Raw genomic sequence first — 843,915 nt, 5'->3', positions numbered from 1 at the left:
CCTACACTAGAATAAATGGAAGAGGCAAATATTAAAATACACAAAAGATAATTCTGTGACAAAGAGAAATCTAAAGAATCAAAGTCCCAAGAAAAGTACTGGTCAATACAGTTTTATTAAAATTTTTGATATGCAATAATCAGAGCATAAAAATAATCAGGTAAAGAAAGAAACAATAAAACATAATTGAAAACTGAGAAAAACAGACGCTAGAAAATTCTGAAAGAAGTCAGTAGCCAAGCTTGAATTGCATTCTATTTCTTGAAGCAAAAAATATCCTTCAAGAACCACAGAGTTTTCTGACCACTATAACCTAAAATGGGGGCTGGCAAGTTTTCAAAAAAATAGCCAGATGGTAAACTTTCTAGCTAGTTGCATCTGCCACAACACTTAACTCAGTTGTAGCACAAAAGTTGCCACAGACAACACATAAATGGACATTAAAAAGTTAGAGAGAAAAGGCAGACTGTTCAAACATTTTCAAATACTAAATGCCTATTCTGTGCCTAGTGCCATACAGACATGTGGAAATTCAATGTGAATAAGAAAACTGTCCTAATGGGACAATTCTAATTACTGATTAAGTCCTCCTATTAAAAGTGAATTTTAGCAAGCAGTAAAAATTAGCTTATGAGACCCAAACTTAACTTGATAAAATAAAAGCTATCAGTTCATGAAGCATTAATATTTCCTGTGTAATTCATGAACATGACTTCAGTCATTTTAGTGTAAATCCTGCTAAAAGACACTTGCTCCTTGGAAGGAAAACTATGACAAACCTAGACAGCATATTAAAAAGCAGAGATATCACTTTGTTGACAAAGATCCGTATAGTCAAAACTATGGTCTTTCCACTAGTCATGTGAGAGTTGGATCATAAAAGAAGGTTGAGCACCGAAGAATTGATACTTTGGAATTGTGCTGGAGAAGACTCTTGAGAGTCCCTTGGACAACAAAGAGATCAAACGAGTCAATCCCAAAGGAAATCAACCCTCAGTCTTCATTAGAAGGACTCATGCTGAAGCTTCAATACTTTGGCCACCTGATACACAGAGCCGACTCTTTGGAAAAGACCCTGATTCTGGGAAAGATTGAGGGCAGGAGAAGAAGGGGCAGCAGAAGATGAGATGGTTGGATGGCATCACCAACTCAATGGACATGAGTTTGAGCAAACTCCAGGAGATAGTGAAGGACAGAGGAGCCAAAAGTGTTGCAGTCCATGGGGTTACAAAGAGTTGGACACGACTGAGCAACTTAACAACACCTACAGAGTGTCATTCCAAATTAGATACTGGTATAAAGGTACAGCAACTTGGGTTCACCAAATCTCTCTAGAAAGGACTGCAGACTGAAGGATGGAGTAACTATTTTAGTTTTGTTTTGATTTGGCTTTTTGACCGTCCCTAGACTAGGGACAGCTGGAGGCTGACTTGGCATTTAAACTCAATAGTTAATTCTCTTTCAAATTTTCTATTCTCCTAAAGAATAGCCGCCCAAAAAATGCATCTTTCCTGGATATCTCAGGAAAAGTTAGGTATAAAAAGTAAAGACATTTCACTATTTTATATAGACATATGGCTCTGCCTAAACATATGTATAATATGCATAAGGATTCTTATTTAACACATATAATAAACACTTTAAATGGTAAAACAGGACTGACATTCCTATTTCCAGCTTGAAACTATTAGGTGTGATGAACACTAAGCAGGGAGGTACATTTAGAGACAAGATAATGGGCCTCTGGAGCTATTCCTTAGAGCAGATCCGGACACCTGGGATCAAAGAATGGGTCTAGGGGACATGGGTGTACCTATGGTTGATTCTTATTTATGTATGACAGAAAACCACAAAATTCTGTAAAGCAATTATCCTTCAATTAAAAAAAATAAAAGTGGCAAAAAAAGAACAGGTCTAGGCTTGCAGCTGCTGCCAAAAGCCAGCACAGGCCGTGGGGACTAAGCAGACAGGCAACAGTTCAGTTCAGTCGCTCAGTCGTGTCCAACTCTTCGCAACACCATGGACTGCAACACGACAGGCCTCCCTGTCTGTCACCAACTCCCCGAGTTTACTCAAACTCATGTCCATTGAGTCGGTGATGCCATCCAACCATCTCATCCTCTGTCGTCCACTTCTCCTCCCGCCTTCAATCTTTCCCAGCATCAGGGTCTTTTCAAATGAGTCAGCTCTTCGCATCAGGTGGCCAAGTATTGGAGTTTCAGCTTCAGCATCAGTCCTTCCAATGAATATTCAGGGCTGATTTCCTTTAGGATGGATTGGTTGGATCTCCTTGCAGTCCAAGGGAATCTTGAGACTAGTGATGGAAAGAGCAATACTGCAAAGGAACCTGGAATGTTAGGTCTATGAATCAAGGCAAATTGGAAGTGGTCAAATAGATGGCAAGAGTGAACACTGACATTTTAAGAATCAGCGAACTAAAATGGACTGGAATGGGTGAATTTAAATCAGATGAGCATTATATCTACTACTGTAGGCAAGAATCCCTTAGAAGAAATGGAGTAGCCATCACAGTCAACAAGAGTCCAAAATGCAGTACTTGGATGCAATCTCAAAAACAACAGAAAGAGCTCTGTTCGTTTCCAAGGCAAACCATTCAATATCACAGTAATTCAAGTCTATGCCCCAACCAGTAATGCTGAAGAAGCTGAAGTTGAATGGTTCTATGAAGACTCACAAGATCTTCTAGAACTAACACCCAAACAAGATGTCCTTTTCATTATAGGGGACTGGAGTGCAAACATAGCAAGTCAAGAAATAACTACAGTAACAGGCAAATTTGGTCTTGGAGTACAGAATGAAGCAGGGCAATGGCTAATAGAGTTTTGCCAAGAGAATGCACTGGTCATAGCAAACACTCTCTCTTCCAACAACATAAGAGAATACTTTACACATGGACATCACCAGATGGTCAATACCTAAATCAGACTGATTATATTCTTTGCAGCCAAAGATGAAGAAGCTCTATACAGTCAGCAAAAACAAGACCAGGAGCTGATTATGACTCAGATCATGAACTCCTTATTGCCAAATTCAGACTTAAATTAAATAAAGTAGGAAAAACCACTAGGCCATTCAGGTATGACCTAAATCAAATCCCTTATGATTTTACAATAGAAATGACAAATACATTCAAGGGATTAGACAGACAACAGAGGTGGTCAGACCCAAAGGATTGTGGAACATGGGGATTCAGATACAAGTCAGGAATGTAAAGAGATGCAGCCACTTTGGAAAACAGTAAAACATACATCTACCAAGCAAAAATGTAAATCTACTCTATATATACAAGAGAAATGTAAACATGTCCACATAAAGACTTGTATACAAATGTTCAGCAGCATTATGCATAACAGCCATAAAGTGGAAATAAGCCGAACGTCTATCAACTGGTGACTATACAAGATGCGCTACATCCATACAATGGAATTCTGTTCTGTGATAAGCAAGAATGAACTCCTGACACATACTGCAACATACATGGACCCTTAAAACACACTAAATGAAATCAGACAGACACAAGAGCTCACAGACTGTATGATTCCATTTATATTATTTATCAGAAAAAGGAAATCTGTATAGACAGTAATGAATGATTTCCTGGGATGAGGGGTGAGAATGGGAGTGACTGCAACAGGCACAATGGCTCTTTCTGGGGTGATGAATACATTTTCAAGTAAGGCTGTGACAACGGCTGCACACCTCTGAGCGCTGTGCTGCGCCTGTGTGTGAAGTCACGTCTGACTCTGCAACTCTTTGGACTATAATCTGCCAGGCTCCTCTGTCCTTGAGGTATTCTCCAGGCAACAATACTGGAGTGAATTGCCATTTCCTCCTCCAGGGGATCTTCCCAACCTAGGGGATCGAACCCAATCTCCTGTACTGCAGGTGGATGCTTTGCCTATTGAGCCATTTTAAATGAATGAATTTTATGGTAAGTAAATTACCCTCAGCAAAAGGTTGTGGTTTTTGTTTGTTTGTTTGTTTTTGCTGCACCATGCACCTTGCAAGATCTTAGTTCTCCAACCAGGAATTGAAGTCAGGCCTTAGCAGTGAAAGCACCAAATCCTAACCACTGAACCACCAGAGAATTCCTAAAGCTATTTTTTTTTTAAAAGATGAAATAAAGACATTTTAAGACAAAGTATCTTGAAACTGAGAAAATACATTATCTTTAGACCTACATTAAACTTAAGAGTGAAAAATGATCTCAGGTGGGAACATGGAAATGCAAGAAAGAATAATGATCAATACAGGTAAATTTCAGTAAGTATTACTTTATAAAACAATAACAAAAAATTTGTGTAGGACTTAAGATGTCTGTAAAATTAAAATGCCTGACAATAACATAAAAGGCTGGATAAAGTTGGTTGATAAAGCCATGAGTAATACTGATCATAAAATACACACACACAAGTTATCAACACCAGGAACAAAAAAAAGGGAGATTGTTACAGATCCTAGAGACATTAATAAGATCGGAACTTTATATGACAAAATTTAAACATGTATAATAAGATGTAAAAGTTCCTAGAAATACATAACTTATCAGAACTGATAAAAAATCAGAATCCTGAAGCACACTTAAGATTCATATCTAACTGCCTGATAGACACATAAGCTAAGTGAGGGAACCACAGAGTTGTCCATGACTGCCCTGAAAGAATTTCTTCCTTCTTGTGGCTATAAGGCTGACACATGACAAACCAGAAGCAGAGTTTGATCCTGTAGATTACTGTCTACAACACAGGTTGACTTCAGAGCTTCAGCAGATTTATTGAGTGAAAACTATAATACTGGTGGGGAGGGAGTACACCCTGAAAAATGGAACAGTGAGATTTAAGAGAATTGTAATTAACTCCAGTCAGTATTAATGCCCAAAGATTTCCCCTTGTCAATAGAAGCAGCTTCTCCCCTAATGAGAAGGGTTTTGACTCTCTTGAATACCCTGAAATGAACACACCAAAATAAAATTCCAATTCCTTTCTTTTACCACTCTTAGGGCTTCTTACTGCCTCTAACCTGACTAAACCAAACCCTCAAATTCTGTATAATTTCAAAATTTGAAAAAGAAAGGTTATGTAGTAACAGAATTACAAGGTTTTCCTAATGCTGGAGGAATGTGTCCAAAGGATGCTAAACTGGAAAGGAGAAACATAGTTTCGATGAAGCTGAATGTGTTGTTTTGGACACATTTCAATGTAAGTGGTCACTGGTGATAATCTAACTCATGTTTCAGCCGGGGGACAAGGTGCAGTTTTGTACCCCATACTCTAACAGTAGCTGCATCCTCAATGCCTTGAAACCCAGCCAGGTCAGACAAGATCTTATTTCCTTGAGGATCGACTTCTTATACTATTTCTGAATACCAATTATGTGATCAGCTTTCTTATTTTCAGAAAATAGAATCCTCTCAAACTAAGCAAAAGGAATTTACTAAGCAGTATGTGCTGTGCTTAGTCACTCAGTCGTGTCCGACTCTTTGCAACCCTATGGACTGCAGCCCGCCAGGCTCCTCTGTCCATGGGGATTCTCCAGGCAAGAAGACCAGAGTGGGTTGCCATGCCCTCCTCCAGGGGATCTTCCCAACCCAGGGATTGAACCCAGGTCTCCCACATTGCAGGTGGATTCTTTACCATCTGAGCCACCAGGGAAGCAGTAGAGATAGCTCTTAGAATCACTGCAAAGGTTTGAAATGAAGTATAAACTGAATTATAAGAATGACTCTTAATCGTTACCATAGAAGTGAGTTTGCAAGGTATGGAGCTGCTTCTACAATTAAGAAGCTACCTGTCACACCAGAAAGCCTCCATCCACAGAGCCACCAGCGCCAAAACCAGGTCACTCTTGTTAAGATCCAAGCCTACATAATAAATAGATGCCTCAGGCCCTCCCTGCTTCTGCTCCCCCATAACTCAGTTCTGAAACAAAAGTCTCACACAAGTGCATCTGATCAGAGGAACTTTGGTTTTGTTTGGAATCTTAGCTCTAAAGGAGTCTGGGAAGCAGTCCTCCTTTTTCACAGCAGCACAGTACTGCTCACTATGAATGCACCATCATTTAAACATTTCCTTTCTGGAGGACACTTAGGTTTCTTGTCATTGCTGTTAAAAACACTGATGTATCCTTCATCCTAACCACACACGTAAGAAAGGACTAGGATCCTGAATATATTTTTTCACGTGTGTGTACAAAAAACTGGGGACTGGATTTCCTGGTCACGAGCCATTGTTTTTATTTCCCTCCCCTACCCCCTTAAAGTCTAAAATGTTCCTTTCTCAAAGAAAACAAATTTATATTGAATGAATGGATCATCCTGTTATTCTTTTGCCTCAAAGTATTATTTGCATTTGTGAATTTCAGATGCAAAATAGCCTTATTCGCTTTTTTTGCTACAGCCTATCTGGGTCAGGCATCTTGAAAAAGTCCCTGACAGAATATTATGTTATCGCGCATGCTCTAGACTAATTCACTTTTCATAGCTGAGTGCCAAATGTCTCTAACCAATTAAATGCAATGGTCCATAATGGTGTCCTCTGCTTCTAAAAGTGCATTTCACAACCCCAGCACAAATACACAACTAGTACAGGTAGCAGTGTGGTGCACCCTGAAATGAGCTGTCAGAACGGCAACATGTGGATTCACATGGAAGAGATCCCTGGAGGAGAAATACATTCATTTTAAAATGTGCTTTTTAAAAAGTGCTCCCAGGCAGCAAAGCAATGAATACGAAATGTGGAAAATCTTAATTTTCTCTGAATTTCATTTTCAATAACCATAAAATGAGGGTAAAATCTACTTTTATAATATGGGGTTGCAAAGAGTCAGACACGACCAAGCAGCTGAACTGATGAGGACTCAACAAATGCGAAACTAAAATATACTCCTGCTGTCACAGAGGACAGCCACAGATAAACGCGTCACACATGTCCTGTAACGTGGTAGCCAAAAGGGCTGGAAGTTGTCTACTGACCAGCGATAGCTCAGTCCAGAAGCAGACTTTCCCAAAGTTAGTCCTTTATCCCATAGTGATCTTCTCCCCTCATTCTGGCCATCAGCAGATCTTGACATTTGTCCCACCCTAAAGCCCAACTCCAGTCTATGCCTCAGGACAAAACACGGGGAGGGGATGGGTAGTGGGGGGGTTCAACACAGAGGAGAACACAAAGAGCAAAGCATGCTTTCCACAAGCTCCCTAGTTCATGTATATAAATATGCTCTGTCTAAATGGAATAACTTAAATGTTTCGTGTGACTGCCTTTGAAGACGTGTAGCCTGCATGCAGGCTGTGTCACCCACTTTTCCTTACTGTTCTTTTCTTAGTATGGCACTTTTCACTTCTGCCCCTAGATCTTAAGACCTCTAGTACCTGAAACACTTGCTATCTCTGGCTCACCTTAGGTGTAGGTGTCTGCATCAGTCTCTTGCGTGGTCTCCAACAGAAGACTCCCTCGGACCACTTCAGGATCACCTGCCGAGCCCAGGAGGCTCATTAGTAGCCTGGGGCTACCCTGACGCCTGACTGTTCTCATTTCCTCCGGTGATCTAGCGAAGCATCTACATCTCTGCAAATCTTTGAGTTTCCGGACAAAGGCGTAAACTCTGGTCATTTTCCTGTTCTCCTCCAATGCCTTTAATCTGGGCCAGAACTCGATAAATTAATATTTTGGTTTTGTTTTGTTTGCCAATAGATGGTTTTGAAAAGAAAGTTGTCCTTGTCGGAGGACTACACAGGCCTGGGGGCTGCAAGACTGTCAAATGTGTATATGCAAGAGAAACAAGGAATAACTAAGGAACAGTTCTATCGCTTCAGCAACACACCACTGCAGACTGTCACAGCCATGATGCAGTCATGACTTGCCAAACTGTGGTGAAACTGCAATCACTCCCCAGGCAGCTGCTCCTCCATAAGCCATCTTCCTAATGATGACATGTTCGGTTGGACAGTATTTCCTTTGCCAGGGCTGCCGCAACAAAGTACTAAGACTGGGAGGCCCAAACGAGCGAAATTCTTCTCACAGTTGTGGAGGCCAGAAGTTGGAGGTCCAGACACCAGCAGAGCTGTTTCTTCCAAGACCTTTCTCCTCGGCTTGCAGACACAGATCTCCCTGGGTCTTCCCTCCACGCCAGTCTGTTCAAATTTCCTCTTCTATAAGGAGACCAAGTCACACTGGATAAAGGTGTGCCCTGCTGCTGCTGCTAAGTCACATCAGTCGTGTCCGATTCTGTGCGACCCCACAGATGGCAGCCCACCAGGCTCTGTCATCCCTGGGATTCTCCAGGCAAGAACACTGGAGTGGGTTGCCATTTCCTTCTCCAATGCATGAAAGTGAAAAGTGAAAGGGAAGTCGCTCAGTCGTGTCTGACTCTTCGCGACCCCATGGACTGAAGCCTATCAGGCTCCTCTGTCCATGAGATTTTCCAGGCAAGAGTACTGGAGTGGGTTGCCACTGCCTTCTCCAAAGGTGTGCCCTGAGGACCTCATTTTAATTTAATCACTCTTTTGAAGACCTTATCTCCAAATACTCTCACATTCTGAGGTACTGGGGTTAGAACTTCAAAACACAAACTTTGAAGGAACGCAATTCTGCCCACAACAGATATCATTATGTTCCTGAAGATATGTTTTCAAGTGTTTGACTCTAAGAGGCAGCTCGGTGATCAGGTAATATGTTTACATACCTGATAAGAGGCTGATAGCTCTAGCAATGTTTATGTTCCTCAAGGCACAGTTAAAAGGGTGCTTACTGGGAAGTGTGTAGATAGGTCAGTAACTTTTAGACTTTAGTCTTGAAAACTCAATTCATGCCAGTTTTACTTACTAAAATCCAGCACTTCTTGGATCATAAACAGCCATATTTTAAGCACAGAAATCTATGCTGGTAAATCTAAAACCAAGGGATACCAGCCAGTGTTTGCCATATGGTAAACACTGCGCCAGTGTGTTCTCTTGGCAGAACTCTATAAGCCTTTGCCCTGCTTCATTCCGTACTCCAAGGCTAAATTTGCCTGTTACTCCCGGTGTTTCTTCACTTCCTACTTTTGCATTCCAGTCCCCTATAATGAAAAGGACAGCTTTTTTGGGTGTTAGGTCTAAGGTCTTGTAGGTCTTCACAGAACTGTTCAACTTCAGCTTATTCAGCGTTACTGGTTGGGGCATAGACTTGGATTACTGTGATATTGAATGGTTTGCCTTGGAAACGAACAGAGATCATTCTGTTTTTGAGCTTGCAACCAAGTACTGCATTTCGGATTCTTTTGTTGACCATGATGGCTACTCCATTTCTTCTAAGGGATTCCCGCCCACAGTAGTAGGTAATAATGGTCATTGGAGTTAAATTCACCCATTCCAGTCCATTTTAGTTTGCTGATTCCTAGAATGTCGACGTTCACTCTTGCCATCTGTTTGACCACTTTCAATCTGCCTTGATTCATGGACCTGACATTCCAGGTTCCTATGCAGTATTGCTCTTTATAGCATCGGACCTTAGTTCTATCACCAGTCACATCCACAACTGGGTATTGTTTTTGTTTTGGCTCCATCCCTTCATTCCTTTTGAAGTTATTTCTCCACTGATCTCCTGTAGCATATTGGGCACCTACCAACCTGAGGAGTTCCTCTTTCAGTATCCTATCATTTTGCCTGTTCATATTCTTCATGGGGTTCTCAAGGCAAGAATACTGAAGTGATTTGCCATTCCTTTCTCCAGTGGACCACATTCTGTCAGACCTCTCCACCACGACCCGGCTGTCTTGGGTGGCCCCACACAGTATGGCTTAGTTTCATTGAGTTAGACAAGGCTGTGGTCCATGTGATCAGATTGGCTTGTTTTCTGTGATTATGGTTTCAGTGTGTCTGCCCTCTGATGCCCTCTCGTGACACCTACCGTCTTACTTGGGTTTCTCTTACCTTGGACATGGGGTATCTCTTCACGGCTGCTCCAGCAAAGCGCAGCTGCTGCTCCTTACCTTGGACGAGGGGTATCTCCTCATGGCTGCCCCTCCTGACCTTGAACGTGGAGTAGCTCCTCTCAGCCCTCCTTTGCCCGTGCAGCCGCAGCTCCTTGGACGTGGGGTTGCTCCTCTGGGCTGCCTCCCCTGACTTCAGGCATGGGGTAGCTCCTCCCGGCCGCTGCCCGGACCTCAGGCATGCGGTAGCTTGTCTCAGCCGCTGCCCCTAACCTCCGAAGGACATTGGGTAGCTCCTCTTGGTCGCCGCCCCTGGCCTCGGGCATGGGGTAGCTCCTCTCAGCTGCTCCTGATTATATAACAATGTATCCTGCCTGAGGACAGTCTCTGGATTAAACGTTCTAATTCTGTTATCTTAAAATGCAAATTATGGGAATAGGTGTGGTGAGGTCTTTACAACCTCCAGACATTCTTTGGATTCATTGGAGAGTATATAACTCCAATGCTAACACTAGCAAGGGGGTACTCCTTCTACCCCCTTCTGATGGGAGCAGATTGTGGCTCAGATCATGAACTCCTTATTGCCAAATTCAGACTTAAATTGAAGCAAGTGGGGGAAACCACTAAACCATTCAGGTTATGACCTAAATCAAATCCCTTATGATTATACAGTGAAAGTGAGAAACAGATTTAAGGGACTAGATCTGATAAACAGAGTGCCTGATGAACTATGCACGGAGGTTCGTGACACTGTACAGGAGACAGGGATCAAGACCATCCCCATGGAAAAGAAAGGCAAAAAACCAAAATGGCTGTCTGGGGAGGCCTTACAAATAGCTGTGAAAAGAAGAGAAGCAAAAAGCAAAGGAGAAAAGGAAAGATATAAGCATCTGAATGCAGAGTTCCAAAGAATAGCAAGCAGAGATAAAGAAAGCCTTCCTCAGCGATCAATGCAAAGAAATAGAGGAAAACAACAGAACGGGAAAGACTAGAGATCTCTTCAAGAAAATTAGAGACACCAAGGGAACATTTCATGCAAAGATGGGCTTGATAAAGGACAGAAATGATATGGACCTAACAGAAGCAGAAGATATGAAGAAGAGGTGGCAAGAATACATAGTAGAACTGTACAAAAAAGATCTTCACGACACAGATAATCACAATGGTGTGATCACTGACCTAGAGCCAGACATCCTGGAATGTGAAGCTAAGTGGGCCTTAGAAAGCATCACTATGAACAAAGCTAGTGGAGGTGATGGAATTCCAGTTGAGCTATTTCAAATCCTGAAAGACAATGCTGTGAAAGTGCTGCACTCAATATGCCAGCAAATTTGGGAAACTCAGCAGTGGCCACAGGACTGGAAAAGGTCAGTTTTCATTCCAATCGCGAAGAAAGGCAATGCTAAAGAATGCTCAAACTATAGCACAACGGCACTCATCTCACACGCTAGTAAAGTAATGCTCAAAATTCTGCAAGCCAGGCTTCAGCAGTACATGAACCGTGAACTTCCAGATGTTCAAGCTGGTTTTAGAAAAGGCAGAGGAACCAGAGATCAAATTGCCAACATCCACTGGATCATCAAAAAAGCAAGAGAGTTCCAGAAAAACATCTATTTCTGCTTCATTGACTATGCCAAAGCCTTTGACTGTGTGGATCACAATAAACTGTGGGAAATTCTGAAAGAGATGGGAATACCAGACCACCTGACCTGCCTCTTGAGAAACCTATATGCAGGTCAGGAAGCAACAGTTAGAACTGGACATGGAACAACAGACTGGTTCCAAATAGGAAAAGGAGTCCGTCAAGGCTGTATATTGTCACCCTGCTTATTTAACTTATATGCAGAGTAGATCAAGAGAAACGCTGGGCTGGAAAAAGCACAAGCTGGAATCAAGATTGCCGGGAGAAATATCAATAACCTCAGATATGCAGATGACACCACCCTTATGGCAGAAAGTGAAGAGGAACTGAAAAGCCTTGTGACGAAAGTGAAAGAGGAGAGTGAAAAAGTTGGCTTAAAGCTCACATTCAGAAAACAAAGATCATGGCATCAGGTCCCATCACTTCATGGGAAATAGATGGAGAAACAGTGGCTGACTTTATTTTTCTGGGCTCCAAAATCACTGCAGATGGTGATTGCAGCCTTGAAATTAAAAGACGCTTACTCCTTGGAAGGCAAGTTATGACCAACCTAGATAGCATCTTGAAAAGCAGAGATATTACTTTGCCAACAAAGGTCCGTCTAGTCAAGGCTATGTTTTCTCTAGTGGTCATGTATGGATGTGAGAGTTGGACTGTGAAGAAAGCTGAGCACTGAAGAACTGATGCTTTTGAACTGTGGTGTTGGAGGACTCTTGAGAGTCCCTTGGACTGCAAGGAGATCCAACCAGTCTATCCTAAAGGAGATCAGTCCTGTGTGTTCATTGGAGGGACTGATGCTGAAGCTGAAACCCCAGTACTTTGGCCACCTCATGCGAAGAGTTGACTCACTGGAGAAGACTCTGATGCTGGGAGGGACTGGGGGGCAGAAGGGGACGACAGAGGATGAGATGGCTGGATGGCATCACCAACTCAATGGACCTGAGATTGAGTGAACTCCAGGAGTTGGTGATTGACAAGGAGGCCTGGGGTGCTGTGATTCATAGGGTCACAAAGAGTCGGACACGACTGAGCGACTGAACTGAACTGAAACGCTGTGCCAGCCCTTTGCATGAATTAACATCAAACAATGCTATGAAATGCAAACTATTATGAGTAGTCTCTGCTTACAGTTAAGTAAACAGAAGCATAGGGAGGTTACACAACTTGACCACGCTTCCAGACCATCATGCAGCAAAGCCCAGATGAGAGAACAATCAGCCAGGCTTGGGAGCCCACCCTTATAATACCCTGCCTCTGCATGAGACCATTCACCCAACAGCAGCTGGATCCCAACAGGAGCAAGAGACGAGGCTACATACGACGGGCAGAAAAGGCTCAGAGTAAAATCTTGTAAAGGGGCAGCTACTTATTTCCTCATCTTGTGAGAAAGACTTAGAACGTGCTATTAAAGTCTAAGAGGTTAAAAAAAAAAAAAAAAAAAAAGGAAGACAGCCATTAGCAAGAAATAACATCTTCGTTCTCACTTAAACTATTTTTCAGAAATCCTCTCCTGTTTTTGTTTGCTTTAATAACTATCTTGGGCTTCCCTGGTGGCTCAGACAGTAAAGAATCCACCTGCAATGGAGACCCAGGATCAATTCCTGGCTCCAGAAGATCCCCTGGAGGAGGGAATGCGTACCAACTCCAGTATTCTTGCCTGAAGAGGTCCATGGACAGAGGAACCTGGCAGGCTACCATCAATGGGGTCACAAAGAATCAGACATGACTGAGCAACGAACACTTTTAACTATCTTGGGCAGCATTCCAACCAGCATCTGGAGATGATGAAGTTTAACTCAGCAGGAGTCAAAGAGAGAAAGGGTACTTGGAGCTCCAGCACCAGTGGCTTCCTGGGGACAGGAGTGGCTGCCGCTAGGACACCTTTCCCAGCTTGAGAAGCTGAACGTGGCATTGTCTCAGCCCCACCAGAGCTCCCTAATGGCAGCTCATGACCTCATGTTGACAGCCACCTCTAACCAACACCACCTCACCCACTCCCTCAACTGCAGACCTGTACTTTCCATGGAGGCAGCAAAGAAGAGGCACTACCTAAGGAAGGAAGAGGGCAGGAGACGCAGGAAGCACGATTTGTCTAAGCACTGTTCTGCACAAGCATTCTAAAATTTAATTTCAAAGCTAAGGTACTTAAGAAATACTTTCTCCAACTTCTGACCTTAGAAAAACTCAAGCTGGACCTCATTTTCCTGTAAAAGCTTCAATCTTCTCCTTCCACAAAATGAGATTACAAGAGGTATCGTATTTTTTAAAAAGGTTTTATTTTAATCCTTCCTAGAGGAATACAGATTTGAATGAAATACCTTCATTCCATAAATACATTAGCAGCAAAACCTTCCCACCAGAGTCCTCTCCACTCCAGCCCAGAGGTTGTGCCTTAGAGCAGGAGAGCATGTTCCATCAACCGTCGACTTCAGGATGTTTGCTTCTTGCTGAAAGCAGGCTATACATGAGAAAAACCAGACGACAGATCAGATGGGTGGGTGAACTAAGCTGGAACCCTGAAAACACATCCACGTGGTGACCATTTGACCTTCTGCACCTTCCAAATCCTCTGGAATCCACAGTGTTTAACTGATGAGGTCCTTCACCACAGACAACTGGGAGCGCCTAACCTTGCGAATGCACCAACGTGTCTTCTCATTCTGAGCTGGCAACATTTTAATGGTGTCTTGATCCTTTTCAGATGATAAGCCAGATAGCAAGGATCACTCCCTCCTTCTTTCCATGGGCCAAGGTACTTCTCTGTCAGTTGGTCCACATGTCCTTGCTATCAGGAGACAACGCAGCAGGCGTTACTTGGCTTGTTAGACCTCCAGATACTCTGTCCGGGTGCTGGAGGCTTCACTGGAGACAGAGATGTATCAAAACCTTCAAAGACCTCTAAGGAACAGCAATCAGGTCTCTCACCCCAGCTTCCATCAGAGCATGTGACAGAAGCACTCTGGACAGTGGCCCAGGTGCCTCTCCTTTTCTTCTCTCCATCAGTGCCTGCTGCCTGGCTGCTCCTTTCTCACCTGCCCTCTAGGTACCTGTGAAATTCTGGGAAGCAAGATCTACCCTAAACTCCCCAGCGGCCAGGAAAGATGAAGGCAGGTGGTGCTTTAAATCTGTGAGCCGCCGTCAGAGTAACAAGCTTACACTGTTACGTTCCAATCCATTCCGGGATGAGTTTAAGTCACAAGTCTGCATAAAACGTAACACCAGAACCACCATCAGGACGACTGTGACGCAGGGACCAAGTCAACGGTTGCTACCAAATCAATGGGTTGGGAGAAAAACGAAATAATGAAAGAATTTAAAATAAATCTGATTTGTTGGGCAGAGGGCAGCTGACTCAGGTATAAATGTTATCACCCAGATTATCATGTAAATAAAGAACAGATCCCAAAAGCTGACACCTGCCTCCCCATACACCACTTAAAAAGAGGACACGTGCTCTATTCTCAATCTTTTTAAAAGTGTTTTCATTAGGATACTCTTCTATAAGTGCTTTATCCATTCCCATTTAGTCTGTTTTGACTATTGGCTGGAAGGAATCAAACTATTTTATATAAAAACCACTGTAGTGAATAACTGGTTATGTGTTTTTCCCTTTTGCATTTTCCATCCAGAATAGTCAGCTTCTTTCTCTTCTATTTATGTGCAGAGAGAGAGTCATCTGCTGAATACACAGCACTGCCGATGCGACAGTCCTCTGTCCCCACCGAGTCCACCAGCTCTTCCTCCTCCGAGTCATCTTCCTCCTCCTCCTCCTGTGCTGATGAACTGGAGGTGGGCCCTTTGCAGGTTTTTAGGTGTCGGGTGAGATGATATTTGGTTAGATAAGCCTTTGTACATTTTTCACAGACATAATCCCGTTTTCCTTCATGTGAATTGAGATGTTTCTTTAAGTGATTTGTCCTCAAGAACAGCTTGTCACACTTGGGACACTTGATCTGGCGTTCTCTAAGAGGAACACAAGGAAAAAACAAAACAAAACATTTGACTTGGGGTTACAAATGCAACCGAGGCACACACTTACTCTGCACAACCTCAAGACCTTTGTCTGAGAAGCTCTACCCAACTAGAATCAAACTTCTCTATAGGAGATGTATCATATAGAACAGCCATATGACATGTGTGCAGTTTAAACAGCACAGACTGATTTTGCCTGTTTTAGAATTCTAGGTAAATGGGATTGTACTGTATGTATCTCTTTTGTGTTTTTGCTTCTTTTTGAAATTCAATCAAGTTGCTTCCATGGCAGGAGACTACTTACAAATATACCACAACCTGGTTGTGGCACTGGCTCTGTTGTTAATGAGGACTCTGGTGGTTTTCTTTTTAACACCACAGGCAAGACTGCTATGTGAACATTTCTACACCGGTATGTGGGTCTGTTCCTCTAGGGCATACACTCAGGAGAGGCACAGCTGGATCCAAGGATATGCACACCTTCAATTTTACCACGATGATGCTAAGCTGTTTTCCAACGCTGTTGTATCAATATACACGTCCATCAACAGCCATTTCAGAGCTCCTGTTGCCACACATTCTTACTAACTGGAAGACTCAAATTTGAAAGTGTTTGCCAACTGACCAACATAATGGTATCTAACTATAGTGTTAACAGTAGCCCCTACAAGTATCCAACTCAAGACGTCAGCAGCGTCAAGGCTGGAGTAATAACCCTGGCCCAGACATCTTAGAGCTGACAAGAAACTTGGGGATCATACAGAGTACGAATTTTTTAACTTTTTTTGAGCATCTGAACCCTGTGTCTTAATGAAAATCCAACATGTTAAACAGATAAAATGGGGCACTCAACCCTGACTGAACCTTAGACCCACTTGGTGAGCTTTTTAAAAATACCAAGGCCAGGGCTCTGCCCCGATCAGCTAAATCAGAATCCCTGGAGGTGGGGCCTTGGACCAATCATTGTTTCTCACATTTCCCAAGTGACTATCAGGAGCAGTGCTAGGGGCTGAATACCTCAATTGGTATGCTGATGCTTCAGCTCATGACGTGATGGGATCTGGAGGTGGGGACCTACGGTGTAGATGAGGTTATGAGGATGGGACCCCAATGATGGGGTTATGTCCTCAGAAGAAGAGAAAGAGAGATCAGAGCTTGTCCACTCTCTCCTCCACCTGAGCACATAACAAGAAGGCAGCCAGGAAGAAGGCCCTCATCAGAGCCCAACCATGCTGGCACCCTGGTCTCAACTTTCAGATTCCAGAAGTTTAAGAATATAAATTTCTTTTGTTTAAGCCACCACTCAGTCTACGGTATTTTGATGTGGCAGCTCAAGCTAATACAAGCAGCTAGATTAAATGACCCCAGAGAGCTCTTTCAGTTCCAACTATGTAAAAACTATACATAAAATTTGATAATTAATGTATCTAATTTCTAAAATTTCATACTAATAATGAAACCACTTAATGAAAACTTTGTTTTAAAAGGTCATTCTGAGAGTCAGGAATGTAGATCCAGACTCCTTTGGTGTTTTAGTGTTTCAGGTTGCACTGTGATTACAAATCAGATAAAAGAGCTGATACAAAAAATATTTATCTAAAACCCATGATAAGAATAAAGGTTCCATTTTTGATGTATTTCTAAATAAAATACAAGCTAATGTTTTCTCCCTCTTCTAACACTTGCTAAAAGCAAAGGACCACAGAACCTGCTCTCTTCTATTTGTCACTGTAACTAACACAGGCTGGACAATTAATTACAGTTGGATTCATACAATAAATTCCTAACAGGCTGTCCAATATTTGGCCTTCTCCTTCCACCCCCTTGGCCTGCTGCCAGAGTAGTCTCTATAAAACAGACATCTCACCATGACATTCTTTCCCTTAAAATCCTTCAATGCTTGTGCAAGAATGTGAATACATTTAACATCACTGAACTACACACATGCACACACACACACAAAGCAGGGTAGTTCCTGGTACATGGGGAGGAAAAATGCCCCTATGACTCTCCATTATTCCCAGAATGAAATTTAATTTTGAACTGGATAAAAGGCTCTTCATTACTGGCTGCTGCCTCCCGCTACTGCTCTCACATACATGGGATGCTCTCACTATAATCACTTTCATTTCATAGTCCTTTTCACATTCATGTTTCTACATGCCCCGTTTCGTCTGTCTAGAAGACTATTCCCTGATTAACTCTAATTTACCTTAATACTTAGCTCCAACTACCAGGAAGCTTTCTCAGGATACTCGCAGACTGGGCGAGGTAACCCTCTTCTATAGTCTTTCAGGATCCTACACTTACTCTAACATCTGCAACACAGCATGGCAATTATTTACTCTTCTGTTTCTCTTAATGGGCTCTGAGCTCTTTAAATCCAAGGACCATTCTCATCTTTGTATTTTCACCATTTAGCAAATTGCTGGACTTCAAGGAGGTACTTAAAAATTTGTTAATCAAATGAAAGTATGTTTCAAAAATATAAAAGAAAAAAGGAAATACAGTAGAAGTGAAAATAAGAAAACAAAGCAAGCACGTAAACTCTTCCAGGATAAACCAGAACCTTAGCTTTGTGACCTATGTGGTCGGAACACAATCTGTGTGGTCAGAGAACACAGGAGACAGCTACAGGCGCCACGGCGGGAGACAGGCAGTGAGCCGGCACACACAAGCCCCCATTCATCGCCCGAGCAACGGTCAGCTACAGGTCACTCACTGCGTGTGGATGAGCACGTGCTGCTTGAGGTCCTGCCTCCGCATGAACAACTTGTCACAGTAGTCACACTTGAGGTTCTTCTCCCCCGTGTGGATGACCATGTGGGATTCCAGGTGAGCCTTCTGGGTGAAAGACTTGTCACACAAAGTACACCTGTAGTTCTTCTGACCTGCATATTAACCCGAACGATCACACTGTGATTCAAAGTGCCACGAGCACTCTCGGCATGGAGAGACACGTTGTACAGGTATGTGGCAGAGGCAGGAATAAAACAGAATTGACTGGTAACTGGAACCTCACATTCTAGGACTATCTACCTAGAGCCACTCAGAGCCACTGAATTATATGCTGCGATTAAAGCTAGTGAAGCTAACGAACCTGACCTATGACTACTTACCTACACACACACTCTTTACTGTTTACAGCTAACACACGATACAAGTTCTGGGGGAAAAAAATCACTTATAACCGTAGTGCCTACCTTAATTCAGTATTTTTTTTTTTTTAAAGACCTCAAGAACTCTAGTACTTGTCCATAAGCAAACATATTTTTACAACCTAAATTTTAGTTTTCTTTCTTAAATAAAATACATGTTTTCATAAACCAAGGATGAAATAAAATCTTTTTAAGAATGCAGAAAAAAAGTTACTCTAAGTCAAGGGTTAGCAAACCTTTTCTTATAAGCCATTTCGAATCTTAAGGTTTGTGGGCCACACACACTCTGCTGGAACTACTCCGTCTTAATGGAAAAGGATAAGGAAGAATTTTACCTTCAAAGCTTTGGAGAAAATGACCCAACCAAGAAAACCAAACTAAACCAGTTATTGTTATAGTGCATATGATAAAACCTTACAGCTAAGAGAAAGGGTTTGGTGTGCATGGAGTTTAGAAAATAGAAACTCAATAAATTCTGGTGGTATTCAACAAACAATATTCAAAGGACAGAAACTGGCTCTGGCTAGTGACAGGGGTGACCTCTAATAGTACGCTCTGTTTCTGAAGAATTACCTTCAGGTCCAAACACATAGATGAACTCCCTGATTATTAACTGCATTTTCCCAGTCACCTTCAAACTATGACTAGGCCACCTGGAAGATGGAGCAACTTAGTAATATTCTCTGAGGACGCAGTTATTCCACACAATTCATGACCCAATGAAGTCCTCCTGTCAGCCAGCCAGTTCTCTAACATCTGATCTCAACCCTATTTCCAAGACTTGTCTTGCTGCCACGCCCTTACCAATTTCTAATTTTTCAAAATCCCACTTCATGGTCCAGGACAGCTTACCTGTGTGTATCTTGAGATGGGTCCGCAGGTTGCTGGGATCACTGAAAGCCTTGCTACAGAAATCGCACTTGTGGGGCTTCATACCCATGTGACCCATAAAGTGGACGTGAAGTTTGGAAGGAGAGATAAAAGCCTGGGGGCACATGGAGCACTTCCACTTCCTCTCTTTGCTATGGCTTGGCCCATGGCCGCTGCTGTGGCCGTGGCTAGGAAGGTGGTTATGGATGTGGCTGCTCAGGTGGGCTTTGAACTCAGTATAGGAACTGCACTCCTTGCCACAGTTACAGAGATGCACATCTGGGTGTTCAGGAACACCTTAAAAATAAAATTACTCAATGTACTTACTTCAATTTTAAAACTTAGTGATTGTTGCTTCCAATTTTCCCTTCTATCAAAATTTCCAGCTCTCCCACTACCTGTAGAATTAAACAAATCTTGTTCAATGCTCTAGTCCCAGCATCTCAAATAGTGTGTCAGGCACATAGGGAAAACCTGGTAAATACTAAACTATAACCATCTTCCTAAGCAATAAACTGAAGATTTTGTTACACGCAAACTCTTGCGTCTGTGTGTGTGTGGCAGAAGTTTAATTGCAGTGAAAAAGGACAGAGAACGCTTCTGACACAGATATCAGAAAGGGGACGGAGTGTCATCACTTGTCATTATGACACAGTGCAAAGAAAGAGACTATGAAGGTTAAATCAACTCACAGCATTGTCCTTTATGAACTTAAAACTGTAACGGTTCGAAAAGGAACTCAGGAACTTCAAATTCCCCAAATCAAAGTCCTAACACAAAGTTCATGCTGCCTGGCTGGTATGGTTGCCTGGTTCTTCAGCATATGAAGAACTTCAAAGATCTTAACACTTCTATCGTAAGGTTAATATTCTGCTTTTACATACACAAAGGTATGTGGTTTGCTTCTGCTGCTGTTAAGTCACTTCAGTCGTGTCCGACTCTGTGCGACCCCATAGACGGCAGCCTACCAGGCTCCTCCGTCCCTGGGATTCTCCAGGCAAGAACACTGGAGTGGGTTGCCATTTCCTTCTCCAATGAATGAAAGTGAAAAGTGAAAGTGAAGTCGCTCAGTTGTGTCCGACTCTTAGCGACCCCATGGACTGCGGCCCACCAGGTTCCTCCATCCACGGGATTTTCCAGGCAAGAATGCTGGAGTGGGGTGTTCTGCTTACATGTAAATCATTACCAGAACTATACTACTGATCCTTGGTATTTTTACTGTGTTAGATTCATGACAAACAAGTCTTATATATAAACTTACCAATCTGCTGAGCATAATCCCGGCTGTAATAAAAAAGCAGTTCATTTTCAGGAGGGATATCTTGGGAAGTACAGAAGTAGATTTTTCCATCATGGGGATAAGCCACCAAATTCTGTTCATCCCGATTCCTTTAACAAATCAAGCATATTAATTTTATCATATTATTTATTTACTTAAAAAATTTTTTACTTAAAAAATTTTGCATAGCTTGTGGAATCTCAGTTCCCCGTCCAGGGAATGACCATCAAGCATATTAATTTTGAAATATATACTAAACATATCATATCCTATAGTGAAATCTTATATGAAAACTTAGATGTACTATTTCTCTGGGTCATTTCTCTAATTACCTATACTACCTGTTAGGGTTAACTTGTTTAGAAACAGAACTCTTTCTTCAGTATATCACCTCATTGCTCTTTATAGTCAGAAACACTCTAGTCTACTGCTAGAAAAAAAGTTAAGTAAAATGAAGCCTTAAAACACTGACAAAGACACAGAAATAGAATTAACACAGCAGCCTAAGGGGTTGATTGCATGTGTGCATGCTAAGTCACTTTAGTTGTGTCCGACTCTGTGCAACCCTACAGACAGTAGCCCTCCAGGCCCCTCTGTCCATGGGGATTCTCCAGGCAAGAATACTGGAGGGGGTTGTCATGCCTTCCTCCAGGGGATCTTTCTGACCCAGGGATCAAACCGGCATCTCTTACGTCGCCTGTACTGGCAGGTGGGTTCTTTACCACTAGCGCCACCTGGAAAGCCCAAGGGGTTGACCAATAGCCAATATAAAGAAAAGGAACCTACTTAAAAATTCAATGGTAACTGTATCATTTTTTATTGCACTGGTAAATTGAACAAGCTGCTCATAAAAAGGGATAATTTCTTATATTTTAATTTATAATCACCATTAGTCAACAACTACTGGAGTGAAGAAAATGAAGAAAAGCCTTAGGCTTTAAGCTATATTTAGATATCACTGTCATTGGATTCTTCAATTCTTTCCTATTGCATTCAAAGTTTCCTACTGAAAAATATCCAAATCATAACTATTTATTGCATCTCACCTGGCTTTGCGCACAAACATCATCCAATTACATTCATTTTCGTCAGTTGTAATGATGCAGAATTCTAGGACACCATTGTGGTATATCTGCCAACAGAAGGCAAACATACACATCAAATGAACTGACAAGTTCTAGCAATAATCTCATTTACTTTGCAGTAGGAACCAGCTTTCCTAGCCAGTGTGAAAACACATGGTTGTCCTCTCACATGTCTGTCATTTCACCAGTCACTCTATTTCCAGCAATAAAGACCACTAGAGATCTACAGTTAGTGCTCAGTATACAGAATCATGTTGCTCTTGATTAGTCACCTTTTGGCTTGACTGGAAAAGACATAAAAAACTCTAGTTGTCTTCATCACCCACCACACAAATGGACATTAAGGTCAGAGAACCACCTCTTATTTTTTTCTCCAGTCAACCTAGCATTCCTGTGTTCTCGTCTGGACAACACAACTAAAGTCCCCAATGCCAGTGGCACTTCACCTCTCCAACTATCACAAGACCCATTTCCCCCTTAATTCAAAGTTAACAAGCATCATTCCCAATCTACTAAGATTCTGTATAAATATGTTATAGGAATAGCTGTGTATATCAGAAACTTAAGTTTTCAGTCCCTTTCATTAGAAAACTAGAGAAATAATCTTAGCTTCCAAGTCTAGAATTGTTTCCCAAGCTAAATATTTGAGGAATGCTTTAGCTGATTACAAAATAAGACTTTCAACATATAAACAAAGTCCAAAGCCTGAGCTGCCACAAGTAATAAAAATGAGCAGTCATTGGGTTACTAACAAAATGGAGACTAAAACAGTTTATCTTCTATATTCAATATCTGACATTTTGCTATGTATTGTAATTTGGCTACCAAGAACAGAAAGTAGTATTCAATGACTGATGGATGACTGGCACTGTATGAATCTTGGGTAAGTTTGACTTTTACATCGCTTTTAACTACTTCTTTACTATAAAAGCATCCAAAAGTCACAGAAAATCTCCAAAAACACTGACCTTCCAGATATGATTAACCGCCTTGTCTGTCCATTCTGCTACTTCCATGGAGTGACTTTGCTGGCCAATGAGAGGCCCGAAGCAAGTCCGAACAGGGATGGTTTCTCCAGTCCACACACCTATCAGTGGAAGGACACCAACTACACAATCAATGATTTAAACATCTAATAGGATAGAGAAGACAGTAGCTTAACTCATGCCAAGAGTCTTATTTTCCATGAATCTATGAACTGCTGATATTCTAGCACTCCTGAAAGGTAGGTACATCTTATGGGTTCTGTTCTATAAATAAGGAAAAAGTAATGAACAGATTAGACTGGGCTCAGAAGAAATATGCAGATTAAGAAGCAGTATCAGAAATTCCTGAACCAATGTTTATACACAAGGAACCATGTCCCTCAAAGTTGATACATAAAAAGGACTAGACAACACTACTCTATTATAAAAAAGTAAAGCAATTACTACAAAATAAATCAAACTTCTAAGATCATTTGTGCTTAAAGCACTGCTCTTTATTATCTAAGCGGTTTAATGCTTTCAACTGACTGATGCCTAAGCTACACCTGAAAGAACAATGAGTCTAGTATCGTATTTTCAAAGAATAGCATAAAGATTCAGATACCACATTACATTCCAGTATGGGTAAGCATACCGTGGCAGTCTGTATTTCTTACTCTCTTTTCCTAAGGAGTATTAAGCAATTTATAAACATTTGATAGAAAGTATTTTTGGTGATAAAAAGTTATAAATGGTAAATTTTCCAGGTTTTATAAAAGAAACTAAGTTTCAAGGAATGATTTGTCATGATAATTGACAGTGGATGATACAGCTGAAAATACAAGCCAAGTCTTCAAAGATTCAGCCTTTGAGGAGGATTCTCTCCTCTATTCAATCCTGATCCTAAGAAAGGGGAACTTTTCCAATAAAGTGTTCAACTTGATTTAGTGTTATCACCACGTAAAAGTATTCCATAAAAGGATAAATATTCAGCCATAAACTGACTTCTGGATCAAGCAAGTAATCTCTAAATTATACACATCCACTTTTACAGCTCTACCCTACAAAGGAAGAAGAGACTTTGATCAAGTTTTATGGTTCCCAGGGTCTTACCAACATCTGCTCCCACCATTGACTGGCGGAGAACAAGCTGCTTTGGGAGAGAAAGCCTGGCTCTGCTCTCTATTGGAGTGTCAGGAACAAAAGTCACCGGTCCATGATCAGGGCAGTCTGAGGGGTAGGCTCGGTCACAGAGAGTGCACCCTGCAGATGACAAATGTGAGACATAAATGGGGTCAGTTCCAGCAGACAGATCAATGACCACCTGCTTTATTTAAATGTGAATTATTAAAATGTAACCAGTATGAAGCAAGGTTCTAGGAGAAATGCTCTGATCAAAGGGCCACTTTATTACACGTACATGTATACCCATTCATATCCTCCTTCAGCAAGATTTGATTTTTTTTTTTTTTTTTTACTACAAATGGACAAGTTTCCTGTTCAGTGCATAAGAAAAACACTGATCAAAAAATAACACTACATTACTTCAAGAATCAAGTCTTGTCATTTCTTACATTAAGTGGACAAGTAATACCTTCAGATATGATGTTCTGAAGTCGAAAAGATTCAGAGTCTACCGAACTCTGAGAGGAAACTGAGCTGAAACGCTGTCGGTGATGCAGTGACAACACAGCACAACGCAGTCAGAGATGCGGACACCACCGCTCGCTCCTGCTTCCCTGTTAACAAACTGGCTGACCACGTTTGGATGACAGGTTAAGACAAAGAAAATATGCAGTCTGCTCCTTAGGACAGCAGGTAGGATCATACTCTTGCAGACATGTTTGCTTAACACTCTTAATTTCTTATTGTTCATATGGTCTTCCTTTTTGTACTGTCAAAAAAACAATGTTGACTTCATACATTGTTCTATGCTTATTGTAACTTCACGTTTACAAGCTCAGGAGTGTCCTCCTTCTCCACAAATCTTTTGCTCTTTTACTTTCCTTTCTCCTTGATAAGCAGTAGTATTCATGACCCTATTTAGTCAATGACTGTTCAGATTCTCCAAATTCATTCACAAAATAGCTGTAATACATAGAACCACAGTCTTCTAGGCGCCTTTATTCCCCTGAACAACCTATTAGAAATTACCACTTAAATGGCGTAAAATATCAGTTAAAGTTTTCATATTTAGCCAAAGTAGTAATAATACATTACTTCTTCAAGTACTACTTGATTTAAAATTCTTTAAAATCAGACTAGAGATCCCCTACACTCTATGAGGACTTATTCTCCAATGCTCCTAATTATAAACCATGTTAACTCTTCAAACAAAGAAGATTCAGATTTCATATGGCAAAAAAAGGGTCATAGGCTTCCTTCAAAGAGAATACCAATGGTGAATAAGTCATGTAAGATGCTGAACATCATTAGTTATTAAGGAAATGCAAATTAAAACAATGAGATGCCATTTCACACCTACTGTGAAGGCTATAAATACCCATTTTTTTTACAAATAAAATTCAATTATTACTAGGGAAAAAAAAGGAAATCTTGGCAAAGATGTAGAGAAACTGGAACCTTCATACACTGATGCTGGGAGTATAAAATGGTGCAGCCACTTTCGAAAACAGTCTGGCGATTCCTCAAAAAGAGGAATTTCAATCCCATATATATCCAAGAATTAAAAACATACATTCATTCAAAAACTTGTATGTGAATGTTCATACCAGCATTGAATAGTCAAAAAGGAGAAACTAAATGTTCATGAAAAATAAATGGATGAACAAAATATGGTATATCCATACAATGGAATATTATTCTGATACATGCTATAACATGGATAAGCCATCACAACATTATGCTAAGGGAAAGAAGCCAGGCACAGCCATATACGGTAGGATTCCATTTATATGACATGTCTAGACTAGGCAAATCCAAAGATAAAGCAGTTTAGTGGTTACCTGAGAATGGGGAGTAGGGGTGAGAGTAACTGCTAACAAGGTTTCTTTATGAAGTAAGAAAAATTTTTGAATTAGATAGTAGTGATTGTTGTCACTACAACCTTGTCATTATACTAAAAACCACCATTATACTAAAAACCATACACTAAAATGTGTATGTGAATTACATCTCTTTTGAAAAACACTCAGAAGCAAGAGGTTCCACTTGCCCACTTGAAAAAGGATCAACAGGAGACGTCCCTGGCAGTCCAGTGGGTAAGATGACAGGTTTTGACTGCAGGGGGCACAAGTCTGATCCCTGGTCAGGGGACGAGGATCCCACATGACGCCAGATGTAGCACTCTCCCCGCAGAAGGATAAACAGACTGACTTAAACCACCTCTTACCTTCTCCTCAATTAATAACCATACATTAATTACAATCCTAAATTATTTTAAAATTATAAATTTGAGACTTTAAAGGGTTAACACGAAAGGTCTCCCCACTGTTTGGCTTCAGTAGCACCAGAAGCCTCCTACTTTTCTGACCATCCTGTTCAACTTACTTTAGAAGCTCTTCCTCTGCCACTGTACCTTAGCATACCTAGCCTTGTCATTCCACACACTTAACTAGGATAGGATCTCACCTCACTTCCATGGCTATGATTAACACCTTAATGCTGAGGATTCCTGAATATTTCGGGATAGATCTCTGAGCTCCAGACTCAAGTTCTCACCCGACATCTCTAGGTATCACTGGACACTGAAATCAACATGTCTGACACTGGACTCACCTACACGCATCAAAAACAAAACAAGGGACTTCCTGGTGGCCCGGAGGATAGGAATCTGCCTACCAGCGCAGGGGACACAGCTTTGATCCCTGATCCAGGAAGATTCCACATGCCTCGGAGCAACTAAGTCCATGGGCCTCAACTACTGAGGCCCATGCTCTAGGACCCGTGCCTCACAACAAGAGAAGCCACAATGAGTAGCCCACACACGGCAACCAAGATTAGCCTTCACTGCCCACAACTAGAGAAAGACCTGGCAAAGAAAGGAAGACCAAGCGCAGCCAAAAAAAAAAAAAAAAAAAAACCACTCCACCTCCATCATTCATCATCCTAAGGAATGGTCACTATCCACCTAGTTTCCCAGCCAGAAACCAGTAATTTCTCCTTAAACCTTCTCTCCTCCAACTTCACCCAATCAACAGGATCTACTGAGTTTTCTGTTAATATTTTCCACTTTTTCCATCATTATCTCTATTCTAGATTGGAATACCATGACCTTGCACTTAAACCATGGCATCTTTACCTCTAAACCAAACCATCTTTACCTCTCTGCCACTAACAAGCCTGCTACCCTCACACCGCAGCAGAACCCCTATCCCAACCCTCCCTCCTCAAAATCCCTGTCTGCTCTTTGAAGACCCTCTGTGTTCTGGCCCCTACTTCTCTCATCACATATCCCTCTCCCCACCTCTGTTCTTTTTTTTTGAGGCGGGGAGGGTTGTATTTTTTTGGTTGTACCACACCAAATGTAGGATTCTAGCCCCCTGATCAGGGATCGAACTTGTGCCCCCTGCAGTGGAAGCTCCGAGTCCCAACCACTGGACCACCAGGGAAGTCCCTCCCCACCTGTTTCATGCTTCAGCAATCCTGAACCACTCACGATTCTTTCAAACTACAGGTGCCAGTTCCCACGGGGGACACTGTTCCTCCTGATTCTCCACTTTGGACATGTCTGCTCTTCAGGTCTGTGTTAACACACATGCAGTCTTCCCTGCGTTTTCCACAGTCTGGTGAGACGCTCCCAGCGCAGGTTCCTTTAGCACCATACACTTAATCCCACCTTTCCACTCAGTATACCATAACACAACAGCCTGTTCACTAGCCTGTGCTTCCCTTCAGACTGTAGGTTCCTTAAAGCCTCTTGCAGATTATTTTTTATGCTGCATCTAGTACAGAGGCTGGTGCTTGCTAGCACTCAGCATGTTTACTGCGTGAATGAAGTGGTAGTGACACCAAAAACTCGACTTTTTATATTGCTTTTGTTACTGTTGCCCCATAAAAAGAACTTTTACATGCCAAACTATGGTAATTTATATGCATTCTGAGCAAAAAAAAAACCAAAAATTTTACTTGTATCCACTTACATTTTTCCACAGGGATGAAAAATTACACATGATCTAATAAATTTGTCATATGTAGAAAAAGCGCATGGCAGGTCACACAGAACACCTTACTGAAATTTACTTATATAATTAACTCTGTGAAATCTTGGGAAATAAGTATTACTAGGCTAAACTTATCTGTTAAATACAGAAATGACTGTTTCCTTACTTCAGGAAGATTTTTTAAAAACCAACAGAATGTCTATATTATCACTTGGCTTATGTGAGAAAAAGGCACCACATTAACACAAAGGACAATACATAGGCAAATAGAAGTTTCCAAGTCTAGTTACTTTCTACACTCCCGTAATTAACACCTGGCTTTGCAACTAAACCTGTTAAGGATGATGACCCTTTCTATCAATATCTCCAAAAGAAAAAGGCTAAGCACACTCACAAATTGTAAACAAGGTTGCCATATTTTCCTTGTTTGAATTGGAGTCTTCCATTTGCAGTGAAGGTGGTACAAAAGAAAGACTGTCTGAAGAAACATCTACATGACCTGTCCCCATAGCAACCTCCTGGGTGATGGAGGAGACAGCCACAGGTTCTAGGCTTAGGCCAACTTCATGGAGGGAAACAGACTCTAGGGAGGCGAGGTTGTGTGAGGTAGAGAGTGCCACGCTTACAGAGTTGGTGCTCATGGCCACGGTGTGGATGGAGTCACTGAGGGCACTGTCAGACATCCCGCTGACCCGACTTGCAATGTGGTCTGTCTCCATGACCACAGGGAGCTCCAGACCGTTCCCATGAATGGGTATCACACCACCATGTCCTACAGTTTCTGCTGCAAGGTTGCTGCTCACAGAGTCCACAGACAGAGGTTCATGACTTCTGGAGCCATTTGGGATTTGGGTATGCTCGCCTGCAACACCATCCATCGTCAGCTCTTCTGCCATTCCATCTGTAGAGATCGGGCTGGTGACCCTAGAGACGTTCTCCATGGTGATTGTTGTGTCCAAGGCCACCTCATGACCATCAGTGGGATGAAGACTTTGGGCACCATGTGTGTTCACAGAGCGAGAGTCTATTGAAACAATGCCTGGTTCTAATCCAACATTTCCATTGGACTGATAGGGATCTAGTGCTGAAGGGTTATTGGCAATAGATAATGCTGTATTACCATCAACATTTATGGAGTTAGGGTGAATATACTGAGGAGGTGGTCTGTCAGCTAAATAAGACAAAATGCCTGGGAAAAGGAAAAGATGAGATATCAGGAACTTTTCAGTGTATTAACAATTCCAAATGCTAAAAGCTATTTTTCTTACAAATGCAACTAAAGTAAAATAAGCTCCTATCTATTTCTTTGGTTTGATATATATATACTTTATAAATAGCAACATAATACACCATAATTCAGTTTTGTGAAACTCAGAAATCATAAAAATTAATGTTCCTTTGAAGTCACTAGAAATTAATCATTTCTGCTTTAGTAACATATACATGGTTGGAATTCCTGAGTCCCAAGATGCTGAAATTTGCTCTATAAGAGTTAAAAGGTCAAATCATTTACAAGCAGATATTCCATATGAAAAATAAAATTTAATTAAATATAACTAAGTTTTTATTAAACTATCAAGAAACATTAGGCTCTATTCAAAATAAGTCACAATTATACTTGCTTTATTAAAACAGAAAAAATATTTGAACATTCCTGTTAATGAGTATATGGTGAAATGGTACATGCTGCATCTCCAATAGAAGCCCAAATTTCTAAAATGTCTTTGCAAAGTATTGAGTATATATAATAAAAACCTCAAAAATATTCATACCCTCTTGAATAAGAAAACTCCACTTACGGTAAACTGCCCTAAATGCATTTTGTAAATAATATACCCAAAGATATTTACATAACAGTAATAAACAAACTGGTAAAAAGTGCCCATCAATAAAGACTGATATAATAAACCATGGAATAAACTATCAGTAGAATGTAATGTGTCATTAAAAAGGATAATTATGAAAACCATGTAACAGCTGGGGAAAATAACTATGTAAAAATAGAGAAAAACATTAAGTGGAAGAAAAGGGTATATAATTGTATTGCAAGTACTACAGTTTTCATTATGGAAAACAGTAAAAACCCCTACACAAAAATAAAAGGTAGGATGGAAGTACACCAGAAAGATGGATGATGGGACTATGAATAATTCCCCTCCCTCTTTATTTGCTAAATTTTCTGAAATGAGTATATAATATTTTAGAATAAAAATTCAGTAAGCTTTATAATAAACAATGACAGTACAGCAGGACATGTGGTTGGTAGGAATTACAATTGGAGAATTATAAAAACTGGACCAATTATAAAAACTGAACCTAGAAGAGACAAGGGAAAAATTGTTTATGTGCCATTAAGAAATTAACCTTTGTCAAACTGCTATATTAATAATGTTATCTATATGTTCTAAGAGGAGAAGTACATAAATACAATTTTCCCCCCACATATCTAACAGTGACAAAGAGAAAAAAGCATCATTCAAGTCTTTGAGAACTGAAGTTAACAGTCGGCTGCTATAAGGACTTCCCGGATGGTCCTGTGGCTAAGACCCCACACTCCCAATGCAGGGGGGCCTGGGTTGGATCCCTGGTCAGGGAACTAATCCCACATGCTGCAGCTAAGATTTTGCACACCGCACCTGAAGATCCCACGTCTTGACAAAGATCGAAGATCCCAAGTGCCACAACTAAGACCCGGGGCATCTAAATAAATAACTAAAACAAAACAAAAAAGGGTCGGATGTATTATTTCTTGTAAATTTCCAAATAACTGTAACACTTACCAGGTAAAATGGTTCTGAAGTAACTGCTCTCAAGGTGGGGGTAAGGTGGTGGAGGTAGGGTGTAGTTTCTTTCAGGTAACCCACACATCACCCCTCGATCTCCAATACCCATTGGGAGCATCAGAGACAAAGCAGAAGGTAGAGAGCTCAGGGAGGGACCCAGGTTTGGAATCGCCACTGGCAGGCCTACAAAAAAAAAATTGTTTTCCTCAATTAAAAGTAAGTACTTTAAAATTCTATAATCACTGGCTACAGGCAAAAATCTCACCCAGTAGCCCTTTACATCCCCAGATAGATAGTACTGGCAGACATCCACAGACAAGCCCTAAATTTAGTCTGCAAGTCAGTTTTAAAATGTCAACTTGATCGTTCAGCTATCTGTATTGCTCTTGGGTACCAAAACATTTAACTACAATTTAAAACCTAGTTTAAATACAATTTAAAAAAACCAATTATTTAGACATAAAAAGAATGGGAAGAAATATACACCAAATTTCAAAGAAATATATCAAACTTCAGAGTGGTCTCTAAGTAGTGACAGTACAGATTCTTAAAAAATATTTTTTATTATACTTTCCATTTTATATGGTGAGAATGTATCACTTTTAAAAATTTCATAGATATGCTTCTACTTGGGGAAAAAACCTAAAGTCAGATGTATAACTGTACATGTATATCTTGATATAATCTTTTGCATATATGCTATACTTCATGATTTTTAAAAATTTACACACAATATCCACCTTGGACTACATCTATCCACACAATGCTGAAGTGACCCTGTGGCTTCCCATCATAATGAACTCACCAACTTGGGCAATGCAGATATGCACTATTTTTGCCACTGAAAAGTATTTTTAAACAGGTTTTTCCTCCTTAATAAGACTGTCTACTAAACGGAATGCCTAAGAAATAAACAAATGAGTTAAGAACTAATAAATTTTTTAAAAATTTCTTTTGTGGACACTAAAAGGAATGTGAAGAGACCCTAATTTAGATGAATCTTATTTAACTGCTGCTGCTACTTCAGTCGTGTCCAACTCTGTGCGACCCTATAGACGGCAGCCCACCAGGCTCCCCGGTCCCTGGGATTCTACATTTTAGTAATTAAGCAGGTAATTCTCTAGAAAGAACTATTTAAACTTGCAGATTTAAAATACTCTTAAGCATTAACTCTTATTTTGATAAACAGAGTCCAATACATTACAATGTCAGAGACCCGCAAGAATCACTAGCTTACTGCTATAAGACTTAAGAGCTTGCTTCTTTTCTATTTCAATAGAAAGAAAAAATTCAACTAGGTAGATAAAAAGGTTTGTTTTTTTAATTTTATTTTATTTTTAAACTTTACAATATTGTATTAGTTTTACCAAATATCGAAATGAATCCGCCACAGGTATACCTGTGTTCCCCATCCTGAACCCTCTTCCCTCCTCCCTCCCCATACCCTGCCTCTGGGTTGTCCCAGTGCACCAGCCCCAAGCATCCAGTATCGTGCATCGAACCTGGACTGGCAACTCGTTTCATACATGATATTATACATGTTTCAATGCCATGCTAGATAAAAAGGTTTTAAATGTACAGTGATGGGGGAAAATGAGCTTTCCCTACACTGTTATTCTGCCCGAGTACTGAGGCTCAGGGGGAGTTCCATGCAGGAGCTCCCTCCCTGAGACCTCTTCTTTGACCATAATTCTAGGTCTGGCGCATTTGTGGCTGGTGCCAGTTTCAGGTATGATAGAGAACAAAGTTGAATTTCTCATGTGTTCTAGGAAGTTAGTACAATAATTCTCTCCTAATAACCCAGGGACAGAATGTCAAGGGCAAGGATAGATGAATGGGTAATCTTGGATAAAACGCCAAGTCAACTACAGCTCTAGACAAAAGGGCACTAACTCAATAAGAGTATAACCAGGAAAACCTGCTACCCCTATCCTACCCACTAGAACTTCAGTACTCTACAAAAATTGCTACCACAGGTGAAACTGCCATTGACCTGCTGGGCTACTCCCATCCACTCTGAAAGGGGCTCTGACCCGTTCCATTTAGAAGGGTTAATGCAATTAAGTGTTGGAATCCAGTCCCTCTCCCTTACCACTCACCTGGAGCAGGGATGGCATTGTGAGTGGGTGAGGCAGCCAACCCCAGGTGACTCCCTGAGACTGGCAAGGCATTGCTCACAGAAGATGAAGTCAGCTGCTCCATCCCCACAGGACTCAGGTTCATTTCATTCATCCTAAGAAAGATTAGACACAACCAGTTATGCAAAAATTGCCTCAGTGACTCTGTTTAAGGTACTGAAGAACCTAAAACAATGGTGGTGCAGAGACGCAATTTGATCAACTACAACTTCATTTCTATGCACACAGCTCTCCGATAGTCCTTCTACTGATAAGGAAATTAGGATTCAGAGATGTTAACTTGGCTGTCATATAGCAGAAACAAGATTTAACTCAGGTGTGCCTTGTTCCAAATATTAAGCATGCTATTTAAAGCATAGTTTGCAATCCTTAGAGTACACCGGCAATGAGGCGTTTGTGTGTTTTTAATTCACCTGTTTTCTTTCACAGTATCTCGTTTCTCCAACTGGTTTATTACCTGAAACCTGGACTTGTTTTAACTTACTCAAAGAATTTTTACTAACTGTTTTCACCAGAGGTTAAAAGTGATACTAGGTCTGATATTAGACTGCAAACAGTGTGAAAAAGTACTGTATCTTCTCCATGGATCAGCATTTTATTAAAACTCTGTATAGATACCTTAATAATTAATCAATAATCTTAGTAAAATCCTCCACATAACAAGGTTCATTAGGTAAGCTAGATACTTTATAAAAAAAATTACTTCATATTAGCTCACTAATTCTTCAGAATAAGGGAATCGAGGAAACTGAGGCTCAAAGAGGCTTATCATACACCCCAAATCACAGAGCAATTAAACGGAAGAACACAGATCATGCTGCAAAACATTGCCAAAAAGCTTTTCAATACATCACACTTTTTAAAATCTACAGACCATTGTCAGCAAGCTGAGAATCTGAGAACTGCCTTTTCCATGCAATCTATCTTGCACTGCCATTAGCAGTATCATTAGAGTAACAGGAACACTGATAAGACCCTACTGGAGGTTATCAGGAAGTATTAGTTCCTATGTCGGAATTTAAAGACTGTCAAAAAAAAAAAATTTAGAGACTGCCATATCATAAACAATTTCAAGAGTCCAGCCAACAGGTTATCCAAAGAAGGTCACCAGGAGCCTCCAATCCTTATATCGAATATCACAGTGATGCAAGGTCTTATGTGTGTGCCTAAGTACATGGGAGAAGTGAAGAACAGGAAGGGGACAAATGGATCTACACACTCCTTAGCAGTGAAAACAAAACTTAATAGGTTTTTAACCTGAAAAATGGCTACGTCAGCTAGGAATCAACATGAAAATATTAATAACTAACACTAATTACTCCCTTACTATAGGTGTAGACACTGGGCTAAGTGATAACATGTAATGATCTCACCTAATCCTTATAACTGGGCTTCCCTGGTGGCTCAGTGGTGATTAATCCACCTAGCAATGTAGGAGACAGGGGCTCTATCCCTGGGTCGGGAAGATCCCCTGGAGAAGGAAATGGCAACCCACTCCAGTCAGTATACTGTATGGGAAATTCCATGGACAGAGGAGGCTGGCAGGCTACAGTCCATGGGGTCTCAAAAGAGTTGGACAGGACTGAGGGACTAAAACAACAGTAACAACAATCCTTATAACTACTGTGAGTAGGTATTATTCTTAATCCATTTTAGAGATGAGGAAACTGAGACTCAGACCAAGAAACCCAAAATTACATTAACTAGTAAGGAGCAGATTTAACTCCAGATCTGCCTAATTTACAGAAGTCACAGAACTGGTATTTAAATCCAGGTTCACCTAATTTAAGAGAGCCAAGCTCTTAACTAAGATAATTACAATAAAAGAACTGTTTTGCCTTTGACAGTCAGTTCCAACACTCAGGATCTGTGTGTTTACACAGTGGAGTATGCTTAATGTCTGACATAAACTGTGCAACCCCATAGATGGCAGCCCACCAGGCTCCCCCGTCCCTGGGATTCTCCAGGCAAGAACACTGGAGTGGGTTGCCATTTCCTTCTCCAGTGCATGAAAGTGAAAAGTGAAAGTGAAGTCGCTCAGTCGTGTCTGACTCTTAGTGACCCCATGGACTGTAGCCCACCAGGCTCCTCTGTCCATGGGATTCTCCAGGCAAGAGTACTGGAGTGGGTTGCCATTGCCTTCTCTAGACATAAACCTATTCCTGCATTATTCCATATTTACAGACTTCAACCTTACCCCAAGCCAGGTATCTCATAAACCTAAGCTCCCAGACATTAATTAAGTGTACAAAGCTAACTGAGGACAGTACCCTGTACAGAGTAGGCACTCTGATTTGGATGAAGCAATGCAAACTCATTCTTACTAGAAAGACAACTAGAACCACATTAGCAAACGAGGTGCACCTTATGAGGGACGGCACATTAATAACTGTATTTGATTATGCTATACAAGGAAGATCCCACATGCTGCTGGGCAACTGAACCTATCTGCCTCAACCACTGAGCCCGCACACTTTATAGCCCGTGCTCCGCAACAAGAGCAGCTCCGGCAATGAGAAGCCCGTGCACCACAACCAGAGTAGCTCCCGCTCACTGCAGCTAGAGAAAGCCCGCATGCAGCAACCAAGACCCAGCACAGGAAGGAAGGCAAAGGAAAGGAATGTAGGAATTCCCTGGTGGTCCAGAGGCTGGGGCTCTGTGCTTCTACTGCAAGGGCCAAGGGTTTGATTCCTGGTCAGAACCAAGATTCTGCATGCCACGAGGAGAGGCAAAAAAAATTCAAAAATTAAAAATAAAAGAAGTGATTTGACAGAAAACAACAAAATTCTGTAAAGCAATTATCCTTCAATTAAAAAAATAATTTAAAAAAAGTGCAAAACTCTGTACAACCTAAAGACACCATAGCTACCATAAATTGCAAAGTTTCTGGGTTTGGAGTGGTTTAAAACAGAATTCTCCTGTAACTTTTTATAGCTACAAACATTAAAACTTTACAGTCAGTAGAGCAGGAATGACCTACAAAAAAACAATTACAGTAATTCTTTGAAGTACAATTAAAAGCTTCCCTGGTGGCTTTGACGGTAAAGAGTCTGCCTGCAATGTGGGAGACCCGGGTTCGATCCCTGGGTGGTGAAGATCCCCTGGAGAAAGAAATGGCAACCCACTCCCAGCATTCTTGCCTTGAAAATCCCATGAACGGAGTTGCCTGGGAGGCTACAGTCCATATGGTCGCAACGAGTCGGACACAACTGAGCCACTTTCACATACATACAATTAAAAGTCTGTAGCTTCAAACTCTATACTGAAAATTCCTGAGTATTAATCTGTGCACATAATCTCAAGATAAAAATCAAAATGGTGTTTCTAGGCTGACTCTTAGACCTTCTCAAACCAGTTCAAACCAGAGTTAATGTGAGGCTCAGCAGATTTCTGCTTTGTTGTGAGTCACCAAAATGTGATGATCTCAGCAGCCATAAACCAAAGGTAACTAGTATCCCACAGAGAGAAAGCAGATGAAGGGAATTTACAATACGATCCTCCTAAGACACTCTCATTCCAAAGTGCAATTCTATCCTAGCTACTTTTCATATGGAATTCTAGGAAGCAATGCTGGGAGAAGGGCCAGAATCAAGATACTGTACTAAGCTCGAAATTCTCCCCTACGTATATTCGTTGTAGAATCATTCCCTTCATCTTCTCTAGTTTACATGACCTATGTATGACCCATGGGGCTTCCCTGGTGGCTCAGACAGTAAAGAATCTATCTGCCTCCAATACAGGAGACCTGGGTTCAATCACTGGGTGGGGAAGATCCCCTGGAGAAGGAAATGGCTACCCGCTCCAGTATTCTTGTCGAGAGAATTCCATTGACAGGGGAGCCTGGCGGGCTACAGTCCATGGGGTTGCAGAGAGTCCGACACAACTGAGCACACACACAAGTACGAACCGTTCGCTGATCTTATTAACTTTTTGTTAGAATGACATGTAAGAACCTAACTGAAATGCAGCCAGTTTGCAAATGCAATGGACAATTTTCAGTAATTCGAGTGAATTTTTTAAATCTTCCTTATCCTCAACAGCCTATGAAAGGGCCCTTTAAAGAACAGTCAAATGTAACTCTTTGGTACATTTCTATACTGTGGAGTATAGTACTTTCAACATTAAGTCTGAAGAATTAAGAACTTAATTTCTCTCCATTACCAGCCAAGCCAGATGGTAAACAGCAAAATTCAAGGTGAAACATGGTAACGAGCTAAAAATACACCTCGAAACTTAGATTCAAATATTAACTAAAGGCGCAAATAACTCAAAGGCAAGGATAAAGATGCACAACAAGCCAACAATCAACGTGTGGCTATTCGGAATAATTACTCACATGTGGCGCAAATCAAGCCTAATCAGAATATATTCAACCCAATACTGGTTTCTGGATTTCCTGTTCCCTTTCGGACAAATCCATTTGCAAATGGCACCTGTAACCTGCCCAACGGCACCAAAAACAAAGGCATTCTAAAGTCTTATTTGCTACATGTTTTCCAAACATGTCACCAGCGCTCGGCCCACTAAGCTACTCACCTGTGATGCATCTGCTGGGGGCCAAGGGTCAGAGAAAAGCGCACACGGGTGGCGGGGAACCGGCATCAGAGTTTGCGTTCCAAGGTCACGTGCTACCGCATCTTGCTTACAACCGCTGCACAAACGCGGCCACTCGTCCCCGGGGCCGCCCGGGACCGCCCAACTTCTCCCGAGGGTCGGCGGCCGCGCACCCTGCCGCGAGATGGGGCATGCCAAGGGACACCCGGGGCCTTTCCTCCAGGAGCTTCGGGAGGGGGGCTGCCCGACCTGAGGGAGAGGACAAGGGCGGTCACCCAAACGTGGGGAGGATGCAGCCCCCGTCCTCCGCCGCCGGAGAGCCTGGGCCTGCGGACACCGCCTCCCAAGGGCGGCCAAGTCGCCCGCCCGCCGGCCTGGGGCTCGCAGGCCGCCCTCGCCCCGCCCCGGCCGGGCCCGCGCGCAGCCCACCTGCCGGCCGCGCGGGGGGGCGCGCGCGCCTGCCCCGCCGCTTTGTTCCTCATCCGGGCAGAGCTCGCCTCGGGGCCCTCCCCGCCCGCACGACCCCCGCGCCCCAGGGGCCGCTCGCCTAACGTTTCCCGCCCGGCCCAGCCCGGCCCAGCCCGCAGTCTCCTCCGGGCCGCACCCTCCAAGGCGCGTTTCCGGCTCCTCAGCCACTCTCGGCGCCCGCCGCTCCGCCCCTCGTGCGTGCGCCCCTCCCCGCCACGGTCCGCAAGCGGCGCCCGCGCGCTCACTCCTCCTCCCCTGGCCCATCCCCCCAGTCCCGCGCTTGCGCGCGGCGGGGACCCTGGCCGGAGGGGGCGGGCCGTGAGAGGCTCGGCCTGGAGCGCCGCGTCTCAGTCTGGACCGGTCGAATCGATCGCCGAGCAATCGACCCCGTTGCTAAGCAACCGGGGCTGGCCTGAGCCCTGGGAGCAGATTCTGAGTCGCAAAAATCCCCCAGACTTCGGGTTTCGGTCTTCGTGGCATCCTTCAGTTAGGAAAGCGTGGGTTCACGCAAGCCTACAAGATTTGAAATAAGGGACTTAACCAGCTATGTTGGCGGTGTTGTCTAGGAGGAATTGGAATTGTATCAAAAATATTTGTCACAAGTTACACCTGAAGGTCTCTCAATTTCCCTGCTTGAAGTCATAAAGGGTGGTTTTGGGGATTTTTGTACAGATTACCTTTCCATTCGCTCTTTGCCATTCTTTCCCTACTGCAAGCCAGGCACTTTGCTAAACCCTAGGGATACTGAGATGGCTTTAAAGGAAAATGGTCCCAAATTCGCAAGGATTGGATATTGTCTATAACACACTACCTGGTAGCCTCCTTTCACCAGCGGAATAAAAGAGACCCAGGAATTCCTCCTTTCATTCAGAAGACACATTGAATTACATCTCAAACGTACATTTCAACAGCTTGCAATATAGTGGGGACTGATGAGTTTTGAAAATTCAGTCTCATGTGAAAACAGAGGCATATACAGTGTTTTGTAGGAGAGCCTAGAGAGGAGTCAACTAACAATATTTCCCTTCCTTCTCAGAAGGAGAAGTTGAGGGAACTAATCACTGAACATTTGGCAGGTCCCATTGGTTCTGCTCACTTGTTGAGGACAAATAGAAACCTAAATCAAGAAAGTCTTCATATCACAAGAGAGAGACACTTTTCCCTAAAATGTCACATCAAACCTGGGGCCTAGGGAATGATGATGTCTTATAAAAGCTAAATAATTTCATTCTGGCTTTCCATTCTGCCTATTATTTTTGAATAATTATTTAATTTCAGAAGTGTATGTAAACATATACTGAAGCTGAAGCTCCAATACTTTGGTCAACTTTGGCCAGCTGACTCATTGGAAAAGACCCTGATGCTGGGAAAGATGGAAGGCAGAAGGAGAAGGGGGGAACAGAGGATGAGATGATTGGATGGCATCACCGACTCGATGGACATGAGTTTGGGCAAACTCTGGGAGATGGTGAAGGACAGGGAAGACTGGCATGCTGCAGTCCACGGGGTAGGGAAGAGTCAGACACGATTTGGCAACTGAACAACAACAACAATGTAAGCATCAGACCAGATAAATATGAAAGCTAAAACTATGTTACTGACAGAAGGAGATACAGGAGAAAACCTTTACAATCTTGATAGGAACAAAAATCAGGAACCACTAAAAATTTGACAAATTCAACTTCATTAAAATTAAAACTTTTGATCTTGAAAAGACACTGCTGACAAAATGATACATCAAGCCAGAGATAAGGAGAAAATATTTGCAAAACAAATATCCAGCAGTCATGTACGGATGTGAGACCTGGACCATAAAAAAGAAAAGAATTGAAGCTAACAAATTGTTGTGCTGGAGAAGACTCTTGAGAGGTCCTTGGACTACAAGGAGATCAAACCAGTCCATCCTAAAGGAAATCAACCCAGAATATTCATTGGAAGGACTGAGCTGAAGCTCCAATACTTTGGCCACCTGATGCAAAGAGCTGGTTCACCGGAAAAGATTCTGATGTTGGGAGAGATTGAGGGCAGAAGGAGAAGCAGGTGACAGAGGACAAGATGGTTGGATGGCATCACTGACTCAATGGACATGAGTGTGAACAAACTTTTCCAGAAGATGATGAAGGACAGGGAAGCCTGGCACACTGCAGTCCAGAATTGGACGCGACTGAGCGACTAAACAACAAACCACCACAACAATGGAGCTTACATTATAGCAAAGAAAGACAATAAACAAGTAATTAAATATAAAATATACCAGATAACAATAAATACCATAAAAATATGGCAAGGAATATAGCTATAAAGTGCTCAGGGATAGCAGCAGGAACTTTAAATACAGTAGACAGAAAAACTGTCATTGAAAAGGTGACATTTGAACCAAAGGAGATGAGGGAGTGACCCATGCGCATGTTTGGAAGAATGTTTCACTCAGAGGGAACGTCAAGTGCAAAGTCCCAGAGGCAAGAAAATCCCTGGTAAGTGTGAGGAACTGCAAGGAGGCCAGTGACTCTAGCACTGGATGGTCCAGTATGGGAGCCACTAACCACATGTGGTTAATGAGCCCCTGAAGTGTCCCTAGTTAAAACTGTATAATTTTAAATTGTGTCATTTTATCTTCTAATGATTATGTTACTGGCCCCAGTTCTTCACTCCTCTTGTAACCATGCCCTTTGCAAAGAGACTTCATAGCTCAATCATCCTAGGAAAAAGAGAAAAAGCTGTTTTCTGCCCCTTGATTCTGAGTTTGCATGTTAGACATATACTAGAATTCAGCCTAAATCTTTGCCCCTCAGGCTCAAGAATTAAATGTTGTTTATTGTCTTAAGCTACTGATTCTTAGGATGGTGTATTTGATGGCCATTCTGAGAGGCTGCCTGCATTTTCTTGGATACCACTGATTTCCTGCTTTGAACTTTGGAAACCGTTACATGGGTATAAAAGAGTAAGCACTGGTGTTTGGAACATGGATGCAATGAACATGAACTTGAGCAAACTCCAGGAGATGTTGAGGGACAGGGAGGCCTGGGATGCTGCAGTCCATGGGGTTGCAAAGAGTGGGACGACTGGACAACTGAAGAACAATAACAAGTTCCATGTATTCGGTTTAACTTTTCTAAGGGCTGCAGAATGGCTTGTTTTCAAAATGGAGTGGGTATGGGACTAGAACTAGGATAATTTTGTGTGCTGTATGGACTTAAAAAAGCAGAACATGCGTGTGGCTGAACTAATTCCATTCCTCAGATTTTAAGAAGCTACACGAATTTCAGTGGCTGATCACCTAGGCTAAAACTGCTGAAGGAGCCTGACTTTGCTCAGTCTTGGCAGTACAACACCTCTATTTGAGACTGAGTAGAATCAGAAATTGGGTGGGGGAGGGGGGCGGGAATAATCTCCAATAATCTTGGAGAAGGAAATGGCAACCCACTCCAGCGTTCTTGCCTGGAATCCCAGGGACGGGGCAGTCTGGTGGGCTGCCGTCTATGGGGTAGCAGAGTCGGATACGAATGAAGCGACTTGGCAACAGACAGTGGCAGCAGGGAATAATCTGTGGAGTTTAACCAAAAAAATGTTGATGTTGGTATCTTTGAATTTAAATCTATATGGTAAGGTTTTTTAAGCTTTAGGTTTTAATTTATCCTTTATTGTTGTTTAGTCATTGTGTCCAACTCTTTTGTGACCCCATGACCTAAAGTCCACCAGGCACCTTTGTTCATGGGATTTCCCAGACAAGAATGCTAGAGTGGGCTGCCATTTCCTACTCCAGGCAATATTCCCCACCCAGGGATCAAACCCACATCTCCTGCATCAGCAGGCAGATTCTTTACCACTGAGCCACCAGGGAAGCCTAAATCTTATTTATATCACGAGGTAATAAAATATGTTTCCCTGTTCCCCCTGTGGCAGCTGGTGCAAACTGCAGGTATGGTGCCAGAAAGATGCATCCCTCTGTGCCATTGGTTTAGGAAACCAAAATCTACAATATGATATCAAATACTTCATAAAAAGAGCCAGTCTAGGTCTCTTAACCCCACATGCTTAAAGCAGGTGATAAGGGACCCACCTGAGTCTTAGGGGTGGAAAGTTAGTTTCCTTGGCCTTAGAGATATCTTTAAATCTACGGAGCCTGACGTTTGGGGGAATCCTATTCCCCCTTTTACAAGCAGATCTAAATTGGACTACACAAACCTAGCCCTAAGCATTCTTGGCAGTTTTGCATATCTGTAACTTGATCTAGCCAGTCTTAAGAAAGACATTTTTAAAGTTGGAGAGAACATTTGTCTGGATCAAAACTGACTGAGGAGTGACTGGGGAGTGACTGGAAGTCAGAAGCTATTCTTTTGATCTCTTGTGTAAAAAAGAAGGCAGCTCCTTCCCCAGACCAAGACACCCTACCCCCACCACATATACATACATCATGCGAGTAAAACAGTGCTTCTTTCTTTGGAAAAACCACTTATTTCCAAAGCACTTGCACCTTCAAAAAGTGTGAGAAAGAGTGTCAGCATTCTTTGTCTACCATGTAGACCATGTAGTAATCATAATATTACTACACCCTATGAAGACACCACTATGGGATCAGGATCTGACTATTTTTGATTGTGGTAGTAGTTGTGGAAAGAGCTTCCCCGGTGACTCAGTGTAAGGGAACTGCCTGCAATGCAGGAGACAAGGGTTCAATCCCTGGGTTGGGAAGATCCCCTGGAGAAGGAAATGGCAACCCACTCTAGTATTCTTGCCTGGGAAATCCCATGAACAAATGTGCCTATCAGGCTACAGTCCATTGGGGTCACAAAAGTCTGACACTGCTGCTGCTAAGTCGCTTCAGTCATGTCCGACTCTGTGCGACCCCATAGATGGCAGCCCACCAGGCTCCCCCGTCCCTGGGATTCTCCAGGCAAGAACACCGGAGTGGGTTGCCATTTCCTTCTCCAATGCATGAAAGTGAAAAGTGAAAGTGAAGTCGCTCAGTCGTGTCCAACACTTCGAGACCCCATGGACTGCAGCCCACCAGGCTCCTCCGTCCATGGGATTTTCCAGGCAAGAGTACTGGAGTGGGGTGCCATTGCCTTCTCTGAGTCTTGACACTAAATAACAACAAATTAGTAGTGGGGAAAAAAATCCTGTAGATATTTATTCCTCAGAGAGAGAATTTTTAAGAAGCCAGAAAACCTGGCTCAAGCACTTTAAATTATGTTTTAAATCTGTTGATTTGCGTCAGACCAGACGGAGGAGCCTCGTAGGCTGCAGTCCATGGGATTGCAAAGAGTCAGACATGGCTGAGCGACTTCACTTTCACTTTTCACTTTCATGCATTGGAGAAGGAAATGGCAACCCACTCCAGTGTTCTTGCCTGGAGAATCCCAGGGACCGTGGAGCCTGGTGGGCTGCCGTCTATCGGGTCGCACAGAGTTGGACACGACTGAAGTGACTTAGCAGCAGCAGCAGACTATCATTTGAGTTTTTTATATATTTTATCTTAGTATTTTAAACTTCACTAGATCAGAGAAAAGCAAAAGTAATATTTGTTTTCTGTAATAATTTATTTTTTTTAATTTTATTTTTAAACTTTACATAATTGTATTAGTTTTGCCAAATATCAAAATGAATCCGCCACAGGTATACATGTGTTCCCCATCCTGAACCCTCCTCCCTCCTCCCTCCCCATACCCTGCCTCTGGGTCGTCCCAGTGCACCAGCCCCAAGCATCCAGTATCGTGCATCGAACCTGGACTGGCAACTCGTTTCATACATGATATTTCACATGTTTCAATGCCATTCTCCCAAATCTTCCCACCCTCTCCCTCTCCCACAGAGTCCATAAGACTGTTCTATACATCAGTGTCTCTTTTGCTGTCTCGTACACAGGGTTATTGTTACCATCTTTCTAAATTCCATATATATGTGTTAGTATACTGTATTGGTGTTTTTCTTTCTGGCTTACTTCACTCTGTATAATAGGCTCCAGTTTCATCCACCTCATTAGAACTGAATGTAATAATTTAAATAGTAGAAATATCCATAAAGTAAAATGAACCACCCTCCTATCCCCAATCCAATTTAGTTTAGTATGTGTCTTTCTACCTTTTTCCTCTGTGCTCACACACATATAAAGACAAATGCATCATCCAGTTTGTTTTAAGTTCATGCTGTGTGTTAACTCTACCATTTGCTTTTTTTCTCACTTAACACGTTATGGTGGACATCTCTGCAACTTCTTATGTATAGATCTAATCCATTATTTTTAATAGCATAATATCTTAACAGTATTAGCCCTTTCCCTATTGATGGACATCTAGCCTATTTCCATTTGTTTTCTTGTTTTAATCACTGTAAACAATGCTGCAATAAATATTATTATATGTAAATCCACACTGGTGCATTTATTTTTGCAGGATAAAACTGCAGGGATCTTAAGTCATAGGATATGTGATGTGTACTATTAATGTTAGCAGTTACTTTTCCCAAAGCGTGTAGAAATGTATGTTCTGCCACTTACCCAAATCCTTGCCTGTCCTGGATGTTAGCAATCTTTTAATTTTTTGCCAATCTGAAGATGAAAAATGGTATCTGTAAGCATTTTCTCTTTTGTTCCCCTCCAATCTATTCTCTATTTGGCAGTGATCTTTAAAACAAAAACAAAAAAAACTTTACCATGTCATCTCTCTGCTCAAAACGCCATATTTATTTCCCATCACTCTTAGAATAATGGCTAAGAGTCATGCTTTGATACAGCCAAAAAGCAACTTGTGGTCTAATTTCTGCCTCTCTGGTGAGCTTTTTGCCCAGTAAGCCTTTCCCAATGGGTCTCTACTCTCCTGAGAAATCAAGATGACATATTAGTTTGTTTGCTGGTATAAGTCTCAGAGGAAGCTACACCTTTTAAAATGTGACTAACTTATGCTTGAAAGGAATAATTATTTCTATTTTATTTGCCTTGATGGAAGCACTTTTCCAATTGCTTCGGGCTGATCAGTTAGAGTAAACAGGGACGCATAGGACTTGTCAAAAAAGCATGTTAGGGTGACACCTTGGCTCCTGAGGAACAGGCAGAAAGTCTGATTATAAATGTAGGGGGGTTTTGCTTCTCTTGTTTTTAAGTTGGACTTTTAAAGTAGAAGCTGCCTTTAATGTGCTGGTTTGTAGAACAGGAAATCTGATTTTCAGTGTGATAACACATTCTTTGACATTAACCAGTACAGTTGGATTTTTAATGACACTTTCATCTTCAAAGCTCTTCACCAACATGGTGGTTTAATTATTCATTTTTTAGTTATGTTTTAAAAAGACAGTCTTCAAAGCCATCATCCTTTCTCCTTGGAAATGAGGCTTTCAAATGTTGCTTTCTCACCCTCAAGGGTGAAAATAAATTGCATCTCTCTCTCTCTCTCTCTTTTTTAAACAAAAAGAACACAATAGAAATATACTCTTTACACTATGGAGAGATGATGTCCTTATATCCTGGGTGGGATTAGAAGAGGTCTGGAAGCAGTGTTTAAGCTGTGTTTACAGTAAGCACTGAGAAATAACTTTGGCTAAAAGTGTTTGTTACTGCTCAGCCTTTTGATGTGCTCTTAAAAAGTAGCACAAATACATCACCGCCCAGTCTTCAACATAATAATAGGCAGACACATATATTTGTTGCTAAAGTGTATTTCTTTTCTGTTCGCTTCAAAAAATGTCTACTTGGGTTTTTAAAAATTTTGGAGAAGAAAACGCTCAAACTTTAGGAGAAGAAAACCCTCAAACTTTCCCCGAGGTCCTCCCTGACTTGACACATTTTTTAACCACAAGGGAGCAGTCTTCCCTTTGATGAGGTCTTCTCTCCAACTCTCCAGAAATGAAAGGGCAAGTGTAAGTTTGCAAACAGTCTAAAAGCTCCTTCCATTAGCCCTGGACCCCGGAAACCACAAAGGGCAGTCAAGTTTTGATTTTCAAGGAGAAAGCCTCTGGTAAACTTTCGCTCAGCCGCCAGTAGATCTGTTGGTTCCTGGGAGGAGCTCTTCTGAAACCTTGAAGATTCCTGTGCTCATGAAGACCCAGAGCGGTGGATTACAGTAATTGCAAAGCTTTTGGTGGCTTTGGAAGATTACTCAGTGTTTGGTGTGCATTCTCATTTCCAGGCCACGGGACCGAGGAGAGGAACCCCTTTTGTTATCTTTTGAAATAAGAAGATCAGAAGGGAAGAGGTGGTTTGAAGTGTGGATTAGGGGTTCCTAAATCTTTGCCTATCACCTCCGCCTGGATCATTATAAAAAGATCGAGGAGTGCAATGAACTTAGGGAATCCTGCAACGTTTTCTTGAAGCTTGTTCTGAAACGTAGCTTCCGGACCCAGAAACTTCTCCAAAAGCTGACCAGCAGTATCAGGCAGTCTGAATGGACCAGGATATCCGCTTTGAAAATTTTCAGTCTCATCTTCTGCTGGGAGATTCATCTCTGGGGTGATTGGTTTTCTTTTTGGCAAATGATGGAGAAACGTCCACAGGCCGGACTGCTGACCCTGCCGCATCACCTGCGCCAGGTACCTCTGGGCGTGCCAAGGTCCCTGCCCCGCCTCCCCATGAGGGACTCCTTCAGAGTCTCCGTGAGTTGGGAGCGGGCGCTCGGCGGCGGCGGCGCCCCGAGGCGGCCCTACCTGCCCCTACGGCTGGACGGTGCCTTCAAGCCCGCCTTCCTCCGCAAGCGCAACGAGCGCGAGCGGCAGCGGGTGCGCTGCGTGAACGAGGGGTACGCGCGCCTCCGAGACCACCTGCCCCGAGAGGTGGCGGACAAGCGCCTCAGCAAAGTGGAGACTCTCCGCGCTGCCATCGGCTACATCAAGCAGCTCCAGGAGGTGCTGGAGCGCCACGCACGGGAACAGGAGGGTGCGGCCGGTGCCGGCTCCTCGCGGAGGGCCGAATGCAACAGCGACGGCGAGTCCAAGGCCTCATCGGCGCCTTCGCCCAGCAGCGAGCCCGAGGACGGGGCCAGCTAGCGAGCGCTACCCCCTCCCCCCCGGCCCAGCCCCCTCCCGCGGCTCTGCGTGCGTTTGGCGTCTGCTCTAAGGTTCCCTCCGGAGGTACTTTGCATTTGCTATCTACTCCTCCCCCCCACCCCCACCCAGCTCTCCAGAAATAAATCTTAGTAAATAGAAATGAGTGCTCTAGGGAGAAAAAAGATTTTTATATTCTATTTGTTTCCATCCACACTCCACCATCACCACCCCTTATTTGTTATGTGCCTGCAACTTAAAGATGCTAATGAAACTCTGCCTATATCAAATAAAAGCTGTACCAGACTCAAGGGCTTCCCTGATGGATCAGCGGGTAAAGAATCTGCCTGCAATGCCGGAGATGCTAGTTTGATCCCTGGGTCCGGAAGATCCCCTGGAGGAGGAAAATGGCAACCCACTCCAGTATTCTTGCCTGAAAAATCCCATGGACAGAGGAGACTGAGCAACTATGCACGTACCAGACTCTGAACTGCTCAAAACGGTAATTTGCCACAGTCAGCAGGGGTGGGTAAATTAGCGATGTAAATACTGAAACAAATTCAACCAATAACCGAAGAAGAACTTTCCGAACTAGCTAACTAAATGACAGCCCTAAGATGAGAGAAACGGTTTTCCTGCCTTTGGGAATTGATGAGAAATGCAATGACACCATGCTTTGGATGAAGGTGATCCTAAGCTGACACTTGAAAACACATTTGCCAGAGCCTGCAAGACCAGCCTGTGCTGTTGACTGAGCGTGCTGAACGTTGGTACTAGAAAATACATATTTGAAACATCCTGTTTTATCAAAAAGTAGCCATGTGAAACTTCATAGTATTTAGTGAATAATAACATGTTAGTATCAATGATCTTTTTGGAAGAGAACTCAGATTTGTATGAAAACTTATTTCTCCTCTTAGTTGTCCATTTTCATCTCCCCTTGTTCTCACTCCACCTAACCTTCAGTTAAAGTAACACTGTGACTGTAAAATAGGAAAAGGAAAAGGACGTGCTCCTTTCAACCAGGTTGAAGGGGAGGGAGGGATGGAGGCTGGTGCATTCTCAAACTTCTATCACTTTGAGGGCTTTCAACTATATTGAAATTGAAAGACTTTGTCAGTCTTTTAAAAATACTTAATTCTGGTCTTTTTTTTTTTTTTTTTCCTGAGAAACAATTATAAATTCAGTAGGTAAGTCAAATGCTTGTTGACATGTGAAGATAAGCTTCCTCTCCAGTTTTCTAATGTGCTGCATTCCCCTTTCCACAGAGACAGCTTTGCTAATAAGGGGGTGAGGGGGTGGAGGAACCAGGAAAAGGATGAAAGAGGAAACTAACAAGGGTGAGCCTTTTCCAGGTATTCACTGAAGTTCCACACTGAGGTAGGTTTTATTACCCCCTTTCTTCAGATATATGAATGAAGGGATGCTAACAAGCAATGAACATCTTTTCAGAAATTTTGCTGCTTTTCACATTTTGTCCAATTTATTCTCATAAATCTGTGAGGTGGGTATTATACGTATTTGGAGTTAAGAAAAGGAAAAAGACTGGGAGAGATTACATGCCTTGCCCAGTAGTTAGTGTTTCAAGAATTAGCTGAGCTGAGATCTAGTCCAAAATTGGCCTAACCCCAAAGCCCAGGCTTGCTTTCTCTCTGACCATGCTCTCCCTTGCCCTGTCATCTGCTAACTGGGTGACTGAGCAAATGCTCCTTAAACTCTCTGCAACTCAGCTTCCTTGTCCTATTATTTCACAGAAGCATAAAGACCTTGGTAATCTGCAAGCTACAATCCAATGATTAAGTTAGTAGTGTTATTAGCCCTACAGAGAGTAGGCCTGGTTAAAATGATCTCTAAATGGAGTGTGATTTCCTCAGTGTTTCAGAAACAGGGTAGAGTAAACCACTCTTCACTAGCATTCTATCTTCTATTGTAATGTTCTAGGAGCCACATGACGGAGAAGGCAATGGCACCCTACTCCAGTACTCTTGCCTGGAAAATCCCATGGACGGAGGAGCCTGGTAGGCTGCAGTCCATGGGGTTGCTAAGAGTCGGACGCAACTGAGCAACTTCACTTTCACTTTTCACTTTCATGCATTGGAGAGGGAAATGGCAACCCCCTCCGGTGTTCTTGCCTGGAGAATCCCAGGGATGGGGGAGCCTGGTGGGCTGCCGTCTATGGGGTCACACAGAGTCGGACATGACTGAAGCGACTTAGCAGCAGCAGGAGACATGGCCGGTGGAATGCTGAATCCATGTTAAAAAGTATTATTCATATTTATCATGATGAATTATGGGATTCTATTGTTTCTGGCTGCTCAGATAAATGCTGTGCCCACCAAGCTTTACTTTTTCTTAAGAAGCAAGTGGAGATTTGTGGTTTGAATGAGCAAGAAACAGCTATTTTCTTACCCATTACTTAGTTACATTCTCACAAACTCCTGTAATGTATCCATTTTGTTCTCCAAGCTGGTTCTTACTCCAGTGGGAGTTTCAGTGAAGCAAGTATGTATAGGTGAGATATATTTTCTAATCAAGAAAAAAAGAAAAAAGAGAAACACTCATGTTATTATAGTACCTTCCTGGCTGAGTTGCAGGAGAGGCGAACTAACCACGCTGTTCATTGGGGAACCTTGAGAGACTTTTCTCAGGAGCCTTCTATAGGTGGTAATAACACTCTTCATTCCTTTTTTCTGCTCCAGCTAATGGGCAGGCACCTTGACATTCTCTTTTCTAAAGTAGTAATAATTTTTTTTAAAGTATATTTTCTTAATCTGTACAGGTTATGTGGTTGCTTTCAATGCAGGAAAAAAGAAATAAAGATTTATTTTCCATTTACTTCTTCAAAATATGTGTTATGAAATGTATGAATAAATATACTACACCTTGCAGACATGAGTTTACAAAGAGAACAGGGGCTTCTCTAGTGGTCCAATGGCTAAGACTTCAAGCTCTCAGTGCAGGTTCAATTCCTGGTCAGGGAAGTAGGTCCCATGTGCTGCAACTAAAGATCCCGAGTGCTGCAGCTAAGACCTGGTGGGGCCAAATAAATTTTTTTTTTTTTTAAAAAGGGAGAGAGAGGGCAAAGCAGTTTTAAGAGAACTTTCTTTCTGGATAAAATGCCTTGAGAGACATCTGGTGAGACTTTTGCTTTCAGTCCTATTGAGAATAAAGCAATGATTTTGAGAAACCTTTTGGAATAATAATAATTAAATCCCATGTCAATCATGTAACTTTTTTTAAAGGGGGAAAGAAAAATCAGGCAGTTTTTCTGCAACTTTCCTAATGCCATAGGGAGGCATGCCAATCCAGGAATTAGACCTCTTAAAATGTTCAATCTTCCCCTTTTCTATGATTGAACACCTAACCATAGAACAATTTGATTTTCAGGAATTCCCCAGTGGGCCAGTAGTTAGGACTCTGAGTTTTCACTGCTCAGAGGATCCAGGTTCATTCCCTGATCAGGGAACTAGGATCCTGCAGCTGTGTGGCAAAACTCAAAAAAAAAAAAAAAAAAAAAAGACAGACTCAAAAAGGACAAAATCAACTACCAACCAGTGACATAAAAGCAATGGAGTGAATGGGAGTTTTAGGGAAATGATGCCTTCATGAAAGGAGAAACATTGATGTCGTTCAAGATCTTGTTTCTTTGGATACTCAGCCCAAATATAGTAATTATTTACACTGTATTACTTTTGGAATATTCGTAACACTGATTAACAACTGTGACACCTTACCCCCACCCTGAGGGCACAGAGGCAGAGGGGCTGTCCTGGGGTGTGGGAGTTTGCCCTCCGGCTTGGTCTCTCACCAATCTGGTAACCTTGGGCGAGTCCCTAACTTCAGGGATCTCACTTCCCCATGCTAGAGCACATGAAGATTGGACTGCATGATCTTTTAGGCCTTCAAGCTGGAAGATGCCTTTCTTCTGTGTGAAATCCTAGACTGGGGAAACAGATGTTGGTGAGACATGCCCACTTCCTGCCACACAGCTCAGTGGCTCTGTGCTTCTGTGTCATCTCTTCCTACTGGAAAGATCCAGTCCCAGAGCAGCCTTTTACGCTTTACTGAATCCTAATTGCTACTACAACGCTTCATTTTAAAAAGGCAAGCTTCATAATCTTTTGTGGAGTAGACTTTGAAGAATCTTATGATCTGGAAGAAAAATGAACCCATTTCACCTCAGTATGAAGAAAAAAGGTTATGTGTTATAACTGGTGTTCAAAATGAAAAATGTTATGATACAAAGAAAAGAGGGGCTTATTCTAGCTTCAAGTGAGGTGAGGACTAGGAGGAAAGTCATTGGGGGATGTAGCCTTAAGCAAGGAACTGTATTTGGAGAACAGAACCTGAGTAACAGGAGATTAGAAATGATGGTTGAGAAAAGGTTCTAGGAGGCACTGAGAGCCAGGTGAAAATAACTTGATTTTGTAGACAATGGCAAACTATTGAAAAGAAAAAAAAAAAGGTTTTTTTTGGCTTGGAGAGAAGGTAAACTGTTCAGCGCTGTGGCTGAGAATCACTCTGGTGGTAGGAAGCGGCAGACCAACAGGGTATTGCAATCATGAAGAAAGAGGAAGTGAGGGCTTAAACAAAGGCAGTGGCGGTGGGAATGGGAAGGGATGGACTGGGAGATAAAGTGGGAGTAGCCTTGATAGGTCTTGGCTACTCATAGAGGATGGAGTTGTGGATGAGGAAGAGGAAGAAGTTAAGAGATGTGTCTAGTAAGTTCTCACCAACTGAAGTCAAAAACGCAAAAGAGAAAGCAGGCTGAAAAGAGACACGTCTTGTTTTGGGAGATGCTGGGTTTCTAGTAACAGGTTACTCCTGTTCACAAGCAGTTGAAAATGCTGGCAGTGCAGTCTGGAGGGAAATCAAGGACAGCTGTAGGCTGAGAGGCACACGCATACAGACTTAGTGACTGAACAGGAAGCAGATGAGATTTCCCAGGGAAAGAAGACCTACTCTGAAGGAGTGGCACAAGAAAAATGTCTCTGAAGAGGACCAAGAAGCTGGAAGGAGAAACAGGCTGTGTGAGATCATGGTAATTAAATGCAGATGTCATTTTGCAAGGAGGGAGTGGACAGCATCATATGAGTCAGAGCTGTCAGGGGATTTAAATGTGAGAGGGATCCATTAGATTTAGCCATTAAAAGATCTCCAGAGACCTTTGTGAAAGGAGTGGGGTGACAAAGCAGAGGGAAGGCTAAAGACTGCCCTTTCAAGATGCTTCACAGTGAACAGAGTAGGAGAGCTGGGATGATATAAAGGGGACCAGTTGGAGGAGAACATGGCACATCAAAGACAGTTCTGAGCTTGAGGTCTTACAAACAGTTCAAGTCAACACAGAAGCTCATGGATGACAAAGTTTTTCAAGGAGTCTGAAGTCTGGTGGAGGTGAAGGTCCTAGAAACTGGCAATATTAAAGAACTGGGAGGGCACCAGATTAGAAGGTAACCAGTTGAGACTAAGGTGGGTGTTTTAAATCATTGAAGAAGATGAAGCAAATGCCTGCCATTTGTAGGAACGGCGATGACAATGAGAAAAGGGCTGTGTGAAAAGTATGACTGTACGAGTTTAATACTGTCCCGTAGAACTGTCTGGCTTCAAAAGCATGGAATTCAGTTTTTAATGACTTCATTAAAAAGTTGCACAAACTCCTGTGATGATACAGAAACTTAAATGATATTTGTATTTAATATTTTATAATTTTGTGATTATAATTAACTATGAAAGTTCACCAGTGTTTATTATATGAGATAATGATAATATACACAACACACCTTGCCTGAGTCAGGCAGCAAATAACAGATGCTCAATAATTTATTATTTTTCTGTAGCTTCTAGGGCTAAAAATAAAATTCTCAGAGAGACTAACTTTTACGGAACCAGTATAAAGGAGATGCAATGTATCAAGGGTTAGTGAGAACGAAAAAAACAGTCGTTATTTTCTTCCCTTTGTGGAAATATCTGGACATGGGGAAGAAAAAATAACTTAGGAAAAAGGAACAGGGTTTGGAGGGGAGTAGAATTGAGATGCCCTTGGGCTGTTTAGATTTGGAGAGATGTTGTCTGCTTCTTTGGCCTAGCCATTTCTGATCTATGGGTAACATAACTTCAAAGGGCTTCCCTGGTGCCTCGGTGGTAAAAAAGAATCTACCTGCAATGCAGGAGAATGCAGATGTGGGTTCGATCCTTGGGTCAGGAAGATCTCCTGGAGAAGGAAATGGCAACCCACTCCAGTATTCTTGCCTGAGCAACACCATGGACAGAAGAGCCTGGTGGGTTTCAGTCCATGGGGTTGCGAGTCAGGCATGACTTAGCAACCAAACAACATACCTTCAAATCAGGACACTTGAACTTAACACTCATCCTCTGACTCCAGGTGCTATAAACCTTAACTGAATTTGAGACCAAAGTCCCATCAGGTCGGGGAAGGTATTTCATAGGATGAATCAGCATGACCTAGCTATAACCAAGTCAGCCGCATTTCAGATGGTGCATTTCACCAGCTTTCCAAGCTGTTTGTCTAGACAAAGGTTTTCTTCAAAGCTCCCAAAGTATCATTGTCTTCTCCCAAAATGGGTAACAATCCCACTTGTCACCTTGGGAATGAGACTTTAGATGGAAACGTCGATCAGTGGAATCCTTCACAGAATGATCACTTGGTGACCCTTCGCTTTCAGCCATTGCCAGCCTTTCATGTCCATCATGAAGACAGGCTTCTGGGAGAGGGCAGAGGGCCTGACGCTGCTTTATTGGTCCATGAAACTGTAGAACCATTCCCAGCTCTTTGATCATCATCACTGAGTTGTGTTTGTTTTTATGCACAGGCTCTCTGGGTGGTGAGAATGATTTTTAATCCGTTTGTAGCTATTTAGCTGCGTCCTTTGCCGAAAACCTGTCAGCAGCCTTTTCTTGTTGGGTTATTCACTGTCATTAACCATGGTCAAAATGGAACTTAAAAAGTGGCAGATGAAGTGTGTCCAGACAATCAAACTGGTTTTTGCCTGCAAAGCGAGCCTTGAGGGGGGCACTGAAGACATTTCTTATATCCCCAACAGTAGAAACACCTCTGAAGAAGGAATCAGATCTCAGAATCTCAGGACTAAAAAGGGCCTTGGGAAATGACCTGATTCAACCCCAGGAGTTTTAGTGAAATGAAGGATTAACCCATGCAGGGCAAAAGCATACCTGTTCTCTCTTAAAAGACCTCTAGTAACAGAAATTCTCCGTCAGCTGACATTTCCTGAGGGCCTACCTGATAGCAGGTTGGCCCTTCTATGTAATATTCTCATTTGATCTTTATAACCATCCAACGAAGTACGTATTACATGCTGCTTTCATTTTAAAGATGAAGAACTAAAATTTAGGGAGTTACTGTATCATACAGATCAGTGGTAGTAAACCATCTATGGATGGTCTTCATCCATCCATCTGTACATCCATCCATTCAATCAGAAAATATTTACTAGTTGCCTACATGGAGCTTAACTTTAGGAAGAGGAAGAGTCAATAAACAAGCATAAATATGTTTTCAGGTGGCAATAATGGCCAAGAAAAATAAAGCAAGGATTTTTGTAATTCAATGACTTTTCACTCTGATTTTCAACCAACATCTCTTCTCCTTTTACTATTCTAAAGTAGCCCCATGCGGATTCAAATGACTAGACAAGTCTCAATCAGAACAGCCGTTTGGAGCAGTCAAAGAAAGAAAATTAAACTTGGGAGTCAAAATACCTGGTTCTCCATGCCTGGCTTTGTCATTAGTTGGTGCCCTTCGGCAAACTACTTGATCTTTCAGGCTACATTCCAATTTGTAATGAAGGGATACCTACCATGCAAACCTAATTAAATTCAAGTGAATGGCTCACATAATCCTTTCTCCCGCCCTCCCTCATTTGTTTGTTGGCTTGCTTGTTTATTTATAGGTAACAAACAAATTTAGAGAGATGCACATTCCATAGACAGAATACAGTCCATTTGAAAAGCCAAGAGGTCCTGAAATATGGAATGATTAGTTTTCACAGGCTGGGTAATTTCACAGGCTAATGAGTGGGAGGATTATCCCAATTATTATGGGGAAGAGGCAGCGATGTCCAGGAATTGGGCCACTGCCCACCTTTTGGCCTTTCAGTGGTTGGCCCTGGAACTGTCATGGCACTGGTAGGTGTCATTTTGCATATGCTAATGTATTACAATAAGCATATATGGAGGCTCAAGGCCCACTGGAAGTTGAATCTTTTGCCATCTTGGATCTAGTTGGTAGTTGGTTCTAACCAGTTTTTGTCACATCTGATCAGTCCTGGGTGTTCATTGGAAGGACTGATGCTAAAGCTGAAACTCCAATACGTTGGCCACCTCATGCAAAGAGTTGACTCATTGGAAAAGACCCTGATGCTGGGAGGGATTGGGGGCAGAAGGGGATGACAGAGGATGAGATGGCTGGATGGCATCACCAACTCGATGGACATGAGTTTGAGTGAACTCTGGGAGTTGGTGGTGGACAGAGAGGCCTGGCATGCTGCAATTCATGGGGTCGCAAAGAGTTGGACACGACTGAGCAGCTGAACTGAACTGAACTGATGGCTGTCATTCTTTTAATGGTTGTTTAAAGGGGAATGCTCCCTTCCCTCCAGTTTCATTCCCTCCTCAGAGATTTTACTCCCATATTCTAATGGGAAGCAGAGGGGAGAAGGTCAGTCTTCTGAAATTGCTTCAAGGCTGAGTAAGGGCATCACTCCTGCCTAGCCCTCCCTCATTCATTAAGGACTAAAACCATAGGTAAAAACGTTGGCTACACTGCAAGCAGGAATGGTGATTTTTAATGTGTAAAGCACCTACTATAGGCTTGGTATTTTTTTCATTTACTACACGTCTATCTGCAAGGTACAACTTCAATCACCACTCACTTCTCTATGATATGTCCTCCTTACAACAAATACCAGTGATCTTCAGATCACTGGTACTTCAGATATTAGTTTCAAAGCAAGAGCCTTTAAAGATCAGGAACTATTAATAACTTGGCACACTCCAAGGTGCTTGATTAATAATTAATAGCATCTTCATACTCAGCTGATCCAGATGGACCCAAATCATGCTCTCTGAACAATGTGAAAATCCTATGTAGTCAAGCAATGGAGCAGATGCAAAAATAAGGACATAAATGAGAAGTAAGGACAGAAGGGGTAATGTGAGTTGTGTATTGAAATATCAGGCACAGGGAGTTGTAAACATTTCAGCAATACAGATGATGCTAAAAGCAATTTTCAGAAATAGGAGAAAGTAACTTTAAAAAAAACAAGAACAAAATAGGAAAACCTAAAAAAAAAAAAAGTTATCTTGTATGTAAGCTTTTAAAGGTTATATGAAGATCAAAATGGGAGCATCTTAAGATCTGCAAGATTTTACTTCAATATTTGAATCTTCAGTTCCTTATTGCTCCACAAAACATTTCACAAAATTAGAAAATTAGTGAGTGTTCATATTTTATGTCTAATAAATTGGTTTTTGCAGACTCATGTTGATGACAGGAATGACACAGTCCATCATCAATGTGTGACTGTCAGTGCTTTTCAAAATATTACTGATAAACCTACTGACTTTAAAGGAATGAAAAAGATGTGCACAGTAATAAGACTCATTTCATGTCTGGTGAAACCAGACAGTCCCTTATCAAAGTGCATTCCCAGCTGTGTCCATGTGCCCAGGCATGGAGAACATTTAGAGCAATAAAAACAGCTGGTTACTTCAACTTTGTTTGAACATTCATTTTAAAATGGTTTTTGCCTGAAATGAGAAAATGACATCTTTAGAACAAGGAAAACAATGTTTGTAGTTTTCTTTTTGAACTCAAAATATTAACTATTACTTCCCAAGGTCATTAATAGGGCCAAGTTTGGAGAAATGCTACATATAAGAAAAGCTTATAATACAGAAATGCCATGGCACAAACCATTTCTATTTCTCTACCTCATTTGCTCCCCTCTCCCCTTCCCAGCGGAGAAGGCAATGGCACCCCACTCCAGTACTCTTACCTGGAAAATCTCATGGACAGAGGAGCCTGGTAGGCTGCAGTCCATAGGGTCGCTGAGGGTCGGACATGACTGAGCGACTTCACTTTCACTTTTCACTTTCATGCACTGGAGAAGGAAATGGCAACCCACTCCAGTGTTCTCGCCTGGAGAACCCCAGGGACAGGGGAGCCTGGTGGCTGCCGTCTATGGGGTCACACAGAGTCGGACATGACTGAAGCGACTTAGCAGCAGCAGCCCCTCCCCAGAGTGACTTTCAAAGTGTCCAAGAGGATGTAACATGTATCTTGGATGATCGGCAGCATTTCCTGCACTGACATCACAGTTCTGGAAGCAGACTTTGCTAAATGACATCACTGGGAAAGCCCAGTTAGAGGGAGTCCACACAGATACTCAGTGTTGCCTCATCTCTAGAGATGAGAACCTAGCACCTGCCTAAAGCCTGTTTCTCATCCTCAAATGCCCTCCGGTGTCCACAGGTAACCTGCATCCTTAACTCATCTGTGCACAGTGATCACTGGTCCAACCCAGAGGCACAAGTAAAAAATAATTATTGCATTAAGATGACTAACTTATTGGTAACTTTCAGACTCTAAACCCATTTACGTTACTGAGTGCTCTAAGTAAAGACATGCTGTTTCATGTCACATTTTTTCAGAGGAAGTCTGCTTTTCTCTAGCTAGCATTTAGAAGATACTCCAATGGGGGATTTTATTATAAGTTGAGGGATAAGTGTTAGAAAAGAATATCTTTAAGGCGCATCTCTGAAAGCAACCAGAAGAAAATCAGAAAACAGCAACACTGACCAAAGTGAATCAAGTAGAAATACTAACTGTCCTAAGCTATGAAACATTAAGCATGAAATATAAACAACATACTACAACTTTATTAGATTTTTCTATTTAGTGTCTGGACTCAACTGTGGCCTTAGTAACCTATAACTTTAACATCTTCGGGTGTCATAGTACATAGCACCTCGTCTGATTAGGTGGCACAAGTCAACCTGTCAACACAGAGTAACCATTAGCATCACAGCTGTGGCCATTTCATGTTTTATAATAATTCAATCGCAAATGTAAAGATATTCAGTATTTTGTGGGGGTTCTCTGATGCTGCCTTGTAAGTTATTATTCAAGAAAAGTCTACCTGGCCTAATTAATGACAGACACCAGCTGATGCCATTTTTACAGGTAAGTCAAAACTCTGCCTTATATTTAGAACAAAGGTAACAAGTCTATGAAGAGATATTTTCTTTTGGGTACCCATCCCTACACCTCCACACACATTCCCCTTCTATAACTTGTCCCATTATCCATCTGTTCAACATCCTTCTTTGACCCATTTGTATGCACTAAGTAAGAATAGCATTTAGGGTTTTGCTCAGTGCAGGACAAGGCGGTGTAAGAGTGGATAAGTGGACAAAGTGACAGAGGGAAAAAAGACATTCCAAAACCTTCCTATTTAATAGAATGTTCTTCACAATACCTCACAGGCTGGAGACAGAGGCTGGTGTAAAGAACTTCATTCTGATGAAGAAAGACCTGTGTGACTGAATAAGGCAGTTTCTTGACTTAGCCTCACCCCCTATCAGATTTTTCTAAAAATCTGTGGGATAATCAGGGAGGAAGCATATACATTTCTTTCCAAGTGGGGGCAACATGACTCCTCCCAGAAGTAAAGTTTACAACATTGATTCCAGAATTGGAAGCCACCCCACCATCATTTTGGAACAGGCAGCTAGAGCTGCACACCCTGGAACCTGTCAGGTATCGAGTCTGATGTCTGAAGAGTGTTTCTGTCCACTTCCACTTCACGGAGGGTCAGTGGTGTCCGGAGGCCGTGGTCAGGGTTCTATCCTTTGATAACAGCAATTGGCCTCAGTTTAATGGCCTTCTTGCTGATTCCGGCATCATGGCAGGTGTTCACCACATCCGTCACGTTCTTATAGGACTCGGGGGCCTGTAGGGGTGGAGTTAAACATTGCAAAAGTCTACTTAAAATGGAATCTTTCAAAGTATTAATCTCCACTTGTAATTAGAGAAATGCACATTCAAACAGCACTGAGTTGGGTTTGGTTTTTTTGCCTATAAAATAAGCAAAGATTTATTAAGTTCAGTGTGGGTAAGGGGGCAGTATGATAAACATTCTCATCTTGTTTTATATTTTTTCTGTATTTCTCTAAATTTCTCCAAAGAACATATATCATTTACATGGTAGGAAAAGCAGTAAATGTAATTGAATAAAGCACATACACCAATATCCAACTGAAAGGAAATGTACCAAATCATTCTTTTAGTGGTAACTGTCTTTGGATGGTAGAGTTAGTAATAATTTTGATTTTCTTTTATTATATGTTTCTATAGTTTTCAAAATTCCTGGAATGAACACATAATACCTTCACAATAAGGAAAGGTTATTACATTCACATATATAACTAACTCTGCATTGATGCAGGTGTACATGTGTATTTATACATACACATACACACAGTTTGTGGTTTCTAGTAAGACCTCCCCACCTTCCTTCAGTCTCGCCACCAACAGAACAAACCTCTTCACACACACCTTTCATCTCCATGCCTGTCAGCACAGCAAGCTTAGAACTCTCACTGAACCCCATGGGGCTGTGTACACACCCCTTTCTGAAAGCCCATCTCTCATTCCCTTCCAGTTTCTGAAATGTTTCCACTGCGACCCCTGAACTCCTTTTCACTGAGTCAAAGGGAAAGAACTTCTTCCCTTCTTGTTTAAACATTCCCTTTGCCTTCTTGTTCTTGCTGAAACCTGGATCTACCCTGAGGATGTTACTTCTGCCTCCAACTTTCTGAAGTGGCAGCTGTTTTCTCTCCCAAACTGGGTAATGCCATTAGGTTGAGAGGAGGGACAGGTGTCCCTGCTCTTGATGGTTCCTTTCAGACCATTTTCCCTCCTTTCTCCCAGATCTGAATTTTGCAGTCATCATCTATACCACCTATTACTCTTCTTGCTGCAATCATCTGCTAGAATCCGTTCCCGTTGTTACTGGAAGATTTCCAGCTCCTGGGTCACCCTCAGCCTCTCCGCCTATAATTCTGAACAATTTCAATATCCAGGAAGAGGATCCTTTCAGTACCTGGTTTCCTAGTTCCTTGATTGCTGCTCCTTCAATGCTTACCTCAGCCATTCACTCCCCGAGTCATACCCCAAAACTAGTCATCACCAATGCTTACAACTCCCCCAGTCTCTGCTCCCAACATCCCAGGCTGGTGAACACAGCCTAGGTTTTCACCTCCAACAATCCTTTAAACTTCACGAGACCCACAATCTTTCTTCAACCCATCAACAACCTTGATTACCATTCATTGTGCTGTACTTGCAACCCTGACTAAAGGAAACTCAACATCTATTTCACGCCTCCACCCATAGAGTTGAATGTAGCTGAAAAACACCCAACCACTAAATTTAAGTTCAAGTGGATCCCTGACACTGTCCTGCCAATCACCTAAATTTCACTAAGCCAATCACTCTCTCTTAAATGATGATTTCATACCTGAGCTCCTAGCAAAGACAAACCCCATGAGATCTCACCTCCTTTCATCTCCTCAGTTTAGTTGCTCAGTCGTGTCCAACTCTACAATCCCATGAACCGCAGCACGCCAGGCCTCCTTGTCCATTACCAACTCCCAGAGTCCACCCAAACCCATGTCCATCGAGTCGGTGATGCCCTCCAACCATCTCATCCTCTGTCGTCCCCTTCTCCTCCTGCCCTCAATCTTTCCCAGCATCAGGGTCTTTTCAAATGAGTCAGCTCTTTGCATCAGGTGGCCAAAGTATTGGAGTTTCAGCTTCAACATCAGTCCTTCCAATGAACACCCAGGACTGATCTCATTTAGGATGGACTGGTTGGATCTCCTTGCAGTCCAAGGGACTCTCAAGAGTCTTCTCCAACACCACAGTTCAAAAGCATCAATTCTTCGGCGCTCAGCTTTCTTTATAGTCCAACTCTCACATCCACACATGACCACTGGAAAAACCATAGCCTTGACTAGATGGACCTTTTTTGACAAAGTAATGTGTCTGCTTTTTAATATGCTGTCTAGGTTGGTCATAACTTTCCTTCCAAGGAGTAAGTGTCTTTTAATTTCATGGCTGCAATCACCATCTGCAGTGATTCTGGAGCCCTGAAAAATAAAGTCAGCCATTGTTTCCACTGTTTCCCCATCTACTTCCCATGAAGTGACGGGACCAGATGCCATGATCTTTGTTTTCTGAATGTTGAGCTTTAAGCCAACTTCTTCACTCTCCTCTTTCACTTTCATCAAGAGGCTCTTTAGTTCTTCTTTACTTTCTGCCATAAGGGTGGTATCATCTGCATCTGAGGTTATTGATATTTCTCCCGGCAATCTTGATTCCAGCTTGTGCTTTTTCCAGCCCAGCGTTTCTCATGATGTACTCTGCATATAAGTTAAATAAGCAAGGTGACATATACAGCCTTGACGGACTCCTTTTCCTATCTGGAACCAGTCTGTTGTTCCATGTCCAGTTCTGTTGCTTCCTGTCCTGCAAACAGGTTTTTCAAGAGGCAGGTCAGGTGGTCTGGTATTCCCATCTCCTTCAGAATTTTCCACAGTTAATTGTGATCCACACAGTCAAAGGCTTTGGCATAGTCAATAAAGCAGAAATAGATGTTTTTCTGGAACTCTCTTGCTTTTTTGATGATCCAGTGGATGTTGGCAATTTGATTTCTGGTTCCTCTGCATTTTCTAAAACCAGCTTGAACATCTGGAAGTTCACAGTTCACATACTGCTGAAGCCTGGCTTGCAGAATTTTGAGCATTACTTTACTAGTGTGTGAGATGAGTGCAATTGTGTGGTAGTTTGACCATTCTTTGGCACTGCCTTTCTTTGGGATTGGAATGAAAACTGACCTTTTCCAGTCCTGTGGCCACTGCTGAGGTTTCCAAATTTGCTGGCATATTGAGTGCAACACTTTCACAGCATCATCTTTCAGGATTTGAAATAGCTCAACTGGAATGCCATCACCTCCACTAGCTTTGTTCGTAGTGATGCTTCCTAAGGCCCACTTAACTTCACATTCCAGGATGTCTGGCTCTAGGTGAGTGATCACACCATCATGATCATCTGGGTCGTGAAGATCTTTTTTGTACAGTTCTCCTGTGTATTCTTGCCACCTCTTCTTAATATCTTCTGCTTCTGTTAGGTCCCTACCATTTCTGTCCTTTATTGAGCCCATCTTTGCATGAAAAGATGAGCTCAATTTCTGTCCTTTATTGAGCCCATCTTTGCAAGATTCCCTTGGTATCTCTAATTTTCTAATTTTCATCTCCTCAAGGATATTTCTATTAGCAATAGTAACAACTGCTGTCTCTGTATACTGGCATACATTATGAACAGTTTTATGCTGCATACTTATCAAAATTTCACTTACCTCTTCCATTACCAGCTTGGGTGAGGCGACACGGATTGCAATTCCCATGTCTGCCAATTTGTCGAGGACGTCCTGGAAATCTAAATTACGTCTTGACTTTGCTCGGGACAGTGCACGGCCCTAGGTTGGGAAAGGAGTGAACTTCATTTATAAATTATGTTCAATCCCAGCGATTAATTTAAACCCTTAGGATTATATGCTTTTTCCTTGACTTCTTTTTAAACTATAAAAAGAATTAAAAAACAATCTTTTCCTATTTCATCAAGCTTATAATGTACCTTTTGTTGTAAGATTCATCATCTTTGTGGAAAACAAATTCACATTTACAAAGCATTTTAAGATTCAGTTTTGTGTTTCTGATCACTATTATCAAGTAAATACAAATATGTTCATTTAAAATTGTAAATGATAGGTCTATCATCACAAAAACTTTGTGCTGTTTGTGATTTAAAACAGTTTCTCAGCCTTAGCACTTACTGACATCCTGGATTAGGTAACTGTCATACATACTCTAAGACATTTAGCAGAATCTTTGGCCTCTACTCACTACATGCCAACAGCAAAACTCCTCTCCCTGACTGTGACAATAAAAAATGCCCTGAAACATTGTTGACATGTGTGAGGGAAGATGATTTTGATCACTGGGTTAAAAATTAGGAGTTGAGAGGCAACTGGAAACAAGAAAGGGTCAGGAAAAAATAGTACGGTTTATATATATATAGATATATATATGCAAGGGCCTGTCCGGTTGAAAAGATATCCTAGACAGTTTCTATTTTCCACTCCATCACCAGCTAAGAACGTTGATGGCTTAGAAAAGCAGTAAGAAAACTGGTCTGGGCCTACTACCTGTTTTTGTAAATAAAGTTTTATTAGACACAGCAAACGCACTTGTTTATGTACAGCTGCTTTCTACTATGATCGCAAAATGGAACAGCTCCTAGAGATCTTCTGGCCCAAAAAGCCTAAAATGTTCACTGGTGCTTCATAGAAAGTTTACCAACGCCTGGCTTAGAAGAGGCAATATACTGAAATAGGTAAGCAGTCTGCACATGGGTCCTGATTTGTAAAACAGGGCATTTCCTCCAAATCTTGAGTGGATCTACTCAGTAAGGAACAAATTGTGCTAACGGCTAGGTCTGTAAATCATTGAGAAACACTGTGCGGTAAACTTGTATCAGGTTAAGTTTTATCAGTTATGCTAGTCTGACAATTTCTCAATCCATATTTTGTGGATTCAGAGTTGAGGAATACTCCCTAGCCATACAATGAGCTCACTAAGGTTGAGATACTTGGTGACCTCAGTATATATTACTGCTGCTGCTGCTACGTCGCTTTAGTCGTGTCCGACTCTGTGCGACCCCATAGACGGCAGCCCACTAGGCTTCCCGTCCCTGAGCTTCTCCAGGCAAGAACACTGGAGTGGGTTGCCATTTCCTTCTCCAAGTATATATTACTAGACAGTATATATTCTGGGGATAAACTCATGTAGAAGACAAGACAGATCCAAACCTCAACTTTGTTAATGTTCAACCAAGGGCTTCCCTGGTGGCTCAAATGGTAAAGAGTCTGCCTGCAGTGCAGGAGACCTGGGTTCAATCCCTGGCTCTGGAAGATCCCCTGGAGAAGGAAATGGCAACCCACTCCAGTGTTCTTGCCTGGAAAATCCCATGGACAGAGGAGCCCTGCAGGCTACGGCCCATGGAATCACAAAGAGTTGGATATGACTGAGCGACTTCGCTTTCACTTTCAAGTATATTTGCCCATCAAAATGCAAAACAATGACTACACTGAAGATGGTCTTTCTAAGTGAGCTTCTGTTTTCATAACTCACCGCTCCATGACAAGTTGTTCCAAAGGTTTCAGTCATGCCCTGCTCAGTACCAGTAAGAACATAGCTACAGGTTCCCATGGTGCCACCAATGAGCACTGGTTGTCCGGTAAGCTGAGGAAGTACACAAATCAAACATGTTAACATTCAGGAGGGCATGAACTTTCCATGCCTGAGATTTAAATTTCCTCTTGCACTAAAGGACTGTGGAGAAGCCTGGGCCTCTAAATGCACTGCTCTCACAACTACATTAAGGCAGTATTTTGATTCTTTGATAACTGAAAGGTAAGGGTAGAGGATGGGAGGGAAAATGTGAGGACCAGGAAAATAGAAGACAGACCAAAAGTAAGAGCAAAACAAAACTCAAATGTGTAGGGAAGAGTTTTTAGGAAGAACCATCCTGAGCAAGCGTGGCACTTGCCCTCTCAGGCTTGTTTCCTGATCTGTGAAATGGCTGGTTAAGGGTCCTTCTAACTTGATCACAGCCAGATACCGAAAGGAGAAAAGGAATGAAACAGACTGAGTTTAGTCTTAATCCTGTCTTCTAATCATTCAAAGGCCTTAAAAGAGAATCTTAATGTATCTTAATGGAGCAGAATATTCTCTATGCAGCATTGTTTAGACAGCACACTGCAAGCACTGATGAAGGGTGAAGTCGTGCTTCAGAGAAGACTGGAAATCACTGTTCTCATGGATGACAGACTGTTTTCTTTTCACAATTGCTGCTTTCCTGTTTAAATTCGTCCATATTTAGAACTGTCCAAATCATGCCCCCACTGCTTAAAACCACAAATGGCTCAGTACGTACTTGGTAATCAACCGCAATGAGGGGATGGTGAGGAGGGAAGGCTCGGGTGGACCCCTTCCTGTGTACTAACAGAGTCCGCTCCTTCCCGTCCACCACATGCTGTTCTACTTTGGCAATATTGTGAGAAACATCATAGATCACATGCAGGTCCAAGTCATCAGGGGTTGTGTTGAAGACCTTGGCAAAAGCCTAAGAGAGAAAGCATAATGTTAATAGTGGCCAGAACTAGCTCTTCAGAACTTATAGATTCTGAAAGCTCTGTTCCTGAAGGGAGTGAGGGATCTAAGAGTTCAAAATTAGCAAAATTATTAATCTTCATGTAAAGGACAAAAACTGTCTTTAGACCACAGAGCAAGTTTCACCGAATAAATTGCAACTACTCTTGGGACTTCCCTGGTGGTCCAATGGTTGAGAATCCACTGGCCAGTGCAGGGGACACAGGTTAGATCCCTGGTCCAGGAAGATCCCACATGCCATAGGGCAACTAAGCCCACAAGCCACAACTATTGAGCCCACGTGCCTAAAGCCCGTGCTCTGCGACCAGAGAAGCCCCTGCAAGGAGAAGCCTGAGAACCGTAACTGGAGAGTAGCCACAGCTCCCTACAACTAGAGAAAGCCTGAAAGTAGCAACAAAGACCCAGCAAAGCCAAATTCTTTTTTAAAGAAACCCTTCGGGGAAGAAAAAAAGATTACAACTATTCTTGATCTCACTCTTCGGAAGTGCTTCTTCCTCAGCCTTCTGAATTTCAGGGAACAGGACTTCCACCCTCTTCACTGCTCAAGGCAAATTCTAGGAATAATTTTAGTTTCTCTTCTCCCCACTCCTGATACCCTACTGAGTGAGCTTAAGGACACGACAAAAGCTTGGACTCTTTGCCAATATTTTGAATATCTATTACACCAAAACCAAATTATATAGGCTTTGACTTGATTACACTGTTTTAAATCATTTAAGTTCATCATGTATAACTAGGAGCAGACAAGCAGCTTCAACTGTACCTGACGGGTTAAGAAGGTCATGGAAGAGCGGTTGACCCAGGCATAGTTCCCAGCCGCTGCCATTCCCTTCAGGTAGTCCTGACCCTCTGGGGAAGCAATTCGAGCACAAGCCAACTGACGGTCATTGACTATAATCTTGTCTCTCTTCATGGCTTTTTCCATAGCTACAAGTGCATCTGAAAGGAGAGAGAGCAACCAAGTTCAAGTCAGCCGGCTTTCCCTTTATAATTCAGATTTACTGCAGAAAGGTAGACTATATTCAAAACCATTCTAAAAAGAAACAAGTAAAATACATTTTTCCCATTAAATTGTTTCTGAGCTCATCTACTTGTTGGTTAAGATGTATTTATGGAGAATCTTCTGTCAGAGCTGTCTGACACAATGTATGTGGACCCCAAAGAGAACACTTGCTCTCTAGGACTTGTAAGGGGAACGGAGATATACAGAATTAACATCATGGTCTGAGTTACTCTTTTCCTGGCATGTGAATGAGAAGTAGTAAAACATGTATTACTATCACGGCTTTTGAAAATAATTTTCAGTGACTTAACCTAAAAGAACTGGAGGTAAGTTGCTAGATCTTCTGCATGCAACTCGAATTCATGATAAACTGTAGAGAAGTACTAAGTAGAAAGTTCAGAAATGTTAGCCAGTGCTCCATACACCTGCTAGACAAAATACCCTAAACAGGCCATGTTGGGACAGATCGTTAAATTCCCACAGAATGAAACGTACATACAAGATGAACCATAATTGTAACTCAGAGTTTATAATTTCCATGTGTCCATATAAGTTATCCTATATCCATAAACCCTTTCACACATCCTACGAACCATCCAAAATGACCTTTATTTCCCTGCTTTCTGCTTTTGTTTATGCTGTCTTCTGGTCATGAATGTCCTGCACATATGATTGTTCAAATGTTGTGTGTCTATGAAGTCACCTCTAAAATCTTTTACCCAAACATTCTGTCTCTTCCATAGTATTTTATCAATTACTATCTTTTGTCTTTAGTTTTTCTTTTTAATAAACATGACATCTTTCTCATGAGATAATCTGACGGCAGAGTCCTTCCCTTACTATTTCATCACTGAATCCATCATAACACCCAATCTTGATAAATCTGCATCTATCATAAATTCTACAATTTAAGATTTTTATTGCTGTTTCTTGGTCAGATAGTAACAGTAATCTGTAAACATAAAAAGTGGAGCTTTTACAACACTGTACAAAATAATTATTCTCATTTTTTTTCAACAAGGAAATTAAAGCCTAGTGAAGTTAATTTGTTCAAAGACACGTTGCCAGTGAGGAGAACAAGGGTTAAAAACTACAAGTAAACTTTCAGCACTTTCTCCCTTAAACTTCTATATGGTTCCCCGTAAAATGCACTTTTTAGCACCAAGCCAAAACTTAGGTCCAGAATATACCTGTGGCGACTTGGTGGCCCAAGCCTCTGCTTCCACTGTGGATCATCACACACACCTGTCCCTTATGGTCAATGCCCATTTTCTTAGCAGCATACTCGTTGAAAATCTCATCCACAACCTGGATTTCTGCATAGTGGTTGCCTGCTCCCAGAGTCCCCAGCTACAAAAGTAAGAATGTTTGATAAAACAGCAGCTACTCTGGTTTGAAAAAATCCATTTAAAAAGCAAATTGGTAGGAACAATCAACAAAAAGATAACCACACAAATAGTGTTTTATGTAATAAAGAAACTTCTAAGCTTAGAAAAGTTTCATTTATTTCAAGTAGTATTCCACACAATTAAAATAGTGTACAGCAGTTCCTGCAGTTTAGTATATCATTATGTGCTTGAGGTATAACACATTAAAAGCTTCATCAACCAAAACTCAGACCATCAAATGGCTCACAGGACAATTTAAACATCATGGAGAGAATGGTCAAATTTTGGGATGAACTCTGATGAATGCTGACTCTTACACATCACTGGAAGGATATATCCCATAATTGGAGCTAATAGATGATTTAGGGACCCAGAAAATGGCAGTGCAACAAGAGTCTTCAGAGGTTGCCTAGTTTTAACTTTTATCTCAATTCTCAGCTAAGAAAACAAGACCCAGAAGGCAAGAGACTTGCCTAAAGTCATAGTGAATTAGTGGCAAAGGCATTACAATTAGTGTAAATTTTAAACATCTGGTATATTTTTTATCTCATGGACACCACGAACTGACAAGGTATCTGTTTTCAACCTAGATGCTAGAAAACTTTCAGCCAAATCTGTAGACTGTCAAAGTTTATACATAAGCAATTTTGGTATACATTTTAAGTCTTATAATCATATTTCATTTTCTTCCCATCCACTTCTAATTCATGACACCTTGTTTATTTTATGAATATGTGCAAACTCCTGACAGCTTTTTAAAAGAGTAAGAATGAAGCATAAATAAAACTGTGCTCCTCTCATTGTACTCTGAAAAACGCTAGGGATATACTCTCCACACATGGAAGACAGACCCCCCGCCCCACCCCGCCAAAAAAAAAAGCATGAAAAAAATGAACGTCTCCCCTCCAAAGTGAGTGTTACCTGGGGAAGGCCTCTTTTTTTAGCCCTGGCTGAGACTTTATTGGGATCAGCTTGCAGCATCCTTCCATACTCCTCACAGTGCTCCTTGTCCTCTGCCCAGGCATAGCCTTCTCTCAGGGACCAGTCCACACCCATCTCCAAGGCCTCCTCCAAGTCTCTGAGTGAGTAACAAGGTGAAGGTCACTTCACAGCCAAGGCAGATCAAAACCTAAGAATGACCACATCTCAAAGGGCAGAGGAAAGCACTCCATTTATTGCCTGTGCCTCAGGCATCGTGTGGGACATAGTTCATGCTATTAGCAATTTTAGTTTTTTGAGGAAAGCAGTTTCATAAATAATTGAATACTGAAGTACTAAACACCACATTGGAGATGATTATAGTTCTTCACTTTTTTACAGCCCCTCATACTTTTCAAATTTTATTTATCTCTCTGATCCTGAATTCTATGATGCAGTGATTAAGCAGCCACAGAAAATTTATAACTATAACCAACAATCATTATCTATCACCAACTTTACCACAGTTAACACTAACTTTTCATAGTAACGTATGAAAAATTACAAATAATAAATAAAGCTATCTCAATGTCCTCAGGCAACATAGGTTAAATTTTAAGGTTTAAAATTTAACCTTCACAGAAGTACTACCTAGCTTTACTGTATCTGCATTTTGAAGTTGAGGTGTATACACATTAAACCCCTAGAAGGAAAAAGCTCTCATCTTCACCTAAGGTCCAGCCCTTTTTCAAAATATTATCAGGAGCAATTACAATGATCAATGTGCCCTCCCCACAACAGCTCATTTCAAACATTACCTATTAGGACAAAATTCCTATCAAAAATATTTGTAAAGATGCTTGCAATTTATTAGATGTTCCAAGTATGCTTTTCAAAGTGGAACTGCATGTCAGGGACCACATAAAATCACAGAATAAGCATCTTCCAAATGTATCAGTTTTACTCTAAGTGTTTTTTTGGGGGGTTGTGTTTGCTTTTTGGTAAATAGGAGTTGTATATAACAGGAAATAGCTAAAATGTTTTAATATTAATGCCTGTACATGTATCTGAATAGAACACAAAATTCACACAAATTTTAAAGATAAAACAGAAGATATTAAAGAGGTACACTTATTAAGCACATCCTGCAAAAAGTAAGGTGCACAGCTTTACACGAGATATGACACAGTACACCAATCGCCACTAAAAGGCCACTGCAGGGTAGTCTTACGTGGAATTCTCTACTTTGGAAATACATGATATTGCAGGTGAGGAACAAACTCAGGGCTATCACCCAAAAAGGAAGGTCGTCAATAAATACATCTTCACTGACAAAGGACAGTGCTCTTCAGAATATAACCTCTGAAGCCAAAGGATCCTTGATGTGAATCCTGACTTTACTAGCTTATTTACTATTATCTCTTTAAACCTGTTTCCTTTCTTGTAAACCAGGGATAATATTAGCATTATTACCTACACAAAATGATATACACATCCACCACCACACAATGCTTTGCACATAGGAAATGCTCAGTAAACATTAATGGATATTATTCTATTTAGAACTGTATGTCAAAGGCTGTCACAATGAACATGAATTGACTAGTGTTTCTAACAAACGTTATGGACCTCATGCTTAAAAAAACAATTCATTACACTTCCTGAAAAGTGACTGAACAATCCCTATCTCCTAAATGTCCTACACTGGAAATGAACGTGAGGATCATGTGGTTATTATCTCTCATTCCATATATTGGAAACTTTTGTTCTTACTTGGCATTCATTGGGATGACACCTTTTGACCCCACTCCCACAGGAATGTGGTCAAACATAGCTTGGGCAAGTTGCTCTTTCACAGGCTGAACATCGCTTTCATCTAAATTGGTTCTCAGCAAGCGGACACCACAGTTAATGTCAAACCCAACACCACCTACAAAATAGAGAAAAATTAAGTATTAGCAAAACCAGGTGGTTAAGCATTGTTACCAGTGGTTACCCACTATGAATAAAGGGTTTAAAAGATAGCCACTCTTAAAGATGATTATGTTTTAAAGTAGCTGACAAAGTAGCAAACAACAACATAATTTAAACACATACTGTGGGCCAAGGAGGCAAAAATAACCATAAGTAACATTTAGACTAGAGATTAAAATGTGAATTATGTGCTTCTCTTTTTTTCTCGGTCACTCTTATCAGGGGTTCATGAATTCTATTAGTCCTTTCAAAGAACCAACTTTTGACTTTGTTGATCCTTTCCATTGTATATTGTTTCATTAATCTTGCTCTTATTTCCATCTTTCTATCTTTCCTGGGTTTAATTTGTTGTGCTTTTTGTTAACTTTTTGAGATGGATGCTTATATCACTGATACTGTAGCCTTTCTTCTTTTGTAATCTGTGCACTGAAGGCTGTGTATTTCTATTCAAGGATGGTATTAATAGTAACAATTTTTAGACAGGTTATTTTAAAAATTATCATTAAAATTATTTGTAGTTTCCATTACGATTTTCTTGACCCATGGGTTATTTAAATGTATACTGCTCAATTTACAAACATATGGGGTTTCTTCCCCTTAGTTTTTATTGTTCATGATTTCTAACTTAACTCCACTGTGGTAGGATACTACTCTTTGTAACAGTGGTTCTTAGGTATGGCCCAGAGATCATTTCATGTCTTTAGGATTAACTGTATAACAATGCTAAGACATTCATTAACCTTTTAAATGCATTCTGTCTCTTTACAGTGAAGTTTTCCAAAGGCTACATGACATGTGATAACATGTTTGCTGTGAGGCATAATGAAACATGGAATGTGTCCTTACGTGTTACTGTTTTAAACTTTTTCATTTTTAATTTCCAGTAAGGTAAACATCAGTAAAAGCCTTTGAGACCAACCTTCAATAATTTTAAGAATGTAAAAAGGTCTCAAGTCTAAAGTTTGAGAACTGCTACTCTGATTTCAATGCTTGGAACTCTGAGATCATCTTCATGGCTCAGTACATGGTCTAGTTTTCGTGAACATTCTATGTGCACTTGAAAAGAACGTGTATTCGACAATTCTTGGGTGCACTATAATGTGGGTGCACGTACAATCACATACTATCTTAGAGGTTAAGGTGTCAAGTCTGTAACAGGGTTATTCGCATCATCTGCGTCCTTGAGGACAAATCTGCCATGACCTCAAAAGAAAAACTAAAAGTGCTAAATATTGGGCGCATGTACTTGCACTTTTTCCTCTGGATCTTAGCCTCATAAATTCTTACTGTCTCAACAGTTTTCTTATGGTTTCAACAGATGTGTTTTGGTTTTGTTTTGACATTTTTACACAGCTTTTCTCATTATTCTTGGCAGAGGATTGCTCTAAAATGATCCTGTCCACCAAAACTCTCAACATATAATTTGTACTTTCATCTTTTTTTTTCAGATTCTGAGAGCAAAGATACTACTTCTGATGTGAAGTATTTTCAGTGAAAGCACACCACAGCAGAAAAGAAGTGTACAACTAAAAGTGGATAATAACGATGATCATGCGAGCAGACGCTTATCAAGTACTTCCCAAGTGTCTAGAATTGTACTAAGTACTTTAGCACAGCTTAATGCATTTAATCTTCACAAAAATATTATGTCGTAAGTAATATCATTAGCTCCAATTTGCCTAAGAGGTAACTGTGACACAAAGAAGATACACTAGCCAGGGAAGTCTTCTGGTTTGTTTTGTAGCCAATGTCTGAATAATGCCTGGCACAAAGTAGGAGCTCAAATAGTTTTAAATAAATATATGCTTTATTTGATATTTTAATAGCCTCCAAGTGTCCACAATTAATCCTCTTAGAAAATGAAGAACAGAAATGATAGAACATGATGAAGCTGACATGCACACACAAAAAGCAGCCACAATCTATTCTAGAAAGGCTATGATTCTGAGAAGCTACACGCCTGACAGCAGACGTGCACGGTGACCTTACCTGGGGATACCACTGCTTCAGGGTCGTTCATATCAAAGGCTGCCATATTTCCAATAGCAAACCCATAACCTGAATGGACATCAGGAAGACCGATGGATCGCTGAAAGAAAATCAGAAAAAGAAATACAGCTTTCTCCACCTGGCACTCTGGCTGCCTGACAGATCTTACTCTAAAACAGACTGGGAATTAAAACCTTCCCCAAATCAAGATTCTGTTTTCATGAAATCTTCTCTATTGGTGGAAATTGGGTATAAAAATTCCTAATCATAAAGCTAGATATGGCAGGAAAGACTTTTTACAAAGTTTGACCACTGGGATTTTCCCACTTGCAGTTCAGCCAAAAGACAAAAAAATCCACAACCTTCCCCACCCCCTCAAATCCTGACCATTAACTAAGAAAACTGAAAAGAGAAACGCCTCAGTACAACATGATATAGGACAACCATACACTAATTTTAATACTATTACATTTTAAAGATGATGCTTAGACATTGACAAATTGTGGTCATGTCAGGTTGACAGGAGAGAAATGCCAGATTTACAAAGGTCCTCAGTGTTTAAGAAATAAGACAAATGTAACACATCAGATGGAATGAAAACTGTGCACTGTCTACATCTGGGGCCTAGGGAAGTATCCTGACTCAGAAAGAATGGAGATCACAACATGGTAGGGATATATGCAGACACCTGAACACTTCCTTAAATGTACAAGCCACGTCTCTTCATTTCTTCCCCCAAGTGCTGAACATAGTAACCTGCATCAGGACCTCAAAACACGTCTGTTGGATTTACCATCCACCCCTAATGGTGGAATCTGAAATGCAGACTTGGGTGGGGTCCCCACTTGTACCATCCATTTCTATCCCCAGCATCACCACCAGCCTCTTTTTCCACTCATATTCTTAACAGTTATATTGTGCACCTCTCTCCCTTCCCTCAGTCCTAACCCTTATACTTCTTTCCAATCTTCCTCCAGTCATCCTCTTGAATGCGGCCACACTGAAACTTTCACTGGTGGTACACTAATACAAGAATAATGTGTACAACAACAAGAAACAAGAGAATAAAATCTACTCCAAAGGTTCTCAAACACTTAACAGATTCTGGCCAAAGGCAACCAGAAACTGAGATATACCCAGATTCAATTATTTCTTTAAATTCCATAGTTATTTCTAGATGTTTGAGGGTCACTGTCTAGATGATACCACTATCAGCTAGGCATGGCCATTCACCTATTCAACAAACTTTTAGACTAAAAGAAAATATAAGTGATTAAAGTTCTGAATATGGACTCACATGAACAATCCCAGGCAGGGCGGCCACATTGCCAATTTGTTTCATGGCTGGCAGGAAGCCACCAACACCTGAAAACAAAATTTCAATACGAGAAAAGTGAACACATTTGGTTTTTGGCAATTCAGTTCAGTTCAGTCACTCAGTCGTGTCTGACTCTTTGCGATCCCATGAATCGCAGCATACCAGGCCTCCCTGTCCATCACCAACTCCCGGAGTCCACCCAAACCCATGTCCATCAAGTCGGTGATGCCATCCAACCATCTCATCCTCTGTTGTACCCTTCTCCTCCTGCCCTCAATCATTCCCAGCATCAGGGTCTTTTCAAATGAGTTAGCTCTTTGCATCAGGTGGCCAAAAAGTATTGGAGTTTCAGCTTCAACATCAGCCCTTCCAATGAACACGCAGGACTGATATCCTTTAGGATGGACTGGTTGGATCTCCTTGGAGTCCAAGGGACTCTCAAGAGTCTTCTCCAACACCACAGTTCAAAAGCATCAATTCTTTGGCGCTCAGCTTTCTTCACAGTCCAACTCTCACATCCATATATGACCACTGGAAAAACCATAGCCTTGACTAGACGCACCTTTGTTGGCAAAGTAACGTGTCTGCTTTTTAATATGCTGTCTAGGTTGGTCATAACTTTCCTTCCAAGGAGTGTCTTTTAATTTCATGGCTGTAATCACCATCTGCAGTGATTCTGGAGCCCTGAAAAATAAAGTCAGCCACTGTTTCCTCATCTGTTTCCCATGAAGTGATGGGACCGAATGCCGTGATCTCCATTTTCTGAATGTTGAGCTTTAAGCCAACTTTTTCACTCTCCTCTTTCACTTTCAACAAGAGGCTCTTTAGTTCTTCTTCACTTTCTGCCATAAGGATGGTGTCATCTGCCTATCTGAGGTTATTGATATTTCTCCCGGCAATCTTGATTCCAGCTTGTGCTTCCTCCACCCCAGCATTTCTCATGATGTACTCTGCATATAAGTTAAATAAGCAGGGGGACAATATACAGCCTTGATATACTCCTTTTCCTATTTGGAACCAGTCTGTTGTTCCATGTCCAGTTCTAACTGTTGCTTCCTGTCCTGCATATAGGTTTCTCAAGAGGCAAGTCAGGTGGTCTGGTATTCCCATCACTTTCAGAATTTTCCACAGTTGATTGTGATCCACACAGTCAAAGGCTTTGGCATAGTCAATAAAGCAGAAATAGATGTTTTTCTGGAACTCTCTTGCTTTTTCCATGATCCAGTAGATGCTGGCAATTTGATCTCTGGTTCCTCTGCCTTTTCTAAAACCAGTTTGAACATATGGAAGTTCACGGTTCACATATTGCTGAAGCCTGGCTTGGAGTATTTTAAGCATTACTTTACTAGTGTGTGAGATGAGTGCAATTGTGCGGTAGTTTGAGCATTCTTTGGCATTGCCTTTTTTTGGGATTTTTGGCAGAAATATAGTCACTTTTCTAGACTGGATTAAATGAAGGGGTAGTGGTTAGGATTACAAAAACAAAGTTTTCATGAGTGTGTTTGAGAGTAAGTGGGAAAGAAGGCGGCACACACACAGGAAAGCAGTGAGGGCAACCACACTAATTACAAACATGCCGTCAGTATTCTGTGCAGACCATGATGGTTGCCTGCAAATACTGTACTTGGAGTTGTAAAACATAATCATTACACATTATGTTGTCAATATAAAAAAAGCATTCTTTTAACTGCTCATAATATTTATTAAAAAAAAAACAAAAAACAAAATAGTTTTACTCTAAATGACAAAGAAGGGCAATTAGGAAGTGTTGTGAAAACACTGCATGGAGTCAGGGGATCTGGGGTTGTAATTATCAGCACATCTTTTTAGACAAGTCAGCATGCCCTGGTGAGACAGTGGTGAAATTTATTTTAGGTTTGTTGACCTAAAAAATAAAAGGGCTAAAACTAGATTTCTATTTCACCATCATCATCAGAACGTTATCCATTTATCTCTATATCTCCCAGTAGTCTTGCAAGATAGGTGTGATAAACTCTTTTTTACGGATGAGATAACTGAAGTTTAGTGAGACTAAAGGTGCACTGACTTTGTAATTAGACACAACTGGTTCTGAATTCTGGTTCTGTTACTGAGAAACTATAGCCCTGGATGAACTAAAATGACTTAACCTCACCGAGCCTTGACTTAAACATCTGTAAAATGGAGGTATCTTCCTCTTAGAGTTAGTCCAAGAATTACATGCCATAAGCTATGTAAATGCCCGTACATTTACATAGTAAGTGCACAGTAAATGGTTGCTCTTATTGTAACTGTCAGAGGTTAGCTGCAAAACCGACCAGGTCCATCCAGCTAAAGTGCTTTCTACAAGCTCAGGCGGCCAAAAATGTGATCACGAATAAGTAACAGGCTTTTGTCTCACTTCAAGTCTTGATCGTTCCTCGACAATACTTTTGTATTTTTAAATTATAATTATTTGAGTTACCATTTTCACGCCACAAGGTACACACTAGTTGTACTGCCACATGTAAAACTCTATAATTTACGTACCACCACCTCGACAGGCATTCCTTAATTCTTCAAACATTAATTTTTCCAGAGAATCATTCACATAGAAAACTCCTTCAACCTGGTATCAAAAAAAAGGAAAAATTATGTCGGAGCACATGGACCTGATATACAAGTACTGGATAGAATACAAACACTGCAGACAATATTTATTTTGCTTTACTCTTCATAAAATATTCTCACACTACCTTAATAGCAGAAAACTTCTTACAAGATGTTCCCATCTTTAAATATATTTTTAAAATGTATTCTACAATGTTCCACAAATCATTTTGTTTATTCTCCTACTCTCATAAGCCACATTTAAAAGTTCAACAGGTAAAATATTTTGTGTGCATGTGGGATTAAGAAAAGTCTTCTAACAATGCTCTCACTAAGGCCAAAGGTCTCAGTATTCTTGTGCTTCTAAAACATCAGTAGGTTTTGAAAAAAAAAGAATCAAAAGCTCAGATCTAAACATACAAATGCAATCATCTGACCTAAGCATACTTTTTCCGTGTCTAAGACAACAGCACACTACACTTTACTGTCTTCTGTTTTGATTTACAAATCTGTACTTATGTAAACAGTGAATAAAAAAAAAGCTTAGTTTTACAATCTGTGTAATTCTAAGAGAATAAAAAAGCTTGATGATAGAGGCACACACAAGACAATGGAAGATATACTTATGTAACACCAAAGGCAGGAACATGTTAATCAGAGATCAAATATTATGAAGGATCTGCCAAGGAGTGATGAACCAAAGACTTAATAATCATCTGGACAAGAAATTGATTTATCAGAAGGAAAACTTCTGCATCTTACCACTGGGAGACTAACAATACCAGTTGATGGAAAATATCTCCAGCACAATTTTCTAAAGGGTTGCATTTATTATTCTCCATTTACTGAGGCCTCATTATGCATCAGGCACTGTACTGGACAGTAGGGGAGATACAGAAACGATGCAGGGTTGTCCCTTTGTGCAGCTTCCAGTCTAGGATGTGGTCGACTAGAACATGCAGAGTGCGCAGTGAGGCAAGTACTGTAATAGAAGCAGAGTTCTACAGGAAAATCCAATGTAGAAGGGGCTCAATAGTCTAGGGTGGTGGCGTTGGGGGGCTTCACAGTTTGTTCCCTTTGTGAACAATGAGCTGGCTCTTTAAAGACAAAAGACATTACTGAACAGCAACATATTTAGGAGCTTAATGGAAAGATGACATAAAGATGGGAGAGAAATGTTTTTAAGGAACAAAGAGAAATTTTTAGTGCAGCACATGGTTCTTGTGAGAGGAATGGAGATTAAGAGAGATATGAGAATTCAAGTGTGAAATTCTCTACTCTTAAAGAGAATGGGAATTCAACACAAGCCTAGCATAAAGGTCAGTAACTTTTTAAGAGCAATATATCAATGTTTCAACTTTCCATTCCCAAGGGAGAGGTGGTAGCAAAGTGTTGTTTAAATAGTTAATGGAAAGTGCTGAGCAAAATCAGACTTGCTCCCATGCAGAATTAGCAGGACAGTGTGAATTAAAAGTTAAGCTAGGACTGCTGTCAAAACAGGACAATGTGTGTCACAATCCTCTTAGGATGATCATATCATTTTTTATTTTCTACTCCATTCAGAGAACCGGATTCTATAAAAAGAAACTGCTGCTGCTGCTACTGCTAAGTCGCTTCAGTCGTGTCCGACTCTGTGCGACCCCATAGACGGCAGCCCACTAAGCTCCTCTGTCCCTGGGATTCTCCAGGCAAGAATACTGGAGTGGGTTGCCATTTCCTTCTCCAATGCATGAAAGTGAAAAGTGAAAGTGAAGTCGCTACCAAGGGAAAAAACAAAGCAAAAGGGAGGTTTACCGCTATGGGCTTTTCCTCCCCTCGGCGTCTAGCTAAGTGCTTTGTTCACAGGGGACACTCAATAATAATACTGAGTTAAACAGTGGAGTGGCTCTCAGGAACTTTTACCAAGACGCAGAATCACAAACCTTCAGTACACTTGCAGGGTATCTAAAGGGATTTCAAAAGCCATATAAGAACATATGCGCCAAAACCTCACAAATGCCTTCTTTCTTCACTTTAATGAAAGATAGTAAGCACAAATGGCAAGGAAGCCCCAAAATAACAGAGACCAGGTTTTCAAACTCTTTAGTATCAGGGTCCCAAGTCTTCGTCAGGAATACATCATCCCGACTGACGAAGACATGAACTGGACACCATGTCTTAGCTGAGCTTCTACTAGGTGAGTAAAGGAAGCCGTGCAACCGACTGACCCTCCAGGCCCTACTGACGAGTGCCTGTGAAAAAGAAAACACCCCGCCCTGTGACCTTTCTCGTCTGTTTCGAAAAGCAAGACTGTTCTATTAAAACGTTGCCTGTCAATTAAAAAAAAACACCCACAAAGAACAGTACAGTGAACTAAAAACTTGGTACAGTGAATACAGGTCCGTAAACGTTACATGAATGACCAGCATGACTCAGAAGAGTGGAGTTTGGCCCAAGCAACTCCACTCCGGACTGGCTGAGCACCTAGTGGAAGACCGCTGCTGTCTCCAAGGCTCAGCAACGGTCCGTTTATGAGACTTCTGTGTGAAAACGCTTCGCAAAGGCCAGTTTCTTATTTATGTGGATGCGCTGAACGCATTCCGCTTTCTTCACCCTCACCGTGCTGGGACGTCTCCAGCGGAGACGTTGGGTCGGCACGGATGAAGCACTCATGGGCCGGAGGGGAACTTGGGGTGGACGCCAGAGGAAATCCGCTGGCGGCGGGACGAGGGCGGCCCCCGCGCGCTAGGGGTCTGGAGGGGTTGGAGGAGGCCCAGCCCGGTGGGCAGGGAGGCGCCGCGGACCCCCAGCCACGGGCCCTGCTCCACCGCCTCACCTGCATATTGGGCACGAAGCCCTTCTTGATTCTCCAGCAGTTCTTACTGATCTTTTCCAAGAACTGCAGCTCATCATTATAACTGCGACTCATGGTGGCGAAAACTCCCGGCTTCCCTTTGAGAAACCACTGGCCGCGCTGTCCCGCTGACTTAAACGCCACCTTCCGGCACTCAATGCGCAGGCGCGGCCGGTTCCTCAGCAGGGTGGGCGACGGCAAGCGCCGAGGTTCAAAACTTGTATCAATCGCGCGCGCGCTCTCTTTTCTTTACTAGTTAAGATAGACCATCCTCCAGCGTTTATCTTTGTGGATGTTAACTAGTCATTCTCTTCCACGCTAAAGCTAAGCTAAATCCAGTACTTTTTAGTATGATCTAGTTATCTTTCGTTTTGGAAGTGCTTTTCAGCATTGTACAGAGGAGTCTGGTAGGCTACAGTCCATAGGGTGGCAAAGGGTTGGACATGACTGAGCAACTTCACATTCACATTCATCATTGAAAAACGCACTGAATCTGGATCAGGTCCAGTTGTTCTAAGGAATCATCTGCTTGGAGTTTCAGTTCAGTTCAGTCGCTCAATCATGTCCCACTCTTTGTGACCCCATAGACTGCAGCACGCCAGGATTCCCTGTCCATCACCAACTCCTGGAGCTTATTCAAACTCATGTCCATCTAGTCGGTGATGTCATCCAATCATCTCATTCTCTGTCGTCCCCTTCTCCTCCTGACTCCAATCATTCCCAGCATAAGGGTCTTTTCAAATGAGTCAGTTCTTCCCATTTAGGTGACCAAAGTATTGGAGTTTCAGCTTCAGCATCAGTCCTTCCAATGAATATTCAGGACTGATTTCCTTTTTTTTAAATACAAGTTTATTTATTTTAATTGGAGGCTAATTACTTTACAATGTTGTATTGGTTTTGCCATACATCGACATGAATTGGCCACAGGTGTACACCTGTTACCCATCCTGAACCCCCCTCCCACCTCCCTCCCCATCCCATCCCTCTGGGTCAGGACTGATTTCCTTTAGGATGAACTGATTGGATCTCCTTGCAGCCCAAGGGACTCTCAAGAGTCTTCCCCAACACCACAGTTCAAAAGCAACAATTCTTTTGAGCTTGGAGTTTCAGTTCAGTTCAGTTCAGTCGCTCAGTCGTGTCCGACTCTTTGCGACCCCATGAATTGCAGCACGCCAGGCCTCCCTGTCCATCACCAACTCCCGGAGTTCACTCAGACTCACACCCATCGTGTCAGTGATGCCATCCAGCCATCTCCTCCTCTGTCGTCCCCTTCTCCTCCTGCCCCCAATCCCTCCCAGCATCAGAGTCTTTTCCAATGAGTCAACTCTTCGCATGAGCTGGCCAAAGTGGAGATACCCCTCGTCCAAGGTAAGGAGCAGCGGCTGCACTTTGCTGGAGCAGCCGTGAAGAGATACCCCATGCCCAAGGTAAGAGAAACCCAAGTAAGATGGTAGGTGTTCCAAGAGGGCATCAGAGGGCAGACACACTGAAACGATACTCACAGAAAACTATTCAGTCTAATCACACTAGGACCACAGCCTTGTCTAACTCAATGAAACTAAGCCATGCCCATGGGGCAACCCAAGACGGGTGGGTCATAGTGGAGAGATCTGACAGAATGTGGTCCACTGGAGAAGGGAATGGTAAACCACTTCAGTATTCTTGCCTTGAGAACCCCATGAACAACTTGGAGTTTACACCCCACAAAAACAGAGACATTACTTTGCCAGCAAAGATCCATCTAGTCAAAGCTATGGTTTTTCCAGTAGTCATGTATGGATGTGAGAGTTGGACTACAAAGCTGAGCACCGAAGAATTGATGCTTTTGAACTGTAGTGTTGGAGAAGACTCTTGAGAGTCCCTTGGACTGCAAGATCCAACCAGTCCATCCTAAAGGAGATCAGTTCTGGGGGTTCATTGGATGGACTGATGTTGAAGCTGAAACTCCAATACTTTGGCCACCTGATGTGAAGAGCTGACTCATTTGAAAAGACCCTGATGCTGGGAAAGATTGAGGACAGGAGGAGAAGGGCACAACAGAGGATGAGATGGTTGGATGGCATCACCAACTTGATGGACATGGGTTTGGGTGGACTCCGGGAGTTGGTGATGGACAGGGAGGCCTGGAGTGCTGCAATTCATGGGGTCGCAAAGAGTCGGACATGACTGAGCGACTGAACTGAACTGAACTGAGTGAGGGAGAAAGAGATGTCTGTAGCTGAGAAAGAGAAACATTTAAACAGATACCACAATGGAAATTTTGTAATGTTTCAAAACGAATTTGTGAACACATTAAATACTTTCGTCAGAAAAGAGAATTCCGAAGAACGAAACATGACAGTTTATCATTTATTCCAACAACACTGACGAGGACATCTATTGAGGTCAGATGAGCAATACAAAGATGAGTAAAAGGCAGTTGTTATGGATGTTTAGGGCTTCCCAGCCTAGTCTTCTCTGATGACTAAGTACTCTATGAACCTGCTTTTATGCACACTGCCTCTTCTTCACAGTAATAAGTGAGCCTGAAGTGTTTTCTATTTCCAATCCTACCTCATGTAAAGAACAGCGATGTTGGAATCAGAAAGGCTTGGATTGAATTTTTACTGTTGCTGTTTACTAGCTTTGTATGATAAATCTCTTTTTAATAATTTTTGTTTCCTTTTCTACAAAATGGGATCATAATTCTTCACAAGTGATCGTGAAGATTAAACACTGGGTAAGCCCTCCAGTAAACAGCTGTCTTCTGTTCCCCCACTGGATTGTCAGCATCACAAAAGCAAAGTGTGGATTCTATTTAGTTCCCCTTTCCTCCTCTTCTGCCCCAATTTTACCCCATTGATTTGTTGCTCCAACAACATTAATCTATCTATGATTTATCTAGTACTCTGCATTGCCATTTCATTTAATTTGAGAGAGAAAGCAGCCTAAAACTTAAAGTGATACAATTTGTAGAGTTTCCTGCAATCACTGTTTCTCTCCAGACACATCTAAGAGAGAACATGCTGTTGCTGCTGCTAAGTCGCTTCAGACATGTCCGACTTTGTGCGACCCCATAGACGGCAGCCCACCAGACTTCCCCACCCATGGGATTCTCCAGGCAAGAACACTGGAGTGGGTTGCCATTTCCTCCTCCAATACATGAAAGTGAAAAGTGAAAGTGAAGTTGCTCAGTCGTGCCCGACTCTTAGCGACCCCATGGACTGCAGCCTACCAGGCTCCTCTGTCCATGGATTTTCCAGGCAAGAGTACTGGAGTGGGGTGCCATTGCCTTCTCCAAAGAGAGAACATATTCCCTTTTTAAATCAAGTTTTGAAATCTGTACAAGCTCAGTTTGTGGTAGTATTAAAAACACTAGGGAATTTCCTGATGGTCCAGTGGTTAGAACTCTACATTTCCAAGAGGTCCCAGATTCCATCCCTCATTAGGGAACTAAGGTCCCACAAGCCAGAAGGCCATGCAGCGTAGGAGAGAAAAACAAACAAACAAACAAACAAACAAAAAACCCTTAAGGACATTACATTCTCTTCTTACCTGTCTTATTTTATTACAAAAAAAAAAATCAGGGACAAGAAATTTTGCAAATTAAAAGGCAAAATTTACTTTGATATAAAACAATTGTAATTAAATACAGGGGACAGTAGCAGTAAATATAAAACATAAAATCCAGTATGCAGGGAGGAGGGAAACCTAGAGAGCTGAAGAGGCTGAAGGGATCTCTGCTGATGACAACTGATGCAAATCTGTATTTGAGACCTTCTCACAGACCTTAGAAGTAATACATACCTTGTTCTTGGCCACAGAATCTCACAGACACAGGAGCACACAACATGCACCCAAACATGAACGCACATTCAAACAGCTACCCCTCCACGCCCGTGGGGACACACACAGCCTGATTTAACCCTTTCACCCAGTTTGCCTCCCTCTATATTCCTGAGGCCTTGAAAAAGAAAACTTCTGGCGTTCCACAAGGGCTTTACAATTCCAGTGTGTACTGTCTTCCAGCTCTGGGTTCACAGGAGCTGTGGGATTAAGGGCCATTTGCTTCCTGGAGTGGACTCTAAACAGGCAATCATGGGGTTGGCTTCCCGCTCCACTGTCCACTTATCAGGTGCAGATCTTCCCAACCATGGAAACCTGGCTGCTGCTTTGATGTTTTATACTTCAGGTCGGTGGAGATCAAAAGGAAACCCTGAAAAGGATGCAACAACGAAGACGATGTCAAACTTGGGGGTGTGCAGCCATAGGATGTCTAAGTCTGCCTGAGGGGTGAGGGGGACGGGGCTTCTTTACCGGGTCCTACTATATCATACCCTCCTCTACCCCCACCTCCTTGTCAATGTCTCAGACAGGGGAACAGGCTATTTTGGATTCTTGTCACATTGTGCGACTTAAGCAATTATAGAAGGGGACATGGGGAGGGAACAGGGGGTGCAGAGTAGTATATAGGATTGGAGAATTCTGTCAGATTCTAACATCTACCTCCCCAAACCAAAAAGCCCCAGAAGGGAAGAAATAAGGTATTCTGAAGTTTGTGAATAATGATTAACCAGGAAATCACTTTACAGCAGATCCCTGAACCCAGAGGAGTGTCTTTGGTTCAGGCCAAAGTTTACTCACTAAGGGAATCAGAAGAGCCAATCTGGTCTCGAATATGCCCTTTCCAGCTACATAAACCTTTTCACCTCTCCGAGTCTTCCTGTCCTCATCTATAAAATGGGATTCACAATCCCAGCCTTACAGCATATCTTGTGGAACAAATAAAATAAAGTGCACTAGTGCATCTTCTTGTACTGTGGATGAATAACCTTGGCTTCACAGGGAAATCAGATTTGGTCTGATGTGTTTTTTTTTTTTTTTCTGGTGTGATTTTTAAACTCAAGTTTAAGGGCTTTTCATTATTAATTATGAGCTTTAAGAGCTAAATATCTTGTTTATAAAATTCCTTGGGCTGGGAAAAAACAAAGCAGAACAAAATAAAACAAAAAGTAAGAAAAATAGGAAGAGGTGCATTCTACGATGAAAAGAAATGGTGCAATTAATACTGATAATTCTTACCTCAAGAACTTCAATATCTGAATTGACGAGTGAGATTTTGTGTGGGTTGGGTAGAGGAAATCCTTGCTGTAATTTTGCTAAAATACAGAATAAGGTGTGAAATAATTGGGCACCGGAATGAAAGATTTGGTAAACTTTTTAGTAAGAGACTAACAAAAAAAACTTTTTGATAATTTATCCTTCCACTCTTCCTGGTTCTGTGCCTTCAATTCTCTCTGATCTATCCCTAGCATTTTCCTGAAAGAATGGTTAATTAGTCTGTGCTTAATAAAAATGTTCTTGCAACTATGTGTATCTGGATGACAGAAAAAAAAGATAGCAATTCATCCAATTTGTATTTTGAAAATACCTTAATCAGTGGGTCCTGAGAATATTTTTATCTCCAATACAAAACATATTTTAACCAAGCTGCACTCAAGATGCTACCGTTTGTGAACAATTGCAGTGTAGGTCTGGGATTGTCATTCCACTGTCTATTCCAGTGGTGATCTTTGCATAAGAACCACAGAGACACCCTCAAGAGAGCTTCATCTCATTTCTGGCTGACCCAAAGGAGATTCTTGACTGCCTAAGGAGAATAGTTTTAATTTCCGTAGCTCAACCAGAGTTAGCAGTTCTTGCTTGCAAGTAGGGTTGCTAACAAGGCTTGAAGCTGGAATATCTAATTTAGAAGCCATAGGTATAGTTGATGGTATCAACTCTGTCAATTCTGGCCCTGGCCTGGATTCATAATAACATACTAGCAAGTACAAGCTTCAGGATGGAAAGTCCCAGACAATCCCCAACATGTAACCAGTGTCCGAGTTACATTGTTTCCCCAGACTCCCTTACCATTGGCTAGTGGGAGGACTCCAAAGTGGAGAATGGAGGACAGAATATTCTCAAACCTCAAGACCTAAAATGAAAGGGGAAACTGGATCAGTTGCTAAATGAGGGTATTTTGAAAGTAGGATACCTGGTTTGGACATGCACTCTCCCAGACCTTATCAGAATGGGCAGCAATAATCAGCATCTCCCCACAGACATATTCTAGGTTTCCAGACATGGAAAGCTATTTTGTGGAAAACCATTTTCACAGGTTTCCTAATATTTTTTCCTCATTGAGGATGGGCATTTCTGCCCTCTCTACACTGGATCATGGTGACAGCAAATGCAGAGGGACCACACAGTGGCAGCAAACGTGGCAGCTTAGATATCAAGTAAGACAATCTAGAATGGCCAATAGATATTCCAGTTAATGGTCTTTCATTAATTTATTGGGAACTCCAGTCACAGGAGTTTCCCTATGTTATGCTCTATAGGCAATGGCACCACCAGAACATGCAATTTATCTTTAATAAACTAAGTAGTTGTATAATCTTAGCAAAATGCTTCCCTCATAGCTCAGTTGGTAAAGAATCCATCTGCAATGCAGGAGACCTTGGTTCTATTCCTGGGTTAAGAAGATCCACTGGAGAAGGGAAAGACTACCCACTCCAGTATTCTGGCCTGGAGAATTCCATATACTGTATAGTCCATGGAGTCACAAAAAGTTGGACATGACTGAACGACTTTCACTTTAGCAAACTGCTGGTTCCTGGGAAGACTCAGGTATTAAAAACAAATAGACTATGATGAACTTCAGTTCATTCAATGAATGTTTTTTAAGCATCCTATATGCTTAGCAATAATAAGAAAAGAACCTTTTTGCAGCTTAGCAAGGATGACTCTGAAGCAGACTTCCTAGGTGTATCTCTTGTTTTGACCACCTTACTGTGTGATGTTGGGGAAGTTCCTTAACCTCTCTGTGCCTCAGTTTCCTCAACCATAAAGTGAAGATAATAATACTAATCCCTTGGGGTTTTACCAGGATTAAACAAGTTAATATTATGTAAAATTCCCTATCTACACCATTGTCATTTTTTTCAGAGATGTCTACAAACATCGCTAAATGCTCCTGAAGGGGAAAATTGACCCTAACTGAGAACCATTTCTCTATAATATAAGTGACTTGTAGAGATAGGGTAGAGACCTAAATTGTTGATTCGGCTGATCTTCCTGAGGCTTGGGGCATAGGGTTTCCATGTTGTATGTTGGGATGACCTCTTCCAATTAGGAGGTCACCAAGCTAGACCCCTCCAAAGAGGCATCTACACAACCAGCCTTAACTTAATTTTAGGAGATGGGTAGAAAACCTTTGAAGAACAAACTGAACCATGCCTAACAATTCATTTAGAGCATCATCCTTTGGTAGTCTGAATCGTAAACTCTAGAGGATTATTTTATCCAAAAAATGACATGTTCCTGAGAATGTCTGTTCCCTCCCCCAGCATTACATAGTCTTAACAATCTTTTGAATTCTTTTTAAAGTCTTTTTGAATATATACAAGGGAATTCTCTCTTGCTTAATGGTTAATGGGCTTGGTGGATGTGTAGCTACATAAAGAATTTTAAAATCAAAGCCTACACTCAGAAGCAAATAAAACAATTATCCAGCTACTATATAGATTTCTCATTTTTCCCTAGGTGGGAACTTGGAGAGCACTGATTCTTACCTCAATATTGCCGCGATTGGACTCTGGCAAAGAAAGGCGGAATCTGAAAATGAAACAAAGCAACAACAAAAAACAGTAGGAAGGAGTTCAAGGAGGGAAGGCTTAAAAACAACCACATCAGTAGAAAGAAACAAAAGGAAAAAGAAACAATTTTTTCAGTTCAATAAGTCATTGTTTAAAAGCCACACAAACTTGTGAGAACATCGAGTTCTAGTGCATCGTTCCCCCTGTATTTGCTGCTGAAGAAGCAGGGCAGGAAAAACGGAAACAAGACCGATTGCCCAAGTGCATTTGCTGTAAGGGACTTATTGTTGCCAACTTGAAACACAGAACATTTTTGTTTGGGCTGAGATATATGGTGTTTGAAATCTTAGTCCTCCTACCAGGAATCAAACCCAGGCCCTGGCAGTGAGAGTAACCAGTCCTAACCATTGGACCACCACGGAATTTCCCAGAACATTCTTAAGCAGTTTTTATGTCTCTTGCCCTACACTCAACCTCGTAACTTCCCCGAGTTGGACTGGTCCCTTGTTAATAAACATGACAGTGACAGTGATGATGACAGTGGTGGCGACATGGACTCTCCTAGAAGCTATGGAAACATTTAGAATGTAATCTTCCCAATGGCTCTGTGAGTCATGCTCCTATTACTGCCCCTTCGGCAGACAAGAAAACTGATGATCAAGGAGTTCACGAACGTCTAAGTGTCTCCCTATCTATGCCCCTCTTCAATAAGGTGTGGCCACTTTACTCAGCTGTGCCTCTCCCAAGAATATTTCTGCTCTAACATTTAAGAAACAAATGTGCATGGAAGAGGTAAGTTTGCTTATTATCAGCCAATATCATGTTAGTATGAATTAGGCTTTGAGGTTTCTTTAAGGTGACAGCTAAGAGCAAAAACTGGAAAGACTGTTAATTCTGACAAGGATCAGAAATGGTACCAGAGGGAACTTTTCAGATAGAGTGTTTCCATCTCAGGGGGTGCAGGTTCAGTCCCTGGTTGAGGAATTAAGATCCCCCATAAAAAATTTTTTTTAAAAAAGAAAAGAGATGATGATATCAGAGGCCCTGTGGCTCAGATTGATCTTACTAGAAAGTGAAGACCAGAATTTTTAGGGCATCCTTGAAGGAAGGAAGCTGAGCAGTTGAACATCACTTGAAGATACTGCTGGGGAAATGTGAGGGGGATGCCTCCCCCTGGTCAACCTGCTTCTTATGAGGGACAATCTAGAGCAGTCTAGAAATTCGGCCTACATGAAAGAGGAACACACTTGTGAATCTCCTTTCTGATCTTTCATTACATCCCCAAACCATGATCGGGTACCATCTGAGGTTCCTACAAACCAACTCTCCCTTCCTTGTGCACATGTGCTCAGTTGCTAAGTTGTGTCCGACTCTTTTGAGACCCTGTGGACTGTAGCCCACCAGGCTCTTCTGTCCATGGGATTATCCCGGCAAAAATACTGGAGCCAGTTGCCATTTCCTGCTCCAGGGGATCTTCCCGACCCAGGGATGGAACCCGTGTGTCTACTGTGTCTCCTGAGTTGGCAGGCGGATTCTTCACCACTGAGCCACCTGGGATTACTTCTGTTTCCTAGTTCTCAATTTACCCCGTTAGTTTGAAGTGAAGTGAAGTGAAGTTGCTCAGTTGTGTCCGACTCTTTGCGACCCCATGGACTGTAGCCTACCAGGCTTCTCAGTCTATGGGATTTTCCAGGCAAGAGTACTGGAGTAGGTTGCCATTTAATGGACAAGTCTCACTAGCTAAACTCTTCCTGTCCTGGCTCTGAAAAACACAAAAGCTCAACTCAGACCACTAGGTGGCAACCAACTTCACTCCTTTGACTTTGTATTCTCCTCTTGGCCCCTAATCTGTTACTTCAAGCCCTGCTGTGCTGGGCTGTGTTTAGTTGCTCAGTCATGTCTGACTCTTTTTGACCCCATGGACTGTAACCCACCAGGCTCCTCTGTCCATGAGGATTCTCCAGCCAAGAATACCGGAATGAGTTGCCATGCCCTCCTCCAGGGGATCTTCCCAATCCAGGAATCGAGCCCAGGTCTCTGGCATTGCTGATGGATTTTTTTTACAGTCTGAGGCACCAGGGAAGTCCTGCTACTAGCAGCTAATTTTTATTAGAGAAACACAGAGTAGCTGGAGAGAAAGGGAGCTCAAATAGTTCTATGTTGCAGGCATATAAAAGTATAACCTATTTTACTTAATTTTGGCTATGCCACATGGCATGCAGGATCTTAGTCCCCCCATCAGGGATTGAACTTGCATCCCCTGTATTGGAAACATGGAGTCTTAACCACTAGACTTGATAGTCCAAGTAAAGCCTATTTTTAAGGGTTTGGGGGCTTCCATGCTGTCTGGTGGTTACGACTCCACTCTTTCACTGTAGGGAGTATGGGTTTGAACCCTGGTCAGGGAACTAAGATCCTGCATGCCACATGGCAGAAAGAAAGAAAGAAGGAAGAGAAGAGAAAAAGAAAGGAACGTTTTGGAGAAGGTTTACTGCTCTGATTGAAAACCAGAGCTAAAGTGCAAATTTTAAAACACAGCAAAAGACAAAGTTTCTTCATATTCTGTTAATGTATCAAGTGTGACATAATGAAGGCCAAGTGGACCAAAGCACGGACACTCACAATGCCTTTCCTGAAACCCTATGGCCATGGCAGACATTGATAATGAGTCCCTGTATGCAGTCCCTATAATAATTGCTTCTCTCTTTGCCCTCTCACTATAAGCTCCCTGTGGGTTGAGATCCAGTCTTAATTCCCTTTGTATTCCTAGAACTGAGTACACAGCATGACGTATATCACATATAGTTTTCCCTCATTCACTCGTTGACTCTTCTAGCAGGTATCTATTGAAAACCTAGTATATGTCAGGCCTGGAACTGGTACCAGAGATAGAAATGTGAGTAAAAACCAAACACAGTCACTATCCCTTGTAGTTTACAGCCCAGTGGGAAGGCAGACTTTAGCCAAACAATCGCACTGATGAAGGCTTAATTAAAGGTTAGATAAAAACTCTGAAGGAAAGAAATACGTTCATTGAGGTAAATGACAAAAGAACCTGATCTAACTTGGTGGATTCAGTAAGGTCTCCAAGGAAGGGCTGTGTCTTAGAGTTGACATAAGAAGGATGCTGCTGCTGCTGCTGCTAAGTTGCTTCAGTCGTGTCCGACTCCATGCGACCCCATAGATGGAAGCCCACCAGGCTCCCTGGGATTCTCCAGGCAAGAACACTGGAGTGGATTGCCATTTCCTTCTCCAATGAATTAAAGTGAAAAGGGAAAGTGAAGTCGCTCAGTCGTGTCCGACTCTTAGTGACCCCATGGACTACAGCCCACCAGGCTCCTCCATCCATGGGACTCTCCAGGCAAGGGTACTGGAGTGGGGTGAGCAGGATTAAAAAGGCAAAATGGGGAAGGAAGGGGGAAGGGGTCTGGGCAGAGGTTGCAAAGGTCTGTGTAGAGAGAACAGAAAGCTAGGGAGAGAGCTGCAGTATGATGCTAGACAGACAGACAGTGGCTGTCTGTCTGACCAGGCTAGGCTATTCAGGCCATGTTAGAAATTTCATGTTTATCTGGAAAGGAATCTATGGAATGTTTCTAAGGAGGGGCAGGGAATGTCAGTGCTCTGTAAAGATCACTCTAGTTGCAGTACGGAGAAAAGATTGGCAGGGTGAGATTCCCAGGTGGTGCTTCTATGCTCAGTAATGTGCTAGGCAATGTGAAGAATTTTATTGATATCTGTATTTTTGAGGGATGGGGAGAAGCTGTATGTGCAGGAAACAGTTGTAGGATATTACAAAGCAGCTTGTATTCAGGTGCTGTTTTATGGGTTTACACACTACTTGTTGCAGGAATTCTGGGAAGGTGCGAAAAGGTGATAGGACCAGAGTGGATTGTGTGTGTGTGTGTGTGTGTGTGTGTGTGTGTGTGTAATATGGGGGGAAAATACATTGTCCTTTGAGAGAAGCACTCTGTACACTACCACGTACAAGCACCTGTCCCTTAGCGCCAGTACTGTAATTGCTTGTTAATCTGAGTATTACCCTCACTAAGCTGAGGACCCAGAAGGTAGAAACTATCATTTTTCTCTCAGCTCTCTGTATCAAGAACAGGGCAGAACATATACTTGGTGCTCTATAAATTCTTACTGAGTGGATGTATGGATAAATGAGCAGATAAAAGATGGATGGGAAAGTGTATATTGCAGGGTCCCCAACCCCTGGGCCACAGACTGGTACTTGTTAGGAACTGGGCCACGCAGCAGGAGGTGAGCCGTGGGTGGGCGATCAATGCCGTTTGTTCCCCATTGCTGGCAATACTGCCTGAACCATCTCTCCCCATTCCCCCACCCCTACCCTGGTCCACGGAAAAATTGTCTTACACAAAATCGGTCTGTGGTGCCAAAAAGCTTGGGGACCGCTGGTCTGTTGGACTGAGGTCACCTCAAGGGTGAGGCAGCTGGAGCAGTATGTTCACTTTAGGGAGGGAAGACTGGCTGGTTTTAAAGGTAGGACCAGATGCTGAAGATCTTGAAAACCCTAGGCTGTGGATTTAATCCAATGATGAACACTTTTGAGGGGAGGCATATGATGAGCCTCCTCCAGAAGCAAAGGATTCTCTCGCTGAGGAAGAGTTTCCCGGTATTTTAACTCCATTGCCTTCTGCAGTCTAGAAATCTGCCCTCCCACCAATGAGTCTGGGAGAAAGGGAAGAAGTCATTGGGGGTTGCTTCTCCAATAGGGGCCCCCACTGTGGCCTTCCTTTCCCCTGCCTCAACCATAGCTCAATGGGAGGGTGGAGATGGAAATCAGCCCGGTTGCCAAGCCTGAGCTCTGCTGGCCTGTCCGAGCACCGTTCCAACAGAAACTGAATCCATTCTTCCCAGACCTGTTTTCCTTCCTGTTTCTCACCAGATGGCTCACGCTGGGAAAAGTTTATCTGCCCAACTGTGAGAAGTAGAATTGGGTGTGATACTATCTGCTGTAGGCAGCTGTATTTGCATTCTCTGACAGTGCTGCGTGGGAGAGGTAGTAGGGCAACTGTGTGTGTGTGTGTGTGTGTGTGTGTGCGTGCACGCACGTGCACCTGTGTGTATGGTAGTGGGGCGGGGTGCAGTTTGGGAGCATCCAAATTCTTGATTATGGGAATGTCAAAAAAATGTTCCACACTCTAAATGGTTGAGCAGTCATGTGCACTGGATTGCCTTGAGCTTTACACGTGATTAAGAAAAAGGGTTAGAATTAAGTAATCTGTATGAAGGCCATAAAAGGGAAAGTGTTGTTTAATTTAGTCTCTGAATTAGTCTCAAAAACACCTACTACAAGACCAATCTGGATCGGAGTTACCTCCAAGTAGAACTGTGTTTGAAAAAAAAGACTCAAATGTAGAAAGAGCTGTAACCTGAAGGCCAACTCCGCAGCTTTTAAGACCCTCCTGACTTGTCATGTCTCTTGGGACCAATTTCTCCTGTCTTATTTGGCCCAACTTTGATCCCAGAATGGGAAAGAATAAAGCCCTACTACTAGCTGCAACAAAGTTTCTTGAGCACTGATTATGTGCTGGGAGCTGTGCTTTTCCTACATTCTCATCTCTACCAATACAACACTCTAAACAGGGGTTCTGTTATGCTGAGGAAGAAACTGATTCTTAGAGGGGTCAGTGGACTTGTACAAGGTCACAAGTCAGCAAATGACTGAGGTCGAATTCACAATGAGACACGCATGACTCCAGAGCCTGTGCTTCTAATTGGACATACCAATGAAGTCAACTTTGTTACTAATACTCCCAGCTTTGGCTTTCTTTAGCTTTCCTTGGCCGAGTTTCATTTAATGCAGTGAGAAAAGGGCTGTGTGCTTTTACCGTTTTAGGACACACAATGCCAGTGTCTTCTCTTTTGTCTATCAGTACTTAAAACTGAGAAAGGACATGCTGCCTATTTCAGTTTAACCTGACTCCATGCTCTTTCCTCCTCCAGGCAAGGATATTTATTTTATAAGTTGAAGGTCTAAGTGCATTTTCTAAGTCTTAGCTATTCACCACATCAAATACAGTATAATGTAGCAAGTAAACAAACACGCATCGCTTTGCAGACTCACTTAGATTCAAGTTCTGGCTCTGCCATTCAATAGCTCTGTGACTCATGTAAAAAACTATTAGTAAACAGAAAGCTTGATTAAATAGAGTCAGGAAACCAGAAGGGGGAGCTCTCACACCCTGGGACAACAGCAGAGCCCAATAGGAAGAAGGAAGCCTCCTCTTCTTTTCTAGCAAGGACTCAGTTAAAGAAAAGTCACGGACTTTTTATTACAGCCCTCTTGACTTCCTTGTCCCCTCTGTAAAAGGGTTCTCCTTCCTTTGCCATGTGGGGGCTTGTACAAGTCTCCCCATGGTTATAGACCCCAAAATGCAGTTCTCTGCTTGTCCCAAATTAAACCATCTTTGCTGGAGAAATATCTGGCAGTCCATTTATGTTGGTCAACACTTAGTTAATTGACCCATATAAACCATAAAATGGGGATAATAAGCTTCCTCTAGGATTAATCATTCAATCTGCCGACATGGTACTGGGTTCTGGAGATACAGGCTGTGAGGTTTAAATAATATACATGTAGTGCTTGGCACAGGACCAGCAGATAGTAAAGGCTCAATAATGAAGAGTAGTTATAAATAATAGAGCAAAAGGCTATTTCTCTAGTACCCATCACTGGGCAGGAGGCAGAGGAATGAAGTATTTTCTGAATGAAACTCTTGACATACTCTTGAATAATTGAATTCAAGAATAATTGGCTTCCCCTGACTGAAGCCAGCATCCAAGTTTTAAATTGCCATCTTTTTTTTTTTTTTTTAAAGACACTTAACATGCACTTTGGAGAAGGCAATGGCACCCCACTCCAGTACTCTTGCCTGGAAAATCCCATGGACGGAGGAGCCTGGTAGGCTGCAGTCCGTGGGGTCTCGAAGAGTTGGACATGACTGAGTGACTTCACTTTCACTTTTCACTTCCATGCATTGGAGAAGGAAGTGGCAACCCACTCCAGTGTTCTTACAAGTCCTTAAAGTAGGTTTTACTATATCATTTAATAGAGGACAAAATGTAGGCCCAGAGACATTAGGAAACTTGCTTGAGATCCCACAGCTAATGATATCTGGGCTGGGACCTGAACCAGCTATTCTGAGCCTATGATTTCACCTCCTCTCTAAACTCTCCACCTTGGATTAGCCTCTGATTTCTATATCTTACATCTAGGGAGCCAGCCCTGAGCAGCTCCAGAGAGCCACCCTCAGGCAGAGGATGGTTAGGAAGGCTATGGTGTTCTGGGCGGATGTATTCAGAGACCCTGGTTCCCTGGTTCTTCTCAGGAGTGTTTCACTGATCCCCGTCTTCTTTACACCTCTTCCTGCTGTGTCTCTATGACGTTGTGTGTGTGTGCCTGAATGCTAAGTGGCTTCAGTTGTGTCTGACTTTTTGCAACCCTATGGACTGTAGCCCGCCAGACTCCTCTGTCCATGGGATTCTCCAGGCAAAAATACTGGAGTGGGTTGCCATGCCCTCCTCCAGGGGATCTTCCCCACCCAGGGCTCAAACCCACATCTCATATCTCCTGTATTGGGGCAGGCAGGTTCTTTACTACTAGTGCCACCTGGGAAGCCCCTCTATGATGTCACCTAACGGCAAACCAGCTCCCCCTGAAAAGCCTCTCTCCCAGAGCCCAGGAGCAGAGGCGTGGGTGTGTGGGAGACAGGGTTACCATTCTTGTTGCCAAAGATTAAAGCATTCTGTCAGCACAGCCTCTGTTCCTTGGACCCGAGTGATGCCAGGCCCACCAGCTTTGCCCCCAGTCTGCTCACTGCCTGAGGTTTGCTGTTGTACCGTGGCAGTGACCACCCTCAGGCTCAGTGCATGTGACCTGTGCAGTGCTCAGAAGGACTCCGTGCTCAGTTTAATGCCCTGCTGTCTCCATCTTGCAGTTCTTCATGATTTTTGAACAGGGGGCTCTGCGCTTTCATTTTGCACCAAGCCTACAAATTATGTAGGTAGTCCTGTTCAGAGCCCACCAAAGCCTCAGGGTACAGGAAGCCTGCCCAGTGACCTGAATCTAAAGGAGGTCACAGGGGAGTTTGAGGAGACTTCGGGAAGGCAGGAGTCCTACTTTCAGATTTGTGTTTGCAAGGTCAAAGCTGACTTGTGGACCTCAGGAAGCTGGAGAATGAATTCAAACATTTCTTTGGATGATGTGAATTTAACAGGTTACCATCAGTTTTCCTAATTATTCCTGGTGGCTCAGATGATAAAGAATCTGCATGCAAGAAGACCAGGGTTCCATCCCTGGGTCAGGAAGATCCCCTGGAGAAGGGAATGGCTGAACACTCCAGTATTCTTGCCTGGAGAATTCCATAGACAGAGTTGCCTTGTGGGCTACAGTCCATGGGGTGGCAAAGAGTTGGACATGGCTGAGCGACAAACACTTTCATTTTCTGTAAAGAAACATAATGCCCACTGTACCTGCAGTTTCTTACTGGCAGGAATGTTGGAGTTGAGGGTCAGCGGGAAAGCACCTTGGTCTCTCTGCAACTCAAGGTCTTTGTTACCTGCTTGCCACAGCCTGAAGTCCTGTTCTTGTTAAATCCTTCCTTCTCATCCTGCCAGGAAACCAGACCCTGGCTTAAGGGTAAATATTATTTCTACCTTCTCAGAGCTTGCTGCCTCAGTTGGCAGCCTTGCCCCAGGGATCTCCCATCACTCCAGACTTCCAGCTCCCCTTTCCTCTCAGCCATCAGATGGCGGTCTCACCTACACTCACAGTACTGCAACTCAGGCAAACCAACTTCCAAATTGTCCTTTCTCATGGCCTAGCTCAGACACTGCCAGCTCCTCACCTTCCACCCCTTTCCCCTCTCTCTTTCTGCTCTCTGGCTTCTACCCTCTCAACCATTAAAACTGCCATCTCAAAGATCACCCATCAAGGTTAAGAAATTCATCAGCCTTGATCTTCTAGAAACAGGGCTACATCATGACATCTGGTGGCCTGAAGCCTTTGGGAATTCTTCCTCCATAAAAAACCAAAAAAAAAAAAAAAAAAAAAAAAAAAAGACACACAAACATTAAAACTGATCTCTGAAGACTGAGGTGTTATAAAGTCATTGTATAGTCTAGTCTGGATTGAATTCATTTTAAATTTCTTATTTTAAAATATATTAAAACATTTTCATGAGTCCCTGAAGTTTCATTGGCTCTGGGCACCATGCCTATTGAATTTAATAGAGAAATAAGTCCTTCTTTGAAAACCTGGGTAAAGTTGAGGAGAAAGCCTTCATGAAATCTTTTATCTCTGGGAAACCACACTACTTTTTGCTTTTATCATTCCTTTTATTGGAAAAGCAACATAGTTATAAAAAAATTTTTAAGAAAACAGCTGACTCATAATCTCATATCCTAACACAATCCTTCATTTGTAATTCACTTTCTAATCCAGATGGAAAGCTATTTTACATGGTTGATTGTTGTGTTTATGCAGTTCTATATTCTGCTTATTTCATTTTGTATTATTTTACTGAACATATTTTCCATGTTCCTACAATAGTCTTCCTAGCATCAAGTTGACTTATAGTGATTGACTTTTCTCCTCTGTTGGTTTCCCAGTGTTTTCAGATTCTGATTTGTCTATTTTATTGCTTCCTCTTCCTCCTTTCATGGATTTAATCTGTGCCATCTGATTATTCTGTACATCCTCACTCCTAGTTTGTCTGATTCATGGCTTCCACTATGGGCTTTATAAGGGCCGAAGAGAATGAGCTTTGAAGATGATCCTTCCCAGTGGCAATTAGTGTTCAGTGATCTGTGTACATGACCTGCTCCAGCTCTTTCACACTGCATGGCTTGTGTTTGAGAGCCAGCCAGGCCATGGGGCATGGTCTAGTTAAACTCTACTCTAGTTAAACTCTAGTAATGGGCTCTGAATGTTAGAGACTGAAGGTAACTCAGAGGTGATTCTTTATGACTTCATTATTTTACAGATAAGACAGCTGAGGTTCAAAGAGGTTAAAAGACTTGGTCATGGTTCTGGAACAAGGGAGCAGGGTTTTGAAACTTCATTCCTTGACCTCAAAGTTTCATTCTGTTTCTTCAATAGCATCTATTTTAAATTTGTTGAAAAGGAAATTCATTTTTTATTGCTGTACCATTAGAATGAGAATTTACATTGTAGAATTAAACTTATGCTAATTTTGTTGCCAGGTTTATCTGAATATTGTTTACTGGGAAGAAAAAAAAATTCATAATGCAATTTTCAGTTAGATCCATACTTTGAAATTATCTGGACTGTTACAGGAGAAATGCTTGATGATTCATGTCTATTGGATGATAACTTCACCTGTGTTGTGAATGTTCACTTGTCTCTTGGCCTGTTGATTCACTTGTTACTACCATCCAATAGTCATATCAACTGAGCTTACCTGTTCAGAGATAAAGAGCAAATCAGTCTTTGTCCCAAAATAGCCAGAGCAACATTGGTACTAGCAACCTGCAGAGAACAAAGGCATTCATTAGTAAGATGAGTGAATTTGTCTATTTTGGCCACAAATATCACTACCCATAGCAGAAACATAAACTTTACTTTCATCTTAAAAAATATTGAAAAGAAAGAGCTCTTGAAAATACTGTCTTGCAGGTAGGGAGACTATAAAGACTTTCTGTTTGAAGATCTCCTTTAAATTATTTTTCATTTTCTTCTAATCTCTATTTTCCATGTATGTGTAAGTGTGTGTGTATGTTTGTGTGTGTGTGTGTGTGTGTGTGTGTGTGTAGCATCTCACTTAGGTTCATTGTTCAGTCGTTTTCTCTCAGATTGCATTTGGCCTTCATCAACTCAAATAAACTTGAACTCCACCTTGATGGACTTATTTTAAAAAATTGGTTATTAATGTAAATGAAGCAGAGGAAAGGGCACACAGCATGTGGGGAAGGGTTGGGAGCTATTGAATGAGAACTGGCCTCCATACCTTCCTCTACCTCAGTCTCAACCTTGCCCCCTCCCCTATTGATGGAGCTCATCTCATCCCTCCAAACATTTGGTAGAGCCTGCAGGTCAGTGGTCTATTGCATGGACAGGATTGGTATCCATAGGCTGCCCTCCTGTCCCCACAGACTTACAAAGTCCATGGAAACGATGGTTTCCGCAGTCGAGTTCTTGGGCTGGGTGAGTATCATGATGGAGGCGGGGATGTCCAGGGTGAAGTTACCTGGTAGTAAACTGATCACGGGAGGCTCTGTTGCCATGACCTGTACCATGAAGGGCTTGGACAAGATGTAGAGTTCTGCAATCTGCCCACATTCAGGGAAGAAGAGAGATCGGGAGTCATGAGATGAGGAGGCGATATCACAAATCTGGGGTTGCCTGTGGTGATTAATCTTACATCATCACAGTTAGAAAAAAGCTCTTTAATAATAATACCAATAACAACATAGGATTAAGAAAGCTGGCATTTACTGAACACATACTGTGTGTCAGGCACATGTCAGGACTTTCAGTATTATTTCATTCAATCTCCACAAAATCCTTGTGAGGCAGGTTCTATCAGGATTCCCATTTCACGACTGAAGAGAATGAGCCTTAGAGAGATTAAGTAATTTTCTCAAGGTTTCAGGCAGGTAAGTTGTAGAACTAGGGTTCAAGTCTAGGTCTATCTGACTTACGATCCTTGCTCTAAACCCAGGATGCTACACGAGCACCTCTGGGTCCTCCAGGGCAAACCTGACCCTTTCAGTACACTGTGCCCAGTACTCAGGTGCCACGCCACCATGATCTTAGTAGTTGCTTTACTAGGGTTTCAAATGGGTTCCTGGTTGCTCGGATGGTAGAGAATCTGCCTGGAATGCGAGAGACCCAGATTCGATCCCTGGGTCAGGAAGATCCCCTGGAGAAGGGAATGGCAGCCCACTCCAGTATTGTTGTCTGGAGAATTCCATGGACAGAGGAGCCTGGCAAGCTATAGCCCATGGGATCGCAAAGAGTTGGATACAACTGAGCAGCTAACATTACTATTACTAAGGTCACAAATGTAAGCCCTGTTCCTTCCTTTCCCATTTAAACTAATTATTTCAAGTGCGGTGGAACTTATAGAAGGAAGAGAGGATTTATTCTGTGAATGTACAATGTCTTCACTAGAAACTTGTATTGTTCAGTTAGTATTTGTAGATATTTGATTAAAAGACAAAACTCTTGGGACTTCCCTGGTGGTCCAGTGGCTAAGACTCCATGCTCCCAGTGTAGGGGGCCTGGGTTCAGTCCCAGGTCAGGGAATGATATAGATCTCACATGCCATAGCTAAAGATCCCGCATGTGGCACTATAAATAAATAAGTACTTTACCCGGGCCCTCTACATTGGGAGCATGGAGTCTTAGCCACTGGACCACCAGAGTGAAGTAAGCCAGAAAGAAAAATACCAATACAGTATACTAACGCATATATATGGAATTTAGAAAGATGGTAATGACAACCCTGTATGCGAGACAGCAAAAAAGACACAGATGTATAGAACAGTCTTTTGGACTCTGTGGGAGAGGGAGGAGGGGGATGATTTGGGAGAATGGCATTAAAACATGTATAATATCACATAAGAAACGAATCGCCAGTCCAGGTTCGATGCAGGATACAGGAAGTTTGGGGCTGGTGCACTGGGATGACCCAGAGGGATGATATGGGGAGGGAGGTGGGAGGGGGGTTCAGGATGGGGAACACATGTATACCCGTGGCGGATGCATGTTGATGTATGGCAAAACCAACACAATATTGTAAAGTAAAATAAATAAATAAAAAGGAAAAAAAAAAACTCTTAAGAAGGGAAATATGGATGCAAGCTTGAACCAAAAAGGAATACAAAGTCTTCCAGAAATAACTGCAATGAAAGCAAATACACCATTAAGGAGTCAAACCCTGAGCACTCACCCGGGAGAGCATGTTGCCATGGGCTTGAGAGTTGTGAAGCAAATGGTTGGAAATCTGGAAAATCAAGAACATCATGTCACTGGAAGGTTTATACCTGGGTTGTATTTTCAGGGAAAATGCAGCATTCTCTATAATTTTTATGAATCGTGAAGCTGTTGCACCAGAAATGCCTAGTGTTTGAAGGTGATCTATCGTTTCATAGCCCAAACACAGGAACTCAGAGGCCCACAGAAGTAAAGTCACTTGCCTTTAGGTCACACAGGAAGTTACATTGCTTTGAGAAGTACCTTTTAACCTTGGGAACACAGTGTACATCATATAGGTATGACCCAGATGTAAATGTTTTACAGTGGTTAACAAGAAGTCTTGCTTTATTGTCATTTTCAGAGATTACTGAGATAAACAATGCATAAGCAATTTATCTTCACAGATGAATGGTTTTCAAGTCTGATACTAGAAATATTTCATTCTCAGCGGTGTCTGGGAGCTGGTGTTGCCACCAGCATTTTGAACATAAGATTTATAACTACATGTATAATTGGGACCTAGAGAATGGAAAGAGTCGTAAGGGATGCTCAATGAAAGTTGTTAGCTGACTGGCTGGAGAGAGTGTTCTCATTATAAAAGGGAGGGGCATGACAAAGAGGATCAGTGAATATCTGTGCTATTTACTGATCATTGTAGATGTCAAATGTAATTACCAATAGGAGAAATCTTTATGTTGGCATAACACAAACAATAGTAATAAACACGTATGGAGCATGTACTCTGTGTTAGGTATTGGCCTGAATACTTTACATATATTTAAACCTCTTTAATGCCCAAAACAACCCTATGTGTATGGATTTATTATTATTCCCATTTTCCAAATGATGAAAATCTGGCATAGAGATATTAGGTACATTGAAATTACCAAAATTCACAGGTATTCATCACAGGTAATAAGCAGTGATGGGGGTTCTTAGTATTATTTAAGATCAATCTAGAAGAACATAAAAAGCTGAAATTGGCAGAACTGGAAACCCAGCAACTCTCCAACTAATATCAACATTCATTCTGCAATCCCTTTATTCATCGTCCTGCTAGAAGTGATAGTGTCTACAAAGGCCCAGGAATAAGAACATAACAACCCCCGTAATGGGATACTTAAAATAAGATTAAATGTTGGTGTCGATTGTTATCATCCATTAACATTCCTCACCTCTTTTGTGGTGAGAGTGAAGCTGAAAGCCCCAGCTGTAAAATAAGCATAGGATGCAGATTTAAAGAAATACTTGGAGATTCCAATGTAGAGCATAGAATCACTGCGTTCCGGGAGCACAAAAGGAACTGATGGGAAGGGGGGATATTGGAGACTTTTCAACGGGTAGAAAACACCCTGTGGGGAAATAGAGAGAAAGACCAGTGTATTAGGGGAAGACAGTTGTGCAGGATTAAAAGGACGTGGACCCACTCAAGTCAGAATATGGAAAATTGCAGAAACTCAGTAGGGATGAGAAAACCATGAGTCCTCTGACTCCTTGACTACGGACTATGTTTCAATGCTTTGATGACTTCTTGAGCATATCTGAGCGTGTCTTGTCCATCCTGGGGTGTAATCTGGTGAGAGCGTCCTTGTTGGTCCTCTTCTCAGAGAAAGGAAGGCAAGTGCCTGTATCTGGAGGGGACAGCTCTGGATAGTTCCCAAAGTGCCATGTAGAAAATTAAAGATGTCAAACCTCTGATCTACAAAACCCATGACTTCTGAGCATCTGGGGCATCATAGACACAAAAGGACCCAGGACGCTACGTGGCTTAAAGCGTTTTTGTGACATTTTAAATGCTGACCTCATTAGCTATAGGTTGTTATTACAAAATGGTGTCTCGTGTAACATTTAACTGATTTGAATGACTCTGAGTCCTTGAAACATAAGTCTGTATGCATTTAAAAAAACAATGATATTAACTTTGGAGCAAACTAAATGTAACCACAGTTAATCACTTTTCTAGAATCAGCAAACACCATTATCATGTGCTAATGGCCCTGACCAAGATCAGCAGCCCTCAGTTAAATTCACTAACCTGAAAGTTAGGAATAAATAGAAGTATCAATATTTATAATATATGGATCTGTTGAGTTCTAATAAATGCAGACTATCTTACTTGCTGCCTCTTAGCCTCAAACCTTACTCCCAGAGGTAAAGACAACATGATACTTTTCTTGAAGAAGGCAGACATATGTTATGTAATCCAAACAATCATTTACCAATCAAGTGTTCAAGAGTCTTTTAAAGGAACATAAACATGAGAGAATTCCTTGAAAGAAAATTAAATTATCGGAAGAGAACGTAGTTATATTTCCTTCTGCACATAATGTTTGTTCCTCGAATATTGGCTGTTAATGGCCAAAATCAGAACTCTGATGATGACAAAATTACCTTCAAATTCAGGTCAAAGTAATTCTCAGTAATTTCTGGGGAACTGATTAGGGAATAATCCAGCAGAGTATAGTTGTCAATCTTTCTTAAAACTAAAAAACAAAAAAGAAAATTTACATTCATAAAGGTATAGTATAACACATAATTAATGTTTATCCAGAACAATATAATTCTGAATCCTCTGTTATTTAAAACAAAAATTAACTATCACCCTATTTTTTTTTTAATCACCCTATTTCTTAAGTAACACTTGCTCACTTTTCAAAACTCAGGAAAGTAGATAAATCAAAAGAAGAAAGTAAAAACTTTCATTTGTCACATTGCCCTGAGAGAAACATCAATAAAATTTTGGCTGTTGTTTAGTCACTAAGCTGTGTCTTGACCCTTTGCGAACCCATGGATTGCAGCACCCCAGGCTTCCCTGTCCTTCACCATCTCCTGGAGTTTGCTCAAATTCATGTCCATTGGTATACCAAATTTTCATCCATATCCTTTTATACATGCTCCCAGAAGTGAAGAAATGTGCCCACAGCAAGCTAGGACATGGGAGTCTTCCACTGGTTCTTTCCTCATCTTTTCTACATCTTCTTACTCTTTCCCTACCTCGCCAATCTATTATTTTTTATTCATCTATCTGCATCCACTCATCAATCCATCTGTCCAGACACCATCTCCTTTCATCCCTTGTTTATTAAACTACTATGAGTTAGGCACTGTGCTTGGTGTTAGGGACACAGAGAAGAGTCAAAGTTCCTCCTCTAAAGGAACTCAAGGTGGAACAGGAAATTAACACAATGTAATAAGAGCAGATCTATAGCTGAGCTCTGGATGGTCTGGCTACAAACTGAGTCTTATAGTCTTCCCCACCTTGGTATCAATAAATCCATTTCTTCCAGTTTTTCAGATGCTCAACATAAACCCCGGGGTCATCCATCCCTGATTCTTTTCATGATCCACATTCAATGTGTCAGCAAGTACCACTGTCTCTACCCTCCAGGTACATCTGGAACCTGAACGCCTCTCACCATCTTCCTCACTTCATCCAGGCCCCTCCCTTCCTTGCTCATATGGGTCACTGTGGCAATCTCTTAAGTGGTCTCCCTGCCTCCACCTTTGACCCTGTCCTATAATTAATAGAAGCCAGAGTGATCTCCTTAAAATATAAGTCAGGACATGCAAGGTGCGACTAGGACTCTCCAACAACTTCTCATCTCATACTAAGAGCCAGCCTTCGTGGTGACCTATAGAGCTCTGAAGCTCTAACCATCTGCTTTCCCCTCTTTGACCTTGTTTCCTGATACTTCCCCCTCGTTCCTTCTGTTTCCAGTATGGTCTCCTAACAGTTCCTCCAAGGCACTCAGCATGTTCCCACAGGGGCCTTTGAGCTTGAGTTTTCCTCTGACTGGAAAGTCCTTCATCCAGATTTAGGAGCAGCTGCTCCCTACTTCGGAGAAGGCAATGGCATCCCACTCCAGTACTCTTGCCTGGAAAATCCCATGGATGGAGGAGCCTGGTAGACTGCAGTCCATGGGGTCGCTACGAGTCGGACATGACTGAGCGACTTCACTTTCACTTTTCACTTTCATACATTAGAGAAGGCAATGGCAACCCACTCCAGTGTTCTTGCCTGGAGAATCCCAGGGACGGGGGAGCCTGGTGGGCTGCCGTCTCAGGGGTCGCACAGAGTCGGACATGACTGAAGCGACTTAGCAGCAGCAGCAGCAGCAGCTCCCTACTTCATTCAGGTCCTTACTTTAATGGCACTTGTTCAGGGGTGTCTTTCCCGGCCAGGCTATTTTAAACAACCCCCACCCCCACCCCCACCCCACTGCCAGCCAGTTCCTTCCCTGCTTTAGTTTTCTTCTTACCATTTATTGCAATGATACTGTAGATGTTACTAATTATCTTGCTGGCTGGCTGTCTCCTCTCACTAGCCCCAAGAGGGCAGGTATTTCTGTCTCCTAGGTTTACTGCTGCATCTCCAGCACCAAGAATAGCACCCAGCCTATTCCAGGGGCTCAGCACATCATTGGGGGATGAGTGGATGGAGTGCAAAGAGATAGAAACACCCAAAGTATCATGTGAGCATTGAGGAACTGGAACTATGCCTGAGCTGAGCCTTAAAAGATAAAGAGGAGGGAATAGGACAAGGAATGGCTGAGAGACAGGAAGCAGAAGGGGTTGTGCTTAGCACAGTGCTGGCAGAGAGACAGGTACTCAGTAAATATCTCTTAAGTGAATAAATGGATGAAGAGGAGAGAAGGCGTTTCTAGGCAGAGAGGACAGCAGGGTGGGAGGCAAGGGTGTGAGGCAGGAGAAGCAGTTTGATGGCTGGAGCAGCTAGAGGTGGAAGATGAAGTTCAGAGAGGTGAGGAGGAGCCGGACCATGACAGGCAGGTCTTGTAGTCCATGTTAAGGGATTTGGACTTGATCCTGAAGGCAGCTATAGGAACCACCAAAGGGATTAGAACCAGGGGTAACTGATCAGGATGAGCATCCATCATTCTGAAGAGGATGGATTTAGTACCAGAGCTGGGATTCAAGCTCACGAGAGTTTAATCCTCTGCCTTGCATCTTGTCTCCTGAAGCCATCTCCTCCTGCAGTGAAGCTAGCTAACCAGCAGAAAAGAGCAGGCCCTACACACTCGGGTCAGTCCCTGCATGCCCCTCCCTGCAGTGGCACTAGTTTGCAGAGGGGAAAGCAGACCGGAGAGCTGGAGCAAAGCCCACCTGGAGAGCACCTGAGTGCGGGGTGGGAGAAGAAGCACCTGGAAGAGACGGCTCTAGGACTCACCCTCCAGCATGCTGAGATTGGCATTCAGTGCCTCCACCTCACCTGTGATAATGGGACAGAGCTGGCCGTAAAAGGAAAAAAAAAAATGCAGGTTATCACATTGTACTGGACATTTCTGTTTCATGGCCTAGACCGTGCCCACAAAGGCCTTTCAGTGAGAAGACCTTCTCCCTTTGGACTTTCCCTTAAATGTTTCCCTTAAATTAATTGATGTCCATGGGCCTCAAGTTCCTAATGAGTGGGTGGTGTGCCACTGAATGCTGGCTCATCTCCAGAGCAACTGGGACTACACCCAGCTTGCCCCATCAAAGACGAGCTCTTGGCTTTCCTTCCTGTGGCACGACAGGACGTGTGCCCAGTCCATGTGCTATGACACCTGGGGAACCTGCTGAGCCTCTCCTGATGGCAGGGATGCCCCTGCCTCTCACCTCTACTGTCAGCATGCCAGGCCCTGCCCCAGGAAGTTAGAGCAGGGACTTGACTTCCTCGCTGGGCTGCTTTGAGAGCTCATTTGATCAAACATCTACTTAGATCAGAACCCCTTTTGGAATCAGAAAAGCAATCTTGAATCACTCCCAAGCACATCTGTAGGAAGGAGGAAAAGTACCAAGGTGGGTGCCATGTGCTAGGCATGTGCTGAACACTCAGTGTGGGGGTTACGAGCAGAGGCTCAGGAGCCTGACTGCCTGGCGTTGGATGTCTTGGCAAGTTCCTTGTACTCTTTTGCCTCACTCCCCTCATCTGCAACATGTGGATGATAATTGCATCTGCTATGTCATAAGCATTCAATGAATGTTAGCGATTGTTAACCTCATTCTGTCTTCACTACAGTCCTGAGGGGCAGGCACTACTGTCCTTTATTTACAGATGGGAAAACTGAAGTTTAGAGAAGGTGATCAAGTAGATCAGCAGGATTTGAAATCTGGTCTGACATGGCTAGACCACTGTGGTCGGAGCACTCCTGTCCTTTTCCAGTGACACAAAGGGAACCCTAGAAGCAAAGCATCTATGAGCTCTATGTCATATATAAACTCCAGGCAAGCTTAACTATCGGCTTTTTGTTGGAGGCCAAAGGACCGTGACTTGTTTTGAACGATGGATGAGCAAGGGTGGGGTCTCTTAAGGTGACAGCACTCTTTCCCAGCCACTCTTTAATATGCACATTCGCTGGCACTCAGCAAATTTCAGGTCAGGATGGAGAAAGATAGGAAAGCTTCAGCATCCTTGGGCCAGCCGGGCAACCTTGTTGAACAAGCTGCTTAATGTTTCTGTGTGTTGATTTCCTCATCAACGTTCATTATACACCTCCTGCCTTCTGAGCATTGAATTCAACACAAGGAGGATGGAGACAGCCAGACACCATCCTTGCCCCTCTTTTCCAGAGATGAATCTCCTTTCTTTCCCCTGTCCTCCTCACCCCTCTCCTTGTCTCTCCAGAAACATGTGAAGTGTTCAGGGAAGATACTGTCAGGATTAGAAAGAGGCCTCACCACCAATTCCATCTTTCCCTTCTCCAAATGCTGACTTCTGGAATCAGGAAGTCACCTTAACTTATACTATTTCACTTGGCTGGAAATATCCATTCTTTTCTCCCATTCCTTACCTATTCAAATCCTATCTGTAATTCAAGGCCAAGTTCAAGTCCTGCACCTTCCAAAAGTATCTCCCAGGATACTTCCAGGGTCTATTTAATTTTTCTATTTCTCTGAACCCCTTCAGTTCAATCTAAGGACAACATAGGTATGTACAAGATTCAAATACTTATTCAGTTCGTTTCCCAAGTCTGAACTGAGTTTTCCTAAACAGAGGAGTGTATTCCTTTTTCATATCCCCAACAGACTCTAGCCTAGTGCTGGGCATGCAGTAGGCACACAATAAACCAAATCTTTTTGATTGTTTGCCCACCCTGAGGTGAGGATTTGAGGGAAGGAGTGCTGTTTTATGTATCTCTATATCTCTAGCACCAACCATAGTATTTGGCACATAGCAGGCACTTGAGAAACTATTAAGCTGCAAAGGGTAATGTTGTGAAAGTGCCTTGGGGAGTGCTTAGCACACAGCTGGTGCTCAAGCAAGGTTTATTGACTTAGAGTTCATCGAAGCATGGTAAAACTGCTGCTGACAGCATGTCACTGTGGCTGGATAATCTTTAAGGACTTACCATTTCATTTAATTTCTTTAAAATGGGTTTCTCCATGGGCTCAGCAAAGGAGTTATATAGGACACTAGGAAAAAAAAATTTTTTTTTAAGGCTTATACAGAATCATATCTGCCAGTTAATTGCCACCCCTAGGAGCCGCCTGAGAATCCAGCCACAGCCTGGCCACTGCCCACCAGGGTGCCCTTGCTCACCTGAGCTCTCCAGAAAACGAGACGGCGGCATGGCTCACTTGAGCATAGCAGTCTTGGAGCTTCAGGATCGGGTGACCAAAGTCATTTCGGGACAGGACAACTATACCAGTGAAATAGACCCCAGAGAGAAACAGGTCAGCTGCTCCTGTGTCTTGGCTATTGGGAGAAAAAGTGCAAGGTTACCCAAGCCTGGGCAGGGGTGGAGATGGATCTTGTTCCTCTGAATCTACGCCCATAGGAGGGCTTACCCATAGGCTGTAAGCCCCAGGAGGGCAGGAACCTCATCACTTCTGGATTCCTGGTACTTAACAGCAGATAGGAGTGGAGCTGAATGGATATTTACTGAACAAATGAAGTAACAAATGTGTGAATGGTGACAGCTCTAGGCGTCTTGTAGGTATTTCATCCTGAGTGCTCTGGCCCCCATCGTGGTTGGGCATGTTTTAATATTAACCACAATTCTTACATGAAGCTTGTTTGGAGGGAGAACATAGGGGTAAAGTGGCCACAGCTTATTTAGGAGGGGCATCTAGATGGGAAGGCGACACTTAGATGTCGTATGTGAACTCCTTGATGGTGTTCATCTCCAGGCCCCAGGATTTACCTTGTGGCTTGACACAGAATAAGCACTCAATCTATGGTTGATAAGTCAGCAAGGAAATGAATAATACATGGATCTCTGCTTCTTATGAGGGAAAATGTTATTTTTCTACTGTCTATAAGACTAGAGTTCTTGAGAGGGAGATGAGTGGTATTCAGTACCATTTGTAAATGGATGCAGTAGGCACTCAATAAACGGATGTTGAATGACCAAATGAGTGAATGAATGTGTTATCCTGGGGCATCAACCAAGGCAGACCTAAACATTACACTCAGGATAGTGACTTGCACATAGTAGGCAGTTTGTAAGTGCACCTTGAACTTGATCCTTTCTTTCTACAGAAGAGTGCAAAGGCCTTTTGGTAGAGGGAGGATTGGGCTCAAGCTGACTACCCTCCTCCAACTTCCTCACGAGGTAGGAAGGCTTATTTCTAAGCAGTTGTCCTTACAGTTAGGGAAGCATGTTCAAAGACTAGCTCAAGGTCAGATGGCGATTCACTGGGACTCTGAAATGTTAAGCTCATGTCAATGCCTCTAACAATCAGGGACTTCTAGCTCTTAGGAAATCTTATATAGCACATTGATCAGCGGCTCTGCCACTGATGCTTTTCAGGCCCCTCTCCCTTGTCCCCAGAAAAGATATTCTGTTTTAAATCTCTCCTTGAAGAATGCACCTGAGAAAGATGGTTAATGTTAGGTAGTTAGACTAGGAAAAAGGAGTCCAAAATAGTGGTGATTAAAAGACAAAGAAAGGAAAAAGCCTGCAAAAACAGAACAGAATAAGGTCTGAGGACCAGAGTGAAAACATCAAGTAAAACATACAGCCCTCCTGGCTAGCCCAATTTACATAGGGCAGGCTCAGGGGGAGGAGAAAAAACATGAAAAGAGGAGCCAAAATTGAGCCTTTCTCTTCTCTCCTCTTTGCTTCTTTTGGGTTGTCCCACCCTCACACCTTGAGGATGTATTTTCCTTTGCTTGCCAAATAAAACTGAGCTGTAACTGAGCTGTAACATGGCTCTGCCATTTAAACTGAGCTGTAACCAAGCTGTAACACTGGTCCATCCATCACTTCATTTTTTGCTGTGGCGAGACAGAACTGAGGAAATTACACGCTCCCCCGACAGTTAGCGACTGAGGGAAAGAACCCTAATGTCAAATACATTGGCAAACATGCACAGTTTTGATTTTTTTCTACATTTCCCCCCAAAATAGCAGCAGACTTTTCAGTGGAATACTCACAAAAGTGGAGACTTGACTTCCCAGTCTGTGCTGATGTTGGTAGTTCCATGGTTGGTCAGAGCCCTGATTCCGACACCAGGAACAAAGGCGAGTGAAGTATTTGGAAATGAAAAGGCATTGATTTTTATGCTATAAAACAAGAAACAGAAGAATTAGTGCAACTCCTGTAGCACATATTTTAGTAAGGCAAAACCCAAAATGCAGTTGTAGAACTCCTGAGAGGAACAGGCAATTGTGAATTCCTATGGAGGAAGGGGGCTTTCCTGGTGGCTCAGACGGTAAAGAATCCACTTGCAATGCAGGAGACCCCAGTTCAATCCCTGGGTCTGGAAGATTCCCCTGGAGAAGTGACTGGCAACCCACTCCAGTACTCTTGCCTGGACAATCCCATGGACTGAGGAGCCTGGTGGGCTACAGTCTATGGGGTCACAAAGAGTCAGACACAACTGAGTGACTAAGGCTTGCTTGAAGGTAGAGGAAGGACCCTCAGGTCTGCCCTGCAGCCTCAGGGCACTGCTTCCTAATTCCCTTCAGACCCTCGGCAGGAAGCCCCTTGTATCTAGAGGAGGGGAAAAATGAGCAGGTTTAGAAGCAAATTTTCAAGTAATCAGTCTCCTTCTTTAGTTTCTCTAAAGACAGAATATTGCCATCAGGATCTTTCCCCTCAGCTGTTTCAGTATTTCTCAATGGGGGGAACATTCATATTTTGGATGGGACAATTATTTTTTATAGAGGACTGTTGGCAGGATATTTGGCATATGTACCAACTAAATGCCAATAGTTCCCCCTCCCTCACAATCATCAGGACAGTAAACAGCCTGCCTTCCTTCCAAATGCCCTCTTATGTGGACAGTATTTTCCCTAGTTGAGAAACTTACTTTAGAGCATGAACTCCTCCTAAGGATTCTCTGAGTGGTCACTGGTCACACAGGTAATTAGAGGCAGTAGGTGTGCCACGCTGCAACAGCACAGGAGCGGCCTAGAGGAGCTATCCCATGTCTGAGGTCAGGGGCGGCGGCTGAGAGGAGCAACCCCACCTCGAAGGAGCGGTGGCTGCGTGGGCGAGGAGGGCTGAGAGGAGCTACTCCGAGTTCAAGGTCAGGAGGGGCGGCCGTGAGGAGATGCCCCTCATCCAAGGTAAGGAGCAGTGGCTGTGCTTTGCTGGAGCAGCCGTGAAGAGATACCCCACGACCAAGGTAAGAGAAACCCAAGTAAGACAGTAGATGTTGCCAGAGGGCATCAGAGGGCAGACACACTGAAACCATAATCACAGAAAACTAGCCAATCTGATCACATGGATCACAGCCTTGTCTAACTCAATGAAACTAAGCCATGCTGTATGGGGCCACCCAAGATGGGCGGGTCATGGTAGAGAGGTCTGACAGAATGTGGTTCACTGGAGAAGGGAATGGCAAACCACTTCAGTTTTCTTGCCTTGAGAACCCCATCAACAGTATGAAAAGGCAAAATGATAGGATACTGAAAGAGGAACTCCCCAGGTCAGTAGGTGCCCAGTATGCTACTGGAGATCAGTGGAGAAATAACTCCAGAAAGAATCAAGGGATGGAGCTAAAGCAAAAAGAATACCCAGCTGTGATGTGACTGGTGACAGAAGCAAGGTCCAATGCTGTAAAGAGCAATATCACATAGGAACCTGGAATGTCAGGTCCATGAATCAAGGCAAATTGGAAGTGGTCAAACAGGAGATGGCAAGAGTGAACATCGACATTCTAGGAATCAGTGAACTAAAATGGACTGGAATGGGTGAATTTAACTCAGATGACCATTATATCTACTACTGCGGGCAGGAATCCCTCAGAAGAAATGGAGTAGCCATTATGATCAACAAAAGAGTCCGAAATGCAGTACTTGGATGCAATCTCAAAAATGATAGAATGATCTCTGTTCATTTCCAAGGCAAACCATTCAATATCATAGTAATCCAAGCCTATGCCCCAACCAGTAATGCTGAAGAAGCTGAAGTTGAATGGTTCTATGAAGACCTACAAGACCTTTTAGAACTAACATCCAAAAAAGATGTCCTTTTCATTATAGGGGACTGGAATGCAAAAGTAGGAAGTCAAGAAACAGGAGTAACAGGCAAATTTGGCCTTGGAGTATGGAATGAAGCAGGGCAAAGGCTAATAGAGTTTTGCCAAGAGAATGCACTGGTCATAGCAAACACCCTTTTCCAACAACACAAGAGAAGACTCTACACATGGACATCACCAGATGGTTAACACTGAAATCAGATGGATTATATTCTTTGCAGCCAAAGATGGAGAAGCTCTATACAGTCAGCAAAAACAAGACCGGGAGCTGACTGTGGCTCAGATCATGAACTCCTTATTGCCAAATTCAGACTTAAACTGAAGAAAGTGGGGAAAACCACTAGACCATTCAGGTATGACCTAAACCAAATCCCTTATGATTATATACAGTGGAAGTGAGAAATAGATTTAAGGGACTAGATCTGATAGACAGAGTGCCTGATGAACTATGGATGGAGGTTTGTGACATTGTACAGGAGACAGGGATCAAGACCATCCCCATGGAAAAGAAATGCAAAAAACCAAGCTGTGAAAAGAAGAGAAGCAAAAAGCAAAGGAAAGAGAAAAGGAAAGATATAAGCATCTGAATGCAGAGTTCCAAAGACTAGCAAGGAGAGATAAGAAAGCCTTCTTCAACAGTCTTATGGACTCTGTGGGAGAGGGAGAGGGTGGGAAGATTTGGGAGAATGGCATTGAAACATGTAAAATATCATGTATGAAATGAGATGCCAGTCCAGGTTCGATGCACGATACTGGATGCTTGGGGCTGGTGCACTGGGACGACCCAGAGGGATGGAATGGGGAGGGAGGAGGGAGGAGGGTTCAGGATGGGGAACACATGTATACCTGTGGCGGATTCATTTTGATATTTGGCAAATCTAATACAGTTATGTAAAGTTTAAAAATAAAATAAAATAAAAAAAAAAAGCCTTCTTCAGAGATCAATGCAAAGAAATAGAGGAAAACAACAGAATGGGAAAGACTAGAGATCTCTTCAAGAAAGTTAGAGATACCAAGGGAACATTTCATGCAAAGATGGGCTCGATAAAGGACAGAAATGGTATGGACCTAACAGAAACAGAAGATATCAAGAAGAGGTGGTAAGAATACACAGAAGAACTGTACAAAAAAGATCTTCACGATCAAGATAATCATGATGGTGTGATCACTGACCTAGAGCCAGACATCCTGGAATGTGAAGTCAAGTGGGCCTTAGAAAGCATCACTATGAACAAAGCTAGTGGAGGTGATGGAATTCCAGTTGAGCTATTTCGAATCCTGAAACATGATGCTATGGAAGTGCTGCACTCAATATGCCAGCAAATTTGGAAAACTCAGCAGTGGCCACAGGACTGGAAAAAGGTCAGTTTTCATTCCAATCCCAAAGAAAGGCAATGCCAAAGAATGCTCAAACTACCGCACAATTGCACTCATCTCACATGCTAGTAAGGTAATGCTCAAAATTCTCCAAGCCAGGCTTCAGCAATATGTGAACTGTGAACTTCCAGATGTTCAAGTTGGTTTTAGAAAAGGCAGAGGAACTGGAGATCAATTTGCCAACATTCACTGGATCATCGAAAAAGCAAGAGAGTTCCAGGAAAACATCTATTTCTGCTTTATTGACTATGCCAAAGCCTTTGACTGTGTGGATCACAACAAACTGTGGGAAATTCTTCAAGAGATGGGAATACCAGACCACTTGACCTGCCTCTTGAGAAACCTATATGCAGGTCAGGAAGCAACAGTTAGAACTGGACATGGAAAAATAGACTGGTTCCAAATAGGAAAAGGAGTATGTCAAGGCTGTATATTGTCACCCTGCTTATTTAACTTCTATGCAGAGTACATTAGAGAAACGCTGGGCTGGAAGAAGCACAAGCTGGAATCAAGATTGCTGGGAGAAATATCAATAACCTCAGATATGCAGATGACACCACCCTTATGGCAGAAAGTGAAGAGGAACTCAAAAGCCTCTTGATGAAAGTGAAAGAGGAGAGTGAAAAAGTTGGCTTAAAGCTCAATATTCAGAAAACTAAGATCACGGCATCTGGTCCCATCACTTCATGGGAAATAGATGGGGAAACAGTGGAAACAGCATCAGACTTTATTTTTCTGGGCTCCAAAATCACTGCAGATGGTGATTGCAGCCATGAAATTAAAAAACGCTTACTCCTTGGAAGGAAAGTTATGACCAACCTAGATAGCATATTGAAAAGCAGAGACATTACTTTGCCAACAAAGGTCCATCTAATCATGGGTATAGTTTTTCCAGTGGTCATGTGTGGACATGAGAGTTGGACTGTGAAGAAAGCTGAGTGCTGAAGAATTGATGCTTTTAAACTGTAGTGTTGGAGAAGACTCTTGAGAGTCCCTCGGACTGCAAGGAGGTGCAACCAGTCCATCCTAAAGGAGATCAGTCCTGGGTGTTCATTGGAAGGACTGATGCTAAAGCTGAAACTCCAGTACTTTGGCCACCTCATGTGAAGAGTTGACTCATTGGAAAAGACCCTGATGCTGGGAGGGATTGGGAGCAGGAGGAGAAGGGGACAACAGAGGATGGGATGGCTGGATGGCATTACTGACTCAATGGACATGAATTTGAGTGAACTCTGGGAGTTGGTGATGGACAGGGAGGCCTGGCGTGCTGTGATTCATGGGGTCACAAAGAGTCGGACACGACTGAGCGACTGAACTGAACCGAACTGAGGTGGCATGCAACAGACATAGTTCGATGGCCATGTGCCTTACGATAAGTTATGATTATGACCATTGATTGAGCAATTGCTATCTGCTTAGGTACTGGAGTAAGCACTTTACATGCATTAGCTCATCTTCACCCTCTCCATAATCCTAGGAGGCCACTGATGATTTTGTAATCTGCCATTCAGTGATGAAAAGATGAGAAACTTGGCTGAAGTCATATATAAGTGGTAGAACCAGACCTGGAAGCCTCCATCTGTCATGAGGCCTCTTAACCACTAAGCTATAGCACTACAGGTATCATGCAAAGGACACTCAGCTTGGAGCCAAGTTTTCTGCTAGCTGTATGGCTTTAGCAAAGACTAAACTCTTCCAGTCAATCACTTAAAAGAAGAGTGTCTCATGGGAAGGTTGGGAAGACTAATAAGATCATCTGTATATAACTGTTGCACAGGAGAAAGCATTGTTATGAACTAAGATTAGGGAAAGTTTTAAAATGTGACAGTTGAAAAGAAATGATTATTCACTACTTCCTCTTTTTGGCATCTTTTCCTATATTCTCTGTCAAATGTCCTGAGTATCACTGTGGGAAGACAATGGTAGAGACTGTAGTATCTTGGAAATATTTTCATTTTGATACATATAGGTCTAACTCATTCTTTGTAATTGCTACAGAGTAATCCAAGCTGTGGATTTAAAAAAAAATCATTGTTTTGTGTTTGGACATCTAGGATATTTGCGTGTCTCTGTATTATAGACAATGCCACAGTAAACATCCTCATTCATGCTGTTTGTGTATATGCTTCTCTAGAGAGGAGACGTGGAATTGTTGGGTCAAAGAGCACACCTAAAAATATGCTTGCAAATCATCTCCTAAAATAGCACTGCCTGATAGAAATACAATGTGAGCCATATATGTCGTTTGACATCATCTAAAGGCAACGGCACCCCACTCCAGTACTCTTGCCTGGAAAATCCCATGGACGGAGGAGCCTGGTAGGCTGCAGTCCATGGGGTCGCGAAGAGTCGGACACGACTGAGCGACTTCCCTTTCACTTTTCACTTTGATGCATTGGAGAAGGAAATGGCAACCCACTCCAGTGTTCTTGCCTGGAGAATCCCAGGGACAGGGAAGCCTGGTGGGCTGACATCTCTGGGGTCGCACAGAGTCGGACACGACTGAAGCGACTACAGCAGCAGCAGTAGTATTAAAAAGGGAAATATTATCATTTCAACATGTAACCAATATATGAGATACCTTATTTTCCTTTTTAGAAAATAAGCCTTCAAAATATGACATGCTTTATACTCATGATATACTTCAATCTAGATACTGAATTTTCATCAAAAATTTTTTGTTGTTGTTTAGTCACTAAGTCGTGTCCAACTCTTTGCAACCCCGTGGACTGTAGCCCACCAGGCTCCTCCGTCCATGGAATTCTCCAGGCAAGAATACTGGAGTGGGTTGCCATTCCCTTCTCCAGGGGATCTTCCTGACCCAGGAATCGGACCTGGGTCTCATGCATTGCAAGTGGATTCTTTACTGTTTGAGCCACCAGGGAAGCCCTTCATCAAAAATACTTGACTGTATTTAGAGTTGATAAACTTTTCAGCTGAAAAAATTAAAAGATACAGTTCTCAGTTGTAGCAGTCATATCTCAAGGGCTCAATAGTCAAATGAGGCCAGCAGCTCCTGTTTGGACAGCCAGATCTGAAATTAATGTCCCAGTTTATCGGCTCCCACTAGCAATGCATGAGAATACCTGTTTCTCCTCATGTTTAATTTCAGTTTATATTATGGGAATCACCCTGGATTTTTCTGCTGTGGCATTATCATCAGTGTAATTAAATCATTAATTTTGTAAATATGTATTTAATGCTCATCTCTCTCACTGAACACTACGCATATCTGTGTCATTCTCTGCAGTATATCCTATGCCTAGAACAAAGCCTTAGTACACTGTAGGTGCCCAACAAACCCTTGTTGGATGGCTGTGGTGCTGTGGTGGTGGTTTAGTCCCTAAGTAGTGTCTGACTCTTGCGACCCCATGGACTGTAGCTGGCCAAGCTTCTCTGTCCATGGGATTCTCCAGGCAAGAATACTGGAGTGGGTTGCCACTGAAGGACTAACTGTAGAGCATCTGCCGCATTAGACCACGAGGCCACTGAGGCCAGAGGCAGAGTTAAGGATGGCGGAGGAGAAAAATAAAAGACAGTTGTATTCCAATGAAACTGTAGGGCTTCAACAGGATTCTTCCACTGCTTCATTAGAGCTTATTATTTGTGAGACAAAAATGAACCCCTAGTTCATCTAAGTTGCTTTCAATTTCTGTTATATACAGCCAAACCTTACTCCTAATTCGTGCTATCACACATAGACACACCAGGGAACTGAAAGATCTCTGCTTTAAACTATTTCTAGTCTCATTCCAAAACACCTGATGATTGTTAAGGATTATCAGTTACACCTCAAAGGAAACTCGCCAGTCAATGCCTTGAACTGGTTGCAGCCTAAGTGCAAGAGCAGCATCTGCGTCAAGGAAATGTAGATGTGTCCGAAAGTTGCCTCTGCCTCATTGCCATGTTAAGATCTCTGCCCACAGCAGGTGGACTTGTACCTCGCTAGGCACAAATAGTGCTGGGTGCAAGGCACTGTGCGAGCAGCACTATTCCTGAAAATCTCTGCCCTTTCCCCCAGTTTCTGATGTTGCACCTGCCTCCTACCTACCCCTTAAGAGTCCCTCACTTTCCTCCCATGGGGAGAATGTGTCTTCAGAGTGCAGGCTCTCCTCCTCCATTCTTTGATTGATGAATAAAATTTCTGCTCTTCTTTGTTGAACCTGGTCTCAGCTGACATGAGCAGCACTGGGCAAGAGAAGGACCCAGTTGGGGGCCCCTCAGTGTAAGAGGGAGGGTAACAGTATAACCTCAAAACTCTATGCTGGGTGAAACAAAGATCTGGATCAATGTGGCAATTCTGTTGTTCTTACATTGATGGTCTTACACTATCATTAAGTTTATCAAACTAATCCACGTTCAGCAGCTTCAGATTCTATGAAGTATCTTCACATCTGTTATAATATCTGACTTTTACTGTTTACTGATTTTGACATTTGATTTAATTGCTGTAATGTGGTAGAAAAGATTGTACCTGCCACCAGAATTCTTTTTTTTTATTAAATTAAATTTTATTTTATTTTTAAATTTTACATAATTGTATTAGTTTTGCCAAATTCAGAATTCTTCTTAGGAAAAGCAGTTTATTGGAGAGAAAATTACTTGGAAAAGCATTTAGGAAGATCCTTTGGTACTCAGGAGTGGGTGGAACTGCTACACATGAAGTCAGGAGAAGAAACTTACATTGCTCCAGAGAAGGAGGGGAGGTCTAGAGAGCAAGAGGGCAGAAGGCCATGTGCCTTGTAACCCATTCCTATGACCTCTGATGGCTTGACTAAACTTTACTAAAGTAAGATAAGACCTGATGAGAGTAGATTATGAAACTGAGATTGAACCCTGCATCCAGGTTTATGGGGGTAAGCAATGGAACGAACAAGAATTTCGTTTAGAATCCTGGGGACAAGGTGGCCACAGCTGGCATCTACATTCAGTTACAATTCTCATTTTAGGGATGAGGAGAGGACATTGAGACTCCGAGCAGATGTGTCAGGGGTACACGATGAGCATGCAGCAGAGATGTGACTTGGCCCCACGTGTTCTGACCCAAATACCACACACTCGGTCAACTCCATGACCCCTCTCGCTTGGGTGAGTCATCTGATAAGCCTGTCACCAAAGGTTGGTTAACTTCTCCTCTGTCCTGGTGTTACACCAGGACTCCTGGTGGCATAGCCACAACCCTGAGATTTTAAAGATTAATTTCACTGCTAAAAATGCTCTTCTCTTTTACTTACTTGGTAAAATTGTAGTTCACATAATCGATTTTCAGAAATTCAAGAGACTCAGAACCTTTTAAATCTGGGAGCTTTCTTTCCTTGGCCATTTGTTCAATCATCTCCATTCCAGCTTGAACAGCTGTGAAGCAACCAAAGAAAATGATTATTTTTTAATTAAAATTTTTAATTTGACTTTTTAAACTGTTTATTTGGTTTTTTTGGTCATGCCATGTGGCATGTGAGATCTTAGTTCCCCAACTAGGGATCAAACCTAAGTCCTCTGCATCGGAAGTACAGAGCCTTAACCACTGGATTGCCAGGGAAGCCCCAGAAAATGTTTATTGATAAAAAAAGATGATGATGGCATAATATCATTAAATACATAAGAGAAATTTATTAAGTAAAATCATGCTCCTAGATACTAAGAAAACAAGATTCTTACAAGGTGGATGTTACTGTCCCCACTTTGTAGAAGAAAACACTAGTCCTCAGAGAGGCTACTGAAATTGTCTGAGACCCCAGAGCTAACAGCATGAGAATATGTTAACAGAGGACAGTGTTAGGAAAAATGTAAAGTATCATTATTATCTTGTTTTGCAGATGAAGAAACTGAGCCTCAAAGAGGTTAAATCTTGCTTAAGTCACACAGCTACGAACTGGGGGAGACCATAGTCAAATCTGGGCAATTTGACTCCAGAGTTTGTGCCTGATGGCTAGTTCCAGAAAATTATATTACACTGTCCTCTTTCTCTCCCAGATTCTTTAAATTCAGGAATTTTGGATCTGGGATCCTTGGACTATTAGGAACTCTTCAACCCCCTAAAATTCTAATAAAATATTGTGAGGTATGTGTGTGTGTGTGTCCATCTAATTTTTCAGGGGAGAGGGTTCACATTTTCATCTTATTCTCAAAGGATACCAGCACCCCCCAGAATTGAGTAACCACTGATTTTGTTTAATTCTGAAATAAGCCCATCTTTATATAATAGCACCACAGAACACGCTTCTCTGAGCTTGAGGGGAAATAGAGCCCTCCTGCCCATCAGAACGCTTGAGAAAAGTAATTCACACAATAACGAAGAATGATCTTTTCATTTTAACCTTCTCAAGGAGGAAGCTTTGTTTTCACTCCTTTCCTTTTAGCTTAAGCTCATTTCCACTTTCCTATTCTTGTTGGAAATTAAGAAGAGCAGATTTATCCTCTATAATACTGTGTATAGCATAGTAATATGGAGATATAAAGACAGAGGTAAAGGATAGAAAGATGGAATCCAAAACACTCACAGACAGCTTGGGTTTGAATCTCAACACTTTGGCTCACTAGCTTGTGTGACTCTCCAAGTTACAAAATCTCCCTGTCCTTCACTTTCCTCTATATAACATCCCCCTATAACATGGGGATGTTAGCAACTGTGGAGGTTTCTGTTGACACATGTGAAAATAAAGTAGGTAATCTTCACTGGGAATTTGCTATTCCAAGATTCTGTTCAAGTGCTATATACGCCCAAGATGTTCACCGTGTATGCATGTGCAGGGGAAAGAGAGGTGGCAGGTGGAATACGAGTCTGTGGCTGTATTTAGATATGCCTGTTGTCAAGAGGATTATTTTTCAAGCAACACTTTCCCCTCAGCCTTCTTAACATCTCTGGATCAGACCACTGCCGAGCTTGTCTCAGTCATGAGATGCCCCAATATGAGCTTCTGGATTTGGGTCAAAGACTCCACTTGGGAGGTGAGTACAGCCTGGCCTCTGAAAGCATCCAACTCACCATAGTCCAGGGCCCGCTGAGTAGCCCTCGCCTTGATTCCAGGGTAAATGGCCTGAGCAGATGAGATGTAGAGATTCCACAGGAGGAAACATCCCCAGAGGACTTGGACTTGAGCCATCTTTGTACACATCTGCAATTAGCCAACATTTAGAGTTCCTTTATTATGCTTTCTCATTGCCCAATCCAACCTAGCATTTCTAGGTTTTCTTGTTTTCATTGCTTACTTCCAGAACTGACTCACTTACTCCATCCATCCATCCATCCATCCATTCATCCATCCATCCATCTAACCATCCATCCAGTGATCATTTATTGAACACACCAGAATGTGTTCCAGGTGCTGAAGATGTAGAGATGACCCATGTGTGGCCTCTGACCTTTGCTTTCCACAGAATAGTGGGTAAATCAGACATAAACATACAGATAATTGTAACACAGTAAGATATAATGCAATGCAATACAAGAGTCTTACAATAAATGTAACACCTTGGATATGTCTTGGGAAGGATATGCTTTGGATATGGAAGTGGGATGGAGGAATTTTTGAGCTCTAGAACAAATGAGTCAGGAGTTTGGAAAGGTGGCCTCAGTGGATGTGAGACAACCACTTATCTGCTTTAAGATCCTTGTTGACTCTCCTCTGCCCACAGGACAAACAGGTTTTAGCTCTTAGCATGGCAATCAAGGCCTTTCATAACTGGCTCCGGACTTCTCCCATGCTCCTGACCCTGCTCTCCTATCTAAGTGGGGGTAGAGCTCTGAGCTGTCCACACTGAGCTATTTACTGCCCTTCAGTTTGTCAGTTCTCTCACAGTTGAGGGCTTTGTCTTTAACCCTCCCAATATAAACATACATGCACGTACATCTCTTTCTGTCTCTCTATTTTTGCGTCGCATGCCCACATCTGTCCGGTGAACTCATCCTCCAGGGCCAGCTGCACAGTTCCTTCTGGGAAAACTTCTCAAGTGTTCTTCTTCTGGTAAAACTTCTCAAGTCAGGTCTTATCACTTCTGCCCCCGTCCTGTTAAAGCCCTCCAGTGGTTCCTCATCTTACTCAGCATAAAATCCAAAGCCCTTTTACCAACTGCAAGGCCCTGCCCTGCTCAAACCTCTACTTCCTCCTTGACTTTCCTTCATAGACATACCTGGCTCATCTGGACCCAGCCCCACTGGCTGACTTGATCTTCCTTGATCACTCTAAGCAGCCTGGATTTCAGGTCTTTACACTTGTTCCCTCTGCCTGGCAGAGACAGCGTCTGGAAACCACGTGGCTGGGCCTTTTACTTTCTTCAGGGATTTCAAGTGATATCTCAGTGAAGCCTTTCCTAACCTGTCTAAACAAAACACACTCCCCCATGACCTCGATATTCCCCATGCCTCCCTTGCTGCATTTTTCTCCAAAGCACTAGTCATCACCTAGCATGGTTTCTAGTTACTTGTTTATTTTCTATCTCTCCTACTAGAATTTTAAGGCTTCACGGAGAAGGACTGCATCACTTCAGCACCTTGAACAGTGACTGGCATCCAGTAGGCAAATATTGATTGAATGAATGAATGGCTTGTCTCTTCTTTGAGGCTATGAAGTGGGCCAGGCATGCCTTTGGAGGTCCCACAGTACTCGGAACAGTCCTTGATTTTCATATGTACAGTCCTGCATTGTGATTGTCTTGTCTGTCTTACTACTATAATTCCAGAGCCTAGTACAATACCTGGCACATAGAAGACACATGAAAACACTTACTAAACATCTTCTCCAAGGAGAAGGACGGCATCTTATTCACTGTTATCTTGCTAGTGCTTGACATAGACCAAATGTTCAATGTACACTTACTGAATTAATGGATTCGATGAATTAATATCACTCCATTTTCTTGATGAATGAAGCAGAGGTAGCAACAACATCAGTGATACAGGTTTCTTCTAATGACAGTAGAGTTGGTAATGCATTTACAGGCCTTGTTTCTAGTTCTGGGAGTTTACAAGCTGGGGGACCTGTCATTCCTGTATTCACACGATACCCACGGAGTTAACACACAAGCGTGAAACTAGTCAGGGGAGCACTTGAGGGAGTGGTCAGGGAAGAGGGAGTTGTAGGAGCTGTGTATTTAGACACAGGGAGGAGTCAGGCCAGTTGGGGCATGGAAGGACCCCAGAGGGGCTGGGATTCAGGAGCAGTCCAGATGAAGGGGAAGGTCACTGTAAGAGGTGTGTGTGTGTGTGTGTGTGTGTATGTGAGAGAGAGAGAGAGAGTATCTCTGTGCTTGGCCAAGATAAACAAAGGACTTCCCTATAGCTCAAGTGGTAAAGAATCTGTCTGTGATGCAGGAGACCAGGGTTCAAGACTTGGGTTGGGAAGATCCTCTGGAGAAGGGAATGGCAATCCACTCCAGTATTCTTGCCTGGAGAATTCCATGGACAGAGAAGCCTGGTGGGCTATAGTTCAAGGGGTTGCAAAGAGTCGGACATGACTTGGTGACTGAACAACAACAAAGAAAACAAACATTTGTGTGTGCCCTTGGGTAAGACCATAGAAATGGGAATGCAACGAAGTAGACAAAGGGGAGTTCTAGAGAATTTATCTGAAAGGAGCACAGCAGTCTGACCAGGGGAGGGAGTGTCCGAGTAGGGCTACTGCTGGCTTATGTTGGGCTTTTGTGTGAAATGAGAAAGGGTGCCCTCTGGAGATATACCAGCCTCTGTGGGACCAGCAGAGAATGTTCCAGGAAAACCCCACAGTAGTGTATCCAGCTTGGTGGCAGAGAAAGGGCTGCTCCTCTCGCCCCTGGGGCTGGCATTCTGTCCAGTGCACAAGCTTCCCCACTCATGCAATGGGCTTATGCTCAGACTGGTGAATACTCATAGGGGGCATTTTGCTAGAGGGCCACAAGATCGAGAAGTAGAGTCTTGATTTGTCCTGTATTGCATAAATCCACTTTCAGGTATGAGAAGAGGCTGGTTCAGTCAACCTGCTTACATTTGTCAGCGGATCTGTATATCCCTTGTCCAGAGAAGTCCCCAAACTCACCCCACTATTGTTGTTGTTTAGTCACTAAGTCACGTCCGACTCTTTGTGACCCCATGGACTGTAGCCCGCCAGGCTCCTCTGTCCATGGGATTCTCCAGGTAAGAACACTGGACTGGGTTGCTGTTTCCTTCTCCAGGGGATCTCCCCAACCCAGGGATCTAACCTGCATCTCCTTCATTGCAGGTGGATTCTTTACCATTGAGCCACTGAGGAAGCCCCAAACTCACCCCATGCTTCCTGATTAATACCCGCACTTAGGCTGTTGCCCTTCACTTAGCCTACAGAAAGTCTGTGCATCCTTAAGGTTCACTGTAGACACAGTCTTCCTTCTGAAGCCATTTATGACTTCCCTAAGCTAATCTCATTTCCTTCTGAACCCTCAGTCAAAATATATATTTATTCATGTGCCTATATTTCCTTTTTTTACTTATTGTCTGTCTCCTCTACCAGAATATAAGTGCTGTGAGGCCAAAGGCCTTGTCTGGCTTGGAGGTTTCAGAGCCTGAATCCCTCAGTGTATTGGATGCAGTAAGTGACTGATAAGTATTGATAGAGGGAATCAATGAATCATAAGCAAGGGAATAGCCTTTATTTTTCCCTTGAATATAACATACCTTATTCTTATAGGAACACACTCAAGACAACCCCCTGCCCATGTGAGCCAGGTGCCAAAATGTCCAAAAGAGCAAAGTGAGCCCAGCAGAGAGTTGAACACAACATAGACGTTCCCAGCAGAATGCACATACACTAAGATTTATCCACACAGTGGAATATTATACAACAGTGAAGATGGATACCTCTAGCCACACACAACTAAAAGGAATAGGATTTATTTCACTCCACATTTTATTATAGCTCTTTGCAGAGGTGGTTAAAGCATTTACACACTAGCAGAGCATATTCATCCATTAGAACAGATGGTGGCCACAGTTCTAGAGCAGGGCTGGGGAGATTAGGTCCTGGATCATGGGTGGGACAGAGGAAGTCTTGGAGGAGTAGCCACTGTGGGTATACTGGGGGTGGGGTTGGGGACCCAGAGCAGTGACTGTTTGCTAATAGATACTGAGGTATTTCAATATTTTAAAACTGCTATGACCTTATGCCCAGAGAAGGCAATGGTACCCCATTCCAGTACTCCTGTCTAGGAAATCCCATGGACGGAGGAGCCTGGTAGGCTGCAGTCCATGGGGTCGTGAAGAGTCAGACACGACTGAGCGACTTCACTTTCACTTTTCACTTTCATGCATTGGAGAAGGAAATGGCAACCCACTCCAGTGTTCTTGCCTGGAGAATCCCAGGGACGGGGGAACCTGGTGGGCTGCCGTCTATGGAGTCACAGTGTGGTGTCTCAGCTCTATGGACTTGGTCTTGGTAGTAAAGGACAAACTACAGAAAGAAACTGGACAGTGCAGGGGGCAGGGCCGGGGTGCAGCTTGAGGAAGATTAGGGTGAAGACAACACTAAGGAAAGCACAGAGGAGCGAGAGCGAGAGCCGAGGAGAAGGAATTCCGGTAGGAGAAGAGGGTCTCTGGTCAAGCAATGAGTGATCTGAGGGTTGGGGGAAATATGAGGAGTGGGATAAATGAGTGTGATGCTCTCCATGTTCTGGGAGACAGGATGATATCAACAGCATCTTATACTCAGGGTGGATGCAGGAGTTAGGTCCAGCTGGACACTACTGAGCGACTGAACATGCATAGCATGCCATCTATCCTAGGCCTTCCTTGATCCTTTAGCTATCCTGGGAGTGGTCCAGGGGTCCTTGAGAGAGGGATAGGTAGAGACGGATAGGACAATGGGAGTAAGAGGAACATCCCTGGGGCTTAGATTAGTGGCTATTTACCAACTGGTATAGAAGTAGTTCCACATTTTAACAAAGGATGAGGCCAAACTGATGTGTAGTCATGTTGATATCACTGTAGGCAAAGAATTGTAAATGGATGAGTCATGGCTAGGCAGGCATAAGAGAGTTTTTTTAATTGAAGTATAATTGATTTATAATATTGTATGCAAAGCAACTCAGTTATATATATATATGTATGTGCATATATATGTATATATATGTATATGTCTGCTCAGCCACTTCAATTGTGTCCAACTTTTTGTAACCCCATGTACTGTATATATGTGTGTATATATATATGATATATATATCATACAGAGACACACACACACACAGATGCACACACATATATACATGTGTGTGCAGTGCTAATGCAGGAGATGCAGGTTCGAACTCTGGGTTGGGAAGGGCATGGGAATTGGAGGAGGGCATGACTACCCACTCCAGTATTCTTGCCAGGAAAATCCCATGGACAGAGGAGCCTGGCAGACTATAGTCCACGGGGTCACAAAGAGTCAGATATGACTTAGGAACTGAGCATGAGCATATATGTATATGGTTATTTTCCATTATAGGTTATTATAAGAGAGGGATTTTTAAAATTAATTTATTTTTTAATTGAAGGATGATAATTGCTTCACAAAATTTTGTTGTTTTTTGCCAAACATCAACATGAATCAGCCTTAGGTATACATATATCCCCTCTCAGAGAGGGATTTTTTTAAATGAGGAAAAGATTTCATAATAGTGGAAAGAAATGAATGTTAGACCGAAAAGTCTATACCCATTAGATGTATGCAAAGTAAGGTAGAAATTATCTCTGCCTGGTATATAGTAGGATCTCAATAAATATTTGCTAACTTATTAACCAACTGGCTTACAAGATTCTTGTTAGCTAAGGAAAGTTCTAGAAAAGGTTGAAAACAATGAGAAAACCAAACTATCATATAAATGGTTCTTCATTTCTACAGTGAAAAACCACAATAAACCAAAGCAGAGATATTACTTGTGAATGGAAGAGCAATTAAAGTGATAAATTTATATTTCTTCACCATTCACAAAACTCACAACACTAGTATATTTCTGCCATTTTTAGACATGTGGATACAGAGGCTTAGAGAGTTCAAATGACCTTTCCAAGATCCCAGAGTAAGTCAGACTCTTGGGAATCAAACCTGTTCTTCTGGCTCCTAATTCTAGTGTTTACGATTTTTTTTTTTCATTTAATGACTTGACAGTACTACACTTTTCATTTTTATCTGGGAATTTTAAATAGGAGTTGCTTGATGCCATCTTTTATGTGGAAAGATTCATTAAGTGTCTAGAAATGTTCAAGTATCAAAGTGCAAATCCATTTGTATTTTCTTGGGCACAAATGGAGTTTTAAATTTCCTTCCAGCAGCCAAAAAACCTGTTTTCACTTCTCGGTTCAAGGAAGTTTCTGAAGTGGTCTACTTTGATGGAGATTTAGGAACTCAAAGCTGCATATAGAAAACACATATTTTCCTTCTCGAAATGTTATGAGTGAGTAAAATTGCTGGGCTATAAAGGAATAGATTGTATGTAACTTTCAGTTGAATTGTTTGGTTAGGATGATAATTTATGGGCAGGGGAGGAACGGAACCTTGTCAAACAAGGAGATGACTCCTAAAAGGTTAGGTAATTTGGCTGACAAGTAAGGACAGGGTGAGTTGCCTGTTAAAAGAAGGGATCAGGATGATTTAAAAACCTGCTAGCAAGTTACGTGTTTTGTTGCTTCTGAGGAATTCTTCTTTCCAATACTCAAAACCTCAAAAGGCATTACATTTCCATACCAATATCCAGACAGAATAATACTTCTAAATTAAATGGCTTTTGCCTGAGCCATTCTGATGACTAGAAATAAGAAAACTCACATACGACTTAGGAAAGTCCTGAGAAATATCAGTGTACCATTACTGCTCCTGAAGGAGAGCTTTGGCAGACTCTGGAAAAATTAAAAGGTGTGTTGAGTGAATGAAATGTGTAGCCTTTAAAATAAAGGCAAAGTTTGAGAAATTAAGTTCAATTGGTTTAAAGAAGCCTAGTCTATAAGAATATTCCAACCTAATGGTTAAGACAGATAATAAAATTGGTAAGAAGTTTAAATCAACAGGTATGGAATATAGGCAGACTTGAAGAATATTTCAAGGGATTCAGCCCACATATTTGATTTTATACCAAGATCTCTAATAACAAGGGCCTTGAAAATTTACCCCAAGTCTCCCCACCCCCGTCCCCCCAAACTCCATACTTAACACATAAGAGTTACAAAATTCAGGTCGATGGGAAGGCTGCTTGCTCAGCAGGATCCAGGTCACTGTTGTGGCTTAAGACCTGATCCCAAAGCACAGAGATCACTAAGTTCCTTAGTCTTAACCACACCAGTTGAGAGACAAGTTAGAATTTCCTGCCACTGTGCTGGGTTCCCCACTGGAATGGAGGCAAAAGTAGAAGTCCAAACTATTGAGCCCCACTTTGGAAGGATGCTGAACTAAAATATGTAGTCTAAACCAACTCTCATTTTTATCTTAGGGCTGTTCACAGTTTTCTGGGTGGGCTGAGTGACGTAAAGAAATAAAGCATAAAAAAAGCTAGGCAGACCAAAATAATTCAGGATGTGTGACAGCCAGCTGTTCAAGGTGTCCTACCAGATCTGGGTCATCTCCAGCAAGTGGGTAGTTCCCGTTGGGACGCTGTGCACTGGCAGAGACTTGAAGGTGGTTCAAGCTTCAAGTTGGTTCAATCTTGGTTCAAGATTCTTACCTCAAGAAGAGGAAGTATCCAAAGCCAGGGAGCGCCTTCAGTTCCCTCTGCCTTTGAAGTCGATGTGTTCTCCACTGGAGCCTTGAACTCATCTGCTGCAAAGATGATAATTAAGTCTGAATCATCTAGTGGTGAATCTTTTTAAAAAGACTCTTTCAAAATGTGATACATAATTGCTTCACTTCAGTTACCCAACAACATGAAGACATGAATGAACACTTCAGTCTCTACCTAGATGAGCAGACAATGCCACCTATGCAATAATTATCTCCCTAACACACACACACACACATACATGCACGTGCGCACACACACACACACATCCTGAGAAATTATTATGGCTACTTTACCAGAAAGCTTCAGAATTCCAGTGTATTAAAAAAAGGTGTTAAGTTGTATTGAATTGGAAGAGGAAGATTTTTCCTTTCTGGGAGAGTAAGCTGGTTTCCCTCGGTCAGGCTGCCTGTACTGAATGTTGCCACTACTGCCAAGGATACCTTTTGGACTTCCTGTGGATCAGATTCATTCTGAGAGCATGAGGCTTGATAACCAGGCCAACCTAGTTACCATCATTATCTTTCAGGGTAGGATCACAGCAAGTATCTCTAACTATTGGCTTGTTTTTCAGATTATTAATGACTTTCACTCCCAGCATTCCTCTAAAGTCAGTTTAGGTGGGTTTATCGACTATTTTGGAACTTGGTATCTATAGTCTCTAAACCCCATTCCCCATGTTTTAATCATTGCACTTTAGATGGCCGGGAATCTGATTACATGAAGCATCAAAGGTCTTAAGTTTACAATTTAAGATGGGGTGATCCACTGTTCTGGTTTACCCAGGACACAGGATTTTCAGTACTAAAACCAGGACAGTTCAGGAAAACTAGGAAGAACAACAGGCATGTTTGCTTGGCATTGTCTGTACTTTTGACAGCTTTTTAAGTTTCTCAACTAGCACAGCTCCAGTTATAGGTACCTGTTTAATTTCAGTTTTCTTAGGGGTAAAGTGGGAATAAAAATAGCATCTACTTTAATAAGGTACTGGTGAAAAAAAGATGTTGATAGCTGTCTTAGTCTGTTCAGGCTGCTATAACTAAGTTTCACAAGTCAGTCTAAGCTCGGCTAAATGTATAAGCTAAGACATAGCTTATAAACAACAAATTTGTTGCTCACTGTTCTGGAACTGGGAACTTCACAATCAAGGAGCCAGCATAGTTATGTCTTGATTAGGACTCTGTTGCTCAGCAGGATCCAGGTCACTGTTGCGGTTTAAGATCTGGTTCACAGCTAGATTCTTTTGGCTGTATTCTCACAGGATGGAAAGAATTAAGAATAGTTTTGGAGCCTCTTTTAGAAGAAATGAATTCCCTAAGTGCTACCTACTAATAACATCACCTTTTGGGTTAAGATTTCAGCATATGAATTTTGGAGGGACACAAACATTCAGACCATAGCAGTATCCTAAGTAACCTAGGAGAACGTTTGAACTGTAAAATGCTGTAAAATTTTTGTGCTGTAAAGTACTTTTGAATTGTAAAGTGCTGTAAAATCTTTATTCATTGGTATGTGGTCAGTCATATCAATGGTGATAGGAGCCTGAAGATACTCTCCTCATAGAATCAGTTATTGCCAGTCATCATAGACTAGTTCATTTATTAAATCCACAAATATTGGACACCTACTATGTACAAGTTCCTTTCAGTAAAACAGACAGAATTCATGTCCACATGGAGTTTATATTCTAGTGGATGGAGATGTAAAACAAACAGGCAAACAAGTCAAACCAAAATGTGTAGACTGTGATGTGCTAGGGAGGAAATAAAGGAATGTAGTTGGCGGTGGGGGTGGGGGGTGGTCTTGTAATTGGCAGGGTGATGCAACTGAGGGGAGAAGTGCTTCCTCTGTTAGGACGGCTCAGGAAGGCTTCTCAGAGGAGGAGTATCTGAGTTGAGATCTGATCATTAGAAGCCAGACCGAAAGAGCCCTGAAGGGATTGGGTGGAGCGAATAGCCAAGGTGGGCCGGTGTGTCTGGAATGCAGTAAGGGCAGAAATGATGATATTAGACATCTAAATGGCTACGTCAGGGGGGTAGTTGGAGTTCCCAGGAGAGGTCGACTAGAAATATGAATTTCCGAGTCATTATCCTTGAGATGGAATTAAATCTGTAGAAGTGGTGAGGTCATCTGAGGCAGTTTCCCATGGTACATGTCCTACAGGAGGGGGATGGGGTCATTTCAGGTGCTACACAGATAAACACGTGAAATTGTATTGTATTGTATTTATTTTAGTGTACTATAAAAAGCCAAGAACCAGACATGGAAGACGGTGAATGACATAATACATCATGTGGGGAAAAGTTTATCAAGCACCTGTGAATATTTCTTTCCTTCCCTCTGAATCTTCCCTCGGAGGCAGCGCTGTTGTCTCTCTTCTTCCGTCCCCCTTCTCTCTCTCTGATCTCTCTCTCCCCCACCTCCCCAGCAGCTTCTACCTCTACCTCCACCTCCTGCTTCCCCCACCCCCAATCCCGTCTTTCCCATCCTCATTCCTTGTTTTTGTCAGGGAGACTTAGACCTTGATTAGCCTCCTGTTTGCATCGTCAGACCCATTAACCAGCTGCATAAGAGTCTGCTCCACTTAAAAGCAAGCTGAAGATTGTAAAATACAAATAATTGTATTTTTTCTGATGTAAATACTAATTTTTATTTTTGGCACAAAATACTGAAACTCTAACCCAAGTCAGTGTTGTGAATCCTGGGATTTTTGGCACAGGATTTGGAGAGAAGTCTTGGGAAGCGTGGCCTGGATGAAGGAGAGGAGACAGGATGTGAAGTGGGTGGAGGAGGAACCCCATCCTGCAGTCCTTGTGGTTCTGACCTCACACAGACTTGCCCTGCCCACCCCAACTCTGGGAACTTGGGCAATTTACTTATTTCCTTTGGGTCTCAGAGAATCTTCTATAAAAGTGGTTATCACATTTACTTTGAAAGTCATTATGAGAATTAAACTAAGTGAGATAGCATATGTTAAGTTTTTCCTTCACTGTCGATAATTTAGATGCCCTATTACTTGTATTTTCTCTATTATTTTCAATTAATAATTTAAAAGATGTTTTAAACAAGTTTTACTTTGAAGTACTGTACAGAGTTTAATGTTCATGATATTTATATTTATTTTGTATGTTTATCCTCTATTAGGAAATTAATAAAATTTCCCCTTTAGATAGCTTCCCCTTTTAAACAAATTTATATACACTTTAAGAGTTGGGTTTATTTATGAAGTAAATAATAGTACAGCTCATGCATGATGTGGAATAATTTTGGAAAAACAGCCTCAGATACTTGGAGTTTAAGACACGAAGATAAAAGAGAGTACAGCTGGTCTGTTTTTGTTTTATTTGTAAAGGGTATTAGACATTACCTCAAGCCTTCCTTTCTGTTGGAAGAATCATTTTCTAGTAATTTGCAAAATTCATCATTAAAAACAACAAAAGCCAGCAACATGATATCCAGATATCCAGTTTCATTATTTATTTTAGTCTTCCAGATTTAACTAAGGATTTGCTGGGAATTCCTACTTATCCAGCCTACCTATGATGACAACTGAGAATGCAAGACAAATTTGGTTGGTTTTCAGTCGATAAGGAATGTCTAACTCTTTGCGATCCCAGGGACTGCATCATGTCAGGTTCCTCCATCCTCCACTGTCTCTCAGATAGTCCACTGAGTCAGCGATGCTATCTAACCATCTCATTCTATCGTGCCTTTCTCCTCCTGCCTTCTAACTTTCCTAGCATCAGGGTCTTTTCCAACTAGTTGGCTCTTTGCATCAGATGGCCAAAGTATTGGAGCTTCAGCTTCAGTATCAGTCCTTCCAATGAATATGCAGGATTGATTTCCTTTAGGATTGACTGGTTTGATCTTCTTGCAGTTCAAGGGACTCTCAAGAGTTTTCTCCAACCCCACAGATCGAAATCATCAATTCTTCAGTGTTCAGCTCTCTTTGTGGTCCAACTGTCACATCTGTACATGACTACTGGAAAAACCATAGTTTTTACTATATGGACTTTTGTTGGCAAAGTGATGTTTTTGCTTTTTTAATATGCTGCCTAGGTTTGTCATAGCTTTCCTTCCAAGGAGCAAAAGTCCTTTAATTTCATAGCTGCAGTCACCATCCACAGTGATTTGGGAACCCAAGAAAATAAAAACTGTCACTGCTTCCACTTTCTCTCCTTCTATTTGTCATGAAGTGATGGGACTGGATGCCATATTTTAGTTTTTTGAATATTGAGTTTCAAGCCAGCTTTTTCACTCTCCTTTCACTTTCATCAAGAGGCTCTTTAGTTCCTCTTCACCTTCTTCCATTAGAGTGGTATCATCTGCGTATCTGAGGTTGTTGATATTTCTCCTGGCAATCTTCATTCCAGCTTGTGATTCATCCAGCCTGGCATTTGGCATGATGTACTCTGCATATAAGTTAAATAAGCAAGGTGACAATATACAGCCTGGTCGTACTCTTTTCCCAATTTTGAACCAGTCCATTATTCTATGTCTGATTCTAATTGTTGCTTCTTGACCTGCATACAGGTTTCTCAGGAGACAGGTAAGGTGGTCTGGTAGTCCCATCTCTTTAAGAATGTTCCATAGTTGTTTTGATCCACCCAGTTAAAGGCTTTAATGTAGTCAATGAAGCAGAAGTAGATGCTTTTCTGGAATTCCCTTGCTTTTTCTATGACCCAGCAGATGTTGGGAATTTGATCTTTGGTTCCTGTGCCTTTTCTAAACCCAATTTATACATCTGGAAGTTCTCAGTTCACATACTGCTGAAGCCTAGCTTGAAGGATTTTGAGCATAACCTTGTTAGCATGTGAAATGAGTGCAATTGTGCGGTAGTTTGACATTCTTTGGCACTGCCCTTCTTTGGGATTTGGAGAAGGAAATGGCAGCCCACTCCAGTACTCTTGCCTGGAAAATTCTGTGGATGGAGGAGCCTGGTAGGCTACAGTCCATGGGGTCGAAAAGAGTTGGACACGACTGAGGGACTTCACTTTCACTTTTCACTTTTCTTTGGGATTGGACTGAAAACTGAAATTTTCCAGTCCTGTGACTACTGCTGAGTTTTTAAACTTGCTGGCATATTGAGTTCAGCACTTTAACAGCAACATCTTTTAGGATTTTTAATAGCACAGGAATTCTGGAATTCTGTCACCTCCACTAGCTTTGTTCATAGTAATGCTTCCTAAGGCCCACTTGACTTCACACTCTAGGATGTGTGGCTCTAGGTGAATGAGCACACCACTGTGGTTATCGGGTCATTAAGACTTTTCTTACATAGCTCTTCTGTGTATTCATGCCACGTCTTCTTAATCTCTTCTGTTTCTGTTAGGTCCTTACCGTTTCTGTTCTCTATTGTGCCCATCCTTGCATGAAATCTTCCCTTGACATCTCCAATTTTCTTGAAGAGATTGTTAGTCTTTTCCATTCTTCTGTTTCTTTGCATTCTTCATTTAAGGAGACCTTCTTATCTCTCCTTGCTATTTTCTGGAACTCTGCATTCAGTTGGGTGTATGTTTTCCTTTCTCCCTTGCCTTTTGCTTCTCTCTTTCCTCAGCTATTTGTAAAGCATCCTCAGACAACCACTTTGCCTTTCTCTATTTCTTTTTCTTTGGGATGGTTTTGGTCACTGCCTACTGTTATTTCACTTATTAATGGCTGACAGTATATTAGTCTCTGCAGATCAAGAGAGACTTTAATTAACACTCCAAAAGAAAAATAAAAATCAACTAGCTAGAATCTTCATTAAAGAAAGGTGTCCAATAAAGAGAAAGATGTCAGATATAAGAGTGGACCATCCTAGCTCTTGGTTTCTAGAATGTCCGGGCTATTCCCATACAGAAAGAAGTTATTTGAATATAAGACTGTTTTTGAGCTTGGAAACAAATTATGTTATATTTTGTAGGAGACGAAAGTGGGAGGAAACAGGGATTCTTTGTGTGATTTGGCAGGGGCGGGGATGAACCAGATAAAGCAGTTTTAGGACAAAGGGCACTTTGACTTCCCCATTCCCCAACATTTTGTGTTGGTAAAATCTGGTTAAAAGGAAACCCTGAAGAGCGACATAAGAGGTAGAGAAAAATGAGAGTTAACATTTATTGAATGCTTGGTACGCTATGGGGCTTCCCAGGTGGTGATAGTGGTAAAGAGCCTGCCTGCTAATGCAGGAGACGTAAGAGACATGAGTTCTATTCCTAGGTTGGGACAATCCCTTGGAGGAGGGCATGGCAACCCAGTCCAGTATTCTTGCCTGGAGAATCCCATGGACAGAGGAGCCTGGCAGGCTGCAGCCCGTCGGGTCGCACAGAGTCAGACACGACTGAAGCAAATAAGCATGCACACACAGGCACCATTTATATATGAACTCATTAAATCCCCACCAAAGCTATTTGAGGTAATAATATTATCTCCATTTTATAGACGAGGAGACTGAGAGTTTAAGTAATTTTGCCTAGTCTTAGGCATCACAGCTAGTTTGTGGAGCCAGGATTCAGGACCCAGGTGTTCTGCTTTTGGGAGTCTCTGAACCACTATGGTTAAGTTTACTTCTGTGGTTAAGTTGCATCTGGGAGGCTCTTAACCCCTGTGCTAAGCTGCCTTTTTTAGGAAGGTCACAAAAGGACAAGCCATAGTCTAGCGGATGTGGAAGGTGAGGAGAGAAGGATGCTGTTGCTAGGCAGCACATCTGGTTTTTTGAGCTGCTAATTGAATCTGTGTGAGTAACACAGATATATGTGTTTGTTTGAAATTGCTAGTTTACTTCTAACCAGAGGAAGCTGCCTGGAATTAGCGTGGCTCTGGAAGGGCTAGGGAGACATCTAGCAGAATCACCCAATTGCCTGAGAGCACATCTCCCTCCCTTCCCAGCTCAGTCCCAGGCCACATTCCCCTGTTGTCCATGTGATTACATTTCTGGGTGGACACTGATGATTGACTCAGACCACAGTCTCTCCCACCAATCACACTTTGGAATGGTTTATGGCAGTGACTTCCTGCTGGTTTTGAAAAATAAACAAACCCACTCACCCAATAACCCTTACTTATTGTTTATTTAAAAGGGAGTTACTTTTTATTTCTATTTTTGCAGTTCAAAATGAATTTAACTTCATGCTAAAATTTAAATGTACATTCATATAACTCTTTAAAATATTTATTATTTTTTGGTCACACTGCACAGCATGTGAGATCTTAGCTCCCTGACCAGGGATTGACCCAGCACATCCTGCATTGGAAGTGCAGAGTCTTAACAACTGGTCTGCCAGGAAAGTCCTGTAATTCATAGAAGTTTTATGAGACACTCTAAAGGGTGAGAACTATCAATATGTAGATTAAAGCTCAAGATTCAGAAAAATGGATTAGATTTGTAAGGAAATATCGAAACTAAGGCCAACCTGACTTTTTCTTGTAGAGACAGAATGCAGATCTTACTTTTCCAATAAATATATCAAGACCTCTGAGATAAGCATGGATATCCTTATGTCATATTTTGAATTTGCTTAACCAGCCCTCACATTGGAGGTGGGGGCTGAGTGTTGTTGAAGATGGATAAGACCTGCCTTTTCCCCCTGAGAAACTCACAGCCTCAGACTAGAGAAAGCCTGGTACACAAATAACTGCACTACAATGGGATGGAAAACATTAAAAAGGATGTTCCAAGCGCTTCTGGAGCAAAAGGAAGGGGCAACACACTCTGCTTAAAAGGAGGATAGGAGAGGTATTCTAGGTACCAGAATCAGCATGTGTAAAAGCTCAGAGGCAAACTGACTTCGTGGGAGACGGGGTCAAGGGAAGTGGGGGAGGCTTTTTGGAATAGGGCAGTGTGGGTATTCTTTAGGGGTCACTGGGCAGATTGAAGAAAGGGGTTTCTACCTAGATTATAAAGGGTTTTTGTCAAGCACAGAAATTTGAATTATGTCCAGAAAATGAAAGGAAACTCAAGAAAACAAACAGCCCAATTAGAAGTGGGCAGAAGATCTGAACAGACACCCTCACTAGAGAAGATAGATAGATGGCATATAAACATATAAAAAGATGCTCAGCATTGTCATTGAAAACTGCAGATTAAAACAGTGAGATACAACGATGCACCTTTTAGGACGGCTAAGATGAAAAAAGCAAACGATTGACAATACAAACTGACGGTAAGAATACAAAGCAATAGGAAGTCTCATTCATTGCCGATGGGAATGAAAGATGTTTTCCACTTTGGAAAAGTTTGGCACTTATAAAACTAAACCTAGGAGAAAAAAGAAATGACTCTATGGTGGAGAAGTCATGTGGTCAGACTTTAACACCAAACGTCATCTTGATATGATGATAGTGCTTTACCTCAATGGTCTTCTTTCTAGCAACACATTACCTCAGTCATGGTATTTTCATAAGAAGATACCAGACAAATTGTCATAGATGGACACTCTTCCAGATAGCTGATTAGTAATCCTCAAAACTGTCAAGGTCATAAAAAACAAGGAAAGTCTAAGAAACCATCACAAATGAGGGGAGCTTAGGAGGCATGACCACTAAATATAAGGTGGACACCCTGGACAGGATCCTGGAACAGAAAGAATGAGAAAAAATAGAACTGGAAAAAAATGAGAACTCTGAATACAGAAATATCTATATTGGTCCATTAATTGTGACAAATCTATTATACTAATCTTGCCTGGAAAATCCCATGGATGGAGGAGCCTGGTGGGCTGCAGTAGTCGGACATCACTGAGCAACTTCACTTTCTCTTTTCACTTTCCTCCATTGGAGAAGGCAATGGCAACCCACTCCAGTGTTCTTGCCTGGAGAACCCCAGGGACGGGGGAGCCTGGTGGGCTGCCGTCTATGGGGTCGCACAGAGTTGGACACGACTGAAGCGACTTAACAGCAACAACAGCAACAGCAAGATGTTAATAAAAGGAAAATTGGGTAAGTCTTAAAATAATTCTATAAATCTAAAACTGTTCTGAAATAAAAATTTATTTTAAAAAAGCCTAGAATGTAAGAAAAAGAATGTCTATATGTGTGTAACTAAGTCACTTTGCTGCACAGCAGAGGTGACACAGTATTGTAATCAACTATACTCAAAAAAAAAAAAAAAAAAAAGCTTACAGGGAGCCAGTGAATGAAGTCCCATGGAATACTGACATCATCCTTTTGTAATATTCTATAAAATGGCCCATTAAAAAAAATGTAAATTTCGGAACTCTTTGAAAACTGCAGTGACTGTTTCTTGCAGGCATTAAGGTGACGTCCTGGAAAAGAGAAAAGCAAATTCTCAGGGAGGAAGATAGCTGAGAGAAGGGGTATATAATATTCTCAGGGACCTTTGAGGTTTTGGAGGATTGTCCTCTAGAGTACCTCACATCTTGGTTGTGCCCTGGAGGTGCTCTGGTTGTTTCAGGCCCCTCCTACACTCCTGTGGTTGGATTACGTCCTCCACGCCAGTGATTACACTCTATTGTGCAAAGGATTGAGGCAAAGATCTCATGTGGATTAGTTTTCTGTTGTTGTCTTAAGAAGTTACCACGAGCTTCATAGATTAGAACAAAAACAAAAGGTATCATCTCATTGAATCTTTACAGCATACTCATTTGATATATTTTGGTTACTATTTTCATTTTTACAGACAGTAACTTACCTAGGTTTATGCAATAGTAAGAGGCAGACTGTGGTACGTAGTCTCCAAAGATGGACACCATATTAGCCTCACACTTCTTTCTTCAGGAACATTATTATTTCAGAGAGAAATAAACTTATATCCTGCTTAGGTCACTACAATTTCAGACCTCTGCTCAAGTAGCTGAAGCTATACCTTGATTTGCTGTTGTTCAGTCGCTAAGTTGTGTCTGACTCTTTGCAACCCCATGGACTGCAGCACTCCAGGCTTTCCCGTCCTTCACTATCTCCTGGAGTTTGCTCAAATTCATATCCACAGTCTCTAAACATAGCCATTTCTCAGGTTCTATAATTTCTACCTCTGACACATCTTCCCAGACCATCCCACTGTTTCCATTCCCACTGTCATTCCAGCCCATTGGAATGGGCTGGTCTCTAATCCAGTGGTTTTCAAGGCAATTTTCCTCTTAGGGGATATTTGGCAGAGTTTGGAGACATCTTTGGTTCTCACAATGGAGGGAGGGGGGTTCTCTTGGCATTTTGCGGATAGGGATCAGGGATACTGCCAAATAGCAGTATCTACAAGGTACAAGATATAATAGTTCTGCACAACAAAGACTTGTGAGGCCCAAGTGTCAGCAGTGCAGAACTTGAGAAACCCTGATCACGCCCATATTCTACCAGGGACAGACTCATATCTCAGATCTGACCCATCTGTCAGACTCATGGCTTCCTGTCATCTTTTGAACTGCCTTCCTCCATTTGGAGAAATTAATATATCATAAGTCTTGCTTTCCCAAGGAAAGAGATCAGACTCTAAATTCCAGTCTCCTCTGGCCAGGAGTTTCCCTCAGTTTCCAGGCCTCAGTTTCCCTCAAGCAGATGCATCCAAGATGCATTGAAGTTTCAATTTCGAAGTGAGTGAGGTGAGGATATAGGTTCTTCTGGAAGCTTGGCATTTCGTTGGTGTAAAATCATGTGGCATTTGGAGGTGGCAGCCATTCCCCAGCAGTTCCTGGCAGCGGTGACAGCAGCTTCCATCCAGGACGGGGTGGGGCGGCTACCAGTCAAGATAGTTTCCTCATCAGGCCAGTTCTTCAGTGTGGTTCTGAGCATCCTCCTAGAAGCTTAACCTGGAGTCACTTCTTCAGGCCATCCCATAATCCCAAAACTATCCATTATCCTTTTCATTTGCTGCCTTTCTGTTTGGTCAGTCTCTATGCCTCAGAGCTAAGGACTCTGATAGATGGAGCCTCCCTTGCTTAAAACTCTTCAGTGGCTTCCTATGCGTTCTAGGATGTGTCCCAAATCCTTTGCTTAGCTTGAGGCTCTTCCTTATCTGGGATATACCCACTCTGTCCACATTGAGCCAGTGTCCATTCTGGCCACATCAAGCCACCCTGGCACTGTCATCCTTCCTTCCTCAATTTCATATCGCTTGCCACTCAAGAACCTTCCTGGCCAACCACCCTTGCCTATGTACCCCAGTCCCCAGGATTGTTCTTATCTCCATCATAAACAAGACACTTTTTACGCTCTACCACAAAAGTTGATTCACTTCTCTGTAAGCTCTGCATGGGTAGGAACTTGTCTTCTCAGGACCTAGGATACTCTGGCACAAAGGAGGTGATCAGTATATATTTATCGAGTGAATGAAGGTCAGAATGTAGACCAGTGCTGCCACCTATTGGAAGAAACGTTATTGAACTCTTTTTTTAGGATTTGGAAAATGGCTATCTTTACAAGGATGAAAAGTGACAATACTCTTTTCCTCATCTAAGTGATCATCGTCATTATTGCCAGGCCCTCTGTGGTAGCTAGACTCCCAGATGGACCCCAGTGATCCCTGTCTATTGGTATTCATGCCCTCGGGTTGATTCTCCCACACTTAAGTCTTGGTTGAACGAGTGAAGTGATGGTATGTGACTTCTGAGATGAGATCATAAAAGACACTGTGGCTTCTGCCTTGGTCTCTCTGGGATCACTGGCTCTGAGGGAAGTGAGGGACACTGACACCATGCCCTTGGGACACTCAAGTGGCCCAATGGGGAGGCCCACAGCGTGAAAAACTAAGGCCTCAAGAGAAAAAACCAAGGTTAACAGTCATGCGATTGAGATCCTCCAGCCCGAGTCAAGATTTCAGATAACTGCAGGTCAAGGCTGCTTGACCTACATCTTGACTGTAATCTCACGAGAGACCAAGACAGAACCAAACAGCCAAGTCATGACCAAGTTTTCGATCTACAGAACCTGTGTGAAAAATGTCTGTTGTCCTAAGCGGTTAAGCTTTGGGGTGATTATTAGGCAGCGACAGGTTGCCAATATACTCTCCGACATAGATCACCGGCTACAATGTTTTTTTTTTTTTAATAAATATTTATTTGGCCGCCCTGGGTCTGGGCCGCATGTGGAATCTAGTTCCCTTACCATGGATTGAACCGGGCCCCCCGTTTTGGGAGCGCGGAGTCTTAGCCACTGGCCCACTAGGAAGTCCCTACAAATTGTTTTAAGTTTGCTGTAACGTGGGAAACTATCAGAATCTGGGTTCAACCTAAGGTGCTGATGGGTGCGAACGGTGCTGGAGCCACGGAGGAAATGGAGTAAGAACCAGGACACCTGGCCTTGCGGAGTGGCGAGTAATTCGATCTGTAGCATCTCTAAGGCAATGGCACCCCACTCCAGTCTGGAAAATCCCATAGACGAAAGAGCCTTGTAGGCTGCACTCCATGGGGTCGCGAAGAGTCGGACAGGACTGAGCGACTTCACTTTCATTTTCATGCATTGGAGAAGGAAATGGCAACCCACTCCAGTGTTCTTGCCTGGAGAATCCCAGGGACGGGGGAGCCTGGTGGGCTGCCGTCTCAGGGGTCGCACAGAGTCGGACACGACTGAAGCGACTTAGCAGCAGTAGCAGTATCCCTTTCAGCGTTAACTTTCTCTAGGAAAGGCGGAGACAAATGACACCATTGCACGGCTGCCGCGACCCCGGCGCTCCGCGGCAGCCTCCACGCCTGCGCAGAACTCATAGCGCGCTCTCAGGTGGCGCCGTTGCGCGCCGAGTCATCGATGGTGAGTTCCCGAGCGGCCTGGACCCGTGTTGGCCGCCAGCGGTCTGCTCGCCGGTGGGCTCCAGGGGGCGCCCTCAAGAGAAGGGGCGGAGCGCTCCTGTTCCAGAGACCATCTCGGCGGGGTCCTCGGTCGGTTACACCTCAGTATCTCCATAGCTACGGTAGTGGCCGCTGTAGGCGGGAGGTCCCCGGCCGCTCCGCAGTTACCGTCGCCGCCTCGGGGGTCCGGGCCGCTGAGTCCTCTCGCGGCCGCCATGAAGCTGCGGGTCCGGCTTCAGAAGCGGACCTGGCCGCTGGATATGCCAGAAGCGGAGCCGACTCTGGGGCAGCTGCGCGCCTACCTGAGCCAGGCCCTGCCTACCTGGGGGTACAGGTAGGCGCCGCGGAGAGGCGGGGTAGGGGGAGGCGGTGGGGACGCGGCAGGGCGGGGAGGAGCGCCCAGTGGCGCGGGCCCGCGCCGGGCGGTCACGTGAGGCGGGGCGGCTAGCGGGCGGGGCCCGCACCCCGGGACTGTGATGCGCGCGGGCCAGGCCGGAAGCGGGAACGAGGGCTGCAGCTCGCGGGGTCCCGGCTCCCAGAGGTCATGGCCCGGCGTCCCGAGGGCTCCGAGCTCATCCAGGGTGAGCCTTCGCTTCCGTGTTTGCAGTAAACGAACCCAGGGATAGGCTAAGATGCAAAATTCTCGAGTCTTTTGAGATGTGAGCTGGGAAATTACGGGTTTGGCTTAGGTTAAACCTCTTCAGGCTCCCAGGGATTTAAGTTCACCATCTCCAGCTGTCGGAATATTTCAGTGAAAAAGTTTGTGAAGTGTTAGGAGTTAAATACCTGCTTCGTATCTCGTATGGAGATAAGAGGCCACCTGTAACCTGTACCGCTTTCAGACTACCAGCCTGCAGTCCGCTTAAAAACTCCGTTAAGTGTTTACCTGCCAGGCGCCGCTATGGGCACCTTGACTTCCCCGCTGTAAAGTTTTGCAAAGTGCAGCATGTCGGTCTGTTTCAAATAATATTATTTTCCTGGGCAAGATGTTGCTTTTTTAAATTTTTTTAATGCAATCTATGGTAAACGTTGGCCTTATGATGACCCTGGAGAGCTTGCAGTTTGGGGACAGTGACGTTCAGAAATAATGGATCAAATTCTGTATTTATGGGGTTGCAGATGAGGCTGTCCTGGGTATCCTGGAGACCATAACCTGGGAGTAGAGGGACAAAAGTGAGGGTGGTCCTCTTCAAATACTGAGCTAGCGAATTTGGAATTGGTGCTGAGAAAAAATACAAGAGGTGTTCACTGGGGCTTTTTAGGTGAATTCTTCAAAAGAAAACCTGTTAACTGACTCCTTTCAGAAGACTTTTATAAACTTACATTTTATTTTTAGGAAATTCAGTAAAATGAGGTTTTATTATGAACTTCTCACCCTTTCATTTTTCAGTTTAGGACGTTACATTCGAAGTAAGCCTTTTTTCCCTCCAAATTAAAAACATAAAGACAGAAAATGAGATACCGACAGACTTCCTTTTAAGTGTTATAGTAATTGACACGTCTATTGTTATTTCTTTCTGGAGTTATTTCTCCACTGATCTCCAGTAGCATATTGGGCACCTACTGACCTGGGGAGTTTCTCTTTCAGTATCCTATCATTTTGCCTTTTCATACTGTTCATGGGGTTCTCAAGGCAAGAATACTGAAGTGGTTTGCCATTCCCTTCTCCAGTGGACCACATTCTGTCAGATCTCTCCACCATGACCCGCCCGTCTTGGGTTGCCCCACAGGCATGGCTTAGTTTCATTGAGTTAGACAAGGAGAGTCCCTTGGACTGCAAGGAGATCCAACCAGTCCATTCTGAAGGAGATCACCCCTGGGATTTCTTTGGAAGGAATGATGCTAAAGCTGAAACTCCAGTACTTTGCCTACCTCATGCGAAGAGTTGACTCATTGGACAAGACTCTGATGCTGGGAGGGATTGGGGGCAAGAGGAGAAGGGGACGACAGAGGATGAGATGGCTGGATGGCATCATTGACTCGATGGACGTGAGTCTGAGTGAACTCCGGGAGTTGGTGATGGACAGGGAGGCCTGGCGTGCTGTGATTCATGGGGTCGCAAAGAGTCAGACACGACTGAGCGAATGATCTGATCTGATCTGATTGTTTTTTCTTGATGTTAAGCCTAAGTGTTTTGCATGCTGGTATCATTGCTGCTGCTGCTAAGTTGCTTCAGTCGTGTCCGACTCTGTGTGACCCCATAAACAGCAGCCCACCAGGCTCCACCGTCCCTGGGATTCTCCAGGCAAGAACACTGGAGTGGGTTGCCATTTCCTTCTCCAATGCATGAAAGTGAAAAGTGAAAGTGAAGTCGCTCAGTCATGTCCAACTCCTTGCAACCCCATGGACTGCAGCCTACCAGGCTCCTCCGTCCATGGGATTTTCCAGGCAAGAGTACTGGAGTGGGGTGCCATTGCCTTCTCCTGCTGGTATCATTACCCCACCACAAATTATCAAAATTAACTTCCCTTTTAAAAATAGCTTGTATATATGTATACATATTACTTTTTAATTAGGTGGGACAGTCTGGAAAGGATGTGAAACCCAATATGACTAGCTTTGTTTACTCAAGAGCCCAAGTTAGTTTCTCTTTCAAGTTTGTTTTTACAGTTGAGGCTGGTTAACCGGAAGGAATGTAAGCTTCAGCTTGCGAAAGTGAATTTATTCTTCTGACAATACATTCATTTTATAACAAATGGGCAGTGTAAAAATGTGTCCATAAGACTTTATTACTTTTAAAGTGTCCTTGTTGAGCAAGTGGATCTGAGATTGCCATAAAATAATTCTCAAAGGCCTGGAGTTTCTAGGATGGCATTTCCTGATGAAGTTAATTTTTCCCCCCCCACAGTGTCAGAAAACAGGATTGTTTTTTAACCATTCTCCTGGAAAACCATATGTTACTTTAAAAGTAGGTCTTTTACTAAAGGGGAGGGGAGGCCAACATTTTATTAAGTAGACAATTCTTTACCTTTTTTACGAATCAATATTTAAACGAATATTGTGCTAGATAATCATTTTAAAAAAACAACCTTATGCTGTGACAAATCATCCATAAACACAATTCATTTGAGGTGTTTTTTTTTTTCCTGCTAAAATGGGATGTTGTTTTTCTGGGCAGTTGGCTGATTTTCAACATTTATCAAAACATTTGAAAGCAGAGGCATAGCTACTTATTTTCTCATAAGCAGGAGTTGTTTCAAAAGCTTCAATAATTTCTGTACCAAAGACACTTTAATTGGTAAGAAAATATGTATTTACACGTGAAAGAAAAACATAAATGAATTACTGGGAGCACTTTTGAAAACCAAGCATTGTAAAAATGAATAAACAGAGAGCAGTTTTCAAAGGACTTCATCCTTTGTTAACCTCTCAAAAAGTTAATGAAGTTAGCATTGCTGAGTATAAATGTCTTATAAAATGTTCTACAATGGTGTTAATTATTCCTCACCAGTGTGTAATGAAATGATTATTCTCTGAAGATCAGATAATCTGTGATGCAGAAAGGATGGGAGTTCATTACTTCAGCCTAATTTGAACTCTTAGCTTGCTTAGCACTGGGTCTTTGGATGTGTGTAGTCTTCCACATAGAAGGGACTTCCCTGGTGGCTCAGATTGTAAAGCGTCTGCCTGCAATGTGGGAGACCTGGGTTTGATCCCTGGGTCGGGAAGATCCCTGGAGAAGGAAATGGCAACCCACTCTGGTATTCTTACCTGGAAAATCCCATGAACGGAGGACCCTGGTAGGCTACAGTCCATGCGGTCGCAAAGAGTTGGACATGACGGAGCGAGTTCACTTTTTCCACATAAAAGACTAAGTAAGACCTCAGTGAGAAGGGTGAACCTGTTACTGGGTTAAGAGGGATGAATTTATACTCAGTCATCTACGTGCACTCATCTAACCTTTTGTGATTATGAATATTCATTAGGACATGGGTCTAGTATTTTGGAACCTTCATAAGCTAACTATTGTGGAAGGATATTGGATAGTTAGCCCTGATTTTAGCCTCATCTTGATCTTTTCATCTAATGTTTGTTGGTTACATCTGTTCCATAAATACTTTTTATTTGCCAAGTGCTGGAGATGAAATTTTGAACTAGACAGATGAGGTCCTCAATCTCATGAAACTTAAATTCTAGTGGTATGGGTGTGGAAGAGAGATGATAAGCAAATAAATGATAATTTCCATTAGTGATGTTTCAATAAAAGTAAAGCACAAGAATGGAATAGAGTGATGGAGGTTGGGTAGAAGGCATCTCTCAAGAGGTGACATTTGGGTTGAGACCTGGGTGATGAGAAAGAGTCAGTCATTTGAAGAACTGGAAGAGCAGATGCACAGGCCCAGAGGCTGCAGTGAGGTTGATCTGTTTTAGAGGAAGGAGTGGAAAGCTCATGTAGATGGAGAACAGTGAGTGAGAGGATGAGGGGTAGGTCAGATATTGGGCTTTGGAGGCCATTTTAAGGCCAATTCCAAGGTCAAATAGAAGCCATTGGAGGGTTCTCAGCACAGGAATGATGTGATATAATATGTATTTTGAAAAGAATATATTTCATTGACTCTCAGTTGCCATCAGCCCTCAGATGCACATTCTTAAGTCACACTATATGAAAAAATGCTGTCCATTAAGTTGTGATATGTCATCGATTTTAAGACGCATCCCTTTTCCAAAGATGACAAAGTATTAAAAAGTATGTATCTTAGAATTGATGAAAACATGGATTAATGATAGAGAATTACTGATCCTGTCCCTCAGGCTGGAATCTGTAACGTAGGCATTTAGTGAGAAGAACAAATAATTTTGATGGTTTTCCTAGACTTTGGCTTTCTTTTTATCTGTGTTTTGTTTTGTTTTCATTGGTGTTGCTGGGGCCATACCGTGTACTCTGCATATGTTTCAAATGTATTATACTGGGGCTGACGGCAGTAGGTAGCTCTTACTGTCCTTATTCATCTTTCTTGGCAGTTCCGATGCCCGGTTTGCAATTACACTGAACAACAAGGATGCCCTCACTGGAGATGAAGAGACCTTGGCTTCATATGGGATTGTTTCTGGGGACTTGCTATGTTTGATTCTTGAAGATGCCATTGCAGCACCTAACTTACCTTCATCCACAGTTTCAGAGCATTCCTCACTCCAGAATAATGACCAACCCTCTTTGGCCGCCAGCTCCAGTCAGTCCAGCATACAGGATGCACAACTGCATGCCTCGCTCCAGGGACAGGCAGCCCAGTCTGAAGTCTGGCATGACGGCAGTGCGGTGGGTATTAATATCGAAACAGTAAACAGAGTGGTTGATAAATCATACTGAATAGCTCAACTGAATTCTGTACCAGTCAGGATGATTACCATCAGTAGACTAAAGATTATATTCTTATAGAAATTTTTTTTAATTTTAATTAATCTTATTTATTAAGTATAGTTGATTTACACATTCCTTATTTCATTGTATTTGGGAATTCATCTAGTACTGATTGAATCTTTAAAGAGAAACAGGGAGAGTATGGTATCAGGTGCTAATTCTAGCTCTAAATTGCATTACAGTCACTTGTCCACTCACTTGTCAGTGACATGTGACAAATGATCTGTTTAGAGAGGTGGTGCTAAACAGTTTTCTCGTTTCCACACGCATGAAGAATATGATAAGTATTTATATCAGGATGGCTCAGAGTGCCTGTGGTTCTCATGGAGTGGGTGTAAAGTTTGATAAGCTCACCAGAGGGTTTTGATATCTTCCTCCCATATCATTATTGGCCTAGGGTAACCTTTAAAAACATTCTTCTCACATATATTCTCTCCCACACATCTGTCAGTAAGTAATAAATGGCCAAAAGTTAGGCATAAGAAGCAAAGAGCGTATATACAGACATACCTCAGTTTTACTGTGCTTTGCAGACACTGTGTTTTTTACAAACCGAAGGTCTGTGGAAACTGTCAAGCAAGTCTGTTGGTGTCATTTTTCCAACAGCATTTGCTCGCTTCTATCTCTGTCACATTTAGTAATTCTCACAATAGTTTAAACATTTTTGTCATTATATTTTTACACCTTTTAAATTATATTTTTGTCATTTTAAAAATATTTTGACATTTATATATTTTTTATGATTTGTGATCTGTGATCTTTGATGTTATTATTGCAAAAAGGTTATGACTCAGTGAAGACTCACATGATGGTTAGCATTTTTTAGCAATAAAGTGTTTTTTAATTAAGGGTGTCTGCATTGTTTAGACATAATGCTGCTGCTGCTGCTAAGTTGCTTAAGTCGTGTCCGTCTCTGTGCTACTGCATAGACGGCAGCCCATCAGGCTCCACTGTCCCTGGGATTCTCCAGGCAAGAACACTGGAGCGGGTTGCCATTTTCTTCTCCAATGCATGAATGTGAAAAGTGAAAGTGAAGTCGCTCAGTCGTGTCCCACTCTTAGCGACCCCATGGACTGCAGCTTACCAGGCTCCTCCGTTCATGGGATTTTCCAGGCAAGAGTACTGGAGTGGGGTGCCATTGCCTTCTCCAGACATAATGCTACTGCACACTTAATAAGTGCCATATAGTGTAACATGCCTCTTATATGCACTGGGGAACCAAAAAAGTTTGTGACCTACTTTATTGCAATATTTGCTTTCTTGCAATGGTCTGGAACCCAGCCTGCAACATTTCCAGGTATGCCTGTAATTCATAATTTCATCAGGTAAGTGGTTTTAATGAGTATTGTCTCCTTCCTCAAAGGAAGGAGCTTTTTAGGAGCTTTATTTTGGGTAGTGTGGATTGTCATTGTCCCCTGGGTTTTTAACAGGTGAATGTGGGTCTTCTCTACAAGCCATCAGGGCTCAGATCCTCAAGGATTTTGAAAGAACAGCCACTTGGTCCCTTACATTCTTCCACTATTTCACTCATAAAATGTAACTTTACTTTCTTCTGCTCTTTTTCTAATGGAAATAAACTTAAAAAGAAGAAACATGGGCTTTGCATTAAGAGTTGAGCACATACCTAAGAAGTAGTCTTTCTGAGTAAAATTAATGTAGGTAACTCAGTCTGACTGAAGCAGTGTATTATGTCAAAAAGCTCCAAACTATGAGTCTGGAGATCTTAGATCATTTCAAATTTTTATTAGCTGGTAACCTTGGTTATATTATTTAATCTGAATCAAAATTATAGCAAGTATAAAAAGGTGTCTTGCCTCATCTGTCTTGGCTATTTTTGTTTGGGATAAATTAGAAAACACTGAAAAACATGAAATTGTAAGATATTGTCTTTCATCATTTGTTCAGCAAGCATTTATTGTACCTACTGTGTGCCAGGTACTGTTCTCGTGTTACAAAAGTGGGTGACATGTCTATTCCTTTCTAAGCTTCTTGTCACGGTAGGATATAGCCATGAAATCAGAAAATTGCAATACAGGGTGGTGAAGTGCGATAATCAAGGCCTTTGCAAGCTAGAAAGATAGTCTATTGTAATACTTGAGGAGGTGGGGGAATACCAGAATGGAGAGGGAGGGACTGCAGAACGTGAACTTGATACAGTCAGGGGTCAGGTGATGAAGGGCCTTGTACGCCAAGGGGTTTAGGAGTTTGGACTTTATTTTGTAGACCTGCATTTCTCAGCATGTCCTCTATGGAAAACTTGTCTCATGAGATTAAAAGTAAGTGTTATGGGGATGCTGAATGTCGAGGAAGGAGGATAGTGTTTCTTGGTTAAATGTTGGGCATGCTTTCTATTATTCCTGGACTTCTCAGAGCTTTATAATGCCAGAATGTATTTTGTGGATATGGAGGGTGAGGTTAGGCGGCTGTGACATGTAGCATTTTCCATACTCATTTGATTGTAGACCTCTTCTTTCCTAAGAATATTTAGGATCATGTTCCAAGGCACAATATAGGCCCAGTGGTGCTGTCTGCTTAGGGGAAGTACTGGCAAGTTTAAGCTGGGATATCAGACATAACTGGATTCTCAGTTGTCAGAAAACTCTGGCAGCAGTGGGTGGAGTGTCTTGGGAGACGAGAAAGTGGAGTCCAGGGATACCTGGGGAGGCTGTTGCTGGAGGTTAGGAGATAAATGAGTCTGAAGTACCACTGGGGTAGAAAGGGGCAGATTTTAGAGAGATTTAGGAGATAGATTCAGTGGAACTTGGATGACTACTTATGTTGAGGTGGGGCTTACAAGGTTGAGGGGGAAGTCTAGAATGATTTTCAGGTTTTTGGCATATCAACCAAAATTCAGTTCAGTTCAGTCGCTCAGTTGTGTCCGACTTTTTATGACCCCGTGAACTGCAGCACACCAGGCCTCCCTGTCCATCACCAATTCCTGGAGTTTACCCAAATTCATGCCCATTGAGTCAGTGATGCCATCCAACCATCTCATTCTCTGTCGTCCCCTTCTCCTCCTGCCCTCAATCTTTCCCAGCATCAGGGTCTTTTCAAATGAGTCATCTCTTCGCATCAGGTGGCCAAAGTACTGGAGTTTCAGCTTCAACATCAGTCCTTCCAATGAACACCCAGGACTGGTCTCCTTTAGGATGGACTGGTTGGATCTCCTTGCAGTCCAAGGAACTCTCAAGAGTCTTCTCCAACACCACAGTTCAAAAGCATCAATTCTTCGGCGCTCAGCTTTCTTTATAGTCCAGCTGTCACATCCATACATGGCTACTGGAAAAAAACCATAGCCTTGACTAGATGGACCTTTGTTGGCAAAGTAATGTCTCTGGTTTTTAATATGCTGTCTAGGTTGGTCATAACTTTCCTTCCAAAATTAATGGAGATCAAAAAGAAACCCCATGGACAGAGGAACCTGGTGGGCTACAGTCCCTGAGATCACAAAGAGTCGGACACGACTGACTGAGCATGCACACAAGATACTCAGGAGGGAGGAGCAGATTGCAGGCTTATTCATGGTTTAGGAGCCCTCACAGAAAATGTGTACCATTTCTGAGCTCAGTAATGTGCTTTAGCTCTGAGCTCTAATCTCAGTTCACTTAGGATACAAAATATACTGTGAAAAAAAAGTCTGTTTAATTAATTCATTGTTTTTGTTACCCTTTTCAGTCGGGGCCTGGTCAGCATTTTGAAGCTGAGTCAGTTCCAGATGTTGTGGATGTGGAGGAGGGCACAGGTTTCTATCTCGCAGAGCCAATGCTCTGCAGCGAATCAGTAGAAGGGCAAGTGCCACATTCATTGGAGATCCTGTATCAGTCAGCTGACTGTTCGAACCCCTGTGATGCCCTGATAGTATCCATACATCTTCTCATGTTGGAGTCGGGTTACATACCTCAGGTGAGATTACTGCCGAAAACAAAAGTTTCCTGTTAGAAAAGGGGTCGTGTTCTAGATTTCTTTCTTAAATGCGTCTGGGTATTAATGTAAACTGTCAAAGACAATGCTGAGCATACCAGTAGGCAGTCAATGTTCCCTTCCTTCTTTCCTTTTTTCCTCCTTTATTTCCTTGTCAGCTTTTAGTTAGTATTGTGACATCTATGGTTTAAAAAAACCCAAAAGATTATATATGATAATATGTGGTCAGTGCATGTGGATTGCGTATGACTAGATAGATGGCTCACCGGGTTATGTTTCTATGTTAGTGTTCTGTGAATTGCCACTAACCTTAACACGATTCAGTTAGGAAGAGGGACTTTGTTCTTACGTTGCTGTCGCTCACATTCATTCAGTCCTTAGCCAGTCAGCACATACCAGCCAGCGCCAGGTGCAGTGCTTTGTCTCTGCTCCCAGCTTGCTCACTGTCCAAATGCAGGAGAAAGGCAAGTAACAGACTGGTACATTGGGTTGGCTAAATTGTAGGAGAAACATATATGTGTAGAGGATGCCATGCCAGAGATTCACAAAGGAGAACCTTTAGAAGTTTTTCAAACTTTAATGTGCATAAGAATACCTAAGGGATCTTATTAAATGCTGATTCTGATTGAATAAGTCTAGGGTGATAGTAGTGAGCATAAGCCTGAGGTAGTAGTGAGCATTCTCCACATAATAACAATGCTGCTGATCTGTGGGCCATGTTATGAGTAACAAGATGTAGAGTAATTCAGTGATTGGCGAACACGGGGACCATCCATGTGCTGAGTCAGGATTTAGAATATATAGATACTGGGACAGTCTTTATCCTCAAGGAGTCTGTAAGTGGGAAGAAAGAAACAAGTAAAAAGCAAATTATAATGTATTATGATAAATAATAGAAGCATTGCAATGGAAATATGAACAGAATGTTAGAGGGTCAGAGGGTGGATTTGTTTTGAAAAAGGCTTCACAAAAGAAGTGGCATTTGAGTGGGCTCTTGAATAATGATATGGCTCTGCTAGGCAGAGAAGTGAAATTTTGAAGTGAGAACTCAGTCTCTAACTCTGGACCAAACTTTTGATGGTGGATAATGTAACATTTTTTTTTCTATCACAGTTTTATTAATGATTTGATAAACTTTATTAAAGGGACTGAATGGAATGCTTATTTGCAGACAGGTTAGGGGCCTCTCGTGCTTTTCATCTTCTTGAGAGTAGTGCCCTGTCCTTCACTGTCTGTTTCCCTCTATTTCATGTCGTTGCCCAGGGGACTGAAGCCAAAGCTGCGTCCATGCCGGAGAACTGGAGGTTGGGAGGCGTGTATCAGCTGCAGTACACGCACCCTCTCTGCGAGGCTGGCTCTGCTGTGCTCACCTGTGTGCCTTTGGGAAGCCTCATCGTCATAAATGGTAACTAGCTGGCAGAGTCATGCTTGTTAGTTTATGGATCTTCACATGTTTCTCTCCAAACGCTTCACAGCCACTTCAGTGATTGGCTGTCACAATACAGCTAGGAATCTTTCTCAAATTTGTTTGATCCCCAGACCACTAATCACACGGGGGCCAAAAGGTTACAGAATACAGGGCTAATCATGCTATTATGTCACAGCCTGACTTGCAAGGTCACAGCTATCAAATAGTGAATGTGAGGTTGTAATTTTTGCTTCAGTTTCTTATAAAAACAGCTCAACAACACTTCAAAAATATATTAACCTTTATTTACTAGTCTTAAGATACTTAATATAGAGAATAGCTGCTAAATGTGTTAGTTTCTGCTGTTTTGTTCCTTTACTAATTCTTGACAAATCAGCTGCTTGTGGACTTAGTGGCAGACAGCCATTCCAGAAGCATTCCAGGCAGGCCTGGTTCTTTGAAAAGGAGCAGTGTGTCCTTAAATCTTTCCTTTACCCAAGACGTCCTGCTCAGTGCACATGTGCACGAGCACATCACTGGTTCTTTCACAGAATGAGATGAAGTGCGCCTTTGTGTACAGGATTAAAAAATGAACCTTCTGGTGATGTCAAGAATATTGGTTCTCTGGGTCTAGAGAGAGATGATACTGTGAAAGCTAGCAGAATTCTTTTAATAAACAAGGGAAGACTCATTGCCAAGGGTTAAATAAAAAATAAATGGAGTTTTTAGTGACCTCGTTACAAATAATGATTGTATTGTGTTTAACTGTCTTTTAACCTTGTTGCATATCTTTCAATTATTAATAAGCTGCTGTTGGTAGTACTTAACTGGGTTTCATATAAAGGTGTCTACTGTAGTTTTTAAAAATGGTGTTTTGCTTGACGTGATTGCAGGTTTGCACTTTGGACTTTGCTGTGAGGGAAGGAATTAAGCGGAGAGCAGTTTGTTTGTATAATGTGTCTGTATATTGGGGGCAAGGGAGTGAATGCAAGTCCATACGAAAAAGTGAAGCAGCTGATGAAATGACAGAACTTTTTCATCATCTTTCTTTTGCTATTTCAGCTACCCTAAAAATCAACAGTGAGGTTAGAAGTGTAAAAAGACTGCAGCTGCTGCCAGAATCTTTTATTTGCAAAGAGGAATCAGGTATTGTAACAATGATTTAGCTTTTGGGATAAAGGTTTAAGAGGTTCACGCAAAAAAAAAAAAAAGAAAGAAAAAACAAAACAAAACAACAGAAAGATAATGTTCAAAGACTTAAAATTTCTGGCTGAGCCTAAAGCAAATACAAGACAATGTTACAGAGTTTCAGTTTCTTTCCTGTTTCTCTTAGGGTCTTGGATGCTAAATTATAGTTATACACTGCCATTATGCCGTATAAATATATAAGTGGACCACCAAATTATATTTAGCATCATTATGGAATGATGCTATTATGTAATGCATTACACAGGATTGATGCTTCATAATTTCTGAACTAAATCTTTGAATTTTTCTAGCCTTGCATTTAACCAGTATGGAGAGGAACTGTGTTTTGTGGAAGCCATACAATACAACTTCATTATGGAAGATCATTAAAAGGAAAAACTGTACTCAAAACGTTTGCTTAAACTTACATAAATTTGGTTACTGTTTTATACAGAGTGGAACTTCAAAAATTTTTATTCTAGGTGTGATTTTGCTTGTATTCTATAATACTAATAGATGCAAAGAAGATAGTTTTTCTTTTTTCAGTTAAACCTCAAGTGTAACTGACATGTAGGCAGTTGAAAGAGAAGAGATGAGGTGGTAAGGGAATTAACATCTTTTGGAGTACTTGTTTTTTGCTGGACATGTGCCTTTATGGATGTATTTTTCATTTTGTCCTCATAGTCAATTCAGGCGGGTTTTAAAAGCGGGGGTGGGGGTGGGGACTGGTGTGATACAGCAGGGAAATGGCATTTACAGCAGTGTCTTTTGGATAGGCTGCTTAGATCTAGATCTTTGCTCTGAAGGCCTTGAGACTTAATTTTGTCAGTTCCCAGGGGAGATCAGACTCTGAGAGACTAACTTATATGAACTGAAGTTGATGAGGAAAGGGAGACCTCAGAATATGTATTTTTAATGGTCTGTGAACAATTAATGTCATACCAGGCCAGTGTTGCTCAACCATTTTTTCATTATCAATCCCCTAAGGAGGCTTTGTACACAATCCCCCACCCCAACTCCCAAATCATTCTCCCTGATGAAATTTTAATTTCATAGATATACTATATGTTTGTTTGTATACTATGGCCCTTTTGAGGGTCACAAACCAATGTAATAGTTAGGATTTTTGCTTGGTTGGAGGCAGTATTGTTTCTTTTGAGAATGCATGAACTAGACTGATAAATCTGTACAGATGGTCTTACCATTAAGACCAGAAAAACTTGAGAGTCCTTGGCTACAACACTGTATATTCATCTCTGTACTATGGAGGTCCTTACTGTGGGGAGTAGAAATACTCTACATTCCAGCAGTAGAGACTTTTATGCCCATTTTCTAGATCAGGAAACAGGTCTAGAGGAGGTTAAATTACTTCAAGGACACAGAGTTAATAAATAGTAGAATTTAGGATTGGAGTAGATTTGGCTCCTGAGCCTATTTTTTAAGAACAGTGTTTATAGGAATGTCGCTCAGATGATTTGATTTATGTTAAGTAAGGAATAAAGAAGTGAAAAAGGAGGAAGAAAGTTAATACCGTTAGATTACAAGTTTATGTGAATGCGTGTTAAATCACTTCAGTTGCGTCCGACTCTTTGTCGGACTGTAGCCCACCGGGCTTCTTTGTCCATGGCATTTTTCAGGCAAGAACACTGGAGCGGGTTGCCGTTTTCCTCCTCCAGGGGCTCTTCCTGACCCCGGTATTGAGCCCATGTCCCCTGCGTCTCCTGCACTCCAGGAGGGTTCTTTATCCCTGAGCCATCAGGGAGCCACCAGTTTACGGATTATATTAATTTAGTATTTTCAGTATGTACTTTGTATTTTGGGTAGGAGTATGCTGCTCATTTGACAAGTCATTTAAATCATTTTTACTGTGGCTTATAGTACCTAGTATATGCTCTGTACTATTTTTTATCCTTTTATTTATAAAGTCCTAATCACTTCTTTAGTAGGTCCATTAAAGAAAGATTTTGTTTGAAGAGAATTCAGCCTTCAGAGTTACACAGTGTATACTTCCTCGTCTACTGGAGACTTTAGTTCATTTCTCTTTAGGAATTATTTGTGAAAACTTACTTAGCACTTTGATTTGGTTTGGCAGAAGTAGAGGACACCATTTCAAGTTTTTCCATTTGCTATTGTGTTTTGACTTTTCATTTAAAAAATATTCTAGGGGAAAATGTAGCCATGATATACAAAGATCTTCAGAAACTCTCTCGCCTCTTCAAAGACCAGCTGGTGTATCCTCTTCTGGCTTTTACCCGGCAAGGTGAGAAATGATAAGTTATCACAGGCTGAAGGGCTCGAAGGGATCGGAGGTTCACATGTGTTCAAGGATGACATGTGACTCTTCCCTCTTTTCTGCTCCTAGTGAAATTCTGCTCTTTTAAGCTTAAATGCTAATTCCTTAATTGCTATTCACGTCCTCTTTGTATCTTCACTGCATTTTATATGTATCTTTATTATAGCCCTTTTTCTACTGTATCATAATTTTTCACATGATTTCTTTTTACCTAAGGTTATGAATTACCCTGAAAGCAGGGAAATATGTCTTACTCACTTTTGTATTCTCATGGCCTAGCACAGGGCCTGGCCCATAATTGGTGTTCGATAAATACATATATAAATAATCTATGGCCTGTAAATTAGGTCTACTTTTTAAAAAGCTATTTATTAGGACTCTGTGCCTAGGGACTTTGGATATTTGACATGTATTCTTACTTACTGCTAACAACTTTGAAGTGGATTTTATTCTCATTTTATAGGTGATGAAACTGTAATTCAGCAAGGTTTATAATTCAGTCAAAATCTTTGTATTAATAAGCTTTCTTTTTGTGTTTTATCAGTAGTAAAAAATATTTTAAAATCTTAGTGACTTAAATTGAACATTTATTTCTCACTCAGGTACATGTTGTGTGTGGGTTACGTTTAGCTGAAAAAGTGGTGAGAGGTCCTTATCTAGGACTTGCTCTTCCGTAGCACAGGGGAAAGAGGACCCGTGACCATGTGTTGGTTCTTAAAGCTTTAATTCAGAAATAGTGTGCCGCTTGCACTCTCATTTCAGTGGACAAAACCAGTGATAGTGGGATGGGGAAACACAGGGTGGAAAATAATATGTGGAGTCATAATCTACCACAGTCTTTGGCTGATAAATAATTTCAGGTTTTTAGAGATAGATTTGTGACTTTTATCTGCTGTCTGTATGTAGAAAAATAGTATTTTAGGTCTCAAGTGGCATGGTGCCAAGGCTGTTACAACCATAGTTTTCTTCTTTGGTTGATGGTGAGGGAAAAGAATAATGTGAATTTTAAAACCTTGCATTGGATTTTGGTTATCTTTGCTAGTGGAGAATAGTATCCCTATATGCAAAGTAGCTAATAATCAAAAAATAATTGTCACTTGACTTTGGAATATATTATTCTTTTCCTTTCTTGGTTTTGCTTCTGAATTTGTCTCCCTCCTTTCTTTTTCAGCCTGCTAGATATCAAATAATAGTAATCTAACACTCAAGTGCTTATTGCTTGCCAGATATTGTTCTGAGCACTCTATATGTATTTACACATTTAATTCTCAACTCAGTGAGGGAGGTATAGTATTAACCCATTTTACAGATGAGAAATTGAGTTGGAGCTTAAATAACTTGTCCAAAGGCACACAGTAAGTGGTAGCATTGGGAACCAATTGTAAAAGCCAATGAATTATCCATTTTCTGTAGTTGAGTAGAGAATTTTTTGTTGTACTGAATATATCTTGAAACAAAGGAGGCCATTGACTAGTATTTAAAAATTATCATAGTTATTCATTTGATCTGTATTACAAAGTAATTTGTCTCTCTAGTAAAATGTAAAGAGAATAAGGGGCTTAGAGTTAGTAGTAGTAATATAGTCAACCGGGGGATAAAAGTTTGTTATAGATGACTTATGCCTGGATAACTGGAGAATACCATCTAATTTATAATCTCTCCACAAAGTTGGCCACTTTGGTTGATGTGAGGAAAACTGGATGTTCTTTACTCAGTGAGATCTATTCTCTTTTTCCTTCTAGCACTGAACCTACCAGATGTATTCGGGTTGGTAGTCCTCCCGTTAGAGCTGAAACTGCGGATCTTCCGACTTTTGGACGTTCGTTCTGTCCTGTCTCTGTCTGCAGTTTGTCGTGACCTCTGTATTACTTCAAATGATCAACTTCTGTGGAGGTGTTTGTATCTGCGGGATTTTCGAGGTGATTTCCATGATGGCTTGCTAACAAGAAAAGTGTTCTTTGTTACTGAGGGCTTAATTACTCAGCTGGCCAGAAGTTTTAAGTCGTGGGCTTTTTTAAAAGAGTAGGAAATAGTCATAGCATAGCCTTATTATAAAGAGATTCTAAGCCTCATTACCTCTGCCTGTGCCACAAAGCTCTCCCCATTCATGTTTGTGTTCTCTGCAAGAATAAACAGTCCTTTAGACCAAGTAGATTCTTTTAGTATAGAAAATTGAGGTAAGACAAGTTTAATGCTGGATGAATGAACTGTTTTAAAATCCTTATGTTTTCTTTTTTCTTTGTAGATGGTAGTATCAGAGGTCGAGACACAGATTGGAAAGAAGTAGGTATTTGTAAATACCAAGGCTGATGTCTGTAGCATGGAAATAATGAGTGAATTAATATGTTAAGGGCGTATTTTCAACTTTTATTATAATATAATACAATCTGTTTCGAGTCTATTGTTAATTTTTAGTAAATGAAAATGTTTTCAACTTTTACCTTAGACTTTGTCCTTCAGTTCAGTTTAGTTCAGTCACTCAGTCGTGTCCTACTCTTTGCGACCCCATGAATCGCAGCACACCAGGCCTCCCTGTCCATCACCAACTCCTGGAGTCCACCCAAACCCATGTCCATTGAGTCAGTGATGCCATCCAACCATCTCATCCTCTGTCGTCCCCTTCTCCTCCTGCCCTCAATCTTTCCCAGCATCAGGGTCTTTTCAAATGAGGCAGATCTTTGCATCAGGTGGCCAAAGTATTGGAGTTTCAGCTTCAACATCAGTCCATCCAATGAATACCCAGGGCTGATCTCCTTTAGAATGGACTGGTTGGATCTCCTTGCAGTCCACGGGACTCTGAAGAGTCTTCTCCATCACCATAGTTCAAAAGCATCAATTCTTCGGCACTCAGCTTTCTTTATAGTCCAACTCTCACATCCATACATGACCACTGGAAAAACCATAGCCTTGACTAGACGGACTTTTTTTGACAAAGTAATGTCTCTGCTTTTTAATATGCGGTCTAGGTTGGTCATAACTTTCCTTCCAAGGAGTAAGTGTCTTTTAATTTCATGGCTGCCATCACCATCTGCAGTAATTTTGGAGCCCAGAAAAATAAAGTCAGCCACTGTTTCCACTGTTTTCCTTAGTAATTACACAGGAGAAAATCTTAGCATGATGATTATTTTCACCTTTACTTAATATAGGCTCCTGTTTGTAGTCAAACAAAACAAAACAAAACTGAGTTGTTTTTGTGCTGGGGTAGTCTTTGCACCCCACTCCAGTACTCTTGCCTGGAAAATCCCATGGACGGAGGAGCCTGGTAGGCTGCAGTCCATGGGGTCGCTGAGGATCGGACATGACTGAGCGACTTCACTTTCACTTTTCACTTTCATGCATTGGAGAAGGAAATGGCAACCCACTCCAGTGTTCTTGCCTGGAGAATCCCAGGGACAGGAGCCTGGTGGGCTGCCGTCTATGGGGTCACACAGAGTTGGACACGACTGAAGTGACTTAGCAGCAGCAGCAGCAGTCTTCAGCTGTTCGGCTAGTTAGAATCGTAAGTTATGAAAAAAATAAGTTATATTGTTTTATTTGCAGATAGGAATATGTTCCACCCTCCGAAATAGTCATCTATTTTGTTATTTAAATTGAGGTCTATTAGGGACATAATTTAGGTGAGAAAGGGAACTTAAGTACTGACCGCCCCCACCCTTCCCTGCCAATACCGTAACTTTTTATATTCTATGGCATGATATTTTCAACAATTAAAATTTTCCATTTTCAGCAAAGGCTGATGTGAAATTCATATCAGCTTGAGAGTGCTAGATTGCAGTCCTGAGAGTCCATGTCACTCATTTATCCCTTCTATGGATGTGTTGTTACTCCAGATTGGCACAATGGCTGAGTTGCAGTGTGGTTAAAGACTAGAGTTCCTTTGGCATTGTGTTCACAGCTACTACCTTATTCTTGCAGGTAGAAACTGGTAAAAGTTCCCTTCAGTGCACTAGCTTCTTTGTCTGCCTCCGTACTGTGGGAAAAGAAAAGTATATATACATGTGTACAATGAAAGGCAACTGGAACTTTGGGGAAGTGTCCACCTCACTCATTATGTCTTGTTCTTATCTGTCTGCAGCTGTACAAGAAGAGGTACAAACAAAGGAAAGAAGCCCAGAGAGGGCGGCATGTGATGTTCTTGCCGTCATCACCCCACCCCATTCCATTCTACCCCAGCCCCTTGCACCCCAGACCTTTTCCTCCCAGTTCTCTCCTCCCTCCAGGAATTATCGGTGGTGAATATGATCAAAGACTAACCCTTCCCTATGTTGGGGACCCAATCAATTCACTCATCCCTGGGCCTGGGGAAACACCCAGCCAGTTCCCCCCACTCAGACCACGTTTTGACCCAGTGGGCCCACTTCCAGGTCCTAACCCCATCTTGCCAGGGCGAGGTGGCCCCAGCGACAGATTTCCCCTAAGACCCAGCAGGGGTTGGCCAACTGACAGCCGGCTACCATTCATGTGACTGATTTGTTACCTCACTCTGGAGCTTGTTTTGGTTTTGTTTCTTTAAAACTACAGATGTCATTTTGCTGGGGTGCTATCTCTATTGTTTTCTGATTGCGATGGTGGGACATGGACTCACAGAAACCTTTTATAGACATATTAAGGTTGGTGCAAACATAATTGCGGTTTCGGACCATGAATTTTAAATCATAACTAGGCTCAAACACGTCTTTATTAATCAAAATAGGACCATTACAATCAACAAATTTTTGCAAATGAGAAGTCCTGTAGCATAAAAATCCATGCTTTGGGATTCGGTGAACTCTTGGAAACCATTTTCTGCCTCCTGCTGATTGTGGAAGCATTTCCCTTGCAGAAAGTTGTTCAGATCCTTGAAGAAGTGGTGGTTGACAAGAGGTCAGGTGAATGTGGCAGATGAGGCAAAACTTGCATAACCCAATTCCTTCAACTTTTGAAGTGTTGGTTGTGCTACATGTGGTCAGGTGTCGTCATAGAGAATTGGGCCCATGCTTGACCAGTACCAGCTGCAGGCATTGCAGTTCTCAGGGCATCTCATCGGCTTGCTGAGCATACATCTCAGATGTAATGGTTTCGTCAGGATTCAGAAATTTGGTGGTGGATCAGATGGGCAGCAGACCACCTAACAGTGACTATGAGCATTTTTTTGGTGCAGGTTTGGCTTTGAGAAGTGCTTTGGAGCTTCTTCTCAGCCCAACCACTAAGCTAGTTGTTGCCAGTTGTTGTATAAAACCCACTATTCATCACATCACAATCTGATCAAGAAATGGTTTGTTGTTGCTACAATAAGAAGATGACACTGCAAAATGACGATGTTGATTTTTGGTCAGCTCATGAGGCACCCACTTATGGAGCTTTTTCACCTTTCCAATTTGCTTCAAATGCTGAATGACCATAGAATGGTTGACGTTGAGTTCTTCAGCAACTCCTCCTGTAGTTGTAAGAGGATAAGCTTCGATGATCATCTCAACTGGTTGTCGTCAGCTTCCCAGGGCTGGCCACTGTGCTCCTCATCCTCAAGGCTCTCGTGTCCTTTGCAAAACTTCTTGAACCACCACTGCACTGTGAGCAGTTCCTAGGCCAAATGTGTTGTCGATGTTGCAAGTCGTTCTTGCTGCCTGATGACCCATTTTCGACCCATCTTGAATAAGAAAAGCACTCAAATTAGCTTTTCGTCTAACATCATTTCCCTATTCTAAAATATAAAGTAAGTCATTAGCAAAAAAATATAAAGTGAGAAATGCACATTAAAATGATGTACAACATAACCACATTTATTTAAGAATATTCCAATATCAAACAGCAATGTTTAACAATGCAAAACTGTAATTACTTTTGCACCAACCTAGTTGTTAAAGCTCCAGGAGTGGTATGGCTCACAGGTTACTTGCTCGACAGGGTTGGCCTTGGGAATATGGTTCCTGACATCCCCTCTCTCAGTTACTGTCTAGAATGCAGGTTACACATTGATAATGTTCCATACCCGAATAAAATATTAAGTAAATTACATGGCAGTCTTGACTTTTATTACAGAAAGATATGTAATATTAAAATATTGCTTGGACATTTGAAAATGATCAGAGAAGCTATTCATTGTCATCAGATTGCTGCAGGGGATTATTTTTATTTTGTAGTGGCACCCTTTCTTCACGTGAAATTATTTGCAAAAGCCTGATTTATGGAATGAACACAAGCAGAGCCAGTTTGGTTGAACTGGATGTGAGGTGAATGGACCCCCGCCAGCTAAGCCCCTCCCTCCTCTCTCTGCAGCTGCTCCTCAGGCTCTGTGCCGAAACTTCTGGGCTCCAAAACAGTGCTTTTTGGCCACCATTGGGTTGTTAGGGACTCCTGTTTCTGGCTGCTTCTGGAGTGGAGCTTGGGTTCTTTTTCCTTGGGTTTTGAATCCTTGGAGCCTAACCTGTAAGTAGACGACGTCTTCCAACAACAAAGTACAGTGCTTTGAGTGCTGCTCAGGTACTTGTTCTGCAAAGAAAGCCTCGACATTTGTAGAATATTTTGCTTTTGAGACTTAAAGTACACAAAATTCAAGTTTATTTTGCCTACAACAAGAAAAAGGTCAAACACAAACATCTCAGCATACAACCAACCATAGAAACATGCTACAGTGACAGATTAAAGTCCGAATCACAGAACAGGAGTAAAACACTGTTCGTGTCTGCAGAAAATAGGAATATTGCCAACGTCTTCCTGTTTTTTTAAAAATTGGTTTTGCATATAAGGAAATGGCTTGGAATGCTGTGTGATGCAAGAATGTTAGAGTCCTACATACATGTGAATTTTTGTTTTTTTTGGGCTACACATGTGTATTGTCTTTTTTCCCCCATCACAGTGAAGAAAGTTCAGCCAATAATATTTTCCAGAGGCCATGTCACCTTTAGTGGCTTAATGTACAGGTAAAGGATTAGGGGTGTTGACATTTTCTTTTCCCTGTGGAATTTTGTAATATCTGAGCTATAGATTAGCTTTTAACAAAGTGTCCACCAGAGGCCGTATGGCTTTAATTGGGTCTAGGTTGAAAGTCACCCTGAAACTTTGATGGGTCCAAAACTGGTTCTCCAGCACACCTCTTCATGGCCTTATAATGTTAGGATGCGCTGTGTGTGGTGTGTGTGTGCATTGTTTGGATGCGCTGTGTGGTGTGTGTGTGTGTATGTGTGTGTAGTGGGGATGGAAGGACATAGTGATAACCAGAAGCACCATGTACTATAAAACAGGAGTTTTCAGAATGCAGTCCTTTCTGAGTGGTCTCGGAGAGGTTCGTGAGCGGTGCTGGTGTCCCAAGGAAACAGATGCTACTTCCCAAGCTTAGCTCAGACTTACTGGCCCATGGGCCAGATCCCTCTCAGTTTAGGATACCAGCGGTGTGTCACACGCCTAAATTTGCAGCCTCTCATAATAGTTTATTCTGAGTTCCTAAAACCACCATCAAAGCTTTTCCTCTTAACTAGCTCATAGTTAGAAGCTTATAAAATCCACATTCTTCTCATTAGACTGTTAAGCTGTATGTGTTGCTGGTGAACAATGGGGATGAAGTCATGGTGTGGTTGTAGCCTGTTTGCTCCATGACTTTCTGACGTCACTGATGTGATGGATGAGCGCCGTGGTAGATGAAGCTCCACCTTACTGGCTTGTAGCCTTAAGGACTTTCTCTGGCCCTTCATTTTCCCCTTTAGTTATTTTTATTAACAGAAGCTTGCCAACCACCACCTCTGCCCACCCCCCCTTTATTAAAAAAAAAAAGCTCTGGTTTGGCACGGTTGGAATCAAATCATGGCAGGTAGCCTCTCAACAATGTAGATTTTGTGATTCCTTAGGTACAAAAAATTGAATTCTGTCTCCTCACTCTAGCTTGCCTCTCCAATTCCTGAGATCACTGCTTAGCTAAATACCTCTGTGATTCTGACACTCCCCTTTGCTCTCTATACTTGGGACCCTGAACCAAGGTTTGTCTTTCTCTTACCCTGCCAAACTACAGCGCTCCGGGAGGAGCCAGGCAGGGTTAACATTCCTTTCGACAGCCTCCAGTTGACTGCAGAAAATGTGGAGTGGATAAAACATGGAAGTATTATGTCACATGACAGGGTTTCATCTTAATTAAATGGTCCTCTTTGGGATTCCCGAACAGGTTATAGCACTGAAGTTTCTGCTGTCCCAGAGCAAACCAGGTGAAATGTTAATTAAGAGGGAAGGAGATGTTAATTTGCTTCTGCTCTAGATTCAACAAAAGACCAGAGACAGCAGATACTTAAATATGATAGGCTGGAAATTGAAATTACAAGTAGTAGGACCAATCAGTGGAGAAGGCAGTGGCACCCCACTCCAGTACTCTTGCCTGGAAAATCCCATGGATGGAGGAGCCTGGTAGGCTCTAGTCCATGGGGTCGCGAAGCGTCAGACACGACTGAGCGACTTCACTTTCAATTTTCACTTTTCACTTTCATGCGTTGGAGAAGGAAATGGCAGCCCACTCCAGTATTCTTGCCTGGAGAATCCCAGGGACAGAGGAGTCTGGTGGGCTGCCATCTATGGGGTCGCACAGAGCTGGACACGACTGAAGCGACTTAGCAGCAGCAGGATCAATCAGAATAGAAATAATGAAAGATACTTAGGACTTTAAAGAATTTTCTCTCTCTCTTCTCTCATACAACTGTAGAAGGAATGTTTAGATTGGTTTTATGACACACTAAAATTTCAAAAAATTTTTTTCTTCTTTTCTTCCTGGCCTGCCAGTTGAGAGGGTTCTGAACAGAATCTACGAGTCTCCTCTCTTGCGGCTGCATGTTTCGTTTGTGGAAACACAAGGGAGCCTCTGTGGCCTTTATGCATTGTGTTTGGTTAATGGGCTGGTTTGACTTGCTTATCGCACAACCTTCCAGTTTGTCTGCAAGCAAACCCAAAATGCCACCTGCTATTAAAGTCTACATAGTAGACGGAAACAGGATTTAATCTGTGACTGCCCTGGAGTCCAGGACAACTTTTGACACTTAGTGGGGATAATTAGTAACCAGTCCCCATGCTCGCTTGGACAAAGAAAACCACACATATACAAGTGCTCTCAGAGCTATTTAATCCTCCAGCATAATTGAGTTACAGCTTGTATCTGCGAGGCTGACTTCACATGCTTACACTGTACCCTAACCTGCATCCTTTCACCAATTCTGAACACAAAAGCAAATGAGCCACCAACCTGTTCTACGAAGCTGAACATGAAGCACAGAGCTGGGAGGGGCGGGATGGCCAGAGTTGGGCTCTGCTGTGTATTGGGTGATCTGGAGGGACCCCTGGGTCCTGGGTCTGGAAAAGTTGGACAGGCTTTGCTATTGTCCTGGTCTGCTCCCCGCTGTGGTGGCCCTGCTGAGAGTTCGCCTGTGGGTCCACGCTCACCACAGCCCCTGCTCTGCTTGTTCCCGTGGACCACAGGTTTTCTTCAGCTTCTTAGCTCATTAATTTCTCTATTGGCTTAATTCTTTTCCTGGGCAAGTGACTTCCTCACATTGATACTCTCAGAAAAAACAAACTTTTTCTTTACTTTTAACACTTTGTTTGCATTTTGTTGACTTCACAGTTTTCTAGAAGGGCCAGTCTAACACACATTCTGCACACCGACTGTGCCGAGGGCAGGTGCTGTGCTGTGCCCACGCAGCTTGTTCACGAGCTGCCGGCACCAGCTTGCTTTCCCTCAAGCTCCTTTCATTGCAAATTCAGATGAGAACTTCCAGAAGGTCACTGATGTTCAGGCTCACGGGATTTACTCCTGTGTTTGTTACCATGGGCGTGAAGGCCTATCACCCTGAAATTCTGGAAAGGTAGAACTAACTGCCCCATCAGCAGGGACTGAACCAGGGGACAGAGGATGAATGGAAGAGAAAGGACATGTAGATTCCAGTGTCCCTCGAAAGCTGATGTGACAATTAAGTCACAGTGCCCTTTTTTAATCAGGCTGTTAGGAGGAAGATCTGGAAGAAGGTATTTTCTGCAGCTGGTGGAGGTGTCCAGCGGGGCTGCATTTTAAACTCTCTATTCACTGTGCTACATGTCAGCACAAACCAAATGGATCTTTGTCCTGGTTCGGCCTCACCAAGTCAGTGTGGACAGGAAATGCTAGCTTTTCTTTGGATCAGAGTTGTGAAACCAAGCAAAAACGAACAAACATGACCTTTCAGAATCTCTCCGGAGTGACTCTTCTGCCCCTTTCATTTTGTTCTTTCTCATTTAGAAATATCACAATTATTAAAGGTAAAATGTTTGGAGGGAACATGTGCTAGTTTACATGAGAAACCAGTCCATTTTGGGGACTGTCACAAAGGACCATGCAAGGTCTCTGCATTCACACACAGACCAATGGGAGAATTTGTTTCAGTGTGTTGGTTATACCCTTTGTCTCATGTCCTGGGGTTGTCCGTGCATGGCTATAAAAACAAGGATGCCTAGCCTGAGAAATGAGTGTGCTACTGTACTGGAATATCTGGTGCTTGGATGTTCCGATGTTTTCAGGGAGAGGGGACAGCATACAGGAAAGTGGGACAATGTAAGCCATGTCACCACTGTTTATGGGGCCACCTGGGTGTGACGCTTCCACCCCAACACCATTCAAGCAGCAGTGTTCCCACACAGCTCAGGGCAGGTCTGACTTCAAGGGGCATGCCAAACACTTAGGTTGACAGAGACACAGGTTCAAGGCCTGATGAGCAGAAGTTCTGAGCCCTCTGGCCTGAAATGAAGTGACTTATGCCCATGTCCTACACTTTGAGGAACCTTGTCTAGCCTGTCACCACTTCGTTGTGTATTTTGGGCTGTGTTTTATTGCTAAGTGAGAATTGGGTGAGATAGTTTGATTTCTTCTTCTGGTCTTACTTCCAGAGTGGGAGAGTGACGACTGCCTCGTGTATTTCCTGTCTTCTTAATCTCCTAAAACACATGGCTCCGTGGTGTTACACCTGCCTGACAAGTTCTCTGCATTCTTTTATTCAGATTGCAGCTCCAGGCCAAGGACGCTTTCATTTTCACCTCCCTCTCTCCCTTCCCTGTGAGCAGTAAGGGGAAGCTGTGTCTCAAGTTGCAAGTGAAAGTGAAAGTCGCTCAGTTGTGTCCAGCTCTTTGCAACCCCATGGACTGCAGTCCATGGAATTCTCCAGGCCAGAATACTGGAGTGGGTAGCCTTTCCCTTCTCCAGGGATTGAACCCAGGGCTCCCGCATTGCAGGTGGATTCTTTACCAACTGAGCTATCAGGGAAGCCCCTCAAGTTGCTAAGTGGGATATAAGGGGACAGTGTGGCTATGTTCTAATACCCTCAGTGCTTTCTAGAACCAGGAGGCTGGTTCTGGCACCAACGATGTTTCTAGCACCAGGTGCTTGGTGATCAGGACACTCTCCCCACCCCTTCCCCTCCCCAGAGGAGTCTGATGCAGGAGAAAGAGCATTGGGAAGAGAGTCAGGCTACATTTTCCAGCTCTGCAGTTAACTTTTTTAGTCAAATAAGTGTGGCTTAAACAAAGCTAAAGCTAATTTCTTTACTATAGGAATTCCAAGAGCCTTTGATATAGGTACTATCAAGCTCAGAAAACAAACCCAAAACAGTATCTCCTAAGCACATTTGACCAGTGAACCCTTCTGTAACTGAGTAACCTACCAATGCCTTGCTGCTCAGTCTGAAGCACTGAGCTAGAAGTTACTGTCATCGCACTTTCTGATCCTGTGTCATCTGTCTGCTCATTGTCTCTGGTTCCTTGTGTGTCCTTGAGGGGGAAACAGCATTCCCGGTGGGAATTCAGAGAGACTGAACGGTGGTGTAACACAGAATGGGTGGAGGAGCACTGACTAGTTAAGGACATCTTCTCCCTCTGGGAACTAGTAGTGATTCCTAAAAGAACCCGGGGTCTGCTCTTGGCTGTCCAATTTAGGATAGCATGCTGGGTGGGAGTGGCCTTGCAAAGGCCTCCCCACTGTTTCTGTTGTGTTCTGAAAGGCTCAACATGTCACACGGTCTGAATGCATTCTGTGGTCCTCAAGACCCACTGGTGGCAGGGGTGATGGGGCCTGGGCCTGCCTGGTCTGCAGGCCCGTCTCTTGAGCTTGGATGGAACTGACAAGGGTGGGTGCTAAGTTCCCTTGGCTGGGCTTTTCTCCTTTTGTTTGTAGAACACTGTCAAAAGGTTATTGCCTCCTACATTGCTGAGGTCTGACTTCAGCATCTGCATTTGATGGAAATGGGGGCAAGACTCAGAAAGGGCCCTTCCCCAAGGCAAGCAAAACACTAACAAGCAATGTGGAACCAGTCACACTGATGTCTCGCTTGGTTAACGGAGGCAGGGGAGCAAGCGTTTGGGCAAGAAGGCGGATGTGACACCCATCTGTAAGGCCCATTTTGAGGAATTTGAAGGCTCTCAAATGCCCACCACTTGGCTGGATGATGCTGGAACACCACGGCAAAGGGAAATGGGTACACATGAACTCAGTTCCTGGATCAAAGGCATTTGGAAAGGATATTCTCAGGCCCTCCATTCTGTTCCCAGCAGGAACCAAGGCTGAGATGGAGGGTGGGGCAGGAGAGGCCTGACCATGGTTAGTCAGAGAACAGGCTGGCGAAAGACTTCCTCAGGTTGCGGATGGTCTCGGCCTTAGCCTCGTCCTCACTGGGGGTCCCGCGCTGGGAGGTGTCAGATGTGCTGAGGCTGTTAGTCAGGGACTGGGATTTGCTGAAACAGAAAGGCAAAGGAAGTTGGGGGTGACATGACTGGATTCCCCAGGAAATGAGTCCTGGGGCCTGCCTGGGAGCCGGCTGGATGAACCCCATCACCGCAAGGATACTGAGCCCAGCAGCCAGGCATCCCCACACTTGTACCACACACACAATTAACCCGCCAGGGGGCTACTGGGACCCTCCTTTTTCAGGTGCAGAAATTGGGGCTCATAGCAAGGAACAGGGAGCATCCAAGGCTCAAATTCTTCCCACAAAAACAGGTTGCTCAGACGTCAGGCACAGCTGGCGAGCTGCTTGTCCACTCTCCTGCCTCAGTGCACAAACCCGCCTGGCAAACTGTAAGGTGTGATAGCAACAGGTTAGGCTTGTTCCTCCTATACGTCCCAGCACCAGTTTGGGGATCAGAGGGTCTGTGTTCCAGACCCTTTCTGCCATCTGTTCCTCTAGCTGTGGGTAAAAAGGTCACTGAGCGGGGCCTCTTTCCCTCATCTGTGAGACAGAGGGTTGGTCCAGCCCACCCTCAGGCCTCTTGCAGCTCGGACACCATGGGCTTCGACTCCAGCCCTGCCTGAAGCTCTTATGGCCATCCCAATGCGCTTTGGGATTCTCACAGTGCCTCCTATCTGAAAGGCAGTGTTGGACTCTGTGCCAGCCGAATACCAGGCGACAGGGCTCCAAACATGAATGAGATTCAGGCCCTGCCCTCAAGGGGCTCACAGTCTAGAGGGGGTGAAAGACAGGGAGTGCTCCATGCAGGCTCTTGTCATCACATTAAATGACTCAAGTCTTCTTCAGAGCAGGGCTTTTACCCCTTGCTTTTTCCACCCAGGGTGTTACTAAAGACTAGTTCAGAGTAGGCGTTTGGTAAGTACATGCTGACCTGAATTGAACCAAATAATACTTTAGAGCATCAACCAGGAGATTCAAGTGTTGATAGCTAGATTGCTGGGCTTCCCTGATGGCTTAGATGGTAAAGAATCTGCCTGCAATGCAGGAGACTTGAGTTCGCTCCCTGGTCAGGAAGATCCATTGGAGGAAGGCATGGCAACCCACTCCAGTATTCTTGCCTGGAGAATTCCATGGACAGAGGAGCCTGGGGGCTACACTTCATGGGGTCTCAAAGAGTCAGACATGACTGAGTGACTAACACAGACACACAGCTATGTTACTACAAGGTTAGTGCTCAAAGCTGGCTCAAGCTCCGGAGCCTTCGTCTGTGCTATGATTAGCTGGGCTGCATCTTTTCACATGTGAGAGGCAGCCAAAGATATACATGTATGGAGCCAGCAGCATTCTGAGCACCAAATGTGCAAACACTCATTTTCATTCTTATAATAACCGTGTGGGGTAAATACTATTGTCTCCATTCTGCATGTGAAGAAGTTTAGGCACAGAGAGGTTAAGTAACTTTTTTCTGAGGTCAGGCAGCTTTTAAGTGGCAGACTTCAAACTGAACCCAAACGTGGTCTGACTCGAGTCTGTGCTGTCAACCTCTATGCCTACTGCTGGAGGACCACTTGCTAATATTACTAAGCTAAAAACGCATTTATCCTTTGATCCAACAATACCATCTCAGGTATTTTCTATACAGTTGATCCTGCACATGTAAGAAAAAGCTTGTTTTTAAGGCTATTCACTGCTGCCTTCTTCGTAAGAGAAAACCAAATTTCCATTTACAGTGGATTAGTTAGATAAATTGCAGTATAATTACACAGTGGAATAATTATACAGCTGTGAAAAGGAGAAAATGTTAATGACCTGCGTGGAAGAGCTCCAGAATGTATTGCTAAATGTAAAAGCAAGGAGCGAATGGCGTGGATAGTGAACACTGCTGATTGTGTAAATAAGTGGGAGGAGGAAACAGAACATATATTTCCGTATATGCATAAGGGAATACTGGAGGAACACACTAGAACTAACACAAGTAGTTACCTCTGGGGAGCAGGGGGCAGGAAAGCATTGGATGAGAATGAGGTGGGGTAGGGTTTTCAATAAAAACATCAATATTTTTTAGATCTTTGAACCAGGTGAATATATTACCTCTTCTGAAGACTTATGGTTAGCTTGTTTGGAGTTGAAGGAAAGGAAAAACTTTCCAAAGAAAATACATTTGGGATCTCTCTCTCTGACCTCAAACCAAGAGACGGGCTTGGGAGGAAACAAGGGACAGAACAGATGAGTGCCCTGGGATGGAAGCTTCCCTCCCATCCCGGTCATCTAGCCTTTCACAGGGTGACTTTGCAGGTCCTTGTATCAAGAGTCTATTTCCAGGACTTCTGGTGTCCAGTGGTTAAAAATCCGTCCTGCAATGCAGGAGACATGGGTTTGATCCCTGGTCAGGGAACTAAGATCCCACATGCCGAGGAGCAACTTAAGCCTATGCGCCACAACTCCTGAGCCTGCGTGACACAACAAAGATCCCGCATGCTGCAACTAAGGCCCGACACAGCCCGATAAATACGGTTTTAAAAAGGAGTCCATTTTCCCACCTTTTTAATCTGGGCTTGACCATGTGACTTGTTTTTATCAAAAGCCTATGATGGGATGAAATGACATCGTGCAGCTTCTAAGGCTGGACCTTGAGAGGCCTCGAAGCTTCTACTTTTGCCGTTTTGGAAAGTAATTCTACCACATAAGGAAGCTGGGTCCAGCCTGCTGGAGGATGAGGCCCCAGGAGAGAGAGAGGCTCGACTGACAGGCGACACCAGCATCCAGATGTGTGCAGAAGCCCTCTTGGACTGTCCAGCCGCAGGTAAGCGGACAGATAACTACAGCCCTATGAGCAATCCCAGAAGAGCAGGGCTGCTAGATTTAGTAAGCAAGCATTCATGACACCCAGTTAAGTTTGAAATTCAGATTAAAAAAATACTTTCTGAATATAAGTCTAACCCGTGCAATATTTGGCTTCCTGGTGGCTCAGACAGTAAAGAATCCACCTGCAGTGCGGGAGATCTGGGTTTGATCCCTGGGTTGGGAAGATCCCCTGGAGGAGGGCATGGCAACCCACTCCAGTGTTCTTGCCTAGAGAATCCCATGAACAGAGGAGCCTGGCGGGCTACAGTCCATGGGGTAGCAAAGAGACGGACATGACTCAGTGACTAAGCACGTGCAATATTTGAGGGCATACACTCCAAATTATTCATTGTCTGAAATTCAAATCTAATTGGGCATCCTGCATTTTATCTGGTAACTCTCCAGGAGAGACCATCAGGAGATCCTCCCAGCTAAACCAAACTCAGTACAAGTGACTAAATGAAAAAAACTATGAACAAAGAAAATGGTTGCTTTCTTAAGCCACTAAGTTTCAGGGTGGTCTGTTATGCAGCAAGGAGTACCTGATGCAGGTACACGTGGAGGATCACAGTGGGGCCTAACCTATGCTCGGGCCTTGCTAGGTGCTGCCTGCCCCCCAGGCTCCATCCTCTAGGCCTCCTTTTGCCCATTTAAAGCTGGGGTGAGGCCTTGGTGGGTCTTGCTCTGAGTTCCCAACCCTGAGCCGGCCCAGCTCCGCCCACACCCCAAGTCCACTCTTAGCCCTTCCCGGGTCCCAAAGCACTTACTTGAGATGGGGATGGGGTGATGCTGGCTTCTTGGCCTCTTCGCCCTGTTGGGAGGCGCTGCGGCCCTGCACAGGGGGCCGGGGCTGCGAGGTAAGGGGTGCGCTCAACTTGGGGGCCTGGTTTGGAGAGCTGCCTCCAGATGCACGGGAGAGCTGGGGAGACCCTGGCGATCTCTGCTGTGGCGATCCAGACTGAGGGCTCAGGGGTTGCTGGCCTTGTGGGGAGAGCCTCTGCTGGGAGGGGCTCCCAGATCTTGGGGGCTGAGGAGACTGAACTGGGCGAGGGCCCCCTACAGGGAGAAAAAAATGATTCCGTTCAAATTCTTTTAGGATAAATAAGGCTGTGCACGGGTGTCACTTTGAGGACGCCCATTACAGGGTTCTTCCTACCAGTGAAAAACGGAAAACAATACAAACGCACAACTGTAGGGGAACTGACTGGAATGTTAAGATACATTCCTGTAATGGAATGTGCTATGGTCATCATGTATGATGTGGCAGAACAATATTAAACACCATGGGATGTTGTTGATAATATATGCTAAATATTAATATAGACTACTAGACAGAAAGCAGCTTATAAAACAGTATTTGTGGGTTAATTACATTTTGGCATGTATAAAAATACATGCCCGAGGCAAAGGAAGGAGTCCTTGCCCTGTCCAAGGGAGCAGGCTATGCATGCTAAGTCACTTCAGTTGTGTCTGACTCTGCGATCCCATGGACTGTAGCCCGCCAGGCTCCTCTGTCCATGGGATTCCCAGTATTCTGCAAGAACACTGGAGTGGGTTGTCATGCCCTCCTCCAGGCGATCTGACTCAGGGACGGAAGCCGCATCTCTTACTTCTCCTTTTCTGGAAGGTGGGCTTGTTATCACTTGCGCCCTCCGGGAAGCCAGTGTCCCTAAGGGAGCAGGATTACTAAGTGTCACTGGCATTCGCCACATAGTCGCCCACTGTTTCTAGAGCTCCTACTCCGTCACAGCAGCTGGAAATCTGGATGTTATGTGAAAGCTTCTCATTTTTAAATGTTGGTTTGCTTTTTTGTTTTGTTAAACTCATCATAGGTCCAAAAAAACATGTTTTCTACTTTTATCTTAAATCTCCCCTCTTTCCCCAACACTCTGCCCCTCAAGGCTGATTAATATCTTAGAAAATCTGGACTCTTATTCATTCATTTATTAACTATTCGTTTAGTCCCTATTATACAGATGAGATTCACCAAGAGACTAGTAATTTTCTTTCAGCTTCTTGGCAAAGCAAAAAAATAATAATAATAATAATACTTTTTGTTTGAGCACATAGAAAAAAATTAACTTATATGTAGATAGTATTTGCTTAGTATTTGCTTTAGCACAGGATCAGTGCTAAAAGATGATGAGGTTCCTTAGAAGAGAACGTCACTTTCACTGAGTTGAAAATGAGTAGTGAGTTCAAAAAACAAGTTAATAATGTGATCTTGTTAATTTGGGAACTCAATGAAAGCATTGTGTTTTAATTAGCCTTGTTATTTTTACTCTAAATGTTAATTCCATGAGCATTTTCTTTAATTATCCTAATTTGTTTTTAATTGATTGTTTTTCAACTCACTAAAAGTATGTTTAGCCTCCTGTCCCTTAAAATAATATCTCTTTATTTGTCGAGCGTGTCTCTACTCTGAGCCGGAGAGGAAGCAAGAATACAGTAGCTCTCTGTTTTAGAAGCGCTCTGTGCAAATGTGGCTGAAAAAGTAAGTCCTGGGGCAGAGTGGGAAAGGAGAGGGTAGGGCAGAGGCATGGGCAGAGCCTGGGGGGGTGGTGAATCAGTTGCTTTGAACATTCTGTAAGCAAAGAACTATCACCTGGCAGGAGGGCAGTGGGCTGCAGCGGTCATAAGTATTCTTAATGATGACATCATTAAGAACAACGTGTATATTATCATCGCTGTGCTGTTTGTAGTTGTTGTTTAGTCACTAAGTTGTGGTCAACTCTTGGTGACCCTCATGGACTGCAGCCCACCGGGCTCCTCTGTCCGTGGGATTTTCCCAGGCAAGAGTACTAGAGTGGGTTGCCATTGCCTTCTCCAGGGGATCTTCCTGACCCAGGGATCGAACTCATGTTTCCTGTATTGACAGTTGGATTCTTTACCACTGAGTCAGCAGGGAAGCTTAGTAAGACACAAATTATTAATAGTGAGTTTTAAAAAATAAAAGAGTTTATTCTGGCAGTGTCTCTTTATATCAGCATAACTGCTTTCCTTACAGAAAAATCCAGTAAGAATAAAGTTCTTGGCATCCTTGCTGGCCTCAAAGGTTTTGATAATCCCTTTTGTGTCCTTTTGAGGTCCCTATCCTGTTTCTCCATCTACTTGACGTCTCTTTGGACCCAGATTTTCTTTTTTTTGGCACACTGTGTGGCATGTGGGATCTTAGTTCCACTGCACTCCCTGAGGTGGAGTGCAATCCTCTGGATTGTGTAGGAAGTCTCTAATAGTGAGCTTTTAACAGTTAAAGTCCCTGATGGCTCAGACCGTAAAGAATCTGCCTGCAATGCAAGAGACCTGGGTTTGACCCTTTGACCCTCCTCCCCTGGAGGAGGGAATGGCAACCCCTTCCAGTATTCTTGCCTGGAGAATTCCATGGACAGAGGAGCCTGGTGGGTTATAGTCCATGGTGTCCCAAAGAGTCAGACACGACTGAGTGATGGTTATCAGCAGTAAATTACTAGCATCTACGAAGCACTACCTCCACAATGGGACATCTTGCTAGTTATAACTGCTTCTCTTGCATTATCTCACAGGCAGCTCCCCTTTACTAAACAGGCAGATGTCATTTCCTGCTTCATCACTGTGGAAACTGAGCCTCTGAGAAGTGAGGTAGCTTGCCTAAGTCTGCCAGAGGGAGACACTGTAAGTAGATTCAAACGTGTTCATCTGCCTGAAGAAGAACCCAGTGTTCACTGGCACACAGTTGTGTAAGTCCTGAAAAACCCAGTGTTCACTGGCACACAGTTGTGTAAGTCCTGCAATTTCCCTTTTCTTAAACGCTTTCTGCTTTTCCAGGAAGAGAAGCTCAGACGAGAAGGATGAATGGGTGTTTTATATAAGACCTGTGGAAGAGGAAGCCCTTTGCTGCCCAAGGCTGATTTTCCCCAGAAGCAATGAGTGCATGACTTTGATAAAGGGAAGGTCCCCGTGTGATAATAGTGCTTTATTTCCCATGGGTCTTAGAGCAGGTCCTTAAAAGATCACCGTGAAAATGCCTGGCCTGGCATCTTGGAGTGAAGCTGACCTGAGGCCCTAAGCTGGCACTAGAGCCATGAGGGTGCCTGGAAGGTTCTGACATCGAGAGAGGACATGGGTGACTTTGGCCCCAGGCCTGAGCGTGAGAACACGCGAGCAGCTGGCAGCCCAAGAGAAGGGGTTAGTTACTGCCACAGTCTCCTTTCATCTTGTCATCAACAGTCCATCCATTCTCTGATAAATGGTGGCATTTACTTAGTAATACTGGGATATTTTTGAGGAATGATTCGAATTGACAAGGTTCTATGTAATGTTCCATTTTTCTTTCTCACTCTTGCTGGTTGGCTCATAAATCTATAATCAGGCACTGCTAGCGGCTAGGAAGCAGGCACTTTCTAGAAGATCTGAAAGACCAGACTTGTAAACATGCCATTTTCTTGTGCTTCCTTGGACAAAGCCTCAACAGCTACCTCTGTAAAAAGGAAATACCCCTGTTTTCATCGCTGACACGTTAGGAAGCTGAAAATGAGACCATAAATGGGAAAGTCCCTAGCACAGGGCCTGGCACATATTAGGTACTTAATACATTTACTTTCGGTCTTTCTTCCCTCCTTTCCTGACTTTAAAGGAATGACAACCTCATGGTCTCCTTCATTCTGCACACAGAGCAAGGGAATAAGTCTGGTAATTAAGTATTAACATGGAGTTTTTCAGAGTGCCTTTTTGGAAGTCACATGTGGATCCCTCAGTGCATTTCAGCATCCTTGCCTGGATGGTTTCTCTTGGTGGGTGGCTCGTCGTGGGTCCTACCTTGTGTGGGTGGCCGTGGCTGGGGTTGTCCAAGTGGAGGACCCAGTTGGGCTTGCCCAGGGGATTTTGCTGGTTTAGTCTGAGGAGCCTAAAGCAGAAGAGAAAAGAAGACTGTTGTGGCCACTACAGCCATTCACTTCCTGGGTGGGAGGGCAGGATTTGTAAACATCTGTTTGTTATTGAGGTGCTCAGTTGCTCAGTTGTGTAATGGACTGTAGCCCGCCAGGCTCCTTTGTCTATGGGATTCTCCAGGCAAGAATACTGGAGTGGGTTGCCATTTCCTTCTCCATCGTTATTGAGGTAAAACTTACATAATGTGCACAGCACAAATAGTTTCTACACGTGGAGACACCTGTGTAATCACCAAGCAGGTCAAGACAGAACATTTCCAGTGGAGAAGGCTGCCCGTGCCCTCTCCAAGCCAGTGGCCTTCTTGAGAACAAGCATCTTTCTGACATCTGTTATCACAGATTTGTTTTGAGGGGGACAAAGGGGGATCAGGTTTTGAGACTTGCTTTTCCAGAAAGCTGGAGATCTAGCAAATTCTTTGGAGAATCATCTGGTAACCCATGGTGAGGATCAGGGAAGACAGGAGCTCTGTGTTAGCGTGAAGAAGTTGGAAGATGAGCAAATGGAAGACACAATAGTCCCTGTTGACCAGTGCCCTGGGAGCACACAAAGGGCATGTGTGTACATGTGGGCATGAGTGTGCGTGCGTGCGCACACACACACACACACACACACACACACCCTGCTCACCACTCAGGCCTGGGAGGGAGGGCACAGAAGGGACAGCTGGTTTTCTATGATAATAATCTCTGCCTGCAGACACTCAAAGCCCAGTTGAGACCACGTTTTTCTCTCTAGGGTGGCAGAGAGAGGGAGGGCCCCTCAGAGCCTCCCAAATGTCCAGGTCAGGAGCAGGGGTACAAACTCTCCCCCAAGCCCAGCCCCACCCACACCCCATTTCTTTCTCTCCAGGTCGGTTCCTCCCTGGGTGCATCTCCTCTGGATCAGGGCACCCCCTCCCAGACGGCCAAGCATCTCTCATGACTATATGCTCTCTCACCCAAGGCCTCAGGGGCGAGGGCACCGTGCCCCCTGGCATCAGGAGTTGGCTCATTTTGGATATGACAAGGTCGGCCATCAGCTGCTTGTCCTCTTCCACGTGCTCTCCAATCAGGGGCATTGAGCTGTCCATCACCTGTGGGCGAGAAAGGAGTCCTGAAGGAGCCTTATGCCAGGGGAGCCTGGCAGCTGAGCAGCGCATCCCAGGAGGGTGGGCTCAGACCTCAGGACAGAAGTGAACACTAGATGGCAGTGTTCTCCATGCAAATCTCCAGCCCAGCGCCTCCGCTGGAAATGACCCCCGTGGAGACAACCTCCGATTTCCCGCAGTTCAGTCTAAATCAACTCCCTGGACTCAGTTCAATTCAGTCTGCATTTGCTGGGCCTCAGACATGCGACCAAGGGCGGGGAGCCTTTGCTGACCTTTTCTGCTCTTTTCTTTGGGGAGCTGGTCTCTGCCCCCTCCTTTCCCACCTTGGCCCCTACCCAGGATTGGGGCCAGTTTCCTGAACTTTGGCCCAAGGTCAAGGTTTTCCACAAAGCCGAAAACAGTGAAGGAAGGGGCTCAATTATGATCAAAAAATGACAAGGGTTGGAGTCAACTCAAGATTCGGAGAGAAGAGGGAAGAGGTGAGGCCTTTTCTCTGGAACTCTAGCAGAATAAACTGCAGAGAAATTTCTTCCACAGGGAGAAGGCTGCTTCTCAAAGGAGGCACACTTGTAATGGGAGGGGCCCTGAGAGATCAGGGGCTTCCCAGGTGGTGCTGGTGGTGAAGAACCTGTCTGCCAATGCAGGGGATGTAAGAGATGCGAGTTCGATCCCTGGGTGGGGAAGATCCCCTGGAGGAGGGCATGGCAACCCACTCCAGTATTCTTGCCCGGAGAATCCCATGGACAGAAGAGCCTGGTGGATTACAGTCCATGGGGTCGCAAAGAGTCAGACATGGCTGAAGTGACTTGGCATGCATGCATGCTGAGTGATCGTATTTGTGCATCCACTCTTTTGGCAGATGGAGAAACCAAGGCCTGGAGATGGGAAGGGCTTGCCCAAAGTCATGTAGGCCAGTGATCCAGGTGGCTCCCTAGGCATGGACAGAGGCAGAAGGTCTTGGGTGGGTTGCTGGAGGATGGGGCCTTGGTGGGCTCTCTGTCTCCCCAGCTATAGGAAACCAGCCTGTTCCCCCAGCTCACCACCATCTAATTCTCCATCTGGTTTCCCCTTTTCCCAAGCTCTAGACTCACGAGGTTCTGTCTCCCATCCAGGTCCTTGGGCAGGTAGGTCATTGACTCTTCCTACTCTCTACCTGGCTAGCCCTTCTCATCTGCCAGGAACATCTAGCTGGTCCTTCCTCTGCAAAGCCTTCTTGGCACTCCTGCCATCCTTGCTTTGGTTGTCTCACCATCTCCTGTTTGTGTGTGTCTCCCCAGCCAGACTGTGAGCCCCTGGCTTGGGGATGGGCCCTGTGTCCAGACAGGTGTGCCCTTGATAAGTACCTGCTGAATGGAAGGACAAGTCCTGTTCATATCGATAAGGATACTAGTAAGAGCTGTATGGCTTTACTAGGTGCCAGGTGCTGTTCGAAGCACTGGGTGGAGAGCTCACATAAATCTCAGAGTATCTCTTTGAGATAGGTACCATTACTGCTCTTATCACAGTGGGAAAGCTGAGGGTCAAAGAAGTAGCGAGTTCCAGGACAGACTGCGAGCACTCCTTCTACATCTCAAAAATCACCGAACAGCTCTGAGTAAGAACTAGGAACAGGAGACCTGGCTTCCAGGCTCTGGTTCTCCTAGGGACTCGGGGTATGATCTTGGCAGCTCACTTCTCATCTGTGGGCCTGTTGTTGTCCTCAACTATAACCTGAGGGGGTTGGGTGGCTGCGAAGACATCTGGGACTTTTAGGAGCCCATTAATCTAAAGCACCTACTATAGTTGTTGCTGTTTAGTAGCTAAGTCATGTCCAATTCTTTGCGACCCCAGGGACTGTAGCCCGCCGGGCTCCTCTGTCCATGGGATTTGCCAAGCAAGAATATTGGAGTGGGTAGCCATTTCCTTCGGAGAAGGCAATGGCACCCCACTGCAGTACTCTTGCCTGGAAAATCCCATGGACGGAGGGGCCTGGTAGGCTGCAGTCCATGGGGTCGCTAGGAGTCGGACACGACTGAGCAGCTTCACTTTCATTTTTCACTTTCATGCATTGGAGAAGGAAATGGCAACCCACTCCAGTGTTCTTGCCTGGAGAATCCCAGGGACGGGGAAGCCTGGTGGGCTGCCGTCTATGGGGTCGCACAGAGTCAGACACGACTGAAGCGACTTAGCGGTAGCAGCAGCAGCAGCCATTTCCTTCTACAGGGGATCTTCCCGATCCAGGGATCATACCTGTGTCTCCTGCATTGCAGGTGGATTCTTTACCACTGAGCCACCAGGGAAGCCCTATTATGGTTGGGAAGCTGAAAAGCAAACTCAAGGATGTGAATACAGATTGTATTAGCAAACTCAGCTCCCTATGGGCTGGGCCTGGGTCCTTGGCTTCCTGGATCCCATTGCCCGGCACGTGGACCGTCTCTCAGTCAACGTGGGCTGAGCTGAGCTATGGCTGTGGCGCCTCGGTGTGTGCAGCTCTGGCCTTTCTCTTCCTGGCCCTGCCTGCCCACTCTTTTTTTTGTTCTGGTTTCTGTTTCCTATGTTCGCTACAGTGGAAAACAGCCACCACAATGAACCTGAGGTCAGAGCATTTTGCAGTCCCCACGGTGGACACAGCTAAAGGAAGTGGACATTCGGGTCTCCCCAGGGAAGCATTTTTCCAGTGAGCAATGTCATTCCCTGGACAAGTCATGGAGGACAAGTTCAAGGGTCTTTCCCCTGAGTATTTCACTGTGAGGATCTTCACAAAACATGTCCCACAAATGTTATGTTCTCACCACAGAGGTGGCTAAGGAAATCAGTATTTTTGGATCCTGTCTTTGTTTTTTAAAATACCTTTTATCTTCCTGGTAAAAAGCTCCCTACCTCCCTTGCCCCCACTCTAAACCAAAAAGCAAGGGAAACCACTCTGTAATGTTTGTGAGAGAAAAAGAAAAAGTCTGAAAAGCCATTCTTCCCCCCCCGATACATTTTTGAGAAGTTTTCTTGTTTTTCAAAAGTCCAAACTCACGATCTTCTTTTCAAATGTGGAAGGTCTTTCATCCCTGACCCTCTAAATGTCTGGAGGCAGGGAGCCTGGGTCCACGGGTACAAACTTTTGTTTCCTAAGAGTGAAAGTTGAGGAAACTCAGAGAGGCAGGAGCTCTCAGGGCAGAGATAATGCTCAAGTGAGAGAGAAGGAACTAAACTCACAGAAGGGAGGGGGAAGCAGCCCTGGAGTCCTTCATTTGCTGACTGCAGGCCCCTCTCTGAATGGAAGCTCCAGAGCAGAGTCCCTGCTACCCTGCCGTATCCTCATCGCCTGACTTGGGGGCTGGTGCCCAGAGGAGGAGCTCAACAGTGAATGAATGAATGGGTGAATGAATCAGTGACCATGTGTGTGTCAAAGCTGAGTTCATGTCTGGTGGTCCTATGAGGAGATGCAGAGGCAGGAGGGCCACGGAGGGATTCCAGAGATGCAGTGCCCTGGGCATGGATCTGAAGCACCCAGGTGTCCTCAGGAAGGTGGGCACCTCATTCCTCCAGGGAGCAGCCTGGGTCTGACTCGGAAGCAAGTGTGCAGGATGGTGGTTCTGTCCCCCGAGAAGGGGCTGCTGAGGGGATTTCAGGTATGGTGGCCACTGGACTTGAGGGGAGGGTTTTTTTTTGACTGTGCCACATGGCATGTGGGATCTTAGTTCCCTGACCAGGGATCAAACCCACATCCCATGCATTCAAGCATGGAGTCTTAACCACTGGACTGCAGGAACTCCTGAGAGTTGTTTTCTAGAGCAGGACTGAACTTGCTAATATAGATGGTAACTCATCCCTGGAAGTTACCAGGCCTTCCTTGGGCCAAGACTGGGCAGAAGGGCTGTGTCCACCCTGGCCTCCCTCCCCTCCACCTCCAAGCTGGTCAGTCTAGGGGCTCGGGTGGGAGGAATGCCTTCCTGGCATGGCAGGAGGAGACCAGCGGGGCTCCCACCCCTCCAGTCACTGGTCCTGGCTCGCTGTGGGTCCTGGGAGTGGTGCAGACATGCTGGGCTGGAGCACTAGCCGGCTCTCGCGGTCATCCTAGCCATGTGCTTCCCATTAACCGCCCACACCCAGGGGAGGGGGCAGCCGCAGGGCGCTCCCTCACGTGTCTTGGCCTTGTGTCAGTACCGCCCCTCTGCTGTGGTGTGAGGAGAAGGCCGCAGAAGGGAAGTACCGGAGGGACTGGTGGGGGTGGTGGTGGTGTGTGAGCAGAGAGACGTGACGCTGGGGAGAGAGCTCTGAGCCAGCGCAGCCTTTTCAGGGGAAGCCACGGAGAGCCATGGCTCCGGCGGGGGCCGGGAAAGGGTTAGGAGGGGAGGGGGGCTGTGAGGTCAGGAGAGACACAGGGGAGCCATGGCCTGGGAGGAGGACTGTGGGATTGGGGGAGGCCTGGGGAGGAAGTCATGGGGGTGGGCAGGGGAATGGGAGGCCCGCAGGGACCCACAGGCGACAGCTCTGGAGGGCAGCAGGGGCGCGCTGGCCTGTGAGATGCAGGGAGGTTGAGGGAGAGATTCTGGGACTCTGAGCCCCTCTGAGCCTCTCTCATACATTTCCCTGTATTCCCACCCCGTTCCTAACCATCAGTGCCCGCAGCGACTAGTGCACCATCCTCCCTGCCGGCCGGCACACTCCATACCTGTCTTGTTCAGGGCTCTGTCTCCAGAACTGCCCCACACCAGGCCCATGGGAGCCCCTAATACATGTTTGTTGATTGAACAGATGAGGGACTCTGCACGGTGACTGTGGAATTGGGTCCTCTTTACCCGTTTGGACACTAAGAAAATTTAACAGACTGGAGGGGACAGAATCTTGCCAACTCTTGGCCCAGTGCCCTTCCCCTACCGTTAGGGCCACAGGTGCTGGAAGGTTATCAAACCTCATGCCCAAAGTCATCAAAGTCCAGGGCAGGACCCCTGGGCACAAAGGCTTTAGATGCAGCTGAGGGGGTGGATGGGGGTACGTGAGGGCAGTGGGTGAGAAGCCTCTGGAGCCGCTCTCTGAGGCCTAGGCTGCTTGTGCCCCAGCCCTGACCTAAGACACAGCTGACCACTCTGGAGATCACACCTGGACTCCTTCCCTCTGGAATGCCTACCCAGGGGCCTGGTTCCGGCCAGGAGGAACTCCCGCTCCATTGCTCACCTCTATGATGTAATCTCTGCCATCTTTGCTGTGGACAGCCTTGACAGCACAGATGTCCAGGCCACCAAACATCTCCGAGCAGCTGTCCACCCACAGCCTGTACCTGCAGGGACGGACAGACAGTGAGTATGTGGGACAGGGGGAAGGGGCGGGAAGCAGACATCGAGAGATGCAGAGACAGGGGGAAGGAGAGACCCAGAGAGACACCCACAGAAAAAACAGGCTAGGAGACAGACAGTGACATACACACAAACACATCCATTCAGAGACGGAGAGAGACAGGAAGACATAAGAAACAGAGATGCATGAGAGAGACAGAAAGGCAGAGAAACAGACACAGAGAGAAACAGAGGCAGTGGGAGAGACAGAATGGGTAAAAAGAAAGGCAGAGATATAGATGGACAATGAGAGACACACAGAGGGAGAGAGGTTAGAGAGGGAGCCAGGCAGGCAGGTGACAAGCAGGATGAGGGGGAGGAGTGAGGGGAGTTGGGGGGGATCTCAGAGACCTGACCTCCTTCCCCTCCCCAGGACTTTGCTGGCCCCCCAGTACCGGGCAGCTTGTCCTGCCCCAGCTGGATCTGTCCTGGACCCCAGCTGCCCCTGAAGTCTTTTTCCCTTGGGAAAACTGCTTGAAGGGCCCCAGAAATCCCTCCCAGGCCCAGCCTGCGGGGACAAAGGGTGTATTCTCCCCCTGGCCTGGGGCACGCAGGCAGAGGAGCCTGGCAGGCTTCTCCAGCCTGGCCCGGGGGCCTGGCCTTCTGGACCCGTTGCTTTTGTTCCCTTTCCAGCCACTTGATGGCTGCAGGGTCCGTTTGCTTTGCAGGAGAAGATCTCAGTGCTGGACTCTGACCCTGCAACAAGGGGATGGTTGTATCTTCCCGGCCTTGTGCTTGGCTTCCTTTGTGGTGGCTGGATTTGGAGTCACAGGGGACTTTGTGTCAATGTTCTTGCTTTTCTCCCCACTCTCCAGGGTCACATGGGGCACGCCTGCTAGGAGATCTATTTGTGTCTCTGAGCCATAAGGCCTGGAATGAGCTGAAGTGCTCTCAGAGCTGGCTCTCTCATCTCCTCTGCTAAGTTCCCTTGAGGCACTGAGGCTACTGACCATGAATTTGCAGAAGGGAAAGTAGATTCCAGGCCTGAGCAGTCCCACTCCCATAGCAGGCTCCTCTAGGAATGGCCCATGCGGCCTGGGACTGAGCAGAGCCAGGGAGATAATGACCTGCTGGAGACACCTGTGAGCAGCCTGCGAGGCCTGGGGAAAGGCTGGGCTTACGTTCTGGAAAGCTGGTGGAGAAAAGGGCCACGACTGCCCCTTGAATGCCCACTGGGGGAAGGCTGTCACTCCCCCAGACCAGGTGGTGCAGTTGAGCCAGGGACCCCTGAGACTGGAGAGCACAGGTGGGCACCCACCTTGGGGGCGGCACCTGGGACTGGCGGGAAGGGAAGGAGACTGCTATTTCCAGTGCACTCCTGCCACTGAAGATCCCTTTCTCATTAGCCCTCTGGCTTGGGTGCATTACCTCCAGTCTACAGCTGAAGGAGTTCAGAAAGGGTACTTAACCTGCATAACACAAATCTGAAGGGGGCAGTACCACTCACTTTAGTTCATGCTGTTTCCTCAGCTTAGAGCCCTGAATGAGTTCCACAAGGGCAGGAACCGTGTTACATCCCTCCCCTAAGTCTCAGTCCATGTTACTGCAGCACGGTGGTCCCACTTCACTCTCTCGGGGCAGAGATGTGACACAGGAGTATCTAATTACAGTGCTGCTGCTTTCTGGGTCATCGTGATGGGGTCCATGATAGTCATGTGACTTAAGTCAGGCCTATTAGTGAATAAGGCTCAATTCCAGGCTTTGATTGAAGTGGTTGGGAAAGACATCTTTCTGCTAGACTTGACGCAGTTAAGATGTAAGCCTGGAGCCACTTTGGATCACTATATGAGTGAGCTGACCTTCTGGAATGAAGCCAACATGCAAGAAAGCTGAACTGAAGTTGGCAGTGAAAGTGAAAGTCACTCAGTTGTGTCCAGCTCTTTGTGACCCCATGGACTGTAGCCCACCAGGCTCCTCTGTCCATGGAATTCTCTAGGCAAGAATACTGGAGTGGGTGGGTAGAATAAGTTCTACAGGCCTACCTGGAGCTGCACCTCTGAAAGTTTTCATTGCCACAAGCCAGTAAATCCCCTTTGGCTCCAACTAATCCATTTTCTGAAACTTGCAACTGATACAGAGTTGTTAAAGGGAAGGGTTGGGTCTTTTTGTCTGGACCTCTTTAGTGCTCAGCATACATAACATGCAGTAGGTACTCAATACATGTTCACTGAACAGACCTTTCTGACCCTAAAGCCCATGCCTTGCCCACTGTCACTGAAGGCTTGCAAGCAGAGATCACTGGGCACTCAGCAAGGGATGTGTGTGTGCTGCTGGCCTCAAAAGCAGGTGGCTGGCCCTTCTTCAGGTGAAGATGTGAAGAAGAAGAAGCTTTCAGGCTCACGGGTGTTGTTTAAAGGGAGGGACTTTCAGCCACTGTGCCTTTCTGCCGCATTCATGATTCACAGGAAATTGACCTCTACCTCCTCATGCTGAGACAGGAATACATCTAAGAGAGGAGTGGGCACTCCGGGTGGGAGCCCTGGTACCCTAACGGGATGCTTCCATACAGCTGTCAAGAGCAGAAGAGACTGGTGAGGGCTTCCTGTTCTCTTCCTGTAGCAACTGGCAGGGCCACAAAGACCCCTGGACTTGAAGTCAAGATGTCAAGATTTTAGTCTTATCTCCGCCATTGATCAGTTCTGTGACTTGGACAAGCCATGCTCCCCCTCTGAACCATCTTTCCCATCTGTAAAATGGGGTTATTGTAAAACATGCCCTGAAGGCTATTACGGGCAGTAAAGTGGATCATGCCTAGGAAAGTGCTCTGTGGGTGGTGAGACACTGGCCAAAGTGCAAGACGGCATTCATGACAGGATCCTTGCTGTATCCCTGTCTACCTCCCCCTGTGGCCGGTACCCCTCCCGAAGCATCTCCGTTACTTCTTACCTCTCTGTCATGGCCACCTGCTCCAGCATGGCAGAGCCTGTGTTGGCCTTCCAGTTTCCAGAGATGGAGGTTCTCCTGTACCAGAACAAACGACACAGTGACGGCAGTAGGGATGCTTGTCATTGATCTGCTTTCCTTTTTTGCTTTGGCTGTTTGGTGGCTCTGATTCAAATATCTAGCTTACATTGTTCTAAGTCGCTTCAGTCATGTTGGACTCTTTGCTATCCTATGGACTGTAGCCTGCCAGGCTCCTATGTCCCTGGGATTCTCCAGGCAAGAATACTAGAGTGGGTTTCCATGCCCTTCTCCAAGGGATCTTCCTGACCCAGGGATCGAACCCATGTCTCTTATGCCTCCTGCACTGGCAGGTGGGTTCCTTACCATAAGCGTCACCTGGGAAGCCCACTATGATGTGCATTCTTAGATATACATCCTGTCTTCAGATTTATTGTGTTTTTATTTCCCTTTATGTTGATTGTCTTATTTCTTGGGTCTTATGTATCTTTTCCTAAGCCACGTTTGAAATCTAAAATTGAATTTAATGAATGCCTACACTATCAGATTAAATCCTTCAAATGACCTCCTGTTTTTTTTTTAGAAGAACTAGGGTAGTACAGCCCCTCGTGACTCTGGAATCTTTTTTGAGCACTAAAATGTAGGAAAAATAACCAATGGCGAGAAGTGACTGCTTTTTCACGGTGAAGAGCAGGAAGGCCTCTGCCTCTGCCTGCCTCATCACCCTCTCAGTTCCTTTGCTTTTTCTGCTCCAGCAACAACTGACATCCCTTCGGGTACTCCAAAGCCATGGATTTTTTCCAGTGTATAGGCCTCCATATACTTTTCCCCTTTGCCTGATAGTCTTCATCTCCATCCTTGTCTCCCTAAGTCCTACTCATCTTTCAAGTTTCATCTGAAAATGTGACTTTCTGACATGACACTTCCCCAATAAGAACCCCCTATACTACATTCTACCAATGTTTAGAAAAGCTCATCTCAGTTGCAATGACCGCTTTAGTGTGCTGACTTCCCTGAGGGCAGTGAGCATGTTTGACTCATCCCTCTGTACCTCTAGTGTCCAAGGGTTCCTGGCAGGTAGTAGGTTCCAGGTAACAACTTACTAGGTAAGGGGTTGTGTATGCTGAAGAGAAATACAGACAAAGTATATCCAGTGGCATATCTGGATTCAGCAAAGACTGAATGGCTTTAAGCAAAATGGAAGTGATAATGTGATCTGTTTCATGTCCAAGGAAAGGCATGTGATTGCGCTTCAGAGGTGAACCAGTGCTATCCAATGTCTTTCTAAAAGAGAAAATACAATGCATCTGAGAATAGCAGATGCTGAGAACAGGGGGCCAACAGGAGCCATAATGGTTCAAGTGTTGCATTTAACATTTAAATGGTTAAATGTTGCCGTGACATTGATAAGCTTCAGTTGGTTCAGTTCAGTTCAACTCAATGCAATTAAATTCAATTTGGCAAACAATCATCAGGCCACCCTATGTCTTGACTACAGGACTAATCTGAGTGTGCAGAGATGACCCCCCTCCTCCAGCTGTTCACTACCTTAAAGGGTAGACTAGCCTAAAACCAGAACAGAGGCATAGTAGGGTTAGCAGTACACATGAGGTGTGAGGCATTCTGGGGAAACAACTTTTTAGATACTTTATGTGACCCCAGAAGGTAGTGACTGAGAGGTACCTGGAAGGATGAGTAGGATATGGTAGAGTGGGATCTGTATGGTGACAAGGGAAGGTAAGAACTGACTTGAGCCAGACAGGTACAAGTTTGAATCTTGGTTGTAGTGTTTCCTAGTTTAACCATGGACAACATTTCTGAGTATTTTCTCATTAGTAAATAGGAACCATTTTAGTACCATGCTTATAGAGCATCATGTGGATTAAAGGAAAGATTCTCATAAATCTCTTAGTACAGTGGGTGCTACTATTATTTTTCAGTAAGTGTAGATGAGAAAAGAAAGCATTCTAATGCCAGAAACAGCAGGAGCACAAGCTAGATTGGTCTTCTTCCAAGAAGATAATGATAGAGCTGATAGTGAGTGCCTTCTATGTCTGAGACTTGGGTCTAAAAGCTTTATAAACACAGGCTTCAGTCTCACAAAACCTAATGAGATGGACATTATTATTATCATCAGTCCCATTGAATGACAGAAGCCACAAAACCATATCTGAGAAACTCTGTGCTCTTAACCATGACTCTCCACGGCAGAGCCGAACACAGGTCTGGGGAAAAAAGTTGATTGGCCCAAATATGATGCAGCCGCTTGAATGAAGGATGGAACGTAGGCTGTGACAATGGAACCTAGGTTTATGACACAGGTTTGATGCTGACCCCCTTGTTGAAGAGGGCAGGGGTGAGTGGAAAGGCGCTGACCTAACTAACTTTGGAAATTAGTGGAGACTGGATGCCTAAGAACAGAAGAAACCATATGTAAGTCCTGCACCATAGTTGCCAAAGTTGTTTCTCACGGGGCTACAGCTTGACAGTTCTGCAACTATACACATGTGCTGGGATTGAACAAGGAAGTATGTGGATGGAGGATGGGGGAAGCCAGATTTTTTCACTGTTGGGAGTGGAAAGTTACAGATAAGCAACTTGGGAAGGCTAAAGTGAATCATGTTGAAAATCGAGCACCAGTTGAAAGTCTGACACATCAATATGAGCTGTTTAGCTTTAGCTATAGACGGATATATACAGAGAGAAATAATTACAGACATGTGTGTATACACAGGTTGAGATACACACATTTATTTCCCAGCTCTGTCTGCTGAGAGGACTTAGACACAATGACATTCAGTAGCAACAAGCTCAAAGGCCTGAGTGCAGGGCAGGAAGTGGGCCAGAAAGGACGTTGAATGGTCATGGGCGGAGAGGGCGTTCTACACCGAGGTCTGACACGAACCCCTTCCCTCGGACGTGGGCCAATGCAGGGTCCAGGAAACGCCATAACTAATGACAAATTGGAGCTGTCGGGACAGAAAGGCTCAGCATAAAGAATGCAGCAATGAGGTAATCCTCAAGAAGAGAAACTGGGACAAGGTGTCGTCAATGTCAAGTGGAAACGCTAACAATGAGGAGAGGAGGGAAATGATATCATGAGGGATGGTGGAGGCCTCAGGAATGTGTTGGACCATGCACTAGAATGTTCTCCGACTCAGAGGGGTTATGAGTGTGGAGGTGACTTTATTGCCCTGAAGGCGTCTGAGAGCAGTGACAGGTCTGGCCTGGCTCATGGGTGGGAGAATGGTTGGCAAGACAGGCCAGAAGTATTCCTTGGCTCCATCCCTTTCCTGGGCATATTTCCTTGCAGGTCAACGGACTGCATTTTCTCCAGTTTTCCAGGCAGTGGCAGAGTGGAGTGGTTGCAACCGAAACTGGGAGGCCTGCAGAGCCTAAAATGACCATCTATCTGGCCACTTACAGAAAAAAGTTGCCAATCTACAGTCTAAGCAATCCAGGTAGAGCAAAAGTAACCCTAGATAATACAGAAATGGAGATGTATGTGATCAACGCAACCTTACTTACTGAGACAGGTGGGAGCTAGACTTGGCCTGTGGGCTGTGGTTTGCTGACCCTGACCTAGTGCACAGATCCACCACACAGAAGCACATAGAGAGATTGCCCAACTGTCCAGAACCATCTGTTGCAGTCTTCAAAGGGGGAACCATGCAATCAGCACTCCATCCAGGCTTGGAGACCAGGCACTTATTGCCTCTCTGGAGTCTCATCATTTCAAGTGGAACCAGCACTACTCCAAAGTAAGACAGAGAGGCCTTGGAGCAGAAAAGACTGAGCCCTCCATGCAGTCAAGAGCTCCCACTCATCCTTGTAACCACAGCTCCAGCATGAGTCATCATCTGCTTGAACCACCCCTGGATTGAATGTGTGATGAATTTTCTGGCATTCGTCCCTTTTCTTTTAGTCACGTAACCTCTGTCTCCACTGGATAATGACCCTGCCTGTGGTGCATGCTGTCTTGGTGGGACTCTCTATACGGATCGTCTGCCCTCTTCTGATAATCATGTGACCACCGTTGGACTAATCAGCACTGTTTCCGTGGAATTGTAATCTTGAGTTAAGCCCTGAAAATAATTATGGTAGATTCCCTTCCTAATGGGGTGCCACGAAGATTGTCTATTATTTCTGGCTACCCAGATTCCTGGGGCTTCCCTGAATCCCAGTATTTCTGAAATTGGTAATTTGGGGTTAGTTAGTTTTTTTAAGTTTCTGATCATCAATGGGTTTCTAATAAATTCCCTTTAAAAACATTTCACCGTATTAGTCAGATGTGGTTTTTACTGCTTGCAGGTGAAGAAATCTGGTGTAACTCCTACCTGATATTATTAGTCCCAGAGAAACCCTTTTGCAGCCCACAGCCCCAGAGCCTTCCTTTCATGGTTATAGGTCAGATCATGACACTTCTCTGCTCAGAAAGGAAGAGAAGAAAATCCAAAATCCTCAGCAAGGCACTCAAGGCCATCCTTGATGTGTCCCTTCCATGTATGTCTCCTGTGACATACATCCCCTATCTGCTTGCAAAGAGGCCAATAGTCTTTATTTCTCTGGGGGAAACAGCCTTCATTTAGGTAGACAGATTTTTTGCCCTGGAATAAGCCATGATGGAACAGCAGCCTTCCTCTGTGACAACTAGAGGTGAAGGGAAGTAAAGGAGACAGAAAGGGAAGATAAGATGTCCCTGTGGGGGTCTCTGCCATGGGGTTTGGTTTCGGTTCCTCTCACACTCTGCTCCTACCCTTCCTCCCGGCCTCCCAGCCCCTGCCCCTGCCCAGGGACTCACATGTAGGCCTTGTAGTTGGACCCGATCTTCTGGATACGGATGTCATACTTGGAGTCGATGAAGGCCTCGGTGGTGGCATAGGTTTTGGCCATGGCCACCATGCTGGTGACGTCCTGGTAGTCATGCTGGTTTTCTACTTTGATCTGTTGGGAGGATGAGGGGATGAGCACCACATACCCAGTGTTCATTGAGCACATACCCTGTGCTGGGACCCAGGGCTGCATACATAGTGACCGTGAGAAGGTCATCTGCTTGGCAGGGGAGGCAGACACAGGATGCAAGTTGCTCTCCAAAGGCAGCATTCCACCTGGGGAAGTCGAGGGAGTTTTTATAGGAGGGGTGGGCTCTGAACAGGGGTCAGGAGAGGGAATGCGATTCTCACATGGGCTATGACACAGGTACATTCTCTGGAGAGGATGGAGGATGGACAAGCCAGGGGCAGGAGGAGCTGGGGGGAGGTGGGTGGGCCAGTGGTCCACACTGGCCAAGGGGGCAGGAGGGTGGAGATACCTGAAGAGGGTCTTCAGGGAATAGACCATGGTGGGCCTCAACAGCTTTGGCAGGGGCTAGAATGCTAGCCTGAAGGCTCTGGATAGCCAGTTGAAGAGGAGGAGTTTAAACAAGAAAGTAGCCACATTTGTGTTTTAGAAAAAGCACTCCTGCAGCAGTGTGGGGAGCCGGGTAGGGGGTGTGATATGGGACAGAGAGAGACCAGTGTGTGTGTGTGCGTGTGGTGTGCCTGGGCAGGTGTGTGCATGTGGGCTGTGTGTGTGAAGTTTGTGGGGGACATGTAGAGTGTGCGTGGAATGTGCAGTTCGTGGCATATGTGTGTGGTGTTTGCATGTGTGATGCACATGGTGTGGTGCTTCTGAGTGTGCAGGCAGTGTGGGCATGTATGTGTGTGGAGGGAGTGTGTTGGGAGTGTGCATGCTCTGGACACAGCTAGCTCTGCTAGGCCAGAGGCCTGGGGGAGAAACTCACTCATGCTGTTTACTGGGCAGAGGCCAGGAACACGGGGTGTGCCCTGGGGTCAGCGAGAGGTCTCAGGAGAGCTTCCAAAGCCAAGGGCAGGGGACGAGGCCAAGGCTCTGGGAGGGCGATCTCAAGACACACCAGAGGCTGACTCCAGCCCCTGTGGATGGCTGCGGGCCCCCTCCTCTGTCATCCTCACTTGGACAACAGAGGGGTTCCTTGGCCAGCAGTGGGCAGAGGCCAGATCCTCAGGGATGGGTGTGTGGAGCTTGTGTGTGGGGTGGTGCTGTCCTTCCAGCCTCTTCCAGCCCTTTCCCACCTGCCCTTCAGGCTCAGCAATGCCTAGACCACTCCATCCCCCCATAACGATGCCGCCCACATCTGCCCTGACCTCACACTTACAGAACATCTTCTCAGTTCTCTTCTGGGACTCAAAATAAGATTGTGGGGCAGGCAGGGTGGGCATTATTATGACCATTTAACAGATGTGGAAACGGAGATCTCTCTCCTTGTCCAAGGCCAGAGAGCAGCTAAGCACAGAGCTGAGAATGAAACCTAGGACTCCAAAAGCACAGCGTTCTCTGAACCATCCCAGGGTATTTACGAGTGCACGTCTGGTCTCCCACCCAACAGGTCGTAAACAGCTCGGTAGACCTCCTCTCTGCTCTCTGTGTGTCCCCGCCCTGGAGACAGCGAGCCTCCTCCCACCAAAGGTCGAGACCACACTTTGTTCTAGGTCCCCTAAGGCTCTGACTGCTTGCTGTTCCCTCCTTCCTCGTAATAGGACCCTTAAGTTTTCTCTGGGGATTTGGCCTCTCAGCTAAAGATGATTTTGTCTCAGTCTCCCTTATCTCAGTAGATGTAGCCAAGTGTCCAAGTCCAGCTAGTGAAAATGTGAGGAGATGTGATGTGAGCAACCTCTGCATGGTGCCTTTAAGATGAAAGAAAACTTCCCCTTCCCTCTCCCTCCTTCTACCTGGCTGGGATGTTTACATGATGGTGGGAGCTGGTGCAGCCTTCGTGGGCCACAAGATGGAAGCTGCATGTTGAGCATGACTGACTAACAAGGTGGAAGGAGCCTGGATTCCCCACCCCATGCTGTCCCTAGTCTGCCCTTGACTGTGTGTGCTCAGACTCCCACATGAGAGTGAAGTAAACCTTGATCTTCTTTAAGCCACTGTTATTTTGGTCTTTGTTAAAGCAGCCAAACTGTATGTCTGCCATGCATTTTCTAGCTCTTGCTCTTCATTGATTTTTTTATCTTTTGAATCAACATGATCACGGATGCACTAATCTCAGGTTGTTCCTGCTTTTCCATACCTCAGTTACCACTACTCTATCTCAGCATCCTTATCTTCCACTCACTCCCAAACCAACTCTCTTTGGATGCCATTCCCCACCACTCCACACAAAATGACTTGGCGAAGGTCACTTCTGACCTCATTGGTGAATCCAATCGAGTTTCTTTGGGTCCTCTTGCTGCTTTGACACTCCATGGTATAGGAAATCGCTAAACTTCTTGAAATTTAGTTTCACTATTCTCTTCTGGTTCTCTTCCTTTTTTCCCCTGGCAACTTCTTCACAGTCTATATTGCTTCCTCTTCCTTCAACTACCCCTTGGGTGGTCACAGTATTTCATTCTCGGCCAATATTTGGGATCTGGTAAAGAGCGTCAGAGTTACTGAAATTAAAGAACAGGGCTGGGAGCTTCCAGGGACAGCTTGTTTAATTCAGTTTTGTCAGTGGATGGACCTGGAAAGGACCACAGCTACTTCCGCACCTCAGTTTCCTAGTAAGCACAACATACGCCACAGGCTGTCTCGGAGATTTCTAGTTGTCCACAGCATCCATTCTCTTTTTCTATAGCTGTGAAATGCCTTAATCTGGTGGTACATGACCATCCAGAATAAACATTATACTTCCTCATCTCCCTGGGATCTGTGTGTGCTCATGTCCTCAAGGCTGGGTGATCACGTTTTGGTCAATGGGACTTGAGCAGAAGTTGGGTTTGAACTCCCAGGTCTGCCTTAAAAGAGAAGTGTGTGTGTGAGGTGGAAGGGGGAATGCTTCACAGTTCTTTCTTGCCTCATCTGACTGGCTGGAAGGGCACCATCATAGACTTTGTATCTGAAAGGCAACACCCCAGGAAGGAAGGATGGAAGGAGCCAGTTATGTGAGAGGGAAGGTCCTAGCTTGTTTAAGCCATCTTAGGTTTTTGTTACAGAAGCTAAACTTCGTCCTTAAGTAAATGTCTGTAGAATGCATCGTGTATGCATTCATTTATTCACAGGATAGGCAAAAGAGAGCAAAGAGAGAAAGTATAGGTGCAGTGGTTTAATTAATTAATGGTCATCTCAACCTTCCTTTGTGAACCCTTCTCTCCTAGAGTTGGGTGTTTGGGTGGGGCACTCATCCTGTCCTCTCCAGGACTGAACACGTAACCCAGGTTTCTTATACATGGGCTGGTAATTTTATTCTTAAGTTGTGTGCTGTCTGAGCCCCATAAAACCCGACTCCACCCCTGGCTCCATGTCTGTCTCCCCATTAGACACAAGCTTCCTGAGGACAGACAACGGGTCTTGTTTCCAGATGTAACCCTGCTGTCTGGAATGCTGTGGATGGCCCAGACACGTCTGCTGGGTTGAGTTGAAGAAGGATGGATAAAGATGTGCTTGTAACTGGGAAGAGTGCAAGGGGATGGAAGGAAAAATATGGGGTCTTGGAAAAAGGCAAAGAAACTGTGTTTCAGGGAAACTTGTTTTATAAAGTAAAATTTTCTGTAAATGCTTGGGCGGGATTCCACACTTAAAAGGTTTACAGCTTCCCAGTGGAGCGCCAGTGGTGCAACTGGTGAATGTGAGTGCAGTACTTGGAAGAGGCTTACGGCTTCCTTCATGAGCCTTGAGAACCTGGTGAAGTCAGGGGCCTTGCAGAGGGGAGCAGGTGGCCTGTTGGGTGGTGCTGGAGGAGCTGCTGGGCTGGTGCTCAGGGTATAAAGGGAGGTGGCATGAGAAGGTTCTGGGGACGGGCAGCCATGGAACGGCCACAGCCAGGGGAGGGAGTCTTGGCACTCCAATGTATTTACTAGCTGGAAACCCCTCCAACTGTTCACAGAGACAAGCTGAAAACAGGAAGCTCTAAATGAGCTGTGACTCAAGATTACCCATTTGCTGCTCTGGGGACCTTTGCCCAGTGAACTCCTTGACTCTGAAGACTCACATCCTCACCCACCTCCCTACCCACTCTGAGGCCCGGCCCTGTCTCTTGTGCCCTGCTTCCTCCGCCTTGCCCACCTCCCTCCTCCTGGGCCCCATGCTTCCTCTCTCCCAAGTCCACTGCCTTCTCCCTTTCCTCCTGCTTTTAGTACCGCCTGTCTCCTCTCTGCCCCCTTTCCCTCTGCATCTCCCGCAGTTGCCTCTCCCTTCTCCCACCTTTTTCCATCTCTTCCTTTCCCTCCTTCTCCCTTTCCCCGCTTTGCCCACCCCTCTCAGTGCTGTCTCTGTCCCCCTGCCTTCCCATCTCTCCTCCTTGTTTTCCTAGCTGGATCCCTGTGTGGTTTCTCACATTCTCCTCCTCTCTGGCATTCACCTCCCTCGTGTGAGTGTGTGTGTGCTTGCATGTGTGCATACATGTGCAGAGGGAGATAAACTGCAGAGAGGAGCCAAGAGACAATTCCGATTCTCCTCAGTGGGCTTCATCCAGGCCTGGGATGGGAAAGTCACCTTACAGCCTCAGCAGACTGTGCGCTCTTTGCTTGAACACCTCAAGCAATAACAGGGAGCTCACTACGGGGCAAGGCAGCTCATACCACGTCAGGGAACTTGTCCTACTGTATATTAGACCAAGAGTGCGTGAATGGTTCCAATGACTGATCATACAGGGTAAGAATCGGCTCTTTGACTTGAGTCTGGTTTTCATCCACTGGATGCGAGCCATCCAGGTATGCCCAAGTCACTCTCTTCTTAACCCATCCCAACATGCGAGAAAAATCTCAGTCATGTCCAACTCTTTGTGACCCCATGGACTGTAGCCCACCAGGCTCCTCTGTCCAGGGGATTCTCCAGGCAAGAATTTCAGAGTGGGTTGCCATGCCCTCCTCCAGGGGATCTTCCCAAACCAGGGACTGAACCCGCATCTCTTATGTCTCCTGCATTGGCAGGTGGATTCTTTACCACTAGCACCACCAAATTAATCACATAAACCAATGTCTTACAATAAGTCTATGTATACCCTTCTTATGGTTTCCATTTCTTTGGACAACCCCGATGAACACTCTGTCTCAGCTAGTGCTGTAGCAAGAAGACAAAGATGCCACCTCCCAGGGTGAGCTGTGACAGACACCACTATGGCCAAGAACTGATAGTTTCACCCACGTGGACATAATAAGGCTGGGCTGTCAGAGATTAGAGACTGTGAGATGGTGATTTCTTAGGAAAAGGTTATGTCTGCCTACCCCTCTCCCCTGTGCTCTGTCCAGTAGGGGCTTCAGTGGGTCACCCACCAAGACTGATAGTCTCTGGTGCTGAATCCTTCGCAGGCTATCCGCAGGTGAGCATCCTGCTTTTGGTTTATCCAGGCTAAGGATGTGAACACTTCCCATGGACCACAGGTGGGCGGTGTGGAGGGAGCAGGGCTGATGGAGAGATGCTGCCTTTCCACCACCACTGCCCTGGTCCACGCCACCACCATCCCGCACTGGACTGCTGCACTCGTCTCATTTAGAATTCCTCTTGCCTGAGCCAAAACCTCAGACTGATTGCCTCAGAATCTCTGGGCATGGGCCAAGGCATCAGTATTTTTGTAAGCTCCCCAGGAAAATGTGTGCAGCCCAGGTAAAAAAGCTTCTATGATCTGGTTCCTGGTCATCTCTTTCTTTTGCACTCGGCCCAACTTGTCCCTGCCTTGCTGCTTTTGCACTTGCTATTCTCTCTGCTTGAAATCATTTTCCTGGGCACCTTCCCATGGCTGTTTTTTTTCAGAGGCTTTTCCAGCTACTTGATATCAAGTAACTACTCCTTCCTGCCACTCTGAGAAGTCTCTACTGAATTATTACTATTTTTTTTCTTATCATCTTTGACTAGCTGAAATGACTTATTTGCTAATGTGATTATTGTCTCTCTCCTCTATTAAAATGTAAGCCAAATACTGAATAAAACCAGAGCCTCCTGTGTCTTTCTAAGGAGACAATACAACAAAATGTTGAAGAATGCAAGCTCAAAGCCTAGCTCCCTCACTTGTTAGCTGTGTGACCTTGGGGAAGATACTTAGCTTCTCTGTGTCTTACTTTCCTTATTAGCAAAATGTGGGTAACTTGTTCATCTCCAATGTGGATGACTTGATTGCTGTTCAGCATCAAATGAGATACATGTAAATGGTTTAGGAGAACTCTTCATTCATTACAGGCTTTCAACAAATGTTAACTATTATTATCATTCCTTTTTATACCTTGAAACCCAGCATAGTGTTTGGCACACAGCAGATGGCTCAATATTTGCTGAAAGAATGAATGAAGAGGCCAGTCATGGGAAGAGCTGGGTGAAGAGAATCCAGGCAAAGGGGAAAGGTGGTACAGTGGCCCTGGGGCTGATGCTGCCTGAGAAAAGAGACTCACAAGTATCAGCAGAAAACAGAGCCTTGAAGTTTCTTTGTGGAAGCTGAGGGCTAAGAGGGATTCATGGTTGGAGGAAGGGCAATCCCACTTGCCCTCAGCGGTGAACGCTGGGAATGGGGCCAAGATCCTTCTTAGAAGATGGTTCAGAATCAACATGGATAGAAATACACATGAGCCATTCAAGCCCATCGCCCTATTTCAATAGCCTAGAAAATGTTTCAGGCGAGTATGACCAGCAGCTCACCCCAGCCAAATCCATCTCCATCAGGTTTCTGTCGAAGGCCCAGTTTGGAGCAGGCTCCATCTGCTGTGATGACCGGGGCAAGCTTGTTTTTTTCAACGATAACTAACTATATGAGGCAATTTACTGAACTGGCTGATTTATTTATGAATAAGCTAAAAGCTAAGCAGGGGGATCTACCAAAAATAATAACTGTAGCCTCAGAACACTTGCTCTGTAGTCTCTCTTTCCGGCAATAATTAGCTGGTTGAGCCAGCTGGATATTCAGGCCACTCCTAGTTCGAGATACTAAAACCATATCCCTGGCACACAAGCGCATGCTTGTTTTTCTGTTTTTATAACAGGAAGGCGTGCTTCCAGCTCATTCCAAAGTGGTCTACACTCATTAAGAAGCTAGTCAGATGGAGTGAGAGAGATGAGCTAAATATCTGTTTTCCCTCCCAGTAAATATTTCCCAGCCTTGTAGCTCCTTGACTCTCAAGGGTAGGTTCCATGCATACATCATTAAGCCACGCTCACAGAATTTAGCTCAAAATCATTCCTGAGTTCAGCATCAAAAGCTTAAAAGAGTTAAATGGGAGTTACAAAGAACCTAATGCATGAGTCCCCACTTTCTGGATGTATGTTGCCCACCTAAGGAATGATTTCACGGCACGCCAAGGCCAAAAGAAGTGCCAACTATTTATGTCCTACCAGCTTAGTCACTGAAATAAACAATGTACATAATATTATTTCGTTCATAAATAACTACAATCACTTACAAACGAGCCGTGCGTGCTTGCTGGGCACTGCATACATTCCCGGACCTTAGAATCAGAGCAGACACTTCACCCCCATTTCCTGTTCCATGACGATTCTCATACAGTACTTGCCTTTTAGCACAACCACCACCAAAACCCCAGTTTTGCAAAAATGTGATGTCACTGAAAGGAATACGCTGTGATCTAATGTTGAAACTGTGAACCACCTCGGCTAGTAATTTGCATGGTGATTGACTGATGCCAAGAACTGCTGTGTTTCCCCCTGAAAATTTAAAATACACTCTGCTCCCCTAGGGCCTTGGGTGCAGAGTTTGGGAACTGTGGGCCTAATGTTATTACTTCGGGCACCCTCCCCCAGCAGTGAATAACGCAAGCCTCTGGTGCAACGTCCCTGGGGAAGAGCCTGTCTGCTCCTCCTGTGAAACGTGGGTTTGAGAAACCTGCGGGGGTGGGATAGCCAATAAACCGGTCCGTACTTTAAAGCAGTCCCCAGCTTAGGAAAGTTACAAGGATACTGTGCTTTTTAAATGACATTAATTCTATTCTGGAATGATTCATCAAGACCAGTCTCTTAGCTTAAACGTGGGCTAGTTAATGAGAGTAAGCAATTTGGACTAGTCCTTAAACCTATCTGAAATAAAACGTTGTTTAACTACTATGTTAAATGGAGAATCAAGGAACAGTCTCTGTCATTGAGGAGTTCATAGTCCACGGGAAAGACCGGTAACCAGACAATTCAATAGAGGGTGACAGATGCTGCAACACAGGGACCCTGATGCACCCTGCGGTGGGAGCCAGGGCAGGTCTCCCGGATGTGACGATTCTACCCCGACTTTCTTCGTTGTGGTTATGGAGAAGAGGATGACTTGAAACCCAAGGCTTCTCTTCTCTTTTAAATCTCAGAGTAACAGTTCGAAGTGGGTGTTGGCATGGGGCTGTAAATATTCTCATTATTTTTACATATATTTTTTCAAGATACCTATTTCTCCTTGAGGACTAACTATGCCAGGAACTGTATTACACAGTTTATCTCCAGCATCTCACTCTTCACAAACAACCCTAGGGGAATCCAGCCATGGTGTACCCTCATGAGCCGTGTCTCTGTAAACAACTATAAAACTGGAAAAAAAATAACTAGGCAACTGTGTTAAGGCAGTGGGAACAGGCTGTGAAAGGCTGATCCCTGAGATGAGGGGCATCGGGAGGTGGGCCCCTGTGCGCCCAGCCCCTTTCCTCGCCTCCTCTCAGACTCTCTGCATGTGTCCACAATGCTCCCACACACTGGTCCCCTGGCACTTCTTCAACCACCCCAGCTCTTTCCTGCCTTTGGGCTTTTGCATATGCGCTTCTCTCTGGAAGGGTCTTCACTCTTGCTTTTGCAAGCCTGGCTCATTATCTTTCCTCAAGTCTGTGCTCACGGGCCACCAACTCAGAAGTTTCTCCAACAGCTCTACCATGTTTTTATCTCTTAACAACTTGTTGTTCTTCTGCCTGTACTGAGTAAAGTTTATAAGTGTATTTGTTTGCTCATTTATACCGAATCTGCCTCTCCCACTAGCCCGTGATTCCTATACCCCATGCTAGGACAGCACATGGCATGCTGCAGGTGTTCAATAGAGAGCTGCTAAATGAACGAAGGAAGGAATGGTATATCAGATTGGCCCTACCTCTTCCCGTGGGAGGTGGGGGAAATGTGGAGACAGAGAATTCCTCCTCCCCTTTTATAAGAGTCACTGAAGCTCAGAGACCACAGAGAGCAGATCTGAGACCTCTTCATGGAAGATGTGGGACTTGCAGACAACATGACCACTTGGTCAAGCCTCCCTGTAACCTCCCACTTCACCAGTGAGACTCAGAGAAGCAAAGGACTTGTCCAAGGTGCCCCAGCTAGTAAGTGGAGGGATGGAGACTCGAAATTGGTCTGCTGAGATCAGAACCCCATGATCTGTTCACGACACTGCCCTGCTTTGAAAGCAAAGGGTTGAGGCAATGCTTTTCCTTCCCAGCCCCACCACGGATCCTCACTTGGATCTTTTGCAAACTCTCCTGACAGATAGACTTGAGCTGGCAAAGGGTAGCCCCTGGGAGTACAATGGGGCAGGTGCCCAGTCTCTTCCTGGAAGGTCTTGGGGAGGACAAATTCTGCCAGCCAAACTCCACAGCTGAGGTGTCCCCCAGCTGGAATTGGAGCCCAGATGACTCAACCCCAGGGCCTCTTGGACAGGGTAGCCTGTGCCAGGGACCCTGGCATGGCTGAGGCTCAGAGTTGACTCACTGGGCAGGCTGCCACCACCTGAATCACCCCTCTACCTCTGGGTGGAAAGAAGAGGCTGGGGGCTGAGGGGGCCACTGGGCAGGGACTGATTGACTCATCTGGTGAATAAACAATAATAATGGCTGTAACAAGAATAACGATGGACCATGACGGCTACTCTTAATGTGCTACTTTAACAGCTGTGTATTAATTCACATAGCCTTTATGACAATCCTATATAATTAGTACTGTGACTTCCCCATTTCACACATGAAAAGACTGTGGCCTAGCAAGTTATATAATTGGCTGCAGAACCTAGAGCTGGCATATGGAAGTGCTGAGATTCCAGCTAAAGTCTGTCTGGCTCCCAAATCCAGCCATTCGTTTGATAAATATTGAGCCCCTACTGTAAGCCAGGCACTGCTGTGGGCACCAGGGGATGCACTGATGGGGCTGGGTGAGGAGTTAGGAAACAAATATATACGTGACTTATTAGGTAGGGGAGATGCCTTGCCCAACAAGCCTACCCCACACTCCTAGGGCAGCCCACACCTGATGACGGACTGGGGCAGGGGTTCAATGGCACAGCCCCTTGCCATGATTTGGGATGATTCTGAAGGGCCACCTCAGCCCTGGAACTCCTTACGGAGTCAGCTGAGGTCCCTACTGTGACTGCGCTGCAGTTCAACTTCTCCCCCGCCTAATCCTGCTTCCCTCACTTCCCAAGGCACTGCTTCCAAGCTCAGAACCCAATGTGCATCTTGAAGCAAGCCCCCATCTCAGGGTCTACTCAAAACTTATTCCCCACGTCCTCCATCCTAACAGAACTCCAGTTCTGTTTAGGCGTCTACCCACCTCCACCTGACCATGGGCTTCAGGGGGAACTGAAGTTATTCCCCTCACAAGAGGTGAATCCAGACTATATTCAGTCAACCAGAACACGGCACTCTTGTCTCAATGGCCCAGGGCTGGACTCATGAATAGATCAGCTCAATGAGACGGAAGAGAACATCCCAGAATGCCACTAGCAGCAGGGTTAACACCAAGGAAGCTGCCCAAGAGTGAAGCTGGGACTGGGGCCAGCCGGCAGAGACAGAATGCGCCCAGGACCTCAGTGACACTGAGACACTAATCCTTGGGCTTTCAGAGTGTTTAAGCCAGTTTGAGGTGGAATTTTCCATTTCTTGCAGGGTCGACGCGTTTACTGGCTACTGGCTGTCTAAGCCTGCTCGGCTGGCCATGAGGCTGTCTGCGGGAAGGTGTTTTTGCTGAGGCTCTTGTTGGAGACAGACTTTTTCCCTGGGCCCTGAGGGCTCTCGGTCCTTGTCCTCAGCAGCAGGGTACCTTTAGGTTGGAGGAAAGCTATTATTAGGGGAGTCTCTTATTTCCAAACTCCTGTAGTTTCTTTCTACGTGGAGGGAGTGACATTCCTGGCCTGTCTGCCCCCGCCGCTCACTCCTCCTCCTCAGAAGTGACAGATTCAGATCAGAGGGTCTGAAAGAAAAACGGGGCAATCATAGAAGACTCACCCATTCTCCTCTCCTTTGTCTTTGGGAGCCGACTTCCCACAAACAGCACTAGTCCGCTCCGCTTCTCAGATTGTAAGTTTTCTGAGTCAAGCCCAACACAGGGAAGCCTGAGGCAGCCCAACAATGTGTGCATCTGATGGACAAGTCTGTCTAATTCTGGAAACCCATTTGCCCGCACAACTAAGCCACATTTTTTAACATCTTTATTCGTACAAATGCATTTGATTTTTCAAACTCCTTACTCTTACTATACCACAACACCTCCCACAGTGCCTGCAACATGGCTGACTGGTTGGAAAAGGGTATTCTAGCAGTAAAGTCAGGCATGAGGCTGGTTGAGGACCTTTCATGCTTTTTCCAATTCAGACCCAGGGGTGCTATTATCTGACAAAGTGCCCCAGTTGTGTTGAAGAGTCAACTTTTTTGTCCCTTAACACTTAATTTGAAAAGGCATTCCATTCAGTGGTTCCTCATAAGAGACCTTCCACAATGAATAGCAAAATAATGCCATTACTCGTGGTTTTATCAAAGTTGCCAAAATCTTCCCTTGACCCAACTGGAACCTCTCTCCTGCCTTTTCCCCCCTTCCTTGTGTGGCCTTTGTGGGCTGAAGAGAGGGCAGCAGGCTCCTTGCAGGGCTCATTAGCATCTGCCTTTTCCTTGCCTGAAGCCATCCGTAGTAGGCCTCCTCTTGGGGTTTGAGAATGTGACCTTCAGGCAAGGCACCGCATTGGTTGGCTTGGAGAGGTATGACCCACCGTGACATGATCACCCCTCTGTGCGACAGGGCCTGACAGAGAGCCTGTCTCCCCTAGGTCCCTGTCTAGCACTCCCCTTTGTCTGGGCTTTCACAAGGGAGTGTCTCGACCCTGGACTTGACCGGCTTTGCCTCCCTGTCAGCACTTCTTAGCTAAGCTGCTCCACCCCACTCTCTTTTCTGCCCAACAGGAGAATAAAGGGAGCCTCAGAGCCTCCCAGGCAGGATCAGATTCCAGATCTGTGTAATGAAAACACACCAAGCCAAGCAAACAAAGCAGATGCTCCCTCAGCCAGGCTTATTATTTCAACCTCTCTGTGGACGTCTCACTGCTTCAGGCCATGTCTGCCTGCCAGTCGCCCAGGGTCCCGCCTCCCCATCCAGGCCAGCAGCCTGGGCTTTCATGGCAGAGGCACATGACCAACCAAACCAAAGAAAAGACCACTGAGAGCCAAGAGGCCTGGACTCCAGTTCCAGCAAGTTGCCTTCCTTCTCTGAACTCCTGGCTTCAAAATTAACCATGCTAGCTTAGGAGATAAAAGTCAATTGAGGGCAGCATTCTCCACAATAGCCAAGATATGGAAACAGCTTAAGTGGTGTCTGTCAGTGTATGAATGGATAAAGAAAATTTGGGGATATACGTGTGTATATATTATACACGTACGTACATATGCATGTATGCTGCTAAGTCACTTCAGTCGTGTCCGACTCTGCGACCCCATAGACGGAAGCCCACTAGGCTCCTCTGTCCCTGGGATTCTCCAGGCAAGAATACTGGAGTGGGTTGCCATTTCCTTCTCCAATGCATGAAAGTGAAAAGTGAAAGTGAAGTTGCTCAGTCGTTCCCAACTCTTAGCGACCCCATGGACTGCAGCCTACCAGGCTCCTCTGTCCATGGGATTTTCCAGGCAAGAGTACTGGAGTGGGGTGCCACTGCCTTCTCCAATATATGTGTATACATACATATATATATATATATATATATATATATATAAAATTGAGCCACATGAAAGAAGGATACCCTGCCATTTGTGACAACATTGATGGACATTGAGGGCACTATGCTAATGAGACAAATCAGGCAGAGAAAGATAAATACTATATGATCTCATTTATATGTGGATCTAAGAAAACCAATCTCAGAGAAAGACTATAGAATGGTCGTTACAGGGGCTGGGGGTAGGGGAAATTGGGGAAATATTGTTGAAGGGTATAAGTAGACAACTAGAAGATGAATGAACTCTGGAGATCTGGTGCATGGTAAAGTGACTACAGCCAACAGTACTGTATTCTATATTTCAAAGTTGCTAAGAGCAGGTGGTAAATTTTTTATTACCACAAAAACAGAAATGATAACTATGTGATGGGAAAAAGGAAGGTTTAGCTATGCTATGATGGTAAGCATACTGCAATACATGAGTGTATCAAGTCAACATGTACACCTTAAACTCACACAATGTTATGTGTCAATTACATGCTAATTTTAAAAATGTAAATTGAGGTTAAGAGTGAGATCGCTGAAGCCAGACCTCCTGGCTTTGAACTCTGGCTCACCAAGTGTCAAATATCAAAAACCTCTTCCAGCTCCCTCAGCTGTAAAGTGGTTATCATACCTGACTCAGATGCCCTCTAGGTAAGAGGAAGAAACTAATCTGTGTCCAGTCCTCAGGCAGTGCTGGCCCGTAGCATGCCCTCAACAACTCATCGTCACTCTGCTCACTTTTAAGATGCTCAGTCTGTAGGGGAGTCAGGCAGCTGAAAGTGCACTCGAGTTGCCAGCGGAGCAGCGGAATTCTGCACAGGCACAGTACAGGCACATAGTTGGGGTCAGGCCCACTGAGGGCTCAGGGAGAAGTTCAGGGAACTCTTGAACTTGAGCTGAATCTAGCGTTGATGAGGCTGACATGGTGCGGGTGGTCGTGGAAGATAAAAGAGGGAGAGAAAGGCAGAAGAGAGTAAAACTGGCTGCATGTTTGGGGACTGGAGAGGGAGTGGGTGTGATGAGCCCTGGGTGTGAGGGGAGAGAGGACCCTAGAGGGTTTAGTAGGTCCTGGGGGATCTTGGAGCCTTTATTCATAGATAACATGGAGCCACTGCTGGATTTTAAGCAGAAGAGGGATGTAACAGTTCTGGGTTTTAAGACCCAAGGTCAGCAGATGTTGGAAAATGGATAGGAGGGACCATCCAGGGGGCCTGGTGAACTTTAAGCAGTGATTGCTGCAGCTGAAGCCAGAAGTGGTACAGAAATGACCTGAGATAGAAGGAAGAGAAAGGCAGGGAATGTGTCTGGTGGATGTGGGAGTCATGGGTGCCAAGCAAGAGAGCCACCATGGCTCTGTGTGCCGAGTGCTGACCACATGGTGGCCATTGCTGGGCGCTTCTACACCCATACACTGGCCGTGCAGCAGTGAGGAGGGTGGAATAGTTTCAAGGTCACACAGCTGGTGAGTAGAGGAGAAGGATGCCTATCCATAGTCTGGATTCAGAGCTCCTGGCTGTGACTACTGCACATGACTGCCTCTCTATGGGAATGACTTTTTTCCAGCTCCTTCCATGCGCCTACAATGCAGGAGATCTGGGTTCCATGCCTGGGTTGGGAAGATCCCCTGGAGAAGGGCATGGCAGCTCATTCCAGTATTCTTGCCTGGAGAATCCCATGGAGAGAGGAGCCTGGAGGGCGACAGACCATGGAGTCGCAAACAGTCGGACTCGACTGAGCGACTAACACTTTCACTTTCCTATGCGCCAGGCCTTGCCCTAAGTCACCTGCCCAAGGTCACCCAGCTACTAAGTGGCAGAGTTGTGATTCGAACTTAGATTTCTTATCACTATATTGAAATATCTCGGGTGTCACTCTGATTCAGGTGAGACCACAGGAGTGGATTCAAGTGGATGCGATTGTCGAAAGCATTGCTGTCCTGAAAGCCACATGTGTAAATTCTAAATTTTCCAGTAGCCACATTAAACAAGGTAAAAGTAAAAAAGAAAGAATTAAGGACATGTTTTGTTTAACTCAATGTCTAAAAATATTTATCATTTCTATGTGTAACCTCACTATAAAAATTATGAATGCTTGTGCTTAACTATAAGGACCTTTATGGACAAGGTATCCAGACATTTTGTAAAGTCAACATATACAAATAGAATTCAAGCTATTTCTTTTACTTTTGTGGCCCTGGTGGCTTATACTTTCTGGGTGTAGAGGCCTCTCTCCCAGTTGTCTGTGGAGTGGTTTTAATAGGGGCAATGCTGAGGAAGGGTTAGGTATATCAATGCCATACCTAATCTTGCTGATCTTTAATGGTCAATTCTGCAGCCCATTAAACATGGTATTTAACCCCTCTCTCCACACTCTGCCCTTTTAGGGAGGATTTGCAAATCTGCTGACTTTCCTGAAGGACTTGGGTGTTGTCTATCTCCAGCCAGACAGTGGAGGAGGACGCTGAGTGCAGGGATCCTGCCAGGGGATGGTTAGACTCCTTGTCCGTCTGGCTCCCTTGGGACACATTGAGATATTAAAGGCCACTATAAACATTTTTCAAAAAACAAAGGAGACATTTCTTTTGTGTGGGTTGGGAGGTGACTCCCTGGCAAGGGGTATTACTCACTTCACCAAAGTTAAAGAAGTAAGAGCACTGTGCTGAGGTTTGGAAAAGCTGAGGTGTTTTCCTTCTAATTAAACCACTTAGCTTTCCTGTTGGGGCTGGATCTGGGCAGGCTTCTCTCCCAGGAGGATGTGCCTTGAATTAGGGAAGTGGGTGTAACAGGGTGGTGGGGGAAAGCCTTGGTGGAACGAGAGAGGGCAGGGTGCTGAGAAGTTCTGTCCTGGGTATACTGCCTGCAATAACTCTACATTTATTCAACAAACAGCTCAGAACCTCAATGTGTGTAGGGGTCTGAGAGGGCATCTGGTCAACCCTCTCATTTTGCAGATGAGGCAGTTGACATACAGGGAGGGGCAGATGACTTGCCCACAGTTGCTCACAAATCAAGGACTGAGACTGCCAACTCCTTTCCACCAGTGCACCACAGTGAGGTGTGCCTGGCATTGGCTGTCCAAGGGATGACCTACATGTTGTTCAGTCGCTAAGTCGTGTCTGACTCTGCGACTTCATGGACTGCAGCATGTCAGGAGGACATGCTGAGGACCATCCCTATCCTCCACTATCTCCCAGAGTTTGTTCAAGTTCATGTTCATTGAGTCAGTGATGCTAACATTTAACTTTTAACACTTAGTTATTTATTTCAATGTGTGTTAGGAAAAACTGTCCGGTCCATGAAACTCATAATCTATGATGGGATATAGAATGTCATTTAAAAATACATTTATTTAAGCAAACAGAAAGGTAGCATGTTTGTATGTATGTGCGTGTATTGTTTTTAAAATTTTGGGAAATAACACAATAGGTGACCTGTAGGCTTGTTATAAATTATGACCACAGTCCACCCCACCTTTTGGGCTTATGGTGCTGCAGGATGAAGCCTGGGGAGGCCTTTCTAGGCTCTCCTAGAATTGGGCATTTTCAGCCTGAGAAGCTGCCCCCTCAATCCCCAGAGTCCCCTTTCCTTCACCTCATCCTTTGATTCTACTTTGTGGTTTCTCCCTTCCCTTTGTGTCCTTCTGCTCCCCATGCCCAGAATAGCCACGAGGCAGGAGGAATGGCTTTCCTACATGGATCTGTGAGCTCCCCATCCCAGAACTGGGGTTCATACAGGACCCTGGCTGCTGGGGGCCAGAGTCTTGAGTTTTTTTCTCATCCTGTCTCCAGGAAATTTCAAGCTTACTGTATCTATTTGCCTTCTTCCCAGAGCTGTCTATCTGAAAAAAAAAAAAAAAAAACCTTCAGCTTAAAATATTAATGGTTAACAGTGGATAAATACCTCACCAGCAGCCCCCTCCTACAACCCCTGGTCTATGACAATGGTACATTAATAGGCCTTGGGATATCCCTAAATCACAACTAAAATACAAAATACAAAATCAAAATCAAAAGAAGCTACAATGACACATCATTATCACTCAAAGTCTACAGTTTACATTAGCGTCACCCTATGGGTTTTAACAAACATATAATGACACGCATCCACCATCACAGAATCATACAGGATTCTTCCAATGCCGGAAAACTCCTTTGTTCTCTGCCTGCTCTGCCCTCCCCTTTAGCCTTTGGTAATCGCTGATCTTTGTATTTTCTCCACAGTTTTCCCTTTTACATATATTTGGAATCACACAATGTGTAGCCTTTTCAGATAGGATTCTTTCTCTTAGTAATATGCATTTATCTTTCTTTTAATGGCTTCATAGTTCATTTCTTTTCAGCATTGAATAAAATTCACCAATTGTAAAAAAGATACCACTCCAGTGGGGGATGTTGATAATGGGGGAGGCTGTGCAGGTAAGGGGGGAGTGGGAATATGGGAATCTCTTTACCTTCTGTACAATTTGGCTGAGAATCTAAAAATGCTCTAAAAAATAAATTCTATTTAGAAAAAAAGGACTATGAAGGGTGGCCATGTTTGTGAACCCAAGAACCCAAGGGTGGGTTCTATGCTAGGGTTAAGATAAAATAAATGAAAGGTCTCATCTCCTAGTCTCAAGAGTAGTGATCATAGAGGAGTGTTCATGAGATAATAATTTACCATGGATCGAGTGCCTTCTAGCATCAAAATTCTCATGAAAGCAGGGAATCTGATTTGATCTCCACTGTATTCTCAGTGAGCAGAACATTGCCTGGCACGTAGGGGCTCAATTAATGTTTGTTCATTTTTTCCTATTTTTTGGCTGCATCCTGTGGTATGCAGGACCTTAGTTCCCCACCCAGGGATGGAAACTGTGTCCTCTGCAGTGGAAGCACAGTGTCTTAACTATGCTTAACTGGAATGCCAAGGAAATCCCATTATTAACATTTGTTGAGAAATTAACAAAAATATCAGGATCTATGCTAGGCACTGGGGCTCCAATCATGTTTCTGCTCTAGGGGTCTGAAACACTGACAAGCTGATGCAGAATGACAGAACAGTAAGATGGTACAGTAAGAGGGACCTGGGCTAGGTCCAGCGGTGGCTCAAAGGAAGGCAGAGGGGATAGAAGGCTTTAAAGGGGGGAAGCTGCTTCAGCTGGGTCCAGAAGGAGGAGTTCTGAGGGAGTGACATCCAGAAGTATAATTTGAGGTGTGTGAAGTGCAGGTAGGTTTGGGAGGACTTAGCTTAAGGACTAAGCTTGCCTGTTCCTGGGGTCACACTCTGGCCATTTCTGACAACAAACCAGGTCCTGAACTTAAGGACACCAGCTCCCCCTCTCCACACCCCATTCTAACTGCCCTTCCCTGGGTCCAGCCCAAGGTCTCAGGGCCTTGTGTGCCACTGCAGGTGTCAGTGTTTGGACGATGGCCTTCGAGGGGGCTCTATCCAGAAGCACCAACCAGGCATGCGGGCTGGAAGTGACAGCATCCTAGGCCTGGCTCATACTGACTTACAAGTTGTTGTTCAGTCACTAAGTCGTGTCTGACTCTTTGCGACCCCATGGACTGCAGCACGCCAGGCTTCCCTATCCTTCATCATCTCCTGAAGTTTGCTCAAACTCATATTTATTGAGTCGGTGATGCCATCCAACAATCTCATCCTGCTCTCAATCTTTCCCAGCATCAGGGTCTTTTCCAACGAGTCGGCTTTTTGCATCATGTTGCCAAAGTATTGGAGCTTCAGCTTCAGCATCAGTTCTTCCAATGAATATTCAGGGTTGATTTCATTTAGGATTGACTGGTTTGATCTTCTTGCTGATCAAGGAACTCCCAAGGATGCAATTGTTAAATATTTAGAAAATTTGTGAGCCAGTTATTAACCATTGTTAGCTTCAAGCTGTCCCCAATGGAAGGACTTACACACTAGAAATTGGCAAACACTACAAATTTGGGCAATTTTATTCCCCCAGAGAGTCAGTTTGCCAGAACACCAGTGGTTGGAAAACTACTTTTGCTGACTCTCTTTCAGTGTTCCATGGAAGGATTTGAAGTGTTACAATAAAAATTGGATTATTGTTTTGTTAAAACAAAATACTTAAGAGCTTGATTTTTCAAGCACCCAAAGAGCACACTCAAATATATGCCTTAACTTGGGATTCCTGGGCAATCCTTTTTTGTGCAGTCTGCAGAATAAGGCTTCTCCTTCCAACTTGGTTTATTTAGAGAATAACCTGATACTGTGGAGCAAGAAATCACTAGTGATTTTCTCAAAACCATGCTCTGCAAGGACACAAAATATAAAGGGAGGCTGGGTGCTGAGGCTGACCAAGTTCATCAGAGCAGCCTCAGTGCTCTTCTGGTGGAGTCGTAAAAGTTATAGAATGAAATGACAGCTAATATAATACTACTTTTATACTCGTTATAATTTCAAGTTCGGTAGTATTTCACTGGAAAAGGGATTTTTTTTTTTTTTGCCCAGTCAACTTATTTTGCAGAAGAGGAATCTTAGAGCGACAAGGTTACTTTGCTTCTGATGGTGCAGCTTCCAGAAAGGGAAGGGAAGGGAGGAAACCTGGAAGGAAGGAAGAAAGAGGACTTTCTGAAAGTCAGAACTCCTGGCACCCCCATCTAGTGCCCTTTTCCGTATGAAGGAGGAACATGTCCAAATTTCATCACAAACCTTCCTTGACTTTCAATGGATTGCTGTCCTGATAAACCCACACTAAGTTGAAAATATCGTTAGGTTGAAAATGCATTCAATGCACCTCACCTAGTGAATATCATCGTTGAGCCTAGCCCACCTTCCATGTGCTCAGCACCTACACTAACCTACAGTTGGGCAGGATCACAAAGCCTGAAATCAAGTGCTGAATATCTCATGTGATTTGTCGAATACTGTACTGAAAGTGAAAGGCAGAATGGGTGTCTGGGTACAGGATGGTTGTAAGTGTGTCTGTTGTTTACCCTTGTGGTTGTATGCTGACTTGGAGCTGCTCCCCAGCATCATAAAGGGGTATCAAACCGCATATCACTAGCCATGAAAAGATCAAAATTCCAAATTCTAAGTATGGTTCCTGCTGAAGGCATATCACTTTCACATGATTGTAAAGTCAAAAAATTATAAGCCGAACCATCCTAAGTCAGAGACTGTATTTTGAGCAGGGAACAAAATCACCATAGTAATATGTGCCCAAATGTTTGAACTCAACCCATGTGCACTCAGTTCAGTTCAGTTCAGTTGCTCAGTCGTATCCGACTCTTGCGACCCCATGAATCGCAGCACGCCAGGCCTCCCTGTCCATCACCAACTCCCGGAGTTCATCCAGACTCACGTCCATCGAGTCAGTGATGCCATCCAGCCATCTCATCCTCTGTCGTCCCCTTCTCCTCCTGACCCCAATCCCTCCCAGCATCAGAGTCTTTTACAATGAGTCAACTCTTCGTGTGAGGTGGCCAAAGTACTGGAGTTTCAGCTTTAACATCATTCCTTCCAAAGAAATTCCAGGGCTGATCTCCTTCAGAATGGACTGGTTGGATCTCCTTGCAGTCCACGGGACTCTCAAGAGTCTTCTCCAACACCACAGTTCAAAAGCATCAATTCTTCAGCGCTCAGCCTTCTTCACAGTCCAAGTCTCACATCCATACATGACCACAGGAAAAACCATAGCCTTGACTAGCCGGACCATTGTTGGCAAAGGAATGTCTTTGCTTTTGAATATGCTATCTAGGTTGGTCATAACTTTCCTTCCAAGGAGTAAGCGTCTTTTAATTTCATGGCTGCAGTCACCATCTGTAGTGATTTTGGAGCCCAGAAAAATAAAGTCTGTCACTGTTTCCACTGTTTCCCCATCTATTTCCCATGAAGTGATGGGACCGGATGCCATGATCTTCGTTTCCTGAATGTTGAGCTTTAAGCCAACTTTTTCACTCTCCACGTTCACTTTCATCAAGAGGCTTTTGAGTTCCTCTTCACTTTCTGCCATAAGGGTGGTGTCATCTGCATATCTGAGGTTATTGAAGACTCAGAGACCAAAGAGCCAGGCCAGGTCATTGCTAAGGAAGTGCTGGATAGGAATTTGGGCTGCACACCTCCGACTGGATACGGAAGAGTCCATGAATGGGACAGCGTGGAGTAAGCACTGACACTCAGGGGAGGTGGCAAGAAGAGCAGGGTCATGGCAGACATATCATGGTGGGGCGGGGCTCTCCAGCTATGAGGAGAGGGTCTTCGGGAGACTGGTGATTGGCTTCTAAGGTTTCCTTCCAGCTGCCTCAGCTCCTTGCCCCTGAGTCGCTAACTAGTGATGGGCCAGCTGATGCTTTTCGTTGAGAAGCTGGCATTTTCTGACCATGACTTTAAACAGAACGTTTGCTTCTGCAAACCAACAGCCTTGCTCTTGGTGGCCTCATTAAATGGGATTATATTTTCATAGCACTCACTTTTAGAACATTCTTATTTGCTGTTCCAGGCTCTTGGAGAGACAACCCAAGAGGCTCGGCTGATAAAATGACTCTGGGCATGATAGAGATGGGGAGATGCTGAAATGAATAGCAGCTTTGTTTGTTTGGTATTGGAACAGGCAAGAGGAGCTATGTTTTAAAAAATGAAGTTATCTTTCTTTCCACAAGAAAAAGACCTAATCTGGCTGTACAGCTAGCAACACAGGTTTGCTCACAGAACAGAACGAATGCGAGTAGACTGAGATTAGCTTTGGGAAAAAAAAAATTAAAGAAATAAAATAATTATGGAGCCAGAGTGGGTAGGACTGGAGAACAGGTAAGATCAAGAGGCATTTAAGATGCTTAATTAAAAAGCCAAAAAGAGGTGTTTCCCTGGTAGTCCAGTGGTTAAGAATCTGCCTGCCAATGCAGGGGACAGGAGTTCGATCCCTGGTTTAGGAAGATCCCACATGCCGTGAGGCAACTAAGCCTGAGTGCGCAACTCCTGAAACCCTGTGCCCCAGAGCCTGTGCTCTGCAACAAGAAAAACCTCCGCAATGAGAAGTCCATTCACCACAACCAAAGAAAGCCCATGTGCAGCAATGAAGACCCAGCAGAGCCCAAAATAAAATAAATAAAAAATTTGGAAAAAAAAGCCAAAAAGAAAAAGCAGCAACAGACGGAGTATGAGTTTGATGGCATAAATACACACTAAGGCATTTAAGTATACATCTCTTAGTATATACAAACATATATACTAAGTATATATACATCTACATAGACATGGGGTTTCCAAATATGACTGGTTCCTCTCCCTGCAGACTTGTCCTGTGTTTCCTTCCTATGGTGGAGAGAAGATAGTAATAATTAATACTGCTGCCATTTTCTGAGCACTCACCATGTGCCCCACTCTGCAAAGTGGCATGTGCATATACAGTAACAATGATCATTCTTCACACTTACCGAGCTTCTCTGAGCTTTGGCTGTAAAACGGATGATGCGATGATCTACTTCATCGAGCTGGTGTGACAATCAAGTAAGACAATGAATGGAGTACAGGGGGCCCAGCACCTAGTAAGTGCTCAATAAATGGCTTGTGATGATTATTATTGTTATTTTCCACTGGTGCCTCCAAAAAAAAATGCTTAAAACTGGACTCATTCTCTTCCCCCTCAGGCCTATTCTCTTCTATCTCATATTTCAGTCAATGGAATCATTAGTCTCAGTTTTCTTCTCATTCAGGCAGTCACTAAGTTCTTACAGTTCTGCTTTTCCCTTATCTCTTGACTGCATCCTTATCTCCTTCCCAGTGTCTGGGCTCCTGCCTGGGTATAAACCCTTGTTTCTTCTCTGAACTGCTACAGTGTTTCCCTAATAACTCCCAGGGACTCTAATCTTCCCCCTCCTTGCCCCCACTGGTCTCCTCTGCTCTCACATTGCAGCCAGAGTGCTTTCTCTACCTTATAAATCCAACCACGCCCATCATTGCTCAAACCCTGCCATTGGCTCTGTCTCTTACCTAGAAGATGAAGCCCACATTGTAGAGGACAGAATAAAATGCACCTACAATCTGCCCCTGACCCCTGTCTAGTCTCCCCTACTCGTCCAGGTCTCCCTGCAGCTCATGCTCTGAATACTGGCATCACATTAGTATTGCCTAAAAGTGAAAGTGAAGTTACTCAAGTCGTGTCCGACTCTTTGCGACCCCATGGACTGTAGCCTACCAGGCTCCTCTGTCCATGGGATTTTCAGGCAACAGAACTGCAGTGGGTTGCCATTTCCTTCTCCAGGGGATCTTCCCAACCCAGGGATCAAACCAGGTCTCCCGTATAGTAGGCAGACGCTTTACTATCTGAGCCACCAGGGATGTTCTGTCACCTAGCATTTCCTGGGGAGAAAAAAAATGCCAATGCCTGGGTCCTCCTCCAGCCAATCACGGCAAAGTCTGGGGGTGGGCCCAAGGGAGCAGTATAATTTCAAAGCGTTCTGGGTGCTTCCAACACATTGTTGGACTTGAGAAGCCCTGATCCCACGGCACCTGGCAGCTTGCAATGCTCTCTTGGGCCTTTACGTGTTTGTGTGTGCAGATCCCACCACTTGGAATGTTTTCCCCAGCTTTATCAACCTGCAGTGTGTCTCCTCATCCTTTGAGATGTAGCTGAGTCCTCCTGTCATGTGGAAATCTCTGGTCCCCAGAGGTGCTCCTGCTGGTCTGACATGTCCCTCTGTTACGATGTATTTGGCTACACCGCCTCTGTCACTATAAGGGAGGGAACTCCTTGAAGGAGGGCTCGTGATTATTAGCTGTCTCATCACAGTCCCTGCACACACTTACAGGACAAGATTTCTGGACAAATGAATACACCCTCCATTGTGGTTCAGTTCTTTTTTTTAACTTTTAATTTTATATTGGAGTACAGTTGATTGACGATGTTGGGATATTTTTAGGTGTATAGCAAAGTGATTCCATTGTACATATACGTGTATCTACTCATGGTTCAGTTTTTAAAAAATAAAGTTATTCGTTATTTTGGCTGTGCTGGATCTTCGCTGCTGCAAGGGCTTTTCTCTCCTTGCAGTGAGCAGGCTTGAGCTCACTGTGGTAGCTTCTCTTGTGGAGCACGGGCTCCAGGCACTTGGGCTCAGCCGTTGTGGCGCACAGGCTTAGTTGCTCGGCAGCATGTGGAATCTTCATGGACCAGAGATCGAACCTGCATCCCCTGCATTGGCAGATGGATTCTTAACCCCTGGACCACCAGGAAAGCCCTTGTGGTCCGGTTTTACCTAAACTCTCTTCTCAGTCCTTGGCTTGCATTTCTGCTGCAAGGCTGACTTCATTATGCCCTGACTGTAGTCAGTTCTCTACACAATCTTCTGCCACCTCTCCCCAGCTCACCAGTCTTACTTCCATCCCTGTTCACCTCAAGCACTCGCTCCTACTCCAGGACCTTTGCACATGCTCTTCCTCAGGTGTCCACACAGCTCACTCTCTCCTTCCTTCATATGCCACGTCACAGAAAGGCTTCCCTGATCACTCCCCTGCCCCCCTCACGATCTGTTCCTCTTATCCTGTATCTGCCTTCAGAATCCTTCTCCTCACCTGACATACTGCAGTGTAATTTATTTATTCTTTTATCTCTGCCTCCTCCTATAAGATGTATTGCTTATTGTGATTTGCTATACAAATTTTTGGAAAACCACTGCTCTAGACTATAGATCAGCAAACTTTTTCTGTGAAAAGTATGGTGGTAAATATTTTAGGATTTGCAGGCCATGAAAATGATTAAACTCTGATGTTGTAGTGTAGAAGCAGCCATAGACAATATGTACACAAACAGGCAGGGCTGTGCTACAAAATCTTTATTAACAAAACCAGGTCCAGGACTAAATTTGACCTGTGGGGGGTAATCTGCCAAGTCCTGCGTTAGAGTGTAGTCTAGTGAGAGCCTGTGTCTTTCGTGTGTAAATTTCCTGCATTCAGGAGCCGTGTATTTTTCATGTCTTGATCTTAACCAAGAGTCCTTCACCTCAGAGTCTGGCCCATTCTTTGCATATAACAAATGTTCATAAATTTTTGCCAAAATATTCAATAAACATTTACTGAGTCCTTAACTCAGAACAGCTAGGCACCAACTCCATTAACATTGGTTGAATGAACTCAAGAGTCCTGGCCTCAAGTTCTCAAAAGCATTTGCCCCTCCTGCAATCCTTCTGAAGACCGAGACCCAGAGTCCAAAGGATGTCCACGCCCTGGCAGCCTGGGTCACGTGCTGCCAGGGGTCGGAAGGGGTGGTGGGAAGTGATGGAAACAACAGAGGGCTTGATGGACTGTTTAGGGAACTGCCTAATTATCCTGCTTATCAGTTTTCTGGTTCCTTTCCTTTGCTCTTCTCTTTAATAAATCAGAACTCCTTCTGTTGGTATTGAGCTCTGGGTCACTGATTCTTTTGCCCGGATGTTTATAGAGTTACAGTGTGACTGTGAGATTGAATGGAAGGGAAGGGAGGCACCTGACAAGTGTCAGCTCTGAAAGGCAACACCTCAACTTCTCAGGGCCCCTCCATTGTGCAGGGTGAAGGAAAGGCTTCCCACTGTTCAGGGCCCAGGCCAGGCTGGGAGGGGAGATGGAGTCAGTGGGTGCAGCTGGTGTACCCAGGGGTTTACAGCCCAGTGTGGGAAGGGTGACTGAGGGTTTTTGTGAGGCCCATGTGTTAAGAATAGTTTTTAAATGGTTGGTGGAAAAAAATCAAAAGAAGAACAATATCCCACAACATGTAAAAATCATATGAAACCGAGATTTCAGTGTTTACAACTTTATAGTGGAACATGGCCATGCACATTCATTTACCTCTTGTCTAGGGCTAGTTCAATGTGGAGTCCAGTAGTTGCAACAAACCATTTAGCCTGAAAGGTTAAGATGTTTGCCATCTGGCTCTATAATGAAAAACTTTGCTGACCCCCGACTAGTATGACTAGATGCCAGGGGCTAGAACCACTGACATCACCTGGCAGCTTGTTAGAAATGCAGATTCCCAGGCAAGCCTCACTCAGGCCTAGTGAATCAGAATCTGCATCTTAAGGAGATTCCCCAGTGATCTGTAAAGACTTAAAAATATAGGGAGCACTTGGGCCCAGAAGAAGTGAATCAAAATCTCTTTGTTCAGTCACTAAGTCATGTCTGACATTTTCTGACCCCATGGACTGCAGCACACCAGGCTTCTCTATCCTTCACTATCTCCTGGAGTTTGCTCAATCTCATGTCTATTGAGTCAGTGATGCTATCCAACCATCTCATCCTCTGCTGCCCTCTTCTCCTTTTGCCTTCAATCTTTCCCAGCATCAGGGTCTTTTCCAATGAGTTGGTTCTTCACATCACATGGCCAAACATTGGAGCTTCAACTTCAGTATCAGTTTTTCCAATGAATATTCAGGACTGATTTCCTTTAGGATTGACTGCTTCGATCTCCTTGCAGTCCAAGGGACTTTTAAGAGTCTTCTCCAGCACCACAGTTCAAAAGCATCAATTCTCTGGTGCTCAGCCTTCTTTATGGTCCAACTCTCACATCCACACATGACTATTGGAAAGACCATGGCTTTGACTATACAGACCTTTGTCAGCAAAGTGATGTCTTTGCTTTTCAATATGCTGTCTAGGTTTGTCATAGCTTTCCTTCCAGAAAGCATGCATGTTCCAATTTCATGGCTGCAGTAACCATCTGCAGTGATTTTGGAGCCCAAGAAGAGAAAATCTGTCACTATTTTCACTGCATCTCTTTAATGATCCACAAATTTTTAAAGTACTTTATATCAGTCAGTCTGCAGAGCAACTCCTCACCCATTATTGTTGTTGTTGCTGTTCAGTCACTCAGTAGTGTCCAACTCTTTGCAACCCCATGGACTGCAGCATGCCAGGCTTTCCTGTCTGGCACCAACTCCTGGAGCTTTCTCAAACTGATGTCCATCGACTTGGTGATGCCATCCAACCATCTCATCCTCTGTCGTCCCCTTCTCCTCCTGCCTTCAATCTTTCCCAGCATCAGGGTCATTCCCAATGAGTCAGCTCTTCGCATCAGGTGGCCAAAGAATTGGAATTTCAGCTTCAGCATTAGTTCTTCCAATGAATATTCAGGGTTCCAGTTCTAACTGTTGCTTCTTGTCCTGCATACAGGTTTCTAAGGAGGCAGGTAATGTGGTATGGTGTTCCCACCTTATTAAGAATATTCCACAGTTTGTTGTGATCCACATAGTCAAAGGCTTTAGCATGCTCATTGAAGCAGAAGTAGATGACTTTTTGGGAACTCCCTTGCTTTTTCTATGATCCAGCATATGTTGGCAATTTGATCTCTGGTTCCTCTGCCTTTTCTAACTCTAAGTCCTTCTAACTCATCTTTATACAAAGTTCCCATGTCAAAGAGCAAGGCTGTCAAGGATCTCAGGCTTGTCTGACTCAGGGGCTACACTCACCTCACTCATCAGCCAGAGCATCCTAATAAGGTGCTCTTGCTGCTGCTCTCTTATCCCTCAGGGTGGCTGGGAGCCCCAGGATCTTCTTGTCAACTGCAGGGAGCCTTCTCCACTGATCCACTCAGTCCTCGTTTCAACCATTTTCCAAGAGTGTCATGATGTGTCATGACAGCATCTGCTGTCCCACGTGGCCTCTCCTTGGGTCTTCTGATCTCACTACTGAAGGATGGGATGTTGGTGTATGAAGGTTTCTTGGGGCTGGGGGTGAGGAGTTGAGGTAAGAATACAGACTCTGCCAACAGTTCATTTGTCCAGAGGCTTTAGTAGAGGTGCTGATAACTGTCCATAAGACATCTGCTCACCCAGCCCCGCCGCAACCCCAACACACATACTCCAAAACATAGTGAGCCCACTGTTTACATCCTTCTCTGGCTTCCTCCCACAAACAACCTTGCCGCTGCCCCCTGTCAGCCACAGTGCCAGCTGCCTCTAAGTGGACTCACTTCCAACAAGCCAGAGGAGTGGCTGTTCTCAGTTGCAGGAAGTGTGGTGGGAGGCTGCCCTGGGCCACGGCCGCAGAGAGCATGGGGCACCTGCTTGATTCAGGCCATCACTCCTCTAGCCCACTGACAGCAACAATGGGCTGCACCTGCACATTTTGGCTGAGGAAGACCTCAGTGACACACTGGCTGTGTTCTGCATGGGCTGGCGAGCTCTCTGGAGGCTTCCCTCCTCTGGCATGGATTCCAGGACCAGAGGAAAGAATGAACAGCCTTCACAGAACGCAGTGTGTGACCATACGCCCAATCATTTTGCCTCCTTGATCTCTGCTGGTCTCATCTGTTAAATGGGTATCATGATAACAGTACCCTCATCAAAAGATGGCTTGAGCCTAAGCAGGCTCCCGGTGTGGAAGTACTTTGCAAATTGACTGTCGAGCTGGGGTAGAAGTATGGAGCTGCTCATCAGATTGTGGGAAATTACAGTGTCCCACTCTAACAGGCAGCGTGCGCCCCCTCCTCCTTCTGGGAGCCTCTTAAGGCATGACTTCTCTGACCTTTCTTGCATACAAAGCCAAGATGGGTCAACAAACACTGCCAGGAAAGCAGAAAAAAGAAAAAGGAAATCCTACTGTTTTTCAGTGTTTGTCAGCTCAAAAATATTCTGTTTTCCACGGAGGAGTGGTGCGGTCAGTGTACACTGAGCAGGTAGCGTATTCTTTCCAGATGAGGCTGTTTCTGCTTCCCTGTCCCTCTTGACAAAATGGGGCCTTTTAGGTGGCTGGGGTGTACCCTGATTGTAAAGCACAGTGCCAGGGGCTGATAGTCTTCTTTCTCTTCTTCTCATTCTCTTGCATGAGTGTGCTTATTCTAGGCTTTAGGCCTGGGATGAAGTCAGTTCAGCAGACAAGAGTGGTTCATAGGCAAAGGTCAGTGCTGGCCTCCAAGGTACTCACATGTTTCTTGGGTGGAACCCTGTGAAATTCTTTATAAATCAACTCTCTTATTAAGTTGGCTGGTGGCCTTAAAACAGGAAGCGATGATTCCACCAGGGCGTTCCTGCGGGTCCCAGGCAGCAGGAAGAAGCGGGCTGAAGGACCTGACCACCTCAGTTCGAAATCTGCTTCTGTCACTTACCTGTGAGTTTAAGCAAAACAACTCTTGGGACCTCTGCAAAGCTGCAATCAGGAAGAGCTGTCAGAATGTCTCTGAGGCTTAGAGGAGATGCTGAAGGCACTGATGCTTCTGCAACAGCTGGTGTGCCTTTGCTCATCCCATCTCATCTGCTCTGAATTACCCCAGAGAAGGCAAGGGATTTGCTCCAGGTCACAATGCTAGCAGATGGCAGAGTCCAGATCAGAGTCCAGTGAGGTCTAAGTCAAAAGTCCACATCCTCCTTTGCTTACCTCCCCATCTCACAGTCATGAGCCGCTTCATGCTTTTTAACACACTTCAATTCACTAGCTTTTCCAAATGCTTGGTGAGGAACATCATGTATATTTGATATATTTGACACCTTGCACTCATGTGTTTAAATGACTTGCCCAAGTGGATGCTGTGAGCCCCAGGGAGTATGAGGCTGGCAGGAGGACCCAGGTTTCCTGAGTCCAGGCCAACCAAGGATGGTGGAAAGATGTGGGGATTAGAGGAGTGAGTTTCAGCAGTAGACATCTCAGCCTTAAACCCTTGTAAGGAAAACAAGTTGATTGATCCAGGTGACGTCACCTTCAACATGGCAAGTGTCAGACTGAAATGACTGCTTCAGTTGCTTCTGTTTGTCCTTAGAATGGTGGCATTTTGGGTTCCAAAGGAGGAAAGAGACCCTTAGAACTCTTTACAGAATATGTGTTTGCACGTGTGGTATATACCCATATGTACACACACACACACACACACACACACACACGAGTCTGTTCTCATCATTCACAGTAGTTACATTCTGTAACATTGCAACAAGCACTGAATTAGTGAATCCTGAACTACTGCTCCTAGAGGAAAACAGGATTTGGTTCCTGCAAGCTTATGGCTACATTTTCATCAACTCATCAATATATAACCTTGTTATGTGTGCTTCCTTTTAAAGACAACTTATTTAATATACATAGTTGTTCATTAACATTGAATTCATAGCCAACGGCAACCGCAAGCACCATGACTCATACCTGAACAAAGCGTATCTAACACATGCTTTTTTTTTTTCTATAAGAAACATCACAGCCTGCTTGGGATTAGGAACACAGCATTCCAGCCCTATGTTGGGGAGCCATTTTAACAATGAAATCACCAACAAAAAGTACAAAAATGCAAAAGTGTGGCATTAAACACCTCAAGAAGAGGATACTTGTTTACAGGCTGAAACAAGAAGGCAGAGCTGACCTCAGCTGGGAAGGAACATGCAAATTATTCACCGCTCTGTACGTGTCTGTGAATGGCCACTGAAAAGGCTGCGAGATTGATTTCAGGGTGATGAATACATTTTTAGTGAGTAGGTAAACTCACAAATGCAGAATTTATGAATAATGAGGACCCACGGTGTATATCGTGCTTAGAGAGAGAGTAACCTCATGCCAGAGGCTCTGAGAAGCAGAGTACGGTGTTTACAATTTTCACTAAGGGGTAAAGAATGGATGGAACTGCCTTCAGGGTCCATTTTGTTGGAGAGAAGCAGAGAGTAAAGGAGGCAGTGGTCATCCAGGGGGAGGGGGATTTGGTGGACGGTGGAGTTGAGAGGGAGGGTGGGCGAGGGTACAGAGCATGGGTCCCTCTCCCTTCTTCCCCTCACAGCCTGGCAGGGCCTTGAACGCTCCTTCCCTGAACACCTTGCAGGGTGAAGCCTCTCCTGCTCTCACCTGATTTGGTTTCTGCTGAACATGAAACACAGAGCGACTTTCCTCCCGGGTCGTCACCCAGGTGCTGGGGGAGCACTCTATGTCTTAAGTGTTCCCCTGGGTTCCGTTTCCCCCTTTGCTCATTTTCTAGTCCTTTCTCTCCATGACTGTGTCAGCTGACTATCTACTCCCACTTAAAGAAGCAGACAGTGCTGGGAAATCTCACTGAGAGAGTCAGCCCGAGAGAAGAGATGGAGTCCAGGTTGCTGGGAGCTGAGGACAGCAGCGGTCTGGACGAGCCAGGATGTGCAAGATGTGAGGATGTGCAAGATGTGAGGGTGTGCAAGACGCCAGGGTGTGCAAGATGCTGCTGGAGACAGTGCATTGGGAGCTGTCACTTTGACCCCTCAGAATACACAGGTCAGCTCAACCCTGTACCTCATCACTCCAGGCTACTCTTAGTAGAACAACACACCCTGGGCAAGGGGGAGTGTTAGGATACCCATGTCTGGGCTTACTAAACTGTGACCATGGCATCGCCCATTATCTGTCAGAACTTAGAAGCCAGAACCAGACTGCCCGGGGTTGAACCCCAACTCTGCCTCATACTCCCAGTGTCTCAGTTTCCTCATCTGTCAAGTGGGGATACCGATAGGATTAGTATCTTCCTCATAGGGCGGTTATGAGGATAGTAATTTATAGATAGTAATGACTAATTTATAAAGCACTTAGAACAATGCCTGCACAGAGTAAACTCCATAGAGAATTAGCTTTCACTATCACTCTGGCTATTATTATTACTAGTATTCTTAATCTCTCAAGGATGGAATGGGGTGGAATCATCTCAGAAGACTTTCCCTTCCTGTTCTGATCCTGGGGGTGGGGTGCTTCCTCACTGGGTGGCCTTGGGCAAGACCCTTCTCCTCTCTGGGGCCCCAGGTTCTTATCTTCTAAGTGAGGTGCTGGGACTCAAGCCCTGAAAGTCTGAATTTACAAAATAAGGAGAAGGCGTCTCCCAGGCTGGGGTTTGTTTGTTATCTTGCCCTCTCTTGGGGATGCCAGAAGCCCATTTTGCTTACTTTAAGAATTTGCCCAGAATTTAATTTTTCTCCCCTTTTGGTCTATTATGAGCAACTGCTTATCTCATCTTAGTTGAGATAAGCAGTTAAGTCATCAGATTAACAGTTTATATTAGCAGTGGGTTTTTAAAGCTCCCATTCCCTGAGTGTTGACCCAGCACCTTCCCAAGCCTGAGCTGATTGATTCTATCATCATTACAACTCCAGGAGGGAAATTATTGTCCCCATATTAGACACGAGGAAATCTAGGCACAGAGAGATTATGCAACTTAGTGAACAACACACAACTGGTAAATGGTAAATCCAGATTAAAATCAGAATCCCTGCTTTCTACAAAAGCTGCCCCCATAGGCAGTTGGCCACGAACTCAACTTCTATGATGATAACAGATACACCACCCCATTCAATAGGCTGCTCATAGTATTGATGAAAAACACAGATTCTCATCACAGGAAGATACTGCAGCAGTCGTCTTCAGGGTGTGTGAAACTTTGGAAGGATCATGGCCCCTGTGAAAAGGTGAAAGAAGCTATGGACCCTTTCCATTGCAAAACAAGTTCACATATCCACATAAAAACATAAACAGAAGTGTCTCAATTTCACCAAGTTCAAACATCTCAGGCAAAAAATCTCAAATAATGCTTAAACTCTCTAGTACGTATTTATTTTTGCTCCAGTTCTGCATTGATGAGAACTTTCTACACAAAGCAGCTGTTCATTCCATTAATGTTCACCTGTGATTGTTAGAAAGTTGCTCTTTCAACACAACTGACATGTCTTTCTCCCGGACTTTGGTCCCATTTTTGGCTCCTACCTGTTACTAATACATAGAAATATCCAGCCGACCTTCCCAGGACAATTCTCCATGTTTCTGAGGATGCCAGCCACACTGTCTCTAGCCCTCCCAGGCTGGAAGGCTCTGCCCTCCACTACTCAGCTCATTTTCTCCTGAACACATTCATTTATCAATGATTCAAACATCCAGAGCCTGTTTACAGTCCAGAACGTAATACAATGTTCTAGCCATGGAGGGACCAGTGCAGTGCAGGATTCTCTTTACTTTGGAAATCAGATCTTCATTAATATGCCCTAATAAAGATAAAAAAACACCTTATTTTATTTTGAAATATAACACACACAGAAAGACTTGCCTGGTATAAAGTGACAGTTCAGTGAGCTAACAATCACAGAGCAAACCTCCACATAAGCACCGCCCATGTCAAGAACTAGGCTTGAACCACTCCTGCTGTACCCCATGACCAAGCCTCCCTCCTCCACAAAGGTAACTTCTATTATTTAATGGGCTTCCCTCATACCTCCGTGGATGAAGAATCTGCCTGCAATGCAGGAAACTTGGGTTCAATTCCTGGGTTGGGAAGATCCCCTGGAGAAGGAAATGGCAATCCACTCCAGTATTTTTGCCTGGAGAATCCCCATAGACAGAGGAACCTGGCACACTACATGGGGTCACAAGAGTTGGACATGACTGAGTGACTTTTACTTTACTTCACTTCATTCCTTTAAGGTAGTAATCTTCTCGCTTTTCTTAAGTTTTATCATCTTATATGTATGCCACATTGCACTATAGATTAGTTTCCCTGGCTTTGAATTTTATATACATGGAATCATATACAGTGGCATCCTTTTAAATCTGACAATTCATTCATTGGTGTGTTTGTGAGATTCAGGCATGTTGTTGTATATTTAGTTGTAATTTATTCATTTTCATTTCTGGAAAATTCCCATTTGCCTGAATTTACTGCAGTTTATTTATCTACTAATATTTTATTCTTAATGGACACATGGATTGTGTCCAGATTTTGGTAACTATGAACAAGCTTCTATAAACACTGGAGTACTCACACACATGCAACAGGGATCAAGACCATCCCCATGGAAAAGAAATGCAAAAAAGCAAAATGGCTGTCTGGGGAGGCCTTACAAATAGCTGTGAAAAGAAGAGAAGCGAAAAGCAAAGGAGAAAAGGAAAGATATAAACATCTGAATGCAGAGTTCCAAAGAATAGCAAGAGATAAGAAAGCCTTCTTCAGCGATCAATGCAAAGAAATAGAGGAAAACAACAGAATGGGAAAGACTAGGAATCTCTTCAAGAAAATCAGAGATACCAAAAGAACATTTCATGCAAAGATGAGCTCGAAAAAGGACAGAAATGGAATGGACCTAACAGAAGCAGAAGATATTAAGAAGAGATGGCAAGAATACACAGAAGAACTGCACAAAAAAGATCTTCACGACCCAGATAATCACAATGGTGTGATCACTGACCTAGAGCCAGACATCCTGGAATGTGAAGTCAAGTGGGCCTTAGAAAGCATCACTATGAACAAAGCTAGTGGAGGTGATGGAATTCCAGTTGAACTATTTCAAATCCTGAAAGACGATGCTGTGAAAGTGCTGCACTCAATATGCCAGCAAATTTGGAAAACTCAGCAGTGGCCACAGGACTGGAAAAGGACAGTTTTCATTCCAATCCCAAAGAAAGGCAATGCCAAAGAATGCTCAAACTACCACACAATTGCACTCATCTCACACGCTATTAAAGTAATGCTCAAGATTCTCCAAGCCAGGCTTCAGCAATATGTGAACCGTGAACTTCCTGATGTTCCAGCTGGTTTTAGAAAAGGCAGAGGAACCAGAGATCAAATTGCCAACATCCACTGGATCATCGAAAAAGCAAGAGAGTTCCAGAAAAACATCTATTTCTGCTTTATTGACTATGCCAAAGCCTTTGACTGTGTGGATCACAATCAACTGTGGAAAATTCTTCAAGAGATGGGAATACCAGACCACCTGATCTGCCTCTTGAGAAATCTGTATGCAGGTCAGGAAGCAACAGTTAGAACTGGACATGGAACAACAGACTGGTTCCAAATAGGAAAAGGAGTACATTAAGGCTGTATATTCTCACCCTGTTTATTTAACTTATATGCAAAGTACATCATGAGAAACGCTGGACTGGAAGAAACACAAACTGGAATCAAGATTGCCAGGAGAAATATCACTAACCTCAGATATGCAGATGACACCACCCTTATGGCAGAAAGTGAAGAGGAACTCAAAAGCCTCTTGATGAAAGTGAAAGTGGAGAATGAAAAAATTGGCTTAAAGCTCAACATTCAGAAAACTAAGATCATGGCATCCGGTCCCACCACTTCATGGGAAATAGATGGGGAAACAGTGGAAACAGTGTCAGACTTTATTTTTGGGGGCTCCAAAATCACTACAGATGGTGACTGCAGCCATGAAATTAAAAGACGCTTACTCCTTGGAAGGAAAGATATGACCAACCTAGATAGCATATTCAAAAGCAGAGACACTATTTTGCCAACAAAGGTCCGTCTAGTCAAGGCTATGGTTCTTCCTGTGGTCATGCATGGATGTGAGAGTTGGACTGTGAAGAAGGCTGAACGCCGAAGAATTGATGCTTTTGAACTGTGGTGTTGGAGAAGACTCTTGAGAGTCCCTTGGACTGCAAGGAGATCCAACCAGTCCATTCTGAAGGAGATCAGCCCTGGGATTTCTTTGGAAGGAATGATGCTAAAGCTGAAACTCCAGTCCTTTGGCCACCTCATGCGAAGAGTGGACTCATTGGAAGAGACTCTGATGCTGGGAGGGATTGGGAGCAGGAGGAGAAGGGGACGACAGAGGATGAGATGGCTAGATGGCATCACTGACTCAGTGGACGTGAGTCTGGGTGAACTCCGGGAGTTGGTGATGGACAGGGAGGCCTGGTGTGCTGTGATTCATGGGGTCATGAAGAGTCAGACACGACTGAGAGACTGATCTGATCTGATCTGATACTTAAAAAATGGGCTTCCCTGGTGGCTCAGAGGTTAAAGCATCTGCCTTCAATGTGGGAGATCTGGATTCTATCCCTGGGTTGGGAAGATCCCCTGGAGAAGGCAATGGCAACCCACTCCAGTATTCTTGCCTGGAAAATCCCATGGACAGAGGAGCCTGGTGGGCTACAGTCCACAGGGTAGCAAAGAGTCAGACACGACTGAGCAACTTCACTTTACCTAAAAAAAGAAACTCTTTGTAATTTCAGATTAGCAGATAATAGGAACACATATTCCAAAGTAGTTGTATCAGTTGACACTTTCAATAGACAGTTGGTGGGAATTTGCTGTATGATGCAGGGAATCCAAAGCCGGTGCTCTGTGACAGCCTAGAGGGGTGGGATGAGGAGGGGCATGGGAGGGTGGTCCAAGAGGGAGAGGACACATATATACCTGTGGCTGACTCATGTTTATGTATGGCAGAAACCATCACAATATTGTAAAGTAATTAACCTCTAGTGAAAAATAAAATCAAACAAACTGACAATTTCACTAGCTCTGTGGGTATGTTCCAAATGTTTCACGCTCTTGCCAACACTTAGAATTACTAATCTTTTTAACTTGAGCTAGTCTAGTGGTTTTATAGTGGCATCTCATTGTGGTTTTCATTTGCATTTCCCTAGTGGTGAACAAAGTTGAGTCCATTTTCACCTATTTATTAGGTGTTTAAGGATTAGAGCTTTTGGCAACTCCTTAACAATTTGATTCATATTGAACCTGTAGCCAAATGAAATGGTTTCTGACAGAGGATGCTGTTAAGTCATAACTCCCTTATTGACTTCAGCTGGATTTGGGGTTCTGAAAGCAAGACCAAATATTCTTAGTAATAATGACAGCTAATACTTATCGAGTGTCTACTGCATTCCAAGCACTGAGCTATGTTTGACATACACAGTGTCTCTTAATCCTCACAACCAGCTTATTAAGTTGATACTATTATTATCCTCTTTTTACATGAGATAATACTAGGGTAGTAACTTAACTTAAGATCTCATAACTAACAAGTAGATCAAATCACCACCTTCAGTTACTATAACAAACTCCCAAAGATGGAAACACATGACTACCATTTAAAAAAAAACCTTTACAATGATTAAAAGCTGAATAATAAAATGGACATGTAGCTGTCAAATGGAGAAAAATCATTGCAAAGTATGACACAGGGTGAATGGTCATAATGTGCAAAGAGTTTTTACAAGTTAATGAAAGGACACGCATCTCAAAAACTGGTCAAACGTTTCATTGGTCCTGTAAATCTGGAAAATTCTGCACAAGTTTTTATGTTCTTCTACCCCCAGGAGGTATATGAGCAAACTTAATGAGTCTGAGAAGTTTTGCACTAGAAATCTACTTTAACATGGAATTTTCGTATTTGACAAAATAGCCTTTAGCTTCATGATGAATTACAATCCTTTGGAACAGACTGGTGAACTCTATAGTAACCACTGTGCTGTGCTTAGTTCCTCAGTCCTGTCCAACTCTTTGCGACCCTATGGACTGCTGCCTGCCAGGCTCCTATGTTCATGGGGCTTCTCCAGGCAAGAATACTGGAGTGGGTTGCCAGGCTCTCCTCCAGGGATCGTCCCAACCCAGGGGTTGAACCCAGGTCTCCCGCATTACAGGTGGATTCTTTACTGTCTGAGCCACCAGGGAAGCCCATAATAACCATTACTTCCTTTGATTTCTAATCTGGTAAAACTTTGAACAAAGGAAACAATATTAGTTTTGTCCCGGGTTTCTCAACTTGGTGCTACTGACATCTTGGACTGGATAATTCTCTGTTGTGTGTCGGGGGGCAGTCTTAGGCATTTCAGGGTGTTCAGCAGCATCCTTGGTTTCTGCAGGGTAGATGCCAGGTGTCACTAACATCCCCTCACCCCCAGTTGTGACAACCAAAACTGCCTCCAGGTGTAACCAAATGCTCCCCGGGGGAAGACTACCCTCACCCACCCCCTTAAGAACCATTGGTCTGGCCGTTCTGGTTTCTTGAGAACTCCTGTTGTGCCTCCTGATTACCTCCTAACTGTCTAAGTGCTCCCCAAGCTGCACAGCATTTCACTCTATTTTGATCTCTCTGCCCTGCGGCATCCACTATTCTTTGTTTTAGTATAAGAGGGTCCATCTCTTGACTTGGAGTCTCTCTTGTTTGTTAGAATTCCTTAGATCTCCAGGCACATGAAACCCTGTGGTTTCCTTGATGTGGAACCTCTTTTCATCCTTCCACCCTGCAAGTGGAATTAAGCTCCTTCCTTCAATCATCTCTACACGCCCTGCACAGCCTTCTATCAGATCCCCAGCATGTGTTATACTTATTTATCTACGCAATTGTCTCAGTTTTTTGAGAGCAAGGACTGGGTCCTATTCATCCTCTTATTGTCAGCACGGAGTAGGCACCGATCAATACAAACAAAGGGGAAAAACAGACTTGAGGAGGGTCAGGAACTTCAATCATGGGATCCTGGGTGAATTTCCAGGAAGAAGGAGTTAATTCAACAGCCTCTTCACCAGTTTCTTCCTGGAAATGTTCTCCTTGCTTCTCTCCAGGCAGACAATCTTTCTTCTGGAGAGAAGGAGAAAGTCCTGTAAAAGGTACTGTCCTGTTTTTCTCCTCTTCAGCCATGAATATGACATCATCTTCTCAGTTGGCATGTCCAGATCGTTTCTGATACTTTTCTCATTCCAAACAGAAGGAGAAAAGCCCCTTTCCCTTGATCTCAGCATTTTTTGCAAACCTCAGTTTATTCCAGCCAGTGACACTTTTCATCCTTGGAGATGAGCCCTCCTTTCCATGTTCTGGGAGTTCCTCTGGGGCCTGCGTCTCTGGGAGGCATCCCCCCCTCCGACATTGCGTCAGTCTTTTTAAGTATTTCCTTCTTTTTATTTCCTGTCTGGGATTATTTTAAGCTTTAGAAATGGAATTTAATTCTTGGGAAACTTCTAGCTTTACCAAAGCTGTCCAATATGGTGGCAGGGGGGCAAGAAGAAAAGGACATTTTTGAGAAACTTTAATAAAGGGCAAGTGATAGGACATGACAACCATGTGGACATGGAGGAGGGGAGGTGATTCCCAGATTTCTGTTTGAAGACAATGGAGGGACTGGGGATTCCTGTTGTAAAGACGGTCCCAGGAAGAGGAGGAGGATGAAGACAAGGAAGGAGAGTGGGGTCTCTGAAAAGAAAATGGGTGTGGTCTAGGATTTTGAGAGTCTGAGGTTTCCCGGGTGGACCAGTGGAGATGCAGAGGACGTAACTGGATAGAAGAGCCCGAGGCCTTGCACAGCAAGGGCGACTGGAGGGCTGCTGGCGTGTAGACGGGAGCTGCAGTGGAGAGCGCAGACGAGAGCTCAGACAGTGCGTGCTGATGGAACAGACGAGGCTAAAGATGGAGCAGGAAGGAAAGCTCTTGAAGGAGACGGTGAAGGAATGGTCAGAGAGAGAGCCAGAGATCCAGGAGAGGGGCATGGATCTCAGGACAGAAAGGAGGGCCAGCAGCTTCAAATGATGTAGACAGGACAGTTCAGATATGGACAGAAATATGATCACTGAATTAGCAGCAGAGGGTTATGAAGGCCCATGGGGAGGGCAGCCTTAGGAGGGCAGGGAGCTGTAGTCAGATGACAGGGGAGGGAGGAGAGGTAGGGAGAACAGGCAGTGGGGAACAGGCTCAGGGTGAAGAGGGAGTCAGTCAACCACCCAGCAACCTGAGGGGCCAGGGTGCACCCGGGGCCACTGTGGGCAGTGGGAACAGTAGGGAGCAAACAGGTAAAAAGCTCTGCCCTCACAATGTGTACTTTTTAGGGAGAGGAAGTAGGGAGGGAGGACTTTAAAAAAAATTTTACTTTTTTCTTTCAGTTTTACTGCGACATAATTGATAAGGATTCATTTTAAAGATGTTTGTAAGAAGTATCATCATTTGCCAGATGAGGAGGCCAAAAGAAGTTAGATGGCAACTTGCTCCAGTTAACATAAAAGTCAGAGCTGAGGTCACGCCCTGACCTGTCTGACCCTTTCCATCCTTTGCTGCTTGAAGGGGATGGAGTTTAGGTGGAAAGAGGTTACACAGAAGGCATATGGCATGGGAAGAACGGGAAGAACAGAGGTGCAGGGTGCAGGGTTAGTCATGGTTGGACTGTGCCTACACAAAGCAAGGTTTCTACCGGCCCCTGCTGGCGCACAGCTGTGCTGGGCCTCGCATGTGGCCCCAGGTTCCTCCATTGGGGACTGCAGGCACTGAAATCTACCTGTTCTCACATAGTCCTGTTTGAGCCAGAAGCTTGAGAGGTAGCCTTTTGTTGCCCCCCACTCCAACTGCCATCCCCATCCCCCTTATTTAGGAATAAATCTCTAGAAGCGCAGGCACTGATCAATATCCCTCCATGAGATTTATAGAGGCACCAGAAAGAGACAGGGTCTTTCTTCCTCTGGGATGGTGAGCTTAGGGACCAGAGCGGGCCATCCACAGCTGTCTAACTCAACCATGTGAAGAAAACACCAGGTAGAGAAAAACACGGCCAAGAGCTCCGATATTATCGGAGCTCCTGGATCCAGCTCTGCCTGAATCTATCAAGAACTATCCGAGACTTTCTGATGCTTGAACCAACGAATTATCTTTTGCACTCTAACTTGAGCTGTGTTTCTATACTTGCAACTGCAAAAATCTGACCAGTACAGTTTGTCAACAATATGTTGTAACCGAGCAGGACCCTCTTGGGCCTTCCTGGGAGAGACCCCTCCCCCTCATCTTCTGCTGTAGCTCCTCTCTGAAGTATTTACATAACAGTATCCGATGCACACTTCCTGAGTTGTTTTTGCAGATGCTAAAACCATCACTGAATGGAAGACATTAAAACTACTTGATGATCATGAGTCTCCAGACCTACTGGTGCCTAAGGATTGATCATATTAACCACTCTATGACTTCACCATCAACCAATCAGAGAATTGTGCAAACTGATCACATACCCTGAGACCCCCCTCCCTCACCTGGCCTTTAAGAATGCTCAGCTGAAACCCTTTAGGAAGTTCAAGGTTTTAAAGCAGGAGCCGCCAGTCCTCCTTGACAATAAATGCTGCACTCTCTTTGACCACAACCTGGTGTCAGTAGACTGGCTTTATAGCATGTGGGCGAGTGGACCCAAGTTTGGTTCTGTAACAGTGTCAGCTGTGACTGTGGAAGATATGTTTTTGACTTTTGTGGAAACTAACTGACTCCAGGGGCTTCCTCCATGGAGCCATATGCATTCACCAACTTCTAGGTGCTAACTCTGCAGGTGATAAAGAGAAGAGTAAGACATTTGCTTACATGCTGCTGTGGAGATGATAAGAACCATCTACAAGGTGCTGTACATCCATTTCTCTGAATCTACAATCACGGGAACTGATTAGCCAGGGAGGGTTTGGCAACTATGGACTGAGCTAGAGAGGTGATCCATGAGAGCTCAGAGGAAGGTGTGTTATGGGGGGGAGGGAGTGAATGTGGGGTTCCTCTAACACTCTGTTCTGGGAGGCTAGGCTAAGGTGGGGGTGTTGGGGGATACAGAGAGAGGGGAGCAGGTGGTCCGGGGGAGCCGCGTGAGTATTAACGAAAGTGGAAGGAAGAGCTGCTTCTCATACCTTTCCCATTCCAGCGTGGGCATGTCCCAGCTTAACCACCACGGGGAAGTGAGGGGCTGTGAGCTGAAAGAGACAAGAGAAAACCATTCATTAGCATCCCAGAGCATCACCGCCGACACTCTGGTCACTAGTGCCAGCTGGGAAGCCCATATATATGCATATATATGGTTCTGACTGATTTCACGGTGTTGTACAACAGAAACCAATACAACGTTGTAAAGCAATTATCTTCCAATGAAGAAAAATAATAGTGGTCACAACAAGAAGAGAACAAGCATTTATGGGCTGTACTCCATGGGCGCTGTGTTGAGCTACTGTCCTGGACTCCCACCTTTAAAGACTGATGGGGCAGCAGCCTGGCCTGGTTAGTTCCCTGTCACACCCCCAGCAACCAGAACACGGCCTGACCCAGGGAAGGGGCTGACACAGAATCTGTGCCACAGTCTGGGTCTGGGTAAGACTTGTAAGGCATGCATGCCTCTCCCTGTGATACAAAGGAAGAGAGGGGCTCAGATGGTCAGATGCTTGTCTTGGCCATGCTTACTCAGCTAGGAAGTGAGGGGACCGGGATTGAACCTGCGCATCTCCTCCTCATGCTGTTTGTATGTTGTTTGAAATAGGCTTGTTCGGTGTCTAGAAGTATCCTTGGAGTTGCTTAAGGGCAGAGGTTATCCCTCCTCATTATTTAGTAACAATTCCACGATTTGGTCAACTCCAAAAGAGGTAATTATGTCCCACCCTCTATGCCGTACAGGTTTCTGTTCCATTGCCTGTCCCTCCATCCTGGACTGTCCCCTGACACCCTGGACGCTCTGGGAGGAGGAACCAGGTCTTCCCTCGTGGTGCCCAGCACCTGGTCTGACACACAGGAGCGACTGTAGCTGCCACAGAGGTTCTGTTGTGGGTACCAAAGCCATGGCCTGGACCTCATTTCATTTTCCCCCACCAAGGTCACATGAGGCAAGCAGGAAAGGTATTCTTGTAACACTGCACAAAAAGTCGAGACTCAGGCAGCTGCTGGGAAGGGGTGGAGCTGGGACATGGGTCTGTTAGACTCTAAGCTCGATGTGACTTGTTTCCTCTAAGACCTAGGCAAGGGCTTCCTGCAGTAGAGGCTGAATAAGAAATTTCTTCCTGATTTCAGGCTAAAATGTATAATATCCTAGTGTCTAGAGTAAACAAATGCAGATTTTAGAAAAGGCAATATTTATTTTTGATTCCAAAAGCAATGTGTACTCACTATAAAATTTTGGAAACTATAATAAAGTACTATGTCATTATGTACAAAGAGCACAATAAAAATCACCCTTGAACTTTAATGGTTTTGGTGTATTATCTGTTTCCCTTTTTCTTTTTTTAATCTAAATTCAAAAAGAATTAAATTTTTCTTTTGATTTGTTCTGTTCTTACAAAGTTGAAATTAAATTAAATTAAAATTAAAAAAAATTAAATTTTTCTTTTGATTTGTTCTGTTCTTACAAAGTTGGGAGTATAATGCATACCCAATTCTGCTTCTTGCTCTTTCCACTTCATGTTATAAGTGGTAAGCATGTTCCTGGTGGTAATATTTGTCAGTTTAAGAGTTATTATGGAATATCTCACATGAAAAAAGACTTTAAAAGCAATACTGTGAATATCACTTAGCTTTAGCAATAAACAACTGTCCATACAGTTGAAGCCCCTGATGTCCTTTCTCGTCACATTTCCTTCCCTCCTATCTCATCACATTTCCTTCCCTCCTATCTCAGATGTAATCATCATATAAATTATGTGTTTATTATTCCCTTGTGTTTATTCATATTTAACTACTACAAAGGATTCCCAATAATAGACATTACACATTTAAAAGCCTTATGTAAGTAGCATCAAAAAATTCTACTCTTATAAATTTTGGGGGTACATTGTGTTCGTGAGATTCATGTATGTTGATACATGTAGCTCAGATTCCCGTTTAACTGCTGCCAAGCATTACCATTTGCCCATTTCCTGCTATGAACACTTAGGTGACTTCTGTTTTTCCAATTATAAACAATACTAGTAAGGGAGCTTCACCAGGACACAGGCACAGGTATGGAATTGCTGGGGTGGGGCAGTGCTTGCCTCAGCTTTGCTGCTGCTGCTGCTAAGTCGCTTCAGACGTGTCCGACTATGTGCGACCCCATAGACGGCAGCCCACCAGGCTCCCTTGTCCCTGGGATTCTCCAGGCAAGAACACTGGAGTGGGTTGCCATTTCCTTCTCCAATGCATGAAAGTGAAAAGTGAAAGTGAAGTTGCTCAGTCGTGGATGACCCTCAGGGATCCCATGGACTGCAGCCTTCCAGGCTCCTCCGTCCATGGGATTTTCCAGGCAAGAGTACTGGAGTGGGGTGCCATTGCCTTCTCTGTCAGATTTGCTAGATGTAGCCAAATTGCTCCGCAAAGTGGATGTACCCACCTATGCTCTCATAGGCAGGAAAAGAGATCCCAACACTTGAGGCTGAAAGACTGAAATTTTATCAACTCAAGGGGCATACAGTGAAATGAATGGGTGCATTTTCACTAAGTGCTCTTGTTCCCCAGCAAAATCGTCACCCCCAGCCATTCACTCACATACCCTAGACACCCTCTGCAGTCCACGAACTGCCCAGATCACTACTGGGGCTTCATCTCCATCTTATTTTAGGGTGGAACTTGAGGTGAGGGGCAACGTTGCTCTCTCTCTTCCTCTCCATCCCTCTCAAATTGACCGTTTCCCTGCATGCTGGCAGGTACTGGAAAGAACTGTGCTCAGATTTAACCTTACCTTCTGTTTAATCTTAGACTAGATATTTAACTTCTCTGAACCCTAGTGCGCTAATCTGCAAAATGAGCACAGTAATGTGCTCTAATCTGCAAAATGGGTACAAAAATTTGCTGTCATCTACAAAATTATGAATAAAGCACAAATTGGAATTAAGATTTCCGGGAGAAATAGCAATAACCTCAGATATGCAGGTGACACCACCCTTATGGCGGAAAGAAAAGAAGAGCTAAGGAGCCTTTAGTGAAAGAGGAGAGTGAAAAAGTTGGCTTAAAACTCAACATTCAGAAAATGAAGATCATGGCATCTGGTCCCATCACTTCATGGCAAACAGATGGGGAAACAGTGGAAACAATGACAGACTTTATTTTTGGGGGCTCCAAAACTACTACAAATGGTGACTGCAGCCATGAAATTAAAAGACGTGTTTATCACAGCACTGTTTATAATAACCAGGATATGGAGGCAACCTAGATGTTCATCAGCAGATGGATGGATAAGAAAGCTGTGGTACATATACACAATGGAATATTACTCAGATATTAAAAAGAATACATTTGAATCAGTTCTAATGAGGTGGATGAAACTGGAGCCTATTACACAGAGTGAAGTAAGCCAGAAAGAAAAACACCAATACAGTATACTAACACCTATATATGGAATTTAGAAAGATGGTAATGATAACCCTATATGTGAGACAGCAAAAGAGACACAGATGTATAGAACAGTCTTTTGGACTCTGTGGGAGAAGACGAGGGTGGGATGATTTGAGAGAATAGCATTGAAACATGTATATTATCATATATGAAACAGATTGCCAGTCCAGGTTTGATGCATGAGATGGTGTTCAGGGCTGGGGTACTGGGATGACCCAGAGGGATGGGATGGGGAGGGAGGTGGGAGGGGGGTTCAGGATGGGGAACACACATACACCCATGGCTGATTCATGTCAGTGTATGGCAAAACCACTACAATATTGTAAAGTAATTAGCCTTCAATTAAAATAAATAAATAAATAAAAAGATGCTTGCTCCTTGGAAGAAAAGTTATGAACAACCTAGACAGCATATTAAAAAGCAGAGACATTACTTTACAACAAAGGTCCATTTAGTCAAAGCTATGGTTTTTCCAGTAGTCCTGTATGGATGTGAGAGTTGGACTATAAAGAATGCTGAGCACCAAAGAACTGATGCTTTTGAACTGTGGTGTTGGAGAAGACTCTTGAGAGTCCCTTGGACTGCAAGGAGATCCAACCAGTCCTTCCTAAAGGAAATCAGTCCTGAATATTCACTGAAAGGACTGATGCTTAAGCTGAAACTCCAATACTTTGGCCACCTGATGTGAAGAACTGACTCACTTGAAAAGACCCTGTTGCTGGGAAAGATTGAAGGCAGGAGGAGAAGGGGACAACAGAGGACGAGATGGTTGGATGGCATCACTGACTCAATGGACATGAGTTTCAGTAAACTCCGGGAGTTGGAGATGGACAGGGAGGCCTGGCGTGCTGCAGTCCATGGAGTCACAAAGAGTTGGACACAACTGAGAGACTGAACTGAACTGACTGCACTGAATCTGCAAAATGGGGACAATAATGCCCAACTCACAGGTTAGTTGGGGGAAGAAGAAATGACATAAAGAATGTAAAACTGGCACCACATAGAGGTTCAAAATCAAAGTGTGAAGTAGAGTTGAAGGGAGGAAGGAGATGACTCTGGTTTTGTGGGGCAAAGAGAGAGATAAAGAGGGAGGCTGGATGATGGAAGAAAGAGACCAGAGGCTCCAACCTGGCAGTATCTGGTTAAAAGCAGGGTAGGGAGAGAAGTGAAGCCCAATGAAGGAAAATCAGGAGACTACACCACAGGGAGTCATCAGAGATGATTAAAGGTTGGCAGTTTTAATCTGTGAGAAACTTAGCAATCATCTTGCCTATTCCCTGTATTAACATGTTAAGGCAGGTAGAGTTTCTAGGAATGCTCCCCAAGGTGTCCCACTCTAATCTCTGGAGTCCATGAATTGGATGAGATTGTCATACAATGATTGGTCTGTTATATGCACAGCTGACCTTAAAACAGGGAGATTATCTTAATTGAGTCACACGAGCTCTTAAAAGCAGAGAACTTTCTCAGACTGGTGGCAGAAGAGGAAGGAGGTGAGATTCGAAGCATGAGAAAGACTTAATATATCATTCCTATGCCAGGAGATGAAGGCAGCCCCTGGCTAAAAGCCAGCAGAGAACTGGGGACCTCAGACCCATAGCTGCAAAGAACTGAATTACATGGGTAAAAAGAATGAGCTTGGGCGAGAAACTTGAGCACTGGAGAATGTGGCATGCCAGCATCCTGATTTCAGTTGGATGAGACCCTAAGCAGAGAACCTTGTCATGCCGTCCCACCCGATGTACATAACTGTGAGCTAATAAAGAGGTATTCTTTTAAGCTGCTAAATTTGTTAGAGAAGTAATAGGAAACTAATACATGTGTCCTCCTAGATACTGAAGACCAGAGTGAAGTGATTGTTTTTACAACATATAATAACAGAACCAGTCAAGCTCATGTGTTTTGAGTCTTAATCAAGTCCTCTCTCTACCAAGGCACACTTTCATGGGGACCATATGCATCTCTGAGGTGCAATAAATACTCTTCCCTAATCATAAGGATCAATAAAACAGTATAAGATCAAATCAATTCAGTGGGCACTAATTGAAATAAGAACTATTACATGGCTGGCTCTCTGTTTAATGTTGTGTAGGACACACAGAAGATTGAGACAGGGTTTCCTAGAGAGATGAACGATGCAATGAAAGAGCAGACCCAGCAGTATAGTGGGTGAGTCTGAATGGGTGGTGTCATGAGCAAGTCCCATAGAAAAGGAAGACTCAGAGAAGGATTCTGAAGGATGAGTAGCTTTGTGGGTGGGTGGAGGGAAGGCTTAGCATCCCTCAAGAGCTGAATAGTGCAGAGTGCTATGGTCTTCCCATGAAGGGTGTTTAGATTCTTCATGAGCTTTAATGAATGAAGACTCAAAGGAAGGGAGGATTTATTTAATGAAACTTAATATGAGTTTATCATCAATAAAGTGATTTTGGACATAATTTCCAAGTGGAATTAAATATTTGAACTGAGTGCCCTTCTCCAACACTCTTAAATGAGACTAGAGGAACATATTAATGGTCAAAAATAGTGGGAGTAGAAATTGACACAGAAAGTCAATCAAGGGAAATCTGAGAATTTACAGTAGGATATTTCAAAAAAAGTATTTTGAAAATGTGTTTAAAACAATGAATTTTCCTGATACTAGGAGAAATTTTCCTTTGCCATTTTTTACTTTGAGAAAAGTATTCTTTTCAGAATCAGCTTGCAAGTCTCTGAGCTGGTGATCTGAGAAGGAAAAGGCAATTTGGGGCCCGATTGCTAGGGGCCTTCAAATCTGAAGGGAAGAATTTAGGTTGCTTGGATGGGCTGGAGAAATAGCTCAGTTCTGGGACAGGAGCATGACCTGTCAGCTGAGAGTAGGTTAAATTGTATTGGGAGAGGCTGAAGGGCCAGGGTTCAACAGTATGTGAACTGCGAACTTCTGGTTGTTCAAGCTGGATTTAGAAAAGGCAGAGGAATCAAAGATCAAATTGCCAATATCTGCTGGATCATCGAAAAAGCAAGAGAATAGCAGAAAAACATCTACTTCTGCTTTATTGATTATGCCAAAGCCTTTGACTGTGTATATCACAACAAATTGTGGAAAATTCTTCAAGGAATGGGAATACCAGACCACCTTACTTGCCTCCTGAGAAACCTGTATGCAGATCAAGAAGAAACAGTTAGAACCGAACATGGAACAACAGACTGGTTCCAAGTTGGGAATGGAGTATGTCAAGGCTGTATATTGTCACCCTGCTTATTTAACTTATGCAGAGTACATCATGTGAAATACCAGGCTGGATGCAGAACACGCTGGAATCAAGATTGGCGGGAGAAATATCAATAACCTCAGATATGCAGATGACACCACCCTTATGGCAGAAAATGAAGAAGAACTAAAGAGCCTCTTGATGAAAATGAAAGTGGAGAGTAAAAATGCTGGCTTAAAACTCAACATTCAGAAAACGAAGATCATGGCATCCAGTCCCATCACTTCATGGCAAATAGATGGGAAAACAATGGAAACAGTGAAAGACTATTTTTCTGGGCTCCAAAATCACCGCAGATGGGGACTGCAGTCACAAACTTAAAAGATGCTTGCTCCTTGGAAGAAAAGCTATGATTAACCTAGACAGCTTATTAAAAAGCACAGACATAACTTTGGTGACAAAGATCTGTCTAGTCAAATCTATAGTTTTTCTAGTAGTCATGTACGGATGTGAGAGTTGGACTATAAAGAAATCTGAGCAGTGAAGAATTGATGTCTTTGAACTGTGGTGTTGGAGAAGACTCGAGAGTCCCTTGGACTGCTAGGAGATCAAACCAGTCAATCCTAAAGGAAATCAGTCCTGAATATTCATTGGAAGGTCAGATGCTGACGCTGAAAACTCCAATACTTTGGCCACCTGATGTGAAGAACTGACTCAACAGAAAAGACCCTGATGCTGGAAAAGACTGAAGGCAGGAGGAGAAGGAGATGCAAGAGGATGAGATGGCTGGATGGCATCACTGACTTGATGGATATGAGTCTGAGTAAACTCCAGTAGTTGGTGATGAACAGGGAAGCCTGGCGCATGCTGCAGTCCATAGGGTCGCAAAAAGTTGGACAGGACTGAGCGACTGAACTGAACTGAAGGACCAGAGAGCAATTTGGAATTGGTTACGACCGACTTGAAGTGCTACTGGTTGGGCTTGAAGTAGGATGGGGGTGATGGAGAGAGTGGGGACACTCCCAAAAACTTTTTTAAGTGACACTTAAAAAAAAAATGGAAATATCATCTTCAAATGACCATAGAAACTCAAGACTAGGATTGTCTACAACTTTATCCTCTAATCAAATCAGTGTTTGCTTTGGTCCACCCTACTTTATAGTCCTCATTTATATGTTCAATTAAAAAAAGGGATATTCTGCAATATTAGAGAAAGAATTTTATATTTATTCACTTACCATTAAACCATTAGTTTTTTCCCTATTTTTGCAACAATATATATATTTTTTCTTTATATCCCTCCCCTACTTTCCATCTCATCCTCTGCCAGGTGAGGATGAGATGGTTAGATAGCATTACTGACTCAATGGACATCAATCTGAACTCCAGGAGACAGTGAGGGACAGGGGAGCCTGATGTGCTGTAGTCTATGCAGTTGCAAAGAGTTGGACATGACGTAGTGACTCAGCAACAACAACAACCCACTTTCCAGCCCAGGTGACTGATCTCATTGTCCTGGCGATTTCTGCCCAATACCTGTTATGCTCCATCTTTGCAAATATTTATACATATGTATGAATGAGATCAATTTTTTCCAAAATGGCTCTTTTCACTTCACAGGTCACCATTTGCACTCCCTTCCCCATGTCAGTAGCTACACTCCTAATACAATAGTTTTAATAGCTTCACAATATCCCACAGGGCACGTGGATTGCAATTCTTGGCCATTTTCCTATAATGGCCATGTGTGCCATTTTCTCTCTCTCTCTGCTGCTATGATCAATACCACTAAATATCTTTGTACACATGAGCTTGTACGCTAGTGTCATAAATCCTAGTCAAGAGCTTGTCAAGGGGAGAATCAGCAGTTTTGGGAGACATCCTGCTAGGTTTCTAGAGTCATATGTAAAAGCTGGAGAAAGAACAAGGGTGCTATCATACTGCACCCTGGATGGATCCCCCACCATATGCTCTCCCAGGTTAATGACAGCCACACTTACTGAGTGTCTCATAAGGGCCAGGGATGGTTCTAGGCACTCAGATTTGTTAGCATTCTCCCCTTTCCTGATGTGATAGATAAGAAATCGGGGGCAAGCCATCTGTCAAGGTCAGGCAGTTAGGAAATGATGGAGCTCTCCACTGCCACCCAGGTCTTCTCCCCATGCTTCCCCTTTCCCTTCCCAAGCCATTCAATTGGGTTTCAAAGGCCACTCTTATTTCCACTCATTTGTAACGTGCCAGCCCCTCCCCAAACACAGACAGGTCATGAAGGACAAAAAACATCTTGTCGGCTATTTTCTCTCTTCCCTTCCCAACAATAGCTTTATTTAGTTCCCCTGGGGATGGCAGGCCTGCATCAGTCTCTCACAGACTCCCTGTTCCCCGCTCACATGCCCCTGGGGGCTCCAGAGTTCAGCACTGCCCAATGGCGTGAGAGGCCTGACATCCTGTCAGAAGGGGCGAATCAATTTTTGAAACCAGAGATCCCCAGGCTGATAAGGGCCCTATTCAGAAGTCTCCCAAGAAAACCAAGTAAGTGCGGGTGGCCCAGGGCTCCTGCTAGGCATTCTCTTGGGGGGTTGGAGTCAGAGCAGTGTGAGGCCAGATCAGAGTTGTACCAACCTCAACTTCAAGCCAAGGAATTGGAGAGCTGGGACCTGAGTGGTCTGAGGCAGCTCCCCACTAAAGGAGGCAGCTCTCTGTATATTCACGACTCTCTGGAGATTTAAATATACAATGTTTGGTCCTGGTTAAGTGATGGAGAAAGCAAGGCTTGGAAGAATCTGGGGGAGGAAAACAAGGACCAAAAACACCTTGGAAGGTTTCAAGGAGAAGCTGGGTCTCCGTCCAAGGCTCTGCCTGATCTAGTTCTCACTACCTGTTGTTTCATCTTGTGTTTCCCCTCCTTACTACCCCAGCTTCTGTCTACATGTTCCAACACATGGGCCTTTCAGATCTTTACTGAATGAGCCTCATTACCTCCGGCCTCTGCATACGCTGCTCCTTTTCTCTGAAAGATGCTACCTAACACTGTTTTCTAGGCCAACCCTTTACATACTTCACAGTTCAGTTGATATGCTCTGTCTCCAGAGTGCACTTTCCTGGATATTGGTCTAAAAAAATAAGTGCTTCTTGAATCTTCTTTATCTCACCATGAACTCTCCCTTCATAGAGTTAGCCACTATTTGTAATTGCACATTTATTTTCTTTGTTGTCCCTCTCCAAATCCAAGGTAGGTGCGCTGAGAGAACAAGGTGCTCTGCATGTTTCATTTACAGCTGTATCCCCAGGCTCCATCCAAGGGGTGGCATATAGTGACTGCGCATGAAGTGTGTATGTTGGATGGGTGTTAGACAAAGGCTTCCATGACAGGGAATGACGTCACATGTATACGGGCAGAGGTGGACAGAATTTGGGGAAAACTTGTTAGTAAAGTTTGGTGTGAGTAGAGGCTTGCTGGGGATGCAGTGGGAATTAGGGTGAAAATGTGGGCAGTGGCAAGCTTGGGAGGGCCTTACACACGAGGAAGGGATTTAGGATGGTTTCTGTGAACGCTGGGCAGCCACTGAGGGTTTGGGTGCAGAGTGTAGACATAGACAAAGCAGGTTCAGGAAGACTTCTGGGGGCTGTGTTAACAACAGCTCCCATTTTGGAGCACTTATAGTGTACCAGGAATGGTGCTAAACACTTTACCAATATCGTCTCCTTTAAATCTCTTGACACATCTATGAGATGACTATTTTTAGCCCCATCTCCTATGGCTCAGTGGTAAAGAAGCCGCTTGCAGTGCAAAAGATGCTGGGGACACAGGTTCAATCCCTGAGTCAGAAAGCTCTCCTGGAGTGGGAAATGGCAACCCACTCCAGTATTCTTCGCTGGGAAATTTCATGGACAGAGGAGCCTGGCACGCTACATTCCATGCGGTCGCAAAGAGTCAGACATGACTGAGCATGCCTGCTACGCTACTACATATGAAGGAAGTGAAGGCTGAGAGAGGTGAAGATGCTTGCCTAGTATTACTCATCAAGAAAGTGGAGGAAATAGGATTTGGCCTGAGCCCACTGTCCTGCTGCTGCTTCTGGATAATCACGCTATTCATCATTAAGGGCTTCCATGTGTTCAGAACTGTGTCTATTTGTGGATTTGGTTGAAGAGGGTGGGTGGAGGCCAGCAGACTCATTAGGACAAGACTGGCTACTGTAATGACCAAGCAGCTTGGGGCCCAGTGGGGGCAACATGAACTGTGGAGCCAGAAGGCCCCTAGGGTTCACATCCAGCTGACACCTATGGTTATAAGCCTGTGGGCAACTCATTGGCTACTTTTGTGACTCAGTCTTCTCATACCCCTAGTAAGATCACTTGATGAAGTGACATTATAATAGGTGTCTGTCACTAAATGGTCACTGCTGGTGAAGAGGCTTAAATTGAGTTAGAGGATGTCCAAGGCCTGGCATGTAGTCAGACAGCATGCATGCTATGTGCTAAGTTGCTCAGTCATGTCTGACTCTTTGAGACCCCCATGGATTGTAGCCTCCCAGGCTCCTCTGTCCATGGGATTCTCCAGGCAAGAATACTGCAGTGGGATGCCATGCCCTCCTCCAGGGACTCTTCCTGACTCAGGGATTGAACCCATGTCTTTCAGGTCTCCTGCATTGACAGGCCGGCTCTTTACCGCTAGCGCCACCTGGGAAGCCAGTGGGACAGCAGTCCATCCTAGTTCTCATTTCTTTCACATCTGTGATCTCAGGGGCATGGAGTGCGGAGGGGGATGTCAAGGCCTGATAGACAGAATTCAGTCATTCCTGGGACACAAAGAGAGAGAAGAGGGCAAGGAAGCCTGATGCCACATTGTCTGCAGGGAACTCAATGAAGGTTTGACAGATATGGGGAGGTGCAGAAACAGGGCTTGTTACATTTAAAAAGATTCATTAAAAAGAGAAAACAGAAACAGCCTGAAAGCTGCTTGATAAACCTTAACCTTGGTGTGTAATATCTGACAGAATCTTCTTGGAGTTTAAGTACTGCATGCTAAGAAAAGTCCTGTCTAGAGGGAGTAGAATGGACAAGATGACCTGGGGCAATCCTTTCCAATCCTTTAATTCTGTGACAAATCTACAAATTACCAAGGTGACTGAAAGACAAGACAGAACATGTCATGACAAAACTGACCGCAGCCTACACGGCTCCGAGATCTGGCTCCAGCCTTTCCCCAACCCCCACCCCGTCTTACGCATGCTCCCCCATCACCTTCTCTACCCCAGTCTTTCTGGCTTTCTTTCTGACCTGATACTGGCTTTGCTCCTTCTAGCCACAGGGCCTTTACACATGCTGCTCTCATTGCCTGGAACACTCTCCCTGCTCCTCCTATCCCCACATCAGATCACGGCTCCACTGCTGCTTCCTCAAGAAGCTGGCACTCAGCTTCTTGCCTAGCTAACAGCCCGCTGAACTCTTTCTCTTCCTTAACACTTGGCCGTTTTAAATTCACCTATGAGATTGCTGAACAAGCGTCTGATTCCCTCACTAGTCTGTTACCTCCGTAAGAAGTTTCAGGTCTGTGTCTGCTACTGCTCATCACTGAACCTTCAGGCCTCTCCTGAGTTACCGACCTGCCTCAAAAACCCAGCCCCAGATGGTCCCACAGGCACCTCCAACCCAACCAAGGAAACCCATGAGGTTTCCAGGCAACCTCATAAATGTCCCATTGGAAATGCTATCTCCTTTTCCTATATCCTGATCTCAGTTAAAGGTCCCACTACTCACCCAGGTGTCAGAGGTCCCACCAGCCTTCCCTGTTTTTGTATCTGCCCTCAACCAGGTCTGGCATATAGGAGGGGCCCAGAAAACGTTGGCTAAATGAGGTCTCTGGCCTCAAGGCCAAGCTTAATGCCTTCTGCCCTTAGAACCCCACCTCTGAACTCTCTGCATCACCTCTTCCTACCTTTAGAGTGTCTTGGAAAAATACTGGTAGCATTTTTAGAAAAATTAAATTAAACCTGCCCTATGAAAACACAAACATTCCTTTTTCTTACATTTCCTGTTTCCCTGAGAAACGGAACAGTCAAAAATAAACACACCGATAGGATGGCAATATTTGCGAATACACTTTTCTTGTTTTCACCCCGGTGAGGTTAATGGCACTGAACAGGCTTGGGCTGCCAGCTCTCCTCCTGTGAGGATTCTTGGGTTTGTTCACAATTTGGACAGCATCCCAGCAAAACGGTGGCTCTGGGAAGAGTCTGAATGACCAAGGTGATGAAGACCACCCTGAATGGATAGACACAGCCATGTGATTTTAAGTTCCCTAGGTTTTCCATTGTCATTAATTTCTATTCACAATCTTGTTGCAACTCCATGTCTCAGTGGGAAAAAGCCCTCTTTATAATCAGATGATCCCTAACATGGGAAAGTATTGTTTTTTTTAGTCACTTCAGAAATTAGCTAAACAATAACTGCACTCCTTCAGCATCTGCATTTCTTTGCTTCAGTTTATGTTCACAGTGTAATGCCTTAAGATTCAAGATAAATGTGATATTTTGGCTAAATACACTCATTGGTGTTGCACAGAACTTGCTTACTTGGGGCTATAAGCAAAGGGACATGTCATTTCCTCTGTCTGGTTCAGGGACACGCTATTCATGGAATGCTGTAGAATGAGAAGTAAGAGTGAGCATAGGCTTTGAAGCCAGACACAGCAGATTAAATACTGTTGTGTCACTTCCTATTGGAGCACTCTTGGGCAACTTAGTTCCCAGGTTCGTTTTCTGTAAATGGGAATAGATACACCAGCAAGGAAGGTTATTGCGAAGATTTGAGTTTGTATGTAAATCACATGCTACACATAGCTGGATCTTCACCAGAAATTCTCTGGGGATAATCTGAACCATGGTTTTTCCAGTAGTCATATATGGATGTGAGAGTTGGACCATAAAGAAGGGTGAGTGCTGAAGAATTGAAGCTTTCGAAATGTGGTGTTGAAGGAGACTCTTCAGAGTCCCTTGGACTGCAAGAAGATCAAATCAGTCAATCCTGAAGGAAATTGACCCTGAATAACTCACTGGAAAGTGATTCTGAAGCTGCAACTCTAAAACCTGGCTACTAATTCGAAAAGCTGACTCACTGGAAAAGACCCTGATGCTAGGAAAGACTGAAGTCAGGAGGAGAAGGAGGGCAACAGAGGATGAGATGGTTGGATGGCATCATTGACTCAATGGACACGAATTTGAGTCAACTCCAGGAGATAGGGAAGGATAGGGAAGGACAGGGAACCCTGGCGTGCTGCAATCCAAAGGGTAACAAAGAGCTGGACACGACTTAGTGACTAAACAACAATAATATTCCATTGTATGAAATTTTTTTAATTTTAAGCAGATTTAAAGCACAGCTTGGAAGGGGCTATATGTGTATATCTAGCACATGGCTTGCATAACTGCAAACCATTAAGGCAAATGAAAGTCTTAGCAAGTTTCAATAAACAAGGATAATATTTTGGCAATGCCATAAGTATTTATCTTAAAAAATTATAATATATAGTTGGGCATCTTATGAATTTATAATACTTGGGAAAGAGGACGGTTTTTTACTGGCAAACTGACACTGGCTTGCAGGTATGAGCCTCCTGTGTGTGTCAGACCTTATCTGTCTCATTTTCCACAGGCTCTTCAGCCCTTGAAGCAGAGGGTCCAAGCCAGATTGTTAGTCCAATTATTGGAGCAAGCAGGATTTCTGCTTCTGGCACATTCTTACTAAATTTGTCATCCCAGCAACAAGTTGATAAAGAGAAGGGCTAAGAGGGAAACATGTCTAGTCCAAACAAGGAAGTATCAAGAAATATGGTACAGGGAACCCATGAGCACAGCAAGAGAGAAAGTGACCTCTGGTGCTCCCTCCTGCTTATAAGACCACTGCCTCTTTGCTTCTGAAACTCACCTTAACTTTCCAAGCCCTCATGGCTAACTTTGAAGCCATTCAGAGAGGAAGCTTTGAGGTGCTGGTTTCACAATCCTACCAGCAAAGCTAAGGCTGTGATTGCTCATATATGTTGACTTCCACATTTATTCATTTGAGATCCATGAGGGCAAGGCCGGTATTTATTTTGTTCACGGTTTACTCAGCACATAGCAAGTGTTCAGGATCTGTTGACTGAACTTTCTGAATGAATAGAAAAACGCAGAGTGCTGAAAAGGGAAAGGGAAAGTGAAATCACTCAGTCATGTCCGACTCTTTGAGACCCCATGGATTGTAGCCCACCAGGCTTCTCCGTCCATGGGATCCTCCAGGCAAGAATACTGGAGTGGGTTACCATTTCCTTCTCCAGGGGATCTTCCTGACCCAGGGATCAAACCCGAGTCTCCTGCATTGGAGGCCAACGCTTTAACCTCTGAGCCACCAGGGAACCTCATAAATGCTGGTGCTGTTACTGTTGGTCTTTCTAGGTGGCAGTAGTGGCAAAGAACCCACCTGCCAATACAGATAGATGTAAGAGATACGGGTTTGATCTCTGGATTGGGAAGATCTCCTGGAGCGGGGCACAGCAACCCACTCCAGTATTCTTGCCTGGAGAATCCCATGGACAGAGGAGCCTAGTGGGCTACGGCCCATAGGGTTGCAAAGAGTCAGACATGACTGAAGCAACTGAGCAAGCAGAGGAAAGGACTTTTCATGCTCAAGAATCCACAAGGGAAAATGCAGAAAGGAGTGAAAGTTCCCGGAGGACTCAGAAAATGTCAGGGCCAGCCACAGGGGTAGAAGGTCAGGAGAGGGTGATCCTGGGAGAGGAGGCTTTCACATTCAAGGACCTCAAATCTGGGCTCTTTAATGCTCTCTCCAAAACAAGGATATAATACAGTCATTTTCCTGTGTGTGTGTACGTGTTAAAAGCTTTGGTTTGTGAAATGTACAAATTAAAACTGTATTACAAATTTGGTTGTCCTATTTTGCAATTTAAAAAACAAACCTGGAATCTCAAAAAAGAACCCCTGTCCTCATCTTTCAGAAATACATACTGAAGTATTTTCAGATTAAAAAAATATATAGTCTTAGATTTGCTTTAAAATAATCCAATGTGGGGTGGGCATGTAGAGCACAAGACTGAGAATGTATTGAAGCTGGGTGATGGTGCATGAAGGTTCATCATTTTACTCTCTCTGCCTCAGTGTATGTTTGAATATTTCCATAATAATAAATATTTGGCAAAACTAATACAATTATGTAAAGTTTAAAAATAAAATAAAATTAAAAAAAAAAAAAGAATTTTTTAGAAAGGCCCCCCTTCACTCTTAGTGGTCCTGGGGAGTCCCAGGATTTTCCTTCTGGTAAGAAAGAAGGATGAATGATGGTGAAGGTGGGGTTACCGGCTGAAAAGTGAATTGGGGTCAAACCGTGAAAACCCTTGTAAACTCTACTGAGAGGATTGGACTTAATCCCTCAAATGATGGGAAGGCCAGGAAAGAATTTTTGTACGGGAATGACACCATTAGGTTTGCATTTGGGAAAGAACACTTGTAGCTGGCATCTGGAAGACAGTAGGGGTGTGTGTAAGTGTTTGGGGAGTGAGGGTTGGGGTCACGTGGAGGGCCCAGCCCAAGGACTCGGAGCACCTGCCTTCCTGTCCATGATTCCCCTACACAGTGCCTCCAGGGAGGACCCGACTTAAGAGAGGGACCAGGGAGCAGAATGGAAAGATGGATCTGAGCAGGACCTCTTTCATCTTTGTCTTCCCAGCATTACACTCTCTTGTGGTTCCTTGTCACAGCAAGTAATTACTTAGTGCAATCTGTCAATAGGGATTACTTACTGACTGTGTCTCTGGTTAGACTAGGTGTAGCCAATCCATGGCTATCTTCCTCCCTCCTTATTCCCGGAGCTGGCCTGATGCCAGCAATAATCAGCTGCTGAATGAATGGACGAATATATAGCACAGGGATTTCCCTAATCACTAAATCTCTGTTGCATAGCACCCAACACATAGTAGACCCTCAATAAACATCTGTGGGTGGGACTGAACTGATGTGAAAGAGCAGGATCCTAGCAGGGCGAGGAAGATTCAGATCCTTTTTTAGGAAAAAGCAATTTCCTCTCAGCACAAGAGCTTCCAAAAAGGCAGTGGTTTCTAACCCGAAAGGGGATGGGAAAAACAAACCAGGCCCAAGGTCTGTCCATTAAAATGTCGGCCCTTGAAAATTATGTCTCCATTTCTCTCTTGGACCCTTGATGAGGTGCTTCCTCCATTTCAGATGATGGTGATTCCCAACCCCCCCACCCCCACCCCCGCTTCTGAAAAAAGCTTCTAGATGCTTTTAAATTAGGCAAATGAACAAGGGCAATGTTCATTTTCCCCCCTCCCCTTTCATTTTGAAAATGCGTGGCATGCCAAAAGGCGTTTGGACAGAATGTTCAGAGGCCACACAATAGAACAAGCGAGGCTGCCAAGCTCCTAAATCACTAACTAGACAGGACAATCACAGCCCTGGGGACTTAGAGACCCTCGGGCCAGCACCATGAGTCCGGTGTGGTCCCTTAAGGAAGGGGATGCACAGCTCGAGGAACCAGAGGTTCACAGCGGCCCATAGCTCCTTGAGCTCACCTCTTGGTGAGCTGCCTTAAGGTGTAGGGAAGTGGGCCCCTTCTGTAAAATTTCAGGGAGTTCATCCAATGCCAGTATCTTCTTTCTGAATTTCAGTTTACTCATTGGTAAAATGGGTGTGGAAAGACCAAAGCAGGAGGAGAAGGGGAAGACAGAGGATGAGATGGTTGGGCAGCATCACCGACTCCATGGACATGAGTTTTATCTAGCTCCGGGAGATGGTGAAGGACAGGGGAGCCTGGTGTGCTGCAGTCCATGGGGTTGCAAAGAGTTGGACATGACTGAGCGGCTGAACAACAACAAAATTGGTGTTGTTGGCGAAGGACTTCAAAAAAAGAGAGAAGATCTAAATGTAGGTGTCTGCCTACCATCTCCTCTCTAGAATCTGCAAGGTCTAGAGCTTGATGTTCAGAACTGTGGTTCTAGACTCAGCTGCATCAGTGTCATCTGGGCTCCTGTTAGAAAGGCTAAATCTTGAGCCCACTCCAGACCTGCTGCTCAGACTCTGCATTTTAACAAGGTGCTCAGGGGATTCATGTGTCTCTTAGTTTGAGAAACACCAGTCTCCCTAACCATATCATCTTGGCTGAGTCATTTTATCTCTCGATTTTATTTTATTCCTTTATAAAGTGAAAGATATTACTTTAAATGGCTTCTAGGTCTGAAGTCCTATAAAATTAAAGGCCTGCTAAAACACACTAGCCTTTGATCCCAAAATGTACATGGAAGTTCCATCCCTGTTCTGAAATACCAGGTTTTGAATTGGTCAGATAATCACTGAGTATGTGATTCAGGGGAGGTCACTGAGCTGGGCTGCGTGTGTGCTAAGTCACTTCAGTCATGTCCTACTCTTTGCGACCCTACGGTCTGTAGCCCATCAGGCTCCTCTGTCCAGGCAAGAATACTGGAGTGGATTGCCATGCCCTCCTCCAGAGGATCTTTCCGACCCTTGTCTCCTGCACTGGAGGTGGGTTCTTTACCACTAGTGCCATCCCCACACTAGGGTGATGTGGAGGTATAATTATGACCATGCATCCCAGAGTTTCTAATACAGCCTCATTTGAAAACCTCGTGTCACATTATCAACCCTTTAGTCCTTTTCGTCTTATATGTAGCATTTTATTTATTACATATCCGCTCCTCAATAGAATATAAATTCTCAGGTAGTACAAAACACATTTTATTAACATTTGGGGAAATCATGTAACCTAAGATGATGCCTCGATCAACGTGAAGTTTTTACTACATTTAAAAATAGAATTCATTTTTGTTTAAAAATGATCTTGCAGTTATATCTATAAACATTTTCACAATTCCCAAATGTAAAGACTCCTTTCAAAAAATAAATATTAAATTCATTTAAAACTGTTTTATAGAAATTAATCATTTTTCCAAATAGTATTAAATATTTTTCTCTGTTAATGTTCTGAAACAAAATGGAATGACTGAAACTCTTGTCTAGTTCCCAAGGTAATATTAACCTCACTGGAGCATTTTTTGCACTAGTATATGGAGGCTTTTCAAATATTAAATAATGGTGAGATTTGTTTGATCTTTATATAAAATGTTAGACAAACAACCCTTTAGTCCTAAATTTAGTTTTGGAAAACATAGGCTTCACCAGCATTAGACACAGTCCCAATTCCTGGTAGGCTGATTGCATTGATGGTCCCAATTAATGGCTCCCCTGCAGCCAGATCCTTTACAATGTGATTTCACAGGTCCCGCCAAGAAGGGATGAAGTTCATTTCGTACTCCTTGAATCTGGGATGGATGGCCTTGGGCCTTTCTTTGGTCAAAACTGCAGCAGAAGTGATGACCAAGTTCTCAATCTAGTGCCCATGGGTGCAGCAGGAAAGCACAGGGATGGCTCTGTTTGCTGGGCTAACTGGGTTAAAGGATGGGAGCTGCTGCTTTAGGAAGCAGAGGCAGCACACAACGGTCCTGAGGGCCAGGGAAGGTGGGGTTTCGGTTACCTTTGTCTTTTTGTGTCTCTATCTTAGGGAAGGAATGAACCAGACAGTCATTTATACTAAGATGAAATGACTCTCCAGTTTTAACCCTTACGGTTTTTCCAGTAGTCATGTATGGATGTGAGAGTTGGACTATAAAGAAAGCTGAGCGCTGAAGAATTGATGCTTCTGAACTGTGGTGTTGGAGAAGACTCTTGAGAGTCCCTTGGACTGCAAGGAGATCCAACCAGTCCATCCGAAAGGAGATCAGTCCTGGGTGTTCATTGGAAGGACTGATATTGAAGCTGAAACTCCAATACTTTGGCCACCTGATGGGAAGAGCTGACTTATTTGAAAAGACCCTGATGCTGGGAAAGATTGAAGGCAGGAGGAGAAGGGAATGGCACAGGATGAGATGGTTGGATGGTATCACCGACTCAATGGACATGAGTTTGGGTAAACTCCGGAAGTTGGTATGGACAAGGGAGGCCTGGCGTGCTGCGGTTCACGGGGTCGCAAACAGTCGGACATGACTGAGCGACTGAACTGAAATAAACTGAAACATTTTCAAAGGAGATCAATGACTTTGATAAAAGATTGGAGTTTTAATAGAAAAAAAAAGAAACTCAGCCCAAGGATAGGCAGTACAGCTTGGGTTTTGTGGTCACTGTTTGCATATATCTGTGTGGGTGGTGATCTCTACTAGAGTGTCCCACTGACGGGGTGAGAATGGGGACTCAGGCCAGTCCATGCTTCATTTACTGAGCCATGTATCTAGGGTGGGGACTGCTTTTAGCTTAAAGGTAGTGCTGTCTTTTCCAAGTCACAAGCCTTGTGGGTCACTCTTTCCTAATTCATATATGTTAATCTCTACTGCAGGGAAAAGGACAAAGGGGCAAAGAGTGGCTAAAAGGGGCTTGCTTGCAGTATGTCTTGGGGATCAACTGTGATGAGCACAGTCTGCAGCACTTTTACGTTCATTTCCTCATTGATTCCGCCCAGTAAGTCTTCAAGTTAAGCACTATCATGGCCATTTTTCAGATGGGGAAAACTGAGGCTCAGGAAGATGAAGAAGCATACCCAAGATTACCCAGCTCAGAAGTTGGGAACAAACATCCTGACTTGGCTCTGATTGACCCTCTGATGCCCAGGTGAGACTTGTCAGGGTTGAGAGTGACAACAGATAGGAATGAGTCCTGGACTCATATTCAGCTTCACCTGCCTGATCTTGACATCTCACCACCTCTACAGAAAAGATGAAGTAAGCTTTCTAAGTACAGGCAGCAGGGAGCAAAGTGGTGCTTCTGACCCTCCACTAAAGGCACTGTTTACTTATAGTCTCGCAGCTGGGCTGGATTAGCCCAGCTTCGTAAATAGCTTTCTGAAAACCAGCAGGCTGGAAAAGCCCAATTTGTCCCAGAGAATGCACGCAGGACCCGCCCACACTCCTCAGTGTCGCCTCCTCAGTGTCCCCTCCTCGGCCTCCTGTGCCTGACCTCTCTATTTTGTGGTCCATTTCCACCTCCCTCTCTGGGCCTCAATAAAAAAAATCTCCTAGCATTTTTCCAACCCCCATCACCACCTTTGTCAAACTCTTGAAAGACCAAATTGGAAGGAGAAGCAGAAAGGAGGAAATTCCTTTTAGGCTGAGTTGCCTGGATTTCCTTTTGCTTCCCACCTCATTTCCGTGAGGGCTACCTTTATTGACTTGAGGTCGGGTCTGGAGGAAACTGGGGGCTGTATTTGGGGCCATTAGTGAAGTCCAAGCTCCTTCGTTCCCGAGGGGCAGTTGAGAGAAGGTGTGGGAGGGCGCAGACTCAGAGGAGGACGACTGGAACGTGTTTTCTCGCAGTAACACTTTGGTTAACATTCCAGAAAGTCAGAGCTGGAGGGAACTTACAGATCAGCAAGTCTAAAAGGCTCTGACCCTGGGGTCCCTTGCTGAGCTTCAAGGGGGCTGTGGACTTCCAGACACTGGATGCAAAAATGTTCCTCTGTGCGTGTGAGGAATTGTATTTTTTTAGGGTAGGTTCCGAGAGCTTTTTGTTTTTGAAAGACAGCTCAAACACTTCCCCCTAAAAGCTAAGCACAGTGGATACTTCTAGTTTGTCTTGCCTTTTATGTAGAAGGGGAAATGGAGGCCATAGAGGGGAAATGTCACCCTCAAGGTCACTGATGTGATCCAGCTTAGGTTAGAGTACAGCAGAGCTGGTAGCAGGGAGACCTGTTCCTCCTGAACACATTTCCCCAAAGTAGGACTTTTTCAACAGCATTTACAATCAAAGGTTGACCAGGTAGCCATTACGAGTAAGCTTATTAAGGGTAAGATTAAAGGCTTGGCAGAAGCATGAAGACAAGACTGTGAACCATAGGGAGAAGGTAGTTTAAGGTTTTAAATATATAACACACATCTGCACTGACCAATGACAGTTGCCCACCATCCCAACCTGCCTACCTAAGCCCAGCTGGCAGAACAAGATATGCCAGGGGATCCCTGGAATCCAGGACGGTACTTCTCATTCCTTGCTCTTTCTTCCTAGCCATTCAGTCAGCCAGTATTTATTGATTTCTCAAGTCCATACCAGGGCTTCCCTGGTAGCTCAGTTGGTAAAGAATCCACCTGCAATGCAGTAACTTGGGTTGAATCCATGGGTTGGGAAGATCCCCTGGAGGAGGAAATGGCAACCCACTCCAGGATTCTTGCCTGGGAAATTCCATGGGCAGAAGAGCCTGGTGGGCTACAGTCTATGGGGTTCCAAGAATTGGACATGACTTAGTGACTAAATCACAAGTCCATACCAGATGCTTGGACAAGGTAGTGAAAAAAGTCCCTGCTGTCATGGAACTAATTCAAATTGAGGAAACTGGTGATACTTCTATAATAATAAGAGGAGACTTGGGTCCAGGGTGGAGTGGCACAACGATGTTGGAAGAGGCTCCTCCCACTCTCTGCCCAGAAGAGGGGCTTCTGACAGGAAGAGATGACACTAACACTCATTTGTTTTGGATTTGACATCCTCCATCTCAACAGGATCCCCGAGGTTTTCCTGAGTCCAAGGACACTGCAGATTCCCAGCTCATAACAAATGATGTTCACGGGCATGCCAGCCCTTTATTTCTATGAGGCAATCCTCAGAGGCCTTTGCCAAGATAAACTGTTTGGCCTTCTGCCTTGAAAGTTGATCCTCTTCTGGGTCTGATTATTGCTTTTCTGAAACACAGGGACAATGACATCATTGCTCCCTCCCTGGCTTGGGGATTTGATGGTCAGCATGAAGTCAGGGTTTGGAATGGTGCCTGTTCTTTGCCAATGCCCTGGGAGGCCTGGGGTGGGGGCCTGGGAGTGAAGCAAACTTGTGAGGGAGGGGTGGGCGCCATGAGGTCCCCAGGGGTTGCGGGGGTGGGGGCATTCATTTTCTACTTTGTTGCTGGCATCTTGGTCTGCCTTGCTGTACACAGGAAGGACAGCATTCTGAAGAGGGATGAGCTGACATTCAGTGGATACACACCTGCCTGGCTATCCCCAGTTGTTAAAATATTGAAATATATTCATCCTCATTGATAATCATTTGCTGGGGTGGGGTGCCTTCTGGACACCTGGGGTGCCCTGGCCTTTTCCTGGGCCAACATCCCATAATGCCTGCAGTGCCTCTAGGACCTATCTGGTAGTCTTCTGATAGTTGATGCCTGTACTGTACTATGGCTAAAGCATGGTTGCTGCTCCTCACAGAGAGATGTGAGAAATTTGGCTTGGTTTCTTGGCCAGATGCCTGTAGGAAACCACTGCCATGTGGGTTAGGGTCAAAGTCTGCTTCTTGGGCTCCCAGGCCTGGGATCTACCAAAAGGAATTCTCTCCAGTCACTGTGAGGCACAGTCCTTGCCTAATCAAGGGTTAACACTTCCTATGTCAGGGGTTGGAAGTCATCTGAGAGGTGCTCTAGTCCAGCCCACTCTTTGCACAGAGAACCTGCAGCACAGAAGGGAAGTCATGGGTTCAAATCACAGCAAGTTGGTGACCCATCCAAGCCTTCTGACTCTCCTTTAGGTCATGATATACCAGGGAACATCTCCCATATCCAAAAGGGCTTGATCAAGAGTATTGAAGACATCTGTCTAGTCCATCTAGAGCAAAAATTGCCCCCTAGAGTAGAATAAAGCAGTGTCAGGTTGCAGTAAGAAAACTCTGGATGGGGGTGGCAACCTTGAGTGCTCAGAGTGACCAATGAATGGCTGATGCCAAGGAGATAGGGGAGGAAGTGAGCAAAGACCATAAAGTCATTTGACATGTTTCTCTTACTCTTATTGGCTCCTTTTCTGCACCAGGTCAATTTTAGCAGAACAACTGTCATTTTCTCTAGTTTGAGTGAATTTCAAACGCAGCCCTCATCTGTCACAATCATATTACCCAGTCACCTGGCAGGTACTTAAGAAGAGATATCAGTCTGGCAGGGCAGGGGCTGAGTGTGGCCTGCAGACCTGTTTCACTGGGACTACCCAGTGCTGCTCATCTTTTTAAAACTGAGTAAGTCGCCAATGGGAGAAGACATATAAAAACTTAGACATGAGGCTTTTCCTGAATAATTCTTAGGGATCTGATCACTCGTGTGCCCGTGTTTCTGCAGGGAGAACCAGCTCCTTTTAGATTCAGTGTGTACTCCTGTTTGCTGCCCACCCCCACCCACTTATCTCCCTGCTGCTTCAGTCATTTGCTAGTCTAGGGGCCCTTGAATCTGTCATCCCTGGCCCAGAGACTTCTTGCTGCATTGTACTATCTTGCTTTTTATTTCTGGGAAAAGCTATGCTCTGGATAGAATAAGGAGATGACTTTAGCATTCGTGATCTTTCTCCCCAGGCTCAGGCCCTTTTGGGTAGGGGGGATATCAGGGTCTCAGGGTTGGTTGTCCTCACTGACCAATGCTGTGGATACTGAGGTTGCTCCCTTCTTCTCTGCCTACCTCCCTGCCCAGCAGGGTCATTCATTCCATCCAAGCTACCCAACTCCTATGTGTGTGTGTGTGTGTGTGTGTGTGTGTGTGCTCAGTTGTGTTCTACTCTTTGTGACACCCCCTGCAGGCTCCTCTGTCCATGAGATTTCCCAGGCAAGAATACTGGAGTCGGTTGCCATTTCCTCCTCCAGGGGATCTTTCTGACCCAGGGACTCAACCTGCATCTCCCATGTCTCCTGCATCAGCAGGCATTCTTTACTGCTGAGCCATAGCTGAGAGCTGTGCCTGGATGGCATCATATACACACACTTGCAGAACACCCATGACAAAAGGTCAAGCATGTGGATTCAAGCACAAGAGACACATTTCTGACTTTAAGGATCTTATGTAGGGAACAAAGATAGGAATGACTGGAAGCAAAAGCCAAATACGCTGCCTCATATGAAAGGTTTCAAAAAAGACAGTTCATATCCATTGGGGAAGGGATGAAGGGATCAGGAAAGACTTGATGAAGGAGTAAGCATTTGAGATGTGCTTTGAAGGATGACTAGGATGTCAAGTGATGGGCACTGGTTGGGGTGAGAGAAGGAAAGAAGGATCCAGGCAGGCAGAGGGAAGGGCTGAAGAAGAGGTTAAGTGGCTCTGGTAAAGAATCTGCCTGCCAATGCAGGAGATGCAGGAGAAACAAGTTCAATTCCTGGATCAGGAAGATCCCCTGGAGGAGGAAATGGCAACCCACTCCAGTATTCTTTCCTGGAAAATCCCGTGGACTGAGGAGCCTAGAGGGTAGCAGTCCATGGGGTTGCAAAGAGTTGGACACAACTGAGCGACTGAGCATGCGCACAAGGGTGGGGAGGGGGTGTGTGTAGCAGGTGTGACTGGCACACAGAGGCAGGTGGGGGGTGGTGTAGGCCCCCGGGTTGGAAAAATGGGTGGAGCCATGCCTAGGAGAGCTTTGATTGCCTGGGTAGGAGGTGAGAACCCCAGTGATGTGCAAAAAAGGGAGCAGAGTTATCAGTAATTTTTATCTTCAAGTGAAGGAGGACTGACAGCTTGTTTTGCAGAGGGAAGGAAGAAAGGGAAGAAAGCACATGAGCATTTGGGCAGAGGCAGGGGGGAAGGGAACACTGTTTATCTGCTTAAACCAGGGCTGGTGGAGAAGTGAGAAGTATGGCAGCGGTCTGGACTAATCAACTTGCCAGACTAAGAATCATGGAATTTCCAGTCTAGGTGAGGCTTTGGAGATATCCAGCCTAACCTCCTTGTGTTGCTTTGGAGAACACTGACAGGCTGTGAGTGGGGCTGGGGGACATGGATCCTGGGCAAGGTAGTACCTAGTTGTTTTATCTTTCACAGAGTCTAACATATAGTATTCAGAAAATTGTGTTGAAATGGTTAAAATGTTGACTTCTGCTTAGAAATGACCTGGTAAAATGGAAAGTGAGGTTGACTGGTTGGTAATAATTTCCATGGGAAGGCTTCCTCTCTTGCCTCCCCTCCCACCACTCCCAGGGAGCCCTCCTCTGTGGGGGAAGCCTCCAGATGCTACACTTTAAACCCCAACATGGGCTCTCAGTTCCCACGTAGGGCCCCCTGCGAGCTCAGGAGTTGGCCTACAGTGAGTCGGGTGGCTCCCTTTCCTGCCCACCCTCCCCGTCATGTTATGTAAGTGGGTGTTGGTAGCCCGGCTGGCTGGTGGCTTCCTGCAACAGCGGCAGGGTGGGATATCCGAGCTGGCACCATTCAAGTTCACCGCAGCATTCTGAACATTTGGGAACACAGGAAGGGCCGCGTTTTTTAAGCTCCCTTTGTGTGCAAGGAGGGTCCAGAGCCCACAGGGAGGAGAAAAACAAAACCAGGAAAACAGATGACTTGCTTTTGTAAAGACAGTGTGTACATTTGCTGCTGCTCTGTGAGTCCTAATGTACCCCTGACGCTGTCCACACACACACCTACACATCCAGATACACACACAGCCCTTACCTACACCTTCCTCAGGCACCCAGAGAAGAGAAAGCCGAGGCTTCTGTGCACACAGACACACCCTGCTAACAGAGGGACAGCCACGTTTGCAGATGGCAAATGAAAACAGAAACATGCAGATGCCTATGCAGACACACATCTGAGGACCCAGGGGCACACCACCACACCAAAGACATGCAGACAAACAGACACACACGGAGACACGGGGAAACTCCGAGACAGCCATTTTCATAGGATTCGCATATTGAAAACATACATGCAGGCACAGAACTCTCATCTCTTTTTCTTATCCCTGAATTCACCTGTACAAACACAAGGGAGTATTTCTCCAAAAGGCCAAGGAGTCAGCTGGCCCCTGGGGACTCTGCATCGTTAAAGGAGACCTGCAGCTCCTGTCTGCACACACCCTTCAGCCTGCTGCCCAATAGGCTCAGGCCCTTAGCTCTCTGGAGACTGGGCGGGCAAGACAAAGGTTCCAAAGGCTCCGCAGTGCCGAGGGCAGTCCTTTTGCCTTTCCCCTTTTCCCTGGGGCGCTGGTGTTTCTAAAATGTTCCACAGAGTGTTATCCTTTACTTCACAAGTTTGAATTCTTCTTTTGCAAAGTAAGCCCTTCACAACTAAGGAGAAGTGAGGAGAGAGATGCAGGGAAACAGGCCAAGGAGGAAGCGGCTGGAGTTGGTTGGAGTGGTCGTGTCATCTACCCACCCTGGAGATTTCTGTACGTTTCCAAGTTAGTGCCCCAAAGGGGCTGAATAAAAGTAGTTGGAAAAGAAGTTCTGAGAGAGGGGGGGATCCACAATTCCTCTGACAACAAAACAAGAAAGGAAGATAAAAAGTCACTGGAATCTTTAGGTAAAGCTGAGAGAGACCTGCTTCTCCCTCCTGTAACCTGTGCTGTTACTGGGAATGTTTTCTTTGGTGTGCATTTAATTTCTCTAATTGAAATGGAAACGAGGAGGGGGTACTTTTCTTGGAGGAAGAAGCGCCTTTCTCCCCCAGGAGAGACCCAGGTGGGCTTTGGGGCCCTCTAGGGAGGGACTTAGACCCAGCTGGACCTGGTACTTGGGGACTCTGGCGTTGCTTTGCCCGCTGGACAAGCTGTAGCTCTCCAAGAAATCTGGGGAGGTTGAGGAGCTCAGAGCCTGCAAGATGCGACAGGAAGTCTCCAGGTGCTACCCTTCCTGTGTATACCCCAAATCCTAGTGAAACCAAGTATAGTCAGGAATCATTTAGGTTCAAGTTGGGGCCTGGGTCAGTGATGGCAGAATAGTACCTCTGGAAGTACAAGTGGAGGTTTCCCAGCACTGCATATATCTCCCAGGAGATCGTGAAGTGGGTAAGGAGCCAAGAAAACTACATTTAGATCTCTGAAAGGCAAGGAAAGAGGCCCAGCTAACATCTGGGCAACATATGTAAAAGCATTTACAAACTCTGAAGCACTGTGCAATGCATAGTCATTTGCTGTCCTTGTTATAATATCAATATATATAAACGATCATCAAAATGTTTGTGTTGAGTGGCTGAAAATTACAAACATAGCTAAGAAAGAGGCTGACTCCCTGGGTCAGAGCCCTGGGACAGCGAACTCAGGCTTTGTCAAGTAGGCAGCACCAGGTGGTGGGATGTTGGCTAGTGGGAAGTCCTTTTTCCAACAGTAGATAACCTCCCTCTAACGTTCAGGCCTCACCAGCTCCTGCTTCTCTCACTATTTTTAGTGACATGCACAGATTTATTTAAACACTTTTTAAAAGTTTTTCTTTATATTTTGCCAGAGCCAATCCCTGGGAGTCTCTGTTATAATCTTTTTTGTTATTTATTTATTATTATTATTTTTTTAATATTGTACTGGTTTTGCCATATATCAGCATGAATCCACCACGGGTGTACACAAGCTCCCCATCCTGAACCCCCCTCCCACCTCCCTCCCCGTACCATCCCTCTGGATCGATCCAGTGCACCACCCCAAGCATCCTGTATCCTCCATCAAACCTTGACTGGTGATTCGTTTCTTATATGATATTATACATGTTTCAATGCCAGTTTCCCAAATCATCCCACCCTCTCCCTCTCCCACAGAGTTCAAAAGACTGTTCTATCCATCTGTCTCTCTTTTGCTCTCTCGCATACAGGGTTATCATTACCATCTTTCTAAATTCCATATATATGCATTAGTATACTGTATTGGTGTTTTTCTTTCTGGCTTACTTCACTCTGTATAATAGGCTCCAGTTTCATCCACCTCATTAGAACTGATTCAAATGTATTCTTTTTAATGGCTGAGTAATACTCCATTGTGTATATGTACCACAGCTTTCTTATCCATTCATCTAATGATGGACATCTAGGTTGCTTCCATGTCCTGGCTATTATAAACAGTGCTGTGATGACCATTGAGGCACATGTGTCTCTTTCAATTCTGATTTCCTCGGTGTGTATGCCCAGCAGTGGGATTGCTGAGTCATAAGGCAGTTCTATTTCCAGATTTTTAAGGAATCTCCACACTGTTCTCCATAGTGGCTGTACTAGTTTGCATTCCCACCAACAGTGTAAGAGGGTTCCCTTTTCTCCACATCCTCTACAGCATTTATTGCTTGTAGACTTTTGGATGGCAGCCATTTTGACTGGCGTGAAATCTTACCTCATTGTGGTTTTGATTTGCATTTCTCTGATAATGAGTGATATTGAGAATCTTTTCATATGTTTGTTAGCCATCTGTATGTCTTCTTTGGAGAAATGTCTATTTAGTTCTTCGGCCCATTTCTTGATTGGGTCGTTTATTTTTCTGGAATTGGATGCAGGAGTTGCTAGTATATTTTTGAGATTAGTTGTTTGTCAGTTGCTTCATTTGCTATTATTTTCTCCCATTCTGATGGCTATCTTTTCACCTTACTTATAGTTTCCGTTGTTGTTCAGAAGCTTTTAATTTTAATTAGGTCCCATTTGTTTATTTTTGCTTTTATTTCCAATATTCTCGGAGGTGGGCAATAGAGGATCCTGCTGTGATGTATGTCGGAGAGTGTTTTGCCTATGTTCTTCTCTAGGAGTTTTATAGTTACTGGTTTTATGTTTAGATCTTTAATCCATTTTTAGTTTATTTTTGTGTGTGGTGTTAGAAAGTGTTCTAGTTTCATTCTTTTACAAGTGGTTGACCAGTTTTCCCAGCACCACTTGTTAAAGAAATTGTCTTCAATCCACTGTATATTCTTGTCTCCCTTGTCAAAGACAAGGTGTCCATAGGTGCATGGAATTATCTCTGGGCTTTATATTTGGTTCCATTGATCTGTATTTCTGTTTTGTGCCAGTACCATACTGTCTTGATGACTGTGGCTTTGTAGTAGAGCCTGAAGTCAGGCAGGTTGATTCCTCCAGTTCCATTCTTCTTTCTCAAGATTGCTTTGGCTATTCAAGGTTTTTTGTATTTCCATACAAATTATGAAATTATTTGTTCAAGCTCTGTGAAAAATACTGTTGGTAGCTTGATAGGGATTGCATTGAATCTATAGATTGCTTTGGGTAGTATACTCATTTTCACTATATTGATTCTTCTGATCCATGAACATGGTATATGTCTCCATCTATTATTGTCCCCTTTTATTTATTTCACTAGTGTTTTATAGTTTTCTATATATAGGTCTTTAGTTTCTTTAGGTAGATATATTCCTAAGTATTTTATTCTTTTCGTTGTAATGGTGAATGGAATTGTTTCCTAAATTTCTCTATTTTCTTATTATTAGTGTATAGGAATGCAAGGGATTTCTGTGTGTTGATTTTTATATCCTGCAACTTTACTATAATCATTGATTAGCTCTAGTAATTGTCTGGTGGAGTGTTTAGGGTTTTCTATGTAGAGGATCATGTCATCTGCAAACAGTGAGAGTTTTACTTCTTCTTTTCCAATTTGGATTCCTTTTATTTCTGTTTCTGCTCTGATTGCTGTGGCCAAAACTTCCAAAACTATGTGGAATAGTAGTGGTGAGAGTGGGCAACCTTGTCTTGTACCTGACTTTAGGGGAAATGCTTTCAATTTTTCACCACTGAGGATAATGTTTGCTGTGGGTTTGTCATATATAGCTTTTATTATGTCGAGGTATGTTCCTTCTATTCCTGATTTCTGAAGAGTTTTTTTTTTTTTATCATAAATGGATGTTGAATTTTGTCAAAGGCTTTCTCTGCATCTATTGAGATAATCATATGGCTTTTATTTTTCAATTTGTTAATGTGGTGTATTACACCGATTGATTTGTGGATATTGAAGAATCCTTGCATCCCTGGGATAAAGCCCAATTGGTCATGGTGTATGATCTTTTTAAGGTGTTGTTGGATTCTGATTGCTAGAATTTTGTTAAGGATTTTTGCATCTATGTTCATCAGTGATATTGGCCTGTAGTTTTCTTTTTTTGTGGCATCTTTGTCAGGTTTTGGTATTAGGGTGATGGTGGCCTCATAGAATGAGTTTGGAAGTTTACCTTCCTCTGCAATTTTCTGGAAGAGTTTGAGTTCTGTGTTGTCTGTTGTGATCTCTCCATTTTCATTTCTAATTTTATTAATTTGATTTTTCTCCCTTTGTTTCTTGATGAGTCTGGCTAATGGTTTGTCAATTTTATTTATCCGTTCAAAGAACCAGCTTTTGGCTTTGTTGATTTTTGCTTTGGTCTCTTTTGTTTCTTTTGCATTTATTTCCTCCCTAATTTTTAAAATTTCTTTTGTTATACTAACCCTGGGGTTCTTCATTTCTTCTTTTTCTACTTGCTTTAGGTGTAGAGTTAGGTTAAAGTCAAATAATGTAGAGTTAGGTTATTTATTTGACTTTTTTCTTGTTTTTTGAGGTATGCCTGTATTTCTATGAACTTTCCCCTTAGCACTGCTTTTACAGTGTCCCACATGTTTTGGGTTGTTGTGTTTTCATTTTCATTCATTTCTATGCATATTTTGATTTCTTTTTGGATTTCTTCTGTGATTTGTTGGTTATTCAGCAGCGTGTTGTTTAGCCTCCATATGTTGGAATTTTTAATAGTTTTTCTCCTGTAATTGAGATCTAATCTTATTGCATTGTGGTCAGAAAAGATGCTTGGAATGATTTCTATTTTTTTGAATTTACCAAGGCTAGATTTATGGCCCAGGATGTGATCTATCCTGGAGAAGGTTCTGTGTGCGCTTGAGAAAAAGGTGAAATTCATTGTTTTGGGGTGAAATGTCCTATAGATATCAATTAGGTCTAACTGGTCTTTTGTATCATTTAAAGTTTATGTTTCCTTGTTAATTTTCTGTTTAGTTGATCTATCCATAGGTGTGAGTAGGGTATTAAAGTCTCCCACTATTATTGTGTTATTGTTAATTTCCCCTTTCATATTTGTTAGCATTTGTCTTACATATTGTGGTGCTCCTATGTTCGGTGCATATATATTGATAATTGTTATATCTTCTTCTCGGATTGATCCTTTGATCATTATGTAGTGTCCTTCTTTATCTCTTTTCACAGCCTTTGTTTTAAAGTCTGTTTTATCTGATATGAGTATTGCTACTCCTGTTTTCTTTTGGTCTCTATTTGCATGGAATATCTTTTTCCAGCCCTTCACTTTCAGTCTGTATGTGTCCCCTGTTTTGAGGGGGGTCTGTTGCAGATAACATATATAGGGGTCTTGTTTTTGTATCCAGCCAGACTTTGTCTTTTGGTTGGGGCATTCAACCCATTTACGTTTAAGGTAATTATTGATAAGTATGATCCCGTTGCCATTTACTTTATTGTTTTGGGTTCGAGTTTATACACCATTTTGTGTTTCCTGTCTAGAGAAGATCCTTTAGCATTTGTTGGAGAGCTGGTTTGGTGGTGCAGAATTCTCTCAGCTTTTGCTTGTCTGTAAAGCTTTTGATTTCTCCTTCATATTTGAATGAGATCCTTGCTGGGTACAGTAATCAGGGCTGTAGGTTATTTTCTTTCATCACTTTAAGTATGTCTTGCCATTCCCTCCTGGCCTGAAGAGTTCCTATTGAAAGATCAGCTGTTATCCTTATGGGAATTCCCTTGTGTGTTATTTGTTGTTTTTCCCTTGCTGCTTTTAATATTTGTTCTTCGTGTTTGATCTTTGTTAATTTGATTAATATGTGTCTTGCAGTGTTTCACCTTGGGTTTATCCTGTTTGGGACTCTCTGGGTTTCTTGGACTTGGGTGATTATTTCCTTCCCCATTTTAGGGAAGTTTTCAGTGATTATCTCCTCAAGTATTTTCTCATGGTCTTTCTTTTTATCTTCTTCTGGGACTCCTTTGATTCAAATGTTGGGGCATTGAATATTGTTCTGGAGGTCTCTGAGATTTTCCTCATTTCTTTTAATTTGTTTTTCTTTTTTCTTCTCTGATTCATTTATTTCTACCTTTCTATCTAGTTTACTAATCCTATTTTCTGCCTCCATTATTCTACTATTTGTTGCCTCCAGGGTGTTTTTGATCTCATTTATTGCATTTTTCATTATATATTTACTCTTTTTTATTTCTTCTAGCTTAAACCTTTCTTGCATCTTCTCAATCCTTGTTTCCAGGCGATTTATCTGTGATTCCATTTTTATTTCAAGATTTTGGATCATTTTCACTATCATTTTTCAGAATTTTTTGTCAGGTAGATTCCCTATTTCTTCCTCTTTTGTTTGGTTTGATAGGCATTTATCCTGTCCCTTTACCTGCTGGGTATTCCTCTGCCTCTTCAACTTGTTTATATTGCTGAGTTTGGGCTGGCCTTTCTGTGTTCTGGCAGTTTGTGGAGTTCTCTTTATTGTGGAGTTTCCTCACTGTGGGTGGGGTTGTAAGGGTGGCTTGTCAGGGTTTCTTGGTTAGGGAAGCTTGTGTCGGTGTTCTGGTGGGTGGAGTTGGATTTCGTCTCTCTGGAGTGCAATGAAGTGTCCCAAAATAAGTTATGAGATGTCAATGGGTTTGGAATAACTTTGGGCAGCCTGTATATTGAAACTCAGGGCTGTGTACCTGTGGTATGTCTTGCTCTGGAACTTGTTGGCCCTCGGGTGGTGCTTGGTTTCAGTGTAGGTACGGAGGCGTTTGATGAGCTCCTATCGATTAATGTTCACTGGAGTCAGGAGTTCTCACTGGAGTCTGGTGTTCTCAGGATTTGGACTTACGCCTCCTGGTTCTGGTTTGTCTTATTTTTACAATAGGCTCAAGACTTTTCCTTCTATACAGCACCATAGATAAAACATCTAGGTTAAGGGTGAAAAGTTTCTCCACAGTGAGAGACACCCAGAGAGGTTCACAGAGTTACATGGAGAAGAGAAGAGGGAGGAGGGAGTTAGAAGTGACCCAAATGAAATGAGGTGGAATCAAAAGAGGAGAGAGCAAGCTAGCCAGTAATCACTTGCTTATGTGCGCTGCACAGTTTGGACTGCTCAGAGATGTTCACGGAGTTATACAGAGGAGAGAAGAGGGAGGAAGGAGACAGAACTGGCCAGGAGGATAAAAGTCGGGAAACAAAAGGAGATAGACAGATCCAGCCAGTAATCAGTTCCCTTAGTGTTCTCCACTGTCTGGAACACTCAGAGATTCACAGAGCTGGATAGAGAAGAGAAGGGGGAGGGAGGAGACAGAGGCGACCTGGTGGACAAAAAGGAGAGTCCAAAGCGGGAGAGAGCAGTCAAGCCAGTAATCTCGCTCCCAAGTAAAAATGGGTACTGAAGATTGGGTTTTTAAAGGTACAAAATTGATAACAAATACCAAAAAGCAAAGATTAAAAATCTAGAGTAGAGGTTGGATTTTCAAAAATACAATATTAAGGAGAGAAGAAAATAAAAAAAAAAGGAAAGAAAAAAAACAAAGTCACAAAAAGTATATTAAAAATAATATATATATATGAAGTTTGCTTTAAAAAATAGGGTCTTTTTTTTTTTTTGCAAAGTAATACTAGGTTATAAAAAGGAAAATTAAAGGAATAATAGAGGACTTAAAATTTTTTAAAAATTAAAAAAAACAAATAATCATAAAAATAGTAAAAATATACCTAGAACTTTCTCTACTGTTCTTTTGGGCAGTGTGGGGTCAGTTCATTTTCGGATAGTTCCTTGGTCCAGCTTATATTTCTCAAGATCTATAAACCCCTTCCCATGTAGTTGGTACTAACGACAGGGTTTTAATCTATTGTACCTGTCACTTCCAAGGCAGTTATCTCTGTTTTAGCTTCTTCTGTTTGCTGGTCTCTTCAGTGTCTGATTTCCCCCCTAACACAAGGCGGGCGCTGGTGGACACCTTTTTAGGCTCATTTGTTCAGTCGCGCTGTGGGGAGGGAGGGACGCTGCAAACAAGTAACACTGGCGGTGCTCGCAGTGTCTCAGCCACACTGGGCCTGCCCCCGCTCCCGGCACGAGGGCCTCCCTGCCCGCCCTGCTTAGACTCTAGGTTGCTCCGCTGGGAACCATCCGAGGCTGGCCCTGGGCTGCCTGCACCTCCCAGGTCTAAGCTGCTCAGGTTCAGGCACTCAGGTAGTCCTCAGAGGCGCAGACTCGGTTGGGCCTGCGTTTTGTGCCCTTCCCAGGTCCGAGCAGCTCAGATGATGAGGTGTTTGGAGAGCGCAATCGATGCAACTTATTGCCTCCCCTGTCCCTGCCAAGCGGTTGTCTGGGTGTACAACCGGTGTAGCTTCTCAGGCAGATGTTGACCATCCAGAACCCCAAGAAGTCTTAGTTAGCAAAGAAGCCTGCTTGCAGTTTGGTAGATAATATCTCTCTGGGGCTGTGATTGCCCCCTTCCCGCTCTGGTTGCCTGTCACCGGAGGGGGTTGGTCTGCAGCCGGCTATCTCTGTTCAGTCCTTTGTTCCGAGTGCAGGCCTGGCGGTGTATTATGTTAGGGCTTTTTGCATGGTAGCTATCCCACAGTCTGGTTTGCTAGCCCAAGTTAGTTCCCTCAGATTGCCTTCGGGGCATTCAGGGCCGGTCCTTACTCTAAGCAATGCAGCCCGTGCCTCCCTGCCCAGCCCCCGCTTGCTAGTGGTAGGTACAGGCCTCTGCTCTGCTTCTCCACTGGGGGAGTTACCGTCGGGCTCCTAATCTATGGGTTTTATTTATTTATTTTTCCTCCCTGTTATGTTGTCCTCTGTGCTTCCAAGGCTCGCCACTGACTCGGCAGTGGGAGTGTTTCTTGGTGTTTGGAAACTTCTCTCTTTTTAAGACTCCCTTCCCGGGACGGAGCTCCATCCCTACCTCTTTTGTCTCATTTTTAGTCTTTTATATTTTTTCCTACCTCATTTCAAAGACAATGGGTTGCTTTTCTGGGTGCCTGATGTCCTCTGCCGGCATTCAGAAGTTGTTTTGTGGAATTTACTCAGCGTTTAAATGTTCTTTGGATGAATTTGTGGGGGAGAAAGTGGTCTCCCCATCCTATTCCTCCACCATCTTAGGACTGCCTCTCACTCCTTGTTTTAAGTATCTCTCTGCATGTTCCTTCTTGTTCAAAGCTCCTGAAACCATAATGGGGTTGCTGAATGGGAGAGGGAAGCCACATATGCAGTGGTTAAGAGCATGTGCCCTGGAGAGGACTAGGGCTGGGTCGCCTGGGCTGGGACTAGGGTGAGGAGAGGAAGGCACTTGCCTCAGATACAAAATTTAAGAGGGTGTCTCAAACTCAGTAATCAAAATACATTTTGGAGTACAATGTTTTTTAAAATAAAAATCAATGCAATTAAGTTCATGATAGACAACATACCAACATGTAAAATAAAGGCAGGATCTGACTGTGTGCTTGCATATTCTTGTCTCACTTGCTTCACCCTAATACTGGTCTTTTGTGGATCTGAGTCTCCACTCTGCCTCTTATTATTAGGCAGGGCACATTTTTCTATTTTAAAAAATTGAGGTATAGTTTACATAGAGTAAAATCAACACCTCTAAAGAGTATGGTTCCATGCATTCATGATTAACTTTCTTCAGTCATATCTGACTCTCTGTAACCCTATGGATTGTAGCCAACCAGTCTCCTCTGTCCATGGGATTCTCCAGGCAAGAATACTGGAGTAGACGGCCATGCCTTCCTCCATAGGCTATTCCTGACTATAACTGTTTGTAAACGGGCATAGCTTTAAGACCACCACTTGATCAAATAGAACACATTTCAATCACTCCAGAAAATTCCCTCTTAGGCACCTTTTCTTGCTTAAAATCTTTCAATGAGATTTTCCTGCTGTCAGAAGAAAGATCAGACCCATTTGTGCTGGCGCCTTCCTGCGGTGAAGTGCATTCCTAATTTTCAATGGGAAGCCAGATACAGGTATGTTTCACCTGAAAACTTGTATGTCTAACATATCACACTGCCCAGCCTCTGGAGGCCAAACTTGACCCTGAATTCAACATCAATGCTAACACCAACACAAACGCTACCTCTGGACCAACAGGCATTTTGAGATGCCTTCAAAGGTCAGATGATGCTTGAAGTGTTATTTTTTTAATTTATTGAAATCTTCAGCTCTACAGTACGTCAAGGCTGTCACCCTGTTTATTTAACTTATGTGCAGATTACATCATGAGAAACGCTGGGCTGGAAGAAGCACAAGCTGGAATCAAGATTGCCGGGAGAAATATCAATAACCTCAGATATGCAGATGACACCACCCTTATGGCAGAAAGTGAAGAGGAACTCAAAAGCCTCTTGATGAAAGTGAAAGAGGAGAGAGAAAATGTTGGCTTAAAGCGCAACATTCAGAAAACTAAGATCATGGTATCTGGTCCCATCACTTGATGGCAAATAGATGGGGAAACAGTGGAAACACTGTCAGACTTTATTTTTGAGGGCTCCAAAACTCACTGCAGATGGTGATTGCAGCCATGAAATTAAAAGACGCTTACTCCTTGGAAGGAAAGTTAGGACCAACCTGGATAGCATATTCAAAAGCAGAGACATTACTTTGTCAACAAAGGTCTGTCTAGTCAAGGTTATGGATTTTCCAGTGGTCATGTATGGATGTGAGAGTTAGACTGTGAAGAAAGCTGAGCACAGAAGAATCGATGCTTTTGAACTGTGGTGTTGGAGAAGCCTCTTGAGAGTCCCTTGGACTGCAAGGAGACCCAACCAGTCCATTCTAAAGGAGATCAGTCCTGGGTGTTCACTGGAAGGACTGATGCTGAAGCTGAAACTCCAGTACTTTGGCCACCTCATGTAAAGAGTTGACTCATTGGAAAAGACCCTGATGATGGGAGGGATTGAGGACAGGAGGAGAAGGGAACGAAAGAGGATGAGACGGCTGGATGGCATCACCGACTTGATGGACATGAGTTTGGGTAAACTCTGGGAGTTGGTGATGGACAGGCACGCCTGGCGTGCTGCAATTCATGGGGTTGCAAAGAGTCGGACACGAATGAGCGACTGAACTAACTGACTTACTTACTGACAGGCCCTTAAGTCATCTGAACATATCTGCACTGCTACTGCTACTGCTAAGTCACTTCAGTCGTGTCCGACTCTGTTTGACCCAATAGAAGGCAGCCCACCAGGCTCCCCCGTCCCTGGGATTCTCCAGGCAAGAACACTGGAGTGGGTTGCCATTTCCTTCTCCAATGCATGAAAGTGAAAAGTGAAAGTAAAGTAGCTCAGTCGTGGCCGATCCTCAGCGACCCCATGGACTGCAGCCTTCCAGGCTCCTCCATCCATGGGATTTTCCAGGCAGGAGTACTGGAGTGGGCTGCCATTGCCTTCTCCCGCATATCTGCACAGCTCTGTTTAAAGCTTATGACTGTGGAGCCTGAAGCTCCTTCAGGGACAAGTGAAAGGGAATCAAAATTCACCCAGAGTCAAGTAATTCACAGATCCTCAGAGCAGGAAAGACCTTTGGAAACTACCTGATACAATGTTGGGTTTTCAAAGATGGGCAGCAGAAGTGCGGGGTCTTTCCTAAGGTCTCAGCAGGAATTACATTTTTTTATGAACAGCGACCAAGTGCTACGCATCTTCACTGGTTACCTCTTTATTCTTCCTACCACTGTATGAGGTGGGTACTGTTAAGACTTTTGCTTAATAGATGAAGTTACAGAGGCCTAGAAAAGGTAAGTCACTTGCCCAAGATCTCACAGCCATAAGTGGCAATGTAATATCTGAACCTGGAGTAATCAGACTTTAGATCCTTTACCTTAAAGTCTGCTTTGCCCAAGTCAGAGCCCTTTTTATGTCACTGAAGGCAGGAAATGATTTGCCTATGAGGTGAGGAATTTGCTTTTGGCTCTTAATTTTACCTCCTACAAAAACAAATCAGATAGTGAACGGCCAGGATCTCATTGCCCCTTCTGTTGGTTTACCAGGCGCCAGACTGTCGCTGTAGATTGGCAGATGGGGGCTGCCTTTGCAGATAAAGATGTTACAGCAACTCTTGGACTAGTGGCTTTGTTGAACAATGCAGGAGTGCTGGAATGTGTGAATGGCTGTGCTCCCATGTTACCAGGCACATCACAGAGCCTTGGGTGTCTCAGCACTGGCAGCTAGGATGTGGAAGAAGGAGTGGGTGATGAATCTCCCAGGACACAGGAGGTGGCACCTTGGTGTTAAGAAAAGAGACTTGAGCTGGCAACTTGGACATGGGGATAGTCTCCCTTTTGGGCAGCATCCTATGGCTGTTGGAGCCCTTACCTGGCCTTTTAGAATGCCAGAGCTGACATCTGATAGCTCTGTGACATCAGGAAAATGACTAACTCTTTCATCCATAAACAAGACTGTGTTTGTAAGTATTAAGTATTTGGTAAGTCCTAAATTAATGGGAGGCAATGGCACCCAACTCCAGTACTCTAGCCTGGAAAATCCCATGGACAGAAGAGCCTGGTAGGCTACAGTCCACCGGGTCGCTAAGTCAGACATGACTGAGCGACTTCACTTTCACTTTCCACTTTCATGCATTGGAAAAGGAAATGGCAACCCACTCCAGTGTTCTTGCCTGGAGAATCCCAGGGACGGGGGAGCCTGGTGGGCTGCCTTCTCTGGGGTTGCACAGAGTCAAACACGACTGAAGCGACTTAGCAGCAGCAGCAGCAGCAACAGTATGACCTTGGGCAAGATACCTTCCTTTGGAGCCTTAGCTGTTTGTGTGTCAGCTATCAGGAATGGCCCAGATGATCTCCGCAGTTCCTTCCTGCCCTCAGATTCTGTGACTGCGCACCTGTAGCTGGTTCTCAAGGATTTGGGACAAGATACTCATCAAACCAATCAATTCTAAGGAAATCAGTCCTGAATATTCATTGGAAGGACTGATGCTGAAGCTGAAACTCCAATACTTTGACCACCTGATGTGAAAACTGACTCATTGGAAAAGACCCTGATGCTGGGAAAGATTGAAGGCAGGAGGAGAAGGGGACGACAGAGGGTGAGATGGTTGGATGGCATCACCAACTTGATGGACATGAGTTTGAGCAACCTCCAGGAGTTGATGATGGATAGGGAAGCCTGGCATGCTGCAATACATGGGGTTACAAAGAGTTAGACACGACTGAGCGACTGAACTGACTGACTCCATGCTGGGGCAGAAGCCCTTCAGGCATCTGTTTGGCAAGTCCTCGTTAACTTTCTATTTATTTTCAGCTTGACTCAAGGAATGATATATTACTGGCAGAGAAATAAACCAAAACGCCAGGGCTATCATTGCTTTGCTGTGTTTTCTTAGCCTCATTTTCTATTCATGTAATACACTCAGGTTTTGTAAAACCCAGGACTGCTGCTGTGGATGTCTTTGGCACTCACTTCCATTTTTTCACTGGACAGTTGTAGACACTAATATAATACATGGCCTTTGGCTTGCATTTGAGAGTTTATCTGGTGTCCACAGTGTTGGCTGAGGTGCTCTAACCCTCATGTTCTATCCCAGCTCATTCACATAGATATTAGGCAAATAACTTCTTCCACACTGTACTTTGGTTTCCTCATATATCAAATGGAGAAATAATGGCATTTTGCCCTATAGGGCTGTTGCAAGGATTAATAGATTTAACATCATATGATGCACTTAGTATTAGGTCCAGAGTAATAATTAATGCACTAGCTATTATTTTTATGGAGAACTTTGTATTAATTTTCTGATTTGACATACCTATTGATTCTGTCAGGCTGGAATGATTTTGTTGCCCCTAAGGTTTAGCTGAGGAAACAGGCTCAGAGGGCAGGGTACACAATTAGTATATGGCAGTGTCCCTGGTTTCTACCCCAGGATTTCTGGAACCAAGGTGAGGCCATGTTCCACTATCGCCCAAGCACTTGACTTCTCTGTGGAATCCTAGGCAGTATGAAGAAAGGCCCTCAAAGCAAGGCAGCTCCCAAGTGCTTAGGCATTAGGGAAAAAAGGGGGGGCATCATGGGGGCTGGGGACAGCCTTTAGCCTTGGGTGGGACCATGTGGACAATAGATTTGGACATCTGTGGTGGAAGGAAATGGAAAGGCATCGCAGTCCAGGAAAAGGACTTTCAGCTACAAGCTGAAGTGCATGTCTGACCACTGAGCTGCCTCGTGAAGTCACCCGGCCAGTCTCCACCAACACAAGTGTTTGTGGTTCCCTTTCTACCTCGAGGGATTTCTGGCTTCCCAGGCTTTTGCTCACCTGTTCTCCTTTTGCTCACTTGTACCCTCTTCCTCATCTAACCCCAATTCATCCTTTAGGACTGTCCCCAGGCATCGCCTCCTCTCTGGGAAGCACTCCTTGGTTTCCCCTGGCTAGGTTCCATGGCTGCCTCTATACTGACTCTGACCCCTCTTCCCACCTCTACCTTTCCACCCTTGACAGAATTGATGTCTATCAGGAGCACTCATTCTGTGCTCCTTAGTTATCAATCAATTATCTATCTAGCTATCTATTTATCTCCATTCACTATCTTCCATATTTTTAATTTTCATCTTCAAAATCTAATACTGTATTTGGCATATATTTGGAGGGCTCAGTAGGTATTAGTCAAAATAAATGGCTCCTAATCTCAAGTGAATTTGACAGAGTGGGGCATTTATTTGTAGATGATACAGCATCAACCCACTGCCTTTATCCTTTCAACCCAAATCAGGGCGTATCCTTAGAGACAGTGGGGCCAAAGATTTGAAGGAAGGCTGTCTAGGGAAAGCAGAGCAAATGTTTGCCAGAAACTTTACAGGTTCCTGGTAAAGTCCTGGGTTTCGGCTGATGGTGAATTTCCTGGCCCCTGGCTTGGTGCCTGGCTCATCGCAGGTGCTCAGCAGGTACGTGCTGAATGGAGGACTGAGTCACTTTATGCAGAAACCCACTGCTTGGGGGTTGTCCTCTAGGAATCTGCTCTCTAGAACCAGGGGGATATGATGGACTTTGGCAGATGCCCAAACAAGTCCAGGAATTTCCTGAATCACCTGAACTGAACCCAAAGTTTATTAATACTTTTGTTATAATTAAGATACTTTTTTTTAGATTTAAGAAATGAGAAAAAAAGAGAAAAAGCCCTACTGTCGAGTCCCCTGCTTTAAAGTATTAGGAGCTCCTCAATGCCTCCAGAAATACAAGTGTTTTTGAACTTGAAGCTCTACATACATAATTTTTTTCCATAAAAGTACTGATATAGGAGGAATCTGGAATTCTGAATATTTTCCTAATGAAAAATAAGCCATCTTTTCATTCTGAGGGAGCCTGCTGAGAACCTGACAAGACCTGTTAGAAAGTCAACATTATTTTGCTGGGCCTGGTGTTACCACCTTCTCCAGTCACTGGTGAGAGAGAAGATCCAATTTAAAAGTGGGTGCCCCTGTGACAGGCCATTGATAAATGGACTTGACACCTTGACCTCCCTTCTTTTGCAGTGAGGTTCAGTAATGGTGAATTTGACCTTGGGTGGACAACCATGGCCGAATAATATATTTGGGACTAGACAAAAAACTTCGCTTAGGATCTTTGATTTCTTCCATCTTTTTTTCCCTTGGATATCTGGAATCCCTAAAAAGAGCAACAGGGCTCTTTCAATGGGTGTTAGGAAACCCAGACCATGGCTCAATTCTATCCGTGATTTGCTGTGTGACTCTGGACTAGTTGCTCATTATTTCTGGGCCTCAACTTCTTTAGCTAAAAAATGAGATGATTGGATCAGACAGGGAGTTTGACTTTTTTTTTTTTTTTTTTTAAAGCAGAGGTTCCCTTTTTGAGAAAGAATTGAACTGTACTCAGTATCCCAGTTTATACAATAGATAAAAATGGAGCTATTCTTCCCTGTCTAGACCCCAACCATAAGCCTGAGTCACTCTGTGCAGAGGTTGAAGTGTGCAGTCTAAGAAAACTGAACTAAAAGCAACAATTAACATTTGTAGAACACTGTTTTGTTCTGCCTGGGGAGTTTGAGGTTCCAAATTATATCAGAGGTAAAACGGAGTGTTGGGTTAAAGCAAGATTTCTAGAGCCAGATGGCTTGGTTTATGTCCTGACACTCCTGCTTGCTGTGTGACCCGGCACGAGTCTCCTAACCTCTCTGTGCCTCAGGTTCCTCATCTGTGAAATAAGGATAGTAATAGCTCCATTTTCACACAGATGCTGTGAGACTGTGACCAGTTCTTATACATACATGGATTGATCTTTGATTTAGAAAACAGAGTCAGAAGAGATATTATGGGGCAGTGTTGGGGAACCTTCACCAAGGCAGGAGGCCCTGTTTAGCCCTGAAGCTGGGTATGCCTGGCTGTTGGCTAACCTCTGCCTCTTTGCAATTTTATGGGGGCAATCATACTGGCCTCTCAGACTGGTTGTGTAGACTAAATGTGGCTCCATGGCATCATATCACATAGGAGAAAAGCCTAACTAAATTATGCACAAATATCAACTGATGGTGATTAAATTACAGGCAGTCAGCCGGGGCTTGTTGCTGTTGTTCTTCAGTCATGAAGTGGTGTATGACTCTTTGCGACCCCCATGGACTGCAGCATGCCAGGCTCTCATGTCCTTCACAATCTTCCGGAGTTGGCTCAAATTCATGGCCATTGAGTTGGTGATGCTATCTAGCCATCTGGCCTCCCTCTAACTGGTCATCTGGTATGTGATTAAAATGAACACGGGCCTCCTTGAGCCCAGAGGTTCTAATGCTCAAGTTTACTTCAGAATCCCTTGGGAGTTTGCTAACATGCCTATTTCAGCCTCTTCCCAGAGGGTCAGATGTAGAAGGTATGTAGGTCCAGAAATTTGCATTTTAAACAAGTGCCCTTGATCCAGCAATTCCACCCCTAGATATCTACATCCACCCCAAAAGCTGTGAAAGGGGGTTCATAGCAGCCTTATTCATAGTAGCCAAAAGGTAGAAATAACCTAAATGTTCATTAATGGATAAACAAATAAGCAAAATATGGCATATCCAGACAAAAGAATATTATTCAACCATGAAAAGGAATGAAGTACTGATACATGCTACAATATGAATGAACCTTGAAAAATTATGCTAAGTGAAAAAAAAAAAAAAAAGCCCGACACATACTGCATGATTCCATTCTTATGAGCTATCTAGAAAAGGCAAATACACAGGGGCAGAAAGCAAATTGGTGACTGCTTAGGGCTGGCAGGAGGAGGAAGAGAAGGGAATGAGAAATGACTTCTTAAAAGATACGGGGTTTCTCAATCAAAAAATGGGGGGAAGATCTAAATAGACATTTCTCCAAAGAAGACATACAGATGGCCAACAAACACATGAAAAGATGCTCAACATCATTAATTACTTGAGAAATGCAAACCAAAACTACAAGGTACCCCCTCACAACAGTCAATTATATTTTTTCAATGGGTGAATTTTATGGCATGTGAATTAAATCTCAAAAAAGCTGTTATTAAGATACCCTTAATAAGTCGCTGGGGCTTCCCAGGTGGCACTACTGGTAAAGAACCCACCTGCCAATGCAGGAGACATAGGACCTGTGGGTTCAATCCCTGGATGGGGAAGATCCCCTGGAGGAGGGCGTGGCAACCTACTCCAGTATTCTTGCCTGAAGAACCCCATAGACAGAGGAGCCTGGTGAGCTACAGTCCATAGCGTCACAAAGAATCGGACATGACTGGAGCAACTTAGCACGCATGCACAAACAAGTCCCTCTGATGGAGGTGGGGGACCCCACTTTTGAGGAATCCGATTCTGGTTTTTCCACGTTAAACTCTGCAGGATTCACCGGGCTGCAGATGGCCCCTCCCAGGCCCCCAGAGGTGGGAATCCCCACTCCTGGAGCAGTTCCTGTGGACAATAGCACATGGTAAGGACTCACTCCATACTCCATAAGTGTAATCTGAGGCACAAAACTGTGATGGGTCCTGTCAAAACATTTTAAGATGCATCTCAATATGTGATTAGTTATTTGTGGGTTTTCTATCTATTTAAAAATTATACTAGTGTGATTATGTGGATTCATTATGAACATGATAAAATATGCATACAATTTGCATTTTAAAAGGTGAATTTTAAAAAAAGGAACAGGAAGATCCTCTTTCAAGGGTTGAGATTTGAGTAGAGATCAGCGTGAAGTTTATTCCACTCTTTCTTCTTTCCACCGAGCCTTATTCCTCAAGGGTATTTTTACGTCCTCTACAGGAGATCCAGAGAGTCCTTGAAATCATTGAGAAAATTCTCTAGGAACTTGTAGCTGTGTGTGGGTTGGCAAGTGCAGGCTGGGAAATGGAAGACAAATGAAGAACAGAGGAAAGGCTGGGGGGAAAGAGCTGTAGTGGGAAGAGATCAGAAGGGCTCATGTTCACATCCTAATATTTCAAAGTTCCAATATTTCACTAGCTGAATGAATTGACCTTGAGCTGAGCCTTCTCATTTGTAAAATGGGGATAACAGTGCTTATTTGCTCAGAGCATTAACTGAGAGAATATGCTCAAAGGGAGGAGAGAAATATTAAAGGAGAAAGATAGAAGGCAGAGTTCACTCTACAAATATAGCAAATACCTCCTGTGTGCCCAGACTGTGCTAGGCAGAGCAAACAAGAGAGTAACTGGATTGAGTTACTACCCTTTACGGAGGCGCCCAGTTTACCGGGAGACGAGAGACAGAAAGGGAGGGTGCTGCAAGCCACACATCCAAGACTAGACAGTGGCAGTGGAGAGGGCTTGGAAGAGAGAGCAGAGGAGCAGGGGGAGGAGGGGGGAGGTGCTCCCCGGCACTCCCAGGAGCTACAACTGAGGATAAAGATCCTTCTTCTGGGTGCCAGGTAGCAGCTGTTCTGCCAGGTGAGTGCTGGGGGCCCTTGTGTGTCTTTTCAGCAGCTCTGGCTCCATCTACCTCTTCCAAAGGTATCTTTAATGGCCCAAACAAGCAGGGAGCTTCACTAGTCTTGTAGACGGACACTCACACACACAGACACATGCACAGGAAACAGAGCGAATCGCTGGGCAGATTATTTTTGTTTTCCCCTCACCACCACCACCGAGGCAATCAATGACATTCCTTTCACTCCTAAACAAACAGGCTTGTGTGCTGGAGTCTGCCAGGAAGTGAAGAAATCCCCGCTGGAATAGCACAAGCAGCCTCTCTCCACCTCCTGCCTGCTCCCTCCTTGCACTCCTGGGGAGGCTGCGTGGGGGCCTCCCAGTGTCGAAGCCTGGATGACTTTCTCCTCTTTCTCTGGCTGTTCCCGGAAAGGGGAGGGAATGGGAGGGAAACTTGGGACAGGTCTCTTTTTGGAATCACTGAGCCTCTGTACCTCCCAGGCCTCTCTCACCTCAGTCCCCAGCTCAGTTCTTGAGAATGATTTTAAATCTCACTGTGTGAAGCAGTTAGGGAGGAAGAGGATGGCTACAGGGACAGTGTGGAGGAGAGGAGCAGTTTCCAAGTTTGAGAAAATACAGAAGGAGCATGATCAGGAGAAGGCTCAGGGTAATAATGGGAATTTTGACAGTGACATTCCGCTCAGAGGTTAAAGCATCTGCCTGCAATGCGGGAGACCTGAGTTCAATCCCTGGGTTGGGAAGATCCCCTGGAGAAGGAAATGGCAACCCACTCCAGTGTTCTTGCCTGGAAAATCCCATGGACAGAGGAGCCTGGTGGGCTATAGTCCACGGGGTAGCAAAGAGTTGGACATGACTGAGTGACTTCACTTTCTTTCTTTCTTTCACTTTTCATTCCTTCCTTCAGAATATTTTCCTTAAAAGTTAAGCAGGCACCAGTATCCTTCCTAAAGTCAAAGAATAGTTAACAGAGAGCTAACCTTGGTGGTTCAGATGGTAAAGAATCTGCCTGCAATGCAGGAAACGCAGGAGACATGGGTTTGATCCCTGGGTTGGGAAGATCCCCTGGTGGAGAGCATGGAAGCCCATTCCAGTATTCTGGAGGAGGGCATGGCAACCCACTTCACTATTCTTGCCTGGAGAATCCCATGGACAGAGGAGCCTGGCGGGCTACAGTCCATAGGGTCACACAGAGTCAGACATGACTGAGAGACTAACATTATTCATTCATTAAGGGTCTAGGAATGGTAGAAAAATACACCCTTGTATCTTAAACCTGTCTGTATTAACTTATTTCTCTAAAAGTAACATGTGCTTTCATGTTTCTTTAATGTTTGTGAGGTTGGATGATATTTCTGAAAAGTAGTAACTTTTTTTCACTCTGGTTTGTCCTTTTGTCTCTTGAGACCCTCCCACATTGAGGAGCTAATCTGTGCTGTGGTCACTGCCTCAGGAAAGGGATGTGACCACAGAATACAGAGAGGAGAGGAAGCACCTCCTGGTTTCTGAGTTCAAAAACCCAAGTCCTTAGGAAAACTGAAACGACCCTGGACCACAGATTTGGGAGACATTCGGGAGAAATACGCTGAGTGAGAGCAAGGCCTCTCACCTCAGATGAGAAGAAGGATTCTCCAGCCCATGGGGGGAGGGGAGATGAGGAGGTGAAACTGTAAAGGTGGACACTGTCAGGGGAAGGAGATGGGGGGCAGTGTACCTACTTTCGGAGCATGGGCCCTGGGTAGGTGGCAACCCCCAGGTAGGTTTCACGACGTTCAGCTGCACAGAGGACAAGTGCACTATTTTCTGGCAGAACTATATCACGGGGGAGGGAGCAAGGGTCTAGGGAAGAGATTTCTACATGAAACACCAAGGTGGATAGAGCCTCCAACAGAATTTCCTGTGTCTAATGAGGTCTGAGAAGAGCAGAAAGATTCCTGTGCATCCAGGAGGGCACAGATGCAACAGAGAGACCTGAAAGGAACCCAGAGGTGAAATGGACTAGGTTCGAACTGTGTGGACCATCAACTGAGGACCATGGGCAATGCACATCTCTTGGCTCAATGACACTGACATTGAGTCTTGCCTCCTAAACCGTCAGAACTAACTTAAGCTCCAAATCTTTGGCATAACTTTGGGAGAAGGGGAAAGAGCCCTAGATTGCTGAGTTACATCCATCCTGATGTTTGAAATAGGAAGTAAGTTGAACCTTAGAAAAATCCAGTTCCATTTCTTGCATCTGAGTCTTCCTGAGATGGTGTTGGACAGAGATTCCTACTCACATGCTGCTTTAGTGCTGGAAATTTTAATAGAGATTTATACTTGAGCTTTCAACATTTCTTGAGGACCTCTCTGCACTAGATCTTTCAGGGATAATAGATGAATAAAGACAGAACCCAATGTACTATAAGAGGTGCTCCAGGAAGGTTGCAAGGGCAGTGCTGCAGAAGCAGGAAGGCCTTGAGAAGGCCTCCCAGTCCTCACAGACTCTGGGCAAGGTTTTCTGAGGAATGAGTGAAGGATTGAGGCACTTCTGGTAGGACTGCCTTTGTGAGCAGAGTCTGAGAAACAAAGAAATGGTGGGAAGGATGGAGGCAGATATTGTACGAAAACAGTGATGGCACATAACAATGTCCCCTCTCTGGTTCTGTGTCGGAGGAGACATGATAATGGTGGATATTTCAGGCAGAACAGCCAGTGTGTGTGGAGACCTGTTGTGCTTGTGGGAGAGATTTTTGGTGAGCAATTCTGCATGGACAGTAAGAAGTCAGGATGAAAGACTAGGGCTGACTCTCCTGAAGCCCCCTGTCCTGCGTGGCTGGGGAATCAATGAAACTTCCTTGGACTGGAATCAGCCCGGGTCTGTATGCCCCTGTCATTGCCAAAGGCTTGGGACTGGTCTGGTCAGCTGTTCGGCATATCTGAGTTTTCTCTCTTCCACTTATTCTCTATGTCACTAGAAAACTGGCCTTTGCCCTTGGAAGATGCCATCAAGAAAACTTTCCTTCAGGTCTATGAAAACCAAATCCAAGTGGTCAGCAGGGGAGGGATTGAAGGACCTCTAGGAAGGTCCATAGAAGGTATTTTCTCAGCACCTACTGAGGATTCTTCCTCTAAGGCTGTAGACATATGAAGCTGGGCTGGAGTTCCTGTAATGACGTTTGGTGATGCTTGGATTAGTGAGTGAAGTGAGTCAAAGTCTCTCAGTCGTGTCTGACTCCTTGCAACCCCATGGACTTAGTTCATGGAATTCTTCAGGCCAGAATACTGGAGTGGGTAGCCTTTCCCTTCTCCAGGGTATCTTCCCAACCCAGGTCTCCCACATTGCAGGCGGATTCTTAACCAGCTGAGCCACAAGGGAAGCCCAAGAATACTGGAGTGGGTAGCTTATCCCTTCTCCAGGGGATCTTCCCAACCCAGGAATCGAACCAGGGTCTCCTGCATCACAGGCAGATTCTTTACCAACTAATCTATGTATCAAATAGACTGAAGCAAATGGTGGGAAGGTCATTTCCTTTTCAAACAATTTTCAAGCCTTCAGATTCCATCAAGGAGAGTCTTAGTTTGGTGCTCTTTAAGTGTTTGTTCTCCATACCTGCAAACCTGTAACTTTCTCTTGGTGCTCACAGCAGGCAAGAGTTTCTGGCATGAATATCATAACGTTGCTTTGTTTTTGTAAATCTTTGAGTGGTTACTGCCCTTTGTTTATGGCAGGAGACACTGATTTTTCACTTACAGTAGTCATACTGAGTTTATTCTAGAACAAATTTAAGTTAAAATGTATCATAAAGAATAATCAGCAACTATATGAATTATATACAGTATGTGTGCACATGCTCAGTCGAGTCCAACTATTTGCAACTCCACGGAGTGTAGCCCGCCAGGCTCCCCTGTCCGTGGAATTCTCCAGGCAAGGATACTGGAGTGGGTTGCCATTTCCTACTCCATATATATATAGTATAGATAATACATAAATATGGTAAAATTGGAAAGTTGGTGACTGATGACTGAAGTTTGAGGAAACTTGGACTGAAAATTTTGGTCCCAGTGAGAACCCTGCCCTCAGGGTTTTAATTGAGTGGTGTGATATATCTGCTTTGGAAACCTGACTTTGTAAGGCCCTCTTAGGGACTTATTAGCTAAATGACCTTGAGCTGATTTCAAAGCCTTGGTTTCTTTAGCAATAAGATGAGAATGTCCTTCCACCTGCCTTGTGTGGTTGCTGCATGGATTGAATGATATAATGTACACAAAGTAGAGGCTCAACACAGAGCCTGCTGCACAGGAAACACTAAAGTGGGCAATTACGTTTTTTATTGTTAGAAAAGCACTCTTTAAATGCTGAGGTGCTTATCCGACAGTCAATGGTCGTGTATACAACGTGCGTGAATTTTACATTCCTTTTTCATGGTGAGTTTTAAGAACATGAAGTGAAACCCAGAGGCCCTGGGTATGGAGAAAAGTTAGAAATAAGGAAACAAAGATTTCTGACCATCTCCTGTACTATTTTGCATCACTGTTCCTAATTTTCCATGCTTCTCTGAACCAATACCTTTTGGCAGGTAACTTCCTAATTTCTCCCATTAAAGGAGAAGTATATGTCCCCTGTGCTTAATTGTGGGCTTGGTCACCTGACTTGCTTTGGCAAACAGGATACCAGTAGATATCTGGTAGAGGCTTAACATGAGCTTGTGTGCTTGGGCATGGGCTCTTGTACCTCTGCACTTGCCATACTGACAATGTGCCCTGGTTAGCTTGCTGGTCCATGTGGAGCCAAGTCTAGCTCGGCCCAGTCTTGTTTAGTTGGTCAGGCGTGTCCGAATCTGTTGCAACCCCATGGACTGTAGCCTGCCAGGCTCCTTGGTCCACAGGATTTTCTGGACAAGTTTACTGGAGTGGATTGCCATTTCCTTCTCCAAGGCCCAGTCCAGACCAGCCAATTCCCACCCAGCAGCAAGAGCAAGATTAATGGTTATCTTTAAAGCCACTGGGTTTTGGGCTGTTTTGTTAGGCATCATAGTTGTGGCATTAAGATGCTGATGACCCCTGTTATATACCAGCTCAAGTGCTTTTACTTAGGCTTTTTAATTTGATTCTCCAACATCCCCATTTACTAATGAGGAAACTGAGACTTCATAAGCCCTTCTGGTCCAAGATCACACAGAAAGGAAAAAGCAGAGCTTGGAAGCAACCCTGTTCCGTCTGATTCCCAGAACATCTCTTTCCATTACATCATGAAAGAAAGGGGTGGGAGGTGGTGGAATGCCATGTGACTGGCTTCACAGCTGTGCTTCAGTCTGGGCCCGTCTATAGTCATCCCTGAGACCACGCTGGCCAATATCATAAATCTAAGATTGTGACATCACGGGATGACTCAGGCAGGAGGTGGCAGGACAGGGAAGCCCTGGTGAAGGGCTGGTCAGTATAAACCTCAGTCTAAATAGGAACAGGGCGGTAACATTAGTAGACAGGGTTGGGCCACAGAATTGGGTGTTTGGGGTCAAATAATGACTTGAAATTTATTTTGGAAAATATTTTCCCAAGTGTCTCACTGAGCCTTGTGGGAGTGAAAAAAATCAGTGGGGAAAGCCAAGAGGGAAGGCTGACAGAGTTGGGAAGGCATGGTCAACAGGACCTGACTGCATAAAATTCAGGGCATCAGATATTCCTGGGGGCAAACTCTGGCTATAGATCTCTTCCTCTAATTCCCCTGCCCTGTGAGTTGATGCAGACTCAATCCCAAATCTCTCTATTCTTTAGTGATTACAATAACAACCAATGTTTACTGAGCTCATAGGAAGTGCTAGGCACTGTTTGGAGCACTTTCCACTTTAATTTACCTTCTCAATCCTCATGACAACCTCAAGTGGAAGATATTTCATTATCCCCCTTTTATAAATGAAGGAGAAAACAGAGGCTTAGAGGACTGAAGTGAAAAACCCAAACTAATACAGCTATTAAGAGACAATGTTGGGACTTCCCTGGTGATCCAGTGGCTAGGACTCTATACTCCCAATGTAGGGGACCTGGGTTCAACCCCTGGTCAGGGGACTAAATCCCAGACGCTGCAACTAAGGATCCAGTGTGTCACACTAAGACCTGACACAGACAAATAAATAAAATTAAACAAACAAAAGAGACAGTTCTGGGACTGGAACTCTAGGCAGGGGTTCCCAGCCTCTCGGGTCTAATACCTGATGATATGAAGTGGAGCTGATGTAATAATAATAGAAATAAAGTTCACAATAAATATAATACTCTTGAATTATCCCCAAACCATCCCCCTATTCCACGATGCTGGTCCCTGGTGCCAAAAATGTTGGGGGATGCCTTGCGAGTGTAGTCGGAAGCAGTTTGCTGTGTGTGTGTGTTTTGCACAGCATTGTAATGATCTGATCCTATCACTAAAGTGGGTAGATGCATGTTAAGCACTTAGTTCAATGCTTAATGTTAGAGAGAATAAAAATATTATTATAATACCAAGAATTACTACTCTGATACGAATTTATTTTATAACTTTATAATGACTGCTTCCATAGTTTTACTTAGGGAGGGAATTTTTTTGTGGCAAAAATACTTTGGTAACTGATTAGGATAGAAAGAGATCTTCGTAAGGTCCTGGGGTCAGCTGGAGCCAGGGCCTTATAGGTAGTAGGGAATGCCCTGAATAGAAGAGTAGAAGAAACTGGAGATGCTGGTGAACTGGGAGAGGGCTGAGGAGCAGAGATGAGAGAGCAGAGAAGACCAACAAGATGAAGGCCATGCCTTGTGAGATGAGACTCCCCCTTGGGACCTCACTAAACAGGTCAGAGAGCCCACTAAAGACACCATCTTGGTGGCAGATTATTGCCTGTGATGGGAGAAGGGGAAGCAGTTGAGCTTACGCTGCAGTTGATGTGCTGGAAGACAACAGTCATGGGCGGGCTGTGAGTTCTGAAGATGAGTCCATCTGAGGGATTAGCAATATGTGAGGGAGGCCAAGGAATCTGCCTTGGATCCTAAAGTGTCAGGAGGTCTCCAGCTGACATGTGGGTAAAGTTGTTGATACGTGTACCATGGTCAACATGCCTCTCTCTCTCCTTAGAATGCCTACTCATTCATCTTGGCTCCCCAGGGCCAGCTCTGTCCTTGGAACTCAGCAGGCCTTGGACACATGTTTCTTGAGTGAATGAATGAAAGTCTCAGAACTAAGGATCACTGGTGCCTGATTGCATGAACGCCAACTTGGTCATTCTTGGAATCTCATCCCAAGAAGGTGCTTTAGACTCCTTAGGTTGTTTACATCTCAAGTCATGGAACTGCATGCCACCTTCCTGACCTGCTCCATGCTTCCCTAACTGCCACTGATGCCAACCTAACTCCATCTCTGAAGCTCATTTTTTAGACCTGAATTTGAGCATCATGTTGTACAGACCTTGCTGCTGCCATCTTCTCCTCCTCCCTTGAAGTGACATTAGAGCAGTGACTCTCAGCCAGGAACAATTTCCCCTTCAGTAAGCATTTGGCAATATCCAGACATATTTGTCATAACTGGGGAAGAGTGCTACTGGAATCTAGTGGGTAGAGGCCATGGATGTCTCCACATAGCCTACAGTGCATATGACAGCCCTCTTCCTGGTCTTCTTCAGCTGCTATGTAACTAACTACCATAGACTGGGTGGCTTAAGCAGCAGACACTTATTTCTCATAGTTCTGAAGGGTGGGAAGTCCAAGATCAAGGTGCTGGCACATTTGGTCCCTTGTGAGAGTCTTTTTCCTGGTTTGTAGATAGTTGCTTTCTTACTGTGGACTCGTGGCCGCTCCTGGGTGTGTGAGTGTGCAGAGAGAAATCTCTCACTCTGTTCCTCTTCTTTAAAAGGGCACTAATCCCATCATGAGGGTCTCCCCCTGTTGATCTTATCTAACCTCATTAACTCCCAAAGTCCCTACTTTCGAATACCATCATATTGGAGGTTAGGGCTTCAACATGTGAGTTTTGGGGAGACACAAACACTCAGCACATAACACACCCCAAACAAAGAGTTAACCAGTCTGAAGCTTAATGTGCTGTGGTTGAGAGGTTCTGCATTACAGTATCTGGTTAAAAGCACACTGGAATGTAAAAGACCTGGTTTGGGTCCTGACTCTGCCACTTACTTCTAGACGGAGATGAAAACTCTATCTACCTTTAAGGTCATCAGGATGATCAAATGGGGTCTGACCAACAACTGGCTTCTTCCTCCTCCTCCCCTCACTCCCCACCCCAACACATACCCTCAGTGTAGAACAGACAGCCAGAACCGCCATGGCCTAGGGACAGTATGTGGTACCTCAAGGTCCATGTGTTACTAGCTCAGAGGCCAAGCTTAGAGAAGTTAGTTCTCTGTCCCATGAGCCATGACATGCTTCAGCCCTTCGTGCACCCAAGTCTGTGATGTGAGCACCTTTGCTGGCAGTGACTTTAACTTAAAATTATTTTTTCTTTAATTGTTTTATCCTCTGCGGAGTTAGTCTGGGGCCATAACAAAAACATGAATGTGAATGATTATATGCAACTAGGCAAATTGATATTTAGATTAAAAATTTTGGTTTTACTAAAGGAAACACATTTTGGTGGGGGTTAAGGGAACAGGCAGCTCTACTCTAAGAAATAAGAAGTTCAGTCACAGGATTTATGCTACAAAAATTTATTGTACATTGACAGAATGTCAAAACAGGAAGTGATGTCAGAGACCACCTTCTCAAATCCCTCATTTTACATTCAAGAAACTGAGCCTGAAAGGGAGGAGACACTTCCTTGGGGTCACACCCTGGTTACTGACAGAGAAGAATTAGACCAGGGGTTCCTGACACCCTGTCCAGGATGGCTCCACCCCACTGTGCTGCCTCTTGCCAAGGGTAGTCCCTCTCAGATTGGATGCCAAGGAATGGATGATTTCCCCCTAAATTTTAAGCTCAAGCTTCACTCTTAACCAAGAATTTAATTTTCAGAATCTTCTGCACCTTTTTTTTTTTTCCCTCCTCTTGGCCTGGAGGCAATATTGAAGCAATTCCCTCTGTGGGCACCGCGCTCCATACATAAACACATGTCTACCATACACACACAGGCACACACATTTGTCATTCCTTCCCAGAATGACTTAATGATTTCCATGTAACCAATATGTTGCAGCTGTTGGCTTCCTTCAGGCTGAAGCACTCAGAAAATCATCAGTTATCAAGTTGCCTTCCCGCCACTGATTTTCCCATCCCGGATACATTTCCCCGTCTTTCCTTTTAAAAAAACAAAAAAACAAGGTAAGAAAAAAGTAAGAAAAAGTTAAGAAAACAAGTTAGGAAAAAAATATTGGGACCCTCCTTCCAACCAGACTCAGTGTCCCTGGAAGGTCTGCTGGGACCAGGCTGGTACTATATTTTATGGGGAGGCTTGCAATAGTCTTAGTTTGCCCATAGATGAAAGACAGCTTCTAATGGATCAGGAGACATAGGAGGTGAAAGCTTGTGGGTGGGGAGGTGGGAAGTGTGGTTGGAGAAGATAGTGAGTTGACTGAATGTGGTGAGAAAGCCTTGGGTAAAAATTCTGACTATCTGTTACTAGCTTTGTAACTTTGAGAAAATTGCTCAACATCTCTGAGCCTTGATTTTTAAATCTTGAAATCCTGTGCTCATTGGGTTACTGAGGAGTAGAGGGAGTGCTCCCTGTTTCCCTTCCCATCCGTCTTGATTTCTGGTCCATTGAATATAACAAGTGATATACCTATTCCATGAACAAGGACAATGAACCATCAAAACGTTTTTTGGTAGCTCAGCTGATAAAGAATCTGCCTGCAATGCAGGAGACCCTGGTTCAATTCTTGGGTAGGGAAGATCCTCTAGAGAAGGGATAGGCTACCCATTCCAATATTCTTGGGTGTCCCTGGCAGCTCAGACGGTAAAGAATCTGCCTGCAATGCGGGAGACCTGGGTTCAATCCCTGGGTCAGGAAGATCCCCTGGAAGAGGTCATGGCAACCCACTCCAGTTTTCTTGCCTAGAGAATCCCCATGGACAGAGGAGTCTGGCAGGCTACAGTCCATGGCATTGCAAAGAGTTGGATGTGACTGAGCGACTAAGCACAATGAAGAACGTCTTCATGTTTGCATTTCCTTGGCTGGAGCCTCCCTGTGACCTGCCTGGCATGTGGTCCTCCTGGGGAGGGATGAGGAGTGTAACAGCAGGAAACACTTACCAAGCATCTACCAAGGGCTGAGCATGAAATCTACATCGTCTAATTTAACCCTCTCCAGAGCCCATGAGATGGGTTCTATTATTTCCCCATTTTCAGATGAGCAAATCAGACTTTCTTAGTCTAGAGTTTAAAAGCAAGCACATGAGGGTGACAGGGGATCATTATTCAGCTTTTAACGTTTGGAGGAATTTCTGAGCTTGATGTAGGGTCATAGTGTCAAGTAAAAACAGACTTTTCTAAATTATTTTTGATGTTATTGACAGATTTGGAGTGGGGTGTAGGGTTTCTTTGAAAGTACAGAGTGGGTTATCTCTTGCTTTTAAGGCTGAACCACAAGGTGACTGTCCATGGGAGGAAGACATGATGTAGGGATATCCATGCCGGAGAGGATGGAGAACAAAGTCACCTTCTCTACCTCAGGGCACCCATGGGAGGAAGTCAAGGAGAGAGAGAAATGCAGGGTGAGGGGCCAGTGAGAAGTGGGGTTTGCCGACATCACCTCTGAGAGGCAGTGTCAGGGCAGGAGCCCTTGTTGGGTTGAGGAGAAACTGATGAAGAGGGTGGGGGTTTTTGTCGCATCCTCATTTGGAATTCTGGGCATAGACCTCCTTGCAGAAGCCCTTCCACATACTCTGTCAGCCTCAGCCAGAGAGAGCCTGAGTTTTCTCTCCAGAAACATTTTCAATTCTAGAGTGACCAGGAACAGAACCAGAGGCAGGGCTCTTGCTGCCATCCAGCCAAGCGACACTTTAGCCAGGGGCCACTCACATTCAGGCTGCCAGGCTGGAAACAACTCAAGAACGCAGGCATACCTCAGGGGTTTGGAAACACCAGCAAGAGTGAGGCGGCACTTGGTCAGCAAGGGTGGCTGGCCATGCTCCTGGGGGCCTTGACTGTGCTGAGAGGATAGACAGCCGGAGTAATGCTCCAGTGTCCCTCATCAGCCGAGTGCCCAGGACAAGATCAGGCTGACCACTCCTCAAAGCTTGGTAGCCAGTCGCAGCCAAAGGCAGGCCTGCAGCCCCTGGTGGAGACCAGCCAAAGACCACATTGAGGCCAGGAAGCTTGTGCCCTCCCTCTCTTTGCTACCCCCAGTGCCTCAAAGACAGACTTGGTCTCTATAAACCCAAATACCACTGTGGGGAGGAGAGGCTGGGGAGGGTGAAAATTGGAAGAACTGAGTATTTCTCTAAAGGGATCAAGTCATCACAAAGAGACAACTTCACCCAGCTCTGCTGGGGAACTAAAACTGGGATAGACTGAATTTCTAAACCAACCAGTGGCTATTCAAACCACAAAAGGCCAAGATAACATTACTGATATATCCAAGTTTCTCCACCATCTGTGGGGTAAGGATGCTTATGGAATTCCAGAAAATAAAGCAATGACATTTTCTTTGCACATCTGAGTGCAGGAATAAGCCTGACTCTATGATACATAATTGTTTAATAGATGCATAATAAATCCCTGTGAACAAATGGATAATAAGCACGCAAATGTGAGAGAAAGTACAATTGACTGTAAGATGGTTTCTTAATGCCTGCTGAATACCTGTATTATACTTTCCTCAGGGTCTCAGAAGCAAACAAACAAAATACACTCAATCAGAATACAAATGACTTGTACTGGAAAACAGCATGCACTAGAGCATCAGCCAATATGTAGCATGAGCTAGTAGACTAATAGTGATATTAACTGTGGATTAAGTGCATATTCAGTAATAGACTGCTATTATGTTTTGTGGCAGTTTCTGACAACTCCCTTATATGACATCTAGTATTTAAATTACTAATTGCAGAGGCTACTCACAGTCCTCTGTGATCCCAAGCAACACAGTGCCATGAGCAAATAGGAAAAAAGTGTTATGTTCTTCTTAGAACTTAGCCCCAATATCTCTGTCAGGGACAAGGGTGGGTGTTAGAAACTAGAGCTATGTGCAAAGAGGAGGGCATAATTTCCCTGCAGAAGACAGAAGAGGCTCACGGGACACTGAGTTAGACCTTGAAGAATGAGCTGTCATCTATCCGAGGGAGAAGGTAGGGAAGGGCATTTCAGGTGCAGAGAACAGTACATGCAAAGGAAGCACGAGGGAGCACGGTGTGTTCAGTGATAACATGTGGTGATCTCCAGGAGGACAGACCCAACTAACACTGCCTGTTATTACACAACGAATGTTCGTAAATCAAGGGCTTTACATCCACTGCATGCGTGCAGGCTCAGTCACTCCAGTCGTGTCTGACTCTTTGCAACCCTATGGACTGTAGCCCACGAGTTCCTCAGTACGTGGTATTCTTCAGGCAAGAATACTGGAGTGGGTTGCCATTTCCTCATCCAGGAGATCTTCCTGATCCGAAGATTGAACCTGCGTCTGCCTGTGTCTCTTACGTTGGCAGGCAGGTTCTTTAGCCTCTGAGCCACTTGGGAAGCCCTTTATATGTATTAACCCATTCTTTGATGATGACTCTGCAAGGTAGATACTATAATTACCAGTCTATGAATGAGGAAACTGGGGCACGGAAAGTAATCTGTTAAAGTCCACAAAGCTAGGATGTGACGAAACTGGGAATCAAACCTAAGCAGTATATCACACTATGGTAACCACCACTCCATATTCCCTTATCTAATCCTTATACTGATGCTCTCAAGTGTAGGTTCTGGTATCACAGAGGCACAGAAAGGTAAGTTAAAATGCTGAAGATCACACAGCTTGGAAGTGGAGGAACAGAGATATTAATCCAGGCAGATTCCACAGCCCACTCCTAACCCTGAAACCTGCGGCCTCTGGGGCGCTGATGGTATGGTATTGAAATCACTCATTTATAGCTGATTTCCACTTTACGTCTTGGGCAACTTCATGCATAATTGTTTAACCATTGAATCTCTGGCACCAACATAGTGACCAGCACACAGTAAGCATCCCATCCATAGAGCGCCTGTGCACTCAGTCCTAAGTTGTGCCTGACTCTTTGCAACCCCATGGACTGTAGCCCGCCAGAGTACTTTGTCCATGGGATTTTTCAGGCAAGGATATTAGAGTGGGCTGCCATTTCCTCCTCCAGGGGATGTTCCTGACCCAGGGACTGAACCTGCATCTTCTGCATTGGCAGGCAGATTCTTTACCACTAGTACCACCTAAGAACCCAATCCACAAAGTAGCTGCATTAAATACAATATAGTAAAGTTACCAGGAGCCCAAACTCCAGAGCCACCTTCTCCAGGCTCGAACCTCAGCTTAGCCACTTCCAGCTCTGTGATCTTGGGCAAGTTTCTTCACCTTGGTGTGTCTCAGCTTCTTTACCTTGGTGTGTCTCAGTTTATCACTAAAGTGGTGATAACAGAACCCAGTTCATTGCCTTGCTGTATTAACTGAGTACACATAAAGCATTAGGTGAAACTCTCACATATAAGTCATTTTTTAATAAGTTTTTGTTGGCATTCTTGCCACTACCCAGTCCCATGGGTCTAACTAAAATGATAGCTCTGTAGTTCACCCCAACAATTTTCAGGATGAAGAATATATTCGGAGGAATTCAGCAATCTTGGGCATGTGTGATGACAGTCAACACAGACATCTGACTTGAAATTGCCTTTAGAATGCTCATGACTAGGTTCTGGATCCCACTTGTCTCCGTATTACATGCATCTGTCTTACTGTGCCATGTGCTGCGTGAGGGTATGGTTTAGGTAAATGATGAAGTTTAAAATTTTATCTTTGCCACAGAGTAGTAACTTCAGGCGAGTTTCCTAATCTCAGCTATGTCTGCAGTGAAGTGGGGGTTATATAATAGAACCTACCCCAGAGGTACAAAGTCAAAGGAATAACCTAATTATTTGCCATTGTGCAGGCACAGAGCAGACTCTCAAAAATGTATGTCCTCCCCTCCCCTCACGAGCTCAGTGTATGCATCTTATTCATTGCTGAATATCTGACAATGCATTGCAGAGAGTGTTTCACACAATGCTTGATGAGTGCTTGAAGAAAAGCTTGTTAAACCCCCTAGGATGGATTGAGGACATTAAAGAGAGCTGCAGGGGACAAAGCAACAAGAGAAAGTGGGTGGGGAGACAGGAGGGGACCTTTCCACTTTTACTGTAAACAGAATCCAAGCAAGGGAGAGGGGGTGGAAAGGAAGGCAGTCTGGGAGGCCCCCGAGTCCAGGAGAAACTGGAGGAAGGTGGTGGGTGAGGAGAAGGTGGGGGCTCCTGGGCTGGCTGTGGTGGCAGTGAAGCCTGGGCTCTGTGTGCTAAGAGTCAGCTCATGACTTCCCTGGGCCCTAGTGGGTTGGCCAAGGGCCAAGCACCTGGGAAGCAAGTGTGGGCAAGCAGGGCTGCAGAGAAAGCTTGTGTATATGCGAGGGGGTCTGCCCTGCTGGAGGCTGGGGCTCTGGGGATAGACTGACCCTGCCCTGGCAGGTCATAAGCTAGGCAGCTGACATCCCTTCTGTAACTAAAAAAATAACACGTCTCATGCTTGTCAAGGGCTGTGTAACTTGCACAGCCTGGGGGATGACTATGGAGTTGCCCATCTGATCCATGTAGCATCATGATCAACAGATGCCATTACCCCCATGCAAGGAGGCTCAGGGACTTCTGATGGACATGGAGTAGGAGTGTGGACGAAGATGAGAGCACAATTAACTTTCCCTGTGGCTGCAGGGGACATTGAGTTGCATCTTGAAGAAAGATGTTGTCCACTGCTGGAGAAGGTAAAGATGGATATTTCAGGCGCAAGGAACAGAATATCCGAAGGGGTGGGAGCATGAGGAAGGATGGGGGATTCAGTGATAGTCACAGTGACTATGGCTCCACATGCTAAGAGCATGCACGTGCCAGGGACAGTTCAGAGGGCCTCCCACGCTGAGCGCAGTAGATTCTCACCATGACCCATTCTCGGAAATGCTAAGGGGATCTCCACTGCACAGATGAAGAAACAGAGGCACTGACAGTTTAAATGACTTTCTTAAGGTCACAATGATTATAAGTTGTGTGGCCAGAACTGGAAGCCACTTCAGACTGGCAGACAGTGTGATCAAGGTGTTAAGGTATGGACCATGTGACTAGAGAGGTGGAGAGTGGTCAGTTGGTAAAGAGGATAAAGGCATCCAGCAGGCACTATGAGTCCCCGATGGTCTAAGCCGAGGAGTGTGGCACAGGGCAGAGGCTGAATCAGACAGAATGGGGTCTCTGGGGGGTACGCTGGGGAGATGGCCAGACACTTTGTTCTCACATGTGGGCCAGACTGCTTTCCCTTCGCATAATCATCACCCATCCTGGAACTCAAGTCCACACACCATCAGGACATGGGTCGCACTATTTCACAAGCTTTTCCTGGGAGACAGAAGCTCTATATGACCCCAGAGCATGACAGTGGCACTTCCTGCATCACTTTCTGTGTGCCCAGTGCCTGTGTTCCAGCTCCTTCTATAGTCCTTGGATCATGAGACATTCTTTATCTTTTTATTCAACACACTAGCTAGGACCCCTTATTTCCCTAGGGGCATAGGCCAGTCTTGTCCTTTCCCTGGTGACTCAGACGGTAAAGAATCTGCCTGTGATGCAGAAGACCTGGGTTTGATCTCTTGGTTGAGAAGACCCCCTGGAGGAGGGGATGGATACCCACTCCAGTATTCTTGCCTGGAGGAATACATGGACAGAGGAGTTTGGTGGGCTGCAGTCCATGGGGTCACAAAGAGTCGGACATGACTGAACAACTAACACATAACAGTCTGGTCTTAGAGTTTTTGAAAAGGTGTTTCAGAAATCCTTGGTGGAAAACTCTTCCACCAGGTATAACTCTAGACAACTCTAGATAACTCCTGTCTTGCTTTGTCTCTCCTGTAAGTGTGAGCTGACTCTGCCTGGCAAGCACAGTGGTAAATCAGCTGACATGCCTTCAGGTCCCCAGCTGTGTGACCACAGATAGTCATTGTATGTTTCTGGGATGTACCCAAGAAAAAGGAGGCTCCACTGGACAATACAGAAGAAAAAAAAATATATATATACACACACATACTCCTCTTCAGCAAACAATATTTGCTGTTTCTAGAACTTTACTTTTAAATGTCTGATTTCATTCACTTGGTCAACATGTATTTGCATGGCCAGGTACTGGGGGACATATTGGTGCAATACATACTGGTTCTCCTAGGGAAACTAGGACTCCTAGCCAGTGTGTTGAATAAAATGGTAAAGAATGTCTAGACCTGGCTATAATTTTGGCTGATTATTGACAGAAATTGATCCCATCTAACATCCATGTGTTGAGCACCTCTTACCTACCTGACCTCCTGGTAGATCTATGAAAGACATAGAGAAGGTTAAGAATGGTGCCTACTCTAAGAAAGCTCATTAATCCAGATCTATCTCCTTAAGGGAGACTTCTGCAGGCCAACGTGGTCAGGGGAGTTTCTAAAATGTGCTCCTTTCACCCTTCACCTGTAACTGCAATCAGGTAAGTAACCAAGCCAGAGACCATGTTTCTTTGGAGGATGGCTTCCAGGTCAATCCATCTCAAAGAAGTGGGAAAGGCCCAGTGTGCCCACAAGGTGGCGGCATTCTAGCACATTCCCAACTGCTGGGGTTATTGGGAAATAGCGCCTTCTGTTGGCACGGAGGGGAGGAACCACTGACTGTCATACAGGGGCTGAGCGTGGGTTTCATCTCCAGTGTTCAAAGTACAATCCTGGAAAGTCCTGAAGCCAGGGTTGAGGGGAGAGGGCAATGGTGCTGAACAGAGGAAAATGGTGCTAATGATGCCTTATCCAATCCAGCAAACCTTCCTGGATGCCCTCCCTAAGTTCCCCTGACCCCAAGTATGTGTAGGATCTCTGGGTCCCTCCACCCGAGCACTTGCCACACTGAATTTGCATCACTGCTTTACCATTTTCTTCTCATATGGCTAGGACCACATCCCTTTCCTCTTACAATGCCTGGTGCCTACACAAAATGTGACCCAGAGTGAGGGTTAAAGCTCTTTGTTGAATGAATGAAGTTTATTCTAAGCCAGAACTTAAAACAGTCTCACTTGAGTACCATCATCCTGGAGAGGGCGTCTCAGGCCATTAATATCCTTGTCTTCAAAGATGGAAATTGCAAGATGGGAGACCGAGAGATGCAGTCCAAGATACCCTGATGTTAGTCACTGGAGGAATGACCAGGATCCACTTTACATCTAACTCTGCCCAAAAGGTGTCAGCCTTGTCCAAATCAGCCAGAGAATAAAGGTGGAGGAGATGGAAAATTCAGATCTGAGTCTGGCGCCCACTGGAGAATACTATGGCCCAAATCTGGGTTTTCACTTGACTTCCAGCTCTGACCAGTGAGGGGGCATGAGTTTCAATTATGTGGCTGGGGGCAAGGGGGAGGTGGTCCACTCCTTGGAACAAGCAGGTTCAACCTGCTTCCCATCTCCTTCTAGCCAGGCCTTTCCACCTCTGTGGTTGGAGCTCCAGAAAAGAAGAAAGCAGTCAGAGGCATTCTGAAGGGCTCAACCTCCCCGCATTCCAGCCCTGGCTGAAGCCAGCCCAGGAACAAGTGGAGAGCCTCTCTTGGAGGAAGTGATTCAGAAACCACGATGGCCTGGCGGCCCGCCGTGACTCACTACACATCAATGGAGGAATTGTCTGTGGAGGCTGAGAATACCAAAGCTCTTTTCTTTCCTGCCTTTCTTTTCTTTTTTTTCCTCTTTCTTTTTCCCCCCTCCCCTTGGCGGCATTGCGCAACACCAGAGCTGCCCAGAAACATGTGTTTCTCATCACTGGCTCCAATAGCCGCCTTGGAGGACTGGGGAGAAAACAAGGCTGAGAGCGAAAAGACCACAAAGGGAACTGCAGCAGTTAAAGTGGGGTGGGGGGCTTCTCTTTCACCACACCCGAGTCCTGATTCAACATCCCCATCAACACCAACATGCTCCAAGAGCATCTGGGATGGCAGAAAATAGAATTTTGGGTCTGGGAGAAAACTACTCTGTCTCTCCTTCTATCTTTTTCTAGATGGGGAAACTGAGGCCCCAAGAAGAGAAGTGGCTTGCTAAATATCCTCAGTTCAGTTCAGTTCAGTCGCTCAGTCGTGTCGACTCTTTGCGACCCCATGGACTGCAGTACACCAGGCTTCCCTGCCCATCACCAACTCCTAGATAAATACCCTACAGCCTCATTACATCTTGTATTATGTTGCAGCAACTGCATTTTTCCATATCACAGGTCAGGAAATGTAGTTTGATAAAGGGTGATTTTCATGAACTTGGGAAAACTCCAGGAGATAGGGAAAGAGAGGCCTCGTGTGCTACAGTCCATGGCTTTGCAGAGTTGGACACAACTTAGCAACTGGACAACAACAAGTGAAAAATGAGAGGTCATACTAAGTTTTGTTATAAACCTATCACTGGTCCCTTTCCCCTTGTCTCTCAGTCTTAGGAAATTGGTCAGCACTAGGTCACTTAGGTCATCTGCAAATTCTACAGGCCATTTTGCAGTCCTCATCCAGCTCCGTAGCATGTGACATTGGTGCCCATTGGCACCACCGCTCTGTTTTTCTTTCCTAACTCTGTAGCTGCTTATTTTCAGCAGCCTTTGCTCCTCTACCCACCTACCCACCACTGGCTCTCAAACTTCTAAGTGGTATATGTCTCTCTCCTAGGCCTTCTTTTTTTATTCACACCCATGTTCATGGTATTAGCAATGACCTATTAGCTGATGGCTCCCAGATCTTATCTATAGCCCATTCTTATTTTCTTAGGTGCAGATGTGTATATGCAGCTGTATTCTCAGCACCTTCTTTGGATGCCCCAAACTGAATTCATCATTTTCCTCCAAAGCTCTTGGACTATTTTCTTAAAAAATATTTATTTGGCTGTGCTGGGTCTTAAGAGCGTGTGGGATCTAGTTCCCTCACCAGGGATCCAACCTGGGCCCCTTGCATGGGGACCACCAGAGATGTCCCTCTTTGACTATTTTGATTTTACTGTCAAACAGCTATGGGACCAGTACAGTTAGTATTCTGAAGCATGAACTTTGGAAGCTCAAAGGCCTGGGCTTGACTTGCAGATATGCCATTTAACTAGCTATGGGGCCCTGGACAAATTGCTTAACCTTCCAATTTCCTCATCTGTAAAATGGGCATGATAAAAATACCTACCTCATGAGGCCGTCATTAAGAGGAAAATGAGTTGAAACAATAGCGTTAGCACAATGCCTGGCACGAAGTACATGCTTTAAGCACTGAGCTGTTATTTTTATAATGCATCTCAGTATCCTCCCCACTGAACCACGCTGAATTCTTATCATTTCTTAACAACAACAGGGCCTTTTACAACTAAGGGCCATTGTGCTGGTTGAGGATGCTCTTCATACGCCTCTCTCAGGCTAACTCCGATTCACCCTTCAGACTGAGTCCAACTGCCACTGCCCTCATGAGAAATTAACAGCCACTTCCTTTGTTCTTATTTGTTGTTTATACCACCGCCATCACATTTGTCACAGAGTCCTAATAATAATACCTACATCTTGTGCTATCTCTCACTGCTTCTCCCATAACACTCGGGTCCAGGGGCAGACAACTGCCCCAGGTAGTCCTGTTCTTACATATGTTGATGCCTTTCCATATGCTGCTCACTCTGCTTGGAAAGCCTTTCTTTTCAGGATACGTCATCCTCTAAGAAGATATTTCCTCTGAAAAACTCGCCTAGAAGCCTGAGGCTGGGTTAGCTGTGCTTTCTTTATGCCTCCGTAGTATCATCAATGAACTTCCATGATACAAGCACTGTAATCCATTTTCAATGCTAAATTATCTGTCTTCTCCATTATACTTTACTGTGTCTTACCCATAACAAATATTCACAGATTACATGTGATTGTACTAGCCACTGTGCTTGGTACTGAATTGCATGAGTGGGTGAATGAATTTACTGTTTCACTGTCTATTTCATTCTCTCCCTAGACGGTGAGCTTCTTGAGGGTGAACTGAAGATGAGGAATGAATGAATAAAATAGGAGGAGATGGGACCGGTCAAGGAAAATATCCACCAGTGGCCTTGGGTTAGCATTAGACAATGACTTGCTCTTACAGTAAGTTCATCCCCTCAACATTTAGTAAGTCCCTACTATACCATCCATGGGCTTCCCAGGTGGCTCAGTTGTAAAGAATCCACCTGCCAAGCAGGAGATACAGGTTCGACCCCTGACTTGGGAAGATCCTCTGGAGAAGAAAATGGCAACCCACTCCAGTATTCTGGCCTGAGAAATCCCATGGACAGAGGAGCCTGGCAGGCTACCGTCCATGGATGGGGTCACAAAAGAGTTGGACATGACCGAGCGAGTAAACCACAACAAATATATACCATGCAACATGCACTGGTGCTGTGACCGAATGAGACTCCTCACAGTCTACTGTGGAGGACATTCAAGGATAACCAAGTCTCACGGAGCAGTGTGCTCAGTGCCAGGATGGTGTTTGCAGGGGGGGACTGACAATAGAGCCAGCTTCCTGAGCACTGGACCTGGTCAGTGGCACAGGGCCTCAGACTCAAAAGGGTCTCACTTAGTTTAATTCTCTGTGTGTTGCTATCTTGAAATTCTTAATAATTTGAACCTTTAAACTTGTGGTTTGTACGTGATGACTAACGGGACAGGGGAGTACGTGTGTGAGCAAAGGAGACGTCAAAATACACACATCGGCAGTTGTTCCTTGTTGTCCCAAAGGCAAACATCCTCACTGATGCCCCATGAGCCCAGGATCTGCAAGGATCTGTGATGCAGGGGGATTCAGTGAAACTCCAAGTGAGCACAGGTAAATGTGTGACATCTAGAGCCAAGTAAGCAGTGAGTGCTGACAGCCGGGAGACACCATGCTTTCTGTTTGAACCAGAACTTGCTTTGCTTCAAATGCAGAAAGAAGGCAATGATGTTCTAAGAGAAACAAACAACCAAGAAACCCTCTCATATTCTTCCTCACTAGTCAACAACTTACGCTGAAAATGATGACAGAGAAGGAAAGCGAAAGATAAGGCAACCTGTAGTTCCTTCTTCCAGTCCTTTCTTACTCATCAATAAGCCAAAAGTAGAGAATGCATGCATATCAAGAAGGGAAATAAAACAGCTGAGTTAGTTTTGAGCTGTTATTTCCACTACTCTTGTAAGAAGGAAATATATATGCATGTGTTAGCTATGAAATATGATTTCATTTACTCTGTATATGATTTAAATGCTTATTAAATCTAAAGTTGGCATTATGTGATATAAAAGTAAATGGTGAAGCAGCCACAACAGGCAAATACTGTAGGGTTCCAGTTACATGAGGTTTTTAGAGTAGTTAAATGTAGACAAAGAAGGTAGAATGGTGGTTGCCAGGGACTGGGGAGGGGAAAATAGGTAGCTGTTTAATGGATATAGAGTTTCCTTTTACAAAATGAAAAAGTTGTGAAGTTTGGTTGCACAATAATATGAATATAATTAACACAACTGAATTGTACACTTAAAAATGGTTAAGATGGTAAATTTAAGCTCTGTATTGCTTTTCCACTATTTAAAATGAGGCTCCTTTGGCATGGACATGTACACTCTGCTGTATTTAAAATGGGTAATCTACTGTATACTACAGGGAACTCAGCTCAATGTTACGTGGTAGCCTGGATGGGAGGGGAGTTTGGGGGAGAATGGATACATGTACACGTATGGCTGAATCACTTAGCTGTTCCCTTGAAACTATCACAACATTGTTTATCAGTTATACTCCAATATAAAATTAAAAGTTTTTTAAAAAAATAAATGGTGGGAATTCCCTGGCAGTCCAGTAGTTAGACCTCCACACTTCCACAGATGGGAGTCTGGGTTCTATCTCTGGGTGGGGAACTAAGATCCCACAAGTTCTGTAGCAGGGCCAAAAAGAAAAAAAACAGTAAATGGTAAGATTCATTCTTACAAATTTAAAATTTTATTTCTTTAAGTTTTGTACTTAATAATGACATTAAGTAGCAAATAAAAAACACCATGACAAGTTGAGAAAGAGATGGTAGAAGAAATTAAAATGCTTTCTATCTTAGTACCTATAAAACCACTCACTTTTCCTTGCATTTTGAACAAACAGACTCTGCAAATTATGTAGCTGGTTCTCAGTGTAAGAGAGGGAAGTGTCTGAATTTTAGACTTGAGTAGCAGGGATGAAAAATATCTCAGTGGTTCTTTGGCCAAGGCTTCCCTGTTCATCACGCATCATACTGCTTGTGAAGAAACTGAGAACTCAAGGGTGTCTCAAGGTCACCCAAGACACAGTGGAAAAGCTACCACTGCAACCCAGGTTGCCTGACACCATTGCTTCTTTGTCCAGAGTTTCACACATAATACTGTTCTCCCTCCTATTAAGAATCCCATTTTAGGACTTGGAAATAAAATATTCCTTTGCAAGTTAAACCATCCAAACAATATATGGGGGAATGATATGCAAAGTGATACAGTTTATACCCAAGGCCAGGGAGGCATGACCAGCACTAGATTAAAAGTAATACATTGTCTTTAGGGGAAAAACATGTAGTTGGGATTTTAGTCCTTATCTTCTTTGATTTGGCACAGTACCTAATCTCTCCCTCTTCTTTGAACATTTGTTTTGCTTGACCTTCTTCTGTTCTACCCCGCTCTGTCTCCACTGTAGGTTTCTCCCCTACACCCACTGCCACCATCCTGACTTTGTAACATTCAAGGGCCTCAGGAGTCAGTTCTCTGATCTCTTTTTCTGTCTATGTTCATTCCTGTGTGATCTCATCTACTTTAATGACTCTGACAACCATCTACAGGCTGATGACTCACCTATTTATATTTCTAGCTCCAGCCTCTCCCTGAATTCCTTCTAACATATCCAATTGCATATTTGACATCTCCATTCTGATGTCTGATAGAAATCACATGTTTAAAATCCAGATCTGAGCCCTTGCATATCCCCTAACCTCAAACTTCTTGCTGCCTTGGTTAATGGCAGCTCTTCCCTCTAGTTTCTCAGACAAAATCTTAGTGTTGTTCTGATTCTTTATTCTTTTTCACAACTCATATCAAATCTATGGGCAAGTCTCAAAGGCTCTACCTTCAAAATATATCATAATCTGACCATTTCCGACCACCATCACTTCCTTGCCTTGGTCCATGTCCCTGTCATCACTCACCTGGATCATTCTCATAACCTCTAAACCCATCTCCTCATTTGGACCCACATTTTAAAGCCAGAATGATCTCCTTACACTATAAGGCAGCTGTGTCACTGCTCTGTTCAAATCCTCTCAAAGGTTTCTCATCTTCCTCTACAAAGCAGCTCAAACCTCACAAGGACCACAGAGCCTTATAGCGTCATCCAGTCCCAGGCCTCTGAGACCTCAGGTCTCATATATGCCCCTTTCTTGTCTGCTCTGCTCCAGCCACGTGGCCTCCCTGCTCCTCCTTAAACACTCCAGACATTCTCCTTCCCATCTTAGGGCCTTGCTGACCCTTTGCTGGAAGACTCTTCACAGAAATCTGTAAGGCTCATTCCCTACAGACCATATTAAATATTAGTGTCTCATGAAGCCACCCCCAATCACCTTATTGAAAAAGTCCACCTACTTCCCTTCCCGTGCACATTTTTTTTGGTTCCCTTTCTCTGATTTTTATTCCCTATATCACTTAGCACCATCTAACATGCCATATAGTTGATTTTAGGTTCTGTTGATTGTTTTTTCCCTATTAGAATGTAATTGCTCCTTTATCTTTTTGCACATTTTATTTAAGTGTCTGAACCTGTCATGCTGACGGTTGGGGCCTAGACCATCCTATCGCCAACAATTTGCCAGGGCTAGACTACCCTCCCCACTTAGCCATGCCGCAAGAGCTTCTTTGACTTCATATTCCAGCCTAAACTTGGCATGGCCTTTGCCTGTTAAACTGGGTTGAAAATTATGCCATCCTTCAAGGTCTAGTTTAACAGGGGCTTCCTCTTGGAAGGCTTCCCTGACTCTCACCTTCCAGGACCTTGACTGACCTTCACTCTATCAGAAAACTAAGCTAAATACAAAACAGGTAAGACCCTCTCTGTGACTGCTCATGGAAATGAAAATGAATACACTCCAAAGTACACACTGGTATATATTTGGAAGGCAATTTAGCAAATTAAAATGTGCATATCCTTGACTCAGCAATCTACTTCAAGGAACTTCTCTGACAAAAAAAGGAAAAAACCCATGAAAGTGTACAAAGGTATGTGTGCCAAGACTTTGCAGTACTTTTGTACTGTCATCAGAAGCTGGTTTAATAAAATTTTAATTCTACAGACTATTCCATGCTGATGGAAAAATGTGTCAAGATGTTAAGTGAAAATTAACTGCCAAATAGTTTGTAAAGTATTACTCTATTCTAAAAAAACTGATGGAAGGTAAGAAGAAAGGAAGGATAGAAAGGAGAGAGGAAGGGAGGAGGGAAAGAAGGAAGGGATTGTATGATATCCTGGTATTTTGGTTCTAAAGTATGAGAATAACACAAAGAAAAGAATGCATATAGCAAAAATTATGCTTGTAAACCTCTAATACCACTCAAGAAGACCGTACAAAATCCCACCATTGCTTTGATGAACCCTATGCATGCTCCTGTGTGCTCAGTCGTGTCTGACTCTTCTGCGACCCCAAGGACTGTAGCCCGCCAGGCTCCTCTGACCATGGGATTTACCTGGCAAAAATACTGGAGTGGGTAGCCACTTTCTCCTCCAGGGGATCCTCCCCATCGAGGAATCAAACCTGCATCTCCTGCATTGGCAGTGGATTCTTGACCACGGAGCCACCTGGGAAGCCCTCTTCAGTTTACTTGCTTTCACTACTGATATCAGAAAAACTGCATTTTGTTTTGCATCTCTTGGCTTCTGTCATTGTTACCTGTTATTGAATACATTAAAAACAACATCTACTAATTGAGAACGGTTCACTTCAAATGCATCATCCAATTTCTGTAACTTTTTAGTCTCTGGGGACGCTTTGCCTGATAAATGTCCTATTTATCATCCTTACGTTCTCAGGGACTTCAGGATCTGTATCCATGTAGTGTCTACAAACTTGACAAATCCTTTCTAGAAACTCTGATGGATTCTCATTTGGTTTTTCTCATTTCCTGGATTTTGTTTAAGTTCTTTTGTCTATGTACCCTGTTGGGTTTTCCCTCAGACCTGACCCTGGAGCCTGTTATATAGAGTGAAGCAAGTCAGAAAGAGAAAAACAAATATCATATATTATTAATGCAGCCCTTGCAGGAAGGGGGCTTCCAAGGTGGCTCAGACAGTAAAGAAACCACCTGCAATGCAGGAGACCCAGGTTCGATCCCTGGGTAGGGAATATCCCTTAAAGGAGCAAATGGCAACCCATTCCAGTATTCTTGCCTGGAGAACCTGCAGGGAAGGCATGGAGATGCAGACCTAGAGAAAGGACTTGTGAACACAGCAGTGGAAGGAGAGGGCGGGATGAACTGCGAAAGTAGCACTGACATATCTACACTACCATGTGTGAAATAGACAGCTAGTGGGAAGCTGCTGTGTAACACAGGGCGCCCAGCCTGGCACTCTGTCACGACCCAGAGGGTTGGAATGGGAACCATATATATGCTTTTTGCTGATTGGTGTTGTTACATGGCAGAAACCAACACAACATTGTAAAGCAATTATCATCCAATTAAAAAATAAATTTTAAAAATGCCACAATTTCTCAATGTTTTCCTTCCAAATTGGAACAAACTTATAGTGTTTTGATTCAGCACTAGACAAAGTAATTACTATACTGTACTTAGGGGTCCTGCTGCATGACAAATACCTGCTGCATTGTAAAACACTAGCCTGCCCCTCAGGGGGCTATCAGATGAAGCCTCCTAGAGAATATGTTCATCCAAGAGAAAGGAAGGAGGAGCTTCTTGCACTATTTCAAATTGCTTATCTTTGTCTTTTCATTCTGTCTTTTCGTCTGAGCATATTAAATATGTGGCTCTACTGTATACATGCATGTGCCACCTGCTTTTTAACTTATACTCCTTTCCAGTGCTGGAATTTTATACAAGTGTGTATTACTTTTATAATGAGTAATGAGATAACTGTCTGAAAAAAAGTCACTGCAAAGATGTAGAAATATAGAGTATACATCAAGTTTCTTATTTTAATTTTTGAAAGTAACCAGTTGTTTAGAAGTGTTAAAAAGAGACTGTGGAGGGGATTAAGGGTACAAACCACTAGATATAAAATAAATCAGCTCCAAAGATATATTATACAGGAAATACAGCCAGTATCTTACAATAACTATAAATGGAGCATAATCTATAAAATTTTTGAATCACTACACTGCACACCTGAAACTAATATAATATTGTAAATTAGCTATAACTCAATAGTGCTTCCCTTGTACCTCAGTTGGTAAAGAATCTGCCTGGGCTTGATTCCTGGGTCAGGAAGATCCCCTGGATGTTCCACGAAGATCCAGGAAGTGGCAACCCACTCCAGTATTCTTGCCTGGAGAATTCCATGGACAGAGGAGCCTGGAGGGCTACAGTCCATGGGGTTGCAAGAGTTGAACATGACTTAGCAACTAAACCACCACCATACCTCAATAACAAAATATGAGACTGTAGAAGTTAAATTGTTACTGTCTTTTCAACAAAAATGACAATTTTTGTTTGTTGTTTTCTCTTCTCCCTCCTTCCTTCCTTCAATTTCTGTGTGGTTTGTTGTTGTTGTTGCTGTTGTTTTTGGGAGCTGCTAGTTTCAAGGAGGCAACTGATAGAAATTGGATTAGAAATTGGATAGAAAAACGGCATGGGATTAGGACCATCCAAACACAAAGCCCAGTACACAAAATGCTTTAGGTGAGCCTCTGTGGAGATGAGGGAAAGGAAGAGACAGAGAAGCATGGTTTTCCACTTCCCATGCCCCTCTGCCCTCTAGGATCTCCGTGTCTGCTCCAAGAAAGGCCTCATTGTTTAGAGGCTGCTGTTGATCACTGCATGGGATCTAGCTTATGGCACTCGATGTTTCTAGAAATCACATAATTACAAGAATTCACCCTTGTACTTCCTACACTCTTGGAACACAGCAGGTCTAGCTAGAGCTAGCATTTATAGATTTTTACTATTATATATCAGACCTGGATTACCTGACATAAACTTTCAATAATCCTATGAGGCAGATAGATAAATCTATATTTTACATATAAGGAAACAGAGCCATAAACAGGTGAAATAATTTCCTACACTTGTAGGTCTGGGGTTTGCAATGAGGTTCTTAGAATCTAGGGCTAGTCCTTTTAGCCTGCCTCTGAAAACTATGTGTCAAATAAATAAATGAATGATGAGTGCATCAGACTTGCCCTTATGAAGGTCCCACCAGAAGATATTTCTGTAATAAAATGGAGGTGGGAGTAGTGTGTGTAAGAACTGAGTCATTCACACTTTCTAGCTTGTCATCCCTTATAAATTGGTAGGCTGTTAAGGTTAGGGACAAAAGTCTCTGGGGAACACACAACTGAATCACGGGTCTGTTTCAGAATTCTTGATCTGAGCCACTTGGCCTCAATCTCCACTCCAACTGAGTTTCATTCTACTCTCTTTGGTTCTGCAAACCATCTTGGGCCATGAGGCATGTTTATCTGTATCTATATTTTACAGATAAGGAAACCAAGAAAGGAATGACAACAAGTTAGAAGGAGTTTGAGTCCTTGAGATCTTCATGGAACAAAGCCATCATACTCATCCTGAAATGCCTTCTTCCGGGCCTCGATGTACAAAAAATTAAACTTCTACCATATTCACGGCATATTATTTTGAGTCTCTGTTGAGACTCATATTAGTTTGAGTCTCTGTTACAACAATTAGTATACATCATCATGGTTTCTTTGAAGGAGTCTAGACTTGATAGTAAGACTTGTTTCATTTCTGCTTTTGCCTCTAACTTATTATATGATTCTAAATTCTATTCTTCCTAATCTAGAAGTTAGAACTAAATATAGTAAACTATATTTAATTAAAAAAAAGAACAGAGATTTGGGAAGTAGATGGCGAAAAAGTTGAAAGGATATGGTTACACTGTTGTTCTATGGCTTTGAGTTACCAAGGGGAAGAGACTCCACTTTAATCAACTAATTTAAGAGCAGAGGAGAGTGTACAAAATCCAAGGGAGAATTAAACATTCAAACTACAGTAAGTCCAGAGATGAAGTTGGGTCCTAAAGAAGTTAGAAACAGGGGTTCTCTACATCTCTTAACTCTACTGTCTGTATTTCATACTCAGTTTTTATTGCTGTAGACTTTGTTCCAACACTAGGCAGGTTTCACATCTTAACAGCTTTAGCCATTGTAAAGGGATGACTCTCTTTCTCCATTCTGTAGTCACCATTCTCAGGGAAGAACTCCGATTGGCCCATGTTTGTGCAGCTGCTCTCTTTGGAAACCAGTCAGTCATGCCAGGAAGCATGCTGTGTAAGACAACATGTATATGTGGATCTCATACCACGAGGAGATTGAATTTTATACAATGAGTATGTGTTACTATCATAATGAATAATGAGATAGATGGATAAATGAGATAAGTATAGGGAGCATGGAATAGGAAGGCATAGGTGTGTGGATGCACTTTCTGAAAAGCTGAGGCTGGACAGCACACTTCTTAGGTGACCACTGCAGATGTTCAGGAATGTTGAAGACAATTCTATCGGCAACAGAGCAAAGTGTGATGGACCAAGTGGAAGTCAGGAGACCTGATTTCTAGCCCTGGCAGCATAAAACTATTTGGTACATCTCTTTCTCCAGTGACTCACATTTTCCACATCTGTAAAGCAAAGACGTTAAATTAACTTGAATTTGCTCAGTTGTTTTCCAAGTTTTTTTAGTTAGGGAAGATCTTTGGTTTCTTCTTGTATTGGCAAGGGTGTTAGGGATCCCCACTAAATCTTTCATTCCCTACAAAAACACATGGGTATGTCCTTCAGAGTTCTCTGGATTGGATGACTTCGAGTGTCCCTTACAAATTCCTAAAGACTATACAAACTGGGAACTGTTGGGCGCTTTAAGCCTTAAATTCTAGAGAACAGCAGCGGATATAGAGAAAGGTAATAGTTATGAAGGACCAGACAAATGACTAGGAATTTCTACTCTCATTTGCTTTTACTCGTCCATCTGCTGTAGCCACTGATAGGGTTTTTTCTTTCATTAGTGGTAGAAGACAAAATATTGGGTTGGCCAAAAAGTTGGTGCGGGTTTTCCATAAGATGGTATAGAAACACCCGAAAGAACTTTCTGGTCAACACGATACACTGTAGCCCCTTGAGGAGCTGTACTTATGAAAAAAGATATGTACAAGCCCTGTTTATACACAACATCTTGCCAAACTATGGGCATATATATCTCTATCTTTAAACATATGTAGATTAAGATGTATGGTATCTCTTTGTTTGGGGCCATTTTCTGAATTAAGAATTACTAAAGTAGAGAAATTCTGATGTGTGAGTTGGACAGGAATTCTGATTATTCCAGAGAAGGCGGGGAACAGCTGTTCCCGAGGTTGAGTTCTTGGTCAGAAGTCCTCTCCCCGAGGGCAGGTGTATGTCTCCTGGCTATTGCTTGAAGCAGGGACGGCCCTGCCAGGCTTGGAGCTCCCTCTGATCCTCTACAGCACAGATTCCCCTCTGCCTGTTGAGAAGACAGATTCTCCCAAGCACAAAGCTGTGCTGTCTGGAGCTGGCACCTTCCTTATGGGAACTCAAAGCCACTCTCAACAGCCCTTTCTTTCTCTCTGCAGCCGAGAACTGGGGAGGCAGCCAGTTGGGTGGTTCTCACATTGAGAAACTGGGTGGGGCCTGGGGAACCCTTCGGCCGTGGTCTGGCATCCAGACCTAGGTCCCTCCCTGGGAATTCCATATAATGCAGAGATGGCCAGAGAAAGAGAGCTTTGTGGAGATAGTCCCCGCCCATCCGGCCATGGCTGGGTTGGCCACTGACACGGATGTGGGCTGAGAAACGTGACTGGCTGTTTATCAGGGCTTGCCCTTGGCTAAACTGGGGCCCGGCCACCTTTCAACGGCCCCAGATGGTAGCTAAGTGGTGGAGACTGGACCTCCATGAGGATTCTGATGTAGGTCCCTTTCTGGGTAATGTAACAAAACAAAACAAAACCCTTAGCTTTTGTTTGTAGAGTAGGTTTAGCAAAACAAACTCAGTGTCATGGGATTGAGGGTGGGTGGGACGTTCTCTGGCAAAGAGGGGGTCATGCTTTAGAAAGGGGGTTCCTCAGTGGGTAGTTGGTGGGGGAGAGAGCCATACATAGGATGGTGTGTCAGCAATGGACAGGGAGGAGGGAGCCAGGAGGCTTCTCCTCGAAAACTGTCCCTTCCTCTTGAATGGGACCCAGCAGCAGAATCAAGAGTTACCCACCCATCACAGCCACACAGGACACTCACCACCATGGGCATTGATGCAAAGCACTGGTGTCACATGGGTGAAATGACTGAACCTGTCTCCATGTTCCAGATACAACACACAAGAGATTTCCCCTGACCTCAAGGAATTCTCTTTGTATTAGGGAAGGCAGATGAGCCAACAAGTGAATAGGATCCATCACCATGAGAGAGGAGTACTGGGTGCTATGGAGTGCCCAGCAGGGGAGCCTCAACAGGACCTGTAGAGCCTGGGAAGCTTCCTGGAGTAAGTGATGGTCAAGGTGAGAGTTCAAGGATGAGTTGGGATTAGAAAGGGTGTGTGTGTGGAGGGGTATTCTAAACAGAAGGAAAAAGAAAGAAAGAAAGAAAGTGAAGTCACTCAGTCATGTCCAACTCTTTGCGACCCCATGGACTGTAGCCTACCAGGCTCCTCAGTCCGTGGAATCTTCCAGGCAACAGTACTGGAATGGGTTGCTATTTCCTTCTCCAAGACAGAAGGAATCATACATGCAAAACCCTGCCTATAGGCATGAGAGAAAGATGATGAGCTTCCAGAGTTGAATGTGACTGAAGATCTCACTGCACATAGGTTGAGGAAAGATGAGATGATACCAGAGAAGTGAGCCAGCCTGATCACTCAGGATGTGGCTGAGGAGCTGAACTGTGTCCTAGGCTCAAAGAGGCCCCCTGATGAGTACTGAGCAAGAGTATAAGTGAGATTTGGAAACCTCACTGTGGCTCCCCAATGGACACTGGATTTGCAGTGGCTAAGACTGAAATCTGGGAGGCTGCTGCACAGGTACCAGGTTTCTAGCTTAGCAAAGACTGAGGTTTTCCAGGTTGAGAACTCTTGGGGTTCAGATGAAGCCAGTTCTGCAGCCCTTATCTGTCCCTGGGTCATGGTCAGGGATGGAGGGACAGGGGAAGGGATGTTCCAATAAAGAGAATGGCCTTGATGGAAAGACTAGACCATGGTGGGCATATTTATTGTCTGCCTCACTAGAATGTTCATGCTATGAGGGTAGAAACTTTGATGTTATTTTCTGTTTATGCCCCAGTTATTAGAGTAATGCCTGAACGCCAGAGACTCACAAAAATATTTGTTGAGTGCAAAAAAAAGGAGGTTACAAACACAGGATGGGGGGATTTGCCATTCCAATCAGTGGGATGGAATGACTGGACCTTTTGAAGATGTTACAGAAATGTCTCTGGTTTCATCACTCCCCTTTATCACTGGGTGACCACGATGGTGGAAATGAGCAGGATGGGCAGAAGGCTGATAGCATATCTAGGCACACGAGACTGTATGAAATACACATCTACGTAACAGGTAAGTGTGCGTGTGCACGCGCACGTGTGAACACCCACAGACAGTGATAATCTCATTACAGTGGTTTCACTGTCATCAACAGTGTGATTATCATCACAAGTCTAAGACCTTCACACACATAAGGAACCAAACTCATAGTGCTTTGTATACATTATCTCACCTAATTGTCACCACACCTTACGGAGCAGATTATGTTGTCAACACAGGTCTCTCTGACTCTAAGGCCACCATCCCCTATTCCAGAATCTTGTCTCAGCTAAGGAACAAAAATGTGATTGAAACAGAGACTACGGGGTTGACAGAAAACTCTGATGTCTCAGGAGGCCTCCGGGTTTGTCAGAGTCTGAATGGTCTGGAGAACTCTTCGCGGCCTGCTCTGGCTGGGCACTCAGAAGGAAGTACTACTTGTGGGTTTGTTTCTTTGTCACCCGCCCCCAAGCCTAGGTGTTCAGCTTCGAGACCTCACACAACACATAACAGAATGCTTTCTCCTGCAGACTCTCTTTCTGAAAGCATGCCCAACTCAGGGCTTCGCTAGGGAGGGCTGGGGTCAGGAGGCTGTGATGTCAGGCAGTGATCACAAGGTGGACACTTGCGTCTGTTGTCCAGTTGTCTCAGATATGGCCGCTTAGGCAGGGGTGATTTGGGGACCAGGCGATGGCTGGTGTCTGGGAACTGGGTTGACACTGGAGATGCTATAAACAGCGTGTTTCATGCAACTCTGGACACGCATCCCATTCCCACAGCATTGGATTTCTTCTCTTGCACCCAAGGGCAACCTCTACAGAGATGAGTCATTGCTTTTGGAGAAGGAGGTTACTATGGAACCCAGAATCGAAGGCACCACATTTATGAGCATTAAGCGAAAAGTCAGCTGAGCTAAGTGAAGGCTGACAGATTAATTGGCTACTTGTGTTTTGCTTGCTCTTACTGCAGACCTGATGAAAACCTCCCTGATCTGGTGGTGAAGGGGGAGGTGAGACCACAGACAGGGATGAGCTGAGGCGATCATATTGTCTCCTTTGCCCTGGGAGCCCCATCAGTGGTTAGAAGCGGAATTATTGCTACCAGTGCTCAGGTGTTGGTATTCCAGGAGGACCATAGGTGGCTTGTCCAGCAGGAACTAATATTTGTCCCCAAGGCATTGTTCAGCTCTTATTCAGGTTGCTATTGTATCATCAGTTCCTATCCAGTGGTCCAAGACACTCCTAAGCTCCCAGAATAGACTCTGAGGAAGGGATGGTGGAGTAAAAAGGCAAAAGGACAGCCCCACGGGATCAATAGCAGGCAGATCTCAGATGATTCCAGCCCAACATCTCGCTAAAAGACCCTCCCCAACAGTTGCCCCAACTGCACCCATATCAAAAACAATACTGAACACCCTTCATCAAGTCTTGCACCTTCATGACACAGCGAATCAACTTGGAGAGAAGTTTTGGGTGACTTCTACAAGGCTTACACATGAAGGTATGTCACAGGGAATGGAAGCCAGTCTTTTCCACCTGGAAAGGACTTGGGTATTTAGGAGGATCCAGGTAGAGGCAATAGGTCCCAGACATCTTGGCACCAGCAAGATTTATATGGGCATTTGTTAGGGAATTGCCTGCTGGTTCCAGGGTGTTTCCCTATCTGTGAAGCCCAAAGGTGCATAGAAGGGGCCCAGTGCCAAGCCAAAGTCTCAGTCTAGTCTCCTTCTTCAAGCACATGCCAACGACAATAGTGTCCATCCTCAAACACCATCCTCGTGCCAGTCCTAGCACTACAGGATCTCATCCCATCCTTCCAACAACACATAGTTGGGGATTTTTCTTCCCCTTTACACAGATGAGAAGACTAAGTTCAGAGACTAAGTGACACGGCATGTGACAGAACCATGATGATTCGAACTCCAGCCTGTCCGGTATCAAAGCCCAAATTTTCTGCAGTTCAGGTAAACAAATACCCAGTGGACGCATAGCTTGCGGCAAGCTTTATGCTGTACTGGGAGGACGCAGAGATGAGCAGCACATTCCCAGCCCTCAAAGAGCTGACTGTATAATAGACTTTTTTGAGAAATGTCAACACATCCTTGAAAAGGCTATAACAGAGATGGAAGTGCATAGGACTCAGGGGCATCGGGTGGGACTCACTCCTTGGGCGTAATCAGAGATGCTTTTTTCTTTTTTTGGAAGCAGAAATCCTTGAACTGACTTTAAAGCTCTTAAGTAGGAATGCACCAGGGGAAGAAGAACCTTCCATGCACTGCTAAGTAAAACTACGTTACAGGATGTTTCCTGCATGATTGTTCACAAGAGAATTGGGAGATCATTGGTAGGAGAATGGCTGAAAAAACTGTGGTTCATTCGCATCAAGAAATATCCTGAAATAATTAAAAGAAATGGATTACAGTCATATCTCTAATATGACTTTAGATATGGTTTTAGAAAAGGCAGAGGAACCAGAGATCAAATTGCCAACATCCGCTGGATCATGGAAAAAGTAAAAGAGTTCCAGAAAAACATCTATTTCTGCTTTATTGACTATGCCAAAGCCTTTGACTGTGTGGATCACAATAAACTGTGGAAAATTCTGAAAGAGATGGGAATACCAGACCACCTGACCTGCCTCTTGAGAAACCTGTATTCAGGTCAGGAAGCAACAGTTAGAACTGGACATGGAACAACAGACTGGTTCCAAATAGGAAAAGGAGTATGTCAAGGCTGTATGCTGTCACCCTGCTTATTTAACTTCTGTGCAGAGTACATCATGAGAAACGCTGGGCTGGAAGAAGCACAGGCTGGAATCAAGATTGCTGGGACAAATATCAATAATCTCAGATATGAAGAGGATACCACCCTTATTGCAGAAAGTGAAGAGGAACTAAAGAGCCTCTTGATGAAAGTGAAAGAGGAGAGTGCAAAAGGTGGCTTAAAGCTCATCATTCAAAAAACAAAGATCATGGCATCTGGTCCCATCACTTCATGGGAAATAGATGGAGAAACAGGGGAAACAGTACCAAACTTTATTTTTTGGGGCTCCAAAATCACTGAAGATGGTGATTGCAGTCACGAAATTAAAAGACGCTTACTCCTTGGAAGGAAAGTTATGGCCAACCTAGATAGCATATTCAAAAGCAGAGACATTACTTTCCCAACAAAGTTCTGTCTAGTCAAGGCTATGGTTTTTCCAGTGGTCATGTACGGATGTGAGAGTTGGACTGTGAAGAAAGCTGAACACCAAAGAATTGATGCTTTTCAACTGTGGTGTTGGAGAAGACTCTTGAGAGTCCCTTGGAATGCAAGGAGATCCAACCAGTCCATACTAAAGGAGATCAGTCCTGGGTGTTCTTTGGAAGGACTGATGCTAAAGATGAAACTCCAATACTTTGGCCACCTCATGTGAAAAGTTGATTGATTGGAAAAGACTCTGATGCTGGGAGGGATTGGGGGCAGGAGGAGAAAGGGACGACAGAGGATGAGATGGCTGGATAGCATCACCAACTCAATGGACATGAGTCTGAGTGACCTCCTGGAGTTGGTGATGGACAGGGAGGCCTGGCGTGCTGCAATTCATGGGATGGCAAAGAGTCGGACATGACTGAGCGACTGAACTGAACTGGAGTCATATCAAAAGCATGTAAGCTTTGTTGAGTGACAAGCAAGTTGCAGAACAGTATTCTTCATATGTATATCTATGCGCGCACACACACACACACACACACACACACACACACATATCTATAAATGCTGATGTGAACTCAGAGAAAGAGATTCCTTGTGAAAGACACAGTGTAGACAAAGTCAGGAGATGTACACCACTGTCTGGGAAGCTCATTTCTGCTGCAGTGTCACAAGGAACACAAACCCTCAGAGGGAAGCAAGAGATTCCCAGGGGTTGAAAAGCAGGTGTGGTTGGATTTTGGAGAGAGGCTTTGATTTGGCAATTGGATAAGCATCTCGGGTGTGGTCCTCGGATGGGGAGACGTAAATCTGGTTTCCATACAAGGATTTGGTGTTGCAATGGTCAAAACCACAAAGAGGGTGTCAGAACTGACTTTGAATTGATACTGGGAGACAGAGGAGGTAAAGGAAGAGGAGTGCTGGGTGAGTCCAGACATCTATGGGCCAGGCCAGTCAACCATGAACTCACTGGGAGCTCTTAGAGTCCCTTCCCCTCTCTAGACCTTTCTCATCTACTCCCAGCTCTTTTCAAGTGTGGGGTGACATATCCCACATGACATCCTAGCCACACACAGGCAAGATCCTTTAATAATCTGCCACCAGACTTCCCTGCATTCCGGTGGTTAAGACCTTGCACTCCCAATGCAGGGGGCCTGGGTTCAATCCCTGGTTAGGGAAATAGATCCCATATGCTGCCCACTGAGAGCCCACATGCTGCAACTAAAGCTCCTACATGTGACAAATAAGACCAGATGAAGACAAAAAAAAAAAAAAATCAGCCCAGACAAGACGAGCTCCAACCATCTCTTCTTCCCCACCACTCCACTGAAGATGCCCTACTAGCACAAGTGTCCTACCAGTGTATTAAAAAGCAGAGATATCACTTTGCTGACAAAGGTCCATATAGTCAAAGCTATGGTTTTTCTAGTAGCCATGTACAGATGTGAGAACTGGACCACAAGGCAGGCTGAGTGCCCAAGTATTGATGCTTTTGAACTGTGGTGTTGGAGAAGACTCTTGAGACTCCCTTGGACTGCAAGGAGATCAAACCAGTTAATCCTAAAGGAAATCAACCCTGAATATTCATTGGAAGGACTGATGCTGAAGTGCCAATACTTTGGCCATGTAATGCAAAGAGCTGACTCACTGGAAAAGACCCTGATGCTGGCAAAGATTGAAGGCAAAAGGAGAAGGAGGCAGCAGAGGATGAGATGTTTAGATAGCATCATCAACTCAATGGACATGAATTTGAGCAAAATCCAGGACACAGTGGAGGAGTGCTGCAGTTCATGGGGTTGTAAAGAGTTGGACACAACTTAGCGACTAAACAACAATGAAGCATCAAGGTCACCAAGAGACCTTTTCTTACTTCTTCTCTCAAGTGTTTGATTCAGGGTGTGCCTTCCTTTATAGAAATGTTCTTCACTCCTGACTTGTGTGACAGGACACATGGTCCTGGTGCTTGGTCTCACTTTTAGGCCACTCTTTTTGATCTTCTTGGCTGACTTCCTTTTCTTTAGCTGAAAGCTTAAAGCTGCTTGTCTAGATGTGATCCTGAGTCCTCTCCCTAGGGGATTCCACTTAGCCTTTTGGGAGGAGGACCTAACTGTATTCCTTCTTTATTCCACTGTTGCAATGAGGAGAAAAATTTCCAGAAAATCAAGAGTCTTTTGTCATACTCCTTACTCTCTATGTCCTACCCAGATGAAGTATGATACTTGGTGAGCTTGGGAGGAAAACCAAGCCTCCACTATAGTTTTCTTGGTGCTTACTGCGCCCCCAAATTATCTTGTCTATTTGTCTATATCTTTCATTTCTGTTTTGCCCACGATATTACAAGCTACATGAAGGCAGGTATATTCGTCACAATATCCTCAGCACGTGAATACCTACACTATTTTGTAACTGAATTAATGAACACATGATCCTTGATCCCTGTATATAAAGGGTCCTTTGTTGCCCAAGGACCTGTTAAGATTATTTACTTTTAAACTACATTTCCCTGTGGTTCCTCAAACAAATCTCTCATCTTAGTCAAGTCCTTACGTATTTCTCCTGATTTTCTGTTGTGTGAGCTCAAAAGAAATCTTCTGTATGCATTCTTCTTTAATTCTTAATGGCAAAATTACTCACTGCCCTCTGATCACTTTGCCTCTGAATGAATTCTTACAATTATTTAATTCTGCATTATAGTAGAGTTTGCTGCTTCTTTGTCTCTCTCATCAGATTGCAATCTCCTTCAGAGCAGAGGTCATGATCTACTTTTCTCTTTTTGCCCCCAGTACCTAGCTCAGCATGTCCTATACTTCAGTGTATCTTGTTCAATGGGATGTAATCTGGCTGACAAAAATCCCCTAGCATTGCTTGCATAGACTGGCCAACTGGTTTACCTTCTTTGCCCAACAAAGCCATCTTAGGTCTAGGTTGACTCCCTGTTCCAGAAGGCAATCCTCTCTACTCAACTTGCCAAATGGGTTTCATCCTTTTGGATTCAGATTTTTCTATTTGTTCAGAGTCATAAATTTCAATGGCCAAGCTACAAGTCTGATTCTCTTCATTATTCTGTCTCTTATGTTCAGAGAATATTTCAAAATTAACACCTGAAGTCAAGGCTCAATGGATTCCCTAACTTATTTTTTCCCTGTCTTATGAGGTTGCTTCCATATGTCTAGACTATTGCTGACCTCAAGTATCCCAGCCCTGGAAATGTAGGCTGGACAAAATTATTCCATTTCCAGAACAAAGTTGTGAAGTTCAGCAAAATGTAGTTCCTTCTTATCTCCACACATCTTTACTTGTTAAATTCTACTCATTCCTTGATGAGGATCCTCTCCATGTTTCACTTTTCACATAATAATCTTAGGATTTATTGAGCAACTGCTATGTGGCTGGATGTGTCCTAAACGTTTTACAGACAACCTTTAATCTTCTCAACAACCATGGGCATACATATTATCCCGTTTACCATATGAGAAAACCAAGACTCAGAGAAGTGGAGGTGTTTGACCACAGATACCCGGCTAGTGTGTGACCAGGGTAAGACTGGTATCCAGCTCTGTCTAACTGGAAAGTCTGTGTTTTCTTCATTGTATTGAGGTGTCACAGTTGCTGACTTAGTCCACTATTCTCAGTGGCACATCACTTTATTCAATAAGTATTTATCAAACACCTCATACGTGCCAGGAACTGTTCTAAGCACTAGGATCCATATGGTGGATATAGAAAACAAAAGCTCCTGCCTTTGTAGAGGTTACATTCCAGTGGAGGGAGATACATGAAAACAATGAAAAGAATTTTTAAAAAGTTATGAAGTGCTAGAAAGTAATAAGTGACATGGAAAAAGACAGCTGAGTGAAGGGGATGGAGTGTCTTAAGGGTCTGGGTGATAAATGCACTTTCTAATACAGTTGTTGAGAGTCACATTCAGACGGTGATGTTTGAGCAGAGATGTGAAAGAGATGAGAGAGTCACATAGCATTGGAAAAAGAGTCTGGGGAGTTCAGTGTAGGGAAACAACTTCCCAAGCAGGCAGCTGATAGAAAGGCTCTGATGCAGAAGCTATTTTGGCAGGATCAAGGAATGCCCAGAAGGCTAATGTACCATGGTGGACTGAGGGGTGAGAGGGTGTAGGAGATGAGATCACAGAGGTAACAGGGGTTGGGATGGTGTATGGAAGTGATTCTCAACAAGAGTTTTTACTCCAGGGGATAACTGTCAATATTTGGAGACATTGTTTTTTGTCACAGCTTTAGGAGGGGATGCTATGGGCATCTGGTGAATAAAGGATAATGTGAAAGTCGCTCAGTCGCATCCAACTCTTTGTACCCCAAGGACTATACAGTCCATGGAATTCTTCAGGACAGAATACTGGAGTGGGTACTCTTTTCCTTTATCCAGGGTATCTTCCCAACCAGGGAGAGAACCCAGGTCTCCTGCATTGCAGGTGGATTCTTTATCAGATTTGCCACAAGGGAAACCCAAGAATACTGGAGTGGGTAGCCTATCCCTTCTCCAATGGATCTTCCATACCCAGGAATCAAACCAGGGTCTCCAGTACTGCAGGTGAATTCTTTACCAACTGAGCTATCGACAAAGATGCTGCTAAATATCTGAAATGTATAGGACAGCCCTCTGGAAAAAAGAGAATTCACTTCAGTTTACTTCAGTCAGGTAATTGTCTCCGACTCTTTGTGACCCCATGAATTGCAGCACGCCAGGCCTCCCTGTCCATCACCAACTCCCGGAGTTCACTCAGACTCACGTGCATCGAGTCACTGATGCCATCCAGCCATCTCATTCTCTGTAGTCCCCTTCTCCTCCTGCCCCCAATCCCTCCCAGCATCAGAGTCTTTTCCAATGAGTCAACTCTTCGCATAAGGTGGCCAAGGTACTGGAGTTTCAGCTTTAGCATCATTCCTTCAAAAGAAGACCCAGGATTGATATCTTTTAAAATGGACTGGTTGGATCTCCTTGCAGTCCAAGGGACTCTCAAGAGGCTTCTCCAACACCACAGTTCAAAAGCATCAATTCTTTGGTGTTCAGCTTTCTTCACAGTCCAACTCTCACATCCATACTTGACCACAGGAAAAACCATAGCCTTGACTAGACAGAACTTTGTTGGGAAAGTAATGTCTCTGCTTTTGAATATGCTATCTAGGTTGGTCAAAAGTTTCCTTCCAAAGAGTAAGCGTCTTTTAATTTCATGGCTGCAATCACCATCTGCAGTGATTTTGGAGCCCAGAAAAATAAAGTCTGACACTGTTTCCCCATCTATTTCCCATGAAGTGATGGGACCAGATGCCATGATCTTAGTTTTCTGAATGATGAGCTTTAAGCCAACTTTTTCACTCTCCTCTTTCACTTTCATCAAGAGGCTTTTTAGTTCCTCTTCACTTTCTGCCATAAGGGTGGTGTCATCTGCATATCTGAGGTTATTGATATTTCTCCTGGCAATCTTGATTCAAGCTTGTGCTTCTTCCAGCCCGGCGTTTCTCATGATGTACTCTGCATAGAAGTTAAATAAGCAGGGGGACAATATACAGCCTTGACGAACTCCTTTTCCTATTTGGAACCAGTCTGTTGTTCCATGTCCAGTTCTAACTGTTGCTTCCTGACCTGCATACAGATTTCTCAAGAGGCAGGTCAGGTGGTCTGGGATTCCCATCTCTTGAAGAATTTTCCACAGTTTATTGTGATCCACACAGTCAAAGGCTTTGGCATAGTCAATAAAGCAGAAATAGATGTTTTTCTGGAACTCTCTTGCTTTTTCCATGATCCAGCGGATGTTGGCAATTTGATCTCTGGTTCCTCTACCTTTTCAAAAACCAGCTTGAACATCTGGAAGTTCACGGATCACATATTGCTGAAGCCTTGCTTGGAGAATTTGGAGCATTACTTTACTAGCGTGTGAGATGAGTGCAATTGTGCGGTAGTTTGAGCATTCTTTGGCATTGCCTTTCTTTGGGATTGGAATGAAAACTGACCTTTTCCAGTGATGTGGCAACTGCTGAGAATTATCCAGCTCCAAATATCAATAATGTTGAGAGGGAGAAATTCTGCTGTAGAAATTTACAGGACTTTGACTTTTGCTGTGAGTAATATGGAACACCTTTGGGGATCCATAATAGAGGAGTGACATGCTCTGATTTATATTTTGAAAGGAGAGCCTGGCTACTGTTTTGAGAATAAACAGAATGTGGGGAAGGGGCAAGGGAGGAAGCAGGGATACCAGCCTGTAAGTAACTGCTGGAATAGGGGCATGAGATATAGGGTGACTCATTCATCTCTATGATTGAAAGCCTGGGAAGTCAGGTAGGAAGGAAAGTAGCATTGCTGAGTATCTAGAGGGAGCCAGGCTTTCACATTTGCTTTCTTTTAGACTGTACCTAATCTTTATTAGCCTCAACACTTAGATTGGAGTCTGATAACTTAAGTAGTAACCTTATCCCTGAATGAAAACAAGGCTTTGAATAGAAAGAAGAGTGTTTCTCTTTCATACTTTCTGGTCATTCTGTGTTTTTCTGGATGGTGCTATTTCTACACCAATATGGCACATGTCCTTCTAGAGGCACATTAAGAAACCTCTTAGAGGTGCCCAGGTAGAGGTCTCCTATACTACCCTATGCCATCATTAAGTAAATATGCCTTTGGGAAGTACCTTGATGAGGTTGTCTGTTATATATTCGGTTAAGAACAGACTCCTGCTGGGCATCTGAAGCCAGGGAGTTGTCATTTTTACTGATGGAGCCAAGCCCTTGAAAACATCTATATTAGGGCCTTTCCTCCAAAGGCTGGAAGGTCATTTATTTAAGAGCAAACAATTAGATGTGGGGTAGAGGGCTGCAGGAGAGCAAAAGCTCAACCAGTAAAATCCCAGAATGGTGACTGATAGCAAGTGGTGATGGAAAGTGAACTTGTCTCGGTCATGCTAGTGCAGGAACTGATGGCCACATCAAAACTATGGCCCCGCTCTGCCTCTGTCAGGGACAGGACAAGGGAAGCAGATGCCATTGGTGTACCTTACTTCCACCTCTGCTGCCATCCACATTCTCAGGTAGGTGACCGAGCTCAACAAGCCCTTCCTTTTTGGAACCTCTCTTCTTGAGGCTCCCACTTCCATACTTTATATCCTATTGTTATTCAGTGGCCAAGTGTCCAACTCTTTATGACCCCATGGACTGCAGCATGCCAGGCTTCCCTGATCTTTACTATCTTCTGAAGTTTGCTCAAATTTGTATTCATTGAGTTGGTGATGCTATCTAATCATCTCATCTTCTGCAGCCCTCTTCTCCTTTTATCACCTTAACCCTTACTTACACCATTTATTTTGCCTATAATGCCTACATTAATTTCCTAGGGCAAGTGTGACAGACTGGGTGACTTAAAAGAGCAGAAATGTATTGTCTCGCAGTTCTGGAAGCTATAATCTTGAAATTAAAGATCGTCAGGGCCATACATTCTCTGAAACTTGCAGGAGAATCTTGCTTGGCTTCTTCCTAGTTTCTGGTGGTTTATCAGCCATTCTGGGAATTCCTTGGCTTGCATCTATATCACTGCAATCTCTGCTTTTATCATCATAAGGCAATATTCCTGTCTCTCTGTTTTCACATGGCCTTATTCTTATAATGATATCAGTCATACTGGATGTGGAATCTGCCCTATTTCAGTAGGACCTCATCCTAACTTACGTAATTAATCTGCAGCAACACTATTTCCAAGTATAATTTCACATTCTGAAGTACTGGGAGTTAGGACTTCAACGTATCTTTTATAGGGAGTACAAAGTGCCCTTTTCCACTTTTTCCTCTCACCTGGAAGTACAGGAGCAAGTCTAGATGGCACTGGGGAAAGTCTTAGGCTCTCTGAATAGATACATCTTCACAGAAGAGGTGGATGCAGATCTCTTAAAATTATTTTGTTGCATTAGTGGTCTTGGAAGCTATTATTAACTTCTAAGGGAATGCAAAACTAGGAAGTCAAGAAACACCTGGAGTAACAGGCAAATTTGGATTTGGAATGCGGAATGAAGCAGGGCAAAGACTAAACGAGTTTTGCCAAGAAAATGCACTGGTCATAACAAACACCCTCTTCCAACAACACAAGAGAAGACTCTACACATGGACATCACCAGATGGCCAACACTGAAATTAGATTGATTATATTCTTTGCAGCCAAAGATGGAGAAGCTCTACACAGTCAGCAAAAACAAGAGCAGGAGCTGACTGTGGCTCAGACCATGAACTCCTTATTGCCAAATTCAGACTTAAATTGAAGAAAGTAGGGAAAACCACTAGACTATTCAGGTATGACCTAAATCAAATCCCTTATGATTATACAGTGGAAGTGAGAAATAGATTTAACGGCCTAGATCTGATAGATAGAGTGCCTGATGAACTATGGAATGAGGTTCGTGAGACTGTACAGGAGACAGGGATCAAGACCATTCCCATGGAAAAGAAATGCAAAAAAGCAAAATGGCTGTCTGGGGAGGCCTTACAAATAGCTGTGAAAAGAAGAGAAGCGAAAAGCAAAGGAGAAAAGGAAAGATATAAACATCTGAATGCAGAGTTCCAAAGAATAGCAAGAAGAGATAAGAAAGCCTTCTTCAGCGATCAATGCAAAGAAATAGAGGAAAACAATAGAATGGGAAAGACTAGGGATCTCTTCAAGAAAATCAGAGATACCAAAGGAACATTTCATGCAAAGATGGGCTCTATAAGGGACAGAAATGGTATGGACCTAACAGAAGCAGAAGATATTAAGAAGAGATGGCAAGAATACACAGAAGAACTGTACAAAAAAGATCTTCACAACCCAGATAATCACGATGGTGTGATCACTGACCTAGAGCCAGACATCCTGGAATGTGAAGTCAAGTGGGCCTTAGAAAGCATCACTACGAACAAAGCTAGTGGAGGTGATGGCTTCCATCTGAGCTATTCCAAATCCTGAAAGATGATGCTGTGAAAGTGCTGCACTCAATATGCCAGCACATTTCAAAACTCAGCAGTGGCCACAGGACTGGAAAAGGTCAGTTTTCATTCCAATCCCAAAGAAAGGCAATGCCAAAGAATGCTCAAACTACCGCACAATTGCACTCATCTCACACGCTAGTAAAGTAATGCTCCAAATTCTCCAAGCCAGGCTTCAGCAATATGTGAACCGTGAACTTCCTGATGTTCAAGCTGGTTTTAGAAAAGGCAGAGGAACCAGAGATCAAATTGCCAACATCCACTGGATCATGGAAAAAGCAAGAGAGTTCCAGAAAAACATCTATTTCTGCTTTATTGACTATGCCAAAGCCTTTGACTGTGTGGATCACAATAAACTGTGGAAAATTCTGAAAGAGATGGGAATCCCAGACCACCTGATCTGCCTCTTGAGAAATCTGTATGCAGGTCAGGAAGCAACAGTTAGAACTGGACATGGAACAACAGACTGGTTCCAAATAGGAAAAGGAGTTCGTCAAGGCTGTATATTGTCCCCCTGCTTATTTAACTTCTATGCAGAGTACATCATGAGAAACACTGGACAGGAAGAAACACAAGCTGGAATCAAGATTGCCAGGAGAAATATCAATAACCTCAGATATGCAGATGACACCACCCTTATGGCAGAAAGTGAAGAGGAACTAAAAAGCCTCTTGATGAAAGTGAAAGAGGAGAGTGAAAAAGTTGGCTTAAAGCTCAACATTCTGAAAATGAAGATCATGGCATCTGGTCCCATCACTTCATGGGAAATAGATGGGGAAACAGTGGAAACAGTGTCAGACTTTATTTTTCTGGGCTCCAAAATCACTGCAGATGGTGACTGCAGCCATGAAATTAAAAGACGCTTACTCCTTGGAAGAAAAGTTATGACCAACCTAGATAGCATATTCAAAAGCAGAGACATTACTTTGCCAACAAAGCTTCGTCTAGTCAAGGCTATGGTTTTTCCAGTGGTCATGTATGGATGTGAGAGTAGGACTGTGAAGAAGGCTGAGCGCCAAAGAATTGATGCTTTTGAACTGTGGTGTTGGAGAAGCCTCTTGAGAGTCCCTTGGACTGCAAGGAGATCCAACCAGTCCATTCTGAAGGAGATCAGCCCTGGGATTTCTTTGGAAGGAATGATGCTAAAGCTGAAACTCCAGTACTTTGGCCACCTCATGCGAAGAGTTGACTCATTGGAAAAGACTCTGATGCTGGGAGGGATTGGGGGCAGGAGGAGAAGGGGACGACAGAGGATGAGATGGCTGGATGGCGTCACTGACTCGATGGATGTTAGTCTGAGTGAACTCCGGGGGTTGGTAATGGACAGGGAGGCCTGGCGTGCTGCGATTAATGGGGTTGCAAAGAGTCGGACACAACTGAGTGACTGATCTGATCTGATCTGAAGAGGAACAACCCCTCCCTTACCCTACATGATCCTAATGCAGCACCAAGCTTATGATGGTAGGTTCCCTGTCAACAGTGGTAAGAGTGCTACATGGCTCTGGGCATAATAATTGATCCAGTGGTGGGCACATGGCCCAAGAAGAGACAATCAGATTCCTTCCGTGAAATTTTGAAATATGGTGTCAAGGGGATGAGCAGCCCTTTCTTTTGAACACAGTTAGAGCTGGTGGAGGACTTACTGTCTTCTACATAAAGACTGGTGCAAGGACAAGCAAAGAAGAGAGAGGAGAGAGTGACAGTATCCTGAGGCCATCATTTCAGATCCTGGATCCAGCTGTGCCTGGAGCCGATGCCCTTGGGTCTATGAGATGCTGTCGGTTATTTGTCCCTCAGTTGTATCTAACTCTTTACAACCCCATGGACTATAGCCCACCAGGCTCCTCTCTCTATGGGATTTTCCAAGCAGGAGTACTGGAGTGGGTTGCCATTTCCTTCTCCAGGGGGTCTTCCCAACCCAGTGATTGAACCCATGCCTCCTACATTGTAGGAGGATTCTTTACAGCTGAGCTGCCAGGGAAGCTTCATCTGAGACACATAACCCAAAGAATTTCCTTTTTCTCTTAACCACTTCAGTTACTCTCAATGGAAAAAGTTTATTAATTCAGCTGCCTTGCACCAGTGTTAAGCTCTTTTCAGAAAGAGCAACTACATCATCAAACATCACTGTTAAGAATAACTAATGTCTTTGACATCTTTTTTTTTTTTGGCATTATGGTTATTTATTTAACTCACATTGCTATGCATTCACGAAAAGGGGTTCATTATGCAGTAGACAGAGCCCTAGATTAGGAGTCAGGAAATCTGGATTCAAATTTCCAGTTTTTCTAATTACTAGCTACTTGGCTATGAACAAGTTACTTGATTTCTCTGAGCTTTAGTCTCTCTGTATAAAAGGCACACTCATTGCTGTCCCACCTGCTTCTCAAGATGATAAAGAAAATGGAATTAAAAAAAAAAAAGAAAAGAAAATGGAATAGATAAAGCAGAGGTTGGCAGACTATGGCTAAGGGCTAACTCCAGACTATGGCAGGGCTCATGGTTTCTGTAAATACAGCTACTTGGGGACACAGCCACGCCCTTCATTTACATATCGTCTACACCTGCTTTCTCACCAGAGTTGAGTAATTTCCACAAAGACTTCATGGCACAAAAGCAGAAAACTAACATTTTCAGGGGCATTTTCCTATTCTACCTGGGGCTTTCTAGTAGAAACCTGCCAATATCTGTTCTACACAAGGCATAGTTTGTATTGACAAAGGGTTTTCTCATGGGTCTCCTATTTTCCACCTGGAAAGCTTGAGGGAATGTTTCTAAAGTGGTAACATCCAGTATTGGAAAGATGTGATGGATGATGATAATGGAGACAAAAGTTTCTGGAAGCCATCTTGACAACTGTTTTAAAGCTTTAAGGATATAGTACTTCTCTTTGGTCCACAGGTTTACAGTCCTCGTGTTCAACCCTCATTTTACCTAATAATGGTCCTAGAGCACAAGAGAAGCAATGCTGGCAATTCGGATATGCCAAAGAGCATCTGTAAAGTGCTTCATTTTAGTGAGAAGGTGCAAGTTTTTGATGTAATATGGAAAGAAAAAAAATTATATGCTGAGGTTGCTAAGATCTTTGGTAAGAAAGAACCTTCTATTCATAAAATTGTGAAGAGGGAAGAAGAAATTCATGCTAGTTTTTCTTTTGCATCCCAAACTGCAAAAGTTACAGCCATAGTGTGTGGTAAGTGCTTAAGTAAGATGAAAAAGGCATTAAATTTTACAATAAAATATTTTGAAGGAGTGAGAAAGACCACATACATACAAGTTTCACTAAAGTATATTGTTATAACTCTTCTATTTTATTATTAGTTATTGTTGTTAATCTCTCACTGTGCCTACTTTATAAATTAAACTTTACCATAGGTATATGTGCATAGGAAAAAACATAGTGTATATATATATATACACACATATATGTATATATATGGTTTAGTACTATCTGCAATTTCAGGCATCTACTAGGGGTCTTGGAATGTATCCTCCATGGATAGTATGGGACTACCATTACTCTTGACCTTTTTAAGAGGTTGTCTTAAGAAATATTAGAGGGAGAGGGTGGGATGATTTGGGAGAATTTCATTGAAACATGTATAATATCATATATGAAATGAGTCGCCAGTCCAGGTTCAATGCATAATACTGGATGCTTGGGGCTGGTGCACTGGGACAACCCAGAGGGATGGTATGGGGAGGGAGGAGGGTTCAGGATGGGGAACACATGTATACCTGTGGCGGATTCATGTTGATATATGGCAAAACCAATACAATATTGTAAAGTTTAAAAAAATGTGGAAAAAAAAGAAATATTAGAGTTGAGATACATTTAAAGTTAAGAAATGCTGGTAGAATAATTTCTTAAATTATCCATCATATTATACATTCAAAATCTTGTTTCCAAAGAATCTTTAATACTGTACAAAATTGGTCCTGTTTTGATATAGTAAAAAATAGCATCATAAAGAAATGTTATCTATCATATGATCCCAATTTTATAAAACAAGGCTCGCAGGAAAAACACCTAAAGTTAATTTTTCTTTCTGGGCAGTGAAGTCACTAGAGGCTTTTATATTGCTAGCTTCATTTTTCTTTTTTGTTTCAAGAATTATTTTTTTAATCAGAAAAAAATAATTTAGTGGATGGTATTTGGTTATTTCATGTACGGATGAGAGAGTTGGACCATAAAGAAGGCTGAGAGCCGAAGAATTGATGCTTTCAAACTGTGGTACTGGGGAAGATTTGAAAGTGAGTCCCTTGGACTGAAAGAAGATGAAACCAGTCAATCCTAAAAGAAATCAACCCTGAATATTCATTGGAAAGACTATGCTAAAGCTCCAATACTTTGGCCACCTGATGCGAAGAGCTGACTCACTGGAAAAGACCCTGATACTGGGAAAGACTGAGGGCAGGAAGAGAAGGGGGTGACAGAGAAAGAGATGGTTGGATGACATCAGACTCAATGGACATGAGTTTGAGCAAGCTCTGGGAGTTGGCGATGGACAGGGAAGCCTGGTGTGCTGCAGTCCATGGGGTTGCAAAGAATTGGACACCACTGAGTGCCTGAACAACAACGACACAATTAAGCTTGGATAAGCTTGAGAGATAGCTGATGACTACATCTATTACCTTACCATTCCCTAGAAAAAGGGTGATCCCCTGGGGAGGGCATATACTTGGGTGGGGGCTGAGGGGAATCAGGCACTAGGGTTAGAGGCAGAGCTCCATTCCAAGCAGCAGTGTTTACTTACCTCCCACTAGCTATCACCAAGTAGGGATGTGGATTCAGACTCCATGTTGTGGATCTTTTTTGTTTTCAAGAAAAGTCAGAAATCGGGATTGTGCTGGGAATTTACCAGTGATTAAAATTCGGCTCAGAGGATAAACAATCTTCCTGCAATGCAGGAGACTGGCGTTCAATTCCTGGGTTGGGGAAGACCCCCTGGAGAAGGGAATGGCTACCCACTCCAGTATTCCTGCCTGGAGAATTACATGGACAGAGGAGCCTGGTGGACTACTGTCTATAGGGTCACACAGAATTGGAGATGACTGAATGAGTAACATTTTCACTTTCAAATTCTGCGTGGGTCAACTAGAACACTCATGTGTCTTGAACCCAGCCCCCACGTCACCTGTTTTGAAATGCCTGCCCTAGACCAATGTAACTTTAGAGCTGGAAGGTGAGTTGCAGGTAATCTAGTCAAATGGCTGCATTTGACTTTAACGTGGTGAAATGACTCATCGGGGGCCATGCAACTGAATATCAGCAGGGCCAGACTACAGCAAAGGGATTCCAACTCTGAAGTCGGAGCTGTTTTCTGCCATGCCGCTGTTGAAATGGGACTTTACCTACCATCCCTGCCCTCCTCCAGCATCCTCCTCCTCCAACATTCCCTGTTTCAGAGAAGTAGCACTACCTTCCCATGAGGTGCCCAGACCAGAAGGTTGGGCGTCATCCTTGGCACTGATCAAGCATGAATATCCATTCAGCCTATCTCCTATATATATTCTGCCCTCATCTGTTTCTCTTTCTTTTCACTGCTACCACCTAAATTCCACTGCATTGGCTTCTTAATTACTCTCTGATCTCATCACTTCTCTGCTTACGGCCCAGTTTCCAAAATTTCTAAGACCCTGCACAGCCCCACCTCCCTCTTTGACCCCATTTGGTACCTCTCTCCTCCTGAGTCTAGCTTGCAATTCCTCCAACCTGTCATTTTCCTCCTGTCAAAAGGACCTTTTCTATACCATCCCACTTGTTTGGAATTCTCTTTCCATGTCTCTTCTTAGTGTTAATCTCAACCAGTCTTTGAGGTCTCAGAACAGTGCTGGTCCATCCTAAGTGCCATATGAGTGCTACCTGTTGTGATTTTTTATTCCTATCATCTCAGCTCAAATGTCATCTTTTTGAGGAATCCTTCTTAGGTCAGGTCATTCTGTGATTCACCTTCATAATACCTGGAATTATCATAGTTCAACAACAAACTGCTTTTATTTGTTTCATATCTACTGCCTCTATGAGATGTCAGGACACTTTCAGAATAAAGACTGTGTCAATTCTTTATATCCCCAGTGACTGTTGGGGTGCATATTGCAACACTCTATGAGTATCTGACTGATGTTGAGTAAATGCTTGCTAATATCTATATACCTCTATCAGAACATCCAATGAAGCCTTCAAAAACACTTCCACGTTGGCCATTTTACAGATGAAGAAGCAGGGTTAAGTGGGGCATTAAGTAACTCTATAGGTTTGTAGCATGTGAAAGCATAAGCCCCTATCCTCGAGCCCTTAGCTTGGGGTCCTGTCTTTGCTTCTGGCTCTGATGGCTGGGTGGACATCTGACTTCTGCTGTTTTCTGACTCAGAACTGGTATTCATATATTTTTTTCAGTGGTAGGAAGTCTTGCCCAAGGGAATGCTACTTGGTAAGCATCTGGGGAAAGAAAAATATTTCCCCCTTTGTTAGCTGGTGCTGGGCAGCCTGAAAGCTATTTATCCCCACTGTCTGCTGCCTGAGACGTAATGCCCTGCTTTCAATCCTTTTTAATGATGGGATTTCTGATAGGAATTTGGAAAACAGCTCCTAAATCCTGAGGCTTGGATGGTAGCCCATGTTTCATCTCCAAGTCTCTGAACCCAGATTTTCAGAAAGACTTTTTATACTTCACCCTCAGGCAAACTCCCATCTGCCAAGGCTCCCATTCCTCCCAAACTGCCCACCTGGGGGTTGTCTAGCCATGTTTGTTTTCCAATGTACTCCCTGGATGGAAGCACATCTTTGCCTCCAGTGCTGGGCTGTGTTTGCAGTCCTGGGCTGTCCTGAGGCAGCCCTTGGCAGGTAAACACCTGGGCTGCTGTCCAGTCTTGGACAACAGCCAGCAGTGAGCAAAGCCAGGTTTGAACCCTTGCTCTTCCATGCTGGGGCCTTGGGAAGCGGACTTAAGCCCCTATGCCTCCATCTCCTTAACTGTAAAACAGTAATAATAACACATCTTGAGGCTTAATGGTGGGAACACCCAGCAAATAATCAGCACTAAGAAAATTCTTTCTTTTTCTGGCTTTTGGTAGGGTTAGGAGTGGTAGGGGTGGGGATGGATTACAAGATCATGGGATAGATAGATTAGGGAAGAGGAGGTCTCTGCTTACAATGATAGCTGAAAAGTCCAGTCTAAGTAAGTTGTCAAAGCACCTTTGTTGGGTGATAGTATGAATGTTAGTCAAGGTGGAAAGTGAATGGCCTCTGGGCCATGGAGCCAGGCAGAGCTGGTTCAAATCCCAGTTCCGCCACCTAATAGTATGGTGCTGATGTGTCTGACAAGGTTCAGGAAAGGTCATACTTAACAGAAAAGAAATAGATTTTTGCATTCTGGGGAAGTGTGGGCATTTCTATATCTACCCTGACACCATCTCAGTGAAATCAGTGATGATGGAGATGCGGGTAGAAAGAGCACTTTAGACTTGAGGGAAAAGAGGAAGGAAGGTAGTTATGGGGAAGAAACCTTGGCTTAAGCTGCTATCTGGATGCTGTGAGCTAGGCTCAGGTTTGAGAGGGGAGAGGGAGTGATAAGCACAAGTGGAGCCTGGGTCAGAAAGAGAGGGACAAATAGTAGGAACACAGCCACCTGTTACCATGCCCACCAATGGGGACAGAGGCTACAAGATATCTTTGCTAAGTCACTTTAGTCATGTCTCACTCTTTGCAACCCTGTGGACCGTAGCCTGCCAGGATCCTCTGTCCATGGGATTTTCCAAGCAAGAATACTGGAGTTGGTTGCCATTTCCTTCTCCACGAAACATCTTTCAGTTCAGTTCAGTTGCTCTGTCGTGTCCGACTCTTTGCAACCCCATGAATCACAGCACGCCAGGGCTCCCTGTTGATCACACAAGACATCTTTAGGCCCCCACTACTTTAGCCACCTGATGCAAAGAACCAACTCATTGGAAAAGACCCTGCTGCTGGGAAAGATAGAGGGCAAGAGGAGAAGGGGACAACAGAGGACGAGATCACTGGATAGCATCAACAACTCTATGGACATGAGTTTGAGTAAGCTCTGGTGGTTGGTGATGGACAGGGAAGCCTGGTGTGCTGTGGTCCATGGGGTCGCAAAGAGTCGGACACAACTGAGTGACTGAGCTGATTGAGATTCTCCAAAAACTGCCCCTCATCTACATGCATAAAGGAAGCTTCTACGGCCATATTTCTATTCTTAAGACTTCAGACCCTTGACTGGCACCAACTGGATCACGATGGATCCTTGGCTTAAACTCATCCTTGAGCCAATCTGACAATCTCCTTTAAGAATTTGGAACAAAACCAGTAAAACTAGTGGGATGATTGGCAGCCCTGCAGCAGGGACATGATATTACCCTAGAGCTGGAGGTCTTTTTTTTTTTTTTACCATTGGTACAGAAGCACAAATAAATAAATAAAAATAATAAAAACGTGGTCTGCAGAGAGATAAAAGAATGAAACAGACATACAACCAAAACAGCCTGTGCCAAACACACAAGCTGGAAGATGCTTGCATTTAGAAACTGCTGCCAAACACCCCTACCCTGCTCCTGAGGGTGGGGATGGGGGTACGGTGGGGGTCAGTGCAGCCAAGGGAGAGCATGGGAAACTGAGCTGAGCTTAGTGGGAGTGCAGGAAGTCCTGAGAATCTACCTCTGCCTCCCTGTCTTCCTGTTGGGGATCAGAGGATGGACAGCCTTGGTCCTCCCCCTCAAAACATCCTCTTCTATCTGTTGAGTCCTTCTGCATGGCTTGCCAATTAGTCTGCATTAAGTCCCATGGAGGAGCAGACCCAAGCTTCCAACACACACACATGCCGCATGCTCCCATCACCCCAGGAATGCTCATCATTTGTGAAAAATACATGCTCTTTTCTGCCTCTGTTGCCTCTGCCTTGTCTGCTTGATCTGTACCTCAAAAAATGACAGTAATTCTTTAAGGCCCAGCTCACATGTCATCTACTTTCTGAAGCCTTTTCTAACTCCTTCAGCATAATTAGCTCTTCCTCCTGTCACCTTCCAAAACCCTTTGTATGTTCTGCCACTGCGGCATTTCGCATTCTGTACTATACTCCCTTGATATTTAAGTTACATTTTAAATTACAGATGTAACCACAGATTTTCTGTATAAAGAATAAAATTCTCTCTCTCTCTCCCCTGCTACTGCTGCTAAGTCGCTTCAGTCGTGTCTGACTCTGTGCGATCTCGTAGACGGCAGCCCACCAGGCTCCCCCATCCCTGGGATTCTCCAGGCAAGAACACTGGAGTGGGTTGCCATTTCCTTCTCCACTCTCTCCCCTAGAATCCTCCAAAGCTAATCATTACTAGCAGTTTCGTTGGAGAACTTCCAGAAATTTGTATGTGTAAGTAAGCATATATGAGGGTGTGGGTAGGTAGAATTAGTTGTCCAATCGAAAATGGGTCACATAAAGCTATTGCTATGCAACCTGCACTTTTCCCGTGTTGGACATCTGTATATATTTCTAGAAAACTATACTCTGTTTGTGTTAATTCTCTGTGAATAAATATGGAGGACCAGTTCAGTTCAGTAGTTTAGTTGTGTCTCACGCTTTGCGACCCCATGAACCGCAGCACACCAGGCCTCCCTGTCCATCACCAACTCCCGGAGTTCACTCAAACTCATGTCCATTGAGTCGGTGATGCCATCCAACCATCTCATCCTCTGTCGTCCGCGTCTCCTCCTGCCCTCAATCTTTCCCAGCATTGGGGTCTTTTCAAATGAGTTAGCTCTTTGCATCAGGTGGCCAAAGGATTGGAGTTTCAACTTCAACATCAGTCCTTCCAATAAACACCCAGGACTGATCTCCTTTAGGATGGCCTGGTTGGATCTCCTTGTAGTCCAAGGGACTCTCAAGAGTCTTCTCCAACACCACAGTTCAAAAGCATCAATTATTCGGCACTCAGCTTTCTTTATAGTCCAACTCTCACATCCATACATGACTACTGAAAAAACTATAGACTTGACTAGACTTGGCCTAGAATTTGTCATTTTACTTTATTAAAAAATAATATGTTTCCTTTGTCTTCTATATTTTATGTGGTTTCTCCCTCCTTCTCTCCCTTCTTCCCACCTCCTTTCCTTCCTTCCTTCCTCCCCACCTCTCCCTTTCTGCTTCATCTTCTTCTCTCTCTCTCATTTATGAGGTTTCTTTTCTCCCACTATCTTCTTCAAATGGTTTGGAAGGTTTATAGTCTGTTTTAGTCCTTGAAATGGTCACTCTTATAGCTTTAAACGGTATACCTGAAGTTCGATTTCTTTCTTGTAAAAACTTTAAAAATGTTGTGGTAGTTTCAGGTGGACAGCAAAGGGACTCAGTCATACACATGCATGTATCCATTCTCCTCCAAACTCCCCTCCCATCCAGGCTGCCGCATAACATTAAGCAGAGTTCCCTGTGCTCTGCAGTAGGACTTGGTTGGTTATCCATTTTAAATATAGCAGAGCGTACAGGCTGATGAGCTTAACAGCTCAGTAGGTAAAGAATCTGCCTGCAATGCAGGAGACCCAGGTTCAATCTCTTGGTTGGGAAAATCCCCTGGAGGAGGGCATGGCAACCCACTCCAGTATTCATGCCTGGAGAATCCGAAGGACAGATGAGTCCAGAAGGCTACAGTCCATAGGATTGCAAAAAGTTGGACACGACTGAAGTGACTGAGCATGCACGCATATACAGGTTGATACCAAACATCATTTATTCCATATAAAATCCACAAATTCTCCACCATATAAGATGTAAAAATCAAGGCATATATAAATCTCCCCACATCCTTTCCTCTGCGTTGTTGTTGGTTAAGCAATTTCTTTTTATACACAGCTGTGGTTTAGAATATTTACATTCTGTTCTGTAACCATAATCCCCAGAGCTGCTTAGCCTTAGTTCTAAATTTAAATGAATATAATGTTTACCAGCAACTCATACATTTCCTAGCTTTTCCATTCCTAAATTAGTAATTTTGATATATGCTTTGGGAGACTAAATTTCATTATTGAGTCCCCTATTCCTCCCACACCTACCATGAACTTATGAGGGTTGTGTGCTATTTTCTCTGAGTCTGTGTGCTGGTAAATGTCTTTCTGCTACTTTAATACATGAGAGATAATCAGTCTGGCTATCACATTTGAGAACACACTTACTACCTTTAGCATTTTGTACCCATTGCTACCATGTCTTTTAGCGTTAAAGGATAAAGTCACAGGCCAGCATGATTTTTTCCTTAGAATATTTCCTGATTTTACTACCTGAATATTGCCCATCAAAGTGCCACGATATATTAAGGTTATTTTTTTTTTTAATTCTGTAGATTTGGGCATTTCATTAGTTCAGAAAAAGTTTTCTTCTATAATATCATTGAATATATTTGCGTCCCATTGTTCTGTTCTTTTCTTCAGGAATGCCCAGTATGCATATCCTTTGTATTTCATGAGTACTGCCTTCTATCTTAGTTCATTGTCTTTATTATTTCCCCTCTTGTTCCATTTTTTTTAGTCTCTGTATTACTGGCTATCCTCTCAACTGAATAAATTTTATATCTTGCTGATGCTAAGTTTTCCCTTTATAAGAGTTTTACTACTATTTTCAATTTTTGTTATTCTATGATAGATCCTATCTGCATTATATGCTTTACTCTGGTCTGTTATTTTCTCAGGGATGTAATGGGGTGGGATGAGGCAGTGAGCTAGGACTGCAAGCAGATTTTCCCTTGAGTTTCTAGTCTAAGAATCTGTTATCAAATATGCTCTGTTTGGGTTTCCAAGCATTTCCCCAGGGAAGACATAAGTGTGGGTCACAAGGAGGATCCATAGATCAATGTCCCTCTGACTGGTCATTTAGCATTTATGTGTATTTCTCTCTTCCGGTGACGAGCAGCAAGTCTAATGGTTGTTTCCCTCTCTCTTCTACCTTACCTCAAAGACATTTAAGGAATAGGAGTTGATGTTGAAAAAATAATGCCAGTTACCCACATAGTGCCTCCTTTGGCCCTCTTTCTCTTGCCTACCCACCTCGTGGAACTGAGTTACTACAAAGAATCTCACTTTTCCATGGCCCATTCATACCTACTCTCAACAGCAAGTAGCCATTTATTTGGCCTTTAAAAATCCTTTCTTAGTTTTAGGGAAACTTGGCAATTTGTTGTCTTCCTTTGATAAAGTCCAAGCTTCACTGAATGTGGCAGATACAGGTTTTAACTCATTTTATTTAGAGTCACATTAGCTCTGTAACATACAACCCCACTTCTAACTTTCAATGGTTTAGCATGATGCAAGTTCATTTCTCATTTGTATTAGAGTGCAAGGCCAATGTTCCTGGTCAGGGGTCAGGCACATGGTGATTCAGGGGCATTGGCTCTTTCTAATCTGTAGAGTCGAGGGGACCTCTGTATTTTGCATGAGGAACTGGAGAGAGATAGGGAGACCTGGGTTCGATCCCTGGCTTGGGAAGATCCCCTGTAGGAGGGCATGGCAACCCACTCCAGTATTCTTGCCAGGAGAATCCCCATAGACAGAGGAGCCTGGAAGGCAACAGTCCATAGGGTCTCAAAGGGTTGACATGACTGAGCGACTAAGTACAACAGGAAAGAGATAGGGGGAAGAGAGAAGAGGAGGGAGAAGAAGAAGAGAATGGAGGAGGAGGAAGAAGAAGGGGAGGAGGTGGAGGGGAAAGGCACACGCATCTCTTAACCACCTTGGCACAGAAGTGGCCCTGCTCACTTCTGCTCACATTCCTACTATGAGAACTAATCACAAAACAAAATGCAATGGGGAGGCTAGAAAATGTGGCCCCTGCCTGGGCTGTTGTTCCCTACCTACTCCTCTCTGTTATCAAAAAGACAAGAATGAACTCTGGTAAGGAGTTAATCACCTCAGCCTCATAGCAATTTCCTAGTTTTATTGAAGATGGAATTTTTTTTTTTACTATTTTTATTCCTTGTGTTGTTTTCAGTGGGTTTCAGAGAAGGGAGTACAGTAAACGTCTTTTAACTTGTTTACAAATCTGTCCCTCCTACCAATTTGTGATCTTCTTTAAAAGGGATCCATGATTTAACTGTCTGATATTTTCCAGGCCCAGCGTCATGGCTGACATAGTAGATACTGAATAAATGTTTCTTGGATGAAAAGATGAGTGAATTCCTGTCCTGAGTGGGTAAAACCTCTTCCCATTGTCTTCGTCTCAACTGAATATCTCTCTTCTCTCTTTAGGAGAAAGGTGAGGAGAGGAATTGTCAGGGCTGCTGCATCATCTCCTCTCTACTTTCCTTCCCATCACGGTCTGGCTCAAGACTTGTATCTCGTTTCTCTGCATTGATTCAACCCTCCCCTGGATGACATCTGGTTAGAATCTGGCCCGTGGCTCAGCAGGCTTCTTGCTGCCACGCCAACATTTAACGACGTGTATCCTTGTAGCCTGGCTGTAAGATTTGACACTGGGGAAAGAAAATCTCTGTCTGGGGAAACAACTCAATGGTGGGGACGCCAGGTTTGCTGCTACTGAAGCTGGTGTCAAAAGTCATGGACATTAAATGGGACCAGAATGTGGGTCAAACAAGTGTGAGGGAGCCTGACCAAGTAGAAAACTCTTTCCTGCTTTAAACACGCTGAACTAAGTGGGCCACTCTATTCAAATCCACTTCTAATGGCAAGTTACTTTTCCCATGACAGTCCCCAGGAAGGCACATTGATAGAAAATAGTAGGATAAAGTAGCTAAATCCTTGGAATCCAATAGACCTGAGTTTAAGTCCTACTCTGCCCTTTACTGCCCTTTATTATGTAAGCAACTTGAGCTTCAGCTTCTTCACCTATAACATTGAGATAATAGTATGTACCCTGCAGGGTTGTTATGAGATTGAATTAAATTTAATCTAGGACATGACAGAGATAGTCAACATATAATCTTACATGAATAAATACAAAAGTACATAAAGTTCTTACCATGGTACCTGGCATGTTATAAGCAGTCAATATAAGATGGTTATACCAGTAATGATAGGGTAGGTTTGCTAGGTTTACTGCGGCAACAAAATCCCCAAATCTCATATCTTAAAACAAAGAGAGCTTATTTCTTGCTCATGCTACATGTCCTCGGAGGGTCAGGTGGGGACTCTGCTCTAAGTAATCCTCAGGCTGCGAGAACAGCCACCACCTGGAATGCTATCAATCACTGTCCATTAACAGGCAAAGTATATTTTCCACTCCTTGATTGTGAGTTTGGTTATGTCATCTGACTTATCTCTGGCCAGTGGGATGTTAAGAGAGTTGAAGCAAGTAGAGACTTGACGAAGCACTTGCACTTGAGTTCTTGTAAGTCTGCCATCAACATGAGAACATGCCTGAGCTAGTGGGCTGGAGCAAAAGAGATATATGGAGCAGAGCCAAGATGCCCCAGTCACTCAGTCAAGACTATCCTTAATCAGCCCACACCTAGCTGACCCAGACACGTGAGCAAGAGTAGTCGAGATCAGAAAGGCCTCTTAGCTAATCCCAGAGGACCCCAGATTCATAAAAAATAAAGAATTACTATTTTTTTAATGCAGCAAATATTTATTTTTTTCTTTTTATTTCATTTTATTTTATTTAAATTTACAATATTGTATTAGTTTTGCCATATATCAAAATGAATCTGCCACAGGTATACATGTCTTCCCCATCCTGAACCCTCCTCCCTCCTTCCTCCCCATACCATCCCTCTGGGTCGTCCCACTCTACCAGCCCCAAGCATCCAGTATCATGCATCGAACCTGGACTGGTGACTCGTTTCATATATGATATTATATATATTTCAATGCCAGTCTCCAAAATCATCCCACCCTCTCCCTCTCCCACAGAGTCCAAAAGACTGTTCTAGACATCAGTGTCTCTTTTGCTGTCTCGTATACAGGGTTATTGTTACCATCTTTCTAAATTCCATATATATGCGTTAGTATACTGTATTGGTGTTTTTCTTTCTGGCTTACTTCACTCTGTATAATCGGCTCCAGTTTCATCCACCTCATTAGAACTGATTCAAATGTATTCTTTTTAATTGCTGAGTAATACTCCATTGTGTATATGTACCACAGCTTTCTTATCCATTTGCTGATGGACATCGAGGTTGCTTCCATGTCTTGGCTATTATAAACAGTGCTGCGATGAACAATGGGGTACACGTGTCCCTTTCAATTCTGGTTTCCTCTGTGTGTATGCCCAGCAGTGGGATTGCTGGATCATAAGGCAGTTCTATATCCAGTTTTTTTTTTTTTTTTTTTTTTTTTTTTCCAGTTTTTAAAGGAACCTCCACACTGTTCTCCATAGTGGCTGTACTAGTTTGCATTCCCACCAACATGGTAAGAGGGTTCGCTTTTCTCCACACCCTCTCCAGCATTTATTGCTTGTAGACTTTTGGATTGCAGCCATTCTGACTGGCGTGAAATGGTACCTCATAGTGGTTTTGATTTGCATTTCTCTGATAATGAGTGATGTTGAGCATCTTTTCATGTGTTTGTTAGCCATCTGTATATCTTCTTTGGAGAAATGTCTATTTAGTTCTTTGGCCCATTTTTTGATTGGGTCATTTATTTTTCTGGAACTGAGCTGTAGGAGTTGCTTGTATATTTTTGAGATTAGTTGTTTGCCTGTTGCTTCATTTGCCATTATTTTCTCCCCTTCTGAAGGCTGTCTTTTCACCTTGCTTATAGTTTCCTTTGTTTTGCAGAAGCTTTTAATTTTAATTAGGTCCCATTTGTTTATTTTTGCTCTTATTTCCAATATTCTGGGAGGTGGGTCATAGAGGATTCTGCTGTGATATATGTCGGAGAGTGTTTTGCCTATGTTCTCCTCTAGGAGTTTTATAGTTTCTGGTCTTACGTTGAGATCTTTAATCCATTTTGAGTTTATTTTTGTGTATGGTGTTAGAAAGTGCTCTAGTTTCATTCTTTTACAAGTGGTTGACCTGTTGTCCCAGCACCACTTGTTAAAGAGATTGTCTTCAATACATTGTATATTCTTGCCTCCTTTGTCAAAGATAAGGTGTCCATATGTGCGTGGATTTATCTCTGGGCTTTCTATTTTGTTCCATTGATCAAGACATACTGTCTTGATAACTGTGGCTTTGTAGTAGAGCCTGAGGTCAGGCAGGTTGATTCCTCCAGTTCCATTCTTCTTTCTCAAGATAGCTTTGGCTATTCGAGGTTTTTTGTATTTCCATACAAATTGTGAAATTATTTGTTCTAGCTCTGTGAGTAATACCTTTGGTAGCTTGATAGGGATTGCATTGAATCTACTTCTCTGTATCGTTCCAATTTTAATATATATGCTGCCAAAGCGAGCACAAGAATTACTATTGTATATTAAAGTTTGAGGGTTGTTTGTTACACACCATTATTGTGGCAATGGATACACTTGGTCCTGGCTTCATGCTCTCTGAAACATAGGACTTGATATCTCTTTATATTACTCATAAAAATAAAAAGATATGGATAATTTTACTGAAGACTTCTGGTGGTGGGCAGTCAAAAGGGAGTATGACATCATGTAACTTTATAAATTTCCACTTAACATGACTTTTCTCCCCTATTTCTTTGGCTCAGATGCTAACGAAGAATGTTCATTTACTGTTACTACACGGGACACTATTTTGCCAGTGTATATCTACTCTAGTCCCTGTTTCTTCATCCCCTCTGTAATATGTCTCAGTCTTTCTTCCAGAGAGCAAATCAACCTTGTTGCAGATATTCCAGGCCCAAGTACTCATAACGTCCTTCTATCTGTAGGATCTACTTTCTGTAGAAGCCAGTGGTTTATAAATAATAGTAATCCTCATTTATTTTCCTTCATCATTAAAAAGTCCTTTGAGGGCAAAGATGGTGCATTGTTAATTCTGTTATCTTTGAAAGTGAAAGTGTTAGTCATTCAGTCCTGTCTCTTTGCAACCCCATGGACTGTAGCCCATAAGGTCCTCTGTCCTTGGGATTCTCTAGGTGAAAACACTGGAGCAGGTTGCCATTTTCTTCTCCAGAGGCTCTTCCCAACCCAAGGAAGCCATTTAGGTTGGCTACTGAATTTTAGGTTGTTAGTGAATGGGTTTGGAAATATCCATTGCTCATTCGGAGAATTTTAGAACATCCATAGTCTTTTTTTTTTTTTTTTTTTAAATTTTATTTTATTTTTAAACTTTACATAACTGTATTAGATTTGCCAAATATCAAAATGAATCCGCCACAGGTTTACATGTGTTCCCCATCCTGAACCCTCCTCCCTCCTCCCTCCCCATTCCATCCCTCTGGGTCGTCCCAGTGCACCAGCCCCAAGCATCCAGTATCGTGCATCGAACCTGGACTGGCAACTCATTTCATACATGATATTTTACATGTTTCAATGCCATTCTCCCAAATCTTCCCACCCTCTCCCTCTCCCACAGAGTCCATAAGACTGTTCTATACATCAGTGTCTCTTTTGCTGTCTCGTACACAGGGTTATTGTTACCATCTTTCTAAATTCCATATATATGCGTTAGTATACTGTATTGGTGTTTTTCTTTCTGGCTTACTTCACTCTGTATAATCGGCTCCAGTTTCATCCACCTCATTAGAACTGATTCAAATGTATTCTTTTTAATGGCTGAGTAATACTCCATTGTGTATATGTACCACAGCTTTCTTATCCATTCATCTGCTGATGGACATCTAGGTTGCTTCCATGTCCTGGCTATTATAAACAGTGCTGCGATGAACATTGGGGTACTCGTGTCTCTTTCCCTTCTGGTTTTCTCAGTGTGTATGCCCAGCAGTGGGATTGCTGGATCATAAGGCATGTCTATTTCCAGTTTTTTAAGGAATCTCCACACTGTTCTCCATAGTGGCTGTACTAGTTTGCATTCCCACCAACAGTGTAAGAGGGTTCCCTTTTCTCCACACCCTCTCCAGCATTTATTACTTGTAGACTTTTGGATTGCAGCCATTCTGACTGGTGTGAAATGGTACCTCATAGTGGTTTTGATTTGCATTTCTCTGATAATGAGTGATGTTGAGCATCTTTTCATGTGTTTGTTAGCCATCTGTATGTCTTCTTTGGAGAAATGTCTATTTAGTTCTTTGGCCCATTTTTTGATTGGGTCATTTATTTTTCTGGAGTTGAGCTGTAGGAGTTGCTTGTATATTCTCGAGATTAGTTGTTTGTCCGTTGCTTCATTTGCTATTATCTTCTCCCATTCTGAAGGCTGTCTTTTCACCTTGCTAATAGTTTCCTTTGATGTGCAGAAGCTTTTAAGGTTAATTAGGTCCCATTTGTTTATTTTTGCTTTTATTTCCAATATTCTGGGAGGTGGGTCATAGAGGATCCTGCTGTGATGTATGTCAGAGAGTGTTTTGCCTATGTTCTTCTCTAGGAGTTTTATAGTTTCTGGTCTTACGTTGAGATCTTTAATCCATTTTGAGTTTATTTTTGTGTATGGTGTTAGAAAGTGTTCTAATTTCATTCTTTTACAAGTGGTTGACCAGAGTTCCCAGCACCACTTGTTAAAGAGATTGTCTTTAATCCATTGTATATTCTTGCCTCCTTTGTCGAAGATAAGGTGTCCATATGTGCGTGGATTTATCTCTGGGCTTTCTATTTTGTTCCATTGATCTATATTTCTGTCTTTGTGCCAGTACCATACTGTCTTGATAACTGTGGCTTTGTAGTAGAGCCTGAAGTCAGGTAGGTTGATTCCTCCAGTTCCATTCTTCTTTCTCAAGATCGCTTTGGCTATTCGAGGTTTTTTGTTTTTCCATACAAATTGTGAAATTATTTGTTCTAGCTCTGTGAAGAATGCTGTTGGTAGCTTGATAGGGATTGCATTGAATCTATAGATTGCTTTGGGTAGTATACTCATTTTCACTACATTGATTCTTCCAATCCATGAACATGGTATATTTCTCCATCTGTTAGTGTCCTCTTTGATTTCTTTCACCAGTGTTTTATAGTTTTCTATATATAGGTCTTTAGATTCTTTAGGTAGATATATTCCTAAGTATTTTATTCTTTCCGTTGCAATGGTGAATGGAATTGTTTCCTTAATTTCTCTTTCTGTTTTCTCATTATTAGTGTATAGGAATGCAAGAGATTTCTGTGTGTTGATTTTATATCCTGCAACTTTACTATAGTCATTGATTAGTTCTAGTAATTTTCTGGTGGAGTCTTTAGGGTTTTCTATGTAGAGGATCATGTCATCTGCAAACAGTGAGAGCTTTACTTCTTCTTTTCCAATTTGGATTCCTTTTATTTCTTTTTCTGCTCTGATTGCTGTGGCCAAAACTTCCAAAACTATGTTGAATAGTAATGGTGAAAGTGGGCACCCTTGTCTTGTTCCTGACTTTAGAGGAAATGCTTTCAATTTTTCACCATTGAGGATAATGTTTGCTGTGGGTTTGTCATATATAGCTCTTATTATGTTGAGGTATGTTCCTTCTATTCCTGCTTTCTGGAGAGTTTTGTTCATAAATGGATGTTGAATTTTGTCAAAGGCTTTCTCTGCATCTATTGAGATAATCATATGGTTTTTATTTTTCAATTTGTTAATGTGGTGTATTACATTGATTGATTTGCGGATATTGAAGAATCCTTGCATCCCTGGGATAAAGCCCACTTGGTCATGGTGTATGATCTTTTTAATGTGTTGTTGGATTCTGATTGCTAGAATTTTGTTAAGGATTTTTGCATCTATGTTCATCAGTGATATTGGCCTGTAGTTTTCTTTTTTTGTGGGATCTTTGTCAGGTTTTGGTATTAGGGTGATGGTGGCCTCATAGAATGAGTTTGGAAGTTTACCATCCTCTGCAATTTTCTGGAAGAGTTTGAGCAGGATAGGTGTTAGCTCTTCTCTAAATTTTTGGTAGAATTCAGCTGTGAAGCCGTCTGGACCTGGGCTTTTGTTTGCTGGAAGATTTTTTATTACAGTTTCAATTTCCGTGCTTGTGATGGGTCTGTTAAGATTTTCTATTTCTTCCTGATCGAGTTTTGGAAAGTTGTACTTTTCTAAGAATTTGTCCATTTCTTCCTCGCTGTCCATTTTATTGGCATATAATTGTTGATAGTAGTCTCTTATGATCCTTTGTATTTCTGTGTTGTCTGTTGTGATCTCTCCATTTTCATTTCTAATTTTATTGATTTGATTTTTCTCCCTTTGTTGCTTGATGAGTCTGGCTAATGGTTTGTCAATTTTATTTATCCTTTCAAAGAACCAGCTTTTGGTTTTGTTGATTTTTGCTATGGTCTCTTTTGTTTCTTTTGCATTTATTTCTGCTCTAATTTTTAAGATTTCTTTCCTTCTACTAACCCTGGGGTTCTTCATTTCTTCCTTTTCTAGTTGCTTTAGGTGTAGAGTTAGGTTATTTATTTGACTTTTTTCTTGTTTCTTGAGGTGTGCCTGTATTGCTATGAACTTTCCCCTTAGGACTGCTTTTACCGTGTCCCACAGGTTTTGGGTTGTTGTGTTTTCATTTTCATTCGTTTCTATGCAAATTTTGATTTCTTTTTTGATTTCTTCTGTGATTTGTTGGTTATTCAGCAGCGTGCTGTTCAGCCTCCATATGTTGGATTTTTTAATAGTTTTTCTCCTGTAATTGAGATCTAATCTTACTGCATTGTGGTCAGAAAAGATGCTTGGAATGATTTCTATTTTTTTGAATTTACCAAGGCTAGATTTATGGCCCAGGATGTGATCTATCCTGGAGAAGGTTCCATGTGCGCTTGAGAAGAAGGTGAAATTCATTGTTTTGGGATGAAATGTCCTATAGATATCAATTAGGTCTAACTGGTCTATTGTATCGTTTAAAGTTTGTGTTTCCTTGTTAATTTTCTGTTTAGTTGATCTATCCATAGGTGTGAGTGGGGTATTAAAGTCTCCCACTATTATTGTGTTATTGTTAATTTCTTCTTTCATACTTGTTAGCATTTGTCTTACATACTGCGGTGCTCCCGTGTTGGGTGCATATATATTTATAATTGTTATATCTTCTTCTTGGATTGATCCTTTGATCATTATGTAGTGACCATCTTTGTCTCTTTTCACAGTCTTTGTTTTAAAGTCTATTTTATCTGATATGAGTATTGCTACTCCTGCTTTCTTTTGGTCCCTATTTGCATGGAAAATCTTTTTCCAGCCCTTCACTTTCAGTCTGTATGTGTCCCCTGTTTTGAGGTGGGTCTCTTGTAGACAACATATGCAGGGGTCTTGTTTTTGTATCCATTCAGCCAGTCTTTGTCTTTTGGTTGCAGCATTCAACCCATTTATGTTTAAGGTAATTACTGATAAGTATGACCCCGTTGCCATTTACTTTATTGTTTTGGGTTCGAATTTATACACAATTTTTGTGTTTCCTGTCTAGAGAATATCCTTTAGTATTTGTTGGAGAGCTGGTTTGGTGGTGCAGAATTCTCTCAGCTTTTGCTTGTCTGAAAAGCTTTTGATTTCTCCTTCATACTTGAATGAGATCCTTGCTGGGTACAATAATCTGGGCTGTAGGTTATTTTCTTTCATCATTTTAAGTATGTCTTGCCATTCCCTCCTGGCTTGAAGAGTTTCTATTGAAAGATCAGCTGTTATCCTTATGGGAATTCCCTTGTGTGTTATTTGTTGTTTTTCCCTTGCTGCTTTTAATATTTGTTCTTTGTGTTTGATCTTTGTTAATTTGATTACTATGTGTCTTGGGGTGTTTCGCCTTGGGTTTATCCTGTTTGGGACTCTCTGGGTTTCTTGGACTTGGGTGATTATTTCCTTCCCCATTTTAGGGAAGTTTTCAACTATTATCTCCTCAAGTATTTTCTCATGGTCTTTCTTTTTGTCTTCTTCTTCTGGGACCCCTATGATTCGAATGTTGTAGCGTTTAATATTGTCCTGGAGGTCTCTGAGATTGTCCTCATTTCTTTTAATTCGTTTTTCTTTTATCCTCTCTGATTCATTTATTTCTACCATTCTATCTTCTAATTCACTAATCCTATCTTCTGCCTCTGTTATTCTACTATTTGTTGCCTCCAGAGTGTTTTTAATTTCACTTATTGCATTATTCATTATATATTGACTCTTTTTTATTTCTTCTAAGTCCTTGTTAAACCTTTCTTGCATCTTCTCAATCCTTGCCTCCAGGCTATTTATCTGTGATTCCATTTTAATTTCAAGATTTTGGATCAATTTCACTATCATTATTCGGAATTCTTTATCAGGTAGATTCCCTATCTCTTCCTCTTTTGTTTGGTTTGGTGGGCATTTATCCTGTTCCTTTATCTGCTGGCTATTCCTCTGTCTCTTCATCTTGTTTAAATTGCTGAGTTTGGGGTGTCCTTTCTGTATTCTGGCAGTTTGTGGAGTTCTCTTTATTGTGGCGTTTCCTCGCTGTGTGTGGGTTTGTACAGGTGGCTTGTCAAGGTTTCCTGGTTAGGGAAGCTTGTGTCGATGTTCTAGTGGATGGAGCTGTATTTCTTCTCTCTGGAGTGTAATGAAATGTCCAGTAATGAGTTATGAGATGTCTATGGTTTTGGGGTGACTTTGGGCAGCCTGTATCTTGAAGCTCAGGGCTGTGTTCCTTTGTTGCTGGAGAATTTGCTTGTTATGTCTTGCCCTGGAACTTGTTGGCCCTTGTGTGGTGCTTGGTTTCAGTGTCGGTATGGAGGCGTTTGATGAGCTCCTGTCAATTAATGTTCCTTGGAGTCAGGAGTTCCCTGGAGTCAGGGATTGGACTTAAGCCTCCTACTTCCAGTTATCGGTCTTAATTTTACAGTAGTTTCAAAACTTCTCCTTCTATACAGCACCACTGATAAAACATCTACGTTAAAGATGAAAAGTTTCTCTACTGTGAGGGTCACTCAGAGAGGTTCACAGCGTTACATGGAGAAGAGAAGAGGGAGGAGGGAGTTAGAGGTGACCCAAATGAGATGAGGTGGAATCAATAGTGGAGAGAGTGGGCTAGTCAGTAGTCACTTCCTTATGTGCACTCCACAACTGGACCGCTCAGAGATGTTCACGGAGTTATACAGGGAAGAGAAGAAGGAGGCAGGAGACAGAGGTGGCCAGAAGGATAAAAGGGGGAAATGAAAAGGCGGGAGACATATCCAGCCAGTAATCAGTTCCTTAAGTGTTCTCCACCGTCTGGAACACACAGAAATTCACAGAGTTGGGTAGAGTAGAGAGGGGTTAGGGAGGAGATACAGGTGACCTGGTGGAGAAAATGGAGAGTCCAAAGGGAGAGACAGCAGTCAAGCCAGTAATCTCGTACACTAGTGAAAAATGGGTCCTGAAGATTGGGTTCTTAAAGGTACAAAATTGGTAACAAATACATAAAAACAAAAATTAGAAATCTAGAGTAGAGTTTGGAATTTCAAAAATGCGATGTTAATGAAAAGGAGAAGGAAAAGAAAGAGAGAAAAAATGAACAAAGAAAAACAAACAAGGTCGTGAAAGTAATAAAGAAACTACAGGTACAAAATTGATAACTAATACCAAACAGCAAAAATTAAAAATCTAGAGTAGAGTTTGGAATTTCAAAAATACAACGTTAAAAAAAAAAAAAAAAAGAAGAAGAAGAAGAATAAAAATAAAGAGAGAAAACAAACAAACCAACAAAAACACTGTCGCAAAAATTATAAAGAAAATACAGGTACAAAATTGATATCAAATACCAAAAAGCATAAATTAAAAATCTTGAGTAGAGTTTGGAATTGCAGATATACGATGTTATATAAAAGAAGAAGAGAGAGAAACAGAGGAAAAAAAAAGTCACAGCAATTATGAAAAAAACTATAGGTACAAAATTGATAACGTATATCAAAAGGCTAAAATTAAAAATCTAGAGTAGAGTTTGGAATTTCAAAAATGCAATGTTAAAGAAAAGAAGAAAAAGAAAAAAGAAAAAAAACAAAAAACAAAAAACCACAGTCAAAAAATTATAAAATATATATATGAAGTTTGCTGAAGAAGAAAAAAAAAAAAATAGGGTCTTTTTTTTTTTTTTTTTTTGCAAAGTAATAGTTATAAAAGTGAAAATTAAAGGACAATAGAGGACTTAAAAAAATTTTTTTTTTTTATTAAAAAAAAAAGAAAGAAAGAAAGATTGATCGTAAAAATAGTAAAAATATATCTAGGTCTTTCTCTGGTTTTGTTGTGAGTATTGTGGGTTCAGTTCATTTTTGGCAGTTCCTTAGTCCGACTTATATTTCTCAAGATCTATAGGCCCCTTCCTATGTAATCCGTAGTAACCACAGGGTTTTAATCTATGGCCTGTAGCTTCCAAGGCGTTTCCCTCTGTTATAGCTTCTTCTGTTTGCTGGTCTCTTCAGTGTCTGGTTCCCGCCCTGACACAAAGGGGACGGTGGAGGACCCTATTTTTTTTTTTTTTTAATTTAGGCTCACTTGTTCAGCCGCGCTGTGGGGAGGGAGGGAGGGATGCTGCAAACAGATAGCACTGGCGTGCGCTCGCAGTGCCTCGGCCACACTGGGTCTGCCCCCGCTCACGGCGCGTGTAGCCTCCCTGCCCACACTGCTTGGGCTCTAGGTTGTTCCGCCTGGAACAATCAGAGGCCGGCCCTGGACTGAGCTCCCAGGTCCAAGCCGCTCAGGTTCAGGCACTCGGGTAGTCCTCAGAGGCGCAGACTCGGTTGGGCCTGCGTTTTGTGTTCTTCCCAGGTCGAGCAGCTCAGGTGATGAGGTGTTTGGCGGGCGCCAATGCTGCGACTTATCGCCTCCCCGCCACTCGGTTATCTGGGTGTAAAACCGGCGCACCTTCTCAGGCAGATGTTGACCGTCCAGACCCCCAAGAAGTTTTAGTTAGCAAAGAAGCCTGTTTACAGTTTTATAGATAGTGTCTCTCTGGGGCTGCGATTGCCCCCTTCCGGCTCTGGCTGCCTGTCACCGGAGGGGGAAGGTCTGCAGCCGGCTATCTCTGTTCAGTCCTTTGTTCTGTGCGCGGGCCTGGCGGTGTCTTAGGTTAGGGCTGGCTTTTCGCGTGGTAGATATCCCACAGTCTGGTTTGCTAGCCCAAATTATTTCGCTCAGATAGCGCTCAGGACATTCGGCCCAATTCTTACTCTAAGGGACACAGCCCGTGCCGCACTTCCCTGCCCAGCCCCCGCTTGCTAATGCCCTGTGCAGGCGTCTGTGCTGCTTCTCCGCTGGGGGAGTTACCGTAGGGCTCACAATCCGCGATTTTTAATTGTTTATTTTTTTTTTTTCCCCTCCCTTTTATGTTGCCCTCTGTGCTTCCAAAGCTCGGCACAGATTCGGCAGTGAGAGGGTTTCCTGGTGTTTGGAAACTTCTCTCTTTTTAAGACTCCCTTCCCGGGACGGAACTCCGTCCCTCCCTCTTTTGTCTCTTTTTTTGTCTTTTATATTTTTTCCTACCTCCTTTCGAAGAGTTGGGCTGCTTTTCTGGGTGCCTGATGTCCTCTGCCGGCATTCAGAAGTTGTTTTGTGGAATTTACTCGACGTTTAAATGCTCTTTTGATGAATTTGTGGGGGAGAAAGTGTTCTCCCCGTCCTACTCCTCCGCCATCTTGGCTCCTCCTCCCATCCATAGTCTTAGTATCACTCTTCAATGGGTAACTGAGAGCCAACTAGAGAGTAAATATTATGTATCCTCTCCGTACCCAAGGAAGATATGGGATATCAGTTTGCCCTCAACACACCATTCTGGATCCCACAAATCTGTTTCTTCACCACCCCCTCATTGCATGAGATGGAGAAATTAGATAATGTGCTCCCAGATGGGTAGGTGACATTGTCTCTATTTTACTCACACAGGATCACGAGGCTCCAACAGGTCATCTAGATCCAAGCTCAGAAAGCCAATAAGAAGTTGACAGGAGACAAGCATCTGGACCTCTTACTTTCTCCACTGAATCAGACATTGAGCCTTGGCGCTGGACGCTGAAACTTGGCCTGGCTTTACACAAAGCTTGGCCCAGGGTCTCCAAAGGCTCCACTGAGCTCGGCAAGGTACATTGACAGAATTGGCCCAGAAAGGCTCCAGGAGAACACCCAAACTCAGCAGTGCCCTCACCTCAGAGCACTTGGTTTGGGGACGTACCTGACAGAGAACAGTGTGAGGATGGCCCTTGGCATGTGGATTGAAGTTGGTTCTGACAATCCAGGGCTACTGGCTTCTGAGCCAAGGACTGCTGGGCTTAGTTCAGAGAGAGGCCACTGCCAATGGGCAGGGAGACTAAGCATTCCACTCCTGTTCTTTTAATCCCCTCTGTGTAGGAATGTTCCACTGCAGAGACAGTAGAGCTTGCAGAGACAGGCGGTGGTGCCAAAGAGGAGGAGGTGGTGAAGAAACAGATTTGTGGGATCCAGAGTGGTGTGTTGAGGGGAAACTGGGGTTAGGTTCAACAATGAACTCTCTGTGTCACCTTGGACAAGACACCTTCCCTCTTGGACCCCATTTCTTCCATTTTTAAAAGATGAGGAAAGACTGATAATACAAGATTCATCTCAGAATAAAGTTCTAAGATTCTAAGAGCTATTTCCGTTGTGAAGTCCAAGCTGGGATTTTTGTTTTTAATCTAAAAGCCCTCTTCAGATTTCTGTATAAGCATATTTGCAAGAAATAAAATATCTTACTGGGATATCAGAAGGACAGTCCACCCTTCACTTCGATTCTAGGACTTTAAGCACCTTGCGACCGGCCCAGCATACGGAATTTTTAGGGATGTCATAAATGCCATCAGAGGTTATATAGTCCAATCTCAGTTTTAGATAGAGAAAGTGGAGACCACAGATGGGACGATGTTTTCTGACACTCTTCAATGAACCTCAGGCTCAGAACTTAGGTTCTCTGATATTTAGAATAAAAGATCCTTCTCATAATTAAAATTTTATGCCTGAAATTTCATATAAGGTCTCTGAATTCCAAAGCTTTCAGATTCTTTGCCTTTTAAAACAGGCTTGGCTCTTCCTTCCTTTGGGCAACTTTCAGGGTTAGCTTAGGGATTTACCATACAGACTAGGAGAGTCTTAGGCTTATGTAAAATCTGTGATATCCCAAACGTGCATGTCCCTTGGGGATCCTGCAGATTTCCCCCAAGCAGTCCGAGCAGCCACCCTGGAAGGGATGTACCCCCTGCTTAAGATAGGGCATGAGACCTAAGTTGACAGGACACAAACCCTTCTGTAAATCAACTATACTTCAATAAAAACAAATTTTAAATTAATAAATAAAAGCAGCCAGAGAAATTAAAGACATCTTAAGTACAGAGGAACAAAGATAAGAATGACAGCAGGCTTCTCCACAGAAACCAAACAGGCCAGAAGAAAAATGGAATAAAGTATTTATAAAGTGCAGAAACAGAGGAGAGTCACAATGAGAAATCTGTACTTTGGAAAGTATCTTTATGCATGTTGATGTATGGCAAAACCAATACAATATTGTAAAGTTAAAAAAAAAAAGAAAGAAAAAAAATTAAGGCAGAAGGAAGACTTGTAAACATCAACAAAAGCTGAGATAATTCAGGACCAGCAGATCTTCACAAAAATACATGTTAAGGGGAATTCTGGCAGAAGGAGGAGGCTGAGGGGCAGAAAGCAGAGATGAAGGGGAAGGGAGGGGACAACTGAGGGGCAGATGGAGGATCTGAGGGGAGTGGTAGAAAAGGAATTCCTTCACAGCAAACTGATGTTCACGTCATTGACTTAGAGCCCGCTGGTGCTGAGGCCCTCTTTGACCTCTGACCAGCGTCATTCCCATCAGCACCGTGTGCTCTGCTCGTGCCCTTTCTTCAATAGAGCCCTGCGTCTTTTTCCGGACCTGTTCCCTCTTCTGCTGTTTGTTCCTAAATCACTTATCTCAACTCCAATGGCCCTTCCTCTTCCTCCTTGGTTCTTGTCAGTCTCCAGAGGGCTGGACACCTGGCCTCTCTGACTCCATTTTGTAAGAGACTAACTTCATCCTGTTGCCTCCTATGTCATCCCAGCCACATCTGAATGTCACTCTCCTTTTAAGATGATCTTTTTCTGTGATCTCTGATTTTTTTTTTCTGTTCTCCCTTCAGCATCTTTTGAATTTGCAACATGAACGTATCTTACTATAATAATAAAAATGATAATATTGATAAAAATTCATGATGGGTAACAGATGAAAGAATGAATGAATAAAGATTCCCAGTCCCAGACCCTCTTCAATGATGCAATCTCAGAATCCGTGAGTGGATGCGGACACGTTCCTTCGTCATCCCAGGAGCTGTGGGCACTTGCCACACAACTGATCAGGGACTCATGTTAGTGTAAGTCAGGAAAAACCCAGGCCATGTGGACAATACTTGAGTCACCTCATTCACCCCTAGACCTCAACTTGGAACCACTAGTGATTCTGAGAAGCATGGGAGTCAGCATTCCTTTTTCCAAACACCCCTGCTCAAAAGCTCAGAATCTTCACCTCCTTCCCATTCAGCCATGCTGTCAAGCCATCCCACTGCTCAGGCCACTGGGACAAAAGGGAGGTGAGGGGCATTAGCATCAAAGTGACCAGCATTCACTTTTAGGCTCTGCCTCTTATTTTTAAGTGTGCCTCCAGGTGAGGAAACTATATCTTCCTGAGCCATGGTATCCTTTCCTGTGAACTGAGGCTAAGCTAGTACCTGCCTCTGGAGGTTTCTATTAAATAGGAAGCCCAAACACAATAAGAAGTGAGAGTGCCTAGTATGAATTAGGAGCATTTCCAATCTCCTTTCTCTACCAATGAGCTCCAAGCACTAATCAATCGTTTGGTCTGTTTTCGCCCTCCTGATAATCTCTAGAGATAATGCTTTAAGCCCTGGACTGGTGGGAAAGGGGCTTGGAGGCACTGTATCTAATTTTCATAAATGCCCCCAGGGTACTTTACCTGACAGAGCCCCTATCTCCTCATCTGTAAAATGGGCACAATTGTATATATACCGTAGGTCCAGTATAAGAACTAGGAGGGAATATGCCTGTGAAAACATTCTGTAAATTGCCAGTGCCTGCACACAGATGAGAAACCACAGTGCTTCTCATCTGTGTACAGAGCATCAGATTACGTGTTATCATCATATAACATCTAATAATACAAGAGCAGAATCTCTCATCGATGATGTGAAGTCAGTGGCAGGCAATGGCGTGTCCAGGTCAGGGATGGTTGGAGGGGTCAACATAAAAGATGAAGGGTATTTATTACTGACTCATTTAGAAATGCTGATGTGTGGGGATCATAGACAATGGATTTAGTGAGCTTTATAACAGTCTTAGTATCTACAGGTGATGCATCCCCCTCCTGCCTGCATCCCAGGCATATCATTCCTACTGCCCTTAAGATGCCACTGGTGGCAGGCGGTTCAGTAGACAATTTCAGAGAGATCATTTCATTTAATATTCATGCCAACCTTGGGAGAGAGGTGTGCTTTTCCTCTGGTTCACAAATGAGGAAACTGAGGTACCCATCTAGTGATTTCAGAACACAGGCTGTAAAACCACCCTGGCTGAGGATTAGATGGTCTCTGGGAAAGTATCAGGGAGTAGTCCTCCAGCGCTCTTTGGGGACCATGTCTGGTGACTCAGTGAGTGTCCTCCCCCAGCTTACTTCACAAGGCACAAGTGCGTGATAAGTTGCTTCAGTTGTATCTGATTCTTTGCAACCCCATGGACTGTAACCTGCCAGGCTCCTCTGTCCAAGGGATTCTCCAAGGATACTGGAATGGGTTGCCATGCGCTCCTCCAGGGGATCTTTCTAACCCAGGGATCAAACCCTAGTCTCTTAAGTCTCCTGCATTCTTTATCACTACCACCACCTGGGAAGCTCAGAAGCGCTTGTCTAAGGCAGGAACTAAACTTCATCACACTTGCCTCCCTTTAATCTTTACCTCTCCTTCTAAGAGAAGGATACCAAGTCCTCCATACAGCCAGAGGACACACCTTTAAAGACATTAAAAAGGAGCAAAATGCATGTTTTGTGGGTAATGAGCTCTGGTCACCACTCACACCATCCTCAAACAAGCCATTTTCTGGCATGGCAGCTTTATTTGAACCATTACAGGCTGCAGGAATTCTACCAAGAGTTGTACAGACCTGATCAAGCTGCTTTGGGTGACCATGCCCAGGTCTGGCATGCACGAGGGAAGTCCCTAAGCCCTGCTGGCTGTATTTGGGGCTGGCCCCAGTCTCGTGAGGGCAAGCAGAGCTTAAAGAGCTGCAGTAGAGCCAAGGTCAGGGCAGCGCTGCTCTGGTCACACCAAGGTCAGGGTCAATAGGCCTTCTGGAAATGTCCCAGTTGTGGCTTTGCTCTGTGCCCTGGGGGAATGGCTGTTTGCAGGCCCTTCCAGGCTGAGAAACACAGCAATTTTCTGGATAATTTAGGCTTCAAACCTCTTGGCCTTCAATCCAACTATTTAGGGTTACTGTGGGAATTCTGAGGAACGACTTGAACTGCATCAAACCATGAACCAAGAATAGGAACCAACCACTTAACTGGCCTAATCCTAAACCAAATCCCAATATTAATTTTCTATAAATGCAATTCAGATGGAGTCAACGTTGTTTTTGTTTTCAAATCAGACCAAACCCGTGTGGATCAGTTGGAACCTGAGTCAAACCCCTATGTGTTCTAAAATTAATGGAGCAGAACAAAACTGGAAAATAAAAACATCTTTTCAATGAAAACACTATTTCACTGGTTTGTTGGGCCAGGAATCTTTTATGTCTTTTAAAAAAATGGGAAAAAATCCAAATATGGAAACACTAATTACTCATTGCAAAATACTCAGAAAAACTGAAATAGTTTAAAAATGAATGTCATTTGCAATCTCATCCTCGGATATTTCCATAACTTTTTTTGATGTGCTCTCCCTCACCATTTTACATAACTGTGATTATTCATGTAATAATAAATATTTCCTTGTCTTGTTAAGAATATCTCATGGCAAAGTTCCATATTGATATTTAGAAAGCTACATCATTATTTTTAATGTTTGCAAACTACTCACTGGATACATTCGGGTTCATTTCACTAATTCTCTACTGGCAGTTATTTAGGTTACTTTCATTATTTCAGTTTTGCAAATAATGCTTCAGGGAACAGCTTTGCACATGAATCTTTGCACCCTGGGCTGATTATTTTGCATAAATTACCCAAGTGTTTCTAAGTCAAAGATGCACATATATTTTAAAAACTTTTCACACATATTTCCAGGATTCTCCTCCAGAAAGGTCATAACAATTTTCACTCCCACCATCAGTGGATAAAAATGCTGATTTTCCCAAACCCTGGCTACCACTGAGATGCCAAATGTGTCCGTCACTCTGTCTGTTCTTCCAGGACTCCACAGGGAACTGCCCCACCCACAGCCACAGGGTGACTAACTGTCCCATTCGTCCAGAAATGAGGAGGGTCCTGGAACATGAGATGTTCAGTTTTGAAACCTGGGAAGTCCCAGGCACGTAAGATGAGTAGGTCATCCTATACAACCTCCGTGATAGTCACGCAGCCAGGACTGTTATGAGAACTGCACACGCTCCAGCACCGAGAGCTGTGACGCTGATCGACCCAGCAGTGAACACCTGGGTCAAGGACGGCTAATCACAAGGCATGGAGAGATGGTCTGAGCCAGTCACATTTCTTCTTTGGGAAACAAGGAAAGAATTTATCAGTGAGCAATGGGAAATAGGTCTAAAGTTCATTAGCTGAAGAGTGGACAAAGGGGTCCGATAGCTAAGCACCAGCCACAATAGTATGGGAGAAAAAAGTAGGAATAAGGAAGAGGGGATGGTTGTAAGAGACGGACAGAGGAGCAGAGTAACTGTCTTAACAGAGAAACAAGATTCTTCAGCATCCCTGCACTTCCTAAGGGCTTTCTTGTTTTCCTCAGGATTCTTGTGCAAGTGCCCTCAAAATAAATGCTTATGCCCTCTCCTTCTCATTAACTTGCCAGCACACGACTGAATCTCAGTTCCTTTTAAGCCAAGAAGCCTATTCAACACTCCTGGATATTACCCATAATTTTCCTTTTGCCAATAAATCTGAATGGCCAAAATGGACTCCTCATGTAATTTTGTTAAAACCTACATATCTTGAATAAATCTGAACATCCTTCTGGAAATTCATGCTTCCGGGACTTAATTCATTGACAGAGTCAGATGAGTGAGGTACAGGACAAGACGTGCTGGTCCTCGGATGGGGTGTCTGACGTCTACTCTTCAGCATGGCAACCTTTCCAGCACTGACTCAGGCCTGGTAACCTGACTGAAGTCACTTGGCTCCTGCTTTAATTCCTGGTCCTTCTTAAGCCCATCTCTATAGCCAAGTAGGAAGAACTTCACCCTGACCTTCCAGTCAAGGCTGTCTTTGTACTTGCTCTCTCTTTGGCCAGGAGCGATCTCCACTTATCCCATGGCCAGGGGCATCTTTTCATATAGGCTTCAGCTCAAGTATTAGCTCCTCAGAGAAGCCTACCTGGACTAACTCATCTGTTGAGGTTTCCTCCTCTCCCCATCTCCCTGTGTACTCTTCATAGCCTTTATCTTCCATCTAGAACGTATCACAATTTCATACTAAATGATTAATTTTATTGCTTGCTTCCTCCACTAAATGTAAGTTCCTTGGGATTACTCTAATACACACTGCTTATTATTCGCAGAGTTTGAGAACAGAATGCAGGTACTGAGGAATGAGTTAATTAACTAATGGCAGAGGAAGAAAATTTGTTACAGCAAAGGTGCATTGGCTCCCTTATCATGCTCTGTCTGGGGGTGGGGGATGGCTGATGAGCTTATAAGGCTGTGTGATTTTGGGGTCCCGATATATTTCCCAGTTGAAAGCCTCCAGCAGCTTCATACTGTACTTGGAATAAGGAGGCCTTCAGGGCCAGACCTCTGCTCATCAATGCAACATCATCTCCTTCCCTTTGCCCCATTCTCATTCTGCTGCAGCCCTACTAACCCTTCTTTATATTCCTCGAGTCAAGCTGTGTCCTGGGCCTTTACATACACCATTTCCTCTGCCTTACCCTTGTTTAAATTTATTTATTTGGCCGTGTTGGGTCCCAGCTGTAGCATGCTGGATCTTTGTTGCTGTATGCGGGCTCTTCACTGCTGGAAGTGGGCTTCTCTCTACATGTGGCACGTGGCCTCAGTAGTTGTAGCACAGAGGCTTAGCTGCCCCATAGTATATGGGATCTTAGTGCCCTGACCAGAGACTGAACTTAAGTCCCCTGCATTGGAAGCCAGACTCTTTAACCCCTGGACCACCAGGGAAGTCCCTCCTTCTCCTTACTTTATCTTCTTTGTAGTCCATAGAAGCTTCCTATGACCCTCTCATCAAAATATCCCCCACCCGAGCTTGGCCTCCGTCACTTCCACCTGCTCACATCCCTTACACCATGTGTCCACTAGTTTATTTCTAATTCATTTGCTCACTTGCCCTTGTATTATGTGAGTACACCCTGCTGCCATCTCCATGGGTTTTAAACTTCATGAGTTTAGAGACTCTCTTTCTTTTTATCTATCACTATATCCACAAACTCAGACAGATGCTTGGTAAATATTTATTGAGTGGCTGAATGAATGATGAATGAGTGATTTTAAAGTCAAAACCAGCCATTGTAATAGACCATCTCCAACATTTAACTGACTTAGTCAATACTTCTGGACACTGGCTTAACTCATGCAGTCACCAGATAATTTCTACTCTCAAATCATCTTCAGAAGTATGACTGGAAAATTATATGCTCAAGTTTAAATATGGCATACTTTACATAAAATGTTTTAGGTGCTTAAAACTTTGTCCAAATTCAAAAAATATCCCCCACTCCCCAGTTTCCATGTTCTGCAGGGAGCACTTTCAGAGCCCTGTTTTGCTTTTCCTGCCTTCAGCAGGCTCCAGCTTATTTTTAGAGATAACCTAGGCCTTGTCTTTAAAATGCTTGACCCTTCTTGCCCAGGTGGGGAGGAAGTCTGCTTCCATTCAGACTTAACAGCGTGTCTCAGCAAACAAATGTTCCAGGGAAGCAAACAAGTGAGTGAAAGTGAAACTTTCTCAGTTGTGTCCGACTTTTTGGACCCCATGGACTATACAGTCCATGGAATTCTCCAGGTGAGAACACTGGAGTGGGTAGCCTTTTCCTTCTCCAGGGGATCTTTCTGACCCAGGGATCGAACCCGGGTCTCCTGCATTGCAGGTGGATTCTTTACCAATTGAACTATTAGGGAACCCCAGAAGCAACCAAAATCTTCGTTAATATCAAGGGAGACCAGATCACAGAAGTCAGATGCTGCTGGACAATTCCTCTTGAGCCAACCTTCCCAGTAACCCAGTCATTTGAGGCTGGGAAGGAGGCTTCCTCCAAGATGAGAGCAGGGAGCACTGGAGACTGCATGGCCTGATTCTGTTTGAATCGTCTGACAGCACATGCAAGGAAGAGCGTGTCTCCCTGAACACCCTTAGCTGATATGGTTAGCTTTTACTTGGTGGAAAAGTGACCAACCCTTCCCTATCCAAAATGAGTTTGTATTTCCGGTGAAATACTCTCTTTGAGGCAATGAATTCTGAAAAATCTTTATGCTATGAGGAAAGATCATCAAAGTACCAAGAGGCCCAAGGTCTAGTCTGATGTTCTGCAACTGACTTCTGTGTGACTCTAGACAGGCCATTTCCCCTGTTCGGGCTTCAGTTTCCCCATCTGTAGAATAATAAGAGTCAGTCTGCCTGGTCTGTAAGGGTCCTTCTCTATCAGTTTCAGTGGTTCTCAATCTTGGAAGAGCTCAAGTTCAGGTACCAGCACTTTTTTAAAGGTGCCCAGGAGATTCTGAAATCACGGATATTCTGCCCATGGGAGATAATAAGTAGAAAGCAGGCAAGATGTGGGCCAGTCGAGATTTCAGGTCACTTTTTTCATTACTTTCTAGAAGTATTTCTGGCAACTCTAGAGCAGGTGTTGTCGCTTCAGTCATGTCTGACTCTTTGTGACCCCATACATTGTAGTCTTTAGCATGGGATTCTCCAGGCAAGAAAACTGTAGTGGGTTGCCATGCCCTCCTCCACAGGATCTTCCTGAGGGATTGAACCCAAGTCACCTGTGTCTCCTGCATTGCAAGTGGATTTTTTACACACTGAGTCACCTGGGAAGCCCCAAGTCTAGATGACTAGATTCTAAATATAGCTCATGACCTGTCTACTCATCATTTAGCAAACTTGTCTAAAACTATTACCAAAAATTACCAAAACCTTGTTGCAAATATTGCCCCATTAGACACTGTAAGCCCTGACTGAAATAAACTTTGTGCTGCCATTTCCTAGATATATGTAGTTGGGAAAATTCTTTGATCATTTTTTTTCTTCATTTGTAAAATCTGGGTACTATTTATATCTCTTTCCTATGTCATTGTGAAAATTGAAATAATGTACGTGCAGCGCCAACATCTTGCAGGGCACACAGCAAACACTCAATTACTCTTAAGTTCTCTTTCAGTGCAGTTCAGTCGCTAAGTCATTTCCAACTCTTTGCAGCCCCAAAGACTGCAGCATGCCAGGCTTCCCTGTCCATCACTCCTTCTCTTTGGTATTTAGTTAAAATATGTTCACATAGAACAATTTCCCCCTTAGGACGTTTTGTAGAATTTTACTTCCTTCAAAACACTTCCCACAAGGTAAGAAAGGAATGTTTTGGCCAAATACATGAGGAAAGCCTGCATGCCACAGTCTCTTTTTGAAGTTATATTTAGTATGTGTAGGTAAATCAGTTCCTTAAAAAAATATATACCCCAGATGTGTAGTATTTGCTGATTTCCATGGTGTAAATTCTCCCTCTGTGGTCAATTTCAAGTTACCAATGTTGCGTGAATGAGTGTGAGTTGGGAAGAGATGTGCAGAATAGGCATTCTTGAGCTGGTCAGAGCTGGTGCCAGCACACCACCAAAGTAACTGTTAACACATCATAATCTCTGATATGTCCTGTGATATTAATAAATAAGCCTGTTTAGTTTTACTTAGCTCATACATGTATGCATACTCAGTCACTTCAGTCATATCCAACTCTTTGTGATCACATGGACTGTCACCCGCCAGGCTCCTCTTTCCATGGGATTTTCCCAGAAAGAATACTGGAGTGGGTTGTCATGCCCTTCTACCAGGGGTTGTTCCTGACCCAGGGACCAAAACTGCATCTCCAGCATTGCAGACAGATTCTTTACTGCTGAGCCACCAGGGAAGGCCTTACTTAACTCAGTGTTTCTCAAATATCTTAGACCATGGAACCCTCTATTCTCACAAAACCTCTTGATATTCTATGGAACTGGTGCTCTTGGAAACATACTTTAGGAACTACTGATGAGAAATAGCTCATATGTATTTTTTCTAAACATTCATCAACATGCCATCATTTAAAAAATGGAAGTATGGTCTGCACAATTAGAAGCAGTGTACCAGCTGAGGACTGCAGAAAAGAAAATCCACAACTCCCATCTTTAAGGAGGAGACACAAAGTGATTGGTGAATCACAGCTGAGCTAGAACTAATACATTGAGGCTGTGATGCTCAGGGCAGAGTCTAGAGAGGGGGCTGGAGAAGCAGGGAGAGCCCTCTGCAGGAGGTGGTTGTGAGCCAAGCCTGAGAGCATGGGAGGGCTCCTAAGGTTTTGGAGAGAGAGGCTACTGGAAGTGGGCAGGGCCAAGACCTGGACAAGATAATGAGCCTGTGGTGGGTCACTCAGCACCCACCCCACCCAGTTTTCACCAAGGTCATATCTGAGCAGCTGGAGCACCCATCTCCAGAGACCAAGGTTCACTCCTAGATCAGCCCTTTGGTGGCTCTTCCTGTCTGCCTCCTTGGGCATGTTTCTGTGTGTCCATCTCTTTGACACATCTGTGTGTATGTCTATGATTTGGAGGGCTCCCCAGGTAACCAGGTTCCTTGGTATCAGTCCTGGAGGAATTGAGAGCCAAACTCTCTTCAGAGGGAGAAGGTGCTAGAGCCCAGCATGGAACCTAAACTCCATACTGAAGGAGGCCTGTCCTCCTTCCAGCTGGCCACAATGCCGCATTGACCCTAGAGCTCCATAAGGACCTACAGGTGGTCCTGTGGAGTAATACTAACATTACTGCTACTTTTCAAAAAAAATATGGTAATATATACATAAAATTTACCATTTGTTACCATTTTAAGTATATAGTTCAATAGCATTAAGTTGTGAAATCCTCACCACCATACATCTTTAGAGCTTTCTATCTTCCCAGATTGCAGCTCTGGGTTCATTAGTTACAAACTCCCCATTCACCCCTCCTGCTATTACCCGCTGACTACTCCTCAGGTCTTAGACCCTGTTTTAAGAAATTTGCAAGTATCAATTCATTTAATCCTAATATAACCCTGGGATATAAGTATCTCCATTTCACATAATGAATGGAAAGATGAAGAAGTGTAGGTTAAACAACTTGCCCAAGGACATAGCGCTAAGAGCAGCAGAGGTGGTGTGTGAACTCAGTCGGATCTGATCCCTGAACCCATGATTCCATATCTTCTTTCTTCCTCAAGGCCAAAACTGGATCCATGCGACACTCAGCAAGGGGAAAGATTTCCCTGTGAGGCTGCTTGAGGCTCCCAGGAACATGAGGGATGGAGCCCCCTTGTCCGTTGGGGGGCCAGGACCTGACATCATCTGTCCCTCCCGTACCGGATGATCAGACCCCTAGCAGAGGAGAACTGGGGTTGCCAGACCACTAAGCAGCAAAAGCTGTGTATGGGGCTGGGAAGGGTATTCTGCTTCCCTGAGAGTTGTCAGCTAGAAACATGGAGACAGAGTGTGACCAGGTCTGGCAGTCACAGCCTCTCAGGCGGCTCTTTATTCTGGAGGTATCGATGGGGGGGCTAAGGGTGATGTCAGACTTGGGCAAGCTGAGGGCTGGGGCCAAGGAAGTGATTGGTAAGACAAGGTCTTGGCAGAGATGGTTCACTCGGCATTTGAAACAGCCACCTCAGAGCCTCCCAAAGCACACAAGATGGAGAGTGGGGAACAGATATGAAGGATTCTTGGCTGTAGAGACACATTTCTGGAATATGAGTGACAAGGCCTGTCAAATACTCTCCAGACCTGGGGATCTGACTTGAAATTGAATCCTTGGTCTCAGTTCCTGTGTGGGGGCCTGTATGGTCTCACCCTTTTGGTGGCCTCATCTTAAACTTTCCTGTTTGCACATGCAAATGTGTGTGTATATTTCTGTGGGTTTAAAAGTCTAATAATGAGGCTCTCTGTAGCTATTTCAGGCCCAATCATGTCAAGCCCAGACAAAGATCTAAGGCGACTAGCTTGTGTTGTTTCCTGTCAAATTCATTGGCCTTCTTGGAATTAGACTCATAAGGTTAGTTTACACAGCCAGGATGTCTTTTCCAGCTGGAGCAGGGTGGAGTGGAAAGTGATTGATTCTGTGCTACTCCCGCTCCGGCTAGTAGGCAATTACTGCAGAGGGGCCCAGCCTGGAGAGTCCACACCCCTGTCATCCACTTCATTCAGAGCCCCTTTCTGAAGCCCTCCTTGCTATCCTGCACTCTCCATCGGAGTCTCTCTATATTTTGCCCCACCCAAGAAGCCAATGATGGTATCTGCTGTCTCCCATGCTCTTTGGAGGAACACTGCCCTGCCCTCAATGCTCTGCCACAGAAAAGATTCTAGGATATTTTTGGGGCAAGACATGGTCACTGGTGGACACTTTACCCAAAGGCATCCAAGCATACTAGGAGACAAGACCAAAGTACTGAAAACACAAAAGAAAAGGCAGACAATATAAACAGATTCACAGGTGAACCATAGGCGGAAAGACTGATTAATATGTTCAATAAAATACTGATGGAAAAAAAGCTTGAAAAGTTTTATGTAAAAATAAAACTGACAAAAATCAAATGGAAATTCCAGAACCATAAGATGAAATAACTCATTTTAAGTAACCAAAAGATAGGTCTAATGACGTTTTAGACACAGGTGAAGAAAGGATCAGTGAAGACGAAGATATAAAAGCAAAATACACATGTGACTGTGTCCCACTCTTACTTAGAGATCTCCTTTACCCTTCATTACTTACCCGATGCACCAGAGTTCCTATTGTCCTCTCCAGTCTCGTCTCTCCCCTACATTCACCCTTTTCCTCACTTACATAGGAATGAGTACTCTGTGTTCTCAAACATGCTGTGCATAATTTTGCTTATTATTTCCAGGAAACTCTCTCTACACATCTGTTCTGACACTTTGAGACCACTGAAGACTGAACACAGGTTGGGTTCCAGCAGGCAGGCAGGCAGGCAATTAGAGATGAGGGGAGAAGGCTACAAGGAGATGTTCTGAAGAAGGGATGAGTGACTTAGCACATCTTCTGCAATCCAACTTTCTCTGCCTGGATCTTGGTTCTAACTATTTAAGGAAAACAGGAGTACTTGCCCCACATGTTTTTGGTGAGGATAGATTGAGATTGTGAGCACAGAACATGGGACACCACAAACACTTTACTACTGTTACCTTTCTTGTATTGTTTGGCCATGGATCTAGCCTGGATTTGTCTTCTGGTTTGGTCACAAACCTTTGGGCAAATCAGGTTCCGTTACTGTCTTCAAGTACCTACTAAGTGCTAGTAGTTCAGTGTCTCTTCTCATTTAACCCTCTCCCTATGTCCATGAGGTTGACTGTATTGGTGCTGGTTACAGATGAGGAAACAGAGGTTCTAAGATGCCAAGTGACTAACCCAAGCAGTACCAGCAAAGTGGGAAGAAGAGCTAGGACTTAAGTCTTTTTGTTATCCAAGGCTCATTGCCCCAGCCTTCGCTGCCCAAGGTCACACACCCAGGAGAACCAAGGCTAGAGCCCAGGTCCTCTAGGCCTCACCTTGGTGTTAGTTTCATTGAATGATGGATAGCAGTGTTGGGACTCTCAGTGATCACCGTCAGTGAACTCACTTGACAATGAGAAGACTGAGGCCCAGAGTCCACAAACTAGATCTTATGGCCTCAAAGCCAGGGGCCGTCCCACTGTGCCAACACACTGGTGGTACTTCCCAGACCCCAGAACAAGGAGGAGGTTGTTATTATTATTATGTGTTGCGTAACTTAGTTTTCAGGCCTAAAAAGAAAAGATTCAGTGTGGTTAGAAGGCCCACAGCTCAGCAGTCCCCCTACCCAAGGCTCCTCTCAACTACTATGTGGACTCTGCTCTTGCTGCGATCCCTACCTCTCAACAACCCCTTTTCTATGTGGCTGAGGCAGCTGTGGCCCCAGAGAGGTAGGGGTGGGGTGGAGAAGGCCCTACAGTGCAGACATTCACATCCAGGCTGTTGGGGGTTTTCCTTTGCCTCCTGGGCTCTCAGAGCTGTGGCTGGAGCCAGAGAATCTGTTCCTCATTAGCTGTACTTTTGCTGTGAAATGAAATGCTCTTTGAACCTGGGGGAGCAGGAAAGCCATTTACACCCCTGAGAGGACAGGGATGCCAGTCTTGCCAGCACATTCCTTTGGTTCCTTTTATCTCCTGGGTGGAGCTCTTGGCAGGCAGCTGCTGCTGCCATCTCCCTGGTGGGGCCATGAGGAAAGGTGGGCTGTGGGGTGAGCAGAAGACATAGGAGGGGAATATGCCTATCTCTCAGTTGAGGTTGAGGTAGGAGAAGAAAATTAGAGTTACCTGCCCTCTTTCCCGGTCCCCATATTCCTCCTGATATTCCTTTATCCTGAATGACTTCAATGAAACCTTCAGAAATCATTCATCTGTCTGCCCATTTGTTCATCCATCCATCCACCTACCATCCATTCATCCTAACGAGAACTTGAAAATCCAAAATCAGAACCAAGAGAGTCCTATCACGTTTCTTATGCTCCTTCATTTTACTGATGGAGAAACTGAAATGAGAGAGTTAACGTATTCCTGGATTCACTGGGAAAATATTGTTTGAATGTTTTTCATGAGCCAGATATCCACTCCCACTCTCCACACTGTAGATAGAGGTGAAAAAGCATGCACATGTTTCAGCCTTCAAGATCATTCTAGCAAGTGAACAAATAAATAAACATGATAATGTCAAATGATGGTAAGTGCTCTAACAAAACCAAGAGAGGCATCTCTTTAAGAGGAGTGGTTGGGGAGCAGGGAATACATTTTAAAAAGGTGGTTGGGGAGGTCTCTCTGAGAAGGTAATAATCTGAACTAAAGCCTGAGTGATGACAAAGAGCCAGCCAAAGGAACATGTGAAGGTAGAACGTGAAGAGGCAAGGGGATGCTGGTGCAAAGGTCCTCAGGTGAGAAAGAGTCGGGCTTGTCTGAGGAGCAGAAAGAAGGCCAGCGTGGCAGAAGCAAATGAGCAAGAAGGGGGAGACTGCTACAACATGATGCCAGATAATTAAGTATCTCTCAAAGGGCCTAGCGGAGAAGGCAATGGCACCCCACTCCAGTACTCTTGCCTGGAAAATCCCATGGGTGGAAGAGCCTGGTGGGCTGCAGTCCAAGGGGTTGCAAAGAGTCGGACATGACTGAGCAACTTCACTTTCACTTTTCACTTTCACGCATTGGAGAAGGAAGTGGCAACCCACTCTAGTGTTCTTGGCCTGGAGAATCCCAGGGACGGGGGAGCCTGGTGGGCTGCTGACTATGGGGTCACACAGAGTCTGACACGACTGAAGTGACTTAGAAGCAGCAGCAAAGGGCCTAGAAATCATGGTGGTGGTGGTTTAGTCACTAAGTTGTGTCCGACTCTTGCAACCCCATGGACTGTAGCCCACCAGGATCTTCTGCCACGGGATTCTCCAGGCAAGAATACTGGAGTGGGTTGCCATTTCCTTCTTCAAGAAATCATGGGAGGAGTTTAATTTTTGTCCACATAAAAGCCATGGGGGGGTTCCAAGCAAGGGGCTGACATGAAGGATTTTGTGTTCTCAAAAGGAGTCCTCGGCTGTGTCGAGAACAGACTTAAGGGAGGCAGGGAGTAAGGCTCACATGGACAGGCTGGTTGGAGGCTACCTGAGGTAGACCAAGTACAAAATAGTGGGGGACCCCCACCCCCACTGGCCCATAATGGTGGTAGCAAGGGGACAGAAAAGGGCAGAATTGGGGAACATTTGGGGAACAGAGTCAATGAGCCCACATAATTTGTTCATGGGTTGGATATGGACTATGAAGAAAAGAAGAGAGATGGAAGGTTTTAGTCTGAACAGTCTGGTAGATGGTCATGGCACTTAATAAGATGGGAAAGCCTGGGAGGAGCAGGTTTCTGGAGGGAAATCAAGAGTTCTGTTTGGGTAGATTAAACTGGAGATGCCTCTGAGAAACTCAAGACAGTGCCAACAAAGCAGATGGGTACAAGTCTGGAGGCAGCGGCCAAGGCTGGTCATACAGGGACCCATGCACACAGGCCTGCACACAAACTCAGAGTTGTGGGGGAGGCAACCAGGCTCAGAGGGCCATCTGCTCTGACTCAAGGCTGCCAAGAAGGCACTGCCCACCCTCCCCACTCCAGGCCAGGGAGGGGGCTTTGAGACTGTCAGGACTCACTGGGCCTTGCTCTGGGAGTTCCTCTCTCACAAAGGCAGAACTAGGTAATAGTGGGAGTAGAGGCAAGGTGGGTAGAAAGTATTGAGATCAGACTTCTGTGGGGATAATGACAATAATAATAATAATAAAAATACCCCTCTGTTAGGAGACTGTTAATCTTGCTTCTGAGCTTCTTCAGGACCATCATCACCTCGAATTCCCCACAGGCTCTGAGAGATTAGCAGCCTGGTTCCAACAGTCCCATTTTATATTGGTCTCTAAGTCCAATTTGACTGCACTCTGAGCAATATTCAGCTGTCTGCTCCCCGGAGGGTCTTATTTTGAGAGAGCTAGCAGGGTAAGTTCTGGAGGCAAATTTCCCGTGGTTCAGATGGTGACTGGACCACTTCCAGGTCATATAAAATGGGCAAAGCAAATGAGTCAGTCTCACTTCTGTTTCCCATCTATAAAATGGGGATTTTTCCAGTGTTAAGAGAATTGATATTAATTTTTATGCAGAGCTTAGAACAGCACAGAAAGTGCTATACATGTGTTAGCTACTACTGTAGAAATTGTCTTAATATGCGCTGAGCGGTCTCACCCAGGGACCCAGGAGTGTCTGGAACCTAGAGGGAGGATCCAATGCCCTCTTGTAACAGCTGGCAAAACTGAGGCCCCAAGAAAGGCAGTGGGGCAGCTTCTTAAGCAAGTTAGGCCGCTGAATCTGGCTGATGGAGGCTCTCTGCTCCCTGAAAGTCACCACCCGCCAGACTATTATTTCTCCAGGAGACAGACTTCCAAGCTCTCTATATTCTTAATTCATGTGGAATTTCTGCACTGGGCTCAGCTCCCAGGAGAAGCCCCTCCACCCCTTTATGAAAATAGAGCGGAGTCATTCAGCAAAACCTCAACCTAATGCTTTTAAGGAACTGGCAGGTTGAAATAGGAAACTATTCTAAGTAGAAACCACAGAAACAGCATATGCCTGCGGCTGCCGGCTGCTGCTGTATCCCACCGGAGGCCCCGGGGATCCGGGAGCTGTTGGCCGTGCCACGTGAAGGGGCCTCAGGAGCCTAGCCCTGGTGCTGCTGACCATCCATAGCCATGTGACAGCAAACACCATGTCTCATGGGCATGATGTTTTCAGGTCAAAGCAAGGTGAGGTGGCCAGACAGGCTACCAGTGTTAGAAGCACAGAAGGCTAGTGTCAGAGCAGACTTGCTCTTTTCTGTGTGAGGCCCTCATGTTGTGATTTGTTGAAACAGATGCCCGGAGAGGGGGAAGCAACTTTCCTAAGTTGCCCAGCGCAGAGTTGGTGAAGCTGGGAAAAAACCTACATCATTTTGTACCTAATACAAAGCTCTTTAACATACTTACCCCTTCTGTTCCATAGCATAAGCACTGGGTCAGAAGATCAGAGTTTATCCTAGGTTCTGCCTTTCCTAGCTGGATGATCTTAAGTAAGTTACTTAACCTCTCTGTGCCTCAGTGGTTTTTTTTTTGTTTGTTTGTACTGTTTTTAATAAAATGCGGAATAATATGACTACTGCCTAATAGGACTGCTATTAGAAGTCAAAGTGATAATACATATGCAGTTCTAAATACGGTGCCTGAAAAATAGTTAAGAACTCAGTAAAGTTTTTACTTTTTAATGTATTAAATGGCCAGTAAATGCCAGCTACTTTGCCCCCTAAAGAGCTCAGTCAAGTGGGAGAGACAAAAAGTGAAAAGTGATTTATTGCTAAAAATGCCAGGACAGTGGGAAGCAAGGATGTCATAACCCAGGCAAAGGGCTTGACCTGGTGAGGAGACAGACCCTGAGAGGACTGGGTGGGCCAAACATTCCTCAAACACCTGTTGCGTATGGAGATTAGAACTCAGTTGCAAGGGGTATCTTCCACTGCATCACGTTTTGTCGCTTTTGAGGACTGCTGCCAGTAGAACATGGCTTGATTTTCTAGGAGGTGGACACACTGCACAGAGCCATCTCCACACTTTTCCTGCCACCTGGACTGTCTGGCTAGTGCTAGCATGCCATCTGAGGCCACAACAGAGAATCTAACTATTTATTATAAAGCTCCACATAAAATTTAGCTTCTAATTCCTGTATCTAAAAATGTGCTTTCTGAATGTGATAGAACAATTGCTCCCTCCAAAGATGTCCACCCTAACCCCTAGTATGTTCTTGCACGCCAACAGGGACTGTGCAGATATGGTTAAGAATCTTGAGATGGGGAGATTATCTCAGATTATGTGGGTGGGATGAATGTAATAAGGGTCCTCAAAAGAGGGATTCAGGGACAGATAACGTGATGATGGAAACAGAGGTTGGAGTATTTGGAAGAAGTCAAGGAATGAAGGTGGCCTCCAGAGGCTGGAAAAGACACTGAGAGGGATTCTCCCCTGGAGCTTTCAGAAAGAACCACCCTGCTGACCCATTTGAGACGTCTCGCCTCCAAAACCACAAAACTGGCTTAAACTGTGTCAAACCACGAAGTTTGCTGTTATTTGCTATGGAAGCCATACATGCAGTATCTTTGTTATAGAAACTCATACATGCAGTCAATGTTTGGCCTGACACTGCCTTAATCTGACCTTGACTGCCTCAGCCCTACGCTTGGATATGGGTAGTTTGGGTCTTATTATTATTAGCACAACCTCCAAATAGGAACAAGTGCCCCTAAGCATGACATAAAAAGCTCTACTTGACCTGGTTCCTTCCTGGCAGGAGTCTCCTTTCCACATCTCTCTCATCCTAGGACAGGATCTTGGTGGAATATGAGATAAAGTCTAGATTTCCCACAAAAAGCCCAGTGTGGATTCTTTGGGGGTACTGGGAGGGGATCTGCATTCTGTATCTATGCCACGCCCAGGAGATGCAGCCTTTGCTGTCGAGTGGTCATGTATGGGCAGCAGTGAAATCAGAGTGTGAGACACAGGACGTGGAGGAAAGGGAGGGGGCCCCAGGTTGACAATATGGCACTGTGGTTTGACTGTTGTTGATACAGCTTCCATTTCTCTCCCCCATCATATATGCCTGTATCCATCTCCATTTTCACATATAGGAGCTGATGTTTTACAAGGTGGAGGATGTTGAGGGGAGGGCATGGTTAGGAGATCAGGAGCTATAAAGACTATAAAATGTCATCTGGGCTTGTCTGGATTAGATACTCAAAGGAGAAGGGGCATTAGAAGCAACACTTGATAGATCTGTTTAAGGGCAACCATGAGACTCAGGGCACAGCAGAATTAGTATCTTAAGTGGTGCCCCAGCTTCTACTCTTACCATCCCACAGCCTCTTCTCAATAAAGCACTCAGCTGCTGCTGCTAACTCACATCAGTTGTGTCTGACTCTGTGTGACCCCATAGATGGCAGCCCACCAGGCTCCTCCATCCCTGGGATTCTACAGGCAAGAATACTGGAATGGGTTGCCATTTCATTCTCCAGTGCGTGAAAGTGAAGTCACTCAGTGGTGTCTGACTCCTCGCGACCCCATGGACTGTAGCCCACGAGGCTCCTCCATCCATGGGATGTCCCAGGCAAGAGTACTGGAATGAGTTGCCATTGCCTTCTCCAAAAGCACTCAGAGTGATCTTCTAAAAATGTAAATCAGATGAGGTCCCTCCCCTGCTTACCACTCTTCGAAGCTTCCATTAAACATGAAATCCAAACTCCCGCTCCTGGCCTGCATTTACGCACCTCTCCGATTTCACTCCACCAACTGCTCTCTGTCCCCCTGCTCTGGCCACACCAGCTCTCTTTTCCCCGAGCATACCAGTTCCTTTGGGCTTTAGGCTCCTGCTCTTCTTTTTACCTAGAACGTCCTCCCATCCAGATCTTTGCATCTTGGTTGCTTCACGTAATTTGTGTCACAGCTCAAGTATAACTTTCTCAGCAAGGCTGTCTTTGACTTTGTATCTGTTTGGGTTCCCCCCAACCAGATACTAGAAGATACTTGGTGTAGGTAGCTTATTTGCAAGGTGATCCCAGGAAGCACAAGTGAAGGAGTCAGGAAAATGTTAAGAAAGATGGATGTGTTAACAGGGTGTGTTACTGAGTTGGTTACACCGGCAGGAAACTGTTTCAGTGCTGCTGGGGACCTCTAAGGTAACATGTAGAATATGCTTCAGAATTGTCCCACCAGATATGAAGAAGTTGGCATTTTTATCCACTGGCTCTTGCCCTTCTTGGTGGAAGGCTGACCTGAGGGTGGTCAGTCTCTGAGTACAGCCAGAGCACACTCCTGTGGCATGAGAGAAAGCCCTCAGAAGGAAAGGTGGAGAGATGCAGGTGGGGTGAAGTCTATGTGCCTGGGAACTGACCATTGCAGGTACCAGAGAACTCACAGGTAGACCAAGGAGACATGGGACAGGGCCCCAACAGCATCTGCTGTACCATCCTAGTTAGCGCTTCTTTGCCCAGGCAAGGATATTTCTTCTCTTTGTATTTCTCATCTCTACTTTAAATTTTCTTATTTATTTATTCAGATACCCAGGGCTAACTTTCTATTCCTCACATCCCACTAGAACATCAGCCATAAGAGCAAGGACCTATCAGTCTTGTTCACCATTTTCTCCCCAGGCCTGAGAACAGTGTCAGGTACAAAGTAAATCATCAGTAAATATTAATTGAATGAATGAAGCAATGTTATGCTTCATGACACAGGCACAAAAGCATGGTCCCAATTTTGTGGGCCATAGACTCCAAACAGCATGTGGATGATACATATAATCAAGTGAAAGACAGACAGAGAGAGAGAAAAATGTGACTGAGAGAAAAAAGATGATTACAGCTGACAGGCTGTCTTATGCACAGACATGAGGCACCTTGTGGGGGACACTCCAAAGTAGTGGGGGGCTACATGGATGGGGACTGAAGTCCTAAGACCACATGTTTGGAAACTTTAAAGCCAGCAGTCATCCCTATTAATAAGAATAAAAATTAGTAAGTGTACAAATACTTCCTCTTTCAATAAATTAAAGTGGGTTCAAGGTTACCCCAATAATGACATCATTCTCACTGACTCACAATCCAAGCCACTTTCCTGAGTGGGAGAGAAGGGGCTGAATTTATAGCATGCACCATCTCGACAGGCATGCAAAGCATGATCCATCCTATCCATGCTGCAGAGGGCCAGCGTGTTGAATGTAATGAGGTCCCTTCTTTTTCTCTCTTTTGTCTTGGGGAGTGACCCTGGGCAAACTACACTACCTCTTTGAACCTCAGTTTCTCCTTTATTCATCTGCAAGTTGAGAGTGAGAACAACTATCCAATAGGTTATTGTTGAGATTGAATGAGATAATGTCAGTAGTGCCTAATGCTGTGTGCTGTGCTTACTCGCTCAGTTGTGTCTGACTCTTTGTGACCGCATGGACTGTAGCCCACCAGGCTCCTCTGTCCATGGGGATTCTCTAGGCAAGAACACTGGAGTGGGTTGCCATTCTCTTCTCCAGCAGATCTTCCCATCCCAGGGATCAAACCCAGGTCTCGCACATTGCAGGCGGATTCTTTACCATGTCAGCAACCAGGGAAGTCCAAGAATACTGGAGTGGGTAGCTTATCCCTTCTCCGGGGTTCTTCCCAACCCAGGCATCGAAGCAGGGTCTCCTGCATTTCAGATGGATTCTTTACCACTCAGCCATCAGGGAAGCCCCAGTGTCTAACAGTGTGTCCTAAACATAGGCAGTAGCCCACAGAAAATGACTGCTTTCCACAATACTGCTACTGATGATGATGATGTTGATGATGTGGGCAGTGTGCTCAGGCTCCAGATGATACTCCAGGATGAACAAAAGTTGCCTTTGGAATCACCGCACATCAGCATCATAAGAGAACTTGAACATTACCCAGTCTAGTGCCCTTAGAGAGTGATAGTGCCTAAAAAAGGAACTCATTGTAAAAGTGGCTACCATTTTCTGAGTGCATACATCAGTTCTTTTCCATCTCAGTGGCCCAAATGAACCTATTGCAAGATGGTTGCATTGGAATTTCTTAGTCTAGTACTACTGTTAAACATTCCATTGGATGGATTTCCTTCATCCCGACATTTGCAAGACATACATGTAACGTTATGCTGTGCTTCCTGTGTGTTTCTTCTTTCAGAGAGAGAATGGGATGGACATGCAGATTCCAGGATTTTCTCATCTGAGCTTATTTTCTCATCATGAATTAATACTTGGGCATTCTGATCTCATTTCGATTCCCTAGAGATCTTTATGGAAGAAGATGAACTGGCAGAGTCTTCAAGGGTTTAATTTCACTTTTACACAATAATCTTGTGAGTCTGGTTAAATGTATCTACCACTAAATGATGTATTTGCTCAGAATTTACTGATAAATTTGGGTTTTGGCGCCTCCTGATCGGCAGTAACTCTGATGCAATAAGTGGGTGTTGTCTTAAGCTGATAAAGTTGTGGTAACTTGTTACATAGCACAGAAAATGAATACAGACCTCAAAGCCTCCCTCACATTGCCTTTGCCTACCCAGCAGCAACATCTCGTCCACTCTCCTTTCACCCTTGAACAGGCCCCCCGCCGGTTGCACATGCAGTACCTCTGCCTGGAGCACCCCTTTCTCCCTTTCATCTGAAAAACTCTCCCTCATCTTTATGGTCACTATAACCATTCCTTTCTAGGATGGCCTTTTTCTGGTCTCCTGGACAAGGTATGTCATGGCACCTGTGTTTTTTTCCCCTTGGTAACATTCATCACAGTTGTGATGCCTTGTTAACGTGTCGTCTTCCCTGTTGAGCTAGGAGCTCTGCCATGGCAGGAACCTCATCCACTTTGGTATCCCCAGTGCCTGAAGCACCACAGGGTAGGTGAGCAATCAATACCTGTTAGGTGGAAGAATGAACACAGTGCTGTGCAGAGGAAAGGGTCTTAGATTAAGAATCAAAAACACAGGGACTTCCCCAGTACTCCAGTGGTTAAGAATCCTCCTTCAAATGCAGGAGATCTGGGTTCAATTCCTGGTCAAGGAACTAAGATCCCACGTGCCATGGGGCAACTAAGCCCGTGTGCTGTAACTACTTAGCCCATGCATCAGAACTAGAGACCCTGTGCACTGCAATGAAAGATCCTGCATTGTGCAACGCAGAGCCCATGTGCCACAACTAAGGCCCAACACAGCCAAATGAATAAATATTTTTTAAAAATCAAGGACACAGACTTTCTCTCTGACCTTGGCAACCTTCTAGCTGTGTGACTTAAAGTCTCTAGTCAATGTACATCAGATGACGTCTTGGAACTGGGATTCAGGAAACCCAAGGGTTGGAGGCATCTCTGTATCCAACTCTCCTAGGTGACCTTGGGAAGGGCACGTCTTCTTTCTGGAGCCTCCAGCTCCACAATCTATAAATCTAGGATGAGGATGCCAGCCACAGTTTCTGGGGAAGTTGATAGAGGACAAGTGAGCTAATGCCCAGGAAGTTCTCAGAAAGATATGGCTTCATAAAAGCCTATGGTCAGGCTTTTAAATTCAGGACACAAACCAGGCTCTTGGCTTGGACAGCAGTGATGTAAAGGCCAGTGGTGAGGTAACTGCCAAGGCTGGGCAGCCTCGCCAGTCAGTGCCCTGGGTGCTCTGCTCTCCAGGCCTGCAGTAAGCATCTGTCTTTATGTCTAAAGAGGTGTAGGATTAAGACCATGCTTGACCAGATGACGGAGGCTTATGGGCTACATTCCCAACACAAAACAATAAAGCCTTTACAAGCCTTCCAGATGTTTCTAAATATGTTCCTGAGATACAAGTTCCTGGCACACGAGTAACCAGAGGCAGTAGTAAGATGCAGAAGAAACCATATGGTGTGATATTTAGGAATAGAGAGAGGCTCTGAAGGCAGATCGCTTACGTTTGAAAACCATCTCCACCGTTCAACTGGCTGTTAATTAACTGTGTCTCCGGGCTTTAGTTTTCTTATGTGTAAAAGGAAGAGAATTATGATGCCTATCTTCAATGTTCTGAGCAGATTACAAGAAAATCAGTGTGAAGAGCTTAGAATAGTGCCTGGCACAGTGAAAATGCTTAACACGTGCTGTTATTATTATTCTTGTTGTTTTATTAAGTCCCTGTAGAGCAGAGAGCACTTTCACTTGCTTAATACTAATGACAAGCCTCTGGGAAGTACTTGTAAGTACATGATCATATTCTCTCATTAGAAAGTAAGGCAGAGACCCACGCCAAGACCAGCTCATGTCTCTTGCTCATGGCTCCATCCCCAATACCTAGGACAGTGCCTGGCACACTGCAGGCATCCAGCACTCACTTGCTAAATCAACGTATCTAAAGGGCTCTAAAAAAAAGTCCTGAGGCAGAGGTTATTATTGGTGTAATTTTGCAAATGAGGGAACAGAGTGACGTGCTCATAGTCACCATGATTGTAAAGTCAGATTCCAACCTACCTGACTCCAAATCTGACCTTCTTCCCATCACCTTCTGCTTCCTGGAGTCTCCTTACACTCACTTAGCCTGTCAAGATGCTGCAGGCAGCAGAGTGAAGTGGCAAGAGCACAGGCTCTGGAGCCAAAAGGGGAGGTTCGAATCTCAACTACACTACTTCCCAGCTCTGTGGCCATGCATGAATCACTCAGTCTTTCTGTGTTTCCTTTTTTTAATCAGTGAAGTGGGGATTAACTGTGCCTACACATCCTAAGGGGTAGATCTTATTGCTGCATTTACAAATAGGGCTGTTTGCACATGTGGGTCTAATCATTCAGCTTTATAATAAAGAAGCCCCGATCTTTATGATAAAGTTAATACATTTCTTGCAGGTGGGGACCATGTCCATGTACTTCACAAAATTTGCTTAGAAACTACAGATGGGACTGTACAGATGGGAACAACAGACTGGTTCCAAATAGGAAAAGGAGTACGTCAAAGCTTATTTAACTTATATGCAGAGTACATCATGAGAAACAGTAGGCTGGAAGAAGCACAAGCTGGAATCAAGATTTCCGGGAAAATATCAATAACCTCAGATATGCAGATGACACCACCAATATGGTGGAAAGTGAAGAGGAACTAAAAAGCCTCTTGATGAAAGTGAAAGAGGAAAGTGAAAAAGTTGTCTTAAACCTCATCATTCAGAAAAGTAAGATCACGGCAACCAGTCCCATCACTTCATGGAAAATAGATAGGGAAACAGTGGAAACAGTGGCTGACTTTATTTTGGGGGGCTCCAAAATCACTGCAGATGGTGATTGCAGCCATGAAATTAAAAGAAGCTTACTCTTTGGAAGGAAAGTTATGACCTACCTAGACAGCATATTTAAAAGCAGAGACCTTAATTTTTCAACAAATGTCTGTCTAATAAAGGCTATGGTTTTTCCAGTAGTCAAGTATGCATGTGAGAGTTGGACTATAAAGAAAGCTGAGCACGGAAGAATTGATGCTTTTGAACTGTGGTGATGGAGAAGACTCTTGAGAGTTCCCTTGGACTGCAAGGAGATCCAGCCAGTCCATCCTAAAGGAAATCAGTCCTGAATATTCACTGCAAGGACTGATGCTGAAGCTGAAACTCCAATACTTTGGCCACCTGATGTGAAGAACTGACTCATTTGAAAAGACCCTGATGCTGGGAACGACTGAAGGTGGGAGTAGAAGGGGATGACAGAGGAGGAGGAAGTTGAATGGCATCACAGACTCAATGGACATGAGTTTCAGTAAACGCCAGGAGTTGGTGATGGACGGGGAGGCCTGGTGTGCTGCAGTCCATGGGGTTGCAAACAGTCGGACAGGACTAATCGACTGAACTGAACTGAACTGAACAGATGGGGATCATTCTTATTGAGCATCTATCTATATAGATATGTCAGGAAAAGTGCTAGGGACTTTACATTCACTGGTTTCATTTAATCCTGACATCAACTCTACAACTTTCCGTAAGTCTCTATTTACATAGTGGACAAAAACAAAAAAAAAAACCCAAAAATGTTCAGAGAGTTCAAGAAAACCATCCAAGCCTTCAGAGCTGGTAAATGTTTCAAACTCAGGGCAGTCAAACTTCAAAGGCTATGCCTTCTCTTCACACCACAATGCCTTTTGATAGAGTCTGTACTAATTCACTTGGTAAACTGATCCCTCTACATGGCAGCAGAAAATAGGGGTTGAGATCAACGGAAAGAAGTGGCCTTCAGAGTCCTAGCTCCTTCAAAGGCCAATCAAGGCCACTGAAGGATGCTTGATTGATGGTGGCCACAGCAGCTAAAGCATCAACAGAACTTTATCTTGCCTGACCAGGATGTTTTGAGGGGTGGGGTGGCATGAGGGTAGCCATATTACACAATTACGATGACGCAGAGACCTTTCTTGGGCCTAAAATGCTTCCCAAGTCCCGAGGGGAAGAGCATGAATACCTCATTGTACCCATGGAGGAGGGACTAACAAAGACTTCTTATCTTCCAGCTTCCTATGCCAGGATCAGAATTATCTCTGACATTCTGGGCTGTTGTGAATTCCCCTCCGGTTGTCTGTGCCCAGGAGTGCCTTTGCCTGTGGCTGGCTCTTGCTTGCTATCCAACATTTACTATGGCCAGTGTCTGCTTGAGTTATACTATGGCCTTATCTATGGTATGCTCAAAGGCAACAGCCTTATGTTCTTGATTTCTTTTTCCCATTGCCTGGCATAGGACTTGGTGTAGAGTGCAAACTCACAGAATGTTGAACCAAAGCCCAAGAGTTTGGCCAAGGACAAATGACTAAAGCCCATGTGATGTTCTTGAAGTCTCCAACATGAGAATCTCAGATTGGCCCAGCCAGGCTGCTGGCCAATGAGAGGTGGAGGCTGAGCTTTAAGGCAGTGGACAGGGGCCTTCCCGATGATACTAGGCAGGTGGAGGAACACTACAGGACCATGGGGCCACTCTTAGCCAAAGCCTGGTTGAGAGAACAGAGATTTACAAGGTAGAAACCAAGAACTGACTATTAATCTAAAGGGCCAGCAGACAGGATTACACCAAACTGAGAGCCAAGACTCTAGAGGAGATGGCATCTGAATGAGAAAAGGTCCAGAGATGAAAGAAGGCTGTCTGGGGCTGATGCTGCCATCATCTGTGGGTGTATAGAGAGAATTTGCTGCCTTAGAGGGCTGGGTTGGGTGAACAGATGCAATTCCTCATCTGAGGTCTAAGTGTTGACAGCTTGGCAGCACCTCTGCACATGGGAGAAATCTGAAAAGTCCCCGAACCCTGATTATGCCATTGGTGATGGTATGTAGTAGACAGACATCTGTAGGACATATCTTGGGAAGTGTTCTTAGTCTACGGACTGACAACTCCTCCCTCCACACCATCTTAACTGCCTGCCTTTACCTCCAGTGGTTGGGATGGGTGGGAGAAAATGAGAGGCAGCTGCTGTTCTGTATAACACATCCCAGGCTGTCCAAGCCTTCACACGTGTGACCAGGGGTGGGCACAAGACCAACTTCATCCAGGTCTCTACCCGGGCACTTGGAAGTAGTGGAGGAAAAGAGAAAGAGATTGACAGGCAGACAGACAGATCATGAATCTATGAGGCTGGCCCTGGAAGGGCAGATATGCTTCCTGCTTTGTTAATTTGAGAAGCAGAAGAACCCTCACTTGCAGTGAATGCACAGAGTGAGGCTGAGACCAGGGATGAAGAGAAGGTTTGACAGTATCTCCTGGCTCCAGACTGTTCCTAACTTATTGTCGCCTTTCGAGTCCATGAGACATTTCTCATATGTCTCGGCTAAATCCCTGATGAAGCCTGTTACTTGCATTAACTGCTGCTACTTCTTATCCAGGAGACTCACCTAATTCCCCATGCACCTACTCCGTGGCCTTGATTCCTCCAGATCACAGTTGCTTCTCAGGATAGCCATGGCCCTCAGCATATATTCCACTTTCCTTCTAATGTGCCTTCCTGGCTCTGAAAGAATCAGGAAAAGCTAAAGAGACTTCATTTCTAGATGTCTCTGGAACTAGTGCTCTGGGTGGGGAATATTGTTTCCCTGATCAGGTACAGGATCTGGGAGAGCAGGGAAAGGGTACTACTGCTGCCTCTGCTCTGCCAGTGAGCTCTTTCACAGAAGGGTTTCCAGAGGCTCTGGCCATTAACTCTGTGTGGGCTAGGGGGCAGGACGTAAGGCTACCGATCTTTGCAGCTTCTGGGATCAGACTCTCTGGGATCTAGCCCCAGCTCTGCCACTGCCAGCTGTGAGACCTTTGGCAAGTTACTTAAGCTCACTGTACCTTAATTTCCCCATCAACCAAATAAGGATAACGATGGTATCTGTGTCATAGAGTACTTAAAAGTGCTGGCGGAGGTAAAGTATTTGGGGAAGTGCCCACCCATAGTAAAGTCTCAATTAATGCTAGCTGTTCTTATCACTATTACTACTATTAGCAGTTCTAACCCATAATTTTGCAGTGGGAAGCAAATGAATCTGTGTCAGTCACCTAGCATAGACAAGAATATCATTCCGTCCCCTTTCCAGGTTCCCTCCATATCTAACCCTGGAATTCGGTGACCCCGGGAGTTCTGAATACCTAAAATGGCGCAGGGGGTGTCTGAGTTATTTATCCCTGGCATAGTTGCTCATAACTAGAAAAAAGATGGCCAGACCTTGAAGCGTCACCATCAGCTGATTCCCCTGCTGCCTCCCACACTGGCTCGTGAATCATGGTCAGCAGACTTGAAAGGCCCAGGGGTCATGGTATCCCCAAACCCAGAGGGGGTGAGGGTGGGGCTGCCGACATGTCCATCCCATTGTGAGCTGTTAACTGGGGCTCCCACTCATGTCTAGGACCTCATACTGCTCCAGCCTGCATCGTTATCTTGGTTTACAGACAAAGAAGAGCACTGTGGTTGGCTGGCCTGAGGGCAGAGAATGGAACCAGGGTGAGCCCAGAGGGAGGGCTTCAGAATAAGGGCTTCCGGCTAGCAAGCCCTATGTGGTGGGCAGAGCAGGTGGCCAGACCTGGTAGGGTCTCCTAGAATCAGGGTTAGAACTCATATAGACTAACCCTCTAATCTTTTCACTGTTTCATTAATTTTCAAAATCTATTTTACTGTAGTATAATTTACATGTGATAAAAAGCCTTGAATGTAAGTGTTCAAGCCCTTGAGTGTTGATAAATGGATACATTCATGTGGCCATTCTCACAATCAAGATACAGAATATTTCCATCACTCCCCAAATCCACGGTGCCCTTTTGACAGTGAGACCCTGTTTTAGTTCTCCAGAGAAACAGAGCCAATAGGATATATTGGGTTGGCCAAAAAGTTTGTTTGGGTTTTTCCATAAGATCGTATGGAAAATACTGAACAAACTTTTTGGCCACCCCAGTAAATAAGGAGATTCTTTATAGATAGTGACGTGCCTCCCGATGCAGGAAGCATAAGAGACCGGGTTTGATCCCTGCCTGGGTCAGGAATATCCCCTGGAGAAGGAAATGGCAACGCACTCTTGTACTCTTGCCTGGAGAATCCCACAGACAAAGGAGTCTGGTGGGCTACAGTCCATAGGGTCACAAAGACTCAGACACGACATAGCACACACACAATTAGGGATTATTATTATAGGAATTGACTCACATACTTAGGGAGGCAAGAACGCCCACCTTCTTCCATCTGTAAGCCAGAGACTTAGGGCAGCCAGCGGTGTAATTCAGTCTGAGTCCAAAGGCCTGAGAACCAGGGGAGCTGTTAGGGTGATTCCCCAGTCTGAGTTCAAAAGTCCAAGAACTAGGAGCACTGCTGTTGCTTCCAGGGCAGGAGAACAGAGCAAATTTGTCCTTCCTCTGCCTTTCTGTGCTCTCGAGGCCCTGAATGGGTTGGATGATGTTATCCACTGCATCAGTGAAGGCTACCTCCTCTCCGCAGTCTACAGATTCAACGGCTAATCTCTTCTGGAGAACACCCTCACAGACACATGCAGAAAGAATGTTATACCAGCTATTCGGACATCTCTAGTCCAGCCAAGTTGACACATACAATTAACCATCACATCTACTTGAAATATTGCAAATCAACTATATTTCAAAAAAAGTAATATCACATACACTTTCATACTAGGCTACAGGCAACCACTTATCTGTTGATCACTATAGATTCCTACTGTTTCATAAAAATAAAATTATATAGAATGTACTTTTACATCTGGCGAATTTTGCTTGGCACAGTTTTTGAGACTCATTTATACTGTTGCTTGTATCAATAGTTCATTCTCTTTGGTTACTGACTAGTATTCCATCATAAAGAATACCCACTTTAATTTACATGTTACTCCAAATTATTGGATTCATGTCAGACAAGCATAGCATTAATGTTCTGTACAGATTTTCTCCCTGAGTTTTTACAACTTCATTAGGTAGGTACTATAAATATGCCCTTTTCAGGAATAGGGAAAGGCTAAAGAGAGAGATAAACTAATTGTCCCAAAATACATGTCTGAACTGTGGTGTTGGAGAAGACTCTTGAGAGTCCCCTGGACTGCAAGGAGATCCAACCAGTCCATCCTAAAGGAAATTAGTCCTGAATATTCATTAGAAGGACTACTGCTGAAGCAGAAACTCCGATACTTTGGCCACCTGATGCGAAGAACTGACTCATTTGAAAAGACTGATGCTGGGAAAGATGGATGGCGGGAAAAGTGGACGACAGAGGATGAGAAGGCTGGATGGCATCACTGACTCAACGGACACGAGTTTGAGTAAACTCTGGGAGTTAGTGATGAACAGGGAGGCCTGGTGTGCTGCAGTCCATGGGGTTGCAAAGAGTCAGACACAAGTGAGCAACTGAACTGAACTGACACAATAGATGAAAGTTGAAACCAGTGTTTGAACAAAGCCTGTCTGACTCCAGAATCTATATCCACAAGAATAATGCTCTACTGTCTGCCACTTTACAGATGGAGAAACAGAGGCAGGGATTAAAGGAATCTGATCAACATTACATTGTAAGTCAGAGGCAGAACTTTTAGTATGCTGAGAATCCAAGAGCCCAGATTCCCAGCCTCCTTTGGAGGGGGCTCAAAGCCCTTGCTGGCCCTTTCTTCACTTGTTTGAAGCCTGCATATCCTTCCATATCAAACTCAAATGCTACCCTATTGGTTATTCACCAAACATGTACTGACATGACAGGGCCAGGCAATGTGCTAGACACACCAGTAAACAAGCAGACACAGCTCCCTGAGGAGAAAAAAAGTCCAAAAAACCAGCTACAGAAGCATAAAAACAGGGAGACCTGCAAACAACAGTTCAGGGTTTGAGTATGTGAAATTCAGTACGTTCAATGATGTTACAGACCCAATGAGCCAGTTTGATTTGAGCTCCTGATACAAATAATATTAGATTAGCCAAAAAGTTAGCTTGGATTTTTTTTGGTAAGATATTTGTAGGTGGCGCTAGTGGTAAAGAATCTTCCTGTCAATGCAGGAGACATAAGAGATGTGAGTTTCATCTTTGGGTGGGGAAGTTCCCCCAAAGGAGGGCATGACAACCCTCTCCAGTATTCTTGCCTGGAGAATCCCATTGACAGAGGAGCCTGGCGGGCTACAAGTCCATCGGGTGGCAGAGCTGGACACAACTGAAGCGGCTTAGCACACAGCATTACTGAAAAAACCCAAATGAATTTTGGCTAACCCAATATTTTTCTAGAATGGTCAAAAGAGGTCAGCCTGGCCCTATGTACTGTCATATTCATCATCCAAACCTCAAAACAACCTTTTGAGGTAGGTATTCTCAGTATCTCGTTTTTGCCAAAGAGGAAACAGGATTGGTGGGGCTAAATAATGTCAGTGAACCATTCTTATGAATCTTCCCTATAAACGGCCTCATTGCTCCCAAATCTTACCTGAAATGAGGTGAGGGAGCAAATCTACTCCTAAACACCTAATAGTTGTGGTAGAGATGGTATTAATCACCAAATTCCCCAATCTCCTCTACTTTCCTATCTTTCCCATCCTGCCCTGGAGGTAGGCTTGGGCTTGTGGTCGAGTCCTAGCCAACAGCCTGAATGAAGGGGTTGGGGCCTCACTTCCAGGAGGCGGCAGTTAAGTGTTGATCTTCTTCCTTTATCTTTCCCTTCTTTCTGGCTGTTTGTGTCCCAGGAGGCTACATGATCTAGATGGTATAGTTACCAGAAGGGAGAGGACTGCCTGATCCACATCAGATATTACATAAGCAAGAAATTAGTCTTTATTGTGGTAAGCCATCAGGATTTTAGGGGTTTGTGTGTTGCAGCAGCTGAGCATTAATTATCCTGACTAACACACTAATAATAACCACAATTACTGCCTCTCATCTAAGGTTAACCCTGTACCAGGGATTGTGTGCTAAATACTCTGCATCTGTCAATTTCCTGAATTTCTTCTTAACCTTCCAAGCTTACCTACAGATATAAGAGACAGGTGGTCTCCAGTGAGCTCTGAATTTGTTAGTGATCTGTGATGGAAAGACATTCCCTGGGAGGCAGAATTCTGGGGCCTTAGCGACTCCCTTACCAGCAATAGTACTGACCATTGCACAAGTCTGAAGAATGCCTGCTGCCACAAGTGTGCACACGCTGGCACCAAGTAGAACCCACATGGTACTTCATCAAGGAGAAGAAACACAGGGCTCAAAAGGGAAACAGGAATTGAATGGCTTTTGAATACATGGGATGGGAAAGAAAAGCACTTCATAGGTGGACTCCCTCTTCCCCGGACTCTGGTAGACGCAGAATGCCAAAATGAAGCTCTGCGTGTGTGACGGTGCATAAAATAAAGTCCTTCCTGAAGTCTGATTTCCTGTAAAAATGAACCCCATCAGGTTATTCTAGGTAGTTGACTCCCTCTCGCCCTCAGGATTAAGTGTGACTCCCAGAGCCCCCAGGTAAGTTCAGAGATAGGGTTAGGCTTTGGAGGAGGGACACGTAAGCCAGCCTCAGTGAATGAGAAAGAGTTTGTCAGCCAGAGAAGGAAAGACGAAGCATTCCAGGGAAAAGAGAACAGCAGGTGAGGGAGGGGGGCAGTTATCTGAGGACATGGTGTGTTTAAAAACTGCCAAGAAGCTCAGTGTGGCTGGAACACAAGGTGTGACACAGGTGAGGCTGGACACTTAGATGGTCCCCACAGTACAAGGGAGGCCAATCCTGGCCCAGTGCAGCCTTGACTTCGAAGGTGAGTAGGTCTAACCCTGGGTTCAGTTAGGAGCCCACTCACCTGCAGATACAAGCCAAACCGGAATCCAGGTGATATTTTCATTCTAATCTACCATTTCTTTTCCCTTATTCCTTAACTAATTCTGATTTTGGCAGAGAAAAGGGGCATTACTTTTGGTGTCCCTTCAAAGACCCCAACAGTAGGTACTACTTTCAACTCCATATCATAGATGAGGAAACTGAAGCTCAGAACACTGAAGACACTTGAATGTGCTTATATCCAGGGCTCATATCTACCTGGTACACATAATTATGGCTGTTCCAGCTGTTAAAATATCCAGATATTTCTGTACTCTTTGCTTATTAGCGACTGTCCTGACTACTTCCTCACCAGTCTCATCCAGTGACCCTCAAAACTAAAGGAATAACACTAGGCACAGAAGGGGCTTTCTGACCCTGCTGTAAAGCTATAGTTGACCAGCCAACTCCTGGGCCAGGCCAGTTGTTAAATATTTTGAGTATCACCCCCAGTTACATGGCTGATGGATACACAGTTAAGAGTTTGAACACATGTCCAGCTGGTTGTATGACCAGTATTCTTTCCATGCGATGAGCCACTTCCTTTTCTGAACAAATGAGCACGATCTTGCCCCTGTACGTGCCAGGCCACCGTGGGAGCTCAGGCTGTAGCTTTGGGAAACATACACTGAGATGGACAAAAGACCTGTAATTTGTCCAGAGGAGAGTGATGGGGCTGAAGGGGGACTTGAAACCACATCATATAGGAAAAGCTGGCAGAGCTGGAGACGTTAACTTGGAGAAGAGAGGTTTCCAGGAAACATAAAGATGGTCTTCACATATCTGAGGGGTAGCTGTGTGAAGAGGGATGGAACTTGTATCAATGGGTGGAATTACTAGCCAGTTTAGTCCTCAAGTGTTCACTGGGTAAATAATTTCTGGAAACATACACTTTGCAGGTTTTTCTTAGTTTTCCCAGTAGTCATGTATAGACATGTGAGTTGGACAATAAAGAAGGCTGAGCACCAAAGAACTAAAGCTCTCAAACTGTGGTGCTGGAGAAGATTTTTGAGAGTTCCTTGGCCAGCAAGCAGGTCAAACCCGTCAATCCTAAAGGAAATCAACTCTGAATATTCATTGGAAGGACTGATGCTGAAGCTGAAACTCCAAGCCCTTGGCCATGTGATGCGAACACCTGACTCACTGAAAAAGACCCTGAAGCTGGGAAAGATTGAGGTCAGGAGGAGAAGGGGGAGACAGAGGATGAGAGGGTTGCATGGCATCACCAACTCAATGGACACGAGTTTGAGCAAACTCTGGGAAATGGTGAAAGACAGGGAAGCCTGGCGCACCACAGTGCATAGGATCACAAGGAGTCAGACAAACCTGAGGAACTGAACAACAACAGCAACAACAACTACTATTTGCAGGTGTAAAACTAGGCCCAGGGGGCACAATGTGGACATTAAGTGCTGTCGCTAGTGAGGGAGACAGACGCATAAACAGATGACAGTGGTGCAAAATGAGAAGTGCTGGAGAAGTTTGGAGAATGGGACACGGAAACCTTGAAACCCTCTGGGGAGCTGTCAAGGCTCCTGGCAGAGGTGGGTTTTGCTCAGTCTTAGAGAATAGGTAGGAAACTGTCAGTCAGAGAAGGGAAGAGGGTGGGAACAGCATATGCAAAATAATGGAGCAACACCACCTACAAACAGGTGAGACCTGGAGTGTGGCGGGAGAAGGCCTGTGGGTGGAGGTGCAGCTGGAGATGACATGAGGGTTCTTGCATGTGAGAGGGTCTTAAGAGTTTGGACATATCAGTGGAGCCAGAGAGGACAGAACAGGGTGTGATGAGTGCTGATCACTAGAAGCACTAGAGCACAGGTGGGAGGGCAGTTTGAAGGGAAATGAGCAAACAGACCCCAATATTCAAAGTGTGGTCAGATGAGATGACCTTGATGGTCCATTGCAAACTTGGGCTTTTCTGAGAGCTAAAGATAACAGCCCTATGATGGAGATGCAGGGAGAGTGGCAGGCAAACAGATGGAAGGAAATGATTTGGGACCCATTAAAGCTTTCCCATTTGGGCTTCAGCTAGTTTTTTCCTCATTTATTTATTTGGCTGCAGCAGGTCTCAGTACAGCATGTGGGATCTCCAAACCTTGCTGTGGCATGCAGGATCTTTAGACGTAGTATGTGAACTCTTAGCTGCAGCCTATGGGATCTAGTTCCCTAATCTGGGCTTCCCTGGTGGCTCAGTGGTAAAGAACCTGCCTGCCAATGCAGGAGACCCAGGTTCGATCCCTGGGTCAGGAAGATCCCTGGAGAAGGGAATGGCAACCCATTCCAATATTCGTGCCTGGAGAATTCCATGGATAGAGGAGCCTGGCAGCCTACCGTCTATGGAGTTGCAAAGAGTCAGACACGACTGAGTGACTAATACACTTTTCCTAACCAGGGATCGAACCCAAGCCCCCTGCATTGGGAGTGGGGAGTCTTAGCCACTGGGTGACCAGGGAATTCCCAAAGCTTCAGCTATTTTTATTTCTAGGTGGCTTATTTGCTGGGCATCAAGAATAGGTTCTAGATGTTTTCCACTGAAGCAATAGGATGGAAGGGAGCAATGCAGAGTTGATACTCATGGGCTGGTACTTACACAGGAACTGCTCTGAGCACTTTGCATTGGTTCCTCATTTGGTCCCCACACAACCACATGCAATTCTATTATTGTCCCTATTTTATAGGTGAGAAAACTGAGGCACAGAGAGGTTGTGCAATTTGCTGAAAGTGCCAGAGCTGGGACTCAAACCTGAGGATTCCGACTCTTAAGCCCAGTTACTCCCCTACATCCCGACTCTGGCTATGCCATACAGCATGCATGATCTTATGTTCCCTGACCACGGATCGAACTTGCATCTCCTGCAGTGGAAGTGTAGAGTCCTCGTCATTGGACCACCAGGGAAGTCCGTTGAGCCCAGTACTTGACCATTACACTGTGTAAGTGTGTGCCTTTCTCTTGTGGAACATGCTTTTAAAAAAATTATTCAACAGAACGCTGAACATTAGTACAAACCTTTATTTGCCAACAGATAAATTAGCGGAGACAGAATTCACTATATGGGTGGATTTCTCACAAGGTCTCCCGGAGGTCTGTTATTGACCAGATTATAGCAAGTGTCCTAAGCCAAAGTGCTCCAGACTTGTACTGATAAATGAGATAAAGTACATAAGAAACTAGTTTTTAAAACCCAGATATTTACCCTTCTAGTTCACAACTTTCCATTTTGCCAGACAGGAAGTTAAAGCACCAGGCACTGGTCTACACAGGCCAGATGGCTTCTGGCCTTGGCTGGGCTATCATGAGGTTTTGCAGAAACTTCTGGAAAAGTGGAGCACAGAAGGACAGAAGACCTGGCTCAAATCAAAGGTTTGATTCTTGCTGGCTTGACAGCTGAGGGAAGAAGAGAAAGGTCTAGAGGGACAGGAAGTGACAGGATAATCACCACTGTGGAAGCTGTTGTCTGAATGTCTACTCTGGGCAAGAGAGACATGTGTCAAGTCAGTTTAGAGGTAGGGAAACAGAGACTCAAAGAAGAAAAGCAAGTTACCCAAAGCCACCCAGCGAGGAAGCAGGTGAGCTGTGATTTGAACGCAGCTCTGTGTGAGTGCAAAGCCTATTTCTCCTCCTTGTGCTGATTTTCATACCTGCAAAATGAGAGTTATATATTGCCAGCTCTCCTACAATGCGCCATGTGCTTTCAGATAGTACATCTACTCATGAGATTAACAGAAACAGTAATAGCAGAAACAGCTAACAGTCATGTTACCCAGGTCTCTGCAATCATTCTATACATATTAGCTCATGTAATCCTCACTAGGACCCTGTGGATTATGAGAACTTTCATTTATAGAGGAGGCAACAGAGATGCTAAGAAACCATACAAAGTACGATAACATTTTGTCTGCTAAATAATAATGAATAATTATATTAAGTCAAGCCCTTTGGATTAACCGAAGACCTCTACAGGTATCAATCAGTTGATCAATCTGAGATGACCAGAATTTCTCATGCTGGCTCCTTCTGTAACCCTTTGCATGAGTATGAAAGTATGATTCACAAGTGGCTTTGGGAAACATAGGAAATTACGAATGGATTCCGAAGGACTAGTGGAGAGGGAGCGCCCCTGTTGGAAATCACAGTCGTCTAAGGCCAAACACTCCAGCTCTGATTTTGAACACACAATGCCTCACCAGCTGAGCAGGACTTAAAGAAAAATCCTTGATTGGACACTGCAGACAACTCTGAGCCATCCTGGTGCCCTGAGCCAGCTGGTAACCTGGATCTCCTCCAGGATGCCTCCTCCTCCTCCTTCAGTCCATGGCTAGAGTGCACAGGGGAAGACTGAAGGCAAAAGAGAGGGAGGGATCATCAAGGGAAGAGAGGAAGAGAAGACAGAGGCTGATGGCTGAACCAGCTTTCATGGCTGGCTGTGCCAACCTGCTTGCGAAGATATAAGTTTCATGGTTTCCATGAATTTCACCAAAGTGGCTACATGTTTGAAAATGAAAGCAGCAGAGATCAGCCACTTTCCCATCCCAGGCAGACAGAATCTGCTGTTGGTACCCATGGGGTAAAGTGATAGGAGTCTTCAGCTGTTACTCACCATGGGCTCCAATTAGCACAGGTGAGCTTTAAGGTCCACCTGGGCTATCAACCACTCCTGCCCCATGGCACCTTCCCTTTCCTCTTGGGCAACCTGAGACAACCCAGGGAGGCAGTAAGCTGGTCTTCCTGGGTCCCAGCCTCCTCTTTGGGGTACTTTCCTCTTGGTCTCGTTCAGAGGCAGCCCAGCTCTGGGGTCAGACAGACCTATGCTGGAATCCCAACTCCGAGCACCTATAGCTGTGTAATCTTGAACATGTGAACTTCTTGGAGAGGACAGGATGAACTTTCCCGGTTTTGTGAAGGGATCAAGAATGGAGCGACCCACTCTATGCCGTCCCAGGCCGCTCCTTGCTCTCCCTCTCCACTGTGCAAACCTGCTGTCAGAGAGTGATCTGTGTATCACCGCCCTATTCTCAGGAGTTAAGAATCAATAAAATCTATATGCTGTATCTTCTTGGATTACTAGAGAATAAACAAATCAGAACATGTTTATCAGAAGTTAAAGCAAATTTCTTTCCTTCTCTGGGGACTCATCATTTCCTTCTACATGTGGAATAGGGTGGCAGACCTATATGGTTCCAAAAGTCCTTCTGAGTCTGGGAGGCTTGACATCCCCAGGAGCCCCTGCCCAAGCTGAATGTAACAGAAAGTCACTAAGGGAAACAACTGATCTTTGACAACTGTTTCATTCTATCCCATCTTGACCCTGAATGTCCAGCACATTACCCCCAGCCTTGCACTAGGTGCTAAGGGTGTTAAGATTCCATCATAACAGCTGGAAGTTAGACCCCTGATTCAAGGAGGGCTTCTCAGTGGGCAAAGCTCTTCATCACATTCAATCTTCAGAATCCAGCCTGGGCCCATATTATCCCCATCTTAAAGGTTAAGTCATTGCCCACAAACAAAACTAATAAGCAGAAAAGGTCAAATCCCTCAATCTGGGTCTAGCAGACCCTAAAGTCTGCACTTTCACCCAAAACTCAATGTGAACACCTCCCCTTTAGTTTGAGACACTGTTGGCAAGAAGCAGGCTTGCTGTGTCAGCAAGGAGACAGGGGTCAGCAGAAATGGGCCTGAGAACTAGCAAGAGCCACAACAGCGGCAACAGTAATGGTGCAGCCACTGCCTAAGCAGTAAGGCAGTCTGCAGGGAAGACCTGCAGGTGGGTGAAGACCAATAAAGACCTGCAGCAAGCGGAGGGTGGGAAATCAGTGGGAGCTGGGCTTGTCCAATAAGACTTTCCGGAAGAGGGAAGGAAGGGATTGACGTGCATTGCTAACCTCCGGGCCAGGCACCTTTGAAAAGTGACTATTACAGTCACTCTAGGAAGGAAGAATCATGGTTCTTACCTGACAGGTAAGGAATTAGGGGCCAGGAAAGGAAACCCAGTGATCCAGAGGCATGTTGTGACAAGCAAGAGGGGCCAGGCAGGACTGGAACCCAGCCAATGGGGACAAGGGGCATGTTGGATTTCTATTCCTCTCCCTCTAAATCCTGAGCTCATAGCAACCACCTCCCCATCCACAGCAGGCAGAGAGTGTGGATTTTGTTTTTCACTTAAACTTACTCCCGTTTTCCCATCCATGCCCTCTGCCCCCTCTGCTTAGGCTGGCTGTGAAGTCATCGCCCATCTATCCCACAAGTGCTCCAGCCTCAGGCCACACATCTGGAGGGTGAGACTCCACCCTTCTTCAGACCAGATGTTCGGGGGTGGAGGGCTGGGAGGGGACTGTCACTGACCAATGCCTCCTGTTTTTCTTTTCAACTCCTCTTTCCTTTCTTGCCAAGGGAATGAGCAGCTTGGGCAGGGGCCTGGTCAGATTTCTTGGCAGTTCCCCCCCTCCCACTGTCTGAGGAACTGGAGGCTGGGAACCCAGAGAGTCTGAGAAAGCAGCCACAGCACAACCCTGGGCTGGTGAGAGCAAAGCTATGTAGCACCTCTGAGTACCTGCACAGCCTTCCTGGGAAGGGGAGGCAGAAAGAGCAGAGAGAAGACAAAGACAGAAAGATACTCAAGGCAGGAAAAAACAGAGAGAGAGCGGGAGGAAGAGGGAGAGAGAGAGGAGACATGCACACACAGCACAACAGAGACTGGATGGAGGAGAGAAACGGGGAAGGATGGAGAGACACAGAGAGGCAGACAGAGAAGTACTGGCAACAGAGACAGAAAGCCAGAGAGAAAGGAGGACGGTGAGCTGTGAAGAGAGAGATGACAGGCAGAACCAAAAGGCAGAAAAGGCAGAGCCAATCCAGACACCACACTCAGCCAGAAGAATAAGAAAGGAGAAGAGAGGCAAGGGCTAGGAAATAGTTATATAGTTACATGCTCCTAACTAATAAAAAGGAGCTTCCTGGTGGCTCAGATGGTAAAGAATCTGCCTGCAGTGTGGCAGACCTGGGTTTGATCCCTGGGTCGGGAAGATCCCTTGGAGAAGGGAATGGCTTCCCACTCCAGTATTCTTGTCTGGAGAAGTCCATGGACAGAGGAGCTTGGCGGGCTACAATCCATGGGGTTGCAAACAGCAGGACATGACTGAGCAAGTAACACTTCAAGCAATTAAGTATTAAAATGGATGTTCCAGTTTGAAGTCGAATCATGATGTTGAGTCAGGGCTCCGGGACTTCTGAAACCAATTTCTCAATTTCATAATCATATCTTACAGACTCTGTCCAGGCTCAGTTTCCTTATGTGAAAATTTGTTAAATGATGGTGGCTTCACAGTTTGCTGGGAGGGATATAATAGCTTGTGTAAACTGTAAAGGGCTGTGCAAAGACACTGGGCATAAGAAGAGGGAGTTTTAAGAATCTCCCTCTGGATTTGTTTTCAGGACCAGTTGGGGTTCTTTCCACTTCTGATTGGAAATGGATACCCAGGAGGAAACACCGATCTTCACATAAAAGTTGCCTAGTGTTTCCAGAAGTCACGTCAGTTCTCTAGGCCTTATTGAAATGACACCTGGATGCAATAATAGTTAAAATTCTAGCCTGGAATGTGGACAAACCTATGACTGCTGGAATAAGGAGGTGCTAGTGTGATGAAGGCTTCGCCAAGGGGTGAAAACTTTCATATTTGGACGTGACTGGGACGTGTCGCCTCTAAAACATCCCCTCCTCCAGGAAGCCTTCTCTTATTCCCCCATGCTGTGTACAGTGACTTCCTCTGGGCTCTCGCTCACAGTTCTACCCAATTGTATTGTATCATGTTATCTTTGCCTATGATGTGACTATTTCTTCACCAGATTTTAAGCTTCTGAGGGCAGGGACCATCGAGCTCATCCCCAGATTCTCAGTGCCCAGGGCCTGGCACAGAGGAGGTGTCCAATGGATGCCAGTGGACTCCAACAGGACTGGACTGCCAGCCCGCATTCTTTCCCATTAGGCCAGACATTTTCAAGGAGGAAGGGCTGGAGCCAGGCTTTGGAAGCAAGCTTTGGACACTTTGTGCTGTGCTCTGAACCCTTTGTGGGAGCTGATTCCAGGGCAGCTGAGAGCCAGAAAGGGTGGGAGGTAGACTAGTTGGCTAGGGAGAGCCTGGGTAGGGTGGAGGAGAAGAAAAGGGAACCATCTTAACATATTAACTAATATTTCTCCAGCATTTTATGCTTTATATAACATTTCTACATCTACTATTTTGTCAAGCCTCATGGGAATCCGGGGGCTAAGTAGGACAGGTTCCAGTATCAATGCTTCTCTTTTTTAGACCAGCTGGACATATCCACACCAAAGTTGGATCTTTGGACTCCACGTCCTGTGCTCTTCTTCCAAGAACAAGAAAAGAAGTGGGAGGTGGTGTATAATAATCCAGACCACGAGGTCTGGATTATTTTCCCCATTTACTGGTGGCTTAATGAATTGCCCAATCTTTATAACCCATGTGTATTATAAATTGATTGTAATTATGGCTGCCAATGATAAACCCTGGTGAGTGTGTTGTTCCAAGCACATGATCAACATTATCTCATTTAATCTGATTAAAGACCTTATAAGCATCACTTTGCCAACAAAGGCGTATGTGATCAAAGCTATGGTTTTTACACTCCTTATGCAGAGATCTGAGACTTGGACTATAAAGAAGGCTGAGCACTCTAGAATTGACGCCTTTGAATGGTGGTGCTGGAGAAGACTCCTGAGAATCTTTTGAACAGCAAGATTATCAAACCAGTCATTCCTAAAGGAAATCAACCCTGAATATTCATTGGAAGGACTGAGGCTGGAGCTGAAGCTCCAATACTTTGGCCACCTGATTTGAAAAGTCAACTCACTGGAAAAGACCCTGATACTAGGAAAGAGTGAGGGCAAGAGAAGAAGGGGATGACAGAGAGAATGAGATGTTTAGACAGCATCGCTGACTCAGTGGATATGGATCTGAGCAAACTCTGGGAGATAGTGAAGGACATGGAATCCTGGCATGCTGCAGTCCCTGGGGTGCAAAGAGTCGGATACGACTTAGCAAATGAACAACAACCAAGATGAATGCCTGGGGCTCACTGTCTTTAGGGAAGAGACTGATTGCCATGCAGATAACCATGACTCAACTTGGAAGGTGCTTAGACTGAGTTATGTGTCCTTGCCAAGCTGGGAACAGGAGTTATGGGCAAGCACATCTTTGCCGTCTCCTCCACCGGTAAGGAAGCAGCCCCCAGATGGCATGGGTCAACTCGGGTGGAACATGAGAATTTGGAAGATAGTGTGAGAACTTTCCTCAGTGCAATGAGAATCAACTCTCACACATGAAGTTTAAGGCAATGAGTCAGGATTGGAAGGGATGGGAGTGGTGTCTTTCACAAATCATTTAAATACCTCTGTGTGCTAGCCCTGTTCCAGGTGGTGGAGATACAGTAATTCAATAAGGTAGATGAGGAATAGGAACAGACAACAGACATACAAATATGTCATAATTGAGTGACTTAGCTGGGATATAAACTACAGGGGGAAAAGCAGGAGAAGGGGATAAAGAATGCTATGGACTGGAATGGGTTCAAGTTTAAAGAGTGTGGCCAGGAAGGCCTGGAGAAAGTGACATTTGAGTAAAAATCTTTACTAGGTGAGGGACAGAGCCATGCGGATACCTGGAAGGGGCTCCTCTCAGGCAGGGGGGAGTGGGGGCAATGGCCCTGCAGTTTGAGCACCTCGGTCATGTTAAACCACAGCTGGGACCTGGACTTCTTTGCTCTAAATTCCTTTCATGTGGTGGAAGGACCTAGAAGTGACTCTGATACTTGAGAGGGGAGCCACGGGACAGTGTGGAGCAGTGGAAGGGTGTACCCACGTTTTTCAGTCTCATTCTGCTCTGTGAGAATATACTGACAGTGGGCAGGGGCAGATGCTAGAAAATCATTTAGAAGGTGACTGGCACAGCCAGGAAAGAGCTAGTTGAATTCTGGATAGATTTTGACAGTAAGGATTACATGATTGCTGGTGGGTTAAATTGAGGGTGAGGAGGGACAGAGCTGTCTAGGGAGACGCTAAGGTTTGGGATAGAGGACAGAGTTGCCTATGTTAACTTGGGTGGGAAAGCTGAGAGAGAAGCAAGTTTGGAGGGAAAGACTGAGAGTTCCATTTTGGGCACATGAACTTTAATATCTATTAGATGTCCTCAGGAGACACAGGATAGCTGTCTTGGATACATGTGTCTGAAGTTCTGACTTTCAAAAAAACCATGACACTGGGTGAGATCAACACAGGAGCAAAAGTGTGGGTGTAGGTAGAGAAGAGAAAAGGACATCGCTGAGCCTGACCTCAGACCCCAACCAGTGCAAGGAGGTGGAGAGATGATCAGGGACAAGAAGAGAGATGGAGAAAGAACAGTCAGGGAGGCAAGGGGAGAATGTGGAGAGTGAGGTACCCAGAAACCCAGTGAAGGAAGTGTTTCAAGGAGGAGAATGGATCAACCATAGGTCAAATGAGATAAGACTGAGGAGCAACCACTGGAAGTCACTGTGATCTTGAGAGGAGCATCTGCAGTGGAGTAATGAATGACCAGAACGTGGTCAGGCACACTCAGAATGCCCCCTGTCCTGGATCTGAGAATTTAACTCAGTGTTCCAGGGAGAAGGTGAAATACTGGAGTGGGTTGCCATTCCCTTCTCCAGGGGATCTTCCAGGCCAGGGATCAAACCCAGGTCTTCTGCACTGCAGGCAGATTCTTCATGATCCAAGCAAGCCACCAGGGAACCCCCATTTTTAAAATAAAAAACGGGAAAAAGAAATAAAAACACGATTTGTGCATCCAATGTTCCCTGGGATTGGAGGAGTCCAGATGATGGCAGATGGAGGCTAGGGATAGCACTCTCTCAGGGTCTGTACCCTTGACTTACCCTTGTCAGGCAGCACATGGGCCTCAGTGGATGCTAGGCAGAACTGGGCAGTTTCTGGTGGTTACCTTGAAAGAGGGTATTAATAGCAATGGAATATCATCATCTTGAATCAGAGTTGAAGTTGTTTGCAAAGAGGACAAATTCTGGGAGCCCACATGACAAGTCCTCCTAGCCAGGGGCTAAAACGCTTCAACAATGAAATCCTGCTCTATGTTTTTCAGAGTGATTATTGAGTCCTAGACTGGTATGGCTAGACCTAGCTACTCCAGAACTCTTGCCTGGAAAATCCCATGGACAGAGGAGCCTGGAAGGCTGCAGTCCATGGGGTCGCAAAGAGTCAGACATGACTGAGCGACTTCATGTTCACTTTTCACTTTCATGCATTGGAGAAGGAAATGGCAACCCACTCCAGTGTTCTTGCCTGGAGAATGCCAGGGACGGGGGAGCCTGGTGGGCTGCTGTGTATGGGGTCGCACAGAGTTGGACACGAATGAAGCAACTTAGCAGCAGCAGCAGCAGCAGAACTAGCTAAAATAATAGGAAACATTTATTGAGCACTTACCATGAAGACAGGCACTGCCTAAGTACTTTATGAATGTTCTGATCTTTTTTAAGTATAAACAGTCCTTCCCTAAGGAAATACAGTAGAATTCCCTGGTGGTTCAGATGGTAAAGTGTCTGTCTACAATGTAGGAGACCAGGGTTTGATCCCTGGGTTGGGAAGATCCCCTGGAGAAGGAAATGGCAATCTGCTTCAGTACTATTGCCTGAAAAATCCCATGGACAGAGGAGCCTGGTAGGCTACAGTCCATGGGGTCGCAAAGAGTTGGACACGACTGAGTGACTTCACTTTCACTTTCATGGAAAAACAAAGTATTCTACATATTTTTAGGTTGTTTCCTTATCAGCTCTCTCCTCGAACAGATAGTAAGCTCCTTGAGGACCAGATGTGTTTATGGTTCTATGTCCTACTCCTAGAAAAGTGTTTGAAATTTAGTAGGTTGGGCTTCCCAGCTGGCACTATTGGTAAAGAACCTGCGTGCCAATGCATGAGACATAAGAGACTCTGGTTGAAGCCCTGGGTTGGGAAGATCCACTGGAGGAGGGCATGACAAGCCTCTTTAGTGTTCATGCCTGGAGAACCCATGGACAGAGGAGCCTGGTAGGCTATGGTCCATAGGGTTACAAAGAGCCAGATACAATGGAAGCTATTTAACACACACACACACATACGCATAAAAATGAGTAAATGTAGAGTTAGCCCATTCATAGATAGGAAGACTGAATATTGTCAAGATGCCAGTTCCTAACTTGACTTGTAGATTCAATACAATCCCAATTAAAATCCCAGCTCACAGCTATTTTTTTTTAATTGACAAACTGATTCTAAGGTTTACATGGGGAGAAAAAAGACCCAAAATAGCCAACACAGCACTGAAGGAGAAGAAAAATGCTGGAAGACTTATTACAAAGCTACAGTAATCAAAGCAGTATGACAATAGTGAAAGAATAGATAAAAGATTAGTGAAACAGAAGAGAGAGCACAGAAATAGCTTCTCCCCAACAGGTAGAGTCAATCAACGTTTGACAGTGGAGCAAAGGCGATACAGTGGAGCAAACTTAGTCTCTTCAACAAACGGTGCTACAACACCTGGGCACTCACATGGGAAAAAACGAATTTAGACACAGATCTTACACCCTTCTCAATGATGAACACGAGATGATCACAGACCTAGATATAAAATGCAAATCTATAAAGTCCTTAAAGATACCATAGAAGAAAACCTGGATGACCTTGATTATAATGATGACCTTCAAGATATACCACTAAAGGCACAATACATAAAAGAAATAAGTGATAAGCTGGCCTTCATTAAAATGAAAAACTCCTCCTCTGTAAAAGACTAGTCAAAAGAATAAGACAAGTCACAGACTGGGAAAAAATATTTGCAAGAGAAATATCTGATAAAGGACTATTCAATATATATAAAGAACTCTAAAAACTCAACAATAAGAATACAAACAACCTGATTAAAAAATGGGCCAAAGACCTTTATAGACACGTCACCAAAAAAGATAAACAGATGGCAAGTAAATATATGAAAAGGTGTTCCACATCAACTGTCATCAGTTCAGTTCTGTTGCTCAGTCGTGTCCGACTCTGCGATCCCATGAACCGCAGCACCCCAGGCCGCCCTGTGCATCACCAACTCCCGGAGTCTACTCAAACTCATGTCCATCGAATCAGTGATGCCATCCAACCATCTTAACCTCTGTCGTCCCCTTCTCCTCCTGTACTCAATCTTTCCCAGCATCAGGGTCTTTTCAAATGAGTCAGCTCTTCGCATCATGTGGCCAAAGTACTGGAGTTTCAGCTTCAACATCAGTCCTTCCAATGAACACCCAGGACTGATCTCCTTTAGGATGGACTAGTTGGATCTCCTTGCAGTCCAAGGGACTCTCAAGAGTCTTCTCCAACACCACAGTTCAAAAGCATCAACGTTTTGGCACTCAGCTTTCTTTATAGTCCAACTCTCACATCCATACATGACCACTGGGAAAACCATAGCCTTGAGTAGACGGACCTTTTTTGACAAAGTAATGTCTCTGCTTTTTAATATTCTGTCTAGGTTGGTCATAACTTTCCTTCTAAAACAATAGGTTGGTCAAAACTTTCCAATTGTCATCAGGAAAATGCAAATTAAAATGACAGTGAGATGCCACTCTACACCTGTTAGAATGGTCACAATCTGGAACACTGATGACACCAAATGCTGGCAAGGATGTGGGGCAACACGAGTTCTCATTCATCGCTGATGGGAATGCAAAATGATACAGCTACTCTTCAAGGCAGTTTGGCAGTATTTTACAAAACTAAAAAATCTTTTACCGAACAATCCAGGAACTGCGCTCCTTGGTTTCTACCCAAGGTTGAAGACTCATGCATACCTAAAAATCTGCACACCAATGTTTACAGCAGCTTTATTTATAATTGCCAAAAGTTTGAAGCAACTAAGATGTCTGTCAGTAGGTGAATGGATAAGCAAATTGTGGTACATCCAGACAATGGAATATTATTCAGTGCTACAAAGAAATGAGCTAGCAGCTCATGAAAAGATGTGGAGGAACTCTAAGTGTATATCAGTCAGTGAAACAAGTCAGTCTAAAAAGGCTACATACTGTATGATTTCAACTATGTGCCATTCTGGAAAAATCAAAATAATGGAGACAATATACAGATCGGTGGTTGCAGGGGTGGGGTGTGATGTGGGAGAGGGGAGAGGAATAGGCAAAATAGAGAGGACATGTAAGGCAATGAAAATGCTCTGTATGATACTATAATGATGGATATATGCCACTGTACATTTGTCCAAACCTGCAGAATGTATGTCACCAAGAATGAACCCTAATCTAAAGCACAGGCTTTGGGCGGGTGACTGATGTGATGTCAGTGTAGGTTCCTCCTTGGGGCTGTTAGTACACGTGCCACTCTGGTGGGGGATGTTGACAACGCGGGAGGCTGCGCCTGTGTGGGGGACAAGAGTTACGCAAAAATCTCTGTACCTTTCTCCCAAATTTCATGTGGACCTAAAGTGGCTTTAAAAAGATAATAGTCTTTAAAAAGAACTTCCCAAACCAGGGATCAAACGCAGGTCTCACATTGCAGGCAGATGCTTTACCATCTGAGTCTCCAGGGAAGCCTTAAAAAGATTACTAGGTGCTCAATAAATACTTGTTCAAAGAGTACATGAATGCAGGACCCTAGGTTTTGGACTTGATGATTCCTGAGGGGAACTCCAGGAGCATCAGTAGCCTTTATTATACACTGACTGTATACTAAGTACCAGACCTATGCTCTCTAAATATAGGTTCATGTCTCCCAACCACCCAGTGGCTGCTCTTTCTGGGCCACTGACAGAGTTTGGAGCATCCTTTTTTCTCCTCTTCACACACAGCTGTCTTCCTCACCACTAAAGCCTTGCTTGTAGAAGGCTAGCCTGGCCCCAGCCTCCCTCTGGTTCCCTCAGGACAAGGGTGCAGGTCTGAACTGCCTGATTGCAGTTCCTTAGGTTTTTTATGTCCCTACATTTTTCTTTCCCTAGAATCTCTCAGTGCGGTTCAGTTCAGTCACTCAGTCATGTCTGACTCTTTGCGACCCCATGGACTGCAGCACGCCACGCTTCCCTGTCCAGCACCAACTCTCGAAGCTTGCTCAAACTCATGTCCACCGAGTTGGTATTGCCATCCAACCATCTACCTCAGTAAATCACAGAAAACTCTACAACTAATATTGTCATTGTTACTGTCAGGACAATTACCACTAACGAGCACCACTGCAACGACTATTGCCAAGAGGAGCCTCGGGGCCCCTGAGTAAGACCGGCGAGATAGAGCACTGCCCTGCCCCACGTCAGCCTGAGCCCTCCTCTCCTCAGAGCGAAGCAGTTACTAGGGCCTGGCTGGCTGAAGAGCCCAGGGTGCATGGAAGGGTCAATGGTCATGAGTCTTGCGGTTCTGTGGATGCTGACCCCATGACTTCAAGTCAGGCAGGTGCTATTTCCCAACCCCAGGACCAGCCCCAAGGGTTGACATCTGGTCATCTCCAGAAATTCCCAATTTCTGACTCACGCTGTCTCCAGGGGGCTCGTGGGAAGACCCTAACTGCCCTGTGACAACAACACACAGGGCGCTTCCCAGGGAGGGGTCTCGGGAGGGCTGGCTCCGGCAAGGGGATGGGGGGGCAGCACAAACTGACTTGCCAGCAGGGGTTTATATGTAGTGACTCATGGGCTCATCAGAGGCCTTCATTGCTCCCCACTGCTTACAGAAAAAGACTTAACTTCTGACATCCAACGTCCTCACCATCCCGTTCTTGTCTATAGAACCCCCTGAACTATGAACCCTGTGCTTCTAAAGCATCTTGATTCAGGAGCATCTGCTTTCTGCCAGACACTTCACATACACTGTTCTTCATCCAATCATCCATTCAGGAAATCCAGACCAGGGGATGACCTGGGCTTGGCACTGTTCCAGACTTTGGCTCGTAGGAAAAAAACAAGAGACACAGGGTGCCTGCTCTCACGAAGCTGACATTCTAGTGAGGAAATTACCCCCATTTTACAGATGAAAAACTGAAGCTGGCATTATGGGCTGCAGGGGGCATAGCGGTGATTTGAACACAGGTGTGTCTGACTCCAAATCACTTCTTTTCATCTTTCTACTTTCCCAAAAGCTCCTGAAGCCCCAGGGCTGTGGTCACAGTCCACACCTCTGAGGCTTTGCAGGAATTGCTCGCCCAGCCTGGAAAGCCCTCTACCCTCTTCTCCAGCTGATCCCCTTTCTATGCTCAAGACTCTTCTCAAGCCTCCTATCCTCTGGAAGGCCTTTCCTGCTCACCACCCTCTTTCACCCCAGACACCTTGGTTCATGTCCATGGATGGAGTGGCTCATGCCACTCTCTGACTATTGGTCTTCACTGGGAGATGGGTCCCTGTGAGACTGTGTGTCTCCAGGTCCGAGTGGCTGGTGTCCAGTACAGTGATGCTCCGAGTGGTCCACAGCCTATCTGCTCAACCTCCCCTTGCCCTGATATGTTCATGATGCCAACCTCAGTGGGCATCATTGGCAAACCACTCCCCTGCAAGAAAGATCTGATGCCTGTTGGAAATGGCTTCTGGAAGAGCCTGAATCACTGCATCTTAGTGTGAATGAGACTTCTAGAAATGTCTGGATATGGCGGAGCTTGGATCCCGGGGCCTTGCTGCCAAAGGCCCCCTGTAGGGGGTGCTGTGGGAGAAGCTGTCCTGCGGCAGGTGCCTGTGCTTCCTCTCAGTTCCCATACCGTGGTTGTCCACCTGGTCCTTGCTACTGAACATTCCCAAGGCCACTCAGGCCATCCTCTGGAGCTGAGGACCATCTGCTACCTGAAGATCTGGGCCAAGCAAGGCAAACAGGCTTTTCCATTGGCTCCCCCCTGCCCTTCACTGGGATCCTCATTATGAACTGCAGTGAATTCTCAAATGCTCCTGAACATACCATACAGTTCCACACCCTGATGCTGAAAGGGAAGGTGAGTCTCCATGGACCATAAGCCAAGCCCTTGTGCAGAATCTCCAGGCTGAGACACCACTTTTCTCTGCTTTTCCCAGTGGTGAGGCCTAAGGCCAGGGACAGGGAGGACTCCAGAAATTCTCCCCATCTTAGTCACTTTGCTCCCCAGAGACCCTACAGCTGGCCAGAGAAGGAGGTGGAAACTCCCCAGTGTAGGAGGACTTGTAACCTCTGCTCGCTGTTCCAGGACAAGTTGGAGCACGACTCCACTTCCTTCCTTCCCCCAGCCTGGCTCTGGAATCAAGGGACAAAGGTCAGGAACTGGTCTGAGGAGTTGGGGGGAGGTGGAATTTTGGAGGAAGAGAACTAACCTCTAACATTTATGGATACTTATTGAGTTCCAGTACATTTTACAGATGCTATCTTGATAAATCCCAAATGCTACCATAACCTTTATCAAGGTAGGACTGTTCTAATTACCACTTTGCTGAGGCTAAAACTAAGGCTCAGAGAAGGAAAATGACCTTTCCTAGGTGGCACACCCAGGTTCAAACAAGGTGGATGTTCTTATCACTTCTGCCCTCCTGCCTCCAGACTCATTGCATTGGCTGGTCGAGCAGCACAAGGAATCTTGAGAATCCTGGAGACTGACGCTTCCACCGTGGGACGTTACACCACAAGACCACCTCATTCTGAGTCAAGGTGCTCTGTTTACCATGAAGAAACAAAGGCCAGGGAGCCCGGCTTCAGTGTCAGGAAGTGGCAGGACCAAGATTCATATTCACATTTTTTGATGCCAACCTCAGTGCTCTTTCCAATCAACTATCTAGTCTAGTGACAAACTGCTCTTTGGGCCAGGAAATCATGCCCCACCTCTTCTCCAAGTCCTATAAGCACAGCTTCCACTCTGTTTGAGCACAGCAACAAGGAAGAGCTCTCTGCCCTTCTGCTGCTGGTGACCTTTCATCTATTGGCAGTGACCCCACCCCACTCCCACCTTCTCATATCCAATGCCCCTTTCCATAACACATATCCTATAGTGCCCTTTGTATCATGTTGAAATAAAATTCACAGTTAACCTATGTACACAATTCCAAAAATTAACAGGGTGCCCTAAATGAAATGTAAAAAAGAAAACAAATTCAGAATAAAACTAAATAAAAATAATTTATAATAAAATAATGTATTTTCATTTTTAAGTATTCACTCTTTGGAAGTATTCACTCATGACTACATCAAGAGATACAATGAAACACTCTGATGCTTGCACAGAATCACCATGAACTCAAGTTACAAATGTGGATTGATTCAGATGTTTCATTAGCAACGCAAAGGTCAGGAGTAAGGTCGCCATGGGTGACATGATTTCATTTTTTTAATAACTTCCATTATTATTTATTTGATTTTTGGCTGTTCTGGGTCTTCATTGCTGGGAGGGCTTTTCTCTAGTGACGGCAAGTGGGGCTACCCTCTAGTTGCAGTGTGCAGCCTTCTCACTGCAATGGCTTCTCTTGCTGCAGAGCACAGGCTCCAGGATGTGCGGTCTTCAGCACTTGCAGAGTATGGGCTCAGGAGCTGTGGTTCCCTGCTCTAGAGTGGAGGCTCCAGGATGTGCAGTCTTCAGCACTTGCAGAGTATGGGCTCAATAGCTGTGGTTCCCTGCTCTAGAGCGGAGGCTCCAGGATGTGCGGTCTTCAGCACTTGCAGAGTATGGGCTCAGGAGCTGTGGTTCCCTGCTCTAGAGCGGAGGCTCCAGGATGTGTGGTCTTCAGCACTTGCAGAGTATGGGCTCAATAGCTGTGGTTCCCTGCTTGAGAACACAGGCTCAACAGGTGTGGCACACGGGCTTAGCTGTCCCATGGCATGCGGGATCTTCCCGGACAAGGGATTGAACCCATGTTTCCTGCACTGGCAGGCAGATTCTTTACCACTGAGCCACCAGGGAAGCCGAAATAATTTCCTGAAACTATTCATGGTAAGATTCAGAAAAAAAAAAAAAAACTGCAGTCTTCCCTAATTTATATGGTTGAGTGCCTTTTGAGGGGAGTAAGTGAGTAAGTAAGTGAAAGTCGCTCAGTCGAGTTTGACTCTTTATGACCCCAGGGACTATACATACAGTCCATGGAATTCTTCAGGCCAGAATACTGGAGTGGGTAGCCTTTCCCTTCTCCAGGGGATATTTCCAACCCAGAGATCGAACCCAAGTCTCCGGCGTTGCAGGCGGATTCTTAACCATCTGAGCCACCAGGGAAGCCCTAAAGAGATGGGAGGTGGTGGGTGAGTAAGAGAGGAGGGGAGGTATTTGTTAAAACTGCTCCTCATTTAAATGCTTCGTGTGTGAACTGAATGTGCAGTTAGGTTCTTGCTTTGGCTAATTATAACTGGGCTTTCACCTCTCTAGTGCCTGGTGGTGGGGACAGTGCTCAGCCATGCCGAATCTTCCTGTGCACATCCCTGAGCCTCCCACTAAGTACTCACAGCGCCCAGAGCTTGTGATGACAACCAGAAGTCTTCCCATCAGTTTCCAACATGCACCCCGAGGGGCAGTACTGCTCCCATGAGGAACGACTGGTAGAAATTCTAAAAAGCGAAAGTCACTCAGTCATGTCCGACTCTTTGTGGCCCCAGGGACATAGCCCACCAGTCTCCTCTCTCCATGGAATTCTCCAGGCCAGAATACTGGAGTGGGTAGCTTTCTCCAGGGGATCTTCCCACCAGGGTTCAAACCCAGGTCTCCTACATTGCAGGCGGATTCTTCACCGACTGAGTCACCAGGACTGAGAAATTTTAAGCTTTACTCAAAAAGATTATATCCTAACTTCTCAATATCTTTCTAAGTTATTCAAGCCCTGTATTTAGTCGTGGCTTCTAGATGGAAGAGGCAGCACTAAGAGGCGGCAGCAGAGGCCTGGAGTCAGCTGGGAATCCAGGTTGCTTTGCTTACTGCAGTATTTCAAAGCCGACCTGGCATAGAGTAGGTGCTCAGCAAATAGCTGTGAGCTGAAATTATCACAGGGTGGCCTGGGGGAAATGACTTAACCTTCTCAATCCTCTCTTGCCTCACAGCAAAGTGGTGGTAACTTCATAGGGCTCTTGGGAGGATTCAGTGAGACTAAATATGGAAGAGCCGGGGACACACAGAGTGAACTCACCAACAAAGCTGACAGTGGAAGTGGCCATCCTGGGCGAAGGGGCTGGGATGAAACTGTCTCATGGAAAGGCTAACAGAAGAGTGTTTTCAAATCAGCCTCCGATGAGACTACTTGAACTTTCAGACAGGTGGTTCCTCCCAACCTGGAGACGAGGCAATTCTGAGGCCCTTGTCTAGACGGCTGGTGGTGGAGGGATGCTCAGCCCTAGCTGGCCTGGCTTGTCTGCCCGCCACCTTCCAGCACCTCAGACAGCCCTGAGTCTTGCACTAGAGTCTAAGCATCCCAGGAGAGAGCTCTCTCTACCTACATCCTGCTCTTCTGCCTGCTCCAGGTGAGGGAGAAGAGTGAATATCTACTGGACACCTCCTATGAGCCAGAGCTTTACTCTTCGATGAACTATGCCAGGTGAGGGGAGGGAATGGGGTTTCAGAGGCAGTGAGCACTTTGTCCAGGGTCTTGGAGGAAGTGTGGGACAGAGCCTCTCCGGCTGGGCCTTCCTTCTACCACAGATGGGGAGGCTGACAGAGTCATGAGTTGGGCACCCATGGGCATATCCACCCCAACCCCCCACCCCTTAGGCTCCGGGCATTCACCAGGCACAGGGTGTGGCTTCTCTACTCCTCACCACAATTCAGAGGGCAGGGTTAACAGAGGCAGGGAGAGAGATGGGAAAAATGTCAGAGGCCTCGAATGCCAGGGACACTGGGAGTGGTCAAGGCCTGGGGTGATGGAAGGATTTGAGGCAGGACAGGAGAGATGCTCTATGAGATGCTTTAAGAAGACCCTAAACCACAGTGAAGGACCAGACTTCAAATTGGTCAAGTGGCTGCCAGGGGTCTCCCTGAATGTTTCTCCCAATTTCCTATTTCCCTGCCCTTTCACTCTAGATGAGGGAGCTCCCAGGGCACAAGAAGGCTCAGCCAGCTCTACCATCCACAGGACGCTGGCTGCTTCCAGCCTCTGGAAGTTGGGGCCACAGAATCTCGGTACTCAGTGCTAGCCTTGACTTTTTACAAAGGTGCCATGTGACCCAGGATCGGTTGCTGATGCTCTCCTGGCCTCAGTCTCCATGAGGGTAAGATAAGAGGATTAGACTAGCTGATGGTCTACAGCGCTGTTTCTTTTTATTTTTATGGAGGGCAGAAGCCCAGGAGAGTAATTGAATGTGAACGAGAGGCAAGGGGTGGCTGGTGGCAGCCATGTTCACAAGTAACTGAAGGTGGCAGGGACCCGAAAGGAAGCCAGGACATTCACAGGATGTCAAGCCACAGGGAGAGGTCACTTCTGGGTTCTTCTTCGACCTTGAGGGGAGAAGGGCAGAGAACAGCAGCCAGGATGGGCCATCAGAGCCTGCGGTACACAGCTAATTTGCCCGGGAGGGTGGGCAGCCTAGTTTTGAGCATGTTGCAGAGAGCTGGATGGGCTCCTTTCTGGGCAGGGGTTGGGGGGAGGGCGCCCCAGAATGAACTGAAGCAGAGTCCCAGAGAGGTCAAGTCCCGCATATTCCTTTGGTGATGACAGCTGCTTTGTTTTTTGGGAGGCAACAGAATTCCTTTTAAGCAAGGTTTCCTTCCTCCATTTATTTATTTACTTTTTGCCAAGTGATTCAGCGAAACAACCTCAAAACCTGTCTCCAGTGGGAGGCAGGAAGAACCAAACCCTCAAACATCAGAGTCCCTGTGAGGTTTTGCCTTGTGGAACTTTCCTTAAAATAACTGTATTAGGTGACTCTCAGGGCAGGAGTGAGGGGAGAGGAGGACCAGGACACAGAGTCCTGCGGGGCTTCTGAAGGATGCACACAGCTGGAGTATGGACTCAGCAGCTGCCCCCGCGCCTGTTCTCTGCAGCGAGGGCCTGGATGGGTATCTCAGCATCGGTTTCCCCCCACCTCATCGCAGCGAGCCATCTTTCTAAGGAAGAAATGAGGCAGGGGTTTGAACTCTACGGTGGAAGAGAGATGACCTGGCTCTCTGGTGGCAGCTGTGGAATATGGATTGAACCTTCATGCCCTGTGTCCTCAGGCTGTGATATATTACAATTCCTGATGCAACGGATTTGGATCTTTAAATTCAGTGGGGAAAACAAACACTAAACGCTGTCTCTTTGTAATAATGCATCTAAACGGGAAACAGGCCAATAAGATAAAAGGTTGTGGAGGAAACAGTGTCAGACTGGAAATTCAGGAGATGTGGATTCTGTTTCGGTTTTGGCGTGTTAAGCCGTGGGACCTTGCAGAGGTCACTTCCCTAAGGAGAGAGACAGCACCAAGGTCAGGGACCTGCTGTCTAACTAGGAAGTCGGGTAGGATATGAGAATGCAGTTGGTGACGGGCAGATCAAGGTAGGGTAAAAGCCCTTGCCTGAGAGTCACACGGGGCATGTCCCAGTTCTGCACGTACCAGCTGACCTAGGGTAGGTCAACTCTGTCTCAGCTTCCCATCCATAAAGTGGGAGAGAACAACTGCCATCTTAAAGCATTGCTGTAATAACTGAAATGGAGAGAAAGTATGGGAAAGTGCCTAGTAAACTGGAAAACATCAGTTAAACAGGAGAGATTATCATTACAGGCACACCTCGATTATTCCACTTCCAGATAGAGCGTCTTTTACAAATTGAATGTTTGTGACAACTCTGGGTTGAGCAGATCTATCAGCCCCATTTTTTCCACTTGATCATTTTACGTTTCTGTGTCACATTTGGTAATCCTTACAATATTCATACTTTTCCACAATTATTATATCTGTTATGGTTATCTGTGATTGGTGATCTTTGATGTTATTATTATAAGTGTTTTGGGACACTGCATATTGCAACCATGGGCTTCCCAGGAGTCTAAGTGGGTAAAGAATTCTCCTGCAAGGCAGGAGATGTGGGTTTAATCCCTGAGTCAGGAAGGTCCCCTGGAGGAAGGCATGGCAATCCACTCCAGTATTTTTCTCTGGAGAATCCCATGGACAGAGGAACTTAGCAGGCTACAGTCTAGAGGGTCGCAAAGAGTCAGGTACAACTGAAGCACCTGAGCACACATGCGCACACGAATACTTAACCATATAAGATGGTGAACTTAATAAATGCTGTGGGTTTATTCTGACTGCTCCACTGACCAGCCATTCCCTCATCTCTGTCCTTCCCCGTGGAGCCTCCCTATTCCGAGACACAATACTACTGAAATTAGGCCAGTTAACAACCCTGCAATGGCCTCCTAAGTGTTCAAGTAAAGGAAGAGTCAATTGATGGGGCAAATTTCTTTGTAGTCTTATTTTAAGAAGCTGCTGTCACTTCAGGAACCACCACCTTTATCGTCTGCAGCCACCACTGAGGCAAGACCCTCCACCAGCAAAAAGATTATTACTTGATGGAGGCTGAGATAACAGTTAGCATTTTTCAGCAACAAAATATTTTTTTAATTAAGGTAAGTACAGACCTTTTCTTTTTTAGATATAATGCCATTATTGCCCATAGTAGACTACAGTATACTATAAATATAACTCTTATATGCACTAAACTAGTTTAGTTTAGTTTAAACTAAAAAATTCGTGTGACTTGCTTTATTCCCACAGTCACTTTATTGACACAGTCTGGAACAGAACCTGAGCAAGGTTGGTCCTTAGAGAGACCAGAGTTAAATAATAATAGTTACAATAACAGTAAGTATCATGTGCTAGACACTAAGAGTTTTAAATTATGTACTAATTTACATGTATGAACTTATTTAATCTTTCCCTGATGGCTCAGATGGTAAAGCATCTGTCTACAATGCAGGAGACCTGGGTTCGATCCCTGGGTCAGGAAGATACCCTGGAGAAGGAAATGCTAACGCACTCTAGTACTCTTGCCTAGAAAATCCCATGGATGGAGGAGCCTGGTGCAGGCTACTGTCCATGGGGTTGCAAAGAGTTGGACTCAACTGAGCAACTTCACTTCACTTCATATATAACATACATACAGTAAATTAATAAAGTCCTCTAACCTTATGAGTATGTTTGATCAATTTTTACATTGCATAGATCATGTGAACTCATTTAATTTTCACGAGAGCCCTACACTCTTTACTCCCATTTTTCAGGTGTGGAAACTGATCAGGGACTCAAATCCAGGCAGTCTGTCTGCAGGCTGTTACCCATGTGGTACTGCCTGAAGATCCAGGACATCAGGAGAAGTGACTGGAGTCACCAGTGGCTGGGAGACTGGGAGGTCCTCATGAAGCCACTGGAAGGTTCTTCCCCAGTGGGAATCTTTTAGAAGACTCAGTTCTTTTTTATTTTATTTTATTTATTTTAATTTAAATTAATTTATTTTAATTGGATGCTAATTACTTTACAATATTGTATAGGTTTTGCCATACATCAACATGAATCCGCCACGGGTATACACATGTTCCCCATCCTGAACCCCGCTCCCATCTCGTTCCCCGTACCATCCCTCTGGGTCATCTCAGTGCTCCAGCCCCAAGCACCCTGTATCCTGCATTGAACCTGGACTGGTGATTCGTTTCTTATATGATATTATACATGTTTCAATGCCATTCTCCCAAATCATCCCACCCTCTCCCTCTCCCACAGAGTCCAAAAGACTATTCTATACATCTGTGTCTCTTTTGCTATCTCGCATACAGGGTTACCGTTACCATCTTTCTAAATTCCAAATATATGTGGAAAAAGTTGGCTTAAAGCATAACATTCAGAAAACAAAGATCATGGCATCCGGTCCCATCACTTCATGGGAAATAGATGGGGAAACAGTGGAAACAGTGTCAGACTTTATTTTTTTGGGCTCCAAAATCACTGCAGATGGTGACTGCAGCCATGAAATTAAAAGACGCTTACTCCTTGGAAGCAAAGTTATGACCAACCTAGATAGCATATTCAAAAGCAGAGACATTACTATGCCAACAAAGGTCCGTCTAGTCAAGGCTATGGTTTTTCCTGTGCTCATGTATGGATTTGAGAGTTGGACTGTGAAGAAGGCTGAGCACCGAAAAATTGATGCTTTTGAACTGTGGTGTTGGAGAAGACTCTTGAGAGTCCCTTGGACTGCAAGGAGATCCAACCAGTCCATTCTGAAGGAGATCAGCCCTGGGATTTCTTTGGAAGGAATGATGCTAAAGTTGAAACTCCAGTACTTTGGCCATCTCATGCCAAGAGTTGACTCATTGGAAAAGACTCTGATGCTGGGAGGGATTGGGGGCAGGAGGAGAAGGGGACGACAGAGGATGAGATGCCTGGATGGCATCACTGACTTGATGGATGTGAGTCTGGGTGAACTCCGGGAGTTGGTGATGGACAGGGAGGCCTGGCGTGCTGCGATTCATGGGGTCGCAAAGAGTCGGACACAACTGAGTGACTGAACTGAACTGATACTGTATTGGTGTTTTTCTTTCTGGCTTAATTCACTCTGTATAGTAGGATAACAAAGCTGTGCTACATATACACAATGGAGTATTACTCAGCCATTAAAAAGAATACATTTGAATCAGTTCTAATGAGGTGGATGAAACTGGAGCCTATTAAGACTCAGTTCTTAATCACCTTTCCTGATAAACTGGCAGAGAAAAGAAGTGAGGACAGAAACAATTTCCCTTTTTCTCTGTAAGTCGCTCATGGTTCCCTGTCCTGGACCAAGGCAGGTGGCTGGATCATTTCCCATGGAGCTCACTTCCTCTCTGAGTTTCCACTTCACCTCCATAAAGAGCAGGTAAGGCTGTGTGAGGAAGCACGTTTGGGAGGGAGGCACATGATGGTGCTGATGGTGATGAAAGATGTGGCAACCTGCTCTCAAATGACAAGAAACGAACCAGAACCCTAGCTGAAGGAACTCTGAGTTGAAGGAGAGAGGCCCAATTCTAGTCTATTCTCAGTCCAGCTCTGGCTGCACATAACCTCGAATTCAGATCCAACCGTGGGGAAGTCACTTCTGTCTCTGGGCCTTGGTTCTCCCTGCTGTGGAGTTAGACACAAGGAGAAAATGACATCTGTCTCTTGCGACTTACAGATCTACTTTGTGATTGGAGAGGCCAATGAGACTCTGACCTTGGCCACTCTTGTAGGTAGGCTCAGGTTCTCGTGCTGTACAAATATTGAGTCGGGTGTTGGGGGAAGTGGAGAGACTGCAGGCATCCACCAATCTGTCTTCATTCACATTCCTGCTCCTTCATCCTTCCTTCTAGTCCTTCTCTCCAAGGCTCTGAGAAGGTTGTGAGCTCTCGACTGATGCCATAAACACTATCTGCTTATCCGGGAGGCAGGAAGTGGCTCCCCCCCCTCCCACCCTCTTTTGTCTTTGCAGGATTCCCATCCCACACCCCCTCTATTCAGTTTCCTGCTTCCTGAGGGTCTTTAAGCTGGTGGGGGGACCTGGGTCACAATTACTCCTCTCTGATTTGAGTGAAAGCCAGAGAGCCCCCGAGTGAGTGTGGATTGTGTGAGCCAGAGGCTGGAATGAATATGCTGGGCGGAGGGGAAAGGCGGGGGCCGGGGTCACTTAGAACAAGCCAGTCCCAAGAACCTAAAATTAGCTCTGGAATGTAAGGGCTCTAAGGAACTGCAGCTGTGAAAGGAAAGCACAAGGCAAGGAAGGAAAATGAACCCGCCACAAACGTCGCCCGCCCACGCCATCTGCCCTCAGGGTCTCCACAGCTTTCAACCCACCCCCAGAATATCTCTGGCCAAGTCCACGAGGCTGCTCAGTGGGAATCCCCTCTCCCCCTAATGCTGTCATTTTCCTCTCTGGAGACCACAGAACAGTGTGACCTGGGATTCCTGATAGCACGTGGTTTAACTGGAAACAGGAAAGCAGAGGACAAATGTGGGTCTGGGGTGATGATGATAATGAGAAAATGACAGGCCTATCCAGGCAAAAGGGTGACAGTGGAGGGGGGGGGTCACATGGTGACGAGGGAGCCCCTCAGGCAGGAAAGGCCTCCTGGGAGCACCAACATGTGAGAGGGAGCACCAACATGTGAGAGGGAGCAAAGGTTTGCTGATGAGGGAGAACACCTGGAAAAGGGCTTGGGGAAGGGGTGAGGGGAACCCTGGAGGGTTCTGCAACCCTTTGCACAGATACAAAGATTGGGTGGCTCACACACTACTGAGTTTGTGATCCTGTATTTCCAAGTTTGAGCCCACACATCCAACGCAAGCCTGAGAAGAATGTCCTGAGGGGCAGAGGACCTCAAGTGATGATCCATTAAGAGCTGGGCTGGACTCCTCTCCCGGAAACCGGGGGTCCAAGCGCTTGGTTCCGCCAGCTTTGTATGCAGATGAGAGAACTTGATTTTCAAGGATTTTTGCTGAAAGTTGAGGAAGGTTGTACTTTTGTGGTGTGGAGACTGGAATGAAGAGAGCTACTCAGAGCCACCCAGTTCCGGAGACCATGGGGATGGAGGCTGGAAAAGTGGAGTGGGTGAGGAGCCCTTGTGGAAGCCACTTGAGGAAGGGACAGGGTGGAAGGGACATCTACTGAGCACTTGTGCGTCTCATGCCCAAAGCTCTGTGCTTACAATATCCGTGGTCGTGATCATCTAGAGGGGAAGCTCCAGAAGGGAAAAACACAAATGTTTTCTTTACCAAGGAACCCCCATCCTTGGGAACAAAGCCAGGTATCCAGTGGACCCTCCGCAACAACCTGCTGAATGCACATGATATTCACAGAAGCTCTGCAAGGGCTGTGTTATGATTCTCATTTACAGATGAGGAAGCTGATGCTTTGAGAAGTGGAATCATTTTCTCAGGTCTCACAGTGAATGAGACCCAAGGTCTGAGCAAGATTTGAGCCAAGGTCTCTGCAGCTCAGAAGGCCATGCCCAGTGTGAAGCACTGCCGGTCCCACCCTTATGCAATATTGTTCTGTAAAGTTACCTGATTTTGTCCTGGGTTTCTATCCCTGCTTCCATGGGGCTTTCCCACTTTTGTCATGATGCTTTCCTCTAGTTGCCCAGATTAAGACTCCCAGATATGCTTTAATTTATTCTTCCTCAAAAAAACTCATTAGTCTTATCAGACCCCTTCCTTCAGAAGTCTACTCTAGTTGACAATTGGTAACAATAGACAGCTTCCAGTCAAATGATGTGCTGACTGGGCTATGTTCCCAGATCACAGAAGTAAATATACTTACACTAAAACCCATGATTTAGGTATGTGACTCTGATAGATGCTTTGGTGTCTGTAGAAAACTGATTTCTTCACCGCTAACACATGTTCAAAATTGATCTCGCCTCCCCACTACAAAAGTCACCCTGTCTCACCTTATCTTGCTCTCAGCTGCAAAGGTGGTCAGAACATACCACATCTGAACGTGACTGGAGAAAAATATGACTGTTAACCTCAGGACACATCTGAAGTTCTGTCATCATACTACACGTCCCTGATCTACTCACTCTCTCATTCTTCTAGGCAAGTATTTAATATTTTATCCTTTATGCTAACACGTTTGATATTTCCTGCCCCTCTAGATTCTCAGTGATAAAAACCTTGCTTCATATTTTATCAAAAATATCAGAAGCAATCAAAAGAGATATGCCCAAGCTCCCACCGCCACATTTACCACCTTCCAGCACCTTCTAGCACATAAACTGGGCCTTCCCTCTTGTTCCTTTGAATGAACTCTGCTTCTACCCATGGGAACCCTTCCATTTTGTATAGCTATCACCTTTTCCCCACCAATTTTAGGATACTGCCTTACCAAGTTTTCCTTTCTTTCCTACATCTTTTATTTAACTATTGGATCATTCTCCTTATCATTCAAACATTATTGCACTATCTCCCTTAAGAAAACCTTTCTTGACTCCATATTATCCTCCACTTACCTCCAATTGTTATCCTCCAATTGTTCTAATCATCTTTACAGCAAAAAGTCTACACTTCTGAGCTCAACTTCTCTTCCACTCATTCTTGAACACGCTTCCACCTCTCCACTTGTCAAGGTGTTGTATGAGCTCCATATTGCTAAACACAATGATCAAATTTCAGCTCTCATTTTACTTTATCAATCAGCTGTACTTGATATAGTTGTTCATGCCACCTCCTTGAAAAACTTTCCCCTTATCTGGTGTCTGGGACACTCTTCTTGATTTTCACCAACTGTTTGATCTCAGTCAACTTCACTGATTCCTCTTCATTGTCCTGACCTGTAAACTTTGAAACACTCTGAAAAGTGAAAGTCACTCAGTTGTGTCCAACTCTCTGCAACCCCAAGGACTATACAGTTCATGGAATTCTCCAGGTCAGAATACTGGAGTGGGTAGCCTTTCCCTTTTCCAGGGGATCTTCCCAACCAAGGGATCGAACCCAGGTCTCCCACTTTGCAGGTGGATTCTTTACAACTTGAGCCACAAGGGAAGCCCAAGAATACTGGAGTGGGTAGCCTATCCCTTCTCCACAGGATCTTCCCAAACCAGGAATCAAACCGGCGTCTCCTGCATTACATGTGGATTATTTTGAAGCACTCTGGTCTTGGCTTTTCTGTATCCACACTCCCTCCCATGGTGATCTTATTTCACAATTTTAAACATCATCTATGTACTGATGATTCCCAAAATTTATATGCCCAGATCTCTCTCTTACTCTCTACCGCAGATTCAGTGGCCTCTTCAACATCTCCACTAGGATGCCTAACAGGCACTGCTAGTTAAATATGCTGACAGCCAAACTCTCACTGATTCATCTGCAGACTTTCCCATCTTAGTTAATGGCAATTCCTTTTATTTGATCAGCCCCAAAGTCTTAGTGTTACCCTTGACTTTCCTCTTTCTCTTATACTCCACATTCAATCTATTGACAAATTCTACCACCCACACCTTCATAATAAAATCAGAGCTGACCACATTTTACCATGTCTACCTTGGTCCAAGTTATCATCATTTTCCTTCTGGATTATTGCAGTCTCCTCCATCTATTCATTCTTTCTGCTCTTGCCTCCCTTCTGCTTTTCCTCATGGCAGACAAAATAATTCTTTCAAATGTGAATCAAGTGGCACTCTTCTGTTCAGAGCCCAGCAGTGACTTCCAAATCACTCTGAACAAAAGCAAAATTCCATAAGCTATAAGGTCCTACACAGTCTGCCCCTCCCCACCTAACCCATCTCTGACCTCATCTCCTCCCACCGCCACTGCTCACTGGCTGCTCCTTGGACACACCAAGGATGCTCCCATCTCAGTCCTTTCCACTCGATATTCCCTTGGTCTAAAAACTCTTCTCCCACATAGCCATATGGTTCTCTCTCGTCTTTATTCATGTGTCCACTCCATTGGAGAAACCTCTCCTTATCTACCCACATACTATAGCAACATCCTTATTCCTGTCACTACATATTCCCCAACCAATAGGTGTGTGGCCCAAATCAAGGTTCTTAACTGTTCTGTCTCAGTTTTCTCCTCTATAAAGCGGCTACAGTAAGAGCACTCATAAGGATGCTACGAGGATTAAACAAATTAACCCACGTAAAGCACACAGAATAGTGCCTGGCTCATAGCAAGTGCCCAGTGAAATGGTAGCCGTTACTATTATTTTTAAAAACTATTTTATGTAATCATGGTGGCCTCCTGAAGTTGTCCGTGACACAGATGATAAAATTCTAAAAACTGAATAACCAGAGAGGAAAAAGTTCACTGACAGACAGTGCAGAGAAGATACACAGAACAATTTCCTAATTCCCAGGACAGGCTCTTGGCACCCTCCACATTGCCTCTGTTACACAGTGGCCTTCACCCAGGCCAGTGGAAACACTCGGTGGGGGATGGGCTCCAGGACCAAGTCTGCTGCCTGCTATCTTTCTAATAATAGGCCAGTTACCTACCTGACAATTCTGAAGCCCAGTTTTCCATCTTATTTTATTATTTGGCCACCTCACGTCTTGTGGAATCTTAGTTCCCTGACCAGAGCTTGGGTCCAGGGCTTCGGCAGTGAGAGGACAGACTCTTAATCACTGGACTGCCATGGAATTCCAGTTTCCCTTCGTTAAAATGGAGATAATAACACCTGTCTGCCTTCTGCACAGGGGAGGTCCACAGGACATAATGGTGCCCAGAACTCTGATGTCCATACTCAGCATACACAACTGGCCATTTCAATTACCCCACCAAAATATGAACACTGTCCTGTGTTTATTTTCAAGCTGTGGCTTGTACAAAAAGATGCACACTCTACATGGACTGGATTACCTGTGTGTTTGTGTGGTGTACATTCATTCCCACAGCAAACATTCATTTATCACTATGTTTGTGCTAGTTTTTACTAACCTGGAAACTAACATAGCTCTATTTGCATGATCAGACTTGGAAAGGGGAGGGAAAGTGTATTTCTTCGTGAGCTGCTGCTTGGTGCCAGGTTTGTACAAGGCTCGGGGAGCAGAACAGTTCACCGAGGGAAGGACGGTTGCTTGCATAAGAATGGAATATGTTATCAGGAGAGCAGTTTTAGCCAGAGGGGATGAGGTAAAACCCTCCTAGGACATCAGAAAAAGCCATCAAGCCTGTAAAATAAGGTGAAGAAAGAGTCCTGTTCTGGAAAACAGAACTTGTCTGCTAAAAATTTCCCATCCTTTTTGTACCTGAGGACAGTGCTAGGCCATGGGGGAGATAAAAGTGGGACCAGAAAGTCAGAAATGTTGCAGATGTTACTGTAATTTGACTTTTTTTTCCCCTCAGGGCAGAGGTGAGGAAAACCATACGTAGTCCTAGGAAGTGACTGACAAAATGGAGACCCCTGGTGTGGGCCAGATGTAAAGTGAGTCAAGGGGCCTCTGGAAGGCAGCCTCAAAGGGTGGGAGCTGACCAGTCTGGGGGTGACTTCCCTATCCTTCTACAACAGGGGTAAGGAAACTTTGTAAAAGGCCATGCATGTGCTAGTCTGAAAAATGTCTCCCCAAAGATAACCACATCCTAATTCCTGAAACCTATAAATATCACCTGAAATGGGAAAAGAATATTTGTAGATGTGATTAAGGATTTTGATATGGGGAAATTAACCTGGGTGGTTATTATTTGGGTGGGCCTTCAGTTCAGTTCAGTTCAGTCATTCAGTAGTGTCCGACTCTTTGTGACCCCATTAATTGCAACCCTCAGGCTTCCCTGTCCATTACCAACTCCAGAAGCCTAGTCAGACTCCTGTCCATCATGTTGGTGACGCCATCCAACCATCTCATCCTCTGTCATCCCCTTCTCCTCATGCCTTCAATATTTCCCAGAACCAGGGTGCTTTCCAAGAGTCAATTCTACGCATCAGGTGGCCAAAGTATTGGAGTTTCAGCTTCAGCATCAGTCCTTCCAATGAATATTCAGGACTGATTTCATTTAGGATGGACTGGTTGGATTTCCTTGCAGTCCAAGAGACTCTCAAGAGTCTTCTCCAATACCACAGTTCTTGACCTGCCTCCTGAGAAATCTGTATACAGATCAAGAAGCAACAGTTAGAACTGGACATGAAACAATAGACTGGTTCCAAATAGGAAAAGGAGTATGTCAAGGCTGTATATTGTCACTCTGCTTATTTAACTTATATGCATAGTACATCATGTAAAATGCCAGGCTGGATGAAGCACAAGCTGTAATCAAGATTTCCAGGAGAAATATCAGTAACCTCAGATATGCAGATGATACCCCCCTAATGGCAGAAAGTGAAGAAGAACTAAAGAGGCTCTTGAAGAAAGTTAGAGAGGACAGTGAAAAATTTGGCCTAACACTCAACATTCAGAAAACTAAGATCATGGCATCCAGTCCCATCACTTCATGACAAATAGATGGGGAAGCAATGGAAACATTGACAGACTTTATTTCTTTGGGCTCCAAATCACTATAGATGGTGACTTCAGCCATAAAATTAAAAGACAATTGCTCCTTGGAAGAAAAGCTATGACCAACCTAGACAGTATATTAAAAAGCAGAGACATTACTTTACCAACAAGGGTCTACCTAGTCAAAGCTATGGTTTTTCCAATAGTCATGTATGGATGTGAGAGTTGGACTATAAAGAAAGCTGAGCGCTGAAGTATTGATGCTTTTGAACTGTGGTGTTGGGTGGGCCCTAAATGTCATCATTTAGTAGATAAGGGAATGGTTGCCCACTCCAGTATTCTTGACTGGAGAACTCCATGGACAGAGGAGCCTGGTGGGCTACAGTTCATGGGCTCACAAAGAATTGGACACAACTGAGTTACTAACAATGCACACTTAATGCCATTACAAGTATCCTTGTAGGCAGAGAGAGATTTCTCTCTCTCTTTCTCTCTCTCTCTCTCACACACACACACACTCACAGAGGAGAAGGCCATGTGAAGACGGAGGAAGAAGAGCCACAAGCAAAGGAATGCTGGCTACCACCAGAAACTGGAAGAGGCAAGGAAGGGATTCTCTACCAGAGCCTGCAGAGAATGCACAGCCCTTCTGACGCCTTGACTGCAGCCCAATGAAACTGACTTCTGGCCTCCAGAAATGTGAGGGAATAAATTTCTGTTGTTTAAAGCCATCCAGATTGTGGTACTTTGTTAAGATAGCCCTGGGAAATAAATACACCCATTATCTCACTAAATCATCAAAGTAACCTGAGGAATGAATAATGAAATAGATCACTTACTATGTGCCAGATAACATTCTTTCAATATTCACAACAACCCTGTATGAGGTAGATAGATATTCTTATAGTCCCATTTTACAGATGAGGAAACTGTGGCCCAGAGAAGAGATCTGGCTTTCCTGAGGGTACACAGCTGGTACATGGTAGAGCTGGACTTTGAACACAGGTGGCCTTGGGCCACCTTGAGGTGAGCTCTCTGACCCACCGTAGGTATTCTTTCTACATAACACATGGCTCAGAGAACCTAGATACCACCTCCCTCTGCACTACCCTGAGTGGCCTCCTCTGGGATCCAATGGGGATCATATGTAACAGAAGACATGAATAGTGCTCAGTAAACTGTAAAGTGTGGTCCTAGGGGAGGCATAAGAATTCCAAGTGGAAGCAAACTTGCTTGCCTAGAAGGCATGGAGAGGCTGCCCTCACTGCTCTGAGGTAGTGGGGGGCCCCAGCAGTAGAAGCCACCCCCTTCCCCCACACAGGCACAAACAGGAAAACTCCTGAAGCTGGAAGTGACCACAGATGTCACCACCCAGGGCAACCCATGATGCTGACTGCACAGATGATCGCTGAACGCCAAGGTGTCAGTTCTTCAAGCTAGAATCTGGTCTAGCACCAGCTTATCAACACCTCCTCCCCTCTGCCATTCCTGTAGGTTTCAAAGTCAGAACCAACCCCTCCCAGAGTCATAGAATTTCTTTCACTGTAACGAATTCACTCTGCAGGGAAGGAGACAAGAAGTGACCTATTCGAGGCCACACAGCCAGTGTCCCATCTGAAGTGCCCTCACTGTGGATTCCGATATTCTCAGCTCCTGCTTTACTCCAAGCAGCTAGACGTTCTGTCTGTGGGGACAATCTGAGATGGGGGAAGCTAGCATTTGGGCACGTTAGATTTCACAGCCTGCAGCCTTCCTGACCCTCAGTTTACCAACTGCTATCTCACAGAAGCATGTTTAGGAAGGACAGTCCTCCCAAGTACTTTGCTCCCAAGGCACTTCTGGGAAGACCACACCCTTGGTGGGTTTGTCACAGCCCAAGATGTCAAGCCCATCTCTCCATTCACCATTTTTGTATCCGAACATCCCACCTTCAATGAATACCGGGCTCCTTTGTGTCAGGTACTATGCTAGTGCTTGGGATATAAAGAATAAAAGGTAGTCTCTATCCTAACAGAACTCACAAATTAATGGAGAGAGAAGAAAGTAAATAATTGCAGCATTCTTAAAGCTCATACATTAGTTTTCCACATTCATTTTTGCCATTTTCTCCTAACAGTTTACTATTAATACTTCTTAGTATTTTCCTTGGATTGACTCTTTTTTCTCCCCTCTTATTAATGTGTCAGTTTTGGGTTTATCTAAACAATAATATCCATGAATTTGTGGATCTGATTTGCTAGTTATATTTTTTATAATTTTTTTCAAATAAGTTTTTTTACTTCACTAGAAAGTTAACTATTACAATAAAAAGTTGATGGGAATACTACCTAAAACCTGTGAACAACACTAAATTATTGCTGGAATAGAGAAATGTAAAGGCTCTACACCAAGAAGAAAATGCTTTTCTCCTATCAGGTCCTGGCTGGTGAAGAAGGGTTAAAGAACTGATAAACAGCATCTCAAGGCAGGAAGTTATATGGCAGGAAGCAGATAACTCTGTGCTTTTACCCTTGGATCTTACAAACATTAACTTTTCAACGTTCACGTCATCTGAAAGACAAGGACATTCTCATTTCCAGTTTTCTGGGCCAGAGGCAACAGGCAAAGGGGATCTGCCATATAAGACCACATTTTTCAACCTTCTGATTCCAGCAAGACCCAAAGACTGGAGGATATTTGAATGGGAGACATTCTCATGGGATTACAATGGGTGGAGTGCAATCCCCAAGGTTTGCATTGAACTGTAGCTTGACCCAAGAAAGCATATTAAAAAGCAAGCAAAACAGGATAACATTATTATAATTTCACTTTTATTTTTTCATTTCTTTTTAAATAATGTTAAAGTTTCCTACAGTTTTTAAGAATTATTATGCATACAATGTTTGACCTGAGAGCATTTTGTTTCCCCTTGTTTGGGACCTGTGCTTCCAGGAGGAGAGTCCACTCTTGCCAGAGTGCAGTTGGGCCCCTCTCTGCCCTCCCCAACCAAAATCAAATGCAGAAAGGGAACGAAATCCTTTTGTTTTTCTGGCTGTGCCTCACCCTTGAAAACTACTTCTGTCTCCACTGTCTCAGGAAAGAGATCGAAGCCAAGAGGCAGAGAAAACAAGAAAGGCTAAATGTTGACCTTGGCACTTCTCAGGGCCCAGATGATTTGTGAAAGGTTTAGGGGATGTTTCTGACAGTGAGTAATGTTCAGCTTTGGCTGGGTTGAACTCTAGCTTCAGGCAGGTATGGACCGTTTGGCCCTGCTTAGCCTACTCAGGTGGAATTCTAGGCCCTTCTGCTCACCCGGGAAGGTGAGGCTCCAACCCTCTTTCCAGGGGCAGATCTTGAGGCTGGGCTTTGCAGCGAAAGCACAGGGAGGAGGAAAGGGCAGACAGCAGGAGGGGACCAGAGGAAAGAGCTGGGCTTTGGTGTGTGTGTTGGCTGTGAAGGAACACCAGGAAGGACACCTGAGCCATCTGACAATGCCAGGGCAGCTCCACATGCCTGGAGGTTCTGTTCTGGGTGGCCTCAACCCCAGCTGATGCAATGCCTCCCTCTCCTTATCTTTTCCCAAGGGTGGTGTCAGCTGTGGGGCTCAAAGCAGGTGTCTGGTGCCTGGTTCTGTTTGTCAAGTGAACCTGACTAATCCAACAAGGCCCTGATCACCTGCACCATTGCTCCTGCTAAACCTTCTGTTAACAATAATGACACTATTTTAAATAAAATCTTGAAGATGCCTTAATTATTTCTTTGGAACAAAATGAACTCCGGAACTTTCACTACCAATAACAAAAACCTATTTGTAACTCTTTTTTTCCAAAAAAGTGGAATACACCAGCATATTAGGTTCCGACTCACTTCCTTCATTAATTTACCCCACATGCATTTATTGACCACCTATTATGTGCCAGGTTTATCTTAGGCACTGGGGTGACAGTCATGGTCCAAGACAGACATTGCAGGTGTCCATACATTGCTCCATATATTGCTGGTGAGGAAAGCTGATAGGAATCGAATAATCATCCAAATAAATGTAAATGTGATGTATACCGCAAAGAATTGCTCCAAGTTCCGGCTTGCAACAGAGGATTCTTATCTGGTCCCAGAGGTCAGAGAAGGCTGCCTTGAGGGAATGACAATGGTGCAAAACTGCGGATGTAAGGCACCAAACTACTTGTCCCTCTTTAGCAAGGTCCTTCCGAGAATCAGGTGCAACTCATGTCATCTCCCCTGAGACCCGCTGAAGCGGACATTACTACTGCTAGGAAATCCTAGCACAGCGGAGCATACTGAGGGACTCAAGTGCACACAGCTGGTCTGTGGCACAGCTGGGAAGCAAACCCAGGTCTGCGTGATTCTCACAATGTGCTTTCCCTCACAACACACTGCCTCTCCCAGAAACGCATACATCGGAAGAATGTGGCTATCAGCTGCACACACTTTGCAGATTACAACGGTGATACTATCCATATCAATTCCTTCAATCCTCAGTAGCAGCGATGATGAGCTTCTCTGGTGACTCAGATGGTAAAGAATCTTCCTGCAATGTGGGAGACCTGGGTTCAGTCCCTGGGTTGGGAAGATTCCCTGGAGAAGGGAATGGCTACCCACACCAGTATACTTGCCTAGAGTATTCCACGGACAGAGAAGCCTGGAGGGCTACAGTCCATGTGGTTGCAAAGAGTCAGACACGATTGAGTGACTAACACACACACACACACACACCAGCTTTGACAAAGGTTGAGCAGGTACTGGTGGCCCCATTCTGCAATAGGATAATGGGAGCAGAAAAGCAAAACATGGCAGAGGGAGACAGAACAAAGAGCTTCCTCTCTCATCAAGGATGAGCAAACCTCTGTGTTCTGCCCCTGGCATCACCAAATCTACCTGGAACCCTATGTGCCCTTAATGAGCCCCTCGATGTGTGTTCCCTTATTTCTCTCTTCTTTTGCCTACCTGCCTGAACACCAATTAAACAGGTGTCGGGTCATGGGTGTGGGACAGTGCATCTGGTTTGTGTTTTGCTGAACTGGACTGGGATTTCATGGCTGCAGGTGGCCTTGGGGGGAAGCGGAGATAAATGAGAAGGGTATCACAGGAGTGTGTCCTGGGGAGTAAGATTACAGGTGACCAGAGTAGAACTGCATGAGACTGAGCTACCCCTGAGTGGACCAGGCCACCAAGGAGCCTCTGAGCCGCATGCCGTGGTCGGCTGCCCTGGGTTTCTATTTCCCGTCTCTGATCACCTTGGCATTTTCCACCCAAGTGTTAGCTGAGAATCGCTGGCTGAGAACCCCGGAAATTTCTGTCCCCATCTCCACCCTTGGAAACCTCACCACAAAGAGTTTTATAATCCACCAAATACCCTGCATACGGGTGGGATTACACCTTGACCTCAAATATTTACTGTTTTTGCTACTGACTGAGTCTGGGCATGAAAATGACACTGCCTGGTCGGAATTCTGGCTCCCCAAACTCATCAGCCATGTGACCTTGAACAAGCTAATGAACTTCTCATGCCTCGGTTTCTTTATCCTTCAGAAGGAGATAGTAGTATTAACCATGTCATAGGGTTGTCACTGTGAGATTAAATGATATAATGTGGGCAAAGCACTGAGGAATACCTGACAAAATAAACACTTACTAAGAGCAGGCTACTATTATAAATATTGTTACTTCTATTTCTTTTCTCCCTTCCTTCCTCACTATCTCCCTCTATCCGTCCCTCTGTCTCTCCTTTTCTCCCGTCTTCCATCGATTGTTTTTTAACTGTATAAGGCACTGCAACTACCAGGACCTGAAACACTCAGTTGCTTAGAGTCCTGCCTGTGGTCGCACAGCCTGAAAGTGGACTTAGCTTGGTAGACTCAGCTTTTAGGGTCTTGCTCTTTCCTCATGCCTCCTTCCTCCTACCTCTCATTCCTTGGCACTCAGCATGGTGCCTTATCTATGCTCAATCAATCCTGGAGGGTCTGAATAGACAGCAATTAAAGGTTCAAGGCAATGGCACCCCACTCCAGTACTCTTGCCTGGAAAATCCCATGGGTGGAGGAGCCTGGTAGGCTGTAGTCCATGGGGTCGCGAAGAGTCGGACAAGACTGAGTGACTTCACTTTCACTTTTCACTTTCATGCATTGGAGAAGGAAATGGCAACCCACTCCAGTGTTCTTGCCTGGAGAATGCCAGGGACGGGGGAGCCTGGTGGGCTGCCGTCTATGGGATCACACAGAGTCGGACACGACTGAAGTGACTTAGCAGCAGCAAAGGTTCAAGTCTTTTTTTTTTTTTTAACTCTTACACATATTTTATTAAGAGTGTAAAATTGCACAATCATTTTGGAAAACTTGCAGTTTCTTATGAGGTTAAACATGTACCTTTCCTGTGATCCAGCAATTTCATTTCTAGGTTCTTTTGTGAAAGAAATTAAAACTTGAGTTCACAAAAAGATTCTGAAAGAATGTTCACAGTATCTTTATTCACAGTAGCACCAAATGGGAAGCAAAACAAAGGTCCATATCAAGAGAATAAATAAACAAGTCATGGTATATTTATACAATTTAATAATGCTTGGCAATAAGAAATAATAATAAATTACTGAAGAAGGATAGTTAGCAGCATGGATGAATCTGGAAAACCATAGGTTAAGCGAAGAAAGGACTATATGATGGGAATTTTAAAAAACTGAATGTATGAATCTCTGTCTTCGTGGATAAAAAGTATATACTGTGGAGCCTAGATTCAAATTCTGTCTCTGTTATTACCTGTGTGATCATGGCAAATAACCTATCTCAGTTTTAATATCTGTTAATGAGAAAAACAATAATACCTACCTCATGAGGTTATTGTGAGAATCAAATGAGAATTTGCATCACACATGGCATAGCATAGCATGAGTTCTACGTAATGTCTGCTATTATTTTAATTATTAGTATATTATTATGTGGTCAAATATACCTTGACTTATCCTTGCCTTTTTATCATTGTATTCATCATTTTCCTTATTTTTCTGCCTTTTTTTAAATTAATTAATTATTTTTTTACTTTACAATATTGCATTGGTTTTGCAATACAGTGACATGGATCTGCCAAGGGTGTACATGTGTTCCCCATCCTGAACCCCCCTCCCACCTCCCTCCCCATTCCATCCCTCTGAGTCACCCAAGTGGACCAGCCCCAAGCACCCTGTATCATGCATTCAACCCGGACTGGCAATTTGTTTCACATGTGATAATTTACATGTTTTGATGCCATTCTCTCATATCATCCTGCCCTGGGTCTCTCCCACAGAGTCCAAAAGACTGTTTTATACATCTGTGTCTCTTTTGCTGTCTCACATACAGGGTTATTGTTGCCATCTTTCTAAATTCCATATATATGCGTTAGCATACTGTATTGGTGTTTTTCTTTCTGGCTTACTTCACTCTGTATAATAGGCTCCAGTTTCATCCACCTCATTAGAACTGATTCAAATGTATTCTTTTTAATGGCAGAGTAACATTCCATTGTCTATATATACCACAGCTTTCTTATCCATTTGCCTGCTGATGGACATCTAGGTTGCTTCCATGTCCTGGCTATTGTAAACAATGCTGCGATAACCATTGGGGTACACGTGTCTCCTTCAATTCTGGTTTCCTCGGTGTGTATGCCCAGCAGTGGGATTCCTGGGTCGTATGGCAATTCTATTTCCAGTTTTTTAGGAATCTCCACACTTCTCCATAGTGGCTGTACTAGTTTGCATTCCCAGTAACAGTGTAAGAGGGTTCCCTTTTCTCCACACCCTCTCCAGCATTTATTTATTGCTTGTAGACTTTTGGATAGCAGCCATTCTGACTGGTGTGAAATGGTACATCACTGTGGTTTTCATTTATATTTCTTTAATAATTAGTGACGTTGAGCATCTTTTCATATGTCTGTATGCCTTCTTTGGAGAAATGTCTGTTTAGGTCTTTGGCCCACTTTCTGACTGGGTCTTTTATTTTTCTGGAATTGAGCTGCAGGAGTTGCTTGTATATTTTTGAAATTAATTATTTCTCCAATGCTTCATTGGCTATTATTTTCTCCCATTCTGAAGGCTGTCTTTTCACCTTGCTTATAGTTTCCTTTGTTGTGCAGAAGCTCTTAATTTTAATTAGGTCCCATTTGTTTATTTTTGCTTTTATTTCCAATATTCTGGGAGGTGGGTCATACAGGATCCTGCTGTGGTTTATGTCGGAGAGTGTTTTGCCTATGTTTTCCTCAAGGAGTTTTATACTTTCTGGTCTTAACGTTTAGATCTTTAATCCATTTGGAATTTATTTTTCTGTATGGTGTTAGAAACTGATCTAGATTCATTCTTTTACAAGTGGTTGACCAGTTTTCCCACCACCACTTGTTAAAGAGATTTTCTTTTCTCTATTGTATATTCTTGCCTACTTTGTCAAACATAAGGTGTCCATAGGTGCATGGATTTATCTCTGGGCTTTCTATTTTGTTCCATTGATCTATATTTCTGTCTTTGTGCCAATATCATACTGTCTTCATGACTGTGGCTTGGTAGTAGAGACTGAAGTCAGGCAGGTTGATTCCTCCAGTTCCTTCTTCTTTCTCAAGACTGTTTTGGCTATTCGAGGTTTTTTGTATTTCCATACAAATTGTGAAATTATTTGTTCTAGTTCTCTGAAAAATACCATTGATAGCGTGATAGGGATTGCATTGAATCTATAGATTGCTTTGGGTAGTATATTCATTTTCACTATATTGATTCTTCCAATTCATGAACACGTATATTTCTCCATTTATTAGTGTCCTCTTTGATTTCTTTCACCAGTGTTTTATAGTTTTCTATATATAGGTCTTTAGTTTCTTTAGGTATATATATTCCTAAGTATTTTATTCTTTTCATTGCAATGGTGAATACAATTGTTTCCTTAATTTCTCTTTCTGTTTTTTCATTGTTAGTGTATAGGAATGCAAGGGATTTCTGTGTGATGACAAAATTCAACATCCATTTGATAAAACCCCTCAAGAAAGCAGGAATAGAAGGAACATACCTCAACATAATAAAAGCTATATATGACAAACCCACAGCAAACATTATCCTCAATGGTGAAAAAATGAAAGCATTTCCCCTAAGTCAGGAACAAGACAAGGGTGTCCCCCTCTCACCACTACTATTCAACATAGTTTTGGAAGTTTTGGTCACAGCAATCAGAGCAGAAAAAGAAATAAAAGGAATCCAGATTTGAAAAGAAGTAAAACTCTCACTGTTTGCAGATGACATGATCCTCTACATAGAAAACCCTAAAGACTCCACCAGAAAATTACTAGAGCTAATCAGTGAATACAATAAAGGTGCAGGATATAAAATCAACATAAAAGTTCAAGTCTTAGAGCAATACTGTAAGGGCATGAATCCTGGCTCTGCCTCTGTTGAGCTGTGTGGCCTTGGCTGAGTTACCTAACCTTTCTGGGTTTCAGTTCCCACCTATCAAATGGAATTATGATAATATGTTTGCCCCACAGGGCTGAGCTGAAACTTACAGGAATCAATAATAAAGTACTTATATCCTTGCCTGGCACATAATAAATATATGCTAAAGTGTAAATAAAAATAAATGCACTACTTAATCATCAACTATTATTACTGTTGATGATAACTGGCTGAGGTAGGGCCAAAGCATAATTGTTGTTTAAGGGTTTCCATGATCATTTTTTTTGGGGGGGGATGCATTTTCCTTTCTCCAGGGGATGCTTTGGGATTCTTGGGCAGAGCAGACTCACAACAGAATACACTTCTCTCCTTACTCTTTCTTTTCACTCTCTTGAAGAATATCTTTTATTTTATTTTTTATTTTTTATTTTTTTATACATCAGTGTCTCTTTTACTGTCTCATACACAGGGTTATTGTTACCATCTTTCTAAATTCCATATATATGCGTTAGTATACTGTATTGGTGTTTTTCTTTCTGGCTTACTTCACTCTGTATAATAGGCTCCAGTTTCATCCACCTCATTAGAACTGATTCAAATGTATTCTTTTTAATGACTGAGTAATACTCCATTGTGTATATGTGCCACAGCTTTCTTATCCATTCATCTGCTGATGGACATCTAGGTTGCTTCCATGTCCTGGCTATTATAAACAGTGCTGCGATGAACGTTGGGGTACTCGTGTCTCTTTCCCTTCTGGTTTCCTCAGTGTGTATGCCCAGCAGTGGGATTGCTGGATCATAAGGCAGGTCTATTTCCAGTTTTTTAAGGAATCTCCACACTGTTCTCCATAGTGGCTGTACTAGTTTGCATTCCCACCAACAGTGTAAGAGGGTTCCCTTTTCTCCACACCCTCTCCAGCATTTATTACTTGTAGACTTTTGGATCGCAGCCATTCTGACTGGTGTGAAATGGTATCTCATAGTGGTTTTGATTTGCATTTCTCTGATAATGAGTGATGTTGAGCATCTTTTCATGTGTTTGTTAGCCATCTGTATGTCTTCTTTGGAGAAATGTCTATTTAGTTCTTTGGCCCATTTTTTGATTGGGTCATTTATTTTTCTGGAGTTGAGCTGTAGGAGTTGCTTGTATATTCTCGAGATTAGTTGTTTGTCAGTTGCTTCATTTGCTATTATCTTCTCCCATTCTGAAGGCTGTCTTTTCACCTTGCTAATAGTTTCCTTTGATGTGCAGAAGCTTTTAAGGTTAATTAGGTCCCATTTGTTTATTTTTGCTTTTATTTCCAATATTCTGGGAGGTGGGTCATAGAGGATCCTGCTGTGATGTATGTCAGAGAGTGTTTTGCCTATGTTCTCCTCTAGGAGTTTTATAGTTTCTGGTCTTACGTTGAGATCTTTAATCCATTTTGAGTTTATTTTTGTGTGTGGTGTTAGAAAGTGTTCTAGTTTCATTCTTTTACAAGTGGTTGACCAGAGTTCCCAGCACCACTTGTTAAAGAGATTGTCTTTAATCCATTGTATATTCTTGCCTCCTTTGTCAAAGATAAGGTGTCCATATGTGCGTGGATTTATCTCTGGGCTTTCTATTTTGTTCCATTGATCTATATTTCTGTCTTTGTGCCAGTACCATACTGTCTTGATAACTGTGGCTTTGCAGTAGAGCCTGAAGTCAGGCAGGTTGATTCCTCCAGTTCCATTCTTTTTTCTCAAGATCGCTTTGGCTATTTGAGGTTTTTTGTTTTTCCATACAAATTGTGAAATTATTTGTTCTAGCTCTGTGAAGAATGCTGTTGGTAGCTTGATAGGGATTGCATTGAATCTATAGATTGCTTTGGGTAGTATACTCATTTTCACTATATTGATTCTTCCAATCCATGAACATGGTATATTTCTCCATCTGTTAGTGTCCTCTTTGATTTCTTTCACCAGTGTTTTAGTTTTCTATATATAGGTCTTTAGATTCTTTAGGTAGATATATTCCTAAGTATTTTATTCTTTCCGTTGCAATGGTGAATGGAATTGTTTCCTTAATTTCTCTTTCAGTTTTCTCATTATTAGTGTATAGGAATGCAAGGGATTTCTGTGTGTTGATTTTATATCCTGCAAGTTACTACAGTCATTGATTAGTTCTAGTAATTTTCTGGTGGAGTCTTTAGGGTTTTCTATGTAGAGGATCATGTCATCTGCAAATAGTGAAAGCTTTACTTCTTCTTTTCCAATTTGGATTCCTTTTATTTCTTTTTCTGTTCTGATTGCTGTGGCCAAAACTTCCAAAACTATGTTGAATAGTAATGGTGAAAGTGGGCACCCTTGTCTTGTTCCTGACTTTAGAGGAAATGCTTTCAATTTTTCACCATTGAGGATAATGTTTGCTGTGGGTTTGTCATATATAGCTTTGATTATGTTGAGGTATGTTCCTTCTATTCCTGCTTTCTGGAGAGTTTTTATCATAAATGGATGTTGAATTTTGTCAAAGGCTTTCTCTGCATCTATTGAGATAATCATATGGTTTTTATTTTTCAATTTGTTAATGTGGTGTATTACATTGATTGATTTGCGGATACTGAAGAATCCTTGCATCCCTGGGATAAAGCCTACTTGGTCATGGTGTATGATCTTTTTAATGTGTTGTTGGATTCTGATTGCTAGAATTTTGTTAAGGATTTTTGCATCTATGTTCATCAGTGATATTGGCCTGTAGTTTTCTTTTTTTGTGGGATCTTTGTCAGGTTTTGGTATTAGGGTGGTGGTGGCCTCATAGAATGAGTCTGGAAGTTTACCATCCTCTGCGATTTTCTGGAAGAGTTTGAGCAGGATAGGTGTTAGCTCTTCTCTAAATTTTTGGTAGAATTCAGCTGTGAAGCCGTCTGGACCTGGGCTTTTGTTTGCTGGAAGATTTTTGATTACAGTTTCAATTTCCGTGCTTGTGATGGGTCTGTTAAGATTTTCTATTTCTTCCAGATCGAGTTTTGGAAAGTTGTACTTTTCTAAGAATTTGTCCATTTCTTCCTCATTGTCCATTTTATTGGCATATAATTGTTGATAGTAGTCTCTTATGATCCTTTGTATTTCTGTGTTGTTTGTTGTGATCTCTCCATTTTCATTTCTAATTTTATTGATTTGATTTTTCTCCCTTTGTTTCTTGATGAGTCTGGCTAATGCTATCTTTCTTTTAAAAATAGATTAGTTGTTTGTCAGTTGCTTCATTTGCTATTATCTTCTCCCAATCTCGAGAATATACAAGCAACTCCTACAGCTCAACTCCAGAAAAATAAATGACCCAATCAAAAAATGGGCCAAAGAACTAAATAGACATTTCTCCAAAGAAGACATACAGATGGCTAACAAACACATGAAAAGATGCTCAACATCAATCATTATCAGAGAAATGCAAATCAAAACCACTATGAGGTACCATTTCACACCAGTCAGAATGGCTGCGATCCAAAAGTCTACAAGTAATAAATGCTGGAGAGGGTGTGGAGAAAAGGGAACCCTCTTACACTGTTGGTGGGAATGCAAACTAGTACAGCCACTATGGAGAACAGTGTGGAGATTCCTTAAAAAACTGGAAATAGACCTGCCTTATGATCCAGCAATCCCACTGCTGGGCATACACACTGAGGAAACCAGAAGGGAAAGAGACACGTGTACCCTAATGTTCATCGCAGCACTGTTTATAATAGCCAGGACATAGAAGCATCCTAGATGTCCATCAGCAGATGAATGGATAAGAAAGCAGTGGTACATATACACAATGGAGTATTACTCAGCCATTAAAAAGAATACATTTGAATCAGTTCTAATGAGGTGGATGAAACTGGAGCCTATTATACAGAGTGAAGTAAGCCAGAAAGAAAAACACCAATACAGTATACTAACACATATATATGGAATTTAGAAAGATGGTAACAATAACCCTGTGTACGAGACAGCAAAAGAGACACTGATGTATAGAACAGTCTTATGGACTCTGTGGGAGAGGGAGAGGGTGGGAAGATTTGGGAGAATGGCATTGAAACATGTGAAATATCATGTATGAAACAAGTTGCCAGTCCAGGTTCGATGCACGATACTGGATGCTTGGGGCTGGTGCACTGGGACGACCCAGAGGGATTGAATGGGGAGGGAGGAGGGAGGAGGGTTCAGGATGGGGAACACATGTATACCTGTGGCGGATTCATTTTGATATTTGGCAAAACTAATACAATTATGTAAAGTTTAAAAATAAAATAAAATTAAAAAAATAATAATAATAAAAATAGAACAAAAAGGTATCCACAAAGAACTCCTAACCTCACGGTGGTGCTTTCCCTCCATGCGTCCTCCCCTTTCTATTTTCTCAAAGGCTTGGGCTCTTTCCCCCTTCAAAACTATCTCTGAACAAAAACTCCACAGTAAGGAAAACACATGGGTTTTCAAGTCTTGTAGATCTAATACCAGGAATCTGGCTTCTTTTAGACTATGGATCTGGGCCTTGAAGGATATGTAGGAGTTAGTTTGTTCTCCAGGATCTCACTGGATCCTCCCAAGGACCAGAACTACCACTACCATTAAACAGGTAAGGGAGTTAAGACCTAGGGAGGGGAGGGCCTTTGTCTCAGTTCATGGTGGAGGCTGACCTGCTTTATATTTGTACACTTGTCTTAAGGCTCTCTTCCTACAATTGCTGAGCCTTGCACATGTTCACTGAGGACCAGCTCCTCCTTTGCCTCCTCCCATGGCCACAGTTTTAGACTAGCTGAATGCCTGGCCAAGGGGCCTTGAAACAGCAGTATGAGAAGTAACCAACCTATGGCTTCCATTGAAGAGACAATAGGGCATGGTGGAGACGCCGGTAGGCAGAAGCACACCTCCTAGTCTAACCTGGAGAGCTGCTCCTCAGTGACGGCTAATTCTGCCCTGGCAATGTGGATTTGGAGCTCCTGGTAAACCCCAAACCTACCACCAGGTAGCTTTTCTCCTTTGGTCCTAGTATTTTTTAGGAGAAACTCAACTTTGTCTTCTAATGACTGATAATTTTTGCCAGGCATGAACCCTGGAGGCAGACTGCCTGGGTCCAACTCCCAGCAGTACTACTCAATAGCTGTATCACACCTGGCATATCTTGACCTAGTTTCCTTATCTGTAAAATGGGGATGATAATGGTAAGAACAACACAGGGTTCTATGACAGTTAAGTGAGGTAATATATGGAAAGTCCTCATTTAAAGCAATATAAGGGTTGATTATTATTATTATTTTCCTCTTTCCCAGGTAAAAATTTTCAAGTACTTTTGACTGTTTTCCACACATGATGCTTTCTGGAGTTTTCAACATTCTTATCACTCTTTTTGGAAGGCAAGCGAAAGTGGTCCCTGTTATACCCTCCTCTTGGTATCTACATCTCTACATAGTTCCCTTCCTGAGTGTGGGCAGGACCATGACATGCTTTCCACCAGAATAATAGAGCAAAAGAGATGGGATGGATATGATTATACATATACGTGTGTACATGATCACATTACATAGGACTGCAGTGTCCATCTGTGGAGGAGGTACTCTTCTCTGCTGGCATTGAAGAAGCCAGTGCCATAAAGTGAACTCCTACCGAGAATCGCAAGGCAAGGAGCTAAGGGTGAACTTCTGCCTGCAGCCAGTGAGAAACTGAGTCCACAGGAAATGCAACGAGGCCATAAACACTGAGTAAGGAAGATAAAGCCACAGCCCTGGTCAACATCTTTATTGTGGCCTTGCAGAGGACCCAGTTAAGTCAGGCCTGGATTCCTGACCCATAGAAACCATGAGATATCAAATGAATGTTGTTTTAAGCCACTGAGGGTGTGGTAATATTGTCGAGCAGGAATAGATAACTAATATAGTCAATTAACTACAATGGTAACTTGCCCCTATCTCCTACTTTGGAAACTCCCTAATATGTCACTGGCCTGCTTAAAACAGGAATCCTAGAACAGAGCAGCAATTCATAGCTGGCAACATCCTCACACTGCATGAGGGGCAGCCAGCAGCAGTGGCATTGCTTTTCTAACTGGCATAAGAGAACACTTGTCCATACGAGAGCTGGCTTGAGCTCCTACTGTGCACAGGGCACTAGGCTGGATGCTGTGAGGCAGGGCAGTCATCTCTCCCCTTTGTGCCCCTCTCAGCAGACCCACTCTCTTGCGGTGTGACCCCCCGGCACAGGTGGTACCCACAAGCTCATTTGTTTTCCTAATTCTCTTCCCTCTTTGCATTACGTTTCTCCATCTGAGAGGAGGCAGAGAAAGTAACAAACCAGGTGAACTCACCTGATTCAGCTGGAGACATTGTGAGGAACCATCCAGTGTCAAGGAGGTTTATACAGAAACTCAAGGCTCACAAGCCACAGAGCTGGGGTTAGAAAAGTGCCTCTGACATCCAGCACAACCCTCTTTCCTCAAATGAAAACCTGCTGCTTTGTCCCTGTGAACAGTAAGAAGCTGACACTCATTTTTGGTTCAAGATGCAGTCAGAGAACATTTGACTCTTTGTTCTTGGGCAAATGAACTTGCTTCTGCAAACCTCAGTCTCCTTATCTATAAAATGAGGCCAATGACACCTACTTGAGAGGGAGGGCAGGAAGGCTGACAGGACAACCGATGTGAAGTGCACAGCTCCAAGCAAGTGGTAGAGAAGTATTGTTCCCATGACTACATTCTTTCTGGAGGATTTAAAATTCTCATGCGTCCCACTGTGCACACAATCATGAAAAAAACATTTATTGAGCAACCAAATTGTGCCTGACATATTCCAGAAGGCATTTTTCTCAGATTAAAAGGATCTACTAGAAATTTGATCTCATCTGAGAAGTCTTCTCTGGTTACCCTAATCAAAGGAATCCCCTATATGCTCCGTGGCCCTAGAGTCACTTGGTCTTCTCTTCTTCATCGCACTTATGACCTGCTGAAATGGTCCATCTATTTGTTCTCATGTCTACTGTCTGTCCCCACGATGAAAAAACAAACACTAAGGACAGGAACTGCGTCTGCCTTCTTAGCTGCTCTATCTCAGTCCTCAAAGCAGAGTTCTAGAGCTGGCATCAGTGTTCAGTAGGCAAGGACAGGGGAATGAAGGAAATAACCTTTCTTGCTTTCTCCTATGAAAATTGGCCTGAAGAAGGATGACAAGAAATTCAAGAAGTCAAACCATTTCAAAGAAGAAAAAACCATAGCATTCTGGCAAAACACTCCCATTTATTTATTACATACTTTTCACATCCCAAGCACAGTGACAACCCCTTAACGTGGGATATCTCATTTAATTCTCACATTGACCCTATGATGTATGTGTGCTTAGTGCCCCCAGTGTACAGATGAGGAAACTGAGGTCCAGAAGAGTGAAACCTGCATAACAGCACATGGTTAGTAAGATGCAGAGTTGGGGTTTGGAATGCAAACCGCATTTCCTAAGCTGCTCCACACTGCAGGAGCTGATGGAGGCCTGTGTTTGGGAAATGAATACTGAAATGCTTAGGGATAAAGAGGCATCATGTCTATAGCTACCTCCTAAACAGGTGTGTGTGTGTGTGTGTGTGTGTGTGTGTGTGTGTGTGTGTGTATGAGAGAGAGAGGGAGAGAGAGGGAGGAAAGAGAAAATGTACTAATATATTAAGCTCTAAGGGCAAGAAGTATCTGGTATTTCTTTGAACTATTCTTTCAACTTTTCTATAGATAGAAATTACATCAAAATAAAACACTTTTTGAAAAGCCAATAGTGGGGGAAAGATACAGATTTGTCATGGTGAGGAAGGACACAGATCCTCCCTGGCTAGGAGGAAGCCTGCAGATGGGGGTGAGGCTGGGTCAGACTCTGGAGTAAGAAGTTTCTATCATGGAGGCAAGGTAGTGATAATGTTCCTTATTTTAACCAAGTCTGCCCTTCCTCAAACAGCCCAAAGGATTTTAAAGGCCAACTTCTGAATCCAGCTGCTAAGTGCAAAGGTTATCCACATAGACAGTAGAGCACTGTTGCCCTGGGGTGTGGCTCCCACCCTAGTGTTCCATGCAATATACCAGTCTCTCCACACTTGTGGGACTTCAGTGTGTGGGACTTCACACACTGTTATATAATTGCCTTGAGGAGTTGAAAGCAGACACCCACTGCACATTAAAAAAAAAAAAATGCTCAGAGAGGGCAATTAACTCATCCAAGATATCAAGGTGGCAGAACTTGGATAGACCACTAGTGGGGTGGGTTCCATTACGCATTTACATTCTAATTTCTTGATCCTACCATCATTATATTACGAAAGCACTGACACTTAGCCTTGAGTCCTGATTCCTTCCCTTGAAATGCAGTCACCTGTGCAAGGGGGAAGGTAAATGCACACCCATCCTAAATCATGGGCTTAGGAATCAGACCTTGGGGACATCCCCTCCTATGGGATGACCTTGAGCAAGTTATTTAACCACCCTGAGCTTCAGCTTTCTCACCTGGAAGGTGAAGACAATGATGTCTAGCTTTCCTGGTTGCTGCAAAGACTTGTTATCTTGACATATATTTATTGAATACTGATCTAGGTGCTTTCTTCATAGTGATGCTTCCTAAGGCCCACTTGACTTCACATTCCAGGATGTCTGGCTCTAGGTGAGTGATCAAACTATCATGATTATCTGGGTCGTGAAGATCTTTTTTGTACAGTTCTTCTGTGTATTTTTGCCACCTCTTCTTAATATCTTCTGCTTCTGTTAGGTCCATACCATTTCTGTCCTTGATTGAGCCCATCTTTGCATGAAATGTTCCCTTGGTATCTCTAATTCTCTTGAAGAGATCTCTCGTCTTTCCCATTCTATTGTTTTCCTCTATTTCTTTGCATTGATCACTGAGGAAGGTTTTCTTATCTCTCCTTGCTATTCTTTGGAACTCTGTATTCAAATGGATATATCTTTCCTTTTCTCCTTTGCTTTTTGCTTCTCTTCTTTTCACAGCTATTTTTAAGGCCTCCTCAGGCAGCCATTTTGCTTTTTTGCATTTCTTTTTCTTGGGGATGGTCTTGATCCCTGTCTCCTGTACAATGTCATGAACCTCCGATCATACTTCAGCAGGCTCTTTGTCTATCAGATCTAGTCCCTTAAATCCATTTCTCACTTCCCCTCTACAGTCATAAGAGATTTGATTTAGGTCATACCTGAATGGTCTACTGATTTTCCCCACTTTCTTCAATTTAAGTCTGAATTTGGCAATAAGGAGTTCATGATCTGAGCTATAGTCAGCTCCCGGTCTTATTTTTGCTGACTGTGTAGAGCTTCTCCATCTTTGGCTGCAAATAATATTATCAATCGGATTTCGATGTTGGCCATCTGGTGATGTCCATGTGCAGAGTCTTCTCTTGTATTGTTGGAAAAGTGTGTTTGCTATGTCCACTGCATTCTCTTGGCAAAACTCTATGGTCCTTTGCCCTGCTTCATTCTGTACACCAAGGCCAAATTTGCCTGTTACTCCAGGTGTTTCTTGACTTCCTACTTTTGCATTCCAGTCCCCTATAATGAACAGGACACCTTTTTTGGGTGTTAGTTCTAAAAGGTCTTGTAGGTCTTCATAAACCTGTTCAAATTCAGCTTCTTCAACATTACTGGTCGGCAAATACACTTGGATTACCGTGATATTGAATGGTTTGCCTTGGAAATAAACAGAGATCATTCTATCATTTTTGAGATTGCATCCAAGTACTGCATTTTGGACTCCTTTGTTGACTATGATGGCTACTCCATTTCTTCTAAGGTATTCCTGCCCACAGTGCTAAATCAAATTGCCAACGTGTACTGGATCATCGAAAAAGCAAGAGAGTTCTAGAAAAACATCTATTTCTGCTTTATTGACTATGCCAAAGCCTTTGACTGTGTGCATCACAAGAAACTGTGGAAAATTCTGAAGGAGATGGGAATACCATACCACCTGACCTGCCTCTTGAGAAACCTGTATGCAGGTCAGGAAGCAACAGTTAGAACTGGACATGGAACAACAGACTGGTTCCAAATAGGAAAAGGAGTGCGTTAAGGCTGTATATTGTCCCCCTACTTATTTAACTTATATGCAGAGTACATTATGAGAAACGCTGGGTTGGAAGAAACACAAGCTGGAATCAAGACTGCTGGGAGAAATATCGATAACTTCAGATATGCAGATGACATCACCCTTATGGCAGAAAGTGAAGAAGAACTTAAGAGATTTTTGATGAAAGTGAAAGAGGAGAGTGAAAAAATTGGCTTAAAGCTCAACACTGAGAAAACTAAGATTATGGCATCTGGTCCCACCACTTCATGGCAAATAGATGGGGAAACGTGGAAAAAGTAGCTGACTTTATTTTTTTGAGCTCCAAAATCACTGCAGATGGTGACTGCAGCCATGAAATTAAAAGACGCTTACTCCTTGGAAGGAAAGCTAAGACGAACCTAGACAGCATATTAAAAAGCAGGGACATTACTTTTTCAACAAATGTCTAGTCAAGGTTATGGTTCTTCCAGTAGTCATGTATGGATATGAGAGTTGGACTATAAAGAAATTGAGTGCCTAAGAATTGATGCTTTTGAAGTGTGGTGTTGGAGAAGACTCTTGAGAGTCCTTTGGACTGCAAGGAGATCCAACCAGTCCATCCTAAAAGATATCAGTCCTGGGTGTTCATTTGTTGGACTGATGTTGAAGCTGAAACTCCAATACTTTGGCCACCTGATGCAAAGAGCTGACTCATTGGAAAACACCCTGATGCTGGGAAAGATTGAGGGCAGGAGGAGAAGGGGACGACAGAGGATGAGATGGTTGGATGGCATCACCAACTCAATGGACATGAGTTTGAGAGAACTCCGGGAGTTGGTGATGACAGGGAGGCCTGGCGTGCTGCGGTTCATGGGGTTGCAAAGAATCGGACACGACTGAGTAACTGAACTGAACTGATCTAGGTGCTGTGGATACACCAGAGAAAGCACAGACAAGGGCCCTGACCTTAAGGAATTTCTATTCTATGTGGAAAAGACAATGAATAAAAAATAAGCAAATAAGATTTTGTTTTCAGATAGCAATAAGTGCAAAAAGGAAATAAATCTGAAACCCAGGGCAGTGGGAGGCATAAATGCCTGGGGATGGTTGTCCTACTTCAACCAGGGCATATGTCTCTGAGAAGGTGACAATTGAGCTGGATGCTGAATAACAAGAAGGAACCAGCCATGGCAGGACTGAGGAAAGCCCAGGAAGGAGATGAAGGCATTTCTAGAGCCGGAAGCGAGCTGAGTTTGGTGAGAGGATGAAAGGAGGCCAGCAAGGTGGGAATGTGGTGAGCAGTGGGGAGAGCAGGGGAGGCAGGGGCAGTGACCCAGGGACTACATCATGCTGGGGATGGAAGCAGGAGGTATTCAGAATTCACTCTAAATGCATGAGGGATCCAGAGAGCTTTGAGCAGGAGGGTGATATGGTCTAAGTTTTTTTCTTGAATTCAGATAATATACATAACGTTATTAGTACAGGACCTGGTACAGAGTAGCTATCTCATTGTTCATCATTTCTCGGCAGCACCACTCATCATTACAGACTTTCAGAAGGTGGGTGGCCCATGGGTATCTTCCTGCTAGAGGTGGATGCACCTGACTGGGGAAGGGGACTACTCCTGACCCCTCTGACTTCCTCCCTACTCCCTACCACCCCCACCCTAAGGCAGATGCGAACCACCTCTGCCAGGCCAAGGGGCAGCCAGGGTAGGATCACTGGGCCTCTAGCTGGCTCCAGCTCCAGGCCTCTGAGCCGCCTTCACGTTGCTGTAAAAATGCAAAGCATTCCAGCCATTTTAATTACTGGGTGTTGCATAAGCCAGCAACCAGTTCGTACAAAGGAACAACAGACAAAAAATGATTTTTCAACATGCCTTTGGCCTCTCCCCTCCTTTCTGCCTGAAATCAGCCTGCAATCACTGGCTCCTAGGCCTTGAAAAGCACTTCAGGTATGTGCAATCTCTTTAAGAGTTTGTTGATGTGACATCAAGATCTTTTTTTCTCTAAATACTTGAGGCAGAGGCAGTTCCAGCTACGATCAAGTGGTTTGGAAAGTTACCGGTCATATTCTTCCTAGACACGCTAAAACTATCACAGGGGCTCCATATTATACACACTGAGAACTTTGTTATAAAAGAGTTCAGTGTGTGGTAGGTCTGTCTGGGCACCAAAACAAGGGACTTTTGGTTCCTGAAATTCCAAAATTACCACATGATAAGGTACTCCGAAGGTATGAACCCCAAACATAATATTCCAGCAGTGCCTGGATGTGGAGAAGAATTTCTTAAAGTTAGTAATGTGATTAAAGAAACCTCAAGTTCCCTAATTCTGGTTTTTCAGAAGCTTCTAAACACTTTGCTCACTAATAATCTAAACAGTTTGTTGAGGTTCTACTGTGCGTCAGGCATTGGGCTAAGTGTTCAAAAGAGAAAACTCAGACTTTGCTAACTAGCTCACTTCTTGAAGAGGGGAAATGACACAGAAACTGATAATCCCAGCGTACTGTGATGAAAATCAAGTTACAGATCATCTCTGATGGTGGGACCCAGCTTGGATAGAAGGAGAGGCTACCTGCACAAGATGATTACTTAATGCTGACAGTAAGTTTGCTTTAATAATAATATTGACCATGTCCACTCATTCATGGCTGACTCTGTACTAGGAGTTCTGCTAAATCCTTCCCATGTACCGTGTTTATTCTTCACAACTCTGTGAAGTAGGCACTAATGCTGTCTCCATCTTATTGATAAGAAAATTAACAGAAAGGTTACTTGTCCGAGAGCACGGTTAATTAATGGCAGTGATGTGCTGGTAAATACTTAGCAACTAGCTCTTCAAGACCAAAAGCCTGGTTTGTAGCATCTGGCAATTGCTCTAATGGATCTTCTTCAATCATGGCCAATTTTAAATTACCAGTGTGATGTCACTGAATGCAGAGTTGGGAAGACTGTTTTTGTCATACAGGTACAATAGCTGGAAATAACCTCAGGAGCATAGATGAGAGTATATAACAGAATAAAATAATGAGGAAGTGATGGTTTTTAAATATTCATTACTGTATTTTTCATATAATTTTTTTGATTGTAAGTTTATACAATTGCATTTTTAATAATGCCTATGTTTAACAACTGACTGGCAAAATTCCAGAAAATATAACTATCAGCTCTCACTCATAAGCCAGAGTAAGGCAGCTCCAACACATCATGTGGGGCTCTGGAACCTCACTTTTTATCCCACAAGACAAGTAAGAAGTAGCGGGAAGAGGAGTAAAGACACTCCAGGTAAAGGGAATAGCGTGAACAAAGACTTAAGACATGGACATGAGAGAATAGACAATAGTGACATTTAGTGTTTGCAAAATGTTTTCAACCTATCATTGGAGTGCAGGGAAGTGGTAAGGAGCACAGAGCTTGATGGTGAACTTCCAATTCTGGTTCTACCACTTATTAACTGTGTGATCTTGACCACGTTTCTGAACCTCTTTATGCCTCAACTTTCTTTTCTGTAAAATGGGTATGATAATAACAGTTGCTACATCTTATGGTTTTGAGACTTAAATACATTTATATTTCTGCTTTATTAACTATGCCAAAGCCTTTGACTGTGTGGATCACAAGAAACTGTGGAAAATTCTGAAAGAGATAGGAATACCAGACCACCTGACCTGCCTCTTGAGAAACCTATATGCAGGTCAGGAAGCAACAGTTAGAACTGGACATGGAACAACAGACTGGTTCCAAGTTGGAAAAGGAGTACATCAAGGCTGTATATTGTCACCCTGCTTATTTAACTTCCAAGCAGAGTACATCATGAGAAACGCTGGGCTGGAAGAAGGACAAGCTGGAATCAAGACTGCCGGGAGAAATATCAATAATCTCAGATATGCAGATGACACCACCCTTATGGCAGAAAGTGAAGAGGAACTAAAAAGCCTCTTGATGAAGTCAAAGAGGAGAGTTAAAAAGTTGGCTTAAAGCTCAACGTTCAGAAAACAAAGATCATGGCATCTGGTCCCATCACTTCATGGCAAAAAATGGGGAAACAGTGTAAACCATGTCAGACTTTATTTTTTTGGGCTCCAAAATCACTGCAGATGGTAATTGAAGCCATGAAATTAAAAGATGCCTACTCCTTGGAAGAAAAGTTATGACCAACCTAGATAGCATACTCAAAAGCAGAGACATTACTTTGCCAACAAAGGTCCATCTAGTCAAGGCGATGGTTTTTCCAATGGTCATGTATCGATGTGAGAGTTGGACTGTGAAGAAAGCTGAGCACCGAAGAATTGATGCTTTTCAACTGTGGTGTTGGAGAAGACTCTTGAGAGTCCCTTGGACTGCAAGGAGATCCAACCAGTCCATCCTAAAGGAGATCAGTCCTGGGTGTTCATTGGAAGGACTGATGCTGAAGCTGAAACTCCAATACTTTGGCTACTTCATGTGAAAAATTTACTCATTGGAAAAGACCCTGATGCTGGAAGGGATTGGGGGCAGGAGGAGAAGATGATGACAGAGGATGAGATGGCTGGATGGCATCACCAACTTGTTGGACATGAGTTTGAGTGAACTCCAGGAGTTGGTGATGGACAGGGAAGCCTGGCGTGCTGTGATTCATGGGGTCGCAAAGAGTTGGACACGACTGAGCGACTGAACTGAACTGATATTTGCAAAGTACATATAAAAGAGGACCTGGTACATAATAAATCCTCAGCAAGTGTTAGGTATTTATTACTTTGATCCTTAAAACTTCCTCTGTGAATTGAATGTTTTTCCCATTTTATAGGGAATAAATATAAGTTTAGAGATAAACTCAATAGATAGATGAGATAGAATTTTAGTAACTGTTCTGATTCTAGCTTCTGTGCTCAACCCAAGGCAGAAATCACACTGACCCCATGAGTATTACTCTTCAGTAGGCCTGCTGATGTACTCTCTGGCCCACTAATTGTCGTACTGATAGGGACCATAGCTGATTCCTCAATACCTGGATTGATGGGTGCAAGGCATTCTGGGAAGGAAGACCCACCCAGTGACAGACATTGGGCATTGGCCCCTTGTATCCTTGCTGTTTTCTGCATGTTCACCTTCACCCTGAAGAGGAAGGCTGGCAGGGTGGTTAAGAGTATGGACTCTTGGGCCAGGCTGCTCTAGATTCTAATCCAAGCACAGCAGCATCCTTCCCATGTGATCTTGAGCAAGTTACATAATCTCTCTGTAGCTTTGTTTCTACACCTGAAGAAAAAATGGATGGTGAGGATAAGCTCATCTACCTCACAGCTTTCTCTATAAGATTAGTATGAATTAATATATGAAAACTGCCTAGAAGAAGAATGCCCTGCATTTCATAGGCACACTATAGGAATTAGCTATTACTATCAAGGATTGCTTTTCTTTGCTTCCTCCTTTCCCCCATCCCTTCTCTGGGTATTACGGACATGGTCAAAGGGGATATGACATGGGAACATGGTCTTCATTAATAAACAAAGATCATAGGACAGCAGGCTACTTAACCGCAGGGATCTCATTCATCTTTGTACCTGGAGGGCCACACCCTGGTCCACACAGGTTCTCACGGTGCCAGAGCCTTATTCTCTGCACCTTGTTTGATCCTCATGAAGATCCTATGAGTTGCTCCGCTGTTTTACCATTAGATATCTGAGGACATGAGTTTGAGTAAACTCTGGGAGTTGGTGATAGACAGGGAGGCCTGGCGTGCTGCAGTCCAGGGCATTGCAAACAGTCGGATATGACTGAGCGACTGAACTGAACTGATCTGAGGCTCAGAGAAGTCAAGGAACTTGTACAAGGTCACAATGTGAAAAAGTCAAGAAAGATCAAAACGCAGGTTTATAGACATTATAAATCTTGGTGCCAAAGCTGCTCATCAGTCTGCCTTTCAGAATATTCCACTGGAAAGTTATGAGAGGTCATAAAATCTAAACCACTGGTTTTACATTTAAAGAAAGTGGGTTTATTGATTTACTCATGGTCACTCAGCTATTGTGTATGGCAGAACTGAGATAAAACCTGGTATACTGCCTCAATCTTATGCTTAAAATTTCAGAAGGAAATGAAGTCATATTCATTAGCTGTTAAAAAATACTGACCAATATTTTATCAGCTTGCCTCTGGATTCTGGGCCCTTCTTTGGTAATACAAATGTAATTTTCCAGGACCATTCACTCAGTCATGAAGGCCATGATCTTACACCAGATACTGCCTGCTCTGTGATATCTCCTGTCATCTCCCCTGCAAACCAGGTCAAAGAAGAGATGATGCTTAAATGCTCCCTCACTGGCCCTCCATTGAAAGGTACCATGTCTCCTGCTTGGTTGCATCACACAATGATCAAGAGCTCTGAGTACTCAATGGGAACCCAAAAGAGGAAGAGGAAGTCACATGCAGGCCATGAACCTATGGATACAGTGACTTTTCAGTCTCCAGAAAGAGTGCTCATTAGGAAAGAGGACTCTAGGTCTGAATCACAGTTCTGCCACTCCCTTCCTTGTAAGAAATTGGACATGCAGTTTAATTTTTGAACCTCAGTTTTCTTGGCTATAAAATGGACATAAAATAATACCTCTTTTTTAAGGTTGTGAGTATTGGAGGAAATACTGTATTGAAAAAGCCTTGTATGTAGCAGCTACTCCATTAATGCAAGTTCCCTTTCCTTTCTCTGGTCTTAGAAACCTTTCTAGTTTATCATCCCAAGGTTGATGAACATTACAGGACAGGAAAATAATTTTTTACTGCATATTTATTATGTACCCAGCCACGAATTAGAGAAATCTGGATTGATGGGAAGATGATGAGATACTAAGGGGTCTGATTCCTTGCCTTGTCTTTGCCAGCAATCCTGTGTGACCATATAGAAGCCCACATCTCTGGGGCCTTTTTCCATAGGGGTTGGATTTTATGACCCACAATTCTCTCCCACCTCTAGTTCTCTGTCTTATTCTAATATGGGCTTCCAAACATCTCCCCGTTCCCTGGTTGGGTGGCCCAACTCCTGGCACCTCTGACCCTCCTGTTGTAGATCATGCCGCCCACTATTGTTTTCAAGTCTTTCTCTCCTGCTAGACTGGGAACTCCTTGAGGGTGGTCTGTGCCTTGTTCACTTGGATCCGTAGTGTGCCTGTTGCATACCCAGTCAGTGTCTAAGGAAACTGGAAGGAAGGAGGGCAGGAAGGTGAGAACCGTATACTTTCCATCAAAGAGCTGATGATCACACTGTGACATACAAGCTGTGAGGCATACATAGACTGCCATGTCTGACTGCCAGTGACTGCCTCACAGTAGAGCAGTGGAAAGAAGGCTGTCTGTCTTCTGAGCACTGAAGCTATAAATCCACATGCTATGCAAGTGCTTCACAGTAAATCAAAACACGGTAAGGGGAGAATTCAAAATCCAAAACTCAAACTTGTTAATTTGAGGGTCATTATAGGATGGTGACTTATAATCTAAAATATAGAAACCAAATGGATCATAATATTCCTAGTATAGAAAAAGTCTAGGCAAAAGAAGCCAGGAGTGGCAAGTTTGGAGAAGAAAAATGGAAAGACCAAGGGAGCCAAAGTTGGCAATATGTTTATGACCTTGTCACTGTACAGGCAGAGGGACTCTAGCCAGCAGCTGTGGGCACTGTCACCCTTGTGGCCAAGGATTCCTCTCAGTGAGAAGGAGAATTCTACAGTATCTCAGCTGAAATACCCTTCTGATCTCCTTCCCTGTGTTCCAGCTCTTTCTGATGAGAAACTAGCTTCATGTGAAGCTCTCTATGGTTATCAGGAAAAAATATGAGGGTCATGTTGACACATGTATCCTATTCTCCATGACAATTATATCTCTCATGGGAAACAAAGATAATGCAGTTTGCTTGGGTTGCTGGTCTCCTATGAGTCCTATTGTTCCTGGGACTGATCAGCTCGGAGCTGTATCCAGTTGACTTTCTGGACTCGAGAATCTGGATTCCAGAACCTCTGTTACGATGAACTTGTGAAGCTGATACATTGACAATCCTTCCCCCCATTTTCTCTGCTATTCATTGGTTAGTTTATTTTCTCAATATTTGGAAAGTGCCTATGAGTATGAAGTGCAGATGCTGTGCTAAAGGCTGAGGAAGGGCCTGGATTTGCTTGCTGTCTAAGGGAGAGAAAGACATATCAACCACTAGCAGACTATGGCAGGAACCCGGTGCGAATCTGGGGGATACTGTGTGAGTGGGAGGGGACTGAAGAAGGAGAGGCCTCGGAGGAGCGGTCAGATCTGCTGAGGCAGAGACAGGGTCAGGGAAAATATCCATGAGGTAATTCAAGTTGAACCCGGAACGATAGAGATCCTGACCGATGAGCCAGAGGAGGGTCAGGAATATAGTGGTGGAAGGTGGATTCCAGGCAAACAGTGCAGTGTGAACAAGCCTCAGAGGCAGGAACTGAGAGCTGGAACACAAAAGGCTTGAAGATGAGAATGGGAACATAGGTTGGAAGCATAGGTTGAATGGGGACATAGGACAGGACATGCTGTTGTGTAACTGAAGAGATAGCAGTCACAATGTATTCTGCTCGAATGGTGCTCCTCTGGGGACCCCAGGATGAGCCAGAGCACACGGAGCCTTGTACGCCTTTCTTGGGAGCTTAAGACTTTGTTCAGAAAGCCACGGAGAACAAGTGAATCATTATAAGCCAAAGACAGAATGACTTCAGATTTATATTTGAAAAACTTAACATGAGCAGCAGTGCAAAAGTTGAATTTTACAGAGAAAGACCCTGGACAGAGTGGATAATTATGCGACAACTGAAATTGTCAGGAAAGACTATAGGGGGCTGATCCAAGGCAGACATAGTGGAAAGAGGGAGGAAGTGGAGGTTAGAAGAGATGCATGGAGTGAGAATCTACAGGACTTGGTAAATGATGGTGCCGCTGGCAGGGATGGGTTCACACCAGAGAGGACTGAGAGGAAGACAATGAGTTTGGACTCCTAGGGATCTGAGGAGCCCATGGGACCTCCAAATGCAACTATCCAGGGGAAACTGGGTCTAGTTAAGAGCTCAGAGGGATACTGCTGCTTACAGCAGTGGACAGACCAGAGTGGGAGGTGGGTCCAGGGGAGACAGTGGGATTAGCTAGGGGGAATGTGGAAGCTAGGAAGGAAGGGAAGGGATGAAAAGGGATCCTTGGACAAAATTGGGAAACACCTATATTTTAGTGGCAGGAAGAGCCTTAAGAGTCTGCAAAGAAGACTGAGAAGGTACAGATGGAGAGGTAGAAAGCAAAAAACCAGAGAGAGTGGAGTCTCAGCAGTCATGTTTAAGGAAGGATGTGTTTAATGGTGTCCCCATTGCATAGGACATGTCAGTTTCAATTCCAGCTGCTGCTGCTGCCAAGTTGCTTCAGTCATGTCTGACTCTGTGCAACCCCATAGACGGCAGCCCACCAGGCTCCCCCGTCCCTGGGATTCTCCAGGCAAGAACACTGGAGTGGGTTGCCATTTCCTTCTCCAATGCATGAAAGTGAAAAGTGAAAGGGAAGTCGCTCAGTCATGTCTGACTCTTAGTGACCCCATGGACTACAGCCTACCAGGCTCCTCCATCCATGGGATTTTTCAGGCAAGAGTACTGGAGCGGGGTGCCATTGCCTTCTCCATTCAATTCCAGCAGGTTCCACCAAAAAGGGCTCGAGCACCTTGGCAGAAACGGGATCTCTAGCCCAGTCTGACAGCAGAGCAATCCTATATCTGTCTGACCGTCCCATTCCCTCCCAAGCCACAGAGTGGCAGGCAGAGACACTCATGGGTGTCTTCTGTGCAAAGCTAAGCATGCAACCTTCAAAGAAACCACAAAGGAGCTGCTCATTTTTAAAGGAAAACACACGGACTCCATGGGCATAAGGAAGACATTAAGACAGGGTCGAGGAGGAGAAGTTCTGCTTCCACTTCATATTACCCTTCATAGAAACAGTCAACCAACTGAGTACACAGTCACTTAAAAACAAAAAAGAGCAAGTGCTGGAATCTTAGCTCTGTTTCCCATCTCCCACCACTCCAGTAAAAAGGAGCACAAAATGTCTCCACTGAGCACATGTGTTTTCTGGTTTAAAATCTCTGAGAGTAGCTCCCTGCAAAAAGAAATGCCGACACCCCAGGATTCAGGTGAATTCAGCCAGAGACTCACACTAAGGGGTCTTCACTCCCTGGCAGGGATGGGGCAGAGCCAGGGAAAGAGACGCCCTGCAATTTTACTGCCGTGAAATTGGCTCCAGATGGAAGCAAGGCAAGGTGTTCACTCCCTGCTGGTGCCAGACACAGAGAGAACCTGAAGTGCCTGCCACCTTAGGTCCATAATCCCCGAGTGCCGGGTGGCAGCCCTGCTGAGGGTCCGATCAGGGCTCACGGTGCAGGGTGGACCGGAGCTGTCTGTTGCTCAGAAGAGACTATTTTTAAATGCAATGACTTTCAGATGGACTGTGGGTTTGGGGGAAGGCACGGCGGCTGGGGTCTGGAGGAGAAGGGACAGGAAAGAGGAGAGGTGTTTCCCTACACAGCCACAGAGATGACACACGTCTTAGGACCTTCTCCAGTTTCAGTTTTCAGAGGCCAGCTCTGCCCTGAAAGAGAAGGACCATGGAATCCTCTGTTGTATTCCCAGGTCTCCCCAATACCCCTCAAATCCATGATTCATAAGTATGCAGCTTCCTGACAGCACGGCTCCCCTTGGGTTGATATGTGGCCAGCCTGGGGGTGGAGAAGCTGGGCAGATGTGGACCCAGACGGGATGCTGACTGAGAGCTTTGTGGCCACTACAGAGGGGAGGGGTTAGTTTCACCCACTCAAAGGCACCCACACCCCACTGACTAGTGTGGAACTGTGCCTTTCCCCCCTTCTCAGTGAGACCAGCTGAGGCTTCAGGCTGAGGGAATGGGTGTTCTCTGGCTTACAGCGCCCCCTAGCATTGGTCAAAGGGATAGAGCCCTGTGAGCTCTCCAAGGAGCTACCCACCTACCTATCTCAGTACTGGTTGTTGGAGCCAATTAATTCCATCCATTCAGCTAATCCTTATTGAAGTCTTTGTTACCAACACTCTATTACGAACACTGTCCTCAAGGAACTTACCATCCAGGAAGGTAAACAATCAGATTACAGTCAGACAAGTAGTGTGAAAGAAAGAAGCACAGGATAACATGGGAGGGGCTCGACAAAGACTGGAGATGGGAATCAGAAGGCTTTCTAGAGAAGGTGACATTTAAACTGTGATCTGAAAGCAATACAGGAGTTCAGTGAATTTTAGAAATAAGGTATGGAGATAACAAAAGGCTTATTTCTTGATCTTTTAGTGCTTATGATGCAAGAGGCAAAAAGACAGAGAAACAAGTAATTACAATGGGGCTCTATCAGGAATAAGACCCTCAATCTCTTCTATACTTTCACCATCAAAATCTTTGGTTTCAGCCTGAGTCTTGGAGGAGAGAGCAGAAAGCAGAATAGGAATTCAGTGTTGATTGAGAAATTGATGGACATGCTTTAGTCTTAGTCACATTTAATTGTTCTCAAACTTGTTTAATGGTAAGATCTATCTTCCCTTCAGAGACATGCACCTTGTCCTTGAGACTTTTCCATGGATCCTGAGACTTTTCAGCCAGGGGGGTTCTTGAAGATCGCTGAGTTACAACCTTCATCCAATGAACAAGAAAACTGAGTCTAGACAGGTGAGGTGACTTGCCTCAACAATTGTTTCTGCAGCAACCTTTGGAACAAATCTCACATCTTTTGCTACTGTTTTTCATCCCAGCCTCTTTTTGTCCCGCAGAAAGAAAATGTTCATGTGTCACTTTGCAGCAATATACTTGAAATGCTTTCAAAAGATATTAGATAATTTAGAAAGGGAAAAATAAACACACAAGAGATAAATCTCTGAGGAGTACAGAGCTGCATTTGTTACGATCGGCTCAGAGGTGATTATTAACAGAACCGAGAACTACTTAGTCAGTGCTGTGTAGTTCTCTACCGGTTGGGTGCTGTACAAAGGGACTCTGAAACGCATCTTTAGACTTGGAATGCAGATTCAGGACTGCGAGTGGCTGCAGAAGAGTCCAAACGTTAGATCATGCACTGCAGTTGGGAGGACTGGGGCCACAAGTGTGAGGAAGAGAGCCCAGGTAAGGAATCGGGCAGCCACAGCACAATCTCAGCTCGACCACGAGCTAACCATGAGACTTCTGGGGAAATTTCTTCACCTGTCTGAACCTTATTTTCTCCACCTGTAAAATGAGGATGGGCAGAATCTCAGGTCATTTTTCAGGTCCTCTAAATGTCTATTAGAGACTTACCAGAGATTCTAGCATCTTGGAACTTGATATGAAGAGGGGGTGGACCACTCAGATTTTGAAACTTCTTCAGTTCTTATGGGGTTTATAAATCTATCAGTGTCCTTAGCTGTCAAGACAAAGTGGGGAGCCGGCATCCTCATTCTTATTTACCATTAGCCCCAGGCCCCCCCTCCATCTAGCTTCTAAAGTGGACTTGAGAAAGCAATTCTTACATATAATTCGGTCCATGGACACAATGACATCCGGATTGACGGTTATGAGGTCTGCTTGCTGCCCTTGACCCAGAGGTAGGAAGTAGTGCTCCTCTCTATGAGGATTTATGAAGCTTGCTTTTTCTCTTGTTCAAAGTGAGGACTGAGGATGGATGGACAGAAGATAGTCCCCTTGGGTTAGACATTAGGGAGAACTTTCCAACTGAAACAAAAGCTGAACTCAAACACACTAACCCAGTTTAGGATAGGCAGTGAGAGGAAATAAACCAAAGGGCAATTTTACTACCTTTCAGCTAGAAAAACAATCAGATTACTCTTACATTTATATAACTAAGTAACTGCCATAAAATCATATGTGTCAGATGTTTTCTATAAAGAACCTGCTGCTTGAAGTTCAGCAAAAGTTATTTCTCTGACTCATTTTCTAGGCAAGCTACTGGTAATTTGTACAAAACCTTAAAGTGAGAAAGAGAAGAGAGAGAGAGAGTGAAGAGAAGGCTTCAACATGTAAGATGCTTATCCAAAGTGGATTTGGTCTGGAAAGGCCTATAAAACCTTCCACATGACCGGCACAGTGCAGGGATAAATGAAACTCTCAAATCCTACCAAGTATGCCCTCATTCAACCTGGATCCTTGGAGTGGCCTCCAAAGTGTCCACAGCTCAAGACTCAAAGGGTTGCTGGCCACACCCATACCCGTGTCCCCTGAGAACCTAATTTATACCCTGAGGAGTAAAATGTAGCCTGCTCAAATATCTTAGGCTTCAAAGTGTTTCTTCTAGTGTGGTTGGGGAAATAGTACAACTACAGTTCATAGAACAAGGGGTAAAATTCTAAGTAAACACTGAGAGAAGGAAAGCTCTCTCTGGGTGGGGCTACAGTCAAAGTTAGGATGGGAAGGGTCTTAAAAGTTGGGAAGGAAACAAGACAGAAAACTGTGGAAACTAGAATCCTCTCCTTACAGCTAAATTTTTAAGGGGGAAAGGGGAGCTTTAAAAATGTTCTTGGAAATATCATTTCCAATGAAGCTTTCTGCTCCTGCCATTTTGGTGTCACTTCTCTGAGGTGTAAACAAAGGAATTTCTGAGAAAGAGGATGAACTTGCACTTCAGAGCGGTACTTCTCATCCTTCTTTTGTTCCAAACTTTTACCATTTTTATTGCCAAATCATTTTAGTCTCTTTCCAAACGGGATGAGTTGGGAGAGAAAGTGAGAAAGATGCAAGAATAGAAACAAGATTCCAGCTGCAAAAAAAACTTGCACAGTTAAAGCTAACTGCCACTAAAAAGTCCAAGAAAATAAACACCTCTCTTAAGGCGGGAATCAGAGAATTCAGTTCCTGGCTGGTTGCCAAGTAATGGCACCTTTCTGCAACAGTTTCCTCATCTGGAAAGTGTGAATAACACTTTGTGTTTTTCCTATCTAAAAGGATCATTGTGAGATGTAATGAGGTGAGGTATGGAAAATATTAATATAAGGCAGACTCAAGAGGTTACTGAATAAGAAAAATAGTCATAGTCTTAGTTTTTAGCAGATATCCATAATTCCTCATATTCTTGAATCCTGGATAGTTCTCCAGGATCTAGTTTCATTTGCGGTTGGGATTAGTTCACCCCTAATTCCTCACTGAAGGATGGAGACCTGTCTGCCCTAGGTGGGGTTACCATTTCCTCGTGCCCTAGCTTACGGTGTTTCAAGTAAGCCTGGGGACTTTGCCCTTGCCGTTATCTCCTCCCTGCTGCCAAAGGGCTGAGGCTTTTTGTTCACAGCCAGGCTGTCACCTTCTCAGCCATTTCGCTTACTATCCCGTAGACAGCAGCGCCCTCCGCAGTATTTCTAACCCATCATTCATCATTCAGGGCACTATTACCTTAGTAAATCACCCTATGTACTCATGTTTCTTCTAATGCATTGCCTACTACTTCCATGGGAGCAAAGAGTTCGTTTTGCTCATCCCAGAATCCAGAACGATGCCTGTTGAATGGCCTCACTATTTCCTCCGGCTGAGCCCGGGAAACAACCTTTCATTACCACCAGTTCCAAAAGGCAAACGACTTCCTACTGAGGAGGAAAGTCAGGAGCAGCGACACGCGGAGGGATAGGGGATATGTCAGCAACCTCGTTCTTTCCCTCTGACCCGGCTCTCTCCAGAGAAGGCACAGTTACCCTTTACTTATCCTTTCCACCAGGCGCAGTCAAGGTCCCCAAGGCAAGGCCACCTCTGACCTGCCAAAGGGGTTGGTGCTGCGGTGGGCGGTAGTTGATTTTGGTTTGGGTCAGAGGCGCCCAGAGGGCGGGGTGGGCGTATGGCTGGGTTGCAGGCGAGAAGGGCAAGGGGGCGCCGCTCGGAGGGCCCCTGCGCCAGCGCGTACCAGGGGCGCGTTCAGCCCACCCACTCGCGTGCCCACAGCTGCATTATTCCCTAAAAGGACCTGAACTGGACGGGTGGCCCCGCCCCGTCGCCCCGCGCCCCCGGCCCCGCCCCCTTTTTGGAGGGCCGATGAGGTAATGCGGCTCTGCTATTGGTCGGAGTCGGCGGGCCCCGCGCGCTCGAGAGGGGGTGCCCGGGGGGACCCGCGCTATATCACTCGGCCGCGGGGCTGCGGCGCAGAGCGGGCAGCGGACGGGCGCTCGGACAGCTTCTCCTCCTTCTGCTCTCTCCAGCTCCTGCTCCTCCGCCCGGAGAGACTGCCCACCCGCCCAGTCCTGCGCCAGCGCCGAGGCAGCTCCGTCGCACCCCATCCCGTCCCGCCGGGCACTCGGAGGGCGGCGCGCTCCAAGCCAAAGTTGCCCCCCACAGGCGGGCGGGCGAGCGCAGGCTGCAGCGACCCGGCCCGTGGCGCGCAAGGCAACTTTGGAGACTCGAGCAGCAGCACCAGCAACGGCAGCGGCGATGACTCCCTGGCTCGGGCTCGTCGTGCTCCTGGGCAGCTGGAGCCTGGGGGACTGGGGCGCTGAGGCGTGCACATGCTCGCCTAGCCACCCCCAGGACGCATTCTGCAACTCAGACATCGGTAAGCGCTCCCGGTGTCCCTGCGGAGACCCCGCGGTGACCGTTCACTCGCGCGCTGCAGCCGGGACTCTGGCGCTGCTACGGGTGGCCTCGCCAACGTCCGCTCCTTTCCATTGCCTGGGCTTGGGGGGAGGTCGTGGAGGTAGATACTGAGGTATGCTTCAGCATGACCGAGGTGGGTAGACGTAGAGAAACCCACCGAGGCCGAGTGAACTCTTTGCAGCCATGCTCTTTTAGGGCGTGAGGTCCTTACTGGTCTTTTTGACATCTGGAAAATTCCCCTTTTCACTATCACCGGAGAACTCTCTGGGGGAGAAAGGTGGGGAGAGCATTTCTAAAACTTGCAATGCCAACTAAAGTGCTGGGATGATGAAGAGTTAAAAAAAAATTAAAAAGAAAGTTGGCAGCCATGTGCAGGGGAAAGTTGCAGGAGAAACTTGTAGTTTTCTGAGTTTTTCACCATCTCCCCACGATGCTCATTCTTTTCACTGAGACCCAACTCAGACTCACACTCCCTAGGCCAAGTGTGAACTGAGCTTCTTGGACTGCCAAGTTTGGGTGGATTTAAGGGGGAAAATGAGAAGGAATCTGTGGGGTTGACCCTCCCCGAAGGAACTGTATTTGAGAGTGTTGATAGCAAGCAGGAGGTGGCGTGTGTGAGGGATCACTTATCACATAGCTGTGAGAATTCACAGGAAGGCTTTTTTTTTTTTTTCCTTGAATGTGTGTGGGGTGAGGGAGACAGGGCAGTGGAAAACAGATTTGTCACCAAAAGAACAAAGATGCCAAGGGTCACATCATGGTGACTATTCCAAATTGGACTGAGTGTCTTGATTAGAGACAAGGGCCTTGAGAGTCCTGGGAGAACTTGTTTCAGAGTGTTCGGGACACTGGTGCTTGGATGGCCAGAGGGGGAGTAGCAGCTGGAAAACATCTCTCCTCTCCTTTCCAGCTCATAAAGCATGCAAGTCTAGTGGCCCTTGCTCTGTGTGTGTGCAAATGCAGGCTGGGGGTGGGGTATAACACAGTCTAGTCACCCTCTGCCTGTGTCGATTCAGAGGTGAAGAATGGAGCGTGTGTGTTTTCAGCACAGTCATAAAGAGGAAAAGAAATTTTCCACTGGGTCCTGGGTGAGGGCCTCCACAAGTGTACTGCAGGGGAGGAGGGGGAGGAGGCAGGAACCTGGCAGGGGAGGGAGCTGAGGCTGGGAGGGGTGGCTGCTGGTGGGCCTGGCAAGCCTAGGAGATGTGAGGGAGGTGGCTGTGGTGACTGGGTCAGTCTGGCTGGCAGGCAGGAGTATTTGTGTGACCTAGGGTCACCCCATTAGTGGTTTCCTGGGGTCCTTGCTGTGCCCCTTTCCTTCTCCTGGGGGAACCTGACTGGCCCCTGGGTTTGTGGATTGCTGGGAAGGATTCTTCGGGGCTGCCGGAGGCCTGCAAGGTTTTCGTCTCCCTTGACTGCCCCCACCCAAATTCTACTTGGCCTGTTCCCCCTCACCCTGTGGGTGTCATTCCCACCTAAGTGATGCTGGCAGCTGCTGCTGGTGGTGGCGGCTCTGGTCCTCTCAGTGAAGAGCACGTACTTGGGTCCAGGCGTCAGGTGGAGTCAGGGCGTCGTCCTCTGCCTGACAGTGGTTCGGGCATGTTCACCTGGATTTCTGATGTGTGTGGAGAGGGAGACCTCATGCCTTCCCTTGCTCTTGGCTTTTAGGTTTCTACCCTGGAAGTTCGCCAGGGGACAGTGGAAACAGGAGCAAGGAGACCACTTCCCATGGTGGCCCTGCCTGACCACTGCTTAGGTTTCCTGCTATGTGTCTGGGACTGATACAGAAAGTTTCTTGTAATTTCGCTGGATTTTAGTAAGAAATCTTCCCACGACCCCCTCCTCAATTGACTGCCCAGAGAAAAGCGAAGTTACCAGGAAATACCAAAAGGCAAGAACATTGTGGTAGCAAAAATGAAAAAGAAACAAAAAGACCTCGGCACTGCTGGCCCTGATCCAAAGCTGTGCTGCCTTGGTTGGTGCACTGCACTAGTGGCAGGGATGAGATAATGCTTTTTCTGGGAGGTGTAGATGCGAGCTGCTGGCTTGTTGACCTCCACTGCCTACAGCACCCTGCCGGCGTCCAGTAGGTGGCTCCCAGTACTCCTAGCTCACAGCTCCTCTTCTGGTTCCCAGTCTGGACTGATGCCTGCCTGTTCTCTCCCTGAAGGAAATGTGTAGATGCTCCCATTCCCCTTGACCCCTATGACTCTACCAGTCAATACTGTAGTCCTTAAAATATGCTCACGCCAGCCCACTAGCTTCCTCTTCCAGAACCTTCCTGGCTCTTTTCATGGCTGGGTGCCACATTGCTGGGCAAAGCCCCTCTCTAAGGAATCCCCCCACGGCCTTCCATTTCCTTCCTCCTCATCCACAAGTGTCTCTTCTTGCCTTCCCCGCCCCCCCACCAAGCCCTGGGAATTGGTGCTGCCTTCTGGATGACGAGGAGTTAAAAGGTCAACTATGGCAACTCCAGGCCCTACACCCCAGTGAAGTGTTTAGAAGAATAAACTACATCCCGGCTTATAAGACATACTATGGCGGAGAGAAAAGGACTTGGAAGCATCCACGATGTCCGTGGCCCCCTCCCCACCAGTCACCACCCCTGAAACTCTTGACAAAACCTTGACTCTGGAGGAGGGGAGAGGGGAGGACTAGGAATGAGGAGGCAGCCTTGGCCTGCTTTCTGCTCCACAGCTCTGTCCAGCTCAGGAAGGGGTGGGCAGTGGGGTATGTGCACTGGTGCCCGCATGCGAGTGTGTGGTTTCTACAGGGATGGGAGCAGTAGGGAGAGAACTTGACTTCAGAATGCCAACCCCTCCTTTGCAAAGAAGAATGGGGCTGCGCAATGGGGTGCTGGGGGCCTGCTCCTTGAGCCCGTGGGGAATTCGAGAGGGAGGCTCAGCTGGGGGCCCACTGCCAACTCCGGAGGACGGTCTCTGGACGTCTCCAGATTGTTTTGACAGGGACCAGTGCCAGCAAATTCTTTCGGTATCAGATCTGAGGTTGTGGTTTTAGCGAAGAAGCCATTTTTAAGGAAGCCCGATCAATCCTCTCTCACTTACAAACACAAAATTACACTTTACACTGGGCTTGGTGACTTAAGGAAAATAAAAAGGATCCAACTTCGGAAAGGAACCAATCACTTGGGGAGTGGACCCAGCCTGTGGACATCTTAGCAAGTCAGAAAAAAGGAGAGCTGCTTATATTAGGGAGGAGGGGACATCTCTCAGACTTTCACTGGGTGCAGGCTCTTTGTGTCTTTTATCCACTCAGTATCCTTAAGAGTGGGTATTACACCTATTTTTCCTCAGATGGAAGATAAATTGTGGGTTTGAGATAAATTGTGCTTGCTCAAGCTCACTCAGCTACTATATGGTAAAGGTAAAGCCATTCTGAATTATGCCATTCTTCCAAAACTTTTCAACTTCCATTTATCCTTGCTATTGTAAGGCAGACAACCCTTCCCAGGATCAGGATGGAATGGACAGTTAACATTTGAAGAATGCCTTACTTATAGATTTGGGGAGTTTTCCTTAGAAATATGAAGACAGCTGAAATGGCCACAGGTTATAATTAAACATCATCATAGGAGAGTAAGAACTAATGACTGTCATCCTCATTATATCAGGATAGCAATAGAGAAAAATAAAGAAAAAATTCTAATGTTCTTTGGCTGTTAGAACTAGAAGAGACCCTCAAAATAACCAAGTCAAAGTTAAAAAACAAACAACAAAAAAAGACTCGGTTTGTCTCACTGAAGCTTGGCCTCAAATACTCTTACCCTTCTGAGGTTGGGCTGACGAGTGAGGGCTTCCCAGGGTGATGTGCCCTGTCTATGCAGCCTGCCAGTATAATGGGAGGAAAACCAGAGAGAGTTAGGAGGCTGGGTCCCGGGCTGGCTGGAGAAGGTGTCCCTCCCACAGTTCTGTGCCCTTTCACAATCCCTCGATAGATAAGACTAGAAAAGTGGCCACAGAAGTGGCTTGGGTGGAGGGACTTTTGTTTGTTTTGCAGGAACAGCAGGAACCATTCAGCTCCACTGCTGAATGGCACATTCCAACAGGTTCACTAATTAAAAACAAAAACAACAACACAATTCTCCATTTCATTAACTTTTATCATTCTGGTCACTATGGACAAGGAGGGCCCTTCTTCTAGCCTTTGTCATAATCAACTCCTGGGTGGCCTGGAGGGGCAGTGTGGGGCGGCAGAAAGGCCATGGCATGGGCACGGCAGGGCAGGGCAGGGCTTAAATCCTTCCTGCGGGACTTGTTGGCTGTATGCACTTAAGCATGCTATGGGCCATTGTTAAGATTTAGTTTCCTCACTTATAAAAGGGGAATAATAATCTGTACATCCTTGGCCTTTTAGTTTTTATCCACATTTCTAAAATTACAAGAGTAGTTGCATACATTCTATTATGTCCATGTGTATATGTATCTGTGTGTTCAACTGTATCCATCCATCTATCCATCAACCATCATCCATCCATGTCTATCCATCTATCTAAAGTCAGATAAGGGGAAAGTCCTTTTTGATCAGTTTCTCTAATTCTAGTCCCTTCCCTATGCATTTACATACATAATACTCATTACAGTAGCCCTTCCCCTTGGAAATATGAATGGCAAATACTATAAACAGTGGAATACCAATACAGCATTCAACTTCTTTTCAATGAGCAACATGTTAGAGGTTGTTCTCAGTTCATATGCACACATATATACTTCATTTTCTTTAATGTGCAGAATTCCATTGGGTTATAAATTATAAAAAATAATTATGGAATGATTACTGTGCACCAAATACCATTCTAAGTAATTAACATGCATCAACTCAGTTTAACTTAATTCTCTCAAAAGTTCTATGAGGCAGGTGTGCTACTGCTGTCTCCAATTTACAGATGAGGAAAGTGAGGCTTAGAAAAATTATAAAACTTGTTCAAGATTGTTACAGAGCCCATATTTAAACCCTTACAGCCTAGGTCTAAAAAATAGTCAACTACTATCTATATATTACCGTATATGCAATATTATATGATACATATTATTATATACTATTTTATTACTCTAATAATATAGTAGCCTTATGCCAGGACCAGTGCCAAGTTGCTTCAGTCATATCCGACTCTTTGTGACCTTGTGGATTGTAGCCCACCAGGCTCCTCTGTCCATGGGATTCTCCAGGCAAGAATACTGAAGAGGGTTGCCAAGCCCTCTTCCAGGGGATCTTCCTCACCCAGGGATGGAACCTGAGTCTTATAGGTATAGGTATAGGTATAGATTTATTTATCCATTCCTGTATTAGATATTTTAGGTTTCTAACAGCTTTTCATGGTTACAAAGAGCACTGTGACAAGTATTCATTGTACCATCCTCTTGTTCATATGCATGGATATTTCCCTATGGCAAATACACAATTTGGAATTCTCAGACATAATGTATGTGCACTTTACATTTGAACAGTTCCTGACAATTCACCCTCCAGAGTGGCTGTGGGAAACCGCTGTTTTCATATATGCAACATGCAGAGATGGAGAGACCATTAGCCCTGTTTTGGAGACATTTCTACACTTCTCTCAAACGGAAAACAATTTATGACTTTTATTGACTTACTGAGTTTTTTTTTCCTTTTTTGCTCATTCTTTCATCCTTTTGAAAGAGGGAAAAATTAAGGCTACTTAGACCAAGTTGATAGGAGCATTTTTTGTAGGGAGAATGGAGCTATGTACCACTGGTGCTACGGGCCAAATGGCCTTTGACTTGTTGCCATTTTAGATTAATTCAACTGCAGATGGTTTTATTTTTTGCTTTAATAAGAAGCAATGGGCCTTTCAGTACATTAAGATGCTTGACTCCAGCATTTGGCATGAACCCAGGTTCATGTTTTAAAGACTTGTGTTTTAAAGACAGGGTCTTATTGCTGACCCAAAGATGTCCCCTTTTTGGCTGGGTGTGGCCAGGCTCATGGTGGCAGAAGGAGGATTCAGCCCTGTGTCTCCCTTCTCATTGAATTTGGATGGTGCTCGGATGTGGGATGGCCATAGGAGGGACATGGACAGTGAAGAGGGGACAGAGTGGGTCCTGGCCAAGAAAGATTAGGCTAGAGTCTCACTTTGATCGCAACTAGAATGGCTGGTTTAAGAGAATTTCAACTGTTCTGATTGAAACCTTTCAGGATTCTTGGGATAAAGTGTCATAAAATGGCTTCAACAATAGCCAGCCTGGCCTCTTCCTACCTTGTCAACATCACTGGCTTTTCCAGGTGCTGCTGTTACCATTATCTCCCTGGGAACGTTCTCTCTCTGTCCGTTGTCCTCGCCTTGATTTTGAGTGCCCCTTGTTAATGTCTCATTCTCTGGATCTCATTTGGTGCCTTTTCCCTGCCCACTTCTTGGGATTATTGCAGGATCATCAAACCTTGCCCAAATTTTAAATGTGTCAAAAAACATCATCTTTAGGAAAAAAACAACTCTTTGGAGCTGCTTGGGAAATTCCCAGAAGGGCTCATTCTTGGGCAGACCTAAGGGCTGTATACTATCCAGAGAGACACATCTAACCCTCCAAAGAGGGGAGTCACCAGCCACTGCATTACTTATTAAGTCCAATCCCACCTTATGAACATGGTACTCCATTACCAACCCAAAGAAAAAAACTCCTTTTTTGCGTTATCAGTCACCCTATTAGCTGGAGACTGCCCATCCCAGCTACCTGGTGAGTGATCTGAAGCCAGAGGGGTGAAATCACCCACCTGAGATCACACCATGAAGAAACAGATGAACTGGAAGCTACATTTGCTTCAGTTCAGTTCAGTCACTCAGTCATGTCCGACTCTTTGCGACCCCATGGACTGCAGCACACCAGACCTCCCTGTCCATCACCAACTCCCAGAGCTTGCTCAAACTCATAGAGTTGGTGATGCCATGAAACCATCTCATCCCCTGTCATCCCCTTCTCCTCCTGCCTTCAGTCTTTCCCACCATTAGGGTATTTTTGCAATGAGTCAGTTCTTCACATCAGGTGACCAAAGTATTGGAGCTTCAGCATCAGTCCTTCCAATAAATATTCAGGACTTATTAACTTTAGGATGGACTTGTTGAATCTCCTTGCAGTCCAAGAGACTCTCAAGAGTCTTCTCCAACACCACAGTTTAAAAGCATCAGTTCTTCAGTGCTCAGCTTTCTGTATAGTCCAACTCTCACATCCATACATGACCACTGGAAAAACCATAGCTTTGACTAGATGGACCTTTGTTGGCAAAGTAATGTCTCTGCTTTTTAATATGCTGTCTAGGTTGGTCATAGCTTTTCCTCCAAGAGCAAGTGTCTTTTAATTTCATGGCTGCAGTCACCATCTGCAGTGATTTTGGAGCCCCAGAAAAGAAAGTCAGTCTTGTCTTTTGTTTCTGTTCTTTCCCCATCTATTTGCCATGAAGTGATGGGACCTGATGCCATGATCTTAGTTTTTTGAATGTTGAGTTTTAAGCCAACTTTTTCACTCTCCTCTTTCACTTTCATCTCAAGAAGCTCTTCAGTTCCTCTTCACTTTCTTCCATAAGGATGGTGTCATCTTCATATCTGAGGTTATTGATATTTCTCCCAGCAACCTTGATTCCAGCTTGTGCTTCATCCAGTCCAGCATTTCACATGATGTACTCTGCATATAAGTTAAATAAGCAGGGTGACAATATACAGCCTTGACGTACTCCTTTCCCAATCTGGAACCAGTCCATTGTTCCATGTCGAGTTATAATGGTTGCTTCTTGACCTGCATACAGATTTCGCAGGAGGCAGGTAAAGTGGTCTGGAATTCCCATCTCTTGAAGAATTTTCCACAGTTTGTTGTGATCCACACACTCAAAGGCTTTGGCATAGTCAATATGCCAGAGGTAGATGTTTTTCTGAACTCTATTTCTTTTTTGATGATCCAACAGATGTTGGCAATATGATTCCTCTGCCTTTTCTAAATCCAGCTTGAACATCTGGAAGTTCTTGGTTCACTTACTGTTGAAGCCTGGCTTGAAGAATTTTGAGCATTACTTTGCTAGTATGTGAGATAAGTACAGTTGTGCAGTAGTTGGAACATTCTTTGGCATTGCTTTTCTTTGGGATTAGAATGAAAACTGACCTTTTCCAGTCCTGTGGCCACTGCTGAGTTTTCCAAATTTGCTGGCATATTGAGTCCAGCACTTTAACAGCATCATCCTTTAGGACTTGAAATAGCTCAGCTGGACTTCTATCACTTCCACTAGCTTTGTTCGTAGTGATGCTTCCTAAGGCCCGCTTGATTTGGGACTCTAGGATGTCTGGCTCTAGGTGAGTGATCACACCATCATGGTTATCTGGGTTATGAAGATTTTTTTTGTATAGTTCTTCCGTGGATTCTTGCCACCTTTTCTTAATATCTTCTGCTTCTGTTAGGTCCATACTGTTTCTGTCCTTTATTGTGCCCATCTTTGCATGAAATGTTCCCTTGGTTATCTCTAGTCTTTCCCATTCTATTGTTTTCTTTTGTTTCTTTGCATTGATCACTGAGGAAGGCTTTCTTATCTCTCCTTGTTATTCTTTGGAACTCTGCATTCAGTTGGGTATGTCTTTCCTTTCTTCCTTTGCCTTTAGTTTCTCTTCTTTTCTCAGCTATTTGTAAGGCCTCCTCAGAACCATTTTGCCTTTTTCCATTTCTTTTTGGGGCATGGTTTTGATCACTGCTTCCTGTACAACATCACAAACCTCTGACATTTGCTGAGTCACTATCAAAATCCGTGTTCCAAATTGGCATAGTCTAATGGCAAGGACTTTTTGGATTTGAGAAGATGCTACTCCTGTTGTAATTTCCCCCACATTGTTTTCTTTGATTCCCTACTTTGGGTGTCTCCTCTGTATGCTTCTCTTTGATCTTCTTCCACAGCCAGCCTCTGCAGCCCCTGCTTCCCCCCACCCAACCCCCAGTTTTATTACACCATAGTTCTAACAAAACCAAGTCTTGCACCCTATTTCTAATTCCTAACTCAGTACTCTTTCCACTTAATCAGCGGTTCCCTGCCTTTTCAACACCATGGACTGTTTTTATTAATTTTCCTTCAAAGGATTTCATGTTTGGAAAGAATTATCCATCACAACGTCACGTCTTGGGTGTTGATTGTTTTTCCATCACAAAGTCTAGTTAAATGGTATCTGTTACTGCTGACACTAGCCAGTCATTATTCTGATATAATCAGATAATACAATTAATTGCTGCCCAAAGCAAAGAAACCTGGTATTTGCTTAAGCCTGGGGAGCACTCTCATGGGCTATTGGATGACGGTAAGGTATGATTTGGGCTGTTTCACAGAAGTGCAAAAGGAGCTCATGGACCCTTGCAGAACACTGTAGTTCACCCTCTGGGAATGGTTTTTCTTTCACACCAGTTTTCCATCTCTCCTCCTGTGGACTGGTCCACACGGCTCCCACCCTTGCCATTTTCTAGGTTCCCCCAGTACTGGGAACAGGGCTGCAGAGGCAGTGGGTAACTGACGTGTCCTGGTTGAGTTGCCTAGCCTTTCAGAGAAGGTGACATGGGTTCCTCTTCTTTGTCTGTTTTCCTGTGTTAATCTCTTATGGGCTGGAGCAGATGAGTACTGACTCTGGCTAAAGGAACTCACTAAATAGCATTTGACAGAAGGTCACAACGTGTCTATCCCAGCTGTAGTGGAACTAAGAGGCTTTTTTACTTGGTTGCTAAAAAACTAGTGTTCAGGGGAGGGGTATAGGGGCCAGGACAACTTTTCCTGATTCCTGTAGAAGCCATCTGTGGCTGGGATGGGTTGGATGCCAGAGAAGTGCTGCCCAACACCCACTTCTAATTTATGTTCACGTAAAGCCTATCACTTAACACTGGCATTCACAATGCAGAGAGTAGAGACCTTAAGTATTCCCAGGTCTGTGGCCACCTGCTTTTTGTAGCGGTAGGGAAGGGAAGGAAATCTGAAAGATTTGGCTTCAGAGAGCTCAAGGGAAAGCTTAGCAGGTAGAAAAATAGAGTCCTTGGATGACAGAGGAGGGGAAATCCAGAGCAGACTAGAGTCATTTCAGAATCAGACCTAAAATATTGCCTGACAATTATCCCTCCTCCTCTGCCTCAAAGAGATCCCTCAAAGAGGAATCTCTTTGATCCATCTCAGAATGAGGGCGCTGGGCACCAGGTAGCCCAGTTGCCTGTAGAGAAGCACTGTTCATTCAGAAATCTCAGGCTCCTGCTATCCCCAGAGTAGGGCAGGGGGAAGGTGAGCCTTGCAACCTGGGGCACACTTCGTGAGGATGTGGTTTCGTGACATGAGGGTTCACGCTGTTTGGTTAAGGTGCTTGCAGGTCATGAATCAGGATGGACCTCCTTTGACTTATACTTGATCATCATGAATAGACTCACAGTCTTTGAAATTTGGAAACACAGTACCTCTTGTGAGCTCTTCTGCTCACCTAGTGTGGGTTAGTTCTCTGGTCTCAGTTTCCTCATCTGCAAAATAGGGGGAATAATAGTATGTACCACACTGGGTTGGTGATTAAGTGAAAAAATTCCGGGAAAATGTTTACTACAGAATCTGCCACATACCAAAAGCTCAACAGATGCCAGCTTTTAGTAGTAGTGTTGTTATATTAGCTTCCCAGGTGTCACAGTGGTAAAGACCCCCCTGCCAATGCAGGAGATGCAAAAGGCTTGGGTTTTATCCCTGGGTTGGGAAGATCCCCTGGAGAAGAAAATGGCAAGCCACTCCAATATTTTTGAGGGGATAATCCCATGAACAGAGGAGCCTGGTGGGCTGCAGTTGGAATAAGCAACTGAGTATGCACCCACATGCATGTTGTTGTATGGCAGAGTTGGTATTCTCACTTTATTTTTGGTGAGGAAAATGGGGCTCAGAGAGGAGATGGGCTGTTTTCCAGGGTCACATACAGAGAGCTGCATTTCAAAATCATGATTTGGTGCCCCTTCCCACCTAAGTCTAATGATTTTCCACTGTGTTACATTGCCTTCTACAGCATAGAAAAATAAAGTTACCACTCTATATTTTCATGACTCTCCACATTTTAGAGTCTTAAGGCTACCTGATCTTATTTGATAATCACAACATCCCCCTTCAGAAAGCAGGACAGTGAGGGGTCATTGTTCTCACCAAACAGTGAGAAGGCTGGACAGTGAGAACTGGTATGGTTCAGGAACTCAGCCACACAGCTGATACGTGGAATCGGGATTGGAAACAATGTCTTTCAAGGCCAAGTCCTACACTCTTTTCAAGGTTCAGATGGCTCACATCCCTTTTCAGGCTGCTCCCACATGTTTGCCTCTGGTAGTCGCAGGTGGTAGATGCTGGGGTAGTCAATGGGAGGGCCTGGGAAATGGTGATACTGGACTTGGATATCAAGTCCATTGCCCTGTCCCCATCTATCCCATTCACCCTGTCTACCCCAGGGCTGGGAGGTGTGCAGTGTCCAGGAGTGAGCACTGGCTGCAATTCAGGACACCTGGGGTTGAGTTCTAGGTCTCCTCTGGATCCTAGGATCACCTGGGTGATGTCAACCCTCCTGGACTTCAGGCTGTTGTCTGTGAAATAGCAGGATTGGCTCTATGTGGCATAAGTACACTTTCTCCCTACATGTACTTATGGTAACTGTTATTTTTCTGAATGTGCGTACTATGTGTCAAGTATTTCTGGCTCTAAGTTCCTTTGGAAGGGGCGCTCCATTCTAGCTGAATAATTGAACACCTAAATCCATCAACAGCACCTTTTAGGAGGTAATTTCTTTACAAATATGCTCTATTAAGACAAGAGCCAGGATCTCTGTGGTTATGAAAGTAGATGAGAGCTTGGACTCAACAAAGCCGCTAATGATTTGATGTATTTTATCAGATGACATATTTGACCACCAGACTTCCTGTTGAAGCAGAGCTGATGTGCCAAACAAGATAGCAAACTTGCAGAACTAGTTGATGGCTAGAATTAAAAATCAAGGTCACTTCAGTGTCTGTCATTGATCACTGGAGGGCTTGGTTAAAATGCTTTTGAACCCCATTAATACCACTACTGAAAGCTGACAGGGAGAAGGTGAGACTGAGACGGTGCTCATGGGAACAAGGCCTTCCTGATCCATGGTCTCTCTAAGCAGCCCCTTGCTCCAGAATTTGATTCATGGCTTGCCTTAAACATCTGTATCTGAGAAAACTAATAAAACTCCCCTCATAGAAGACTGGCTTAGATTAACAAGTGTGTCACCTGAGAATACTTTCGTTTAAATGAATGAGGAAGGAGTTTGGAAGACCCAGATCAAACTTGTGCCCTATTGGGTAACTGCAACTCCCTTCTCCAACAACAGGACAGGGACCCCCAGACGTCTCACAACCATGGCTTCCTGGTACAAATGTCCAGCAGAAAGAATGGCTTCCTGGTACAAATGTCCAGCAGAAAGACTGAGATATGTGAGAGAACCCCAATATCCAACATGTTCTCTGGGATGCAATTCTGAGGAAATGGCTGCAGGTGTGGCTTCCACTTCCTTCTTGATGGATTGTCTCTTGGCCTGGGTTTCCTCAGCTCTCATCTGCATCAGATCACAAACCCAAATGCCCACAGAGGCTAGTCAATGGAAGCTGGATGTTTGCATATTAAACATATTGGATTATTATTCACATCTACCAAAAGATAAACATGTGTCTCCCTAGTCTCTTGTTTTCCCACTTTGGAGGAATGAGTGGGTACTAAAATCATTTCTTTATTGCAATACAAACACCAAAATAGTGGGAAAATATGATAAAACTAGTGATTTATCTTTGGCTTGGGAGTGGGGAAGTGATAGAAAATCATGCTGACCATGGACAACTGAATAGTTCACATCCCTTTGGAAGGGGATAGCTGCTATCAGCTCCAATCTATCAGAGTATGATGAGTCCAGTGCTGTCAGATTTCCAGTCTCTGAAGATAACCTAGAAATCCAAGATTTTAATGTGAAATCTTATTTTTAAATGCCAGCACAATTAAAAAGAAACACACACACACACATACACATGTGTGAGCCAAACAAAACATCCCTGGGCTAGTTTCAGCCCTATGGATCACCAGCTTTGTGACCTTTGTGATCCAGATAATTTCCTGCATCTCCTTTGGGTTGTAGGATCTCTGAATGAATAAAACTAACTGCTTTCTCAGGCAAAATGATATACCTATCCTCTGTGTCTGCAGAGAATACTGTTCATATGCTTGTTATCACACTTCTTGCACTTTCTGATGTGGTTAAGAACACAGGTCTTACGGCCTGGCTCAAACCTTAGCTCCATTAACTGATAGCTCTACAGTCCTGGACAAGTCAGTTCTCTCAGACTCCTTTTTCTTATCTGTAAAATGAAAGATGCCGTAAAGGACTCTTAACCTGCTAAGGTGGTGGGAGAATGCATTTAGGTGATGGGCATCACCGGCTTGGCCCACTGCCTGGCGTGTAGTGAGAGGACTGGATGCATGTCAGCCATTATCTTATTCCCATTTGGTTTCTCCTCCTGGACAGTGAGCCCGCTCAGGACAGGGAGTCACACCCTACTCTCCACTGCCCAGGGCATAGTAGGCACGTGATAAGAGGGTCTTGAATGAATGAAGACATTGGAGGAAGAGCCTTCTAGCCTTTCCAGGCAATGGTACACTTAGCTTGTGTGTGTGTGTGTATGTGTGTGTGTGTGTGTGAAAGAGAGAGAGAAAAAGGAAAATCAGGTTCGACATGTTGGGTATGACCAGCTCAATGAAAAAAAAAAAGGCTGTTCTAAGCTGCGGGGATAGGAGATAGAATGCTAACTACTGGTGGTTGTCTTGGGGAAATACAGCCAAGCTATTGCCCATTCTTTTCCAAACAGAAGAGACGAGATGGCATGGAACCCAGAATTCATATGTTGAACCTTGGGTGCTTAACATCATGGGCACTTTGGCAGCTTGACAGATTTTATTTATTCAGGGCCCCTTTAAGCCAGAGAAGATTCCTAGAGGCTCTTAAAATTTAATGCCCCACCTGGATAGTTAACATCTGTGTTTTATTTTGTTTAAAAAAGTTAACCCCAAATAGTTCAAATTCCTTTGGTATCCTTGCGAGAAGAGTTTCTTACTGGGCGACCCACAAGCAGAGGCAGAAAGACTAAGGCTAGACCAGCACCTTCTGGGAGAAATAATACTGCAAGCCGCAAACACAGGCCATGTACGTAATTTTAAGTTTTCTTGTAGCCACACTTGAAAAAAAAGAAAAAACACCCACGACATTAATTTTAATACTGTTCTTAATCCAATATTCCAAAATTTATCTTTCCAATATGTCATCAATGTAAAACATTATCAATGGGGTTTGAATTTTTAAAATTTTTGAAACCCAGTATGTATTTTACACTCAGTACATCTCACTTTAAACTAGTCCCATTTCAAGTGCTTAGTAGCAACCATGGCCACTTCAATTATAGGACAGCACAAGTCAAGACAGTATTTGTGAATGGGAACCATCTTTTTTCTCTCCTAGTTATTTTATGAGCTATGCACGGAGATGTGGGAAAACTGGAGGTGCATTGGGGTTACTGACTAAGCTTTGCTACAGGTGACTTTTCCGGCCACTGGTCCCTGTGTTGTGATACTGTGGAAGCCACGTGACTCCTGCTCTCACTTGACAAATGGGGAACTGAGATCCAGAAATGTGGAGGAGTTTGGCCTAATATATAAAAGCTGGAAATAGGATACTACTACTACTATCTGACAGCAACAAACATTTATTCCAAGAACTTTTCATGCATTATTTCCAAAAACTCTCATCACCACCCAATGAGAAAGCAGTCTTATTTATATTTTGCAGATCTCAGTTTAGAGGAAATTTAAAGTGGCTAATATGTATTCACAGCTGTTCTAAGAATTTTATATGTGTATTATAGTAATTCTACTATTTAATATAAACTTTCATATTAGGAATTATTATCACCATCATTCCATTTAACAGATGGGAAAACTGAGGCTGAGAGAAGCTAAGTAACTGACCTAAAAGGCAGCTCATATACAGTGGAGTCAAGATTTGAGCCCAAGCTGCCTGATTCCAGAGTCTGAGCTTTTAATCACAACTTATGCCCAAGGTCACCCAGCCATACACAAAGGCACAGCTGGTATTCGAGTTGGGATGTCTGTTTCCTGTTCATGGTCTTTCTTTACCATCCCACTCTACTGCCTGCATCGCAGCCCTCTTGATTCCTAGCGCTTTCTGCCTTGCTGTGTTGCCAGTAAGGATCAGAACAGGAAGGCTCTCAACTCCTACAGTGGTTGAAGGGTCCAGGAAAAACAGGCACATCTCCTCTGGTTTGGCTGATCCCAGGCTGCTCCAGCCTATGAAGGCCAACTGCTTGGCCCAGTGGAGGAGGGTGTGAAGAACACTTGTCTTTTCTGCCTTCCCAGTTGGGCGAGGTCAGTGTACCAGGTTGGAAAGAGGTATGCGCCTAATTGCATGGGGGCCGGGAGGCTGGGAGGATTAACACTCTCTAAATAGACATCAGGAAACTAAGAATAGCTTTGCTGCCTGGAAATTGATGGGTATTCCTGACCACAGGCTATCCCATTTAGTAGGTGCTCAATAAATGCGATGCGGTGAACTACAGAAATAAACAAATACTGAAAATGGGTCATTGGGAGAGCCCTAAGCCAGTGACTCTATTCTCTGTATAAAAAGGAATTTATACTGAGGTTATTTGAGTCTTCCTTCAGGCTGGAGACCTCTGTTACCTTTATTTGTCTACTTTTTTAGTCTCAAGGCCAGTGTCTTTATTTTTGGCCAGAAGAACAGCAGGCAGTTAGAATGCCAGGGAAAGACAAGTGGAGTTATTTTCTGGCTTGTTGCCTGCTGTCCCACCAGGCTGGAAAGCTGGCTATTACTTCCTTTTGTCTTATCATCAAGATTTCATGTTCCCTAGAGCACTTTGCAGATGCCAGTCCCCCTGGAGCCTGAAGGTGGGAACCTCCAAGTTTGCCATCAGGCCTGGATCCGTCTTCTAACACAGAACTCCTGGGTCCTTACCGAGGGTTACTTCATTGTCTGGTTCCAAAGAATTGAGGTTGCCTTCCTGGCAGAAACTCCTAGCACTACCACCTCTTGTAGTTTATCAGGTGAGCTGTGAGAATAGGGGCAGGGAGGATTTCCTTGTACTGTGGGAAAGCCTAAAGCAGTGTTTCCCAGGGCATGATTCTCCGAATACCAGTTGTAAGAAATGCTGTTTCAGCCAACACATTTAGGAAAGCTATTTCCTGTATTATCCTTTGGAGATGCCCAATGACCATCAGCAGAGTAAAGGCTCTGACAAGTCCTGCTGCATGGTAGCCTGTTTAGCTCTGTTGAACCCAGTGTTTCCTAAACGTATCTAATCCAGGAATTAATTTTTCCCAAGAAGGACCTACATCATTGCTGAGGGAAGTTGCTCACCTGGACTTGCTGAACAGAAATGGCTGCGTCAGTGTTAGTGGCACCTTATAGGGGCTGCAAGACAAAAGAGGAAAGGAGGAGAGACCCTCAAGGCCAAACACGGCCAGATTCAAGTTTCTGTTCTCTGCCCCTGACTTGTTTTACAACCTTAGTTGGCCTGGTCCTAGGCACACATCAGATTTGTAAACCCTAGTATCTTGCATACACCCTTAGGGGCTTGATGGAAGGAAAATGTGGCCACGTGAAGCATTTATGACTTGAAGGTCTGGGCCACAAGTACTGTGGAGAGAAGGTCATGAGCAGCCAGGGAGACATACCTGTGTCCCCACCCCTGGTCCCCATGTGGTCTTAGCCTGAGCTGTCACCTCTCTGATCTGCAGTTCTCTTAGATGGGGGTTGTACCATTTTACAGACAGCAGCCTCTCTGAGAGTCTGGTTAAAGCTACACATTTCTAGAGGTTCAGAAGAGACCTTCTCTAAGGCCATCTATATAAACAATCCTCCACCCACCCAATTCAGAGCACTTGTCTAGAGAATCCCTGAGTTGGTGATGCTGTGTTAAGACAAAACAACAAAAATAACAGCCTAACAATGTGAAATTGTCTGAAAGTTAGTGGCTTTTCATATTCAGTGGTTGCCTGTAATGTTTTGGTAAATGACTGGATTGGATATTTTGCCTTAGTCCACACAGGATTGGAGATGATCAACTAGGGATTCCATTTCATAGTTTGTGGCTCTGGGCAAAACAAGGATAGACACTCCCAGCCTTTGCAGCGGGTCCAGTACCTTTATGCTGCTGTGCTGTGCTGAGTTGCTCAGTCATGTCCAACTCTTTGAGACCCCACGGACTGTAGTGAGCCAGGATCCTCTATCCATGGGATTCTCCAGGCAAGAATACTGGAGTGGGTTGCCGTGCCCTCCTCCAGGGGATTTTCCCAACCCAGAGATCAAACCCAGGTCTCCCACATTGCAGGCAGATTTTTTACCATCTGAGCCACCACAGAAGTCCCCAGTATGTTCATATTGGTACCAAGTAAGTCTTGACTAGCCAAGGTCCTGGGGGCCAGTATGGGGTGTAGAAAAAGGGGGCCAGTGCCCCTGAAGGATAGGGCCCTAGACCTGGCTCTGCTCACTCTGGCTGTGTGATTCCAGGTAACTCATTTCCCCTTTGGGCACCCTTGATACAGTTAATGAGAGGTCTTGGACCCTAAGCATTGACCATTCTGACCCCAGCTTTCAAGGTATTTAAAAGGGCGAGGGGAAGCAAAGAGCAGTGTGGGGCTGGCAGAGGCAAAAGGCTGGGTGTTTGCTCTCCCTGCCCCCAGAGTTAGGCCCCCAGCCCCTGCATCGATAGCTCCCATCAGAAAGCCCACAGTGACTGTGGCCAGACTAAGGAAAAGCCTGAGGATGACTCAGCTTTTACCTTGGCCTGGGGAAGGGGACAGTGCTGGTGAACGGGACAGTGCTGGTGAACAGCAAAAGGTAGGACTCTGAGGCGGGGAGGAATGTGGGCTGGGGAGGGATTCCCTGTCCTGGGGCTCTGAGGTCACTGGCCAGGCAGGCGGTGGATTCCCAGCCAGAGGGGTCATGTGGCCCCTGTCACTCCTCCTTACCCCCTCCTTCATAATTTCCTATTTCCTGTCTCCTTCTCCTCTGACACGGTTATAAATAACTCCAAGGCTGCCCTGTGGGCTTAAACATAGGTGAGGAAAGTGGAGGGCATGAAGGTGGAGCTGCATCTGCACTTGGCCAGGGGTGACAGGGTTTCAGGTTGCTCAGGGGAATTTGGTTTCCTTATTTTTTCCACTAAGGAGTGAGGTAGTAAAAGAGGAAATAATCTGTTAGCTTGAAGAGGCTTGGCCTCCCTTGGGCCAGTGCTGGGTTATGCCTGCGAGGAGCTGCTGCTCTGATGACTGCAGACCCCCGGGGCCACGGGGCTGAGAGGCTTAGAGAGAAGGCATCTCAGGATACTAAGAGGGCCCGGCACCATGTCGGGAGGACCAGTGGTGTCCTTCTGAAGCCCTATCTGGTTCCACATGGGAAGATGAACAGGCAAGAGGCTGTGTGTCACTTTTCTTCTTCAGCTGCCATTCATTGAGACCACTAGGCCTGGGCCTCAGTCACCATCATCTCCCAGTCTGGCTGCCTCTGCCCAGCTTTAAAGGACTGTGTGTAAGTCCACAAATACATTCACTATGGATGCACTCACTCCTCGAACAAAGATTTATTGAGCATCTACTATGTTCCAGGCACTGGACAAGGTACTGAGGCCACTGAGAAGAACTGGCCATAGCCCCTCTGTCAAGGCCACAGCTCAGCCTGTCCCTCTTTTGGCTGTGGCTCCTTTCCCCACACTTGCAACTTGGACAGATGAATACTTAAGGGAAGCACATGAAAGGGCCCCCTTTCCCACCTTATCTTTTGTTTCCCAAGGTTCAGAAAACAGAAAAGGGGGGATCTGAAGTGGCCAGTGTAATAACTTCCTTATAACCCATTCGCTGCCTGACTCCTTTCTCCCCATGGGCCCACGGAAGCTCTTACAATCATGATGTGATGGTTTCTTGTGGTACCCATCCTACTTCAAGGGCTTCCTTGGAAACTCATTTTTCTTCTGGAGCCCAAGAGCATTGGGACCTCTTTCTGTGTGGTGTGTGGCTTGCGCTGCCAGCACCTAGACAGGATATCTTTGATTCACATGAAGGTGCACGACAGGAGTCATTCCTGACTCAGCAAGTGAGGGGAGTCAAATCCCTTGCCGTGTCAGGTCCTCTCTGAGACTGGCTCTGTGCCTAAGACCATCCTCATTCCTTCTGGACATGACTATAGGTCATTCCCAGTATTCTTTCTTTTTCCACTGTGGTGTGTGTGGGTGGTCCTTGCTCTGCCTTCTAACCATTCTGCTGCAGCTCCTGGTACCACCTCAAGACCTGGAAAAGCTACACCTAGGGACAAGGCCTGGAATCAGGAACCAATAAGCATCCAACTCATTGGTATATTTTTTTAAAATCTCATTTAATTTTAGGATGAGGGGCAGTCTTCAGAGTCAGTCTGAGATCTTTCCTGATTCACGTTTCATTGGAACATCTTGATTCTGCAACATGCTTACAGTGATGGGCACAGACTCTGGAGAACCCAGTCCTGGCATCACCAGGACCTGGTAACTTCCAGATGCCAGGAAGCACTGGTAAGAGGTGGGGAGGGCTTGGGAGTCTGGGATATATTCTGGGGTAGAGGATCACAGAAGCTCACTCACATCTATTTGTGATCCAAGTCTACAGATGTTGGTTCTTGGAAGGAGGAAAGAAGATTTACTGGACAAGAAGTACTGTGTGAATGATAAAGAAGCTCGGCAGGTTTTGCCAGACATTGCTAATTAATTCTCTCGCTGCTTATTTTATAGATGATAAAAGTTAGGGAGAGACGTGTTAATTGGCTTCAAGGCCCCTGAGCCAAACATGACCACTCTGAGAAATCCAGGTGACTTCACGCTTTTCCATCTCTCAGCCCAGCACTAGAGATTTCTGGACATGAAGAATCCTTCCATAGGTCTGACTGGAGACACAGTGGAGGGTGTTAGAAAGAGCTGGAGCTTAAGTTAAACAGACTTGAAGTTGAATCTCAGCTCTGTCTTTTATTTATGACTTTGTGAATGGAGGAAGGATGGCTGGAGATTTCTGCTCTAGTTTTAGGGCTGGTTCTGGGATCAGAGAATTAAAAATGTCAGCTCAAATGGAAAAACAGAGGCCCAGAGAGGGGAGAGGGCCTTCCCCAGGGTCACACAGCTGGTGGGGAGCAGGAGAGGCAGCTCCCAGGGGCTGCATTCCTGGGCCAGCTAGTTATCACTGCCCTGTCACCCTGCGCCCTCTAGGTGAGAGACACTTTGGAAAGGCTGAGGGACCTCTGTGGGGCGCCCCGACACTCATGGCCCCACGCTGCCACTTTTGATCACTCTGAGAGAAGCGGGAACCGTCCCCTCCATCCTTTCCCCACTGCCAACAACTAGTTTGTTTCCTGTGCTGATGCCTTTGGGGATTTCCAGATAATGTCCCCGGTCTGCCCAGAGCCATGCAGAGAATCCTGGCACTTGCATTCCCATCCTCATGGAGTTTGGTCTGTAACCTTCACGGACTGCTGATGGGAAGAGAGACTGGTGTGGCCTCTTTGGAGGATAGGCTGGCACAAAGAACCATGAGCCTCAAAGCTGTGCAGACACTTTAACCAGCAATCTCACTTCTAGAAATCTAGTCCAAAAAAGTACTTAAGCAACGGAGTCCATGGCTGCTTTGTTTATAATTACACACACACAAAGGGTTAATCTAAATGTCTGTCACAAAGAGATTGCTTTCATTGTGCTGTATCCATACAGTGGTCTACCAGGTAGCCATATAGTAACTTGAGGTAGTCTCTGTTTAATGATGTGGAGAGATTCCCATCATAATTCCCATGATGTGGAGAGATTCCCCTAAGAGATTTACTTTTGAGTAAAAGAAACCAGTTTGTTTAAAAAAATGATATGAATATTTATATAAATGCTTAGAGGAAAGTTTTAATGTCTATATACCAAAACATCAGCAGTAGTTATCTCTGCTTTGTGAGACTTTAGGTGATTTTAATTTTGACTGTTATATTCTCAAAAATGAAATTTCACAATGGTGACACATTATTTTCATAATCAGATAACAGAACAATGGTGGGAAGGTAAGGACTCAGCAGAGCCCCTGGATCTGGGTGTATAGCATGGTTGTGGGAAGGCAGCAGTGACCCCCTGCTTTCCCGGCACTCACCTTCGGCTCCTGGTTAAGGTGGGGTGAACTCCTGTGTCTTGTGGTGGGTTCCCTGGGAACTCCTGTTGCCCATCTCTCCTGCTCCTGAGGACCTGAGCTGGGCTGCCTCTGTCTCTGACGGAACTGCAGTGGGTGGGACCTGCTGGCACTTGCCACAGGGGATATAGGAGGGGGTGTTCTTGTTAGGGGCTGTGGGGAGGGTGGGTTTCCTCTGCTTCTCTTCTAAATAGATAAGACAGATTTGTACCTGGGGGTTGCCAAAAAGAGTAACCTCTGAGAAACCAGGATGCAGTGGGCCCTCCCTGTCCCAGCCCAGAAGTGGCCAGGGTGCTGTGGATTGGCACAGGGCCCGCCAGGCATCCCTCCAAGCCTGGCTGGCCCTGGGACTCGGTGAGCCAACACTGGTGGGAATCGCAACTGGAGGGAAGGAAAAGCGTTGCCAAGAGGAGCTTGGGCCCTGAATCCTGGGCTGTGGACACAGCACTGTGACTGGCTGAGGTCGAAAGAGATTTGATGGCCTCTCACGGGGGTGGGGAGGAAACTGCTCTCAGAGTGAAAAGACCTGAGTGGACTCCTTGGTCACCCGTGCTGCCTTAGGCAGGTCAGTTGACCTCAGAGCCCCCATCTTCAAACCTATGGAACGGGGTGTGCCTACAATCCCTGTCATGTGGTGACTGTAGAGTAAGTGATGGAGTGGTATCTTAGGAAGGCAGTACCTAGAAAGATGAAAAGTCAGATATAGAAAGTCAGAGAGCCCTTAAATTCCTCTGAAATGCAGTGCCATCTCTCAATAACTGAGCCAGGCCTTCCTTTAGCACTGGGACAGATCATCATTTCTTCATTGGGCAACCCCAGGGGCAGCAGCTCAGTTGTTTTTGGAGAGGAGGAAAGGGGGGGGCGCAGCCTAAGACAATCACGTGTCATACAGGGACTGAGACAGCAGCACCCTGGCTGAAGCTCACTTGGGAACCAGAGGCAGGAGAACCTGGCGAGACCTTTTAAAACTGAGGGAAAATACATATCACTGTAAAATACACGTAGGTTGGGCTTCCTAGGTGACACCAGTGGTAAAGAACCCACTTGTCAACTTAGGAGACACAAGAGACGGGGGTTTGACCCCCGGGTTGGGAAGATCCCCTGGAGGAGGGCACAGCAACCCACCCCAGTATTCTTGCCTGGAGAATCCCAAGGATAGAGGAGCCTGGCAGGCTTCAGTCCACGGGGCCACAGAGAGTCAGACGCAACTGAAGCATCTTGGCACGTCATGTATGCATAATAGGTTTATGCCAAACAAAATCACCAAGTTCAGATTGGTTAGAGGTGTGTGTGTGTATGGTACAAATTTCCTGTACACATATAGAAGGAAGTTACTTTTATTAGTTAAACAGATTATTATTATGAGTTTCTTCATAAGAAACTTTCTGGTCTGTTTCCTCTCCTTTTAACATTATTCTTTTGCTTTCAACACTGAGCAGGGAGACGGGGAAGGCAGTTTGCATTCACTCTGACCCAAAGCGACGCTGCCTACCTGTGCAGCATACTAAAATTGCCCACTGCAAGTAGAGAGCTTTCATAAACAGACAAGGGCAGGCAGGGGCAGGAAGGAACCTTGTTTGGGGTGGTGGCCTTAACCACTGACTTTGTGACATAAACAGCTAGGCTTCTCCTGGCCCTGCCTGTCCTGAGATGTTTACTCAAACCTTGTAAAAGCTTTGAAATAGCAGGCCTCCCCAATGAGGCAGAAGAGGGATGGGACTCAGGAAGTTCAGGATGTCCTTCCAACTTGATTACTGGCTGGCTTAGGTAAGACAGGGGCTATGGGAGAGGGGATGGGAGGACGTAGGACCTGAGAAACTGTGCCTGATGCTCCTAGTTATGCCGTGTGAGGCTTAGATGTCTGCAGAGTAGCTAGCTTATGAGTAGGAAAGATGTGCTGATTTGGACTGAATTAGCATCAAAATGATGTGTTTAAAAAGTGGTGAGAACTTCTAGATCCAGAGGAAATAATCAGGTAAGTATGCTAAGATGTGTATGTGTATGTGAATACATGTTTATATATGTGCATAAACATCTATATGTATATACATGTATGTATACACAAGCATGAACACACAAGGATGTTTATCACAGAATTGCTTATAGAAGCGCAGTATCTACACGACTGCAACAATACAGCTCTTCAAAGGAATGAGGCAGACCCAGATGGACTGATATATTAGGACTGAAAAGAAACTCAGATCACCAGCAAGTTTGTTCTGTATGATTCTATGACTGGGGTGGGGAGGAAACCTATATCCATAGGCTTATATGAGGAAAAAGACTGAAGGTAACATAAATATGAAGCATAGTTGCAACCGAGCAGTGCAGGTTTTAAAAATTCTTATAGTTTTCTTTTTGTTTCCTTCTTTTTTCCCCCCAAATTTAATTTAGTAAAGCTGCATTACTTCTGTAAGAAAGAAAGAATGTAAGATAATAAAAAGCCTGGGTAAAACCCCAGAAAACTTGCAGGCAGTGTGTGGACCAGGAGCTACAGCAGAAAAATAGATACCTTGATCTCATTTTGCCAAATTCCAGCTGTAAGGTCTTGGGAAATTCCAGTGCCCCCAGTCTACAGATGACAGGCAACTGAGGTCCCAAGATATTAACACATAATTTCTTTTAAACTGTATACTCAGTACAAGTCATCTTATTGATTATTCTCCTCTCTGAACTCCCTGGCATTTTAGCTGTAATACAGTTATTACATTTTAGCTGTAATACAGTTTACTATGCATCTTCAGATTCCCAAAATATTTACTAAATGCCAGTGTCCACCATTCAGCCCAGAAGGCCCGGCCTGTGAGTGAGTGAATGAAGGCAGGCATGGAGTCCGGCCCCTTCACGTCTGCTCTCCTACTGGGCCCCCCAACGGCTCTGAGAAGGTACTGCCACTCTAACTCTCTTACTCCACACTTGAGGAAATCTAGAGGTGGAGGTGGGACTTGAATCCAGAGCTCCAGCTTCCAAGGCAGCGCTCCCAACCCCAGCAGAAGGAAGAGGGCTGGAAGCCAAGATGCCTCCAAGCTCTCCTCCTCTTCACTTCCTCTGAGCACTGGGACATTCTCTCGGGGGAGTGGCTCTGCAGATCATGACCCTTGCAAGGATCCTTACGAGGGATCCACTCTGAAATTAAAAATCCCTAAGTGAGCAAACATTGAGCTTTCCTGCTCTTTCCTTCCCAGTCCTGAAAGTGAGGCCAGGAGAGAGGAGCTTCTGCCAGGAGTTCAGCGAGTGAGTGTGCATGGAGTGTCAGCTTCTCTCCATTGCTGGGTGTTAGCTTACCCCCGACTGGCACCAGCAGGGAAAACGGAGTCAGGCGGGGCTGAGAGCAAAGCTCCTGGCTTAAACATGTGAGCTCATCTGGACCGGACAGCTGCCTAGCTCAGGCAGGGCAGAATCTGCCGCCCTACCCTGTTTCCTTGAAATCCATACAGGGACATGGTTCCAAGTAGCTGGTGCCAGGCCCTGCAAGCTCCTACTTGTAAAAATGGATTTTAAAACATGTGAGGATATATGCTGCTCCTCGTGCCTCTGGACTTCTCTAGGTGTCAGCATTAATCTCATGGGAGCCTGAAGTGACCCTGGGAAGTGGGCAGGGAAGGGGTGGTGATGACTATAATCAATTCCCTTGCTTTCACTCCAGGCCTCCCTCCACTCTATTCTCCAAAAAGCCGCCAGACTGACCTTTTAAATGTGTCATCTGATCTTGGTAATGCACTGCTTAAAGCCTTCCAGTGGCCTCCCAACTCAATGAGTTCTAGAATGCTATACAGGATCTGGCCTTTGTCTCCCCTTACCTTGCTGTGGCTACATTGGCCTTCTGGCTGTTCCCTGAATGCTCTGTGCTCCACATTTGTCCCTGTCTCATGGCCCTTGAACTTGTTGTCCTCTGTCCCTGGAATACAGTATCCTTAGATTCTCACAAGCTGGCTTCTGCACATCATGAAGGTGTCAGCTTGGGTGTGACTTCCCCAGAGGCTTTGCCTGACCACCCTGTCTTATAATACCACCCACTACTCCCATTCTCTACCTCCTTTTCTCCTAGTACCTGATACCTTATTGGATCGTTGTTTGCTGTTTTGTCTCCTCTACCATTATTTAAGCACCCAGACAGTAGAGACCTCATTTGTCTGGTTCAGTGCTTAGAACATACTTGCAACCCTGATATTTGTTAAATGTAGGAATGAATGCTCTTTTGATAGATGAGGAAACTGAGGCTCAGACAAGTGAAGAGTCTTGCCCCAGTTTACACAGCTAGCAAGGGCCAATGATGGACTCCAACTTAATACCTGTGTTCCAGCCTAGAGTGGGCAAAACTCAAGAAAGAGGGTTCTTACAGGGCCACTTAGGAGCAGACAGCCTCTCGGACAACATTCTTTTCTGTTGATGTGAAGCAACAGATCTTTCAGAGACACAGGCCTCTGGGAGATTCTGCCATCTGTTGGCTGCCGCGGTAGAGCCTCTGAAGGAGGTCAGCAATCCAGCCACTCGCCAACTGGTGAGTATCCGGGAAGGAAGGACCAGAATTTAAAGAAGCCTCTCCTGCCCACCTAGATGAACTTCTCAGACCACAGGCAGGGCCATATGGACTCATAGATTTCTTAAGGGCCACTATGGAAAATCTAAAGCTGAAACTCCAGTACTTTGGCCACCTCATGCGAAGAGTTGACTCATTGGAAAAGACTCTGATGCTGGGAGGGATTAGGGGCAGGAGGAGAAGGGGACAACAGAGGATGAGATGGCTGGATGGCATCACTGACTCGATGCACGTGGGTCTGAGTGAACTCCGGGAATTGATGATGGGCAGGGAGGCCTGGCGTGCTGCGATTCATGGGGTCGCAAAGAGTCGGACACGACTGAGCGACTAAACTGAACTGATGGAAAATCTTTGCTTCCCAGTTGGGGAAACAGGCCCAGGGATGGGGTTGACTTGCATGTGGCTGCCCTGTGGTTAGTGGTCCAGGTGGCTGGCACCATGGTTTTGCAACCCAGCTGGGATTGATTGTCTACCCACCGCAGACTGGCCAGACTGGCCCTGGGAGACAGCATGCATCACCCTCCCACACGCATCGCTTCCATGTGTTTGGCTCCCTCAGCACACTGCACTGACCCTTTCCAGATTCAGTGCTGGGGCCAGCAGAGGTGGGGGGTGTTAGGGCCAAGCTGTGGGAGATAATCACATGAGGAAATGCACTCTTCTCTTATTAGGGGTCCTCAGGGAAGGAAATGGCAGGACAAAAACAAGGATCTTGGGGGACCAATCATTCCTTACTTCCCCACTACCCCAGAAGTTGCCTTGCGGGGTCAGAAGAGACCACTGGTTTGCTCTCTATAGTGGACTTGCACTTGGCACGAGGGACCAGCTGAAACTGGCACCAATTCTACACACCAGAGTGCACCGCTGAATAGGGGGCAGGGATAAAAAAGGAACTGCGCATTTCAGCTGGGCAGCACTTCTGAGTGGGCCCCCGTCCCTACCACTGCTGACTCCAGTCCCAAGCCAGAGATTCAGGAGTTGTGATGAACATTAAAACCGATGCCCTCTTTGATCTGATCCTTCCTTTCTTGATCATGCCTAGTGGTTCAAAGAATTGCCCCCAGCGTACTGTGTCCTGGTGGTGCTGAAAGAATACCAGTAATTGTTACCAAATAGCGGATGGAGTGTGGAGACATGTTCCCTTTGCCCAGCAGGCTCCCAATTGGCACTTCATTACAGCACAGACGGGGGCGGGGGCAGGGGCAGCGTTGGCATTTCCTGTATACCCACACTCAGGCCGGCCGCTTGACCTTGTGACTGATGAGTGCTAGGTGCTCCGACTAGCCAGCATCCAATGTCCCCACCATGGCAGGGCCACCCGCCTCCTGTTTCATGAAAACGACCCCGGTTTCCTTCAGACCCTAATTGGACTGCATCTGGCCTTTTGCTCTACCACGGCCTCCCCACAGGACGCTGGCTGCGGGCCGTTCCCCCCTCCGGCCAGAACAATGCCGGGCTCTGGTCGTTGACCCCAGCCCAAGCAGGCCTGCCAACTCCATGGCTCCCAATCCTCACTCTGCACAGCAAGACTGGCTTCCCATACACACAGCTTCTCTGCAAGGAAGGTTTGGGGGCTACCCCCACACTCTGACCGACCACTTCAGGCCCATCCAAACTCCTCCCACCTCTGGGTAGAGAGGGACCAAGATGTGACCCAGAAGGACTTAATTACTCATCAGCATTTCTAGCAATGCTTCCTCCTGCTGCCTCCTGCTGGGCCTCTCTGCACGGCTGTGGGGCGTTCATTCCACTTGGACTGATACCAGTCACTGCCCCTTGCTCAACCTGACCTGAAATCACAATGCCCTGAACAAGAGTAAGTGGGGCAGCCAATGTCTCATGAAGGGAAGACTGGCAGCTAGGCTGTGAGCTCGCCATGCCCCATGTGGGGCTCGGCTAGTATTCTACATTTTCTTTTCTCTTTTCTTGGAACCGCTTCTTTCTCTCTCTTGCTGTCCTCCAGCCTCTTCACTGCCTTGGGAAAGGGGGCCTCTCATGAAACAACAATTACCACCATCGTTTATCAAGCTTGTGGCTTTCCAGGCACTATGCAGAGTTCCTTATATTCAGGGTCTCACTTCATCCTGACAACCCGCAGAAGCAAATGATTTGTCTGAGAGTCTGCAGCTTGTAGAAGCTGGAACTGAGAGTCAACCTTAGGTTCTTTGTTGCTCAAGTCCTCATGTTCTTGACCACTACATGACGTGTCTCTCTTTCACAGAAAATGTAGCATCTGCTAAACCCTGCAACAGACCCTTCTGAAATTGCCTTTGACCTTTTTTATTGGGTCCTCTCTGCACAGATCATGCACAGGCAGTTGGGACGAGATATGCAAATTAAAATCCCAACTGAAAATATCAGAGGGATCTGCCAGCACCCCTGCCACAGTTATATGTTTGCCCCCATGACGAACTGGAGTCCCACAGCCATTTCCTGTACCCCAGCTTCAAGAGCCAGCGACACGGATCGGAGTGTATCTGCCTTGCACTTCTTGGTGGCCTCTGCTTCTCCCAGTGGATTCTGCAAGGTGTTTCCTGTAGATCTTGCTGACAGTCTTTGCTGGCACGTAGCAAAATCCGCCCAGAACATCATGATCTGTTGGCCTTTGCCTGGACCGGGTTTTGTTTTTGTTTGGTCTTTAAAAAAAAAACAAAACCCTCTCCCCCCCGCCCCCCAACCCTACAACCAGGGGCGTGGGAGCGGGAGGGAGGAGGACAGAGATGAAGGTAAAAATACTGACAGAGTGAAAAATATTGAATATTCCTTCTGTTTCAAAAATAGAAACCTCTGGGGCTAGGATGGAGCTTGGCTGGGTTCAGGCTGGATTGAGGTTGGAGTTGAGATCAAGGTGGCAGGCTTCTATGCCTCACAGTACACCCTTCAGGAAGAGGTTAGGGTTCAGGTTGGGTAGAAAAGAAACTCCCTCTTATTTTAAGAACAGCTTTTCTGAGCAGCTCAAGGAGCATTTGAAATAAGCCATCCAGGGAAGATGGGGGTAGATGGTGCCCCATCACACTTGATAGGAGACCTAGATGGACCCAGAGGAGAGGTGAGTTGTTTAAGGTTACTCAGAACACTGGAGTGGGCTGGAGAATCCACACATCTATTAGATCACTATCTTAGCTGCTGTGAAACTAAACCAGCAGGGCAAGGGTGACTGAGTTTTATCTTCATGGATGTGGCATATCCCCAGTTAGTACATGTGAGGTCATTAGAGCATAGTCCCCATGGAGATGCCATCCTGGAATCATTTTTATTTATCTTGGATTAATATACAATTGGGGGGTTAAAGGCAGAAGCCTTCTTCTCAGCATTTTTAGACTCCTTCTGTAGGTAGATATGGGGCCACTCAGAGGAGGAGGCCTGACCTGGCATTAACATACAGTGCTCCCATAATGACTTTAACCACTGAAATTATCCCAGGTTTATTGACATTCCTGGAAATAAACTCTTTACTGGACTGTCAGCCTGAAAAATAGTATGTTACTACAAAAAAATAAGATAACGGCTCATAAAGAAAACAGATTGGTGAGGGTGACTCAAATTGTGCAGTTGATGGACTGGGTGGGTGACTTAGGAGCCAGTTCCATCCAAGCTGCAGTCCCCAGTTTTGGCAACTGCAAATCAGACAGATAACTGGTTAACAAGGACTTTTACAACAACGCCAGAAGAGTCACCTAAAGCATCCTAATTACTTACGCAGGTTTGATCAACTCTTCAGAAGTATGATTATAGACCCAGTAAACAGGGAGAGCATGACGTCCTGGCCCATTACCAATGGATAGAGTAGAACTCAGAGGAAATGAATGAATTAGAGATATAAGGTGATGGAAAAATAACCTTAGCCCTTTAAGTTGTGAGGGGCCCTATAAGACATGCAGGACCCTTTATTATAATAATCCAAGCCCTTTATTTTTCAGAATAAAAAACTAGTACTGTCAGAGAAGAAAGTGATTCCTCAAACTCACAGAGCACATGTGTGGAAGAACCAGAAAGAGAATCCATCTCCCAACTCCTGGCCCAGGGCTCTTTCTACTACTTGATACTTTCTATGTAATAAGACTCCCCACCCCCCACCCCCACCCCCCACCCCCCACCCCCGGCCCAAATTTCTTTACTTCCATACCAAAAAAGAACAGTTAGTAGAATAAGTGGAGTTCTTTATTTGTGTGTGCTCAGTCACCAAGTCATGTCTGACTTTTGGTGACCCTATGGATTGTAGCCCACCAGGCTCCTCTGTCCATGTTGTAGTGGGTTGCCATTTCCTTCTCTAGGGGATCTTCCTGACTCAGAGATTGAACCTGCATCTCCTACATTCGCAGGCAGATTCTTTACCAAAGTAGATCTATCAGGAAGAGCATACAGAGTGGGGAGGGTGAGGTCTCTCTTGACTTTGTACACTGATCAGCAGCCCCTGGGAAATCTGCATTCATCCTCCACTAACTCGATTGGGGAGCTCAAGGCCCCAAGTGAGGCAGAGAAGGAGACTTGGAATCATGTTATAGTTGGAGAAAAACCATCAAAATCTAGGCAAATTCTTATCTTGGAGACTATGTAGGGCACATGACCATGCTCTTCAGATATCTTGTTTTGTGTAAACCCAAAATGTCAGCTAGTTGGAGGAAGCCACAGAGAGGCAGTGTAAAAGAGAATTTTAGAACAGTCAAGAAATGGCTCAACATGGAACCTAGGTCAGCGATGTTACATAGTTGCCAGACTAACCCTGACGTGATAGGATGAGTGACTGTGAAGGTCCCACCAATCTAGAGTCTGTGGCCTAAGAAATATGTCTGTCCCCCTACACTGCAGTCACACACGTGCTTCTGGAAGGGAGTTATGAACCAGTGGTGGAAAACAGCAGCTCCAGAGTCAGGCTGCCTGGACCGGCATGCTTTGTCCACCACATCCTATTCATTCTCTACAAGCCTTAGTTTCTACAAGATGAGGGTAATGATAGCACTTACTTTACCGAGTCTTAATGAAGCTCAAATGGAATAATCCAAATATTGAGCATAAATGTGCCTAGCAAGTGCTTGATGGATGATGGCATTTATTATAATTTATGACTTATAATTAGTGTTGTAATTGATGACAACAGTATTCTTATCAATAGGGAAAGCTGTGCGCAGCCTCCAATGACCATTCTGCTTTTTTTTATGGCAGTGTCTGGCAAACATGTTCATCTCTGAGACTCCTATTACTTATTCTCCAAAAGCACTGGCATATCAAGGAAAACGTGTCCCTGTTTGTTCCATGTCATTCCAGGTGTCAATATCTGTGGGTATAGGGGATGTGCTCCAGAGACTATCTCAGCCAACATTTTAGTATGAGTTGCCCATGGACAGATTGAGTAGGAAGTTCTGGTTGTCATGTCATGACTGCAAAGCCCTGGCCACCCTCAGATGTACAGCAGAGGGAGTGGGGGGAGGTCACTTTACGGGGGTACTCGTGGTCACCCAGCATCCAGCAGCAGGGCTGGCTGTGATCCAGCACATGCACTGTTTATTGGGCCAGGCCTCTTTTGGAGAATACAGATGCTCCATCAGGAGAGGTGCGTTCTGGGTGGTCCACAGAACCACTAAACATGACTGGTCTGGTCTGGTGTAGGGAGCCATTCTGGCAGCTGGATAGGGACCTGAAGAAGATCTGGAAAGTGCCTGTGGGCTTCTCTGTGTTTCTAACACTCATCAGTCCCACTTGTTCCACAGGCAACTCTTCTGGGAGGGAATGAGCCTGTGTGTCAGGAAGTGATGGGTGTGGGGGAAGTGGAGGACTTGGGTTTATTTGGAAAATTTTATGCCAGGTGGCTTCCATCTTTATTATTTTTTTACCCTCACAAATGTGCTATTCACCTTTCTTCAGAATGAGAAAACTGAGGTTTGGAGAATTATGTACTGGCCCAGCTTGGAAGAGTTGGGCTGGGTTCAGAAATCCTTTCTCCAGGACACCCATATGCTTAAATACAGTTAAGTGTAAGGTTACCAAGCTAGGACTGGGGGCGGAGTGGTCAGGGGACCAAGGACCTGTGCACAGAGAAGTAGCATCATTGTCTATAGGCCCAGTTTGTGGACAGTCCTGAGAAGTCCTGCATTCAAGCTTCTGTCACCCAGAGAACCTGACATTTGCTGGGGTTGGAATGAGCTAATGGGGACTCCTCTGCTTCTTTCCAGCCAGGTCTTCATGGTCCCTTAGCCATGGGACCTCTGACACTTCAGGCTCAGTTTGACCTCTGTGCCCTTGCTCATACAGTCCCCCTGCCTGGAACACCCTTCTTCTTCTCTTTCCATTATCAAAACCAAACATTCTTCTTGGTCAGCTCCTGGCAGAGGAACTGACTTTGCAAAGTTACAGCCAGTTATAGGGGTGGAATGGCTGTACAGCAGAGGAAGGTTAGTGGGAGCGAGGACTAGATGCAAGCACCTATACACCCAGAAACTATCTACTGAGCACCTACTATGTTGCAGGCATGGTGTGAGGTGTTGGGGGTAGAATGGTGAGCCAAACAGGGCATGGTCCCAGCAGGGTTTAGTGAGGTGGGGGAGGAAGGAGTGGAAAGACACATTATTCAAATGAATGCACAAACATGTACTCAGAAACCAGGGACTATGATAAGCCTAACAGGAGTCCTGTTTTGGTCTGATGTTGGGGGAGGGGTCAGGGAAAGCTTTCTCCAAGACTGTGCCCTTTGAGTTGAAACATAGTTGAAATATAACAGATGGATAGGAGTTTCAGATAAAGGGAAGCAGAAGGTCTTATGCAAAGGGAATGACACTACCTGAGGCCTTGCAGCTAAGCAGGGTTAGACCAGGGCTATCGATAAGGTATCCAGAAAAGTTTGCTTGTTCCTCCTTCCTACTTTTCCTAGTTCTCAAACCAGTGCACCTGTCCCCCAGACCACAAGGCTTTAGGAAGTTAACTCTGTTTGGGGAAGTTAACTCCACTTCAGCATCTTGTCTTATATCTAAGTCCTTCTCTGATAATTCAGCCTTAAGGATTTTCATGTTCTCTGAATTTCTGATGCGTTTGACTTCCTGGGTGAATATCCAGATTTGTACAATATCAGGTTGTAGGAAGGTGGCTGAGGTTTTCTGTCAGGTGTATGTGGACTGAATTCCTAGCCATATGACCTCTGAAAAATTTCTTATCTCTCCTGAGCCATGTTTTCTTTATTGACCCAGTAGAAATCATACTGTATATCTTGCAAGTTAGTTTCAAGGATTAGATATAACATTTGATTTCCTATGTGTTTCCACCTGGGACACAAAGCCTGGCAAGTTGTAGTCACTCAAGAAATACTTATTGAATGAACAAGAGGCTCAAGCACTGTTCAAAGGGTAGGTGCTCTTATTCTTTACCGCTGACACCCCTGCCAATCACAGTGTTAGGCCAGGGCAGGTTGTTCAAAAATACCAAGGATGGACTGTAATTCTGCTCTTACCCACTTTGACCAAAGAGGGCAGCAGTTAGCATTCTCTACTTATTTTTCTTAAAACTGAGACTGGCCTCCTTAAAAGGCACTTAGATCTTATCTCTAGCCATTTTTCCATGCACTCAGCATTAGCTGTCCCTGATCTCTGTCTTGGAGCGTGAAGAGGTATAGCCAAGTCCTTCTCACACCTGTTTTGGTCTGAGGGTCTTCCCCCTGGGTTCTGGGGTGAGCTGAGGGTACGGGGAAAAGATTCTGAGTGAACTGGGGCAAGGGAACACCTGCTTTCGTTGCAACCCTCCAAGCTGTGTCCATTTGGTGTCCACAGTCTTTCCGGCTGAAGTTTGGGAAGCTGAAGAGAGGAGGGAGAAGCCTTCACTGTTTTACGAGCTACTCAATGAGTAAGGTATAAAAGCACCAGGGTCTTCTCGGCATCTGTGCTGTATAGTCCCCAGAGATGTCAGCGCTGTTTGTTGCAACCACAACAAAGTCTTCTACCAGCCTCTGATGCATTTTGGGGGCAGATTCGCTGTCTGCAAAGAGCCATCTGCAGGTCTGGTGTGCAAACAAGGGCAGTCAGTCCCTTGGCTTTCTTGCTCCAGGACCCATCCTGGAGTTGCCCAGTTCTCCTAGCAAACACATCCCAATTAGCAAGAAAGTAAGATAAATACTGTAGACAACTCCTGAGATGTTGCCAGCTGTTCTGGTCTCACGAAGTGACCTGACCTGAGAGCTCCAAGTTCTGAGAACCATGCGTCGGCACGGTATTTTTCTGGGCATTGCTTCAAAGGGGCCATAGTTTAAGACCAGGCTGCTATTCTGGTAGCCTCTTGTGTGGGATAAAGTTTCCCATGGGCCCCTGGGGAGGGCTGGAGTACTTGGCGGGTGGGGGGTGTTCTGAGCACCCCTCACCCATGTGCCTGCATGACAGTGAGCAGGTCAGCACCTCTGAACTGAGTGGGATAGAACATTCGAGAGGCTGGTATGCACTCTGCACTCTGGGACACACTGGTGCTGAGCCTGATAAAACACCCTGGAAAACTCCCGGAAGAGGCTGAGGGGCTGGAGAGGAGGGTGTGGGGCATACAGATTCATTAAATCTTAACTTTGAAGATCACAGATAGGATGTGAACTGAAAAGGGCTCACTGGTTGAGTCTGATGCTTAGTGGGGCAAGCAAGGCTTGGTCTTTCTAGGTCTTTCTTGAGGCTCTGGCACCTACTCATTTAGGCCCATGTTATCATGAGGTCTGCTGGCAGGACCAAGTGATAAGTCTTCATCACTGCCCTGAAAGACTGAAATCCCATCTGAGAAATGACATTGCCATGTATTGGAACAAGGCTCCCTCCCCAACAAGCCAAGCATCCCTGCCTACCTCTTGGATTTCGCTGTCCCCTGCCCCTTGTCTCAACTCTGCTTCCTGTCACTCTAATGGGCTAGGCTCTCCTGCCTCCAGGCCTTTGCCTCTGGTTCCACCTCTACCTGAAGACCTTTTCCTTTTCTTTCTCTTGGCTGACTTGTGGTGATTTCTTAGATCCCAGCTCAAGCAGGATGCCTTCCCCAGACATATCCATAGCACCACCAGGGCTAGATTCAGGGCTGACTCACTTGGGGAGTGAGGACCATCTTCATGAGTCAACTACCTCAAAGTGTTCACCAAGCATGATTAGAATCGCTGAGGCTCTTGCTGTGCAAAGCATGGTCAGGACGGGACTGTCAGCACCCCAAGCATGGAAAGTATGCCTCGCTTGGCCGGGTGTGTCTGCTGCACGCCCCCATGGCTCTCTGACTAGGACCACCTGGCTTCTCTTCTCACAAGATAGAAGTAAGCTTCTGTGACATAGGGGCTTCCTCTACCTGCTGACTGCAGACCCTAAGGCACAGCACAGGACCTGAGGCATGTAGTCCCTCAAATACATCTGAATGAATAGCATGAGTGAATGAATTAATTCCAATCACTCATGATAAAGGAAGAGGAGGAAGAGGAGGGAGAAGGGGGACAAAGGAGGAGGGGTGGGTACCACTGACCTCCGTTAGGATGCCAGGCCCTGGGTTTGTCATCTGTGGGTGGAGTTAGGGTGCTGACCCTCTCTAGAGACGTGTTAACCAGTGTCTCCTGTATCAGGACCCCGTGACTCACCTCTTCAGCCGTGAATCTTCAGTCTCATTCTGGCTTCTCGGATCACACTTTTCCCTGCACCCCTCTTCTTGTCTGGGTGACCCTTAGGAGTTGGGACTCTGGACCCCCCACTTCAACAGCCTGAACACAAAACCATCCCTGTCTCCCTTTATTGTATTACCTTTGATTCCCTCCTGCAGTGTCATCCATTCCTTCATTCAACAAACATTCTTGGGGGACCCCTGCCACATTCTAGGCACTGTACTCGGTTCTAGAGCCCCAGATGCAGCCCCCACTGTTTAATAACACAGGCCACTGAGCACCAGAAACTGATTATTAGGAAATCTGTGTGGGAAGAAAAGAAGCTGAGCAGAAGACAAGAGGGACTGGTGTGGCCTGGGATGGACAGAAAGCTTCCAGGAGGAGGTGGCATTTCAGCTGGGTGAGTTGTGCAGGAAGAAAGATTGTGTGGACAGATGCCCAGGGAGAAAGTCATCCTCACAGAGACAAGGGGCATTACAGGACAGGCCAGTGTAGTGGGGCAAATGCAATGTGGGGTGATGGAGGCTGTGGAGGGCAGGTCTTGAGGTAGGGTCCCAGCTCTGGAAGCAGTATATACATTGTTGAGCTCCTCAAAACAATCCTGTCAATGATGGGAAACCAGGGAGCCTTAGGATGGGATTGTTGCTGCTATTTGTTCTTGGGAGAATGAGGGGGGGGCTGTGGGTGAAGGATCAACCTTTCCCACTTTCCGTGCTTTGGGATATTGATACTCCTTTCCTGATTGCACTCTCAGAGCAAAAGCCTCTGTGACTCTAATTGTGCTTGGTGAGGACTTTAGGGCAGCTGCCTTACTGGTCTCCTAGAAAACCCAGATCACACAAACACCATCTCCCTTCAGAGCTGGCCATCAGGCTCCAGGTGAGCCAGCCCTGAATTCAAGGACCAGCCAGTCCTGGGACTTTGCTTTTCCTGGGCCAAATGATCCTTATCTTTCCCCCAAGGTGGCCGTGGCCACTAGAAGAAACTGAGAGTAGCTGACTTTACAAGTAGTTGGATTGGAAATGACATGTATTGATACCACGTCTAGGCACGTGCCCAGCTAGTGATTCTTAAATTTTGCCTTTTAGAAGTTTAAAATTGAGGTCACCATTTGAAACATGAAAGCAGGAGTGAGATGCAGATTTTGTTTGTGTTCCCTTTTCAGTAACTTCTAAATTCCAGGCAACCTGACCTTTCTGGGACTGTGTTCCTTTCCTCCCTCCTCTGGCCCCTTCATCTCACATACAACAGACGTCAGCAGGGGCCCCTTTGTGTTTCCTGGCCTGCTCATGCAGAAATGCAGTGCTTACAAGGTGAGGAGAGCTAGGACCCTGCCAGCCCCCTTTGCCCCTTGCCAAGAGTCCCAGGACAGGGCATCCACAGGACAGCCTTGCCTGGGGTGGGGGGCAGACCTCAGAACACAGGCAGGCACTGAGAAACAAGAGTCTGTGCAGAAAGAGGTTTTAATATCCTCTGGGTTTTAATAGCTTTCCCTGAGATGGAAACTTGGGTTGAAATGATTTGCAGCCCTCCAGATTTTTCTGTGTGTGTGTGTGTGTGTGTGTGTGTGTGTGTGTATTCAGGTTTATTTTTAGCTGCAGGGGTTTATTTCTTGCCAAAAAAAAAAAAAAACAAACCCTGCTTAAATAAAACCAAGATTAATATTTTTACTTAAAGGAAAGAGTTAGTCAGGACAGGCTTTGAACTGGAGACTCCCTATCTTGATTGGGAGTGCATCTGAACAGTCTGGCCTTGGCTTTGACATCAACAAAAAGGGCCTTTGAAATAGACAGACAGAAGTGCCCTCGAGGGGCCAGGACAGGATGCAGGAAAAGCCTATTTGTGAGACTTCTCTGAGGAGCATTCTTTTCCACATAGCCTGCCCTGCCTGCCCGCACCCCTCAAGTTCTCAGGGCCTTCTTCCCGGAAAGTTGGGACTCTGCTCACTCCCAGCTGTTTTTCTTAGGCTCTCCCCACCAAGTCTGGTCCAGGTTTCTATTATACTTCCTCTGGATTCAGATAAAGCAAACTGAGTCTCTTCACCAGGAAATGAGCTAAGACCCAAATCAGATGCCACCTCTACGGAGCTCCTGACGCCCTTCCCTGGGACAGGCTTTGCCCCTCTTTGGGGCATACTGGCTGTGTTTGCCAGGTTTGAATACCATTCACTTGTTTCCTGTCTTTCGTATTTCACAGTAACTCGGTTCCAAGTTCCTCCAGGGCTTCATTTATCTCCAGATCCCTGTGAACTTAGTACCATAAACTATTACTGGACAGATGTTTATCTGACCCTGTGAACTGGGGCCTGCCATTAGCCCCTTTTGATAGCATACGTCTCCGAAAGACTTGGTCATTTGCCAGAACTTGCTCAGAGGAGCTTTGTTTTTTTCAAATTGTCCTCCATGTGGGTGGCACTTTTAGCTTCATGTGCTCAGCAAATACATATTGGGGGCCTGCTATCTGCCAGGCTCTCTTCTGGTTGCTTGGGCTACAGTAGTTATAGAACAAAGACCCTGCTTGCTCATGAGGCTTACATTCTAGTGGGGAGAGACAATCAATGAACACACAAGGTCTCTATAATGCGGCAGATGGGGGCTGGTGTGCTGAGCACCGTAAGGCTGGCCGGCAGATATAGGGAATGCCTGGGGGAGGGATGTAGGGGGTCAGGGGAGGCCAGGAGGGGGTGAAGGAGGGGGTCATGTGGCTACTGAAGGAAAAGTGCTCCAGCAGTGGCGCTGCAAAGGCAAAGGCCTGGGAACGGTGGCTTGTTTGGCATGAAGGAAAGTAGGAAGGAGGTGGTGTGCTGGTGTGGAGACAGTTGCCACTTCCTGAGATGGGGAAGCAGATGGGAGGCCGAGGTGTGGGTGAGGGCTGTTAGGGCTCAGCTTTGGATGGGATGAATTTGAGATGTTGTCTTAGACTTCCAGGTATATTGGATAAATAAGTCAAAGGTCATGGGAGTTCTGGGTTGGAGGATGCAAAAGTGTGGGAGCTGTCAGCTGTACAGCTGGTATGAATAGCACAGGCTGCATGTGAGTAAGAGGAGGGTGAAGAACCCTCTGCTGATTGGACTGAGTACCATGGAGGTCATGGGTGAGAGCAGTTTTGGTAGAGTTGGGGAGGGCCATGAGGTCATCATAAGAACCTTTTGAGCTTGGTAATCATGACACCAATGTATAAGGTTGGATAGGAAGCGTCCTGCCCCAGGTCACACAGAGATAGGGCAACAACTTCATCCAGGTGCCATGTGCTCTGCGCACGTTCATTCCCGTGTATCATGGTCACTTCCATAGGGCTTTCCTGATCTGACCTTTCAGCTTCTGAGTTTTTCCAGAGGAGCTTTTGGAGTTTGGGGTGGCCATGACAAACAGACTGGGAACCAGAAGGATTCAGGTAGGGTGGATCCCATACGCTGCTTCCTCCCACCCTTAATTCCTAAGGCCCTTTCCTCAAACATGAACATCATCAAAGTGTCATCAAAGTGTCCCCGAAGAGGCAGCAGATAATTGAAGAGGTGCTTGAAAAGGCCACGGGAGGTGGATGCTAAAGACCCTCAGTAAATGAGGAAAGGCTGAATTATAGGAATCTTTTGGGTCCCTGGTTGTCTCCCTCTGGTTAGTACATCTGAGAATCTACAAGCCCTCACCACCAGCAACACGGCCACAAATCATCTGTTTAGCTTCAGGGTTACAAAGTGCCTCTTTACATGTGCATTGCCTCACCTAATTAATCACTCTGATTAACCTCAGGCTCATAGTGTTGTGAGAAACCTCATGGATCAGTAGGTTTTGTGGTTTTTAAGTTTGTTTTTTTTTTTTTCTTTTTCCCTGAAAGCCTTGCTGGGGAGCACAGGGTGCTTAACAGATGATACTCTGTTATACTGCTGATGGTGATTACTTATGGATTCCTGTTAATAATCAGAGGACACGTGTGTCAGTGATTGGAAAGGAAGTGGGTAGTCAGAGGATGTGGGGGTCAGAGGGGATTATAAAGGGGTTGCTCCTCCTAGAGACAGTCTTCTCTGATTCTTAGCAGCACTGACAGTGGGGGGGTGGGGAGGAGTTGCAGAAAAAGTACGAACTCTTTTGCAGTCAGTACAAATCTAATGGAAAAGATTGGAGCCAGTCTGCTTTCTTGGGGGCCTACCAAGTTTTTCCCCCACTGGGACGCAAAACTGTTTTCAGGGTATCTGATTTTCTTTTCCATAGTTGGAAGATGGGGACCATAATAGTCACCTCATAGGGTTGCCTTGAGGATAGAGTGAGATAACATGCACACACTGCTTGGCACATCAGAGGGCTTCCATGCGTGGTAGTTGTCACCAATGCATTCTAGTTCCTTCCCTCTTCCCTAGACTTACTGATGTGATGCAAAGAAAGGCAAGGAACTGACAGTTCATTAGTGGAAAGGCAGCTGGGGAAGTGAGAGAGCCTGATGCTGCCCTACTTGCAGAGGCTGAAATGCAGGCTCTCCATGATGCATAGGAAGTGAGAACTGCTTGGTGGCTGAGACAGGTGGGCTATAGAATCTCTTGCTTACTGCCTTTATTGTGAGTACTCTGACCTCAGAAAGGACTTTTCCTCTGTCACCCTGTTGAGAATGACAACTGGCGAATAAACATCAGGTGACCATTAGACAAGCTGGATTGCAGACATCCCCCCTTCCTGATTTCTAGAGTGCTTCCATGGGAGTGGGCATCATTTTAAAACTCCTAGACCCCTCTCTTCCTTTAAGTCCAGACCCAAGAGATGGGTGATCCCAGGGTCCATGCTTTTGTACCTACCTACATCCTGCCTGCTGCTGTCAGGACAGCCCTTCTCTGGGGTTGACATTAATAGTGATTTCTGCTTTTGCAGAAGTTCATTCTGTCTTCTGGCCAGATGTGGCTTAGTTATTCTTGCTGTTGTCCTAAAGACTGTACATTAAGCCAGCAAAAGGGCCTTTGAGAGACAGGTATGGGGCAGAGTGTATATGTGTGTCAGAGGTACTTTGTGTGTGTGTGTCAGAGGTAGTATCTCACCCACTAGACTGCGACATGGCTTAATCAACTCCTACATCATGGAGAGGCTCTGTACTGCTCTCGACAGGATACTAAAAGATAGGCAGAATCTAAGGTCTTCCCTTGGTATATATTAATTCAGGTAAGGGATCCTTGCTCTTAAACTTAGCCAAATTCCAAACAGTTTGGAGCAGAAAGGTCTGGATTTGATTGAAGATGGTTGGATAGGAGGTGGAAGGAAGAGGACAGGAGGTAGGGCCAGCTCATGGCCCCTTTCTGAATCTCTGAATATGCTGACGAACAGCAGATGTGCACTTTCGGGACACACCAGCAAGCTGCATTGGAAGCAGAACCCTGTTGGCATCAAAATTGGTTTTCGTTTAAAATTTATGCTGCTTGTGGTCTATATTACCATGGATGGGTGGGAGCAGGAAGCATACAATTATTTCTGGAAGGGATGTGCCTTGTTTTGCTTGTTTTTGTAAGCGCTTATTATTCCTCCCCCAATAAATAAAAAAATTATTTAAAGGAAATAAAGAAAATTCTATAGAGATACATGTTTGTACCTGGATCCTAAGATGTATTATATATTCATGAGGGCCCCACATACATTTGGGCTTCCCCAATGGCTCAGTGGGTAAAAGAATGCACCTACAATGAAGGAGACACAAGAGACAAGAGTTCGATTCCTGGGTCAGGAAGATCCCCTGGAGCAGGAAATGGCGGCAACCCTCTCTAGTATTCTTACCTGAAAACCCCATGGTCAGAGGAGCTGGTGGGCTATAGTCCATGCGGTTGCAAAGAGACTTAGCACTCACAAGCACATACATTTAAATATCTATATGACAATGGTATAAGTACATATAGCCTGGTCAATTTCTTATCTGCTTTTAAACTATTTCTTTTGAACTCCACATACTCAGAAACCCAAGAGTATAAAAGGCCCCCAAGACTGAGATTTCAGGCTACACCTCACTCCCACCTCTCTGACTGGTGCTAGCCATGAAATTTTAATGTTGTCTTCCTGCTAGAAGGTTCTTGCTGGAGGTGGAAAACGGGACTTCTATTTCTTGTTGTCACCTCCAACAGTACCCAACCCATTTTCCCGGATGCCTATCCAGTTCACACCCATGTAGCTTCAGTTGGTGGAGGATACTGGGGAGACAATGTGGGGGCTGCTGCCCAGCAGGGAGGAGAATAAAGAAGACCTGTGTCCAGCCAACCCCATCTGTGCAGCTGGCTTCCAGCCGCCACATCAAGGTGGTGGGAATGGTCAGACCTGCTGCCAACTTCAAATTTGGAAACTGTTTTCTGTTGTTGCTGAACCGTGACCTCCCTGCACCTCCCCTGTCCACTCTGGTCCCCAGGCCAGCAAATGCCTTGGGGGCATCCTGATTGCCAAACAGGAAAGTACAAAATAGCACACAATTTGAATTGCAGAGAAAAAAACCGAAGCAAATAAAGACATATTAATTCACTGACCAAATAGGCGGATTTGGTGTTGGCCAGTGATTTTACTTTGGACGGACTTTGCAGATCTATTTGTGAGAGCAGAATGTTATTTCAGTTCAGTTTAATGCAATTTTAGTTTTGTATGGAAAACACTTGGTGTGGCCTCTGTGCTGGGTCATCCCTGCCTCAGTCTTTTGGGACCAGGACCATGGGATCTTGTTTGATCCTGGCAGGTCCCTCTTGGGTTACATATGGATGATGAGATGAGATAGGCACCTGCGATAGAGTTAGTGCCCCAGGCTTAAAATCACCTGTTAAGCTTTGTTCTGACCAGTTAATGTCTGTTCCCCCACCTCTCAATGAAATTTTACAAGACTAGAGTATTTTGATGAGCTTGTCTTTCTCCTCGTCCTAAGGAGAAGCCCCAGGCCTTAGCTTACAGTGCATGTTAGAAGCCTAAAGATGCTCAGGATGGTCACATCACAGAAGTCATGGTAGTGGCAGAAATACTAATAATAGTGATGGCAAACACATAGGGTTTGGGATGAGCGACAAACTGTCCTTGGTGTTTGTACTACTTAACCTTCATAGCAACTTTACGAGATATGGTCACAGATTAGGAAACAAAGGCACAGAGAGGCGTAGTAACTTTCCTAAGGTCACACAGCATCAGGGCTGGGATTCAGACCCAGGCAGTCAGGTTCCAGAGACCAGGCTCTTAAATACTATGTCATGCTGCTCTTCACTAGTAGTAAGTACATCAGTTAGAAGCCATGTGAGGGGCACTGGGCCAAGACAGTCAGAGAGATTTAGGAAGAAGGAGCTCTGGGGATACAAGGATTTGCCTGAGGCTGTACATAATGGAGCTCAAACGTTAATGTGGCTTCCCGATTACAGAAACTTACTTTCCCCTGAACTATTCTCAGGTGAAAGATTCTAAGCTCAGACCAAGTCAGGGTAAGGAAGGAACTGGCTCCCTGTGCATGCAGAAGCTTCCAGAAGTAGCGAGCTTTATACAGGTCTGCTTATGACATGTTATGTCTAAACGAAGGCAAGCCATTTTTGAGCCAGGAAAGCGTAGATGTTACTATTTAAAGGAATCCCTTCTGCTTTTTTTCTTCCCAAGCCAATGGCTCACTCCTTCGTTTACCTTCTATATTAATGAAGCAGCAGAAGATGGGGCCAAATCAATTCAGGAAGAATCAATAGGAAAGTCCTGGCAAAGATGCCTTCTGACCAACAGTTAAGCTATTACAACCTGCCTGTGGGAGTTAATGTAGAGGAAATAGTCCCTGGGGCCTCTGGGAGGATGGCTTCCTGCCAAGGATGCTGTTTCAAAGTTGGACACAAAGGTGGAGGCAGAATCTTTAGGGAGCTTGGCCTGGGATCTCGCCAAGCTGTCTTTTTTTACAGCAGACTTGGAAACAATTACTTGCCTCTTTCACACCGAGCTGCCTTGCCTAAATTGCTAAACTTGCCAATAGGTTCCATGTTTTGCCATCCCTGGCAGCTAAGGTTTGGAGGGGCCCTTGAATCATCTGGGGCCTGACTTCATGTCTGACTAGGAGAGTAGACTCTAAGCTCATCTGGGGAGAAACAGGATAGGGTTCAGCTGGAGTAGGGGAATAGACGATGGACTGAGAAACACAGTGGGACATCCAAAATGGGGAAGGATAACAGATTTACCAGAATAGGCAGGTGTGTGTGTGTGTGTGTGTGTGTGTGTGTGTGTGTGTGTGTGAAGGGTAACCTATTTGACAAACATTTATTGAGCATCTATTCTTTTTTGGGCTAAATGCAACCTGAGGTAAAAAAGAGTGATAAGATCCTAGAACTGAAAGAGTTCAATCTGTAATTCAAACATGGCTACTATAAATGCAAAAATCCATTCCATTCTGGTTAAGGTCCTTCCCTGGTAGCTCAGACAGTAAAGAGTCTGCCTGCAATGCAGGAGACACAGGTTCGATCCTTGGGTCAGGAGGATCCCCTGGAGCAGGAAATGCAACCCACTCCAGTATTCTTGCCTGGAAAATCCCATGGATGGAGGAGCCTGACAGGCTACAGTCCATGGGGTTGCACAGAGTCAAACATGACTGAGCAGCTAACTCAATGAGAGAATCCAGCTCCCTCTGATAGAGACACTGTCTGACGCTATGATGGCATCACCTCGATCTCCCTGACTTTGTTGCTACTTCTCGTTATTAGACAATTTTTTCTTTGGCTGAGTCAATGAATGCAACTTCTTTGCAATTTCCGAGTTCAGTCTTTAAGATCTATTTGAAGACAACTGTTAGGTGGTGCTTCTTCACATACTATAGAAAAAGAAGCCTCTTATAATCTCCAAGACAATCCCTCTCTTCTCTGTGTTCTTACTGCATATAGTAAATGCCTCTCTTAAAGTCTCTGTCATACTGGATCTAATTCTTTTTATATTCATAATCAACTAATATTTACCGAGCAACTCCCTTCAACCAGATGTTGTAATAAGAAATTTCATAAGATGTTTTGTTTAATCCTCATTCCAATTCCCAATCCTCATTCCCTGACATAGGTGGTACATACTCTTTACAGATAAAAAAATTGAGGTTCAGAAAGAGGAAGTGGTTACATTTCTCTGTTTCTGTATCTGTGGAATATGGATGTTAATACTGACTTTGTAAGGCAGTTGTGAAGAGTAAAATGTACTTTTGCACATAGAAGGTATGTGATAAATGGGAGCTATTTTTTTTCTAGTAACAATCCTTCCATGGTCAGCCTATTTCATTTTGCCAATGATGATGATAATGATGATGACAGTAATAACATTTACCTAATACACACTCCGTCCAAGATATAGTGCCAAGAGGTTCACACGCATTACTTGCCTAATCGATTCAGGTAACTGGTAACATTATTATCCTGTTTTATAGAAGAAGTTGGAGGCCAGAAACAAAGGTACTTGTCCACAATCATGATAACCATAAAGAATAGGGCTGGGATGGGGAAAGTTCAGTTGGCTCCTAAGCCCCAGCTCCCAACTGCTTCTTCCTCTATCACACCCTCACTGAGCCGCCATCCGATGCCATCTAACTGCGGGGTACCAAGGGCCCTATCACAGTACCAACTGGGGCATGGAAGGAAACTGGGGTGCATCACAACTCTGTGGATGTACCAGGATGTGGCAAAACATAGGCATGCAAAGGAAGTCCCAAATGAGCAAGAGCTCAGAAAGGGGTCTGAGAGACCATGGGATTATCAGAGGTGAAATGAGGAGAGGGCAGGAAGCACTGACAGGAGAAGATTTTGGATTATGGTGAAACCATAGAGTCACTCCTCCAGGGGTGACTGCAGCCTAGAAATTTCTGGACAGAAATTATGAACATTTAGGGAAATTAGCTCCAAAGATGTCTGCTTCCCTTTTCTCCTCCACTTCTCCCTGCCCCCTACTCCCCCATCCCAGGGTTTCTTATCTGAATTCTTGCTCTTATAAACACAATCATCTATTCCAGTTGCCTCACTATTACTAAGAAAGCAATGCCAGGCACACGGGCAGGTAGATGCCTGCTCTGAGATGTGGTCTCTCATATGGTTCAGGCCTCCCTAACCTCCCTGTTTATCTTGCCTTTTTCTCCAGTGATCCGAGCCAAGGTGGTAGGGAAGAAACTGCTGAAGGAGGGGCCCTTTGGCACGATGGTCTACACCATCAAGCAGATGAAGGTGAGTGATAGCCCAATCCCAGGCTCCAGGAGGGTTTGGGGGCGGGCAGGGGGCAAGGTCTCTGTCAGAGAGTCTTGGACAGTGGAGGCAACTGGAACTGGACTTAAGAGTGTGTGTTTGCTTGGTATCTGACCCCCAGCCATAGCCCCTCTTCCTGGCAGGAGAGGGTGTAGATGAGGCAGTAGAAGGGGAAGGGTGGTGGTGGTGGTGGTGGCTGTTTCATCCCAGAGCCAGGGCAGGTGGAGTCCTTCAGAGGCAGCTGTTAAGAAGCTGGGCTCTGAAACCAGACAGCAGACAGTCCTGTTATCTAGTTACTATGAGCTATTGGCTAAGTCACTGCCCCTCCCTGGGCCTGTCTTTCTATCTATAAAATGGGGGCAGCTAGGAATGTTGACTAGATGGTCTCTATGGGTTCACCTGAGGTTTGACTTTTTAGGATTAAATAATGCCTACTTTTAAGCAGTCACTAAGATTATAACCTAGGTTTGACCTCTTAAAACTTTACATTGAACTTATATCACAGGAACCTCAAGCCAAAATAGGAACTGCACCCTTTCCCTATTTTCCTGGGTTTAACTGTCTTCTCACACCCCAGTAGTTAGCATCATCTACTAAGCATATTCATGTAACTGAGCATATTTGTGAGCACATTAGCATTAGGAAACACATTCAGGAAGCATGCCTTCAGGAAAAGCACATAGGATTCGAAACCTAGGGAGCCCGCCCCTAGTCTCAGCTCCATCCTCCACTGAGCTCACTTGCTTTAGAACTGTCCCCTTTCCTGGGCTCAGTTTTGCCATCTGTTAATGGACTCAATGGACGTGACTTTGAGTGAACTCTGGGAGATGGTAATGGACAGGGAGGCCGGGCATGCTGCGATTCACGGGGTCGCAAAGAGTCAGACACGACTGAAGTGACTGAACTGAACTGAACTGAATGACAACAAAGGTCCATCTAGTCAAGGCTATGGTTTTTCCAGTGGTCATGTATGGATGTGAGAGTTGGACTGTGAAGAAAGCTGGGAACCAAAGAATTGATGCTTTTGAACTGTGGTGTTGGAGAAGACTCTTGAGAGTCCCTTGGACTGCAAGGAGATCCAACCAGTCCATTCTGAAGGAGACCAGCCCTGGGTGTTCTTTGGAAGGAATGATGCTAAAGCTGAAACTACAGTACTTTGGCCACCTCATGCGAAAAGTTGACTCATTGGAAAAGACTCTGATGCTGGGAGAGATTGGGGGCAGGAGGAGAAGGAGACGACAGAGGATGAGATGGCTGGATGGCATCACCAACTCAATGGACATGAGTCTGAGTGAACTCCGGGAGTTGGTGATGGACAGGGAGGCCTGGCGTGCTGCGATTCATGGGGTCACAAAGTGTCGGACACGACTGAGCGACTGAACTGAACTAAACTGAATGGTGTGGGGTTGGACTTAGCACTCCTAAGAGCCCTCCTGGCTTAGGCATTTCAGGATTCTAAGTGCCCTGGGACATGGACTGTGTTGCTTCTAAGCAGGAGCTAGTTTGGGTGCTTTGGCACAGAGGACTGGGGCTCTACCCTGAACAGCTTGGCAGCTGGCCCATCATCCCTCCCCCTCACTTTTTAAGCACCTCCTTGCATGCAGCACTCTGTGCCAAGAACTCTGGAGGCCACAAGGGAGATGCGGTCCCTATGTTTAGGAACTATAGTCAGGAGTTTGAGATGGGGTGTGCCAGGTCCCAGTGGACTGCCAGCCTGGGTACAACTCAGTGCTCATATTTGCATTCCCAGCAATTAGAGTGGGACCAATAGGGACTCAGTAAATGCTTGTCCACATAATAAGGGAATGAGGGTGAGACCCACTGGCCCGAAACCCTGTACAGGAAACAATTCGTGGGTAGGATTGAGAAGTAGGGAGAGACACAGCCATGGGTGGTACCCAGCCATCTCGGAGGCAGACCTCCAGGCCTCATAATTCCTGCATCCTGAAGCCCGAGGTTAGATGTACTGAGTTTGCGGAACCTGTTGCTTTGGATTCAATTTTGGAAACATCCACAGCCTTCTGGTTATGTAATGTCCAGAGTCAGGCCTGGCCAGCTGCCCTTGGCTGCCCAAGCCTGGTCATGGGACCAGCTTATGTCTTCAGACAGCCATGGGGAAAGAAGAGTGGGTGGAGGGGGAACCAACAAGAGCAGTAACAACCCAAAAACCCACTGTGTAACCACTGGCAGCTGGCAAGCAGATGCAAAAGCAGATTAGACAAAGGCAGAGGTTCAGGAGATGCATTCCCTGTCTGCTCTGAAACAGCCCTTCACATTATGAGAGATGCTCTGCAGCTAGCAGAGCGCTGGGAGGGGAAGAGCTGGGGGCAGCAGTTCCTAAGCTTGCCCAGCTCCTCTCCTTCCTTCATGGCCTGGATGCCAGGGTCACCAGAGGCCTTGCTGTGGGTACAATGTCCTGTTCCTGCCTCACTGGGCTAAGAACAGCCCCTGGGCGTCATTTAGAGGCCAAATGATACTTGCTCACCTATCTGCTTCAGGGAAAAAAAAACCCATTCCCAAGATGCTGGTCTTATGCTGTTCATTCACCATCTTTCACCCAGGTCATGGATCAGAGTGCTGGGCATTAGAAAATAAAATTCCCTGTCTTATTTGTGACAGAGGCTCAAAGGGAAATGAGTTGCCCAGAATCACACATTTCATTAAAGGCAAATCTAGTTCCAAAGCTGAGGTGTCAGGACTCCTTCCCAACCCTGGGTGTTCTTTACATGACTCCCCAAAATCTCCCTGAAATCCTACTTCGATCATCAGCCACCATCCAGTACCTTTGTTAACTCTGTCCCTGCTACCAGCCCACTGTTGGATAAACCATAGAACTGGTCATTGCCCTTCCATCCAGAGAGGCCACTGGATTCTGCTGGTCTCCAGGTACCGGTCGGCTAGTCTGAGACAGTGCAGGGCAGGGGAGCAGGAGTAGGCCTTCTTCCCCTCTCTCACTTCCTTTCTCTCTTCCTCCCTGCCCTCTCTGTGCTTTGCACTGTGCTTTTCTGAGCTGAGGATACAAAGATAATTGTTATAATGAACACAAGGCTCCATACAAGTAACAATGAAAGAATATTTACTGTGTACCATGCATCCTGATAAGCCTTTGCATGGGTCAGTCCTCACAACAACTCGATGAAACAGATAAACATTATCCTCTACTTTACAGGTGAGACTTGAAAGGTTATACAACAGTCAAGATCATTTAGTTAGAAACTGGTGACTAGAGTGAAATTAGAGTTTTTGCCTACAAGGAGATTACAGAGCAGCAGGCTGATTTACCCTTCCCGCCCACTTTGGGGGCTCCCTGGCAATACGCCATTTGTATCTAATTCCCCTAGGAAACAAAAAGAGGTTAGCTTGGGTTTGTGGGTTTGTCATCCAGCAGTGTTGGAGAAGGCAATGGCACCCCACTCCAGTACTCTTGCCTGGAAAATCCCATGAATGGAGGAGCCTGGTAGGCTAAAGTCCATGGGGTCGCGAAGAGTTGGACACGACTGAGTGACTTCACTTTCACTTTTCACTTTCATGCATTGGAGAAGGAAATGGCAACCCACTACAGTGTTCTTGCCTGGAGAATCCCAGGGATGGCAGAGCCTGGTGGGCTGCCGTCTATGGGGTTGCACAGAGTCGCAGACGACTGAAACGAGTTAGCAGCAGCAGCATCCAGCAGTGTAGCTCTTGACTTGCAAAGGGTGTATGGAAAAAATCTTTGTAGGAAGAAAAGGGAAGAGGCCTGGGAGGGGAGCCTGCAGGAGTTTTGGCACGGGTCCCTGGGCGCTTTGTTCTAGAGGATTAGAGTCTACCCAGAGAGTCCGCTGGGGAAAGCAAGGACTCCCTTAAAGCACGGCTAAAGGAACTCAGAAGACGTGAGAATTTGAGCTGCACTATCTGACCGCTTTCTTTTCTGAGTTCCCAACCTCTCACCCCCAAATTTCTCACCAGATGAAAGGCAGGCAGACCCCCTCCCATATGCTAATTCTGGAGCCTCCGGTCATCCTCTAAAGTATATCTTGAGTGTGCACAGGAGAGACTGGGAGGGTGTTAAAATGTTGAGGCAGCTTACTACAAGCTCAGACTTGGAGATTAGCTGGGGCTGGGGTGCTGGGCTGTGTAGCAAAGGTGGAAGTTCCCAGAATTGGATGTTCTAATCTTTGGGGACCTTATCTCTCATCAGGACTATGAGAAAGCATCTGCTTTGCTGTGACTATAGTTTATGCCAAGTAAAACCCTCTCTCAGACTGGCTACAGGGGAGAGCATGTGGGGGACATGATGTCCCAGCTGGTCTCGGGGAAAGTCCCATGGGAAGGCCCGCTGGTCATGTGCTGTGCACGTCCTGACCCTGGGGAGGACAGATCTGCTGGACAATCGGATTGCCTGGCCCCCAGGACTTCCTTCCTTCAGGGCTTTGTCTAATCAAAATGAGCAATGGCAGCATCTCGCCTTTGAAGCTGCAGCTGGAAGCCTTTCTGGCCACCCCTCCCTGCTCTCCCCCTCCCTCCGGCCAGCCCACAGGGAAGGGGAGCCCTCCACAGCCCAACGCCTGTGACTCTGCTCTCGTGTACTCTGCCTCCCCAGCCAGACAGCCCGATCTGTGAGAGAAAGTCCATGCACTTGGTGCTCCAGGCAGGTTTCTACTGCCTCTGAAACGCGACTGCTTATAGGAAGCAGCGTGAGTTTAAATGAGTTCAGGCTATAAAGCAGCGTCCAGCACAGTGCTGACCCTCCACAGGCAAGCCAGAAATATCTGACATCATGGTGACAGTTCACGCTGCGAATATGGATAAAGACCAGACGACATTCCGTGAGAAATAGGTAAAACTCCCCAAACTCAGAAATTTCTTTCTCACATTACTTGTTCCTTCACTCCAAGGGAAGTTAAGAAGTTCTTGGAACTTCATGTACTTACTATCATGAAGCGAGGCCGAGGGGCTTGTAAAGTCCAGTGTGGTGTGTGGGTATGCATATATATGTGTATATATATAGCAATAAAATATTATAATGAATATTATTCAGCCTCAAAAAAGGAAAATTTGTCATTTGTGACAATTTGGGTGAACCTGGAGGACATTATGCTAAGTATAATAAGCCAGACATGGAAAGAAAAATATTACATAGCCTCATTTATTTGTGAAATCTAAAAAAAGTAGAATTCTTAGAAACAGCGAGTGGAATGGTGGTTATCAGGATCTAGGAGACGCAGAAAATGGGAGATGTTGGTGAAAGGTTACAGACTTTCAGTACTGAGGTATGTGTGAGTTCTGGAGATCTAATGGACAGCATTGGGACTATAGTCAACAACATTGTAGGACATGCCAGAAAGTTGCTGAGAGAGATGTTAAGTGTTCTCATACATAAAAAGGTAACTATGTGAGGTTATGGATGTGTTAACTAGCTTCCTTGTGGTAATCACATCGTATACATATATCAAAATAACCCTTGCATACCTTACCCTTTTGATACATTTTTTATCTGTCAATCATACCTCAATAAAGTCAGTGGGGAGTGGGGAAGGAGCAACCTGCCTACTTCTGAAACCAGCTTTAAGTATTTGTACCAAGAGACGAAGCTGGGCAAGACATGTAGGAAGAAGGGGACCAAATTCTGTCTGCTCATGACAAACTTCAGTAAAACTTGTTTTAAGCCAACTTTAACTAAATGTGTGCCAGGTGCTATTCTAAGGCATTTAATTCTCAAAAACACCTTATAAAGTCAGTTGGTTGTTGTTTAGTCACTAAGTCATGTTCAGCTCTTTGCAACCCCCGGACTGCAGTGTGCCAGGCTTCCCTGTCCTTCACCATCTCCTGGAGTTTGCTCAAACTCATGTCCACTGAGTCAGTGATGCCATCCAACCATCTCATCCTCTGTCACCCCGTTCTCCTCTTGCCCTCAATCTTTCCTAGGATCATAGTTTTTTCAATGAGTCAGTTCTTTGCATCAGGTGATTTGCCCCATTTTAGAGATGAAGAAACTGAGGCCCAAAGATAGTAAACAACCTTCCAAGAAGCTAATAAATAGCAGAGACAAGATACAGACTCTAGCTGTCTGTCTATAGAACCTGAGTTTACCATTAATCTTCCATTGCATTGGCTGGACTAGATTAACCACGTTTCCAATTCTGAGATTCTCTGATTTTAGGACATTATAAACCTGTTATAACCCTTCTAAATTTTTCAAACCAATTCTAGGTCTCTATGGCTACAGACATACTACTACTTTAGGATCGATATTTAGATTAAGCTAGATTAATATAAAAAAAAGACAACAAAATGAGTAAAAATCTGCCTAACTTTACCATACATTTACTACAAATGTATTGTTATTTTCAGAATTGACCTTAAAAGGCAGCTCTGTATTTGTCAGACTCAGTCATTTATAATGTATTAAGATTCTGACTTTGTGTTTAAGTGCTAGAAACCATGTTAAAATAAGGTGTTCTTCAGTTGAAAAGTAGCAATGATGCTAAGCTGATTTCAACAAGTTGAGTTCTTACTGGGCAGGGGCTGGATTCTCACTCATAAACCAGAGAGGAGATAAAGGGAACAGACCAACATGGAATAAACTGAGGCTCCAGTAGGCTGTCCTGTAAAACCCTAGAGCAAGTACTGAGTTAGAACACTTGCCAAAAAGGCAAGGGTAATCCACACCAAAATGAGAAGTTGCTGGGTCTGGGAGTAAATAAATGCAAGGGATGTTCTCCCAGGGCCACACATAATGGCATGCACACAGCAGCCCTCTTAGGTACGGTTCCTATTAGAGCAAGAGAGGCACCATCCACCACTGAGGAACTGGGGGGTAGGATGGGACATGCCCCCGCTGCCCCACGGCATAACTGAAAACTGAGTGAAAACAGAAGTCGCCCCCACCCCCTGCTCTTGGCTGCATTTCCTTGTTTAGCTGGAGAGCCTCGAGGGAGAAGAGGGTTGCAAAGGGAGGCCAGGTAAATTAAAAGCACCTGCACTGATGGTTGTACACAATTAGAACAGTACTCCCCTTAAAAAGGAAGTAGCTCCCAAACCCTGTGAGTCCAACAAACCCATTACGATGGCGGGGCGGGGGGTGGGGGCGGCTCATGGACCACCTACCCCCGCCAGGCAATCACCACTTAAAAGAAAACAGGGAGGAAAAAAACAGCCTATTAGATTGAATGCGAGACACTTAGATGAGACACCAGTGAGGTGATGTCTGGCTTTTTATTAATTACTCTAAGTAAATTAATAATGCATACCAGAACTAAAGCAGCAACACTGTCTTATTGGAAACCCTTGGGATAATCCCAGAGACCACCAGCCATCCAGGGCTAAGAACTGGGGGATAATGGGATTCGGCAGCACCTCGGTGCCCCCTCCCACCCCTGCCAGCTCACAAGGTTAACAGTTGTCTCAGCAGATCAGGGCCTGCAGAATGCTCGTGGACTAGACCTGGAATCGCCAAGTGGTTTCAGCCTCCATGATGTTCACACTGGTGGCTCTGAGCACATGCTGATGAAGGAGGCACATAGCTATAAATGGCACCTGCCTGCATCACAGGCCCTTAGCCATGAGCTTGTGAGGCTGCCAGGGAGACAGCATAGGATAATGGTTAAGAACAAGTTCTCCTGCTTACATTCCTGTCTCTGCCACATACCAGCCGTGTGCCCTTAAGACAAGCCACGTAACCTGCCTGGGCCTTGGGCTCCTCACCTATAACATGGAGTGGGAGGTGTGACTGGCTGGATGGGAAGGTTTCTTGGGGAAGGCACCAACCATGGCTCAGAAGAGAGAGGAGCAGGTGGCTTTGTCTCTGGAGTGAAGACCCTTGGGTAGGTAGTTCAGTGACTGGCCACAGTGGCCTATAAAGGAAATCCGATCCCACAACCCAAATGATGGCATGTGTTCTGAGGTCTGGTCCTCCTCTCATGACATTCCTTCTGCCCACAGATGTACCGAGGATTCACCAAGATGCCCCATGTGCAGTACATCCACACAGAAGCTTCTGAAAGTCTCTGTGGCCTTAAGCTTGAGGTCAACAAGTACCAGTACCTGCTGACAGGTAATGGCCAACTCCGGCATCTAGGTCAGGGTTTGGCCAAGGTCCACTGCTCGTCAGTTCAGAAGATGAAGGAGTTGTAGACCGAGCAGTGTTTTCAGGTCCCTGGTGATGTGCCCGCTGAATTGTAAGGAGTTATCTAGAGTTGAGTCTATCTTACTCGGCCAGTGGTGGGAGCTTAAAGTTTCTACGTGAGGCTGGGTTTTACTCTTTTGGACTCTGTGGGAGAGGGAGAGGGAAAGGGTGGGGTGATTTGGGAGAATGGCATTGAAACATGTATAATATCATATATGAAACGAATCGCCAGTCCAAGTTCGATACATGATACTGGTTGCTTGGGGCTGGTGCACTGGGATGACCCAGAGGGATGGTATGGGGAGGGAGGAGGGAGCGGGGTTCGGGATGGGGAACACGAGTATACCTGGGGCAGATTCATGTTGATGTATGGCAAAACCAATACAATATTGTAAAGTAATTAACCTCCAATTAAAATAAATAAATTTATATTAAAAAATAAATAAATAAAATTAATTTTTATTGGAGTACAGTTGCTTTATGAGGCTGGGTTTTAGTCTCCGTTCTACCACTGACTGTGGAGAAAATCTCCTGGTTTTGCAATTTCTCAGCTTTACGATAAGAAAAAAGAAACTGCTAGTACCTATTGCTCTCCACATCTCAGTCAACCTATTAGGTCGTCTTTTAAAGCTGTCCACCTTTAGGCAATCAGTGGAGAAAAGGAAAAAAACAAAAGCAAGACCAAAAAGCCATTGATGTGAGAAGAGAACAGTTGGTCTCTGACCCGAGCTCCAGTGCTCACTGGGTTTGTGGACCTTCCACACATCGTTTAACCTCTCCAAGCTTAATTTTCTGCATTTGGAAAATGGGTATACAATCCATCCTAAAAGGTGTTGGAGAGGATGAAATAAAATCATGGGACTGTAAAGTACGTAGTACATACATTTCCTGGCCTAAGGAGGTTACTCAGTAGGTATGAATTCCTTCTCTTCTGGCTGGGTTCTGGGCAAAATAACTCTGCCCTTGTCCCTTTCCTACTCTAGGCCGAGTCTATGATGGCAAGATGTACACAGGACTGTGTAACTTCGTGGAGAGGTGGGACCAGCTCACCCTCTCCCAGCGCAAGGGGCTGAACTATCGATATCACCTGGGCTGTAACTGCAAGGTAAGCCTCAGGGACAGCAGACAGGGGGGCTGCTGGCTGGCAGCCCTAGAAACACCAGCTCCTCCAGAACTGGGCACTGGGCCCTTGGGCTGGGAAGGGCGTGCGTGTCAGGCCTGGGCAGAGGGGCAGGTCTGAGCAGGGGTGGCAAGCAATGTTGCGCCTATGCTGAGCAGCAAAGAGGGAGAGGAAAGAATGCCTTTCTGCTGTAATTTGTGCTGCCCACTTGGCAGCTGCTGGGGCATGAGGGCTCTTCAGCATTCTTGACCCCCCGCTCCGCACTGTGACTCAAGGTTGTAGAAGGTACAGGATCCTTAATGGCAAGTCCTGCCAAGTCCCAAGTGGGTTTGCTTAGGCAGCTGACTCACTGGTGGCCCCCACCCAGGGCGGCTTAACTGGTACCGGACTGCTGATACCACTTGCTTCAGAAGGTCACTCTTCAACCTGGCCCAACTTCTTGACCCAAGCACAGAGTTAGGGCCCACAGCCTTGCTGCTGTAGGAGGCAGCTGGGCCAGTCTCTCAGTTAATTCTCATGACAACTCTGCAAAATTGGGACAACAGTGATTACTACTAGTACAGTTTTAATTATCCCTATTTTGCAGATGAGGAAACATCTGCAAAAGGCCCAGAGAGTAGCTAGGCCTAAGTCACACAGCTCACTGTCTGATTTCCAGCCTACGGCAGCTGGACTCTACATCTTTATGCTTTAATCTTTTTGATTTCTCAGTTCCCTACAACTGTTAAGAACTCCCATGCTTGCCTGTTACCACTTGAGAGGAAAAGCTCTCCCAAATATCTAATTCTACCACTTTCTGGCTGTGTGACTTGGGGCAAGTTACTTAACCTCTCTGAGGCTCTACTGTTTGTAAAAGGGAGATAAATCAGTTATGAGAATTAAAGAATAAGATGGAAGCACTTAGCAGAATGTCTGGTACATAGTAGGTGCTCAATAAATATTGGTGAGTGTTATTTATATTGTCCTCGCTAAGGGAGGGATGTGGCTGGGCTCCACCACAGAGACCTCACATCAGGCCTAAGTCCACCCTGGCGGAGCCCACCAACCTTTGGCTTTTATCTCACTGCAGATCAAATCCTGCTACTACCTGCCTTGCTTTGTAACCTCCAAGAACGAGTGTCTCTGGACCGACATGCTCTCCAATTTCGGCTACCCTGGCTACCAGTCCAAACACTACGCTTGCATCCGGCAGAAGGGTGGATACTGTAGCTGGTACCGAGGATGGGCACCCCCGGACAAAAGCATCATCAATGCCACAGACCCCTGAGCATCAGACCCGGCCCCACCTCACTTCCCTCCCTTCCCACTGAGCTTCCCTTGGACACTAACTCTTCTCAGATGATGACAATGAAATTAGTGCCTGTTTTCTTGCAAATTTAGCACTTCGAACACTTAGAGGAAAATCTATGCTGTCATATGGAGTTTATTTGGAACCATCCTCCTGGCCCCACCCCTCCCTTTCTTTTTGGTTTTTGACATCACCCATTTCCACCCGGAAATTTTTGGTGTCATGCCAGAAAGAATGAGGAATGGGTACTCCTCTTCTTCGTGATGATATAATCTATATTTTTTTAGGAAAACAAAAATTGAAAAACTACCCGATTAGGGCATTGTAATATCTACCCTTCTTTCTTCTTCCCCATCTCACCATCTCCCAGACTCTCCTCCCTTTGCCCTTCTCTACCCTCTTCCTCAGTACGTTAAGGACACAGACAAGGAAGCTGCTGAAAAGCCAACTGTTTCAAATCAGTCAAGGGCAGCCAGCAGATAGACTCAAGGTACGCAGAAGATCTTATACACCGAGGAGATGCTACTGCATGTCCTTACCAGACTGTGTCTGTCTGTGTCTGCACATGAGACTGAGGGAGGGAAGGAAGAAACTGCAAGAGGGTCTGGATGATGCAGCACACACAGTTCCCCCAGCCCACTGATGCTTGGGTTGACCAGATGTTTCTGAGTCTGGAGCAAGCAGCCAGGCCAGAGTAACAGAATTTTCTTAGTTGATGAAGACTTAAACATCTGCCTGAGGTCAGGAGGCAATGTGCCTTAGACAAAAGCTCAGGTGAGAGACTAAGATGAATGTCTTTCCTCTTCTCACTGCCCACAAGATTTCCTCCTGGAAACGTCTTTGGTAGATCTGGCCAGGAGCTTGCCTTTATATAAATCGGAGAAATACGAACACCGTACACTATCCACAGATATAGAACAAGTAGATTTGGGTAGAGGATATTATTTCCAAACTAGCATTTTAGTTCACCTAGGGGGGGTGTGTTTGCATACACATTTACATATACCCACGTGGGGACATAAGCTAATTTTTTTTTTTTTTTACAGGACACAGAATTCTGTTCAATGCTGTTAAATATGCCAATAGCTTAATCTCTTCTATTTTGTTGTTGTTGCTTGTTTGAAGAAAATCATGACATTCCAAGTTGATCTTTTTTTTTTTCATTTTAATTAAAATTTGAATTTCTGAGCACCCTCAGCATCCCTCTAATTGGGGTCATCTGACCTCTGTCCTCCTTTTCTCCTGCTTCATGTTTGGGGCCTTCATTTAACTGCCTTTACTGGCTGGCTCAGATGGGAGATGCGAGTTAGTGTGGGTCTGGGCCTGGGCACAGGAAGGAAAGCTGCAGTATCTGCCTTGGTTAGATGGCCACATTTTCTTGGTTTGGGGACAACTTGCTCCTTTTCCTGTAGCTTACTGGCGAGTGAATGACACATCCTAAGGCCCTCACCTCATAGAATTAAAAGTGGTGGTCACTGGGAAAACCTGACTTTGCAAACAGCTGTAGGGTTTTTGTTGTGTTTTTTGAAATAAAACTATAATATAAATTCTCTGATTAAATAAAATTATTTTAAGTTTTAGTGTTGAAAGTGAGATGCCAAGAGTAGGTGATAATGTATATTTTACAGAATTGAGGATGGTAGGATGGTTACATTTAACATGATGGCTCTGTCTCTTTTTTTCAGATTATGGGTATTTGTACTCTATTAGTATTTGTATCTTCAGTTCATTCCACTTTAGGAAACAGAGCTGCCAATTTAAACAGGAGAAAAAAAAGCAGCAGACAACACAATGTAATGTCTCGCTCACAAACACAAATGCCCAGGCAAGGTGTTTGGCAGAACCTCAGAGCGAGAAGGCAGTCAAGGCATCTGATTTCCTCCAGACTGGTCTCATTACCTAGTACCTTTCACCTTGTGGTGGGGACATTTGGCATGCAGGAAACAGGAGACTTTGCTCTCAGTGGGGCAGCATAAGCAGAAGGAGCTGAGTTCAGCAGGCCAGTGGTTTTTAAGGGGTAAGCCCCAGAGTTGGTGTTTTAAGATTTTCTTAATTTGAACCTCAAAGTCCTACAAGGTGGAAGCCCTAACCCGATTTGCACAGGTGCCCTCCCACAACTGGACATCAGTGTGACTCCATGAGGCATCTGGCTATTCTTGGTCCCTGGTGGGGTCACCTCCATTCACACAAAGAGAGACTTGAGGTGAGGCCTGAGCCTGAATCACCTGAAGTTTCCCTCTGAAAAGTTGGTGGAACCACAGTCCCATCTGCCAGGCCCTGGTGAGGAGAACAGCAGGTCCTGAGCAAAGAAGGGTCCTTTGCAAAGTGATGTCAGAGGGCGGTTTTTGAGCTTTCTATAAGCTATAGCTTTGTTTATTTCACCTGTTCACTTACTGTATAATTTAAAGTCATTTATGTAGCTGAGACACTTCTGTATTTCATTCATTTCATGAACGTTTTATTTTGCTAAATCTTATGTCATGTGTAGGCTGTAATATGTGTACACTGTGTTTAAGAGAAAAGAAAAAAACAAAACCCACATGCCGCCATTTTTCTGAATCAAATTCTACAGTGGAATGGAGGGTAAAGACTTCTACTGTGCAGGCAGCTAGATTGGCAAATAGGGGAACTAGAAGCAGCGAGCACTGGAGAGTCCTCTGGACTCTTCCCTGTTGGCATCCTAGTGCTTTCTGGACTACGAAGGAGAAGAGAAAAAATAGCAAGTACATTCACATCCTTGCCCTGTTATCAACTGGCCCTGGGCACTCTGCTGGTCATTCCCATTCCTTTTTCCCTCTAGTCCATTTGTCCAACCCATTGAGAAGCCATGATTTCACCTAAAAATCCAGGGCCATGGGACCTGTGATTCTGAGATGTCTTGGCCTCCTCTGGCCATCTCTTCTGCCTCCCTATGCAGGAGGCACCACACCTAGGCTCTCGCCTCTCAGGCCAGTGCTCCATCTGGCCAGCACTGGGAGACTCCTGTGCTTTTTACCCTTGCACAGCCCCAGACACATAATGGCAATCAGGCTACAGCCCATGAGCACCATTTTTCATACAAAAAAATGAGGGTTCTTGAGCAATTAAAAAAAATGACTTATTGGAACAGTTGTCTCAGAGAAACTGTGGTCCCCAAGAGACAACAACCTCTCCTGCCTCTGTCCTTCATCATGTGCTCACTGACCAGCAACATGGATTAACCAAAAATAACACCCAAGCGTTTGGCTCCTGGCTGTGAAAGTAAAAATATCACTAAAATAGTTTTACACAAGAAAAACACTTTAAAAATTCTGACAGCAAAAACAAAACACAATGGGCGCGTGCTGGGGAGACGGATATAAACAGCTTCCAAACGGGCTCCTGGGAGGCACAAGAAGGGCTCACGGTCCGAGGGGAGGGGCTTCATAAATTCTCCCAGGCACCACCCTCCTTCCTCCTTAGCCGGTCTGCTGTCCTGAGAGCCAGAAGTGATGGAAAGAAATCAACTAGAGAAAACCCTGTCTGGAAGGAATGTATTTGTTGCTAAATTTTGTAGCACTGTTTACAGTTTTCCTCCATGTTATTTATGAATTTTATATTCCGAGAATGTATATTGTCTTGTAATGTTGCATAATGTTCACTTTTTATAGTGTGTCCTTTATTCTAAACAGTAAAGTGGTTTTATTTCTATCACATACCTGCAGTCTCTTGCTTCTTTGTGTCCTGACCGCCCTTGGGGGTTATAGGGACCACAGAGGGTCTCAGAAGTCAGGTCCTGCCTGCTTTGGCCCCTGGCCTGTGAACAGTCCCTTCCCTCCTTTCAATTCCACAGTATGGACCCACCCTGCCCCAGCCCTTTCCCCAGGCGGGAGCATTTTCAGGAGAAGTATCCTAGACTTCCTGTGGCGGCTAACCAGCCCTGACCTTCCTCCCCAATTCTACGACCAGGGTTCGCCCCAGTTCTATGGAATCTGGATCAACATCTAATTACCTGATAGTGGTTCGGGTATTCCCAGACTGGAGCCCTGACTTGCTGCTGCTACTGGAGCCCTGACTTAGCCTTCCCTATTTTCTTTCTTAGAATCTCAACCTAGTGGAAGTTGGAGGGGGAGGCTCAAACAGCAGTCCTTGATGCCAAATGCCTGCCTGGAATTTCAAGTATGACTTGGCCTAGTTGGGAATGCCAGGAACTCACCACAGCCGTGCAACACCCTCCTCCCTACCTCCCCGGCCCCACTCAGAACTTACAGCTGGGCCTGTCACCCTCAATGGGCTGGGTTGGCGGCAAACCCTTCACCCAAATATTATCCCACTGTTGACAATGTTTCAAGGTATGTCTTTGCCCCAATTTTAAAACTACTCTATTTTGAGCACCTATTGTATGCCACTGAGAAGGCAATGACACCCCACTCCAGTACTCTTGCCTGGAAAAATCCCATGGACGGAGGAGCCTGGTAGGCTGGAGTCCATGGGGTCTCTAGGAGTCAGACATGACTGAGCGACTTCACTTTCACTTTTCACTTTCATGCATTGGAGAAGGAAATGGCAACCCACTCCAGTGTTCTTGCCTGGAGAATCCCAGGGACAGGGGAGCCTGGTGGGCTGCCGTCTATGGGGGTCGAACAGAGTTGGACACGACTTAAGTGACTTGGCAGCGGCAGCAGCATTGTATACCAAGCACAGTACCCTGTACACATGATCGTGTTAAATCTCAACAACCCAATGAAGTGGTTCCACTGTCATACATGGTTTTCTACCAAGGAAGCTGAGGCTCACAGAGATCCAAAGCCTAGTAAGCAGGCAGAACTGGGATTCAAACTCAGGCTGGTTTGAGGATAAATCCTGAATTTTCTTCACTGTTTCTCACTTTGTTGGAACATGCCCCCTTCTTATTCCAACCAGCATACCCTGGCTGGTATGACACCTCACTAGATCAGATACAAGGCAAAGATAGTCAATGAGAAACATTTTTGCCTGCTTAGACTGTCCCCCCACTTGGAGACACTTATCAGTATCTCCAAATAGGACTTGGAAGCTCAGTTGCCTAAGCTTGGGACTAAAAGCAGACTGTTGGAACCCTATTAACCATCTTGTGCCCCACGACTTGTGTTCTTTGCAAGGCATGCATGGGGCTATGGCCCTGCATTCCTTTGACAAGTTTAACAAGACCACTGACAATGAGAGCAGGCACGTCACGGGCTCTTTCCAGCATCCCAGAACTCTTCCATCTAACTTCTTCTGGCCACGGGATGGAGAGCTCCTCACCTCACACCCAAAAAGACGTTCACCTTTCCCACCCTCCAAATGGGAGGCTATCCCACATATTCCAAGCTAAACTCCAACCACTTCCCAGCGACAACCTTGGGTATATTCAAAAGTTTGAGTGCAAAGAGGATGCAGAAGCAAACTGCCCTTTGATGATTAATGGAAACAAAATATCACTGCTTTTATTAAAATAAGAGTTGAAACCAAGTCCTGCACAGGGCTCACATGAAATAACATTCTACCTTAGAAACATCTTTCACCTTTGTTTCCAACTGCCAGCTCAAGTTGTCCCGATTTGCTGAAAATTCCCAGGGTCCCACGGAATGCTGTGTATCTTTGTCATTTACTCTACCACCTGAAATTTCACCTGGAGACCTGACTCTTCCCCTGGAAAGCCAGGTGTTCCCACAGGATGTCACAGCTCTTCCTTATAGCCTAGGTGGTCAGGGAGCAGGCCCCATGCCCACCTCCTCCATTCAAACGGACTGAGTACATGGACATCTGTATTTATTCCATACCACAAAAATGTTAAGAGTGAAAAAAGGTACTCACCATTGGCTTGTGATTGGGGAAAAATGTTTGCTCCACAAGCGGGAACTTCTCAGGACCCAGGGAATGGAAGATCTTAATGAGCTGAGAGAACTAGGACAGAATATGACAGAACATTGGTCAGCCACTGCTACCTGGTATGGAGAAATATCCCACCGGATCCCAGGCCTCAAGCACCTATCTGCTCCAGTAGCTGCTCCCTGCCCACAGGATAAAGGCCAGAGTCCTGGACTGGACATTCATCCTCAGTCTCCTCCGTCATCCACCTTGCTCAGCAGCCCTGGGAGCTCATTCTGTGCCCAGCACTGAGCTCAACAGCACACACAGCTATATGTGTTCAGGGGCAACACACTGAACACGTGAGACCAGGTCTGGAGGAAAGACAGCCTGTGGGCAGATGGCTGAGATAATAACATCTTGCTGGAGGGAAATGAGGGGCTTGTGGGACCTGGAAGAGGGCTAAGGATGACTTCAGGAGCAGATGATATAAGAGAAGGCGGAAGGGCATTCCAGTGTGCAGTGAGACAGCTGTGTGCTAGAGATGCTCAGCGGACAAAGAGCTGGGAATTCACCCATCAGGCAAAGGGAGCTGTCAGTGAACAAAAGCAGGGAAGAGTAAGGTAGACTCTGACCAGAAAGAAGGAATCAGGTGCAGTGTAAGGCCTAATGTGGATGTCTAGTGGCTGGAAGAGGAGCTAAGTCTTGTGCCAAACTGACTGTGGGGTAAACTCAATACTGAGAGCTCACACGGAAAGAACAGACAACAGGAACTCTCTGCATCATGCCAGGATTGGAAGATTCTTGGGCTGCAGCCTGCCGTTGTGGTGCAACATGCTGTCAGTTTAATAGGCTTAAGGGACCTCAGAAATATGAGAAATGAGGGAGGGTCCCTCATTCTACAGATAAGCAAACTGACGTCCAGAGAAGGAAAGCAATTCCATAATCAAGTAAGAGTTTTGGAGAATGTCCAGCTTCACTATTTACTACTAGCGACATAAGTTTCAATTTCCTCTTCTGTCCAATGGAGATATTAGAAATACCTACTCATCACAGTGGTTTTAAGATTAAATATAATATGCATATGAAGGGCTCAACACAGTGCAGTTAGTACTAATGAATTGTACTTGCTACCATCACCAAGACTATGTGGGAAAAAAAGGATGGTGAACTAATACCGCTGAGGACCCTTCCGGGGATGTTGTAGGCCTAAAAGCTTAGTCAGGGAAGAACGAGAAGGAGACCAAGGCCATAGTAACAATGGTTAAAGACTATCCATACCTACTAAATGAATGCATACGTGCATTCAATAACTCCTGAGTGCCAGTTCTGCAGACACCTTGTTGTCACCATGCTCAAAGAGTGAGAGCAGTAGGGTCCCCCTCTTACCACTGACAATATTATAACGTAACATTGTACCATGCTGCTGCTGCTGCTGCTGCTAAGTTGCTTCAGTCGTGTCCGACTCTGTGTGACCCCATAGACGGCAGCCCACCAGGCCCCGCCATCCCTGGGATTCTCCAGGCAAGAATACTGGAGTGGGTTGCCATTTCCTTCTCCAATGCATGAAAGAGAAAAGTGAAAGTGAAGTCGCTCAGTCGTGTCTGGCTCTTAGCAACCCCATGGATTCCAGCCTACCAGGCTCCTCCATCCATGGATTTTCCAGGCAAGAGTACTGGAGTGGGGTGCCATTGCCTTCTCCCATGCTATAAAACATCTGTTAGGTAATAACTACCGGAAGGGGTTTGGGATCCAAGTTGTTTATTCGGTTGCTTTAAATAAAAGACTCCCTTCATTATTGAGCCTCCCTGCTGGGGAATGGGTCCATTTCAGGGCCAGGAGGCCAGTCCCTGCTTCCCCCTTCCTTCTGAGTCAGGTTGGCCCTGCACCTACCACCCAGGGCTTGCTGCAAAAATTGTAGACAGAGTAGAGGGAGTTGACGGCAGGCAGCCCTCCATACTGGAGGCCGATGACCAGGCTGCGGTAGTCTTCACCCAGGGCCATGCTGTAGGCGTGCTGGCGGACAAGGATGAAGTCCGGCTTGAAGGATCTGCCAAGAGAGGGACCAACAGCAGTGTTACATACTTGATGGGCTGACGGGACAATCAGGACACCAAGCCAAAGCCTGCTGGGGATGGCACCTCAGTTCAGAATGGGGACAGGGTGGATGGGTGGGGATGAGGAAGACCAGATGCAAACACACAGCAAATGCAAAGTAAAAGGACTGAAAACAACTCACACTTTATTTCTTTTTAAGGTTGTTTTCTAGATTTTTTATACCGAACAAGTATTTAATTGGCAAATGGAAAATAAAAACATATCAAACAATTCAGTGAACACACTGTGGTTTTACTAGGCACTATGGCGGGTACACAAGTTACTGAGTCCTCACTATTGCCCTGGGATGTGGATGCTGCTGCTGTCAATTCCACCTCACAGACGAGCGCCCAGAGGCTCAGGAAGAGCAGGTCACTTGCTCACAAAGACACACTGCAGGTGAATGGCAGGGCCGGGGCTGTACAGCCTCATGGCCTGGGTCACAATGATGGTGCAGCGCAGTTTCCTTCTAGTGCGTCCTCAACACTTCTTGTCCCTTTCAAGTGGCAACCTCTGGAAAGCAGCAAGAGTAGTGATGCCGTGGCTTGAGAATGTGCCAGGCTCTGCCAGGTCCCTCTGGAGATAAGATCCTGACTGAAGCTCACAAGCAGACCAGAGTAAGGTCAGCACTATGTCTCCAATTTACAGATGGGAACACACTGCAAGTCAGAGACGTTGTGAACTTCCCCAAGTCACAAAGCTGGGAAGCAGGAGAGCCACGTTTGAACACAGGTCATCCGACTCCAAGTCCACATGCTCTACCCTCTGTCACAAGGATCCAGGTAGATTCACAGTGTTTCATTCACACTGCCAAGGATCCACCTGCTCCTGGATTCCTCACTTCTAAGTCCAGAGAAAATCAAGACTCACAGTAGGTAGGTGGTTTACACTTAAAATGGTGTGATCCCTCTGGCTCATCCACACACAGACACTTAGCTTCAAATAAACTGTAGTTCTTTAAAATAATTCAAATATAAATTAAAATAACTCTCAAAGGGAAAAGACTTGCCCCCAGGAAAGACACTTTTTGAATTGCTCTGAGCTTGGGCCTTATGGTGCCTGCCCCCAGGATCAGGGTCATTACAAGAACATGTTGAAGGAATAAATGATGTACATAAACATCACATCCCATTCCCAAAGAAAAGGGCAAGGGTGTTCCTGGCTAAGCTGTAACTGATCCTAAAGGTGGCCGTGTGGATGGTGACATCTGAGTGTGGGTGGCATTTACTCACAGAAGCAGTCAGTGATGTGACTGTGGTTAGGGTTGGGGTTGGCTAGAACCTTGGAGCTGCTATGCCTACATCCCTGCCGCATTCTTAGAGATGAACAAGTCCCACCAATGCATGTTACAGACGGGGAAACGGAGCCCTATAGCCAGGCAATGACGTGTCCCAGGTCACCCGGCAACACCACGGCTCAGGAGGAGGCTGTACCGCGTCCCTCCTTTCCTCCTGCCGCCCCACCCTTTGCCCTGCACTCTGCAGTGTCTCACAGCAACAGACATGGAAGGAGGGGTGACACGGTGTCTCTAACAGGGATCCGATGACCAAGGGAGCACTGACTTATAAACACTTTCTACTTTTATCTGATTTTAAAAATAATATATGCTCATTGTGCAAATAAAAAAACCAAAAAAACCCCAAACCACCCTTGGAAAACAGAAAGAAAGAAACAAAATTATCTGCAATTCTCAACACAGAGAAAATTCTAATAAACTTTAGAATAATAAGCACATATTATTTGTGTTTTCTTATGTGTACATTATGACTCAATAATATATTTTATGTATATAATATGCATTCATACTCATAATTGATTTTATGTTTTCTATTAATTATGATTTTGCTGTTTTTCCCTATCAAAATATCTTCAGAAGTATCATTTATAATGGCTTCCTAATAGTGCACTGAATGGATATACTATTAAGCCAACCAATCATCTATTATTATCAAGTAGCCTCTTTCCAATATTTCACACATGCACATCTTTTCACATAAACTGACCTCATTTAAAATTATTTCTTTAATATAATGTCTAAATGGAACTGTTGGGTGAAAGGGTATCAACTTTTTTAAAGGTGCTCAGAAAACCACCCCTTTTTAAATGTTCCCAACACCAGGGCACATGCCAGCGTCTGACTCACTGCAGCCTCACCAGTACAGCAGTTTTTACAAAATACATTTTTCAATTTGATAAACCATTATCAAATATACCCTGCACCCCATTTCTGTTTCAGTTTGCATTTTTATGATTTTAGTAAGATTGAATACTTTTAATAACCATATGTACTTTCTTTACTGTAGAAGTCTTCTTACATCTTTCCTCACTGGAAAAAATAATGGGGTCTCCCTGTTTCCTCATTGACATGAGCTCTGATGGTGCCTTCACCTGTCATGTGTGGTATTGTTTTACTAGTTGGTTGTCTTTTTATTTATGACTGTGAATCTTAACAAAATATATGAACACATTCTCCATTCCCCGAGTCTTTCCCTTTTGATTTTGCTCTCTGCTTTGAAGCTCCGAGGGTCCCCTGGGGCCCCGGTTCCGACAGCGAGACATGCCCTCTTCCCAGCAGTGTAGTTTCCCTCCCACACAACGGTGCTAGCATACTTGGTGCCTCACTCTGGGGTCTCCACTCTGCTCTGGGAGGAAGTAAAAGTCTTCCAGTGCCCAAACTCTGATGCCTTGTCTCAGGATGCTCCAACTCTAGTCCCGGATATTACGGTGCTGTCTCTCTAGAGCACCTAGAACTCACCTCTAAACCACATCTCTCTTACTCTTTGAAATAAAGTAGTAGCAACCTCCACTTTGTCTTCCAGGATTTGAGAATCTACCTCAAGCTTCCATATTCCAAGTGCTCTTTTAAAATTATACATCAGCTCCATGCTCAAAACCCTCAGAAGGCTTCCGTCTTTCTGATGACAAATGCTCACCTCCTTACCTCGGCTGCGAAGCCCCTGCCTGCCTCTCCATCTCATTTCTACTTTACTCCTCCCTCACCTCCACCAAGGGCGTCCCAACTGGCGCGAGTGGTAAGGAACCTGCCTGCCAATGTAGGAGGTGTAAGAGTGGTAGGTTTGATCCCTGGGTCAGGAAGATGCCCTGGAGGAGGGCACGGCAACCCACTCCAGTAGTCTTGCCTGGAGAATCCCATGAGCAGAGGGGCCTGGAGGGTTACGGTCCACAGGCTCATAAAGAGTCGGACACGACTGAAGTGACTTAGCAGCAGCAGCACCTTCACAAACCACACTGACAACTGCTCCTCTCTTTAATTTCTTTTCCTGGAAGCTCTTTTCCCAAATGGTGTGTGGCTGCCTCATTCTTGTCACTTATTGGCTTAAATTCATTTCCTGAAGGACACCTGTCCTGTTAGCTCTACTGAAATTTTCTTCAACGCTCATATTGCCCTATTTTCTTCACAGCTCTTACGACAACTGTATTTCTCCAGTTTACATATTTAGTTGTTTATTGTCTGTCTCTCCCCTCTAAAGATGTCAGCTCAATGAGAACAGGGGACCTGCCCAGGTCCTTACCAGTAATTTTAAATGAATGATGAAGTTAATGAATGCTCGAACACATGAAAGAAGGAGGGCCTCCCAGGTGGCAGAGCAGTAAAGAATCCCACAGTGAGGAAGACCTGGCTTGGATCCCTGGGTTGGGAAGACCCCTGCAGGAGGGCAAGGCAACCCACTCCAGTGTTCTTGCCTGGAGAATTCAGTGGACCGAGGAGCCTGGCAAATACAGTCAATGGGGTTGCAAAGAGTCAGACACAACTGAGTGACTAACACTACTATTATGAAAGAATGAGTGAATGCAAAGTAGAAAAAGGAACAAACGGTCTCTTTCATCGTGGTCCTAGAGAAGAGAAATAGGATTGATGGCCAAAGTAGCCAGGAAATTAACACGTGGACCCTAATAGCCAGTCGGCTGCCTTACAATGAGTCCTGTGTTCCTGGAGGTACGTTAGCATCACCAAGAAATTTTTAACCCTAGGACATGCAAGTTGGACCCCATGACTGCTTAAGATCTTCAGACACAATATGTGAGAAATAAACATTCTCCATGAGTACTGTATCAGAGCAAACCAAGCATGTGTCACAGTTCAAATTCTGCCATTGTCTGCTGCACAGAATGCACACTGTCTTCCACACAGCCTGGGATTTGCATGGAAGGTGAAAAATTAGAGACACCAGCATGCAGTTCCTCCCTCCACACCCAGCACCCAAGGTTCTCTGTCCAGTCAGGGAATAGCCACATCCTGCATGTCACCCCACCATCCAAGGATGTAGTCAGCAGTTTCAGGCCCTGACAGTGGGCCAAGCACCACGGTAGAGGCTGGAAATCCTAGGATAATTGGGACATCATTCCTGCTTTCTCAAGACTTACAGTCCGAGAGGAGGTGGGTGCAATGCTAAAGGATAAAGATTTGCTAAAAGAACAAATGAAAAAGTGAGTGAGTGAAACAACAGAGGCAAATACAAAACACTAAGGTGGTCCAACTCTCCCTGGGGAGGGTGTGGATGAGTGTGTGCCCGAGGGCTTGGGTCAAGAAAGGAAGGTAGGGGTTTGTCACATGGACAGGTTTTTAAGGGTTTCCAGGTGGAGGGAACAGCACCTGCAACTGAATTCAGGGATCCCTGAAGTGAGAAGACTGGTCTGTGATCGGTTTTATTTGCTCAGTATCCTTCTCTTTTGGGGGAAATAGACTCCATAATAAAATTCTCTCCAATCAAAGAACTGGCTTCCTCTCGGCAGTAACTGGTCTAAGGATTGCATTGCTGATGTCAAAAGGGTTGTCACAATCCTCCTTGAGTGGCCAGCTAAGCTTGAGTGACATCACCTGGGCTGACAGACAGCGTTTTCCTGCTCCATGAAAGGACCCCACCTGTAACAGGGAGACCAAGCCTGTGTGCCTCACTGAGCCCCTGAGTCCTCCTGAGCCTGACACTGGGGCCACCCTTATCTTCTGAGTTACTTGCGCCATTGGTGGTGGTCTAGTCACTAAGTCATGTCCAACTCCTGAGAACTCATGTAGCCTTCCAGGCTCCTCCATCCATAGGATTCTCTAGGCAAGAATACTGGAGTGGGTTGCCATTTTCTTCTCCAGGGGATCTTCCTGACCCAGGGATCGAACCCATGTCTCCTGCATTGCAAGCACATTCTGTACCAACTGAGCTATGAGGGGATCTTCCCACTTGAGCTGTTAAGTATCCTATTTTGCCTACACTGGTTTAAAGTGGGTCTGGTGCTTGCCCTCACTATTGTTCTGACTGGTATTGGGAGGAAGTGGCAAAGTCTGTAATTGGTTACATGGCAGGGGTATAAAGTCTAATGAGGTGGTGGCAAGAGATATGGTTGGGTGAACATCCCAACAACTCTCGTGAACCTCTTCCCACTCTTCTGCTTCCACAGGGCCTCTGGACACATGTCCTGTGTCTTTCATGCCTGAGCAAGAAGGCCTCCTTCAGTCCCACACAAGCTGGCACATCCTGGCTAGAGGCTGTACCTGGGTTTTCTTATTCCTTAGACTTAAAATGAGCTATGTTATATGGGTTTCTGATCCCAGGTCTTTTCTCGGAAGCAGCATTCGATGCTGGAGAGTAACTCAAGGACAACATACAATTAAATGGTAGAGACGGGACAGGTATGCATTGCTGGGAGATTACCAGGTGCTCCAGGCAGTGTCAAGAAGTGGGGGGCCAAAGGCTGTGTCACTTTTCATTATTGGAGAAGCTTAATAATTCCCTCAATATGCAGAAGCCTGCAGTGGCCAGAAAAGATTTTGATTGGGCTTTACCTGGGGCCTAAGTTAATATGAAGAAGCCTCATTATCCTCAGCCACCTGACTGCTATTTTGTCAGTCCCTTTTCTGAAAGACCCAGGCTGACTAAGGGACAGTGTTGCTAACTTTGGTCACATGTTGACCAATCAAAGCCAGACGTGACCCCAGCCATGGCTGGGAAGGCTCTGGGCTTTTGATATCTGTACCCACCAGCAGAGACTTCCGGTGTCCTCCGAACTTCTCCCACTTCTCACACTCCTTCCCCATCCCCCTCCACCTCTGAAAATACCACCTTAGGTACCAAATCTGTGGGAAGGAAACCAAGAGAACTGAGCACACCAACCATAACAGGTGTCCTGAGGAAAAGCAAAGGGGAATGCACGCTCCTGAAGGCTATGGACCACTACTGCGCAGCAAGGGCAGAACAGAGGAGATGTGCGTGCTAGGCAGATGCAGAGCCTTGAATGGGCCATATGGAAGGGCTTTAGGAATTCGCGATGTTTCCCGCCAGCCCGAGGACTGCAAGAAATTAGTCCAGGACGAAGAGAAACGAGGTGGTGGCCGACCAGCAATCTGGCAAGGAGCAGACAGCAGGAGGCCGCAGTGGGGTTGGCGGGGCCCACACGGCAGCTGCCAGCCACACGGCGCGACGGCAGCAGGGGGAGGCCCGGCGGCGCTTACACACAACCAGGCTCTCTCTGAGTCTCGGGACTCTCTTTGTAAACTACTAGGAGGTTAATAAAACATAGACACGAGTTGCTGGAGAAAGGAGGCTTCCTCGTCTCTGTTCTAAGCCTCAGAATATCGGTCTCCTTATCTCAGTCTCTTCTCCCTTTCATTTCAGAGAAGTTCTTGTGACTCCACCCTTGCTCCATCCTTCTCCATCACCCGGGGGATCCCACATGTTATGGGTTGAACTGTAAGCCCCCAAAAGATACATCGAAGTCCTGAGCCCTGTTCCTGGCTGTGTGACCTGATTTGGAAACAGGTCTTCACAGATTTAATCAAGTTAAGGTGCGGTCATACTGGAGTAGAGTGCCTAACCCAACGCCTAGATCTTTATAAGAGAAGGTCAATCTGGATGCAGACAGAGAGAGGAAGAGGAGAACGCTACGTGACAATGGAACCAAAGATTAGAGCGATGAGTCGACACATCAAGGAATGTCAAGGATTGCTGGCAACACGTCAAGGAATGTCAAGGATTGCTGGCAACCACGAGAAATGAGGAAGACACAGGGATGGATCCTCAGCTAGATCCTTGAGAGGGAGCACGGCCCTGCTGACACCTTGATCACAGACTTCCTGCCTCCAGAACCAGGAGAGAATAAACTTCTGTTGTGTAAGCTGCCCAGCCTCTGGCACTTAGTTATAGTAGCCTCAGGAAACAAATACTCTGCACACCCGCAGTATTTCCTCTTTCTAGCAGCTTCCTGGCTTTCTTTCTTCTTGTGCATATCCATCCACAGCCCCCTCCTCACTTCCCAAAAAAACAACCCTGACTCCAACAATAAGAAAACCTTTGCTTCAAGGCTGAAAATGAATGACAGTTAAGAAATGTTTACAGAACTTTATGTAAAAGAGTTAACAAATCAACACATAGATAAGTGTATGGAGATTTATTTGGAAGGATGTTCAGCAAAAGCGCTAAGCTGGCTATCTCTGAAGGGTGGGATGGGAAATGGGGGGTTTTACATTCTCTTCAGACTTTTTTGTACTATCTGTATATTAAAAAAAAAAAGAGTACAAAGCATTTTTACAACTATGAAAAAACAATGATGTTTATCTCCATTTTTGGAAAAAAATGATAAATGTAACAATGATGTAACATCATGGAAAATGCTTATGGGACCATTTCACATGACATAAAACAATAGAAAAGAGAATCTGTGTTATGACTAAAGCACCATAAACATGACAAGACTGGAGGGCAGATGGAACATTGCTCATTCGTTAAGGTGGTGAGGCTATAGGTAATTTTGTTTTGAAAATTTCCATTTTTGTTATACCATGGTTTGGACATTAACCAAAATTATAGTTGGCATAAACAAGTAACTGAAGGTAAAACAATCCCCTTCACTAGGGCTTGCGGCCATAACTAGCCCCGCCTCCACTCTCTCCCATCGCTACAATATGTGCCTACAGCCCCAGTTCCCATGCACCCATCTCCACCACCCTCTGCATCCAGCTGCCAGTCCCCTTTCCACCTTAGTGAACTCACACTGAGGTCATTCCTAAAAGCCAAACTCCAAGATCAAATACATTCTGCTATGCCCTCCCTTTCCCTGATTTCTGATAAACAGCTAATGTTCAGTGAGCCTCTATTCTAAGCCCTCCGTATATCTTCACTCATTCAAGCCTGACTCATTTAAGGAGCTGTTATTTTCATCCCCATTTTCCAGATAAGAAAACTGAGGCACACAGTGGTTAAGGAACTTGCCGAGGCCCCACAGCTGTCGTTGTTGGAACCAGGAGTCAAACCTGGAAGCTGTTGGCTCTGGAGAAGGGTTTTCCACTCTCTGCACTATTGACCGTGGACCTGGATGATTCTTAGTTGTGGGAGGCCATCCTATGCATTGTAGGGTGTTGGGACCATCCCTGGCCTCTACCTAATAGATGCAATAGCACACCCAGGCCCAGCAGTGACAACTAGAAATGTCTCTAGACATTGCCAAGAGTTCTCTGGGGGCAAATTCACCCTGGTCCTCTGCAGCGGGATTACCATCTGCCCGGCACTGAAGACGCTCTCCCCTTGCTTCCCAGCTGTTCCCTCCTGGCTCCTCACTGTGTCTTTTACCCTGATTGGCTCTTTTCCAAGGCACAAGGTTGGTTCCCTGCCCTGGAAAATCACCTCTATTCAGTGCGTTCACCCACCTTGTCCTCACAGGCAATAGTGGAAATGACTCAGATTTACAGAGCACCTCCTCTGTCCCAGGAGTCATTTGTAGGCTTTTAATTATGTTTTTTTTTTAAAAAATTATGTTCTTTTTAATCCTCACAATGATCCTATAAGAAGGAGACTATCAATAATCTTATTTTTCAAGAAATCATCACTAATTCATAAAAATATCAAATCACTATGAGTTCTTTATGTAAAACGAATATAATATTGTAAGTCAACTATACTTTAATTAAAATTAAATACAAATAAAAGTAAAGTGAAGTTGCTCAGTTGTGTCCCACTCTTTGCGACCCCATGGACTGTAGCTTACCAGGCTCCTCTGTCCATGGGATTTTCCAGGAAATAGTACTGGAGTGGGGTGCCATTTCCTTCTCCAGGGGATCTTCCCAACCCAGGGATCGAACCTGGATCTCCTGCATTGTAGACATACGCTTTACCATCTGAGCCACCAGGGAAGTCCAAAATAAAAGTAGAGAAGGAATAATTTTTAAAAAGGAACTAAGGCACTGAGAGATTAAGCACAGTAAGAACAAGCTCCACATGGACCGGAGTGCTTCAAGTTGATGTGCATAGCCAGGGTGCCACCAGCATCATCCTTATAACCTCAAATTCACCCCTCCTGAACCCCAAGTCATCAGGCTCCCCTCTGAGGATCTCCTGACTTCTGTCAAAGTACCCCCAGGCCCACAGCAACCCAGGATCTATCACCCTGAAGTCATCTGTGATTCTTCTCTCTGACCCCCACATAAGGAACCGCTCCCCACTCCAGAAGTGTCTAGGGTGTTCTCCTGTACCCAGCTCCCCTCTCTCACTCTGGTTTTCCCTCCCATTGCCTTAGGTTCAGGACATCTCAACACACCTCCTTATCTCCTAATCCCAGTCACAAGTCCCTCCTCTCACTCCTCTTTGAAGCTCAGAATCCAGACTGTTGAAAGCCAAGTGTGATGTGACCTCATGGTCTCTGTCCCAGGGATTCTCAAGCTAAATGCCAGCAGAGCCCAAGCAGGTAACATCAGGCCAGGAGAGTGAGCCGTCTTTGCTAGCAGTGTCCTCGGTGGTCTTCTTCTAACAGATACTCTCTTTGAAATTAAACGCAGCAACAGTCTTCATTTCTACAATGCTCTCTCCAACCTTTTCTAGAAGGATCAGTTCAGTCCAGCTCAGTTCAGTCACTCAGTCATGTCCGACTCTTTGTGACCCCATGGACTGCAGTACGCCAGGCCTCCCTGTCCATCACCAATTCCGGGAGTACACTCAAATTCATGTCCATCATGACAGTGATGCCATCCAACCAGCTCATCCTCTGTCATCCCCTTGTCCTCCTGCCTTCAATCTTTCCCAGAATCAGGGTCTTTTCCAAAGAGTCAGCTCTTCTCATCAGGTGGCCAGAGTATTGGAGTTTCAGCTTCAGCATCAGTCCTTCCAATAAATATTAAGGACTGACCTCCTTTAGAATATATTGGTTGGGAAAAAAAAACAAAACACCAGTATACTGGTTGGATCTCCTTGCAGACCAAGGGACTCTCAAGAGTCTCCTCCAACACCACAGTTCAAAAGCATCAATTCTTCTACACTCAGCTTTTTTACAGTCCAACTCACATCCATACATGACTACTGTAAAAACCACAGCTTTGAGTAGATGGACCTGTGTTGGCAAAGTAACATCTCTGTTTTTTAATATGCTGTCTAGGTTGGTCATAACTTTTCTTCCTTCTTTTTAGAAGCATGCATGCCCCTTACTCTCTCTTTCATTTTCCCACTTTCGATAACGACTTGAACACTAGAAACGTTCCATCTTCCTGTAGGAGAACACAATCTTTATGACAGACGGCAGCTAACGCAGGCCTCTGTGAAGAGCTGGGGGAAGTGGGCGCTGGTGAAAATAGAAAACAGCTTTTGCTCTAGCTGCTAAGCCCACCTAGGAACAAGGTCCCAGGTGGCCCTAATGACTTTCTAAAGAAGTCCAATTCTGGATATTTATAAGAAATTCTCAGTAACTTAAAGGCTGATGGCTCATCAAAAAAAAAAAAAAAAATTTTTTTTTTTTTAATCATACACCAAAAATAAATAAAGCAGAACTGCTATGGGAAAAACTCCAATGAGACTCAAGGCTCCACCTACGGAGGACAACTGTGACCCAACTCCAGCATGTGGTGGCCACATGGAAATACTGGGTCAGTCTTACCAAATCCTCTGGTTTTCAAATGAAGCCAGAAACCTGCCTTTTATGTGAAGTGTTTTTGTGTAAAATCTTTCATTTTAAAAAAACATGGGGCCACATTGTATGTGCAGACCAACGTTTTCTAGATAAGACATGTGACCTGAAAGCTAGTAGTGTATGGTCTCCAACTTGGGGAGGAGGGGTCCTCTCTTCCACCACCACCCTCATCTACATTCCACTCCTGCACTAATCTTGAAATAATGGTTCCCTCCTGCCACTCTGCTGTTCAAACCCCTGGCAGCCTCACTGCCCACAGGCAGGAGTTCCTACTTCTTCCCTGGTGGCTCAGTGCTTCCTTTTAGCGGCCTGGGCTTCCTTTTAGCTCCATCTCCTCCTTGCTCCTAGAATGTCCTTACACCAAGGTCCATGGCCCTGCTGCCCCCATGCTCATCTTCCATCCATTCATACTGTGCTCTGTCCATGCAACTTCCTATGCCTAGGAAGTATGTCACTTGCTCAGTCATGTCTGACTCTGCGACCCCATGGACTGGAGCCCGCCAGGCTCCTCTGTTTATGGAATTTCCCAGGCAAAAATACTGGAGTGGGTTGCCATTTCCTTCTTCAGGGGATCCTCCCAATGCAGAGATCAAACTAGTGTCTCCTGCATTGCAGGCAGATTCTTTACCATCTGAACCACCAGAGAAGCCCACGTGAAAGTGAAAGTTGCTCAGCTGTGTCTGACTCTTTGTGACCCCATAGACCATACAGTACATGGAATTCTCCAGGCCAGAATACTGCAGTGGGTAGCCTTTCCCTTCTCCAGGGGATCTTCCCAACCCAGGGACCAAACCCAGGTCTCCCGCGTTGCAGGCAGATTCTTTAACAGCTGAGTCACAAGGGAAACCCATGCTTAGGAAACTGCCCCTCAAAAATTCCAATTCAAATCCTACCTCCTCATGATTCCTCCCCATCCTCCATTCCCATACCTTCAGGGTGTTCGGCTCACATGGAAACTCCTCACACAGCATCTCCTAACTGCTCACAGGTTGTGGTCTCCTAGTTAACTCTTCACCTGTCCAAGACTGCCTCTATCTGGGAGCAGGGTTCTTACCCAGTGTTTCAAGTCTCTTCTCCACATTGCCCAGAGACATTTTTTATGGGACACACATCTGAGTATGTTGCTCTCCTGGTTTTAGATGCTGTCTCCTGTGTGCAGATTCAAGCCCAATTGCCGTATCACCAACACAGAATCCTGAGTCTGGTTTGATTTTAAAAAGTCTACTTCTCCAGTTCCACTGTGGTCATCTCTGGTCACATGGACGTGTATGCTCAGTCTTTCAGTTGTGTACAACTCTTTATGACCACGTGGACTGCAACCCACCAGGCTCCTCTGTCCATGGAATTCTCCAGGCAATAATACTGGAGTGGGTTGCTGTGCCCTCCTCCAGGGGATCTTCCCGACCCAGGGATAGAACCCAGGTTTCCTGCATTGCAGGCAGATTCTTTTTTTTTTTTTAAGTATATCATAGTTTTTATTTAAGAACCTTTACTATTATTGCAGTACATAATTTTCTCTAAGTTTTACAGATTTCGATATTCATATTTACATTTGCTTCTTATATCTAAGCACAAGTTGACAATTAAAAGTTCCCCAGTATTTTTTGTTAAATGAATTAATAGTGAATACTTGGTTCTATTGCAGCAGATTCTTTACTGCTGAGCCACCAGGGAAGCCTGGGTTGGTCACATGGATAACAATATGCACTCTATACTTCAACCCCACAGGACTCCAGCTATATGCAGAAGCCACAATCTGTCTCACCTTTGTAATTCAACACATACTTGGGGAAAACAAGGACAGCAGGCTATTCAAAGAGACTATTATGAAAATTAAGTACATCCTTCTTATTTAATATGATAAAAAGTGAGTCCAGGAATGTTCTTTCCCATCTATCTGCTCTTACTGTTCTTTCAAAGCTCAGTCAATAAAATGTTCCTTGTAGAATAGGCTGGTATTATTTACTTCCTGGGATAAACGTTAACCAACACACACACACACGCACACTTTAAAAACAGTGAGATCTCTGAATGACGAGGAGGTGGTATGTCCATCTGTAATGCCAAGCCTCTGAGCGCCCGGCAGGTGTCCAGTACCAGTAGGTGCTCAGGGCCATGTGTGTGGAACTGGGAGTGTGCTCCAACTTCCCTTCCCAGGGTCCTGGCCCATCTAAAGTCAGCAGCACTTCAACAACTAGCAGGGACACAGCATCTCAAGACACCAAAAGAGCAAGGCAGGTGAGTGGGAGGGCAAGGGGTGGGAAACGTGGCGCAGTCTAGTACCAGCTCTGCTCATGACTTGCTGTGGGCCTCTGACACCTCAGCTTCTCCTCTCTGGGCCTCAGTTTCCTCACTGTAAAGGACAGTTTGGCTACATGACCTCCTAGGGCCCTGCTTCCAACTCCAGTCTTGGAACTGAGGCTTTCAACACTCACCTCTCTGGCATATCTGCCCGAGTTCCCTTGTGACATCCTGTCACATAGCAGTAGTTTATAAGAATCAGAATCACTGGCTATTTGGTACTTGCTGAGTGGCAGGACCCCACACAGGGATTTTTAAGCTTTATCTTATAGAATTCTCACACAGAGCTCCTGTGAAGTGGGTACTTGTCTTGGTTGGGTCCCCTAGAAGTGGTGCCTGAAACAGTCTTCCAAAGCCTATGATCCATGGAGGAGAAAGAAGGTGCTCTTGAGCGGGTAAGTGGGTGAGAGAAGCAGGACAGGAAGGGGAAAGGGCTGAGGATGGATGTAGTCATGGCTAAGGTCTAGTCTTGGCTTGATTTGTAGAGATTTCTGGAGCACAGTCCCATGGAGTTATCCCATCTTGAGGAAAGAGGCTCACCTTCTGTGTCCCCAGCATTAGTCAGTTACCAGCTTGGCTGATGGGAGAAGGAGAGGGAGGGTGGCAGAAGGAGATAGCCTTTCAGATGCCTCAGGGATGCTAATACCTTAAGTCAAAGGCTCTGGAGAAGACCAGAGGTATAGCTGTTACCATGGCACTCACAGCGTTGGGACTGGTACACTAGCTGGCAAAGGGGGTCTCAGAGAACCACAGCATCCACACAGCACTATTATTAGCCCATTTTGCAGATGGGAAAAACCGAGACTTGGAGAGGTTCAATGCACTCTCTTGGTCACAGAACTATAAAACACAGAACTCTGTACCATTAAGTACAAATCACATTTCCCATAAGCAGTCCCTACCCCTGTGGAGCAGGACCCATGGACCTCTGTCTCCTTGGCACCCAGACTGGTTACTGCATCAAAATGGTGTGAGGTGTGCTTAGAATGGCTGGGTTGGTGAGGTGCAGCTCTTCATGGTCGTGGAGCCTCAGGTGGCATGGCTCTATGAGGCAGGGATTCAGTCCTTACCATCTGAGGGCCCAGGGGAGCACCCCACTTTTTGACAGCTGCCTGGGCTCCAGGGCTTGTCAGCAGCCTGCTTCTCCCTGGGGGTGGGCCTCCTGCCAGGCTGCCTCTGCGGGAAGGGGAACATTATTCATCAGGGAGATAAGGCAGCTGATGAGAGACGGGCCTCCAAGCAGCTGTTCCTCAGCAGGGTTGGAGCGGATGCCGGAGATGCACAGGGGAGGGGGGCATGGAGGAAAGCCCATTGTTAGATAAAAAATGATGGTGTTGCTGAGGAGTGATGGGAGAGCACATTTCCAACCGAGACTGGGTGCTAGTACACGCTTGTCCCCAAGCCCTGTCCACAAATGTCTGTGCCTGATGAACCCCATGTGTGCCTCTGATCAGGCTAACTACTCAACAAGTCAGGGGGTTCCATCAGCTCAGGCAGCAAAAGTGTCCAACTGGTAGGGGTAGGGTGCATAGTTCCCATGGAGTTCTACCCCAAGCTAACTGTTCACTGAAACAGACTTGGGGCCACGGGGGGGCTGAGTGCTTCAGGCCCGGCTACAGCCCTCACTCACTCATTTCCTGCCTCCAGGGTACTTAGGGCACCTAAGCCCCCTTCCTGCAGCTCCCCTGGGACTCTCTTCTCTTAAAGCTAGCCTGTACAGGGTGGAATTTTCCAGGCTGAGGAGCAAGTATGGGTGAGGTTACGTTTTTTTTGAAAGGAGCCATTAAAAGGGACCCCAGGGGTTTCCTGAGAGAGAGAAAAGAGTTGGGTGGGTCCTCTCTGGAGGGAAATGGGCTCATCACGGCCCCCGCTGACACACCCAGCACCTCTCCTGCCTCCTTCCATCACCTTCCTTTCTGACCATACTGGAGGGTTTTCTCAGAAGTCAGGCTCTCCCCTGGCCCATATCCTGCAGTGGACGTTTGGACACTGACCTCCTAGCTAACCTTTATTCTTCCTTAGCAGTTAGAACAGGGAAGTGTGCACAGAGGGGTCTTTAAAAGCAGCTACGATATGATGTCCAACTCATTGTGACCCCATGGACTGTAGCCCTCCAGGCTGCTCTGTCCATGGGATTCTCCAGGCAAGAATACTGGAGTGAGTTGCCATGCCCTCCTCCAGGGGATCTTCCCAACCCAGGGATGGAACCTGCATCTCTTTTATCTCCTGCATTGGCAGGCAGGTTCTTTACCACTAGCACTACATGGGAAGCCCACTTTATAAAGCAAATGCAGCAGAATGTTGATTTGACAAGCAGGGTCATGAGCACATAAATAACAATAGTTAATGTTTATTAAGCACATAGTGTGTGTGAGGAACTTTTGTCTTTTAAAGAGCTTTACCTTAATTAATCCTGACAATTACCTGTAGAGGTAGTTTTTTTGTTTTAATAAGACAGAGAAACAAAAGGCTTAAGTCACCTCTCCAATGTCCCACTGCAGAGCCCTGAAGCCTGGCTCCTCACCAGACCACCTCAATACATGGGTGTTTGTTATATTATTCTCTCAACTTCTACTATGCTTGAAATAGTTTAGAACTGTTTTCTTAAAGGATCTGAAGTAAATATGGCAAAATATTAATATTTGTTAAATTTGTGTGTTCAACTTTATGCTTAAAATTATTGAAAACTTAAAAAAATATATATGAATATTTCAAAAGGGAAAAAAAAGCCTCAATGTTTCTACAACTTCTCCTCAGAAGACTGCTGGAGCCCCCTCAAACCTCCTCCCCAAAGCTCTCACACAATCAATCACATTATTATTATCTTTCTGTGCTTTTCTCCATCCTGACACTTATCACATCCCATTCTAGTTGTGGATTCACTGCTCATTTCTCCTTCTAGGCTGTGAACTCCACTGGGCTGATGTTGGACTTTTACCTGCATTTCCAGGGCCCGGCTTCCTGCAAGGAAAGTCTAGATGCTTCATAAAATCATTTGATGAAGCTGCACTGGGGGCTCCCACGGGTGATGACCGAGCTGCTGGTGGAAGGGAAGCTGTAGGGGGTGGAGGAACAAGCGCAGGCCCTGCCCTCCCTGCTGGAGACATATGGCAATACTTTCAGGACTATTACCCAGTCAGGGTTTCCAGCATAAGTGCTTCCAGCTGCACCTTCCATTGTGCACAGGAACTTCTTAAGACAGGATTCTGGCTGCTTTCAGCTTGGCTCACAGGCCTAATCTAAGAAGTGGAGGGCAGCTTTTGAGGCAGCCTATCTGGGCTTTCCCCACCAGGTCTCCACCTGTGGCCCTCTGCTGATCTGGTGTGCATCAGGTGAACACTCTGCAATGTGGCGTCTTCACTCTGGCTCAGGGGTTCTCCATCTTGGCTGCATCTTGAAATCACCTGGGGAGCTTGCAAAACTACTCACACCTAATCCTTCCCCTTCTTCTCCTACCCCTGATATTCTGATATGATTGGCCCCAGGCTGGCGTTTTTAGAAGCTTTCCAGGTGATTTTAACAGTTGGAGCTCCTGTTAGGTGCTTTTTGCTAAAAAGACAGCTGTCAGCAGGTGAGCTGCGATGACTTCATCATCAAGAGACATTACTGAGCATCTACTATGTGAAAGAACGTTACTAAGCATCTGTTATCTAGGAAGGAAGGAGTTTGAGATCTCTTTCCTAAGAAGCAACTGTGTTGGGAGGAGAAATTACTTAGCCAGTGTTGGCATGCACAGATCATACAGCCAGGGCGGGAATGGTAGGGTCTTGGTACCCATTAGGTCCATGTAGGACATCATTGATAGATCACAGGATAATTTCCTGCTGAGTCCATAAATACCTGTTGGACAAGAAAGCAAGGAGGGAAGTATATCTACAATACTTAGGTATCTTTCCTCAAGGTTCAGCTGGTATGGACTTATTCTCATCTGATATAAGCGAAGTCCCACCAGCATAAATGCTTATATTCATGTCAACCAAGGAACATATCAACATGTAAAACCAGGTTTATCTAAACCTGGGAAACGTTTCTAAGAATTTAAGTACCACTTCTAACAAATATCTAGCATTGCTGATGTATGGACTACTGTTTGGGGACCACTGGTTAAAGCCAATACCAGTTAAGCATACATGAACTTATTTAATCCTTTTAATAGCCCCAGAAGTTAATTAGTAAATTGTTTAGGACATGGACTTTGTTTGAAGTCCTGGTTCCAACATTTAACAGCTGTATGATCCTAGATCAAATTGCCAACATCTGCTGGATCATGGAAAAAGCAAGAGAGTTCCAGAAAAACATCTTTTTCTGCTTTATTGACTATGCCAAAGCCTTTGACTGTGTGGATCACAAGAAACTGTGGAAAATTCTGAAAGAGATGGGAATCCCAGACCACCTGATCTGCCTCTTGAGAAACCTATATGCAGGTCAGGAAGCAACAGTTAGAACTGGACATGGAACAACAGACTGGTTCCAAATAGGAAAAGGAGTCCGTGAAGGCTGTATATTGTCACCCTGCTTATTTAACTTATATGCAGAGTACATCATGAGAAACGCTGGGCTGGAAGAAGCACAAGCTGGAATCAAGATTGCAAGGAGAAATATCAATAACCTCAGATATGCAGATGACACCACCCTTACGGCAGAAATTGAAGAGGAAATAAACAGCCTCTTGATGAAAGTGAAAAAGTTGGCCTAAAGCTCAACATTCGGAAAACTAAGATCATGGCATCTGGTCCCATCACTCCATGGGAAACAGATGGGGAAACAGTGGAAACAGTGTCATACTTTATTTTTCTGAGCTCCAAAATCACTACAGATGGTGACTGCAGCCATGAAATTAAAAGACATCTACTCCTTGGAAGGAAAGTTATGACCACCCTAGATAGCATATTCAAAAGCAGAGACATTACTTTGCCAACAAAGGTCCATCTAGTCAAGGCTATGGTTTTTTCAATGGTCATGTATGGATGTGAGAGTTGGACTGTGAAGAAAGCTGAGTTCCAAAGAACTGATGCTTTTGAACTGTGGTGTTGGAGAAGACTTGAGAGTCCCTTGGACTGCAAAGAGATCCAACTAGTCCACTCTAAAGGAGATCAGTCCTGGGTGTTCATTGGAAGCACTGATGCTAAAGCTGAAACTCCAGTACTTTGGCCACCTCGTGCGAAGAGTTGACTCATTGGAAAAGACTCTGATGCTGGGAGGGATTGGGGGCAGGAGGAGAAAGGGATGACAGAGGATGAGATGGCTCAATGGCATCACCGACTCAATGGACATGAATTTGAGTAAACTCTGGGAGTTGGTGATGGACAGGGAGGCCTGGCGTACTGCAATTCATGGGGTCGCAGAGTCGGACATGACTGAGCGACTGGACTGAACTGAACTGATAATCCTAGAATACTAGTTAAAATGTTTGTGCCTCTGTTTACCCATCTGTAAAAAAGGAAGATGACAATGATGATGATACGTACCTCATATCTAGGAGGACCGAATCTACCAACACAGGGATGCCAATGTCTGGCACACGGTGAGCCCTGACAAATGGTAGTTATATTAGCTAATCACTGGGGCTGACAGGTAAGTAGCACTTTATTTGTGAGATAGGCCAAAGTTTCCACAAATATTTTTTTTAATTGCTTTAGTATCTTGAAAATAGACCATCTCATGTATATGAGACCACATACAGCAGCCCTGCTGAAAACCCACACAATCCCTGATGCTTTTGCCCCAAGACACTGGCTTTGTAGCCATTGCCATGTTGTTGATCCACCACCACTGTGCATACTCTTTTATCCCGTGATCGCTTACTGTCCTCAGCAGGTCCATCTACGGCAGAAGTTCTGTTCAGTCCTTTCCTGTACCACCGTCCAGCAATGAACTTCAGATATTTTTCCACGACTGCATACTTCAAAGTCTTCTGTATACTGTTACGACTCTTGTATTTCTACTCAGCATATCTTGGAAATCACTTCGTATCAGGACAAATGGTATTGATCAGTATCTCATTATAAGGCTGTGCCCTAATTTACTTAACCAATTCTCTACAGAACAACAGTAAGGTGTTTTCCTAATCTTCAGTGGTTAACAAACATTTCTAAGAATGAAACTAATCTTAGCATTCACATAATGTATAACATCAACTGCCTGCCATTAATTTTGAATGTACTGTAGTGCATACAAGGGCTTATAAGAATTTTTGTACCTGGAATTGGGTGCAAGAAAAGTATTTGACATTATCTACTTATATATTATGTATGTAAGAACATATAAGCATACATTTGGCTGCAAATCACAGCTGTGACCAAAGCAATAAAGAAAACGTATTCCTCACATTACTGAGATGGGCAGTCCAGGGCAAGGGAATCAGAGGTTCACTGTCATCCTTAAGGACGTACATATTTCATGTCCTTCTACTTCATATTCTTGGGGACTTTTGTGCTCATACTGCCCCTTCATATCATCAGTGAGTCACTGTAGCTCCCAAGTTCCCACTCTTATACCTTTGAGAAAACCCCCTTCCCTCTGTTGCTTTTAAGAAGCTTGGTCGAGTTTCCAGCATCCCCTGGCAGGTGTCTCTCTGACCTCAGTGGTCAAAGCTGCATCTCAGACTCTCTCCTAAACACATCTCTCTCAGTGGGAACAGAATGATCATAACTGCCTGAAACAAATCAAGATTCATCTGCTGGGACTAGAAGGGGCCTATGCTTCCCTGAAGTACATGGCCAAGATCTGGATAAACACAAGATTTACGAGGCAAGAAAGAAGGCAAGCAATGAACAGTATACACACACCTTCTGAAGCCTTCATCTTCATGGATGACCATACATTGTTCTTTCAAAGAGTTCACTCATAGGATTATGTGTTTTAAGAGAACAACATTGTTAAGTACATTTACTCTGATGCATATGGATAAATTTTAAAATGCAATGATAACTCTTAAAATCTGTTTTAAGGCTTTTAACAAAGTCTGGCAGATCTAGTGGTACAAAGAACTCTTGACTTGGAATGAGAAAACACAAGATCGACACGCTGCCACTTCTGACCCACAGAGACTGTGAGATAACAAATACCTATTATATTACATCAATAAGTTTGTGGTGGTTTGTTACCAAGAATAGAAAACTAATACATATCTCTCAGTAGTTCATGCCTTTTCATCACTGAAAAGCATTCCATTTTGTGGGTATACTACATTTTGTTTATCCACTCAACAGTTGATTTGGGTTGTCTCTAGTTTCGAGCTATTATGAATGAAATTTCTATGAAAATTCTTGTACAAGTCATTTAGTAGACATGTTTTATTTCCCTTGAGAAAAAATGTAATAGGAGAATAGTTGGATTATATGGTACATATATATTTAACTTTGTAAGAAAGAGCCAAACAATTTTCCAAAAAGGTAGTACCATTTTACACTCCCATTGGTAGTTTTTGAGAGTTCCTGTTACTCCATATCCTTGCCAACAGCTAGTATTGTCAGGCTTTTTAATTTGATATTTCATTATAGTTTTTATCTGCCTTTTCCTGATGATTAATGATGTTTGGCACCATTTCGTGTGCTTATTGGCTCTTTTCTATAAATTTTCTTTTGTCAAATGCCTGTTTAAATCTTAAGGAATACTGCCATCCCATGAGATTGTTTCAATGAGGTACCATTTCATGCCAGTCAAAATAGCTGCTATCCAAAAGTCTACAAGCAATAAATGCCGGAGACGGTGTGGAGAAAAGGGAACCCTCTTACATTGTTGGTGGGAATGCAAACTAGTACAGCCACTATGGAGAACAGTGTGGGGATTCCTTAAAAAACTGGAAATAGAACTGCCATATGACCCAGCACTCCCACTGCTGGGCATACACAATGAGAAATCAAAAGAGACGTGTGTACCCCAATGTACATTGCAGCACTGTTTATAATAGCCAGGACATGGAAGCAACCTAGATGTCCATCAGCAGATGAATGGATAAGAAAGCTGTGGTACATATACACAATGGAGTATTACTCAGCCATTAAAAAGAATACATTTGAATCAGTTCTAATGAGGTGGATGAAACTGGAGCCTATTACACAGAGTGAAGTAAGCCAGAAAGAGAAACACCAATACAGTATACTAATGCATATATATGGAATTTAGAAAGAAGGTAATGATAACCCTGTATGCCAGACAGCAAAAGAGACACAGATGTATAGAACAGTCTTTTGGACTCTGTGGGAGAGGGCAAGGGTGGGATGATATGGGAGAATGGCATCAAAACATGTAAAACATCATATGTGAAACAAATCGCCAGTCCAGGTTTGATGCATGATACAGGGTGCTCAGGGCTGGTACCCTGGGATGACCCAGAGGAATGGTACAGGGAGGAAGGTGAGAGGGGAGTTCAGGATGGGGAACACGTGTAAACTCATGGCGGATTCTAGTCAATGTGTGGCAAAACCAATACAATATTGTAAAGTAAAATAAATAAATTAAAAAAAAGAAAATAATACATATATAATGTGGTTGATATTTAATAGACACCAAAAAAAGACAGTTATTATTATTTATATACCTTTTAAGAGGCAGAGTTCTAGAAGTCTATAAAAAGCCCATAGAATATACTTTAAATAATATATCCTAGATCCCTGTCCTGAAGAAGGCGGGGAGGAGAAAGAGAGAGAGGTAACAGAACAGAGAAGATTGAGCAAGGATGCAAGAGGCCTCGGGATCTGAGCTGGAAGACTTCAGGGGCAGGAGGTACTGCTTGGTTTAGGGATGATCAGGAGTTTTGCCTTAGAGATACTGAGGTTGAATGGAAAGCTGGCATCCAAGTAGCTTCATTGCAGAGTTTTTAACTAGGGTGAGTGCTGAGACCTGCCATCTAAAAGGGTGCCAAACACCTCTATTTAAAGCAGCAGAGATCTGAAGCATTTCATTAGCCCTGCAGTCTCTGGGGGGTGGGGAGCTGGAAAAAAGAGCTAAGCATGTGCGAGGGGACATTATAGGAAACCTGGAACAACTCTCTATCAGCAATGCTAAAATTAGCACATCTCCCTCCTCACTGCTCCTCCGGCATCACCTCAACTTTCTCACCTTTACCCCAAGATCCATTCCTGGGCACTAAACACCCTTGCTACAGGGGGTCTTGAAAGCTTGATTTTCTAAAGCCTCTGAAGAAGGGTAAGGGCAGTGACAGTGTCCAGCAAGTTTCTAAGGGCTAAATCTCTACCCCCATCAAAGGAGAAAGAAGTTTTATAGGGATTTTTCTGTTAATCAATATGACATGTGCTTTTTTAAATAAAGAAGATACCAAACATCACAGCAACATATAAAGAACAGGGTAAAAGTATGCAGTAGTCCTAAGGTTCAGAGATAATATTTATATTCCAATAGTTTCCTTCCATATTTTCAATATGTAAATACATATACTTCTAAATAAAATGGAAATTATACATCTATGCCATCCTATAGTCTTTTCAATTACTGTTCCACAGGGATCTTTTTTGGCTAAAATGTAAATAAGTAGACCTTTTTATTGATTACATATTATCTTGGTGCCTATCTAGATTTTTAAAAATTATTACATTCAGTCCTGGGAAGAATGTCTATCTTTTTGAATTTTTAAACTTTTTCCATACCTAAAGCCTTTAGTAGGGAACTTAGAGGGTCAAAGACTATAAACATTTAAAATTATACTGTCCTCTAGAAAACTTGTGTCCCTGGTGATTCAGTGGTTAAGAATTTGCCTTCAATGCAGGAGCCACAGGAGAATGCGGGTTCAATCCTTGGGTCGGGAAGATCCCGTGGAGGAGGGCATGGCAACCCACTCCAATATTTTTCCCTGGAGAATCCCATGGACAGAGGAGCCTGGTGGGCTACAGTCCATAGGGTCACAAAGAGTCGCACATGACTGAAGCGACTTGGCATGCACACTAGAAAACTTAATTTTCGCTTTTATCAATAGTGTATTGGAAGGTCAATCTCCTCTACCTTTCACAACATGAAGTCAATATTTTAAATCTTTCTGATTCTAAAAAAAAGTCTCCTGGTTTCCTCCATGTTTTCTTTGGTAATTATTGAAATTTAGCATCTTTTCACCTAGTGTCCACAGGTCATTTCTTCTTTTTAGTGAAGAAGATGTATATGTTTACTTATATTGGGATATTCATCTTTGTTGATTTATTAGAACTAGTTATATATGAGGTAGTAATCCTTTGCCATATTTTCAGTATTTTCTCCAAATTTTTTATGTCTCTGAGGAGGCTTTTTCCCCACAGGGAACTGTGGTGGTAGCCAGGAGGTGTTTTAACTTTCCTGGCTCTTCCTCCCACTGGAGTAAGATGTATTAAAGCTTCTTTGTACTTCCTGGGGTGAAATGAAGCTAACACCACTTGAAATCCAGCCTCTTCTAAGTGTGTGTGTCTTCCTGTCCTGTGGAGGGTGGAATGCTGGGAATGTCTTTCCCTGACTTCCTTGCAGCTAAGATTTTGAATATAAAGCAGATTTGACTAAATGAAGCCCTTGCTCAACTTTGAAAAGCAGAAGTGAGCTGCTCTTCCTCAGCCTGACTCTTTTTGAGCTGGGACATCGATCTTTTCCTGCTTTGGGACCCGAATTTAGGCTGGAATTTACACCATAAGTTTTTCTACTTTTCCAGTCTTTGAATCAAGGTGGAACTATACAGTCAGCTTTCCTAGGTCTCCAGCTTGACGACTGCAGATCTTGGACTTCCCAGATTTCATAATCACGTAAGCCAATTCCTTGTTATATATGTAAGTGTATATATATGTATTTATATACAATATATATTTATATATACAATATTTGTAATATGTTGTACGTATTATAAAATGAAATATATTATATTTGAAATTGTTAGCTGCTCAGTTATGTCTGACTCTTTGCAACCCCATGGACTCTAGCCTGCCTCTGTCCACAGAATTCTCCAGGCAAGAATACTGGACTGGATAGTCAATCCCTTTTACAGGGGAATCTCAATATTTATGGATTCCTCCTATTGGTTCTGTTTCTCTGGAGAACCCAGACACTGGGGTATTGAACCTGAGAACAAAATGCCAACATTTTAAGGACAAGTGACAGAAAGACAAGAAGAGCCTGAATCCTTGACAGCAACTTCTCTTACTCTCCCCATCTGGAACACCTACATCTAGACCCTTATTATGTGAGAAAAAGAAGTGTCTTTACTGCCTGCGCTGCTACATGTCAAGTTTTCAGTTACCTGCAGTGAAAACATTTCTGACCCACCCAATTATCTCACATCTCTAAGCCTCATTTCCCCAGGTTACACAATGAGAAAAAGAACAGAGAAGGGAATGACCTTAAATGAAACTCACAGCCATGTCCCAGTGCCTCCTGGCTGCAGGGCTCTGAGCTTGGGGCTCCAGGACAGGCAGCAGAGTTAGTGCCTGAGAGCGAGGACTCTGGGGCCAGATCACCTGGCTCAGAAGCCCAGATTCACCATTCACATACACACACAGAAACATTTCTTAGCCACTCCAAGTGTCAGCTTCCTTGTTTTTAAAGTAGAGATCCTAACAATATGTTTGATAAGAGTTGCTAGCAAGATCAAATGAATTAATCCATGTAAGGCACTTAGAACATTATCTGGCATGCAGAAAAATGCTCAGTGAACATTATTCATAGCTAAGAATTAGACATGGGTCAGCTCTTGGGAGTTTAGAGTCTAGCTTGAATATCAAGAAATATACACATTTGAATATGACTCAAACTTTAAAGATGCACATTCATGATTGAAAAAAGGAAAAATTTTTCTTTCATTCTTAAGTAAACTTAGTACCTTCTTGTCACAAGAGATAGGAGGTTAAGAGCTGCCTTCAAGGAAGATTTACATAAATTAGTGGATGACAAAACCATAATAATATGTCAAAGAAAGAAGCACAGTATTTTGGGATCACTCCAGGATTTGAATTAATTGTACTAACATGAAAGTGAAAATGTCAGTCACTCAGTCGTGTCCGACTCTTTGCAACCTCATGGCTGTAGCCCACCAGGCTCCTCTGTCCATGGGATTCTCCAGGCAAGAATACTGGAGTGGGTAGCCATTCCCTTTTCAAGGGGATCTTCCTGACCCAGGGATTGAACCTGAGTCTCTCATACTGCAGGCAGATTCTTTACTGTCTGAGCCGTCAAGGAAGCCCAGAAATATAGCAAAAGATAATACTGCATAGCTGTTTTTTTTTTAGTTTCTAAATCATTTTTATGAATTCACACAACTTTGTGAGAAAGAGGCAAATACTACATAAAATTTGCTCTGAACCTGACCCCGTTTTGCTCCTCACCTCATTAAATAATGAGCATAATTCTCATTTTACAGATGAGAGGCCACAGGTTTATTGTGAGGTTCACACGAGATGATGCAAGGGAACATGCTCACTCTCTAACTTTTCTAAAACAGTTTTTGTTTTTTTTTTTAAAGTGCATGAGATTATCCCCATGTGAAGACTCAGAGATCATAAATTCTCCAGTGGTGTCCTACCTCCACCCCAGGTTCCTGGAAAGAGCCCTATATTCCTCTGATGGGCCCTATTTAATATACTTCTCTCCAGCTTCTTTGGCTGTGGGAACTGCCCCTCGGAGAACTCTTTCTGCCTCTCTGGGTTCTCTATAAACACTCCATCTCTTAAGCTGGGGAGGTTGTGAAGGATGTACTCCTGACCCTACCCCGACAAGCCACCTGCCCACCCACAGAGCACCCGGGCCCCTCAGGAATGTGAGCTCCGGGACCTGGCTCCAGCCTCTGTGAGACAGAAGTCAGAACCTTGCCTTCTTCTCCTGAGAGGCCCTAGATTCTTGAAGCATGAAACTCCCTCTAATCGTCTGAGATCTGAGGCTTGGGAAGCACCATTGATTCAAGGAGGCACTTCTTCCTGAGCCAGGCTGCGCTGCAGGATGCTGCTTTAGGGTCATTTCTGCCCAGGACGGGGACCCTGGCCTTCCTAAAACAGAGCTCTCAATCATGACAAATCCAGTTTACACATAGAGGTTTCACAGGATGCCTTGAAGGGCAGGGATGGGGAACCTGCTTCCACCTCTCCCCTCTTGCAGAAACAGCAGCAGGGAAGCCAGTTACACACAGATTCAAATGGGTTGAGAACACAGGGTCTGGAGCCAGCCTCTCTGGGCTCAAATCCTGAACCAGCCACTTTCTAGCCCTGTAAACTAAGGCCAGTTACTTTCATGCTCTATGACTTTGGTTCCTTTTGGGAAATCAAGAGAATTCAGTACTTACTTCATAGAATTAAGAGAATTTGAGTTCATGAAAAATGCCAGGTGTGTAGTGAGCGCACAATGAATTTCAGCTATTTTTATTATTTACCCTGTGATTTTTGAGTAAGTCTTGAACCTGCGAGGGCCTATTTCCTCATTCATAGGATGGGGATAGTAACATGTCCACAGTCACTCGCTTTTCTCCCTTTGGTAATACTCATCACTCTTGTAACTACACACCCAGTGTTTGTCCACCTGTCTACACAGCATATGCTTGCAGCAGGGTTTAGTAGAGTATCTAGCACATAGTAGGTGCTCAAAAGAGTCACTGAATGAAGGAATGGTACTGTTGTCAGGACTGGATGAAATGAAAGAATACTGAATTTGCTTTCTGTATGTGTGTGTCTGAGAGGGAGGGATATGGGCTGTCAAGCAACCTGGACCAGTATCCCAGCTTAGTCCTTACTATCTGTGTGACCACAGGCAAGTAGCTGACCTCTCTGAGTGTCCTCAGCTATAAAATGGAGACAGTGATATTGACCTAGTTAGGAAGATCAATGAGGTCAATTATGGTTAAGCATTTAGTTCTGTGTGCAGCACATAATAGGTGGCCCACAAGCAGCAGCTCCCCTCCCTACTTCTCTGCTTTCTATTGACTGAGCCAAATACACAATAAAATGATATAAATGAACATTTATTGAGCACTTACTGTGTGCCAGGCATTGTGCTAAGAGCATCATACACAGTGCAATGGTTTTGCAAACAGACTTAGGAGAAAAAAATCTTTTTGTAAGCAAGTGTGGAGTTAGGGAATTGAGGCATTTATATGCACTTTCACAAGATTGAGAAAATGTTAACTGTCTCCATCAAAGAAAGAGCATATGTATAAGAAGGGAAGAGCTAGTCCATGATGGAGATTATGGACCCACCACTGGCCCTTCATGTGGCTTTATCCAGGGCAGCTCTGAGTTTATCCACATAAGCTTTTGTTTGGAAAAAACAGGATTCTGCTGCTTAAAACAAAAATAAATAAGTAAACTGAAATGGCTTGGAAAGTCCTCATATAATGGAAAGAACACAGGCCTGGAGTTGAAAAACCTGGCTTCCTGTCCTGGCCCTGACACTAACCAGTCTGAGACCTTGGACAAGTTAACTCCCCTATTAAGCCTTAGTCCCTTTATGGGTAAAATGAGGAGGGGAGAATAGGACAACTTCTGAGGCCTTTTCCAGCTAAAACATTCTGAGTGTGCCCTTCTGGCTCTTTCTCCAATAGAACTTTCCAATGAAAACTGAGAGACCAACACATGAAGATGGACTTGAGTCAAGAGAGGGTGGAAATGGAATAAAAAGAATCTTAAGCTGCCATTCAGTCCAGGACCATCTCATGGATCCTTGTTCTGAGCAAATCTTCCTTCATCTTTTTTTGATGAAGATCATCAAAGAAGATCATCTCTCTTTCATCCTGGTCACTGCCAAATCTCTAGGCATATTTCCTCATAACATTCCGTTCATTCTTTAAAAACCAGTGTCAATGTCATGGTAATTTGTTCATTCAATGACTAGTTATTTACTATCTACTATGTGCCAGGCACTCTTCTAAGGCATATACAGTGAACAAAACAAAATTCATGCCCTACACATTTGAAATGGGGACAGCATTTGTTAAGCAACCAGTCCTTTCCATGTTGTTGTTCAGTCACTCAGTTGTGTCCGATTCTTTGCGACCCCATGTACTACAGCACACCAGGCTCCCCTGTCCTTTAAGATCTCCCGGAGCTTGCTCAAACTCATGTCCATTGAGTCGGTGATGCCATCCAATCATCTTGTCCTGTCATCCCCTTCTCCTCCTGCCTTCTATCTTTCCTAGCATCAGGGTTTTTTCTAATGAGTCAGCTCTTTGCATAATCATACCATTACATTTTAAATCACATGTTGACCTCCCTATTAGACAGTAAGCTTTACTAGAGCAATGGCCAGAGCCAGAGAATATGTACCCTGCCTCTGAAGAGGTGTCTAAAGATCCCTGTAAGAACTGGGAGTCTGCAGCTTAGTCGGGACAGATGACAAGGGAGCTGGCGGCTATCCAACTCTGCTCTAAATTCCCCGCCAATGGTAAGGGAATGATGGCATATTCCATTGGCCCACCCCGTCCTACCCCAGTTGTTGCTGTTCCCAAAACACATTTATCTTGCATGGGGCATAGGGCTTAGTGCTTGAGATAAACTCTTGAGCAAGACACATGCAACCCTTGAGTCCAGGGAAGTTCTGGGAGATAAGCAAGGACAGAGCGCATTTGAAAAACAATATGATGAGTGTACTCCCTGCAGTCCCCAAATCCCAGGCTGGGCCAAGTTGAGCGGGGAACATAGCCAGTGAGGGCTTCTAAACCCGATTGAGTGTTAATACAGAGTCAACAAAATGGTTGGGAGTTGGCCATGCCAGTGATATTTTCTAGGTGTGAGGTGGTAAAACAGGTTTTTCATGCAAGATTGGTCAATATCTGCAAATCACAACCTTACGGAAAGTAGTTATTAGCCCATTTTTTGGATGAAAAGATTAAGGCTCAAGAAGTACCTTATGTAGGTCACTCTGCTAATAAGCATTAGAGCTGTTCATTCCAAAGCATTCACACCAGGTTCTGGGAATAGAAGCTTTTACATGACATGCAAAGAAGAGGATGACACAGCTGGTGGGCAGATTTACAGGCCCAGCTTTGAACGGAAGATCTGGTACCCTTATCCACTATGGAGAAGTTACTTCCTCTCTCTGAGCTCCAATCTCCACATCTGTTGGCATCTGCTGTAGGATCATGTTCACTTCTACTGGCAAATACAACACATCTGAATATGCTCCAATCAGAGGCTACAAACCAGTAGCGTGGACTAAATTTAGCCTTTGGAGGCAAAAAGAGCCAATGATTTTAGATGAATGTTACAGATGAGGTTTAGAGTGGTTAAGAACTTGCCCAGGCTTGCATAGCTAAAACATGATAGAGCTAGGACTTTGGCAATCTGGATCCAGCATCCAGTCATAAGCAACACAAGTCTCTACTGTTCTTCAAGTGCAGAAAAGTGGCAACTGACACTCAACCTCTACATCTGGGCGGCATTAAGGAGTGGCAGGGACCATCGTGAACTACAGGGTCTGTGCTTTAACTAAGGAATGCTCCTGTGATGGATCATGGGGAAGACTGGTGAATGTTTTGTGTCTCAGTGTTCTTCTCTATAAAACTGGGATAATAATTCTGCCTGTCTCATAGGGTTAATGTGAAGACTAAATGAGTTAATGTGCCTAGCACACAGCAAACATTACCTAAGTATAAGCTGTTAGTATTGTTACTGTCTGAGGAGTGACTCTTGTCTTAAACATTCATAATGTCCATTTAAATATGGTATGGTAAGCTGGGCACACCACTAGGGATCAATTTCTGACAGTATCTGAGGCCATTTCCTCCTCCTTCTGAGCAACATAGGGGCTCCTGGAAGGGTTAGGAATAAACAAGATCTCCAGGACACATGCCACGAGCTCTATGCATTAGCAGCAGCTTCCAGAGCTGGCCACAGCAACCAATCAATGAGCATGGTTACCACTGGCCTCTAGGCGAAAAAGAATGTGAGGTGCAATGGGCAGCCTTCCAGGGACCCAAGAAGGGAGGCCTCATCCTTTCAGGATGTCCCTGGCTTCAGATAAAACCCTTCCTGTGTTCCAGTTCACAGCTGGCAGGGCCATCGGCAATGACTGATTGCAAAGGATGAGCTGTTGAAAAGATGTGTGTGTGAACCAAACGCCAGCTAGATCAGGCAAAGAGTGCATTCAGGAGGCTGGGAGGAAGACGATCACCTGTACAATGGTTTGTTTTGCACCTATTAAGGACTTGGCCCTGGGCCAGGCATTCAGGAGGCAGCGAAGATAGTAACGTTAGCAGCTCACCTGTACCCCCCTTCTGAGTCCTCTAACAGCTATGATCTCTTGATCTTTAGCACAATTATATGACACAAACAGGCCTCATTTCCTGCACTTAAAGATGGGTAGCAGAAGAGACCTGTTCAAGATTACGAAGTGTAGCAGAGGCGAGATACTTGGCCAAACTTGTTCTCAAGCTTGCTCACTTGGGTACCCAGCTGGGCTATATTTCCCTGCAGGCCGTGTGTCTGGGTGCATCCACGTGACTGAGTGCTGGCCAATGGAATAAACGAAACACTGGTAATAATGACGTATGGCTTTGCTAGGCCTGGCCCACAAAAATCCTCACAGCAGTCCTCCACTTTTTTTTTATCCCTTCTTGTCAGTTAGCAGATGCAAATGCCTGCAGAGGATCCTGAAGACACAGGGATGATGGAGCCACATGATGGAAGGGGCCTGGCTGGCCTCCTAAGTAACTCGCTGAATGTGAGGAATGGGCTTCTTTTGCATTAGGCCATCTAGTTTGTTTCCCCACTATAATCAGTCTACCTTATATACACAAAGAAAAACCAGAACTTGGGTTTTAAAGACATTCTCCTCTACAGCTGGTAGTTTTTTCTACCCCATTCCAAACAAGCAAACAAACCTCCTTATGGCTGTAGGGTCTTTGGATTTTACCAAGCACTTGGATGAATAATGGGCAGTTTCCTTCTTCCATGCAGCTAACATCTGGGCTGTCTCTCATGTTGTGTAGGAAGCTTTCAGATGAGTTGCTTTCCACAAAGGTGGTAGTCAATATATTTTAGGTGAGTGGCACCCATACACAGTATTATTCTAGCTTGAGATTTCATTGAGCCTACAATCTAGCTGGAAGGATGAGAACCATATCTGCAAAACCAAGAAACATCCTAGAGGGTGGGCCATACATAGTCCAAGTGGTAGAAGAGGGGTGAGCAGGCAGGGGAGATCTTCTGGTCTCCCCCAACCCACCTCACATCCTTGCTTGTCTGTAAACACAGGTACACTCTGACAGTGTGCCAATACCTGCTGGGTGCTCTGCCTCCTTACTGCATTTAGTCCACACAAGAGCTCTGCCAAGATCCAAGCAGTCCATGGATATTGAATCTCTAAGGCCCCATGATCTGTATACTACAGAGCCCGCAATCCTCCCCTTGTGCCTCTGCCCTCCTTTCAGGCACATCTCTCTCCCCAGCTTCCAGCTGCCCTTGAAGGAATGGTGCTGGTTATCCCTCTAAGGGCATCCTGGCCTTTGACAATCAAGAACCACAAAACCAGATCTCCTGGGAACACCTCGGTTTTCAAGGCGTCCTCTGCAGAAGAGTCCCACATTCAGCTGAAGGGTGTAGCAGAGCCCTCGATACACAAGCTAGGAAGTCCCTGAGACAAGAGGGCTGAAGGTTTGCACAGCTGGAGGCCCCGGGGAAAGGTCTGGCGGCAGCTGAAACTAACTGACCCCATCTGGAAGCAGAGCCTCCTCAAGGGACACGGAGGGAGGAAAGGAGACAGGAAGTGGCTGATCTGCTTGTTCTCAGGAAGCTGCAAGGCCTGAGCGATGCTGTTCCCTGGAAACCATAGATCTGCTGTTTCTCAACACGTGCTCCTGGGACCCCTGCATCACACTCACCTGGCAAGCTGGAAAAGAGGATTTGGGAGCCACAAACATAATGAATCCAAATCCTGGGAAACAGGAATCCACATGTTAGACAAGCTCGCCAGAGAGTTCTGATGCTCAGTAAGGTTTAAGAAGAGAAAATGTCACTTTACTGAAACAGTTCTAGCTAGTTCTTCCTTAGATGCCCTCCTCATTTCTGCCATTTTGCCCATCAGTGACTCATAATCCCAGGAGCAATATAATACAGAGGTTACTAACTACTGAGTGTTCAAGAAGTGTACCATACTCTTCTAAACACCCTGTATGTGTGTTTTAGTCACTCAGTTGTATCCGACTCTGCAGCCCCATGGATTACAGCCCACCAGACTCCTCTGTCCATGGGATTCTCCAGGCAAGAATACTGGAGTGGGTTGCCATTCCCTTCTCCAGGGATCTTCCCAACCCAGGGATTGAATCCAGGTTTTCCTGCATTGCAGACAGATTCTTTACCGTCTGAGCCACCAGGGAAGCCCCTAAGGTCCCACAGGGCAGGTATTAATATCATTGCTCTTCCACACCTACTGCTCTCCCTATGGGTAGCTAATGATTATGCATGCTGTCAACATGCCAGACACTGTTATCTGAGTGCCTTACAAATATTATTTTATTCCTCATAACCTCCTTATAATGGAAGGATGATTATCATCCCAATTTTGTAATGGTAACCCTAAAGCACAGAGAAGTTTCATAATTTGTCCAAGGAAGGTCAACATAGCCAGCAAAGGGCAGAGCCAGCATTTGAACCCAGGCAGCCACATTCCAGAGGCCACACCCTTAAAAAGAGGTTCAGTTCAGTCAGTTCAGTCGCTCAGTCGTGTCTGATTCTTTGTGACCCCATGGACTGCAGCACGCCAGGCTTCCTTGTCCATCACAAACTCCCGGAGCTTGCTCAAACTCATGTCCGTCAAGTTGATGATGCCATCCAACCATCTCATCCTCTGTGGTTGGATGTGGGTTTTTGTTTTTTGTTTTTGTTTTTTTTTTTTTGCTAAAAATGGGTTAGCAAACTACAACCCATAGGCCAAATCTGGCTAAATCCAGCCTACCACCCATTTTTATAAGTAAGATTTGATCAGTACACACTTACACTCATTCATTTATGTATTGCAAATGTCCACTTTCATGCCACAACCAGAGCTGAGTACTGGAGATTGAGACCAAATGGGCTGCAAAGCTGAAAAAATTTGATACTTGGTCCTTTACAGAAAAGTGTGCTGTTCCCTGCCCTTATCGACTGTGGACTACCCTGAGATCATCATGAGTGTGCAGAGTGTGAAGGTATCCCCACAGTTAGAAGGGAAATGTCAACCACAAATTGGCACTTGCCAAGAGGATTTGCCAGCGACTGAACAACAACTTTGCCAACAAAGGTCTGTCTTGTCAAGGCTATGGTTTTTCCCATGGTCATGTATGGATGTGAGAGTTGGACTGTGAAGAAAGCTGAGCGCCAAAGAATTGATACTTTTGAACTGTGGTGTTGGAGAAGACTCTTTAGAGTCCCTTGGACTGCAAGGAGATTCAACCAGTCCATTCTGAAGGAGATCAGTCCTGGGTGTTCTTTGGAAGGAATGATGCTAAAGCTGAAACTCCAGTACTTTGGCCACCTCATGCGAAGAGTTGACTCATTGGAAAAGACTCTGATGCTGGGAGGGATTGGGGGCAGGAGAAGGAGACGACAGAGGATGAGATGGCTGGATGGCATCACCGACTCAATGGACGTGAGTCTGAGTGAACTCCAGGAGTTGGTGATGGACAGGGAGGCCTGGCGTGCTGCAATTCATGGGGTCGCAAAGAGTAGGACATGACTGAGGGATCGAACTGAACTGAACTCAACTACAACAGTAAGGGCATTTGCCATCAGCCTCTGCAGAGATTGAACCCTGTGCTGCTGCAGCTGCCGACCTTCAACACCCTCTGAGGGGAATTCAGGGTGGGGAGTGAGGCAGTGTGTGCGAGGGATTTAGTGATTTTCTAGATATGAAGAGATGCAAGGATTGGGATCACGCAATCAGTTCCTGAAAATATCTAGCCACCTGAAGTTCTGTTCCTATGTGTCTCTGATAAACCACAACTTTCCAGCTCTGCGTGGCTGTATACACCCTGTACTGCCATAGGTGCCAATGCCTCCCGCCTGGCCCAGGGAAAATACTCCATTAATATTCAGTGAGTGAGCAGTATGAGCATATCATACTGTGGTAAGGCCAGTCAAGTCTAGAGAAACAATTAGGTCGACCCCACCTGGGAATGTCCAATCTTTCTGTTGCACTTATTACAAGACTTTAGAGGTCTCCTTGCCATGATAACCTGCCCTATCAGCCTAAATTAATTTGAAGGTTTAGAGTGTTCTGAGGATGTCTTGATTGTCTTTGATACCAGTATGCTGCCCATCCCAACTTAGAGTATCTCAATGGTCTCCATCTAAACCCTCCATTCTAAGGGTTAGTCTCAAACCCAGGCTAAACTGCTTTGCCCTTGACCCTAGAGATCAGGGTCCTCAAGCCTTAAGACCTAGTCTTAATCAAAAGAATGATGATTTATAAGTTCGAGAATGCTGGTTAAATTCTGGCTGCTTCTCCATCATTCATGTGACCCTGAGCAAGTTTCTGCACATCTCTGAACCAACCGCAAGCTTCCTAATCAGTGCCATACAGTTTACTGCAGGGAGAGGACTCCTGCAGAGCTGCCCCACCACACAATAGGCCTCAGAGGATGGGCCTGATTCTTTTATGATGATGATGGAGACAGTTTAGAAGAGCTGTCTGCCGAAAGACCCCAAATCCATTATGCATGTTTTATCTTTGTGCTCCCAGGGTCTTGAATAAACAATGTCTTCATCCAGCTTTTAAAAGACACTAATTCCGCCTCAGAGTAACCATCCCCTCCCACCCCAACTGAAACTTGGCCGGCTCTATGCCTGGCTGCTGGCCTGAATTTCCAAACACTGTTGGTTTAGCATTTCTCAAATGTGCCCCCACTAACACTAGGAACCGGTCAGCTCTCCCTCCTCTCTGAGCTCAGGTCTGACCAGCACGGTGAGAGGTGCAGCCAGAAGTGCAAGGCCAGCCTGCCCGGCTCCCTCTGTGAAGCAGGGCGGTGCTGGGGTTCGTCTGCCTGGGACTGGGGGCACCTGTCAGCATTTTGCATGAGGGGGTGCACGCAGGGCAGATGCAGACACAAGCGGTGTGCTCGGAGACCGGGAGAAAGCGCAGTGGAATGAGGGGGGTATGGGAAATGTGAACAAAATATATTCTCCCAGTTGGCACTTGAGGGGAAAAAACAAGACCTTGAACGAGGCTTAGCAAAAAGCCACTACTCTGGGAAGCAGGAAAGAGCTCTGCCCTGGCAAGCTCTCCAGCTCACTCGCTGTGTGTCTTTGAGCAACGTACCTGCCCTTTCTGTGGCACTTTTACTTAAAGATAAATGGATTAGACTCAGCCACATTTTAAAACTCTTGCTTGGCAGCAGAATTCTTTTTCAAACAAAATTTTACTTTGAATTTTAATATAGAAATAGATGAAAGTGGGATTGATTCTTCTGTATAAAGATGGCAGGAGTAGAAAAAGGGGGAGCTGGAATCCTGCCTGCTAATAAGCCTTGCTAATAATCTGAAAGAGATCAGGAGGGACCTCTGTGGAAAGGGTTTGAGAACCATATGCCATGATAGATGATCTATAAAAACTTCAAGCGCTGGCAGCTTCTGATTCTGGCAGCTTCAGCTGCTACTGCTAATAACAGTAATTGTTATTGTTGTTAAGTCGCTAAGTCGTGTCCAACTCTTTATGACCCCATGGACTGCAGCACGCCAGGCTTCCCTGTCTGTCACCATCCCTTGGAGCTTGCTCAAACTCATGTCCATCAAGTCGGTGATGCCATCCAATCACCTCATCCTCTGTCGTCCCCGTCTCCTCCTGCTCTCAATCTTCCCTGGGGTCAGGGTCTTAACGGTAATGGCTTTTATTTATTGAGCACTTCCTTTGTGGTAGGGCTGGACTGGACTTCTATCTTATTTACTTTGAGAGTCAATAGAGACTCCTGATTCAGAGCCCTGATTCAAATCCCAGCTTCACCAATTTAGCAGCTGTGTGACCTTGGGCAAGTCCATTAATCTTTCTGTGCCTCAGATTCTTCATATGGGAAATAGATTGTTCTGAGTATTAAAGCAATTAATCTCCACAAAATGCTTAGAACAGTGCCAGGTACATAGTAAGAAACCTATGTTAGCCACTTTTCTCACAACTAAATAAATTGTTATATCTAATTTTTATAAGCACCACTCTGTTTCACAGATGAAAGGAATTGAGGCTCAGAGAGGTGAAGAGAGTGCCCCTAGGTCACACAATTAATAGGTGATGGAAGGAAGACCTGAATCCACGTCTGCTCAGCTGTGCAGCCTGTGGTCTTAACACTCAGCCAAAACTCTAGGGTTCTTGACCCTACAAGTAAGGGTCCCGTTTCTAGTATTTGCTTAAGGACTTCTGAGCCTAGAAGGAAGGATATTTAAAGGTGGCTACAGTAATTTATGCTTGCAGGAGTTCTGGTGTCAGTAGGGTTAGAGTCTGAACACCCTACTGAATGCATATTCCAAGCAGAAAAAAGGCGTTTGGTTGCCAGAGCCCAGGGCTAACTTACGGTCTTTATTAGAGAAAGGACATAGGCAGCCCCAAGCTAGAGCACAGAAGAGCGGAGAACTGGCTAACTTTTACCCCTCACTTGGAGGGCACCAGATAGGCCTTTGAGCAATTCACAAGCTGTACAAGGTTACACAACGACCCTCACTCTTCCCCTGCCTCAGCATTGGGTGGAGAGCAGCTCAGGGAGAGACTGAATTTGGCTGGATGAGAAAGATAAAGACTAGTCTCAGCCCTGCCCTGAAAGCTCTGGGTGAGGCGAAGGAGCAAGGGGGCCGCACAGTCAGGAAGTTCTGCCAATTGCGCAAAGCAAATGCAAGCCACACAGTCACTTTATCTCTTTGTGCTTCCTTCTTTCTCAGAACAGAGGGTGGCAATAAAAGATGGCTGTATGGCTCTCTCCGGGTAGCTGAATGGGAGCCAAAGCATCATATGGTGACCAAATGCTCTGACTGCCCACTGCAGAGCTGCTGCTGCACATTATTAAATGGCACCAACCTCTCCCCTGACCCCTGATCCCTGGAAATGAATAGCCACCCACCCACCCAGAAAGCCCCAGTATGCTGCCACCAACAGAGGCCCAAACACTGGCTCCAGCATTAAGAGAAATCAGAGGGCGTGGCATGGTTGTAAAAATCTGGCCTTAAATTCAGACAGAGCTGGTACAAATGGCAACTCCACCCCTCATGCACAATAAGACTTTGGGTTCAAGTCTGAACCTCTCTGAGCCCCAATTTCCCATCCCTAAAATATAACTTATGTACTGACCATGCAAGGAGGATATAAGAATTATCTGTAATAAATGCAAAGTGCCCAGTATGGTACCTGAGACACAGTAAGGGCTTTAAATTAGCTATATGCATAGTGCCTGCACTTATTCAATGAAGACTGACTCCCAGCCTGCTGAGAACCAGCCACAGTAAATATGATGGGGGAGGGTTAAGTTGTTTCCCTGAGTGCCACTTCCATCTGAAGGGTGAGCAGTTTTCTAGGTGAAATGGGGAGGAAAGAACTTTCCAAGCAGAGGGAACAGAATATGTGAAAACCTGTGATGGGAAAGAATAGGTGAGGGTTTAAGAATTGTGCAAGAATTGACAAGGCTGATGCAGAGAGAGCAGGAGGAGGCTAGCAGGGTGGGCAGGGACAGACCACAAGAGCTACAGTCAAGATTTTGGTCTAAGCGTACATGGAACATATTGAAGGGTTTTAACTGATGAAGTGACACAGTCAAATCAGTGTTTTAAGAAGCTCACTCTAAAAAGAGTATATGCTGTATGATTCCAACTTTATGACATGCTAGAAAAGGCAAAACCATAGAGACAGAAAAATAAGATTAGTTGCCAGGGGTTAGGGAGGAGAGAGGATGAATAAGCAGAGCACTGGGGATTATTAGGGCAGTGAAACTGTCCGGTATGATGCTATAATGGTGGATATATGTTATATATTCATCAAAACCCACAGAATGTATGACACCAAGAATGAACACTAGCGTAAACTATGGGCTTTGGGTGATAACGATATTTCAGTGTAGCTTTGTCAGTTGTAATAAACGTCCCACTCTTGTGGTGGACGTGGATAATGCGGAGACTTGTGGTGGGGAGGACAGGGGGCATATGGGAACTCCGTGTACTTTCCTCTCAATTCTGCTGTGAAGCTAAAATCTCTCTAAAAATATAAAGTCTATTAATTCAAAAATAAATAAAAGAGAAAAAAACTCAGTTTGGCTGTGGTATAGAGCATAGACTGGAAGCCAGCAGGGGAGACCGCAGAGTTAGGTTTTTCTGTTGTCTTGCTGGGTTCCCCGGGGACAAGTTACATAAGCCGTGAGAGCTCCAGTTTCTCCGTCTGTGGTACAGGGACAAGAATATAAAGTGACACAAGGTACAGCACATGCGTTGGGTTCACTCTGGCAGGACGTGAAACAATGAGCTCGATGCTGGGAAGACAGTGTCAGGACGCAACGCTCTTTGTGGGGGGACAGTGGGTATCCTCTGATGGTGTTCCATAGCAGGTAAAAAGTCTCAGTGTCTACTGCCAGGGGCAAAAGTATTTATAAGGATGTATGGCCCAGGTCTAAAGCTGTGTTTCATGCTTTGGGGGAAATAAATTATAGCAACAGCTAAGATTTATTGACTACCAACTACATCAGTTCAGTTCAGTTGCTCAGTGGTGTCCGACTCTTCGCGACCCCATGGACCGCAGCACGCCAGGCCTCCCTGCCCATCACCAACTCCCGGAGTTTACCCAAACTCACAGTTTACCAAACTAACTACATCGCAGGTCCTATTATAAGGCCTTTTACGAATTAGTGCTTCTCTTTAGGACCTACTATTATCTCTGTTGTATCTGGGCAAACTGAGGCCCAGAAAGGCCCATCAGCTTGCCCAATGTAAGTGACAGAGCTGGTTTAAAATAAAATGAAGGGGGATTTCCCTAGCGGTCCAGTGAATCGGACTCTGCACTTCCATTTCAGGGGGCACAAGTTCAATCCTTGGTTGAGGAACTAAGATCCTGCATGCCACATATCACAAACAAAAAAAGTAATCAATTAAAAAAATTAAAAAGATACAAACCCAAGTTAATTGTGGAAGTAGGTTGTGTAAGCATAGAACCGTCATGAAATGGCATGAAACAGATTAGCTGTGACCAAGGACCCAATCGTGGGGGAAGCATTACGGTAGAGCCCTTAACAGCCATGAGTTTTGAATTAGCCTTCCTAGATTTAAATCCTGGCTCCTCCACTTTCCATGTGACCTTAGGCAAGTTGTTTAGTCACTCTGTGACTCAATTTCTTTATCTGTAATATAGGAATAGTAACAGGCCATACAGTTTTTAATCAATGTATGTTTCAGAATAAAGAAGGACAATAGAAACTTCTAAAAGAGCAAGGCTGGGGTTTCAAATGGGGGTGGGGCTCAAACCTGGCAACCAACCCACAGTTATCAAAGACCACGATAGAGACTGGCAACGACGAAAACATGACCTCTGCCCTCAAGGACCTCCCAGTCTGGGTGGGAGGATAGGTACAAATGCAGAAAATAACAAATGTCAAGATGTAAGAATCAGTTATTCAAACAAAATGGTGCTAGTCACCACGCTAGCCAGTAGGAATGCAGAGACTGGCAAAACAGACAAGATCCCTCCCCTCAAAGAGCTTATAGGCAGGGACCACAAACAGACACAGCAGCAGTGCTGACTGCTGTTCATTAAAATACAAAGCAGGGAGTGGCTTAGAGATCCACAAGGGAGGTTATTTCAGAGAGGATGGTCAGAGAAGGAAGTGGTGGCATCTGAGCAAAGCCAAAAGTCGTGAGGAGTGAGCCATGTTTATATCTGGGAGAAAGCCACTCAGTTGTGTCCGACTCTTTGCGACCCCATAGACTGTAGCCCATCAGGCTTCTCTGTCCATAGGATTCTTCAGGGCCACCAGGGTCCTCTGTCCATGGGATTCTCCAAGCCAAAAATACTGGAGTGGGTTGCCGTGTTCTCCTCCAGGTGATTTTCCTGACCCAGGGATTGAACCTCCATCTCTTATACCTCCAGCATTGGCAGGTGGGTTCTTTACCACTAGCACCACCTGGGAAGCCCTTCCCGGGCTGAGAATAGGAGGTGCAAAGGCCCTGAGGCGGGGAGAATACATGTGACCTGTTTAGAGAATGGCACAAAAGAGGAGGATTGGTGTGGTTGATGGGAAGGAAGGGGGAGACAGAAAGTCTAGACTACAGGGGCCTACAGAGCATAACCACGACTGTGAACTCCACTCTAAGAGAGATGCGAAGAACTCATGGGCTTGGCATCTGATTTAATTTCAGAAGAATCACTCTGGCTTCTGTGTGGAGAATGGATTGAATGGGGCCATGGTGAATTAAAGTGTCCTCAAATTCTTAGCTGCTCCTTTCATCAACTGGGGGGGTCTCATTAACTCTAATTGCCCCTGGCCCTGTCTCTGACCACTAGCATGTGGCAGAAGTGAGGCTATGGAGCTTCTAAGTCTGACCTGTTCAGATATTAATATTTACACCTTCTATCCTCTTGTAACTTGTCCTTCTGTAAAGCAGCTGCCATATGAGAAGTCTGACATCCTGAGACGACACTGCTTTGAGGAAGTGCAATAGCCACGGGGAGAAAGAGGGAACAGGTGGAGGAGCATCGAGGCACCAGAGACATATGAAGGTGACAGGACTGTCCAGCCCAGCCAGCCAGAGGCCAGGCACAGAACTGCCCATCCCCGCCCGACCCAGATTCCTGACCCACAGGCCGCAAGCAAATAAAACGACTGAGGTTTTAAGCCATCAGGTTTGGGGGCAGTTTGTTACACTGCTACTGATAATTGAGACAGAGGCAAGGAGGCTAAGGAGAAGGGTACTGCAGAAATTCGGGTAAGGGAATGAGGCGATTTGGTCTAAGGTAAGAATGGTGGTGTGTGTGTGTGAGTGTGTGTGTGTATGTTTGTCAGTCGCTCAGTAGTGTCCAACTCTTTGTGACCCCACGGACTGCAGCCCGCCAGACTCCTCTGTCTACAGAAATCTCCAGGCAAGAATACTGGGGTGGGTAGCCTATCCCTTCTCCAGGGGATTTTCCTGACCTAGGGATGCAACCTGGGTCTCCTGCATTGCAGGCAGATTCTTTACTGTCTGAGCCACCAGGGAAGCAGGAATGGTGGAAGGGAATAAAAAGTGCTGACGTGAGAAAAAGTTACACACCCATTATCACCATCAGGAGCAACTCAGGGGTCTGGAGACCCCATACCCATCGGGCACGGTGCTGCCTGCTTTCTCTCTGCCGCTCCCTCGTTCAATGAAGGGTTGATTGTCCAATGACTGACTTCCTTGTTAGAAACTTCACTTCCATCAAGACAAACACTACAGAAGGTAAAGAGATATTGTCCAGAATGCCCCCCAAATAGGCTTAACAGCATAGAAAAGCTCTTTATTAGCAAAATGAAGACATGTCCCAGAAAAACTGTTCATCTTAGCCTAACATCTAATGTGTATGCTCTACTTCATAATTTAGCAAGCATGCTCATACCCATTGCCTCTTTTGATTCTATCTACTGTTCTATGAAGTCAGAAATGCCACCTCAAACACAAATGAGGAAACACTCAGAAAGGAAGCAATTACTATTCTATAGCCCCATAGTCAGAAATCAGTAGAGCTTTGAACCTGTAACTTCTCTACACAAGTTCAATTTTTTTTATATGACTGTTCTAAAATTTCCACACTTATTTTAAAACCATACAGATTAATATCAAAGGATCATTCCGTGTTAGTTGTCTGCTTGCAGCTCTTCTTCACAGGCTAGCTGTACAATGGATTTTAACACAGAGTCCTTGGACTCCTGGTCTTGAAACCTTGTAGGTAGAGCTTGACAATAAACAGATTCTCGGGCCACACCCAGGAAACAGACTTTCTGGTAACGGGGCACAAGCATCTGTGTTTTAATAAATAAGCTGGAGTGGGGAGAGGAGTCTTAAATTATTCTCCTTCATGGGAAAGGCTGAAAGTTACTGAACTGCTAGGTCAATCAGCCCTCAGGAAGCAGACAGACATGCTTAAATGAAGAGACAGAGTCTGACATTTAGCAAACTGTAAATGGATTGCTCCTCCATGCTGTCTGGGTGAGGAAGGGATACTAGACAGTCTCCTCCTTCCCCTCCACCAGACTCACCCTGGGAGTCAGGAAAGGAAGAGTGTGCAGGATGAGTCGTGGGGTGGGAGGGCGAGGAAGGGGCAGGCTGAATACCAGCAGAGCACCCACTGTTTCAGGCATTAGCAGACTTTCCCATTTGGCCCTCAAAGTAGGCAATACTTCCATTTTACAGTTGCAGAATGTGGGAGTCAGGAAGTGAGGTTACTTGGGCAGTCATACAAACAGTAAGTGCGGAATGCAGATTCAAAGCCAGGGCCACCTACCACCAATGCTAGTGTTGCTTCTGGTATCAAGTTCTGCCACGCAGATGGAAGGGTAGTGTGATGTGAAGACATCGGAGTCTGAACCCCACACTCCTGCTCATTCACTTTGTGACCACAGACCTAGGTAGGCCCTACCCTTCTCAGAAAGTATCCCTTCATTTCATTAAAAAAGGGGATCAAATTACCTGCCACTGAGGAGTTCCCAGGTACCCAGCAGCTTGTTAGTAAAAGGTGATTGCTTCTGAAGGCAAAACAGAATGCCCAAATCAAAAGGGTGAAGTGAACATTGGGCAATTTCTCCCCCCAGATGGTGTCAGGCTGGGAGCAGGTGCCCGGGAGGGCGGAGTGGACTCAGCACTGGAGCCATTCCTGGGAGTGGCAGCAGCAGGTGGGAAGGAAGGTGCGTGTGGGGAGGGCAGGGGCTCTCTGAGGGCCTCCCAGGTCTCTCGTCCCCAGTTCTATGATCCTGGGAAGCAGGAGCCACACTGTTTTTCCCCATCAGTGCACCGCTCCCTCTCCTGGGGGAGTTGGCAGATCTGCAGCTGGCCTGTTGGCTGGAGACGCATGGGCAGCGGAGCCTGGCATTTCTTTACAGGCTCTCACTGTCTCTCTCTTGTGCTGCTTTCTTCCCGTTCCCACGCCCCACCTCTGCAAGTCCCCAGGGATTCTGCTTTCTCCTGCAGTGCTGAGGGCAAAGGCCCTGGACGATGAGATAGACCGGGCCTTCCCCCTCCAGGGCTGCTCCGCTGGGACCCTCAATGCCTCATTGTCTCTGGCCTCCCAGACCCCATCCCCTCCCGGGGAGAGAACGCGGTGGGCGGTGTGCTGGTCAGCAAGTCCATGCCTGGTGCAAGCTGGCTGGCGTCCTCTCACTGGTGAGCTTTTTATTTTGCAAAGTTGTGGGATTCTTATTCATTCGAAGAGTCGGTCAGTCTTGAATGCCTTCAGCAAAGATTTCGGCACTGTGCCAGGTGCTGGGGGTACCGCTTATAAAAAGAGTCCTTAACCTGATCCTCAAGGAAGGTCTAGTTAGTGGGAGGCATGAGAAGTAAATAGCAATTACTAATCTCCTGAAGTGATCACAGTAAGGGATGAGCAGTAAAGGCAAGAACATGTTAGTTAAGGGCTGTTTCATTCCTTCATTCACTGAACAAATAGTTACTGAGAAACTGATATGCGACAGGCACAGTTCTAGGGGCTGGGAATACAGAGGAAGCAAAACAAAGTCCCCGCCTACATGGTCTTCTCTTCTAGAAAACGATACAATAAAATAAATTACGTAATAGCATACCTTATCTATATTTGTAATATAATCAATACATTATATAATCAATAAAAATATTAATATACATTATAATAATTATAACATTAACATTATTAATGTGCTTCCCAGGTGGCACTAGTGGTAAAGCACCTGCCTGCCAATGCAGGAGACATAAGACATGTGGGTTTGATCCCTGGGTCAGGAAGATCCCCTGGAAGAAGGCATGGCAGCCCACTCCAGTATTCCTGCCTGGGGAAACCCATGGACAGAGGAGCCTGGAGGTCTATAGCCCATGGGGTTGCAGAAACTTGGACACAACTGAAGAGATTTAGCACACGTGCAGGCATGCACAAACTAATTACATAAAGCATACAATTGGTATATAATAGTTTATATTATATAATAATATTACATTAATATGTTGTATTAATGTATCTAATCTATTAGCTATCAATCATCTATATATCATCCATCTATTTATTTACCTATCCACAGTTTTAGGCAGTGACAACTGCTTGAAGGAAAAGACTACATAGTTGAGCTTCGACTGTGGGAATGGCATGGTCTGGCAAGGTCTCTCCGAGAAGGTGGCATCTGATCAGATATTTCAAAGGAAGTAAGAGTGTGTGATATAGTGACATCTGTGGAGTGCTTTCGGAGAAGGCAATGGCACCCCACTCCAGTACTCTTGCCTGGAAAATCCCATGGACGGAGGAGCCTGCTAGGCTGCAGTCCATGGGGTCACTAGAGTCTGACACGACTGAGTGACTTCACTTTCACTTTTCACTTTCATGCACTGGAGAAGGAAATGGCAACCCACTCCAGTGTTCTTGCCTGGAGAATCCCAGGGACGGGGGAGCCTGGTGGGCTGCCGTCTATGGGGTCGCACAGAGTCGGACACGACTGAAGCGACTTGGCGGCAGCAGCAGCAGCAGAGTACTTTAGGAGAAAGGAAGAGCAGGTACAAAGATTGTCCCTGAAAGGTACAGACACGGTCTTACCCACTCATGTGTTTAACTCTCGGAACTAAGGGTACTTCTCACTTCACAGATGGGGAAACCAAGAGCTGGGGAGGTGGAAACACCAACTCAAGGCCTCCCAGCTTGCAGCAGGGAGAGCTGGGACCCACTCCAGGCGGACTGCTTTGCCCAGGTAAGGGGACTTTTGGCTGTGAAGCCACCTACCTGGGCAAGTCCTAGATGCTTTTTTGCAAAGAGAGGGGTGCCAAATTCAACTTTGCGGAAGAAGGCAGAGAAAGGCATACGAGTAAACCAGGTTGAGGGGGGTCTCTGCCTTCCTCCTTGGCCTCTTCTGGCCCCAAAGCTGCCCCTCACCTGTGTGCACATCCATTCAGGGTCAAGAGAGAGAGAGGGTAGCACCTCTCCCAAGTCCACATGGCTCACTCTGCTCACATTATTTATTCTACGCAGGTCTCCTCCTGCACGAAGCCTCTCCTGATGACTCATCTCAAATACCAATCACCTTTGAACTCTTCTTTGGCTTCAGCCTTTGCTCACAACCTGCCATTAGACTGCATATTTGTTTTCTAATTTGTTGTCAGTTTCTGTAGCTTAAATCTCAGCACCACAAAAGCTATTGTCTGTTTTGTCCACTATTGTATCCTCTGTGCCTGGCACATCTTCAATGAGTGAAAGAAAGGAAAGGAGGAAAGCTCAGTGAGTGTGTAGCCACTTAAGATAATTAAAGGAAAGAGAATTAAAGGAAACTTTTCCAAACAGACACAGGCACCAAGAAGGGAGAGCAGAAACTGGGCTCTTTGTAATTTGCTGGAGGCTACCTGGCACTCTAAATTTGCTCAATAAATATTTGTTGCATGAATGAATATCCGGAATTTGAAACTCCAAGTTCAGGAAGCTCAGAAGACTTTGAGCAATTATGTGTGAAATAAACATGATTTTATAATATTCTCTGGTGAGATGTCTGAGAATTCTCAGGACAGAGGTTCAGGATGGAGAGCTGATCCTGACACAAAAGGATGATTTAGACAAGACATCCTCCTCCCTGACCCCTGGGGCACAACTTGCCTGTCTGTAAGATGAGGACGCACAGAAAACTCTAAGGGACTCTTCTAACTCGGGACCTCTAAGACTCTGTAAAGTAACTTCTCCTCTGGGCCAGGCTCACACATCTCCGTCTTGCCCCAAACATTCTCCCTGGAAACACTAAAGCTAGAGCGGGTACGGGGGCGGGTAACTTCTGAGAGTCTTCAGTGCCTCTCTTCAAGTTCTTGTGTTACTTATGCTTGCTGGCTCCCTCTCTTCAACCCTCTCTGAGGTCTGACCTTCTAATGAGCAGAGACACATTATCAGCCGCCGTGGTTTGAACGGGTGCCTGTAATTTAGTGTTGCCTAATGCTGGACACTGAGAGCTGGGCTTGCGTAATTAGGCTGGGACCTCATTAACGTCTGCCTCCTTGGGTGTTTTTCATTCTTGGTTTCTCCTATCCTGTATTTTGAATCCCATCTGGCTGTATGGACACGGCTGCCCTTTTTTTATTGCTCCATTGTGAAGCCAGGCTTGAATCTGGGCCCAGAATGGCCACAGCCATCCACAAAGCATGAATCTTAACATGCCCTGGAATGGCCCCTGCTCTGCTCTCTAAATACAATTACGCAATTTTACTGACAACCTGGGTTGTCTAAGTTGCTCTTGAGCACCTCAAGCTGGCTGGCAGTCCACTCTAAGTTTAGGTGTTTGACAGAAACCAGAGTAAGGGGTGCTATCAATTTAATTACTACAATTACCCATGATTTAGCCAATTCATGTGTAATACTTTGCCATTTACAAAACACTAGTAGAACCTGGCCTTGAGCAGAGACGTGGGCTGTCTTGTTTACCGGAGATCCCTAAGAAAGTTATTCTCTTCTGGCACCCGCCTGCCCCCACCCCATTCTTCACTGCCCTGCTCTGAGCCCCAGGAGACTGAACTCTGTGGACAGTTCTATTGGGCTCTTTTGCTCACTGGGCCAAAAAGAGGCCCAAGCAGGAGACTGGAGGGCAATGGTGCTTCTTCGTAGTGCCCACCCTGCTTCAGTGCCAAGACCTTGGAGGAAGTTAGTTCCTCGACAACTACTGCTTCAATTACATGGCTCTCCTGCCCAAGTATAGATGAAACCTTCCAGAGTGAGTCTATTCTACTTCCTCTCCTTGTCCCTTCATCCCTAATGATGATAATGGCTTCCTGCTGTTGTTATTGGATGCCCCATGTTCCCTGAGTCCCAATATTCTTCTGTAAGTGATTGCTTCATTAAAATCTCTTTATTTAAATTATTTGGGGGTGTATTCTGTTTTCTGCCTAGCGCATGTCTGATACAATTCTTAATATCTGAAATGGAGCCTGGAACATAGAACAGGCCCTTAATAAACACCTGTGGGATGAATGAATGAACAAACTTTCACATATAACATCTCATTTAATTCTTTTGAGACTATGTAAAATAATACAATCAACTTTTATAGATGAAAAAGCAGAGAGAGGTAGAATCTCATATCTGAGCAACAGATTTCTGAAGGAGAGCAACACACATCCTGTACCCTAGATGAGCCTAAGCCATCCTCAGCACCCAGGAGAAATCTCTACTTCCTGCTGTTTCCTGCACAGACCCAGAGTCCACTCAAGTCAGCCTGGGGTGGGCTAAACAGGACTGGTGCTGAGAGTGGACAAAATTTATGGATTTAAAGACATTTGGGAACTCACTTGGCAAAAAACCAGAGACCTGGATTCAAATCCAAGTGCTACCCCTTTCTTCTAAAACGTGTATATATTCAAGGTGTACAGCGTATTGTCATGTGTTTAAGGGACTTCCTGGTGGCTCAGACAGTAAAGTGTCCGCTTACAATGCGGGAGACCCAGGTTCAATCCCTGGGTTAGGAAGGTCTCCTGGAGAAGGAAATGGCAACCCACTCCAGTATTCTTGCCTGGAAAATCCCATGGACGGTAGAACCTGGTAGGCTACAGTCCATGGAGTCCCAAAGAGTTGGACACGACTGAGGGACTTCACTTTCACTTTCATACATATACTATAGTCAGTATGCTATACATTAGGTCTCCAGAACTTATTCATCTTATAACTGAAAGTGTAAGTGTAAACCCCTTGACAAATATCTCCCCTTTCCTCCCACTCACCAACACTAGTCACCACCATTCTATTCTTTGTTACTATAATTGCAAATTTTTTAGATTTCACATATAAATGAGATCATGCAATATTTATCTGTCTCTGACTTAATTCACTTAGCATAATGTCCTCTAGGTCTATCCATGTTATTGCAAATGGCAGGACTTCATTTTTTTTTAAGGCTGGATACCATTTATACATACATACACAAACACACATATATATATAATTTTTTAAATCCATTAATCCACTGATGGACATGTGGATTGTCTCCACACCTTGGATACTATGAATAATGTTGCAATAAACATAGGAGTAGAGATATTTTTTCAACATAGTGATCTTATTTCCTTTGGATATGACCCAGAAGTGAGATTTCTGGGTCATACAATAGCTTTATTTTTAATTTTTCAAGGAAACTCCATACTGTTTTCCATAATGGCTGTACTAATTTACACTCCCACCAACAATCCACAAGGATTCTCTTTTTTCCACATCCTCACCCACACTTATCTCTTGATTTTTGATATCAGTCATCCTAACAGGTGTGAGGCGGTATCTCATTGTGGTTTTGATATGCATTTCCCTGATGATTAGTGATGGGGAGCAGCTTTTCATAGACCAGTGGCCATTTATATATCTCATTTGGAAAAAAAAAATGTCTGTTCCGATCCTTTACCCATTTTTGAAATTAGGGAGTTTGGTTTTGCTATTAAGTTGTTATGAGTTCTTTATATATTTTGGATATTAACCCCTTAGAAAAATGGCTTGCCTTTTCATTTTGTTGATGTTTCCTTTGCTGTATAGACTTATTTTTAGTTTTAGATTAGTTTTCTTCCTGTGATTTATTTCTGGTTTCATATAACTGTGGTCTGAACAAATATCTGATGTGACTTCAATCTTATTAAATTTGTTAATACTTGTTTTGTGCCTAACATATAATTTATTCTGGAGAACGTTCCATATGCACTTGACAATGTATATTCTGCAGCTCTTTGATGGAATGTTCTGTCTATGTCTGTTGGGTCCATTTGGTCTAACATATAGTTCAAGTTTAATGTTCTTATTGATTTCTTGTCTAAATGATCCAGTGATGAAAGTGGGGTCTTGAAGTTCTCTATTATTATGGTATTGCTATCTACTTTTCCCTTCATATTTGTCAATATTTGCTTTACATTTTTATGTGCTCTAATTTGGGGCACATATATATTTACAATTGTTGGATCCTCTAAACAGATTGCTTTTTCATTGTATGATGTCACTTTTGTCTCTTATTACAGTTTTTAACTTAACGTCTATTTTGTCTGAAATCAGCACAGCTATCCCTGCTCTGTTTTGGTTCCTATTTGCATGGAATATCTTTTTCCATCCCTTCTCTTTCAGTCTAAGTATGTCTTTAAAGCTAAAGTGAGTCTCTTTTAAGCAACATCTTTTTTCTTTTAATTCATTCAGTCATCCTATGTCTTTTCATTGAAAAATTTAATCTATTTACATTTAAAGTAATTATTTAAAGTATCATTGCCATTTTGTTTATTTACTGTTTTATTTTCTTAGGCCATCCTCTATGGCATGTGGGATCTTAGTACCCTAAGCAGGGATTAAACCTTCACCCCTTGCATTGGGAGCATGGAGTCTTAAGCACAGGACTGCCAGGGAAATCCCTGCCATTTTCCTAAATGTTTCTCGGAAGGTTTGCAGTTTCTTTGTTCCTTTATTCCTCCCTTGCTGGTTTCCTTCATGATTTGATACTTTTCTATGCATGCATGCTAAGTTGCTTCAGTCGTGTCCAACTCTTTGTAACCCTATGAACTAGCTCTCCAGGGTCCTCTGTCCATGGGATTCTCCAGGTAAGAATACTGGAGTGGGTTGCCATGCCTTCCTCCAGGGGATCTCCCCAACCCAGGGATCGAACCCTGGGTCTCTTATATCTACCTGCACTGGCAAGCAGGTTCTTTACTACTAGCAATACCTGGGAAGCCTACTTTTCAGTAGTAGTTTGCTTTGAATTCTTTGTTTTTCTGTTTTGTGTATCTCCTATAGGGTTTTGCTTTATGGGTACCATGAGGCTTACATAAAACATTTTATAGTTACAACAGTGTATCTTAAGTTGATAACCACCTAACTTTATTTGCATATAGAAACTACTCTTTTACTTGCCCCTCCCTACAGTCTATGTTTTTGATGCCACAATTTATATCTTTTTATTTTGTATATTCATTAATGAATCATTGTGGCTATTGTTATTTTTAACACTTTTGCCTTTTAACCTTTTTACTGGACTTAAAAGTCATTTACACACCACCACTATAGTATTAGAGTATCCTTAGAGTATTCTTGAAAACTGCAAGTGAAAGTTGCTAAGTCGTATCTGACTCTTTGCAACCCCCTGGACTATACAGTCCATGGAATTCTCCAGGCAAGAATACTGGAGTGGGTAGCCGTTCCTTCCTCTAGGGGATTTTCCCAACCCAGGGACTGAACCCAGGTCTCCCACATTTCAGACAGATTCCTTACCATCTGAGCCACCAGGGACGCAGTCTTTATCTGACCAAATACTTACCTTAATCAGTTTTATAAGGGCTTCTATGATGGCTCAGATGGTAAAAAAAAAATATGCCTGCATTGGAGGAGACCCTGGGTGAATCCCTAGGTTGGGAAGATCCCCTAGAGAAGGGAACGGCTCCCCACTCTAGTATTCTTGCCTGGAGAATTCCATAGACAGAAGAGCATGGAGAGCTATAGTACACGGGATCACAAAGAATCAGACATGACTGAGGCACTAACACTTTCACTTCTTTCATCAGTTTTGTTTTCATTTTACTAATGAGTATCTTCTTACTTTTCTAAGCTCCCACTGTTTAAATTCAGATTCTGGGATCTCAATACTTGTCTAATGGTATTTGTGCACTGCTCATAATGTATACTACTTTAATGCCTCTCTGTGTGCATGCGTGCTATGTTCTTTCAGTTGTGTCCAACTTTTTCAATCTTACGGACCACAGCCTGCCAGGCGCCTCCGTCCATGAGATTCCCTGGGCAAGAATACTGGAGTGGCTTGCCAGGCCCTCCTCCACGGGATTTTCCCAACCCAGGATCAAACCCGTGCTCCTTATGTCTCCTGCAGGCAGGTTCTTTACCACTAGCACTACCTGGGAAGCTCTTACTGCCTCTTTAAGCAGCTCTAACTATGAAACAGTCTTCCGCTTGTTAAAGAGGCAGTACAGTAAGTGGTGACACAAACACTACGGGAACAAGAACCTAGGCCTGAATCCCTTACTGGCGGAGACCTTGATTCCATTACCCAACTTCAGTCTTCTCATCTGGAAAATGTGGATGGTAATACTTACCTTTAAAGTACACACTTTACAGGGCTGTTGAAAAGGATGAAATGAATCAATACATGTTAAGTGCTTGGGACAGCGCCTAGCACATAGGAAATGGCTATAAAGTGTTGGTTAAGTAGATAAAAATTCATGAATTCTGTATGTGCAAGTCAAGCTGGCTTCATCAAAAAGGACTTTTTTTTTTGGCTCTAGTTTGGAGATGAGCCTTGAGTCAAGAGCTTGAATAACATCATCAGGTCATTGACTCTTATTCTCTATCTTTGCTGTGTTTTCCTTTGCTTTTGCTTCATTCTTGGCAGATCCTTCCCTCCAGGACAAACAGCCATGGCCACCAGCAGCTCCAGGAGACCATTCCACTGGCTCAGCAGCCCCAGCAGAACAAATATGTCTCTCACCCAAGAATTCCAGCAAAGGTCTCACATGAATTCTCATTGACTTGGCTTGGGTCCCAGGCTCTCCCTGCTAAACAGTGGGATATTCTGATTCTAGGCAAGGGAGAAAGCAAGGGAATTCCAGAGAAACATCTACTTCTGCTTCATTGACTACACTAAAGCCTCTGACTGTGTGGATCACAACAAACTGTGGAAAATTCTTAAAGAGCTGGGAATACCAGACCACCTTACCTGTCTCCTGAGAAACCTGTATACAGGTCAAGAAGCAACAGTTAGAATTGGACATGGAACAATGACCTGGTTCAAAATTGGGAAAGGAATAAAACAAGGATATATATTGTCAGCCTGCTTATTTAACTTATATACAGAGTATATCATGTGAAACCCCAGGCTAGATGAATCATAAGCTGGAATTAAGGCTTCCAGGAGAAATAGCAACAATCTCAGAGATGCATATGATAGCACTATAATAGCAGAAAGTGAAGAGGAACTAAAGAGGTTCTTGATGAGAGTGAATTCTTGATGAGTGAGTGAAGTCACTCAGTTGTGTCCAACTCTGGACCTCATGGACTGGAGCCTTCCAGGCTCCTCCGTCCATATGATTTTCCAGGCAAGAGTACTGGAGTGGGTTGTCATTTACTTCTCCAGGGGATCTTCTCGACCCAGGGATCGAACCCAGGTCATCTGCATTGCAGGCAGACACTTTACCATCTGAGCCACCAAGGAAGCCCTGGTGAGGCCCCTGATGAGGGTAAAAGAGTGAAAAAGTTGGCTTAAAACTCAACATTCAAAAATCTAAGACCATGGCATCCAGTCCCATCACTTCACAGCAAATAGATGGGGAAAAAGTGGAAACAGTGACAGATTTTATTTTCTTGGGCTCCAAAATCTCTGCAGATGGTGACTAAAACCACAAAATTAAAAATTGTTCGCTCCTTGGAAGGAAAGCTATGACAAACCCAGACAGCATATTAAAAAGCAAAGACATCACTTCGTAGACAAAGGTCCATATAGCCAAAGCTATGATTTTTCCAGTAGTCATGTACAGATGTGAGAGCTGAACCATAAATAAGGCTGAGCACCCAAGAATTGATGTTTTTAAATTGTGGTACTGTAGAAGACCCTTGAGAGTCCTTGGACAGCAAGGCGCTCAAACCAGTCAATCCTAAAGGAAATCAACCCTGAACATTCACTAGAAGGACTGATGCTGAAGCTGAAGCTCTAATACTTTGGCTACCTAATACAAAGAACTGACTTATTGGAAAAGGCCTTGACACTGGGAAAGACTGAAGGCAAAAGGAGAAGGGGACAGCAGAAGATGAGATGGTTAGAGAGCATCACCAACTCAACGGGCATGAATCTGAGCAAACTCTGGGAGATAGTAAAGTATAGGGAAACCTGGTGTGCTGCAGTCCATGGGGTCACAGAGTCAGACATGATTTAGTGATTGAACCACAACAACAACTTGAATCCACTACTGCTTCCAAGGGTGAATCTCCCCTACAATGTTTGGGTGTCCTCTGACCATGGGAGAAACAAGGATACGATATGGGGGACAGAAGTGTTGTGAACTGAGGGACAAAGAGTAGTCCAATGTCCCTGCCCATCTATGGTTAAGGGTGGCTGAAGACATTCAGTGGCCTCAGGTGAGGGACTATTTACCAATTTCTATAGAAAAATTTCAGTATTTTAATAACCAGTACCACTGTACACACCATTCAGATTATCAGCCTGTTGATATATATTGATTTAAATTTATCACATTAGTGGTGTTATTTATAATACCTGTTCTGCATTGGCTTTTCTCCTTTTGTCTTCTCTTATTATTTCTATTTTTCTCTTATCACCTTTAAGTACTACATTTCATTTCTATTTTTAGTAACTACCACAGAGATAAAATCATTTTTAACTTCTTGAAGCCTATTAATAATCAATTAATTATTTGGAAATATTAATGTATACTACTGGAAATATTAATAAATATTTCCTCTTTGATAATACAAGGGCCTCAAAATATCTTAATTCTATTTAACCCCAGAATCTACTTACTGTGGTATATTTTAATCCTTCATTTATTTTTCAAATCCATAAGACATTATTATTACTACTGTTTTTTGAAGATAACATTTATTAACATTTCCACCTTCTTTGCTCTTCACATCTTCTTGCTGCTTTATGTTATAATGAGATCATTTTCTTTTTCTTAAAGTACATACTTCACTATTTCCCTCAGTGAGGTCTTCCTGAATATTTTATTTTGCTTATTTCATAAAATACTTTCACTTCATTAACACCTTTTCAATGCTGTTTAATATGTCATTAAACACAACACTTGTAATAATGTTGGTTATTGTAGTTTTCCTTTCTAGACATTCTTTTTGATTTTAATAAAATTTGTTCTGTCATTTTTTTATAGTTTCCTATTCCTTGCAGACATCTTCCAATCTGATTTTTTTCAACTTAATATGTAGGATTTTTTTCTTTTAAGAACGTGTGTCTGAGCATTCCAATATATGGCGTCTTTTGAAGGTATCTTTCTGCTGTCTATATTTCCTGTTTCTTCTCATTCATGGACTTCCCTGGTGGCTCAGAGGTTAAAGTGTCTGCCTGCAATGCGGGAGCCTGGGTTCGACCTCTGGGTTGGGAAGATCCCCTGGAGAAGGAAATGGCAACCCACTCCAGTATTCTTGCCTGGAGAATCCCATGGATGGAGGAGCCTGGTGGGCTACAGTCCATGGGGTCCCAAAGAATCGGACACGACTGAGTGACTTCACTTTCACTTTCTTCTCATCCATGGTGTCTGTGCTTTATTATTTTTTACTATGTGCTAGCCATTATACAAAAAATGATCTGCATAATTATTTGAAGCCTATGATGAAAGTGCCTTCCACTACACAGGATTTGCTTTTACTTCTTGCATGTCTGGGATTACCATAAATTAAGAATAATGCTCAAGGTTCCCTGGAAGGTCAATCAAAGTGCAATGCAAGCTGCAGTTACTTGTGAGGACTCATATACCTATGGTTCACACTTACCTTGAGATGTAGTCCTTTGAGGTCTCAGCTTATTTTGGGGAGGCCCTACCATTACATCCTAAGTAACCCTGGGTATTGATTTCTCTCTCCCTTGCCCCTGCTAGACTATCAAAACCAATTTTCAAGTTTGTTGAACTCAGCAATACTCACAGCAAAAATGAAGCTTTTGTACTCATTTCTCTCTCTGGATTTCCACTTCCCCATCATTCTCTTCCTGGTAAGTTCTTACTACCATGTCAACTCTTTGATGGCTTTGAAGGTATAATTATTTACAACCAGCTTTGAAGCTGTTTCCAGATAATCTAGAATTGGTCTACCATTATTGGAAATAGGAAGCCATGTAATGTCTTCCTTGGCACACAGCAGGTACTCCATAAATGATAGCTGAATTAGTTGAATTACAATTTCCTAAACATACTCCCCCTTTTTTTTTTGTTTGTATAAGAACTATTTCCTATTCTTAAAACACATAGAATGCCCATTAGAACAAATACCACCTTGTCCTCAAATTTATTCCTATTGTCTCTACTTTCCCAAATATGAATCCTATTTCTTCTCCATCTGAATCCTCACAAGTCCTGGTCTGTATCATTCTCTCAGTACTTAACTAGATAGAAATGTTTTAATATGCTCTTTATTGCTCCTCCAGATTTATACTTTCTTGACATTCCTGGGCTTCTGAAGAATTTCCTCATGTCCTGTCTAGTTCAGCATATATTACAGATTTGGGTGGGTGGGTGGGAATATTATATCCAGTACTATTATATCCAGTATTATTGGATAATATAATGGATATTTATCCATTATATATCCATTAATATATTAATATTATATCCAGTATTATTATATTATATCCAGTACTTTTAGGTGTGAAGTCCTGAGAAGAGTCTCTGAATATTTATTCTTCCCTACTGCTGGAAGCAGGATGCAGCCTATTTTAAAAAATCTCTTATATTTGTACAGCACTTTATAATTATTAACAATAGGGTGTTCTCACATACTTGCCTTCTACTTGCATATTCACTATCATCATGCGGCAGATGAGAATCAGAGGGCAAGAGAGAGTAAATAATATTACTGATCAGAGCCACAAAGTCAGAAGTGAAACCCAAGTCTTCTTTCCCCAAGCCCAGGGATCATTCCAGGGTACTCAGCTGCTTCCCCATATTATTTGTGCCATTAGTCATTAACGTGCAATAACACCTAAACTCTTTGGAAGCATACATTCTATACAAGAAAGCATGTGCAGTACAGGCGTTAGGTTGCAGGCAACAAACAGAGGGGTTGGCTCAGAAGGTACTTCATACACACCTCTGGAATGAAGGTTTTCTGCACCTTGGTCTTCCTTACCTCACAACCTTGGTTCCATTTCTCATGACTTGCATGTCCACCATACAGCCCCCAGTAACATAGGCGGCTAGATTCAACTCTGAGAATTCAGCCTAAAAGAGAAAGCAAAACAATAAGGATTCACAAAATACTAGGGATGCCAACGACTCGTAACATTTATATGTGCCAAATATACATTTAAATCTCATGTGAAATTAGTAATATTATTTATCTCCCTTTTTGAACGATGAAGAAGCTGAGATGCAGAGAGGCATGGTGACATGTCCATGGTTACATCGCTACTAATTTCTACCTCCTTGAAGGTGGAAGAAGATACTCTAACTCTAGGGGAGTGGACAGGCAGGGGGAGAGAGAGATAGGAGGTAGTGGTATAGAGAAACTCCATAGTTACCAAGAGAGGGGCAGAGACAAGAGATATAAGCAGTATTCTTTTTTTTGGTCCCCACTAAGGAGTATTCTTCATGTTTATGTACCAACTACAGCGTCACATTTGTGTTTTATTAGACATTTCTGTATCCTTCTATGTTCATCTTTTTGTTGGCTTATTTGGTTGAGCAAGCTTTAAAAATTTCTGTTGCTATTCCTATGGAATGTGTGTATGCTAAGTAGCTTCAGTCATGTCTGACTCCGTGCAACTCTATGGGCTGTAGCCTGCCAGGCTCCTCTGTCCACAGGATTCTTCAAGCTAGAATACTGGAGTGGGTTGCCATGCCCTCCTCCAGGGGATTTTTCCAACCCAGGGATCGAACCTGCATTTCTCATGTCTCCTGCATTGGCAGGTGGGCTCTTTACCACTAGAACTACCTAGGAAGCCCTTTCCTATGGAATACATCCCTCCTACCAGATTATATGCTCCCTGGGGGTAGTGACTTGATGTTATAACCATTTCCTAGGTCTGCCATAACAAAGTACCCCACTAGGTGGCTTAAACACAGAAAACTGCTTTTTCACAGCTGTGGAAGCTACAAATCAAGGTGTGGGCAGCACTGGTTCTTTCTGAGGGCAGTGCAAGAAGGCTCTGTTGCAAGTTTTTCGCATTGGCTTGCAGATGGTCACCTTCTCTCTGTCTCTTATCAGTATGTTTTTCCTCTACGCAAGTCTCTGTAGCCATTCTACCAGTAATACTGGATTAGGACCCACCCTACTGACTTCACTTTAACTTGATTATCTCTGAAAAGATCCTATCTCCACATACCTGTGTCCAAATAAGGTCACATTCTGAGGCACTGGGCCTTAGGACTTTAACACATGAATTTTAGGAGACGTAATTCAACCTGTAACCCCACTCTAGAAAATGCATAATACTACACTGACTTATACAGAAACCAAAAGCTATTTCTTTGGATTTAATGAATAAAAATAACTGCTCACTTACATGCAACGCTCACTATTTGCCAGGTACTGTCCTAAGCATTTTATACGTATGAATTCATTTAATCCTCATACTTGTCTACATGAAAAACCAAGGCAGAGAGAGATCAAATAACTTGCACACTGTCACACAGTAGGTAGCAGAGCCAGGATTTAACCCCAGGCAGTTTGGCTCCAGCCTGTCTTTTAACTGCAGCACCCCACTGTCCCCACTGTTTAGCTAAATAAGGCATTAGGTAGACTGCAACTGGGAATTTTAGGGACCTAAAAATAAACCACTCAAAGAGAAAAACAAGTTTACATTGAAGGGAAATATCATTTCATGGTGATTTAAATGTATCCCCTTGGAATCATTTACCAGAAATTATGACCAAAGACCTAGCTATCTTCCCAGATGGCATTAAAGCAAATCCAGAGTGCTTGTGTCTCTTGTTTTAATTAATAACCTCATTATGCTGTGGAAAGGTGAAAAGCAAAGAGCTCTGTAATGAGGCCAGGTTGGTAAACAGTGGTAATGACCCAGTTATTAAATCTAATGCCTTAAAAATTCAGCCCATCATGTTCAAGATATTTCATTGGTAAGATTACAAAGAAGAATTAGCGAGAAAAGTTGCTTGTGTGGAGAAAAAAGAAAGTTGCAACACAGAATTGCTGGACACAAGATATACGAAGAAAAGAAGTGAGTCAGAATCTTGGATGGTAAAATCTCCAATTAGATGGCAAAGATCCAGAGGCTATCTTGCTGCTCAAATGGAAAGAGAACTACCTGGATAGAAGACACCCTCGGGCTTGGATATACAAGTCAGAAGTTCATCTGGTTCAGATCTGAGTGTCTGCAGTTGTCTCCTAGTCATAGTTTATGAGTAATTTTAGGAGGTAGATTCCTGGGTTATAGGGCAGCAAGCCTCTGCTAGATCAAGCACAGATAGCTGGAGTAGCAAAGAAATGGCACTTTCCAATTTTATCTTTCTAAAAATTTCAACAACCATGAAAACAAACATAGAAGTATCCAACCATCTCTCCTTCAAGACAGCATGATGACCCTGCTGGTAGAATCCTAAATATCAGGGCCTGGAGAGCTCTCATAGACTGTAGTGGGTTAAATGGATTCCCCTAAAAGATATGTCCGAGTCCCAACCCTTGATACCTGTGAATGTGACTGTATGGAAACAGAGTCTTTGCAAATATAATTAAGGCTCTCAGATCCTGGATGAGAGTGGACCCTAATATAATAAGATGTATTTATAAAAGAAGAGAAGGGGAGACAGAAGGACCCAGGAAAGAAGGCTGTATGAAGATGGAGGCAGAGACTGGAGTTACATTGCCCCAAAACCAAGGAACAACAGGAGTTACTAGAAGGTGGAAGAAGCAAGGAAGCACAGTCTTCAGAGGGAGTACAGATCTGTTGACACCTTGATTCCAATTTCTGGCCTCTGAGAGGATAATTTATTTTAAGCCACAAAGTTGTAGTAATTTGTTACAATAATCCTAGGAATGTAATAAAATAATTCTGGAAATTGGATCCAATTTTAGTATTGCATGCAAAGGCGTCAGGGTTCAAAAAATGTCAATTGGTTTAAGGTAAGGCTCCTGTATCCACTTCAGCAAACACATACTTAATGCGTATACACACACACACACAAAATAAAGCACTACTATGAGAGTCATATTTCTGCATTTTCTGCTGTAAGTTAACCTTTTGACCTCAAAGACATTTTGGTCCCAATTATTTCTAATGTGATGTCTCTTTACTATATACTAGGCATGGTGGTATAGATAAATAAATATTGAAAGAAACTACATTTAAAAGTAACTGCTCAACATCTGATGATTTTGGTCAAGTTACTGACTGCTTAGAATCTCAGTTTTGACATCTCTAAAATGGAGGCAATGATATCAGTGGTTAGTGAAGATTCAAGATAGTGTATATGAGACACCTAGCACAGAGCTGAGACATACATAGGAGGAAGATCTCTATAAACAGCTATCATTATTATATTCAAATACTTAACTGTCTTAGTGAGAGTAAATTGAAATGCATAAAAAAGGGTATAACCAGAAAAAGAGAAACCTTTTCAAATATTTATAACATAAACAATTCTTAAAATATGAAGGCATACAATATAAAGAGTAAAGATTTCTGCTTAATTAGGTCCACAATGGAGTAACAGGGACTATATTTACACTCTCATCTTAAACTTGGAAAGCCAGACAAAATACATTAATAGTTTTCAGACACTGAACAACAGGCATTGTAGGAATATGACCTTGCAGAAAGGAAACACATGAAATTACCTCTGTGACTGCCCTAGCTGACTGCCTGGAGGCAGTTTTCAGGTGTAGGAGAATGCAGTCAGTGCCCGTAGTCTGACTAAGCTGAAGAGACAAATGTTAGAATTCAGGGAGGCTGAAGAAGGCAATGGCACCCCACTCCAGTACTCCTGCCTGCAAAATCCCATGGATGGAGGAGCCTGGTAGGCTACAGTCCATGGGGTCGCGAAGAGTCGGACATGACTGAGCGACTTCACTTTCACTTTTCACCTTCATGCATTGGAGAAGGAAATGGCAACCCACTCCAGTATTCTTGCCTGGAGAATCCCAGGGACAGAGGAGCCTGGAGAGCTGCCATCTATGGGGTTGCACAGAGTCAGACACGACTGATGCGATTTAGCAGCAGCAGCAGCAGCAGAGGTGGCTAGAATTTGCAGGGCAGAGTAAAGATACAACTGTACAGAAAAAGGCCTCCAGGCAGATCTGTAAGTCTTTGGCTGCGTACCGATATGAGCATGCACGAAAGGCAATTTCTCAGGGCCAGTGACAGAACTATCAGAAAAGAGTAGACTCATACTCCAGAACACACCCAAGGCTGGGGATAGTTCGTGTTCTCACCAGGTAAGTGTAAAGGCTTTGTAGTAAGAGTTGAGTTCTCAAAACTTTAGTAGTGGGGCTAAACGAGCCCTGGATCACAGTGTGCTCTGGATCTAGGATGACCAATTTGTCCTAGTTTACCTAGAGCTTTCTCAACTTCGCAGAAGCTCCCCTCAGTCTCAGTTTTTCAAATTCGATGAAAACTATAAACCTACAGGCCTAAGAAATTTAACGACTCCCAAGCAGAAGAAACATGAAGAAAATCATACCAGCGTACATAATAATCAGCTTACTAACAAACCAGTGATGAACAGAAAACCTTCAAAGCAATCAGAGGGGAACAAAGAATGACAGCTGGGCTTCCCTGGTGACTCAAAGGTGAAGACTCCACCTGTCAATGCAGGAGACACAGGTTCAATCCCTGATCTGGAAAGATCCCACATGATACGAAGCAACTAAGCCCATGTGTCACAACTACTGAGCCTGTGCTCTGATGACTTTTTTCTTCAAAGACTTCTTAATTTGAATTAGAGTCAAGTTGTTACAGTCTGCCATGCCTGTAGGCACCTCACTTTCACTTTACATTTTGCCATAAAAAGTACATTTGTAAATACTCTCGGACTTGGAAGGAAGTCTGTTCGTTTTGTGTCAGTGTAGTTCTCTGCTTCTCAAGGTGAATAACTGACTGCAAGACAATAGTATGAATTATGGGAGTTCATCACACATGCAGAAGTAGAATGTGTAACAAGAACACAAAGATGGAAATGGAAATGTACTGCTACAAGGTCCTTACACTGTATATAAAGTGGTATAACATTATTTAAAGATCAGTTCAGTTGCTCAGTCATGTCCAACTCTTTGCGACTCCATGGACTACAGCACATCAGGCTTCCCTGTTCATCGCCAACTCAGAGAGTTTACTCAAACTCATAGATCTTGATAAATTAAAGCTATTATAAACCTTAGAAGAATGCCTCAAAAAAAGAGGGATAGCTAAATTAAATTTCACAAATTTTTACAGATTGATGGATCTTAATTGATCTGTGCTTACATAATCAATATCAACTTCCCAGATGGTGCTAGTGGTAAAGAACCCACCTGCCAACGCAGGAGACATAAGAGACGTGGGTTTGATCCCTGAGTTGGGAAGATCCCCTGGAGAAGGAAAAGTCAACCCACTCCATTATTCTTGCCTGGAGAAGCCCATGGACAGAGGAGCCTGGCGGGCTACAGTCCACAGAGTTGCAAAGAGTTGGACACAACTGAAGCAACTTAGCATGAGCAACCAATATCAAGATGAAAATTGGTAACAATTCCAGCCTCCCTGAGTACTCTGTCAACTTCAATATAACTGACATCAACTTTCACACCATGATGCTACCACTTTGGTATCTTCTATTTCTATAGCTTAGTTTTGTATGTTCTTGAACTTCATATGAATCTCAGAGTATATACTTTGGTATTTGCATTTTTTCACTCATCACTATATCTGTGTGATTCATTAATGCTGTTGGGCTTAGAATAAGTCATTTTATTTCTGTGTAGTGCTTCAATGCCTGCACAGGGGTGTGTGCTAAGTCTCTTCAGTCGTGTATGACTCTTTGTGACCCTATGGGCTGTACCCTGCCAGGCTCCTCTGTCCATGGGATTCTCCAGGCAAGAATACTGGAGTGGGTTGCCATGCCCTCCTGTACAATAATACATTCATTGGTTCTGCTGATGATGGACACCTGGACTATTTCTAGTCATTGGCTATTAAAAAAGCTGTTATGCCCATTCTTCTACATCTATTTTGATGGACATACACTCTCATTTCTTATGGGTATATTCCTAGGAGTGAAATTATTGGGTCATGGACACCATTAAAGACAGGCAGGTTTTCACAGCAGCATATGTAAGGTCTTTGTATTTTGTTACACTTGTTAAAACCAGGTGTGGGAGGTTTTCAACACTGATCTCAATGATACCTGAAAATGCTGGACTATCTGAGTTTTTCTGTTTATGACTTTTATTAAGCATCTACATGGAGGAATCAAAGAATAGTGGAAAAGAAACTGGTTTGAGGTCTGGGGTCAAGGGATCTAAATTTCAGATTTAACACTGACCAAGTGTATGGCCTTAGGCAAATCCCTCTTTCTCTCTCCACTTTAATCCTCTTCATCTTCAAAATGAGTTATCATCAGCTGAGTCCATTATGTCCATGGTCTGTTTCATTTTCACCTCTCTTTCTTAACCAGTGTCTCCCAATGATCATGGAACGAAAATACTGTTACCACAGCATACCTTATGAAAAAGAAATGCCAAGCAATCATACTTTTATTAGAAAGCTGTTTACCACTTTATATCCAGTTCCTGGTACACAGGAGGTATTGAAAACGTACTTGTGGAATGAAGTGTTATTTTTATACTTTGTAGATGAATGGACAACTACAATACCTACATATGCTAAATAATTCACCTTCTGAAACTGCCCCACTGCCAGATCCACTAGACCACAGCAAGGAGGAGGGTGGTTCCAGGTAGAAAGGAGGAGAAAGACCCAATCTAAGTTTTCATGAACAAAAGCACAGCTGAGACACAGGGCTCTGGGGCAATGAAGCAGTGAGATGCCTTCTGTTGTTGGAGCATGGAGTATGTGGAGGAACACAATAGAACAGAGCTAGAAAAGTGAGTGGGAGGCCAAGTCTGAGGATTTTGAACTCCCTGTGAAGGAACGGTACTCTACAGGGTATTAGTATTCTATTGCTGCCACAACAAATTATCACAAATATAACAGCTGCAGACAACACAAATGCATTGTCTCACTGCTCCATACACATCAGAAGTCCATGTTAGCTCAGCTGATTTCTGTTCTAGGTTTCACAAAGCCAAAATCAAGGTATCAGCCATCTGGACTCTTTCTGGGAGGTTTTGGGAAGAATCTGCTTCCAAGTGTGCTGAATTGAGCTCTCTGCAGCTATAGGACTGAGGTTTTACTTCCTTGCTGATCTCAGCTGAGAGACTGTCCGAGCTCCTTAAGGCTGTCTGCAGTTCTTGTCACATTGTACTCCCCATCTTCAAACTTGTCATGGCATGTCAAGTCCTTCTTATTCTCCAAAGTTTTCTGACTTCCCTTTTGTCACATCTTCCTCTCTAGCCAGAGAAAGTTCTGTTTTTAAGGGCTTCTGTGGTCAGACTGGCCTACTTGGATAAGCAGAGATACTCTTCTTAAAGTCCATAATTGTAATCACATCGTCATCTCCCTTCTAAGTATCATTTTCACAGATTCCAGGGATTAGGGTATAGTCATCCTTGGGAGACCATTGGGAAACACGAAGGGCTGTGTTATAAGAGAGTGATAAATATTTAACCACAAGTATTTACATAGCACTTTCTAAGTTCCAGACTCTATTATCAGTGCCAGTTATGGTTGGAATCATATCCATTAACAAGACCTCTTCTATAGCACCCTCTATCACAAGGAAATACAAGCACCTGTTTATAATTAAATACATGTCCAGCTCCAGGAACACACGTGCACACACACTCATGAGTGTGCACATCACACACAAAAAGATGGAATGCATTCAGTTTCCTGAGAGTCTTTCATGGGTTCTCATCGGAACCTAGAAAGTATGTGATGCCAAGCAGATAATATCACTGAAAGCATGGGGTATTCATGTTTAGTTACCGATAATTGCATTTGCAATGATAATGATGTTGATGATGGAGTAGAAAATGGTGATTGCAATCATCATTATTATAGTAAGTTGAAGGATGCTATTGGGCCAACAGATCAATGCGAAAGAAACTGAAATTGGGACTTGGAATTGGATGAGTGACTGGAATGTACACAAGAAACCGAAAATGTGTGGGAATGTGGAGGTAGCAGCTATCAGCCTTGACCGTGAAGCCTGACTGAAGGAGGGGGGATTTCAACACAAAGAGCTGTTGTCCAGAGTTCCTGAGAAAGACAAGATGCTGGCAGACAGATTGTTCTGGAATCCAAGGGAGGCTGATAAGATACTGGAAATTCTTGTTAGTGAAGACCTATCTCTGGTCCAGACTGTACCCTTAAACCCTTACAGTCTGCCCCTTTCCAAGGCCTTAGACACCCTTTGTAATTTGCAGGAGGGTAAAAGAGAGAGACAAGAGAGACACATAGATACTGGGCTGATGGCAGAAGGTGGGCAGCCTCCAGGACCTTTCCTAATGCTAGAACAACTTCTCATCCTCTGCCCTTTTCTCTACGCTTTCTCACCTCATAAGGAGGAACTGTTAATCTAGTGCTCAGGACATCATAATGCTGCCTTAAACAGTGGGCAAGGTCATTGCTGGGCTGAAAACCAGGCAATCATGTGTGATTCTGGAGTCGACATTCTGCTTCTCTGCAGCTGAGTGCCTGCCGAACTGGGTGGTCCTCATGTTAACTTCCTCTCTCCTGCCTTGTAGCTCCTCAGAGAAGCCACCCTCAGCATCCATTTTGCTCTCAGCCACCTTCTCTCCCATGAGTTTGCAGCACTGAACTCTGATTCCAAGGAGACCCAGATGTCCTGCTCTCTTTTTGTAACTGTGTTTGTGGTACTTCAAAATTATTTAGCAATACGTATTTAGTAAGTTGGAGAAGGAAATGGCAACCCGCTCCAGTATTCTTGCCTGGAGAATCCCATGGACGGAGGAGCTTGGTGGGCTACAAGTCCACGGGCCGCAGAGTCAGACACGACTGAGCGACTTCACTTTCACAGGGCTTCCCAGGTGGCACTAGTGGTCAAGAACCCACCTGTCAATGCAGGAGACATAAGAGTGCAGGTTTGATCCTTGGGTTGGAAGATCCCCTGGAGGAGGGCATGAAAAACCACTCCAGTATTCTTGTCTGGAGAATCCTATGGACAGAGGAACCTGGCAGACTACAGTCCATAGGGTCACAAAGAGTCTGACACAATAGAAGCAACTTAGCACATTTAGTAAGTAACACTCATAAATGGGACATGTGGCTTTAAAGACAGGTAAGATGCTGCACGGAGAAGGAAATGGCAACCCACTCCAGTACTCTTGCCTGGAAAATCCCATGGGCAGAGGAGCCTGGTAGGCTGCAGTCCATGGGGTCACTAGGAGTCAGACATGACTGAGTGACTTCACTTTCACTTTTCACTTTCATGCACTGGAGAAGGAAATGGCAACCCACTCCAGTATTCTTGCCTGGAGAATCCCAGGGACAGGGGAGCCTGGTGGGCTGCCATCTATGGGGTCGCACAGAGTTGGACACGACTGAAGCGACTTAGCAGCAGCAGCAGCAAGATGCTGCACTGCTTTGGTCTGGAGCTGATTCAGGCAACCCTGCACAGGGGTGGTGGGCCTAGGCCCTCTAAAACTTATTTGCTCTTCCTCCTGTGTTTTTGTCTACTTTAGGAACCTACAAAAGGGGTGGTGGTAGTAATTGTCAAGGTAGGATTAGGGCATTCTTGAGTCCTCTAGCAAGTTTTCATCAAAATTCCACCCTAATCCCTAACAGATTGTTATGTTTACTCTTGGGAAGGAAAGTGTGTTATTAACAAATTCCTTTTAAAATAAATCAGCATTCTGCATGCACTGTGATCTTCTTCATTTCTTTTTTTCTTTTTTAAATTTACTTGGCTGCACTGGGTCTCAGTTGCAGCACTTGGGATCTTCGCTACGGTATGGAGGATCTCTTAGTTGTGGCATGAGGGTCTAGTTCCTTGATCAGGGATTGAACTCGGGCCCCCTGCATTGGGAGCATGGAGTCTTAACCACTGGATTACCAGGGGAGTCTCTTCTTCTTAAGTTCTTTCACAGGGTCTTATAGAGACTCATTAAAAGCATAAACAACAGCAGCAACAATAATAAAACATTAAACACAGAAAACCCAAGCTTTACGCAGGCTGTGAACTCCTACAAGATTTAGGTTCTTTGACACCTCCTTCCACCATTCCCTGTCTGCCCCTGTTTCAACTCACTCTGTCATCGCCATGCCATGCTGGCCTCTTTCCCATTATCAAGCACAGGAAGCAGACGCCAACCTCCAATCCCTCAGCCTCTAAACCTTGTTTCTGAGACCTGGCAGCACACCTCTGCTCCCTGGCGCCCCTAGTGGCACCTTCCTACAAAGCACCTGCTGTGTTCCAAGCTATTTCCTTGCTTAATCTTCCCCCACAGCACTCACCGCCCTCTGACGTAAATATTTACATCCATCCCAAGTGAATATTTAATCATCCATTTATTTCACTATAATGGAAGCTCCAGGGGCAGGGATTTTGTCTGTTTTGCCCAGAGCTCTAGCCCAGCACCTAAACCAGTGTCTGGGGAAACAACACAGGTGCTCTGTGAATATCACTGAATGAACAGATGCCCATTTTGCAGATGTCAAAGGTGAGGCCCAGGGAAGCAGGGTAACTTTGTCCAAAGATACATCCTGGGGTCCAAACCCAGGCTGACACCCTTCACACTGTACCAAGTGGCTTATCTGGGGTGACTTGAGTCTTAACTCGCAGAGCTCTAATTCTTACACCTTCCTGTGTCTTTCCCACATCAGTGTGCAGCATCTGCTGGGGAAGTCCACAGGTCCCTCTTTCACCACTCTGCTCCTTCTAACTGCCCTGCTGATAGCAAGTACTTGGCAGGCGGCCCAAAGCCTGCTCTCAGCAAGAACTGCTTCCTGTCGGTTTCGCGCATAGGCCATGTTTTCAGCTCTGAGGCCTGGTGGGCTCAGTGACTTCCTTGGCTGGCATCTCGGGGCTGAGCTCTTTTCCACCAGTACAGACTCACCTTGCAGACAAAACAGACTTTGAATGTCTGAAGACTCATTCAATGGACCTTTCCAGAGGAGGAAATATTGTGCAGAAGCAGTACCAGGGATCTGAGCAAAGGTCTGGGCCACTGGTCAGTGAGAGCTGCCTGGCAGTACTGCCCACCTCCCATGCCAAACACCCAGCTGTGGAGGCAGATGCAAAGGCACCTCTGCTCATCAAAAAAATCTTAATATTCCTCTGTGTGTGTGCATGTGTGTATAGAAGGCAGGTAAGGGAGAGATAAAAACATGTCAAAATACACATAAAAGAGACAAATAAAATGACAAAACCTACATTCCTAAATGTTCAAGTAATAAAATATCCAAAGTTAGTTGGAGTTCACCATATTATTTTTTTAAAAATCAGTAGCAGTGACTTGCAGTTTACAAAGTGCTGGCATGTGAAGGTTTTAGAATCGAACCCCATGAGATTGAATAAAGCTTTACCCCTTACTTGTTGTGCACCTTTAGACAAGTCAGCCTTTCTAAGCCTCAGTCCCTCATCTGTAAATGAGGTTAAGAATGGTACCTTCCTAGGGCAGGTGTGAGCATTGCAATTAATGGATTCCATTAAATGGAATTAATATCTACTTAAGAGTCCTTAGCAAAGTGCCTAAGTGAAAAATGAATAATCAATGTTAGATATCACATTTATGTTCTTTAATTTGATCATTACAATGACCTCCTGATACGAGAGTAGGTATTAGCATTCTCATTAGTGGATGAGAAACAGAGAAAATGACTTGGCCAAGATCACAAAGCTAGCTGAACTCAAGGCATCCATTACTTCATTAACTTAACAACTAATGAGCAACTATTGTGCCAAGAATAGAGACTGAAACAGCAGCATCTGAGAATCAAAGTAAAGCATCCACTGTCATTTTCCCTCTGCCAGGGAAAAACTGAAGGGTAGGGAGAGCTTCTGATAATGTCCGAAGGACAGAAAGTGTTCGCTGAAGGAGGGAGGGAGGAGGGGGAGGAAGAGGAGGGTAGGAGATGGGGGAGGAAGGGGAGACAAAGGATGGGGAGGAGGATTGAGGAGGTGGGGGGAGAATGGGGGAAAGAGGAGGGGGAGGGGAGGGGGAGAAAGAAGCTTTAAGGGGTGGGAATGGCCCCAGAATGGTAGGACCGTCAGAGCCTCATCTCTCCCCATTTCCAGAGCTTTTATAAGGTTGAGAGACCTAGGAATGAATTTTGCCACCTGCAACGAACTTGTGACAGATCGGGCAAATGTTCAGAGATTTTAAGACCACAACCTAGCTACGTATTAAAGAAGGATGAATCGTGTCCCCTTGACACCTACTTCTCTTCACTGTCGCGCTGGGTTCCACAGGTGTAAGTGCCATTCTGCTGAATTCTCAGAAATGTGTGTTTATAGGATTAAACAAAGCACATGTGAATGTCTCCCCGTATTTTTCCAGATGGTTGATGGATGGGTTCAGGGGCTTGGAGATCGAGGTGCAGAAGCAGAGTCCATGTTTGGCAGCTGTATCACAGGTGGGTGTGATGCTGACGGTGAGGCGGTGAGGCTGGAGCTCTGGGAAGAGCTGCCCGGGGTGGGATGATGAGCCTTGAGATGAAGCAGGCATGACGCTGTCGAGTATGGTGAGCAGAGATACTGAAGGAGCTTAAGTCGGGCTGATGTAATTTATTTCTGTAGATTTTTTTCCCAAACAGAAACTTGTGATGACAAGAACATCTCATCCATCAAAGCTCTGAGAAATTAAAATGTTCTATCCTACCTTAACATGCTTTCCTTTATTTGGTTTTCATTTCACACGTCCAACACCATTTCAGTGCTGTAGAAATGAAAAAACCATTCAACCCTCCTTTTCTACCCACTGCTACCCACAGTTTGGGCCTCACCTTCTCTCCCTAGAGCTGCTTCCCAGGGGTCTTTCCTCTTACCTTCCTTCCCTTGATCCAGTCCACACATCCAGGGACCAGGGTAAAGCCCTGCGCCAAGATGAGGGCCTGCTGCTCCCTCTGCTTGGGCCTCAGAAAACATGGCCGGTTTTAAACCCCAGACATGGAGTCCCTGCTGCCCCCTACAGCCTGAGCTTAGTGCTGGACACTTCAGAAGGACCACAATGTCAGCACTCTGAGTGCTAAATGCTGTGAAGAAAAATGAAGCAAGTGACATGACACAGAGTGACTGAGAAGTGTGCGTGGAGAGTACATTTCAGAGAGGGCTGTCGAGTACCCCTGAGAAGGTGACACAGCTGCGAAGAATCTGCATAAGCGTGTGGATACCTTGGGAAAGAGGGTTCCAGGCAGAGAGAACAGAAAAGCAAAAGCTCAAGGCAGGGTGTGATTGCCTGAGGTTTTCAAAGTTTGTTTCTTTGTGGTAAAATAACTGCAATGTAAGATTTACCATTTTAACTGTTTTCTAAGTGTATAAATCAGTGGCGTGAAATATATTCACATTGTTGTGCAACCGTCACCACCATCCAACCACAGAACTTTTTCATCATCCCCAACAAAACCCTCGTGTCCAAGAAACAGTAACTCGTTCTCCATAACTGCTGGTAACTGCTACTGTACTTTCTGTCTCTATGAATTTGACTATTCTAGGTACCTGATACAAGTGGGATCTTACAATATTCATCCTCTTACGTCTGGCTTATTTGACCTGAAGTTTGTCCATGTTGTAGCATATGTCGGAATTTCCTTCACTGTAAAGGTTGAATCATATTCCACTGTATGGATATACCACATTTGTCTACCCATTTATCAATGAACACCTGGGTTTTAGGTCTACCTTTTGGCTACTGTGAATAATGCTGCTATGAACATGGGCTAACAAACATGTTTGAATCCCTGCTTTCAATTCTTTTGGCTATATACCCAGGAGTGGAATTGCTGGGTCATGTGGTGATTCTGTCTGACTTCTTGAGGACCACCATACTGTATTCTGTAGCAGCTATACCATTTTACATTCCTACCAGCAATGTACAAGGGTTCCAATCTTTCCACATCCTCATCAACACTTGTTTCCTGGTGTTTGATTTTAGGGAACTGTGTGAGAAGGCCAGTGTAACTGGATCAAAGTAAGCAAGAAAGACAAGAGCAGGAAGAAGGCCAGGGAAGTCTAACCATGAAGGGTGTATAGCCATGCGAAGGACTCTGGCCATCACTCACAGTGAGATTGGGAGCCTCTGGAGAGCCATGGGTTGTGGGGAGTAACAATCCCATGAATGATAAAACCCAATGCTCTCATCTCCAGAAGCATGGGGTCTCAAGGCTAGCACAAGCCTCTCTTCTTTCAGGCTGCCAGAGGGTTAAGTAAATGCAAACACGGGTAAATGCAGTGAAAGGAGATATTTCCTTCCCCTGCTGACACACCTGATGCAGGAAGCAGACTCCTGCTCCCTGGGAATGAGAGGCCTGGCCAGACTTGTGCTTCAAGAAGAATACGAATGTCGCCTGGACACAGGATGGCTTAGCACTTCCCATGTCAGTTTCTGAGAGCTACTGAACAGCTTAAGGCCCCATCTGTTTTCAATCTTGTTAAAAGGGCCTCGTGTGCTGGCGCCTATTTAAAATAATGCACACATGGAGTTTCTAAAATGAAGAAGAAAAAGGGGCCATGCTTTCCCTGCCGGCACAGCTTATGTGTTTACTTTGGAGCCGGTTTCGGGAGTTCTGAGACAAGACACAGCTAATTTCTCTTCCCGGAGTTGATTTGCAAGTCCCCACAGGCTTTTGCTCCAAGCATTTAAGGCAGCTTGGTATGAACTGGTCACCCCTTCAAAAGGCCACTGTGAAATATCTCCAAATTAAGGCTGAGCTTGGGAAAGGGGAACCCAAAGCCATTTTCCTCCTTGCAAAAGGGCTGTTTTCACAATTGCTTTTCCTCAATAGAGACTTACATTTTTAAAGGCCGAGTTCTCCTTTCTCAGATGTTCCTTTTCTTCCCAAGAGGCCACAGCAGTTTCAAGACAGTGTGACCCAGATAGAGCCCAGAGTCAGCGTGAATCTAATCCCCAAATGGGGATTGCCAGGGTCAGAGTCAGGGGAGAGGAGCCCCCTGCAGTCTATGCACTCCCATGCAGGGAAGCAAAGGTGAGGAGGCTTCTCTGTCCACATTCCGGAGGCAGGCAGCCCCTATGAGCTGCTGAACCAATGTCATTCCTGAGTCATAAGCGTATCTACACATCCAGGGCCACCAAGAGCTGTAATGGGCCATTTCTGACCCTGCAGGCTCAGGAAAAACACAACACAATTGTAGAACCACTGTACAACTTCATCAATAATGGCCCCACAGGCCTGGGACTTTATTACTAACCTCCCCTAAACTTGGAGCAAGGGAAGTTCGAAGAGGGTACGAAACTGAACGTGTTCATGGTGGCCCATCTGTGGCTCCTATCATTTTCTGCTCCTTCACACCTTCTTTGACCCTCAGGATCTAGCTGACATTGTTTTCACTTGATGGCAGCAATGCCCAGCAGCAGAGGGGGCAATGGTTATCCCAGTGGGTACAATGGTAGAAGTAGCAGGAATGAAGAAACGCAGGAGAAGCAGGGGTGTTAGTCTTTGGAGAGGAAGAGACAGAAGAAGTGATAGTACTAAGCACGGCTAGTAGCAAGAGGACTGAAAAGCGTATGTGTGACCTTGGTAGTTCTGGCAGCAACATTATAATATAGACTGTTTGTAATCTAATATCACTAATTATATTTACATTAGGATTACAACGTATAATGGTTAAGCACGTACTATGTGCCAGGCGCTGTTCTAACGGCTTTGCGTGTATTAATTCTGACAGTAGCCCATTAGGTAGGTCCTTTCATCGTTGTTGTTGTTGTTCAGTCACTAAGTTGTGTGTTACTCTTTGCAACCCCATGGACTGCAGCATTCCTGGCTTCCCTGTCCTTCACCATCTCCTGGATACTATCATTATGCCTACTTTATAGTTGGCAGCACTAAGGCATGAGATTAAATATAATTCCCCAAGGCCACACAGCTGGGAGGTGATAGATCAAGAATACAAATACAAGTTATCTGGCTACAGGATCCCTGCTCTCAAATACTCCCCTAGGAGTCTTCCAACCCATGGCAGAACCCAAGGCTAGGAGAGCAGCAGGATGGAGAGATTGAGAATCTCTTCTAAAGAGGATGTCTATGGAGTGGGATACTTTCTGGTGGTTCAAAGGTTCAGAGTCATCCAAGCTCTGCATCAAACAGAAGAGTAATTTTTACTTTGTAATTTGCTTAAATACTGGGTTTTATATAAGACTTAGTTAGAAACAAAAGAGTTCATTTCAAAAGATGGTTAAAAAGCAGCAGTATGGTGAGGCTTTGGGGTTAGAGAGGTGTGCTAACCAGGTCTTATTTTCTGTATTCTGATGCTTTCATATCTTTCAGGCTCACTGAACCTGGATGGACCACCTCTCACAGAGTTAGCCAGAACCTGGAGAAAGTAAAGACTTGCCATAGAGACTACCTGTCAAATGTGAGACAACCATCCAGAGCCCATACTGTAATGACCTTCTCTACCGAGCTCTGATACGAAGAGATGACCCATTGGAAAAGGCCGTGATGCTAGGGAAAATCGAGGGCAAGAGGAGAAGTGGGCAGCAGAGGATGAGACGGTCAGATAACATCACTGACTCAATGGACATGAGTTTGAGCAAACTCCAGGAGATGGTGAAGGACAGGGAAGCCTGGCGTGCTGCAGCTCACAGGGTGGAAAAGAGTCAGACCCGACTTAGTGACTCAACAGCAACAACAAGTAGGCTCTCACTCTGAGCCACTATCTCCCCTGACCCCCAACAACCCAGGGCCAAGTGCCAGACAACCAGGGACAGCCCCTACACCCCAGAGCCTGCTGAAATTATTCAGATTAGTCAATCCAAATGTGCTTACCATGCCTTGCCTTTTCCTTTCAGTGGAACCACAATAATAAAGGCTCTTGCCCACATTTTCCCCTTGCTCCCTCTGCCTCTAGACTGGCCATGATGCTTCCCCATGGGATCCCCACATCGTGGTATTCTGTGCCTCTGCTTTAGGGGACTATGAGTACGAGACACTTCTTCCTTCATGACAGTCATTTCTGTGTCTGCATGTCTTATCATACTCGACTATAACAAATCGCAGGTCCCTACACAACACCAGGCTTGGTCCAGCCCTTTAGGGTTTCACCTGGCTTTGGGCCTCTGTTGCAGGTTGCTGGGTGCACAACCAGGGCTCACACTGACTGAGGTGCGCTGTGTTACAAAGATTCAAGAGCAGGAGGTGTCTATTTCATTCTGGAACTTCCTCGCTGTGGGATCTTGGGGAAATCATAGAAACCTCTGCTGTAGCATTTTTGTAAGAATGAATGAGAAGGTCCCTGCCCTTTCTCTGTCCGAGGCCTTTAGTGATGAGTAAAAGGAAAAGGGAAGGTGAAGTTTCTTCAGAGCCATCTGGGAAGCCCACATCATCATAAACTGAAGTACCACCTCCTGTCTCTAGGGGCCCACAGGGCTCCCTGCACACAAGGAATCATCTTGGAGTTGCTTCAATCTAGTACAGGGTTCCCCAACCTTGGCACATTGACTTTTTTGAGTTGGATAATTCATTCATTGTTATGGAAGGCTGTCTTGTGTACTATAAGATGTTTAGAAGCATCCCTGTCCTCTTCTCATAGAGGTCAGCAGCATCCCCCTGTTGTGACAACCAGAAACATTTCCAGGCATTGCTAAATGGCCCCCAGGGGCAAAATCACCCCTGGTTGAGAATTACTGATGCAGAGAAGGAATGAGTTAAGCTCTCTCCCTTCTCTTTTCTCCTCTCCACCTCTCCCTCTTCCTCTTCTTTCTCCTCCTCCTTTCTCTCCCCATCTCTCTTCTTCCAAAATGCTTGACGTTTGCAACCCCAGGTACCTCTGTGGAACAGCAGGGCTCTAGGGGCACAACTGGAAAATAGCTGCTCTAGTGAACAACTCCAGAGATTGCCAGAATAGAATTCAGCACTCTCTTGATGGTGGGTCTTGGTTTTATTTCCATCGTATATTTACCAACTCAGCTCATCTGGCGCTATCCAACCACCTCATCCATAATTTACCATCCTCTTTAAGTAGGCTCGTATCAAACCCACAGAATGTGAGAACTGAAAGTTCCTTTGGGGCTACCGAGTGAGTTTCATCTTGCTGCCAGCTCTGTTTGCTGCACGGAGAATGATGAAGCTGCCCTAAGCTAAGCCTGCCTTCATCGAGCAGTGGTGTCTGTTGGGGGAGAGTTGGCAGGTAGAAAACACTCCATGCATCTGCCAGTTCCTCCTTTACAAATCAGTCAACCCAGATCCAAGGTCCTCCTGGATTTAACTAAAATGAACCAAATCTTACAATGTGATGAACACAGTAGTATTGCTATTACTACCTCCATTTTGCAAAGAAAGAAACTGTAACCAAGGACACGGAGTCATATGCTCAAAGTTCCATAGGTAATAAGAGGTGGTGCAAGGATTTGATCCTTGCTCTTCTGATCCAAGACACAGCTCTGTCCATCATACCAAACCCTCTTGAGATGTCTCATCTTCTGAGGCAACAAAGTTTCCTCCACACAAATATTACAGAGCAGTAGTAAGAATTAGTGAAATGAGCCTGTTTACTTTCAGATTCTTAATGTCATTTCCCAATAAATATAAGCAAAGAACAGTTAAAGTAAGGATTAGAAGAAACCAGAAGCCACACAGAAGGGTGGTGGGGGTAGCAGATGTGTATCCCAGAAATGAGGGGTGAATTAGCAAAGTCAGGAGAATCTGTTTTACAGAGTATGGACTGCTCGGGAGCCAGGAGTTCAAATCCTGTAACCTGCATTGCTGGACCTCTCTGAACTTTAGTTTCTTCTGTAATAGTAATGGGTAACTCCAAAGGCCACCATGAGGATAAAGTGAGGTGGTGGTTGTTCAGCTGCTCAGTCATGTCTGACTCTTTGAGACCCCATGAACTGCAGCACACTAGGCTTCCCCATCCTTCACCATCTCCCAGAGCTTGCTCAAACTCATGTTCATTGAGTCAGTGATGCCATCCAACCATCTCATCCTCTGTCCTGTCCTTCTCCTGCCTTCAGTCTTTCCCAGCATCAGGGTCTTTTCCAGAGTCAGCTCTTCTCATCAGGTGGCCAAAGCACTGAGCTTCAGCTTTAGCATCACTCCTTCCGATGAATATTCACGATTGATTTCCTTTAGGATTGACTGGTTTGACCTCCTTGCAGTCCAAGGGACTCTTAAGAGCCTTCTCCAAAACCACAGTTCAAAAGCATCAATTCTTTCGTGCTCAGCTTTCTTTATGGTCCTACTCTCAGCATCAGGGGTGTGTGTGTGTAGCAAGTGCTTAATATTTAGGACTTTATTATTATTACTACTATTATTGGTATTATGAAATACTAAATTTCATGAAGGTATTTGGGGGGAAAGGAACCTAGTTCTAAACTGATTTTAAAACCCCTCCCCAGAAAAAGGAGTGAGGAAAGAGTTAGGTTTTAGACAGATGGGTACCTGGACAAACAGGTATATAGATAGATGGAAGAATGGACAGATAGATGTTTATAGAAACAACATTTGGGGGAACCAAGATGCAGAACCTAAGGGAAAGTCACTATAAATAGGAGATCATCTGAATTAAGTATTAGCTCTCCAAAGACCCTCAGAGGCACCAGTGAGCAGAATGAGGAAGAGAGGCAGTTGGAAAGCCACGGCGGTGCCTGGTTGGGGGGGGCCTTGGTGCTACCGAGAGACTTTGGCCTGCTTCCCACAGACATTAAGGAGTCTGGGCCACAGAGAGTAAAGGGAGAGAGAGACCAAAGTGGTTGTATGAGAGTAAGCAAAGTGAGACATGTGATCAAAACCTGGTTCTGTCCAATGAATGCAAATGTGGGGCTCCTGGCACTTGGCTGGCCCAGCCACAGGAGGTTCAGCCCCTTCGTTTCCCCTGCTTTTCCTGGCAGCCAGAGGGGAGGGCTGACTGTCTCCTCTCTGTCTGGACAAAATGTAGGCCCTGAGGTGGGGTGGGTGAAGAGGTCACCTGGTTCAGTTCCACCTCAAACAGTCTGAGAACCCATCCAGAAGCTCATGAAGGGAACCTCAGGGAGGAAAGAAAGTTCCAGAAACACAGGTAAACAGGTCCCTGAGAAAATCAATCTGAAAAAGTGCTGTAGGCAGGAGGAAGCAAGCCTTTTTTCCAGGTCCAGCGGGGCAACAGGTGAGCCAAAGAAAGCAGGCAGGCACAAGTTCCAATCACAATTCTGTTGCTAATCCCTCAAGTACCTACTTTACCCCTCCCAGCCTTGGTCTTGTCATCTGAACAATAACAGGACTAAATATAGCATTGTGAGAGAAGCATTAGAGCCATGAAGGGCACACAACTGACCTTCAATAATAATTTTTTTTTCTTGGTTTTAACATGCACACAGAAACCCCTAGATGCAACTCCGTGTCCCTTAAGGGGACTCAGTTCTACTTCCCGTCTGCCACTGCCCTCTGCCATAGCCAGGTTTCTCCCCTGAGAACTCCCACAGCCTGACTTGGCAAGGAGGAGACAAGCTTGGCTCTACTGTAACCAGCACTATGACCTTGGGCAAGGAATACCTGGTGACTAGCCTTGGCTCTAGAGACGAGACTAAAACAGGCATTAAGATGCAGGGTCAGCGGTGCACCAGGGCTTCTGGAGTACTCACATCTCAGCTCTTTCACTGACCGACCGCTGGGTGGCCTTGCATAAGACACGACCTCTCGAGTCTCAGTTCCATCAGCACTTCTTGGTGAGGTCACGGTGAGGGTTAAGCATATGCAGGTAAACTCAGACAGTGGCTGGCCTGCTGTGTTCACCTAACGTTCACCTGTATCACTGGTGTCAGATTAGTGCTGTAGCTATGTCACTCACCATGCCAAAGATTTGGGTGAATCTGTTTCCTGGGAAGTTCTTACGGTAGTTCCGATATTTTCTTTGTAGCTTTTGCATTTTTCCCTACTTCAGATTATTAGACAAATATTTATTGAGCACAGATTAGGTATCTGGTTACTGGGAACACCTACTAAATACCTGAATAAGTGGCCAGTGGTACCATGCTACTGTAACACTGTGTGTCTTTTTCTCATGGCTCCTGATCAGTTTGCAATTGTGGTGTATGCATGTATGTATGCGAGTGTGTACAAGTGTCAGTGTGTGTGTGTGTGTGAGAGAGAGCTCGAGATCAATTATGTGATTAACATCTGTCTCTCCCATTTCAGGTAGACACTACATCTGTTTTTAATCACCTTTTTAGTCTTAGCACTCACCACATGGTAGACACTCAGTAAATATTTGTAGGTTGAATAAAGATACTGTCCATATTCTCTATAAGCCCAGAGACTAGAGGGAGTGACAGGCAGGTGAACAACTAATTTCAAAGTAATCTGGTAAATGGAATGATAGAAATATGCATGAGGTATGTGACAGCATGGTCAAGAGGCACCTCACCCTCCTTGGACAGAAGCAGCTCAGGGGAAGCAGAATAGAAATAATGCCTGAGCTAAACCTTGAGGAAAGGTAGGCAGGGCTCACTTGCAGAGGACCCTGTACGCAAGTCTGCAGCCCACAGAACAAGTCTCATGGACAAGTCAGTCCTTACACAGAAGAAGAAATTCACCAAGTCTTTTTCAGATTTTTACTTCTCCAGATACACCTTCCCAAGTAAAACAGCATCTGGAGTCAAATTGTGAATTCCAGCTCTGCCACGGGTAAGCTGTGTGGCCTTCAGTAAGCCCCCCAACCTCTCTTAGCCCTAGTTTCCTCATCTGGAGAATTGGGGTAGAGCATCTGCTCGTCATAGAGTAGTGATGAAGATAAATAAACTAACCTATATGATGTACTTAGCGTGTGCCCAGCACCCAGTGAGCACGTGATTAGACATTGGTTATTTTCACTAATCCCTTCTGAGTCCAGACTACACAGCTGTTGTGTACATGACAACACCATCTGTGGAAATTATCTCATGTTACCCTCTAAACTCCCTGAGAGAAGTGATCCAAGACTTCTCTTAGGTTCAGCTTAGGTTGACTTCTACTCTAAAGGAAGCTCCCTATGTGATGTTAAATATACATACTGTAGGACATATAAGCTCATTCTCAGATACCAGCTTCTCCTCTCCTTCCCAGCATCTAGAAAAGGCAGCCACACTGGATATGATCCAAAAGAAGCCATTTCAAAGCATGTGTCCTGTTTATGTGTCGGCCACACTCCCCCACCTCAAGAGATTCTGGTCAGGGTGGGCTGGGAGATTCCTTAGATAATCTAATAGATTAGTTTCCAGTTTAGCATAACAGCTAGACAGATTTCTGCAGTGAAGTCATCCAAGTCAATTAAAAGGCATTTTTCCCTGCTGTGAGTTCAGAAGTCCCTTTGGTTTGTTCCAGCTTTCTGGGATGTTTCATAATAGGTTCCACCCTGGGTTAATTAATAACCCTTGATTCCTACTGAAATGCAAAGACTGAAATCCTGTGTGCAAGCACATCCGGGCAGGGCCTGCTGGCAGGGCTGAGGTGAACCCAGCAGGGCTCCTCTCATCAGGGAGTGAGCCAGACCCCAAACAGTAGAGATGACAGCAGAGCTGGCAGCAAACATAAAGAATGGCTGAGCAAAAGCTGGAGGTCAAAGCTGGAGAAGTGGCATGGGGAGAAGAGCATAAGCAGTTGAAGAAATCACGAGTCCAGAGATTCAGCAGGTTGGGAGTAAGCTGGAATGTGGGTGTGAAATGGGTCAGATCAAGTGGCCAGGACTAAGTTGGTGAATAAGATGAGGGTGACGGTGGTCACTTTCATGCGTTGCCAGCTCAAACACATCCTGCGGGTTTGGTTCCATCCTCTCTGTTTTAAGGAAAACAGGTTATCCCTTCTATTCTCAAATACAAGTTACAGGTATGAGAATGAAGCTCAATGGGCTAAAGAACACCAAGTCAGGGATACACACGCATTTTATGAAGTTCTTTCCATGAACCTTCTCCCCAAGCATAATATTCCAGGATAAGATGTTTTTTTTCACCCAATCCAGAGCGGAATTTCCCTGCCTCCAGTCTCATGCCACCCAGTCTATCTTCTAAAACCACTATCAGCATGTGCATCCTAAAATGAAAACATGATCATATTACTCCATGGTTTAAAAAGTCCAATAAATATGTCTCATTCCCCCAGGTCACAATTCAATTTCTAACCGCATGCATTGCCATACAAACCCCATCCTGGATAGAGATTGTTTTCTTTTTCAGCTTCATCTCCCACCACCCTTTTGCATGCAACCTCTACTCTGGTCATTTCCCTGACATGTAACAAATTGAAATGTCAAACATACTCTTTAGTGGGAAGGCTTGAATACCTGACTACCTCACTACCCTGTGTGCACAACTGTACCCTTCCTGTCCTGACACTTGGCTAATTCTTGCCCCCAAGCCTCTGTGAAGCCTCTCCTAAGAGTGTTCCCAGGCAAGGCTGACGATCCCTCCCTCTTCTGTGCTCCACTATGCTTTGTATGATCTCTGTGTCAGCACGCATCCCAGTGTACAATAGCCACAGCCCCCATTGTTTATTTTCCACCAGAAGGAGAACCCTTTGAGAGTGGTGAGCTCTGTCATTAAGGCCACATACAAAGCATGTGCTCGGTAAGTGTTTCTTGAACAAAGGGGCAGGTTAAGATATGGCGTTTTATTTACTTTCTTATTACACATTCCTCAAGAAATTAAAGGGCTTATTACTTTCTCCTTCTCATACAGTAAAGCGTCTGCCTGCAATGCGGGAGACCTGGGTTTGATCCCCGGATTGGGAAGATCCCCTGGAGAAGGAAATGGCAAATCACTCCAGTACTCTTGCCTGGAAAATTCCATGGACAGAGGAGCCTGGTAGGCTACAGTCCATGGGATCGCAGAGTCGGACTCAATTGAGCGACTTCACTTTGTACTTTTTCAGAACCTCTACTTGATCTCCACTGGAGTCTCATCTATCTATTAATACAATATTGGGCTTCTCTGGTGGCTCAGATGGTAAAGAATCTGCCTGAGGTTGAGGAGACACAGGTTCTATCCCTGGGCTGGAAAGATCCCCTGGAAGAGAGCATAGGAACCCACTCCAGTGTTCTTGCCTGGAAAATTTCATAGACAGTGGAGTCTGGAGGGCTACAGTCCATAGGGTCACAAAGAGTCAGACACGACTGAGTGACTAACACTTTCACTTTCAATATGATATTAAGAGGGGACATGCCAGATGTTGATGGAGTGGGTGGCAGTTAGGAAGGGTAAATTACAGAACTTGGCAGGCACAGGCTAAGGAGTTATGAGCAGCAATTCCCGGTGCAGAAGATGGACCTGCTTTCATGCCCATGGCTCCTTTCTTCTCATCACTGGTTAAGGTATAGTCACACCAGGAAGAATCATCCAACTGGCAAAGCAGTCCTGGTTGCACTTAGAATCAGTAGGGCTCTCCATGCATGGTATCAGCACTCCCCCCTACTGCAGCTCCTTCACTGACCATCAGCTGTTAACAGCTGTTGCTCAACCCCACCCCCCATTCTTGAAGAAGAAAGCCTCTTACAGGTAAATGTGGAAAATATGAACTTCAGAGTTAGAAAATTAGATTTGTCTGCTATTAAAACTATCAGTTCAGTTCAGTTGCTCAGTTGTGTCCGACTCTTTGTAACCCTATGGACTGCAGCACCCTGGGCTTCCCTGTCCATCACCAACTCCTGGAGCTTGCTCAAACTCATGTCCATTGAGTCAGTGATGCTATCCATCCATCTCATCTTCTGTCGTCCCCTTCTCCTCCTGCCTTCAATCCTTCCCAGCATCAGGGTCTTTTCCAATGCGACAGTAGTTCTTTATATGAGGTGGCCAAAGTATTGGAGTTTCAGCTTCAGCATCAGTACTTCCAATGAACATTCAGGACTGATTTCCTTTAGGATAGACTGGTTGATCTCCTTGCAGTCCAAGGGACTCTAGAGTCTCCTCCAACACCACAGTCCAAAAGCATCAATTCTTTGGCACTCAGCTTTCTTTATAGTCCAACTCTCACATCCATCAGAAGTGACCGAGAGTTTCTTCAAAGGGTAAGACAAAAGATAACACTGCAGAAAATGTAGTAGGAAAAACAATGACATGGGAGATGGAAGCCCAGGGTCTCTCTATTTTGAACTCCAACAATAATTCGATGTGCATGCTAGGAATAGTCACTTGCCCTCTGTGAACCTCTGGATTAGATGATCTCAAAGTCCCTTTTTGACTCCACCCTTCTATGACTGTATCATGTCATCCATTCACTCACCCATACACTTAACATTCGCTGAACACTTTGACCAGGACCTGTGCTACCTGCTATGAAGGAAAAGCTAGAAGTTTATACCAGGTGTCAATTGAATGCCATGTATCAATGGGAAATAATATTGGAGATATATATATATATATACACACATGTGCATGCATGCTAAGGCACTTAATTCATGTCCAACTCTGTGAAAACCCAATGGACTGTAGCCCACCAGGCTCCTCTGTCCATGGGATTCTCCAGGTAAGAATTCTGGAGTGGGTTGCCATGCTCTCCTCCAGAGGATCTTCCTGACCCAGGGACTGAACCTGTGCCTGTGTCTCTCACATCTCCTGCATTGGCAGGCGAGTTCTTTTACCCCTAGCATCACCTGGGAAGCCCGTGTGTGTGTGTGTGTGTGTGTGTGTGTGTGTGTGTATAAATAATAAAAACACAGATATAAACATGACATGCATATACGTCTGATTCCTCAACTACACAGCTAAGTTCTCTACAGAATGGATTATATTCTTTCCATTTCTGAATAATCCCACATACTGACACCTAGAAACTACTCAGGCAACACGTGATCAATGATGTGAAGGTGGCTGTAAAAACAACTACTAACACTTACACAGCACTTTCTGGATACCAGGATATGCTTTGCATTTTTCACATGTGATAATTTATTTCATTCTCATAACAACTCTATAGGTACATATTGCTGTTATTGTTATTATTACTTTCATGTTACATATGAGGAAAATGAGGCACAAAGAAGTCAAATTACTTGCTTAAGGTCACTTAGGCTGAGATTCCAACCCAGGTGGTCTGGTTGCAGAGTCTGAGCTATTAACACTATTAATGTAATCTATAAATATACAGCTACACTTAAAGACAAACAGTAACCCTTGGGAAAAAAAGAACAAACAGAATTGTTAACAGGGCAACAATGCAGCAATAAGCCAGAAACATCAAATGATGAGTCAGAGCATCAGGGTTAGTGAGGAAAGGAGGAGTCTTTTGCTGGAAGAACATCTCATAAGAGCTTGTAATTTATCCAGTAGATCAAACGAGTAGGGTGAGACAGGAAACAATGGTGGAGTGATGTGCTCAAAGAACCCGAGCAAAGAGAGGAAAGGCTAAGAACTTGAAGAAGGCAAATTCAAGATCCAACATATTTAAGCTGATAGATATACTTTGGTAAAGAATCTGCCTGCAATGCAGGAGACCTGGGTTTGATTCCTGGTTTGGGAAGGTCTCCTGGAGAAGGGAATGGCTACCCACTCCAGTATTCTTGCCTGGTGAATTCCATGGACAGAGGAGCCTGGTGGGCTACAGTCCATGGGGTCACAAAGAGTTGGATATGACTGAGTGACAAACACATTCTACTTTGGTTAAGAATGAGGACCCTGGACTTGGCTGAAACTGGTTTCAAATCCCTAGATCCCCACATTCTTACTAGCTGTGTGACTCTGTTTGGGCACTTTATTTAAACTCTCTGAGCATCAGTTTCCTCAGTGACAGGCATATTGTGCAGGGTAAATGCATTAACACAGAGGAAGGCTGTAACATGGCCTCTAGCATACAGTCCCTGCTCAATATGTTTGCTACTATCACCACGATTATTGCTTCTCCATTTCTCTATTGTCTTCCTAAGTCGGTGAGCCTAAAGGCAGACCAAGAGTGCTAATAAATCCACATCAATCAATGTTATGGTTAAGCAGAGAAACACTTGCTCCTCTAATGAGTTATGTTTCAGTTAATAGCCCTAGTGTCCCACCTGCTTTTTTTCTTTATTCCTCCAGCTGTTTCTTAAATTTGAAAAGGAAAAAAAAAAACCTCCATGGAGACCTGCACGCTTTTAAAAATAATACAAAACAGAACGTCTGAGGTCAGGGTAAGCCAAGCCAAACAAATAAATCTTGCAGGATTGTGTTAACAAAACAAGGCTTAGTGGATCAGAGCGGGTAGAGTTCTGCTGGATTCAGCCCTGCAGAGAAATACCAAGCTCTGGTGAATTTCAAACACAAGGAGGTCAAATATGACGATCAAATGACGAAGCACTTCAGAGTTCAGCATCGATGCTTGGGCTGGAACCAGGAGAGCATTCTGTGCATGGTGGTCTCCAGAACCCACGAGGCATGTAAAGTCCTAGAAATTCAGACCCAAAGGGCCTTATAGATCATTTGTATAACCACTGTGGAGGGCAATTTGTCAATATCTATCAGAATTATAAATGTCCTGGGAGGCAGACTCTGAGATGAACATTAGCCCACGAGAAGTTCATTAGGGAGAACTTTGGGGATCACCACCACTGGAAGGGAAGACAAGGCAAAGAGGCAGGACTGGGCAGAGAGAGCAGCTGGGCTGCACTGCCGTCTCAGCAGATGCTTCCACCAACTTCACAGGGAACTCTGAAGCTGGGGTGGCCCTTCAGAGTTGTCTCAAATTGGGATAAAGGAGCTAGGTCTTTACTCCCTGTGCCAGCCAAGGTCACAGGGGATGCGCCCTTGGGCAAGGCAGCTCTTTTCATCTGAATGAGGCACAGAATGAGGGCTGACAACTGAGGGCTGTCTTCTGGTATCAACTCCAGCAGCTGGGGGAAAGTCCTTCATTTTTCAAGGTGCATTATAGCAAGCACCACATGCAATACATTCATAACCACTTTTTCTATTCTAGATAGGAATCCTGCTGCTGCTGCTGCTAAGTCGCTTCAGTCGTGTCTGACTCTGTGCGACCCCATAGACGGCAGCCCACCAGGCTCCCCCGTCCCTGGGAGTCTCAAGGCAAGAACACTGGAGTGGGTTGCCATTTCCTCCTCCAATGCATGAAAGTGAAAAGGGAAAGTGAAGTTGCTCAGTCATGTCCGACTCTTCACGACCCCATGGACTGCAGCCCACCAGGCTCCTCTGTCCATGGGATTTTCCAGGCAAGAATACTGGAGTGGGGTGCCATTGCCTAGGCGTGTACAAACAGATGCTTCAAATGACATAGGTTTAGCATTGTTTATAATAGTAAAGTTAAGGAAAATAAATGATGGTATATTCAAATAACAGCCCCTCAGCAACCATTAATGAGAATGAGGCAGCTCTGCACATACTTTCAAGGAATAAACTCTAAGATACACTGAACCACAGGGTTCATGTGGATGGACTGCACTGCTCACTTGTTGACTGCCACTCAGCCCCACACCCATCCTATCCTCTCCTGCACTACGGGGGCTGAAAGCCTATCTCTACACTTCCCGGGTTCTTTTGACACACTGTGCTGTGCTTAGTCACTCAGTTGTGTCCGACTCTTTCAAACCCCATGGACTGTAGCCTGCCAGGCTTCTCTGTCCATGGGGATTCTCCAGGCAAGAACACTGGAGTGGGTTGCCATGCCCTTCTCCAGGGTTTCTTTCCAACCCAGAGATCGAACCCAGGTCTCCTGCACTGCAGGCAGATTCTTTACCATCTGAGCCACCAGGGAAGCCCTTTTGACATGTAACTCCAGCTAATTTCTACCAATTTCTTACCATTCAGGTAAGAGTTGAGGTTAGGCAGATGGTGGCAACAAAGCTTTGCCAACAGCAGTAGCGGTTAAAGCAGGCTGGTGGCAACTCCTCCAGCCTCAGGGGAATGCAGGCTCATGTTCCCACTGGCAATAGTGGCAGTTCTAGCCGAGGCAGTGATAACAGTGAATGTAGGACTGCTGCAACTCTGGGCAATAAGAGTGCCCCCTTTGGAATCAAACTTCCATATTCAATACTCCTCTGAATACAGTTGTTTATGTTTTTTTCTGATCAACTACCATCTGTGACAAACTATGACATCTATGACAACCTAGACAGCATATTAAAAAGCAGAGACTACTTTGCCAACAAAGGTCCATCTAGTCAAAGTTAGTGTTTTCAGTATTCATGTATGGATGTGAGAGTTGGACTATAAAGAAAGCTGAGCACTGAAGAACTGATGCTTTTAAACTGTGGTGTTGGAGAGGACACTTGAGAGTCCCTTGGACTGCAAGGAGATCCAACAAGTCCATACTAAAGGAAATCAGTCCTGAATATTTATTGGAAGGACTGATCCTGAAGTTCCAATACTTTGGCCACCTGATGTGAAGAACTGACTCACTGGAAAAAAACCTTGATGGTGGGAAAGATTGAAGGCAGGAGGAGAAGGGGATGACAGGGGATGAGCTGGCTGGATGGCATCACCAACTCACTGGAGTTTGAGCAAGCTCTGGGAGTTGGTGATAGACAGGGAAGCCTGTATGCTGCAGTCCATGGGGTCGCAAAGAGTTGGACATGACTGAGCAACTGAACTGAACTGAACCATCTATGAAAAGCAAAGGAAAACGAACACAAATGTGTATTTGATTACGGCATTTACAATTTCTCTGGAAAGTTGCCTAAGGAACAAGTTATAATGGTTAATGAACTGGCCAATAACCAGTTAAATGATTAGCCAAAAGAGAAACAGATTGGTAAGGGCAGTAGGGTTAGAGGTAGATCTTTCACCAGATACCATTTTTTACCTTTAAAATTTTTGACTATTTAAACATATTACTTTTATGCAAAAAAATAAGAAAAAATAATGAAAGTTGTATCTGATTAGGTACATACATTTCCTGCGAAATATTTCCCAAATTAACCATCTAGTTTCTGCCAGAGCATGTCCAACACAGGGACTCCGTACCCACCAAAGGGATGTGGTCCATTCATCATTACTCGGCATTGCTGAACAATGTCTGTTTATACCAAGTTGAAGTCCATCTTTTTCTATGATTGTACCATTAGCCTGAATTCTAATCCCAGTGAAACAATACAGGCTGGTGGTTCAGCACACATGCAGATGAAACCTGGGTTCGAATTCCTCCATCACTCATTTCAAGCAGGATGTTTAACATTTCTGAGCCTTAGTTTCTTCATCTGCCAAATAGGGAGAACCCTCATACTCATCTCAAAGTGTTGTGGTAAGGCTGGAATAAGGTTATGCATACAAAAACATTTAACCAATACATCTTTTTATTGTTCTTGGTATCTGCAACAAATGGCGGGAAAATGCAGTGGATAAGAGGACTCTGAATTTAGACTGTCTAGGTTCAAGAACAGGTTCCTGCCAATTACAAATCAGGCAACCTTGAGAAAGCACTCTTATTCCGCCTGAGCCTGTTTCTGTAAGACAGAGACAATGATAGTGCCCCTCTCAACAGCAAAAAGCATTTATCCTTACCTCATAAGTATTAATACTCAACATATGGTAGCTCTAACTCTTTTCAACCACTCATTCAGGTGGTGAATATTTGCAGAGTACAATGAGTTCTACCAAAGGCTCTCTTCTCCGGACTGAGCATCTCCAGTTCCTTACACTGCTCTCCTTTGCTTCTCACTGCAGCCACTCTCTTAGTGAGGCATTCCAGGCTGCTACTATCCCCTCCAGGCGTGATGGTACAACTGGATCTCTCACTGGAGTCCGGCTAACACAATGAGAGTGTGTATGTGTGCTGTGTGTGTGTGCCATCACTTTACTGAATTCTAAATGCTGTACTTTGATAATGCACCCTGATAATGCATCAGGTTTTGAGAGAGTAACAACCATAACCATGGTTGTTGCTTCAATCACTACATTTTGTCCAACTCTTTTGCCACCCCATGGACTATATATAGCCCTCCAGATTCCTCTGTCCATGGGATTTCCCCGGCAAGAATATTGGAGGGGGTTGTCATTTCCTTCTCCAGAGGATCTTTCCAACCCAGGGATAAAACCCACATCTTTTGCATTGGCTGGCAGATGCTTTACCACTGAGCCACCAGGGAAGCCCATAACTATAGTTACTGAGCTCTTAATAAACATGTCAGAAACTATGCCAAGCATATGACTTATACTGACTAATTCACTCCACACATTAACTCTAGGGGTAGAAATTATTATCCTCATTTTTCATATGAAAAAGCTAATACTTAGTGATGCTATAAGTGGAAGGTCAACCCAGTTAAAATATGATGGAGCTGAGACCCCATCTCCAGTATATCTTACACTAGAGTCACAGTCCTAACTTCCACACCATACTTCTTCTCACAAATATAAAGAATTTGTTTAACTCAAATTTTAGGTCTTGTTTTCTCCTCATGAGATGTTAATAAGTTAAGTCTCCCCAGTCCTGGTCCTCTTCCGCTGAGCTTTCGAATAGGATCTTATATTGTATCCTTACTCAGTTGGATCATATCAAATTTAATCCACCATACTCTCTCTCCCATTAACTTCAAGTCATCAGCAAATGTAATTTGATAAATCACAGTTGAGAAGGAGATGTACAACACAGCCAAGGGCAGAGCTCTTTGGCAAAGTGTTAGATGTATTTCCCTCAAGGTGAATTACCATCAAGTAGTCATTTCCTCGTAAGGGTTATGTCCAACCTGCTACCAATCCACAAAACTGAATTAATTAACACCCAACCTTCACTTCTTTATCTCACTGACAATTATTTCTTGAAATATAACACAGCCTTTATGACAATATCTACAGTTAGGGTCTACTCTAAGAAGGACTGCCCCAGAAAGAATGGTGGATGGTAGGCTGAAGTAGGTATGAAAAATATACACATGATGTATATACATGATGGTCTTGAATGCTTAAATTCTTTTAAGGGGGGAAATTCCATCTTTGCTCCCAGCAGACAAAGTTGAGGAAATATAAAAAGAGGAGAAGATGAACAGGACTTCAACCAACAGCCTTCCCTAGGATCCATATGCATCTACCGAAGCCCATCTCAACTCCACTATCACGCAAGGACAGGACTCCAAAGGAGCCATGGGCATTCCTACGTAAATCAGAGGAGAAGATCTTTACCTTCTCCTGCCTTTCTTCCCATCTGCTGGAGCAATGCACTGCCACTTAGGCTTTGGTACCTCTGTTAACACCGAGGAAAGACTATTATAATTTTGGTCTTTTTATTAAAGAAGAATGAAGTCCAAGGCTCTGCCCCACCAAGTACTAGCCAGCTAGTCTCAGAACTTTGAGTCTACTTGATATTAATCCATTCATCAACCTCACTGCTGAGTCCCACAGAGGGGTGACTTGTACCTGTGGAGAAAGAGATCCTTTGCCTCAAATATAAACAGAAGAGAGCTTGACATGTCAGCCACCCTGGCAGGAACCTCTCAGGCCCTGCGAGGACACTGCTGAGAGGCCCTGCAGAGCCAGCAGGGCATTCTGGGTAATGGGATGCAACATGAGGCAGTTTCCCCCACTGGCCTCCCCAGGGTTTCTTGATTCCTGGCTCTGCAAAAGCTGAGGCAAACAGTTTTTGAACTGGGTGGAAGAGGGTGGAGAGAAGGGGCGGAGGCTTCCTTTAGGCCAACCACAACTAACTCATTTGCTCTGTCCAGCAAAACCCAGACAGTGCAATTATCTGGTTAATTTGGCCCTTACTTGGGAGACAGAATTCCAAAATGTGAGGCCAGCTCAGACTAAACAGTGGCTTCCATCCTAAGACTTATCCTAAGTGCTAAAGGATGCATATGAGATTCCTAGGGGGTTGCTTATGTGACCCACCCATCGATCCAGATGGGAAAAGACAAACAATTCAGACTCTAGGATGAGTTAAGGAAGGCATATCTTCCAGGGAAAAATGCCCAAATGACTGCTAATTGGCCTCTTGGATAATTTGCCTTCTGATTGCCACAGAGGGAGATGATGAGAAATCAAGATGACTCTAAATTAGCCAACTTTTCCAGTGTGGCTGTAGCCTTCAGAGGTTGGCTGAGTGTCCCCAGGGTCCTGAGTGAGCTATTCTTAGGACAACTCTCTCTGATGCTCCTGCTTACAGATTTACACCCATAAGTTGGGCCAGAAGCAGCATTGAGATAAAGGGCAAAATTAAAACATGCTTCTGGGGTTTCACAAATGGAGTGAGACAGCTAGCAACTGAGCATTTACCAGATGGTTTATGGAAAACTCAGATTTTTGAGGGAAGACTGAAGAACAGCAATTTATCTCTGTTGGAAACTGACAAGCAGATTGGAATCTGTGGAATCCATCAGTTAGTCATTCTGCAAATATTTGCTTCCACTCTAGTATGTGCCAGGCCCTGTGTTATTTAACAGAGTGAGATCCAAACAGTCATGGTCCCTACCCTCATGCAAATAATACCACATCTAAATATGTGGTTAAAAACTCAGATAACTACAAAGGAAAAACTGGGGTGCTAGGTAAAGGAATAACCAGGTTTCCTGATTTAGATTGCGGTGGGAGGGCTCAAATAAAGAATGTCCGAGAAAAGAATTTTAAACTTAACACTTTTAAAGCTTTGATTTTTCAGAAAGATCAGCCTGGTTTTAGTACAAAAAATAAATTGGAAGTGGATGAAAATACGAAGTTAGGAGGCTATTGATTATGAAGACAGGATGAGAGCTGATGATGGTTCAGCCAAGGAATTGGCAATGGAAACAGAGAAGAATGGATGGACCAGAGGGCTGTGGGCTGTGGCGTCTATAGCATGTGGTGAACAGGTATAATGGTGGAGGGAAAAGGAGGCAGCCAGGAGACTGTGCAGTTTCTAGCTAAGATGCCAGGTAGATGGTAGAGAGAGGATTTGGGAGGATGAATAGGTTAGGGTCAGGGGAAGAGTGTCCTCAATCATTCCACACCCCGAGCTTCCACTTTCCTTACCTCTGCTCATGCTGATTCAGTCTCCTCACTCTTCCTGTTGCCATCACCACTTGTTGAAATCCTAGCCATTCTTTACAATCCATTTCAAATACCACCCCCTCCTTGAAGTCACTTGGACTCCTCCAAATAGCTGTGGCCTCTGCTGCCCACAGCACTAAGTTTGGATCTCTCTTTCCTGGATTCCACCTGTGTTGGGTTCTGTGAAGACTTATCCTGCCTGCCTTTCTAGACCACAAGTTATTTGGGATAGCGCCTCTGCTTCTCTATCCTTGTTCTGCACATGTGAGCTAGCTAGCATAGTAGATGTTTGACAAATATTTGTCAAGTGAACAAAAATAACCCGCTCTTTGCCATGGAAGGAAAACCAGTAGACACTGGACTGACTTGAAAGCCACAGGATCAAATTGAAATTCAAGCTGTAGGTGTTTTAATATTAAGCCAACTCAAATTTGATGTTCAAAAAGCTTTCTGTTCCTCCAACACATCAAACTCAGAGTGCTGGAAAAGTCACATCCTTCGATTTTTCTGTGGTGCTTTTCTGAGTTCATCTTACAGCAAGAACCTTTTCCATCTTATTGCTTGCCTTTGATGATGAGGATGATGATAAATGGGTAACATCTATTAAGTGTTATTGTATGCCCTGTGCTGGTCTAAGTACTTTTCTTGGACTAACTCATTCGATCCTCTTGGCTACCCTATCAAGCTGATGCTCTACTCCAGTGGTAGATGAAGAAACTGAATTTCAGGGGGCTTAAGTATTATTGAACTAATGTCACAAAGTTAGTTGGGACTGGAACCAAGAGTTGAGCTCCAGAGTCCATGCTCTGATGTGCTCTCCTAAGGCCAAGCACAGTGCTTGGCATTGAGTTGGTCCCCAGAAAGTCTTCAGTGAATGAAGGGGAGGAGTCCTAGATCTGGAGGCCACAAGTTCTGGTCTTAATTCTACCACTGACTTCCACTATAACCTTGGGTAAGTCTGTGCTTTTTTTCCCTATAAAATGAAGTGTGTGGATACTAGTGGTAATAACAAGAGCCAGTAGCTGAGATTCTAATCTCTTTTGAGGCTTTAAATAATTTAATCCCAAGGAAAATGAGACACAGAAAGACTCACTTGCCCAATACCTAGAAAACAAGGGAGTCAGGATTCAAACCCATTGTGCGCCTACACTGTGCTTCCAAAGAGACACCTCTGGGACCACGGTGGGGAACAGAGGGAGGTGGAACAGAATGGAGCAGACTTTTGGGCTCCCTGTGCCCATTTCCATCAGAGAAGCTCTATGTGTCTCTATTAGAATGGGCCCTACTTGAGATTCCTCTTGAATAAAGGTTCTGCTGCTAAAACAGAAAGGTTGAAAACTATTGTACTAAATAATTCTGGAATTTAAGACATCTTCCAGGTATGAGCCGGGATTTTTCTGGTGATCCTTACTCATTATAGTTTCAGAAGATGGGGGCTAAGTACGCTTCTGGGAATGGCTCTGCCTATAGAAAAGATCATGGTGATAGCACTAAAGACTAGCTCCAACCTACCTGTTCCACTCGGATCTCAATCTCTCCATTCACCTTCTTTCCATGGAAATACTTGGCCCTGTGAAGGAGAGGAAGAAATCTACTGAGTAAGGATACCAATTGCTTCACTCTTTCCTCCCTTCTTCCAAAGGCCTTACCCCTCGAGGTGCATGTCCAGACACATTCCCCACCTTCTTGCTCTCTCCCACCCAGATGGATGATTTCCTCATTATTTATATGTATCACGTAGGAAAGGGAAAGAGTACAGGATGTGAGGATTGGAGACTCAGGTTTCGGTTCTGCCAAGTCACTTTACATCTCTGTGTCTCCGCTTTATCCTCTGTAAAAGGGAGATATTAACGTCTGCATAATATATTTCTAAACATTATTTTAAGGATCAAAAGAAATAAAGAATCCTACACAAATAAATAATGCAGAATTATTTTATTAGGTAGACCCTATATGACCTGTAAATGACTTATTACGTTGCTCTATCCATCCACTCCTTTATTTGTCCATCTCTCCAATGAAGCAGACCTCATCTGCCCCTTCGTCCATCCAACCACCCTTCCATCATCTTTCCTATACACCCCTGCTTCTGTCTTCCCATCAGCAGTAAATGGCATCCCATCTGCCCATCACTCGAAGCAAAAACACAGACTTCATTCTTATCAGCTCCTTCTCTCTCCCTATCGCCATGGGTTCTACATACTAATTATTTCTCAAATCCATCCACTTGTCCATTTTCTCTAAAAGCACCCAAATCTTGACCTTAGTCATTTCGTTTCTCATATAAATTCTCTCTTCATGCTCTACTTTTGTATCACAGCACTTACTATACTATAATTCGTTATAGTTAGTAACTGGGTTCACGCCTGTTTCCCACTGAACTATAACACAATTCCTCCAGGCTAGGAACAATCCGTCTTACTCATCATTCTATTTCCAACATGTACCAGAGTACTTGATACACAGTACAAGCTCAATTAATATACGCTGAATGAATAAATGATTGAAGAGATAGATGAAGGAAAAAAAGATACTTTTTGAGTACTCACTCTGTGCCCAAAAACTGCTATCATCTTAACCTACAGCCCTTCTCATTTAACACTTAAAACCGCCACCACGAGGTGGATATTATTATTTCCATTCCATAAATAAGGAAACTGAAACCCAGAGAGATGAAATACTTTGCCTAAGCGGCTTGAATCCTGGACTTTCACTGCCAGATCAATGCTTTTTCTCAGCCCTGAAAAACATCACCAAATGTTGGGGTGCTCCTGGGTTTAGATGACCTCCCACAAAGCAGAAGTAATACAAGTTTACATTGGCTCTTTTTGGTTGTTGGTCTGATGAAACCAAGAGCTCTTAGTAACTTGCTGTAACCTGAGCACTGTGTTGAACATATCCATAGACCTTCTCTGGGGCACAGACAGCTATTTGCTCCCAATCCCAATTCTCCTCTTTGCCCACAGAGACAACTTTTACAGACTGGCACCAAGAAATATTATCAATATATCCCAGCTTTCCATTCAGCTAGGTATGACCACAAGTTGTTCAGTCGCTCAGTCGTGTCTGACTCTTTGTGACCCCATGGATTGCAGCAGACAGGCTTCCCTGTCCTTCACCATCCCCCAGAACTTGCTCAAACTCATGTTCATTGAGTTGGTGATGCCATCCAACCATCTCGTCCTCTGCCATCCCCTTCTCCTCTCGCCTTCAAGCCTTCAATCTTTCCCAGCATCAGGGTCTTTTTAAATGAGTAAGCATTAGCATCAGGCGGCCAAAGGATTGGAGTTTCAGCTTCAGCATCAGTCCTTCCAATGAATATTCAGGGTTGATTTCCTTTAGGATTGACAGATTTGCTTTCCTTGCAATCCAAGGGACTCTCAAGAGTCTTCTCCAGCACCACAGCTTGAAAGCATCAGTTCTTTGGTGCTCAGCCTTCTTTATGGTATGACCACATGCTTGAGCTCTAATCAGTAGTGTTATATCCAAGAATCTTCTTCTTAGTTTCTTTTCTATTCTTTTCTCTGGAACATTGATGTTCCCATCTCTTTTCAACCTTCCACTTATGAAAGAATCCTTCTGCAAATTCTCTTGACTAAGTTGCAGTCTGTCTGTTCCTGAAGTCTATCTACACTTAGCCAACTCCAGTGGAATTCACCTCTCTTCAGGACTGCCTGAATCTCAGACTGACAGCTCTAATATTAATGCCACTTTTTCTTACAGCGTTGACAGGCTTAGACGTCAAGTGGATAGAACTTTATGGGAACAGGAGCTGTCAGTGTGACTTTAAAAAGCAAGATTTTGTTTTTTGCTCCCGGGATGGTCTTCCAAAAAATGTGTGCTCGACCAGCCTCATGCAAAGGGAACCTTTTCACATTATTTGTGAATTTTATCACGAATAAAGGTAATGTTGGCAAACTCCAGACACTGGGATAAGCCCACCTCTAATATTTGTACAGCATGGGGCAAAAAAACAAATGGAAGTCTATGTATCATATGCCTAACATTTAAAATTGATAAAGGTGGCAATCATTTAAATAAAACATGCCCATCTCTTCCTTCCTTGAACAATACAATTTCATAATGACCTGGAAGGATCAGACTTTGAACTTCTCAGGACTCTTAGAGATCCACCCAGAACACAGTGGCATGGAGGTTGACAGCTCTTGGTTCCCATCGTCCTTTCTAATTCTCCTCCCAGTCTTCTCTCTGTCCTGCATCACTGGGGCTTCCTATGCATGCTTGTGGATGACTCGGCCCATGCGGCCAAACTTTGTCTCCTTGCCCACCCATCAACAGTCCCCATGCCATGTATGGGGAGGATACATCAGGGAACTGACCTACACAGGCCCTGGAATTAGGCCTGGGTCCTCATGGGCAGGGAATTCTATAGGTTGGATAACCACTGCATGATCAAAGGGTATAATTTTCAGGGTCCTCCTTTGTTGTAAGGAGTATAGCTAGTAAAGGACTAAGTAGGACTGAGGGCAGGGGTCCCTGCTGCTTGGGTTTACAAGAAGTACTGGATGATCCTGGGACCTCAGGATGGTAACTGAATGGTAATGAATGAAATCACTGGTATACTAGATAAAGCATGGATCTCAAATCACAGAGGCTCGGGCAAAATCTTAGTTCTACGACTCACTCACTGCATGTTCTAAGACAAGGTACTTAATCCCTCCAGGTCATAGTTTCCTCCAGGTCACTTGTTAAGGGATGATAACATCTGCTAGCCAAGGTGTGGTGAGAAATTCACTTGATCCTGTACTCAAAGGACAGTAAGTAGAGAGTGTGGACTCAGGGCCAGAATACCTGGATGCAATCCCAGTGCCACCCCTCACTCTTTTTTTTTCTGAAACCCTGCAAAACTCCCTCAACCTCCATGTGCCTCAGTTTCCACGTCTGGGAAATGGGGATAATCACAGTAACTGTCCCACGGGGTGTTGTGAGGATTAAATGTGACACGACGTACAAAGCACTTTAGAATGGTTTCTGGCACAGAGTAAGCTCCAGAGTATACAGCCCAGGGCCTAAAGCAGAATCAATGACAACAAAGAACTACCAAGTGTTTACACTGCGGCTATGGGTGCTGTTTGCGGGGACCCACAAACATAATCTTACCCTCTTGGGGGTTATAGAACGGAATTACAGTCCGCCTCACTTTGATCTGCCCCCTCAGTGAGATGAGAGATTGGTGATGATAATCAATAGGCGACATTGATACAGAAGGCTTGCGGGCCCTTCGCATCCCTTCTCCTGTTGTACTGACCCCAGCGACCAAGCGGGAGGGCTGGGAGCAGCTCCCACAGGTTCAGTCACACAGAGCCTCTAAGCAAGCAGCAACGGTGAGTTAGATCTTGTGCTCCAAGAGTTTCAGGATTCAGTCTAGACCCTCTAGGCTCCTTCATGATCTAGACCCTGTTGACCCATGACCCATTTCTTCTCTGGTTTTCTGCCCACCTCTTGGACACGCTCAACTTTCTGCAATTCCTGTGCTTTTATGAGTCTGAGCCTGTGCAGTTCTCTCCTTCTCGGCTTGGTTACCTCTTTCTCATGTCCCAAGATCCCTGACCACTGTTTCCTTGAAAGCACCCTCCCAACAAGACTGGGTTAGGTGTCCCTCCTCTGGGTCCCCACAGGGTGCTATACTTAACCACCATACGACACATATCATTCTGGTTCGAATTACACATCCCCTGTCCCCGTACACCTGGTCTAGGAGCTCCTGGAAACCCGAAACCGTGTCTCAAAGCTCACTGCATCTCTCGTATCCGGCACAACGTGCCAGGGCACAGGCACATGTTTAAGGAATGCTTGCTGACTGGGTAAATAAATAATGTTTCCTGGGAGAGCCCAAGGGGCAGCTCGCGCTCCAGATGCTCTGCTGCCATCTACTGGTACAACGGTGTAACACAACACAAATCCCCACCCATTACCACATGGGAGTCAGTCCCCTTTCAGCGTCCCACACGCACAGGATTCTAACTCTTAGCTCGGAACCCAGAGCACGCAGCACTACACCACCACCACCCAAACAGCTCTGGCCTCCACCGGCCTCACCTTCTCGGGAGAAACACTTGTTTTGCCCATCTCTGGAATGTTTACCGCTGGGCCTGCCAGACGGACTCAGGCTGCAGCTGAGGGTCAGGCGGTCCATCCCCCCGCCTGGCCGGGAGTCAGAAGTCTGTCTCCTGACAGGCCACACAGACTGCTGCCTCCTTGCCTGGGGCTCATTCAGGCTTGAGCTGCCTCTGAACAGTTCCGTCTGGCAGAGGAAGAGGTAGGGCTGGTCTGGAATTCTAGATGCCTTGGGGGCTGGGGTTGCTGCCGGTGTAATTGCCCAGCTGTCTGACCTCAGGTAGAATGGATGACCCCACTGTGCCTGAGGGCTCTGTCTCCCTAAACGCAGACCTCTTCCAAAGGCCCTAATATGTTTATTCTCATAATGAGTTTTCAGAGTCCGTGGGCCAGTCAGTCAAGGCCCTGGCCTTGGGAGGAGATGGGGGGAAGCTCTTGATTCTACAAAGCTTCCACCTCTGTGGGTGGTCTCATATTTTACTGCCACATCAGAGGCACCAGGAAGGAGAATATTATAAAACCAGTGCCGCCTGGGGTGGGAAATCCCTAGTTTGGGGAGGCGGGATGTGGTGTGTGTGAGAGAGATTTATGGGGAGCGATACTGAGTTCTTTCATGGCTGCAGCAGCAGCAGAAGGAAGAGGAGAATTAGCACAAACAGGATCCACCTGTGCACAAGCAGCGCCCTTCTAATAAATCCGTCTGGGATGTAAAGTCAGTGTGGCTCGGCCCTGGCGGTGCCCTTCCAGGGATGAGGGGTCAGGAAACTTCTCAGGCACACTGGAGCCTATTGGGGGAGCAGTGGGGGGAGAGCGAAGGCAGGATCTGGCCCTAGAAACTGATTTTCACATTTCTGATGAAACATGTCAGTTGCTGATTTTTGGCCTGGACAGAAACTGGGGGAGATGGATGACGGATCACATAGGAGAACCCTGAAGGTGGACACACTCAAGGTTTTCCAGTTAGCAAGATAAAGAGGCTAACATGATAGGTTGGATGGATGGAGGTGTGACAAAAACAGGGCCTTTGAACATGGAGTTCTAACTCAGAGATCCAACTCCGTTGTTGTTGCTCAGTTGCTGAGTCATGTCTGATTCTTTGTGACCCCGTGGACAGCAGCACGCCAGGTTTCCCTGTTCTTCACTATCTCCTGGAGTTTGCTCAAACTCATGCCCATTGAGTTGGTCATGCCATCCAACCATCTCATCCTCTGTCGCCCTCTTCCCTCCTGCCTTCAATCTTTCCCAGCATCAGGGTCTTTTCCAATGAGTTGGCTCTTTGCATCAGGTGGCCAATTCTAGTTTCATTATTTACTCCCAGGAACAGCTAACCCTCCTGCTCCCCTCCCACTGTCAGAGGGGACCCTCCAGTGATGGGGCAACCTCACTGTACCTCTTTGCAAGTGGAAGGGCTCCAGGGAACTGGAAAGGGGAGGGGCTCTCTCAGAGTGACAAGGGCCCCTGCATCTGTACAAGGATCTGTGAAGGTAAGGAAAGGAGACCGACCCACTAGGGCCTCAAGGATGTGATGACTGTTCCCTCAACGCCTTCTGACAGCAAATAGGGAATGAGACCTCTGTGGAGGTCTGCTCACAATTCACATCATTTATTCACTACTCACTGAGCCTCGTAAGGACTGGGCACCTTACTAGGCATGGGGTGGAAGGCTGATACAGTCCCTGCTCTTGTGGAGCTAACATTCTCCTGGAAAAGTCAGGAAACGAACCAGGTGAAAAGGAAGTGATGAATACGATGAACAAGGTGGTACAGGGCAGGATGTGGGAGCAGGGAGATCTGATCCAGGAAAGTCAGGGAAGCCTTCTTTGGAAGATACTCAACACAGTTGTACTAACCATCTACTGTGTGCCAGAGCCTGCAGGCTCTCAAGAAATAGCAATGAAGATAACTCAGTGCTTGGCCTCAGGGGGTTTACTATCTAATGGGAGGGAGAGACTCATAAAGTACAATGACCACACAGGACATTAGCTCTAAGACCAGGTCAGCCCACTGAAAGAGACCCAGCCCAGTTTAAGAGCCTAAGACTGCTTCCCTGATAAAGTGACCCAGTTCCTCAATCTACCCATCTATCCATCCATTCATCTATCCATCCATCCAATGTTTGGTACCTATCCTTTGCCAGCATCAAGGGCTGCAAAGATGGCTCTGAGAAGGTCTGATGAGTGTGTATATGTGTGAAAGGCACACAGGGCAGAAGAGTTAGGCAGGTACTGGTGGCACACGGGGGCCAATGAATCTTCCTGGGGCATGTCCCTCAACGTGCAGGAAAGATGAGCGACAGGCATGGAGCAGAAGACCTGGGTTTGAAATGGCAGCTCTGGCATCTGCTACATGACTCTGGATAAGCCTCTGCTCCCTGATCTGAAGGGTGAGGATGGGAAGCTCTACCCACAGGGTCATGAGGATAAAATGAGGATGCGGATTTGAAGGCCTCTGGGAACCTGCCAAAAATGTGCCAGCAAGTGGTTGCTCTCTGGCGAGCTGCTGGTGTGGACTTCACCCTCCAGGTAAAGAGGTGGGTGAGCACTGCTAGCGTTAGAACTAGCTGGTCCTCTCCAGCGCTGCTGTTTACTTCCTAGCGCTGCCTCAGACAAACATCAACCTTTCCAAGCACCAGTCTCATTTGCAAAAATAAGCACATCGCTATGTCTGCCATAAGGCCCCATGAATGTTGTCCCTGACACATGGCAGATGTAATGTTCATCTCTTTCCCTCCTGTCGTTCAACAGGTGGGCATGTACCTGGGGAAGTGACAAATCATTCAGGGGAAGGTGGCAGTATCTTCATTACTCTAAAAGGATCTCCAGCTTCATGTCAAGCATGATGGAAACCTGCCTTGGCTACACTCCGGGAGCTCCTCTTTCTCCCCAGAACCAGCCTTTAAGGCAAATAAAATCGTCAGCCACCCACTCACTCTGACAGCAGAGATTATGCCAGAATGTTACCTCCCAATCCCTAGCCCTCTTCTCTCCAGAGACACAACACTGTGTCATCCTCACTCCCACAGAATTCTTAAAGTCCACAGCCTTCATTTCAAAAGAACAGTTCACGTTTAGAAGGCTAAGCTGTTCTTTCAGCAAACATTTAAAGAGCATCTATCAAGAACTCATTAACAGATGCTTATCTATTAAGATGCTTTCAAATTGTGGTGCTCGAGAAGACTCCTGAGAGTCCCTTGGACTAGAAGGGGATCAAACCAGTCAATTCTAAAGGAAATCAACTCTGAATATTCATTAGAAGGACTGATGCTAAAGCTGAAGCTCCAATATTTTGGCCTCCTGATGGGAAGAGCTGACTCACTGGAAAAGACCCTGATGCTGGGAAAGATTGAAGGCAGAAGGAGAAGGGGTTGGCAGAGGATGAGATGGTTAGATAGCATCACTGACTCAATGGACATGAATTTGAGCAAACTCATGGGAAACAGTGAAGGACAGAGGAGCCTGGTGTGCTGCAGCCCATGGGGTCACAAAGAGTCAAAAACAACTTAGGGACTAAACAACACCACTAAGAGCTCAACCTGGCAAAATGCCCGTAAAAAAGATGATACCCTGAAAGGTAATTCACACCAAGGTGTAAGTGACTTATAGCTGACCATCTGTAAAAGGGGTTTAGATGGGATGAGTAGAATGAGAAGAAGGGAACCATGAGAATATTAAGTGTTTGATGTTTGTGTGAGGCCTGTCAAGGTGAGAAGGGCAAGGCACAGAAGGAGAAGCCTAAGAGAAGTTACTTTCCCTCCACCTCCCTCCTTCCACGTATTCAACCAATTACCCATCCATCTGCTTACCCATCCATCCCTCCATCTCTCTAAGTGAAGTCGCCTAGTCGTGCCCGACTCTTTACGACCCCATGGACTGTAACCTACCAGACTCCTCTGTCCATGGGATTTTTCAGGCAAGAGTATTGGGGTGGGTTGCCATTTACTTCTCCAGGGGATCTTCCCAACCGAGGGATCGAACCCAGGTCTCCTGCATTGCAGGCAGACGCTTTACTGTCTGAGCCACCAGGGAAGTGTTCCATCTCTCTATCCAGGCTCTACTATGTGCTTAGCACTGTGCTAGTCCCTAGGAATCATACTGAACAAAACAACCCCCTGCCATCCTGGTGCTCCTGGTCTAGCCAGGAGACAGGCCCAGATGAAGAATATTTACTCTGACTCCTCTCTTCATCAGAAATTACTAACTGGCAAACCTCATGGAGTCCACGGTCTTATTTTGTTGGACTTACATTATATACTTTTGATTTTAAAACAGAGAATTCATTTATCAAGAATTCGGACTACTGGCTTCCCCTGAAAATCAATAACTGAGCATCACGAGACCTGTATTTCCACATGGCAAAAGCTGGCTGAGAGGACGGCAGCTGTTGCCTGCAGTTGGGGCATCAGTTCTCACGCCTAACAGTCCCCATGGCTCCCTGTTGTCTCTCTGCAGCCAGTGTCAAGTGGCAGAGGCATTTGTCATAGAGCCTGGGCTGCTGTCTTCCTTACAGCAGGGAAATATTTCTCTGTGCCTTTGCCTTTTCCTGGCACCTGCCCCTTCACTCACCGACCACCTTGCCTCCTGTGAGCAGCTGCACAAGCAACCCCTAATTTAACTCATTCCATTATGAAGGTGGCAATTAGCTCAGTGAAAATCTTCAGGAAGCCCACACCACTGCCCTTCCTCCAAACTCAGGTTTGGAGGTCAGAAAAATGGATACAAAGCACCGTCCCCTCTCTTGCCATCACAGACAGCCTCCCTCCTGCTGAGGAAACACATCCCATGCAGGCTTCCACAGGCCTCAGGAGGAAAGACATTCTGCAACGAGACTGATGTCTGCCCAGTGACCTGCCTCCCCAGGGCAAGGCTGTAGCCAGGCAGGTGAAGTCTGGAGGAACAGGAACAGCTATTGCTAAGAGAGCCCATTGCCTCTGAGGGACTTCTCTGAAAGAGGAGGACCTAGGCAAGAAAATCACATTTTGAAGAATGAGGGAAGATTCAGAAGTTGGACAGTGGAATTATCCAGAAAAAGGCAGGGCAATGGCAGGAAAAATAACTGAGACATAAAAGCAAGAGAGGGAAATGAGACGTTTCAGGTCTGAGACTCCTTTAAGGGCTTGCAGGCTGGCCCCTTCAGAGTCTGGGCTCTTCTGCATTACTCCTCCCAGGCTGCCAGCCTAGTTGTACAGGAAGCTGCAAGTGATGGGGGCTCACTCCTCACTGGGCAGCCCGCGTGGTCTTCGGCTGATGTTCCCATTACATACACTGAGCTGACAAATCTCCCTCTTTGTCTGCTTTACCGGCCTCAGTTCTCCCAGTTGGGAACCACATGAAACCAGTCCTCTAGCCACGATGGTTTCTAAACTCGGCTCTTCATCATTTAAAAAATGTTTCCTGCGCTCTCCTCTGGATATTCTGACTCAGTAGTTCTGGAAGAGCCTCTCAATGTGGCCTGTCCCACCCATTCTGACTTCTATTATCAGCACCTCCATCTGCACTTGTATTCATGAACCAAGCCTTTCTCTTGCACACAGTCTTGATGGGACTGTCCCCAAGTGTCCCTGGGATATGTTATGGAACCACCCAGGTTTGTTCTTGCCCAGGAATTTTATTTTTAAGCAGAGAGGCACAAAGCTTGGAAGACAATAGAGGTGACTTCTCCAGAGAGTGTTCACAAGTTCTTGCCTCTTAGGTCCAGACAGAGCCTCTCCTGACCTCTCCAAAACTTGGGTCTTCTTGTTTTCTTTTCATTCTGTGAGCCTCCGGCATATTTTCCATAAACCCTCCATTTTGCCTAACTCAGCCAAAGTCATTTCTTTTTCTTGCAAACAAAGAACTCTATCTATACAGAAGGTGAAGAGTGGTACCTGATAATCTGAATGTCATTCTGACAGAAATGGTGCTTTGGGGACCATGATCTCAGTTTATTGTCATTGCTTGATTGATGAAGGCACTGAAGCCTGGAGAGGACAGTGTCTCCCCTGAGATTTCACAGCATCAGCAGGGAAGGGGGAACTGGGGAAGACACAGCGTCCATCAGACTCCTCCCCGTGCTACCTTCTGCTCTAAGACACTTCCCCCAGATTTCCTAGCCACACTCTCACAGGGCGAAGACTCTACCAGGGCAGGAGACAACTCTTCACTGTTTTCCCCTCCCTTCCCTCTCGCCCGTGCAAGAGCAGGGGAGGAAGCAGCCGGGGCACAGAGCCTCTGGATTGGATGGCGGGGAGACCTCACGGAGAGAGGTCAGCACTTGAAAAATTCCTCAAGTCAAAGGGCTCGGGGCCTGGGTGCCACACAAGGCCCTCACTGTGTGCGGACATTGTCCCCCTGATAAAAGGGGCCGGGCCTGGGAAAGCGGCGCTGGTGTCCAGGCGACAGGCCAGGCTGCTGGGGAATGCCCAAGGCCCCTCCCGCTCCAGGCACCAAGGTGGAGGGAGGGGGAGTGGCAGGGGGTGCCCAGAGTGGGAGGACGAGCCTAGAAGCCCAGCGCCACCCCAGGTTGCAGGGGGTGGCTTGTGTGAATCTGTGAATGAAGGGAGTAAGAGGATGGCAAGACCCCTCTCACCAGGCCTTTCCTAGCTCCCTGCCCCCCACCTCTGGATTTCCCCACAGGGAACAGGCAGGGCTTGCCCTTATTTCAAGGAGAGTCTTAGGGGTGGGGGAAGAGGTGGGTGGGGGGAGACATAAGGATTTTGTTTCCTAGAGCCTAGTGTCTTGAACAGACAGGTGTGTATCCTGCCTTGAGCCCCCCTACCAACTCTAGGAGGAGGGGAACCAGCCCGGTCCCCGTCTTCCCGTCTTCAAAGTAGAGAGTGTGCCAGCCCACCAGCACAGACACCCCTCCTCCAGGGCTTCTAGAACGCAGCCCTCAAGCACGTCCAGCTGAACTGAGAAACGTGCCACGTGGCCTCCTCCCCACTGCCTGCCAGTGCCACTATATTCACCAGCAGTTAGTATCACAATTAGCTGTTTGTTTGTTTGTTTTTTAACATTTTTATTTATTTGGCTGTGCAGGGTCTTAGCTGTAGCACACAGGATCTCCCGTCTTCCTTGTGGCATGTGGAGCTCTCGCTGCGGCATATGGGATCTTTAGCTGTGGCATGTGGGATCTAGTTCCCTGACCAGGGATTGAACCCAGGCCCCCTGCATTGGGAGTATGGAGTCTTAGCCACTGGACCACAGGGAAACCCCTGCAATCAACTGTTAACACCGTCACCATTTCAGTGCCTGTTACGACAGCTAAGCCCAATACCAGCCCCACTTGTGGCATCATCTCCACCTCTTACTGACCCTTCATGAGAGGTGCCACGATCCTGCCTTACAACTGAGGAATGTGAGGCCCGGAGGTCAGACTCCCCCAAGGTCTCATGAGTGAGCGAGAGGACAGGGGTCCAGGCAGTCTGCCTCGAGACTGTCCACTTGATTTTGTTCCTGCCCTGCTGGTGACTGAGACTGTTCAGTCCTCATCACAGGCCAGGAAAGCAGCTTCCTGAGAATGAGGTCAATGGAAGGGGTGGGAGGGCTGGTTTGGCTCCCCAACCAGAAGGCAAGGACGCACAAAGGCCAGCTTCTCACTGGGCCCATGTTAGCAGGGCTGGGCACTGCCTCTTGTTGCCACCCTCCGTAAGTAGTGGGGTGGAAAGATAAACTAGCAGACATCTACTTAAAAATGAATTCCAGATAAACAACAAATAATTTTGTGGTACAAATCTATATATTGCATGGGATATATTTATACTAATGCACTGTTTGTCTAATTATTAATTGGACATCCTTATTTTTACTGGCTAAAGCAACAAGCAACTCTACCCAAAAGCCTCTGCTGGTGATGCCAGCTCTCAATTTAATGCCCCCTTCCCACCCACTGCAACCGTCCCCTGACAAGATTGCACAGTGGGAAGCAGAAAGTCCTGGCCACCCTGGGGCCAATTAGGCCACAGCAAGGCTTCAAGGGGCTGCCAAGACACCCTGAGCTCACGAGTGTCTGGATGGCTACAGGAACCCCCACTTCCCCTGGCACGTCAACATTCTGGCTGCCCAAAGGCACTGATGGAGAGGGTGCTCGAGGTGGGCACTTTCCTCTGAGGAGGAGGTCACTTGGCCACCGTGCTGTAACAGGGAGTCCTGCCCTTGGAGATGAGCGTGTGTGGTATGTGCACTCACACGAGGCTCCAGAGCCCTCGGGCACAGCACACAAGGCCTGTGCTCAGGTGGGAGAGGGAAGGATGACAGGAAGACAGGGATGCCAGACTTGTCAGCTGGCCAGCCTGGGCCGGCTGCACACGCCACGGTGCCTGCTCTCATCCTGGGCTCGGAGCCTTAGTCCCCTTCTTCACACGAGAACAATAATAGTGCTCCATCAGTTGTTGAGAGGATTAAATCAGAGAATCCATGAAAACCATTTAGCACAGTGTCTGGTCATGCAAAGTGCACAGGCGCTTGTCCTATGACAGTGAGGAGGACCTGACCACATTCCCAAAGAGCTCATGGTTTCTTCATTTGTGTGTTCACTCATTTTCAACCTAGACTTCTTAGCACCTACATCATGCCAAACACTGAAGCCCTGGGAAACAGTCAGCAGGAGGTAGGTCACCATGAGATATGCCTGCAAAGAAGTTACTCTTGTTAAAGTCCAAGCCTACCCCTCTCCTGTTTTGGTTTCTCAAGCAGTGCATGGTATGTCCGTGCCTTGCTTTCTTGTCTGTAAAATCCTTCCTAGGAAAATCAGAAAGTGTGACTGGCAGTGGTATACTGGCTGGCTCTCTAGGGAGACCTAAAAATCCTGGTTTGCAGCATTTGCCCATTTCCATGGTGTAAATGCTCTCACGGTGGCCAGTGTGACTTCCAGTTAGATTGAGCGGTGTGAGAGGGGAAAGGGGATTAAAGAATGCCACCAAGGTCACTCTCAGCATCACTGTCACACCTTCACCCTTGCCATTACCTGTAATGTCACCTCCAAACCACTCGTTCAATCAACAGACGTTTCCCAGCACCCATTATCTACCTGCCCTGTTCTAGGCTCTAGGACACAAATACAGCAAGTAGGCATGGGTGGGTGGGTGGTGGTGGGGACACAAATTATCACACAATATAGCAACTCTCAGTGAATCTAGACATGCGCAAGGTGCTCTAATTAGTATCATTAACCATCATATGGTAGGATGGGGCAGCCTCACAAACTCCAGGCTGAAAGGATAGTAGCTAAGGGGTGTTTAAAACTAAGAATCCCCTTTTCATTTCCTCCTCAACAAGTAAAAGAAAAAGGAAATTCTATGGAAGGGTGGAGAATAAGAGGGAGGGTAACAATGGATCAACCCTGGACATTCACTGGAAGGACTGAAGCTCCAATACTTGGCCACCTGATGCAAAGAACTGACTCACTGGAAAAGACTCTGATGCTAGAAAAGATTGAAGGCAAAAGAAGAAGGGGGTGGCAGAGGATGAGATGCTTGGATGGCGTCACCGACTCAATGGACATGAGTTTGAGCAAACTCCAGGAGATGGTAGAGGACAGGGAAGCCTGGCACGCTGCAGTCCATGGAGTCACAAAGAGTCAGACGCCACTGAGCGACTGAACAACAACAACAATAGATCATTGTTGAAAGAGAAGAGCAGCCATTCTGGGAACAAGGACCATGGGAAGCAAGAGGAGGGAGGGTTTGAGAGACCCCTGGAGGGAGGGGCTGGGGGCCAAGCCTTAGCTGCCTTATGCCCCCTTCACCCCAAGATCCCCCTCCCAAGCCCATCCAGGCTCCAGAGACCTTGAAGGTAAAACTGAGATCAAGAAGTACACCCAACCTTGTTATGAAGAACCCTCTTCTGGGTCATGATCAATGTTCTCATTTTGGAAAAAAAAAAAAAAAAAAAAAAAATCAAACCTTGGGTTCTAGTACATTCTGTGGCAATAATTTACACTGTAGATTACTGCTTTACAGTGTAAGGCAGCTCTATGAGATTGTTAAAACAAATAAGTAGATGAATTTTTAAAATTATTGCTACAGAATGTACCAGAACCCTAGGTTTGATTTCTTCAAAATAAGAACATTGATCATGACCCCCAGAAAGATTCTTCATAACAAGGTTCGGTGTACTTCTTTGATCTCAGTTTTACCTTCAAGGTCTCTGGAGCCTGGATGGGCTTGGGGAGGAGGATGTTGGGGTGAAGGGGGCATACATACTGAAAAATAAACAGCCAAGACTTTATACACAGGTGAGTAAAACTGGTAAGCCCTCAACTGTATGCACTATATTGCTGACTCTTGCAGTAAGGTGAATTTCAGGCCCCATGATGCCCAATACAGGCTGTTCTGGTTGGAATGGTTTGGGACAATGACATATGCTAACTGAAAATATATTACACGGTGAGCTCCAGGGATACAAAAAGAGGAAGACACAGGCCTTGTTCTTGCAGAAGAGACAGCTACCTAAAACCAAGTACAACACAGCGTGATGTGTGCTGTGGTGGCATGATGAAGTGTATTTTAAGTTATCAAAGAAGGAAGTTACTAGCACTGTTGGCAGGGTAGGTGTGTCAGGGAAGACTTCAGAGAAGAAGTGAAACTTGAGCAGGCTTTTGAGGATGAATGGAGATTGGCCCAGTGAACAACAACATAGGGAAAGGCATTCCAGGTAGCAGGGAACAGTATGAGCTAAGGCAGAGGTGTGTTTGAAAACTACAAACCTTTGCTATTCCTGTGGAATAAGCAGCAAAGAGGACGCTGAGCTGGAGGCAGACCTAGAGGGAGGGCAGACATGCTTACACTCTGACTTTGGACTTGAGGGCAATGATGTACCACCTAATGGTTATTAAAGGTGACACCTGATGGGACATGGGAGTAAACTTGCAAGATTCGATTTTGGAAAGAGGATACTTTGGTGGTAACATTAAAGGTATACAGGAGGCAAGGTCAAGACTAGAGGACTGACACCAGTCAAAGCACTGGAAAACTGGCAAGAGAATGAGTGGAGAGGGCTGAAGAAAAATGAGCCTGAAATCCATTTGTTGTATTTCTCCTTTCCCTTGTGGTTCTCAAACCTGACTGATCGCCCATCATCCCAGAGGACAGTACCAGCTTGAGTTCAGAGGGACTCCTGACCCAGATCTTATTGGGGCGTGAGTCTGGTCCAAAGATCCCCAACCTCCCTGATGTAGCCAGGCTAACCTCTGGGGCAACCCCAAAAGGTCGTGGGATCTCAAAATGCTCCGCCATTAGTCCCCCTTTCCAGTAAAGGCGGCTTTGGGATCCTCTGTGTCTCCGCAGAAGATGGACAGTCCTCCTCTCCCTCGCTTCCCCCTGGCCACTGGCCAGGTATCATTCATCCCTGGGAGGCCCAGGCTGGTTCCGAAAGGCTGCAAGCTGGCCTCTGTCAGGAAGCAAGAGGGGGAGGTTCCTGTAACTCTCTCACCCTCTAGGAAACCTGATTCTGCAGCAGGGTCCTGGACCAGGAAAGGAGTGACAGAAAGAAGGAACCAAGGCTGACAAGGGAGAAAAGGGAGCCACATTGTTCCTGATGGGTTCACGCTCAGTCCAGACGGGGATCATCTCCCCCTCTCATTACCATCTCAAAGGAGAAAGAAAGGGGCTGTGTGAGCGGGCTTCTCCCTCTTCAACAGCTTCTTCCTCTCAGGAGACAGTCTGCACAATGAAGGAGGCGCTGGGCAGGGGGCTGACCCCAGAGGCAGCCGGACTCTGCCAAAACTAGCCAGGGACAGTGGGGCTAGCCCGCCACCTGCTGGCCGCTCCTGGTATGGGAGGACGACAGGTATCCCGGAACTTGGCAGGGAAGAAATCGGGGTTCTAAGGCAGCCAGCAAATGTTCTCAAGTTCTTAAAGAACCTAGGATGAGTTCTCTATGAGAAGCTGTCATGTGTGGGTCGGAAGTCTCTGTCACAAGCATCCAATGAATGCACAGCTAACTCTCAGCTGACATAATAATGAGACTCAGTTTCTCACTGTTCCACTTTTAACCCTCTGAGAGGCAAGAAAAGTGGACTGCTGTTCTCAATCCCTAATTAACCTGTGGGCACACGAAGCATGATTGAAACAGACCAGAAGAAATTCCTCTAGCCAAAAACTGTGTCCCCCACCAGGGTGCACAGACTAAAATTCACACACTGGTCACTCCTGTGGATTAGAGAGATTGAAGACCAAAGTCAAAATTCAAATGTTACTCGGCTAAGGTAATTTATGGCATTTCAGCGTCATTAGCTGTGTGCCTACGTTAAACTACACACCATATGGGCACTGGGTTGGGGGCAGACAGAGATTAATTAGTAAGACTCAACTTTATCACCTGAGAGCTAGTAGGGAAGATTGACCATTAGAAAACCATAGCACAGTGGGGGTAAATCCTAATCTATTCTGCCTAATATTGGGCATAAAGAAATTAAATAAGTATGCCTACAGGGGTTGCAGTCAAGATGTTTAATATTGCACAAAAGGTCACAATAGTCTGCAATAATAATATGCACTTAAATAGCACTTACTTTCTACTAGACACATCCTAAACACTTTTATAGTAATTCAGATTTCAACCGTACTTACATATATTAACTCTACAGGTAGGTACTATTTTACCATTTAGGTGCAGTAACTTTCAAAGGTCATATAGCTATTATGGGGTAGAGATTTAATGCAGATAGCTCTGAAGTCTGAATCCTTAACCACTTCACCTTGCTGCCATTTATGAGCTCAGGATCCATACAAAAAGTAACGTTTTTGACAAATACCCCTTTCCAAGACCATATTATGGCAAACCTTGACTGAACCAGAGATGGTGCAGTCAACAGAGAACACTCAAAATCAAGGTCAAGTTGGGTTAAAGAGAAACAGAGGACTGCAAAAGCCATGTAGGCATTCTGATTACCAGGCAGATAGGCAGCAGGACTGCACAGGCAGGGGTGAGTGAAATCAACACTTCTGCAGAAATCAACCCCTTGGCTCAGAACCTAAATATGATGCTCTGCATAACTTCACAGGCAGAGATGAACAACGCTTCATGTAAGACCCTTCAAGCATCACTGAAAACAACTCAGAATGGATCAGAACAGAGGCCAGGCATCCGACCACCCTGGTTAAGACGAAGTGATTCCATAGCAGGAAAATAAAGGCGAAAGTCTGAACCTACTGAACATGCTTTAATGTTGACTGCATTGAATATGTTATAAACTATAATTACCTCCCACTCCAAAGTACAGGCTCAACCATTCCCAACCTGAGTTCACTTTTCAAGGAATGAATGTGAGCACACACATCCAGGTTAGAATAAGAGAGCACTGGCATGCTCAGTGAACTGAATATATTAACTGGTTCATGTAATACGTGCTTACTGGATGCTGACTCTGTGCCTACTCTGTGGTGGCTTTTGGAGACACACACAGGAAACCTTGCCCTCCAGCCCCCATGGCCATCCATGGGTCCATTGCCAGAACTGCCCTAAACGGGGTGCCTCCGGGTCTCCATATTTAGCTTTACTTCCTGGACTGAAAATTCTATGTCTCCAAGTGGACTGATAATATGTATCTTTTCTAGCAAAAATTTCAAATAGAGACCTCTTTTCCACCTGCATGCAGCTTTCTGTGTGCAGGGCCTGTTCATTACTTATCCGAGTACCTAAGGCTGTTATGAGAGCTGACTCATTGGAAAAGTCCCTGATGCTGGGAAAGACTGAGGGAGGGAGAAGGGGACGACAGAGAATGAGACAGCTGGCTGGCATCACCGACTCAATGGACATGGGTTTGGGTGGACTCTGGGAGTTGGTGATGGACAGGGAGGCCTGGTGTGCTGCGGTTCATGGGGTCACAAAGAGTCGGACACGACTGAGCAACTGAACTGAACTGAAGGCTGTTATTTGCACTCGATCAGTGCTCAGTAACTACCTGTGGAACTACTGCTACAATGACCTTGACACATGTGTCCAGTCTCTGCCCCCCAACCAGGATGCTTCCCGGCTATCAGGATGGGGCACACCTGGGAAGAGACTGGAGGGATATCATTTCTGCCCACCTTTCCTGTCCTATTAAGACAGGTTCTGGAACCAGACTGCCAGTCAATGGAAGAGGAGGAATGCAAACTCAGGCACTCTGGTCCCTTGAGATTAAGGACTGCGGACTTTTGTTGATTTCTTTTACCCTCAATGGCAACCTCACTCAATGAGGGAGCATGGCTGAAGCTCAAAGAGGTTAAGCGACTTACCACAGTTATTTCAGATTTTTTAAAGTTTTCTATTATTAGGAAAGTAATACAGTACATATACCATATATTATATAATACTTCCTACGGGCCCTGGGCAGTACCCCATATCAAATGTATTAAGAAGTTTTCAGCAAATGATATGAACAAGCACAGTGAGTGGTACAACGAAGACTATTCCAGTCTAACTTTCCTTCAGATCAGGCTTTGCTAGCAAATAGGCTATAAAATATTTTCTAGTGAGCTTTTTGGGTTTTGGATTTGCAGGTGAGAGACTGCAGACCTTAAATATAAAGCCCTTTGGACAGAGTGTGGCACAAGGTAGCTGCCGTGGTGCCTGGCATTAATGCCCGTCCCTCCTGCCAGTCTCTGATACCACAGAGTCTCTCACAGCTCTTCCCCTCTCTCTTCCCCAAGAGTGAGATAAGCCCCGTCTCCTCTCCTGCCCCTACGTGGGGGCACCTGCAGAGTGCTGCTTACCAGTCTGTGTGGGCATCATCGATCACCAATAGGATCCTGGGCCTCTGAACAACAGGCGTGGAGGGACCCGGAGGCTCCATCAGCCCCGAGGGGGCCTGTGAGGTCTGCTTCATGGCACTGGAGAAGGAACTAAAAAGGCTGGATCCTGGAGAGGAGAAGGAGGCTGCCAGGGGCTGAGGGCGCCTCCTCTCCATGGCGGGGGATGCAGGCGAGCTGGTGGAGCTGTCTGGGCGCTGCAGGTCCGTCATGTAGCCATTAGGCAGGTTGGCCACAAAGCTGCTGTCAGAGAGGCGCCGCCGGAGGAAATTCATGGCTGTGATGGACGAGATGGCTTGTTCCTACTCGGGCTGTCTAGGTGAGGCCCAGAATACAGGCTGCCAGGGAGAGGGAGTGGTAGGGTCTTGGGCCAAAAGAGCCAAGGGAGTCCCCCACAAGTCAGCTACAGCTGTCTTTTCTTTCACCTGTGGAAACAGGCCAAGAAACACATTAGTGGAAACGACCTCAGCCTCTTAAGAGCAAACCAATAAAGCCTCTTCTTGCCCTGCTCCTGGGGACAGTGCAAAGTAGGACATCTTTTTGGCAAGGAATTTGGCAACATCTAATTAGAGCACACCCTTTTAACCTACAATTTCCATTTTCTGGAATTCTACCCCAAGAAAGCAATCCGAGTTACAGAAAAAGCCTCTTGGACAAATGTATTTATCACAGCATTATTTACACTAGCAGAATACTGGAAAGTCTTTCAACGTTCAACCACCGGATAACAAATATGTAAACTACAGCACATCCAGAGGAACCTTTTGTGGCTATTAAAAAGAGGTACTTAAAAAGGGATTTTAGTCATGCAGAAAAAATGTCATGTTTTAATTTAAAAGATGGTGATATAAGATTATAGGTACAGAATGACTACAACCACATATAAGTTGAAATAACAAAACCTGGGAAAGAAAAAGACATCAGGATATTAACAGTGACTATATCTGCATCACCGGACTACATGGGCTTTTGTTTTTTCCAGTTACCTGTATTTTCCACATTTTCTAGAATATATACAGCTGCGAACTGAATTGTGTCCTTCAAATCCGCATGTGGAAGCCCTCACCAGTAACATGCTGGTATCTGGAGATGGGTTCTTTTGAAGGTAATGGAGGTTAGATGAGGCCATGAGGATGGTGCTCTCGTTGACAGCATTAATGTCCTCATAAAAAAAGACAAGAGGGAGTTTGCTATTCCTCAGCCATGTGAGGACACACGGGGAGGCAGCCGTCTGCAAGCCACGGAGACAGCTCTCACCAGAAACCATCCATTCTGGCACCCTGACCTCAGACTGCCAGCCTCTGGAAATGTAAGAAAACAAATTTCTGTTGTTTAAGCCAGTCTGTGAAATTTTGTCAGGACAGCCCAGCAGGTTAATAAACAAATGAAGTCCTTTTCCAAACAGAGCAAAATAAGTTTTAAAAAAACAAATTATTCATTTAAGATCAAAATTTCTCACTGAGAAAAATGGTTTCAATCATGCAATTCGACCCCACCTATATTTTATTTTTTTTAAGATTATTTTATGTTTTTGCTGAGGTATGCTGGCAGAAGATTTATTATACTCCGGTCACCTCAGGAAGTTGTCCTGTGTCCCTTTCTAGCAATCCACGTGTCCTCATGGGCAAAGGCTTTGCTGATGTCTATCATCGTATGTTAATTTTACCTATTCCTGAACTTTATATAAATGTGATTGTGTTTTATTCCTTTCTGCGTGGCTTCTTTCCCTCAACATAATGGTTTCAAGACTCAGCTATGTTGTATGTAACAAGTCACTCTTTTTTATCACTGAGTAGTGTTCTGCTAGATGAATAACTACAAATTGTTACTACATTCTCTTTTTGAAGGATGTCTGAAATGTTTTCAGTTTGGGGTGGGAATTCTGAATAGAATTGCTCTAAGGATGTTTTATTTAAGTAATTTTGTGGAGAGAGAAACAAAGAAAGGGGAAAGAGTAGGGTGAAGAGACAGAGAGAGAGACTGGTTGAGAGACTGACTTTTTCTTTGGGAAAATATCTAGAAGTTAATTTGTCAGGTCATGGGCAGGCATATGTTTTCGCTTTTTAAGAAACTGTCCAAAACCCTCCCATAGTGGTTGGGACAGTTGCCTTATAGTCTTAGTTGGCTTAGAGTTTTTATCATGAATGGATGTTGAATTTGTGAAGTGATTTTCTAGATTAATTAAGATGATTGTGGCTCAGATCATGAGCTCCTTATGGCAAATTCAGGTTTAAATTGAAGAAAGTAGGGAAAACAACTAGCCCATTCAGGTATGACCTAAAATCAAATCCCTTATGATTGTACAGTGGAGGTGACAAATAGATTCAAGTATCAGATCTGGTAGACAGGGTGCCTGAAGAACTACGGATGGAGGTTCATCACACTGTACAGGAGGCAGTGACCAAAACCATCCCAAAGAAAAAGAAATGCAAAAAGGCAAAGTGGTTGTCTGAGGAGTCCTTACAAATAGCTGAGGAAAGAAGAGAAGCCAAAGGCAAGGGACAAAATGAAAGATATACCCAACTAAATACAGAGTTTCAGCGAACAGCAAGAAGAGATAAGAAGACATTCTTCAATGAACACCGCAAAGAAGTAGAGGAAGACAATATAATGGGAAAGCCTAGAGATCTCTTCAAGAAAATTGGAGATACCAAGGGAACATTTTATGCAAGGACGGGATGATAAAGGACCAAAGCAGTAAAGACCTAACAGAAGCAGAAGAGATTAAGAAGAGTTGGCAAGAATACACAGAAGGACTATACAAAAATGTCTTAATGACCCGGATAACCATGACGATGTGGTCATATCTAGAACTAGATATCCTGGAGTGCGAGGTCAAGTGGGCCTTAGGAAGCATCACTACAAACAAAGCTAGAGGAAGTGATGGAATTCCAGCTGAGTTACTTCAAACCCTAAAAAAATGATGTTAAAATGCTGTACTCAATATGCCAGCAAATTTGGAAAACTCAGCAATGGCCACAGAACTGGAAAAGGTCAGTTTTCATTCCAATACCAAAGAAGGGCTGTGCCAAAAAATGTTCAAACTACTGTATAATTGTGCTCATTTCTTATACTAGTAAAGTTATGCTCAAAGTCCTTCAAGCTAGGCTTCAACAGTATGTAAACTCAGAACTTCCAGATATACAAGCTGGATTTAGAAAAGGCAGAGGAACCAGAGATCAAATTGCCAACATTTGTTGGATCATAGAGAAAGCAAGGAAATTCCAGAAAAAAACATCTACTTCTGCTTCACTGACTATGCTAAAGCCTTTGACTGTGTGGATCACAACACACTGCGGAAAATTCTTAGACCAGACCACTTTACCTCTCTCCTGAGAAACCTGTATGCAGGTTAAGAAGCAACAATTAGAACAGAACATGGAACAATGGATTGGTTCAAAATTGGGAAAGGAGTAATACAAGATTGTAAATTGTCACTCTGTTTAACTTATATGCAGAGTACATCATGCGAAATGCTGGGCTGAATGAATCACAAGCTGGAATCAAGACTGCTAGGGGAACATCAACAACCTCAAATATGCAGATGATACCACTCTCATGGCAGAAAGTGAAGAGGAACTAAAGAGCATCTAAGTAAAGTCGCTCAGTCGTGTCCGACTCTTTTGCAATCCCATTGACTGTAGTCTACCAGGCTTCTCTGTCCATGGGATTTTCCAGGCAAGAGTACTGGAGTGGGGTGCCATTTCCTTCTCCAGGGAATCTTCCTGACCCAGGGATCGAACCCAGGTCTCCTGCATTGCAGGCAGATGCTTTACCCTCTGAGCCACCAGGGAAGAGCATCTGGATGAAGGTAAAAGAGGAGAGTGAAAAAGTTGGCTTAAAACTCAACATTCAAAAAACAAAGATCATGGCATCTGATCCCATCATTTCACAGCAAATAGAAGGAGAAAAAGTGGAAACAGTGACAGATTTTATTTTCTTGGCTCCAAAATCACTGCTGATGGTGACTGCGGCCATAAAATTAAAAGACACTTGCTCCTTGGAAGCGAAGTTATGAAAAACCTAGACAGAATATTAAAAAGCAGAGACTTCACTTTGCCAACAAAGGTCTGGATAGTCAAAGCTGTGGTTTTTCCAGTAGTCATGTATGGATGTGAGAGTTGGACCATAAAGAAGGCTGAGTGGCGAAGAACTGATACTTTCAAACTGTGGTGCTGAAGAAGACTCTTGAGAGTCCCTTGGACAGCAAGGAGATCAAACCAGTCAACCCTAAAGAAAAATCAATCCTGAATATTTACAGAAAGGACTGATGCTGAAGCTCCAATACTTTGGCCACCTGATGGGAAGAGCTGACTCATTAGAAAAAACCTTGATGCTGGGAAAGACTGAAGGCAAAAGGAGAAAAAAGTGGCAGAGAATGACAAACAGTTAGATAGCATCACTGACTCAATGGACATGAATTTGAGCAAACTCTGGGAGATAGTGAAGAGCAGGGGAGCCTGGCATGCTGCAGTCCATGGGGTCACAAAAAGTCAGACACGACTTAGCAACTGAACAACAAGGTTTTTAAAAATCATGTATTTGCTTAATGTGATGAGTTACATTAATTGATTTTCAAATGCTAAACCAATCTTTCATTCCTAGAATAAATCCCACTTAGTCATAGTGAATTACCCTCTTTATATAATGCTGGATTCAAGCCAAGAATATTTTGTTGAAGATTTTTTACATCCGTATTCATGAGAAATCTGGTCTGTGATTTTCTTTTTTATCAATGTCTTTGCCAGGTTTTGGTGCCAGCATAATGCTGACCTTACAAAATATATTCTGAAGTGTCCCTACCTTTTCAATTTTCTGAAAGTTTGTGTAATATTGGGGTTCTTTTCCCCCTTAATTTATTGACAGAATTCAACAGTGAAGCCATCTGGGGCTGATTTTTTTTGTTGTTGGAAAGGTTTTAACAATTATCTCAAATGCTTTTATAAATCTATTCATATTCTCTGTTTCTTATTATTTCAATATTGGCAATATATGATTTCAAACAATTGGTCCATTTCATTTTAATTGTATAATATCTTGGCATAAAGTTGTTCATAGCATTTAACATTTCATTTTCTGCAAATCTGTAGTAATTTTCCCTGATATTCCTGATACTAGTCATTTGCTTTTTCTCTTTTTGATTAATCTGTGTTAAGAATTTATAAATTTCATTAATCTTTTAAAGAAACAACTTGCAGCTTTTTATATTTTCTCTATTTTTTGTTTTCTATTTCACCTATATCTGCTTTTTATTACTTCCTCTCTTCTTACTTTGGGTTTAAGATTTTTAATTTTCTCTTTTTTCTACATTCTTAAGATGTAACTATACCATTAATTTTAAACATTTCTTTTTAATACAAGCAGTTAAAGCAATGTATTTCCCTCCATGCACCACTTTAGCTGAATCCAGAAATCTGACGTTAATATTTAATTATCATTCAATTAAAATTATTCTTATTTCTTTCTAATTCTTTTTGACCTATGTGTTATTTAAACATATCTTTAACTTTCAAACTCCAGTGCTTTTTCAGATATTGTAATGTTATTGCTTTTAATATGATTCATTTATGATTAATGAACGTAGTCTATAGGGGTTTAATCCTTCAACATCTTTGACATCCACTCAGATTAATTTTATGGCTCACCATGGTCTATCTTGATGAATGCGTCATTTTCACTTGAAAAGAACATGTATTCTGCAGCCGCTGGGTACAACATTCTATAAACATCAATTAGACTGTTGTTAAGTCAAGTTCCCCTGGAAACTGACTCTGCCAGGACGATTTGGAAGCAGAAAGTTTATTGGAGTGTGTTTCCATGATTAACAACTACAAGCATGAAAAGCACAAATGGGCAGAAGGAGGGGTTGAACCAGAATACAGTTTTCACAGAGGCCTCAGCTGATCTTATTGGGAGCATGGATTGGGGGACATCTCCTTAGATTTCCTCATTTTCTAGCCACTCTGATAGCCTGTATTCTGCATGTGTGCTTGCTAAGCTGCTTCAGGCCCATCCAAATCTTTGAGGCCCTGTGGACTATAGCCCACCAGGTTCCTCCGTCCATGGGATTTCCCAGGCAAGAATACTGGAGGGGTTACCAGGCTCTCGTCCAGGGGATCTTTCTGACCCAGGGATAGACACATGTCTCCTACATCTCCTCATTGGCAAGCAGGTTCTTTACCACTAGCACCACCTGGGAAGCCCCAGACTCTGCCTGCTTCCTGTCAAATCAATAAAACTGCAGCTTCCTGCTCTGGTTCTAGCTTCTCCCTGCCATATAGACTGGGGAGTGCTTTACAGAGAAGAGCCACATCAATGTGAATCTCACTTAGTGGGGACAGGTGCCTTTTTTCAAGGGTTAAATCTCCTCCAGATCCCACCTACTTTTTATTTCTCTCCAAAAATCTCAGATTCTTTCAAATACTTTATCCAAAATTTATAACTATCATCTGTGACAGGGTTAGTCCAACACAAGCTACTGAGCAATTATTGGATCTGAACATCTTCCATCTTTCAAATACTGGATAGAAAAGTTTATCAACAGAGATGAAGGGACCTTAGAGATTATTTAACAATCTCTTTTTTAGGAACTCTGGTCAACCTCACACTGGCAGGAATTCACCACCTTTAGAAGCATTATGTTTTTTGACCAACTCCAGTGTTCATTAAAGACTCATTCTGTAATTTCTTTCACTGCAGGCCCTGGCGGAGCTTATAATCTGGTAAAGGGAGGCAGATAATGAACAAAAACTCATGGACTGGGGCAATACACAGAGTGCTGTTATAGAGATTAACAGAGAAGGCCTCTCTGAGAGGTGACCTTTAAGCTGAGATGTAAGGATAAAGGGTAAGGGAAGTACATATGCAAAGGCCCTGAGGTAGGAAAGTATTAGGCACATCTGAAGAACAGAAGGAAGGCCAGCTTAATCAGAAAATAAGAAGATTTTTATAAGAAAATGTTTAGAGAAATAGAAAGGAGCCAGATCATGAAGGGCCATCTTGGAAATAATTCTGATTTTATTCCAAGGGTGAAAAGTAAACCACTGGATGATTATAAGCAAGAGACACACATAATCTCGTCTACTTGGCCACTGTGTGGAAAACAGACTGAAGAGCACATATATGGATGCAGCAGCCAAGTTAGGAGGTTGTGAAAATCACTTAGGTCCTTAGGTATAAAAGAAGAGAGTTGGATTTCATGATTTGCAAGGTGTATAACTGTTTTGTGAGTCACTGATTTCCTGTGCCACTAGACACTGGATATCTCTTCAGTGACAAACTTAATTTGATGGTGGGACCAGGTGGGAGTGAGGGAGATTCTGGAAATAACAAAATAGGAACAAAAGGTCAGAAGACCCTGGGATAAAATCTTTCTGGGATAGAATTCAGGAGAGGCCAAGTGAGGGCTCAGCCCCACGCTATGCCTTCACTGGCCACTAGAGGGCAAGAGTGACCACATGTGCTTAGTTGTTCGGCCCTGTCCGACTCTTTGTGACCCCATGGACTGTAGCTTCAGTCCATGGGGATTCTTCAGGCAAGAATACTAGAGTGGGTTGCCATGCCCTCTTCCAGGGGATCTTCCCAACCCAGGGATCGAACCCAGGTCTCCCACATTGCAGGCGGATTCTGTACTGTCTGAGCCACCAGGGAAGAACACCAGACAGAAAAATAAAACATGTCATACAGCAACATATTCAAAACTGGGACAGGAGTACATCAAGGCTTTATATTGTCACCCTGCTTATTTAACTTATCTGCAGAGTACACCATGTGAAAACACTGGGCTGGATGAAACTCAAGCTGGAATCAAGACTGACAGGAGAAACATCAATAACTTCAGATATGCAGATGACACCATCCTTATGGCAGAAAGTGAAAAGGAACTAAAAAGCCTCTTGATGAAGGTGAAACAAGAGAGTGAAAAAGCTGGCTTAAAACTCAACATTTAAAAAATGAAGATCATAGCATCTGGTCCCATCACTTCTTGGCAAATAGGTGGTGGGAAAAATGTAAACAGTGACAGACTTTTATTTTCTTGGGCTCCAAAATCACTGTGAATAGTGACTGAAGCCATGAAATTAAAAGAGGCTTGCTCCTTAGAAGAAAAGCTATGACAAACCTAGACAGCATATTAAAAAGCAGAGACATCACTTTGCTGACAAAGGTCTGTAGAGTCAAAGCTATGGCTTTTCCAGTAGTCATGTATGGATGTGAGAGTCAGACCATAAAGAAGGTTGAGTGCCAAAGAACTGATGCTTTCAAACTGTGGTGCTGGAAAAGACTCTTTATAGAGTCCCTTGGATTCAAAGGAGATCAAACCAGTCAATTTTAAAGGAAATCAACTCCTAATATTCACTGGAAGGACTGATGCTAAAGCCGAAATTCCAATACTGTGGCACCTGATGCAAAGAACTGACTCATTTGAAAAGATCCTGATGCTGGGAAAGATTGAAGGCGGGAGGAGAAGGGGAGGACAGAGGACAAGATGGTTGGATGCAATTACCAATTCAATGGACATGAGTTTGAACAAGCTTCTGGAGTTGGTGATGGACAGGGAAGCCTGGTGTGCTGCAGCTTATGGAATCACAAAGAGTCAGGCACGACTGAGTGACTGAACAACAACAACAATATCAAGCAACTTTTCAGGCTTACTTCTTGGAGACTGTAGCAGGTGGGAAGACTTTTCTGTGAAGGTTTTAAAAGCTTGGAGACTTCTCACTTGTTAATGGAGCCACACAACAGAAATAAGGTATAAATCACATGGCTGCAGGTTCTGCATCAAAGCATAAACAACTCCATAGAGTGAGAACTGCCCCATAGCAGCACCAGTTACTGATCATGAAGATAAGCAACTGATCATGAACTGCACAGGAGAGTGGACATTTCTGCACAGGTGTCTCACTGACACACACACCCAGACTCATTTCTGTGCTCATCTTCAGATGATTTTTTGTACCCAGCCTCCCCTTCCTCCCAGAAGTACCACTAACCATCCACTCACTTTGGCCAGAACTTGAATCTCACCTTTTGCTCCTCCTTATACCTCAGCAGTTTCAGCCACTCAGTCACCGGGTCCTGTTAATTCTGTCCCCCCAAACATCTTTAATATCCTCTCCTACCCTCCATTAATCCTATCACTGTTTCACAAACTAAGGTAAAAAATGGACCAATGACCTTAACAGAGACCTCACCAAAGATACACAGATGGCAAATCAGCTCACAAAAGGATGCCCCAAATCAACAGTTGGCAGGGAAATGCAAATTACAATAACAATGAGATACCACTACACACCTATGAGAATAGCCCAAATCTGGAACACCGGCAACACCTGAGGCTGAGGAGGATGTAGAGCGTCAAGAACCCTCACTTGTGGCCAGTGAGAAGGCATGGCAACACTGACTTTGGAAGCAAGTCTGGTGATTTCTTACAGAACTTAATAAACTCCTACCATACTATCCAGCAATCATGCTCCTTGGTATTCAGCCAAAGGAGCTAAAAAATGTATGTCCACACACACAAATAACCTGCACAAGGATGTTTACAGCACAAAGCTTATTCATAATTGCAAAGACTTCAGAAGAAATCAAATGTTCTTCAGAAGTGATAAATAGACTGTGGTACATCCAGGCAAGTGAATATTTAGTACTAAGAAGAAACTCACCGGCAAAGTCCATTAACAATTTCTGAGAAATCAAAACAGAATCTGCCTAATAGTCAAGTCTAACCTTTTTTTCGCCTTTGCATTTAGTCTAGTTTCACTTGCTCACAGGAAACTGCCTGCAGAAGCCCCCTAACCGGCACTTCAGCCCAGGGTTCCCAGTGCAAAGTGGCTGCACCCTACACTTCAGAGGTCGGCGGGCTGTGTGCAGAGATAATGCACACGGCACCTCATTTCAAGATGGCGGCAGAGGGCCGCATGCAGAAGCACTGCTCTCGGCACCTCACTTCAGGATGGCGGCAGAGGGCCGCATGCAGAAGCACTGCTCTCAGCACCTCACTTCAAGATGGCGGCACTCGGCACCTCACTTCAGGATGGCGGCAGAGGGCCGCATGCAGAAGCACTGCTCTCAGCACCTCACTTCAAGATGGCGGCACTCGGCACCTCACTTCAGGATGGCGGCAGAGGGCCGTGTGCAGAAGCACTGCTCTCGGCACCTCACTTCTAAATGGTGACTTTGGGCCAGGTGCAGAAGCACTGAGCTCCACATTTTGATCTGAACAGTGGGGAGTAGCACAGCGGCAGCCGCCAGGCAAGAACTCCAGCTCCCTCCGTGTGGACAAAAACCCTACAAAGCTGCCCTGCCCGTGGCGTGTTTGAGAGGCGTGTATTCTAGTGAACAAGCTTGCACCTCTCCACCCTTTGATTTAAGGATTAACCTTTCCTTTGCCTCTAAACCAAACTCGATCTCATTCTGGCTGCTCGAACAATACTGAGCAGAATGACCCTCGGTGAGGACCAGCTCCAGAAAATCAGAACAAAATGAGCTATAAAAGCCATGAAAAGACATGGAGGAACCTTAAATGCATGTGACTAAGCAAAAGAAGGGGCTTCCCAGGTGGCGCGGTGGTAAAGAATCCACTTGCCAATGCTGGAGACACAAGAGATGCAGGTTGGATCCCTGGGTCGGGAAGATCCCCTGCAGCAGGAAATGGCAACCCACTCCAGTCTTCTTCTCTGGAAAATTCCATGGGCAGAGGAGCCTGGCGGGCTACAGTCCATGGAGTTGCAAAAAATCAGACGCCACTGAGCACCACACACTAAGCAAAAGAAGTCTGTCTGCAAAGGCCATGTACTGTGTGTGATTCCAATTATATGACATTCTAGAAAAGACAAAATTATGGAGTTAGCAAAATGGTCAATGGCTGCAGGGATTATGGCAGGGGATGGGAAGGTGGGGGGGGGGGGCGGGATGAGATCTGACACTGGTGGGAGGATGAGGAGACAGAGCACAGAAGATCTGTGAAAATACTTACAGTATAATACTCACAGCAGTGAAAATACTCTCTATGATGCCATAATGATAGACACATGTCCTTAGGCATTTGTCCAAGCCCTCCAAGCCCATGGAATGCCCAAAATATCAATAACCTCAGATATGCAGATGACACCACCCTTATGGCAGAAAGTGAAGAGGAACTAAAAAGCCTCTTGATGAAAGTGAAAGTGGAGAGTGAAAAAGTTGGCTTAAAGCTCAACATTCAGAAAACTAAGATCATGGCATCCAGTCCCACCACTTCATGGGAAATAGATGGGGAAACAGTGGAAACAGTGTCAGACTTTATTTTTCTGGGCTCCAAAATCACTACAGATGGTGACTGCAGCCATGAAATTCAAAGACGCTTACTCCTTGGAAGGAAAGTTATGACCAACCTAGATAGCATATTCAAAAGCAGAGACATTACTTTGCCAAGAAAGGTTCGTCTAGTTAAGGCTCTGGTTTTTCCTGTGGTCATGTATGGAGGTGAGAGTTGGACTGTGAAGAAGGCTGAGCGCCAAAGAATTGATGCTTTTAAACTGTGGTGTTGGAGAAGACTCTTGAGAGTCCCTTGGACTGCAAGGAGATCCAACCAGTCCATTCTGAAGGAGATCAGCCCTGGGATTTCTTTGGAAGGAATGATGCTAAAGCTGAAACTCCAGAACTTTGGCCACCTCATGAGAAGAGTGGACTCATTGGAAAAGACTCTGATGCTGGGAGGGACTGGGGGCAGGAGGAGAAGGGGACGACAGAGGATGAGATGGCTGGATGGCATCACTGACTCGATGGACGTGAGTCTGAGTGAACTCCGGGAGTTGGTGATGGACAGGGAGGCCTGGCGTGCTGCGATTCATGGGGTCGCAAAGAGTCAGACACGACTGAGCGACTGATCTGATCTGATAGAATGCCCAAGAGTGAACTCTAAACTATGGACCTTGGGTGATTAAGATGTGTCAATTTTGATTCATCAGTTGTAACAGATGTACCACTCTGGTGGGGATGTTGATAGTGGGGGAGGCTGTGCATGTGATGGGCAGGGAGTATAAGGAAATCTTTCTACCTTGCTGGCAAGTTGTTGTGAACCTCACACTTAAAAAAACAATGCCTTACTGAAAACAAAAAAAGGATTCTTCAAGTGTAAGACTGCCGGGAGCCGGCGAGAGACATTCCACTGGTGACAAAGGTCATGAGGAAGGAGGCTCGGCATACGCAAAGGCGGGATCGAGCCTCGGGAGTCCCCCCGGATATTCTCGAGCATCTTCCCCCCAAAAAACCAGAGTCTGCCTACTTTATTGCTTTGTGCTCTCACCTCTGACTTTACTGGGGGCTGTCCCCCACCACCATCTCGCTCTCTCTGTCAAAGAGTTAACTTACAGCTCCAATTAATAAAGTTCCTGGGCAATTAGGAGTGTTTAAATCCAAACCCCTCAGGTGGCTCTCTAACTCGCCTGACAAGTTTACCCGGACACCTACAGCTATGCATACAATTGTTTACAGTCTCCCAGCCTCGAAAGGCACCGGAAGCTTAAAATATTCAAATAGCTTAGAGCCTCTCAGAGAGTTAGAAACTGTCAGAATAAAACTAGTAAAAGATTTCATTGATGAGCCAATGTTTGTTGCCAAGTTTCCACATCCCCTGAATTGTATCCTTGAATGTGTATTAATTAATATAGTTGCTATGTAGAAAAAATTAGTAGTGGCCTTGGTGTTAGTAACTTTAGACCCTTAAGGTAATAAATTCTTTCCTTTGTAAACCTATTACACATCCGCCCTATAGGAATGTAATCTTATCTTCGGAAGATGGCGCCAAACCTTAAAATAATTACTCTTAGAGAAAATAAGTCTTTGTTGATAAGTCCTTGTCAAGAGTCATAAAATGTTAATAGGCCTTCTGGCCAGAAGATGATGTAAATCACCTAAACCATTTGTATATGATAAATCTGCAGGAAAGAAACCCTGGTTTTTGATAAGCATCAAAGACTGCTGACTTTGCATCCCCTATTATCCTCTATGTGTAACTTAGGGTATATAAGCCCCTGTTGAAAATAAAGCTACGGGCCTTGCTCACCAACGCTTGGTCTCCCCATGTCATTCTTCCCCTCAATTTTCAGCTGAGTATCCATCTGGAGCGCGGATATCCTCTGCGACCATTTATTTGCCTGGGCTTCTAAGACCCACTCGAGAAGGTGTCTAAGGTGGGGCACCTTCCGCTATTCGAGAGGGCGCCTGCGGCCTCCGTGGTCAGAGCTAACCTGGTGTCACGGGTTATATTGATTTTCTGTGTAAACCAAGCTACTCAGCTTCTTTTCTCCACTGAATTTTCCTACTGAGCTATCCTCATTCTATTATTCTTTATATCTCTGAATAAATAAATAAATAAATAGGTCGCCTACTCCGTCTCCCCTTCGAATACCCTGGATCAGCCGGGGCTGGTCCCCGGCATAAGACCCCCACTAGGGATGACCCTAGCCTTAGCACTCTGGTGCTAGACACAGCTGGACAGAGACAATGAGCCTTAAGCTTAAACTCGAGGACTCTGGAACTCCATTGCCTGTCTCTTTTCCCACTGCCAGGAGGTCTGGCAGTGTGGTCCACTTTTGTTTGGGATGCAGCGTGTCAGGGTCTGCAGTATCAGACGAGATACTGTAAACACGAGAACAGGCTTTGAATGGACTGGACTTTGAGACCTGGTCTGCCTCTTGTGCCCAGTCACTTCAGTTGTGTCCGACTCTTTGCGACCCTATGGATTACAGCCTGCCAGGCTCCTCTGTCCATGGGATTCTCCAGCCAAGAGTACTGGAGTGGGTTGCCATGCCCTCCTCCAAGGGCTCTTCCTGACCCAGGGATCAAACTTGCATCTCCTGCACCTCGTGCATTGCAGGAGGATTTTTTATCCATTCAGCCCCCTGGGAAGCCCAGTCTGTCTCTGGCAGCTTAGAAATATTTTGGCCACAGGTTCTTGGTCTGTAAAATGGAGGTGCTAATCTCTGCCCTCCCTATTCCACATGTCTTTAAGCAGACTGAAATAAAATGCGCTAAACTGGTTTTCAACATGTTCATGTTTTTAAGTTAATGCTGGGTAAAACTGACTTTGGGGGAGTACATTTTAACACATTCATGAAGCCACCACCTCAACCAGGGTAGAGAACAGTTCCATCAATCCACAGGAAATTGCTTTTTAACCTTTAAACTGCACTGTAAATGTTGTTGGCATGATGTTTCATGGGCTAATACCTGGCTCTCTGACAATGGGGTATCAGATAAGGAATATTCAAGGCCTGGTACATTTCTTAGAACACTAGGGGGAAAAAATTCCAGTAATTGAACCTCCTGATCATCAGTTGCCTTTGCATTCATTGTTCCTTCACCTGCAGCATCCTTTCTACAGATACCTGCATGGCTCCTCCCTCATCTCCTTCAGATCTTTGGTCAAATGTCACTTTCTCAGTGAGCCCTCTCCCGGCCACCTGAGGTTAAACCATCTGTTTCTTTGGATTTCTCTTACTCTACTCCACTTGTTCCTTTCTCCCAAGCATGCATCACCTTCTATAAACTACATACTCTACTTTTTTGCTTTCCTTATTGTTGGTTCTCTGCTCCCTGATAGAATGTACGCCCCCAAAGAACAGAGACTCTTTTCTGATTTGTTCACTGATGTATCGCCAGCACTTAGAAAAGTGCCTAGCACATAATAGTGGCTCGATACATATTTGTTGAGTAAACCTGCTTAAAGTAACAGGAACAAAATTAAACCTTCCTTATCTTTTGTTTGCGAAGACTAAATGTGTAATTGTGTAAGAGTAAGCAGCCATCCTAGTGGATGCATATAAGCCTAAGCTGGGCCACAGCTGGAATAACAGGAGGGCATAACCAATTTCATTTTTTTAGTTAACTCCTTCTCTACGAAGAAATACCAAGACTCATAAATTTTCTCTATCTTGGGCTCAATGAGTGCTGAAAATTTTTTCTTTTTCCTCCCCCACTTGGAACCAGAGTTTGGGTAATTAACAACTGTTTAAAACTCCTTCTGCCTGAGCAGAAAGTTTAAAAATTCATGGAGACATCATGGGCTGAGCTTCATCCATATATTGATGAGCACAAGCAGTGTGGGTGAGCCTTCAAACTCAAAGAGTGTGCCACTCAAGTTGCAGAGCTAAGAGATGCTTAACTTCCTAAAAAAAAGGTCAAACACGCATCTGCCGAGGGAACAGCTCCATTTCCACATAACAGATCCGTTGGGCCTTTCATCCTCCGAGCTCTGTTCCAGCCACAGCTACATGAAAGTGTGCGCTGTCTTTGATGAGTTCATATCCACTCACAGGGGCCCAGATCTCCTGTGAGAGGCAACACTCTGGTTCCCACAGGTGTGACACAGTGGATCCCCAGCCAAGAATTGGGGCTTTGGAGACAGGATTTGTAGGTTATTAGAAAGCACCTGGGCAGGGGGCTTCCCCCTGGGGCTCAGGGATAAAGAATCCGCCTGCAATGTAGGTTCGATCCCTAGGTCAGGAAGATCCCCTGGAGGAGGTCATGGCAACCCACTCCACTGTTCCTGCCTGGAGAATCCCATGGACAGAGGAGTCTGGCGGGCTACAGTCCATAAGGTTGCAAAGAGTCAGACACTGTGCTTCAGTGAGACACACCACCAAAGTGGCCAAGCACTGAAGTGACTGAGCACAAGCCGTCAGGGAATGGGAGGAATTCCGAGACTGAGATTGACACATAAACACTTTTGATACTATGTATAAAACAGATGACTATTGGGAACATATTGTACAGCACAGAGAACTCTACTTAACTCTACTTGTAGCACTGTGTTGACCTGAATGAGAAGGAACTAAAAAAAGGAGGGGATATATGTATATGGACAGCTGAGTCACGTTGCTGTATAGAAAAAACTAACACAACATTGTAAAGCAACTATACTCCAAAAAAAATCAATTAAAAAAAAGAAATCACCCTCCACACCTTGACATATATCCAAATAGAGAAATGCCAAAGGAGAGTCACAAAAAATGTTCATGTACGTGAATATTGACATTTAGCAAACAAGACTGGGACACAGGCTTGGTGTTATCTGACAGTTACACAGGCTTGTCTCTGATTTATCAAGACTTTCCTCTGAAGGTCATTGTCAAAAATACAAACAACCTGAAATCTGGAGCTAAATGGTCATCTTTGGCCCCTCTCATTGCTGCCCATGGTGTGCCCTTCAAAGTAAATTAAGGAAATTTCTAGTGATGTTAACTTATTGTAAAATAAAGTAAAAACCACAAGTGGTTTGGAAGACATATTGCACAATATCATTTCTAGGCTTTTTCATTCTAAACTGGGTCCAGTTTTAAATACCCCATGCTGCCTTCCTAAGACGAAGACTAGATAACAAACAGACAGGGCCACACGGGGAACCCAACTGTGACACCCAGGAACCTGCCCTGTCCTCTCCAGTCTCAACTCCAAGTGAATGGAGAAAACGGAGCGGGCAATGGTATCGGGATCGCCTCGTGCTGATCACAGCTGTATCCCTGTCAGGGTCGGGCCCAGAGTCAGCTGTGTGATGCTAATTTGCACCAGCTTCAGGGAGTACCCTGTGTTGGCCTCTTGCATCACTTGGGAAAAAGCAGACAACACAGCTGCCAGCATGGCCAGAAGAGCATCTGAATCACTGCTGCCCAGCAAAAGGCAGGCAGGCAGGCTTCCAGGACTGCTGGGGCCCTGTCAGACAGCACTTCATTTCCAGTCTCCAGGCTGGGTGATCCGTGATGTTTGCAAGGCAGAGCGAGGGAGTAAGTGAGCCAGAATTCTGTGCCAAACCAGCCGACATGGAAGTATGAAAGTGAAAGTAAAGTAAAGTCGCTCATTCGTGTCCGACTCTTCACGACCCCATGGACTGTAGCCTACCAGGCTCCTCTGTCCATGGGATTTTCCAGGCAACAGTACTGGAGTGGGGTTGCCATTTCCTTCTCCAGAGGATCTTCCTGACCCAGGGATCGCACCTGGTCTCCAGAATTGCAGACAGACACTACGTCTGAGCCGCCAGGGAAGCATAATGGCCATGATAATGGTAGGCTGGTGGCGCTGGTGGTGGTGGCTGCCACTGGCCGAGTCCCTGCGGGGCGCCAGGGACTGCAGGCAGATGCCTGCAGATGGTGCTTAAGCCTCACAAGCACCCTGCCCGGAAGTACAATCATCCCTATTTCACAGAAGAAGAAACTGAAGTCCAATGACGACAAGAAATGTGTTCAGCTTATAAATGATCATTACAGACTGTCAGGCACTGCTCTAAGCACCTGTGCCTATGAACTCACGCATCCTTCCTTCAGCCTTATGAGGCAGGTGTGCTGTTCTCACCTGTGCTGTACAGATGTGGACACTGAAGCTCAGAATTACACTGCTGACAAGGGGCAGGGCTGTGATTCACACCCAGGCAATGCAGCTCTGGCGGGCACTGCGGTAACCACTAGGCAGCACTGCCCCTTCACGCTATCAGGATCCAAACCCAGGTCTGTCTGGGATCTACTGATTTTTCATCACATCATGGTCCCTTGGGGTTCTGTGAGCCTGGAATCTGTCTTTCTGGGCACCTTCACCTTAGCTCAGTTACACAGATGCCCTTGGGGCTCCCCCTCCTCTCTGCCCTGCCTCCCACACAGTGGTGTCACACCCCTGTCTCCTCTGTTTGGCACGACCTTCCCTTTGCCTTCCTATATCCTCCAGCTGGTTATTTCTGACTCAGCTCATCCCCTTCTCCTCTGAGGAGGCTTTCCTGACTAATCTCACCAACTGATGAGGACTAAGGCTCTGTGACCCTGCAGAGGCTGGCACACGCCCATCACTGTGGGTGTGGGGTAGAGACCGAGTCTGGCGTTAGAGATGGTGCCAGGCAGCTCCAGGTACCCAGAGTCAAGGAGAGACGCCAGCATGGCCAAGGTCTGGGAACCAGCCGCTGCATTCCCGTCCACTGGGTCAGAAAACTCATGGAGCTAAATAAGGAACTTTCCTAGAGACAAAGGAGACCTTTGGGAAGCTTGCTCAGGTCTGCAATATACCTGAGGATACAAAAGAAGGGCTGACACGGAGGGAAACACCCGTCACTCGGAACACGTGGATGAAGATATTCACAGGTGAGGAGGGAGACAGAGAAACAGAGACAGAAAGACAGATATATGTATACCTATAGCTGATTCACACTGTTGCACAGCAGAAACCAGCACAACATTGCAAAGCAATTATACTCCAATAATAGATTTTAAAAAAGGAGACACAGAGAGAGAAATAGAGAGACAAAGAGATACAGAGAGAGACAGAGACAGAGACAGGGAAAGACAGAGACAGAGATGAAGACAGAAACAGTCCGGGAGACACAGAGAGGGCGCAGGCGGCAGCCGCTGTAGCACTCATCCCCGCCATTCAGCTCCCGCAGCCTCCGCCCGAGCTTCCTCAGGGCAGACGGCCAGCCTGGCGGTGCTTTTGGTGGCCAGGTGCTGCTCTAATGAGGAATTTAGCAAGTTCACTCCGCAGAGCAAAGGCGTGCTATGAGGCATCTTCAATTTATGAGGTCCAAACCCAAACTCCTGATTTCCTGCCATCTCACCCACCCAATAAAGAATCTGCCTGCAATGCAGGTAGACCTGGGTTCAATCCCTGGGAAGATCCCCTGGAGAAGAAAATAGCAATGCAGTCCAGTAGTTTTGCCTGGAGAATCCCAGGGACAGAGGAGCCTAGCAGGCTAGTCTCTGGGATCACAAAGTCAGACATGACTGAGCGACTAACACTTTCACTTTTCACCCCTACCCAAACTGTCCCTTTTCCATCTTCCTCATTTCAGCAGATACCCCATCCAGTGGTTTAAGTTAGAAATGTGGGGAGATGCTAGGATTCCTCCCTGCGGAGCCTCCCACATCCAGGCCACCACCAGCTCTTATCCCCAAGGAAGCCTCTGAATCCATCTACTTCTTTCAACTCCACCATCACCATCAGTGTGTGAGCTGCCCTCATCCCTCACCTGTACCAAACTGCCTTCCTGCACCAAACCAGAAGCTCTCCTCTGGCCTCCCTGTCTCCCCACCTGCTCCCCAGCTCTGACTCCTGCCCTCCTTGTGGATGGCATTCAAGCTTCTTTCAAAGCCTGCAGGCCAACATCGTCTGGGACCTTCCCTCACTCAGTCTCTGCATCAAACCACCCACCTTCCTATCTCCCAAACAAGCCAGCCTCCTTCCCCAGCACCATCCCCTGCCCTCAGGCCTTTGCACATGCTGTTCCCTTTGCCCATTCCCTCTGCCCAGAATGTTCTTCCCAGCTCAGCCTTGTCATCCAGCTCTCAAGTCCAATGCCACTGTCCCAGAGCTCTTCTCTGATAATTTCCTGTTCACCCTGGACCCCTAATCTCCTTCCATCCTCCTGTGGCATCTTCTTTATTTTGGGAATGGTTTTACTTCCTGCCAGACCCGACCCCCTCAGCCCTCTCCTGGCACCTCACATAGGATCCAGATGCAAGACTGGCACCCTGAGAGCTCGGTAATCCTCTGTCAAAGGACTCCAGGATCCCAGAACCCCAGGGACGGTGTGGGCGATATCCCAACAGAAATAACTATCTGGAGGGGCTGGACCTGGGAAGGTGGGGATGCCTGTGAAACCACACAGAACCACGCACCAAGACACCCCTGCTCTCACGACTCTGTTGCCTGATGTGGAAGGCAGATATGGACAAGGGAGTGACTTACCTGTGTGCATTCAAGTGGCCAGGCAAGTCCAGGTCACCAAGTCTTCAGCTGGTGGTTTTTTTTTTTTTTTTTTTTTAATGACTCCACCAATATCACTATTAAAATACAAGATTCTCAGGCTTTTAGTGCCTACTTGCCAACCACTCATTTCACCCTCTCCAGGGAATACTTTTCTCCTAAATTAAAAATACTAGTAACCACTACGTGGCTGACTGCTTACTCAAGCACTGAGCTAATTTAATTATAAGCATTACTTCATTAATCCTCACATAACCCTGTAAAGCAAATACAACTCTTAGCCCCATTTTACAGGTAGGAAACTGAGGCTCAGGGATTTCAGGACTTGGCAGGACATCATGTACTAGATCAGTCTAGTCTATCTCCAGATGCAGCCCTTCAACCACGTGATACCCTGGTTTGCTGGCCCCCCTCCTCCCAATAATCCTGACATCAGCATCAATGGAGTGCTCCATGAGAGCCTGACACCTACCAGGCAGCACTCTGGCAGCCTCTGCAGTGTCCTTCACCTTCGGGAGCCTGGGTCCTGGCACTGGCTCAGAAAGTTCCAGGAACAGTGGGCTCAGCTGCAATTATGGTGACGCCGTCCCTGCTCTTGCAGCTAGAGAACCCAGCAGCCTCACGCTCGCATAAAGGAGCAGGTGAGGGCAACGCTAGCACAGATTTCCACTAAAAGAGGTGGGAGCCACCACCGCGGACTCCCTGTGTGACCCGAACAATAAAATGACGGTGATGGGAATAATAAGAATAATAGCAATTCACAGCAATAACATTAACAGTAATCACAGTAACAATAAAATACAACAGCAACAATATTATAAATATTGTTGTAATAAATAGTATTTATACAATGCTGTCTGTGTGTCGGGTACTGTTTTAAGCCCTATTTATATATTAAACCAATGAGTCCTAACGTGAATCTCGTTATTATCTATTTTTCACACAGAGGAAACTGAGGGCCAGAAGGGCACAATAAATTGCCCAGTAGTCAGCGTGATTCAGTGTGGGGTCAGGATGCGGCCCCACACGTCATTCCGTCACTTCTCCACCCAGGAGTTTCTCTCATTTCTAAGAGGAGGAGTTCAGATCTGAAGAATTCAGATGCACATTTTCTGATTCTCACTTTCAAGAGAAAGAGCCAGACACAGAAAAGTGGTTTCTTTCTCTGCCTTCCCTTATCCTGATTTCTAACAATGCTTGTCAGCCTCCACTGATATTAGTAATATGGGCAGAATTCTTGCTACATGTCAGACACTCAGCTGAGCATTTACCTGCACCTTCACTGTGTCCCATACTCCTAGTAATCCTACGAGGAAGGTTCTAGTATCCTTATTTTAGAGCTGAAGCACCCAAGGCTCAGACAGGTTCAGTCACTTGCCTGAGATCACACAGCAGAGAAGCTGCAGAAGTCTAACAAGGTTGGTCTGATCCCAGAGTCTAGGCCTTTAACCACGAGCTGTGTCTGATCATTTCTCTTCCCTACTCCTCTCTCTTCAGGAGCAACTGAGCTGGGGAAGCGGCTGGCCTCAGCCAAGCAGCAGTAATGCCCCCGCAGGCCAGGCACTATGATACCCCAGGACTGATGACATGTGACAGGCAGGGGGACGCGCCCACAGGAAGCACAGCCTTCCTATCCTGGCATCAGATTTCCACCGAGACATCCCCGGGCAGCCGCCGTGACTCCTTCCAGAGCTCGGCCCTCTGGTTCTCTCCTGCTGGCACTGGCAGGCCAGGAGAGGTTTCTGCACAGCGTGGATGGAGATGTTCAAGGTGGGGCCTCCAGCCCCCACACAGAACAGGCATTTCCGCTGCACTCGCTGGTCCAACTGCTGCAGGAAAGCTGGACTCGCCTTCACGCCCACCAGTGCTCTCTTTCCCCTTCACTTACTTTGTTTTTTTTTTTAAATCACAAAAAGGTTTTCTCAAACCCTTTCCTGGGGAGTTTGAAACTGTCTGGAGACAGAGTCCTTCTCAGGAAAGGAGACCTTCACAGGCCTCAGAATGTGGCATGACAATAGCCCCCACGGCTCCCCTGCCCCCCAGTACTTCAGCATCTTCTTCCTTGCAGAAGGGGGTTAGGGGTGGAGAAAGGAATCCAGTGATCCCACAGCCCCCCAGACCCCGCCCCAGGCAGGACACATCCCATTTTACAGAAGAGTCAAGTGAGGAATCTTGGCTAGGAGTCCAGCTAGAACTCAGCCTTTCTCCCGTCTCTGGATCCTACGTCAAGTAGCTGAAATGGAGAAGGACCCCTGAGCTGTTGGAGGCAAAGGCATGAGACCATGTGGGAGGCAAGCAGTGGAGATAATGTGAAAGGGCACCATGGTGGGAGAGGAAGCTGGAGCTTCAGCCTCCTGGGCATGAAGGGTCTCAGAACCGTGTAGAAGAGCTTGGTACAAATAGCAAGAAGCAGCTGCTGTGTTTAAGCAGGGCAGTGACGTGGTCACATTTGTGTTTAAAAAAAAAAAAACAAACTCTGACACTATATGCTATGGAAATGGGATTTGGAGGAAACCTAATGGACACAGGGAGACCAGGAAGGAGGGTTTCACAGTGATCTATGAAGGAGATTGTGCATGTCTGTCTATGAAGGAGACAGATGAAGAGAGTAGCAAAGCATCCCTTTCATTCACTCCCACGCCCATAAGAAACCCTTCGCTCTGTTATGGGATTGTATGGAGGTGAATCTGATACGATCCCTGTCTTCAAACAGTTTATAACATCAGGGACATCGAAGAAACAATACGGGATGGAGTCACTCTGTTTCTTTGACTCACAAATATCTTTTGAACACCTCCCATGGGCCAACCCTTTCCAGTTGGTGCTGGAGATGTAACAGTGGAAAAAACCCCAAATCTATGACCTCATGGGGGCCACATTCAAGAGGGGTGGGGGGTGATTAGTCAGAGTCTATTGATTATTCCTTAGGAAACAACGCATGTGTATTGTCAGTGCCATTTGCCTTCCCTGATTTCAGTCAAAAACACATGGTAAATCAGAATTTTGCTGGAGGGAAATACAGTACCTACTGGAAGCAGGAAAAGTTGAGCAGAAAGACAGATTTAGAAGAACTCTAAAAACATAATAATCGAGGGTCATCTAGGATAAGGGTGAACATTCCCACACAAAACAACTTTAGGGGTAACATGTATTGTGATGTTTCATGTGGTGCTCTTTCAAACCTCAAAAAAGGTATACCACACTGTTTCTTATTAACTAGATAAGATAGAATAAAAATAGTAAGTTTTAAGCCAAAGGCCAAAATCAGAAAAGAAAAACCTTCATAACTTGAAACTTTATCACTGAAATAGTCCCTATGTGGAACACCCCTAAGACGACACCGTTAACACAACCCTGACACTGCTCTATAACACAACCGTAGCTATTCTATTGATATGCATGGCACTGCTGCTACTCCTGCTTCTCCTCATACCCTGCAGATGCCCTGGAGGGTTTATGCAGCGTAACAGTTAAAAGCATGGGTTCTGAAGTCAGAACAACCTGGGTTAATACCCCAGCCAGCTCTTCTATTTCCCAGCACTGTGACCTTGGGCCTGCCATTCATTTTTCTGTGTCTCACTCTGCTCATCCAAAAACAGAGAAAATAATTCTATCTCATCTAGAGGTCTGCTGTGAGAATGAAATGGGTTAATTTACGTAAAGTGCTTTGAACGCAGCTTGGCACACAGCGAATGTGCAATAAATTGGTAGTTCAGCTGCAGGAAGACGTGGCTCTGACATCCTTGGAAAGCAGGCAGGGTGATGTGCAAGAAGGAGATGCAGTGTCTGTGAGTTTTGAGGAAGGGCCATGGTAGGACTGGGTACAGGGCATCCTGTCGCAAACCTCTGCACGGTCCACCAGCTCGTTCACTGGAGCCATGTGTGTGCATGCTAAGTTGCTTCAGTCGTGTCAGATTCTGTGACCCTAGGGACTGTAGCCCACCAGGTTCCTCTATCTATGGGACTCTCCAGGCAAGAATACCAGAGTGAGTTGCCATTTCCTCCTCCAGAGGATCTTCCTGACCCAGGGATTGGACCCTCATCTCTTATGTCTCCTGCACTGGAAGGCGGGTTCTTTACCACTAGCACCACCTAGGAAGCCCCACTGAAGCCATAGCTTTCCTCAAAGGCTGTGTCACAGGAGCCTTGGAAAGCACAGCTGCCCCTCTGCGCACCTAACTCTTGGATTGCTTGGTACCTTTCACTGTGGCGGGCCCCTTGTTAGTAAATGGGGAGCTGATGAGTTGCTGCAATCCCCTCAGACTCACTGAGCACACAAATTCACATGACTCCCACCCATCACTACACAGACATGTACTCTTGGTCAACCAGTAGCAGCATCACCCAATCTACACTTCCTCTCAGCTCCAGTTATTTTCTACCACCTCTAAGCTTCTGCTTTTGCTTTTCCTTCTGCCCGTCTGCCCCTTCTCCCTCTTTCTCCAAGTCAGAATTTCTACTCAACACTGACACCCCACCTCAAACACACTTACTTCTGTGAAGTCACCCCAGTGAGCTCCCCCAGGGGTTTCTTACAGTGTAGTTGGCCAATCACCAACACAGAATGATTTGTGGTGCTTGCTGACCATAGGCCTCCTACTTTAGGGGGTGCGAGTCCAACCAGCTGCATTGTTAGCAACCTCCCCAGCTGACTCCCAATGCACACTAAGCCTACAGCCCAGAGGGCTGGCCTTGCACCACTGTCTCCTGGCAACTTCCCTGTCATCTGGGCTCCCCAGTCCTTTTCATGTGACTCTGAGAGACACCTGCTCATATGCCAGTCGAACTGCTGACAGTACATCTCCCGTCACCAGACTGTGAGCTTCTTGAGGGCAGGGAACATGCCTGAATTATATTTAAACTCTCAGCACCTCCAGTAACCTTACCATGCCAGATTCCTCTTTTTCCTCACATTGCATGCATCACTGGGTTCACATAGCTCTACTTTTAAAATATTTTTTTTTGTGTGCCACTTTTCACCTCTTCTACCCCAATAACCCTAGTCCAAACTACCACCATCTCTGCCCATGGACTACTGCAAAAGTCCACTCTCTGATCCTTCCATTTTGATCCCTATCCCCTACAACTTCCTTTTCACACACCATTCAGAATAATTCCTTAAAAACAAAGCAAGCATTTACAAAACACATATTCAAGAAAGCACTGAAGGACTTCCCTGGGGGTCCAGGGGTTAACAATCCACCTTGCAATGCAAGGGACGCGGGTTCCATGCACTGCAACTACCAAAGCCCATCCACCACAACTAGGGTCTGTGCATCACAGGGAAAGATCCCACGTGACGGAACAAAGATCCCACGTGCTGCAACTAAGACCTGACGCAGTCAGATAAAGCAAGCACTGACATCAAGAAGATACAAAGAATTAAACTCAAAACTTTAGAGTAAAAAACACAAAAACTACTCAAAAACGGGTAAGAGACTTGCATAGATACTTGACTGAAAAGGACACAAAGAGGGAAAAAACATACATGAATGAAAAGATATTCAACATAATTTGCCATTAGGGAAAGGCATATTAAAACCACGGTGAAATACCACTAAATGATCAGAATGGCTAAAATAAATACTGAAAATGCCAAGTGTGGACAAGAACACAGAGCAACGGGAACTTTTATACACTGCTTAAGGAAATGCCAAAATGCTACAACCATGCTGGAAAATAGTTTGGCAGTTTCTTATAAAACTGAATGTAAATTTACCATCTGCCCCAGCAATCCAACTCCCAGGTATTTATTTATCCTAGAGAAGCAAAAATGTATGTTCACACAAAAACCTGAATACAAATGTTTATAGCAGCTCTATTCCTAATTGCCAAAAGCTGGAAAGGAAACAAGTGTCCTTCAAGGAGTGAATGGATGGACAAACTGTGATATGTCTATTCAATGAAACACTAGTCATCGATGAGAATGAACAAACTCTGGATATATCCAACAACATGAACGAATCATGAAGACCTTATGCTGAGGGAAAGAAGCCAGCCTCGGAGGGTTACATACTGTATGGCTCCACTTAGCTGACATTCTCAAAAGGACAAAACGGTAATGATGGAAAGTACAGCTGTAGTTGCCAAATGTCAGAAGTGGGGTATTCGTGGTTATAAAAGGAGAACAGGAAGGATGTTTCTGACAAAGAAACAGTTTGTATCGTCACTGAGGCGCTGGTAGTTCCATGCATCTATACATCTGTTAAAAGTCATAGAACTGTACACCAACACAAAGTCTACTTTACTGTATGGCAATTAAAAAAAATTAAAGTGAATGAAAGAAGTCAAATCATGTAACCTCCTGGTTCAAAACCTCCAACTTAGGGACTTCCCTGGTGATCCAGTGGTTAAGAATCTGCCTGCCAATGCAGGGGACACGGGTTCACTCCCTGCTCCAGGAAGATTCCACACGCTGTGGAGCAACTAAGCCCATGAGCCAGAACTACTCAGCCTGTGCTCTAGAGCCCACGCTCCACAACAGGAGAAGTCACAGCAATGAGAAGCCTGTGCACCGCAAACTAGAGAGTAACCCACGCTTGCTGCAACTAGAGGAAGCCACATGTAGCAACAAAGACCCAGCACAGCTGAAAACAGAGAAAAACAGTAAAACTTAAAAGAAAAAACCCTCCAACTTAGAACAGAATCCAAACTTCTCTCCACAGCCCATGAGTTCCACCAGTGCTGGTATTTCAGATACCTCTCGGGCCACATCTTCTCAAACTCTTCCTTCTGTGTCTCTCTGTCTACCCTGAGGCTCCCCTGCTGTTCCCTCTGCCTGAAATTCTTTCCCACAGATATTTCCAAAACCCACTTCCAAACTTCCTCCATGCCTCTGCTCAAATTGTCAACTTCTCAGAGAGACCTTCTTAAACTGAATTTTCTATAATGGCATTTTCCCCTGCCCTTATACTGTTTACATTTTAATTCATAGCATGCATCACTAACTCACATCTGTATGCACTTTTATATTTCCCACCAGAATATAAGATCCACAAGGCTAGGAATCTTGTCTGTACCATTCATCAATACATCCTCAGTACCTAGGGCTTTGCCTACCACAAGATGAGAGTTCCACAAATAATTGTTAAATGATCAGTGATTAAACCCAAGAGATGAACATTTAGTGATGAGATTTCTAATGCATTGAACTTGGACGCATACTTTGACTTCTTTACAGTATCCTTCAAATCACCTGTCCACTTGGCGCCTAAGTAAAGCAGCCTTAGTCCAGACATTTAATTAAGCTATCAGTGTTTTAAAAATGAATTAACTCAACAACTCCCTACTAAGTGCAGCCTTCCAGTACTTGGTTAGATACCTGGCTTGGGATGAGCTAGGATGGGGCAAGGCTGCAAGCACCCTCATTCTTAGAGTAATGCCACATGGAGTTTCCTCAGGGCTTCTAAAAAGCTATCTAGAAGTGCTACTAATATGGGCAAAGAAGTTGGAGGTGAGATTGAAGACAGAAAAAATATACCACCTCTCCTCAACACCATTCCAAGGAGAAGGAATAAATTAGCACTTAAAGGACACCTACTCTGTATGCTCCAGGCACTCTCTAAAAGTTCTATTTAATCCTCCATCCACCCTTCAAGGTGGACTCTATGGGCCCCATTTTCATACATGAAAAGAGCCAGGCACAGAGAGGTTAGGTAACATGCCCAGAGTCACACAGCTATAGGTAATGACTGGTGCTCTGAACTCAGGCCTGTGGAACATCCAATCCGATTCTTTTCCCACTCTGAATTTTAGAAGCAATATTCATGAGGGTAGACACTGTCCAGAGGAACCAAGCAGACATACCAACCTCAAACAGGAAACGCCAGCCTGGACACCCAGGTTCTTCACTAAAACTTATCAAAGGTCGGCATCAGCAACTCTGCTAAAGCAAGATGCTGAGCACTTCCAGTAAAAGTGTACTGAGCATCTGCTCTGTCACTGGGCTCACATTTAGTAACTCACTTAATTTTCATCATCATTTTAAATGGGTTACATGTATGCAGTATTAAGGGCTATTTATCCAAAAACGAAGGTACCAACCCCGCAAGCAAACAAGAACACCTGAGAATTCTCTACCCCCCACTTCATGCGAGTTAGAAATTTTGAATTTACCTTAAAAACAGAGCAGTGTGAAACTCAAACAACTGCATATAAATTTTTTGTATATGCTAGTTCTTTTAGTCTTGGTCAGGGTTTTACCCACTAGTTAGCACAGGAATTATTGTTCAGGGTTGCATACACAGAAACCAGGCAAAAGGCAATTTGAGGGGCAATGAAAGTATCTTCAAGGGTATTTTGGCTATGAATGATTTCTACCCCCGTACTATGGCTCTGGAATCTAAATATCAGTAAGATGAAACTCTGCTCTGCCTCCTGGCCTCCTCTTGTTTACTCCTGCTTGGTTAATAATCGAGAGATCGTAGATCGAGAAAGAAAACGAGAGGCTACTAAGTGCTACTCTTTGCCGGGGCAGCAACGCCTGACGGTTACCAGCCATTTCTGATGACGCTGGCAAGGAGATGAGTCCCCTGCCCACTGGACCACTGCCATCCTCGGGCCACTCTTCCTCCATTTACCTGCTACCCACTCCCTTCCACATCCACCCCCGGCTGCTAGCTTTGCTTTCTAGCCCTGCAGAATATTTATAACCCCTCTTTCCTATGATGATCATTAGCGTATTCAAAGCCCGGTATTAGGATGATTCTTTCTTAACGTTATAGTGATCAAGAAAAGAGTCACGTATCTGCATTGCGCTTTTAAATAACTAAGTGATGGTTTTCACTTCTGGGTGTTCATCTCTGCACATCCAAGATACTGACACCCACCTCCCCACGAGGCGGCTCCACTGATCAGGTTCTACATTTTGGGAGCTGTGCCCTGGAAATATGCAGCTTAGTTAGGAAGACAAAGAACAGAGATCACATGTCATGTGGCCAGTGTTCTTACAGTGTACAAATTAGGTGCCGGCCACATGTAGAGGGTCAGGGTTGCAGCTGCCTCCCCACCAGGAAAGCTTGCTGACCCATGAACTAGACTCTCCCGAAACACAGCTTGCATCCAGTACTTGGTTAGGTACCTGGGGTTAGGTACCTGGTTTCCTCTTTGGGGAAACTGACCAGGTCTCAAGCTTTGTTTACTTACTACCCGATCCATGTCTCAGACCTGCCTCAATGTCAAGCCCACAGTAGGTGCTCATTGAGCCTTACTCCACTCTCTGGCACTTCAAAGGGGCCTGGAGGTAAGGATAATTCAGTTGAAATGATCCCAAAGTTCTCAATGAAGGTTTAAAAATACTCTTTAATAATAATATCACTTTACACACCTAAGGTAAGGGGTCTTGGTCTCCATCTCTACCATCTATCAACTCACTGAGTGATATAAAACAGGTAACCTAACTTCTCTAGATCTTCATTTTCCCAGATATAAACTGAGGGGCCTGATCCAATGGACTGTAGGGTCCTCTCCAGATCCAGGGACCATCTGCTGTCCCAGACAGTAAAGTGGATAATCCACAATAATCTGACTGAACTAGCTGATCTGAAAAATCACTGTGTAATTTCCAAAAGAATGGAGAGCATGCAAAGAGCCAAAGGTAGACAAAGATTCCAGCTCCAGTTCTTTTGTTACTCTACCATGAACCACCACCCCAGCATAGGTTCAAATACCAGTGTCAACATTTACTGAGTGATGATCTTGGGTAAATCACTGAACTCCTTCAGCCTAGATTTTCACATCTTTAGATTGCTTATTCTACCTCCTCCCAGGCCCACTGGGAGGGTGATGCGTTAAAATGTGTGTAAAGCCCCCTGCACCCAGAGGACACATGCTACGTTTCCCTTTGTGCAAACATCCTTCACCTCAGCAGTCATCCACTTAATCAACAGACTCAGATCCTGAGGCTTTTCATGATCCAGAGCACAGCCAGCCAGAGAGGAAGGCCTCTAAAAGTCAATTAGTTCAACTCCCTCCCACCTCTGTGGCTGACACATGAAGAAACTCAGACTCAGAGAGGTGCAAGGACTTGCCCAAGGACCTACGTGCTCTTCAGCAGTAAAGCCTGGCCCAAAACACGGGGTGGTAGACGCCAAGGGTCACACAAGACACAGACAGAAACCTCTGCAGGCTCTGCTCTCCTTAAAGAAAATAGGGACACTCCAAATAAAACCAAATTCTAAAAGCAACGGTATTTTTTATTTACAAATTTTGGCGAGGGCTGCAGAAGAGATGTAGAGTCACAGTCTGTCTATGAAATGCAAAGTTTCCCTGAATTCCCTGTGAGATGAAGGGCAGAGTTTCTTGCTAGCAGCCCTTCCCAGTTACTCCAGTCCCCTTTCCCCTCCCCGTTTTGACTTTTTTCACTTTGTACACCTTGAGGGAGACATGCTGCACTAGGCTCCCATCTGAGCAAGGTGAGAAGTCTCAAGTCCAGGCAATAATGCACGCCCTCTGAAACACAAACGGCACAATCCCCCAAGTGTGCTGTCATAATACAAAGAGAATCCCCCTGCTCCCGGAGAGCTCCAGCATGGGACATTAAGAACATGACCCAGTCCACAAAGGCACACCCAAGGGCCAGCGATCCAAAGGTCCCCCTGAAAGACACAATCAAAAATCCCTGAGACCATTTAGGTACTCCTGGAAACCTCAGCCCAGAGTCCACCAAGGGCACTCAACTGAGCACCGAAGAGGGAGCCCCAATAAGACAAGGAGGGGCATGGGTGACAGCTGGCTCTGGGGAGACACTGCTAACCTGATGCGCCCCCTCCTGCCTCAGATTAACAGAGAGAAGCATCTCTCTTCCAGAAGCACTGGGAAGAAAGCTACACCAAGAGCAGGCTTGTGAACAGTGTCTTGTCAGCACACTCCCCACCAAGCGGCCCCCTAATCCAAGCCTCACCTGGTGTTCTTGAGCAAATAAACACAGAGAGGGAGACCGTCCTGGCCCAGCTCATACCACATGTGGGGGCAGTTCTGCATGGAGCCTGTGCCAACCTGCCTTCTAGAGCTGTTCCCTCCCACTGCCCCCAAGGCTCTTCTCCTCCAGGCCCATTCTTCCTTCCAAAACCGGGGGCTCACCTCCTGGTTCTGAGGATCCTGCCAGGTTGAACAATGCTCAGAAGCAGGTGACCATTTAGCAGTTCATCCAGTGGGACCTCTGCAGGCCAGAGCAGCTGGAGCTGTGCCCGTGCCCAGGGGCAAGGAGAGATTGCCGTGTGTAACTTTGAAAGGGCTCTCTCTTCCCTAAACACTTCTGATCACCCTCCTCCCCCTCCGTAGTACTATGGAGACATGTGCTCTGCTTGGGAGGAGGCAGGGAGGAAGGTGCAGCTATTTACTGGAAGAAGGGCAACAGCCAGCTGAGCCATGCTCCACGCTCACAACCAGCAGAAGCGGACTGGGAGAAAAATAGCTCTGTGTACTGCCACAGAATTATTAACCCCTGGGCTCCAGCTTTGCTCCTCACACAGCTGAAGCAAGAGAAACAATAAACTTAACCAATGGAGTGCCAGCCAAAGACATTACATCACCAGTCAGCACTGCCATTGGCTAATAATTCCTAGAAGGCATTATCTACTTCTAGGTGCTTAACCCTTTAGTGAACATCACAGCAAAGACTCAAGCATTTGATCTAAGCCTATGGGTCCTGGACCATGCTTTTACCAGGATGATCTGGGGTGCTTTCTAAACATACAGATTGCTATGTTCCATCCCAAATCATCCAAATCAGATTCTTGAGAAGAAGTATATGATGGTTTAGTCGCTAAGTCAGGTCCGACTCTTGCGACCTCATGGACTGAAGCCCACCTGTCTCCTCTGTCTAGAGGGTTATAGTCCATGGGATTTCTCAGGCAAGAATACTGGAGTGGATTGCCACTTCCTTCTCCAGGGGATCTTCCTGACCCAGGGACCAAACCCTGGCCTCCCACATTGCAGGCAGATTCTTTACCATCTGAGCTGCCAGGGAAGCCTGCATGGATTTCTGTATCTTAAACAGTGTTCAGAGTGTGGAAACCACTGGCCTATTCAGAAAGGCTTCCTCTCTGAAGGAATGAGATGAGATTTTTCTGATCATTTGTTACATGCCCAATGCATTACTATATCATCTCACTTATTTCCTGCGCTGAGCAGTGATGTGACTGGCTCCATTTCATAGGTATAAAAAGAGAGACTAAGTCATTTGCTCAGAGACAGAGCCCGGCTTTGAAAGTCAGACTGTTTGTATCCTATCTTGCTCCTCTTTTGAAGCTTCCAAAATCAAATCAAGCTCTTTGCCTACTCATTGCCTCCAGGGTTATAGAAACAACAGACCTCCTGGATAAGCTGGAAAATGCCAGTAACGCATGACGCATGAAGAACTAGGGACTGAAGAGAAAGGGAATTCCCATAGCAGGTGTTCAGGGATCATGAACCTTCCAGAGAACCCTTCTCTTTCTTAGGCTCAGTTCTTCTGCTTCTGCTACAAATCTCTGCTTAGCTGTCACTTTCTCTGGGAAGCCTCCTCCTACCTCCAAATCTGGGAGAGATGCCCCTGGTCCAGGCTCCTATGTCCTCTGCATCAGTGGCCTCACTGCTTGCTTACCAGGTAAATTCCACAAGATTAATTACAGCCATTTGTACCTTCACCAACATAGACCCAGCACAGTACCTGCCACATGTGAGCACTCAGTCTTGACTGTGGAAAGAGGGGAGGGAGGGAGGGGTGGAGAGAAGGAAAGAGAGAGGGAGAGAGGGAGGGAGGGAAGGTCTTTACTCAAATTCTAAACAGCATCACCCTGACGCAGGAAAGGCAAAGGACTGGAAGCCAGGGGAACCACAGGTACAAAACTGTCTGACCTTGGGCAAGCCCATTCTCAGGGGGCCTTGGTTTCCCCATCTGAAAATAAGAACAGAAGCTACAAGAACTACATAACTAACTACCTACAAGAACTTCCTTGTAGGTAGTTATGAGGATCAACTTAAAGAATGATACAAGTTTGGATGCACTCCTCTGCACTTTCTCCCTTGATCTCATCCATATTATCAGCTGGCATCAAAGTGCTGACACCCCTCTTAATAGCCGGAGATCCCCCCCGTCTCTGTGTGGGTGTCTTGGACATCTCCAAGAGAGCATTTACATTTTCTCCCCCTGATCTTCACCACCACTCTTTGACTGGTGCTCCTATCTATTGATCTTTTATTTTTTTGGTAATTGAGATGAAATTTATATAACATAAAACTAACCATTTTAAACTATACATTTCAGTAGCATTTAGTATATTCATAGTATAGTTCAAACACAACTTCCATCCAGTTCCAAAATATTTTCACCATCCAAAAAGGAAACCACTTAGCAGTCATGCCCTGTCTACCTTTCTTCCCCTCTCCACACAAAACTCTAGCCAACACCAATCTGCCTTCTGCCTCTATGGATTAGGCTACTTGGACTATTTCATATAAGCGGAATCATATAATATGTGACTTTTTGTGTCTGACTTCTTAAACTTAACATGTTTCCAAGGTTCATTCACATGGTAGCAAGTATCAGTGCATACTCAATCACTAAGTCATGTCTGACTCTTTATGACCTCATGGACTGTAGCCCTCCAGGCTCCTCTGTCCGTGGACTTTTTCAGTCAAGAATACTGGAGTGGGTTGCCATTTCCTCCTCCAGGGGATCTTCCTGACTGGGGGATGGAACCAGAATCTCTTGTATCTCCTGTATTGGCAGGCAGATTCTTTACCACCGTGCCATCTGGGAAGCCCAGCATGTATCAGGACATCCTTCCTTTTTATGGCTGAGTAAGATTTCATTGTAAGTACATACCACATTTTTGTTTATCCATTCCCCTGTTTATGGACAGCTGGCATCCAATCTTGAGCCATAAACCTCGGGTGGGGGGGGGGGGTCACCCTTGATCCTTCCCTTTCCCATAATCCTGACATCGAATGTATCAGCAAGTCTTATCCATTTAACACCCCCAATACAGCTCCTTCTACTTTTCCAAAACCATTGCTACCCTGCAGCCAGGACACCAACACCTCTCTCACCAAACTCCTAATTTGTGCCAAGACCCCATTCTTCTTTCTAGTCCTTTTTTTGCCTGCGAGCTGCATAAACCACATCATCCATTCACTTCAGCAATATTTACTGGGCACTTTTCTTTATGGAGTTTGTCTCCAAGAGGCATGACAGACTACAAGCAATTATATAACATCAGGTTGTTACTAGGTCATTAAGATCCTTCACTGAGTTTTCATTGCACCTTGAGTAAAATCCAAGCTCAGCATGGCCTTCCATGGCCCCATCTATTTCTCCAAACTCATCTCAGGCTGCTCTCCAGTCATGCTGGATTCCATTCCTCCACCTCAAGGTCCTTGAACAAGTTGTTCTCTCTGCCTCTTGACCTTGGCATTGCTGGACCTTCCTCATCCCTCAGATCTCAGTGTAAATATCACTTCTTGGTGATACTACTCCTCTAAGTGGATCTACCCTTCATTAACTTCACTCATTCAAGAAATATGTGCTGAACACTGTGCTGGGATAAAGTGAGGTATGAACTCCTGGAGCCCTCAGTGTACAAGGAGGACCAATTACAGGGAAGTAAATACAATGAATCAGCAAGTGTGGTGAAGGAGGCATAAAAGGGAGGATATCTACTTTATACCGGATGATCCAAAAGGCCTCTCTGAGGAGGTTATATTGAAACTGAATGGTGAGAGACTCCAGTGGGAAGATGGCCTATTACTTTCCATCACACCCTGGCTATGTAATGCGACAGTCCATTCTTCAGTATTTGCTTTGAAGGAATCAAAGCATTTAAGGTCAGTCTCTGCCTCCGCTAATAGACTAAACTGTATTCCTAGCACCGAGGACAGTGCCAACCATTTAGGAGGTATTCAGTGCACATTGATGAATTAATTACTGATCAATTAGTTAATCAATTCACCAATGAAATCATTCCACAGACTGAAACAAGTTCTGTGTTTTTTGCTGTGGTCATTACTTTATAGCAGAAGGACACCTACTCTGTTGGGTTTTAGAAAACAATGGGCTGTAAAATGAGAATGCATATGCATAAGAGACACTGGATAGTAGCCATTGTAGTCATTATCAGGAAAGATTCTTTCCTTGTGGAAGCTGATCGACTCAATTCAAACTCCAAAATCCATTTTCAAGTGCAGTCAAGAGTTTAAAGGTGAGAGAAAGGAATGCTTCTGTTCTTCACCGGGCACAGCGCAAAGCACCTTCTCTCTGGTATCTCGGCCACTTCCCAAGCCCACCCTGGGAAGCAGCTGCCCAGGCACAGCTCTCAGCAACCCCCTCTAAGAAAAGGGCACCTCTCACTCCCCATGCTGGTTTCTGGGAGTGCTGGCTACACACAGCTCACAGTTGAGCTCCTCTTCAGGAACCATCCTGCTGAAGGGACACCCAAAGTTATGCCCCCTTCCCTGGAGGCAGTCTGCCCCAACTAATTGATCAACATGGGGTTTCAAAGGCCTGGTCCCCAGCCTCAGATCACCTGAGGCCTCTCTTGCTTTCCATCATTGACCAGCTTCTCCCTCTGCCCCCATCCTGATTCCCTCACAATCCATCCCTTGGAGAGTGAGACCATCCCCCAAGAATCCGCTTACACCCAATTCTCAGAGCCTCTGAGTCTCTTCCCTTAGAATCCAACCTATGACAGGTGGGGATGATGACTTCCTTTTAAATCAGAAAACTGAGATTCAGAAAGGTTAATAATGTCCCCAAGGCACATGGCTAAAGTGACCTTCTGGTGTGACTCCCTGTCAAGACTTTTCTCTTCACCACAGCCTCTAACAGCTGAGGCTGTGTCTCCATGAGACAGAAAGAGGAGCCGATAGAGGGAAAACCAGATCAGAAACGACTGGCAGAGGTTCCCTTCACCATCCTCCAGAGGGCACCCCTGACAACAAGGTCCAGGTCAAAACCTCCAGAAACAATATGAAAATGACCTGTAGGTTGCAGAGGAAAGCATCACATGAGCAACGTCTCCATGCCTGAATGATCCATGCCTGGAAGCCAGGAAGCAGGGCTCCGGGGCAGACACTTCTGCCTTTAGGGGCCAGAATATTTACAACCACATCCAAAATATTAACTGCAACTTACCAGCTTTCTATTGCTCCAATCTCCATCCATTTCCATAGAGCTGCCAGAATTCTTCCACTGCCCTCCTTGATCACAGGACAAAAATCTAGAGAGTCTAAGGCTGCATTTTAAGGTCTGTGCATGTTTTAGCTCCTGCCATGTTGACAGCTCATTTCCTCCCCACAAAAGCCCCAGTCCTATTTGATTAGATGACATAGGATTAACTGATGGTCTAAGTCAGGATACTGGACTTTTTCATCTTTGCACAGGAAAATCTCTGGAATTCCTGCTATCCTATCACACTCACACACACACGCACACACACACACACGCATACAGACCCCCTACCCCAGTCTTGGTATCCAATCACATACATACACACACACACACACACACACACACACACACACACCCCAGTCTGCTATCCCATTACACACACACACACACACACACACAGCCCACACAGCTTTCACCCTGGCAAACCCTCCTACTCCTCTAGTCCCCATTCAATAGTCACCTCCTCTTGAAAGCCTTCCTGGCTTGCTCATGGTCCTCCTCTCCACGTAACATCCCCTGTACAACACTGCATTATTGTACAACACTGCATTATAACTGTTTCTCCTGTTCTCCTTCTTAGTCCCAGGGACTCCTCCAACACCCTTCTTCCTGACTGTAGGGTTTAGCACATTGTCTGGCACACAATAGGAACCCGATAAACGCAGAATAAATACACGAGGCGCTCCATAAAGCACTAATTTCTCTGTCCTAGCTTGGCCAAGGAACCACTCTGAGTTGTTTTTTTTTTTTCTCTCTGAGCTGCAAGAGACCTAGAAATAAGAAATGGCATGATGAATCTGACCCCTGGCTCCGGGGGCAACAGGTCAGGAGGCGTCTGCAGATCTAGGCAGAGCAGACGTCCGGCCTCTGCGGTCGCCAGTTCCCCGCAAGCTCTTCCCGGGGCCCCGTCGCTGGGTGGAGATTCTCTTCGAAGCCACTATCCGAAGCCCCTCTGGCTCCCCGGCCCCTCAGGCATGCCCCGCACGCACACCTGTCCGTCCCAGGGTCGGCCCGGCGAGCTGGCAGCAGCACTCGAGGAGGCAGCCTGGGGCGCCGGCTCCTCCGCCCACTGTCGGGCCCCTCCGCGCGCCCGCATCCCGCAGGCACAGAGCCGAAGCGCCCGGGAACGCAGCCTGGAGCCGGGACGCCACCAGCAGCCTAGGCGGGAGGTGGCGGGGACTCCCCTGTTACCAGAAACCTCACAAAGTCTTACTTCGCTGCGGGTTCTGCTTACCTTGCGAGCCGCCAGGAACCCGGACCCGGGGGTGTGCCTTGGCCGCGGCGCCCGCCTGCGGATCCACTCGGGTCCCGGAGCTCAGCCTCCGCACCCCGTGGCGCGCGAGCGTCTCCCCTCGCCGCGGGGCCCCATTGGCTCGGGCAGCCAGGCCCCGCCCACGGGAGGCTCCGCCCACGGGAGGCCCCGCCCCTCGCGCCCCTCGCGCCCCTCGCGCCCCTCGCGCCCCTCGCGCCCCTCGCGCCCCTCGCGCCCCTCGCGCCCCTCGCGCCCCTCGCGCCCCTCTTGCCTCCCGGCTACCCGGCTCTCGGCCACTTCAAGTGGTGAGGTGCTTCTAGACTCAGCTCTCACCAAGCTCAGGCAACCGAGAAAGATAATAATTCTCCATCCCAAGAGCGTCTAGACGCCCCTCGGGGAGTGTGAAGAGTGCAGAGTCCCTGGAAACCAGCTTTGAGAAAGTCACCTGACCCTCCCTGGCCTTCGGGAGACTCCAGAAATCCCACAGCAGATGTCTCAGGCCCTGTGCTAGGCACTTAGAGCCAGGCGTGCATCGGGGGAACCACACAAAGTTTGTCGCCCTCACGGATTTTGCACGAGGTGGGGGTCGGGGCAGGCAGGCTATAAGCAGATAAACAAATAAAAAGGTAATGCCAGATTGTTGTGAGCATTATCGGTGGGGTGATTTAAATAAGAAAGGGGGCCGAGGACGCTATAAATGGGACGGTCTTGAAGGCCACTTTGAACAAGGAGATGAAGAATAAAAGCCGTTCCAGGGCTGGAGGGGCAGCATTGCTGACAGGGAACAGCAGATATACCTTGGTTCTGAGGCTGGAGGTGTAGTCTAGGATGGCCCAGTGCAGTGAGCAAGGGGAGAGAGGGTTAAGTCACCCAGAGCTCACAGAAGTGTGAGGCAGGGTTAGGGGCTCCAGCTTTGCTGTAAGCACGGAAATAAACGAGAGAAGGGTTTTGAGTGGGACTGCTGCTGCTGCTAAGTCGCTTCAGTCGTGTCCGACTCTGTGCGACCCCAGAGACAGCAGCCCACCCGGCTCCGCCTTCTCCGGGACTCTCCAGGCAAGAACACCGGAGTGGGTTGCCATTTCCTTCTCCAATGCATGAAAGCAAAAAATGAAAATGAAGTCGCTCAGTCGTGTCCGACTCCTAGCGACCCCATGGACCGCAGCCCACCAAGCTCCTCTGTCCATGGGATTTTCCAGGCAAGAGGACTGGAGTGGGGTGCCATATGACCCCTTTTAAAAGACCACTCTGGCTTTTTGTGTGGAGAATGGATTTTCGAAGGGAAAGAATGGAAGCAGGAGACCAAGGAGATGTCTTCGTCTTACCCTGCTTGTGCTCTTGTAACAGTATACTGTAGACTGGGTGGCTTAAACAAAGGAATTTATTTTCTCAGTTCTGGAAGCTAGAGGTCCAAGATCAAGGTGCTCTCAGGATGGGTTTCTGGTGAGAGTTCTCTTCCTGGCTTGTAGACTGTTGCCTTCTACCTGAGTCCTCACATGGTGGGGAAAGAGAGACCAAGCATGCTGATGTCTCTGCTTCTGAGGGCACTAATCTCCCATCATCTCATCTAAACCTAAAATCTGAAACACCTCATCGCCAAATACCATCACACTGTGGGTCAGGAACACCACATATGACTGACAGGGGTGGGGAGTACATAATTTGGTACATAATAGCAGAAGGTTGTTACAGAAATCAAGGCAAGAGATGATGGGGGCTTAGACCAAGGTGGTTACAACAGAGATGGGGAGAGTGAACTGACTGAAATATATTTTGAGAATATCATGGAAAGGCTTAATGATGGATTGGATTTAGGAGATGAGAAAAACGAATGAATGAAAAATGAGTCCTGGATATTTATCTGGAACTACCCACGGGGTAATGGTGCCATTGCCAACGTGGGGAAGAATACGGAGGAACAGGTTGGAAGCAGAGGGAAATAAAGGAAGGCTCCATTGTTGGCATTTGAGCAACCTATTAGATAGCCTATAACAGTGCTGGGCTCTCTTCAAATTATTCCATATGTGTTAACAATTGTCTATATAATTCCCATGATAACCATACGGTAGAAAAGTACTCTCACTGTCCTCGTATTCCAGATGAGGAAATGAAGGCACTGCCCAAGGTGGGTGACTGGATACACAAGTCTAGAGCACAAGTAAGGGTCTGAGACTGGAAATGTGCATTGGAGGATGCCCTGACCTGGGCTGTATGAGACCACCAAGAGAGAGTGTGCAGTATGAGAAGAGAGGAGAGCCAAGGGCTGAGCCCTTGCAAGGTTCTCTTCCAACATCTTCCACTTATTGTGTGACCTCTACTAAGTGACCTTAGTCAATAAGAAGAAGTGACCCAACTTTAGTAACTAAGGGGAAATAAGATTTGCTCAGGGATTGTACACTCTGGTATGAACATGGACAGGCAGTAACGTAGCAAGTGAAGCTGGCAGGGGGGATGAAACAGAGAAGGGTGGTTGGTGTGTCACACTTGGGTGTGCCCACCTGTCTAAGTGAGCAATCATTATTCCACACCAGCTGATTTTTGCCATATGGAACATGGACCCTGAGTTGCCAAATGATCTGACTTTTATTAAAGGGCTAGGAATTCAGATTATGTTAAATCTCCAGATTTATTAATTTGGCAATTAATTTTAATTTAGTCACTACTGTTGGGCAAAATCAAACTTATGTATGGACAGGATTTGCTTCTTTGGCTACTACTTTCCACTTCTGGATTAGATAATATCTCAGGTCCTTTCAAGAAACTTCCTGAATAGTTTCTGTCTGGACACCAGACACAGATGTTGGTAATAGTTGGACATAAGAGGACCAAGGAAATCTCAACTCGGAAGCACAGCATAGTCTTTGATGACATTTGGCCAGTCTCTGCCTTGACCCACCTGACATTTCATTTCTAAGCCTCAGTTTCCCCACCTGTAAAATGAGGAGCTCAGAATAGTGCTCCTCCAAGACCCCTCCCAACTCTAACATTTAGAGTTATATCATAGCAATAATGGAAAAGATGTTCTTGTCTGGGTCTGTAAATTCAAAAGGTCTTACTAAGTATCAGTTTTAAACAAAGAAGAAAAGAGGAAACAGGGAGTAAGAGGATTAGATGAGAAGCCAGGCAAATTGTGGCATAGAAAATTATTTTTTATTGAGCTATGAATAAGAAAAAAAGGCAATTAGATCAGGAGTGCTTAATGGTTTCTACTAAAAATTCAATATATTGTAGCCAATTCTCTCTATATATCACCAACGGTTTTGCAGTAATGAGATTCTCCTGTCATGTATTGGAGGTCAGCTACACTCTAGAATTATTTATTCTTATGTGCTGAGCTTATGTAATGAAAAGAGCCTAAAAGCAGATAATTGCTCCCCATAGCATTAGTCCCTTCTGTCCCCACCTGAGATATGGTTTAAAACTGAGGAAACAGCTTATAATTTTATAAATCACTGGATCTTGTGTAGCAGAGTGAACATGAGGTTGAGAGCTGGGAGACCTGGCACACAGCCATTGAATAGCCTCTCTGAACCTTCTCCATCAGTAAAATGACTGGTGCACAAAGGTGGCTTTCCTAGAAGACATTTGTATTCAGGTCTCCACATTTCTTTGGAGGGAATTTTTCATTGTGTGGGGACCTGGTAATTCCCAGGGCCAGATCTTTCCACGATTCTCCACTTCTCAGTCTCCCAAAACTCTTCAGGCAGAGGTGTCATCTCAATTGGACCAATTAGATGCTCACTCCTGGGACTTTGTCTCTCCAGAAAGTGACAAAGATGGAGAGCTAGAGATTGACCATGAGACTGAATAGAGTGATGGTAGAGGCAGCAGCCATACCTTGAAGACCAGTGCTTGCTCCTTGGTCATGAATCTTGTTGGCCAATCTCCAGAATTCCCTTGATTTCTGTCAGTTTTGCAAGCCTATTCCTTCATGCCAGCCGTGTCCTCCATCCAGATTTATTTTGTGAATCTCCTATCTCTGCTAAATTCCCTTCTTGTGTTAGCAGTTCAAATTGTTTCTCTTGCTATTAACAAGAATCCTGATGGATCCAGGAAGGAAAGAAACATTGTATTGTAAGACACAATTTGGACATGTCTGGATGCACACACACTGATAGGCATACACTGTTCTCCTATCACTCATTAAGAAATCTGGCTCCATGGTGGTGGTAGTGGTGGTTAAAAAGGATATTTGTTAAGAACCCAGATCTGCTCTGCTTAATAGATCTTAAAAAATGACCAAGTCCTTATAATAACAAAAACAACTGCAGAAATAAGCCTTCCCATATGTAAATGTTGGTTTGCAAAGTCCTTTCACATAAATTCCCTCATTTTATATGTGCTCCTGTATGGTAGGCAGATTAGATAGTATTCATGGCTCAGAGATTAAATTAATAATAGCTCTCATTTATTGAACACTTTTTGTGTGCCAGGCACTATGCTAAAAGCTTTATGTACCCATATATCAACCCTGATAAGGAGATATTATCCCCATATCACAAGTGATGAAATTGAGGCTTGTGCAAGGTCATATAGATGATGTGAGAACTCAAACTCAGTTCTGTCTTTTTTAATGTCTTTGGCGGTGCCTTGGGGCATATGGGATCTTGGTTCCTTGACCAGGAATCAAACCCATGCCTCCTGTATTGGGAGTGTGCAGACTCTTAACCACTAAACCACCAGGGAGGTCCTGAACTGAGAGTTCTGTTCCAAACTCAAGAGTTCTGTCTTGATGACAAAGGCTGTGTGCTTATAACATACACATAGCTTGGTGTCATGTAATACAGCCAGTGAGAGACATTGCTATCACTGGAATCCAGGTCCTGAATCAGGAACGTTTCCATTCTGTTTGGCTATGGCTTGTTCAAACTTGTCAACAAGGGCAGAGTTGATTCAGTAGCCCATCATGGAGACATAGATGTTTAAGGTCACAGAAAATTATTTTAATATTTCCCACTCTCTACCTGTCATGGTGCCTAAAATCCTTAGTCAAAGATGAATTGCTCTGTTTGAAGATTGATCAAGGGACACAAATACACATGTGCCTGTAAGGAGTAAGATGCTGTTTTATCAGCTGGGGGTGGGGTGGGGGGTGGGGGTGAAACAGCTTTGGAGCCTATCCAGAAAGGGTTAATGTAGTCACCATTTCACTGTGTATTTGCTTATCAAATACTCATGTGCTAACAGCCTCAGGTTCTTATCTATAAAATATGAAATGGGGATAGTAACAACAACAGAAACAATAATAATACCTTCTGGAGTTCTGGTAAGGACAAAAGCTATTGAAACAGAGAAAGTTCTTAGAGAATGCCTGGTGTATATCAAGTATTTTTCAGGTGTTAAAAATAAATTAACTAAAAACCAAAACAATTTGACTTCAAAAAAAGACATAAAAGTAGAAAAACTTCTCAATTTCACCTGTTTCCTCTTTGGATTTTTTTCTTAATAATAGTTATTTTATTTGTTTCCTCTTTAGATTCTTTAAAAGATATTTATTTATTTTATTCATTTATCTGGCTGCCCAGGTCTCAGTTGCAGCACACGGGATCTTTTACTTGCGGGCATGTGGAATCTCCTAGTTACAGAATGCAGGCTCTAGTTTCCTGATGAGGCATTGAACCCAGGCCCCCTGTGTTGGAAGCATGGAGTCTTAGCTACTGAACCACCACAGAAGTCCCTCCTCTTTCTATTTAAAAATTGTTTTAGAAAGACCAGGAGGTGGGGCATAGAATAAAAGAAAATCTGAAAATATTAATTTACTCCTCCACACGAAGCAATTCATTTCATCTCTGTGCTGTACTTACTACATCTCTGTGCTTAGTTGCTCAGTTGTGTCTGACTCTTTGTGACCCTTTGGGCTGTAGCCCACCAGGCTCCTCCGTCCATGGGACTTTTCAGGCAAGAATACTGAGAGTGGGTCACCATTCCCTCCTGCAGGGGATCTTCTCCACTCAGGAACCAAACCCACATCTCCTGCTTCTCCTGCTTGGTAGGTGGATTCTTTACCCACTGAACCATCAGGGAAGCCATGAGCCTTAGTAAAATGAGAGGAGTGTTTAACATGTCCTAAAATCTGTAATCGGAGAAGGCAATGGTACCCCACTCCAGTACTCTTGCCTGGAGAATCCCATGGATTGGAGGAGCCTGGTGGGCTGCAGTCCATGGGGTCGCTAAGAGTCAGACACGACTGAGCGACTTCACTTTCACTTCTCACTTTCATGCATTGGAGAAGGAAATGGCAACCCACTCCAGTGTTCTTGCCTGGAGAATCCCAGGGACGGGGGAGCCTGGTGGGCTACCGTCTATGGGGTTGCACAGAGTCGGACACGACTGAAGCGACTTAGCAGCAGCAGCAGCAGCAACATCTGTAATTCTTGTTTTCAACCCCAAAGCAAAGGCTCAAAAGTAAAGTAGCCTGGTCTGAAGCTGAAGCAGATTGTAAACTAAAGCCTTTGAGCAGATTTTGAGATAAGGATTTCATGCTTGCTTGTGTGTAGTGCAAAGCATTTTTTGCTGACATTGCAGAAGATTGTCATGGCAACCAGGAAGCTAAGTTTCCAAGTCTTTGGAATCCCCCTTCAAGGGAGGCAGATGTCAGTGGGCGTTCCTTTGTAATTAAGGGCGCTTGAAGGTTTTAGCTGATCAAGTCAGTTTCAAGGTAATGTTCTAATACATCTGCCACCACAATTCACTAAGGAGCAGCTGCAGCAAGGCAGAAAGACCACCAGCCTCCATCCAATGAGATAGGCAATGAAAATGCATAAGCCATGGTTCTCATCACTGGTTGCATGTTAGAATCACCTCTGGATATTCTAGTGTTTGGGCCTCTGATTCCCCAAATATGTCAGGTGACAAGGAATGGGGCCTGGGTATCAGCTGGCATTTTTGTCAGTCTTTTGGATGACATCATTGTGTCATCAAGGTTGAGAACCACTGAGCTGGAGTTTGAATCCCAGATCCACATCTTCCTGTACGGCTGTGTGGTCTTGGCCCAGCCTCTTCACTTCTCCACCTTGTGGATTTCTTCACCTATAAAATAGGATAATATAAATAGCTTTACAGAGCTGTTGTGAAGCTTAAACACAAAAGTGCTGGGGCTTTCCTGGAAGTCCAGGGGTTAAGACTCTGTGCTTCCAGTGCAGGGGTTAGGGCATGTCCAGCCCCTGGTCAGCAAACTAAGATCTCACATGGGAACTAAGATCCTACAAAGCTGTGCAGCACAGCCGAAAAAAAGAAAAAAAAAAAAAAAAAGGAATCAATCAATAAATAAAATTTAAATATGAAAGTTCCTGGGAAATACCATTATATCAACGTTAGCTTCATGAGTTAGAACAAGCCTGGGATTGCGAAACCCAGAAACAAATGTGCAAACTAGTGTGCTATATGCAAACAAACAAATTTACATATAATGTGGTTTAAGTATTGGCTCAGAGAAAAAGGAACAGAATAGATGCATTTTAAGTTGCATAACTATAGAAAAATATTTGTCCTTTCAAAGGTATTTACATATTTTATTCTGTTTGACTTTACAAAACCCTCTGAAGTTATTGTTCAGGGAAGTGAACTTGTTTGCTCAAGTTGTTACATCTCTTTGTTGGGTAAACAATTGCTGATCAATTGCTAATGCTGTTCTAAGTTGCTTCAGTCATGTCTGACTTTGTGACCCCATGGACTGTAGCCTGCTGGGCTCCTCTGTCCATGGGATTTTCCAGGCAAGACTACTGGAGTGGGTTGCCATTTCCTTCTCCAGGGGATCTTCCTGACCCAGGGATTGAACCCACATCTCTTATGTCCATTGGCAGGCAGGTTCTTTACTACTAGCACCACCTGGGAAGTCCCCAAACTGATCAGTTAACCCCTATTAATGGCTTCATGTGTCATCCTTCTAATTTAAGATACTTATATTGTCACAAGAGCTTTCTGAAGACTTAATGCTTCTGCCCAAAGGAAGTCCATTCATGAGGGAACTCTGTGGCAGGCTATGCTTCAGTCTGGGACTTTGGGCGCCTTTCCATTAGGGCACCTTTTCCTTACACATCAGCTTATCCCTTCTGTGCATTCTCTATTTTCCAGACCCATCTGTTCTGTGCATGTGGTATTATTTAGTCAGAATATTTTATCTCACTTCCTATTTGATGTGGAAGGAGTAATTTGGCAGGAATACCCCTCAGGGGACCCATGTGCATCAATAAGAAGGATTTGAGGCCACATCCAAATTAAAAATGCATATATTCCACAATCTAGCTATTTCACCTCTAGGACACTTTTCTAATGGCAGGCTCACTCATGCGCAGAAGGAGTCGTGTAGAGTGCAAAGATGTCCATCAAGGCGTGATGAACCCCCTAACTGTTCATCAGGGTAATGTTAAGCATAAAATAGCTTGTCCATATATATGCAATGTTATAGAGTACTAAGAAGAATGAGGTAGATCCATATTAGCTAATATGTGCTAATCATGATCAAGGGAAAGTGCTTAGTAAATAAATAAAATGTTACAGTATGTGAGTGTCTATATATAGAGAGAGATAATATATCTATAATTACATATTTTATTTTATTTGTAAATATACACACACTAGCTTTGTATCTACACACACTATATACACACATATATGTGTACACACACACACGTATACTATAAGAGCACAAAAAAGTTGCTACCAATGGCTATCTTTAAGACTCGCAAGAAGACCACCTCATTATATGTTGTGTGGGTAGGTTTCAAAGGAGTTTTTAGCCTTGTCCATAATATTCAAATCTGTATAAGACTATATTTGCATTACACAAGGGCAGATGGCTCAGTGATAAAGAATCCACCTGCCAAGCAGGAGATACAGGTTTGATCCCTGGGTTGGAAATATCCCCTGGAGAAGGAAATAGCAACCAGCTCCAGTATTCTTGCCTGGGAAATCCCATGAACAGAGGAGCCTGGAGGGCTACAGTCCATAGTGTTGCAAAGAATTAGACACAGCTTAGTAACTAAACAGCACAACAATATGTTTGCATTATTATTGATATAATCAAAACATAATTTAAAGACCCAAATCCTTTCTTTTTTTTTTAAATTCATTCAGTCCATAAGATATTTTTAAATGGGAGGGTTTGGAACAGAAACCTGGGGAAAGTTTCCATATTTAGTGCTTTGCAGAAGGAAGCACGGACTTCCCAGGTATGGCTAATGGTAAAGAACCTGCCTGCCAGTGCAGGAGATTTATAAGAGGCGCAGGTTTGATTAGTGGGTCAAACCTGGAGGAGGGGATGGAAACCTACTCCAGTATTCTTGCCTGGAGAATCCCATGGGCAGAGGGGCCTGTGGGGTGTAGTCCGTAGTGTCGCAGAGTCTGACATGACTGAAGCACACAGAAGAAAGAGCCCTCTACTGGGAGTCAGGCTATCCAGCTGTGTGACTTTGGGAGAGTTACTTTCCCTCTCTGAGTCTCTGTTTTTCCTTTGTTGCTTGAGGAGAAGTTTGGATCTGATTCATGGTTTTCTAACTGTGCTTCTCAGTGCCCTACTGTTTCCAGAGGTGGCTCAGGGGCCACTGCATACTGTGTGTATGTGAGGAGGAGGGGTGTGTGACAGGGCTTGGAGAAAGAGACCTCGAGAGAGAAGGGCAGGGAGGAGACAGAGAGCGAGAGAGGGAGAGAGGGAGAGAGAAGGAGGAGGATTTCTGTGATTCCATTCAGCTCAGCTGTTCTAAGCAGAAGCAAGTAACAACAGAAAGTAGATGATTGGATTTAAATCTTAGAGAGTGTGTGTGTGTGTGTGTGTGTGTGTGTGTGTGTTGGGGGAGGCAGGAAAGAGGCTCCTAGCTGGATATTTCTACCTTGTCATCAGAAAGAACAGATTCAGCCCAGACTCCAGCCAGCTGGCCATACAGTGGTCTCTTCATGCTGGACTTTGAGTCCTTTATGTTGGTCAGAGCAAACAGAAGAGAGAAAGATGAGTTGCGTGACCTGGGTGCAGAGTTCCATCCCCTCTGGTTGTCTCGGTACTCTGGGGGATTGGGCTCCCTCTCCTGGCTTTCTAGCCCTTGGGAGAAGAACAGAGTTTAACTTTCAGACAATTGCTTTTCCCGAAACTACCACCATTCATCAGAGACATACCACCAGACATCAGAGACGCCACCATCATATTAAGAGAGGGAGTGCATGTGAGAGCACTACTTGGTCTATAAAATGCTGAATGGAAGTTAGGTATCATTTTCATCACCATCGCACAGTGGCACATAAATATTTGTTCAAAGAATACCTTCTTAATAGCTTTTCCTTTCAGAGGAGGTATGAAGTAATGGCAAAAATTTGCCTTGATACTAATAAGATCTGGGTTCAAATCTCAGCTGTATACTAACATGATGTGCATGACCCAAAGTAATAATAATAATAATAATTGTGCATTTATACACCAGCCTCTGCTGTCTTTAACCTCCCTTATCTTACTTTTTTCAGTGACACCGTGAGATTAGTGTTAATATCCCCATTTTAAAGATGGAGAAACTGAGACTCAAAGGAGCTAAGAAAGTTATTCAAAGTTGCACACTTTATAAGTAGCAGAGTCAGGAATTGAACCCACATCTACATTGTTTGAGAATCATTGTTCTTAACCTTTCTAAAGTTTTCCCTGTCTGCTGACTTCAGTTCTACCTATTTTGCAGGGTGATCATAGTGACAAAATACAGCAGAGCACAGCATGGGGATTGACTGAGCCAGTTTATATGACCTGTCCTTTTATTCATAACCTGGGATGTACATTTACAAGCAGGAAACAGTAGAGTTTTGTATATGAAAGAGAGGAGAAGGAGACCTTTTACTGCTGCTGCTGCTGCTAAGTCGCTTCAGTCGTGTCCGACTCTGTGCGACCCCAGAGATGGCAGCCCACCAGGCTCCCCTGTCCCTGGGGTTCTCCAGGCAAGAACACTGGAGTGAGTACTAGTGATACTAAAATGCACACTTGCGATTTTTGTGATAGGGTCACCTCCTGTGGGCAGGTAAGATTGTGAGTAAGGGACTGTGCATAGGGAAGTTTGTCACTTCCGGAATGCAAATTCTTCTTCTCTCTCCTCCCCAACCAAATATTCCCCATTAGACTTCTCTCGAAGCATGATGGGAAAAGCACATTCAGGACAGGTGGAATTACAAATTCTACAGTGCTCTGCTCTGGCTATGGCCACTGCTCCCAGCATGAATATCTCTGCTCATTCATTTATTGCTCCTCTGGGAACTGGCAGTCTCCATCACTGTGTTGCCAGGCAACCAAAACAGCACCAGCATCAGAAGATGAACAAACCAATCAGGGCAGTCAGAGGAGGAGCTTTACCTGGTTGGCCTCCAAGATAGAAAGAGGACTCTCTGGGTTGACTCAGGACTGTGGCTGCTGGAATCAGCATCAGAGTTGGAGGGAACTCGGGAAATCTGAATCTCTCATTTGGAGAGGCCAGGCTGGGTGGGAGTGAAGTCTTAAGGGTCACACAATAACTCTGAGGCAGAGTCAGGAGAACAAGTCAGATGTGAAAACCAGGCTAATGTTCCATCCTTATACTTCATTGCCATCATTTCCAAACTCATGATTGGGGCACAGCCCTTGTATCAGGCCCTCTGCTTGGTGAGAGGTGCAGAAAGCATTTAGACACTGTCCCTCAATCATCTTAGAGTTCCTTTATTACTCCTCCATATTCAAGGCAGTATAGCATGGTAGTTAAGGGCACAATATCAGTTCAAACACTTACCTCTTCTGGGAGAATGCAGATTACTTAACTTTTCTGTGCTTCAGTTTACAAATTTATACATTTCCCATATGTAAAATGCTGATAAGGATGAGAATAAAAGAAGCACAATAGAGTGAAAATGTCAGTTGCTCAGTCGTGTCTGACTCTTTGTGACCCTATCGATTGTAGCCTGCCAGGCTCCTCTGTCCATGGGATTTTCCAGGCAAGAATACTGGAGTGGGTTGCCATTCCCTTCTCCAGGGGATCTTCCTGACCCAAGGATCAAACCTGGGTCTCCTACATTGCAGACAGATCCTTTACAGTCTGAGCTACCAGGGAAGCCATGCCTAGCACAAAGCAAGATTCAATCAATGAAGGCTATACATGGGGCACCAGAGCTTGGACTGAGTGGCTTGGGTTCAGTTCTTGGCTCCACCTTGTATTCACTGAATGATCACTGTCAGTTCAGTTCAGTTCAGTCGCTCAGTGGTGTCTGACTCTTTGCGACCCCATGAATCGCAGCACGCCAGACCTCCCTGTCCATCATCAACTCCTGGAGTTCACTCAGACTCATGTCCATCGAGTCAGTGATGCCATCCAGCCATCTCATCCTCTGTCATCCCCTTCTCCTCCTGCCCCCAATCCCTCCCAGCATCAGAATCTTTTCCAATGAGTCAACTCTTCGCATGAGGTGGCCAAAGTACTGGAGTTCCAGCTTTAGCATCATTCCTTCCAAAGAAATCCCAGGGCTGATCTCCTTCAGAAGTTACCTACAATTTCTGTGACTTAGTTTGCTTACCTGTAGAATGAGCACGATAACAGAGCCTCCGAGGAGCTAAAGTTATTTAATATAAAGTGTGTAGAACAATTTCTGATGCATAGTAAGTACTCTATACATTTTCATTAATACAGTATATCAACAAATTATTTAGAGAGCACTTAATATGTAACAGGCACTGTCCTGTGAGCTGCAGATATAAAAATAAGCAAAATAGGCAAGTCTGTCTCAGTTTTCATGGAATTATGACTGTTGTTACATTCTTAATAATATCTCTTTACTTCTCAGTCCCTGAAACTAGATAAACATCTTGAAGGCAGGGACATGTGATTGCTCATAATTGTATTACTTATGCCTGACACAGAGTCTGAAGTAATACATGTTCAGCAAATATTTGTTTGATAAATACCTGGCATTATGCAAAATACAGGACACTGGTTCTCAATGGGGGATGAATTTGTTCCCCAAGGAATGTCAAACAATGAGAGGAGACATCTTTGGCTTTCACACCTTGGAGGACGGGGAGAGGTGATGCTGGTGCTATAGTGGACAGAGGCAAAGAATGCTGCTAAACATCCCACAGTACTTGGGACAGCCTCCCGCAGCAAAAACTTATCCAGCCCCAAATGTTAATAGTGCTGAGGTTGAGAAATTCTGGTGTCAGAGATCAGAGAGGAACAAAGGCTTATAAAGACTCCTCCCCTCCAATAGCTCTTGGTCCAGGGGGGCCATGATAACAAGACATGTGGAATGCTGTGTGCGAGACAGGGAGAGCACTATGCGGACAAAGCCAAGAGACCCTGGACAGAAGAGGCTCCTGGGGCAGCTAGTGGCTGAGCTGGTGCTTCAAGGGCACATATGGTCTTCGGGCAAATTCTGTATGTCCTGGGAGAAGTTAAGGGCTTGGAGAATGCGAGCGGAGGGCCAACAGCACGAGCAAAGGCTTGAAAGTGGGAAGGGCTACAGTTTTTGTTAAAGTACAAGAATGAAAGTGGGGAGCAGAGGCTGTGGCAGGAGATCCTGGGGGCCCCAGGGGAGGCATACTATGGGGCTTGGGCATGATGCAGTCAGCCAGAATTTCCCAAAATTGGTTCCCTGAGAACTAATCCTTTAAGATGTACCCAGAAAGAGCTGCAGGGAAAGAAGAATGAGAAAGTGCTTAATATCACTCCCTCCCCTTTCGGAGATTTGCCAGGCTTATTTGTATCGTATGTTTTCTGAGAATTCCTCCGCTAAAGAAACTTGAATTATTTTATTGAATTTATCTCAGAGTTTTCTGAAGTTACTTGACCATGAAAACTTCTTTCCCAGACACCTGTCTGCATGGAGCCTGCAGACCTCTGTTTGGAAAGAGGAACCAGAGGAAACTACTGGAGAAATACCATGGCTGGGTTTCGTGTTTCAGGATTATCTTCCTGGCTTCTGTGTGCAGTGTATTCAGAAGGTAAGCAATGTTTATACATGTTGTGTGAGCACTTGACCTCTGGGATGTGTGTCCCATCAGACCTGGTATAGGGAATGTGTTTATTAACCATTGTGTCCCTACTTCAGCCTGGTGTGCAGTCAGCACTCACTCCATTTTTGAATGAAAGGATGTTGTTTCCAGTCTTACATTAGACCCTGAGGCTGAAGAAGAGAGAGGCAAACCCTATTCTCCTGAAGTGAACAGACTGGCAGGTCCATAGCAGCATTATGGACTGATAGAATGGTTCGCATAAATAAGACGGAAGGTAGCAAGGATCAGAAATGGTGTGGGGCCTGGGAATCTGTATTTTAAACTAGTTCCTTGACTACTTCTGATGTCCAGGGGCTGACATTTGGAAAACCTTGTTTGCCAATCAGAGACGATCCCAAGTTTGATTATCTTACTAAGATCAAGGTCTCAAACTTCTTACACTGACTATTCTTGATCCCTATCCCTTGGGGGTCTCTAAGTCCCTGGACTCACTGCCCCTGAGCAGTGAGTGACCCCAAATTCTTGATCCTGCTTGGATCCTCTGATCGACCCTGGAGCAATACAGGTCCTTCATAGCCCATGAACCCTAAGGGGAGCATCTCACCTTGACATTGAGGGAGAGGTTTGTTTCTGATATCCACCTCTCTACACTCCCCCCAACACTCTTGGCTCCCTCCTAGCTGTAGCACTGCATTCCTGAGCCTGCATGATCTCTTGAAGACACCTATGAGACAAAGTACATTTATGTTTTCATGTAAGCTGTGTACGCATTAAAGCTGTTTGGTGTTTGATGTTAAATTTAAAAAAAGAGAGAAAGAGGACTATGTTTTCTTTTAGGAGAGGCTGTGAAACTTTCCTTCATTTTGTCCTGGAGAGAGTTTCCTGTGGAAATAAAAGGGGAAAAGTCTCTGATTGACTTGTTTGTGGCATGCCTGCATACTTAGTCATTTGTCGTGTCCAACTCTTTGCAACCTTATGGACTGTAGGCCACCAGACTCCTTTGTCCATGAGATTCTCCAGGCAAAAATACTCAAGGGGGTTGCCATGCCCTCTTCCAGGGGATCTTCCCAACCCAGGAATAGAACCCACATCTCCTGCATTGCAGGTGGATTCTTTACCCACTGAACCACCTTGGAAGCAGGAGTTTGTGGCAATTAGAATCATTTTCTTAATTGGTTGATTGGAAAGAGAACAGTTGTGACTGCCTTAACAGGTAGTTCTCAAATTCCAGCTTGTAGATAAGTTTCACCAGAATCATCTAAGAATCTTATGAAAGAGTTATGCCCAGGCCTCACATGAGATCTTGTGAATCAGGGTCTCCACAGGTAAGGTACAGGAACACCTATTTTCAAAAATATTCCCTGGAGATTCTCATATCTTAATCTCATTCTCAATCTCACAGTTCAGATTGGTAGGTATAGTGGGTGATGGACCATTTCTCAACCTAGCACAGTCTCATCCTTTCATTAAGCCAGCTCTGACTCTTTCTGTCCCAACTCTAAGTCACAGCCCAGCATCACCCACCACAGCCCACAGAGCATAGCCCCAAGATCCTTTCTCATCAGTTCTTGGACCAAGCCCCTACCAGCTAAGGTTGTTCAGTCCTGGCTGTTAGATGCTGGTCTATGAACCCCCAGGGCTGGCCCCCATTGCAGCTGCACCCCACCCCTGGTGAGTCCTCAGCACAGGCGTTTCTGGGCAAGGGAGAAAATCAATTTTTCCTGTAGCTGTCTCAAGGGATATACGTTTCCTATCATTGGAGTTGGTAATTTCCCTGATGATGGGAACATCATGTCAGCGCTCATCCAGTTTAAACAGGTCGTCTCCCGACTGGATCGTCTTCCCCATAGGGAATAGGGGCAGGATGGAAGTGCCTCCTATTTCTGCTCAAGAGAAGACTGAGGGGTTAGTTTTATTCCCTTTAAACTTTATTCCCAAAGTTTAAATAGATTTTGCTGACATTTTCTTATTGGACTTCACTACAGTTCCTTAGGATAGCAAAGGAATTTGCCTTTAATTGAGTCAAGAGGTTTGTATGTGCCAATCCATGTCTTTACTGAGTGGGGCTGAAGTTCAGAGTTCAGAGTACACATACATAACCTTGATTACTGAACCTTAAATCAGTCTCTAAATAAAGTCATATTTTACAAAGTGCAAACTAATGATCAAAAGGAATTTTAAACTATGCATGACTCAAGAACGAATAAAAGGAGCCTATCTTGTAACCTAGAACAACTTTTTTTTTAATTAAATTTTACTTTTAAAAAGAGTGTTTATTTTTGGCTACATCAGATCTTAGCTGCAGCACACAGCTTCTTCAGTTGTGGCACATGGGCTCAGTAGCCCTGTGACGTGTGGGATCTTATAGGGATCGAACCCCCATCCCCTGCATTCCAAGGCATATTCTTACTCATTGGACCACCAGGGGAATCCCCTAGAACAACTTTTTAAAATCCCTTTTAGTCTTTCTTTCTCCTCTTTCTCATCCCTTTTGTGCTCCTCAACTCATCCTCATGAAATCCTTCAGACTCTTAACACCCAACCCTGGCAGCTTTTATTTTTACTTCCTTTCTCTCTCTCTCCTTTTTTTTTTTTTTTTTTTTTTTGGATCTCCAGGCCTGTCTCTTCATTCATATTCTTCATATTCTGAATTTTATCACAGAACCCTGATAACTGGACTAGCATGCCAAAACTCTACTAATTGCTGTTTATTATGAACATTTATTAGCACTTACTAACATTTTTAATCACCATAACATCCTCATAAGATGGTTATTGATATTATTCCCATTTTAATGGTGACTAAATGCAGGCTCAGAGAGATTAAGAAACTGGTCCAAAGACACTCAGTTTGTGAGTGATAGAATCAGACAACTTTTGAAAAACATTTTTCAAAGGTGAGTAGAGACTTTGGAGGCCAGGAACATAGGCACACTAATAACACAGATGGGGTTAATCTGTCCTGCAGATGACAGTCCTGTGAACAGCCACCAGGACAGATTCCTGTAACCCTCCCATGCACAGGAGGGCATTCAGACCTCCTGTCTCTTCTAACTAGGAGCTTCCTTCCTGGGTCTCACTCTCCTTCTCATCTTAAATTCCTCCAGGTCCATTATCAGCTTATTCTGGTGATTCATATTGTCTTTCTGTGCCCTGATGTCAACAGGAAAGGGGGTGACCTGGCTGAATCAGCAGAGGGCCAGCATTTGTAAATGTTAGGAGGAAAGAGCATAGCCTTGTTTCATGTCTTCTTCCTCACTCTTTAAAGCCTGGTCTCTTGCTTGTTTGCCAAGACACCCTTTCATCTGTCCTTTTCTTCCATAGAATTCCCTTATGCATCATTGTAACGTAGAGTAAATTATCTTTGATGTGTGTTTCCTCCTACGATCATGATTACAGTATGAGTCACTATCTGAGCAAGAAATGGCCTTAAGAAAAATAAATAAATGAAAAACAAGGTATGGTCTCATAATAAGCAGATATACAGAGGAGACAGAGTTCTCTGTCTTTAGTCCTCTGTCCAGAAAGTATACAAGGGACTACTGCTGCTGCTGCTAAGTCGCTTCAGTTGTGTTCGACTCTGTGTGACCCCATAGACGGCCTCCTACCAGGCTCCCCTGTCCCTGGGATTCTCCAGGCAAGAACACTGGAGTGGGTTGCCATTTCCTTCTCCAATGCATGAAAGGGAAAAGTGAAAGTGAAGTCGCTCAGTCGTGCCCGACTCTTCACGACCCCATGGACTGCAGCCCACCAGGCTCCTCCGTCCATGGGATTTTCCAGGCAAGAGTACTGGAGTGGGTTGCATACAAGGGACTGGGGGTACCTATTCCAAAGGCCTGGACTACTTTATATCTGGTCTGGCATGTTTTCCATATATCTGACATTTACTGAGTTTTTTTAATTAGGTGCCAGATACTGCTCTAAGTGCTTGACACCTATTAACATTTCTAATCAGCATGTCCTCATAATATGGTTATTGATATTGTTCCCATTTTAACAATTAAGGTTCAGAGAGATTAAGAAACTGGTCCAAAAACACTCCACTTGTGAGTGGTAGAATCAGAATTTAAACTCAAATCCTTGCTAGAGCCTTCACTGTTAACCGCTCTGCAACTCTGCTTCTCTACCTTTTTAATCCAAGTAGCTGGTTAGATTCTTTACTAAAAATATAGTGATAATCATATTCCAGTAAAAGAATTATATTTTTTTAGCCTGGAGAAGTAAAAGTTTGGGAGGTAGAAGGTAGGACAGCTAATATGTGATAAGGATGGCATTTGAGGTCAGTTGTTACTCCAAATCTCGGGGGTTTTTAACATTTCGGTAGTTGAAGAATTTCATTGACAGTGACAAGGAAAATCCTTACACCAATCTTTAGGAGATTTTGTTCATTATTTTTCTGAAAGGAAAAAAAAAAAGTATTTCCGTTCCTTTAGGTGCGTTAGCCAACTGGGCCTCATTTCTGCTGTTCTGCTTGCAACTCTTACACACCAGTGGAGGCAAATTTTCTCATTATTCCTCATAATGCCCCAGTGAGGAACCATAAGTAAAACAGCCCTCGTTATTCAGAAGAGCGGACTGAGGCTTAGAGAACTTTAGTAACTTTCCGTGATTATATAGCTCAGAGGTAGTAAAAGTTGAATAATTGTTGAAAAGGTCTTGGAGGAAAAACATTTATGATGATCCTTATTTATATCTATGGAGACTTCCTTGAAGAGCTTTGCATTATATGAGTGAAGTGACGTGAAGTGAAGTCGCTCAGTCGTGTCCGACTCTTTGTGACCCCATGGACTGTAGCCTACCAGGCTCCTCCCTCCATGGGATTCTCCAGGCAAGAGTACTGAAGTGGGTTGCCATTTCCTTCTCCAGGGGATTTTCCCGACCCAGGGATCGAACCCGGGTCTCCTGCATTCCAGGGAGACGCTTTAACCTCTGAGCCACCAGGGAAGCCCTTGCCTTATATAGTCGAGTGATTACATCTGTAATTCTATATTCCTTCACAAAATCACATTCTTTTTCCCTTTCAGCCTCTTGTAGCTGCTTTAATTGGATGCGATTAGAGAAGCACAGTAAATGGAAAGTTTTCCTTTCATGAGCTCTGGGCACCATCCACCTAAAATGTATCTTCCAGACAAGGTGATGTCATTCAGATTAGACATGTCTTTAGAGACTGATAACACGCTTCCTGTGAGTGAGTCACCTTCCTCTGGGTTGTCAGAATTAGGCAGCGTCAAATCTAATAAACATTGATAGGCCGGAAAAGAATTCTAATGTACGCCATGAGGTCAAAGAAATTCAGTGTCTAAGACAATAGTAACTTAGATCTGTTTCTCCTCTGATCAACCCTGGAACTTCTTTTCACCCATGCTTTCAAATATATAAGGAAATATACGGGGATATGAAATAATAAATACTAATATTTGGAAATAAACCTTTCCAACTGACTAAATAAAGAAACCTATGGAACTTAAATCAGAGTACCTGACTTCTTCCTTGATTCTTATTTAGGCAATTGCCACCATACACCACACCATCCCACTGAACATATACACAATCCTTCTTGATGGTGACAATGTACTTTAGATGGGATAAATTATAAATAGACTAGTTCTAGGAATTTAGTTAGTTCTTGGCTTCAGCTATGGCCTTGTGGATACAAATTTCCCTCTCTGTTCGAGAGACTTGTGTTTAGTAACTTTTAGGATTCTTCATCTTTTTAAATACCTGTGTGTATATGAGTGTGTGTGTGTATGCTAAAGTACCAGATCTTCAGGAATTTGAAAGAAAAGCTTCAGATATATTCCTAGTGCTGATCAAGTTTGTCTTCTGTCCCTGGTGCTGAATTGTATAAGCCATTAGGGTTCCAAATGTGGTTACTTTTAGCTGGCAAGGAAAAGGTAAAAGAAACAAAACCAAATGTTTAGACCTCATAAAAACCTATAGACATGGAAAATAGTGTTTATCAGTATGCCTGTGAGTGAAATGAATATTTGTTGTTGTTCAGTCGCTAAGTCGTGTCCAACTCTTTGCATCCCCATGGACTGCAGCACACCAGGCTCCTCTTCACTGTCTCCCAGCATTTGCTCAGATTCATGTCCATTGAGTCAGTGATGCCATCCAACCATCTCATCCTCTGCTGCCCCTTCTCCTTTTGCCGCCAATCTTTCCCAGCATCAGGTTCTTTTCCAATGAGTTGGCGCAGTGGAAATAAACATGGACAAACTTAAAAGGAATTTAATGTGCTACTCACTACTCATTAGCTGTATGACCCTGGACAAATTATTTCTCCTCTACCCTGTAGAACTATCACAAAGGGTTTTTATAAGAATCAAAGGGGTTAGTGTACAAAAAAATGCTGAAAGCTAAATCTTTAATATTGAAAGTGCTATGTACTAATAAGAAGTTATTATTACTCTTTCCATTTTGCTAAGGATATTTATGAATAACATATTCAAGACACAGAATAATAATCAAAATATATTGAGAGCTTATCTGTATGAGATGTACTAGTTCACTATTTGCTGAACAACAGACTGGTGCCAAATAGGAAAAGGAGTACGTCAAGGCTGTATATTGTCACCCTGCTTATTTAACTTAAATGCAGAGTACATCATGAGAAACGCTGGGCTGGAAGAAGCACAAGCTGGAATCAAGATTGCCGGGAGAAATATCAATAACCTCAGATATGCAGATGACACCACCCTTATGGCAGAAAGTGAAGAGGAACTCAAAAGCCTCTTGATGAAAGTGAAAGTGGAGAGTGAAAAAGTTGGCTTAAAGCTCAACATTCAGAAAATGAAGATCATGGCATTGGGTCCCATCACTTCATGGGAAATAGACGGGGAAACAGTGGAAACAGTGTCAGACTTTATTTTTTTGGGCTCCAAAATCACTGCAGATGGTGACTGCAACCATGAAATTAAAAGACGCTTGCTCCTTGGAAGGAAAGTTATGACCAACCTAGATAGCATATTGAAAAGCAGAGACATTACTTTGCCAACAAACGTTCGTCTAGTCAAGGCTATGGTTTTTCCTGTGGTCATGTATGGATGTGAGAGTTGGACTGTGAAGAAGGCTGAGTGCCGAAGAATTGATGCTTTTGAACTGTGGTGTTGGAGAAGACTCTTGAGAGTCCCTTGGACTGCAAGGAGATCCAACCAGTCCATTCTGAAGGAGATCAGCCCTGGGATTTCTTTGGAAGAAATGATGCTAAAGCTGAAACTGCAGTACTTTGGCCACCTCATGAGAAGAGTTGACTCATTGGAAAAGATTCTGATGCTGGGAGGGATTGGGGGCACGAGGAGAAGGGGACGACAGAGGATGAGATAGCTGGATGGCATCACTGACTCGATGGACGTGAGTCTGAGTGAACTCCGGGAGTTGGTGATGGACAGGGAGGCCTGGTGTGCTGCGATTCATGGGGTCGCAAAGAGTTGGACACGAATGAACGACTGATCTGATCTGATCTGACCTGATTTCTTTTGTAAGAGAGGAACTTTATAGACAGAGAGCTTAAATAACTTTCCCAGGGCCACATAGCACTTTTATAACTAAGATTTGAAACTAGGTTATCTATATCCAAAATCTGGGCCCTTAAGCACAACACTGCTGCTTCTCAATACTTTTGATTTTCCACAATTGGTGACGTAGAGGACAGGCTGGATATGGAAGTAGTATTTTCTGTAGGTGAGACAGTGGTGGCTCAAAGAGAATTTTGGGTTAAAAATTTTCTTTCAGTATTGGAATGTAACAGCCTCACATACAGCAAGATAAATTTACAGAATTTTAATCTTTTTCCTTGAGGACATAGGAAGATAAGGGATTTTTCCCTTTCCTTTTCCGATTAGCACAGTTAGCATGTAGATCCTAAATATGTGCTATGTATATTTTATCATTAATATTAACGCAGAGATTAGAATATGTTATGCCTTTTGGTTTACTGTCCTCACCTCTGATCCAATGATTAAAATAATTTCAATAATCCATTTTGTTTATTGTGCCAATAGTCTAAACTTGAATACTGAATATCCTTCACTTGAAATCCCACTTGCAGTCTGAGTATAATAAACTGTAATTCATGTCCAATCTGGATGGATGTGCTTATACACCACTGTTTTGTTTTCAGTTCTTTTCAAAACTAGGCTTCTTTTCAGAGATACCTGAAGTGTATGTACTATTTTCAATTTGCAGTAGGAGACTGGCATATAAAAGAAATAATGAAAGCTGCATTATTATGTTCCCAGAAAATAACTGGTAATGGTGTAATCAATTTTCTCAGGGCTATTTCTTTTTCCCCTATTGACTGCTCAACCTCCATCCATCTGAATGGAAAAAAAATGTTAAGCATGTGTTGATTGCTGTTGGGCATGGACTAAATTACTTAAGTACAACAGCTTTACAGGTAAATTGGTTTATACCTCTCAGTCTGCCATGTTGTCATTATTTGGCCAAGGTCTTATAAGCTCTTTTCTCATTAGTCAGTGATAGGCATAGCTACAATTCATCTTCAGTGTGAAATGTACCAGGATGGTCAGGCAGGAGGAGCTAACATTTATTATTTACTATGTGTCATGACCCTGGCTACATTCTTTGCTACATCATTTCATTTAATCCTTGCAGTGACTCATTGAGATATGTGCTGTCTCCCCACTGTATAGATTAATAAACTGAGGCACAGAAAAATAAATCAACATGCCATGGTCATACCTGTTAGTTATAAAAATTGGTGGCTGGTATTTTAAGCCAAGCAGTCTGACTTCAGAGCCCAGGTTGTTTGTTTCTATGTTCTGCTGCTTTCTATCTACTCAAGGTTTTCAAATCCTTAGATATCAACTCAATAACATTGAATTAGCTTTTATTTGTGCCAGGGACTGTGTGAGACACCAAAGATGCTAAGATTATTCCCCTGAGGTCCTCATGGCTTAGTATGAAATTCATTGTAATAAAGGCAGAGAGGGTTACAGAAGAGAAAGAAGAAGACAAAGAGGAGTAAAAGAGGAGTGGTCAGGGAGATCTCCACAAGATATGACACTGGATCTAAGTTTTTAAAATTCAGGGGACTTCCCTGGTGATCCAGTGGTTAAGACTCTATGCTCCCAATGCAGGGGGCTCTGGGTTCAATCCCTGGTCAGGGAACTAGATCCCACATGCTTACAACAGAACTGGTGCAGCCAAATACATAAATAAGTAATTTTAAAAAGTGAAAATTCAGAGGAATCAGCATGTGCCAAGGCTTGGAAATGTGACACTGAATGTCACAAAACAGATGGGAGACACTACAGCACAGAGATTTGAAGCCAGGCTTCTTGGATTTGAATCCTAGTTGTACCTGGTGGTCAGTGGCAAGTTCCTTGCCTTCTTTGTGCTGTAGTTTCTCATCTCGACAATGATGCTTTTGAACTGTGGGGCTGGAGAAGACTCTAGAGAGTCCCTTGAACAACAAGGAGATCAAACCAGTCAATCCTAAAGGAAACCAATCCTGAATGTTCATTGGAAGGACTGATGCTGAAGCTCCAGTACTTTCACCACCTGATTCAAAGAGCCGACTCATTGGAAAAGACCCTGATGCTGGGAAGGACTGAGGGCAGGAGGAGAAGTGGGTGACAGAGGATGAGATGGTTGGATGGCATCATAGACTCAATGGACATGAGTTTGAGCAAACTGCGGGAGATAGTGAAGGACAGGGAAGCCTGGCGTGCTGCAGTCCATGGGGTCACAAAGAGTTGGACACGACTGAAAACTGAATAATAAGCAACAACAACAGCTATACAGTGAGGATGGTGATACTGTTAACTCCTTGGTTGTGCAGTAAGGATTAAATGTGAGGGCTAAGATATGCACATCACTCAGAGCAGGGCATATTTATTAAAAGCACTCCATAGCAGCTAGCTATTGCTCTTACCCACTATCTTTATTATTTTTATGCTTATTACTATCTCATTGTTCTATTAGACATCATACAGACTAGACTGGATCATACACTGTAATTTTCTTTCAAGCTTTGCCATGCTTTCCGGAGATATCAGTAGAGTTAACAAACCCAGCTTCCTCACAGAATGAACTAGCAAAAATATGGCCTTCTCTTCCCTTTAAAACTTGAACTGTTGGTCCATTCTGTTGAGAAGAGCCCAGCAATTTAGGGCTGCTTGGAAATTTCCCCTCAAGGCACAGTTTTACTCCAGACCCCAAGGAAAGAAGGAAGAAAAGCAAAGCAAGGATGCTCTGCTGAAGAAGAAACCTATGAAAGTGGACCACAGTCTTTCTCCCCAGACAATGAAATCATTGGCCAAAGTGACACTGTTCTTGCATGTGTTCAGGAGCTTGTTTCAGGAGCTGTCATCCCTCCCAGTGCTGGGTTTCATAGAGCTAGAGGCAGCAGGCTTGTGAGGGTGAGGCTTCTGCTTATCCTCTCGCCTCTTTCTCTCAGGTGTTCTTTTGCAGATTTTGAAATAACAAAATACGGTGGAAATTACATCATAATGATAGCCAGAAAACCTGGATTCTTGTCCCAGCTTTGACATTAACTGGGTAATGATAATTGCTGCCATTTATATAATGCCTGCTGCGTGCCAGACCCTGTTGTTTATGTGATACTTTAACTGATTTAGTCATCACAAAGGTTCAAGGATTTGGTGTATTAGTCAAGCTAAGCAAGGTCATACTATAATAACAAATCACTACCAAGTCTCAGTGGTTTGCTTCTCACTCGTGCTGTGTGTTCATGGTAGGTCTCTGGGTACCCCGTTCCACACTGTCTTTACCCCAGGATCCAAGCTGTTCGAGAAGCCTCCATCTGAAATGTTTTAGATTTCATGTCAGGGAAAAGGAAGAGACAAATCACACATGGTCTCTTCAGTGCTTCCACATGGAAGTGACATAGTCACAGGGCTCCCATTTAATGGCTCTGCTTAGTTTCTAGTGGGCATGGAAGAGATATCTTATTATCTACCCGAAATAGGAGAACCAGAATATTGGTCAACAGCTACCATAATATACTGTTATTGTCAGCATTTTATAGAGGAGGAAGCTGAAAACAGAGAGGTTAAGTAAGTTGCCCAAAGTTACATAGTTCGGAAAGTGGAAAAGCTAGGATTTGAACTCAAGTGGTCAGCTGCAGAGACTGCTCTTGATTACTGTGCATAAACCTTTTTCAAGGCACTGAACTTGTTCGAGTTTCAGTTTCCCCATGTGTAAAATTAGGGGAAAATCTCTTTCTTCCGTCCCTCACAAAGGTAAACATAGACATTATCCATCCAACCATTCATCCACTCTTGGTAGTGGATGAATAGGTAGTAATTGGCATACCTATTGTGTGCCAATTATTGTTCTAATTGTTTTGAATTAGTAGTGAATAAGCCTAAGTCTCTGTGCTTGTGTGGGGTATATTCTTCCATGCCCTAGGAGACCCTGGTCTAGTAACCTTAGATATGCAGATGACACCACCCTTATGGCAGAAAGCAAAGAAGAACTCAAGAGCCTCTTGATGAAAGTGAAAGAGGAGAGTGAAAAAGTTGGCTTTAAACTCAACATTCCGAAAACTAAGATTGTGGCATCTGGTCCCATTACTAAATGGCAAATAGAAGGAAAACAATGGAAAGAGTGAGAGACTTTATTTTCTTGGACTCCAAAATCACTGCAGATGGTGATTGCAGCCATGAAATTAAAAGATGTTTGCTCCTTGGAAGAAAAGCTATGACCAACTTAGACAGCAGATTAAAAGGCAGACATTATTTTGCCAACAAAGGTCCATCTAGTCAAAGCTATGGTGTTTCCACTAGTCATGTATGGATATGAGAGTTGGACTATTAAAAAAGCTGAGTGCCAAAGAATTGATGCTTTTGAACTGTGGTGTTGGAGAAGACTCTTGAGAAGTCCCTCGAACTGCAAGGAGATCCAACCAGTCAATCCTAAAGGAAATCAATCCTAAATATTCACTGGAGGGACTGATGCTGAAGCTGAAACTCCAATACTTTGGCCACCTGTTGCAAAGAACCGACTCATTTGAAAAGACCCTGATGCTAGGAAAGAGTGAAGGCAGGGGGAGAAGGGGACAACAGAGGATGAGATGGTTGGATGGCATCACCGACTGGATGGACATGAGTTTGGGTAGACTCCAGGAGTTGGTGATGGACAGGGAGGCCTGGCGTGCTTCAGTCTGTGGGGTCGCAAAGAGTCCAACAGGACTGAGCGACTGAACTGAACTGATGAGACCCTGGATATTAATAAAATAAATAAAGGAATAAATCAGTAAGCAGATAAGGATAAATGCTCTGAGGTCAGTAAACTGTGTGGCACTACTATGGTCTGGACTGTGTCCCCCTTTAATTCATCTATTGAATGCCTAACCCAAAATGTGATAGTATTTGGAGATTAGCCCTTTGAGAGACAATCGGGTTAGATGAGGTTATGAGGGTGGGGGCTTCATGATGGGATTAGTGGTTTTATAAGAGTAGGAAGAACAAGAGATCACTATTCCTCTACCAAGTAAGTGAAGTGAAGTTGCTCAGTCGTGTCAGACTCTTTGCAACCCCATGGACTGTAGCCTACCAGGCTCCTCCTTCCATGGGATTTTCAAAGGCAGTCACCAGCAAACCAAGATTTCTCACCAGAAACTAAATTGGCTGGCACCGTGATCTTGGACTTCTCAACATCCAAAACTGAGAAGTCCATGTCTGTTGTTTAAGCCACCCCATCTATGCAGAAATCTGTAATTCAGCCTGAGTAGACTAATTGCACATATGATAGAAAGTGACCAGGGAAGGCTCTTTAGATTGGGAGATCAGTGAAAGACCATATCAGGAAGTGACATTTGATCTAAGTTTATCATGTGAAGAGCTAAAGAGCAGAGAGAATGACAAGCGAAAAGCCTCAGAGGCAGGAAGAAGCTGTGGTGTGTTTGGGAACAGAGAGAATTAGATTAGCTGTAGTGCAATGAATGAGAAGGAATCTGGCAGTTAATGAAAGTATAGAGGGAGGCAGGAACCAGACCATGAAAGAAAGATACAGATCAGTGGTTTTTACAAGATTTTGCAGCAGTAGCCTTGTTTTGAGATTTAAAAACCCCTTTGGGAATCTGCAGAAAACCATAGACATGCTTATCAGTAAAGACCCTCATGTCCATACAGATTTCAGGTTGGTAACCTCTGAAAAATGTAAAGACATTTCAGATAGTAGGGAAAGAGAAGAGAGAAAATGACATTGTTTGCAAGCTTTCTCTGTGCCAGATGCTTTGCCAGTTACAATAAATTATTTATTTAACATGTTTTTTATAATCCCATTTGATAAATGTTGAAACTGGATATCAGAAAGGCTGAGCAATATGCTTTAGGTTCAGTGGGTAATAAATGATAATGAATTTGAATTAAAGTTGGCTTCTCTCCAGAAATATTATTTTTATTTGATATAGAGTCTGATTTCATCCTGCCAATGGTATTTTTATTATTAGGTGAAGGGTCTGTATTTTCAAACAGCTGAAGCAGTATCCATTTCCTTTTCACTGGCTCTAGCTGAATAGCAGAGCAGCTCAGATTCTAAGTTTCCATTGCTTTACTGCCACAGTGATTATAATGTCAGCCTTTATTACTCCCAGCAGAGTGGTGAAATATAATCCCTACACCACTGCCAATTAAGGCAGCATCAACTCTATTCACATTTGCTCCCTCTTTGTGAATGCTAGAAGATCTGCTCCAAGACTTTTCCAGTGGTTTAGTATTCTGCTCAAAGGAGTCATTTGCTGAGCATCATCCTTCTTAATTAGGGACCTAATGTATTGCAGTCAGTCCTTTGAACAAGGGGAGGATGGAGACCTAAAAAGGAGGCGTGACCATTCATTTCAAGGTAATCAGCTTTGAAGCTGCTTGACAATGAATATTGATTTCCTCATGCCTGGAAAACCTCTGGAGGGAGGTTTCTGATCTGAGCAGTCTGGGCAATCCATGTGTTACCTTATTTGCTCAACATACGAGGCCAGAAAATGGATTATAATTCAATGAGCAAAGAAACTACCTTCTCTGAAAACACACACACTTGAGAATAATTGTAAGGCTCTTCCTTGATCAAAATGAGGAGGAAACGTTGGAAACAGACTAGCAAACCCCATTTCTTAACTTCTTCTAACCTTACGTTGAAACTAATCCTATATAGCACAAATTCTGATTCTGTTATTTCCAATTATTTTATTGCCCCATTTTAAGGATGAAGAAATTGAGGTTCAGAGAGGTGAGTTACTTTGCACAGAGTCACAGAGCAAGTAAAAACCTGAGTGGAGAATTGAATTGTATTTTGGTCTAAGTTGCTGTTGTTGAGTGGCTCAGCCATGTCCAACTCTTTGCGACCCCAAGGACTGCTGCACACTAGGATTCCCATTCTTCACCATTTCCTGGTGTTTGCTCAAGCTCATGTCCTTTGAGTCAGTGATGCTGTCCAACCATCTCGTCCTCTGTTGTCCCCTTCTTCTCCTACTTTCAAGTATCTTTTAATTTCATGACTGCAGTCACCATCCACAGTGATTTTAGAGCCCAAGAAAATAAAGTCTCTCAATGTTTCCATTGTTTCCCCATCTATTTGCAATGAAGTAATGAGACTGGATGCCATGATCTTAGTTTTTTGAATGTTGAGTTTTAAGTCAGCTTTTTCACTCTCCTCTTTCACCTTCATCAAGAGGCTCTTTAGTTCCTCTTCACTTTCGGCCATAAGGGTGCTGTCATCTGCATACTTGAGGTTGTTGATATTTCTCCCAGCAATCTTGATTCCAGCTTGTGCTTCATCCAACCGGGCATTTTGCATGATACACTCTGCATGTAAGTTAAATAAGCAGGGTGACAATATACAGCCTTGATGTGCTCCTTTCCCAATTTTAAAATTGTTGTTCCATGTCCGGTTGTAACTGTTGCTTTTTGACCTGCATACAGGTTTCTTAGGAGGCAGATAAGATGGTCTTGTATTCCCATCTTTCGAAGATTTTTTCCATAGTTTGTTGCGATCCACACAAAGGCTTTAGCGTAGTCAATGAAGCAGAATAAGATTTTTTTTCTGGAATTCTCTTGCTTTTTCTATGATCTAATGGATGTTGGCAATTTGATCTCTGATTCCTCTGCCTTTTCTAAACCCAGCTTGTAAATCCGAAAGTTCTCAGTTCGCATACTGTTGAAGCCTAGCTTGAGAGATTATGAATTCTTTTATTTTTCCACTACATTAGGCTGCCTAATTTTAATATATATGCATTTTCCTCCCTTGACTTTCCATTTGCTTTAACTTTTTTGAACCAGTTAACTCAGTGTGATTCAGAGATAATTATGCCATGTTGGTGGAATTTGTCTTCCATTGGTGACTTAGCCAGGGATCTACAGACGGCAGTAGAGCTAGGTAGCAATACTGCATGTTACCAGTAGGTGTCACCATCTTCTCTAATGTGTTATTAAAAAGTATTCACTGACCGTTATATCTACTACTGCGGGCAGGAATCCCTTAGAAGAAATGGAGTAGCCATCATGGTCAACAAAAGAGTCCGAAATGCAGTACTTGGTTGCAATCTCGAAAACGACAGAATGATCTCTGTTCGTTTCCAAGGCAAACCATTCAATATCACAGTAATCCAAGTCTATGCCCCAACTAGTAATGCTGAAGAAGCTGAAGTTGAACAGTTCTATGAAGACCTACAAGACCTTTTCGAACTAACACCAAAAAAGATGTCCTTTTCATTATAGGGGACTGGAATGCAAAAGTAGGAAGTCAAGAAACACCTGGAGTAACAGGCAAATTTGGCCTTGGAATACGGAATGAAGCAGGGCAAAGACTAATAGAGTTTTGCCAAGAAAATGCACTGGTCATAGCAAACACCCTCTTCCAACAACACAAGAGAAGACTTTATACATGGACGTCACCAGATGGTCAACACCGAAATCAGATTGATTATATTCTTTGCAGCCAAAGATGGAGAAGCTCTATACAGTCAACAAAGACAAGACCAGGAGCTGACTGTGACTCAGATCATGAACTCCTTATTGACAAATTCAGACGCAAATTGAAGAAAGTAGGGAAAACCACTTGACCATTCAGATATGACCTAAATCAAATCCCTTATGATTATACAGTGGAAGTGAGAAATAGATTTAAGGACCTAGATCTGATAGATAGATTGCCTGATGAACTATGGACAGAGGTTCGTGACATTGTACAGGAGACAAGGATCAAGACCATCCCCATGGAAAAGAAATTCAAGAAAGCAAAATGGCTGTCTGAGGAGGCCTTACAAATAGCTGTGAAAAGAAGAGAAGTGAAAAGCAAAGGAGAAAAGGAAAGATGTAAGCATCTGAATGCAGAGTTCCAAAGAATAGCAAGCAGAGATAAGAAAGCCTTCTTCAGCGATCATTGCAAGGAAATAGAGGAAAACAACAGAATGGGAAAGACTAGAGATCTCTTCAAGAGAATTAGAGATACCAAGGGAACATTTCATGCAAAGATGGGCTCGATAAAGGACAGAAATGGTATAGACCTAACAGAAGCAGAAGATATTAAGAAGAGGTGGCAAGAATACACAGAAGAACTGTACAAAAAAGATCTTCACAACCAAGATAATCATGATGGTATGATCACTCACCTAGAGCCAGACATCCTGGAATACGAAGTCAGTGGGCCTTAGAAAGCATCACTATGAACAAAGCTAGTGGAGGTGATGGAATTCCAGTGGAGCTATTCCAAATCCTGAAAGATGATGCTGTGAAAGTGCTGCACTCAGTATGCCAGCAAATTTGGAAAACTCAGCAGTGGTCACAGGACTGGAAAAGGTCAGTTTTCATTCCAATCCCAAAGAAAGGCAATGCCAAAGAATGCTCAAACTACCGCACAGTTGCACTCATTTCACACACTAGTAAAGTAATGCTCCAAATTCTCCAAGCCAGGCTTCAGCAATATGTGAACCGTGAAATTCCTGATGTTCAAGCTGGTTTTAGAAAAGGCAGAGGAACCAGAGATCAAATTGCCAACATCCGCTGGATCATTGAAAAAGCAAGAGAGTTCCAGAAAAACATCTATTTTTGCTTTATTGACTATGCCAAAGCCTTTGACTGTGTGGATCACAATAAACTGTGGAAAATTCTGAAAGAGACGGGAATACCAGACCACTTGACCCGCCTCTTGAGAAACCTATATACAGGTCAGGAAGCAACAGTTAGAACTGGACATGGAACAACAGACTGGTTCCAAATAGGAAAAGGAGTATGTCAAGGCTGTATATTGTCACCCTGCATATTTAACTTATATGCAGAGTACATCATGAGAAACGCTGGGCTGGAAGAAGCACAAGCTGGAATCACGATTGCCGGGAGAAATATCAATAACCTGATATGCAGATGACAGCACCCTTATGGCAGAAAGTGAAGAGGAACTAAAAAGCCTCTTGATGAAAGTGAAAGTGGAGAGTGAAAAAGTTGGCTTAAAGCTCAACATTCAGAAAACGAAGATCATGGCATCTGGTCCCATCACTTCATGGGAAATAGATGGGGAAAGAGTGGAAACAGTGTCAGACTTTATTTTTTTGGGCTCCATAATCACTACAGATGGTGACTGCAACCATGAAATTAAAAGACGCCTACTCCTTGGAAGGAAAGTTATGACCAACCTAGATAGCATATTCAAAAACAGAGACATTACTTTCCCAACAAAGGTCCGTCTAGTGAAGGCTATGGTTTTTCCTGTGGTCCTGTATGGATGTGAGAGTTGGACTGTGAAGAAAGCTGAGCGCTGAAGAATTGATGCTTTTGAATTGTGGTGTTGGAGAAGACTCTTGAGAGTCCCTTGGACTGCAAGGAGATCCAACCAGTCCATTCTGTAGGAGATCAGCCCTGGGATTTCTTTGGAAGAAATGATGCTAAAGCTGAAACTGCAGTACTTTGGCCACCTCATGAGAAGAGTTGACTCATTGGAAAAGACTGATGCTGGGAGGGATTGGGGGCAGGAGGAGAAGGGGACGACAGAGGATGAGATAGCTAGATGGCATCACTGACTCGATGGATGTAAGTCTGAGTGAACTCCGGGAGTTGGTGATGGACAGGGAGGCCTGGCGTGCTGCAATTCATGGGGTCGCAAAGAGTCGGACACGACTGAGCAACTGACATGAACTGAACTGAACTGAGCATGTACTTTTATGTTAGGGCTTTATTATAAGTGCTAGGGATACCGTTATGAACAAGGCAGAATCTCTGCTTCATGAAAATTATATTCCAGTGGGAAAATCTGAGCCACAAATGAATATATAATATTATATAAGACAATAATCAGTGCAATCAATAAATGCTGAAATTTAAGACTTCAGGCTTAGAAATCATCTATGTTTGAAACATACTATGTGGGGAACACTTAAAACTAGTGACATGAAGCCAGCTGCCATACAACATCTCTTCATATCTCAAGAAAGGTACCTGTAACTAATTTTATTTATCCAACAGAATAAATAATCCACCAGAATAAATAATAAATAGTGAAAATAATCAGTGATCCCATTCCCCCATTGAAACAGATTAGGAAAGAAAAACTTCTTGGAACTAGAGTTTATTGCCTGAGTGTCCAACTTAATTTATTTACCACCACCTTCAAAATAAGTCCCAGTGGTAGCATAGTATACCAGGCCTATATGATTCAACTATCTCTCCAGCTGATCTCTGACCACACTCTCCTCACACTTTATACCCTGGTAAACCAGATCTGCTTTCATTCCCTACATGAGGATTCAATTTTACCTCTTCAGACATTTGCTGATAATAATACTGCATTGGAAAGCCATTTTTATTTTTTCTCATTTATTAATCCCTACTCCTCTTTTAAGGCCATATTCTATTATCACCTCCTCCAAGAAGTCTTCCTTGTTTTCTCCAGTCTGAGTAAGGTGCTCTGTTTTTCCCACATCTTTTGTATTCTACCACTTGACTTCCACACTGTGTTACAGTGGGATGTCTGTGCTTAGTTTTCTTCCTGAGGGAGGAATTAGGTTTTATTCACCTCTCTATCCTCTTTGCCCAACTCAGCATTGTATAGTAGAAATATAATGCAAGCTACATGTGTAATTTTAAAATTTCTAGTAGCCTATTTAAAGAATATGAAAAAAGGAAATTCATTTTCTTTATGTGTTTTACTTAAACCAATATATACATCGTCATTTCAGCACTTAATTGGTGTGGAAAATAATCAGTGATATTAGTTTACATTCTTTTTATCAAACCAAGTTTTGAAAATTTGATAGGTATTTTATACTTACAGCACATCTCAGAAACTTTGGTTTCTCAATTCAGAAACCAAAGCTTCATCAGAAGTGCTTGATTTACATTTAGAGTTTACAAAATTTCTTCTCAAAAAAAGGATAGTCATATGCTCATACTCTTCTAAACATACTTAAAAGTTTTCTAAAATTGGAATTAAATACCAAAAATATCATTTTCCTTTACTATTTAAATCCATATAGACAAAACTGGTCCATCGTGTTGAGAACAATTAATTTGGCCTTGAAGCTAAAGCATATCCATTGCAAAACTAAGTCTATCCATATAGATTCATTGACTCTTGTGTGAACTCAGTATTGGGCTTCCCAGGTGGCCCAGTGGTAAAGAACTCACCTGCCAATTCAGGAGACTCTGGAGACATAGGTTTGATCCCTGGGTCGGTGAGAACCCCTGGAGGAGGAATGGCTACCCACTCCAGTATTCTTGCCTGGAGAATCCCATGAACAGAGGAGCCTGGTGGGGTCCCAAAGAGTCCCAAAGAGTTGCACACAACTTAGCATGCATGCATGAACTCAGTATTAGCACTGGGTGCAAAATGGTGTTGGATAAATTGAAAAGCAGCTCTAAATTTACTCCGAAAAAAGTTTTTCAAATTTTTCTTGTCAGTTTTGCAGCCAGAGTACCTACTTCTTTCAATTTCAGTAACAATGTTCTGCATATTGATTCTCACTAGAAAAATAAGCATTATTATCAACCTGTGTAATGGAATTTTTTAATTTCAGCAAATTCTTATACCAATTTTGTTGGGTCACAAGTAAGTTTCCTTTCCATGAAGCCTCAAGTCTGGCTCATTCATATGTAGTGGCTCCTTCCTATGTAGTGGCTCATTCACATGGCTGCTGCTGCTGCTAAGTCGCTTTAGTCGTGTCTGACTCTGTGTGACCACATAGACGGCAGCCTACCAGGCTCTGCTGTCCCTGGGATTCTCCAGGTAAGAACACGAGTGGGTTGCTATTTCCTTCTCCAATGCATGAAAGTGAAAAGTGAAGGTGAAGTTGCTCAGTCGTGTCTGACTAGTAGTGACCCCATGGACTGCAGCCTACCAGGCTCCTCCGTAAGTGGGATCTTCTAGGCAAGAGTACTGGAGTGGCTTGCCATTGCCTTCTCCGATGGCTAGAAAGGTAAATTACAGTGACATGTTTCATCTTTGACTTAGGGAATTTTGTTTCAAGAAAACCTTGGAGTTAGCAATACAGTAAATTTTTACAAAACAACTCGACTGATAAGTACCGGTAAAAACAAACAAACAAAAAAAAACAAAAAAAAACCCCAGAGATCATTGACTTCATTGCCTTTGGTTTTGTTTAATAGGTCTGTAAACTGACAATGATTTGCAGGGTTTATGTGTACATACTAAAGAATTTTAACAACTGCAAACATGACACCTTTCATAAAGAATGCTTTGGATACTTAGTCCAAATATTTTCAATATATATCATACAGTGAAATGTAACAATAGATGCCTGTTTAAAAATTTTTTTAAATCGGTTAAAAAAATTTAACATGGCTAGAGCATCATGTGTTATGACTGAAACTTGTTTTTTTCTACATGTAAGGAAATTCCTCTTTTATAAGTGCAAAAGATTAAAAATTATCTATGCCACAAGTAGTATACTTTAGGCCAGGGGTTGACAATATTTTTGAAATTTGAGAAACATGTACCCAAATATTAATTGAGGAGCATCTCTTAGATTTCCTAACTCATTAGAAGCTGAAAACAGTCCTCACAATTTTTTAAATTTTGTGTTAATTTATCTTTGATGTTAAAAAGGTCTTATAATCTATGAGCAACTGCTTACTGCCTTAGTTGAAAATCTTCTACTTTTGTAAAATATCACTTTTAGTTCTTTCCTCATAATTTTCTTAATAATTTTAAAATAATTTTCATAAGTGAAATAGTAATTCATTCTATTATTTATCAAAAAATGGCTCTGTATATGTATATATGTGTAAGAATCTGGGTCATTTCATAGCTGGCCAAAATTACAAGCTCAGAGTCTCTTAAAAATCTTTAAAATTTATTGACCAATTTAGTAAATTGTTTTTTGACTATTGAGAAGGAACTTTGTATCAAATTCATCATATTTGCTATAAATGTCTCTAATATTTGTCTATTATCTTTTTTTATGAGACAGAAATCTTCTTTGTCTTATTCTACAGCAAACTACAATTGCCATTCATTGTAAAGTTTAAAATATTTTTCTTCCAGTCTCTTCTTTTCTTTTCTATTCTGATCACAGCAGTAGCTTTGCCTTCACCACTCAATTCTGCATCAGTAGTGTGCTTTTGTTTTACCTTTTTAAAAATTTTTTCATACTTATTTTTATACTAAAAATTTTCACTATATTCTAATTAAAATATTAGCAAGTATTTCAATTTAATTATCAATGAAGATTTACATAGTTGATGCAGTAACTGGAGCTGTCAGAATACAGTATTCCAAGAAAACCCAGTACAATGTGTCATGTATAGAAAAAAATCATTCAAACTGAATCAATCCATCAATTCCAACTAGATCAGTTATATGTTTATGTGTATTAGTGGAAACAACAGCATGCACATACGTGCATTACTATATAGTCATGCTGTCTTATACAACACAAAAGCTAAGGTGAAATGTACTTCTACCAAAACAGTAAAGCTCTGTTAAATGACCCTATATGCTGCTGCTGCTGCTGCTAAGTCACTTCAGTCATGTCTGACTCTGTGCGACCCCATAGACGGCAGCCCACCAGACTACCCTGACCCTGGGATTCTCCAGGCAAGAACGCTGGAATGGGCTGCCATTTCCTTCACCAGGGCATAAAAGTGAAAAGTCAAAGTGAAGTTGCTCAGTCGTGTCTGACTCGTAGCGACCCCATGGACTGCAGCCTACCAGGCTCCTCCATCCATGGGATTTTTCAGGCAAGAGAACTGGAGTGGGTTGCCATTGCCGTCTCCAAAATGACCCTATATGTGAGACAGCAAAAGAGACACAGATATAAAGAACAGACTTTTGGACTCTGTGGGAGGAGAGGGTGGGATGGTTTGCGAGAATGGCCTTGAAACACGTATATTATCATATTTGAAACAGATCAACAGTCCAAGTTTGATGCATGAAACAGGGCGCTCAAAGCCAGTGCACTGGGAGAACCCTGAGGGATGGGATGGGGGGGGGAGGTGGGAAGGGGTTCAGGATGGGGGACACATGTGCACTCATGGCTGATTCATGTCAATGTATGGCAGAAACCACCACAATATTGTAAAGTAACTAGCCTCCAATTAAAATTAATTAATTAATTAAAAATATTTTACATGGTTTCCATTTTTAACTTTAAATATAAAGCAATAAAAAGTAATATAAAAAATTCAGTTCCTCAGTGACACTAGTTCTAAATCCACTGCTCAAAAACCACATGTGGGGGTGGGATGGGGTGGGAGATGGAAGAGACTTTCAAGGGAGGAGGGGACATATGTATACCTATGGCTGATTCATGTTGATGCGTGGCAGAAACCAACACAGTATTGTAAAGCAATTATCCTTCAACTTAAATACATTAACCTTGAAAGAAAAACCCACATGTGACTGGTGGCTACTGCATTGGACAGCACAGGTCTAACACACTGTATGCTGTCATCAAATATTCTTTGAATAAATAGACCCAGATAAACATCTTTTACCAACTTTACACTTGAGCCCTGGGAATTAAGACCTAAGCTTAGTTGCATCATACTTGAAGTGAAGTGAAATAGCTCAGTTGTGTCCAACTCTTTGCGACCCCATGGACTGTAGCCTACTAGGTTCCTCCCTCCATGGGATTCTCCAGGCAAGAATACTGGAGTGGGTTGCCATTTCCTTCTCCAGGGGATCTTCCCGACCCAGGAATCAAACCTGGGTCTCCCGCATTGCAGGCAGACGCTTTAACCTCTGAGCACCAGGGAAGTGGCTGTGCATCATACTTCAGTTCAGTTCAGTCGCTCAGTCGTGTCCGACTCTTTGTGACCCCATGAATCGCAGCACACCAGGCCTCCCTGTCCATCACCAACTCCCGGAGTTCACTGAGACTCACGTCCATCAAGTCAGTGATGCCATCCAGCCATCTCATCCTCTGTCGTCCCCTTCTCCTCCTGCCCCCAGTCCCTCCCAGCATCAGAGTCTTTTCCAGTGAGTCAAGTCTTCACATGAGGTGGCCAAAGTACTGGAGTTTCAGCTTTAGCATCATTCCTTCCAAAGAAATCCCAGGGCTGATTTCCTTCAGAATGGACTGGCTGGATCTCCTTGCAGTCCAAGGGACCCTCAAGAGTCATCTCCAACACCACAATTCAAAAGCATCAATTCTTCAGCGCTCAGCCTTCTTCACAGTTCAACTCTCACATCCATACAGGACCACAGGAAAAACCATAGCCTTGACTAGACGGACCTTTGTTGGGAAAGTAATGTCTCTGTTTTTGAATATGCTATCTAGGTTGGTCATAACTTTCCTTCCAAGGAGTAGGTGTCTTTTAATTTCATGGCTGCAATCACCATCTGCAGTGATTTGGGAGCCCAAAAATATGAAGTCTGACACTGTTTCCACTCTTTCCCCATCGATTTGCCATGAAGTGATGGGACCAGATGCCATGATCTTCGTTTTCTGAATGTTGAGCTTTAAGCCAACTTTTTCACTCTCCACTTTCACTTTCATCAAGAGGCTTTTTAGTTCCTCTTCACTTTCTGCCATAAGTGTGGTGTCATCTGCATATCTGAGGTTATTGATATTTCTCCCAGCAATCTTGATTCCAGCTTGTGTTTCTTCCAGTCCAGTGTTTCTCATGATGTACTCTACATATAAGTTAAATAAGCAGGGTGATAATGTACAGCCTTGACGTACTCCTTTTCCTATTTGGCACAAGTCTGTTGTTCCATGTCCAGTTCTAATTGTTGCGTCCTGTCCTACATACAGATTTCTCAAGAGGCAGGTCAGGTGGTCTGGTATTCCCATCTCTTTCAGAATTTTCCAGTTTATTGTGATCTACACAGTCAAAGGCTTTGGCATAGTCAATAAAGCAGAAATAGATGTTTTTCTGGAACTCTCTTGCTTTTTCCATGATCCAGCAGATGTTGGCAATTATAGGGGACTGGAATGCAAAAGTAGGAAGTCAAGAAACACCTGGAGTAACAGGCAAATTTGGCCTTGGAATACAGAATGAAGCAGGGCAAAGACTAATAGAGTTTTGCCAAGAAAATGCACTGGTCATAGCAAACACCCTCTTCCAACAACACAAGAGAAGACTCTACACATGGACATCACCAGATGGTCAACACCAAAATCAGATTGATTATATTCTTTGCAGCCAAAGATGGAGAAGCTCTATACAGTCAGCAAAACCAAGACCAGGAGCTGACTGTGGCTCAGATCATGAACTCCTTATTGACAAATTCAGACTTAAATTGAAGAAAGTAGGGAAAACCACTTGACCATTCAGGTATGACCTAAATCAAATCCCTTATGATTATACAGTGGAAGTGAGAAATAGATTTAAGGACCTAGATCTGATAGACAGAGTGCCAGAACTATGGACTGAGGTTCGTGACATTGTACAGGAGACAGAGATCAAGACCATCCCCATGGAAAAGAAATTCAAGAAAGCAAAATGGCTGTCTAAGGAGGCCTTACAAATAGCTGTGAAAAGAAGAGAAGCAAAAAGCAAAGGAGAAAAGGAAAGATATAAGCATCTGAATGCAGAGTTCCAAAGAATAGCAAGGAGAGATAAGGAAGCCTTCCTCAGCGATCAATGCAAAGAATAGAGGAAAACAACAGAATGGGAAAGACTAGAGATCTCTTCAAGAAAATTAGAGATACCAAGGGAACTTTTCATGCATCATACTTAGCTCCTCTCTAATCTAATATTGGTGATACATAGACAGTATCTAATGTTTAATAGTCTAGTGGGGATTCTAGAGGTTGGAGTGGTGTAGACATCCGTGTGTGGTGAAGGCAGCATGGTTGTAACGGGGAAAAGCATGGGACATTAAACCCAATGACTATGCTTGCTGTCTCTACTCCATTGCTTATTAGCTGTGTGTTAAATGTCTCTTCTTTAAAAGAGATTGCTTATAACACTTCACATGTTTGCTGTGTGGATCAAATTAAAATATTTCTATTTATAAGTTTTAAAACACTGTCCAAATGTTCGTGTTTTTGTCTCATCTGTGCCAGTGAGAAATCTGTCTCAGGCTGAATGTGACTCCATTCAGAAAGTACCCATGTCATAGAAAGCAGGACGACTTTGTTAAGTAGCCAGGGAAGCCCGTGTTGCTGGTAGGCTGTGTATAGGTACAGTTGATAGCAGAAAGATGTCTTCCTCTCAGCCAATCACAGTAACACACAAATTCAGAGATCGGAGCTTAATTGTTTATTTTTTCAGGGAGTGAATCTTAATATAGTTAAAGGGTACAGGCTCCTGCCAGGCTCTGAATCCCCAGCTGCTAGGGGATTTAAGATTTGGGATTGAGCAACTGTTTGAATATGGGCACATCAATTAATTTACCATGCTTCATTTTCTCATCTAAAAATGGGGATAATAATAGGGCCTATCTCATAGGGTTCATTCGGAGAAGGCAATGGCACCCCACTCCAGTACTCTTGCCTGGAAAATCCCATGGACGGAGGAGCCTGGTGGGCTGCAGTCCATGGGGTCGCTTAAAGTCGGACACAAATGAACGACTTCACTTTCACTTTTCACTTTCATGCACTGGAGAAGGAAATGGCAACCCACTCCAGTGTTCTTGCCTGGAGAATCCCAGGGACGGGGGAGCCTGGTGGGCTGCCGTCTATGGGGTCACACAGAGTCGGATACGACTGAAGTGACTTAGTGGCAGCAGCAGCATAGGGTTCATTAAGAGAGAGATAGCCATTATACAGTAAAGTGTTTCAAGGAGTGCCTGCCATATTTGAAGTTCTCAGTAAATGGGCAGTGCCTTTTATCATCCATGCTGAGTGCACCATGGGTGAGCATCTAGGAATTTCCTCCTTTTCTTATTTGTCTCCATCTACTTCCTCACTAATCCTCAGTCCTCCATATAGTACCCTAGTTCCAATTTAAGAAATCACAAGTCCTTAAGACTCAGGTCATCTTTGGAAAAGACAATAAGTCTTCCTTTTTCTGCAGAATGGAATATCTGTTAAAACAACTCTTCCCGCTGACTTTGACCCCATTTCACAGTTGAATGTAGATGTGCTATCATGCTGAGCAGTTTTTGCCTCTTCACTGAGGTTTACCAAAGGTACTCCCCCGAGGCAGAAGAATGAAAATGAAAGGAAATCTCATTCATTTATTCAGTATTTCCAGAAATAGTTATTGAGTACTTATCTTGTTTCCCTGGTAGCTCAGTTGGTAAAGAACCCGCCTGCAAAGCAGGAGACCCCGGTTTGATTCCTGGGTCTGGAAGTTCCCCTGGAGAAGGGATAGGCTACCCACTCCAGTATTCTTGGGCTTCCCTGGTGGGTCAGACAGTAGAGAATCTGCCTGCAACGCTGGAGACCTTGGTTCTATCCCTGGGTTGGGAAGAGACCCTGGAGGAGGGCATGGCAACCCACTCCAGTATTCTTGCCTGGAGAATCCCCATGGACAGAGGTGCCTGGCGGGCTACAGTCCATGTGATCGCAAAGAGTCAGACACAATTGAGTGATTAAGCACACACACCTTGTTTCAGACACTGTTTGTGTGCTTGGGAGTCAACTGTGAATAAAATGGTAAAAACAAACAAACAAACAAAGAAAACTGCTGCCCTGGTGGAATTGCATCTTAGTGGAGAAGCAGGGCAGAGATGGGTGTTAAATAATAACATATTAAATGAGCAAATTATTCAATGTGCTAGAAAATTATAAACACTATGAAGAGATCTGAGCACACTGAAGGGGAATTGGAAGGATGGGATGTAGGGGTGGGAAATACTTAAACAATTCTTAGGAAGGCTTAGGAATACAGCACTTGGGAAACTGTAAAAGAAGAGCCAGGGAAATAATCACAGGGTTATTTGGGTGAAGAGTGTGCTTAGAGGGAACAGCCACTCAAAAAGTCCTACAGGAAGAGTGCATCTGGCCTGTTCAGAGCGTGGCAAGGAGAGACTGCTGTGTCTGGAGTAGAATATAGGGCCTTGTGGAACCCTGTAAAGACTATAGCTTTACTTCCAGTGAAGTTAATAACTCCTAAGAAATCTGTATGCAGTCAGGAAGCAACAGTTAGAACTGGACGTGGAACAACAGACTGGTTGCAAATAGGGAAAGGAGTACATCAAGGCTGTATATTGTCACCCTGCTTATTTAACTTATATGCAGAGTACATCATGAGAAACCTTGGGCTGGATGAGCACAAGCTGGAATCAAGATTGCCGGGAGAAATATCAATAACCTCAGATATGCAGATGATACCACCCTATGGCAGAAAGTGAAGAACTAAAGAGCCTCTTGATGAAAGTGAAAGAGAAGAGGGAAAAAGTTGGCTTAAAACTCAACATTCAGAAAACTAAAATCATGGCATCTGGTCCCATCACTTCATGGCTAATAGATGGGGAAACAGTGGAAACAGTGACAGACTTTATTTTTGGAGGCTCCAAAATCGCTGCAGATGGTGACTGCAGCCATGAAATTAAAAGATACTTGCTCCTTGGAAAAAAGTTATGACCAACCTACACAGCACATTTAAAAGCAGAGACATTACTTTGCCAACAAAGGTCCATCTAGTCAATGCTATGGTGTTTTCACTAGTCTTGTATGGATGTGAGAGTTGGACTATAAAGAAAGCTGAGTGCTGAAGAATTGATGCTTTTGAATTGTGGTGTTGGAGAAGACTCTTGAGAGTCCCTTGGACTGCAAGGAGATCTAACCAGTCCATCCTAAAGTAAGTCAGACCTGAATATTCATTGGAAGGTCTGATGCTGAAGCTGAAACTCCAATACTTTGACCATCTGATGCGAAGAACTGACTCACTTGAAAAGACCCTGACCTGATGCTGGGAAAGATTGAAGGCAGGAGAAGAAGGGCACGATAGAGGATGAGATGGTTGGATGGCATCACCGACTCAATGGACATGAGTTTGAGTCAACTCCAGGCGTTAGTGATGGATGGGGAGGCCTGGTGTGCTGCAGTCCATGGGGTCGCAAAGAGTCGGACACAACTGAGCGACTGAACTGAACTGAACTGAACTGAAGTTATTAAAGTGCACAGAATATAACCATGGGGCTTGAGTTACTAAGTGCATAGTTATTTCTAGTCGTGTTTGGTCACCGAGAGTATAAATAGACCACAACACTGGATTCTCAGAGCCATCAGAATCCTCTAAGAGAATTGAGTCCTTTTATTCATCAGTCCTTGGATTTCTTCCTCAGCCCTGACACCAGAGTCACCTGCCTATTCTTGGATACCCTGGTGACAGGGAGCTCTCATCTTCCCATCTTCCTAGTTCTGCCTGGTGGAAGTCTCTCATTCATTGAGCTGACATCTGACTGCCTGTCATCACCATCCATCATCTTTATTTCTACACCCTGGAGGCCTTTCAGAACAAGTCTAATCTTTCTTCCTCATGACAGCCCTTCAAATATTTGAAGACGGCTGCCACATCCCCAGAGTGCTCTCTTCCCCATTCCTCATATGACAAATAGCTCCAGCATCTCCTTTCTCTCCTCTGACTCTGCTCCAGGTCTTCTTCTTAGATGCCCAGAAGGGAGCCCAGATGTGCCTGGATGGAGAAGACCAGGCCAGAGCCATCCCATCCTTGGCCTGGGCTGGGTGCTAAGCTAGAATGGGGGAAAAGAAAGACTTTGTACCCGATAGGCCTGGATTCAAATTCCAGCTCTGCCCCTTCAGGTGCTGTGTGACTCTGGAGAGTGGTTTAGTATCTCTGAACCTTTGTTTCTGTGTCCCTGAAGTGAAGATAGTAGTATTGACCTTGGAGATATGTTTTAAAAATTTAGTGGTTTGATGAGTTTTTAGTTGCCTGGGACCACCTAAAGGTTCAAAGTTGATTCTTTGAAAAAATATTTATTTGGCTGAACTGGGTCTCAGTTGTGGCACAAAGGAGAGTCTGTCTTGGTCTCAGCATGTAGGATATTGTAGCTGCAGCACGTGAACTCTTAGTTGCAACTTGTGGGATCTAGTTCCCCGAGCAGGGATCAAACCTGGGCCCCCTACGCTGGGAGCACAGAGTCTTAGCCGTTAGACCACCAGGATATTACCCCCAGAGCTGATATTTTAATCTCTGATATTCCTTTGATGTTTTCCTCCCTACCATCCCATTACTATCCGTTTCAGCATTTTATTCCGAGAGCCAGATCTCAGAAAATCCAGTCTCCCAAATTCCCAGCAGAAATACTTCTTATGCTCTCCTTCTAATTCTGTAAGAAGAGAGTTGTAGAGTAAGCAGTGTTTTATCTTTTCTCTTTTCTTCAATAAATAAGTAAATACAACAAAGCAGTTTCACTGGCCCAAGATCCAGCTTCTCAGGGGCTGTCGAAGTAGTTTTGGGAATCATTCCAGTGTGTCCTGAGCAAGTACTGTGGGGAAGAGTGGATGCAGGGATCCACAGACATTCTGGCTGCCTATCTCTGTAACAAATAAAGTGAGCGTTTATTCTAAATCCAGGAGATTGGGCTCTTGCATTGTAGTATGGCATGAAGATATAACTAGAACTTTTTTTTAAGGCAAATTATACACTGCTGCTGCTGCTGCTAAGTCACTTAAATCGTGTCCAACTCTGTGCGACCCCATAGTTGGCAGCCCACCAGGCTCCCCCGTCCCTGGGATTCTCCACTATTTATTTGTTTTTGGCTGTGCTGGGTCTTCGTTGCTGTGTGCAGGCTTTCTCTAGTTGCAGCAAGCAGGAGCCACTGTTCCTTGTGGCCTGTGGGCTTCTCATTGTGGTGGCTTCTCATGTTGCAGAGCATGGGCTCTAGAGTGTGCAGGCTTCAGTAGTTGTGTGCATGGGCTTAGTTTCTCCGTGTGGCCTGTGGGATCTTCCCAGACCAGGGATCAAACCCGTGTCCCTTGTGTTGGCAGGCAGATTCTTAATCACTGGATCACTAGAGAAGTCCTAACTGAACTTTCTATCTCAGAGCATCTTCAATATAGCTCTTCAATAAAAGTGACTCTCACAGCTCATCTAAAGCTGAGGGATCAGAAAAGATGCTGTCCCTGAATAGCTGTAGCTATTATGATGTGGGAGATGGAGAATTAGGGAGAAGGCTGCGGCTTGTCCAAGTCATTATCAGACTGGCTCTTTGGTCAAATTGAGCCTTTCTCTCCACCGTCCTGGTGGTTAAACTGATTGGTGTCATTTCAGGGGGGCTCTGAAGAACTCCAGTACTGCAGTCCTTTATGTCAGCGCAGAGAAGAATTCAGTGAGCACAAAGTGGTAGATAAGAAGTGATTTATTAGAATAGGATGCTTGTGAGATTTACCAGTGGGTGGCCTAGAAATGCCATGCCCCAAGAACTTAGTGGGCTACAGTTTTATAATCAAAGGAAAAGCGGAGAGGGGGAGAAGACCTTCTTTGTCTTTCTTGAGTAGGCGTCCTGGTTTCATCATCAGCTCCTCCTCCAAGTTGAGCAGGAGAATTTTCTTGTCCCTGTGTGGTCAAGTTAGGTCCACAAATTCCTAGGGATTGTTAATTTATTGAGCTCACTGGGCAGGATGTGGGTCTCGTGCCACAGTTGATTTATTGTTTTGGAGCCTGCTTCTGTTGCACAGCTTTATTGCTAAGCAAGCCTGCTTGATTTTGTGATTAAGTAAACTTGCTTTCCCGAGTAATCATTAACTAACAGGGGCCTCCCATATTTCTCTACTTACAATCTCCTAATGGGATTAACTATCTAATGACCTATTTTGTCCCTTCACCCTGTCTCTGTCAGTGGAGAGGCTTCTCCTGTATTGTTTGGACCCTGGCACTCGGCAGTTTCTCCTAACCAGGGTCCTGCCTCCAGTCTCCACTCCAGTTCTGTCTGATGATGCTGCTCCTCCCTGGCAGGGAGCCGGGCTGCAACAGACTTCACACTCCAATCGCAGTGAAATTCCCCACCTCACATCCAGCCCACACTTATCTTGAGTCTTTCCAAATTATTTGCCATTTCCTCCAAACACCCATGAGGCTTTCCTGGTGGCTCAGTGGTAAAGAATCTGCCTGCAAGGCAGGAGATGCAGGTTTGATCCTGGGTCAGGAAGATCCCTCGGAGAAGGAAATGGCAACCCACTCCAGTATCTTGCCTGACAGAGGAGCCTGGCGGGCTACAGTCCTTGGGATCCCAAAAGAGTCAGACATGAATGAGCGACTAAACAACAGGCAAACACCATTTGAGTCCTAGCCTCCAGTCCTTTGCATGTGCTGTCAACTCTGCCTGAAATGCTTTTGTCCACAATTTTTGATTAATGAGCTCTCATCCATTCTTCAAAATCCACTCAGATATCACTTTATGAGGACTTCCCTGTTTTTTTCCAGAGAATTTATCACTCCTTCCCCTGTGCTGGGCAGCACTCTGCACATACCTCCATTGTATTATAATTGGCATTTTGTATTACAATGATCTTTTAATGCATCTGTCTCCTTCAACTGAGGAGAAAGACTCAGTGAATTACTAGGGCTGCCGTAATAAAGTACCGCAAACTGGCCTAAAACAATAGACTTTATTCTCTAACAGTCCTGGAGGCTAGAAGTCTGAAGTTAAGATATCTGTAGGGCCATGTTCCCTCTGAGGGTCCTGGAGAAGAATACTTCCTGGCTCTTCCTAGCTCCTGGTGACTGCTGGCAAGTGCATCACTGTGATCTCTTTCTGTCATCACATGGCCTTCTCCTCTGTATCTCTGTGTCCAAACCTCTCCTTTCTCATAAAGACCGGTCCTGAGATTAGCACCCAACTTACTACAATATGACCTCATTTAAGCTTGATTACATCCACAAAGACCTTATTTCCAAATTAGGTCACATTAGGTCACATGTTGGGAAAGGGTTAAAGAAAGTGTTATCTGCTCAGTCTTGTCTGACTCTTTGCAATCCCATGGGTTGTATGTAGCCCGCCAGGCTCCTCTGTCCATGGGATTCTCCAAGCAAGAATACTGGAGTGGGTGGCCATTCTCTTCACCAGGGGATCTTCCCGACCAAGGGATAGAACCCTGGTTTCCCTCATTACAGACAGATTCCTTACTGAAGAGGAAAAGTTAAAATTTTACCTCCTTCTGCCTCTGTAACTCACCTTGCCCCTGTAAAGTCTGGATCACGTAGGTCACGTAGTCTCAGAAAGTGGGGACTTGCAATACTAGGAACTGGAGTTTATCTCATTCACCCTTGTCCTGCTCTTTGCAGTCACCCAGCCCCTGCAAACCTACTTAATCATGCCTGTCCAGGTCAGGCATCCCCCTCCCCATCTTGACCACTGTTACCGTGCACGCAAAACACTGTAGTTTAAACCAGCCTATTAACAGCTGGTATTGCCCACTACAGTCTGTCTGTAAAAACTCTGTAATCCCTTTGTTCGGGGCTCAGAGCTTGGAGTGTTAACTCCTCTGGGCCCACCGGTATAATAAACCTGAGTTCTCCAACTCTCTGAGTGTGGTGCTTGGTTTCTCAAGTACTGCTTTCTGCAACACTTCCATCTGAGCCACCAGGGAAGCCAGACTGGTGCAGACTGGTTTCTGCAACACTTCCATCTGAGCCACCAGGGAAGCCAGAGGGAGGGTTAAGACTTCAACATGTCATACTGGGGGGCACAGTTCCACCCACAACACTAGGTTTTATATATTTGTGTAGTGTCACTGCCTGGCGTCTAATGATAGCGGCTCAGCCGTGTCGGACTCTTTGTGACCCCGTGGACTGTAGCCTGCCAGACTCCTCTGGCCATGGAATTATCCAGGCAAGAATACTGGAGTGGGCTGCCATTTTCTTCTCCAGCCTGGCATCTAAGTGATACCTCAAAATGCTCGTTCAGTGATGAAAGCACTAACAGTGAGTGAAAGGAAGAATGCGTTATCCCAGTTCACACTCATTCACCGTGTGCCTCCATTTATGCTCCTCCCTTCGTGAGATTACAGAGGAAAGCAAAATGTGGCTTCAACCATTGTTGGCTCTCCCACGAAGTGCCTGGCTTCCCAGCCGTGTTCTTTTGCAGTCCTCAGCTCACCCTGCATTCGTTAGCTTTAAATAGACCTACCGATGTGTCTGATGCCAGAGTGTTCATGACTAATTCAGGACCTTCCTGGAAGTGAGTTCAGGGGCGTGGGAGTCCAGCTGGGACCCTCCCCCCCCCCAATCCCCTGAAGATCACTGGGGCCTGTTCCCTCTCAGCAACTGTGGGAGTTTTACTCTCTGCAAGGAGACACAAAATAAACCTGTAGGCTCTTCTGGATTGAGTCCCCACTTCTCCACTCCTGTTCTGCTCTGAGTCTTATTTCCTCCCTTGTAAAATGGGGATAGTACTCAATATCTCAAGGTTATTGACATAATGGACATAGAAGTAAGCTTGTTGTTGTTCAGTCACTGAGTTATGTCTGACTTCTTACGACCCCATGGATTGCAGCATGCCAGGCCTTCCTGTCTGTTACCATCGCCTGGAGTTTGCCCAAGTTGTAGTTAGTTAGTGTTAGTCGCTCAGTCGTGCCCGACTCTTTGTGACCCCATGGACTGCAGTCCACCAGGCTCCTCTGTCCATGAGATTTTCCAGGCAAGGATACTGGAGTGGGTTGCCATTTCCTTCTCCAGGGGATCTTCCCAACCCAGGGATCAAACCCGGGTCTCCTGCACTGCAGGCAGATTCTTTCTGAAGTAAGTTATGACACTATTAATTAGTTATATAGTAATATTATTAGTTAATTAGTTATATAGTATTCAAAATGTATTCAAACACACATTCTTTCTATCCCTATATTTTCACCCCTTTGCAACACAACCTTGCAGCTCCCCCACCAAAATCTAGAGGCAGTTCTCTTACTCCTTGGCTATAACCTTGACCATGTGATTCACATTGACCAATGAGAGAGTAGTAAATACGATGCAAATGCAGGTTGAAAAGCATCTGGATGTTGGCACTTGCTCTCTGGCTCTTGGTAGTCTTTTTAAAAAATTCTTTGGGCCTCTGGAAAATGCTGGAGCTCACTTCCTTTCTACATAATCTCCAGAGTTGAAACATGCTCTTGGAGTCCAGTAACCTCAGATACTCTGAACCTCATCATTAGTGTCATATTCGTTTAATAATGGGTCTTAGTCTTAATTTTTCAGACTGTGTGATAAATAAAAACCTGACCACAGCTTCTGGGAACATGCAGTCTTAGACCAGGGACATGGCATAGGAAGTGTCCAAAGACAGACTGAAACAGTGCTGAATATGTACATTAATTTTACATATATCAGAATAAGTGTCATGTTTATATTATTGATGCCAATTTAGAAAGGGATTTTAAAACCATATTTCAACTGACCTTCGGGCAGTCCTTTAATCCAGGATAGAGATGCTATCCCCTTCTAGTTACAAGGAATCTGATGCCTAGAGAGGTAACATGACTTCCTTAAGGTCACATAGCTGATCAGTTAATGTTTGCTGCATAACAACCATTTCAATATTTAGTGATTAAAAAAAATCATTTATTAGCTCATGTGGATTGCCAGTGTGACTTGAGATCCCTTGGGTAGTTCTTTTCCTGGTCTTGCTTAGGCTCATTCACGCAGCTGCAGTCAGCTGACCGGTCAGCTCATAATGGTTTTACTCACATGTCCCGTAGTTGATGCTAGCTGTTAGCTGGGGTGATGGAGTTTTGGGGGCCATGTGTCTCCAGTAGACTGTTGTTATTGTTGTTCAGTCACTGAGTCATGTCTGACTCTTTGCAGCCCCATGAACTGCAGCACACCACGCTTCTCTGTCCATCCATCACTATCTTCCTGAGTTTCCTCAAACTTATGTCCATTGAGTCAGTGATGCCATCCAACCACCTCATCCTCTGTCACCCCTTTCTCCTCTTGCCTTCCGTGTTTCCCAGCATCAGGGTCTTTTCAAATAAGTCAGCTCTTCACATCAGGTGGCCAAAGGATTAGAGCTTCAGCATCAGCATCAGTCCTTCCAATGAATATTCAGGGTTGACTTCCTTTAGGATTGACTGGTTTGATCTCCTTGCTGTCCAAGGGACTCTCAAGAGTCTTCTCCAGCACCATAGTTTAAAAGCTTCAATTCTTGGGCACTCAGCCTACTTCACTGTTCAGCTCTCACATCTGTGCATGACTACTGGAAAAACCATAGCTTTGACTATACGGACCTTTGTCAGCAAAGTGATGTCTCTGCTTTTTAAAACATTGTCTAGGCTTAATACAGCTTTTCTTCTAAGGAGCAAGTGTCTTTTAATTTCATGGCTGCAGTCACAGTCCGCATTGATTTGGGAGCCCAAGAAAATGAAATCTGACACTGTTTCCACATTTTCCCCATCTATTTGCCAATAGACTAACCTGGGCTTATTCAAATGAAAGTTGTCACAGAATTTCCAAGAGCCACAGAGTCAAATACTAATGTTCAAGTACTTTTCAATCTGCATCTTCTGCGCTGTTTTTACTGCTCTTGTTTGTCAATGCAAATCACATGATCAAGGTTAGATTCAAGGAGTATGGGAATTGTCACCCCCTTTTGATGAGAGGAGCTGCAAGGTCACCCTGAAAGGGGCAAGAATATAGGGATAGGAAGATTCTTGTCTGTTTTTACAGTCTACTACAGCTATATGTGTTTGTATATGAGCTCGCTCCTGTTGAGCTCAGTTGGGTCCAATTCTTTGTGACCCTTTGGACTTTAGCCCAACAGGGTCCTCTGCCCATGGAGTTTTCCAAGCAAGAATACTGGAGTGGATTGCCATTTCCTCCTCCAGGGGATCTTCCTGACCTAGGGATTGAACCCATGTCTCTTGTGTCTGCTACATTGTAGGCAAATTCTTTACCCCCTGACCCATTGGGAAATCCTATATATATATATATGTGTGTGTGTGTGTGTGTGTATGTATGTATGTATATAGGAGCACAGAGGGTTGGGGTGGGGAGCAGTGGCCAGAGATGGAGACCAGAAAAGTTATATGGTTTTGCATGCCACAATAAAAGATTTGAAATTCATCTTGAGAGTCATGGGGTGACACAGAAACTTTTGAAGTGGCAAGTGGGATAGAGAGACATAACTTTATAACTGTAATGTAGGATGATTGCAGATTACATTTGGTAAAGAAAAATCAGAGTGGGAGACTAAATTAGAAGGCTATCACCAAGTAAAAGGTGATGGTGGACTGAGTCAAAGAATTACAAATCCTCTCCTTGGAGAGGAGAGAATGAATTCTGAAACTATTTGGGAGAAGGCTTTAATGAATCATTGGGTCTGAGAGATGATAAAGAGGGACAGAGACCCAAGTTTCCTGGTTAGGACAACTGGGTCTGCACAAGTTGGGACAATGAAGATTGACAAGTTGTTCATGGGGAGTAATGATAGAACAGGGTAAATGATAGGGGAGGATGGATGGCAGATTCAGTTCAGTTCAGTTGCTCAGTTGTGTCCGACTCTTTGCGACCCCATGGACCATGGCACGCCAGGTCTACCTGTCCATCACCAACTCCCGGAGTCTACCCAAACTCATACCCATTGAGTCAGTGATGCCACCCAACCATCTCTTCCTCTGTCTTCCCCTTCTCCTCCTGCCTTCAATCTTTCCCAGCATCAGGGTCTTTTCAAATGGTTCAGCTCTTTGCATCAGGTGGCCAAAGTATTGGACTTTCAGCTTCAACATCAGTCCTTCCAATGAACACTCAGGACTGATCTCCTTTAGGATGGACTGTTTGGATCTCCTTGCAGTCCAAGGGACTCTCAAGAGTCTTCTCCAACACCACAGTTCAAAAGCATCAATTCTTCAGCACTCAGCTTTCTTTATAGTCCAACTCTCACATCTATACAGGACTACTGGAAAAACCATAGCCTTGACTAGATGGACCTTTGTTGGCAAAGTATGTATCTGCTTTTTAATATGCTATCTAGGTTGGTCATAACTTTCCTTCCAAGGAGTAAGCATCTTTTAATTTCATGGCTGCAAGTCACCATCTGCAGTGATTTTGGAGCCCCCCAAAATAAAGTCAGCCACTATTTCCACTGTTTGCCCATCTATTTGCCATGAAGTGATGGGACCAGATGCCATGATCTTAGTTTTCTGAAAGTTGAGTTTTAAGCCAACTTTTCCACTCTCTTTCATTTTCATCAAGAGGCTCTTTAGTTCTTAACTGGGGCCATATTCAGTTGAGGGACCTGTGAGGATCTCCAGAGAAATAGCTCATTGAGTATCTGAGTCAGAAGCTCAGGAAAGACATCTTGGTGGATGTCAGACTGCAAGGCATCTAAGTTTAGGTGGCGAAATTTGGTAGAATTCATCTAGTGCTAATTGATGGAAAGTCTAATTCAAGCTAACTTAAAGCACAGCAGTAAAAGTGGGGTTTTTAAAAATTCTATTAACAATATCATTGGGAAGTCCTAGAACAAAGTCTTGCTTGAAGCATGGCTAGATCCAAGGGTCCCAGTGATGTGATCAAGTCTTTAGCTTCTGTCTTTGCTCTACTTCCCTCTGTGTTCTAGGCAAGTTTCCCCACCACGCCCTCCCCTCAGATGGTAGCAGCTTGTTCTCAATCACTTACTTGTGATAGTTTATCAGTCCACTCGGGCTCAGAGGACATCATTTCAGGACTTGTGCTGAGTTTTGAAAGCATCTGGGTCCATGATATGCGTGCGTGCATGCGGAGTAACTTCAGTTGTGTCTGACTCTTTATGACCCCGTGGACTGTAGCCCACCAGGCTCCTCGGTCCATGGGATTCTCCAGGCAAGAATACTGGAGTGGGTTGGATATTTCCTTCTCCAGGGATCTTCCTGACCTAGGAATTGAACCCATGTCTTGAGTCTCCTGCACTGGCAAGCAGATTCTTTACCACTGTGCCATCTGGAAAGACCAAACAAGATTAGAGGATCCTCAAAACTCTCCTGAAGCTAATGGTACTAGAATTCCAGGATTGCCAACAAAAACAGAAAAAAATTGGGAGTATATTTTTTAATATCAGTCCTGAGTGTCCTGGATTCTTTAGACCCCTCACATGGGCCCCCTTACTTTGCCTTCTGGGACACTGGATGGATGAGATGGTCCACTGAGGGAATACAACATTAGTGGAAGGGACAGCTAAAGATAAACCTAGGGAACATTTACCTTTAAGAGGTCAGCAAAGAAATAAATAACAGTAAGAAAATGAAAGAGGTCGGCAAGTTTGGAGGAGAACCAGGAGAAAGCGACCTCATTTATCCCCCTCTGGAAGAACACCAGAATTGTCAGACATCCTATCTCTTGCTCTTCTGTTCTCTGGAGTCCTCTACACCAGACAACTAATTTCTTTAGAATGTTAAGTACTTCACAAGTTGCTGTAAACAGCCCCAAGGTGCACATCCAACACCTATCATGCAGATTAAACTATTAATACTGAGGAAGGAGCAGCAGAAGAGATAATCAAGCTTAATGTGATTTTTTTTTTTTTCCCCAAGAAAAGCATAAGTCAGTAAGGAGTGCTCTATCTAAATAGCCTCTTTGGGCACCTCTATCCAAGAGAATTAGCTCATTTTTTCTGGATCTTAGCACTAGGCTCTCCAGTACCTCCTACAAGGACATCTTTTGTTATCCCAATTATTATTTTTTTTTTTGGCTCCTCCCCCCCCAATTATTTCTAATATGACTCTAGCTAACTCAAGAATTAAGAGTTTAGGTCAAGTAAGAGGAAGGTGAGTGCATTTATTCTGATGGTCATTTTCTTCATCATTTTAAAATAGCGAGTATAATACTATGCTCTCTTGGGGTTACTGTAAAAATTAAATGACATGATGTCTGTCAAGTGCTTCAAATAGTCCTGGCATAGTGACAAACTTAATTATATGGTAGCTATTATTAGATAGCTGGATTTATGAAACCCTTGGAATGTATTTTTCATTCTTCTATTCCTAGCACTTAACATTTGCCTTCATAAAGCTTTGATTGAAGTGAGACCATACACAAATAAGTTAAATATATAGCACGTATAGAAGATCAAAGTATCCCACTAAAAAAAATGTCCCTTTGACATACATATTATTTTGTGCTGGAGGCAAATAAGAATCAATAGCTGCAAAAAGACTCCTTCCAGGAGCTTGCCTTATCTGACTAAAAGCAGAGACTTCTGAGAAATGAGGACCACCATAAATCCCCTCTCCCGGGAAAGGTTCAGTCATGAGGAAGACAGGAAGCCAGCAATGAGATGCATCTGCACAAAGAAAACCTCCTCCATTAGTTCCCCCCAGTACTTCTCTTCACAAGTTGTGCTGCCCTTGGAAACCTAAACCTTTTTCTTTGCTTTATCACTTCTCTGCACATTTATTGTTCTTTGCTAAGATGCTTTTTAAGCCCAAATTCTAGCCACTCCTTTGAGTTACTCATCAGTGGCTTTCTCCCACATGCATGCATGCTGCATGTGTTAATAAAATGTTTCTTTTTCTCTTGTTAATCTGTCTCTTGTCAGTTTCATCTGCAAGGTCTCAGCACTGGCCTCCTAGAGAACCTAGGCCTGTACAGAAAAAGGTTTTTTCCCTTCCCTGTGTGTGTTGAATGAGAATAAATAGTATGGAGAAAAATAAGAAGCATGGAGCAGGAGGGAAGTGATTTAAAATAAGGTTGGCAATGGGTGTTTCATTGAATAGTTACTGATAACTATTTTTCTGTTACTGATAGTGAAGGCATGCTGATGGCTATAGAAGTTGCCTAATGTTTAGGCTTGGTTATTGTCTTTAGAGAGCTTGCATTTAGTGATGAATACAGTTGAGTAAACAGAAGATACTACACCTATCACAGTACAAGCGTGCACAGGCTGTTGAAGAAGTACCTGGGCACATCAGGCAGGCAGCAAGATCAGCCAGACCACAGGATGCCTTTGGTGCTACGATTCCTTGTCTTCTCTAATGCTCTAACCAAAGCAGAAAAGAGACACAAAGCCCTCCCCTGAGTTCCCTGACATGGCTGTTTTAAGACAAGACTCTCTTGTCTTGGATCATGGGGAAATAAACACAGGGGAACAATAAGTTTAGAATCTGTGCTGTCCAATAAAATAACCACTAGCCAAATGTAGCTATTTAAATCTAAATAGATCAAAATTAAGTAAAATAAAAATTCTCTTCTTCAATCATACTAACCACATGTGCTTAATCACAAGTGGCTACTCTATTGAACAGTGCAGATATAAAACATTTCTATCATTGCAGAAAGCTTTATTGGACTATGCTGGCCTAGATAATATGACTCAGGCTACCCAAATTCCAATTGTGCATATGAATCACTTAGGGATCTTGTTACAAGCAGATTCTGATTCATTAGTTCTGGAAGTGGTGACTCAGATTCTGTATTCCTAACGAGCTCCCTGGTGGTGTCAAGGCTGTTGGTTCATGAACCACTGTTCAATAACAAGGACTCAGAGCTCAGGGCATGTTCTCCAGTGCTTGTAGAAAATAGATGGTGCCCAGGGAGCTTCTACATAACCCCTTCCACACCCATCCTGAGTCTTACTTCTTTCTTCAAGGAAGAAGACATATATCAATCCCATGTCCCTTACTGAAGGTTCATAGTTTATGGACAAGCCTATAGGCTAGAGACTCAGAATGCCTATGTTAAATTATAGTATAGAAGATACTATAATAGCTGTGTAAACTTGAACAAGTCACTTAACCTCTCTGTGCCTCATTTTCTATCATCAAAACAGGAAATAAAGCAATATCTTACCTTTGAAATTTTGTGTTTTATAAATGCTAGCTATGTGTATGCCTGGTCCCTCAATTGTGTCTGACTCTTGGCAGCCCCATGGACTGTAGCCCACCAGGCTCCTCTGTCCATGGAATTTTCCAGGCAAGAATACTGGAGTGGTTGCCACTTCCTACTCCAAGGGATCTTCCTGCCAAAGATAGAGCCTGTGTCTCTTGCGTTCCCTACATCAGCAGGCAGATTCTTTACCACTGAGTCACCTGGGAAGCCCTGAAACATTAGCTAATATATTTATTAATCAAATAGGTTTAATTGCAAAGTCTATTTTCTCATATATCTACTGTGTACTAGGGACTAGAAAATATGATATGATCAAGACAATACCTGACCTTGAAGGGCTCCTAGGTAACACTGGAGATTTCTGGCATTGGTATAGGTCTTTGGGTTTGAGACGTTATTTAGTTTGATTAAAAAAATATGTCTCATGATGTTAGATGGTACATTTCTATGAAAATATATGCTTCTCCTTTACCTTGCTGCTCAATATTTCTGCTGACATTTTAGGGCAACCCTGCTTACTACTTAACTAGTTATATAAGGTCCTTTCATATGCAACAGAAAGATACGTCACCGAGTCTGCACAGAGCCGTATCCAAGGAAAGACAGTCCAATAACTAACATTAGTAAAAGCAAATTTATGTTTTTACTGGCTTCCCTTGAAGAGTGTCCCAGAGGATGCAATTTACAGCTCAAAGCAGAGCTTCTTAAAATCTTTTTTCTTATTCCTCTCAACTCCCTTTCTCATTCTCACCTTCCTACCAAATCTTTACCTGAAACCAAGCTTGTGGAACTTCCTTGGTGGCCCAATGGGTAAGACTCCACGCTGCCAAGGCAGGGGGCCTGGAGTTGATTCCTGGTCAGCAAGCTAGACCCTACATACTGCAACTAAGACCTGACACAGTCAATATATAAATAAATAAATATCTAAAAAATAAAATCAAGCTTGTGATTTTTCCTGCCTCTTCTCCCAATAGGCCTAAGCTTTGCCTCTCTCATCTGCCCATCCCTCCACACATAAACTGTTTCCTGTGACTTCCTCTTCCTCCAGTCTTGATGTCCACAGGGCCACTTCCTTCCAGAAAGCTCATGCTCCTGGCCTGCCCCACATCTTGCCACATACTGGGAGAGGGGTTGTAGCCCTAGCTCTCTTTGCTTTGGGGTACGAATCTGTCCAGTTCTCAGATTACAAAGGAGGATTCACAAACTGATCCTGAATACAAATATTCTGTCTTAATAGAGAGAAGCTTGGAGGGTGTGGTAGACAGGATTCTAAGATGTCCCCTAGGATCCTTGCTCCTGGGGTACATAATACCTGGGACTGTGAGTATGCTGAATTTCACTCCTGTGATCAGATTATGTTACATGCGTGTTGACTTTAACAAAGGGAGATCGTTCCAGAGAAGCTTGACCTAGTCAAGTGAGCATTTTTAAAGCAGAAAATTTTCACAAATATGGCATTGGCATAGCTATAGATTGACTTATTTACTAGTCGGTGGAATAGAATGTAGAATCCAAAAGTAGATCCTGGTATATTTGATAATTTCATATTTGACTGAAGTTGTGATTTTTCCAAATGTAAAAGAGCGAGCGATTTAGTACATGATGGTGACACTACTAGCTCTCCAAATGAGAAGCGAAGCCCTGCCTTACACCATTAAACGAACCTGGACCCATTACACAGGTGAGTGTGCAAAGCCCTGCCTTACACCATTGAACGAACCCTGGACCCATTACACAGGTGAGCGTGCAAAGCCCTGCCTTACACCATTGAACGAACCCTGGACCCATTACACAGGTGAGTGTGCAAAGCCCTGCCTTACACCGTTGAACGAAACCTGGACCCATTACACAGGTGAGCGTGCAAAGCCCTGCCTTACACCATTGAACGAACCCTGGACCCATTACACAGGTGAGTGTGCAAAGCCCTGCCTTACACCATTGAACGAACCCTGGACCCATTACACAGGTGAGCGTGCAAAGCCCTGCCTTACACCATTGAACGAACCCTGGACCCATTACACAGGTGAGCGTGCAAAGCCCTGCCTTACACCATTGAACGAACCCTGGACCCATTACACAGGTGAGCGTGCAAAGCCCTGCCTTACACCATTGAACGAACCCTGGACCCATTACACAGGTGAGCGTGCAAAGCCCTGCCTTACACCATTGAACGAACCCTGGACCCATTACACAGGTGAGTGTGCAAAGCCCTGCCTTACACCATTGAACGAACCCTGGACCCATTACACAGGTGAGTGTGCAAAGCCCTGCCTTACACCATTGAACGAACCCTGGACCCATTACACAGGTGAGTGTGCAAAGCCCTGCCTTACACCATTGAACGAACCCTGGACCCATTACACAGGTGAGTGTGCAAAGCCCTGCCTTACACCATTGAACGAACCCTGGACCCATTACACAGGTGAGCATGATGCTGAGCATGTTTCATAGTATAATCTCAGAGACTCTGAGTGCAATATCAAGGAGGGGAGATCGTAACCAAGGTTGGAAACCCAGAAGTTATTAAAAACGTGTAATTATATTTGAGCCTTTAAAATCAAAACCTCATGGAAATAAAACTAAAGATAAGGTTTTAAAAAATGGTCATATAATGATACTTCTTTACAACGAAAAGTGAACTCTAAAAAGTGGACTAGAAAGATAAATAACCCAGAAGGAAAATGAGTAAAAGATATGAATAGACGAATGACCAAGAAACATGTGAAAATGGTAGATTTCACAGAAGTATGGAAATGCATATTAAAATAATAATACAATCACTTTTTTTCCAGACTGGAAAAAATTTTAAAGCCCTCATCTTTAATTGTTAGTTTGAATATGGGGAGAAGCAGTCTCTCAAACATTGCTGATGGTAACAGGAATTGCTTAAAGTTTTTAGAAACATCATCAAATAACTATTAAAATTAAGTTATGTATAATTTCTAATTTTTAAATTGTAATCAATATAAATGTATAATATGCATTTGTTTCTATTTATAATGTGCATTATTTTAAAAAAATAAACCACATGGCAAAGCAAACAAAACAGACCACAGCAGAGGGTTTTCTCTTGGTGGTCACTAAGGAAGAGGTGAGAGAGATGTGCTCCTGGTGGCCTGGAAGAAGCAGCAAGAAGTCATGAGCCATCTGTGGGGGCCACGTGGCTAGGAATGTGGGTGACCTCTAGGAGCTCAGAGAAGCCCTTGACAAGGAAACTGTGAGCTCAGTCCCGCAACCACAGGAACTGATTCTGACCAACAACTTCAAGGAGTTTAGAAGTGGATTATTTCCTCAGAGCACCCAGAAAAGGGACACAACGTGGCTGACACCTTGATCTCAGCCTCTTGAGACCTTGAGAAGAGATCCCAGCCACGCTGTGGCTGAATATCTGACCTGGAGTATCATGAGCTAGTACGTGGGTGCTGTCTTAAACCTCTAAGTTTGCGGTAAATTGTGAGTGTGCATGCTTAGTCGCTCCAGTCGTGTCTGACTCTTTGCGATGCTATGTACTATAGCTGACCAGGCCCTTCTGTCCATAGGGTTCTCCAGGGAAGAATACTGGAGTGGGTTGCCTTAGCCCTGGTCCTCCAGGGGATCTTCCCTACCCAGATATCTAACATGCGTCTCTTATGTCTCCTGCATTGGCAGGCAGGTTCTTCATCACTATCACCACCTGGGAAGCCCAAGTAAATTGTTACCTGAAACTAATACAGAAAACTAACACAGAGGGAGCATGAGAACAGGTGTGATGGGAAAGCTCATAGATGAATCTTTTTTATTTTTTTCCTCTTTTTTGTCCATGCCACTCAGCATATGGGATCTTAGTTCCCCAACCAGGATCAAACCCACGTCCATTGCATAGAAAGGTAGATTCTTAGCCACTGGACCACCAGGGAAGTCCCTGTAGATGAATTGTGTTGCTATTCTAGATGAAAAACATTACTTATTACACAGTGCCAAGGCTAAAGGCTGAGTGGAGCACTGAAGGAAAGTGGTGCCAGAGGCCAGTTGAGGGGACCCGTGGCCTGGGACAGCGAGAGGTGGACCACGTGAGAGGGATGGATGATAGGGTTGGAGAGCTGGAGAGAACAGGGAAAGACTTCAGGTAAGGGGATTGGTCTAAGGAAAAGTGTGTGGACAGGAATATGCCAGATGTGAGGTGAGGACACTGCTGGGGACCCCGCTGGCTTCCCCTTCCTTTTCTGCAGTCGTTTCGGATGACTCCCCACACTTCCATACCTCCAGAAACTGGCGCATTCCCCTTCCTCTCTCTCTAACACCCTTTCCCTTTTCCTCACTTGTCTTTCAAGACCTAGCCCCAAACTGCTCCCCCGAAGACCCCCTAGTTCCCCAATCTCAGTAAGGTTCATCCCAGACCCAAGGTTTTATAGCTTAATAACAGAAGCTGGGAATCCAACAGCTTTACTTGTTCTACTCTTCCCCGTTAACTGAAGAAAAGGAAAGAAACTCTTTGCTGGGTCAATAATCAACTTCAAAATTTAGTCCTTTTGCCTAATTCTCACTTCTGGTGGTGGTGGTGGGGGGTGCGGTTCTTAAAGCCAGGCACCCTATAACTGGGTCAGACTGGCAACCCTAATTCAATAGAAGGAATTGGCTGTGAGATTCTAAAGAAGCTGGAGCTGTGAGGCACTGCCTGAGGCCCCCAATGAGAAATCCAAAGCCCCAGGCTCTTCCCACAGGATCCTTGATCTTGTTCTCATTTCCTCCTCCAGAAACGTGGGGCTAAAATAAGCCCAGAGGCTGAGGCAGGGGTGAGTCAGCTCTTCGAGTGGAGCAATCACTGCATGGCAGCTCCTTGTAAGAAACATCCCCCTTGAGTCCGAGTTGTTTATGCCAAGAGCTGCAAGCCTGAAAAATGAGTTCTCCTAAGATAGGTTGGCTCCCTCTTGGCTCAAATGGTAAAGAATATGCCTGCAATGCAGGAGACTCGGGTTCAATCCCTGGGTTGGGAAGATCCCCTGGAAAAGGAAATGGCAACCCACTCCAGTATTCTTGCCTGGAGAATCCCATGGACAGAGGAGACTGGCAGGCTACAGTTCATGGGGTCGCTGGGAGTTGGACACAACTGAGTGGCTAACACTTTCACTCTTAATACAGGTTGGGAGCAGGCTTCCCTTCGTACAGATGGCATGGAGCTTCATAGCCTGGAAACTTTCTGTGCCAGCATTAAAAGAAGGGCACCCATCCCTCTGGACAGGCAAAGCCTGGTGACAAAGGAGGAGGTGCTGGAAGCCAGGTGATGTGAGGTTTAGTCCCAGCTTCACTGTTTACCAGGTGTGTCAGATCAGGTAACACCCTCCACCACTGTGGGTGTCCTTTCTCTCAGTTACAAAATGAAAACGTAAACCCAGATGATTTTCACGTTTCTCTCTGGCTTGGACATGCTTTTGGATTATCTGAGCAGCTCCCCAAATGCCAGGTCTCCAAGCTTACTCTTAGGCCCCAGCTCTCAGGTATGGGAAGTTAAAAGTGGAGAAAGAAATTCTGATGTGGCCTTGGCAGTTGTTGCTCAGTTGAACCAGGCTCCATCAGCACCTCCTGGTTGGGCGGCGCCTCTACTGTGCTGCTGCTGCTGCTGCTAAGTTGCTTCAGTCGTGTCCGATTCTGTGCGACCCCATAGACGGCAGCCCACTAGGCTCCTCCGTTCCTGGGATTCTCCAGGCAAGAATACTGGAGTGGGTTGCCATTTCCTTCTCCAATGCATGAATGTAAAAAGTGAAAGTGAAGTCACTCAGTCGTGCCTGACTCTTAGCGACCCCATGGACTGCAGCCTACCAGGCTCCTCCATCGCTGGGATTTTCCAGGCAAGAGTACTGGAGTGGGTTGCCATGCATCTCAGAAACAGCTGGGGATACAGAAAAGAGAGAAAGAGACAGTCCCTTTAAGAACTCGTTTCTAGTAGATGAGGATGTGGACAACAGGATGACCAGCGGTATGAACTCTAACTAAGCCCCGATTGAATGATACATGCAAGGAGCTTAGAATGAGGAAGAGACTACAACATTCCCAATGGGCTTCAGTAGGAATTCAGTTCTGTTACTAGACTCTTCCCATCTCAGTCAGAAGATGCATGCACCCTAATGTTCATTGCAGTGCTTTTTACAGCAGCCAAGACATGGAAGCAACCCAAATGTCCATGCACAGGTGAATGGATAAAGATGATGTGGGACATACGTACAGTGGACTATTACTCAGCCATTAAAAAGAATGAATAATGCCATTTTCAGCAACATGGATGGACCTGGAAATTATCATATTGAGTTAAGTAAGTCAGAGAAAGACAAATATGATATCACTCATATGTGGAACCTAATTTTTTAAAACCTGATACAAATGATAATTATTTATAAAATAGAAACAGACGTACAGATATCGAAAACCAACTTATGGTTACCAAAGGGGAAATGTGGGCGGGGAGGGGATAAATCAGGAACTTGGGGTGAACATACACACTCTACTATATATAAGATAGCTAACCAACAAGGACCTACTGTATAGCTCAAAGAACTCTAACTCAAATATTCTGTGGTAACCAATATGAGAAAAGAATCTAAAAAATGAATATATGTATATGTATAACTGAATCACTTTGCTGCACACCTGAAACCCAATATTGTAAATCAACCATGCTCCAGCCAAATTAAAACAAAACAAAACAAAACAAAACTTCACTGAGAAAAAGATCAGTATGAAATGACCAGAGAAGTTAAAATTCGTTTTCTTCCAATGATTTAACATTTAAATGTCCTTGCAGTTTTCTCCAGACTTCAAGAATAGTTCAGGGCTATTTATTGTCCTGTGGAGTGGAGTGGAGTGGAGTGGAGTCACTCAATCGTCTCCAAGTCTTTGCGACCCCATGGACTGCAGCCTACCAGGCTCCTCCGTCCATGGGATTTTCCAGGCAATAGTACTGGAGTGGGCTGCCATTTCCTTCTCCATATTGTCCTGTAGTCTCTCCATAATTGAAAGAAAAATAATTCACACACAATGATGGAGGCCACTCAACTGAGAAACTACTTCCAATACCAAGAGTAAGAAACTGAATAATTCCTAAGAGTGACAGTTCTATTCCTGTTATGCTCATCATCTGATATATTTACTGTAGTCAGCATTCCCAAAATGTCTTTCAACCATTAAAAAATATTTATTGATGGCATTGCATTTTGAACCACTTTTAAGGCAAATATTAAAATTTAATTACATATTTTAATATTCTCAGCTACCATGAGGCTTCATTCAGTTTTATGACTTTCTCCTTAATGAGGTATTTTGCCTTCAGGCTTTTGTTTTGAAGCTTTAAAAATAAAATAAGTGAAAATGAAGATCTCACATATAAAGAAGATGAATAAAACATATATATGCAGAAGACTGAAGAAAATATATATAATATATAATATTAAAATTCTCATAAAATAATACTATGTGAGCACCAATCAGGTTATGTGGTCAGACAGAGTCTTCTCTTTTTCCATATAAGATTATCTAAACTGCACATCTGTCATTTGTAACCACAGCTGAAATATAGCACAAAAAGCACCTAGGGTGATACCTAGTACCAAGTCAGAGCTCAGTAGGTACTCATCCTAATTGTGATACAGTGATTCATTCAACAAACATCTATTGAATTTGTATCCTGCTGTATCAAGCACTGGAGGAAAGAAGATGGCTGGGACATGATGTCCCATCCCAGGACTGAGGGGGAGACAGACATTACACTGATGAAGCTGAAAATTGATTACAATCTACACCAAAGGAGAGCTTGACCCAGTGGCTCCTGGATGCAAAGGAAGGAGTGATTTGCTGGGCGGGGTGGGGGTGGGGGGGTGGGGAAAGGGCACTGTTCAGTCAGCATGGTGGGAAGATAGTGGATTTTGCCATCACAGGGAACAGCTGAGCGGAGAATGGAGGCTTATGTCAGCAGGCTTGGCACTGTGCCCTGTGGGGAGGGTGGGATGAGCCACAGGGGAGAATCGAAGAAGGAACTGTACTTTCTCCTTGGGAGATGAGAGAACCAATAGTCATGTATGCCCTTATGGGCATCAAATCAAGATTGCTCTCATAGTGGAAGTTTTGAGCTAATGTAAAAATATCTTTCATCACCACCTGTGACTAATAATAATAATAATATTTATAGAGCTTACTGAGCACCATGCATGCATTATATCATTTAATCATCACAAAAATCCTGTGAGGTATATACTGTTATAATGATAGAAGTCAATTATTATGAAAGCATACTTTTAACCTATTAGTGTTAAATATCCTTGTTCCACACTTACTGAATATAAAGTTTTAGGCAAGAACTTAGCCTTTCCAGGCAGTGGTGTGATGAAAGTGCCAAGATGAGGGGGTTGTGGAGAGGTACACTGATTAGAATGACGCCTGTGTGATGCTAGTATTTAAGAGGTGTTGCTTCTTATGGACCCATCATCTCATGGAGGCAGAAGAGGCCTGGGGAGGAAAGGCCATGATTTCACAGGCACACAGCCAGTAAGTTGTGGATTCAAAACTCAGGAAGTCTAACCACAGAGCCCATGCTTTTCATCATTAACCCAGCCAGGTTTGTTTGCTCAAGCGTGGGTAGATTTTTGACCTTAACTCTGTTTCAAGGACTTTCTGAAGTTATGTACCCTGAAATGTCCAGCCAGCAGGGAGTGACGAAATGATCCTCTATTTGGTCATCACCACCTTCAGGAAGCTGCTAAGTTAATGGATTCATCAAACATTATTAACCTGCTGAGCCCCTCCTAAGCGTCAGACATGATGTTTTGCCATTTCTCATGAATTATCTCAGGTCCTCTCCACCACAAAATGTATATGATTATTCCCATTGTATCAGTGACAGAGTTGATGCTCAGAGGAGTGGCTAACTTTTCCAATACCACACAATTACTATCGACTTCCCAACATGCAGTCCACAACAGCTGCAAGGGCAGGACTTGATAAGCAGAACAGACCTCGGAAGTCAGATCCCTGTTTCCAGTGGGAGAACCCAGGCCTAAGCCAATCAGTGCAGAGCATTCTGTTGGCTATGGGATTAGTTCAGAAATGAACATCCATTTAAATCAAAAAAGTGCGAGGGAAAATTTTCTCTTCTGTAAATATCATCTTCACTCTTTAAAGCAGGGCTTGGCAGGAGATGATATCATCCTCTGACATTGTTGTGTATGATTTTGGGGTCTGGGTTCCACAGCCACCTCACCATCAGCCTGAGTGTGACTTGTGCAGGGGGTGGGCATGACCAGGAGAATCAGACCATTGGATTAAGTCAGTCCTGAAGCTTTCAGTTCCCTGGGCCAATGACTGTCCTTATTGTTCCTAGCAGTTTGAGTAGAGATTTCTGCACAGCCAGCAAGGCAGGGAGCTGGGCTCCAAGTCCAAGATCAAATCGTGGGCTCCCCAATCCACGCTTTCCTACAGGGCCTGGCTGCAGACATGGTTCTCCTACTCAGGTTGTTTACCATCTGGCAGGAGGCTTTTGGCATTCTGCTGTAGCGGCAGATTTGATCATCAGTCACAATGCCAAGGGTATGGTGGTTTGAGTCATTGTTTATCTGTTGGTCTCATTCTTTCATAATAAATATGCATTGCTTAGATAATAAAACAACAAAAGGGAAAATTCCATGTGAGGCAGAGATAAAAAAGCTCTGCTTAAAAAAGAAGGCTTATATAAAGGTAAAACTGTGTGATGTGTGTTTGGCATGTTTTTTAAAAGCTAAACAGGATCAAGCCAAAGACAGGAGCAAGGCATCAAACCTTTTATCACAGGCTAGATGCCAGTTCCCTTTGAGATCTGATTATTCAATTGGAGGAGCTGATTGTAGCTATTATCAAACTTTCCTGATTTCTCCCCACCACAGAGGATCTTACATAGAAATACCTCAATCATGACAGCTTCTGAAGGCATGGGCCCAGCTAAGAGAGCTCCTGGAACTTAGAGGTCCTACAGATTCATGTAATTCTCAAGCCAGAGAAAGCCCCCAAAAATCTACTGTCCATTGGAAAGCTGGCTTAAAGCTGTGTTTTTATGTGGATTTGTTCACTTCCCTGCTTCACAGGGAGAACCTCAAGGACATAGACAGCTCTCTCTCCTTGACAAAGAGAGCCCCTAATGATCAGGGGTAGTGAGGTTGTACCACAGAGACAGAGAATGATAGGGGAATGATGGAATCACAGAGAGGACAGCTTTCTGAGGATGTAGAGGGCCCAGCTTGGTTGTTAGCACCAGTGGCACAGAGGGGTGGAGTCCTTTTGGGAAAAGGAAAACTATGAGTGAAGGTGTGTCAAGAAGCAGATGGAATTTGTCTGCTGTGCTAGTACAGGTTGTTTTAAGGCCATCTTTAGCTTTATGCATTCTGACTTTGGTTCCTCACACAAACATATTAGAATGTCCCACATCCCATGATAAATGGAATTTATACATGACAAATTATAAAGTTATATGTTGTAAAAATAAAGTTATGAAAGTTTTTATGATGCATTTTGTAGACATACTGGATGAGAAACATAATAATTTAGATTTTATTGCTTTCATATTTCAGGGTCAAAGATTTCATATTTAAAATCTCAAAGATTTCCCTAGGTCCTTAGAAAGCTTGTAGGTCTTAGATACTGTTACCATGCAGCCTAATAGCTAAAACAGCCCTAGTGGATGAGAAGGTCAGTTGTCCATCTGCTGGGCTGTGGGCAAGGAGCATATGCTTTGGTCTCTGCTTTTCTCAATGTCTGGCAAATAGCAGGGAACTCAGTGGCAATGAGCAGACTGATGCTTAGGTAGGACAGGAGACTGAACTCAGATAAGGGTTGGTCTTTCAGGAAATCAGGTGGGGGGTTAGGCCAAAAGCTGTAGGCAAGACTTGGGTCGTTCTACACTGGAATCTCATGCATTTTCTTAATTTCATTTTTCTAAGTATAGGGCAGTGACGACATAGATAACTGAAGAAAACCTCTCTGGGTCAGGCAACTGTGTGCGTCCCTGTTACATATCATGGTTTCAATGAAATCACAAACAAACCTGTGCAGTAGGTAGTACTTTTATTACACTTTACAAATGATGAAACTAAAGCTGGGTGGGTGAAAGGACATGGAGAAAGTCGCACAGCAGAGCAGGAACTCAGAGTCTTTTGTCAAAGATGAGGAACACGCCCTTCCCTAGAGCTTTCAAGGTAGTAGGTGAGTGCTGGGCAGAGAAGGGGTGAGGGAGAGATGTTGAGAGCTGTCTGGAGAGCATTTCTGAAAACCTGGTTTCTTGGGATCCTCGTCTCTTTGGCAGATTTCCTCTCTGTTCACCTGCACGTGTCCTGCTGAGCCTCTGGCTCTGTAGACCAGACTTCATCTGCCTCTTCATTGCTAAGGACAGATCATCTTGCTGGGCTTTGCCAAGGGCCTTAATAAAACAGATCCTGTGGTTGTAGCACACAAAGGGAGGCAAAAACATTACTCTGATTCAAAAAAACATAAAACCACTCTCGAGCTAGAGCCCAATGCCTGACCTTCCTACCCCCAAGGGCATAGGCTAAGATTCCTTTTCTCCCCATTCACTTGATTTATTTCAGCCTCTAGAGAATCCCAACCCCCAGCCATATTTGCCTACTGTTGTTTTTAACCTTGAACAACATCATAGCAACAGAACTCAGAGGAAAGATCACAGTGTCTGAAGTCAGACAGACATGCGTTCACATCCCAACTCAGCCTCTTGCTAGAACTCGGATTTTGAGTGGTTAACTTCAGTTCGGTTTCCTCTCCTACGAAGGGTTGGGGGTGAATTAAATGATGTAATAGAAACTTACAAATGTATTGAATTACCTGGATATTCATATTTTTTTTTGAAGGAAGTACAGGGCAGAGAAGCAAGAGAGATGCCTTTACTTTCTTTCAGGGCAGAGGGTAGATGACAAGGAACAGTTTTTTAAGCTGAGAGAACAGACAGTGCAAGGCCTCAGGACAGATGAAGTCCAATAGAGCTGGACTTCCAATAAACTATGGGGAAGGGATTGAGGGCAAGTAAGTTGAGGTTGGAAATCTCAGGCAAATCCAGATAGTTGAAAGCTGCATAAGGACTTAGCACATGATCGTAAAAGAAATGAGGAGCCACCCAAAGGTTTTAAGCAAAGAAGTACCATGACTTTATTTATGTTTTTATAGCTTCATTTCGCCTGGGTCACAAAAAGATTGGTAGAGAGTCAAGGCTGGAGACAAGCTGCCCAGCTGGGAGGCTGGTGACCCAGTCTAGGTGATGGAGTGGCAGCCTTAATGGGGAGATGGAGGTGGGTGTAGAGAAAAGTGGGCGATGGTTCCATGTGCTCATCCTGTGGCTTTGGATAACCTTGCTGAGCCTCAGCTTGTTTTTCAGTTGTTTATGGAGGATAATAACAGCATCCTTGTCCCCGAGTTGTTAAGGGATTAGATGAGATCATGCATGCAGCGAACGGAGCATGGCGTCTGCCGCACACTGAGCGCTGGCAGGAAGGAATTGAGTGTCCTTGTTGCTGGTGGCGGCAGCAGCGGTGCTGGAGACGGTGCAGGACGCGCTCAGGGCACGCTACAGCAGCAAAGGAAACAAACCGCATGGGCAGAGTACTAGAACAAGCCCGCCTCAAAAATGAAATCCTGGTTAAAAGGGACAAATGGTCCTGGTAAGGAAAGAAGGAGAGAGGGGAGGAGGGAAGTTGTCTGAAGAGGTTAGTGTGCCTGCTTTTGTGAGCTGAATTAATGAGAAGGTGTCCTAAAGGTGGCAAGTGGGGCGGGCGGATGGGAAAGCCTTTGAAGAGGGTGGGGAAAGAAAGCTTAAAAATCTCTAGGCGGATGGAAAGGCTATTTTTTAGTTTGGTACAAGAAGCCCACTGAAGATATACAGCCTGTATCCTGAGTGTTCCTATCCTCCATCCTGCATGCCAGGAAAATTAATCACCAAGTCAGGAGAGTGGAAACTGAAGTTGGTTGGAGGGAATAAAGAAATAAAAATCCAAGAGAGAAGAAAAGGCAGTCTTGCTCTGTTAAATACATTCAAGTCGCGTGGCTCAGACAAATGGCATGTGAAGTTTCATTTCAAAATGGGAATGTTTTTATTGTTTTTGTGGATTTTAAAAGAATGTGTGCTCAATATAAACTTCTCAGACTGTTGAGAGGGACTATTTTGAGCACTAACTTTGTGGCAGGAACTTGGCATAGAGCTTTATATGCATTTATGCCATTTAATTATCACCCACACTTACTGTGTAGGTAACATTAACCATTTTACAGCTGAAGAAACTGAGATTGAGGAGGATAAGTGACTTGCCCGGAATCACACAACTATTTCTACAAGTTGCTAGTTTGGAAAAGTTACTTCATGTCCCTGAACCTTGTTCTGTTTCGTCAGCCACAAATTGGCACTTGCCATCTACCTCTACAAGGATTAAATCATGTGCCACTGCAGCCGCTGACCTTCTACACCCCTGAAGGAGTTCAGTGTGGGGAGCAGAAACGAGGTACTCTGTGCTCCAGGAAAACTGACTGGACAGGTCTTCAGATAGTTAGATATTCTCAGGAGCTGATTTTATGAGCCCAATTCTTATACCGCCTCATACCCAGAAAAGCACTAAACTCCTTCATGGTAACAATTGTTTCTTGTGACTAGATAAGGATACCAAGAAGATGGCACGTGAGAACTTGGAAGATACAACAGTGGTTACAAAGAAGCATCAAAGTGTTACCAAGGACAAGTCCTACTCACCTTCTTTGTTGATTTGTTTATACATGATCTGTTGGGAGGATGACTAGAGACATGGACATGTGGATTTTAGTGTGGCATTTTCCAAAATCTCATTATGCCTTTGTGAACAAATGACCAAATATTGATGGCGTTACTGCTGAGTGGAATTGTCACTGAATAACTGTGTCCTGAGATTGCTGACTAATTGATTAATGACAACCTGGGACAAAGGTCTCTTCTGAGGAGTTCTGGCTTTGGTCTTGTCCAGTTCAACATTTTTATCAATGTTTCATGTGAGAGCATTGATAGTTCTCTAATCAAATCTGAGAATGTATCAAGGCTGAGAGGAAGAACAAATGGATTGTATTATAGAATCAGGATTCAGAAAACTGTCAATAGGCTGGCATGAAGGGAAGAAAAGAGCAAGTTGAATTATGCTAGCAGTAAATCTAAAACATAGCCTCGAAACTTTCAAACACTAGAATGAGGGTAGGTGAGTCATTGTTGTCGTTTACGTGCTAAGTCATATCTGACTCTGCTACACCATGGACTACAGCATGGCAGGCTCCTCTCCTCCACAATCTCCTGAAGTTTGCTCAGTTTCGTGTCCATTGAGTAGCTGATACTATCTATCGCATCCTCTGTCACCTCCTTCTCCTTTGGCCTTCAGTCTGTCCCAGCATCAGGGTCTTTTTCCAGTGAATCTCCTCTTTGCATCAGGTGGCCAAAGTATTGGAGCTTCAGCATCAGTCGTTACAATGAATATTCAAGGTGGATTTCCTTTAGGATTGACTGATTTGATCTCTTTGCAGTCCAAGGGACTCTCAAGAGTCTTCTCCAACACCATAGTTTAAAAGCATCAATTATTTGGTGCTCAGCCTTCTTTATGGCCCAATTCTCACATCCATACATGACTACTGAAAAAATCATAGCTTTGATTATATGGACCTTTGCTGGAAAGTATTGTCTCTGCTTTTTAATACAGTGTCAAGGTTTGTCATAAAGTGGTAAAGGGTAAGTGAGAGAGTTGGCTTAATAACAGACTCTGAAAAAAAGACTAAAGTCTTGCCTTTATGGTAAACAACCTTAGACTGTTGGAACATATCAAATTGTCAAAATCATAAAATGACACTTTGGGTTACAATTTTGGAATCTCTTTGGACACAATAATGCCGGGCACCTAATATATGCTCAGCAGATACTGTTTAAAATAACACATGATTTAATGATTTTCCTGGAACACTGTGTTGAGTTATGTGTGCAGTCACTCAATAAATTTTTTTTTTTTTTAGGACTAGAGCCAAGCTGCAGTTAAGTGATGGGTACATATCAGTAAACAAAATATATGTAGAAAACAGAAACATTTTTTGAACATCCTATATGTACCAGACACTGTTAAGGTTGTAAAGATGAATATAGTTCCTGCCTTCAAATCCTTGTTAAAGAAATGAAAGTATAAATCACAACCCAGAAATGTTACATGCCATTAAGTCTTTAGAAAGAGGAGGTCCTGAGAAGTGTATGATTAACTCATAAGAGGTGTCTGGAAAAGAGTTGCAGTGGGTGGGACATACATGAGGTTTTTGGTATGTGACAAATAGATATTTGCTCATTCTTGGTTCCCATCTGTGTGAATGTGTCCAGAATAAGACAAAGGGAATTGTGGATAAACCTGAAACTTGCAATATATAAGGTAATAGAGAAGAAATTTGGATTTTTGTAAAACCTGGAGAAATTCTAGGGATAGGGCCAGCTTAATGAGCATGTAAATGTGAGATATTGTTATATAAAATAAAGAATGGTCTTGTCCTGTGTGGACTCAAACAATGCCTTTAAGATACAGCTGCAAGTTTCAGGACAACAGATTTGGGTTCACACAAGGAAAATCTGACAGTAGTTTATCAGTGGAAGGATGTGTTTGCAAAGTAGGGGACTCCTTCTCATTTGAGCCATTCATCCTTCTCATTTGAGCCATTCATGAAGAAACTGCAGTGGACACTTCAACATATGATGAAGATTGACTCACATTGATTTGTGCTATGGCCTGAATGGCCTCTGAGGTCAGATTTAGCCCTGAAATTCTGTTTTATAAACTTCCATATATTGTATTTAACTATTTGTATCATGCATTGCTATTTTGCAATATGTGTGTAAATCATTGCACCTTAAGTCAATTTTGGAGAAGGCAATGGCAGTACACTCCAGTACTCTTGCCTGGAAAATCCCATGGACAGAGGAGCCTGGTGGGCTGCAGTCCACGGGGTCACTAAGAGTTGGACACGACTGAGCGATTTCACTTTCACTTTTAACTTTCATGCATTGGAGAAGGAAATAGCAACCCACTCCAGTGTTCTTGCCTGGAGAATCCCAGGGACGGGGGAGCCTGGTGGGCAGCCATCCACGGGGTTGCACAGAGTCAGACATGACTGAAGTGACTTAGCAGCAGCAGCAGCAAGTCAATTTTGGACTTTCTGAGAGCCTGAAAAAAGGTCTGAATGATGTATGGGAGGAAACATGAATTTGAAATTTGTTACAATACCAATACACTATGTTCCTTTTGGTCAAGCTGTTCATCTTCTCTGCAACTCAATTTCCACATCTATGAAACAAATGCAATAAAATGTATCTTATTGTGTTGCTGCTAGGTTAAGCTATAGTGTGTGGGTAAAGCATTGTGAACAAAGTAACACACAAAATGGATGTACATATAATGGTAGTTATATTTATGCTATATATATATATGTATATATATTATTCATAGTATATATAATATTATTCCACAGAGGAATGCATCAGTTCACTTCAGTCACTCAGTCATGTCCAACTCTTTGCGACCCCATGAATTGCAGCACGCCAGGCCTCCTGTCCATCACCAACTCCCGGAGTTTACTCAAACTCACGTGCATCGAGTCAGTGATGCCATCCAGCCATCTCATCCTCTGTCGTCCCCTTCTCCTCTTGCCCCCAATCTCTCCCAGCATCAGAGTCTTTTCCAATGAGTCAACTTTTCGCATAAGGTGGCCAAAGTACTGGAGTTTCAGCTTTAGCATCATTCCTTCCAAAGAACACCCAGGACTGATCTCCTTTAGAATGGACTGGTTGGATCTCCTTGCAGTCCAAGGGACTCTCAAGAGTCTTCTCCAACACCACAGTCCAAAAGCATCAATTCTTCGGCACTCAGCTTTCTTCGCAGTCTAACTCTCACATCCATACATGACTACTGGAAAAACCATAGCCTTGACTAGACGGACCTTTGTTGGCAAAGTAATGTCTCTGCTTTTGAATATGCTATCTAGATTGGTCATAACTTTCCTTCCAAGGAGTAAGAGTCTTTTAATTTCATGGCATAGATTAGTTCTATCTCTCAGGATACCTGTTCAGTTCAGTTCAGTCACTCAGTTGTGTCCGACTCTTTGCGACCCCATGAACTGCAGCATGCCAGGCTTCCCTGTCCATCACCAACTCCTGGAGCTTGCTCAAATTCATGTCCATTGAGTCAGTGATGCCATCCAACCATCTCATCCTCTGTCATCCTTCTCTTGCTGCCTTTAATTGTTCCCAGCATCAGGGTTTTTTGCAGTGAATCGGCTCTTTGCATCAGGTGGCCAAAGTATTGGAACTTCAGCTTCAGCATCAGTCCTTTCAATGAATATTCAGGACTGATTTCCTTTAGGATTGACTGGTTTGATCTCCTTGCAGTCCAAGGGACTCTAAAGAGTCTTCTCTTCAAGTCTACCTGTTGGGCGAATGCTAAATGCTGAGTGATATGTTGGGGCCCAGCAAGCCAGAACTTCAGTAGTCACTGATTCTTTCCCCAAGGAGAAAAGGATTTTGCTCTATTCATTTTAGCTCTTTGCTCCTTCTTTGCATTATTCTTTCTCTGGCTCCTCAGTGTTCTTCACTGTAGGTTTGGAAGCTGCTTGCGTGTAGACTGGTGGATTCAGAGCACCCTCTAGAGACATGTATTGATGTGAGAGTTGGACTATGAAGAAGGTTGAGCACTGAAGAATTGATGTTTTCAAACTGTGGTTCTGGAGAAGACTCTTGAGAGTCCCTTGGACAGCAAGGAGATCAAACCAGTCAATCCTAAAGGAAATCAACCCTGCATATTCTTTGGAAGGACTGATGCTGAAGCTGAAGCTCCATTACTTTGGCTACCTGATTAGAAGAGCTGACTCACTGGACAAGACCCTGATGCTGGGAAAGATTGGAGGCAGGAGGAGAAGGGGGTGGCCGAGGATGAGATGGTTTGATGGCATCGTTGAGACAATGGATGTGAGTTTGAGCTCACGTCGGGAGATAGAACTCAGGAGATAGTGAAGGACAGGGAAGCCTGGCATGTCTATGGGGTCACAAAGAGTCGGAAACGACTTAGTGACTGAACAACAGCTAGAGACAACAGCGGGATTTGTTTCACTTGAGAGAAGTAGACTTTTCTTATCATTCGGTTGCTGGTGCAAGTGAAATGTGCCAGGAGTGAGTGAGATGCAGAAGCAGGGAGCAAGGGAGGGAGGGTCCACCTTTTTTTCACTCACCCCTCCCTATCAATACACTTCTCTGGCTGCTTATATACCCGGCCTCCAGATAGATCTGAAGACAACGAGCCACACAGGATTTCTCTTCCTGAGCATGGGGAGTCAACTGGAAAAATTTCCAATGGGACTGTAACTGAATCTAGTGACTCCCAAATAGGTCAATGACTCAGGGCTAAGGAACTCACTAAACATGGTGCGTGAATTATCTTCTTGGGCATCTAGGTAACATATCCTGTTCAGTTGTCAGAAGAAGGAAGAGAAGAGCTTATTCAAGCACAGTGAACCACAGAATGAAATTTTATTTTTATTTTTCAAATACTTATTATTTATTTTGACTGCACTGGGTCTTAGTTGCGGTATACAGGATCTAGTTCCCTCACCAGGAATTGAACCTGGGCCCCCTGCACTGGAAGCACAGAGTCTTACCCACTGAGACCACCAGGGTAGTCCCTGCAATTTTAATTATAAAATTTATCCTCAAATATTTAATCTCCAGTTCTTTCTCATACTCAGTTCTTTTAAAGTTCCACATCACTCCTGTCACTAAAGAAACCTGAAGAACAACACATTTCCTGAATGTAGATGGGAAGAATGTGAGGGGCAAGAGGAGAGGGGAAGGGGGCAGGGGTACTATGGTGAATAATGATGAGGAGAGTGTGATAAGACCCAATTCAGGACCCAATTTTGCCTTGAATAATTAGCAAGAGTTATCAACTTACCAAAAATCAGAACACATATCTGTTTCTACTCTTTTTTCAAATGTGGACCATTTTTAAAATCTTTATTGAATTTGTTACAGCATTGCTTATGTTTTATGTTTGTTTGTTTGTTTTTTTTAACTCTGAGGCATGTGGGATCCTAGGTCCCCAACCAGGAATTACATTTGTGAGGTAAAGTCTTAACCACTGGACCACTGGGGAGTTTCCGAAAGAAAATGATGAAATAAATTTCTTAGAGTGAGAATGTTAAAACTGTTAAGTTTATCAAACAGAAAACATAAAGGAGTTTATTTCTAATTTAAGTTAGGCAACTGCTCTAAGCAGGACACAAACCGACTAACTTTAAAAGAAGGTAATTGAGACTTTCAATCTGTTCAAGATATACCATGAACAGAGTACGTAGGTAATCCAGAGAATTAGAATAGAAATTTAAAATTCATAGTGAAGTGAAAGTCACTCAGTTGTGTCTGACTCTTTGTGACCCCATGGACTATACAGTCCATATAATTCTCCAGGCCAGAATACTGGAGTGGGTATCCTTTCCCTTCTCCAGGGGATCTTCCAAACCCAGGGATTGAACCCAGGTCTCCCACATTGCAGGCGAATTCTTTACCAGCTGAGTCGCAAGGGGAGCCCGTAAAATTCATATGTATCTGATAAAACATGTAAGATTTCTTGCAATTAATAAAAAAAGATAACCCAGCTAAGAGTCGGACATGACTGAGCGACTTCCCTTTCACTTTTCACTTTCATGCATTGGAGAAGGAAACGGCAACCCACTCCAGTGTTCTTGCCTGGAGAATCCTAGGGACGGGGGAGTCTGATGGGCTGCCGTCTATGGGGTTGCACAGAGTCAGACACAACTGAAGTGACTTAGCAGCAGCAGCAGCAGTTTAAAAATGGACAAACAGCTCATTCTCAAAGGAAGGTATCCATGTGGCCAGGAAGCATAGTTAAAAATGTGCTCAAGTAATTACTCTTCAGACAAATGCAAAGTAAAATGACAATGATGTATCACTTCACACTTAACAAAATTGATACGTTTTAAAATATTAATGCCAAGCGATGGTGGCCATGTCGGACAACCTGGGATTCTTAACCCTTGCTGGTAGCAGTATAGAATAGTATGACCTCTTTGGAAACCAGCTTAGCAATTTCTATTGCAGCTGAATATACCCACCTTATGACCCAGTAATTCCACTCTTGGGTGTATTATACCCAGGAAAGATGAGTGCATACGAGATGAGTGCCTAGGAGCACTAATGAAAATATAAAATATGTACTTAGTAACTTTATTTACAAATAAAGAAAGTAATTAACAAAAATTTGGGGGCTCCCTCATAGCTCAATGCAGGAGACCCAGGTTCGATTTCTGGGTTGGGAAGATCCTCTGGAGAAGGAAATGGCAACCCACTCCAGTATTCTCACCTGGAGAATACTATAGACAGGCTACAGTCCATGGGATCTCAAGAGTTGGGCACTACTTGTGACTAAACCACCACCAACAACACAAATTTTAGGATAGTAGTTATTTGGATAAAGGGAAAGCAGGAGGGGATTCTAAGGGGCTTTTGGTGTATGGCAACACTACATTCGTTTGGCTTGGGTGGTGAACACATGACTCTTCACTTAATTATTACTGTAATTGCACTGATACTTTATGATTTTATGTGTAATTAATTTAAAGTATTTTTGCATTTAAAAAAGATGAATTGCAGGACTTCCCTGGCAGTCCAGTGGTTAAGACTCTATGCCTCCACTACAGTGGGCATGGGTTAAGGTTGAGGATCTAAGATCCCACATGCTGGGTGGTGTGACTAAAAAAGCTAAAAATAAAAAAGATAAATCGTTTTAAAAACTGCTACCCAAATGTGGGAACTCACTTCCTTTTCAAGCCTCAGCCTTTCCATCTATAAACTTATTGGGATGGAGTGTAATATTCAAGGTGTCTTTCTGTTCTTACACACTATTGCCCTGGAACCACTGGGAAGCTAGGCATCATGAAGATGGAAAATAGCCCTAATCAGGAAATTATGAAAGATCCATGATCATCAGTATAAGTGGTCACTAATTAGCAGAGTTGGATATCTAGGCTTGCACCCTGATACAGAAGCAAAGCCTTCTAACTTGCATGTATCATTTTGGGAGAGACTAGATGTCTGACTTCTAGTCAGTCTTGTCTGATTCTGTGACCCCATGGACTGTAGCCCGCCAGGCTTCTCCATCTATGGGATTCTCCAGCCAAGAGTACTGGAGTGGGTTGCCATGCCCTTCTTCAGGGGATCTTTACTACCAAGGGAGTGAATCCATGTCTCCTGCATTGCAGATGGATTCTTTTCTGACTGAGCCATCAGAGAAGCCTAGAAGAGACTAGACTAGCAAATAGTAATGGAAATTGGTTAATAATACGTCTCACCAAAACCTTGAAAAACAAACGAGTGAGACAAAACAGGGCATTTGAGGAATCACTCACCAGAAGAGCTTCCTTCTCAAGTTGGTTTCCTTGAGGAAGATGGAAGACCTCTTTGCATGTGAATTGCATATAAATGCTCTTGTTAATGGAAACATCTAGCCCAGATCCTCAGAAAACCCAGGCTGAGGAAGAACCTTTATGTGCAGAATATTTACTGGAGGGTGCACTCTTAGGGCACCAGTTGCATATAAAATTGGAAGTAAGGCAAAAAAAGAGAGCAAGTAGTCGTACGTTCCCATGCCCATCAAAGATTTACAGTGGATACTGCCAATGTTAGATTACACATGAGCACAAAGGAGCCTTGAAAGTACTGCAGCTCAGAACCACCCACTGGACTGTGATGTGAGGGAAAATCTATGTTCCTGATTTCCCCCTCTTTTCTCTTTCTTTTGATTAAAATCTGTAGGAGACGTAGATAGGCTGACTAATGCCCTCAACAACCTAATCATTGGTTGTTGTTGTTGTTTAGTTGCTAAGTCATGTCTGACTCTTTGTGACCCCGTGGACTGTAGCCCACTCGGCTCCTCTGTCCATAAGATTTCCCAGGTGAGAATACTGGTGGGCCACCATTTCCTTCTCCAGGCGATATTCCTGAACCAGGGATTGAACCCGCATCTCCTACATTGCCAGGCAGATTCTTTACCACTCAGTCACCAGGGAATCACTGGACACATGACAGTTTGTCATCCTGATATAACCAAAAAATGCCTCTTCAAAAAACTTGCTCTGAAGATTGCACAGGAAAATGTTCATGAAGGATTCTGCAACTTTAAAGTTCCTGTGGCAGTTCACTATCATTGAGTGGTGTTGCTGCTTAGGAAAAAAATCTGGAAAATATTAAAATAGAATAAATGATCTCCACTATCTTACCTGCTATATTCATAAAGGGCTCAAAAGTTATGGCAAAGTGATTCTTTTCCTCTTTAAATATTTCTTGCCTTTTTATGGTTCCAAAAAATATATTTATTTATACATAAATATGGAGTTTGAGTGAACTCCGGGAGTTGGTGATGGACAGGGAGGCCTGGCGTGCTGCGATTCATGGGGTCGCAAAGAGTCAGACACGACTGAGCGACTGAACTGAACTGAACTGAACAGATTGTGTTGGAGTAGGCAATGGCAACCCATTCTGGTATTCGTGCCAGGAAAATTCCATGGACAGAGGAGCCTGGCAGGCTATGGTCCATGGGGTGGCAAAGAGTCGGAAACAACTGAGAAACCGAGCATGCAGGTTGTGTAGATTTTAGACTTTTCTCATAAAGCAATTTTAAGTGTGAAAGGGACACTAGTCACAATTGCAGTGGTACAATATGAAACTGCATTGGCACACATACATAAACTGTCACATGCACAGTTGTGCAACACATAAGAGGTGGTGCAGCTGAACACCAGTGGTCAGATTAAATTGGTCTTGTTGGTTTACAGGGCTTCCTTGAAAATAATGGGCTGGAAGGGCTTTGGGAGGGGTTCACTCAACTTCATGAAAAAGGCAGATTTTGGTGGCGACAGGCACTTCTCAGAAACTCCAGGTGGCCTTCTTTGTCCCATTTTTCCTGGATGACCTTGAGGACCTATCCTCAAGATACATAGATAAATGAGGAAATAAGTCTGAACTCATGCATTTTATGATCAGCATATTTCTGTCGCCCTCCCTCCCATCCTTTTTTAGTTATGATCTTACAGGTTCTCTTCAGGTATCTCTCTCTAGTCTATGGGAATGGCATCCAGTGCTTACTTTTGTCATAGTTTTTACCACACTGAATTATAACCCCTTCCTAAGTACTTGTGTCCTTGACTATACCTGAAGTGTCCAGATTGTAGTCAGAAGTCAAAGTATATTTTCTGAATGTATAAGTGCATGAATTGTTTGTCTTAGCACATAGGCAGAATCATATGTTTTCTTTATTATAAACCTTCTATCTAAGGACCACTTTCTGTAGGAATCAATGCAGAAAATTCCAGAAATCTTATTGTACTATATAGCTAAAAGACACAGGTCAGTGATACTGAAAGCCACATAAGCATTACAGTTGCCCATGGAGCTCAAAAGGCTCTCTGATACCCTGTCTGCACTCTCTTCTAAATCTGAGTCCCTGGTTGTGGAGCTGAGGTTAATGATGTACACTGGTCAATCTGATGGAACTCACTGTTCTAAGGTATCCAAGTGACAGAGCAGATGTTCAGAGCTGAATGGAGATTTCCTAATCCCCAGCCTATTGGTATCTTTCCATGATACCACCTTGCCCCTGACTTCGTGAGAATTGCCACTGCTTCAGTGTGAAATATGTGCTGCCACACTGCACGGAAATAACAATGATATTTGCAAAAGTACTAGCTTTTTTCAAACAATTGTCTATCAATTTTTATTATCAATTTTTCAAACAATTGTACTATCAAACAATAGTACAAGCTATTTTTTCAAACTAATTATCCTTACTGATAACCAAGCATATGGACACTATCGATGTCTTTTTTAGAATATAAAGCTAACTTATTCCCTCATATACATGACCACACTTAAAAATTAACGAACGATCTGAGTATTCATGCATGTCTTGTATGGTATGCTCTCTAAATTCACCAGGTTCAGCCATTTTCTCTAATCTAGCAAAAAAAGACTTGTCTCTAAATGTTTTACAAGTGGGTTATTTTTCACATTGTGTTTGCATGTGTGTGGGTGTGTGCATGTGTTCACGTGCATGTGTTAACTGAGTGGTCTTTCTTACACGTGAATCAAAATGTATCTCAATTTACTTACTACATTTTCCCAATTCTAGAGAAGGAACTAAACTAGTGGGAAAACACCAGGTCTCTAGCCAAGAGCTGCAGTACTGGTGGGTGAATTCTTAGTGAGCTTCCGGCCAAACATCAATATTCCATTTAGGGAGCACTTCTTGTTATGTAGTTGACTATGTGTCACCTGTCCCATTGCCAATTTATGTATATTAGATTGAAATGTTTGCAGTGTCAGTACTTCCCTGATTTTGCCCCACAAAACAGCAATTTTGAATGGTTTAGCTTACTATAAATAACAATATGCAGATGGAATCCCTTTTTTGGAGATCTTTTCGAAGTACAAACCAACTGCCTCAAACGCAGTTCACTCCTCAACAAGATGGTGAGGGGATGAGAATGAATTTGTGCTACTGATACTTTTACCCATAACAGTTCTCCCACATTTCTTTATAGATACACTAAATGAACCTAATGCATATTTTTGTCCTTTCCACACACCATGAATAGCAACTAGAGTTACAGCCTTGGGTCTCTAGTGGTACATCAAATATCCTGAGAGCTTTCTAAACATATAGGTAATTTGCATCTATTCCCAAGTTCCTGATTCAGGATGAAATTTTGACATTCTGATGCCTAATCAGAATTAATTAATTAAGTTGACATTCTGATGCATAATCAGAATTAAAACAATTCGTAGGCACTGAAAAGAAGAAATGCCTTGCTTCAGTAATCTTATCAAGCGCATTTGGGAGTTTAACTGGGTCTGTGAACATTACAACCAGAGAAAGGAAAGACCAGTAAAAGCAAAACAAAACTATCTCTCGCCATCTTCACCAGGTATTCCCAAAGGACCTGGAGGGCCTCGGGGGCCTCAGGGTCCCAAAGGTTCACAGGTTCAGAATTTCCTTCAGCCTTGAGATCAGCTAGGGCTGATATGATGGACAGAGCCCAAATCCAGAAACCTAGAGCAGAAGAGTAACAGAAAAAGTTCTCACAGACTGGAAACTAGTGCTGCTGCTCGAAGGATCGTATTCCCGCCCCATCAAAGGGATGCAAACCCTCACAATCCCAAGAAGTATCTGTTACTACAGGCGTCCACATCAATGCTGGGACTAGGGTCAGAGAAGGTTAGGAAGGTTCCCAGGGCATTATCCCAAATGCCCTCTAGATGGGACATGGAGAAGGCAGAAGGGACCTGCTGATCTTTCCTATTGTAATCCAGTGTCACTTCTTCCAACTTATGCTTCAGCTGGCCTGAAGCCTCTGGCAGCCACACCTGCTACTTGGTCTTAGTTGTGATGGTTTGGCATCTGAAGTCCACTCATTTAAGCATTGGGGCTTCTTCCATGGAGAAATTGCCTAGTTTCATTTCTTCTTGGTTTTTCCACCTATACATGAAGGGGTAATTACGCCTATCTAAGAGGGTAGCATAGGGTTTGGGGATAATATAATGAAGTATTTAGCACAATGAAGGCACAAGGCTGACATTCTATGTAAGATTATCCTGACCATTGCTCTTCTTGTCAATATATCTAGGTGGTAGAAATTTTCCTTGATTGACATCCTTTTATTCCCATTAACAAAGCAAAGCCTGAACATGGACTTGAATTTCACAAAATAGGTCAACAATAAATATAAATTCTAGAGGAAATTGTCCCTAGTTGTCCTAATGCCTGAAAGCTCTGTCTGTGCTGATAAATCAACTATTGTAGCAGAGTGGTCCTAACTGTTATTACAAGTCTAAGGTCTGTGTCTTCTTAATAATCTTAACACTTGCTTTAAAAAACAACTAAGCCACCAGTCATATCCTTGGTAATAAAAACTGGCTGTAATTTCTGATTCCATTGATGACTTACAAAATGTTAAGTCAAGTAATTATGAGTGTAAATCAAGACAATTATTTATCAAAATAATCTGAGAATTTGTTTGTCAAAGTCAGACACATTTTCACACATGCTAGCTCTGACACTTCCCAATTGTGCAACCTTGAAGAAAGTAACTTAACTGTTTCTCAGCCTCAGCTATAGTGGTGCTATGAATTCTGACATAAGTCACAGAATTGCTTAGAAGCAAAAGAGAATGATGTAATAAATATGCCTGCCATGATGCATGGTACATCAAACAGTCCCATGTAGTAACTCCTGGCCCCTGGCCCCTATTCTCTGCCTTCTAATGAAAAGACTGTACATATTTGAGCATCTTTATGACCAGAAATTATTGATGGTTTCTCATATGAAAGCCTTGGAGCATCTTTCAATAATTTTAAGATGGTCGTGAGAAAAATCCCAAGTGTTCAGGCTTACATAGTCCTTATTTTATTTTTGTAATTTTCTAGACCTCTCTGTGAGGTTGAGAAAGTTTCAACATTACATTCCTCATTGGAGTGAGGAAAAAATTGAAGTCCAGGAAAGGGAAGTATTTTGACTTCTTTGAGACTGTTTTACAGGATGGAACTTTTGTTCTATAATATTGTTCTGTTTACTCTTCGGTGATTGTGCTGTTATTTAGTTATGGCAGAATCTCACATGACTGGAGATGAGTGGGGAATACCTTGTATGTTCAGTCTAAACTGTACCCTACACCCCCTGCCCCCAAATAAATATACACAGACATATACCTGCTTGCCGCTCGAACACAAAGTTTTCTCTCACACACACAGTTGTTCAATACAGGTTGCCTACCTTGTACAACAAAGAGTAAATTTAATAGTTTTTTGTTGGGTGCTATAGCACTGTCCTCAGAGATATTGTAATAGTACTTCTGCTGATTAGAAAATATAACCACCACTGGAAGGTGTTATTAAATAATCAGTTGACTTATTTCATACAATGCTCCTATATGAAATCTTTGGGAATAATTTTTTCCTATCCATATTGCAAATTCCCAAATAAAATGCATATTTCCCATTATGAACAATATGAATTATATAAGGGGACTTTTTTCTGTTTTGTTTTGCCTGCAGGAAACTCAGCTTCATATTTCCAACTAAAATTTTGAAACTGGGTAGGTGCACACATCTGCACTTTAATTGACCATTAGTATGGTTTTACTTTTTGTCTTTTGTCTACTTCTAATTTTCTCCACTTTGTACTATTAATTTATGTAAGATAACTCAGATAATATTTAATGCTAACATTATTTTAGAACAGACCAGTGAGATTTCATATTATGACTTGCTTTTGTGGATGACGAAAAAATGGACCCTTATAAATGTTAAGAAGCTTGACCAGGGATGAGATATGACCCGCACTGTTTCCTTTATAAGTCAAAACTCACACTCTTAACCAAGGTAGCATGTTGATCCCCACAGGAAGGCTAATGTGACATCGACATTCTGATTGATGCATAGCTTGCTCAGATGGAAGTGAAAGAAAATCTCAGGGGAGCAAGGATGAGATAGCTAGTGGGTAACAAGCTGGAATTCCAAGCTCTGAACAAGAGTCCCGAAATACAAAACTGAAACAGTTCTGAAGTGGTCGGTACTGGCCAAGTACAGAATAGCAGTCCCTGAGACTCTCCCAGGAAAGGGTAAGCATCTGGATCCGGGAACGCCAGGCAGAAACAGAGCTAGTGTTGCTTTCAGTGGAACGCTATATTCAGGACTCTGATAGCACAAGGGGAGCTAGAACAGAAGTTGAAACTCTGATATATTGGAATCTAGACAGAACAACCCAGAGAGCAGTGCATCGAAAAGTCAGTCTGTGAAATCACACCACCACAAGTGCATTCTGGAAGGTTTCAGGCTCCTCCAAGGAATTAGTTTCTCATAGACTGGTCTGTGTTCCTCCTAGAACCTATTGGATTGAGAGGTGAGCCAGGAATCCCAAGACTGGCAAGTCAAAATGTAAAATGCCCTTGTGGAGAAAGGTCAGTCCTCACAGTGAAGCTCAATGCAGGCCTTCCTCCACCCTCCACAATTGTCGTCTTTCCAGAAGGACTTAAAGGACGTACTTGTCACCCTGCTTCTTTAACTTATATGCAGAGTACATCTTGTGAAATGCTGGGCTGGATGAAGCAGAAGCTGAAATCAAGATTTCCGGGAGAAATATCAATAACTTCAGATATGTAGATGACACCACTCTTATGGCAGAAAGTGAAGAAGACCCAAAGAGCTTCTTGATGAAAGTGAAAGAGAAAAGTGAAAAATCTGGCTTAAAACTCAACATTCAAAAAGCTAAGATCATGGTATCTAGTCCATCACTTCATGGCAAAGAGATGGGGAAACAATGACAACAGTGACAGACTTTATTTTGGGGGGCTCCAAAATCACTGTAGGTAGTGACTGTACCATGAAATTAAAAGCTCCTTGGAAGAAAAGCTATGGCCAACCTAGACAGCATATTAAAAAGCAGAGACGTTACTTTGCCAACAAAGTCCATCTAGTCAAAACTATGGGTTTTCCAGTAGTCATGTTTGGATATGAGAGTTGGACCATAAAGAAAGCTGAGTGCTGAAGAATTGATGCTTCTGAATTGTAGTGTTGGAGAAGATTCCTGAGAGTCCCTTGGACTGCAAGGAGATCCAACCAGTCCATCCTAAAGGAAATGAGTCCTGAATATTCATTGGAAGGACTGATGCTGAAGCTCCAATACTTTGGCCACCTGATGCAAAGAACTGACTCCTTGGAAAAGACCCGGGTGCTGGGAAAGATTGAAAGAAGGAGGAAAAGGGGACAACAGAGAATGAGATGGTTGGATGCCATCACTGACTTGATAGATATGAGTTTGTGTATGCTCCGGGAGTTGGTGATGAACAGGGAAGCCTGGCATGCTACAGTCCACGCCAGGTTGCAAAGAGTCAGACACAACTGAGTGACTGAACTGAACTGAACCTACAGGAGTCCTGAAAATTACTATTTCAACTTTGATGTAGAGCTTTAATATTCCAAAGTGAAGGTTTAGCTAATGATGAACCAAACTCAAATTTTGGAAAAAACATCTGATGGCCAAAGAAGAGTATGATAATATTTTTGATGCTATAATTATGTTATTGGAAAAGGGGGATAAGGTGTGGCTAGAAGCATCTGACAGTGAGGAATAAAAGCAAGCAGAAGTCACTATTTCTCAGGTTTCCTTAATTCATCCCTGAAACTCTAAGCCTCATATGAGTCTGCAACCTGGAAGGGAATAAAGCCAGGTTTCACTTTCTAAAATCTTGGATTTATTCCTCTCCCTCTTCTGAGAAAAATGGTTGCATTTTTTAAAAAAGGCATTTCTACTCTCATTAAAACTGGGGCTTGAAAGATGTTATCAGAATCAGGAAATGAACTCAATCAACCCCATCCTTAAGACTAAGGATATTCTTGTTTACACCACCCCGACTAGAGTCCACTGGACCCCAATTCATCTGTCTTGGGAAGATGTGATGAATACATTCTCCCCACTTTCCCTATTCACATCCCATCTTTTTTCAGAGTTTTTTTGTGCCTGAAGATCTTATTCTCTGTGCGTTCTTCCGTGTAAATAGTTTTCTGTAATTCACCCCATTGGCTGTCTCGGGGGCTTCCTTGGTGGCTCAGCGGTAAAGATTCCACCTGCAGTGCAGGAGATGAGGGTTCAATCCCTGGGTCGGGAAGATTCCTTGGAGAAGGAAATGACAGCCCACTCCAGTGTTCTTGCTGGGGAAAATCCCATGGGCAGAGGAGCCGAGGGGGCTACAGTCCATAGTGTTGCAAAGAGTCAGACACAACTGAGCAACTGAGCATGAACACAAGGCTCCTATTTGTACTACTGAAGCCTATTTGTACTACTGAAGGGGCTGAGGCGAAAGTGGAACTTTCCCCTGCCAATAATAGAGGGCTAACAAATGGTGTGCTCATTCCTCCTCGTGAAACATGAGGATGAATTCAAATATTGTATTAGAAACAGTGACAGTGTCTGCCGTAGCATAGTCACCTAGCTCTCATAGCTGAACAAAGTGCTCACAGAAACTCTGCAGGGCTATTTCCGAAAAAAGAGTGCATCTCTTTTTAGTAGTAAAAGAACCAGAGTCCTTCCTTGTTGTGGATGGGGATCTTCTTCAGCATGTGCTTCCAGGTTCTGCACATTCAAAGTGGCAGAGGAGAAAATAAGATGGATGGGACTACATGGGAGAAATCTGTGGGGAAGTCTTCAAAGTGACTCCCATTACTAGTGCCAATACTGGAAGCCAGTTGCATGGTCCCTACTAACTGCAAGATGAAGAGGATTTCCAGATGAAACCAAGACGAAGGAGAAGCAGTTTGGGTGAACAGCTAGCCAGTCTCTGATATAGAGATATACATCTATCCATATGTCTATATATCTATATATTCTGTAAGTATATCTATATTTGCCTTAGTAGCATGTCAAAGCTAACATATGTTAAGAAAGACATAAGGCTGAGTTTAGAGGTAAGAGAAGTAAAAAGGGAAATTAAGACACAGGAGCTGCTTTTTCCCTACAGAAGTTATTTTCCAATATGTTCATATAGGAGCCGCCACTTAATTGCTTTATGAGACAATGAAGACAGAAGTAATGTCCCAGAACTATCCAAGATGGGGAGTCTTGTGAAAAACCCTCCAGTGACTAAGCTCCCCAATGATTAGATCAGGATAAGAAAGAAACAGAACTAAAATTTCCAACTTTTTCCAACTACCGAAGAGTGTAAAGAGAATATTGCCTTGGTGGATCTATCTTATTAAAGTCCTGGTTGGCTGTTCCATTCCCCCAACAATCTTTAAAATTTCTGGCTAGTCCATTGTTTGCTCTAACTATTATCAAGATGTCAGACTAGCTGTGATGTTGGCTTTCCCTGATCTTTGGATGCTCATAACACTATTTTGACAATGTCCTGGGTGTGGGCTTTTCCACCTACTGCTCAAAATAAAGTCATCCCCTCTCCTACCAGTCCTCCTAGCCCTCCCCACTCCAGCAGAACTTCAGGCCCAGAGTTAGGAGTTAGACGGCAGCAGTCTCCAATAAAGAAGCCATAGACTACCACTGTTCTTAATGAGGTTCATTGAACTTTTTAAATAAATATTTCTTAGTTTTTTTTGTACTTTGATCATTTCCCAAAGTTGCAATTTTTTTGTGTGGCAATTTTGCCCAGTTTTATTTTTGCTTTTTAAAGAGAAGATTGTCAGGCTCTTTCCTCAGCTATTTCCAAGGTCTCATTCTCAATTAATTATATTTTTATTAACTTAGGTTCACTTTGGCAAGCACAGAGTGCCTGGTTGGCACACACAAGGATGTCAGTAGATTGGTTATTATAGAAAAGCAAAACGTTCTCAGAAAATATAGATAGTAAGGGAGACAAGCAGAAGAAAAATCTCCAGGGCTCTAAAGTAGGAGAAAAGTGTTTATTATTCTATATTTAGCTCCAATTTTATCCACTAAATCACTTCCTCCCCTGGGCTAGTATCACAGTCTATAAAATTATGGATTTAGACTAGAGGAAATGGGATAATAGTCCATCTCTCATATTTCTGTTATCCTGGAAGTCAGAGATGGGTTCATCTCTAACAAACAAAGTTCATCAGCTTAATAGTCCCAGGCTTGGCCATCACAAGAAGAGATGACTTCCAAATATGGGTGGACAGAACTATTTCACTTTGAATGTCAATTTATGAGCTTTCCTGGCATATTTGAATGTTTGACTTATCTGGTTAAAAATTAACTTTGACTTCAGCTTCAGGAGACCAGAAAATCAAATACTGAGAAAAAACCAATCTATTAAGTCATCTACCATAAACTTTCAAAAACAAGCAGGTGATCAAGTTATAGGACAGGTGAGGAGGTGGTCAACGAAAGCACTTCAATGCCTGGGGGAAGGGGAAGAGCCGGGTCCATGAACATTACAGGTAAGTTTTCTTATTAATATCTACCATAATGAAATTAACCCATTGCACTGGTAGATAGCACTTTCTAAAGCACTTTAGTCTCCCAGCATGTGATTTATATTATTTTTTAAAAATTAGAACATCTCTGGAAGGCAGCTGCCTATAATGCTGGACAAAAATAGAGACACTTTCTCAAATTTGCCAATTGGCTATTGCAAAGGGAGTATAAGGAATAGAAGCTAATGGGGGACAGGGCAAGACCTTTGCTTTCATTATGAAATCAATATCAAATCATTCAAATTAAATCAAGGTCATTATGACATAAATCAGGGATCTCCAACCCCGGGGCCATGGACCAGGGGTAGAAGGTTCAATGTGTCATAAAGGGGACAATATAACAAGCGCATTAATAGGAGCAAGTATAATGCAAGCATATTGATCTTATCAGCTTGATACTTCAAAGTGGAATGAAGGCTACTGCACTAAGTAAAAGGTTTAGGGTAGTGGGAAGTAGTAGTTGGCTGATTCAGTCTTTGGTGTTTGTCGATTCATTTACCAAAAAACAGCTACTCCTTATATATCTTCTGGTGAGATTACTCTCACCAATTGTTTAAAGATCACTGCTAACCAGATGGCAGGAGGCTCTGAGTCCATGATGAGAGGTTTGCATAAGATTGAAAAGCAGCATTGATTTCATATAGCATAAATTAGAAGATTTTTTAAAAAATTTCATTGTGTTCAACGTGAAAGTATCTCAGTTGAAAGTGCTTCCTGATATTGTCTGGATAAATCACAGCATTGGTGCATGTAGTACTTCATGGAACTAAAGATCGAAATAATATCAGTTTCTTGGAATGGTAAAACCATCCAGCCAGTTGACAAAATTTGTAGCACAATATCTTTAAGAGAGTCTGATCCATCTCCCAACCTATCTGAAACTTCATTGATTTTTCTTCTGATCCAGGTTTCTGGATTTTTGCTCAGTTTGTCCTCTTACTTGTGGCCGATGTCAAGTCTTCAGCAGACTCTGAGCTGTGTGGACCTCGTGGAGCCCGAGGACCTCCGGGACTCAGTGGTCCTCCAGGGCCACCTGGTTATACAGGTAAAAAAAATTCAATGGCTCTCTTAGCCTCCGTAGTGTCTCTTTGGTTTCAGTGTTCATAGATTCAGTGAAATCTTCCTGGTGATCTGACGAGAATATTGATCATTGAGATAAGTCATTTTTTGGTCACGAATAACTCTGGCCTCTTTTTCTCAATTTTGTAGAGTACTAAGATTCATCTACTAAGACAGCCTCCAACTCCCAAGAAATCTGTATGCTCAAACAGCTGTTCAGACACACTGGGTGTGCAGTGCAAGTTGAGACATAGGAATACAGCCCCATTTCTAGAAGTGTAGAGCACTTATGTTGGCATTACACGGGGCAGGTGTAAGCTGAGATTCGTCCAGTGATACCACAAGCATATGAAACAGCAGATACTTTGACATCCTGTTCCCTTGTCATCTGCTGAGAAGTACATTTGGTTAAGCTCCCATGGAGATCCCATTCGCTTTGAAGACTTGTATTCAACTTCTAAAGCAATGGTTTTGAAATCTGGCTGAGCATCAGAATCACTCACAGACTTGTTAAACATGTAGGTTCCTAGTCTCCATCCTCAGAGAGTCCTCTAAAAGCCTGCAGTGTAGACTAGTCCTGAGTGACTGGGGGACTCTGGTTGGATGGCATTCCACAGCTGTTCTGATAAACAGGCATGTTTGGATACCCCTGTTCAGAATTTCCATTTACTCCTGCCATAGTGTGATCCTTAGATTTATCTGGGTAACTTCCAATAATGATCCTTAATACTCAGTCTTATAGTAAAGAAAATACATGGCAGAACATGTCTAAAGATCCATTCATATACTTATTCATTCAATTACTCACGTACTGAACATATTTTGAGTGCTAATTTTATAAATGATGCTGAGTATGACATTTAGGAAGAAACTTAAGTACGACTCTTGTTCCCAGTTTGAATGAGGCCGTCGCTTAAGGGAAGGATTATAATTCTTTGTGGTAATTCTTTATAACTATGGGAACAATGAATACCAGATGTGGTACAAAGAGACAGAACTTTTCCAAATCTAGAGGAGAGAGGTGAGCCTTCTGGAAGCAGTGATGCTTGAGCTAGGCTCTGACCAGTGAGAAGAAAGTAGTTGGAAGGGCAAGAAGCATAGAAAGGAGAAGTAATTCATTTACTATGCAAAATACAAAACCTTAAATGGTATCATTCTATTTTCTGTTTATTTTGGAATCTAGGACCCATAGGTATGCCAGGACTAACAGGGAGACCTGGGCTTCCTGGACTGGTTGAGAAGTGCCCACCCCTGCCTCAGTCTGCCTTTTCCGTCAAGCTGAGTGGGCCTTTCCCAGGACCCTCCCAGCCCATTGTCTTCCAGGAAGTTCTGTACAACCATCAGGGCCACTTCGACCCCGCCACTGGTGTGTTCACCTGCAGCATCCCTGGCGTGTACCACTTTGGCTTTGACATTGAGTTGTTTCAGAGCGCTGTCAAGGTGGGTCTCATGCGGAATGGCACCCAGATCCGGGACAAGCGAGCAGAAGCTGGGGATAGCCACGAGCAGGCTTCTGGAAGTTCCATCTTGGAACTGGAGAAAGGGGACAGGGTCTGGCTGGAGTCTAAGCTGGACAGAGAAGAATCTGAAAAAGGAACTACTCACGCTGTGTTTTATGGGTTTTTGCTCAATGGAAATTAAGACAGCTAGGGGTAACTGCACGATTCTCTCCCTCAAGTAACTCTGAAATTTAAGAAAAGAAGCTTCCTACATCCCAAATATTTCATCTAGAACTGTTAAATGATGAACAAATTACTAAAACAGTAATGGCCAACTTGGACAAAATGAATGTACTACCAATTGCTGAGACCAATAAAGATGCATGGTTCATCAATTTATCAATATTTTCTTGTGATTCCCAAATTTCAAGATCCTGGGTGGCACAAAGTGGGTGAAAAAACAAAGTGAGGTAGGAGGCTGCCCAGCCAGGTTGCTGTTAAACACACCAGGAAAACCCCCATTCAGCTCGTGGTTTGCTTGCCCCCACCCCTCCTCCCTGGTGGCTCAGTGGTAGGTAAAGAACCCCCCTGCCAAGGCAGGAACTGTGGGTTTGATCGTTTGATCCCTGGGTAAGGAAGATCCCCTGGAGAAGGAAATGGCAACCCACTCCAGTATTCTTGCCTGGGAAATCCCATGGACAGAAGAGCCTGATGGGCTACAGTGCTTGGGATCACAGAATTGGATCATGACTTCACAACTCAACAACACCCCACCTCACCCCCAGGGGATGAAAACCTCACTGAAACTCTCAAATCCATTTTGGGAATTAAGGATGTAAATATACAAGTAAATATCTCTGGCAGAGATCGCAAGTTTGCTTAAAATACCAAATGAAGATGCTTCCCATCAAATGATCGCCCTAAAGATAATTCGATGAGTGATAGTACATAAGGCAGAGGGTCAAAGATGGAAGTGAAGGAATTTCTGTGGCTTCATAGTTTTCAGATTAATAATTAATTTACTCGAAACTGCTACTTGCTTACTTACCCAATATCCCTTCTACCAGTTTCTATTTTAGCTAATTTTGTTCACATTGCCTTAATGAACCCAGTTTAAAAAAAAAAAAAAAAGTAATTTGACCAGCCACTATTACATTCAGGGTGGCCACAAAAAACACTATCCTTCCTGGTGAGATGTAAATGCATGGTACTTACAGGAGTCTTATTTAAAAGGAATTTGACTCAACTGGCTTATGTTTTTGGCCTTTGATCTCTGCCCTTTGCTTTCTCCTTTTCTTCTATAAGGAATGAAGATGCAGTTCTTACAGCTGCAACAACCATCTTGCAGGCATTGAATCAAAGCCACATAATCCATGGTTGAGTAGGAGGATAAAAGTAACAATGTTTTTTGTACACTGACTTAAGTCATCTTTATGCTACTGATGACTAAACTTTTAAAAGAATATTGGGGACTTTCCTGGTGGTCCAGTGGCTAAGACTCTGCTCTGCACTCCCAATAAAGGGGCACTGTATTCAAATCCTGTTCAGGAAACTAGATACCACACGCTGCAACTAACCATCTCGTATGCCACAACTAAGACCCAGTGCCAAATACATAAATTAGTATTTAAAAAAATTAAAGAATATTGGTGGGTTTCTTTTTATTATTGAAGTATAACTTAAATACAGTAAAACACAAATCTAAAGTAAACTGTTTAATTTTATATGCGTACAAGCATGGACCCATCATCCAGATTGATACATAGAACATTTCTGTCATCCCAGAAGTCTCCTTGGTGCCTTTCCCATCCACAATCACATCTGCATCATTGAATCTATTTTTCTGACTGTCGGCATCATTTATCAATTATCTTTGCCTGTGCTTATGCTCAGGAGTGCAGGAGGAGAAGGGGACAACAGAGGATGAGATGGTTGGATGGCATCCTGGAGTTTGAGCAAGCTCTGGGAGTTGGTAATGGACAGGGAGGCCTGGCGTGCTGCAGCCCATGGGGTTGCAAGGAGTTGCACACAACTAAGCAACTGAACTGAACTGATGCTCCCTCTCAGTTGCTCAGACGTGTCCAGCTCTTTGCAACCCCATTGACAGTAGACTTTGAAGCTCCTCTGTCCATGGGATTGTCCTGGTAAGAATACTGGAATGGATTGCCATTTCCTCCTCCAGGGGATCTTTTCAACCCAAGGATTGAACCCACATCTCCTGCATCTCCTGTATTGGCAGATGGATTCTTTATCACTGAACCACCTGGGAAGCTGTCATCTTTGCCTATACCTGTACTTTGTATAAATGATATAATCCAATATAAAATGTTTTGTGTCTAGTCTTTTTTCACTCATCATTATGTCTGTGAAATCCATCCAAAACATTTCATTGAATGGAAATGTAGTCTTCCATTACAAATATGCCACCATTTATCTATTTGTCTACTCTTTTATCTACTCTATTTATCTAATCTACACCATTTATCTACTCTTCTGCTGATGGATATTAGGGTGACTTTGTGATTGAGACTCAGTTTAATGAACATTCAGTTCAGTCACTCAGTCGTGTCCAACTCTTTGTGACCCCATGAATCGCAGCACGCCAGGCCTCCCTGTCCGTCACCAGCTACCGGAGTTCACTCAGACTCATGTCCATCGAGTCAGTGATGCCATCCAGCCATCTCATCCTCTGTCGTCCCCTTCTCCTCTTTCCCCCAATCCCTCCCAGCATCAGAGTCTTTTCCAATGAGTCAACTCTTCGCATAAGGTGGCCAAAGTACTGGAGTTTCAGCTTTAGCATCATTCCTTCCAAAGAAATCCCAGGGCTGATCTCCTTCAGAATGGACTGGTTGGATCTCCTTAATGAACATAAGATCCATTTAATAGAAGAATCACAGATCCAAAATGGTATCACTTGTGCTAAAGCTCATGATACCAAACTTAGATTTAATACCTAACCTAATTGTAGTTTTGATCTTCCTTCAAAATGTAATCTTAATCAACCAGTTTGGAATTTTCTTGTCAGCACCAATGAGGTAATATGTCACATAGGTTCTTTCCATCCTGCAAAGGAATGAGTCAATCCATATGATGAAGTTTTCACCATTTCCTTCCCTCCAAAAGACATTGTTCCCTAATATTTTTTATATTATGTACCACAGCTTGTTCATCCATTCATGAACAGTGACTCATTGGTTTGGGGCTATAACAAATAAAACTATCTGAAATATTTATGCACAGGTTTTTACAGAAATATGCATTTTCATTTCTCCAGGATAAATACCCAGGAGTGGGATTGCTGGTTGTAGCTTTTAGCATACATATCCTGTACATGTCTTATTAGACTTTTACACAAGTATTTCATTTCTTCAGAGCTATAATATATGGTATTGTGTTTTTCATTTCTATTTGCAATCAGTTCACTGATAGTAAACAGAAATATGATCGATTTTTGCATGTGTGCTGACCTTGTCTCCTTTAATCTTGTGTAACTCACCTTTAACCTTGTGTTACCTTGTGTAACTCACTAATTAGTGCTAGGAGTTTCTCTTGTAGAGTCCTTGAAATTTTAACATAGACAATTGGGGCAGGTTTATTTCTTTTGTTTCCCGAATGGCATGCCTTTTATCTCCTGTAACTGTTTATTACAATGGCTACAACATCTAGTCCTATGTTGAAAAAGAGTGAAGGCAAATGTACCTACCTTTTCCTGATCTTTGGGAAATGAAATTTCATGGATACAAATCTGAGGAGTCAGCCTATGATAAGTTGAAAATATATATGCTAAATGTTACAAAAATCATACTAAAAAAAAACCCAATAAAACCAAAGGTATAGATAATAACCCAATAGTGGAGAGAAAGAAAATGTATGTGTATATATATATATATATATAAATATATATATATATATAATTTGTATAAGGAATACTACCCAACCATAAAAGAGAGTGAAATTTTGTCATTTGCAGCAACATGGAGTGACTTGGAGGGCATTACAGAGAAAGACAAATGCTGTATGATATCACTTTTATGTGGAATCTAAAAAATACAACAAACTAGTGGATAAAAAAGCAAACTCACAGATACAGACAACAAACTAGTGGTTACCAGTGGAGAAAGGGAAGGGGGTTAAGAAAAAGGAAAGGGTTATTATGGGATTATATGAATTCATGTGTGTGAAACTTTTGAAAAATGTAAAGCACTATAGAATCTAGGCCTGGCATGCTGCGATTCATGGGGTCTCAAAGAGTCGGACACTACTGAGCGACTGATCTGACCTGATCTGATAGAATCTAGAGAATCTTTCATTCGATTAAAAATAAATAAAAGTTTAAAGAGCCACTATAACCAGTGTACATGCTCTTCGATAGGAAATAGTTATGTTAAGCATAGGCTCTCCATGGTGGTGGTGGTGGTTTAGTTGCTAAGTTGTGTCTGACTCTTGTGACCCCATAGGCTGTAGCCCACAAGGCTCCTTTGTCCATGGGATTCTCCAGGCAAGAATATTGGAGTGGGTTGCCCTTTCCTTCTCCAACAGGATATACATATGTATATGCAATACTACATACAAACAATAGAAACTTGAAAAAAAGCAAAAATAAATAGAAAAGTTATATGCATATGTGTATGGAAAAATACAAAAGGACTAACACCTAAATAAATAAATCAATAAAATGTTTTAAATTCTCAATTATTCCAGAAGTTCATAAAAGAAAAAAGAGGGTACAAATAACACATAGAGCTTCTGTCTGAACATCAGCTGGCACAACTTCACTCTGGTTAAAAGCCAACTGAGGTCATTGGCCTCAGACAGGCAAAAAATTAAATATTAAAGAATATTGATTTATTAGAACATCTTCCTCATACCTTTGAAAGGCAAACAAGTGAAAGAGGAACAGAGCAGCTGAAGACATACCCCTTAGAACAACTTCCATCTTTGCATCAGGATGCCTGGGAGAGGAGGACAATCTCTCTCCATGGTGTGTGTAGGTAAGTGTAATCACTAGAGAATTGGATTCCATATGTTGTTACAAAGAACTATGCGAAGGACTGTCTCCTGCCAACACTTGTGATTCGTTTTATGATCATAATACTTCTGAGATACAATTTTGCCACAACACAGGACAAAAGGATAGATTTCATATCAGCATTTCCAATCAGATACAGCAAATATAAGTGGAAACTTCCATTTCCACCCCCCTTAGATTTAGACCGAAGTTTATGTTATCAATTTGTAAATAGCCCTAATTAATAGCAAATTAGCACAAGGGACTTATGATATAAAGTAAACAGAAGGAGAGAGAATGCAAAAATTTCATGTATTTGACTGTGGAATGTGTGTTTCTGTTTCCCTTCTCTACATTGATGAATACAATATCAAGCTCTTCCCCATTTCACAAGTTGTCAAGAAAAGGGGATTAGAGACGTGAAAGACACATATGTAGACACCATAGACAATTTTTGTATGTCCATCGTAGAACTGCTTTGATGAATGTTCTGGGTTGTCATATTAGTGACCACCAACACTTTGAGGGGTAACCTTCCTTGTTGGGAAATCAGCATAGTATACTCAGAGGAAGGTCAGAAGAGTGGGAGGAACATATTCAAGAACCACACCTTAGCGTTCATATATGGTGCTAGACCCTTTTCATACCTCATTTCTTTAAGCCTCACAACCACTTAACAAGGAAGGTGCTATTTATTGCACCATTCTGAATATTAAGCAGAGGGAACAGAAGGTGACCTGGGACATATTCCACGAAAGGGATGTACTTAGGCGGCTAGGATTTGAATTCCCCTCTCTCTCTGAAGGGCTTCCCTGGTGGCTCAGAGGGTAAAGCGTCTGCCTGCAATGCAGGAAACCTGGGTTCGATCCGTGGGTCGGGAAGATCCCCTGGAGAAGGAAATAGTAACCCACTCCAGTACCCTTGCCTGGAAAATCCCATGGACGGAGAAGCTTGGTAGGCTATAGTCCATGGGGGTCCCAAAGAGTTGGACGTGCCTGAGCGACTTCACTTTCACTTTCTCTCTCTGAATGACTTTGGAAAACATGTTAAAAAATGAGTGTAATTGTTGTCTTCATTGACTTTTCTTCCTTTTTACTTGAAGCTTCAAAAAAATCATAAATGAAAGTCAGCTTTGCTGCAGAAAATTGATGATGGTTTGCTTGCCTTTGGAAGGAAGTAGAGTTGCCTAGAGCTAGAAGTAGAAATGGGGGAGTGATTGCAAGTAGGCACCTGAGGTCTTTTGAGGATGATGGGGATCTTCTAAAATTGGATGGTGGTGGTGGTTACACAACTGTGGGAATTTGTTTAAAATCATTAAATTTTGCACTTAAAATGAGAGTTTCAAAAAAAAAATGAGAGTTTCATGGTATACAAACTATATCTCAACAAAGAGCTGGGTTTTTTTTGTTTTGTTTTGTTTTTTTTAGTGTATTTTACCTGTTGAAATGTTACTTCATCAGTGTTTCATTGATGAGATGAATTTCAGTTTTCTAGGATAATTTTTCTTTGTACATATGCTAACCCATAAACAGAGGCACCTATCTTAACAGATTTTCTTCTCATGTCTATGCTGTAATACCACTGCTTAATTCAGGCAGGTAAAGGGGTGTCATTCAATGAAAGTCCTACATGTTTGTATATTTTCAGTTACTGGTTGAGCATTTTCTTTACAGCCAACAGTGCATTACATGCTTTATTTGTCACTGATTCTCACCACAACACTCATTATCTCTATGTCACAGTTTGGAAAGAGATTTTCAGAGAAACTAAATTTCTCAAGATCTGATTTTTATTTTGCTATGATATACTGTCTATTTACCAATTATTTTTGTCACTTAGGCCTGGAATATATTTTACATAACCATATATACCATTATAAAATGAAATGTGATACTTTTTTACTGATAAAAAAAAAAAAAAACACCCAACAACATCATTTCCAATGACCATCTTGTGTTTCAATACTTCCGGATCAAGCTAAGGTCTTTGGAAATAATTGAAAATTATTCCACTGTTTGGCATAAATTTGTTCATCACCACCTGTTCACTTGACAGCTTCTCTTTCTGTGCATTTTAAAATACAACAATTAGTTGCCTTTGAGGAAATCATGGAGGATATCCCAAGATGAGTGAATTCTGAATTTTTTTAAAAATTTATTTATTTTTAATTGGAGGATAATTGCTTTACTGTATTTTGTTGTTTTCTGTCATACATCAACCTGAATCAGCCATAAGTATACATATGTCCTCCTGTCTTGAATCCTGTTTTTTAAGGATGAAAATAAGTTTACCATGCAGATACAAGGAAAACATTTAGTAAGCAGTGTAGAATCAATAAATGAAACCCCCAGTCGACTTGTTTTTGAGGAAACACCATGCTTAATTGTTAAGGGCTGCAGGTGCCTAGCTGTCATAAGGATAATACCACAAGACTATTTACTTAAAGAGACAAGAGAGGGAAAGACACTGGATGTTTGAGTGTCCTAGAGAAAACCTCTAGGTCATCAGAAGTTCACTTTTCAGTAAGAATATTAACAGCAAATACAAGGAAACTATAGATTATCTTTGGCCCTGATTGCACCCCATTAAGTTGGAAGGCGGGCGGTGGGGGAGGATTTCCTTGGCAGTCTAGTGGTTAAAACTTCTTCCAATGCAGGGGTTGTGGTTTCAATCCCTACTTGGGGAGCTAAGATCCCACATGCCTCTCAGCCGAAAAAACCAAGACATAAAACAGAAGCAATATTGTAAATTCAATAAAGACTTTAAAAAAAAAAAGAAGGAAAGTGGGGGGAAGTCTCTCTTTATGACCGAGTTCACAGTTATTTCTTAAGATTGGGAGACCTGGCTGCCTAGACAGTGTTGGGAACATAATCTTTCAAGAGAAGCAGCACCATCTTTCAACTTATGTGAATATTTATCCATTTGACCCCCTATTCTAGATGTCTGGATTTTAGCTTTGTCTGTTCTATCAGTCACGGCTGATGCCACTTCTATACCAGTTACCGAGTCCTGTGATCCTCAAGGACCTCCAGGTTTTCCAGGGCCTCCCGGTCCTCCTGGCCCTCCTGGCCCTCCAGGTGAGAAAACATTTTTCTTCACATTGCATTGGTCACTTTTTTCTGACTGAAATATCTATAAGCTCAAGGAAATATCCAGATGCTTCTGATGGTCAGTAACAATAGAGATAATGGTTTTTGGAGGGAAATCACCAAGGTCTCCCACTTCCCCGCCCATCTACACACCTAGAGTCTTAAAGCAGATGATGAGGTTTTTACCCCAGAAAAACTTCAGGGGTGGGTTCTGAAGAAGCCACCATGTGAACCTAAATGACAGTTCAGACATTATATTGGTGTACTCTTTAATATGGCATAGTTACTCTGTGCTGTGCTTACTTGCTCAGTCGTGTCCAACTCTTTGCAACCTCATGGACTATAGCCCACTAGGCTCTTCTGTACATGGGGATTCTCCAGGCAAGAATACTGGAGTGGGTTGCCATGCCTTCCTCCAGGGGATCTTCCCAACCCAGGGACCAAACCCAGGTCTCCCACATGGCAGGCAGCTTCTTTACCATCTGAGCCACCAGGGAAGCCCAAGTATACTAGAGTGGGTAGCCTATCCCTTCTCCAGGGGAACTTCCCAATCCAGGAATCGAACTGGGGTCTTCTGAATTACAGGCGGATTCTTTACCAGCTGCGCTACCAGGGAAGTCCATAATTACTCTGTGTTCACCCTTGATTCACACTGGAATACTGTTGAGTTTCCTGCAAACTCAAGAGCAAAATGGCATTGTAGAAAACAACTGAGAATAAGGCATTATGCTCTTGAGTCAATTCTGAGAACTTACTTTGCCATCTCAATCTCACTGGAAATTATTCACCAGAGTGATCCAGCATCATTGATTCCTTAACCTGACTGCCTTTAAATCATCTGTGGACATTGGTTAATATTCAGGTTCCAGGTTTTATCCCCTTGAAATTCCAATTCAGATGGTCACATATTATTAACTAAGACACTACCATTCACAGGTCCACAGCTGACTGTCATGCACAGTCCAGCTGGGGAATCGTTGCTCTAATGTCCCTTTTTATCTCTGGAATGCTACAATTCCTAGAGTTCCCTGTGTCAGTGTCTTCCCTGAGTACTCCTACTACTTAGCATTTGTGATAATAAAAACATCATACCTATGAAACGAATTGAAAGGGCAATTCAAGCAATTATTTATTCAATCACTGCTTCCAAAAATATACTATGCCTATCATCTGGACCTTGGATATCATATGATCGTGTTTTAGGAACAAAATTAGGTAGGGCACTGGCTCATCATCTATTTAAGGAAATAAAATAGGTACTTAATGGGAGAGATGACTCTTCAGTGTAAGCAAATGCTACCATCAAAGTAAACGCTGGATTCTGCCACTGTAATGACAGAGAGGAGACACTTTCTGGGAAAAGGATGTGTAAGGTGATCCTTGAAGGGAGAGTGTAAGTTAGTAGGAGGGGTGGTGTGGAAAGACATTTATGGACTGTGAAATGTATGAACTTCAAATCTCCTCTATCTTCCTTCTGTTTACTTTGGTGTTTAGGGCCCCCAGGCCCTCCAGGATCGCCAGGACCAACTGGGATTCCGGGAGACATTGAGAGTTGCTTGTCTCCCCCTAAATCTGCCTTTGCAGTGAAGATGAATGATCCCCTCCCAGCCCCCTCCCAGCCCATTGTCTTCAAGGAAGCCCTGCATAATGACCAGGACCACTTCAATCTTACCACGGGAGTGTTCACCTGCACCATCCCTGGCGTGTACCGCTTTGGCTTTGACATAGAGCTATTCCAGCATGCTGTGAAGCTAGGGCTCATGAAGAATGACACTCAAATCCTGGAGAAGGAGTCCAAGGCCAAGGACGATTATAGGCATCTTTCCGGAAATGTCGTCTTGCAGCTGACATTGGGAGACAGAGTCTGGCTGGAATCCAAGCTAGACACAACAGAGACTGAGAAAGGACCAATTCAAAGTATGTTATTTGGGTATTTGCTCTATGGAAATTATCCTGGCTAAGGGGTAATGGCACACTTGAATTCCTCAAGTGGTCCTAAACCTCCCAGCAAACTTCCCTCCCTGCCCCAGTACTTTTCAGTGATCTTTGAATAAATTACATTAAGAACTTACAATTTACCCATGGGAATGTAACCCTTAAAAGCAGTTAAGATTAATTATTCATTAACTGGTCAACAATTTCTTATGGAAAGCCCATGAAATTTCAGGCATTCTGCTATATCCTAGGAACTCTGGGAAGAGGGTAGGTCAGGAAACAAGGGCTGGTTGAGGCTGGGGAACCAGGAAAGTCATCCTGCCTTTTGATTTTTTTCTGATAGTTTTTCACCAGAGGGAAAAACATAGTCTTGATCACAGCCCTTGACACCAGTTCAATTTCACAATTTATAGTATAGCTAGGAAAGCAAATATCCCAAAGAGATGAAGAAAATTTGCTTCAAGTCACACTACAATCTACCAAGTACATATTTTGCATTTGATGCATACTGGAGAAGGCAATGGCAACCCACTCCAGTACTCTTGCCTGGAAAATCCCATGGACTGAGGAGTCTGGTAGGCTGCAGTCCATGGGATCGCGAAGAATCGGACACGATGGAATGACTTCACTTTCACTTTTCACTTTCAAGCATTGGAGAAGGAAATGGCAACCCACTCCAGTGTTCTTGCCTGGAGAATCCCAGGGACGGGGGAGCCTGGTGGGCTGCCGTCTATGGGGTCGCACAGAGTCGGGCATGACTGAAGTGACTTAGCAGCAGTATATTTTGAAGATGGTTTGAGCAAGGACCAATGGTACAGATTAAAGGAATTATTTTGTTGCTTAATACTCCTCAGACACTATGCAGTACCCATTCTATCACTTGTTAAATTTATTTCTTGTGAGCTCAAACTTTGGGTTGTCAATGAACCTAGTTAAGGGCGTGATCTTCACCCTCTTTGAAACCGTGGGTCACCTTTGACACCATCTGGAGAATGAAATATACTCAGGCGGGACTTCCTGGATGATTCTTTCAAAGACAAATCCTCAAGTGACTTGTTTCTTTGGATTTTTATCCTTTGCCCTCTACTCTTCCCTTTTCACCCATCACCGCTCCCCCACTCCCACACCTAGGAAGATGCAATGCCTGTGGCAGAAGCAGCAGTTTTGCAAACCGGAGAACAAAAGACATGTATTGCTAAGCAGACTGAAGGAGTAGGAAACAGATCAGATAATGTCCTTGCACAGACACACCAGACTTACAGATGAGAATAACAATCCCTGATTTGAGTAAGCCAATGCAGACTGGTTTCTGTTAAATGTAACCAAATGCAGCCTGATAAACCTGTTCTTTTCCTTTACAGACTTGCTCTCCCCTAGAGACTTCACCTACCATCCACTCTCCTTACTCTTCCCCCTTTCCTTTCCATCATCTCTTAAACATCTATACTGTGCTAAGAGACAATCTCTAACCTTAACGGTCCCACTCTAGTTCACACACAGACACGAGAATGAATTACATCTCTGTAATGTTTTACCAGAGGAGATCAGAGATCACTGATGCACACAGAGGCATTCTCAGGGTTGCCGTATTGATGTGTCCAAAACTGAGTTCATGACTGCTTCTTCCTCCAACACCTCCTGTATTTCCATTGTTTCCTTTCCCCATGAACATCACCATCCACTGATTAGTGCCACCTACCTCCCTTCATGTCACCTCCACAGTCCAATCTGTCACCAAGCTAAATCAATTTCCATCATGACATTCCTACAAGCAACACCATCATCTTCACCTGTCACTGTGCTAACTGGTGGGCTAGTCCTCCACTTGGTGCCTCTTTGATCGGATTTATCTCGTCCCCGCAGTGAATGCTCATTGCACAAAAGACAAGGTTATCATACTAATCTCTGATCAAAATCATTTCATGGCTTCTCATTTTCCTTAGGATAAAAATCAAATTGTAATTGTATATTTGAAAATTGCTAAGAAAGTAAATCTTAAAAGTTCTTGTCATAAGAAAACAAATTCTGTAGCTATGTATGATAACAGATGTTATGTAGACTTACTATGGTGATCATTTCACAATATATATGCAAATATTGAATCATTTTGTTGTGCATCTGGAAATAACTTCATTTTGTCAATGATACCTCAATAAAAAAATAAATTATTAATATGATTTACTTTACACCTCTCCATATTTTCTTCCTACTACAGTTTTCCTTAGTGACTGGTTTCCAGCTACGCTGAAGTTTTAGTTAATGTATGGTCATTGGACCACACTGCCACAGGGCATTTGCACTGTTCAACCCTCTGCCTAGGTCACTTATCTCCATAACCACCAACATCTTTTGTGCTCAGTCAGAATTCAGAAATAGCTTCTTGAGAAAGGAACTGATAATAAACTAACTGGCCCCTTTTATGCATTCTTACATTATGATTTTCTTACTTTGTAATAACAGCCATCACTTTATTCTTACATTTAAAAAATTCTCAGACTAATGTGTCTCTCCTCTGCTAAACTGTGAGTTTCATGATATCAAAAACTAGCTTTTATTTTGGTCTTTATTGTAATTCAAAATCCCGCATGTGTCTAGCACATTTTAGGTGCTCAGTAGTTTTTGAAACAATGAGAGCAGAGAAACAGCACAGTTGTTAGCACACGGTAAGTTTAACTTGCTATAATCAGATTTCTTATTTTGTTGTTACTAAAAACTGACTTTGTTCCAATCATAACTTGTAGTGTGATTTAGTCTACACTCACTCAAACCATTCATGCATTTATTCAGTAGACAGATATTTACAGAGTGATAGGGAGAACGATGGGGGAGCCTGGTGGGCTGCCGTCTATGGAGTCACACAGAGTCGGACACGACTGAAGCGACTTAGCAGCAGCAACAGCAGCAAAGAGAACAAGAAGAAAATTTATATATACGTATATAAATGTATATAATTTTTTATAAAAATTTTATAATTATTTATAAAATTTATATATATTTATATATAAGAAAATTTATATATATTGAGTACTTACTATGCTCCAAGCCCTTCACTCTCAATAAAATAGATTTACCTGCTTGTGTCTTAATTTACCTGGTGCTCTATAATATCCAAGAATATTTTGAAAGAAGACATATTGTTTCACCTATATTTTTTAGTTATTTCTGAAAAATTGCAAGGAAGATGGAAACAGTGTATTTTCTTTCTTTCAAACGTTTTAGTTGTTTCTGGATATGAAATCTCTACTAATGGTAAAGAACATCAGCGAGGCACTTTATCCATCTAAAACCCTTTTAATATAAATTTTTCCACTCAATTTCTCACCATTTTTAGAAGGCATTTTTATATACCGATGAAAAAACATGTAAAGCACAAAAGTGACACTTGCCACTTCTGACTTCCAGTGAGTATGTGTGTGTGTGTGTGTGTGCGTGCACACATGTCCACATACACACACGCACATGTGTAGCCAAGGCCTGAAGGTGGGTATAACTTTTCCCATGAGTGGGAAAGAAACATTCACTACTAATTTCTACTTACTAATGTCGACTTTTGAACTGTGGTGTTGGAGAAGACTCTTGAGAGTCCCTTGGACTGCAAGGAGATCCAGCCAGTCCATTCTAAAGGAGATCAGTCCTGGTGTTCTTTGGAAGGAATGATGCTAAAGCTGAAACTCCAATACTTTGGCCACCTCATGCAAAGAGCTGATTCATTTGAAAAGACCCTGATGCTGGGAAAGATCGAGGGCAGGAGGATAAGCGGATGACAGAGGATGAGATGGCTGGATGGCATCACCGACTTGATGCACGTGAGTCTGAGTGAACTTCAGGAGTTGGTGATGGACAGGGAGGCCTGGCATGCTGCGATTCATGGGGTTGCAAAGAGTCAGACACGACTGAGTGAATGAACTGAACTGAACTGAACGTCAACTTAAAAGATACACAATGTGAGAGTTGCGAGCTAAATTTTATTTGGGGCAAAAATGAGGACTGCAGCCAGGAGACAGCACCTCAGCTCCATAGAGGCGGGGTCAGGGTCGGGGAGAAGGTCAGTATATATGTGATTCTGGTAAAGAGAGGCTACATGGAATCAAGCACATGTTTTTCCAGAAAGTTTCTGCTGGTCTCATGAAGCTTTTGCTGGTCACGAACAACAGTCATCACCATGAAGGATTTTAGTGCTTTCTAGAAATGAGAAGACACAAGAATTGGGCTCAAAAAATTGACTCTGGAAAATATCTAACTATCTGAAGATCTGTTCTGCCAGTTTTTCCCTGAGCACAGAGTATCTCATTTCTGTTTTCTACCCTGAACTCCTTTCAGGGGCTGTTGAAGGTCAGCAGCTGCAGCAGCACATGATTTAATCCTTATGGCAAGTGCCAGTTTGTAGTTGACACTAACAATGGTGGGAGGGAGAAGAAGGAAAGATTAAAACATCATAGCTTCTACTATCTGGAATGAATGACCTTTTGTTTAAACACTAACATGGTTCTAGAGTATGGAAATGTTGACCAGGCCATGCGTCTCTGCTAAATGTTTACTTTCAGTGTAATAGAAAGTATACACATCATTTGTCTCACAAGAAATACGGACATGATTTCAGTAGCATGACCACTTAGACTGTCTTTCTGTTCCCTGCGGCCGATGCTCTAAGTCCCTTTCGTCCCATTTGGATGAACCGCAGGTGAACTGAGCCGTGAGGAGTTCAGAGGTTTGTCCCTAAACATAATCCTAACCCCTACTTTTAGATATGTTGCCAAAAAATAGTCCAATTTTACCCTCAACTTCCTAGCACTTACTTTTATATCATTTGTAGTTATTTATGTATATTAGAGTTAGCACCTTATACTTTTAGATTTTAATAACACAGATACAAACTAACTTATTGCAACAATCATACAGGAACACATATATGATCCTAAAACATACAGAATGTGTGTGAATATATATGTATACAAAATTTTATGTATATATAATTATATATATAAACTGAATATATAATTATATATTAATATTTATAAGCTTTCCTCTTTAGAAATCAGTCTTGAGGGGCCCTCTAATTAATTTCCAAGGACACAGACTGTTTTAAAAAAATCCTTAGATCTGAAAAGATAGCCTTCTAGCCAAAAAGTAAGTGGGTGTGTATATAACAAAATAAGAGGAGCTGAATCAGTGTAAAACTGTGAAGGAAGAGAAAGGCCCTGAAATATGGCAACAACTTTGAAGAACATGGGAGGCTCAGATTTCATTCCACTTAGCTTGTTTTCACAGCTGTGATGTAAAGCTTTTCCATCTAACATCTTATGTCAGGTCTGCTCCCGTAAGTATATCACTTAATTGACTGTCAGGATAACAATCAAAGTAAAAGGCCTGACGTTTATGCCACGGGTACTATAATAACCTGATAAAATACTGAAACGACACTGAAAGCATACAAAATAAGACAGTAGATGGCAAAGTATATATGCTTAAAAATGTTCCCCTAGAAGCGGTAGAATTTGCAGTGTGCCTTTCTGGCCTAGCACACTCCCCAACCCTTCACATCCCCTATAACCAAAAACAACAGGAAGTCTGTAGCCTTACCACCCACCTAAGGTGCCAGAATGAGGAGTTCAGAGCTGGAAAAATCACCTGGAAATTTAAAGGAAGGAAGTGTTGGCAGCTGAAGAGTCTCTAGACCCAAGGTGTGAGTATGAACTCTAAGCAAGTACTGGCTGAGAATTACATGCATGAGACAACAGAGGGCCTCCTGAAAAAGCAGGAAGAGGCAGAAAGAAATCTGTTCTTGAAAGACACAGCAGCCCAGGACAAGACGGGATTTTCCGCCTTTTCAACTGAACGTCTCTCACAGTAATGCAGTTTGGACAGAAGAACACTGAGGCCTTGTGGCCTCAAGGTGGTAGAGGGTGCAGCCAGCCCTGTAGTGGGAAATTAGATCATCCCCCCAAGCAGGATACCCACAGGGTGAGCCCGATCTCTCTAAATTCTACTTGTATGTTTGGCACCAAATCACACAGGCATCGGGGAAAACCCACAGAGGGCTGGTTAAAAATAAATAAATCAAGAGTTAGAAGCCCAAGAAAGAGAGCAGAAATATTAGCAGGGTAAATATTTGCAGCTAGAGTTCAGACATGTTAACTGCCTAATAGAACAATATAGAAAATAATATAGAAATATAATATATGGAAATATATATTATTTATATATTATAAATAAGTAGAAACAATATAGAAAATAACAATCCTCAGAACAGCTTAATAAAACCCAGAGTCTCAACAACGTATTATCTATGATAACTAGTTTTCAAGCAAAAAAATTACAAGAAACAGAAACATGAGAAACATGTGCCCATCTTCAGCGGAGAAAAAAGAACAGTTGATAGAAATTGACTTCAACCAGGCCCAGATGTTGAAATTAACAAAAACTTAAAGGTAACTATCATAAATATATATATTTCTAAATAAGGGAAGTGTGTTCAAAAATAAAGGAAATACATGTTTAGAGAGGGAATTGCAATAGCAAAATAAAAATTACATTCAAAAAGTAAATTTTGAGAGCTGGAAAATAAAATACTGAAATAAAAATTAACTAGATTACGTCAAAAGCAGATTGAAGCTGGCAGGGGGAAGGATCAGTAAACTAAAGATCAAGGGAATTACCCAATCTAAAAAACAGAATGAGAAAATATTGAAGGAAAAGAAATAAACTCTCAATGACCCTTGGACAAATGTTACATGATTCTGCATAATTCATCAAGCTACTAGAAGTTTGCTTTGAAATGTAAATGGTATAATGTTAATTCTTACAAAATATTTATAATATATATTTCAACAAGTTTTGAGTTTCTATCATTCTTTCTAGGATGTTTATTTTCTGAAAGCCCAATTTAGCAAAATATGCAATCATTAAATAGTTCATTTTAAATATAAATGAATATATATGCTAAACAGGAACAGACTGACAAATGTAGACAAACTCACGGTTACCAAAGAAGAGAGGGAAGGTACAAATGAGGGGTAAGGAATTAACAGGTAGAAACTCCTATGAATAAAGTAGATAAGTGACAAGGATATATTGTATAGCACAGGGAATTATAGCCACTATGTTGTAACAGCTTTTAACAGGATAATCTGTAAAAATACTGAATCACTATGCTGTACACCTGAAACGAATATTGTAATTCAATTATATGTCAATTAAAAATTATTTTTTAAATAAAGAAAGGATGAATAGTTAGTTGCTCTGACATTTGCTCCTCACCTTTCTCAAGGAAGTTTGTAAATGTAACCAGTCAGACATTTTCTAAACCTTAGAGCTAATGCTCTTGAGTGGTTTATTTTAATAAATATGCAACTTACTCATGTCTTGATAAAACGTGGAAGCTAGTCATGTAACCCTTATGACCAGAAGAACCAGGTGACTCTCAAAGTACAAAGCCCTGCATGCGTGTCTAGTTGCTTCAGTCGTGTTGGACTCTTTGCGACCACATAGACTATAGCCTGCCAGGCTCCTCTGGCCATGGAATTCCCCAGGCAAGAATACTGGAGTGGGTTGCTATTTCCTTCTCCAGGGGATCTTCCTGACCCAGGGATCGAACCCGTGTCTCGTGCAGCTCTGGCATTGCAGGTGGATTCTTTAACGCTGAGCTACCAGGGAAGGCATAAAACCCTAGAGATCCCTGAATGAAATGTCTCTCCTGCGCCATCTTGTCCTGATCACACAGTTAGCAGCCAGCACTCTGGAACTCGATCATTTTCTGGGATGAGAAAAGAGATCCCATAATCTCTGCTTGACATATTCAGAATCTCCCAAATGTCTCTGTAGTATTTGTGATGGCTTCTCTGTTGTGTTCTTTGCCCATTTTCAGTAAAGTGTATTTCCTGTAGAATTTCCTGCCTTCATGGGACTGTGCTGACCATTCAGCATTGTCTGATATCTCAGCTGGAGTTTGACGTCCAGGAGGTTGGTCTAGAAAGAGACATTTCTGAAACTGTCAGCATCTAGAAGCTATTTAAAAGCACAACATGGGATGAAATCACATGTGGGGTGAATGGATTCTTGTTATTAAATTCTTAGCTATTAAATTGTGTCCGATTCTTTGTGACCCCATGGACTCTACCCCACCAGGCTCCTCTGTCCATGGGATTCTCCAGGCAAGGATACTGGAGTGGATTACCACTTCCTTCTCCAGGGAATCTTCCTGACCCAGGGACTGAACCCACGTCTCTTGCATCTCCTGCACTGGCAGGCAGATTCTTCACCACTGAGCCCCCAGGAAAGCCCCCGGGGTGAAAGGAGGTAAGAAGTGAAAAGAACAAATCTAAAAAACAGGACATGCCAACATATAGGGGATTGAGAGAGAAACCTCTGGGGTTGGAGGAAAATCAGGCAAGTGTGGTGACACAGGCCTCAAGGGAGAAATGTAGCAACAAGTCAGGGATCAAGTGTGTCAAGTAAAAGGTTGACTGATCATCTGGATCCAATTTCTGGGTTTTTCGTGACATTGATAACAATACTATTGGTGGGACAGTACAGAAAGCTTGAGTGAAGTATGTTGAAAAGAAAGAGAAATTAGGAACTGAAGTACAGACAACTGTTTTAGGACCACAGAACTGGGTGACTGAGCTGACATTTCTTCTCTCATTGTTCTGGAGGCTGGATATTTGAGATCAAGGTGTTGGTAGGGCTGGCTTTCTCTGAGGCCTTTCTCCTTGACTTGTAGACGGCCACCTTCTTACTGAGTCTTCACATGTTTTTTCCCTCTGCACCTTCCTGTGTCCAAATTGCCAATCCATAATAGGATTGAATTGGCAGGATTCCCCCTCATGACTCAAATCACCTCCTTAAAAGTCCTGTAATATTCTGAGGTGCTAGGGCTTGGGACTTCAGCATGATAATTTCATGGATATATAACTCAGCCCATAGAAACTTTCTTGAGAAGATTTTGTGTAAAGAGGATAAACCAGGCAGTAGTTGGAGAAGCCTTCGGAGTCAAGGGAGAATTTTCTCTTTGAAGATGTGGAAACCTGGTGTGCTTACATACAGTAGGAATGATCTAGTAGAGAACAAAACTAGGTGAGAGAGGGGAGAGTTCCTAAAACTATGTCTGCAAGTAGCTCAAGAAAACTGGACCGAGTGCACAAGTGGAATTCCTACGTAGCAGAGTAGGTGTCAGTCTGAGGAACAAGACAGAAGGCAGGAAATTCAGCTGAGGGGCAGAACTGTGAGTCAGTGAGATGGAAGCACTTTGAAAAGTTTGCTTCTAATTACTTATTTTTCTAGGAAAAACAGAACACAGGGTAATCAGCTGAATGTTGGTGCTGGAGATCTTTAGAGAGAATGAGGGTGTGAAATTGTAAATGGGAGTGAAGGACACAGCATGGAGTTGCTAAGCAACGCAAAGGATCTAATTGTGACCAGTGGTCCTGAATTGAGAGTGAAATCACTGTGGCTGCATACTAACGATTTCCTAATTGTGAACAAAGCCTGAATACCGAAAAGTGCAAAGCATAAATGAGCAATATGATAAACTATAAAATAACTGCCTGGGCAGAATTCTTTTGAAAGACCCCATGCTCCTTTTAGGACTTGTTGCTAATTTTTCTTCATCTTAATACATACACATCAATCATTTAAAAATGTAGTTTAGGACTCCCCTGGTGGTCCAGTGGTCAAGACTCCGCCTGCCAATGCAGGGGGCATGGGTTCCATCCTTGGTTCAGGAAGATCCTACATGCTGTAGGGCACCTAAGCCCATGCACCACAACTACTGAGCCCACACTCTAGAGCCCGAGAGCTGGAAGTACTGAAGCTGCACACCTAGAGCCTGTGCCCAGGACGAAGAGGAGACCCTGCTCAAGGCAAGTAGAGAAAGCCCACACGAAGCGATGAAGACGCCACCCAGCCAAAAATAAATAAATAAACTAATTTTAAAAAGTTTTAATGTAGTCTAGGTTTGCATGTTTTTTTTTTAATGTTTATTAATTTTAGTACGTGCTTTTTTGTTGTTTTTGTTTCTGTTTTTTTTATGGGATCTCAGTTCCCCCAATCGGGGATTAAACCCAGAATCCTAATCAGTTGGCCACCAGGGAGCTCCCGGCTTGCATGTTTTTTAAATTTATAAACATGGGATATTACTGTAAGAATCCTTTAAATCGATAGTGCTTTCGCTTCACAGTACGTGTAACATATGTGGGCAATGCTCATTTAATTTCATTGTATAGCACTCCATGCCCTGTGTGCTCCGGGAATCCTGTTTCTACGCTACTGTCAAGGTGCATCGGAGTTGTTACTATGCTACTGCCAACACGCTTAGCTGCTGTTCAATATGCCTGCCAGTTCTTTAAGGATACACTCTAGGCATATCTGTACAAAACACTCCCCCATAACATCTTTCTTTATCTGACTAGAAATCCATCGATGAATGCTATCAGCCAGTTTGGAGGAAAAATGCATGTATGTTAAGTCTTACAATCCCTGAACAGGGTTTCTCTCTATCTTATTTAAAATCTTTCAGTAAAAATGTGTACTATTCTCCGTAATCGTTTCACAACTCTGTTAGGTCTCATCCTAGATACATTTGCTTTAAAAAATAAAAGATACAGTGCCCTCCGTTACTCTGAGCCTTCCTCCCAGCTGTCAGTACCCACAGGCCTGTCGGAGGCAGAGCAGAGATGGCTGTGGGAACCGCCAAACAATGGGAGATGCAGTTGAATCAACCCCTTCTTGCTCTTTTCTGCCGGCTCACTCGGTGAGCTTGGTTCCCTCTTCCCCAGCCCAGGTTACCTATATTTGCTATTTTTGTTGCTAGTTAAATTGCATGGTTTCATTTTATATTCTCATTAATTGATTCTGCTATAGAAAGCACGATTGATTTTTTTAGTTAAATTATATCCAAAATGTTTGTTAATTTTCATTAATTTAATTACACATAAGTGGTTTTTTTTCTTCTGCTTGAATTCATACACTGGTAATATAATAAACTTTGATTCTTTTCTAACTTTATATTTTTTCCTGCTTATGCCATGGGTGAAAATCTCTGGTACAGTACTGAGTAGAAGTGATTGTGGACATATTACTTTTAGGTCTCAGTCTGCAAGCTCACATTCCAGGGTGAGAGGCTCTGTGTATAACTTTTCAGTAGTCACTATCAGATTAAGAGAATTCTTGAGTGGGATGGGGAGGTAGATGGGAGGAAGGTTCAAGAGGGAGGGGACAAATGTACCCCTATGGCTGATTCCTGTTGATGTTTGGCAGAAACCAACACTAGTCTGTAAAGCAATTATCCTTCAATTAAAAATAAATAAATTTAAAATTAAAAAAGAAAATTCTCTTTTATTCTTTTTTTATTTCCTAACAGATTTTTAAATTTTTAAGAAGTTCTGATTTTTTTAAAACACCAAGTGCTTTTATTGTCCTTTTAAATGGCTATGTAATTTTCTCATTTAATTTGTAACTATGATAAAGGATTCTTCCAGGCAGTGATGTGGATTTAGGGACAAGAAGAAAGATGACCTGGGTAGCTATGAGAAGAGGGAGTTTTAAAAAATGTTTATTGGAGTGTACTTGCTTTACAATGTTGTATTAGCTTCTGCTGTACAGCAAAGTGAGTCAGTCGTATGTATACATAATATGTCTCCTCTTTCTTAGATATCCTTTCCATTTAGGCCACCACAGAGCACTGAACACAGTTCCCTATGCTATACAGCAGATTCACATTCAGAGATCAGATCAGATCAGATCAGTCGCTCAGTCGTGTCTGACTCTGCGACCCCATGAATCGCAGCACTCCAGGCCTCCCTGTCCATCACCAACTCCCGGAGTTCACGCAGACTCACGTCCATCGAGTCAGTGATGCCATCCAGCCATCTCATCCTCTGTCGTCCCCTTCTCCTCCTGCCCCCAATCCCTCCCAGCATCAGAGTCTTTTCCAATGAGTCAAGTCTTCACATGAGGTGGCCAAAGTACTGGAGTTTCAGCTTTAGCATCATTCCTTTCAAAAACCCCAGGGCTGATCTCCTTCAGAATGGACTGGTTGGATCTCCTTGCAGTCCAAGGGACTCTCAAGAGTCTTCTCCAACATCACACTTCAAAAGCATTAATTCTTCAGCGCTCAGCCTTCTTCACAGTCCAGCTCTCACATCCATACATGACCACAGGAAAAACCATAGCCTTTACTAGACGAACCTTTGTTGGCAAAGTAATGTCTCTGCTTTTGAATATGCTATCTAGGTTGGTCATAACTTTCCTTCCAAGGAGTAAGCGTCTTTTAACTTCATGGCTGCAGTCACCATCTGCAGTGATTTGGGAGCCCCCCAAAATAAAGTCTGACACTGTTTCCACTGTTTCCCCATCTATTTCCCATGAAGTGATGGGACCGGGTGCCATGATCTTCGTTTTCTGAATGTTGAGCTTTAAGCCAACTTTTTCACTCTCCACTTTCACTTTCATCAAGAGGCTTTTTAGTTCCTCTTCACATTCTGCTATAAGGGTGGTGTCATCTGCATATCTGAGGTTAGTAGTATTTCTCCTGGCAATCTTGATTCCAGCTTGTGTTTCTTCCAGCCCAGCATTTCTCATGATGTACTCTGCATATAAGTTAAATACACAGGGTGACAATATACAGCCTTGACGTACTCCTTTTCCTATTTGGAACCAGTCTGTTGTTCCATGTCCAGTTCTAACTGTTGCTTCCTGACCTGCATACAAATTTCTCAAGAGGCAGATCAGGTGGTCTGGTAGTCCCATCTCTTTCAGAATTTTCCACAGTTTCTTGTGATCCACACAGTCAAAGGCTTTGGCATAGTCAATAAAGCAGAAATAGATGCATTTCTGGAACTCTCTTGCATTTTCCATGATCCAGCAGATGTTGGCAATTTGATCTCTGGTTCCTCTGCCTTTTCTAAAACCAGCTTGAACATCAGGAAGTTCACGGTTCACATATTGCTGAAGCCTGGCTTGGAGGATTTGGAGCATTACTTTACTAGCGTGTGAGATGAGTGCAATTGTGCGGTAGTTTGAGCATTCTTTGGCATTGCCTTTCTTTGGGATTGGAATGAAAACTGACCTTTTCCAGTCCTGCGGCCACTGCTGAGTTTTCCCACCTTGCTGGCATATTGAGTGCAGCACTTTCACAGCATCATCTTTCAGGATTTGGAATAGCTCAATAGGAATTCCATCACCTCCACTAGCTTTGTTCGTAGTGATGCTTTCTAAGGCCCACTTGACTTCACATTCCAGGAGGTCTGGCTCTAGGTGAGTGATCATACCATCGTGATTATCTGGGTCATGAAGATCTTTTTTGTACAGTTCTTCTGTGTATTCTTGCCATCTCTTTTTAATATCTTCTGCTTCTGTTAGGTCCATACCATTTCTGTCCTTTATCAAGCCCATCTTTGCATGAAATGTTTCTTTGGTATCTCTGATTTTCTTGAAGAGATCCCTAGTCTTTCCCATTCTGTTGTTTTCCTCTATTCCTTTGCATTGATTGCTGAAGAAGGCTTTCTTGTCTCTTCTTGCTCTTCTTTGGAACTCTGCATTCAGATGCTTATATCTTTCCTTTTCTCCTTTGCTTTTCGCTTCTCTTCTTTCCACAGCTATTTGTAAGGCCTCCCCAGACAGCCATTTTGCTTTTTTGCATTTCTTTTCCATGGAGATGGTCTTGATCCCTGTCTCCTGTACAATGTCACAAACCTCATTCCATAGTTCATCAGGCATTCTATCTATCAGATCTAGGCCCTTAAATCTATTTCTCACTTCTTCTGTATAATCATTAGGGATTTGATTTAGGTCATACCTGAATGGTCTAGTGGTTTCCCCTACTTTCTTCAATTTAAGTCTGAATTTGGCAATAAGGAATTCATGGTCTGAGCCACTGTCAGCTCCTGGTCTTGTTTTTGCTGACTGTATAGAGCTTCTCCATCTTTGGCTGCAAAGAACATAATCAATTTGATTTCGGTGTTGACCATCTGGTGATGTCCATGTATAGAGTCTTCTCTTGTGTTGTTGGAAGAGGGTGTTTGTTATGACCAGTGCATTCTCTTGGCAAAACTCTATTAGTCTTTGCCCTGCTTCATTCCGTATTCCAAGGCCAAATTTGCCTGTTACTCCAGGTGTTTCTTGACTTCCTACTTTTGCATTCCAGTCCCCTATAATGAAAAGGACATCTTTTTTGGGTGTTAGTTCTAAAAGGTCTTGTAGGTCTTCATAGAACCGTTCAACTTCAGCTTCTTCAGCATTACTGGTTGGGGCATAGACTTGGATTACTGTGATATTGAATGGTTTGCCTTGGAAACGAACAGAGATCATTCTGTCGTTTTTGAGATTGCATCCAAGTACTGCATTTCGGACTCTTTTGTTGACCATGATGGCTACTCCATTTCTTCTAAGGGATTCCTGCCCGCAGTAGTAGATATAATGGTCATCTGAGTTAAATTCACCCATTCCAGTCCATTTCAGTTCATTGATGCCTAGAATATTGACATTCACTCTTGCCATCTCTTGTTTGACCACTTCCAATTTGCCTTGATTCATGGACCTGACATTCCAGGTTCCTATGCAATATTGCTCTTTATAGCATCGGACCTTGCTTCTATCACATAGTAATCTATATATGTGAGTCCCACTCTCCCAATTCATTCCACCCTCTCTTCCCCCACTTTATAAGTTTGTTTTCTACATCTGTGACTTTATGAGAAGAGTGATTTTTAAGTGTTTAGGATCTATTTACCAAAATTCCACACTTCTGAAGGAGGTAAAGTTAGGGATAATCAATGACTGAATTTTTGTCAATGGCATGCAAGCAAAACTTTTGTGACCCATCCCTTGGCATTCCCCAGTTAAAAAAACATCTCCCACAGGACTCTCCAGGATCTTTCCACTTTGATTTTCTTGATGTAAGAATAATGGAAGCTCGTAAGCCACATGTCAAAGATAGCAGAGCCATAAAGGACGGAAGGAGTCTGAATCCCAGAATCACTGTTCAGGAGAGATTCACCCTCCAGCCAGGAATACCAATATTGGAATTTTAATAAGTGAGAAATAAACTTCTATTGAGTTAAGTTCTTTTCCCCGTTTCATCAATTAGTGTTAGCTTAAATCATATAAATTTCCCCAAGTTTTTGTTGTTACAGAATGAGACTAAATCTTATCATTATCATAAGAAGGATGATGGCAGTGTGTTTTTCTTCAACCTTCTTTAACCATAAAAATGACTTGACCAGATTCATGGTGTGAGTGACAGACAGGGAAGAATTAGAGAGATGAGGAGGCGCACGTGGTGAAACTTGTCACTTAGGTGGAGAAGTAGATTGGGGAATGGGAGGCACCGTGAGCCTATTTCTCTTGGATAAGAGGGTGTCCATCCAGTAATGGGGATCTGGGGACAGGGAGGCAGCTTGGCCCTGAAAGCTATCAGAAGAGTGATTTAAGTGAAATAATGTCATGATTTCTGAAGTAGAATTCTAAGGTCCAGTTCTACTGTGACCAAACCTACCAGTTCTCTCATATGAACAGAGAATCTATTCACCAAAATTCCAAAATGCTAAGGAAAGGAAAGCACAAGAGGCCAAGATATAGTGCATATTTATTTGTTTGCTTTTGACAGCAGAATCATAAGGGATTTGCTTTTGCTACAGAAAGAGGCCAGAACTATGTCAGGAAACCAGAGAAATAAATTGTAACTTGGGCTTGCTCTGGCTTCTCGGTTTCCACTTTTGCTTCCAGCCACACCTTCTCGCCTTCGTGCAGCAGCAGGGTCAACATGCCAGAGAGACTCCTGGGCTCTTTGGTGGAGACCTGATGCTTTTCTAAGACAGAACTTTTGTCCCTCATCAGCTGAACAGTCACCTTGCAGTGATGGAGATCCACATCGAAGAGGAAATGGTAATTTCCTGGCACCCTGCATGTGAAGACCCCAGTGTCCTCCTGTAAGTCTTTCTGGGCATTGTACAGGACCTCTGTGAAGGGCACAGGCTTCGAAGGGGAAGGCAGCTGGCCACTGAGCTTCACAGTGAAGGCGGACCTTCTGTGGCACGGGCATTTTACACTTGGTCCTGGAATTCCCGGTGGACCTGGGAAACCTGGTATTCCTTGGACAAACGGACAAGACACAGTAAGAAGGTCATAGAATCCAATAAAAAGATGATACCCAGTCAATGTGTGAAACCACCACTTTTTTTTTTTTTAAATAATATCATGGTTAAGAGATTGATCTTTGCTGTATGATTAAATGGTTTCAAGTCACATCTCTGAAACTGACCAGCTGTGTAATCTTACTAAAGTTAATCAATCTTTCTGGGCTGTATTTCCTCATCTGAAAATATTATTGTTGACATCTCATGTGATTATTGTGAAGTTGTAAAGAGACAATGCGCGTAAGGTATTTACAGTACCTATGCGTGGTGCCTACGTATTATTTCCTATATATTATTTCATCCCGATTTGGGTGGGACTAATTCTTGCTAGAGCTTCCCTGGTGGCTCAGTCAGTAAAGAACCTTTTCCTATATATTATTTCATCCTGATTTGGGTGGGACTAATTCTTGCTAAGAGCTTCACTGGTGGCTCAGTCAGTAAAGAATCTACCTGCAATGCAGGAGACCCGGGTTTGATCATTAGCAAGAATTTTCCTTCTCCAGAGGATCTTCCCAGCAGAAATTTTCCTTCTGCAGGGGATCGTCCCAACCTTGGGAAGGAAAATTCTTGCTAATGATTCTAATCTTACTGAAGACGATAAAAAGGCCTGGGTGTCTAAGTCTGGGGACCAGACAGCCTTTCGATTACCAAATCTAACCCTTAAGACCCATGATAATGGCTCCATAAGAGATGACACACAACTGTGGTCTTTCCTGAGAGCCCCTCTTGGTCTGGTCTCATTGGCTACAAAGAAGTCCTGGTAACCAGGACAGAATCTGGGAAGAATCTTGCTTTGTACTCAGGTGCTCCCTGGGCATCATCCTTTTCATAAGAACTAGGTTTGGGGCTCTCGGAGAAGGCAATGGCACCCCACTCCAATACTCTTGCCTGGAAAATCCCATGGATGGAGGAGCCTGGTAGGCTGCAGTCCATGGGGTCGCTAAGAGTCGGACACGACTGAGCGACTTCACTTTCACTTTTCACTTTCATGCATTGGAGAAGGAAATGGCAACCCACTCCAATGTCCTTGCCTGGAGAATCCCAGGGACAGTGGAGCCTGCTGGGCTGCCGTCTATGGGATTGCACAGAGTTGGACATGACTGAAGCGACTTAGCAGCAGGTTTGGGGCTCTAAGTGCTCAATGAAACCCAATGTTCTGACGATACATGATGCCCCGCTACACTTATTAAACCCTTTTTTTTGCTGCTTATCAGACAGTCTGATTCATGATACTGACTCTACTTAGCACATGTTCCCACCGTGACTAAACTGCATGGATCCCAGTACCCTGGTTCTAGAACTAGGCCAGTCTCTCTTGTTCCCTGTGATTTGAGCTCTGGTTCCCCTGCCCTGGGACCCAGCCTTACAGCTGACCATTTCCTCCACATTCTTTTAATCCTCAATGCCTTGTGCTCCTGAGTTTATGAGGATTATGACATTCCTACCAAAAACATGAAACAGGAGGTGCAAATAAAAAGCAGAAGAATGTATTTCTCACCTCTTATACCTGGAGGCCCTCTTATACCTGGAAGTCCTGGGTGTCCTGGCGGCCCCGGAGGTCCGGTACACCCTCCTTTCTCCAGGACAGCATTTGCCATTAGGATGATGCTGACCAATATCCGGAGATCTTGATTAAAGAAACAAAGAGAAGGGTTTTTTCTTTTTTTCTGCTTTTTATTTTGTTTTATTTATATATGAAGGGTAGACAGGTAGAGTTGCAACCTGGCCCAGGAAAGGTATCATGTCTAGAACTAAACACATGGACTCAAATAACAACTTTGCCCTTACTAGTAAACTGAGCAAGTTACTCCCTGAAATTTCCTTATCATTCATATACAGCAATAATTACTCAGCTAAAACTGTTTCTGAATCCTGAAAGGTCAACATTTTTTCTTCATCTGTCTTTGAACTGATAGAACACAGAAAGCACTCAAACACAATTCTTAAATACAAAATCCTTTATTCTTATGAGAACCTAATGCATCTCTCTCTCTCTCTCTCTCTCTCTCTCTCTAGTCGCTAAGTTGTTTCTGACTCTTACGACCCCCTGGATTGTAGCCCGCCAGGCTCCTCTGTCCATGGGATTCTCCAGGCAAGAATACTGGAGTGAGTTGCCATTTCCTTCTCCAGGGGATCTTTCTGACCCAGGTATTGAACCCAGGTCTCCTCCATTGCAGGCAGATTCTTTACCAACTAAGAGGGAAGCCCCAACCTACTACATATTGAATGCTTATTATGGAAAAGACATTGGGCTAGAAACATCATATCAGTAAGAAGTCATCACACGCCTGCTATTTTTGCCATAAGCATCTTTGCCCCAAGCATTTTCACCACAATCATTTTTGCTACATAATTAATTTGACATAAGGCAATTTTGCCATAAAAGAAAAAATAACTGGCTGAGATTTCAGTTTCAACTGGCTGACCGTTGTTTGGTTTTATTTCTCCATGGATGCAGTACTCCCATTTTTATGTTACATAAATCTTAGTCCTCATAATGGTCCTGATAGTGATGAGTAGGCGTGGTGATCTTAAAACAGTGGATGATAATAGCTACATATAAAGACATGATAGAAAATAAGTGGATAAAACTTACTACAGGTGTGAAATAAGATAGTACAAAGTCAGACTGCATATCATCCTAGAAAATAACAACATATCAGTTTGCAAATCCTTGGGTGATTTGAAGGCAAAAAGTTGAACCAGTATTTCCCATGGAACTTTGGAACATCTGTCACTGGACATGTGACACAATGTTAAGAGAGCAACAATCCTGTAGAGGATTTCACAATGCAATACAGAGCTCAGTTACAAATATGAATCCTAGTATTTGAAAACTGAAGGAGGAAGTTTTAGCAAATAAGTGCAATGCTGAATGAAGAGAGAACTCCATAAGCAAAAGAAAAAAAAAAAAAGATAAGTGCTTAAGTACAATCTACAAAGTAAAATCAGTTATTTGCATGATATTGTCATGAATCTGCACATTTTTAATGTATTCAAATAATTGTATTTCACAATTAAGTTTTTAAAATTTCATTATTTTCTTAAATGTTTTGTTATATCCTTCTAAGTGACCCTCTTTTATCTTTCATTATTTTTATCTTTTAGAGCAAAATTGCCTTATGGCCAGTTAGTTACGAGGCGACAATGTCTGTAGTGAAAATGCGTGCGACCACGATGTTTGTGGCAAAGAAGCTGGTGGTCTAGAACTGTACCTAGCTGTTCATTACACCCCTACAAGGGAAAGTTTATATTTCATTTTACAGATTAGTGGTTTGAGATTCAAAGAGGTGATTCTACTTATTTCCCACCAGATTGCTAGTCAGTTACAACCTGAGGGTGCGTGCTCGTGCGCCCAGTGGAATCTGACTCTTTGCAACCCCATGAACTGTAGCTCTCCAGGCTCCTCTGTCCATGGCATTTTCCAGGCAAGAATACTGAAGCCAGTTGCCATTTCCTCCTCCAGGGGATCTTCCTGATCTAGGGTTCGAACCCACATCTCCTGCATTAGCAGGTGGATTCTTTACAACTGAGCCACCTGGGAAACCCCAGTTACAGTCTGAGGCACGATTCTTATTCTGAATTAAGCATTCTGAATTAAGAATCAGCGTTCTCAGCTATGTACTTTTAATTAGTTAATTGTTAGCTGACGGCCCTGCCCTCTCGTTTCTCCAAACCCTCTGCTCCTGGCTTTCACCTTTCTCGTTCAGCTAAGTCTTATAGCACAGCAACCCCCAAGAAGCACCTTGATTTGGATATATTCACTCTATGTTTATGTCATGTTTCTGTCTTCCAGAGACAAGAAGCACCTTGATTTGGATATCTTCACTCTATGTTTATGTCATGTTTCTGTCTTCCAGAGAAATAATTTCAGAAAACCCATTTTTGGCACTAGAATATTCACCTCTATTAACAAAATGATACACTCCATCCATCCGCTTACAAATACTTGACCCCCCTCCCACAACGTCCGTCCGTCTCCTACCAGCCATTCTCAGGACAGAGCCTTTCCTCTGTGGGATGGGCGTCTCTCAGATTTCTTTCTGAAATGCCTAGCTGTGTGTCTGAGGCTTGGGCTCTGGTCACTGCTCACTCCGTCAAGGCCTTAGCTAAATGATATGAAGCTGCCTGTTCAAATATTTATCCCTGGTCCAAACTGAGACAACAAAATTAATATTTAATCAGACAGTGGATTTAGGCCACCCACTCTTTCTGAATTTGGATCTTGGGCCCAGTAGGATTGTCAACTAGAAGTCCGAAATCATTTTCAGATTTCCCTTCCAGCAGGTCTATTATGGAAGCAGCTGTCAATACATATAAGACCAGGATAAGGAGGCCATTGCTCCTATTCTGACTTCTTTCTGAAGACTTATTCCTTATGTTTAACCAGATCTGGAGTCATCACAGACCATTTTCTGAACAGAAGGCCAAATGTAGAGCAGGAAGTCTAGAACTGAGGGTAATTCCCAGTAAGAATAATGTACTAGGGGAACCAACATTGTGATACATAATTAAGTGGTCAAACAAATGTAAAGTATGCAGTGCTAATTAATATTAGATACTATTTTAACATGGGCTTCCCAGGTGATGCTAGTGGTAAATAACTCACCTGCCAATGCAGGAGATGTAAGACTCAGGTTTGATCCCTGGGTTGGGAAGATCCCCTGGAGAAGGGCATGGCAACCCACTTCAGTATTCTTGCCTGGGAGAATCCCATGGACAGAGGAGCCTGGAGGGCTACAGTCCATAGGAGTGAAAAGAGCTGGACGTGACTGAAGTGACTTAGCATGCACGCGTTATTTTAACATGCATGGCACTTGCCTCTTTTGATCCCAATGACAATCTTATAAGGAAAATATCTGTAATTTATTATATTTTATACAAATCAAACTATTTATAGAACACTTCATATTCTTATTACCCTTTTTTAATTCTTTCTCCCTGGAACCTTATGGCCCTGAACTTTGATGAACTCTAAAATTTGGGTCAAATGTCTCCTTTCGTATCTATATCAAATATATAAATGTATGGGAAGAAGACATTTTTATAAAGAGAATAAATTAGAAGTTAGTTCTGAGTTAGGGTAGGGGACAGCTCAGCACTGAACACAGTGAAGTGGGTGAACTATAACTCAAAAGTGAATAACTGCTTGTTATTTTCCTGTAAACCACTACTTGCCTAAAATGCAAGGCCAACTGGCATATCAATGCTTGTCAAAGGGAATAAACTCATCTGACCTAGCTGCTGCTGCTGCTGCTAAGTTGCTTCAGTCGTGTCCGACTCTGTGCGACCCCACAGATGGCAGCCCACCAAGCTCCACCGTCCCTGGGATTCTCCAGGCAAGAACACTGGAGTGGGTTGCCATTTCCTTCTCCAATGCATGAAAGTGAAAAGTGAAAGTGAAGTCGCTCAGTCGTGTCTGACTCTTAGCGACCCCATGGACTGCAGCCTTCCAGGCTCCTCCGTCCATGGGATTTTCCAGGCAAGAGTACTGGAGTGGGTTGCCATTGCCTTCTCCGTCTGACCTAGCAGGGGACTGTAAATGCCCAGTAAGCAACCCAGAACATGTAGGTGAGTGAATCCTTTGACTTCGCTTCTAGAATATTTTTTGCAAGCAAAGGGTTGAACCATTGTCATTACTTTGCTTTTGTGTAATAAAATATTGATCCTTTTTTTTTAGTCAATGTTGTACTGAGGATATATCTAATTGATGATAATAGAGATTTCCTTCATCAAGGAAAGGTTAGAACTTGACCGTACATAGAATAAGATGGGGAAACATTTTATCTTCTCATGTGTGCCCTAAATTCTGTTTGGAGAAAGTACTTCTTGTTGGGGAGAGTCCTTGCTAAGAATTTTGATGTGGCTGCAGCTGGAGCCAAAACCACAGGGAAGAGAATTAAAGGATCATGCATGTACCAGACATAATTTTCAGACCATAAATATGATGTCAACAGTAACTGTTTTGGAAGATGTTCTTTATCAAGTTGAGGAAGTTCCCCTTTATTCCGAGTTTGCTGGGAGTTTTTATTATGAATATGTATTGAATTTTGTCAAATTATTTTTCTGCATCAATTGATAAAATCATATGATTTATGATCTGCTCAATTTTAAGATTTAGTATATAATGTTAGTGATCAAGACACTGTGGTATTGGCAGAGGGATATAAACACACATCAATGGAACATAAAAAAAAGTCTACATAAATTACACACAATCAGCCTATTTTTTACAAAGATGCAAAGCTAACTCAGCAGAGAAAAGATAGTTTTCAACAAGAGGGGATATATGTATACGTGCAGCTGACGCACTTTGCTGTGTGATAAAAACTAACACAACATTATAAAGCAATAGTACTCCAATAAAAAATTTAAAAATGATGTTGAAACAACTGGTGGTTGAAAAAATTAATATTAACCTAAACCTCACTTGTTGTTTGTTTGTTCAGTCACTAAACAGTCTGACAGTTCAGTCTGACGCTTTGCGACCCCATCGACTGCATGCAGCACCCCAGGCTTCCCTGTTCTTCACCATCTCTTCGAGTTTGCTCAAACTCATGTCCATTGAGTCAGTGATGCCATCCAACCATCTCATCCTCTGTCGCCCTCTTCTCCTCATGCCCTCAATCTTTCCCAGCATCAGTGTCATTTTCGATGAGTAGGCTCTTCACATCAGGTGGTCCAAGTATTGGAGCTTCAGCTTCAGCATCAGTCCTTCCAATGAAAACCTCATGCCTCATACAAATATTGACTCTAGATGGATGATAGATCTCAATGTAAAATGCAAAACTGTAGTACTTTTAGAAGAAAACATTGGAGAAAAATATTCCTAATCTTGGGCTAGGTAGAATTCTTGAACATGACATCAAAACTTAAATCACAAAAGACAAAATTCAATAAAGGGACTTCCTGGAAAAGAAAAATTTTGCTCTTAAACACTGCTCAGAGATGGAAAAGACAAGCCACAAACTGGAGAAAGTATTTGCAGTCTCTGACAAAGAACTTGTAAAGGGAGTACACAACGAATTCTCTAAACCTAAGCCTAAGAAAACAAACGATTCTTTTAGAAAATGGAAGGCTTGAACAGACATTTCATCAAAGAGGATATACAGATGGAAAATTTAAAAACATATATTGAAGTATGTTCCAAAACCATTAGTCATTAGGGAAACCCAAATTAAAGTCAACACAGGACGTGACTACATACTTACTAGGAAAATTAAAATTTTAAAAATACTAATAATACAAAGATGTAGAGCAGAAATTATCCTCCAATTAAAATAAATTAATTAATTTTAAAGAAAGATACAGAGTAACTGAAGCTCCCCCACAGTGTTAGAAGGAATGGAAAATGGTACAGCTGCTGTGGAAAACAGTTTGGGAGTTTTATTAAACATACGAACTGTATGATTCAGCAACTCCAATCTTGGGTGTCCATCCTGAGAGAAATTAAAACATATAGTGGCTGAGAGAGTCACTCCCCCAGGATTTCATGCCCAGCCTCCTGTGGATGTGATTTCACTTCTGTGATTGTGTTTTGTCATACGTGCAACTTGTCACCTGAAAACTAGGCTTGCCTTTTGTTGGATGTGGAGCCAATAGACACAACCAAGCCAAAGACTGAGAGAAGAAAAGGTTTATTATTACTTGCAGCAAATAAGTAGGACACCAGGGATATTTCCCAAATTAGTGTCTCTCCAGCAGCAAAACTGAGTAAGTTTTGAGCTAAGGTACATGCATATTCATGAAGGCGCTCGAGCAGAGGAGAATTCAGCATATGATTGGGGCATAGTTGACAGAGTTCCAGCTTTAGTTGATTGAAGTCAGAAGGGTCAGCATAATCATTCCATCCCGCATGCTCTGCCTTAGTTCCTGCAGAACTCAGATATATTCTTATGTATAATCCTTGAGGAGGAATTATCAATGCAATGCGTGTGTGCATGCTAAGTCGCTTCAGTCTTCTCCGACTCTTTATGACCCCATGGACTGTAGCCTACCAGGGTCCTCTGTCCATGGGATCCTCCAGGCAAGAATACTGGAGTGGGTTGTTATGCCCTCCTCCAGGGAATCTTCCCAGTCGGGGATGGTCTGCACTCAGTCTCCTGCAGCAGGTTCTTTACCACTAGCACTACCTGGGAAGCCCCATCAATACAATAGGGTTGTTCATTTGCCTTTTCTCTGTTCCTGAATTCCTTTGTTCCCTTAAGATCATTGATGACTGAGACCTGTTCAAAGGCAAGCACTGCAGCAAGGCTTAGATCGCAAAATGGCTTCTCTTAAGTCAGGAAAGCCTGCCTGGTTCTCTTTCTCCAGAGACCCCTTACCTATCAGCTTACAGACTGATCTTAAAATAAGGAGATAATCCTCGATTGTCTGGGGCAGCCCTAATGTAATCACCTGAGCCCTCATAAGCAGAAAAGGAAGGCAAAAGAGAAAGGCAGACAAATGAACAGCTGAGGGCGAAGGGCAGCCTTCAGGAGCTAAGAATCGTCCTGAACTTGAAGCCAGAAGGGAAACAGGGACCTCAGACCTACATTCTCATGGAACAGATTCTCCCAACAGCCTGAATAAGCTTGGAAGCAGAGTTTTCCTTCTGATGCCTTCAGAAAGGAAGGCATCCCTATGGGCACATTGATCTTGGCCTCCTGGGACTCTCAACAGAGAAGTCCTCTTATCTATATTATGCCCATGATGCCGAAAGCTTGGCCTCTGTGCTCCTGTGCTGAATTGAATCTCAAAGACAGAGTTTGAGATGGTCCAGTGGCTATGACTCTGCACTCCCAATGCTTGGGGCCCGAGTTCTATCCCTGGTCAGCGGACTAGACCCTGCATACTGCAGTGAAGGTGGAAGATTCCCACATGCTGCAACTGAAACTGTGTGTGTGCTTAGTCGCTCAGTCGTGTCCCACTCTTTGTGACCTCACGGACTGTAGCCCGCCAGACTCCTCTGTCCATGGGGATTCTCCAGGCAAGAATACTAGAGTTGCCCTGCCCTCCTCCAGGGGATATTCCCAACCCAGGAATCGAGCCCAGGTCTCCCGCATTGCAGGCAGATTCTTTACCATCTGAGCCACCAGGGAAGCCCAAGTATGCTAGAGTGGATAGCCCATTCCTTCTCCAGGGGATCTTCCCGACCCAAGAATTCAATACTTCAGTGCGCCATTGCTGACAAGGTTTAGGTGTGCATGGTCTGAGGTGGTTGTTTTCCTAATCTTGATTAGTTTCTCTGGTACCTTCAATCTTGCCTTGGGTGGTTTCTTGGCTGTTCCTCCCTTGATTAGTAACAGTTGGACTCCACCCTTTGGAATTCAGGGAAGGTCTTGGAGGCTGGAATCTTGCCTACAAGAAACAGGGGACAAAAAAAAGGCTTCTATGCCCAGGAACCCACATGGTGCTCCCCCACTCCCACAGTTTCACCCAGACTTCTGACTCATGGAAACTATGAGATAATAAATGGATGCTGTTTTAGCTCCTAAATCTGTGGCAATTTCATGTCAGCCATCAAGACACACATAGGACATGTAGCTTTCATGCCTTTCCCGCTGGCATCCTTTAATTCCTTAGCTTCTGCCCTTGTGAATGCCAAGGACAAAATCCAAGCTCATAAACCCAGTCCTATCCTGTAGGTAGAAGGAAAAATAAGGCAGCAGCTGGGGTCATATTCTGGGGCTCTCATGTGGCTCAAAGAGGAATAGATCAAGGGTGGAGTCCACTTACTTCAATAATCAGATTCTGGTCTCCAGCAACTCACTGCCAGAGGGGTGTAGAGGGAAGGACTCCAGTGTGAATGTCAATCGCCCTAAATTTTCTCTGGTTAAAAATTAACCAGCCTATTAGCCTTAAGAGAGATAAGAAATCAAACATTTATTGAGATCAGTTCATTTAATCAGCCTACTTAAATCTATCTAAATGAAGCTCAGGAGATAAGAACAGAAAAACCAAGAGGCTCTATAGTTGTTCAAATTTCTTTCCACAAGTCAGGATGCCTGGGGAAGGAGGAGGAATTTTCTTCATGGGAATTACAGATAAGAGTTCCTTATAATCTTGTAGCCTCGTGTTCTGGGAAACAAACTCGCTCAGAAGGACAATGTAGATAGTGGATTGCAGGTTATTACACCGGTGGGCCCAAGGCAGAGTCTCCTCTTAGTCAAGGACCCCGACCAGTTTTTGTGAAAACCTTATACACCCTAAGGGTACTTGCCCAAAGCCACTTCCCCAAAATTTCCTGAAACTAGTCTGAACAAAGGAAAAAGAAAGATACAATCAAAGCTAACCTGCGATTCATAAGCTTTAAGCCTTAAGTAGTTAACAGTAAACAATTATCAATAGGCTTGTGGCCATATCCCAATAAGCATAATAGAATGTATGATTCTATTCGGATACACAGATAATTAGGGTATTCTTTTAGGCGATGGAGAGCCCTGGGGCTCTTCCTTGGCGGCGGAGTGGGGGGGGGGCAGGGGGGTGGGCCTGGTTTTCCACTTGGTATGTCGTTTCCATAGATACTGGCCATATAGCTCAAAGACCACAGTCCGGCCCAAGATGGAGCCCTGCTTTCAAGACAGAGCCTGTTCTGTTTCCTCCTTCAATAAAAGCGACAATATTAAAACTGCTTACTTTGTTTCAAGCCTGATTTTGAGTTTTTAATACGCTTTTAATTATTTCATTCCTATAATATGTAGAATAACTTACGCTAGACAAAAGAAAGAAACATACAGTACTCTAGAGCTGAAACTCCAGTACTTTGGCCACCTCATGTGAAGAGTTGACTCATTGGAAAAGACTCTGATGCTGGGAGGGATTGGGGGCAAGAGGAGAAGGGGACGACAGAGGATAAGATGGCTGGATGGCATCACTGACTCGATGGACATGAGTCTGAGTGAACTCCAGGAGTTGGTGATGGACAGGGAGGCCTGGCGTGCTGCGATTCATGGGGTTGCAAAGAGTCGGACACGACTGAGCAACTGATCTGATCTCAGAGGTGATTATTCAGAAGTTTAAGACAAAAAATGTAAATATCTCATCCTATTATATATAACTTCATAATTTGAGAAATCTCAATTTATTGATTTAAAAACAATAGTGAAATTAAAAGACACTTGCTCCTTGGAAGGAAAGCTATGACAAACTTAGAGAGCATATTAAAAAAGCAGAGACAACAGTTTGCCAACAAAGGTCCATATAATCAAAGCTATGGTTTTTCCGGTAATCATGTATGGACGTGAGAGTTGGACCATAAAGAAGACTGAGTGCCAAAAAATTGATGCTTTTGAATTGTGGTGCTGGACAAGACTCTTGAGAATCCCTTGGACTGGAAGGACATCAAACCAGTCAATCCTAAAGGAAATTAACCCTGAATATTCATTGGAAGGATGGATGCTGAAGCTGAAGCTCTAGTACTTTGGCTACCTGATGGGAAGAGCTGACTCATTGGAAAAGACCCTGATGCTTGGAAAGATTGAAGGCAGAAGGAGAAGGGGATGACAGAGGATGAGATTGTTGGATGCATCACTGACTCAATGGACTTGAATTTGAGCAAACTCTAGGAGACAGTGAAGGACAGGGAAGCCTGGTGTGCTGCAGTTCATGGGGTCAAAAAGTCAGACAGACTTAGCGACTGAACAACAACAACAAAACTAATAGCTAACACTGTGAATTTCTTACGTAGCAGGCTTTGCATGTTTATTTTACCTAATATGCAATGAGCTCATAATATTCGTTATATTATTATCTTCAATTTATAGAAAATGAAACGGAAGCAAAGCAATTGTTTGGAAACTTGTCCAGAATCCACCTTTGAAACAGGGACTTTGACCCTAGGGGCCACAGGTTTTAACCACTCTGCTCTATTGACCTGTTTCTATAAACCCAATAAGTGCCATGTACTCTGTTCTGTTTAATGCATTCATTGTGAAAACAGGCACATTTAGTGAAATGTCTGTCTAAATCTACAACTTGTAAATCTATAAATTCTTATGAATTTAAGTTAAAAATTCAATACAGACAACTCCAACTAGGCTGACAATATAACATCTGAGTCAGGCTATCTCTGCCCTAGGTTCTCTTTCCTGTTCTAACTCCCAGCCAGGTACATCCCAGCACGTTCCTTCCAGGAATGTCCTCGTGCTCTAACAAGCCAGACCAATTTCCTAATCCTAATCCATGAACACTCTGCCAGCTCCAGGACTGTGCATATTGACAGGACCCACAATTCCAACTTCGGGGGCAGTGATGGAATTCAAGAGTGCAGTAGTTGACTTGCCTCTGTCTGAAGAACTGTCACTTCGACACTTCTGCCTAAAATTTGGTAAACCATGGGTCCCCAACCTCCAGGATGTGATAATGCCTGACGATCTGAGGTGGACCTGATGTAATAACAATAGAAATAAAGCGCATGGTAAGTGTAATGCACTTGAAGCAACCCGAAACCATTCCCCTCCCCATCCCCCGGTCCACGAAAAATTGTCTTCCTGTGGTTCCTGGTGCCAAAAAGGTTGGGGGCCACTGCTCGAAATCTAGGAGCAGCAGCTTGAGTTTTGTAGCAGTTCTGCTCATGGACCACACAGATAGGCAATAACATGTGGACTCTGTTATTGTAGAAACCAACAAACTTCACAGTATAGTCTCTTGTATTCTCCCTCCACTTTAATTATGAGGAACTAACCACGGTACCCTGACTCCATTCAGGAACATTTTGCTTCACAGAAGTAAATCTTTTGTGAACACTGACATATAATTCTTTGATAACATCAGAAAATGGAATTCCACAATATATTAAAAAGTATCTCTTGCCACAGGAAATAGTTACTTATTTGTAGATGTCCCCAGGCTTGACTAGTTGTTAATTACAACTAAGATAATGCTGCATTTAATATTCAACTTGTTGGCATTTGTTTCTCAAGGAAATCCTTTTCTTCTCCGCCTATGGAAGCCAAGTTCTGTTTTATGTACTTAGAGGTCCCCAGGGACCCTAGCTCCCTCAAATAAATCATACATGATTATATTTACATCCTCATTGAAGCAGGAATATTTGAGGTCAGAACTGTGTTAAGAGTTAACTTGCCTTCCCTGCCTAGATGGGTAAAAATTTGCTGAAACCCAGTCAGTTCTTAGAGCCAACAACAGTTAATTTATCTAATGCCCTAACTCCCACCTCTGTGACTCCTTTTGGTATAAAGAATGAAGTTCTTTTTCTCACAGTATGTATGTCTCAAATACATTTGACTACTGAAAAGGCAGGAGGTAGAGTGGGGTAAGAGCCATTGACAGTGGAAATGACTCACAAGCACCTCATTCCACCCTGTTGACCTTGGAGTTGAGGACCCTGTGGGATTCCAGGACCAAGAGGGCTGGAAGGGTTACCTGGGGATATTGTTTTGGGTTAGGCAGAATTACTCAACAGGATACTAAACCTTGAGTTCATTAAACTACTGTTTTGGCCATCTCTCACATGCCCAGAAAGGTGCCAGTCTTTATGCACATGTTTGTGTGGTAGAAAGAGAGCGGTGCTTAATTGCAATGATTCTAAAACATCCAAGTGTTCACAAATTCCCCTCCATCACTTAATTGCGGCATCTAAACACCACCCACCCCGCCCCCCTGCCCTTTCCTGTAAAAGGAAAGACCTGGGGGCAGAGTCTTTCCTTTTACAACTAAAGATAACGCTGCTGATGTAAATGTCTCTGTGCAGGGTGAACAACTGCTTAAATTACAATAAAAATAAAACGTGCTGATGACTCTTTCTCTGAGCCAACTTTGATAAGGGAATGAATGGAGAGGAGAGTAGGGCTCAGAAATATTTTCTGTTGAGTCTTTCTCCTTGCTCACGCTAAACACGTCAAGCCCTGGTAGCATATGGGAATCCACCAAATCAACATACCGTGTTTACTGTTTTGTGGGTGGGAAGAACTTCTCTACTTTCCTGATGAATATTTTGCCTCTCTAAAACGCAGGTATGTCCTTCAGTATCCAACTAATAGGTTTATCTTCTAACTTGGCCATTAATAAGTTATGTGACTATGGGCACCTTGCCACATCCTTAACCATAAGAAGATCACTTATAGGGCTTCCCTGGTGGTCCAGTGGTTAAAAATCTGCCTTGCAATGCAGGGGACATGGGTTTGATCCCTGGTCCAGTAAAAATGCATGCGCCACAACTTTTGAGCCCACGAGCCTCAGCTGCTAAACACTGTGCTCCCTAGAGCCCACACTCTGCAATAAGAGAAGCCACTGCAATTGAGTTAGGTGACAGATGGGCTCCAGGTTAGATATTTACAACTGGCTTCCTGTTTGCATTTCATGGGGAATGAAGAAGTGGGCTGGATACTCATAACTGTTGGCATTTCCTGAGACAAGAGATAGGTCGGCTCTAGTTGAGGAATTTACAGTGTCCTGTTTGCCCTCCAAATTGGAAGTAACAACAGAAACAGGGTAAATAGCCAGTGTTTGTCTCTTGTGAACAGCTTATGGTAATAGTCATGGCAAGGACAAAGAGGGGCAAAACCTCGCTTGAGTAAAGGATTAAAGGATCTCCATTCCCCCCTCTTTGGGGACAAGGGAGACACTACACATGCGCAGAAAAGCTCCTTGTGGGTCAAAAGTCAAGGGATAACGCCAGGTCATAGGAGTCTTCCTCCTCCCAGAATCCTTCACTTCGAGATCCATCTTGGCTGAGGGGTGCATGTGCATCCAGGTTAGGGTCCCAGGGTAGGTCAGGTGTGGAAAAAGAAACCAGATATTTGACCTGATGGAAGACAAAGACCCAGAAGAACTGCTTTATATAAATGACTTAACCACGTCTTTACTGGACTCCTCCTCACTAGGGGGGACACCCACACTCTTTCTTTCTCTCCGGGTGTGCATCTCTGCTTTGCTTCTGTCTCATCTAAACAAACCATTTTTCTGTGTGCTCTCCCACTTGTTGTGCTTTGCCTCTAACAATTTTGTACCTGCATTCATGGTTTTGCCTCTGTGATAAATGCATTTTTTACTAGAGGCAAAAAATCGGGGGAAAATAGCTTCTAGCCTCTAGTTCTCACTGATCTAGTGGCTAGGATTCCTGGTTTTCATCCAGGCTACCCAGGTTCCTGGGTAGGGAATTAAGATCTCGCTTCACACCACTGCTCACTTTTGCCTTGCCAAGATCACAATGAGAAGCCATAAATAAATAAATAAATAAAATTTAAAAGGTGGATTATAGGAGATCCAGGCAGTGTATTTAGGAAAGAATGTTCCATTATTTGGCTGTCCTAGTGCACAGTCTGGGGGCTCTTTCTCTTTCCACTTTGGGTTATGTGGCTTGGAGCTGGCTCAGCAGAATTGATTTTGCTAATTGAAGAAACATGGGTTCTCTAATTGATAGCCACAGTGTTGGAATGGAAATTCTCCTAGCTAAGCCCTAGTTAGGTTAGTTCACCAGCCAGGTGAACTGTTTCCTCTTTCTTTCTGAAATTCCCTGTGATTTTGTACAATTATGGGAATGAGTCCTTCTATTGGAACTTTCCTTGGTGTTTCTAGGGTGGCCAAAGCTATTGACATACTTCTCAAGAGAACAAGAAGAGAGGGGAACAGCACACCCAGCTGACCCATCTGTCTGAAGTAGTTCCACCAATAAAATTACTTTACATTTATGTTACATGACGTGTGTGTGTGTGTGTGTGTGTGTGTGTGTGTGTGTGTGTGTGTGTGCTCCTGATCCTAGCAAAACATGTTATCAACCAACCAGGGCTGGTATCATGGGTCTCAATTCTGCTTCCACTTCAAAATCAGTTTGAAAGCCAGGTTCCCTCTTTCTCTTCATCAGACATTTTTAGTTGTCCCAATTCAGAGCAGGCTGCCCAACTGCCTTACATATTCCTCAGGTGGGATGAATGGTCCTAACTCCCAAGAAAATGATTGCTGAAAATGGCTTCAAATTGTCTTTCCCGCTTAGTGGGTGGACACCGCCACCCAGTGTTCTAAGGGGGAACTGCTGAGCAATGATCTTCAAATGCCTTATTGCTCCATTTCTCCATCAATTCCCAGGTGTGCCAACAATATCTCTATTATTTGGCTATGGTTAGGAAGGCTTCCCGAAGAAGGCAATGGCATCCCACTCCAGTACTCTTGCTTGGAAAATCCCATGGATGGAGGAGCCTGGTAAGGCTGCAGTCCATGGGATCGCGAAGAGTCAGACACGACTGAACGACTTCATTTTCACTTTTCACTTTCATGCATTGGAGAAGGAAATGGCAACCCACTCCAGTGTTCTTGCCTGGAGAATCCCAGGGACGGGGGAGCCTGGTGGGCTGCCGTCTATGGGGTCGCACAGAATCGGACACGACTGAAGCGATATAGCAGCAGCAGCAGCAGGAAGGCTTCCACAGCTTTCCATGCTTTTAACTAGTGTATGGAAAGGTTGTTTATAGCCAGGGTAGAGTTTCATGAGATGAAGCTGGAAAGGCAAGCAGAAGTGATGACATGCATGCTAAGTTAAGACGCACACAGACCTGCTCATTTCTCCCCGCATCTCAAGCATTTTGGGTTTCTGTGACTCTGTCTATTCTGCTTTCTTTTCCCAGGATGCTTTCCCCACCCACTCTGCCTTGAGATGCCCACTCTTCCTGGGAGGTTCAGCTGGAACATCTATCACCTTCGCTATGAAACTCGGATCACCACCCCTTGCCTTTCCCTGGTAAAAATCAGTCATGCATTTCTTTCTGCTCCTTCATGCCCTCTTCCCTATACCATTTAAATGTGTGTTTCAATGTTTATATACTTGTTTTGCATGTAAACTCTAGGTCCTGAAATGAGACAGACCATCTTATTATTCTGTATGTCCCCAAGGTTTAACAGGGGTTTTTTGCATATTATAAGGTGCATGATTAAAATAAAGAACAAATGGGAAAATATACACATTGGTTCTGAGGAATCAAGATTAAATGCTCTTAGAACAGAAAAATGAATATTATTAGGAGAGAGGGAAGAAACACTGGAAACATGAGGCTGGAAGAGCTAAGAGCTAACGGGAAGTAATCATGAATTCTAAGAAAGTAACTCATTTCACTACCAGAGAAAGCACTATTTGTGTAATGCTAAAATTCATATAATGATAATCATTATCTTTATTATTTCAGAAGGACAAGAAAGCCACATAAAGGCTTATGCAGAAATTAAGGGGCTACAATTCAGAAGATCACTAAAACCATTAGAAAAGATTCTAACTTTGCATTTCACTGAAATGTCAGGTTTCTTGCTTGGAAATGTCTCTATTTATAGGCTCATCGTCCTCCCAAGGTAGAAACCATCAAGATATCTCTAATCCGCCACTATATCCCTAATTCCCAACACCCACCTAATCCAGGTCAAATGCTGTGACCCCGGAAATGTCTCATTGCTTGGCTCCTGTCGGGCTGCTAGTTAGTCTCTCATCATTCCTCACTGAGATCATTCTGACAGTCCCCTCACCAGCTTAGCCCTAACTCCCCCCTTTCGAATCCATCATCCATCCCAAGGTCATTCTTCCTGAGCAACCTTTCTAAAACCCAGATGCTCTGCCCCTTCCCAGGTGAATATTCTCAGTCTGAAAGAGAAAGCCCAAACTCCTTGGTGTGGCGCAGCTTTCACGCTGCCTTTGTGTGCAGCCGATCTTAGACCCCACTGCTTTCTGCAGGGCTGGACCTTTGCCTCAGCTCAAGGGCCCCCAGAACCAGTCAAGCTCTTTTCAACCTTTAAACACTTTCACTTCATGCCTTTGAATGTGCTATTTCCCCTGCCAGTGAAAGGTTGTTGAATCACACGAAGACCCCGGGATTCTTGGCCCCCGGAGGAGAAGAATTCAATCCAGGGCCAGAGACGAAGCTTGATTGCTCAGAGCTTTTGTGTGATAAAGTTTTATTAAAGTATAAAGGAGATAGAGAAAGCTTCTGACATAGGCATCAGAAGGGGGCAGAAAGAATACCCGCTTGCTAGTGTTAGCAATGAAGTTATATACTCTCCAATGAATCCAAAGAATGTCTGGAGGTTGTAAAGACCTCACCAGACCTACTCCCATAATTTACATTTTAAGATAACAGAATTAGCCAGAAGGTTTAATCCAGAGACTGTCCTCAGGCAGGATACATTATTGTTATATAATCCTAAGGAATGTAGAGGAAAAAAAAAAGTTTGTCCTTTCTTTCTCCTTGAGAATTCCAGACCCCTCTCTCCTTGGGGACCCCTAGACTCCTTATCAACCTGCCTAGGAAATGACTCTCTCACCAGGACTATCTTAAAATCCCTTTTCAAAGAAGGTTAAGGTAGCATTTTTCCTGGAGACCCAGCTCTGAGAAGAGACTTTCCCCACTTCACGAAGCAGAGGTGAACTCTTCTTAACTGTGTCCTCACTGTGCATTGTTGATGCCCTTATTCCTACATTTTTTAAACTTCTATTATAGAAGTTATTAAGTTCTTTTGGAAGTCTCTTGGTCTGCCCTCCACTGGCTGAAAGTAACTGAAGTGGGGTGTAAAGCTTTGGTATCTTTACGGTCTTTATTTCTAGCACAAGGATGGAAAATGGCAAGTACTGAAAGCACATTTGTGAAATGAGTGAATAAATAATTGAAAATGAATGAATGGGCAAGCATGAAGAAACTATAAATGTCCCTGCTACACACGCAGTCAATCCACACAGAAGATCTTGAGGGTGGGATTCATGCATAAAATTGTTTAAAGCTTTCCAGAAGTTTCTGGTATGCAGACAAAGTGAAGAGACACTATTGTAAAGTAATCCAGAGGAAGTGCTCCTTTCCCATTAGTCCATCAATTTCCTTTTTAAGTTGAAGTGTAGTTGATTTAGGGCTTCCCAGTTGGCGCTAGTGGTAAAGAACTCACCTGCCAGTACAGGAGATGGAAGAGATGCAGGTTCTTCCCTGAGTCGGGAAGATCCTCTGGAGGAGGCCAGGGCAATCCACTCCAGTATTCTTGCCTGGAGAATCCCATGGACAGAGGAGCCTGGCGGGCTACAGTCCATGGGTCACAAAGAGTCGGACACGACTGAAGCGACTTAGCATGCACGCACCCATATAGTTGATTTACAATGTTGTGTTACTTTCAAGTGTCCATCAAAGTGATTCAGTTATATATATTTTTTCTTCAGATTGTTTTCTATTATAGGCTATTACAATATGTTGAATATAGTTCCCTGGGCTAGACAGAAGGTCCTTGTTTTTTTTTTTTTAACCTATTTTGTATATAATAGTGTGCCACTTTCCTTTTAAATCCTTCTCAGCCTTGGTCCTTGATGAAGGGATCCCTGACTGCCTCTACTGTTAAACCTCCACAGGGAAGCAGTGACAGGATCATCTCTGTCCCTCTACTGAACTTGGTGAAGAAGGAAGCCTGCTAGCACAAGGGTGACATCCAGTGGTGAAAAGGAATTTATTCTCCCATTGTCCCATTCCCTGAAAAATTACAAGTCCGTGGGAGAACCCAGTCTACACACCTCCTTGCACTGGTTCAGTGGTGGGTTTTTTTGTCCCAGGTAACTGATGCCACTCCAGGAAGATGCCTGGCCTGAACTGCACTCTTGGAAACTCAGCGGGGAGGTTTTGGTCTTTGTTGAACTTGGTCTTCGCCTTCCCCGTGCTCTGCCTGCCTGCTGACCACCCTCTGTGGCTCTGTTCCCAGCCCGGTGTCATTCACAGGCGTGGGTCCAGAGCCCCTGGCCTCCAGCCTCACACCACCCACGTGTCACCCACTGTTGCCACTGAGAAAGGGTCCGTGCGCTCTGTCCCCTGGCTGGGTCTCCCAGGTTGCAGGCAAGACGCATGGGAAGGGGTGCTTCTGATTCTCACTGGCTCATAGGCTCCCCCCAGATTCTGTGCCTCCTTCTATACCTGGCACTGCTGCTGCTCCCCCAAATATGGAGGAAGCTGATGCTCATGGCATTGTTTCAGTTTGCTGGGGTAACAAACGAAGTACAAAGTACCACAGACTCTGGCTTAAAAAACAAAGATTCATTTTTTTTCTCACGTTCCTGGAGGCTGAAGTCCCAGATCAAGGTGCTACCAGCATGGTTTCTTCTGAGGCCTCTCTCCTTGGCTTGTGGGTGGCCACTTTCTCCCCATGTCTTCACCTGGTTGTCCCTCTGTCTGCGTGCTAATCTCCTTTTATAAAGACACTGATCGTATTGCAGAAGTGGGGGAAGGGGGTGATTACTGATTCAGTCTCCCTACCTGATACTGGTCTGTTCATATTTTCATGTCTTCAGTACTTAGTCTTGGTATGCTGTGTGTTTTCAGAAATGTATCCATTTTTATCTAGGCTATCCAATTTGTTGGCATACACATCTTCATAGTATTCTGTTATAATCCTTTTTATTTCTGTGGCATGGGTCATAAAGCTCACTCATTTCTGGTTTTATTATTTGAATCTTTTCTCTTTTTTTTTCTTAGTTTAGCTAAGGATTTGTCAGTTTTGTTAATCTTTTCAAAAGACCAATTCTTAGTTTGATTAAAAAATTTTTTTTTCTGTTCTCTATTTCACTGATCTCTGCTCTGATCTTTTTTATTTCCTTTTTCCTGCTAGATTTGGGTTTAGTTTGTTTGTTCTTTGTTTTCTAGTTCCTTGAAGTATAAAGTTAGGGCTTGGGTTTTTCTCTTTTTGGCTGCACTGGAGGGCTTGTGGGATCTTAGTTCCCTGACCAGGGATTGAACCCATGCCTTCAGCAGTGAAAGTACAGAGTCCTAACCCTTGGACCACCAGGGAATTCTCTAAGCAAGGTTGTTAAATTGAGGTAGTTCTTTTCTTGGCTGGCCCCTGTTCTGGTTGCCAGGCTCTGACTTGTGCAGAAGCTGCTTCTGGCTGCTGTTTTACAGGGCCTGGTCGTGAGGAGGCTGGTGTGGAATCCTAAGGGGCCCTGGGGCTCGTCCTGGCTGCCTGGTAAGTGGAGTCAGGGTCCCAAAGTCTCTGAGGCTGCTGCCCATCCACTCGCAGGTAAGGTCAGGTCCCATGGTTAGTGTAGGACTACTGGCAGGCAGAGCTGGTTCCTGGAGTCTGGCTGCAGGGCCCGGAGTCCCAAAGCTCTGCTCAGGTCATTTCAGGGGGTGGGGGAAGTGCAGTGGGTCTGGGTGGAGGACTGGACAGGGACACCTACTCATACAGTCTGGTATGAGGTCTGGGGAAGCCCCAGTGGCTCAGCAGGAAAGAGCTCGCCTACAGTGCAGGAGACATAGTGGACTCAGGTTCCATCTCTGGACTGGGAAGATCCCCTGGAGGAAGGCATGGCACCCCAGTCCAGTATTCTTGCCTGGAAAATTCCATGGACAGAGGAGCCAGGCAGGCTGCAGTCCATGGGGTCGCAAGGAGTCAGGTGGGCTTCAGTTCATGGGGTCACAAAGAGTGGGACACGACTGAGCACTCCCGACAGTCTGGAGTGTCCAGAAGTTTGCATTGCCCTCCTAGTGGCAGGGCCAGGGATCAGCTGGTTCCAGAGTAGTGTCCGGCCTGTAATGCAGGATTACGGCTTTCTGCTTATAGTGTCTGCTCCTTGGGGGTTCAGAAGTTAATTAAAGCTTCTTAGAGGGAGCGGGCAGTGCAGGTGCAGGGGCGGGTGGAGCTGGGTCTCTGCCCTCAGGTGGGCTGGCCTTTCCTGGAGGCATGTCCAAAGGCAGCTGTGACTCTTTAGTGGTTAGGCAGCCTGTGGGCTGATGGGAAGGCCTGTGTCCCATCCCAGCTAGTTGGCTTGTGCGTGTTGGCAGAAGCCAGGTCTTAGGGTTAGCGAGGCAAGATATCAGCCGTTGCAGGGCCCTGTGGCTGAACGCTCCCCAATATGTGTCTCCATCCCCATGGTGACCTGCAGCCACCCCTCGCTTCTCCAGGAGAGGCTCCAAGACCAGCAGGTAGGTCTGGCCCAGGCTTCTATCAAATTACTGCTTTTGTGCTTGGACTCAGTGCGAGCAAGATTTAGTATGCCCCTTCTGAGTGAAGACTCTTATTTCCCCTAGTTCTGTGGGGCTCGTCTTCCCCCACCCCTCTGCCCTCGACTGGGGAGCCTGACATGGGGCTCGGAGCTCTCATGTCTGCAGGAGAACCTCTGTGATACTTTTCTCCTGTTTATGGGTCTCCCAACCAGGGAGGATGGGATTTGATTGTATCTCGAGTCCACCCCTCCTTTTCATCTCCTTGTGTTTCCTTCTTTGTCTTTAGTTGTAGAAGGCCTTTTCTGGTAGGTTCCAGTCTTTCTCATAGATGGTTGTCCCGAGGCAGTTATGATTTTGGTGTGCTCGAGAGAGGAGGTGTGCTCAGGGCCATCCTGCCGCCATCTTGACTATTCCCCTAGTCCTTTTTTTAATGTAAACATTTACAACTCTAAGTTTCCCTCTTAGCCCTGCTTTTGCATAGTTTTAAGTTATTCTGATTCTGATTAAAGGAATAATATAAAGATGTAAAGTTATCCGTAAGATCCAACGCCTACAGTTTTCATTACCGAAAGCCAGTGTCTCTCATAACGATGGCTGTCTCGTAACGTTTTCTCTTCACAAGAATCACCTGAGGCTCTCCTAACATGTAGACATGGGCCCTCGCCCCAGGTTTTCTGAATTAAAATCTCTCTAGTACTTAACGACAACAATCAGCATTATTAACAACAACAATCAGCATTATTAACAACCTCCCCAGGAGAATTGAACTCATGCTGTGAGTGCGTGCTCAGTCCTGTCAGACTCTTTGGGACCTCATGGACTGTAGCCTGCCAGGCTTCTCTGTCTATGGGATTTCCCAGGCAAGAATACTGGAATGGGTTGCCATTTCCTACTTCAGGGGATCTTCCAGACCCAGGGTTTGAATCCGTGTGTGTCTCTTACATCTCCTGCCTTGGTAGGCAGATTCTTTACCAGTGCACCACCTGGGAAGGCTCATGCTAAAAATTGAGCAACTCTCTTCCACTCTATGCTGTCTCCTTCTAATAGTTAGCATAGTGCTTGCACAGAGTAGAGACCCAGCAGCTTTGTAGACACAAGTGAACAAAAGTATGAGCCAGTAGGGCATTTATCTGGAAAGGAACCCCAGACCTTTCATGTCTTCCTGATTCCAAATCCAGTGCAGTTTCCCTAATCCCTATTGGATAACATCCTCAGGATCCCTTCTGAAGTCAGGAAGACATTAAACCATTGTCAGAAATGGCCCTCTGCTGGTTCTTTTTTTTTTTTTTTTTTGGTTTTGTTTTTTACTTTTGGTTTAATTTTTATTTTATATTAGATATAGTTGATTTACAATGTTTTAGTTTCAGGTGTACAGCAAAGTGATTCAGTTATACATATATATATATATCTCTCTCTCCATGCTTTTCCAGGTTTTTTTCCCCCCATACGGGCTATTACAGAATGTTGAGTAGAGTTTCCTGTGCTATGCACCAGGCCTTGTTGACTATTTCTATATAGTAGTGTCTATGGGGGAGAAGGCAATGGCACCCCACTCCAGAACTCTTGCCTGGAAAATCCCATGGACGGAGGAGCCTGGTAGGCTGCAGTCCATGGGGTCGCTAAGAGTCGGACACGACTGAGCGACTTCACTTTCACCTTTCACTTTCATGCATTGGAGGAGGAAATGGCAACCCACTCCAGTGTTCTTGCCTAGAGAATCCCAGGGACGGCGGGGCCTGGTGGGCTGCCGTCTATGGGGTTGCACAGAGTCGAACACGACTGAAGCGACTTAGCAGCAGTGTCTATGGGGTCGCACAGAGTCGGACACAACTGAAGTGACTTAGCAGCAACAGCAGTGTGTATGTTAATTCCTATTTCATTCTTTCCCACACCTTTCTCCTTTGATAACCATGAGTTTGTTTTTGAAGTCTGTGAGTCTATTTCTGTTTTATAAAAGGGTTCATTTGTATCATTTTTCAAGATTCCACATGTAAGTGGATATAAGTGATACCGTTTATTTGTCTCTCTTACTTCACTTAATATGATAATCTCTAGGCCCACCTATGTCCTGCAAAGGCATTGTTTCCTCCTTTTTATGGCTGAGTAGTATTCCATTGTATATCCGTCCATCGTCTTTATCCATTCCTCTGTCAATGACATTTAGCTGGCTTCCATGTGTTGGCTATTGTCAATAGTGCTACAATGGGCCCTCTGCTGTTGATTCTGAAGGCTGTCTCTCAAGCTGTCACAACTCAGACGTCATGTCTGCCAGACTTACTGTCCAGCCTGCCCATGAAGCAGGTAACTTGTCTGAAGCTCGGAGCAGTGGTTAAACTCAGATTTCCCCCCACTCTCCCCAGGGATAATTTATTCCCAATAGAATCTTTCATAAAGGATCCTCCCCCTCAAAAAGCCTTAGTCCTGAGGAGGAAAAAGAAACTTTGAGATTACTTTCTGATAAAAGGCCACTATAACCTTGGTGTTTGTTGTACTATTCTATAAGGACTGATAACGCTTGCCTCATCCAACTGATGGTGAATTTGATTCCATCTTGAATTCCACTACTGTGGACTGGGGGGAAAACTGCTAATCTCTCTCAATGGAAGAGGACAAAGAAAGGCCATCTCTGGACTTGTGAGGTCACACACAGCTCAGGGAGCATGGAATTTATTGAGTTTGCTGCCAGCTCAAGCCATTTTCTCAAAATGGCTTTCTCTGGGGAGCGATATTATGCTAAATATTGTTACGAGCTCCGAGGATAGGTTATAAAATGATATTTGCCTGTTTTGTCAGCTTTATGTCTTGTTTTAATAGTTGTTTAAAATGTGGAAAAATCAAGGGGAAAAAAGCCCCACACCAAGTAAAAAGACTAAAGAAAGAACGGAGGGGAAGTGGAGAGTAAGCATAGAAAAAGAGAGCAAATAGATAAAAGAGCTTGCTATTCTGAAAAGGGGAAGAAAATTTAGGTCCTGCCTTCCTCCCTTTCATTTGAAGGGAGTGTGGCATAAGTTTTTCACTTTCTTGACACCCCTACCCACCCAGACTGTCCGTGACCCTGTTCTTTTTTTCCTCTTCAATTTCTCTTAGGTTTTGAAGGATAATCTTAGAAAGTTTTCAATTGCTTGAGCGTGGCACTGAGGCTGTGCATAGACTCCTCTGAGTCAGATGCTGTTTAACAGAGGATACAGCTGCAGAAAGGAATCAATTTTTGCATCTTGTACATTTTAACAGCCCACACTGGCTGCCCTCCTTCCTCTCCCTTCATCTCCTGGAAACCCTTCAGCTGAATCCTGCAAGCTCGTTCTCTTAGGAAGACAGCTGCATGTAATCCCTTGCTATTTAGGGTATAGAAATTCTGCCTTGCTTGGGTAGAGCAAGACTTCTGGGCTCCAATCTGCCTTTTTATCTCTCCTACTCCAACAAGAGAGAGACCATGAAAAATTGAAAGGAAAGGTTTCCATGGGGCCCTAGGTTTCCAGTCCCCACCACATCTTCCCCACTACACACACCAAAAGCAAAAGTATAGGATATCCTCCTACCATTAAGGAACTTATTAAATTATAAGGTATATCGCTTTTCTACTCAATGTTTTGCACTTGTGAAAAAAGGGAGAGGGAAGAACAAAAGGGGAGCTTAGTGGTAAAGAATCCACCTGCCAATGCAGAAGGCACTTAGATCCCTGGGTCAGAAAGATTCCCTGGATAAGGAAATGGCAACCCACCCCAGTACTCTTGCCTGGAAAATCCCATGGACAGAGGAGCCTGGTGGGTTACAGTCCATGGGGTCGCAAAGAGTCAGAGATGACTGAGCATGCATACACAAAGAACAAAAGAATTAATTTGACATATAATTCTGGTAACAAATATTATGTTGTTTACATCTCTAGCAAAGTCAACTATAAACATCCAGGGAAAGTGGCTGTGCCGTCTTTTCCTATACCCACCTCTCTCTCTCCCCTTCTCCCCCTCACCCCCTCTCCCTCCCCTCTGCTCACCTTGATACTCTTCTACAAGCGGCAACCTGCCAAATGAAGGCCAGGCCGTAGTCTTGAAGTCTGAATGTTGCTTCTGCTTTGTATTAAAAATACTAGTTATTGAAACTGAGTATAACTTGATGTAGTCCCACTTGTTTATTGTTGCTTTTGTTCCCCTGGCTTTCAGTGTCAAATCCAAAACTGCCGCACCAGTATCAAGAAGCTTATCCCTGTGTTTCTTCCAAAAGTTTTACAGTTTCCAGTTTTACATTCTATAATCCATTTTGAGTTGATTCTTGTGTGTAGTATAAGACAAGGTTCTAGTTTCATTCTTTTGTATGTGACTTTCCAGTTTCCCCAATACCGTTTATTGAAGAGACTATCTTTCCCCATTGTGTGTTCTTAGTGCATCTGTCATAAATTAATTGACCACATATGTATGCATGGGTGTATTTCTCAGCTCTCTATTCTGTTCCATTGATCATTGTGTCTGTTTTGACACCATACTGTTTTGATTATTACAGCTTTGTCATGTAGTTTGAAATCAGAACATGTAAAGACTCCAACTTTGCTTATTTCTCTGGAGATTCCTTTGGCTATTCAGGGTCTGTTGTGATTTCATACACATTTTAGGATTGTATTTTCTATTTTTGTGAAAAGAATGCCATTGGAATTTTGAAACAGATTGCATTGAACCTATAGATCATTTTGGATAGGAGGGACATTTGAGTATTCTTCCTGGCCTTTTTCTCCATAGGAAGCAAAACGACCTATTACAGAGTTTCCAGACCTTTCTATCTCCTCTCGTATGGGATCCGCTTACCTGCATGTCTTTTCGCACCTGCTCTCTGCCTTGTTGTAAAGAGCCTGCCTGCCCCTGTATGGGGAGCTCTGTGAGTGTGAGAAGTTGGGTCAGTATCAGGATGAATGAGAATGTCTTACTCAGTATTAAAATTAGCAAGACCACTTTACAAAAAATCTGATTTATTTCACTCCAGTCTTGTCTGTCATAAAGGTAACATTTTGATATCCATCTGCCTGACTTTTTTGACCATCTCTCAGGTGGAGAAGATAGGCTGTTACTTACTCCCTAAAATCTCAAAATGATCAATGCTAACGAGGCATTCCCATGAGGAGCAATTGAACTGGTTTTCTCCCTTATAGTTTATTATAAGATATTGACACAGTTCCCTGTGCTGTAGGGCCTTGTTGTTTACCTATTTTTTATCTAGTAATTTGTATCTGCTACTCCCAGACTCCACATTTATTCCTCCTCCATGCATTTCCCCTTTGGTAACCAAAAGTTTTCTATATCTGTGTGTCTGTTTCTGTTTTGTAAATAAGTTCATTTGTATCATAGTTTAGACTCCATGCATAAGTGATATCAAATGATATTTGTCTTTCTCTGACTTCACGTAGCATGATAACTCTAGCTCTATCCATGTTGCTGCAAATAGCATTATTTCATTTTTATGGCTGAGTAATATGCCATTGTGTGTGTGTGTGTGTGTGTGTGTGTATGTATATATGTATACACATACCATGTCTTCTTTATACATTAATCTATTGATGGACATTTAGGTGGCTTTCATGCCTTGGCTATTGTAAATAGTGCTGCTATGAACGCTGGGGTATGTGTATCTTTTTCAAAGTAGAATTTTCTCTGGATAAAAGGTCAGTTTTCATTCCAGTCCCTAAGAAAGGCAATGCCAAAGAATGGGAATTACATTCCCACCAACAGTGTAGTGGGATTTTCTTTTCTCACACCCTCTCCAGCATTTATTATTTGTAGACTTCTTGAGGATGGCCATTCTGAATGGTGTGGGGTGATACTTTGTTGTAGATTTGATTTGCATTTCTCTAATAATTAGCAGTGTTGAGCAGCTTTTAATGTGTTATTTACCATTTATATGTCTTCTTTGGAGAAATGACTATTTACATCTTCTGCTTGTTTTTTGACTGGGTTGTTTGTTTTTCTGTTATTGAGTTGAATGAGCTGTTTGTATATTTTGGAAATTAAGCCCTTGTTGGTTGTCTCATTTGCAAATATGTCTTCCTAGTCCATACATTTTGTTTTGTTTTGTTTTGTTTATGGCTTCTTTTGCAGTGCAAAACTTATAAGTTTGATTAGGTCCTAATTATTTATTTTTGCTTTTATTTCTGTTGCCTTATGAGGCTGACCTAAGAAAACATTGCTATGATTTATGTCAGAGAATATTTTGCCTATGTTCTCTTCTAGAAATTTTAATATAAGTGTCTTATATTTAAGTCTTTAAGCCATTTTGAGTTTATGAGGGAGTGTTCTAACTTCACTGATTTACGTGTGGCTGTCCAGCTTTCCCGGTGCCACTTGCTGAAGGGACTGTCTTCTCCATTGTGCAGTTTTGCTTCTCTTGTTTAAGATTGATTGTAGGCATGTGGGTTTATTTCTGTGAGCCAAGAATATTGATGGTAGGCAAAATCAAGATTTAAAGGAACAAGATGCTCCTTGTGAATCACTTGGGAATTTGCCTACAGTGCACCTTCCCCAAAACATTTTGCTTCCATCTATGGGAAACTGGTTATAATGTGCTAATTTGGATGGAAGAAAACAGCTTACTATCATCTGCCCAGAAACTGCCACAATTCAAATGGTCTGTGCTTCAGATGGGAACGATGCCCTCCAGGGTTGCGTAGTACCCAATCTGTCCTATGGTCAATGAGTCAATGCTGTGTCCAACACCATATTAGGGGCAAAGTGGACAGACACCCATACACCAAATTCCTTCTTCCCTCATTCAGTAGAAACATCCTTCATGTAACTCAGTCCCTCAAAGGCCAACTCTCAAACTGGCCATGTGTGACTCATTTTGGACTCTTGGAACCATACTTGTTATACATAAATGAAGATATCCAAGTTCTTCATGGACCAGCCTCTAGCATTACCTGATTTTAGGTCTCTGGTGCCAGACCTTTTTCAGATCTACCAAGCTCCTGGGCCTGCAGCTTGCTGTTCTAAATGCCAGTCACCCAAGCCCAAAACAACTCACTGATGCTCATGTGGCCCAGTGTCTTTGTACAATTGCCACTCCAATTCTCACCGTCTCTGCAAAAGCCTAGCATAGTGGGTGCTCAAAAAGCTATTTAATGAATAAATAAATTAACACATTCCCCTTCTGTGAACACAGTACAGCTTCCTCCTGGTGTCAAATTTGCCTAAAATGTATTAATTTCTTTTAAAATTGAAAACATTTTATTTCTTATGAAAAAGATGAAAGTTGCATAATTTAGAAGTCTAATCACCAATAAAAGATTCATCTTAGACTGTGTATATAATTCCACAGGTCAGATAATGGATGAACTGTTTCAACAGATTTGTTGTTGTTATGAGGAGGAGAGTACTATAATCTAGGATTAATAATAGACACCAAATCAGTCACTGGTTGATTCTGCCAACTTTTTCAGCAGATGTTGCAAGGCATAGTATAACATATCATTACTTTAAAAAAATAATCGGGATATAATTGCTTTGCAGTATTGTGTTTCTGCTGTACAATGAAGTGACTCAGCTATATGTATACATATATCCCCTGCTTCTTGGATCTCCGTCCCACCCCCCTTCCAAATGTATTCATTCTTATTTTAACCTTTGTGACTTTTTCTATACCCACATTCTGCCCATACTAGTATATTTTTGATATTATTTAGATTGAATCACCTTTTTTCTCAAATGTTTGAGGAGTAGAAATCCTACTTTAAAGGGTACTTTAAATTCTAAATTGGGGCTTCTCTGATAGCTCAGTTGGTAAAGAATCCTCCTACAGTGCCGGAGACCCTGGTTCGATTCCTGGGTTGGGAAGATCCTCTGGAGAAGGGTTAGGCTACCCAATCCAGTATTCTTGGGCTTCCCTTGTAGCTCAGCTGGTAAAGAATCCTCCTGCAATGTGGGAGACCTGCGTTCGATCACTGGAGAAGGGAAGGACTACCACTCCAGTATTCTAGCCTGGAGAATTTCAAGAACTGTATAGTCCATGGGTTCACAAAGAGTTGGACACGATGGAGTGACTTTCACTTTCATATTCTAAATGATAAACAGCGTCGTATCACAGTAAACTGTTCCAACCTCACACGACCAAAAACTGTGTCCAGTGCGAACACTTCTGAGGTATCACACTTCAGAGAACACTGACCTAGGTTCTGGAGTCCACCATGTCTTGAATCGGGACCCAACAAGCTCCCTGGTGCCAGGTGAATGATGCATCTGATCCCTACCTGCAGGCCTCATCAAAGGTGGTTCAGATTATGACATGTGTCAGTAACAGGACAGGGAGAGCCAGTGTTTAGAAGAACCAGGAGAGATAGGCCACAGGCTCCCAGGCTGTCAACCCTTGTCAAAAGGAGACAGAGCAGGGCCTGAAAGCCCAAAGTAATGAATCAGAATAATTATTCAGAGTCATTTGTCTGAAGGAGAAGCAGAAAGAGACTGTCGTCTTTTGCAGGAAGTGCTTAGGTGACTGTGGACCCTGCTGGACAGACAAGCTCCTGCCAGAGACCTGGCTGGAAAGCCAGACAGTCCCATCCTCCACACTTCCCGATGAAGTCCCCTCCACGCTGGTTGTCAGGGATCTCAATGGCTCATTGAGAAAGTTTCTGCTCAGCATCTGACAGAAGACACTGCTTTCCTACGTCTGCTTGGCTGTAGATATAGGAAACAGGTGTTGCTGGGTGGTGTCAGGGACCAGCCAGGTCAGGCAGCCGAGAGTGACTTGCTGAGCAAAGCCCTGGAGGATGCTCTGAGCCAAGGAGCAGGGCTGGAGGAGCTGCCAACCTCTTGGTCTGAATGCTGGGGTGCCTTGGGAGTGCCTTAGTTCACGAAGGTTAAAAAAAAAATAAGGGGAAAAAAATGATCAACGTTTGAACATCCATAATGTGCTAGGGACCATGTTGGCTGCGCTAAAGATAGGTGCTGTATGTCTTTTACCAAATTTTAGAGTAAGTCTTTTATTCCTAAATAACTAATATCAGCATTCATCCTGCAGCTTGCTGGAAGGACAGAGCATCTCCCAAGAATTTCTGAGATTTCCCAGACTACTTTATGTTGCAAAAATCCATTTGTTGCTTGCCCACCACTCCCTTTAGGCTGCTTTATGAACTTAAGTCTTTTTGCATTGGCTGCCTCAAAATCATGTTTCCATGCTGTCACCAGCCTTGCTAGGGCCACTTTGCACATTGCCACATACTGCTCACCACCACACTGTAGGCAGGACCCTCTTTGACGTCCCAGCACACAGCTAATTCATGCTGGATGCTTCTGACCAGAGTTTAAGAATAAAACAAGGACACTGCACAGCACCTGGACATCCATAGGCACGGCTTCTAGGACACATCAGCCCTTCCCTTCTCACGAAGCTTGTCTTGTCACTGTGACCCACTCAGGCTCATTCATCTCTCCAGACAGGAATTCTCTAAGTCCTAACATTGCCATTCCAGCCCCCTTCTCTTTCCCCTCTTTCTCAGAGCCTCACAAGAGGAAAATTAAGAAGAAATAAGTAGGAACAATTCACTTGACTATACCACCCGTAATGTAGATAGCACTGTAATTATTAAACAAAAAAAGTAGCCATTCAAGTATATACACTTGAAACTTAGCATTTGCCTTTAGTTCTGAGTGACTAAGTTATAAATGAATGTAGGTAAGTAGGGTTTTTTTTTTTTTTTTTGCCATGTGGCATGTGGGATCTTAGTGCCCCCCACCCCGATCTCCACCCTGCACCACGGCTTGAACCTGTGCCTCCTGCAGTGGGAGCACAGACTCTTAACCACTAGACCGCCAGGAGAGTCCCTGTCGGTATGTTTTTAGAAGACCTGCAGAACACTGCCTGAGTGCCAAATACTTAGCTCATGATAACAATCATATGAAGTAACATCCACTTTGATAGATGAGAGCACTGAGGCACAGAAAGCCTGAGTAATTTGCCTGATGTCACACAGCCAGCAAGTAACAGAGCAGGATTTAACCCAAGTCATTTGGCTGAGTAGCAGTGCTCTTAACTACTGGACTAGGCTTCCCTGCAGTGGTCCCCCTCTGCCCAGAGAGAGACCTAGTCCCAAAGACAATACCAAGCTTACGTGGCGGGGCCTTAGAAAAGAAGTGCTGTCAGTTGAGTCCCCTCTTTCTGCCATCAAAGTTTCAGAAATATTGTTGACTAGATCCTGGGACAGAGCCTGTAAAATAAGTACTGTTTTGGAAATTTTCCTGGTGGTCCAGTGGTTAAGATTAATATTGCTTGCTTCACAATGAGGCTATCAAGGTAAGGATGTACTACCTTGCAAATATTAGTAATATTAGTATTATCTAAGTTTCTCTTTATAACAACCCTGCTGGTTTATGTTCTCTGCATTTCACCTCTGGGAAAAAAGGAGGCGAGTAAGTAGTAGAGCTTGGATTTGACCCTACACCTGTCTGGACTTTAAAAAACATGCTCATTGCACGATACGGAGCACTGTATCTACATGGTGCTACCAAAGATAATTTTTGAATTTGCTTCATTTAAACCTTTTATCTACAGTTATAAGGCTTGAAGAGTTTAGAAGGAGAAAAGCCAGATTTCAAAGAAAAGCTGCCTGTAATGATCAGTTGCATAAGTAATGTGCTTGGGGCCATGGCGGAAGCAAAGAGCAATTTGCCACGGTTCTAAATGGAATGTAAACCTCTGGGCTGGACGCATGCCTGCATAGCTTCCTTGACACGCTTCTTACCTCCTGGTTCTCTCACCCATCAGTCTTCCATTTGCTCACACTCAGGGAGGATCTCACTCAAATACATTCTTCTCCAAATACAATGGTGATGACAGTAGTGGTAAGGTCAGCATTTTCCTATTCATGCAATGGGTGTCTATGTAGGCACTCACTAGAGGTACTCATCTATCAGAATGGCCCGATTGGAATACTGGTGCAGTTGCACACATGCTCAGTTGTGTCTGACACTTTGCGACCTTTGAGACCCCATGGACTGTAGCCTGCCAGGCTGCTCTGTCCATGGGAGTTCCCAGGCAAGTATACTAGAGTGGGTTCCCATGCCCTTCTCCAGCGGATCTTGCCTACCCAGGGATCAAACTCATGTCTCCTGCATTGCAGGCAGATCCTTTATTGCAGAGCCATGGGGGAAGCCCTTGAGTACTGGACCCACCACCTACTAGCTGTGTGACCATCAGCAAGTTATTTAGCTTCTCTGTACCTCAGTTCTTTGTGGTAAAGATAAAATAAAATTGTATGTGTGGAGTATGTAGAACAGTGCCTGGCACAAAAGTAGAAGCTCAATAAATGTTGTTATTTTTATCATTTGCCAACTGTAATGATAGATACCTGTGATACAAGATAAAAGATAAATGTAGTGTGACTGGAGATCAAGTTAAATCATTATAAATGAGATGGTAGTGCATCCTTACCTTGACAGCCTCATTGTGAAGCAAGCATTATATGGGAGTAAATACTTACCCAGCACAATTGTTCTGTTCCTTAACTAGTTGCCTCAAAATCAGAGGGATGCTACAGAAGCAGCGTGGAAGAAAACCTTGTGTATGTTTTGAATGTTGGCTCTGTTTGAAAACTAAACACCTGTGATGCCGACTGAGGGCAACTTCTGACAGTATGTCAGACCTGATGTAGCAGGAATTCTTAGTGCTCCAAATACTAAGTTAAAACCAGAAAAAGTTTAATACAGAGCCTGTAAAATATGTACTGTTTTGGAAATTTTCCTGGTGGTCCAGTGGTTAAGATCACTTGCTTCCACTGCAGGGGGCACAGGTGCAATCCCTGGCCAGAGAACTAGGTTCCCACATGCTGGGAGGTGCGGCCAAATAAATAAATGCAGTTAAAGATTTTTTTTAATATACCTTGTCCCAAATATTGTATATTAATACATATATATGGAATCTAGAAAAACGGTACTGATGAACCTATTTGCAGGGCAGGAATAGAGAGGCAGACGTAGAGAACAGATGTGAGGGCACAATGAGGGAAGAAGAGGGTGAGACGAATTGAGAGAGTAGCATTGAAACATATACGTTACCATGTATGAAATAGACAGCTAGTGGGAAGTTACTGTATAATGCAGGGAGATCAATGAGTGCTCTGTGAGAGGTGGGATGAAATGGGAGGTGGAAGGGAGTTTCAAGAGGAAGGGGACATATACATACCTATGGCTGATTAATGTTGATGTATGACAGAAACCAACATGATATTGTAGACCAATTATTTTCCAATTAAAAATAAATAAAATAAAAAAGAAAATACACTTTTTCTGTTGTAGCAGCCATGTGCTTGCCCTTACGTTGAGCCCAAAAGGAAGAAAAAGAAATACATAGCTGCTAGAAACAAAATAAGAAGTTGAGGAAAATATTAAGTAAGAAATGATGCTGCACAGGGTTAGTGGTCTTATAAATAGGTCATGTTAGCTATGGACTGGGATATTTATAGCCATATGAAGGCAAAGTGTCTTGGCTTTTGTAGCAAAGTAAGAGAGAGAAGGAGAGAGCTTTAACAAAGCTAGGAGCCTTGAAGTGCTGTTCCATCTGTTATAAGGAAATAAAACTTTGTTTTCCTGCTCAGGTAAGCTTTAATATAAATGGGTGAAAAAACAAAGTCACCATAAGAAATAGAAATATTGAGCCTGAAGCATCCTGGTAGGTAAGCTGAATAACATTACTACCATATTTCAGAAAACCCCAAATAGGAAATAAAGTCTTAATTTGTTGTGGAATTAGTGTGATCACAAGGATCTTAGCAGCTGGAAATTCAAAAGCACTCTGTAAGGATACCTATGAGACACATGGACCTCCCACTGGGGGAAAAAATCATATGAACATGAGTTTCCATATAAAATTATAAATGAAATAACAATTATCATGATAAAATTCAATAAGTAATAAAGAGAATTAGTACTCACAGATTGAGAAAAGAAAACAACCTGAGAAAATATTAAATGATATGTAAAATAAAGAGAAAAATTATTAAATAGAAGTAATAAAAGCAAGGAAAAACCACATATTAAAAATTATCAAAATATTGAAGAATAAAGAAATACAGTCATTAAAATTGAAAACAGTATGGTGGATTTAAATACAAGATTAGATATAGCTGGAAAAAGAATCAATAAACTGGAAGATAAACCCAAGGAAATAAATTATATTAAAGAGGAATAAAATTTATGAGATCATTTTAAATGATGACATAAGATGCAAGGAGACATCTAATAGAAATTTCAGAAAGAGAGAATATAAATACCTCTGAAGGAAGGAATAGAATAGGAAAGAGGCAATGTTTGAAGAGATATTAGTGGCAAAGTTTTCTAGAACAAAGATGGCTTGAAAAGGCACGCTGAATCTTGAGAATAATAAATAAAATCCAACCCATACGTTGACACATCATGGTGAAACTTAACATCGAAGACAAAAAAGAAAACCTTGAAAGCAACAAGAAAGGAAAAAAGACTGCCCTGTAGAAGAATTATGATTAGATTAACAGTAGAGTTCTTATGAACAATAATGACCAGAGAACTGTAGAATAGTATCTTTGAAGTTCTTAAATACCTATTCTGGAATTAATGCCAACTCTTTCCTATTCAAGAACCATGGTGAAACCCTGCATTGATGAGCATCCTGGAACAATTAGTTCCAAACCTTGTCCTTGTAGAGCAATGAAAAGGCCCTTGGAAATCAGAGTGTATGCCAGTATTTATGGACCTAGAATTTCCTAAAAATAAAGCATCTTTTCCTTTCTAGAAAAAGGAAAGACACTCATGGCAGATAAGGTTGTGCTGATTTTAGGTTCTTAACTTACTCCAACCTCTGGGAGTAAATCCTTTCTCAGAGAAGGGCTGGGCAGGTAGTATGGGTAAGTGCTGTGTGCTGGTTGCTCAGTCATGTCCAGCTCTTTGCGACCCCATGGACAGCAGCCTGCGAGGATCCTCTGTTCTTTGGGATCCTCCAGGCAAGAATAATGGAGTGGGTTGCCATGCCCTCCTCCAGGGGACCTTCCCAACTCGGGGGTTGAACCCAGGTCTCCCACATTGCAGGTGGATTCTTTGCTGTCTGAGCCACCAGGGAAGTCTGTATATGGGTAGGTGGTTGAACTTACCTACTGGCCTGGGAGGTTCTAATGGAAGACACACACAGTTGTCTGGACTGACCAGGAGGACATTGAAATTGTCACAGATCTCAAAGAACTTACAAGACACTGAATGCAATTAGTTCATATTCATTATAAATAATGGGTGTGCTCTTAAGTAGAGAAATGGGATGTGATGGCCACCCAGAGAGGAGGTGTCTGTCTCATTATGTAGTTCAGACTTAGCTTGACACCCTAGGCCTTTCACCATCAAGTCCTTTCAGATAATCTACTACTCCCCAGACTAACCCTTCCCTCAAAATGATTGGAGTGCTCACCAACCCTTGAAAATGAGTCATTTTATGATCTGTTTATTAAATAAATATCGATTGTTTATTGATTGATTAGTTGAATAGACAAAAGCAATTTATATATCTTTAAGTCTTGGCTTCTCGGCTGTACTAAACCACTCGATAGAGTGTAACACCAGATTGTACATAGAAAAAGAAATCTTCCATATGATAGAAGCCATGTGCCCTACCCTCCAAACTGTAACAACTTTCATTAATGCAGGATAGTATAGTAAACAGTTTAGACACAAGCTTTGGAGCCATGTTTCCTAGGATCTAATTCTGATTCTAGCATTAGCTCTGTGGCCTTGGGTAAGATGTTTAATTTCTTTATACCTCAACATGGAACTATAAGAATAAAAGAAGACGTAGCTCATAGAGTACTTTTAAGAATTTGATGAAGAAATATGCATAAAATTGAAATATTCTGGATACATGGCAATGCTCAATATAAATTAGCATAAATTGCTATTATTTTTATTAACACTTAAATCACACAGAACAAGGAAGAAACATTTGCTATTCAACTTCCATGTTATTGCAATTAGAGAAAGACATTTAAATGAAGATTTGGAGAGGACCGTAAAATCTTCCAATTTTCTAAAATTGTACACCGACTCACAAAATATTGAGGAGCTACCAAGACTTAGACATCAGGTCTCTTGATTCTTAACCTACCACTTATTCAATTATCTCTATCACTTGTACAACCTCAGTCTCCTGGCTCATGACCAGCAATCATCACTTTACTACTATTATTATAACTGCTATTACTAATACTTAATTTCAACTACTGCTATTATAGCTCCTATTACCACAACCATAACTAATAGTGCTGCTGTGAAATTCTTACTACCAGAAACCATGTATGTACCGATCTTACACTAGACATGTTTAAAATAAAAGCATTATCTTGAATCATTGCAGCATTTCTGCAAGGACTGTATTTACCTCTCCATTTTTACAGACAAGGAAAATGTCTAAAAAAAATTGCTCACCACTCAGACACAGTTAGCAGAAGTATCAGGATTCAAACCTAGATACCTCTGCATCCCCAAACCATGCCTCTTCCACTTCAACAATTTTCAACCTAAAATGTATTTGAACACAATGGAACAGATTTTTTTACCAGAGTTTTACAGCTGTTTCTCTCAGCCTGCAAAACAGATTGCTCCTGGTTGCTGAGCCTGACAATTGGTGCCAATTTGTCAAAATGCCAGTGACATATTAATTATTTAGAAAAAGCACAGGCCGACAGCTTTCTCTACACCCAGCAGATGCCTGTGTTTTAAGAACTGTAACAGCACCAAAGTGTGGCACACCCACCGACTTGCAATGTTTCCTGCAAACGACAAGTCTGTGTGCATCCTCTGGGGACCAAAGGCAAGGATGAATTCTGTCAAGCTCATCTGCAGGAAGAAAGAGAGAAAGTAAACCAAGAGAAAACCACCATGGGGCCATGAATCTGGCAGTGGATGGCCTGAAGATTAAGTTCCATCTTCCTTCTGGTATTTGGAAAGCCTGAGCTTCTGCTTTCTCACTTAGGCTCCTCCCTTCCAGCTCTTGCCATGATTCTCTTGACAAAACGCATCCTAGGTGATGGCCTTAGTGAGGTCTGTTTGACAGAAACACAAAGCAGTAAAGGGGAGAAGGAAGCTCGGTGGCATGGAAGCCACAGATAAATGGGGCTGATGGGTAAGGCAGGGTGAAGAATGGGAGAGCCATGGTAGCCATTTCACAAGGTACTTAACTTATGGACTCATAAGTCTTTCAGGACTTGGCAATCGTGCTTCAAAACAATGGAGAAAAGTGAGAAAGTGATTGCACACCAAATACAACTTAGCTTTCTGGGAGCAGAAAGCAGGATTTTACCCTCATGACTCATGAGGTATCTGTGTGCACCATTTATCATCTGGGCGGGGGAATTCATAGGCCTTGGAGACCTCTGCAGAGCTTCCAAGGTAGGCTGTGCTTTGAATTCTGTTATTACAACTTATTGAAGTTTTCATTTTTCCAAGGGTTGCTAACCATTATCAGGAACTGGTTTTCTAAGGCAGGTCCAGACACTGAGCATGCTCGGGAACGAGGAGGAATTCTGGGAGGCTCTTGGGAGAGAACACAATGAAGGTGGAGAAGTAGTGAACTTCCAGGTACAGGGAGTTGGCTAAGTTGGGTTGTTAGCAGCCTGTGTAGTGGTGGTGATGATGGAGCTGGTGGTGGTGGAGATGATGGCAGTACAATAGTAGAAGTGGCCACTTGCAGAGCACTTCTATGCTGAACCTATGCTGAGAACCTCCGTATATAAAAGGTGTCATGTGTCTTCTCCTACCTCCTGTCTTCCCTCTGGCCTCCATCCTCCATTCTGTGTTTTTAGTCCCCTCCCCTCTTTACTCATTTGACCTCGGGATTGAAAGGTCTAGGTCATGGGGGACCTCAGACGATAAAGAAAGAATGCATGATCAGCTTTCCTTGGCTAGAAGTATGAATGCAGATGAGAAAAGACTTCCCAGGCTAGTGTGAAGGGACAGTATGAGAGATGACACAAAGCTTTGGTCTCTAAGAAAAAAGTCTCATAGCTGGACACCCCCAGAGATGGCTGTATTAGTTCTCTAGGGGCTGCCTTAACAAAACACCACAGACTGGGTGGCTTCAACAACAGGAATTTATTTTCTCATGATTCTGAAGTTGAAAAGTTCAAGATCAAGATGGTAACAGTGTTGGTTTCTTCTGAGTCACCTCTCCGTGAGTTATGGGTAGTTGTCTTCCCTCTGCTGTCTTCACATGACCTTCTAAGTGACTCTGTGTCCTAATCTCCTCTTCATATAAGGACCCTAGTAATACCGGATTAGATGACCACTGCATGTGTGCTGAGTCACTTCAGTCATGTCCATCTCTTTGCGACCCCATGGACTGTAGCCTGGCAGGTTCTTCTGTCCATGGGATTCTCCAGGCAGAAATACTGGAGTGGGTTGCCATGCCCTCCTCCAGGGGATATTCCTGGTCCAAGGATTAAACCCATGTCTCTTGTGTCTCTTGCATTGGCAGAACCACTGCCTGAACCACTGGGGAAACTAATTTGAACTCAGTTACCCGTTTAAAGAACTTATCTTCCAACACAGTCACACTCTGAGGTTCCAGGGGTTAAGACTTCAACATGGGAACTTTATAGGCACACAGTTCGGTCCATAATGATGGCCTAAGGGATCAGGAGCAGAAGGGGAAATTCAAAGGATTTGCTAGATCTTCTTTCCCAAATAAAACCCCAGATAGATAAATGCTTGTGCCACAGTGTTTGCTAAATATTCTGAACATTATTCCTGCTCTATGCCCCGGTATTATACTGCCTCCCTTGGACCAGAGTGTCCCCACCAATGCCTGCACTAGGGAACACATTGCATCATTAAGGATAGACCGCAGTAACAGCCTCCACATCCAATGGACTCATCTACAAAATCTCACTCATGCTCCATGTCTAACATGTCATCAAGGGTCTCTGCTCATCATAGTTGCTCATGGATCCAGTTCATGAAGCCTCTATCCTAATTTTTGCTTGTATAGTTACCAAGGTAGAATGAGACTGTGGCATATGAGACACTCTTAATGCTTCTACAGGAGGTGACACGTGTCTTGTCTGCTTACATTTCAGTGGGCAATGGGCATCATAAAGTCATGCCTATCCTCAAAGGGTCCAACCCTGCCACATATATCTAGAAGAAAGGAGAATTGTTTGGCCAGGTGTCCTGGTGATAGCACACATGCCCAGCACTTACAATACAAAGGAAACTGAGAAACCCAAATGTTCTGAGATTATACTTCAGACACAAGGGACTTACAAGAAAATCCAGTTTCAATAAAATTAAGTAACTGTATTTAAAGAAAAAGTGTTTCCCAGCTGAGATATGTACATGCTACAATTAGTGATTTCATCAAATAACTACCAAAAATACTTTGAGATGAGTAGTTTTATTCCTGTTTTATAGATGAAGAAACAGCTCAGGAAAATTAGGTAACTCATATAAGAACACTAATCAATGCTACAGCTAATATTTGAACCCCTAGACAGCTTGATTCAAGAAACTTTCGACTTTAAAACACAAGCTGTCATTTTTCCATTCATTCAACAGTTACCTATTGAGAGTCCCCTGTATGTCAGGCACTCTTGTGGACTTGGGAATAGAGCAGTAAACAAGACAGGTCTCTTCAGCATGGAACATATATTTTGGAGGAAGAAGAGGAGATCCAGAATAAAAGCCAAGTAAACAACTATGCAAGCAAGTAAATTCAGCTAACAGCAATATTTAGGGGGTTTATGATAGAGTGGCTACTTTGAGAGGTGACATTTGAGCTCAAGCCTGAATGATAGGAAGGAGTCACCCATGTGAATACTTGAAAGAAAAGTCATTTGGGGAGAAAAGTTCATTGCAAGGCCTTAGTGTCAGGACAAACTTGGAACACTTAAGAAATGAAAGGGTCTCTCATACTGTTGTGCAACCCACTCCAGTATTCTTGCCTGGAGAATCCCATGGACAGAGGAGCCTCGTGGGCTATAGTCCATGGGGTCGCAAAGAGTTGGACATGACTGAGTGACTAAGCACACACAGAGAAAACTTCATTTTCATTCACCATCTCAGAATGTGACCTCATTTTATTGGGTCTTTGCTGATGTGATTAGTTAAGCTAAAATGAAGTCATACTGGATTAGGGTGAGCCCTACATCATGACTGGTATCCTTGTAAGAGGCGGGATAAGAGATACAGGGAAGAAACCCATGTGGTGATAGAAGCAGAGACTGGAGTGATGCAACTCTAATCCAAGGAGTACCAAGGATTGTCAGCAACTCCAGGAGCTGGAAAGAGGCAGGGACCATCCTCCTTCAGAGACCCCACAAGGAACCAACCCGGCTGACACCTTGATTTAGGATGTCTGGCCTTCAGAACTCTGAGAAAATTAACTTCTGTTGTTTTAAGCCTCCCAAATTGTGGTAATTTGTTACAGCAGCCCTAGAAAACAAATGCATGAGTGAAAAAATGAACTCCACCACTTGATAAAAGTGTGTAAAGTCACATAGAAGAAGAGAAGAATAACGATGGGAGACAGTGTCAGGCCCAGGCTTTCCAGGTGGCACAGTGGTAAGGAATCCGGCTGCTAGTGCAGGAGACACAGGATATGCGGGTCCTCCCTGCAGGAGGAAATCACAACCCACTCCAGTATTCTTGCCCGGAGAATCCCACAGACAGAGGAGCCTGGTGGACTAAGGGCCATGGAGTTGCAAAGATTCAGACACGACTGAGTGACTGACATACAAACACACATTGTCAGGCCCACCTTTGCAAAATACAATTTGCTGTTACTGTTCGTATCTCCAAACAGTAACAGCCGCAGTAAGTCAACTTGGCTTCCTCTCCCTTTAGTAATTCCTATGTTCTGTTTCTATGGGTGACCCATGATGTGTGATATGTGTGTGTATTCCTTGCTGTAAGTCTCAATATCTTCTTTGGAAAGTGTTGGGGTGTGAACACACCAACAATATTTTCCCCTGGGGTAGGTCTGTAGCTTACACGTCAACCTGTAAGTTTCACTGTTTTTTCTGCCAGACTGAATTTTAAACTTTTCTCAGCAGTATGTAGAGATTGAGCTAAAGCTTTGACAATTTCTGAGCTCCCATCTGGCTGAGATCAAGGAACCATAATTAATCATCCAGGTGTTGTTGGAGGCTGTTGGCACTTCTCCCCATAAGGCACAAGGGCCAGTCCAGTTCAAAGCTAGGAGGCGACCACAGGAACTGGGCGTATGTGACCAGTATCCATGGATCTAGGAAGAATGGAGCATGTCCCAACCATACTTGTAGAAGAGAGAGACTTATATGAGACACCTGTGCCTCAGGAAGTCCAGCTGTTTACCAGAATCTGAGATTTACAGTTTGAGTAGGCTCCAGGAGTTGGTGATGGACAGGGAAGCCTGGCGGGCTGCAGTCCGTGGGGTCACAAAGAGTCAGACACGACTGAGCGGCTTTCAGTCATGTAAGACTTAGAGATTGAACCTTAAAGACCATCAAGCTACTGACATCTCATTGTCAAGTGAGACAGTGGATATGGACTTGTTTTAAAAAATGTAACAAGTGTAAGACAGCAGAGATTACCATGGACGGTTAGACAGTGATGGTCTCTAGTCCAGTTCTTAACAAATCTTCCCACCACATTGACCACAAAATAGTCCTTAAATAAAACTTAGCAAATACCAAAGAATAAGTATTTTGCAGCGCCATAAAATTAGAAATCAGTAACAAAAATACAATCTGCTAAAACCATGCTTGGAACTGAAAATATACATCTGTATTATTCATGGTTTGAAAAAGAAATTGTAACAGTAATAATTAGAAAATATTAAGAACCATATGGAGAATTATTGGAGAAGGAAATGGCAAACCACTCCAGTTTTCTTGCCTGGAGAATCCCATGGACAGAGGAGCCTGGCAGGCTACAGTGCATGGTGTCAAAAAGAGTCAGAACACCACACTTAGCGACTAAACAGCAAACAAGAATCCTGTAACAATGAAACTAGTGCATTCAGACTTTGTGACATTGCTAAAGCAATGCCTTGTGGGAAATTTATAACTTTAAATTCATATATCGAGAAATAAGCAATACTGAAAATAATTTAGGAAGCTGTCACCATCAAGAAGATGAAAGAAAAAGAGCAGAATAATCTCCAAAGGGAAAAGAATGGAAGAGTAGGAGTCAAAATTAATGAGAGAGTGCTTGCTTCGGCAGCACATATACTAAAATTGGAACGATACAGAGAAGATTAGCATGGCCCCTGCGCAAGGATGACACGCAAATTCGTGAAGCGTTCCATATTTTTTACAATTATGTAAAGTTTAAAAATAAAATAAAATTAAAAAAAAATTAATGAGAGAGAAAACAAAAGAATCAATGTTCCCTTTAAAAGACTAATAACTGAATAAAAGATCAATCAAAAAAAAAAAGCAAAAATTGACCTTATTAGGAATGGAAAAAGTGGGCAGAGCTATATTAAACTGTAAGTAACAAATATGACTTATTAGATAATTATGTTTGTTGCTCCTGGAAATTGATCTCCTTTTATTTAGGAACATCCCAGAAACCTATCTAAGTAGTAGGCAGAATCCAGCACTGTTAACAATTTGGTAGACTGCCTTTCATGAGTGAGTTGTATTTTCTACTTTGGAAGTCTCAACGTCATTTTTCTTGGTGATTTTAGAAACTTTTATTTTGATTCAGTGATTGATGGTGTATGGGAATAAAATTGTTATTGACAGGAAAGAAAAAGAGATCAATGTGTTGTACTGAAAATTCTTATTATTCTATTTATGCTGGAATTTTGGGGATGGGTATATACCTAGGAAAATTTCTGGGTCAAAGAGGATATTGTGTATTGTCAATGTATTTCCAAAATAATTATAATAATTCACACTTCTACCAGCAGTGGGTGATAGTGCTCACTTAGCCACAGGCTTGCTAACACTTAGTACCAACAGGTTGTTCTTTGGGGCTTTTTGTTACAACCATGTGAGACGGTGTATCATAGTGATTTTAATTTACACATCCTTGGTTGTCAGTAATGTAATGATATTTCTATATATTATCTTCTGTGAATTGCCCTTTCAAATTCTGTATTTTTACTATCATATTGTTTGCATTTTTCTCTTAGATTTGTAGAAACTTGTTGTAAATTCCAGACAATAATATTACGTCATTTAAATGCAGAACAAATTTCTTCTGTAGTGGAAGAAAATATATTTGCAAGTCATTTTGTGAACATACATTTTAATTTTTAGAGACTATATGCCTGAAAGTGGAAAGTCTGGATCATAATACAGAAATGCATTAAATTTTGTAAGAAACTGACAAACCATTCTCCAATATAGTTGAATCATTTTACGCTCCCACCAGCAATGTATAAAAGTTCATGTTGCTCTGCATTGTCACCAGCATTTGATTTTGTCTGTCCTTTAAATTTTTGTCATTATAATGGGTGTGAAATATTCTTTCTTGTGGTTAGTTTTCAATGTTCTGAAGACTAGTAACATTTGCATACTGCCCATTCATAACTGTTTTTCAAGTGTCTTTAAGTCTTTGTCCATTTGGGGAAATGTTTGCCTTTGTATTATTGATTTCAAGGACTTCTTTATATTCTTTTATTTGGGGTATGAATTTTTTTTCTTTTTTCTTTTCTTTTGTGGCTGAATGGCATGCATTATCATAGTTCCCTGCTGCTGCTCCTGCTAAGTCGCTTCAGTCGTGTCCGACTCTGTGCAACCCCATAGACGGCAGCCCACTAAGCTCCTCCGTCCCTGGGATTCTCCAGGCAGGAACACTGGAGTGGGTTGCCATTTCCTTCTCCAATGCAGGAAAGTGAAAAAGTGAAAGTGAAGCCACTCAGTCGTGTCTGACTCTTCGCAACCCCATGGACTGTAGCCCACCAGGCTCCTCTGTCCATGGGATTTTCCAGGCAAGAGTACTGGAGTGGGTCGCCATTGCCTTCTCCAGTGGCCAACCTAGACAGCATATTAAAAAGCAGAGACATTACTTTGCCAACAAAGGTCCATCTAGTCAAAGCTATGGTTTTTCCAGTAGTCATGTATGGATGTGAGAGTCGGACTGTAAAGAAAGCTGAGCGCGGAAGAATTGATGCTTTTGAACTGTGGCATTGGAGAAGACGCTTGAGAGTCCCTTGGACAACAAGGATATCCAACCAGTCCATCCTAAAGGAAATCTTTCTTGAATATTCATTGGAAGGACTGATGCTGAAGCTGAAACTCCAGTGCTTTGTCCACCTGATGTGAAGAGCTGACTCATTGGAAAAGACCCTGATGCTGGGAAAGATTGAAGGTGGGAGGAGAAAGGGACAACAGAGGATGAGATGGTTGGATAGCATCACTGACTCGATGGACATGAACTTGAGCACGCTCTGGGAGTTGGTGGTGGACAGGGAAGTCTGGCATGCTGCAGTCCATGGGGTCACAAAGAGTTGGACATGACTGAACAACTGAATTGAACTGATGGACCTAACATTCTAGGTTCCTATGCAGTATTGTTCTTTACAACATTGGACTTTACTTTCATCACCAGACAAATCCACAGCTGGGCATCGTTTCCTCTTTGGCTCAGCTTCTTCATTCCTTCTGGTGCTATTTGTCCACTCTTCTCCGGTAGCATATTGGACACCTATCAACCTGGGGGGTTCATCTTTCAGTGTCATATCTTTTTGACTTTTCATACTTTTCATGGGGTTCTCAAGGCAAGAGTGCTGAAGTGGTTTGCCTTTGCCTTCTCCATGGACCACCATGGGGTTTTGTCAGAGCTCTCCACCATGACCTGTCCATCTTGGGTGGCCCTACACAGCATGGCTCATAATTTCATTGAGGCCAAACTACGCTAGGGTAATGGCGACTTCCTCTAAAAGGACTTATGCCAACACACCGTGCCTCCCAGGACTGCTGTAGTCAGTGCCCCTGACCCCACGCAGGCCACTGTCGACACATGCCTCTGCCAGAAACTCCCAAATACACACAGGCAAGTCTGACTCAGTCTCTTATGGGATCATTGCTCCTTTCTCCTGGGTCCTGGTGTGCACAAGGCTTTGTCTGTGCCCTCCAAGAGTCTCTGTGTACCCAGTCCTCTGGAAGTTCTGTAATCAAATCCCACTGACCTTCAAAGTTAGATTCCCTGCGGATTCTCAGTCCCTTTGTTGGATCCATCAGCTGGGAAGTCTGATGTAGGCCTAGAACTTTCGAAGCAGTGTGACAACTTCTTTGGTAGAGTTGTTCTGCAGTTTATGGATTGCCTACCTGATGGCTTTAAGTGGGGCTAATGGCGACCTCCTCCAAGAGGGCTTAGCCACACACTGCACCTCCCAGTACTGCTGCTGCCAGAGGCCCTGTCCCCCATGGCAGGCCACTGCTGACCCATGCCTCTGCAGGGGACCCTCAAACACTCACAGGCAGGTCTGGTTCAGTCTGTTGTGAAGGTCACTGCTCCTTTCCCTGGGTCCCGGTGCACACAGGTTTTTGTTTTTAAAATGTGTTTATTTGGGGGCATGCTAGGCCTTTGTTCAGAGAAGGTGATGGCACCTCACTCCAGTACTCTTGCCTGGAAAATCCCGTGGATGGAGGAGCCTAGTAGGCTACAGTCCATGAGGTCGCTAAGAGTCAGACACGACTGAGCAACTTCACTTTCAGTTTTCACTTTCATGCATTGGAGAAGGAAATGGCAACCCACTCCAGTGTTCTTGCCTGGAGAATCCCAGGGACGGGGGAGCCTGGTGGGCTGCCATCTATGGGGTTGCACAGAGTCGGACACGACTGAAGCAACTTAGCAGCAGCAGCAGCAGGCCTTTGTTGCTGCACATAGGCTTTCTCTAGTTGTGGGGAACAGGGGCTACTCTTCATTGGAGAGCATGGGCTTCAGTAGTTGTGGTGCATGGGCCTAGTTTCTCCTCTGCATGTGGGATCTTCCCCAATGAGGGATCGAACCCGTGTCCCCTGCCTTGGCAGGTGGATTCTTATCCAATGTGCCACCAGGGAAGTCCCTGCACAAGGTTTTGTTTATGCCCTACAAGTGTCTCTGGCGCGTATGAGGTTTGATTTTAAATGTGATTGAGCCCCTCCTACCATCTTGTTGCAGCTTCTCCTTTGTGCTTGGACATGGGGTATCTTTTTTGGGTGGATTCCAACATTCTCCTGTCGATGACTGTTTAGCAGCTAGTTGTGATTCTGGTGTTCTCATGAAGAAGACGAATACATGTTCTCACAGAAGAAGATGAACACATGTTCATGAACACATGAACACCTGCCATCTCTTTTGGTGAACGCATACACTTTCTCTCAAATCTGAACTTTTGCACACCCTATTACTTCCACCTCAAACAATATGTTCCCCCAGATACACCCACTCCCCATCCTATTAGCTTAGAGATTGTTCCTGATTCCTCAAGGGTAGTTAAGATGTTCATCTATGAACTCTCATGACAGCGTCTTGCAATTCCTCATAGCAGCACTTAATGCCGTGTTCCTCAAAGGCAGGAGCTGGGTTTTTCTCACTGTTAAAGTTCCAGCTCTTAGTATAGTGCCTGGCACAGACAAGGCTCTCCACCAATATTTGTTAGAGGAAAGAATGAATAATAAGTAGATGGACTTCCCTGGTGGTCCAGTGGTTAAGACTCTGCACTTCCACTGCAGGGGGCATGAGTTTGATCCTGACTGGAGAACTAAGATCCCACAAGCCACTCAGTGTGGCCAAAAAAAAAAAAAGAAATCAATTTAAAAAAGTAATAGATACTGTCAATATGTTCATGGAACACTCTTAGGAGATGGGAACCCCAACTCACTAAAGACCTTATGGCGGTCGTGTACCTGTGGTGGAGACAGGTGACCTGTTTTCCCCCAACACTTGTTAAAAAATATCCCTTGTCCAAAATCAATATATTTGCACCAACCAAGCTTCTAATCTCAATGCCCTTCCCAAGCAGATTTCTTAACTGGAATAGATATGTGTTGGCTGGGTAACACATAATAGTAGATAGATTCATGCTGTAAACAAGTGTTTTGGACTCTACTTTTTAAAGCAGTTCTACATAATTTTGGTTGACATGGATACAATCTCAGAACTTCTTCTGGGAACCGAAAAAACTAAGTTTTTCTTCCTTTTTTTCATATATACATTCCCCAAGGAGAGCAGCTCTTATTTCTCATGTTTTTTCCCCTTATAGGATCTAAATTAATGTTGAAGATCTTGATGACATTCGATAAACATAAATTGAATTTAATGATTAACGAGGCTGAACAGCAAACTCAAGGGACGTGAATTAGTTTGCTAGGGCTGTTGTAACAAGGAACTGCAAGCTGGTCTTATAAACAGAAATGCGTTTTCTCATAAGTCTATAGGCTAGAAGTCTGAGGTGGTGGCAGAATTGGTTCTTTCCATGGATTGTAAGGGAGAATCTGTCCCATGTCTCCTAGCTTCTGGTAGTGTACTGGCAGTCTTAGACAAGCATCATACTGATTTCTGCCTTTGTGTTTTTTGTTTTTGTTTTTTTTTTTTTTTTACTACGCCAGGTCTTGTGGCATGCAGGATCTTTCCTTTTTAATACTTTATTTATGGTTGTGCTGGGTCCTCATTGCTCCATGGAATTCTCATTGTGGTGGCTTCTCCTGTTGCAAAGCACAGGCTCTAGGGTGTGTGGGCTTCAGCAGTTGTGGCTTGTAGGGCTCTGGAGCACAGGCTCAATAGTTGTGGTGTAAGGGCTTAGTTGCTCTGTGGCATGGGGGAATCTTCCCCAACTAGGGATCAAACCTGCATCTCCTGCATTGGCAGGTGGGTTCTTTACCACTGAACCACCAGGAAAGCCCCCAGTATCTTTTTTTTTAGTTGCAGTATGCTAATTCTTAGTTGCAGCATGTGGGATTTAATTCCCTGACCAGGGATTGAACCCAGGCACCATGCATTGAGAGCATGGAGTCTTGGCCACTGGACCACCAGGGAAGTCCCTGCCTTCTTCTTCAGGGGATGCCCCCTTTGTGTGTATCTCTGTGTCAGAATTCCTCATTTTTATAAGGACGCTAGTCATTTTGGATTAAGGGCCATCCTACACCAGCATGACCTGATCTAGATACATGTAATCACACCTACAATGACCCTATTTCCTAGCATCACATTCTGAGGTACCTGGCATTAGGACTTCAGTATAAGTATGTAGCTCTAGACACCTCCCAGACTGAGATTTGTAGACTACGAGATTTTTAGCATCTCAAAAAACTCTGGACCCCAATTTTATTCATTCATTCATTTACCCAATCTTTACAATGCTCTTTTTTTTTTTTTTAAACTAATCACTGTCTAAGCTACGAAGGGTATAACATTGAACAAAACAGTCACAGTCACTACCCTCATAAAACATGTAATCCAATGAGGGAGTAAAGATAACAAAGCATCAACCAGAAATTAAGTGCCATGAGGTAGAAATTACAGAATTGAATAGGAGCATAGAACAAGATTATCTAGCCTTGTTTGGGGACTGGTGTAGAGAGTTGTGAAAACTTTCCCTGAGAAGGGACATTTACAGTAAGCCCTTAGGCTACAGCATCCAGGGGAGGAGAATGTAGAATCAAGCTTGTGGGGTTATCTGGAAGATTAAATTGGATAAAGCCATTTATCTGAATGTTGTCTTCATGCTCCCGTTTACTTCTGTGAAGGCACCTCTCTTGGCCTTTACTGTCATTTATGGAGCTGCTTACTGTGTGTCTGGCTCTATGCTAGTTTCCTACATCTTCTCTAATTTCTCTCTAATTTCTTTTTTTTTTTTTTTCTATTTTTTTCCTATTTTTTTTTTCTAATTTCTTAATGACAACCATGAAGACAACATTTAGAGTGCTGTCATATTTTAAAAAGTGATGACAAGAACTATTCTGCTTTGGGCTAAATTCTGCAAAGTGCAAAATACTACTGATTCAAAAGTACTTTTTTGAAACATAAAAATAATGAAAATGGTAATGGTATTACAAATGTAAATTGTGGAGAGATCTCCATACAATACATGGTGAAGAAGAATTCAAAATAACATTATAGATATAAATTAAGGAAAGGTCTCCATACAACACAGAGTGAAGAATAAATCCTCAGCCAAAAAATATTAAATATAATAGTGAGTATCTGAAAGTGTATTTTATTGAGCTTGCATTCCATTTACTTCTGCTGCCTAGGGAACTGTCAGTTTTGAATCCTTGCAACTACTGATAGATAGCCATAGAAATGTACTATTTTGAAATAAAATAGTGACCTCTTTGGTAATCCAGTCACGTTTTCTCCCCCTCAGTCCTTGCACCAAATAATGCTTAATAGTATGATATATAAGTGAATTGTATATACAAATGGAGAAAAGAGTTCCAAACTCCAGAGGCATTATTCAAACTTTATACCAATCATACCACTGCTGAAAATGTTATCAAACTAGTCAAAAAGTTAGTGAATTTTGGATTAAGGAAGGGCCAAAATAAAAAAAAAGTTGCAAAATTCTTTCACCATATAACATTTTTGGACCTTCAGTTCAGATCAGTCGCTCAGTCATGTCTGACTCTTTGCGACTCCATGGACTGCAGCATGCCAGGTCTCCCTGTCCATCACCAACTCCCGGAGTTTACTCAAACTCATTTCCATTGAGTTGGTGATGCCATCCAACCATCTTATCCTCTGTCGTCCCCTTCTCCTCCCACCTTCAGTCTTTCCCAGCATCAGGGTCTTTTCTAATGAGTCAGCTCTTCGCATCAGGTGGCTGAACTGTTGGAGTTTCAGCTTCAGCATCAGTCCTTCCAATGAATATTCAGGACCAGCTTCCCTTAGGATGGACTGGTTGGATCTTGCAGTCCAAGAGACTCTCAAGAGTCATCTCCAACACCACAGTTCAAAAGCATCAATTCTTCGGTGCTCAGCTTTCTTTACAGTCTGACTCTCACATCATACATGACTACTGGAAAAACCATAGCTTTGACTAGATGGGTCTTTGTTGGCAAAGAAATGTCTCTGTGTTTTGTTTTTGTTTTTGTTTTTTTTTGACCTTACATCTTATCAACTGTAAAAAAAAAATGTGAAGAAGAATTACTAGGTGTACATTTCTAGTGTATGCTTTGCTTTACATGTAGCTCATCACACTCGGAGAAGGCAATGGCACCCCACTCCAGTACTCTTTCCTGGAAAATCCCCTGGACAGAGGAGCCTGGAAGGCTGCAGTCCATGGGGTCGCTGAGGGTCGGACACGACTGAGTGACCTCACTTTCACTTTTCACTTTCATTCATTGGAGAAGGAAATGGCAACCCACTCCAGTGTTCTTGCCAGGAGGATCCCAGGGATGGGGGAGCCTGGTGGGCTGCCATCTATGGGGTCGCACAGAGTCAGACACGACTGAAGTGACTTAGCAGCAGCAGCAGCAGCATCACCACACTGGTTTGCAGAACATGAGTCAACTCCTTAAACATGTATAGTGCATGTGTTACCAAAACAAACTTGGGTCCACCTGCCTGCTCCTGGTAAAGCCAATCTACTGAGACCGGGTTGTGGGTGAAGGAACATGCAGTGTATTGCAAGGCTCCAAGAGAGGAGTCCAGGCAGATAGGGCTTAAAAGACCTAAACTCCTTGAATGGCTTCCAGGGAAAAGTTTATAAAGACTTGGTGAGAGAGGGAGATTTTGGCTCATCAGTTCGTGGACATTCTTCTGATTGGTTGCTGGTGAGGTAATCAGGAGTCAACATCATTAACCTGATTCCAGCGGGTTTGGGGTCTATGTGCTTGTGGGCAGTGTACAGTAAACTTCTTCCACTTGTTAGGGGTTTCAGTATCTGCAGAACAGCTCAAAATACATGGCTAAGGATGTTATCTATAGCTCTTGAGAAACTAAAGGTCCTTGAAATTATATAATAGCTAAGCTATTATTATTTGTCTTTGTTTTTCTTTCTTTCTGAATTTTCTCACTTTTATGTTTAAGTTTATTCTTTGGAAATTGGGGAAGGCCTAGGAAGCTAACTAAGGTTTTTCTACATATAAAAGGCAGACAGAGGACATGGATGGGGATGAGAAGGGCCCATAGAGTTCTGCTCTTTTCCACATATATGACATAAAAGCATGCAGTAACCTCTGATCATTGAAAGCTTGTGTTGTAAGAAAACTTTTTTCATTTAAATTAAAGTGATTTTTTGAGCCATGAGAAGGACAGTACAGATGCAGAGGACCCATACCAATAGAGCACATATATTTTTTAGAATATTTTATTCCCAGAGGCTCATCAGTAGCCAACAATATGCCTCCCAATCTTGATCCAACGTTGAAAAAAAATGGAAATTTTTACCATGATGAATGAAAGCCTGTATGTGTGAATTTTCTGGTGCTATGTGTTGAAAAAATGGTTGATGTATACAAAACTCTATTGTTCTTTTCATGCTGATGCATAGGGGCTGATAAAAACAAAATGTTCTTTTTTTTTTAAAGTTAGGGATAAAAAGGAAACATTTCTTTGTGACTTGATTACTTCAATTACTTGGAATGAATTGATATATTTCAAAATGGGAGTCAATATCTTGAATAAACTGAATCTATCATTTCAGAGATAAAGGATTATAATTTTTAATATTTAGGACAAGATAGCAGAATTTCTTAAGAAGACCAAACTGTAAAGAAATTCCAGTCATCATGATAATTATTTTCTCCCACTGTCAGATAAAGAAACTAATGATATATTATTGATAGTGTTTGAAAAATCACATCAAAATGCTGTCACAAACCATGTAGAAATATTTTCCAGAGATGCATTCAACCCGAGAATGAATTGGTATTCCTCTTTCAGGTTGAAAGATTAAAGTTAAAACTTTGCCTATGATGTGTTTTTGTCTAATGAACATGGAAAGCAATCTTGAGTGATAAATTTGTTCTTCCCGAGTCAGTGTTTTAATTGAATAGTCAGAATTCTCTAAACATCCTTACAATGATGAATTGGGATCTTCCAATTTAGAAGGTGTAAAGATTAAGGAATTTTCTACTGATTGTGGAAGCTGGACATGTGTCCAGCTGTTCATGATGGAACTGGCTATGGACAACCTAAAACTGGTGCCTTGTGTGCAACAAATACCCACGAAGTGTCTGCAAATGCTGAGAAATTGAGACGGTGCTAGAAATTCTGATTGGAGAAGGAAATGGCAACCCACTCCAGTGTTGTTGCCTGGAGAATCCCAGGGACGGGGGAGCCTGATGGGCTGCCGCCTACGGGGTCGCACAGAGTCGGACACGACTGAAGTGACTTAGCAGCAGCAGCTCCTCTAAAAGCCCCTACCTCTGGCGCAGAAAATCAGTTTGAATCACAGACCACTGATTTAGTTAACATCAATCCTCATTTTGGCCACATCTTTCCCCCGCAAGACTGGAAACCCCTCTTTGATTTTTTGACCCATGACTAAATCTGATTGCTCACTACTTGATATTTCCAGGTGGCGCTAGTGGTAAAGAACCCACCTGCCAATGAAGGAGACATAAGGGACATGGGTTCAATCCCTGGGTCAGGAAGATCCCCTGGAGAAGGAAATGGCAATCCACTGCAGTATTCTTGTCTGGAGAATCCAACGGACGGAGGAGCCTGGCGGGCTTCAGTCCATGGGGTTGCAAAAAGTCAGAAACAACTGAAGTGACTTAGCATGCTTGTATGCTCACTTGGACCCTTGATATTGCACCCACTCAATTGAATGTCCTGGAGCCAAGTGCTTAAGTTTGGCGGTAAGAAGTACTACGGTGTTCCTTTGAATATGGACCACTTGTGTCCTCCTTCTGGAGCTTGTTGTTGAGAAAGACAGCTTTCTTCTTTACTCCTGATGGGTTCTTCCATGTGGAGGTAGCTCCACAAGTCAAACACACCAGGCCTTAAGTATCCTCTTTTTGTGGGATTTGTAATTAAAAAAAAAAATTATTTATTTTTGACTGTGCTGGATCTTCCTCTGTTTGTGGTGCACAGGCTTCTCACTGTGATGGCTTCTCTTGTTGCAGGGCATGGGCTCTAGGGTGCCTAGGCTTCAGGAGTCTCAGCACAGGGGCTCAGTAGTTGTGGCTCACGGGCTCCAGAGCATGGACTCAGTAGTTGTGGCATACGGGCTTATTTGCCTCGTGGCATGTGGAATCCTCCCAGACCAAGGATCGAACCCACATCTCCTGCATTGGCAGGCAGACTCTCCACCCTGGGCCACCAGGGAAGTCTGGGATTTGTGATTTTTGAAGAAGAAACTGGGCATGAGTAACCCAGAGCTTTCCTCTCGTTTTCTCTCAGAACCATGTGAAACACAGAACAGGGCTGCCCTCACACAGGCAGTCTGGCCGACATCCCCCACGAGCTGCGACGAGGTAGACGAATCTCTCTATTTCAGGGCTTGACATTAGGGATTCAGCTGGCCTTTGTGGCACATTTACCAATATCACCTTTTCTTGGTAAACGAAATAGAACTTTTGTTCTCCCTTTACTTATATTTTCACCTCTCTCACCTAATTCAAAAGCTTAGAAGAGGGATGCTATTATTCAACTTTGTTAAAATTCCAAACCTGGCCTCTGTTGCCAGATCAGTTTCCTCCACTGATCTCTCACCTTGGTGCTGGGAATCAACACAGCCTTTCAGCTCACTCCTTGTCCCCATCAGCTGGGAAACAATATGCCTGGGCCTCAGAGAAGTTCACTGTGGTCAGACTGACAAGTTGTCAACGGCGTTTGTTTATGGTGATTTAACAAATACCAGTCAGTCCATATATCCTCATCTTATCTGTAAGCTATCCATTTCAAAGCCCATTTCAAAGGGCTTACTGGAATTTAAATGTAACCCTACCAAGCTAGTAAAAGTATCAAAAAATACAGTGAGGCTAGTTATGAATTTTTGCTAGGAAAATGCTACTAATTGCTCAACTGTGTCCAACTCTTTACAACCCCATGAACTACAGCAACCCAGGCCCCCTGTCCTTCGCTATATCCCTGAGTTTGCTCAAACTCATGTCCATTTAATCAGTGATGCCATCCAACCATCTTATCCTCTGTTGCCCCCTTCTCCTTGTGCCTTCAATTTTTCCCAGCATCAGGGTCTTTTCCAGTGAGTCAGCTCTTTGCATCAGGTGGCCAAAGTATTGGAGCTTGAGCTTCAGCATCAGACCTTCCAATGACAAGTCATGGTTGATTTCCTTTATGATTGACTGGTTTGATATCCTTGCAGTCCAAGGGACTCTCAAGAGTCTTCTCCAGCACCACATTTTGAAATCATCATATCTGTGTGTGTGTGTACACATACATATATATAATTAAATAATTAATTTATTTATTTGGCTAGGTCTTCTTTGCCATAGACGGGCTTTCTCTAGTTGCAGCAGGCTGGAGCTTCTCATTGCTATGGCTTCTCTTGTTGCAGAACATGGGCTCTAGAGCACTTGGGCTTCAATAGTTGTGGTAGGTGGGTTTAGTTCCCCCATGGCATGTGGAATCTTCCTGGATTAGAGATCAGACCAGTGTCCCCTGCATTGGCAGGTAGATCCTTAACCACTGGACAACCAGTTCAGTTCAGTCACACAGTCGTGTCCGACTCTTTGCGACCCCATGAACTGCAGCATGCCAGGCTTCCCTGTCCATCACCAACTCCCAGAGCTTGCTCAAACTCATGTCTATCGAGTCAGTGACACCATCCAACCATCTTATCCTCTGTCGTCCCCTTCTCCTCCTGCCTTCAATCTTTCCCAGCATCAGAATCTTTTCTAAGGAATCAGTTCTTCTCATCAGGTGGCCAAAGTATTGGAGCTTCAGCATAGTCCTTACAATGAATATTCAGGACTGATTTCCTTTAGGATTGACTGGACTGGACCACCAGGGAAGTCCAAGTTATATATTTTTATAACTTCTCTGTCTGGCACATGTGGATGAAGACTGACCCCTGCCATACCAGTAAACAAATGGTGTTGCAGCCATCAAGCCATCAGCCACTGCAGCGGCCTCTACTGTGCCCCTGAGGGGCTTCAGGATGGAGAAAAGCAGGATCCTGGCCCTATATAGTTAAGGAGCACATCAAAGGTAAGGCCCAGATTCTTGCATCTTCCTATATGTATAAAAGGATTAAATTCATTAACTTGAGGTGTCTAGTTTTCTTTAATTACCAGTACTCTTTGACTACCTGTTATTTTGTAAAAACTCCTATATATCCTGGCTCCTCCTTCACCTCTTCAGAGCTGTCCCACAGAGCTCTCTGAGAGGCTACCTTCTGGGCTTAAGTCCTCAGCGAGTTCACCAAATAAAACATAATTCTCAACTTTTAGGTTGTGTATTTTTTCAGTCAACACATGTATTATGTAGTCAATAGATGTTTGACAAATGAATAAATTAATCATGTTATTTTTTCTAGCTCCTAATAATCTTTTAAAGTTTTTAAATGCTTATAAACCATGTTTTTAATGATATTTCCTTCCGTTTTTTTTGTTCTAATTTCAAAAACATTAATAGTTATTTCTAAAAGTCCTCTTTTTTACCTTATTGGTAAAACAGAATGACCTTTACCTTCCCCCAGTCTTCCAGCCTAACTGTCCTTCTCCATCATTTCTTAAAGAGCAGAAATGTTGACTGCATCAACAAAGATACATTTTGTTAATACATTTTGTGCCCTGAGATGTAATTATTCTGGTCCTGGGAATTTAAAGTATGTTAAATGCTCTTTTATTATCATCTTTTATCTTCTAGGAAGTGTCCTTTTAAAGACAGTTTTTCTACCATTTATTGTTATAATTATTCCCCTTGGCAGTGAAGCAAAGTAGGACTTGAATCATTTACTTTCCTCTGTTTCATGTGATAACATTCTAATATCTGCCATAAAGAAGTGAGTCTATTCCTTTCTTTGTTTGCTTTGTTGTATTATTTACAATTATGTCAACCTCTGCTTTTCCTGGAAAAATTCTTTTGGGTTCAGTAATTTGTCATTGTTGTTTGGCTATGATTCCCTTTCTCTGGATTTTGTACAGATGCTTCTATTTAAGAAAACAGAACCTAGGCGATTCTTTCTGAGGTCACTCTCTCTGAGCCTACCACCAGATGTAGGGTTGATGTGAGGTCATCACCCCTCTTGACTGCAGGCTGGACAAAGGATGGACACCTAGGGAATCAAACTCTTTCTCCCAGCAATTTGGAGCTGAGAATGAGTTGGTCTTTTAGTCTGGGTTGACTGCTTGAATGGAAAGATTGGGACCTCAGAGGTTGTGCAATGCAGCATAATTGGACTGTACACAATGAATTGGTGAGAGAGGAAAATGGACAGATGTACAGAATGACATACAGATGGTGAACCAAGGAGATGAGCTCCTGATGACTTTCCAAGTCCTAGCAAATCATGGCTTCCCTGGTGGCTCAGATGGTACATAGTCTGCCTGCAATGCAGGGGACCCGGATTCAATCCCTGGGTCGGGAAGATCTCCTGGAGAAGGGAATGGCAACCCACTCCAGTATTTTGCCTGGAGAATTCAATGGACAGAGGAGCCTGGTGGACTACAGTCCGTGGAGTCACAAAGAGTCGGACATGACTGAGCGAGTTTCACTTATATAGAGCAAATTATGGCAGGATTATTTTTTGAAACTTCAATTTGCGTTTCTGTGTGTCCCTGCTCCCACTATGAGGTAGTTGCTGGATTACTGCTGTTCATATTATAGGGTAGAAAGCAAGAGCTGCCTAAAGATAACACAGAAGCAGTATAGGGTGGTGAATAATAGCAAATGTTCTCCAGCTGGGCCATCTGATTTGGAAGATATTGTATCACTTCCTGGCTGTGAACCTGGGCAAATAACTTAATCTACCTGTTGTCCCATCTGTAAGGTAGAGATAATGCTGCCTATCTCGTGGTGTTAGTGTGACAATTAAATTAAGTAAAAACATAACATTCTTAGAACAATCATTATCATGTCATAAAGGAACTAATAAGTGCAAGTTATTTTTATTATCATAGTTTTTTTTCCCCCTGAAGACCCAAACTAATTGAAGAACAGTACCCCAGAGGATGAGATGAGGGAGAGGAGCACCATGTAGGATACTGTGTGTGTTGGGAGGAGCAGACCATGTAGACAGTAGAGATTAGGGTGGCCTGGCAGAGCAGCAGTTTGTGCAATACTCTGAAGCGGTGTCTGAGGATGGGCCGAGCCTCAGAGGGGACCACTGCCTTCTTCATGAATCTGGGAAAACAGGACTCTGCTCCTGAGCTTCACTAGAAGTCCCTAGGCCCAGAGGACGGCAGGGATGTCAGACTGCTAGCAGCTTCCCAATCTCCAGTCTTTTTTTCTTATTCAGGAAAAGAATGCCAAATTTTAGCTGGTCATCCCTGTAAAAGTGACTGGATTTCCTTTTTTTTTTTTTTTTTAATATGAGAGGGAAATAGACTTTTGGGGCAAGAGTATGGGAGTGGGTTATGTTTCCTTCTCCAGGGGATCTTCCTGACCCAGGAATCAAACCTGGGTCTCCTGCATCACAGGCGGATTCTTTACCTGCTGAGCCATCAGGGAAGCCCCTTAGACTTCTATCTTAATCCATTGCTATTTTGTTTTTAAGTTTTGTATATAGCCATATTGAATCTTATGTGATTCAGCAAGGAAGTAACAGAGTTTCAAGACCTGAAGTGCAGACTGGGATGATAGGAAAAAAATAGAACAACAGATGGAAACTGAGAACTGCTAACCAAAGACCAGAGAGACCTCCTCTCTTCTCTGGTGCTCCATGGACAAAGATGGGCAAGGATGTCCCCCAGATAACCAAGATTTTATACCCCTTCAGCCTGGCAAATGGGAGAACCACAACCAGATGTACATTGATGCAATATTTCTTGCATATCTGAGTTTACTGTTTGAAATCCAGAAGCACTAAAGGGACTTAGCTGCCTGTGGATTTTGTGATATTTCCCAGAATCCTTTTAACGTATTCTGCTTTCTTTGATTCTTCTAAAGTTTGTTCAAAGTGATTTGTTGTTTCTGCCCAAAAGGACCCTACCTAAGATATAGACCCCACCTAGGCAGCTGTATTAATTTCTTAAGATGTCTCTTTCTTTCATCTCTGACTAGGAATATTGTAAATTATATTGTCAGATTTCATTTTTAGGGTCTTCTATCTTAAATGTTTTGCTTTTTTGAAGAGTCAGTTTCTGGGATCATGTCCATTTTTTTGCCTTACTTTTGACATCTGCGTTATCAAAGTTTAGAGCCCCAGGAGGTGAGTGCTGGGGCTTCTTCCTTTTACCCCACGCTGATCTGTTTCTTTCATTTCAGTGTCATTGCCAGACAAGCAGCCAGTGTTTCCTTATTGATCTAAATCAAGTCCAGAATGGCAGTTCTTGCTGCTTCCTCTACCAGCTGAGCAGGGAACTGTCAGCAAGGCGAGCCAAGAATTTATCAGCTGTAATTCTCCCGCAGAACTAATCTACCGAGAGACATGTGGCTCCTTGAATTTTTCAAATGTGGTTTTTATACATCTGGAGGATATGAGAAGAGATTCTTAGGCATGGTGTGGATAACACCTGTGGGGACTGCCTTTATTATTTAAACCTTTCACAGATTCCAGCACTTTTGGAAATTGGTTGACTGTTCAAACAAGCTGAAGCCAAACACTGGAGAGAAGTAGCTGGAGAGAACACAGAAATGGGCACTGGAGTGTAAAGCTCAAAACCCCTGCTTCGCCATTTATTCATGCTGTGATCCCACAGAAGCCTCTCTAACTTGCTGGATTTTACTCTTTCCATCTATAAAATGGAGATGCTTTTCTCTCTTCTGGATAGCTCACAAAATTGTCTGGTACCAATGTTTAGGAACATAATTCATTTCTGGTCAAATGTATATTATTGTCATGATCTTTACACGCCCCAAGCCGCAGTCTGCCGTTCCCATATGGAGAATTGTTCAAGTCATGCAAAAAGGAGAGGAAAGGAAACTAGCATCTTCTGAGCACCAAGTATGACCCAAGTACTATTGGAAGGATACTACATGTGCACTTTTATTTAACTTTTCCATTAACCCAGTGAAGCATGTATTAAGGTCTATTTCTGTGTTCATTTTGTAGACCAGATTCCAGGAATTTAAGTGATGACTTAAGTTCAAAGTCTCATAGTTGATAACTTTCAGAGACAAAATTAAAGTCCTAGGTTTACTACAAAGCTGTTGTTTAAAGTTGAAGTATGATTGCTTAATAATGTTTTGTAGTTTCTTCTGTACAATGAAGTGAATAAGCTATATGTATACATATATCCCCTCCCTCTTGTATCTCCCTCTCACCCTCTAGGTCATTACAGAGTACTGAACTGAGCTCCCTGTGCTGTATAGCAGCTTCCCACTAGCTAGCTATTTAACACGTGGAAAATCCCATGGATGGAGGAGCCTGGAAGGCTGCAGTCCATGGGGTCGCTGAGGGTCGGACATGATTGAGCGACTTCACTTTCACTTTTCACTTTCATGCATTGGAGAAGGAAATGGCAACCCACTCCAGTGTTCTTGCCTGGAGAATCCCAGGGACGGGGGAGCCTGGTGGGCTGCTGTCTATGGGGTCACAAAAAGTCGGACATGACTGAAGTGACTTAGCAGCAGCAGTGTATATATGTCAATCCTGACCTCCCAGTTCATCCCATCCCCGCTTTCCACCCTGTGTCCACAAGTCTGTTCTTTATGTCTGTGTCTGTTTCTGCCCTGCAAATAGGTTCCTTTATACCATTTTTTTAGATTCCACATATATGCATTAATATATGATATTTACTTTTCTCTTTATGACTTCACTCTGTATGACAAACTCTAGATCCATCCAGTGCTTGTTTACACTATTGGAAAGAGAGGTGCAGGAATGAGTAGCTGGAATTCCAAGGGCACCTTTTTTAATGACATATATTGGTGTTTGTTTTCTTCAGTAATTGCAATATTTTTATGGCATGACATGAATTTATGGACATGGAACTCCAGGGAATTTGCACCTGTGGACAATATAAGCTCAATTTACAATAACTCATCTTTTCACCGTCATCCAGGAACCCAGTTAGGTCTTATGTTCGTGTCACTCCTCTGCTCAAAGCTCTCCAGTGGTTTCTCAGCCCACTCTGAGTGAAAGCCAGGCTCACAATGGCCCCACAGGCCTTGTGTGTTTGTCCTCTCCCACCCTTACTTCCTGGTCCTCCTTGCTTGTTACTCTTCCCTAGTCTGCCCTGCTCCCATGCTCCTTGCCATCTTGCCAGTCCTCTAGGCTGCCAAGGATTCTCCTGCCTCTGGGCGTTTGCATCTGCTATTGCCCAGATGTCCACACGTCTCACTCACACACTTCCTTCAAGTTTCTGAACATCTCAGTGAGACTTCCCCTGACCACCCTTCAACATTTTGAGTGCTGTCTCTCCCTACAGGCTTCCCACGTCTGAAAGAAGTCCCTTTCTCCTTACTAGGAGGAGGAAATAAAACTGCTCCTTCCAGGACACAGAAAGCCTTTAAACAGCCCTTCACAGCATCAGACCAGGAACAACTTTAGAAACCATTGCAATCAATTCTTTCATATTACAGATAAAGGAGGCCAGTAGCTGGGGGAATTACTTATTGAAGAATGAGGAGCTGTACAGGGATGGGTCTGGGAAGAGAATGCAAGATCATTCATGTGTTTACTCATCTAACAAGTATCTAGGACCTCCTGCCTGTTAGAATCTTGAATGAAAACAGTTTCAGTTCTTACCTACTTCAAGAGCCTACAGCCTCAGGTCAACCTTACTGAACAAATCATTGCATAAACAAGTGTGAAACTCAGCTGTGACAGATGTTGCAAGGGAGATGTTGGTGCTTTGAAAACATAGTTTGGGGGTTTGACTTGAGCAGGGAGCTCAATAAACACTTTGTTTTTCCTCTGTTAGTAGGATTTTTTTAATCCTTTTTTAAAATTGAAGTATAGTTGATTTACAATGTTGTGTTTCTGGTATAAGACAAAGTGATCCAGTTATATATATACATATATGTGTATTCTTTTTCATACTCTTTCCCATTATGCATTGAATGTAGTTCCCTGAGCTATACATCATGACTCTGTTTATATTTTACATATAGTGGTTATCTGTTAATTTCACACTCCCGACTCACCGCTCCCACAGCCTTCCCCATTGGTGAGCGCAGTCTGTTCTCTGTGTCTGTGAGCCTGTTTCTGTTTTGTAGATAAGTTCATTTGTGTCATATTCTAGTTTCCACATATATGGTATTTGTCTTTTTCTTTGTGACTTCTCAGTGAACCCTTTCTTGATGGAATAGTGCCAAAGCTGAGAATGAAAGGGTGCTAGGCAGCTGATGGAGGAGCAAGAGCATTTTAGGCAGTGGGGTAGAGTGTGGTGCGAGATGAGATTAGAAATGGAGGTGGAGGTTGGAGCCTGCAGCACCCTATAAGCCATGATAAGAAACTCTTTATCCTAGAAATATTGCAAGGTTTATCTGATTCCTATTTCTATTCCTTACCTTTAATCCCACTGTCAAATAATGTTAAGTAATAGAGGAGGCAGATTCACCTTCTATTTATATCCAGAAATCATCGAAAGGGCAAAAAATAAACTTAAAAGAACATTCCTTCAGTCCCTTGCTTCATCCTACTTCCCTGCCTGCCTAGGCAATCAAATGCCCTCTCTTTATTTCCAATCTGGATTTGTGTGAACACTGTACACACACACACACACACACACACACACACACACACACACACACACATACACACATGCTTCATATGCACTTCTTCATTTTAGCAATGTCTTGACATTCCTGATAGAGATAACAGAGCTTATTTTGATTAATCTCATTTAATTACAATTAGTTTATCCTCTTGGGTCATTTGATCTGCAATCACTTGCTGTCAGAGTGCTGAAAATAATGCCCATCCTGCTTTCTCCAAATGATGGCAGTGCAACTGAGAGGTCTTTCCTGGTATTGTGAAGTTCCACTCTCTGGTTCCAGAACGAAGAGAAGACCCAGGAGCACCATTACTGGCTACTTTGAAGTTTTGTGGTGTAGCCTGTTTGCCTGGTTAAACATTGCTCTTCTGTAAGAACCATGCGTGTCCAACATCTGGGGCTTTGTTGACCCTGGAGAGATGGCCCCTCCCAGAGCTCATCTTCCATATGCAAGTCAGCCAATGCAAAGCTCACTTCTCCTGCCTCCTTTATCAAGCTCTGACACTGAGCCACTTCTCTGCACCAGTCACTGCAGGGTCAGGTACCAGACAAGAGGAGAAAGCCCTTCACCTAGAGCCTACTGAAATTTTAACTAGCCAACCCTAAGCCTGCTTAGTCTGTCTCACCTGTTCCTTCCCTGGAAACCACAGCAGGGCCTCTTTTCCACATTTTTCTCCTATTCCTTCTGCCTCTGGACCGGTCCTGCTACTTCCCCACATGGCCCTGTGTTGTGTGCCAGTCCCCCCGTCTTGGGAACTGTGAGTAACAAACTCTATTTTCAATGACAACCATCTCCTAATCTGTTGGCCTCATCATTCCTGAATAATAGCAAAACCTACATTTTAAAGGGCTTCCCAGGTGGCTCAGTGGTAAAGAATCCACCTGCCAATGCAGGAGATGTGGGTTCAATCCCTGAGTTGGGAAGATGCCCTGGAGAAGGAAACGGCAATCCACTCCAGTATTCTTGCCTGGGAGAGCCTATGGACAGAGGAGCCTAGTGGGCTATGATCCATGGGGTTGCAAGAGTTGGACATGATTTAGTGACTGAAAGCAATATTTTAAAACCTCTTCCTCAGACTGGTTTCTTTCATTCCCTTCTGCGAAATCCCATGTGACATCCCTCTGGTCTTGGGAAGTATGCTGGTGGAGTGGCAAGGATTCTGGAGCCTGGCACACCTGAGTTAATTTTTGTGATGCACCCCTTACCAGCTGCAAGACTGTGGGCTTTTGCTTCACCACCTTTTTTTTTTTTTTTTTTTTTAAATTTATTTATGTGGCTGCATTGGCTCTCAGTTGCCACATGTGGCATCTTCATTGTGGTGTAAGGGCTTCTGTCTCATTGTGGCATGTGGGCTCCTGGGTTCAGTACTTGTGATGCACTGGCTTAGGTGCCCCACAAGATGTGGGATCTTAGTTCCTTGACCAGGGATCGAACCCATGTCCCCTGCACTGGAAGGTGAATTCTCAACCAGGGAACCACCAGGGAAGTCCCCTTGCTTCCTCTCCATGACCCTTACTTCCCATGCACAGAAAAGAGGATCACAGCATCTGTGTCCCAGGGCTGGTTGAGGATGAAATGAGGTGATGAAGGTCCTGCAGCCAGCACAGGGCCAGGACATGGCGGCTGCTTACTGCCCGTGCATTCTCTCCTCCTGTCTGTAACACAGAGCTGCCTCTGCTGTCTGCTTTCTGCCTGCCCATTTTTGTTGTTTTTGTTCAGTCAACCAGGAATCTTGAAGAAAATCTGTGGATGACTTATTGTAAGCTCTTCAACCTTTGCTTCCTGTATTTGTTAACCTCCAGCCAACCAGAGCCTTTTATTTTCCCATTCATAAGCCCCCTGCCAACCCTGACAGGTTCTGAGAGTGGGTTTTTGATGAACTGCTTGGACCTAACATTTCCTCCAGCTGCTCCCCTCTTGATGATGGCTCATCAAAGAGTTATCTTAAAAGCAGAGGGCTTGGAGTCAGGCCTGAGTTCCAGTGCCGACTCTGTTTCTTATGTATGACCTGGGCACCCTGGTTAACCACTCTAAGCTTTAACTTCCTCATTTGCAAACTCAGGTTAAAAATGTACACACTGCCTATATCTCGGGGCTGTTTTGTGAGGCAGATGGGACAATGTATACAAGGTGTGTAGAGTGAAGGAACACTAGGAAGGACTGTAATTAAAAATACAAGAGGCGTTGGGGTTGGCCCTCTGTTTTTCCTCTTCTGTGTATCTTGTACTGCCCTCTCTACTTTCTGATATCCCCGAATCCTGCTCCCTCCCATCCCAGTCTCACTGCTCTACCCTTCTCTTCTCCCTCTCACCCCTATGCTCTTGATGGTTCTCAGAGTCCAAACTTAAAGACCTTTCTTTCCTGCAAGGATTTGCAGAGGAAACACCTGTGAAAGGGACAGGGAAACCACAGGGAAGATAAAAGGAAAAGAAAGGATCAACTCTGTGTACCTACTATGTCCCAGGTACTATTTCATATAAATTTCTTAGTCCTGGAAAGTAGGAATCCTTAGCATTGTCACTTTGCAAATGAGGACATGGAGGCTCAGAGAGGTGCAATAACTAGCTGGGAAGCAGCGAATCCTTGATTCAAAATGAGATCTGTTATTTCTTTTTGGCTGTGCTGAGTTTTCATTGCTTCATTTTCATTGCTTCATGGACTATTGTCCAGCAGCGGCAAGTGGGGGCTACCCTCTAGTTGCGGTGTGCCGGCTTCTCTTTGCAGTGGTTTCTCTTGTTACAGAGCATGGGCTCTAGGGCCTTTAGGCTTCAGTAGCTGTGACTCCTGGGCTCTAGAGCACAGGCTGAGTAGTTGTGGCACACGAGCTTAGTTGCTTTGAGGCATGTGGGATCTTCCGAGACCAGGGATCTAACCCATGTCTTCCTGCACTGGCAGGTAAATTCTGGAGCACTGAGTCACCAGGGAAGCCCCAGTTGCTGAATCTGTTAACATTGTTTTTAAGTTTAATGGTAGATTTGCTGTGTCATGTCAGGCAGGTAGGACAGGCAGGTCTCTGTAGACCAGTGGAAGTGTCTCGGTCCTCTCTGTCTTGCCCATTCCCAGGCCCTCAGACTGCTCCTTTCTCCTGCTGCCAGGAGGAAGACCATAAAGCAGTGTCCATCTCCTCTCTGTTTACTGGAGCTGCTCTTTTCCTGAGCTCATGGCCCCTCATATTCAGTGATTGGTGGAAATCATAAAGTTCCAAAAATAATATGTAGACAAAGCTCGTCTCTGAGCTTATTCCCATTACTTACCACATATGCAGGACCAACTATTAATACATAATCTGTGGTGAGTGTTGTTCAGTGGTGTTGTGTCTAACTCTTTGCAACCCCATGGACTGCAGTACACCAGGCTTCCCTGTCCTTTACTGTCTACTGGAGTTTGCTCAAACTCATGTCCATTGAGTCGATGGTGACATCAAACCATCTCATCCTCGGTTGCCCTCCTTTTCTGCCCTCAACCTTTTCCAAAATCAGGGTCTTTTCTAAGGAGTTGGCTCTTCACATCAGGTGGCCAAAGTATTGGAGCTTTGGCTTCAGCATCAGTCCTTCCAATGAATATTCAGGGTATATTTCTTTTAAGATTGACTGGTTTGTACTCCTTGCTGTCCAAGGGACACTCAGGAGTCTTCTCCAACACCACAGTTTGAAAGCATCAGTTCTTCAGCACTCAGCCTTTTTCATGGTCCAACTCTCACATCCATACATGACTACTGGAAAAACCATAGCCTTGACTAGACGGACCTTTGTTGGCAAAGTAATTTCTCTGCTTTTGAATATGCTATCTAGGTTGGTCATAACTTTCCTTCCAAGGAGTAAGCATCTTTTAATTTCATGGCTGCAATCACCATCTGCAGTGATTTTGGAGCCCCAAAAATAAAGTCTGACACTGTTTCCATTGTTTGCCCATCTATTTCCCATGAAGTGATGGGACCAGATGCCATGACCTTTGTTTTCTGAATGTTGAGCTTGAAGCCAACTTTTTCACTCGCGTCTTTCACTTTCATCAAGAGGCTTTTTAGTTCCTCTTCACTTTCTGCCATAAGGGTGGTGTCATCTGCATATCTGAGGTTATTGATATTTCTCCCAGCAATCTTGATTCCAGCTTGTGCTTCTTCCAGCCCAGTGTTTCTCATGATGTACTCTGCATATAAGTTAAATAAGCAGTGTGACAATATACAGCCTTGATGTACTTTTTCCTATTTGGAACCAGTCTGTTGTTCCATGTCCAGTTCTAACTGTTGCTTCCTGACCTGCATATAGATTTCTCAAGTTCTACCTAAATGTTAAATAATCCTTGGGGAGAGTGGAAATATTAGTGGGATAGATAATGTGGGCTTATATATAATGAAGTCAGGGAAAGGCCTAGAATTGTTGTTTTACCTTTTTCTTGTAGATCTGGGAAGCTGAGAAAAATCCAAAAGGCTCACATTTATATCTGCATATAACATGCACTCATCAGAACACACACAATATTTCAATTAGTGGCTAAATCTTAGAAGTTGCTACAGAACTTTAAGCAGGTAGAACATGATCACTTCCATTGTCGGTGATAAGGCAGCAGAGTAGGGTGAAGGAAGTGTCCTGGGACAGTGTGCACTGCTTGAGGGTGCCACTCGTGACCGTCTCAGCAGTACACGTGTGTACACATTGGTGGGCAGCCTTCTGAGTTCCAGCTTCTTCAGCATCATCTGCCATAAATGTTTGTTACATCTTGTGCTATATAGTATTAATGAACTCAAAAAATCACATATATATACACATCTATTTTCTGAATTTCCCTGTATATGTGTACCTACTTCTCATTCAAAACACTAAGCTAGCAAGACAACTGTCTGTGCTCTTCAAAAATGTCCTTGTCGTAAGGTGCAAAAAAAAAGAACCAGGAATTGTTTCTCATTAAAGACTATGGGCTACTAAAATTTAATATCTTGGACAGGGTCTTGGGATCAGGGGTGGAGGTAAGGGATGGACATTAAAAGTGTTACCGATATGAAACATTACTAGAACAACTGACAGACTTTAAATGTAGGCTGTGAGTTAGATGATAGTATTACATCAGTGTTAAATTGCTAAAGTTTGATCAGTGCACCGCAGTTACAGAAGGGAATGTCTTTATTTAAAAAATACATGCTAAAATATTGGGATGTAAGGGGCATGACATATGCAATTTACTCTGGAATGTTTCAGAAAAAATATTATAGACAGAGATATGAAGCATATGTGGCCAAATGTTAGCAATGGGTGAAACTAAATAGGGTATACGAAAGTCATTTGTATTATTTTTGCTACTCTTCTGCACTGTAAGTTTAAAAATAAGCTGTTTCCATGAATGTAATATGGTGAAACATCTTGGCACTGTCTGTTTACTTTTCAGTTAACTATATAATTCTACATGACACAAAAATAGATTGTGCCTGGCTTACTGTTGTATTCACATGCCCATCATGGAGCAGATACTCAGCTGTGTGCAATACAGAAGAAGTGATAAAGATGCTACCACAGCCTTGACTTCTTTCCTTTGGAACCACAGCAGCATTACTCACCCAGGAATCTGTGGACGAGTGTCTTCTGAGCAAGCCGTCAATCATTTCAGGACAGTGTCCGGCCTCATTGACCAGAGATAGTCTTGGTACCTGAGAACCAAGTGAGAAACACTTCCCTACTGACTGACAGACACTCCTGCATTCCAGAAGATGCTATCTCTGAAGACTATTGAATGTGTTGTAATAAACCAATAATCAAATCCATCAAATATTCACAATAGAACCCCTACACCTTTGTGGTGCCCCACTGTCTCCTTTCAGATATCATCAATCATCCCTTGAAATTAGAGGACACTTACTAAGAACATTCTTGTTAAATGAATGAAAACAAAGACAGGTATATCTTTGATACTAGATTCTCGGTATCTGAAACGTCTTAGAATGCATTTGGTAGATAAGTGACTATCCTAAACTTTACTGACACTGGACTGAAAAATAAACCCTTGGGATTAAAAAAGCAAGAGGAAAAAAAAAGCATATAGTCATGAACTACATGAAGATAGAACTGTATAAGCCCATCAGCCAAGCTGATTTCAATATCTTAGGAGGAGATAGCAGCACAGAGCAGAACAACGTGGGTTTCAGATGTCAGCTAGATTTTGATTCAAATTCTAGCACCTCCTTAACAACCTCTGTGTGAATTAAGGTAAGTAACATAATTTCTTTCAGGACCAGTTCCATTAGCTAAATAATAGAGATAATAATACCTTCCTATATTATAATGTTGATGTGAAGACCTATCAGTGCCAACTCCCATAGAAGTCTTGGCTCTGTAAATGGCAGCTCTTATTATCTTCAGCAAGAGGGTGCAGGGGCCGCATCTGAGAGGGGATTTTAATCACGTTTCTTCCACTAACACAGAGCTCCCTAAAGGCCTGGTGACCACAAATGAAGCCTTAACTCAAAGACAGTAGAGTCTTTGAAAGGAATAGAATTAAAGTAGGGTCTGTCCTTTCATGATGGGGTACAAAGACGCTATTAGTCAATTCAGCAAATATGTCCTCTGTAAATCAGCTCAAGGCATTCGGAGAGATGACTTGGAAGCGGCACGCAGATGAGGTCCAAAGGGGAGCTGAAAACTTAAGTGTTTCTACCTGGGCCACACCATCTAGGAAATAACCCAGGAGAAGTGTGCAGGGAATCAATTACTGCCCTCCTAGAGTTGATCTCAGCTGTCTATATATGGGTATAGATTTCCCAGACCTGTTTCAAATGAATTTTCAGAAAGCCCATGAGCATTGCAAGTTTTGGAGCATCTAAAGAAGGGTTGCTCTCTAGGGTGTGTGCATTATTGGAGGGATGGTGAAGGGTCAGGAATCTCATAGTACTCCATTGGTTCAAATCCTCTGTCAGTATTTAAGTA

General features: G+C 44.0%; 10 protein-coding genes, 6 long non-coding RNA genes and 1 other non-coding gene across 27 annotated transcripts; 10 read left to right on the top strand and 7 right to left on the bottom strand.

Moving 5' to 3' along the window:
• Positions 1–13,826: 13,826 nt before the first annotated feature.
• On the bottom strand, positions 13,827–38,243 carry PRDM4 (PR/SET domain 4). 5 transcript variants are annotated; one of them, XM_055574768.1, is made up of 12 exons: positions 38,101–38,243; positions 37,479–37,745; positions 32,904–33,037; positions 30,802–30,987; positions 28,416–29,210; positions 24,012–24,161; positions 22,902–23,041; positions 21,895–21,980; positions 20,831–20,958; positions 19,552–19,866; positions 18,264–18,432; positions 13,827–15,532 (listed from the first exon to the last, which is right to left on the bottom strand). In XM_055574768.1, the coding sequence occupies exons 2-12, from the start codon at positions 37,487–37,489 to the stop codon at positions 15,220–15,222; spliced, it is 2,427 nt and encodes an 808-aa protein (XP_055430743.1). In that variant the 5' UTR covers positions 37,490–37,745; positions 38,101–38,243; the 3' UTR covers positions 13,827–15,219. The 5 variants fall into 5 exon arrangements, with proteins under 5 accessions (XP_055430743.1, XP_055430763.1, XP_055430746.1 ...); XM_055574788.1 differs by having other exon boundaries at positions 22,902–23,020; XM_055574771.1 differs by lacking the exon at positions 38,101–38,243 and adding an exon at positions 37,926–38,077.
• An 8,187-nt stretch (positions 38,244–46,430) lies between these two features.
• Positions 46,431–46,937, top strand: ASCL4 (achaete-scute family bHLH transcription factor 4). The gene has a single exon (XM_055569422.1). It carries the CDS (start codon positions 46,431–46,433, stop codon positions 46,935–46,937), a length of 507 nt encoding a protein of 168 aa, XP_055425397.1.
• A 10,892-nt stretch (positions 46,938–57,829) lies between these two features.
• On the bottom strand, positions 57,830–79,417 carry RTCB (RNA 2',3'-cyclic phosphate and 5'-OH ligase). The gene is made up of 12 exons (XM_055574765.1): positions 79,241–79,417; positions 76,366–76,444; positions 73,837–73,904; positions 72,540–72,639; positions 70,350–70,506; positions 68,580–68,736; positions 67,461–67,620; positions 66,031–66,206; positions 65,032–65,220; positions 64,227–64,337; positions 62,393–62,512; positions 57,830–58,924 (listed from the first exon to the last, which is right to left on the bottom strand). The coding sequence occupies exons 1-12, from the start codon at positions 79,331–79,333 to the stop codon at positions 58,817–58,819; spliced, it is 1,518 nt and encodes a 505-aa protein (XP_055430740.1). The 5' UTR covers positions 79,334–79,417; the 3' UTR covers positions 57,830–58,816.
• Positions 79,418–82,829: 3,412 nt separating this feature from the next.
• On the bottom strand, positions 82,830–119,763 carry BPIFC (BPI fold containing family C). The gene is made up of 15 exons (XM_055566196.1): positions 119,634–119,763; positions 117,883–118,003; positions 109,221–109,349; positions 107,382–107,537; positions 107,191–107,254; positions 105,030–105,090; positions 102,236–102,327; positions 101,020–101,196; positions 99,819–99,872; positions 98,023–98,193; positions 97,326–97,393; positions 86,854–86,896; positions 85,151–85,214; positions 84,320–84,396; positions 82,830–83,453 (listed from the first exon to the last, which is right to left on the bottom strand). The coding sequence occupies exons 1-15, from the start codon at positions 119,761–119,763 to the stop codon at positions 83,334–83,336; spliced, it is 1,527 nt and encodes a 508-aa protein (XP_055422171.1). The 3' UTR covers positions 82,830–83,333.
• A 20,247-nt stretch (positions 119,764–140,010) lies between these two features.
• FBXO7 (F-box protein 7) lies at positions 140,011–160,213 on the top strand. Of its 3 annotated transcripts, none has more exons than XM_055574755.1 (9): positions 140,011–140,386; positions 145,219–145,309; positions 149,087–149,314; positions 150,596–150,737; positions 151,803–151,886; positions 154,093–154,188; positions 155,964–156,140; positions 156,467–156,504; positions 158,297–160,213. In XM_055574755.1, exons 1-9 carry the CDS (start codon positions 140,268–140,270, stop codon positions 158,684–158,686), a joined length of 1,365 nt encoding a protein of 454 aa, XP_055430730.1. In that variant the 5' UTR covers positions 140,011–140,267; the 3' UTR covers positions 158,687–160,213. The 3 variants fall into 3 exon arrangements, with proteins under 3 accessions (XP_055430730.1, XP_055430727.1, XP_055430737.1); XM_055574752.1 differs by having other exon boundaries at positions 145,015–145,309; XM_055574762.1 differs by lacking the exon at positions 140,011–140,386 and adding an exon at positions 140,485–140,633 and having other exon boundaries at positions 145,167–145,309.
• Positions 160,214–166,790: 6,577 nt separating this feature from the next.
• SYN3 (synapsin III) lies at positions 166,791–658,895 on the bottom strand. The gene is made up of 14 exons (XM_055574733.1): positions 658,766–658,895; positions 621,630–622,090; positions 602,393–602,450; positions 566,942–567,033; positions 510,680–510,836; positions 508,793–508,882; positions 230,113–230,175; positions 188,743–188,885; positions 183,927–184,001; positions 180,883–180,985; positions 175,585–175,719; positions 174,516–174,603; positions 170,489–170,777; positions 166,791–166,923 (listed from the first exon to the last, which is right to left on the bottom strand). Exons 2-14 carry the CDS (start codon positions 621,938–621,940, stop codon positions 166,791–166,793), a joined length of 1,737 nt encoding a protein of 578 aa, XP_055430708.1. The 5' UTR covers positions 621,941–622,090; positions 658,766–658,895.
• LOC129647736 (uncharacterized) lies at positions 180,263–188,199 on the top strand. Its single transcript, XR_008712471.1, has 3 exons — positions 180,263–180,599; positions 180,840–181,004; positions 187,255–188,199. It is a non-coding gene; the product is annotated as an uncharacterized LOC129647736 (long non-coding RNA).
• On the top strand, positions 229,568–231,381 carry LOC129647744 (uncharacterized). The gene is made up of 3 exons (XR_008712477.1): positions 229,568–229,836; positions 230,312–230,476; positions 230,867–231,381. It is a non-coding gene; the product is annotated as an uncharacterized LOC129647744 (long non-coding RNA).
• TIMP3 (TIMP metallopeptidase inhibitor 3) lies at positions 446,452–506,666 on the top strand. Its single transcript, XM_055574740.1, has 5 exons — positions 446,452–446,885; positions 492,384–492,466; positions 500,405–500,516; positions 501,572–501,693; positions 502,778–506,666. Exons 1-5 carry the CDS (start codon positions 446,765–446,767, stop codon positions 502,973–502,975), a joined length of 636 nt encoding a protein of 211 aa, XP_055430715.1. The 5' UTR covers positions 446,452–446,764; the 3' UTR covers positions 502,976–506,666.
• LOC129647720 (uncharacterized) lies at positions 524,530–527,279 on the bottom strand. The gene is made up of 3 exons (XR_008712461.1): positions 527,022–527,279; positions 525,154–525,259; positions 524,530–524,660 (listed from the first exon to the last, which is right to left on the bottom strand). It is a non-coding gene; the product is annotated as an uncharacterized LOC129647720 (long non-coding RNA).
• On the top strand, positions 550,686–556,538 carry LOC129647728 (uncharacterized). The gene is made up of 4 exons (XR_008712465.1): positions 550,686–551,056; positions 551,563–551,883; positions 555,732–555,833; positions 556,112–556,538. It is a non-coding gene; the product is annotated as an uncharacterized LOC129647728 (long non-coding RNA).
• A 65,996-nt stretch (positions 658,896–724,891) lies between the features above and the next one.
• LOC129641480 (uncharacterized) lies at positions 724,892–760,175 on the bottom strand. The gene is made up of 3 exons (XR_008709350.1): positions 760,068–760,175; positions 758,106–758,329; positions 724,892–725,229 (listed from the first exon to the last, which is right to left on the bottom strand). It is a non-coding gene; the product is annotated as an uncharacterized LOC129641480 (long non-coding RNA).
• Positions 745,760–748,538, top strand: LOC129641479 (protein HP-25 homolog 1). Its single transcript, XM_055566195.1, has 3 exons — positions 745,760–745,802; positions 746,746–746,883; positions 748,081–748,538. The coding sequence occupies exons 1-3, from the start codon at positions 745,760–745,762 to the stop codon at positions 748,536–748,538; spliced, it is 639 nt and encodes a 212-aa protein (XP_055422170.1).
• Positions 753,285–758,394, top strand: LOC129641478 (protein HP-25 homolog 2). Its single transcript, XM_055566194.1, has 3 exons — positions 753,285–753,327; positions 756,284–756,421; positions 757,928–758,394. The coding sequence occupies exons 1-3, from the start codon at positions 753,285–753,287 to the stop codon at positions 758,392–758,394; spliced, it is 648 nt and encodes a 215-aa protein (XP_055422169.1).
• A 13,838-nt stretch (positions 760,176–774,013) lies between the features above and the next one.
• LOC129644010 (protein HP-20 homolog) lies at positions 774,014–778,490 on the bottom strand. The gene is made up of 3 exons (XM_055569322.1): positions 778,484–778,490; positions 775,997–776,125; positions 774,014–774,453 (listed from the first exon to the last, which is right to left on the bottom strand). Exons 1-3 carry the CDS (start codon positions 778,488–778,490, stop codon positions 774,014–774,016), a joined length of 576 nt encoding a protein of 191 aa, XP_055425297.1.
• Positions 778,491–788,363: 9,873 nt separating this feature from the next.
• On the top strand, positions 788,364–842,519 carry LOC129647677 (uncharacterized). Of its 5 annotated transcripts, none has more exons than XR_008712442.1 (5): positions 790,503–790,635; positions 791,058–791,170; positions 793,799–796,355; positions 830,167–830,389; positions 833,609–835,107. It is a non-coding gene; the product is annotated as an uncharacterized LOC129647677 (long non-coding RNA). The 5 variants fall into 5 exon arrangements; XR_008712440.1 differs by lacking the exons at positions 830,167–830,389; positions 833,609–835,107 and adding an exon at positions 842,384–842,519 and having other exon boundaries at positions 790,506–790,635; positions 793,799–793,881; positions 793,997–796,355; XR_008712430.1 differs by lacking the exons at positions 790,503–790,635; positions 830,167–830,389; positions 833,609–835,107 and adding exons at positions 788,364–788,450; positions 842,384–842,519.
• Positions 817,540–817,646, top strand: LOC129642446 (U6 spliceosomal RNA). Its single transcript, XR_008709717.1, has one exon. It is a non-coding gene; the product is annotated as a U6 spliceosomal RNA (small nuclear RNA).
• Positions 842,520–843,915: the final 1,396 nt, after the last annotated feature.

This window comes from Bubalus kerabau, chromosome 1, assembly GCF_029407905.1.
Source record: "Bubalus kerabau isolate K-KA32 ecotype Philippines breed swamp buffalo chromosome 1, PCC_UOA_SB_1v2, whole genome shotgun sequence".
NCBI lineage: Eukaryota > Metazoa > Chordata > Mammalia > Artiodactyla > Bovidae > Bubalus > Bubalus kerabau.
The sequence above is the reverse complement of the archived record's forward strand: the minus strand, read 5'-3'. Positions and strand labels throughout refer to the sequence as shown.

Excerpts from the sequence above, each read along its gene's own strand:
- PRDM4 (XM_055574768.1), bottom strand. Across the intron at positions 24,162-28,415 it reads GGCAACCTTGTTTACAATTT|GGTGCACTCTCTGTGACCGA; the intron begins GTGAGTGTGCTT and ends TGTCATCTGCAG. Across the intron at positions 21,981-22,901 it reads CGGTTAATCATATCTGGAAG|ATATACCACAATGGTGTCCT; the intron begins GTCAGTGTTTTT and ends TTCTGTTGGCAG.
- ASCL4 (XM_055569422.1), top strand. The coding sequence starts at position 46,431 with ATGGAGAAACGTCCACAGGCCGGACTGCTGACCCTGCCGCATCACCTG.
- RTCB (XM_055574765.1), bottom strand. The coding sequence starts at position 79,333 with ATGAGTCGCAGTTATAATGATGAGCTGCAGTTCTTGGAAAAGATCAGT. Across the intron at positions 72,640-73,836 it reads CCCTGCCTGGGATTGTTCAT|CGATCCATCGGTCTTCCTGA; the intron begins GTGAGTCCATAT and ends ATTTTCTTTCAG. Across the intron at positions 70,507-72,539 it reads TGAAGCAGTGGTATCCCCAG|GTGGTGTTGGGTTTGACATT; the intron begins GTAAGGTCACCG and ends TCTATTTTGTAG.
- BPIFC (XM_055566196.1), bottom strand. The coding sequence starts at position 119,763 with ATGTGTACAAAGATGGCTCAAGTCCAAGTCCTCTGGGGATGTTTCCTC. Across the intron at positions 107,255-107,381 it reads TCGTTTTCTGGAGAGCTCAG|TGTCCTATATAACTCCTTTG; the intron begins GTGAGCAAGGGC and ends TTTTTTTCCTAG. Across the intron at positions 101,197-102,235 it reads ACTTTGACCTGAATTTGAAG|GGTGTTTTCTACCCGTTGAA; the intron begins GTAATTTTGTCA and ends ATTTCCCCACAG.
- FBXO7 (XM_055574752.1), top strand. The coding sequence starts at position 140,268 with ATGAAGCTGCGGGTCCGGCTTCAGAAGCGGACCTGGCCGCTGGATATG. Across the intron at positions 140,387-145,014 it reads CTGCCTACCTGGGGGTACAG|TTCCGATGCCCGGTTTGCAA; the intron begins GTAGGCGCCGCG and ends CTTTCTTGGCAG. Across the intron at positions 150,738-151,802 it reads AAGCCTCATCGTCATAAATG|CTACCCTAAAAATCAACAGT; the intron begins GTAACTAGCTGG and ends TTGCTATTTCAG.
- TIMP3 (XM_055574740.1), top strand. The coding sequence starts at position 446,765 with ATGACTCCCTGGCTCGGGCTCGTCGTGCTCCTGGGCAGCTGGAGCCTG. Across the intron at positions 500,517-501,571 it reads GTACCAGTACCTGCTGACAG|GCCGAGTCTATGATGGCAAG; the intron begins GTAATGGCCAAC and ends TTCCTACTCTAG. Across the intron at positions 501,694-502,777 it reads ACCTGGGCTGTAACTGCAAG|ATCAAATCCTGCTACTACCT; the intron begins GTAAGCCTCAGG and ends ATCTCACTGCAG.
- SYN3 (XM_055574733.1), bottom strand. The coding sequence starts at position 621,940 with ATGAATTTCCTCCGGCGGCGCCTCTCTGACAGCAGCTTTGTGGCCAAC. Across the intron at positions 188,886-230,112 it reads CCCACGCTGGAATGGGAAAG|ATCAAAGTAGAAAACCAGCA; the intron begins GTATGAGAAGCA and ends TCCTCCCAACAG. Across the intron at positions 180,986-183,926 it reads CAGGTGGCCATGACAGAGAG|GTACAGGCTGTGGGTGGACA; the intron begins GTAAGAAGTAAC and ends CCGTCCCTGCAG.
- LOC129641479 (XM_055566195.1), top strand. The coding sequence starts at position 745,760 with ATGCCTGGGGGAAGGGGAAGAGCCGGGTCCATGAACATTACAG. Across the intron at positions 745,803-746,745 it reads CGGGTCCATGAACATTACAG|GTTTCTGGATTTTTGCTCAG; the intron begins GTAAGTTTTCTT and ends CTTCTGATCCAG. Across the intron at positions 746,884-748,080 it reads AGGGCCACCTGGTTATACAG|GACCCATAGGTATGCCAGGA; the intron begins GTAAAAAAAATT and ends TTTGGAATCTAG.
- LOC129641478 (XM_055566194.1), top strand. The coding sequence starts at position 753,285 with ATGCCTGGGAGAGGAGGACAATCTCTCTCCATGGTGTGTGTAG. Across the intron at positions 753,328-756,283 it reads TCTCTCCATGGTGTGTGTAG|ATGTCTGGATTTTAGCTTTG; the intron begins GTAAGTGTAATC and ends CCCCTATTCTAG. Across the intron at positions 756,422-757,927 it reads TGGCCCTCCTGGCCCTCCAG|GGCCCCCAGGCCCTCCAGGA; the intron begins GTGAGAAAACAT and ends TTTGGTGTTTAG.
- LOC129644010 (XM_055569322.1), bottom strand. Across the intron at positions 774,454-775,996 it reads AGGGCCTCCAGGTATAAGAG|GAATACCAGGTTTCCCAGGT; the intron begins GTGAGAAATACA and ends CGTTTGTCCAAG.